The sequence below is a fragment of the Pleurodeles waltl genome, chromosome 8 (assembly GCF_031143425.1).
Source record: "Pleurodeles waltl isolate 20211129_DDA chromosome 8, aPleWal1.hap1.20221129, whole genome shotgun sequence".
NCBI lineage: Eukaryota > Metazoa > Chordata > Amphibia > Caudata > Salamandridae > Pleurodeles > Pleurodeles waltl.
The window spans coordinates 74,247,626-75,291,497 of NC_090447.1; the positions used below are offsets into that span (position 1 = coordinate 74,247,626).

A 1,043,872-nucleotide genomic window follows, 5' to 3' on the forward strand; every position below is an offset into this window, starting at 1 on the left:
GCTGCTGCCAGCAGCAGCGTCCGCCAGCAAAACACCGCCAGACCATATCGTGGAACATGATACTGTAGGCGGAGTTTTTCTGGCGTGGCGCTGCTGCTGGCAGCAGCGCCACCTTACCGCTGTCCGCTGCCATGACCATCGACGGAATTCCGCCAACCTCTGGCGGTATTCCGTCTACGGTCATAATGGCATGGACGGTCGGTAGACACGGCGACGGTATGTTGGCGGCCGTCGCCGTGGCGGTAGGATGCATTTGCTGCCAATCTCATAATGAGGGCCAATATCTCCTACACTCTGCTACCTCCAAAACTGTGCTAAGGATTCCCTTGATTAAGGAAGTCCACAATTGTGGAAAATATGTGAGAATCAGCAGAAATAGGTTCTCACTTCTGTCAGTATTACCTTTCAACATGGTATAAGCAAATGGTTGTATGTGAATATATTACAAATGCCAATAAACATACCTTTAAAAAAGTAGGTTGTCACATCTCTAGGGAAGGGAGATCTACAGAAATTACAGTAATAAAATCATATATTTTTTTCTCCTAAACCAGTGCCAAAATAATCAGAAATATATATCAAACAGCGCTCAGTTTTGATGTTCACGATTCATGGATGTTCTTGAAAACAAGTTAATTGAAATATGCTTCGTATGTGCCTTCCTCACATGCCTCTCTTAAGCCACAGTGAGTGATGATGTCAAGCTCACCCTTTCTCTCACACGTCTTTCACCAGGCTCCCCCCTTTGCACAGGTGCGTGCTACATTCAGTTATAGGCAGGGCCACTGGAATTATGTGATTGTGAGGCTGCGGCGATTTTCGCATAGTTATAGATTTGTCGCATTTGCCACATAATCCATCATCTGCTGCGTAATCTGCAAAATTGTTGCTTCTACCTCAAACGGTTCAAAAGTTAGTAAAAATGCGACAACACGTGCTGCAGCGCAGTGGAAGGACCTTTCCAAAGCTGGACTGGCCACCTTTCTGTGGCTTATTGCTGTATTTCAGGGTTAAGTTTGTACTAATGAGGTACAGCCAATGCCAAGATAGTGTTACCAAGTTTAAAAATAGTGAATTAATACTATTACGAAATGCGCTGCATTATGCTGCATAATTTGCCTTTTCTTTTACTCAACCCTATCATATAATTTGGCCCTCTTATGCAGCATAATTCCGGTGGCCCGGGTTATAGGGTATAGGTGCAAAGACTTAGAAACCCAGTTACTAGTAATGCAGATTTATATGCAGGGATACAGTGTACAGGAAACATAGTGCGGAGCAGGAATCCCCCCACAAAAGTTGGCTATTTCAAGTTAATCCATAAATGTGCAGGCCCAGTTTTTTCTGGGCAACATTCTGCAGGGAACTCCCATTTCTTTTTACTGGGATCACTGGTCCCATATACTACCTGTAGTACTATAAATGGGAGATAGGACTGATGCAAGGTGGAAGGCGGGGGAAGGTGAGACGGGTGGATGGTAGTGGGTAGGTAATAGCTTGGTGGAGGGGGGGTCATTACATGCTCTACCCAGGCTATAGGAGGCAGTCTGGCAGAGACCACAAACTGGGTCAGCTGTAGTTTCAGACCAAACTGTAGAGAATTTGCAAAATCTACAAAATCCACTTGGAACTAAGATCTGAAGGGAATTAGGATATCAGTGTTTTCATTGAAAATTCTGCATTGCAATTTGGACTGTCCACACCCATGACTACAGAGTGCCACTTGCCTTCCTAAACACAATGGAGTCCTCTGTGCCCACCCTCAGCCCACCCGCAAAAGGCCTTCCAAGGCCCCCAGACTACTGAACCTGCCACAGCCTAGTTGGGGTATCAAATGTGGCACCAGATCTCTGGATGGAGATTTGTCCTAACAAATCATCTTCTTATCAACCACAAGACACATTGTCTACCGCAGCAGAAGATGTGGCCACCGCACAGACATATTCCCCTTGCATCTCTTATTGTGGGTCTAGCTGAGCGATGTCGTGTTGTTACGCGACAGTCACATCAGTAGATGACATCGCTTGACTGCACCAGGCAGGCAGAAACACATTTCTTTTGGTGCAGTCCCCATGCAAACATTTTGCTTCCTGTTTGCCTTCAAGTGTTTCGTGTGTCAATACTCCACAGACAATGGTGTGTATGTAAAAGCATTTCACGCATGCGCACTGACATACCAGCATGTTTGCTCTCCAAGATTGCCGGCACGGCTCACATACACTTCCCCCGATCATGAGACGATGTTCCCTCTTTTGCAGGGGAGCGTGGACTCATGGAAATGAGAGAATCACTTTGGCTCTGCACCTGCACCATATTATGGTGTGGGTGCCAAGGTAGACATGCCATTAAGAGGCGCGCTAACAGTGCGCCACAAAAAGTCGGCCCACTGTCATTGTGCCTCCTTAAGGTGCCCCCTGGAGGGAGAAGGGTGTCTCATGGACCCTTCAGACATCCCCCTTCAGGCGGGGCAGTCACTCACCGCACCCGCATGTCGGGGGATCTCTAACCCCTCTTCCGAGAGAAGACTGGAAGCAGTCGCTCTGAATTCACTGGATGCCCTACCAGCAGGACAGCAAGAGTTTGTTGCTGCCCGAGGGCACTGCATTCATTGTCTGGTGTATCTGTGTCGCAAACAGAGAAGGTGTTTCCCTTTGCATATTACAAACCCCAGGATTAAACCATATTTCAGCCCTGCAGGGCCAGCATGATGATGGACAGGGCTGGCTCTCTCCATGAGCCGACTATGCCTACACCCAGGAGCCAACCTTCTGAGGGTGCACAGAACTCTCTCCAGTAGCCTTCTGACCTGTCTCCAGTGATCCCCGCTAAACTGCTTCCAGTCATTTTACGTACATGTTGAAGGCGCCCCTATTTAACATCCCATCAACCCCTCTTTGTCCCCCTCTAATTTCCCTTCCACTCCTTGCCACCCTGCCAATGGACACCCCATTACTGTCCCTTCTTCTTGAGTGGGGGGCCCTCACAATGCAGCTGGAATGTGGTTGATTAAGATGAGTTGGGGGAGAAGTAAAATTGTTTCTGCTCAAATTGCTCTGATGAAATCCACCTGGGACTGACCAGTGAACCCGAAATGGACCCCATGGTGCCTCAGTTTATTCACTACCAGCAGCAAGAACTCCAAATGTGTTTCCACCCAGGGACCTAAAACAGCAGGGCAGGCTCTGATGGGGGACACTACCCCTGAGTTTGTAGCGCAAGATTCCCAGTCTCATCAGAGGTACACCACTGTCCCCTTCTTCAAGGCAAGGTCATTTATTCTCCTGGATAGAAACAAAACCTCTATAATTGAAAAAGATAACTTTATGTAACTCACCTCTCATTCAAAGATGTACCCCAAGCTGACGCTATTTCTTTCATAACCGAGGTGCAAAACATCTGTGCGTGCAGTGGCATTTATCAGGCACCCTTGGGCTAGGGAGACCAAAAGCACATCCTTTAATGAATCCACAGTGGTGTATGTGAAAATAATGAAACCTATTGTCTTGACCCCATTATCACAAATACTGCCTTTTTTAAATATGATTATCTTATCTTCAGTGACCTTCCGCCGCGAAACAAACCATCATGCCATCCAGTCATAGCTGTCTAGGTCCTGTGTGGTACATTCCAACTTCAAAATAGTATGGTTATGGATTTATTGGTGATTCCTGAGCTTCTTGGTTATAAGGTAGAAATTTGGTAGCAGTGCTATGTGTGATGGTTGAAGTACAGTGTATTGTTTGTGACAGTGCAGTGATAATCTTGAACTTGTTGCTTCTGTCCCCCACTTTCTTGCACCTGATGGTATGACCGACCCATCAGGTGGAGCTCATCGTGGGCGCCTCAGAGGAGGTGATCCCCCAGCTGAAGGAGAAGCACGGGGTGCAGAAACTTGACTTTGTCTTCATGGACCACTGGAAGCGCTTCTACCTGCGCGACCTGCAGCTGCTAGAGGAGCACGACCTGTTGCAGGAGGGCACCGTGATCCTTGCGGACAACGTCATCTTCCCAGGGGCCCCCCACTTCCTGCAGTACGTCAAGTCCTGCGGCAAGTACCAGTGCAAGATCCACCGGACCAGTCTGGAATACTTCCGCTACATCCGTGACGGCATGGCTGAGCTCATCTACACCAAACTACTCTGAAACTGACCTTGGGCCACCATTGAAAGGTCAGGCACCCCAGGGTCTGTTTGAACAAAGATGACATGGAACAAGAGAAGCAAGATAGATGCACAATTCCCATATGTGTTCGGCCTGCAGAGGCTGCTCACCATCTGATACAGAACTGTTGCTTTTGTCACCTGAAAATTTGTTTGCTTGTTCTGTTTTTTTTATGAGCCAGTGTATACTCAGTTTATTATGGAGACTAAAAATGACTAAAAATGAATTGAAGAAGGCCACCAATAGTTTCTGTGTTCCTCCTGAATCTCCTCCTTCTTTTAGGATCAATATACTCATGTCATTTAGAGTGGTAAATTTAAGGCAAGATATTTCCTAATCTTCACTCAGCCAGTAGGTTTGACAAGCTCATGGGTCCACAGGCTATAATTGTTGATGTTTGGCAATTCGATGATTGGAAAAATGCAATATTTGAACATGAGTAACTTTTAACTGACTGCAAACAAAGAAAATAAACTTTTTTTAATGACAGTAAGTCTACGATCCTGCCCCCAAGTGGCTCTTCTTGAAGACTTTCTGTGATCCTTTTACCATTATGCACACTAGCTTGGACCCTATGCTGCACTTCACTATTAATGTAAAGTATTTACAAATCCTCTGGGAAATCAGATCCACTCCAGATTCCATTCCAGAGTTTACGTCGGAGTACTATAGAGGAGCTTTTTGGTGGATCTTCTTACATTGTGAATATGTTACCACTGCTCGTGTGCCCATGTGCTCCCTTGCACAAGTTCCTGCCGCGTTCAGATACAAGGTCTGATCCTTGTTCCACTCTGGAGCTTTGATCTGCCCACTGGTCACTTCCTGGAACTGCAGTGCACTCCTTCAGTCACAGAGCTGGAGAAGGGACTTAAACTGCTCTCACCTGCACTGTGCTACAGCCAGCTCACACCTATTCTGAGTTCCAGTCACCCTGCGGTGCTCTGAGCTGGGAGGAGGGATTTCGGGCTGGCTTCTGAATTCAGAATGTGTGCTTCGACTGCTCTCACTGGCAGATCCTGCTTTTTTCTCCAGTTGCCTGCACTGCTGAACCTTTGAAATCCTGAGAGAATTTCCTGTTTCCCGCTACTGGTGTGTGCAGTGTCGGGTTTTCCGGTGGCGGCCCCCCCGTGCAGGATTGTGCTTTATGTCTTTCCTTGCTTCTAAGTCTCAACTTTCTTTGTGCCTATCCTTTGTAGTCTGATATTATGAATTCTGTGTTTTCCGTGTTGGACTTCTGACCATGTATTCGTTGAATTGGCAGCAATTCCCTTAGTTTCTTTGTTTTGATTTACTGTTCTGACCTTGTTCTGAAGTCCTGTGTCTATTCCTTGTACCAATGGAGCTTAACTTGTCCCAGTGCCTGCTGGGTGCAGCCTTTTCTTGACTCCGGTATTCCTGTTCTTGATTTCTGATGCCCTGTTCATAACTCCTAGTCTTGATTTTCTCTCTGTCTCGTCAATGTCTTGTCTGTCCTGCAGTCTGGTTATTCTTTTCACTCTGATTTTCTGTTCCACTCAAGATGTGGTCCTCTGTTGCATTCCATGCCCATTTACAGTGTGACCTCTAGCTTGGTCTACGTGGAAAGTTGGAAAGTTGCCTTTTTTCCTCCTCCGATTAGGGAACCTTTTTTCCAAGATGGGTTATTCCGTTGGACTTAGTGCCAGGACACTCATCGAGTGGCCGTGTGCTATACAAAACTTCTCATTCATTCATTCATTCATCAGATAAGGGAAGGATTTCTGTTGCTGTGCCCAGGTCCTTTGGCGTCTACCATGTCTCAGTGTTGTTCTCAGTCCACCTTGTACTGACTAAAATAGTCTATAACAGCGGGCTCACGATGAATTCACTTTGGCCCTAATTTGGAGATTGATGGTAAAAACCGCCTACCGCCGCAGCGATGGCTGCCAAAAGACCGTTGACGCTGCTAACAGCCATCCACCGTATTAGAACCACAGCCGGATTTCCCCCAGAAGAATGGCGGAAATCTGGCTGTGACCATGCCGATGGATGGCGGTACGGTGGCGCTACTGCCACCAGCACCGCCACGCCAGTAGACCGCCGTATTATGACCCATAATACAGCATGGCGGGTTTCTGCTGGCGGGTGCTGCTGGTGGCAGAAGCACCCCGTCCGGTCTCCTGCCGGAGGACCCCCTGAACACAGGTAAGTCGGGTCTCCGACAGAGGAGGGGGGCGGGGGTGTTATGTGTGTGTGTGTGTGTGTGGGTGTGTGTGTGAAAGTTTGTGCGTGCGTGGATGTGGGTGTGTGTTGCGTGTTGAATACGTGTGTGCATGTATGGAGGTGTGAGTGCATGTATGTTGTGTTATGTAAATGGTTGTCTGTGTGTATGTATGGAAGTGTGTGTGGATGTGTGTGTGAATGGATGTATGCATGAGTGGATGCATGTGGGAATGGGTGTGTGTATGCTTGTGTGTGTGTGTGAAGGGGCGTGAATGTAGGGGGCGATTTGGAGAGGAAGGGGGATATCTGGAGAGGGGGTGGGGGTGAGGAAGACCTCTATCAGTGACAGGGAAGGAATTCCCTGTCACTGATAGTGCCTACCGTCATGGTTTTCGTGGTGGTAAGGAAGCCATGGAAACCATGGCGGTAGGTGGGGGTCGTAATTCCGAAGGCAGAACAGTGACAGCCGCTGGGCTGGAGATAGATATCGCCAGCCCGGCGGCTGTTACCGCCGTGACGGTTGGAGTGGTAAGCCAACCCGTCAATGTTATAATATGGCGGTAAGTACTGCCAGCCTGTTGGCAGTACTTAACAACATATTACCTCCAGCTGCCGGGGGTCAGAATGACCCCCCATGACTGTTGTTAAGCGCCATCTGCTGGTGGCGATCCAAAAGGGCTTCTCTAAGCTACTAAGAGACCTCTTGTCATATACAAGTCCATCAAACCCTGCTCTTGCTTGACTCCTACCCCTTTCCTTGTCCCCACCCAAGGCTATCTCCTATCCTCTGTGGTTCTCTGACATCAGTTTTACTTTTAGAATTACACATACCAACCTTGATTAGTTCCATTCGAGGTCACAAAGTACTTTTAATTACAAGAGCATGATTTGTGCTGCAGTTGTAAGGGTGTCCATTTTCATGCATTTTACAGTGTGTTCTCATAGAAAATGTTTCTCGCAAAGCTTTCTCGTGCCACAAGAGTCAACCCTGATATCTTTAGTAAGAGTTACAAATGAATAATCTTCCATAAACACAAGATAGGTTGGCATTGTCTAGCTGTGTACACACATACACACAGAGATAGTCAGAGGTATACAAAGGGCCATACGTTTTGGAAATGTTGCAAAGTAACCTGGATTCTGGGGAATAATATGTCGAACATCTTTAGCATTTCATACATGGAAATGATTTCTGCGTGATTTAAGAACTAAAGTGTAATAAACTCTGTTCAATGTTGATCCACCAAATTGTTATGTGTTTTACTGAGTTCATCTTACAACACTGGATCACAGCTATTATCAATACTGTAGGTGAACTTGTGCCAGAATTATCACGTTTAGGAAAATCCCTAACACACTTCAGAAAAACTGGTAAACTACAAATCATCTTTTGGAAAGGTGGGCAAAGGCAATTGTTACAGTTGGAATTACAACATGTGGAAAGGTAGATGACTGACTGGGTAGGAAAATTACATGAACATGTTCAATCAGCAATGGGAGCAGGATACAGGTTGAAAACCTAAGTTAAAACAAATTATTGACAGCAAGCCAAGTAGAGTCCTAAAGCATGATTCTTTTGTGCAAAGATGTTTTAGATGTGTACACATTTGTCCCTATGAGTCTTAATCTGGGTGAGTCTGGAAACCAAGAGGAAAGTAGCAACAATGTACATGAAGCAGAGAAGTAGATTATTCTTCCAAAGAAAGAGATACATTTATGGATGGCAACAGATTTCTGATTGGTGCTTATGCTCCTTCTTGGGTCCATTCATTACATCAGAAGACCTGTACCCTGGCAGAGTGTGTCAGCCAGAGGAGAAGCTTCTTTCTTGTCTGCTGGAGTTCAGCTCCCACATTGGTGAGGCCCCAGGTGATGTCCTCTGCACCTTGTCTACAGAGGTCCATCCGCAGAGTCAGTGTGGAGATTCTACCCCCACCCCCCCACCCGTGCAATGCTGATTACCCATGAGCTCAGCTCCACAAGAAGGCTTGAAGAATAAATTAAGATTAATAGATTAATTTGGCACAGGTACCACTTGGTACTGTCAAGACTGAAGTTCCTCATCTTTATACTTTGTTACCCTTCATTATGTAACCAAATGAAACAATTCAGGACACTTATCTAATCAATCAACAGAAACAATGTAATCAATTAATTGCATTTACTTGGTCCAAACATAAATCTGTTCATAGATCCTGCTGGGTACTGTCTCTACCAGTTGGGCTTGCAACAGTGGAAATAGGCCAAAGATTCTTATCAGGTTAGCTATTTTTGAGTTGTGAGTAAGTTAAGTTTACCAGTTAGTAAAAACCATAAACATAAAAAAGAGTATGGTACATCAAACCATTTCACAGAACCATTCGATCAAGATTTAAAACCATGAATACATGGCGCTCATTCTTAGAGGAGCCTCCACTAGCCGCACCCCCCCTTGCCTCCCTCTCTTTAAAAGCTGGTTGAAGGCCCCAGACCTAACTATAGTCCTGTAAAGTACAAGGTGCAAGCAGCATAGTCCTCCGAGAGGGTCTCCCCTGACCCAACTAAGTATAACAACAAGAATTAGGGACCTCCTTCTCCCCCAGTGTAAAAACTAACAATAGGACTCCTGGGGCCCAAACTCCAAACCATTGCTTTTACAAAGTGCATAGGGACCCCAGCTCTACTGTCAAGAGTTTAATCACAAATTTAAAGATATCCCATGAAAAAAGCTTAGACAGAATTGGCAGCCATACAAACACAATAAAATATTGGTAAAAAGACCAGCCTATTGACAGCTGCTGGCAGGTGATGTGCTTAGGGCTATAAAGTGCATAGTACAGAATATGCATAGGACCACACACAATGAACGTTAGAGAACCGGCCGCCCAACGTGCTCTCCTGTGGTGAGCCGCCTAAACATGGCGGGATGGGGGTATGAGCAATATGGTTCTTTCTACACATCCGAAATGACCCCTAGAAGCCCACCTACAAGGCACCATCTGAGCACAGCCTACCATTGGCGCTTTGATATGGCCCTCCTCAGGGGCTCCACCTAGGCTTGGCGGGGTATGGGGTACAAGCATCATATTTGTTAAAGCACATCTGTTATGTCCTCTAGTAACCCACCTTCAGAGCGCCATCTGTGCACACCCACGGCCTACCATTTATGCCTTCCTGAAACAGAGGGCCTGAGGCCTCACATAGCAGAGTCTTTGGCCTTAACCAGTCTTTTAAAAATGTCAATAAAATGCACCAGCCTAATGTTCAGCTTAATGTTTTGAGTATTTAAGGACTCGATGGCAGCTGATCAGCAAGTTCTTATTCCTAGGGCTTTAAATTTGATCCGAAGCAGGAAATTCTCTGCATGATTAGGCAGGGGCAAAGACAAAGAACATGTGTAGGAAAGTGCCCTTGTTGGCATGTTTACCCACTCACCTTTTGCCTGATATTGATGCCAACTTGACTGAGAGTATGCTGGGAACTTGCCAATGAGGCCCCAGTGTTCTTTCCCAAAAACGGTACCATTGGTTCCACAATTGGCACAACCCTGGCACACAGTTAAGTCCCTTGTAAAAGGTACCCAAGATACCAAGGGCCCTGTGGTCAGTGAAGGTCCCAAAGGGCTGCAGCATGTATTATGCCACCCTGGGGGACCCCTACCAAGCACATGCACACTGAAATTGCAGCATGTGTGTGCTGGTGGGGAGAAAAAGACAACGTCGACATGGCATCCTTCTTTGGGTGCCATGCCTACAAACCACTGCCTGTGGCATAGGTAAGTCACCCCTCTAGCAGCCTTACAGCCCTAAGGTGGTATACCACAGGTGAGGGCATAGCTGCATGAGCAATATCCACCTACAGTGTCTAAGACCACTTTTAGTCATTGTAAGTGCAGTGTGGCCATATTGAGTATATGGTCTGGGATTTTGTCATTACAAACTCCACAGCTCCATCATGGCTTCACTGAATACTGGGACGTTTGGTATCAAACTTCTCAGCACAATAAACCCACACTGATGCCAGTGTTGAATGTATTGTAAAATGCACCCAGAGTGCATCTTAAAGATGCCCCCTGTATGTTAGCCAAACTGCTAGTGCAGGACTGACCAGTCTGTGCCAGCCTGCCACTTCCAGGCGAGTTTCTGACCACATGGGTGAGAGCCTTTGTGCTCTCCGTGGCCAGAAACAAAGTCTGCTCTGGGTGGAGGTGCTTCACACCTTCCCCTGCAGGAACTGTAACACCTGGTAGTGAGCCTCAAAGGCTCAGGCTTCTTGTTACAGTGCCCCAGGCCGCTCCAGCTAGTGGAGTTGCCCAACCCCGGGCCAAGCCCCACTTTTGGCGGCAAGTCTGGCAGGAAAATTAGGGAAAACAAGGAGGAGCGACCACCTCAGCTGGGACCACCAGATGTCCAGAGCGGAAATGACACCCTCCTTGCAAAATCCTCCATCTTAGTTTGGAGGACAGGGGCCAATGGGGTTTGGTCTGTGTCCTCCTCCCCAAAAGGAGCGGACACAGGAAGGGTGTAGCCACCCTCAGGGACATTAGCCATTGGCTACTGCCCTCTGATCCCTGTAATGCTCCTAAATCCAAGATTTAAGGGCTCCCCTGAACCTAGCTCGTCAGATTCCTGGCAACCTCACAAGAAGAAAGAAGAAGGACTACTAAGCTGAACCCCAGCAGAGAAGACTGAAGACGCAAACTGACTTAGCCCCAGCCCTACCGGCCTGTCTTCAGGTTCAAAAGCCCTGCAAAAAGAAAGCGACTCATCCTGCAGGACCAACAACCTTTGAAAAGCCTCCATAGGAATGCCTGAATCACAGAGGACCAAGAACTCTCGTGGACAGCGGCCCTGTCCAAGAAGAAACTCCATCCAAGGACTCCAGAACCGCCCTGGATCCGCTAGTCCTGCCCACTCTGCACCGACGCCCACAACTCGTGTTCAGGTGGCCCAACTGACTAGAGCTGGTCTCCAGGTCATTCTGAGTGAGTGCCCACTCTGCGTTGACCCCTTTTGTCAAACACTACGACGCCTGCAGCCTGAATCTGGAGGACCCCATCTGACCATGACAGAACCGGACCAAGATTCCTGATGCCAAAAGGTACCCCTGCACCTGCAGACCCCTGGCCTTGGGGAATCCGACCTTTGGTGCAGCACTATCCAGCAGCCGTCCCTCCTCCTTGTCCAACCTTTGGTTTCTCGGAACCCACCCCCTGGACCTCAGCTGCAGTGTCTTTGTGACCCCCGGGAACACCCCTATGGGAAAGCATTGGGAGTCTGACACTGTGTTTGCACCCTTCACCCGGCTATCCCTGCGCCGCTGAGGGTGTGTTTGGTGCTGACCTGTGGCCTCCCCAGTGCTCCTCTAAACCCCCAGGTCTTCCCAGCGAAGACGCAGCTACTTCCCTGCAAGCAGGCCTGATTCCGAGTCCCCCCAGTCTCCATAGAAGCCCATGCTAAACCGACCTCTGCACCCGGCCGGCCCGTGTTGCTGGTGGTGGGTGTTTGGGGTTAACTTCAACCCCAACCTGTGGACATCCTAACTCCCTGGGGCTGGAACCGTACATCTTGTACTTACCACAAAACTGTGATAACTTTTCTTCCCCCCAGGAACTGTTTCTGAAAATTGCAGTGCCAACTTTTAAAACAGATTATTTCTATTTATTTGAAAACCATATAGCTTGCCAATTCTAAACAAAGTGGTATTGATACATATGTTGGATACTTACTTGCACATGTTCTTACCTGCAACTTAAATCTTGTGATTCTAGAAAAAAAGTAACAAAATATATTTTTGCTATATAAAAACCATTGGGCTGGAGTTAGTCATTGAGTGTGTGCTTCCTTTATTGTCTCTGTGTGAACACAAATGCTTTGCACTACCTTTTGATAAGCCAAACTGCTTGCCCACACTACCACAAAAGAGAGCATTAGTATTATCTACTTTAGCCTCTATTAAGCCTCTGGGGAACCCCTGGACTCTGTGCAAACTATGGGCCTCATTATGACCCTGGCAGTCACCAGACCGCCAGGGTCACGGTCGCGGTCGGACTGCTGCCGAAGTGGCAGTCCGACAGTGACATTATGACCGTGGTGGAGCCGCCACGGTCCAACTGCCGACACAGCCAGGCTGCCTGCAGCCTGGCAGTTCCAGCGGTTGTAATCCGCCAGGGCAGCACTGCAAGCATCGCTGCCCTGGGAATTACAACTCCCCATCCGCCAGCCTGCCCGTTGTGGTTTACACCGCCATGGAAAGGCTGGCGGCGAGCGGGGAGGTCATAGTGACTCTGAGGAATCTTTCTGTGGTCCACCACTCACTCGCCACTCAGCTGATGACCTCTGAGGCCATGCTCCTTCGTTGAATGTTAGTGCTTATCATGGACCACCCGCTCAGCCTCAAAGGAGTTAAAACTAAACCACATGGAGTTCCATGTCGCCTGCAATAAAATAGCTCCTTTGGGAACTTTAACCCCAACAGACTGCAATATACAAGCATTTTGCAACTTTACCATCCACATTAACTGACTGAGGTTGTCCTATGGACTGTGCTGAGAGCACTATGGCTTACATGAGGGAACAAGATCTCATAATTAAGCATGGAGGGGTTTGAGGGAACAGCTCGACATCCTGTTGGCCGAGCGCACAAGCCAAACCACACAAGACACCCACCCCCCACAAACTGTACCATATCGACCCGTTCACCCTGACTCCTGACTACAGGTCACGTAGTCGTAGCTTAATGTTGTTTGTAAAGTGTTGCTTCGATTTCACGTTAGGCCTGATGCAGTCCTTAATTATCTATGTTATCACTCCCCTGTTACTGCCGCCAGTCATTGCTAGTGAGTTGAGAGTCGGGAGGGCTGGAGGATATATGGGAGGGACAACATAATACGAAGGGAACACACAAGCCCTTTTGGCATAGACATAAGGAGGGTGATTTGGATCCTAACGCAATGGTGGATTCCCGTACATACATGGCTCCGCAAGCGCACTCTTTTATAACACACTATAATGTGGTTAGGTGGAACGTAAGGGGTATCGCAACACCACCCAAGAGACATTGTATGCATGCATACTTGAAGCGACATCAAGTACATATAGCCATGCTCCAGGAAACACACATCTCAGAAACCACCCTTACAAAACTTGGCTCCAGTTGGAAGGGGCAAGTATTCGGTACTGTGACATCGTCTTTTGTGCAGGGTGTGGTAATATGGGTCGCACCAGAAGTACCCTACACGTCAGAACAAACACACATAGATTCTAATGGTCGGTACGACTTGGTGCTTACGGGTAGAAACACTATCAGATCCCCCTTTTCATGAGGAACTAAACAAACGCATATCCAAATATTTTGCACAGAATAATAATTCAACACCTCGCCGTGCCACTGAATGGGATGCACACAAGGTAGTGGTACGCGGCCAAAGCATGCCTGAGTCTAAAATGCGAGAGTTAGAGGTGGCCGTTGCCAACCGGACGGACGGTCCTGAGACTCTCTGCGAGATACGTACCAATTATAGGGAAGTCGATGCTCGACTAGATAGGTACGACTACAGGCACTACATGAAACGACAATATGCGGAGGGTGACAGATCGAGCCACCTACTGGCGTGGCTGGTTCAGGACACACCACAGGGAACCCCCATTGGAGCAATTAGACTGGATTCAATTGAAGTAGTTAACACACAGGGGGCCATAAACACAGCCTTTCAAACCTACTACCAATCATTGTATGTGGCTACCCCACCACCCACACTCATGCAAATGTCCACTTTTTTAGACACGCTCACTCTACCGCAACTACAACCGGAGCAAATGAACAAACTAGATAATCCCATCAGTTTAGAGGAGGTTCGCACAGCATTAACTCAAATGGCCCCCAATATGGCTCCAGGCACAGATGGCTTGCCCGTCGAATATTATGCAGCACATGCGAACCACCTTTTACAACCCATGCTTGCCATGTTCAACGAAGCACACATAACTGTTTAACTGCCTGAGTCATTGTGTGAGGCCCACATAGTAGTTCTGCCTAAGCCTGGTCGTGATCTCCTGGACCTGCGCTCTAACCGCCCGCTCTCCCTATTAAACATAGATTGTAAAATCCTGGGAAAAATTCTAGCTAACAGACTTCTCCCCTTAATCCCTCACTTGATACATGAGGACCAGTCCGGTTTCATTCCCAGACGGAGCACTTTCCTGAGTATCAGGAGACTGCTACGCCTCCTCCACGGCACCCCAGGGTCCAATCACAACAGTGTGGCTATAACCCTTGACATTGAAAAAGCGTTTGATACCCTCAATTGGGACTTTCCTAATGAAACCCTAAACAGGATGGGCTTCGGGACAGGATATATGTCTTGGATAAACACTTTGGGGGTCATTCCGACCTCGGCGGTCTTTTCAATAGACCGCCGAGGGACCGCCGTACGGAAGACCGCCAGTGCTGGCGGTCTTCCGCATGGGCCATTCTGACTGTTGGCAGTGCTCCGCCCGTTTCCGGACGAAGAGCCGCCAACAGCCATACTGGCGGCAGGTGGGGAAGTGGAGGTAGCTCCACCTCCACCGCCACGCCAACAGAACACCGCCCAGCGAATCACGACCTGTGATTCGCTGTGGCGGTGTTCTGTTGGCGTGGCAGTGTCGGCGGAGCTGCCCGTTCCCTCCCGGAGGATCACCAGGAACAGGTAAGGTGATCGTCCGCTAGGGAAGGGGGGTGGGGGGGAGTTGTGAGTTGTGTGCGTGCATGGGGGTGTGCGTGTGTGTATATTGAGGGGGCGTGTGAATGCGTGCATGAATGCGGGGGGTGTGTGTATGTGCATGAATGCGTGCATGAATGCGGGGGGGTGTGTGTATGTGCATGAATGCGTGCATGAATGCGGGGGGGGTGTGTATGTGCATGAATGCGTGCCTTTATGTGTGTATGTGTGTGTATATGTTGGGGATCGGGGTGGGGGACGGGGGTCCTGCAACCTTTTGGGGGTGGCAGGGGTGGTGGGGGGGTAGGGGAGGGAGTCGGGGTGGGGGTTGGGGGTGGGGGAGACCCCTATCAGTGCCAGGGAAGGGATTCCCTGGCACTGATAGTGCTTACCGCCATGGATTGCATGGCGGTCCCCAACCGCATGAAATCCATGGCGGTAAGCCGGGGTCAGGCGGGTTGGAATACCGCCGGCGGTATGTGACGACCGCTGGGCTGGAGACCCAGGTCTCCAGCCCGGCGGTCGTTACCGCCGTGGCGGTCGGAACGGTGAAGCGGCGGCTGACCATGGCGGTAACCGCCATGGTCAGAATACATGAAAAAAGACCGCCAGCCTGTTGGCGGTCTTACCGCCGCTCCACCGCCAACCGCCAGGGTCAGAATGACCCCCTTTGTACTCTAACCCGATGGCCCAAGTTAAGACAGGGCAAAATATCTCGAATAGATTCTCTACACACCGGGGCACCCGACAGGGATGCCCACTCTCTCCTTTATTATTCGCAATAGCAATGGAACCTCTGGCAGCCCGACTGCGCCAGGATGCACAGCTCTGGGGCATACCAGAAATGCACATACATCACATCATATCCCTATAAGCAGATGATGCCTTAATATATTTACGTGACCACACAACCTCTGTACCAGAGGTTATGTCCCTACTAGACTCCTTTGCCAGGGAGCCATTCTTTTGTAAAAGAGTGGACCTTTATGGAGAGAACTGGTGAGTATGAGACAGCCAACCTCTATCAGCCCCTTGGACTTTTTCCCTCAGCCTAGTTAGAGTGACCGCGACTCGGTTTCTGGCTTGAGACGAGGGCAGTGGGGGATTTGAGTATTTGCCCACAGGGACTGGGGGTAAAGTGTGTGTTTCAGCACCAATCCTGATCATGAACTGGCACCCGGAGCCCCAGGGCCACTGCACAGGAAGATCACACAAGAGAGTACCTGGCTTCATACAGGACAGTAAACAGCCAGGCCACAGAGATGGCACAGCTTGGACAGTCAAGATGGACTGGCTCCCTGATTCTCATTGTTTAGCGAGGTCAGGTGGGCCTGCGAGATCAAAAACTTAAAAATGTTAGCAACCTTTTTATTTTTGAAAACACAATTGTACGATTCCATTGAAAATACATAATTTGTTATGTAAACATTAGTAAGTTCTTGCGTTAATAGCCATCATGAATGAACAGAAAAATGGGGGTCACTTACACTAGTCACGTACCCCAACGGGAGAGATGGAGGTTCGCCACCGCACACCCTCCACAACCAACAAAGTAACCACATCTAAGGGCGATGGTCGGCATTATAAGGCCAACTTGGATCCATACCAAATTTATTATGAAAATAAATACTGAAAGAGTCCTAATTAGGGTCCCAAGGGAATAACTACCCGAATCCAAAAGTGCCATTTAGATTGGGTGAGAAGGCCTCACCCACTAATTGTGGCATGCTTCATCATCGGTGACCTCATCCCACCCTGGTAAAATGGCATCACCAGGGCAGATTCAACTTCATTAAGTGGGAGCGCTTAAATATTAACTAACTGGCAAGACGGGATCCAGATGAACAAAAAATAGATTAAGGTTAACCAGGAATAATACCTTTATTAGTGGGCACCTTAGGTACAGCTAAAACCAACAAGAGGATGCTGTATGGGTACAATGACCCAACCATCCATGTAAAGCCAACATGTTTCTGCCCTCAATCTTGCCAATATTGGTCAGGGGCATTCATCAGGGCCAAGGGAGATCCCTAACTCTCCTCCTTACGCTAAGCAAGTACGTATAATGTGTATAGTTGTCAGACATGAGTCCTACCTTGACAAACCAAGCAAAAGATTTCCTGACTCTGGGGAACTAGCGCTTCATAGGCTGGATGGAGATGGTATCCTCTGTAGTCACACATTCGTCAAGAGGTATACCATGTTGGAAACCTAAATAGCTCCGTAACCCGAGTTATGGGCGCTATTTAGGTTTCCAACATGGTATACCCCCTGTACTGCCGGCCATCGCACTTAGGTGTGTTTACTTCACTTTATCTAGTCACATTGGGAAGGGAAGTGCATTACATTCAAAATGGATCAATATTAGGAAAATGCATCATTACTTAGCCTTAGAGCTCTCCTCAAACCTGGGACATTAAAAAAATTTAACTTGATCAAAATCACCTCAATTCTATAGAGTGTTTTTTAGGATTGGTTCAGGCTTTCAAGCCCTCCACTGCAAGAGATTAGCAGTAATGAGCAGAATCGTGGGGTCCTCAGGGTACCAAAGTTTCAAACGGAGACACAGGAAGAGAAAAAGAAGAATAGTGACAATACGTGAGAAAGTGAGAGAGGCAAATGTTTAGAGCAAATAATGAAAGGCAAGTGAATACAGAAAACAGGGAATAAAGATAAAGAATATGTAAAAGAAATCAAGATGAAAATGATGAAAACATGAAAGAAAGCAGTAAATGAAAAAAGGAAGGAGAGATTAAAGGAGGAACTAAATGAGTGATGAAAGAAAAATACATGTTGGGGAGAATAAAAAGTGAAAGAAAGAAATAGAGAAGAAAGACAAATGCCAGAAAAAAAGCAAGGCTAAGAGAAAGAAAGATGATGGAAAGATACAAAGCAGGAAGAAGGAAATGAGGGAGAATGAAAGAAACAGTGAAATGAAGGAACAAATATGAAAGAAGAAGCTAATAAAAAAAAACAAAGGAATACATATAAAAACAAAAATGGAAATTAAGAAATCTCTCAGAGCAACCATAAGGGATTATGAAAAGAAAGAACAAAAGATGATAGAATGAAAGACAGAAAGATGAAAATAGCTAGGTAAAAGTAAAGAGAAAATCGGCGAGAGAAAAGTAAAAGGAAGCAAACAAGAAATAAAATATGGGAAGATGCTATTAAAACAAGAGTAAAAAGAAAGTGAAAAGAAAAAGCAAACTCTAAAGAAAGTTGAAAGTGAAAAAAAAGTGAACCAGAAAACTGACAGACAAAAAGGAGTCAAAAACAAAGTACGAAAATGTGAAAAACAAAATAGGAAGGAAGGGAGAAATAGAAAAGGAAGCAGATATATTATTGTAGGAAAGTACCCTCTTTCTTGGCATGGTTACCACCATTTTCTGCCTGTTGTCAGTGTGCTCGACTGTGTTCACTGGGATCCTGCTAACCAGGACCCTGGTCATTATGCTCTCTCCCTTCTAACTTGGTAACTTGCACCATCACCCCACATTCGGTATACTGGTGCCCCCATGTAAGTCTCTAGTATATGGTACACAGGTATCCAGGGCATTGTGGTACCAGGGGATCCTAGTGGGCTGCAGCATATATTATGCCATCCATGGGGAGCTCATGCAAAGTGTTCTGCTGGCCTGCCATTGCAGCCTGGGTGAAAGGGTGCATGCACCCTTTTTCAGCATAGGTCACTGCACCAGGCCACTTTAAGTCACCCCTATGGCAGGCCCTCCTAGCCCAGAGGGCAGGGTGCAAGTACCTGTGTGAGAGGGCACCCCTGCACTAGCAGAGGTGCTAGCAGAGGTGCTCCCACAAACTCCAGTGCCATTTTCCTGGACTTTGTGAGTGCGGGGATGCCGGTTTATGCGTGTACTGGACATAGGTCACTACCTATGTCCAGGTACATAATGGTAACTCTGAACCTAGACATGTTTGGTGTCAAACATGTCGGAATCATACCCCAATATTGTTGCCAGTATTGGAAATATGATTTTATGCACTCTGGGGGCTCCTTAGAGAACCCCCAGCATTGCTCCTACCAGTCTTCCGGGGTTTTCCAGGCAGCCCAAACTGCTGCCACCCCTCCGATAGGTTTCTGCCCTCCTGCTACTTGAATAGCTCAAGCCCAGGAAGGCAGAACAAAGAATTTCCTTTGAAAGGGGGGGGTAACACACTCTCCCTTTGGAAATAGGTGTTACAGGCTTGGGAGGGGTAGCCTCCCCAAGCCACTGGTATGCTTTGAAGGGCGCATTTGGTGCCCTCCATGCATAAACCAGTCTACACCGTTTCAGGGACCTCCAGTCCCCTGCTCTGGCACAAAACTGGACAATGGAAAGGGGAGGGACTACTCCCCTGTCCATCACCACCCCAAGGGTGGTGCCCAGAGCTCCTCCAGAGGGTCCTTGGGTTCTGCCATCTTGAATCCAAGGTGGGCAGAGGCCTCTGGGAGCATCTGAGTGGCCAGGCATGTGACGTCAGAGCCCCCTCGTGATAGGTGGTCACCTGGCTAGGTGGCCAATCCCCCTCTAAGGGTTATTTAGGGTCCCTCTCTCTTGGGTGGGTCCTCAGATTTGGCTTGCAAGATTCTAGCAGGAATTCTCTGCAACCTTACTTCAACTTCTAGCCACTGGAACCACTACTGGACCCTCCAGGAACCGACAACCTGCATCCATGAAGAAGACTCTTCTTGCAACATTGTTTCCACGGCTCCTTTCAGCTTCTGCAACATTTCCTCAGCCCTTGCAACCTTGAGGGCAGCAAGTCTTTGGTCTGCATGAGAAGGAAGAAGGAATCTCCCTTGGAGTGAAGGAGTCACTCCCCTGCATCTGCAGGCACCTACTGCAACGACGACCGGCTACGTGGATCTCCTCTCATCCTGAGCCACATGGATCCTGCATCATGGGTGGTGGTCCAGAGTAGTTCTCTTGCTCTTCTCCACCAGCTTTCCAACTTTGGTGGAGGTAAGCCCTTGCCTTCCCATACAGAACAGGACCCCCGTGCACCACGTCTCTTGCATCTGCCAAGGCTTGTTTGCATCTTCTCCAAGAGACCTTTGGGCTACGAGTAGCTCCAGCCCCCAGCCCTCCTTCCTGAGACGCACAGCCCTCTGCGTGGTTTTCCTGCGACGTGGGACCCTTCTTTAGTCATGCTGTCTGGGCTCTTCTGCAACTCCTGTGTCCCCATCTTGTGGGACTCCTGTGGGTACTGCCTTTGCTCCTGTGGGTCTTTGTATTGTTGAGTCCTCCTGGGCCTTGCTGGTCCCGGCAGCTCCACTTTTCACCAACTGCGACATTTGCCTTTGCCAAGGCATGTTGGTGGAATTCCTGCACCGACACCCAACTGCATTTCTTCTTCCAGTGTGGGGCGTCATCTGCATCCCTCAGGAACTCTTCACCGACTCCAGGGCTGCAGTGCTGACCTTCTCCACATCACCGTCGACCAACTTCTGCATCCACAGCTGGGTGGGTAATAGCTCCTACTCCTCCTGGACTCTTCTGTGACTTCTGGACTTGGTCCCCTTCTTCCACAGGTCTTCCTCTTCAGGAATCAACTGCTGGTTTCTTTCAGTCTTGTCTGGGTGTTGCATTTTCTTCATTTTCCTTCCTTTTGGGTGGTTTGGAGAAAATCCACTAACTTACTCCTTTTCTCCTGTTCGCTAGGGGGCACTGTGGTACTTACTTTTGGGGTTTCCTAGTACCCCCAGCTCCCCTCTACACATTCCACTTACCTAGGTGGGGTCCTGTGTTTGCATTCTATTTTTTTAGTATATGGTTTGGGCGCCCCCCCCCAGGTTCACTGTTTTCTAACTGCATTTGCACTGTTTTCATCATTTTCTATGCCTATTGATGATAACTAGTGTACATATTTAGTGTGTAACTTACCTCCTATTGGAGGGTTACCTCTCTAGTACCTTTTGGGATTGTGTCACTATAATAAAATACCTTTATTTTTTGTACAAACTGAGTGTATTCGTTCATGTGTGTGAGTACTGTGTGACTACAGTGGTATTGCATGAGCTTTGCATGTCTCCTAGATAGGCCTTGGCTGCTCCTCCACAGCTACCCCTAGAGAGCCTGGCTTCTAGACACTGACTACACTTCACTAACAGGGGATACCTGGACCTGGTATAAGGTGTAAGTACCTCAGGTACCCACCACACACCTTCCCAGCTTCCTACAATTAGATGCAGATGTAGTGAATAAATAGAGGATGACAAGAAGAAATATGGACAAATGAAACAGAAAAAACAAGAATGAACAAAATGGGGAAGAAGAAGAAATGTGAAAATGGCAAAAAAAGCAAATAGAGGTGCTGAAGATAATAAACACAAGTGGACAGATCAGGAACAAAGAAGGAAGGCCTTATGGCAAGCAAAGGGCTGAGCAGGTGAAAAAAATGCCAAGAGATTGAAATAAAAAGCAAAGACAAAAAGAGATGTGGAAGGCTGAGAAAGGAGTTCAAGAAGAATCATATGAAGGGGGAGGCTAGGCAGTAGGGGTCGGCACAGTGGCTTGGAGTGGTTTAGAGATTCTGGCGAGAGACAAGCTTGGGAAATGGAGACGAGTGTGACTGAGGAATTGCAGCTTTTGGATGAGGGAGAAGTGGCAACATGCAGACCTACTGCTGCCTTCCTGCTCTGGCTGTTTACTCTGTGCACTGACCTTCTTCAAGGACTTGCCTCACTCCCCATCTTCCTTAAGGACAGTTCTCTTCATTCTGGTTTCTTCCTGCTCTGGACACCTCTTGCTGCCCCACATGTTATTCACTCACTTCCATTTCTCATCCAGCGAAGCTCCCCTGGGTGGTTCCCTCTGGCTGATTACACTGATGTGCACTTGTGTCTACTGACAACCATTCTCCAGATGGATTTATCACCATTTCACTGAAGGTACAGATTATCAGCAGCAGTGCATTATGGGTTAGGTAGTTCACTCGGGAAGTCTGGCAATGTTTGTGAGAGGACTGAGTTACATTGAAATGCTAGAAGGAGGTTGTATTTACTAGCCCCCTTGTTTGTTCCTGTACCCTTAGGGGCATATTTACAAGCCCCGTGCGCTACATTTGCGTCATTTTTTTTACGCTAATATGGAGTTAGATAGGCAGTTCCGACATGCCATATTTTAAAAGTGCTACAATGCTTGCCCTTCAGTATCTTTAATCCACTTGTGGATAAGGACTCTCCATACCGATATGGAGCGAACTTATGACCTGTGCCATATAATGTTTATCCGGACTGCATATGGTTACATGCATCATATTGCCATGCTCTTTACTGGACTTATCTGGATGTTAATAATGGAACACGAACTTGTCGATGTAACACAACCTCTGCAGTTATATATGTGCTATAACCAACGCCACTGGAGTTATGAGACATGGGAGGATCAAATTATATGGCAGGGTTACATAAATTATACGGCAACAAAAAACAAATTATGCGGCATTATGCAGCACATGTTGTGAAAGTATTACTTTGTTATCTTGCCATTTTAAAACTTGTTAACACTGTCTGGCCATTAGTTGCACCACATTAGTACCGGTTTAATTCTCAAATATAGCAATGAGCTACAGAAAGGTGACAGGTCAACGCTTGCAAAGGGCCTTCCACTGTGCAGCAACATGTGTTGCTGTAATTTCAGTAGCGTTTGAACTGTTTGAGCTAGAAACACATTCTTGTTTGTTAAAATCTGCAGATTATGCAGCAGATGATGGATTATGTGGCAAATGCGACAAATTTCTAACTATGCAAAAATTGCAGGGGCCACACAAACGCATAATTCCAGTGTGCCTGACTATAAGCATGAAAATTATTATTAAACAGATTTAAACAAAATAAATGGAGTAAGGAGGTGCCACACTCCTGAGCAGTGCTTAATTTGAGCCGGTGGTTTCCGGTGCGAGGCACCAGCACTTATTTTTGCGAGCAAAAGACACATATGTGAAAGATGGAGGAAGAGAAAAGCGAAAGAACGTCACTAAGAGAGAAAGCTGCAAGAGTGAGCTGAAGGGGCAGGGAGTGTCTGTACATTGATTAAAGAGGTCCTAGATGGCTTTAGGATTATGCTGCCTCAGTATTCTTTGTTTCAGAGGAGAGCTTTGGGCACTGGCACGTTTTTATTTACAAATTAAGCACTGCTGTTGAGAGGACTTGTATCTCCAGTTGCCAGAGACAGAAAGTCCTAGTGATTTCTCACATTTATTTTTTATTGCCCGGTTTGCCAATTTGTACCCCACTTACAGTTTACCTTCTGGTCTTGTGATCTGCCTTCCTCTTCAATCTTGGGGTTCCCGCCTGAAATCCTAGTCTGTCACCGGGGCCTCATTGTACGACCCACCATTATGACCATTATGGCCTAGTTCTATCATCCTTCAGCTATCATCAGACTCATTGTTGCATTTGTGTGTTGAACTGTATTGTACTACTTTCCATGCATCTGTTTCTGGAACCCTGAAGCACCTGTTGCTTTGGACTGGCTGAGAGAAGTTGTACATTGACTTGCAAGAGCTGCGTGTTTCAGAGGAGAGCTTTGGGCACCGTCACGTTTCTATTTACAAATTAAGCACTGCTCCTGAGGGGACGTGTATCTCCAGTTGCCAGAGAAAGACAGTCCTAGAGATTTCACTCATTAGGTCGAGCGTAAGCTTATGGCCTCTTGTATACTTTTAAGTATACTTCTTTTGTGGGTTTCCAGCTACTTCATTTGTTAGTTTCAGTGCCACTTAAAAATCCTTGCTTGCTAGTGGTCATCATGTCTTTTTGTCCCTCCTTCTTCTGGGTGGGAGCAGGGTCCAACTACTGTATAATTACGCTTTGTCCTGTTTATCTGGTCTGTAGGGGACTTTTTGTTTTACTTTGTTTCCTGCTCCTGTCAAGGGATGCTTCCCTTTTCATTTGCAGAGCATTCTTCCTCTGAGCTGTAAACAAGGCTATAAATCAGGCTGTTATCTTGGTCACATTTAGTCTTTATGGGCTCTCTCACACTCTCTGAAAGCTGCCTGGCTCCCACCCTTCCTTGGCTTCGAGTTTCATTACCAAGTGTGCCTGCCTGATGCTGAGAGCAAGGGCAGAGGATCTCTTGTAACTGCTTATAGCCTAGGCACCCAGCTCTACCAGGGTGGCGCAGTCCTTAGAGACAGTGCCCACTTCTGCTCCATACTAGAATCCCACTAGTAGCTCCATCAGTGCACCTCAGTTCACACACTCCAAGCCCTCAGCCTTGCCAGTGCCAGGAACCCCACACACGCTGTCTGCCAGAGCACCTCAGTTCTTACAGTCAGTACCCTCTGCTGCTCCAGTACTGGGACCTCATGTGCAGTTCCATCAGTGCACCTCGGTTCACACACTCCAAGCCCTCAGCCGTGCCAGAGCCAGAACCCCACACATGCTGTCTGCCAGAACACCTCCATTCTTGCAGTCAGTACACTCTGCTGCTCCAGTACTGGGTCCTAGGGCGCACCCCATCAGTGCACTGCAGTTCACACACTTCAAGCCCTCAGCCATGCCAGGAACTCCACACACGCTGTCTCTCAGAGTATCACAGTTTTTGCAGTAAGTACACTCTGCTGCTCCAGTACTGAGACGACCTCGGGTGCAACACCACCAGTGCACCGCAGTTCACACACTCCCTGCCCTCAGCTGTGCCAGGAATCCCACACACACTGTTTGCCAGAGAACCACAGTTCTTGCAGTCAGTACACTCTGCTGCTCCAGTACTGGGACCTCAGGGCAGCTCCATCAGTGCACCGCAGTTCACACTCCAAGCCCTCAGCCGTGCCAGTGCCAGAAACCCCACACTCGCTGTCTGCCAGAGCACCTCAGTTCCTGCAGTCAGTACCCTCTGCTGCTCCAGTACTGGGATTTCAGGCGCAGCTCCAACAGTGCATCGCAGTTCATACCCTACAAGTCCTCAGCTGGCCCAGTGCCAGGAACCCCACAAACGCTGTCTGCCACAGCACCCCAGTTCTCGCCGTGAGTACACTCTGCTGCTCCAATACTGCGACCTCTGGCGCAGCTCCATCAGTGCACCGCAGTTCACACACTCCAAGCCCTGAGCCATGTCAGCGCCAGGAACCCCACACACGCTGTCTGCAAGAGCACCTCAGTTCTTTCAGTCAGCACACTCTGCTGCTCAAGTCTGGGACCTCAGGCGCAGCTCCAATAGTGCACCGCAGTTCACACACGTCAAGCCTTCAGCTGGGCCAGTGCCAGGAACCCCACACACGCTGTCTGCCAGAGCACCTCAGTTCTTTCAGTCAGTACACTCTGCTGCTCCAGTCTGGGACCTCAGGCGCAGCTCCATCAGTGCACCACAGTTCACACACTCCAAGCCCTCAGCCGTGCCAGAGCTAGAACCCCACACACGCTGTCTGTCAGAGCACCTCAGTTCTTGCACTCAGCACACTCTGCTGCTCCAGTCTGGGACCTCAGGCGCAGCTCCAATAGTGCACCGCAGTTCACACACTCCAAGCCCTCAGCCGTGCCAGAGCTAGAACCCCACACATGCTGTCTGCCAGAGCACTTCAGTTTCTGAGCTTGACTGTAAAAAGGCTATAAATCAGGCTGTTATCTTGCTCACTTCCCTCTGCCTGGCTGTGGTCCCTGGTGCTGAGAGCAAGGGAGGATGGCTTGTAATTGCTTATAGCCTAGCCATCCAGGGCTTCTTACATCCTGTTCTGCAACAAAATTAGCAGTGTTATCTGCACACCACAAAATTGTTTTCATGAACTTTGGAATAAACTGTTACTGTTTGACTTTCCTGCTTTCTTAGCCAGATGTGCATGACCTTTCCTAATTAAGTAATTCAGTGGCATTGTAAATTAACCTACTAACTCCACTTTTGTCCCAACAAATACACAGGAACGTTCCCCCATCCGGAGACCCCGCTCGCAGATGTAACCTGATGTCACCTAGGAAACCTTTGTATGGCGTCCTTGCTCTTTCAGCTCTACTACTCACATGCAGCTCAGCCAAAGCACCTCCTTCCAAGCACTCAGTGCCCACTGTTTTTCCAGTGCCGGGACCCCTCACCCAGCTCTACCAGGGCTCCGCAATCCTTGGAGACAGTGCCCACTTCTGCTCCATACTGAAATCCCACTTGCAGCTCCATCAGTACTCCTCAGTTCACACACTCCAAGCCCTCAGTTGTGCCAGTACCCCACACACTGTGTCTGCCAGTGCACCTCAGTTCTTACAGTCAGTACACTCTGCTGTTCCAGTACTGGGACCACGTACAAGGGACTTATATGTAAACTATCATGTCAATTGGGGGTATCTAATTCAACATATACTTAATGAAGGGTTAGCACGCTGTCACTGAGGTGTAGTTAGCAGGCCTCAATGCACTCTCAGAGTCAAAAAGCCTGCAGCATCAGCCCCAAACATTGGGGATGATCATGCAAAATGTTTTGCTGTGTGTTTTTATTACATTTCTGGGACCTGTAGTCCTGAGTTAAATAAGACTACAAGTCCCAGAAATCTTAAAAAAAAAAAAAACAGGACTGGCCAATCTAGTCATGCATGGACCTGGGATACTTGCCAGCTATAAATTTGGCACTTTAGTCCTCATGGTTCGACTTGGAGCACCAAGGCTACATCGCCACCAATTTATGATTGTTAAAAGAAAAACCAATTGATAGGAAATAGTGTCCTCGTGGCGTGAAGCTATCTTGTAACTACCCAGAGTCGTAGCTGTCCAGTAGCTTCAGATGACATGTGACACTTGCATCCAGTCCTGACTTTTTAGCCAACTGTGTCTTGCATTCTTGGACTTGTAGTTTCTTTTCCCAGGTATGTATTTCTTTTTAGAATTCGTCTATTCATTTTACAAAGTAAAATATAGACACTTTGTTTAAATAATGTGGAACAGGGGATTTTTTTTCATTTGAAACGTTTCATTTTAAAACTGAGAAAAATCGTTTTGGCAATCAATTTAATATTAGATCGCTACATTAGCAATTTAAAATTGTTATTCACCTTCTGTGATTTAAAATATAGGTGTATCACAACAGGTGTGAGCATGCAGCGTGCGAATTATAAAAAAAAAAGGCAGTCTGACATTTGTTAAAATACATTTCTGGGCAAAAATGTGCACCCCTACAATGTGTCCTAGGAATCCAGCGAATTTAGTGGCTACTGTGTGAATCTGCTCGCAACCTGAAGTCTTTGGTACAATTGTAACAGGGCTCACGCTGCCTTTCACTCTTCTGATGTTGATAAATTAGCAAAAGGCGGGCCATAAAATGTTGAACCCCGCACAAACCTCTATTTTGGCAGAGCTCGGAATTAATGGTTTTAGATAGATAGATAGATAGGTAGATAGAACTTGCGTCACTCATAACCCGTACAGATCTTTTTAGTAAAAAAAACTCAGTATTTTGGGTTTTAAAGTCGTATTTTTCTCTGTTCTAGCTATGGGCTTGCGTATCCCAGAATGCAGAGCGAGGCTGGCGTAAATGGTAGAGATGTCACATGACTTAGGGCCTTTTAAGATTTTTAGCTAACTCAAGTCCATTTTCTCGCAACATTCTAGTATTTAAGCTTCAATCGTTTTTTATTAAAGTTTTTCAATATAGATAACATGATATACTGTCACCTGCATTTGGATAGCGCTTGTTTTTACATGTCAGTGGTGGTGAATTCATAGCGTTTATCTTCTAGGCACTACAAGTCCCAGAATCCATTGGGAGGGATCGGATTGGATGAGATGACCCCGCTGGGAGGGCTGTTGTGCTCGGTGCAGTAAAGTGCCAACCCTGCTGTTTATCCCCCCCCCCCCCCCCCCCCCCCCTCCTGTGACTGTCACAGCTGGAAGGCGCTGCTTGGCAGAGGAGGCCCGGGTTAATTAGATGTGATACTCCCAGGTTAGCGCGAGGCAGGGGCAGGTGAGTAATTTACCAAAGTTCCCTTTTTCTGACCTTTGAGACCTAGAACTCCTTCCCAGAGATCATTCCCGGGGATCTTCGTCCTGTCGGAGCTGCCCTGCCAAGGTCCAGGGGGTGGTTGTATCCTCAGCCCTCCCTCCCCTCAGCCTTCCGGACCCCCCATCTTTTCACCGTCACCCCTGGTGTCCGTGCGGGGTATGTATGGGGCAGCACGGTGGGTTTTGCTGTTGATGACGCGAATGACTGTTTTATTTAAGGGAAGGGTCCAGCGGGGCTGTATATCCGCGTCCTTAACTTTTCTGGCAAAACACTAATCTACGTCATCCTGTAGGTAATCCACGTCACTGATGCGGCCATCGACCTATTTAATGCATCTTGTGTACCCTAAGAGTGTTTCTTTATTCCGGATGTGTTTGCAAGTCTTTTGTTCGTGAAACACAGGACTCGTGTTTAGCGCCTAATGTGAAATGAGTCACCTCGAGGTGAGTTCAGGTTGAAGGGAGTGTTCAAACGGGGCAGATTGAGGGATCTGATGGTGGAGAGTGCCTCATGTCATGAGACATAAGGTGTTCAGACAACATTCCCACCCAATCCCTTGCCTCTCTGCAGCGCGATGGCCAGGTGTGTGTGAGCTGAGCTCACCATTTTGTGTGAAACAGGTGTACACCACAGCTGCTGAAATAGTAAAAGCGTAAAAAATACTGTGTTTACAGGTGAAGAGTATGTTTTGATAGAGAAAGCATTGTAAAAGGGTAAGTGTAATTGGGAACTACATGCAGAAGCTTAGTGCTAAGAAAGTATGCTTTCGCCCCCACCCGCCCCTTCTTTGTGTTGCTTCTCCCCCCCCCCCCACCCGCCCCTTCTTTGTGTTGCTTCTCCCCCCCCCCCCCACCCGCCCCTTCTTTGTGTTGCTTCTCCCCCCCCCACCCGCCCCTTCTTTGTGTTGCTTCTCCCCCCCCCACCCGCCCCTTCTTTGTGTTGCTTCTCCCCCCCCCACCCGCCCCTTCTTTGTGTTGCTTCTCCCCCCCCCACCCGCCCCTTCTTTGTGTTGCTTCTCCCCCCCACCCGCCCCTTCTTTGTGTTGCTTCTCCCCCCCCACCCGCCCCTTCTTTGTGTTGCTTCTCCCCCCCCCACCCGCCCCTTCTTTGTGTTGCTTCTCCCCCCCCCCACCCGCCCCCTTCTTTGTGTTGCTTCTCCACCCCCCACCGTTCTTTGTGTTGCTTCTTCCCCCCCCGCCCCTTCTTTGTGTTGCTTCTCCCCCCCCACCCGCCCCTTCTTTGTGTTGCTTCTCCCCCCCCACCCGCCCCTTCTTTGTGTTGCTTTGCTTCTCCCCCCCCACCCGCCCCTTCTTTGTGTTGCTTCTCCCCCCCCCACCCGCCCCTTCTTCGTGTTGCTTCTCCCCCCCCACCCGCCCCTTCTTCGTGTTGCTTCTCCCCCCCCACCCGCCCCTTCTTCGTGTTGCTTCTCCCCCCCCACCCGCCCCTTCTTCGTGTTGCTTCTCCCCCCCCCCACCCGCCCCTTCTTCGTGTTGCTTCTCCCCCCCCCCACCCCGCCCCTTCTTCGTGTTGCTTCTCCCCCCCCCACCCGCCCCTTCTTTGTGTTGCTTCTCCCCCCCCACCGGCCCTTCTTTGTGTTGCTTCTCCCCCCACCACCCACCCCTTCTTTGTGTTGCTTCTCCCCCCACCACCCACCCCTTCTTTGTGTTGCTTCTCCCCCCCCACCCGCCCCCTTCTTTGTGTTGCTTCTCCCCCCCCCACCCGCCCCTTCTTTGTGTTGCTTCTCCCCCCCCACCCGCCCCTTCTTTGTGTTGCTTCTCCCCCCCACCCGCCCCTTCTTTGTGTTGCTTCTCCCCCCCCCACCCGCCCCTTCTTTGTGTTGCTTCTCCCCCCCCCACCCGCCCCTTTCTTGTGTTGCTTCTCCCCCCCCCACCCGCCCCTTCTTTGTGTTGCTTCTCCCCCCCCCACCCGCCCCTTCTTTGTGTTGCTTCTCCTCCCCCCTCCCACCCCTCCTCTGTGTTGCTTCTTCTTCCTCCCCCCCTCCCACCCCCTCCTCTGTGTTGCTTCTTCTTCCTCCCCCTCCCACCCCCTCCTCTGTGTTGCTTCTTCTTCCTCCCCCCTCCCACCCCTCCTCTGTGTTGCTTCTTCTTCCTCCCCCCTCCCACCCCTCCTCTGTGTTGCTTCTTCTTCTCCCCGCCCCTCCTCTGTGTTGCTGCTTCCCCCCACCCCATCTCCATGTTGTCTCTTCCCCCTCACTCCTTCTCCGTGTTGCTTCTTCCCTCCCAAAATCTCAGCAATACTGATCAATCAATCAGAGTTTATAGAGCGCAGCTACTCACCCATTGGGGTCTCAAGGCTCGGGGGAGGGGTGTAGCGTGTACCAGGGGTGGATTAAACAAGCCATGTCTTCAGTTCCTTTGTGAAGCTGGGGAGGGAGGTGGTTTGTCTGATGTGGATGGGTAGGGTGTTCCAGGTGGTGGCGGCGGCGATGTAGGGAGAAGAAGCACCTTCCTGTTCTTGTTTTCCTGATGCGCGGTACGTCTGCGAGAGAGAGCTGGGCTGAGCGTAGGGTCCTGGTGGGTACGTGAAAGTTGAGTTGCTGGTTAAGGTCGGCAGGTCCGGTGTTGTGGAGGGCTTTTTGTACATAGGTGAGGATTTTGAAAGTGATTCTTTTCTCAATGGGGAGCCAGTGCAGTGTGTGTAGGTGTTGTGAGATGTGGCAGTGTCGGGGTAGGTCGAGGATCAATCTGGCATTGGCGTTCTGGATGTTTTGCAATTTGCGAGTGAGTTTTTGTTGATTCCGGCGTAGAGTGCCTTGCTGTAGTCTAGTCTGCTGGCGATGAGGACGTGTGTGACGGTCTTTCTATGCTTGAGGGGGATCCATTTGAAGGTCTTGCGTAGGAGGCGGAGGCTGAGGAACCAGGTGGAGGTGACTGCGTTGATCTGATGGTTCATGCTGCGGTCGGGGGCCAGGATGATTCCGATGTTGCAGGGGTGGGTGGGTTTCCGAGGGTGGGTGGCCACCAGGAGTCACTCCATGCGTTGGGGGCCCAGGATGAGTACATCGGTCTTGTTTGTGTTGAGTTGAAGGCAGCTATCTCTCATCCAGTTGGCGATTGCTTTCATGCCCTCATAAAAAATTGTCTCCCTCTTTGGAGAGGGAGAGGATGAGTTTGGTGTCGTCGGCGTAGGAGATGATGCTTATTCCGTAGCTTCTGATGATGGTGGCTAGCGGGACCATGTAGAGGTTGAACAGCGTGGGGCTGAGGGAGGATCCTTGGGGCACTCCGCAGGTGGTGGGTGTGGGTTTTGCGAGGGAGGGGGTGAGTCTTACTTATTGCATTCTGCTGGAGAGGAAGAATTGGATCCAGTCGAGGGCCTTGTCTCTAATGCTGGCTTCATGGAGTCTTCTTATCAGAGTGTGATGGGAGCCTGTGTCGAACACTAACGAGAGGTCAAGTAGGATGAGTGCTGCCGTCAGAGCGGATGTTGTCTATTGCAGACAGGAGGGCCGTTTCAGTGCTGTGGTTTGACCTGAATCCGGATTGAGAGATGTTGAGGATGTTGTGGCTTTCTAAAAACGTGGTGAGTTCACTGTTGACTGCTTTTTCTATGACCTTCACAGGAAATGGAAGTGGGGGATGGGCCTGCAGATTTTGAGGTCAGTGGGGTCAGCCAATGGTTTCTTGAGGAAGGGGTTGATCTCGATGTGTTTCCAGTTGTCGGGGAAGGTGGCGGCAGCTAGGGAGCAGTTGATGGTGAGGCGGAGCTTAGGGGCGATGGTGTCTGCAGCTCTGTTGAAGATGTGATGGGGGCACGGGTCAGAGCGGACCCCGGAGTGGATGGACTTCATGGTTTTCAATGTATCTTCGGCGGAGAGGTGTGTCCAGGTGGAGATTGTGGGTTTGTTGGTGTCGGTGGTTGGACGGGCGTTGAGCGCGTGGATTGTCCTTGTTGAAACTGTCATAGATGGTCTTGATTTTGTGGTGGAAGTAGGTATTGTCTGTCGCATAGGTCCTGTGACGGTGAGATGTCCATTGTCTCGCTGTTGGGCGAACTCCTTGATGTTGAAGAGTTCTTTGCTGTAGTGTGCTTGTGAGGAGATCCTATCTTGGATAGCCTTCTTTCTGGTGTTTCTGATGAGTTGGTGGTGGCGGTTTTGAAGTTGCTGTGGGCTTCTGGGGATTTAGTGTTTCTCCAGATTTTCTCAAGGCGGTGACAGGTGCATCTTGATTCCCAGAGTTCAGGGGTGAACCAGCTGGCTCTCTTTATGTGTGTGGTGGTGTTCTTTTTGAGGGTGCGTGCTGCAGTGTTTGGATCCTCATTGCGTGCGATGGGTGCGGCGATGGAGAGGGCGGTGGTGAGCTGATCGGTTATTCTTGTCCAGTTTCTATGCAATGGCTGGGGTTGGGGTCTGGTGATGGTGGGTGAGTTGAAGTGGATGCATCAGTGATCTGTCCATGTGGTATGGCTGATTGTAGCAGCTGTTCAGTAGTTAAGACAGGATCGAGGGTGTGTCCTGCCGAGTGTGTTGGCTCTGTCACGATCTGTCGAAGTCCTATGTTGTGGAGGTTGTCTAGGACGGATGCGGTGTTGGGGGTCTTCTGGAGGTGAAAATTGAGGTCTACCCGCAGGGTGTAGTTGGTGGCTGCGATGGCTTGTGCGGAGATTCTACGAAAGGTGTGCTGGGTCCGGGCGGGTGGTGTTTGATGGTTCCCCTGATGGTGGATGTTGGGCTGGTGTGTAGCTTGAAGTGGAGGTGTTCCAACAGGTTAGTGGCTTCTTTGGAGTGTGTGTTCAGGCGGAGGCTGGACCTGTGGACGATGGCGATTTTCCCCGCCCCATCTCCTCCTCCTCCTCCTCCACCCCCCCCCCCCCCCCTCCCAACCCCCCTCCCCAGGTGGCTGGGGTGATCTTTTCAGGTGATTTTGTGCCCCTGGGGGATGGCGATGTCTGGGCCTGAGGTGGTGTTGGTCCAGATCTCGGTGAGGAATGCGACGTCCGGGATGATGCTGTCGAGGAGGTCCCAGATTTCAGTGGCGTGGTTATGGAGGGAGCGGACGTTGAGGAGGATGCACTTCAGGGGTTTCAGGTTAGGTGAGTTGTTGTGGGTGCGATAATTGGCAGGCAGAGGGATCTCATATGCCATGTCTGGCAATCATTCTCTGGGAAATCCGAAAGCACGAAAAACTGATTGGTTGTGGGAAATTAGGTGGTTAGAGACAGAGTGGAAGAAGAATGGAAGTTTAATGGCTGCCCCTAGAAAGCTGGTCTCTATAGAAAAAAAACTTAAGGGCAATAATTTAACGAGCTGGTTGCATTTGCCCCAAATATGATTGTTGAACAAGACCTCCAGCTATATGCACATGTCTAAAATTGACAATAATACAGTGTCCATTAAATTTCTTGTTCCGAGTGCCTGTCCATCTAACCCTCTGCACAAACGGCAGACCTGCCAACTCAAGATGGCTCCATGTGACACACGATATCGAGTCCATTCACGCGGTCACCCAGTAAAGAGCTGATATCACATGGTGGCAGGGAAAACAGGATGAAAACCACTGTGAATGGTGGTTTTTCAGCTCGTTTTCAGAGGCTTTGAACTGTCAACGTCCATTAATGGGTGTGAAAAGGCGAGGGTTTTGGGGTCAGGGTTGGCAGCCCAAGTGCCTCTTAATGCGTTTCTCAGCACGAAGCACCGCCTCCTCCAAGACCGCATCCCCTTCTCACGTGGTGTAGTTTTCAATGTAGTTGGGAGGTCTAAAACAGAATGACTTAAAAAAATTAAGAGTTTTTATTATTTCTGTGCAACCAGTACATGACCTTGTTCATTAACTGGGCAGTTTTTGTTCAGCCTGGGGCATTAACCGAGGGCTATTACAGTACAGTAACATAAGGATAAGAAGCAGGGATAAGTGGCAGGCAGAGGGATCTCAGACTTCTGGAGCTTATGGCTTACAGCTGAGATTGCAGGGGCAGCATGCACGTTCCCCGTAACCTCAGTATGTTGGCTGGCCATGGCGGTAGGTACTATCAGGAGATTGACAACCTTCTGTGCCCTCCCTAAGTATTGGGGCCTTATTCAAGGATGTCAGGATTTAAATAGAAACTGATTAGGATGCAAAGAAAACGTGAGCCTCAACTCCAGTATCACCTGCTGGTAGCGCAGACAGATTATTTTCTGTACGCCCCAGGTGATCAAAAATAGGGTGAAGGCATTTTCCAGGATAGTTACATTTCTCAGGTATCATTTCTATAGCAGCATTTTTGAATCCTGATGTAAGGGGTTCAAGTGCAGGTAACATAAGAGCAGAGACACGCTGAGCTTCAAGGATCCTTTTATCAAAGAGTACGTCTTACCAACAAGATGAAAAAATATGGGATTTGTTAGACCAACAATTATCAAAAAATGAATTGTGAAGTTGCTACTGTTATAAAACCATCAACTTCTAGTTAAGTTTTACATCTTATCTGCCCGCATGACTAATGGCCTGATTTGGAACTCTGCAGATGGGTTACTCCATAACAATGATGACAAATATATAAATCCCATAGGATATAATGGGATATATAGTTCGGGGGACAGGATATCCGTCACCGTATCTAAATCGGGCCCTAAATTTTCACCTTGACTAAGCAAACAATTTATATTTTGAGAGGACTTGGATGCTTCTGCATAGAATGCAGATGAAGGTGAATTCAGAGATTATATTTTTTTATGCACTTTGTGGTCTGCTCATTCATTGATTTAACAACCATTTATTTTTTATTTTATGTTTATTATTGCATTTTATGTAGCATTGTACTCTGTGCATGTTATGTATAGTGCTTCATGTATATAGGTATAATGTGTTTCTGTCTCATTGCAATTGATATGTGCTTGATAAGCAGTGTAGTCATATGCAGAGCATCGCTAGCCATGCTGCTTTCAGTGAGCCTCCCTGTCGTGACTGCTTGTTTCAGCCAGCTGTAGGTTTTCACATAGGGCTCATTGCCTGTGGCATGCCTTTGCTTTTGTCAGGGCTTCCTTCCATTTGGAGCCCTTGCCCTTCCCAGGGGTGAGTAGTTTAGTGGGGTTGACTTCTCTTTGAAGCCCTTGCCCTTCCGAGGGTTGAGTAGTTTAATGGGGTTCTCTTCGAAGCCCTTGCCCTTCCCAGGGGTTAGTAGTTTAAAGGGACTGTTAGAAATGGGGTCTCTGGCTGGCAACTCAGTTTGCACTATGTCCAAGCAGGGACCCTCAGGCGAGTCAGGGCAATGGAGATACACACTTAAGATAACCCCTGCTAACTCCCTTGGTAGATTGGCACAAGCAGTCAGGCTTATCTCAAAGGCAATGTGTAAAATATTTGTACCAACACACACAGTAATATAGTGAAGACGGAACAACGACCTACGTTGTTAACGCAAGCAGAACCACGCTTGCATTAACAACTCCCTTTTTCTCTGCCTTGACCACGCATGTGCTGAACAACGCACATGCGTGGTTAAGCAGAGAAAAAGGGAGTCGCCATCGGGAGAGGACGCGGTCAGGTAAGTGGGGCTGGGGGTAGTTTTTAAGGGTCGGTTGGATTAAAGGCTTGGGGTGAAGGGAAGTTGGGGGATTTTTTTTTTTTTGGGGGGGGGGCAGGGGGATTGGGGTAATTCAGTTTTTTTGGAGCGGGGGAATCTGTGCAGTTTTTTAGGGGATGGGGGTCAGGGTACTTTGTTTTTTGGGATGGGGTCATTTGTTTTTGGGGGTGGGAGGTGGCGGGTCATGATAGTTTGGTTTTTGGGGGTGGGGGATCGGGGTAGTTTGGTTTTTGGCAGTTAGGGGGTTGGGTAGTTTGGGTTTTGGGGTGGGGGTAGTTTGGTTTTTGGCGGTGTGGTCGGGGTAATTTTGCTTTTTGGGGCGGGGTAGTTTTATTATGTGGGTTGGGTTATTTTTTAGGGCGGGTGGGGGGTTGGGGTAGGTTTTAGTGCTCAGGTTGAGTGGGAGTATCGAGGTAGTTTTTAGGGGTGGGTGGGTCAGGGTAGTTTTATTTTTGGGGCGGGTGGGGGTTGGTCATTTTGTTTTTAGGGGCGGAGTTTTATTTTTGGGGCGTCAGTCAGTTTTTAGGGTGGGTGGGGGTTGGGGTAGGTTTTAGGGCTGAGGGTGGGTGGGGGTGATAGAGCGTTCCGTACTAATAATTTACCTGTATTTGGACGCTCTTTAGGCCGATGAATCTTTTGGCTAAGTGGGACTCTCCGCACTCTTAATCAGTCAATTTAATCAAATCAATAATCAATAACGAACATATGCAATGCCCTGATCAACATAACACTTAACAATTAATCCAGAATACATTTTGGCGAACCCTGACCTTTCAGTCAGGAATAACCACACCAGTTTATTCAAAGTTAGTGAATTTATTTCCCTATATTAGCAAAGCTAGCACAATGTAGATATGTCTCAACACCAAATGATAAACATAAATGAACATTAATAATTGTCCATAACGGCGGAACAAGTGCAATCTATGCAGCATTTGAATAACAAGGCATTCGATAATAGCAATGCAAATCACTAATAGTATAATCTGTAATGAACTAATTGCATACATTTAGTCAGCATAACAAGGTCTCAAATTGCATCGTGCAATAAAAGAATCCTCATCTAACCTCAAATTAGCATCAGCATGTGGGACTTCATGCAAAATCAATTTAGCAACATTAATTTGGAAAACTCCTAACTAGGGCCCTTATCAAAATCAGCAGTTGGTTACCTAAACGAAACACAATGCAATTGTACAATTTCCTTTCATATTTACCAATTACGATCAGCATTCAAGGAAGTCTTCGTCTCACAGGTACCGTTTCTCGATCAGCATGGAACGGGGCAAAGGGGCAGGGGTGGACGGGGCAATTGCCTCACGGCGGCAAAATAAAACTACTACTTCATGCAAAAGGGATCAAAGTTAAAGTCTCTAGGGTAAGAATCATTTAAGTCTCTTTCTCTCGATTAGAGAAAGCATCAAAGTCTCTTTCAAAATGGCGTCGCAGCAAGATGGGCCATAATAGCTGCAAAATGGCGCAATGGGTGTAATGTCCGGGTAATGGCTACTTTCTCCTCGTGCACCTGGTTTAAATAGACAACAGTTCAAATCCAGTAGGGTCTTCCATTGGAGGGTTCATAGGTTAGCTTCAAATTGTCCAATCAAAAACAACAGTTCTCAAGCTTTTACTTAAGCATACATTATCCTTGGAGACGGGTACGCAAGTTGCAACATTTTATACCAATTAACTCACTTTCAGAGCTTCCATTGTCCGCACCTGCAGATCGACCTTGGAGCAAAGAGAAAAATGCCAAGCTGGCACGAAACTTTAAGATAAGCATGTGAACGATCTCAGTGGAAAAGTACAGCTTCAAGCAAAAATACACGTTTATTAGCACACTGGAAAAATACGAACATCTAAATCGTGAGACCAGGCGACTAGGCCAAAGCCTGCACTAAAGTTATGCTAAGCTAAAGTATTTCAAACAAGCAAATCATAGCACACGTTTACGATTATGTCGGATTAGTGCAATTCTAATACATCACGTTATATAAAGCACGCTTATAAATGTTGGCAAACTACTCTGAGGGCACATTTTGTCCCCGTACAATCTTTATTAGTTCGGTTAAAGTCACACATGATTATTGCTACACTACGTTTAAGCGCAAATAAATGTAAAACCTTCATCTCAGCTTCATCAATCCCTCCTCTGATGACTACTTGTCATCACACAAACTATTCCCACAAATTTTATTCCATTAAAATTCTGTCAGTTCTCGTTTCCTTTTAATTCCCCTAGTTTTCGCTTTATATTCTTCTTCCATTCTTTTCATCATTTTCTCTTCCTTCCTTCTTTTAATTCTTTCCATGATCATTATTATTCCCCTTTTTATTCCCCAAATTCCAAATATGCAAATCAGTACAATTAATATTCCCTGTATTATTTTTAGTAATATTCCATTCCAAATTCCCCCAATCCAATTTCCCACTGAAGCAAGTCCTTTTCCAACCTTCTCCCACACTCCTGGTTCTTTCAATTCCTTCAAATCTGCACTCTCTTTTGTTAAATTAGCAAGCATAGTTTTAATCTTTACACTATTATCTGGAATATACGTGCAACAGTGTCGTGCACCAAGCATTTTGCAAACGCCGCCATCCTTTGCTAAAAGAATGTCTAAAGCAAGCCTATTTTGAAGAGTCATAGCTCTTTCCGCTGCGAGTTCAGCATCTATCAGGATTATAGCACCTGAAAACTTTGTCAACATGTTATCCACTATAGTAGACAACTTTCTTATTTTGATGGAATTCAGCACAACTCCCAATGAAGGAATCATGGCTCCAAATATATCTCCTACCACAGCAGCTGCGGTCTCTCTTTTCTGGATACGATGGGATCCAGATGTCTTTTGAATCATCGATAGGTCATCCAGTTGATAAACCTTTGGGAACACTATACCCAAATAACATCTCCCCCACCATCCTTTCGGAAGACGATAATAGGCATTATACCCACAAATGTAATATACACCTGGTATGACAGGGTCAAGTCCGTTCATCATGAATGTCCATTTGGCCTTAAAGATAAACGTATGTTTACACTCACTCGCTCCTACGAAAATGTTGTCATAATAAGATTCACCTCGATATATACAAAATTTCCCTACATGCCAAGCATCTAAAGCTATTGTCCCTTGGGTCTTTATTGCGGCAAAATCATAATTATCTACTGAAGTCCTCTTATGTAACTCTTTTTCTAATTTCGCATTCATCTGTGCCCTTCTATCATCTGTGCGATCTAAAAAGCTTATTTCTACTGCAGAGAGCGAGCAGGTAAGGTTTTCCCTATGCGCGTGAGCCGTTTCAAAAGGTAGCATCGGCTCGAAAAATTCCCTCATTATTTTAGCATCCCAATCTTTAGCAATCTGGCTTAGCTGCGCTATTATAGGAACATATGCAAAGGTAACATCATAATTCGAGTAAAAATACTGTAGGTTAGTTTGACCATAAAACCTAGACATTACTATACTACATGTAATCCCGTATGTAAGAGGCATGTGGTGATAAGTCACCCCTTCCTTTACTGATGTTGGTATCTGTGTACACACATAACAATCTTTCGCATCCATAGTCTCAACATATTCTGTTAGCAAGCGATAGAAAACATTATATGAAAGCTCCTTCTTATCATGCAAGTGTCTCTCATCTAATTCTAGTCTTTTCAGTGCAGTTAGTTCAGTGACAGTAACAGGAGCAAAAGTGGAAGCATCAATTTTCTCATTCTCACCCTTTCCATGCATTGCAAGCACTATTGCCATTATTATTAGTACGCATGCAATTATCAAGCCTATACACACATATTTACAATATTTCTTTCTGCTGTTTTGCGTCATGATCTGTATAGAATCAGAGAGCTAGAAGCACCTATAAAGAAACTATTTAGCAATGCAGGTACGAAGCTGAACGAGCGCAATGTTCACACAGTTTTCTTCAAGAGGCCAGTCACTTATCGGTTAGCAGCATTTGTCTCAATTCGGCAATAACTCAGTCTTTATCAGTTCAGCAAGTGTCTCATCCGGTTTAGCAATGTCTCAGCTGGTTGTTTGTATCACGTTAGATTGTAGCAAGCAATGTCATTTATCACCCTTTCAATCAACAGAGTCCATAAAACGTTTCTTTTCTATTGGTATCTCTTCTTCTTCGTTCTCGAGACTTAGAGATACAAATTCGTCAGTCCAATCGTCATTGACTGCATATGCCCATTCTGGACCGGAATATCTCCTGTTTGGTATCCTTTTCCTTTTCAACTTTGCTTCTCTTTTCGATTCTGCCTCACTGGTACTTTCCTCTTTGGCCAAGTCTTTTCCTTCACTTGAGGTTGGTACCACGACAGACACTTCTTTTCTTTTCTCTTTCACTTTTGGCCTTTCTTCGTCGTTCAAACTTTCTCTAGTTCTTTGTTTTACTGGTGATATACTTAGTCTCCTCTTTGCACCGTGTCCATTTGATGGACCTGCGATCTTTTCTGTGGAAGCTTGAACCATTTCGTTCTGTTCTGCCTTGTCCCCTCCTTCTGGGGAACCAATCACGTTCTCTTTTTCCTTTTCTGTATCGTCTGCTTCTGGGAAAGCCCTCCTCTGATCAGGTTCTCCTGCCTTTTCACCTCTTTCGAGCCCTTCGTCACCGTTACTTTCGTCAGGCTCTTTATCGCTTTCAGCTGCTTCAGGTTCTTTGTCACCTTCAGCTGCTTCGTCGCTGTCTGAACTTTCTCCTTGGTCTTCCCCAAGTGAGTCTGTTGCTTCGTCCTCAGAGAATGTTCCTCTCTCTCCTGTTTCCGCCTGTTCGTTTTCAGTTCGGTTTTGCTCTGTCTCAGCACTGTTTTATCAGGCACTGGCAATTTCAGCGCTTCAACTTCCTCATCTGTGGGACACAACACTTTCTTTGTGTGACTGGCGTGAATCCAGTTGGGAACTCCCGCACACTTCACAGCGGTAGTTGTCGTCAGGATCACTTGGAAAGGGCCTTTCCAACGGGGTTCCAGACACGACTTTCTCACGTGCTTCTTTACCACGACCCAGTCACCCGCTTTCAGTGCGTGTCCTGGACCTTGTATCGGTGGCAAGGTGGTTGCTTCCACCTGATGAGAGAAAGAGCGAACCACGTCAGCCAGACCTTTGCAGTAGTCTAACACCATATCATCTGTAATATTCAAAAGCGCGTTTGCGGGAACTGCAGGAAGTCTCATGGCCCTGCCCATGAGAATTTCGTGCGGGGGCAATCCAGTCTTTCTATCAGGGGTGTTTCTCATTGACATTAACACCAAAGGCAATGCGTCGGGCCATTTCAAATTTGTCGATGCACATATTTTCGCCATTCTCGATTTCAGTGTGCCATTCATCTGTTCCACCAATCCTGATGCTTCAGGGCGATAGCTACAATGCAGTTTTTGCTCACTGTTCAGTGCTTCGCAGAGTAACTTTATCACCTCGTTATTGAAGTGACTTCCCCTATATGATTCTAAAGAGATCGGGAATCCGAAACGTGGTATCAACTCTCTCAACAATAGCTTTGCAACTGTAAGGCTGTCATTTCTACGTGTGGGGTATGCCTCAATCCAGTGACTAAAAATGCACACAATCACCAACACATACTTCAAACCTCCATGCACAGGCATCTCAATGAAGTCTATCTGCATTCGACTAAACGGGCCACTGGCTCTGCCAATGTGGCTCACGTTCACAACCGTTCCCTTCCCTGGGTTCATCTGCTGGCAAGTGACACATCGATGGCAAACTTCTTCTGCAGCTTGACGAAATCTGGGGTTAAACCAATCAGTTTTGAACAATCTTATCATGGCATCTCTCCCTAGGTGAGCCTGCCCATGATAGAACCGCGCAAGCTGTGACAAGAGACTATTTGGCAAAACAAATTTTCCCTCATTTGAAACCCATAACTCATCTGGTCTCTTTATACATTGTGATTTAATCCAGGAATCTCTTTCGTCCTCCCTGACGTTATTCTGTAATGCTTTTAGTTCATCTATTGTATCTACAACTTTCAAGGCAAATGCTTCAGCTGGTTCGAGTTCTGGTTCACTTATCGAATTCCATTCATCCTTGAGTAATATACAGTTCAAGGCACAAAATCTTGCGACTTGATCCGCATATGCATTTCCCAGAGAGACATAATCCTGTCCTTTTGTATGAGCGCTACACTTTACCACTGCAACTTCGGCTGGCATCTGAATAGCATGTAACAATTCCCTTATTCTCTCCCCATTTTTCACTGGTGATCCTGAAGAGGTCAAGAAACCTCTCTGTGACCATAATTGGCCAAAGTCATGCACAATTCCAAACCCGTACTGACTATCAGTGTAAATGGTGACTTTCATCAATGCAGACAGTTGACATGCTCTTGTAAGGGCTACAAGTTCTGCTACTTGTGCGGAATAGACTCCTTGGAGCCAGGCCGCTTCCAAGACACCTGTTACAGTACATACAGCACATCCTGCTTTCAAAATTCCCATCCCATCTCTTAGACATGACCCATCAACGAAAACAATTTGGTCATTTTCATCAAGCTTAGTATCCTTAATGTCAGGTCGAGGTTTTGTGCAAAATTCAGTCACCTGAAGGCAGTCATGCTCGACGTCTTCAGCGTTCTCAATTTCAGCATTTTCACCGGGAAGCAAGGTTGCTGGATTCAACGTAGTGCACCTTTTCAGCTGCACGTTCGGTGAGCCCAGAATTATCGTTTCATACCTTGTGAGTCTTGCTCCAGTCATGTGTTGTGTTCGGGAGCGGGTCAAAAGTATCTCAACTGAGTGAGGGACCATGACTGTTACTGGGTGTCCCATCACTATTCCTTCACTCTGAGTGAGGCTGATACCAACTGCTGCTACGGCGCGCAAACACCCTGGAAGTGCTGCTGCGACCGGATCCAAAGTAGCTGAAAAATACGCTACTGGTCTGTTTATGCCACCATGGGCTTGAGTCAAGACAGACAGAGAACATGCATCACGTTCATGACAAAACAATGTGAAAGGCTTTGTGTAATCAGGCATACCTAAAGCCGGAGCCCTGCACATGCATTCTTTCAATTCAGTAAAAGCATCCATCTCATCTCCTTTCAGCTCAATTTGATCCAAAGCATCCTTCTGGGTCAACTTCAGTAAAGGCTTTGCTAGAGTTGAGAAGTTGGGAATCCACTGACGACAGTAGCCCACCATTCCCAAAAACTTCCTCACCTCCCTCCTTGTCTTGGGTGGACTCATTTGAAGTACACTTGTAATTCTTTCTTTCATTATTCTCCGTGACCCTTTCTCTATTTGGTGACCCAAGTATTTCACTTTCTTCTGACAGAACTGCAATTTGGAAGGAGACACCTTGTGTCCATTCCTTCCCAAATGGTTCAACAGAGCAATGGTATCGGCGGTGCAGCCACTTTCTGTCTTTGATGCGATCAGTAAGTCATCAATGTACTGTACCAGGGTCGACTCGAATGGCAATTCCAATGCTTCCAAATCTTTCTTTAAAATCTGATTGAAGATTGACGGTGACTCAGAAAACCCTTGAGGAATTCGACACCAACTGTACACTCTGTCTAAGAATTTGAAACAAAAGAGAAATTGGCTGTCCTCATGAAGAGGCACCGAAAAGAATGCTTGGGACAGGTCGATGACTGAGAACCACTCAGCATCGCAAGGGACTTGAAACATTATCACAGCTGGATTTGGTACGACAGGGCAACACTTGACTATGATGTCATTTATTTTCCTCAAGTCCTGCACTAGTCGGACCTTTCCACTTGGCTTTATTAGTCCCATGATTGGTGAATTACATGGACTGCTTAACACTTCTTTCAGTACTCCCTGCTTTACAAATTCGTCAATGAGTTGGGCAACTTTCATGAGGGTGTCTTGTGCCATGTGGTATTGTGGGGTCTGGGGAAAGATTGCATTGGGTTTTACAGTCACTTTCACTGGTTCCACTCCTTTCATCAATCCCACCTCTTTCCCTGTCATATCCCACACTTCCTTTCCAACTGTTTCCCGTAATTCAGCTGGAATATCTTCTTCAGTTATCATCGGGAAGAGACCAATCAGAGGATATTCTTCATCAACAGTTTCCATCTCGTCCCCTTCTACACTGTCCTCTTCTTCCCCATCACTGCTCGTCTGAATTTTAATTCCCTCGTTCGAACACATAATCGAACAACCCAATTTGCACAACAAGTCTCTCCCTAACAGTGCTATCGGGCTTGAGTCACACACTACAAACTGATGTACCCCTTGATAGTTACCGATGCTGACTGGTACCGGATCTGTTATTGGGTTCGTCAGGTGCCTGTTTGCTACTCCTACCACTTGAACTGTCCTTCCTGAGAGTGGCAAATTTGGTACTTCACTGCTCTTAACGGTTGAACGTGTGGCTCCAGTGTCAACCAAGAATGAGACACGATGACCCATTACTCTTCCCTCTACGTACGGACCCTTTTGATCAACTTCCAAGGATGCTGCAAGCACACAATCTCCTTCTTCTTCTGAACTTTCACTCTCCCATACATTGTTTATTCCACTCTCACTGTGTAGGGGGAACTGTTGTACGGTGCCATTTGTACTCATTACCTGACCCGAGACCTGTGGAGGAACCATCACTTGCTGCTGACTCATTGGTGCCAAAGGGATTTGCATTTGCTGATTAGGTACCATGGGTAACTGCTGTTGCATTGGCTGCATTTGCGTCACCTGCATACGAGGCATCTGCATCTGCTGCGGCTGCATAGGTTGTAATCCCTGCAACTGATTTACGGTCTGAAAATTTGGGTTTGGACCTCTCATTTTCGGTCCCCTCATTGTCTGAAATGCATTGACATCATTGTTTTGCTGACCAACACCTGTACCTGCACCTTCCTGCACCACCATCGGGCACTCGCGTTTCCAATGTCCGACAATTCCGCACACGTGACACGGCATCACCTTCTTCATTGCCTGCACACCATTCACAACAGTGTTCAAATCTGGACCATTATTCACAAAGCCTCCTCTGCCTCTGCCTCTCGCCTGTGGCTGAAACATCATATTTCCCTGCAACTGCGGCTGCGGTACCTGCTGTTGGAACCCTTGCAAACCTTGCAAACCTTGCAGACCTGTCTGAGCTGCTTTACGTTGCATCATCATCACCTTCTCTTTCAACCTTTTCTGTTTCACTTCAATTTCGTCGCTACAGTATTTCGCATAATTCAACACCTCATCAATCGGTTTTGACTGCCAACAAATCAAATGCGACTTTATCATCTGACTTATCTCTGGTCTCAGCCCTTCCACAAATCTGAACACAAAATGAAGCATGTCCTTCGCCTCTATAGTTTCCGTGCCACTGTAGTTCTTGAATGCCTTCAACAACCTCTCATAGTAACTATGAATCGATTCTTTAGCCTCTTGGGCAGTTCGATCGATCTTCTGCCAATCCACATTTTTCGCGGCAACCTTCGTCTTCAAATGCTCAATTACCTTATAGTATAAGCTCATCACCATAGGTGATGGTGCACCCGTATCCCTGTCTCTCTCTGGTTCACTTGTCGGCCAACCTACAGCTCTTTTGCAATCCTCCCACAAATCTGCCGGAACCACAATCTCAAAGAGAGTGTTCAGGTCTTCCCAAAGACATTTTGCAAGCTTCACAAACCTAGCAGTCTGTTGGTACCATTCAATCGGTTTCTCTCTCAGTTTGGGAAAATCATCCGTAAAAGACTGAATGTCGCTTCTGTGCCATGGTACATGTATTAATTTTCCCCCTGCAGTCTCCCTCATTGGTAACATAGTTACTGCCTCGCTACTCTGTGGTCTTTTCTCATTTTGCTCTGTAGCACTGTCCCTCCTCTTTTCCTTTCTCTTTACCCACCTGCTTTCCCATTTGTCTAAGCATCTCCACACTTGTGCACTCTGCAGCAGTTCTCTAAGGTGTGCCTTCATGCCTGCTGACCTCATATGTTCAAAGTCTGTGGTCCCAAAATCCAATTTGTAGCTCCTGCTCAAGTGTTTCATCTTGTCTATCTCCACCCCGTTCTTGTCTGCTATTTCTTGCAACCTTCTATGTACCTTGTCTACTTCCCTCGTAATCCTGGGACATAGATACCTCAGCTCTTCTTCCGAATAGGACTCTAACCTATTCACACCCATAGTTCCTTCCACCAATTCTTGTGCTTCCATGCTTAACCTGACCCTATTCAGATAATCTTCTCCCTTCCCACTGTCTGAGCTTTGTGTGGAATTCAGACTGTTAAACCACTGTGTCAGCTGTTGTGCATTCAACCCCATCAGTGTAGCATTCACATCGACTGCCATTGATGGGTGCGGCAACTTTTCAGTGTTCGATGACAGCGGTATCACCAGTGGGGGACTCGACCTCACCAGGGTTGACTGAGCACATATGGGACTAAACTCCATCAAGGACCCAGATCCAGTTGGCTGAGCCGCTATCAGAGTTATCCCTGGAGTGTTTTCTATGCACCTCCTTTCTGTTCCACTCTGCAGCATTGATCCTTGATTGCTCATACCCAAGTTAGGCTGACTGTACAAAGGTACCGGTGGACCTACAGTAATGGGTAGTGATATCGCGTCTGGGTTCTGTCCATTTCCCATGTTCTGAGACATGTTCATTCCCACACTATGGTTTATCATTGCCGGCATGCCCATCTGACTCCCCGTCATCTGAGCATGTGCGTTTCCCCCTTGCACCTGCTTTTGAGGCATCAAAAACTGAGTTGATTCAGCTTGTGCCAATGTTGGGTTGTGACCATTCTGTCCTCCCATTACAGTCGGATCTAGAATCATTCCTGTACTGTTGTCGCTGCTGTAGTACCTTGGGACCTGCGGCTGATAATTTTCTGCTGGTTTCAACATGGGCACATCTGGATATATTCTCCTAACCTGCGGGGTGAACAGTAAACTCGGGTCCTTAGATCCCGATGATGCTCCTGAACTCTGAGTTTCACCATTCTGTACCGATGCCGGAGGGGCAGAACTGGTACTTGGACCTTGTCCACTCTCTGCATAAGGTGGTGGACGGTCATTCAGCAATTGCATTATTAACTCCTCATCCTCTAACTCCTCTTCTCTTCTCAACTTTTCCTCGTCCTCTCTATCCTTGGAACACCTTCTGTTTGTCTTACAGGTAGCTTTCTTACCTGTTTCCTCTTCTTCCTTAGTAATTGCGGGAAACAATTTTATCCCCTGCAATACATCTGACCTCCACACCTTCTGTGCATTATCCCACCTAGCGTCCGCTAGTGTCTTTTCTACCTTCCTTATCCTTGTCTCGAACTTATTTTGCTGTTGCTGTCTAGCCATCAGTTCCCAAATTGCTAGAGCCTCAAACTGTGCTGGCCTTGGAGGTACCTTCATGTCGTACATCGCGAATCTCAAATTCTCTAGAACCCTTATATTGAATGTCCCATGGATCGGGAACGCTACGCTCCCATGTTTCTCTGTCAGCTTGTGCCATTGTTTTAGCCAAAGACACGGAGCTACCCCTTTTTCCTCCATTACAATGTAAGCTGGTGTGCCTTCGGGTGGAGTTTCCTCTCCTACGCTCGCTTTAATGTAAGATTCCCCCTTCATCGCACTCCTTAATGCTTTAAAAAATTTCATTTTCTCGTCTTTTATTTCACAAAGTTTGTAATCAATAGGTGACTTTAATTCCCGGAATACTCTTCGCTTGCCTTTCCCCTTCCAATCGAGCCCCACGGACTGCGTCCAATCCGTGCGCGACCCTTCTCTCCAACCAACCTATCCCAGCGCGGCTCCTAGTGACGTCACACTCACACACACTGCGGCTGACAAAGCCTTGCGGCTAATCCTCCTTCACTTAGCTCCTCTCGTAACAACTTCTTGCATGTATCGCGAGCTACCAAAAATATAAAACAGATCTGTCGGTTTACTACAGGAAGGGTAACACAATCGCTTCAGGACCTTAGGGATTTTTCACTAGCCTCGGCAGTTATTCCATCTTTCTCGGTCCCCACGTTCGCAAGCTAATCTGACCCGCAGACTGCTCTCAACTTGACAATGATCTATTCCAGTGCACTTAGAATTTTGTCAAAGCCCGAAGTCGAAGTTCCTTTCATTCCCTTAACACACGTACCGACTCGTTGACCACGCCCGATCAACCTACTAAACCGCCCAGACCACAACATAAAACAACATACTCCGGAGTCTCTTGACCTCGCAGGGCCCGTCTCAACAACAACAACCACGTGGACCTTTTTATGCACAAAGCGCCACACGCACATGAAGTTCGACGACTTCCCTACTCTCACACTCGGAGTCGCACCTCCGCTATTTCTATGAAGTTCGACGACTTCCCTACTTCTACACTCGGAGTCGCACCTCCGCTATCCTCTAAAAAAAGAAAATTCCTCGCAACCTTTTCACACAATCTGCGGCAATAAGCTATGCAAGCGCAAACCCTAACTTCACTCATACCATCACTAGTACCGCCAACGCTGATCTCACACCTCCGTTCTCTCCATTCGCAAGCTCCGAGATCCCGGGAAAGTCGCGGTGGACCTAGCCCATCATCATTTTCTCAATCAGTTTTATCCAAGAAAAATCTAATTCAACTTTTCGAGTGGGGTCTCAAAAGGCGTAACTGTTAATTCAACACCATGTACTTTAAGAGTACAGGGTCCCAAAAGACGAAACCGTCCTCTGCTACCATCTACCGATAGAGCGTTCCGTACTAATAATTTACCTGTATTTGGACGCTCTTTAGGCTGATGAATCTTTTGGCTAAGTGGGACCCTCCGCACTCTTAATCAGTCAATTTAATCAAATCAATAACGAACATATGCAATGCCCTGATCAACATAACACTTAACAATTAATCCAGAATACATTTCAGCAAACCCTGACCTTTCAGTCAGGAATAACCACACCAGTTTATTCAAAGTTAGTGAATTTATTTCCCTATATTAGCAAAGCTAGCACAATGTAGATATGTCTCAACACCAAATGATAAACATAAATGAACATTAATAATTGTCCATAACGGCGGAACAAGTGCAATCTATGCAGCATTTGAATAACAAGGCATTCGATAATAGCAATGCAAATCACTAATAGTATAATCTGTAATGAACTAATTGCATACATTTAGTCAGCATAACAAGGTCTCAAATTGCATCGTGCAACAAAAGAATCCTCATCTAACCTCAAATTAGCATCAGCATGTGGGACTTCATGCAAAAACAATTTAGCAACATTAATTTGGAAAACTCCTAACTAGGGCCCTTATCAAAATCAGCAGTTGGTTACCTAAACGAAACACAATGCAATTGTACAATTTCCTTTCATATTTACCAATTACGATCAGCATCCAAGGAAGTCTTCGTCTCACAGGTACCGTTTCTCGATCAGCATGGAACGGGGCAAAGGGGCAGGGGTGGACGGGGCAATTGCCTCACGGCGGCAAAATAAAACTACTACTTCATGCAAAGGGATCAAAGTTAAAGTCTCTAGGGTAAGAATCATTTAAGTCTCTTTCTCTCGATTAGAGAAAGCATCAAAGTCTCTTTCAAAATGGCGTCGCAGCAAGATGGGCCATAATAGCTGCAAAATGGCGCAATGGGTGTAATGTCCGGGTAATGGCTACTTTCTCCTCGTGCACCTGGTTTAAATAGACAACAGTTCAAATCCAGTAGGGTCTTCCATTGGAGGGTTCATAGGTTAGCTTCAAATTGTCCAATCAAAAACAACAGTTCTCAAGCTTTTACTTAAGCATACATTATCCTTGGAGACGGGTACGCAAGTTGCAACATTTTATACCAATTAACTCACTTTCAGAGCTTCCATTGTCCGCACCTGCAGATCGACCTTGGAGCAAAGAGAAAAATGCCAAGCTGGCACGAAACTTTAAGATAAGCATGTGAACGATCTCAGTGGAAAAGTACAGCTTCAAGCAAAAATACACGTTTATTAGCACACTGGAAAAATACGAACATCTAAATCGTGAGACCAGGCGACTAGGCCAAAGCCTGCACTAAAGTTATGCTAAGCTAAAGTATTTCAAACAAGCAAATCATAGCACACGTTTACGATTATGTCGGATTAGTGCAATTCTAATACATCACGTTATATAAAGCACGCTTATAAATGTTGGCAAACTACTCTGAGGGCACATTTTGTCCCCGTACAATCTTTATTAGTTCGGTTAAAGTCACACATGATTATTGCTACACTACGTTTAAGCGCAAATAAATGTAAAACCTTCATCTCAGCTTCATCAGGGGTATCGGGGTAGTTTTTAGGGGCGGGTGGGGGGGTCGGGGTAATTTTATTTTCAGGGTGGGTGGATGGTCGGGTTATTTGAATTTTTAGGGCAGGTGGGGGGAAAGCATGCGAAAACTACACATGCCTTTACAACCCAAAATTGTTGTAAAGGCATTCGTGAAAAGAACACGGTCGGAACAATAACCGCATTGTATCCACGAATGTCTTTACCACGCATGCCTTTACAACGATTTTTCTTCCATCATACATTCAGTGAAAACACTACAAAATGGATACCACACCAGGTTAGAAAAATAGGTAATATTTATCTAAATCAAACAAGAAAAAAATGACAAAACCCAACATACACAAGTCAAGACATGAATTTTCAAAAGAATGAGTCTTACTCCATAGAAAACAATTGAAATGTTGATTTTACACAAAGTACCTGGTTTGCATCAAAAATAAAGTCTCACGGGCAAGCAAGCATCAGAAAAGTCAGTGATGTGTCTATTACTTACTCACAAGTGAGGCAGTGTGTCGTTTCTTCTCTGGTCGGCGATGCTTCGTTTTTGTCTCCCGCAAGAGAGTGATGCATCAATTTCCAGATGGGCACCTTGGATCCACGCAGGCTTGCGTTGATTTTTGACACCCTGCGATGATGCGTGAGAGATCCGGCCGCACAGTGTTGGAAGACTGCGCTGTGTGGGGTTTGTGTCGTTATCAGCAGCTGCAAACGGGTGTTGCATCGTTTCTCCAGCCGTGATGCGTTGATTTTAGCTACGAAGTGGGTGGCGCTTTGTTTTTGGGCCGCGTTGCAGGTGGTGTGTCGAAATGTTCCCTGTACGGCGTTCTGTTCATGGATTTCAGTTCTTGTTCTGCCAACCTCACCTCTCAAGGTCCCAGGGACTTGATGGGACACCACTTGCCAGGGCAGGAGTCTCAGCAAAGATTCCAGGTGCTGGCACAGGAAGTCTTTGATGGCCCTGAGACTTTAAAACAGGAGACAAGCACAATCCAAGCCCTTGGAGATTCTTCACAAGGAGGGGTATACCACAAAATCCAGTCTTTCGCCTCTTTCAGGCAGGTGCAGCAACTGCAGGTCAACCCAGCAAAGAACAGGCAAAGGGGCAGTACTCCTCCTCAAACTCTTCAGCTCTTTTCCTTGGCAGAGGTTCCTCTTGATCCCACAAGTAATCTAAAAATCTGGGGTTTTGGGTCCACTACTTATACCCCTTTCTGCCTTTGAAGTAGGCAAACTTCAAAGGAAAGTCTCTGTTGTTCACAAGATGCTGCCTCGTCCAGGCCTGGCCCGAGACACACAATAGGGGGTTGGAGGCTGCATTGTGTGAAGACAGGCACAGCCCATTCAGCTGTAAGTGACCACTCCTCCCTCCACTCTAGCTCAGATGGCTCATCAGGATATGCAGGCTACACCCCCAGCTCCCTTTGTGTCATTGTCTAGAGGGGATTCACAAACAGCCCAACTGTCAGTCTGACCCGGATAGGGAACACACAAGCAGGCAGAGTCACAGAATGGCTTAAGCAAGAAAATGTCCACTTTCTAAAAGTGGCATTTTCAAACTAACAATATAAAAACCACCTTCACTAAAAGATGTATTTTTAAATTGTGAGTTCAGAGACCCCAAACTCCAAATCTCTATCTCCTCCCAATGGGAAACCTCACTTAAAAGATATTTAAGGACAGTCCCTTAGTTAAACTATGAGAGAGATAGGCGTAAATAGACGTAATATTGGCACTTGCTATTGTGGTGTCTCCAGCGGACCCCCGAAATGATGACGACACAAGTGGTGAGTGTCTACTTTCCTTTATTCTCCTTCAGCCCTCATCCATTCTTGCATCCCAAACATCTCTTGCCATTCAAGCATCACCGCCCTCGTTTTCCTTCCAGAGCTCACTTCCACTTCCAACCTCTCCTGCCTAGGGTCCTACTGTCCGACTCTGCACCTTCCCATGTGTTAAAATGTAACCTGGGCTTCCTTCCTTCTACGGTTCCTCGTTCAGTCAAAAGGGTCTGGTTACTTGGTGCTCTGAGCATGTGGTCACCCCAGGTAGGGTTGTGAGTGGCTGGTCTACTCTGCCCACACTGGTGGGGGTTTCTTGCTCCTCTGGTGGGGCTTTCTAGCTCCACTGGTCTTCTCTCTCCAGGGGTGGGCTTCCACTGGTGGTTAGGTGCTGGCTTAAAGTGCAACATGTTTCTAGTGATGAACTTCCTCGGTCAAGTTACAGTGACCATGCTTACGTTCATGTCCGTCACCTACAGCAGTTCTTTGTCATAGGGGTTTCAGTCTTCCTTTTATTGTTTACTGACCACTACCCAGTCCCCATCAGCAAGGGTTGTCTCTTCTGTCTGCCGCCTAGTGTACTCGTAGCGCTCTGATCATTCCTTCTTCTCGTGGTCCATGGCTGTGAGCTTGGTGACGCCCATGTTGCTCTCTATTGTGGGAGTTAGGTTTGAATAGAATGGCCAAACATGAGAGTAGCTGGGATCTCCCCTGTTGTCAAGTGCAACATAGTCCAATACCTGCAAAGGACCTGGCATGGTTCCTTCATAATTGGTATGCCTTATCTAGAGGCACGCTATACAGCTCTCTTCAGCATACCCACAAACCGCTCTCCTATTCCATTGACCTGTGGCCATAGCAGTGTTATCCTGCGGTGTTCAATGGCCAGCTGTGCAAAGAAGTATTGCAATTCTCCGCTGGTGAACAGGGCCATTGATTTGGTTTAGGGTCAGCAGGAGTTCCCATGTTGCAAAGATGTCTTCCAGTGTCCAAATCGCCTTCGCTGCTGCAATTAATGAGATTATATGGACTAGAGAGAAACAGGAGTATTCATCCACTAGCACCAGACATTTGCCTGAGCGGCGTGGAGATGAAGAAGTTAATTGTGACTAGGTCACATACGCCTTTAGGTAGTTCCGACATTGCCAGTGGAGGTTGCTTTGTTGCCTGGAGAGACAGCTACTTGCATGGCATGGACGCAGCTGGGTCTTCTCTGTCGTCCAGATTTGGGACTAATAGATGCTCTCGTAGCGTTACTTGTGGCAACTATTCCTCTGTGGCCCTTGTGTGCCAATTCAATGCTTACTTTTGTAAACTCTTGGTGATGACGATGCGAGCTTCCCTCAGGATAAGTCCTTCTTTGATCACGGCTTGTTTCTCCTGGACCTTCTGGAAGGCTTTAATCTCCCCAAGGTCACCTTCCCTGTTTTTGGCATGTCCCCACCTTTGTGCCTTAAGTGCTTGACAATGGTGAGGCACCCGTCAGTGTCTGAGAGACTTCTGCAGGAGTATGCAACTGCCTTGTATTGGGTTTCTGCTCCTTCTGTGGGTTGTGCTAGTATGGCTCTCAGCCTGCCTGGCTTCTACCATCACCTCCGTGTTCAGCTTTGGGTGAAAGTACGCCATCTCTGTTGGCTCTTTGGTTGACCTTCCATGGTTGGAAAGCTTTGCTTGCACTCAGGTAATTGATGACTCCCAGGACTTCTGCTTCATGGCTTCCCATTTTCTGGTTGACATTGGCCTGCTGGCTCTCTGGACTCTTCTCAGACATAGTCAGGAGGTGACCTTCTTCATTACTGTCACAGAACTCTGGTTTGGACGACTGGCGGGATGGCGACATGAAAGGTCATCATCTGGACTTGGTTTCAGTGGTTTGCACATGGTGCCTCCCCTTGTTCTTCGATCTGTGATGGTGCTTTCATGCATCATTCGGCTTCCCTTTTGTTGCATAGCGATCTATGGGCCAGATGTATGAAAAAAATTTGCACTCGCAAACGGTGCGAATCGGAAAATTCGTCCGTTTGCAAGTGCAAAAAAGTGGTCTGCGATGCATGAAAGGCATTCGCAGACCACAAATAAGAAGTCGCAAAAAAATAGATTTCTTGCGTTGCGACCTGGTTTTGTGAGATTTTTCGCAGAATGGCATTTTGCACATGCAAAATACCATGAAAAGAAACCAGGTGGTAACCTGGTGCAAAATGTAATAATGCAATTTGAACATGTAAAGCACACATGCCCTTTTGGCATGTGTGCACTTTACAGGTCCCCCAAAACATTTTTGGGGTGCAGCAGAGGGGGCCTTAGGCCCCCAGCACCCTGGGCTTTTGCATTTCCAAAATTGCGATTTCTTGTTCAGAAATCACAATTTTGGAAATGCAAAAAATTTGCAGCTATGGGCCAAAAGGCCCATAGCTGCGAATGGGGCCGGTATCGCAATTTGCGATTCGGTAATAGCATTTGCGATTTTTAAGAAATCCCTATTACTGAATCGCAAATGTGATACATGGCACTTTGCGAGTCGGAAATAGCGATTTCTTAAAAATCGCTATTTCCGACTCGCAAAGGGCCGTGATGATACATCTGGCCCTATCTTTCCCCGAGTGCTCTGCATCGAGGGACCCACTTGAAGCAGTTTTCCTTTCTGCAGCTTTTGCAGATTAGGTCAACTGCTGGGCATTTTCCTTCATCCGGGTATGGCAATCCACATCAGTGGCATGCCTGTGCTGGCCCACTGAATGTGGGACTTTGCTAGTATTTGTCTGCGTGGCTCTAGCTCCTCAGGAGAGTATATTTTCTTTGGGGTTGGTTCCGGCTTCCTTGGCAGCACCTTCATCCTCAGGCCTTTCTTCTGCTCTTGCGGGTGATCAGCATCTTGTCCAGCATTTGTCTCTGAGAATACATCTGCAAAATGATTCAGACATTGATCCTTCGTCGCATGGTCTCTTCATCATTTAATTCATTGAAATCTGCAGTATTTAAGGGGTCCCGATAGTCGCTTTGTGAATTCATCCACAGTTTCGCCCGGCTTTCTGTTGTGCTCTGTTGCATTTGTACCTCCCACAGTCCACGTTAACTTTTGGGTCAAATTTCATGGTCCTCGGTGAGTTAGTCAAAGTTACTGAGGGTTTTATTGTCTGGACTGTCTGGCTCTTCTTCCAGGAGTTGCGTTCTCTGTTGTTCCTTTTCCTTTCCCTGAGTGGGGCTTCTCTGTGCCACTGTCAGTGAGTTGACCTCAAAGTCCGAGCTAGAATAATTGCCTTTCCACCTGAGATGAGGGACTTTGGTAGCTGTCTATGGAGCTTTGTCCAAAGTCTAAAATGGCTGCCTCCAGGGCTGGAAGATGGCTTTCAGTGCCTGCCATGTGTGGCCGCTGCCCAATCCAAGATGGCCACCCCTAGGAAAGGCAGTGTCTTTGTATGTGAGGAGTTATATTGTTTTCTTGCTTTCCAACGTACTGTCCATTTTCCTGTCTTTTTCCCTTTGTTTTTCCTTTGCTAGCTGCTGCCAGGCACTGCTGAAAGGCTGCTGGGCTTGATATCGTGTCACTGTTGTTGAGTGAGCTGGTTGCTGGGGAGTGTACTGGCTGCTAGGGTGCGGAAGCTAATTTTGAGCTACTTGTGTGGTAGCAATAGGTCAGAGTGGGTCGCAGACTCTGGAGAGTTTGCGTTTGTTGCCCGCCGCTCTGCCTTGAGTCAAAAATGCCTCTGTTGGCTGAAGTTTGATGTCTGGTCTAGTGTTCCATAGCCTTTATCACCGGATGTGGTGTCGCCATCGGGACCCTAAAGGATAACATTGACACAAGTGGTGAGTATCTAGATCTCCTTTATTCTCCATCTGCCTTCCTTCATTCTCACATCCCAAAAATCCCTTCTCCTTCATGCATCACTTCCCTCGTTTCCCTTCCCAAGGCCCTTTCCAGGTCCAACTACTCCCGTCTGTGGGGATAGTACTAGACTCCACACCTATGTAGTGGTAATTGATCCTGGTATGTTGGCTTTATTTCATACCTTCATATTATTTATGTTACTAGCCACTGCTTTCGAATTTATTTTATTGATTAATATATGCAATTGCATGCCTTTGGATCATAAATAAATCCACATGATTTACAGCTACCAGAAGTGTGTTGTATTTCCTGTTAGTAAGGACATGGAGTCTCTTAGTTAAACACCTTGAAGAGTGTGAAAGGTTTTCTGCTGGGAGCTGTGATCGAAGTACTGCACTAGTTTTAAGGCTGTATTTAGTGTTAGTCTGCTTTACGAAATGTGTATTATTTGAAGACCTACGTTGAGTGATCTTGGTTGTCTAGTGATGTATTGGCTGATTTGTATGATTTTATCTTGTTTATATATTTTTCTTTTTTTTTCTTGCTGTTGGGGTTATGGACTTCTTGGTGCAAAGTAAACATAACTTGAACTTCTGGGTGATACAGACAACTGTTTTGCAGTTGCCTGGGGCCTGTTCTAACAGCAAGCAATGCCCCCCCCTGTTATGGAACAGTTTTACTGATAGTTCTTCCTCTCATTTCCAGACCAGTCATGGGATGGATTTTGATCTGGCTTTTCGCTGCAAGTGTGGCCGGTGCCAAAGATGAAATGCTAAACATCTGCATGAATGGAAAGCACCAGAAAGTGTCGCCGGGAAAAGAGGGAGCAATGTACGGACAGGTAAGTGCACAAATCCCACTCCTGTCATCCAAGAGGTGCTGTAGTAGGCTCTTAAAGGCACTTCGGATATCTACAGGTGGGGAAATTTGGGTCAACTGTCCACCAAGCTCTAAAAGTAGCCAGAAGGACTGGTACATTTTCATAACCCAAAGTTGAGTTGCTCCTTCATAGAAATAAAGCTGCTGAAATGTTTTAGGTCACCATTGGAAGAACAACAAAGATTTGTGTGAAAGAATCCTTCGTAGCCCTCCTGGAAAGAGTTGGGCATGCTTAGTGTGCTGCCATTCTCAAAACAATATCTGGCTTTTGGGGGCTTCTCTTAGCTTTCCGTGCAGCCCTAATAGGAAGCCCAATCTACCTACCCCAAGTATTGTAGTGCCTTGTATGACAGAGTGCCCACGGGTAAAACTACTCCACAAAAAGCTCAAAATGCAACAAGAAGCTTAATGCATTTGGTTAAGTGTTCACCAGTCCATCACCTCCCATATGAGAAACCTCTGCTGTATACCTGTGCAAGCCAAGATTTTCTTCAGGATTCTGTGCCTCAATTACAGATGCCCAGACGTCTTTCTAGTCACATAGTTTCTGTACAATATCCAGTGCTAACAGACTTCCCGTCCACACAGTTCTGGCAAACTGGGAGCCTGCTGGTCCCCCCGAAGCAGATGTAAAAGCAGAGGAGACCGGTGGTTTTCTGCCATTGTTCCTGAACTCTGGAATAGTCTCCCCTTGTACACACACAACATCACAAAGTGCTTGGCCTTTAGAGGAAAATTGAAAAAAAGTACTTCTCAACTCAATATTACCCCTGGCAGGGATAAACTTTGATAGAAATTCAACTGAGGTAGCATACCCAATAAATGATTAATTTAGTAGCCTAATTATTCATCATAGAAGTATTAGATCAATGAACCCCGGACTACAGAGCCTGAAAATACCTGTCCTTAACATTAAGAGCTCAAATGTTGTCTTTCTACAAATAGATAATACACTTGTATGTTCTTTCATTGAAAAGGCATCCAGATTAAACTTGTTCTGACAACTGAACCTGTTTTTACTTTTTTTTTTTTAGCAAGAATGGCATTCATAGTGCTAAGAAACCAAAGCTTTCAATCCGCTTCTAGGGGGGAAATAATGTTGTCTAGGTTGGCCTCCCTTTCTTCTACTCCTCCTCATTTTGCTTTTTAACCCCCCCTTAACCTTCCCTCCTTGTTCCTCCACCTTTACTTCCACCACCTGATTTTCTTGGGGCACTAAAACTACCCCCTATCACCTCTTCCCTTCCTACCTGCTCTTTGGCCCCCACTCATGGGCAGTGTAGCTCTCCCCTCCTCCTGCCACCTGTTTATCTATTCTTTTGCTAACCCACCCACCTCATTTTCTCGAATTACCTGCCAGAACTTACTACTGTGAATTCTGGATTCAGCAGGCGCAATGAAGTTTTATGTACTTCTCTGCAACCATGGCCAACCATACATAATAGAAATATCTTGGTTATCAGTAGACCAGGTTAAAGGGGAGTGGTAGAAGAGAGAAAACTGAGACACAAGCTGTTTCCAGTCTGACCTGCCTCCCCACCAGGCACTGATGTCTCACTGCCGAGTGCTCCTGTCTACACTGAGGTGTAGTGGCAATCTAAGGAGAAGACTGATATCTCAAATATTTTATCCTCGTATAGAATAGTTTAACATTTGCTATAACAATGGAAGGCCTCCATAACATCTCTGTGCCTCAGACCCTCTGGTATATTGGTGGAGCTCTGACATTTTTAGAACTGAAAAATAAATCATATATAAATATAGATATTGCTTGAGTTGTGGCATAACATTACTTCCTTCTTCGATAAAGCAAATATTATCTTCCTTCTCTCTGATGTAAGCAAAGGTTGTTTCTCTAACTGCAATAAACAAACATTCATCAGGAGTATATAGTCCACACAGATACCAATGCATCGCTTCCCAAGCACATTCCTGTCCTTGAACACAGATGTCAGTCACTTCACTTACAGTTAGAGACAGAGTCATTATAACGCGGTCAGTACACAGGGATTCGCTTTACTTCACAGTTCTTTATGTCCTGTCCTTGAAGGTAAGATTTTAAGTTTAATGTTGAACATTCATGTATGTATTTGTATATATCAACATATAACATGATATCATTTAACTATATTGAATAATTTAACAGTTATAATGTGATTTATTTGTAATTAATCTAATTTTGAATGTAATCAAAACAGATAATAAACTATTATTATTAAACATATATGTGATTACTTTTAATTATATTTTATTTTACTTCATGTAATTTTAAACTACTGATCTATAACCTTGAGAAACTTCTACTATACCTATACACTAGCCATGGAGGCTGAAAGGCGGCGTGAGTTGTGAGGTGTTCTCGCGATTTGGGAATAAAGTATTAGTATTGAACTGGACAACCAGAGGGAGCACAAACCTCCTTTTGACATTCTGGGAGACCTATTAATGGCTTGCAGCTCCTCCTGGCAACGCGCTATATCCGCTGGGGGTCAGGAGGCTAACAAGAGCATAGATATATATTTAAAACAATAACATGTAATTTACCTATGAAGTAAAGACCTACATAGTAAGACTCAAAGCTTGCCTGTGTGTAATAACTACTGATATAACACTTGCAAAGTATTGATAACATAACTTGAATACAGTAGGTGCATTATGAAAAATATCATACAGTGTTTAAAGGTGATGACGATCCTTTTTGTTCAAGTGGTTTAATATCCAAATGTGTGACACAAGTATAGTTGGCATTCCTTTTAGATTATCTCGGAAAAAATACTTTTTAACAATGCAATTTCATTTTCAAAATACAATAAAACTCCTTGGAATACTTCTCTGTATTCATCTTCAATTTCAAACATGCTTAAAAAAATAATAATAATCTTTTCTGAAGTTTTTTAACAAGGTCTTGGGATAAAGTCTTGGGTGCAACAGTAAAGTATCTTGATTGCCTAGCAGGGACATTATGGGCGAGTGAACATTTCCACTCTACATCTTCAAAATGGCTGCCACCACTTCCAAAGATCATGAGAGTGCTGCAACTTTGTGGTAAATGTAGTTTCTTGAGTTAGCGTTTAGGCATTTGTGTGTAGTGCGTCTTTCAGAGATGCATTGCCTTTCACCGAGTTTCATGGATATTTTGAGTGCCGCACGAGCCTTTTCTTACCTGGAACAAGCATAGCATTTGTGAGTTTGGAGAATTTTACTTGCACGCCCGCTGAGCAGAGCAAGGTACATAGGCACCACAGATCATAATGTTACCTTGGCTTGTCTTCTTTCTTTCCTCTCTGGACTCCTGTGTCTTTTCCTTTCTGGATTGCAGTAACATAGAAGAAAGCCTACTGCAGCCCTTTTTCCCTTAAACCCCTTTTATGTTCTTGTTTTTAAATGTATTCTTCCACATGCACCCAACCCCCTTGTTGCACATGGCCTTGGGCATGGGTCTCTTGTATGGATGGGTGTATTTCTTTCTTTCTTTCTTTCTTTCTTTCTTTCTTTCTTTCTTTCTTTCTTTCTTTCTTTCTTTCGATCCATGGATCCATCACAGATTTATACTGGGTGTCACACTGAGCCCTGTGGTGGATCTGGGGTTTGACCCAAAAAAATAAAAACACAATTGGGCAATTTATTACCCACAACCCTCCATGTGTCCTATGGGACCAGGATATCTGTATCCTGACTCCTTTTGTGTTTCTTCCCTTTTTTTCCCCTCCCCTGGCCCAAATGAGAGAGAAAATGGTGATCACAACTTTCCTGTTAGGATGCGGCCATCCAATCGTAACCTTACTTTTCCCCTTGATCCATGGATCCCAGGTGAGTGGATCTGTGAAGGATCTTCGTCCCTAGATATCTATATTTCTTTTCCTTTTAGTAACTTCGAAACTACTGAAAAGGATTTACACCAAATTACATAAAGCACACTTTCTGGAACAAGATTTACCTTTCTGCCAAACTTGGTGTCATTCCGTCCAGCTGTTCAGGCTGTAGTTGGTCTAAAATCCCCACGGGAAATTGCAGATATATATATCTCCTGTGATTCCAACCCTCTCAGGTCAGGTATATTCCAGGAAAATCACTGAACCCTCATGGAAAAAGGTATTTTGTTGGTAAGACTATTCTTCATGATGGAATTTTCATTCTAAGGTATCTTCCCTTCATGTATCTTTGGGCAAAATTGTACTTAATATTCTTAATGTAAAGTCTGATTGTGGTCTAAAATTCTTTTATGCATCTCTATGTAGTAGACCAGTGGTATTTTACCCGGGGGTCCGTGATGCCTGTTCAGAGGTCCACGACTGTCAAGAAAATAAAATAATATTAGCAGATACATACATATGTAGCTGCAGCTTGATTTATGGGAGCAGAACAAGTACAGCAAAGAGAATCTAATATGGATGATTAGTGGCCTCGTGTAGTTCTGGTGTTCGCTGACGAACGAGCACTCGGAGCGAAAAAGACAGTGATATGTTACAGTTTAGAATATCGCTTCATCGATTAGAAATGAAACCAAGTTTGGAAAATCTAAAAGCTTCCCATTAAATTATTATTTTTCTATTTTTTGTGAATTAATTAAAATATTTGTTTATTTTGTTTGTTTGTGTACTTTTGTATGTATTTTTGTGCACTGGTTTGAGGTACAAATCATAGAAATTGCTTATGCCGTGGTCCCCGGCACCCATCAGTGAGTCATTGGGTTTTCCACAAAAGTCAAAACATTAAGAACCACTGTAGTAGACTGTTGACCTCATATTGTGCTTACCACTGACCTAGTAGGCAGCAATTCCCTTGACCTACTGTCTTTCGGTTGTATTTACAGTGCGCTCCTTGGAAGGACAATGCCTGTTGTACAGCAAACACCAGCGAGGAGGCCCACAACGACCAATCATATCTGTACAACTTCAACTGGAACCATTGCGGGGTCATGAGTGACAGCTGCAAGAAACATTTCATCCAGGATACCTGCTTCTACGAGTGCTCCCCAAACCTTGGGCCCTGGATCCAAGCAGTGAGTCCTTTCTGGCGACCGAGCACTTTCAGTGTTGGACACATTTTCTCACAGTTGTTTTTTCAAGAAATGTTTGTTTTGCCATTTAAAATTTGCAACATTTTCAACCTATAATACACAAATATATCAAGAAAGCAAGTTGGGTTTAATCTTTAAATTGATTTAACCTCAAAACTCGCTTTTTTGGTACATTTGCGAAACTCTGGTCAAACTAGCGCATTTCAATGCACTATTAACAGTCTTTTCAATCATTACTGGCAATGGAGGGGGGGTTGAGTTTCACCGATGCCTGAAAAGTTTCCTTTTCTAATAGTTACTGATGTGCTGTTCATTGAAGTACACAAGTAAGTGATGGGTGGACTGCTGTTGAGCTCAGCCGCTGGTAATCACTCGGGCCCTAGCCCAGTACATCCTTCTCTGCTCACCATGCCACCTCAGTTTGGACCCTGCCATATGCCAATCAGTCTCAACCCTGCTCCACTGGGAACAGTCCTGCCCAAACTGCTAAGCCAGGTCCTCCCTGAACCAGAACGCAGCACAGTTTTTTCCTAGTTAGGGATAATCAGCCGGGTAGAGCTTGTTTCCAAGGACACAGTGTGCACGGGACTCACATCTGGGAATACATGTCCCACTTATTGTCATTTTGTACACGATGTTGTGTTAGTTTGGAGACAATCCTATGCAAATCGGTCTCGATTCTGCTCCAATGGGAACAGATCGGACCGAATTGCTAGGCCAGTTAGTCCCTGAACCAAAACACAGACAAACCAGGAGTAGTTTCACATTTTTAGGACTCTTCATCATGATAGCACAGTGTTCTCTTCCAAGAAGGAATTTGAATATCCTAAACTTTCTAGATAGTGCTCATAATACCATGTTACCTGAAAGATCAGGGGTTAATTTACAGAAAGTGGCCAGGGGTGCAACAGGTGTGTGCCCATTTTTGGTGCGATTGGGGGCACTCTAGTATTCCAAAAGGGAACACAGACACTTATGCCCCCCTTCTGTAATGCTGAGAGCGCTGGTACTGCGTGTGCGCCAGCGATCTCTTGAGAGGGTGTTCCCTCATTTGCATGAAGACATGGTCCCCTACAGGCAGGTGCAGTCATTCAATGCATCCACGTGCAGGGGGAGCTCTGTCCCCTCTCTAAAGTGCAGGTGGTTCCCACGTGCATTCTAAAAGACAGATCGGCTTCTAAGCTGCCACTCCGCCTTTTACTAATTGGGCTACGCTCTGAGCGGGCAAGAGTTTGCAGCTGCTCTGGGCACCATGCATTCATTATAATAGGGTACGCCATCCTGGTCTGCGCCAGGTGCACCTTTTGAAAGGTGCGCTTTGGCGTAAAGTGCCACAGTATTTATATGTTCTTGTTGCCCTATTTATGGTATGGGCCCAGACCTTTATACTAACATAACAACTGTAAGTTCAATGGCAGAACAAGTAGGTCAGGCCCTCTAGTAGCTTAAACCACCCTCCACCTCTGCAAGCACCTGCCAAGACATAGGTAAGTAACCAGCCAGTACAGTTTGAGATCAGATGAGACGCCGAATGCTATGTTACATTTACATCAGTCAAAAAAAAGTTTGTTTTTAAAAAAAAAAAATTTTTTTTAGCTCAAACGGGGCCTATTTTCTTAAAACATGTACTACTGTATTGCTGCGCAGTAACAGGCATTTTGTCACACAGAGGCAGGTCGCCTTTCAGTTGCCGATTGCTGTATTTACACGTTAAACTGTTAATGCGGTTTAACCCTTTACCAAATTGTGTTCAGCGATTTGCCACTTTTACACCAGTTAAGTTATACTGCTTCAAATGTGCTGCATTTTATGCTTTTTTTCTTGCTGTAAACCTTTGCCAGCCCTGCCACATAATTTGGCCCTCCATGCCGCATAATTAGGGGCCCTGCTTATTACTCTTGTCAGGTACTCCACCCTTGTCTTTTCCCTTCTATTTTTTCCATAACAAGGGCATGATTTAAAGGGCAGCAGTAAAAGGGTTTCTACTTAAATAAACAAGCATTTGCAATGCAATGGGTCTGGCATTTGCTCGAGTTAGAGCTATTAGCTTTGTAAATTCCTAACTGGACTTTTTTTGCCTCTTAAATTGAAAAATAAAAGTAAACCAGTTGACATAAGGGAGCCGATTCAAAGTGGCATGAGCGCGAAGAAGAGAGACAGAGAAAAAGAAGTTTGCTCACAGTCAAACATATCAGGAATCATGCAATTATCCATGTAACAGGGCAGTCTGCAAGGCGGTAAAAAAAACGCCACAAGGAGGGATAAACGCAAACCATTTACCAATGATAAAGGATTTTTGAAAGGCAAGCCCACGAACAAGTGAAAGTGATGGGCATGCGGTGGGCGTGGTTAAAAGCTCACAATACTCACAACAGGTCAAAGCGCTTGCACGCTCGACCTAAAAAGAGCAATTCTCTGCTCATGCCTCTGTTGTTTGAAGGATCGTGTTGCGAATTGCCTCTCTTGCAGACGCCCGGAAGCAGACAGACCCCCTCCATCTCTGCTTCCGGGTGTTGCATGGTGCAGAGTTCATGCTGTCAAAGATGGCGGCGGTCCCTTCATTCCACTGAGGGCATGATGTAGATGTCGGCGGAGGGGAATACTCCTTCACGATGTGACGGATCGTTCTCCGTATTACGATCCCATTATATCCTCTAGAGATTGTAAAACTGCAGATGGGATATCCATCACGTTTGTGACGGAGTTTTGAATCCGCCAAGATGTACATCAGGCCCATTGTTACATCCCCCGCCATGTTTGGCGAAGGTAGCTCTGTGGAAGTCAGCCATGGAAAGCTTGGTGACCCCCCACGGCAAGGTGACTGCAGTTTATCCTGCTTTGAGGGCCATATTTCCAAGTGTCCACCATAATGGTTGGAATTCCACTCTCTCCTCCTATGGGTATTTCCATAATGTCTGCCAAAGTTCCACCTCTGATCCCCAACTGTGCAGGGAACCCCTTTGAGAGTGAAACCAACAGTACTAGTGAGAGCTGAAAACGCAGAGGAATGTTCATTTCAGGCCTAAACTGCACACACTAACGGATGTAAAATCTCTCGGTACTATAAATGGGCCTTTGATGTTTGCTTCTCTCAGTGCCCGGGTCTCAGGGTGCTGACTGTGCTCTCATGTCCTAGGCAGACAGCAGCTGGCGGAAGGAGCGAATCCTCGACGTGCCGCTCTGCAAGGAGGACTGCGACACCTGGTGGCAGGATTGCAAACTGGACTACACCTGCAAAGAAAACTGGCACAAAGGCTGGGACTGGACAACCGGTGAGTGGGCGGGTGGCCAAGTGTTCGGCTAATGGCCAGAGAGCTGGCTTTTCAATGTATCTTCAAAGTGAGCAATATTCAAGGAAAAATGAATGGATTAAAATATGAGTTAAAGCCGAGGAAGTAAATCTTCTTATGTTTTTCACCATCAGTGATATCGATTAATACTTCAACCTAATAACTCATTATTTAAAACCCCAGCGAATAACAAGCCCCTGCAATCTGCACGTTTCAGGCCCTTTCAGTAGTGTGTTCCTAGCTTCGGCCTGCTACAGCAATCTGCAAGGCCAAAATCAAAGTAAATTCGAGACATTGAATGAAAAGGTTGAGGGGTATGGTGGTTCTTGGACTACATACTAAGCTTTGTTTTATAAAAAGAAATATCCGTAAAAGCTCTGCAGTTGAAGGAGAACTTTGTATTGTCAGCTCAAACCCCTTGAAATGTGCCGGTTGTGGTTGGCTGAATAACAAGGTACCCTCTTCCCCTTGTGCACTGCTGACCACTTAGAATTTGTAATCCCTGATGACCTCGTCAGTGGCGTGGGACCGTCCCCTTGCCTCAACATTGCTGCATGTAGCACATGCCCGGTGCAGGCTACATGTATGTTATTTACAAGGAATGGCTGACTGCTGTGCACCGTGTGTAAGGTTACCAGATGACTCCATGTCACCAAGGATACAATACTTCTGTCCTGGGCTTCTCTAATAAACACCATTATTTTCAGATCTAACTCAGTTGGATCAACTGAAGTGAATCCGGAATACAACTCCGAGGATGCATTTGACTGTTAAACGAAAACCCAGGAGTAAGGCATCAAGGTATCGGTGACATGGATTTATTCGGAGCCCTTACCTGTGTGCCAGTGCGTAAAATAACCACGTCCCAGAGTACCTCTCTCTGGCCTTTTTATTGATGTTAAGGGGAGAGGGGCGTTCTGACTCCTTCTTAAAGAGGTGAGTGACAACATAATACTTCCTGTACCACCGAAGGGGTTCTTCGCGCTGCCCAGTGCCCATGCACAAAATGCCCACTGGACACACACTTGTCGGCCAGAAAAGTTGATGCCATATTTTTGCTCTGAAGTCTGACTCCGGTGCGCATGCTGCCTGGATACTCGTTTGTTATAAAACGTTTAATTAGAATTTAATTTATACTGTTTTCAGGAACCTGCATTCAGTAATATAAAATATGTTCTTGGTATGTTCACTGTAGAATAAGGCATTTTACTGTCTTAAGATGTCTTAAGATGCTAAAATATGGTGACTGTCTCTGAATGCACACTCCCGTCTGAAACCGGTCTTGTGTGTTAGTATGTTCTGTGTGCAGTCGGGTTGTATGAAGTGCAATGTTTAGAGGTCTTGCCATGATGATTTTTTGTGAAATATGGAGGTTTAATCCAACTATGATGTTTTTTTTATTTTTATTAATCCACTACGAAATGTCTTTATGCTCAAATGGAAATGGTTTGGAATGCTCATAATGGCCTTCATTTTGTATGGTAACCTAAATAAGTAACTGTTATGGCACTTAGTACATACTTGCTCCTTGACAAGGTAACAGAGCACGTGCAAGCCAGTTTAACAAACATTCTAATGTCATATCAAAAGTTAGCACCCGCTTGGAACTGTAAACTGCTCCTGACTGATGTGCGGGGTCACAATGTTCACAAACGGGCAGATTAGTACCTCAGCAGCATTCCCCTACCACCCATCAGGGCCGAAAGTTCTGTGTACATTGACACCCACAGAGCTGTGGTGTCTCTAATTCAACCATTGTGGTTAACGAAACGCTATTAAGTTGTCATATTCTAACCAAGGTGGTAATCTAAGCAGGTAAAGAGGGAAGGGAACGTTCTAGGACAGTCTCTTGCTAAACTGTGGGTTTGGTTTGCTTCTCGGCACTCATTTTTAGGGACCCAGCACTTATTTTTCCTCGTCCGATATTTGTTTAGTGCAAGAGACGGAAGCACACACGAGAAAGGAGGAAGAGAAACCTGCAAACATGAGATAAAGGGGCAGAGAGTGTCTGGTGGTTGATTAAAGAGGCCTGAGGTGGGTTCCAGGCTGTGCAGACCTGGTGTTCGCTGCGCTGACCATTAATAGCACCGACAGCAGCCTCCTGAGCATCTCTTTGGCGCGGGCACTCAATGTTTTACAAATTAAGCACTGGTCTCCACCCTACAGCCACTGAGCCCAGGCTCTGCACTTCCACTGTCTGGGGAGGCTGTCCCCATCATGAGCCATGCCAACCAGGGGCATCCAACTAGATCACACTTTGCTTTTATAAGTAATACTTTGTAGGTGGCACCTATGCCAGCACTTGCAGAATCTCCATTTTGATGTTTACATTACTACCCACATAATCTTTCTAACTACTGTGATCCAGTGGCCGCCCGTCCTTTAGGGTGGAGGGGCCACGCCCCCCCACCTTTTGCCCCTCATGAAGAGTGTCTGTCAGGCTGAACAAAGGTCAGTCAGCCTGACAGACACTCTCCATGTTCAGGTCAGGCAGCCAGGAGCAGACATGCGCGATTTGCACAGACTCCTGGCTGCCTGAGCTGAACTTTGCTGGGCTGAGGAGGTCACAGCTCCTATGGGCGTGACCTCCTCGGCTCAGCAAAGGTGCCTCAAGGCCCTCACCTGGGTGACGAGGAAAGCGTCACCCATTGACTTCGACCTGGGTGCTTCAGGTTTAAGCCCTGAAGTGCCCAGGGCGAGTGTCAATCAGTGACACTTCGTCACAGAGTGGGGTGGGGTCAGCAGTCTCACTGACCCCATCCCACTCTGTGACGAGGCTGGGACTGCTGCCTTCCCTCACTGGCTGACCATAGGTCAGCCAGTGAGGGAAGGCAGCAGTCCCAACCCTCCTGGGACCTCGAGGCTGAAGGTAAGTGTGTATGTGTGCGATCTTTTAAAATGAATATTTGGTGCATGCATGCATGTTTGAATGGTAGGAGTGTTGTTAATGGATGTGCGTGCATGCGTGTCTGTGTGAAAGAATGAGTGTGTGTGTGTGTCCCGCCCGCCCCCATCCCTCCTAAAGCTGCAGGCCGCCATTGCTGTGATCACGAGTGAACCCCTTCCTTCTTGTGCAGCCTAAAGCTCTTGATATTCCCCTTTACACTACCAACCCGTGAGCTGGTTAGCGGCCCCTGCTCGCACAGTGATGTAGCAGTGGCCTAATGGTAGAAAGACTACTCACCTGAATCTAGTGTCCATCAAAAGAAGTGCTTAAGTGATAAAAGAACAAGAGCTGGGCACCAAAATATTACTTAGAAGCCCCCTTCTTGCGTTATCAAGAGTCGAGGTGCTGAATTCCAAGAATTTGTAGTCCTGATTCCACTTCCTACTTTAAGCCACCACCAGGCACCCCGCCTCTTTAACTCACGCTTGAGGTTCTTTTTGTCCCTCCTTTCTCCCTTTGTCACTACTTTTCACAGTTTCTCTTTCTCCTTTTGTGTTGTATCTCTGGAAGTCTGATGAGGAAGAATAAGTGCCGGCCTGCAAAAATTAGTGCCAGTGGGCCCCCCTGCAAATTAAACACTGATCAAAAGTACGAAATATAGCACTATGCACTTACAAATAAAGAAGTTTATGCCTACAGTTTTATGTCCTCGGATTGCAGGCCATCTCCAAAACCCTCGCTATATTCTTAAACCTGGAGGAAGAATTGACCTTGACTTAAAACTTCGATTGTTGCTGCACCTGTTTTTTCTGTTGAATGACCCTTTCCTTCCTTTACTTTCCTTACTCTGTATCCTCCTGCGTCGTAGTACACTCTCCTCCCACGCACAGGCATGTTTGCTTTCATCTCTATTATTGCATTTACGCCAATTTCCCATCATGTCAAAGATCACAACCACTTCATTGACAGTCCTACCCCTGCAGCCGAACAGTATCCAAGCATCTCTATCTCATCCGTTAACCCCAGCAGCGCATCTCTAGCTCATCTGTTAACCCCAGCAACGCATCTCTAGCTCATCCGTTAACCCCACCATCGCATATCTAGCTCATCCGTTAAACCCACCAGCACATCTCTAGCTCATCCGTTAACCCCAGCAACGCATCTCTAGCTCATCCGTTAACCCCAGCAACGCATCTCTAGCTCATCTTTTAACCCCACCAGCGCATCTCTAGCTCATCTTTTAACCCCACCAGCGCATCTCTAGCTCATATGTTAACCCCAGCAACTCATCTCTAGCTATCCGTTAACCCCACCAGCGCATCTCTAGCTCATCCGTTAACCCCAGCAGCGCATCTCTAGCTCATCCGTTAACCCTACCAACGCATCTCTAGCTCATCCGTTAACCCCACCATCGCATCTCTAGCTCATCCGCTAACCCCACCATCGCATCTCTAGCTCATCCGTTAACCCCAGCATCCATCTGCATGAAGCCTCACACCCCACCTAACACCTATCAATTGAATCCCCCAGAAAGAGCTTGGACTACATGCAGGGAATGACGTACTTGAGAGCAAACGACTAGTCCCAATGCTCACTAGGTGAAGCACTATTCTTTAGGTGCTTCAGTGCCTTGGTAAGGGTAGTAACCACTATATAAGTGCAATTACAATGCAATATAGCCTCACAGGGGCAAATGCGTTGGAATCGAGGTAAATCAAGTAATAACTTAAGGCAAAATTCCCTAAATATGTGATTGGGGAAACTTTTTTTTGTGTGGCATTATCCAACTTTAAGTTTTAGATTGTTAAAGATGTGCACTTATTGAACAACTGTGCTGAACAAGAACAGAAACTATTAATATGTGGCAAATAGTGTATTGTTCACGCAGATCAGTCTGAGTAGGGTGGGACTGGGACAGAGTATAGCCCCTAGGGGCCAAAACTGAGGCGGCCACATTAGTGAATTAGCTAAAAAAAAAAAAGGCTCGTGTTTGCAAATTAGGGCAGTTTTGAACTTGGAAATGCAAGCTGTATCAGTGTTCTGCAAAGGATGGAAGACTGCGTGGCTTTGAACTAGCTGCAGGCAATGTTTATTTTAATATCAGGATAATCAACATTAAAAACCTGCCCAACAGACCCATGAGGAGGCAACAAAACAACCCACACAATGTACGTGCCAATAGACCCGATTCCGGCAGGAGATTCCCGATTTTTGAAGCAAGAAATGACTTAAATTTGATTTCCTCCCGACGGAAATTGCCTCTGCTTCAATAGAAGTGAATGGGTGAAATGCATTCTCCCGGTGTATTTGTTCATTTTTTGAATCTCCCTTCTATAAATGTGGCACGTATGCTGCACACACTGACCTGGGACCACTGGAACTGCTACTAGGGTTGCCACCTTTCCAGGAGAAAAATAACAACTTGTAAAGGCCTGGGCACGATACTAAATTAGATTTTAAACAAAATCGAAAGCGTTCATTTGTAACATGAATTTTCTGCCTTTGGTTACTTTAATCATAATTCAGGGTTTATTAATTCCTCTTTAGAACACATTTAAAATTGTTTTCTATTTGCTGTTTGAAGTTGTACAGATGAGGGCTCAAAATGCCAGCGTTAACTGGCGCACGACAATGCCGGTGGTGCCCTTGGAAAAGTGGCCAGGCGGAAACCCCGAGTCCTGCCTGGCTACGCTATAAACAGGGCCACTGCAATTATGACATTTTTGCAGCGATTTTCGCAGAATTATAGATTTGCTGCATTTGCCACATAAACCATCATCTACCGCATAATCTGTGACGTTTAATACAAAATTTGTTTTAAGCTCAAACGGTTCAAAAGTTACTAGAAATGCGACAACACGTGTTTGCCACACAGTGGAAGGACCTTTGCAAAGTTGCTTGGTTGCCTTTCTTGGCTTATTACTACAGTTGGCTGTTAAACGTTCACTAATGAGGTGAAACCAATGCCCACAGAGACTTACTAAGTTTAAAGATAATAAAATAATGAACTAATGCCATTACAAAATGTGCCGCAATATGCCGCATAATTTTCCTTTTCTTACCGCTTAATTTAGTCAACCCTCCAGCATAAATTGACCCTTTCCTGCTGCATAATTCCAGTGGCCCTGCCTAAAGGCCACTCCGACACTGGACCGTAGGAATGAATGTCCGAGCCTAAGCTGTTATTTAGAAACGGACTCGGGATTTTGGTGTCATTTACTTGATAGTACGTTTTTCGACCTTGAAAGACTGAAACTCCCAGCTTTTCTGAGGTTAGAGCGCCCTCTCGTGTCTTTGTGTACTTACTACAGTATTTGATTTCGTGCCAAGTTATTTTTATTTTTGAATGATTGGCATAATTTGCTCATATAACCCGTGCCTGAAATGCAGGCTCATCTTGTGATTGCAAAGTATGCGATTTGAAAAATAGCATATTTGCAACTCCAAAATCAGGAATTGCAAGACCCTTAGCAAGTCTTTCTGATTTTATGAGTGTTTTTTGGGACCCACTCTGAATCGCAGAGGGTTGTGGTTCTTAACCTGTATTACAGGGACCCTTGGGGGCCTGAGAAGCCTGCTCAGGGGGTCTTTGGTTGCTTAGAAAATTAAATAATAATAACAGATTAATAAAGTGCATATATATATAGATAAAGAAGCAAGATGTACAATCGAACATATCATTTATAACAAATATGAAGGCATTTGAAATTGGAGACAAAAAATGCAGACAGTATACTCGATTGATTTGTGGGTGCAGAGTAAGTGCATCAAACAGATTATAGGGCCACATGTACCAACATTAGGAATGGTGTTTTCCAAATTGCAATTCTTACAGAATTGCCAATAAGGAAATCGCAATTCCTAATGTACTGAATAGCATATTTAAAAATAGTGATTCCTACTCGGATCGCCAATTGACCTACTTCGTGAATATTAATGAAGTAGGTCGCAATTTGAGACCCACTAGGAATCGCTGCCATCACAGGGATGGTTGCCTGTTGGAGTCAGCAGACCACCATCTCTGTGATTACTTTGAAATAAAGCAAGTTAAAAAAAAAAAAAAAATGCAACCTGTACCTGTTTTCCTTTATGGACATGTTTTTTTTTGCTTAAAAAAAAAAAAGAAAATTAAACTTGTACGTTTTTTGTTTTTTAAGAGCAGACAGTGGTTTTGCACTGCTTTTGAAAGATAAATATTTTTTCATTTTCATTTGCAAATTGGTTACCTCCTCCTTCAAGGTGTCAGTAAAATATTAATGTTTTGTAACCAGAATTTGGTCACAAAGTTTGAATAAATATCACTGCACATTGGTATTTTGAAGAGACGCCTAAAAGGCGCCCTTTCCAAATACTCATTCGCAAAGCCAAACTGCGATTTGGTAACAGGCTCCCAAATCACATTTTGGCTTTCGTACGCTCCTAAATGCTTTTTTCTGTCGCAAACGGCCCGATTCGCATCCTCCCAAAAATGTTTTGTACATATGGCTCATAATATGAATGATGAGTTGCCTTAATTGAATTTAGAAATGTTCCATCCTATTAATTTTTCGTATATTTTATATTTGTTTATTAATTACATGAAATATATAAAAATGTGTGTATTGTTTGTTGAACGCTTGTTTTATGTATTTTTTGTGTATTTATTGCAGATCAAATAATTGAAAAATCTTAGACTGGGTTCCCTGGCTTCTACTACTGGCTGAGTGGGGATCCCAGGATTCCAATAATGGTTTGGTGGGGGTCCACAGATTCAAATAATGATTAAGTGGGGGTCCACAGAAGTCAAAATGTTAAGAACCACTGACCTAGAGTAAGCAAATAACACTTGTGAGTAACATAAGTAGATATTAAAAAGGATAAACTGCATCAAAGAATACTCTGGCATAGCATGATTGGCACAAATAATGTGTTCACAGTCTCATCCCTCTCCCAACTTCTGGGTCAGTGGATATCAGAGGTGAAGTATGAAGGTAAGCAGGTCTCCTCTGATGACCGAGGAGCTGTTTTCCAAGTAGAGAGAGTTGGGCCACTTCTCTGCACCTTCAGAGTTTATTGAGCTTTAATTTTAAGGTATTTTGTTGACGATCAGCCCTGAAAACCGGTTGTTAATGGTTTGCCAGTTCAGCCATGCCAAGGCGAGCATGCGGGTGCTGGTGGATTGTCTTGATGCATGTGTTTCTGGTTTTTTTTTTTCTTCTACAATTACGGCAGCAACCATGTTAAAATGAATTTGGATTTTCGCAGTGTGCAAGAAGTTATAAAAAAATATATAATTTTTGTGTTTCTGGTAATCCTCCAGGACATCCGGCAGCAGACACTCTCCAGATCTGAGCCCACTAAGGGTCAATTACTGGTCCCTCACAAAGGACAGATACTATATTACACCTGCCCAGCTGGCGGGGCCAGTGGGATGCACCTGACGGGAGCCCAGCACAAGACTCGTGGAGGCTTATATGGGGTACAGATTTCCACGACTCCTGTCACTTTGCCCTTCCACAAATGAGTATCATTTAAAGCTGAATATAGTGCAGATATGTAGTCAAGGTGATCCCATCATCCTGTCCAATCTCCAGCTGTAGCAGATGGTTTGATTGTACCCATTTGTCAGCCACTTTTCAGGTGTATTTGCCAACATCTTTCAGGGACCTGGACCCTCCTGGGCTGCTAGTTTTAGATCTGGCTTACCAACTATCTGATCTTCATCATTCCTATTTTCTCCATGATGTGACTTAACATGGTTTACAGTCATTCTTTGTGTTCTGTGCCAGGTATGGCTCCCCTGATCTGTGTAGGTGTCTCCTTATAGGGTGGGGTTTATCGAGGAGTCATTTATCCTAGACAGGCTCCTATTGGTCTTACGGACGTGAGTTTCTATCCTAGTCCATAAATGGTGACGTCACCATCTGGAGAATCATGATGCGTCTTGAGATAATTGGGCACCTACAAAGTACGCAACCATTTTGGGGATCCTTGCCCATCAGACCGCATATGCATTTGTCAATCCAAGCATTTGATTTCATGCCTTAGCAGTGCCATAATAAAACATGCATCTTCCAGTCCTGGTTGGTTTGATTCTAAGTATTTGACAAAGGTGAGCTTTAAAAGCCCAAAGTGTCCAGCCAGGAGCATTTTTGTGAAACAGTCTTTGAAGAAAGAGGTCCTGAGGCATTTACAGCTCCTTGTCAAACGCACAGACGTTTAAACAATACCTATTTAAGCACACAGTCAGGAGATGTAGTTCTGCTCACTGATAAGCATCTGGATGTCATCTGTTTGCTTTCAGAACTACCTTAACTGCATGACTTTGAATGGTGTGGCTTTTGTGGTGAGGTCTCTTGCATGACCAGTATACAAAGAATTAAGTACTCGCAGTCTGGACTATGGATTTTCTGTAGGATAGCACTGAGTGGCAGAACTCTCCTTAGGTTCAGAAAAGGGTTGTATTCAACATTAGAGTCCAGGCTTCTTACAGGATTCACAGGCTTTGAAGTGGCTTCCATTGTAAAGGACCAGAGGTCATTGGACCCGAGGTTGTCTGTTCCTCCCACTACTAAAACTCGAGTTTTTTTGTTATTTAGCTGAAGCGGATTCTTACTCGTCCAATGTGCTTTCACCATCAAATATGTCAGAAGCTATTGCCAAGTTGATTCCTCGTTGCCCTTGGGTCAAACGATCATGTGGGCATCACCCACATGGCCATGTTAAGTAAATTCAAAGTGACTAAAGTGTGAACAAGCGCGCAGCCTTCTGGAACACCACAGTGTAGGGTTTTGAGTAACGAAGGGCCCCAGTGAGAATGAGTGATACAGACTGTTTCCCTCTAACCCCCAAGCCGCATAATTGCTGAGCGAAGATGGAATGGGCCACTCTGTCGAAGGCGACTGAAAGTGACAGAGGACCCTAACTGCCGCCATGTCTGAATCCAGTGCAACGCAGAGATCGTCCAGTGACACTTTCAGAGCAGATTTGGTTCCATGATTTGCTTTAATGCCAACCTGTGCTGGATCTTGCAGCTCATAGGGTTCAAAATATTCTGAAAGCTCTGTGCTATGAACACTTCACTGGCACATAGTAGTAGGGCTATAGACTGTCATCAGGTGGCTCCATTGGGTCGGCGTCCACTTTTCTAGGTATGGCCTGGAGATCGCTTTAGCTTAATGGCCAGCCTCATGCAATCAAAATAATTATTAAAAAATACACACACATATGGATTCATAGAAGGGCTCCAAGTGACCCCACTTCTTACACTGGTCTGTTCACTTGTCATGTATATTTTGCTTCCACTCGCCACAGCATGGGACAAACTGCTGTCCGTCACAGTGGTTGACGGCATTTTCCCCAATCACACATGCACATCTGCTTAAAAAGAAGTGCACTTCATGTCAGGGCTGATGGACCAATGTTTTTTTTTTTAATTCTTTATCTTTTGAATTTTTTGTAGTCTTAATTGTGTGTATGAACGGTCTTTAGGTTGCAGTAATTCAAAGCCACTATTACCCTTTCTTTGTACAAATAACAATCTTAGTTTCATGTGACGTACAGTAAAGCTAAAAAGGAGGTGTAAGGGTGTTTTACGTAAACCCACATAGTTGTAAGCACTTGGTGTTCTATTAAAATTATATGTATTGGTTAACTCATGTTTTAAATTGACCATTTTTTTAAAAAGCATATGGCCGCCGCAGTTAGACGACACATTTTTTGACTACCTTTTCTTTTTTGTGGAATATGCTAGAAATAATAAAAAATAATCATTGTACCAGCTTGCCAAGACCAGACCTATTGGCTTTGCCTGTGCTTTTTTTTAGAATCATACGTGTGGCTTGTCACTGGCACGAGTTCTGTGAAACCAGTTTAAGAGGAAGATAGGCGATTTATACAAACTAAGTCCCTTTTTTTTGCCAGGGATCACTAGGGCTATGTGTGCTTTTGGGCACCAAGAATATTTGTGCTTTTAGCCATCCTTTCTGCTCTAATTGATAAGGGCTCAGCAGCTTCCCCAATAATATTTTTTTTCAAAAAACGTGACAAAACAAGCATTGGCAAAGCCAAAAGTCTGCCTGCCAGTGCTGGACTAGTTGAACAAGTGCTTGTTTTTACATTATTCTACCTCTTTCTGAGAGGCAATTTGTTTCATTTAAGATTCCGATTAATTAATTAGCTGTCCCATAACGTTCTTAGCCATCCATTGTATCTAATTCTGAGTCACAATTCGTCCCACACAACCGAAAGGGTTTACTAGATGACTTTTGCAGAGTCTCATTTTACAAGGAGTGGCTTAATCCCCCCCAATTTATTTAATATCGGATACTTAGGGATGTGAAATGCAGAGATGGAAAATCAAAAGCGATGTGTGCAGAGAGATGGACAATTCAGGGTGCATGGAAAGATAAGAAATAGTGAGTGTACACTGAGATGGGAAAGACTGGATGTGCAGAGACAGGGGGAATGCTGGGAGTTCCGAGTGATGGGGGCCTAGTGACTGAGTAGAGTTGGGAAATATTGGATGTGCAGATGTTAGAAGGGCTCGATGTTCAGAGAAATGGGAATGTTCAGTCTTACAGGAAGTGGGAAGGATAGCGGGGTTCCGGGAATGAGATATAATGGGGAGATCTAAGGTGGTTGACATTTGGGAATAAGATGAAACCATTCTGAAAACTGAATAAATTGTTCACACGACAAGATACACAGTGCATTAAATATCTACAACTGTGGCATCCATGAAGGGCAATTGCACAAAGCTCAAAAAAATCTACCCACTTGAGAATAGGACCTTCACAGACCTTCTTGTGAACCAGGCTTTAGCATTGATTTGCAAACCTTTTACCAAAAACTCAACTGGGGAACTAATAAGGGAAAGGAAAAAAAAAGGAAGAGGGCATTGGCTAAAAGGAAGACGAGGAATGGGAGGAGAACCTGACACCAGGCCTGCCCTTGCTTTTGTCACCATAGACCGAGAGCAGCCAAACACGGGAAGGACAGTGAAACTGGTCAGAACCAGTTGGGGATGGGCTAGCGGTTGTCCCTGCACGACGCCTGGCACGGGAGATAACAGGTGGCACTCTTAGGCCCGACTTCTGAATCTTCCACAGATCTAGGAGTGATCAGCAAAAGGCTCCCTTGCTGTCTTAAGAAGGAAGACTGGGCCTCCTTCCCTGAGCCCAGGAACCACCAGAGTGCCTCCGAGGATAGCTTGCTAGCCTCTTGTGTGCGCTACAGTGATGCAACACGCTTCCATAACTCCCCCTGCAATTGCCCAGCGGACCAGCACCAACTGGACCTGCTTTAGCCATGCTGCCAGCCGCTACTGAAGTGATCCCTGATCCACAAAAGGTGTCCCCTTGATGGGTATCAGTGAGAACTCCTTCACAATAAAAAGATGAAAATCTGAAGTTTGTGCTTTTCACAACCCTGAATACACCCATTCATGCCAAGACTCCTTTGCCTGTGACGACTGTTAATGCAAAGTTTGGGTGAGAACTGCTATTCACGCCGACAGCAACCATCTGCTGCACTTTGCACCGACAGTGACTGTCCATGATCCACCAACGCAAAGCTCCAGTGACCACCGGCTATTCGCCCTACAGCAATAACCGTCCACGACGCTTGGCCTGCTGTTTGCACGAAAAGCCTTCTCCAACGCCAATGGAACTCTTCATGCTGAACTTGAGAAGGTAACTCTTCAGTGAGTAAGTTTAACCTGATCCCTCCATCGCGGTCAGCCTGAACTTGTGACTTTCCCCCAGTCTAGCACAACCAAATAACAGTGAATGGCGCTTTCTGCTTCTAGGCACAGTTTTCACTGAAACTTTGAAATTCAGTATCTCTGGTTCTCCCGATTAGATTGTGTTAGTTTTGGTGTCATTTTATTTATAAAACATTTCCTATGTTTTTCTAAATTGGTTCTGGATTTTTATTGTGTTGTGTTTTTACTTTATTACTGTTTGTGTGCTGCATAAATACTTTACACATCACCTCTAAGTTAAGCCTGACTGCTCTTGTGCCAAGCGACCAGAGGGTTAAGTACAGTTTAATTTACTGACTTTTGACAAGGATTGTGTTTATTATTTGAGTGGGGCTCTCACCCCTCTCAACTAATACCCCGATTTCTTATAATTGGAATGTCAAAATAAGTGTTTTGAGTATTTTGACAGGGAACAATCACTATCCAAATATAAATGTGCGATGCAGGCTTCATGGCGCCCAGCAAAATGTAGCCAAACTATTGGGAACTGCGGCGGATAGGACTGGCACATTAACTTATGGTGAGGTGCTGAAAAAGCAGTATGTGAGTAGAGTTTACCCACTCAAACACCATAAGGTATGGGTGACGTGGTGTGTGTTAAAAATGGGGTCTCTAGTTGGCAGTCGGTTTGCACCCTGTCCTAGTAAGAACCCTCACTCTAGTAAGGATAAGGGAGATACCTGCTCAGATAACCCCTGCTCACCCCCTTGGTAGCTTGGCACAAGCAGTCAGGCTTATCTCAGGAGCAATGTGTAAAGCATTTGCACATAACACACAGTAATAAGTGAAAATACTACAAACGGACACCACACCAGTTTTAGAAAAATAGCCAATATTTATCTACATAAAACAGGACCAAATATGATAAAAATCCAACATACAGAAATAAAAATATGAATTCTGCAAGATTTACTCAAAAATACAGTTCCTTGAAGTCAATAGCTCAACCTGGGGCTATCACAGCATCGTGATCAACAAAACCAACAGTTCAGGCCAACCGTGGCGTTGCGGGCTAGCTACAGTGTCGGGAAGACCCACAAACAGTACCTTGGATTTGCAGGGCGTTGTGATCCTCGCGGTGAGCTCCGGAGAGCGGCGTCCCTGACGTTGCGGTGTCGGTTCTGGAGTTGGTGCAGGAGTCGTCGGGCCTTTGAGGTCACAAGCGTTGCGGATCAAACTCCAGGCTGATAAAGTCAGGTGCGCCAGCGTGGATGGCGTCGGGGCTGCGGTGCGAAGTGGGACGATGCAATGTGCGGTGTCCACAGGTCACGGTGCAGGCAGCGGAGGCGTTGTTGCTGAAGCGCTGTCGTCGATAGGCCCAAGCCAGCGGTGTGGGATGGGATGGTGCTTTGTGACCCTCACTAGCGGTGTCCACAGGCCACGGTGCAGGCAGGATGCCTGGTGACGACACAGGAGTCGATGGTGCTGGCGCCGGTGTTAGCAGGAGCGGTGGCAGCGGGGATGCCTAGGTTGAGGTGTGAGCAGGCAATGCCGGAGTGCGGGGCCCACAGGTCGTGCTGCGACCAGCGGCTTGGTGAATTCATCCGATGACGACGTCGGGGAGAACAGGGTTGTGGTGCGAAGCGGGGCAATGCAACTCCGTGTGGCGTTGGCAGGTCACGGTGCACGGCAGCGGCGTCGTTGGCACTGTCGCAGTGGTTTCTCCTCTTGAACAGCACAAAACGCACAGTTCCCAGTGCTGCAGGTCGAGGAAACTGAAGAAAGTCTTTGGTGTCCCTGAGACTTCCAACAGGAGGCAAGCTCTACTCCAAGCCCTTGGAGAACTTTCTCAAGCAGGACACACAGCAAAGTTCACCCTTTGCACTCTTCAGGTAGAAGCAGCAACTGCAGGCCAATCCAGCAAAGCAACACAGCAAAGGGACAGTACTCCTCCTTCAGTTCTTTAGCTCTTCTCCTGGGCAGGGGTTCCTCTTGGTTCCAGAAAGATTCTAAAAGTCTGGGGGTTTGGGTCTTCTTCTTATACCCAGTTCTGCCTTTGAAGTTGGCAAACTTCAAAGCAAAGTCTCAAGTGTTTGCAAGATCCTTCCATGTCCAGGCCAGGCCCCAGTCACTTGCCAGGGGGTCGAAGACGGCATTGTGTGAGGGCAGGCACAGTCCTTTCAGGTGTGAGTGGCCATTCCTCCCCTCCAGCACAGGTGGCTAATTAAGATATGCAGGCCATACCCCAGCCCCCTTTGTGTCGCTGTCTAGAGGAGAGGTGTGAACAGCCCAACTGTCAAACTGACCCAAACGGGGAATCCACAAACAGGCAGAGTCACAGAATGGATTAAGCAAAAAAATGCCTACTTTCTAAAAGTGGAATTTTCAAACTAACAATCTAAAAACCAACTTCACTAAAAGATGTATTTTTAAATTGTGAGCTCAGAGACCCTAAACTCCACATTTTTATCACCTCTCAAAGAGATCTACGCCTTAAGGATATTTAAAGGCAGCCCCCATGTTAACCTATGAGAGGGATAGGCCTTGCACAGTGAAAACCGAATTTGGCAGTATTTCACCTTTAGGACATATAAAACACACTAGTATATGTCCTACCTTTAAACATACACTGCATCCTACCCATGGGGCTACCTAGGGCCTAACTTAGGGGTGCCTTACATGTAGTAAAAGGGAAGGTTGAGGCCTGGCAAGTGGGTACACTTGCCGAGTCGAATTGGCAGTTTAAAACTGCGCACCCAGACATGGCAGTGGCAGGTCTGAGCCATGTTTACAGGGCTACTACTGTGCGTGGCACAATCAGTGCTGCAGGCCCCCTAGTCGCATTTGATTTACAGGCCCTGGGCACCTCTAGTGCACTTTACTAGAGATTTACCAGTAAATCAAATATACCAATCGTGGATAAACCAATCAACAGTACACTTTACACAGAGAGCATATGCACTTTAGCACTGGTAAAGTGCCCAGAGTCCTAAAGCCAACAAAAAAAGGTCAGAATAAATAGGAGGAAGGGGACAAAAAGACTGGGGATGACCCTGCAAAAAGGGTAATTTCCAACAGTGTGAAATGCATGACTTGGAATGATCCATCAGTGAGGGCACAGAACATTGAGTAGATGATGATTGTTGATTGAACACAATGTGGTCCATTGATTTATGAAGAGTAGAAAAGAGGCAGGATCCTGATGCTCCGGGTTTGTAGAGATGTCTGTGAAAGATGCGAGATACCATGGCATGGACTTTGCTTAATGTCAATTGATCTGTAGGGGAATAAGTGATGTGCTTATTGCTGGTTGCCTGTGCTGACTTGAGACCTGCTAGTATAATTGTTTATATTGAAAACCAGTGAATGGTCGTGCGAACTGGATGCAGAAAACTTAGCTACAAAAGCATCTTATTCTCCTTACCATTCATTACAGAATCATGCACATTCAGGATGTATGACTACTCCACCCAATGCGTAATACAAATGGCAACACACACGCCTTTCCCACCCATAGGCGTAAAGTGCACATAGTTAGGAATTGCCTGCCTCATTAAACTCTCAAGAGTGGGTTAATTTACTTTACACTCACCCCACAGCAAGGGTCAAGACTGGGCGCACGATATCCAGTAGCTAAGATATCTATAGGGGGACTAGACGGGGCTGCCCGCTCTCACCCTTACTCTTCACTATAGCCATAGAACCACTGGCAGAGAGTTTCAGGGACAGGAGCTGGGAGTGGGGCATAGTTTAAGGAGGGACCCCGCACGTCATCTCCCTTTACGCAGACGACCTCCTTATATATGTACGGAATGGTGGGCCGTGCTACCTCAGGTGCTCCAGATACTGGAGGATTTCAGTTGACACTCGGGCCTACGGCTCAATAGGACGAAGATGTGTGTGCCCCAATGCTTGAAGGGCTGGCTCGCCCACCTCCGTGCCTGGCGGATGTCCACTGGGCTCCACGAATATTCCGATATCTGGGTATTCAGATGTACCATGACCTGAAAGATCTCAGAGTGCAACTTGGGCGGAGCATACCAGGCACTGAAGGACGCTTTGGCTTTCTGGTGCTCGTTGAAGATGCCCACCATGGCCAAGGTCGCACTCTCAAAATGGTGATGCTTTCCAGACTCCTCTACTATTTTACCAACCTGCTGGTGCACATAACAATGTCATGGTTTCGAACCCTGGATACTCTACTGTGAGAGTTGGTGTGAGACGGGGGAAACCATCGGATAGCACAAGGGACTCTTCGCATACTGCAGGAGTGGGGGAGACTTGGAGTCCCCGACTTTGAGTTATTCTACCTGGCGGCCCAAATTCAATGGCCGGCACGATGGTTAAATGGTTTGGACTTGTCAGCAACTACCCTAGATGGAGAGACTGAAAGGGGGGAGGAGTTCATGGCCCGACTACTTTGTAGGAGGCAGATATCCCCAAAACAAACATATTGATTGGTGTTCACGGCCATAACTGCCTGGCACAGAGCCCTTGGGAGAATAGGCACGACTAACCCCTATGCCCCAGCCCTACGCCTTGTTGGACTGTCACACAGCGAACCCTGTTCCAACTTCACTATCGGACAACTAACACTTTGGACAGAGGTGGGAGTTGAGACTGTGGGGGACTGTTACCAAGAGGGTATGCTGGTACCCTTTAGAGACTTAATGGAACAGACTGGGTGCCTGCTGGCCAATTCCTGACCTACGAAGCCGTCAAAAGTGCCCTAAAGGATTTGTGGGGTAACCATAGTGAGGAACATCCCACGACTGCAGTCCTCCATGCTATGCTGGTTGTGGGTGGGGGATCACACCTGATTACATGGCTCTATAGGGCACTCAACGGGATGATTGACGGCCATTGGACGGCCTGCGCCTCAAATGGGTTGCAGATATAGGCAGAAATCTTGAGGACGCTGAATGGGCCAGAACGCTAGCACATGCACACAAAGTTTCATAAAACACGTGCCTGAAGTATATTAAATACGACTACATCCACAGGACCTATCTCACTCCGCATAGAACTAATCGGATATCCAGGGTGGCGACCGGGGCTTGCCCTCAATGCCAACTAACTGTCGCTGACCTTCGACATATGACTTGGGACTGCTCAGCACTGAGAGACTACTGGTGGGAAGTCCTTGCAAGGCTCAATGTCTTGAATAGACAACCAGATAATGGGCCGTCAGTATGCTTACTGGGGCTATTCGATAAACCTCTCTCCAAAAAGGTGGAGAACTAGTTCGCAGACCTGGAATTGGTGCTAGCGCGTAGGAGAGTGGCGATGGCCTGGAAAAATAAAAAGGGGCCTAGGCTGGAAACATGGGTAACAGACGTCACACAATGGGTGAAGGCAGAGGAAAGGGCGATACAGAGGGAGGAGATGAGAGGACTAAGGCGCCGCCCGATAGCACACCTGTGGGCAGAGGTGGTAGACAAATGGGAGATCATAGATGCGGTCACAGATGATACCCAGACGGGGCAATGGCACGGCATGAGCTCGGGGTAGATGAAAATTAACCCTCCGCTTACACCCCTAAACATACTCAGCAGGCGATGCCCCCCCCCCTTACCCTTGTTACAGGGCCTCCACCGGAAACGGATGGGAGGAGGAACCCGTGGAGAGGAGGGAGGGGCAGAGACCCAGCAACCGCAACCACATAGTTGTACTAACCAAGTATGGGCACGTTAATTGGTTATCTGGTTATTTAGTTATGTTATTCCTTTTCTATATAAATAGTTTTTTTATTGGTATATTCTCTACGGGAGCTGACTCCCTGTCTCACAAACATACCACTGTGAAATCGAGGCACTGTAGGTGCCCATAATGCAAATTAACATGTTGGAATGTAAGACTGCGGTAAAGATTACCATGTGTTTGTGGCATCGGAATGCATAAAATAGCCACAGATAGATAAAACAGTACAATTAAATGTATCTTCAAGTAACATGTTATGGCTAAGTGAATTAAATGTACTATTTTAAACACCAATAAAAAAAACTGTTAAAAAATAAATCCAACTCTAAAGAGTTGGAGGCATTGCACGGTAAATTTTTGAATTCTTATCGCCATGATTTTGAGAGCGCAATATAGCTTTACCATCCACTGCCAAGGACTGTACTGGTTGTCAAATGGCCTGAACCCAAGTTACAGGCCTGGGCCACAGCTGAAGGCCTTTAACAGCCGGTATGTCCTGAGGCAGAAGGACTGAAGGCCATTGGAACATTCCAGCCACTGATGGCGAAATGCTGTAAATTAAAAAGGGAGGAATATAAAAACCAACACTGGACTGCAATGTTAGAGCAGAAGGCTTTGACCATCCCTTACTAGCCCAGCGCCAATTCATTGCCTTCAATGGAGCTCCCAACATTCCAATGTTCTAAGTTAAAACATGTAATTAGTTTTCTATGAACCAAAACATTGACCTGTTAGCATATCCATCATCAGTCTTCTAATTTTAATAATTTATCTTATTTGTGATCAACGTTTATATGGTTTATTTTATACCTGAATAAAAGCACAAAAAATTAATATAAAAACAAGACTAATACCATGAGATATATTTTTTTACTTGTATTAATATGTGATTATACCACCTCTTAACAATCTTTTATAAGGAATTATCTTTGCAAAGTGTCTAAGTCAGTGTCTCCCAAACTGTGGGACAGAGGACGATTTTTGGTGGATCGCGGAAGTCAAAGGAATAAATAAATATGCCTTTACATCCTTGTTGCATTTGCTGCGCTTCAAAGACAGAAGTCAAATGCCAGCCTTTGCCTTCTGACAAATAGCTGCGTTTTTAAGATGGGGATTTGTCTATACAAACTCCTCTCACTCTGCAGTCAGAGAAAGTAAAGTGGATTATGTGACAATCTTGCTGGGTTACAGGTGAGTGAAAGGAAAGGCTGCAGGATGTCAGTTTTTGGATCGCACATGAAAATGTAAATTTCTTTAAATGGACTGCACATGTTCATCAGTTAGGAAATCACATCCGAAGCACATTTTATAGTTCTCAATTGTGATGGAAACAAAGATACTAATAATGTCAAAATTGATCAAGACCCCTTACTGGGTGATGCACAAATGATAAATATTCACTGAAACCTGATTTCCACACATTATCATTTTTTTGTAGTATGGTTTTATCAGTAAAACTGTATGTCTGCAAATGTAGTGTCCATTTCAATGGAGAATGTGCAGTCTGTAAATGACAGTGCACTACCAACTTTACTCTATAAAAAGTCCCTTGCTGCAGTATTTGAAACAAGGTTACACTATACAAAGTCCTTGCTGCTGTATTTAAAACAAGGTTACTCTATGAAAAGGCCCTTGCAGCTGTGTTTGACAGAGAGCTCTGGGTTAACACCATGGGCAGAACGACACCACTGCTGACTAATCAAATCCCTATAGAGGAAAATCATCATCATACTTATACAAAGACCCTTTCTATCTAATGCTTTAAAAGCTCTTTTCTGTGATTACATAAGCTCTGGGTGACAATTAGAGTTGTTTGTAGCCAGACCTAAAATTTAAAGTGGGTTTATTGCAGGAAACCCATGTTCCATCAGTAGCAAGAGGTGGGAGCCCTTCCACCTGCCTGCATTGTGAGATAGTTTCATAGCATCCAAAGTAAGTTGATTGTTCTTAGAGTCAAAGTTATTTCTAACACGGGTCTTCTCTTTTTTCACATCAACCTTAAAATTAGGCTGTAAGAACATTCAGGTTTCTCCAACCCAGTAACCCTAGGAAGAGCCAAAACCCACTCTTGATTCATGGAAAGTCCTTATTTTTAAACTTCTGGAAGTTAGCAGCTCTTGTCAAATTTGAGCTATGGGAGGATCATATGAAGCAATTAGATTCTAAAATAAATGCATGTTTTTGTTGAATATACTAATACAGTAGGTGTTATCCACCCACTGAGACTCTTCAACAATGAGTTCTAAATTTAAGATCTGCTTTTGTAGAAAATGCTTTTAAAATGTTATTTAACTTCTTGTTTTTCTTTTTTACTTTAGGTGTTAACCGTTGTCCAGAGGGTTCTACATGTATGAAGTTCACCGATGTGTTTCCACAGGCTTCTGACCTGTGTGTGAAAATTTGGAGTAACTCTTACAAGTACACCACCTACACGCGAGGCAGTGGACTCTGCATGCAAATGTGGTTCAATGTCGGTGATGGGAAGGAAAACCCCAACGTCAAAGTAGCAGAGTTTTATGCTAAGAACTCAGGCCACGTTTCATCAACCCACCTCGCCTTCACACTCCTAGTGGCTGCTAAGTTTCTGAACTGGGCTATTTAAGAAGAAGGCTGCACTCTTCTTTACACTTGTGTGCTAGTGGGGATTGGAAGAGTTTCAGACACATGATTCAGTTGATTACAACTCATACTTCCAAGTAACATTCTTACTATATTTGTTGAGGGGTATCTATTGCACGACTAACATGTGCGTCAAATCACTTGAATCATGAACCTGTAAGCATATCTCCATGCCTGCCTTACTGATGTCTAGAGATAAATCTGAACAGCATATGATATATTGTGGTTGTGCGAGGTGCTCTAGGACACACATGGTTATCTTAATCCAGGACTACCAGTGCATAGTTATCAAGTTTGGGACCAAACTCACATGTTGCCTTGATCCCTGAGTTGGGAATCTTGGAAAACAGGAGTGACCCATAATGTCCAACTCTTGTGAAAAGGGATTTGTTTGCCATAATGATGCCAATAGCTGGGTGTACCAGATCACCCTGGAATCTAGGAAGAATAATATGGTTTGATCCAAAAGTGATTATCCAATCCGCTGAATCAAGACATTGAAATCCATTCTGTTTCTTTACATTTGTATGGGTCCATGATCTGTTCAGCTGTCACAATGCCAGCTCTTGATTTTCTCCCATATTCTTTCCCACTAAAACGTCTCTCCAGGTAGGGGCACTTTTGGTTTGTCAGTTCAGACAAAAAGCTATTTAAATGCAACCAACCTCGGAGACCAGCCGGAAAATACAGGATTGACAAATCCACACATGACAAAAATGTAATTTGTCACCAGAAGAACAAGAGGCGATGCAGATGACTCTGATAAATGTTACATCTGATATCAAAGGTTGTACAGCAGTTTGTGAGAAGAAGAACACTTTGCTGAGCAAATACAATAGCCTGGCTTTAAAATGTAGACCTCTAATTAGCCAGAAAGTGATTGGGGCCAATTCGCAATAGTATTTAATGTTGACAATGTTTTATCTGCATTATCCATGGGCCACCAAACAAAATGCACATGCTACCTCCTGATTGATTGTCTTGAATAATCGTGAATAAAATTCTTAACTTGTGATGTTTTCCACGGCTGATGAATTTATTATTTCTGAGTGTAAATTCAATTGCATTTCAAACTGTGCTCAATGGAAGTTTCACATAATCTCTGAGCCAAATGTCTTAAATTGTCTTTTAAATTGGCTCTCACAACCCTCACCAGATGAGGCTAAGTGTTGCATCAGGTGATCACATCTCAGTTAGGCAAGCAGCCTTTAGCTTTTCCATTCACTTCATCTTCTGCCATTCAGTAGCACCTAGAAATGTCAAAGCCAGCTTGAGCAAGGCAGTGCATCCAGGGAGTTTTTAACTTACAAACTATATACGGTGTGACGTCAATGCCTCCACTTGATACTCTGCTCCGAAAAGTACCCAAATCCTCTGAAGAATCTCATTTGCGTTTGTCGAGAAGTTTCTCGACAAATGCAAATAGGATTATTCAGAGGGTTTGCCTACCTGTTGGTCCAGGTCCAAGGGTTTTACACTGCCTTTCATTATTGCATTTCATTAATGATATTCACTTGTCTCTACGTGCATGCTATTTTATTACCTGTCCACCTCTGCAAATGAGGCAGGTTGTCCCAGCAGACTGCGTGGCAAAATGGCCGATCTCCAGAGATTTTGTGCGGAGCACCTTCTTATAGCAGCTTCATGCTTATTGGCCTGTGCTTCTTTGGTAGATCACCAGTTGCTAACTTCACTGCCAGGCATGGTGTCATGTGTGCAGGCATTGCCTTGTAGAGGCAACAAGGTAGATCCTTGTACCTATGCACTGGAGTGAAAAGGAAATCATGATTGGAGGCCGTAACACCTACAGACTAGATCAACTACTGTAGAAAGGAAATGACTCCCACTCGTTCTACTTAATATCTAGTTTGTCCCCCTTTAAATATGGTTGAATTAAATTAAACTAATTTGGTATAGAAAAGCTGGATAGGGAGATATAACATACTCTAGTCTAAACAAGTATAATAGTTTCAATATCTCAAAATAATTTATAGAACACAATTGCAAGTTCAAAGCAAATATAATCTTGATCTGTATATTGGTGTACTGACCAAATGATGGATAAAGAGGTGACATGATGTAATGAAAGAAAGCAGAGTGATATGAGTAAAAAAAGGCTACAGGATATAGTTATTTAACAAAGCACAGAATAGTTTGCTCTAAATGTAGGTCAGGTATAAGCTATGCAAAAAGCCAACATAGGTATAAGCAAAAAAATTAGTATCTCATTTGGGGGCCATCCACAACTTAAACAGCAATGATGTAATGATTTCAGCAACTCTCCAGTATTCGCAGAGCCTTCATCAGGACAGTTGAATGAGGGCCTACATAAACCTGCTGTGAGCAGTAATATAGTCCTTCAGAAAAACACAAACATTAAAGCTAGTAATTTAATCTGTGTTTTGTCATACTAAATAGCCTGCCATAAACGTAAAATGATCAAGTGGATGGGTTAGGAAATTCAAAGGGTATTAGGAAATTAAGGAATTGAGAACCGTTAGGCTAATTTAACTTGGATATGTGTGACCATCCATCAATTGAGGAAGACAGATATGTAATTTCCTTGTTTTCATTACAGTTTACAACTATTGACCCTCCCTCCGAATTACATAAACATTCTCTATGGCATTGGGAAATGGAGAACCTAAGGGCAATCCCGCTTAGGCCGGTAGTACATCCCTTCACTTTGTGGATTCCTTTTTTATTTCAATATCTTCATTTAATATATAACAAAGATATGGCAGGTAACAGTGCCTTTTGAATAATACCTCCTAAAGAATCATAGTACATTTCAAAATTAAAAATATACCAGGATGTACTTTGTGTCATCATTTTAGCAGAACATATAACAATATCAATCTAAATTCAAACAAGGTACATTGAAATCTCACATACTACAATAAAATGCTTATGGTGGTTTGATTTTGGTTAGGTAGAGACCCAGTTTCTCCCATATATGTTGGGAATGTGTTTTCTATGGGGATTGTGATAGGGCCCTATTGTCAATCCTCTGAAAAATAGCCATTCCTGCCATTTTTGAATTGAGACTTTGAAAAATCCTTACAATTAAACAAATAAATTTACACAAGTGTGAGGAATAAATCCAAAAGATATGCTTCATATTTAGGGAGTGATTCAAGATTAGAGGGCCGTGTTAATAGATATGAAATGTTCCTGGTAGGAATTATGTTTGACGTTCTCAATAAAACAAAATACATCTGACTAAAAGCTTTGTAATTTGGAACGGTTAATCTACATATGAGCTAAATCCCCTGTAACCGGGCATCTATCGCCGCAGCTACATGCACTCCGACGGAGCCCGTTACAATATACCCCCGGGGCACTCCGGAGAGTCCCGAAGGGGTGACGTCAGACGCAGAAGGCGTCTCATCCTACACTGAAATAGAGGACGGACGAGAAAAACGCCGTCCCAGAGAGCAGGAAGGAACACTGCACGCACGGACCAAGGAGAGCGACACGCCGGAGCAAGAAAAGGTCTGGAAGGAACGCGCCGCGACCGGAAAGATGCCGGAGAAGGAAGGAGACCTCGGAGCGCCTCCCGACACTACCGGGGAGAATTCAGGATACTACGAAGGGGCCAGCCACGTCACAGGAGGGGCGTGGCACCCACAGGTACGTTCGTACCTAAACTGGGGTTTCTGGCCGGCTTGGCTAAGGGGAAGGAAACCGAGGGAGGGGAATACGGGGAGTAAGGAAGGGAGGACCTACAGAGAAGGGGAAACCTACTGATCCTCCCACTAACCTCACTGTGAGGGGAATCCCTCTTAGGAAAAGAGATAAAGACAAAGAGGGAAAATAAACAAGAAGGTTCACGGGAAGGTGACAGTCACTACTGAAGGAAGTACCCCACCACAACCCTACACCTCCCTCTCCTACACCTCCCTCTCCTCCCACCAACCTATTAACCCTATTAAGACCCCTGCCTTACCTCTACACTTACCTGTTGTCCCGTTCTTCTTTTTGTTTTGGGGAACCCTGGGCTGCTGCCACGAGGGAAAGACCGGACCGCCTTCTATCCGGGAATGGGCTACACAAGGATCTCGACCCAGAATCCTACAAGAGAGAAAAGAACCCGGATGAATGCAATAAGAAGCCAACCTGAAACATGAGAATCAAAAAGACAACCTTAATTACTTATAAATAAAACACTTATCCACTCAATCCTGAGCCTATAGAGTTATTCCAATATCTCTTCCACCTGGAGGCAAAGAACCCATTACATCCCCATTTGTAGCATCACGTTTCAAGCACAGGGCGTTTACTCAAAGACTGAATGTATGTAATCTTTCAGGGGCTCAGTGCGCCCTACCCAATAGTAAGTAGTTTGTTTGTACCAATGAACGGGTGGTTTTATATTTAACGATGGAGACCAAATTCAAAGACAGTTAAGGGTTGATGGACCCTGTCGATCATCTATTTTCCATTTTTATTATGTTGATTGAGCTAATTTTGAATCTTTTAATAAAAATACTGTATAAAGTTTAGAGCTTGCCTGACCTGTTTTGTCCAAGTTAGAAAACAGTGCACCAATGAAGAGAGTAGAATTAAGTCTGCTTGCCTTCGTGATAGAGTTTTCAGTCGCAAGTACAGATGGAATTCTATGTCCTCTAAACGATATAGACTCTGTAAAGTAGCAAATTATATTGGTTCAGATCTAGTACCTAATTGACTCACCATGAAAACACCTTTCAATACTCACTCTTGCTGAACAACACTTTGTGCATTACTTTAATATTTTGTTTTTATGCCAAAGACAGGCAAGTTCTAAGGAATGGTGTTTTATGTCAATTTTTAAGTCAGCGTGTACATTTTTATCTTCATTCAAAGGTAACCCATATTTAAAAAACACTCAAATAGTCAACACATTTAGGGAGTTTTACAAGTGATTATATAACAACCCTAATCAAAGAGATTTTAAATAATGGTCTAATTTTTTAGATGAAATAGTTGTCCCAACTATTTCAGACAAGGGTACATCTATAACGACTGAGGTAATAACCAAGGCTTTTAATAATCTGTAAACAAATAAAGCCCTAGGCCCAGATGAACACAAGGGGCAATTTTTATAAAAATTTTCGGCCCAATTTACAAATTCCACTCAAATCTTTTCCAATGCTTCATTCAGACTGGAGTAGTGGAGGGGGCACCTGCTGAAACAGTTATAGTGGTACTCCCAAAGCAAGGGAAGGATCTCGTGCAACCTGCGAATTACAGGCCAATCCCTGTCACGAAAAGCAACATCCTTAACATACAAAAAGATACTCAACCAATCAATCAAATAATTTCTTAAGCGCACTACTCACCTAGTAGGGTCTCAAGGCGCTGGGAGGGGAGGGCGGGGGGGTGGTTACTGCTTGAAAAGCCATGTTTTTAGTTGCTTTCTGGAGGTTAGAAGGTCCTCGGTCTTGCGTAGGTTGGTGGGGAGGGAGTTCCAGGTCTTGGCGGCGAGGTGGGAGAAGGATCTGCCGCCGGAGGTGGTGTGTTGGATGCAGGGGACTGTAGCGAGGGCGGCGGAGCGGAGCTGTCGAGTTGGTATGTGGAAGTTGACTCGTTCATTGACGTAAGCCGGTTCAGTGTCGTGGAGGGCTTTGTGAGATTGGACAAGGATTTTGAAAGTGATCCTTTTGTTGATGGGCAGCCAGTGTAGGGATCTGAGGTGGGTGGATATGTGTTTGTGGCGAGGGAGGTTGAGGATGAGACGTGCGGCTGCATTCATGATTCGCTGGAGTTTTCTTTGAAGCTTGGCTGTGGTCCCTGCGTAGAGGGCGTTGCCGTAGTCCAGTCTGCTGCTTATGAGGGCGTGGGTGACTGTTCTTCTTGTTTCTAAAGGGATCCATTTGAAAGTCTTGCGTAGCATGCGAAGGGTGTTGAAGCAGGAGGATGCTATGGCATTGATTTGCTGGATCATGGAGAGAGACGAGTCCAGTATGATGCCAAGGTTGCGTGCGGGTTTGGTGGGGGTAGTCCGAGGGTGGTGGGCCACCAGGAGTCGTTCCACGCTGCCTGATGCATTGCAGCACCTGAGGGAACAATAGGTTCAAGATTTGGGCGAGCTGGAAGATTGTGAATGGGTGGAGGCTCTAACGTTCCCTAGAGAGGTGGTCATAAGGGTGGGCTTCCACTTGGTCTAATTGAAAATAATGCATAGCTCCTATCACACACGGACTGTATTGATAAAGCTGGGTAGAGCCACCACGAACACTTGTCGGCGGGGATGTGGTGGAATAGGTACGTTCTATCACACTGTATGGGACTGTCCCGCATTGCAAGGCTTCTGGAAGGATATAGTGACATGCATGTGTGCAGTGACGGGTGTTCAATGACCACCACTGAAAAATTGCGTGTCCTTAATATGTGGAGTGAGACGGACATGACTCGAATGGTGCAAATCTGGTGGACGCTGGGCCTGATTGCCAAATGCAATATTGTACGTTTGTGGGGGACAGAGCAGCCATCACAGATTGGGACATGGATTGGTGCATGTTGGACATAAGGGTGCTCTACAAAGGATGAGGCTGTCCCCAGAAATGGTAATAAATCTGTGGGCCCAGGAATACCTTCAGGGGTAATATCTGCAACGGCTCTGTTTCCTTGGGTCGGGTTGGAACCCTGGTGGACCCATCTAGATCCTCAGTGAACGCTAGCTAAATGGTTGTGAGGGAGGAGAACTGTGTAAGTTGTCTTATGATCTGTGAAGCTGATTATACTGGCTGTTTACCAAGATGCTCTTTACTAGTCTCATACCGTGTGTTCAAAAAAAGAGATAAAAAAAAAAAAAGAATTACAGGCCAATCTCACTAATCAATATCGATTGCAAAATCTATGCAACAGTATTAGCGTCCAGAGGCAGCTCTACCTACATTTCAAGTGAGACCATTTTTTTCAGGATGGTAGTGGCGTTATACGACAATCCTACTAGAATCCAACTAAACGATATCAGTTCTGAGGCTTTTCATCTAAAACTGGGAACCAGACAAGGTTGTCCATTATCACCAGCATTATTTTTGTTAGTTATAGGAACTCTACTTTATATGATTAGAACAATTGAACAAATTGCAGGCATTCATTTTAACAACTTGTGGTCAAAGCAGCAGCCTGTGCTGATGATATTTTCATTTTTACTGACAACGCGGAACAATCTGAGATAGCTTTATCTCAAACCAGAGCCACATACTCACATTATTCAGATTATACCTTATATAAAGATAAATAGGAGGTTATGGCTCTAAGGCCCGTATTTATACTTTTGTTGCGCCGCCTGTGCGTAATTTTTTATGCAAAAGCGGCGCAAACTTACAAAATATAATTGTATTTTGTAAGTTATTGCCGCTTTTGCGTCAAAAAATGATGCAAACGCAGCGCACAAAAAAGTATAAATATGGGCCTAAACACTCTGAGAGGAAAATAAGTTATAGGAGACTCTGGACTGGCTTGGCAGAATAGTCAGTTTAAAATCCTGGCATTCGAGTTTAACAATGATTTATTAGAAACAATAAAACAAAATGAACAGATAGCGTGAAACAAAATAACCACATTTGTATAAGGTTGGTCACCTAAATTAGGGTGAATCAGTTCTGTGGTGTTTGTGTTCCCGTCCAGGGAGGTCCTGGCTGGGCAGTTCGGGCTGGCCAGTTGCCAGGGGGAGGAGGGTCAAGACTGATTTGCACTTGGCTGGGTACAAACTGAGGTGGCATGGTGAGCAAAAGGACAATGGGTTGGAGAGATACCCTGAGCTATTGCCAGTGGTTAGACTTATTGCAAGCATTCATCCCATCACCTTTTGTGTGCTTCATGCTCTTGACATTTTACACAAGCATGATTGAGCCACAAGTGCTTATGCAAAGTTAGTCTCTTATGTCCTGACAGTGTAACGCCCATTTATATAATTGGATTTCTGTGATTTCAGTGTCTCCATCTCTTCGAGCTTCTTTCCGATTTCATATAAGACGTGTGTCCAGTTTGGTGAAGGGGTAGAGCACACAGTGGTGAACTGAGTTGTGTGGCAACAATGTTGTGTGGCGCATTGTGTTAGTGCACGGTTGTGTGGCAGGTGTGGTCTGTGCAATGTCAGATAGTGTGGGAAAGGCCAACGTAGAGGCCAGTTGAATAGTATGAAGTAGTGTGGCCCACTGTGGCATGATACCCATCTGCCATTTCTAACCACTGGAAATAACAGCTGTTACTGACACCTAATTCAATGATACTCACCACCAGAGAAGAATGGAAGACTGAACCATATTTGATCTGTTTCAAACCTATGACCTTGGATCACTGTATTTCTTAGCTGTTAATGGCTAGCTCATTGCTACTTGGTGTCGTCTGGTGTGGTACTGTTTTGTATAAATATGTGGCGTACAGTTAAGTGGTTTTAAGTTGTGTGATGCGGAGGTGGCTGGTCTAATTGCAGTGTCATGTGATGCAGAACCATGAGTTGTTGCATCGTATATGGGTATAAACATATGTGGTGGAAAGCGTGCTCTGACAGAAGGTGTAGGGCAGTGTGATGTAGTGTTGGGTGGTAAAGCGAAGTGTGCTGTTGTTCGTAGAGGTGTGGTGCAGTATGGTAGGGAAAGAGTGGGCAAATGCGGCTCTGTTTCCCACATCTATCTGCTTCTCGCCATGGTGAAACACAGCCACACATTTTCTACTGCATGGTTGGAGCAAGCTCCTGAACCTCAAACACAGCCCTAAAATGCTTCCAATATAGAACACACACTCACACACTAAGCAGATGCTTACTCAAGTGCCCCAAAAGCACCTTGAGCCTCATTAGAGTTAGAGAAATGGTATACAAATGCTGCAACGTAACATAGTACTCTACAAAGCCAATACCAAAGTAAATCATGTAGGTATGGCTATTATCCCGTGAACAGGATATTGCATAAATAAATAAACTGATAGGAAATCTATTTCATTAACTACACATAGGAAGCAAGCCTAAAAAAGTACATTATTCTGGTGAGTGTACAATCGGGCAAACTAAAGAAGATATATTCTAACCAAAGGACACATTTTGAGACTGAACTTCTGCGTACTACGTGCTATTTAACTTTACTTATTATTAACACTCGCGATAAAGCTTCCAATCAGAGACCGGCATGATGCAAGGATTATTGGTGCCGCAGGCAAATGTGTTTAGCTGCTGTGGGCTCCTCAAAAGGGGCAACAAGCATTGGCAAAGTGCACTCATCTCATATGCATAAGCTATTGGCTTTGCTCAATATGTTTTAGCCATGTTGTACACCAGCCTGGCAGCTGTTCAGCATGTCTAAACGTTAGTGGCATAGAGGAGAATGACGTGACGTGTCAGAGTGGAATGGCGAGGACCGCAGTAAAGTGGCCTAGAGTGGAGTTGTGTAAAGTGGCATACACTGGAGTGGCATAGAGTAGTGGACTGGTGTAGAGTGCATTAGCGCAGAATGTTTCAGAATATAATGGCATAGAGTGCAAAGGCATAGAATAAAGTGGCATACAATGCAGCGTCCTAGAATGCAATAATGTAGAGTATAGTGTTGCATAGTAGAGCACAGTGGGTTAGAGTGCAGTGGTGCAGAGTAGAGTGGTGTAGAGTACAGCAGCATAAAATGCAGTGGTGCAGAGTAGAGTAAATTGGCCTAAACTTCAGAGTGGAGTCAGTGCAGGGATGTGGAATTCCTATATGGCGTCTGTTTGGGGTCAAGGGCAACAAGTTTTTATGTTTACTTTGTCCTTGGGACAAGTAGGCCCAACCCTCTGCAGCACAAACTCTTTGGCTGCCTGTTTACAGAGAGTGTAACTCTCTGCAGTTGAGGTAATGTGTTGCCAAAAGATAATGCTGTTCGAACTTGTATTTATGGTTCATTATTTGAAAGCCTTCATTATTAGGGTGAGTGCTGTAAATAAATGTTTTAAGGTCACACTTCACTACTGACGTTGGTTCCAGTACAAAAAAAAAAAACATGTATACACATGTTTGAAAAGTTTAGGCTATGAGGCTAAGTATAATGCTCCCAGAATGCTCTCTGATTAGATGCAAATGAAGTGTCATTTAGTAAACTGTGTTGATGCATGCTAGTATTTCCCAAAAATATTTCTAATGGAAAATCAGTGTAACCTTTTTCAACACGATTATGGGAAGCATGAAAATAAACAAACACTGACAAAGCCAACTGATCTGACATATTTTTATAAGTCTTTTAGTTTCATCAATGCGTGTCTCGTTTTGACATGGCTTTTGTAACACTTTATTGTTGTGGGAGCTACCAGGCCCTCAACATTGTAACAAACACTGGCAAAAAAAAACCAAAAAGTTTTTGAATTCTAAAAGCACACATTGCCACCAGTGGCATAACAAAGGCCCAGCAGCCGCCCTCCAGGGGGGCCCCTTCAGCACAGCACCTGCCCTGAGTGAGTCTGGAAAGGGGGCTCCTCCATGTTCTTTGCAAAGGGGCACCCTCCAGTTTCGTTATGTCACTGATTGCCACTGTAGTTCCTGACACTGAAAAAAACTACTTTGTGTGCCAATATGCTACTTGTGGAAGAGCAGAATGCGATCATTCACAGTAAAGCCAGCCAAAAGAGAGAGAAATAGAAGTTTTTATTAACCAAAATGTCTTTGTTAACACCAGACCTAATTAGGGACCAAGACCCACATGTAGGCAGCTTTTTGCATGTCGCAAACAGCGGCTTTCACTGTTTGCGACGTGCAAAAAGCACATTGCGATGCATAAACCCAGTTTTGCGATTCGGTAACCTGGTTACCGAATCGCAAAACAGGTTTGCGACTCGCAATTAGGAAGGGGTGTTCCCTTCCTAATTGCGACTCACAGTGCAATGTAGGATTGTTTTGTGACCACGAACGCGGGTGCAAACCAATCGCAGTTTGCACCCATTTCAAATGGGTGCTAACACTTTCGCAAAAGGGAAGGGGTCCCCATGGGACCCCTCCCCCATTGTGAATGTCACTGTAAACATTTTTTCAGAGCAGGCAGTGGTCCTGTGGACCACTGCCTGCTCTGAAAAAATTAAACAAAAACGTTTCATTTTTAGTTTTTGTAATGCATCTCGTTTTCCTTTAAGGAAAACGGGCTGCATTACAAAAAAAAAAAAAAAAATGCTTTATTGAAAAGCAGTCACAGACATGGTGGTCTGCTGTCTCCAGCAGGCCACCATCCCTGTGAGGGCCGCCATTCTCAAGGGGGTCGCAAATTGCGACCCACCTCATGATTATTCATGAGGTGGGCATTTGCGAAGCCCTTGCGAATCACAGATGGTGTCAGGGACACCATCCTACATTCGGATTTGCGACTCGCAAATTGCGAGTCTCTCTGACTCACAATTTGCGGGTCGCAAATCTGAACCTACCTACATGTGGCCCCAAATTCTTAAAGAAAGTCACAAAAGTGCACCCATGGTATATGTCGTACCCCTATAAAATATTTGTGAACTGTATTTTAGCATTTGTAAATATGATGTGTAGATTTGCTCATGTGAAAATCTATTGAACATTTGCAAGTTCATTTTCCCTCCAGCCACTTTCTTCCCAACCCTGGAAGAAGTTCTAATTCTGCCATTGTCAGGAGTAAATGTCCAACCTTTCTTATTATGGGAAAATATTAGAGAGAAGCTGGTGAAAATCTTTAAAACATGCAGGTTAATAGGTTTGCAGACTCAAAGGCATTCCAGTCCTAGAACTATTGCTTACTGCTTCCTCCAGCCCCAGTATGCAGATCTTCAGAAAGGTGGCAAAATAAGGAAATTGCTACAGTAGGGATTGAAACTGCAAGTATTCAAGCCCTACTATGGTAGTAGCCCTGGCATAATCAGAGAGGCTATTATCAGAGCGCTTACATAATGAGATTGCTGCCATAATTTGTCGCCACACTACATGGCACCAAAGGGACAAGTAGATCTTTTTACAGGACAAGTAGATTTGAGAAGCAACCTGTCCCCTGGACAAGTAGATATTTTAATAAATTCCACACCCCTGCAGTCACATAGTGTGGCGTACAGTGTTACAGATAATAGAGGTGTGGGGTGTAGCAGTATAGAATGCAGCAGCACACAATATAGTGTTGTAGAATTTAGTGGCATAGATTATAGTGTTGCATTATAGAGTGCGCTGGTGCAGAGTACAGTAGAGTGTCGTCAAGTGCCGTGGTGCAGAGTAAAGTGGCATAGATTGCATCTGCATAGAGTGGTGCAGAGTAGAGTGCTGTTGAGTGCAGTGGTGTAGAGTGGTGCAGAGTAGAACACCACTGAGTGCAGTGGCATAGAGTGGAGTGCTGTAGAGTGAAGTGGTGCAGAGAGTGGAATAGAGTACACTGGTGTAGAGTGCAGTGGTGCAGAGTAGAGTGGCATAGAGTAGAGTGGCACAAAGTGGAGTTGTGTAGAGCCCAGTGGTGTAGAATGGAGTGACGCAGAGTGCAGTGGCATAAAGTGCAGTGATGCAGATTAAAGTGGCAGATAGTTCTGTGGCATAGAGTGCAGTGGCATAGAGTGGAGTGGTGCAGTGTCATACTGTAGATTGTTTCAGAGTAGAGTGAAGTACAGTGGAATGGTGCAGGGTAGAGTTCAGTGGTGTACAGTAGAGTGTAATGACATAGAATAAAGTGCCATGGAGTGCAGTGTTGCAGAGTTGATCAGATTGGCGTAGAGTGGCTTGGTGTGAAGTGTGGGGGTGTAGAGTTGAATGGTACAAAGCAGAATGCATTGGCACAGAAATGCAGTGTTACAGAGTGGTGTTAAGTGTAGTGGCGCACAGTAGAGTGGTCTATTGTGGAGTGGTGTAGAGTGCAGTGGCAAAGAGTAGAGTGGCATGGAGTGCACTGGCATAGAATAGAGTGGTGCAGAGTAGAGAGGCGTAGAAGGAAGTGGTGTAGAGTGTAGTGGAGTAGAGTGCAGTAGTGTGAAGTGGTGTAAAGTGGGGTGGTGCAGAGTAGAGTGGAGTACCGTAGAGCGGACTTTGCATGGTGTGATAGCTCACTGCCGCTATAGATAACACATTTTAAATAGAAATGTCTATTACATAAAACTATACAGCGCACAAACAATAATGTGTGGAAATGGCATCACCTATTTATTGATTTGTTTTGATCATATTAAAGTATTTATTTACAATGCACACCAGAATTAATAAAAAAATGTTTCATTTGTGTTTCCTAACTCTGATATATTCTGAAATACTTGAATAGTTCATTTAATTGTTTCTGTGTACTAGAAAAAAATAACTTTTCCACCCCCAGGATCCCGCAGGATTGTCACACAAAACCTCTCACTTTGAAGTCAGAGAAAGAAAAGTAAACACTAAGTGCCAGATGTAGCAAAGTAGCAAATTGCGACTTGCAATTTACGAGTCCGTGCGACTCGCAAATTGCAACTCGCAATTTGCTATGCAGAAAGGTGTCTCAGACACCTTCTGCGAGTCACTATGGGGTCGCAAAGACCCACCTCATTAATATTAATGAGGTGGGTCGCAATTTGCGACCCCATAGCGACTCAGGGCACTCACGGGGATGGAGGCCTGCTGGGAACAGCAGACCTCCATGTCCGTGACTGCTTTTCAATAAAGCAGTTTTTTTTTCTTCCAAAGTGTAGCCCGTTTTCCTTAAAGGAAAACGAGCTGCACTTAGAAAAAAAAACGAAACCTTTTGTTTCGGATTTTTTCAGGGCAGGTAGTGGTCCCTTGGACCACTGCCTGCTCTGAAAAAATAATTTTGGGTCCAGTCACAAAGGGGAAGGGGTCCCATGGGGACCTCTTCCCGTTTGCGAGTGGGTTACCATCCACTTCAAGTGGATGGTAACTGCGAGTTCATTTGCGACCGCTTATGCGGTCGCAAATGGAGTTGCATACCACTGCGACTCGCAAATAGGAAGGGAACACCCCTTCCTATTTGCGACTCGGAAATGCATTTTGCGAGTTGGTTCCGACTCGCAAAATGCATTTCTGCTTCGCAAACATGCATTTGCGAGTCGCAAACGGCGATTTTTGACGTTTGCGAGTCACAAACAGTTTGCTACATCTGGCCCTGAGCTCCCTCAGAACACAGAGCCTGACATTTGACCTCTGTCTTTGAATGCACAACAAATGTGGCAAGATAAGAACAAGATTTACAGGCTTGTTTATTAAAGGGAGTACTCAGTAGGATACAGTAAATAAGAGATTCTCCCCGGAGGGATAAACTCAAGTTGGATCGCTGAAAGCAAATAAAACCAGTTAATAGAACACAAGCAACTGTGAGTTACAAACCACAAAGCGAATTGCAAGCAATGGGAGAAATGCATTCCCAGGGAAACTTTCAGAATGCCCCAACAACTCGTAAGCAAACCAGTCATGCACAACCCAGAAGTAAGCTACCAGTCTGGTAGGCTTTGACCTAAAAAACACTTTAAATTCTGTTTCAGTGTGTTTTACATTTTTTCTTCTCATATTGTACGCTGAAGCTATTGTAGCACTAACTTTTATTAACACCGTTTTTGATATAACAAATGTATTGTAATTACATGTATTCAGTGCTTACTAGCCCTGATGGAGCATTAATGCAGGATACTGAAGTGATGAACAGAGATGTTGAAAGGAGTAGGTAATATTGGGTTTCAGAGGGAGGAGTGTTGTGATCTCTTGAAAGGGGTGCACCTAACACCTTCCTTTGGGGTTTCTTGTAATGCAGATTTCAAGATTAGGCACAAAGATCAGGATCAGAAGGGAGAACTGGGAGACAATGAAGGCTTGATTCTCTATAAACGGGCTATGCTGATGGCACTTGGCATCCTGACTCCCAGGGTCAGCCCTATGCTGATGGCACTTGGCATCCTGACTCCCAGGCTCAGCTCTATGCTGGTAGTACGTGGCATCCTGACTCCCAGGCTCAGCCCTATGCTGATGGCACTTGGCATCCTGACTCCCAGGCTCAGCCCTGTGCTGATGGTACGTGGCATCCTGACTCCCAGGCTCAGCCATGTGCTGGTGGTACGTGGCATCCTGACTCCCAAGCTCAGCTCTATGCTGATGGCACTTGGCATCCTGACTCCCAGGATCAGCCCTATGCTGGTAGTACGTGGCGTCTGGACTCCAGGCTCAGCCCTATGCTGATGGCACTTGGCATTCTGACTCCCAGGCTCGGCCCTATGCTGATGGCACTTGGCATCCTGACTCCCAGGCTCAGCCCTATGCTAATGGTACTTGGCATCCTGACTCCCAGGCTCAGCCACATGATGATGGTACTTGGCATCCTGACTCCCAGGCTCAGGTCTATGCTGGTAGTACGTGGCATCCTGACTCCCAGGCTCAGCCCTATGCTGATGGCACTTGGCATCCTGACTCCCAGACTCATCCCTATGCTGATGGCACTTAGCATCCTGACTCCCAGGCTCAGCCCTGTGCTGATGGTACGTGGCATCCTGACTCCCAGGCTCAGCCATATGCTGGTAGTACGTGGCATCCTGACTCCCAAGCTCAGCTCTATGCTGATGGCACTTGGCATCCTGACTCCCAGGATCAGCCCTATGCTGGTAGTACGTGGCGTCTGGACTCCAGGCTCAGCCCTATGCTGATGGCACTTGGCATCCTGACTCCCAGGCTCAGCCCTATGCTGATGGTACATAGCATCCTGACTCCCAGGCTCGGCCCTATGCTGATGGCACTTGGCATCCTGACTCCCAGGCTCAGCCCTATGCTGATGGTACTTGGCATCCTGACTCCCAGGCTCAGCCACATGATGATGGTACTTGGCATCCTGACTCCCAGGCTCAGCTCTATGCTGAAGGTATGTGGCATCTGGACTCCCAGGCTCAGCCCCATGTTGGTGGTACTTGGCATCCTGACTCCCAGGCTCAGCTCTATGCTGATGGCACTTGGCATCCTGACTCCCAGGCTCAGCCCTATGCTGATGGCACTTGGCATCCTGACTCCCAGGCTCAGCCCTATGCTGGTAGTTCGTGGCATCCTGACTCCCACGCTCAGCCCTATGCTGGTGGTATGTGGCATCCTGACTGCCAGGCTCAGCCCTGTGCTGATGGCACTTAGCATCCTGACTCCCAAGCTCAGCCCTACACTGATGGTACTTGGCATCCTGACTCTCAGGCTCAGCTCTATGCTGATGGCACTTGGCATCCTGACTCCCAGGCTCAGCCCAATGCTGGTGGCACTTGGCATCCTGACTCCCAGGCTCAGCCACATGATGATGGTACGTGGCATCCTGAATCTCAGGCTCAGCTCTATGCTGATGGTATGTGGCATCTGGACTCCCAGACTCAGCCCTATGCTGATGGCACTTGGCATCCTGACTCCCAGGCTCAGCCCTATGCTGATGGCACTTGGCATCCTGACTCCCAGGCTCAGCCCTATGCTGATGGTACTTGGCATCCTGACTCCCAGGGTCAGCCACATGATGATGGTACTTAGCATCCTGACTCCCAGGCGCAGCTCTATGCTGGTGGTACGTGGCATCCTGACTCCCAGGCTCCGCCCTATGCTGATGGCACTTGGCATCCTGACTCCCAGGCTCAGCCCTATGCTGATGGCACTTGGCATCCTGACTCCCAGGTTCAGCCCTATGCTGATGGTACATGGCATCCTGACTTCCAGGCTCAGCCCAGTTCCTGGAAGCTTTTAGGGGGGCTAGGGGTGGTAGGGGTTAAAGCCCCATCAGCCCAATTGGTTTTGCGTGCCTGAATACATACTTCACACTTCCACCACTTACATCACAAACCTGGGATATCTGGGACCAGTTTAGGGCATACCTACTCAGACATGGAATTGAATCTGGACACACGGGAGAGGAGGAGGGCCCTGACGAGAACTAAAACACACATATGTGAACCTGTACCACGTGGCAGGTGTCCAAGAACTTAGGTTCCAGGGACCACCCGGCAGATGAAATGAGAGACAATTAGAGTGTTCAATAAATCTCAGGCAGTTACTTCTGTATTATCTAGCTGAGATAAGCACCACCCGCAATCTTCGAGAACTGATTGTACACAGTGTAAAGTGTAAAACAGGACGTAGGGATACTGCATGCCATAAAGTCATAATAACCTATTGCAAAATGTGTATTGCATGCTTGAAATGTTTGGGAAAAAAGAAAGGTTTATCTGCAAATGTATAGTCTGCTTGGTCAGGGTTTGCTTTAATTGATGGACTCACTTGAAGCTTTGTGATGAGAAAGAATGACTCTGTTTGAGAAGTATTATAAAGGTGTTATCAGCTGAGTTCTGGAGCGCCTACTTTTATTAGACACTTAAAAAATGTTTGCACTAGATACAGTTTGACTGCGTATCACTAAAATATATATTTTAGAAGAAACACTTTTTGTAAGGTTAAACCTAAATCTTTTTGATAATTTTGCAGCAACCTGTCTTACACTGTTTGTAATAGTTCATTTCCCACTGATTAGTCTAACTTTCACTTATTTATCATTTGAGAAAAAGTGATGCACTTTAGTGGGATATTTTAATGTGTGATGTTGTAGGGTGATGTAAGATTTGTGTGGTGGTGGAGGCTTGTTGTGGTGTGTGATATTGTGCTTATGTCAAGTGCCATGGAGTCGTACCGGTGGGGCGTTATGGAATGATATGTGCTGCTGTAACTCTTGGTGTTGGATGGTGTGAAGTGGTGTAAGCTGAGGTAGGGTCTCAAGTGGCGAAGATGTGGCGCTTTGTGATATGGTGTTGGATGTGGAGTGTGGTATTGTGTGAAGCACAGTGTGCTATATTGTCATGGAGTGGTACATTGTAATGCGAGGGATCGCATGTTGTGTCATGGACACACGGGCATAATGATATTGAATATCCGTGAAGGCACATTAGGTGTTGGATATCTAGATTTCTGTTTGTTGGTGTGAATAACAGTGGTTAATTTACACATTGCAAAATAATACACAGTTTCTAGCATGACCGGACAGTTGACCTCTTGTGTCATCGCAGGTTATATCTTTCAGGCATTGTCCTTGTTAATGATGCTCCTTGCATGCTCAAAGAAGGAGGCTCTCCTCCACGCTACTAGGCAAATTAGACACTCCTCAGGCACCAGGGAGAATGCATGGCGCTCACCAGGCCCTATGGCCCAGAAAGGAAAAGTGAGGTGCTGTCACTGCACTGGGTGTCCAAAATAGTGGTAAGTAAAGCGTTCCCCAGGTGCTATACTTGTAGAGACCAGGAGCACACGCAGCACCCACCACGCACTGGGCTTCCTGGGAGATCACTGGGGGGGGAGTGAGAGGAAACCAGCAATGGGCAGGCAGACCAGCACAGCAAAATCAGTTATCCCAGTGACGATCACTCCTGCCAGTCCCATGGTGCCTTGCAGAACAGAGCCAGAAAGCAGCTGGCAGCAAAGCAACGAGCAGAAAAGCAATCCAGTGAGTCCTTTATGGCACACAGCAGAGCAATGGCAGAAGAGCAGTCCAGGTGAGTCCTTTTTGCAGCTCAGCAGGCTTTCTGGCAGAGGTTCAGTCATAGTTCCAAAAGTGCTCTAAAAATCATGGTTTCAGAGCCCCTGTACTTATACTCCAAAATATCTTTGTTCAAGGGTGACTCCAAATGGACCCTTTCAAGTGTAACACAACCCCTTTCATCCCTTTCCTGACTCCAGACATCATTAGGGGGTAAATCAGTCCTTTGTGTGAGGGCAGGACACCACCTATTGACATTTAAGATGTGAACGACCATCCCTTTCCTCAGCCCAGGATGACTATTATTATGCAGATGGATGCAGAAGGCTCTCCTGTCACACCCAGCCCCTCCTGTGTTGTGGCTGTCTGTAAAGTAAGCACAAAGTGTAGCTGTCACTCTGCCCTAGATGTGGATTAGTCGGGCTGCAAAACACTAGAGTTATAATCACAGAGAAATGCCCACTTTCTAAAAGTGGCATTTCTAAAACAGTAATGTAAAATCCAACTACAACTGCAAGCAGGATTTCTCACTACCATTCCAGACATATCAAACATGCCCACACTACTCCTTTCAGATCAGAAATTACCACTTAAAAATATATAAGGGAATTCCCAATGCTAACCTATGTGAGGAGCAGCCTCATAGTAGTGAAAAACAAAATAGGTTGTTTGTCATTACTAGTACATGTAATACATAAAAGTAGATGCCCCACCTTTTACATACACAGCACCCTGTCCATAGGGCTGTTTAGTGCCCACCTTAGGGGTGACTTCATAAAAAGGGAGTTTGATCCTTGGCAAAAGGTTTGAATTGCCAAGTCATTGTGGCAGTAAACTGTGCACACGGACCTTGCAGTGGCAGGCCTGAGACAGGTTTGAAAGGCTACTTCTGTGGGTGGCATAATCTGCGTTGCAGGCCCACTAGCAGCATTTAATTTACAGGCCCTGGGTATATGGTATGCCACTTTAGAAGGGACTTACATGTAAATTAAATATGCCAAACAGGTGTGAACCAATCATACAAGCTTTAGGGGAGAGAGTACATGCACTTTAGCAGTGGTAATATGCCCAGAGTCCTAAAACCAACAAAAAGAGGGTCAGAAAAATTGGAGGAGAAAGGCAAAAAGCTTGGGGATAACCCTGCAGAAAGGGCCATTTCCAAGAGTCCTAATTTTCTGTACAATACAAGAGAAATATGGTGGCGTATTTGTATAGTGAGCTGTTGGGCTGGTGGATAGCATGGCAGGAGGTAGCCTGGAATGTGATCTTGCATTTCTTTATTTTAGCAGTTTGATATTGCACTAACTTGGATATACTTTACATGAGAACCAGTAAGTACAAAAGGACAACCCAATATGCCCTTGTAGGCCTGGGTATAAACATGAAGAGTAAAAGGCACCAGTTTAACAAAAAATATTTCTGAACACATTTGTGTGGATTATGAAATGTTATAAACATAAATGTAGTGACGCACCCGTGATGTAACGGGGTCGCGATCACTACCAATGGTAGGCATTTACAGAGGGGTGTTTTGTTGGCTACCCCTCTAGTATTGTGTGTTTTTATGTGGCCTCGGGGTCACATGGGTGTTCCTAATAAATGGTGACGCGGACCCTCGGGCGTGGTCTCAGTGCAAGCTGATGGACTGCAGCACCGGAGCACGCCTGTGTAGCCGGAGCCGCTTTAAGAATCATGTGTCCACAGTAGTTATTTTACAAAGCGCTAAAATAATGGAGCAGGCGCGTCCCTAGAACCCACCCACATCACAATGGCGACGAGGGTGCTCACTGGCGCTCCGTCAACGCAGCATCCGGTTGCCTCATCTCCTGGCGTGTGGTGCTCGTGCTGCTTGACAAGTGCTGCTGGTCGCATGGTGCCAGGCTGAACTCTGCATCTCCTAGGCAACGCAATGCGGTATAATCCTCTTCCTGATGAGGCCATCAGGTTTTTCCTCAACAGCGAGGAAACTGGAAATGCGTTGGTGAGTCAAGACTGGCCCCGCCCACCCCAACCTCTTTGTTTGTCTTAAAGGGACAGTGTCCCAATGAACATGGTGCTGAATAAATTCCCTCCTGTGCTGAACTCTTAAAGGGACAGGGTCCCAGTGAACGTGGTGCTACCTAAACTACCTCCAGAGATGGGTATTGTGCTGTTTAGCCCTGCCCATGGACCAGCATAAGTGACATGTCTCACACATCTGTGTGGTGCCCCCAACTGCTCCAGTGACAAGGAGAGTCTGAAAAATATATACAAACACAAATAAACAAGATAAATACCTTACATCATACAGAACCATTCATAGTAGAAGGTGCCCCATAAGCTCAGGCAGCCAGGTGGAAGGACTGGGTCGAAAGGGTGTAACTCTTCTTTGAAGCAACGAAGGTTTAAGATGCCCAAAAGAGAGCTCAAAGCCCATTTCGAACCCATGGTCAAATCAACATGGACTATGAGAGGTTTATATTCCGGCAAGCACGGCAAACCCCAGAAGAGTCTATCGACATGTTCTACATTAGAATAAAAGAGCTAGCCACTACGTGCAACTTCCAAAGTGAAAACGATGAAATTCGAGGACAAATCATCCAAGGGTGTGCGCCAATAAAGTTAAGAGAAAGAATCCTGGAGGAGTCCGGACAATCCCTTGCAGATATACTGACGATGAGAAGGACGAAAGAGCTGTCGAAAGCAAGAGCTTCACACATGGAGGCAGCACTCCAGAACCCTGTCAAAACAGAGCAGGTTGCTGCGGTAACACCCACACCCTACAGACCGAAGGTAAAGAAGCAAACACCACAGAGAACCTGTGGACGATGTGGAGGCTCCCCACATCCTTTAGCCGGCTGCCCTGCCAAAGGAAAAACATGTGCAGGTTGCGGAAAGACAAGCCATTTCATTAAAGTGTGCAGGCTGACAAAGAGCACAACATCGCGGACCACTGTGAACTCAGCCCTTGAAGTTCAAGCTCCAGGGAGTGACATGGACGACAATGGAGATGAAACGCAAACGGTGCACTCAATCTTTATGATTAGCACTGCCACCCAGAAACATGAGCGGTTACCAAAGTGCAAAGTAGTCATCGCAGGATGCCCAGTGGCAGCTATAGTAGACACTGGAGCATCGATCAATGTCATGGCGGAGGTCACGTATAGAAGCTTGCAGCCGAGACCACCCTTGACGCCGACCCATGTCAGAGTATTTGCCTATGGACAAGCTCAGCCGCTTACAATGAGAGGCAGATTCCGATCTCCCATTCGTCATGAGCCACGTGAAGTAGAGGCCTATGTGTACGTAGCGGAGGAGGGTATAGGGGTTTGATGAGTCCGGGTGTTTGCGTGTGTCCTCTTGTTGGGCTGTGTATAGGGGTTTGATGAGTCCCTCTCGGGGGCTGTGTACAGGGGTTTGATGAGTCTGAGTGTTTGCATGTGTCCTCTCGGGGGGCTGTGTATGGGGATTTGATGAGTCCGGGTGTTTGCATGTGTCCTCTCGGGGGCTGTGTATGGTGATTTGATGAGTCCGGGTGTTTGCATGTGTCCTCTCGGGGGGCTGTGTATAGGGGTTTGATGAGTCCGGGTGTTTGCATGTGTCCTACCGGGGGGCTGTGTATAGGGGTTTGATGAGTCCCTCTCGGGGGCTGTGATGAGTCCGTGTGTTTTCTTGTGTCCTCTCGGGGGCTGTGTATGGTGATTTGATGAGTCCGGGTGTTTGCATGTGTCCTCTCGGGGGGCTGTGTATAGGGGTTTGATGAGTCCGGGTGTTTGCATGTGTCCTACCGGGGGGCTGTGTATAGGGGTTTGATGAGTCCCTCTCGGGGGCTGTGATGAGTCCGTGTGTTTTCTTGTGTCCTCTCGGGGGCTGTGTATGGGGATTTGATGAGTCCGGGTGTTTGCATGTGTCCTCTCGGGGGGCTGTGTATAGGGGTTTGATGAGTCCGGGTGTTTGCAAGCGTCCTATCAGGGGCTGTGTATGGGAGTTTGATGAGTCCGGGTGTTTGCAAGCGTCCTATCGGGGGCTGTGTATGGGGGTTTGATGAGTCCCTCTCGGGGGCTGTGTACAGGGGTTTGATGAGTCCGGGTGTTTGCATGTGTCCTCTCGGGGGGGGCTGTGTATAGGGGTTTGATGAGTCCGGGTGTTTGCAAGCGTCCTATCGGGGGCTGTGTATGGGGGTTTGATGAGTCCGGGTGTTTGCGTGTGTCCTCTTGGTGGGCTGTATATAGGGGTTTGATGAGTCCCTCTCGGGGATGTGTATGGGGGTTTGATGACTCCGGGTGTTTGCATGTGTCCTCTCGGGGGGCTGTGTATGGGGATTTGATGAGTCCGGTTTTTGCATGTGTCCTATCGGGGGGCTGTGTATGGGGATTTGATGAGTCCGGTTTTTGCATGTGTCCTATCGGGGGGCTGTGTATGGGGGTTTGATGAGTCCGGGTGTTTGCATGTGTCCTCTCGGGGGGCTTTGTATAGGGGTTTGATGAGTCCGTGCCTGCAGTCCACTCAAACGTGCAGATGTAGGGTCGTGGCCTGCGCCGGGTCCCGCCGCAGTCCACGAACGACTACAATGCAGTGCCACCAAGGGAAGGGTATTCTCTCCATGGCACTGTATTGCACGTACTGCCCGTGTGATAACTGAATGTGTGTTTTTGCAGCCTCAAAGGAGCTCATGGCGTCCGTCTCCCTGATGTCCACTAGCGTAACCTCCCATCTGCACTCCGACACATCCACAGTACTTCCCAGGCAAGCAAATTCCGGTAAATACCAGAAGAAAGAGTCCGCAGTGTCCAGGACACGGCTTCCCCTGTGCCCACTGTGTATTCACCACAGGAGCGCCATCTCCCTCACCAGACATACCACAGGCCCGCGAAGCCCAGGTGGCACCGCGAGCAGGTGCCTGGGCACATCTTCCAGCCCCGCAATAGCCCTCCATCTGTGCCAACAGCAGCGCTGAACCGTCTGCCACACATGCGGCTGCGCTGCCAGGTAATAAGCACCCACCTCCTCGTACGCACCAACTGGCGTGTGCCCCTTCACTCTTCTCACCCGTGTGAGGGCGAGGTGTCACAAGATGTTTTCGGGGAGTAACACAGAGCCCACACTGGAATAGGTGCAATCATGTTTGCAACCGTGATGCGTCCGGCCAGCGACCCAGGGAGTAGAAATCCATGGGCCCGAATACCCTGAATTAATGTCTGTGCGTTCAGTTCATGCCCGGTGTGCCCTGAGGCAGCCTCCATCATTACCGCAGACACCCAAGCGCCTGCGTTTCCCAGGGACCCCCAGCGGAGAGGCCCCTCCGCAGGCACCGCCGGGAGTCCCTCTGCCAGGGATTCCTGCGCGTTAATGCGCAGCCCCGACTGGCAGCCAGAGGCATCTGACACAGTGAGCAGGTGGGCACCGCCTCGGCAGGGCTCCGTGGGTACACAAGCAGAGCTCCTGCACAGAGAGACACAAGGGGCTTCCCTGCCTCCATGGCCCAGCCTGCCATTACCTGCCAGGATCTGAGCCGACAGGCCAACATTTCAGCTGCCAGCGCATAGAACGGGGGGCAGCGGGCACCCCTGCTCCTACTGCGCCCCAACACCCATTCTGCTGATAGGTACCCATTCTGCTGATAGGTACCCATTCTGCTGATAGGTGCCCATTCGTTTTCACCCTTGCGACGGGGTTAGTAGATATCAATTTGGCCATTGCTATAAATGACGGACCAAAGGTCATGACCCTCAGGACTTCAAAGATGTAGTGCCAAGACAGGGTCAAAGGCCTTCTCTGTGTCCTATGACCCCAGGGCCTGGGCTCAGGGCGTTGATGTGTTTCAGCAGAGACATGTTGCAATCGCCTAAGATTAAGAGCCATCTCCCTGCCCGGTATGAATGCACCATGAACCGCATCAATCAGGGTAGCTAATGCCTGTTGGAGCCACTAGGCCAGGACTTTACCCGCTATAAATCCACACGGATCCACATCAATCAGGGTAGCTAATACCTGTTGGAGCCACTAGGCCAGGACTTTACCCGGTATAAATCCACACCCATCCGCATCAATCAGGGTAGCTAATGCCTGTTGGAGCCACTAGGCCAGGACTTTACCCGGTATAAATCCACACCCATCCGCATCAATCAGGGTAGCTAATGCATGTTGGAGCCACTAGGCCAGGACTTTACCCAGTATTTTACTGTCATTATCCAGTTAGTAAATCAAACAATATACTCTATGGTTCCGGGGATGTTTTCTCTGCTTTGGGTAACCACTCTCACGGCCTCTCTAACGAATTGCAGAAGAGATCCCCTGTCCAATGCCTCCTGATGCATCTGCATATCCACAAAAAATATAGCAGGCAGGGACAAATCTATTCATTAATTAAACTAACCAGTAAACTCACTTCTGGTTAATAGGGTCAATTAATTTCCCAAATATATTTATTTATTTATTCACAGATAGCAGTGCATACCTCATCATAAGAACATATAAAAAACATCAATAATCACATAACAAATCAATACCTGTAACATAAATTACACTACACAATTAAACACAAACAATACATCAAAATGGAAAATGCCCAACGAAATGGTTCATAAAGGTCACTCTAGCTCAATTCTCATTGTGATCCTGCCTTATAAAGATGACCAAGGGGTTAGCACCCAGCTGAAAACACCTAACAATCTTTTAAGGTATTTATGTAGTGCTTTTGAATAATTTAAACTCTCAATTCATTAATTACACGCCCTTGATCCCGTAAGATAGTGTCGACGCGTTTCGGCCTCTAAACTTGTGGCCTCTTCAGGACAGTCGAAGGACACTGGCACCTCTTCCTCTAATCAACAAAGTCGCATATTAAATGCAACCATCAGGCCAAATTGTCTGTTTGACTGTTATTATTATCCTGACGTTTCTGGTTTAACTAGGCAATAATATCACCATGCAGTCAAATGTCTGAATCAATTGTCAGCGGTTCGGTTGTTCCTTTCATCACGCCACATCCTGGTCCAAGGCACTAGCTTGCTCGTAACTAGTACTTTGATAGTACCCTAAGCAGGTTGGGGTGATAGGGTACTCCCCTACTTTTTTGTAAATCCTGATGCATCTGCAGTAATTGTTCAGCTAACAGGTCACTGTATGCACTGAACCGCTCGGAAGCCCATCCAGTGCAGGTCTTTTATTGGAATTCAGTTCCCTCATGATCTCTCTAAGTTCAACAGCAGCGAGCAACTCCTCCAACTGCGTTCTCTGAGCGTGCGAAAATTTACATAAATCCAGCACCTCTAGCACATAGGGTATGTGGCGTCCACAGTAGGGGGCATGGGTTTTTGTGCAACTGCTAATAACATGCCTGAAAAATGGCATTTGTCCCCCTCCTGCTTGTAAACAGTTGAGTCATTTGTGTCTCTGATGGGTGTTATACATGTTGAGGTCTGCTCCGGTTTCAGGAGCCAGGACAATAGTCTCCCCAACTTATTGCCCTAATACCTGGTAAAATGTGCGATTCTGTGGCAGTTCTTTCCCCATGGTTTTCTCTTTGATATCTGCAAGTATAATGTCCATCCCGGCCTCAGCCTGAGGATCTCCCCCGGCAGCGCTCTGATGGCATGTCAATTCCCCTTCCATGTCACAAATTTCCCTGTCTAGAGCTCTAATCATTGATGGCACAGCTTGTGTCCTGGGCATTAAACTCAAAATACTCTGAGATGTTCTCCTGCATGGACTATCTAAAATCAGCGTTGCGTAGCACCGACACGGGTAGCTGCAATGTGTGTTCTGTATGCTGCAACAAAGTAGACACAGTCTCTGGGGAGGGGATGGAGACTATTCTTTCCACATGTGTCTCCTGCGTCATATATCTCACCGGCTCCTGTCCACCAATATGTAGTTCAATCTGGAATAAGTTTGGCAGGGCGCCGCATAGTAGGTGTACCCACATCTGTGTGGATTACACTGCCTCCAAAAATCCACCAAGTCCAGATCTACCATCACCTGGCAAAGCGAGGAAGACATCTTTTGTTTGTATGTAGGGTTAGGAGCAGTACGGTCTATGTCGCCATGTATAGTGCAGTTAAGGTCACCAAGCCAAATCAGCAGCACGCCTATATATGGAGTAGGCATCTGTGTAAGGTCTGTGTAAGGCCTGGTCAGAAATCCTAAAGGACCATTAATGGGTACAGATCAGCACTATCAACTGGAAATCAGGAAAATCATGTCATCCGGTTTAGGAACAACCTTTGAATTGCAGGCTGATGAAGAGCATTAGGTGTGCTAATCCTCCTAAACCCAGATATTTGTTTTTTTTAGATGAGAATTTAATTCCACAAATGTTTCATTCATGGGAAGACAATGACAACCTTCCCTTGAAGTTGTTATCCGGCAAGTTGTGTATGCTACTATGTTTAGTACCATTTAGAAGGGTTTCACATTAGTTGGCACCTAGTGTATTAAAATTTAAGCTTTTTATTGTAAACCAATTGTTAATATGCTTTGAACATGAATAATATGATCCTCCTGTCTTGTATTAAAATTGCAGATTCTCCTAGCCATCTGGTGAAGGAAAGCCTTGATTTTACTGAAGACAAAGGAGGCGAATATTATCCTTCCACTAAATTGTATGCCTGCTTTTATAATGATTGTGATAATACATTTACAGTTACATCTAGTGTCAATTTCCAATAGTTTAAAGTGCTAAGTGACAACATGGTAGAAGGAGTTCACTCATTTAGGATGGAGGGCATGTTCGGCATGAAATTCATCAAGGCAAAGAAGAAGTTGTTACTACTCTCAAGATTTCTTTTAGTGTTTATGCTGTTAAGGTTCTTTCATGGACTTTGACCTTCAGTGATCAAGGAAAGACGACATGTTGGTTGGACTGCCCCTATTTATAGTTGGTTGATGTGTTCTCTTCATGCTGTTGCTTCCTGCCCAAGAGTGCAGAAACATGGGAAATGTAGTGCTTTGAGGATGCTATGCAATAAATAGCAAGAGAAACAATTGCATAATATTGCCCTCCTTTGGCTTTAATAAAATCAGAACTCACTTCTCCAACTGGCTAGAACAATCTGCAAATGACAACGTAAGAGAACATGGCTTCTTGAAGCAATATTTGCATTCTTTTGTGTATTTTTGTATCAGGCATGACTGACTGTATAGATCTGCATACATTATTTCACAGTGCCTCAAACATTCATTGTATGCGCTGACGCTTTTGTTACACAGTTATATCACACATGAGAGAGAGAGAGAGAACTGTTACTACTTCAGTTAGATCTTTGCTTAATGGGTGAAACAGAGAGAGCAACAAAGCGACCACGTCTAAGCACTGTGCCGCATAAATAAATGAATCATGGATGCAGGCTTTTGGGATGGGATGTGGGGCTACTCCAGGGTCCTTCTCCTATAAAAATCGGGCATGTGGGATATGTTACCCTAGGGGAGTGCAACTGGCCTCGACAGTACAGCTGCTCATATTAGGGTAACCAGGCGTCCTGGATTTGCCGGGACAGTCCCCTTTTTTCATCAGCTATCTTGGCAGGTTTTAGAAAATTTAGCTCATGTCCCAGTTTGCAGAGAGGATCGAGTGAAAATAGCAGGAGGAGCGATATTATCTTATCCAAAGCAGGGATACTTAGCAGCTGTTATAAGAAAGCAATTTAATTAAAAGACATGACACTGCATTCAAAACTTATATTTATTTTTATAGTGCCTATTCTGTATTTCTGTGCTGATGAGCGCCGTCATTATGTGCACTTGGTTGATGCAAAATTGTGGTCCTTCTTCTGTTTTTGCGAAATGTCCCGGTTTTTGGTTTTAAAAATCTGGTCATCCTAGCTCATATGGTCTGGGCCCCACTACAAATGTGATGAACCTAGCTCCCCGACATTCTGTCTGCTCCACAAGTACCTGTGACTGAGAGACGGTAGAAGGGAAAGAGGAAACCAGACAAACTAGGTCGCTAAAGGGAACAAGAGAAGAGAAATGAAGGACAGACTGAAGCAAACGGTCAAAAGAAGCCACGATTACACACTAAATGCACCTGCAGTGGCGCGTGACTGTGCATGGGAGTATGTTTACCTAGGATGCAAGCTCGCGCTAGGCGCGTGCGTCGAACAGTGGGTGTGGCTGTGCTGCAGGAAGCCCTGACGTTGCCTGAGGCCCTTGTTATTCATACTGCTTGAATAAATACATATGTTCTGACCACGCGCACGTGGAGGGTTTTAGGTTTGGCCTCTGCCTCAATGGCAAGGTAGCAGGGGCGGCTGAGAGTTTGATGCCTCTGAGCTTTACCCACGCCCTCATATGGGATCTCTGGCATGTATCATCATAATCTGAACATCACATTCGCCAACCTTACCAGGCCTTGCCGTCCTCTTGTACCCCTCGCTTCTCCTACTCAGAGGACGACTGTACACACACAAAACACCCAAAGTACTGAGGCAAAAAATAAGCATCGTAATGCTTCAACTTTCAATTTATCTGCATTAACAATGTCTGCCCTGATCAGGGGGTTGAGCACTGAGCCAGGCTTCACTCCAGTTGCCTGTGAGAAACGTGTGTCTGACTTTTGACGAGTATGGTAGCCATGTGCAGTCCTGTCTAGCTCTCTTACCACCTCTAGACGAGATTAGGCACTTCCCAGCCAATGCACTCAAGGACAAATTTGCAGGGATTTGCAGCTGCCCTACCCCAAAGTGAAAGAGCAGGAATGCACCGTATTTATGCAATACGGTGCATTCCTGTCCTTTCCCCAGCGCTGGTGCCATTTTGATAGCCTATCGCCAACCCAAGCACCCTTGCACCATGGTGCAAGAGTGCCTGTGTTGTTGTCAGGATTGGTTTGGTGCACCATGTGTACTGCAGAATGAGGAAAGAGTTAAAAACGAGGAGTCATAAAGAAAAATATTTCTCCTTATTAGGCCTTACCTCAGGAGGTGTAAGGTTTTGGTGCATCCCTAGGCTTACATGCTCTCGTAAATCTTGGGGGGGGGGTCAAAATCCGTGGGTGTTGCGTGGGAGCCCCCACCCCAACCCCCATGGAACGCACTCCATGGCGCAGAGTAAGGCAACAGAGGGGCTTGTGCTGCCTTGCCCTACACCATATCTATGAGCCCATTCAAAGGCACAAAAAGTGGCTTTGCGTGGCCTCATTGATATGGTTGAGAGGTTTGCACCCCCGGAGTGTCACAAAATGTGATGCTCCGGCAGCAAAAAGCTCTCATAATATGCCCGTAAGTTCTGCGGAAGAAAGAGCTATGAGCCTACCTGAAGTCTAAAACATGTTTATAAATGAGACAAGCAAAATAGCGGAATCGCAGCAAAGAGAGGCAAAGCTTTGCCTGCCCAAGCAGTTGAACATGTTAGCTCTTCTCTCATTTTCTCCAACCTTTATGCTTATTTTACATATGCAAAGGAAGATGCATGTGAGAGAAACATCTCTAGTTTGTGGTGTTATCAGGTACCTTTACTCAAAGTTTTTGTGACTGATTTAGTCTGTGTTGAGTTTCTTCTCCTTTAATCTACTGGCACCTCTGATGTCTTTTAGTCACACCCCATCAGCGACTATCTTACCCCTAAATACTGCTTTAAGGGCATTGCATCTTATATTTAAGCCCACACCTTCTGAGACGTTAAGCTTTAGGTATTTCTTAATTTGGTCTGCTACTGGTATGGTAGCTACAGGGTCTAAGGTAGCTTAATTTAGTCTCCAACGTGGTGTTGCTGGAGCTTTATTGATTTTCCAGTTAAATCTTACCAGCACTGGTACATATCCGTGTGGTAGATTATCGAGTCATCAACTTCCTTTAGGGTGTGTCTGAAAGTATTATTTATCCATAACATATCAATCCTTGTGCAACCATCTGCCCTCTTTGTCTACATGATTATTGGTTACTTGTGAGGTGTGTATCTTGTAACATACAAATATTGCCTTTCAAGGTCATTATGTGGTTTGCTGGAGTGTTGAGCCCTCTCACATTACCAGAGGAAACCCTATTTTCACTTCCAGCCATTGTGCAAATATTTGTCTTTCAGAAGCTGATGAGCACTTTAAAATGTGTGTCTAATAGCTGTTGTGGTAGGATTGTGTGCTGTGCAGGTAGGTGTAACACCTCCCCTGTGTTTAAACAATTCAAGCATACGAACATGCTCACCCTTAATATATATGTCTCTGTCAATCCTCAACCATAGTACTCTGGAAATGGCCTCTGTTTGTGTTACCATATCTATTTACCCCTCTCTTCCCTCCCCTGTGCCCTGGCTGCCCCCACCACCAGCCCTCCAACCCCCAAAGCGATCCTCAGTTTGTTACGTCTCAGTCTGTTTTCATGCTGGCTCTCCAGTTCCACAGTATTTTCTCTATCTTCATGTTCTTGATGATATCAGTTTTTGTGCCCGGTTTAGGCTACTATTCTGTCTCTGTGAATTTCTTTAGCTGTAGGTCTGGCTTCCATTTGCTTCTGTGAACTCTTGCCTATTCTTCTTTGATCTCAGGTGAGAAGTTTGAGTTCCCTTTCTTTTTGTATTTGGTGGTCATTTTCTGAAATGTTTAGTATTTTCTTTGCCTTAGTTAGTAATTTCAAGTTGTATTTTTCCCTTCCCCCTCAAACTGGATGCAGAAATGGTGCTCCCATGTATATAGCTAATGAAGGAGATCTATAGTTTGTCTCATCATTTTTGTAAATTGGGAAAGGTCTTGAAAGGAGGCTATTTGGCGTCCTTTAAATTTAAAATCTCTCTGCACGTTTGTGGCCTTCAGTATCTTTCCCTGTATAGTTATGGCAATTACATCTGGTGGAGTGGATATGTATATCTTGGGCTAGGTGTGAAAGTTGCATGCCCTCTATCTATTTTTATCTTCATGTTTTATTACAGTCTCAAAAGGGGTTTGAGTAATTGTCCGACATAGTAAATTATACTCGAGCCTTTTGTTCCAATAGGCATTCCTTGCAGCCTTATATTGCCTCTTCCTGATTGGTTTGCTACGTCATCTAGCTTGTTTTGAAGTTCTATATTTTCTTCCATTAAAAAAAGTCTACCTTGTTTCAAGAACTTTAGTTTGCTGGATACTTTTTCAGCTGTCTCTTAAAGCTTTTGTACCCTTTCCCCCAGATCCTGTACTTCTCTCTTGACTGATCTTATGTCTCTTCCCTTTCTTTGTGCACACCACTAAGGTCTGATCTTAGGCTGTTGAGAAGCTTCTCTAAGAAGTCTCTTGTGACTGCTTTTGTATTATCTTTGGGATTTCCCTCTGTGCTAAGCATGATGCCAGTGGTTCCTTGACATCTGATTTTTGTGGTAGTTGTAGGATTCTTTTGCCTATAGTGGCATGCATCAACATCTTCTTCACTGTTTTATCGTTATTCCCCTCTCTGGCCTTGAGCATCTATTAGCTTGGTCTTTTTTTAATGAGGATGATGTAGCAGACTCTGTTTGCAAAAGCTCAGATCTTCTGCCCACAAGCTGTAAACAGTCAGTGTTCTTATTTTTGTTATGTCTCTCCTGGCAGTTCATGTGTGTCTTGCCCTGAGGTATTGCTTTACAGGGTTAGGTTTTCCTGAGGGATAGGAAATTGAGGATTTATGTGCCCTTAGTATTACTTTCAATTGCCCTTGATTCTCCAAGCTTTTATTTGGTTTGGTGATCTTTTTATTGGGGCGAAAGTGCAATCTATAATGTCTCTCAGAAAGTCCTTAATTTTTCTTACAACTGACAGATTTGGAGGAGAGCTTTAAATGTGTGTTACACTACTTTCACTGTCACCTACAATGTACTGTATTTCTTTATGTCTTATCTCAAAAAGATTCAGACCCTCATTACGACTTCGGCAGTCTTTTTCAAAGACCGCTGAAGCCGCGGGCGCCATCATACCGCCAGTGCTTGCAGCACTGCCCTGGCGGATTACAACCACCGGGACCGCCAGCTTGCAGGCTGGATAGGCGAAGGTCATAATGGCACGGTCGGACCGCCCTGTCTACTGCGGTCCGACTGCCATCGCGAGGCTGGCGGTCTTAAGAACGCCAGCCTCGTAATGAGGGCCTAAATGTTTAAACATTGATGGTATATTTGTGACCCCAACCTCTGCTGAATTATCAAGTGGTCGCTCTCTCAGGTCTCAATCTGCATTTTCCCTGTGTACTAATATTTCTTTTGGGCCTCATTAGCTCTTAAAAAAATGTCAGTCCTACTTCTCAGCAGGGCCCACAGCAGGGCTACATCGCCGGGCATCTTCTTTACGTCACAATTTGAGATTACCTAGCTCCTACCCAATTCCCTGGTGCACTCAGGTTTCCTTGAAGATGTTAGCCAAGGGCATTAGACAATTCTGCTGCTTCCTCTCATGGATGTTTAGTGCTTGAGCAGGTTTCACAGGTTCTCCTGATGTCTGCATTTGGAGGCAGCTCCAGTCCTTCTATGACACTGCATTTAGAGGGTCATGGCTGCTGTAAGAAAGTGAATTATTAATTTGGGTGCATGAAGGTTCACCACAAGTAATAAAGTCACTGATCTGTTAGGTCCTATCACAGGTTTTAGCAACTTAAAACGGAGTTCAAACCCTAGCAGTAACGGCACATAGCAGACAGGTGTAACTTAAAGAAAATGTACAAAGCATTTAGAAGTACCAAAAGAGTTAAAAAGTAAAAAATGAAACACAATATAAATTCCCACTCCAATTTAGGAAACTAGAGTTAAATGTAATAAACAGAATAACACTAAAAGAAGAAAATAATCCAATAAGAGGAACCTGGGATATGAATTTCAGAACAGAAAGAGAAAATAGTGACAAAAGCACGAATTGCCAATAATAGTCTATAGTCGTTGTAGGCAGAGCACGATGGAGCATGCGTCAGATGTACCAAATAGGTTTGCCCTGGTTGGACATGTTACCTTGGGACTTAGGGCCTGATTTAGAGTTTGGAGGACGGGTTACTCCGTCACAAACGTGAAAGATATTCCATCCGCTGTTTTGCAATTTCCATAGGATGTAACAGCATTGTAATATGGTGCATGGGATATCTGTCACGTTTGTGAAAGAATAACCCCATTCACCAAAATCTAAACCAGGCCCTTCGTCTTTGAAATGGAAGTCAAAATCCTCCAGCAGCTAAAGGTTGCAGGCGGTGTCTGAGGAAGTCCTCTCAAAGTCAGACAGCCGCTGGATGGTGTCCTGCTGAAGCTCTTGGCTTTGTCTGGAAAAGCTCTGAGTGAGAAAATTGAATTTTTGAGTTCAGGAACTCTTCACATCAGCCGGATAGTTTTAGCACCTTTGTGCGGTCAATTCTTGTATTTGGACTTAGGGCCTGATTTCGATTTTGTCGGACAAGTTATTCCATTACAACGGTGATAGATATCCCGTCCGCCGAAAAATAAACCCTATAGGATATAATAGGATTTATATTTCGGCGGACCGGATATCCCTCACTGTAAAAGTCTTTTCTTGAACATGTGAAGAGAATTTGAGGGAGTGTTGTAAAAATACTTGCTTGGATGAAACAAGCAGAATTCCACTTGAAGAATTTATCACTTACGATTTGGTTTTGGGTAAGAGAAGCTGCGTCAGTCATGTAAATATGTGAAATGGATATATATATATATCATACACACATATCATCACCTCAACAAAGGCCTGAGGAGTATGATTCGGAGAATACCTATTTATTTCAACTACTAAATTGCTAGAAATTAAATTCTCTAAAAAAAAAAAGAGTCTGAATTCAGGAAATTACAGCTTCCAGTTATAAGAGAGTAGCTACGATCTAAGAGCTTTGGGTACATTTTAGAGTAATAAAAATGTAAAATAATTTTAGTATTAAGATGTAAATCAGAAATGTGACATTTCATTTGACTGCTATGGTGTTCCCAAAACTACAGGCGTCGAGTAGTGTAGAGCATCTACGGTTGTGAAGACCAGCAGAAGAGCAGTAAGCACTAGGAGCAGCCCCCACCGCTGAAGGCAGTCTCTCTTTTCTCTCCACTTACTACTTACCCCCTGCGGATATCTGACGTTAAGACCACAGTTAAACCAAGCCCAGGTAGTAGCTGAGGGGCACTGTTTTGCTTCAATGCTGACAGAGCTGAAAAACACACACTGAGAAGAATCTCTGGAAGGCACCTCTTAGTCTAGAAAATACATTTATTAAATCACTCTGCAAGTCTCATAAATGAAGGTCAGTACAACCGAAAGTGCATGTTTAAAATGTGCGCAACAATGAAATGAAAACATGTACAAGGATTCTTCAATCTATAAACAGCAAATATATATATATATATATATAGACAATGCAAAACAAATCATTAAACATTCATCACCATGGGGCACAGTTTCTTCATCTTTCTCCCGTCAGCACTAAGTCATTGACCCCAGATCAACTGTGAAGAGAAAGAGAGAGATCTACCCTCACTGGAAGGATGACAGGCATCAGCGCCCTGACCCTGCCAGAGGTCTCTGAATCACTTCACAGTCAATCTTTGGTCTCTCATATACCTTAACCAAGCCAGAGAGGAAATTTTTAGAAAACTCCTTCCTGCAAGTTGTTGTTCGGTCAAAAATGCTGGCTACTTCAGGTCAGTTTTTTTAAAGGAACATGTAGGAACTGGCCAAGATCCCAAGGTGCCCTCTCTCAAAATCAAACCGTTCCCTGCCGTACCATAAACATCATCCTAGCACATTCTTATCAGCCTAACTTCCCCATGTTATGCCTTAGCTCTTGATGAGAAAGAACACGCAGACACATAGAGTAAGATCATGAACGAAAACATGTGGTGCACGGAAAAATACTTGCAGTTTTAACGTAGCGGTGGAGCTAAGGCTAAACGGAATACAAAATGGAGTCTGTAGCTGATGACTGCTAATGTGATGGTGGACAAGCTAAGCTAAGTGCAATGTGGTGCAACATGGAGTCAGTGGTCAAAACACAAATATCATTACACTCCACTCTTTGACCAATGACTTGCATACCCCATAGGCCTAGAATCAACTTTTTTCGGCCTAAACATTGCAAGCAAATTAGGTATGCATTGTGAACAGCAACATAATGATGTAATAAGAGCAATCACTACAAAAATTCCACCCAACACCTTGAGCGATTGCCCAAAATCACGTGACCACTGAAACAATCAGTCCCACCACCCTTGATCCACATCCTGTTTTACTCCTTTCACTAGTGTATGTAGTGTATCAATGTGGGCCTGGATAGATTTAGAGTGGTCTGAAAAGTCAAAACAATATATGCCTTCAAACTCCGAGCACCCATGATCATGTTTTAACAATAGATATTCGATAGCTGCCCGGTTTTGTAATGCAGCTTTTCTAGTACCACGTACATCCAGTAAAAATTCAGATAAAGCAATAGAAGTGTGATTAATAATTTTAACCATTAGACATGCTAACTTGTTGATCATTCTGGTATTATATACAGCTAAACCAGACACGCCTACAACAGAAAGACTTAAGCTTATATATTCGGATTTGGATAATAATTGAATCTTTGAATCACAATCTTCAATTAATTGCATAGTGTCTCTAGGCTACTAGTATGTATAGGGTTATTTGCAAACATCACGAGTCCTAAGCGTGTAAAAGTACACGGTCCACAGGTTATGTTAGCTGGAATGTAGGTAAAAGTGAGGTTCCCACACGAGAACAGCCAACCAACTGGCAACTTGACATGTTTAATGTGACTGGCAGCAGTCACCAGATGATGACAAGCCATGCGATTGGACATATATTTGCAAATTTGATCTGTTCGGTAAAAGCACCAAACTTTGGCCCTCATTACAACCCTGGTGGTAAATGGCGCCTACCGCCGTGCTGCATGCCGCCAACATAACGTGACGGATATTATGACCCACACAGAGAAATCCGCCACTCTACAGACACACACACAAGTCCGCCACACCAAAGGTCAGTGATAAACTGGTGATAGCAAAACCCACACTGTTACGCCAACAGGAATACGCCCACGGTATCATGACCCACGAATCACCGCGGTGGTCTTTCAACCGCAGTAAACCATTGGCGTTATATACCGCCGCGCTCAAAATACACATACATTTAGAAAACACCACCACATTGGACAATTCAAACTACACACACCTGATACACATACACACATCACACCCACAAACCCACACCACTATAAAACACACACCCACATTACCCACAACCCTTTACGAGAAAAAAAAGATTGCCAACAGAGAGAGACACAAGCCAGGAGCACCCACTCAATCTGAGCCACAGAACACCATCACCCATACACCATCCACGCATCTCACAGCACACACCCCAACACAGCACCCCACACATCACCCCACACATTCTCACACATATCACTTACACCACATCCATGGCACCCCAAAGACACCCCAGGTTTTCAGAGGAGGAGCTAAGGGTCATGGTGGAGGAAATCATCCGGGTAGAGCCACAGCTATTCGGATCACAGGTGCAGCAGGCGTCCATTGCTAGGAAGATTGTGCTATGGCGGAGAATCGTGGACAGGGTCAACGCCGTGGGACAGCACCCCAGAACAAGGGATGACATCAGGAAGAGGTGGAACGACCTACGGGGGAAGGTGCATTCCGTGGTTGCAAGACACCAGGTAGCAGTACAGAGGACTGGAGGTGGCCCCCCACCTCCTCCCCCACAACTAACAACATGGGAGGAGCAAGTCTTGGCGATCATGCATCCTGAGGGCCTCACAGGTGTAGCAGGAGGACTGGACTCTGCTAAGTCAAATCTTTACTACTATAGCCCCCACCCTACCTGCATGCCATCACAAACTCCTACCCCTACCCTCACCCCCATCACTCCACCACCTCACATATACCCCACTATCACAACCCACCCATCCCAATACCAAGCCCTGCATGCCACACCAGTCCATGGACCCCCATCATAGGCCTGCATGGACACCAATCACCACAGCATGCCCATTAGAGAGAATCACCTAGCCCACAAAATCACCACTCACACAAGGCAAAGCTGACAGGGCAATCACAACCATACAGGGAAACACACCCATGCACATGATGGCACACGCAGATTAAATAACACTGCATTTGCATTCCACAGGACCCCTACTCAATGTCACTGGAGAGGAGTTGCCAGCTACATCCAGCACCACCCCCCCCCTAGAAGAGGCCCACAGTGATGACAGCAGCTGTGCACGCCTGGATCACGATGACCAACCTGGCCCATCAGGGACTTCTGGACAGTCGGTTACCCTGCCACAGTCCCATACCACCACAGAGCCTCCCCCCACAGGAAACACCACCCACCAAGCGGGCCCATGCCGCTGTCCCCAGGACACGTCAATCAGCAGTGTGTCCACCACTACAGGGACCCCAGGCAAACCCACAAACACAGGACGATCAGGGACCTGGGGACAGTGGGCACACAGTTCAGGGGTCAGAGGCACAGGACAACAGGGAAGCTGGGAGGACTGCTGTGCGACAGGGGGAGGACAGGCCCAGGGAACCCACTCTCCAGAAGGCACTCACCAACATCCTGGGAGCATACCACCATTCCCAGGAGATGATGGGCCAGATACTGGCCAAGCTGCAGGAGGGACAGTACCTGGGGATCAAGGAGGACCTCAAACACATCTACACCATCCTGGTCACCACTGCAGGGGTGCTGGCTGACATGGCCAACACCATGAGGGAGGCAGTGGCACACCAACGGGCCCCTGACACTAGCCACACCGAAGAACAGCCCTCCACCTCTGCCGGCGCTAGTGGACAGGAGGCCCCGCCACAGGACCAACAGGCCACCAGCACCCCACCCTCTGCAGAAGGAGAACCACCCTGGAAACGGTCCTTGCGATCCAGGCAGAAGCCAGAGAACATTGTCAAGACCCTGCTAGGAAATAAGACTCTCCTGATTGTCACCCTTCTGTCCCACTCTGTCACCCTGTCCACCTTGAACTGCCATTGCTCCCCTACCTATGCCCCATTGGACAATGCACCTGTGATACCAAAAGCCTGGACTCTAACTGGATATTCCTCCACCATCACCCCAGCCCATTGCACGTCCTCCTCTACTTATTAGCACTTAAATAAACACCCTTGGAACAAATACAAATCTGGAGTCTGTCAAATGATTAAAATATGTATTAGTACAACATTCTGAAAACATTGCAAGTCATGTGTACAGTTATATATACGTTGGTATGTCCTTTAGTGGGCAGCAGTAAACATACCAGGAGCAAGAGCGGGCCACAGATATCTGAAAATAGAGATGCCAAAGGGTACAGTAAGTGGCCATAGACATAGGGAAATCAGGCTGCCATGTACAATGTCCAACAGAAAACTGAAAAGTAAAGTGAAGTTACAGTGTCTTACATGTGTGTCACTGGAAGTACTGCTGTATGATATTACTTCTGTTGTCCACATCTTCTTCCTCTGCATCCTCTTCCTCACTGTCCACAGGCTCCACGGCTGCCACAAGACCATCTCCAGGCTCATCCTCCTGCAGAAAAGGCACCTGGCGTCTCAAGGCCAGGTTGTGCAACATGCAACATGCAACGATGATCTGGCACACCTTCTTGGGTGAGTAGTACAGGGATCCACCTGTCAGATGGAGGCACCGGAACCTGGCCTTCGCCGAAGGTCCGCTCAATTATCCTCCTTGTTCGCCCATGTGCCTCATTGTAACATTCCTCTGCCCTTGTCCTGGCATTCATCACTGGGGTCAGTAGCCATGAGAGGTTGGGGTAATCAGAGTCACCTGAAAACATCGAGGGACAACTGTTAGACACAAACTAACCCTTAGGGACAACCCCATACCCAGACACCAACATATACTGGGTGGGGACCTTGGGCTCACCTATTAGCCACACCCGGTGCCTCTGGAGTTGAGCCATCACATATGAGATGCTGCTATTCCTCATGATAAAGGCGTCATGCACAGAGCCAGAATACTTGGCATTCACAGGGGAGATGTACTGGTCCGCCAAACACAACATCTGCACATTCAGAGAGTGATAGCTTTTTCTATTCCTGAACACTTGTTCATTTCTCCAGGGGGGGACAAATGCTACATGTGTACCATCAATGGCACCAATGATGTTGGGGATATGTCCCAGGGCATAGAAGTCAGCTTTCACTGTGGCCAAATCCTCCACCTGTGGGAATACAATGTAGCTGCGCATGTGTTTCAGCAGGGCTGAAAACACTCTGGTCAACACGTCTGAGAACATTGGCTGAGACATCCCTGATGCCATAGCCACTGTTGTTTGAAAGGAACCACTTGCCAGGAAATGGAGCACTGACAGGACCTGCACTAGAGGGGGGGATACCTGTGGGCTGGCGGATAGCTGACATCAGGTCTGGCTCCAATTGGGCACACAGTTCTTGGATTGTGGCCCAATCAAGTCTGTAGGTCAGGATAATGTGTCTGTCCTATATTGTCGCAAGGTCCATCAGGGGTCTGTACACTGCAGGATGTCTCCATCTCATATTCATCCTCAGCGGTCGAAGCCTGTGGAGGAAAACGGGGAGCAGAGGGTTATAATCACACATCTATTGCAATAATGATGCATTTCTACATTTACAGAACCAGTATGTGAATCAAAAAGTCAGTTGCTGTGCCAATGTCTGCTGTGACGCAGTTAGGTGCCATGGTCTGTGCCACCTTGAAATGGCGTCTGCCTGACCTGTGAGGAGGGACAAGTGGAAATGAGGGAATTCCGCTGGCGTTGTGCGCTGTTATGGTAGGCAGTCCACGACCGCCACGCAACTTCGCATTGGTTATCATTGGGCCCTATGGGTTCCGGGAGCCAATGGCGATGTACGCCGGCGGTGACGGTACACATCGCCTCGGACGTGACCGCCATTTTGTCTCTATTCACTCACTTGCTACCTGACCTTTAACAGGAGAGGACCTACACTGCAAGTGCTGCTGTGACCTGTGTCTGGAAGTGACAATGGCTCATGTGTCTGGGGAAAGGGCCCCTGCCTTCACTGCGGAGGAGTTGGAGAGACTGGTGGATGGGGTCCTACCCCAGTACACTTTACTCTACGGTCCTCCAGACAAACAGGTGAGTACACTGTGAGCATGATGCGTGGGCCATGAAAGGCTGGAGTGCTGTGTGTGTAAGCCACATGTAGGGGGGTACTGAGGCGTCCTGGCCAGAGTGCTGCATGTATAGTGGTCAATGTATGTGCGTCAGGGGATGGGAGGGATATGGTGGGCCATGAGTGTGACGGTCCGAACGGTTACCCAATTCCCTTTTCTGCTGTCTTTTTCCTGCAGGTCATCGCCCACCAGAAAAAGGGTATTTGGCGTGCCATCGCCAAGGAGACCCTGGGGGTCTTTGACAGGTGGAGCACCCACTGCTGCAAACGGTGGGAGGACCTGCGCCGCTGGGCAAGGAAGACGGCGGAGGCCCAGCTGGGGCTGGCCTCCCAACGAGGAAGGGGTGCCCGTTGTACCCTGACCCCCCTGATGTTCCGCATCCTAGCAGTGGCCTATCCGGAGCTGGATGGGCACTTGAGGGCATCACAGCAGCCACAAGGGGGTGAGTACAAATTCTGATTCATAACTTTGCACGTGTTAAGGTTTTACCAGGGTGGGGATGTGGACTGTGGGTGCCCCTAGGCCAGGGCGAACATGGCAGGGTAGGTCCCTTGTTGGGCAGGCTCTGAAGCACTCCAACCCCAATAGTGTTAATGGGCATCTACTACTGGTCAGGGACCTGTTGGTTTCAGGTGTGCAGCTGATGGTGTTAGGCATTGTACCCCATGGGCTGGTGACTAGCATTGTAACTGGTAGTGCATGGAATAGTGCATAGGGCTGTTCTCTGTGAGTTGTGTACTCCAACGGTAGTGTTGTTGCTGGCATTGACGAAGTGTATCCTCTGTCTCTCCCCACCCTTTTTGTTTTGTCACCCTGTCCTTGTGTGCAGCATCATCTGGCAGAGGAACAGAGGCACCGGCGACGGAGGGAGCTGCATCCCACATGGGCCAGGAGGCCGAATCCACTGACGGTGAGGGCACCAGTAGGACGGAGGCCGAGGGGAGCACCACGACGGGGACAGGAGGGGACGTCATAGACAGCGACTCCTCCTCCGATGGAAGCTCTCTGGTGGTGGCGGACACCTCTGTGCCCACCCCAACAACAGGTACAACCCTCCCTACCAGCACTGCACTCCCAGCAGCCCCTCAGCGAATTTCCCGTGCCCGCTCACCCAGGAGGGTGGGCATCTCCTTTGCCCCAGGCACCTCAGGCCCTGTCCCAGTCAGCCCTGCTGCCCTCAGTGAGGAGGCTATTGACCTCCTGAGATCCCTCACCGTTGGGCAGTCAACCATTCTGAATGCCACCCAGGGTGTTGAGAGGCATTTGCAACAAACAAATGCATACCTGGAGGGCATTCACTCTAGCGTGGCGGCCCAACAGAGAGCATTTCAGTCTCTGGCCTCCGCACTGATGGCAGCCACTGTCCCTGTCTCTAGCCTCCCCCTCCAACTTCCTCTACCCAGTCCCAATCCCCTCAACCCCAGCCTATCCCCAGCACACCTTCAGACCAGCATTCACCCAAATCAACACACAGAAGTCGCTCAGGCAAACACAAGCACCACACTTCATCTCACAGGCACTCACACAAGCACCATCCCCATGCAGACACACCAACATCCACTGCTTCTACTGTGTCCCCCTCCTCCTCGTTGTCCACCTCCCTCCCAGTAGCGTCTCCACTCACACCTGCATACACTACATCCTCATCCACTACCTCCATCACCAGCACGCCCATCACTACACAACCCTCACTGGCAGTCACCACCCCCACATCCATGCACAAGTCGCCTGTGTCCTCTCCCACTGTGTATGTGACCCCTCCTCCCAAAGTACACAAACGCAAGCACCCACCCACCCAACAGCCATCCACCTCACAACAACATCCAACCCATGCACCTGCACCCAAACTCAGCACACAGACACCTCCTACAACCACTACCTCTTCTTCCACTCCCAAACCATCTCCTTCTTCCCGCCCCAGTATCCCTAAGAAGCTTTTCCTGGCAAACATTGACCAGTTACCTGCCCCCCTCCCTCCCGTCCTTCCCCTTGGGCCAGGGTGGCCAAAACCCTGCCCAGCACCTCAGCCACCAAGTCCATGTCCACTCTGGTTCCTGCAGCTGTCAGAGGCTCAAAGGGGGCACCCGTCATGCCAGCCAGTGTGCCACCAACCCCTGCCAAGGCAAAAACCATTCCGCCACCTGGCAAGGTGAAGAAGGGGACAGCATCCAACAAGGGGAAAGAGCCACAACCACCCAGCAAGGCCACCTTAAAAACTCCAGCTGCCAGACCCAAGGTGACACCACCAGCTGCCAAGGTCAGGAAGGGGCACAAAACAGCAGACAAGGCACTTCAGCCGTCCGAGGTTGCAGGAGAAGGGCTGATGGCTACCAGCACAACCGCCAGCACCACCACCTGCACCGTGGCCAGCACCACCACCTGCATCGATGCTAGCACCCCCGCAAGCACCGCCACCTGCACCACTACTGTCAGCATTAGTAGCCCCAGTGGGCAGCCGTCCGAGGCTGCAGAAGAAGGGCTGGAGCCTCCCTCCACCACTGGCAGCACCCCCACCAGCACTGGCACTACCACCTCTGTGCAGCCGTAGCCTCCGCCGGATGGACTCTTGCCCTGCCTCCATGGACTATCATGCATCCTGGTCACTGCAAATCTTGTGGCTCAGACACCCAGGTGAGGGACTATGAACTGCCACCCCCCAAGTGTTGCATCACTGGGCACAAAACCCCCTCCAGAACCAGTGGAGAATGGCATCCACTCACCCTATTCTTGGCAGGATGAAGCAGACTGGGCACAAGGCCCCCTCCAGAACCAGTGGAGAATGGCATCCACTCACCCTATCCTTGGCAGGATGAAGCAGACTGGGCACAAAGCCCCCTTCAGAACCAGTGGAGAAAGGCATCCACTCACCCTATCCTTGGCAGGATGAAGCAGACAGGGCACAAAGCCCCCTCCAGAACCAGTGGAGAAAGACACCCACTTGAGAGACTGTGGCCTTGGACTCCCGAGGACCAGGCAGTGGGCAAACCACCCACTAGAGAGACTGTGGCTTTGCACTCCCCAGGACCAGGCAGTGGGCAAACCACCCACTAGAGAGACTGTGGCTTTGCACTCCCCAGGACCAAGCAGTGGGCAAACCACCCACTTGAGAGACTTGAGAGACTGTGGCTTTGCACTCCCCATGACCAAGCAGTGGGCAAACCACCCATTAGAGAGACTGTGGCTTTGCACTCCCCAGGACCAAGCAGTGGGCAAACCACCCACTTGAGAGACTTGAGAGACTGTGGCCTTGCACTCCCCAGGACATCGCTGTGGGCAGGTAGCCCCCTCCAGGAGCAGTGGCGTTGTCCCATCTTCCGGCTGAGGTGCCCCCCTTCCCAGTACCCCTGAAGTGCCTGTGTGTTTTCGACCTGATGCCCCTGCAGTGTTCTCTCCGTATTGAGGCAGGAGTCCGGTGTGGGCTTGGCCGATGAGTTTTGGCCCAGTGGCCCATGGACATTTTGAGTGGACAATGTACCGCCTTATGTGCATATTGTATATATTGTAAATACTGTTTTTGGATTTGTAACGTATGTCTGACTATTTCTAATATGACACTCATTTGACTCCATTCCTTTTGTCCTGGCTTTATTCCTGAGGTTACGGGGTGTATATGTAATGTTGATGCATGTGTTTGTGTGTATGGCGTTGGGGGTGGGGGTCGGGGTGGGGGTGTTGCATGTTGCGTGTGTGTGTCACTCTCTTTCTCCCCCAACCCTGTCTGCTAGGTGCAGTACTCGCCACCGTTCGTACTCCTGGTAGATGAGAAGATACACCAACATTGGTAACATCTGTAGTTTGGGCTCCATGGCGTCCTGGTTCTTCGTTGAGTGTCGAGAGGTGAGTGGTTTCCCTTCTGTGTACTGTTTCCGCCGTGCTTTTGATGGCGTTGGTACCCCCCCGGAAAAGCTGGCGGATGGGCGGGTTGTAATGGGGTGGGCGGTATATTGTCTTCCCTCTGTCTGTTGGCAGTTAACGCCGCAGTGTTTGTTGCTACCGCCGTGGAGGTCGGAGTGTTAAAGTGGTTGTCTGTGTTGGTGGTTTCCACCGTGGTCGTGATTCCATTTTTTTTACCGCCGGCCTGTTGGCGGTATTACCGCCGCTTTAACACCGACCGTCAGGGTTGTAATGAGGGCCTTTGTGTTCCCACGGCATGTCTTGAGAAGTTGATGTTTTCTTTCCTAAACACAGTTAAATGCATTTCCAAACGTCACAAGGATTGCAGGACATCTAGTAACACAGGTCGCCAGTATTAATGTTGTATGTAATTATCTGAGTGAGATTGTCCTACTTCTCATCGGTTGCTTCTGGACAATTCCTACAATACTCATAGGGACTGAAATGGGTTTCCGTGTCATGTTCTTGAACATCTTTATCCTGGTTAGTGGCATTGAACATTTCTAACAAGATGCTTGTTGGTGTTGGTATGGCAATTAATCAGTTTGACAAAACATCCACAGTATTGCGCATGGCGCCTATTCAGAAATCAGATGTGTTGAGTACGGTCTGCGCCAAACGGATCCATATGTTTCCGCGACGTGATCAATCGATCAGGTTGATGTTGGGGGTGTTGGGTCCCTCCCGGCCCCACACACCTGAAAGCAGACCACACGGCACACTCATGGCAAAGGCAAGCTGTAGTATGATCTGTAAAAGAAACAAGTATGATCATTCTCACAAATAACATTTGTCAGCTGGGACGTGCTCCCATTTTTCCTTTCCAGGTTTCACGATCAGCAGGACATTATTGGGGCCCTTTGCTATAATTTCTGCAGGTTCTGGAGGGCCATTTGGGGATTCCACCCACACTTTACCACCAGGGTTTTTGTCAGTTGAACCAAAACCTCCTTCCTCACGTACAGTAAATAGGGCTGGGGCAGTCCCCTTCCTCACCAATCCTCTATACACTGGAATTATGACAAGTTGAGAAATTCTGTCTCCAATCTGTATGAATAAATCAGGTTCTCCGCTATTCAACAAAATAGCTTTAATTTCTCCTTGGTAATCCGCATCAATCATCAAACCCCCCCAGATCTAAATACCCTTGAGGGCCAAGCCAGATCTAGGAGCAATCAATCCGAAATGACCTGGGGGAATCTCTGTTCCCACACCTGTCTCACACAGTGCCATGTCTTGTGGTTTCAGTCTGTAAGCTTGTAAAGCATATAAATCAAGACCTGCAGATTTGGGTGTGGCTCTGTGTAGGAAGCTGGCTCTGTATAAACTATCTCAAAGTGAGATATAGGGGGTCATTCTGACCCTGGCGGTAAAAGGCAGTTACCGCCGGTCAGAAGACCGCCATAACACCGCCGCGGCCGTGGTAACCCGCCAGGGTCATTCTGACCCACAACTGCCAAACCGCCAATTACCCGACCTCCACTGAAGGCCGCCACATCAGCGGTCAGCGATAAACTGGAGATGACCAAACCTCCACCGTCACGCCAACAGAAATACGCCCATGCCATTACGACCCACCAATCCACGCGGCGGTCTTTCAACCGCGGTATCCCATTGGCGGTACACACCGCCGCAGTCAAAATACACACACCTTTACAAAGCACAGCCACATTGGATAATTCAAAATACACACACCTGATACACATACAAACACCACTCCCACACAATCAATACGATATAAAACACACACCCACATCACCCACAAACCCCCACAAATCGAAATTCAGAGACAAGGCGCAATACACAGAGAGAGAGCACAGGGAACGCAAACCACAACACACACAGGAACCCAACATCATCCCCCACACTACATCTACGCACAAAACACCACACACCACTACACTCATCACCACAAACACCACCCCACACCTCATCCACACCACCCCATGGCACCCCAAAGACACCCCAGGTTCTCGGACCAAGAACTCAGGGTCATGGTGGAGGAAATAATTAGGGTAGAGCCCCAGCTCTTCGGCACACAGGTGCAGCACACCACAATAGCCAGGAAGGCGGAGCTATGGCAAAGGATCGTCGACAGGGTCAATGCTGTGGGACAGCATCCCAGAAATCGGGAAGACATCCGAAAGCGCTGGAACGACCTACGGGGGAAGGTGCGGGCGATGGTGTCAAGACACAACATCGCTGTGCAGAAGACTGGCGGCGGACCCCCACCCACTCCACCCGAATTCACAGCATGGGAGCAAGAGGTCTTGAACATCCTGCATCCTGAGGGCCTCGCTGGAGTAGGCGGAGGAATGGACTCTGGTAAGTCTAATCTCAACTACTTCACCCCCCTCCAACCACCAGCATGCCAACCCACACCCCCACCCTCACCCCCAACCCCCCAGCCCATATCCTCCCTGCTAATGTCTCATCAGCACAACCCACCCAAACCAACACCAACCCCTGAATGCCAACACAAACCATGGACACCCATCACCTAAGCATGACCACTGCACATACCCATCCCCCCCCCAAACCACCCTCACAACTCCTCCCACAAGGGAATGCCAGCATTGGGGGACAAGGGCACCCACAAATCGCACGCCATGGCACACACAGAAGCAATAACCATACTCTTTTACCCCTGCAGGGCCCGAACGCCAAGACACCGGCCCGGAGGGTCCAGAAATGTCCATCCCACCCCCACAACAGGCCCCCAGTGATGACAGCAGCTCTGTCGACCTAGAACCTGATGACCAGCCCGGACCATCGGGGACCTCTAGACAGTCGGTTCCCCTCAGGCAGCCACAGGCCCCAACAGACCTACCCCCCTCTGGAAACCCCAGCACAGCACCCACCCAGCGGGCCCATGCCTCTGTCTCCAGGACAGGTCAAGCAGCGGTGTGTCTACCACTACAGGGCACCCAGGGCAACCCACCACCCCAACAACAACAGGGACCTGGGGGCAGTGGTAGTGGGCACACCGTCCAGGGGACAGAGGCCCAGGAACAAAGGGGAACTGGGAGGGCTGCTGTGCGACAGAGGGAGGACAGGCCTAGGGAACCCACTGTCCAAGAGGCCCTCACCACCATCATGGGAGCGTACCACCACTCCCAAGAGACGATGGCGACGGTCCTGGCCAGGTTCCAGGAGATCCAGGCCATGCAGGAGGGCCAGTACATGGGGTTCCGGGAAGAACTGCGCAGCATCAGTTCCGCAATGGGTACAATCGTGGTGGCACTCAACCAGATTGTCACCACATTGCGGGACCATGTGGCCCCCCAAAGGGCCCCTGCCACTAGCATGGAGGAAGAACAGCCCACCACCTCCGCCGGCGCTAGTGGTCAGGAGGCCCCGACACAACAGCAACGGCCCACCCGGACCCCACCCCCTGCAAAACATGAACCACCCCGCAAGAAAGGCCTGAGATCGAGGAAGAAGACAGAGTAGGATGTCAAGACCACCGCCATGCACGGATCCCCCCGGATGTCATCCCACTGTCCCACTTGTTCACCCTGTCCAACCTTGAACTGCCCCTGCTCCACCTTCCACAGGCATATGGACAATGCACCTGTGCGAACGTGAGTCTGGACTCTGCCATGGACATGCCTCCACCATCACCCATCACCCTTTTTGAATTATACCCCAATTTTTGCACTTCAATAAACACACATATTGCACAAAAACCATCTGGAGTCTGCTATTTATTTTTTTAAACCAAATGTATTCAATATAACCAACCAAAAATGTCCAAATACATTGTGATGACAATATACCAGTGTCACACAGCGGTAGTCCATGGGGGCATAAACCAGAGGGCACTCCGTGGGGACCACATCACTGAAATAGGAAGGCAAATTCACAACTAAGTTACCATACATTGGGGTGAAAGGTCAGACAGTAGAGAGCCAGTACTGTTAAAGATATAATAAAATGCAGGAGTAGATTCTTACCTGTGTGTTACTGGAAATACTGCAGAATCACTCTGTCCCTGTTGTCTGTGTCGTCCTCTTCGTCTTCCTCCTCTTCACTCTCCGCAGGCTCCACAGCGGCCACAACACCACCATCTGGACCATCCTCCTGCAGGAAAGGCACCTGGCGTCGCAAAGCCAGGTTGTGAAGCATGCAGCAGGCCACGATGATATGACACACCTTCTTTGGTGAGTACATTAGGGATCCACCTGTCATATGCAGGCACCTAAACCTGGCCTTCAGGAGGCCGAAGGTTCTTTCTATAATCCTCCTAGTACGCCCATGGGCCTCATTGTACCGTTCCTCTGCCCTTGTCCTGGGATTCCTCACTGGGGTCAATAGCCAAGGCAGTTTGGGGTAACCAGAGTCACCAATTAGCCACACACGCTGTCTCTGTAGCTGTTCCATCACATAAGGGATGCTGCTATTTCGCATGACGTACGTGTCATGCACTGACCCTGGGAACTTGGCATTTACATGGGAGATGTACTGGTCAGCCAAACAGACCACCTGGACATTCATGGAATGATAACTTTTCCGGTTCCTGTACACCTGTTCATTGTCTTTTGGGGGGACCAAAGCCACATGGGTACCATCAATGGCACCAATGATATTGGGAATGTGTCCAAGGGCATAGAAATCACCCTTCACTGTAGGCAAATCACCCACCTCAGGGAAAATGATGTAGCTCCGCATGTATTTCATCAGGGCAGACGACACTCTGGACAACACCCTTGAAAACATAGGCTGAGACATCCCAGATGAAATGGCCACTGTAGTTTGAAATGATCCACTAGCCAAAAAATGGAGTACTGACAGCACCTGCACTAGAGGCGGAATCCCTGTGGGTTGGCGGATGGGTGACATCAGGTCTGGCTCCAGCTGGGCACACAGTTCCTGTATAGTGGCAGTGTTGAGTCTGTAGGTGAGTATGACATGTCGTTCTTCCATTGTCGACAGGTCCACCAGCGGTCTGTACACAGGAACATTCCTCCGTCTCCTCGCAAGTCCCAGCGGACGGTGCCTAGGAAGGACAACATGGAGCACAGAGTCAATCAACCCACAGGTAAGTTCCCACAGCCTGCACAGTACACGAATCTCTCTGGATTGAATAGCTTGTATGAGTGTCGATGCAAGGCCTAGCCATGTGTGACACAGTAGGAATTAAGCCATGTGGGCCCTTGAAATGGCGGCTGCCTGACCTGTGAAGTGTGACAATGTGAAGTGAGGTCATTGCGCTGGCGTGGCACGCCGTGGCGGTAGGCGGTCGAAGACCGCGGCGCAAAGCAGCATTGGTTAACATTGAACCCTATGGGTTTCAGGAGCCAATGACGATGTGCGCCGGCGGTCGCGGTACGCACCGCCGCGGTACGCACCGCCGCGGGCGTGACCGCCATTTTCTCTCTTAATCACACGAGACCTGACCATCCACACGAGAGGACCTATACTGCAAGTGCTGCTGTGACCTCGGTCTGGAAGTGACAATGGCTGCTGCGACTGGGGAAAGGGCCCCCGCCTTGAGTTCCGAAGTGTTGGAGAAGCTTGTGGACGGGGTCCTCCCCCAGTATGCGCTACTCTACGGTCCTCCAGACCAACAGGTGAGTACACGGGGGCCAATGCATAGTGGGCAATGCCTGTGATGAGTGGGGTGGATGTACGATGGAGGGGAGGGGAGCGAATTACGAATGCATGGCACGACAGATGAGAGTATGTGCCACCTGGCAAGTTTGGGGAGGGGGGGCCACTCACATCGAGCATGCAGAAAAGTGATGATGTTTCTTTTCCCCCCCTGTACATGTCACATAGGTCAGCGCCCATCAAAAGATCGATATTTGGCGTGCCATCGCCAAGGACGTCCGGGCCCTTGGGGTCCACAACAGACGGGGCACACACTGCCGCAAGAGGTGGGAGGACATCCGCCGCGGGAGCAGGAAGACCGCCGAGGCTCTGCTGGGGGTGGCCTCCCAACCTAGGAGGGGTGCCATTCGTACCTTGACCCCCCTGATGTCCCGGATCCTGGCGGTGGCCTACCCCGATTTAGATGGGCGCTTGAGGACATCACAGCAGACACAAGGGGGTGAGTACCAGCACATTCAGCTAAATTTGCGCGCAGTGGAGGTGCCTGGGTGGGGGAGGAGGGCTGTGGGTATCCCTAGGCCAGGGCGATTTCTGTAGGCTAGGCCCCTCCGTGAGGTATGGTCCTGTGCCCCCACCCCCCACCTCTGTAGGGTGCCTAGTAACGCTATTCATGGACCTGTGTATTCTGTGTGGGCAGTTGTCGCCCATAGGCTTGTAGGGCATGTCCCAGGGAATGAGTAGTGTACCCCAAGTGCGCAGCGTAGTGCAGGGGGCTTCTGTGTCTGTCCTCTCCGCCAACGGTGTCCCCAATGCATGCACTCAACTTGTCTTTATTTCTCCATCCCCCCCCCCATTTTCTTTGTTTTTCGGTGAATGTGTGCATTAGCATCATCAGGTGGAGGAGAAGTGGCATCGGCGCAAGAGGGAGCTGCATCTCACATGGCCCCGGAGGGCCATGCAACGGACTCCGACATGACCAGTGAGACGGAGGGCGAGGGGGGCTCCACCACGGGGACCCGTGCAGACGTCAGTGACACCGACACGTCCTCGGATGGGAGCTCCCTTGCGGTGGCGGCAACATCCGTGCCCACCGATACTACAGGTACAGCCGCCACCCAGCGCACCAGCTCCGCCCTCCCAGCAGCCCCTCGGCCTTCGGCCCGTGCCCGCACGGCCAGGAAGGCGGCCATCTCCTTCGCCCCAGGCACCTCAGGCCCTGCCCCAGTCACCCCTGCTGCCCTCAGTGAGGAGGTCATTGACCTCCTGAGGACCATCATTGTTGGGCAGTCTACCCTTTTGAATGCCATCCAGGGTGTGGAGAGGGAGGTGCATCAAAGCAATACATACCTGGAGGGCCTTCATTCGGGTCAGGCTGCCCATCAGCGATCATTCAACGCTCTGGCCTCAGCACTGACGGCAGCAATTGTCCCTGTCTCCAGCCTCCAGCCTCCCTCTTCTAACTCCCTCCACCCAGTCCCACTCCCCTGTTCCTCTGCCTATCCCATCCACACCTACAGACCAGCCTGCACACACCTCAACACCCAAGGGAAGCTCATCCAGACATAAGCACCACAGAACACACAAGCATTCACACAAGCAACATACAGATGCAGACATGCCAACAGCCACTACCTCCTCTGTGTCCCCCACCTCCTCGTCTCCCTCCTCCCTCCCTGTGACTTCTACACTCACACCTGCATGCACACCACCATCAGCCAGTACACCCATCACCAGCACACCCTCCACACCAGTCCGCACACGTGCAGTCACCACCCCCACTGCCATGTACACGTCCCCTGTGTCCTCTCCCAGTGTGTCTGTCACTCCCGCTTCCAAACCACACAAACGCAGGCAGGCACCCAACCAACAGCCATCCACCTCACGTCAGCCTCCAGCCCAAGCACCTGCACCCAAAGACACCAGACTTGACTCTCCTACAACCACATCCTCTTCCTCCACTCCCATACCCACTCCAGCTACCCTTCCCATGGCTCCTAAAAAACGAATCCTCTATAAACTGGACCTCTTTTCCTCACCTGACCCACCCCCTCCATCTCGTAAGAGTTTCAAGAACACCTCAGCCACCACCAGCCCAGCAACTCCCAAGAACGTCGTGGCTGTTTTTTGGAGTCCGCCCTTTCCTTGTGCAGGGACATCGGCCAGCAGCAAAGGCACAGCCAGCCCCCCCCCTGGGAAGAGGAGCAAAAAGCTGAAGGGCAGGCGCGACAGGCCTGATACGCCTGCCCCCAAGGAGGGTAGCCTTGCACCGTCACCTGCCACATCGGGTAAGGGAGCCAAGGGCCACGGAGAGTCTGCCAAGGAGGGCAAGGGCAGCAAAGCGCAGAAGGCAGGGAGCAGCCGACCTGGCCATGAGGGCCCCACCAGCCCCATTCCGGGGGTATTGGAGGAGACCCAGGGCCCCAGGACTCCATCACAGGAGGGCCCCGCAACGGAAAGGTCTGATGCTGACTGAGCAGGAAGTATTGTCCAGGTGTGGTTCACTCGAAACACAAGACAGGCACCGCTGAACAGGGCCCCGCCAAGACAGGCACCGCTGAACAGGGCCCCGCCGTGAGAAGCACCGCTGAACAGGGCCCCGCCGTGAGGAGCACCGCTGAACAGGGCCCCGCCGTGAGGAGCACCGCTGACCAGGGCCCCGCCGTGAGAAGCACCGCTGAACAGGGCCCCGCCAAGACAGGCACCGCTGAACAGGGCCCCGCCGTGAGAAGCACCGCTGAACAGGGCCCCGCCGTGAGGAGCACTGCTGAACAGGGCCCCGCCGTGAGGAGCACCGCTGAACAGGGCCCCGCCGTGAGGAGCACCCCTGAACAGGGCCCCGCCGTGAGAAGCACCGCTGAACAGGGCCCCGCCAAGACAGTCACCGCTGAACAGGGCCCTGCCGTGAGAAGCACCGCTGAACAGGGCCCCGCCAAGACAGGCACCGCTGAACAGGGCCCCGCCGTGAGGAGCACCGCTGAACAGGGCCCCGCCGTGAGGAGCACCGCTGAACAGGGCCCCGCCAAGACAGGCACCGCTGAACAGGGCCCCGCCGTGAGAAGCACCGCTGAACAGGGCCCGCCAAGACAGGCACCGCTGAACAGGGCCCCGCCAAGACAGGCACCGCTGAACAGGGCCCCGCCGTGAGAAGCACCGCTGAACAGGGCCCCGCCAAGACAGGCACCGCTGAACAGGGCCCTCCTGTCAAGCACCGCTCTGCTGGGCCCTCCTGTCAAGCACCGCTCCGCTGGGCCCTCCTGTCAAGCACCGCTCCGCTGGGCCCTCCTGTCAAGCACCGCTCCGCTGGGCCCTCATCTCAAGCACCGCTCCGCTGGGCCCTCATCTCAAGCACCGCTCCGCTGGGCCCTCATCTCAAGCACCGCTCCGCTGGGCCCTCATCTCAAGCACCGCTCCGCTGGGCCCTCCTGTCAAGCACCGCTCCGCTGGGCCCTCATCTCAAGCACCGCTCCGCTGGGCCCTCCTGTCAAGCACCGCTCCGCTGGGCCCTCATCTCAAGCACCGCTCCGCTGGGCCCTCCTGTCAAGCACCGCTGGCCCATTGGCATGCCCGGTTCTGTGTCGGGCAGGGCTTCACGAGGCACTCTGCCCACCATGCCTCCTCCATGACCAGTGGACTCTGTAATCCACCTGATGGACTGTGGCTTTGTACCCCCCAGGATGGCACAGTGGGCAATCCACCCACTGTAGAGACTTGAGAGACTGTGGCTTTGCACTCCCTAGGATGGCACAGTGGGCATGGAGGCTCTTCGTGGATCTGGCGTCGTGGACTCATGTGGCTGAGGTGCCCCCCCTTCCCTTCCCCCTGAGGTGCCAGTATTTTATTTTTGTGATGCCCCAGCAGTGTTCTCTCCAATGGACTCGATCTCGTGTGTGGGCTTTGCCCATGTGTTGCTGCACATTGGCCCACGGACATTTGGACTTTGCAAAACTGTGCCGGACTTTTGCTACTTGTATATATATAGTTCTAGATGTGTATTAATTCTTTATATATTGGTAAGTTCGCTATACTTAATTATTGATATAATATAGTTCTATTTTTACAATCATTGCCTTTTGTCTTTGCATTTTTGGTTTGGGGGTTTGGGGGTGTCACTCTGACTTTTCAATCTGCATTGGTGTGTAGGTATTTCGGTGGGGGTGAGGGTGGGTGTGGGTGTGTGGTGTATGTGTGTGCCCGTAACCTTTCCTCCTCCCCCCTCTCCTGTGTCGTAGGTGCAGTACTCACCGTTATCGTCTGCGGCGACGTTCGTGATCCTGGTAGAAGAGCAGGAAGGCAATGGCTGGGAGGATGTGGAGTTCCGGTTCCATGCTGTCCCGATTCCGCGTGGTCTGTGTCGAGGTGAGCGTTTTCCATTGGAAATGTCTGTTTCCGCCGTGTTTTTATCGGTGGGGCTCCCGCCCCGGAAAAGGTGGCGGATTGGTGAGTTGTGATAGGGTGGGCGGTACATTGTCTGCCGCCTGGCTGTTGGCGGTGACCGCCGCGCTGTTTGTTTGTGCCGCCGTGGCGGTCGGAGTGTTAAAGCGGCGGCCTGTGTTGGCGGTTCCCGCCAGGGTCAGAATACCTTTTTTTGGACCGCCAGCCTGTTGGCGGGTTGGCCGCCGCTTTAACACTGACCGCCAGGGTCAGAATGACCCCCATAGTGTGCACAGAGTCCAGGGGTTCCCCTTAGATGTTGATAGTGGCAATTATAGATAATTCTAATGCTCTATTTGTGGTAGTGTGGTCGAGCAGTTAGGCTTATCAGAGGGTAGTTTTAAGCATTTGTTGTACACACAGGCAATAAATGAGAACACACACTCAAAGACTTAACTCCAGGCCAATAGGTTTTTATATAGAAAAATATTATTTTCTTAATTTATTTTAGAACCACAAGATTCAGATTTCAGGTAAATACATAAATTGTAAGGTACTTTGCATAGGTAAATGTAGAACTTTGAATGAAAACAGTAATGTACACAGTTTGGCATAAAATGGCAATAAGCTATTTTAAAAGTGGGCACTGCAAAATTCAAGAGTTCTTGGGGGAGGTAAGTACAGGTTAGTTTCTCAGGTAAGTAAAGGACTTACAACTTCAGTCTCCGGGGCATAAGGACTTCAAGTCAACCCCAAACACCCAGCAACCCAGGGCCGGTCAGATGCAGAGGTCAAAGAGGGGCCCAAATAACATAGGCGCCTATGGAGACTAGGGGTGCTCCGGTTCCGGTTGCTAGCAGGTAAGTACCTGCATCCTTGGGGAGCAGACTAGGAGGGTTTTGTAGAGCACTGGGGGGGGGTCCCAAACAGGCACACAAAGTACACCCTCAGCGGCACAGGGGTGGCTTTGTGCAGTGCATGAACAAGGAATCGGGTTTCAGATAGGAAACAATGGAGGGACCCGGGGGTCACTCTGGCGATGCAGGCAGGGCGCAGGGTGGCTTCTCAGGCCAGCCACCGACTGGGTAAGAAGGAGGGTCACCTGCTGGTCACTCCTGCACCGGTAGTCGACTTCTCTCGTACCTGGGGGCTGCGGTGCAGTGCTTCTTCCAGGCATCAGGTTCTTTGTTACCGGGCAGTCGCGGTCAGGGGATCCTCTGGATTCTCTCTGCAGGCTTCGTCGTGGGGGTGCAGAGAGGTTGTCTCAGGGTGGACACGTTGTGCAAGTTGCCTGGGGGTCCTCTCTGTACGTTGGTTTCTCTGGACACGGGCCAGGGGCGTCGGGTGCAGAGTGGTAGAGACTCACGCTTCTGGAGTGAGGTGGGAGTCCCTTTAAAGATGGTTTCTTCTTTGTTGCTTTGGACAGAGCCGCTGTCCACTGGAGTTTCTTGGTCCTTTGGGTTGCAGGGCAGTCCTCTGAGTCGGCAGAGGTCGCTGGTCCTGTAGGATGAATCTGGAGACAGGCCGGTAGGGCTGGGGCCAAAGCAGTTGTCGTCTCCATTTTCTCTGCGGGGTTTTCAGGTCAGCAGTCCTTCTTCTTGTTAGGTCGCCAGTAATCGGATTTCCTGGGGTCAGGGTTTCCCCTCAATACTAGATTTAAAGGTGTGTTTAGGGCCGGAGGGCAGTAGCCAATGGCTACTGTCCCTGAGGGTGGCTAGACCCTCCTTGTGCCTCCTCCCTCTGGGGAGGGGGACACATCCCTAATCCTATTAGGGGAAATCCTCCAAAGCAAGATGGAGGATTTTCTAAGAAAGGGGTCACCTCAGCTCAGGACATCTTAGGGGCTGTCCTGGCTGGACGGTGACTCCTCCTTGTTTTTCTCATTATCTCCTCCGGACTTGCTGCCAAAAGTGGGGGCTGTGTCCTGGGGTGGGCATCACCACTAGCTGGAGTGCCCTGGGGCGTCCTAACACCAGGCTTGAGCCTCTGAGGCTCACCGCCTGGTGTTAAGGTTCCTGCAAGGGGGGGTGAAGCACCTCCACCCAGGACAGGCTTTGTTCCTGGTCACACAGTGCACAAAGGCACTCACCCCATGTGGCCAGAAACTAGTCTGGAAGTGACAGGCTGGCAGAGACCGGTCAGCCTAGCACTAGCAGTTGGGCTGGCATGCAGGGGGCATCTCTAAGATGCCCTCTGAGTGCATTTCTCAATAAATCTCATACTGGCATCAGTGTGGATTTATTGTGCTGAGAAGTTTGATACCAAACTTCCCAGTATTCAGTGTAGCCATTATGGAACTGTGGAGTTCGTGTATGACAAACTCCCAGATCATATACTCTTTATTGCTACCCTGCACTTACAATGTCTAAGAATTTGCTTAGACACTGTAAGAGCATATTGGTCATGCAGCTATACCCTCACCTGTGGTATAGTGCACCCTGCCTTAGAGCTGTAAGGCCTGCTAAAGAGGTGACTTACCTATGCCACAGGCAGTGGGTTGTGGGCATGGCACCCTGAGGGGAGTGCCATGTCGAGTTAGTATTTTTCTCCCCAACAGCACACAAAAGCTGTGAGGCAGTGTGCATGTGCGGAGTGAGGGGTCCCCAGGGTGGCATAATACATGCTGCAGCCCTTAGAGACCTTCCCAGGCCACAGGGCCCTTGGTACCAGGGGTACATTTTACAAGGGACTTAACTGTGTGCCAGGGCTGTGCCAATTGTGGAAAAAAAGGTACAGTTTAGGGAAAGAACACTGGTGCTGGGGCCTGGTTAGCAGGGTCCCAGCACACTTTCAGTCAAAACTGGCATCAACAAAAGGCAAAAAGTTAGGGGGTAACCATGCCAACAGTGGCATTTTCCTACACTCTTTAAGGAGCTAAAGCTCCTGGTTTTATTTCCCAGGAGATGATGGTGTTGGTGGCCACATGAGGTTGTATCTGCAAAGTTGGGGTTAGCATTCTCATCAGGGGGATTTCAGCACTTGTTAACGGTCTATTATTCAGAATCTGGAGGGCTTCATTTAAATGCTCTCTCCAGTTTTTCAAAGTCCCATCATATACTTTTCGCAACTGAGCTTTCAGTAAGCCATTCATTCTCTCAATCATTCCCAAGGCTTGTGGATGATAAGGGCTATGATATATCCACTCAATACTGTGCTGAAAACAGTAGTCCTGCACCAGTTTCCCTTTAAAGTGTGACCCATTGTCACTCAGGACCTGGAGTGGCACTCCAAAGTATAATATTAACTAGTCCAAAGTTCTGATGGCGTTGTACTGAGTGGCACGTTTACAAGGAACAACAATCAGGAAATCAGGTTCCAGTGTCCACTACGGTGCAGGCGTATTGCCTCCGCAACTAATCGGTAGTGGTCCAATTTAATCAATTTGCCATATCTGTCCTGGTAACTTTCCTGTCCTCAATTGACCTTTAACAGTTTGTGGGACAGGTCTCTGTTATGTGTGCTGACAAATAGGACATTGTAAAATCACAGTTTTGTTATCAAATCTAGGGGAATTTGCATCCTTCTAATCTCTGCCCACCTGTAAGTGGCTTTTTCTCCCAGGTGTCCACATTTTTGGTGCATCCATTTAGCCATCCCCACCAAGTCAGAATTCTGTGTTGCCATTTCTGCCTCTGAGATTTTGGCTTTGTCATCTGCAAGGGAATTGAACCAGCGTTCTAATGAGTCAATGAGACAGTGAGCATCTACGTGATACATAGTAACAGTACTTTGCTCTAGCATTGCCCAAATGTATTGCCATAACTCTTTGCCCCACACCTCCTTTGAGTGGATGAACCAGTTATGTGCATGCCATGTGGGAAGCCAGGTGGCTAACCCATTGGCAGTGGACCAAGAATCAGTGTGAATATGACAAGTTCCAGGCAGCTCTTGCTTTAGAGCCTGACACACAGCATATTGGCTACTTTTCCCTTCTCCGGTAGTGGTCAACAACTTTTTGGTGAATAGATTATATGACACCGCTTCCCAATGTCTTTTAGTGCCTATGTATTTGGATGAGCCATCGGTAAACCATACATGCTTCCTATCCTCAGGGGACAAGGATTCACATGGCGTACCCCATCTCACTGGTGACTTTTACTTGTGGTACCTCCGGCACCCTCTCCTCATCCTGTACAGGGGCATGTGACATCTGTTCATGTAGGGCTGCAGTGCCTGCCAGTCCTACGCGAGCCCGGTCTTGTATGTACCATTTCCAGCATATGATACTACCTTCTTGTGCATGTCCTATACGGTGGGATTTAGGTGAACTCATCACCCACTGCATTATTGGTTTCTAAAGTCTCAGAATTACATTATGAACTAGTGTTATTTGCTCAGTATCCACCTGAGCCCAAAACCAGGCAAAAAGCTGTTTTTCAAAGGGGGTATAGCACTCCCCAGAGTCAGGTATTTTCCTAGTCCAGAACCCTGAGGGCACCCTCGTCCTTCCTTGCTTTTGCCACATACTCCAATTTGCATATTGCCCCTGAACAGTTACATGCAACTCAATGTTTCCTTCCTGCACTGCGCACAAGTCTAAAGTATGTTGAAGTGCTTATTTTGCCAAATCAAAAGCACACTTCTGCTTTTCACCCCAATAAAACTCATGTTTCTTCCTTGTCACTTTGTACAGAGGGGGCAGAATCTGACTCAAATGAGGGATATGTTGTCTCTAAAAAACAAACAATCCAATGAATCTCTGTGTCTCCTGTTTAGTGCGGGAGTGGCAAACTCGAGAATCTTTTGCTTCGCTTGTGGCAACACCTCTCTCTGTCACTGAATCCCTAGAAACTTCACATTTTGAGAGGGTGCTTGTTTCTTTGTCTGTGTTAATCATCCACCCTTTACTCTGCAAGACTTCCACCACCCGCTCAAACTGAGTCTGCACCTGTTCTTCTATCTCTCCCTGAATCATCACATCATCAATATAATGGGTCAGTTGCACGCCTGGAATGACAGATACTTCATCCAGGTGCTCTGCCACCAGCTGGTGACAGATGGTGGGGCTATGTAAATACCCCTGGGCGCGGGACGTTGCATTCGGAACTGTCTGCATGGAAGAATGAGAATTGTTCTTGACATTCTGGCACCATGGGTATAGAGAAGAAAGCATTGGTGATATCAATGGTGGCATACCATGTCCCTTTATGTTTCTGTAGTCGTTCAATCAAAGTGATGGTGTGTGAGAACGCGGTTGTCAAAGAGAGTGTATGTTTATTCAGCTCATGGTAATCAATCGTCATTCTGCACCGGCAGTCAGGTCATTTAACTGGCCAGAGGGGATTGTTCCATTCAGTAGTAGTTGGAGCTATCACACTAGCCTCAATCATGTTTTTTATGGTTTCACTTATTTCATCATGCCCTCCAGGAATGCAGTACTGTTTCAAACAAATTACCTTGGTTGCCAGGGGCACCTTTACTGAGGGTATCTTCAGATGACCTACTCTCATGGCTGCCACCGAAATGTACCTCTTTGTTCCAAACTGATAACAACCATCATCAAGATACAAAGTCATTCCTTTCAAAATGTCAATTCCCAGTATGTACTCTAAAAGAGGCACAATCAAAACAGTATGGGCCAGATGTAGGTAGGTTTCCTTTTGCGAGTTGCAAATTGCGAGTCCCAGTGACTCGCAATTTGCAACTCGCAAAAGGAAATGCAGAAAGGTGTCTCAGACACCTTCTGCGACTCGCTATGGGGTCGCAAAGACCCACCTCATAAATATTTATGAGGTGGGTCGCAGTTTGCGACCCCATAGCGAGTCTAGGCACTCACGGGGATGGTGGCCTGCTGGAGACAGCAGACCACCATGTCCGTGACTGCTTTTTGAATAAAGCAGTTTTTTTTTTTCTCTTTGCAGCCCGTTTTCCTTAAAGGAAAACGAGCTGCAAATAGAAAAAATACCGAAACCTTTTTGTTTCGGTTTTTTTCAGAGTAGGCAGAGGTCCATAGGACCACTGTCTGCTCTGAAAAAATATATTTTTTTGCATTCACAAAGGGGAAGGGGTCGCATGGGGACCCCTTCCCGTTTGCGAATGAGTTACCATCCACTTCAAGTGGATGGTAACTGCGAGTTGATTTGCGACTGCTTTCGCGGTCACAAATCAACTCTACATCGCGGTGCGAGTCGCAAATAGGAAGGGAACACCCCTTCCTATTTGCGAGTCGGAATCACATTTTGCGAGTCGGTACCGACTCGCAAAATGTGATTCTGCATCGCGTGAGGCCTTTTGTGCCTCGCAAATGGCGTTTTTCGCCGTTTGAGAGGCGCAAAAGGCTACCTTCATCTGGCCCTTTATTCTCTTTTTGGTGTTCTCCCTATTTTCATTTGCACTGTAGTTTGCACAGCGGGGTCTGCCTTCCCCCCAACCCTGTGACGGTGCACTGCAGTCCATTAAACTTCCTAGAGTTTCCATAAGTCAAAGAGGCCTCCGCCCGCTGTCTACTAAGGCTCGGACTTTTCGCATATTTTCATGTTTCCAATGTATACCTGTAGGCCTGAATTTTGAAAATACTGAAAGGAATTTGCTGTGAGTTGCTGAGTTTCGATTCTCCTAAATTAACCTGGTGGGAGTGCGCTTTCACTGAGAGGACGCTTTTGTTTATAATATATATATATATATATATATATATATATATATATATATATATATATATATATATATATACAATGCAAAGCAAGTAATTAAAAATTCATCACCATGGGGCACAGTTTCTTCATCTTTCTCCCGTCAGCACTAAGTCGTTGACCCCAGATCAACTGTGAAGAGAGAGATCTACGCTCACAGGAAAGATAATAGGCATTGGCGTCCCGACCCTGCCAGAGGTCTCTGAATCACTTCACTGTCAATCTTTGGTCTCTTATATACCTTAAACAAGCCAGAGAGGAGATTTCTAGAAAACCCCTCCCACAAGTTGTTGTTAAAAAATGCTGGCTACTTCAGGTCAGTCTTTGAAAGGAACACGTTGAAACTGTCCAAGATCCCAAGGTGCCATCTCTCTAATGCATCTCTCTAAACCATACCGTTCTCTGCCGTACCATAAACATCATCCTAGCACATTCTTATCAGCCTAACTCCCCCATATTATGCCTTAGCTCTTGATGAGAAAGAACACGCAGGCATGTGGAGTAAAATCATGAGCGAAAACATGTTGTGCGCGGAAAAATATTTGCAGTTTTAACGTGGTGGTGAAACTAAGGCTAAGATGAATACAAAACGGAGACTGTAGCTGGTGACCGCTAATGTGATGGTGGACAAGCTAAGCTAAGAGGAACATGGGGTCAGTGGTCAAAACAAAAATATCATTACAGGTACTGGGATCACGTTCTGCTCCTGTAGACACTGCTCGATTCAGGTGTTCCTGACATTTGATGTTCGCAATGCCTGCCACACACAGAGGTAAAGTTTGCCAAAACTCCACAATGAAACGGAGGGATCGGATTTTTCTCCCTATGTTTCCATCCAGCAAGTCATATGTATCATGATATATCTCACCCCTAAATATTACAAGCAGCGAGGCTCCCATATCTGGGCACTCAAGCCTACAGGTGGAGGTAATCCCACACTGACCGTAAACAGCTTAGACTTCATCCAATTCACCCCCAGCCCTGAAATGGTCCCAAAACGGTCTAACATTCTCATTGCTCCATCCAATCCCCTAGCAGTGTCTTGCCGGAACAAAAGTGGGTAGTCAGTGAATAATGCAATATAATGTGTAGTGTTTTGGACCTCAAGGCTACAATAGCACAGCCATCTCTTGCACTGCATGCTAAAGGTGCCACTACCAATGCAAACAGCAATGGGGATAATGGGCATCTCTGCTGCGTACCTCATACTACTGCGTACTCTGATAGTGCTGTGGGCCCGGTACACAACAGACTGGTCCAGACAATCAAGCCTTCCCTCAGCTTCAATTTCCGCATTACTTTGTACAGGAATTAGAACTCTAAGCTATCAAAGGCCTTTTCAATTTTTTAAAGCAAGGATCGCTGCAGGCTGCCTGTCATAAGAATCATCGCTCATCAGGGCAAAGAGCCTGCTGAATGTTAATCATTGTGTTTCTGCCCGGCCTTGGTGCACTAATTTCGTCATATATGGCAGGAACCTAGACACTAGCACTCAATTTAGGATTTTATAATCAACGTTCAACATTGTTAGTGGCCTGGAGGGCTTCCTGTCATGGGGGAGGGGTGGCCAGGGTTTAGCAGAGGAATCACTAATGCCATAAGTGTGCCAGCCGCCACCACGCCATGGCTGCCATTTTGTGAACATGGTTGCATGGCTAACAGCTCTCACACATCGGCCAGGGGCCGCGACCTCTATGCTACTTCTTTCCTGGTAAGAGCAAGGTGTACTCCAGTATTGCAGGGGCCCCCGCAGCTCAGGATCAAAGTAGATGTCACCAGATGGGGTTGGCCAGGCCGGAGTCCCTGTCTTAATCCATAAGTGTCCTGCGACGCCCAACGACACCCCCCCACACACACACCCTCTCCCCAGGGTACTAGGCCAGTCTTGTGTGTATTTCATTGGTCACAAGGATTTTAATGGCCCGTATGTAACCCTTTGTTTGTTACACTAACATGTTTGAATTGCAAGTATTTTGTACAGTGCTTAATTTGTAAATAAAAACGTGCTGGTGCTCAAAGCCCTCCTCTTAAACACGTGGCTGTTAAAATTTAATGTACGAGCACAAAATACTGAGGCAGAGTAATCCTGAAGCCATCTCGGGCATTTCACTCACTCCCTGCCCCTCCAGCTCACTCTTGCAGCTGTCATCTTTCTCTCATTGTGACGCTTTTTTGTTTTTCTCTTCTTCCGACTTTCCCATATGTGCCTTTTGCTCGTAGCAAGTGCTGGGGGCAGAGGAATAAGCGCTGGCCCTCGAAAATAAGTGCTGGTGCTCAGCACTGGAAGAATCAAGCACAAATTAAGCACTTGTTTTGTATGTGTTTAATATAATTATGTGAATTGTATTTAAGTGAATATAATTTAATTTTTAACTTTCTTAACCGCATGATTGGCTTTTCCTTTTTTGTGGCTGTTGAATTGTATTGCATTTCTTTTATGTTTTTTTCTAAAACTGAATAAAGAAGAACTGAATTTTAACTTGAGAACAAAATACAATATATTTTGTTATCTTTAGAGATGCTGCAACCTTTGTCCAAAATGGCCCCGAGATAATACCTTATAAAGCTTTACAGCGCTTCATGCTGCACTTCTACCGTTTCTAAGGACAGGAAATATATGAGTTAATATAAAATGTAACTATAACCTATAAGTCCAAAATGTCTATACATTAATGCGCTATGATACTATCACCAAGTACTTCTAACGGGGCCTAAAAGATCCTGCTGTCGATCGCGTCATCTCTGGTAAGTGCGGGGGCAAGGAAGCAACTCAACACAGATCACTACCCGGAATCGGTAAAACGAAGCTGGCTGGAGAGAGAAAACATAAGTTATCCGTCTCAAAGAGCCCAGCTACCATAATATCAGGCGCGGGCATCCTGACTGAAATCAGGAGCTGCAAACACTTTATATCTGAGGATTCCCACACTCCTTGGGACTCCGCAACCAATGAACTACCGTCAAGTGTTTCTCCAGCCAATTGCAAACTACCGTAGTAATCAATGGTGGTCCAATGAACCAATAGAGATGGAAAATTCCAATAGCCAATCCCACACTGAGAGATCCTCCCACCAATCCAAGCTTATCTCGCCCTCCCTCCGCTGATAGAATCCATCTCCTCGGACGTGATTGGCTGCTAGGGTTGGGGTGTGTGGCTCGTGCGCTCCTCGCCCTGTTGTGACGGGACTGAAACCGCCCGTTAAACTGTAATAACGGTCACAGGCCGGGCGGCTTCACTCTGAAGTAGCGTCCGTCCGGGGCTAGTGAGCTCAGACAGGTGCCCGCCGGCCACGGGCTGTGTAAAGAACAAGGAAGCACGCACACTCCCCCCTCGCCTCCCCCGCCCACCGAGACGGCCCTCCTTCCTCCTGGCAGGCAGGCTGGCTCCGGGCTCCGAGCAGCGTAGACACCCGTCCCTCCCTCAGCAGGAGCGCACGCCTGCCCCCTCTCTCTCCCTGCCAGGCATGCTGGCACGGGCGGGTCCGGCTGGGGCCACCACAGTGACACTCGCTCCGAGCAGCCATTCGTCTAAATAGCACTTTTAAATACCCAGAAGTAGCGCGGGCAGTACTCGCAGAGGCGCGCACTGGTTTTTCGTTTGGACCTGGTTCTGGAAGCCCGGACTCTGGTGTTTTCCCGGATTAACGGTTCTCTTTTCGGTAGGGAGTCCGGCCAGCTGCGCCTTCTCCGTGCCCCCGCCCGGTGCCATGGCGGCGGCGGGCACCCTCCCCTGTTCCAGCCTGCCCTGGTACCACCGGGACCTGAGCCGGGCGGCCGCCGAGGAGCTGCTGGCCAAGGCCGGGAAGGACGGCAGCTTCTTGGTGCGGGACAGCGAGAGTGTCACCGGGGCCTATGCCCTCTGCGTCCTGTGAGTAGCCCGGCTCCCCTTCCTTCCTTCCTTCCTTCCTCGGGTTCCTGTGGCGGGGTGTGGTGGCGGCTACCGGGCATCGCCTTCGGATGGGCGCCCTCACTCGGGGGGCTTGTGGGGATAAACTTCAGGCGGTTCACTGTCTCGGTGGAGGCAGTGGCCTATTATTGTGTGTACTTAAACAAAACCGATGCATGCTGGGAGTTGTAGTACTTTTGCGGGAAGACAATGGTTTGTAAAATAAAAGGATAGTCTTGCGGCTGCACATCAGGATAACTTGAGGCCCATGGCACCCTGTTAGTAAGAAGGAGCAGTGCTTTAAGTGTGCGGGTGCTGCCCGGTACGGAGTACCTGCACCTATCTAGTTGGTAAGGCAGGGTAACTGCACGGCTGAAGTACATTTTTTGGTATATTGGAAGCGTGTTAGCACTTCTCAGAAGCGAACAGGTATTGTGGATACTGATTACCAACACTTCTATATTATCATTTAAATCTGTGATAATGAGTGTAGAGTTGGGCCGGTAAGCAGTGCTTGAAATGGAAAAACAGAAGTGCAGGTACCCTGTACCAGAGTACCTGCATGTTTCTGAGAAGTGCCGGTACCCTGCAATTGAAAGTATTACGATTTCTTGAGAAGTTCAGGTACTCTCCCTTTCAAAATTAAAGTGTCGGTACTCAATACCGGCCCATTTAAGGCACTGCCAGCAAGGCCACCTCAGTAGATGAGTGTTGGGCGCTAAAGCCTGAGTACAGGCTGCAGACACTTGCAGACTCCTGCCCTCAGTAGGCACTGCATTGAAAAGAGGATGGCTGCCTCCAAATGAATGAGGGTGGGCAGGTGTGGTATGCGATTGTGCAGCACACCCATGCCACTCTGCCGACCCTGTGATGTTGGAGTATCTCAGGTAGTCTGTGGATAACTTTTCAAATAATTCGGATTAATCAGTCTCGTAGCTCAGTCTGATTTGGCCCATGAAGGTGTTTATCCATGGTGTGCATGAGCATGTTTCTGTGTTACTTAAAACTTCATTCAGTCCTCGGGGACTGTTCGTGTTTACTTGAGAGCTAAGGGATGCACTAAGTGCCATTACCTTCACACGTGTTGACAAGCAAGCCCATGACGTGTCAAAAGTACACTGTGATCGATCATACGCAAAATCTGGCTGTGGGAAGGTGTATTTTAGGAGTGATATCTGAATCTATTCTGGGATAGCGAACATCCTCAAAGTAGGAAGTCCATGTCCGCTTTAGCGCTTGGGTTGGACATATGAGCAGAGTGATTAGTCACGGTAGTCTAATTGTTCCAAAAAAAATATATGTGCAAATATACTGGTAGATATTAAACTCTTTTTGAAGAATGTAGTGAAACCATAGGAAATTTATTTAAACGAAATCATAAATATACATTATTTCTCAATCATAAACAACCATAATATATAACAATTCTTTATTTTTTGCATTACAAACTATTCAGAAATCAATCTAATTGAACTACCTCGGTCATTCTTTCACACAACATTCTTTAGGTGACCTGTTAGTAGGCTAAGGTGGAATTTTGTTGTGAAAGGGGCATATCACCTTCCTTGGATCATGGTACCCTGATATCCATTTTTATATCTCGTCCTAGCCGGAGCCTTTCCCTATTTGTACCTATAAGAGATGCTTGGCACACTAATCATTGGGGACAGGACAGTGTCCCATCTTGGCGACAGTTTCTACAAATAAAAATATTTGATTTTTTTTAAATAGTAAAAACACAGCACTTGGTTAATATGATCAAAAAGTGAAAGAAATGCATAGTTTAATCGCAGATTGGTGTGGCAATGGTTACTGTACAATACAGAAACTCACAATATGCAGGCAATGACCGACCAGTCAGAGAAATTAAGCCAAAACTGTAAGCAAAAAATGTGATTAGACGGAGATATCAATTAGTCAATTGTAACATTTAGTTTTGTTCTCATTTTTATGAACCTGAATACCTGGCCAGTTTCTACATGCATTTTGGGCCTTCCTGCGCATGCTTACTTTGGCTGTACACCTCTCTCCCTCCAGGTCAATACAGACAGTTTCCTGTCCTGGATTAGTACGTGACAGCCTACTGCATTCTGGCTGTCATAATCTTGTTTTGCTTCCATTGGGCTAATTAGATTAACACACCTGAAATACGTTCTTTGCAGAGGAAAAGGTCAGGACTGGATACAATGTCTGTAACGACCCTGATGAGTGTAGTGGCCGCCTTAGGCACTAAGCCAGCTCTCACATCAAACTGTAATTTAGGTGCCCTTCCATTACCATAAATGACTACCTCCCTACCAGCGATGTTGACATCCTTTGTGCTTGCCTTGGTAGCTGCCGCAGAGGCCCAGCTCGTCTATATCCTGCCTGATGCTTCTGTTCCTTTACTCTCTACTTGGAAATTCAGGCAGCGATTGGGAATCCGTTTGCAATTTAAAAACACATATTGTATTAATAAATGTGCACCGTTTGATAAAATCTAATTAGCTACATTACAGATGTTGGTATGAATTATATAAAAAATCCCGCTCAAAATAAATTCGGGTTCGCTACACAATTCCTAACTTGCGCAACAGCCAAGCAAACCGTAACTGACACATGAATTAAAATGTAGAGCTTATCATAACAAGCAAGTTTAACTTTTTCAGTTTGAGTTAATTTTTTACCATGACTGCTGTATTTGTGTGTTTTTAAGGGAATTTATGTGGCAACATGTTAAATTGAATAACCAAAATTAATAGTAAGTTCACTTTAACCTTGTTTTGTTACAGTTAATTTCAGTTTCTTTTTATTCACCTACTATATCCATCTTCTTTGAAAACCGTTTCTTGCTGCAGTGAACTTTGGCCGTGTACAGCTTGAATGGGCGAAAGGGCTTGACTTAGCCTGGAATCTTAATTACCCGGGCAGGAGATTTGGTATGTCAGCCAACGTGCTGACCTTGCAGCCCAAATCAGACATAAAACCAAAAACTTGAGTGAGGAAGCATTAATCACTGTCACCCTCTTCCCCACATGTGATTTGCAAATATGGCTGAGGAAAGGGAACTGTGAAGAGCGTTTTGTAGTACTGTCCCAGTTCAACAATGCAGCTTCAACAGGACCTTACGAAAGTCTTCTGTGATGCTAGTGTGTGGGGAGCAGGTCATGTTTGAGATGTTCTGTCACAATAAAAGGTTTCTGTGTAAAGCTTTCTGGTTCATCAAATGTCCGCCCCCTCAGTTCCTGAAATAATTAGGATAAGATACATCTATACCAGCCGCAACGCTTCCCCAAGGCTGTCAGTCCTATTCAACAATGTATTCTCTGCTTTCGCAGTGTCTTCTTTACTGTAATCGAGAGCTCTCATGATTCAAGGGGCATCATTTAACCAGTGGTCTCACGTGTAAACGTTTTCCTTATGTGCAGCGTTAGTGCAGGCCTGTCTCTGGTATTGGAAAACCAGAGTTATTTCTGATGGCTGACGTGAAGTTGAGCATTTTGCTCATCACTTTTTTGTGGTTTTGAGTGAAATGCCCTAGATTAGTGGTTCCCAACCTGTGGTCTGGGGACCCTGGGGGTCCGCAAGGCCTCCTTAGGTGGTCTGTGACTGCAGAGAATTTAATAATTTTAACAAATTAGGTCCCCAGCTTTCAGTAATAAGTCAGTGGGGTGTCCCTAGATTCCAATAACGATTCAATGTGGGCCTCTGGGTTCCATTATTGATAACACGTGGGGCCCACAGAAGTCTAAGGGTTGGGAACCACTGCTCTAGGTGTGAAGAGTATGCCTGGATGTGGGTCCCAAACTCGCTGTGCCACTGGACACCTATTACAGCTGACAAATTTGTGTCAACTTTGCTGAAGGCTATGTTTGTTCTAGGGGTGGCTCCTTATCAGGGGCTTCAGGCATAAATCTGCTTCCTGTGAGGCCCCATATTCTGCCTCTTGCCTCTCTCAGCAATGTTTTATTTAATTTAGCACTGTTGTGTTTTCAAGAACACTGCCTATGCACAGGGCAGCCCTCTAGACCACATCTCCAGGCTCCTGTTGACAAGAGAGGGCTGAGGAGGCTATGCGACGATCCATCTACAGAGTATTGTCTGGCCAAAGCACTCAGTATATGGATGTCTGGATTGTGCATGTGAGGGGCATAGTTCACAGAGGCATAATCAATTTTAATTAGGAGACATACTGTGCATTCTTCGGGCAGCACAGTATTTCTGCTATGGTATGGCTGTCAGTGCATGCCTTAGGCCAATGAGAAGTCACACAGACAAGCAGGGTAAGGATCCACAGCACTGTCCCCTATATTTCTAGTCCAATCAAGAAGCAGGGAGAGGGATTGAGGTGGGTCTTCCCCTATTCAAACCTGGCCTTGCTGCTGTGTCTGGCTCTTCATTGGGAATCAGGCTTGCTGGGTCCAGTGTCCAGCGCCAGATTCCTTCTCTGCTTGCTGCCATGTAGCCTCCGAGATGCTAGCCAAAGAACTAAGGTAAATAAAAGCTAAATGTGGCTTCTCTGTGCATGTCTTTATGTCTGTTATTTAGAGCAGTGGTACCCAACCTTTTGATTTTTGTGGACCCCCACTTTATCATTACTGTAGCCCAGGGACCCCCCACTGAATCTTTATTGGAATCCGGGTACCCCCCACTGAGTCATTACTGAAATGTGGGGACCTAAACTGTTAAAATGATTTCATTTCTTAAGCAGTCGCGGACCCCCTGAGGCGGCTTTGGGGACCCCCAGCGGTCCCCGGACCCCAGGTTGGGAACCACTGATTTAGAGTGAATGAGATTGTGTGAAAGTGAGTGTGTTTGAGCGTGTCAATGAGATTGAAAGTGAGTGAGAATCAGAGTTAGAGAGTGTTTATGAATAAGTTTAAGTCAGGGAGAGCATAGAGGAGTGTAAGTGTGTTAGGAGTTAGTGAATGGAAATGAGGGAGTGGAAGTGGTTGGGGATGTGCCTATCAATGTAACATTGTAACATGTTAACATTGGTATAGTTGAGCTAATTATTGGCTTAAGGAAGGAATAGCACCAAAGGCCTGATGCAGACCCTGAACTACTGGAAGTAATACTTGAAATAAGGGGACATCTGTGGCAAGATACTGGCATGCTGGAGGTAAATCTTTGCCTCAGAGAGGGTTATCATGACGTATTGGGGCTGAGATGGTTGGTTAGGGGAAGCAAACCATAATAAAATGCCGATTCAGACATACTGGAGGTAACTTGAGATATGGGCCACTCATGGTATGTGGATAGTACCAATGGCAACGTTCTGGTACTGGAATATTGTATGTGGTTATAGTAATTAGAGGGCGACCTTAACAAAATTCTGACATTGGCACAATGAAGGTAATTCTTAAGATATGGTCAATCAATCAATCAAAAAATGTGTATAGCGCGCTACTCACCCGGAGGGTCTCAAGGCGCTGGGGGGAAGGGGGGACCGCTACTGCTCAAACAGCCAGGTCTTGAGTTGCTTCCTGAAGGAGAGGTGGTCGTGGGTCAGACGGAGGTGGATGGGGAGGGAGTTCCAAGTCTTGGCTGCCAGGTAGGAGAAGGATCTTCCTCCCATGGTGGCTTTTCTAATGCGTGGCACGGCGGCGAGGGCGTGGCTGGTCGATCGTAGCTGGCGTGTGGGAGTGTAGAAGGTCAGGCGGTTGTTTAGGTACCTGGGGCCCAGGTCGTGGAGGGCCTTGTGTGCGTGGGTGAGGAGGCGGAACGTGATTCTCTTGCTGATGGGGAGCCAGTGCAAGTCTCTCAGGTGTCCGGAGATGTGGCTGTGTCGGGGGATGTCAAGGATGAGGCGTGCGGAGGCGTTCTGGATGCGTTGGAGTCTTTTCTGTAGTTTGACCGTGGTTCCGGTGTAGAGGGTGTTACCGTAGTCCAGTCGGCTGGTGACGAGTGCCTGGGTGACCGTCTTCCTGTTTTCGGTGGGGATCCATCGGAAGATCTTTCGGAGCATGCGTAAGATGTTGAAGCATGATGAAGAGACGGCGTTGACTTGTCTGGTCATCGAGAGGGAGGAGTCCAGGATGAAGCCCAGGTTGCTTGCGTGGTCCGTTGGTTTGGGTGCGCTGCCCAGGGCAGGGGGCCACCAGGAGTCGTCCCAGGCAGATGGTGATGATCCAAGGATGAGGACTTCCGTCTTGTCTGAGTTTAGTTTCAGGCGGCTGTTCATCATCCACTCGGCTACGTCTTTCATCCCTTCGTGCAGGTTGGTTCTGGCGGTGGCTGGGTCGTTGGTGAGGGAGAGGATCAGCTGAGTGTCGTCGGCGTAGGAGATGATGTTGAGGTTGTGATGGCGTGCGATGGCTGCGAGGGGGCTCATGTAGACGTTGAAGAGGGTGGGGCTGAGTGAAGATCCTTGTGGTACGCCGCAGATGACTTCGGTGGCCTCGGATCTGAACGGGGGGAGGCGGACTCTCTGGGTTCTTCCGGTGAGGAACGAGATGATCCACTCTAGAGCCTTCTCTTGAATTCCGATGTTGCTGAGGCGCTGCACTAGGGTGCGGTGGCAGACCGTGTCGAACGCTGCGGAGAGGTCCAGGAGGATGAGGGCCGCTGTTTCCCCATTGTCGAGCAGGGCTCGGATGTCGTCAGTGGCTGCGATGAGGGCGGTCTCGGTGCTGTGGTTGGCTCGGAAGCCGGACTGTGAGTGGTCGAGGGATCCATTAGTCTCGAGGAAGGCGGCCAGCTGTCTGTTGACGGTCTTCTCGATGACTTTGGCAGGAAACGGGAGGAGCGAGATGGGGCGGTAGTTCTTGAGGTCGGTGGGGTCTGCTGATGGTTTCTTCAGGAGGGCGCTGAGTTCGGCATGCTTCCAGCTCTCCGGGTAGGTGGCGGTGTTGAAGGAGCAATTGATGATGTCCCGGAGATGGGGTGCGATGACGGAGTCGGCCTTGTTGAAGACGTGGTGGGGGCATGGGTCGGTTGGTGATCCGGAATGGATAGTGTTCATCGTATGGATGGTGTCTTCGGTGCTGACCGGGGTCCAGGCGCGGAGGGTGGTGTTGGGGGGCGTCTGTTTGGTGGTTGGGTGCGTGGTCTGTGCGCCGAAGCTGTTGTGTATGTCGGCGATCTTGCGGTGAAAGAACGAGGCGAGTGAGTCGCAGAGGTCTTGTGAGGGGGTGATGTCGTTGTTTCCGGCGCTGGGGTTGGAGAGCTCTTTGACGATGCTGAAGAGCTCCTTGCTGTTGTGTGCGTTGTTGTCTAGTCGTTCTTTGAATGCTGTCTTCTTGGTGGTGTGGATCAGCTGGTGGTGTTTACAGGACGCGTACTTGAGGGCGGTCATGTTGTCTGTAGTCGGGTTTTTTCGCCAGGCTCTCTCGAGGGTGCGGCAGTTCTTCTTGGAGTTCTTGAGGTCGTTGTTGAACCAGGAGGCTTTCTTGCTGTTGGGCCTGATGGGATGGGTTTTCAGAGGTGCGAGGTTGTCAGCGCAGTTGGTGATCCACTGTGTAAGGTTGTTGGCTGCTTGGTTGGGGTCCGCTGAGCTGGCGGGAGGGTTCTGGCTCAGTGATGTGGAGAGCTGGTCGGCGGTGATCTTGTTCCAGCTCCTGCGTGGAGCCTGTTGTGGGTGGTGGTGAGTCGTGGTTTTTCTGAAGCTGAAGTGGACGCAGCTGTGGTCTGTCCAGTGGAGTCCGGTGGAGTGGCTGAAGGAGATGTACTTGCTGGAGGAGAAGACTGGGTCAAGCGTGTGTCCGGCGTAGTGGGTGGGGGTGTTCACCAGTTGCTTGAGTCCGAGGTTGGCGAGGTTGTCCAGCAGGGTGGTGGTGTTGTTGTCGTTCTCCAGGTGGAAGTTGAGGTCCCCTTGGAGGATGTAGTCAGCGGAGGAGAGGGCGTGAGGGCTGATGAAGTCTGGGATGTCTTCGCTGAATTGTGTGTGGGGTCCTGGGGGTCTATAGATGAGGGTGCCTCTGAGTGTGGTCTTGGGGTCGGTGTGAATCTGGAAGTGGAGATGTTCGGCAGCTGTGAGGGTGTCGTCGGAGTTGGTCGTGATGTGGATGGTGTTCTTGTGGACAATGGCGATGCCTCCTCCTGTCTGGTTGATGTGGTCCCTCCGGGTGATCTTGTATCCGTCCGGGATGGCGATGGCGATGTCGGGCGCTGAGGAGGCGTTCATCCAGGTTTCTGTGAGGAAGGCGACGTCTGGAGATGTGGTGTCGAGCAGGTTCCAGAGTTCCACGGCGTGTCTGTGGATGGAGCGGGTGTTAAGCAGGATGCACTTCAGGTGGTTGCTGTTGGTGCTTGGTTTGGCGGGCGCGGTGCGGGTCTGGATGCAGGAGAACTTGCAGGATTGGCAGGTGAAGGGTCCGTGGGTGCGTCTTGGGGCGGCACGGCAGCACCCGGGGATCCGGCCGGTGTTGAGTGCGATGAGGGTGGCGGCTTCGTAGGTCCGGCGTGTAGGCTCGCAGCGGTGGGGGCCAGGGGGTCTGGCGCTGGGCGCGGTCCAGGCGCGGACGGGCGCAGACGGGCTTGCCTTCGGCGCGCCTTCGGCGCGCCAGCGGCGCACCCGCTGCGCAGCCTCCATATGAGGGGAAGAGGGAGGGAGGAGCAGGTGGGAGCGGGGCGGCCAATGGGGAGCAAGGGGGCGGAGCTACCAGAGTGTAGCGGCGGGAAACGAACGGGCGGCGATGGGGTGACGCGACGAGGCTGGAAGAGAGAAGAACACGGTAAGGGCAAACAAGGTAAAAACAATACAATACAGTGGAACAATACCAGGGGCACAGGCACTCGGGGTACAGAAGAAAGAGCGGACACAGGCACTCGGGCACAACGAAGAGGGCGCTGGTGCTAGGTCACTGGAGGCGGGAAGGCAGTCAGGGCACAGGAGCACAGGGCACAGGAGCGAGAGCGGTCACGCTGGAGGCGGAGAGGGGAGCGACCTGCCTGAGAACCAGGGTCAGAGGTCGCTCTCGCTATCGCTGCGCGGCCTCCATATGAGGGGAAGAGGGAGGGAGGAGCAGCTGGGAGGTGGGAGCGGGGCGGCCAATGGGGAGCAAGGGGGCGGAGCTACCGGAGTGTAGCGGCGGGAAACGAACGGGCGGCGATGGGGTGATGCGACGAGGCTGGAAGAGAGAAGAACACGGTAAGGGCAAACAAGGTAAAAACAATACAATACAGTGGAACAATACCAGGGGCACAGGCACTCGGGGTACAGAAGAAAGAGCGGACACAGGCACTCGGGCACAACGAAGAGGGCGCTGGTGCTAGGTCACTGGAGGCGGGAAGGCAGTCAGGGCACAGGAGCGAGAGCGGTCACGCTGGAGGCTGTGAGGCGGTGAGGGGAGCGACCTGCCTGAGAACCAGGGTCAGAGGTCGCTCTCTCTATCGCTGCGCGGCCTCCATATTGAGGGGAAGAGGGAGGGAGGAGCAGCTGGGAGGTGGGAGCGGGGCGGCCAATGGGGAGCAAGGGGGCGGCGCTACCGGAGTGTAGCGGCGGGAAACGAACGGGCGGCGATGGGGTGACGCGACGAGGCTGGAAGAGAGAAGAACACGGTAAGGGCAAACAAGGTAAAAACAATACAGTGGAACTATACCAGGGGCACAGGCACTCTGGGTACAGAAGAAAGAGCGGACACAGGCTCTCGGGCACAACGAAGAGGGCGCTGGTGCTAGGTCACTGGAGGCGGGAAGGCAGTCAGGGCACAGGAGCACAGGGCACAGGAGCGAGAGCGGTCACGCTGGAGGCTGTGAGGCGGTAAGGGGAGCGACCTGCCTGAGAACCAGGGTCAGAGGTCGCTCTCTCTATCGCTGCGCGGCCTCCATATGAGGGGAAGAGGGAGGGAGGAGCAGCTGGGAGGTGGGAGCGGGGTGGCCAATGTGGAGCAAGGGGGCGGCGCTACCGGAGTGTAGCGGCGGGAAACGAACGGGCGGCGATGGGGTGACGTGACGAGGCTGGAAGAGAGAAGAACACGGTAAGGGCAAACAAGGTAAAAACAATACAGTGGAACAATACCAGGGGCACAGGCACTCGGGGTACAGAAGATAGAGCGGACACAGGCACTCTGGCACAACGAAGAGGGCGCTGGTGCTAGGTCACTGGAGGCGGGAAGGCAGTCAGGGCACAGGAGCGAGAGCGGTCACGCTGGAGGCTGTGAGGCGGTGAGGGGAGCGACCTGCCTGAGAACCAGGGTCAGAGGTCGCTCTCTCTATCGCTGCGCGGCCTCCATATGAGGGGAAGAGGGAGGGAGGAGCAGCTGGGAGGTGGGAGCGGGGCGGCCAATGGGGAGCAAGGGGGCGGAGCTACCGGAGTGTAGCGGCGGGAAACGAACGGGCGGCGATGGGGTGACGCGACGAGGCTGGAAGAGAGAAGAACACAGTAAGGGCAAACAAGGTAAAAACAATACAATACAGTGGAACTATACCAGGGGCACAGGCACTCTGGGTACAGAAGAAAGAGCGGACACAGGCACTCGGGCACAACGAAGAGGGCGCTGGTGCTAGGTCACTGGAGGCGGGAAGGCAGTCAGGGCACAGGAGCGAGAGCGGTCACGCTGGAGGCTGTGAGGCGGTGAGGGGAGCGACCTGCCTCAGAACCAGGGTCAGAGGTCGCTCTCTCTATCGCTGCGCGGCCTCCATATGAGAGGAAGAGGGAGGGAGGAGCAGCTGGGAGGTGGGAGCGGGGCGGCCAATGGGGAGCAAGGGGGCGGAGCTACCGGAGTGTAGCGGCGGGAAACGAACGGGTGGCGATGGGGTGACGCGACGAGGCTGGAAGAGAGAAGAACACGGTAAGGGCAAACAAGGTAAAAACAATACAATACAGTGGAACAATACCAGGGGCACAGGCACTCGGGGTACAGAAGAAAGAGCGGACACAGGCACTCGGGCACAACGAAGAGGGCGCTGGCGCTAGGTCACTGGAGGCGGGAAGGCAGTCAGGGCACAGGAGCACAGGGCACAGGAGCGAGAGCGGTCACGCTGGAGGCTGTGAGGCGGTGAGGAGAGCGACCTGCCTGAGAACCAGGGTCCGAGGTCGGTGAATTATCAAGGGAATTTTTGGAAACGGGTGAACTGGCAAGTATTATGCTCCTCCACTTTAAAAGGTCACGAGCTGCCACTGACTTTCCCCCCCCCCTGTTAGAAGGGAATGTGTCCTTTCAGTTCAAACTGGGTTGTTCCTTTAGCAAGTTCACGTCTGATCGCAGGAGGGGAAAAGGCTCTAATAAACAGACTGATTGGACCTCAAAACGTGGTGGTGCCTTCCCCTAGCACTCTATAGAGTATAAAAAGACTTTGTCTGAGGTCAACAAGCAAGACAAAAGTCGGTGCTTCAAATAAGTTATGGAAAATTATATCCAATGATTTCCTAGACACAAGGCTGCTGGTTCATTATAAATGTTTCAATTTTATTAGTTTCAAGAATAGAACCTGGCCAACACATGTTTTGCGACATCAGTCGCTTCATCATACTGCTCTGAAATACCACTGCATTTAAGTGCACTCAGCCATTACGCAGCGGTCTTTGGAGTGGCATACTTGTCAGCTCTTTATTCTAAGAATATAGTCCATTTAGCAGCTCATTCATCTATTCCTATCCAGTTTTCTTTCTATGTCCCCAAGGGGAGGATTTTTGCTGTTGGTGCCACGTCTAGTTACATGTCATCAAGTCTATGTACCCAGATGTTGACTGCAACAATATAACACTTAGTTTTAAAAGCTGATCTCAACCTGTAGTCTACGTTTTGTAAATTGAACGATTATGAGCCAGCATTATTTATTTTGTTCACCATTGTCAATCACTATGGCGTTCTCACTGTGACGTTTAATGGAGCACCTTCTTACATACTTTTATATGATTATTATTGTTGTAAGAGTGATCAAATAACTGTTCATTCGGTACATATGTCTGCACTTGTTTTTTTTAATCAAGGAAGTAAAGTATAGATTTACTTCCTCTAAGAGAACCACAGTTTTCTGTATTTAGTTCCATGTCCTGGCATCCTGTTGGCGTGGGTGGAAGTGAGTGGGGCAGTGTCAGTTCTGGCACTATTGCTGTATTTATTAGGCTGTGTTACTTCTGTAAGGGACAGTCTTCTCCCATCAGATACCCTTACTGAGCCTTGCATAAACTCTCCTTGCTGAGGCGTGGTGCCTTATTTGGAGTTTTTTGGTAAAGGAAAATCGTCTAATTTCCAGAGGACTAACCAAAGACAGAAGTTATGCTCCCTTAGGAATAGTATTGTACTGCATTGCATTCACTTAAGGCGCCTTCCGAATGGTCGAGTAAGAGGGTACTCCGTTTGTTATGCATGTTTGTTAGGGTTTTGCTATTGTAGGAATCTATCTGTGAATTAATTTGATGTTGTGCGTGAGACTTTGTGTTGCTCCAAACTTTTTGTGTCTAATGCATAGTTGTGCTGAAGCATGAATTCTGGAGGGCAGATGTTTGAGGGACAGAGTTACATTTGTACATACCTACCATGTTACTGTATCTAGTTTACATCTTCTCTCAGCTGGGTATGTCGATATGAGAAACAAGGCTGACTTCATGGAGGATCAGAAGTTGTTCTGAGGAAATTACCCTTTTAAATACTCTTTTGAATTTGGCACTTCTTCAGAAATATGAGAATTTTTCGTTCCCACTAGCTTTTAAATCTGACCCTAATCGTTTCCCCTTTGATGGACTGAGATAGATACACAGAGACCTGCCCTGATTTTACCCTCTCCAACACCTCATGCTAGCACTGAACCCCGGCCATCTCCAGCCCCCCTTCAATATCTGCTCCCCAGTCACATTCCAAAGATACTTTCACCGTACTATGGCAAATCCGCTGTCGTGCTGAGCCCTACCCACTTTTCACATCCTCCTCTTAACACCACCCAGCGTGGCCCCATCACTCCTCACTTGAGGCTTAAGGATCTCATCATCTGCACCCTTCATGCTGCTGTACCCTTGGAGCATGGTGTAAGCATCAGAAGAGAGCGATGCTCTCCTTCAGACCATCCAGCGTGGTCTCCTTCACTCCTCACTTGAGGCCCAAAGCTCCCATCATCTGTACTCTTCATGCTGCTCTACACTTGGAGCATGGTGTAAGCATCAGAAGAGAGCGATGCTCTCCTTCAGACCATCCAGCGTGGTCCCCGTCACTCCTCACTTGAGGCTTAATGCTCTCATCATCTGCACCCTTCATGCTGCTGTACCCTTGGAGCATGGTGTAAGCATCAGAAGAGAGCGATGCTCTCCTTCAGACCATCCAGCGTGGTCCCCGTCACTCCTCACTTGAGGCTTAATGCTCTCATCATCTGCACCCTTCATGCTGCTGTACACTTGGAGCATGGTGTAAGCATCAGAAGAGAGCGATGCTCTCCTTCAGACCATCCAGCGTGGTCCCCGTCACTCCTCACTTGAGGCCCAAAGCTCCCATCATCTGCACCCTTCATGCTGCTGTACACTTGGAGCATGGTGTAAGCATCAGAAGAGAGCGATGCTCTCCTTCAGACCATCCAGCGTGGTCCCCGTCACTCCTCACTTGAGGCTTAAGGATCTCATCATCTGCACCCTTCATGCTGCTCTACACTTGGAGCATGGTGTAAGCATCAGAAGAGAGCGATGCTCTCCTTCAGACCATCCAGCGTGGTCCCCGTCACTCCTCACTTGAGGCTTAATGCTCTCATCATCTGCACCCTTCATGCTGCTGTACCCTTGGAGCATGGTGTAAGCATCAGAAGAGAGCGATGCTCTCCTTCAGACCATCCAGCGTGGTCCCCGTCACTCCTCACTTGAGGCTTAATGCTCTCATCATCTGCACCCTTCATGCTGCTGTACCCTTGGAGCATGGTGTAAGCATCAGAAGAGAGCGATGCTCTCCTTCAGACCATCCAGCGTGGTCCCCGTCACTCCTCACTTGAGGCCCAAAGCTCCCATCATCTGCACCCTTCATGCTGCTGTACACTTGGAGCATGGTGTAAGCATCAGAAGAGAGCGATGCTCTCCTTCAGACCATCCAGCGTGGTCCCCGTCACTCCTCACTTGAGGCCCAAAGCTCCCATCATCTGCACCCTTCATGCTGCTGTACACTTGGAGCATGGTGTAAGCATCAGAAGCGAGCGATGCTCTCCTTCAGACCATCCAGCGTGGTCCCCGTCACTCCTCACTTGAGGCTTAATGCTCTCATCATCTGCACCCTTCATGCTGCTGTACCCTTGGAGCATGGTGTAAGCATCAGAAGAGAGCGATGCTCTCCTTCAGACCATCCAGCGTGGTCCCCGTCACTCCTCACTTGAGGCTTAATGCTCTCATCATCTGCACCCTTCATGCTGCTGTACCCTTGGAGCATGGTGTAAGCATCAGAAGAGAGCGATGCTCTCCTTCAGACCATCCAGCGTGGTCCCCGTCACTCCTCACTTGAGGCTTAATGCTCTCATCATCTGCACCCTTCATGCTGCTGTACCCTTGGAGCATGGTGTAAGCATCAGAAGAGAGCGATGCTCTCCTTCAGACCATCCAGCGTGGTCCCCGTCACTCCTCACTTGAGGCTTAATGCTCTCATCATCTGCACCCTTCATGCTGCTGTACACTTGGAGCATGGTGTAAGCATCAGAAGCGAGCGATGCTCTCCTTCAGACCATCCAGCGTGGTCCCCGTCACTCCTCACTTGAGGCCCAAAGCTCCCATCATCTGCACCCTTCATGCTGCTGTACACTTGGAGCATGGTGTAAGCATCAGAAGAGAGCGATGCTCTCCTTCAGACCATCCAGCGTGGTCCCCGTCACTCCTCACTTGAGGCCCAAAGCTCCCATCATCTGCACCCTTCATGCTGCTGTACACTTGGAGCATGGTGTAAGCATCAGAAGAGAGCGATGCTCTCCTTCAGACCATCCAGCGTGGTCCCCGTCACTCCTCACTTAAAGCTCCCATCATCTGCAACTTTGTAATCTGCCCTTGGAGAATGGTGTTACCATCAAAACAGTTCTCTGCTTCCTTCTTTTACCTTTAAGTCTCGTACCCATGGTACGTTCATAAAGTCGACTCCTCCGTATTAGTGCAGCTTAATTGTTGTGAGGTGAGTGGTCTGTAGGTTGGAGGCAGGGAAAGCGCCTGGAAGAGGGTAGAAGTGAATGGTGCAGGTCTCGGGGTGGGAGGCCTAAAGAATCACCATACAGCGCACTCCTGTGTGTCAGCATTTACCAGATATCCAGATGATCCATGACTCGTTAGTGTTCCCTATAGTTTTGACTTTGGGAATGGGACGAGTACAAATGAGAATGACACTTCGGAAAATTGTAAGATGTTTTATGTTCTCAATTCTTTTGAGAGGAGCCTATTTTGGCAAACATGCGCCCTCGATAAGTACTTCTGGGCGCTTCGTGAAGGCAACGGTCTGTTTCCAGACATTCCCTCTGTCCAGAGCTGGTCCTCGGAGCCTGGCCGGACCCGAAGGCCGCTCTTGGCTGCTGTTGAGGAAGGCCGCCAGGAATCTGCGGGTCCAAAGAGGAAGTCTAAAAAAGGCCCGGCCGTGGTGGCTTTCCCTGCTGTTTACAGATGTGGTAATGTAACTTTAAATATAACCTCTGTCTCTTTCCCTGGTAGTTGGTCACAAAACAAGAACGTTTAATGGTTTTTCAGTGAGGCCAGTGTTTTAAATGGGCCGGTACTGGCCGGTACTGAGTACCGGCACTTTTTTATTTTGAGAGGGAGAGTAACTCTCTTCTCAAGAAACACGTTAATACTTTTAATTGGAGAGTACCGGCACTTCTCAGAAAGAGAAGGTACTCTGGTACAGAGCACCTGCATTGAGTGAGGCGACGACGGCCCTGGCTCCCTTGAGCTCGAGAAAGCTCAGAGACCTCTGCCGGTGCCGAGGACACCGGCCATCAGATTCAGTGGGAGTCTGGATTTTAGATTTCAGCCATTGGCAGTGAGACCTCATCTCAGCCTTGGCCTTCGGTCCCTGCCGTCACCCAGCATCCCGCATACAGGGCCAGCCTGGGAGAGCCTGCCCATGGGTGCTGATTTTAGCCCCTTTTACTATGTTGCTCATATTTGTTTTTTTATTCCCCTCGTTTAAAGAATGAGATTGAGATCCCTAGATTAGTAAACACGAGATCCCAGACTTGAGCTAGTGAGAGCTGAGACAGGACGACTCTAACAACCAGACAGAAACAAGTACTGCTGTAAAATTAGCTTTTTACTATCAAACTAGTTGAACTAAGCTCAACCAATTAGTTCGCCTGTGTCTTGGACCCTTTAGCTGCCAAAAATGTGACCTTTTAGAAATAGGCTGGGCAGCATGTGTAATCTCTGTATAAAAAAAACGTAGGCATGTTAAATTATGATGAACATGCATCCTGGAAAACCCCTTTTTATGTTATGGATATTAGTTCTTCGTGTTCCTAGCCCTTGCATACATGCAAGTGACGATATTCGCTAGCATCATGTGAAGGGGATATTCGTTTTGTTTTCATCACGTAGAAAAGAGAATCATTGAATGCTTAATAATGTGGTTGGCCGAGATTACAAAGTTCATCTGCAGCAGAGTCTGATGCTTTCCATTTCAGGGCCTTGCATAGAGTATGAAACAGTCTTTTGTATGCAGACTTAGCCCCTCATTACGACCCTGGCGCTCTTTAGACCGGCAGGGCCGCTGTGACGGTCGGACCTAATCCACTGGAGGGGTGGCGGTGCTGGCGGACCTAATCCACTAGGGCAGCTGCCCTGGGGTTTACAAGTTCCTTCTCCGCTGGCAATTACTTGGCAGTAGCACTGCCATGTAAAGGCTGGCGGAGACGGGTGCTGGGACCCCCATGGCCAGCCTTGTCACGCTTTTCAGCGCGACTGTTGCTGGTGCACCCTACGCACTCCAACATTGCCGCCAGCTCTATTATGAGCCAGTGTCAATATTGTGGGCTGTTTCCCGCTCGGCGGAAACTCTATTTCCACCTGCTGAACCTGCACGAAACTCTTAATAGGGGCCGTGGGAAGGGAATCGCGCTGGTGGTAACCCGACTGCGGAACTTTGGCAAACATCCTTTTCCATCCGCCAAAGTCGTAATGAGGGGCTTAGTGTAGTTCTGTATGTTGAGCCAGGTGCCTTCTGAAAAAGGAGTAGGACTCCTAGACCAGAGAATGGTTTGAATTATAGAAGAGTTAATGGTAAAGTCGGTTACCTCTGCAAGTTTTACATATTCAGAACAGAATGTAACAATTGGATCTTTCAAGTCTACTGGAAATATAAGCTAACGGATGGATCCACTAGAGATTTCTTCACATGGTAGATAATTCTCATTGACTAAATCTTTATATAGAAGTTCTGCCCCTCTCCCGATAAGGCAGTTAGTTTGGATGATTTATGATTAGGGCTCCCAGTTTGATGATATTGATTTGTTGAACATGGAGTTATTTAAGGAAATCTCATCCCGTTTTTAAACTTCTTATGCTGTCAATCTGAAAGGCTATTGGCTTGGTATTTATGGATAACAGAATGGAAGATCGCTCAAAAGAAGCCAATTATCTGTATTTTTCTACTTTTTAAAAATAAATACATGCAGGAAACACACAATTGTCTTACTGATGTGTCTGTACAAATCAGTAAGCTTGGAATACTTGGAGTCTTATTTATGACCAGCAGGTGCTGGGGTTTGGATAATGGCAACTGTCCATCCACTGCAATTCAGTTAAAATTCTTCTTAGAACCCACGCTAGGTAAGTGTGGGGTTGGGATGCTCTGCTGGTGGGTTGAGGCTTCACTGATATGGTTCCTTGTGGGTCTGGTGAGGTGTATTTGCTTGTCTTTCAAGCGTGTGCATGGGGCTTGCGAGTGCAAAGGCCTTTACAGAATGGAATATGATGGTCTGAGACGGTATATTGTTTGTTGTGTTGGTGATATGTCAAGATGATGGCAAACAATAGCTTGACAGGGAGACCAGAACCTTCCCATTTGTAATGTGAATGGACTGAGGAATGTGATCAAGAAGTTTGTATTGTCCCCATTCCTGCAGTGAAGTTCCCTGGACCTGATGCTTCTTTAAGAGACAGACATGATCTCTTAAATCACTACGTTGGGATTGGAGGCTTTAAACATTTGGCACATGCAAAGTTTACTAAGGGGGCCCATAGCCGGGCGATCTAAGTCAGGAAGAGAGTGCCTGCTGTTTGTGGTAGCAAAGACATGGGCTGCTCCCGATGAGTGTTATGTTTGGGTGCAAGGAAGATGCGAAATCCATATTGTATGATTGGTACACCTCTTTGAGACTACAAAGTGACTCTCTGCTGGGGACTGTGAATTCTACACACATATTGGGAAGGGATTTCAATGAAGTGGCGAATGTAGGCCTGGACTCCTTCCCAGCCTTGGCACTAACTAGCCGAGGTTTGGAGATTGAAGCACTAGCCAAAGTAACAGTATTTGTTTTTCTGGAATAGATTACTTCTTAGTCCCTGGATTTGAAGTCCTCCACCTTTTGGCAAAGAAAAATACCTGGCCAGAGGCATTTCCAGTCATTCCTCCCCTATGCTGTTGATGAATGAGTGGAGGCCTAAAATTTCGGTCTTTTGTGGCCTGAGCACATGGAAACTGAAGGACGAAGAAATGGTAGGCTACCTGCAAGAAATTACCACTTTTTGTTTTCAGGATAAGCCTGGTTAATTCTTTTCTGAGGGGGATTCCTTCCAGTGGCTTGCGAGGCAGTCTTTAGAAGTTACACATCGGTTGCGGGGAAGCATAAAAAAGGCCTAAACTGAAAACGTTACATTGCGGTATTCCGGCTCAACTGTCTTAGAGGTTCAGGGGTGTGGAATTTATTAAAATATCTACTTGTCCACGGGACAGGTTGCTTCTCAAATCTACTTGTCCTGTAAAAAGATCTACTTGTCCCTTTGGTGCCATGTAGTGTGGCGCCAAATTATGGCAGCAATCTCATTATGTAAGAGCTCTGATAATAGCCTCTCTGATTATGCCAGGGCTACTACCATAGTAGGGCTTGAATACTTGCAGTTTCAATCCCTACTGTAGCAATTTCCTTATTTTTCCACCTTCCTGCAGATCTGCATACTGGGGCTGGAGGAAGCAGTAAGCAATAGTTCCAGGGCTGGAATGCCTTTGAGTCTGCAAACCTACTAACCTGCATGTTTTAAAGATTTGCACCAGCTTCTCTCTAATATCCCATAATAAGAAAGGTTGGACATTTACTCCTGACAATGGCAGAATTAGAACTTCTTCCAGGGTTGGGACGAAAGTGGCTGGAGGGAAAATGAACTTGCAAATGCTCAATAGATTTTCACATGAGCAAATCTACACATGCGTATTTACCCATGCTAAAATACAGTTCACAAATATTTTATAGGGGTACGGCATATACCATGGGAGCACTTTTGTGACTTTCTTTAAGAATTTGGGGTCACATGTAGGTAGGTTCAGATTTGCTTCCCGCAATTTGCAAATCCGAATGTAGGATGGTGTCCCTGACACCATCTGTGATTCGCAAGGGCTTCGCAAATGCACACCTCATGAATAATTATGAGGTGGGTCGCAATTTGCGACCCCCTTGCGAATGGCGGCCTCACAGGGATGGTGGCCTGCTGCAGACAGCAGACCACCATGTCTGTGACTGCTTTTCAATAAAGCATTTTTTTTTTTTTGTAATGCAGCCCGTTTTCCTTAAAGGAAAACGAGATGCATTACAAAAACGAAAAATGAAACGTTTTCGTTTCATTTTTTCAGCCTGCTCTGATAAAATGTTTACAGTGACATTCACAATGGGGAAGGGGTCGCAGGGGGACCCCTTCCCTTTTGTGAGAGTGTTAGCACCCATTTGAAATGGGTGCAAACTGTGATTGGTTTGCGCCCGCGTTTGCAAACAATCCTACATTGCATTGCGAGTCGCAATTAGGAAGGGAACACCCCTTCCTAATTGCGAGTCGCAAACCTGTTTTGCGATTTGGTAACCAGGTTACCGAATCGCAAAACTGGGTTTGTGCATCGCAATGTGCTTTTTGCACGTCGCAAACAGCGAAAGTCGCTGTTTGCGACATGCAAAAATCTACCTACATGTGGGTCTTGGTCCCTAATTAGGTCTGGTGTTAACAAAGACATTTTGTTTTTATTAAACTTCTATTTCTCTCTTTCGGCTGGCTTTACTGTGAGTGATCGCATTCTTCTCTTCCACAAGGAGCATATTGGCACACAAAGTAGTTTTGTTCAGTGTCAGGAACTACAGTGGCAATCAGTGATGTAACGAAACTGGAGGGTGCCCCTTTGCAAAGAACATGGAGGAGCCCCTTCTCCAGACTCACTCAGGGCAGGTGCTGTGCTGAAGGGGCCCCCTGGAGGGCGGCTGCGGGGCCTTTGTTATGCCACTGGTGGCAACGTGTGCTTTTAGAGTTCAAAAACGTTTTGGGGGGGTTTTGCCAGTGTCTGTTACAATGTCGAGGGCCTGGTAGCTCCCACAACAATAAAGTTACAAAAGCCATATCAAAACAAGACACGCATTGATGAAACTAAAAGACTTATAAAAATGTCAGATCAGTTGGCTTTGTCAGTGTTTGTTTATTTTCATGCTTCCCATAATCGTGTTGAAAATGGTTACACTGATTTTCCATTAGAAATATTTTTGGGAAATACTAGCATGCATCAAAACATTTTACTAAATGACACTTAATTTGCATATAATCAGAGAGCATTCTGGGAGCATTATACTTAGCCTCATAGCCTAAACTTTTCAAACATGTGTATACACGTTTTTATTTTTTGTACTGGAACCAACGTCAGTAGTGAAGTGTGACCTTAAAACATTTATTTACAGCACTCACCCTAATAATGAAGGTTTTCAAATAATGAACCATAAATACAAGTTTGAACAGCATTATCTTTGGAAACACATTACCTCAACTGCAGAGAGTTCCACTCTCTGTAAACAGGCAGCCAAAGGGTTTGTGCTGCAGAGGGTTGGGCCTACTTGTCCCAAGGACAAAGTGAACATAAAAACTTGTTGCCCTTGACCCCAAACAAGATGTCCCGGGCGTCGGGCGATAGGAATTCCACATCCCTGAGGTTGGTGGGCCATTTGGGCGCTGGCCTGCTCAACGTGTACAATGAAGCTGGTCAGCTGCCTAAGGACTTTCTGCATGCAGTTTTAACTATTTTACACGTGGAGGAAAATAATGTCACAAAATGTCCTTCATACTGCCCTATCTCTTCTGACTGCAGATAGTAAAATCCTAATATGCTGGCCAGCGTTCTCCTTTCGAATTGTCATTTCTTATACGACTGGATCAATCCTTGTTTACCTCCCACCATTCCAGCAGATTGAGACACTAATTTCCTCCATTCCTTGGAAATGGGTAGGTGATATTGAGAAACCTCTTACAAAACTGTGAGAAGACGCTGAAATGGCATATGATTTATTTGAGTGGGACTTCATCTACACTAGTCTACCAATTATCTTTAAAAAATAGCTTTTTACACCACATTCCAATTTACATTCAGTCTCGATGGAACCTAATTTTTATTGCTAATTTGTGGGGTTGCTGAGGAAGAGTAAAAAGCTTTACTAAATGTCTTCCACTAAATGCAGTGAAAAATATGAAAATAGTCACACACTTGTGCCTTCTCTCTTGTGTGTCAGGAGCCAGCCCTTTTTGAAGTTAAGTGGTTTAGTGTCAGACATCGCATTGGATGTGTTCTTCACCTAAGACCATGCACTGTTGCCGAGAACTGTACTCACTTTGAACAAGTTTGTAATTTGAATTCAGGCAGGTTGCATCCCAGAGGCACCTCAGCTTGCTGCTGCTCTGCACATTCCGGATGAGGGTGAACTCTGTCTGTTAGTGCATGTTTTTTTAGGTCTCGCCCGAGACTGCATATGCAATGTCTCTTGTAATACATTTTTTTAGCTTACAGCTGATTGGCTTTTTTTGTCATTCTATTTTGCTTGCTTCTGTTTGGTCAGTGTGTGCCACCTTCGCCTCCTGTTCGTATCTTTGACCCTCCCATGGAGAATGGGCCAAGTACTAGTACACTTTCACTGCTCGTGCTTTCGGAGCTACTTTTTGCTTTTATAAAAGCACTGGGTGAGAGTGTGTCTGCTTCTAGGCTGTCTAACATAATTTGCTTCTACCATACCCCCTTTGTGTCTCTCTTACCTGTGTGCTTTTGTCCTTCTCCGTGTCGTTGCTTGCACCCATCTTCTGTCTGTGCTGTTGCTTGTCCCCTCCATGTTTTTGCTTGCTCCTCTCACCCTCTCGTCCTGCTCTGTGTTGTTGCTTGCCCTTTCTCACGCTCCTTTTCCTCTCCATGTTGTTGCTTGTCCCCTCCAACCATCACGTACCTCTCGGTGTTGTTGCTCCCCTCCCCCCCACTCTTCTGTCCATCTCTGTGTGGTTGCTCCCCCCCCCCCCCCACTCTTCTGTTCATCTCTGTGTTGTTGCTTTCCACTCTCCCGTCCCGCTCTGTGTTCTTGATTGCCCCCTCTCATCCCTCTCCATGTTGATTGGTCCTCCACCCCTTTGTGTTGTTGCTGAACCTCCTTCCATCCTCTCTGTGTTGTTGCTTGCCCCTCCTCCCACCCTTCCATCTCTGTGTTGTTGCTTGGCCCTCTCCCACCCTCCCATCCCGCTCCGTGATATTGATTGCCCCCTCTCGTCCCTCTCCATGTTGATTGGTCCCCCACCCCTTTCTGTGTTGTTGCTGATCTCCTTCCATCCTTTTTGTTGTTGCTTGCCTCTCTCTGTTGTTGATTGCCCTCCTTGTTTTTGCTTGCCCCGAAAACAAAAGCGATAGGATGCAGCCAGCGTTGGCCCATTTTTAGAGCTTCTTTTCCCCTAACTTTCAGCCATGCTGCACAGCAGCCATACAACATTGTTAAAAGACTTTGACATAGACAGTTTTGCCAATGCCTTTTTCAACTGAGGATGGGTGAGCCTGCCTCTTGTCCTGTAAAAGAAAATCTGTACCCACTCTCCTCTCTTCCTACATTTCAGTAGTGGGTAGCTGCATCAATAATGTTTACTCTTGATATTTCTCTAGTCCTAAATTTGCGTGTCACAAAATTTAGCAATGTTGCAATTTATAGATCTATCTAGTAAGGAAGCAGATTTTTTTTTTTTTGCCCTCTCGATGGAGGACTGTTGAACAGTGGCCTGGACGTTTATCATCTTGCTGATGAACACTGGGAACTCTGTCTTGGTGTTGTTATCCAAGCCTTAGTTGGCCGGATACTGCCATTGGACCTCTGTCCATGAGTAAGAGCGCACAACTCCAATCTCACGGGCCCACTTCTGGTTTCCTAGTTAAGACTGGCCTGCTTAGTCTCTAAGGCTTTTTTATCTGGGGGGTTTGACTTATTTACTTATGTGAGATGTTTTTTCTGTGCTGTATTTAAACTGAGACTGTTGCTTTTCACAAGTAGCATACTACGTGCTTTAGAGCTTGTGGCCTGGTTCATGTTGTATATGTTTGACAATAAAATTTAACAGTGCTGTGAGTAAAACCCATCTCTTCTGTGGGAAGACCACTGATGTACTCTACTCAGCCTTCCACACGAGTCTGAGAAGGAGTTGTTAGGTTGTTGCTGAGGGCAGTTTTTTTTTTTAACCATTGGGATCCTAGCTGCTAACCATTCAGTCTTATTGGTTACCTTTATCAGACGTTTGAGGGTGGTTAGTCGAAATTGCCATTTGTGGTGAAAGGGCTCTTTATAGAGACCCTTCAAATGTAGTCACCATTATTGAACATAAAGAACACTGCGTCTTCCTGCTTCTAGCTAGTAATAGATACGTAATCCTGAACCTTGGTTTTACTTGCTGTTGGTGTGCTTGCAGTTATCACTTGTGAGATATACATCTGTCTTTGTCACCAATAGTCAGTAAATTACTTACTTAGGGCACGTCCACTACTTGTACAGTTAGATAATAACTTGTGACCCATAAATCTTCTCAGTTTTGATTACTATGGAGGTGTTATTGGAAGGTACCTGGGGACCACCCCTGAGTCGAACATCTCATCGTTGCACTTACTCTTCCTAAAATGATATGCTTTAAAATGAAAACATACATAGCTGCTCAGATTATGAGACTCCATTTTTGATGTTTGGTTGGTTGGTTGGTTATAGCAATTTCAATTCAATGGCAGGACCTGTATTGATGTTGCCTGTTGCCTTTGGCTGATCTCATAAGCAAATGTATAAGAATTCTTGAAAGTTCATCACAACAAATAAGCCTTATAACTATTTGTTAATTTTGAAGTGGAGCAACCCTTTAGGGCACCCTAAACGTTCTGCACAAACCGGGAATACATAGTTGTATACCGCAGCCTGTCATCATTTAGAGCAGGGGTCTTCCTTTGGGGGGTGGGCTCAAGTGATCCCAGGCGGGCACCAGGCTCTGGCCAAAAGAAGCAATATGCAGATAAATGTGCTTTGTTTTAAGCAGAAAACTATTTATTGCATTTTTAAAAAGGTAACATAACTTAACTGCAATGTTTAAATAAGCCTAGAGATGTTTAAACATTGCCATCTTAATAGAATAATTGTGAAAAAATTCTGAAGGTGGGGGGGTGATTTTTATTCACCTGGGCAGGGGGTGGTGTGGGTGGCATTATAAAGTTTGAAGAACACTGACTAGAGCAACCTTTAGACTGCTATGCACACCCACATAACCATTACTGGAATCCAAGGATCCACCTTGAATTCTTATTGGAAGCTGGGGACCTACCCTGAGTCGTTTTTGAAAGACGGGGAATAAGCAATTTCGACGATTGAGCCTCAAAAGAATACACACAAATATAGAAACAAGCCTTCACCAAAGAAATACACAAATTATTAAATGTTTTATTTAATTCACAAACAAATATAACAATCTTAAAGTACACTTTTTTGGAAAGGTTGGGTCTTCTCTAAATTTATCTGAGGTCACCAACCGTCCGTACTGTTTTTTTGTTCAGTGCATTTGCACTGCTTGCACAGATCAATTTAAGGACACCAACTTAATTTTAAGCCTCCAATTTCAAATTCCTTCACATTTATGAAACGTTTTAAAGTGTTAGTTTTTACATTTTGCTTCTTTATTTAATCTGTTGATATTGTTTAATTTTAAAAGCAGTCACAGACCCTGACTAGGCGCCTCAAGCCCCCTGGAGTCCCCGGATAATAGATTAAGAACTACTGTTCTAGAGCATACTGAATGTTAGCGGTTATCTGTGATGTATGCCTTGTGTCTGGTGTGTTTGGTTGGACTGCAGATAAAGAGATACCTGCCCCAGATTGTCAGACAAAGAGGGACATCTGCATTCTTGATTTACTATTATTAGGGGTATTTAGAGTTGCTGGTGTGTGCCTGAGGTGTAGCAATTTGAAAGGTCACATTTGAAGATGTGAATTTGTGTGTTGTGTGGTGCACCATAACAGGAGGTCTGATCAATATCATCCGTTTTGGAGATTACCATTGCATAACCTATAAGGTATAACATAACTATTGCTAGGTTCTACTGTAGAGAGTGTAACAAATAAGGAATATGAGAATTATGTAACTTTAGACGAATGTTATGAGAAATGTAAATATTAATGTACATGAAAATTGGCTCACGTTGGACATGTTGTAATTGTTGGGTTTTACATTTCTCCCTGAATTAAGGGAAGGAATTGTATTGCACGGTCGATACTGTAAACACAGTATAGATATGCACAATTGTGTAGTGAACACAAGCTACATTTAATGCTCAACACTGTTAGTAAATGCTATGCTAACACAGTTGTGTGAGTGGCTGGCAGTCGTTTAATAGTTTCTAAATAATTACTTGTTCCCCTGAAATCTGATTTGTAAAACTCTTCTTGAGTTGGTTTCTTTATGACAATCTTGAATTCAGATATAACCTTCCCCCTTGCGTACCATGTAGACACTTTGCTGAATATTTGGTGTAGAAGGTACTCCAGATGAATTATAATGCCTCCAATTTGTGGTGCTCAAAGGGATCCGTCTTAAAGAGCTTTAATTGTTCATTTCTAGTGAAGGTGACCCAGTGTGTTACATTCCTGACAGATTCACATTAAATTGTTGTGCTACTTAATATACCTGCAGCAGATTCTTCAGGTACAAGTTGAAAAATGACCAGGAGTAGTTATCTGCCCCCAAATACCGATTCCAGTTACTTGGAGGAAGAGCCTTCTTGATTGTGATTAGCTTACAATGGAGCGATCATCCTTGGTGTGATAGATGTCTGTGGTCTACCAGAATCCTACGAGGACTCAAGGGTGCGGTTGACCATCAACAGCTTGATATAAGTGTTGAAATGTAGTAGTGAGCATGGTGGAACATATCACTCGCACACCACCAAACTCGTACTTTTCAATTAAAGTTTGCTCCTTTTCAAGCTTTAAGATGGACTGTGTTAAAAGGTTCGGATGGGTCGAATAAGCACACGAATCCCATGTCCTCTAGCTTTTATATACTGCAACTTTTACCCATTGCATCCTTACAGCTGTATGCCTGGTTGTGGACGTCTAATCTCTTGTAAACAGTTAACAAGATAACACACTAGTCATTAACAATTTGTTACACATGGTAGCCTTCCACTTCACACTAATTGTCTTCCATTACAGGTTACACGTGTTCCCACACCTTGGCCACCAAGCTTCTTGGCTAGGGCTCCTCCCTTAGCCTTTGTGCTTTATGAACTCTGTCTTCTAGTACACTTGTATTTGCTAACTGTGCATATATTATATGCAGGGCCACCGTGCATAACACCAAACACCATAGTGCATAGGTCTGACTCCACGCACACAGGTATTCCTTCATACAACACAATGGCAACCACGTATCGTCTCCATGGCCTGTTTTAACCAGTGATGGTGCAGGCATACTGAAGTCAGGTATGTGTTATCTAAATGTCAGTAATAGTATTTTCAGACTGCTATGCTGTCTTTGTATGTGAGGTGTTCTTGTAGTCTCTACAAGCACAAAGAAGAGTACCTTTCACTCATTAGCAATGTCTGCCTTTGACTGACCGACTTCTAGGTAAACCAACGTACACCGGGTTTTTTTGTACTGCAGATAGGAATGTTTGAGCATTCCTCTTTCTTCAGTCTCTAACCCTTTTCATCATTCTTAGCGACAAGGAGAGCAGTACCCAGCTCACACGTTTGTCATTGGCTTTCAGCTCCCCACCCGCAGAAGTGCCAAACAGGCGGGCTGGATTTGTAATTGTAAATATTTGTATAAAGCATTGATGACCCCTGGCGAGGCATTGAAGGGTTGGTTCGGCGGGTAGCACAATACTCTGGAACCTGTGATTAGTAGATAGTAGGTCAGTAGAAGTTTTCTGTTTTGTTATTTTTCTCTGCTTTAATTGTGTTAGAATTGTTTTATTGATTTCTCGTGTTCAGTAGAATCTGAGTAGGGATAGAATTATAGGACTGGATTTGAAAAGTAGAAGTAGTGAGTTGTTTTGTAAGAAATGGTTGTGTGTGTTTGCTAATTGGGTGGCATTGCTAATAGGAGGGGTAAAAGATTGATATGGATGTTTCGGACTTAAGTCAAGGTGTAGAATGAGTCACAGGGAGTAGGAATGGGAAGGACTGAAGTTTATTTTTAATTTTTAATATAATAGCAATGTAAATAATTTATATAAACATATACATCTATCTTATGCTTGGTAAAGTTTTGTTTGCGTGATTAAACCTTTATATATACATACCCATGTGTATGTTAAAGCAGCAATATTTACATTGCCTGCTGTCTAAATTTATCATGTACTTTTTCTAGGGTTTCTAATAACTGCAATTAACGTATTGCCCACTTGCGGTCGCCAGTAGGTAGGTTTAGTTTGGACCTAATTTCTATAGAAAAAGCTTTTTTTTTGTTTACCTATATCTTTGGCACTGCTTGACAAATCTTCACAAAATCTTCCCCCCAAAAATTAGGGTGTCATCTGAGCTGCAGCTGTCCGGAAAATTTCGGGATGATCAGTCAAACAGGGGCCGAGATAAAGGGGGTTGAAATTTAGAGTGTTTCTAATGTTAATTCCCATAGAAAAAATTGAACAGCAATAGCGCAAAAACTGGACGGAAATACACCAAATTTGGAAGAATGGTAGCTTTTGGTCCAGAAAGAGCCCTTTTTAGGGTCGAGCCTGCGTTGCATGCGCATGCGTATTGCAGCGAGACGCTTTTGTATTTACAAAAGGGCTCGGAGCCCTGTCACCTTCACGTCAGTGTTTTTTTTATTGGTTCGTGGGCTTGCCTAATAAAATCTGCTTGCTTTCATTAGTCGAAGGCACGCATATGTCATGCCTTTTCCGGTGGCTAGCCCTCCTTGAGCGCAGTGACCAAGTACAGAAAACATGCGAGGCTCGCTGTTTTCCATCGGGCTCGTGGACTTCTTTTTCTCTAATTTACGAGCGCGATCTCGCTTGGCAGAAGTCGAGCGCTTTACATAGTTAATTTCACTTTTTCGGGTTATGTACATTAATGCACTTTTGCCCGATAGGTGAAAAGTTGGGTTAGGAGTTTACAACGCGATCAGCTCTAACATGAGCAAACGCGAGACCCGTTGCATTGTAAATGCTTGTTGTTATTTGGTGTAAATCCGTTCAGTAGTTAATGCTAATTAATCCACAAATAATGGAACTCATGACATCTTTTGATAACATCATTGGTAATATCAATGAAATATTTGCAATAACATCTTTGATGAAAACACTGTACATGGCGGGGTCGCGAGATATAGTTACCTTAGGGCAAGAGTTACAGTTACTTGAGGTAACTCTCTAACTATAACTGGTGAATTTCTGTGGTCTTGTACGTTTAATTGTGAGCCTAACTAAAACCTCCCTGTAATCTTTTTTTATTTTTTTTATTTTATTTTTTTAAGTAAATATATACATAGATACACACATGGTGCTTATTGTAGTTATTAGTAGCAGGTAAAACTCTCTCGCTCTCTCTCTCTCTCTCTCTCTATATATATATATATATATATATATATATATATATATATATATATATATATATATATATACACAGCAATTTTGGCATGTTCTGATACACACACATGTATCCTGCAGTGCAATAAATAACATTCTGCTTAGGGAAATGTATCTGCTTATAACAGGAGGCATAGTCCAATGTACAGCGATGTGTACTTGTGTAACAGCTCTCTTGTACCATGCATCCTTTCATTGGAGATAAACTGGTCAGTGGTTGGCTAGTTAAGCAGATCTATTCACCTGGAATTGTTATAGATGTAAGATGTGTACTAAATTGGCATTGACCTCACTGTATTTGAAGTAATGGGACTGCAGCAACGAACATGCAGGATAAAGCAAACAGGCCCTTCTCTGTTTTTCTTCCTGTCGCTGCTTATTTTCGTTTTCCATCTATTTAAAGCAGAGCACGTAGTGTTGATCTTGAGACGAGACCAATGCATTGAGATTCAGCTCACTTTTTCCAGCACACCATTCAACTCAGGCAGAAAGAAGGGGCACTTCAAGTTTGTAAAAAGTGGCTTTGTTCCTCCCCTCGCACTATTCCAGATCTAGGACTTGAAGCTTTCAGAAGGCTCTATGCACCGAGGAAAAATAACCTTGCTTGATTTTGGAAGATACAAAGTTCTTCAGGGGCATGTGTGTGGATTTTAAAATGTTTTGTGGTATGCAGGATGCACATAGGTCCATGGATAACACTACTTAGGTCAGTAACTGTAAGGACTATTAAATATGGAGTCTTAAATGTTAACGAAAAAACAGTTTTTGGGTCAATATAAGCTAAGCAAGAGAGCAGGACCTTGGGGAGTGTTGGGATTCATTAGGAATCAATCGATCAATCAGAGCATTTGTAAAGGGCACTACTCACCCGTGAGGGTCTCAAGGCACTGATGGGTTGAGAGGGGGGCTGCTACTGCTCGAACAGCCATGTCTTGAGGTGTCTTCTGAAGGTAGGTAGGTCCTGTGTCTGTCGCAGGTGGGTAGGAAGGGTGTTCCACGTCTTGGCGGCAAGGTGGGAGAACGAACTGCCACTGGCGGTCGTTCTGTGGATGCATGGGACAGTGGCGAGGTCAAGGTCTGCGGAGCGAAGGTGTCGGTCGGGGTGTAGAAGTAGAGCCGTCTGAGGTATTCTGGTTCAGTGTTGTGCAGTGCCTTGTGAGCGTGGATGAGGAGTTTGAAGGTGATTCTCTTGTTGATGGCGATCTAGTGTAGGGCTCTCAGGTGGGCGGTGATGTGGCAGTGGTGGGGGATGTCCAGGATGAGGTGTGCGGAGGTGCTCTGTATGCGTTGCAGTCTTTTCTGGAGCTTGGTTGTGGTTCCTGCGTAGAGGGCATTACTGTTGTCCAGTTTGTTGCTTACGAGGGCTTGTCCTTTTGGTTTCAGTGGGGATCCGTTTGTAAATCTTACGAAGCATGCGGAGGGTGTTGAAGCAGAAGGAGGAGATGGCGTTGACTTGCTGGGTCATTGATAGTGATGAGTCCAGGATGAATCCCAGGTTGCGTGCGTGGTCGGTGGGTGTCGATGTCGTTCCCAGTGTGGCAGGCCACCAGAGGTGTCCCCTGTGGAGGTGGCGGACCCGAGGATGAGGAACTCAGTTCTGTCGGAATTCAGTTTCAGACAGCAGTTATTCATCCGTTTGGCGATGGCCTTCATTCCTTCGTGGAGGTTGGTTTTGGCAATGGCGGGGTCCTTGGTGAGGGAGAGGATCAGCTGGGTATCATCGGCGTATGAGATGATGTTGAGGTTGTGAGATTGGGTGATGTTAGCGAGCAGAGCCATGTAGACGTTAAAGAGGGTCGGGCTGAGGGACTATCCCTGGAGTACGCTGCAGATGATTTTGGTGGCTTCAGAGCGGAATGGAGGGCAGCAGACTCTCAGAGTTCTGCCGGTGAGGAAGGAGGTGATTCAGTCCAGGTCTCTGTTGTGGGTCCCCGAGTCATTGAGGCGTGTGTGTAGGGTGTGGTGGTAGACGGTGTCTAATGCGGCTGAGCGGTCTAGGAGGATGAGGGTCGCGATTTCGCTCTTGTCAAGTATGGTCCTGATATCTTTGGTGGCGGCGATAAGGGTGGTTTCAGTGCTGTGGTTGTGCGGAATCTGGATTGGGACGGGTCCAGAGTGTTGTTCTCCTCGAGGAAACAGGTCAGTTTGTTGACAATTGTCTCTGTGACTTTTGCCGGGAAAGGGAGCAGGGAGATGGGGCAGAAGTTCTTGAGGTCCTTTGAGTCCGCCTAGGGTTTCTTGAGGAGGGTGTTGATCCTGCTGTGTTTCCAGCTCTCCGGGAAGGTGGTAGTCTCGAAGGAACTGTTGATTATCTTCCGGAGTTGGGGTGCAATGACAGAGCTTGTTTTGTTGAAGATGTGGTGAGGGCAGGGGTCGATGGTGAGACGGATGGATGGTGTTCATAATTTCAATGGTGTCATCATTGTTGACGGGGGTCCAGGAGAGCATAAGGCTGCTTGGTGGTGAGTCTGTGGTGTCGGTGGGTAACAGTGGGGGGAGGGAGGTCTGAGTATTGAAGCTGTCAAAGATGTCTGTGATCTTGCGTAGAAGAAGGTGTCTAGGGAGTTGCAGAGGTCTTATGATGGCGGGATGTCGTTGATGTTGGAGCCAGGGAAAGGAAAGGATTAAAATGCCTGAAAATCTAGATAGTTTTACTACTCTGCATTTTGCTAGGACCCCAGCATCTGAAATGGTGCTCCAGTTTTGGATGCCATCTCTGCTGAAAGATAAAGACTGATTGGTGGAAGCTTGGGGGAAAAGTGCCCAAAATGGTGGTGGTTGGTTAAAATCACAATTGCAAAAGGATAAGGCTGGAGAAATCAAAGACCTGTGTTTTCAAGTAAAGAAGCTGTTGAAGAAAAGTTTGTTTCGAAACCAAAGAACAGGCAAGTGTTTATAGCACTACAGTACTAGTAAGTGTTGGCAGAGCCAATGGGTCTTGCCTATGCACAGCTATTGGCCTTGTCACTATCTTTTAACAATGTTTCACAGCAGTGCAGCTGAAAGTTAATAGAAATAAGCACTATAATTCCAAGATAACACTTCAGGGTGATGTTTCACTTTTCAAGTACGAAACCTAACCTACAAAGCTCTGCCGAAGCACCTGTATCATAGGACTCCTTTCAAAAAGCTCTGATGATGAATCTCTGCCAGAGTGCTGCCTTTGGAAAGCTCTGCAAAATGCGCTTTTGTCAAAGGGTTGTCTTCGGTTTGCCTTGAGTTTGCATTTAAAGAACTCTGCCAATCCAAGTAAAAGAATCTCTGAAAGCTTGAGCAGTGAAAAGACATTGGGCAAGGAAGCAGTACTTGGGCCATGCTTCAAAGGCGGGACAAACAAACTAAGAGGACATAAAGCCAGCATGCGCTGATCAAAAAGAAGCAAGGAAATGAAAGTGATTATAAAGAAAACCAGTGAGACACAGTGGGCTGGGTCCCCCTGTAAGTAAACAGACTCTTGTAAGAGGGAGCACATTATTTGTCTCAGACCAGCCTACCTGAACCACCGCATCTCCTTCCACACCCCGCCAGATCCCTCCATTCTGCCCAGATGGCCCTGGGCACTGTCGTTCACATCTGGAAAACCACAGCCTGAGGACGTTCTTTCACCTACACTGCAGCAGAGAGCTGGAACAACCTCCCTCTGCACCTCAGACAAAGCCCATTGCTCACCATCTTCAGGAAGAACCTCAAGTCGTGGTTCTTTGGTTGAACCCCCCCAGCGCCTTGAGACCCTCACAGGTGAGAAGCCGCGCTTTACAAATACTGATTGATTTTGATCAGGCAAGACCTAAAAAGGACAGTTGAGTTCTTTGAAGTCGAGGATGATCATTTGTTTTTTAGCTTATGCCATGGGGCATGCACAGCCACGCCGCTGAAGTTGATGCTCATCTCTCTGTGCTTTTTCCAAGTTTAGGGACCCATGAGTGACCCACAAAAAAACAAATAACTGCATTGTACTACTCTTATTTTCTTTGGGCATAGTTGGCTGGCCATGTTAATAGTTTTGCAGTAGCGCTCGCAGATTCTTCAGCTCAGACGTGTGGGTGGAGGAGGGAGGGGGAGGGAGAGAGAGCCCTCCTGTCTCCCATGCAAGGCTGGAGATTTGGCTGTCATTTTAACGATGACAGTACATCTCCAAAGGATCTGACTCCACGCTCGCAAGCATCTTTCGACCTAAAATTCCCCAAACACTATGACACTTCCCTAGCTTAGCTAGCACTCTTGCTTTAAGTGACAAGATGTTGAAGATGGACTGTGATCATTCTGGTAGTTTCTAGTATTCCTTATGTGTAAACCTAAGCTTGATTGAGCGGTTATTTGAAACTCCAGGACCTCTAGAGCTCATGAAGAAATCCTGTATGCAGCAAGTGTGAGTTTATGTTTTGCTGCCTTAAAGCATCAGCTTTCCTTCCAGGCCTCATACATAGCAATCTCTAGCAAAGAGGCACATAACTGTAGTGCTGCTGAACAGCTGAATGAATCTTTCCTATAAGTGAATTAATGGCTGATTAATTGAAATGAAGCTGCATTTAATAAGGGATGGGGCTGCTTTGGTATATGATCAAACCGCTCCACTTGTAGCTTCAACATTAAGGGATTGTAGTGAGAGGCCAGTGTATAGGATGCTGCTTACATTAGATTAGAGGCAACCTTGGTGCGCAGTTATGACAGTATTGGAAAGAACAGTACTTGCCACAAAGCTGAGTTGTTTTCTTATTATGTTTGTTACATCTCCATAATTGTTAAAGAAAAAAAGAAAGAAAACAGAGGATGCTGGAGGCAAGCTATAGGTAAAACTACGGATTAGAATGTGGAGGTGAAAAACCCAGGACTTAATAAACTGGGCACTCTTTACCCCGGTGCAGCTTGAGATCTCTCCGAAGCCGACATAGAGTAATGAGCCATATCAGCATCACTAGGTAAACACTACTAAAAGAATGGGCGATGTCAAGAGCCAGTTGCTGAAAAGCTTTTAGTCTGTTGGAAATTGCCCTTTTCGCCGGGTTATCACCAAACCTTTAGCTGCCTTCCTATTTGTTCTGGTCTGTTTTTGCTCGTTTATTGACTCAGCACACTTAACCACTGCCAATGAGTGCTAAAGAGCAAGTGCTCCCCATATGAATTGTACTGTGGATTGGTTTATCCATGATTGGCATATTTGATTTACTAATACGTCCCTAGTAATGTGCACTAGAGGTGCCCAGGGCCTGTAAATCAAATGCTGCTGGTGGGCCTGGAGCACTGGTTGTGCCACTCACATTAGTAGCCCTGTAAACATGGCTCAGACCTGCCACTGCGACTTGGCGAGTGTACCCACTTGCCAGGCCTAAACCTTTCCTTTTACTACATGTAAGGCACCCCTAAGGTAGATCTTGGGTAGCCCCATGAGCAGGATGCAGTGTATGTTTAGGGTAGGACATATACTAGTGTGTTTTTATGTCCTAACAGTGACATACTGCCAAATTCGGTTTTCACTGTGCAAGGCCTATCTCTCTCATAGGTTAACATGGGGGTTGCCTTTAAATATCCCTAAAGCACAGATTCCCTTTGAGCGCAAATAAAAATGAGACGTTTAGGGTCTCTAAACTCACAATTTAAAAATACATTAGATTGTCTGTTTGAAATGCCACTTTTAGAAATTGGGCATTTTCTTGCTTAAACCATTCCGTGACTCTGCCTGTTTGTGGATTGTCTGTCTGGTTCAATTTGCCTGTTGGGCTGTTTTGCACCTCTTTACAGTGTCACAAAAGGTGGTGGTGGTGGTATAGCCTGCATATCCTGATGAGCCATCTGAGCTAGAGGGGAGGGAGGAGTGGTCGTTCACACCTGAAAGGACTGTGCCTGCCCTCTGTACCCTGGGTCCTGGCCTGGGCAAGGAAGGATCTTGCAAACACTTGGGACTTTGGTTTGAAGTTTGCCAACTTCAAAGGCAGAACAGGGTGTAAGAAGATCCAAAACCCCAGTCTTTTAGAATCTTTCTGGAATCAAGAGGAACCTTTGCCAAGGAGAAGAGCTGAAGGAGGAGTTCTGTCCCGTTGCTGTGTTGCTTTGCTGGACTGGCCTGCAGTTGTTGCTTCTGCCTGAAAGGAGTGCAGAGGGTGACCTTTGCTATGTGTCCTACTTGAGAAAGCTCTCCAAGGGCTAGGAGCAGAGCTTGCCTCCTGTTGGAAGTCTCCAGGACACTAAAGATTTGAGTTTCCTCGACCTGCAGCACTGGCAACTGTGTGTTTTGTGGTGTTCCTCATGAGAAACCACTGCGACGCCACCGGCCTGCACTGTGACCTGCCAACGCCGCATTGAGTCTCATTGCCACGCTTAGCACTGTGACCCTGGTCTCACTGATACAGTCATCAGACGACTTCACTGAGCTGCTCCTTGCATCATGACCTGTGGGCCCCACACTCCTGCATCGCCTACTCACACCGCAGCCTGGGCATCCCCTACGCCGCCGCTCCTGCTGACACCGTTGCTGCTGCCTGCACCGTGGCCTGTGGACACCGCTCGTGAGGTACACAAAGCACCGTCCCGTCCCGCACCGCAGCCCCGGTCCACCAACGCCAACATCATCGGCTCCCATGTCGTCACCAGGCATCCTGCCTGCACCAGGGACTGTGTACAACGCTCGTGAGGGTAGCAAAGGACTGTCCCATCCTGCACTGCTGTCTTGGGCCCACCGACGACAGTGCTTTAGTAACGCTGCAGCTGCTGCCGCTGCCTTGACCATGGCCTGGTGACACCGCACGTCGCACTGCCCCGCTTCACACTGCAGCCCTGGTCTCACTGACGCTGCTGGACGTTGTCACAGATGCCGCTGCCTGCACCGTGACCTGTGGGCACCGCAAATCTCATCATCCCGCTTCGCACTGCAGCCCGGGAGCCATCCACGGCAGCACATCTGAATCAGCCCGGAGTTTGATCCCCGAGGTGCGTGACTTCAAGGGCCTGACGACTCCCGCACCGACTCCTGGAAACTGACCCCACGACGCAGCTCTCTGGAGCTCACCGCAAGGATCACAACGTCCTACAAATCCAAGGTACTGTTTGCGGAACTTCCTGACACCGCAGCTGGCCCGCGATGCCAGAACCGGCCTGAACTGTTGGTTTTGTTGGTCACAACACCGTGATAGCCCCAGGTGGAGCTATCAACTTCAAGGAACTGTATTCTTAAGCTAAATCTTTAAAAAGTAATCTCTTTAGCAATGTATGTTGGATTTGTTTTTATCGTTTTGGGCTTGTTTTACACAGATAAATATTGGCTATTTTTCTAAAACTGGTGTGGTGTACTTTTGTAGTGTTTTCACTGTGTTGCTGTGTGTTATGTGCAAATGCTTTACACATTGCTTCTGAGATAAGCCTGACGGCTCATGCCAAGCTACCAAGGGGGTGAGCAGGGGTTATCTGAGTGGGTATCTCCCTTATCCTGACAAGAGTGAGGGTCCCTATTTGGACAGGGTTCAAACCGACTGCCAACTAGAGACCCCATTTCTCACACAGTACAAAGGTCTGCAGCTGTTTTACTATTGTGGAGGAAACTGCACACCATGAAATAAAAATGGGAAAGTTTATCGGGAAGCAAATAGTAATTGCTTGGTAAAGCTATGTGGCAACCTTGGCAAATAGTGTCCATTGCCCGCATATGGAGGCTATTACTCAGAACAGTGGTACTTGTTTTATTAACTGGTAATAGTGGCTGAGCTGCCTTGAACCCATGATCTTTAGGAGCTCCGAAGTCTCTGCAGTTGATAAAGTGATCCACTGCCCTATCTTAATTGTTTCTACCATTGATATAGTATCCATTGAGGTTTCTACCAGGTGGAGTAATGTGTCTTAGTGGAAAACTTCAGACCTGTTTCTCTTCTTCCTGCCCAGGGCAGACATCCAGAACGGATCATGGTTAAACAGCTTGTCAATCACCTAGAACACTGTTTTTTACCTTTTTTTTTTTTACTTCGTGGACTATCATTTAATCATTACTGGAAGCAGAGGGCACCAGCCTAAGCATTTTCGATTTGAATTGCAAAACAATAAAGAAAGAAACAAGCATTCATGACACACATACACAAATGAAGTATTAATTTATTTAAAAAAGGAATATAAAAAAACAAAATTTTAATAGGAAGGTTGGAGCTTTTGGAAATTCAATTGAGGACACTCCTCGTCTATGCTATATTTTGTCTGATATGTTTGATTTGGGAGAGCAGTGCAAGTTCATCAATCAGAGGATGTGGACTTCATTTTTAGAATCCAATTTTACATTTCTTCACATTTACATATGATTTTAAATTTTTTCGCTTGTACATTGTTTCTTTATTTCTATACACTTAATTAATCTTTTAATAATATTTAATTTACTAATCAGTCACGGCCCATCCTGAGTAGGCTTTGCAGACCCCCAGGAGTTCCCAGACCACAGGTTGAAAACCACTCACCTATAAGATTCAGCCAGCCAGGAACCTTGGAAGTGCTTTTGTCTTAGCTCTTAATGAAATTAATTATTAATCATGGCAAAATGGCTGCCCTGCTCCTCCTGGATCTCTCCACTGCATTTGTCACAGTGGACCACTCTGTTTAGGCAGCTAGCTGAGCAGGGAATATCAGACACATACTCTTTATGGTTTGTGTCCTTTGTTTGAGAGTGGACCCAGGTAGTCGCCCTTTCACACTACTGGTGCGCAGGCACAGTATCTAAGTATAGGATCCCACAGGGCTCCTCACCAGTTATGTTAATGTCTGTGTGAAATGTTTCACCCAGGTAATCGGATCTCATGGCTGCCTGGTGGCGTCCTATGTTGATGACACCCAGCCATTTATTCAGCTGTATACTTCAGCACCTAGTTCCACCTCCAGTTTGACAGAGTACTTAAAGGGAGTTCAGGCTTTGATGTCTCTGAATTTCCAGACCAAGATTCTGGTGGTGGGACAACGTAAATTACTTATAAAATAAGATTTGGCCTGTTTACTTTGGTGACCCTGTTTATCTAGCTAATAAAATGAAGTCACTAGGAGTTATTCTGGACATCCATCTTTAACTTCAATCTCGGAAAATACTTTTTAGATGTTTTTCCGAGCACAGTCTTTCTACATCCGCTATCTCGGTTAGCTCGTTGTTTGGAAAAACATCTAAAAAGTATATTTGTTTGCATAGTTTGCCTCCTTAACAACTCAAGTGTCTGCATAGTGTCCATGGTACAATATTTTAAAGATAGTTAGACATGTTCTGATGGATACAACTACCTGTGGATTCCTCACCTAATGAATTCTCCCAATGCGCCAGGATTCAACAGAAATTTTCTTCCCAGTTCTGCACGTCGACGAGGACGTCACAATTGCCCGATTCCCACGTGACGCCGTCTGACGTCATTGAGGCAATAAGAGGTCCTCGCCGTCGTGCTGACATCAGTTCCTTTTTTTCCGTGCCTTTGAGTAACTGTTTTAATTCAGGCTCTAGGGAGCAACTGTTGCTTTGATTGATACTTTGTTAAAATATGTCTCCTCCACGGAAATCCGGTTTTAAACTGGAGGGAATGCGGGGGGCGTATGTCTGTTACGGATCCGCACAATGATTGGTTGTGGTGTCTCAGCTCCGAGCATGATGTGGAGGTGTGCTGTTCATGTCAGCAAATTAACCCTAATGCGCTGAAAGAGCGTGAAACGAAGCTGTTCTTGGCGAAGTCCAAGAAAAAGGAAAATCGGCGGCATCGGAGATCGTCATCAAAATCTTCGAGAAGCCACAGAGCCGCTCCTCCCCTTTAATGAGGCCCTTACAGATCTCATCATGGAAGTTTGGAAGAAGCCGGTATCTTCATCTGCGGTGAATCGAGCTGTTGCCAGAAGATACAGGGTGGCTCCTGGGGATCCAGGTTTCCTATCCAAACATCCGACTCTGAAGAGTTTGGTGGTGTAGGCCTCGTGTTCTTCACATACAGCGCCTGGATCCTTCCCTGGGGCACTGTCGGACAGAGAGTCCAAAAAGATGGAACAGTCAGCGAAGAAAACCTTTTCGTCTTGCAGTATGGCCTTGAAGTTGGCCAATGCAACCTGTGTCTTGGGCAGGTATATCTACGCTTTGATGGATGCGGCCAAGGCTGCGCATTCCGATTTGCCTCAGGACATCTTCTGGCAGATGGGCAGGCAGCGGCGACTCAGATCATCCAGACAAGACTGGATACTTCTGACTCGGTAGCCAGGGCAATGGGTACCTCAGTAGTGACCAGGAGGCATGCCTGGATGAGGTCGTCTGTTTTCAGCTGATGTACAATCGACCCTGTTAGACTTGCCCTTTGATGGGGACAAGCTGTTTGGCACGAAGGCTGACTCTGCCTTGGAACAATTCAAGGAAAGCGGGGCTACCGCTAAGTCACTGGGCTTGCAGGCTTCTTCCACCACCCCGTTTAGATCCTTTAGGAGGTTCAGGGGGTTTGGGCGTGGTTCTTCCTTTCAGGGTAGACTCCAGCCAGCAGGCCAGCAACCTACTACTCTCCCCTATAGGACCTATAGAGGGCAGGGTAGGGTTAGGACGAGAGGGGCCTCCCAGCAGCACCCTGCCTCTTTCTCTTCCTCCAGAGGGGTGCAACAGGGGAAGCAGCCTTAGTCCTCTATCCATTCCATCCCATTCTTCTCCTGTAGGGGGAAGGCTAATTTGTTTTCTCCATATGTGAGAGTCGGTCACATCGGACTCCTGGTTCATCAACATTGTGAGGAAAGGGTATGCCCTTCCCTTTCGGGAGTTTCCCCCTTCCATCCCTCCCCGTCCATTCTTCTGTGCGGAAGACCATCTCCTGATGTTGCAGCAGGAGGTTCTTGTCCTTTTGTCAAAAGGTGCAGTGGAGTTGGTTCCAGAGCAAGAGAGGGTCAGGGTTGTTATTCAAGAGATTTCCTGATCCCCAAGAAGGATAGTCGGTTGAGACCTATCCTGGACCTGAGGGTTTTGAATTGGTTCCTCAAACAGGAGAAATTCAAGATGCTGACCCTAGCGCTGGTGCTTTTAGCGTTGAACGAAGGAGATTGGATGGTGTCTGATGACTTGCAGGATGCTTACTTTAATATCCCCATTCTCAAGTCTCACAGGAAGTATCTCCGGTTTGTGGTGGGGTCGTAACACTACCAGTTTGCGGTCCTTCCTTTTGGTCTTACTTCCGCACCTCGAGTCTTCACGAAGGTGATGGCGGTGGTTGCAGCAAGTCTCAGGGGGAAGGGAATAGCAGTGTTCCTTTACCTGGACGATTGGTTGATCAAAGCCAATTCTCCGGAGCTCGTGCTGTATCATCTACGGATGGCAACCCAGTTGTTGTTTGATCTGGGGTTTTCGGTGAACGTGCCCAAATCTCACCTGGAGCCCTCTCAACGCCTCCTATTCATAGGGGCAGTACTGGACACAACATTGAATCGGGCCTTTCCCCCGCCTCAGTGGATTCAGGACATTCCGGCGTTGATTCCAATGTTGCAAAGTGGAGTGGTAGTTCCGGTCCTGAAAGGTCCTTCGTCTGCTCAGTCTGTTCGCTTCATGCTTTCTGTTGGTCACTCATGCACGCTGGCACATGAGGGCTCTTCAGTGGTGCCTCCGCAGGCAGTGGTTTCAACACAAAGGGGATCTCGAGGAGTCGATCAAGATCTCCAGATACACTGCAGCAGATCTACGATGGTGGGCTGCGGGCGTCAAACTTTCCCAAGGACGGACATTTTTACTGCATCCTCCAGTGGCCATGGTGATAACGGATGCTTCCACTCTAGGGTGGGGAGCTCATCTGGGGGACCTGGAGATCAAAGGCCAGTGGTCTCCAGTGGAACAGATGTTTCACATCAATCTGTTGGAATTGCGGGTGATACGTCGGACTCTCCAGGCCTTCCTCCCCTCCCTTCGCGGTCAGTCGGTCCAGGTCCTGACGGACAACACTACCGCAATGTGGTATATAAACAAGCAGGGAGGAGTAGGGTCGTACCTTCTCTGCAGGGAGGCTCTGGTCCTGGGCTCAGGACCATCTGATTTGTTTTGTAGCAAACCATGTGGCCGGAGTTCTGAACATACCTGCGGACAATCTCAGCTGATCACGAGTGGTGTCTCCATCCACACCTGATCCTTTACATCTTCCGGATGTCGGGGTTTCCTCAGGTGGACCTGTTTGCCACTCGGGAGAACGCGCACTGCCTGTCGTTCTGCAGCCTCCAGTATCCGGTGCAAGGAGCGTTGGAGGACGAGTTTCAGATGTCCTGGTTCGGCCAGTTGCTTTATGCGTTTTCCCCCCATACCCTTGATCCCTCTGGTTCTGAGGAAGATTCGCCGAGACCGGGCCCAAGTTATCTTGATAGCTCCGGATTGCCCAAGAAGGGTGTGGTATACAGATTTTCTCCAACTCTCACTGTGCCCTCGCTCAGTCTCCCTCACAGGGCAGACCTCCTCTTGCAGTCGCAGGGGCAGGTTCTACACCCCCACCTCCAGAGCCTGCACCTTCATGCCTGGAGATTGAACAGTGCAATCTGAGTTCCTTTCTCTCCCACCAGAAGTGGTGGACGTTATTTTATCGGCCAGGCGACACTCCACCAAATCTATCTATGCTAGCAGGTGGGCTAAATTTGTGACTTGGTGTGGGGAGAAGCAAATTGATCCCTTACGTGCCCACTTGTCTGACATTTTATTATGTGCATTATCCTTGGCGCAGGGAGGTTGTGCAGTTGCGACTGTTAAAGGCTACCTGTCGGCACTGTCAGCCTTTCTGTGTCTTCCTAACCAACCCTCTTTATTTAAGTCCCCTATAGTTTTAAGGTTGTTAAGGGGCCTAACTAATAGGTTTTCTCCCACTCTCTTTATTATGCCTCAGTGGGATTTAAATTTAGTGGTAACATTTCTGATGGGTTTGTCGTTTGAACCGATGCATTCATGCCCCTTAAGGTTGTTGGTACTGAAAACTGTTTTTCTGGTTGCCATTACATCTGCTAGGTAGGCGAGTGAGCTTCAGGCGCTTAGTGTTAAGCCCCCATTCACTTCCTTTTATGTGGACAAGGTGGTGTTGAGGACCAAGGCGGCTTTCTTGCCGAAGGTTGTTACACCCTTTCATGTAGGTCAGTCTATAACACTCTTGCCCTTCTATCCTCCTCCTCATCCATCAAAGGAGGAAGAGAGGCTGCACTGACTGGATCCATCGACAGGACGAAAGTTTCGTCTGGAGGATCAGCTCTTCATCGGTTACGCGGGGAAGAGGAAAGGCAAGGCTGTCCACAAGAGAACACTATCCAGGTGGGTAATTCTTTGCATTAAAATCTGTTATTCTTTGGCAAAGAAGGTTCCTTCTGTTGGAATTAGAGCCTATTCCACCAGGGCTAAGTCTGCTTCTTCGGCCTTGGCTAGAGGTGTTCCTGTGGTTGACATCTTTAAGGCCGCAACTTGGGCGTCCCTCCACACTTTTGCGAAGCATTATTACTTGGATTCAGAGGTTAGGAGGGATGGCCATTTTGCACGGTCCGTGCTGCAGGGTTTCTTGGTTTGACCATTCAGGCACCCACCACCGAGTGGGGTACTGCTTTGGGACTCTATTCATTAGGTGAGGAATCCACAGGTAATTGTATCCATCAGAAGAACAAGTTACTTACCTTCGGTAACGCCTTTTCTGGTGGATACACTAGCGATCTGTGGATTCCTCACGGTCCCACCCGCCTCCCCGTTGCCTGTAGGGTCATACCAAGATTTCCTTGGGTGTGCATCTGTATATTGTAGATATGTGTATATATCGATGCAATTGTATATTTATATGGGTCTGTGTGTGTGTGTGTGTGTGTGTGTGTGTGTATATATATATATATATATCTATATATCTATATATCTATTTGTGTATGGTTATTTTTAATTGATATTTTGCGGTTGTTTTTGATTAAATGATGACCTTAAATATTCGGTTGATGTATTCATGTCAAATATATGTTGTCGGTGGTCACCTGTTAGCCTCAAAGGCACGTAAAAAATGGTGAAAACTGACGTCAGCACGACGGCGAGGACCTCTTATTGCCTCAATTACGTCAGACGGCGTTGCGTGGGAGTCGGACAATTGTGACGTCCTTGTCGACGTGCAGAGCTGGGAAGAAAAGTTCCGTCGAAGGCTGGCGCATTGGGAGAATTCATTAGGTGAGGAATCCACAGGTAGCTAGTGTATCCACCAGAAAAGGCATTACCAAAGGTAAGTAACTTGTTCATTTGGCGGGTGTGGTTGACCTGGATGACACTGTCGAACACTGCAAATACAATCATGTTCACATCGGTAGCGAAGGGCTGTCTAAAACATATTTCAGCTTTTAGATTTCCGTTTTTTATTGAATTATAGTGATCACCATCTTCCATGTCGGGCGTCACATCGAAAGCGAACAGCGTGTAGCCGGCCCCATATCCTTCTCTTGATACGGCGACTCCAGAGTCCCTCAGATGTTTTCCTGTTATCGATACCAGCCCAAGATATTCTCTGAGAAAATTAGATGTTTCAAAACTAGGTGTGTACGATTTCGCAGGAATCACAGCCCCCTCGTGTACCAGTGCTGCGTAGTTGTAGTGTTTTGAAGTCGGAAGGGTTTGAGGTATACTGGCTGCTAAAAGCTGTATTGTCCACAAACCCTATAATAATTTTCGGTAGCTGTCCCAGAAATACATTTTGCTGCTGTGTTAATCTGGTACCAATTGGAATGCTATATATCTTCAGAGCTACTCTTTTCACAGCGTACTTGGCATTCGATGTTCGATAGTTGTAAGGCCTCGGCGTGAGCCAGTCTGATGCTTGGTGACACTTTGACTCTCTTTACCAGCAAACTAGCTGACAGTATAATGAGTTTATACTGTTCCGCATCCTCACTGATGAGACGGAACGAGTCCTTGTTGCGGGTTAGTTTGATCTTAAGATTGATGCAGTTGATGAGTAGTTTATCCTGGTAGAAAAGGTCCGAATGTATGCGGCCCAGGTGGTCAAACTGTCTACTGCCGATGGCGAAGTTTGCTCTTTTTTACAAAACCCTGATTGCGACCGTCCAGAGCAGTAGCTTCAAAATGGCCGTAAGTATCTTTGTAGAAGAGCCCTGCTGAAAGCTGTGTGTCCAGGGCATCCCGGATGTAATTAAGAATACTCAATCTATGCCTTATACGCGTACATGTTATCATTTTGCATGATAAGCCGATCACTAAGGGTGATGTCCACCTGGTTGTGACTGGGTAAGCGATCAGCGCCACTTTACGGTCGTTCGCTATATTAGAACCATGCGCTTTTACAATTTTACAGATGAGGTGCAGCAGCGTATCGTTGAAACCCAAATACATATCTGTGGACCCTGACACATAAAACTGTATTGGCTCCAAAGGTGTTAAAGCGGTGTAGGAAGTTGGCTCTGTATATACTATTTCAAAGTAAGAAATAGTGTGCAGAGAGTCCAAGGGTTCCCCTTAGAGGTAAGATAGTGGCAAAAAGAGATAATTCTAATGCTCTATTTAGTGTTAGTGTGGTCGAGCAGTAGGCTTATCAGAGGGTAGTGTTAAGCATTTGTTGTACACACACAGGCAATAAATGAGGAACATACACTCAAAGACTTACCCCAGGCCAATAAGTTTTTGTATAGAAAAATATATTTTCTTAGTTTATTCTAAGAACCACAGGTTCAAGATTTACAAACAATACTTTAAATGAAAGGTATTTCACTCAGGTATTCTAGGAGCTTTGAATAATCACAATAGCATGTACAGGTTTGACAAAAATGGCAATAAGCTATTTTAAAAGTGGACACTGTGCAAAAATCAACAGTTCCTGGGGGAGGTAAGTAAATGTTAAGTTCACAGGTAAGTAAAACACTCACAGGGTTCAAGGTTGGGTCCAAGGTAGCCCACCGTTGAGAGTTCAAGGCAACCCCAAAGTTACCACACCAGCAGCTCAGGGCCTGTCAGGTGCAGAGGTCAAAGTGGTGCCCAAAACACAATGGCTTCAATGGAAATAGGGGTGCCCATGTTCCAGTCTGCCAGCAGGTAAGTACCCGCGTCTTCGGAGGGCAGACCAGGAGGGTTTTGTAGGGCACTGGGGGGGACACAAGCAAGTACAGAAAGTACACCCTCAGCGGCACAGGGGCGGCCGGGTGCAGAGTGCAAACAGGCGTCAGGTTTCCAATAGGAATCAATGGGGAGACCCGGAGGTCTCTTCAACGATGCAGGCAGGCACGGGGGCTCCTCGGGGTAGCCACCACCTGGGTTAGGCAGAGGGTCGCCTGGGGGTCGCTCCTGCACTGGAGTTCGGTTCCTTCAGGCCCTGGGGGCTGTGGGTGCAGTGTGGTTTCCAGGCGTTGGGTTCCTTGAAGCAGGCAGTCGCGGTCAGGGGGAGCCTCTGGATTTCCTTTGCAGGCGTCGCTGTGGGGTTCAGGGGGGGTCAACTCCGGCTACTCACGGGCTCGCAGTCTCTGGGGAGTCCTCCGCAGGTCGAACCGGGGGCGTCTGGTGCAGAGTGGAAAGTCTCACGCTTCCGGCGGGAAACGTGTGGTCTTTAAAAGTTGCTTCTTTGTTTCAAAAAGTTGCAGTTTCTTGATTATTCTCAGGAGCTTCTTGGTCCTTTTAGATGCAGGCTAGTCCTCTGAGGCTTCAGAGGTTGCTGGACCCTGTTGGATGCGTCGCTGTTGCAGTTTTCTTCGAAGTAGGGAGACAGGCCGGTGGGGCTGGGGCCAAATCAGTTGTCGTCTCCGTCTTCACTGCAGGGCTTCAGGTCAGCAGTCCTTCTTTAGGTTGCAGGAATCTATCTTCCTCGGTTCTGGGTGCCCCTAAATACTCAATTTAGGGGTGTGTTTAGTTCTGGGAGGGCAGTAGCCAATGGCTACTGGCCCTGAGGGTGGCTACTCCCCCTTTGTGCTTCCTCCCTGTGGGGAGGGGGGGCACATCCCTAATCCTATTGGGGGAATCCTCCTTCTGCAAGATGGAGGATTTCTAAAAGTAAGAGTCACCTCAGCTCAGGACTCCTTAGGGGCTCTCCTGCCTGGGGGGGGGGGTGACTCCTCGTTTTTCTCATTATCTCCTCCAGCCTTGCTGCCAAAAGTGGGGGCAGTGGCCTGAGGGACGGGCATCTCCACTAGCTGGGATGCCCTGTGGCGCTGTATCAAAGGGGGTGAGCCTTTGAGGATCACCGCCAGGTGTTACAGTTCCTGCAGGGGCAGGTGAGAAGCGCCTCCACCCAGTACAGGCTTTGTTCCTGGCCACAGATTGACAAAGACACTCTCCCCATGTGGCCAGCAACATGTCTGGTGTGTGGCAGACTGGCAAAAACTAGTCAGCCCACACTGGAAGTCGGGTATGTTTTCAGGGGGCATCTCTAAGATGCCCTCTGGGTGTATTTTTACAATAAAGTGCATACTAGGATCAGTGGGCATTTATTGTGCTGAGAAGTTAGATACCAAACTTCCCAGTTTTCAGTGTAGCCATTATGGTGCTGTGGAGTTCGTGTATGACAGACTCCCAGACCATATACTCTTATGGCTACCCTGCACTTACAATGTCTAAGGCTTTGCTTAGACACTGTAGGGGCATAGTGCTCGTGCACCTATGCCCTCACCTGTGGTATAGTGCACCCTGCCTTAGGGCTGTAAGGCCTGTTAGAGGGGTGACTTATCTATGCCATAGGCAGTGTGAGGTTGGCATGGCACTCTGAGGGGAGTGCCATGTCGACTAAGTCATTTTCTCCCCACCAGCACACACAAGCTAGCAAGCAGTGTGTATGTGCTGAGTGAGGGGTCCCCAGGGTGGCATAATACATGCTGCAGCCCTTATAGACCTTCCCTGGCATCAGGGCCCTTGGTACCAGTTACAAGGGACTTAACTGGGTGCCAGGGTTGTGCCAGTTGTGGAGACAAAGGTACAGTTTAGGGAAAGAACACTGGTGCTGGGGCCTGGTTAGCAGGGTCCCAGCACACTTTCAAATCATAACTTGGCATCAGCAAAGGCAAAAAGTCAGGGGGTAACCATGCCAAGGAGGCATTTCCTTACAATCGGCTAGCAGCGATACCGCCATGAAAAAACTGTTTTCAATGCTAGTCTGTGTCGGTTTTTAGATAAAAACGGGTCCAACTCTGATTTAGCGCATTCACCCGATGCGCAATGTACGAAGGCCATGTTTGCAGGTTGTTCGGCTTTTTAAAAAATATTGACGTTAGCGCCCCTGCTGTTCTTCTTCGAAGCTCTCTTCCGACTTATGGATCTTCGTTTGTGTGCGCTTTTTGAAGATCGGTGTCTTTTTTTCCTTTTCTTTTATTTATTTATTTATATATATATATATATATATTTTTTTTTATATAGGGGGACGGCGAGCCCCTGTGGTTTGAAGCACTGCATTACCTTTTAACAGGTGTGCGAGACTTGTACACCAGCCCTGCTTCCTCTTGAGCTTGCTTATACGTACGTTCGACAACCGCAGGCGTCACAGAACCCACCACATCTTGGGCAATGTTCGTAACAGCTTCTTTAATGTGTGGTTTTACAATGTTGTAGCCTCTTCTCAAGAATGGCATAGCTCTTCTAAACAAACTACGGAAGAAACCCCACAAACCGGCCCCGTGCATAACCGGGGGGCCCCTTGAAAGTACAGTGGTGGGGCTGCATATCCAGCCTGGTTTCTGTAATAATCCCTATATGTAGAGCGGTCACCGTGTGTTTTCATAATCACCATGATGACTGGTTAATAGTCGCTGTTGCGGTCTTAAATGAAGCTTAAGAATAACTTTCCTGCTTTTAAAGGACACCGGCTCAGCCTGATCGTCATAGATCATGATCGTAATGGTGTGAAAATGGTTTTTAGAAATTGATACGTAGTTGGGTTTGTTGTATTGTATATTAACCATCGTGTTATTTTCACCCTTCACCTGGACCCATCTTAGCAACAGTGAATAACTATCCCCCAGAGTGTATAGAAACCTCCCTTAATATCGGGGCATGACTGGTCTGGTTCTACATGACTTCTGATATGCTGTATTGTTCCTAAAACCCTTTTTAATGTACCCAAACAGTTAAACACTGTATCGCGATTTGGAGCTTTAAGAAACCCCTTCCGTCTAACGTTATGTAACACTAACTGAATATTCGCATAGGTCTCAATGCTGGCTATGGATTTGTTGATGGCTTCGACCACTGCGGCCACAAATGGGTGGTAACCGTGAGGCAATTCGGCGTGGATTCTCAAAGGGTCCTGCTCATGCTTTATATTAAATTTGTCCTCGAGCATTGAAAACGTATTCCATGTTCTGGGGTATTGGATTTCTGTTAGGGCTACCTCCCAGTCTCCTTTCAGGTCTACGGGTTTAGCCAATTTCTATGTATAATTAGAAATTCTGTTGTCAGGGAACATGTCCTTTGAGGCGTTGGACAGCAGAGTGATGTAAAATGGCGCTGTGTCCATCTTGGCAGCTACAGCGAGACTCCGGCGTACTCACACAACCTGCACGGAACTGGCCAACACCCAACTGTTTAAATTTCTCTGGCCACACCGGCCATTTAACAAAACCCTGGCGGTTAGCTCCGCTACCTTTCCTTTTGAGAATCTTCTCAACCCTGTACATCCTGTGTGGATCATCAGGTACCTTCTGTAGCTCCTCCTTGTAAAAGACACCTGACACCTTTTCCCTGGCACAGTCCTTTAGCCTGTAAATATATACATCCTCTTTTAAGCTCCACATTTTCCACTATAAATATCTTGTCACTAAAAGTCTGTTGGTAACCCTTCGTAAAGACCCTTTTCAATTTTGAAACCCTAACATTGTCATCTTCTTTTAAAAGCGGCTTTTTACACCTGCAGCGATCCGACTCTCGTAGACCGTTCTCCTCACCTTTAACAAATTATCTGACGTTAGCTCTATGGGAGACGTTTTGATGGTTGTGTGGTAAGTGGCGTTATAAATGTCTATAAAAGCCTGTAGAACATCCACGTACCGGTAGCTGTTATAAGCAGTGAAATATCTTTACATCTTAGACTTTAGGGTTCTGTTTAAAATGCTCAATAACAGATGCTTTTACCTCTGTGTGCGTTGCAAAATGTTTAACATTATGCTGTTTTAATAATTTCTGAAACACTTTGTTTAAAAATTATTTTCCTGCGTCTGCTTGTAGTTTTTGAGTGGTTCGCCCTTTCCTGAAGATTGCTTTAAAGGCTTCAGTTACACCGGAACCACTTTTATCTCTTAGCGCTTCTGCATAGGCATACTTGGACAATACATCTATAACCGTTAATATGTATTGAGCACTGTTATTGTGCTTTGCTAAATTTTGAAGACTGATTATGTCCGCCTGCCATTGATAATCTACTTGTGCATTAACAATGGTAGGTCTTCTTTTAAAATGCTTACTGGCGGGCTTATGTGGTGAATACGCCTCTTCCCCAGATAACCATGTCTTCACCAGTGCTCTGTTTACTGGTTCATTTTCAACTTGAGCCTTTCTAAACAGTGCTTCAGCACCCCCGAAGCTACCAACCCCTCTTGTATCGTAATAAAGCTTCCTTAATCCATCACCTGACATGCTGTCAACAGTTACAAACCATGAAATGAAATGAAAGACACTGGTTTTGTGTAATGCCATTTTATTAAATATCAAGTATATTAGCACGAAATGAAAATTATATACTTTACAGATTCTAGATACAGAGCTTTTCTGGGGCGTTGTTCGACATTAGGCTGTCTTTTTGACTACAAGTACATAGTACTACACTTGCTACATACATTACTGGGCGCCATGCCGCTAATCGACCTCCGCGTTAAAAGTAATGGTATTTTTATAGATATACTCGATAGCTCTAGACACGACTTCCTTCTCACCCCTCCTATAACTTTGTACACTCAGGATACTGACAGCATTCATAAGTTTGTACAGTTCAAGGCCCGACATTACTAGACCCTTCTTTGTGAAATAATCATCTGTCAAAAGCTCCAAGGCTGTGCCTAACACTGTTGTCGACAAACGTCTTAACTCGCGCTTCCGCCTTTTGTACACGCTAGTATTTATCAGCTGTTGGCATCCACGCGTTGATAAACCATTTGGTTATACATTCAGGACTGTCGCACAGCATCATAGCGGGTGGCTCAGAAATGTTCAAATAATGCAGAGTTACATGGTGTATTTCAGCTATTCTTTCTTTAATTGGCACATATACCATTCTGGCAATGCATATGTATCCAGGGTGTAAATCATAGACATCTTGCACCTCGACATTCTGATACACGTCCGAAAAGTGAGTAAGTATGTACGTTACATAACAACTTGATGACCTTCTACCCAGGACTCTGTTTTTTTTTTTTTTTTAACTGTTTTCGGGGGGGGGGGGGCTAATGAACCGATTCTTCTATTTTTTAAATAAACATCACACGTCTTCCTATAGCCCTTTTCATCATCTTTCTATCAAAATACGTACACAACCCCTGTAAATGCTTGAGTTTTGAACCTGGTTCATTTAAGTATTGGATCTCTTTGAGCACTGCTGCTACGAGCTTAACCAGATCATGGTGTACATTTTTCTTTTCCTCGGACATCCCGTACACAACTCTTAACACTTTATACACCTTGTACAGGTCTAGCCCGCTACATATATCTCATATTGTTCTCGGTGTGTACGATTCGTATAGACACTCATGAGCCTCCTGCTGCGGTTAGTTAATTATATGACCATAACAAAGATTATAGTAGTTGCGTTTCACACACGTGTTCACAACAGTCACTGCAAAACCTTTAATAGGCCATATGGCGTCTAGCTTGACGCCCATATTTTCCTTTTAAAAAATACCGCTACTATAGGTACAAACACAATTCTTACGTGCCTCTTTGTTCTGGCTTGTGAAACTTTCAGACTGTTTTGAACAACATAGGCAGTACAAATTTACATTGTTAACCTTTGATGATGACCCTGCTCCCACGGCTCTTTTTGTTGATGTTTTCTACCGTTCAAATAGAAATAAAGACATACTATTAGTTAAAGGTAACAAAATATACACATATATGCGTTAAGTGTCTATATCGTATTTTTTACTAACCTCTTCATTTTCTTGACACGCGGCGGTGGCTCTGAAATCTTGAGAATGGCACAGATCCATCGATGTGTAACCGTTGTCAGTGTTCAGAGGCAGCTGTTGCACGATAACTACGTCCGATGCCTTTTCCTCCAGAAACCCCATCTCTTAAAAGACAGGGGAGTTAGGAGGCGCTATAGATTCTTCCACATCGCCAATGTCGGTGAAAATTTTTCCAACATTTAACTCGTCACTCGATGCATCACCGCTGCTGCCCTCACACTTAATAGGGGATATCAGCTGTCTGAAATCATTGAGGCTGAGCTTTTCAAGCCGATGGCAAAGCTCCTCCTGAAAGCCCGTAACATTGTGCCCCTCATCTTTAGGAGTGCCCTGCTGCGCATTCTCATTCATTACCGAAGGTTTTAGGGTTCGATAATATTTCTCAATAATGTTCAAGCCACCCTCCGAGTCTGCCTTTTTGATTGGTGGGGGCGGGGTTGTATCTCTTCATAATGACAGAATAGTCTCTTTCAGCTATATGCTCCAGGTTTAGCGCATGTCTCTTAGACGTCCCTTTATATGCATTCTACGGGTCAAAAAGGGCGTATTCTTCTACAAGGAGTCACCGACACATGCTCTCCAAAGGGGCTCTGATTAGTTGGGGGGCTGGTGCAGAACCCAGCCCTGTATTAGGACCTAGGCATGTGTCTAACACATGTTCAGCCTATGTCACAACCCTACCGACCCACCTTCACCCACGTCAGTTCCTTGGAGCAGTTATGCAACTCTCGGGTGAGTGGGGGCTCTGTAGTTCCACCGCACCTCCCTCTGAGGAGGCACACTGCAGCCCAACCACCCTTACGGCATGAACAGGCCCAGACTTGTCCTCTTAGGCGCAGAAACACAGCACACACTTGCACGGCTGCCATTTTTACACACCACATAGACCTAGACACTAAGGACAGGATCAGGGCATGTGACTAACGCATCATCACACCAGGTCACACCACACGTGACTCACCTACACCTACGTCCGTTCCGGGGCGGGCTCCCAGGAGTCACTGGAAGTCCAGGTAATGGATGTGATGTCACTTCCAAGGGGGCGGGACAACTGTCACTTTTTGAATGATGAGTAAAGGTATCCCGTATTCTACTCATTAAGTTACCTAATTCAAGTCCAACATTCAACATGTACGCTTATGGATGTGGTGGTCAAAATCTCTTAGGCAAAGTACTTGATGTCAAATTCATCTATGACTTTAACATCATGGGCTTAACAGGAAGCGGTCAAGATCCTTTATGAACCATTCCTTAAGGCCCGGGTTTAAATACGTCTAGTATTCCTTGACTTCGACCTGTGTGTGATTATTATATCTGATTGATATTCAAATGTCTTAGGTTGATTTTGAATGAACATCAGCTGCATGGATGCTTTTCAAATGCAAAAATTTTAATATTGCTGACTAGGGTTATCTTAGAAGGCTTGGAAGTGTACTATTCATCACTTGTGTGCAGGAAATGGACTGCATGTTGCTTATTTGCACAGTTACAAATTGCGCAGCCTGGTACAATAGCTCACTCTTTTAGGCAGAGTTTAAGCATAAGATACAGGTGGCAAAACAGCTTCTGCACTTCAGATGAGCTCTGTCAACAGTGACCGACTATTACGGAGTTTTTTTTGTTTTTTTTTTGTTTTTTAAATAAACGTTTTCTGAATTTCGTCTTGGAGCATTAATATAACAATCTTGTGTTTTTACTAACGAGTGTGGCATTTCAGTTTTGTAGTTTTCAATTGATTGATTGAAAATGATTAGTCGCTTTTCTTTTCAACCGTACACCAAAATAAATTAAACCGTAATGTGCCACAGCTGGATCCGCTAGAAACCATTTGTAACACTTCCACTGGAATTTCCACTAGAGAAGCATATTTAATAAAGGGTATTGACAAAGAGTGAAGAAGAAAATGGCCTTCGTTCGCCAAAGCGGCACAGCTGCTGCAGCAAATCTTATGCTTAATCCCCACCTCCCTCACATCAGAAAGTTTCCTTGCTCTGCCTCTCTAAGGCGGGATTGGAGATTTTTTTTTGTGTGTTCCAGCCAGAAATGTGGTGGATCCTTGAGGCAGCTGCTGCTTTCTGGTTTTAAAGGCCGTGTTTTATTTTTAGTAAGCCGTTTCTGAGGAGAACTTAGATTCGTAGTTCCCTATTTTTCAAGCACAAGTTTGTGAAACAGCTGCTGGGTCGTCTTTTTCAGCCCACGGTTCAGCTATGATGCAACGTATGCCCAAGTGTTTTATGACTCCTTTTGAACGTTGATTTCCCCAGTAGCTCTAAACTCTTGTAAAACCCTGGTTCCTCAAAGTGTTGAACACTATGAAATGCATTTTGATCTTATTATGGTAATCGCATGTGACAGGCAGTCATTCCTTAGCTCTGCCGTTTGTGGTGTGGCAAGGATTTAAGACCACTCCTTGAGGCCAAGACGCCCCTTTTCCTGTACTGAGCTTTCCTTTGTCAATAGTGTGTATTCAAAAAATTGTAATATTCGTATGGGGGTAATTGAGGCAATAGAACTAAGATGCCCGATGATCGCGAATTGTAAATGGAAGCATAATGCTTTGGTGACCCGTGATTCTTTCATGACTGTCCTTGTCGCTGGTTCCTGAGTGTTAGGCCACCAGCACATTTCTGTTAGTTGTGTCGTAACCCGTGTTTTTCTTCTGTTCGGTCGGTATTCACAGGGATCCACATGATGGTTCCTTGGAGGTTCTCACAGGGTGGGCACTGTGCCTACATTTTACAGTTGGCATTGGTGCTACCTGGATCCGATGGGAGGATGTGGAAGAAGTGGTTGAGCTTGAATTGGTCTAACCCAGGTTATGTTACGTTTATAGGCTGCTTTTAGTTACTTTGATGTTCAAAACTGCTTCAGAGTGCCAGGTATCAGTTCTAACTTTGGAGGTTCTGTAGGAAGGCTGTTTAATTCTGTTTTTGCAGTTGGCTGTAATACTGCCTCTAGAGGAAAGAGAAAGTCGTGGCATGACACCAGTGGTGCTACAGGATGAAAGACAGCTGGAAGACTTGTCGCAACTGTAATTGGAAATGAAAAATACCCTACAGCGTTTGTGTGAGGCAGCATATCCTTTTCCTTTCAGATGGGAGCTGCAACGTCGCAAAGGCAAGACCCTGGAAGGTCCTCTACAGGACTTTGAGCCGAAGAGCTCGGCCCATATCCAGTAAAACAGAGCGTAGTTGTTTGAGACATGGTCTTGCTGTTCACATAATTAAATGCGCCTTCTAGTGAACGGTTAGACAGTGATGTTTTTATTCAGCGGTGTGTGGGGTTTTCTTAAAGTTTGGCTAGTCTTACTCATTCCTTCAATTCATGGTTACTACTGACTCACGGCCACCCATGTTTTGACCCCCTAATATTTATCCGTTTCTGACCTGAACTTTTGCATTTGATATAAGGTAGCTCTGGTGTCTTCAACAGTCTGCACACCCCCATGTTCCCACATCCACCCATTTATCTCTTTTGGAGTATTTATGGTGGTTGTTGGTCGTACATTTCAGTTCCTGTTTTTGAGGCCTCGTTGTGTTCTGACCTCTACCTTTGCTCAGCTCCCCTTACAAACTGCTTGTAAGTGTTGCCTTGCTGTATTAGCGTTGTGCCTTTTTACTGTGATCAGAATAAAATGTGGTTGAACATAAAAACAACTCAAATTACTTTCAGGCTGTTCCCGCCACTTATTCACAGTGGAATTTCAAAGCATGGACAGTGCCCTTTCTCTTGGAGAAAGACCAATGAGGTTGAACACTATAGGCTCAACTCTGCTGCCCAGTGGATGGTACATGGGACCTGCTCGTCTCCAGGGATGTTGATGTCATAAACTGAAATTGTATAATAGTGTTCTCTTTAACATTGCTGTGTTGAGTCTACCCAGAGATCTCTTTGCTTTTTTAACCCAGCATTGGCAATGCGTTTTTAATCTGAACAACACTCATTTTAAGAGGAAGGCACTGAATTCATTTGTGTTGTATTACAGCTGCTAATCTATGCTTCCTACTCCAGTCCTGTGCTACATGTTTCCCTTGGTACCCAAACTGGGAAAGATAGCAGGGGTTTCAAATGAAATAGATGTGTGAAACCCCAAGCCTGTTTATGCTTGTGTGCATTTTTTAGATGCTTGTTTGTTCTTCCTAGGCACACCGCCGTCTGAGCCTGAGGTGTATTTGTTTTTCTGTCACCAAGGAGCGACATCTGACAGTTATGACTACCATGCGAATGGTGATGACAGCTGCCACATAGTTGCTTCCTGTAGGCCTGCCATTGGATCGTCCTCTCAATGATCTCCCTAGAAGATGTGTGGATGACAGCCCATAAGCCGACAGTCAGCACCTGGACTGCTAGGGAGAAGGCCATATATTCTGTGAGGCTTGGCTAATGCTGTTGGGTGGTCCCAGTTCGGTAAATGTTTGCCTTGGTGTGGACAAGAATGAGCCTTGTTCCTTATTGTGGATTACTGTAACTTTCCAAATTCTGTGCACTGCTACTTGTAGACCATCCGATCCTGTTAAGCTTCCCCTGTCCTGTGTATAGTTTCCAAATCTGTGGCTCTCGTGAACTTGGACTTTTCTTGCTGAGCTAGGATTGACAATTGACTAACACCAAAGCAGGCATTTTCCAACATCTTACAACCTTGTTTGTCATTGAAAATTGTGTTAATTTTTTTAGTTCCTGCACTGTTGCAAGCATGTTTTTACTGGTCTCTGCTTGGTGTGGGCACCGGAGGCCTATGGATGCTCCCAATCTTTACATTGCTAATAAAGATTATTTGAGTCCTACCACATGAGGGTACACCACTCAGGTCTAAAAGGTGGACGAGTTACTATTTACCACTCTCAGCTGTCTATATGTATCCTACATGGCTGAGTGGCAGAAGTTATCTTCTGATCTTTGATCGTGTGAGCTTTAACACTCTTTTTTAACCTGTTGCATAAAAACGTTTTTCAGTGACGCCATTAGATTTTTCTGGTCTTTTACACAGCAAATGAATGTTTGGTCTGTCCAAGTCTCAACAAGAAAGATAAAAAAAAAAAAGGAGGTAGGGTAGGAATACCCCGCTCCCTTGGCCTGATGTTGTAGTCCTACAGGGACCCGCCTGAGGCCTTAAACTTTATTTTTAAAATTTTGCTATGAATTAGTGGAGGATCCACTGCAATTTTTTTTTTTAAAGTGCAGTCTCCTGCACTTGATATATATTTTTTTTTTTTGCCCCCAAGTGGGCCAGGTCTCTGGTGGGGGAATTATTTTAGATAAGGAAGGGAGGTGCATATGGCCCTCCTACCCAGGCCTATTTCGGCCCCAGGAACCACATCCTCTGGGGTCCAGCCTTATAAATAAGTGAGTGGGGGCTACTCAGCCCTTGGGATCCCATCCTGCGGGCCTGGCTGTAGGTGCAAAGTGGGGGGGAGGCACGCATCCCCCCCTCCGCAGACTGATTTTGGCCCCAGGGACCCCCATCCCTTCCGTTTTAGTAATGGAGAGGGGGCTGCGTGGCCTCCTTTCTGGTTTGATTTCGGCCCGGGGACCCCATTGTGGGATCCTGCTGCAATAAGAAAGGGGAGACCCCGCAAACCACTAAGGACCCTAGGGACGCCATTCCCCAGGGTTGGCTCTTGCTGTTTCCCGGAGTGCCCACCCCTGGTGCTTAGCGGTTTCCCTGCCTGCGAGTTATAGTTACTTTAGGGGACGAGTTAAAGTTTCTTGAGATAAATATAACTATAACAGCTGAATTTCTATGGTTTTCTGTTTGTAAATTCTGAACCTAACTATAATGTCCCTGTAACCTTTGTTTTTTTGTGTGAAAAAAAGTGTGTGTGTGTATATCTATATCTACAGTGACGTTATAATTAGGTTCTGAATTTACTTGCGGCCTAATGTAACTAACGCGTGCCCCCGCCATGCACAGTTTTTTTCTTCAATAATTTTCAATGTTTAATATTTATTTTTATTGACGTTATAAAAGTTGTCATGAGTGCTGTAATGTCTGAGGTAATTAGCAGTGCATGGCGAGTGCGCGAGTTACAGTTTCCTTAGGCCGCAAGTTTATAGTTACTTGAAATAACTAACAGTAACTGATGAATTTCTCTGTTTTTGTGCAAGTAAATTCAGAACCAAACTATAAGTTCCCTGTAATCATTGTTTTTTTAAGTGAATTTCTATAATCTGTGTTTTTTTTTTTTTTTTTTTTTTTTTTAAACACATAATGGTTTTCATTACTATATGTTAATCCAAACACCGCTGCGCATGTCCATAGGCCTGGCCAGGGGCCAGGCCCTGCGGCCAATCCCCTATAACCACCTAACCCAATGCAAGGCCAAAGGCCGTGCACGGTGGTGGTTGGATTAACATATAGCAATGAAAATTACTTTACATTAAAAAAAATCACTGACTGTGGCCAGTCCCTGCGGGCAACCTCCCTAACCAACCAACCCCATGCTGCAGAGTGTCTGTCTGGGTGTGAGAGGGTCTATGTGGATGTGAGAGTGGGTGTGACAGTGTCTGATTGCGCTCTAATGGATGAAAGATGCATTCACCTCCACAAAGGATTTCAGTTCGCTTTTCAATATGGAATCACGGAGTAAACACAATTGCTTTGTCTTTGCCAAGCCCAGGAGTTAGGATTATTTGCTCTTTCTAGAAGTGGAGCTTCAGTTGGACCACCTGCTACATTTATATTTGTAAGTGCTTCCCGTTGAGGTTTAATTTCTGTGAGATGAGCATCATGGTCAGAACGGGTGCTCACCTGCTTGTTACTCAAACAAGAGTCCACAGTTTTGCACAAAATGTCTATCCAACTGGAGCACTTTCTAATGGTTTGTAAGTGCTTCCTTGTTGGGCTAATGGCCTGTGTGGGTTCCTCCCTAGGCCGATCTCTGCAGCAGGGGCCCCATTCCTGTGGCCTGGCTGTAAAAAATTTTTTTATTTGTGGGGGTGGGGGGAGGCACTGCCCCCTCCCTGGGCTGATTTTGGCCCTGGGGCCAGACCATCTGTCCCCTGCCTCTTGCGGGAGCCGGCAATGCTGTCACAGGGAGGGAGCTGCTTAAGATACACCTCCCTCTTTGTGAGAGCAATTATTTCCTCTTTCCCTGCTAGCATGCCTGTCGAGAGGGAAACAGAAGAAACCTTTGAAGACCCCGTCGGAGCACCCAGCACCTCCTTAGGGCCCGAAGATGCTCCAAAGGGGAGGAGGAGAACCAAAAACAGAATGCAAGAACAAATAATTGTCCCACATTTGGGCCAGATTCACCCTGCACCAGTAAAAGGCAGAAGGGGCAGGGTCAACTCCTGTGCAGACCCGTCCTCAGAAGTTATGGGTGAATCGCGGGGGAGCGGTGAAGCCGGAGAAGGACGCGACTTCGCCCAAGGACAATGCTTACCTGGAGACATTGAGGGAGCCACACGCAATCAACTCTTAGAACAGTCCCTGGGATGCAAAGTAGAAGGTGATGGACTATGACGCCTTCGAGAGTCCTGTGAAGACTGCGACACCCACCCCACCAGGAGCTTCATCCATCGCTCTTGCAACGTCTTAGGCCTCAGTTGTTGACGGGTGTCGCAGTCAGTGTTGTGGTGGATGCCGAGGCATCACATGGAGACTGAGGGGGGGGTCTGTCACCGACATCTTTCGAGCACATGACCCACAGGGCTTAAAGCCTGTAGGCATATACACTGTTCCAAGTACGAAAAATGCAGTGAAAAAGGTGAAGGCCAAAAATGGCTGGAGGAACTGCTTCTCCAGATCCGCGTTGCTACGCATAAAAGAATAAACTGATGTCAGCGCGTCAGAGGGGGGTCTATATGGACTCTATGGACTCTGTTGACATCATATCCGGGGACGACGTCGCTGTGGTGTCGCACAATGCCCTATACCGACTAGCAGTAGTGCTGCTGAAGAAAAGTTTCCGGATCCAGTCTGACACCCAGGGGGAGAATTCTAAGGTAAGGAATCTGCAGCTAGTCTGTGTCTCTAAAAGATAAGGTGTTACTGAACGTAAGTAGCTTGCTCTTTTTGCCCTGGGGGTGGTGAGGGGGACCAGAGCAAGGGGGTTAGGGTGGCCCTACCCTGCCCCTTTCTTTCTTACTTTCCTTTTTTTTTTTTTTTTTTTTTTTTTAATCTTTTTTTCTGAGATTTGGCTGAATCAGAGTCCCGAGATAGCTGCCAACACTTCTTGGTTCAAAGTGTTGGTGGCAGCCAGTCAGAACTGTGTACAAGCTTTTTATGATTGGTGGTTGCCGCAGCCACAGATATACAAATTTGGATTTCCTTAAATTTCTCATTACCCACTGAACAGATTTACACCAAATAACAAAAAGTGTAATCCGCGTACCGAAAGCTACCTATCTGCCAGATTTGGTGTAATTCCGTCCAGCGGTTTAGGGCATAGTCGTGTTCAGAACTCCTATGGGAAGAAACGCATGTTTTTTAACCCTGATCCCTGCTTGATGGACCACCCCAAAACTTTCTGTGTTCAGCAAGAATCACCGGCACACATTTTTGGGAAAATTTTGTGAAGATTTTGTCAAGTGGTTCCCAAGATATAGGCAAGTCAAAAACATTTTTTCTATGGAAATATTATCCTAACTGTAGCTACCTACTGGTGACTGCCAGTAGGTAATATATATATATATATATATATATATATATATATATATATATATATATATACACACACACACGCAAATATATATATGAATGATACTTATTAATTAAACTTATTGCTGCTTTCAGCCAGTCCTCTTTCTTCATTCTTGTTTTTTGCCATTCATAGTCCTCTTCAAAATAATTTCCTTCTCCACCAGGGACGGCTATGGCAAAGTGTGCTTTATGAGACCAAAAATATCTTTGCTTTAGCTAATGTTCATTTTAGGTCGAGCATAGCAGCGCACATGCGCTGCATCTCTCCTCATGTTGTAATCTATTCTGTGGGCTTTAACAACACCCGTCTCACGCCCATTACTTTCATACGTTCCTGGGCCAACCTTTCAAAAATCCCTTGATGTTGGTAAATGCTTTACGTTTGTCCCGCCTTGAGGCTATTGTTTCCGCCTTGGAGGCTGACCCTGTTACATGGATTATTGCACTATCGGGCATGTACCTTAGTTTGGTGCAGTATTTTTTCCTGTTGCCTCACTGCTTCACGTTCATGGCAGTATGTTTCTTCCTTGTTTTCCGGCATCTTGCTGTTCTTTGCGATGTCTGTGGGGTCCTTTTTATTTATTTATTTTTGCTGTTGTATGTAGTGCGAACTTGACACAAAGGTATTGAAGCTTTTTTTTCTTTTTTTACAGTTTTATTTAGCGCAAACTCGATACAAAGGTATCACAGCGCTTTACATGAGCACTAGTTAAATAACACAAGATCACATTCATTTTTGGTAGCAAGTGGGAGATTAAGTGATTTGCCCAGGATCACAGGATGTGGAGCTGGCGCCGAGACTCGAACCGTGTTCCCCAGCTCCAAAGTCAGCAGCTCTGGCCCTTACACCACATCCTCTCCCCTAGGGTTCCTTGTCTGTGTGTTGGGGAAGTCTGGGAATAACTCAGGTTTTTTTATATAGCACTTTGTAATACAGGTTCTGCCTTTTCATAATGCTGCAAAGCAGGTGCCATTCTTAGCAAATTCAATATAATTTATTTGCATCGACCTTGCAGAGATGAAGAGGTGAAAAATCTATGTCAGGATTGTAATCTGTGACATTATCGGTTTGTCAATTACTCTGCAGTGGGTCCATTAACCAACTGACTTGAGTAGAGCTTAACACTAGGCGATCGCATGTGCTCTTGATAACTTCCGGAGGGTCCCCAACCAAGCACATAGATTAGTTCCAGGCAAGAAGATGAAGAAAAGTGTTGACTCCAAAATGGTGGAAAAGGGGTTGTGACTCCAGACCCAAGCACTTCACGGCCTCAAGCTTGGTAGCAAAAAACATCTAGCCTTTGGATGTACATTGGACCGCTTCAAATAGTTCAGTTAGTGGAGGCAGCCATTTTCTTAAGCCTTTAGTGCAAAGAAGATAACACAAGGGTGCCACAGTGAGAGTAGCAGCGTATCGTAGGGCACAAAAGTGGAGCAAACCCCATCGCTTCCTCCTCTCAGAATTCACTAGTGTCATGGCTTTGACATTCCACTCACAGCTACTGCAACCTTGCAGATCCCACTTCCGGAAACGCTGTCTAAAACAGTGCTCGAATAGCACGGCTTCCTGTTTGAAGAGGCCGCACCTCGAGTACCCTTCAAAGTTGCTCTCACAGGCGCAGAGCACTTCCCCATCACCCTCTGGACTCCTGTGTATAATGAGCCACGCATAGACTGTCACAGTCCAGTAATGTTTAACCTGCTCTCCTCTCTTGCAGTCCAAGGCTTCATGTAACCACTCCACTAAGTTCCCATGCATCATTTGATGTAAACTCCCTGCATTATTTCTGATTGCTGTGGTTGCCAAGTATATAGAAAATCAATGTCAAGAAAATATCTTTCTGACCCTATCAAGTGGTCCTATTCTAACTCCTGCTTCGACTGGTGTTCTTCACAGTGCTTCACCATACCTCCCCGTGTCTAGAGGAATATACGTGTGTTTGTTTATGTGGGGACACACCCCAAGGACTACATCTCCAAGTCAGTCCTTGATAGTAACAGTAAAGACTCCATGGGAAGGAGATGTTTTAAACAGTAGAGCTGTTGTTTCACAAACTGTGGCCACCAGGACCAGCCACTGCTTGTACTTATGTAACCCAAATGTGTTGTTGTGACTGAAGTCTTTTTATGTATAAGACATCAGAGAAAGACTACAAATAGACACTATGGCGGGTCTAGATTTATCACTGGCACAACAATGATAGATTGTGATGATATGGCTCGCACAGGGGCACGGTGGAAAGACCCTAGATAATTGAAATGGTGTACATCAAGTGTTTTATTTTTACATAATTGCATCATGCATTGTGTTCAGTTACAAATATTTGAAATTTGAGGTCCTGGCATTTAAGTGAAGGTAACCTGAATATGGGCTATGGTAACCCACATGCTTTTGTGTGCCAGCTGGAAGCAGGAGAAGCTGCTCAGGGAATGAGGTGATAAAATCACGCTGCTCATTGGACAGTGCCACACACGACTGATCACCTACCTTCTGTACTGATTCACATGGCTATAAATGCTTCAACACGTGTATTTGTCTGCCTCATGTGTTGTGCATATGTGTCTTCTATTCAGATCACCGATCATCATGGCCACTGGAATTATGCAGCAAATGGCGGGCAAAGTATGTGGCAGAGGTGCTAGAATTATGTGGCTAGAAAGTAAAAAGTATGCTGCTTAATGCTGCACATTCAGTGGCAACATTATTTTGCTTTTTTGTCATTTAACGCACAATACAGTCTAAGAAAATATTTATTCTTCTTAGTACCAGTTTAATGCATGACCACAAGAGTCACCAACTAAAAAGTGACCATACGACCTCTGCAAAGGATCTGCCTCACTGCAGAATATGTCAGTCACAGAGCTGCATCATTCCAGTGGCCCTTCCTTTTACTAACATGCACAAAGAGGAGACACTGCATGCTTAATGTGGGCTACATAAATGATCATTATAATGTTATTATTATTGTTATTGCATTAGTTGTGTGATGGGGTTATGAAGAGGAATGCATCTTTATGACTGCACTATGCATACATGATGCAGTCCAGGTTTCTAATACAGGAGTTAATATTTTCTCTGAAGAAACACATGATTCCTATTTATTACTTGTGAGGCACTGAGAATTTGTGGCTGGCGCAACATCTATTTATGCTTCACAGACTTGGACATATCCGCTCTCAGCATCACCACAACATCGATATGTTTCAGAGCAGTGGTTCACAGCATCTTCAATAAACACAAATATTCCTGTCATGTGACCAGACTATTTCTGGTCAGCTTTTTTGACTTTAAGAGAGGTCAGAACTGAGTCATTGTGTGTTATATGACTACACACCAGAAGTACACTAATGCTGTATGCTTTATATCTGTTGCATTTGGGGATGCACAAGTTCCCCTTCATAGGGTATATGGTCTAACCAATTTCTGTGGTGTAAGGAAGGTGCCTTATGGAGTCACCTGGTTAGGTGAAATTATTGCCAATTTACCTTAAAAACCTATATGGGCACTGCACCATTGGCACAGTTCTATTTTGCCTGAGGAGCTGAAAATTGTACTGCTCCCTCGCCCAGCTGTTCCAACAGAACGTCCATTGAATGACTGGGCCAAACTTATTCTCACATGATTTGTCCCAGCCTGTAGTGGCACAGACAAGCAAAAAACGATGGAGCAGGATGTGCCTCACCATGTCTCAGAATATTGTATTCAATATTACAATTCACACACAGCTGCTTGCCAGCTGGACAAGGTCTGTGTGAGTGCTCATTTATGGCTTTGCCACACAACCAAATTGTGTCAAAACCAGAAAGGGGACCAAGCATCAGCGTGATATCACAAAAGGCGCCACCACTGCGGTATCCAGTGCCACAACAGTGACGTGGACAGTGGCCATCCTTGGCTGGATCAATATCCACATCCTGGTCTGCAGATACATGTTTGAATTTTTGAATCCCAGCACCTAATTGGGCACCATGAGATTTACTTGTCAAATGATTTTCCGGGAAGCAGGAAGTTGGGCATATGTGCCCCATAGCACTCATTGTCTGATTAACACTCATTTGCATGTATATGTTCAACTTACATGTGTAAATGGCTTGATTTACAAAAGTGGACTTTTGAGCTTATAATTCAATTTACACACACACGCACACACAAAATATAACGCCTGTATTATGTAACATTAGGTTGGAGTAAATCTGCTCTCATAGGTGTGGAGTGTGCATTCTACGTTAGGGATGTCATAGAGAGTTTGTGCACCCTGACAAATGTATGAATTGGTAACTACTCACAAACATTCTCAGCCTGGAAAAAGTTAGAGACTTACTGCTGTTAGAGACAAGAGTGAATAATTTCTCAGTAATAGAATGAAGGGAAACAGCCCTAAAATATGTAGAGTTGTAGGAGATCTGGCATCTCCACAGGGAAGAACATTTTCCCTGTGGAAAATTGGGGAAAAGTTAGAAAAGGTAAATGTCTTTGTAATCTTTTTTTTTTTTATATTTGAAGTTGTTTTCCATGAGCAGTTATGGATGTGTAGCTGCTAATGATTGTGAGTACTTCTGAAAAGTTGTGACTATTGCAGGCTACTAGGATTACTTCTGGAATTCTTCAAGAATTACAAATGAGAATCAAAAATCTCCCTCTTAATGTAGGAGTAAACATAAGACTATAGATTTTCTTAGTGAATGTGGCCACGTGTGTCTGGGGAAAAAAAAAAAACACACATTTGTAGAACATAACTGGAGGAGCCATGACTCCAGGCTGGGTGGCAGCCCAATGCCCCCTCCTCCCTGTGGATATTTATGCTACTGTTTCGCTTCTGTAATTCTAACTTGCCATTTAAAATGAAGCCAGTGATTTGTGGTCAGACCGTCTTTGTTTGCTTCTGTACACAGAAGTTTGACCTAATTTGCTAGTTGCATGTCTTTGCTTTCTGAAACAGTCATCTGTGGCTCGGACTGCAAAGCTATGGCTGCTTAATAGCATCTTCGGGCTGGGTAACTTGTTACTTAATTTGTCTTGATCTAAAGTACTTTCTTTTTAAATATTTCGAACACTGGATTTTTCTACTTGCTGGAAATGCTTGCTTTCGGCCTCTGCCGTCATTCTCCTCACTCGGAGAGGAGAGACGTTGGTGACCTCACAAGCTGATAGCGAGTGGTTTATTTATAGAACACGATGTGACACAGAAAGCAGTGCACAACAGCTTTTTTTATTTCATTTTTATGTTGCGGTTCTTATGAGCGATATTCATATTGTAGGTATGTGTAAAGGTTATTTGAACACTTTATTGCATGTCCTTATGGAACAAGCATGCCCTTTGAAGAACTGGGAAGGCAGGATCCATGCTAGGCTTGCAGGGTAGCCACTATGTAAATAAGTTCTGTATAAATTATTTTTACGTAACTTATCTTATGGTGGATATCATGAAACTCATGGTTCTGGACCTACCTTGGGTTCCCAAGTAAAACATACATTTGAATCCTTTTCATAGCCTGAAAAAATGGCAATGAACCAGCCCTGTAGGAGCCTCACTGGGCACCACTGTTCTAGGTAAAAAATCACTCCATTGTCCAAGGCCAAGCTTCCCGCTCTACTCTGAATGGTCCAGATGGCACAGCCAAGACTTTATTGTGCGTAGCCAGCCCAACAGAGAAATTCTCACTTCAAATCTATCAGCTAGTGCACGAATGTATGCACCGAAAAGGCACTGTCAAGACCCATAAGATCAAGGTCTCAGGTACACGTTTCTGTTCTACAGAGTCCAGGAATGAGACAGTTAACCCAAAGCAGTGTTTTAAATGACTACAGAGAACCAGCCCTTCTGTATTTTTATTTAAAACACTGACCCAAGGTCACAGATGTCGCACCTCTGGAACCTATCCTGTCGGCCCATCTACCACTGAAGCTGTTTCACCAATGTACACACATTTGAAGCCTCCTAAGTTAAGCTGCTTCTTCTGTTATTCTCTTTGTATGCAGTCAATGTTTTTAAAACGTAGGCTGATATTGCTAATGTAGAGGAATAGTTCCTTTAAAAGTTTAACACACAGAAATATATGGCTGCCCCTTTTTCTTTGCTCCTAACTCGTCTGGCCCCTTCATTCTCTGTGTTAAATACCACAAAGGTGCCTCTTTATGGCTTGTTTGGTGCTATAACAGTTTATGTAAACACACTAGAAAGGGTTGCATCTTTAGGGTATCACAGCCATTCTGTAGGAATGAGGCAAAAACACTCCTAAGATGGCGGCCTTGTTGTGTCCTCTCCTGCAGCGACAGGCCTGGGAGGATTGCTGTGGTGCCTGGCATACATCCACTACACTCCAAACCAAAACACATAGGTAAAAGACACTGTCATTTACGATACCAATAGCTCTAACTCTCACAAATGTGAAAACTATTGCATTGCAAATGCTTGTTTATATTGGTGATGGTCTAGTGCTCTTCAAAAATAGTTTTATGAAAGACATAACTAAACCAAAACTTTCATTAGGGAGTATTTGCTGTTTCTTTTAGCTTATCATAAAATCTGCAGTAGTCACCCTAAACGGTCCGAAATTACAGCTTAATTTGTTCACTAATTAAAGAGTTGGTGTCACACATAGGGTTTCCTTGTAGTTCAGATAATGTCCCTTTGTCACAAATATCAACTAAGCAATGAATTGCTCTGAATGCACCTAATTCGCTACTTACAACGCAGGCTTCATCTTTCATTTCATTGGGACAACTTTCTTCTTTGAGGCTTACTGTTTAGCTTTGTTAATGCCCTTTGAGTAAAGGGATCTTACTGCGAACTTCCACATCGTTGCATCCAGCCCGTGATGTTGCTTCATTTTGTGTTTTCTTCTTTGGACAGCTGTTGGAAGCAGGCACTGTCACCAAGCTATTACCAAACATCTCCCCTAAAAACACAGGTTTTTTGTTGTTTTAGCCTTGCTGCAGCTTGTTGGAGTTTGTTTACTGCAGACTGTGTCTTCCAGGATGTGTGCTTCACTAGGTTTACACAGCGAGTTACACTCCGCTGCTCAGCCCGGAGTGTAAGGCCACGGGCTCCAGTACTGACTCCATCTCTCTTCCTTCCAGGGCCTGGAAGATGATAACATAGGTTACATCATAGTAGTGTCAGATGTTGTTTCAGTGCCCAGCATAGATTAATTTATGAGTATTATATGTAAATGACAATTGTCACTTTTGCCCATAAAATGAAGTATGTGGATAAAAAGCCAAGGTATATGAGAGAAACCTTATAGGAGAGGTAATCAAAGACTTTGTTTGAAACGTCCACTCCACAGCGGTAACAGTAAGACACCTCAAAAACAGCGAAAAAGTGGGAAAAGACATAGACAGAATTTTCATAACTGATCTAAAAACGCCAATAAAATTGCATTTCAACCTAAATGAAAATGTGGGTCGCGCAGGCTTAAAAAAAAAAAAAAAAAAAGTGGTCAGCCCTCCTCTGGCTGGGCTGTAACTTCATAGCCATCATTTTTTTCTTTTCCTTGTATTATGTAGAGGCGAGGATTGGGTTGAACCTGCCATACCGGTTAGACTGCAGTGAACAGTGTTAATGTGCAATCCGAGAAATGTATGGCCTAGGGCTCAAGCATATATGCGCACTGCAGAACAGGCAGTTTAGCTTTCGAGAAGAGTGGCGGTGAGCGGGGCTGACTTACAACCCACCCTGAAGCTGCATGATAGACTACCACTATTAGGAACTCGTCTTGTTGCCACTCGTCCTACTACAGCGCATTTATACATATATACAAGGGTGAGACTAGGGCTCGGCGACCCCATGTGATGCTGCCGACCTCCCATACCAGAAAAGACCCCTCCAGTCCAACTGTTGTCACCTAAATAGAGACTCTGTGTTGTCTTCAGCTTCACCCTGTTTTACACTCATTGTTTTCTGCCCTTTGTGCTGCCCACAGATTTGATCAACGTCAGCATCTTTTGCATGGGACACCAGCAGTTGCTCCCATGATTTACAGCTAATGGACTTACCAGGGCCGGCACTAGGCATGGGCACTGTGAGCATCTGCTCAGGGCCCCACACTCAGCCCACCGTCATGGGGCCTCGCACCAGTACACCACAGCCAGGCCACAGCACACCGGTCCTCTTGTTCATCTAATTGACAGCAATGAATATTGTTGCAGTTTTGCCCACAGGAGGGGCCCTCCCCGAGCCTTGATGCTGTGGTGTAGCGGGACCTAGGGACCGGGCCCCCCTCCTACGGTCACAGTTCAAGGAGACACAATCTGCAGGTTTCTCCTGCACTTATGCCTCCTTCCCATACAGTGGCACCACGGGACTCACATTGACCCGCAGTTTTAGCCTTCTCAGCCTACAAGCAAACCTCACACCTCCAGCCCTTTATGAGCTGTAAAAGAGGTGCTTGTAGGGGACTGAGGGGAAGGAGTTGCAGCTCAGGAAACCTAAAGCAGCTTCAGGAGCAGGGTCATCTTTAGAATACAAACAGCCCGGAAAGTGTCTGGTTGTGTCAGTTAGAGGGCCCTCGCACATTCCCTTTCTGCCTGGGGCCTCAAAAATGCTAGAAACGCTCCTGGGACTTAAACCTTTAGCGTGAGCATTTTGCACCCACACTAACTACCATCCATCTTCTCTAAGACCTTGTGGTCCATACGGAGCAAGGATTCCTGCCCAGATCACTGTTACACATCTGAAACGTGTCAGCTTGCACGGGATACAAGTGCTACATGTCCTGTATCTCCTTTTAGTTAAATTGATTGTATCCAGTTATTAGCATATTTTAATAAAAAAACAATTAATGACGGATCTTTCCAGCATTGCCCAATGTGGGTGAGGAGAGAAGTTGAAATGAGGCCGGTTGGTTCTCTGGGCAGGATAACTGTTCTGGGAACATGCCTGATTATGAATCAAACGTTCCTAATCGCTTAGACTCTACATCTTTTCAAACCTTACAATCCCACATTTTTAGGTAGAAGCCTACTAGACAGCGGAGCTGTCATGTTTGCTGACAACACCTTGGGGACATTGGGAAAGCTTCCCTGGGAATGCATTGCGTCCATTGCTTACCATTGGCTTTTTGGTTTGTAACTTATATTTTCATGCTTTCTATTTGCTGTTTTCTTTTTTTGTTTTAGGCCGTCCAGCTTGAGTTTGTCCCTTCCCTTGCCCAGACCTTATTTACAGTATCATTCCAAGTGCTCCCTTTCTGTAAATGGGCCATTAGATCTTGTTCTTATCTTGTCACATTTGCTGCACATTCAAAGACAGAGGTATAATGTCAGGCCAAGTCTTCAGAGAGATGCTGGTGTTTACTTTTCTTTCTCTGACTTCAAGATGAGAGGATTTATGTGACAATCATGCTGGCTACTAGGGATAATTCTGAAATGTGGTGGAAACAAATATTTTAATACCATCAAATCAATAAACTAGGTGATGACATTTCCTCACATTATAGTTTGTGCGCTGTATACTTTTGTCTGTACAACTGTAAGTCTGTGCAAATGTAATGGTCATTTCAGTTGAAGATGTGTTGTCTGTAATGGCAGTGCGCTACCACACATGCATAATCAACTTTATCCCACTCCACTCTGCACCACTCTACACTACCTCACTCTACACTACCCCAATCCACACTACCCCATTTTACACTGCTTCACTGCACTCTACTGTGCACCATTCTACTCTCTCCCACTTTAGTCTATCCTCTTGACTTTGCATCACTGCAATACACTCTACCCCACTATGCATTTGTGCTGGGTGGAACTGGCAGAGTTAAACTCTGTGGAGTTCTGCCTTGTTAAAAAAAGAAAAAATCCTCAGATTCTGTGGAATTCCGCGAATGGGCAAAAATAGGCAAATCACGTGGCTTGTGCTCTGATTTAGCGCTGACAACTCAGTAGGCACTGAAAAAGCGGCGTGAACTGCACCACATGGCGCCCCAGAAGTGCCGCTTCTCAGGTTGATTTTGCTGGCTCTTGAGTTTATTTTCTAATCGTGCGGCAGCTATCTGACTGAGCACGGTTGCAACCTCCTGCATTGTGGAAATGTTGCCAGGTGCCCTCGAAACAACCAAAAATCATCTAGGGGGCGCCAGATCTGGCTTGGAAATTTACTGTTGGCGAGCCATGCGTGAGAAAAAACTCTGCCACACGGCAGTTGGTGGAATTGGGCCGGAACTCCATGTTACAAGTATACCCTGCTGTGGCCAAAACTCCATCAGCTCTATGGGGGAGCAGAATATATCGACCGTCCGTATAGTGCTCCACTGCACTCTTCGCCACTCCATTCTGCAACAATGAACTACATGCCAATGCACTCTACACCAATACTCTGCACCACTCAATGCCAGTGCGCTCTATGCCACTCCACTCTACCCTGCACCACTGCACTTAACCGTGCACCATTCCACTCTACGCCACTTCACTACTCTGAAATATTTTACACTGCGCCTCTCCACTCTATGCCACTGCTGTCTATGCTGCACCACTCCACTCTACACCACTTCACTCTAGGTCAATACACTCCACAAAACTTTACTCGAAAACAATGCAATTTATGCCACTACACTCTATTCCAGTTTACTCTGTATCACTGTACTCTATGCCTCTACTCTGCAACACTCCACTACACTACACAATTGTACTGTTACTGCACTTTACACCGCTCTGTTGTAATCTGCACCACTCTGCTCTACACAACTGCTCTCTACGCCACTCTACTCTGAACCACTACTCCACTGCGCTGCACTCAATGCTACTGTACTGTATACCACTGCACTGACAGTGTACTCTGCAACACTGCACTCTGCCACTGAACTCTATGCCACTCTACACTAATGGACTCTGAACCACTGTACAACATTCTATGCCAATGTACTCTTTGCACCTACACTCTGCCACTGCATCCTACTCTGCACCACTCTCCTTGCCACTGTGCTCTATGCCACTCTGACCTAAATCACTGCACTCTACCCAACATGCTCTACATCACTTTACCCATATTTAATGCACTATACGCCAACTAATCTGCACCTGTGCACTCCACACCACTTTTCTCTACTCTGCAACACTATACCACTGTACTCTATGCCACTCTACACCATTGCACTCTGTCACTCCACTTTGTGTCTGCATCTACCAAAACATCTTCCCAGTATCTTTTCAGTTTGTGGCAGTACCACATTAGGTGTAGTAATTTCCTGTTCACCCAAATTTCTTCCATCCTTCTGCTAGTTTTGAAGGATTCCATTTGTGTACCCTTGCTGGGATGTGATGCCAATATGCAGCTGGTAAACTAATGTTTCTCTAGTGGCAGTTACCAGTGTTGTGTAATGTATATCTTTCCACTCTGTGTTTGTAAGTGTACAAACACGGTTCTGCTTCCCATCTCTTGTGGGCTGAGGATTTGTTTTTCTTTGGGGTGTGGGGGAGGAGTTTATACCTTTCTGACGACAGACACTAGTTGGCTTTTTTAATGATAATTTATTTCTTGAACAATGTTAAGTGATTGGTGTGAGGCATAGCTGAGTCATGCATAATCCAGTGCTTTATCCGAATGTATCTCATTCTCTGCTCTGGGTTCGAGTCATTTTGTTTAGTCTGGCCAAAGGTCCTAAGACCCTTGTTGTCCAAGAAATCTCCTATTCTTTTTTAGAATACACTGTGTACTGTCCATCGATTTCAACTTCCCCTTTCCTTGTCTGTGAGAATTCAGGGCGAAAATGCTCAGGGTTGTAGTAAATGTTCTCATTATAAAGACTTTGTCCCAAGCTGCAGTGGTGGCCTTGTGATAGGGGATGAAGAGAGACCCCACAACCCCTTTTGCGGCCATCCAAACTATCTCTCAAATGTGCATGCCTTCTGTTAACTGATCAGTAAAGCACACGCATTTTTCTGATACTGTTCTGTTCTATTTAACTACATACCGGATTTGTGCCCCTAGGTAGTAGTTGGTTAGTTTGGGAACACCCTGTCCTCCCTCTTCAGGCATTAGATATGCATGGTTCCTTGCCACTGCAGCTTCATATCCACCAATATAAAGCTTTTCTTTAATTTTTGTATCTTATCATGCAACTTTTTAGTGGATTTTAATGAAAGGGTTTGCGTCACCTATAGGTATGATGTCTGATATGAATGAGGAGGGATCCCAGTGATGAAGCATGCTACCATTGGAAGGTGAGGGTTCCACACCCTAAATGAGGGCTACTTCAAAGTGGATGGATAGACTTTCCCCATATCCCTTCTGTTGTGTTGGATGCCCGTGCTCTGTGTTATGCCAAAGGGAATGTTGGTGTAGAATGCTTTGGAGTAAATGCGAGGATGTTGGAGATAATGTGCAAGAGTATGGCTGCATTGGATGTGTCTACCAGCCTGCCTTCTATATCCTGATCTTAATGATCTTACTTATTGAATAAAGTAGTTTTCAACATTGTGCTGCCTTTGTCTATCTTTCCCACACTGGTGACGAGCCGTAGAGGTTTGCCCCACATGTTGTTTTGTGATGTTCAATAGAGGATTTATCGGGGACCCTAAATCTCTCTCACTCTCCCCACTTGTATATTAAGCAAGTGCTTTGCTGTGGTTGAGGATGCACCTTCTGAACAGAGGTTGATGCATGCTACCTCAGTAAAGACGTGCTATTTGGAGGAACACTGCCCCGGGTAGGTCCCTGGTGGAGATTCGGCCTTTTCTAATTATACCGCTTATCTCCTGGCATGTGTACTCCTATGGAGCCGGATCCCTAATTTAGGACGGTTGACCTCTAGACTTGACTAGTGTGACGTACTGTACATTAGAGTAAGTGACTGGAGTATGGTAACTTTATAGTTTTAGACCACTTGTAGTCTAAATGTGCAACAAAGGAGAAGTGTTGATGTTTTGGTCCTGATGAAGTGTCACTGGATCCAGATGGACCACTGCGACGCGAAAGATGTTGACCCATTTCACAGGGGTGTTAGATGATTCTCTCCCCTCCCTTTTTGATTTGTGATTGCGAGAGTGAATGAGTATCACCTCAGTCCTCACTCTCCCCCGTGTTTTAACCTTGACCTAGACTCTGCCTCAATTAATAAAATTAGTGGTTAGGTGGCAGGTCTCTCGAGCCAATTTTAATTTCTATTTCTTTCTGATGGATACAACTACCTGTGGATTCCTCACCTAATGAATACTCCCATGGCGCCAGCATTCGACGGAAATCTTCTTACTAGTCTCTGCACGTCGACGAGGACGTCACTCTAGCCCACGCAACGCCGTCTGACGTCATACAGGCAATAAGAGGTCCTCGCCGACGTCAGTTCCCTTTTTTCCGTGCATTCGAAACGGTTATCTTCGAGGGAGCAACTGTTACTTTTGTAGTTACAGTGTATTTTTGCTGCGTAGTCTTTCGCTGTGGTAATAATGTCGCAGAGAAAGTCTGGATTCAAGCCTTGTCGTGAGTGTGGAGGCAAGATGTCAGTGACGGATCCTCATTCCGATTGCCTTTGGTGTTTGAGCTCCGACCACGACGTCTCGACTTGTGATTCATGCCAGCACATGAATCCAAAGGCCCTCAAGGAACGTGAGGCGAAGCTGTTTATGGCGAAATCGAAGGAGAAGCATCACAAGAAGTCTTCTTCACCAAGACATCGGCGTCATCGAGACTCCCGGCGCCGTAGAGAATCTCGGCGTCATTCAAAGGAGACTCGTTCCAGGTCTTCGGATCGGCGCCGAAGGACATGGGAGATCAGTCCCACGGTTACGCCGCATCCTTCGACGCCGTTGCCCTCTCCGGCGTCTCCAACTTCACCTGGACAGGCGTCGGTGATTGAGGTATTGGAGCCTCAGGTGTTTTCTCCGGCGTTGCAGACGTCGAGGCCGGCGTCGGGGTCGCCTCCGAGACAGGCACCCCTGTATCCGGCTTTTCCCACCCCTGGAGCCAATAGTTCCGCATTCTTGAATGCGATGTATGCCATCTTCCAACAGATGGCTCCAGGGGGTGCTCCGGCTGGGCCTTTGGCCTTTTCATTGGGTGATCCTGCGCCTCTTCGGCCGGCACCCTTTATGCCCTTTCTCCCTTTTGGGAACGTGGGCTCGGCGCCAGTGTCGGCGCCGGTGGCCGCTCCGGTGGCTTCAGAGGGATTGGCCCCGGGGATTTCTATCCCGTCGACGTCGGGATTTCGGCCTGTGACTCCGGTGGGTCCATCTGCTTCGACTGCTCTTTCGTCGGAAAGATCTTCGACTTCGGCGGAGGCATTGTCGACTCCGCGTATTGAACAACGGCTTCATTCGAGGAGACGTGCTCTCCGTGTATTAGAGGAGCAGGAGTACCAACGAGCCCTGGAGGAAGGAGAGCTAGAGGACTCGGGTGATGGGCTGCGTGGTCTGGAGTCGGCCAGTGGGCTGGACACTTCCCCTGAGTGGGATCTTTCGTCCCTGGGAGAATATACTGAGGAGGCTGCTTCCTTTCACGCAGTGGTACGGAAGGCAGCTAGTTTTTTGGACCTGCCTTTGCCGGTGGTGGAGGCTAAACAAAACCTTCTAACAGAGGTGCTACATCCGGCCTCAGCTGCGGCGGAGCCTCTTTTGCCATTTAATGACGCTCTGCTGGATCCGGTGTTAGAGGTGTGGAAGAGGCCGGCATCTTCCCCAGCAGTTCACAGAGCCGTGGCCAGGAGGTATCGGGCGGCTCCGACTGACCCTGGTTTTCTGTCTAGGCACCCTACGCCGGAGAGCTTGGTGGTGCAGGCCTCTTGTTCATCCAAGTCAGCGCCTGGTTCTTTCCCGACGGTGCCTGGGGACAGAGACTCAAAGAAACTAGAGGCGCAGTCCAAGAAGATTTTTTCGTCCTGCAGTCTGGCGTTGAAGGCCACCAACGCAACCTGTATCCTGGGGAGGTATATTCATGCTCTGATGGATGACATTTCCTCATCGTTTACAGAGCTTCCCCAGGGTCTTTTGGATGTTGTTTCAAATGCCCAGGTGGCTGCGACCCAGATTATCCAGACGGGACTGGATACGACCGACTCGGTAGCCAGAGCAATGGGCACAACTGTGGTGGCAAGGAGGCAGGCCTGGCTCTGTAACTCGGGCTTTTCTGCGGATGTACAGTCCACATTGTTGGATCTCCCGTTTGATGGGGACAAACTGTTTGGAGCCAAGGCTGATTCGGCCTTGGAACGTTTTAAGGAGAGCAGGGCCACGGCTAAGTCGTTAGGGCTCCAAGCTCCTCCTTCCACGGCCTCTTCCAGATTTTTCAGGAGGTTTCGTGGATTTGGGCGTGGCTCTTCCTCCTCTTCCTTTCGGGGAAGATATCAGCAACCTGCCTCTTCCCATCCCTATAGATCTTTTAGGGGGAGAGGTAGGGTCCGCACCAGAGGAGCCTCTCAGCAGCACTCTGCCTCTTCCTCATCCTCTGGCGGGGTGCAGCAGGGGAAGCAGCCTTAGGCTTCCACCATTTCCCACTCACTCCTCTCCTGTAGGGGGAAGATTACAGCATTTTCTCACCAAATGGAAGACTGTTACAACGGACACTTGGGTTCTCAGTATTGTGGGAAAAGGCTACACCCTTCCCTTTCGGGAGTTCCCGCCCCGCCCTTCTTATTGTTCAGAAGAACACCTCCTGTTGCTAGAACAGGAGGTACAAGCCCTCCTTTCAAAGGGCGCGGTGGAGTTGGTCCCAGAGCAGGAAAGGGGTCGAGGATGTTACTCAAGGTATTTCCTGATTCCCAAGAAGGATGGTCGTTTGAGACCAATCCTGGACCTGAGGATCTTGAATTGGTTCCTCAAGCAGGAAAAGTTCAAGATGCTGACCCTAGCACAGGTGCTTTTGGCGTTGAACAAGGAAGACTGGATGGTGTCTGTCGACTTGCAGGATGCTTACTTTCATATCCCGATACTCAAGTCACACAGGAAGTATCTCCGGTTTGTGGTGGGATCGCAGCACTATCAGTTTGCGGTCCTTCCGTTTGGTCTTACTTCAGCACCTCGAGTCTTCACGAAGGTGATGTCGGTGGTTGCGGCAGAACTCAGAAGGAAGGGGATAGCAGTATTCCCTTACTTGGACGACTGGTTGATCAAAGCCAAGTCCCCGGAGCTTGTGTCGCATCATCTGCAGTCAACAACCCAGTTGTTGTTCGACCTGGGTTTTTCCGTGAACGAGCCCAAATCTCACCTAGAGCCCTCTCAGCGCCTCCTGTTCATAGGGGCAGTACTGGATACAACATTGGGTCGGGCCTTTCCTCCGCCTCAGCGGATTCAAGATATTCAGGATTTGGTTCCAATGTTTCGAAATGGAGCGGTAGTTCCAGTCCTCAAGGTCCTTCGTCTGCTCGGTCTGTTTGCCTCCTGCATTCTGTTGGTCACGCATGCTCGCTGGCACATGAGGGCTCTTCAGTGGTGCCTCCGAAGGCAGTGGTCTCAACACAAAGGGGATCTAGAGGGTACTGTCAAGATCTCAAGAGATGCTGCTGTGGATTTGAAGTGGTGGATTGCAAGCAACAATCTTTCACAAGGAAAGCCGTTCCAGCAGTCGCCACCAGTGGCCACAGTCATAACGGATGCTTCCACTCTAGGGTGGGGAGCTCATCTGGGGGATCTGGAGATCAAAGGCCTTTGGTCTCCAGAGGAACAGATGTTTCACATCAATCTGTTAGAGTTACGGGCTGTACGTCTGGCTCTCAAGGCCTTCCTCCCTTCCCTTCGTGGTCAGTCGGTACAGGTCCTAACGGACAATACTACCACGATGTGGTACATAAACAAGCAGGGAGGAGTGGGGTCGTACCTTCTCTGCAGAGAAGCTCTTCGACTATGGTCCTGGGCAAAGGACCATCAGATTTGCTTGATAGCAAACCATCTGGCCGGAGTCTTGAACGTGCGTGCGGACAGTCTCAGTCGCCAATTCTCGGCAGACCACGAGTGGTGTCTCCATCCAGATCAAGTCCGTTTAATCTTCCAGAGGTGGGGGTTTCCTCGGGTAGATCTGTTTGCCACTCGAGAGAACGCGCATTGTCCGTTATTCTGCAGCCTCCAGTATCCGATGCAGGGAGCGTTGGGGGACGCGTTTCAAATAACCTGGTGCGGCCAGTTGCTTTACGCGTTTCCTCCCATACCCTTGATTCCTCGGGTATTGAGGAAGATTCGCCAGGACCGGGCTCTAGTCATCCTAATAGCTCCGGATTGGCCAAGGAGGGTATGGTTCTCCGACCTTCTCCAACTCTCAATGTGCCCTCCGCTCCGTCTCCCTTTCAGGGCAGACCTCCTCTCGCAGTCGCAGGTTTTACACCCCAACCTCCAGAGTCTGCACCTACATGCCTGGAGATTGAACGGGGCAACCTGAGTTCCTTCTCTCTCCCGCCTGAGGTAGTGGATGTTATATTAGCGGCCAGGCGACACTCCACTAAATCTATCTACGCTAATAGATGGTCTAGATTTGTTGCGTGGTGTGGAGAGAGGCAGATTGATCCTTTGCATGCTCATCTATCGGACGTTTTGTCTTTTGCTCTGTCTCTAGCGCAGAAAGGTTGTGCAGTGGCTACCATTAAGGGTTATTTATCGGCCTTGTCAGCCTTCATATGTCTTCCAGACCAACCATCTTTATTTAAATCCCCTATTGTTATCAGATTCTTGAAAGGTCTTCTAAATAAATATCCTCCAAAGCCATTCGTTATGCCGCAATGGGATTTGTCCTTGGTCCTGACTTTCCTTATGGGGTCCCCTTTTGAACCTATGCATTCTTGCCCCAAGGTATTTGGTTTTAAAAACAGTCTTCCTGATCGCTATAACATCAGCAAGGAGAGTGAGTGAGTTGCAGGCCTTATCAGTAAAGCCCCCTTATACAACTTTTTATGGGGATAAGGTGGTGTTGAGGACCAAGGCTGCTTTCCTCCCGAAGGTTGTTTCACCTTTCCATTTGGCTCAGGCAATTACTTTGTCCACGTTCTATCCTCCGCCTCATCCTTCCAAAGAGGAAGAAAGACTGCACCGTCTGGACCCAAAGAGGGCGTTGAGCTTCTTTATTGATAGAACAAAGGATTTCAGGCTGGAGGATCAGCTGTTTATTGGATACGTGGGCAAGAGGAGAGGAAAGGCAGTCCACAAGAGAACACTATCCAGGAGGGTTGTTCTTTGCATTAAAATCTGTTACTCTTTGGCAAAGAAGGATCCTCCTGAGGGCATTAGAGCTCATTCCACCAGAGCTAAGTCGGCCACTTCGGCCTTGGCCAGAGGTGTTCCTGTGGTCGACATCTGCAAGGCCGCAACTTGGTCGTCCCTTCACACTTTTGCAAAACATTACTGTTTGGATTCTGAGGTTAGAAGGGACGGCCATTTTGCACGGTCAGTGCTGCAGGATTTCTTGGTTTGACCATTTAGGCACCCACCGCCGGGCGTGGTACTGCTTTGGGACTCTATTCATTAGGTGAGGAATCCACAGGTAGTTGTATCCATCAGAAGAACGAGTTACTTACCTTCGGTAACGACTTTTCTGGTGGATACATTAGCTACCTGTGGATTCCTCACGGTCCCACCCGCCTCCCCGTTGCCTTTCTGGTCTTACCAAGTAATCCTTGAGTACGCTCCTCTTGGTCTTTGAGGGTGCAATAGATGTTGTATATATTATATTTATATATATGTATATATGTATATATCTGTGTGTATATACTTGATGTGTATATATATTTTAAAAAAGAAAGAGTTATATATATATATATATATATATATATATATATATATATATATATATATAGATTTACAGTTATTCATGCAATGTTGTGTATTTTTACAATGTAATGGGATGTTGCCTTGCTCTTTCATTGCATTGCCTGGTTGTTCTCATGCACGTAAAAAATGATTGGTACTGACGTCGGTACGTCGTCGAGGACCTCTTATTGCCTGTATGACGTCAGACGGCGTCGCGTGGGCTAGAGTGACGTCCTCGTCGACGTGCAGAGACTAGTAAGAAGATTTCCGTCGAATGCTGGCGCCATGGGAGTATTCATTAGGTGAGGAATCCACAGGTAGCTAATGTATCCACCAGAAAAGTCGTTACCGAAGGTAAGTAACTCGTTCTTTTGCTCTCCTGTTTGTGGTGTGCCCATAGATGGTGCACTATTTGCCACTACTCTCTGGTTTGGGCACTCGATTATTGAAAAAAGATTTCCGGCAAAGAGCCCCCTTTTGGGGTGCCCGTCAGACATTCCAGCACCGGTCTGACGAGGAGCTTGCCCAATAATGATGCATGACATCAGAGTGGATGTGTGAGGACACTTTGCTCCTAACAAGAGGACTGTCCTATGGCCCTACATTCTACTTATTTTTCTTGTTCTTGGAACAGTGTACTTAGATTCATTTACTATGTGGAGGAAGGCCTTTCGGTTACTCCTGGGGAGAACCTGTGCTGCCTGGAGAAACAAGTACTATGTGCTACCATGAGTGAGACACAAGTACCCTGCAGATAAACCTGTTGCTCTGAGAGAGAGCTCCACCATGCATAAGCTACCCACCAATAATATAAGGTAGACTGCACTCTTGTGAAGGTTGCTGTGCTACAGTAGAACTAAGACTTCGATAGTGTTGGATACAGCTGAGAATCGTACAACGTAATAATTGGCAGCTACACTTATGTAATAAGATATGCCTTAGCCTCCTGTTCTGCCACTCTTCTCGCATCACAACTTATAGTTTGCTTTGCAGCAGGGGCATCCAGGTAAGATCAGTCTGTTTTAATACCTCAAAATCTCCTGTCCCTCCTCATGCTCTCTCCAAAACTTTCAACAGTATCCTGTTTTTGTGGTCACCTGCACCAGTATTCGCAAACATATGATACAAACTATTACTCAGAAAAAATAGGTTATTGTTCCCGGATCACCACCTAGCACCTATTTATAGAAAGGGATATGTGTTACAAATTTGAATAGTGCTTCTGATCAAATACCATCTGATGAAGGATGCCAAGACAAACATGGTGCTCAAATAAGCCTCGGGTGTTCAGCAAACTGGGCGGATGTGACATACAGCCTGTGCGTCAGTACTCACAACACTTTGTGGCTCATAAGGCCAAGTACAGAACAGTGTCAGTCACCCAGGATGCAGCTGCCTCACTTCTTCTCTTGCAGGTTTCCCAAAATAGTGGTTGAAAGAGACTGTCCATTTGATCCACTGTGACAACCAGAGGGCACTATTTGAGCCTCTTTGTTGCCGCAAGGCTTTCTAACCAAATCCGAGCCATACTGCTCAGCCTACAGTATCCAAGGAGGATGATGGAGGTGGACAGTTATTTTGGATGCTGCTTAAGGCTTTATGGCATGACGAACCCATTAAAGTCTATAGGACGTATTTGAATTGTTGGGAGTGTAAAAATTGGGCAATACTCTTTGAATAAGAGTGAGGTGAATTGTATGCCAGGTTATGTAGATCGCTTTAGGAGCAACCTTGTTACCTTATAAAACGTTATCATTGCTGCTCCACGTGCAGCTGTATCTTAAGTACACGTTTACCTGTTTTAAAGACCGTTATTGCTCTTGGCATCAATTTGCTCCGTAGTTTGCATCCTCTAAAGAGAGAATGGCCAAGGGTCGACCTTGCTGGGAGTTAAGAAGCCTCTTAATGCAGTAGGGCATTATCTTATGCAAGTTTAAGTAAGAGGACCTGTCTGACTGACTTGTGCTGAACCTTGATTCAATTTAGAAAGCATTAATTACGTTGCCTGTCCAATCACAAAATATCCGAGGCTGCTGATGGCTTTCGGGCTTGACTACCTCATAAGTCTTTTAAAGTGTTTGACTTGTTAGGAGTGTAAAAATGATTCAAAGTTGGGCAATACTCTCCAACTGAGAGTGAAGTGAATGGTATTCCAGGTTATGTGGATTACTCTGTGAGCAACCTTGTTATTTCACAAAACGTTAATATTTCTGTGCTCCACATACGCTGGTATCTTAAGGACACATTTCCCTGTTGGAAAGACCATTAGTGCTCTTGGCATCAGTTCTTGCTGAAGTTGTTGCATCCTCTAGAAATAGATCGGGCAAGAATCGACCTTGCTTGGGAGTAAAGACGCCTCTTAATGCAGTAGGTCATAATCTTACGCAAGTTTAAGTAAGAGGACCTGTCTGCCTGACTTGTGCTGTATCTTGATTCGGTTTATACAGCAGTAATTACTGTGCCTGTCCAATTCCAAAATATCTGAGGTGCTCATTTTGTGTGGTAATACTGTACACTTTGCCAAAAGAGGGTGTAGACCCAAAAAAACACAAGTAATGTGTAACAGATCACTCAAGTTCCTTAAGGCTCCCAGGAAGTATTATCTTGCAAAGAAGTGCATGCACCCAATGTTGCTGTGCTGATCTGCAAATGGAGCTTAAACCACCAAATGTTAAAGATGATGGCTCCTCAGGAAGCCTGTGGTGTTCCAGGTTGTTTGGCTATTTCCCCACTACTGTTTTTAACCCCTTCGCTGCCAGGCCTTTTCCCCACTGTGCCGAGCCTTTTTTTGGCTATTTTGGGCAGTTCGCGCTTAGGCCCTCATAACTTTTTTTCTCCACATTAGCTACCCGTGCCAAATTTGCGTCCTTTTTTTCCAACATCCTAGGGATTCTAGAGGTACCCAGACTTTGTGGGTTCCCCTGAAGCAGGCCAAGAAATTAGCCAAAATACAGCGAAAATGTCTTTTTTTTCAAAAAATTGCAAAAAAGGGCTGCAGAAGAAGGCTTGTGGTTTTCTCCCTGAGAATGGCATCAACAAAGGGTTCCAGTGCTAAAATCACCATCTTCCCAGCTTTCAGGAACAGGCAGACTTGAATCACAAAACCCAATTTTTCAACACAATTTTGGCATTTTACTGGGACATACCCCATTTTAACTATTTTTTGTGCTTTCAGCCTCCTTCCAGTTAGTGACCGAAATGGGTGTGAAACCAATGCTGGATCCCAGAAAGCTAAACACTTCTGAAAAGTAGACAAAATTCTGAGTTCAGCAAGGGGTAATTTGTGTAGATCCTACAAGGGTTTCCTACAGAAAATAACAGCTGAAATAAAAAAATACTGAAATTGAGGTGAAAAAAACGCCCATTTTTCTCCACGTTTTACTCTGTAACTGTTTACTGCGATGTCAGTTTTTTAAAGCAATATACCGTTACGTCAGCTGGACTCTTCTGGTTGCGGGGATATATAGGGCTTGTAGGTTCATTAAGAACCCTAGGTACCCAGAGCCAATAAATGAGCTGCACCTTGCAATGGTTTTACATTCTATACCGGGTATACAGCAATTCATTTGCTGAAATATTAAAAGTGAAAAATAGGTATCAAGAAAACCTTTGTATTTCCAAAATGGCCACAAGATAAGGTGTTGAGAAGCAGTGGTTATTTGCACATCTCTGATTTCTGGGGTCCCCATACTAGCATGTGAATTACAGGGCATTTCTCAAATAGACGTCTTTTTTACACCCTCTTACATTTGGAAGGAACTAATGTAGAGAAAGACAAGGGGCAATAACACTTGTTTTGCTATTCTGTGTTCCCCCAAGTGTCCCAATAAAAATGGTACCTCCCTTGCGTGGGTAGGCCTAGTGCCAGCGACAGGAAACACAAAATGGACACATCACATTTTCAGAAAGAAAACAGAGCTGTTTTTCACAAATTGCCTAGCTGTGGATTTTGGCCTCTAGCTCAGCTGGCACCTGGGGAAACCTAGCAAACCTGTGCATTTTTTAAAACTAGCCACCAAGGGGAATCCAAGATGGGGTGACTTGTGGAGCTCTCACCAGGTTCTGTTACCCAGAATCCTTTGCAAACCTAAAAATTTGGCCCAAAAAAACACTTTTTCCTGTCATTTAGGTGACAGAAAGTTCTGGAATCTGAGAGGAGCCACAAATTTCCTTCCACCCAGCGTTCCCCCAAGTCTCCTGATAAAAATGGCACCTCACTTGTGTTGGTGGGCCAAGTGCTTGTGACAGGGAAGAGCCAAAAACTTGTCGAAATTGAGGGGAACCAAAGCAGGTCCAAAAGGGCAGTTTGAGGGGAAAAAAAAAATTTTAGGCTGACAAGTGCAGCAGAATTTTTATCAGTATAGATGAGACAAAGCTGGGTGGTAGGAATTTTGTGGATTCCTGCAGATTCTGGAAGGTTCCATCACAAAAATGTGTGATTTCCAGCAAAGTTGGAGGTTTGCAGGGCATTGTGGGTAAAAAAAAAAATGGTGCGGGGTGCCTGTGAAGCACACCACCCTAGAATCATCATGATGTTTAGTTTTCAGATGTGTCTAGGTCTTGTGGATTTTTCTACATGGCAGCGTCCCAAAGTCCATAAAGTGCAGCCCTCAACATTCCAAGTGGGACGATTTTGAGAGTTAGCCAAGCTCTCATGGCACAAATGTAAAACGAAAACCCCAAATAATCAAATGTCCTCTTGCTTGCCGTGGGATAAGATGTTTTAGTGTGAGGGTAGAGCTAAAAGACTGTTACCTCCTTCAGGTGGGGTGGGGGCATAACCAGGCCCATACTGATTGGTAGCCACCACCCCACTAATTTTCTTTTTTCTGATGGATACAACTACCTGTGGATTCCTCACCTAATGAATACTCCCATGGCGCCAGCATTCGACGGAAATCTTCTTACTAGTCTCTGCACGTCGACGAGGACGTCACTCTTGCCCACGCGACGCTGTCTGACGTCATACAGGCAATAAGAGGTCCTCACCGACGTGCCGATGACAGTTCCCTTTTTTCCGTGCATTCGAAAAGGTTATCTTCGAGGGAGCTACTGTTACCTTCGTGGTTACAGTGTATTGTCTGCTGCGTAGTCTTCTCTGCGGTAATAATGTCTCAGAGGAAGTCGGGTTTCAAGCCCTGTCGAGAGTGGGGGGGCAAGATGTCAGTTACAGATCCTCACTCCGACTGTCTATGGTGTTTGAGCTCCAACCACGACGTCTCGACTTGCGATTCATGTCAACACATGAATCCGAAGGCCCTCAAAGAGCGTGAGGCCAAGTTATTCATGGCAAAGTCAAAGAAGAAGGAGAAACATCATAAGAAGTCTTCTTCGCCAAGGTCTCACCGACGTCATCGAGACTCCCGGCGCCGTAGAGACTCACGACGTCATTCCAGCAAGGAGTCTCGTTCGAGGTCACCTTCGGCTCGGCGTCGGAAGACTTGGGAGGTCAGCCCCACGGTCACGCCGCATACTTCGACGCCGTTGCCCTCTCCGGCGTCACCGACTTCGCCTGGTCAGACGTCGGTGATTGAGGTGGTGCAGCCTCTTGTGTTTTCTCCGGCGTCGCAGACGTCGAGGCCGGCGTCGGGGTCGCCCTCGATCCAGGCACCCCAGTATCCGGCTTTTCCCACTCCTGGAGCCGATAGTACCGCGTTTCTTAATGCAATGTATACCATCTTTCAGCAGATGGCTCCAGGAGCTACTCCGGCTGGTCCTTCGGGGCCCTTGGCCTTTTCGTTGGGTGATCCTGCGCCTCTTCGGCCGGCACCCTTTATGCCCTTTCTCCCTTTTGGGAATGTGGGCTCGGCGCCGGTGCCGGCGTCGGTGGCCGCTCCGGTGGCTTCGGATGTTTCGGCCCCGGAGGTTGCCCTTCCGTCGAAGTCAGGATTTTGCCGTGTGACTCCGGTTGGTCCATCGGCTCCAAGTCCTCGTCCTCCGGCTCCTGCCTCGGCGCCGAAGCTGCCTGTGGCGCCGGACGCGGCGTCAGATGCTTCTGGCGATCGGCGCCGTTCTTCGACGTCGGCGGAGGCCATGTCGACTTCGCGTATCGAGGAGAGACTTCATTCGAGGAGGCGTGCTCTCCGTCTTTTAGAAGAGCAGGAGTACCAGCGAGTCCTAGAGGAGGGAGAGATTGAGGACTCTGGAGAAGGACTGCATGGTCTGGATACAGCCAGTGGGCTGGACACTTCCCCTGAGTGGGACCTTTCATCTCCAGGGGAATATATGGAGGAGGCTGCTTCCTTTCATGCTGTGGTGAGGAAGGCAGCGAGCTTTTTGGACCTGCCTTTGCCGGTGGCAGAGGCGAAGCAGAATTTGCTGACAGAGGTATTGCATCCGGCCTCTGCTGCAGCTGAGCCTCTCTTGCCATTTAATGAGGCTTTGCTGGATCCGGTGTTGGAGGTGTGGAAGAAGCCGGTGTCTTCCTCGGCCGTTCATAGGGCTGTGGCCAGGAGGTATCGAGCTGCACCATCTGACCCTGGCTTTCTCTCTAGACACCCTACGCCGGAGAGCTTGGTGGTGCAAGCCTCCTGTTCCTCAAAGTCAGCGCCTGGTTCCTTCCCGACGGTGCCTGGAGACAGAGACTCCAAGAAACTGGATGCGCAGTCCAAGAAAATATTTTCGTCATGCAGTTTGGCGTTGAAGGCCACCAACGCAACGTGCATTCTGGGGAGGTACATCCATGCTCTGATGGATGATATTTCGTCTTCATTTACGGAGCTCCCCCAGGGTCTCTTGGATGTGGTCTCGGACGCCCAGGCTGCCGCGACCCAGATTATCCAGTCTGGGCTGGACACGACCGACTCGGTGGCCAGGGCGATGGGCACGGCTGTGGTGGCAAGAAGACAGGCCTGGCTCCGAAACTCAGGGTTCTCTGCGGATGTGCAGTCGACCCTGCTGGACCTCCCGTGGTCTAAATTTGTTATGTGGTGTGGAGAGAGACAGATTGATCCCTTACATGCTCATCTGTCACATGTTTTGTCTTTTGCACTGTCTCTAGCGCAGAAAGGTTGTGCAGTGGCTACCATTAAGGGTTATTTGTCGGCCTTGTCAGCCTTCATTTGTCTTCCAGACCAACCGTCGTTATTTAAATCCCCTATTGTTCTCAGATTCTTGAAAGGTCTTCTGAATCAATATCCTCCGAAACCATTCGTTATGCCTCAATGGGATTTATCCTTGGTCCTGACTTTCCTTATGGGGTCCCCTTTTGAGCCTATGCATTCTTGCCCTTTAAAGTATTTGGTTATTAAAACAGTATTCCTGGTAGCTATAACATCTGCAAGGAGAGTGAGTGAGTTGCAGGCCTTATCGGTTAAACGTTTTATGGGGATAAGGTGGTGTTGAGGACCAAGGCTGCTTTCCTTCCGAAGGTTGTTTCACCCTTCCATTTGGCTCAGACAATCACTTTGTCCACGTTTTATCCTCCGCCTCATCCTTCAAAGGAGGAAGAAAGACTACATCGCCTGGACCCAAAAAGGGCGTTGAGCTTCTATATTGACAGAATGAAGGATATCAGGCTGGAGGATCAGCTGTTTGTCGGATACGTGGGCAAGAGGAGAGGAAAGGCAGTCCACAAGAGAACACTCTCCAGGTGGGTTGTTCTTTGCATTAAAATCTGTTACTCCTTGGCAAAGAAAGATCCGCCTGAGGGCATTAGAGCTCATTCCACCAGAGCTAAGTCGGCCTCTTCGGCCTTGGCCAGGGGTGTTCCTGTGGTCGACTTCTGCAAGGCCGCAACTTGGTCGTCCCTTCACACTTTTGTGAAACATTACTTTCTGATGGATACAACTACCTGTGGATTCCTCACCTGATGAATACTCCCATGGCGCCAGCATTTGACGGAAATCTTCTTACTAGTCTCTGCACGTCGACGAGGACGTCACTCTAGCCCACGCGACGCCGTCTGACATCATACAGGCAATAAGAAGTCCTCGCCGACGTGCCGATGACAGTTCCCTTTTTTCCGTGCATTCGAAACGGTTATCTTCGAGGGAGTTACTGTTACCTTCGTGGTTACAGTGTATTGTCTGCTGCGTAGTCTTCTCTGCGGTAACAATGTCTCAGAGGAAGTCGGGTTTCAAGCCCTGTCGAGAGTGTGGGGGCAAGATGTCAGTTACAGATCCTCACTCCGACTGTCTATGGTGTTTGAGCTCCGACCACGACGTCTCGACTTGCGATTCATGTCAACACATGAATCCGAAGGCCCTCAAAGAGCGCGAGGCCAAGTTATTCATGGCAAAGTCAAAGAAGAAGGAGAAACATCATAAGAAGTCTTCTTCGCCAAGGTCTCACCGGCGTCATCGAGACTCCCGGCGCCGTAGAGACTCACGACGTCACTCCAGCAAGGAGTCTCATTCGAGGTCACCTTCGGCTCGGCGTCGGAGGACTTGGGAGGTCAGCCCCACGGTCACGCCGCATCCATCGACGCCGTTGCCCTCTCCGGCGTCACCGACTTCATCTGGTCAGGCGTCAGTGATTGAGGTGGTGCAGCCTCTTGTGTTTTCTCCGGCGTCGCAGACGTCGAGGCCGGCGTCGGGGTCGCCTTCGATCCAGGCACCCCAGTATCCGGCTTTTCCCACTCCTGGAGCCGATAGTACCGCGTTTCTTAATGCGATGTATACCATCTTTCAGCAGATGGCTCCAGGAGCTGCTCCGGCTGGTCCTTCGGGGCCCTTGGCCTTTTCGTTGGGTGATCCTGCGCCTCTTCGGCCGGCACCCTTTATGCCCTTTCTCCCTTTTGGGAATGGGGGCTCGGCGCCGGTGCCGGCGTCGGTGGCCGCTCCGGTGGCTTCGGATGTTTCGGCCCCGGAGGTTGCCCCTCCGTCGAAGTCAGGATTTTGCCCTGTGACTCCGGTTGGTCCATCGGCTCCAAGACCTCGTCCTCCGGCTCCTGCCTCGGCGCCGAAGCTGCCTGTGGCGCCGGACGCGGCGTCAGATGCTTCTGGAGATCGGCGCCGTTCTTCGACGTCGGCGGAGGCCATGTCGACTCCGCGTATCGAGGAGAGACTTCATTCGAGGAGGCGTGCTCTCCGTCTTTTAGAAGAGCAAGAGTACCAGCGAGTCCTAGAGGAGGGAGAGATTGAGGACTCTGGAGACGGACTGCATGGTCTGGATACAGCCAGTGGGCTGGACACTTCCCCTGAGTGGGACCTTTCATCTCCAGGGGAATATACGGAGGAGGCTGCTTCCTTTCATGCTGTGGTGAGGAAGGCAGCGAGCTTTTTGGACCTGCCTTTGCCGGTGGCAGAGGCAAAGCAGAATTTGCTGACAGAGGTATTGCATCCGGCCTCTGCTGCAGCTGAGCCTCTCTTGCCATTTAATGAGGCTTTGCTGGATCCGGTGTTGGAGGTGTGGAAGAAGCCGGTGTCTTCCTCGGCCGTTCATAGGGCTGTGGCCAGGAGGTATCGAGCTGCACCATCTGACCCTGGCTTTCTCTCTAGACACCCTACGCCGGAGAGCTTGGTGGTGCAAGCCTCCTGTTCCTCAAAGTCAGCGCCTGGTTCCTTCCCGACGGTGCCTGGAGACAGAGACTCCAAGAAACTGGATGCGCAGTCCAAGAAAATATTTTCGTCATGCAGTTTGGCGTTGAAGGCCACCAACGCCACGTGCATTCTGGGGAGGTACATCCATGCGCTGATGGATGATATTTCGTCTTCATTCACGGAGCTTCCCCAGGGTCTTTTGGATGTGGTCTCGGACGCCCAGGCTGCCGCGACCCAGATTATCCAGTCTGGGCTGGACACGACCGACTCGGTGGCCAGGGCGATGGGCACGGCTGTGGTGGCAAGAAGACAGGCCTGGCTCCGAAACTCAGGGTTCTCTGCGGATGTGCAGTCGACCCTGCTGGACCTCCCGTTTGATGGGGACAGACTGTTTGGAGCCAAGGCAGATTCGGCCTTGGAACGATTTAAGGAGAGCAGAGCCACAGCCAAATCGTTAGGACTGCAAGCTCCTTCTTCCTCTGCCTCTTCTAGAATTTTCAGGAGGTTTCGGGGATTTGGGCGTGGCTCTTATTCCTCTTCCTTTCGGGGGAGGTTCCAGCAACCCGCCTCTTCCCTCCCCTATAGGTCATTTAGAGGGAGGGGGAGGGGTGGGGTCCGTACCAGAGGAGCCTCTCAACAGCACTCTGCCTCTTCCTCGTCCTCTGGAGGGGTGCAGCAGGGGAAGCAGCCTTAGGCTTCCACCGTTTCCCACTCACTCCTCTCCTGTAGGGGGAAGATTACAGCGTTTTCTCCACAAGTGGAGGTCTATCACAACGGACACTTGGGTTCTCGGCATTGTGGGAAAAGGCTACGCCCTTCCCTTTCGGGAGTTCCCGCCCCTCATCCCGCCCCGCCCATCTTATTGTTCAGAAGAACACCTCCTGTTGCTAGAACAGGAGGTTCAAGTCCTCCTTTCAAAGGGCGCGGTAGAGTTGGTCCCAGAGCAGGAAAAGGGTCGAGGTTGTTACTCAAGATACTTCCTGATTCCCAAAAAGGATGGTCAGTTGAGACCAATCCTGGATCTGAGGATCTTGAATTGGTTCCTCAAACAGGAAAAGTTCAAGATGCTGACCCTAGCACAGGTGCTTTTGGCGTTGAACAAGGAAGATTGGATGGTGTCTGTCGACTTGCAGGATGCTTACTTTCATATCCCGATACTCAAGTCGCACAGGAAGTATCTCCGGTTTGTGGTAGGGTCGCAGCACTATCAGTTTGCGGTCCTCCCGTTTGGTCTTACTTCAGCACCTCGAGTCTTCACAAAGGTGATGTCAGTGGTTGCGGCGGAGCTCAGAAGGAAGGGGATAGCAGTATTCCCTTACTTGGACGATTGGTTGATCAAAGCCAAGTCCCCGGAGCTTGTGTCGCATCATCTGCAGTCAACAACCCAGTTGTTGTTCGACCTGGGCTTTTCGGTGAACGTGCCCAAATCTCACCTGGAGCCCTCTCAGCGCCTCCTGTTCATAGGGGCAGTACTGGATACAACATTGAGTCGAGCCTTTCCTCCGCCTCAGCGGATTCAAGATATTCAGGAATTGGTTCCAATGTTTCGAAATGGAGCGGTAGTTCCAGTCCTCAAGGTCCTTCGTCTGCTCGGTCTGTTCGCCTCCTGCATTCTGTTGGTCACGCATGCTCGCTGGCACATGAGGGCTCTTCAGTGGTGCCTCCGAAGGCAGTGGTCTCAACACAAGGGAGATTTAGAAGGTACTGTCAAGATCTCCAGAGATGCTGCTGTGGAATTGAAGTGGTGGATTGCGGGCAACAATCTTTCACAGGGGAAGCCGTTCGCGCAGTCGCCACCAGTGGCCACGGTAATAACGGATGCCTCCACCCTAGGATGGGGAGCTCATCTGGGGGATCTGGAGATCAAAGGGCTTTGGTCTCCAGAGGAACAGGTGTTTCATATCAATCTGTTGGAGTTACGGGCTGTACGTTTGGCTCTCAAGGCCTTCCTCCCATCCCTTCGTGGTCAGTCGGTACAGGTCCTGACGGACAATACTACCACGATGTGGTACATAAACAAACAGGGAGGAGTAGGGTCGTACCTTCTCTGCAGAGAAGCTCTTCGGCTATGGTCCTGGGCAAAGGACCATCAGATTTGCTTGGTGGCAAATCATCTGGCCGGGGTCTTGAATGTACGTGCGGACAGTCTCAGTCGCCAATTCTCGGCAGACCACGAGTGGCGTCTCCATCCAGATCAAGTCTGTTTAATCTTCCAGATGTGGGGGTTTCCTCGGATAGATCTGTTTGCCACTCGGGAGAACGCGCATTGCCTGTTATTCTGCAGCCTCCAGTATCCGATGCAGGGAGCGTTGGGGGACGCGTTTCAGATAACCTGGTGCGACCAGTTGCTTTACGCGTTTCCCCCCATACCCTTGATTCCTCGAGTGTTGAGGAAAATTCGCCAAGACCGGGCCCAAGTCATCTTAATAGCTCCGGATTGGCCAAGGAGGGTATGGTACTCCGACCTTCTCCAACTCTCACTGTGCCCTCCGCTCCGTCTCCCTCTCAGGGCAGACCTCCTCTCGCAGTCGCAGGGGCAGGTTTTACACCCCAACCTCCAGAGTCTGCACCTACATGCTTGGAGATTGAACGGGGCAACCTGAGTTCCTTCTCTCTCCCGCCTGATGTAGTGGATGTTATCTTAGCGGCCAGGCGACACTCCACTAAATCTATCTACGCTAATAGGTGGTCTAAATTTGTTATGTGGTGTGGAGAGAGACAGATTGATCCCTTACATGCTCATCTGTCACATGTTTTGTCTTTTGCACTGTCTCTAGCGCAGAAAGGTTGTGCAGTAGCTACCATTAAGGGTTATTTGTCGGCCTTGTCAGCCTTCATTTGTCTTCCAGACCAACCATCGTTATTTAAATCCCCTATTGTTCTCAGATTCTTGAAAGGTCTTCTGAATCAATATCCTCCAAAACCATTCGTTATGCCTCAATGGGATTTGTCCTTGGTCCTGACTTTCCTTATGGGGTCCCCTTTTGAGCCTATGCATTCTTGCCCCTTAAGGTATTTGGTTATTAAAACAGTATTCCTGGTAGCTATAACATCTGCAAGGAGAGTGAGTGAGTTGCAGGCCTTATCGGTTAAACCCCCTTATACAACTTTTTATGGGGATAAGGTGGTGTTGAGGACCAAGGCTGCTTTCCTCCCGAAGGTTGTTTCACCCTTCCATTTGGCTCAGGCAATTACTTTGTCCACGTTCTATCCTCCGCCTCATCCTTCCAAAGAGGAAGAAAGACTGCACCGTCTGGATCCAAAGAGAGCGTTGAGCTTCTTTATCAATAGAACAAAGGATTTCAGGCTGGAGGATCAGCTGTTTATTGGATACGTGGGCAAGAGGAGAGGAAAGGCAGTCCACAAGAGAACACTCTCCAGGTGGGTTGTTCTTTGCATTAAAATCTGTTACTCTTTGGCAAAGAAGGATCCGCCTGAGGGCATTAGAGCTCACTCCACCAGAGCTAAGTCGGCCTCTTCGGCCTTGGCCAGGGGTGTTCCTGTGGTTGACATCTGCAAGGCCGCAACTTGGTCGTCCCTTCACACTTTTGTGAAACATTACTGTTTGGACTCTGAGGTCAGAAGGGACGGTCATTTTGCACGGTCAGTGCTGCAGGATTTCTTGGTTTGACCATTTAGGCACCCACCGCCGGGCGTGGTACTGCTTTGGGACTCTATTCATCAGGTGAGGAATCCACAGGTAGTTGTATCCATCAGAAGAACGAGTTACTTACCTTCGGTAACGACTTTTCTGGTGGATACATTAGCTACCTGTGGATTCCTCACGGTCCCACCCGCCTCCCCGTTGCCTTTTTGGTCTCTCCAAGCAATCCTTGAGTGTGCTCCTTTTGGTCTTCAAAGTTGCAATACATTTTGCATGTATGATATTTGTATATATGTGTATATTTATATATAAATCTATATATATATTGGGTATATACATGATTCGTATATATAAATCTACAGCTATTTTATTGCAATGTTGTGTGATTTACAATATTAAGAGATGTTGCTTTGCTCTTTCATTGCATTGGGTTATTATTATTCTCATGCACGTAAAAAATGTTGGTACTGTCATCGGCACGTCGGCGAGGACCTCTTATTGCCTGTATGACATCAGACGGCGTCGCGTGGGCAAGAGTGACGTCCTCGTCGACGTGCAGAGACTAGTAAGAAGATTTCCGTCGAATGCTGGCGCCATGGGAGTATTCATTAGGTGAGGAATCCACAGGTAGCTAATGTATCCACCAGAAAAGTCGTTACCGAAGGTAAGTAACTCGTTCTTTTTTTTAATTCCCTGGCATCTAGTAGACTTTCTGCCCCCCCCCCCCAGGGTGTGGATCGGGGGTTTCTGATGGATACAACTACCTGTGGATTCTCCCATGGTTCTCCCATATTCTCCCAGTAATACTCCCATGGCGCCAGCATTCGACGGAAATCTTCTTACTAGTCTCTGCACGTCGACGAGGACGTCACTGTCTCGCACGCGACGCCGTCTGACGTCATACAGGCAATAAGAGGTCCTCGACGACGTGCAGACGTCAGTACCAATCATTTTTTACGTGCATGAGAACAACCAGGCAATGCAATGAAAGAGCAAGGCAACATCCATTATATTGTAAAATACACCACATTGTATGAATAACTGTAAATCTTTTTATGTACATATATATATATATATATATATATATATATATATATATAAAACTCTCTTTTAAAATATATACACACACCAAGTATATACATAAAGATATATACACATATACACATATATATATATAAATATATTATATATATACATCTATTGCACCCTCAAGGACCAAGAGGAGCGCACTCAAGGCGAAATCGAAGGAGAAGCATCACAAGAAGTCTTCTTCTCCAAGACATCGGCGTCATCGAGACCAGTGGGCTGGACACTTCCCCTGAGTGGGATCTTTCGTCCCCGGGAAAATACACTGAGGAGGCTGCTTCCTTTCATGCAGTGGTACGGAAGGCAGCTAGTTTTTTGGACCTGCCTTTGCCGGTGGTGGAGGCTAAACAAAACCTTCTAACAGAGGTGCTACATCCGGCCTCAGCTGCGGCAGAGCCTCTATTGCCCTTTAATGACGCTTTGCTGGATCCGGTGCTAGAGGTGTGGAAGAGACCAGTATCTTCCCCAGCGGTTCATAGAGCCGTAGCCAGGAGGTATCGAGCTGCACCAACTGACCCTGGCTTTCTTTCTAGACACCCTACACCGGAGAGCTTGGTGGTGCAGGCCTCCTGTTCATCCAAATCAGCGCCTTGTTCTTTCCCGACGGTGCCTGGGGACAGGGACTCGAAGAAACTGGATGCGCAGTCCAAGAAAATATTTTCGTCCTGCAGTCTGGCGTTGAAGGCCACCAACGCAACCTGTATCCTGGGGAGATATATTCATGCTCTTATGGATGACATTTCCTCATCATTTACAGAGCTTCCCCAGGGTCTTTTGGATGTTGTTTCAAATGCCCAGGCTGCCGCGACCCAGATTATTCAGTCTGGGCTGGACACCACCGACTCGGTGGCCAGAGCAATGGGCATGACTGTGGTGGCAAGGAGACAGGCCTGGCTCCGTAATTCGGGGTTTTCTGCGGATGTGCAGTCAACCCTATTGGATCTCCCGTTTGATGGGGACAAACTGTTTGGAGCCAAGGCTGATTCGGCCTTGGAACGTTTTAAGGAGAGCAGGGCCACGGCTAAGTCGTTAGGGCTCCAAGCTCCTTCTTCCACGGCCTCTTCCAGATTTTTCAGGTGGTTTCGTGGATTTGGGCGTGGCTCTTCCTCCTCTTCCTTTCGGGGAAGATATCAGCAACCTGCCTCTTCCCATCCCTATAGATCTTTTAGGGGGAGAGGTAGGGTCCGCACCAGAGGAGCCTCTCAGCAGCACTCTGCCTCTTCCTCATCCTCTGGCGGGGTGCAGCAGGGGAAGCAGCCTTAGGCTCCCACCATTTCCCACTCACTCCTCTCCTGTAGGGGGAAGATTACAGCATTTTCTCACCAAATGGAAGACTGTTACAACGGACACTTGGGTTCTCAGTATTGTGGGAAAAGGCTACACCCTTCCCTTTCGGGAGTTCCCGCCCCTCATCCCGCCCCGCCCTTCTTATTGTTCAGAAGAACACCTCCTGTTGCTAGAACAGGAGGTACAAGCCCTCCTTTCAAAGGTCGCGGTAGAGTTGGTCCCAGAGCAGGAAAGGGGTCGAGGTTGTTACTCAAGGTATTTCCTGATTCCCAAGAAGGATGGTCGGTTGAGACCAATCCTGGACCTGAGGATCTTGAATTGGTTCCTCAAACAGGAAAAGTTCAAGATGCTGACCCTAGCTCAGGTGCTTTTGGCGTTGAACAAGGAAGATTGGATGGTGTCTGTCGACTTGCAGGATGCTTACTTTCATATCCCGATACTCAAGTCACACAGGAAGTATCTCCGGTTTATGGTGGGATCGCAGCACTATCAGTTTGCGGTCCTTCCGTTTGGTCTTACTTCAGCACCTCGAGTCTTCACGAAGGTGATGTCGGTGGTTGCGGCAGAGCTCAGAAGGAAGGGGATAGCAGTATTCCCTTACTTGGACGACTGGTTGATCAAAGCCAAGTCGCCGGAGCTTGTGTCGCATCATCTGCAGTCAACGACTCAGTTGTTGTTCGACCTGGGTTTTTCGGTGAACGAGCCCAAATCTCACCTGGAGCCCTCTCAGCGCCTCCTGTTCATAGGGGCAGTACTGGATACAACATTGAGTCGAGCCTTGCCTCAGCGGATTCAAGATATTCAGGAATTGGTTCCAATGTTTGGAAATGGAGCGGTAGTTCCAGTCCTCAAGGTCCTTCGTCTGCTCGGTCTGTTTGCCTCCTGCATTCTGTTGGTCACGCATGCTCGCTGGCACATGAGGGCTCTTCAGTGGTGCCTCCGAAGGCAGTGGTCTCAACACAAAGGAGATCTAGAAGGTGCTGTCAAGATCTCCAGAGATGCTGCTGTGGACTTGAAGTGGTGGATTGCGAGCAACAATCTTTCACAAGGAAAGCCGTTCGCCCAGTCGCCACCAGTGGCCACGGTCATAACGGATGCTTCCACTCTAGGGTGGGGAGCTCATCTGGGGGATCTGGAGATCAAAGGCCTTTGGTCTCCAGAGGAGCAGATGTTTCATATCAATCTGTTGGAGTTACGGGCTGTACGTCTGGCTCTCAAGGCCTTCCTCCCTTCCCTTCGTGGTCAGTCGGTACAGGTCCTGACGGACAATACTACCACGATGTGGTACATAAACAAACAGGGAGGAGTAGGGTCGTACCTTCTCTGCAGAGAAGCTCTTCGACTATGGTCCTGGGCAAAGGACCATCAGATTTGCTTGGTAGCAAATCATCTGGCCGGGGTCTTGAATGTACGTGCGGACGGTCTCAGTCGCCAATTCTCGGCAGACCACGAGTGGCGTCTCCATCCAGATCAAGCCCGTTTGATCTTCCAAAGGTGGGGGTTTCCTCGGGTAGATCTGTTTGCCACTCTGGAGAACGCGCATTGTCCGTTATTCTGCAGCCTCCAGTATCCGATGCAGGGAGCGTTGGGGGACACGTTTCAAATAACCTGGTGCGGCCAGTTGCTTTACGCGTTTCCTCCCATACCCTTGATTCCTCGAGTATTGAGGAAAATTCGCCAAGACCCGGCGATAGTCATCTTAATAGCTCCGGATTGGCCAAGGAGGGTGTGGTATTCCGACCTTCTCCAACTCTCAATGTGCCCTCCGCTCCGTCTCCCTTTCAGGGCAGACCTCCTCTCGCAGTCGCAGGGGCAGGTTTTACACCCCAACCTCCAGAGTCTGCACCTACATGCCTGGAGATTGAACGGGGCAACCTGAGTTCCTTCTCTCTCCCGCCTGATGTAGTGGATGTTATATTAGCGGCCAGGCGACACTCCACTAAATCTATCTACGCTAATAGGTGGTCTAAATTTGTTGCGTGGTGTGGAGAGAGACAGATTGATCCCTTACATGCTCATCTATCGGACGTTTTGTCTTTTGCTCTGTCTCTAGCGCAGAAAGGTTGTCTTTTGCTCTGTCTCTAGCGCAGAAAGGTTGTGCAGTGGCTACTATTAAGGGTTATTTGTCGGCCTTGTCAGCCTTCATTTGTCTCCCAGACCAACCATCGTTATTTAAATCCCCTATTGTTATCAGATTCTTGAAAGGTCTTCTAAATAAATATCCTCCAAAACCATTTGTTATGCCGCAATGGGATTTGTCCTTGGTCCTGACTTTCCTTATGGGGTCCCCTTTCGAGCCTATGCATTCTTGCCCCTTAAGGTATTTGGTTATAAAAACAGTTTTTCTGGTAGCTATAACATCTGCAAGGAGAGTGAGTGAGTTGCAGGCCTTATCGGTAAAGCCCCATTATACAACTTTTTATGGGGATAAGGTGGTGTTGAGGACCAAGGCTGCTTTCCTCCCGAAGGTTGTTTCACCCTTCCATTTGGCTCAGACAATTACTTTGTCCACGTTCTATCCTCCGCCTCATCCTTCTAAAGAGGAAGAAAGACTGCACCGTCTGGACCCAAAGAGGGCGTTGAGCTTCTTTATTGATAGAACAAAGGATTTCAGGCTGGAGGATCAGCTGTTCATCGGGTACGTGGGCAAGAGGAGAGGAAAGGCAGTCCACAAGAGAACACTCTCCAGGTGGGTGGTTCTTTGCATTAAAATCTGTTACTCTTTGGCAAAGAAGGACCCTCCTGAGGGCATTAGAGCTCATTCCACCAGAGCTAAGTCGGCCACTTCGGCCTTGGCCAGAGGTGTTCCTGTGGTTGACATCTGCAAGGCCGCAACTTGGTCGTCCCTTCACACTTTTGCGAAACATTACTGTTTGGATTCTGAGGTTAGAAGGGACGGCCATTTTGCACGGTCAGTGCTGCAGGATTTCTTGGTTTGACCATTTAGGCACCCGCCACCGGGCGTGGTACTGCTTTGGGACTCTATTCATTAGGTGAGGAATCCACAGGTAGTTGTATCCATCAGAAGAACGAGTTACTTACCTTCGGTAACGACTTTTCTGGTGGATACATTAGCTACCTGTGGATTCCTCACAGTCCCACCCGCCTCCCCGTTGCCTTTCTGGTCTTACCAAGTAATCCTTGAGTGCGCTCCTCTTGGTCTTCAAGGTTGCAATAGATGTTGTATATATGGATACTTGTATATATTTATCTGTATATATATATATGTATATATCTTTGTGTACATACATGATTTGCATATATTTGTTCGTTATATTAAATTTACAGCTATTCATTGCAATATTGTGTATTTTACAAGGTTATGGGATGTTGCCTTGCTCTTTCATTGCATTGGGTTGTTGTTCTCATGCACGTAACAAATGTTGGTACTGACGTCGGCACGTCGTCGAGGACCTCTTATTGCCTGTATGACGTCAGACGGCGTCGCGTGGGCTAGAGTGACGTCCTCGTCGACGTGCAGAGACTAGGAAGAAGATTTCCGTCGAATGCTGGCGCCATGGGAGTATTCATTAGGTGAGGAATCCACAGGTAGCTAATGTATCCACCAGAAAAGTCGTTACCGAAGGTAAGTAACTCGTTCAATTGCCCCATCTGCCCACTGGTGGGCAGAACAACGTTGTCCCCATCTATTTGGGGTGGGGGTATGGCCATACCCCCACCCTCTTATTTTGAAAAATAAAATCTTCCCTGGTCTCTGGTGGGCTTTTTGTCCCCCTTGGGGGCAGATGGGCCTTCCAAAAATAAGCTAATCTGCCCCCAGAGGGGGCAGATATGGCCAACAGTAATGTGCCCCCATGGGGAGCGACCCTTGCCCAAGGGGCTGCCCCCCAAACAAAACACACACACACCAATCCCTGGTGCCTAAGTGGTTTCTGCCCCCCCCCCCCCCCCCCGGGGTCAGATTGGCCTAATAGAAATAGGCCGATCTGCCCCCAAGGGGAGGAGAAATGGCCTAAAATAAATTTGCACCCCTCCCCCAGGGGAGCGACACTTGCCTAAGGGGTCGCTCCCCTTGCGTGAAATTGACGCAAAAAAATAAAGATCCCTGGTGTCTAGTGGTTTCTGCCCCCCTTGGGGGCAGATCGGCCTAATTAAAATAGGCTGATCTACCCCCCAGGGGGGCAGAAATGGCCTAAAATAAATTTGCCCCCCAGGGGAGCGACCCTTGCTTAAGGGGTCGCTCTACTTGCGTGAAATTCACGTGTAAAAAAAAAAAAAAACTCCCTGGTGTCTAGTGGTTTCTGTCCCTTGGGGGCAGATTGGCCTCATAAAAATAGGCCAATCTGCCCCCAAGGGGGCAGAAATGGCCTAAATATAATTTGCCCCCTAGGGGAGCGACCCTTGCCTAAGGGGTGGCTCCCCACCTCTTAAAAAAAATAAAAAATAAAAATAAAACACAGAACAACAAAATTATCCCTGCCGCCTAGAGGTTTCTTGCTTGCCCAAGGGGTCGCTCCCCTTATGACAATTTCTTATAAAAAATAAATCCCTGGCGTCTAGTGGGCATTTTAGCAGCCGGATCGCTTCGCAATCTGGCTTCTAAAATGCTCAGAGAGACTTCATTTCATTCCCTTTGAAGCCTCTCAGGCCTCCTCCACGTGATCGGAAGACAAATGCTGAGCATTTCTCTTCCGATCGCGCTGGAAGCTGAGCTTCCAGTGCAATGGGAGGAGGCCTCTGTGACGTCACAGGGGGATTCGGGGGTCAGGGGGGCTGTCGGGGGTGGAAGGGGAAGGGCTTCCCCTTCCATCCCTGCCTTTGGGGGGTGGGAGGGAAGAACACAGAGGGAGCGCTAGCGCTCCCTCTGGGCTCTGTGCCCAGGACGTAATGGTTACGTCCTGGGCACACAAGCACTGTGCCGCAGGATGTAACCATTACGTCCGCGGCACAGAAGCGGTTAACTGCATTCTTTAGTTTTGGTTTTAGGGACCCAGTTCACAAAGCCCTAGTTCTGAAATTCGGAAATCTACTGATTATATTGTCTTCCAAGTTTAGAGTAGATTTCCAACTTGTTTAGGATTCACAAAGATTCCCCGGAGTATGTATAGAAATTAGGACCATCGAGACAGTGTTCTGAAGCTGGGAAAGCGGCATGTGGTTGGTTACAAGGATGGAGCTGCTGTTGATGTATAAATAGGAGGATACATGGTTTAGTTAATTTGGGATGAAAATTGTATTGAGTGATGTCTGTTCTCTGCTGTAGTTCTTTTATTTGCATTGTAACTCAATTGTTTATTTTGAGTTTAAGTGAGAGAAAAGGTTATCCTAGTTTACTTTTAGTCTGTAAGGGGTTTGCCTCTCCTAAGACAAAGAGCCAACTGACTATCATTGCCTTCCTGAGAAGGGAGCAGACACACCTTGTGGGATTGCCCATTGCAGTTACATGGAAGAATCCATGCCTCATGTTGTCTTGACACCGTCAACATTTTCTTGGTGAGATCTCCTGAGCTATGTATAGGTTAATATAGTCTACCACTCTTGAACAGACATTTATTCTTTTTAAATGTCCCTGTGTAGTCTTAATTTAAAATGGGCTATCTGCACTCGTGAGTGGGTGCCTCCCACGTGTTGCATTCTAGTGATTATCAGCAGTGAGACTACGTGTGAGCTGTGCCTTGAACAATTATATTTTTAACAAGTTGTTATATCTGTTTCTTCAAGGCGTCCAGTCAGGTGTGCATCTGCATATCTTCTTTTCAGATTTCCCCCCAGGCAGTTTTTCATTTCTTACCTATCTTGCAGGACAGATCATCAGCACAGAAGTCTTAAGTTGCACAATGCCCCAAAGTTACACATCGAGGTTGGTATGCATTTGAACCAGTTGGATCAGCTAGGCTATGTATGTCAATAGCCCTCAGAAATTAAACACTGCTGTGAATATTCTTGTGGTCTCATACTCAGTTGACAATTGATGCTAAATTATCTAAAGGAGCCGAAAGCCAGGATAAGACAAAGGGCCTTGGCCTGGGGCGTGGCTGCCATCACTGAGTAGAAGCATGCCAAGAAATTCATGGAAATGTAGTTGAGCTATCTATCAGTTAAAGGGGCTAGTGCTTGGTGTGGGGATATTGAGAGGTTTTAGAACTTCTCGGTGACCCAAGATGGCCACTATACCCTTCTAACCTCCTGCTATTTAACATCCAAAACCTTTTGATCAAAGCAATGGAGAATCGCATGTTGTCTACGAAATTCTTGCTGACTCTATAATTTGAAACACAATCTTTCTCCTGAGCTGAAATACAATTATTTACTACTGTAACTGTGAATCACAATCAGTGTTACGGTAGGTTGTTTACTAGCTGGAGCTCCTCCAATATTAGGAAATAACTTTTCATGCTCAATCATGTTCAGACAAGTGGGGAAGTGTAATGTGAAATGCATTTATCAGTATTGCCAGTTTAGTTTCTACACCTGCCTGTTGCACATTTACTAGCATTGATATCAGCATACCATAAAGCAACATTTTTGTGACAATATACTTCCATTTGAGTTTATAAAATAGTCAATTACCCACATAGTGAAAACATTATAGAATTATCTGTGCAATGGGTTTCAGAATCCTACAGAATTACTCCGGTGAAAGCAGAAAAGCTATACAATGTGTACCTTAATAGATTACACCATTGCAAATCTGTATCTTTGCAAGACAAATCTGTTCCGGGATTTCTTTGGAAACACAGATCTCAACTACCGCGAGAATGTATCACAATTGTTTTCAGGGTGGCCATCAGTATTGGCAAGTCTTGTGAAAGTCCTGGGAGGTTATGGGACATGTAGTCTTTCCTGTTTTTCTTAGGATGTTTAGCAAAACACTTCCTGCTGAGATGCAAGACTTCTGGTCAAGCAGCACCCAGACACTGTTCACCCTTACTCCTGCTTCCATTTCTGAAGATATACACACTTGTGAGCCTCGTGTAGCGCATTGTGCTGGACCAGCACCTGAAGGTAATTGTATTGTGTGCCACATCGTGACAAATGTAGGAGGATGAGGCTTCACTAGGGAGTCATTACTGTCCTTTCATTGATCTTGAATAGGTGACTGTTTTGTATTTACTTCAACTATAAAATCAGAAGATCCAGTTGCCTTGTCTTATTTCTTTCCTTGGTGATTGCAGCCTCTCTGAGAGAATTCCAGGACCCGTCCTCTTCCAAACCACCCCGCTCTTGGAGATGCGCATGCCTCTCTAGCATAGTGCCCACATTTGTGATGATTCCTGAATACCTCATTCTACTCTCCTGCTTGATAAAGGTACTAAAGAGTCACAGTGCAGAGAAGGTAAAGGAGATTAGTCATTTTTAGGTTGAGCATGGCAACGCGCAAGCGCTGCTTTTCTGACGTGTTGGTAGGTATCTGGGCTTTTAACCACGCCCACCTCATGCCGATCAGTACCACTCGTTCGTGGGCTTGCCTTTCAAAAATCCTTTGACACTGGTAAATGGTTTACGTTTGTCCCTCCTTAGCGGGGTTTTGTTACCGCCTTGGCTATCGCCCCGTTACATAGTTAACTGCACTTTGGCTGATAAGTTTGACTACGAGCGAACATCATTTTCCTTTTGTGTTTGTCTTCACGCTGGTGCTAATGGTGGCCGTAGCGCTGTGAATCGGCTTGATTGTGTTAAACAGTTTTACTTTTCATTTTCAATTTATGTTGCAAGAAAATTCCAGTTTGGAGCTTACAACGCTAATTGCTCTTAGTCGAGCAAATGCGAGATCCATTGCATTGCAAATGCTTGTTTAGTTATGTTGAGACAATGTGATGCCTGCTCCAGATGGAAGGATCCCAAGCCGCAGTTCCTAGTAGAGGCAGATGCTGCATAGTGGTGCAAGAACGTCAGGAAATCTCAATAACCAGGACTAAGGGTTGCTGGGATTGATTAAGCCCCATCGACAAAAATGAATTAATGGTTTCACCAAAAAGTTTGCTAATTTCAGTACCTTCTTAATTGTTTAGTAAAAACAAAATAATACCATGTTGAATGAAGGCATTTTTGTATGTGAAAGAGGCAATCACCTCCAAAACCTCAGGTATAATTCTTTATTTTGCCTTTTCCTAGCTACTCCATTTGCTTGATATATATGGTTGTGCCATAGCAACTATTTAATCAGTTGAGGGAAGGCTGATCTAAGGTTTCGCTGTCTAGATTTGATTTTTCATAAAGTTTTCTCTGTTTCCCTCAGTGGTAGGTGCTGTTATTTCAGTTAGGCCTGTTGACCCTCAAACCTGTGACCTGCAGATTGAACATAGATCTCCGCAGCACGTTCTCAACTCAGTGACCTTTCTTCTTGGAACCAAACTTTACTCTTTACTTCCCCTTTTAGAGCCAACAACAAGTTGTGTGCATCGTTTTGGAATTATTCTTCTTAGATCTTTTTGAAGTGTCATCAGTTAGAAATTATCGTCTCAGGGAAGGTATCAGAGAATGTGTAAAAGAGTTCAATTCACTTGCATTATGTTGTGTGGTAAATTTGGCATAGTCATGGATCTATTGTGCTTGCCCTGTATCACTTCATCTACTGTATAATTTTCAGCTTACGGAAGAAATGCTTTGATTTTCAACAATCGAAAGCCACTAAAATACTGCATGTGAAATGCCATTTATCTCTTGTTCTGATTGATGCTTCTAGCTGTGTATTCCTCACCCTTTGCATACTCCCAATGCGCCAGCATTAGCTGGAAATTATTTCTTTCTAGCTCTCCCCGTCAATGAGGAAGTCTCAATGGAACGTCTCTGCACACGACTCCATCTAACATCATCTGAGCCTTAAGAAGTCCTCGCTGGCGACAGTTCCCTTTTTACTGTGCCTTTGAAGCTAATGTATTTTTTTCTACCTCTCCCGGTGTTACACTGTATTGAGGGAGCTTCTTTTCTGAGTTTTCTTCGTGTTACAATGTCTCCGCTGAAGAAGTCAGGCTTTAAGCCTTGTAGAGAGTGTGGATGTCCTATATCAGTTACTGACCCACACGAAAATTACCTCTGGTGCCTGAGTACCGACCATGAAGTCAGGGGATGCTGTTCTTGCCAGAGTATGAACTCGAAGGCACTACAAAAAAGGGAGGCAAAACTGTTCCTGGCGAAGGCCTAAAAAGAGAAGCGGGGCTGTCAAAGATCCAGGCCTCGAGAGGAGTCGTCCCACAGGTCCACGAGATCGCATAAGAAGTGGCGCGTCCCAGTTCTCAGCATCACTCTTTCCAAGATGCTATCCCGAGGTCTTTGCCACCGGCTTCCAAGCCTCAACATCGTTCAACCTGGGAATTGAATCCCGCCTTATCACCTTCACAACCAAAGTCGTCTGATATGTCACTGGCACCGTCTTTGGTTGAGATCTCTGCGTCGCCTATGAGTCCTGAAGTGCTCCACCAGACTAGAAGAGTGAAGAGCAGGAGTCAAATCAACCCCAGCTTCAACAGGAATATATATTTTTTTTTTCCTGGCTCCTGGGACGTATCTATCTGCTTTCTTAAATGCTATGTTTAGCATTTTTAACAGGGAGATGACCCCCGTTGGTGCGCGTGCAGGCCCCACGTGTCCTATGGCCTTAAATATGGGAGGCTTCCCGGCGCCGTATAAACAGGCTTCTTTCATGCCTCTTCTGCCCACGGCTCCATGACCTTCGGGGATGATGGCGCCACTGGTGCTGATACCGATGTCTGATAAATCTCATCCGGTGTTGTCACTCTACTCCTTCAGAGAAATATCCCGGCGCCACAAAAAACATCCTCAACGTCGGTGCACCCACTATTGATGACGCAGCTGGCGTCTAGATTGAGGTCTAGAAGGGAAGCCTTGAGGCTCTTGGGGGAGCAACAATATTGGGAACAGCAACAAGATCTTGAGGAAGTAAAGATTTCTTTACCTTCTCAGGGCTTTGAAGGTTTTGAGGTGACTAGTGGTCTGGACACGTCTCCAGAGTGGGAATGGTTATCACCTGGGGTTCTTCCACCTCCAGAGGTAACTAGTTATCATGGAGTGATCAGGAAGGCAGCTGAACTTTTAGATTTGCCATTACCCACATTGGAGTTGAAGTCTAACATCCTCTCTTCACTCTTCATCTGTTACATCTGAACCGCTGCTGCATTTAATGAGACATTGATTGGACCTGTGGTGGAAAACTGTGGCTACTCCAGCTGTTTCTAAAGTAATTGCCAGGAGATATAGAGCCGTGCCAGGTGTCCCTCCGTTTCTTAGTCAGCACCTGTCACCTGGAAGTCTGGTGGTACAGGCTTCCTGTTCTTCAAAGGCTGCTCCTGGTTCCTGCCCTACAGCTCCTGCAGATAGGGAATCTAAGTGTATGGAACAATATGCTTAGAACATAATTTCCTCATGTAGCATGGCTTTAAAATCTGTAAATGCTACATGTGTGTTGACCAGATACATTCATGCACTAATGGACTCTGCCAAGGAGGTCATTCGTAAACTGCTGCAGGATGTGCAGGAACATTTAAGGAGTTGCTACAGGATAGTCAAGTAGCGACTAAGCAGGCCATTCAATCGGACCTAGACACAGCAGACTCTGTTGCCAGACCCATGGGGACCTCGGTGGGGACCAGAAGGCATGCATGGCTTAGGGGGACGGGTTCTCCCCTGATATACAGTCCACCTTAATTAACCTCCCTTCTGATGGGTCCTGAGTGTTTGGACAAGGCTGACTCATCATTAGAAAGGTCCAAGGAGAGTAAGGCCACTGCTAACTCATTGGGACTTCAGACACTCTCCTTGTCCTATAGACCCTTCCATAGGTTTAGGGGGTTTGGCTGCAGCTCCTCCTTTCACAGGAGGCAGCAGTTCCAGGGTCAACAGCCTGCCAACCTCCTCTATAAGTCCTACAGAGGTCGTGGGAGACTTAGGCAGCGTGGTGCCATCCAGCAGCATTCCTCTTCCTCCAGTTAATCATCTGCTGGCAACATTTCCGGAAAGCAGCCATAGTTCTCATCCCTTTAGTCAGCATGTGTTGCCTGTAGGGGATAGGTTAATTCATTTTCTCCAAGAGTGGGAGTCAATAACATCAGAGTCATGGGTGTTAAGCAGTGTAGGAAATGGGTATGCCCTTTCCTTTCAGGAGTTTTCCCCCCTGTCCCTCCCCAGCATACTTTTTGCTCAGAAGTTCAACTGCTGTTGCTTCAGCAGGAGGTACAAAATCTGTTTTTATATGGCGCAGTGGAATTGGTTCTACAACAGGAAAAGGGTCAGGGATGTTATTCAGGATATTTCCTGATCCCCAAGAAAGATGGTCGTTTGAGGCCCATCCTTACCCGAGGATTTTGCATTGGTTCCTCATATAGGGGAAATTGAAAATGCTGACCCTAGCTTAGGTGCTTCTTGTGCTGGACAAGGAAGACTGGATGGTTTCTATCGACTTGCAGGATGCGTATTTTCACATCCCCATTCTGCAGTCACACAGGAAGTATCTCCAGTTCATGATAGGGACTCAGCACTACCAGTTTTAAGTCCTTCCTTTTGGTCTTACTTCTGCACCACAAGTCTTCACAAAGGTGATGGCAGTGGTTGCAGCGCATCTCAGAAGGAAGGGAATATTGGTATTTCCTTACTCGGACGATTGGTTAATCAAAGCCAAGTCTCCAGAGTTGGTGCTGCATCATTTGCAGATGACAACACAGTTGTTGTTCAACCTGGGTTTTTCGTTAAACGTGCCCAAGTCTCACCTGGAGCCCTCTCAGCGCCTCCTGTTCATAGTGGCAGCACTGGGCACAACATTGAATTATGCCTACCCTCCTCCTCAGAGTATTCGGGACATTCAGGCTATGACTCTGATGTTTCAGGATGAAGTGGTTGTTCCAGTCCTAAAAGTCCTACGTCTGCTCAGTCTGTTTGCTTCCTATATTCTGTTTGGTCACTTATGCACGTTGGCATGAGGTCTCTCCAGTGGTGCCTCCGCAAGTAGTGGTTTCAACGCAACAGAGAACTCAAGACCTGAAGGAGCACTGCAACGAATCTTCAGTGGTGTTCTCTGGATGGAAACGTAACACAAGGGAGACCGTTTTGCCTACCACCTCCGGTGACCACAGTCATAACAGATGCTTCCACTTTAGGGTGGAAAGAACATCTGGAGGTCTTTGGTCTCCGGAAGAATAGATGTTTCATATCAATCTGTTGGAGCTGCAGGCGGTACGTCTGGCTCTCAAGCCCTTCCTCCCTTCCATTTGCAGTCAGTCAGTTCTAGTCTTGACACACACTACTGCGAAGTGGTACATCAACAAACAGGGAGGAGTAGGGTTGTATCTTCTCTGCAGAGAGGCTCTGTGACTCTGGTCCTGGGCTCAGTACCATTGGGTTTGCATAGTAGCAAGCCATTTGGGCGGAGTTCTCAGCGTATGTGCGGACAGTCTTAGCTGGCACTTTTCAGCTGACCACGACCTGACTCCATCAGGAGGTGGTTGTTCACGTATTTCAGTTATGGGGGACACCTCAGATAGACCTGTTTGCATTTCGCAGGAAAGTGCACTGCCCGTCTTTCTGCAGCCTCCAGTTTTCGATGCAGGGAGCATTGGGGGACGTGTTTCAGTTGAGCTGGAACAACCAGCTGCTTTACGCATTTCCTCCCATATCCTTGATTCCTCTGGTTCAGAGGAAGATTTGCCAAGCCAAGGCCCAAGTCTTACTAATAGCCCCAGATTGGCTAAGAGGGGTGTGTTACACAGACCTCTTTCACCTCTCGCTGTGTCCTCTGCTCCGTCTCTCTCCCAACCTCGAGAGCCTGTACTTACATGCTTGGCGATTGAATAGGGCAACCTGAATTCATTTTCTAAATCCCCAAGTCGGCTATGCATGTTAGCGAGCTGCAGGCTCTGAGTGTAAAACCCCCATTTACCATTTTTCATGCCAAGGTGGTTTTTGAGAACCAGGGCTGCTTTCCTGCCAAAGGTGGTGACTGCTTTCCATTTGGGACAGTCCATTCCCGTTCTATCCTTTTACGCTCCTCCCTATCCCTCTAAGGAGGAGGAAAGGGTGCACCATCTGGATCTAAAAAGAGAGTTGAGCTTCTACGTAGACAGGACGATAAAGTTTAGGACAATCAGCTCTTCGTTGCTACATGGACAAGATGAAGGGCAAGGCCGTCCACAAAAAACACTATCAAGGTGGGTTATTCTTTGCATTAAGATTTGTTATGCACTGGCAAAGAAGGATCCTTCTGAGGGTATTAGAGCTCATTCGACTAGAGCGAAGTCGATTACTTCTGCTTTGGCTAGGGAAGTACCTGTTTTTGACATCTGTAAGACAGCAACTAATGCTTCCCTCCACACCTCGCAAAACATTACAGCTTGGACTCAAACCTAACAATGACCCTATAGCATCAAAAGTCTGTTCGCCGGAGAAACTATTCTGGCATTATCATTATGGCCTTCTCCCACTTGACCCTGACTTAGGACTCCCTGACCATTTGTGTCATTGTTACCCTGAGCAAACAATGGTATGACTGGACCAATAGTAACTTGTACAGACACAGCATCTGGACTTGGTCTAGCAGTTACAATCTGAGTCTGTATTACTCCTGTGTTCTGGTTCATCAATACAGACATGTATGTCTGCATGCATATTAAAGGAGTGTACTTCGGATTTACTTGTGACTGCATTTGAGGCAGCAGTAGCGGAGTTGGCTCTGTCTGGACCAACATTGGTTTCTGATAAACTTGTCCTGTTGGCACTACTAGATTCTGCTGCATCTATAATAGGCACATCTGGGTAAATCCTAGGAACACTAGGTTGTGGCAGCTAACACTGTACTGTTGACAGTCGGCAGATTAAAACTGCTCTGCATTGGTACTTGCGCAAAAGGTGTAGTCTGTACTGAGCTCTGGTTCATGTTAGGATTAACCTGCACAGAGCTATTAGTCATGTTATGGTTACTCTGGACTGGACTCTGTCATGCTAACTGGTGTTGGTGCAGTGAGATTCACACTAGTACTTTGATCTTCTTGTGCCACATATGGTGGTGGACGATATCTCAACAACTATAAAATTAACTCATCATCCTACTCCTCATCAGGAGTTGGGGATAAAGAAGTATCTTTCGATTTCTGATTTTCATTCGAAGATGAACTCCCTTTTGGTTTCTTAGAAGCCTTCTTTGATACTTTCTCATAGTGTTCCGAAATCGCAGGAAACATTCTAATACCATGTAGGGTATCTAGTCGCCAGTGTTTCTAGTCTTTATCCCACCTATCTTCTGCTAGTGACTTTTCTGATCTTCTCATTTTTCTCTCAGATTTAAACACTTGTTGTTGTCTGGCTACTAGTTCTCAGATCGCTAATGCTTCGAACTGAGCTGGTCTTGGCGGAGGTTTCAAATTATACTTCACTTGTTTAAAATTTTCTAAAATTCTCAAATTAAATGTCCCATTTTCAGGAACGCTAAGCTCCCTTCATTCCCTATGATTTTGCACCAATGTTTTAACCAATGGCATGCTCCGGTACCTTTCTCATCAATTATGATATATGCTGGAGTACCTTCTGGTGAACAGATTTCTCCTACCCTAGCTGGAATATATTCATCTCTTCGAAGAAGCTTTGAAAAACTTCATTTTCATAAATCTGTGTCAAAAAATCAATCATGAAGAGACTTTTAATCCCACAATCTTCCTCATCTCCCTTCTCAACCAATTGCACTTCTCTGTTGTCCACCAATCCGTTTGTGACTTCTTACTAACCAACCTATCCCAGCACGGCACAAAATGACGTCACACTTGCACACAGCGGCTGACAAAGTCTTGCGGCTTGTCCTTCTAAACTCAAAAACACTCAAAACTAATGTGATATTATTTGCGAGCACTTCATCAAAAACCAATTTGTCTATTTACTACAGGTAGGGTAATCCAGTTGCTTCAAGAACCTTATGGATTTTCACTGATGGCTTTTCGTTCTAACAGCTATTCTTCTTTCTCAGCTCCCCAGATTCGCAAGCAAAATTTGACCCGCAAATGTTACTCTCAGCTGAACAATGGGTCTGTCCTGGTGCACATAGAACTCGCCAAATCTCAGTCGAAAAGACCTTACAGTCGACTTATCTCACAAACTTGACTTGCCAACCACACCTGATTGGTCTACTAAATAGACAAATTACAACAAAAAATAAGTGTCTCAATACACTTTTAATATACTCCGGAGTCTTAGACCTACCCTGTGAGGTCCATATACCACGTGGACAATTTTTTAGCACCAAGCGCAACACACGTGAAGTTTGCTGACTTCCCTACTCTCGCACTTCGGAGTACACAAACCCCTTCTATAGCATCATTTGGAGTATGCAACCCCCTTCTTCAACAATAAAATCCCTAAAATCTCACAAACAACTCAGTCACCTGCAAATTAGCTAAAGCTATGCAAGCGCATAAACTACTTCATTAACCTGACAAAAAAACGCTGAGAACACTCCCCACCAACATAGGCAGACTCCAAGGACCAGGAAAAGCCACCTTGGACGTTTAGGGACACTTCTTCTCCATATTTTGCATCACTTTAAAAATTAATAAATCTCAATCAAAAACACTTTACAATATAATTTAAAGAGACATAACTATCAAATTCTGCTACCAAACCGAGCGTGCCCTTGGCTTATCTATTTTATCATAGTAAGTGGTCGGACGCAGCTTTAAGGTCGATTCATCTTTTCACTTGTTTAAATTAATATTATTAAGTGTCATATAACACAGCAGTATTAAACGACAACAGTCACCAAAGAATTAGTAAACGACGCACCATGACCCATTTGGCTGTGAATAACCACACCTCTTGGCATTAATTAAAATGTTTATTTCCCTATATTGACAACGCTAAGGTCACGAAAATTAGTCTCAGCACCAAATGGTACAAATAATGAAACATCATAGGCTGTCTGATTGGCCTGAAGAATCTTAGTTTAAGCAAAGCAATAAGAATGATAATCTCAATAGTTAGAACACTAATCAGTAACATCAATATTTGAGCAAGAGAGGTAAAATACATTTGATTCAGAAATAAAATGATGTCAAGTCATAGGTATAAAGGGAACACCTCACTGACTTCAGATTAGCATGTTCGGCTTCATGCAAAACTTTTAGCAACATTAATTTAGAAAACATCTAGCTATGGCGCTATCAAAAATAGCAGCAGTATTAAAACAGTAGCAGCTGGTACCTGAAAAACAAAAGACAAACAACAATACACAGATAATACATTTACCTATCCTTAAGTTAATTAGCAACCAGGTTATAACTTAATCAGGAGGACAACAGCATCAGGGCAGGAACAGGGTAGGGGGACGGTTTACAATTTGGACTATAAGATTACTTAACCATCAGAGCATAGGTCAGTATTGAACAGGCATAGTAAACTCAAAAAATAATAAAACACCAGAATGTCAGTAGACTGACTGGCAAAGCATGAAGTGTCAAACTGACAGATCACACTAAGTATACGAAGTAAGTCTCTGGAAACCAGGAAAGAATGAGCTAATCACTAATGGTTCTCAAACATTAAATTAAACTTGCTAAACATTTGTCATAGTCTGAAAATATCATGCGAAGAAAGAACATCCAATTACAAAAACATTAGATATCACAGTTGCATTAAATGTTAGCTTTGAAAGCGTTGATCCGCTTCTGTTCCCTTTACGTAATTCAAACTTATACTAAATGTATCTTGCGCACATCCTCTTCTGTCTTCGATCTGTGGGCCCATTGTTTTGGCAAATTCCAAATATGTTGTTACTGGACAGTAGTTATAAACATATGGAAAAAAAATTCTTTGCACCATTTCCTTGAGGGAAACACATTTTCATTAATGCATTGCACAGAACAAATTTGTGACTTGAACAAAATAAGTTTTTATAGAAAGGACATGAGCACATACAAATTTGTCAACCGTAAGAACACCGAGTGTCAGATAACTTTGCACTGTGGCCCTGTCTGCTTGAGGCACAGCAGAAAACCAACAAATGCTCATATTATTTCAGCATTTATTTTAGCAGAGAACATGCTCTTAAAGAGACAGAATATTTTCTCATTACAATGTTAGTACATCATTCATAAAAACATGTGCAGGCCTTGCATTCAATGGTGGCCAATAAAAAGGCACATTCTGTGTTAACATAAATTTTTATAGTTAAAGCGTTTCACACATTAGTACAAAAGTATGATTACGTAAAAGATAATTATTAGTAATGATTTTCTGCGCTCACAGTAGTCAAGTTGCGGCTCAACATGGCTGCTTAACTCGCCAATTTTGCCCCAGCGAGTGTGAAACTATGTAGTCCCATCAGAGTGAAATAAAGCCATATGCAGTGATGAGAGGGGGAAGGCTCAGCAACTCTGAATATACTCAGAATTGGCTGCTTTGCATTCGGACCACCGGCTAACCGAAGTGAGCACATGCCAAGGTATGGACTTATCTCAACATTTCCCTCTAGACAGTTTTGAAGGGGGCAATCGGACTCAACAAGTAAGGCAAAGAATTACCTGTGCATCTCCCCGCATATCCCCCGTAGCTGTAGGGGATTAAGATCGCTAACCAGTTATTTCAGTGATCGCACATTGTTATTGATGTTTTTGTAGTTTTGATTATTGGGCTACATTGGGCTGCTTTTGGGTTGTATGAGCCTACTCAGTAAAGTTTATCGCAGTGTGTTTGGAACAAACATGCAGAGATAATTATCAAGGCATAGGATTGAAGACATTGTCCTCCGTATGATATACAATGAATCTTGATCATTGGCTGATTAATTAGAGACTAGCCTCTTTCTTGAGTTTGTGCAGTCTATAGCGTGTGGTTTATTGGCCTACAAGATCCTACTGAATAGATTTCAAGGCGTTTTTGATGGATAATTGGCTCTTTACCACTTTGTATGTATAAGTGGTGGCCCTAACAATACTACCTCTGATGCATGCCTCACATCTAGAAGCTGTTATTAAGACTGCATCTTATCCTTTGAGTACACTACGCTTGAGCCATTATTGTGCTACCTTTGATCTACACTATGCGACGGAATCTCACCACACAAGATCCCTTTATGATTAAAGGGGGGCTTTCGTTATATACTTGCTCTCTGGCCCATTCTGACATTTGATGCATGTTGCTAATTCTTTTCCCAAACCTTGTGACTTATTAGGATCTTAGGTTGTTTGTATCTGGTCATTACTTGACACATTTCCAGAAGTTCACAAATACAAGTCTCTGTTGGCTCACTGCTTGCAGTCTTTACCCAATCACCATGGAGGAAAATGATCAGAAGGAACAAAAAATAGGACCTTAGAGGTCAAAAGTGGATTCACCAATTCCTGGCTCTCCCATCAAAACGACGATCCATCTAATGCCATGAACACAATACTTTAAAAAGAAAAACAAAAAAAATTGGACGAGGTTCATGTACTGACAAAGTCCACTAAGTGCCACACAGATTTGATGCAGTCTGACATTGCCATGACAAGAAAATGAGATCCAACAGATCAACCACAGGAAAACAGCAGTGGAGGACCGTATCCGTAACCCGGAGGACAGAGAATCTTCATGTATGATACAACTCCCCACTCTAACGGATACTTCATTATCTCTCAGTGGAGAGGTTTCGGATTTAGGTGATCGAAACAGGAGAGGAAATGCATGCATCTTAAGTCTTCCAGAGTGTCAGAACCCAAATGCCTGTATCACTTTCTTGGAATCCTGGATCCCACAAATGTCGGTGTTACCTTTTAAGAAAGACTGAACTAGAAAGAGCACATAGGGTTCCCACCAGACCCCTCCCAAATAAAATATCCCCAAGACCAAGCCTCTCAGATTCCAAAATGCTTAGTTAATACTGACCAATATGAAAAAGAATAACCATCAAACCTGGAGGGGCAACAAAATATACATATCACAAGATTATTAAAAAACAACTGTGGATGCCAGGAAGGCTTTTCTGGTCCTCCGGCCAAGGCTGAGAGCTAGAAAGTTGAAATTTTCCTTTACACGTCTAGCAAAGTTTTGAGTGACATTGAACAGATCAACTTGCATCTTTTCCTCGGATAAAGAAATAAAGAAATCCCTTGACTAACTTGATGAATCTGATATGGACGTGTCCTCTCATGGATCTGTTACTCTTGGATCTTGGTGGAAAAGGATCTTAAACTATGGTTAGCTATGAAATGTTAGTTTTTTGCATCCCGACAGGTGATGAGATCAAGTGTTCTGACTGCTCGGAGGTCTCCTTTCATGTGTGTAGTCATGAAACTGCTGATTGATGAGACTTACCTTATCTGTAATTAACTCCATTCTGGCTTTATTGATGTTCTTATAGGTTATAGCCTATAGGTTACGACCTGTTTAAAGGTATCATTTAGATCCAGACTAGTTCACTATGGAGTTCAATATAAATGACATAAAAAAGTTTCCCAAAAAAGGCAGGGGCGCCAAATGTTTTACCTGGAGGAAGAGAACCCCTATGCTGCCAGGCCCGCAAACTGCTGTAATTTACTTAGTATGGATGAGAGATTAGATCGAAGGGATCGCGACTGGTTGTAGAGGTGGCGATAGGCCGAGCAGGAGGCGCCATTTCAGACCGTCCACGCCCTGAATTAGGATTGAACCCAATCAGTTGAATACTCTGTTCGAGCCCATTGGGAGTCACAGTGGCCTTCGGCAACAGAGTCAGTGTTTTGGTCGTGCCTTGAGGCAGCTCTCAGGGCTCAGGCAGATACTTTGCGTACTGACGTGACTGCAGCCTTTCATCAGTCCCCAGGACAGCCTGCTAGCGGAGCCGCAGTCCCCTCCCTCGCCAGCCCTCCGAGTGAGTGAGTCCCATGTGAAAGTGTTAGTTCTCTACCACACACAGCTGCTGTGGCTAATCCGAGGCGCTGTCAGGGCTGGCTCTGCTTTCTGTGCTGCTCCGAGACTGAACACTGGAAGGAGGCTGCTGCTCCCAGACCTAGGTTAATCAGTGCTGCAAAAGGGGATGTTTCTTGTTGTGGTGTAGCGCTGCGAGGCGGACTGTTGAATATTTTACTAATTTTGGAAATGTAGGGAACTAAGTTCCCTGCCGGACTGCTGCTATGTCGTGCGTCAAATAGTTCAGACACCTAATCTTTAGCAGCCCCTTGTTACTAGATGGGTGTATTAGCATGGGTGCTTGCTCCACCGAAAGCAACAAAATAGAATGTCTTTATTCTACTTCATCTTTATTAAGATGGTCAGCAAGAAGAAAGATGGCTGATGCTGGTGATAACTTTCAGCTGTTACATTTGGAAAAGAGGGACAGGAGTTAAATTTGGAAAAAAATATGGTTGGATGATTCTGAGCCTTCAATACCCTAAATAAAGTGTTGGTTAGAACTTTTCCTTTAATCCAATGCGACCTCAGTTTCTTTTCCTTTCATTCCTCTGACCCTTTAGAATGGATTGCATCTATATAGCGGTCACTACCCCTATGTAGGGCACAGAAGCGCTTGCCTACATGGCTACACTGAATGGGTGTCTGGTTGGAAGGATGTACTGTCATGTGAATTTATTTAGGAAGTGTTTCCATGTTGTGTGTGATGAGCACTAAGGTGCTGTTCTCGTGTTATGGGACACAGAGCTTAGCAGTGTGGCAGGTGATGAAGTTTGAGAGACACCGTTTTATGGTCTGCAGTGTGCTGGTAGCTTTCAACAGCTCTGCAGGCCCTTTTATGGTTGATACTATCTAGTCCGCTTTGCTGGTTACAGCACTGGGTTGTCTAATCCGAGATTTTGTGTTTAGCTGTGGTCCTGAGCTGGCATTGTGGAGTGATTTTGTAAGATGTAAAGAAGCCGTCATTGTGCAGATTTTTGGGACCTCTAGTGGTGGGCTATATTAGAGACTTCTCAATTGTCCAGCAATTTTTGACAGAGCTCTTCAGTTATTCCATCCCTGTTTATTTAGAGATGTCTGATTTTTTTGAATGTACAGTGCTGGTGATGGACATCCCTCATAGCAGATTTGTGTTATCTGAATTTAATAGATATAAGTTAGAATTTATTACTGAGTAGTATGTTTTTTTATAGTATTGTGGACCAATACAGGTTATTTGTGCACACTTAACTATATAATGCCACAGCTAACCATAGATCAGCGTTTAACTTTGTATCGAAAGAAGTTTGCTGGTGCATTTGTTTGCAGTTTTTGGATTGTAAGCGGAGGATTGTGCACGAGAGTTCGACTCTTTTATGGACTATGTTGCAGGGGTGTGGGTGATGCAGTTATCTGGGAAATAGTAATGTTTTCAACTGTGTATTGTGCCCAGAGGTTGAAATACAAATTGTTGCTCGACTGTATTGCTTGAAATACTTACAGCTCTTGCAGTTTAATCATTTTTTAATCCACCACATTTCTGACTATTAAAGGAGATCCATATCACTCACAGGTGTTCGATATACTGAAATAATTAATACTCGTGGTTCAACTAGAGTTGAGCATTGGTAGCTTTTTATAACCACTAAGGCCTTAATTATACTAATTAGTTAATCATTTAGTACAAGGCGAGATGATGTGGAGAGGCATTGCTTCTTTGTTATCAATCAGACATAAAGGCCATTTATTTGCCTGTTGCGTCCCACAGAGCAGTAAATCTCTAGTTGTAGGTCTAGCAGTCTACAGTAGAGTATAAGGAAAAGGGACCCACCAACTAACTAAGTCGTGCAAAAGATCTTTGAAAACATTTCTAAAATCTGCATTAGTATGCAGTCTGCAGAGCCATGTATTAATTTTAATGTTGGTAATGAAGGTAATACCTGTGGCATAGCAAGGCTGCCTTGGATTTAAAAAAAAAAAAAAAAAACAAGAAAGAAAATTGTACCACCTTTACCTTGTTTCAGACCAAATCGGCCATTAAGTTGGGTCAAGTGGGCTTCTCACTCTTCTGGGCCCAGATGCCACTGCACCTGCTGCGCTGTTGACAGCTAGGCCGCTCGGTAGCGCGTATTTGAATAATCACTTAACTACGATGATCAGGCTGCCATATCCTCACATTTGGGAAGGCAGGAACACTTCTATCTGTTTGGTTCAACGCTTGTCATGTTCTGTTGTCAGTGGAAGTAGAGCTATAGTGGCTGCTTTACCGTGTTTTTTTTTTTTAAACGTTTTATTCACTTACACTAGTGTTAAGTTTGAGTCAAACAAAGTGCGCAGATGCAGAACAGCACTGATGCGACCAGTGAGCGTCAGAACGGCAGCTTCGCTGTTCTCCAATGAATTGTTTCACTTCTGCCCCTTTCAATAGTTTTCATTATTAATGAACGTCGTCATAGTGCCAGCACCAGTTCTCAGATGGGGAAGAATTAAGGTGCATAAAACATTTGTTACCTGAGCCAAAATACACATGTCAGAGGAGCGCGTCTTTAAACTTCCGCAGTCACACTGTGTCAGACAAACTGGCATGGAGACGTGGCCCTTCGAGTGCCCCTTTTAGATCTGCCAACTCTCAACATCCTGGCCCATGTGGAAGAGGTGGATTTAGAGGGAACCCCAGTTATGAAGACCTGCTAGTCCACCCTGGCAGTTTGCAGAAGTAAAGTTATAGGGGAACATATCTTGCTGTTTTATTCACGTAGCCTTTTATATTAAGCGAGTTTTCTTGTGTAACACGCTGCAGCGGGTCCTTAGTATTGCAGGAAAAGGCTGTGTTTGACACACGATCACTGTGAATGTGGGTTTTCCCCTGTAAGTAATGCAATTTCCTGGTTTTATTGAAGACATCGAGGTAATAATTAAGCTAGCCAACTGGTTGTTTATTCTCCAGCAGCCAGAGAAACCGAGAAACTACTCTTCACCAATTTCCTATGAACGAAACGGCAACCCCATAAGAACAAGGATAGACTAATGAAGTAATTGTGGCTGGAGTGCACAAATTCTTTTCTTACTACAAACGATCAAAGCAAGTTACGAAAATGAATGAAATTCGTCATAGTGTGTCATTTTGTGAGTGTAAATCCTCATTATTCAAATGTCAGTGTAAAGAGACGAACAGCCTCCATGACTTACACTAAATCAGTACTTTTGGTCACTTATTATGTCTTATGTCAGTACTGCATGCTGTTTAAAGCACAGTGACAACAGTCCAAACAAATGCGAGGAACTTGCTAGCATTGAAAAATTCTGAAAGTGGCCACTCTAAACAAATCTGCCTTACGAATGTCCTCCACTGTGGCCCGGTCGAGAAAGCTTTTTAAGCCAGAGCCACTGTAGTTACTTGGCTGGTGAAGACCAAATTATGCGGCAGAAGTAACTAGGTTATGCAGCCAGAAAAGGCAAATTATATTCTCTACTGCGGACATTTTGTATTGGTATTACCTCATTATTTCGCCATTTTTACACAAGGGCTTCACCTCATTAGTCCCACTGTGACACACAAACTAATAGAACATTAGCAATTGAAAGGTGACCAGTCAACATTTCTAAATGACATTCCACCTCTGCAACACGTTACTGCATTTTTAGTAACTTTTGATCTGTTTCAGCTAGAACTAACGATTTGTTTGCTGACATTTGCAGTTTATGCTGCAAATGATAGAGTATGTGCCAAATCCATAATACTGAAGGAAAGCCCTTGTCTGCAAAATTGCAAAATTCCATTGGCCCTGGCTATACAGGCCTTGAAAAATATACTCACCCACTCTCCATGGGGAGTGAGATTTCATCAGGATGATCTATTTTTAGGGCCTGCTCTCTTCCATTCTGACGAGCAGACAAATAACAGGTGTTCTGTTCACTCACTAAGTGAAGGAGCAATAAAGATGCCTTTAATCTTGTTTTTATCTTTTCATATTTGCTGAGCATGTCTTTCTGGGTTTACAAAATTCTCTAACTTTACTTTTCTTTCTCTAATTGTGAAGTGAACTGTGTGGCAATCGTGCTGTGCAAAGCATGTGAAATGTAAGGCTGTATGATGTCAGGCCTTTTTTGTAACACAGCGTTGAAATGGCTTATAAGTCAACTGTGCAAACATTTCAGAATATTTTTCAGTAGTTGTGAAGACACATTTTTTTAATTCTATCTGGTGAAATAAAAAGATTTTTATATAATGAAAAAAATCATGAACACTATGCTCGATGATGTGCAAAAGTTAAATATTTTTGCTGAAACCCAATTTCCAAACATCGTTTATGCGCTATATAGTTTTATCAGTAAAACTGCATCTTAGCGGAAATGTTTGTTTCCATTTGAATTGAAAATGTACTATCTATAAATGAAAGGGCACTTAGTAATATATTTATTAAAAGTGAGTTTTTAAGCATGAACTGGGAAGTATTCCTGCCCTGATAACAATGCTATTATTGAACTAAGAGGCAAGCCAGGGGTCATGTGTACCCAATATGTGGGCTTGATTTTTATTATACATGGAGCAAACGTTTAGTCTAGTAAATAAAAAAAATAAAAAACGTTTTTTTGGACAGCACAAATGGTGAACATGCATATTTGAAGGTGCTCTCGTATGTGATAATGAAGAAAAAGGCAGCTTCATAAAACAAAATATTTGCTTAGGATGACACAATTTAAAGCCAGTTAACGGGTCAATGGCATTACAGTTAGATGGAGTGTATTATTCAGGTTACTAGACCTGCAGGTGTAGTTACATTTTTATGATTTTTTCGAGGCCTGCTATAGCTCCTCTGATACAATGAGATCCAAAGGTAGAAGCATCAGTAGCCCTCAGGTGCATGAACTGCTTTGCCCTTTCTCGAGCAGTATTATATTGAGTGTGCTTGGTCCCAACAGGCATTTGTACAAGCTATATGTGCCTCCAGGGCACTTTGTGTTAGAGAATGTGCTGCAGATGCTTAATTAGCCCCTCTGTAATACATTCCAGCACAATATCAAGGAGGCATACTCTTTATTTGCAGGGTGTGTGGCACCATGCAGATACGGGTGCAGGGGCAAAGGACCCGTCCAAAAGCACACTGACTGTGATCACAAAAAGTGACCCACAGTCAGTGTGCCCCCTCTGCTGGGGTAGACCCTCGAAATGGGGAAAAAGTAAGTAGCAAGGATCCACCTCTAGTTGGGTTCTGTCACTCACTGCAAAAGCCTGCAGGGAATGTCTTCCTCACTTTCAAAAGTAGGCTGTGTTTCCAACACCACAGTGAAAGACAGAGAAAGACTGCTTCAAACAGTCGGTTCATTTTCACGTATGCATTGCCCCCAGGGCAGACGCGAGTTTTCAGGGGGTATGAGGGCAGTGCTTTAACTGTAATAGGGTGCACAGCCCCATATCCATAGCACTCTTCTGCCAATCATGACATTGTTATAAATTGAAGGTTTGAGAAGCCGTGCAGTATAAGCCTGGACCAGAGTTACCTGGGAGAAGTGTTGTCCCATGTAAGTGGTCCATTTTCATGCTTTGAAAAAAGGCATTAAGTTGCTAAACTATGTAGAGCTATCTAAGTTATTAGACTTAAAAAGAAACTCCAGATATGCCTCTCATTCTCAAAATCCATTCTGAAGATGCACATCCGTGGTCAAAGCTTGTTGACATAAAATCAGTGGTCTTTATGGGTCAACCGTGCTGTCACCTAAAAGTTGTAGGGTGATCCATTGGCGCTCTCATTTCCAAGGGTGCTGTGTCACGAGCATCGTACTTCTACCTTGGCAGTGTGCGCTCCTCATCTCATATTAATAGTTTTCTCAGCTTGTACATTTCTGAAGTATTTGGTAGGGCCTCAGTCATTCTTCCCTAGTCACTCTGGCCCAGTCTTTCATTTATGTAATACATATTAAACCTTGTCTTTCCCACTAGGAAGTGACCTCAAACGTGTTTGAAATTAGAACACATCAAAGAAGTGCTATGTGAAATGGATGTGATTTATTTATTCTGGTAATCTTGTACATTGATGTTAGGATGTCGGGACTTCAACTCTTGTGTGTACACATTTGTATATACTCACTCAAGTATGTTGATGGATGTTATGGTTGAAGTATGGAAACCAAGAATCATGGGCAAATCAAATAGTTTGCACTTACGAAACTTAATAGCTTTGTCAATGCTTCTTTTCCAAAGGACAGCCATAATATACCATAGAACAGTTTTAGGTTGAGCTTACTAGAGCGCACATACACTCTCAGTTGCGAGGAATATTGTGGCGTACCATGAACTTAGAGTGGCTTGCAGAGCTCCCTATTGCTTACCGTTGGTCCCTCTCATTTGCCTTCTTATTATTTGTGTCCCAGCTTCTCAACCTTGTTTGTCCTTCCTGTGAGCAGTTCCCCCTTTACCATGTGTCTTTAACATGCTTCTATGTTGGAGAACTACTTTTTTCTGCTTGTGTAAGCACTCATAGTGAATGTCTGTTTAATGAGCTTTCTCCCATGTGTATGTCTCTCTCCTCTTAAGACACCCGTTCCTGTGTGCTCCTTCCCACCCACTCCATGTTGCTGTTGCCCATATGCTTTTCAGTGTCGCATCCACCCCCTGCCTCCTCTCAGTGTTGCTTCCATTTCCCTCTCCCATCCCCCGTGTTGCTTCTGCATCTGCCACCCTCCACTTGTTGCTTCAGTGTCCCACACCCTCCCAATGTTGCTTCCATGTAACCCTTGCCCTCCCCAGTTTTTCTTCCATTTCCCCCAGGTGTTTTTCTTCAGTTTCCCCTTCCCACATATTGCTTCCACCCCCACATCACCCCTGTTGCTACTGCTCACTCTCTAACACCCTTCAACCCCCAGGTCCCTCTCCAGATCAAAAACTAAAGACAAAAATGTGGCCTTATAAAAATATGTTTTATTCCATCTATGCTCCACTTCATCAAAGATGCTGTGCAGCATGGCTAAAACCATTGTCAAAGCCAATAGGTCACGAAGGAGCCCCTGTTGGTTTTGCCAGTGCTTGCTTAATTAATGTTTGTAGTTTTACAATCCTGTTAATTGTATTGTTCAATTTTATGTTTCCCCTGCAGGCAGCTGTTAAGTGCTTACCATTTATTTACTTTATTCTTGGTCTCAACTTATACATCCTATTCAGTGGCATCCCTTCCTATTCTTCTGTATGCCCATCCCCTGAAGCATAGCTGTTTTTTGTATAGGATAACGTATATCCTTCCATACCTCATCAGGGAACTACTTTTTTATTTTTGATTGAGCTCTTAATGGGAAGGCATCTATTATCACAATATCTCCCTGTGCAGTTTTCTCCTTCACATCCACTCTTCGCCACCTCCATGCTCTCCCTTTTGCTTTCTCCCAGCTCGTCTGTAAATTCTCAGTAACCGGTGTTCATGACCGAGTCGGATCCTGAGGTTCTGCATATAACCTTCATGTCAGTGCTTTTTTTTTTGTTTTGTTTTTTTAAATTGCCAGTGCCTTTGCCAGGATGACACTGCAGCTTGCACACCACCCATTGCCTCTGCCAGTGCTGCTAATGACAGTACCAACACACCTACTAACCACCAGACTCCTACTAGTGTGACAATTCAGACTATTCAAGGCGCCCAACACTATACGATGGCTTGGGCGGCAGGTATTAGTCCTTTTTAATGTATATTGAATTATAAAGCACTATTGTTGTGCTAATTTCTAAACTAGATAGACACCACCACCATGTGGCAGACTGTCAAAAGTGCTGGTGTTGACAATTAAGTGCCAGTGCCAAGCTCCGGAAACCACCAGCTCAAATTAACCTGTGCTTTCTGCCTATCTGCCTTTTGAATGTGCTGTGTGAAAGGAGACTCCCTCATACTACCCTGACAGTCAGTGAGTCCGGATGAGCTGCCCAGACAACTTTGAAGCTCTCCAGGGAACCCCTTCACCAGAAAAGCTAAAATACAGCAACAATGAAAAATTGCTGGTGCACTGCTAAGAGGAGAATAGATTATTTTTGGTGTATATGTTCCTAAGCATTATGTGACCCTTTGTGACACAAAGATCTCCCATGCACCATCCACAGCAGCCCCCTGCCTCTGTCCAGACTGACTTAAGCACAAATCTGTAACCAGACACAGGCATAAGTGATCCTGTTGGGCTCAGTAGAAATCTTGCAAATTTGTGCCCCCTTGTGCCTTGCACCCTGAGCTCATAAAGGCAGATCAGTTGCCGCGTTTGAACTATGGTCCTCCCAGAGTGGAATTGCAAGTTTATCATTTAGAATTGCAGACAGTCCAAACCCTCACTTTCACCCAGAGAGACTCGCCTTCTCTAGCCTGGAGTCCATAACGGTTAACTCCATGTTGCTTGACATCAAAAGCCTGGAGATATTAGTACCCAATTTTTGTGCAACTCTGTCAGGGTGACAGCCTGCTCCATATGCTGCAAACCTGTTAGAATGTTTTTACCATGACTAGTGGAATAAACAATATTACACTTTTGAGTTGTGAGACCAACAGACCTCAAATAGAAGCTAGAAAGGAGAAATGTCCATGAACGTTATATAGGGAGAATGCTGATCCCAGTGAGATGGGTAACTGCCTCACCCCAAAAGTGAAATACCAGGAGACCTTAGTGATGTAGTGGTTAAAAATTAGACCACATCTAGCGTAAGCGGAGATCGAGGCTTTAGCTTGTTTCCAAAAATAATCAGCTCAGGAGTTCAGACTTCTTGTAGAGGAAATCAGTATTGAGTTGACCAAGGATGGCTTTTGAAATCAAAATGTGTCTTCTTTCTGGGTCCTGGACAGCTCTACACACTTTGATGTTGAATACGTTCAACACACTGGACAGTTCAGCAGTTATCCATGGTGCTGAAGTCTCATAGGATAAAACTGACTCATTGCATTGGATGAACGCTTTCTGTCTGAACCTTGGGAGTGTATGCTGAAGACATTTGTCATTTGTCCAGAAGAGGTGTAAACAAAAAAGTATTCTTTGCAACATCTCCAATTGTTAATTAAGTAGCTCATGATTCATGCAAGATTTTCACAACTTTTGCATTTAATACGTTTTTGTGCAGTTCATGTAAATGAGACATGTATACATATTTGTGGTGATTGTGTAAATCTGGCATAGACCCAACCGTCCCGCACCTAATGTGGATAGCTTTGGGTTATGGTGCCTGATTCATTCTTCACTTCATCTCCCAAGAGCTGGCTTGATTTGTCTCCGAATACTTTTCCAGCTCGTTCTACTTGCCATTTTGTGATATCGGCTTTTCACTGGGTGACTGTGTGTAGGGAGGATACCATGTGGGCACCTTGTGAATTGGCAGGTCAGTTACACTTCTTTCCAAAGATATAACGTTTTTTTTTTCTAACACAAGAACTTGTAGTTATCATAAAACGTTAGCAAATACATAGTTCAGGCCAAAGCCGTTACAAACGGGTATTTTAAATGAGGTTTCACAAGGTGCTCAGATTTCCGAGCAGCACAGAGCTGACAAAGCTAAATGAAATGAAACTGCAGTAATGAAATAAAATGAAAACCACAGAATTAACTATAATCAGAACGAGGGAAAGCTATCAACCGTCTCATCCACTGCCCCCCTGCAAGGCCTCTCCACTCCCGGAAAAAGTGCGCCTTTGGAAAAAGGTCAGTTTTATAGATTGTAGAGGGCAAGAGCAAAATGTGAACGACACAAGCAGAGATTAGTGGATGAACAGGGCTGTCTAAAATCCCCTCTGTCTATGTATATTTGTTTATATTTTTGGTTGCCATTTTATTTTTTTATTTTTTTTAAACACGAAGCTGGGGAGACGGGCCTAAAAATGGCCTTACTGCAGCGTCGCACGTTTCCTTCTACATCTGCATACCACATGCAAACCTTTCTCTCTGTTCCCAAAACTGTGGCTTCCTACAGCTACCATGCAGCGCAAGCTCTGGGTATTCTCGGCACTGGGTATGTAAACCAGCATGCAAACTACCGAGTTTGCATGTGACCTCTCCGACTCACTCCAGTACCTTGGATACGCCCTGTTGATACACCGCCCGACCCCAGCTGTTACTTAACCACCGTCCTCAGCATGTGCAGGAACAGTAATTTGACAGCTGCATGGCCATCCCTGCCCCCTGCTGATTTAATGTAACTGAGGGCCTCGGCAGCATTTCCTGGCCCTACAAAATGTTGTCTGGCCTACTCCTGGTGGGAGTTCAAGGCTGGAGATTCCTGGATCTGTGAAGTGTAACACAAGCTTCCTGGGAGGCCGGCAGCTTGTTGGGACGGTCGGACCCCCTCAGCTGTTGGCGGGAGTCTTCCTAGCCCCTCAAGTGGGCTGTACCTACCCTGTGTTGAAGATGAGATGACCTCCACGCTGCTCCTGAGCCGACGTGCAAGTGCCTCTCAAACAATAGCACTGCCTTCTAGTGTTTCCTTCCATCTATTCATGAAATGCTAAACGCGTCCCTCAGCAAGTCCGCCTTCTAGCTCTGCGGGGCCCATTGCATCGACCTCGGAAGGAGGACAGGCGGAGTTCGTCCTGTCAGTGTTTGAACTTGTGACCACGCGGCTGCTCATACTTCAGCAGTAACAACTCCCTCGCCAGCTTGAATAAATATCAAGGGAAGTAGAAAATCTTGTCATTTTAAAATAAAATCCGCTACATGTAGTGAAAGCTTGACCGCTGAGGGTGATTTATTCAGCTTATTTTTCCTACAGCGTTTGTATCTGAGCTCTCATCTTAAGTATGCTTGTAGTATTCAGCAAATAAGTAAAACAAGCAATACAGTAACAACGTGTGTAAATAATTCAGATTGTCATAAGATCCATTTAAACAGGATTGTATGCGCTACGTGCAGCGATTCATGTCACTGTGAGAGCAGTGCCTGGCCCCATACTGCCGGAAACCACAAGCATGTGGGTGAGACACCTTACCTATCTCACCTTCTGAACACAGTTGGATCTTTGGACTTAGTGAGGAGTATAGTAGTCAGATTCAATTCAACACAAATCATCAACATAGAAACCATAACCAGTTTTGACCACCATGAATATTTCAGACTAAATCAAACTCCAAACTGAATAAAGTTTCAAAGCTTTATTACAATCCCGATACAACTTATATGGTGCACAAAACTAAGTTATAAACATACATGAAAACAATAGGCTGACCGAAACGTCTGAAGATTTAACCTACTAAACATTAGAACTGTTAAACACTTTAAAAAAAATAACATAAATTAGCAAAACCACAGTGCAGAACACGGGCTGCACATAGGACAAGTCAGCAGTTCAGAATTGGTTGGGCATATTAGTACTGAACAGCATAAACAAATGGGGCAATTAAGAGTATAACTTTATTCATCAGAAGTTAGCAAAAAGTTGGAGGGTTTCAGAAAGAAAAGGGAGCAGCATCCAGACTAGTTCTAGCAGAGAGCGACTAGATGAACTAAACGAAGCTAACAGGCTCGGTAAAAAAAACGGATCCCTGCCCCCCAAGTCTCTCGCTATTAGAAATACCCATGGTTCTCTTGATTAGTCCTATAGGTGAGCTCATCTTGCGCACAAGCTTCGATGTCCAATGGCTGTCAGTGGTACCATCAAATTTGCAACTAATCTGGATTTTCTCAGAAAATTGTTTGTCATTTCAATGATTTCATAGATTTCCAACAAAATATTACATTTTCTAGTTGTTTGTTATTTCAGAATCCTTTCTCACGATGCACAGGATGGTCAAAACAGTTCGCATATGAGAATCATGAGTTTCCGGTCTTGTTCAGCAGCTAGAAGAAATATTGTTAAATAATTATCATTGAAACATGTTCCTCGCCTTCAGTACAGTGGGACATTCAATATCATGTTGGCAACCTAGGGAAAGAATTCAGGTCAGAGGGAACAGAATTAAGCAAGTAACATTCCTCTACTGCTGCAAGAATGAAACTTCAGGACTGATTCAGCTAAGAAAACCTGAATGAACATTAATGTCATTAATAAACAAAAATCCTGTTGTGCACCTTACAATTTGAATCAAATAAGCAAAGCAGATTATTTGATTGAAAACATAATTTAGGACATGTTAGAATAGTTTAAATGTGTATTTATTTTTCTGCACACATGTAACTCGTGTTAATAAAATGTATTCTGATGGATACAACTACCTGTGGATTCCTCACCTTATGAATTCACCCATGTGCCAGCATCTGACAGAAAATCTTCTTCCCAGCTCTGCACATCGAAGACGTCACAATTGCACGGCTCCACGCGACTCCGTCTGATGTCACCAGGCCAATAAGAGGTCCTCGACAGCATGCTAACGTTAGGTCCCTTTTTTCCGTGCCTTAGACGCTAACGGGTTTCTCCTAGCTCTCGCTACTGTTGGAGGTCTTCCATCTTGTTTCTAGTTTCTGTCCGGTTTCTAGTTACAATGTCTCCTCCTAGGAAGCCAGGATTCAAGCCATGTCAAGAGTGCGGGGATTGCATGTCGGTTACTGACCCTCATGACAATTGCCTTTGGTGTCTGAGCTCTGAGCATGACATCGAGGAGTGTCTCTTGCCAGAGCATGAATCCTAAGGCTTTGAAGGAAAGAAAGGCCAAACTCTTTTTGGCCAAGGCGAAGAATGGGCATAAGAGCCATCGTAGATCCTCTTCCCATGCTTCTTCGAAGAGACATAAGAAACAGTGTCGTCATGACTCTCGGAGTCGTTCGGCTTGGAGCCGGTCAAGATCAAGGTCTCCATTTCGACGGTGCCCTGCGATGTGGGAGGTGAGTCCATCGGTGACTCCGCAACTCAGAGCCCTGAGGCTTCTCCGGCATCATCAGTCTTCGAGGTAGTGGCACCTCCGGACAGTCCTTGATTTTCGCCTGCTGCTCATGATTCCAATGTTCAGCAAGCACAGGTGCAACATGGAGCTCAGCGGTATCCTGCCTTCCTGGCTCTGGGAGCGGATCCGGCGGCATTTTTGAATGTCATGTTCTCGATGTTCAATGCGATGGCCCCTGCTGGTGCACCGGCTGGTCCCACGGGTCAGTTGGCATTTTCGTTGGGCTCCCCTGCTCCATACAAGGTGGCGCCGTTTATGCCATTCTATGCGGCTGAGGGTGCCGGATCGGCGCCGATGACATCGCCTCGAGGCCCTGTGGTCCCCATGATGTCGCCTTGCAGGCCTATGGCACCAATTTCATTGCCCCGCCAATCGACGCCGATGGTGGAGCCGCAAGTGTCCTCAGCGCCACTGGGATCTGCTCCGGTGCCGGATCCGAGTGATGGATACGACCAAAGCCAACCTTCCTCTCCTGTTACGCGTCAAGTGTTGAAGCCAGTGTCATCGACGTCGCCAATTCTATGTCGACGCCAAGGTTAGAGGCCAGACTCAGATCACGCAGATAAGCCTTGAAACTCTTAGAAGAGGAAGAGTAACAAAGGCGGCAGTTGGAGGAGGGGGAGATTGTGGAGCCCTTGGGAGAATATCAAGGGCTGGATTCGGCCAGTGGGCTTGACACTTCCCATGAATGGGACGTGTCTTCACCGGGGGAGTTCCCGGAGGAGGCGGCCTCCTTTCACACGGGGATTAGAAAGGTGGCAAACTTTTTAGATCTTCCATTGCCTGCTGCAGAGGTCAAGACAAACATTTTAACGGAGGTCAAGCACCCTTCTTCAACTTCTGCAGATCCTTTGCTTCCATTCAATGATGCTATTACGGAGCACATATTAGAGCTTTGGAAGAAGCCTGTGTCGTCGCCTGCTGTGAATAGATCTGTAGCACAAAGATAGTGGCGCATGGAGACCTGGGGTTTTTATTGAAACATCCTACCCCGGAGAGTCTGGTTGTTCAGACCGCTTGCTCTACATTGTCTGCTCCAGGCTCCTTCCCTGTGATACCATCAGACAGGGAATCCGAAAGGATGGAGCAATCCGCAAAGAAGACTTTCTCTTCTTGCAGCATGGCTCTCAAGGCTGCGAATGCTACCTGTGTTCTTGGTAGATACGTCCACGCCCTGATGGACTCCACGAAGGCTATGGTTCCTAACCTGCTGCAGGATGTACAGAGACCATTTGGTGAACTTTAGTGTGATGCTCAGGCTGCGGCAAAACAAATAATCCAGTCTGGTCTGGATTCCACGGACTCGGTGGTCAGGGCAATGGGCACATCTATTGCTACCAGGAGGCATGCTTTGTTGAGGTCCTCTGGGTTTTCTTTGGATGTACAGACTACTTTATTGGATTTGCCCTTTGATGGAGAGAAACTGTTTGGTGATAAAGCAAACTCTGCCCTAGAGCGCTTTAAAGATAGTTGGGCCACAGCGAAGTCTTTGGGTATGCAAGCCTCTTTTGTTACCCCTTTCAGGTCCTTTTGGAGATTCAGGGGGTTTGGGCGTGGAGCCGTTTACTGTGGGAGGCCCCAGTCCACGGTCCAGCAGCCTACCAGCCTCCCAATCGAGCCTTTAGAGGGCAGGGGAGGATTAGAACAAGAGGGGCCACCCAGCAGCACCCTGCATCATCCTTCTCCTCTGGAGAACAACAGCAAGGGAAGCAGCCCTAGTTTTCTCCCCTTTATCGAAACGCACTTCTCCTGTAGGGGAAAGATTAAGTCTTTTTCTCCACGAGGGGGGAGTTAGTTACATCAGACTCCTGGGTTCTAAACATTGTGAGAAAAGGATATGCTCTCCCTTTTCACGAGTTTCTTCCTCCCATCCCTCCCCGTCCCTCGTTTTTCTCGGAAGACCATCTCCTGTTGTTGCAGCAGGAGATTCAGATCCTGTTGTCAAAAGGTGCGGTGAAGTTGGTTCCAGAGCAGGAAAGGGGTCAGGGTTGTTATTCAAGATACTTCCTGATCCCCATGAGATCAATTCTAGACCCGAGGATTCTGAATTTGTTCCTCAAACAGGAAAAATTCAAGATGCTGACTCTGGCACAGGTACTTATGGCTTTGAACAGAGAGGATTGGATGGTGTCTGTCAACTTGCAGGATGCTTACTTTTATATCCCTATACTCAAGTCGTACAGGAAGTATCTCCGGTTTGTGGTGGGGTCGCAGCACTACCAGTTTCCGGTCCTTCCGTTTGGTCTTACTTCAGCACCTCGAGTCTTCACAAAGGTGATGGCAGTGGTAGCAGCAAGTCTCAGATTGAAGGGGGTATCGGTATTCCCTTACCTGGACGATTGGTTAATCAAAGCCAAGTCTCTGGAGCTTGTGTTGCATCACTTGCAGATGACAACTCAGTTGTTGTTCTGTCTGGGTTTTTCGATAAATGTACTTAGGTCTCACCTGGAGACCTCTCAACGCCTCCTGTTCATAGGGGCAGTATTGGATACTGCATTGAATCGGGCCTATCCGCTGCCTCAGCGGATTCAGGACATTCAGGCGTTGGTTCCAATGTTTCAAAATGGAGCAGTTGTTCCAGTCCTCAAGGTCTTACGTCTGCTCGGTCTGTTCGCTTCTTGCATTCTGTTTGTCACTCATGCACTTTGGCACATGAGGGCTCTTCAGTGGTGCCACCGCAGGCAGTGGTTTCAGCACAAAGGGGATCTCGAGGAGTCAATAATCTCCGGATACGCTGCAGCGGAGTGACAATGGTGGGCTGTGGACGGCAACCTTTGTCAAGGAAGGCCGTTTTCACTGCCGCCTCCGGTGGCCACGGTGATGACGGATGCTGCCACTCTAGGGTGGGGAGCTCATCTGGGGGACCTGGAGATCAAAGGTTGTTGGTCTCCAGTGGAACAGACTTTTCATATAAATCTGTAAGAATTGCGAGCGATACGTTTGGCTCTCAAGGCCTTCCTCCCGTCCCTCCACAGTCCGTCAGTTCAGGTCCTGACGGAGAACACTACTGCGATGTGGTATATAAACCAGCAGGGAGGAGTAGGGTTGTATCTTCTCTGCAGAGAAGCTCTGCGTCTCTGGTCCTGGCTTCAGGACCATCGGATTTGCTTGATAGCAAATCATCTGGCCGGAGTGCTCAACGTACGTGCGGACTCTGTCGATATTTTTCGGCCGATTACGAGTGGCGTCCCCATCCGGATCTGGTCCTGCACATCTTTCAGATGTGGGGTTCTCCAGTGATAGATCTGTTTGCCAATCGGGAGAACACGCACTGCCCGTCATTCTGCAGCCTCCAGAAGTTTTGGGGGATGCGTTTCAGATCTCTTGGTGCAACCAGTTGCTTTACGCATTTCCCCCCCATACCATTGATTCCTCTGGTTCTGAGGAAGATTCGCCAAGATCGGGCTCAGGTCATCTTAATAGCCTTGGATTGGCAAAGAAGTGTGTGGTACACGTACCTTCGCCAACTCTCGCTGTGCCCTCCGCTCTGTCTCCCTCTCAGGGCAGACCTCCTGTCGCAGTCGCAGGGGCAGGTTCTACACCTCCACCTCCAGAGCCTGCACCTTCATGCCTGGATATTGAACGGGTCAACCTGAGTTTCTTTTCTCTCCCACCAGATGTAGTGGATGTTATTTTATCGGCCAGGCGACACTCCACTAAGACCGTTTATGCCGGCAGGTGGGCAAAATTTGTGGATTGGTGTGGAGGAAGACAAATTGATCGTTTGAAGGCCCACATCTCTGATACTTTATTATTTGCTTTAGATTTAGCAAAGAAGGGTTGTGCAGTGGCTACAGTTAAGGGTTATTTAGCTGCTTTGTCAGCCTTTCTCTGCCTCACGGATCAGCCCTCATTGTTTAAATCACCTATTGTGATTAGGTTTCTGAAGAGTTTAGTTAATAGGTTTCCTCCCACTCCTTTTCATGTACCTCAGTGGGACCTAAATTTTGTTTTAACCTTTTTAATGGGGGTCACCTTCTGAGCCCATGCACTCTTGCCCATTAAGGTTTCTGGTGCTTAAAACAGTTTTTCTTGTTGCTATAACCTTGGCCAGGCGGGTTAGTGAGCTTCAAGCTCTTTCTGTTAAACCCCCCTTTACCTCGTTTTTCCCGGATAAAGTGGTGTTAAAAACCAGGGCGGCTTTCCTGCCAAAAGTTGTCACTCCTTTTCATATAGGGCAGACCATTACTCTTCCATCTTTCTATCCTCCTCCTCACCCCTCGAAGGCGGAAAAGAGGCTCCACCGTTTGGACCCTAAAAGGGTGCTTAGTTTTTATATTGAAAGGACGAAAGACTTTCGCCTAGAGGACCAGCTGTTCGTGGGGTATATTGGTCAAAGGAAGGGCAGAGCATTTCATAAAAGAACAATCTCCAGGTGGGTCATTCTTTGTATCAAGATTTGCTACTCGTTGGCGAAAAAAGTTACCCTTGAGGGTATCGGAGCCCATTCCACCAGGGCTAAGTCCGTTACTTTGGCCCTGGCAAGAGGGGTTCCAGTGGTGGACATTTGCAAGGCAGCAACTTGGGCGTCCCTCCACACCTTCGCAAAGCATTATTGCTTGGACTCGGAGGTTAGGAGGGACGGCCATTTTGCACGATCTGTATTGCAGGACTTCTTGGTGTAACCAGTCAGGCTCCCACCTCCGGGTGCCGTACTGCTTTAGGACTCTATTCATAAGCTGAGGAATCCACAGTTAGTTGTATCCATCAGAAGAACAAGTTACTTACCTTCTGTAACGCTTTTTCTGGTGGATACAATAGCTACCTGTGGATTCCTCACAGTCCCACCCGCCTCCCCGTTGCCTGTCTGGTTACACTAAGATATGTGGTTGTATAGGTGTATGTATATATTAATTTCTGATGGATACAACTACCTGTGGATTCCTCACCTAATGAATACTCCCATGGCGCCAGCATTCGACGGAAATCTTCTTACTAGTCTCTGCACGTCGACGAGGACGTCACTCTAGCCCACGCGACGCCGCCTGACGTCATACAGGCAATAAGAGGTCCTCGACGACGTGCGGACGTCAGTTTCCTTTTTTTCCGTGCATTCGAAACGGTTATCTTCGAGGGAGCAACTGTTACTTTTGTGGTTACAGTGTATTTTTGATGCGTAGTCTTTCGCTGTGGTAATAATGTCGCAGAGAAAGTCTGGATTCAAGCCTTGTCGTGAGTGTGGAGGCAAGATGTCGGTGACGGATCCTCATTCCGATTGCCTTTGGTGTTTGAGCTCCGACCACGACGTCTCGAGTTGTGATTCATGCCAGCACATGAATCCAAAGGCCCTCAAGGAACGTGAGGCGAAGCTGTTTATGGCGAAATCGAAGGAGAAGCATCACAAGAAGTCTTCTTCTCCAAGACATCGGCGTCATCGAGACTCCCGGCGCCGTAGAGAATCTCGGCGTCATTCGAAGGAGACTCGTTCCAGGTCTTCGGATCGGCGCCGAAGGACATGGGAGATCAGTCCCACGGTTACGCCGCATCCTTCGACGCCGTTGCCCTCTCCGGCGTCTCCAACTTCACCTGGACAGGCGTCGGTGATTGAGGTATTGGAGCCTCAGGTGTTTTCTCCGGCGTTGCAGACGTCGAGGCCGGCGTCGGGGTCGCCTCCGAGACAGGCACCCCAGTATCCGGCTTTTCCCACCCCTGGAGCCGATAGTTCCGCATTCTTGAATGCGATGTATGCCATCTTCCAACAGATGGCTCCAGGGGGTGCTCCGGCTGGGCCTTTGGCCTTTTCGTTGGGTGATCCTGCGCCTCTTCGGCCGGCACCCTTTATGCCCTTTCTCCCTTTTGGGAACGTGGGCTCGGCGCCAGTGTCGGCACCGGTGGCCGCTCCGGTGGCTTCAGAGGGATTGGCCCCGGGGATTTCCATCCCGTCGACGTCGGGATTTCGGCCTGTGACTCCGGTGGGTCCATCTGCTTTGACTGCTCTTTCGTCGGCGCCGAAGTTACCTGTGGTGCCGGACGCGGCGTCGGTGGCTTCTGAAGATCGGCGCCGATCTTCGACTTCGGCGGAGGCATTGTCGACTCCGCGTATTGAACAACGGCTTCATTCGAGGAGACGTGCTCTCCGTGTATTAGAGGAGCAGGAGTACCAACAAGCCCTGGAGGAAGGAGAGCTAGAGGACTCGGGTGATGGGCTGCGTGGTCTGGAGTCGGCCAGTGGGCTGGACACTTCCCCTGAGTGGGATCTTTCGTCCCCGGGAGAATACACTGAGGAGGCTGCTTCCTTTCATGCAGTGGTACGGAAGGCAGCTAGTTTTTTGGACCTGCCTTTGCCGGTGGTGGAGGCTAAACAAAACGTTCTAACAGAGGTGCTACATCCGGCCTCAGCTGCGGCGGAGCCTCTTTTGCCATTTAATGACGCTCTGCTGGATCCGGTGTTAGAGGTGTGGAAGAGGCCGGCATCTTCCCCAGCAGTTCACAGAGCCGTGGCCAGGAGGTATCGGGCGGCTCCGACTGACCCTGGTTTTCTGTCTAGGCACCCTACGCCGGAGAGCTTGGTGGTGCAGGCCTCCTGTTCATCCAAGTCAGCGCCTGGTTCTTTCCCGACGGTGCCTGGGGACAGAGATTCAAAGAAACTAGAGGCGCAGTCCAAGAAGATTTTTTCGTCCTGCAGTCTGGCGTTGAAGGCCACCAACGCAACCTGTATCCTGGGGAGGTATATTCATGCTCTGATGGATGACATTTCCTCATCATTTACAGAGCTTCCCCAGGGTCTTTTGGATGTTGTTTCAAATGCCCAGGCTGCTGCGACCCAGATTATCCAGACGGGACTGGATACGACCGACTCGGTAGCCAGAGCAATGGGCACAACTGTGGTGGCAAGGAGACAGGCCTGGCTCCGTAACTCGGGCTTTTCTGCGGATGTACAGTCCACATTGTTGGATCTCCCGTTTGATGGGGACAAACTGTTTGGAGCCAAGGCTGATTCGGCCTTGGAACGTTTTAAGGAGAGCAGGGCCACGGCTAAGTCGTTAGGGCTCCAAGCTCCTTCTTCCACGGCCTCTTACAGATTTTTCAGGAGGTTTCGTGGTTTTGGGCGTGGCTCTTCCTCCTCTTCCTTTCGGGGAAGATATCAGCAACCTGCCTCTTCCCATCCCTATAGATCTTTTAGGGGGAGAGGTAGGGTCCGCACCAGAGGAGCCTCTCAGCAGCACTCTGCCTCTTCCTCATCCTCTGGCGGGGTGCAGCAGGGGAAGCAGCCTTAGGCTCCCACCATTTCCCACTCACTCCTCTCCTGTAGGGGGAAGATTACAGCATTTTCTCACCAAATGGAAGACTGTTACAACGGACACTTGGTTTCTCAGTATTGTGGGAAAAGGCTACACCCTTCCCTTTCGGGAGTTCCCGCCCCTCATCCCGCCCCGCCCTTCTTATTGTTCAGAAGAACACCTCCTGTTGCTAGAACAGGAGGTACAAGCCCTCCTTTCAAAGGGCGCGGTGGAGTTGGTCCCAGAGCAGGAAAGGGGTCAAGGATGTTACTCAAGGTATTTCCTGATTCCCAAGAAGGATGGTCGTTTGAGACCAATCCTGGACCTGAGGATCTTGAATTGGTTCCTCAAGCAGGAAAAGTTCAAGATGCTGACCCTAGCACAGGTGCTTTTGGCGTTGAACAAGGAAGACTGGATGGTGTCTGTCGACTTGCAGGATGCTTACTTTCATATCCCGATACTCAAGTCACACAGGAAGTATCTCCGGTTTGTGGTGGGATCGCAGCACTATCAGTTTGCGGTCCTTCCGTTTGGTCTTACTTCAGCACCTCGAGTCTTCACGAAGGTGATGTCGGTGGTTGCGGCAGAACTCAGAAGGAAGGGGATAGCAGTATTCCCTTACTTGGACGACTGGTTGATCAAAGCCAAGTCCCCGGAGCTTGTGTCGCATCATCTGTAGTCAACAACCCAGTTGTTGTTCGACCTGGGTTTTTCGGTGAACGAGCCCAAATCTCACCTAGAGCCCTCTCAGCGCCTCCTGTTCATAGGGGCAGTACTGGATACAACATTGGGTCGGGCCTTTCCTCCGCCTCAGCGGATTCAAGATATTCAGGATTTGGTTCCAATGTTTCGAAATGGAGCGGTAGTTCCAGTCCTCAAGGTCCTTCGTCTGCTCGGTCTGTTTGCCTCCTGCATTCTGTTGGTCACGCATGCTCGCTGGCACATGAGGGCTCTTCAGTGGTGCCTCCGAAGGCAGTGGTCTCAACACAAAGGGGATCTAGAGGGTACTGTCAAGATCTCCAGAGATGTTGCTGTGGATTTGAAGTGGTGGATTGCAAGCAACAATCTTTCACAAGGAAAGCCGTTCCAGCAGTCGCCACCAGTGGCCACAGTCATAACGGATGCTTCCACTCTAGGGTGGGGAGCTCATCTGGGGGATCTGGAGATCAAAGGTCTTTGGTCTCCAGAGGAACAGATGTTTCACATCAATCTGTTAGAGTTACGGGCTGTACGTCTGGCTCTCAAGGCCTTCCTCCCTTCCCTTCGTGGTCAGTCGGTACAGGTCATAACGGACAATACTACCACGATGTGGTACATAAACAAGCAGGGAGGAGTGGGGTCGTACCTTCTCTGCAGAGAAGCTCTTCGACTATGGTCCTGGGCAAAGGACCATCAGATTTGCTTGATAGCAAACCATCTGGCCGGAGTCTTGAACGTGCGTGCGGACAGTCTCATTCGCCAATTCTCGGCAGACCACGAGTGGCGTCTCCATCCAGATCAAGTCCGTTTAATCTTCCAGAGGTGGGGGTTTCCTCGGGTAGATCTGTTTGCCACTCGAGAGAACGCGCATTGTCCGTTATTCTGCAGCCTCCAGTATCCGATGCAGGGAGCGTTGGGGGGACGCGTTTCAAATAACCTGGTGCAGCCAGTTGCTTTACGCGTTTCCTCCCATACCCTTGATTCCTCGAGTATTGAGGAAGATTCGCCAGGACCGGGCTCTAGTCATCCTAATATCTCCGGATTGGCCAAGGAGGGTATGGTACTCCGACCTTCTCCAACTCTCAATGTGCCCTCCGCTCCGTCTCCCTTTCAGGGCAGACCTCCTCTCGCAGTCGCAGGGGCAGGTTCTACACCCCAACCTCCAGAGTCTGCACCTACATGCCTGGAGATTGAACGGGGCAACCTGAGTTCCTTCTCTCTCCCGCCTGAGGTAGTGGATGTTATATTAGCGGCCAGGCGACACTCCACTAAATCTATCTACGCTAATAGATGGTCTAAATTTGTTGCGTGGTGTGGAGAGAGGCAGATTGATCCTTTGCATGCTCATCTATCGGACGTTTTGTCTTTTGCTCTGTCTCTAGCGCAGAAAGGTTGTGCAGTGGCTACCATTAAGGGTTATTTATCGGCCTTGTCAGCCTTCATATGTCTTCCAGACCAACCATCTTTATTTAAATCCCCTATTGTTATCAGATTCTTGAAAGGTCTTCTAAATAAATATCCTCCAAAGCCATTCGTTATGCCGCAATGGGATTTGTCCTTGGTCCTGACTTTCCTTATGGGGTCCCCTTTTGAACCTATGCATTCTTGCCCCTTAAGGTATTTGGTTTTAAAAACAGTCTTCCTGATAGCTATAACATCAGCAAGGAGAGTGAGTGAGTTGCAGGCCTTATCAGTAAAGCCCCCTTATACAACTTTTTATGGGGATAAGGTGGTGTTGAGGACCAAGGCTGCTTTCCTCCCGAAGGTTGTTTCACCTTTCCATTTGGCTCAGGCAATTACTTTGTCCACGTTCTATCCTCCGCCTCATCCTTCCAAAGAGGAAGAAAGACTGCACCGTCTGGACCCAAAGAGGGCGTTGAGCTTCTTTATTGATAGAACAAAGGATTTCAGGCTGGAGGATCAGCTGTTTATTGGATACGTGGGCGAGAGGAGAGGAAAGGCAGTTCACAAGAGAACACTATCCAGGTGGGTTGTTCTTTGCATTAAAGTCTGTTACTCTTTGGCAAAGAAGGATCCTCCTGAGGGCATTAGAGCTCATTCCACCAGAGCTAAGTCGGCCACTTCGGCCTTGGCCAGAGGTGTTCCTGTGGTCGACATCTGCAAGGCCGCAACTTGGTCGTCCCTTCACACTTTTGCAAAACATTACTGTTTGGATTCTGTGGTTAGAAGGGACGGCCATTTTGCACGGTCAGTGCTGCAGGATTTCTTGGTTTGACCATTTAGGCACCCACCGCCGGGCGTGGTACTGCTTTGGGACTCTATTCATTAGGTGAGGAATCCACAGGTAGTTGTATCCATCAGAAGAACGAGTTACTTACCTTCGGTAACGACTTTTCTGGTGGATACATTAGCTACCTGTGGATTCCTCACGGTCCCACCCGCCTCCCCGTTGCCTTTCTGGTCTTACCAAGTAATCCTTGAGTACGCTCCTCTTGGTCTTTGAGGGTGCAATAGATGTTGTATATATTATATTTATATATATGTATATATCTTTGTGTATATACTTGATGTGTATATATATATTTTAAAAAGAGAGTTATATATATATATATATATATATATATATATATATATATATATATATATATATATATAAAAGATTTACAGTTATTCATGCAATGTTGTGTATTTTTACAATGTAATGAGATGTTGCCTTGCTCTTTAATTTCATTGCCTGGTTGTTCTCATGCACGTAAAAAATGATTGGTACTGACGTCCGCACGTCGTCGAGGACCTCTTATTGCCTGTATGACGTCAGGCGGCGTCTCGTGGGCTAGAGTGACGTCCTCGTCGACGTGCAGAGACTAGTAAGAAGATTTCCGTTGAATGCTGGCGCCATGGGAGTATTCATTAGGTGAGGAATCCACAGGTAGCTAATGTATCCACCAGAAAAGTCGTTACCGAAGGTAAGTAACTCGTTCGTCTTTTCCTCTGTGTATATATATAAATGATGGTTTTGATTATATTGCATCTTGGTAGTTTTATGCATATATGTATTTATTGGAGTTATTGTGGGGTCGGTTCTCACCTGTTCGCCTCAAAGGCACGTAATAAATGGGTGAAACTGACGTTAGCATGTCGGCGAGGACCTCTTATTGGCACAGTGACGTCAGACGGAGATGCTTGGAGCCTTGCAATTGTGACGTCCTTGTCGACGTGGAGAGCTGGGAAGAAGTTTTTCCTGCGGGTGCTGGCGAATGGGTGAATTCATAAGGTGAGGAATCCACAGGTAGCTATTGTATCCACCAGAAAAAGCGTTACCGAAGGTAAGTAACTTGTTCTTTAAACCAATAAAACTACAATTAATTTTCATTTAATACTCCTAATGTTACACTTTTACTATTTCTCTTAAAATAGTACTTTCATTAATTCAGGTCATATAAATACACAATATCTTCATGTTAAAATGTGATGTCAAAATACAAGTGACAGCCACATTGTCCATCATGATTTAAACATGCACGTTTTACATTTCTGTGTTATTTCTCTGTTACACATTTTAATGAGAATTAATTAGTTACCATATGGTAAAATCTGTGCCACCAATATATTTGTAAACTTTGATCTCAGTATACAGCAAATAAGTAAAACAAGCAATATAATAATCGGTGATAATAATTCAGATTGTAATAAGATCCACTTAAACAGGATTGTATGCTCTACATGCTGCTATTCATGTCATTCTGAGATCAGTAGCTGGCCCCACACTGCAGATATTTTCTATGCAGGGCTCTGCATAGAAAAGGGGTGGAGGTACAGCTGAGGGAAATAGTAGGATGGAAAAAGGGGTGTATGTGGGTTAGAATAAGACAAAATAGAGGGGAGCTGAAAGGCAAAAGAGAGTGAATGTGTGTGAGAGATAGAAAGTAGAGGGTAGAAATTACTAAGAAAAAGAATAAGGTGGGCGCCAAGACTGAGAGTTGGAGAAGTAGGCGATGTGGTTTGGTGACTCAGTGGCAGGTTCTAGAGTTAAGCGACCTTGACTCAAAGGCATATTTACCCTTTTAACTTCACTCTTTCTTCTCACCTTCCACCTCTCCCACGTTCCCCCAGACTAGGCTGCCCTTGATTTTAAAATTGCTGGTGGTTACAGAGATGAGGGTTGGTTTGAAGGAGGAGGTGAGAAAGGGTGTGAAATGAGATGAGATGTGGGGTGATGGCGGAGTTGCAGACTAAGCAATCTCGAGACATGAAAGACCCCAGATTTTACACACAATCAGGTTGCGTAATACAGGACAAAGCTCATAGGGTGGTACCACCCACCAGATTCTCACTAATTGAGACGACATTTACTTGTGTGATGGAGTAAAAATCACAGTTTAACAGCAGCTATTATTTACTTCCACAGACTCTGGCTTGGACTCCCTCTGTGCTCTCCATTCAGAGTGATAGTGTTTTATCTTTTCCACTGGTGTACATTCATTGCCAGAGATTTCTGCTTGTACCAGGAGACCACAGTCTCCAACAGTAGATCCAGTCAGGCTTATACCCGGTAGCTGTGCAGTTGAGTTTGTACCTCATTCATAAACAATCCAGTCATGCCATGGTGCTGTAATCTTAACACAGCCATGCTTCATTCAAAGAGGCATCCCAGACGTCTGCCCACTTCTGGTAGCTGTGCCTTATCTATCAGTTAGCCGGCCACACTGGATGAACCCGGCCCATCACTTATGGTGGTCCTGCTTCATCAGTCAAAATCTTATAGGCTGTACTGTAAACTAAGCAAAAAGACCAGAAATGACCGGTGGCAATTAATTGATCATACAAATTGAGTCAATCAATGTGTTCAACAGTTACTTGTCTTTGGTAATTTCTGAAACGTTGAATTGAATAGCACACATTGAAGGTCTTTTGTTCTTGGTTGTGGTTTGCAGCAGTCCACCTGCCTGCGTTTTAAAGACCCACCCGTTTTTCTCTTCTTGACACTAGGTGTACCATCATTTCTCTGTCGGGCAGCGTTAGTGGACCTCCTCTTCCGGTAGAAGTGCTTACCCTACACATCCGAGCAGTTGAACATTCACTCCAAAAATTAAATCTTTTCCCCATCATTTCTGTTTTGTCGCTGTGGCCGGATAGTTATGACTCAGTGGTCAGGATTCCCAGGTGCTGGCTTTCGCCTGGGCTGGCAGTTACAGTGAATCGGCTTGTAAGTTGTGTGTAGCAGCTGCTTCAGCAGCTGACACCTTATATGCCTAAACCTCTGGAATTTGGGTGGTTAGGGTAGTTGTAGAATATGTGAATATACTGTTTAATCCACAAAGACATTTAAGTGGAAATGATAATTCATACAATATCTCTGTTTTGTGGGTTTAGGAACCCACAGATCAATTCTCCCCAGTGCTATGTTTATTGAAGTGAGAGTATTGTAAATTGCTCTGTAGATATTTAAGCTACGAAATGTACATGGCGCTCGAGGAGTATTTCTGCTTCGTGCTCGTTCATCCGCGCCTCGCAAGTGTGCAGATCCACGCGCGCTAACCCCACCCACTGCCCGGTGCGCACAGCACGCGGGCGCGTGACATCCTCGCGCTGCCGCAAAAGGCTGTGTGGAGCCGTAGCACAGGGCCCGGTGTCTCTGAGGCTCTGTCGGCAGGGGCCCCGCGGTGCTGTACGTGGCTGCCTCGGGGGTCGCATGATGGGCTGGCGCATGCGACCGGCGGGGAGGACACCCACGTGTGAGGCAGCAGCGGCGGCCGCGGGATCCGAACCCCGGTCGCGCCGAGGCCTCCGGCGCCGTCGGCAGCTGCTTACTCCCCCGCGCTACGCAGCGTGCGCGGCAGACACTCTGCTACAACCTGGACTCACTCCACCAGCGTCTGATGTCACGCGCTGAAAGGCGTGGGTTCTGACGTCAATGCACATAAAACATCGCAAATTCCACTTACAAATCGTAAAAGAATATATTTAAATCATAAGGCTGGCTAATACATAAGAATTGTTGTGAGCTGGTTCGGCTTTGCCATTGGCTGAGCTTTGTATTTGAGACATAAGTGGTCAAACCTCCATAGATTTTTTTCTCCATGTAAAAGTATCCAAGTTCCTTGGCTACAGCAGGCAATTCTCAGGATTACGAATTAGACTGCCTTTACCGCTGTGGTGCTCCTCTTCAGTTGGGTGCAGGGGCACAAAGGGAACCACCCGAGACCCCCTCCCATACCAAGCGCTTACCACACACTATGTGATACCAGGAGGGGGAAGTGGTAGCGCTCATGCTACTCTTTGCATAAAGTTCAGTTGGCACTGCACACCAATAAAACACTCGTCGTGCGCCAGTGATAGCGGAGCCCTCATTATAATCTAGGCTTCTCTGAGAGTTAATGGAAGGTGAAGGACACTCAGCAGGCGCTAGAGACAGGACAGTCCAGAAGCGGGAAACATCGCTCAGAGGGGATCAGGTAGAGAACGCTCTTGACTTTTACAGCAACAGTATCAACATATAGTGCTTCCCCATACACTATAGCCAATGCACAACAGTAATCCATCCCTGGCTCCTGGGAGAAAACTTGTAGTGGGGGACACAAAGCAGCTGTAGTGGTTAGGCAGACCAGCTCAGTAAAGCCAGAGGCTCCAACGGCGATCTCTCCTGCAGTCACACAGTGCCTTTGCAATCCAGGGTCAGGGAGCAGGCTCAAAGCAATCCAGATGAGTTCTTTGTGCCGCCCAGTAAACATCAGGCAGCAGGGCAACAAACAAAAGAGCAATACAGAAGAGTCCTGTGTGCAGTCCTTCTGACAGAGGTTCAGTCCCAGTTCCAAAAGTGCTCTAAAAATCAGGGGGTTACAGCCCCTCACTCAGAATGTCCAGCCTCTAGAAGGTGGGAGAAGGTTCCAGCCAGATCTGACCAGTTCCAAGAATTCCCTTTCGCCTCTACCCTGGCACCAGACATCATTAGGGGGCAAACAAGCCCTTTGTGTGAGTGCAGGACACATCCTATTCAAGTGTAAGTTGTGCCCCGCCTCCCTCTCTCCCAACCCAAGAAGACCATCAATATGCCCTGTCACACCAAACACTCCCTGATTTATGGCTGTCTTTGGAGTATGCACAAAATGGAGCTGTCACCCTGCCCTAGACGTGGATTGTAGCCATGCTGCACAGCACCAGAGTCATAAGCACAGAGAAATGCCCACCTTCTAAAAATGCCTTTCTAAAATAATGTAAAATCCACCTACACTAGTGAGCAGCTTTTCACACTATCATTGCAAACATACCAAACATGCCCATGCATCGCCTTATAGATCAGAAATTACCACTTAGACATATAGAAGGGAATTTCTATTTCAACCCTATGAGAGGTGCAGCACTCGCAGTAGTGAGAACTAAATAGAATGTTTGTCACTACTAGGACATGTACCCCAAAAAGGCATATGTCCTGCCTTTTTGCGTACACAGCACCCTGCCCATAGGGCTATCTAGGGCCTACCTTCGGGGTGAAGTAGGTGTAGCAGAAAAGGGAGTCTATGCCATGGGCAAGTAGTTTGACTTGCCCATACAGTGTGGCAGTAAACTGCACATGTAGGCTCTGCAGTGGCAGTCCTGAGACATGTTTGAAGGGCTACTTCTGTGGGTGGCGCAATCTGTGCTGCAGGCCCACTTGTAGCATTTAATTTACAGGCCCTGGGTATATGGTATACCACTTTACAAGGGACTTACAGGTACATTAATTAAGCCAAACGTGTAAGCAAATCAGAGTAAGGTTTAGGGGTGAGAGTACATGCACTTTAGCACTGGTAAAGTGCCCAGGGTCCGAAAGCCAACAAAAAGAGGGTCGGAAAAATAGGAGGAGAGAAAGACCAAAGGTTTTGGGATAACCCTGCAGAAAGGGCCATTTCCAGCAGTCAGCTTGACTCCAGAAAAGCATGCGTCTACTTTTGGTACAGAATCAGAAAAATCAGAAATATCATACTGAAATACTGGTGTCTGTTGACATGTGGCAGTTTGTTAACCTGATGTGCGCTTTTCCAACGAGGCCTTAACGTTTGTGACAAAAATGTTGGGGCATTTATTGATTCCCCTAACCCATCAAATTTCCTTTAGATTTGGTAACTGGGCACTTTCATCATGGTACTTGCACTACAATTAATATCACTTGTATGGTTAGTCTTTTTCTTTAAGTGTCTGGACATGGTATCGTAAACATTTCTTCATTTGCATGCCCAAAAATGTTACTTATTGATTCCAATGTCATATATTGGCAAAACTACTTGGGAGTCCTGAAAATTAAATGTGCAACGTCAGTAAACAATCACTTGGGTGGGTTCAGCATGTTCCTTTGGTTGATATATATACTTAAAACAACCACTTACCTTGTGAATTGACATGGTGAATTAGTGAAGTGAACCAAGGCTTTGTAAGAAAACAAAATGTTTATTACGCCGGTATCGTAACTTTGTAGATTCACATGCTTGAATACTTCCCCATCGTCACAATGGGAGTCCCTGGTGTAATACATAAGATATGCTTAAATCTATACCCACATTACATGCATTAGGCCTTTAGCTTAGCAACATCTCAGTCATTTTGTAAAAAAAATAACAACAAAAAAAAAAGACCCAAACTCAAAAGTTTCAGAATTTACATCTCCTCTTCTGGTGGTTCAAACTGGCTGCAATGTCAGAGACACCAAAAAAGGGGCTTTTCAGATCCTGTGCGACCTGTCTGGAAAAAAAAAAAATATATGTGGATAACCCACATGATGATTGCATATACTGCTTACACCCAAATCACAAGACAAAAGACTGCAAGATATGTAGAACATTTTCTACAAAGAATTTAAAGGACAGAGAGGGTAGTCTTCTTTTGTGGCTTCAAAAAGGTAAATCAGGCCCCCCAGCCTCTGATGACAACGCCTCATCTTCTATCTCTGTCACAAAGACACCTGTCATGAGACAAAATGAAGGCGCAGATATTAAGGAACCTTATAAAAAGGCTCCAAAAAAGTAATCTGAGGGCCCTTTCAAAATTCACAGCCCTGTGAAGAAAATGCAGTCTGGCATTCCGAGAGGGTCAGGCTCCCTCATAAAACCCCCAACGCCACCTCTTAAAATTAAACATAAATTCAAGAAGCCAGGATATGCGCCATCGGTGGCACCATCTTCGACTACATTCTCGTCGACGACTTTATCATCAACAGTGACATCAAACATAGTCACTATTTCAGTGTTGACTGCGCCGGCCTCAGGATCCTCGTCGACGATGCATTCATCCTAGTCGACTGGGTGACCCTTCTCGTCGCCAGGACTCTACTTGTCGTCTACGACCCTCCCGTCTACGGTCTCGTCTGTAGACCTCACATCGACGGCCCCGCCAACGATACCTCCCACGATGCCTCCATAGACGATGCTCCTGTAAATGGCATTTTCATCGTCAATGCTCCCGTCAACGATGGCTACCTTCTCATCGACTACAGCAACTCTTCTATCGTTGACGATCAAACTAATGCCTACAAAAAGGCAAAGACCATCTTCATTGCCTCTTTACCTGTCTCTGGAGCATACACCACTTACAAAGATTCCCAAGACTCATCTAACTCCATCTATAACATCCCCACATAAGGAATCAAGACTTTTACCATCACGCCTCTTGGATGATGATGATGATTCAGATGATGACGGGGTATATGGAGTGGCTAGGACTCCATCCCAATTACATGTGACATGCCAGGAATATTCTGACAACTCATATTTTGGCACTACTATCAACCACTTAACAACCGCAGCAGGAAATGGTATGTTTGCCCTCCAGTCTGGTTTCTGACCGGCAAGCCATGATATCAGATTATAAAGAATGCTTCCGTCCACAGCCTCCTGTAATTCCCAAGCCAGTGGTTTCCGCACCAAGTACTCCACAGTCGCCATATTTGCAGGTACAACCTACCACTCAGCACGTTTCTAGATATTGCTGCTACGGGTTTTAGGCTTCTGGCTGGATCAGCAGTCTGAAGGCGCCAAGGATGGCTTAAAGCCACTAACGTTATACCCGAAGTCCAAACGAAGATTCTGGACCTTCCTTATGATGGGGAAGCCCTTTTCGGAAAACATGTCGAAGTCGCCTTTTTCAGGCAGTCAAGGCAGACACAGATACTGCCAAATCTCTAGGCTCCCTACAATATAAGAAATCACCCTTTCGAAGTGCCAGAGGCAGAGGACAGCCTTCCTTTCGTGGAGGATACCAGTAATACAGTTACCCAGTTTATTACTATAACTTCAAGCCTACCAGACCCCAATATCACCAAAGACAACCACCTGCAGTGGCATATAGCAAGCCTCCTCACAGTGGAAAGTCTGGGAGGCAAGCCAAAGATTCCTCCCGCCGGCAATGACAACCTCCAACTGCCGGCTGCCTCTCCTTTCTCACTAAAACACCATCTTCATTGTTGGCATCAAATAATGAACGACAAGTGGGTCCTAGACATAATACGATTTGGTCACCTTCTAGAATTTGTATGTATACCCCCGTGGACACCTCTCTCCCAGTTACATCAAAGACATCGCCATCTTCTCAACCTAGAAATGTAGGTGATGTTAACCAAAGGAGCAATATAATTTGTACCCCATACCCAAAGGGGAAAGGGTTTCTATTCTCGCTTTTACCTAATCAGAAAAAAATCTTGTCTATGGAGACCCATACTGGATCTAAGGGAGCTGAACAAGTATCTGAAAAAAGTAATTCCACATGGTAACATTGAAAGACATCTTGCAGCTTCTCAACAGAGCGGACTAATGGCTTCCCTAGACCTGCAAGATGCATACTTCCATCTACCCATCCACCCAAAACACAGGAAGTTCCTAAGATTTATGGTAGCCGGCAGGCACTTTCAATTCAAGGTGCTCCTTTTCAGCCTCAAGTCCGCTCCCCGGATTTTTACCAAGTGTCTAGCCCCTGTTGCAGCATATCTAAGGCGCAAGCGACATCACATTTTTCCATACCTAGACAACTGGTTAGTAAAGGCATCCGACATCCACTTCCTACATCCAGTCAGTAGATCCAGGCAGATCGCTCAAGGCACCCTTACTCCTTTTCAAACAGTTGGGCTTCACTCTCAACCAGGAAAGTCCCAGCTTCAGCCATCTACAAGCATACTCTTCCTGGGTGCCATACTGGATACAGTCCAAACCAAGGCTTAGCCAACAGTGGACAGACAACACAAGCTAGTCAAGCTAGCGAGAATAATTCAACGAAAAAAGTATTTCAGTTTGAGGCTACAAGTCATTGTTGGGGATGATGTAATGTTGAATAAATCTTATTCCTCACTGTCGCCTTCGTATGCGTCCACACCAGGAGGAGCACAACAAGCAATAGAAGCAGACACAAGGCTCCTTCAAGGACACAATACATGTAACCCCACGAATGGCAGCTTCCCTCGATTGGTGGATAACATCCGAGAACATTTCCAGAGGCCTATGCTTCTTAACCCAGGTCCTTCCTCTAACTATAACGGAAAAATCAATGGTGGGATAGGGTGCAAATCTGCAGGACCTTCAAGTAAGTGGCGAATGGCCTCCCTCTCACATCCCTCTTCACATCAGCCTCCTCAAGCTCAGAGCCGTGTATCTGGCATTGCAGGCCTTCCTTCCAAGAATCCAAGGCTCTTCAGTGCTTGTCCGAACTGACAATACGACAACCATGCACTACATCAACAAGCAAGGAGGGACTCGTTTGCATCTACTATCCAAAGAAGCACAGACCATTTGGAGCTGGTGCATTTGACACTCAATGCACATAAAAGTGGAGCATCTCCCAGGAGTGCACAACACCACTGCGGATTAGCTGAGCAGGCTAAACACATCTCCCCACATATGAGAATTGAACAAGGAAACACTGGACGGAATATTCCTCAGGTGGGTAAAACCAAATCTGGACCTGTTTGCGATGTCTCAGAACGCCAAATGCCTATTTTATGCAACTTGGCATCACCAACTAGGATCGTGGGGGAAATGCTGTTTCGATACCATGGTCAGGGATTTATTCTTACACTTTTCCTCTGATTCCTCTCATCCCACGAGTGATCAGCAAAATCAAATCGGAGTCCTGCCAAATACTCCTAATCGCTCCTGCCTGGCCACCTCAACCGTGGTACACGGAGCTACTGCTGCTGTCGCCTATTCCAGAGCTGCTAACCATCAATCGAGGCCAGGTGAGACTCCTAGGTCTCTCAACTTATTTGCATAGCTCCTGATTTTGATGAGGTCGACCACTTAGACATTCCTAACGACTGTAAGGACATCCTGGCTAAAGCGAGTGCAGATAGCACAAGTAAGACATACCAATTAAAGTGGGAACGCTTCTGCCATTGGCGTGTCTCCAAGAACGTGCACCCCCTTTCTTCTGCTCCAGAACAAATCTTACCTTACCTACTTCATCTAGCATGCTCAGGTCTTGCCCATGCGTCCATCAAGGTTTTCTTGGCAGACATTTCTAGATACAGGAGAATATCTAAGAAACCATCCCTCTGGTCTCATAGACTTCTAAAACAATTTATGAAGGGTCTTTTTGGTCTTTTCCTCCAGTTAAGGCCCCTCCTCCAGCTTGGCAGCTGAATACAGTCTTGGGCCAGCTGATGAAAGAACCATTTGAGCCCATCCATAAAGGGGACATCAAATACCTCACATGGAAACTAGCGCCTCTCTTAGCTCTAACATCTGCTCGAAGAGTCAGCAAAATACAAGCATTTACAATCTAAGAGCCGTTTCTACAGTTCAGAGGGGATAGTTATCCTACGTACCCACCCTAAATCTATCCTCAAAATACCATCGGCCTTTCATGTTAATGAGCCAATAGTACTGAAGTCCTTCTTTCCACAACCTCAGACTGGAGCAGAAAGATCTCTCCATTCTCTTGACTTGAAAAGATGTCTCAAATTCTACTTACACAGAACAAAGTCAATCAGGAAATTGAACCAACTCTTCATAACATTCACTGTACCCAGAGGAGAAAATCCAGTTACTAAACAGACCATTTTCAAGTGGATTTCGAACATGATAGCCTTTTGCCATCAAAAGGCTGGTCGACCTTTGGGCACAAGAGTGCGTGCACATTCCACCAGAACTGTTTCCACCTCTTATGCATTGTTCTCAGGGGTATCCCTACCAGACATCTGCTGAGCGGGAACGTGGAGAACGGCACATGCTTTCACAAGGCACTTTTGCTTACATGCTAAACCGCTCTGGTGGTTGGCCAAGCAGTCCTTAGACACTTGTTCCAATGAAGGTGAGCCATTTCTGTATTCCCACCATCTGCTCCTACTGTTTAGTACCACATTTTCTGTATAATAATGGATTTGCTTGTATAATATATATATATATATATATATATATATATATATATATCTATATGTATATATATATATATATATATATATATCAGACAAAGTTATCTAAATGCTGATACTATCTCATATATAGTAGAATGTTGTTCCTAGAAATACAGAAAACGTGCTAGTCACTGCTTGATATTCTTATTCAAGCATGTGAGTCTATTAAAGTTCCAATACTGGAGTAAGAAATAAGTTACTTACCTGTAACTGTAGTTCTCCAGTATTGGAAGCTTTCCTAGATTCACATGCGGCCCACCCACCTCCCCTGAGGAGCTCACCCTTCTGTTTTCTCAGAGTTTCTTAATATTGCAGCACTTGTGCTCGGACAATCTGAGGGAAGGCAGTTCCTCACATGAGGCTTCTAGGGGGTGGTGCAGTCTGATTGGTTGGATTTTTAAGTTTTGGTCTTTTTTTGTTTTTACAAAATGACTGTGATATGTTACAAAGCTAAAGGCCTAATGCATGTAATGTAGGTATACATTTAAGCATATCTTATGTGTTACACCGGGGACTCCCATCTCAACCACAGGGAAGTATTCAAGCATGTGAATCTATGAAAGCTTACAATACTGGAGAACTACAGTTACAGGTAAGTAACTTATTTCTTACTTGCTTATGCTACATTAAAAAAAAGTGGATTTGGAGGAAGAATGCAGTGAACAATGATCTGAATTTATCTTTTGAATGGTTTTCTTTGGCTGTTAATAAATAATGTCACCATCTGCCATTTATCATTCGAACTGCTTTGTTGGCTTTGGTTCCCCACAGATTGGTACTGTGTCTTTATATTTTTTCATCAAACCAGTGTGATATCTTTATACATGAGCGAATATTGTTGTTAACTTATTGTTCTTAGAGTTTTTAATCGATTTATTCTGTTGTCATTTTTTTTTTTTTTAACTTGAGCTTTTTCCATATTGTTAAGGAGCCCTATGTGTGACATCTTAGTCCTTATTTTATTTCTGTCATTATTTTGTATTACTTTGCATGCACTGGTGTTTTGGATTAATCTTTGTTAGTACTCATAGTATTGCATATTGCACTACTGTGCAGGAATACATTTTTAAGCAGTACGCTTGAAGTTGAGGGCATTGACCCGTTCCCACACTGCAGGTTCTCATAGCGGTCCAAGTCTTCCAGGAAGTCAAAGCAGAAGCATAATATGGCCAAGTGATATTTTTTCCAGTCCCAGTACCTTAGGAAGTTGCGAGGACGTCGGGGTGCCTTTTGATCTCCTTTCAGGTCTCTTAATGTGGAGCTTATTCTGCAGCTGACCCTGATTCACCCCAAGTTTCTGGAGCCATTGATGTTTCAAAAGATTGAGGCCTTGAAAGAGGACTTGTTGAACATCTTTAGCACTCTTCCTGCTGCCTCTGGTGCACCTTGAGGCCCCAAAGATCCACGGAGCAGCACTTAAGTTGGGTTACAGCAGGCTTGTTTGCTATATGAGCAATTTGTGCCTCTTGAACCTGTCTTTGGTTCCTCTCTGACGCTGTAGCTGACTTCTACTCCAGCACCTAAATCCACACCAATGCCTTTGATTTTGATACCAGACTGGATGCTACCGGTGCCAGAGGGCGTGTCTGCCCCAGTGGTGCTTCTGACACTGAGTGTCTGCCACGACTGAGATCATGTTCTGATGTCATACAGACTCATCCTGTCCCAGTCCAATCCAATTCTAACACCATTGCTTTTGCCTCAGACCTGCACCACTTCTCTCCACCAACTTTTACAGTTTCGAGTCTCATCAGTGTCAAACAGTCTTTGTAGATGACAATGGAGATGATGGGGATTATTTTCTCCCCACACTATAATGATTTCTACATGGACTTGAATGGGGCCACTGGGTTGGACTTTGCCCAGACACTGGCTGGTGCTCTCCCCCTCAGGCAATCAACAGAAGAGAGAGCTTTGGATCTGGGCAATTGGATGGTGGCTTTGGGACCTGCCTGCAGGAAGCTTCCTTTCATGCACTCATCCTGCAGTCCCACAGACGCTACTTGTGGTTTAAGGTGAGCCAGAAGCATTTTCAATTGGCTGTGCTCCCTTTCAGCCTCACCGGTGCTCCTTGGGTGTTCACGAAAGCGATGGTGATAGTCACAGAACACCTTCGGAGGTTGGATATTTCAGTTTTCCTATTCCTCAATGAGTTTTTGAAGATTAGTTTGCCAAGTCAATCGTAGATCATCTCCAGATGACGGCAAACCTGACATCATTGAGGTTAACTAGCAGCATTCCAAAATCACACTTGACTCCTTTGCAGAGGCTCTTTCATTTCAGGCTTTCCCTCCACCATGATGAGTCCTATACATTCGTACTATGATACTGAGCCTCAATAATGGGTCTTGGTGAGAGAAGCCCTAAAACTTCCAGGTCTCTTGGCATCCTTCTTGTCTACTATGCCAGGTAACATATGGGGGTTCTCAAGTGGAACTGGAAATCTGAGGCCCAGCACCAGGAGAACATGTTGAGTTCTACCTAGGTTTCTGTAAAGAGTGCAAAAGACCTACAGTGGTGGCTCACCCGCAGTTGGGTGGGGCAGCAGACCTTAGTGTCATAGGCCATTCGCCTGGCACTGAAAGCCTTAGTACAGTACATCAAAGGAGGGTTGGTTCTGGTTCTCACAGACAACACTGCGTGTAATACAGCAACAGCAGGGTGGGGTGAAGTCCAGTTTCAAGCAGAAGTTGTCTCTGTAGCTGGTTGAAGCGTCAGGGCATTACCCTAGTCTGAACTACCTGGCGGGTTCCTAGGACACCATGGTGGACAAACAGTCTTCCGCTCCAAGCGACTCATGAATGCGATTTACGTCCAGAGGTGGCTGAGGGCATCTTCCAGCAATGGGGAGTACCCTGGCTAGGTAGTTTTGCAACACTTTTAATAAACTGAGAACATGGGGGTAAAGCAGTCCAGTGCCTATTGAGTGGGCCATTCTTTTTATAGTATTTTTGAAAGATAAGAAAAAAAGTCATGTCGGCCATCAGAACAGCAAAGAGAGGAATAATGGATTTCTCTTCTCGCTGACAGCCCAATAACAGACTGCCATCTAATGGTAACAAAATAAGTCACATCTCACATTAGGTATATGGTACCAGGCACATCATTCCACACCGAAGTAGTTCTGCTGCATTTGTTATATTTTGAGAACATTTAACACTAGTCTACCTCTTTCCCCACATTAGTGTCTTAGGACTTCCTGGTGTCCCTTGACCCCCATTCCTAGGATATATCATATTGTGCAACCAGAATACATATTGGATCACCTTGTATCTGGGTATGTCATGGTTTCTAATGTCTGTTCACACCATCTGTTCAGACAACGTTATGTGTGTGCAGATAGGTTAGAGCCCACTGTACCCCAAAAGGTTTGGTTCTCACTGCCATAGCCATTTGGTGTAAAACTGATCCCTCTTACATCTAGTACGGTTGGGTATGACATTATTTCTGTAGTACATTGTCTGGACTAGTTGAGCGGTAATATATATCTTGTGTAATATCTTGAGCAGCGTAAGCCGCAGAGTGACTTGGACGGCTATTCTTCATAAGTATTGGCCTCCCATTAGGTCCTTCTTGAATGAGTGTCATGGTTGACTGTGCTTCTTGTATAGAGTATACAGATGGAGATTTAAGAAATTAAATGCTTTTGTCAGAAGGAGCCCTTTTGTGTTTGACCTCTTCATACCAGTTGCCCTCTACTTGACATGCCAGTTTAGTTAGTAAAAGCATTGGTTAGTTTTTGGTATATTGAATCTATCCAGTTTTTGGACTTTCGAGGCACAGTCCAATGTGAAGAAGAGTACAGTGGCTTTTGTTAGACAGTGGGTGGAATAGATGAGCCAGGAACAAACTAAAAGCACAACAGGCCTGCAGACCATGTGTGCTGAGCAGAGTGCACCCTGTGCCAAACCCCCTCTCACTGGGACATCTAGCAGCCTACATGGTAGCTGCACTTACAGCTGTTCTCAGGTCTGGTATTAGTCAACTGGAAGGATTATGAATATTTCACGTGCTGCGTAATCACTCAGTGGGCTAATGGACCCTAAAGAAATCTTTATCCACTTGAGCTGAAAAGTGTTTTCTGGTAGGGCTGCCAGGTGATGTCTCTCTTGAGGGCGGGCGGGCAGTGTAACACACAAAGAGATTTACACTGTGGTGTAAAATTATCAATGATCGAAATGTGCTTGTTACGTTGAGGACCAAAAGTTTCTTAATGGGAGCAAAGGCTGAACATCCTTGGGATGTGAGCAATGTTCAATATTGTTTGCAAAAATATCTGATAGAAATGCTCTTCCCTAAAGGTCGTCCACTATTTATTTTGCAGATCTTATAATTTTAAATATTGTAGGTGAATTTTTGTAAATATTTAGGACAAAAAATATTTAGGTATATAGAGTAATGATTAAGTAAAATAATGTATTTGAAAAAGAGTACATTCTAAAACAATGTAAATATTCTGAATATTGCCAGTTTCGACCCGGAAAATGTTTTTTTAAATATATTTGTATTTGACAAAGTTTAAAATCCGTGCAGATGCCCACAAGTTGTCCCAGGAGCAGGGGCCATGCAGTGCAGTTGTAGAGTACAGTTTTTTAAGTGGGCCTTTGGTCATGGAAGTGAAAATCTGTGGGAGCTTGAGTGTATGCTGCCATTGAGGCTGCTCCAGCAACTACACAGCATCCCTGCTGATGCGTAACACAGGCCCGTGTGGTGCAGGTGGCACCCACCCCTCAAGGGGACCCCCAATTTAAGTGAAATCATATTAATATCCGTGAGTTACCAGAGTCTCATGGGCCCCTTACCACATTCGAAAACAAGAAAAGGAACTGAGCTACAACTAATATTCACTGTTGTTTACTATGTAAAACAACCAAACAATCAAGATAAGTGCAATACAAAAATGATATTTATTTCATATGTATGTACAACAACACACCAATAATAATCCAAGAAAGATATATACATATCTACATGTTCAAAGGGAAAGACACACACATTTATATAAATAGTAAATGGACAAAGACAGGGAGTTATACAAGACAACACACAGAAAATGATAGAAACATAACATAAAAAGAAGAAAACAAGAAGTCCAAACTATACAGAATACAATAAAATACAAATTGAATATATACTTTCTCTATGGCACTACTATAAAGCCTAAATAACATTCACAGTTATAACATATTGTAACTTAGAACAAGATCACGTCTCCACTTAATTCATAAGAGAAAGTTACTTGGACCCTAGAATTTCATATTTCATTCTAACAATTGTAGGAACTAAGCCTACGCGCGTTTCGGCTGTAAAAACTCTGATTCGTAGAACCGCCTTCATCAGGGCAATTCCTTTTTAATATTCGATGACTGATATCGCAGATTTTTTTAAAAATCTCGTCTTTCCCATCTGAATCAAACCTGATAAATATAAAAAGTAACAGTAAGGAATACCATAATAATATATTTACTACAATTCCTTGAGATTCAGCTACCCACCTATTTCATACCACATTCCAGTTTTCATCCAGAAAGATCCAAAGTGCACAGATACAGGAACCCAGTGACACGATAAAAAGTGATCAAAAAAGCAAATGAACTAGCCACCAAGGAAATCCAAAGCCCCAAAGCAGTGCAAAAAAATTTAAACACACCCAATACATGCAAGTGTCAAATATACGTAATTTACCCAGACTATTCTCCACAATAAATGTATTAACAATATTCAATACCCGATGACAATGTTGGTGCGTTCCCCGTTCCCCTTACCACATTCTGCAAAAGGATCCCATAATCGTGTGTTACACCACTGTTCACCTGGTCACGTGAAGAGCAAAAGGAGGCATACGCCTGGGCAGTGCAAAGTTGTGCGGTCTGTTTGCAGCATTACCATGGAGGGCGATGGGCTTTACATCAGTGGCTAGACTAGTCCAAGGGGGAACCGGCATACAGTGGACAAAGGATAATAAGTTGGATGTCAGTATTACTGTTGTGTACTTTGTAGTTCTTCTTGTATTCTACTGCTTTGTCATCTGTGGACCCTTCCTGCGGGTGGGCTGTTGCGTCAGATGAAATGTAGGTTTGTAGTGACTACTTTTTGTGGACATTATTAATTTATTGGTTTATCGGTCGTGTTCCTCCCTTATTGGTGTTTCGGAGCAAGAACTATCCAATGGATAGGAGAGGTGCATTACTCATGGTCATCTACTGTGGGTCACAGACGTAGAACTGCATGCTCATATTGTAAGGATTGTGTTGAAGCGGGGCAAGGTAGGAATGCTTTGACTCCCGCTTACACTGTGATGAGAATGAGTAGCACTCAGTGTAATGAGAATTACCGGACAGTAATTGGAGTACTGAACACAAACTTCCAAGTGATGGTGTGCTGATCGCCATCTGAAGGCCTTATCTCCTCAAAGGAATGCTAGTCTTAAAACGTTTCAAGTTCACTTCCCTGGGTTGCTGCTGTTTCTTTATTGTATTATTATTATTTTATTTATTTTTTACAAACTTGGGGAGAATGCTTTTTTTTGGGGGGAGGCGCCTCCTTTGGGGCAGAAACCTTTAATGGCATTGTTTCAGACAAGTTGGTCTCCTATATGAACCTCCATATATAATATATAATAACTTCAACCGCAGTTGGACCATCGGCAAGCCGCTTTCCCTGCCCCACCCAGAGCTGACTGTGGTGACTGATGTATCATTTCTAGGACTGGGAAAGTATCTGGGCGATGTGGCGATCAGAGAAAATATAAAATGCAAGGTGTTTGGGAATAGTGGCGCCCTCGCTGTTCCATCATCATATTAGTAACCTAGTCCAAACTAATTTCCCAAGTTACAGGTGCCAAAGGAGAAAGGAAGAACCACCTTACTTCCTTAATTGAAAAGTTTCACTTTAATACTCGACAACTCCGAGCACACTTGAATATAATACATACAATGCATTATATGTGCAATGATGACTTGCTTAAGAAAATAAAGCTACACTGACTTATTGTGGATTTATTCAAGGGTGCTCAGAGGACTGCCAGACACAGTGCCACTATCTACACAAGTTGGGCCGCTTCTATAGTCCATGTATGACTGGTGGCCGTGAGCGTGAATGTAAAGGCTGACTTTGCTTCCTCGAGTCTCCTCACACTTTAGGGGGTTCCTCAATAAATTCCTCCTCAAGTCCAAAGGTGAGCTGCATAGAAGTTTGATAGGAATGTTTTGCACATTGAAGGACTGCACTCTAGTGAGCAACGAGGAGAAGAGTATTCGAGGAGGGTGACTAGGGGTACAAGGTGGAGTGGGTTGCCCTAAGGCGAAAGACTTGTGCAGTAGTGAGTTACATTGCATGAACACCATGTGTGCAGTGCAGTTCAGTTGGTATACTCAGAGTAGTACATCGTCCAGGTGGGACTCGTTGATTTTTGGGCCAAGGAACTCTGATTTAAAACAGCTATTTTTTTTAAAAAAATTGTGGTCGGACACGCAGCTGGCTCTGTCCTCTTCCTCCAATGGTTTTCAGAAGCACTGGAAAAACGTCCTCCGTTAAAGCATGGGAGTCTGGATTACACGCCCAGTCTTCTCGTTCAGTGGCAGCCACCGAGCTTTTCTGTCACAAATGTCAGACCTGCAGGCCTGCATCTTGGCTCTAAGGCTCTTTGAGGACCTGGTGATGTGAGGGAGCTCACACTCAAACGTTCCTTCGGCACCCCCCACCATCACATGGAGGTATGCAACTAGCTGCGATCAGTGTTATGTACCAAAGTAGGGCAGTTGGTGAAGGTCAGACATCATGAAACGACTCATGCTGCCACCTCCTAGAGCATTCTCTGCCAGAAACCTGTGTTTCCTGAACTGCATGCCAGGCACACAATAAGTCCGGGGAGTGGAAACACCGGCTCATATTTTGTATACAATTGGCGTGGGAGGCGAAGGGTGCAATGGAATCGGTCCCAAGGCGGTACCCGGAGATGTGTTTTACAGACTCGCCAGTCTGACTTGCCCCGCTGCTGGGCAGCGACTCGCTTACTTCCATGTGTGCAATAGTTGTCCATCTTCAAATGTTTCACAGGTTGTACTAAATTCCCCTCTGAGAGGACCTTCAGCAAATGATTTATTCCCATCTCTTCCTGAAGCAGTTGGCTATGGCCAATTTGGCTTGTTCTGTTATGTCTCTTCCCAGTTCCAGTGAAAGGTGAGTAATCATCTTTCAGGCAGGGCCTGCTCACATTTGTTGTTGTCTGAGCATTGTTTATTACCAGCAGGTTTTCTTAAGTACCTGCTTTCTGCTGCCCCTCTTCTAACCAGCTTTGATATCCTATTAGAGCAGTGGTTCCCAACCTTTTGACTTCTGTGGACCCCCAATTCATCCTAGCTGGAAACCGGGGACCCCCTCTGGATCATTAATGGAATTCGGAGACCCCCCACTGAGTCATTACTGAAAGCTAGGTACCTAATCTGTTAATATTATTTAATTGTCTAAGCATTTGCGGACCCCCTGAAGAGGCTTCGCGGACTCCCCGGGGTCCCCTGACCACAGGTTGGGAACCACTGTGTTAGAGTATAGATAAATAAAACACATCTGGCACGACCCCAGGCCACGGATTGTGCCTCACTTGTGTGTATTCACCTTGGTCTAATTGATGAGGTAGAACAAGTCTTGATTGGCTACCCTGCTCCATTCCAAGGGTATGTTATGTCAAAACATGACCTCCAGACCTAGGTAGTCTGCTAATGCACCCACCAACCACAAAGGACGCCTTAAGGTTGTAGCGGAAATGTCGGGTTCAACACCCCTCCTGAGTCTCAGATTCCGGACTTTTGGACTGGTTTCTGTTATCATAGTAAGACACCTGGAACTCAGTAAGTTTCTGTGAGGATATCACTGGCTGGTGTTCACAGTTTTAGTTCTGTGGCCTCTGGTCTGCACTGTCATTCTTTACACTTAAGGGCCTAGATGTTTTGCTGACAATGCCCTCCTTAGTACCATTTTATTTCTGGGGGGATTCCAAAGAAGCGAAGAATTCCTTGAAACCTATTACTATGCCATGAATGCTATCAAAAACCCACTTGTAAAATACCACAATCCCAGCACAGTTAAGGAGCTAGTTTATCACTGACAAGTCTGTGCTTCCCTCCCAGTTTGAACTACCTCCTGAACAGTTTTCAACCCTAGACTATGCGTTCGCCCAGGCTGATACTTTCATATTTGGGACATGCTCATTCGAGAGGTAAGAACTTTATTCCAGATGTATCAGACAGGTTTCAGAAGACTTTTTACTCTGTTTCCAGAGAAAACCTTGTGAGATAAGTTCTGACTTTGGTACAGTATCCAGGTACACAGAAGATCCCTCTTGTTGAGCCTAGCACGGGGTCTAAGGATGGAGGAGAGTGACACCCAAGAGCATGCAAAGTTTGTCACCTTTGCAATTTTCCACCTGCTACCAAAAAAAACATAATTTTAAGAGAGGTGTTCCATTCAAAAATATTTGTGGATGGTGTAAAGGTGTGAATGAGACTATTTTGTTTATATATTAATTGTCCCAGGGGAGGTCAGATACTTGTGTGGAATGGAGTGATATGAAAACCAAAGCAGGAGAAGGGTCACTATAATGTTCAAGTTTTCAAACAGGAAAGCTCACTTTGAAACGCTGTCTTGTTTTATAATATTCTTAAAGCTCAGTTTCTTTGGCCAGGCGCAAATAATCTTTTTTCAGTGATTTTTGATAGAGCTACTGCCCTCTGCAGTTGATGGGTACTTTTTCTGTTCATGTGTGTGTTCTTGGAATTATATTATGGGTGACAGACACTAATAGATCCATACCTCTCACTGCCATGTTGTGATCTCTGGACCTATATGGTCCTGTAAGCAGTTGCATTCCATAGAACTGTTAGCAATGATTTATACTGCTTTGTACCATGAATTTGTATATTAGAACTGTGCAGTAGTATATTGAAGGAACACGAGTGTACTACACCAGTGCCAGTATTTCACATGGTTGGTGTGAGAATATTTGTTGTGCCCCAATCCCCCAAAAAACTCCTCCAATGATTCAATCAGTACCAACCTCCAGTGGTGCCCCTCATCTGTACATAGACCCGCTCTCATGTTTAGTTAATTTCTTTTGCAGAGCTACTCATTTCAAGTATATAGGGTAGAGCAGGGTGTTGGAATGTATTATATCACACACTGACCTTGGGCTGAATGCGCCCCCCCCCCCCTTAAGGGTTGGGGGCCCATCTGATGGCAGATGCAGGGGCCTTTGTTATACCCTTACATTACACATGTTTAGGTCTATCATAACTGAGTAAAATCTAGTTTGAATTTTGAATCTTCTGTCTGCTACGATTCGTGCATGGTAACAGGAACGAGCCTCACTACTAGTGGTGGCTCGGAAGGTTTAGAGACCTCATCCTAATTTCATTCAAACTCCTGCCTTGTGTTCCTCGTCTGTGGTATAGCTTAAATGGGCACCGTACTGTTACATAGAATACTTTCATCTGTTGTACATAGACTAATATGACGTGTGTAGCTGACCCTGGCCCAGGATTTTACTGGGGCAGTGTGATGGTGGGACAGTACTAGGCAACACTCTATTGTAAGTTTTTACTTATTTTCAGCTGAAGGTAGATGAGTGATTTTCCCCGAAACACGCAACTTTTTGGTCAAATGCAAAAGTCTGGATCAGAACCCGAGTCCTTAGTTATGTGTTCATCCACTGGAGTGTATCGCCTCTGTCGTTGTGTGCTGTGGTACCGACGATGAAGAGGGCAGCATGTCACTCGTGCCCATAGCAATAAGAAGAAACAATTTGTCAAACAATGGCTAAGCCATATGTTTTTAAAAAGTGTATTTCCTAATCTGCAGCATGGTGGGAGTGGGGGGGTCGCCACAGTTCTCCTTATACCAAATGATTGTATTTTACAACCAATAGCCAGTAGCATCATCTCATAAATCAGTGGTGGACGCAGTCACCAAGCCGAGGATGCACATTTTGCCAAGTGCTGATGCACTGCGGAAGTGGGAGGCTGGGAAGAGGATAATTAGTTGAGTAAAACCACTGGATCTGCTTCCAAGTAATCCTTCTGTGTTTCCCAGTGGGATCCTCTGGGTGGTAATGCTGGATAGAGGAGTATTGTGAAATCCTAGATTATTAGTGGGAAGGATGATGGTGTCGATTCTCGTCATGGAAGATTCTTAGAGGAATGCCTGTAGAAAGCAGTATGACCCATCAGGACACGAACAAGGACAGTAGTACCCGGATGCCTCCAGTAGGCCCCCGCCCCAACACCCGGCAAACGAAGACCGACAGAGTATGATTGTTTTTGGCAGTAGAATAATTTTATGTTCGATGGCATCTGTCGCTGTAGATACGCATGTTTTGCAATAGCTCGCCATCTGGTGTTGGGCCGGAGTGTTACAAGTTGTTTTTCTTCGAAGAAGTCTTTCGAGTCACGGGACCGAGTGACTCCTCCTTTTGTCTCCATTTCGCATGGGCGTCGACTCCATCTTCGATTGTTTTTTTTCCGCCATCGGGTTCGGACGTGTTCCTGTCGCTCCGAGTTTCGGAACGGAAAGTTAGCTAATTTCGGAAGATTTTCGTCGGTATTGTTGCGTTCGGGGTCGGCGTAGTTAGATTCAACACCGCATCGAAGATCGAAGAGCTCCGGTGCCCTTCGGGGGTAGTTTTTCGATCCCCCGTCGGGGCCTGGTCGGCCCGACCGCGTGCTGAAGAACGCCGATGGAACGGACCCCGTTCCGTTTCTGCCCCAAATGCCACAATAAATACCCCTATACAGACCAACACTTGGTCTGTAACCTGTGCCTGTCACCTGAGCACAGTGAAGACACCTGCGAGGCCTGTTGTGCGTTCCGGTCCCGAAAGTCACTCCGAGACCGTCGAGCCAGAAGACTTCAGATGGCGTCCGTGCCGACAGCCCACCGAGAGTTCGAGGAACAGGAAGAGGAAGGTACCTTCTCGATCCAAGAATCAGACTCCGAAGGATTCGACGATACACAAACCGTGAGTAAGACGTCGAAAACCACACAGAGGAAGATTTACAAGGCCCAGGGGACGCCACTGCCATCAGGCCATGGCTCCACCCATAAATTCGGTGACCGACCGTCGGCACCGAAAAAGGCCCAAACAGTGCCGAGATCGTCCGACTCCGGTCGAGACACCGGCACGCAGCCTTCTCGGGACCGAGAAAGTGCTGAAGACAAGCCTCGACACCGAGATGCCGGTGTGGACACGGCTCGACGCCGAGACAGCGGCACCGAAGATGATCGACGCCGAGAGGTTTCGGCCCCGAAAAAGAAAAAAGTCACCTCGGAGCCGAAAAAACACGCAGACAGGGTTTCGGTGCCGAAACAAACTGCAAGCGACCCAGCTTCAGGCTCTTATACAGAAGAGCACTCGCTAACCTCACAAATGCAAAAGCATAGGTTTCAGGAAGAGCTACAATCAACTGATGTGGACCATACGCAAAAGCGTATTTTCATACAGCAGGGGACAGGAAAAATAAGCACCCTTCCCCCCATTAGAAGAAAGAGAAGGTTGGAGTTCCAAACTGAACAGACACCACAACCAAAAGTGGTGAAAAGAGTTACCCCACCTCCCTCTCCTCCACCCGTGATTAACGTCTCACCAGCACGAACTCCATCACACTCCCCAGCTCACACCACCATAAGCCAGGGTGACCAAGATCAAGACGCATGGGACCTATACGACGCCCCAGTGTCAGATAACAGTCCGGAGGCATACCCTACGAAGCCATCTCCACCAGAGGACAGCACCGCGTATTCTCAAGTGGTGGCTAGAGCAGCACAATTTCACAACGTAAGCCTCCACTCAGAACAGGTCGAGGATGATTTTTTATTCAACACACTCTCCTCCACCCACAGCTCATACCAAAGCCTGCTCCCTGGTATGCTCCGGCACGCAAAAGAAATCTTTAAGGAGCCGGTCAAAAGTAGGGCAATCACACCAAGGGTGGAAAAAAAGTATAAGGCGCCTCCTACAGACCCGGTTTTCATCACTACACAGCTGCCACCAGACTCTGTCGTTGTAGGAGCAGCTAGGAAAAGGGCCAACTCTCACACATCTGGAGATGCACCACCCCCAGATAAAGAAAGCCGCAAGTTCGATGCAGCTGGTAAGAGAGTCGCGGCACAAGCTGCAAACCAGTGGCGCATCGCGAACTCCCAGGCACTACTTGCGCGCTATGACAGAGCCCACTGGGACGAGATGCAACATCTCATTGAACATCTGCCCAAGGACTTACAAAATAGGGCAAAACAAGTGGTTGAGGAGGGACAGACCATTTCCAACAACCAGATCCGCTCCTCCATGGACGCTGCAGATACAGCTGCACGGACAATTAATACATCTGTAACTATCAGAAGGCATGCATGGCTCCGAACGTCTGGATTTAAACCAGAGATTCAACAAGCAGTTCTCAATATGCCTTTTAACGAAAAAGAACTGTTCGGTCCAGAAGTGGACACAGCGATTGAGAAACTCAAAAAAGATACGGACACTGCCAAAGCCATGGGCGCACTCTACTCCCCGCAGAGCAGAGGGAATTACAGCACATTCCGTAAAACACCCTTTCGAGGGGGGTTTCGGGGTCAGAGCACACAAGCCAGCACCTCACAAGCAACACCGTCCAGTTAACAGGGACAGTATAGAGGAGGTTTTCGGGGACAATATAGAGGAGGGCAATTCCCTAGAAATAGAGGAAGATTTCAGAGCCCCAAAACCCCTACTACTAAACAGTGACTCACATGTCACTCACCCCCTCCACACAACACCAGTGGGGGGAAGAATAAGTCATTATTACAAAGCATGGGAGGAAATCACTACAGACACTTGGGTTCTAGCAATTATCCAACATGGTTATTGCATAGAATTTCTACAATTCCCTCCAAACATACCACCAAAAGCACAAAATTTGACAACACACCATTCCAATCTCCTGGAGATAGAAGTGCAGGCACTATTGCAAAAGAATGCAATCGAATTAGTGCCAAACACACAAATAAACACAGGAGTTTACTCACTGTACTTTCTGATACCAAAGAAGGACAAAACGCTGAGACCAATCCTAGACCTCAGAGTAGTGAACACTTTCATCAAATCAGACCACTTTCACATGGTCACACTACAAGAAGTATTGCCATTGCTAAAACTACACGACTACATGGCAACTTTAGATCTCAAGGATGCTTATTTCCATATACCAATACACCCATCGCACAGGAAATACCTAAGGTTTGTATTCAAGGGAATACATTACCAATTCAAGGTACTGCCTTTCGGATTAACAACCGCACCAAGAGTCTTTACCAAATGTCTAGCGGTAGTCGCTGCACACATAAGAAGGTAGCAAATACATGTGTTCCCATATCTAGACGACTGGCTAATCAAGGCCAATTCGTTAATAGAGTGCTCAAATCACACAAATCATATCATACAAACCCTCTTCAAACTAGGGTTCACCGTCAATTTCACAAAATCCAAAATTCTGCCGCGCAAGGTACAACAATACCTGGGAGCCATAATAGACACATCAAAAGGAGTAGCCACTCCAAGTCCACAAAGAATTCGAAATTTCAACACCATCATACAACGCATTTATCCAACACAAAAGATACAGGCAAAGATGGTATTACAACTCCTAGGCATGATGTCTTCATGCATAGCCATTGTCCCAAACGCAAGACTGCACATGAGGCCCTTACAACAGTGCCTAGCATCACAATGGTCACAAGCACAGGGTCACCTTCTAGATCTGGTGTTAATAGACCGCCAAACTTACCTCTCGCTTCTGTGGTGGAACAACATAAATTTAAACAAAGGGCGGCCTTTCCAAGACCCAGTGCCACAATACGTAATAACAACAGATGCTTCCATGACAGGGTGGGGAGCACACCTCGATCAACACAGCATACAAGGACAATGGAACGTACATCAAACAAAACTGCATATAAATCACCTAGAACTTCTAGCAGTTTTTCAAGCACTAAAAGCTTTCCAACCAATAATAGTTCACAAATACATTCTCGTCAAAACAGACAACATGACAACAATGTATTATCTAAACAAGCAAGGGGGGACGCACTCCACGCAGTTAAGCCTGCTAGCACAAAAGATTTGGCGTTGGGCAATTCACAACCAAATTCGCCTAATAGCACAATTTATACCAGGGATCCAAAATCAACTCGCAGACAATCTCTCTCGAGATCACCAACAGGTCCACGAATGGGAAATTCACCCCCAAATTCTGAACACTTATTTCAAACTCTGGGGAACACCTCAGATAGACTTGTTTGCGACAAAGGAGAACGCAAAATGCCAAAACTTTGCATCCAGATACCCACACAAACAGTCCCAAGGCAATGCCCTATGGATGAACTGGTCAGGGATATTTGCTTACGCTTTTCCTCCTCTCCCTCTCCTTCCTTACCTGGTAAACAAACTCAGTCAAAACAAACTCAAACTCATATTAATAGCACCAACTTGGGCAAGGCAACCCTGGTACACAACGCTGCTAGACCTATCAGTAGTACCCTGCATCAAATTGCCCAACAGGCCAGATCTGTTGACACAGCACAACCAAAAGATCAGACACCCAGATCCAGCATCGCTGAATCTAGCAATCTGGCTCCTGAAATCCTAGAATTCAGGCACTTACAACTTACCCAAGAATGTATGGAAGTCATAAAACAAGCCAGAAGGCCATCCACCAGGCACTGCTATGCAAGTAAATGGAAGAGGTTTGTTTGCTACTGCCATATTAATCAAATACAACCATTACACACAACTCCAGAACATGTAGTGGGTTACTTGCTTCACTTACAAAAATCTAACCTGGCTTTCTCTTCCATTAAAATACACCTTGCAGCAATATCTGCATACCTGCAGACTACCTATTCAACTTCCCTATATAAGATACCAGTCATTAAAGCATTCATGGAGGGCCTTAGGAGAATTATACCACCAAGAACACCACCTGTTCCTTCATGGAACCTAAATGTTGTCCTAACTAGACTTATGGGTCCACCTTTTGAACCCATGCACTCCTGCGAAATACAGTTCCTAACCTGGAAGGTGGCATTTCTCATCGCCATTACTTCCCTAAGAAGAGTAAGCGAGATTCAGGCGTTTACAATACAGGAACCTTTTATACAACTACACAAGAATAAGGTCGTCCTAAGGACCAATCCTAAATTTTTGCCAAAGGTTATTTCACCGTTCCATCTAAATCAAACAGTGGAACTTCCAGTGTTCTTTCCACAGCCAGATACCGTAGCTGAAAGGGCACTACATACATTAGATGTCAAAAGAGCATTGATGTATTACATTGACAGAACAAAAAACATCAGAAAGACTAAACAACTATTTATTGCATTTCAAAAACCTCATGCAGGAAACCCAATATCAAAACAAGGTATAGCCAGATGGATAGTTAAATGCATCCAAATCTGCTACCTTAAAGCTAAACGACAGCTGCCCATTACACCAAGGGCACACTCAACCAGAAAGAAAGGTGCTACCATGGCCTTTCTAGGAAACATCCCAATGCAAGAAATATGTAAGGCAGCCACATGGTCTACGCCTCACACATTCACCAAGCACTACTGTGTAGACGTGTTATCCGCACAACAAGCCACAGTAGGTCAAGCCGTATTAAGAACATTATTTCAGACTACTTCCACTCCTACAGGCTGATCCACCGCTTTTGGGGAGATAACTGCTTACTAGTCTATGCAAAACATGCATATCTACAGCGACAGATGCCATCGAACTGAAAATGTCACTTACCCAGTGTACATCTGTTCGTGGCATCAGTCGCAGTAGATTCGCATGTGCCCACCCGCCTCCCCGGGAGCCTGTAGCAGTTTGGAAGTTACCTTCAACTATTTATATATGTATCATCTCGACCTTAAATAGGTGCATACTTAGTCACTCCATTGCATGGGCACTATTACTACAATTCAACTCCTACCTCACCCTCTGCGGGGAAAAACAATCGAAGATGGAGTCGACGCCCATGCGCAATGGAGACAAAAGGAGGAGTCACTCGGTCCCGTGACTCGAAAGACTTCTTCGAAGAAAAACAACTTGTAACACTCCGGCCCAACACCAGATGGCGAGCTATTGCAAAACATGCAAATCTACTGCGACTGATACCACGAACAGATGTACACTGGGTAAGTGACATTTTCATTACAAATGACAATTACTTAAAATCACAAATCATAAAAAACATTTCCTGTAAATCAAAATTCAATCCTGTCATAAATCACGATAACGACACATCCAAGGATCCTCCTGCGTCCCGAACACCGTTGGACCACACAGGTGAACCGTACTTCACCTGTATCCTTGGGGGGGCGGTTCCCAACACCTCAACGTCCCTTGTCCTCGTGCTCCAGGTTCCGCCCCCACCCCAACACCAAGCTGCCGTGGGGGTGCAACAGGGTGGCCAGGAGCGGGAGCCCCGTGCCTACCCCAGCGATCTGGGCACCCTAACCCCCAAGCTGGTGTGTACATCCACTGGTTGATTCAGGACTGCAGGATCCTACCTTCGGTGTTATCCAGGGTACACTGCCTTGGGTACCCCTCTGTTGCTTAGGGTGAATTTATTATCTCATTTCCCGCCACGAGGGCGACCAGGGGCCCAGAGGTCCTTCGCCCTCCCCACCACCAACCGAACTGTAGGAAAAGGCCCAGTTGTCCTCAAGGCAACAGTTTGTGCCCGCGTCAGAGAAAAGTACCTGACTGCACCCTCAAACAGACTGTGTGGGATGTTCCCCGCGCACCCTGGACCAAGGCACTACCATGGTATACTTGCCTCTCCCAGGTCCAAGTCTCCCCTCCGTACGGCAATGAGTTCCGGGAACAGAAGTCCCCTGTACCCCCCCACCGACTGGACCAGTTGCTGCAGCTGCATGTCTCAGAGCACCGATCCCACACCGCTTGGTACGCTGCAAAACCAATGCCGGCTGAGGCTTGTGGAGCGGTAGCAACCTTGAAGCCACCCGCCGGACACAGGAGTGACCGAGCACCCATACCATTTAATACGTTCTGCTACTGAAACAAAGGAAACAAGCATGAGTATGTCGTACAGAAGTGAAGCACAGCACAAATAGCTTTTGTCATTGCAGCACAGACCGACTATAACATCAATAGCAGACGAATGACCACCGGCCACTGGCATTCAATTTCCCAGCGGCTGCCCTTCTACGGAATGACTGGCACATAACCAGCTGGGCCACCCCAGCTGCTCCTAAGGCAGTCGCCCTGTCTGAAGAAAACCATTATCAAAACCACGCACCCTTTAGGGCACCAGAATTTTTACCGAACCACCGTGGACAATCCCCAAATTATCTACCGGGGTACAGGGGGGGGGGAGGGGAGAGCGGGCCATGTGCAGCTCAAAATTTTAATGGCTGTCCCTCACCCTCTCTTAGGTCGTGACCAGCTTGGAGGAGTTGGGCCGGCAGTCCAGGACAACAACATGGTTGTGTAGGCCATTCATAGACAGGGCGCTTCATGTAGACCCAACTTGGGTTACATGAACATTTGGTCTTATTGTGCCTGTAGCTCCATATTATAATCTGTGCGAGGCATAGCACAAGGGGGGGGGTTCCCAATGTATCTAACAGTGTCTTCCGCGGGCCGCAGCAAAAACGAAGGAGCCCTCAGTATAACAGCATAACAGTGTCCACGGGAGCCCATCTCCACGGAAATTGTGGCTGCATCCCCTGCGAGAGGTTCTATGGGGGGGATTAATGAGTCAACAATTTTTCAGTGCCATGTATTTATACATAATGGCTCTAAAGCACTAAGCGGTCTCCCCCGCCTCTAAGTAACTTTCTTGTGTGTAGGCGAACCTAGGAAACTGATGATGTATGTCTACACAAGAGCATTCGTCCTCTTCAGAACAGTGTCAAAAATACAGCCTGGGGTGATCGTCATCTCCATAGGTAGCTATTTATTACGGGAGCGGCCACCACCGGCAGCTATGACCGAAATTCATCAGCTGGGCACCTGCAGTGAACGAAAATTTGTAACCCCATAGCTACTGACTAGCTCCCCCAGCATGGACCCCACGCGGAGCAAGGCCTCTTCCAACACACCATGAAGTGTTAACATTGTGTGATCTCTCACCAACCAACCTACCCAAGCATCTGCCAGTAAAATATGTAAGAAGCTCATTGGGGTCCTCGCTTGTGGTTCTTTGGACTACAAAGTTACATTCCTAAGAAATCAGAGGAAAAATGTGTGTTCAAGCAAAATCTTAAAATGCAAACCACCATTCCGAAGCACTCCTTCGCTACCTTCCCAACCCCAAATAACCGCCTCGGATCGGCCTTTCCGGGTAGGGACGAAGAGGGGTGCTGCGCTCACCACTGGCCCGATTTTTTGCCCGTTTAACTCTTCGCAAACACCAGCCGCCCAGAGCGGGCCCAGGGCAGACCTAATATTGATTCTGGGGCCTTTAAGTCTGCTCCACCGGCTTTAGGAAAACAAGTTTAGCAGGGGGTAGCGCTCGACGGGCAGATAATGAGGGCATAAATTCAGAAGAAAAGCTATTGTGGTGTTCTGTTTTCCGTTTTATTGCAGGACCTAGCTGCTGTATACTTTTTGTTGCCTAGTTGCTGATTAGCAACGATTTTTTACCACCCTACACCCAGCACTCATCCCTGTCAGTGGCCGTGAACATGGGTGGATGACTGGGTGGATGACTGGGTGGAAAGGTCCTGTGGCTTCCACCTCCCCCACTTCCCGCCCACCTACAATTGGGCGTAGGAAAGTGAGGTAATGACAAAATTAACACCTATTATTTAAAGCTCCTAAAAGTCGGACTTGGAGTACATGCCAAAGCATTGATTGCATGAACCCACTGAGCTATCTTACTCAGTGCTTGAAATGGAAAATTAGAAGTGCAGGTACTCTGTAGCAGAGTACCTGCTTGTTTCTGAGAAATGCCGGTACTCCCCAATTAAAAGTATTGCGCTTTGCTTGATAAGTGCAGGTATTCTCTATCTAAACATAAAAAAGTGCCGGTACTCAGTACCGGACCGTAACAGCCCATTTAAAGCACAGATCTTAATGAGACTGAATGTATGCTGCTTAGGAGTGCACACATCTGTACAACAGAGGGGTAAAGCTGCTGAGCTATGGAGCAGGGACTCGCAATCAGGTCACATGTTTCCTTAGCAAGTGTCTTGATCTAATGAGATATCTTACTGGCATCCAACAGATTAACAAGGAGAGCGGAGCTGAGACAAGGGTCGACTCGGGCTATAAGACTCAGCACGAGCCGGGCCTTGGAACTATATGGCTGTAATTCATGCAACTAACATCGTGTAACATGTGCTAAACTCTCCTTAACACTCAAGTGTATTTCTCTAACAGGTAAAGAGTTTCATCTTAGTACATTGTATTGGATCTCCGCTTTGAGAAGTATTATTAAAATTGAGTTTTTAAACATGCACTGGAACGATTCCCGCCCTAATGACAATGCTAACAATTAAAAGTTTAGGCACTGCTGAGATCTGAACTCGTGACCTCCTATTTATCAGACAGGCGCTTTACCCAACTAAGAGCGCACATACTTAAAGCACGAATTTGAAGGTAATATATGTGTGAAAATGAACAAAAACGGAGCTTCTGTGAAATAAAGTAGCGTAGGATCAGACAATTTGCTTACGCAGGAAAGCCAGGATTGATCCCAGTTTTTCTAGTTTCATACTGTGCAGTTCGGACGTGTACCCCTTTCTGACACACCAGGGATTACTGTGCGATTTTAACAATCACAGTTGAACTTTTAATCCTTTCCTTTGATGCACATTGCTATTTCACTCAAATCTAAATGGGACATTTATGAGTGATGCATGTCACTACTATTTTTGTTCTTGATGCCTGCTGGCATTTTTTTTTTTTTGATCATCTTAGACGCTCTGGCACAGCCCTTTTTGCTGCCCTAATATCAGGTGGATTGATTTATTGACGCTGGTCTGTATATCAGGTTCACATTGACCACAACGCCAAGTTCTTTAACTCAGAACGGTCTCTCCCTCTCACTGCTCAGTCGGTAGCCTTCGCTCCAAAGAATTCTGTCCTTGTACAGCACAGAGGGAAGACAATCCAAAAGGTTGACACATGGCTGCAGACTGTCATGTGTAACCTGCTATTCCATGGCGAGCAGGCAAACATTAGGACTACTTCTGCACAAAAAATGGGATTTGACGTCAAACCCAAAAATCCGCAGGGTGCAAAGTGCATCTCTTTTACTGGCCACGCTAGGAAGCACACACATGTGGCGCAATAGGCATGCCTCTAAGGGTACAATAACTTGTTTGTTGGGTGGCGGCCCACCCTCTGTTAGTCTTGTTCACTGGCTTCCCAGCTCACGGAGACAGGAGTCAAGCTCAGGTAATTCCAAAATCACTGCACGAGGACAGCCTTGCCTGTACTGGATGAGAGGCCAAGGACTGGATGGGCATGCAATCTTAACTACTTCCTCACTACTCTGACGGAACCAGAGCACCATGCCCAACAGACAAACTGACAACGTATATTCGAAAAACATGGTTAGACGCCACGAAGTAAGTGGCAGTGCCTTAACCGTATATGTGTTGTAAAGGCCACTAGGACCTCTTCCATCCTTGTCAAGGGGAGTGCTAACCTTCTCTCCTTTCATACAACACCTTACAAAATACAGGTAATTGCCTACCACTAGCTGCGAAGACGGTCGCGGAACGTGCACTATGCCTGCTAACAGGCCATGGCATCCCCAGTTTAGGAAAAACCCAGGTCATCAGAAAAAAACAAAACCAAAAAGAAACAAAAACAAGCTGCAGCTTATTATAGAGACAAGGGGAAATGGAAAAAGGAACTGTTTGTATAGCTTTAAAACGACGGATGAGGAGTTTTACTTGGAAGTAGACTATAGAGCTTCACAAAGGACTAGGCAAGGACAAATATTTAACTGTGCTCATTAACGCCTCTGTAATGGTCTAAGAATCATGAAATGTGATCGCAATGCTTGGAGCCTCCGTCTATATGAGCACAAAGGCTACTTTTGAAAATATGCCTGGGCCCAGCCCCTGAGAGGCGCGGGGGGGTGTAGAGTATATACAGCAGCTCGCATCTGCCCAACGTGGCCAAAGCAAGTAGCAGAAATTGTAAACTCGTGAGGGCTGGGGGTGCTGCCGCCGAAATGAAGATGCCAAGCCTCAGGGTCCGAGCGGCGGAAGCACATACACAGCTCACTGACCTACAGTGCTAGATCCGGATAACTTTAATGACAATTAGGAAGCAATGAGACGTACTGCCAGGTTTTATCTCTAGCAGCAGAAAGCCTCACAGACCACTGCCCGGCACCTTTTTATGTAGGATCTTCAAAGAGGCCATGGAGACTTGGAATCTACCAGTTCAGGATTACAAAGTTTGGCTAATTCGACTTCCATCAAATTGCGAGGACTCGTTTATATACCCAGGAATTCGCGGTATATAAATGAATATCTGAAACCCGGCACTCCTTCTCACCCAAAACATCCATTAGTTGGACAGTCCTGCTCTGGGCCCCTCGTGGTTTCTGCGATCACTCTGTGACAAACACCTAGGCCCCTGGACTCTCACCGAGTGACGGGCACTCACCTCCTTGAAGCTTTCTGTTTACTTGATGGTCAGATTCCTGGGCAGGGAGGCCTCGGCCTGGGTGGCAGTGGTCGCTTTGGCCACGCGGTCCCTGGCGTGCACTTCGTCCTTCTTCATGGTGCCGATCACCGGAAAACGACGGCAGGGACTAGGACTCGAACATTTGCTTGTTAACCCTGATAGAGCGTTCCCAGCTTAATAATTTACCTGTAGTGGACGCTCTTGGGTCGATGAATCTTTTGACCAAGTGGGACTCTCCTTACTCGGGAGTAATCAATCAAATCAATAATCAATAATCAATAACGAACATAAGCAATGCCTTGATCAACATAACACTTCACAATTAATCCAGAATACATTTCGGCGAAACCATGACCTTTCGGTCATGAATAACCACACCAGTTTATGCAAAGTTAATGAATTTATTTCCCTATATTAACAAAGCTAGCACAATGTAGATATGTCTCAACACCAAATGATATATGTAAATGAACATTAATAGCTGTCCATAACGGCGAAACAAATGCAATCTATGCAGCATTTGAATAACAATGCCTTCTATGATGGCAACGCAAACCACTAAAACTACAATCTGTAATGGGCTAATTGCATACATTTAGTCAGCATAACAAGGTCTCAAATTGCATCGTGCATCAAATGAATCCTCATCTAACCTCAAATTAGAATCAGCATGTGGGTCTTCATGCAAAAACAATTTAGCAACATTAATTTAGAAAACTCCTAACTAGGGCTCTTATCAAAATCAGCAGTTGGTTACCTAAAAAAGAAAACACAATGCAATTGTACAATTTTCCTTTCATATTTACCAAATTCAATCAGCATTCAAGGGAGTCTTCGTCTCACAGGTACCGGATTCGATCAGCATGGGACGGGGGCAAAGGGGCAGGGTGGACGGGGCAATTGCCTCACGGCGGCAAGATAAAAGGACAACTATTACTTCATGCAAAGGGGCAAATCAAAGTTAAAGTCTCTAGGGCGAGAATTACTTAAAGTCTCTTTCTCTCGATTAGAGAAAGCATCAAAGTCTCTCAAAATGGCGTCGAACATCAATTGGCATCGTAGAAGATGGGCAATAATGTCCGATAGATAATGGCCGTTTTCTTCCTTGTGCACCTGGTTTAAATAGACAACAGTTCAAATCCAGTAGGGTCTTCCATTGGAGGGTTCATAGGTTAGCTTCAAATTGTCCAATCAAAAACAACAGTTCTCAAGCTTTTACTTAAGCATACATTATCCTTGGAGTCGGGAACGTAAGTTGCAACATATTTTACCAATTAACTCACTTTCAGAGCGTCCATTGTCTGCACCTGCAGATTGACCTTGGAGTGAAGAAGAAAAATGCCAGGCTGGCACGAAACCTTAAGATAAGCATGTGAACGATCTCACTGGAAAAGTACAGCTTCAAGCAAGAATACACGTTTATTAGCACATTGGAAAAATACGAGCATCTAAACCGTGAGACATGGCAACTAGGCCAAAGCCTCCACTAAAGTTATGCTAAGCTAAAGCATTTCTAACAAGCAAATCATGGCACACGTTTACGATTATGTCAAACTAGTACAATTCTAATACATCACATTATATGAAGCACGCTTATAAATGTTGGCAAACTACGCTGAGGGCATATTTTGTCCCCGTGCAATCTTATTTAGTTCGATTAAAGTCACACTTGATTATTGCAGCACTACGTTTATGCACTAATAAATAAAAAAACCTTCATTTCAGCTTCATCAATCCCTCCTCTGATGACTACTTGTCATCACACAAAACTATTCCCACAAATTTTATTCCATTAAAATTCTGTCAGTTCTCTTTGCCTTTTAGTTCCCCTTGTCCTTGCTTTGTATTCTTCTGCCATTCTTTTCACCATTTTCTCTTCCTTCCTTTTTTTAATTCTTTCCATGATCATTATTATTCCCCTTTTTATTCCCCAAATTCCAAATATGCAAATTAGAACTATTAAAATTCCCTGTATTATTTTTAGCAAAATTCCATTCCAAATGCCACCAAGCCAATTTCCCACTGAAGCAAGTCCCTTTCCAACCTTCTCCCACACTCCTGGTTCTTTCAATTCCTTCAAATCTGCACTCTCTTTTGTTAGATTAGCAAGCATTGTTTTAATCTTCACACTATTATCTGGTATATACGTGCAACAGTGTCGTGCACCAAGCATTTTGCAAACGCCGCCATCCTTTGCTAAAATAATGTCTAAGGCAAGCCTGTTTTGAAGAGTCATAGCTCTTTCCGCTGCAAATTCAGCATCTATCAGGATTATAGCACCTGAAAACTTTGTCAACATGTTATCCACTATAGTAGACAACTTTCTTATTTTGATGGAATTCAACACAACTCCCAATGAAGGAATCATGGCTCCAAATATATCTCCTACCACAGCAGCTGCGGTCTCTCTTTTCTGGATACGATGGGATCCAGATGTCTTTGGAATCATCGATAGGTCATCCAGTTGATAAACCTTTGGGAACACTATACCCAAATAACATCTCCCCCACCATCCTTTTGGAAGACGATAATAGGCATTATGCCCACAAATGTAATATACACCTGGTATGACAGGATCAAGTCCGTTCAGCATGAATGTCCATTTGGCTTTAAAGATAAACGTGTGTTTACACTCATTCGCTCCTACAAAAATGTTGTCATAAGATTCACCTCGATATATACAAAATTTCCCTACATGCCAAGCATCTAAAGCTATTCTCCCTTGTGTCTTTATTGCAGCAAAAGCATAATTATCTACTGAAGTCCTCTTATGTAGCTCTTTTTCTAATTTCGCATTCATTTGTGCCCTTCTATCATCTGTGCGATCTAAAAAGCTTATTTCTACTGCAGAGAGGGAGCAGGTAAGATTTTCCCTATGAGCATGAGCTGTTTCAAAAGGTTGCATTGGCTCGAAAAATTCCCTCATTATTTTAGCATCCCAATCTTTAGCAATCTGTCTTAGCTGCGTGATTATAGGAACATATGCAAAGGTAACATCATAATTTGAGTAAAAATACTGTATGTTGGTTTGACCATAAAATCTAGAAGTTACTATACTACATGTAATCCCATATGTAAGAGGCATGTGGTGATAAGTCACCCCTTCCGTTACCGATGTCGGTATCTGTGTACACACATAACAATCTTTCGCATCCATAGTCTCAACATATTCTGTTAGCAAGCGATAGAAAACATTATACGAAAGCTCCTTTTTATCATGCAAGTGTCTCTCATCTAATTCTAGTCTTTTCAGTGCGGTTAGTTCAGTAACAGGAGCAAAAGTAGAAGCATCAATTTTCTCATTCTCACTCTTACCATGCATTGCAAGCACCATTATCATTATTATTAGTACACATGCAATTACCAAGCCTATACACACATATTTACAATATTTCTTTCTACCGTTTTGCGTCATGATCTGTATAGAATCAGAGAGCTAGAAGCACCTGTAAAAAGAAACGATTTAGCAATCAGTTACAAAGTTGAACGAGCGCAATGTTCACACAGTTTTCTTCAGGAGCCAAGTCACTTATCGGTTAGCAGCATTTGTCTCAATTCGGCAATAACTCAGTCTCAATTCGGCAATAACTCATTTTTTTTTTTTTTCCCAGTTGGCAACGTTGTCTCAAATCGTGTTTAAGAGTCAATCAGGTTTTCAAAGTCTTATCAAGTTAGCAAATGTCTCATCCGGTTTAGCAATGTCTCAGCTGGTTGTATCACGTTAGATTATAGCAAGCAATGTAATTTATCAGCTTTTCAATCAACAGTGTCCATAAAACTTTTCTTTTCTATAGGTATCTCTTCTTCTTCGTTCTCGAGTCTAAGAGATACAAATTCGTCAGTCCAATCGTCATGAACCACATATGCCCATTCAGGACCGGAATATCTTCTGTTCGGTATCCTTTTCCTTTTCAATTTTGCATCTCTCTTTGACTCTGCCTCACTGGTACTTTCCTCTTTGGTCAAGTCTTTTCCTTCACTTGAGGTTGGTACCACGACAGACACTTCTTTTCTTTTCTCTTTCACTCTTGGCCCTTCGTCATTCAACTTTTCTCTAGTTCCTAGTTTTACTGGCGATCTACTTTGTCTTTTCTTTGCACCGTGTCCATTTGATGGACCTGCGATCTCTTCTGAAGAAGTTTGAACAGTTTCGTTCTGTTCTTCTTTGTCCCCTTGTTCTGGAGAGACAATCACGTTTTCCTTTTCCTTTTCGGTACCGTCTGCTTCTGGGAAAGCCCTCCTCTGATCAGGCTCTCCTGCTTTTTCACCTCTTTCGAGCCCTTTGTCACCGTTACTTTCTTCAGGCTCTGTGTCACTTTCAGCTGCTTCAGGCTCTTTGTCACCTTCAGCTGCTTCAGGCTCTTTGTCACCTTCAGCTGCTTCAGGTTCTTTGTCGCCCTCAGCTGCTTCGTCGCTGTCTGAGGTTTCTCCTTGGTCTTCCCCAAGTGAGTCTGTTGCTTCGTCCTCAGAGAATATTTCTCTCTCCTCTATGTCTGCTTGTTCGCTTCCAGTTCTGTTTTGCTCGGTCTCAGCGCTCGACACTTTATTATCAGCTACTGGCAGTTTCAGCGCTTCAACTTCCTCATCTGTGGGACACAACACTTTCTTTGTGTGACTGGCGTGAATCCAGTTGGGAACCCCCGCACACTTCACAGCGGTAGTTGTCGTCAGGATCACTTGGAAAGGGCCTTTCCAACGGGGTTCCAGACACGACTTCCTCACGTGCTTCTTTATCACGACCCAGTCACCTGCTTTCAGTGTGTGTCCTGGACCTTGGATCGGTGGCAAGGTGGTTGCTTCCACCTGGTGAGAGAAAGAGCGAACCACGTCAGCCAGACCTTTGCAGTAGTCTAACACCATATCATCTGTAATATTCAAAAGCGCGTTTGCGGGAACTGCAGGAAGTCTCATGGCCCTGCCCATGAGTATTTCGTGCGGAGACAATCCAGTCTTTCTGTCAGGGGTGTTTCTCATTGACATTAACACCAAAGGCAATGCGTCAGGCCATTTCAAATTTGTCGATGCACATATTTTCGCCATTCTTGATTTCAGTGTACCATTCATTTGCTCCACCAGTCCTGATGCTTCTGGGCGATAGCTACAATGCAGTTTTTGCTCAATGTTCAGCGCTGCGCAAAGTAACTTTATTACCTCGTTATTGAAGTGACTTCCCCTATCTGATTCTAAAGAGATCGGGAATCCGAAACGTGGTATCAACTCCCTCAACAATAGTTTTGCAACTGTAAGGCTGTCATTTCTACGTGTGGGGTATGCTTCAATCCAGTGACTAAAAATGCACACAATCACCAACACATACTTCAGACCTCCATGCACAGGCATCTCAATAAAGTCCATCTGCATTCTGCTGAACGGGCCACTGGCCCTGCCAATGTGGCTCGCGTTCACAACTGTTCCCTTTCCTGGGTTCATCTGCTGGCAAATGACACAACGATGGCAAACTGCTTCTGCAGCTGGACGAAATCTGGGGTTAAACCAATCAGTTTTGAACAATCTTATCATGGCATCTCTCCCTAGGTGAGCCTGCCCATGATAGAACCGCGCTAGCTGCGATAAGAGACAATTTGGTAAAACATATTTTCCCTCATTTGAAATCCATAACTCATCTGGTCTCTGTGTACATTGTGACTTAATCCAGGAAGCCTTTTCATCCTCCCTGACGCTATTCTGCAATGCTTTTAGTTCATCCATTGTATCTACGACCTTTAAAGCAAATGCTTCAGCTGGTTCAAGCTCTGGCTCACTTATCGAATTCCATTCATCCCTGAGCAGTATACAGTTCAAGGCACAAAATCTTGCGACTTGATCCGCATATGCATTTCCCAAGGAAACATAGTCCTGTCCTTTTGTATGAGCACTACACTTTACCACTGCAATTTCGGCTGGCATTTGAATGGCATGTAACAATTCCCTTATTCTCTCCCCGTTTTTCACTGGGGACCCTGAAGAAGTCAGGAAACCTCTCTGTGACCATAATTGCCCAAAGTCGTGCACAATTCCAAACCCATACTGACTGTCAGTGTAAATGGTAACCTTCATCAATGTGGACAGTTGACATGCTCTTGTAAGGGCTACAAGCTCTGCTACTTGTGCAGAATAGACTCCTTGAAGCCAGGACGCTTCCAAGACACCTGTTACAGTACATACAGCATGTCCTGCTTTCAAAATTCCCATTGCATCTCTTAAACATGACCCATCAACAAAAATAATTTGGTCATTTTCATCAAGTTTGGTATCCTTAATGTCAGGTCGGGGTTTTGTGCAAAATTCAGTCACCTGAAGGCAGTCATGCTCGACGTCTTCAGCGTTCTCAATTTCAGCATTTTCACCAGGAAGCAAGGTTGCTGGATTCAACGTAGTGCACCTTTTCAGCTGCACATTCGGTGAGCCCAGAATTATTGTTTCATACCTCGTGAGTCTTGCTCCAGTCATGTGTTGCGTTCGGGAGCGGGTCAAAAGTATCTCAACTGAGTGAGGGACCATGACTGTTAATGGATGCCCCATCACTATTCCTTCACTCTGAGTGAGGCTGATACCAACTGCTGCTACGACGCGCAAACACCCTGGAAGTGCTGCTGCGACCGGATCCAAAGTAGCTGAAAAATATGCTACTGGTCTGTTTACGCCACCATGGGCTTGGGTCAAGACAGACAGAGAACATGCATCACGTTCATGACAAAACAATGTGAAAGGCTTTGTGTAATCAGGCATACCTAAAGCTGGAGCCCTGCACATGCATTCTTTCAATTCAATAAAAGCATCCATCTCATCTCCTTTCAGCTCAATTTCATCCAATGCATCCTTTTGGGTCAGTTTCAGTAAAGGCTTTGCTACAGTCGAGAAGTTGGGAATCCACTGGCGACAGTAGCTCACCATCCCCAAAAACTTCCTCACCTCCCTCCTTGTCTTTGGTGGACTCATTTGAAGTACACTTGTTATTCTTTCCTTCATTATTCTCCGTGACCCTTTCTCTATTTGGTGACCCAAGTATTTCACTTTCTTCTGACAGAACTGCAACTTTGAAGGAGACACCTTGTGTCCATTCCTTCCCAAATGGTTCAGTAGGGCAATGGTATCAGCTGTGCAGCCACTTTCTGTCTTAGCTGCAATCAGTAAGTCATCAATGTACTGTACTAGGACTGACTCGAATGGCAATTCTAACGCTTCCAAGTCTTTCTTTAGAATCTGATTGAAAATTGACGGTGACTCAGAAAACCCTTGAGGAATTCGACACCAACTGTAGACTCTGTCTAAGAATTTGAAACAAAAGAGAAATTGGCTGTCCTCATGAAGAGGCACCGAAAAGAAAGCTTGTGACAAATCGATGACTGAGAACCACTCGGCATCGCAAGGGATTTGAAACATTATCACAGCTGGATTCGGTACTACAGGGCAGCACTTGACTATAATGTCATTTATTTTCCTCAAGTCCTGCACTATTCGGACCTTTCCACTCGGCTTTATTAGACCCATAATTGGTGAATTACATGGACTGCTTAGCACTTCTTTCAGTACTCCCTGTTTTACAAACTCGTCAATGAGTTGGGCAACTTTCATGAGGGTGTCTTGTGCCATGTGGTATTGTGGGGTCTGGGGAAAGGCTACATTGGGTTTTACGGTCACTTTCACTGGTTCCACTCCTTTCACCAATCCCACTTCCTTTCCTGTCATATCCCACACTTCTTTTCCGACTGTTTCCCGTAACTCAGCTGGAATATCTTCTTCAGTTAACATCGGAAGAAGGGTAATCAGAGGATAATTTTCATCGACAACTTCCATCTCGTCCCCTTCTACACTGTCCTCCTCTTCCCCATCACTGCTCGTCTGAATTCTTATTCCATCGTACGAACACATAATCGAACATCCCAATTTGCACAATAGGTCTCTCCCTAGCAGTGCTATCGGGCTTGAGTCACATACCACAAAATTATGTAACCCTTGATAGTTACCAATGCTGACTGGTACTGGATCTGTGATTGGGTTCGTCAGGTACCTGTTTGCTACTCCCACCACTTGAACTGTTCTCCCTGAAAGGGGCAAATTTGGGACTTCAATGCTCCTAACAGTTGAACGTGTGGCCCCTGTGTCCACCAAGAATGAAACACGATGACCCATAACTTTTCCCTCTACATATGGACCCTTTTGATCAACTTCCAAGGATGCTGCAAGCACACAATTTCCCTCCTCATCTGAACTTTCACTCTCCCATACATTGTTTATTCCACTCTCACTGTGTAATGGAAACTGTTGTACTGTGCCATTTGTATTCATCACCTGACTCGAGACCTGTGGAGGAACCATCACTTGCTGCTGATTCATTGGTGCCAAAGGTATTTGCATTTGCTGATTAGGTACCATGGGAAACTGCTGTTGCATCGGCTGCATTTGCGTCATCTGCATACGAGGCATCTGCATCTGCTGCGGCTGCATAGGCTGTAATCCTTGCAGCTGATTTATGGTCTGAAAATTTGGGTTTGGACCTCTCATTTTCAGTCCCCTCATTGTCTGGAATGCATTGACATCATTGTTTTGCTGACCTGCACCTTCCTGCACCATCATTGGGCACTCGCGTTTCCAATGTCCGACAATTCCGCACGCGTGACACGGCATCACCCTTTTCATTGCCTGCATACCATTCGAAGTCACAACAGTATTCAAATCCGGACCATTATTCACAAAACCTCCTCTGCCTCTGCCTCTCGCCTGTGGCTGGAACACCATATTTCCCTGCGGCTGCAGTTGCGGTACCTGCTGTTGGAACCCTTGCAACCCTTGCAAACCTGTCTGGGCTGCTTTAAGCTGCATCATCATCACCTTCTCTTTCAACCTTTTCTGTTTCACTTCAATTTCGTCGCTACAGTATTTCGCATAAGTCAACACTTCATCAATCGGTTTCGACTGCCAACAAATCAAATGCGTCTTTATCATCTGACTTATCTCTGGTCTCAACCCTTCCACAAATCTAAACACAAAATGAAGCATGTCCTTCGCCTCTATTGTTTCCGTGCCACTGTAGTTCTTGAACGCCTTCAACAACCTCTCATAGTAACCATGAATCGACTCTTTAGCCTCTTGGGCGGTTCGATCAATCTTCTGCCAATCCACATTTTTCGCGGCAACCTTCGTCTTCAAATGCTCAATCACCTTGTGGTACAAGCTCATCACCATAGGTGATGGTGCACCCGTATCCCTGTCTCTCTCTGGTTCACTTGTCGGCCAACCTACAGCCCTTTTGCATTCTTCCCACAAATCTGCCGGAACCACAATCTCAAAGAGGGTGTTCAGGTCTTCCCAAAGACATTTTGCAAGCTTCACAAATCTATCAGTCTGTTGATACCATTCAATCGGTTTCTTTCTCAGTTTGGGAAAATCATCCGTAAAAGACTGAATGTCACTTCTGTGCCACGGTACATGTACTAATTTTCCCCCTGCTGTCTCCCTCATTGGTAACATGGTTACTGTATCACTACTCTGTGGTCTTTTCTCCTTGTGCTCTGGGACACTGTCTTTCTTCTTTTCCTTTTTCTTTGCCCACCTGCTTTCCCATTTGTCTAAGCACCTCCACACTTGTGCACTCTGCAGCAATTCTCTAAGGTGCGTCTTCATGCCTGCTGACCTCATGTGCTCAAAGTCTGTGGTCCCGAAATCCAATCTATAGCTCCTGCTCAAGTGTTTTGTCTTGTCTATCTCAATCCCGTTTTTGTCAGCTATTTCTTGCAACCTTCTGTGTACCTTATTCACTTCTCTCGTAATCCTGGGACATAGATACCTCAGCTCTTCTTCCGAGTAGGACTCTAGCCTATTCACACACATAGTCCCTTCCACCAACTCTTCTGCTTCCATGCTCAACCTTACCCTATTCAGGTAGTCTTCCCCCTTCCCACTTGTTGAGCTTTGTGTGGAATTCAGACTGTTGAACCTCTGTGTTAGCTGTTGCGCATTCAACCCCATCAGTGTAGCATTCACATCGACTGCCATCGATGGTTGCGGCAACTTCTCAGTGTTCGATGTTAGAGGTATTATCAGTGGGGGACTCGACCTCACCACTGTTGACTGGGCACATATGGGACTAAACTCCATCAAGGACCCAGATCCAGTTGGCTGAGCCGTTATCGGAGTTACCCCTGGAGTGTTTTCTATGCACCTCCTTTCCGTCCCATTCTGCAGCATTGATCCCTGACCGCTCATACCTAAATTAGGCTGGGTGTACAAAGGTACCGGTGGACCTACAGTAATGGGTAGGGTTATCGCATCTGGGTTCTGTCCATTCCCCAGGTTCTGAGGCATGTTCATTCCCACACCATGGGTCATCATCGCCGGCATGCCCATCTGACTCCCCGTCATCTGAGCATGTGCGGTTCCCCCCTGCATCTGCTTTTGAGGCATCAAAAACTGAGTTGATTCAGCTTGTGCCAATGTTGGGTTGCAACCATTCTGTACTCCCATTACGGTTGAATCTAGAATCATCCCTGCACTGTTGTCACTGCTGTAGTACCTTGGGACCTGCGGCTGATAACCTTCTGCTGGTTTCAATAGGGGTACATCTGGATATATTCTCCAAACCGGCGGTATCTGCGGGGTAAACAGTAAACTCGGGTCCTTAGATCCCGATGGCATTTCTGAATTCGGAGTTTCATTATTCTGTACCGGTGCCGGAGGGGCAGAACTGGTACTTGGACCTTGTCCACTCTCTGCATAGGGTGGTGGACGGTCGTTCAGCAACTGCATGATGAACTCCTCATCATCTGACTCTTCTTCTCTATCTTTAGAACACCTCCTGTTTGTCTTACAGGTAGCTTTCTTGCCTGTCTCCTCTTCTTCCTTAGCAATTGTGGGAAACAATTTTATCCCCTGCAATACATCTGACCTCCACACCTTCTGTACATTGTCCCACCTAGCGTCCGCTAGTGTCTTTTCTACCTTTCTCATTCTGGTCTCGAACTTCTTTTGCTGTTGCTGTCTAGCCATTAGTTCCCAAATTGCTAGAGCCTCAAACTGTGCTGGCCTTGGAGGTACCTTCATGTCGTACATCGCAAATCTCAAATTCTCTAGGATCCTTATATTGAATGTCCCATGGATCGGGAACGCTACGCTCCCATGTTTCTCTGTCAGTTTGTGCCATTGCTTTAGCCAAAGGCACGGAGCTACCCCTTTTTCCTCCATTACAATGTAAGCTGGTGTACCTTCGGGCGGCGTCTCCTCTCCTACGCTCGCTTTAATGTAAGACTCTCCCTTCATCGCACTCTTTAATGCTTTAAAAAATTTCATTTTCTCGTCTTTTATTTCGCAAAGTTTGTAATCAATAAAGTGACTTTAATTCCCGGAATACTCTTTGCTTGCCTTTCCCCTTCCAATCGAGCCCCACGGACTGCGTCCAATCCGTGCGCGACCCTTCTCTGCAACCAACCTATCCCAGCGCGGCTCCTAGTGAAGTCACACTCACACACACTGCGGCTGACAAAGCCTCGCGGCTTGTCCTCCTTCACTCAGCTCCTCTCGTAACAACTTCTAGCATGTATCGCGAGCAACCAAATAATAATAAAACAGATCTGTCGGTTTACTACAGGAAGGGTAACACAATCGCTTCAGGACCTTAGGGATTTTTCACTAGCCTCGGCAGTTATTCCATCTTTCTCGGTCCCCACTTTCGCAAGCAAATCTGACTCACAGACTCTGCTCTCAACTTGTCAGTGATCTATTCTAGTGCACTTAGAATTTGTCAAAGCCCGAAGTCGAAGTTTCTTTCACTCCCTTAACACACGTACCGACTTGTTGACCACGCCCGGTCAACCTATTAAACCGACCAGACCACAACATAAAACAAGTGTCTCATACACTTTTCAACATACTCCGGAGTCTCTTGACCTCGCAGGGCCCGTCTCAACAACAACAACCACGTGGACCTTTTTCTGCACAAAGCGCCACACGCACATGAAGTTCGACGACTTCCCTACTCTCACACTCGGAGTCGCACCTCCGCTATTTCTATGAAGTTCGACGACTTCCCTACTTCTACACTCGGAGTCGCACCTCCGCTATTCTCTAAAATCCTCGCAACCTTTTCACACAATCTGCGGCAATAAACTGTGCAAGTGCAAAATCCTAACTTCTCTCATACCGTCACTAGTACCACCAACGCCGATCTCACACCTCCGTTCTCTCCATTCGCAAGCTCCGAGATCCCGGGAAAGTCGCGGGGGACTTAGCCCATCATCATTCTCTCAATCTGTTTTACCCAAGAAAATCTGATTCAACTTCTCGAGTGGGATCTCAAAGAGCGTAACCGTTAATTCAACACCATGTACTTTAAGAGTACGGGGTCCCAAAAGGCGTAACCGTCCTCTGCTACCATCTACTGATAGAGCGTTCCCAGCTTAATAATTTACCTGTAGTGGACGCTCTTGGGTCGATGAATCTTTTGACCAAGTGGGACTCTCCTTACTCGGGAGTAATCAATCAAATCAATAATCAATAACGAACATAAGCAATGCCTTGATCAACATAACACTTCACAATTAATCCAGAATACATTTCGGCGAAACCATGACCTTTCGGTCATGAATAACCACACCAGTTTATGCAAAGTTAATGAATTTATTTCCCTATATTAACAAAGCTAGCACAATGTAGATATGTCTCAACACCAAATGATATATGTAAATGAACATTAATAGCTGTCCATAACGGCGAAACAAATGCAATCTATGCAGCATTTGAATAACAATGCCTTCTATGATGGCAACGCAAACCACTAAAACTACAATCTGTAATGGGCTAATTGCATACATTTAGTCAGCATAACAAGATCTCAAATTGCATCGTGCATCAAATGAATCCTCATCTAACCTCAAATTAGCATCAGCATGTGGGTCTTCATGCAAAAACAATTTAGCAACATTAATTTAGAAAACTCCTAACTAGGGCTCTTATCAAAATCAGCAGTTGGTTACCTAAAAAAGAAAACCCAATGCAATTGTACAATTTTCCTTTCATATTTACCAAATTCAATCAGCATTCAAGGGAGTCTTCGTCTCACAGGCACCGGATTCGATCAGCATGGGACGGGGCAAAGGGGCAGGGTGGACGGGGCAATTGCCTCACGGCGGCAAGATAAAAGGACAACTATTACTTCATGCAAAGGGGCAAATCAAAGTTAAAGTCTCTAGGGCGAGAATTACTTAAAGTCTCTTTCTCTCGATTAGAGAAAGCATCAAAGTCTCTCAAAATGGCGTCGAACATCAATTGGCATCGTAGAAGATCGTAGAAGATGGGCAATAATGTCCGATAGATAATGGCCGTTTTCTTCCTTGTGCACCTGGTCTAAATAGACAACAGTTCAAATCCAGTAGGGTCTTCCATTGGAGGGTTCATAGGTTAGCTTCAAATTGTCCAATCAAAAACAACAGTTCTCAAGCTTTTACTTAAGCATACATTATCCTTGGAGTCGGGAACGTAAGTTGCAACATATTTTACCAATTAACTCACTTTCAGAGCGTCCATTGTCTGCACCTGCAGATTGACCTTGGAGTGAAGAAGAAAAATGCCAGGCTGGCACGAAACCTTAAGATAAGCATGTGAACGATCTCACTGGAAAAGTACAGCTTCAAGCAAGAATACACGTTTATTAGCACATTGGAAAAATACGAGCATCTAAACCGTGAGACATGGCAACTAGGCCAAAGCCTCCACTAAAGTTATGCTAAGCTAAAGCATTTCTAACAAGCAAATCATGGCACACGTTTACGATTATGTCAAACTAGTACAATTCTAATACATCACATTATATGAAGCACGCTTATAAATGTTGGCAAGCTACGCTGAGGGCACATTTTGTCCCCGTACAATCTTATTTAGTTCGATTAAAGTCACACTTGATTATTGCAGCACTACGTTTATGCACTAATAAATAAAAAAACCTTCATTTCAGCTTCATCAACCCTAAAGACACGAGCTCTCGTTGTTGGGCCATATCGCCGATCATCACTCCGTTCACTGGCCGTGCCGCCCGCGCAGTCTCCACTAAAAAGGCTGAGGCCTGATCTGGGGGGCACTTAAATACCCCCCAACGGAGGCGGCGGCACAGGCGGACGGAAGTTACACGTGCGTACTCCGGAAGTGCCAAGGCCAGAAAACGTAAGACCAGCGTACAGGGCTTGGACCACGGCGGCCCCAATTGGGGAGGCGCTTTGTCATACAACATGGAAAGTGGCTTATTTTAACGTGCCCACGAGCATCTGCGCGCCGGTGTGGTATCTGTCAGCAGAGTTAAGCCTTTTACTCCGGCTCCACTGTTTAACATCACTCATCAGCAGAGCAAGTGTCGTCAAAGCGCATTACAATGTAATTGAAGCAGGCCGTTATTCATAGTGAAGTCCTGCAAGCAGTTCTTTAAATGGAAATCTCGAGGTGCGGGTACCCACAATAGCAGGGTAGCTGTTTGCTGCTGAGAAGTGCCTGTACTCTCCCGTTACAATGTGTTGCATCAGTGCTGAGAAGTGCAGATACTCAGTACCTGTCCATTTAAAGGACTGTCTATGAAAACTTAGCAAACACTTAGTAATAGGGTGCCCACGTTTTCCTTTTGGAAAGAAGCACTTTATACATAGGACGATGCATAGGAAAGCACTATACACTTTATACATAGGACGATGACTTCATGACCCCACAACAGGGTGCACCAGCCCTGGGGTTTTCATTTTGAAGGCACTGTTTTCACATGAGTAAACGATGCTCAAGTGAACCCGCCTACAAATCCCAGAATGCAGTAGGTTATTTGATTTCACAAAAAGCGGTGCTGCTCGCCCAGCTGGGAGTCTACGGGCCTCTGTGGGGACGAGGCCGTGAACTGGAGCAGTGCAGGGGAAGGCGCCTTGAGGCCGCCGGATCTCGGCACTGCCGGTCACGGGTGACTGAGAGCAGCGCTACCGCAAGTGGCCCGCTTCATGTTTACGTAAGATGGCGAGTATCAGATGCACTCTGTACCCGGCCAGCTTCGAAGCACGGCCCTGGTTCTGTGTCGCAGCAGTTGCCTCCGAGGAGGCCTTTCATGTGTGTGTTTGATTTGTGGACACTCGGGCGCCAGGGGAGCTCGGTGCCTGTGACTCACGGAGCCCTGTGCTGTGTGCGCTACCTCCCACCTTCCTGTGAGCAGTGTGTGAGTAATACCGACTGTGAGCTGCTGCTCTCCGAGACCCCGGGGGAGGAGGAGGAGAGACGGCCCTCCCGGGCCAGCACCTGTTAAAAGCAGCACGCCTGTGCCTGGTGCCTTACCTGCAGGCACGTTAAGCTCTTGGTGCTCTAGTGCAATCAAGGGGGGTTGTTTACAAGCCTCGCTTTGGTGGCCTGCTAAAACACTATGTAAGCGCCCAGTAAGGCTAGGGCGACCACCTGGCAAGAAGGCAAATTGTGGATTCTTACAGTGACAGAGAGAAGGTTGAAAAGAGATTTTAAAAAAAAGGTAGAGGGGGCATATAAAAGGCGAGGTAGAGGGAACCGAGACTAATGTCTAGGTAGAGGAGAGCAGCTGAAGAGATAGAGAAAAGGGAACTGAGAGAGGAGGTTGAATAGGGAGTGAGGTGATGTGAGAGTTCACTTTGCAACTTGCATATCAGACCTTTCAATTCCAATGCACCATATCTTTGAAATTCTGGTGCTGCTTTGCTCTTTGCCTTTCTTACAGCACAGCAACTTCACTTACTGTGCTGTATTGCATGAAATGTTTGTAAAAATACCCATCAATATTCCCCTCGAGAATTTGGCTCAGGTGTCCAAACTTAAATTTTGTCTTAGAACTTGTACAGTGCTCTGCTGCATTTTGGGTAGTGTTGCACTAGTGAAACGACACACAGACAGACAACATACAGGTAGAAAATGAGTGCTTGTTTTAAAAAGGCAGTTTTTCAGAGAATGAGGGAGAAATCCATCTAAGGTTCCAGTCCGGAGCATTTGTCCAGCAGGTTACTTTATGGCTCTAGAATATTCTGGGATTAGAACACTTCGGTCATGTTATGAAGGCATTCCTACTTGTGCTCTTCTTTCTCAGTTAAGTGGAATGTTTGAAATAGAAACTTAATAGAAACACTGATTACAATAAAATGGAATCCCTCCATTCATATATGATAACTTCCTCCCACTCATCCACAATCAGCTGCTGAAGTGTTTTTACCTCAGGGCCTACGGCACCTCACAGGCTTTAGGAATGATAGCTACGCCCCTGACAGGGCAGGCTTTAGTTTTGGTGCTGGATGGTGTGAGAATATTTCTAGTGCCCCAATCCCCCCAAAAAACTCCTCCAAGGATTCAATCAGTACCAACCTCCAGTGGTGCCCCTCATCTCTACATAGACCCGCTCTCATGTGTAGTTAATTTATTTTGCAGAACTACTCATTCCAGGTATATAGGGTAGAGTAGGGGTTGGAATACATTATATCTCACATTATGCAGACAAAATGGCTTGTATAAGTTTGAAGGCCAATGCATAGGAAATGTTACTTGAGACTAGGGCCACTGGAGTTATGCATTTCTGAGGCTACAGAGATTTATGTATTATTGCAGATTTGCCACATAATCCATCATCTGCCGCATACTCTGCAGATTTAACTCAAAACAGTTAAAAAGTAACTAAAAACGCAGCAACACGTTTCTGTGCAACGGAAGACACTTTACAAAGCTGGGCTGGTCACCTTTCTGTTACTCATTGTTGTATTTGGGTGTTAAACAGGTACTGATGGGGTGTGACCAATGCCCAGAGTGTGTTAAGTTTAAAAATTACAAAATAATTCAGTAATACTATCTCAAAATGGGCCACATCATGCCACATAATTTGCCTTTTCTTGACACATAATTTACTCAAACCTGCTGCATAATTTGGCTCTCTCCTGTTGCATAATTCCAGTGTCCCTGCTTAAGCAAAGAGAACCATAAAGTGTAAGAGTCACACGTCATAAATACTGGTAGGCATTATATGTTAAGAGTACTTAATCTGGAGAATTACATACTCAGGATTTAAAATCTAACACAGTGATTGGAGTTGTTTTCACTATAAATATTATTATCTGAAAGAATCCTATTTATCAACCTTAGACAAATTAAAATAAAACAATAAAGGCTGTAAACTCATGCCTTCCGTTTTGCATGCTGCTATTTAATTTTGGGTCATAGCTCACTGTGCTATATTAAAACAGTGTCTTATGAACTGGAATTAACAAAAGCGTCCCTATGACAAGAACAATAACCCACTAAGCTATCTACGTAAAAAAAAAAAAAAATCTTTGATCTGCATGTCCCACATTTTGCTTCATTGGAGGCACATTCTCCCTCTGTACTACTTAGAGATGAGTCAAAACGCAGACAAGCCAAAACTCAGATCTCTCAAATATATACACTAATCACCAAAGTTAAAACTGACCTTTTTATTATGGCCTAAAAAAATGCTGGCACATAATCTGATGTCTGTCCTTTAATCATGTAAGAAGTGCCCTAATGCAGCTGTGTCACCAGCCCCTGAATAAAAGAAGAATGCCATGCCGGAGGCTGGGGCAGGAGGAGGCCCAGCAAATGCTGTAACTACACAGCGAGAAGCACATTATCACTCTGTATGTGATAATGGGCCAAACAGAATGATAATGGGCCAATAGAAGCCTGTGCCAGGCCGGGGAGGGGCTACTGCAGGCCATTGAGTTCACAGCAGGAGTGTTAGCCGGCTCCTGAAGTGAATGTTAAAGAACTCTGGGGCTTTTTGCAGGGGGGCTGGGGTGAGAGCGGGGGGGGGCACTGCTCCCTGCAATGTGCAAAATTACGGACAAAAGGCCTCCGTGAGAGGAATCATCATGGACAACGGACCCAAATCCCAAATTACAGATGGTCTGTGAAATTTACAGACAGGTAGTCACCCTAAGTAAGGCACTTTACGCATGCTCCCTTTTGCAACTGAAAGACCATCACTGGACAGTATAACCCTCGATTGGCTCACAGAAAACCAGCTTTGGCGAACAAGTAGGACTCTCCTTTTCAGTCTCTTAGAAATGTCTTTTTTTTTTTTTTGGTTGATGCTGTGCAGCATCAACAAAGAAAACCAAGCATTGGCAAAACCAATAAACTTCACATTTTGGCTGCCACTGTAGACCTATTGGCATTGCAAATGTTTGTGTTGATGCTAGTTTTGTTTTGCCGTTTTAGAAGTGGCTGAAATCAAAGATCACCACCACCCTCTTCCTCACTCCAGCACTTTCATTTGAAGGGCTATGAGGCATAGTTGAGAGCAGGCTTTAGCTTTTCTGAAGTACTTTGAGAAACATGCCACAATGAGGGAAGTGGTTGTGGGACAGGTGAAGCATTGATTTGACCTCTATTTTTGAATGGACAGCAAATGTGACGAGATAAGGACAAGATTTAAAGGAAAGTTTACAGAGGAGTTTAGGGCGAATGACAACATGTATGCTTGTGTTAGGTGCTCTTTAACAATGAAAAAACTAGCTCCTGAAACAGATCCTAAAATGAAAGCAATGTAGGAATAGTTTAATTGGTCCTTGCTCTTGGGAAGGGCTAAACTCAGGAGAGGCATGACAAATGTGTGCCATGGACAAATGGAGAGAAAGAAATGAGTGACAATGGAGCCAGTAAATGGGAAGCCTGTGGGTTGCCTGAAGCCCACAAAATATATACAAAATGTCTCGAAGAGACCACGCAGGCGCTGTCTAGCTGATACATAAAACAGAGACGCGATGGCGAGCATACATGTGCCACGCTGTTTTGTGTGCACATGCGTTTGTCACCAAATATGTGCTTGCTTACAGATTGACGCAGACAACATTTTATTCATATTCTGTTTTTTACTGTTCCAAGATTGCAGATGCCCTTAGGGCATTAAATAATAAAAATGATTTTTTATTTACTCAGAATCAATTTTTAGAAAACTGGCCATATGGCAGTAAATGACTGCTTTTCTGCCCCCTCCCGACAAGATGTTTTATAATAACAGTTTGAAAAAAGAAAATTGTAAGGACCAGAAAATGTGTGACTGGTGTGTGGTGGTGAAGACAGCACAGTGGAGTTGGGAGAAAAGTAAAGTGGGACAGGGAGCAATAGAGCAGCTTGAAGTTGTGACATCGGAGAAGGGGGAAAAAAAAGCCAGTCAGGGAAACAACAAATGAGCTGAGAATGTTGGGAGGAGAGAGCAACACGGAACATGCAGGGGGGGTTTGGTATTTGAGCAGGGGAATCAGCGTATGATGGAGAGAGCAAGAAAGCACATGCACTCTCATTGAGGGATTAAAGAAAAAAGTAGTTCCCTTCACCGTGACCAGTTGAAGGACACATCATCTAATTAAAAGGATGGTAAAAAGACCTTGCTCCAGGGAAAGCATACATTTTAAGAAGAGGATGAAAAGCCATTTAATGAAGAAGCACTGAAATGAGACTGGCAAGAAAGCCAGCAATTGATAAGCAGTGGGTTGACGCTAAACCCTTTGTAAATATTTGGTATGGTCCAAACAAGGTCTTTTGCAAACTTGAGTCCTGAAAGGTAAAAAACAGACTGAATTTTAATTTACTTTTGACAAGTTGTTGAACGACATACCACCATCAGTCAGTCCTGGTTTTTCATCTAACAGCCTGAAGCACTTTAGAGATTGTAGTTTTGCTTTTAACATAGTGATGTTCAAAAAGTGTAACTAGCACCAATGTTGGCTAACAGCCAAAGCTGTCACACCGCGTGGGGCCACTTGGCAGCTATGTTTTAAAATTTTACGAGGTGATTGAATCCAATTAAAAAAACACAGCTTGTTTCACATGCTAATTCAAATGCACACACTGGTCACATACACAGAGACACAACAGGGGCGTGGCAGTGAAACTTTCCTAACCCAATAAATAGATACAGATTCTTTTTCATGTTTTCATGTTTTGAAGAGTAGCAGTAATCTATTAGGTATGTGCTTTTTGGAGTAGCCCTGCTACCCCCTCACTGTGCTTAAGTCCAGCATAAACCTACTAGCTTTTTCAAAACGTACTTAACTGCGTGCTGTTAGGACGCCTTGGATTCGTGCTCACTGAGTGTTAGGAGCTTCCAATGACATCCTGTTTGTAGCATTATAGAATGAGAGCAATGAAGATGGTAAGATAATTGTATCTTGAAGAGAGGGTTGTGGTTATGGCTTACACATGATATGTGATGGCTGAATGAGAAAAAAATAGTGATGATGGATAAATCCCACCACCACCTCATCAGAGTTACCAGGAAAGCCACCCTGCAGGACCGAATCAGCGCCGCAGCTCACACCACCAAAGAGCTTTTCGCCGTGGTCGAAGAGGTTGCCAAACCCCAGTCAGAAACTGCAAGCATCCCTCCATCTCAAGACCTCTGCGATGGGCTAGCCAACTTCTTCTACTGGAAAATCAAAGACATATACAACAGCTTCGGATCCCAAGACACTCCTAGCCCTCCAACAACACCCTGGATCCGTCCCATAGAACCACCGCAGACCCTGCACCGCTGGACCACCCTCACCACAGACGAGACCCGCACCATCATGAGCAGCATCCACTTCAGAGCCCCTATGATCCCTGTCATCACCACATTTTCAACAAGGCCAACACATCCATCACATCAGAGCTCCGACACACCCTCAGCTATTTCATAGAGACAGCCACCTTCCCAGAGGACTGGAAGCACGCCGAGATCCAGCTGCTCTTGAAGAAACCCACGGCCGACCCCCTGGACCTCAAGAATAACCGACCCATCTCTCTGCTGCCTTTCCCAGCCAAGGTCCTCAAAAGACCATCAACACTCAGCTCCGTAAGCACATCGTGGACAATATCATCCTGGATACCTCCTTCTGGACCGATTGTCCCCCTCTGACACAGTCTCACATTGCGCTCTCTGCTCCAGACTCCACACAGCTGGCATCCGCGGAAAGGCCCTACAATGGTTAAGCTCCTTCCTGTCTGGCAGAACAGAGAGTCAGACTCCTGCTTTACCTATCAAAACTTAGGGAGATCAGCTGTGGAGTTCCACAGGGATCCTCCCTGAGCCCCACACTCTTCCACGTCTACATGGCCCGCTCGCATCCATCATCATGGACCACAAACTGAACATTGTCTCCTACGCTGACGATACCCGTCTGATCATCTCACTGACTGAAAACTCCACTACTGCCAAGAAGAATTTCCACAACGGGATGAAAGCCATCGCTGCCTGGATGAAGGACAGCTGCCTCAAGCTCAACTCTGACAAGACCAAGATCCTCATCCTGGGACCATCCTCATCAGCCTAGGACGACTCCTGGTGGCCATTGACCCTCGCACCCCTCCTACCCCCACCTCCACCTCACCCCCCCCATCCCAACATACCACACATGCAACCTCATAGTCTTCCTGGATTCATTGCTCACCATGACTTGCCAAGTCAACTTAGTCGCATCCTCTTGCTTTCACATGCTCCAACTTCTCCGAAAGATCTACAAATTGATCCCAAAGGACTGCTGCAAAACCGTAACCCATGCCCTGGTTACCAGCAGACTTGACTATGGCAACACCCACTTGTACCACCCAGAAGAATCTGAAGAAATTACAGCACATCCAAAATGCCTCTGCCAGACTCATCCTGGACATCCCCTGCCGTGAACACATCTCAAATCACCTAAGAGACCTCCACTGGCTTCCTATCGATAAAAGAATTAACTTCAAGCTCCTCGTCTACGCTTACATGGACCTCCACGACCTGGGACCCACCAACCTCATTCACCGCATCACCTACTCCCCCATCCCCCCCCCCCCCCAACCCTCACCACCATACCTCCCCGTTCAACAGGCACTGGCCACCGTACCCTGCATTCTGAATACCTCGGCTGGTGGAAGAGCCTTCGCCTATCTTGTGGCAAAGAGCTGGAACACCCTGCCCTTGCACCGCAGGCAGTAGCCTTCGCTACCTCAATTCAGGAAGGACCATAAGACCTTGCTCTTCAACTGAAGCTCAAAGGACAAACCCCCTTAGCGCCTTGAGAACCTAATGGGTGAGTAGTTGCACTTTACAAACCATGATTTGATTTGATAAGGTCTTCTAGGCCTATCAAGTTGTTGTTCTTTGCTGCTGACAAATAACAATACAGTTACGAGTTTTCAGCTTTCCTCTTGCATTGACTGTTGTTCTTCTGCCTTCATTTTCAATCATTTTGGGACTGACTCACAAAGCTGTTTTATGAGTAGCGGTGTCTTAACTATCGACTTAGATGAGGCTTATTCTTGAATGTTTAATGTAGCCTAAGTTCTAATTAATGTTGGTTGTGAATTACCAATCTACCTTTATCCTTCTGTTCGTACACCACCCATTCTTTTAAAATTTCATATAGTTCTTATTAGTGACATGTACCGAGGTAACAGTTTCTATTTAAACTCACTGGAATTGTGCAATTTTGCCTCTGGCAAAATCTTCATAGAGATCCCTTACGCATACTCGAACACGGGTGCTTAATTTTCAGGTTCAACATACATTGAAAAGTTATTTGTACTGCAAAATTAAATAAAATGTTGTATGCGTAACATAATACAGCCAGTGCTACTCCGCAGAAGTGGCATTAAGCGTTTCTCCAGAGGATTCTGCATTCAGATTTCAAATGGGTCACAGTGCCTACTCTGATAGTCTTACAGTATCAGTCAGATTAGAATTTAACGTTTGAATGGAAACACTACAGACCATTTGTAAGCTTATGTTGTTCACAAAGCTGGACACATGCATACTTCCTACAACTAAGGGGCATCTATGTGTGATATTAAAACAGTGTCTTATGAACTGGAATTAACAAAAGCGTCCCTATGACAAGAACAATAACCCACTGAGCTATCTACGTAAAAAAAAAAAAAAAAATCTTTGATCTGCATGTCCCACATTTTGCTTCATTGGAGGCACATTCTCCCTCTGTACTACTTAAAGATGAGTCAAAACGCAGACAAGCCAAAACTCAGATCTCTCAAATATATACACTAATCACCAAAGTTAAAACTGACCTTTTTATTATGGCCTAAAAAAATGCTGGCACATAATCTGATGTCTGTCCTTTAATCATGTAAGAAGTGCCCTAATGCAGCTGTGTCACCAGCCCCTGAATAAAAGAAGAATGCCATGCCGGAGGCTGGGGCAGGAGGAGGCCCAGCAAATGCTGTAACTGCACAGCGAGAAGCACATTATCACTCTGTATGTGATAATGGGCCAAACAGAATGATAATGGGCCAATAGAAGCCTGTGCCAGGCCGGGGAGGGGCTACTGCAGGCCATTGAGTTCACAGCAGGAGTGTTAGCCGGCTCCTGAAGTGAATGTTAAAGAACTCTGGGGCTTTTTGCAGGGGGGCTGGAGGGAGAGCGGGGGGGGGGGGGGGGGGGGGGGGGGCACTGCTCCCTGCAATGTGCAAAATTACGGACAAAAGGCCTCCGTGAGAGGAATCATCATGGACAACGGACCCAAATCCCAAATTACAGATGGTCTGTGAAATTTACAGACAGGTAGTCACCCTAAGTAAGGCACTTTACGCATGCTCCCTTTTGCAACTGAAAGACCATCACTGGACAGTATAACCCTCGATTGGCTCACAGAAAACCAGCTTTGGCGAACAAGTAGGACTCTCCTTTTCAGTCTCTTAGAAATGTCTTTTTTTTTTTTTTGGTTGATGCTGTGCAGCATCAACAAAGAAAACCAAGCATTGGCAAAACCAATAAACTTCACATTTTGGCTGCCACTGTAGACCTATTGGCATTGCAAATGTTTGTGTTGATGCTAGTTTTGTTTTGCCGTTTTAGAAGTGGCTGAAATCAAAGATCACCACCACCCTCTTCCTCAATCCAGCACTTTCATTTGAAGGGCTATGAGGCATAGTTGAGTGCAGGCTTTAGCTTTTCTGAATACTTCCTACAACTAAGGGGCATCTATGTGTGCCTACTGTATGCGGCTCAGTGTCTATTACATCAAAAACAAAGTGATAGATGAAATGCTTAAATTAATCTCTGCCATGAGCAGTCGCTTGGGCCACCTCTCAATCCATTGTTTTTTGCCCACCATGCCACCTTACTTTAGACCCAGCAATTTGCAAATCAGTTTTGACCCTGATTGATAGTCGTGCAAGACAGCATTGGATTTGATCATAGCAAGAAAGTGTTTTTTACTGGCATTCTCTATAATCTTCCCTAGGAATGGCAGGTGTGTGATTTTGTGGCAGTTTGCAAGGTTATCAGGGTTCAGATTTTTTTTTTTTCAAGAAGCAAAGTCTACCCTTCCCTAAGGGCACCTGGGAACTATGTTGTAAAAGGGATACCTTGATGGCCTTAAATTGCTGCCTAAGAGCATCTCAAGATGTCTCCTTCATGACTGATGATGAAATTAAGTTGTCTGTGTCTGCAATTTACTCTTCTGCTGTGGTGGAATTATCGTGAGTATCTAATGAATAGATGTGATGCTGACGTTCTGTCTGTATCTCTTTGATGGCTGAGTACTTCTCCTTGGAGTGAATGATACTGCCACCTTTATGGCACTCGTATTGCATGGTGCCCTTAAAGAGTGAACGGCTTCTTTTGCAGGCCTTGTTAGGAGTGCTCCTCTCACAGGTGGTTTTAAACTTTGTAATGTGCTGGGACGCGAGGTCTTCCAGCAGCTCTTTGGGTCTCAATTCTTTTCCTGTCCTCTCATGACATGTTTGCTGCCGAAATGTTTCTGCTTGTCCCATGCTACTGAAGGCATGACTTTGAGGGAACCTTGGTATCTTTTGACAACTGAGGTTCTTTTCCTTATTTTGTCAGTTGTGTATGATGAGGCTGCGTGTTACTTTTCCCTGACCGGAAACTGAATGAAATTAATACATAGAGCTGTACACCTGGCTTCATGGTCTGTTTAATTATTGCAGTTCTAAAATGAAATATACAAAGCTTCAATCTTCCTAAAAGTTAGAGAAGCTTTTCACGTTTCCTTATTGGGTCATAGCCACCAAATTGTGCAACTTTGCTTCATCGTACACAGCATATTACACATTGCCCAACAGAAATTTATGAGAGGGAAAGTCCTGCTCATGGTGCAGAACAAATAATCAATCCATTCATGTTCATAACTCTTACCCAAGAGTATTGGATCATATTTACTGCTGCATATGTAAATATTCACTGCATTTATAACGTGTAACACAACGTCAGCCTGGCGTGAATATTTCTGATGGATACAACTACCTGTGGATTCCTCACCTCATGAATACTCCCATGGCGCCAGCATTCGACGGAAATCTTCTTACTAGTCTCTGCACGTCGACGAGGACGTCACTGTCTCGCACGCGACGCCGTCTGACGTCATACAGGCAATAAGAGGTCCTCGACGACGTGCAGACGTCAGTTCCCTTTTTTCCGTGCATTCGAAACGGTTATCTTCGAGGGAGCAACTGTTACTCTTGCGGTTACAGTGTATATCTTGCTGCGTACTCTTTCTCTGTGGAAATAATGTCGCAGAGAAAGTCTGGATTTAAGCCTTGTCGTGAGTGTGGAGGCAAGATGTCGGTGACGGATCCTCATTCCGATTGCCTTTGGTGTTTGAGCTCCGACCACGACGTCTCGACTTGTGATTCGTGTCAGCACATGAATCCGAAGGCCCTTAAAGAACGCGAGGCGAAGCTGTTTATGGCCAAGTCAAAGGAGAAGCATCACAAGAAAAAGTCTTCTCCAAGACATCGGCGTCATCGAGACTCCCGGCGCCGTAGAGAATCTCGGCGTCATTCAAGGGAGGCTCGTTCCAGGTCTCCGGATCGGCGGCGGAGGACATGGGAGGTCAGCCCCACGGTGACGCCGCATCCTTCGACGCCGTTGCTCTCTCCGGCGTCTCCAACTTCGCCTGGACAGGCGTCGGTGATTGAGGTATTGGAGCCTCAAGTGTTTTCTCCGGCGCAGACACCGAGGCCGGCGTCGGGGTCGCCTCCGAGTCAGGCACCCCAGTATCCGGCTTTTCCCACCCCTGGAGCCGATAGTTCCGCATTCTTGAATGCGATGTATGCCATCTTCCAACAGATGGCTCCAGGGGGTGCTCCGGCTGGGCCTTTGGCCTTTTCTTTGGGTGATCCTGCGCCTCTTCGGCCGGCACCCTTTATGCCCTTTCTCCCGTTTGGGAACGTGGGCTCGGCGCCAGTGTCGGCGCCGGTGGCCGCTCCGATGGCTTCGGAGGGATTGGCCCCAGGGATTTCCATCCCGTCGACGTCGAGATTTCGGCCTGTGACTCCGGTGGGTCCATCCGTTTCATCTGCTCTTCAGTCGGCGCCGAAGTTACCTGTGGCGTCGGATGCGGCGTCGGTGGCTTCGGAAGATCGGCGCCGATCTCCGACTTCGGCGGAGGTATTGTCGACTCCGCGGATTGAGCAACGACTGCATTCAATGAGGCGTGCTCTCCGGGTACTATAGGAGCAGGAGTACCAACGAGCCCTAGAGGAAGGAGAGCTAGAGGACTCGGGTGATGGGCTGCGTGGACTGGAGTCGGCCAGTGGGCTGGACACTTCCCCTGAGTGGGACCTTTCGTCCCCGGGGGAATATACCGAGGAAGCTGCTTCCTTTCATACAGTGGTACGGAAGGCAGCTAGTTTTTTGGACCTGCCTTTGCCGGTGGTGGAGGCGAAACAAAACCTTTTGACAGAGGTGTTGCATCCGGCCTCAGCCGCGGCGGAGCCTCTATTACCTTTTAATGACGCTCTGCTGGATCCGGTTTTAGAGGTGTGGAAGAAGCCGGCATCTTCCCCAGCAGTTCACAGAGCCGTGGCCAGGAGGTATCGGACGGCTCCAACTGATCCTGGTTTCCTATCTAGGCACCCTACGCCGGAGAGCTTGGTTGTGCAGGCCTCCTGTTCGTCCAAGTCAGCGCCTGGTTCTTTTCCGACGGTGCCGGGGGACAGAGATTCAAAAAAGCTGGAGGCGCAGTCGAAGAAGAATTTTTCGTCCTGCAGTCTGGCTTTAAAAGCCACCAATGCAACCTGTATCCTGGGGAGGTATATTCATGCTCTGATGGATGACATCTCCTCTTCGTTTACAGAGCTTCCCCAGGGTCTTTTGGATCTTGTCTCTGATGCCCAGGCTGCTGCAACCCAAATTATCCAGACGGGACTGGATACCACCGACTCGGTAGCCAGAGCAATGGGCACAACTGTGGTGGAAAGGAGACAGGCCTGGCTCCGTAACTCAGGCTTTTCGGCAGATGTACAGTCCACATTGTTGGATCTCCCGTTTGATGGGGACAAACTGTTTGGGGCTAAGGCTGATTCGGCCTTGGAACGGTTTAAGGAGAGCAGGGCCACGGCTAAGTCGCTGGGACTCCAAGCTCCTTCTTCCACGGCCTCTTCCAGATTCTTCAGGAGGTTTCGTGGATTTGGGCGTGGCTCTTCCTCCTCTTCCTTTCGGGGAAGATATCAGCAACCTGCCTCTTCCCATCCCTATAGATCTTTTAGGGGGAGGGGTAGGGTCCGCACCAGGGGAGCTTCTCAGCAGCACTCTGCCTCTTCCTCATCCTCTGGCGGGGTGCAGCAGGGGAAGCAGCCTTAGGCTTCCACCATTTCCCACTCACTCCTCTCCTGTAGGGGGAAGATTACAGCATTTTCTCACCAAATGGGAGACTGTTACGTCGGACACTTGGGTTCTCAGTGTTGTGGGAAAAGGCTACACCGTTCCCTTTCGGGAGTTTCCGCCCCTCATCCCGCCCCGCCCTTCGTATTGTTCACAAGAACACCTCCTGTTGCTAGAACAGGAGGTAGAAGTCCTCCTTTTAAAGGGCGCGGTGGAGTTGGTCCCGGAGCAGGAAAGGGGTCAAGGAGTTTACTCAAGGTATTTCCTGATACTCAAGGTATTTCCTGATTCCCAAGAAGGATGGTCGTTTGAGACCAATTCTGGACCTGAGGATCTTGAATTGGTTCCTCAAGCAGGAAAAGTTCAAGATGCTGACCCTAGCACAGGTGCTTTTGGCGTTGAACATGGAAGACTGGATGGTGTCTGTCGACTTGCAGGATGCTTACTTTCATATCCCGATACTCAAGTCACACAGGAAGTATCTCCGGTTTGTGGTGGGATCGCAACACTACCAGTTTGCGGTCCTTCCGTTTGGTCTTACTTCAGCACCTCGAGTCTTCACGAAGGTGATGTCGGTGGTTGCGGCAGAGCTCAGAAGGAAGGGGATAGCAGTATTCCCGTACTTGGACGATTGGTTAATCAAAGCCAAGTCCCCGGAGCTTGTGTTGCGTCATCTGCAGTCAACAACCCAGTTGTTGTTCGACCTGGGCTTTTCGGTGAACGAGCCCAAATCTCACCTAGAGCCCTCTCAGCGCCTCCTGTTCATAGGGGCAGTACTGGATACAACATTGGGTCGGGCCTTTCCTCCGCCTCAGCGGATTCAAGATATTCAGGATTTGGTTCCAATGTTTCGAAATGGAGCGGTAGTTCCAGTCCTCAAGGTCCTTCGTCTGCTCGGTCTTTTTGCCTCCTGCATTCTGTTGGTCACGCATGCTCGCTGGCACATGAGGGCTCTTCAGTGGTGCCTCCGAAGGCAGTGGTCTCAACACAGAGGGGATCTAGAGGGTACTGTCAAGATCTCCAGAGATGCTGCTGTGGATTTGAAGTGGTGGATTGCAAGCAACAATCTTTCACAAGGAAAGCCGTTCCAGCAGTCGCCACCAGTGACAACAGTCATAACGGATGCTTCCACTCTAGGGTGGGGAGCTCATCTGGGGGATCTGGAGATCAAAGGTCTTTGGTCTCCAGAGGAACAGATTTTTCACATCAATCTGTTAGAGTTACGGGCTGTCCGTCTGGCTCTCAAGGCCTTCCTCCCTTCCCTTCGTGGTCAGTCGGTACAGGTCCTAACGGACAATACTACCACGATGTGGTACATAAACAAGCAGGGAGGAGTGGGGTCGTACCTTCTCTGCAGAGAAGCTCTTCGACTATGGTCCTGGGCAAAGGACCATCGGATTTGCTTGATAGCAAACCATCTGGCCGGAGTTTTGAACGTGCGTGCGGACAGTCTGTCGCCACTTCTCGGCAGACCACGAGTGGCGTCTCCATCCAGATCAAGTCCGTTTAATCTTCCAGAAGTGGGGGTTTCCTCGGGTAGATCTGTTCGCCACTCGAGAGAACGCGCATTGTCCGTTGTTCTGCAGCCTTCAGTATCCGATGCAGGAAGCGTTGGGGGACGCGTTTCAAATGACCTGGTGCGGCCAGTTGCTTTACGCGTTTCCTCCCATACCCTTGATTCCTCGAGTATTGAGGAAGATTCGCCAAGACCGGGCTCTAGTAATCTTAATAGCTCTGGATTGGCCAAGGAGGGTGTGGTACTCCGACCTTCTCCAACTCTCAACGTGCCCGCCGCTCCGTCTCCCTTTCAGGGCAGACCTCCTCTCACAGTCGCAGGGGCAGGTTCTACACCCCAACCTCCAGAGTCTGCACCTACATGCCTGGAGATTGAACGGGGCAACCTGAGTTCCTTCTCTCTCCCGCCTGAGGTAGTGGATGTTATATTAGCGGCCAGGCGACACTCCACTAAATCTATCTACGCTAATAGGTGGTCTAAATTTGTTGCGTGGTGTGGAGAGAGGCAGATTGATCCCTTACATGCTCATCTATCGGACATTTTGTCTTTTGCTCTATCTCTGGCGCAAAAAGGTTGTGCAGTGGCTACCATTAAAGGTTATTTATCGGCCTTGTCAGCCTTCATATGTCTTCCAGACCAACCATCTTTATTTAAATCCCCTATTGTTATCAGATTCTTGAAAGGTCTTCTAAATCAATATCCTCCAAAGCCATTCGTTATGCCGCAATGGGATTTGTCCTTAGTCCTGACTTTCCTTATGGGGTCCCCTTTTGAACCTATGCATTCTTGCCCCTTGAGGTATTTGGTTTTAAAAACAGTCTTCCTGATAGCTATAACATCAGCAAGGAGAGTGAGTGAGTTGCAGACCTTATCAGTAAAACCCCCTTATACAACTTTTTATGGGGATAAGGTGGTGTTGAGGACCAAGGCTGCTTTCCTCCCGAAGGTTGTTTCACCCTTCCATTTGGCTCAGGCAATTACTTTGTCCACGTTCTATCCTCCGCCTCATCCTTCCAAAGAGGAAGAAAGACTGCACCGTCTGGACCCAAAGAGAGCGTTGAGCTTCTTTATCGATAGAACAAGGGATTTCAGGCTGGAGGATCAGCTGTTTATTGGATACGTGGGCAAGAGGAGAGGAAAGGCAGTCCACAAGAGAACACTATCCAGGTGGGTTGTTCTTTGCATTAAAATATGTTACTCTTTGGCAAAGAAGGATCCTCCTGAGGGCATTAGAGCTCATTCCACCAGAGCTAAGTCGGCCACTTCGGCCTTAGCCAGAGGTGTTCCTGTGGTCGACATCTGCAAGGCCGCAACTTGGTCGTCCCTTCACACTTTTGCAAAACATTACTGTTTAGATTCTGAGGTTAGAAGGGACGGCCATTTTGCACGGTCAGTGCTGCAGGATTTCTTGGTTTGACCATTTAGGCACCCACCGCCGGGCGTGGTACTGCTTTGGGACTCTATTCATGAGGTGAGGAATCCACAGGTAGTTGTATCCATCAGAAGAACGAGTTACTTACCTTCGGTAACGACTTTTCTGGTGGATACATTAGCTACCTGTGGATTCCTCACGGTCCCACCCGCCTCCCCGTTGCCTTTATGGTCTTGCCAAGTAATCCTTGAGTGCGCTCCTCTTGGTCCTTGAGGGTGCAATAGATGTATATATATAATATATTTATATATATATATGTGTATATGTGTATATATCTTTATGTATATACTTGGTGTGTGTATATATTTTAAAAGAGAGAGTTTTATATATATATATATATATATGTACATAAAAAGATTTACAGTTATTCATACAATGTGGTGTATTTTACAATATAATGGATGTTGCCTTGCTCTTTCATTGCATTGCCTGGTTGTTCTCATGCACGTAAAAAATGATTGGTACTGACGTCTGCACGTCGTCGAGGACCTCTTATTGCCTGTATGACGTCAGACGGCGTCGCGTGCGAGACAGTGACGTCCTCGTCGACGTGCAGAGACTAGTAAGAAGATTTCCGTCGAATGCTGGCGCCATGGGAGTATTCATGAGGTGAGGAATCCACAGGTAGCTAATGTATCCACCAGAAAAGTCGTTACCGAAGGTAAGTAACTCGTTCATTTGGTATATAATATAGAACAGTCAAGAGACATATCCTTAAACACTGCATGTGCTTGTTCCTCTCGCAGGAGGGTTAGTTGTGAATTTTTCTTTTTACGGAGTATTGTTATTAATTGGTCTGCATGAAGGATAATTCATCACGATGCTGGGTAAAATATTGGGTATAAGCCTATTTTCTCCCTCAGCAGATCTCCATTGATGATCATAAGCACTGAATACTCCTACCAATGTTTGGGGATGCTGCAGCACTTTTTCCAAAGGCAAATATTTCATAGTATCATCGCATTACTTCAGAGGGGTCATGCAGTAAATGTGATCAAACCATGTCATTTAGCCCCCTAAAAAGGCTATATTGCCAATTTCGTTACTTTATTTAAAAGATGGAAAAAATACTTACGTCCTTAACAGGTCACTAAAAGAAAGAAAGTGACATTTAAAAATATCTTCCAGAAAGTCTTTTTTATTTTATTTAAAAGTGAATGATATTGAAGGATAGGGCGCAGTAAGTAACACAAACGCATAAACTGAACTTTATCTCTTCCATCGGTGAGGAGGGAGGGTTGCTTATGATTTCAATGCAGATTCCCCTGGTGGAGAACTAGCTAAGAAACCTTCCCCTTGTGCTGTCCGTTGATGATCATTAGCACAGGCTAGAAAGGCTAGCTCATCCCCTAAGCTGCGAGGGAAGATAGCAAAGATCCAAAAAACAAAGCAAAGCGGTTTCTCAAAGAGGCTTGCCCTACTTGTGTGTCTTCTCTAGAGTCCAAATCAAGACAATACTGTCTTCTAACGTTGTGACTGGACCCCCAGGTTGCAGACCTGCCGATCTCAGACACTGGAATCTTTGTCAGTAATGCAGCAGAAGTGGCTTAAACTGTGGTTGTATGGCCTTTTGGCTTTGCAGGTAAAGTTTGGTTAGCTGTCTGGTAGCACAGGGGAATGCACAAGACTGTCTGTTTAGATAAGGATTGTTTGGATGTGACACACCCTGTCACAATGGTCTGTACTTTACAAACAATTGTTTGGACTCTCTCAAGCCCTTAGTTTTGTTCAGATAAAATGTTTAACATCCTTCTCTCATCAGGAGTGTATCACTTGTGTGGAGGCCTCTCTGCTGGAGGACTCTGAAAAAATGTACGTAAAGTAACACGATTGACACAAAAGTAGGATCTCGCGTTTAGGGAGGGGCTGGGAGATGTATTAGACCTACTACTATACACCCTGGTGGCTTCTAAGGCTACGCTTTCACACCTGCATGCCGCTCATAGACCTTCTGTCATTGATGACGTACACTTGTTACTTTAAAGTGCATATTTACATCGTTCCTATACTGGCACTTCTACTTGCAGAAACCTGTCCATCACGTCCCCCCTATGTCACATGAAGCATTTCCTTCCCTTCTCCAGAGTGCTGTGTTGCACCCGGCCTTTAAGAGTCAGAAGGAGAAAGAGATCAGAGATTAGACGTGTTTGTTTGGTAGCATTGCTTCTTAGGCATAACAAAATCAAGATTGCAGTGGTTGGGGAACAGCCAGGTCTCGAGTTTGTCTCCCCTGTAGTTCCAGCAGGTGCACCCATAGCCGGGGGAGAGGCTTCACTACGGTCCAAGTACTTGGTAGGTTGACTGGATAGCAGCATAAAATGTACATAAAATGAAACTAACTAGGAGGAAAGGCTCGTTTATTCAGCCAGCTGCAATCCTGAAACTCTGGCGGGGCTGTGAGGACGAGTGCTAATCATGATATTCTGTGGCTGCTTTAAGAAGTGGCCCAACTTTCTTTCGACGCAATGTTTATCGATTACACAGGTTTACTGATAATCTGTTACTGGCTTAAAGTAAACCTGCAACCTATCCTGGGAACGCTCGGTTGTCTCATTTGTAACCAGCATTTACAATTCCTCAATTTAAATGCCAAGTTCATCAGAGTGAAGGGCTCCACGCTGCACCGCTTCAGTCCCAGCGCCGCCACAGCTCCTCTGCTGTCAGGGCCATTACCCAGCTGGCCCGATGCTCCCACGTGTGAGTACAGTTCCCATGGAAAAGTTTGGGCCCTCTGGTGAAACCTGATCTCCCGTCGCCCCTAGAGCTCGTGTTACAGCCGCGTGGCTGGTATGCGCTTTCTCACTTTCACCAGACTAATGCCTTATTTATGTAGCGTGCTGTCAGTAGTGAAGGCCCGGGGCAGCCGGTTCCACGGGATTCCTGCAGCTTTCATTAAAGCTGCCATGGTGCACCGGTGCTGCGCCTGTCCCCAGGCCCCAGCCAGGCTGGCTCACAGTGTAGGACAGAGAGGCCCCTCTTCATCCTTCTTCAGCCTCACCCCACACACCCCAGCCAGGCTGGCTCACTGTGTAGGACGGAGGGGCCCCTCTTGTTCATCCTTCTTCAGCCTCACCCCACAGACCCCAGCCAGGCTGGCTCACAGTGTAGGACAGAGGGGCCCCTCTTGTTCATCCTTCTTCAGCCTCACCCCACAGACCCCAGCCAGGCTGGCTCACCGTGTAGGACGGAGGGGCCTTCTTCATCCTTCTTCAGCCTCACCTCACAGACCCCCAGCCAGGCTGGCTCACAGTGTAGGACGGAGGGGCCCTCTTCATCCTTCTTCAGCCTCACCTCACAGACCCCCAGCCAGGCTGGCTCACAGTGTAGGACAGAGGGGCCCCTCTTGTTCATCCTTCTTCAGCCTCACCCCACAGACCCCAGCCAGGCTGGCTCACAGTGTAGGACGGAGGGGCCCTCTTCATCCTTCTTCAGCCTCACCTCACAGACCCCCAGCCAGGCTGGCTCACAGTGTAGGACGGAGGGGCCCTCTTCATCCTTCTTCAGCCTCACCTCACAGACCCCCAGCCAGGCTGGCTCACAGTGTAGGACAGAGGGGCCCCTCTTGTTCATCCTTCTTCAGCCTCACCCCACAGACCCCAGCCAGGTTGGCTCACAGTGTAGGACAGAGGGGCCCCTCTTGTTCATCCTTCTTCAGCCTCACCCCACAGACCCCAGCCAGGCTGGATCACAGTGTAGGACAGAGGGGCCCCTCTTGTTCATCCTTCTCATCCAGTCTCACCTCACAGACCCCAGCCAGGCTGGCTCACAGTGTAGGACGGAAGGGCCCCTCTTGCTCATCCTTCTCACTCCAGTCTCACCTCACAGACCCCAGCCAGGCTGGCTCACAGTGTAGGACGGAGGGACCCCCTCATGTTCATCCTTCTCACTCCAGTCTCACCCCACAGTTCCCGGACAGTCAGTCTCACACTGTGGAGCTGGGGTCCCCTCTCATGTTCATCTTTCTTCAGCCTCGCCCCACAGACGCTGATCACCCTGGCTCACAGTGTGGAGCTGGGGGTGCAAGTGCCCCTCTCCTGTTCATCCTTCTCTCTCCAGTCTCACCCCACAGATCCTGGCCAGGCTGGCTCAATGTGGAGCTGGGGTTGGGAGGGCCCTCTCATGTTCATCCCTCTCACTCACACCCACAGACCCCTGCCAGGCTGGCTCACAGTGTGGAGCTGGGGGTGGGAGGGTCCTTTCATGTTCATCCCTCTCACTCCAATCTCACCCTCGCATGTTCATCCCTCTCACTCACTCCCACAGACCCCGGCCAGGCTGGCTCACAGCAGAAGTAGCTGTGTTTTTGGTTTCGGATGAGGCACTGACTAAAAGGTGTAGTCGAAGAACTAGAATGTATGTTTGTAGGGGTGGGTGTCAGACACCCTCATAATTACCATTTATGTAGCATCGAATAGGAATTGTTTTGGTTCTCGCCTCTTATTAATGGGTGTTGATAAGTAGCAAGGCTGTCTGTGATGTGATGCTCATTTACCGACATCTGACTGAACGAAAGATTGAGTTAGCCCTGCAGTAATTCCAATTGTATGGGGGGGGGGTAGACTCGGAGCCAAACATCTGCACAATATCACGCTTTGCTACCATATTCATTAGTATCTTCTGGTACTTTGATAGATTAATAGGGCCTCGTATTCGCAGTATCGCCAATTTAAGATGTAGTTCAAATGATTACTCCGTTGCCTCCTCTAGAGAGCTCGTCACCGACTCCCAGAAGTCCCGCAAACAGGCAACTCCACAGTGAGTGATAAAATGTACCCTCTGGTCCACAACCGAGCAGGCACTGCGCATCTTTTGCTTTGCCTATCGTGAACGCCCGTCCTTTTACCAGCAACAACTGATGGCACAGTCTTTCTCAGGAAGCGCAACGAGAATCTGGAATTCAGTACTTCCAAACCTACCCCGAACTCCCTCGCTGGCTACCTACAAGGTGGACCTGAAAGCATCACCCCCCTCCCACAATATTTTAACCAACAAACTGTAATCAACTCTTGGCACAGATGCCTACACTACCTCAATCCCCTTTATGCTGTATATACCTTACATATATTCTCCTATGTTTCCATCATTTTATTACTTACATTCCTATGTCCATTTCCAACATACTTTATGTGGTTATTAAATGGGTGCACGAGAAAAAGTTTATCCTTTAATTCTTTTACATTATGGGTGTTCAATAAAGGACCCCAATGGGGTAAAAGAAACATTTATAATTAACAAATAACAAAAGATGCTTTTTACATTTTCTTTAATATTCTCTGTTTTGTGTGTTATCATAAACAAAGCATTACGTTTCAATAAAACATTCACTATAAAACATAATTTATAATCATTTTCCTCTTTTCATTTATCGCAGTTCCTTGGGAACACAAGTACTACAGCACAAATTGCTTGACTATGACGAAAGCCTTGGAACAGATAATTTTTATGTTCCTTAGTAAAAGCACACATTTACTGTTATCTCACACATGCTATGAAATTTATGAATCCAAACAATTATTGTCTATATATTCCTGCACTTTAACATTTGTTTTCACTATTACATCCTTGTACGAACACAATTTATTTTAAACAAATAACAATTATTATTTGAACTGAGGGCCTGATGTATGCCTTTGGCTGCAGTCTATGCCACTGCACTCTACACCACTGCACCACCTCACAGCACTCCACTTTACAATACTCCACTTTACGCCCACCGCTGTACTCGAATCTGCACCACTCTATGCCATTGCACTCTACGCCACTACACTCCATACCACTACACTCCATGCCACTGCTTAAAATTGCTATAACCACCTTTTTATCCATCCTTTGGGCACCCAGGACCATAATTTGCAAAAACATAAGTGCAGGGTCCCTTGTCAGCAGTCCACTGTAGCGTGCATCACCCTTTGCCCCCTGGCAGTGCTGTCGATGACGGTACCAACACAAAACATCAGAGCCTACTCTTCACTTCTTGAGTTCCACATGAAGCTGAAGACCTGGCTCTTCAAATCACTTTGCAAGGACAGGAGATTCACCTGCATACCTGCTGAAGCACATGGATACCCTCAAGGGTGATTAGTGCACTGTACAAATAGACATAATATCTGGATTCAAGCCTCTGTGCAGCAAGCACATGAGCATTCTGTATTGTATGAGTAAAACACGTGAGTAGTGGATTACACACAGATCGTTGCAGCGAGAGCCTGAACTGACTGGAGATACCTTACCTGTGTTCAGTTAGCCAGCAGGCGCGCTGGAAAGGTGGCTCAAAAGGTTAATGTTTGTTCTACTGCTCTGCAAATCTCAGGTGAAGTTTGCTGGTATGTACTTGTGTTTTGCACGTGGAAAAAGTGTTACAAAGACTCTGACATGTTTTAGTATGTGTGGACCAGGATCTTAAGGCTCACCCAAGTGATAGCAAGTGGACATGCAGAGGAAATCGCAAAGTTTCAATTTCAAAGTTAGGCAGCTTAGCTTCTGTCCCCAACTCGCCACTGCCAACTCATGATCCCTTACAAAGTGCTCCATACGTGTGATCCTCTTCAGCCTAGAGAGCTCTTCTTTTACATAGCGTCTCCTCACCCTCAGCATCCCAGTTCAGCTTCCTGGAACTTACTTTAAAATGGCTGTTATGCCTGATGTTGACTTAGCCCACTTCCATCCTTGTTTCCCTCCACTAAACTGGTTTCATGCCATGAGTTCCTGCCTATACCTAGTAGTAACCTCTTTAAAGCAGCTCTGTTAGAAAATGTTCCATCACTGCATACCACCAGGGGAAGTGCAGTGCTCCAGTCGTGAACTTCCTTTCACAAATACATGTCCTTTGGTTTATCTGTTCAGTTAGATCGACTGAAAGAACAGACTGCACTCCCACAATACATTTGATTAAACGAAAAACCATAACAGGAGCTCTGCGTCCTTGGCAACATGCTGTGCTTTAAGTGGGTCAGTACTCACTGGCACTTAGTTCAAGCACTTCTAAGTGTTTCCCCTTGAGTACTGGAACTTCTCATCTAAGGTGCTTCCCTGATGCTCATAGTGGTAATATGTTGGCACTGCGTAGTGCAAATGCTGCTGACAGGCTCAGAGTGGAGCAGGCCTGTGTACCAGCGACTGCCAAGTGCAGGTCAGGGCTGGCTTTAGGGTGGTGCGAACGATGCAGACACACCTGGTGCTGAGTTCGGAGAAGGGGTGGGAGGCACTCTGTTTAGAAATAACGAGTTAAATAGCACTGCAGTGTTCCTTGTGTGTCCAGCAGTTTTCAGGCAACAATAAAAATGTCTAGATAACGTTGGTTATTAATGTTCCTGCTGGAGAGAGTTCAATTTTGATTAGTGGCAGTTTTGACTCATAATAAAGTAGCGGGTTAATGTGTCTGCTGCAAAGAACGTGTACCAGGCCGATCACAAAAGCTCATTGGGTTATGCTTTTGTCATAGAGATCCTTTTGATACTTGCAGTTCATAAGTTACATTCCTAACATAGCACAGTGAGCTGTGAACTGTCATCAGAAAGCTGCACGCAAACTGCTTAGTATAGGTTAGAACTTTGTTTTTCCCCAGTTGTTCATTATCATAATGCCACTAAAGGGTTTGCAAGGTAGAAATGCATTCTTATTAGTAAAGCCACCCTAACCACTGTGGTACGTTTGTGCTTCACCAGACCAAACACACTTAAAATATCCTTACTTGTAAGGATGACTTGAGATTCCCACACCTTGTAATCCTCATTGTTTTATGTAACATTCCCTACAGAATTATTTACACTTGAATAATTCATTGTCTCTGTATAATGTTTGCATGATGTGTAGAGTGCTCTGACACCCTACACTGGTCTGAATAGCGCTATAAAACAAACGGAATGTATGTGAGAGGGGATATGGAGAGATAAGAGGCACTGATGAAGGGTAGTAGTGAGTGAATCAGTGGAGAATGAGGTCATGGAGAGGTCACAAAGTCGCAGCGGATGTGGTGTTGTCTATTGATGTCAGCACCTCGCATCTTTGGTATTGTCCATGTTATTATGTTATGTATTCTCTGGCTGCTGAGGTCTCTCCTGCTGGCAAGTAGGCTGTATACATTTGTGTTCAGCCATGAGATGACAGTTTATACCCTAACTGGGTAACTTCCAAGGAGATTGTTTTAGTAAACTGTAATACCCGTTATAGCTCGGTGAAGCTGCAGGAACTGTGCAAAAAGCGCTGTTTTAAAAATGTGAGTGCTGTTTTAATACACTAGTGTCTTGGGTACTCTGTGGGGTCTGATGCAACTGAGGATTTTTTTTTAGAAGAGAAACCTAGAGTTACAAAATGGTGATTAAAATTGGCGATGAATGCTCGCTCTAATCAAAGTGGTGTGAGCAGCTCAGCACAGGACACCTTTTGAGAATATTGGTAATGTTGCTTCTGCCTATCATTGTGTATGAATGTGTGATAGCTCTAAGCACATTAGAAACGGATTGATTGGAATGAATTTTTCAGCCTCAGAAGAATGAACGGATTTGCTTCCGTCCATCTTTTACAGGTTGTATATAGAGGTACTCTGCGGAGTTCTGTTCGCAGCCTACGTATGTAGAGCGCCAGTCCCTTGGCCGCCACTTGTGAATGTGGGAGATGGGCGGCCACACTTTCCGAGCCGTGTGTGTTCAGCTCTCCCCTTGCAATGGCTCAGTGGGTTAATGAGCCCAGGTTCTCATGAAAACTTAATGAAGACTCGCAGCTTACCTGCTAATTTGCAGCGTGGGCTCTACTGCCCCATGGTTTATCTGGAACGATAAATGTTTTTCTCAGTTTACTAGACCATATAATTATGAATGCATATTAAGTTTTCGACATTGTAAATGGAAAGGGGTGCAGGCTATGTGAGCAGCTAGGGTGCACTTAGAGCTCACTTGAGGTGTGATAACTCGGGTGGGAGTACACCATGGTATAACTCCATGCATTTTCGGTGTGCCGATTGCCGGGGTCAGAATGGGAAAGAAAATAGGCCCTGTGCACCAAAACAAAAGGGGCTTTCATTAGCGAATCTGAGAGCTAGAAAATGTCCTGTATTCGCAAATCAGGACAGTTTTGAACTTTTAATGACTTAGGTGGTCATTCCGACCCCGGCGGACGGTGTTAAATTGGCGGTAGCACCCCCAACAGGCTGGCAGTAACTACCGCCAAATTATGACATTGGCAGTTTGGCTCCAGCCAAAACCGCCAATGTACCACACCGTCCGCCACGGCGGTGACGACCGCCAGGCTGGAGACATCAGTCTCCACCCCGGCGGCCGTCACTAGCCCGCCTGCGGGATAATGACCCCACATACCACCATGGTTTTCGTGACTTCTGTACCGCCACGAAAACCATGGCGTTAGGCACTATCAGTGCCAGGGAATTTCATCCCTAGCACTGATAGGGGTCTTCCCCCATCCCCATCCCCCTCCCCAGAGTCCTTCCCAAACAGCCATGGCCCACCTGCTGCCCCCCAAAGCCGATAGGGCCCCATCCCCTCCCCCACCACCTGAACACCATGGGCCCCCCCATACATAGCCCCTATCCACACACTACTCACACACATACATGCGCACACACATGCACGCACACATACACAATACATCCCCCGACACACACCACACCCCCCGCATACATACACTCACTCACTCACCCCCTCCATACACACACTCATACCCCCATTCACGCACACGCCATACAATGCCCCCCTCCCCTGTCGGACGATCACCTTACCTGTCTCGGTGGTCGTCCAGAGGGAACAGATTCCATGGGGCCTGCTCCGCCGGCATCACCCCATCACCCCCAACACTGCCACACCGAATACTGTATCGTAATTCAGTGGGCGGTGTTGTGGTGACATGGCGGTGCCGCAGGAGCAACCTCCACTGCACCGCCGACTGCCAATATATGGCAGAGAGCTGCCAGCAATCATAATATACTCATATACCACAGAGGGTAACCCAAAAACCCGACCGAGCTGGGTAGAAAGTAATCATTACAAACAACAATGCCCAGACAGGCATGTGTGTGTCCCTAAAAGTTCAAGTTCAGGCAGCTGGATAAATAAACTTAATAATCACAGCTGTGTGGAGGGTGAGCACTTTTTTGAGGAATCACACAACTTCTGTCAAATCAGAGCATCTACTCCTGGCTCCGAGCATGAGAGTGGAGCTAAAGCCCCTCTCTGGTTCTCACATAATTGTCTGACAACAGCTGCGATGTCAAACCAGACCATTTTCATTCCCTCCATGCGAAGGAAAACCAGTTCATCCTTTCTAGAAATGGTGCTTGCCCTTCCATGAAAAGCAGAGCGTGTCCAGGGCTGGCACATGCAAAAGAAATAGGCAAATGAGTGATAGGGAAAAAACAATTGTAAGCAATGGTGGGCTCCAAGCCCCCCTGTGTGTTCTTGGTAAGGCCTCAATATGTCTTTCACAACCAGAAACCAGTGTTGCTTGATAGGCTTAATCTAAAAATCACGGAGTACGTTGAAACAGGTAAATGGCTGTTTTGCATCTCGTGGGCCCTGAAGACCAGAGTTGTAACTGCAGCTTTCTTATTTTACCGTATCATATGCTCCTGTGCAGATTATTCTCTATCCCTTATGTCAAAGAAATGTGGGGACCTAGTGATATAGGAGTCAAGTGTTTAACAAGAATTCTAATACTGCTCATGTGCACAAAATGTGACATTGTGCAAATGCTCTCGGAATCAAATTTCCTGAGGTGCAGTGACCACCTGACGAGGGATCTGACACTTTTATTGTTACAAATTAAGCTCTATTTTTCTACTAATCTAAGCTTTTTCTTCAGGAATATACTTTTTCTGTTTAGATCAGCTACATATCACAGTAATTCTCCAAGGTGTCCTGGTGATAATCTAGCCAACTGCATTAGAGTTTAACATTGTGGGGGTAGTCTTGGGCAGATGGACTGGGCAGGTAGAGGATGGTGATTGCTTTTCATGTGTACCAAACACAGGACACAAAGGGATATCTCGCTCGTGTTAGTGTGTGTAGGTTTTTGTAGGACATGAACTTACCTAGCAAACAGTGCTGATCAAGTTAGGGATCTCAGAAATACTATTGGGTTTCTTTTTTGTTTCAAATACGGTAATGTCCTAACTTCTAGGTGCTTCGTTTCTTGTGCATTGGTGCCGGTTCTGGTGGGTGGGGTGGTCTGGTCTTTAAGATGGTAACAACTTGGTTGGAAGCAAGGGGAGGTTTCTTCAGGTTTGGTGGGATGTGGTAAATCTTCTTTAAGCCTTCAATGTGACTTGCTGCCGTGTGCAGGATGTCTTTGTGGCCACAGGGATGTTAGGAAGACCGTAGAGAAGTGGATTGCTTATAACCCACACATGGAATAGAAGTTAGCACTGTTTTTTCAGTTAACAGTGAATGAATGTTAGTGCCATGAATGCTGCATGTAAAGTAAACGGTTTTACTGACTGACCACTGCACCAGAATATGAATAGTAAATACTCATTAAAAGAGGATATGAAGCAAAATTGCTTGATTATTTGTGTCGGCAGGTAAAAAAAAACGTGAAAGGGTTTGCTTTCAGCTCTGTGGTATCCTCAGGGCACATTAGCTTAGTATTTGATGCAGTAAGCATGATTCATGGCAGCCTGCTGCTGCCTCTTGCCTCATCCCAATTATCTTACCTGCTTGCTAATTGTATGATTAAGGTCGCAGTGCCAAGTAAAAGCACTTGCAGTGTACCAATTGCGCTGTTTACATCTGAGGTGCCCCTCTGTTTGATTCCTTGTGGCTGGTGAGTTTCCAATCTGAAATCTTTCCATACCTTTAAGAGTAGGATGCCCTCAGTTATATTGTAGATTTATTGGCTGTGCTACATACAGAGACCGTTCTTTGCTACCAAGTGCTTGGCGTTTGCTGCTCATTGTTAATGTTAGTAAGTGCAAGTCTCTTGGTCACACACCCGTGTAATGCACTACATTTTAAGCTGTAGAGCGCCATTCTCACTCCAGGAGTTTCAAAGAAGTTCTTCTCGTCCATTTGATAATCCTATTAGTGAAAAAAAACATAAATATACATAAAATCCACAACATAAACATCATACAATACATGTGACATCATTAAATCACTAGATATGATATTCTGTCAGAACTCTGTATTGTGGAGTCCATTGATCTTACTTGTATATGTTAGATCTATCCTTACGCAAACCTCTCCATTTGGTGCTTCGAGGTTTCTCCCTGTTGAGCAGGGCCATATTTGTAAACTCATTGTTGCTCTCAAGCAATTTAGAAGTGAGACGTCCATTTCACAGTAGGCAGGTTTCCTTGCGGAAACAAAGTAGACATGAGCAGCCTATGAACCCTTTTTACTTCAGTAATAGCCCCCTACAAATAATGCCCAGAAATTATAAATCCCAAATACACGCCAGTAATTTGCACTCCATCGCCCATTTTCTTTACCTGTATGAGTACGTGCTCTCGATGCTTAAATCACTTTTTGTTTTCAAGATTGCCACGTCCATGCAGTGGACTCACTCACTTCCAGTATGTACTAGTGTCACCCACCCCTGACATAATGGAGATCTTTTTAACAGTGGGTTATCTGTTGGTGAGTGCACCAAGAGCCTCGCACACGCAGTTGCTTGGCAGCTGCTCTTAACTCCACACAAACCAGACACCCTTTTCCAAATAACCTCCTAATTCCCAATCTTGTCAGATAAATTATCAATAAATTGCACACAGTATTCACGTTGGTCACAAACTAACAATTGTTTATCGATAGGATGTGGGGCCTACTTATGCATCCAGAAGTGCACACTGCAGTATGATGGTAGCCTCTAAAATACTTCACACAAGCTATCTCGCATCCTTTTCTTAAACTCACACTTAAGTGGTTTGGTAGTGTCCAGTGGCTGAGTTGTAGGAGCGGATACTGCTGACTACTTTGCTGTTGGGAGTGTTGCACGTGGCTTCAGATGATCATACAATATCCACGTCTAGGTACCAGATTCAGAACCCTGGAGGAGGAGACCCCAGCGCAATCATTGGTCGTAGCAACTTGGCTGAGGGGCTCTAAGACATTTGTGAAACATGACAAGGGGCACAAAGCCAGGCTTCCCCCTATCAAGAGCACTCTTAAATAGGTAGCTTTGCTCCCTTGTGTGCCCCTCTTTATAGGTAGTGTTTAATATTACATTAAGACAATTGTAAAGCACCATGTTCACTGCTGGTATGTATTTTGATCCCAAGATCTGAACAGTGGTGTTCACATAGGAATAATGGTGTATTTGTGGTTTAATAGTTGGCGAGTCCACTGGTGTTGCTGAGGGAAAACATGGTTTCCTGAAGTCTGCGATGACTTGGAGCGCCCAAAGCAAGCTGTTCCATGTGTTCCACAGGAGAATAGCCTAGAAGTAGTCTCGGCCCCCTATCTAAAGACCTGGTTTGTAAATCATACAGATTGACATATTGCAGCATGAGTAATGTCTGTTGGGTTCACGCTCGGGTCACAGGAGGTTCTGGGTAAGTTGGTGTGCACTTCCTTGTGAATTCACGCAGTGATGAAAACTTGACCTGACGTTAAACGGGAGCACTCAGGAACGTCAGTTGTCATTTTTAAGTGATAACTGTACCGTCCGGCATTGCAGAAAATTATAATAGAAAACTCAGTCTCCCAGATACGGAGCACAGGACTTGAAAGGCTGAGCTAGCAGAGACTGCTTTGAGGACTAGAGGATCCACTGATGGGATGACTGAGTCTTCTACTGCACGCTTGAGGATTAGCACACTGCCGCCTTGTCCTTGGGTACTTGCAGACCGCCATTTATGAGCTTGTGTCACAGCGTCATATTGTACCGCCCCACTGGATACACCATCATATAAAAGGAGCGGAGTGATAAAAAAATTATTTATTAGCACGCAGATAGGATGCTTCCTTATTTTATCCCGTTAGTCATTTGGATTTGCAGTTTTGAGGAGTTGTTAATAAATAAAAAAATCTTTGCATATCTAATGTCCAGTCCATGACCACCTTTCATGACGGAAGTGAGGCTCATTGGCAGGAAGTGCTAAATCATGTTTAGTGCAAGGCTGAAAGACTGTTCTAGGATATCTTGTGTTACTCTTAGCAGGAATGTTGGTTAGCCGCTAGACAGTCTTTTCTGCATTGGAGGAGGACTGACTTATCAGTCGACTTCTATAAAGGGAAAGTTGTAAAGCATGATGGAATTAAGTACATCCATAGTAATTACTAGTGGTTCATATTCATTCAAGCATTTCCACCTGTCACATTTGGGCTTTGTAAATAAGATGTCAATATACAAATGCCCCAGTCTTTGTTAAATCGATTCAGATTCCAACTTGAAACCAGATATTAATGTTTAGTTGCGGTCAGAGCTGAGTTAAGTTGTAGCAGACATGCCTGTCGGACCTTAATAGCCACACGTGACCCAGAATAACAGTAGCAACCCTGATAATAAAGATTTTTGGTTCAACCTGTTACTGTTAAATTTTACACTGGCCATGAAATCGGCCCATTTTCATGCTGGAACAGATCATTTGAAGACCGCACAATGCAGGCTGTATTATGTGCTAATCTTTAAGTGAGCAAGATATGTTCCATACTGTTTATACCACTGTAGGGGTTGTGTATGCCCTAGCAGCACTTCCAGGGTACAGTACGCTGTACTCCCCTGCAACGCGACAGCATGCTCCTGCATTTCAAAAGAGGAGGATGAGGAATCTAGATGACCTTAGGTAGGGCAGGACATATAACACTAGGTTACCAGTAAACAAAGTGTTTCTAAAACTGGGCGCTTGTAAGGGAGACCGCAATTTAAAAGCATTCTATATATTTGCATTGAGGCACTCGCTACATAACTTATGCCGACAATTAATTCAGAACACTGAAGCACACGCTCTGCTCACACAGATTATTCTCTCCTTAGACAATGAGTGTCAGATGTCTCGGCTGTATAACATCATCCTAGTAACACAGGCACTCCATGTAGATTCTACTTTAAATGGGAAGAAGATCTGGATACTGAATTATCAAATGAGTGCTGCGAGCTAAATGGCAGACGAGAGCAGAGATATTACTCAACTTAAGATTTATTCGTATGATGTAATATACCCCTGTGCTTCTAAACAAGGTGAAGCACAGACTCTATACACCTGGCATAGTACTCTCCAGGATTGTTACAGTTCTTGAAGATTTTTGACACTACATTGCAGATTATAGACCACAACATTCCAAAGTCCACCAAGACAGCACTGTTAGGACATGTTGCAGATAGTTCTACAGGTACGATGGCAAGTGATCGAGCAATAATAATGTTACTGCTGGTGTGAAGGCGGGTGTCCATGAGTTTGTGGCAATACCCAATTCTGACTAGAAATTAATGGTTTAAGGATATAGCTTCCTGTACTGGCAAGGCAGAAACATTTGGTGGCCAACAACGTATGTATGTTTGTGTATGGTATTTCTATAGCACAAACCTAGCCCTAAGGCAACAAAGCACAGTAAATGGTCAAAGACGTGCATATAGTGAATGAGTAAGAGGATAGGAAGCCGGGTTGTGTATAGTTAATGATTGTGATGTAGTGTTCTTTATAAGGTGAATCTTCAACTCTTATCTAAATTGGAGCGACGTTGGGGTGGTCCAGATCCTGGGTACCTCTATGGAAAAGGCCAGCTGTTGTGTTTTTTCAGGTCGAGCCTAGGTGGCGCGCATGCGCTGTCTGCAAGACATACTGTATTCAGTCCATGGGCTTTAACCATGCCCACTATTGCCATTCGTTCTCTGTTGTGTTCATCTTGAATGATTCCTTTTTATTGGTGCATTTTTTCTAAATATCCCTCCTTTGTGTGCTTAGTTCCCTCCCAGGTGATTTCACTAAGAGAACATTTTTGCTGCCCATCACACTACATTAATGCTTTCGCCTTTTACAGCGTGTGATGGCTCCTTCTCCTGTCTGGGCATTGCAGCCTTAGTGTTTTTTTGGTTGTCCATAGCAATGTGTTCACACCACACCAGTAAAAACACTGTTTAGAAAGGTGTACTGAAGGTTTCAGGTTTCGTTTGTTCTTGTGCCACTGCTCAGGTATACTTAATTGAAGTTTTTCAAGCTACTTTTCCTTCCACTGCTGTTTTAGAAATAATTGGCTCTCTGTGCGTGTGACACACAGTAGTCCACTTTCAGACTTCCTCATTCTAAAGACCTCTAAACAGTGCTATGGCTGCTTCTCTGGTTCCAGTGGTTAATCCTCATTCTTAATCCTACAGGCAGTGCTGCTAGGTGCTTCTCTGGTCCCAGTGGTAATTCCTCATTCTTGATCCTATAGGCAGTCTGCCTGCTGCTTCTCTGGTCCAAGTGGTAATCTCAGTACCATAGGCAAATGTTGTAGCTGCTTTTGTGGACCCAGTATTAATTCCTTATTCTTGATCATATAGGCAGTGCTGCCTGCTGTTTATTTGGTCTCTTCTGTAATTCCTCATTCTAAGTCCTCTAGACAATGCTGCAGCCACTTCTCTTGTCCCTTCGGTAATTCCTCATTTTAAGTCTCTAGGCAGTGCTGCTAGTTGCTTCTCTTGTTCCAGTGGTAATTCCTCATTCTAAGCCCTCTAGACAGTGTTGCCGCTGTCTCTCTAGAGGGAGTGCAGAATTATTAGGCAAATGAGTATTTTGACCACATCATCCTCTTTATGCATGTTGTCTTACTCCAAGCTGTATAGGCTCGAAAGCCTACTACCAATTAAGCATATTAGGTGATGTGCATCTCTGTAATGAGAAGGGGTGTGGTCTAGTGACATCAACACCCTATATCAGGTGTGCATAATTATTAGGCAACTTCCTTTCCTTTGGCAAAATGGGTCAAAAGAAGGACTTGACAGGCTCAGAAAAGTCAAAAATAGTGAGATATCTTGCAGAGGGATGCAGCACTCTTAAAATTGCAAAGCTTCTGAAGCGTGATCATCGAACAATCAAGCGTTTCATTCAAAATAGTCAACAGGGTCGCAAGAAGCGTGTGGAAAAACCAAGGCGCAAAATAACTGCCCATGAACTGAGAAAAGTCAAGCGTGCAGCTGCCACGATGCCACTTGCCACCAGTTTGGCCATATTTCAGAGCTGCAACATCACTGGAGTGCCCAAAAGCACAAGGTGTGCAATACTCAGAGACATGGCCAAGGTAAGAAAGGCTGAAAGACGACCACCACTGAACAAGACACACAAGCTGAAACGTCAAGACTGGGCCAAGAAATATCTCAAGACTGATTTTTCTAAGGTTTTATGGACTGATGAAATGAGAGTGAGTCTTGATGGGCCAGATGGATGGGCCCGTGGCTGGATTGGTAAAGGGCAGAGAGCTCCAGTCCGACTCAGACGCCAGCAAGGTGGAGGTGGAGTACTGGTTTGGGCTGGTATCATCAAAGATGAGCTTGTGGGGCCTTTTCGGGTTGAGGATGGAGTCAAGCTCAACTCCCAGTCCTACTGCCAGTTCCTGGAAGACACCTTCTTCAAGCAGTGGTACAGGAAGAAGTCTGCATCCTTCAAGAAAAACATGATTTTCATGCAGGACAATGCTCCATCACACGCGTCCAAGTACTCCACAGCGTGGCTGGCAAGAAAGGGTATAAAAGAAGGAAATCTAATGACATGGCCTCCTTGTTCACCTGATCTGAACCCCATTGAGAACCTGTGGTCCATCATCAAATGTGAGATTTACAAGGAGGGAAAACAGTACACCTCTCTGAACAGTGTCTGGGAGGCTGTGGTTGCTGCTGCACGCAATGTTGATGGTGAACAGATCAAAACACTGACAGAATCCATGGATGGCAGGCTTTTGAGTGTCCTTGCAAAGAAAGGTGGCTATATTGGTCACTGATTTGTTTTTGTATGTCAGAAATGTATATTTGTGAATGTTGAGATGTTATATTGGTTTCACTGGTAATGATAAATAATTGAAATGGGTATATATATTTTTTTTTGTTAAGTTGCCTAATAATTATGCACAGTGATAGTCACCTGCACACACAGATATCCCCCTAACATAGCTAAAACTAAAAACAAACTAAAAACTACTTCCAAAAATATTCAGTTTTGATATTAATGAGTTTTTTGGGTTCATTGAGAACATGGTTGTTGTTCAATAATAAAATTAATCCTCAAAAATACAACTTGCCTAATAATTCTGCACTCCCTGTAGTCCCAGTGGTAATTCCTCATTTCTGTCCCCTAGACAATGCTGCAGCTGCTTCTCTGATCCCGGTGGTAATTCCTCATTCTAAGTCCTCCAGACAGCGCTGCAGCTGCTTCTGTGGTCCGGTTGGTAACTCCTGTAGACATTGCTGCAAGCTGTTTCTCTAGACCCATTGATAATTCCTTATTCTAAGTCCTCTAGGCAGTGCTGCTAGCTGCTTCACTAGTCCCAGCGGTAATTTCTCATTGTAAATCCTCTAGACAGTGCTGCTAGCTGCTTCTCCAGTCCCAGTGGTAAATACTCATTCTTGATCCAATAGGCAGTGCTGCAAGCTGCTTCTCTGGTCCCAGTGGTAATTCCTCATTCTAATACCCCTACTCAGTGCTGCAGCTGCTTCTGTGGTCCTGTTGGTAATTCCACATTTTAAGTTCTCTAGAAAGTACTGCTAGCTGCTTCTCTGGTCCTTTCAGTAACTCCTCATTCTAAGTCCTCTAGACAATGCTGCAAGCTGCTTCTCCGGACCCATTTCCTAATTCCTTGTTCTAAGTCCTCTAGACAGTGCTGCTAGCTGCTTCTCTGGTCCCAGTTGTAATTTCTCATCCTCTGTACCGAAGACAATGCTGTAGCTGCTTCTGTGGACCCAATGGTAATTCCGCGTTCTAAGTCCTCTACACAGTGCTGCAGATGCTTTTCTGATCCCAGTGGTAATTCCTCAATCTTAGTCCTCTAGGAAGTGCTGCTAGCTGCTTCTCTGGTCCCTTGGGTAATTCCTCATTTTAAGCCCTCTAGACAATGCAGCTGCTTCTCTGGTCCCAGTGGTAATTCCTCATTCTCAGTCCTCTAGACAGTGTTGCAGCTGCGTCTGTGGTCCCAGTGGTAAATCCTCATTCTTGATCCTATAGGCAGTGCTGCCTGCTGCTTCTCTGGTCTCTTCAGTAATTCCTAATTCTACGTCCTCTAGACAATGCTGCAAGCTGCTTCTCTAGTCCCGTCGGTAATTCCTCATTGTAAGTCCTCTAGAAAGTGCTGCAACTCTTCTCTGGTCCCAGTGGTAATTTCTCATTCTAACTCCCCAAGTCAGTGCTGCAGCTGCTTCTCTGGTCCCGTCGGTAACTCCTCATTGTAAATCCTCTAGGAAGTGCTGCAGCTGCTTCTTCAGTCCAATTGGTAATTACTCATTTTAAGTCCTCTATACAGTGCTGCAGGTGTCTCTTTCTGGTCCCAGTGGTAATTCCTCATTCTAAGCCCCTAGAGAGTGCTACAGCTCTCTCTCTAGTCCAAGTGGTAATTCTTCATTTTTCTCCTCCAGACCGTGCTGGAGCTGCTTCTCTGGTTTGGTTGGTAACTCTTCTAGGCAGTGCTGCTAGCTGCTTCTCTAGTCCCAGTTTTAAATCCTCATTCTTGATCCAATAGGCAGTGCTGCCTCTCTGGTCCCTCATTCTAGGTCCTCTAGACAATGCTGCAAATGGCTTCTCTTGTCCCTGTGGTAATTCCTCATTCTAATTCCCTTAGTCAGGGCTGCAACTGTTTCTCTGGGCCAGTCGGTAATTCCTCATTTTAAGTCCTCTAGACAGTGCTGCTAGCTGCTTCTCTGGTCCAAGTAGTCATTTCTCATTCTCAGAACCATAGACAATGCTGTAGCTGCTTCTGTGGACCCATTGGTAATTCCACATTCTAAGTAGTCTACAGAGTGCTGCAGATGCTTTTCTGATCCCAATGGTTATTCCTCAATCTTAGTCCTCTAGGAAGTGCTCAGCTGCTTCTCTGGTCCCAGTGGTAAATCCTAATTATTGATCCTCTAGGAAATGCTGCTTGCTGCTTCTCTGGTCCCATCGATAATTGCTCATTCTAAGTCCTCTAGACAATACTGTCTACATTTAAGGCACACGCCTATAAGCAATTCCAAGACATTATTCACTTATGTTGTGGATAGTCCATATATAAAGTAATGGTCATTCAGATGCCACTTAAGCTCCAGATCCAAACACCAATTGGCTTGATTCAATTCGCCTATCACAAATTGAAACTCCAGCCCTTCAGTGCAGTTCAGTCTATTTTAATCGGTTTCAAATCAGCCAACACGTGTTTTGTCCTGGGGAATATCCCACCGACTTAGTCAGGGCTGATAATCATTTAAATCCCAATAGACTATATGCGTCCAGTCTCTTCTGATTCTGAGTCCTTAATATAAGCAGGAAACAGAAAGACAGAGCAGACTATCATAGAAGTGATATGGGCAGGTTGTTATGAACAAGAGTGCGAAATGTGGTTAGCCCAGATGTGATTTCAGGTAGGTCAAAGAAGAGATGTCTGGGTTGTTGAGAAAGGCAAGATACAGTAGTTAATGGCTAGGTTGGGGGGACGGGGAGATACTCTCTTCTAGAGCTCCTGCCTTTCAGATAAGTCCTGGACATTTTTGCAGAGTAGCTCACTGTCCTCTTTCTGTAGCCCTGATGCAGCAAATTAGTCTTAGCAGCTTGTGGAGATACTGTTGTTCATATCATATACTGTTTGTGGCCAGCAGAAATCGGGATACTATTAATTAAAATAAGGTTACCTCAATCGTGTTTGATGCTCATCTAGGTTTGTCACTGTAGAGATGAGCAATGAAATAACTAATTACAAACTTTAAAAAAATGTTTTGGAGAAAAATTGTTCTCAAGATATAAAAAATACATCACTCATCCAAAAGTATTTCTTAAATATGGTGGGAATTAATTCACAATGTATTATATTTTCAAAAATTGCAGTGTACGTCTGTCTTTCATAAATGTATTCCAAAATTTCTCCAGCATTTGGTGCTTCCATTAGAAATGGTGCCATTCAGTATCTTGCGGCTGCCATTATGTGTTGGCATACTGTCCTATGAAAGGATCCAAGAGATGATGCATTTGTCAGTAGCAAAAGTCCTTCTGAGGTCTGCATTGCATGATTCCCTTTTGGGGGACTGTAGAATCCAATTTGTAGTTGTAATCCTTCCACACAACTTGCACTTGATTACAGAGTCCTTAATTAGGTTGTTGTGGGCACCCTAGTATTTTCACATACTATTATAAACACCCACCCACAATCTGGACTCACCCAATTAAAAACCACTTGGTTCACAGTACACTCTATAAAGAATATGTTGCATGATAAAACCGACAGAAAAAAACACTCTTAAAGAATGTTAGAAAAAAAGTCCCCCTCCCCCCCGTGCCTGTGAGTGGCATTGGAAATGGTGACAATGACAAAGGCACAGAAAGCTCCCCTTTATTGCTACTATACTCTATCTGTTGATGTTGTTTGGATCCCCTCATAAGAAGCCAACTCAGTGAATCTGCTGTGCTAGGTGATACGGGGGAAAGAATCAGAAAATGATTTCCAATATTAGGTTATGAAGATATGTATAGGATACGTGGTGGCTTTAGGACGGCCTCACTGCACTGTTGCAGTTTGAGTATCTTCACAATCTAGTCTTGAAGATTTTGATTGTTTTGATGGAATCGCCATTAATGTATGTGTGGATTTTAATGGCGTTCTCTGTGTATATTTCAGTTTTGCGTCACAGTGAGTAGTACTGTCTGATGCATATGGTTTGAGGTATTTACCAGGTCGAGTCTGGTGCAATTGGATGCACAATTTACAGTAATAAGTGTCTGGCCAAATGTGATGGATTTATGGTATCCTTCTAAGGAGCCACAGTATCCTTTTACCAGACTTAACTTTAGGATGTTGGCGGGATGTTTGAGTTTAGTGTACTGTAGGTTGCTGGGGCATGGCATATGGTTTTGTCGGAAACGGTGAGAAGCCATTATTCCTTAACTCCCAGCAGCTTCCGCTCGTGTATCCTCTTCTCTCCGAGGCCCGTGCTGTCGTTGGCTTTGAGAGGCCAGAGGCGGCGCCATGCTGGCACTGCCCAGTCCGAACCGGGCACATCGGAGCCGAGGCTCGCTGTCCCTTTTGTGTGTGCACCCGCGTGTGGCAGGGGAGAACATGTGCCAGCGACCCTGTCCCCGCCGTCCCCTGCAGCCAGTCTGGCCTGTGCCATACACGGCCTGCTCGGACCACTCTTCCCGCCCGCGCCAGTAAGGACTCTGCGTGCGGTCCGTACCCCCCCCTCACTGGAGCTCGGAGGCGGCTCCCGGCTGCTCGACGGCAGCTGCAAACACCTCAGAGACTGTTCTAAGAATCTCGCGGCCACCGCCAGCGTGCCAGGGGATGGTGTCACCACGCACCGCTCTCAGCGTGCCCGCGCCCGGTGACGTCATCGCGCAAGACTCCAGGCGGCCAGAGATCTCCCGCCACTTCTAGTCAACGGCTTTAATTACTGTAAATGCGCAGCTCGCCCCTTCCCGCTCTCTGCGGTGAACTCACTGCCCTGGCCCATCCGCGCGCGCAGCGCTGGTCGTAGAGATCATTGGGGATGTGTGGGTTGGGACGAGGGTTGCCCCAATTTTGCAGAGAAAAAATTCCGGTCATTTCTTTATATTTTAACATTTTGTAAACGACATGACTCTTTAAGTAGAACTTGAGCAGAAATGTGTAATCATGTTGAACTTGGCCTTTCTGTCTTTGTTTACTTTCAGTCAGGGGGTCAACAGAGCAGCTGTAAAACAGAATTTAAAGTTTTTTTTCTCCACATTCACATTTTAAAGTTTGCATAATGATGGGAACTTGCAAGCTTTGTGTATTTTTTTGTGATTTGTGTATTGGCCGGGATAGTAAAAAAAACGGTCACGCTGGTATAACCCTGGGCAGGCGCGAATATCCTTTCTATCGGCAGAGGCCGCTTCAGCTTTTCACACCCGCACTACCGCTTTAACCTATGCTTTTGCAAGGCCAGGAATCAAAGGCTCCCACATACATGGCAGCTGCGCAGTGCTTGGTGATCTATCAGTCAATCACCATAGAGTGAGTAGTCCTTTCCAACGTGAATTTAACCAAAACTCTCACATGATGGAGTGCGTGAAGAATATCAGTTAAGACCCATCGCTCCTTGACTGAACTCTACACTCCCCATTCTGTTTAAGACCTAGCGCCCTGAAGTAACTGTACAGAAACAGGCAGCACTCTGTAAAAACTCTAAAACAATTAATGTATTTCCCAGGGTTACACAGTTCGATCACAATCACTCCTGACAAGCAACTGCCTTTGGATAGTACTTAATACTGCCTCTAAAGTGTTTATTAGATTTACAAAGTTTGAAATAAAACTCCAATCAAAAGAACGTATCAAATGCGAAAAGGTGAACAGCTGAGCTGGCAACGCCAGTACCGAGTTAATTCCTAGTACTAAGGGCTCTGTGAAACCCGTATTTCTGATGGATACAACTATCTGTGGATTCCTCACCTAATGAATACTCCTGTGGCGCCAGCATTCGACGGAAATCTTCTTCCTAGTCTCTGCACGTCGACGAGGATGTCACTCTAGCCCAAGCGACGCCGTCTGACGTCATACAGGCAATAAGAGGTCCTCGCCGACGTCAGTTCCCTTTTTTCCGTGCATTCGAAACGGTTATCTTGGAGGGAGCTACTGTTACTTTAGTAGTTAGTGTATTTTCTGCTGCGTAGTTCTTCTCTGCGGTAACAATGTCTCAGAGAAAGTCGGGTTTCAAGCCCTGTCGAGAGTGTGGGGGCAAGATGTCCGTTACAGATCCTCACTCCGACTGTCTCTGGTGTTTGAGCTCCGACCACGACGTTGTGACTTGCGATTCATGTCAGCACATGAATCCGAAGGCCCTCAAAGAACGTGAGGCTAAACTATTCCTGGCGAAGTCGAAGAGAAAGGAAAAACATCACAAAAAGTCTTCCTCGCCAAGGTCTCATCGTCGTCATCGAGACTCCCGGCGCCGTAGAGATTCACGGCGTCATTCCAGCAAGGAGACTCGTTCGAGGTCGCCTTCGGCTCGGCGTCGGAGGACTTGGGAGGTCAGTCCCACGGTCACGCCGCATCCATCGACGCAGTTGCCCTCTCCGGCGTCACCGACTTCGCCTGGACAAGCGTCTGTGGTTGAGGTGATGCAGCCTCTTGTGATGTCTCCGGCGTCGCGGACGTCGAGGCCGGGGTCGCCTTCGATTCAGGCACCTCAGTATCTGGCTTTTTCCGCCCCTGGAGCCGATAGTACAGCATTTCTGAATGCGATGTATACCATTTTTCAGCAGATGGCTCCAGGAGGTGCTCCGGCTGGTCCTTCGGGCCTTTGGCCTTTTCATTGGGTGATCCTGCGCCTCTTCGGCCGGCACCCTTTATGCCCTTTCTCCCTTTTGGGAATGTGGGCTCGGCGACGGTGTCCGCTCCGGTGGCTTCAGAGGGATTGGCTCCGGAGGTTTCCATCCCGTCGACGTAGGGATTTCGTCCTGTGACTCCGGTGGGTCCATCGGCTCCAAGATCTCTTCATCCTGCTCCTTCATCGGCACCGAAGCTGCCTGTGGCGCCGGATGCGGCGTCGGATGCTTCTGGAGATCGGCGCCGATCTTCGACTTCGGCAGAGGCCATGTCGACTCTGCGTATTGAGCAGAGACTACATTCGAGGAGGCGTGCTCTCCGTCTTTTGGAAGAGCAGGAGTACCAGCGAGTCCTGGAGGAAGGAGAGGTTGAGTATTCTGGTGATGGACTGCATGGTCTGGATACGGCCAGTGGGCTGGATACTTCCCCTGAGTGGGACCTTTCATCTCCAGGGGAGTATACGGAGGAGGCTGCTACCTTTCACGCGGTGGTGAGGAAGGCAGCTAACTTTCTGGACCTGCCTTTGCTGGTGGCAGAGGCGAAGCAAAATTTATTGACGGAGGTGCTGCATCCGGCCTCTGCTGCAGCAGAGCCTCTCTTGCCGTTTAATGAGGCTTTGCATGATCTGGTGTTGGAGGTGTGGAAGAAGCCTGTATCTTCCTCGGCAGTTCATAGGGCTGTGGCCAGAAGATATCGGGCTGCACCATCTGACCCTGGCTTTCTTTCAAGACACCCTACGCCGGAGAGCTTGGTGGTGCAAGCCTCCTGTTCATCGAAATCAGCGCCTGGATCTTTCTCGACGGTACCTGGAGACAGGGACTCCAAAAAACTGGATGCGTAATCCAAGAAAATATTTTCATCTTGCAGTTTGGCGTTGAAGGCCACCAACGCAACTTGCATTCTGGGGAGATATATCCATGCTCTTATGGATGATATTTCATCTTCTTTTACGGAGCTTCCCCAGGGACTCTTGGATGTTGTCTCGGACGCCCAGGCTGCCGCAACCCAGATTACCCAGTCTGGGCTGGACACGACCGACTCGGTGGCTAGGGCGATGGGCACGGCTGTGGTGGCGAGGAGACAGGCCTGGCTCCGTAATTCAGGGTTTTCTGCGGACGTGCAGTCGACCCTATTAGACCTCCCGTTTGATGGGGACAAACTGTTTGGAGCAAAGGCAGATTCAGACTTGGAGCGATTTAAAGAGAGCAGGGCCACAGCCAAATCGTTAGGGCTGCAAGCTCCTTCTTCCTCTGCCTCTTCCAGGTTTTTCAGGAGGTTTTGTGGATTTGGGCGTGGCTCTTCCTCCTCTTCCTTTCGGGGGAGGTTCCAGCAACCCGCCTCTTCCCACCCCTATAGATCATTTAGAGGGAGAGGTAGGGCCCGCACCAGAGGAGCCTCTCAACAGCACTCTGCCTCTTCCTCGTCCTCTGGAGGGGTGCAGCAGGGAAAGCAGCCTTAGGCTTCCACCATTTCCCACTCACTCCTCTCCTGTAGGGGGAAGATTACTGCATTTTCTCCACAAGTGGGGGACTATTACAACGGACACTTGGGTTATCAGTATTGTGGAAAAAGGCTACACCCTTCCCTTTCGGGAGTTTCCGCCCCCCCTCCCGCCCACCCATCTTATTGTTCAGAAGAACACCTCCTGTTGCTAGAACAGGAGGTTCAAGTCCTCCTTTCAAAGGGCGCGGTGGATTTGGTCCCAGAGCAGGAAAGGGGTCGAGGTTGTTACTCAAGGTACTTCCTGATTCCCAAGAAGGATGGTCGGTTGAGTCCGATCCTGGATCTGAGGATCTTGAATTGGTTCCTCAATCAGGAAAAGTTCAAGATGCTGACCCTAGCACAGGTGCTTTTGGCGTTGAACAAAGAAGATTGGATGGTGTCTGTCGACTTGCAGGATGCTTTTTTCATATTCCGATACTCAAGTCACACAGGAAGTATCTCCGGTTTGTGGTAGGGTCGCAGCACTATCAGTTTGCGGTCCTTCCGTTTGGTCTTACTTCAGCACCTCGAGTCTTCACGAAGGTGATGTCAGTGGTTGCGGCAGAGCTCAGAAGGAAGGGGATAGCAGTATTCCCTTACTTGGACGACTGGTTGATCAAAGCCAAGTCCCCGGAGCTTGTGTCGTATCATCTGCAGTCAACAATCCAGTTGTTGTTCGACCTGGGCTTTTCGGTGAACATGCCCAAATCTCACCTGGAGCCCTCTCAGCGCCTCCTGTTCATAGGGGCAGTACTGGATACAACATTGAATCGAGCCTTTCCTCCGCCTCCGTGGGTTCAAGATATTCAGGAATTGGTTCCAATGTTTCGAAATGGAGCGGTAGTTCCAGTCCTCAAGGTCCTTCGTCTGGTCGGTCTGTTTGCCTCCTGCATACTGTTGGTCACGCATGCTCGCTGGCACATGAGGGCTCTACAGTTGTGCCTCCGAAGGCAGTGGTCTCAACACAAGGGAGATCTAGAAGGTGCGGTCAAGATCTCCAGAGATGCTGCTGTGGACTTGAAGTGGTGGATTGCGAGCAACAATCTTTCACAAGGAAAGCCGTTCGCGCAGTCGCCACCAGTGGCCACGGTCATAACGGATGCTTCCACTCTAGGGTGGGGAGCTCATCTGGGGGATCTGGAGATCAAAGGACTTTGGTCTCCAGAAGAACAGATGTTTCATATCAATCTGTTAGAGTTACAGGCTGTACGTCTGGCTCTCAAGGCCTTCCTCCCTTCCCTTCGTGGTCAGTCGGTACAGGTCCTGACGGACAATACTACCACGATGTGGTACATAAACAAACAGGGAGGAGTAGGGTCGTACCTTCTCTGCAGAGAAGCTCTTCGACTATGGTCCTGGGCAAAGGACCATCAGATTTGCTTGGTAGCAAATCATTTGGCCGGGGTCTTGAATGTACGTGCCAACCAATTCTCGGCCGACCACGAGTGGCGTCTCCATCCAGATCAAGTCCGTTTAATCTTTCAGATGTGGGGGTTTCCTCGGATAGATCTGTTTGCCACTCGGGAGAACGCGCATTGTCCGTTATTCTGCAGCCTCCAGTATCCGGTGCAGGGAGCATTGGGGGACGCGTTTCTGATAACCTGGTGCGACCAGTTGCTTTACGCGTTTCCCCCCATACCCTTGATTCCTCGAGTGTTGAGGAAGATTCGCCAAGACCGGGCCCAAGTCATCTTAATAGCTCCGGATTGGCCAAGGAGGGTGTGGTACTCCGACCTTCTCCAACTCTTGCTGTGCCCTCCGCTCCGTCTCCCTCTCAGGGCAGACCTCCTCTCGCAGTTGCAGGGGCAGGTTTTACGCCCCAACCTCCAGAGTCTACACCTACATGCCTGGAGATTGAACGGGGCAACCTGAGTTCCTTCTCTCTCCCGCCTGATGTAGTGGATGTTATATTAGCGGCCAGGCGACACTCCACTAAATCTATCTACGCTAATAGGTGGTCTAAATTTGTTATGTGGTGTGGAGAGAGACAGATTGATCCCTTACAAGCTCATCTGTCGGACGTTTTGTCTTTTGCTCTGTCTCTAGCGCAGAAAGGTTGTGCAGTGGCTACCATTAAGGGTTATTTGTCGGCTTTGTCAGCCTTCATTTGTCTTCCAGACCAACCATCGTTATTTAAATCCCCTATTGTTCTCAGATTCTTGAAAGGTCTTCTAAATAAATATCCTCCAAAACCATTCGTTATGCCTCAATGGGATTTGTCCTTTGTCCTCACTTTCCTTATGGGGTCCCCTTTTGAGCCTATGACTTCTTGCCCCTTAAGGTATTTTGTTATTAAAACAGTCTTCCTGGTGGCTATAACATCTGCAAGGAGAGTGAGTGAGTTGCAAGCCTTATCGGTAAAACCCCCTTATACAGCTTTTTATGGGGATAAGGTGGTGTTGAGGACCAAGGCTGCTTTCCTCCCGAAGGTTGTTTCACCCTTCCATTTGGCCCAGACAATTACTTTGTCCACGTTCTATCCTCCGCCTCATCCTTCAAAGGAGGAAGAGAGACTACATCGCTTGGACCCAAAGAGGGCGTTAAGCTTCTACATTGATAGAACGAAGGACTTCAGGCTGGAGGATCAGCTGTTCATCGGATACGTGGGCAAGAGGAGAGGAAAGGCAGTCCACAAGAGAACACTCTCCAGGTGGGTTGTTCTTTGCATTAAAATCTGTTACTCTTTGGCAAAGAAGGATCCTCCTGATGGCATTAGAGCTCATTCCACCAGAGCTAAGTCGGCCACTTCGGCCTTGGCCAGGGGTGTTCCTGTGGTCGACATCTGGAAGGCCGCAACTTGGTCGTCCCTTCACACTTTTGCGAAACATTACTGTTTGGACTCTGAGGTCAGAAGGGACGGCCATTTTGCACGGTCACTGCTGCAGGATTTCTTGGTTTGACCATTTCGGCACCCACCACCGGGAGTGGTACTGCTTTGGGACTCTATTCATTAGGTGAGGAATCCACAGGTAGTTATATCCATCAGAAGAACGAGTTACTTACCTTTGGTAACGACTTTTCTGGTGGACACATTAGCTACCTGTGGATTCCTCACGGTCCCACCCGCCTCCCCGTTGCCTTTCTGGTCTTACTAAGTAATCCTTGAGTGCGCTCCTCTTGGTCTTCAAGGTTGCAATAGATGTTGTAATTTTGGATACTTGTATATATTTATATGTATATATATATGTATATATCTTTGTGTAAATACATGATTTGCATATATTTGTAAAAAAAAAAAAAAGAGAGTTATATTAAATCTACAGCCATTTTATTGCAATGTTGTGTATTTTACAATGTTATGGGATGTTGCCTTGCTCTTTCATTGCATTGGGTTGTTATTCTCATGCACGTAAAAAATGTTGGTACTGACGTCGGCACGTCGGCGAGGACCTCTTATTGCCTGTATGACGTCAGACGGCGTCGCGTGGGCTAGAGTGACGTCCTCGTCGACGTGCAGAGACTAGGAAGAAGATTTCCGTCGAATGCTGGCGCCACGGGAGTATTCATTATGTGAGGAATCCACAGGTAGCTAATGTATCCACCAGAAAAGTTGTTACCGAAGGTAAGTAACTCGTTTGTTTCTGATGGATACAACTACCTGTGGATTCCTCACCTCATGAATACTCCCATGGCGCCAGCATTCTACGGAAATCTTCTTACTAGTCTCTGCACGTCGACGAGGACGTCACTGTCTCGCACGCGACGCCGTCTGACGTCATACAGGCAATAAGAGGTCCTCGACGACGTGCGGACGTCAGTTCCCTTTTTTCCGTGCATTCGAAACGGTTATCTTCGAGGGAGCAACTGTTACTCTTGCGGTTACAGTGTATATCTTGCTGCGTACTCTTTCTCTGTGGAAATAATGTCGCAGAGAAAGTCTGGATTTAAGCCTTGTCGTGAGTGTGGAGGCAAGATGTCGGTGACGGATCCTCATTCCGATTGCCTTTGGTGTTTGAGCTCCGACCACGACGTCTCGACTTGTGATTCGTGTCAGCACATGAATCCGAAGGCCATTAAAGAACGCGAGGCGAAGCTGTTTATGGCCAAGTCAAAGGAGAAGCATCACAAGAAAAAGTCTTCTCCAAGATATCGGCGTCATCGAGACTCCCGGCGCCGTAGAGAATCTCGGCGTCATTCAAGGGAGGCTCGTTCCAGGTCTCCGGATCGGCGCCGGAGGACATGGGAGGTCAGCCCCACGGTGACGCCGCATCCTTCGACGCCGTTGCTCTCTCCGACGTCTCCAACTTCGCCTGGACAGGCGTCGGTGATTGAGGTATTGGAGCCTCAGGTGTTTTCTCCGGCGCAGACGCCGAGGCCGGCGTCGGGGTCGCCTCCGAGTCAGGCACCCCAGTATCCGGCTTTTCCCACCCCTGGAGCCGATAGTTCCGCATTCTTGAATGCGATGTATGCCATCTTCCAACAGATGGCTCCAGGGGGTGCTCCGGCTGGGCCTTTGGCCTTTTCTTTGGGTGATCCTGCGCCTCTTCGGCCGGCACCCTTTATGCCCTTTCTCCCGTTTGGGAACGTGGGCTCGGCGCCAGTGTCGGCGCCGGTGGCCGCTCCGATGGCTTCGGAGGGATTGGCCCCAGGGATTTCCATCCCGTCGACGTCGAGATTTCGGCCTGTGACTCCGGTGGGTCCATCCGTTTCATCTGCTCTTCAGTCGGCGCCGAAGTTACCTGTGGCGCCGGATGCGGCGTCGGTGGCTTCGGAAGATCGGCGCCGATCTCCGACTTCGGCGGAGGTGTTGTCGACTCCGCGGATTGAGCAACGACTGCATTCAAGGAGGCGTGCTCTCCGGGTACTAGAGGAGCAGGAGTACCAACGAGCCCTAGAGGAAGGAGAGCTAGAGGACTCGGGTGATGGGCTGCGTGGACTGGAGTCGGCCAGTGGGCTGGACACTTCCCCTGAGTGGGACCTTTCGTCCCCGGGGGAATATACCGAGGAAGCTGCTTCCTTTCATACAGTGGTACGGAAGGCAGCTAGTTTTTTGGACCTGCCTTTGCCGGTGGTGGAGGCGAAACAAAACCTTTTGACAGAGGTGTTGCATCCGGCCTCAGCCGCGGCGGAGCCTCTATTACCTTTTAATGACGCTCTGCTGGATCCGGTTTTAGAGGTGTGGAAGAAGCCGGCATCTTCCCCAGCAGTTCACAGAGCCGTGGCCAGGAGGTATCGGACGGCTCCAACTGATCCTGGTTTCCTATCTAGGCACCCTACGCCGGAGAGCTTGGTTGTGCAGGCCTCCTGTTCGTCCAAATCAGCGCCTGGTTCTTTCCCGACGGTGCCTGGGGACAGAGACTCAAAAAAGCTAGAGGCGCAGTCGAAGAAGATTTTTTCGTCCTGCAGTCTGGCGTTAAAAGCCACTAATGCGACCTGTATCCTGGGGAGGTATATTCATGCTCTGATGGATGACATCTCCTCTTCGTTTACAGAGCTTCCCCAGGGTCTTTTGGATCTTGTCTCTGATGCCCAGGCTGCTGCGACCCAAATTATCCAGACGGGACTGGATACCACCGACTCGGTAGCCAGAGCAATGGGCACAACTGTGGTGGAAAGGAGACAGGCCTGGCTACGTAACTCGGGCTTTTCGGCAGATGTACAGTCCACATTGTTGGATCTCCCGTTTGATGGGGACAAACTGTTTGGGGCTAAGGCTGATTCGGCCTTGGAACGTTTTAAGGAGAGCAGGGCCACGGCTAAGTCGTTGGGACTCCAAGCTCCTTCTTCCACGGCCTCTTCCAGATTCTTCAGGAGGTTTCGTGGATTTGGGCGTGGCTCTTCCTCCTCTTCCTTTCGGGGAAGATATCAGCAACCTGCCTCTTCCCATCCCTATAGATCTTTTAGGGGGAGGGGTAGGGTCCGCACCAGGGGAGCCTCTCAGCAGCACTCTGCCTCTTCCTCATCCTCTGGCGGGGTGCAGCAGGGGAAGCAGCCTTAGGCTTCCACCATTTCCCACTCACTCCTCTCCTGTAGGGGGAAGATTACAGCATTTTCTCACCAAATGGGAGACTGTTACGTCGGACACTTGGGTTCTCAGTGTTGTGGGAAAAGGCTACACCCTTCCCTTTCGGGAGTTTCCGCCCCTCATCCCGCCCCGCCCTTCGTATTGTTCACAAGAACACCTCCTGTTGCTAGAACAGGAGGTAGAAGTCCTCCTTTTAAAGGGCGCGGTGGAGTTGTTCCCGGAGCAGGAAAGGGGTCAAGGAGTTTACTCAAGGTATTTCCTGATTCCCAAGAAGGATGGTCGTTTGAGACCAATTCTGGACCTGAGGATCTTGAATTGGTTCCTCAAGCAGGAAAAGTTCAAGATGCTGACCCTAGCACAGGTGCTTTTGGCGTTGAACATGGAAGACTGGATGGTGTCTGTCGACTTGCAGGATGCTTACTTTCATATCCCGATACTCAAGTCACACAGGAAGTATCTCCGGTTTGTGGTGGGATCGCAACACTACCAGTTTGCGGTCCTTCCGTTTGGTCTTACTTCAGCACCTCGAGTCTTCACGAAGGTGATGTCGGTGGTTGCGGCAGAGCTCAGAAGGAAGGGGATAGCAGTATTCCCTTACTTGGACGATTGGTTGATCAAAGCCAAGTCCCCGGAGCTTGTGTTGCGTCATCTGCAGTCAACAACCCAGTTGTTGTTCGACCTGGGCTTTTCGGTGAACGAGCCCAAATCTCACCTGGAGCCCTCTCAGCGCCTCCTGTTCATAGGGGCAGTACTGGATACGACATTGGGTCGGGCCTTTCCTCCGCCTCAGCGGATTCAAGATATTCAGGATTTGGTTCCAATGTTTCGAAATGGAGCGGTAGTTCCAGTCCTCAAGGTCCTTCGTCTGCTCGGTCTTTTTGCCTCCTGCATTCTGTTGGTCACGCATGCTCGCTGGCACATGAGGGCTCTTCAGTGGTGCCTCCGAAGGCAGTGGTCTCAACACAGAGGGGATCTAGAGGGTACTGTCAAGATCTCCAGAGATGCTGCTGTGGATTTGAAGTGGTGGATTGCAAGCAACAATCTTTCACAAGGAAAACCGTTCCAGCAGTCGCCACCAGTGGCCACAGTCATAACGGATGCTTCCACTCTAGGGTGGGGAGCTCATCTGGGGGATCTGGAGATCAAAGGTCTTTGGTCTCCAGAGGAACAGATTTTTCACATCAATCTGTTAGAGTTACGGGCTGTACGTCTGGCTCTCAAGGCCTTCCTCCCTTCCCTTCGTGGTCAGTCGGTACAGGTCCTAACGGACAATACTACCACGATGTGGTACATAAACAAGCAGGGAGGAGTGGGGTCGTACCTTCTCTGCAGAGAAGCTCTTCGACTATGGTCCTGGGCAAAGGACCATCGGATTTGCTTGATAGCAAACCATCTGGCCGGAGTCTTGAACGTGCGTGCGGACAGTCTCAGTCGCCACTTCTCGGCAGACCACGAGTGGCGTCTCCATCCAGATCAAGTCCGTTTAATCTTCCAGAAGTGGGGGTTTCCTCGGGTAGATCTGTTCGCCACTCGAGAGAACGCGCATTGTCCGTTGTTCTGCAGCCTTCAGTATCCGATGCAGGAAGCATTGGGGGACGCGTTTCAAATGACCTGGTGCGGCCAGTTGCTTTACGCGTTTCCTCCCATACCCTTGATTCCTCGAGTATTGAGGAAGATTCGCCAAGACCGGGCTCTAGTAATCGTAATAGCTCCGGATTGGCCAAGGAGGGTGTGGTACTCCGACCTTCTCCAACTCTCAACGTGCCCGCCGCTCCGTCTCCCTTTCAGGGCAGACCTCCTCTCGCAGTCGCAGGGGCAGGTTCTACACCCCAACCTCCAGAGTCTGCACCTACATGCCTGGAGATTGAACGGGGCAACCTGAGTTCCTTCTCTCTCCCGCCTGAGGTAGTGGATGTTATATTAGCGGCCAGGCGACACTCCACTAAATCTATCTACGCTAATAGGTGGTCTAAATTTGTTGCGTGGTGTGGAGAGAGGCAGATTGATCCTTTACAAGCTCATCTATCGGACGTTTTGTCTTTTGCTCTATCTCTGGCGCAGAAAGGTTGTGCAGTGGCTACCATTAAAGGTTATTTATCGGCCTTGTCAGCCTTCATATGTCTTCCAGACCAACCATCTTTATTTAAATCCCCTATTGTTATCAGATTCTTGAAAGGTCTTCTAAATCAATATCCTCCAAAGCCATTCGTTATGCCGCAATGGGATTTGTCCTTAGTCCTGACTTTCCTTATGGGGTCCCCTTTTGAACCTATGCATTCTTGCCCCTTGAGGTATTTGTTTTTAAAAACAGTCTTCCTGATAGCTATAACATCAGCAAGGAGAGTGAGTGAGTTGCAGGCCTTATCAGTAAAACCCCCTTATACAACTTTTTATGGGGATAAGGTGGTGTTGAGGACCAAGGCTGCTTTCCTCCCGAAGGTTGTTTCACCCTTCCATTTGGCTCAGGCAATTACTTTGTCCACGTTCTATCCTCCGCCTCATCCTTCCAAAGAGGAAGAAAGACTGCACCGTCTGGATCCAAAGAGAGCGTTGAGTTTCTTTATCGATAGAACAAAGGATTTCAGGCTGGAGGATCAGCTGTTTATTGGATACGTGGGCAAGAGGAGAGGAAAGGCAGTCCACAAGAGAACACTATCCAGGTGGGTTGTTCTTTGCATTAAAATATGTTACTCTTTGGCAAAGAAGGATCCTCCTGAGGGCATTAGAGCTCATTCCACCAGAGCTAAGTCGGCCACTTCGGCCTTAGCCAGAGGTGTTCCTGTGGTCGACATCTGCAAGGCCGCAACTTGGTCGTCCCTTCACACTTTTGCAAAACATTACTGTTTAGATTCTGAGGTTAGAAGGGACGGCCATTTTGCACGGTCAGTGCTGCAGGATTTCTTGGTTTGACCATTTAGGCACCCACCGCCGGGCGTGGTACTGCTTTGGGACTCTATTCATGAGGTGAGGAATCCACAGGTAGTTGTATCCATCAGAAGAACGAGTTACTTACCTTCGGTAACGACTTTTCTGGTGGATACATTAGCTACCTGTGGATTCCTCACGGTCCCACCCGCCTCCCCGTTGCCTTTATGGTCTTGCCAAGTAATCCTTGAGTGCGCTCCTCTTGATCTTTGAGGGTGCAATAGATGTATATATATAATATGTTTATATATATATATAGGTATATGTGTATATATCTTTATGTATATACTTGGTGTGTGTATATATTTTTAAAAGAAAGTGTTTTATATATATATATATATATATATATGTACATAAAAAAAAAAAAAAAAAAAAAAAAGATTTAGTTATTCATACAATGTGGTGTATTTTTACAATATAATGGATGTTGCTTTGTTCTTTCATTGCATTGCCTGGTTGTTCTCATGCACGTAAAAAATGATTGGTACTGACGTCCGCACGTCGTCGAGGACCTCTTATTGCCTGTATGACGTCAGACGGCGTCGCGTGCGAGACAGTGACGTCCTCGTCGACGTGCAGAGACTAGTAAGAAGATTTCCGTAGAATGCTGGCGCCATGGGAGTATTCATGAGGTGAGGAATCCACAGGTAGCTAATGTATCCACCAGAAAAGTCGTTACCGAAGGTAAGTAACTCGTTCTTTTACTACATCACACAAGTCTGTTCTGTGCGGATAGTCCTCACCTGGAAGTGTCAATAATGGCTGTGATGGACTACTTGTTTGGTAAACCATTCTTTTTGACCTAATGGTTTCATATTGTACTGCTCGTTGGAATCCATTTTTTGTTTACTGTTCATTCTTCCAGTCTGTCTACGTCTACTTTACGATGCTGTATCACTTATGCACATAACTCTTAAAGTGCCACAGAAAATAGCTGAATAGAACCTGATAGCTTTCCAAAGTACCAGTGGATGAAGTCTCTTAGTACCAGTGGCTAAACAGATTAATGTGGGTGTCTTCTTTCACCAATAGGAGCGACCTATGTGATATCCACCTTCGGACCCCACCAATGCCCTCAATAGCCTTTTCTGATTATTACATCATTCATGCAGAGATGGTTCAATAGTTGCATATGTGACTGTCTGTGTTCACGCTCTATGCAACACTCCATGCTTATGTACACCTTCATACCTCACGCACTGTATGCAAAGCTTCACTAACTCAAACCAGATATCTAACGACCAGGCACTTTAAACAAATTTGAGCGCACACGCCCCCCTCCCACCACCTTACTCGACAAACCAGAAAGTACACACAGAAACTACTAACTACAGTCCAGAAAATACATCACTAACTTCTTACTCAACAATCCAAAAAATGCTTTGGACATTGCCAAAGGTAGGTGCTACATAACCTTAAAAATAGCACGATGCCCAGTCTTATTTAACAGCCCTGCTTCTGTTATCTTAGGCTGTTTAAAGAGCTCAGTAATTATCAGAAATGTAAGCTGTAACCATTAATCATTGCATTGGAAGCCTTCCTCTTTCCACAGCTGGTGTGTGAGAAACCGTTCAGTGCGAGCTGACGGATGCATCATGTGGATGTGGTTTTGACTTTGAAGCCTTTGTTTTTTGTAAACATTTATATTAACATTTTGTTACTACTTATAACTGTGTGAACGTTTCAGCCACATGACACTACTGCCAAGCAGGATTTAAGTTCTATAAAGACTTTTAATAAATAAATAAATTCCCTTACAGTAGGTAAACAAGCATTAACTGGTGGTTACATTAAAGTGCAGGCGTCACTTTTTCTTATAAGGTGAGCGTAACTGTCCATTCTCTTTATAGATTCAGTTTCTTTTTCCCCCTCATTTCCCTATAAAGGATTAAGTGCTAAATATCTTTAAAAGTCCTTTCTTTGCCAGTGTTACTAATGTGAACTCCTTTTCTCACATCGAGAGAAGTACTGTCCCCTCCCGAGGCTTCTTTTCCCACTTTGTGGTCCTCTTCTGATTAATGGGGTTCATTATATTAATTACCCTTCAGATCTGTTGTAGGGTTGTAGCTTGAAAGGATAAAGAGAAGCATTCCATGGTTTGGTCTGGTCTCTGGCTACTGTTACGTGCAGTATTTCCCTCCCTCTCTCTGTTGTGCAAACCCTGCCTGCCTGACAGAGTTAAGATTAGCATTTACTGGACTGGTCTGGTCTCCAGCTTCTCTCTACTGCAGGTCTAGGAGGCCATCTTTAATAGGGGAAATAGGTGCCTTCTCGTTCCTTCTCGTTCCTTCTCTCCTCATGTCTGTTTTTTCAAAGACTGGTGTGTTTGTGTCAATTCTTGTCTTCACAACCTATGGCCTTTTGGTGGGCTCCACTCTGTCTGGTTCCTCTCTCGGCCCCTCTCAAAACGTAGTCAGTTTCTTTATGCACTCTGCAGCTCTGGTCCTTGCAACAAATAGCCTCTGCTGTGCTTACGATCTGCTAGTTGCAGGCAGTGGTGTACTGCAAAATGATGGCGCCCCCTGCAGAATATGAAGAGAGGCTGCAGAGACTCCCATATCGCCCAGATCTTCATTAACCTTGGTCCGAATCATATCGCCCAGATTCATTCGCTTTGGTCCGAATGGCAGCCCCATGAAGGGTTTATGGGGACCCTGAAAGGATCGGGGCCCTCCTGTGCCAGGGGTTTTGTTACACCCACGCCCTGCAACTGCCAGAGAAAGGTACCACTCATAGTGGTTGGTGAATGTTAGTCCATCCCGAGCAAGAGTAAAACTTCAGCAGTCAGTCAGCAATTTAGTTAACACACATGATGCTGTATAAAAAAAAATGCATGTAGTTACTCCATAGTGCCTCATTGTTTGTGTTTTCTCTGTTGGTAGGTGCTTGCAGTTAAGTCATCCTGTACCCTTCGGTGCATACCATATGTCAGACCTGCTTCTGTTTGTAAAGGGTTCTGCATTTTACTTTTCCATATTTGGGCTTCAATTTATTTAGGTGTTTATGTCCTTACACAGTGTAGCCTCTACCCAAGTGGGCTTGTGCGTGCAAAAGAACTTGTCTTGACAATGTAGAAAGAGTGTGTGTGTGCTCAATTGTGTGCAAAGGACAGGCTTCCTAGGGTTGTCTGTAATGTTGTATCTGATATGTTTGTGAGGACATGGTGTCGTTGTGTACAGCCGCTACCATGGAATACTGTGTGCCCTAGCCACCAGAACGCCTGACAGTGGTCCCTTTGTTTCTTGACTCCCAGCTGCCCAGACGTACACACTCATGTCGAGTCTGACCTCTCCCCCTTCGAATCGGATTACTCACTGAGACACTGGAATCCACTTCGTACAGTACAAAAGAAGGGGCCCAAAATAGATGTCCCAAGAGCGCCGGGCATACATATAGCATGAAAACAGTGACTCAGAGGTGTCATTTCCAGTATAGTGAAAATCAATGATTAGTGATAAACCATTCCTAGAGCAAGAAATACTTCCAAAGTACCAATCACAGCATCCTACATGAAGGCTACAGCGTTTCAATACTATGGATGGCTAAAAAAATCAACCTTTTTAAACGTGCTCAGTGGTCTAGTGATTGGTCATTGTGTGAAAATGATGTCAAAGCTGTATAGGTACAAATACAACGTTAGTTCAGTGATGATGGTAGCACAACCTGATTGCCACTGTGAATGATCAGTATGATAGAAATTCATAAGTTAATAGCAATCAATGCTCGTGTTTGTGGTGTCGACAGTGTTTCAACATCTTTATTAATTCTAGGATCATCATCAGAATATGGATGATTAATGTGGTGTAGTTCTGATCAAACTTCTGCTCTGTTATCTTTGTGGTCTCTTGATGTGTGGAGTCCTTGAGGCAGTAGCCATTTGTTCAAGTGCTGCAACCCGCCCTCAATGGATGGTCCTATGTTTTTTAGCTTCTGGTGGGCAAAGCGTTGCTTTACCAGAAGCAAGATAACACCATTATTTTATTTCTTATCTTCACCTTTTTGGGTCTTTTGTGGGGACCAAATACACAGTGCTTCAGTGACAAAGCAATGAGCCTCTTAGTGGTGGTCTGAAATGGATTTATGGCTGTATCCCAAAACAGTTCCACCATGGACACATTAATATATAATGTATAGAAAAATGAAAACAATCAGGATGCCTCCCAAAGCAGAGCATCTACAACAACTATCCGACTGAGATAGGAAAATGTTATGTAAAATAGTTGAAGCGGTAAAATGCCATGTGTAGGAGGACCTTGTATTGTGTGTTGCAAATCTGGTGTCACTTGTGACCTCTTTAGCATGAGAAAACATCTTCCACCATTTTGACCACACAGATCTTTCTTGCATCTGACCCTGCCGTATGGCATCAGTTTGGGGGTGATCCTCACAGAGCCCACCTTAGAGCACAGGGATAGCTGTACCACCACTGCACAAGGAGAAAAGCCTGCTGATTGTGCGAGTCTCAAATGGTCTACGAGGGAGCCCCTTCCACGTTCACCTTGCTGTTCCAGCTAGCTCCATGTAATTAAGAAACCGACCTGGGTGGACTCCGAACTGAGCCCTCCTTTGAGCAAATGTTTGAATTTCTTGACAGTGTATAAATCTTCCATCCAGCTCAATCCAGTGTGTAGCGCCCTTCTCATCACATACAGATGTGAACCCCTGGTGACCCCAAACGTATGCCTTGGGTGAAAAGGGTTATTGTGTAAGTACTTTCCCGACCATCCCATCCCAGACTTGTGGCACGAGCGGTATTGGGAATGGAATGACAACTTACAGGGTGACCCGAACTGAGCACCTACGGACTTCCCGCCGCAAACCAGGCAGTAAGACTCATTCATTTGTTACGTGGCTACACATCCAGTTATTGAGTCAGGTGCTGTCGCTGAGCAGCCTAAGTATAATATTCAATGCCTAGGAGCGGCACACCTTTCTGATCAAATATACATTTTAGTGTGGTGAGTTTACTTTCCAGACCACAGCAAGGAAGAAACCACAGTATGTAGTTAATGTTGTCAACTCCGAATGGGACCTCAGATGGCATCCTAAGTACCAAATGTCCCACAACCATTTCAAACCCGTCTGTGGCAGGCCTTTACTGTCTCCAGTGGAACCCCGCTTTCCTTCCGGGTCTCACAGGGAGCACATAGGCCCGCCAGGCAGATCTTCAGGAGTGTCTGTCTGCGGCTGCCTGAAGTAAACACCACACACTTCAGCGTGGCACAGTGGAGGGGGGGCCCACAGGCGGGAGATCAGCTGCTGTCGCTCCTTTCAGAACACAGCGTACAGCGAGATGCAACCAGCAGCCTGTGGCGGCGAACAGGGTCATATTTCCATAACACTTTGAGTCGTGTGGCTGTGACCTAAGGAAACCCGAGGTGTGTGGACCGCAATCACACAACCTCGCCACATCGGGCTCTTTTTTTTTTTCTTTTCAAGGACACAAGCCGCATCGCGTTCACTTGAGGACAGTGTGTGTTCGTTCACAGCTGCCCGGGACTCATGCACAGTGACCCTTGTTTCTGGCCTCAACAGAAACCCACAGAGAATGGCTTTCGAGATTTTGCTGACAGTGAAGCTTTGAATTTATGAAAGATCTTTAAGAAAGGAAAAGGGGGTGGTGGGGTATCGGGGGGCTATAAATTGCAATGGGACCAAGTTTGTTTGTCGGTGACTGCTGAATCTTTCTAACCGAAGTGTCTTAAGGCATGTAAGGACAACCGGACCCCGCCCACTATAAATATTAGGTCGCCTGTATGTAGTGCAGAAAAGAAAGTGGGCGTAGGCTCCCCCATCTGGCGTGTAAACCCTGAAGTCCATCTACCTCACTGAGGCAAGGAGAAAGGGCTTATAGAGATGCAGGAGCTATATTGATACTGGGATGCAAGTAACCTGTTTAGATAAAACACACTACAAAGTGTACATCTTCCGGTAAACAGAACCTTAGTGTGGGGGGAGTGGAATTTAAGCATGAAGACAGGAAGCGCTCAGTGACACAAATAGTACAGTATCAGATCTGAAGAGTGACTTCTTTGAAACCAGGTTCTCTCCCATTGGTGTCCACTTGATGGGGACATTAGATGGACGAGCCAGGCTCCATACAGTGAGTTCATGCAGTTAACAGAATAGAAGTCTGATAATGAAACGGGGACTGTGAAGCAACCAGATCCCTAGAGACTTAAAGGTCTCTGGTTTTACCTAACAGGCAAGTTCCTTCTTCTCACTGAGCGACCAAATGGGTACAGTACAGTGTTGAGATGCATGTTCCTACTTCTTTGTCAGGCGCATTTCAAAACAATTGGCTCCGTCGTCTTCACCTTGTGGATGAATGGAGGCAGACCGCAGAGTGGGTGGCTGACTCTGAGCCCTCCCAAGTAGCGCAGCATTTCACCAGCATTGCCTTACCCGTGATGGTGAAGGGACCGCAATATGCTACCCGTGGTGATGAAGGGATTGCAGTATGCCTTGTTGCGCCAGCATTTAGGGAACTGGGCAGGCCCCGGGTTCCAGTTGACAAATGTCACAGACGTGTTGAAACATGCTACAGAGGAGGCCTCTACTTACAGGCACCACCCTCAGAAATCCCGCCATATTGGAGATGAGCTGCTCTAAGGGGTAGACTCCCAGGTTTCACTGTCCTTGTTCAGTCACTTCTCTGAGCCTTTCTTCTATGGGACTTTCTGGAAGCCAGGGTCTTGCTGTGGTCCACAGAGGCGGAAGTTGCGTAGATGGAGGTGCCTTGTGTCCCAGTGCAAGGTCCACAATTGTGCTCAACCTCTCAGCCTTTCATCCAGCACTTGTGGGCAGATCCCTAGCTACTCACAGCACTGCCACTGGTGGAAAAAAATTGAAGACGAGGTACAGGCTGCAACCTCGGACTCTTGTTCCACTCGCATCAGCCATGCTTTGTTCATCTGGGGACTTGATAAACTTTAAGCACCCACAAAGCCAGCAGAGCTCGTTTTAGAGAATGAATGTGAAGCAGTTAATTAGTGGCCTATTATGTCCACAAGAAACTACCCTTATACAATATATGTAGGCAAGGCGATTGCTTGAATATGTGTTCGCCGGTGAGTATTAGTGAGGTATAGTGGATAGGATGTGGCACCAAGGAGCAAAGATATCAGTAACAGATGTAATACATTCGTCACAACTGGATCCCTGTGACTCCCTTTCACTGGAAACATTCTGTGGTGATAAAATCAGTGCAGAAATGCAGCAGAGAAGGGACATGGCCAAGGAGTAATTAGAAGGAAATGAGTGGTATTTTGATTTCAGTCCAGCATCTGTGAATAAGGCTAAGATCCGCAATAAAACACAGCTCATTCTCTGGCAAGAAAAACAAGGTTATGGAAGTGCAGACAGGCATTTCAAGCTGTCCTGTACCCCTCTTCCACTTTCACACAAAAATGTGCAGGGTTAGAAAGGATAGATGGATGTTGGGGAATAAGGGAGTGGCTTGACCACGAACATTTCAGTGAATCACAAAGTGGTAAAGAGATAAAAAAACAAAAAAAAAATGAGGATAATACAGAAAAGCAGTTGCTGAATATTTACTGCTTAGCCACCCCAGCTTTCTTCAGTCCCAGCTTGGCTCTCCCCGAACTCTCATTTCTCCTAAATTTTCCCTTATTCAGCCTGTTGGAAATGGCCCTTTTTGCAGGGTTATCACCAAACGTTTTGCCTTCTTCCTCCTATTTTTTCAGGTCTGTTTTTGCTGGTTTATTGTCTGCGCACTTTACCACTGCTAATCAGTGCTAAAGTGCAACTGCTCCCTATAGAAATTGTACTGTTGGTTGATTTATCCATGATTGGCATATTTGATTTACTGGTAAGCCCCTAGTAAAGTGCACTAGAGGTGCCCAGGGCCTGTAAATCAAATGCTACTAGTGGGCCTGCAGCACTGGTTGTGCCACCCACATAAGTAGCTCTGTAATCATGTTTCAGACCTGCCACTGCAGTGTCTGTGTGTGCAGTTTTGACTGTAACTTCAACTTGGCAAGTGTACCCACTTGCCAGGCCTAAACCTTCCCTTTTCTTACATGTAAGGCACCCCTAAGGTAGGCCCTAGGTAGCCCCAAGGGCAGGGTGCAGTGTATGGTTAAGGTAGGACATATAGTAATGTGTTTTATATGTCCTGACAGTGAAATATTCCTAAATTCGTTTTTCACTGTTGCAAGGCCTGTCCCTCTCATAGGTTAACATGGGGGCTACCTTTAAATCTGATTAAAGAGTAGATTCCCTTTGGGAGCGGATGGACATGTGGAGTTTGGGGTCTCTGAGCTCACAATTTAAAAATACATCTTTTAGTAAAGTTGATTTTAAGATTGTGCGTTTGAAAATGCCACTTTTAGAAAGTAGGCATTTTCTTGCTTAATCCATTCTGTGACTCTGCCTGTTTGTGGATTCCCCCGTCTGGGTCAGTTTGACAGTTGGGCTGTTCACACCTCTCCCCTAGACAGTGACACAAAGGGGGCTGGGGTGTAGCCTGCATATCTGGATTAGCCATCTGTGCTGGAGGGGAGGGGAGGAGTGGTCACTCACACCTGAAAGGACTGTGCCTGCCCTCACACAATGCTGTCTCCGACCCCCTGGCGAGTGTCTGGGGCCTGGCCTGGACAAGGTAGGATCTTGCAAACACTTGAGACTTTGCTTTGAAGTTTGGAAACTTCAAAGGCAGAACTGGGTATAAGAAGCAGACCCAAAACCCCAGACTTTTAGAATCTTTCGGGAATCAAGAGGAACCTCTGCCCAGGAGAAGAGCTGAAGGAGGAGTACTGTCCGTTTGCTATCTTGCTTTGCTGGACTGGCCTGCAGTTGCTGCTTCTACCTGAAAAGAGTGCAAAGGGTGAACTTTGCTGGGTGTCCTGCTTGAGAGAGTTCTCCAAGGGCTTGGAGTAGAGCTTGCCTCCTGTTGGAAGTCTCAGGGACACCAAAGACTTCAACTTCCTCGACCTGCAGCACTGGGAACTGTGCTGTTCAAGAGGAGAAACCACCGCAACACCGGCAACGACACCGCTGGCCTGCACCATGACCTGCCGACGCCGCACGGAGTCGCATTGCACCACTTCGCACCGCGACCCTGGTCTCACCGACGCCGTCATCGGATGACTTCACCGAGCCGCTGCTCGCACCGTGACCTGTGGGCCCCGCACTCCGGCGTCACCTGCTCACACCGCAGCCTGGGCATCCCCGACGACGTCGCTCCTGCTGACACCGGCGCCGCTGCCTGCGTCGTGGCCTGTGGACACCGCTCGTTAGGAGCACGAAGCACCGTCCCGTCCCGCAGTCCCGGTCCACCGACGCCAGCACCATCGGCTCCCGTGTCGTCACCAGGCATCCTTGCCTGCACCGTGGCCTGTGGACACTGCTCGTGAGGGTCACGAAGCACCGTCCCGTCCTGCACCGCTGGCTTGGGCCTACCGACGACTGCGCTTCCGCAACGACGACGCTGCTACCTGCGCCGTGACCTGTGGACACCTTACATTGCACCGCCCTGCTTCACACGCAGCCCTGGTCTCACCGACTCAGTCACTGAGCCGCTGCCTGCACCGTGATCTGTGGGCACCGCACGTTGCATCGTCCCGCTTCACAACGCAGCCCTGACTCCATCCACGCCAGCGCACCTGATTTCATCAGCCCGGAGTTCGATTCCCAAGGTTCGTGTCTTCAAGGGCCCGACGGCTCCTGCACCGACTCCGGCGACGCCGCTCTCTGGAGCTCACCGCGAGGATCACGACGCCCTGCAAATCCAAGGTACTGTTTGTGGGTCTTCCAGACACCACAGCTGGCCCGCGATGCCGAGGCCAGCCTGAACTTTTGGTTTTGTTGTTCACGACGCTGTGATAGCCCCAGGTGGAGTTATCGACTTCAAGGAACTGTATTGTTAAGTACAATTAACAATTGCAGCATTCATATTTTTATTACTGTATGTTGGATTTTTATCATATTTGGTCTTGTTTTATATAGATAAATATTGGCTATTTTTCTAAAACTGGTGTGGTGTCCTTTTGTAGTGTTTTCACTTATTACTGTGTGTTATGTGCAAATGCTTTACACATTGCTTCTGAGATAAGCCTGACTGCTCGTGCCAAGCTACCAAGGGGGTGAGCAGGGGTTATCTGAGCGGGTATCTCCCTTATCCTGACTAGAGTGAGGGTCCCTACTTGGACAGGGTGCAAACCGACTGCCAACTAGAGACCCCATTTCTAACACAGCCACTATCGCCAAGCACCTGAGTTTTACTTGGATGAGCAACATCATGCTGAAGCCACAGGTGAGTGGTGCTGTCGCAGAAGCAGACTGTCAAGGCTGCCCCAGGATTACTCTTGCCCATATATTTTTCGAACACCCTGCTACTGTCATGAGCTCCCTGAAAAATTCCAAATGTGGGTGTACCTGTGCACTTGACATCAGGCTACACAAATATCTGATACTGGCTCTGAAAGATACATCATGAAGCCACTGGATTGGCTAAATTTTGGCACAGCACTAAACTAGCCACATCGCCTAGCCATGAAGATCAGAATCAAGTGTAAGATTATGTTCCTATACAGAAACTGGATCACAGGCCCATTTCAGTACAAGACCCTATACTCTCCAACAGCATACCAGTGTACATTCACTAAACCCCCATCGTTCTTTATTTCGTTAAAACCTTACAACTTTCTTCCCATTTGATGAATACCCCCATCAACTCCCATTCTGTTGATGCTTTGTGGCTTGTTTTATCTGTACTGACCCCCGAAACACCTTTAAAGCATTTTTTGGAGTGTGTATTCCAAATGATTTACAGCAGAATTTTGCACCTGTTTTTGACTTGCAGAGGCATGGAATATCTAGCAGATGTGAGCAGTACAAAAGCTGTGCTCAACTGGAGATTAGTTAATCGTTTAGCATTTTCCACCCTATGTTATGGTCCGGTAGGACTAGAAGAGGCCCATTAATTAAATATCTGGGCCACAGGAAGCCAGAAGTGTGCTCACAGGGAAGAACAGAAATGCATGCTTCTGCCTAAGTGGCATGGTGTACAAAATGATGATGGATTGGGATGCGTCCCTGAGTAATTACCAGTAGCTGAGATTAATTCAAGCATTCCATCCATCACTGTTTTAAATACTTATTGTGTTGCCTTAAGTGGGGTGGGTGTACCCAAACATGGGTCCCATGCACACTGTCACTGGATCCAAGCTGTTCTCTTCTGATGAGCTGATAACTAGGTCGAAACAGGTCCTGAGTTGTTCGGGGCTCAAAAAATCATAAAAATGTTACTAGACCTGCAGGTCGAGTAACTTAAATATACTCGACCTAACTGTAATTTACTTGACCTGTAAACGTGTCTCAAATTGTGTGATACAAGGCAAATAGTTTACAGAGTCGTCTTTTTTGTCAATCTCACATATGATTGCACCTTCAAATATGTGAGTTCAGCATTTCTGCAGTACAAAACAACCTCTTTAGTTTGATTAAGTAGACTAAAGTTTGCTGCATGCATCACAAGAATCTAGCCCTCATAACCAAGGTTTCTTTTAGTTTACTAACAACATTGCCATCAGGGCAGGAGTGTTTCTCAGTTTGAACACTCAATTGTAATAAATGTATTACTAAACCATGATGTGATAACATATTGTCATCTGCACACAGTAACTTTCCAAGAAATGTCTAAAAACCTCTCCACTAACTTGCAGCTTTACTGATAAAACTATATAGTGTATTAACAATCTTTGAAAATTGGGTTTCAGAAAACATATCCTTTGCACATTAGCACGTAAAGTATTATGATTTGTTTTCATCCTATTAAATATTTTTTTCATCACACAGAAATATAATAAAGGGCTTTCACAATACTGGAATATATTTTGAAATGTTTGCACAGTTGACTTAGTCATTTAAATTTTGTGTGTTAGGAAAAACCTGACACCATATATCCTCTTATTTTACATTCTAAGCAGCAGTTCACACTGTTCACCTTACAAAGTCCTGGAACTCTGCAGTCAGAAGGAAAATTAATTGTAAGAGAAACTGACTTTTGACCTCTGTCTGTGAACACAGAGAAAATATGACATGAGAACAAGATGTAAAGGCATATTTTATTGCCCCTCCACTTTTCAGCTGAGCAGAACATCTGTTCAGTGTCAACTCCCCAGAAGGGACCAGTAAGTATTAAAAATAGCTGGACCTGATCAAATAAGACTCAATGCCCAGTGGCCGAGCGGATTTGTCGAGCCCTGTTTGTGTTCCAGTTCAGGGAGGACCTGGTTTGGCAGTTCTGGATGGACTGTCTCTCCTGGAGCAGGGTCAAGACTTATTCGCATATAGCTGGGTCCATACTGAGGGTGCATGGTGTGGAAAATAATAATGGATTGGGATTTGACCCCAGTACTTACCTGTAGATTAGATTAATTCAAGCATTCCATCCATCACCATTTCACATACTTATTGAGCTTTCATTGACTGATGAGCTAGCTGCAGAATTCTGAATTAATTGCAATGATCTTGAAAGTGATCCCAAAGCCTCTGATAAAGAGAATAACAACCATCGAGCCTGTGAGGCAACTAATGTAGAAAACCCCATAAAGATGACCACAGTTTTCTTGTATGCAATTGAGAAATTAGAGGTCAGAATACATCCAAGATTCATCACTGTTGAAAATGGATGTAATAGCCGCCCAAAAGAGCCCATACATAGTTCTCTGCTCCCCAGTTCTCATGCACATCTGGAGGTGCTACAAACTTTTGTTAGCCAAGTGTCTTCCTCTTGGGGGATGGGCAGGTGGATTACAAAAAAAAACCGTACTTTTGGGAAGGTGGTCTACTCCTGCCCTAATCCCTCGCCCTCTTAGAAATTGAGTAAGATGCTTCTGTATGAACCTCGCTGTTTTTGGGGTGATAGCCACTTGGCTTATGTTTCTCTCCTTTCAGTAGGTCAATCAATCAGTTAACTTATAGAATGCAACTTGATTTATATTTTTTTATATTTGATTCGATTTATATTTATAAAGCGCAACAACTACCCATGAGAGTATCCTGGTGCTGGCAGGGTCGAGGATCTCAGTCTGAGAGCTAGGTTTTCATCATCCTACACGGTGCAAGGGGAGGCCATTCCAGGTTTTGGCTACAAGGTAGGAGAAGGAGCGTCCAACTGCTCTGCTGCGTTATGTGGGGCTTGTGGGCCAGAACAATCAGTGATGTTTGGTGCTGTAGTTTATGTGGACTCCAGATTGGGAGTCATCCAGGAGGTGATTGTATTCCAGGTAGATAGTGAGTTGTTGGTTGATGGCTTTTTCAGTGACTTTAACCAGGAAAGCAAGCAGGATGTGATGGGTCTGTAGTTGCTGAGTTTACGATACTACCCAGCCACGCTCTTCAGGAAAGGGTGCAATACAATCCTGTACCAGCTCTACAGGAAGTGTAACACAACCTGCTTGCCCAAGTGTGGAGTTGTTATAAGGTGGCATTCTTGTCCAATTTACTTGTCCTTCACTTGTGTGGAAGTGCTGAAGCAGCATTTGCCATCCTTCGGGTTATGGTAAGATGTATTTCCTCTCACTAGAAGATGTTTTCTAATCCCTAATAGATGGTATAATATATCTAAAAAAAACTCTGCTCAAGGAAAGGGTTGGAAAGACCCATCACCCACCTCTGCAGTAATCTACTGTGCAAGAGTTGTGGGCGAAGACATACCCGTGCCCAGGCTCTCACCTTTTACGGAGTTTTACACAAATCCTTTTCCCTCTCCAGAAGAGTAACTTTTAAAAACTGCTCCCTGAAGTATCGCGTCCACTGATTGTTCTGAAAGGTTGTGTCAGATCAGGTGCTATTGTAAGATTCCACCAGTAATTACTTGGCAAAAAAAAAAAGTCTCAGGGATCAAAGATTTTCTTAGAAGGTTGCTGATGACGCTGCCCATTCCTATCACCAGTGCCCTTCCCATTGTTCTGTCCTTTTTGCTACCGTAGTTGCTATGTCAGGCTCGTGCTGTGTACAGTGCTCCAGTGATCACCATGTAGATCAGATAAGCACTATAGAAACACCAGTACATACATCGCATGTTGACATTTGTTTCAGACAAGTAGAGCTCCACATTAGACTGCGATAGACTGGTCTTGAGTTGCCCATATCTTGTTGCGTAGCTTGTGTAGCATGTTTTTGCCCTTTAAGTTATGGTAATTGAAGTCCAGCATTTACAATGAAAAATAGACCACAGGTACCAAAATTCAATGTAAAAAACATGAACCCATGTGTTACCTACCTACCTATTTAGGTCAACCAGGGTTCTCCTATTGGTTTTGACTGCAGCCCGGCTAAAGCCACTGTTATCGCCGAGCAGTGGCGCAGCTGTCATTAGTGCAGCAGGTGCAGTGCACCACAGACCTGGGACACTAGGTACCGTGTGCATCTAGGTTATGGGTGAATTAGAGTACCTAACCAGAGTTTTGGGGGATTGAGTGAGCATTTTGTTCGTATCTATTAGGGAGATTATATCATCTTTGTGCCCATGTAACTGAGAGATTAAATAAACTTGAATGAGTATAATTTACGATATTTTAAGAGTCTAAGTAAGCTTCTTTAAAGAAAGGTTTTTAACTTGCATTTGAAATGAGTATAATTTTCTTTTTTCTTCGAGTAGGAGGGGAGATTGGCAGTGCATTTAGCAGTTCTGCTGCCTTGACAGGATGCACATCCACCCTATCTGAACTTTGAAACACAGCTTAGCATGAGGTATAGGCCAGATTGTTCTGGAGGGTCTACATATTGTAAAGCACTGTTGAAGGAAAACTGTCTCTCTGGGTTAGTAGACATTATGAATCAGACAGGGCCATTTAAACTGAATGTGCTCCCTCAATGGCAACCACTGCATGTTTTTGCAAGCTGGGGTTAAAGGATTTTGCCAGTGAAGATCAAGAAAGGCACAGACAGTAACATTTTGGAGTTGTCGAAGTGAAGCCAAGAGGTTACATGAGGCAGAATTGCCAGATCGTTTTAGAGAAAGCCAATCAGCTTACAGATGTTCTTTACTAAGTGCTAAAGAGAAAAGCACGTGCTAACAACTGCTGAAACGTGATCTTTCATTAACCGATCCTGTTTCATCAGGATCCTTAGGTTTTAAAACTTAAGAGCCGTCTTTGGGCAGTGACCAGCACATAGGCAGCTACCAACAGGATCACCGTTCTGCTGTACCTTTATTTTAAATGATTGGTCATATTCATTTAGCAATTTTAAGAAGGTATTCTTTCTGCCGCAGCAGAGCGAATGGTTTAAAAATCAGCTAACAATCATCAACTAGACCGCAAACTGAATGTTCGAACGGCAAGGGAAAGGTGGTCACCATAAATGTGTCAATAAGTGGACTTAAATATGACTTTTACACACAATGTTATCTTCTGTGTTAACAATCGCTAAAATGTCACTATCTAATGCAGCAGTGGAACATGTGAAATTGTGCCTTCTTCCTCTTTGTTCAGCGAACCCTCTCTGATAACCGGGTTGTGAGAAATTCTTTCAGTTCCCTCCTCTGCATGCCTCCTCTTTCTGGACACAGCCTACTCTTTCACGTGCATGCTTGCCTTTATCTCTGTTGCTGGATTTCTGCACACTGTCCACAACTAACTTCAAAAACCACAACATATCCTTGAGTCATTCCCCTGCAACCTAACAATACCAACCTCCTGTAGTATGCGCATGCCTTAATCCCATCAAGCATCTGCAGGAGCCCACATATCATATCTAACTCATTCATTTAATCTGCAGCAAAGAAACTAGAGTGAATACATTGAATGGTTTGGTTGAGTGCAGAAGATTAATCCAAATAGAAAGAAAGTAACCAGCTAACCACTAACTAATGGACTAACCTAAAAAATAAAGTAACCGGCTAACCACTAACTAGTGGACTAACTGCTAACCTTGAGTTCTTCAGCACCAGGCTGCCCTGTATGAAACAGTACTACGCTTCGTCAGTGGGATGCTATCCAAATGTAATTACAATACAATGAAATAGTCAATCTTGTTATAAAATAGACTGTCTCAGGGTTTTAGCAGTGACAAACAACGGTGAAGATTAACCAGAAGCAGAGATGATACCATCCTCTGCGAACACCACAAACAAGGGGGTTTCACTTGAAGGTGAAAGTGCCATGTGTTGTTGCCCGAGATCTTTGTCCGAGAAAGAAAGAAAGCCACGCATGCGCAGAATCTTTGATTCCACAGTGGCTTGTCATTGGTGTACTCTAGCATAGGCCGCTGATAGATGTAATAAACAAAGTGCTCTGGCTCCAACCCCATCTGCCATCAGGTACAAATTGCCCCATATTACTATGGTGACAGATTCAGTGCCATGAAGAGAACGACAACCAGCCTCATCGCACATTTTATTATGTTTGATGTATTGTCTGAAGCGGAGTACTGGCTGTTTGTTCCAGGTGCTCAGCCAAAATCTGCTCCAGTTTCCAAATAAGCTTGCAATTCAGAGAGTGTGCTAGGTCTCTCTGGGTTTCATAAGGGAAGTAGCCAAGGCTGGCTTCAAATCAAAGGAGGACGTTCTTGACCAGGGCAGTGGCCAATTTCTGCAGTTAGAAGAGTCCTATCAGAAGAAGCAAGCCTTGCAATAAGCTTGTTGCAGACTTCTATCAAGGGGGAGGTCGCGAGGCTTTGTAATTATCTTAATCATATCAGAAGTGGAGATTGGTGAGCAATGAGAAAAGGGAGACGTGACAGTTCGCAGTGGGGAGAAAATAGTCCATCACATTAGGTTTATTGCGATTCTGATTACACTCCGCATATATTTGATCTATTTCTGGACTGAAAAGTTCACGATTTTCACTGCACATACTTTAGGTGGTCGGGATAGATGAAACATTGGCATCAGAGCCATAGAAGTATATTGTATAACACTGGTATAGCAAGTGTGGCATCGTGGTTTGTTAATAACATTCCTGGCACGGGACGAGGCCAAACGGTTATGGTAAAGAAGCTGTTTTCTCCTTGCAACGTGTGTGATATTGCAGTAATTTATAAACGTTTTAGAGGGTCATGGTCACAACTCAAGCTTCCGTTTCACCTGTTCTGACTTGGCCACTTTTTCTGCTAACCACTCTTCTTGTTGATTAAGATTAATTTTCTGTTTGGATTTAGGGATTTGATTTTCAAGTTCAGAAGCAATCCAATTTCCTGTGTGCCACTGGCCCTTTGCCGTAATAGCAGTCATTCTTAAAATATAAATGTGTTTACTTATCACAATCAGTAGCTCTGCTCCGCAGCAGTGGTTCTTTCATACAGAGTATGCTATTACGTGGTCACTTCACAATCATCACAGTCGTAAATGCAAGCACAATTAAGCCCTAGTGCCCTAAAATGAGCACCGGGCCGGGACCCTGCAAAACACCTTCATAAACGAACCTGTGAATTCCACCCACAGTATTTAGCTTTCTGATGGATACAACTACCTGTGGATTCCTCACCTAATGATTACTCACCTAATGAATACTCCCATTGCGCCAGCACTCGACGGAAATCTTCTTCCTAGCTTCTGCACGTCGACGAGGACGTCACAGTTGCCCACGCGACGCCGTCTGATGTCATACAGGCAATAAGAGGTCCTCGCCGACGTCAGTTCCCTTTTTTCCGTGCCATTCGAAACGGTTATCTTCGAGGGAGCTACTGTTGCTGTTCGGCAGTTACAGTGTGTTTTTTGGATCTATTTTTTCTTTGAGATTACAATGTCGCAGAGAAAGTCAGGATTCAAGCCCTGTCGTGAGTGTGGGGGCAAAATTTCAGTAACAGACCCACATTCTGACTGTTTGTGGTGTCTTAGTTCCGATCATGATGTTGACAAGTGTGATTCTTGTCAACATATGAATCCTAAGGGCCTGAAAGAGCGCGAGGCCAAGATTTTTCTGGCGAAGTCGAAAAAGAAGGAAAAGAGACACCATCGAAAATCCTCGTCACCGAAGTCTCATCGGCGTCATCGGGACTCCCAGCGTCGTCGAGAATCACGGCGCCGGTCAAGTAAAGAGAGGTCTCGGTCGAGGTCACCATCAACTCGACGTCGGAAGACTTGGGAGGTCAGTCCCACTGTCACTCCCCATCCGTCTACGCCGTTGCCTTCTCCAGCCTCACCGACTTCGCCCGGGTCATCGGGCCAACCACCTTCAGTGTTTGAGGTTCCACAGCCTCAAATGTTTTCTCCGTCGTTGCAGACGTCGAGACCGGCGTCGGTGTCGCCTTCGAACCAGGCACCCCAGTACCCGGCTTTCCCGGCCCCTGGAGCTGATAATACCACATTTTTAAATTCACTGTTTTCCATCTTCCAGCAGATGGCTCCAGGTGGTGGACCGGCTGGTCCTTCGGGCCCTTTGGCTTTCAACATGGGTGCTCCTCTCTGCTTCGACCGGCACCCTTTATGCCCTTTCTCCCCCTGGGGAACGTGGGCTCGGCGTCGGTATCGGCTCCGGTGGCTCCTGAGGCTTTGGCTCCGGCGGCTTCGATGTTTCAACCAGTGGCGCCGTCTAGACCTCCTACGGCTCCGAAGCAGTCTTCTCTCCATCCGACTTCTCGTATGGCGCCTGTAGACCCGGCGTCGGACGGATCCGAAGATCGGCGTCGTTCTTCGACATCTGCTGACGCCATGTCGACGCCGAGGATAGAGGAGAGGCTGCACTCGAGGAGGCTTGCTCTCCGCCTCCTTGAAGAGCAGGAGTACCAGAGACAAAACCTGGAGGAAGGAGAGATTGAGGACTCTCATGAGGCTCTCCATGGGCTGGACACTGCTAGTGGCCTAGATACTTCCCCCGAGTGGGACTTGTCATCTCCTGGGGAGTATACAGAAGAGGCGGCCACTTTTCATTCTGTTATCAGGAAGGCAGCTAGCTTCTTGGATCTTCCTTTGCCGGTGACTGAAGCCAAGCAGAATTTGTTGACCGAGGTGTTGCACCCGGCCTCTACATCGGCAGAACCACTTTTGCCGTTCAATGAGGCGCTGCTGGAACCTGTTTTGGAAGTCTGGAAGAAGCCAGTGTCTTCTTCAGCTGTCAATAGATCTGTGGCTAGGAGGTATCGGGCTGCACCGGCTGACCCTGGTTTTCTTACCAGACATCCAACACCTGAAAGCTTGGTGGTCCAGGCTTCCTGCTCGGCAAGGTCTGCTCCTGGCTCTTTTCCATCTGTGCCCTCGGATAGAGACTCCAAGAAGATGGATATGGCATCCAAAAAGGTGTTCTGGTCATGTAGCATGGCATTAAAGTCCACCAATGCTACATGTATTTTAGGAAGGTACATTTATGCTCTGATGGACGAAATTGCATCTACGCATACGGAGGTCCCTCAGGGGCTATTGAATCTGGTATCGGACGCTCAGGCAGCTGCAACTTAGGTTATCCAATCTGGGTTGGATACAACTGACTCGGTTGCTAGAGCAATGGGCACTGCTGTAGTTACGAGGAGGCAGGCTTGGCTTCGTAACTCAGGATTTTCCTCGGATGTACAGTCAACCCTACTGGACCTTCCTTTTGATGGAGACAAGCTCTTTGGTGCCAAGGCGGATTCGGCCTTAGAGAGGTTCAAGGAGAGCAGGGCCACGGCCAAGTCGCTGGGCTTGCAAGCCACTTCTGCCTCCTCCAGATTTTTTAGGAGGTTTAGAGGATTTGGTTGTGGCTCCTCCTCCTCCTCCTTTTGAGGGAAATTCCAGCAGCCTACCTCTGCTCTCTCCTATAGATCTTTTAGAGGGAGGAGTAGGGTCTGTACCAGGGGAGCCTCTCAGCAGCACTCTGCCTCTTCCTCTTCCTCTGGCGGGGTGCAGCAGGGGAAGCAGCCTTAGGCTTCCACCAATTCCCACTCACTCCACTCCTGTAGGGGGGAGGTTACTGAATTTTCTCCACAAGAAGGAGGTCATAACATCAGACTCCTGGGTTACCAGCATTGCGAGAAAAGGCTACACCCTTCCCTTTCGGGAGTTTCCGCCCCCCATCACGCCCCGCCCATCTTATTGTTCAGAAGAACACCTCCTGTTGTTAGAACAGGAGGTTCAAGTCCTCCTTTCAAAGGGCGCAGTGGAGTTGGTCCCAGAGCAGGAAAGGGGTCAAGGTTGTTACTCGAGATACTTCCTGATTCCCAAGAAGGATGGTCGGTTGAGGCCAATCCTGGACCTAAGGATCTTGAATTGGTTCCTCAAACAGGAAAAGTTCAAGATGCTGACCCTAGCTCAGGTGCTTTTGGCGCTGAACAATGGAGATTGCAGGATGCTTACTTTCATATCCCGATACTCAAGTCGCACAGGAAGTATCTCCGGTTTGTGGTGGGGTTGCAGCACTATCAGTTTGCGGTTCTCCCGTTTGGTCTTACTTCAGCACCTCGAGTCTTCACAAAGGTGATGTTGGTGGTTGCGGCGGAGCTCAGACGGAAGGGGATAGCAGTATTTCCTTATCTAGACGACTGGTTGATCAAAGCCAGGTCTCCGGAGCTCGTGTTGCGTCACCTACAGTCCACAACCCAGTTGTTGTTTGACCTGGGCTTTTCGTTGAACGTGCCCAAATCTCACCTAGAGCCCTCTCAGCGCCTCCTGTTCATAGGGGCAGTACTGGATACAACATTGAATCGAGCCTTTCCTCCGCCTCAGCGGATTCAGGACATTCAGGCGTTGGTTCCAGTGTTTCAAAATGGAGCGGTCATTCCAGTCCTCAAGGTCCTACGTCTGCTCGGTCTGTTTGCTTCGTGCATAATGTTGGTCACGCATGCTCACTGGCACATGAGGGCTCTTCAGTGGTGCCTCCGAAGGCAGTGGTCTCAACACAAAGGGGATCTCAAAGGCTCAGTGAGGATCTCCAGAGATGCTGCCATGGATTTGAAATGGTGGATTGCGGACGACAATCTTTCCCGAGGAAGGCCGTTTTCGCAAGTTCCGCCTGTGGCCACAGTAATAACGGATGCTTCCACTCTAGGGTGGGGAGCTCATCTGGGGGACCTGGAGATCAAGGGGCTTTGGTCTCCAGTGGAACAGATGTTTCATATAAATCTGTTGGAGTTGCGGGCTGTACGTCTGGCTCTCAAGGCCTTCCTCCCATCCCTTCGTGGTCAGTCGGTTCAGGTCCTGACGGACAACACTACTGCGATGTGGTATATAAACAAGCAGGGAGGGGTAGGGTCGTACCTTCTCTGCAGAGAAGCTCTTCGACTATGGTGCTGGGCAATGGACCATCAGATTTGCTTGGTAGCAAATCATCTGGCCGGAGTCTTGAATGTACGTGCGGACAGTCTCAGTCGCCATTTCTCGGCCGACCACGAGTGGCGTCTCCATCCAGATCAAGTCTGTCTAATCTTCCAGTTGTGGGGGTTTCCTCGGATAGATCTGTTTGCCACCCGGGAGAACTCGCACTGTCCGTTATTCCCCAGCCTCCAGTATCCGGTGCAGGGAGCTTTGGGGGACGCGTTTCAGAGAACCTGGTGCGACCAGTTGCTTTACGCGTTTCCCCCCATACCCTTGATTCCTCGAGTGTTGTGGAAAATTCGCCAACACCGGGCCCAACTAATCTTAATAGCTCCGGATTGGCCAAGGAGGGTGTGGTATTCCGACCTTCTCCAACTCTCACTGTGCCCTCCGCTCAGTCTCCCTCTCAGGGCAGACCTCCTCTCGCAGTCGCAGGGGCAGGTTTTACACTCCAGAGTCTGCACCTACATGCCAGGAGATTGAGCGGGGCAACCTGAGTTCCTTCTCTCTCCCGCCTGATGTAGTGGATGTTATCTTAGCGGCCAGGCGACACTCCACTAAATCTATCTACGCTAATAGGTGGTCTAAATTTGTGGTATGGTGTGGAGAGAGACAGATTGATCCCTTACGTGCTCATTTGTCAGATGTTTTATCATTTGCTTTGTCTTTAGCACAGAGGGGTTGTGCAGTGGCTACTATTTAAGGTTACTTGTCTGCCTTGTCAGCCTTCATTTGTCTTCCAGACCAACCTTCGTTATTTAAATCTCCTATAGTACTTAGATTCTTAAAGGGCCTTATGAATAAATATCCTCCAAATCCTTTCGTTATGCCTCAATGGGATTTGTCCTTGGTCTTAACTTTCCTTATGGGGTCTCCTTTTGAACCTATGCATTCTTGCCCCTTAAGATTGTTAGTTCTTAAGACAGTCTTCCTGGTTGCTATAACATCTGCAAGGAGAGTGAGTGAGTTGCAGGCTTTGTCAGTGAAACCCCCTTATACAACTTTTTACGGGGATAAGGTGGTGTTGAGGACCAAGGCTGCTTTCCTTCCGAAGGTTGTTTCACCCTTTCATTTGGCCCAGACAATTACTCTGTCCACGTTCTATCCTCCGCCTCTCCAGGTGGGTTGTTCTTTGCATTAAAATGTGTTACTCTTTAGCAAAGAAGGATCCGCCTGATGGTATTAGAGCTCATTCCACCAGGGCTAAGTCGGCCACTTCGGCCTTGGCTAGAGGTGTTCCTGTGGTTGACATCTGCAAGGCCGCAACTTGGTCGTCCCTTCACACTTTTGCGAAGCATTACTGTTTGGACTCTGAGGTCAGAAGGGACGGCCATTTTGCACGGTCAGTGCTGCAGGATTTCTTGGTTTGACCATATAGGCACCCACCACCGAGAGCGGTACTGCTTTGGGACTCTATTCATTAGGTGAGGAATCCACAGGTAGTTGTTTCCATCAGAAGAACGAGTTACTTACCTTCGGTAACGACTTTTCTGGTGGATACATTAGCTACCTGTGGATTCCTCACGGTCCCACCCGCCTCCCCGTTGCCTCTCTGGTCTCACCAAGTAATTCTTGAGTGTGCTCCTTTTGGTCCTGAGGGCTACAATAGATTATGTCTATATGGGCATATGTATATGTTTATATGTGTATATATATATATTTTTTTTTTTTTTCAAAAAACAAGATTCTCTTTCTGTTTTAGCAAGAGAAAACCGCACTCTGTCGTTGTGCCAAAAATACCTTAACTTTTAATACATTAGTGAGATCATAAACAAACAAACAGGAATCCCCTGACGCGTTTCGGTCTCACCAGACCTTGTTCACAGGTGTGAACAAGGTCTGGTGAGACCGAAATGCGTCAGGGGATTCCTGTTTGTGCGAACAAGGTCTGGTGAGACCGAAACGCGTCAGGGGATTCCTGTTTGTTTGTTTATGATCTCACTAATGTATTAAAAGTTAAGGTATTTTTGGCACAACGACAGAGTGCGGTTTTCTCTTGCTAAAACAGAAAGAGAATCTTGTTTTTTGAAAATATGGTTGTCCTGCCTCAAACCAGCACCACTGGAGAATTAAGTGCGCCGTAACACGCAGATCAGGACATCTTTTCTTTCATATATATATATATATATATATATATATATATATATATATATATATATATATATATATATATATATTGTATTTATATATATATATATTTACTGTACATATTTATTTATTTTAAAGAAAAATGTATATATTAAATTTATAGCCATCTTCTTGCAATGATATGTGGTTCTCAATGTTATGAGATGTTGCTATTGTCTTTCATCACATTAGATTATTGTTCTCAGGCACGTAAAAAATGTTGGTACTGACGTCGGCGAGGACTTCTTATTGCCTATATGACGTCGGACGGCGTCGCGTGGGCAAATGTGACGTCCTCGTCGACGTGCAGAAGCTAGGAAGAAGATTTTCGTCTAATGCTGGCGCCATGGGAGTATTCATTAGGTGAGGAATCCACAGGTAGCTAATGTATCCACCAGAAAAGTCATTACCGAAGGTAAGTAACTCGTTCATCAGGCAAAAAGTGGGGGGGGGGGGTGGAACTGCAACAGCGAGCCATTCTCCTACAAGGTACAGCAGTGCTTTGTATGTTAAATGTTTGTTATCTTCGAATGCGTCATCGTAGCGTCGCTGCGTTACAGTGCACGCCTGCACGTGCACACGGAGTGTGCCCTTCCCCGTCAATGCTTCCCATCAAGTCGGGTAGGGCCCGGTGATGGAGAGAGTTGCTGTCACAAGTGGAGAGATGGAGACAACTGCAGGGCAAAGCCACAGCAAGGCCATATGATAAGTACAGAGGCTTCAGGACCTAGAGATGGGGGTCGTTACCTGTCCCTTTTTAAACTTTACCTCACTGGGACTCAGGGTGCAATTTTATCTTTCATGTAATTTCATTTTTTGATTGTTGGGGCAGAAGTTAAATAGGAAGGAAATTCACGAGGCAGGGGTGCAGTGTGGCTAGTCCTGCAGGGCATTCCCTCAGAATAAGTGTGTACCCTTGACTAGAGTGACGAGAGTGTGCATTTGTGTGTCAGACAGAGAGACCACACGTGAGAGAGTTTTATTTTGTGTGTATGTGATGGACTGGAGGAGAGAAACCAGGATGATCAAGCATATGGAAAGGTGACATTTACATAAGAAGGTAAAATCTTGATGTCGAGTCAGGTCCACTCGATTGCCCTCTCTTGCTTCCATACCCTCAAGCCCCTCAAGCAAATCTTCAGAAGGCTTCCGCTCAGCACCTGTTGAACCATCACCCAAGCTATTATCGGCAGCAAGCTGTATTATAAAAGCATGCTCCTAGCCGAAATCACTGCACACCTCACCAAGAAACTCCAGGTCAACCAGATCAGAGCAGTCATCCCCGCATTAAACTCCCACCTCTTACTAACATATCCACACACCTGAAACACTTTCACTAGCTCCCTATTCAAAAAACACACCCTGCTCAAACTATGCACACACACAAAGCATTGCACAACCTAGGACCTGTGTACCTTAACAACTGCGTCTGCTTCCAAACCCCCACACAACTTCTCTCAGCTAGCCTACTGCTCTCCCATGTCCTCGGCATTCAAAGAGCCAGTGCTGGTGGCTGCGCCTTCTCGTTCCTGGCTCCTAAAACCTAGAACCAACTCCCCCTTTACATCAGAGCTGTCAGCTCTGCCCTAGAATTGTGAAAGAAACTGAAAATATGGCCATTCTGTATGCGCCCAGATACCCTCCTGGGTGATGTGTGCACTGTGCAAATACACATAATAACATAACTAGGGTTGGGAGGATGTATCCGAGGCACAAGCATTTTAGGAATAAGACAGGTGCTCATTTGGGAGGAGCTGTGTAGGATGAGGATGTATAGTGAAGAAGAGGATGTTACAGTAGGACAATATATGGTCAGACTAGATGTACTAATGACGTTGTGAGTCTAGAGAAACAAAGATGTAAGAGATGAGAGTAAGACAAGGTGGTGTGGGCTATCAGGTATCTTTTAAAATTTTCCTTTTGTCCCACTATAGGTCACTTGGTTTCCACATTCCTTTGTCTAGAGATGGTGTGTGTCATTTGGCAGTTGCAAAGATATTGAGTGGTTACCCTGAGCTCAAGCAGGGCTGTAATAACTATTACTTTGTCATGTTCCTTTTGGTCACTTCTCGTCTATCGGAATTTGGCAACGAGTTTCAGTCCTGGTGTGGCAGGATCCTTGTGAAATGGACTAGGACACATTCAATGTTTCACATACACAGGAGAAAGAACAAGAGAAAATCTTGAGGGGGACCACAGATGAGATAGGAGGGCGAGGAAGAAAGGAAAAAGAATGAAGGAGGGCTAGAAGTAGGGGAGAGTAGTTGAAAAGGGAATGAAGAATGGATGGTTGAGAAAAAGTGGTAGATATGATGTGATTGGAGAAAAGATGAAGTGTAGAGAAAAATGCCGAGGCAGAAGAGGGTAGGAATAAGTAGAAAAAATTGTTGAAAAAAAGGCAATAAATGATTAAAAATGTGTTGTAAAATGCACTATTTGCCCCCGAATTAAAAAAGCGTTTGCAATGTAATGGGTCTCGTGTTTGCTCGAGTTAGAGCTATTAGCGTTTCTTGCCACATAAATTGAAAATGAAAAGTAAAACAGTTCACATAAGCAAGCCGATTTAAAGTGCCACATCCGCCATCAGTATGAGCGGGAAGGAAAGACACAAAAGGATATTTATCACATGTATGATTTTTCAAAGAAAGCTTATTCACTCTTAAAAGATGGAAGCAAAAGCACTCGGGGAGCTGACAATAGCATACGCACACTGCATACGCCAGCAGTCAAGCTAAGATAAAACGGGGTTCTTAATGGTGTTGTCACCCTGCAGGTAACATCCATTCCTGCTGCGATTCTCAAGTGCATTTACCCGTTCTGGTGGTGGCAGGAGTCTGAGCTCCCCTCTTGCGGATTATGACCACTCATGCTGGCAATATCACGGTCCAAAGGAAGCAAGAGGCAATTGAACAGTAGCGCGCAGTTTCAGGTCAGATTGTGAAACAAGCCCTTCTTGCTTTGAATAAAATGGCCACAGCAGGCCCACCTCATACAGTGGCGATGATAGTCGAGATAATTAGGGGGATAAAAGACTTCCATTGCTGAACAGCTTTTGTAATTTTATTTAACGCTTACTACCCTGACGTGGCATTGAAGCGCTTTAAGGTGAGTAGTACGCTAATTGGAACCCAAGGCTGGTGGTTAATCAAGTGTTTATTTTTTGTTATTACAATTAGTCAGGTGGTCTTAAGAAAAATAAGGCAAGCAAGGATGACCACTCAGAATCATAGTTTATTACAAAACAAAAAAGAGAGTGAGGGTGAGCTGACCCTGGAAACAACCCCCTCTGCTGCTGTTGTATATTTGCAGCGGGGGGGGATTTGCACCAGGAAGCATGGCTGCTCTGAAACACCCACCCACAATGTTAGACGAGCAGGCAAAAACTTTATTAAAAAAAAGTCCCCCTACAAAAGAGAGAAACGGGACAAAGTGTAATTATACAGTAATTGGTCCCTGCTCTGAAAGAGAAAAAGGAGGAACAAAGAAGTAGAACTGACCAGTAGCTAACAAGGATTTTTAAAGCACACTACAACCAACATATTAAATGGCTTTAAGCCCACAGAACAAGTATACTTAAAAGTATACCGAAGGTCGAATGCTTATGCCTGACCTAAAAAAAAAAAAAACCTTGAGGGGGTTAATTCCCCTTCTCTTTTTCAGTCGGCCTGCTTACACTCTAAACTTGCTCAGAATGTTAGGCTGGTTGTAGCCAGCCCCTGCCGAGACCCACATTGTCTATTCCTCGGAGAGGACAGGGCCCTGCATGGTTTGTGGACATGCTAGGGAACGCTATATAAGACACAATGTGCACAACTCTGCCATTTTAACTACAGGGGTTAGGAGAGAAAGATAGTAGCATCAACCTACCAACTTCAATTACAATCTGTTTTTGCCTTTAGAGAGTTGTTTCGGTTCTTTGTTTTTAATTAAGCCCTGACTTCACGCCTCATTTTAAATGATCCATTGCATTATTTACCTTTTTAGGATTGAGCTCGAAGCGCTTTGTCCCTAGAGTAATCTCTCCATGGGCTTGCCAACCAAACTCACCCATGAGTTTGGTTGGTTCGTGGGATTGCCTCTTACAATTCGCTTCATTGCATTAGTGGAAGGCATGCATACATCATGCCTTTTCCGGTAATATAGCCCTCCCCGAGCACACCGGCCAACTACTGAAAACATACGAGGCCCCATGTTTTCTGTATGGTTTCTGCACTACCTCTTCTCTTCATTTTGCAGGCAGCGCGATCTCTTTGCAGGACATCGATCCTGTTACCTGGCTAATTGCACTTTTGCTGGTTACATGGAAAATTTTACTTTTTGCTGATATGTTCCACTGCGAGCGAACTTCTGTTTCCTTTTGTGTGTCTCCGTCGCGCTTCATGGTGGCCGTGGGCTCGCCTATGTGAAACTGTTAAACTTTTCAGTTTATGTGGCAAAAAAAGTCAGTTAGGAGTTTAAAACACGAATAGCTCTAACTCGAGCAAAAGCGAGACCCGTTGCATTGCAAATGCTTGTTATTTTCTGGTTTCCTTCATCATCTTCAATTCTGTCTATTGTGCGTCTGTTACGTAAATTGTATCTAACAAGTTGGGAATTGGGACTTTTTGTGTTCTGTAACCCACTGAAGACACTGACAGTTCTTTCTAGCATACCACCAGCGTTAAGAGCACTGGTGCTTGGTTACAAGTCTTTTTATGAATTGTTTTATAATAAGTGTCACACCAAAAACATCTGGGTTATTTATTTACCTTTTATTCAAGATTACAGGCAACAGAAGTATAATAAGCAGACACAAACACAATACAAGGTAAGAGGAAAATGAAAAAAGGCAAATCATGCATTTTATCATTTCAAAAGAGGAGTTGAGTCCTGGATAATGTAATAAAGAAGTAGTAAAATTCTGGTGACAAGAACAAAACGTAATCAAACCGATGACCCTAACATAATGAGGAAGGAAGAAAATATGGGTAAAATAAAACAATAAATCTCTAAACCAATCAGAGTGAGGACAGGCGGAGATTGTCTATGGCTCTCTGGTGATAACACAATGCAAATGTACAAGGAAGCCTTTTCATATCACAGATATTGACCACCTTTACCCCAAAATCACCTGGCGTACAGCATCCATTTTAGGACATCCTCATTCCTCACTCCTCATCCCTACTTCTCAACCCTGCATCTCATCCATCATCCCTACTTCTCATCCATAATACATCATCCCTGCTTCTCTCCCATCATCCCTACTTCTCATATCATTCCTACTTCTCATCATCATATATCATCCCTACTTCTCATCCATCATCCCTACTTCTCATCCCTGCCTCTCATCCATCATCCCTGCCTCTCATCCATCATCCCTGCGTCTCATCCCTGCCTCTCATCCATCGTCCCTAATTCACATCCATCATTCCTGCTTCTGTTCCGTCATCCCTACTTCTCATTCATCATCCCTGCTTCTCTTCCATCATCCCTGCTTCTCTTCCATCATCCCTGCTTCTCTTCCATCATCCCTGCTTCTCTTCCATCATCCCTGCTTCTCTTCCATCATCCCTGCTTCTCATCCATCATCCCTACTCCTCTTCCATCATCCCTGCTTCTCATCCCTACTTCTCATCCATCTTCTATCATTCCTACTTCTCATTCCTCATCCCTCAGTCATACCAACACATTTTCAGTGTTGTGAAACACACCTTCATACTGATTGGTTAGGAAAAAACAAAAACTGGGATGGCAAAGGGTCACTAGGATGTAAAAAAAGCAGTGCAGGATAGTCCATAATTTGTGGTCCCTGTTTGTGGGGGTGTACCAAACTACATTTACATTGTGTCTATCTCTTGTGCTTATTTTCTCCCTCTCTCCCTCTCTCTCTCTCCCTGTCTCTCTCCCTGTCTTCTTCTACCTCTCCCTCTCTCTCTCCCTCTTCCCTGCGGAATGTAAAAAAACATGTATTAATCCTAACCCTATATTTTGGTCTGAATTTTATGTTTTAATATGGAAATTGTAAATAAGGTGGCCATATTTTCTTCGAAACTCAAAAGTGTCATCTTTTTAGTGGTCCGCAGTTATTGGTCAGATTCCTGGTGATAAGATATATGAAGGTGACTTCAGAAAGGCTGCTAGCACTTTGCTTGTAGACGCCTCAAGATGGCCTTAAACCTTACAAATGTCAACAGTGTTTTGTCTGGACAAGTTATTTTGCCTACATCATGGAGACTTTACATTTTGTCCATCAGGACTTGCACTGGTAAGGCTTTTTAAGGTTTCTTGGATGTATTCCTTTAAAGCAGAAGGATAGTGGCTCCGGAGTTGCTGGGGATGTACCAGGTTTTGAGGATATCCACGAGAAATAATGTATATTCTATTAATAGAAATAGACAGTTTACTTAATCGGCGAATATCACTAGTGCTGTGCCTGAAAGCTGACATGGATCCGTCCCTCCTAGTCCGACGTTGGAAACCCTTGCACAGTCTAAACCTCTCCTGTGGCGCGAAACGGAACATTGCTTTGTACAAAGAACGCGTGGGCACAGAAGTAACAATCTGTGTAACACTTATTTAATTACGGCAGTGAAAGTTCAAACGCACGACTTTTAAATCAAACGTATTGTAATAGAACCCTAACTCGCATTTTTAGACTCCAAAGGCATGTATATATTGTTAAATTTAATGACTTATCAATGTTCAGTAAGCTCCCAAATTAAAAGCCAGCGAGAAGCGAGTGTAACGTTGTAGTCGTTGTCCAGACCTCACCAGCCCAGCTGCCTCCTAAGCACCATTTCTAATCAACAACCAGAGAGACAGGAGAAAAAACAATGTCTCCTTGCAGCCTTTGTTCTTCCTCTCTCATGTAGTAGAAACTCTTGTACACAGTGATGTCTAATTCACTCTTCTAGAGATGCGGCACAATACGCTTTCAGGGGCCACACAGGGCCCGAGTTTCCAGAAACCACAAACGAGGCCCCAGTGCGAAAGGAAATGATTGCACTCGTACTGTAATGCCCTCCAGGGACCTCTTGGGGAAAGTGTTTCTTTGGCATGCTTAACAAAAGGTTTGTGAAAACCATGATGTGTTCTCTAGACAATTTGTAGCTAAGTGCATCTTTTTGGATGACTACGAACGAGGCAATTTTTAGCAGTATAAGGGTGAGTGTTTTCGGCCCCACGGATGTTTCCAGCATTGGCTCACCTTCAGACAAGCCTTACTAGTATCTAGATCGTTAAGTATTTCCCCCCTCTGCATTCTGTGTTTTAGTTGTTCACAGCCAAATATTATGCTTTCATAAAAGGTCATTATTATTCTATTTCCAAGAATACCAATAAGTTAAACCATTATTTTTTGCGTGTGTGCCATAACTGCACAAGTTTAACCTCTTGCCCCGGCAGTGCATACGTTTTTATCTTAATATGTAACAATCTATTAATTTCTAATAAGTGCAAAGTACTATTTTGTAGTGGTCTTGGTTGTCTTCGCTTAGGCCTGCCTTCAAGGGTCCTCGGCTCTGGCAGAAAGTGTTGTGGACCAACATCACCAACTTGTGGTTCCACATATTTTTGTAAACGATATACATCAAGATACTGCATATGCAAGACAAAAGGTTATTTCACACAAACTCCTTGGGTTTAAATTGTGTCCTTCTTCAGAACAGAGCTGTGTTAAGGGAATGTAGAATCTCAGGGCAGTGATAGAGAACTGTCCCTCACTCCTTGTCCTGAGTTACTTCAGAAGTGGTAGTAAGGTGAAGTGTCGCTCATGAGGCAGGATCATGCAGGAGGTTAAAGGCAACTAGAGGCTCCTTGTCCAAGCTGTCTTCTGCTTTTTGGTGACCACACCACACAGTGCCGGTTCTGCACTCCACAGGGTACAGCAGGACTCCTGACAAGTGCTGCTTCCTTTGCATTAACAGTATGGCATATCCTCAGAGAAGATCCTGGTGGCTTATCCTGTTAGTACTCAGTGTGTGTCGTATCGACTCAGGTAAGAACCGACTCCGCTCTGGATTCATACTCTCTCCTTCAGACTGCCAAGCAATGTCTATGCGCTCTTCACACACACTGTGGCACAAAGCTACATGCAGACCTCATTTTTGAACTCTAGCTTTTCTGGGAAAAAAAAAAAAAAAAAGGCTCATGAGCTCAATTGCGTTTTGTGGAATACGGTGGTAACCTTCTCAACCAACAGCCAGTTTGTGGTTTTATCGTTACATTATCTCTGGAGGTTTTGCGATCTGTCTACAGAGCCAGCGGCAAGGGAAAATTTGGTCTGCTTTGAGGCAGGTAAAGTGCCTTATGGAAAAATGACAACTCGGTGAGCTGAACCTGTTTAGCCCCGTCCCCCATTCAATTTTGTGATGTGACACAGACCTAAAGTTTAATGGGCAGATGCCTACAAACCTTAGGTGCCAAGATTTTGCATGGGTTCAATGTACTGTTCCAGCAACCAGACCTGGGCTGTCAGCCCTGCACCTCTGGATGTTGCTAGCACAGTGCATGGCCAGGTGCTGGGCCCTGTGTAAACTTGCCTATAGGTGTAGAATATATCCAAGCAGAGGACATGGGTGAGTGGTCACAAACTATTCCAGTGTGCCCTGTATTCTATCTAGAGAACCATTGTTGTCATTGGTGATGTTGCTTGTGATATGTGATGTCACCAGTGGTGTAATCTCCTGTGTCATGTCGAAGGTAATTATTAGTACATATATTGTATTGAAACATTTATATATCACGTTCTGTCCCTATGTGGGGCTCATGTATATTTATATACAGAAAAATACACACATACGAAGTCATATTTAGACATTTCAAGCAGCCAACACTACTTTACAATGAAAAGATGATTGGAAAAGCCTTAATGGGTGGAAAGGTGCAGTGTCTGTTAGATTTTTTTTTTTCCTTTCTGATATGCTTCCTGGTCAATCAGTCGGGATTTGTAGAGCGAGGCTAATCACCTGTGGGGTTATCAGTTGTTATGATATTGCTGCGATCAGTCAAAGAGCCAGGTCTCAAGTCTGAATTCTGTGAGAGAGAATGCTATTTGGAGGCGGAGGGGAAGATCGTTGTAGGTCTTAGCTCTGAGGTAGGAGAAGGAGTATCCTCTGCTGTGGTTTCAACAGATCTGGGGAGTGTGAGCGAGCGAGCGAGGCGGGGAGTGCAGGTCCTGGAGGGTTGGTGGTAGTTCAGGTGGTGGTTTGATGCATGCTGGTCTTGGTCATGAAGGTTCTTTTAGGTCTGTATCAGCATTTTTTTCTGCATAGCTGTGATGGGGGGGGGGCACAATGAGGGGCCAGGGCATAGAGAGCTGGGGCAAGGGTTTACCTGACAACTCCCCTTCTCTCCCCCTCCACCTCCCCCACCCTGTCCTGAATGCCTCTGATCAAATGGGTGCCTCTGAGTGGTGATGTCTAATGCCTGCAAGTCATAAGCTGCCCAGACAGGTTTCTCTGTGCCATGTCTGCATAAGACTCTAGAGGAAGGGAAGGCAGGGGCTTCAAATTAGTGAGTTGAGGCACATGTGGCCCAAGACCCGAGACCAACCCAACAGAAAAGTAGTTGCTTGTCTGACCTTTTTGAGGTTTTCAGTTTTGTAGGCAGCCAGACGGAGAATTGAGAAGCCATTGTGATGTGTTGAGAAAATGTATCAGAGCTTCTCTCCAAGCAACCAAACTAATAATATATCAAAGTAGGGTCAGATTAATCTTAAAGATTCGCAAGCTAGACCGGCTTAACATAGTTTTTTTCATCCATAGTTATTCAAGAAACGTTCATATACACATTTAAAAAATATATATATATTGATAGCATTGAACGTTATTCTTTCAGTATGTCTAGTTTAAAAAGTTCAAAGATCCAGTCTTGTGCAACTACAACTCTGTTAATTTCCACTTTACCAAATTTAGGTTTTTGGTTGCCATCGGTGCATCTGGATCCACAACATAGTAAATAGTCTGTGGCAAAACGTTTGAAAAGTCATTAAAGAAAATAATTTACGCTGTAAGTCAAATTACGACATATAAACATAATATTAATTTCTTCTGACACAGAGTTACAAAACTGACTAGTCTTAGCACTTGCTAATAACTCTTTATAGGTGCTCATTTCTTTTTTTTAGACTGCCAGTGCATCTAATACAGTTAACTGTATTTTGTGTTGTAGCTGGTGTGCAGTGTGATATAAAATATATTTTTTGATATGGCAGGCTCCCTGACATACCTCCCTGCACCTTACGGATACCTGTCAAAACTCGTCCCACTCTTGTTCTGTAACGTTAACTCCCAGTTCAGTTGCCCAGTCTGTGCGGAATTAATTAAATGGATGTTTATTTCATCTTAACAGGACTACCCTCTGCCTCTTCAGTTGGGTAACCTTGTCAGTGGTGTATTGACACATCCTAAAATGGGAACATGATCCCTGCTGAGAGCTGGAGTGGATGTTTGCTGGTTTGCACCAGAGTGCGGCCTGAACTGCTGCACACCTGCCTGAGACCTGTTTGCAGTGCTGGAGCAGCAAACAAAGCTGAGATTGTTCTTGATACTGTAAACATGCTCTTCGGGTTCTGCTTATTTTGCATCTTCTTTTTATAGTCTCTTGGGTGCTTTTTTTTGTTTTCATAACAGAATGTGGGTGGAACGATGGTAGGCCCTCTTGGCATGCCCAATGCCAACAGTCATATGTGACCCAGTGCTTGGTAAAGCTTGTCCCGTTTGTCAGAAGTATGTGAAATGTGTCCTGTCACCTTGTCCATGATCTCACTTGTCTGAGGTATATAAATGATCTATTTCCGCACTCGTACTAGATACGGTCACTAGTGAGGGAATGATATTTGTTAGTAGCGCAAGAAGACTTTAATTGATCAGGCGTAGCCTTCATTTTAGAAAAGATTTAAAACGTATGCTTTTGAAGGATCTGTAATCCGAAGCCTAGTCATTGATTCCCAAGGTCATTGTGTTTCAGACTTTTCTCGCCTCCCTCTTAAATTTCACACATCTCTTCACTTCAAGGCCACAGGAATGGAGTGGGGATAGGGTTTCCTTGCTGGACAATAGGAAGAGTCTGCTCTTGGACCTCCAGAAATATCTCTTGGCCAATTTCCAATTTACATAAAATGATGTAGGTGGATGAATGACCGAACACAGAGAAGTGCCCGTATGGGCCAATCTAATCATACCCAGTTCAGACCACAGGCCCATTCAGCGTTGTTAATGCAGTATACCCCCACCAGAACCAAGACATTTTTGCATATCTGAAGTGGGGAGTATAAGTTGAGGGTGAGTTGGGGGGCCTCATCAGATTTTGCATTGGGGCAACATTTTGTGCTTTGCTACTGATGAATGCCAAATATAGGCTACTTTCAAGAGATGTTACTTCTTTTTCAGCCCGGCTTCTCTTGTTTCATCTTTCCAGTTGCCTTAGGTTGGTTATTAGTTGTGCACTGTTTGTGGCACTTCACTGAATAAAAATGAAGTTTATCTGGTTTGTAATGTTAATTACAGAAAGACATCATTCATTAACATAAATTTGAAATTGTCCGTACTTAAAAAAAAAAAAAAAAAAACTGTGGAAGTTTACAATGAGCACACGAAAGTAAATGCAGGCATAATCGAAGCTAATGGCACGAGGAAGTCATTTGGCATTTGGCATTTTTAACCACAAAATGCAATCTAAAAATACGGCTTGGTTAGTTTATTCCATTATCCGCCACCCCAGCCCGATTGCTGCCCAAACTGAGACACCAGCAGATCCCCTCCTTCAAGCTCATTCTTATAGAGTAATTACTTTCTTCAGAATTTGGTAAGTTTCTGTCTAGCTCAGCGACATACTTTGAGGACTCTCACAGATGCTGAAAGAGGGCAGCTTTAGGGGTGGGCTGCAGGATAAAGATACCTCTGAATGTTGTGTTCCTTACAGGAAGCCTTTGAGACATGGACACAAATCACCCCTGAACCGTGTCTGTGAAGGTTATTATTCTATTCAGGATATTTAGTACCATTGTTAAAATGTTTTCGATATTAGAAGATATACTGGTAAGCAAAATTGGAAATATTTTCTGCCACCACGGTCTCTACCTGTAATCTCATACTTACCTAGGCCAGCAAGTGGAGAGCTTACTGTGCTGTCCTTTTGATTCCATTGTCCAGGTAGTGGAAGAGCGCAGTGTGCTAGGTCGACTCATACTCTAGGATTGTCTCAAGGCCCTTCCAGTTTGGTGCGCCGGTTCAGCTCATTTTTTCTAATTTGCTGAGTTTTAACATCCCTTGCCGGGGGTTCTGCTTGTACAAATGGTTTCATTATTACAGGAGAAGATTTGCTTCAAGGCGGTATGAGCTACGATCTGCACATTGATCAGTTTTCATGCCCAGTTATTCGTCAGTAGTCCCTCCAGGATGGAAGCGATCCTTGGTGGTTACCCTTCCTAAAAAATTATCCTCCTGCGAACCCCCAAGTACTGAGCAATTTCTGTCCCATTCCTCCCTTTACTACTAATATCGTGGAAAATTAGGTCTTCATTCACAGCGACCAATAAACTGTTGGATTGAGGTTAGACTCGCTTCGGCTCTCCTGTCAAACTAAAACAGCATTACTTCCGGTCACTAATGAGCTCCTTGCAATATTAAATTAAGGTGATACCACCCCCACCTCCTAAATTCACTTAGATTTGTACTTTTGAAAATACAAAGAGCTGCCTTTTTTCCAACTAATTAGACAGCTGCCCCTTTAACCAGGACACTCTAAGGGTAAAGGTACCCCTTCCAAGAGGTTTTCCGGATTTTGTTTATTTCTTTTTGCATGCAACATGTTTTATCTTGCGGAATCTACCTCAAAGTCCTCAGATACAAAACTCTGTCTTTCCCTAATCTCACCCTTTCTTTCCTTCTCTATGGCTTTGGGATTTTGTGTAAAAATGTACTAGGGAACCGTGCCTTGTGTACACTTCCAGACAATGTCCTTGTTGTGTGTCTTTGAACGTTGTTACTGTCATGGTTGCCTTTTGTACACGCCTGATTTTTTCAACAAGCAGTAAATAAAATATTGAATAAAAGCAAGTGCTCGGTCTCACACTTCCGTGCATTTGTTTATGTCGCATATCGAGCATATTCAAAGGAAGACTGTAGTAGTTTCCCGCAACGATGTAGTACAAGCTGTTATAAATAGTAATGACTGCGAAAACGTTTCCTGTCGCTAACAGCAAATGTCTTACTGCAGGGCTGGATTCTGGAGGGCTGGATTCCTGGGTACCAGGTTATTTATTGTATTGCATGTACACGCAGTCAAACATGCTGTCTGAGTACTTAGTTTGAAATAACATACATGTAAGTGTTTAGAAAAAATGAACTTGTTCATAATTTACTAGATCTTGAGTATGTGTCAACAGTGCAAATCCCCTTGCTATAAGGATAGTATAAATTGTTGTTAGCGTATATTCCGAACCATGAAACTTTAGTGGTACTTCTTGTTACCCCTAACATGTACCGTATTTATCGGCGTATAACACGCACCGGCGTATAACACGCACCTCATTTTAAGAGGAAATTTCAGAAAAAAAACCCATTACATTTTATCGGCGTATAACACGCACACATCATTTGCCCCCTATTTTCAGGGAGAAAAAGTGCGTGTTATACGCCGATAAATACGGTACTTTCTTCTCAATCAAAAGTACAAAAATACATTTATATTAGAACAATGGACTGTTGAGCGCTCCACTGAAGACAATTGAAGTGCTCTTAGCTTCTACTGGCCGTAAAAGCCGGATCATCAACACTCCAATGTTAGTCGTTCACAGCAACAGCTGTGAACAAGGGCCTCACAGAGCCCGAGGGGATTTCAGCTACTTCAGGCTCTGTGAGGCCTTGGTTTTATTTAGTAGTACATTCTGCCCTATACGGACGGAATGTTCTAATAGCCTTATAGCCCTTCGTTGCTGGGCTATACTGTCCATTAAAGGCCGGCTCCTTTGTTAAAGGCCCTCGCCTTTGACTCGGGTCTTTAACACTGGACCAAGCGTTTAATGGCCGGCATAGCCCATGATGGCCGTCTATAAGGCTGTGATAGATAGTTGTAATTTTGTGAAAGAGTTTATAATTCTGAATACAATGGTGGATCATATATCTTGACAGGTATAACTTTGACAGGTCAGTAAACATTGGTTGAGTGATTTCCGTGTTTCGGTCCCTGTCCCTGGGAAACTTCCCTACATAGCAGTCCACCTCTGCCTTAGAGGACACTTAATCAAGTTTCTAAGAATTCGGCAACTGGCTCTATTGAGTGTTTGTGGCGGACGTAGATCTTACCACATAGCCTTATCAACTGAGCCAGGCGGTAGCATCAAGTATTGTGTGGGCATGAACAGTATGTTAGGTATGTGTCTAGAAAGAAAGTAAGTACATTTTTTAAAGATTTGCTGGTACTCCAACAGTTTCTGATATCGCTGCTAGAGTCAAGCAGTGTTTGTTGGCAGGATATTTCCATCCTAGTCATTTTTGTGTCTGACTTCGTGGTTGTTGTGTGATTTGGAATCTGCTTGGGGATGTTATGTCAGCTTGCTTTTCCAGGGCTACCTTCTCACATTTCATTCTTTTTTATGCTGCGGTCAATGGATCCAAGGGTTCAGTTTGGTCAGTATGATTGGGAGGGGGGTGGTGGGGTGCTGTTAGCTTGCTTCAGATTTCCCAACAATCACGGTGGGACATCTTGTTAAAGCACTATATATGAGAAGCAAGACATGAGGAGGTTGATAAAAAAGAGCGGTTTGTTAGGGGTGCTTAAAACACAATATGTTTCAAACGAATCAACATTTTCTAAGGCCTTCAAAATATAGGCGAGAGTATGTGTCAGTGGCGGCCGGCAGCTTTAGGAGGGAGAGGGGCGGTCGGGACACACACACACACTCATTCTTTCACACACAGGCACGTACGCATGCACATCCATAAACACTCATACCATTCAAACATGCACACACGCATCAAACATTCATTTTAAAAGATCGCGTACACTCATTCTTTCACGTACATCCATTAACAACACTCATAACACTCAAACATGCACGCGCGCACCAAACCTTCAATTTAAAACAACACACACACACACACACACTTACCTTCAGCCTCCAGGTCCCAGGAGGGTTGGGACTCCTGCCTTCCCTCATTGGCTGACCCTAGGTCAGCCAATGAGGGAAGGCAGCAGTCCCAGCCTCGTCACAGAGTGGGATGGGGTCAGTGAGACTGCTGACCCCACCCCACTCTGTGACGAAGTGTCACTGATTGACACTCGCCCTGGGCACTTAAGGGCTTAAACTGAAGCACCCAGGAAGAGTGTCAATTGGTGACGCTTTCCTCGTCACCCAGGGGAGGGCCTTGACGCACCTTTGCTGAGCTGAGGAGGTCACGCCCATAGGTGCTGTGACCTCCTCAGCCCAGCAAAGTTCAGCTCAGGCAGCCAGGAGTGTGCGCAAATCGCACGTCTGCTCCTGGCTGCCTGAGCTTAACATGGAGAGTGTCTGTCGGGCTGACCTTTGTTCAGCCTGATAGACACTCTTCATGAGGGGCAAAAGGTGGGGGGGGGTGGCCCCTCCGCCCTAAAGGACGAGCCGCCACTGGTATGTGTGTGGTTTTGTCAGTCTGGACATGTAAAAATTCCAGGTGAAATCGAACACTTCATGATGCCCGACTGAAAGCACTTGTACCCATCTATTTACTATAGAATGCGTTTTTTCAGGGGTGTGTAAAGCTGCTATGGTTAAACCTCTCCATTGAAGAGGTGACAAACCCCCTCCCCAGTCTGGATTCTAGGGGCCGCCCCCACCCCCCCTTTATTCTGGTCCAGTTCTTTTATTATAACGAGTACATAATCTTTTATTCTCTATCGGTATGATAAAAATTACGACCTTCGTTTCGGCAACAGTCTGTCCGATGGCTGGTGCAGGCACCCGAAGGCACCAGCCCAAGAGGTCACGGAGCTGGAGAAATTCCATCCCTGGCCTTGGGGGTCCTGGCACGCCTCTGTGCTTCCCCCGTTTGTGGTGTGTTAGGCTTCTCAGCTAAAGAGAGACATGGGTAAAGCTGGCTTAAGTCCTGCAATGCCCATGACTGCATGCCAATCAGCCTGTTTTCCAGAGCAGAGATTAAATCCTCATATCTGCGACTGCGCAGGTTCGAGGTCTCAGTTTTATGCCCCAGAAGCTGAAAGCAGCAAAGCCCGAACAGGACCTGCTGCAAAGTAGGTTAAAATCTTAAAAGCTTTTAAATGTGTGCACCGGATATAGGTAACTGTGTGCATAGCTGCCAAGGTTTCAGATTGCTATGTGACATTTTAATAATTTCAGTGTAATTGAGTGACATTCAACGACTATGACACTTTCTTGCAAGCAAAATCAAATGATGAAGACAAGAGAACCATATAAATATCGTAATATAGCGAGAATCCTGTACCTCCCATTGTACACCAGCGCCACCTTGTGGCCTTTGATAAACACTGCTCAGAGCTTATCAAGCAAAGTTAGAAACTGGAACATGACGGTTTTACCGCACTTCAGGACTTGCGTGACAATCTCAGGCATTGGGGTAGTGCTTGAAAATGACAAGAAATGCGCTATTCTAACGCGAGATGTGTGACACGTGGCAGGGCTATGTATGTTTTGGGGAAGCGTGTCTGTAAGACAGCATGTGGTGTGTGTGTGATTCAGTGTAGGGACTCTGAGAGTGACAATGAGTGATAGGAAGAGTGAGTGTGAATGAATGAATGATTGAGAGGGAGAATGACAGTGAGTGTAACAGTGAAGGAGAATAACACGGAGTGTAAATGTGAGGGGAAATGACTGAGTGTGCTGTTGTGAGGGAGAATGCCAGTCAGTGTAACTGTGAGGTAGAGTGACAGTGAGTGTTGCTTTGAGGGACAATGACAATGAGTGTTACTGTATGTAAAACTTAGTGTATCAGTCTAAGTGAGTCAGAGTGAAAATTAGTGAGACTCATTTTGTCAATGAGTGTGAATGAGTGGAGGGAGTGAAAATGATTAAAACTAGGTTAGTCAATGAAATTGAATCTGAGTAAAATTGTTTCACTGACAATGAATAAGGAGTGAGGGGGACCGTCAGTGTGAATGAGTTAGAGAATGAGTAAGAATGAGTAGGACAGAGTGAGTCGGGATGAGTGGGACTTAGTGGAAATGAGTGAGACTGAGGCAGTTAGAGTGAAATTGAGGTACTAGGTGAGTCGGAGTGAGAGAGTGGGGCTGAGTAAGAATGAATGAGATTGTGAGACTGAGTTAGATTAGTTGAGAATGAGTGAGTCGGAGTAAGAAATGAGGCAGAGTAAACGTTTCCTTGAACCCACTGAGAAGTGAGGCCCGCTCACTGGAATTCAAGTCACAGATCACGCCTCAGCACTTGTAAAGGTACCAACCGCAGTCTTGTGCAGGTGATGTAAGGAACAGAAAGAGGTTTTGCTCTCGCTCTCTGTTCGCTGCCCAGGTACTTACTGTTTTGATCCCCTGCTCCAGTCATTTATCCCCAAGCAAAACAGCAGCATACCTGATTCCTAGCTGCCAATGGGTCAGCCTTACCTTACACTACAAGTCACATCTGTACCACTGCCAGCACCTACACCTATGACACATACTGGTAGGACAAAGAAGTCAATGGAAGGAATATTTCATTAATATCGACCACTGGCGAGCTAGTGCATTTGTCTTTCGCCCACTGTGCCCCTGTTGGAACCTCAAGCCGATAACGTCCCAAGCTTTCATGTGGCTTCTGCCTCCCTCCCTCTCTCTGCTCGGGAGCTGACAACTAGGGAACTGGGGAACCAGGTTCAAGTCTCAGCATCAACTCATCATCATGTGATTCTCTGCAAATCACCTGATCTCTTCATTCATGCCCATAAACAATGCATGTGACCTTGTGTAATGTAACTTGCGCTCATGTAAAGTGCTTCACTAACTTTGGATTGAGTTTGCGCCATATTTTAAAAACTGCAGAAGAAAGCACTAAGAGGGAAAAAGAAAGCCTTATCATAAGAACATCCAACTAGATACCCTTCTACTGGCTGGTTTGTACTGAGTGAAACCAGATAATGTGGCTAAAGTGTGGCTTCCCTACTTAACTTGTGTGATCTTAGGCAAATATTTTATTTCATTGATACTTCTTTTCTTCTTTATTGCGCATGAAAGCCCATTCGAATATGTGAGTTCAGACTACCAGTTTCACCTAATTGTCACTTTTAATAAGTACATCTCAGTGCAGTGTTTTAATCAATCTGCCCTATTAATGTCAAAACTTCCATATGTTAAAGAAATTCACTTTTCTTATTTTTTTATTTTTTACTTTGAAGCGACTATATCTTATGTGGTTTGATGTGTATTTTCAGGGCCCGTGCATGGGCTCCATGACCTGAGCCAGACCCTTGGCTTGGCTCTGGCTTGCTCTCCCTGTTGACTCGCCCACATCTAACAGGAATGCACAGGTTACAGGCATCTGTTTGTCAGCTCTCTACAGTCCACCCAGGAGCGACAGAGGCACACCTTACAGCTAATCGGTGGCTTGAGGCTTCTATGGTGGTCTACAGTCCACCCAGGAGCGACAGAGGAGCGTCCCACAGGAGTCCACTGGTTAATCATGTATGGGAAGCTCAGTGTACAGTATATCAAGGACTGAGAGAGGAGCATCCCACGAGAATCCACTGCTTACAGATATGTATGTGAAGCTCAGTGTACTCAGTGTACAGTTTGGCCATGACTGATAGGGGAGCATCCCACGGGAATCCACTAGTTACAGACATGCATGGGAAGCTCAGTGTACAGTATATCCAGGACTGACAGAGGAGCATCCCACTGGAATCCACTGGTTACAGACATGCATGGGAAGCTCAGTGTACAGTTTATCCAGGACTGAGAGAGGAGCATCCCACGAGAATCCACTGCTTACAGATATGTATGTGAAGCTCAGTGTACTCAGTGTACAGTTTAGCCAGGACTGATAGGGGAGCATCCCACGGGAATCCACTAGTTACAGGCTTGCATGGGAAGCTCAGTGTACTGAGTGTACAGTTTAGCCAGGACTGATAAAGAAGCATCCCACGGGAATCCCCTGGTTACAGGCATGTATGGGAAGGTCAGTGTAGAGTTTACCCAGGACTGACCGAGGAGCAGCTGGTACCTGTGGAGGGCTTTTACATATCCACACAGACAGACAATCGGACAGACCGATAGGGATTGCCGGACAGATAGCAGGGCTGTAAGAGGGCCGGGTCCTGCCGGTGCTCTGCAGCAGCAGTTCCTAAAAGCAGGCGCTGGGACGGGGCCCCGTCGGGCTCTCCATGATTGTCCTCACTCTCGGGGTGAAAAAAAACCCCTTAACAGTGCAGTGGTACCACCCGCCACTGCCTCTGGTGTAACTTCAGAGTCTCGTTATAGTTATTCCACAGTCTTATCATTTCAGAACTGAAGCATTTTCAGTATCCTATACAACGAAGCCATTGTTGCTTATTTATCTTCTGCAACTAACAACCATTGACAAAGCCAACCGTCCTGGCTTGTTGCAAGTGTAATATTACTTGTTGTATTACATATATGGATGCAACCAGTGACAGAAAGAAGCAGCAAACTACCAGTCTTTCGGCGCACTATGCGAAGAACAGACTTTTAGTTTAAGTGTTCTAAGCCACGCCCTTAATTGCATTAGCCACGCCCCTTTGACGCCACCCCCCCCCCCCCCCCCCCAACAGTTTTTTCTTCCCACCTAAAGCACTGACTACGATTATTCAAATGTCTGAAAGTTCTGATGAGTTTCCAGTGCACTTTGGTTTTATTTCAGTGGTTTTTATTAATTGTGCAAATACCGTTTTGAAAAGACTGCATGCGTGGTCTGTGGAGATGCTGTGGTCTGTCTACAAAAGAGGCCAGAGTGAAGGTGGGGGCAGGAGCGGGCGTTCCTTCTTGCTGCCCCCCCCCCCCCCTGTAAAATATCACTTCTAACGGGTGATGCAGTACAGTACAGCATGTGATTCGTCCCATGGAATATTCCAAGACGACTTATTTTGTTAACAAACTTTTTAATTAACCGGGCGTATTCCTCCTGCAGGATAGCGCTCACGTGTCCACGCCAGAGACATCGCGCGCTCCACAGCTCTTTCGGACCCCGCGGGAGGTGCGCTGATAGAAAAGTCACTTCAGTGGAAGGTCTGTTAATAGATATTTGGGCCAAGAAATGAGGATTCCTGTGGGAAATATTTATTTTCTTCTGAACAAAAAAGCAGAAAGGCGGCTTAGCGTGCGGCGCCCTCTAGCGGCATTGGCCATGTTAGTGCCGCAGGGAGGAGGTGGTTGAAGTGCAGGACGGTCCTAAACCAGGAAGTGACCCGGAAAAGGCGCGGGCAGGAAGACTTCGCTCCACCAACGTTTCCTCGGGGCCCCAATTTCAGACTCTGCCCTTTCAGCCGCATGTATACATTTGTTTTTTCCAAGATGTTGACCGCCGCGTGGTGGTATTTTTCTTTAGGCACCCAGGCAGTAATTGATTTTAAATGGCATTTCTCTGAAGCATTTCCTTCAGCCAGCAGCACTTAACAATTGCTTGATAAATTGCCCAATTAATGCACATTTAAATATATTTAACATTCAGGGCACGGATTTATATGCATCGTTTACTGCAAGAGTTAAACAACGGTAAGCAGTTGTCTAAAATGATTGGGCCCTCTGCAGAATGTTATGAGGGCCCCTGAGTGTCCCGTATTTCACGGATGGTACTAGGCCCAGGGTAAAATGGGGGCCCATGAAGCAGGAGCTTAACACTGGCCCTGCTGCTAGCTAGGGTGGCTAGAGGTCCTGGATTAGCCCGGACAATCACGGCTTTTCAGTGACTGTGCCGGCGTCCTGACAATTAACAAATGCCCCAGTTTTGAGAGAGGGTCGGGCAAGCACGCACACTTATTGCAGTGAAAACTCGCGTTCACACCGGCCCTCTTCTGATACTAGGGACAGAGCTTAGTTTCAAAGTCTCATGACTACATGCAGCAGCACAGCAGGATTTAATGGGAGTGAATAAACCCCTGCAGAGCCTATTACCTGAGTGGAGATTCGCAAAGCTCCCTTTGCAGCAAACCCCAGCATGTCTGATGAAGTCTTAAGTTTACACGCAGAAGAAAGTGTGTGTATGTAGGGGGGCGGGGGGTGGATGGAGATAGTGGTGGTGAGCCCTGCGGAATGTTCCAATATCAGTGCTTTAAATGGGCTGGTACTGAGTACCGGTACTTTATTTTGAGAGGTAGAGTACCTGCACTTCTCAAGAAAAACTTAATACTTTTAATTGGAGAGTACGGCACTTCTCAGAAACAAGCAGGTACTCGCGTACAGAGTACCTGCACTTCTATTTTTCCATTTCAAGTACTGAATATAGCTGTACTGATGTGTGACAGCCATTGACATAGCAATGGGACAACATTTTGACACAGCAATGACCAGTGCCAACATTCAGTCCTATTTCTGTCAATGGCTGACAGTCCCTTTTTAGGTAGAGCACGCAAGCGCTCTGGCCTGTTGTAATGTATCTGTTGGCTTTTAACCACACCCCCCGCACAACCATCACTATCAGTCGTTCATGGGCTTGCCCTTCAAAATTCGTTTGTTATCATAGGTAAATGCTGTGTTTGTCCCTCCTTGGGGCAGTTTTATTACCACCTTGGCTATCGATCCCTTGGCTATCGATCCTGTTACATGGGATAATTTCACATTTGCTGATAAGTTTGACTACAAGCTAACTTTTTTGCTTTTGTGTCTCTCCTTCCCGCTCATGCTCATGGCAGCTGTGGCACTCTGAATCGACTCGCTTATGTCAACTTTTGTACTTTTCATTTTCAATTTGTGACAAGAGAAGTCCAGTTAGGAATTTATAATACTAATAGCTCTAACTCAAGCAAATGCTAGATCCATTGTAGTGCAAATGTGGATTTTTGTTATGAAAATCTGGTCACCCTAGGCAGCTCAAGGGCCACCAGACCTGCTAGGGGCCCTATATTTAACCCAAACTCAATGAATACTTATGAGATATCTGCAGGGCCCCGTTATTTTGCGTTATGTTACTGCCCTAAAGGGTTGGGGTCGGCATGTGCTGCAGGTGCATTCGTTATCATGTCCTTAGCATAGAGACATTCAAAATGAATTGTTTCAGTGTTCCAAAGCATATGTGCATAGGCCTCATGCTATCTACATAAAAGGGGTAAGGTTTTACCTTTATATGTTTATTTGTATACATTTTACAACAGGTAAGTGGGAGATGAAAAAAAAAAAATAGTCTGTAGAATGTATTGTCCCCACTGTCTAATTTTGAAGCAGTTGCCATCAGCCTGAATCACAGCTATTCGTAAGTATGGTGGCAGACAATCATCATTTAATTTTTGGTAGTTCAATAACATGACACAAACAAAAACAGGGTTTTAAACCCTTTTTTGTTTGCGCTATGTAAAAGTGGCAAAAATAAAATGTCGCGGCCTGGTGTCACATGCTTTAATCTCCCCTGCAAGAATTAAGACAGTGTTAACCTTAGATGTCAGAGGTAATTCTTGGAGAGGGAGATTGGAGCATGTGTGACGGGCATCAACATTTTATTAGCAATTTTAGAAAACTCCGAATCGGGTTTCTGCACGCAGGAATCAAGAGGCAGGAGATTAGCCTTGAAATCGGTAGTCTCCCGCTTGAATCGGGAGGGTTGACATGTATGTTTGTTGGACATAATTTTCCTGCTTTTCTCTGATAAACACACTTTTAAAATATCTGCTAGGTCAGTGCATGAAGACAGACCTGCCATAAGCCTTACTCTTCACGCCCCATGCGATCACTAGTTATATGCCCAGGCAGTGTACTGACGTCCATACATTATTTTGTGGAGGGGGTGGGGGTGCTACTGGGACGATGTGTTCTTATAGTGCTTTTGTTGCACATAAATTCCAGTAGGGACAAGGTGTGGCCATTCTCCCAGTTGGATAGTACATCTGGGGTGGGAGGTTGGAATTGACTGATAGAGGTGTGGGGTGCAGACAGGGAAAACAGCAGGGTGGGGGGTATTTCTGAATTGTTTGCCACCCTAAATGTCCTCTCATTCCTCCTGCCTGTCCCTCCCACAGGTTCCAGAAGCACGTGCACACGTACAGGATCCTTCCAGACGAAGAGGACTACCTCGCAGTGCAGGTGAGCAGACTGCAGCTTCCAGGGTCTTAGAGGGAATCTCCTTGGTTGTGCCAAGGCGAGGTATCTTCTGGTCACTAAAAAGAGAGGCATCCTATTTGCATCTTTAATTGAGCGGGTTTTGTTTCCAATTCTTTTTAGGCACATGCTTGGGATCACATCTGCTCAGACTGGTGGCCCAGAAGTTATAATTTAAAGATGTCCACAATGTTTGTAGGTCCTTTTATAAGCCAGGCACATTTGCTATTTACTAACCCATTTTCACGTCTGAACCACCAAAGTATTTTACTTCTCCATTTTCAAATCTGTAAGTGTAGAATGGCAGCAGATATTCTTCAGAAATGTGCTCGTTGTCCTGTGCACCTCGGGATATCACAAACGTACAATCCTGCTTAATCTCACTGTTTTAAAGGTCTTGATGTGTAACAGCTCAGCCTTGTTAAGGCAAACCCTAATGAGTGGTGCAGTACGAATGATACCCGCAAAAATTGAACATGGACATTCATTACCTGTCCAAGAGAGCAGAAAACTGTAGCTGGTGGGGCGTCCATTTTTGAAGTCATTTAGTGATGATTGCTCGCGTGTCTAGACATTTCTTTCATTAAGAAGAACACATTTGTGAGCCAGACTCGTACAATAACAATATTGTCTTGATAATATTGCACAAATCACACCGAGTGAGCAGTAGTACACAAGTGCGAATGCAACTCTTGATTTTTAAAGTGTAATAGGAAAAGTCTGGAAAAGAAACAGGGAAAGAGAAAATCTCTGAAAACATCTGAACAATAACGCCAGTCACTTTACTTTCATTGTTTTCAGACCAGTGTTAAATTTCACCAAAGGAGAATGGAATGCGGCGGAAGCACAAAACTGTCAACAGGGCTGGGATGTGGATAGCAGCGCCAACAGCTATGTTACAACAAAAAAAGTACAAAAAAAGGCAGTGGCGGGGAAGTGATAGAATTATTTGGGGTCCTCAGTGAGTTGCAAGAAAAAAAACAATCACCCACCAAAAAAAAGACTGCAAAATAAATATTTATCATGGCTGTAAATAGTTCTAATTCATTTACATCACTGTACTTTAAGATTTTAGCATACAACCCGCACTCCCTCTTAACTGTCTGAGAATTGCTGGTTATTAAACGTACTCAAAAATAGCAAAAAGTGAGATATTGATCGAGTGTATCGGCAGTCCTGCTGCTGCTTGTAATGACGTCCGTAGTTTCCTCCATTGCCAAATCTGTTGCAATATATTTCATGTACCCCATCGCAGTGAAAGGTATTTGGTGTTTCCTTACCTTCCTGTATAGTTACAGTGGTGTAAAGTCTATAGACATGTTGATTTTGGTGAGGCAACTATTTCTGTAATCTTACCTATTAGTATGTGTTGATTTTGAAAATAAGTTCTTGGTTTTAGATAATTCAGTTTTACTTGTATATGCAGGAGAGCCTTTCTGAAGCAAAGCTTTTGAGACAACTATCTAAAGTTTTTTTTTTTTTTTCTTATTAAAAGATTGCTTCAGTATCCGTTTAGTTTGTTGTACAGCGTGGGCTAGACATCCAGCAACAAGATTTCACATGTATACATCGTCACCCGATGGCCCACAACTGGAGACATTGCTTTCCCGACAGGCCAACTCACCCCCAGAGTCCTCATCGAAACCTCAGACTCCTGCACCTCGCCCACCCCTCGCTGAGACTTCCCTTTGGGGTTGTATACCCTTGCATGGCCCATTTTTTTTGTCCGACTCTTGCCTCCCTTTATTCTCATTCCAGCTTCCCCACCCCACGATCCCATACCTTTCCTGGTCCCTGAACCTTACGTTCGCAAGACAGATCAGCAAGTTTATATCTTCTGCGGTCCCATTAAAACTATATTGATTATGAATGAGAGGCAAGTTGTAATATGGGAATACATTGTACATGTGATAGCTTGTAATATGTAGCATCCCCGTTTGGATTTTATCTCTCAGATAAAAAACAATAAATAAATATGATAAAAAGATTTCACATGTGTATGTAGTGTACAGACACCAGAACATTAAAGAGAACACAATGGTTATGGCATGGTAGATTTTTACATCAACAATAGACCAAAAGAGATTTATATGAAGCATGAAAACAGTGTGTATTTTTCTTTGTTTAGGTTGCTTTTATTCAGATGTTCAGCTTTTGTTCTGGAAGTTTGATGGCCAACTTGTGTTTCTCCCCTTATCCTGTTCGCAGGCCTGGGGCTTCTTCGAGGCTGTAAATAATAATTCATAAAATAGAAACCACTGCTCAGTCATAAGTACCAAAGAGATGTTATGCGAAGATTAGCCATGCACGAATGTTTATTGCTGTCTGCACACATGAGATAGGGGATGGAGTGTTGGAACTGTTGCAGTGAAACACGTGATTGTTGAAAAAAATAATTGATTTCGTCATATAGACATTCATGGGTATTTCTTTAGCAAGGAATATGGACACAGACAGTGCAAATTGCTTAAAATTCAATCTTAGTATCCAGTAATGGTGGCTGGGGTTTTTCACAAGAGGGGGGATTGCAGATCTTGTACTTATTAGCAAAAAATATTTTTCTAATTGGATTTTAAGGTTAATTCAGGTACCATGAAAATGGCGGTTAAGGTTTCACACAAAGGGAGTGTGGATTTGTTCTTGGGAGGGTAAGGTGTTAGCTTAGGTAAAGTCATGGACCAGAAGTCATAGAATAGGCTCGCGGGGGCAAGCACCACAATTTTAGTGGTACGGGGATTGATCAAATTAATGCTTCATGGGGGTCATGAAGTCAGAATAGATTGATTTGAGATAGCAGGCTAGAGACAAGATTTTATTTAAAAAAATATATTGTGTGCATAGTACATTATGGAAGGTGATCTAGTCTCCATTCTGTTATATGAATTAAGGTAAAAGTAGGCCTGTGGAAATAGGATGGAAAAACTGTAGAGTAGTTGGCAACAGGGTATTTGTATGCAGAAAGTCCGCTTTGCTATTAACCGGAAAGCACTCTGTTTTCCCCACCCCAGGCAGATCAACCTCTGGCTGCCAGTAACAACTGAACCAACGTCTGAAGCCATGACACGACAAGTAGCCAAGCCTTTGGCAATGCTTTCCCTCTTACATCTTCGGGGTCACCAATTATGTACTTGTGTATGAATCTTTTTATGTCTTTCAGAGTCACCTAGTGCTTCTCAGCAATCATAGACTTTGAATTACAAAGGTACCTTCTCCCTCCTCATTCTGAACCTCGCATACTTTTCCGGTTACAACTACGCTGTTACAGACTCCTTCTTTTTTCATGCCTGGCTTCATAGATCCACTTTCTACTTAGTTCACATAATGGAATGGAGACTCCATCTCCTTCTATAATTCCACCACCAACACTTCGTTTGAAACGTTACCCACCATATTTGGGTACCAGAATGAATTTTAAGTTCTAAGTGGTGGAAGAACTTTCGCTTACACCAAAATCCCATCCACCACCGTATTCTTGGTAGTTACATTGACTTTTAGGCAGCTTAAACTCTGTGCCCATATTTCTATGCTTTAGGAATACGCAGAAATGCCTGTATGATGCAAGCATGATACATATTTTTTTCACCTATCATGTTTAACAGCAATTGTTCATATACTCAGTCCCATATCCCTTGAGTCCAGTGAATCACAAGTGTGCAATTCAGAGCCAGAGGAACATTTATCTTGTACTAATGACTGAGCAACGGTTTCTGTTATTTGAATTATTATTCAGATAGACACTTATAACTGCAGATTTTTCACCTCGTGAATTCCCCCAGGCGCCGCCATAGACCTGGAGACTTTTTATAGCAATTTCCTTGCATGTCAGTAGGTGCATCGTGCAGCTCCGCGCCAGGTTCTTCCTGCCCTGAATATGACGTCGTGGCTACTTTATCTGTGTCATGTCCATGCTCTGACGTCCGTTCCTTTCTTTCTCTTCCAGGGGATCCTCATCAATAGTCATAAACATTGAATATTCCCGCCCTTGTGCGGTGACCCCGGAGCATATATAAAATACACACATATAAAGTATGAAATATGCACAAAAATATAAATATAGCATTTTTAGTAGACACATTTTCATACTAAACTCATATATACATGTGTAAAACAGCAATGCAGACTATAATCATAAACAGGCTAAAATGCTTTATTTCTATGGAGTTTTTTTTTTTTATATATATTTTTTTAAAACAGTCCTTTTCAAAATTACAATAAGAGAAAAAATATTTACCAAAGCCCCATAACTAGGCCTAGGGAAAATAAGCAGTAGTAACATCAGAGAAAAAGAAGAAAAAACTACATTGAAAAACTATGGAGCATTCTTAGCCAATAGGCTGCATGCAGGTTAACACAGGAGAACCATAAAAATTCTGGCACCGTGCCTTTAAGACCCTGAGCACCTCCAGTATCCCACCATGCCTCAGGGGTGAAGGAGAGGCGACAGTTGGTTCACAGTTAGGTCAGTTCTTTTTTCCAGCTTCTTCATAGAGGATCCTGGAGCATTGAGCTCTCAGTTTTTCTGAGTTTTTCTCAGAAAAATACTTCAGAACAGCGTTTTTTCTACGTTTACTCAACATCTAACATCTTTGTCTGAGTCTGGAAGTTTTTTCCTGACTGAAAAATGCCTTCCCTTTTTGTGAAGTGCCCTTCCTGTGGGAAGAAGAAGGCCCAGTCAGATCCCCACACACTCTGCATTGTGTGCTTGCCTCAGAGTCACTGCCCTGACACTTGCAGACACTGCAAGATCATGTCAAAAAGAACTCTGAAGGACAGGGAGAAGATCAGGCTTCATGGTCTATATGAGAGGCAAAAAACATCATCCTCTTCGCTTCCCAGGCAGCCAACAAGCCATTCTCAGGAGAGACAGGCTAGATCGACGTCAGCAGATAGGAAGATACCTGTTTGTTCCCCTTCGACGTCATCGCTGCCACCATCACACCGTCATAGATCGACGGCGACCCGACCTACATCGAAGGATACGACGTCGAGAGAACATGGCCACCGCAAGGGCAGATCTCCGTCGACGGCAACCCACCGATCGACGTCGAGCCATTACCGGCGTGCCCATTCGTCGCCGAAGGCCTCGCACCCCTCAACGTCAAGGAAGGCGATGTCGAAATCGCCTCAGCGGCGAGAACGAGGACATCCGCTGTCGGCGGTCCACCACTCGATGGCGAGGCACACGACGGCGAGTAGGTCGCGGTCAAGGGATCGCCGGTCACCGTCGAGGCACTCAACGTCGAGACCAGGACAACCTGCGGCACTCCCTTCGACGTCGACACAGGTTTTACCTGTCTTGCAGGGAGCCGAGCATCGGCTTCCGCCGGCGGATAAGACCACTCCAACATCTCCGGTGGTCTCCATAAGAAGTGGTTCATCTCGGTCGAGAGCTGCATCGTCTGAGCATGTCTCGCCCATCAACTTGTCACCGAGGTGGTTGGAGAGCCTTAATAGACCGACTGCCTCCCCAGACTCGCAGTATTTGAGGATGTACTCTCCTTCTGCCTCTCTCCCGAGAACACCATCGCCAACAGCGCGGGCAGGACGGGCTCGTTCTGCTTCTCACCAGTCGACCGAGAGGCCTCGGCGCTCTGCTACAGCATCTCGGACCAGGTCACGCTCCCAGAGACTATCTAGGTCACAGTCACGCCATCACAGAAGGTCTCCCTTTTGGTCATCGTCGGGGTCCTCTGCCAGACAATACTCCCCCACCTTAACGGATTCTCCACCAGCTAGAGTTTCCCCGGTGGACGACATCACAACCTTTTAACGAGGTGCTTCTCAGGGGAGCACAAAAGCTAAACATAGAGGTTCCGGAACCTTCAACCTCCTCATCCGTCATCTTTGAAACCCTGCAACATAGGGTGGTTTCAAAAAAGCTGCTGCCGCTAGTGCCTGGTCTGTTACAACCAACCATGGACCCCTTTTTAGCACCAGCCACCCTCAGATCAGCTCCTGCTAGGATCTTAAAGAAATATAAAGCACCTGAACAAGATCCTTTGTTTCTGAGGACGGATCCGCAGCCGGACTCGGTCATATTGGCCGCAGCCCGAAAAACGCACTCAGTAGCATCATCCTCCACGGTTCCACCTGACAAGGAGAGCAGACATCTAGACTCTCTGGGGAGGAACATGTGTGGCACGGCGGCTTCCATGATGAAGGTCTCCAGTGCTTCTGCACTCCTAGACAGATATGACCGTTCACTCTGGGACTCTCTGAACAGGTTCGCAGACAAATTGCCTAGGGAGGACAGGCAGGATTTCCAGGAGATCCTTCAAGAGGGATGTCTGGTCTCCAATCAGGTCATCAGCGCAGCAGCAGATGGGGCAGACTTAGCTGCACATGGGTACACACATGAGGTTTGTGCAAGAAGGTCTTCCTGGTTGAGACTGACAGGATTGAAGCAGGAAGCGCAACAGCGTATCCTAAATCTTCCGTTCAACGGGAACTCTCTTTTTGGTACCCATACAGACGAGGAGATGGCGCGCATGAAGACGGAAGTGGATACCATGAGAGCAGTAGGCCTGGAGAGAAAAAAGGACTTCAGGCGAAGGTATAGGCCTTACGACAGGCACCCTTTTCAGCAGAGGGTTCAAACCCCTCATTGGTCCCAGAGGCAAGGATTCCCACTTTTCCAATCTTGAAAGGCCACGAAGGACCGAGGGTCAAGTAGACCACAGCAGTCCACACCCAAAACTCCAGCAAAACAATGAGGACTCGCTTCCCTTAACACCGTGCACCACTCCGGTGGGGGGAAGTATCACAGAGTTCATTCACGAGTGGCGTGGTATAACAAAAGACAAATGGGTGCTCAACATTGTCGAGAATGGGTACTCTCTTCTTTTCCGACAACCTCCTCCTCACTTGCCACCAACCAAATGCAATCCGTTTCACATGAGCCTATTGCGCAAAGAGGCTCACGTCCTTTAACGGAAAAAAGCAATAGAAAAAGTTCCAGTCGCGCACAGAGGGAAGGGGGTATACTCCTGTTATTTTCTGGTTGCGAAAAATGGTCGAGAGGGAGTTTTCAGACCGATTCTGGACTTACGACTACTGAACAAGTACATAAAAAAGCTAAAGTTCAGGATGCTGGCTCTTCACCAGATTTTCCCTCAGCTACATCGGGGAGACTGGATGTGCTCCATCGACCTGCAAGACGCGTATTTTCACATCCCTATCATTCCCAAGCATCGGAAATTCCTACGCTTCCGGATAGCCTCCCAGCACTATCAGTTCAAGGTGCTACCATTCGGCCTGAAATCTGCCCCTCGTGTTTTCTCAAAATGCGTGGCAACGGTAGCAGCACATCTAAGGAAACAAAAAAATCTTCATTTACCCATACCTAGACGACTGGCTACTGAAAGCCTCTTCTCCGGAGCAGGCGAGAAGCCATCGGGACATTGTGCTCAGTGTTTTCAGGTCTCTAGGTCTACAAATCAACTACCAGAAGTCCACCTTGACTCCAATGCAAAATCTACATTACCTGGGAGCAATACTGGATACAGAGCTCGAAAGAGTGTATCCTTCGGAGGAACGATTATTATCAATAAAGAGAAAGTGTCAAGACCTACTAAAGTCCGACGAACCTACGGCCCGTCAGGTGACATCTCTACTGGGCTCCATGGCTTCGTGCATTTTCATTGTCCCGAATGCCAGGCCACATATGAGGCCTCTCCAAGAGGCGCTAGAAAACAACTGGAACCAGAGCACAGGCCGCTGGGAGGACAGAGTGCGGCTTCCGATAAGAGTGGGGCAATCGTTGCAATGGTGGATGCACAGACCTCACCTGCCAGTGGGAGCTCCATTTCACCAGGTAATCCCATCCAACACTCTGGTAACGGACGCATCTCTTCAGGGATGGGGGGCTCATCTAGGTTCCCTTCAAGCTCAGGGCCTGTGGTCCGAGAACGAAAGAGAGTACCACATCAACCTGCTGGAGCTCAGAGCAGTCCATCTGGTTCTCAAGTCTTTTGCTCCATCGATTCAGGGGAAATCTCTCCTAGTACAAACGGACAATACGACCACAATGTATTATTTGAACAGACAAGGGGGAACGAGATCTCGGGAGTCTCAGACAATCTGGCATTGGCTCCTAGCGAGAGGAATGTTGCTTACAGCGGTTCACCTACCAGGTCAACAAAATGTGGAGGCGGACTTCCTGAGCAGACACCTCGAGGACGCCCACGATTGGGTCCTGCATGACTAAGTCCTCGAAGACATCTTCGCTCAATGGGGTCGGCCTCAATTGGATCTCTTCGCAGACGAGGTAACCAGGAAATGCCCAGACTTCGCGTCCAGGTTCTACCATCCGGGATCTCGAGGGAATGCCCTGTTGATCGACTGGTCAGGGATATTTCTCTATGCTTTTCCACCGATCCCCCTCATACCTCCGGTGATCAACAAACTTTACAGATCCAGCACCAGAATGATTCTCATAGCTCCGCAATGGCCTCGTCATTTCTGGTACACAGATCTCCTCAACCTATCTGAACAACCTCACAGGAGGCTGCCATGCAGACCGGATCTCCTTTGCAGGCTGGGAGGCAGGATACTTCACCCCAACCTACCCTCTCTGAGCTTGACGGCATGGCTCCTGAATTCCTGCAGTATGGGCACCTAGGGCTCTCGCAGGAGTGCATGAACATCTTGAAGGAGTCCAGACGACCTTCCACGCGGCGTTCTTACGCGTTCAAGTGGAAGAGGTTCTACATATGGTGTCGTCAGCAAGGTCAGAATCCTATACTGGCTCAGGAGGAGGTCATACTGTCTCACCTACTCCATTTGGCAAAATCGGGTCTGCAGGTATCATCTATTAAAGTACATTTATCTGCCATTACAGCCTATCGTAAGTCACCTTCTCAGGAATCCTTTTTTACAAGACCAGTAGTCAAGGATTTCTTAGAAGGTTTGAAAAAGGTTTTCCACCCATTCGGAAACCCTCCCCTCCATGGGAGCTGAACATAGTGCTATCAAAACTTATGGGCCCTCCTTTCGAACCTATACACAAAGCCTCTTTGCAACACCTTACGTGGAAGACAGCTTTTTTGGTAGCCATTACTTCCGCAAGGAGGGTCAGTAAGATTCAAGCTTTGTCCTCCAAAGAACCGTATACAGTCTTCCACAAGAATAGAGTGGTTCTACGAACTCATCCATCATTCCTACCGAAGGTGGTATCAGAATTTCACATCAATCAGACTATTTCTCTACCAACTTTTTTCCCCAATCCGGAGACTCCGGCGGAGAAAGCTTTGCACTCCCTAGATTTGAAAAGAGTGCTAAAATTTTACTTGGATTAAACCAAGCTAATTAGACATTCCAACCCCTTGTTTGTAAATTATGGTCATTTGAGAACAGGAGAGGCAGCATCAAAACAAATCATATCTAGATGGATAGTTTCATGTATTGTTAATGCATATCAATTGGCTAACAAACAACTACTTGCTAGACCTAAGGCGCATTCGACAAGAGGAAAGGCGGCTACTGCTGCCCTCCTTAATAATGTTCCAATCTCTGAAATTTGTAAGGCTGCTACATGGAAGTCTGTACATATATTTACTAGACATTACTGTTTGGACTCAGATACAAGAGCAGACGCCCAAGTTGGGCAAGCTTCTCTGAGAAATTTGTTTGCATGATACATATCTATTCCTGCACTTCTATTAGACAGTCCGCAGAGTTAAGGGATGGGCTTGCTAATCTATTCAATGTTTATGACTATTGATGAGGATCCCCTGGAAGAGAAGGATAAGTTACTTACCTGTAAATCCTAGTTCTCTTCCAGGGGTATCCTCATCAAAGTCATAAACAACCCACCCTCCTCCCCGGATGCACGTCTCCTAGAAGTGCAGGACAGATTATCTTTCGAATCTGCTACACAGCTTGTCACCGTAAAAAAGTACTGACCTAACTGTGAACCAACTGTCACCTCTCCTTCACCCCTGAGGCATGGTGGGATACTGGAGGTGCTCAGGGTCTTAAAGGCACGGTGCCAGAATTTGTATGGTTCTCCTGTGTTAACCTGCATGTAGCCTATTGGCTAAGAATGCTCCATTGTTTTTCAATGTAGTTTTTTCTTCTTTTCCTCTGATGTTACTACTGCTTATTTCCCTAGGCCCAGTTATGGGGCTTTGGTAAATATTTTTTCTCTTATTGTAATTTTGAAAAGAATTAAAAAAATAAAATAAAAAATAACTCCATAGAAATAAAGCATTTTAGCCTGTTTATGATTATAGTCTGCATTGCTGTTTTACACATGTATATATGAGTTTAGTATGAAAATTTGTCTACTAAAAATGCTATATATATATTTTTCATGCATATTTCATACTTTATATGTGTGTATTTTATATATGCTCCGGGGTCCCTGCACAAGGGCGGGAATATTAAATGTTTATGACTTTGATGAGGATACCCCTGGAAGAGAACTAGGATTTACAGGTAAGTAACTTATCCTTCTGCGCCTTCCAACGTGGATCCGGAGTTTCATCCAGTGCGGTCAATGTCTGACTGTTTTTTTTCCTCCCTAAAATGTATACCAGTGTTCAAGGGGCATGTCCCCTTTAAACCCCACAGGGATTAAACCTTAAAAGGGCTGTAACTGGCCAGTGTCTGTAACAGACACACACAATGTCAGTCTCTGGTACCGCGGCTCCAGGCACAACTCAGGATGGTGTAAATTCTGTGCGAAGATGAATAAGAAGGATTTCTGATGGATACAACTACCTGTGGATTCCTCACCTCATGAATACTCCCATGGCGCCAGCATTCTACGGAAATCTTCTTACTAGTCTCTGCACGTCGACGAGGACGTCACTGTCTCGCACGCGACGCCGTCTGACGTCATACAGGCAATAAGAGGTCCTCGACGACGTGCGGACGTCAGTTCCCTTTTTTCCGTGCATTCGAAACGGTTATCTTCGAGGGAGCAACTGTTACTCTTGCGGTTACAGTGTATATCTTGCTGCGTACTCTTTCTCTGTGGAAATAATGTCGCAGAGAAAGTCTGGATTTAAGCCTTGTCGTGAGTGTGGAGGCAAGATGTCGGTGACGGATCCTCATTCCGATTGCCTTTGGTGTTTGAGCTCCGACCACGACGTCTCGACTTGTGATTCGTGTCAGCACATGAATCCGAAGGCCATTAAAGAACGCGAGGCGAAGCTGTTTATGGCCAAGTCAAAGGAGAAGCATCATAAGAAAAAGTCTTCTCCAAAACATCGGCGTCATCGAGACTCCCGGCGCCGTAGAGAATCTCGGCGTCATTCAAGGGAGGCTCGTTCCAGGTCTCCGGATCGGCGCCGGAGGACATGGGAGATCAGCCCCACGGTGACGCCGCATCCTTCGACGCCGTTGCTCTCTCCGGCGTCTCCAACTTCACCTGGACAGGCGTCGGTGATTGAGGTATTGGAGCCTCAAGTGTTTTCTCCGGCGCAGACGCCGAGGTCGGGGTCGCCTCCGAGTCAGGCACCCCAGTATCCGGCTTTTCCCACCCCTGGAGCCGATAGTTCCGCATTCTTGAATGCGATGTATGCCATCTTCCAGCAGATGGCTCCAGGGGGTGCTCCGGCTGGGCCTTTGGCCTTTTCTTTGGGTGATCCTGCGCCTCTTCGGCCGGCACCCTTTATGCCCTTTCTCCCGTTTGGGAACGTGGGCTCGGCGCCAGTGTCGGCGCCGGTGGCCGCTCCGATGGCTTCGGAGGGATTGGCCCCAGGGATTCCCATCCCGTCGACGTCGAGATTTCGGCCTGTGACTCCGGTGGGTCCATCCGTTTCATCTGCTCTTCAGTCGGCGCCGAAGTTACCTGTGGCGCCGGATGCGGCGTCGGTGGCTTCGGAAGATCGGCGCCGATCTCCGACTTCGGCGGAGGTATTGTCGACTCCGCGGATTGAGCAACGACTGCATTCAAGGAGGCGTGCTCTCCGGGTACTAGAGGAGCAGGAGTACCAACGAGCTCTAGAGGAAGGAGAGCTAGAGGACTCGGGTGATGGGCTGCGTGGACTGGAGTCGGCCAGTGGGCTGGACACTTCCCCTGAGTGGGACCTTTCGTCCCCAGGGGAATATACCGAGGAAGCTGCTTCCTTTCATACAGTGGTACGGAAGGCAGCTAGTTTTTTGGACCTGCCTTTGCCGGTGGTGGAGGCGAAACAAAACCTTTTGACAGAGGTGTTGCATCCGGCCTCAGCCGCGGCGGAGCCTCTATTACCTTTTAATGACGCTCTGCTGGATCCGGTTTTAGAGGTGTGGAAGAAGCCGGCATCTTCCCCAGCAGTTCACAGAGCCGTGGCCAGGAGGTATCGGACGGCTCCAACTGATCCTGGTTTCCTATCTAGGCACCCTACGCCGGAGAGCTTGGTTGTGCAGGCCTCCTGTTCGTCCAAGTCAGCGCCTGGTTCTTTTCCGACGGTGCCTGGGGACAGAGACTCAAAAAAGCTGGAGGCGCAGTCGAAGAAGATTTTTTCGTCCTGCAGTCTGGCATTAAAAGCCACCAATGCAACCTGTATCCTGGGGAGGTATATTCATGCTCTGATGGATGACATCTCCTCTTCGTTTACAGAGCTTCCCCAGGGTCTTTTGGATCTTGTCTCTGATGCCCAGGCTGCTGCGACCCAAATTATCCAGACGGGACTGGATACCACCGACTCGGTAGCCAGAGCAATGGGCACAACTGTGGTGGAAAGGAGACAGGCCTGGCTCCGTAACTCGGGCTTTTCGACAGATGTACAGTCCACATTGTTGGATCTCCCGTTTGATGGGGACAAACTGTTTGGGGCTAAGGCTGATTCGGCCTTGGAACGGTTTAAGGAGAGCAGGGCCACGGCTAAGTCGCTGGGACTCCAAGCTCCTTCTTCCACGGCCTCTTCCAGATTCTTCAGGAGGTTTCGTGGATTTGGGCGTGGCTCTTCCTCCTCTTCCTTTCGGGGAAGATATCAGCAACCTGCCTCTTCCCATCCCTATAGATCTTTTAGGGGGAGGGGTAGGGTCCGCACCAGGGGAGCTTCTCAGCAGCACTCTGCCTCTTCCTCATCTTCTGGCGGGGTGCAGCAGGGGAAGCAGCCTTAGGCTTCCACCATTTCCCACTCACTCCTCTCCTGTAGGGGGAAGATTACAGCATTTTCTCACCAAATGGGAGACTGTTACGTCGGACACTTGGGTTCTCAGTGTTGTGGGAAAAGGCTACACCCTTCCCTTTCGGGAGTTTCCGCCCCTCATCCCGCCCCGCCCTTCGTATTGTTCACAAGAACACCTCCTGTTGCTAGAACAGGAGGTAGAAGTCCTCCTTTTAAAGGGCGCGGTGGAGTTGGTCCCGGAGCAGGAAAGGGGTCAAGGAGTTTACTCAAGGTATTTCCTGATTCCCAAGAAGGATGGTCGTTTGAGACCAATTCTGGACCTGAGGATCTTGAATTGGTTCCTCAAGCAGGAAAAGTTCAAGATGCTGACCCTAGCACAGGTGCTTTTGGCGTTGAACATGGAAGACTGGATGGTGTCTGTCGACTTGCAGGATGCTTACTTTCATATCCCGATACTCAAGTCACACAGGAAGTATCTCCGGTTTGTGGTGGGATCGCAACACTACCAGTTTGCGGTCCTTCCGTTTGGTCTTACTTCAGCACCTCGAGTCTTCACGAAGGTGATGTCGGTGGTTGCGGCAGAGCTCAGAAGGAAGGGGATAGCAGTATTCCCTTACTTGGACGATTGGTTAATCAAAGCCAAGTCCCCGGAGCTTGTGTTGCGTCATCTGCAGTCAACAACCCAGTTGTTGTTCGACCTGGGCTTTTCGGTGAACGAGCCCAAATCTCACCTAGAGCCCTCTCAGCGCCTCCTGTTCATAGGGGCAGTACTGGATACAACATTGGGTCGGGCCTTTCCTCCGCCTCAGCGGATTCAAGATATTCAGGATTTGGTTCCAATGTTTCGAAATGGAGCGGTAGTTCCAGTCCTCAAGGTCCTTCGTCTGCTCGGTCTTTTTGCCTCCTGCATTCTGTTGGTCACGCATGCTCGCTGGCACATGAGGGCTCTTCAGTGGTGCCTCCGAAGGCAGTGGTCTCAACACAGAGGGGATCTAGAGGGTACTGTCAAGATCTCCAGAGATGCTGCTGTGGATTTGGAGTGGTGGATTGCAAGCAACAATCTTTCACAAGGAAAGCCGTTCCAGCAGTCGCCACCAGTGACAACAGTCATAACGGATGCTTCCACTCTAGGGTGGGGAGCTCATCTGGGGGATCTGGAGATCAAAGGTCTTTGGTCTCCAGAGGAACAGATTTTTCACATCAATCTGTTAGAGTTACGGGCTGTACGTCTGGCTCTCAAGGCCTTCCTCCCTTCCCTTCGTGGTCAGTCGGTACAGGTCCTAACGGACAATACTACCACGATGTGGTACATAAACAAGCAGGGAGGAGTGGGGTCGTACCTTCTCTGCAGAGAAGCTCTTCGACTATGGTCCTGGGCAAAGGACCATCGGATTTGCTTGATAGCAAACCATCTGGCCGGAGTTTTGAACGTGCGTGCGGACAGTCTCAGTCGCCACTTCTCGGCAGACCACGAGTGGCGTCTCCATCCAGATCAAGTCCGTTTAATCTTCCAGAAGTGGGGGTTTCCTCGGGTAGATCTGTTCGCCACTCGAGAGAACGCGCATTGTCCGTTGTTCTGCAGCCTTCAGTATCCGATGCAGGAAGCGTTGGGGGACGCGTTTCAAATGACCTGGTGCGGCCAGTTGTTTTACGCGTTTCCTCCCATACCCTTGATTCCTCGAGTATTGAGGAAGATTCGCCAAGACGGGCTCTAGTAATCTTAATAGCTCCGGATTGGCCAAGGAGGGTGTGGTACTCCGATCTTCTCCAACTCTCAACGTGCCCGCCGCTCCGTCTCCCTTTCAGGGCAGACCTCCTCTCGCAGTCGCAGGGGCAGGTTCTACACCCCAACCTCCAGAGTCTGCACCTACATGCCTGGAGATTGAACGGGGCAACCTGAGTTCCTTCTCTCTCCCGCCTGAGGTAGTGGATGTTATATTAGCGGCCAGGCGACACTCCACTAAATCTATCTACGCTAATAGGTGGTCTAAATTTGTTGCGTGGTGTGGAGAGAGGCAGATTGATCCCTTACATGCTCATCTATCGGACATTTTGTCTTTTGCTCTATCTCTGGCGCAAAAAGGTTGTGCAGTGGCTACCATTAAAGGTTATTTATCGGCCTTGTCAGCCTTCATATGTCTTCCAGACCAACCATCTTTATTTAAATCCCCTATTGTTATTAGATTCTTGAAAGGTCTTCTAAATCAATATCCTCCAAAGCCATTCGTTATGCCGCAATGGGATTTGTCCTTAGTCCTGACTTTCCTTATGGGGTCCCCTTTTGAACCTATGCATTCTTGCCCCTTGAGGTATTTAGTTTTAAAAACAGTCTTCCTGATAGCTATAACATCAGCAAGGAGAGTGAGTGAGTTGCAGGCCTTATCAGTAAAACCCCCTTATACAACTTTTTATGGGGATAAGGTGGTGTTGAGGACCAAGGCTGCTTTCCTCCCGAAGGTTGTTTCACCCTTCCATTTGGCTCAGGCAATTACTTTGTCCACGTTCTATCCTCCGCCTCATCCTTCCAAAGAGGAAGAAAGACTGCACCGTCTGGACCCAAAGAGAGCGTTGAGCTTCTTTATCGATAGAACAAAGGATTTCAGGCTGGAGGATCAGCTGTTTATTGGATACGTGGGCAAGAGGAGAGGAAAGGCAGTCCACAAGAGAACACTATCCAGGTGGGTTGTTCTTTGCATTAAAATATGTTACTCTTTGGCAAAGAAGGATCCTCCTGAGGGCATTAGAGCTCATTCCACCAGAGCTAAGTCGGCCACTTCGGCCTTAGCCAGAGGTGTTCCTGTGGTCGACATCTGCAAGGCCGCAACTTGGTCGTCCCTTCACACTTTTGCAAAACATTACTGTTTAGATTCTGAGGTTAGAAGGGACGGCCATTTTGCACGGTCAGTGCTGCAGGATTTCTTGGTTTGACCATTTAGGCACCCACCGCCGGGCGTGGTACTGCTTTGGGACTCTATTCATGAGGTGAGGAATCCACAGGTAGTTGTATCCATCAGAAGAACGAGTTACTTACCTTCGGTAACGACTTTTCTGGTGGATACATTAGCTACCTGTGGATTCCTCACGGTCCCACCCGCCTCCCCGTTGCCTTTATGGTCTTGCCAAGTAATCCTTGAGTGTGCTCCTCTTGGTCTTTGAGGGTGCAATAGATGTATATATATAATATATTTATATATATATATAGGTATATGTGTATATATCTTTATGTATATACTTGGTGTGTGTATATATTTTAAAAGAGAGAGTTTTATATATATATATATATGTACATAAAAAGATTTACAGTTATTCATACAATGTGGTGTATTTTTACAATATAATGGATGTTGCTTTGTTCTTTCATTGCATTGCCTGGTTGTTCTCATGCACGTAAAAAATGATTGGTACTGACGTCCGCACGTCGTCGAGGACCTCTTATTGCCTGTATGACGTCAGACGGCGTCGCGTGCGAGACAGTGACGTCCTCGTCGACGTGCAGAGACTAGTAAGAAGATTTCCGTAGAATGCTGGCGCCATGGGAGTATTCATGAGGTGAGGAATCCACAGGTAGCTAATGTATCCACCAGAAAAGTTGTTACGGAAGGTAAGTAACTCGTTCATCTGTGACTATGAAGCTAAACTTGTTGTCAAAGAGTCGCAGAGAAAGTCGAAGAAGCCCTGGTCCTGTCGAAGGCGTGGACATTCTCTTGTTCCAGGGGCTGCTCTTGTGACTGTTAATCTTTGAATTAAAAAAAGCACAAAAACTTGAAACACGGGTCTCCTGTATCCCACCACTCCCACTGTTCGGAGTTGTGCTGTTCACTGAGTACTTTGAGGCAATGGGGCCATTCTTCCCATTCTGAATTGATTACTCGATTTATCCTGATGGGTTCTGACTTACTCGTGCTACAACACCTCAAAAGCTCGAAGTAAATAGAGCCAGAATATTTGGTAGTTGGGATGCCTCTAGAGCACCTACCACCAGCACATTCATCCCTGTTGGTTCATACACAACCCAGGAAAACCAAGACAACCACACAAACTGAACTTTGGGGCCTCCCGAAAGTGAGCGGACTTTCCCCCCTGTGGATCATGCTCCATGTGCCACCTTACTACAACAACTACGTCTGTTGATCTGGGTCAGAATCCTCCATGGAAACTATGGAAATTCACAAATTGTAATAGTGAGGGAGTGATTTACCTGATTACTTGCCAATGTTCACTGTGCTATGAAGGCATGGCCACTAAGCAGGTACGTGTTTGCATTTGCACACAGAAAATTACTTGTCTTGGGTAGTCAATAATAAACTAGATGTGAAAGGAGAACTGGCTAATTTCACACAGTTACTCTGAGAGAAGGCAAAAAGTTTGAGGTTGACCCTGCAGAGACAGGCAGGTCCATCACCCCTTAGGACGATGAAAATATATTTCTGTATCTGCTTGATGACAATAGGTTGGACACCTCTCCAGACACTGGCCATACCTCTCCTAACTTGACTGGCGACAGAAGAGTCAGATTCCTTTGCAACAGTGATCAGGAGGGCACCTTAAGTTTTGCATCTCATTCTCCCCACAACAGAGGTGAAGTCAAATGTTTTAATTGACGTGATCAACCTAGGCCAAGGGAACCCAGAACCTCTGCTTCCCTTCAATGAGACCCAAACCTCAGTACCCCCTTTGGCAGCTGCCTCAAAACCACTTTGTCAACCTTGTCAGCACAAGATCGCCCGGTGTGAGGTCTGCTTCAGCTTCTCCCCCCACCCCTCCCCAGATGTTCAAGTATCACATTTGACCAATGAGTGCTCCTGACTATTGTTATGTATTCCTTATTCTCAGTTATCTCTTCTGGCAAAACAGTTGTGCATTTACTCATGTTGCAGAAGGTTTTACTTGTGACACCCAAGATCTTAATTAGAGCGTTGTAAGAAATGATAAGGATTGCGCTTATGCTGGACCCGCAAAGCTAATGCCACATTAAAGATGCTGATGTACAGAGGAAGCACGAAGAAACATCAGTGTCCTACCATTTCTCTAAACAAAATAGGAGATCCTCCTGGAGTGTACAGCAAACAAAGGGGGGTGGCATCGGAATCATTGCAATGCATTGTTCACACACGCAAACAAGCAGGGCAGAGTGAGCATGGCAGCCTGCGGGATCCGTACACCACTCAGTTGCAAGGTTCTCTGCCAACCAGAGGTAGTCTCAGTGTTTTGTAAAGAGGTCACAATCTGAGGATTTACTTGCAGCAAAGTATAGAACTAGTCTAGATCCCTTTGAGCTTTGGTGAAATGAATATAGTTACATGGGTGAGGAGGGCGCCCTAACCCACATTTGGAGTCAGTGGAGATACTACCATTTACAAGAGCTAAGTGGAACTTGAAGATGGTAAAGATGGATAAGGGAAAGGGGGCCTGGAGGCTCCAAAGGTGCCGAGTAAGATCATGACGCTTGGAAAGATGAGATCTACACAATTTATTATTCGAAAAAACTTCATTGAAAGTAGCAGCATGGAGAAGATCCGCCAAAGGTGGTAATAAGTATGTGTCGTCGTCGTTCCTCCAGCCAATACACGTCCCGTCCAGGTGACAAGCACAGTCTCCCAGAAACACCTTTAAACCATGGTAGAGAACCTCCACCGAGCCTTGGCACGGCCGTGCTGGTCGAGAACACCAGATCTGTCCCCAAACTCTGAATCCGACCGGAAGGTTTTGTCTTGCTGGAGTGGGGTTTGTGATCGTGTGTAATGATTTAATAGTTTTGATAAAGCAGGAGAATACTTGATTTGGATGTGTGTTTGTTGTCCTCCTCCTTTGAGGACATGGTGTACCCCGGATATGTAAGGGGTGTGTTTGCATGGTGGCTCTCGTAAGTGAAGGGGACCAAAGTGAAGAACCATGTTCCTGATGTAACGTTTTTCAGCGATCTCAGTACGTTCTCCATTTATAATAAGTATGTTATCTCGCTAGCTATTGAAATACAGGTTGTAAATGAATTTTCCGAATTCCTACTCGCCCATGAGTGAGTGATTATTGAATTTACCAAGAAGAGTGTAGGTCACACGCGTGAATTTTGTGACCATGTAATCATATAAAATAAATCTAAATTGTGGTTTTTGGGCTTTTACTGAAGGCAAGTCTTTTCCAACCAACCAGATATTTGATCTAAGCCATCTGCAGATGTAGAGCGTGTATGAACTCTGGATGACAATCTGCCTGGTTGTTTGTCATCCGCTTAATTATGTTGTTGAAGACCAATGTTGTGAATCAGTCGCGCTGAGTATTATGTATAAATATGAAAGTGAGTAATCGTAAAATTACCGAAATGACAAGAACTAGATGCTTTGATCAGTAACATATTTTTCATTTATTTCTCGTGCCTCTCCCCAAACTACAGCACTCCTGATTATACGTTACAAGCCAGAGTGCATCTGTGGAAAATATCAAAATGCAGAGGCAAAGAAGTAAAAATGTTTTCACTCAGTTAAATCGTGCACAGACATATGTTACCCTTTACCCTAATCCCTAGGTGCCACTCCCTCCCTGCCCTAACCTTTTTTCTTTAATCTTGTGCCTTGTTGTGTCTGCCATTGCACGGGTGGAGACCCCTTACCCTCATGCTGCCACCTTCTCCCCCAGCTTCTTCCAACATCAGTTCCACCTCCCATCATTCACAGCGAGGTCCACTCTTAACCTCGACCGTCACCTAAACTCTACCACCCGCCCCAGCTCCAACAACAGCCCTTCTGGGCAACTGTTGAGGATTAACATCAAATGTGGCTTGTGTATCTCTCTACTATCAACCAGATTACTGACCCCTAAATCCCTCTCCCCCCAGCTGCACCCCCTGCTCAGAATACGGCAAAAAGGGGCAAAGGGGTGGTGGAAATATCCTCCGAATCCAGTTATGTGTACTGTTATGCACCATAATGAAACCAAAAACTATGTAAAACACCATTAAGTGCAGGTCCGGGGACACACACACTCCCCCCCCCCCCTCCCCCCTCACCCCCGTCAGCTGCAGTCCAAGCTTCCTCAGTAAATATCCTACGTGCACAGTATCGGTGTAAACGTCACACGTAGGGTTGTCAGGATGACAGATGCGAGTAGAGCCTGCTTTCTCCAGCCCTCGCTTTCCTTGCACCAACCCCCCTGACAGGAGGTTTTTGAAAGCTGCCTGGACTGTGAGTGGATAACGGGGGCCAAAAGGATGCGGTCAGGGAGGGGTGTCCTTTGTTGGAGAGTTGAAAGGGATTCCCGCCCAGGAGTTTGATGTGAATAGAGTGAATGTGTCTTAGTTTGGTGGTAAGACCCTCTTTAAGGCAAAGAAGATTGCTTAGGGACCTGACCAGAGAAGCTGAAGCAAAGTAAGATGGGAGGAGGAATCCTGGCAGAGCTCGGAGCCATAAAGAGAACCTCTTCTCTGGATAAGGAACGTAAACCTTTTACGGGGCCAAACTCTCACCCCCAACCCCAAAGTGCCTTCCATAGGAAAGGAGGGGGGGCACTAGTGGGGCCTGGTACGAATTAAAAGGAAGGGAACTCGGGCGTTAAACCAAGAAACACTTGGGAAAAGTCGTTTTCCAGTAATAGGAATATGTGTGCCCCTCCTGTTCTGCAGCTCATGGCTCTTCAGCGTTGTCATTTTAAATATTTCATGTCTGTTTCACCGTGAAATAAGAATCGCTTCTTCAGGGCTCGACCGCTCATTTGTAACACTGGAAGATCCCTGGTGGGACAGGATAACAGTAGGCTGGTTGAGGACATGATGGGATCTCCCATCCAGGCAGGCCAGAGGAAGTGGCAGGTTCCTTGTACTCAAAGACAATCTGGTGCTGCGGTGGAGTGCTACCGAGTGCTGCAGAAAACCTTCAAGTATTGGCGTCTTTGAGGTTTTCTTCAGAAAATGAATTGTATGGTCCTATCTAAAATAGTTCATTGCAGTTTGTTGAGTACCAACCAAATCCGTATCAGGTTTGGACTCGCTTGCCACGCTTGCTGGTGTGGTGCAGTCTGGTGCTGGCAATACGCCCTCTCCAAGGCTGCTGATCGATGCCAGCCCAGCCCAGCACACAGCTCACTGCTGAGAGTCAGTGGAAAGATACGAAGGGGTCAACACCTGAGAGATGATCAGTTGAGCTCTGCCTGATCATGAAATACACTGAACATAAAAACCGTCCTCCGCTAGGCGCAGCAATAGCTGGACATCGTTTGATTTTTATCAAACTCAGTAAAGACATCAGTTTTGGTTTTGTAAATCCACCCATTTAATCAAATTTGCCTTTTGGTCGTTTAAGTGCTCACTGGAAGTACTTTCTGTAGAAGTTTTTATTCTTGATAGTTAATTAGCTTTTCTTTTTTCTTTTTCTTCATCCAGAAGCGCCTACAATAAGGACCAGCCAGTCAAGTCGCTCAGTTTTCAGGGGCCAGCACTGACCCAGCCTGAGCTGGACATTCGAAGCATCTTCAGACTCGATGTGTATGTGAAGGGGAGCAGAGAGGTGGAGCTTAGCTTGGTTTCGAGAAGACACTTTTGAAAGGATAAGCAGTGCAGTGCAATAGTCTCCTTATATTGTGCTGTCGGGCCAGACATAAGATGAAACGATTAGATCTCCAAGCGGGAGTTAATCTGAAGAGCGCTGTGAAGCAGCTGTGAGGCAACATGTTGATTCTCCCATGAAATGGAAGCACTTGACGTTTAGCTTTTTGTTAAATTTCTTTCTTATCGTATTTTGCCACTGGACGCGTCCGGAAACCTTGTGGTCACTTCAAGGGTTTGGGGTATTCTTTTTTTTCCCCAGTGATAACTGTATTAGGCAGGGGGTTGATGAATCAATGAGTAGTATTATTTATAAAGCACCTATTTGATGCTGAACCATCATTTGATGCTTGTATTCAGTTTCTGAGGCCAGATTCTTCTGTTCATCTGTCCTGGAAAGTCGTCCAGTAGCAATTATCCGTCATGATGAAACATATCTCAGCCCCAGACGTCCGCCCCCAAGTTTCTTTCCTCCGACAGAAGCAGCCATAACTGTCCAACCGGTCAGTCCTTTCTGTTCATCCTGGACACGGGTCATCCACTGGTGTCCTAATGGTGTTCCTAGCTGTTGCTATCTTGCAGACTCCTTTGTGGGTTTCGATTCCATCCAGGCCTCCTCTCTCCTTCCACAACTGCAGAATAAAGCATCTTGATTTGGTTGTGGTTAGTAGTTAGATTTAATGCAAAGGTTAAAGTTACCTTTACGGCTAGGGGTTATTAAAGAGTGATGGTCGAGGTTGACATTAGAGTTAAGGTTAAACTAAGGGTTATATTTAAATTTCAGGTTTTGGCTAAATGTTCACTAAGGCCAAGAGTTATGATTAGAATTTGTGTGCGGGTAAGTGAGTTTCGTGGAGGAAGAGTTGCGGAAGACATCGCTGTAGACCTAGTAAATTAGAATATTTGTCCTATCGGGCTGGAAGGCATTATCTCCTGTAATTTATTTTCTTTGATTTTTTTATTTATCATTTCAGTTAATTTGTTTGGCATTTATTTATACATATCAGTTTTTTTGACTATTCTACAGGTTGACAGCTGTGTTTATGGTAAGATATTTACATGAGCTCAGTCCAGAGGAGCATGGATTTGTTGTAGAGGGTTAGTGACCATAGCAGGTGAGGAACGCCCGGTCAGGCGATGATTTACTTCTTCCTTAGTCAGAAGTACTCCTTTCAAAAGGTTCCCTTCGTAAAAATAAGAATGAATGAGTAGGTACCTAGTGAGTCTTTTTTTTTTTATCGTCTCAAGTATGACTTTCTTTGTACGGGCAGCAGACACTGCTGATCTTGGAAGGAGACACATGCGCTGATATATTCATAGACTGATAATAATACCTTTGTGCCCTGTCTAAGTAGAAAGAGCACCAGTGAGGAGGTGAGGGGGAGTGAGGAGAGAGAAACCGAGTGCCTCCAGTGGGAGGAGTGCAGCCAACTCAGGTGCCTGGCCTCCCCAGCGCCCTCTGCTTCACTCAGACTAACGGTTAACTAGTCAGACTACGGTTAACTAGTTTTGCAGTACGTGGTGGGGACATTTTGCTGATAAATCATAATCACGGTGGAAGGTGATGAAAACAGAATATTCATCTTGAATAGAAAGCAAGAGTCACGCTAATAACTCTGTTATTACTGGAGCATTTTACCTCCCCTGAAACTACTTGAAAGGAATTTGTATCACATTTTGTGGAGCACATAGACTCTGGCTACATTTGCACCCTCTTTGATGTCTTACTTGTGTGTCTCCCTCTCTAGTTGGCTTCCACTGCATTTCTCTGATGTTGCTTCCTTAGATTTATCTTGTCTTATTGTTTGTACTGTAATTGCTCTCCACTGTTTTCTTGGTTTCTCGTTCTGATTGAGACTTTTAGCCGCAAATTTCTCACTTTTCGGATTATTTCCCAGGCATCGTATTGGATCCGAAAAGTTTTTCGCAGTACCTCTGCGGCTGGAAGGTGGCACCACGCAGCACCACAGTGATGCGCATCTGGAGCTTCCTCACATCCCTCATCTACACTTAGGACTTTTCTAAACAAGTTTTCTTCGGTATGCAAGAGATGTCACCCGCTAAAAAACAGCTTTCTGATGAATACAACTACCTGTGGATTCCTCACCTAATGAATTCTCCCCATGCGTAGCATTCAATGGAAACTTCTCTCTAGTTCTGCACGTCGGCGAGGACGTCACAATTGCCCGACTCCACGCGGCTCCGTGTGACGTCAAAGTGGCAATAAGAGGTTCTCGCCGGCGTGCTGACGTCAGTTCCCTTTTTTCCGTGCCTTCGATAACGGTTACTTTTCTGTTACCTGTATCATTAGCTCTTCGGAAGGAATACTTTGTGTTTTTTCCTCGATGTCGGCTCCAAAGAAATCTGGTTTCAAGCCCTGCAGGGAGTGTGGAGGTCGGATGTCGGTAACTGATCCTCCCAACGATTGCCTTTGGTGCCTCAGTTCGGATTACGACGTCCAGGAATGCGGCTCCTGCCAGAAGATGAATCCGAAGGCATTGAAGGAGCGTGAGGTGAAGTTAATTTTGGCTAGGTCCAAGAAGGAGAGGAAGCGGCACCATGGATCCTCTTCAGGAAAGTCGTCTCACAAGAAGCGGCGTCATCGTGACTCCCGACATCGGTCCAGAAGTTGGTCGGAGTCGAGGTCTCCATCGTCACAGCGCCGCAAGTATTGGGAAGTGAGTCAAATGGTGTCCCCACAACCTGTGAAACCGCAAACGTCCCCGGCGCCGTCAGTCTTCTAGGTCGTGGAGCCTCAGAGTCATCTGGCTTCGCCGATGCATCCAGGCGCTGAAGAGACCAGCCCGGCTCTGGCTCCTCAGGGTTATCCTTCGTTCCCGGCTCCGGGTACGGATCCGGTGGCATTTCTTAATACCATGTTTGCCATATTCCAAAATATGGCTCTGGGAGGTGGTCCCGCCGGCTGGCCCCACTGGTCCCCTGGCATTCAATCTCAGCGTTCCGGCTCCATATAAGCTGACACCGTTTATGCCGTTTTGTTCGGCTGGAGACTCAGGTCAAGCACCTATGCCAGCAGTGCAGACCTCGACGTCGAGGGAGAGACCTTCGACGCCGGTGTCGGAGGTGATGGAGGCTAGAGGTCGGATGACGGCGTCGGAGGCAGGAACTTTGCCCAGGGCGCCGATGGATCCATCTGCAGCGTCAGGTGGATCCGAAAATCCTATCATGATGCCTTCCCGGCGCCATTTACCGACGTCGTTGCGCTCCATGTCGATGCCGGGGCTCGAGGCTAAGTTGAGGTCTCTACGGAAGGCCCTCCGGTTGCTAGAAGAGAGGGAATATCAAAAGCAATTCCTTGAGGAAGGGGAGATCACTGATCCCCAAGGTGACTTCCCAGGGCTGGACGCTGCAAGTGGTCTTGACACTTCTCCAGAATATGATCTGGCCTCCCCAGGTAAATATACAGAGGAGGCAGCCTCTTACCATTTGGTGATAAGGAAAGCCGCAGCATTTCTGGAACTTCCTTTGCCAACAGCACAGGTTAAGACCAACTTGTTGACTGAAGTTTTGTACCCTGCTACAGCCATGGCGGATCCTCTTCTGCAATTTAATGAGGCTCTGATGGAACCAATCGAAGAGGTTTGGCAGAAGCCTGTCACCTCTTTGGCTGTTAGTAGGTCAGTTGCCAGGCGTTATAGATCTGTGCCTGGGGACCCAGAGTTTTTGTCCAAACACCCTTCACCAGAGAGCCTGGTTGTGCAGGCATCCTGGTCTTCGAGGTCGGCCCCTGGCTCGTTCCCGGGAGTCCCATCGGACCGGGAATCCAAACGGATGTACCAATCGGCCAAGAAGGTGTTTTCGTCATGTAGCATGGCTCTAAAGTCTGCCAATGCAACTTGTATTCTTGGCAGGTATATCCATGCTATAATGGATGTGACAAAGAATGTTCTTCCAGACATGCCCCAGGACTTGCGTAGCCTTCTTTCGGACGTTCAGGCGGCGGCTACGCAAGTTATTCAGTCAGGGCTGGATACCACGGACTCTATTGCAAGAGCCATGGGGACTTCCGTTGCCAGCAGGCGGCATGCGTGGTTACGCACTTCTGGTTTTTCATCTGACGTCCAGACCACGCTATTAGATCTGCCTTTTGATGGGGCAAAACTATTTGGATCAAAAGCGGCCTCTGCTAGAGTGCTTTAAAGAATTTAGGGCCACTGCTAGGTCTTTGGGTCTGCAGGCTGCTTCCACCCCGTTTCGGTCATTCAGACGGCTGCTAGTTTTTGGTAGAGGGGCTTCCTTTCGTGGGAGGTCACAGCAGCCGGGGCAGCAGTCTTCCAACCTCCCTTATCGATCGTTCAGGGGGCGGGGTGGAGTCCCCACAAGAGGGGCCACCCAACAGCAGCACCCTTCCTCGTCCTCTTGCTCTGGAGGGTTACCCCAAGGAAAGCAGCCCTAGTCCTCTCGCCATTGTCTCTCATGTCTCTCCGGTAGGGGGAGGCTTTCTCTTTTTCTCCCTATATGGGAGTCCATAACAACAGATTCCTCGGTCATCAGTGTAGTAAAAAAAGGTTACGCTCTTCCCTTTCGGGAGATTCCTCCTCCCTTTCGGGAGATTCCTCCTCCGTTCCTTTCCCGTCCTTCCTTTTGTTCACAAGATCTCAGAGAGTTGCTAGAACAGGAGGTTCTCTCCCTATTGTTGAAGGGCGCAGTGGAGTTGGTTCCGGAGCAAGAAAGGGGTCAGGGGTGTTATTCCAGGTACTTCCTGATCCCCCAAAAGGATGGTCGTCTGAGACCTATTTTAGACCTGAGGGTTTTGAATTGGTTCCTCAAGCAGGAGAAATTCAAAATGCTGACTCTGGCACAGGTGCTTTTGGTGTTGAACAAGGAGGATTGGACGGTGTCGGTCGACTTGCAGGATGCTTATTTTCACATTCCCATTCTCAAGTCACACAGAATCTCCGGTTTGTGGTAGGGTCGCAGCACTATCAGTTTGCGGTCCTTCCTTTTGGTCTTACTTACGCACCACGGGTCTTCGCGAAGATGATGGCGGTTGTTGCAGCACACCTCCAGAGGGAGGGAGTACCAGTATTCCCTTACCTGGACGATTGGTTGATCAAAGCAGAGTCTCCGGGGCTTGTGTTGCGTCATCTGCAGCTGACAACTCAGTTGTTGTTCAGTCGGGGTTTTTCAATAAATGTGCCCAAGTCTCACCTAGAGCCCTCTCAACACCTCCTGTTCATAGGGGCAGTACTGGATACGACATTGAATCAGGCCTTTCCTCCGCCACAGCGGATACAGGATATTCAGGCGTTGGTTCCGATGTTTCGAGAAGGAGCGGTAATTCCAGTCCTCAAGGTCCTTCGTCTGCTCGGTCTGTTCGCTTCTTACATTCTGTTGGTCATTCATGCACACTGGCAAATGAGGGCTCTTCAGTGGTGCCTCCGCAGGCAGTGGTTTCAACACAGAGGAGATCTTGGGGAATCGATAAAGATCTCCAGAGACACGGCAGCGGATCTCCGATGGTGGGCTGCGGAAGGCAACCTTTCTCAAGGGATGCTGTAGGAAGTTGGCTATGTATGTACTATTTCAAAGTAAGAAATAGCATGCAGAGTCCAAGGGTTCCCCTTAGAGGTAAGATAGTGGCAAAAAGAGATAATTCTAATGCTCTATTTTGTGGTAGTGTGGTCGAGCAGTAGGCTTATTAGAGGAGTAGTGTTAAGCATTTGTTGTACACACACAGGCAATAAATAAGGAACACACTCAGAGACAATTCCAGGCCATTAGGTTTTTGTACAGAAAAATATATTTTCTTAGTTTATTTTAAGAACCACAGATTCAAGATTTACAAGTAATACTTCAAATGCAAGGTATTTCATGTAGGAACTTTAGGAACTTTGAATTAGCAAAATAGCATATACAGTTTTCACATAAATGACATATAGCTATTTTAAAACTAGACACTGCAATTTTCAACAGTTCCTGGGGGAGGTAAGTGTTTGTTAGTTTTTCAGGTAAGTAAACCACCTACGGGGTTCAAGTTAGGGTCCAAGGTAGCCCACCGTTGGGGGTTCAGAGCAACCCCAAAGTTACCACACCAGCAGCTCAGGGCCGGTCAGGTGCAGAGGTCAAAGCGGTGCCCAAAACGCATAGGCTTCAATGGAGAAGTGGGTGCCCCGGTTCCAGTCTGCCTGCAGGAAAGTACCCGCGTCTTCGGAGGGCAGACCAGGGGGGTTTTGTAGGGCACCGGGGGGGACACAAGTCAGCACAGAAAGTACACTCTCAGAGGCACGGGGGCGGCCGGGTGCAGTGTGCAAACAAGCGTTGGGTTCGCAATGGAAATCAATGGGAGACCAAGGGGTCTCTTCAGCAATGCAGGCAAGGTGGGGGGCTCATCGGGGTAGCCACCACCTGGGCAAGGGAGAGGGCCACCTGGGGGTCGCTCCTGCACTGGAGTTCGGATCCTTCAGGTCCTGGGGGCTGCGGGTGCAGAGTCTTTACCAGGCGTCGGGTCTTTGAAGCAGGCAGTCGCGGTCAGGGGGAGCCTCGGGATTCCCTCTGCAGGTGTCGCTGTGGGGGCTCAGGGGGGTCAACTCTGGCTACTCACGGTCTCGCAGTCGCCGGGGAGTCCTCCCTGTGGTGTTTGTTCTCCACAAGTCGAGGCGGGGGCGTTGGGTGCAGAGTGCAAAGTCTCACGCTTCCGGCGGGAAAAGTTGCTTCTTTGTTGCAAAGTTGCAGTCTTTGGGGAACAGAGCCGCTGTCCTCGGGAGTTCTTGGTCCTTCTAGATGCAGGGTAGACCTCTGAGGCTTCAGAGGTTGCTGGATCCTGGGAATGCGTCGCTGGAGCAGTGTCTTTAGAAGTGGGGAGACAGGCCGGTAGAGCTGGGGCCACAGCAGTTGGTGTCTCAGTCTTCTCTGCAGGTTTTTCAGTTCAGCAGTCCTCTTCTTCTTAGGTTGCAGTAATCTGAGTTCCTAGGTTCTGGGGAGCCCCTAAATACTGAATTTAGGGGTGTGTTTAGGTCTGGGGGGTTAGTAGCCAATGGCTACTAGCCCTGAGGCTGGCTACACCCTCTTTGTGCCTCCTCCCTGAGGGGAGGGGGGCACATTCCTATCCCTATTGGGGGAATCCTCCATCTGCAAGATGGAGGATTTCTAAAAGGCAGAGTCGCCTCAGCTCAGGACACCTTAGGGGCTGTCCTGACTGGCCAGTGACTCCTCCTTGTTTTTCTCATTATCTCCTCCGGCCTTGCCGCCAAAAGTGGGGCCGTGGCCGGAGGGGGCGGGCAACTCCACTAGCTGGAGTGCCCTGGGGTGCTGTAACAAAGGGGGTGAGCCTTTGAGGCTCACCGCCAGGTGTTACAGTTCCTGCAGGGGGAGGTGAGAAGCGTCTCCACCCAGTACAGGCTTTGTTACTAGCCACAGAGTAACAAAGGCATTCTCCCCATGTGGCCAGCAACATGTCGGGTGTGTGGCAGGCTGCTAATACCAGTCAGCCTACACGGGTAGTCGGTTAAGGTTTCAGGGGGCACCTCTAAGGTGCCCTCTGGGTTGTATGTTACAATTAAATGTACACTGCCATCATTGTGCATTTATTGTGCTGAGAAGTTTGATACCAAATCTTATGGCTACCCTGCACTTACAATGTCTAAGGTTTTGCTTAGACACTGTAGGGGCATAGTGCTCATGCACTTATGCCCTCACCTATGGTATAGTGCACCCTGCCTTAGGGCTGTAAGGCCTGCTAGAGGGGTGACTTATCTAGACCTATAGGCAGTGTGAGGTTGGCATGGCACCCTGAGGGGAGTGCCATGTCGACTTAGTCATTTTATCCCCACTAGCACACACAAGCTGGCAAGCAGTGTGTCTGTGCTGAGTGAGGGGTCCCCAGGGTGGCATAAGACATGCTGCAGCCCTTAGAGACCTTCCCTGGCATCAGGGCCCTTGGTACTAGAGGTACCAGTTACAAGGGACTTACCTGGATGCCAGGGTGTGCCAATTGTGGAAACAAAAGTACAGGTTAGGGAAAGAACACTGGTGCTGGGGCCTGGTTAGCAGGCCTCAGCACAGTTTCAGATCATAACTTGGCATCAGCAAAGGCAAAAAGTCGGGGTAACCATGCCAAGGAGGCATTTCCTTACAGATGCAGTTTTCGCTACCGACTGCGGTGACCACTTTGATAACGGATGCCTCCACCTTAGGGTGGGGAGCTCATCTGGAGATCAAGGGTCGTTGGTCTCCAGTAGAGCAGAGGTTTCATATCAATCTGCTGGAACTGCAGGCAATTAGTTTGGCCCTCAAGGCCTTCCTCCTGTCCCTTCGCGGTCAGTCAGTTCAAATTCTGGCGGACAACACGACCGCGATGTGGTATATCAACTAACAGGGGGGTGTAGGGTCGTACCTTCTCTGCAGAGAAGCTCTACGACTCTGGTCCTGGGCTTGGGACCATCAGCTTTGCGTAGTGGCAAACCATTTGGCCGAGGTCCAAACGTACGGGCGGACAGACTCAGTCGCTTCTTCTCGGACGACCACGAGTGGCGTCTTCATCTGGATCTGGTTCTTTACATCTTTCGGATGTGGGGTTTTCCCCAAATAGACCTGTTTGCCACTCGGGAGAACGCGCACTGTCCGGCGTTCTGCAGCCTTCAGTATCCGATGCAAGGAGCGTTGGGGAACGTGTTTCAGATGTCCTGGTGCGACCAGTTGCTTTACGCGTTTCCTCCCATACCCTTGATTCCTCGGGTTTTGAGGAAGATTCGCCAAGACCGTGCCCAAGTTATTCTAATAGCTCCAGATTGGCCACATATGGTGTGGTATGAGACCTACTCCGACTCTCACTGTGCCCTCTGCTCCGTCTCCCTCTCAGGGCAGACCTCCTCCCGCAGTTGCAAGGGCAGGTTATACACCCCCACCTCCAGAGCCTGCACCTTCATGCCTGGAGATTGAACAGGGCAACCAGAGTTCCTTTTCTCTCCCACCAGATGTGGTGGACGTTCTTCTATCGGCCAGGCGACACTCCCCCAAGTCGGTCTATGCGAGTAGGTGGGCTAATTTTGTTCGTTGGTGTGGAGAGAAGAAAATTGATCCCTTAAGTGCCCATCTTTCTTATAATTTATTGTTTACTTTGTTGTTGGCGCAGCGTGGTTATGCTGTGGCCACTGTTAAAGGCTATCTTTTGGCCCTTTTTATATCTTCCAGATGAACCCTCTTTATTCAAATCTCCTTTGGTTTTACGATTTTTGAGGGGGCTTACTAATAGATTTCCTCCCACACCTTTTATCATGCCGCAGTGGGACCTGAATTCAGTGTTGACTTTTTTGATGGGCTCCCCCTTTGAGCCACTTCATTCATGCCCCTTGAGGTATTTGTTTTTCAAAACGGTGTTTTTGACAGCCATTACGTCGGCTAGACGTGTTAGTGAATTGCAGGTCCTCTCTTTCTACCCGCCTTTCACCACTTTTCATAAGGATAAGGTGGTTTTGAGGACCAGGGCGGCCTTCCTCCCCAAGGTGGTGTCTCCGTTTCATTTGGGACAGTCCATAACTCTCTCGTCGTTCTACCCTCCTCCACACCCATCTAAGGAGGAGGAAAGACTCCATCGTCTGGACCCTAGGAGGGCTCTCAGCTTTTATATCGACAGGACGAGAGAGTTCCGGTTGGATGAACAACTCTTTATCGGATACATGGGGAAGAAGTAGGGGAAGGCCGTCCACAAGAGAACGCTCTCCAGGTGGGTCGTTCTTTGTATAAAAATTTTAATCATTGGCGAAGAAGGATCCTCCTGAGGGGATCAGGGCCCATTCCACCAGAGCCAATTCGACCTCCTCGGCTTTGGCCAGAGGTGTTCCGGTGGCGGACATCTGTAGGGCCGCGACTTGGTCTTCCCTCCACACCTTTATGAAGCATTATTGCCTGGATGCGGAGGTGCAGAAGGATGGCCATTTTGCGCGGTCTTTGCTGCAGGAGTTCCTGGTTTGACTGGACGGACACCCTCCTCTGAGGTGGTACTGCTTTGCGACTATTCATTAGGTCAGGAATCCACAGATAGTTGTATCCATCAGAAGAGCAAGTTACTTACCTTTGGTAACGCTTTTTCTGGTGGATACATTAGCTACCTGTGGATTCCTCACGGTCCCTCCCACCTCCCCTTTGTCTGTCTGGTAATGCCAGGATCTCCTTGAGTGTGCACTTCTGATGGATACAACTACCTGTGGATTCCTCACCTAATGAATACTCCCATGGCGCCAGCATTCGACGGAAATCTTCTTCCTAGTCTCTGCACGTCGACGAGGACGTCACTCTAGCCCACGCGACGCCGTCTGACGTCATACAGGCAATAAGAGGTCCTCGACGACGTGCCGACGTCAGTTCCCTTTTTTCCGTGAATTCGAAATGGTTATCTTCGAGGGAGCAACTGTTACTTTCGTGGTTACAGTGTATTTTTTGCTGCGTAGTCCTTCTCTGCAGCAATAATGTCGAAGAGAAAGTCGGGTTTTAAGCCTTGTCGTGAGTGTGGGGGCAAGATGTCAGTTACGGATCCTCACTCCGACTGCCTTTGGTGTTTGAGCTCCGACCACGACGTCTCGACTTGCGATTCATGCCAGCACATGAATCCAAAGGCCCTCAAGGAACGTGAGGCTAAGCTGTTTATGGCGAAGTCGAAGAAAGAAAAACATCACAAGAAGTCTTCTTCGCCAAGGCATCGGCGTCATCGAGACTCCCGGCGCCGTAGAGATTCACGGCGCCATTCAAGCAAGGAGACTCGTTCCAGGTCTTCGGATCGGCGCCGGAGGACTTGGGAGGTCAGTCCCACGGTCACGCCGCATCCGTCGACGCCGTTGCCCTCTCCGGCGTCACCGACTTCACCTGGACAGGCGTCGGTGATTGAAGTAGTGCAGCCTCTGGTGTTGTCTCCGGCGTCGCAGACGTCGAGGTCGGGGTCGCCTTCGATACAGGCACCCCAGTATCCGGCGTTTCCCACCCCTGGAGCCGATAGTACTGCATTCCTAAATGCGATGTATACCATCTTCCAACAGATGGCTCCAGGGGGTGCTCCGGCTGGCCCTTTGGCCTTTTCATTGGGTGATCCTGCGCCTCTACGGCTGGCACCCTTTATGCCCTTTCTCCCTTTTGGGAACGTGGGCTCGGTGCCGGTGGCCGCTCCGGTGGCTTCAGAGGGATTGGCCCCGGAGATTTCCATCCCGTCGACGTCGGGATTTCGTCCTGTGACTCCGGTGGGTCCATCAGCTCCGTGTTCTCTACGTCCTGCTCTTTCATCGGCGCCGAAGTTACCTGTGGCGCCGGACGCGGCGTCGGTTGCTTCTGGGGATCGGCGCCGATCTTCGACTTCGGCGGAGGCCATGTCGACTCCGCGTATCGAGCAGAGGCTTCATTCGAGGAGACGTGCTCTCCGTTTATTAAAGGAGCAGGAGTACCAACGAGTCCTGGAGGAAGGAGCCGCATTCCTGGACGTCGTAATCTGAACTGAGGCACCAAAGGCAATCGTTGGGAGGATCAGTTACCGATATCCGACCTACACACTCCCTGCAGGGCTTGAAACCCGATTTCTTTGGAGCCGACATCGAGGAAAAAACACAAAGTATTCCTTCCGAAGAGCTAATGATACAGGTAAGTTACGAAGGTAAGTAACTTGCTCTTCAAACTCTATAGGGACTGTCACAAACAGATGTCTGTGACTGATCCTCATCGGGTATGTCTGTGGTCTCTGGGGTTGGGCACGAACTCCAAGACCTATGTTGACTGCGCGTCAATTAACCCAAAGGCCATCAGGGATCGAAAGGCAAATCTTTACATCGACAAGCATAAGAGGTCCTTGTGTTGGGACCACTCTAAGTCCTATTCTGTGTCGAAAGGTCGATCCTGCTCCTGTTCCTGGAGTCAACATCTCACTCCATGTCTTCGGATAAGCATAAGAAACACAAGAAATCAAAGCAGAGTTCTTCTTCCTTACACTACTCGACCTCTCCAAAGCAAATGCGTGGCTGGCACTACCCATCTCAGTCTCGCTCTTAGTCACCGACTTCAGAGCAGATTCCGCAGCTGGTGCAGGCACAACTCAAGTTTCTGGGGCCTTCAGCAACTAAGTGTCAGACCACAGAGTTCCACGCAGCCAAGCTCCAGCTCTTCGGATCCCCACAGACACTCTCTGGCACATCTTCGGGCCCTATGGAGTCAAGAGGCCTTCCACCTGGATTACTACTGAAGGGTGGTTCATCCTTGGCATCAGCTGGACCCTCTCAACCAGTCTTTCCTCGGGCTTCTCTTCACACGCCGCTCCCTATGCACAAAGCAATGCTGGATTCTGGTACGTCGATCTCACTACTCAGAGTTGCCTCGATTGTCCTCTTCGATGGTAAATCGACGCCAGTCTGACCTCAACCATGTCGCGTCTGAATCCAACTGAAGCCAGCCAGCACTTGAATTACTACAAGGCAGTCAGCATTCCTTACATTGCACCTTTGGGACTGACTCGGATAATGACTATTGGGACAGAAAAATCCTCTGCATGGTAATAGACTTGTACCCGTGCCCTAAGTGCCCCAACTGTATTGACATCTGAAGCCTTAATGCTGATTTTTGCTGTCTTAGGCAAACACAGATCATGCGTGTTCACCATGACATTGGCCTGTTTCATGGACTGCAGTTTTGTTGGACCAGGAAGAGCGCCCAAAGCGCTACCCTCATAGTTGAGAAGCGTCTACTTCCACTAGGACTTAAGGAGCACGGGCCTGGTGTTGACAGCATACCGTGTAGTGATCAGTAGTAGTGAACAGGTCTTTTTTAACCTGTCACTGGAATGAGGCCTACAGACTCATTAATTTGTTGTTTCGCTCCTGCTTGCATAACTCACCCTTTGCTTACATTGGTTTGGTGTAGTACTTTGCAGCACATGAGTGGTGTACCTGCACTTGGGGGGTATTTGTGTCTGGGAAAGGTGCAATACAGCGATAAGGCAGTGCATGCATGGCGAATGCATGTTCTAGAACATGGGTACTCACAAAATTTTTCTGGGGACCATAATGTTTGGTCTGTGGTGTGAGCGAGCGTAGGAAAGTAGCACCTTTCTAGCATTGTTGTCCCCGCTTTTTGCCTGATTTCAGTATGTTTAGACTGTGTAGTGCACTGGGATCCTGCTAAACAGGATGCCAGTGTCTGTGTTCTCTCCCCTAAATTTAGTTGCCTGGTAATGTTTGCACCCCACAATTGGCATACTGGTGTACCCATGTAAGTCCCTAGTAGATGGTACTTAGGTACCCAGGGCATTGTTACACCAGGGGTCCCCCATGGGCTGCAGCATGTATTGTGCCACCCATGAGGGCCCATGCAAACTGAGACTAGATACCTGTCATTGCAGCCTGTGTGAAATGGTGCATGCACCTTTCACAACAGATATAAGGTTTACCTTATATCATGGTCAGTGCACTCTGACCCTGTAAGCCACCCCTAAGGAAGGCCCTTCAGCCCCAGGGCTGGGTGTATGGCTCTAAATGTTAGGGCACCCCTGCATGACTAGAGGTGTTACTGCAAACCCCAGACTCCATTATGTGGGCTTCATAAGTGCGGGGAAGCCATCTTAAGGTATGTGTTTGACACTGGTCAACACAAGATGTCCAACTACATAATGTCTTCACCAAACCCAGGCATGTTTGGTATCAAACATGTTAGGATCATGCAACTACACCAATTCCAGTGCTAGTTGCATGATACCATGTACTCTGGGGGTTCCTCAGGGGATTCCCCAAGTCTGGCATGCAGACCCTGCAAGGGTGTACAGGCAGTCTGTACTTGTGCCAACCCCAGACACTGTTCTGCCCTCCTGCTGCTTAGCCTAACAAAGGCAGGGGAAGGCAGAACAAATTATTTCCTGTAAGATAGAGGTGTGACCACTTCTCCTTTAGAAATAGGTGTCTCTGGGCTAAGGTGGGGATGCCTCTGCCCTCCACCAGGCTGCTTTGAAGAGAACATTTAGTGCCCTCTTTGCATAAACCAGTTTGCTCTGGCGCAAAACCACACAAAGGACAGGGGGGGTGGGTGACCATCCCCCTGTCCAGCTCCTCCCCTAGGGAGGTGCACAGAGCTCTGCCAGGTGACCACGTGATTCTGCCATGTTGGAAATAAGATGAGCCAAGGTCCCTGGGAGCATCTGACTGGTAAGTCCAGCTAGGTGACATCTCTGACACCTCCTCCTTCAGTAGGTGGGTCACTGCAAGAGTCCAACCCCTTCCCTGAGTTACTCAAGGGCTCCCCTGAGGGTGGGACCCTAGGTTCATCTGTGGAACCGTCTGAAGCACGCCTGAAGACTTCTGCAAGACTCTTCTGCAACCTGAATGCCGGAACCGCTGCTGGACTTGCCTGGGACCCAAGGCAAAGCTGCATCTAGTAGGAAAGCTTCTACTGCAACTTCTTCCCTCTGCATTGCAAGGACTCTGGTCTGGACTCTGTCCCCTCTCTCCTTAGGTCTTCTTCATCAGGAATCCACACCTGGGTTCCACCGATCTGGTCCAAGGGTCACAACAGCAGCTGGACAACCGAGATCTTCGTTGACTTCAACGGGAGGTTCTGACACAACTTCACAGTTATGTACCGGGGCTCCCTGGTGTAGGTACTCCACTGTTCTCAGTGTCCATTTGTGGGGGCACTGTCTAGCCTCCCTTGTCCCAACGGGCATCCTTGGGGTCATCTGAGAAGGGTCCTAAAATCACAAAACTCCAACCACATCTTCCCCACATTATCCTATGGACACCTAACATGGGGTTTTACCTCTGCACCCGGGCGCCTGGGGAATCCTGCTTACTTACCTTGGGTGTTACTGTGCTTCCCCAATCCTAAGGGTCCTTGGGTGGCAGTTTGGGTTGGGAGTGATTTCCGCATTCCATTTATTTAGTATATGGTTTAGCCCACCCCAATAGGGGCACTTGTAGTTATATGCCTTTTTCTAATTGTATTTTTGTATGATTATCTCTCTGGTTAGGAGATATAGCAAAGTTAGTTCTAGTGTGTGTGTTATAATAAATAATTCATATTTGTCTAACACTGGTGTGGTTCCTTCACTTGCTTGTGAACATCACTGACTGACCTATGTGTTATTTGCATCCACTTTACATCCTCCTGGATAAGACTTAGTTGCTCACCATGGCTACCCACTGAGAGCTCTGGTTATCTAGTACCTCTAACACTATCACTAAGGGTTGCCTGGACTAAGTATAGGGTGCCTCACCTATAGGTGTACACCATATACTGAGTCAGCCTCCTACACTGAGTGCCACATTGATGGCAGCAGAGTGGTGTTTTCGTACGGGGTTGATTGTAGGGGAAGGGAACATGTACATCTAGTGGTTAAATTGCACAATGTGAAACCAGAAAACTCAGGTCAGTCCCGGCTTCCCCACTTGACCAATTGCGTGATTCTAGGCCATTGCTTTATTTCACTCACCCTCCTTTTTCTTAATTATCATGTATAGGAAGACCTCGAAATACATGTTTTCAGTATGTGCACTGTTTAAAACCTTCTGTATTTGCTTTAATAAACCATAATGTTGTTCACGTGTAATAGCAATCCAGGCCAGCCAAAGGGTGCACATACCAAGTGACTTGCCTCTAGGTCACTATTTCCATTGTTTTCAGGGTGGGGGCAAGAACGTTTCTGAATACATGTTTGAAAACTTACTTTTTTTAAAATACTTCTCAATACAACCCACTGATATAATCTGATGTATTAAGATGAATTATGAAGAGATTTTATCATACTTTTACATGTTTGCTTCAAGATGTCTTTAAAAACTGAAGGTGTTCCTAAAGTTAAGCCATGCAGGACACCCTAGTTACTTTCTTTGTATCAGTTAACCTTTAACTAAACGCTTGCCAGTTTAATCTATTTTTAATATTAGTGCTCAGTGGAGTAAACAGCAGCCCAGTGCTGCTCTTGAATAGAGGCCACATGTAAACATCAGGAGGGCTGCATGTGGCCTCCGGTCTGTACTCTGAGTATCGCTGTGCTAGATGAGTGTGTGCCTGGTAGGGGTACACTACATGGAAGGATGTAGTGCTGTGTAGTGTGTACATGTTAAATGGAGGTACTGGATGTATGTGCGCCTGTGAGTGATACAATACATGGAGGATACAGTACTGCACAGTGCATGTTTGTTAAATGCATGTGCTGTTTTTATCGTGCCTGCAAATGGTACAGTACATTGTGGACTCTGAGGTCCATTTGGGAGACCCAGGCTTGTCTGTTGTACCATGAGGAAACAAAGGAATCCTCCCAAACAGATGTGTATTGCTGCATTACTGTGTGCGATGGGTGGGGCACACTGGAGAATAGAGAGCTAGTTTTCCCCTGCACACTTCAAGGGATGCTCTTTGATTCAGAAAGAGATCACAAGGAAGGGGCCTGGGCACGTCTCAGGAATGAGATTGGCTGATAAGGGAATCATGAAGAGTAGAGCTGAGGCCCTGGGCTAAGCTTTTGATGCATGTATCACTGTGGCTGACATCTAGGTGTGAGCTATAGTCACTCCCATGGCTTTCTTAGTGGGGTTATCCGATTTGGAATTGCTCCTACCATTACAGACTGCTTTCAATAGGAAGATGTGGGCACTTTAAAAAAAATCAGACCCCAACAGAATTTTCAAAGACTCAAACCCTAAATCACATTTGGTGCCTGGAAATGGACTCGAAGAAGCAGAGCTTAAGACCCTAAACATTTTCTGCCAAGCAGCCATACGGGCTGTATGAGAAGGGGAAGCTCTGCATGACTTCTGCCTGTAACCATGACTGAGGGCCAAGGCCTGCTAGTCTTCATGCTGGGTGAGGGAACATCACAACCCGGTGCAAGGCAGATTCCACTGATTCTAACTGGGTTGGCAAGCAATCGCATCGTACAGGTGAATCATACAAATTGTTTGCAAAGGCTATGCCTTACGCTGCCTTTTGTCCCTGTTGCACCTTCCATCATCCACCCAATGACAGATGGAGGACCATTGCTCCATTTTCAGTAAGTACAAGCCTTTTTGGCCAAAGTGACTGTCAAGAGGGTGCCAGCACCAGAAATAGGATGTAGTTGTTATTCCTGCTACTTTCTAGGACTCCGGAATGACAAAAGTCTTCAGCCTATTCTAGATCTGCTCCCTCTCAGCGCCTTCCTCTAGAAGAAGAAATTCAAAGTGCTCACCCTATCCCACGTATTGTCTTCCCTCAACACTGGATGGTTGTGTTGGACCTGTAAGATGCCTATTGCCACTTAGCTGTCCTACCAGCGTTGCCTGCGGTTTGGTGAAAGAGAAGCATTTTCAGTTTGCTGTGCTCTCCAGCACCCCTTGGGTGATCAGGAAAATTATGATGGTGAGAGAAGCGCACCTTCAGAGGTCAGGGGTGCCATTCTTCCTGTATCTTGTTGACTGGCCGTTGAAGGTAGGCTCGCCCCAGCCATTCATCAACCACCTCCAGACTATGGTGAACCTCCTGTCATCCCTGGGGCCCACTATCAATTTACTGAAGTCACACCTGACTCCTTCTCTGATTCCCTCCATTGGAGCTGTTCTGGACATGGTTAAGTTTCAGGCCTTCCCACAGGTAAGAGTCAGGCTATGATCCCGATCTTTCAGTCTCGGTCTTGTACTTGAGTGAAGTTGATGCTGAGGCTGCTGGGACTGATGGCCTCCTGCATCCTTCTGGTCGAGCAAGGCCTGTGGCGTATGCAGACTCTGCAGTGGGATCTGAAGTCCCTGTGGGCCCAACATCAAGGGGTCCTCTGGGACCATGTTCAGATTTCAGAGAAGATTGGGTCAGCAGCAATCTTCCCCAACCAGAGCTCGCAGTGATGACTGATGCATCACTTCTGGGTTGGGGCGGTGACCTGGGAGATGTGGAGATCAGAGGCCTCTGATCTCCAGCAGAGTCCCGGATCCATATCAAACTTCTAGAGCTGAGGGCCAGCCGCTTGTTGCTGAAAGCCTTCCTGCCCTCCATCAGGGGGACCAAAATAGTCGGCAATGATGAATGTCAATATAGAGCAGGGCACGCCATAAGTAATTTGGCATAGTTTATCCAAGTGAAAAACAACTGAAAGTCCAAAGCCACGTAGTTGGTGAAGATACAGTTTTATTCTTATCAAGGAGGAATAGGTCCAGTATACAGCTTACACCGACATGTATTTCGTCACATTGACTTTCTCAAGGCTGTAGATTAGATGGGCAAAGAGAAGCAATGATAAGAAAAACAATTCTGATGATAATCAGGGGTCAGTACATAGATGATAGGGTTAAAAGCATTAACAAACCACCTGGGAGGGAGGATTGATAATGTCTTTAAAGAGTGAGTCTATGGTAAGGTGTAAACACATTAGAAGAAACAGAAAAGAGAGAGGAGTCATGTGAAGTTATATATGATAGGATAACTGTATTATGAGTGCTTAGGGAAAAACCCTTATGTGACCAACTATCCCTTTGAAGGTGAGAAAGTAATCCAGAGCAAGATACACCGGAAATAGCAAGAAAAAACATACCTAATGTGGATATGTGATCATAAAAATGTCCAGTAGTTAGGACAAAATGTGTTATCGCAGTTGGTGTGCGGATCAGTATTTAAGCCATCAGGGGCAGACAGAATCCGCATGTAAAAACGCTAATATCAAAATCTCAAGGTATGCAACTCGGAGAGTGACCATGGTAAGCCTAAAAGGTAGAACGTTTAGAATAAAAAAGACAAGAAATGCTAACAAAGTACAGTCCAAGGTACTGTATGACTAGGTTCCTACAATGCTGTAGTCCCACTATGAAGCATTGGTATAGTTAGGGAAGGTATACAATAGAGAACGGTACAAGAAACCGAGTTGGGAGTCCATAGCTCCATGTATGAGAAAACTAATATTTTGTAAAAAAAAAAATTATCATTTAATTTTTTACAAGTAGTGCTGCCCAAACCTGGGCAAAAGCAGTGATAACACAGCAGTGTAAGGGAATGCTAACAAAAATGCCAAGTATATTAAAACCCGGCATATGGTAAAAAGGAAACACATAAGAAACACCTATTGTTCCGTATAAGGAAACTTGAAATGTAAAAGAAATCGTTTGTTTCAATTGAATCGATGTTTAGTGAGCCTGTGAAACGAGCAAAACAAAACAATGCGGTTAACGCGATGTCCAAAATTACTAAAACAAACTGTCCTGTGCGTCCACAGGGTGCCTATTTAACGAGCGAGTGTAGTGAAAAACATAGCGATATGAAGGCGTTAGATAAACTGCTTGGAATATCCTCTAGCAGATAAGGCAAGGAGCCCGCAAGTTTATGAAGAAAAAGGATAGGAAACGAAGCGGGCTCACCTTATTTTGTTGGCCGTGCTCTGAGGCGTTGGGTTCACATCGTAACTGTAATGCGATGTGAAGCAAGGCGATTTAAAGCTTGCAGTGGTAATAGAAATAGAAATGGGACTAAGTGAGGAGCATGAACAAGTAGTAGAGGAAGGTGAGCGCCATTTTGTAATGGACTCAGAGTATTTGACAGTATTAGCGAGTTGTTCAAATTAACAATATAAATATGTATACAATGATAGGTCAAACACAATTTAAACAGTGAGGACATAGGTTTTTTAGTGTAAAAACACATTCCTAAGACCTAAATTGATACAGTTGGTACAGGCTAAATAACATGTTTAACATATGAGACTGTATGGGAAACTACATTCAGGGGCGAAAGGCAAGAGCAATAGAGATAAAATAAAGTAAAAAATGAACACCAATTTGAACATGAATTTGTAACATTAGAAAGTAGGCTTCAGATGTATAGATTCTAACTATCATTATAGATACAATGACATATGAAATAATCCCTACACGTTTTTGAGACCAAGATGCATAGCGCAAAATGGGGTCTGGCTATCATGGACAACATGTGCCCAAACTCAGTCAGTGATAAATCTTATGGTTACAAAAAAACATGGAGGTCCTTTTCCACATTGAGCCCCTCCTCATCAACCGCCCTGAGTTTAATGATCCAAGAGCTCTCCAGACGTCTAAGAGCCGGAGTTCTGTTGCCCCCTCGGGTGTGGGGAGGTAGCTACATCTATCCCATGTGCAGTGATTCCCATGATTTTTCCGTTGGCCATGATTAATGTTGTAGTGTACAGCAAAAGGGTAATTGCTATTGTTGGTACGAATGGCTCTAATATGTTCCTGGATTCTTTCTTTTAGCGATCTGATGGTACTGCCAATATAGATGCGATTGCAAGTGCATACTAAACAGTATACAACAAATCTAGTATTACAGTTGATAAAATTGTGAATTTTGTACGAAGTCTTGGTGTTGTATTTGAAACTAACCAACTTATCCTTAATGTAGCAACAGATGTTGCAGTGACCACACTTATTCGAACCCATAGGTGGTTTGGGTAGCCAGGTCTCAGTGGTGTCACGTGGTAAAAAACTGTGACATAGAGAATCATGTAAAGTACGGCCTCTACTGTACGTAATACTGGGATTCGTGGTGATACCCTTTTTGAGGCAATTATCAGCTAGCAGAAAGTGCCAGTGTTTATGCCTACTGCTCACTTTGGCGGCATTTGGCTGCCAGTACAACTGCCAGCCTTAATCTCTGCACATTGATTTTGTGGTATGTTGACTTGTGGCTTTTTGTAGCACAAACATAACTACAAAGCTTTAGACCAGTTTACAGGATGAGGGTATAATACTGCACCAGTACACAAGAGGGTGGTGTAGGTCTTGTTGCAGGAACCAGCTCACAGCACTGGACCCCTGGCAATATATATCTCTTGTACACGTACAGGAGGATGCTGCCACTTTAAAAGAATGAAAGTTGGCAGAAGAGAAGGTGAAGACAGGCCACCACTACTCGGCTCTAGACCAGGCGTGGGAAACAGCCACTGTCATGTAGAGTGACAATGTCATGGCCATGTGCAGATAAAACCTCACAAACTTTTATATTTCGTAGGTGATTGTTTTTCCCCCAAAAAATGCATCCCCTCACAAGGTACATGAGAGATGAAGACTCCATGTGTCGCACAATGGATGATAAGATGGTGATTCGTAATTTCTCAGGAATGCTGAGTTTCCTGCACCAACATAGTTATGAGGGGAACCACTTCCTTTATTAGCTACCCTACTGATGTTTTTCTTTTAAACCAGTGGGTCCCAACTTGTGGTTCGGGGACCCCTGGGGGGTCCGTGATGCCTCCTCAGGGGGTCCGTGATGCCTCCTCAGTGGGGTCCGCAACTGCTTAGAAAATTAAATAATATTAACAGCTTAGGTTCCCAGATTTTAGGATTGACTCAGTGGGAGTCCTCAGATTCCAATAATGATTCAGTGGGGTCACTGGGTTCCAATAATAAAGTGGAGGTCCACAGAAGTCAAAAACCACAGATTTAGGCTATTAAAGACTGGTAGGAGATATAGGTGTTCAATGAAGTATTTTCTTCATTTTGTTTAAATCTGTTTATTTTTATTTTTTTTCCCCTTTTGTTACATTAGTCAAAATATTCTTTAAGGAGTACAGCACAGAGAAGCCATATGTCTGTAAGCCGGTTATACAACATCAAACATATTCCAATAGGCTACAGTGCATTAACATGTATTAAGTCTGACAAGGAAGTCTTTTCTTCATATTTGAAATTTCAAAAAATAGTCTATATATCTTTCAAATACAATTATTAAACATTTAACGACACAAGTTTGTTGTACTCGCTTCAGTATTTCATGAATTGTGTGTATCAGTACAGCGTCAGTTTAGAATTAACAGCTAGCAGCAGATTAATGTTACATGTAATAAGACTGCTTTGTCAAGCTTGTAACAGCAAATAGAACTGACAGTCATTATCACACACAAATTACTTTTTTCTATACATACTAAAGAAGAACAAGCATTTGCAATGCAATAGTTCTCGCATTTGTCCGAGTTAGAGGTATTAGCAGTTGTCAACTCCCAAAAGGACTTTTCTTGCCTCATTAAATGGAAAAAAACGAGCGCGATTGCGCTGCTAAATAAGCAAGATCGCACTGCAAAAAAAGAGAAAAAGTAGTCCACAAACCGGACAGAAAACAGCGAGCCTCGTATGTTATCAGTACTTGGTCGCTGCGCTCGAGGAGAGCTAACCACCGGAAAAGGAATGACGTATGCATGCCTTCCGCTAATGAAAGCAAGCAGATTTTAAAAGGCAAGCCCATGAACCAATGAAAGACACCGGCGTGACCTGAACGGGGCTCCTAGCCCTTTTCTAACTACTACAGCGCCTCGCAAGCGCATGCTTCGCAGGCTCGAACCTAAAAAGCAAACTGAAATTCCATGTCATTCTTATCCGCCATTATATTCTCAATTGAATGCTTCCGTTACATGTTGTTCACACAGCTTACTGTGATTTCATGTTGGCCTCCACAGTATCCTTTACTAAGCTAAGATTCACTGTATGACTGAAGCGTAAAGATCTTAACTAGTTTTATTGATCTATACCTCTGACCCAGATTTTGCGGGCTTGGGAATGTAGGTAAATCCACCTTTTCTGTTTTCCTTTTACCTCTGCTTATGTTTTTCAGCTGATGTGTCCTTGGCCTGTAATTAGGTCCCACCAAATGTTCTCTGTTTAAAAGGATAGGCAGTTTGTATTTCCAAATCCCTGGAACTGTCACCCTGGTACTCTAGAATCACTTCACAGTTGCACATGGAAAGTATGAGTGCCACAAATACTTGCCCATCCCACTTCTAAAACGTAGACTGTGATTTTAGAATACAAGCTTTCCAAGCATCCCTCCTGCAAGACATACTGTAACTCTGTGAAATGTCACAAGACCTCAAATCTGTAACTTTGGACATGAAAAAGGATACCAGACCCACAATTGTTGCATTGTAATTTGTCAAACGTAAGTCCCTGTTATCTCTTGTCTTCATAGAAATGTATAACAATGAAATGTATTCTGCCTGAGCTCATCTGCAGTGCATTCGGAAAGATACTTTTACATCCCTAGTCACAACTCCTTCACAATTTCTGTTGTCCTCTTTTCCCCATCATCCTGCTATGAAGAACTGCCTACTCATTGCCCAGACCAGAATAGGGAATGTCCTTGGTGTTTCCCAAAGAGACATCAGTGTTTGGATGGATTCTTTCCCTTTAATTGAAATAAATCAGTCATGCTTATAAGAGTAAGTAAGATAGTTTACAGCTTTATAGAATGCTCATGCAACAAGGATGAGTTGGGCTGCTTCACCCAAAAGGCCTTTGATCAGAATATAAGAATGTAGTAGACAGCAAGTGAACAGTAAGCTGGTCAGCAGACAAAGATACAGTGCATCACAAGGAAGATCCCTCATGAAAGAGAATTGGAATTTTGTTAGCACCAGAGTAAGCCTTTGGGAAGATAACTAATAGATCATTTTAGGAATAGATGAAAGATGTACTTTTCTATGTGGTTAAGGTGGGAACAGGGGCTGCTCCACCGCAATGGGGGAGGAGCGTCGACCCCTGGCCAAGAGCCAGGAGTTGATAAGTAAAACGATAGTTGATCTACTGGCTCAGCAGGCAGTGCAGGGAGGGGCGGGCGGGGCTGTCTTGGGAGGGAGGAGGAGCAGAGAGTGCACTTAAGTGTGCATGTGTGTTTGGCCAGCTGTCTCAGGCTGGCCAAACACTCATGCGCATGTAGATTTCTCGCTGGGCTGGAGAAACTGCACAGACCCCAGGACTGTCTGAGCGGCAGTCTGAGCCCTTCAGGCACTGCTTTCATGCTAGGTTTTGCATGAAAGCAGCTCCAGGATTGCTGGGGAGCCTGTGCTGGTGTTCCAGTGAATGCTGGGACACCACAAGAGGAGAAGCGACGAGCAAGGCGGCAGGAGTCGGCGGGAAACGTACGTTTTATATATTTATTTTTCTCTTTGTTTTCCCCTGTCGTCCCTGCCCCTTGACATTTGTGGCGGCCGCTGGGAGAGAATTATAGGTTTTGATCTGGTATCAGTGTGTAGAGAGTTCCAGGCACCAGAGTGCTTCTGGGCAAGTGATGTTGTGAATTTAGTTACCTCTAGTTGTATGGAGCTCCCACTTCTAAGGCCTCAGTGGTCGCCTCAGATGAAGAGCAGGTCTGATAACTAAGAATGGATTGTTCTGGGAGGGCGAAGTGTTGGAATTGGGAGTCAGTATAGAGCTCCATACAGCTGATGCAAGGATTCGCTATTTTGAACATGAGTGCTTGGAGCTCAGTATTGATGCTGTTGCCAAAGTGATTATACAGAGGAAGGGAACTGCTTCACCATACTGCAAAACTGGGGTTGGTAAGCCCGCGAATTGTGTTAGCATCGGCTGGGCTTTATTTACCTATAATTGATGGATTTGCACTTACAATACCATGCTTGACCCAGTCCAAGGAGAGAATCTGCCTCCAGCTGTCGAGGTGTGAAAACACCCCTGTTTGCTTCACTGAATCAATTCCTGCTGGCCTGAGTATTGGAGAGTGTTGTTGCCAGCACTCTTTCACTTCTACTTTATTATTTTGCTTCACCCTTGGTGGTGCCTGTCTGTCTTGTAAGACACCAGGCTAAAGGGGGAATCCCACGGGCCTGCCAGTGAATCCTGCTTACTGCTTTGAAAGACTGCTTGTAGCTGGAAGGTGCAGATGGCCCTATGTTAAAGTAAGCTGTTACCTACCTAGAATAATTCCAGTGCACCAGTTGTAACTGGGCATTTTTATCTGGAACTGAAAGCAGAGCTATGAGGACCGTCCTGCAATAGGGATATATTAACTGCAGTCCAGAGCCAGGAGATTTCTAAGCTTATTTTCTTAAAGGTAGTACTGCTACCAGAACTTGTACAAAATGTTTGGAAGCCGAAAAAATGTAATTTGCGGAAGATCAGTACAACCTACTATGGTGTCCTTTCCTTTAGGTCATATGGAAGGCAGAGGTTGCTGGCCCTTAACTGTGACAATGTTGTTTATCACTGGTTGTCCTGTGGCCACAATATTGTTGCACCCCAGCTGGTTGACTATGTACTCCCATTTACCACTTGGGACTCTCAAAGTAGCATGGCCACGCTGTCCAGCCTGATTCAAGAGGTGGTGTAGAATAAAACTTTGGAAAACATTTTTCATAGCCAGCTAATGGATTGTACTGGCAGTTCTCAACTATTGATGCAAGCTTTTAGACTAACACTGAGCCTTAGGGCTTATGTTGTTATGTGGGTGAATGTGCATCTGCAGTCTAAGGTCTGTTGTGAACTATTTAGTTTCAGGCTGCTTAAATCTTTTTTCCAGATTAATTTCAAGCTTAAATTAAGGGACGTGCTGTTATCGGTTATTGAATTTCATTTTCAAAGATTCAACTGTGCTCAAGAATGCATTTGACGCAAGTAACACAAAAAAACAAAAATGCTCAGTGATGCCCAAGAGACTGTCACCCTTTCTGCTAAGTAACAATGTTTCTTTCTTGGTTCCCTACAGTGGTGCTGAACGAGAAACGACCCAGTTCCCCTGAGAGGTAGGCAGTGTCACTGAGGTCCAATTTTAGCAGCCACTAGGATACCGTTGTGGGCAGGCAAACGGGGGCCGTACATGCCCCTTTGTGGGTTTCACCCTTCTCTGGGTTCTCCACCCCTTAGATTCAGAGTTCGAGGTAAGGTCTATATGTGTAGCTTGTGCTCCTTCTCCCTGGTTTGGTCTTAGCACTCAGTCTCTCAGACCTAGGCATGCTTAGTTTCTCACCCAGTTCGTAGGTGCAGCGGTGGGCTGCGTTCGTCTCTCCCACCGCAGTGGGATCTCACTGGTAGCAGGAAGCCTCCAGGTGGGACACCCAGGGAGCAGTGTGTCAGCATGTCAGCCTGCCATGTAATGTGTTGTGGCAGCAGCAGAGGCTTCTGTCAGTGGCCTGCTTCTGGGTGGCTGCTGTAGATCGCGGCTCACTCTGATACTCTGAGTACTTGGCCCGTCCTGTTGAGCACATTGACCACACTCCTGCAGGTGATGATTCTTCAGTGCAGCAGATGCCGGGCACGGTCATCAGCATGCAGTACCTTGAGGCAATGACTTTGATTCTTCATGATGCACCTCTCTGGTCACTTGGCCTTCCAGACTGGTGCTGCGATGTGGTAGCACAGTTCACTTATGTAGCATACGGGCCACCAGCAGGCACTAATCCGGGCTTCAGTCAGGGCCCCCATTGGGGCACACAGATCCAAATGTCTTAGTTGCTATGAGGGGGGAATGTGTGATGAAGATCACACAGCCTGGTCCAGCTGTAATGTGCTTCCTTCGATGCCCTTGTTTATTGAGTCTCTGTCAGGCAGACCAAATGCCAGGGTCAATTACAGCAGTCCCTTCCATGATCAGTTCCTCCTACAGGGTTAGCATTTATTTTGCTCAAAGGCAGGGTGTCATGGAACCCATAACAGTCAAGTAATTTCTCCTTCAGGTTGGACTTCAGACAGTGCTCCCTTGCCTTTGAGCAGCTGGCTGTCAAGTGACACCAGCTCTTGGCTGCGTAGTAGTTTGAGTACTCTGCTGAGTAGACCTCCTACGTAGAGAAGACCACAAAAGCGAACAACTGTGGGTCTTGAGCTCACATCTTTATACCGGTTCCAGAGACAGGATGTGTATTCCAGGTGTGCTTCCTTGGAACCAGTTTCAGTTGCCCTTTCATGTGTCCTGGCCAGACTACCTTCCAGACCTGTCCTTTTTCATACTGATCTGCCCTGCAGGACAGTCTCTAGATGGAGTGCCCACCACAGAAGTACAAAGAAATGTGAGAAGGCTGTATCCAGCTATTTATGTCCCCTCCACAAAGAGATCTCGAAGAGAGACAAGAATCTATGCCCCTTCAAAGTGTCAAAGGACTCTTTTCCATACAACAGATACCGCAGGCCTCACACTGCATCTCCGGTAATGTACCTTATGGTAGTTGCTTTCAGTCCTTTACAGCTCAACATACCACAAAGGGTCCTGGCACGTCTAAAGAAAGCATGTGTTTTCTTTCCTCACTGAAGCGTGTAGTGTTCCCCCTCTCATCGAGGAGATGCCAGCAATACTCATATGCTGTTGAGGGAAAGCAACCTCTCCTGCATCTTGTTCTATGGCCCAGGCTGTGATCTTTCAAAATAGCCCCACAGGCCTGTTATCACTTTTTGCATGGCACACTGCCAGGCTTTACACACATGTTCAATATGCCGGTATTCAGCATTCCAGGCTCATCATGAGCAGCGGAACTCATGCTGAAAGGATCTGTAAACGTGCATTCATGTTTCACAATGAAAAGGCCAATCGCTATCATTCGCCAGACTTAGTATGCTATCACCACCATGATCCAGGTATGAAACCTGTCAGTGGTGGTATTCCTCTTTCTGTGAAGTTGCAAAGTAGGCCATAGTGCGTCCCTCCGGGTTCAGAAGAAGGTCCTGAACAGCTCATTGTCAAAGACTGGGACTAAGTCAACATGCGCATTTGGGATTATTGTGTGGCATAAATTAAACTAAAAAAGCAGGAGTATATGTATATGTAATCCCCGGACATGCAGAGCAGAGTAAACATTCTGGACATCATACAGGGAACCTTACTGGCCAAACAATAAGTCTTTCTTAAACCTACATGTTATGAAGCGGTTGTAAAGGAAAACCGGTGCTTTTCTCTGGCGAGCCTTGTGCACTAAACAGTCTTACATTTAATGGGGTCTTCAGCAGGGAAATGTGTAAGAGAATCTAGAGGCAATGGGCATCCGGCAGATAGCATTCTTTGGCCACATGCAATTTCCTGATGGGAGCCCCAAGTAGAGGCAATTGCAGTAGCCTCATCTGAATTCAATGAAAGCCTGTACAGCTCTATGATGCCTATAGGAAATAAAAATGCTATCATCTGTGCCAGCTGCACCAGGAAGAGGGTGCAGGTAGAAGCAACAACATTATTCTGAGGGGATAAGCAACCTTGATTGATCTTAACACCCAGGTTCTTGATGACAGAAACAATAGTGAGAAACAACCTTTTTCACTCAGGTGTTTTACCTCAGACCAGGCTCTACTTGCCTTCAATGAAGATAACCTCAGTTTTGTCAGAGTTAAATTCTGCTGGTGAATGTCCGTCTGTGGTCAGTTCCTAACCCTAACAGGATGTTTCACAGAAACGCTAAGTATTTCCATTTGTCTTGTAAAGTCCTTTCTTCTTTTTTAAACATTCACTTTCGTATTTTACGAGGGAGTCCTCTTAAAACTTCTTTAGGAGATACTTATAAAGCTAATGTCCACGATACTCCATTTTAACAGGGACCATATGAAGGTGACCATTGCCGACTGTAGTATGCAGCTCAGTAGTTAGGGGCCACAGACCACCATCTTTCACATCGTCCTGCTCTCCCTACTGTCACCTCCCCTTGAGCCAGCCAGCAGCCAGAGGCAACCAGAAGATCGCCACCAGCCAGCAGATCCTTGTAGCAGGTTTCTGTGCCTGATACTAGCAGACCTCCCCCAGGCTTCCTGCCCGCAGGCCCCTTGCCGTTCTTCCCACACCGTCCGTCTTCCCACCTCCCGCTCTGCCTTTTTTTTACTACTCTTCCCAGCTCCCGCCTTCCTGCCTCCCCCAGTGCCCGACCCCTTCCCCCCCCCTCCCTGAAGCCTATTTAACGCCCTTAACACTGGACGCCAAGACTTCTGCTGCTGCACGTCCTTCCCGCGCTCTGCCGAAGGACCTTTCGCCTGCCACCACTGCTGCTTCTCCTGCCTCACAGGACCACCTACCCACATAGGACCCAACACCACTACCTCCCAGAAGCCCACCATTAATCCGGAACCCCTACACTGCATCCCGCTCAGTGCCCGCTCCCTCAACAATCATGTCACAGAAATCTGGGACACCATCACCAGCCTCACCCCAGACGTCGCCTTCACCCTCAAAACATGGCTCAACCCCACTCCAACCCCGACATCACACCGCCACCTCCAACAGATACAATATGATACACCGGGACCGCCGCAACAAACACAGCGGAGGAATCACTGTAATATTCAAGGACACATGCGGTGCTCCGCCACCATATACCACCCAGCACCTATCATGGAACACCTTAATTTTCTACTAGACATTGATGCCAAGACAATTATAAGACGTAGCCTCTCATACGGACCAACAGGACTCCGGATAGCATTCTGCGACACCATCAGCAGCATCATCGCCCCCCTAGGCATTGACTCCCTCCTCTACATACTGCTTGGTGACCTCAACTTCCACTTCGAGGACCCCAAGGACGCCAACGCTACATTCCTTCTGGAGAATCTCAACAATATTGGACTCACCCAACTAGTCTCCAGATCCACCCACAATGCCAGACAAACCCTTGACACCATCTTCTTCAGTGAAATCAAATTCACCCACACCACGGAACTCTCCTGGACTGACCACACAATCGTCCACTTCACCATTTCCAAGACCCAGCACACCATCACCAAGCAGCACCAAAGCACCACCCACCGCAGCTGGGGAAAAGTAACTGAGAGCCAATGGACACAGGCTCTCAGCACCACACCACCTGACATGTCAGCCAACCTCGACAAGGCCATCCATAACTTCTCCACCTGGATCAACAAATGCGCCAACAAAGTCGACCCTCTGAAACCGGCAAAAGCCAACAGAATGTCACATCAAGACAAGCCAACTGTTACACACCAGAACTCAGAACCACTAAGCGCAACTGTCTTTTACTCAAGAAGAGATGGTACATCTCCAAGGACCCCTCTGACAGAGCCGCACTCAGTGGCTACCACCGGCACATCAAGGAGGCCTAAAGAGCAGCCATCACAAACCTCTGTGACGCCGCAGCAAACCACACCAAGTAAACCTTCAAAATAGTCAAGGAATTCTCCAACCCGACTGCCACAGAAAACACAGTACACCCCTCACAACGACTGCGACTCACTGTCTGACTACTTCCACAGCAAGATTGCCAAAATCTACAACAAATTTAGCCCTCAACCCACCTCGTTCAGCCTTGACAATCTCATCTTACCAGCGAACTCCAGCCCAGCCATAACCACCTGGTCCACACTTGATGTTCAGACCACCGCTACCATCATGTCCTCCGTCCACTCTGGGGTACCCACCAACCCCTTCCCCCACTACCTCTTCAACCTTGGATCCAATATAATCAGCACTGAACTCACCAACCTCCTCAACATTTCCATCTCCACTGCAACCTTCCCAGATTGATGGAAGCACTCAGACATCAAACCCCTCCTAAAGAAATCCTCAGCTGACCCCCAGCAACCTCAGAACTACTGGACGAACTCCCTGTCCGCAAACCCAGCAAAAGTACTTGAAAAGGCCATCAACTGACAGCTCACCAACTACCTAGAATGAAATCACCTACTCAGTGCATCACAATCAGGTTTCTGGGCCAACCATAGCACTGAGACTGTGGCTTTGATTCTCCTTGACCTCTCTGTGGCATTCAACACCATCGCCCACCACATCCTCATTGACAGACACCACTACATCGGCATCCACAACACACCCTCAAGTGGATCACGTCATTACTTTCAGGGTGCACCCAGAGCATCCACCCACCTCCCTTCACCTACGCTTACAAGAGTATCATATGCGGCGTGTCCCAAGGATCATCGCTCAGCCCCATGCTGTTCAACATCTGCGTGATCCCCCTCGTGGACATCGTCAGATCCCACAGACTCAACATCATCTCCTACGCTGAAGACCCTCAGTTCATCCTCTCGCTCACCAAAGACCCTTGTAACACCAAAACCAACTTCTGCAATGCCATGGCCAACGTAGCCCACTCAATGAGAGACAGCTGCCTCAAATTGAACTCTAACAAAACCGAAGTACTGATCTTTGGAAAGAACACCTCAGCTTTGGACCACAGCTGGTGGCCGGAAGAACTCGGACCCACTCCCACACTGACTTACCACACTCGTAACCTTTGCATCATCTTGGACAGCCAACTGACCATGAAACAAAAAGTCAACAGTCACCGCCACCTGTTTTCACACCCTCCTCATACTCCGCAAAATCTTCAGATGGATCCCAGTAAACACCAGAAAGATCATCACACAAGCCTTTGTCACCAGCTGCCTCAACTACAGCAACGCACTCGACACCAGTACCTCCTCCCAGGTCCTCCGAAGACTCCAGACAATACAGAACATGGCAGCTAGAGTCATCCTGGACCTCCCCTAGCGTACCCACATCACTCCTCACTTTACGAAACTCCACTGGCTCCCTGTCCATAAAAGGTGCCAGTTCAAGATGCTCACATGCCTACAAAGCCCTCCACAAACTAGGACCATCCTATATCAGCCACTGGCTGAGCTTCCATCTTCCCTCAAGACACCTGCGCTCTACTTAACTCGTCCTTGCACATGTCTCCTGCATCCATCGCACCTGCAGCGGGGGCTGCACATTCTCCTACATCGCTGCCAAAGCCTCGAATAACATCCCCTTCCAACTGCGAGCAGCCATCCTCCCTGGCAGACTTGAGAAAGCAACTCAAGATATGGCTTTTCGATGCAGTCACAGGAACCTCAGCGCCCAGATACCCCTTGTGTTGATAGTGCTGCACTTTAAAAAAGAATGACTGATTGATTGAGTTCCCGTCTGTGGATTCATCGACTGTATAATGGATTTGACATTATCAACAAGTATGTAATCTCTGCCCTATGAATTTGTGGGATGTAGGTTGCAAGTAAGTAGATCTTTCATGTTTACTGTACTTTAAATGAAAACATGCCAACAAACAGGACAGAAGTATCACCCTATGAGCAAACAGCTTGTTTTTCATCACTTTTTGCACCTCTGGGGTTTCTTGAGCATGTTTGATTTTTTTCAAGTAAAAAGATTGACTGTATCGCTTTGATTACTTTCATATTTTGTATAAAACATTGTGTGTTTGGTCCATCAGCATCTCCTGGTCATTCATTCTGTTTTGTCTCTTTCAGACGTCACAAGGTGTCCAGGTGAGGCGCTTCAAGTACTTGGGTGATCTGATCACACTCTACCTGCAGCCAGGCCAGGGCCTGGTCTGCACGCTGCTCTACCCAGTCGAGAGAGAAAAGGAGAAGGAAAACTTTGAGGACAGAGACTATTCAGGTACACCTTTCTGCAGAGCTCTATAACTTTGGTTTCAGTTTTATGGGTAAATTCTTTTTTGTAAGGGGTGTATTAAGTCATTGGTTTGTTTGACCAAACAGAAGAAGCACCCGTTAGCTGTCTCGCAGGGGAACCAGAGAATCAGTTACTTGTGTTGATCTACATTTGGCAAACTTTGTGTTTAAAGGTTATGTATATAAATGTGGATGGTGTTAGATTTTAAGTGACCACTCATGGTTTGTATCCTAGGAGATCACAGGGTTACACATATTGTAAAAGGAAGAGATAGAGGGTAGTGTTTTTTTTCTCTTTGATATCTGTATTTTATGTAGTTGCATGTTAACTTTAGAATATGTTTGCGTTAGTCCCCAAGTAACACTCACTCATCTGGTAGCATGGTCTTGTGTACTTAAGGTTCACAGGTGAGTAAAGTGCCTTTGTGTGCACTTCGTGTACTAGGCATGGACCTTTCAACTTACCTACTTCCACTTCTGGCTGGCAGTGACTGCCTTTGATTGACATTTCCAGCAGCCTTTTTTATGGGTATTGACGTTGCCTTTTAGGACATTTACAGAATGTTAATCGGCAAAAGTTTTTTATTCCATGGGTATTTACGGGAGATATTCTATCCACATCCATACACCCCTCATATGCTGTCTAGGTGGTCTTGGTGTTTCGTAGTTTAGACCTGTATACATTTGAGTCCAGATAGGAAGTACTTTGTCCAAAGATATAGCCCACTCAAGGCTTATTCACACCTCTGTGAAGAGTTGATCTTCAAACAGTTGTTGCTGTCATTAAGATCTCCGCAGATCTCGGACATGCTTCTACCCAATATTGAGCCTCTTACTTTTCCTGCCTGGCGCCATTTTTGTTCATATGTGTTGCTTATTTTACTGGCAATGTACTTAGACTTTAGTGACTTAAAAAAAAAAAAGTTTAAAAAAAAAAAAAAAAAGGGGAAATTTATGCAACCATTTATTTTCAGTATTGCGGTGTTCCTTTTTATGGGCGAGCGCAAAGCGCTCCGTCCATTCTGTAATCTCTCTTTGGGCTTCAAACCACGCCCATGCCACGTCGGTCACTTACATTGGTTTGTGGGCTTGCCTTTTAAAATCCGCTTGCTTTCGTTTGTGAAAGGCATGCATACCTCATGCCTTTTCCAGTGTTTAGCCCACCTACACAGCACTAGTTAACTACCAATAACATACGAGGCTCGATGTTTTCAGCCTGGGGTCCGGACTACTTTATCTGTTTATTTTCCACTCAGCGCGTTCGCGCTGCATTTTACATAGTGCGATCGTGCTGCGTTTTTTTTTTTTTTTTACAACGCTAATAGCTCTAACTCGAGCAAATGCGAGACACGTTGCATTGAAAATGCTTGTTATAGAAAGCTATTGCACAAGTGTACATAGGTACATTTTTATTAACATTTTTAGTTCTAGAGCAATAAGTACATATGAAAAGAAAATGCTTATTACTGTTATGCTCACACAGAATCCTATAGCCATGTAAACCATATATAACAGCAATGGTGGGGTTCTGGTCACATTAGAGGCTGCATTTGTTGGCTATACAGAAGCACGTTATCTACCTTTCCAGATAAGTAGCAACTCATTGTTGTCCGTATCACTCTGGGGTGGGATCAAATCAGAAGAAGTAGATCATAAACCTCAGAGTGTTGCATCTCAGATATTTCAGCCACTCCTTCACCTCCTCAAAACATTGCCACTCGCTGATGTGCCATCGACAAAGCCAATGCGACATACGTCCTACATTATTTGGGGACGTTTTACCTTAACCTCATAGGGCGGCCAGAGGAGAGGGATCCAGTTCACATGTTATGTTGGTCAGTATGTTCAACAGGCACTCCCTATACTCCAGTATCCCCAGGCACTCCCATGCCAAGGGGAAAAAATCCTGCTGTGGGAGTAGCACATCAGGGCTTTCGACCAGTACCAATGATTGGTGTGGGATATATCCTGTGCAAGAATTTACAATGTGTGAGCCTTTGCTTAGAATTTGCAGACACGTTCTTTGTTTGACGACAATAGTATAGCCTCTGTTCATTTGATATAGCTAGCCCTAATCCACAAAACATTTATCTCTAGATTTGGACTGGTGCCCCATCTGCACGATATCTACCATCACCTTAATACACATGGTGGTTAGCTGTTTGGTCGGAGCAGTATTTGATATCCAAGAGGACACAGGTTGCCATTTGTTAGGTGCCGCTTTATACAAGGGGGATTTCTTTTTGATAGTTCAGCTCAGTCTATGATATAGGTAAATGTCCAACACAGTATCTGAGGATCTATCTTGATATTCTTTTAGTGACACAAAGCTGCCTTCTATGTATATGATGGGACAAGGTGTGGCACATGGGATGAGTCTTGGGACTGGGGATAGGTGCACCCTTTCCACCATGTACATTTCCAACAGGTTTGTGCGCCCAGATATCTCAGCTAATATGGTCTCGATATAGTCCTCTACTTTAGCCATTATTGTTTGATTCCGGTATGCCAACTATGCAGAGATGACACCTCGTAGATCTAGCCTCCAAGTCTTTATTGCACTCCATTTTGCTGGCCGTGTCCTTCTGCACTTCAGTCAGCTTAACAATGCCATGCTGTGTGTCTGAGATTCCGTGCTTGTCCATATTGATATGGGTAATAATATGATTTTCCAGGGATTCCTTCATCTCATCCAAGCAGCGTGAGTGTGTCGGTTTTGCAGTCTGTGCAGGAGAGGCACCCTTTCACATACAATATTATCACTCTGATGTATTTGTCCTGGTTTGTGTCCTTCATTTCCTCTGTTGGGGAATATTGCCCACCCTCTATCCCACATTCTTTTGTACATGTGTGTTTTTATAATCCGTTGTCAGCCTGGGCTTTCTATTGTCTTTTGCTTATTGTTAAACCCTAGGGAGCCGGTTATCACATGCTCTCTATATACATCGAGCCTTCCACATAGCTGTGAAATACACAGGTGACTTTGTGCTTTACAATTGTATAGCTTCACAGTATTGTGCAAGCTCCCAAACTCCTATGTGCCTGGGGTTCTGTGCCTTTATTTCCCCTTTCTTTCGATTCGTTCTTTCAGTTTACTCTGACATTGCAGATCTAACTCTGCTTCGGGGTCTCCATGGCCGCGCTAACATGCAGTTTTATATTGCATCTGTGGTTGGTCTCAGCCAGAGTTTTGGTGGCTGTAACAGTGTTTTGGCAAAATACGTAGTAATGGTCGTTGCTAGCGTGTCATGGAACACAGCATCTTCCAGGAACAACGGTTGTAGACGCCATGTGGGGATCGGCGTCGGGACTTGGCCCCAGACCAGTGTCATTTCTAAGAGTAGAATGAGTATTCTCGCATTCCAGTATTACGTCCACAAGGTCCCAGGCCTCCACCCATTGTCACAGGGCTTTGGGTTGTCTAGCGTGGCCCACACTTGGCAAGGGGGGGCAGGAACGGTCTAATAACTTGTCCATCACTCCATTGCAGACATCACCCAGTATCCATTGAAGAGGTGCCCAGTCTGACAATGCCTTAGATAAATGATAGAAACATATTCTGCTCTGAATTGTGGGAATAGATGCGTCCAAATACTACCAGCACGCCATCCAAGCAGCCTCATAGCAGGACATATCGACTATGCGTGTCTATTTTGGATTCTTGATGTAAGAAGGGGACTCCCGCCATCACCCATATTGCCACCCCTCTGGCATATGCTAAATATGAAGTGTGGAACAATTGGCCTCTCCACTTGTTTTGTAGTTTTTGTGTTTCTACTAGTGTAAGATGCGTCTCTTGAAGGTAAGCTTTGTGCACCTTCCTTCTATGTAATTGTGCCAGCACTCTGTGTCGCTTATGCAATGAGCCTAGCCCATGAACCTTCCAAGTGAGTAGTTTATAAGCATTAAGAAATGTGGTCATAGCTGTAAGGGAAGTGGTGAGTGTGTCCAGCCCTCTGTCAATAACGGTGCGACTCAGTGTTTGTGTCATCAGTGTTAGGTCGAAACTGTAACTTCCCCAATGCATGGTTCATGGTTCAGTGAGCAAAATTTGTTCAACCAAATTAATATAACACACATAATATATAATACAAAGCAAACCATATGCATTTGTTTCTGGGGTGTAACGTACGAACTGGGCTCTTTAGGACATCACATAAAAGGTACATTTTAGGAACCAAACGTTTGTTCTGACCGGAGCCCCTTTAGCCAATACAACACTATAGATGCACTGTGTATATATAGAAAACCATTATATTCTTGGGACCCTCAATTAATATAAGTGACATAATGGTTTGTGACTGTAACGGTATTACTCATTTGGGAGGCTCTGTTTTGGAGAGATCCACATGGTGGAAGCAGTAAAGTATACAGAACATTCCAGTTGAATAATCACGTTTGGCCTACTAAAGTAGTGTGACGGAACTGGCCAGTCGTGGATTAGATCTACATTTATTGGCTGTTTGTGGTGTTATTGTCAGAAAAAGTGTCATACTTCTGTCTGAATCAGAGTCTGATGTGCTGAGGCTGGAGAGGCGCGCCCAGTCCCTAGGGCCGCCGCCGAACGTAGGGCCTCTTTTTAGCTTTCCTTGGTGTTGTATTGTGCGTGTGGCCTCGCTCTTATAGCTCGTGCGGCCTCGCGCTTAGGAATGTAAGAATGTTGTGGATACGAATGTGGTCGAGATGTTGGGGCTGTATTTTCCTGAAATTACCAATAAAGATCGTAAGAATCTATTACGGCTGGAAGACCTTTACTACACTTGGCTTGTTGTGTGGATGGTGCAGACCATGTACGAGTCTATAGCTCTTCTGTGGGGTTTGTGGCAGGAACGGCGGCCAGACCCACAGGGTGGCGGCTGCCATCTGTCCCGTCGAGCCCGGTATGTTGCGCAGCTTTCGACGTGTCAAAAAAGTGGGAGCGTTGTTTGTGGATTACTTTAAGTTTTGCTGGGAAAATCAGTGCATAAGTGAGAGCAGCCACATGAAGAAGATTTTTCACATCCATGAACGAAGAGCGTCGGCGTTGGACCGCCAAGGTGTAGTCTGGGAACAGAGAGACTCGTGTATTTTCTACAGTGAGCGGCGCTTGCTCTCTGGCTGCCCAGAGTAATTGATCCCGATTTCTGTAATTTAGGATGTTCGCCACAATGGGGCTCGAGGGTGTTCCAGGTATGGGTTTCCTTGTGGGTACACAGTGTGCACTCTCCAGCAGAAAATGGTCTGAAAAACCCAGTGGGGACACCATCATGCGCAGCCACGATTCTATGTATTCCATTGGTTGGGCACCTTCCGCGCGTCCAGTAGTCCTACAATGTGTATATTATTGTGACGTGCCCTTACTGCAGTTGCTCCGCCTGTCTGCGCAATTGTGTCACAAGAGATGTTTGTTCTGCTAGATCAGGCACTGTTGACGTTAGTGTTTTTTCAGTTGTGTGGACTCGGTCTACTAACTTGCGATGTTCATCTTTCATGATGCCTAGGTCTGTGGGTAGGGTACCGAGTTGCGTTTCCATAAGCAGCTCTAGCTTCTCAAATCTCCTGTATGCACATTCATAAAGCTATGGAAAAAAACAGGACAGAACAGATATAAAAGCGAGAGTAAAGTCTTTAGTCCTTCTTTTATGCCTGACCTGTCTTGGTTTTTGCTCCTCGAAGTCTGGTCACCCTTTCGATGAGGGCGGCAGTGCACAGGAGGTCCCCGCTCGGGTGCCGTCCCCACGGGGGTTCATGCTCACGGCGTAGGTGGGCCTTAGCTCGCCACTCCCCCGCGGCCCAGCCCGCTCCTCGCGTCCGGACCAAGAGATGGAGCCGCGGTGTTGCAGGTCAATGACGGCATCTGGGGGGGCAGACTGTGGCGGATGTCGCTGTATATTTGATGTTTCCGGGTCCAGGAGCTGCAGGCTCAGACGTCCTCTATCTTGGGCTCGTGGCCTTGCCCCCTTTTTTGCAGTTTTATACAGCGCGAACTCGACCTGAATGTATTGGCGCGTTTTACATGAGCACCAGTCACATTACACAAGGACACATTCATACTTTCGGTAGGCATTTAGAGTCTGAGTGACTTGCCCAGGATCACAGGAGGTGGAGCCGAGACTCGAGCCTGATTCCCCAGCTCAAAGGTCGGCAGCTCTGGCTGTTAAGCCACATCCTCTAATGTCCATCTCTAAAAGGAGCAAAAAGGGTGCGTCACGTACACGTGACATCAGGGCTGAAGGTTCATTCCCGGCCCTTACCAACTGATCCTTGCAAGGGGGTCTGACGTGCACCAAAGACTTCCTTCCTTACACCCAACACAGTAAGTTTCCAAAACCGGAGGCCCGTCGCCCATCCACCCCCTCACCCCTCATTCCGTCCCCATCATTACCGTGGGCCCCACCTGGAATGACGTGTAAACTCCTTTCTGATGGGTCACAAGCGCACCGCCCCCTGTACTCCCGTCCGCGCCTCCAAACCGAAACTGAAATGTCCATTTTGGTTCTATTGTGGCGTGGAAGCGGTGCCAGGGGGCCCTGGCCCTGGGTTTAGTAGGACCCGGCCAGGCGGGTTCAGGTGTATTCAGAGTGGGTGGTGTGGTGGGCCTTGGGGCGAGCACGGCCCCCTGATCTCTCAGTACCTGTGTTTGGTGGCTTTCCATTCAAGTGCCGGCGAACAACATGCTTGTAAGGAATGCCAGGATAGCTGTACGTTGTTTATTGGTGGCCATTTTTGTATAAACCGAGCTGGTCCAAGATCACACAATCTAGTCAAGTGGAAAGCCCGAATTCCGACTAAGATCACCGGGTTCCAGTATTTCACAGCCTTTTACCCAGTTTTACACCCTTCAGAAGTCTGATTCTTGGATGCAAGTTTCATTATTTTGCATCTTTCCATTTTACACATCCCCAGTGGTTTTCTGTCCGCTTGAGACAGTTCTTGAAATGGAGCTACAGAAGTGACGGTGCTCGCTATCCGCGAGTACTTCTTCCCTGGTGTGAAGTGCCTCTCTTCTGCCTTTCAGATGTAAGAAGTGCAGGTACCGAGCTGAATGATACTTGGTGCATCTGCCTCAGAAGGATGAAGGTCTACTAAAGCCCCGCCACCCGCTGTCTGAAGGCGCGGAGATCCTGCATGTCCTGGCATCGGAGCACAGAGGTAAATGGCACCAGGAGTGGATGCCACATCTGAGCACAGATAGATGCGTTCGATGCGCTCTCCCACCGAGCTACCTTACAGCTTTGTAGCGCTCCTTGCTGCAGGCCGTGTACATTCCTGGCGTACTTCTGGTCTCCAAGGTACCCGCCCTTCCGTTGCTGTCACAGACCGGTTCTATATGTGCATGTTGGAGGCCGCACCTCCCGTCGCAGACTCCAGAGTGTAGGTGACAGGTGTGCCGAGGGACCCCCAGGACCGGGGACAAGGGGCAGACCGCGGCAGGAGGAGGAGCAGACCACTATGGACCGGAGGTAAGGCCCGTGTGTCCCTTACACGCCCCCCTGCTGCCCATTAAACACCCCCTGTTGCCCTTAAACAAAGCCCCGGTCCCTTATCTGCAGTGCCTCTGCCGGGAGTAAGCCAGAGTGTGTCCCTTACACACCTACTGCTGCCCTTAAACACAGCCCAGTCCCTTATCTGCAGTGCCTCTGCCGGGAGTAAGTCACAGTGTCCCTTACACAGCCTCTGCTGCCCTTAAACAAACACAGCCCAGTCCCTTATCTGCAGTGCCTCTGCCGGGAGTAAGCCACAGTGTGTCCCTTACACAGCCTCTGCTGCCCTTAAACACAGCCCAGTCCCTTATCTGAAGTGCCTCTGCCAGGAGTAAGCCACAGTGTCTCTTACAAGCCCTCTGCTGTCCTTACCCTTAAACACAGCCCAGTCCCTTACCTGCAGTGCCTCTGCCAGGAGTAAGCCACAGTGTCCCTGTAGGAAGTTGTCTCTGTTCATACTATCTCAAAGTAAGAGATAGTGTGCTCAGAGTCCAAGGGTTCCCCTTAGAGGTAAGATAGTGGCAACATTAGATAATTCTAATGCTCTAATTTGTGGTAGTGTGGTCGAGGAGTAGGCTTATCAAAGGGTAGTGTTAAGCATTTGTTGTACACACACAGGCAATACATGAGGAACACACACTCAAAGACTTAACTCCAGGCCAATAGTTTTTATATAGAAAAATATGTTTTCTTAATTTATTTTTAGAACCACAAGTTCAAGATTTGAAGTAAATACATAAAATGCAAGGTACTCCACACAGGTAAGTTAGGAACTTTAAATTAGAGCAATAGCATACACAGTTTTAGTAAAAATGGCAAGCTATTTTAAAGGTGGAGACAGTGCAAAACTCAACAGTTTCTGGGGGAGGTAAGTAATTGTTAGTTTGTCAGGTAAGTAAGACAGTTACAAGTCTCAGTTCCTGGGCATAGGCAGCCCACCGTTGGGGGTTCAAGGCAACCTCAAACTTACCACACCAGCAGCTTGGGGCCGGTCAGGTGCAGAGGTCAAAGAGGTACCCAAAACACAGAGGCGCTTATGGAGAACAGGGGTGCTCCGGTTCCAGTCTGCCAGCAGGTAAGTACCCGCGTCCTCGGAGGCCAGACCAGGGGGGTTTTTGTAGAGCACTGGGGGAGACACAAGTAGGCACACAAAACACACCCTCAGCGGCACAGGGGCGGCCGGGTGAAGTGTGCAAAGCAGACCAGACATCGGGTTATGTATTGGATTCAATGGAGGGACCTGGGGGTCACTCTAGCGGTGCAGGCAGGGCACAGGGGGGCTTCTCGGGCCAGCCACCAACTGGGCTAGGCAGAGGGTCGCCTGAGGGTGACTCCTGCACTGAGGTTCGGTTCCTTCTGGTCCTGGGGGCTGCAGGTGCAGTGCTTGGTCCAGGCGTCAGGTCCCTTGTTACAGGCAGTCATGGTCAGGGGGAGCCTCTGGATTCTCTCCGCATGCGTCGCTGTGGTGGTCCTGGGGGGGGTCATCTCGGGCTACTCACAAGGTCGCAGTCGCCTAGGAGTCCTCCCTGTGGTGTTGGTTCTCAGGAGCTCAAGCCGGGGGCGTCCGGTACAGAGGGTGAAGTCTCACGCTTCTGGCGGGAAGAGTGAAGTCTTTAGAAGTTGCAAGAAAGTTGCAAAGTTGTTGAGCAGAGCCACTGCTCATTGGAGTTTCTTGGTCCTTTGGTTCAGGGCAGTCCTCTGAGGCTTCGGAGGTCGCTGGTCCCTGTTGGATGCGTCGCTGTTGCAGTTTTCTTTCTGTCAGGAGACAGGCCGGTAGGGCAGGGGCCAAAGCAGTTGTCTCCGTCGCCTCTGCAGGGTTTTCAGGTCAACAGTTCTTCTTGTTTCAGGTTGCAGGAATCTGATTTCCTGGGTTCTGGGATGCCCCCAAATACTAAATTTAGGGGTGTATTTAGGTCTGGGGGTGGTAGCCAATGGCTACTGTCCTGGAGGGTGGCTACACCCTCTTTGTGCCTCCTCCCTGAGGGGAGTAGGGCACATCCCTAATCCTATTGGGGGAATTCTCCAAAACTAAGATGGAGGATTTCTAAAGACAGGGGTCACCTCAGCTCAGGGCACCTTAGGGGCTGTCCTGACTGGTGGGTGACTCCTCCTTCTTTTTCTCATTATCTCCTCCAACCTTGCCGCCAAAAGTGGGGGCAGTGGCCGGAGGGGCGGGCATCTCCACTAGCTGGGATGCCCTGTGGCGCTGTAACAAAAGGGGTGAGCCTTTGAGTCGTAGTCGGAGTACCAAATAAAAGTTCTAGTTTCTGTTCACCTAAGAAATGGAGCTGAGGCCCAGGCACTGCTAGACTCAGGAGTTCCAGTGACAGCGGAATGCATGTCGGGAGTCGCACTGGAGAAACACGTGATGACATGTGTTACCACATCAGCAGCTGCCATGAGCAGCAGTGGGGCGTCAGGGCACAGGCCTCTAAGACAAGCAGTGGGTGTAACTTCGACGCAGCAGATTGAATGAAGGTCCGTGATTCAACGGGGGCAGCGAGAGGAAGGCTCCTAAAAGCAAGGACTGTGATGGAGACTGATTTTAGAGAGCACAGACACATTGTATGTTTTGGATTTCGATTGCAGCTTCCTGGGGGCAGGTCGCCCTGCGGAGTTTGCTTGCAGAAAAGGACGTTAATTAACAGCGCGTGAGGAGCTATGCTGTGTAGAACTCAAACGGAGCAGCACATATCAGGGGTTGTACTGATGTCAAATGAACGGAAATATTTCAACAGGAATAGTCCAATGATAGAAAAAAGGGTTGCATTGAAGAAAAGTGTGGTGCGATATTACCAAATGAAAAACTACAATGACCATAATGCTCTGGACTTGAGTATATTATCTATTAGGCCAATGGTTAGATATAACTGTGAAAGAGAAAATTAACTGCAAAATATACAAGTATTATGTCCAAATTGCAGAATTCCAGAAGGAGCGGATGGGCTACTGAAGCCGCCGATGCTGAGTTGATGCAGAGTCCCGTCTGGTACCAGGTGGGACCGGGTTCTGCCGGGACAGTCCCGGGATTTCACCAGCTGTCTCCGACGAGTTCGGCAATTTGGGTCAGGCCGCGATTTTCGGTGAGAGTCAGTAGCAACAGTGGAGAGTGGAGGCACTTCAGGGGCGCAGCTTGGTCCAGCGAGATGGGGTGGTGGTGGTGGTTTGGGGGGGGGGGGGAAGTGGGGCAAATGTGGATTGGCAGGGGTAGTGAGAGAAAACACAATATTTTCTAAAATAACCACTTTTTTAAAGACTTTCGAAGCAGAGGGGGAGAGTGCGTTTTTTCTCGTATTTATATATAAAAAAAATCCTGGCAGAATCCGACAGAGGCGTCACTATCCCAGACTGAAAGCACCTGTAACCAGCGATCAGCCAGAATATACGTTTATTATGGGATATTGAACGCCTCAAACACTCCTCCCCTGAGCCACGCCCCCGACGCACGTAGGGTTTTACGCGTTAGAAGGCTGCGCTAGTTAGCAGCTCTTATTAGAAAGGTGTGTAAATAACGCTCCTGTGTTTCTGCAGTGATGAAAGCGCTCAGTCTCTGCCCCTCGGGTGTTGATGAGTTCGACCTTATTCTATTTTTGTGAAATGCTCCGTTTATTGCCTTTCAAAATCTGGTCACCCTAACTTACGACTTAGGGTGACCAGACGTCCCGTATTTCCCCGGACAGTCCCGGTTTTCAGAGCACTGTCCCGGTGTCCCGAAGCTTTTGTTCATTTCACATAAATGTCTCGGTTTTTGGGGCAAAGGTCAGGTAAACTTGCGCATTGCGACTGTTCATCTGGCTGCAGCGCGGGAGTAAATCTGTACAGACCGAAGGGCGTACTACATAAGAAATGTATGTGTTTCGTTGGTGATAATGAATTAATATTTTAAATCTATTTTCATGCAACAATATGTATTATAAATCATATTTTATTTATAAAGCATCATTGTACGGAAACTAAAAGTAGGCATTCTAAAATGTGCTTTTTTAAGTCCATTGAAACCATAGACTGGGTTTAATGATACCTATCTAACAAAAGGAAATAAACCGTGGCGGTGGAGGAGCGCCGCCCCCGGCCAGCAGCTGCAAACCTTTTACTACAAAACGATAATTAACTATGTTTATTATCGTTTGTAGTACAACTATGTTTATTATCGTTTTGTAGAAACAGGGGTGGGACATTGGGGATGACAGCCATGGAGGGGAGTTCACAGAGCACTCCCCTCAGTGCGCATGTATGTTTGGCCAGCCGTCTCGGGCTGGCCCAACACACATGCGCACTGTGATCTCTCCAGCCCGGCAACACACTGCCTGCAGGCACAGGCTCCCAGTCTGCCTGGGAGAAAAGTGGGTGGGCACTCCCATCCAGTCCCAATGCTGCTCTGAGCTGCGCCAGGATTGGCACAGGGTAGACTGGGAGCCTGTGCCTGCCTGCTGAGGAGACAGAGGAGCGGCGAGCCGCGACTGGAAATAAAGTGCAGAGTTGGTCACTGGTTTTCTAAAGTTTTTTACTTCACTGATGAGGACATGCAGAGATTGTGTTCCTAGGTTAAAATATTAACAGCATTGGGACGGGAGGAAAAGAACACAATTTTCAACCTAAGTGCAAGCAAAAGGAGAGGTGTTACCTTCCTTACCAGATACCAGCCTGAGAGGGTTTATGCCCCTTTTTTGCAGCGGGAAAATCAGCATTGGCAACCTCAACCAAGGCAACAAAAGTATTCATACAGTCGACTAGACCTAGAGGGTCCAAACAATGGAGACCATACTTGGGACATAAGTCCCACAGAAACTTGCACTGATAACTTCCCCTCTTTGTGCACCATTCTAAATGGGGAAAGGATTACTAATCATCTTGAAGAATGCAAGTCATCACCAAAGACAGATGGGTGCTGAATATTGTGCAAAATTATTATGCTATATGTTTCAAGGCACCCCCTTCCTTCAAAAACACTGAAGAAAAACTTGAAGTTTCAAATCTAACTTCTAAGGAATGAAAGACAAACATTACTCAAGAGGAAAACCGTACAGTGTTCCATCACCACAAGAAGGAAAACCCGTAATACAAGGTATGTTTGTTGCAGAGAAAGAGCCCAAGCAAGGATTTCAGACCAATCCTAGACGTCAGGCGAGCCAACAAATACAGTAAAAATAAGTGTTTTGATGCAGGCTCTTCATCAAATTATTCCTTAATTAAAGAAAGGAGATTGGATGTGTTCTGTGTGGACTGACAGAATACATATTTGCATATTACCATCTTCAATAGTGTAGGGTTCTATGAGATCCAATCCTTACCAATACAGTTATTCTCTTTGTTTTAAAATGAGCCCCAAACTGTCTCAAAATGTATTGCTGGGGTTGGTGGTTGAGATGCATATGAGGAAAAGAATCTGAATCTGGCAACCACAGAAAGTGAAGTAAGATTTCCAGCCTGCTCTTGGAGAATTTCGGTCACCGATCAATCTACAGAAATCAGAATCATTACCTGGTCAAAGGTTAACATACATGGAGCAAGTGAAGTGCCCCATCACTCCCCACCCCCCAAAAAAACGACCTCTCCCTCCAAAACCTCAAAGTAAGCCACCCCCTCCAAAAGCCCAAACATAACACTAAGTACAAAATATATTCAACCACTACACTTACATGCATTACTTACATGCATTATACACACATGCACTACACATTTAAAATAAAAAAACGGCATACACCCAAGGGTTGTTTGTCCTCCACAGTACTCTTCTCCTTCGCCGATGTCGGAAGAGCTGCCCTAACCAATCCAGATGCTGTTAACCAGCATGAAAGCAGCGCCTGGATTGGATGGAGTGGCCTAGTTGGACACTCCTTCAGGCCCTAGAAGCCTGTGCTGGGTCTCCACCCAGCTGTCTCATGACAGCTGAGTGGAGAGCTTCAAAGTGTGCATCTCACTTTGGCTGATGCTAAACAGCTGCCCATAGTGACATGCGCACTTTGGAGCGTCCAGTCATGTTAGTGCTCCAGTCAGGACACGCCCAGCATGACCCTGAGCTGGTGCACGCTGCATTGTAAAAATAAAATGGCAATGAAAGCTTTTCATTGCCATTTTATTTTTTTGCGTGTGCGTCTCACAGCGGGGCAGGGGGTTGATGCTCCCCTACCCTCAATAAGAAACGGACGCTGAATTAAGTGTTGTGAACTCCAACTGTTGCACAACTCTACAGCTAGACAACTATTTTCTTTTCTGGGGTCCTTAACCATAGTCCTAATTCTGAGTGCCAGGTTATATAGATTGCTCCAACTCAGTCAAGAGCAGTGCTTAATTTTGAGACAGTGTTTGCTGGTAGGGGACACCAGCACTTCTCCAGTATTGGATCTTTCATAGATTTTCATGCATGAATATTCCCCGTCGTCGAAGTAGGAGTCTCACGTACATTAATAAAGCAGTGTCGGCTACAATGGGAACAATCTGTTATCTTAATAGCCTATCTATATCCTTTTCTTTAAAAAAGACCAACGTTCACTTCAACCAATCAGATGAGAGCACCCTCTAGAAGCTTCCCCACAGGGGCTGAAGCCCTCAGATTTTTTTACTGCACGTCGTGAGGAAGGAGTCTTCTTGAGCTCAGCTCAGTCTTCTTTTCCTCAGAGTTAACTGAGAAGAATTCCTTCACAGAAAGTATTATTAATTCATTTTCTGCTTACTCAAGATTGATGAAGATGTCTCACACATTTAAAAAAGGACTTTTTAGAGATAGTGAAAACTGTGGGAAGAAAAGGCTCCACTCAGAAGATCCTCACAAGAAGTGCATTTACTGCCTTTATCCAGACCACAAGGTAAAGGATTGTAAAATGTGTCATCATTTTTCTCAGAAAACTTTGAAGGATAGGGAACGTAAGCTCTTATTGTGGCTCCAGAAGTTGACATCTAAAGAATATACAGTGTCAGACGAGGAAAGTGAGAGCTCTTCTTACACCCCAACTTCTAGTAAAAGAAAGGAAACAAGGCGTTCCTCAGAGCCACCATCAAAAGTCAGTAAAAAATCAAGAAATACTGACACTGACTGTGAAACTGGTCATAAGGCTCATCCTTCCACCTCTAAACATAAAAGGCCTATTTCCAATACGAAGTCGGAGCCTACTATTCCTTCCCAGAAACATCTTGTACCGTCGATGACAAAAACGCCTGCAGAAAAAATACCGTTGACGATACTGTTGATGGCTACATCAACGACTGAAACGTCGACATTCACTACAGCCAGATCTCCGTTAATTGTTACATTGTCACCGCTTTCATCAACCATAAGGTTGACTACAAAACTTCTGAAGTGTTCCTCGACGGAGGTTCCATCGACGACCGCTTTCTTGAATTTCCCCTTATTAGAGACTGCAGGGTCATCAAAGGAAACACCGTCGGCGAAGGCACAGTCTGTGAAGGCACCATTAACAAAGGCACCGTCGGCAAAGACACTGGCGGCGTACACACAGTCAACGAGTTCGCCGTCGACGAGCATACTGTTGACTAACACACTGTCGACAAGCACACAATCGACGAGGGTAAGGGCTACGGAGACAACATCGACGGAGACTCTATCGATGTGGAGGAAAAAGGCATCGTCGACGACAACACGATTGCCTGAAAAAACATTTCCTCCAGTATCATTAATACCCATAAGGTCGAAAATCTTACCTGAGCATACTTCTCCGAGTAAGATACTACCTTACCCACGTGCACACCTCTTAGATGAGGACAAAGAATCATACGACGAAGGCCCTTTTGGTGTGGCTAGTAGTCCATCCTAATTACAGATAAAATGTCAGGATTATGATGATGGTGCTTGTGAAGAATATCAGTACGGTACTACGGGCGCTAAACTATTCCAAGAAGAAAATCAAGAACAGTCTATTCCAATGCCTGCTTCCCTGGTATCAAATCTACAATACATGTTGCAGGACTATTATCGTAGATTCCCACCATCAACACCTGCCACATCCATAAGTCAGAGAGCACAGTTGGAAGGTCTAGTTCAAACATCAACGCTGTTACCACAGCCCATTCAAACACTTCCAACACCAGTTATCCCTAGACAGGATGGATCACAACTGATGGACGAATACAAAGTATCATCCGAGGAGGAGGCAGAAGAAGGGGAAATACAAGACACTATAACTGAGCAAGATGGGTGGGACAACTATCTTATTCCCACCCCATGTCCGCCTCTGGCGACTCAGGTGGACTCCCCTCTAGAGGACATTGGGGGATACCATTACCTTACGGACAGAGCAGTGAAAAGGTTTGACTTGCCACTGTTAACAAGGGAGACACACTGTTTCCTGTATGATTTCAAAGAACCAGCAAAGAAGTCAGTAAGAGCTATTCCAATAATAGACTTTATATGGCAAGAAGGTCTCAAAGCCATGAAAAATCCGGCTACTGTATCGCCAGTAATCCCAGTCTTAAAAAAAAAATGTATAAAGCTCCAGATACTTCTCCAGCATGTCTTATCAGACAAACAAAACTCGATTCGGTGGTATCACTGGCAGAGCAAAGGCGCACAAAGCACCCTTCTGCACCATTCTCATCTCTCCCTGACAAAGAAGGTCGCAAGTTGGACAGCATAGGGAGAAGATTTTCAACAATGGCAGCCACTACTGTAAGAGCGTCGAATTCAATGGATATATTAGCTTGTTATGATCGTCAGATGTGGTCTGACATAGCCCCATACATAGAATTTTTGCCGGAGAATGAAAAATTAGAGGCACGCATGATTTTACAGGAAGGAGAACGCGTTTCGTCAGAAATGATTGATGGCGCACTTGATGTCGCTACCACTGGATTGACAGCTAGCGGGGGCGGCAGTGCTTCACAGACATGGATGGCTAAAATCTGCTTCCTTTCGCCCCGAAATACAAACAAAAAATCTAGACATGCCCTTTGATGGTGAAAATTTGTCTGGCAAGCATGTAGAGGATGCATTACAAACTATAAAAACGGACACAGGAACAGCAAGATCCTTGGGAATGCTCCAGTACTGGAAACAACCTTTTTGAGGTGCTATGTGAAGAGGAAATTTCTTTCGTGCAGCCTACCAACCGTTTAGGCAATATCAACCGGGACAAGCACAGTACCGGCCTCACTATCCACAACAGCCACAATACAGGCAACCCCCAGCAGCTGCATATAGACAGATCTCCAGTTGCCAGCAAGAGTCAGAGATTCTAGAAAACCATGACAACAGAACAGCGCCATCAGCCTCACAAACATCTTGAGTTGGAGGCAGAATATCGCATCATTTTCAACAATGGTCCGCAATAACCTCGGACCAGTGGGTCCTAGATATCATTTCAAAAGGGCATTATTTAGCATTTCTCCAAAAACCTCCATACACTCCACCATCTGGCCCACCTCCACCTCGTCTAAACCAACTAATAACGGAAATTTCCAATATGTTAAGAAAAGGAGCCGTAGAGATAATTCCAAAGACTCAAAAGAGAATGGGTTTCTACTCTAGCTTTTTTTCTCATCAAAAAACCCTCAGGAGATTGGCGTCCGATACTCCGATCTGCGAAAGCTCAACAAATTCCTAAAAAAAGCAGGCCTTTCGAATGGTAACTATTAAAGAGATAACTACAGCTCCTGAGCAAGGGAGACCATATGACATCCATCGATTTTACAGGACGCATATTTTCATATCCCAATATGTCCAAATCATTGCAAATTACTACATTTTCAGGTAGCTGGGATCCATTTTCAATTTGAGGTGCTGCCGTTTGGCCTAAAATCGGCTCCCAGAATCTTTACAAAAATGTTGGCTCCGGTAGCAGCAGATCTCAGACAGCAGGGAATCCAGGTGTTCCCATATTTAGACGATTGGCTCATAAAAGCTCCTACATCACAGCAGACAGTAGTGGCACGACCACCTGCCTTTCACTATTCAAACAATTAGGGCTCACAACAAACTACCAAAAATCCCAGTTAACACCAACTACAAAGATAAGGTTCTTGGGAGCAATCCCAGACACTCTAAAGAACAAAGCCTATCCTTCCAAAGACAGACAAGTAAAAATCCAGCGGTTGGCAATCAAACTATCCAGAAAAAAGTCAGTTTCAGTCCGTATCTACATATCTTTCGCAGGCATGATTTCCTCCTGCATCCTTCTACTCCTGAACAGTTGGCTACATCTATGGTTGCTGCAAGAACAAATAGACATTCAATGGCGGCAAACACAGGGCTCACTCGAGGATCTCATTCAGACAACACCAATTATGAGAACAGCAATACTCCGGTGGACTCGGCCAAAAAATCTCTCCAAAGGGTTGGAATATGTATATCAGACTCCCAGCTTCATCATAATAACAGATGCATCATTACAGGACTGGGGAGTGCATCTCCATGGCTTAAAAATCAGCGTGAGATGGTCAGCAGCGGAGAAAAACCTACACATCAATCAACTGGAACTCAGAGCAATCACTTTAGTGTTATAGGCTTTCCTCCCCAAAATAACTCGATCTACAGTCCGTATAAGAACATACCACCAGTATGTTCTACTTGAACAAGCAGGGAAGAACCCGTTCCTGGGTACTCTCTGCTCAAGACATATGGATCTGGGCACTTCAGCATCACATTACCATCAGGGCAGAACATTTACCAGGAAGGTCCATCTCCTGGCAGACTCCTTGCTAAATCAACACATCCTGAACTTCCTATTCTGTCGCTGGGGAAAACCTCACTTGGATCTGTTTGTGACAAAGGAGAACAAGAAATGCCGGTTCTTCACAAGCTGGCATCCCCAAAAGGATTGTGGGGGAATGCATTTTCCATACTCTGGTCAGGGATATATGCCTATGCTTTTCCACTAATCCCAGTGATCCCAAAGGTAATCAGAAAAATGAAGGAGGAACGTTGCAGAATACTCCTCATATCCCTGAGATGGCCCAGACAGTTCTTGTTCACTGACCTACTACTCCTGTCAGAGCAACCTCATCTCCAACTCAAGGTAACACCAACTTTATTGACAATGAGCCAGGGCCAAATACAACATCCAGACCCGAGATCACTACACTTGTCAGCATGGATCCTAAATACAATGAGTTCTCCTCGGTAAATATCACATCTGAATGTAGAGGCATTCTATTGAAGGCGAGAGCGGACTCAACAAACAGAACTTACAAGTTCAAATGGAGACGGTCTTCTGTCTTTGGTGTGTGTTGTCTAACGTACACCCGCTCACAGCTCAGCCACATCAAATTCTCCCTTACTTGCTACATCTGGCAAAGTCAGGTTTGTCTCATTCCTCAATTAGAGTGCACCTAGCGGCGATTTCTAGATTTCGTCGAACCGGTAATGAGCCATCCTTATGGTCCACTTGTATTATTTAACAATTCCTCAAAGGTCGTCTCTTCAGAGCCTTTCCACCAGTCAGGGAACCTCCACCGTTGTGGTACTTAAACATAGTCCTGGCCCAGCTAATAAAACCACCATTTGAACCAATTCACAAGTCTGAGATCAAGTATCTCACATGGAAAACTGCTATACTACTAGCTCCCACATCTGTGAAGAGAGCAAGCGACATACAAACTTTTACCATTAAGAAGCCATTCCTACAATTCACTACAGACAGCATAATTTTGAGAACAAACTCAAAAGGTCAGTTGGATTTTCACTTAAATGAACCTGTGGTTTTAAAAAACTTTTTTCCAAATCCTCAGACACCAGCGGAATGGTCTTTACACTCCTTAGATGTTGAACAATGTTTCAAATTCTACCTTCAAAGAACGCATCACATAAGGAAATCATATCAATTATTTCTCGCATATGGAGGCGTTAATAAAGGATTTGCAGTTACCAATCAAACCATTGACAGATGGATGGTTGCTACTATAAGGTTCTGCCACACACAAGCTGGAAAACCCCTGCAGAGCGGAGTGAAAGCACATTCTACTGGAGCTGTAGCCACATCGGCAGTTGTTTGCAGGTGTACCGATTCACCATATCTGCAGGGCAGCAACATGGTCGAACAGGCATACATTCACAAAACATTATTGCCTCGACGAGACTCCTAAAACGGATGCAGTAGTGGGGCAGGCAGTGCTGGGTCATCGTTTTGGATAAGGTGAGCCTCTGTGTGTTTTCCTATTGTTTTTCCCACCATCCACTATTGTTGTTATAATATTTATGTGATTGTTTAATGCATTCCTTATTAGTCTTATTCAAGCATGTGAATCTATGAAAGATCCAATACTGGAGAAGAAAATTAGTTACTTACCTGTAACTGTAGTTCTCCAGTATTGGTATCTTTCATAGATTCACATGCGACCCACCCTCCTCTCCTCAGAGGCTCCTCCTACGAGTAAACAGTGGATTTAAAGTACACTAGTGCTATACAAATTCTGAGGGCTTCAGCCTCTGTGGGGAAGCTTCTAGAGGGTTCTCATCTGATTGGTCAAAGTGAACATTGGTCCTTTTCAAAGAAAAGGATATAGATAGGCTATTAAGATAAGATTGTTCCTATTGTAGCCTACATTGCTAATATATAGCCTATATTGCAAATATATATATATATATATATGTATATATATCATTTTGTTTATGTATATAAATATACAGATATATAAGTGTAAATGAACTGCTTTATTAATGTACTGTGAGACTCCTACTTCGATGGGGAATATTCAAGCATGTGAATCCATGAAAGATACCACAACTGGAAAACTACAGTTGCAGGTAAGTAACTAATTTTCTTATTTTTTGGGGCCGACTCTTATTTCTGCCCATCAAAGATTTTCCGAGACCAACATTGGGAAAAACAAATATAGTGAAAAAAAATGGAGGAATAAAAATACAGAAAATGCGTTGCCGAGAAAGATAGCAGACACCTGTAAGAGTGAGACAACGAGGCAGGGAGTGCCTCCAGTGAATTGAAGAGGCCTGAAGTGGATTTGGGACGGCGCACCCTTGCTGTTTCTGCTCTGACATTTTATAGCACCAGCCGTGAGTGTCTGAGCGGCGCTTTGAGCACCGGCACTTCTAATTCTACAAATAAAACACTGGTCAAGAGTCACAGATGCCTCTTAGTGGCTGGTGAGTGCACATGGGCAATATTAACAAGATATCAAAGAAGGAAACATGGTACCAAGTCCGTCTACTAGAACTCAGGGTGGTTTGCCTATTCCTGTAATCCTTCCTCCTCCCTCTGAAAACAGACAAAAACCTGATTCAAACAGATAGTACAACCACAGCCTCAACAAACAAGGGGGACGCCAGATATGTTGTCAAGAGAAGTTAAAGCTGTGTGGATGTGGATATTTCTGAGAGGTTTAACCGTCCGAGTGATTCATCTCCCCGACTACAGAACAGCTAAGTCAATGCTTGCAGAAGCTTGTATGAAGAAAACCATGAGCGGCTTTTACTCTCCACTGTTTTAAGAGCGAAGGATTTGTGTAGAGACTTTGCATCCAGGTTATCACTACCAGGGTGCCGGGGTTATGCCCCTTTGATCAACTGGTCAGAAGGTTTTTGAGCACCTCTCCTGTGTTTTCAGCCACTCTAAGACTCGGAAGGTAAAGATGATCCTGGTTGCTTGTGAGCAGCTGGGACAGTAGAGGTACACCAACTAGCTCACCTGTCCCAGAAACCTCGCAAGAGGCTGCTTTGCAGACGCAGCCTAGGCACCGGGCCAGATATTCCAAAGATTGGTTGAGAAATCACAATTTGAGGCAGTGGGCGTAAGAGTGCCAGTAGTAGGGGAGAGCCCGGCTGAGGAGTTTCTTGTATTCTTAGCTCTGCAACAGCATTCTAAAAAATGTTGCTTCAGGGAGCATATTATGGATCCAGGTGCCCCCGATGGAGCTTCAGTCGCATCTGTTTGAGGCAAGGGTTGGCTGCAGAAGTTATGAATCTTCTTTTGTGTCTTTACAACACACATAGGTCGATAAAGCAATCATAAATGTGAATGTCTTGGGAAAGATCATCAGTTGAGTGCAGGTTGGCTAATTTTCTTGCATTGATAAAGACGACCCCTACAATATGTATGCTGTGCTGTAGATGGAGAAAAGCCTTCTCTTGCAGATAGTACACACGTAGGGGGACAGAGACAAAGCATCCTGGGAGCGGGAAGTGGTGTATTCTAACTGTGGTCAGGAGCTAACCTCCTCAGCAGGAAAGGAGTCCATTGTGAGTTGTAAAGAAGTGACCTTATGGAGTTGGGGAACAGGAAGGCATTCCTAGATCTGTCTGATTGCGCACAAAGGAGTCGTAAACAACTCGAACAAAAAAAGTTTTTATTCACATTTTACATTTCGTCAGATACGACGAATTACAGAAAATACAAGGGTTGGTGAAACCACAAGCCTGTTTTTCTTGTTCCTCAGTCCCAGAGGGAGCTTGCTTCCGAGTACATTGGGTGGAGGGGCCTGGTGGTCTGGGCCAGTTCTAGAGCCCTGGTTTGTAGGACAGCTCGAGTGCCCGTTACTGCGATTTGTGTTTAGCCTGTGGGTCACCAGGTCAAACCATGACACTGAGGACTCGTTTTATGTATCCTTTCTCATATAAAATGAACACTATTGTGCAGGGTAATGACACTTATTATATTGGCACCATTCAAATGTGTGGTCAAGATATTTGTGAATTAACATTACAAGTGTTATTGACTGTAGCAGTGGTAAGAACAGGTGTTTTGCTAGCTGTGATCGTTTAAATGATGGCTGTTTAGTGTTTGTACGGTTATGGCTATCTTACTTTAAAGATAATGTTAACTATTAACTCTATTGTATGTTACTGCACTGCTGGGGGTGTTAATCTCTTGTAACTGTGCGTCTCCCAAGGCGAGGTGACTAGCGGACAGTATGTGGGAAACGGGGCTGTTAGCATCCATCTTCATTCTCGCCCACAGGCCGACAAGCCTCTGTCCCTGCTGCATGTTCTCTTTGCTAGGCAAGCAAGGGTAGTTAATGGCAACATTTCTGGGTTTGTATTTGTTTATTGTATTATTTGTTTACACATATTGTCTTTTTCGCTTCTGCACTCCCCATTACCACCTCTGTATCCACTCCCTCTCCTTGCCCTCCCTGCTTCCATCATCTCCTTCCCTTCTCACCCCTTCCACTTCTCCTTTCCCTCTATTCCCACCCATCGCCCCCTCAGCCCTCCTTCTCTCTCACGACTCCCTGTTCCTCGCCCATTCCATCCTCTTATCCACTTCACTCCTGCTCTGTCCTCCTATTGTTCTCTTCCTCCCCTCAGTGCCCCATTTTTTCTCATTCCCGTTTTGTTGCCGCTTCCCCTCCCTTTCACTTCACTCCCATTCTGTCCTGTCTAGCCTTTCTTCCTCCCCTCATCTTCTTTTGATGTATATCAGCTTTGTGTTTTCAGTCTGAATATTTGACCCCTTGAGCTGTGTTAATTCTACGACCATTTCCCTACTGTTGTGTTGCTATTTAGAGTGCTCCCAAATCTCTCGACGTTGGACTCAGTACAAAACTGTTGAGTATTATGTTTGGGTATTTATGCATCCCAAAGCCTGCTGGGAAGCAATGGCGTGCTTGGTAAAGCAGTAGCGCAAGGCACAGTTGGAACATTTTATCCTGCCATAACAGTTTAACTTGTTGCACCTCATTTGCCCATTGTCTGACAGTGAGCCTCAATGCACCTATAATGAAAACAGGAGACCAGGTATTATAGAAGAGCACACCGACCTCACCAAATTGCATATTTCCCTGGCTACTCCCTTCAAGAGGACCACTGCGGTCTAGTCATTTAACAGTTCCTTGAGTATTCCAGAGCACTCAGCACTGCTACCCATTCTTACTGCAGGAATTTTTCTGCAAACTTCTTAGCTGAGTCCACTTAGTTGAAAACTCATTTTTTACCTATGCCATGAGAGTTGTTTACCTGTAATCAGAGTTTCCCATTTCTTTCTCATCGTCCGTCTCTACACCTAAAATTTGCTTATCAATCATCATGCTTTCCTGCCAAAGCCTTCACTGAGGTTTCGAGGGAATTCATCCTCTGTCAAGCCATTGCTTGTTACATTGATGGAGCACAGAATGGTCCTGTTCTCTTGTGTACCCCCAGGTTTGTCGGCGGAATTCACAGACCCTTCCCAGGGCACACCTCAGGGTTGGTGCAGGAGCATCGAGTGCCCCCACTCTTTTTAAATAGGGGATACTCCATGCACCTGCATTTCTGCCCCGTATAGCTGTCATACTTGGGGCGTCACCTTGAAGTATACAATAAAAATGATGAATTGAATGATTGAACTGCTTTAAACCCACTAAATACCAAGGATTATTTTTTTAATTGTAGGGGTTGCCTAGAATGTTCATGGCCATGCCCCCACCCGCCCCCCAAAAAGGGAAATGTTCTTTTTGCTCCCCTGGAATGGCAGACAGGGACGTTTACCCCCATCTCTACCCCGTTCACCCCCCCCCCCCCAATCCACCCCCTGGTAGTCCAAAAGCCCACTAGACACTAGGGCTTATTTTTTTATTTTTTATTGTAGAGGCAGGATGGCTGGCCAGCATGGGCAGGGTTATGTCTCACCTCCAAAAAAAAGAAAAGGACACCGTCTTTCTGCCACTCCTTGGGGAGGGATAGGGGCAGTTACCCCATCTACCCCCTCCTCAGGGGGAAGTGGGGGGCAGAAAGCCTGCTAGATATCAGGGGGATTACTTTTTCAAAAAATGTAGGTGTGCGGCTGCCCCATAAAAATGGGGACCCAGTCTTTCTGCCCCTCCCACCCAGGGCTGATGGGGGCAATTGCCCCATCAGTTATGAAAATTAGACATCTCAGGGAGTCCAGAGGGGCTTGCTTCACATGCTTACCATTTCTTCCCCACACTACCCTGAAAACCTCAAACATTGACTAAAAACACATTTTTTCCTCCCATTTCTATAATGCAAACTTTTGGAATCCACACAATTCCTACCATCCAGCATTGCCCCATTTGTGGCTGTGTCACTCGTGTGGTTGGGCTTACTGCCAGAAACAGGAATGGATCCAACCGAGGTCAAAAGGAGTCCCCACTCAAGAGCTCTCATTGTCCTTGGTTTGATCCATTCCTGTAATGGGCACTGGGCCCACCCACACAAGTGGTGCATCATTTTTATCTGCACAAGTGGGTCAATGCTGGGTGGTAGGAATTTTGTTGATTCCTGCGCACTCCAGAAGTTTCCATCATAGAAATATATTCAAAATGGGTGATTTCAGGTAAAGTTTGAGGTTTACTGGGCATTGTGGGTAAAATAAATCTAATTCGATCCATACAAGTCACCCCATCCTGGATTTACCTAGGTGTCTAATTTTCAAAAATGTCCAGGTTTCCTAGGTTTCTCTTTGTGCCAGCTGAGCTAGGGCCCCAAAACCACAGCTACCCACTTGCACAAAACAGGTCAGTTTTGATTGGTAAGATTTCATGTATCCATGTTGTGTTTAAGGCCGTCGATTCTTATCACGGGCATTAAGCCTACCCACACAGGTAAGGTACCATTTTTATCAAAAGACTTATGGGAATGCTCGGTGGAAGGAAGTTTGTGGCTCACTGCAGATTCCAGAACTTTCCATCACAGAAATGTGAAGAAAATGTTTTTTTAGTCAAAGTTTGAGGTTCGCAAGAGATTCTGGGTAAAACAGCCTGGTGAAAGCCACACACGTCACCCTACCCTGGATTGCCCAAGGTGTCTAGTTACCAGAATGTACAGGTTTACCTGGTTGCCCTAGGTGCTGGCTGAGCCAGGACCCAAAAACCACAGCTACCCACTTTGCAAAAAAAAGGGTCAGTTTTGAGTGGAAATATCTGATGTATCAATGTTGTGTTTTGGTCACAGGTACTTGACCTACCCACACAAGTGGGGGACCATTTTTATTGGGAGACTCTGGGGAACACAGAATAGTAGAACAAGTGTTATTATCAATTGTATTTATCTGCATTTGCACCTTCCAAATGTAAGACAGTGTGGAGGAAAAAAATTGTTTTGAGAAATTCCCTCTAATTCACATGCTAGTATGGGAATTCACAAATTCAGAGATGTGCAAATATCCCCTACTTCTGAACTCAAGATCTTGTCCTATTTCGGAAGTGCATAGGTTTCCTTGATATCTGTTTTTCACTGTATGTTACCATTGCTCTATACCTGGTACACAATTATTTTACCATTGCTCTATACCCGTTACACAATGAAAAAACATTGTAAGATGCAGCTCAATTATTGGTTGTGGGTACCTCAAGTTTTTGGAAAACCCACCAAACCCTAAATATATCCCCACAACGAGGGGGTCTAGCAGCCATAATAGTCGAACGCTTTTGTAAATGGGCCATGGTGATGAGAAGAAGGCCTAGCAGCGAACGGGATAAGTACCAATGTATATTTATTTGCACATCAGTTATGTACATTTTGTCCATTGTGTCAAACTGATGTTCATTAATGCATGGATTATGGTTTTCCATGTACACTTGCATGCTTTCGAAGACACTCATTGTTATATGTTCACAGATGAGAATTTTATGTGCATGTGTGTCTGGTTTCCATATATCTGTATACATATGGGTACCTCCAATGGCTTGTAGTGCTATACAAAAACTCTCAAATATAGTTACATTGTAGACATAGCAACAACTGTTTCAGCATTGACTGTAAAATAGGTGGTTCTCTTTGAGGTGAGAGTTGTGTAACATCACCTCCTGTGATGTCACTGCATGTGGCGTCTCTGCAAATTTAATTTCCTAATTAGTCATATTGCTGTTTTTGTTAGGACTTGGACTCTCACCCCCACACCCTGTACTCCCCCCTGTACTTCCCCTCCCTGTACTTCCCCTGCTGATGCCCCCCCGTTCCCTGCCACGCCCTTTCGATCCCATGCAGATTAAAACATTTTCTTTGCATCCCTTCCTTTCAGATATGGCGCCCCCCAGTAGTTGTTGCTGGTAGGCTTAGCTCATTGTTTGCAGTGGTCCATGCCGCAGCCCTACACTGTTCTGAGACTGCTACAAACCAAAGGAATACTGCAACATTTCTTTCCAGATGTAGAATTAGTGATAGGACCAGGTGCAGGTTGGTTCAGCACAGATCCTACAGCATCAGATTCATTTATGACCACCAACTATCTACGCACCGGCTAACCTACCAGGACCCTGTTCCTAGTGCTTTAAAATGGAAATATAGAAGTGCAGGTACTCTCTTATTCAGACTACCTGTTTTTTCCTGAGAAGTGCCAGTACTCTCCCATTACAATGTGTTGCAGCAGTGCTGAGAAGTGCAGATACTCTCCTTCAAATTAAAGAGCGCAGGTACTCGATACTGGACAGTACCAGCCCAATTAAGGCACTGCCAGTTACTCCAGTATTGGAACTTTCATAGATTTACATGCTTGAATCATTCCCCATTGTCGAGATGGGAGTACCCTGTACTTTGGAAAAGATAATGTCTACATAGACATAATAAAAGAGGCCTATTGCCTTACCGTTAAGTAACCTCTCCAAGTCATTAAGTAAAAAAGGACCCAGCTGCAGAGTCCACCAATCAGGTGATCCCACCCTCTAGAACCCTCCTGAGAGAAGCTTCAGTACCTCACATTTTCTACTGCACGTCGTACTAGGGAGTCTGCATTGAGCTCTGCTCTTTCTTTTCCAGTTTGGGAATAGATTTATCACCACAAATTACTTTCTTATTGTCCTAGAGTGTTGTTTTCACACTCAAAACACCTCTGGATAGACATTATCTTCAGAGCCTGCAGTACGTGTGGGAACAAAATACTTCATTCTGAAGATCCACATAAAGACTGTATATATTGCCTATATCCTGATCACTCTGCAAAAGAATGTAAGGTATTTTGTACCTTTTCATCTAAAACCCTAAAGGTTAGAGAGGGAAGACTGCATATATGGCTCCAAAAATTGAAAACAAGGAAAAACCCTGTCTCTGATTCAGACAGTGATGAGTCTTCCTGATGTTCAAAAAAGTCTCATAAAGGACAAAGATCACCTCATTCATAAAAGGGTTCAAAACAGCCCTCTAAAGCTTTGAAAAGGGCCTCACAGGGGTCTGGTAAAGGCCGCAGCCTATCAGCATCACCTCACGAAGGAAAATCTTCAGAACCATCCACACCTCCTCCGAAGGTAATTACTACTTTTAAAAAGCCTTTTTCAGCTCATTCAAGTGATATACCGCTGACGACTCCACTGTTGTTGAGGTCGTCGACGAAGACTTATACTGCACCAGTATTGACGACAACATCCACTGTATCTAGCCTGTCGACCATTGCTTCCTCCTCGTCGACAATGTCCAAGTCGACGGTATCTAAGACCAGACCCTCGACGCTGAAGATAAAGTTGTCGATGCCATTGGACGACCATGTCGTAGATGGACGACTCCGTCGACTGCCTCACCATCAACCGCAGCGTCAACAATGAGAAAAATCAAATGGGAAAGAACACTTGTCGCCGCATACCACGTCTCCAAGTAAAGTCACTCCCTTACTCCCGGCCCATCTATTGGATGAAGATTCGAATGACGATGGACCATTTTGAGAGGCTCATAGTCCTTTTTAGCTTCAGGTCAAGTATCAAGAGGACGAAGACAAATATAGCCAACATTAAGACAAACAATATTAATGTCCTCAGAGGGACCAAGGAAGTGTACCAGAAGATATGGTGTGTATTCCAACTTCCCTTATCACGGATCTCCAACTTATGTTGTCGGACTAGAAAAAAAGATTTCCGTCAACACCACAGCTAGACAAAATCCCAGGGGAATCTCTTTCGATCCGGCTCATCCCTCCACCCCAGTGCCAAGACCTACGCATTCGCCAAGATCAGTAAGAAGTACCCCGCAGAGAGCTTTTATACAGGTAACAGACTCCTCTGAAGATGAAAGGGAAGAAGGAGAGCTACAGGACACACAATCTGAATGGGACAACTATGTAATACCAATTCCATCATCTCCTTCACCTACTCCTGTAGATTCACCCCCAGAAGACATCGGGGGATTCCATAATCTGCTGGAAAGAGCAGCGAAAAGATTTGCGCTGCGAATGTCATCCAAACAGACTGCTTCCTCTATAATTTTAAGGAGCTGTTTCAAAGAAATGTGCGATCCATGCCCATAGTAAGTTACATTTGGGAGGAAGGTTTTAAAGGTGATGAAGAACCTAGCTACTGTCACTGTTGTCGTACCAAGATTAGACAAAAAGTATAAAGCCCCAAAAGACGCTCCAGCCTGCCTAACTGGGAATCCGAAAGCAGATTTAGTAATAACTCTGGCGGCGCAGAGGCGTTCAAGGAATCCGTTGGCGCCTATTATAGCACCTCCAGACAATGAGGGAAGGAGGCTAGACAACATTGGGAAGAGGTTTTACGCCATGTCTGGGCTTACAGTGAGAGCAGCAACTTCTTTAGCTGCTTTGGGCAGATATGACAGGTAGTTATGAGTGGACATAGCTCCATATTTGGACCTGCTTCCAGAAGAGTCGAAGGTGGAAGCGAAGATCTTGCTGGAAGGACAACACACCTCGGCAGAGATCATTGACTGTGCAATAGATATTGCTACCACAGCTTTCAGACAACTAGTAGGCGGTGCAGTGCTGTGTAGGTAAGGCTGGCTTAAAGCCACTACCTTTCGCCCGGAGGTCAAAATAAGATATTGGACCTTCCATTTGGCAGAGAGGCCCTCTTTGGCAAACACGTAGACGAAGCCCTGCAAGCGATGAAGACTGACACAGACACTGCCAGATCACTCTGGACCCTACAACTTAAGAAACTGCCTTTCGTGCCCCCGGAGGAGTACACTCATCAAGGGAGTTCTCAAAACCTTTGTTACCCCACCTATTCAACTCAACAGTTTCAGACCCAATACTCCCAAAGGTAGCCACTCCAAGCGTCCTATGGTAGGCCCCCTCCTAGAGGTAGAGCCCGTCAAGGGACAGAGTTCAAGCACCAGCTACTTCCCCACCACCGATTCACAAATTAGGGGGCAACATTTCTAATTTCCTTAAAAAATGGCGAGAAATAACATCACACCAGTGGGTATTAAAAATAGTACAATTTGGCCACACCTTGGAATTCACCCAAATTCCACCATCACACCCTCCACACACTTCCCTTCAAAAACTTCTTAAACAGCTCTGGTTAGAGGTCAGGACCATGTTAAAGAAAGGAGCAATAGAGAGAGTCCCTTCTTCGCAGCAGGGGAAAGGATTCTACTCCCAATTCTTTCTAATAATCAAGAACTGGAGAGAATGGCTCCCTATCCTCGACCTCAGAGACCTCAACAAGTACCTCAAGCGCCAAACCTTTTGTATGGTCACGTTACAGGAGATTCTCCTCTGTATGGACCACTGAGACTTTATGACAACCCTGGATCTACAGGATGCATGCCTTCGTATCCCAATCTCACCTGCCCACAGAAAATTCCTTAGCTTTACAGTATCCAGCAGCCATTTCCAGTTCAAAGTTCTTCTGTTTGGCCTCAAATCGGCACCCAGAATATTCACAAAGTGTCTAGCGCCAGTAGCAGCTTGGCTGAGAAAGCAAAAACACCATATTTTTCATTATTTAGATGACTGGCTCATAAAAGCACAATCGAATCCAGCGGCTCACAACTCAACAAGAGCTTGCATGGAACTTTTTGACGAACTGGGTCTCAGGCTAAATTGGAACAAATCAAAGATCTTGCCAGCAAGAGCAACGATGTTCTTGGGGGCGTCAATAGACATGGTCAGGGACAAGGCCTTTTCGACATTAGAAAGACCAACAAAACTCAAGTCCTTAGTAACCAGAATAAAAAAAAAAAGATTTCTTTCAGTACACAGCTACAAATCCCTACTGGGGATGATGTCATATTGCATTCAGCTAATTCCATTTTGCCGTCCAAGAATGCGCCCCCTGCAGGAAGAATTGAATCTTCAATGGACACAAAAAGAAGGGTCATCCATCCACACTGTCACAGTGACTCCACGCATTATCGAAGCTCTCCAATGGTGGTCATACCAGCTGAACATGGCAATAGGTCTTCCTTTTCTGCTCCATCGACCTCCGCTGATCACTACCACAGACACCTCTCTGGAAGGATGGGGGCTTATTTACAGGACCTACAGGTAAGTGGAAAGTGGAAGAGCTCTCTTCAAAAACGTCTCATCAATTTCTTAGAGCTAAGAGCAGTCTTTACGGCTCTTCATGCTTTCCTCCCCAGAATTTGAGCAGTCTGCTGTTCTCATAAGAACGGACAACACAACAACAGTACATTATCTGAACAAGCAGGTAGGGACAAGGTCTCTTCTCCTATCTCCAATCTCAAAGTATTTGGAATTGGGCTATTCGAAATGGAGTAACTTTAAAGGCAGAAAACCTTTCAGGCAGACAAAACAAAACAGCAGGCACCCTCAGAAGACTAACAGCCTCGTGTCACAAATGGGAATTTAATCAAATAGCCCTCAACCAGGTCTTCAGGGAATGAGGAAAACCCAACCTGGATCTCTGTGTGAAACCACAAAACAAAAAATGCTGCATCTACGCAAGCTAGGATCACCATCCGGGATCGTGGGGGAATGCCTTTTCGATGGCATGGTGCGGAATATTTGGCTACGCCTTTCCTCCCATTCCCCTGAGTTCAAGAGTGCTCACAAAAATAAAGAGGGAAGGTTGCAGGCGGATCCTCATAGCCCCATATTGGCCTCACCAACACTGGTTCTCGGAACTCCTACTATTCTCGGAGAAACATTGAATTCCACTGAAAGTCTCACCAGATCTCCCAGCGATGAACGGCCAGGTCCTGCAACCGGACCCCAAATCACTAAAATTATCAGCTTGGCTCCTGAACACAATGAGTTTGCCCATTTAAATATTCACCCACAATGTAGAAGAATACTTTCAAAAACCAGGGCAGAAAGCACAAACAAAACATACTCTCTGAAATGGAAAAGGTTTTGTCCATGGTGTCAGGAGGAACAAGTAAATCCGCTATCGTCAACACCAGAGGAGGTATTGCCCTATCTCCTCCATCTGGCATCTTCATGATTAGCTTATGCATCAATTAGAGTGCACTTGGCGGCCATATCTAGGTTCAAACGTTCCCCGATATGCCCATCTTTATGGTCCTCTAGGTTAAAAAAAAAAAAAAAGTTTCTGAAAGGAGTCTTCAGAGTTATTCCACCAGTAGGACCTCCTCCACTCTCCTGGCATCTCAATACAGTTCTATCCCAGTTCATAATGCATCCATTTGAACCTGTCCACAAAGCGGAATTGAAATACTTGTCGTGGAAGGTTGCTCTCCTACTGGCTCTTACTTCTTCTAGACATATCAGCGAGACGCAAGCTCTTACCATCCAAGAGCCTTTCCTTCAATTTCAACATGACAGTGTAATCCTTCGCACAAACCCAAAATTTGTTCCCATCAATGAACCTCTGATCCTGAAGACTTTCTTTCCAAATCCGTCATCTCCAGCAGAAAAGGCTCTTGATTTGTTAGACAACAAAAGGAATATTTAGTTTTATTTGGAGAAAACCAAACGAATTCGTAAGTCTAAACAGTTATTTGTCCCTTATAGTGCCCCATGAAAGGCCCAACCCCTATCAAAACAGCGAATAGCAAGATGGATAGTAAGTGCAATAAAGTTCAGTCACCAGGCAGCTGGGAGGTCTTTACGAGCCCATTCCACGAGATCTATCTCAACATCGATGACATTGTTCGCAGGTGTACCCTTAAACATTTGCAGAGCGGCCACACTATTGTCTAGAGGAGATACCTCAAGGAGATGTGGCGGTAGGACATGCGGTCCTGCGGCATCTGTTCCAGCAACGGTGAGCTACCCCTAACTCCCACCATCTTTTCCTTTTTACTAGTACATATTTGATGTTGGGGAGGGGTTTTAGTTGGGAATTTAATGGTTTACGAACATGGATTATAGTGCTTATAAGCTATCGCATCTTTACATGTTAGAATACTTGTATGCTTTATAAGATAAGACGTATCTTTAGGCAATTCTAATAACTTCTTCTCAAGGCAATGTGGCGTAAATACTGCTTTATAGTCTGATTCAAGCATGTGAATCCATGAAAGTTCATAGATTCACATGCGACCTATCCACCTCCCAGGGGAAGCTCACCTTACTTTCCTCAGTACAATTTTTTAATGATATGCACTAGTGCTTAGAAAACCTGATGTACTGGAGCTTCTCTCAGGAGGGTTCTACAGGGTGGGATCACCTGATTGGTGGACTCTGCAGTTTGGTCCTTTTTTTACATAACGACTCGGATAGGTTACTTAGCAGTAAGGCAATAGGCCTCTTATTATTATGTCTATGTAGACATTATCTTTTCTAAAGTACTGGGGACTCCCATCTCGACGACGGGGAATGGTTCAAGCATGTGAATCTATGAAAGATTCCAATACTGGATAACTCTAGTTAGAGGTAAGTAACTTATTTTCTTCCCTTCCAGACTCCAAACATCTTTTCGAAAAAATACTATTGTTACAGCTAGGGGGGGTCAATAAGTTCTCATCCCCATGCCTGGAAATAAAAAAAAAAAAATGTAGTTGACTCCCCCCAGCTCTTGCTCCTGTGAAAGTCACCTGCCTTATGCTAGGTACAGTTTTCACCTCTTGGTCCCATAGACTGCACAGTTCACTTCCAGTAGGCGGGCAAAGTGGCAAGCAGCAATCTCAGCAGCTTCCGCATGTTTCCACTCACTTCAATGGACTCTAGGCTCTCCTGGGGCTCAGTGGTGGGCATACGATCGGAGCTGCATTCAGAAGCCCACAAGAAATTAGGCTATCTTGTGCTCTGGCTGGTTCTGCCCTTCCATAGTTAGCATTCTAAACATTGTGATTGACTGAGCCAGTATCGGTATCCTGTGCAGGGTCAAAGCAATAAATTATAAATCGGTTTCAGGTCCTTTAACAACTGTTAATGCCCTTGGCAGCCGGCTTTAATGCTCAATTATTATATATTTTTCTACCATAATGGGGGTATCCTTTTTTTGTCCCATATTTTAAGTCACTTGATGGTGTTGACTTGCATAGGTCCCTAAAATTCTACTTTGACGACACTTCTTGCGAGGCAGCACTCCTTCTGTTAGACTGCTTACATGCTCTATGCAGGAAGCCAGGGTCCGACTGGCTTATAAGGCACTCAGGCAGTGCCCGATGGGCTGGTCTGTTGAGTCAATGTGTGGGCTGATTTGCGAGCAGTTTGTGGGCTTGTTTTATGACTACGTTGCCCGGTTTGTACTGTTGATTTCCTTGATATTACCACAAACATTGCCTGCAGCAAACATAAATGCATGGAGTCTCCTATACCTTGCAAAATACCCATGCAGCTTGTCTTTACAGGTTTAAGTCTGGCCTGATTTGCAAAAGTGGGCTACTTTATTAACTCTCTGGGTTGGTGGGGGGGGGGGGGGTTAACTTTTATTTTGGTGGCTGGTCCTATTTTTTGTCCCAGTCGACCCTGCATCGAGCCATTGCTCTGCCTCAGGGGTGCAGACCCATTGGGCTGAAAGGACTTCAGCCCCCCATCAGCTGCAATAAGAGGGGCTGGCTGGGCTGCAGAACAGAAGACAGACCAAAGGTCACACTAATCCTGCTTGAAGTCGTAGAGCCATTTATAGTTTTACTAGCCTCCGTTTAGTTTAGTTTTTTGGGTTTCCCTTTCATAAAAGTAAACATTCACCTGGGCTAAATAAGGTGTCCTTGGGTAGGTTTAAAATAGCAGTGACCCTGAATATTAAATAAACAGCAGGTGTAGTCATTCAGGGACTGACTTGTGTAACATGCTTTGCATGCTCTATTAAAACAAAAGCAGAAAAGAAAAGCTACTTTCGGTAGAACATTATGGCAATGAGAGCAATGATAGTATTCTGAAAAGATGTTTGCTTTCCAAAGACAAGAGCATATCAAATTAGAAAAGAAATCCCAGTAGTAGTCTGTATATTTTTTAGTGATATAAGGACAATCATAATATGTGGTACTATTTTGACTTGAACTGTAAAAAATATATTTTACATTCTGGCATTGGATGGTATTTAGTACACATAGTATGATGATACATATGGGTGAGGAGTGGCCACAATGGCATTCATTTTGTACAAAATACCAGTAATGTTTGCGTATAGTTTGCCCTGAATCTTGAGTAAAGAATATAACGTGAGGGCATGCCTTGTGTACATGAGCCACACGAGAATCCAGTAGGAGACTAGATTGAGTTAAAAATGTACCTCCACTGTGGTTTTGCTTTCCTGGTAAAACATTTTATGCTCAGACTAGCATCCGGGAGATACAAATTTGCACTTATGAAATCGCAAGAAATTTTACAAAATTTGTGACTTTGACAAGAGTTCTTCTATGTATCAAATGTTTTGCCAAGCACTAATCAGGGTATATGGTCTACTATTTGCAGAAACCGGTCTACACCCTAAAGGGCACAATTATTAATTTCAGCTGGGGCTTCATAGCCTTTCGTCCTTTCCAAATTGACAAAATGTGTATCAATGAACGGATGTCAGAAATCTGCTGCAGCAAGTGCTACATAAAGCACAAGTCATCACAATTCTGCAATCAAGAAACCTGTTTCTTTGGAAGCTGAGGTTGCAACAGGAACTAAGTACAACACAACAATCATTCACAAAACGAATAGATCTGGTGTTGGCCACCAGCCTTTCGACTTTCAGTGCTTGTTTTGTTTTCTCAATTTATTCTGAAACTTTTTGTTGGATGAGGAGCAGGACGGTCGTCAATATGTTTAAAAAAATAATTGGGTAACAGCTACTATGTTTGATTCTGAAAAGCACACATCACCATAGCAATCCCTGGCACTGAATGGAACTACTGTGAAAGAGCACAGTGCTGGTTCTCACAGGGAAGTTAGCCAATAGCTAAAGTGGGCTGACCCATTGCTCCATCAGGGATGTGGAATTCTTATCGCCCGACGCCCGGGACATCTTGTTTGGGGTCAAGGGCAACAAGGTTTTCTGTTTACTTTGTCCTTGGGACAAGTAGGCCCAACCCTCTGCATCACAAACCCTTTGGCTGCCTGTTTACAGAGAGTGGAACTCTCTGTAGTTGAGGTAATGTGTTTCCAAAAGATAATGCTGTTCGAACTTGTATGTATTATTTGAAAGCCTTCATTATTAGGGTGAGTACTGTAAATAAATGTTTTAAGGTCACACTTCACTACTGACGTTGGTTCAAGTACAAAAAAAGAAACAGTGTATACACATGTTTGAAAAGTTTAGGCTATGAGGCTAAGTATAATGCTCCCAGAATGCTCTCTGATTAGATGCAAATGAAGAGTCATTTAGTAAAATGTGTTGATGCATGCTAGTATTTCCCAAAAATATTTCTAATGGAAAATCAGTGTAACCATTTTCAACACGATTATGGGAAGCATGAAAATAAACAAACACTGACAAAGCCAACTGGTCTGACATATTTTTATAAGTCTTTTAGTTTCATCAATGCGTGTCTTGTTTTGACATGGCTTTTGTAACACTTTATTGTTGTGGGAGCTACCAGGCCCTTAACATTGTAACAAACACTGGCAAAAAAAAAAAAAAAAAGTTTTTGAACTCTAAAAGCACACGTTGCCACCAGTGGCATAACAAAGGCCTCGCTGCCGCCCTCCAGGGAGCCCCTTCAGCACAGCACCTGCCCTGAGTGAGTCTGGAGAGGGGGCTCCTCCATGTTCTTTGCAAAGGGGCACCCTCCAGTTTCGTTACGTCACTGATTGCCACTGTAGTTCCTGACACTGAAAAAAACTACTTTGTGTGCCAATATGCTCCTTGTGGAAGAGCAGAATGCGATCACTCACAGTAAAGCCAGCCGAAAGAGAGAGAAATAGAAGTATAATAAAACAAAATGTCTTTGTTAACACCATACCTAATTAGGGACCAAGACCCACATGTAGGTAGCTTTTTGCATGTCGCAAACAGCGACTTTCGCTGTTTGCGACGTGCAAAAAGCACATTGCGATGCACAAACCCAGTTTTGCGATTCAGTAACCTGGTTACCGAATCGCAAAACGGGTTTGCGACTCGCAATTAGGAAGGGGTGTTCCCTTCTTAATTGCGACTCGCAGTGCAATGTAGGATTGTTTTGTGACCACGAACGCGGGTGCGAACCAATCGCAGTTTGCACCCATTTCAAATGGGTGCTAACACTTTCGCAAAAGGGAATTGTGAATGTCCATGTAAACATTTTTGTGCGGACCACTGCCTGCTCTGAAAAAATGTAACTAAAACGTTTTATTTTTCGTTTTTGTAATGCATCTCGTTTTCCTTTAAGGAATAAGTCACAGACATGGTGGTCTGCTAGCTCCAGCAGGCCACCATCCATGTGAGGGCCGCTATTCGCAAGGGGGTCGCAAATTGCGACCCACCTCATGATTATTCACTAGGTGGGCATTTGCGAAGCCCTTGCGAATCACAGATGGTGTCAGGGACACCATCCTACATTCGGATTTGCGACTCGCAAATTGCGAGTCGCTCTGACTCGCAATTTGCGGGTCGCAAATCTGAACCTACCTACATGTGGCCCCAAATTCTTAAAGAAAGTCACAAAAGTGCACCCATGGTATATGTCGTACCCCTATAAAATATTTGTGAACTGTATTTTAGCATGGGTAAATACGCATGTGTAGATTTGCTCATGTGAAAATCTATTGAGCATTTGCAAGTTCGGCCACTTTCTTCCCAACCCTGGAAGAAGTTCTAATTCTGCCATTGTCTGGAGTAAATGTCCAACCTTTCTTATTATGGGAAAATATTAGAGAGAAGCTGGTGAAAATCTTTAAAACATGCAGGTTAGTAGGTTTGCAGACTCAAAGGCATTCCAGCCCTGGAACTATTGCTTACTGCTTCCTTCAGCCCCAGTATGCAGATCTGAAGACAGGTGGCAAAATAAGGAAATTGCTAGTAGTAGCCCTGGCATAATCAGAGAGGCCATTATCAGAGCTCTTACATAATGAGATTGCTCCCATAATTTGTCGCCACACTACATGGCTCCAAAGGGACAAGTAGATCTTTTTACAGGACAAGTAGATTTGAGAAGCAAACTGTCCCCTGGACAAGTAGATATTTTAATAAATTCCACACCCCTGTCCATGCTATAGTGAGTAGAAGAAAAAAGAATGAAACAATTAACCAATATTAGAAATGCGGTCTCTGGTTTGCAGAGATATACACCCTTGTCCAAGTAGGGACCACAATCCTAGTCAGGGTAAGTCACATACAATTCAAATTATCCTTTGCCCACCCTCTGGTAGCTTGGCACTGAGCAGTGAGGCTTAACGTAGAAGGCAATGTGTAAAGTATTTGTGCAATAAATCATACAGTAACACATTGAAAACGCCACAAAAATACAACACACAGGTTTAGAAAAATAGATATTTATCTGAATAAAATAAGGTCAAAATTACAAAGATCCAATAAGCACACGTTGAAATATCACTTTTGCAAGATTTGAAATAATCTTAATCCTTTAAAATAAACAGCTGTTTCTTTGTTACATACAGTACCTAGCATTTGTCAAAAAAAACAATGCACAGGGATCGCAAAATAGGAGATGCCTGGAAAAATAAGGTGTGCATCGGATTTTCCTGCGCAAATCAGATGATGCATTGTTTCTTTCCACGCAACAAGGGGCTTGCGTCATTTTTCAGCGTGCAGTCTTGGTTCCTCACTGTGATGCCAGAATATTTGGATACCCATGGACGATACAGGGAAAATTCTTGCTGCTGGAAGAAGGCACAGACGCTGTGTCGATCTGTTAGGGGATGTGTCAAATTTTCCATTGCAAGGCAGGCGCTGCATTGAATTTTCACTTGGGAAGTTGGGCTGCGTCGTGCTAGGTGGCTGTGCGGTGATTACTCAGTCGCAAGGCAGGCTTTGTGTTGTTTCTGGCAGACGTTGCGTCGATTTTTTGATGCACAAGGAAGTTCTTTGTAGAGATGAGGTCTTTTTGGCCCTGAGACTTCAGAAAACAGAAGGCAAGCTCAACCCAAGCCCTTGGAGAGCAGAGTCCTTCTCAGCAAAGTCAGAAGAAAGCAGGGCAGCAGTACTTCACAGCAAAGCAGTCCAGATGAGTCCTTTGGGCAGCCAGGCAGTTCCTCTTGACAGGATGCAGCTGTAGATCCAGAAGTGTCTGAGTTGGTGGGGTCAGAGACCCAGTTTATATACCCTAAATGCCTTTGAAGTGGGGGAGACTTCAAAGAGTGGTTTTAAAGTGCACAAGTTCGCCTTTCAGTGCAGTCCTATCTGCCAGGGTCCCAGTATGGGGTTTGGCAATCCATTGTGTGAGGGGAGGCCACTAGCCTTTGAAGTGTAAGTGTGTGGCACTCCACCCTTCCAGCCCAAGAAGACCCATTCAGTATGCAAATGAATGCAGGTGTGACTGAGTGTCCTGTGTTTGTGGTTGCCTGGGTGAAACGCACAAGGGAGCTGTCACCCATCCTAGCCCAGACGTTGATTTAAGACAGGCTACAATGCACAGATGGTTTTTAAGTGCAGAGAAATGCTCACTTTCTAAAAGTGGCATTTCTAAAATAGTAATATAATATCCAACCTCGCCAATAAGCAGGATTTTCTATTACCATTCTGGCCATTTTAAATATGTCCTGGTTACCCCTTTCAGATCAGGGTCTACCACTCAAAAAGTATATGGGTGCAGTCCTAATGCTAGTCTATGAAAGGAGCAGGCCTCACAGTAGTGGAAAACCAATTTAGGAGTTTTCCAGTACCGGGCATATAAACACATATGTAGGTGGCCTTTTACCTACATTGCACCCTGCCCTATGGGTTACCTAGGGCCTACCTTAGGGCTGATGTATATGTTGAAAAAGAGGACTTTAAGGCTTGGCAAGTACTTTTAAATGCCAAGTCACACAGGCATTGCAATGGCAGGCCTGAGAAATGGTTAAGGGGCTACGTATGTGGATGTGGGTTGCATAATCAGTGCTGCAGGCCCTCTAGTAGCATTTAATTTACATGCCCTGGGCACATGTAGGGCATGTTAGTAGGGACTTAAAAGTAAATTAAATATGCCAATTGGGTATGAGCCAATGTTACCATGTTTTTGGGGGGAGAGCACATATACTTTAGCAGTGGTAAAGTGTCCAGAGTGCTAAAGCCAGCAAAAATGAGGTCAGAAATAGAAGAGGAGGAAGGCAAAAAGGTTTGGGGTGACCCTTCATAGAGGCCATTTCAAACAACCAGTGGACGAAAAGAGATGTGTGAAAACAGCTACAAGTAAGTCTGTTCTGTATACATTTTAGTAAAATTGAAAGGTGTTGGCTAACACCGGACCAGGGTAAAAAAAGCTTCATTAGAATTGAGATAACCAGACAAAATGCATTTGAAAAAATGTGCATGGTCAGGTCATGTTTTTCTGATGTACTGGTGAACATTGAAAATTAAGGCTTTGGAGAGCACTACTCCAAGGTATGTTCAAAATGGGTAGCCTAGCAAAAGCTGACGATTAAGAAAGAGATAAAGATGCATAGAAATACTTTTTTTTTTTTTTTTAAATGGAGAACCCAGCGCCCCCTGTAAATTTTCTCAAGCACAGTTCTGCTGCTAAAATTCCTACTGGCACTGTGTGCTTCAAAATGCACTGTTCACCACATATTGTTCAGGTAAGTGCATCCCTACTCACCCCGCCCTGTTACACATTGCCCAGAATAGTGAAAGAAGACCCCAGAACTGGTTTTCTATAAAGATCTCAACTGTTCGGCGTCTTACCCAAAGTTCGAGTCTAGTTACGCCCCTGGTCTGCGTCGTCATGTGGAAGTGACTTAACAGGCACTGGAGGGGGGGCGAGGCAGGGGAGGAGGGAGGGGAGTAAGGCGCACGCTAAAGGCTAGCCTCGGTTCCTTAGTAATGCGTTTGCATAGTTTCTTTTCGCTAGACCAGAACACGTCGATGCAGCTCGACTGTGCCCTCGGGGAGGTCGCATCCAGACATCCTCCATGCTGCCGAGACACTGCTGAGGCGAGCAGCCTTGTCTGCTGAGGAGGAACGTAAGGGGGCCTGAGGTGATGGATGAAACAGACCGCTCCAGATAGGGAGGCAGGCTACCTAGCTCCTCTACAGACCCAGTGATGGGACATGATACCCACCTAGGGTGACCAGATTTTGAGGAGCAAAAACCCGGACAGGTCAGACATAAAAGAAGGACTAAAGACTTTACACTCACTTTTATATCTGGCCTGTCCCGTTTTTTTGCTTAGCTTTGTGAATGTGTGCCTATACATGTGTGTGTTTACATATATACACACACTCTTACAAGGCTACACATATAAAATTAGCTTGGCTTGACCTCCCACCCTGCACCCCCAGCCTGCCCCCACCCACCTCTCTCTGCTCCGTACTCTGTCTCTCTGGTGGTAGCAGACAGGGGACTGTGTTGCCTGACAGTAACAGATAAATTACTTTAATAATTTCATACTTTGTAGGCGTCTGTTAAAGGACAGTATACCTTTAACTTATGCTTCCCTAGATAATCTGACCTTTGTCCCAAAAACCGGGACATTTATATGATAATCTAACGTTTTTCCCAAAAACCAGGGCATTTGTTGAAAATTAAGAGAAGCGTCGGGACACCAGGACAGTCCTCTAAAAACCGGGACTGTCCGGGGAAATCCGGGACGTCTGGTCACCCTATCCCCACCTGTGTACTCCAAAGCCACCTTAGGGTGGTCTGGCGTTCCAGAAATGCCCACTAGACACCAGGGATTTTTTTCTTTGTGTTTTCTGTTAAAGGGAACGGCCCCCTTGTGCAAGGGTCGCTCCCTAGGGGGCCATATTATTTTTAGGCCATTTCTGCCCCCCCAACCCCCCGCCTCACGTTGGGCAGAAACCTCTAGTCACCAGGGATATATTTATATTTTTATTGACTTTGTTTTTATGTATGGGGAGCGACCCCCTTAGGCATTTTTGTTAGGCCAATCTGCAGAAACCACTAGACACCAGGGATTGGTGTGTGTGTATGTGTGTTTTGTTTGTGGGGGCACCCCCTTGGGCAAGGGTCGCTCCCCATGGGGACACATTACTGTTGGCCATATTTGCCCCCAAGGGGGTCAAAAAGCTCACCAGAGACCGTGGAAGATTTTTTTTTCAAAATGAGAGGGTGGGGTTATGGCCATACCCCCACCCCAAATAAATGGGGCCAAAGTTGTTCTGCCCACCAGTGGGTAGATGGGGCAGTTACCCCGATCCACACCCCGGGGGCAGAAAGTCTACTAAATGCCATGAAATTAAAAAAAATAAAAAAATAGTGGGGTGGTGACTACCAACCAGTATGGGCCTGGTTATGCCCTCACCCGATTTGAAGGGGCTAACAGTCATTCAGCTCTCCCCCGCACACTAAAACATCTTATCCCATGGCAAGCAAGAGGACATTTGATTTTTTTGGTTTTTGTTTTACATTTGTCCATGAGAGCTTGGTAACTCTCAAAATCGTCCCACTTGGAATGGTGAGGGCTGCACTTTTTTTTTACTTTGGGACGCTGCCATGTAGAAAAATCCACAAGACCTAGACACATCTGAAAACTAAACATCTAGTTGATTCCAGAGTGGTGTGCTTCACATGCACCCCGCACCATTTCCTTACCCACAATGCCCTGCAAACCTACAACTTTGCTGGAAATCACACATTTTTCCCACATTTTTGTGATGGAACCTTCTGGAATCTGCAGGAATCCACAAAATTCCTACCACCCAGCATTGTCTCATCTATACCGATAAAACTTCTGCTGCATTTGTCAGCCTAAAAATGTTTTGTTTCAAACTGCCCTTTTGGACCCAGTTTGGTTCCTCCTCAATTCCGACGTGTTTTTGGCTCTTCCCTGTCACAAACACTTGGTCCACCTACACAAGTGAGGTATAATTTTTACCGGGAAACTAAGGGGAACGTTGGGTGGTAGGAAATTTGTCCCGGTGCGGTGATCCCACACAGAAATGAGAGAATTTTTTTTTTTTTTGTTTAGCTAAATTTGAGGTTTGCTGAGGATTCTGGGTAAGAAAACATTGAGGGATCCACGCAAGTCACACCTCCCTTGAATCCCTCGGGTGTCTAGGTTTGGTAGGTTTCCTTAGATGGCTGCTGAGCCCAGGACCAAAAACGCAGGAGCCCCCGCCCACAAAAACAGGTAGTTTTCTGTTTGATAATTTTGATGTGTCCAGATAGGGTTTTGGGGCATTTCCTGTCGCGGGCACTAGGCCTACCTACACAAGTGAGGTACCATTTTTATCGGGAGACTTGGGGGAATGCTGGGTGGAAGGAAATTTGTGGCTCCTCTCAGATTCCAGAACTTTCTGTCACCAAAATGTGAGGAAAACGTGTTTTTTAGCCACATTTTGAGGTTTGCAAAGGATTCTGGGTAACAGAACCTGGTGAGAGCCCCACAAGTTACCCCATCTTGGATTCCCCTAGGTCTCTAGTTTTCAAAAATGCACAGGTTTGATAGGTTTCCCTAGGTGGCGGCTGAGCTAGAGGCCAAAATCCACAGGTAGGCACTTAGCAAAAAACACCTGTTTTCTTTGAGAAAATGTGATGTGTCCACTTTGTGTTTTGGGGCATTTCCTGTTGCAGGCGCTAGGCCTACCCACACAAGTGAGGTACCATTTTTATTGGGAGACTTGGTGGAACATAGAATAGCAAAACAAGTGTTATTGCCCCTTGTCTTTCCCTACATTTTTTCTTTCCAAATATAAGACAGTGTGTAAAAAAGACGTCTATTTGAGAAATGCCCTGTAATTTACATGCTAGTACGGGCACCTCAGAATTCAGAGATGTGCAAATAACCACTGCTCCTCAACACCTTATCTTGTGCCCATTTTGGAAATACAAAGGTTTTCTTGATACCTATATTTCACTCTTTATATTTCAGCAAATGAATTGCTGTATACCCGGTATAGAATAAAAACCCATTGCAAGGTGCAGCTCATTTATTTGCTCTGGGTACCTAGGGTTCTTGATGAACCTACAAACCCTATATTTCCCCGCAACCAGAAGAGTCCAGCAGACGTAACGGTATATTGCTTTAAAACATCTGACATTGCAGGAAAAAGTTACGGAGTAAAACGTAGAGAAAAATGGCTGTTGTTTTTACCTCAATTTCAATATTTTATTTATTTCAGTTGTTGTTTTCTGTAGGAAACCCTTGTAGGATCTACACAAATTACCCATTGCTGAATTCAGAATTTTGTCTACTTTTCAGAAATGTTTAGGTTTCTCGGATCCAGCATTGGTTTCACACCAATTCCAGTCACTGACTCGAAGGAGGCTGAAAGCACAAAAAATTGTAAAAATGGGGTATGTCCCAGTAAAATGCCAAAATTGTGTTGAAAAATTTGATTTTCTGATTCAAGTCTACCTGTTCCTTAAAGCTGGGAAGCTGGTGATTTAGCACTGTAAACCCTTTGTTGATTCCAATTTCAGGGAAAAAACCACAAGCCTTCTTCGGCAGCCCTTTTTTCCACTTTAAAAAAAAAAAAAAATGAAATTTTCACTGTATTTTGGCTAATTTCTTGGTCTGCTTCAGGGGAACCCACAAGGTCTGGGTACCTCTAGAATCCCTAGGATGTTGGAAGAAAAGGACGCAAATTTGGCGTGGGTAGCTTATGTGGACAAAAAGTTATGGGGGCCTAAGCATGCCCTGCCCCAAATAGCCAAAAAAAGGCCTGGCACCTGAGGGGGGAAAAGGCCTGGCAGCGAAGGGGTTAAATAGTATAGTTATGGCACTTTCACCGATTTACAAACATGAGCTTTAAAATCCCTTCTAAGGTGCTGAGTGAGGCGGAAGCACATTACAAGTTTGTACTTTAAGATATGAAATAAAAATATGATGCTGCAAATGTCAAGGAATTAAAATACACACCTTAGGGAAGGTAAGTATTGTCTGAAACTAAACACTGAATATGATTTAATTGAATATATCCCATTTGGTGTGTCACGAAGAAGGCAGGCCACATGTAGATACACAAACGGCAAAATCCACTACAATATTCATATTGTTTTAAAATTCTGCAGTGGTACTGTGCATTATAAAATGCCATATGTATTACACATTTCTATAAAATTATTTTTCCAAAAAGCACTGGCAAAGCCAATAGGATTTGCATTTTAGACCTTTTGGCTTTGTCAATGTTTTTTAACTATACTGTACACTACAGCAACCCCAATTCTATGCAGCATGGCTAAAAAAACAAAAAAAGTTATTGCTTAATTTTGTAGTCTGACAAATCACACATGCGTGGTAATGAAAACACAGGCTCACACACAACACGGAGGGTGTGTGTGAGGAAGCAATGTACTGGGTGTGCAGTGGGGAATAAATAGGCATAGCAACGCGGAGGGCACGTTTACAGTAGGTTCACCACAGATGAGAATGGGACATGAGCTACAAAGAAGGGGGTCATTTTTACCTGACTTCATGGCACCTTGTAAGGCTAAGAGGCTGAGTGAGAGGCTTAATAAACGCAGTGTTTGCATTAGTTGACAATATCTGATTGATACAAGAACATTAAGAAAAAGTTACAAAACTGGTCTAAAAAGCTCAAATTTCAATACCTTCATCGTCAAAATACTCCTCCTAAAATAGTATTGGGTGTTTTTTCACCATCAGGACACTCACTGAAAGAATCTGACCACGAGGAGTGACTTTTGTCTGGATACTCCAACTGCTCTATCAGATTAATCATCAACTGTAGATACATTCACGACCAGTCTTTCACAACACTTTTATCAGGACACCTCATAATTTCAAACCTCCACACTAGTAGAATACTAAAAAACACAGCACTTACAAAAGGCAGACAGTTGAAGCAAAACTATCGCAGTGAAACATTTTCAGCCTTAAACTCCAGTGCTCTCGATTCACATCCTTTCATAGGCTCCAGGGGTGTGGAATTTATTAAAATATCTACTTGTCCAGGGGACAGGTTGCTTCTCAAATCTACTTGTCCTGTAAAAAGATCTACTTGTCCCTTTGGTGCCATGTAGTGTGGCGACAAATTATGGCAGCAATCTCATTATGCCAGAGCTACTACCATAGTAGGACTTGAATACTTGGAGTTTCAATCCCTACTGTAGCAATTTCCTTATTTTGCCACCTTTCTGCAGATCTGCATACTGGGGCTGTAGGACGCAGTAAGCAATAGTTCCAGGGCTGGAATGCCTTTGAGTCTGCAAACCTACTAACCTGCATGTTTTAAAGATTTTCACCAGCTTCTCTCTAATATTTTCCCATAATAAGAAAGGTTGGACATTTACTCCGGACAATGGCAGAATTAGAACTTCTTCCAGGGTTGGGTAGAAAGTGGCTGGAGGAAAAATGAACTTGCAAATGCTCAATAGATTTTCACATGAGCAAATCTACACATCGTATTTGCCCATGCTAAAATACAGTTCACAAATATTTTATAGGGGTACGACATATACCATGGGTGCACTTTTGTGACTTTAAGAATTTGGGGCCACATGTAGGTAGGTTCAGATTTGCGACCCGCAAATTGCGAGTCAGAGCGACTCGCAATTTCGCAAATCCGAATGTAGGATGGTGTCCCTGACACATCTGTGATTTGCAAGGGCTTCGCAAATGCCCACCTCATGAATAATCATGAGGTGGGTCGCAATTTGCAACCCCCCCTTGCGAATGGCAGCCCTCACAGGGATGGTGGCCTGCTGGAGACGACAGACCACCATGTCTGTGACTGCTTTTCAATAAAGCAGTTTTTTTTTTTTTTTTTGTAATGCAGCCCGTTTTCCTTAAAGGAAAACAAGATGCATTACAAAAACGAAAAATGAAACGTTTGTTTCATTTTTTCAGAGCAGGCAGTGGTCCACAGGACCACTGCCTGCTCTGAAAAAATGTTTACAGTGACAGTCACAATGGGGAAGGGGTCCCATGGGGACCCCTTCCCTTTTGCGAAAGTGTTAGCACCCATTTGAAATGGGTGCACACTGCGATTGGTTTGCGCCTGCGCTTGCAGTCACAAAACAATCCTACATTGCACTGCGAGTCGCAATTAGGAAGGGAACACCCCTTCCTAATTGCGAGTCGCAAAACTGGGTTTGCATCTCAATGTGCTTTTTGCACGTCGCAAACAGCGAAAGTCGCTGTTTGCGACATGCAAAAAGCTACCTACATGTGGGTCTTGGTCCCTAATTAGGTCTGGTGTTAATAAAGACATTTTGTTTTTATTAAACTTCTATTTCTCTCTCTTTCAGCTGGCTTTACTGTGAGTGATCGCATTCTGCTCTTCCACAAGGAGCATATTGGCACACAAAGTAGTTTTGTTCAGTGTCAGGAACTACAGTGGCAATCAGTGCCGTAACGAAACTGAAGTGTGCCTCTTTGCAAAGAACATGGAGGAGCCCCCTCTCCAGACTCACTCAGGGCAAGTGCTATGCTGAAGGGGCCCCCTGGAAGGGCGGCTGCGGGGCCTTTGTTATGCCACTGGTGGCAACGTGTGCTTTTAGAGTTAAAAAAAACCTTTTGGGCAGTTTTTGCCAGTGTTTGTTACAATGTTGAGGGCCTGGTAGCTCCTGCAACAATAAAGTGTTACAAAAGCCATGTCAAAACAAGACACACATTGATGAAACTAAAAGACTTATAAAAATAAGTCAGATCAGTTGGCTTTGTCAGTGTTTGTTTATTTTTATGCTTCCCATAATCGTGTTGAAAATGGTTATACTGATTTTCCATTTGAAATATTTTTGGGAAATACTAGCATGCATCAACACATTTTACTAAATGACACTTCATTTGCATCTAATCAGAGAGCATTCTGGGAGCATTATATTTAGCCTCATAGCCTAAACTTTTCAAATATGTGTATACACGTGTTTTTTTTTTTTTGTACTGGAACCGTCAGTAGTGAAGTGTGACCTTAAAACATTTATTTACAGCACTCGCCCTAATAATGAAGACTTTCAAATAATGAACCATAAATACAAGTTCGAACAGCATTATCTTTTGGAAACACATTACCTCAACTGCAGAGAGTTCCACTCTCTGTAAACAGGCAGCCAAAGGGTTTGTGCTGCAGAGGGTTAGGCCTACTTGTCCCAAGGACAAAGTAAACATAAAAACTTGTTGCTCTTGACCCCAAACAAGATGTCCCGGGCGTCGGGCGATAGGAATTCCACATCCCTGGGCTCCAAATTCAACATCAAAGTGTACATATCCCCTAAAGGTACAGCAGTTTGCTGTGTGTGACAATGTTTTTGAACTCCTGTCTAACAGCATTTGATTATAAGTGTCACAACCTTTACTGCCCCTTTCAATATGTCTTTATCAGACTGTGGCCAAGATATTCTGTGCCCATAAAATTGGTAGATGGTGAATTGTACTGGAGCAGGAACACATTTCAGAGGGGGGGTGCTGGCTTGTGCCATCAGTTCACTAAAATCAAAACGTTTCTGAGAAATCTTGCTGTTAGTTTTAGCAAACTTTAAAAACTCCTTCTGCAGTGGAGTATGGCGTAAGGCCTCATACCAGTTTTATGAAAAAAGGGCAAGTATCATATATACACAGGCACTGAAAGAACAAAAGGTTACAGTGACATAGTTAGCTTGACATAGTACCCATACAACACCATAGAAATTCAGCAGTTACAGTTCTACTTGGTTATGCTTATGTTAGGTAACTTTAGGCCAGGAGTTAGTTTCTAAACAGCACAAGTTTTTGTTTCTTCATAATCATACATGCACTCTGCCACTCATCTTTGCACACATGCATTTATTTATCAATCTAACTCATTCTTGCATTCACCCTCTGACACAACTGCAATAAAACGTGCACAAGCTCAATAACATGTATGAGATACATTAAAAGAAAACAACTAGAAAAAAAAAAACATGCTTCCCTCTAACAACGATAGGTATACGCTTGCAGTAAGAAAAGTAAATGTAGCGGGCATCTGTCTTGCAGAGGCATCATAAATAGTCCACTGTTGTATTTAGAACCAACATGTTGGCCATTTCGGAAAGACAAAAAATGGTACAGTATTGACAACAGCATGGCATAATGGTCTCCTGATTTGGTGGAAGTGGTCACACGGATGCGGCACACTGCAGATAAAATGAGTGGCAAGCATGCTGCCCGTTTACACTGTTTGGAGAGCTGTAATATCCTCTTAAACATCAAAATAAAAAGAAAGAAAGAAATGAAAGGGGAATAACAAAGTAGAAAATTGAAAATTAAAGGACTGGCCATCCAACCCAGACTCTCAAGCGCACTCATTTTAAGGTGGATATACACATGTGATCAGAGAATGTCGTTATTCACCAGGCAAGAGGGCCAGTGACTGATGTGAACGGAACCTCGTGCAGTACTCTGTCATGGATGGAAGCAGAGCGTAAATGACACTCAGACCAATGGCAGAACAGAGGTGACCCAAAGGCCCTCTATGTATCTGCAAAGATATATATATATATATATATATATTACCTAGTGGCGGTCGCCACTTGGTAGTTATAGTTAGGACCTAGTTTCTATGTAAAAAGAGTTATTTACTTGCCTGTATCTTGGGTGCCGCTTGACGAATCTTCACAAAACTTTCCCAAAAAATTGCCAGTCACTTCAGCTGCTGTCTGAAATGTTTCATGGCGATCCATCCGGCGGGAGGGGTGTGCAGAGAAAGGGTGGGGGGTGTCCCAAAACACTTTCCCCCTTCATTTTTCCATAGGATTTTTGAACAGCAATAGTGCTGATACTACTGGACGGACATAGAGCAAATTTGGCAGTAAGGTAGGTCCTGGTCCAGAAAGCAACCTTTTTGTGTTTTGCTGTGAATCTGTTCAGTGCATTTTTGGTAATTAATGGGGGAAAAATATGTATATATAGGGACGTAGATCCGTTGCGAATCTGATGTGGACTGCCACGAATCTGTAAGACCACTGAGGTGTGTGATTGGCTGGGTGAAAGCTGTTCAGAAAGTTGCAGCCACTATTTTATTGACCAGCAACGGTCCTGGGCTATAGATTGTCTTTGAGAAATGGGTAGGAGGAGTCGGGGTAGAGGTACTGTGACCCCATGGGGATAATGTATGGGTTTTTGAGGGATGAATTAGGAGTTTAAAAAGGTTGAAACCTCCTCTTGTTTTTTGTTTTTTTTTCGTTGATCTGCGACTGTCGCGGTGCTCAGTGTAGCCCCCACTGTATAACAACGTGATGGAGCCGCGAACCCTGCCAATGAAAGACAAAAATATATATATTTAAACACATTCACTGACAAAACCAAAGGTTACAGGGACGTTATAGTTGGGCTCACATTTTAAATGTACCAAACTATAGAAATTCACCAGTTATAGTTAGTTACCTCAAGTAATTATAACTCGTGCCGTAAGTTAACTATAACTCGCACCCTCGCCATGCACTGCTAATTACCCTACAAATTACGGCACTCATGACATCTCTGATAACATCCTTGATAATATCAATGTAATTTTTGCAGTAACATTTTTGAGGGAAAAACTGTGCATGGCGGGGGCACGAGTTATAGTTACTTTGGGGTAACTAATTATAACGGGTGAATTTCTTTAGTTTGGTAGGTTTAAAATGTGAGCCTAACTCTACCGTCGCTGTAAACTTTGGTTTTTTGAGTGATATATATTTATGTATGGATGTATGTATTTAATAATTATTTTTATAAAAAGATCCTAGCAGACAGCTTAGAAGAGATTCTAACAAGAATGATTACAGTTCAGTTGTTCTTCCTCTAGGGTTTGTCAGAGGCAGTAACAAATCAGTCAGTCATTTGTATAGCGCATCACACTCACCCTTAAGGGTATCTGGGTGCTGAGAGTGCTGTTTCCCTGTCGAAAAGCCATCTCTTAAGCCTTCTTCTGAAAACCACCAAGGAGGGAGCGGTCCAAAGGTGGGGAGGCGGGTTATTCCAGGACTTGGCTGCAATGTAGGAGAAGGAGCTGCCTACACTGCAGCGTGCGATAGATGCAGGGTGAGTGTGCGAGGTTGAGGGTGGCGGAGCACAGCTGTCTTGCGGGGACATGGCAGCTTAGTCAGTGGTTGATGTAGGACGGCCCTTGTTTGTGTAGAGCTTTGTACACCAGTGTGAGGATCTTGAACTGGCATCTCTTCTGAATCGGGAGCCAGTGGAGGTCCCTGAGGAGAGGAGTGATGCTGGCACGTTTGGAAAGGTTCAGGATGAGTGTAGCTGTGGTGTTCTAAATGATTTGGAGTCTTTTGAGTAGCTGGGTGGGATTTCCAGCATAGAGAGCATTGCCGTAGTCAAGGTGGCTGGTGACCAGTGCGTGCATGACAGTTTTTCTGGTGTTGGTTGGGATCCATTTGAAAATTCAACAGAGCATTCGGAGTGTGTAGAAGCAGGTGGAGGCGACTGAGTTTTACTTCCTGCTTCATGGACAAGTTGGTTGTCAAGAATGATGCAGAGGTTTCGTGCGTGGTCAGTTGGGAGTTGGTCTGAGTTCTGTATGGTGCTATATGGAGGTGTTCTGCTTGAAGATCAGGACTTCAGTTTTTTCGATGTTTAGTTTGAGGCAGCTGTCTCTCATCCATGTTGTTAAAGTTGGTCATGGCATTGCAAAAGTTGTTTTTAGCATTGAGGGGATTCTCTGAGTGAGAGAGGTTCAGTTGTGTGTCATCGGCATAGGAGACTGTTGTGTCCGTGGGATCTAACAATGTCTGTGAACGGGGTCAAGTAGATATTGAAAAGGGTGGGGCTGACTGAAGATCCTTGGGGGTATGCCGCAGTTGATGGCTTTGTGCAGAGGTGAAGGGGGAAGGTGGATGCTCTGAGTGTGGCCTGAGAGAAAAGAGGCAATCCACTTGAGTGTTTTTTCTTGTGGAGTCTGTTGAGTAGAGTGTGATGGGTAGACTGTGTTGAACGCCACAGAGAGGTCCAGTAGGATTAGCGCAGCTGTTTCTCCTCGGTCAAGGAGGAACTTGATGTTGTATGTGGTGGTGATCAGTGCAGTCTCCATGCAGTGGAATCTAGATTGTGAGGTGTCGAGAAGGTGGCTTTGTTTTAGGTGTTCGAGCGGTTGGTTGATGGCTTTTTTCGAGTCCTTTGGGAGGATACGGGAGCAGGGAGATCGGTTTTTAATTTTTGAGGGTGCTGGGGGTCAGCGGAGGGTTTCTTTAGAAGGGGTCTGACCTCTGCGTGCTTCCATCTGTCGGGGAAGGTTGCCACGGAGATGGAGGTGTTGAGGACGCTGCTTACTTCCGTGCTGATGGAGTTGATTCTTAGGTTGAAAAGATGGTGGGATCAGTGGATGCCCCCTAGGCGATGGATGTCATGGTGGTTTGCTGTGGTCTGTGTGGTGATTGAGGACCAGGTGGATATCATGTGGCTGGTGCTCTCTATGGGAAAGGAGGTTGTCAAGGTTGGTAGTGGTGGGTTGGGGGTCGAAGTTGGTGTAGATGCCGGTGATCTTGCTGTGGAAGTAGTCTGGGAGGGCGTCGTACAGTTCCTGGGGATGGGTGAATGGTGGTTTCCGTAACCACACAAAAATCCTTCCCCACAAATGAAAATTTACACAGTTCATGCAGCAAAATGCCGGTCTATAGGCTTTGTTACAGAAAAATAACAATCCACCCTTAAATGGCTGTTGATTTTAGCATATGCATTTCACAATAAATTGTAATTGTATGTACATAGCACTTACTACCCCTAACGAGATGTTGAAGTGAGTTTTGGCAAGTAGCACGCTACTCTGGAACAAAAACTTGGATTACTAGTGGATTAGGAGAGGGAAATATGAAGCGTTATTGGGAGTGGTAGACATGTGAGTCAGTTAGTTGGATGGAAAAGATAAAGGAACAATAGAGGAGGGAAGAGTTTGGAAAGGGCTGTTTGGGAGTTCCTAGTAGCAAAAGAGGTTTGGGATGAGTCAGAGAGAGGAGGTAGGGGATATTTTGGAAGAGGAATAGGTCGAGTCATGGAGTGGTGGCTTGGGGAGATTAGGTAACCTTTTGTTTCTTTGTAGTGGAAAGAAAAATATATAAGTATGTAGGTATGTAACCAAACATAAGAGGTATACATACCTAGAGATATTAACACAATATGTATATAGAAAATAGTCAGGAGATATACATTTGTACTAAAGTCCCATATGTACATGCATGGATTCATATTTACAAACTGAGGCTTTGAGTTTTACCTGTAAAGTTTGTTTAATTTATTATGTTTTTTAAAAATAATTTACTTTTATGTTTTTAATTTACATTTGTCCCTCAATATTTCAATAGTGAAGCACTTATAGATACAATTGCTATAATCATCTTCACATACTGTGGCAGTTATGTGTTATAATAGGAAAAAAACACAAGTATACACTTCACCCTGCAGGATATTGATGTTGTTGTACTTATATGTGGACAATGATAAAGTTATACATACATGCATGTATATACTTTGTATTTATTTGGGTTTTTAAATATATTTATATTTCATGCAACTAGGATATATATTATATATGTATATATATATATATATACGTGTGTGTGTGTGTGTGTATCTATATATATATATATAAGAGAGAGAGATACATACCCATATTCTTTTTTTGTATCTTTCAATAATCTGTATTTTTTAAATCATTTAATCATTTTTGATTTGTGATTAAGTAATAGGTGCATTGAATAGTTTACATTTACACATAGGTTCTTTATAACCATGTTTATAGTCAAATACTTATTTTTGCAATTATCTATATAGATCTTAGGCATAAATAAAAGGAATGCATATATTTTAGCCATAAGCAATATATACATTTTCTAAGCATAACTATAAGAAAGTATATATATTTATTCATCAGTAATATGTTCATTTGTACAAAGAACTGCACGTCTGAATACATGCATATAATCAAAGTATACATGTTTACAAACACATATATGCACCATTGGTGTCTTGGGCATACCATTGCTGTACGTTTGTAGTTTGAATATATTGGTCATGTAGACAAGAGCCAGCTTGAGTAATCTTCTGAAGATAAGATGGTTATCTGTGGATCTTAGGTTTGGTGGTAATGAATTCCATAGTATGACTGCTTGAATAGAGTGTGATGTTTCACCCATGATTTTTTTTCTTGTATGCTGGGATTTTGAGGCACCAGTCTGAAATGGAGGTTTCCTTGTTGTTTGGGTTCTGTGATTTTTCTTCCTGATGAAAAGTGGTCCTGTTCCATGTATTTCTTTGTGGATGATATAAAGCAACTTGAAAGTGGGTCTTCTGCCAACCAGTAACTAATGTAGGGCACGTATGGCAGGAAAGATATGGGTTTGACAGTGTGGCTTTATATGTAAGAGTAATCTGGCAGCAGAGTTTTTGAGTTCATTGTAGTTATTTCATAGCTGATAGGCGTGATCAGTGTTGGAGGCCATTGGCGTACTCAAATTTAGACAGTTCAAAAGAGGTAGTAGTTTGGAGCTTTTGTTGAAATCCTAGGTGGGGGAAGATGCATTGCAGAGCTTTCATAATAATGAAATTTGATCTTACTAACTTATCCACTTGGGTATTCATTGATAGCTTAGATTTGCTTGTTAATTCCGAGGTTACTTAGTTACTTGGGTACTTAGGAGCTGGTCCTAGATCGCCAGACGGAGAGTGGGTCATAATTTTTCCAGTCATCACAGGTATTTCAGTTTTGGACACATTCAATTCGAGATGGCCCCATGCCATCCATTGATTAACGGCTCAGAGGCAACTTAAGGTTTTTGAGTTTCCAGTGTCTTTGGGGCTCTCCAGTTTAAGAGTATTTGTGTCATCTGCGTAGTTATAGCAGGTGAGAGAAAGTCATTGGTAATTGCCAGAAATGACTTCAGGTAGATGTTGAAAAAGTATGGGTGAGATGATGGAGTCTTAAGGGACCATTGCTAATATGATGTAGAGTTTGGATGAGGAGGGAAGTGTCTGGCTGACATTTGTTTTGAAGATAGGATGTCACCCAGTCAAGAGCAGTATCCTGTATGTCGGCTTCAGAGTTCTTGAATTAGAGCGTCAGGATCAATTGTGTTGAAGGCAGCTGGATGGTCCAAGAAAAGTAGTGGAGTGACCCCATTGTGGTCTACTGTGTTTTTAAGGTCATTCCAAATGGCTGTTGGGGCATATTCTGTGCCTCTTTCTGGACTCAATCCTATTTGGAAGTTGGACAGTATGGCGTTGCAATCAATAAATTGAGACATCTGGGTGAATGCTTCTCTTTTTGTTAGCTCGCAGAGAGTTGATCCATTTGCAAACGGTCTCTAGTTGTTTGGGTTTTGAGGGTTCAGGTTTGTTTTCTTCAATACTAAGCATATGTATGTATTTTTTAATATATGTCAGCCGTGCCGCGTTTATCATAACTTTTCATAGCAAACAGACCAGATGTATGGCATCTGCAGTATTATTTCCTAGTGAACCAATGAGGTCTCTTGCTGTTATTATTGGCTAGTCACCATACCCAACTGAGGCCTCTTGTACTCAGTTTAAGCTTTTCCACAAGACAGTTATGAGACACACAGTCATATAATTACATTGTATGCAAAATTACAATTGACAAAGCAGAATACTATCTCTCATAAGAGGACCTAATGAGAATTCTGCTAATCTTCTGTATCCACGTTTTGTCAAAAGGGGTATCCAGGATCAAAACCCTTGCTTACTATGGTAATCTCCGAGATTCTGTGTAATAAAATACCACCTACAGCTGTAGTGTAATAACAACCCATCCTTAAAATCCTATTGCATTTAACACATGCTCAAAAAAAAAAAAAAAGTAGTAGTAAGGCAACCTGCTTTGTCAAAACTTCTGATTATACTCGTATCACACTGAAGGTATCTGGCATAACTTTTCCCAGTGAACTGAGAAGGCCAGAGCCTTTGCCAATGGCTTGACATTACATAGGGCACATCTCCTAGTTATCTATGACACGTTACCAGCATTACAGGGTCATGTGTGTGCCTTAAAGTTCAAGCTCAGGCAAGCAAAGAAATTTAAAAAAAATCTGTTCTGCAGCACTTTTTTCCTGTAGAAGCACACAGTTTATGCTCAATCAAAATGTACTCCTGGCTTACAAGCACATTGGTGGAGCCAAAGCCCTTCTCTGTAGTACTACCCAAAGCTCTCTTTTTTTTAGGTTCACCACAATACTTCTGGGGACAGCTGTGCTTCCAAGCCAGACCTAACAAGCATTGACAAAGCCATTAGGTCTTGCCTTTGGGACCTGTTGGTTTAGCCATGCTGTAGAGCATCCCTGATACTGCATCATGGTTTATTTAAAAAAAAAAAAAAAAAAACTATACGCATCATTTTGAAGGTTTGCGCCAAATATGCCCATGGCTTCAAAATGACACAAGTGCCTTTTTTTCATTTGCAGAGCTGAGTTGGGTTGTAGTGCTGGAGACCGAAGCAACTGGGGAGCAACACGGTGGGGAAGCAACACTGAGCAAGCAGTGCCGCGGTAAAGCAATGGGGTGGTTCGAAACAACATAGGGTTGCAGGTGGATGGAAGACAAATAGAGGGTGCTGTGAAGGAACACGGAAGGGGCGGCAGAAAGAGAGAGGAACAAGAGGAGAGTAAAAGAATGAGAGAATGTGCAATGCAAAGCTGGGGGAAGCTCATGAAAAATAAATGCTAGGGTGGGAGAAGCACTCAAGGGCAGGGGGCAGAAGATGAGCAGCGAGCACAGTGAATTGGGGGCCACATACAAGGGAGACAGTAGTGTAATACATGCACTCTTTAAGAGTGCTTAAACTAAAAGGGAAAAAAGTAGCATCTGAAAAACAGAACTGTGGAAGAACACAAGTAATGGTCCAATGCTGCAGGAACATAGCAACCCCAAGCTAATAAATGAGTGACAATGAAGCCAACCAATGGTCAGTAACTGGTGGCATCTAAGCCCACTGTAAGGTAAGAAAAGGTCTTGGAACAGCTAGTGCATGCGCTACTCTGAAGCATGTCCTAAGAAGTAGTTCCCTAAAAGCAAGTGGAGGAAGCATAGATGCTAGCCAATCAAAGAGATGGTAAAGAAGCTACACTTAATCTGAGGGACAAGTACAAGATGGACAGGTTGAAACAAGGAAATCTATCAAATAGAAAGCAATCAAATAAGATTGAGAGTAAAGTCAACCAATGGTAAGCAATGGACGTACTGCATGCCCCTGGAATGCTCTTTGTAAGCCCTCAATACGTCTTTGGCAACCAAACAACTAGCGTTGTCTGGAAGACTCAACCTTAAAATGAAATGTTCACCAATCATAGTGTATCAACCTTTTGGACTTTGTGTTTGCCCTGGTGGCATCCAGACAGGATTACTGCAGGCAGGACTCTTCAGTCCGGTTTCGAAAAGACATAGAACATCATTTGCTAATGACAGTAGCTGTAAACATAACACAGTCTACACAGATCTGTTTTCACCCAATTTACACGTAAAGTAATGTGGAATTTACTTTCCAGTGATGGATTTGTAATGTTGGGTTTGAACATCTGGGTATATAGTGAAAACCATGCTTTCCAATATATGGCACACATCCATTCGGGTACATGTCCAGGGAAATTTCCTTGTACCAAAATGCTAGATAACAAACATAAGAGGAAGATTGACTGCTGCCCAAGGGCCACATTGTAGAATGTCCATGCAGTCCAGACTAATCAGTAACCGGCTATACACATTTAACAATTAAGCCCCTGGCTGTTATAGGATATCCTTCATTGACTAGCCCATAAATCTTCAGAGCAGTCTCCCTCACTCTGTTCCAAGCTTGTGGTTGGTGTGTTTAATGGTTTCCTGGTTATGCTCACTGTGATGTAGCCACTTTGGATAATATTACACTGTAAATAACTTACCGTTTGTGATGAGGTTTAGGCAACATATGCTTTTGTGGGTGTTCTGCCTCAAAGGATTTTAAGGTGATTTGGTCATTGCTAGTTAGCCAGTGTAGTCACTTCAAGGTCAGGAAGATGGACTCAGGATTTTGTTCCTGATACCGTTCTGTCTGTGGAGCTCTTGGGGTGGTTGCTGTTTTGGCAGTCCAAAGAATAGTACATTATCCTGGCTGAGTTAGAAGTAGGTTCTTCCATTAGTTACCAATATTAGTGTTGATGATGACTCTGTTCACAGGTCCAGACTGGTCGTCCAGGGTTAGTATTGAGTCAAGAGTAACTCACCTTTTCTTAAGCTTCTTGCTGTGACTAACGCCTCATCTAGAAGGAAGTAAGATGTTACATTGTGTAGTGCAGGTAAGTGCATATAATGTAATTTTGCGAACTATTAATTGATTTGATTGTGAAGAAAATGTATTGGGTGTTTCTTACTTCTGGGCAATGTTGAGGTCCTTTACCATGTGTTCTTTGATTTGATCAATTACAGAGTTTGACAAGCCTTTAAGGGTTATACTCCACTACTTGCAGTTGGCTACTTAGGGTGTTTTATTAAATATACGAGGTGGAAAGTAATCAGTTGTATATCACATTGAAAAACAAACATTTAGACACTCGTGCTTGGGAGAGCTTATCCCAGCTACCAATGGCCTCTTGCTCTCCTCTGCTTTAGGTTTAGATTGAATCCTACAAGTGAAGGTATTGCATTTGTATTGCTGTAAGTTGGGGCACCGAGCAAGAAGTTAGAAGAAGCTTCACATATTCTTGGTTCGCCAGATAGTGCTTGGTGTGCATATGTGGCACAGTGTGCAGTGGTGTAGTATGCCAATGCTTGCAAACCGACACCCTTATGTCACAAGCTGAGCCTTGTTTCTTGCTGGGTGAACTTAAACCTGTGCTCTTCTCTTGAAGATGTTGCTTTTCCACCACTAGTCTCTCGGGTCCAGGCTGTTTATAGCAGATTAAATAATAAAGCTGTTATCAGCACTGAGAGGCGTTGGAAGAGGCTTGATGCCCTGGAGAGTAATCATGCACTGTACCTGTATAACTCTAAACTTGATGCTAGGTACTTCCTGGGGTATTGAATAGGTGCCTTTGGGACACAGAGCCCTTTGCCGTGCCATAGAGGTACCACTAAAAGTTTCTAAAAGTCTTACGCAAGTAATCTTACACGTCGCGCACAAAGAACATGCAGAGGCCAGAGGTGGCCTATAGAATTGAACATCACAATGGACCAGCGGTGGTTCCAGAACTGGACACAGTAGTCCGGATATTTGCTTCTGAAGTGGACAGGCTGCATACCAGGAGGTCTCTGGGATTAGATTCTGAACACAGCCCTGAGCACATTACTATAGACGAGGCTCCAGAACTGGACTGGGTGCTTCAGAGAGGCTTTCAGCAGCGGACACACCACCCGAGATGTGGCCTTCCGTATTTACCACTATCCAGAAATGTCACCTCTAGAATTAATCCTGACGAGAGCTCCAGAACTCAATACCGTACCCCAGACGTGGCACCAAGAACTACACTGAAAACATCAGATGAGGCGTTAACAACGTCCTGTGACAACCAACGCCCCTGGAATGCATAGGGGTTGGAGTACACTCGAGCGCATCCTAGAGTCCGCCCTGAAAGGCTGGCCGAGCTGCCGAAGTGTTTGTTGCCTGTTTGGTTATCCATTGTGATGCCAATAGGGGTCGGTTATCCTAAAAGGCAAGTCCCAGTCTCCTCTGAGAGTAAGACTGTGAAAGGGTGAGTGTCATTCGAGCTTTATACGTGAAAGGCAGATCGAACTGTGTTGGATAATGTCAGACACTGGCAAGTGGCTAACTCTTCCTCAGTCCTTCTGCATTACATAGCAAAATTCAAGCGTATGAAAAATCCTCGCATTTTGAAATTTCTGAAAGATGTTTACCTAATTTTCACTACGTTTTTTCATGTACGTGAAAAATTGAATTAGTTTGCTGTATTGTCTAATCAAATACATTTTATTGTTTGAGAGATTAGTTGTAATATTGTGCCTGGGGCACTTTGTCGAATTTTACTGTTTTGGAGATTAGGTTGCCTTTCGTTGCTGATACGTGGCGTTGATGATATTGTGTCACTTGTTGCTTCTGGGTTTGGCTTTTTGGGGTGAGATGGACGTTCTAGACCATGTCTGCAGGTCGCTGGCTGTCAGTGAAAGTGGAGTCTGTTACCTGCAGATTTCTGTGGGCCAGGGGTCTGGAGAAGTGGCGAGTGTGGTTCTGATTATCGGGCGTCGGTGAGGGTTAATGACTCAGATTATGAGGTGGATGACACAGTGGTCGGCCCAAGAGAAGAGCGATGATAATTGACTTCTGTTAGAGGATATCACTGGTGATGTATCCAAAATACAGATTATTTTTTCAAACATCATTTATTGCATTTCTCAAAACATTGAAATCGTGGTACATTGCAGAATATATCATATAACAAGTCATTGCTAAATGAGTTCTACAAAAGTCATTGTGTAGGATTGCAAGTGAATGTGCAACGTTCAATGACAGAGCAAGCATAGTATGTAGTATCATGTCACAGTAATTGATGCATCATGCTTTCAATGAAGGAACATCTACATCGCTCAACATCCTCCTCCGACCCCTCAACATTTACACCATGGTGAACCCACAGTCATCATGCAACCAGTTTGTTCACAGTTGTGGGAAACATCCCCTAACTTTGAGGATCAGAGAGTGTAGTGTCTAGCACTATTAGCGAGTATCAAGGGAACTTAAGGGGCTGACATACATTAGAGTGTGTTTAAGGGAAGTATATATTGCTTTAGTCAGCGTCTGTAGTTTGAGCTGTAAACTCTTAGGTGTCACACATCATGGATATAGGTCACTTGCATAGACCCCTGTATTTCTCCCTCCGGAGCGCCGAGTTCTCAGCTGACCCCTATTTATTTACTTCATGCCAGCTCAGTACATGGGGTGGGGTGGGCGACTTCCAACTCAGCGTGATTTGCCGTTTGGCAAGAGGGACTGCTAAATCAATAAAGCGTGAGTCAGTCCTAGACGTCTTGATTCTGCGATATTGTAGGAAGCTGGCTCTCTATATGGTGCACTAAAAAGAAGCACACCATGCAGAGAGTCCAGTGGATCCCCCAGTTGGTTCACAGAGGCAAAAGTAGATAATGCTAACGTGCTCTTTTGTGTTAGTGTGCAAGCAATTAGGCTTAACAGAGGGCAAAGCTAAGCATTTGTTGTACTCTGGCAATAAATGAGACACACACTGAAAGAATAACTCAGAGTCCAAATTAGAAAAATAACACTTCTTTTTATGTATGTTTTGAAAGTAAGAACTTAGTTGAAAAGTACTGTTTTTGTTATGAATTTTAACAGGTAAGTATTACGTTCAAACCTGTGCGCCTTTACAAACAATGCAGTCCTATGGAAGAAACAGTCAGAGATGCATAAAGGTAGATACAGTCGGTTTCAGGGGTTCACCTTCAGGGGTTGGAGTTGTAGTGGGCCAAGGTATAAAGTACTACCAGGAGTTCGGGAGGCACACGCGTTTCACCGGGAACAGGGTGCTGGTGAGGTTATAGCTGGCCATGGTGAAGGGAGCCACCTGAAAACAGGCTACACAGGGGGACTTGGGGACAAGTTTGAGAGCTCCCAAATGGGGGCTTGCGTTGCAAGGGGCCTAGGTTCTCTACACCCTCTATATGACCACTTCTGATGAGAAGTGGGCATACCATAGAACGCTAATTCCATCCAAAGCAAAATGGAGGAATCTGAAAAGTGGTGTCCACATCAGCAAGTCCACCTTAGGGGTGGGACTGGCATGATGTGGGTAACACCTCCTAGTCTTACTAGTTTTCCTGCGTGTCTTGCCATCAAGAAGTAGGGTCAGGACAGGGGGTGGTCATCTCCGCCATCTGGAGGGATCTGGGTCATATAACAAAGGCAGCATGGCTTTGGAAGCTTCCCACCCTGGAATGCACATCCTGCATCGAGGAGGTGTCAACACCTCCGCACAGAGCAGGCTTTGTTCCTGATCTCCGAGAGAGTAGGTTCTCGCCTCAGGAGGTCAAAAACATATCTATGGTGGCTGAACTGGTTGAGACCAGTCAGTCAACACACTAGCAATTGGTAGGTTTTTCAGATGACACCTCTAAGGTGCCCTCTGCGTGCATGTATCAATAAATCCATTACTGGAATCAGTGAGGGTTTATTAATACGAGATGTTTGATACCAAACAGCCATTTGTTCAGAGTATTGACCTTACCCAGCACGTGTATTTAAAATGGCTTCCCTGTCAACTTAGTATGTCTAAAAATCAACAAAGACATAGCAAGGCTGCAGCTCTTGGGGACCTTCTTTAGTACCCCAGGCCCTAGGCACCAGGAGTACCATTTACTAGGGACTTTCAGAGGGTGATAAAGGTTGTGCCATTTGGGGGAAGCAAGAACAATTTTGGGAACGAGATCTGGCACTGGGGACCTGGTTAGCAGGAACCAGTGCACCTTCAGTCGAAAATCACATGATGTACCAGGCAACGGGGGGGGGGGACCATGACAAAAAGGGGTGCTTTCCTACAGATCTAGTGTCAGTATGCAGTGTTCTGCAGTATTTCAATGATTGGTGTCTGTAACAAACTGAGTGATCTACATACTTTTTCCAAGTAAGAGAACAGGGAAGTGAAAGTCCACATCAGATGCAGTAGGTCTGCCTCTTCAGAGCAGCATCTGGGGTAGGAAGATGAGGCCACAGGGAAGCTTTTATGTAATTTAGATGGTGTTATACACCCTCTGTGTAATATTGTGAAATGGGTAAATTTAAATTGTGTAATGTTGCTATTATGCTAGGCAACTCCAGAAGGAATTGCCATTCCCTATCGATAAATGGCTGGCCAAGGTCCGCCTTCCATCAGTCTCTCAGTGAAGTCAGTGTTACTTGTAAGTGGGTGCTTAGGCCCTTATATAGCCGCCTAACCAGGGGTGCCTACCTGTGCCCATATCATAAATGGCCTGTACTAGCGTATGGGTATCTGGTTCGGCCCTGTCTGTGACCAGTGCCGGCGTACGTAATGTAGGCTATAAGTGTGTGTAAGAAAGTATCCAAAATATAAATAACACCCTTCATTAGCTAATGACTTCCCAGGAGTGGTACGTTTTTGATATAAGATGGTCTGTGCGTTTTAAGGGGACATTGGCCCATAGGTTGTTTTCTTCAGTCAGTAGAATTCTGTTCATTTTTACTTCAATTGTGAAGAAATCCATGAAAGGGTCAGAATTTGTTTTTCCCTGAATGCCTCTAGTTAAATAGTATGCAAGTGTTGAAGACAAAGAATAGTTTGCTGTGGCTGAGGTGTAATCACATTGTTTGCACCTGAAATGATTGGTGGACCTCTTGTGCAGTAGTTACCTATTTCATTGTGCTTTCAAGAGTTGGGTTATTGTTGTAATTTGCAGGCCTTTCACAGTTTTCCATACTGTGTCCCTCAAAGATAAGTATGTTAGTCTTTTGCTCACCTTCTATCAATACCTTTGACTTGAATACTGCAAGGCCAAGTCTGCATAGCTGAGCTGGCGCTCAGTTAGTGTGGATAAGTCCCTTGCCACTGGGTCTGCTAACTTGGTATCATTGCTGGATTAAAAATGCGCCCCTGATGCTGTTTCTTAGAGTTATAGTGGGAGGACATGGTGTAGACTTCGTGTTTGTTTCCTGATGCTGATCTGATGTTTAGCGGTGTGCATGATACCTGTAAGGGCATGTGTTTATCACCTTTTCCATTTTCATTTTGGTGGGCAAAGACTCATTATTGACACAGTGTTAAAGGCTTGATCCATATCTGCATGTTGCTTTACTTAAAGGTGCACCTAGTGAGAAGTGTTAATAAATATTAGACAAGCATCTGAGAAACCAAGACATCATATTGAAGTGCAATTAATACTTTGTCACTCATCCACTGAGGCCTGGGATCATCTTATGGATTTTAACCTCCTTCTGAAGGAGTGCAGCAAATAGACAAGATGATTTACAAGAAGTTGATTGGTTGTCATTGCATGGCACCTCATCAGTACAAAGGGCGGTCATATTGAATTTTAAAATTAAAACCATAATTGTCTGGAAGAAGCCCTCCACGTCTTAGGTGGAACTATTTTAGTTGTAATAGGATGGTGGCAAGTCAGTGCTATACTTAAGATCTATTTGGGTACAGAAGTGAAGGCATATTTGAGTTCATATGCGTGTGTGGTATATTTTCTAAGACATGCAGCCAACTGAAGTATTACTGGAGAAATCACTTATAGTGAATGTACAACCAGTCTGCCAGTTCTGAATGTTGAATGCATTGCTACCTACTGGCATTTTGTGACTCTTCTATGATGGGTTAAGGTGAAATCCTCCAATGTCTACTATGCTAATGTGTGTTCACCTTACGTATTTCAGATGGAGATGATGACAAGCCCCCACTGCCGCCACGCTCAGCCTCTTCCAGTTTCTCCACTGCCATGAACTCAAATATGGGAACCAGCGGACAGGATGGGACACTAGAAAGGTGATCTGTCTTAAAACACAGAACAACCCTGGGATGGGACAGCAGAAGGATTTATTTTATTTGAGATCATTTATGTACTTAAGGTGTGTCCTTTAACCCCAATCTAGTGGCAAGTTCGTAGACAATCAGCCAAATCATACAGTGTATCTGAATTTAAACAAGGCTTAGTGTTGGTGGAATAAAAGGTGTCACCCTAGTTCCTGTTGAAAGGAGGGCTAACCTAAGTGTAGTTAGTAGTGAGTATGGTGATGGTGGTAGTCCAAATTCTGATTGACAGTATGTTTTGTAGTTTGCAATCTTGTGGAGTCCAACCGTCCAGGGATACTCAGTCCGCTCACACATCAGCCTCAGGCCTCGCTTGTAGGATTGACGCAGACAGTACTTTTCCAGACATTTCCTAAGGAGTACATTTATTGCTGCACACTAATCCATCATTTTCTATTCATAAGAGTACATTTTCCCATCAGTAAATAATTTAGTAGCACATGCTAGTGGATAGGTACTGCCGCAGATTGAGTACATGAACGCCTCAGGGGCCAGGTTAGATGCAGAATAAACCTTTTCTGCTATAGCTGATCACCAGTGCCGGGTGGTACTAAATGAGATTGTGAAAGAAGCCACATGGCCTATGAAAATGGTTTCAGCAAAGTCCTTTTAAGGCATGCTGATGTCAGTGATCTGACTTTCTTGACATCTCTATTACCACAAAGCCACTTTCATTTCTTAGTTATTTGAGGGTTTTTCATTGAGAATTAATGATTTTGGAAGCATATCTCTGCCAAAGTTTGGGGACATTAACCCCAATGCATGGCTAAACCTCATGCTGCTCATGGAGTCTGTCTTATATGAATCATAAGGAGCATATAAGGGACTGTTTCTCCTCAACCAAGTCTACACATAAAAAGCACAAAACTTTTAAGGAGGCTTCGTCAACATCTTCTGAACCAGTAGCAGTACTATATTAGATCCCTAAGGTCAGATTTCCAAAGAAAGGAGCATCACAATGAATAATTTTAGAAGTCAATGAAGATGTTTCTCCAGCAGTATCTAAGGAGATCTTTGGCCCTGCATTGTCAGCTGGTTTCAGTTTGAAGTTGATAAGTACAGTCTTGGCTTCTTCCTCAGGGGTGGTGGTCTTAAAACAGCCATTGTACTATGTGTAAAACTGTTGACACATTCAGCTATAGGGCTGGTTACCAGGGCATCAACGGCGACACCAGTGACATTGTTGCCAACATGAGCCCAAATCTATCTTTGAGTAAATGTATGCTGCTATTAATGTTGATAGACAGTATATTTAAGCATACTAACAAGAGAATGAATTTCCTCAGATTGAAGTTCTAGGCAGGACTATTCTAAAGAATAGGGAACCTTTTCAGGTCTGGCTCTGATATTTTACGTGCCCAGATGAACCTCTAAGGTACAATAATAATGATGACATCACTAGGAAGATAATTTGCTCCCTAAGGAGAGTAGTCTTATACGTACATGCTTGGAGACTTGCCGAATGGAATCTAGGTCACCTTTCCATCAACGTAATGTATCCTTATTAGAGTTCAACACTTAAAGCCACACTTCCTCAAGTAAATGTTTTGCATTGCAGCCTGCAACAGTTTCATCTGCCACACAATCACCTTCTTGTTCTTCCAACACTCTGTTCATACTAAGGTTTCCTTGATAAAGAAATTATGTAAATTGGGGTCTCTCTCAGGGTATTTCCATTGATAGTCATAAGCACCAAATAGTTCCACCCAGGTGCAGAGATGACGGAGCACTTGTTTACAATATTTAATCTGAAGTGTAGATGTTTACCTTCGTTCAGTAAGGCCTGGAGAGACTCTTAGGATAATAATGTTTCTGATGGATACAACTGCCTGTGGATTCCTCACCTTATGAATTCACGCTTGCGCCAGCATCCAACGGAAAATCTTCTTCCCAGCTCTCCACGTTGACGAGGACACAGCTCCATGCGACTCCGTCTGACATCACCGTGCCAATAAGAGGTCCTCGCCGGCGTGCTGACGTCAGTTCCCTTTTTTCCATGCCTTCGACGCTAATGGTTTTCTCCTGGCCCTCACTTCTGTTGGAGGTGTTCCATCTTGTTGCTATCTGACTTTTTAGTTACAATGTCTCCTCCTAGGAAGTCCGGTTTCAAGCCATGCAGAGAGTGCGGGGTTGCATGTCTGTCACTGACCCTCATGACGATTGTCTTTGATGTCTTAGCTCTGAGCATGACGTCGAGGTCAAAGGCTTTGAAGGTAAGGTAGGCCAAACTCCTTTTGGCCAAGGCGAAGAAGAGTCATAAGAGCCATTGTAGATCCTCTTCCCATGCTTCTTTGAAGAAGCGTAAGAGATGGCGTCATCATGACTTTCAGCGTCGTTCGGCTCGGGGATGATCAAGATCAAGGTCTCCATCTCGTCGGCGACGTGGGAGGTGAGTCTGACAGTGACTCCTCAACCCCAGAGCCCTGAGGCTTCTCCAGCGCCGTCAGTCTTTGAGGTAGTGGCACCTCCGGACAGTCCTCGATTTTCACCTGCTGCTCAGGAGTCCGATGTTCAGCAAGCACAGGTGCAACAGGGAGACCAGTGGTATCCTGGCTTCCCAGCTCTGGGAGCAGATCCGGCAGCATTTTTGAATGCCATGTTCTCTATGTTCAATGCGATGGCCCCTGCTGGTGCACCGGCTGGTCCCATGGGTCCGTTGGCATTTTCATTGGGCTCCCCTGCTCCATACAAGGCGGTGCCGTTTATGCCATTCTATCCGGCTGAGGGTACTGGACCGGCGCCAATGACGTCGCCTTGAGGCCCTGTGGTTCCCATGACGTCGCCTTCCAGGTCTATGGCGCCGATTTCATCACCCCGTCAGCTGGCACCGATGGTGGAGCCACAAGCATCCTCTGCACCATTAGGATCCGTGCCGGATCCGAGTGATGGATTCGACCGAAGTCAACCTTCCTCTCCTGTTCCACGTCAGGTATTGAAGCTGGTGTCTTCGAATTCGGCCAATTCTGTGTTGACGCTGAGGTTGGAGGTTAGACTGAGGTCATGGAGGAAGGCCTTGCGACTCTTACAGGAGGAAGAGTATCAAAGGCAGTTGTTGGAGGAGGGGGAGATTGTGGAGCCCTTGGGAGAATATCAAGGGCTGGATTCGGCCAGTGGGTTTGACACTTCCCCAGAATGGGACTTGTCTTCACCGTGGGAGTTCACGGAGGAGGCAGCTTCTTTTCACACAGTGATTAGGAAGGCAGCAGACTTTTTAGAACTTCCATTGCCTGCTGCAGAAGTTAAGACGAACATTTTAACAGAGTTCCTGCATCCTTCTTCGACTTATGCGGATCCTTTGCTTCCATTCAACGATGCTCTTAGGGATCCCATATTAGAGCTTTGGAGGAAGCCTGTGTCATCGCCTGCTGTGAATAGAGCTGTAGCATGGAGATACAGAGTGGCGCCTGGTGATCCGTGGTTTTTATCGAGACATCCTATCCCGGAGAGACTGGTGGTTCAGGCCTCTCGCTCTACACAGTCTGCTCCAGGCTCCTTACCTGTGATTCCATTAGACAGGGAATCCAAACGGATGGAGCAATCCGCAAAGAAGACTTTCTCGTCTTGCAGCATGGCTCTCAAGGCTGCAAATGCTACCTGTGTGCTGGGTAGATATGTCCACGCCCTCATGGACTCCGTGGAGGCCATGGTGCCTGACCTGCCGCAGGATGTACAGAGACCATTCGGTGAACTCCTGATGCGCAGGCTGTGGCAAAAAAAATAATCCAGTCTGGTCCGGACTCTACGGACTCTGTGGCGAGGGCAGTGGGTACATCTATTGCTACCAGGAGGCACGCTTGGTTGAGGTCCTTTGGGTTTTCTTCGGATGTACAGACCACTTTGTTGGATTTACCCTTTGATGGGGAAAAGCTATTTGGAGATAAAGCGGACTCTCCCCTAGAACGCTTTAAAGATAGCCGGGCCGTGATGAAGTCCTTGGGTCTGCAAGCCTCTTCTGCTACCCCTTTCAGGTCCTTTTGGAGGTTCAGGGGGTTTGGGCTTGGAGCCGTTTATCGAGGGAGACCCCAGTCCTCGGTCCAGCAGCCTTCCAGCCTCTCATATCGATCCTTTAGAGGGTGGGGGAGGGTTCGGACAAGAGGGGCCACCCAGCAGCACCCTGCATCATTCTCTTCATCTGGGGGACAACAGCAAGGGAAGCAGCCCTAGTTTTCTCCCCTTTATCAACCATACTTATCCTGTAGGGGGAAGATTACGTCTTTTTCCCCACGAGTGGGAGTTAGTTACATCAGACTCATGGGTTCTAAACATTGTGAGAAAAGGATATGCTCTCCCTTTTCAGGAGTTTCCTCCTCCCATCCCTCCCAGTCCCTTGTTCTGTTCAGAAGACCATCTCCTGTTGTTATAGCAGGAGGTTCAGATCCTGTTGTCAAAAGGTGCAGTGGAGTTGGTTACAGAGCAGGAAAGGGGTCAGGGTTGTTATTCAAGATACTTCCTGATCCCCAAGGACGACGGTCGTTTGAGAAAAATCCTAGACCTGAGGATTTTGAATTGGTTCCTCAAACAGGAAAAAGTCAAGATTCTGACTCTGGCACAGGTACTTCTGGTGTTGAGCAAAGAGGATTGGATGGTGTCTGTCAACTTGCAGGACGCGTACTTTCATATCCCTATACTCAAGTCGCACAGGAAGTATCTCCGGTTTGTGGTGGGGTCGCAGCACTACCAGTTTCCGATCCTTCCGTTTGGTCTTATTTCGGCACCTCGAGTCTTCACAAAGGTGATGGCAGTGGTGGCAGCAAGTCTCAGAAGGAAGGGGATAATGGTATTCCCTTACCTGGACGATTGGTTGATCAAAGCCAAGTCTCCGGAGCTTCTGTTGCATCACTTGCAGTTGACAACTCAGTTGTTGTTAAGTCTGGGTTTTTCTATAAATGCACCCAAATCTTACCTAGAGCCCTCTCAACACCTCCTGTTCATAGGGGCAGTACTGGATACAACATTGAATTAGGCCTATCCTCTGCCTCAGCGGTTTCAGGACATTCAGGCATTAATTCCAATGTTTCAAAATGGAGCGGTTGTTCCAGTCCTCGAGGTCCTACGTCTGCTCGGTCTGTTCGCTTCTTGCATTCTGTTGGTCACTCATGCACATTGGCACATGAGGGCTCTCCAAAGGTGTCTATGCAGGCAGTGGTTTAAACACAAAAGGGATCTCGAGGAGTCGATAACGATCTCCAGAGACGCTGCAGCGGAGTTGCGATGGTGGGCTGTGGACGGCAACCTTTCTCAAGGAAGGCCATTTTCACTGCTGCCTCCGGTGGCCGCGGTCATGACGGATGCTTCCATTCTAGGGCGGGGAGCTCATCTGGGGGACCTGGACATCAAGGGTCGTTTGTCTCCAGTGAAACAGGCTTTTCATATAAATCTGTTAGAATTGTAGGCGATTTGTTTGGCTCTCAAAGCCTTCCTCTCGTCCCTTCGCGGTCAGTCAGTTCAGGTCCTGACGGACAACACTACCACGATGTGGTATATAAACAAGCAGGGAGGAGTAGGGTCGTAACTTCTCTGCAGAGAAGCTCTGCGTCTCTGGTCCTGGCTTTAGGACCATCAGATTTGCTTGATAGCGAATCATCTGTCCGGAGTGCTCAACGTACGTGCGGACACTCTGTCGACATTTTTCTGCCGATTACGAGTGGCGTCTCCATCCGGAACTGGTTCAACACATCTTTCGGATGTGGGGTTCTCCAGTGATAGATCTGTTTGCCACTCGGGAGAACACGCACTGCCTGTCATTCTGCAGCCTCCAGTATCTGGCGCTAGGAGCTTTGGGGGATGCGTTTCAGATCTCTTGGTGCAACCAGTTGCTTTACGCGTTTCACCCTATACCCTTGATTCCTCTGCTGCTGAGGAAGATTCGCCAAGATCGGGCTCAGGTTATTTTAATAGCCCCAGATTGGCCAAGAAGGGTGTGATACATGGACCTTCTCCAACTCTCGCTGTGCCCTCTGCTCTGTCTCCCTCTCAGGGCAGACCTCCTCTCGCAGTCGCAGGGGCAGGTTCTACACCCCCACCTCCAGAGCCTGCACCGTCATGCCTGGAGATTGAACGGGGCAACCTGAGTTCTTTTTCAATCCCACCAGATGTAGTGGATGTTATTTTATCGGCCAGGCGACACTCCACTATGACCATTTATGCCGGTAGGTGGCAAAATTTGTGGCTTGGTGTGGGGAAAGACAAATTGATCCTTTGAAGGCCCACCTTTCTGATATTTTTATTATTTGCTTTGGATTTAGCAAAGAAGGCTTGTGCAGTGGCTACGGTAAAGGGTTATTTAGCTGCTCTGTCAGCCTTTCTTTGCCTCCGGATCAGCCCTCATTGTTTAAATCACCTATTGTGGTTAGGTTTCTTAAGAGTTTACTTAATAAGTTTCCCCCCACTCCTTTTCATGTGCCTCAGTGGCACCTAAATCTTGTTTTAACCTTTTTAAAGGGGTCACCTTTTGAGCCCATGCACTCTTGCCCAGTAAGGTTTTTAGTGCTTAAAACTGTTTTTCTAGTTGCTATAACCTCGGCTAGGCGGGATAGTGAGCTTCAAGCTCTTTCTGTTAACCCCCCCCCTTTGCCTTGTTTTTTCCAGATAAAGTGGTGTTGAAAACCAGGAAGGTTTTCCTGCCAAAAGTTGTCACTCCTTTTCACATAGGGCAGACCATTACCATTCCATCTTTCTACCCTCCTCCTTACCCCTCAAAGGAGGAAGAAAGGCTCCACCATTTGGACCCTAAAAGGCTTAGTTTTTATATTGAAAGGACGAAAGACTTTCGCCTGGAGGATCAGCTGTTCTTGGGGTATATTGGACAGAGGAAGGGCAGAGCAGTCCATAAAAGAGCAATCTCCAGGTGGATCATTCTTTGTATCAAGATCTGCTACTCGTTGGCGAAAAAGGTTCAAAAAGAGGGTATCAGCGCCCACTCCACCAGGGCTAAGTCTGCTACTTCGGCCCTGGCAAGGGGGGGGGGCTGTTCTGGTGGTGGATATTTGCAAGGCAGCAATTTGGGCGTCCCTCCACACCTTCGTAAAGCATTACTGCTTGGACTCTGAGATTCGGAGGGACGACCATTTTGCACAATCTGTTGCAGGATTTCTTGGGGTAATCAGGCAGGTACCAACCTCTGAGTGCAGTACTGCTTTGGTACTCTATTCATAAGGTGAGGAATCTAGAGGTAGTTATATCCATCAGAAGAACAAGTTACTTACCTTCAGTAACGCTTTTTCTGGTGGATACACAGCTCGTGTTTGCTTCCACATGGTGATAGTTTTGAAAATGCTCCAGCCAGGCAGGAACCAACACAGAACTCCCTGTCCACACTGGCACCTCCTAAAAAAGCAGACAAAAGAAATCTTGAACAGATGAAACCTGTTGAGTAGTTGTCAAATTTTCTTAGAGTTTTGAGGTAAAAAACAAAAAGGCCGAGCTCAGTGCTCCAAGACTCTGTCACCTGGAGCCAGAGAAAATAACTGAGGCACCTGCCACCTGCTGGGAATGATGGGATACCGGTGGGTGGTGTCTGCTTATTTTTCCTCTTGAAAAGTTATGAATGAGATTTACATAGTCAATTCCAGTTAATTTTCCTAAATTATATATATATATCTAGGACATGTAACAGAACAGGACAGAGATCGAACAAGTTAGAGAATACAACGAGGTTTATAACCACTTTCAATATGGCACACTTGGAGATGAGAAAGTTGCTACAAAAGCATTGGCACATGCTTAAGAGTGATCCTGTGATTGGGGAACAAATAAGTAATAAACCTGTTATAACATACAGAAAAGGAACATCCATGAAAGATATTTTAGTCAAGAGTGATGTGAGAAAGGTAACGTCTAATACTAAATGGCTCAAACCCCAAGATGGCTTCTATAAATGCTTCAAATGCAAAGCCTGTAAAAATGGAGAGAATATCAGTTTTATTAAAGTAGGAGGTAAAATCATACACTCTATCAGAGGCAAATACAATTGCAAAAGCGACCATGTGGTGTATATACTAAAATGCAGCTGTCCCAAAATGTATGTAGGCAGCACAAAATTGCAGGTACATCTAAGAATTTTGCAACATTTGAGGGCAATTTCAAATCGAGATGAGACTTACCCGGTAGCTAGACACATACATGAGGTACACGGAGGTAAAGTAGAGGAAATAATGTATAGCGTGATAGATGGAGTGAAAAAAGATGTTCGGGGAGGTGACAGAGAAAAACATTTAAGGAAATTAGAATCCAAATACATATTGGCATTTGATACTAAAGAGCCAAATGGATTGAATAGTAGTGAGGAGATGCACTTTCACTTATATTAATGAAGTAATTTTAGAGAGATCCATACTCACAAGGATTGATGAGAATATTTTGTCACTATATATGTATACATAAATACACTAAGAAAATAAGGGTATATAAAGGAATGAATTTCATGTAGATCATCATTCAGCACGCATATTATTATTGAATCATAATGGTAATGAATTTGAAAAGGATCACTGACTGAATAGAGATAGTTGTATTCATGGATTATAGGCGAGGGTTAGTTTAACACATTTTATAAACATTGAAGAATTGACACTCGACAAGCTAATGCATTTTTACATTGTATATTTTCTAATTGTATTTAATTGCTGTTTAATTGAAATGTATGGTGAAAATTTGTGACTAAAACAGTTTTTCGCATGATATATGTTAATTGAGGTCATTGTAATTGGAGTATAAAAACCGAGCTAAAATGGCGGCTCACAGGTCGATGAAGGCGGTAACGCCGAAACGCGTCCCTGTAGGTGAATAAACATGATTGAATTCGTTGTGGCTGTGGAGTGCTGCCTTTTTCCTATATCCACGGAAGAGAAGTGTGTAATATAATACGCGATGGCGTGCGTATGAGGAATAGCACCGTTGACGTTCAGGTGCCGAAAGGGAATGCCACAAGTGGAGTGTTTTATATATATATATATATATATATATATATATATATATATATATATATAAATCGATGGCATGTGTAGCTGCAGATTCACATGCTATGCATATCTCTTCCGACATCTAGTGTTGGGCTCAGAGTGTTACAAGTTGTTTTTCTTCTAAGAAGTCTTTTCGGAGTCACAGGATCGAGTGACTCCTCCTTTCGGTTAGAGTGCGCATGGGCATCAACTCCATTTTTAAATTATTTTCTTTCCGCTGTTTGGTTAGGACGTGTTTCCTCTCGCTCCAAGATTTTGAATCTGAAACCTTAAACTAATTTAATCATTGGTATTGTTGTTCGATCGCGTTCCAGCTAGCCTCGAACCAATAGTACTGTTGGAATATAGATTCCCCCCTGATGGGCGTGCGCGCCCAACTTGGGCCTACCGTGTGGAAGCCTGATGGATCAGACTTTATTTCGATTCTACCATGGGTGCAACGCGAAGTTTCCCTATACAGACCTACACCCGGTTTGTATTCTGTCTTTCTCCGGACCACCGTGAGGCCTGTCAGTCATTTCGATCCAAGAAGATCGTGTGGGGTCGGAGAGCCAAAAGTTTAGAGATAGCATTTAACAGTACAGAGCATCTCGACGTCATGGAAGAACAACAGGCGCAGACAGCAGTCTCCATCTGAGACACTAACTCCGAGCAAGAATCGGAAGAAGACAGGCCTATCGCTGCTGGCCAGCACGTGAGTACGTCTGCCCCTACACCCACATACAAAAAACCATAAAGGCCTTGCACACCCCTGCCAGAAGGCCATGGTTCGACCTGAAAAAGGACTGTCGTCGATCGACCATCAGGTTTGGCGCTGAAAAAGGCCACTCCTCCGTCCACTTCGGAGTCGAGTAAATCAGTAAAAAGTTCTGCCTCGGACTCCAGTAAGCGTTCTCACTCCTCTGAGTCGAAGCTTCGCCCTGCTTCGGAGCCGAAACAGCTGACTTCATTTTCGGGACCGAAAAAGATCCAAAGTTCAGAACCCAAGAAAGCTTCTAATACAGAGGAACAAGGACTTTCGAGCCGCCTCAAAGTTAGAAGCCAATGCAGGAATCTTACAGGCCTTCTGATGAGGACACTGAGATTCACCCCATACTGGAGGTTATGGATATGAGAGAATCCAGAATCCATATACAAAAAGAGACTGGCAGAATTGTTACTGCACCTCCATTGAAAACAAAAAGAAAGCTGGCTTTTCAAGAGGAATTAGACTCCGCTCAACCACCAGTAAAAATTTCCAACCAAAAGGAGAAGCCATTACCTGTCCCTACTTCTCCTTCTCACTCACCACAGCTTTCTTTTTCTCCTCCACACACTAGTCCACCACTGTTGCCTTCACCAACGCACTCACAGTGCTCTCATGGGGATACAGTGGATCCTTGGGATCTATATGACCCGGATCCTATTCCAGATAATGATCTTGACTTATAACCCTCCAAGCCTTCTCCACCAGAGGACACTATTGCATACACACAGGTTATTTCCAGGGCAGCTGCTTATCATGGGGTGCTTATGCATACTGAGCCCCTAGAGGAGGATTTCTTGTTCAACACTGTCTTCCGCTCACTCTAGATATCAGTGCCTTCCCTTGTTGCCTGGAATGATCAAACATCCAGGCCAAATTTTTAGTGAGCCGGTCAAAGCTAGAGTAAATACTCCACATATTGACAAAGTACAAACCTGCTCCTACAGACCCAGACTACACCACACACCAAGTTCCTCCAGATTCAGTGGTGGTGAGTGTGGCTAGAAAAAGGGCTAATAGCCAATCCTCAGGGGATTCTCCTCCACCTGATAAGGAGAGTAGGAAGTTTGATGCTGCAGGCAAGAGAGTGGCCACGCAAGCGGCCAACCAATGGTGAATTGCAAATTCGCAAGCGCTTCTTGCCAGATATGATAGAGCCCACTGGGATGAGATGCAAGAACTCATACCGCACAACCCAAAAAAGCATCAAAAGAGAGCACAACAGCCTCAAGGAGTGTAAATACTGCCATTACAATAAGAAGGCATGCATGGCTACGATCTTCTGGCTTTAAACCAGAAATCCAACAGGCAGTACTCAAAATGCCTTTTGATAAGAAACACTTATTTGGGCTTGAGGTCTATACGACCATAGAAAAGATGAGGAAAGACTCAGATACTGCCAAAGCAATGAGAGCATTATACATGTCACCATCTAGAGGTTCCTTTCGCAGGCTGCAATTAAGGGGAGGATTCAAACCACAATCCTCTAAAGCTTCTACCTCCCCGGCAAAGCATGGACAACAGCAGCAACAATATCAGAGAGGGGGGTTTAGAGGGCCCTATAGAGGCCAATATTTTAGAAACCGAGGCAAGTTCCAAGCCTCAAAACAAGCCACTACACCATCCAAACAGTGACTTCTTTCCAACCCCTCCACCCCACACATTTCCTGTGGGTGGAAGACTACAGCAATTCCACTCTCATTGGCAAAATATCACCACAGACAGTTGGGTGTTATCAATTATCTGCAATGGCAATTGCCTAGAATTAATCTCCACCCCTCCAAACATTCCACCACATTACCACAAATTGTCCCCAGAACACAATGTTCTGTTGCAACAGGAGGTACAGTCACTACTACTAAAACAAGCAATAGAATTGGTCCCACATTCTCAACAAGGAACAGGAGTATACTCCCTATACTTCTTCATTCCCAAAAAGGATGGCACTGTAAGGCCTATCCTAGACCTCAGGCCTCTCAATCTATACATCCTGTCAGAACATTTTCACATGGTAACTCTGCAGGATGTCATTCCTCTACTACAGAAAAGATTACATGACTGCTTTAGACATCAGAGATGCATATTTCCATATACCCATCCATCCAGCTCACAGAAAATACCTCAGGTTTGTCATAGCAGGAAAACATTACCAGTTCAAAGTTCTACCATTCGGCATAACAACAGCTCCAGGAGTGTTCACAAAATGTCTAGCAGTAGTAGCAGCCAACTTAAGAAGGCAACACATTAACGTCTTTCCATATCTAGACTATTGGCTAATAAAATCAAGCAATTTTACACAATGCCAGCAACACACTCAGTACGTAATAGAAACCCTACATACACTAGGGTTCACTCTAAATGGCCAGAAATCACACCTTCAACCAGCACAAGTACACCCTTACTTAGATACTATTCTAAACACTCAAAAAGCCCTAGCATATCCAAATACACAAAGGATACAGGCTTTCCAAAAAGTCATACCACACATACAGCCAAATCAACAATACACTGTAAGGTTTATCATGAAGATTCTAGGAATTCTGGCATCTTGCATAGCAATAGTACCACATGCAAGACTCAACATGAGGCCTTTACAACAGTGCCTCTGACAACAGTGGTCTCAGGCACACAGTCAATTGCAAGATCTAGTGTTGATAGACCGCCAAACGCAGACATCCCTTCAATAGTGGAATCTCAGCAATCTAATGAAGGGGCGGTCATTTCAAGACCATGTGCCTCAGACCACAATAACAGACGCATCAATGATAGGTTGGGGAGCTCATCTCCCCAACCATACCATTCAAGGGGAGTGGGATTCCAAACAGAGAGAATGTCACATAACCATTAAGAATTATTAGCTGTTTTTCTTGCCCTAAAAGAATTTCAACCCCTTCTCAAGCACAAGATTGTTCTGATAAAAACATACAATATAACGACCATGTATTACCTCAGAAAACAAGGCGGGACACATTCATCTCAACTGTCCCTACTAGCCCAGACAATATGGAAATGGGCAATTCACAGTCGCATTCATCTGATAGCAGAATACATTCCAGGAATACACAATCAGCTCGCTGATCTCCTAAGCAGAAATCACCAACAAACACACAAATGGGAGATTCACTTCCAGGTACTTCAAAAGTACTTTAAAAAGTGGGGAACACCAGAAATAGACCTATACGCAACATATGAAAACACAAAATGCCAAAACTTCGCATTCAGACTCCCACATCCCCTATCCAAGGGCAATGCTCTAGGGATCAATTAATCAGGGATATTTGCATACGCTTTTCCCCCTCTCCTTCCCTTTCTGGTCAACAAACTACGTCAGACCTCTCTCACCATGATACTCATAGCCCCAGAGTGGGTACACAACACTCCCAGACTTGTCTGTAGTACCTCATTCCAAACTCCCAAACAGTCTGAATTTGTTAACACAAAACAAAGGTCAGATCAGGCACCCAAACCCCAGTGCTCTCAATTTAGCGATTTGGCTCCTGAAGTCATAGAATTTGGATACCTAAATTTCCATTACAATGTATTGAAGTGCTTAAGCAGGCACGTAAACCTACTACTAGACAATGTCATCCTAACAAATGGAAAAGATTTGTTTATTACTGTCAGTCTAAAAAAACTGATCCACTTACAGCACCAATACAAGATATTGTATGCTACCTACTTCATTTGCAAAAATCTAATTTGGCTTTTTCACGCATCAAAATTCACCTTACTGCAATATCAGACTATTAAACACACTTCTCTGTTCAGAATTCCTGTAATTAAAGCCTCCATGGAAGGATTAAAACACATTATTCCACCTAGAACACCACCAGTCCCTTCTTGGAATCTAAATATTGTATTTAGCAGACTCATGGGCCCACCTTTTGAACCCATGCACTCTTGTCAAATTCAATTTTTAACATGGAAGGTTGCCTTCCTCGTAGCTATTACTTCATTACGAAGAGTTAGTGAAATACAAGCATTCACTCTTGAGGAAACTTTTTTCCAAGTACACAAACATAAAGTTGTACTTAGAACAAATCCTAAATTTCTCCCAAAAGTAGTATCTCCATTTCACATCAACCAAACAGTGAAATTGCCAGTCTTCTTTCCACAGCCTGACTCAGTTGCAGAAAGAGCCCTTCATACTCTGGATCTTAAAAGAGCTCTTTGTACTATATAGATTGAACTAAAGATTTTAGGAAAACAAAACAACGTTTTATTGCTTTTCAGTAACCACATAAAGTCAATCCTATCTCTAAACAAGGGTTAGCAAGATGGATTGTTAGATGCATACACACATGTTACATTAAGGCAAAAATACAACTTTTGATCATACCTAGAGCACATTCTACAAGAAAGAAAGTTGCGTCAATGGCATTCTTAGGAAACATACCAAGGGCTGATGTATGTAAAGCTGCCACATGGTCTACTTCTCATAAATTAAAAAAACATTATTGTGTAGATGTATTTTCAAAGCAACAGGCCAGTGTTGGCCAAGCTGTTTTACAAATGCTATTTTAAACAACGTCAACTCCTACAGGCTAGCCAACGCTTATTTTTGGGAGGATTAACTGCTTTGTAGTCTGACTACCATGTGTATCTGTAGCTACCTAGTGTACATCTGTTCGTGGCATGTAGTGCTGCAGATTCACATGCACCCTCCCTCCTCCCCGGAAGCCTGTAGTCGTTTAAGTTTATCATTTGTACATAGGTAGATACATTTACATTTGTATGGACATCTCTTTATATTCTTATACTCTATCACTCCTTCCTTCACTCTTTGTGGGAAAACAATCTAACAATGGAGTCGATGCCCCTGCGCAGTGTAACCGAGAGGAGTCACCACTCAATCCCGTGACTCCGAAAATACTTCTTAGAAGAAAAACAACTTGTAACACTCTGAGCCCAACACTAGATGTCAGAAGAGATATGCATAGCATGTGAATCTGCAGCACTACATGCCACGAACAGATGTACACTAGGTAAGTGACATTTTCCATATATAAATATATATAAATATATATATAGATATAGATAGATATATTTATATATTTTAACACTTTTTCCAAATACAGTCTGAAGCAGCTGCCCAATATAGCCTTCTTATAGGCTGCAATACATTAATATCTTAACCCCTTAGCTGCTGGGCCTTTCCCCCCCCCAGTGCTGAGCCCTTTTTTGGCTATTTGGGGTAGTTCGCGCTTAGGGCTTCATAACTTTTTGTCCACATAAGCTAACCACGCCAAATTTGCGTCCTTTTTTTCCAACATCCTAGGGATTCTAATGGTACCCAGAGTTGGTGGTTTCCCCTGGAGGAGACCAAGAAAATAGCCAAAATACAGTGAAAATTTAGTTTTTTAAAAATAAATGGGAAAAAAGGGCTGCCGAAGAAGGCTTGTGGTTTTTTCCCTGAAAATGCCATCAACAAAGGGTTTCTGGTGCTGAAATCACTATCTTCCCACCTTTCAGGAACGGGCAGACTTGAATCAGAAAACCAAATTTTTCAACACAAATTTGGCATTTTACTGGGACATACCCCATTTCTACTATATTTGGTGCTTTCAGCCTCCTTCCAGTTAGTGACAGGAATGGGTGTGAAACCAATGCTGGATCCCGGAATGCTAAACATTTCTGAAAACTAGACAAAATTCTGAATTCAGCAAGGGGTCATTTGTGTAGATCCTACAAGGTTTTCCTACAGAAAATAACAGCTGAAATAAAAAAATATTGAAATTGAGCTGAAAACAGCCATTTTTCTTTGTTTTACTCTGTAACTTTTTCCTGCGATGTCAGATTTCTGAAAGCAATATACCGTTTTGTCTGCTGGACTCTTCTGGTTGCGGGGATATAAAGGGCTTGTAGGTTCATCAAGAACCCTAGGTACCCAGAGCCAATAAATGAGCTGCACCCTGCAGTTGGTTTTCATTCTATACTGGGTATACAGCAATTCATTTGCTGAAATATGAAGAGTGAAAAAGAGGTATCAAGAAAACCTTTGCATTTCCAAAATGGGATCAAGATAAGGTTTTGAGGAGCAGTGGTTATTTGCACATCGCTGAATTCCGAGGTGCCCATACTAGCATGTGAATTGCAGGGCATTTCTCAAATAGACGTCTTTTTTACACACTCTCTTATATTTGGAAGGAAAAAATGTAGAGAAAGATAAGGGGCAATAACACTTGTTTTGCTATTCTGTGTTCCCCCAAGTCTTCCGATAAAAATGATACCTCACTTGTGTGGGTAGGCCTAGTGCCCGCGACAGGAAATGCCCCAAAACACAACATGGACACATCCTATTTTTTTTAATAGAAAACACAGCTGTTTTTTCCAAAGTGCCTACCTGTAGATTTTGGCCTCTAGCTCAGCCGGCACATAGGGAAACCTACCAAACCTGTGCATTTCTGAAAACTAGAGACCTAGGGGAATCCAAGGAGGGGTGACTTGCGGGGCTCGGAGCAGGTTCTGTTACCCAGAATCCTTTGCAAACCTCAAAAAGTGGCTAAAAAAACAAGTTTTCCTCACATTTCGGTGACAGAAAGTTCTGGAATCTGAGAGGAGCCACAAATTTCCTTCCACCTGGCGTTCCCCCAAGTCTCCCGATAAAAATGATACCTCACTTGTGTGGGTAGGCCTAGCGCCCGCGACAGGAAACGCCCCAAAGCGCAACGTGGACACATCAACATTTTTGGAAGAAAACAGAGGTGTTTTTTGAGAAGTGCCTACCTGTAGATTTTGGCCTCTAGCTCAGCCGGCACCTAGGGAAACCTACCAAACCTGTGCATTTCTGAAAACTAGAGACCTAGGGCAATCCAAGGAGGGGTGACTCGCGGGGCTCGGACCAGGTTCTGTTACCCAGAATCCTTTGCAAACCTCAAAAAGTGGCTAAAAAAACAAGTTTTCCTCACATTTCGGTGACAGAAAGTTCTGGAATCTGAGAGGAGCCACAAATTTCCTTCCACCCGGCGTTCCCCCAAGTCTCCCGATAAAAATGATACCTCACTTGTGTGGGTAGGCCTAGCGCCCGCGACAGGAAACGCCCCAAAGCGCAACGTGGACACATCAAAATTTTTGGAAGAAAACAGAGGTGTTTTTTGAGAAGTGCCTACCTGTAGATTTTGGCCTCTAGCTCAGCCGGCACCTAGGGAAACCTACCAAACCTGTGCATTTCTGAAAACTAGAGACCTAGGGCAATCCAAGGAGGGGTGACTCGCGGGGCTCGGACCAGGTTCTGTTACCCAGAATCCTTTGCAAACCTCAAAAAGTGGCTAAAAAAACAAGTTTTCCTCACATTTCGGTGACAGAAAGTTCTGGAATCTGAGAGGAGCCACAAATTTCCTTCCACCCGGCGTTCCCCTAAGTCTCCCGATAAAAATGATACCTCACTTGTGTGGGTAGGCCTAGCGCCCGCGACAGGAAATGCCCCAAAACAGAACGTGGACACATCAAATTTTTTCATAGAAAACAGTGCCTACCTGTGGATTTTGGCCTCTAGCTCAGCCTGCACCTGGGGAAATCTAGCAAACCAGCACATTTTTGAAAACTACAAACCCAGGGGAATCCAAGATGATGTGACTTGTGGGGCTCGGACCAGGTTCTGTTACCCAGAATCCTTTGCAAACCTCAAAATGTGGCTTAAATACCACGTTTTCCACACATTTCGGTGACAGAAAGTTCTGGAATCTGAGGGGAGCCACAAATTTCCTTCCACCCAGCGTTCCCCCAAGTCTCCCGATAAATATGATACCTCACTTGTGTGGTTAGGCCTGGTGCCTGCGACAGGAATAGATCACACAACGGTCAATGTTGGTCCTTACGTGAGGCAGCTGTTGACCCTGGGGTGATCCATTCCTGACACAGGCACTAGGTGTAGGCACTCAAGTGGGGTAGTGTTTTTATCAGGACAGGTGAGGAGTCACTGGGTGGTAGGAATGTTGTGGATCCCAGCATATTCCTGTAGTTTGTGTGACAGAAATGCGAGAAAAATAGAGTTTTTTTTCAACATTTCAGCTTTGCAGGGTATTCTGGGTAAGAAAACTTTGGGGAATCCACACAAGTCACACCTCTGTGGACTCCCCCGAATGTCTAGTTTCCAGAAATGTTTGGGTTTAGTGTGTTTCTCTATATGGCCGCCGCATCCAGGACCAAAAACACAGGTGCCTGCCTTACAAAACCAGTTTGTTTTGCCATAGACAATTTTGATGTCTCCACAATATGATTTGGGTGGTGGAATTTGGGGCTGAACTAAATTGGTGAGCTCCCAAGAGAGCACTCTCTCTCTGCTTGCCGCCGCATTCACCTGCTCTCTGGGTTGGCCTAACCCACTATTACCCAGTTGCACGAACAGCTTGCGAAGGGACAGCAGGACTGTCCTCATCACCTCCCTCATAATGTACTGGAAGAGGAGTTTTCGAATGGGACTCCTCTGACTGAAAAATCACTCCCAGAGTCTGCGCCATTGTCCTATCCCTCAGATGCTGTCTCAGTATCTGATGTCTCAGTCTCTGATCCTATGTCAGAGCGGTCCTCTATAACCCGAGTGCAGGCAGCAGTCATCCATCAAGATGCCATCTCTGCTATTGGCTAAACTGTTGCTCTAAAACACTAGCCTACGTAGACAGTCACAAAATCGATGGTGTGTGTGAGATACGTGCAACAGTAGAGGCCACCTTACCTGCGCTTCTTCCCTCAATCAGCACGTACTTTCAAGACACTCAAAAAACACCTTGTCACATACCATTCTTCACAGTCTTTAGCACCTCCTGCGCCCAGTCCAACAATCATTATTGGTGCTCCCACTCCCCACTCCCTCCTCCTCGGATTCCCTCATTACCACCCAGCAAAAGTGCCCTTCATCTCTCCATAGACTTTACTAATGTACTCAGCTATTTACATAAAATACAGATGTGCTCTTTGCAGTAGGCATATAAACCTTCTGCGCTTCTTTATGGCACTAAAACTGCCACTAGACAAGTCGGACCCTTTTCCCCCCAGGGAAACCACACACATATTGACAAAAGTGATGTATATATGACAGCCAACCACCTGAAACTCAACTCAAGCAAAACTGAAATAATCCTCTTTGGCCCTCACCAAAAAAACCTGGGACCCCCCATGGTGGCCCACCACGCTAGGCCCTGCGCCCACCACGCTAGGCCCTGCACCCACCCCCGCCAACTACGCACGCAACCTCAGCATCATCCTAGACTCCTCCCTCTCTATGACCCAACAAATCAACGCTCTTACCTCCTCATGCTTCAAAAAAACTCCATATACTGAAAAACATTCAAATGGATCCCCACAGAGACCAGAAAAACTGTCACTCACGCACTCATCAGCAGCAGGCTTGATTACAGAAACGCCCTCTACGCCGGCACCACTCTAAAACTCAAGTGCAAACTACACGCATCCAGAACTCAGCAGCACGACTCATCCTCGACCTCCACCGACACGAACACATCTCTCCACACCTCAAATCCCTCCACTGGCTCCCCATTGACAAAAGGATCACCTTCAAGATCCTCATCCTCACACACAAATCACTCCACAACACAGGCACACGAAACGTCCGTTCAGCTGACCTCTCTCTCGCCTCTGACCCCCGCATCAAACACACCACCACCGGGGGCAGATCCTTCTCCTACATTGCACCCAAAACATGGAACGCGCTCACAACCCACATTCGCAAGACCCAAAACCTACTTCTTTTCAGGAAGGGCCTCAAAACCTGGCTTTTTGAACAGTGAACCTCCTAGCCCCTTTCCCTCCCCCCGTCCCCCCCCCCCCCAGCGCCTTGAGACCCTCACAGGTGAGTAGCGCGCTTTATAAATCTCCTTGATACAGATCTACCTATATATATATATATATATATATATATATATATATATATATATATATATATATATATATATAAATATATATCTACATAGATATATCTATAGATATATCCATGTACCTAGATATATCTATCTACATAGATATATATATCTATATATATATATCTATTTTTTTTTAGTTGTTGTATGGTTTCCTTGGGGGCCAAAATGGCCCCCAGGGAAACCCTACAACATCTAAAAAAAAAATTGCCCCCACAGGGGGTCACCCTGCCCACGGGCGACCCCCTGTCATTTCATTTTTTTTTTTTGTATTTTTTTTAAAGAAAATTATGCCGGGGGGGGGGGGGCGGCCCGTTTTCCGGGGGGGGGGGTCGCCCCCCAAAAGTGAAATCCCTGGTGTCTAGTGGGGTTTCCTGGCCCCCGATCGCAGCTGTGCTGCGATCGGGGGCCAGGAAACCGTTTCAGAAGGCCTCGTAAGAAAGGGGAGACTCTCCCCTTTCTTACGAGGCCTTTTCAAAATGTTTCCTGACCCCCCCGATCGCAGCTGTGCTGCGATCGGGGGAGCCAGGAAACCTGAAAGTGTTTCCTGGCCCCCGATCGCAGCACAGCTGCGACCGGGGGCCAGGAAACACTTTCAGGAAGGCCTCGTAAGAAAGGGGAGTGTCTCCCCTTTCTTACGAGGCCTTCCCGAACGTGTAAAAGGCCGTTTTCCCCATGAAAGCAGGAAGCGGCCGCAAGGCTGCTTCCTGCTTTCATGGGGAAAACACCTTTGCAACGTGGGCGGGTGGGGGGCGGGGGGAGACACGGTAGCCAGGAAACACTTTCAGGAAGGCCTCGTAAGAAAGGGGAGACACTCTCCTTTCTTACGAGGCCTTCCTGAAAGTGTTTCCTGGCCCCCGGTCGCAGCTGTGCTGCGATCGGGGGCCAGGAAACACTTTCAGGTTTCCTGGCTCCCCCGATCGTAGCACAGCTGCGATCGGGGGGGTCAGGAAACATTTTGAAAAGGCCTCGTAAGAAAGGGGAGACTCTCTGTGCTGCGATCGGGGGCCAGGAAACACTTTCAGGAAGGCCTCGTAAGAAAGGGGAGACTCTCCCCTTTCTTACGAGGCCTTCCCGAACGTGTAAAAGGCCGTTTTCCCCCATGAAAGCAGGAAGCGGCCGCAAGGCTGCTTCCTGCTTTCATGGGGAAAACACCTTTGCAACGTGGGCGGGTGGGGGGCGGGGGGAGACACGGTAGCTTCCGTGTCTCCCGGGGGGGAAAAAAAAATAAAAAATAAATCCTCGGGTGCGACGCACCCGAGGATTTATTAATGCCCTTCCTGGTGTCGGCCACTGGTCGTGACCCGCACCAGGGAGGGTGTGTGGGCGTCGGCCAGTGGCCGACGCCCGCACTTAAGAGGTTAAGTGTCTCACCAAGCCTTGCTGAAGAAAGGCAAACATCTACACTTAAGAAGCTATATTGTAGAGAAGTGCTTTGAGATCCCCGCACGCGACCCGGGCTATTCACTGCTTATGAGTTCACTGGAGATTCCCATGAGAGAGAACTAATTACAGGTAAAGAAACCATTCCTTGTGGAAGGTGTGGCTGTCTATTAGCTGCATGTTTATTGTGATTATTTCAATGTGGATGTTCCAGTTGCTGGATATCTAGCTATTTCCGTTATCTGTACGAGCATTTGTTCTTGTTGGTTTTTGCTGTCTTAGAAGTGTTGGTACTGGTAGGTGTGTATATACTGAAAGCTATGATGTGGTCTCTCCAGCTTATGGGTGCTTTGTAACTGTGGCTTATCTTTAGGGCACAGATAGAGCATCTTAGGTGAGTGAGTTGTGCCAGAAACCATTTGTTGGAGATTGAATGCTTCAAGATGTACTGGTAAGTTCAATACTACTCTTCCCTAGAAGCAAGGGTTATACTTGTGGATGAATTATTGAGAGAGACAAACACCACAGATTTAGGGCAGTTAGAAGACAGAGACTGGAATGAAACTTTAATGCACCCGCGTGAAGTATCCATTCAATCCACCTTCAGGCTTATACAGCTGAAAATGCTGCATACCACTGGTCACAACTACGCTCTATGGGACATATAAGCACTCTGATCTGATGAGATGCTAGAGTGGGGGTGGCGGAGGGGGAGGTGGGCACGTTTCTACAAGCTATATAGGAATGTGGCAGAATCAGTAACTTTGAGCAGAATTGGTTCATAGATTTATAGGCCTTGAAAAATCATAAACATTTTACAAGGTAACTTAAACAACTCCACCTAACTGTAATGTATTGACCAGTAAACGGGTCTCAAATTGTGTGATCCTAAGCAAATATTTTAGTTTACAAATAACCTTTTCCTTCATTCTCACATGAGTGCCCCTTCAAATATGTGAGCTCAACATTTCTGCTTTACAAGAAAACCTTTTTTGTTGGATTAAATAGACTAAACGTTTTCTCCATGTATAATAAACATTTAGCCCACATAAAGGAGATACATGATCCATGACTTGCCTCTTAGTTTATTAATAGCATTGCCATCAGGGCAGGAGTGTCTCAGGTTAAGTTTAAACACTGACTTTTACTAAATAATCTACTAAAGCATGATGTGGTAGCACACTGCCACTTACAGACAACAACGTATAATGGAAAAAGCAAGGAGAAAGCAGTGAAATTCGAGGGAAAAGCAAGGAGAAGGCACTAAAACAAATGGGCAAAAAGGGAAGGAGAAAGCAATGAAAACTAGGAAAAAAGCAATGAATAGGCACACAAAATACAGAGAACAAGCAAGGTGAAAGCAGTGAGAGTGAGGGCAAAGCAAGAAAGCGACAGTCAAAAACTTTGGGGAAAAACAGGCAAGACAGAATCAAGGGCAATGCAGCAGCACAGGGAGAGCTCAGACTTCTTTTTATTTAATTGTTTGCAGCAGAATTGCGGATTCACCCTGATTTTTTTTTTTTTTGGTAGAATTAAAAAATAATAATAATAATAGCCTTTTGAACCTCTGGTGGGGTCCCTGTGGAACCCCACCACCAGGCCTAGAAGATCAAGGTGTATTCCTACCCTGCACCTTTTTAAAAAAAATATATATATATATTTGTGTGTGACTCTGCTGAGTCTGAGTCACCAGATGGCTGCCAACTCTTCCTGTTTGAAGTGTTGGCAGCCTGTTGGATCCTCGGAGGATCCGCATCCCTAGATATCTATATTCTTTTTTCCTTTGATATCTCCAAATTATCTCTGCATGGTGCCTTATGCAGAGTATTTAATGTCTTGTAGAGAAGCGGGGCACACGCCGATCCCCCACTGTAATGCCCTTACAGGGTGAAGTGCATTTGATGATCTGATGCGGTTAAATTAACCTGCCTGGTCAAGCCGGCTAACATTGAGTAACTGGATCATCATAAAAAGGTATCTTTTCTGCCATGTTAGAGAGTTTCAAAAGATTGAATTTAGTGGCCTTTAATTCCATCTCTTAAAGATTTCTTCTTTTCTTATCCATTTAAAAGTCTGTATCTGCAAAAATCAATCTAAATGCTGCACATATTGACGGCTAATTAAGGAATTTTCACCCTGCCTATGGTTATGAAGTCAAAGGTAAACAGTTAAATGAAGGGTGGCACTTTTATTTAAATTTAATTAATCTATTTTCATCACAACTTTTAATATAAATTTCAATATGTTACTACTTCACAACATCCTCCAGTTCTATGTCATCAGAAGGCCCTTCAGTCAAGTGGGTCGAAATGCATTGACATTTTAGACTAGGGAGTTGTTTTAAAAAAAATATTCCACGTGGAGCAGTCCCTTAAAAATTGAGGTCTCTCTCCAGATAAAGGACTTGGGTCAGCTCCTGGTTATCTTCATAAAAGAAAGTACAGACAGCACAATAAGGACATTGATTCCATGCTATTTAGTTAAAATCAGTTGGATTGGAATGGGGCCATGAATTAAGTTAATTTGCTTTAATTTGTGAATTTGGCAGTTTACTATTGAGGCAATGCATCAATTGATGATTGGTGGGTTTGATATATAATGTAGAAAATTTCTAGGCTTTTCCGTAATGTGTTTGATATGAAAAACATTTATAAAAGTGACAAGTAAGCAGCAAATGATTGTTGAATATGCATAGTGATCATTGTAATACAATTCCTGATCATTTGAGCAATATGGTCTTTTCGAATTGGTTTAGGCAAGGTACCTTTTTTATTTTTTATGGTCTAACCTTCCTGAACCTTAAGGACCTAAACCTTTCGTTCAATTTGCGGGTCACAAATGACATCTTCATTCGGAGGTGGAGCAAGGTCTTTCAGAGACTGGGGAGATCCTTGTTGAGATCTATTTGCCTCCCCTGAGAATACCCAATGTTGGCCCTTCTGTGTGCTGGAGTTTCCAAAGTGACTCTAGCTAAGAGATGCATTTTGCCTTGAGTAGAGTTTACGACTACTGTATGCCTTTCCGCTGATACCATTCCTGTCCAGAGTTCTCAGCAAGATCAAGAGCAACAAGGCCCAAGTTATCTTAGTGACACTGGATTGAGCAAGGCGAGTCTGGTTTTCCGAAATCATGAGCAGCTGTCCTCCAATGAGGGTGCCCCTTTGAGGGGATCTCATGTGGCAGCAACAGACCAGGCTGGTTCACCCGAAACTGCATTCTCTAGGTGTGACAGTTGAGGGTGTTTGATTTGGCTCCCGAAATAAGCAATGGCATTGTCGTAGCCTGGTTTCCCTCCACTAAAATGATGTACGCCTGCAGATGGTGCAAATTTGTGGCTTGGTGTACTGCCAAATCAGTTGCTCCTCCGTCTGCACCCTTGCCTGAAGTCCTTTGGTTTGGCTTATCCCTTACCCAGCAAGTTCTTGCTTCGCACTTAAAGGGTTCCTTTCAATTCACCTGTTGGGACTCGTTTTCTGAAAGGTTTACAGAATGTTTCCCCCTACACCTTTCATCATGCCCCAATGGGAGCTGAATTTAGTCCTCACCTTATTCATTTGTTCATCATTTGAGCCTTTGCACAACTGCGCTCTGAGATTGCTGACCATCAAAACAATCTTTCTTGTGGCTATAATATCTGCGCAGGAGGGTCCGAAAATTACAGGCACTTTTTTTTTAAACAAAAACCACCACCACTCCCACCACCCACCCACCCACCCTTTTCCCCCAGTCAAACTGGTCTTTAATACAAATGCATCCATTTGACCTTTTCCCTTGAGGCAGAATATCACACTACCAACGTTCTACCCCTTCCCATTGCCCCTTTATCCTACCAAGGAAGAGGAGAGACTGGACCCTAAAAGAGCACTGTCATTTTACATTGATCATACCAAAGACTTTCGGTTGGACGATAAACTGTCTTGGTTTTATGGGTATGAAAAAAGGCAAGGCAGTTCACAATAGAACCATGGATTGTATTAAAATCTGCTACGCAATGGCTAAAAGGCAGCTTGGTGGGGGCTTAAGAGCTCATTCAGCCAGAGCAAAAACTGCAACCAGTGTTTTAGCTAGAGGAGTCCTAGTTCTGGATATCTGTGAGGCAGCTACATGGCCTTGGTTGAACACATTTGCCAAACACTACTGCCTAGGCAATCGGGTTCGGTGTGATGGGTATTTTGCCCATTCAGTCTTCCAGGACTTCTCAATCTAGCACAGTACGAAGACACACCTCCGGGAATAGATTGCTTATATATTTATTCTAAGGTAAGGAATCTGCGGTTTGAGGTCTATCAGATGAATAATTTACCTCTGGTAATGCCTTATCTGGTAGTGACTCTACCTAGCTGGAGATTCCTGACCTCCCATCCTTCTGGTTCCTAGCACTGTTTCATTTAACATTGAAGAAATCCTTCCAGACCTCACTTTGGTACGCTATTCATTACCCCACAGTTTAGTTCAGTGCTTCTGGTGCTGTAAAACAGTCAAGAACTGAACTCCGCGAGCTGGGGCGGTGCCTATATGGGCACTGCGTACATCACTTTTGGCATGGACAATGTCGCGCGGAGCCAAGTTACACAACCTACTGTTGTGCAAGAGGATTGCTAAAAAAACCTCAAGATCCAGTTTGATGCCTGGGTAAGGAATCTCGGCCAGACAGTGTCTACCGGGTAACCTCAGTAACTTGTTATGTTCATCTAACTTTGGCATTTTTGAAGGGAGTTGACTTGACTCTGGTCTGTATTCTAGTGGCCAAGTTTATTGGAAAAAGAGAACGCAGAATGGGTCTGGGCATTAAGGCGTTAACAGTGACATAACTCTTAATTTCTGATGGATACAACTACCTGTGGATTCCTCACCTCATGAATACTCCCATGGCGCCAGCATTCTACGGAAATCTTCTTACTAGTCTCTGCACGTCGACGAGGACGTCACTGTCTCGCACGCGACGCCGTCTGACGTCATACAGGCAATAAGAGGTCCTCGACGACGTGCGGACGTCAGTTCCCTTTTTTCCGTGCATTCGAAACGGTTATCTTCGAGGGAGCAACTGTTACTCTTGCGGTTACAGTGTATATCTTGCTGCGTACTCTTTCTCTGTGGAAATAATGTCGCAGAGAAAGTCTGGATTTAAGCCTTGTCGTGAGTGTGGAGGCAAGATGTCGGTGACGGATCCTCATTCCGATTGCCTTTGGTGTTTGAGCTCCGACCACGACGTCTCGACTTGTGATTCGTGTCAGCACATGAATCCGAAGGCCATTAAAGAACGCGAGGCGAAGCTGTTTATGGCCAAGTCAAAGGAGAAGCATCACAAGAAAAAGTCTTCTCCAAGACATCGGCGTCATCGAGACTCCCGGCGCCGTAGAGAATCTCGGCGTCATTCAAGGGAGGCTCGTTCCAGGTCTCCGGATCGGCGCCGGAGGACATGGGAGGTCAGCCCCACGGTGACGCCGCATCCTTCGACGCCGTTGCTCTCTCCGACGTCTCCAACTTCGCCTGGACAGGCGTCGGTGATTGAGGTATTGGAGCCTCAGGTGTTTTCTCCGGCGCAGACGCCGAGGCCGGCGTCGGGGTCGCCTCCGAGTCAGGCACCCCAGTATCCGGCTTTTCCCACCCCTGGAGCCGATAGTTCCGCATTCTTGAATGCGATGTATGCCATCTTCCAACAGATGGCTCCAGGGGGTGCTCCGGCTGGGCCTTTGGCCTTTTCTTTGGGTGATCCTGCGCCTCTTCGGCCGGCACCCTTTATGCCCTTTCTCCCGTTTGGGAACGTGGGCTCGGCGCCAGTGTCGGCGCCGGTGGCCGCTCCGATGGCTTCGGAGGGATTGGCCCCAGGGATTTCCATCCCGTCGACGTCGAGATTTCGGCCTGTGACTCCGGTGGGTCCATCCGTTTCATCTGCTCTTCAGTCGGCGCCGAAGTTACCTGTGGCGCCGGATGCGGCGTCGGTGGCTTCGGAAGATCGGCGCCGATCTCCGACTTCAGCGGAGGTGTTGTCGACTCCGCGGATTGAGCAACGACTGCATTCAAGGAGGCGTGCTCTCCGGGTACTAGAGGAGCAGGAGTACCAACGAGCCCTAGAGGAAGGAGAGCTAGAGGACTCGGGTGATGGGCTGCGTGGACTGGAGTCGGCCAGTGGGCTGGACACTTCCCCTGAGTGGGACCTTTTGTCCCCGGGGGAATATACAGAGGAAGCTGCTTCCTTTCATACAGTGGTACGGAAGGCAGCTAGTTTTTTGGACCTGCCTTTGCCGGTGGTGGAGGCGAAACAAAACCTTTTGACAGAGGTGTTGCATCCGGCCTCAGCCGCGGCGGAGCCTCTATTACCTTTTAATGACGCTCTGCTGGATCCGGTTTTAGAGGTGTGGAAGAAGCCGGCATCTTCCCCAGCAGTTCACAGAGCCGTGGCCAGGAGGTATCGGACGGCTCCAACTGATCCTGGTTTCCTATCTAGGCACCCTACGCCGGAGAGCTTGGTTGTGCAGGCCTCCTGTTCGTCCAAATCAGCGCCTGGTTCTTTCCCGACGGTGCCTGGGGACAGAGACTCAAAAAAGCTAGAGGCGCAGTCGAAGAAGATTTTTTCGTCCTGCAGTCTGGCGTTAAAAGCCACTAATGCGACCTGTATCCTGGGGAGGTATATTCATGCTCTGATGGATGACATCTCCTCTTCGTTTACAGAGCTTCCCCAGGGTCTTTTGGATCTTGTCTCTGATGCCCAGGCTGCTGCGACCCAAATTATCCAGACGGGACTGGATACCACCGACTCGGTAGCCAGAGCAATGGGCACAACTGTGGTGGAAAGGAGACAGGCCTGGCTACGTAACTCGGGCTTTTCGGCAGATGTACAGTCCACATTGTTGGATCTCCCGTTTGATGGGGACAAACTGTTTGGGGCTAAGGCTGATTCGGCCTTGGAACGTTTTAAGGAGAGCAGGGCCACGGCTAAGTCGTTGGGACTCCAAGCTCCTTCTTCCACGGCCTCTTCCAGATTCTTCAGGAGGTTTCGTGGATTTGGGCGTGGCTCTTCCTCCTCTTCCTTTCGGGGAAGATATCAGCAACCTGCCTCTTCCCACCCCTATAGATCTTTTAGGGGGAGGGGTAGGGTCCGCACCAGGGGAGCCTCTCAGCAGCACTCTGCCTCTTCCTCATCCTCTGGCGGGGTGCAGCAGGGGAAGCAGCCTTAGGCTTCCACCATTTCCCACTCACTCCTCTCCTGTAGGGGGAAGATTACAGCATTTTCTCACCAAATGGGAGACTGTTACGTCGGACACTTGGGTTCTCAGTGTTGTGGGAAAAGGCTACACCCTTCCCTTTCGGGAGTTTCCGCCCCTCATCCCGCCCCGCCCTTCGTATTGTTCACAAGAACACCTCCTGTTGCTAGAACAGGAGGTGGAAGTCCTCCTTTTAAAGGGCGCGGTGGAGTTGGTCCCGGAGCAGGAAAGGGGTCAAGGAGTTTACTCAAGGTATTTCCTGATTCCCAAGAAGGATGGTCGTTTGAGACCAATTCTGGACCTAAGGATCTTGAATTGGTTCCTCAAGCAGGAAAAGTTCAAGATGCTGACCCTAGCACAGGTGCTTTTGGCGTTGAACATGGAAGACTGGATGGTGTCTGTCGACTTGCAGGATGCTTACTTTCATATCCCGATACTCAAGTCACACAGGAAGTTTCTCCGGTTTGTGGTGGGATCGCAACACTACCAGTTTGTGGTCCTTCCATTTGGTCTTACTTCAGCACCTCGAGTCTTCACGAAGGTGATGTCGGTGGTTGCGGCAGAGCTCAGAAGGAAGGGGATAGCAGTATTCCCTTACTTGGACGATTGGTTGATCAAAGCCAAGTCCCCGGAGCTTGTGTTGCGTCATCTGCAGTCAACAACCCAGTTGTTGTTCGACCTGGGCTTTTCGGTGAACGAGCCCAAATCTCACCTGGAGCCCTCTCAGCGCCTCCTGTTCATAGGGGCAGTACTGGATACGACATTGGGTCGGGCCTTTCCTCCGCCTCAGCGGATTCAAGATATTCAGGATTTGGTTCCAATGTTTCGAAACGGAGCGGTAGTTCCAGTCCTCAAGGTCCTTAGTCTGCTCGGTCTTTTTGCCTCCTGCATTCTGTTGGTCACGCATGCTCGCTGGCACATGAGGGCTCTTCAGTGGTGCCTCCGAAGGCAGTGGTCTCAACACAGAGGGGATCTAGAGGGTACTGTCAAGATCTCCAGAGATGCTGCTGTGGATTTGAAGTGGTGGATTGCAAGCAACAATCTTTCACAAGGAAAACCGTTCCAGCAGTCGCCACCAGTGGCCACAGTCATAACGGATGCTTCCACTCTAGGGTGGGGAGCTCATCTGGGGGATCTGGAGATCAAAGGTCTTTGGTCTCCAGAGGAACAGATTTTTCACATCAATCTGTTAGAGTTACGGGCTGTACGTCTGGCTCTCAAGGCCTTCCTCCCTTCCCTTCGTGGTCAGTCGGTACAGGTCCTAACGGACAATACTACCACGATGTGGTACATAAACAAGCAGGGAGGAGTGGGGTCGTACCTTCTCTGCAGAGAAGCTCTTCGACTATGGTCCTGGGCAAAGGACCATCGGATTTGCTTGATAGCAAACCATCTGGCCGGAGTCTTGAACGTGCGTGCGGACAGTCTCAGTCGCCACTTCTCGGCAGACCACGAGTGGCGTCTCCATCCAGATCAAGTCCGTTTAATCTTCCAGAAGTGGGGGTTTCCTCGGGTAGATCTGTTCGCCACTCGAGAGAACGCGCATTGTCCGTTGTTCTGCAGCCTTCAGTATCCGATGCAGGAAGCATTGGGGGACGCGTTTCAAATGACCTGGTGCGGCCAGTTGCTTTACGCGTTTCCTCCCATACCCTTGATTCCTCGAGTATTGAGGAAGATTCGCCAAGACCGGGCTCTAGTAATCGTAATAGCTCCGGATTGGCCAAGGAGGGTGTGGTACTCCGACCTTCTCCAACTCTCAACGTGCCCGCCGCTCCGTCTCCCTTTCAGGGCAGACCTCCTCTCGCAGTCGCAGGGGCAGGTTCTACACCCCAACCTCCAGAGTCTGCACCTACATGCCTGGAGATTGAACGGGGCAACCTGAGTTCCTTCTCTCTCCCGCCTGAGGTAGTGGATGTTATATTAGCGGCCAGGCGACACTCCACTAAATCTATCTACGCTAATAGGTGGTCTAAATTTGTTGCGTGGTGTGGAGAGAGGCAGATTGATCCTTTACAAGCTCATCTATCGGACGTTTTGTCTTTTGCTCTATCTCTGGCGCAGAAAGGTTGTGCAGTGGCTACCATTAAAGGTTATTTATCGGCCTTGTCAGCCTTCATATGTCTTCCAGACCAACCATCTTTATTTAAATCCCCTATTGTTATCAGATTCTTGAAAGGTCTTCTAAATCAATATCCTCCAAAGCCATTCGTTATGCCGCAATGGGATTTGTCCTTAGTCCTGACTTTCCTTATGGGGTCCCCTTTTGAACCTATGCATTCTTGCCCCTTAAGGTATTTGTTTTTAAAAACAGTCTTCCTGATAGCTATAACATCAGCAAGGAGAGTGAGTGAGTTGCAGGCCTTATCAGTAAAACCCCCTTATACAACTTTTTATGGGGATAAGGTGGTGTTGAGGACCAAGGCTGCTTTCCTCCGGAAGGTTGTTTCACCCTTCCATTTGGCTCAGGCAATTACTTTGTCCACGTTCTATCCTCCGCCTCATCCTTCCAAAGAGGAAGAAAGACTGCACCGTCTGGATCCAAAGAGAGCGTTGAGCTTCTTTATCAATAGAACAAAGGATTTCAGGCTGGAGGATCAGCTGTTTTTTGGATACGTGGGCAAGAGGAGAGGAAAGGCAGTCCACAAGAGAACACTATCCAGGTGGGTTGTTCTTTGCATTAAAATATGTTACTCTTTGGCAAAGAAGGATCCTCCTGAGGGCATTAGAGCTCATTCCACCAGAGCTAAGTCGGCCACTTCGGCCTTAGCCAGAGGTGTTCCTGTGGTCGACATCTGCAAGGCCGCAACTTGGTCGTCCCTTCACACTTTTGCAAAACATTACTGTTTAGATTCTGAGGTTAGAAGGGACGGCCATTTTGCACGGTCAGTGCTGCAGGATTTCTTGGTTTGACCATTTAGGCACCCACCGCCGGGCGTGGTACTGCTTTGGGACTCTATTCATGAGGTGAGGAATCCACAGGTAGTTGTATCCATCAGAAGAACGAGTTACTTACCTTCGGTAACGACTTTTCTGGTGGATACATTAGCTACCTGTGGATTCCTCACGGTCCCACCCGCCTCCCCGTTGCCTTTATGGTCTTGCCAAGTAATCCTTGAGTGCGCTCCTCTTGATCTTTGAGGGTGCAATAGATGTATATATATAATATATTTATATATATATATGGGTATATGTGTATATATCTTTATGTATATACTTGGTGTGTGTATATATTTTTAAAAGAAAGAGTTTTATATATATATATATATATATATATGTACATAAAAAAGATTTACAGTTATTCATACAATGTGGTGTATTTTTACAATATAATGGATGTTGCTTTGTTCTTTCATTGCATTGCCTGGTTGTTCTCATGCACGTAAAAAATGATTGGTACTGACGTCCGCACGTCGTCGAGGACCTCTTATTGCCTGTATGACGTCAGACGGCGTCGCGTGCGAGACAGTGACGTCCTCGTCGACGTGCAGAGACTAGTAAGAAGATTTCCGTAGAATGCTGGCGCCATGGGAGTATTCATGAGGTGAGGAATCCACAGGTAGCTAATGTATCCACCAGAAAAGTCGTTACCGAAGGTAAGTAACTCGTTCATTTGGTTGTTAAAAATCCTTGTTAACTGTTTATTTTTTTTCTAAATTATTATGGTATGAAATAACAAGAAACAATAAAAAAAAAAATTACCGTCTTGTTGCTGACTGCTTTTTTGTTTCCTTTCAGCACCACCAATGGCCTGAGCACTGTATCTCATGAGTATTTGAAGGGGAACTATGCACTTGATCTTGATGCTGTCAAGTCTGGTGCCACAAGCCTACCCCACCTCAACAAGACCCTGGTCACGTCATGCAAAAAACTGCACTGGTAAGGTTGGCCTCTTTTTGCGCATGCCTCACTGATGAAAGGAGACTTTCCCCATTCAAAGAAAAATGAAGGCACTTGAAAGTTTGCCAGCCTTCTGTCCAGTCCTTCTGGACGCTCCATATCCTGGTTCAGTTAATTTAAATGGGTTCCAGCTGCTAAGCAGAGGATTTGATTGGGTTTAATGGCCCTCCTATGTTGGAAAGAGAGTTTGATTTTAGCTTTCTTGTTCACTGTGCATGATCTGTTCTGTAAGTCATGGTCAGTTGCAGACAGTGCAAATGGTTCGAATTATATGGATAAGTGTACATAAGGGTGGAGAGATTTGGAATTGCACCTAATATGCCAGTCATTCAAAGGGGTCAAACATTACAGTGTACAAGTAAGAGTACATAAGGCTTGTTACGGGTTTCTTTAAAATACAGATGATTTTTATGAACAGTAGAGTATCGGAGGGTTAACACCTCAATGGAAAAAACCTAATGTTCTTAGGGAAATTTTAAACTTATTTTTTATTGAATCAATCCACTATTTGGTGCCTACAGAAGAAACTATCAATAGCAAACACAATTGTGCATTGTAAAAAGCCCCACAAAAAAGCAAACTAATTTCTTCAACATTTAAAAACAACTCACATCCTCAAAAAGTACTGTGAACAACCTAAATCCACTTAAAGCGCCAAAGTGGAGAAATAATAGAGAAGGGATTAATCTGGTATAAATCAGAAATGTTTGCTACTCACAAGGGAACCAGTTCCACTAAGTCTTCCTCTTGCCTTCCCCAGAAGGCAAGTTCCCAAGTACAAGGACCCTCACCTGGCCGCAAAGGCCCAACAACTTTACTTATCAAAAGTTCAGTAGCTTCAGGATGTGCAAAACATTACTATTGAACCTCAAAATCCGCCCTCAGTCAAGTTCCCATCACTTGCGGCCAAGGTCAGGAAATAAGTACACAGTGACCTTGAAAACAAATCTTGTTTCTTGATGCCATTACAGTACTGTCTCACTGCACTTGCAAACATTGTACCTCGTGTGTTTCCTAGAGTTAGAGTTCCTTCGAAGAAATTGTCCTGCAATGTCATTGTCTTAGTTCACAAAGGGGCAGTAGTATCCCCTCCATTATTAACGCACGTTTCTCCACAGTGACTGAATGCAGAAGACCCAAAATCCTCAGTTTGTCCCCCTTGTCAAGAGACTTCAGTCTTGCATCAGTCCTCAATATTTTCTTTAGCAGTTTTTTTTAATTCACCAATCTCTTCAGAAGCCTTCTCTGCCACATCCTGTGAGTGTTCTAGAAGGCCATTCCAATCCTCCGAAGAGGATACTGATTGTTCCACAGCTTTCAGTCTGTCATAGAAGGCTTCAATGTTCTGCTTGATGGTCTTCACATATTGTCCTAGAGAGCTCAGTTAAGTTGGAATGTGCAGTGTTCCTGAATTTCAGAAGTAGTCTATTCCCATTCCAATAGCAAGCTCTAAGGAAGAGCCTCCTACTATCCATTTTCCTTATTTTTCAGCACTGAGGTAGTAGCCTTGAAGAAGTTGCCAGCAAGCCTTTCTTTTTTTCCCCAGCCTTATTTGGAAGCAATTTCAATTCGGTATTGTCAGGAAAATTCTTTGCACTTCAGTGCACCACTTGGTGCCCAAGAGAATCTCAGAAATGTGTGCTTCGGATGCTCTGCAGAGCAAGGCTCAGATCTCCATGGCAAGAATGTGGCAACTCAAAGCCCCTTTAAGTGGGCCACATCACCTTCTGTGAAAGAAAAAGATCATCCTCTGGTACACTGTCTTCTCCTGCCTCCTTGTGTGAAGGGATAAGTAGACTTCTAACACATGCTCTTTACCAGCAATCGGTCTCCTGCCAAATGACAGTGCTACAGCTTCCATCTGCAGCAGCTCAAATATGGTGTTCTTCCCCTTAACCCTGGCACTCATGTATGCTTGGGTGCTACTGTGTAAGCCAGACCTGCCACCTCTGAATCCCCACGCTAGCAAACACGATGGCCAGAGGGGAAGAGAGGCACTAGTTTAGAAAGTTGTCTCCCTAGTCAAAGCGGAGCTTATAACCCACATCCCTACAAGAATAGACCCATGAGAAGTGCACAGTATCAGCTAGGAAGGGTGACAATAGGAGCCTAGGATCAAGAGCCACACACATTAGCGGTCAGCTTGGAGTTTCACAGTAATCACTGCCCAGAGAATAGTTTTCGTGAGGTGCTCACATATTTTAGGCAAAATGTAGAGGAACTAAACACATGCAAAGGATAGCTGAGAGAAATGTTGACGTATAGTCTGTGTGAAGTGACTGAATGTATTAACGGCAGCTAAATATACAAGCTTTATCGTTATTGAGTTAGATTGTATCTCACACGCAAAATTCAGAATACACACTAGGCATGAGCCCAATATGATGAAGAAGCTGCTGGATATGCCTATAGATTATTGAAAACAACATTTTGAGTTCTCACCAGGTAGAATTTAGTGTCTGCTCTCAGCTAATAGAAGTGTTTCTGATGGACACAACTACCTGTGGATTCCTCACCTAATGAATACTCCCATGGCCCCAGGTTTCGACGGAAATCTTCTTCCTAGCTTCTGCACGTCGACGAGGACGTCACATTTGCCCACGCAACGCCGTCTGACGTCATACAGGCAATAAGAAGTCCTCGCCGACGTGCCCATTCAAGAGACGTGCTCTCCATCTCTTGGAGGAACAGGAATATCAACGGGTCCTGGAGGAAGGAGAAATTGAGGATTCTGGCGAGGGTCTTCATGGACTGGATACAGCTAGTGGCCTTGATACTTCCCCGGAGTGAAGAGGCGGCCACTTTTCATGCTGTGATAAGGAAGGCACCTAACTTCCTCGAACTGCCTTTGCCGGTGGCTGAGGCGAAACAAAATTTACTGACTGAGGTCTTACATCCGGCCTCTACATCGGCAGAGCCTCTTTTGCCATTTAACGAGGCGCTGATTGAACCGGTATTGGAGGTTTGGAAGAAGCCGGTATCATCCTCGGCTGTCAATAGGTCTGTGGCCAGGAGGTATCGGGCTGCACCATCTGACCCTGGCTTTCTTTCCAGACACCCTACGCCGGAAAGCTTGGTGGTCCAGACTTCCTGTTCTGCAAGATCTGCGCCTGGATCTTTTCCAACAGTGCCGGCGGACAGAGACTCCAAAAAGTTGGACTCACAGTCAAAGAAAGTGTTTTCGTCTTGTAGCATGGCGTTAAAGTCCACCAACGCTATGTGTATCTTGGGGAGGTACATCTATGCTCTTATGGACGAGATAACATCATCGCATACAGAGCTTCCTCAAGGACTCTTGAATCTCGTGTCGGATGCTCAGGCTGCTGCAACCCAGGTTATCCAATCTGGGTTGGATACGACTGACTCGGTGGCTAGAGCGATGGGCACGGCGGTGGTTGCGAGAAGAAAGGCTTGGCTTCGCAACTCAGGGTTCTCTTCGGATGTGCAGTCGACCCTTTTGGACCTCCCGTTTGATGGGGACAAACTTTTTGGTGCCAAAGCAGATTCGGCCTTGGAGAGGTTTAAGGAGAGCAGGGCCACGGCCAAGTTGTTAGGACTGCAAGCCGCTTCTTCTGCCTCCTCCAGGTTTTTTAGGAGGTTTCGAGGTTTTGGTCGTGGCTCATCCTCCTCTTCCTTTCGGGGGAAATTCCAACAACCTACCTCCTCTCTCACCTTTAGATCATTTAGAGGGAGGGGTAGGGTCCGTACCAGAGGAGCCTCTTAGCAGCACTCTGCCTCTTCCTCGTCCTCTGGAGGGGTGCAGCAGGGGAAGCAGCCTTAGGCTTCCACCGATTCCCACTCACTCCTCTCCTGTACGGGGAAGGTTACTGCATTTTCTTCACAAGTGGGAGGTCATCACATCAGACACCTGGGTTACCAGCATTGTGGGAAAAAACTACACCCTTCCCTTTCGGGAGTTTCCGCCCCCCATCCCGCCCGCCCATCTTATTGTTCAGAAGAACACCTCCTGTTGTTAGAACAGGAGGTTCAAGTCCTCCTTTCAAAGGGCGCAGTGGAGTTGGTTCCAGAGCAGGAAAAGGGTCAAGGTTGTTACTCAAGGTACTTACTGATTCCCAAGAAGGATGGTCGGTTGAGACCAATCCTGGACCTGAGGATTTTGAATTGGTTCCTCAAACAGGAAAAGTTCAAGATGCTGACCCTAGCTCAGCTGCTTTTGGTGTTGAACAAGGGAGATTGGATGGTGTCTGTCGACTTGGAGGATGCTTACTTTCATATCCCGATACTCAAGTCGCACAGGAAGTATCTCCGATTTGTGGTGGGGTCGCAGCACTATCAGTTTGCGGTCCTCCCTTTTGGTCTTACTTCAGCACCTCGAGTCTTCACGAAGGTGATGTCGGTGGTTGCGGCAGAGCTCAGAAGGAAGGGGATAGCAGTATTCCCTTACCTGGACGACTGGTTGATCAAAGCCAAGTCCCCGGAGCTTGTGTTGCATCATCTGCAGTCGACAACCCAGTTGTTGTTCGACCTGGGCTTTTCGGTGAACATGCCCAAATCTCACCTAGAGCCCTCTCAACACCTCCTGTTCATTAGGGCAGTACTGGATACAACATTGGTTCGAGCCTTTCCTCCGCCTCAGCGGATTCAAGATATTCAGGAGTTGGTTCCAATGTTTCGAAGTGGAGCGGTCGTTCCAGTCCTCAAGGTCCTTCGTCTGCTCAGTCTGTTTGCCTCCTGCATACTGTTGGTCACGCATGCTCGCTGGCACATGAGGGCTCTACAGTGGTGCCTCCGAAGGCAGTGGTCTCAACACAGAGGAGGTCTCGAAGGTTCTGTCAGGATCTCCAGAGATGCCACGGATTTGAAGTGGTGGATTGCGGACGACAATCTTTCCCAAGGAAGGCCGTTCACGCAGCCTCCACCAGTGACCACGGTCATAACGGATGCTTCCACTCTAGGGTGGGGAGCTCATCTGGGGGACCTGGAGATCAAAGGGCTTTGGTCTCCAGAGGAACAGATGTTTCATATCAATCTGTTAGAGTTACGGGCTGTACGTCTGGCTCTCAAGGCCTTCCTCCCATCCCTTCGCGGTCAGTCGGTTCAGGTCCTGACGGACAATACTACCGCCATGTGGTATATAAACAAACAGGGTGGAGTGGGGTCGTATCTTCTCTGCAGAGAAGCTCTTCGACTATGGTCCTGGGCGAAGGACCATCGGATTTGCTTGGTAGCAAATCATCTGGCCGGAGTATTGAATGTACGTGCGGACAGTCTCAGTCGCCATTTCTCGGCCGACCACGAGTGGCGTCTCCATCCAGATCAAGTCCGTCTAATCTTCCAGTTGTGGGGGTTTCCTCGGATAGATCTGTTTGCCACCCGGGAGAACTCGCACTGTCCGTTATTCTGCAGCCTCCAGTATCCAGTGCAGAGAGCTTTGGGGGACGCGTTTCAGAGAACCTGGTGTGACCAGTTGCTTTACGCGTTTCCCCCCATACCCTTGATTCCTCGAGTATTGAGGAAAATTCGCCAAAACCGGGCCCAAGTAATCTTAATAGCTCCGGATTGGCCAAGGAGGGTGTGGTATTCTGACCTTCTCCAACTCTCACTGTCCCCTTGTAGGAAGCTGGACTGGCTTGTAGTGAGTACCAAGGGGTACTTGCACCAGGCCCAGTTATCCCTTATTAGTGTATAGGGTGTCTAGCAGCTTAGGCTGATAGATAATGGTAGCTTAGCAGAGCAGCTTAGGCTGAACTAGGAGACGTGTGAAGCTACTACAGTACCACTTGTAGAAAACACAATACACAGTTATACTAAAAATAAAGGTACTTTATTTTTATGACAATATGCCAAAGTATCTTAGAGTGTACCCTCAGTGAGAGGATAGGAAATATACACAAGATATATATACACAATAGCAAAAATATGCAGTATAGTCTTAGAAAACAGTGCAAACAATGTATAGTTACAATAGGATGCAATGGGGAAACATAGGGGTAGGGGCAACACAAACCATATACTCCAAAAGTGGAATGCAAACCACGAATGGACCCCAAACCTATGTGACCTTGTAGAGGGTCGCTGGGACTATTAGAAAATAGTGAGAGTTGGAAAAATAACCCTCCCCAAGACCCTTAAAAGTGAGTGCAAAGTGCACTAAAGTTCCCCTAAGGACAAAGAAGTCGTGTTAGAGGAATAATGCAGGAAAGACACAAACCAACAATGCAACAACAATGGATTTCCAATCTTGGGTACCTGTGGAACAAGGGGACCAAGTCCAAAAGTCACAAGCAAGTCAGAGATGGGCAGATGCCCAGGAAATGCCAGCTGTGGATGCAAAGAAGCTTCTACTGGACAGAAGAAGCTGAGGTTTCTGCAGGAACGAAAAGGGCTAGAGACTTCCCCTTTGGTGGACGGATCCCTCTCGCCGTGGAAAGTCGTGCAGAAGTGTTTTCCCGCCGAAAGAACGCCAACAAGCCTTGCTAGCTGCAAATCGTGCGGTTAGCGTTTTTGGACCCTGCTGTGGCCCAGGAGGGACCAGGAGGTCGCAAATTGGAACAGGAGGTAGAGGGGACATCGAGCAAGATAAGGAGCCCTCTTAGCAGCAGGTAGCATCCGGAGAAGTGCCAGAAACAGGCACTACGAGGATGCGTGAAACGGTGCTCACCTGAAGTTACACAAAGGAGTCCCACGTCGCCGGAGACCAACTTAGAAAGTCGTGCAATGCAGGTTAGAGTGCCGTGGACCCAGGCTTGGCTGTGCACAAAGGATTTCCGCCGGAAGTGCACAGGGGCCGGAGTAGCTGCAAAAGTCGCGGTTCCCAGCAATGCAATCTAGCGAGGTGAGGCAAGGACTTACCTCCACCAAACTTGGACTGAAGAGTCACTGGACTGTGGGAGTCACTTGGACAGAGTTGCTGGATTCGAGGGACCTCGCTCGTCGTGCTGAGAGGAGACCCAAGGGACCGGTAATGCAGCTTTTTGGTGCCTGCGGTTGCAGGAGGAAGATTCCGTCGACCCACGGGAGATTTCTTCGGAGCTTCTAGTGCAGAGAGGAGGCAGACTACCCCCACAGCATGCACCACCAGGAAAACAGTCGAGAAGGCGGCAGGATCAGCGTTACAGAGTTGCAGTAGTCGTCTTTGCTACTATGTTGCAGTTTTGCAGGTTTCCAGAGCGGTCAGCAGTCGATTCCTTGGCAGAAGGTGAAGAGAGAGATGCAGAGGAGGATGAGCTCTTGCTCTCGTTATCTAAAGTTTCCCCACAGACAGAGACCCTAAATAGCCAGAAAAGAGGGTTTGGCTACCTAGGAGAGAGGGTAGGCTAGCAACACCTGAAGGAGCCTATCAGAAGGAGTCTCTGACGTCACCTGGTGGCACTGGCCACTCAGAGCAGTCCAGTGTGCCAGCAGCACCTCTGTTTCCAAGATGGCAGAGGTCTGGAGCACGCTGGAGGAGCTCTGGACACCTCCCAGGGGAGGTGCAGGTCAGAGGAGTGGTCACTCCCCTTTCCTTTGTCCAGTTTCGCGCCAGAGCAGGGCTAAGGGGTCCCCTGAACCGGTGTAGACTGGCTTATGCAGAATTGGGCACATCTGTGCCCAAGAAAGCATTTCCAGAGGCTGGGGGAGGCTACTCCTCCCCTGCCTTCACACCATTTTCCAAAGGGAGAGGGTGTAACACCCTCTCTCAGAGGAAGTCCTTTGTTCTGCCATCCTAGGCCAGGCCTGGCTGGACCCCAGGAGGGCAGATGCCTGTCTGAGGGGTTGGCAGCAGCAGCAGCAGCAGCTGCAGTGAAACCCCAGGAAGGGCAGTTTGGCAGTACTAGGGTCTGTGCTACAGACCACTGGGATCATGGGATTGTGCCAACTATGCCAGGATGGTATAGAGGGGGCAATTCCATGATCATAGACATGTTACATGGCCATATTCGGAGTTACCATTGTGAAGCTACATATAGGTACTGACCTATATGTAGTGCACGCGTGTAATGGTGTCCCCGCACTCACAAAGTCCGGGGAATTGGCCCTGAACAATGTGGGGGCACCTTGGCTAGTGCCAGGGTGCCCTCACACTAAGTAACTTTGCACCTAACCTTTACCAGGTAAAGGTTAGACATATAGGTGACTTATAAGTTACTTAAGTGCAGTGTAAAATGGCTGTGAAATAACGTGGACGTTATTTCACTCAGGCTGCAGTGGCAGGCCTGTGTAAGAATTGTCAGAGCTCCCTATGGGTGGCAAAAGAAATGCTGCAGCCCATAGGGATCTCCTGGAACCCCAATACCCTGGGTACCTCAGTACCATATACTAGGGAATTATAAGGGTGTTCCAGTAAGCCAATGTAAATTGGTAAAATTGGTCACTAGCCTGTTAGTGACAATTTGAAAGAAATGAGAGAGCATAACCACTGAGGTTCTGATTAGCAGAGCCTCAGTGAGACAGTTAGGCACCACACAGGGAACACATACATATAGGCCACAACCTTATGAGCACTGGGGTCCTGACTAGCAGGGTCCCAGTGACACATAACAAACATACTGAAAACATAGGGTTTTCACTATGAGCACTGGGCCCTGGCAAGCAGGATCCCAGTGAGACAGTGAAAACACCCTGACATACACTCACAAACAGGCCAAAAGTGGGGGTAACAAGGCTAGAAAGAGGCTACTTTCTCACAGCCCTCCGCTCCGTCTCCCTCTCAGGGCAGACCTTCTCTCGCAGTCGCAGGGGCAGGTTTTACACCCCAACCTCCAGAGTCTGCACCTACATGCCTGGAGATTGAACGGGGCAACCTGAGTTCCTTCTCTCTCCCGCCTGATGTAGTGGATGTTATCTTAGCGGCCAGGCGACACTCCACTAAATCTATCTACGCTAATAGGTGGTCTAAATTTGTGGTATGGTGTGGAGAGAGACAGATTGATCCCTTACGTGCTAATTTGTCAGATATTTTATCCTTTGCTTTGTCTTTAGCACAGAGGGGTTGTGCAGTGGCTACTACTAAAGGTTACTTGTCTGCCTTGTCAGCCTTCATTTGTCTTCCAGACCAACCTTCGTTATTTAAATCTCCTATAGTACTTAGATTCTTGAAGGGCCTTATGAATAAATATCCTCCAAATCCTTTCGTTATGCCTCAATGGGATTTGTCTTTGGTCCTGTCTTTCCTTATGGGGTCCCCTTTTGAGCCTATGCATTCTTACCCCTTAAGGTTCTTAGTTCTTAAAACAGTCTTCCTGGTGGCTATAACATCTGCAAGGAGAGTGAGTGAATTGCAGGCTTTATCGGTAAAACCCCCTTATACAACTTTTTATGGGGATAAGGTGGTGTTGAGGACCAAGGCTGCTTTCCTTCCGAAGGTTGTTTCACCCTTCCATTTGGCCCAGACAATTACTCTGTCCACGTTCTATCCTCCGCCTCATCCTTCAAAGGAAGAAGAGAGACTACATCGCTTGGACCCAAAGAGGGCATTAAGCTTTTACATAGACAGAACGAAGGATTTCAGGCTGGAGGATCAGCTTTTCATCAGATACGTGGGCAAGAGGAGAGGAAAGGCAGTCCACAAGAGAACACTCTCCAGGTGGGTTGTTCTTTGCATTAAAATATGTTACTCTTTAGCAAAGAAGGATCCTCCTGATGGTATTAGAGCTCATTCCACCAGGGCTAAGTCGGCCACTTCAGCCTTGGCTAGAGGTGTTCCTGTGGTCGACATCTGCAAGGCCGCAACTTGGTCGTCCCTTCACACTTTTGCCAAGCATTACTGCTTGGACTCTGAGGTCAGAAGGGACGGCCATTTTGCACGGTCAGTGCTGCAGGATTTCTTGGTTTGACCATACAGGCACCCACCACCGGGCGCGGTACTGCTTTGGGACTCTATTCATTAGGTGAGGAATCCACAGGTAGTTGTATCCATCAGAAGAACGAGTTACTTACCTTCGGTAACGACTTTTCTGGTGGATACATTAGCTACCTGTGGATTCCTCACGGTCCCACCCGCCTCCCCGTTGCCTTTTTGGTCTCACCAAGTAATTCTTGAGTGTGCTCCTCTTGGTCTTGAGGACTGCAATAGATTATGTATATATGGACATATGTATATTTTTATATGTGTGTATATATGTATATATATATATATATATTTGTATATATTTATTTATTAAAAAAAATATATATATGTATGTTAAATTTATAGCCATCTTCTTGCAATGATGTGTGGTTTACAATGTTATGAGATGTTGCTTTTGTCTTTCATCACATTAGATTATTGTTCTCAGGCACGTAAAAAATGTTGGTACTGACGTCGGCACGTCGGCGAGGACTTCTTATTGCCTGTATGACGTCAGACGGCATCGCGTGGGCAAATGTGACGTCCTCGTCGACGTGCAGAAGCTAGGAAGAAGATTTCCGTCGAAAGCTGGCGCCATGGGAGTATTCATTAGGTGAGGAATCCACAGGTAGCTAATGTATCCACCAGAAAAGTCGTTACTGAAGGTAAGTAACTCGTTCTTTTAGAGCTTTATGTTAATGTCTCTGTTAATGGGATCTTAAGGTTGTTCTCAACATTGTAAAAGGAGTACAGCAATTGTTTCTAATGACGGGAATCATTAATGCTCAAATCCAGTCTACAAGACTGTGGAACGGTCATAAATCTCTGCTCTGAGCTTGGCAATTTGAACTATTCAATTCTTTTTTATTGAAGTCAGTATGTGTATTTGCCAGGGTTGTACAAGGAATTCTGATGTTTAAGGTCCAGCATAGTTATCAAGAGGTAATAATAGCTGGGTTGCCACATTTGATATGTTGAAATTTTTGCATATGGATTTTGCATGTAAATCACTTTAATGCATTGTGATTTATATCTGATCTATTTTATGCATTTTATTGACTCTTGCCTCTTTACGGGTGTTATGTTAACGTTTATGACTTAAAAAAAAAACAGCTTACCACATTTAATTTTCTCATTTCCTCTCACTTTCCTCCCCGCTTCAGTGAAGTTGATAAGGTGTTATCCGGATTGGAGATCATATCCAAGGTCTTTGATCAGCAGAGTTCCCTCATTGTCTCCAAAATCATTCAACAGGTAATATATATATGCAGACCTCTGGATTTTTGAGCGGTTGATGGTGGATTTTCCTAACGTAGAGCTGGTGCTTTTACAGTCTGCATTACGACTTTACATGCTGCATTGTAGGAATTTTCATTATAGCCATGCATGTTAGTATAATTCCCCACCATGTGCATTGACTCTGGAATTCTTCATGTCAATATTTTTTTCATACTTTCACTATCTGGTTGCGAATTTCCATGATGTGAAGCAACTTTCAGAAGCTTATCAGATCAACATTTTTTAGAAACTCCAAAACCCGCTCTCAAGGCTGCATTCCAGCATTTACATGATAAAATAAGTGTATTTGTCTAACACTGGGGGAAAAGCGCAGCTTAATAGACTTGTATATTAAGGCTTAAGAAAATGAGTTCTTCTGCTTCAAGACGTGTGAGGCGCTTCCACTGCCTATTGCTCTTTGTACTGGCAATTTAATTTTTTAAGAGAAACAGAGTTGGGATGTAACTAAGTCAATTGTTGTAACAAATACCAAAGAAGATTGAAGCCTGGGCGGTGGGGGGTGTCATCCGTTACTTGAGTGCAGAACCGTCATCACAAGTATCTATCAATTTCTTCTGTATTGTGGATGTTCATTGAGAGCCATAAATGTTGAAAAAGAATAGCAAGCTGAAAACCCCAAACCTTGTTAATACTGTTAATATTGTGGCTCTTATACACGCAGAGCAACAAAGCACCACACTTGTACCAACTGCTTGACCTAAACAAACAATTAGTGGTATCCAGGCCAGATCAAATTACAAAAGTAGCTGCTTCCTAAATGGGCAGGAGTTGGGGGAGGAGGTGATCATTGGAGAAACTAAATGTGTTAGGGGAAGAATCCAACCCACTGGCCTCATGTAAATATATATATATATATATATATGATTGTTGCCATCATAATGTGGGGTAAATCATCCTCAACATATACATGGTCATCACCGAAGTCTGGTGGCTTGGATCAGAACTTGAAGGCATCTCTCTGTTAGAGGCAATATCTTGTCTGAATCTGATGGTATAGGTACCAGTGTAAATTAGGATGTTTTTTTCGTTGAGATCGAGATGAGTTTGTCTCGAAGTTGGACATTCAGATCGGTAATGGGTTCTCCTCCGGCTATGGCAGTGTAAAGACTGGCGTTGTCAGAAACTACTGTAGGTTTTGGCACCGAGGAGGAAGTCTGCTCCAAAGCCAGTACTGAACTCACGATGGGTTTGGGAGGTACAGATGGGGCAGAAGAATGATCTTTCAGTGCTAACCTGACTAGAGCCCCTGCGACTTCAGTCTGGTTAGGAACAAGCCCTACATGACCTCTGTGTTTCCGCTTGGACTTAGACTATACCCAACAACTTCAACCATGAAGGGCACCTGTCGCGGGAATGGCCTTGAGTTTAGGAACAGTCCCATGCCCACAGCGCCCAGTAATCTTAAACCTTTGCTTCCCTGCTTTTTCATTTAGTGCATGGTCATCTTATTGCCTGACCAAATAAAATGGTATTCGTTTTCAGAGACTGAAGGAAAGATTTAAGGACCAGATTACTCCTCTTTGCTCCAGGTGGTTGATAGGATCAGAGCTCTCTTTATCTGACCAATGACCTTGCTTTGACATGATTTTATCATCCTGTAAGAGATGCATCTGACAGTCATCTGAGACAGTGTTTCCTGCTGACATGGCACTGTTGTGAGGACCTCTTGGACTTGTGTTGGTTTCCCCCTGTTTTAGTTTCATTTCACTTCATTTTATAGTTCATATTTTAGTTAGGATGCTTTTAGCAAAGACCTTCTATATATTTTATCAGCTTGCATCTATTCTTGGAATACAGAGTACGTGCTGCTTGTTTAGTTAGCATTTGCACGACATGTAATCATTAGTTTCTGTCCAAGGCTAAGAACACTGTACATAATATGCTAGTTTGTGTTGCCAGTTCAGGCAATATCTTCTAACACCTAGACACAGCTTCACATCAGGACTGTGCTTCCAATACTGTAAGGTTTTATTTTAGAAGTGATGTACGGACCAGGAAATGTTAGAGGGCATTTCAGCCTCGGCAATCCTTGGACGAATACTGCACAATATTCAGCACATGCCCCTACTGTTATTCTCGCCCACTTTTGCAAATAATGAGATATGGTTCCCCAATTGAAGTGACGAGCAGACAAGTGGGGGACGTGCTTGACATTGTCTGTCATTTGACATGGTCTGTCATTTGACAGAGCAGTACCTTCCAGATGTACTAGGGGTGTTGACTTTGTCTTGGAAGGCTTCTTTTGGTATCAATACCTCTGGCCCTGCTGCTGGTGCTGATAGAGCCAGCAAGGGGGAATTGAACTCCCTGTGGTTAGCAGCGGTCTTCTCGCAACTTTTACTGAGGCTTGAAAAAATCTTTTTTTTTTCTTTCGAGCCTTACCTCCTTCAGGGTTTTGACCTCGTTCATTGTATTTACCATCTCCTCTATGAGCTGACCCAATGAGGAGGCTTTTGACAATAGTTTGTTTAGGATTTTCAACTGAGTGTCTAGCTTGAGTATAGCTAGACAAAGTCATAGCAATGTTAGAAGAGCAACTCCATGGCAATTATTTTTTGCCAACAGGCTCACCAAGAAATCACAGATTAACACAGCCTCCTCTGCCTGCTTCTTCCGTCTGCACATGCTACATGAGAATTTGAAGTGGCTACCCCCGCACATGATATGCACTGTGACCCAGGCACTCATCACCAGTCGAATAGACTAGGCAGCATCCTCTATGTAAGAATTGCCTTGCAATGCCTTCAGGGACTTCAAACCATACAGAATCTCGTGGTCAGTCTCATCCTCGACCTTCCCAGACATTCACACCACACTTCAGGCAACTTCACTGGCTCCTCATGCAGAAGAGGTGCGTCTTCAAGCTGCTGGCTCACACACACAAAGCTCTACACAAGGAAGGACCAGCCTACTTTAACCACTGCCTGAATTTCCATCAACCGTCAAGAAAACTACGCTCCTCCTCCCTGTCGCTTGCCCATACTCCACGCATCCACCGAAGCAGAAGTGGAGGACGTGCCTTCTCCCACATAGTAGAAAAAAACCTGGAACATCACCTCTCATCTGGAATTCTGTAGAGACTTCAAGATCTTGCCATTAGAATGAGCTGTTGAGACCTGCAAGTGCCTGGATACTCTAGAGTGCGATTAGTCACGCTTTGCAAACACTTTTTGATTGATTGAATAGCTCAAACAGTCATCTATAAAGAACTTCATCACTTTACATATCTACAGTGTATGTTCTACGAGAACTGTCATGCTAGTTTTCTTTCAGTGTGATAGCTGTTGTGCTGCACATCTTGATGTTTGTGTCGTCTGTGCACTTACTGTCTGGTGGCCATCCATTTCTAGGGCATGTCGTCTGACTGACATGACTATGACCAAATATTGCTTCAGATCAAACCTCAAGAAATCTGGGTCCTGCTGCGGTGGCCTGTATTTTTTTTAGAATACATGCAGCTGACTTTATTGTGGCTGTGGTCAGAAGCAACCTCAAAAGCAGAAGTCTTGGTGAAGGCCATGGCTGTAGCATCTCCAAATGATGGAAACGAAAGCTTGCAGTGCCTCTCCAGTTTCGAAGCATCCACGGTGAATACACTGTGATAATATCCACTTGTGAAACTATTGAAGGTTTAGTCTTAGAAGTGTTTGACGAGTGGGTGTTGTCTCCAGCACTGGGAAGTGCCATGGCAACATCAAGTGTTTCAACAGTGAAGAAGACGCTGTCAAGCGAGAATGGTAATGTCAGTGTCTGCTTGCGTCTTTACCAGACCTTCTATCGCTAGATCTCCGGCTATGGAGGTCTTTCTGAGGTGATGTCTCCTCCTTAGTGGAGGCTACATGGCTGGAGGGCTTTGCAGGTTTTTGTCTAATTCCTCTGGTGCTCTTTCACTCTTAGGCCTTCCAGCTTGCCTCTAAATTCGTAAATCTAATGCCGTCACCATCTCTGTGAAATCTTCGTGCAAAATTCACATACCTTCACTAAATATGGAGAGGGAATACACACTACACACACCTTTTAAGGGTCAATAACCACCTTATTTCTTCTTTGCCACCAATCATTGAGCTACTTAGAGTTTTTCAGTTGTAACGCTCAAAGGTTTATTGTACATTGTTCATAAACAAATCGTTGTACAGCACTGGAGGTTTATGCTAGGAATCTTAGATTCATTACAGATTTTCACTATTACCACTGACTGTCACTCGGTTCCACCGAGATAATTGTATCGAAATTAATTTTATTTGGGGACTTAACATGGATCCTGCCCTTGTGGACCTATGAAGAACAAACCTGTTTTATGCCATTTCCTTAACTAATATCGGACTCTGTTTTTTTTTTTTTTTCCGGGTGGGCCTTTTTGAAATAAACATATCATCCACTGTCTTTTCAAGTTGATTGTTCCTGGGCATAGCCATTTGAGAGTGCACGTTATGACCTCTGGACAGTGTGCTATTTAAAACGTCAATTTAATGTAACGTTTGCTAATGACATCAGAGCAACACTATTAATCGTAGGATTCTTGTTAATGTTACAGTAAAAAGTAAAACGTTGAGGCCACCTTTTCAGTTTCTCATTCATTTACTAAACATTGAACATTTACCTTCACTAAAGTAATTTGTAGGTCTGTGGGAAAACTCATTTGGCTGCCCCATTTCGGGGGTCACGCGTGGCTACAGAATTTCAGATGTGACAGTGGAATGGGCTGCACGTTTCTAACTTTTTGGCAACCTGCTTGAAGGTTAGCAACAGTAAGTGAAAACTCAACCCAGTCAGAGAAGGTGCCCACTGCATTGCAAATTTGGGATGGGTGACATGCAGAAAGAGGTGATGTGATGCGATGTGTTTGTTTGGTGTTAGAAATTGTGCAAGTTAACAGACACTGATTCATCTCTCTGTTTTTTTTAATGTTGTTATTCTTCTACAGCACCTTTGTCAACTTCTGGGAATGCTCGATTCTCTTCCATGGGATCCTCATCAATAGTAAGAATCATCAATAGTAAGGAGCACTGAATTATTTCCTCACACGTGCAGGGACCCTGGAGCACATAACACATATACATACAGATATATATATATATATATTTATTTATATGGAGATATTTATATATGCAGCTTATTTTAGAAAGGTAAAAACGTCTAATTTTTATAAGTTTTCCTTTAATAAATATGAAAAAACTCCAGAATTTCTGAAAATCAGAAAGAAAGGAGACATAGATTACAGTACTATGTTTTATTGAAGAGAAAACTGTTATGAAAAGCACAGACATTTTAGCCAAAAGACTGCATTCAGATTAACATAGTAAAGCAAATAAATGCCACTGTGCCTTTAAGGCTTCAGAGACCTCCAGTATCCCACCGTGCATCAGAGAAAATTGACAGTTAGGTGGCAGTTAAATCAGTCTTTTTTTCCAGTTCCTTCAGAAAGGATCCCATAGCACTTGCTCCTGAGGTTTTTTTTGTGAATAAAAGTGATTTTTCTCACACAAATTCAAACGAATTTGATTTCACTGGACATTTTTAAGTACATTTTGTACTTTTAAACAATTTTCTGACTAAAAAGTCGAGTTTTTTTCAGTCAAAATACCATTTCTCTTTTTTTATTTTATTTTAACAAATGCCTTTTCTGTGGGAGGCAGATGGCAATCTCAGACCCTCATTCAGTCTGCATTGTTTGTTTACCAGCTACTCATAATCTTGAGACATGTTATCATTGTAAATCTCTGTCAAGAAGTACTCTCAGGGACAGAGAAAAGAGCAGACTTCATGCAGAAAAAGTGAGACCTTCAAGTGGCCTTGGGCTGGTCAAAATCCTTCTTTACACAGCCCTCCTCCCTGGAACATCGAGGAAGGTCAAAAGAAAAACGACGTTCTTCGCCTCAGTCATCAGGTAGGAGGAAAGAAGTGCCTATCTGTCCCCTGCTGGCGTCGGGATCGACGTCAAGAGGAACAGTCCGACAGCCATCATCGTCAACAAGACCGGCGTCGGAGAAGTCATTGACGAGGCATGAGCAATCGACGTCAAGAGTTCCAATCCAGTCGACATGGCCAACTTCGCAAAAGTCTCCTTCGAAACAGGATCATTTGACATCGAGACAGGCTACATTGGCGACGGCTGGCTCACCGTCAACTAATTTGATGCCACAAGAAGTGTCGACAGGGCAAGATTCAACACCAAGGCCTACCTCACATCACCCAACGTCGACTCCACCTGCTGTGAGGATCCAATATAGATGGGAGACGGTCGACGTCAAGTACTCTTGGTGTCGTGTCAGATTCGACAGCGAGACAGGCCCAGTTCGACGTCACAACCAAGATTCTCGACGTTGAGAAGCAGATGTCTTTCTTCAGAGATCGGATCCGTTCATGAAGAGACAACGCCAGAGGCAGGCAAGTCCCCACTACAATCTGCGTCTTCCTCTAAAACATCAGACTCCAGGTTCGGATTATTCAAGAACCTATTCCCTGTCCAGAACACCCACACCTGCGCACGCGCCATCAAGGATGCCAGGCAGGTCTAGGAGTCCAATCAGAGGGAAAACAACAAGTAAAAAAAACATGATCTTGTAGATCTCGGTCTAGATCTACACATACCAGATCTCGGTCCAGGTCACATCACCACTACCGTTACAGGTCTTGAAGAAGGCATAGATCACCCAATTGGTCTTCGACTTCTTGTTCCTCCTTAATGTACTACCCACCACCGCTGTCGGGCTCCCCTCCATCTAGAGTTTCCCATGTGGACGACCTGGTTTCAATTCAATGATGTCATTATCAGGTGGGCGACAAAGCTAAACATTGACATTGCAACACCTGTGTCTAATTCATTGATCATTTTTGAAATTCTTCATCACAGGTCTTCTTCCAGACAACTACTTCCTTTAGTACCCGGCCTCCTTGAACCTGCCATGCAGACTTTTCTTTCTTCAGCATCTGTTCGAGCTGTATCATCAAGACTCCAGAAAAATATAAGACACCTGATCAAGAACCTTTGTTCCTCCGATCAGATCCTCCCCCAGATTTGGTTATTGTGACAGCTGCAAAAAAGACCCATGCCACTGCTTCATCCTCAACGACATCACCGGATAAAGATCCTAAACAATTTGACTTGATGGGGAAGAAAATGTGTAATACCTCAGCATCATACATGGGGGTATCAAGAGCAACGGCGTTGCTTGGCAGGTACAACAGATCTTTGTGGGACTCCCTCTCTACGTTTTCACAAAAACTACCTAAAGAGGACGGACAAGATTTTCAAGAAGTCTTAGAAAGAGTGTGGTCTAGTGGCAAACCAGATCATTAGCGCAGCGGCTGATGGCTCCTATCTCTCCGCTCCCGGGTATTCTCATGGCATCACTACGAGACGTTTATCATGGCTAAGACTCACAGGATGAAACCTGAAGCTCAGCAGAGAATATCAAATCCTTCCTTCAATGGATCGTCTCTTTTCAATACACACACCAGGAAAGGTCATACTGAACCGAAATGAAGTGTCAAATTCTCCTCTGCACACCTCGCCCATCAGCCAGACAAGTGGCATTGCTACTGGGATCAATGGCCTCCTGCATCTTCATTGTTCCCAATGCCAGGCTGCCCATGAGACCTCTACAGAAAGTTCTGGAAGATCAGTAGTCTTAATATTCCGACCAATGGGACGACAAGATACTTCTCAGAAAGAAAGTCAAACAATCCCTCCGATGGTGGAGCAGAAACAGCATTCACGGATAGGAGTTCCTTTTCTCCAAGAACTTCCAACACACACTTTGATCACAGATGCTTCCTTTCAGGGTTGGGGGGCTCACAAGGTTCCCTTACAAGTTCAGGTCCTGTGGTCTGACAAGGAAAACTTTATCATATAAACATGTTGGAATTAAGAGCAGTCCATCTAGCACTGAAATCCCTCTATCCTTCCATTCAGACGAACTCTCTGCTTGTTAAAATGAACAACACCACCACAATGTATTATTTGAACAAGCAAGAAGGGACCCGCTCTCGGACCCTATTGTTGGAAGCGCAAGCAATTTGGAAGTGGCTACTTGCCAGAACCTTGACGATATCTGGGGTTCACCTACCAGGATCCTTGAACACCCAAGCAAACTTTCCGAGCTGCACAAATGCAGAAGATCACAAATGGGTTCTAAACGACGACGTCATTCAAAATATTTTTAAGTAACCGCAAAAAGACCTATTTGTGGACGAAGCAATCAAAAAATGCTCAAGCTTCGCATCCAGGTTTTACCGTCCAGGGACAAAGGGCAATACCCTTTTGGTCAACTGGTCAGAAAGTTTTCTGTATGCATTTCCTCCCATTCCTCTAATTCCGATGGTCATCAACAAGCTTTACAGAGCCAGGATTGGATGATCCTAATAGCCCCTGCGTGGCCTTGCCAGTGGTGGTACATGGACCTACATCATCTCTCAGAGAAACCACACATGAGATTACCATGCAGACCGGATCTCCTTCACAAACTCGCGGGGAAAATACTCCATCCCAACCTTCCTTCCTTGAGCTTGACAGTATGGCTCCTGAATTCCTAAAATATGTCCATTTAGGTCTTTTGTAGGAATGTATGGACAGTCTCAAGGATCCCAAAAGACCATCGACGAGATGCACACATGTTTACATGGAAAATATTTTATTTGTGGTGCACCCACAACAATTTCCATCTGCTTCTTGTGCAGGAGAATGTCATTTTACCTCCTCCATCTGGCAAAATCAGGTTTGCTGTTTTCAACGATTAAGGTACATCTTGCGGCTACAACTGCTTGTAGAAAATCACCTTCTCAGACATCCTTTTTTTTAATGCCTGTTGTTAAAGATTTTTTAGAGGGTTTAAGAAAAGGTTTTCCTTCTGTTCGTTCACCCTCTACTCCCTGGGAGCTAAATGTGGTACCTTCAAAACTGATGGGTCCACCTTTTGAGCCGATAGATAAGTCTTCCCAGCATATCACATGGAAAAAAGCGTTTCTTGTACCTCCTGCCTTGGTGTGCAGAGTAAGGGAAATTCAGGCTTTCTGTGCAAAAGAGCCTTACACAGTGTTCCACGACAATAGGGTAGTTATGAGAACCCATCCTAGTTTCCTGCCCAAGGTGGTTTCTGATTTCCATATTAACCAGTCTATTTTGCTCCCTGTGTTTTTCCCCAAACCTTCCACGCCAGCAAAAAGAGCACTACACTCTTTAGATCTAAAAAGAGATCTAAAATTCTATTTGGATAAAACAAAATACATTAGACAATCTAATAAATTATTTGTGAGCTATGGAATAATCAGATCAGGCGTGGCTGCTTCCAAACAAACTATATCTAGATGGATAGTTTCTTGCATTGTATTTACCTATCAGTTAGCTAATAAGCAATTGACTGCCAGGCCCAAAGCCCATGCTACCAGGGGCAAGGCAGCAACAATAGCTCTTCTGAAAAATGTCCCTATGTCTGAAATCTGCAAAGCAGCGATGTGGAGATCGGTACATACTTTCACAATACATTGCTGTCTCGATTCAGATACCGGAGCAGACACCCAAGTGGGACAGGCCTCGTCATGAAACCTGTTTAAATGAACTGATCAACTGCTGTAGCTTAATCCAGCTTCGTCTGCAGCTGTATGGAGTGGGCTTGCTACTCTGTTCAGTGCTTATGACTATTGATGAGGATCTCCTGGAAGAGAAGGATAAGTTACTTAACTGTAATCCTAGCTCTTTTCCAGGGGAATCCTCATCAAAGTTGAAAGCAACCCTCCCCGGACGAATCATCACATACATTAGTTCAGGTTTTAGTGGAGTTTTCTCATTCTCAACTTCACCGTTAAAAAAGAACTGATTTAGCTGCCACCTGTCACCTTTCTCTTACCTCTGAGGCATGGTGAGATACTGGAAGTCTCTGAGACCTTAAAGGAACAGTGCCATTTATTTGCTTTACCATGTTAATATGAATGCAGTCTATTGGCTAAAAAGGTCTTTGCTTTTCATTACAGTTTTGTCTTCATAGTACTGTTATCTATGTCTCCCTTCTTTATGTGCTCTGGGATCCCCTCACATGGGCAGGAATAATTCAGTGCTTATGACTTTGATGAGGATTCCTCCTAGAAGAAAACTAGGATTACAGGTAAGTAACATATTGGCTGCGTCCAAAAAAATCTTCTCCAAAAGATGCTGTCCCTTTTTTCAAGAGAACTCGAGTCTTTATCAGGCTTTTCTTAGAAGTTCACGCTGCATTTAAAAGTCCTACAACAACTTGGTCAATTTTGGGAAGAGCCATTGCTCTGCCTAGTTGCCACAGATAAAAACAAGAATTTCCTTCATTCCAAGATCAGTGCAAGGATCCTCCACTGCAACTTTGCTCCTGTGGCCCTTAGGTACAAATATCTGGATGTTCCTGAAATTGTACATAAATTCTGAAGGACGCTAGGAACCCCTCCCACCAGATCCTGCTATGCTATGAAATGAAAAAGATTCTTTGGTGTATTTCTAATGAAGATACCCCTTTATCTCTCCAAGAGGAAAGCCTTAATGCCCTGCCTATTGCACCTGGCAAAGACATCCATTTAATATGGTTCTATTCTGTTCACTTGTTTAAGATAATAACAGTCTGAATGATATCTTCTTAAACTGTCCGTTCAAGAATACAGGCTTGTAACATGGAGAAGTTGAAGACGAAATCCACTTACCTTCACTGCGCCACCTTCATGAGAGTAGAAGATAGTATTTTAAAAAGTGATTACGGCATGTTTGAGTCCATGCTTATATATAAGCTCTTATCATGCAAGGGCTAATTTCTATTACCTATAACTCTAATTGGAAAAGTAAGGGGAGGTAACATCAGTAGCTTTCCAAAAGGATCTCAAACATTTGAAGCACAGCCATCGGGAGAATCCTACATACCTTCTGTAAGCATTAGGATGCATCTTTCCACAAATGCAGCTTTTCACCTGGCAGCTTTGGACAGACTACTTTTTTGAAGTCTGGTTTGGCAAATGCTGTTTCTCTCTTCCAGCAAACATGAAGCTTTGGAATCCAGTTTAATATCTGCTGAATAAGAGGAAGAGAAAAATATAGAAAGGAAGAACAAATTACCTTCATAGTCTTTCTGGTACTCTTCGCTTTTACACTCTCTCCTTCACAACACCTGCTCAGCCATCCCATCTTTTAGTATGTATTATGCTCCAACCTTAAATAGTAGAAATACATGTGGCAGTTGGGATAGGATGGTTCTCGTGGTTGGTGGAGCACTGATGGGTCCTGCAGTCGAGATTTTTCGATTGATATCTTTGGAGAAGTGACAGCATCTTCTGGAGCTGCATCTTGTGGTGCCCCCTCCATTGTTCCTATTGCCAACCAACTGTGAAGGTGGTATTATACGAACTGAGAGTACCTGAATAACTATGAAGGACAGGTTTTTCTTTTATTTATAGTGTAACTTGTGAGGGGTGGCGATGATTGGCCCCCAAAAGTGCGGTCTGGTTGTACTTTCCTGGTGCAGTTAATATTGATCCGTGCTTAGACTACAAGAACACACTGAATTATGCAGGCTGTTGGTTTGGGGTGTTATGTGCTAGGATCGAATTCTGGCAGGTGGAAGTTAAACATTTACTTTTTTTTAGCTTCTGAATGCCACAAATGTGGCAACAAATGGTGTGGTTTCAATTGTAGGATTACTCCCACCTCGTGGGCATGAATTCTTGGCTGTAGAAATATGATGTGTGTCCTAGACGTTTGTGTTATTATTATTGTAACGAACTGTAGAAAACATTGTTAATGTTGCAGCTTGTGGAAAAAGCACACCTACCTTGTCCTGTTCATGAGGGCCACACTGAATTTGTGCGTCGTTCGCAGGTAGATCTAAAGTTGTAATAATATTGATGCAGATGTTGCTAAACCATTGACATTGATAGTTGATGATGACTTAGACACTGAAATGTGAAAAAAGACTTTGCAGCTTCAACAATAGACTTTAGGTCTAGCTAGAGGTTTTTGACTCAAATCAATGCAATGCCAGGCACAATTCTCTTTATCAGTGAGAAGGTGAAATGTTGCTGTTCTTTCCTGCTAATGCAGCATGCAGTGTGTTGCAGTGGTTAGTTTGGTACACTTTAAGTGTGTACATTTGTATTTGAATGTCACTAGGCGTGGGTTCTTAAGTGGCTGTAAGGAGATTGGGGCTGATTGAGATCACACAGTCCTATAAGACCACCCTTGTCTTCCCCATGAACCCAAACAGTACTGGGTGCCATGGTATGGCATGCAGATATATATTGAGATAGCGAAAGAGAGACTGGTGAGCTCTAGAGCATGGCCGGTAAAGAAAGTAACTGCATACCAGGCCCATATTGGAGCCTGAAGATGAGCATGGTACTGTACATAACAATAAGAATTATTTACTGTTATAGACTCATTATCAGATGTCATAAATACAAAATAAATGGATCTGATGATGAGGTGCAAAGTACTTGTCACAGCTTAACTTTGAGAAAATGTGGGTGCAGCCAAAGAGACAGGGGAGGAGTCTGTTAATGTATGAATTCATAGCAGCGAGAACAGATCTTAAGTTTTAGATAGGACCTGGCCTTGATGTCAAGATGCCTTGGCCAGCCTTTTTCCCCAGGACGATAAAATGGCTCCATGAGCTAGGCATTTGCTGTGGACATCTTTTGTGACTTGCAGGTTGCAATACTGACTTCCCACAGGACAGACACTGCGTTAAATCCGCCCGGTGGAATAAATTGAGATACTAATAAAGGGGGTAGTAGTATCAGATGTTCTTTAGAATGCTAAAGATCTGCACAACCATGGTAGCAGCATGGAGTGTTTAAACACATTACTGTCTTGTCAGTCTGTAAAATCATTCTTTTCTTGTACATTTTGTTTACACATTTTAGGCTCCCAACCAAACAGGTGAACAGGAGCTGGAGAGCCTTGTCTTGAAACTCTCCGTTTTGAAGGACTTCTTGTCCAGCATTGAAAAGAAGGTAAGTCGAGGTAGGGCTGAGTCTGTTCCTATTCTGCCACTCCAGTGTTTTATTTTTTTAAAACTTTCAATCTGTTCATTCCTACACACATGTCTGATAATTAGCGTGTATTAATTACACTGGGGGAATTAGGACGAAGTGAACCCTCAAGCTGAAAGAATAAGATTGTGAGTTAGATGGATAAAAGGCATTACCCAGCATCATTATGGAAGCAGGGTACCTCAGACACTGCCGGGTTGTGCCAAACTGGTAGTGGGAGCATGGATGCCTCACTTTTGAAACAGGTTGGAAGGACTTCCTGCCAAAACTTGCGCCTCTCAGGATAAGTGACACCCTTAAGAATTGAAACAATAGCAAGATTATAGCCCATGGAATCTAACTGGGATATCCACACTAAGAAATGTGTGGCATCAAACAGGACTGAATGTCTACGATTAGCTATGTTCCAAACGTAAGATAGCTGATTCTTCTGAAGCCTGCTAGTATATATAACTAAAGCATGCAGTGTTGTGCCAGTGGCTAACAGACTAGATGGTCCAGTATTACTTCCTAGTGTACAGAACACTGTTTGAGCAGATATGCAAAAATACCTTAAGTGCAGAACCCTGATTAATGACATTCATACTACATTGGGCCCCTTGAGGGTCCCATTGGGTGAAAGATCTGGGTCCAAGAAGATAAACAGGAAGAGGTACTGATGTACCTACTCCAAAGAGATAGAAAACAGATCTGAGTATGGCTGATACAGTTCAGGTGGTACACAGAATACATTTAAGGGGTATTCAGTTGAAACAATTCAGGAAAGTGTAGAATGTTCTGTGCTGAGTGTGTGTGGTGAAAACATCAGTTTTACCTTATCATATGGTCGCATTTCAGGGATGTTGGGAAAATGTATGAAATGTACTCGCCACAGTGACAGATACTGTGTTTAAAATGCCCAGTTACCTATATTGGGTATGTGGGATGAACGAATACCATCAAGGTGTATTAAAGTAATGCACAATATTGTGCTACGGCTTGCACACAGCTTGCACAATGGCCTAAAGTGCTTCAACGCGTCGTCCGGGCTAGTAAGCACTATGTAAGAGCAGTTACAATAATGCTCAGAGGTAGGGCAGTGTAGAACCTGCTGCAGTGGAGGAAAAGGTGTTCAAAGAAATTGGGGGTTACACAATAATTACTGTAAGGTTGCAAGGAGAAATACACTATGCAATTTGAGGAAGAGTTTTATCGCAAGCTTCTCAGTAAGTGAGAAGGCACGTTGATGGAGTGGCCCCGTAATGGAACTCTGATGCCTACTCTTTCTTTATGGTATATTATTGGCATTGCTACTATACAATAAAAAAGGAAACGTTAATTAAAATAGTCTTAAAAAGAGATTGGCTGTAAGGAACAGATTATATGTCATGCAGTTAATATCTGGCTACACATCTCACATGTTAATAGTACTTTTTTGTTTTCCGTCATGCAAATGTCGCTTTTACAATCCCATGCAACATTTTCCCTCAAACTGTTGCTCCTTTTCTGTTTTAGGAGTTTTTTTCAGTAGTTGTGTGGACAGCATCTGCAATGAGATTCCTACAGTCTGAATGTAATCGCAGTGTTCTATTTCTCCTTTTGTTAGGCACTGAAAGCTCTGCAGGACATGAGCACTACTGCACAATCTGCTCCAACACAGCCATCGTCCCGGAAGTCCAGGTCCATCCCAGTGAAAGCCTTCGAGGTAATCTTCCATCTCTAGCATTGAATCTTTTGTAGATTCACCCTCTTCAATCATTCCTTGCTGTGGCAATCTAAATAGCTGCTCACGTCTGTTTGAGCCTTGCTTCCATCTACAAAATACTGCTTTCCCATAGTTCTAAATAGCTGAAAGTGCAGCCTTTCAGGAGAACTCCATCATATAAGCTCAGCTGTGCCATGGGCCATCCCATTGGTTCATAAACATACCTTGGGTCCCATGTAGTGGAGTAGTTCAAACATCATGGTACAAAATTGAGTGTTTGTGCATTATTTGGGAGCTTTATGTATCACTGTATGTCTCCTTACATTTATTTTAAAATATTGGAATAAACGTTCATGTTTATGGCTTACCTCAAGCGCTGCTGATTGCAGTGCATGGCTACTACTCGATGGACCTCTTATGTAATGGCATATATTTTTAATGCTTTTATTATCATTTTCATTAAACAATGCACGAGTACAAACCTCGGGCATAGCATTTACATAATACATCAACCATGCCATAGATGAGCTGGGAGTATAATGATAGACTGATTTTATGCCATCAAAGTAAATGCCAGCTAAGCCAAGTTACCTGCTCTGAAAGACTTAACTTGTCTTTTGTGGTGTTTGTACTGCCTGCGTCTGGTCATTTCTTTGTGTATTTTCCCATAGCCTGGGTAAAAAACGCATCATTTTTTTGTGGATATAGAAGACCAATCGCTGAAACACACCTCTGTGTGTAATTCATACTTATACCAAGCGGCACATGCTAGATATCCGCTTGGAGTGGGACAGGGCAGGTTACAAAGGTAAGCTGCCAGGAAAACCTTTGCTCTGACTATTATTGGCAGCAGGAAAAACATTAGCAGCAGGACAGATATTGTAAATAATACTTGTCCTTTGTACTATGCTTTCAAAATACTGCATAGGTGTATGCATAGAACTTTGTTCAAACCAAGCACAAGTTCGTAAGTTGGGCTCTGTGGTCACTTATCCATGGTGTAATGCCTTATTCACACAGTTATTCTATGATTTGAAAGCAGGGGCTTCTCTTCAGGGTGCACATTGAGTGGCAATGACTTGGGCACCTTGTGACTGGGTGAAGCACAAAAATGGTGCTGTGTGATGGTGGTGTTATGCAGAATGTGAGTATTACACTTGAGCAGATAAGGTTTTGTATTGTCATAATGTACTACCAGTCTGGACCTTGAGTTGATGTAGCTCCCATGCAATGTTTGGGTACCCAAGCTTTAGAGTCATGTCCAGTACATACACTGCCACTTTTGTTTGATACATGTAGCCTTCTGCATATACGCCATTGCTGTCGTGGGTTTGTCTTCAAGGTTGCTTGCTCCAACCATCTTCACCGACAGCTGAGTAAGATGATGAAGGTGGCAACCGTCACTTACTTTGCTGTCTTAACGGGGCTCTTTGAATAAGAAAACGTGTGTGCCTTCTTGCAAAATGCTAGCTCTCTAAATCATAGGCCTTCTGTTTCTGCAATATTGAGTTGTGCATATCATACACTGTGGGAAGTAAAGGCTGTTTGGGCCAGGGCCTGTTACTATCTAGATACGTTTCACTTAAATCCAGTAGTTGACAATTACAGGAACGGTTCTGTTAACTTAGTCTGGTAAGGTGTCCCCTCCCGCCTGGGATACCTTAAGCTTCAGTCATTTGCTAGCCGATGACTGCAGCTTGTGTACCCTGCTTCACACCATCTGCCTCTTCAGATTTCTTTTGGCTACTATATTGTCTTTTCTTTATTTAATCAGGTGAAGCTGGACATGAACTTGGCAGATCTCACTAAGATCCGGAAAACTATGAAATACACGCTGAGCGTGGATGTGGAGGGTGGGAAGCTGGTGGTGATGAAGAAGCAGAAAGATTCCCAAGAAGACTGGAACACCTTCACTCATGATAAGAGTAAGAATGCATATGCTTGAAGGGCCTGCATCTTTTTCTTCTTTTGACTCTTGCTTCAGGGCTTCAGTTAGTCCTCTGTTATTTCATAGGTTAACCCTGATGATTTCATGAGAAACATGCCTTTAAGTCACTGACAGCACAAGCACTGGTCTGAACTCTGGGAAACTCAGGGGTTATCATTAAGAGTGTTATTCCTCTAAATTATGCCTTATTATGTACATAACAACTATCAAGGGTTCCAGGATCTGTAAATAAGCAATAAGCTTAAACCCTTATTTTTTTCGTAATTGACACACATGATGTATGTAAAGTAGTTGATGACATAGTAAGACTTGCAGCATTGACACCCCCTCCATAACACAACATCTAGTGCTACCCATTGCATCAGACAGTGCACAATGGCCTTTCTCTTCTTTATACTGTCTTGTGCCAGCCCTTGAGGAGAGAAAGGAAATAGATAAAATAGAACATTTTACATTTTATTTGTAATAAATAGTTAAATAAAGCCATTATATTAGAATCACATCAACAAAATCATTTAAAAATCTCAAAATCTGATAGAGCCTTCTAGTTGCAGATTCCTTACATTAGATTTTTCCCCCCGGTGTCAGACGGGATCTGGAGATTTTTTCTTCGAGCGACACCCTTGTGTGTCAGTAGATGGCGTCCGTCGACTCCGTGGCGTATGGAGTAGTACATAGAGGCCGCCTCAGCGCAGTGATGTCAATTCTTTTCTTTCCGCGCCACACGCTGATCTGGAGTGAGCTACCCTGGTCTCTTTTTGACCGAGTTCGACTGTTTTGTCTAATTTTTTGGTGAGTTTCTGGTGCGTCGAGATGTCCGAGAAAACCGGTTTCAAGTTGTGCGAAGACTGTCACCACATGATGTTGGTGACGGATCTGGCCTGTTTGTGGTGCTTGGAGCGCGACCACGACCAAAACTTGAGCTATGAGTGCCACATAGGTCCTGGTTTCGCACAAGGAGAAAGTCTTAAGACCATTTGTGGAGCCACCACCATTCTTCTTCCTCCAAGTCTTTGAGGACAGGTAAGAAGTAGTCGTCAAAGCAGTTCTGTTGCCCTTCAGCTTCATCCTGTCACTCAGCTGATGCGATGCAGGAGGAGCGTCAATGCTCACGGCATCAGTCTTTGGAGCCTGCTTCTGGGTCTGCTATGTGCTTCCCCGAATTTCCGGGAGCCGGAGTGACCCCTGCTCAATTAAAGGAGTTTTATGAGGCCATGTGCCTCATTTTTGGGCAGGCCAACCCTGATACGGTGCCTTCAGGCGCAAGGGGTTCGGACAAGGGGCCTTCAGGTTCCACTCCGGCAGCTTTGGCTCCAGCCACCGAGGTCGCCTCCAGACCCACTCGCGGATCTGCACTGACGCCGGTCGTACCACTGAGACCCTCCCTGCCGCAAGTTCGATTGTCGATGCTCCCGATGTCGGTGCGGCTCATCATCGACGTCAACCTGATCCTTATCCCCGACGACTCTGAGTCAGAACGGCATCGGCCACCGCCGCCTCCGTCTTCGATGGGGCCTACTCACCACAGGTCGGATTTGGACCCATTTCCTTGTGGGTATGGATTCGAGGAAAGATTGGAGGGGTGCCTGGACCCTTATGAATACCAGGAAGACCCATCTTTGGACTGGGCACAGGAATTGGGAGAGGCCAATGGACTGGACACTTCTCCAGATGCTGTCTCCTTCTACCGTGGATACGGCGGAGGGAGCACCTTAAGCTATTATGGTCAGTAAGGTGGCTGAGGTCCTTGGCCTTGAGCTACCTACTGTACAGGTCAGGTCCAATCTCCTGATGGAGGTGCTTCAGCCAGGGGCTTTCACATCTGAGCCCTTTTTGCCATTCAATGAAGCCCTCACCGATGTCCTTTTGGGTACTTAGTCCTGCTCACAGGAGCCCCTGTGTTGGGTTTGGACCATCACACACCGCGATCAGCCCGCCCCAAATGACCCTAAATTCCTGTCCCAACACCCCATGCCTGAAAGTCTTTTCATCCAAGCCTCCTCTTCCTCCGGTGCATTCCCTTCCACACCCTCAGATAGAGAATCAAAAAGGCTGGAACAATTTGGGGAAAATATGTTTTCTCCCTCAGGTCTCACGCTGCGGTGCATGAACACAGCATGTCTTTTGGGCTGCTATACCCACTCTCTGTGGGATACGGCCGCGTAAGTTCTGCTGCTTATACCGGAGAAGGCCCGTGCTGTCGTCTCCCAAGCTGTCAACGATGGGAGAGATGTAGCGAAGTTCACGATCTGATGTGGGCTGCACACGACCGACTCTCTGGGCAAATCGGTTGCTACGATGGTGGCCTTGAGACGCCACGCCTGGTTGCATACTCCTAGTTTTTCGGGGGATGTCCAACAGTCTCTAATGGTCATACCCTTTGATGGCTCCCGTCTCTTTGGCGACAAGGCTCCTGGGCTATGGCTCGGTCCCTTGGCCTTTCCGGTGCCCCTCACTCCAACAGTCCACCTTTCACCCCTTTCATGGCCACAGAAGGGGCTCGCTGTAGGAAGTTGGCTCTGTTTATACTATCTCAAAGTGAGAGATAGTGTGTACAGAGTCCAAGGGTTCCCCTTAGAGATTGATAGCGGCACAGTTAGATAATTCGAATGCTCTATTTTGTGGTAGTGTGGTCGAGCAGTAGGCTTACCAGAGGGTAGTGTTAAGCATTTGTTGTACATCTTTTCTGTAACAACAGGCATGAGCCTTTGAGCGTCACCACCAGGTGTTACTGTTCCTGCAGGGGGAGGTGAGATGCACCTCCACCCAGTGCAGGCTTTGTTCCTGGCCACAGAGTGACAAAGGCACTCACCCCATGTGGCCAGAAACTTCTCTGATTGTGGCAGACTGGCAGGAACTGGTCACCCTAACACTAAGAATTGCAGTGGTATACAGGGGGCATCTCTAAGATGCCCTCTGTGTGCATTTTTCAATATATCCCACACTGGCATCAGTGTGCATTTATTGTGATGAGAAGTTTGATACCAAACGTCCCAGATTTCAGTGTAGTCATTATGGTGCAGTGGAGTTCGTGTTTGACAGACTCCCAGACCATATACTCTTTATAGCTACCCTGCACTTACAATGTCTAAGGTTTTGCTTAGACGCTGTAGGGCTCATGCAGCTATTCCCTCACCTGTGGTATAGTGCACCCTGCCTTAGGGCTGTAAGACCTGCTAGAGGGGTGACTTAACAATGCCACAGGTAGTGTGAGGTTGGCATGGCACTCTGAGAGGAGTGCCATGTCGACTTAGTCATTTTCTCCCCACCAGCGCACACACGCTGTGAGGCAGTGTGTATGTGCTGAGTGAGGGGTCCCCAGGGTGGCATAATACATGCTGTAATCCTTAGAGACCTTCCCTGGCCACATGGCCCTTGGTACCAGGGGTACCAGTTACAGGGGACTTATCTGTGTGCCTGGGCTGTGCCAATTGTGGGAACAAAGGTACAGTTTAGGGAAAGAACATTGGTGCTGGGGCCTGGTTAGCAGGGTCCAGCACATTTTCAATCATAACTGGCATCAACAAAAGGCAGAAAGTTAAGGGGTAACCATGCCAAGGGAGGCATTTCCCTACACTCCCTGTCTTGGTGGCTCCGGACTTGGCACGGGGAGTTTGGTATCTAGAGCTATTGAGCATGGCCACCGATCCTCCACTTAGGCTGCCTCTTTGGGTGGATATTCTGTTGCAGCAACAGGGGACGGTTCTCCACCCAAACCTGTCCAATCTCCGCCTTCATGCGTGGAGATTGAGCGGTGGCAGTTGATGACTTGTGATCTTTCACCCGAAGTCTGCGATGTTATCTTGGCAGCCAAGCTTCCTTCCACCAAAACGGTATATGCCTGTCGTTAGCATAAATTTGTGGCATGGTGTACCAACAAATCTGTTGATCCCCTCTCTGCTCCTCTATCTGAAGTTGTTTTGTTCATTCTTTCTTTGGACCAGCAGGGCTCTGCTTTGGGCACCCTTAAAGGGTATTTTTCAGCCTTTTTTAGGCTACCTGATCAGCCCTCACTCTTTAAATCTTCTATTGTGAATAGATTCATTGAAGGTCTCACCCATTCATTTCCTCCCACTCTAATTATCATGCCTCAGTGGGACCTCAGTCTTGTCCTTACTTAATGTGTACTCCCTTCAAGCCGATGCACAATTGCCCTTTACGGCTCCTCACTTTCAAGACTGTCTTCCTTGTTGCCATCACTTCTGCTTGCAGAGTGAGTGAGCTTCACGCTCTTTCTTCCAAACCTCCATTCTTGTCTGTGCACCCTGACAAAGTGGTGTTGTGCATTAAGGCTTCCTTCCTTCCCAAGGTTGTTATGCCTTTTCATGTAGGCCAGTCCATCACCTTGCCTATTTTTTTTACGAACCGCCACATCCTTCCCATGAGGAGAGACTCCGCCGTCTGGACCCAAAAAGAGCGTTGGCATTCTATCTGAATCGTACTAAATATTTCCTGGTGGACAATCAATGTGTGTGGTTGCGAAGAAAGGGAAGGCCGTGCAAAAACGTACCATCTCTTGATGTGTACTTCTTTGCATCAAGATTTGCTTCTCGGCCAAAGCGTAGCACCCCCCTGAGGGTTTGCGCGCTCATTCCACCAGAGCAACTGCCTCTTCCGCTGCGTTAGCACACGGAGTTTCTGTCCTGGAATATCTGCCAGGCATCTATGTTGGTGTCCCTGCACACGTTTGCTATACATCACTGCCTAGACAGTCAGGTCTGACGGAACGGCTACTTAGGTTGTTTGGTCCTGCAGGACTTTCTAGTATGATCTTGGTTCGCAGCCCACCCACGAGGATGACATTGCTTCGGTATCTATTCTAAGGTAAGGAATTTGCAACTAGAAGTCTCTATCAGATGTACAAGTTACTTACCTTCGGTAATAAATTATCTGGTAGAGACATATTCTAGTTGCAGATTTCTTACCAACCCACCCATCTTCCCCGCTTGCGAACCGATTTCTAGGGACAGTGTAGGAAGTTGGCTCTGTATTTACTATTTCAAAGTAAGAAATAGCATGCACAGAGTCCAAGGGTTCCCCTTAGAGGTAAGATAGTGGCAAAAAGAGATAATTCCAATGCTCTATTTTGTGGTAGTGTGGTCGAGCAGTAGGCTTATCAGAGGGTAGTGTTAAGCATTTGTTGTACACACACAGGCAATAAATGAGGAGCACACACTCCGACAATTCCAGGCAATAGGTTTTTATATAGAAAAATATCTTTTCTTAGTTTATTTTAAGAACCACAGGTTCAAGATTTCAAACAATACTTTAAATGAAAGGCATTTCACTCAGGTATCGTAGGAACTTTGAATGATCACAATAGCATGTACAGTTTTGGCAAAAATGGCAATAAGCTATTTTAAAATTGGACAGTACAAAAATCAACAGTTCCTGGGGGAGGTAAGTAAATGTTAGTTTCACAGGTAAGTAAAGCACTTACAGGGTTCAAAGTTGGGTCCAAGGTAGCCCAACGTTGGGGGTTCAGGGCAACCCCAAAGTTACCACACCAGCAGCTCAGGGCCGGTTAGGTGCAGAGGTCAAAGTGGTGCCCAAAACACATAGGTTTCAATGGAAATAGGGGTGCTCCGGTTCCAGTCTGCCAGCAGGTAAGTACCTGCGACTTCGGAGGGCAGACCAGGGGGGTTTTGTAGGGCACCGGGGGGAGGGGGGGGGGACACAAGCAGGCACAGAAAGTACACCCTCAGCGCCACAGGGACGGCCGGTGCAGAGTGCAAACAGGTGTCTGGTTCGAAATAGGTTTCAATGGAAGACCCGGGGTCTCTTCAGCGATACAGGCAATTGGGGGGGCTCCTCGGGGTAGCCACCACCTGGGCTAGGAAGAGGACCGCCTGGGGGTCGCTCCTGCACTGGAGGTCGGATCCTTCAGGTCCTGGGGGCTGCGGCTGCAGTGTGTTTACCAGGCGTCTGGTTCTTTGAAGCAGGCAGTCGCGGTCAGGGGGAGCCTCTGGATTCCCTTTGTAGGCGTCGCTGTGGGGGCTCAGGGGGGTCAACTCTGGCTACTCACGGGCTCGCAGTCGCCGGGGAGTCCTCCCTGTAGTGTTGGTTTTCCGCAGGTCGAGCCGGGGGCGTCGGGTGCAGAGTGGAAAGTCTCACGCTTCCGGCGGGAAACGTGTGGTCTTTAAAAGTTGCTTCTTTGTTGCAAAGTTGCAGTTTCTTTGGAACAGGGCCGCTGTCCTCAGGAGTTCTTGGTCGTTTTAGATGCAGGGTAGTCCTCTGAGGCTTCAGAGGTCGCTGGACCCTGGGGGATGCGTCGCTGTTGCAGTTTTTCTTGAAGTGGGGAGACAGGCCGGTAGGGTTGGGGCCAAAGCAGTTGGTGTCTCCGTCTTCTCTGCAGGGCTTCAGGTCAGCAGTCCTTCTTCGTCTTCAGGTTTCAGGAATCTATCTTCCTCGGTTCTAGGGGCCCCTAAATACTCGATTTAGGGGTGTGTTTAGGTCTGGGAGGATAGTAGCCAATGGCTACTAGCCCTGAGGGTGGCTACACCCTCTTTGTGCCTCCTCCCGGTGGGGAGGGGGTCACATCCCTAATCCTATTGGGGGAATCCTCCATCTGCAAGATGGAGGATTTCTAAAAGTCAGTCACCTCAGCTCAGGACACCTTGGGGGTTGTCCTGACTGGCCAGTGACGACTCCTTGTTTTTCTCATTATCTCCTCTGGCCTTGCCGCCAAAAGTGGGGGCTGTGGCCGGAGGGGCGGGCATCTCCACTAGCTGGGATGCCCTGTGGCGCTGTAACAAAGGGGGTGAGCCTTTGAAGCTCGCCACCAGGTGTTACAGTTCCTGCAGGGGGAGGTGAGAAGCACCTCCACCCATTACAGGCTTTGTTCCTGGCCACAGAGTGACAAAGGCACTCTCCCCTTGTGGCCAGCAACATGTCTGGTGTGTGGCAGGCTGGTAAAACTAGTCAGCCCACACTGGAAGTCGGGTATGTTTTCAGGGGGCATCTCTAAGATGCCCTCTGGGTGTATTTCACAATAAAATGTTCACTGGCATCAGTGTGCATTTATTGTGCTGAGAAGTTTGATACCACACTTCCCAGTTTTCAGTGTAGCCATTATGGTGCTGTGGAGTTCGTGTTTGACAGACTCCCAGACCATACACTCTTATGGCTACCCTGCACTTACAATGTCTAAGATTTTGCTTAGACACTGTAGGGGCATAGTGCTCATGCACTTATGCCCTCACCTATGGTGTAGTGCACCCTTAGGGCTGTAAGGCCTGCTAGAGGGGTGACTTATCTATGCCATAGACAGTGGGAGGTTGGCATGGCACTCTGAGGGGAGTGTCATGTCGACTTGGTCATTTTCTCCCCACCAGCACACACAAGCTGGCAAGCAGTGTGTCTGTGCTGAGTGAGGGGTCCACAGGGTGGCATAAGACATGCTGCAGCCCTTAGAGACCTTCCCTGGTATCAGGGCCCTTGGTACCAGGGGTACCAGTTACAAGGGACTTACCTGGGTGCCAGGGTGTGCCAATTGTGGAGACAAAGTTACAGGTTAGGGAAAGAACACTGGTGCTGGGGCCTGGTTAGCAGGCCTCAGCACACTTTCAAATCATAACTTGGCATCAGCAAAGGCAAAAAGTCAGGGGGTAACCATGCCAAGGAAGCATTCCTTTCAGACAGGGATTCCTCCTTCAGGTCCTTAGCTCTGGGGCACCAATCTCGGTGTTCTTAGCGGCTCTGCGCTTTGGCGTGGAAAAACTTTAAAAGAAACTGATGTCACTGCTCTGAGGCGGTGTCTATGTACTACTTCCGATGTCATCACGGCGACTACGATGCCGACGACGCACGCGGAGTCTACCAGCGCCGCCTACTGACTCGCAAGGGTATTGCTCGAAGAGAACATCTCCGGATCCAGACTGATGCCTGGAGGAAAATTCTAAGGTAAGGAATCTGCGACTAGAATATGTCTCTACCAGATATTTCATTACTGAAGGTAAGTAACTTGTACATTATGTAAAATCCAGCGTCCATAACAGTATCACCTTGGAAAAATACACAATTGTTAACAGTTAAGCAAGTTATAAAAATAAAATAAAAAAAAGAAGTACATGCATTGCAGTGGGAATGCCTGTTCCCATGTTTTTCCCCCCAACCTGAACTATAAGTTTTGTGGACATCTGGTACTTGATTTGCACATAAAATATGCAAGCAGTTTAAAACTAAGATTTCATGTCTCACCAGCATAACCCAATGTTAGATTTCTTGGAGCTTTTTAAAAGCCTGGCTCAAAAACCTGATTATTTGCACATTAAGGGGGTCATTCCGACCCTGGCGGTCCATGCCCGCCAGGGCCAGGGACCGCGGAAGTACCGCCAACAGGCTGGCGGTGCTTCCAGGGCTATTCTGACCACGGCGGTAAAGCCGCGGTCAGAAAAGGGGAACCGGCGGTTTCCCGCCGGTTTTCCCCTGGCCCAGGGAATCCTCTTCCGACCCCCTTCCCGCCACCCTGTTTCTGGTGGTTCTTACCGCCAGGAACAGGATGGCGGGAAAGGGTGTCGTGGGGCCCCCTAACAGGGCACCATACAGATTTTCACTGTCTGCTTGTCAGACAGTGAAAATCGCGACGGGTGCCACTGCACCCGTCGCACCCCAGCAACTCCGCCGGCTCCATTCGGAGCCGGCATCCTTGTTGCAGGGGCTTTCCCGCTGGGCCGTCATTCGGCGGTAACCGCATGGCGGGCGGCGACCGCCGCCCGCCGCGGTCAGAATGACCGCCTAAGTCTTCTATTTTCCCTGTTAAAACATGCTATAACTACTTGCCAGCTTGTATACACTCCCAGATTCTTAAAGGCATGGCGTAAAATGATCGTTGCTCAAACTGGAGTTTGTGAGTGATAGTTTCTGGGACTTGCTTGCACCATCTAGATTCTTCTTTTTTTTTTTTTTTTTTTTTTTAATTTCATTTGGGACATAGTTCCAGAATTGGGAAATCACCTAGACCCAGACACATTAATTTTATTTTCGTGTGTACACAACAGAAGCCAAGATATGCCTGTTGCGCTAGGGTTTTATAGGGTTGTTTGATAAACCATGAATAAGCTTGCTTTGCAATGACATTTTTATCGTCTGAAGTGATAACTCTTGCATATTTCTGTTTACCCATTTCTTAAAAACTTTAAAAGATGCTGACGGCTCCCACAACCCATTTATTTGCATGTTTTTTATACTAGACACTAGATAGACTCTGATGTGGTTGGTCCTGATACATGTAGATCGTTCCACCCAAAAAATTCGATTTAACGTGCCACGCTTAGCATTTCCAAATGTATAACAGAATTTGAAAAAGGCACTTTGATTTGCATATTTCTGATGGATACAACTACCTGTGGATTCCTCACCTAATGAATACTCCCATGGCGCCAGCTTTCGATGGAAATCTTCTTCCTAGCTTCTGCACGTCGACGAGGACGTCACATTTGCCCACGCGACGCCATCTGACGTCATACAGGCAATAAGAAGGACGTGCCGACGTCAGTTCCCTTTTTTCCGTGCCATTCGAAACGGTTATCTTCGAGGGAGCTACTGTTGCTTTTCGAGTTACAGTGTATTTTTCTGCTGCGTGTTTTTTCTCTGAGGTTACTATGTCTCAGAGGAAGTCTGGTTTCAAGCCCTGTCGAGAGTGTGGGGGCAAAATGTCGGTTACTGACCCACATTCTGATGTTTGTGGTGTTTGAGTTCCGACCACGACGTGGCCACGTGTGATTCATGTCAACACATGAATCCGAAAGCCCTGAAGGAGCGAGAAGCCAAACTCTTTATGGCGAAGTCGAAGAGAAAGGAGAAGAGACATCATAGAAAATCCTCCTCGCCGAAGTCCCATCGACGTCATCGAGACTCCAGGCGTCGTCGGGACTCACGGCGCCATTCGAGCAAGGAGAGGTCTTGATCGAAGTCGCCATCGGCTCGGCGTCTGAAGACTTGGGAGGTCAGTTCCACAGTCACTCCTCATCCATAGACACCGTTGCCTTCTCCGACTTCGCCTGGGCAGACGTCTTCAGTGTTTGAGGTGCCATAGCCTCAGGTGTTCTCACCGACGTCGCGGACTTCGAGGCCGGCGTCGGGGTCGCCTTCGCTCCAGGCACCCCAGTATCCGGCTTTCCTGGCCCCTGGAGCCGATAATACCGCAGTTTTAAATTCGATGTTTACCATCTTCCAGCAGATGGCTCCAGGCAGTGCTCTGACTGGTCCTTCGGGTCCGTTGTCTTTCAGCTTAGGTGCTCTGGCGCCGCTACGGCCAGCACCCTTCATGCCCTTTCTCCCCTTGGGGAATGTGGGCTCGGCGCCGGTGTCGGCTCCGGTGGCTCCAGAGGTTTCGGGGTTTCGGCCAGTGACCCCGGCAGGGCCTTCTGAGACTCCGAGACACACTTCTCTTCATCTGACTCCTGGCTCGGCGTCGAAGCTTCCTGTGGCGCCTGACATGGTGTCGGATGGATCCAGTGATCGGCGTCGTTCCTCGACTTCTGCAGACGCCATGTCGAAGCCGCGAATTGAGGAAAGGTTACATTCGAGGAGACGTGCTCTCCGTCTCTTGGAGGAACAGGAATATCAACGGGTCCTGGAGGAAGGAGAAATTGAGGATTCTGGCGAGGGTCTTCATGGACTGGATACAGCTAGTGGCCTTGATACTTCCCCTGAGTGGGACTTGTCATCTCCAGGGGAGTATACTGAAGAGGCGGCCACTTTTCATGCTGTGATAAGGAAGGCGGCTAACTTCCTCGAACTGCCTTTGCCGGTGGCTGAGGCGAAACAAAATTTACTGACTGAGGTCTTACATCCGGCCTCTACATCGGCAGAGCCTCTTTTGCCATTTAACGAGGCGCTGATTGAACCGGTATTGGAGGTTTGGAAGAAGCCGGTATCATCCTCGGCTGTCAATAGGTCTGTGGCCAGGAGGTATCGGGCTGCACCATCTGACCCTGGCTTTCTTTCCAGACACCCTACGCCGGAAAGCTTGGTGGTCCAGGCTTCCTGTTCTGCAAGATCTGCGCCTGGATCTTTTCCAACAGTGCCGGCGGACAGAGACTCCAAAAAGTTGGACTCACAGTCAAAGAAAGTGTTTTCGTCTTGTAGCATGGCGTTAAAGTCCACCAACGCTACATGTATCTTGGGGAGGTACATCTATGCTCTTATGGACGAGATAACATCATCGCATACAGAGCTTCCTCAAGGACTCTTGAATCTCGTGTCGGATGCTCAGGCTGCTGCAACCCAGGTTATCCAATCTGGGTTGGATACGACTGACTCGGTGGCTAGAGCGATGGGCACGGCGGTGGTTGCGAGAAGACAGGCTTGGCTTCGCAACTCAGGGTTCTCTTCGGATGTGCAGTCGACCCTGTTGGACCTCCCGTTTGATGGGGACAAACTTTTTGGTGCCAAAGCAGATTCGGCCTTGGAGAGGTTTAAGGAGAGCAGGGCCACGGCCAAGTCGTTAGGACTGCAAGCCGCTTCTTCGGCCTCCTCCAGGTTTTTTTTTAGGAGGTTTCGAGTTTTTGGTAGTGGCTCATCCTCCTCTTCCTTTCGGGGGAAATTCCAACAACCTACCTCCTCTCTCACCTTTAGATCATTTAGAGGGAGGGGTAGGGTCCGTACCAGAAGAGCCTCTCGGCAGCACTCTGCCTCTTCCTCGTCCTCTGGAGGGGTGCAGCAGGGGAAGCAGCCTTAGGCTTCCACCGATTCCCACTCACTCCTCTCCTGTAGGGGAAGGTTACTGCATTTTCTTCACAAGTGGGAGGTCATCACATCAGACACCTGATTTACCAGCATTGTGGGAAAAGGCTACACCCTTCCCTTTCGGGGGTTTCCGCCCCCCATCCCGCCCGCCCATCTTATTGTTCAGAAGAACACCTCCTGTTGTTAGAACAGGAGGTTCAAGTCCTCCTTTCAAACGGCGCGGTGGAGTTGGTTCCAGAGCAGGAAAAGGGTCAAGGTTGTTACTCAAGGTACTTCCTGATTCCCAAGAAGGATGGTCGGTTGAGACCAATCCTGGACCTTAGGATTTTGAATTGGTTCCTCAAACAGGAAAAGTTCAAGATGCTGACCCTAGCTCAGGTGCTTTTGGTGTTGAACAAGGGAGATTGGATGGTGTCTGTCGACTTGCAGGATGCTTACTTTCATATCCCGATACTCAAGTCGCACAGGAAGTATCTCCGATTTGTGGTGGGGTCGCAGCACTATCAGATTGCGGTCCTCCCGTTTGGTCTTACTTCAGCACCTCGAGTCTTCACGAAGGTGATGTCGGTGGTTGCGGCAGAGCTCAGAAGGAAGGGGATAGCAGTATTCCCTTACCTGGACGACTGGTTGATCAAAGCCAAGTCCCCGGAGCTTGTATTGCATCATCTGCAGTCGACAACCCAGTTGTTGTTCGACCTGGGCTTTTCGGTGAACGTGCCCAAATCTCACCTAGAGCCCTCTCAACGCCTCCTGTTCATAGGGGCAGTACTGGATACAACATTGGATCGAGCATTTCCTCCGCCTCAGCAGATTCAAGATATTCAGGAGTTGGTTCCAATGTTTCGAAGTGGAGCGGTCGTTCCAGTCCTCAAGGTCCTTCGTCTGCTCGGTCTGTTTGCCTCCTGCATACTGTTGGTCACGCATGCTCGCTGGCACATGAGGGCTCTACAGTGGTGCCTCCGAAGGCAGTGGTCTCAACACAGAGGAGATCTCGAAGGTTCTGTCAGGATCTCCAGAGATGCTGCCACGGATTTGAAGTGGTGGATTGCGGACGACAATCTTTCCCAAGGAAGGCCGTTCACGCAGCCTCCACCAGTGACCACGGTCATAACGGATGCTTCCACTCTAGGGTGGGGAGCTCATCTGGGGGACCTGGAGATCAAAGGCCTTTGGTCTCCAGAGGAACAGATTTTTCATATCAATCTGTTGGAGTTACGGGCTGTACGTCTGGCTCTCAAGGCCTTCCTCCCATCCCTTCGCGGTCAGTCGGTTCAGGTCCTGACGGACAATACTACCGCGATGTGGTATATAAACAAACAGGGAGGAGTGGGGTCGTATCTTCTCTGCAGAGAAGCTCTTCGACTATGGTCCTGGGCGAAGGACCATCGGATTTGCTTGGTAGCAAATCATCTGGCCGGAGTTTTGAATGTACGTGCGGACAGTCTGTCGCCATTTCTCGGCCGACCACGAGTGGCATCTCCATTCAGATCAAGTCCGTCTAATCTTCCAGTTGTGGGGGTTTCCTCGGAGAGATCTGTTTGCCACCCGGGAGAACTCGCACTGTCCGCTATTCTGCAGCCTCCAGTATCCGGTGCAGGGAGCTTTGGGGGACGCGTTTCAGAGAACCTGGTGCGACCAGTTGCTTTACGCGTTTCCCCCCATACCCTTGATTCCTCGAGTATTGAGGAAAATTCGCCAAGACCGGGCCCAAGTAATCTTACTAGCTCCGGATTGGCCAAGGAGGGTGTGGTATTCCGACCTTCTCCAACTCTCACTGTGCCCTCCGCTCCGTCTCCCTCTCAGGGCAGACCTCCTCTCGCAGTCGCAGGGGCAGGTTTTACACCCCAACCTCCAGAGTCTGCACCTACATGCCTGGAGATTGAACGGGGCAACCTGAGTTCCTTCTCTCTCCCGCCTGATGTAGTGGATGTTATCTTAGCGGCCAGGCGACACTCCACTAAATCTATCTACGCTAATAGGTGGTCTAAATTTGTGGTATGGTGTGGAGAGAGACAGATTGATCCCTTACGTGCTCATTTGTCAGATATTTTATCCTTTGCTTTGTCTTTAGCACAGAGGGGTTGTGCAGTGGCTACTATTAAAGGTTACTTGTCTCCCTTGTCAGCCTTCATTTGTCTTCCAGACCAACCTTTGTTATTTAAATCTCTTATAGTACTTAGATTCTTGAAGGGCCTTATGAATAAATATCCTCCAAATCCTTTCGTTATGCCTCAATGGGATTTGTCCTTGGTCCTGACTTTCCTTATGGGGTCCACTTTTGAGCCTATGCATTCTTGCCCCTTAAGGTTCTTAGTTTTTAAAACAGTCTTCCTGGCAGCTATAACATCTGCAAGGAGAGTGAGTGAATTGCAGGCTTTATCGGTAAAACCCCCTTATACAACTTTTTATGGGGATAAGGTGGTGTTGAGGACCAAGGCTGCTTTCCTTCCGAAGGTTGTTTCACCCTTCCATTTGGCCCAGACAATTACTCTGTCCACGTTCTATCCTCCGCCTCATCCTTCAAAGGAAGAAGAGAGACTACATTGCTTGGACCCAAAGAGGGCGTTAAGCTTTTACATAGACAGAACGAAGGATTTCAGGCTGGAGGATCAGCTTTTCATCGGATACGTGGGCAAGAGGAGAGGAAAGGCAGTCCACAAGAGAACACTCTCCAGGTGGGTTGTTCTTTGCATTAAAATATGTTACTCTTTAGCAAAGAAGGATCCTCCTGATGGTATTAGAGCTCATTCCACCAGGGCTAAGTCGGCCACTTCAGCCATGGCTAGAGGTGTTCCTGTGGTCGACATCTGCAAGGCCGCAACTTGGTCGTCCCTTCACACTTTTGCCAAGCATTACTGCTTGGACTCTGAGGTCAGAAGGGACGGCCATTTTGCACGGTCAGTGCTGCAGGATTTCTTGGTTTGACCATACAGGCACCCACCACCGGGCGCGGTACTGCTTTGGGACTCTTCATTAGGTGAGGAATCCACAGGTAGTTGTATCCATCAGAAGAACGAGTTACTTACCTTCGGTAACGACTTTTCTGGTGGATACATTAGCTACCTGTGGATTCCTCACGGTCCCACCCGCCTCCCCGTTGCCTTTTTGGTCTCACCAAGTAATTCTTGAGTGTGCTCCTCTTGGTCTTGAGGACTGCAATAGATTATGTATATATGGACATATGTATATTTTTATATGTGTGTATATATATATATATATATATATATATATTTAGTATATATATTTATTTATTTAAAAAAATATATATATATGTATGTTAAATTTATAGCCATCTTCTTGCAATGATGTGTGGTTTACAATGTTATGGACAGCGTGTGTGTCTTTTGAATGGTGGGCACATTGTCGATCTTTTTTTGTGCTCTTTGTACCAACTTTTGCTGGTGTGATTTACCTGCAATCTAATCTTTTTTCAATAAATAGCAGCCGATGAATTTATCGATAATAAGTGGTTTTTTGAGTATTTTACCAGCTGGTATTGAATGATGTGCAGCCCTTGGTGTGCGATTTAAATACACCATTTTTCTGGATATATATATATATATATATATATATATATTTTTAGTATATATATTTATTTATTTAAAAAAATATATATATATGTATGTTAAATTTATAGCCATCTTCTTGCAATGATGTGTGGTTTACAATGTTATGAGATGTTGCTTTTGTCTTTCATCACATTAGATTATTGTTCTCAGGGAAGTAAAAAATGTTGGTACTGACGTCGGCACGTCGGCGAGGACTTCTTATTGCCTGTATGACGTCAGACGGCGTCGCGTGGGCAAATGTGACGTCCTCGTCGACGTGCAGAAGCTAGGAAGAAGATTTCCGTCGAAAGCTGGTGCCATGGGAGTATTCATTAGGTGAGGAATCCACAGGTAGCTAATGTATCCACCAGAAAAGTCGTTACCGAAGGTAAGTAACTCGTTCGTTTGGTTCACTAGCCTGAATTCTAACCTTATTTGGGCTGAAGATGTGTTTAATGGTAGGCGAAAGAGCTGCCTATATGTGTTTAAGTTAAGAGCTTCCAAACACTCCGTTTTGCGACCACAAAGCGCTTTACAGCCGTATCTCATGGTGGGGAGGAACTTTTTATGAATGACTGTCAATATAGGTTAAAGAGAATAACCTCTCAATCTTTTCTGAAGTGACACAGAGGCTGATAAGAGGGCCTCTGCCTTAGATTTCATTTGAGCCTTGTGTCCAAGAAAAGTGCCTTTTGTGTCTATAAAGACTCCCAGATAATTATACTCTTTCTCATGTGTTAATTTATGGTTATTTATAAACCACAGTCTAAGCCTCTCAGGGCTTCTGGTAAACGTCTACACTTTTGTTTTATTGAGGTTAATTTCAAGCTTGTTGTTTGAAATATAGTTACTTAGTACATGCAGCAGTCTTTGGAGACCCACCTTGGTTCTAAAGAGGAGAACAATATCCTCTGCATGTATCATCTGCTTCTAAATAGCTCCCTCTCTATTTTGGGCATGTGGGCATGGATTGAGTATAATTCAAGTGTGAGGGCCGCCGTAAAGATGTTAAAACAAGGTTGGGGTGGGCATCCAGCCTTGTTCAAGTCCTTTTTTGGTGTGTATCTTGTGTAAAATGCTTGTTCCATCTCCATTTGTATCCAAATCCATGTGTGAATATGAAGTTGTTGGATTACCTTCATTAGTTTCCCAGGGATCCCCTAGTCTGCTAGCTTATCCCACAATTTTGTCCTATCGGCTTGATTGAAAGCTGCCTTTAAATCCACAACACAAGCATGCAAAGGACTTTTGGCTTTCAGAGCACTTTTTTTCCATCATGTCTAAGACAGTCATATTGGACAGGGTACCAATGTCTGGGCGAAAACTAGTCTGATTGTATTTTATCATCTGCTGATCCTCTGCCCAGTCAGATCCTGAAATAACAGCCCCATTGAATACTTAGCCCTATTGGACAATGAGGTTATTAAGAGATAGAATGATCTCTTTTACTACTGCCTTTGTATATCTGGTGGATGAGGATATCTTGCCATGAGTCTAGAATCGTATTAACTGGAAAGCTGTAATTGTACAGTGGAGTTAAGTAGTTTGCGTAATGGGCCATAGTTGATATAAGGAGGGCATGTGACAGGCTGTTCGGCCCTAGAGCACCATCTATTTAGTTTGGCTGAAAGGTGTCTGTACACGAATCAGGGGGTTCCCAGGCTCAGTGAACTAAGGATAAAGTCAATTTATCTTTGAGCTGAATGATAGAATGTGGTGCTAAATATTGAACCCAAGCTACTGCAGTGATTTTAGTGTTGGCAACATGAGGGCACCTTTCCAAGTTATTTATAATACTCCAAAATGGCCTTGAGTGTTAATTCATACAGTCGTGGAGGACTTTTGTCCTTAGGCATTCATTATACTCCTTCTTTGCTGCCCACAGTAACTTTTTATACCCTTGTCTGGTTTGTCTACATTTTTCCACCCGGGTTCTACTAGCAGGACACTTCCTCACAGTTCCTATTTGGCAGTTCAAACTGTTCTTTAAAATCCTCAATGCTTCGGTAAACCTTTCTGATTTTTTTTTGTGTTGTTTGGACCAAATTGTTGTCCTTTTTGGCAGAGTGAATTTCCACATTTAACTCCCACGATTGCTATTCTTAGAAGAATTTATATGTATTAAAGCTACACACTGCGCTATTAAATCGTTTGAAATTTGTCCTTTCCATTGCAATCTTCTTAACTTTTACGAAGACGCTAGAGTTAGTAACATTTGGTCTTTTGGACGCAAACCAATCATGTTTTTATGCTCATTATTTAGAGGCAATGGTCACTTTCGGGCTGTAGATCAATTCTGAAAGGAATTATCTATTTAAACAGGCGAGGGATGCCAAGGTATAATTTATTGTAGAGCTAGCCTTGGAAGAAATACACGTTTTAGCAGGTGGCTGATCTTCTAGTGATCTTTCATTTAATACCTTGAGGCCCATGGTGGTACGTGCCATCAGGATGGAAGCACCAGTTTTACTGTTTCTGTTCTCCAGAAGCACCTGCAGATCTGCCATGTTTGGTCTTGTTCAACAATGTATTTATCGGAGTCCTGTTAATGGAAGGAATTTACATTAAAGTAGACTGTTGGGGTGAATACAGCATCATGATGTTTCAGCTTTAGGCCTAGTAACAGAGATTGCAGATTTGTCTCTACCTCACATTTTCCCTAGCCTAACAGTTTGATAGTTGTATTTAGAATTATGAAAGGGTTTTTTGAGTTTTTGGACCAGTTCTTCAGCTTCACTGCCATGATCCTGGACACCTAGTATTCCTCTTGCCTGTGGCCACCAGTTCCTGGTTGTTTCAGATTGATCCAGTGATCCTGTCGCTGCCTGGATTTCCCTCCTGGGTTTTCCCACCGACTGAAGCCCTGCCCACCCCAGCACCCACTTAATGCAGACCCGCACTTCAGCTGCTGCAACACCATCGCAGACTTCATTGCTCCCCTTGCCTTAGACTTCAAGTGCTACATCTTCCTCGGTGACCAAAATGTCCTCATCGACCTCAACAATGACAACACCGCACACCTCCTGAACAGTATGAGCAGCCTCAGATTGACCCAGATCTTCCACAACACCGCAGGACACATGCTGGATCGCCTTTTCACCACCTGCAACCGCGTTAAAGACAGACACGTCACAGAGCTCACATGGACTAATCTCTCCATTGTTCACTTCAGCATCTCTAGCCCCAGACCTCCCAAGGCCCCCCTTCTCTAACACCAGAAGTGGAACAAAGTCACAGATCAACTGGACGGACACCCTCGACATCTTCATACCTGCAGCCACCACTAACCTCGAACAGAGAGTCAAGAACACCTGGATCACCAATTGGCAGATAGCATCGTCCCGATCAAGAGCAACATCCAGAGAAAATCCTCCAAAATGACCAGTTGGTACACCCAAGAACTCAGAACAAATAGACGAGACAGCCAACAGCTGAAGAAGAGATGGTGCACCTGCAAGGACACCTATGACAGAGCAGCCTTCAAGACCTCCCTCAACCTCTACCACCCCTGGTTGAGGGCAACAAAGACGACAACCTTAGCCAGATGCATCGAAACCAGCGCCAATAACACCAAGAAACTTTTCAACATCATTAACAAATTCTCCAACCCGGCAGCCAGGGAAAAGAACATCACACACTCACAGGAGCTGTGTGACAACATCACAGACTTCTTCCATGACAAGATCGCAACCATATACAGAAACTTCGAAACCCGACCCACACCTACGGTCTTCCTCGACAGATATGCCACTGCCTCAACCGACACGTTCCACAGACGTGACCACCTGGAACCTTTGCTCTACCATGAAATCCACACTCTCAGAAGCTCCCACAGACCCATGCCCGCACCACATCTTCAACCTTGGAAATGAAAGGATTGGCCAGGAACTCACCGCCATGCTCAACACCTTTATCACTACTGCAACGTTTCCCTATGCCTGGAAACATGCCAAAGTCAGGCCACTGCTCAAAAAAGCCCTCTGGCGACCCGAGCGAACTCAAAAACTACCAACCAATGTCCCTGCTCCCATCCTCAGCAATGGTACTGGAAAAGATCATCAACAAGCAGCTCATGACACACCTGGAGCAGAACCATCTACTCAATGCCTCCCAGTCCTGCTTCTGCAGCAGTCACAGTACCAAAACCACCCTTATCGCAGCCACCGACAACAACCAAACCCTTATCGACTGAGGAGAAACAGCAGCTCTAATCCTACTCGACCTGTTGGCAGCCTTCAACACTGTATCCCATCAAAAGACTCTACCGCATCGGCATCTAAGGGGACTTGCTCAGAAGGATCACCTCCTTCCTCACTTGAAAAACCCAGAGGCTCCACCTCCCTCCCTTTACCTCCAAACCAAAGGAGATCACCTGTGGTGTCCCCGGGGCTCAGCACCACAATCTTCACCGCATATATAACCCCACTGGCCAACATCGTCCGATCCCACGGTCTCAACATAATTTCATATGCTGACAACAGCCATTTCATTCTCTCACTCACTGACAATCCCATCACTTCCACAGATGCATGACAAGCGTCACTGACTGGAAGAAGAATATCTGCCTGCAGCTGAACACAGACAAGACTGAATACTGATCTTCGGCAACATCAGCAACACATGGAATGACTCCTGGTGGGCATCAGACCTAGTACCCGCACCTGCACCCACGCCCTCTGACCATGCCAGAAACCTTAGAATCATCATTGACAGCAAACTCATCATCAAATCACAAACCAAAACCGTCTCCTCTGCCTTCTTCCTTACTCTGCACATTTTATGCATGATCTTCAAGTGACTATCCTACACACAAGACAGGCCCATCACCAGCTGACTGGAATACTGCAACGCCCTCTACGTAGGAATCGCCTCACACCTGCCATAGAGACTTCAGACCATACAGAACACTGCAGTCAGTCGGCCTTCCCCAACAAACCCACATCACACCTCACCCCACCCTACCTTAGGCAATGCCACTGGCTCCCTTTACAGAAGAGATGCCAATTCAAACTGCTGACCCATGCACACAAGGCTCTACATAAAGACCCGCCTACATTAACTACCGCCTGAACTTCCACCAACCATCGAAAAGGCTACGCTCCACTTCCCTTTTTCTTGCCCATACTCTGTGCATCTAGCGAAGCAGATGTGGAGTACACTCATTCTTCCACATCGCAGCAAAGACCTGGAGCTGCCTCCCCATGCAACCTTGGACCATCACCTCGCTTCCGGAATTCCAAATGGCCCTCAAAAGCAGTCTGTTTGAATAAGCCTTTTGTGACCTGCAAGCTCCTGGGTGCTCTATCGTGTGATTTAGCCTTTAAGTCTCCAGAAATAGTTGACAGCTCCTCCCCCACCTCACTCCCCCCCCCCCCCCCCCCCCCCTATCATAAGGTCTGTATCTCATACAATACTACCTTCTCTTTTCCAAACCAACAGCTTTGAGTGTGTCCATTTCGGTCTTCATTCTGGACATTTCTTCCTCTGCATGAGAGCCAAAAAGGGTATTACCTGAAAAAGGTAAATTCATGGTTCGTTGTTTAGTCTCTGGCTTAAGGCCAGTGAGTTAGAGCCAAGATGGCTTTCAAGCCCAGGTGCCATGACCATAACCATGTGAAGCAAGTTGTGATGCATCTGCTGCTGCACTCATAATTCGATTAGATACCAGGCCACCTTCATTCAAGATTTCCTGAACATTTTGACTGTCCTCCTTTGGTAGTTTCTCAGTGAACCTGCTGAGTGAATCCCATAAGGACCTATAATACCTCCACAGCAAAGCAGAAGCACTTGCCTCTTTCATGGATGATGCAGATGTCCCACATATCTTTTTGCCAATGGCTTTCTTTCTTTATCTTGTGCAAAGAATAAGGTGAAGCCCCAGTGTGGGGCTTTCTTGCCACAGCCACTAATACTGAGTCAGGAGGAGGGTCTCCTCTGAGAAATAATGGTTCCTGGTCAGGAGCTTTATATTTTTTCAATTGCCGAGGTGGGGCAGACCTTAGTGATGCTGGAGTCGGAAACAATTGCATAGCAGGCTCCGGAAGATAGGACCTGGAACAAAGGTAATTGTGGTCTTGTAACTGCTCCGTGATGCAGTGTCTCAAAGATCAGACGATGAGGTTGTAGTAGTAGTAGTAGGGTTGTCGATGTTCAGCTTTGTTGCTGCTCTTATCCAAACATCATTTAAAGTAAGGAGATCATTCATTGGAGACACTCTTGCAGGAGATGTCTGTCAAGGTAGGTGAGTACTCTCTGAAGCATGACAAGTCATAGACCAGGATAGAGATAATCTTCTCCTATTTCTAGACCTAGAACCATGAGACTTCCTAGATCTGGGTGTGGGTCTGGCTCTAGCTGTCACCTTAGATCTTGAGAGGTGACGTAGTGGACTCCTAGATCTCTGAGGAGACTTATCTGTCACAGGAGGTGGATGCTGACTTTTTAAAGGCCGTGAAGGGGTCGTTGGAGGCACATACACTGTGCCTGGAAAGAAATAAGGAGATGGTGTCCTTCTAGGAGGTGGTTTGCTGTGTGAAGGAGGTAATATCTGAGATTATTCAGAGTTCGACGTATGGGGCACAGATCTCAGTTATAAACTTTGTAGCCAGCGAGGTGAAATTTCAATGAAGATTGTGATCTAGCCCTAGGTGAAGAGCGATGCCTTGAGTCGGCTGAACCTGTTGTTAAAAGCTGGCCTCTCTCAAAGTCGACAGTGGCCTTCCCACAGTGTGAGGCATTGGATGTCTTTCTTTCGATGTCAACGGCGGATGTTGCACTGTATGCAACCTTGAATACTTCTTCCTTGACATCGACGGAATCTTCTCCACTGACCTTGTCAATCGATGTGTATTAAACGTCCAAGAATGATGTATCTTACACATAGACTTCATGACGGCCATAGAACTCAGATGCCTACTTCCACATTCCAACACACTCCGCATCGAACCTACCTCTGATTTCAAGCAAATGGACAGCACTATCAGTTCAAGGTGTTGCCATTCGGAGTAACTACTGCACCAAGAGTATTCACACAATGCCTAGCAGTGGTAGCAGCTCATTTCAGAATGGTGGTTACACACGTGTTCCCATATCTAGACAATTGGCTGTTCAAAAGTGCAGCCAAATTGCAATGTCTGTAGGACCCTCAAAAGGTAATCACCCTTCTACAAAAGTTAGGCTTCATACTCAGTAAAGCAAAATCTCACCTGCAACCATTGCAAGTGCATCCATTCTTTGGCGCAACATTAAACGCTATCACAGCCAAGTCCTATCCCAGCCCAGTCCAGTGCCAAAGTTTGTTAGCATTGCCTCTTTTTCAGCCACATCATCATGTCACAGTCAAAACAGCCATGTGTCTTCTCGGAATGATGGCATCATGTACCTTCATTGTGCCACATGCAAGACTGAATATGTACCCCCTTCAACACACTCTTCGGTCACAATGGTCTCAGGTTGAGGGGCATCTACAAGATCTAGTGTTGGTAGGGCCAGCGACCCTTTGCTCTCTGCAGTGGCGGAACAGCAAGTTCATCCTTTCAAAGCCCCAGTTCCTCAAATTTACAACAGATGCAACCCTACAGGGTCAGGGGCATGTATGCAGGACCCCACAGTACGTGGCCTCTAGTCGCCAACTCAAACACTTTCACATCAATCAACTAAAGCTTCTCATTGTTCAGTTAGCTCTAAAAGCATTTTAGCAACATCTTTATCTCAAAGTAGTGCTGACCCATACCAACAACATGACCGCAATGTATTATATTAAAAAAACAGGGGGCATTCACTCCATACAGCTTTCAGGCTTAGCAGGGCAGATATGGCACTGGGCCATACATCGCAAAATCCACCTCCTAGCAGAATACCTATCAGGGTGGACAACAACTTTGCAGATATGCTCAGCAGAATGCATCAGCAAGTACATGAGTGGGAGATCGAGACAATACTCATCCACTCATATTTCCAACAGTGTGGACCCTAGAGATAGACTTCTTTGCAGCACAAGGGAACACAAAATGCCAAAGCTTCACATCCAGATTTCTTCACCCAGAATTCAAAGGCAATGTTTTATGGATCAGCTGGTCAGGGATATTTGCTTATGCTTTTCCTCCTCTCCCACTCATTTCTTATGTGGTTCAGAAGCTAAGGCAAAAATCCCTCACGCTAATCCTGATAGCCCTTACATGGGCACGACGAGCATGGTTCACAGCCCTGTTACAGCTGTTAGTGGTGCCACACGAGAAACTACCTTTTTGGCAATGTCTTCTGACTCAGCAACATGGAAAGTTCATACATCCAAATCCAAAACAGCCCAATCTGGCAGTTTGGCACCAGAGGTCTTAAAATTTGAACACCTCAGTCTACCACAAGAATGCATGGACAAGCTCGTAGGCCGACCGCATGAGCCTATTATGCAGTCAAATGGAAGATATTTGTCTATTACTGCTTAGCCAAACAAATCCAACCACTCTCACTAACAGTGCAAGACCTTGTTTATCTATTTCATTTACAACAAGCAGGCCTTGCATGTAACCCTAATAGACTACATCTAGTAGCTCTTGCCACTTACATGCAAAACAGACAACATACATTGCTCTTTACAATTCCAGTAGTCAAAGCATTTATGGAAGGACTAAAAAGAGTAATTCCAACTTCTACCTCACCAGCATCAGTCTGGAACATAAATATTGTGCTCACTTCACTCATGGGACTACCCTTTGAACTTCTGCATTTATGTGATTTATAGTTCCTTATATGGAAAGTAGCATTCTTAATATGTCACATCTCTCAGATGAATAAGCGAACTTCAAGTGCTCACTTTAGAAGAATCTTACTTACAAATCTATCCAAATAAATTAGTATTTCAAACTAATGCACAGGTCCTCCCTAAGTAGTTTCCGCATTCCATGCTAATCAAGAAAATGAACTACCAATATTCTTTCCTAAACCAGATTCAGTAGCAGAAAGAGCTCTAGACACCCTTGAAGTTGAAAGAGCATTATTTTATTATTTCAATAGAACTATACATTTTCACAAAACACAATTACTTTTTGTTGTGTTTAAAAAAACCAAAAAGTTTTCCCTATCTTCAAAACTGTAATCACAAGATGGATAGTAGATGTATTTAAACTTGGTATCACACAGCCAAGCGATTACTACCTGTAACTCCACAAGGTCATTCTCTGTGCAAAAAAGGACCCTCAATGGCTTTTCTGGGAAACATCCCATCAGCAGATACCTTTAAGGCAGCTACATGGAATAACCCCCATAGATTCACAAAATACTATTGTGTTGATGTCTTTGCTAATCAAAAGGCTATAGTGGCTTAAGTTGTGTTACAAACGCTTTTCCAAACATCTATGTCAACCACTGCTTTTGAGAGAGCACTGCTTTACATTCTATGCTAAGCAAATGTTACTACGGCCAACACATGTTACGAATGGAATATGTTAATTACCTTGTAAGCATCTATCCAGAGCGTGTAGTACTGTAGCTTCGTATGCACCATCCTCCTCCCGGAAACTACTGTTCCTACTTAAACATTCAGGCTTACCTTAACTTTACTTGCATGCTCATCATTTCTGTTACAATACTGTCCTAAGCTTAACTATGAGTCGAAAAATTATCTAACAAAGGAGCCGAAGAACATGCGTAATAGAGACTGTAGAAAAAGTCACATTACCTCGTGACTCGAAAGACATCTTAGAAAAAAAACATCTTGCAAAAGTCCAAGCCCAACACTAGATGGCAGGCGCATGGTAAGCATTTGAATCTACAGCACTATACACTACGAATAGATGCTTACAGGGTAAGGAAAATATTACTTTGCAAACAGACCTATGACATAGGGCGGTTTACAAAAATGGAATAGCTATGATAAGTCAGTGCGCAATTTATGATCACTTTTACCATATCTGTTCTTTGTACATCTGGCCCTATTTCCTTGTTATCAGCATTGGGGTACCAAAGATGTAGACAATGGTCTCCTTAATATAGATTGCCCCCTTACCTTTTCTCAATTTGTGGATAAGACTTGCTTCTCACAACTTGCTGGGTTTAGAAGTCTGAACCACATTTAGCTCTTGATTTGAGCGAGCTTTTGTTGGCTTACTGCAGCGATGAACAAAGTCCTGTCTGCTTACCTTTCTGTTCGCTTGAGCTGCAGCTTTTCTGTACCAGAGACTCTTCAGGAGTACAGCAGGGAATCTGCCAAGAATACTTTTGGTTTGCTTGAACTTCGTTTTGTGCTTTTTCATGCTTGTTTTGAAGGTTCTTATTCGAGATTTGAAGACCTATCCTTCTCATGATGTCATCATCAAGTCATGTTCACAGAAACTCTGTTGTCTGCTCCGAAGTTTAAAGCTTTAGCTTGGACCTTTCTAGTAAAGTAGGTCCATTAAATGTGGGTTTAATTAACAGGCTAATAAATATAAGCATCAAATATACAACCCTATTTGTACACAAATGATGAATCTCCAGCCAACATCATGCTGTCATGTCAGAGTGTCCTGGAATGAAAGAAATATTTCATAAGAGTAGGTGCCACAGTCTTCACTCCTGGTCTTTGCCTATCATCAGTACACCTGACGGGATCCTTCAACCCTCAGAACTTTGGGAATGTGCACTTGACGAAAGCAGCTCCTTTGGTGTGAGGCACCTGGAAGTAATCGAACATATATAGTTACTCAAGGATATGAGGTGAATCTTAAGATGTACAAGTTACCGTTCTGTTGTTCTCATAAGCTGATCTCTTGGCCCCAAGTCACAACACTTTGTGCATCCAGTGCGCATGTTAGTTGGAAAGGGATCAGGCCTTTTGTTGAGGTCACGTTGTTTGATTTGGTCTTGGATGTTTCAGTAAGATTTTTGTTCTCATTTACAAAGGCCATAGCAATTTTGCATGCAGTCTTTTTTGCATTTAGATATTTAATTCTTTCCGGCAGTAGCAAAACTGCACACTCAGGCATTACTCTAGGAGATGACCCGACAAAACACTTACACAATAACCTGAATGCTTAGTCGTTCTGTAACTTCAAAAATGAGTAGGACTTTGCCAACGGCTATATGGATTAGGACAATTAAAACATTCTACACACAATCATTAGAATGTACTATTTTGGGGCCGAGATATATCCCTAAATCCGTACATAGTGCTTAAGGACTAGATAATACAAAAAGGAATCACCAGTGTCCCCATGGACAATTATATAAAATGTGTAAACCATCAAACGTGTTTTCTGTCTTAATTCTATGACCCAAGGGTCAGCATGTGGTTTAGGGGGATGTAGTTACATTGTTTGCAGCCAGATCTCTGACTTTGTGGGCAGAGGGTCTTCAGATTACGAATAGATAAGTTCTACCTACCTTGTGTCCTGTTTTGTTTTTAGCTGCTGGATGCAAACCTGGATAACTCGCTGACATTGAGAGTATGCAGCTGATGTTTCAGCAAAACAGGTCTACATCTCACCACCCAAACAGAAACAGGGGCTCCACCCAAGCTAAAAAGATGATTAAGTATACCTGTGACCAGTTAACAGGAATACTGTGGAGTCAGTAACCGATTTCCAAATGTGACATGGGAACTGATTTAGAGTTTGGAGGGTGGGGTTACTCTGTCACAAATGTGACGGATATCCCATCCGCCGTATTACGATTCCATTATATCATATGGGAACAGTAATACGGTGGAAGGGATATCTATCACGTTTGTGACAGAGTAACCTGTCTGCCAAAATGTAAAACAGGCCCATAGTTCTAATTCATACCACTTAGAGAACCCAGGTGGTCTTTCAATCTCGTCAAAGAATATGAATCGGATAGTAACTGAAATAGGCTAGTGCCAGCAAAAGTGTCTCCAGCAGCATGGCACTTCAGTGGCCAGTGTTTCAAATGCAAGTTTCATGTCATGAGTTTTGGTTAGTAATTACCCTTGAAGCCACTGACTCGACCAGTCCCAGTTGATGCTTGAAAAAGATGATCTTTCCAGCTCCAGAACGACTAAATCAATGATGAAAACCTGTTATGGATTTGGGGGTGAGAGGAGAAACAACCATTGATGCCTTCTTGGAAAGTTTCTCTGCAGAGCCTGCCTTTGTGTGCCTTGGTGATTCCTTTGGCCAGCTGAGCTATTGGAGTCCACTGGCTGCTGTACATCAGAATCTCTAGTTATGACCTCCACCCAGTGCCTCAGTAAGCTTAAACCTATGTAGCTCTTCCTAGCTGCAGTCATGAGTCACACCTTCTCCTTAGTCAGTGGATGATTTAACTCCTTTTCTTCAGATCAGGTCAGAACAGAAATATGCTCCAGAGTCCATGTCTTACTCTCTGCCCTCATGGAGGACAACCCCCAGAAAAGCTCATGTCTCTGCCAAGCATTGCTTTACGCTGTTGTGCAGAGCTTCCTCCAGGTCAAGATGAAGTTCTCTCTCATGCGATGTCCATTGATAGTCATTAGCACTGAATAGTGTGACAACTTTGGTCATAGTGAATAATTGTAATTGTAGTATTTATATAGCACTCACTACCCATTGATGAGGCATCAAAGCGCTTTTTGGCGAGTAGCACGCTACTCTGGAACCCAAGACGAATTAATGGTGGATTAGTATAGGGAAATATGAGTTCAAATTTTTTATTTTTATGAGTTATTTCGAGTAGCGGATATGTGAGTTTATTAGTTGGATTGACTAGAGTAATGGAGCGATAGAGGAGGGAAGAATCCAGAAGTGTTATTTGTGAGTTTATTGTAATAAGATGATGCTTGGGATGAGTAAAGGAGAGATGGAGGAGGGAAAAGTCTGTGGAAAGGGTTAGGGAGATCATAGTAGCGGGGTGGGTTTGGATGAGGCAAGGTGAGATAAATGAGGGAGAATTTATTAGGGTTGTTTGGGAGATCATGGTAGTAAAGTGAGGTTTGGGTGAGCTATATGTGGAAGAGGAGGGAAGAGCTTAGGCAGGGTTATTTTGGAGATGAAAGTAGTAGAATGGGTTTGGGAAGTGTCAGAGTGGGGATGGAGGATAGATTGATAGAGACATGACATATGGTGATGAGTAGACACAGTAAAGCTTACAAGAGAGTAAATTTATACTTTGTTTATTTATAATTTTATATATATATATATACTTTTAATTATTATTATTACTTAATTTTCTTTTTTTTACTTTAATTTACTTATTTATAGATTTTTATTGTATTTATTTTTATTTTTATACATATATATATATATATATATATATATATATATATTTTCATATACATATTTAATCGTGAGTAAATGTACATTTGGTAAACAGGTTTAAAGAGTGTGTGTGTGTAATTTGGTATGACAATCAATCAATCATTAAATTTATAAAGCGCGCTGTGTACCCGTTAGGGTTTTGAGGCGCTTGGGGGGGGGGGGGGAGGTGGGGGTAGCTGCTATCGTTCGAAGAGCCATGTCTTGAGGAGTCTCCTGAAGGTGAGGAGGTCCTGGGTCTGGCGTAGTGAGGTCGGAGTGAGTTCCAGGTCTGGGCGGCGAGGTAGGAGAAGGATCTGCCGCCAGAGGTCTTGCGCTGGATTCGGGGGACGATGGCGAGAGCAAGGTTGGCAGAGCGTAGTTGGCATGAGGGAACGTAGAAGTTGAGTCTGGTGTTCAGGTAGGTGGGTCCGGTGTCGTGTAGTGCCTTGTGTGCGTGGGTGAGGAGTTTAAAGGTGATCCTCTTGTCCACGGGGAGCCAGTGGAGGTCCTTCAGGTGGTGGGAGATGTGACATCAGCGGGGTATGTCGAGGATCAGGCGGGCGGATGCATTCTGGATGCGTTGAAGTCGTTTGATGTCTTTTGTTGGGATGCCTGTGTAGAGTGCGTTGCCGTAGTCGAGTCTGCTACTGACGAGGGCTTGGGTCACCATCTTTCTGGTTCCTGTTGGAATCCACTTGAAGATCCTGCGGAGGGTGTTAAAACAGGAAGAGGAGACAGCGTTGACCTGTTTGGACATGGTGAGAGCGGAGTCGAGGATGAAGCCGAGGTTTCGTGCGTGGCTGGCTGGGGTGGGTGGGGGGCCCACGGCGGTGGGCCACCAAGAGTCGTTCCAGGCCGAGGGAGTGCGACCGAGGATGAGGACTTCCGTCTTGTCGGAGTTAAGTTTCAGGCGGCTGTTGCTCATCCATTCAGCGATGGATTTCAGTCCCTCGTGGAGGTTGGCTTTGGCGGTGAGAGGATCTTTGGTCAGGGAGAGGACGAGCTGGGTGTCGTCGGCGTAGGAGAGGATGCTGAGGTTGTGCTGGCGGGCCAGTTGTGCGAGGGGGGGCCATGTAGATGTTGAACAGCATTGGCCTTAGTGAGGAGCCTTGGGGGACGCCGCAGATATGGTTGGTGGCTTCGGAGCGGAAGGGTGAGAGTCTGACTCTCTGGGTTCTGTCGGAGAGAAAAGAGAAGATCCAGTTGGGCTTTGTTTTGGATACCGGCTTCGTGGAGGCGATTTAGTAGGGTGCGGTGGCAGACCGTGTCGAAGGCAGCGGAGAGGTCTAGGAGGATGAGGGCTGAGGTTTCGCCGTTGTCCATTTGTTGTCTGATGTCATCTGTGGCGGCGAGGAGTGCAGTCTCTGTGCTGTGGTTGCGTCTGAAACCGGATTGGGAAGGGTCTAGGATGGAGTTGTCCTCGAGGTAGTGGGTGAGCTGGGCGTTGACGATCTTCTCGATGACTTTCGCTGGGAAAGGGAGGAGGGAGATCGGACAGAAGTTTTTGAGGTCGTTGAGGTCAGCCTTAGGTTTCTTGAGGAGGGGTTGGATTTCTGCGTGCTTCCAGCTGTCCGGGAAGGTAGCGGTGTTGAAGGAAAGGTTGATGATCTTGCGGAGTTTGGGGGCGATGGTGACGTCGGCTTTGTTGAAAACGTGATGTGGACAGGGGTCAGAGGGAGATCCTGAGTGGATGGAGTTCATGGTCTTTAGGGTTTCGGCGTTGTCTACTTGGGTCCAGGTGGTGATGCGGTCGGCGTGGGGGGAGAGTTTTTGGGGGTGGGGTCTGGCGGAGGTGTGGTGTTGAAGCTGTCATGGATGGCTGCGATTTTCTGGTAGAAGAAGGTGGAGAGGTCGTCGCAGAGTTTCTGGGATGGAGGGACGTCGTTGGCGTTGGCGTTTGGGTTGGAGAGTTCTTTCACGATGCAGAAGAGTTCCTTGCAGTCGTGAGCGTTGTTGTTAAGGCGTTCTGTGAAGTGGGAGCGTTTGGCGAGTCGGATCCGTTGGTGGTGTTCGCGGTTGGCTTCCTTGAGGGTAGCAAGGTTGTCGGTGTGCACTCGAGGATCAATTTTTTCTTGAGTTTCTGGCAGGTGCGTTTGGAGGTGGTCAGTTCATCTGTGAACCAGGCTGTTTTTTTCTTTTCTTGGTTGACGGTGGGTTTCTTGAGTGGTGCTAGGATGTTGGCGCAGTTGAGGATCCATTGTTGGAGGTTGATAGTGGCGGAGTCCGGGTCGGTGGGGTCGGGTGGTGGGTTTTTGGCGAGGGTGCTGGCTAGTTGATCTTCGGTGACTTTTCCCCAGCGGCGGTAAGGCGGTAGAGGGGTGCGGTGGTGTTCGGTGTTTTTCTTGAACGTGAAGTGGACGCAGTGGTGGTCGGTCCAGTGGAGTTCGGAGGTGTGGCTGAATGAGATGTGGTTGCTTGCAGTGAAGAGTGGGTCAAGGGTGTGGCCGGCGATGTGGGTGGGTGTGTTGACCAGTTGACGGAGTCCGAGGTTGGAGAGGTTGGTGGTCAGTGATGCGGTGTTGGCGTCATTGTTGTTCTCCAGGTGGAAGTTAAGGTCTCCCAGGAGGATGTAGTCTGAAGAGGCGAGGGCGTGGGTGCTTGCGAGGTCGGAGATGGTGTCGCTGAAGGGGGCTCTTGGTCCTGGAGGACGGTATATGAGGGTTCCTCTGAGGGTAGTGTTGGGGTCCGTGTGAATCTGGAAGTGGAGGTGTTCGGCTGTCTTGAGGGTGTCGTCCGTGTGGGTGTGGATCTTGAGGGTAGATTTGTGGGCGATGGCTATTCCTCCGCCGATTCCGTTGGTGCGATCTCTTCTGGTGATCTTGTAGCCGTCAGGGATGGCGATGTCTGGGGCCGAGGAGTCGTTGGGTGACATAGTAGCGATACATATTTCCTAAAGAAATATACATATCTAGAATATACACATTTTCAGATTAAAAATATATCAACACAGTAATACGCACTCCATTGCTGTTTGAGTATGATGGTTATGAAGGAAAGAGCCAAATCTTGCGAAGTCTTTTGAAGACAAGATAGCTATCCGTGGATCTTATATTTGGGGGTAATGAATTCCATAGTTTGGCTGCTTGAACGGAGAAGGATGTACCACCTATAGTCTTTTTCTTGTATGGTGGTGTTCTAAGGCGGGGTGCCAATCTTGAACGGAGGTTTCTTTGACTGCATTTAGTTATTTTGTTTCTGACAAAAAGTGGTCCTGTTCCATGTATAGCTTTTTGGGTGATACAAAGCAGCTTGAAGGTGGATCTTCTGGCAATAGGTAACCAATGTAGTGCCCTCAAGGCAGGGGAAATGTGGGCTTGTGGCTTTACATGTAATAGTAGCCTGGAAGCGGAGTTTTGAATACATTGTAATTTCTTCATAATAGATAGAGATGATCCATGATAGAGGCCATTGGCATAATCCAGTTTGAATAGTACAAGATAGTAGCCTGCACCTTGTGTGGAAAACTGAGGTAGGGGAAGATGCGTCGCAGTCTTTAGCATGAAAAAGCTTCATCACCTTAATTTGTCTACTTGGGCATTCATAGTTAACTTGGAGTCCATGGTAATTCTGAGGTTTTTACCTTCCTTGGATAATTGAGGAGGTGGTCCGAGATTGTCAGGCCAGGCACACAGTGGGTCATACGTTTTTCATTCACCCCATATGAGTATTTCTGTTTTGGAGGCTTTTAGTTTGAGATGGCTCCAAGTCATCCACTGATAAACAGCTCTGAAGCAACTGAAGATTTGTGAGTTTCTGATGGATACAACTACCTGTGGATTCCTCACCTAATGAATACTCGCATGGCGCCAGCATTCGACGGAAATCTTCTTCCTAGCTTCTGCACGTCGAGAGGACGTCACACTGGCCCACGTGACGCCGTCTGACGTCATACAGGCAATAAGAGGTCCTCGCCGACGTGCCGACGTCAGTTCCCTTTTTTCCGTGCCATTCGAAACGGTTATCTTCGAGGGAGCTACTGTTACTTTCGTGGTTACAGTGTATTTTTTTTTTGCTGCGTGATTTTCTCTGCGGTTATAATGTCTCAGAGAAAGTCGGGTTTCAAGCCCTGCCGAGAGTGTGGGGGCAAGATGTCAGTTACTGACCCTCACTCCGACTGTTTATGGTGTTTGAGCTCTGACCACGACGTTGCTACATGTGATTCATGTCAGCACATGAATCCGAAGGCCCTGAAAGAACGAGAGGCTAAGCTCTTCATGGCGAAGTCGAAACGGAAGGAGAAAAAACATCATAGAAAGTCATCTTCGCCGAGATCTCACTGGCGTCATCGAGACTCCCGGCGCCGTAAGGATTCACGGCGTCATTCCAGCAGGGAGTCTCGTTCGAGGTCGCCTTCGGCTCGGCGTCGGAAGACCTGGGAGGTCAGTCCCACAGTCACGCCACATCCGTCGACGCCGTTGGCTTCTCCGGCGTCACCGACTTCGCTTGGACAGGCTTCAGTGATTGAGGTGACGCAGCCCCGGGCGTTTTTTCCGGCGTCGCAGACGTCGAGGCTGGCGTCGGGGTCGCCTTCGATCCAGGCACCCCAGTATCCGGCTTTTCGTGCCCCTGGAGCCGATAATACCGCATTCTTGAATGCGATGTACACCATCTTTCAACAGATGGCTCCAGGCGGTGCTCCGGCTGGTCCTTCGGGGCCGTTGGCTTTTTCATTGGGTGCTCCGGCGCCTTTACGACCGGCACCCTTTATGCCCTTTCTCCCTTTAGGGAATGTGGGCTCGGCGCCGGTATCTGCACCGGTGGCCGCTCCGGTGGCTTCAGAGGGTTTGGCCCCGGAGGTTTCCATCCCGTCGACTTCGGGATTTCGACCTGTGACTCCGACGAGAGCTTCGGAGACTCCAAGACGCGACCCTCTTCGTCCGGCTTCTGCCTCGGCGCCGAAGCTGCTTGTGGTGCCCGATATGGCGTCGGATGGATCCGGAGATCGGCGCCGATCCTCGACTTCGGCGGATGCCATGTCGACGCCGTGCATCGAAGAGAGGCTACACTCTAGAAGGCGTGCTCTTCATCTTTTGGAAGAGCAGGAATACCAACGAGTCTTGGAGGAAGGAGAGATTGAGGACTCTGGTGATGGACTTCATGGTCTTGATACGGCCAGTGGGCTGGATACTTCCCCTGAGTGGGACCTTTCATCTCCAGGGGAGTATACGGATGAAGCTGCTACCTTTCACCCGGTGGTAAGAAAGGCAGCTAACTTTCTGGACCTGCCTTTGCCGGTGGCAGAGGCTAAGCAGAATTTGCTGACTGAAGTTCTGCATCCGGCCTCTTCTGCAGCAGAGCCTCTCTTGCCATTTAATGAGGCTTTGCTTGATCCGGTGTTGGAGGTGTGGAAGAAGCCAGTATCTTCCTTGGCGGTTCATAGGGCTGTGGCCAGGAGATATCGTGCTGCGCCTTCTGACCCTGGCTTTCTATCTAGACACCCTACGCCGGAGAGCTTGGTAGTGCAGGCCTCCTGTTCTTCTAGGTCAGCTCCTGGATCTTTCCCGATGGTGCCAGGGGACAGGGACTCCAAAAAGTTGGATGCACAGTCCAAGAAGATATTTTCGTCCTGCAGTATGGCGTTGAAGGCCACCAACGCGACTTGCATTTTGGGAAGATACATCCATGCTCTTATGGACGACATTTCATCTTCTTATACGGAGCTTCCCCAGGGGCTTTTGAACATTGTTTCGGATGCCCAGGCTGCCGCGACTCAGATTATCCAGTCTGGGTTGGACACGACAGACTCAGTGGCTAGGGCGATGGGCACGGCTGTGGTGGCAAGGAGACAGGCTTGGCTCCGCAATTCGGGGTTCTCTGCGGACGTGCAGTCGACCCTTTTGGACCTCCCGTTTGATGGGGACAAACTGTTTGGAGCCAAAGCGGATTCGGTCTTGGAAAGGTTTAAGGAAAGCAGAGCCACCGCCAAGTCACTGGGACTGCAGGCCCCTTCTTCTGCCTCCTCTAGGTTTTTTAGGAGGTTTCGAGGTTTTGGACGGGGTTCTTACTCCTCTTCATTTCGGGGGAGATACCAACAACCTGCCTCTTCTATCACTTTTAGACCAATTAGAGGGAGAGGTAGGATCTGCACCAGGGGAGCCTCTCGGCAGCAGCACTCTGCCTCTTCCTCGTCCTCTGGAGGGGTGCAGCAGGGGAAGCAGCCTTAGGCTTCCACCAGTCCCTACTCACTCCTCTCCTGTAGGGGGAAGGTTGCAGCACTTTCTTCACAAGTGGCAGACTATTACATCGGACACTTGAGTTCTCAGTATTGTGGGGAAAGGTTACATCCTTCCCTTTCGGGAGTTTCCGCCCCCCATCCTGCCCGCCCGTCGTATTGTTCAAAAGAACACCTCCTGTTGCTAGAACAGGAAGTCCAGATCCTCCTATTAAAGGGCGCGGTGGAGTTGGTCACAGAGCAGGAAAGGGGTCGAGGTTGTTATTCGAGGTACTTCCTGATTCCCAAGAAGGATGGTCGGTTGAGGCCAATCTTGGACTTGAGGATCTTGAATTGGTTCCTCAAACAGGAAAAGTTCAAGATGCTGACCCTAGCTCAAGTGCTTTTGGCGTTTTACAATGGGATTTAGATGGTGTCTGTCGACTTGCAGGATGCTTATTTTCATATCCCGATACTCAAGTCGCACAGGAAGTATCTCCGGTTTGTGGTAGGGACGCAACACTATCAGTTTGCGGTCCTCCCATTTGGTCTTACTTCGGCACCTCGAGTCTTCATGAAGGTGATGTCGGTGGTTGCGGCAGAGCGCAGGAGGAAAGGGATATCAGTATTCCCTTACTTGGATGACTGGTTGATCAAAGCCAGGTCCCCGGAGCTTGTGTTGTAACATCTGCAGTCGGCAACCCAGTTGTTGTTCGACCTTGGCTTTTCGGTGAACGTGCCCAAATCTCACCTGGAGCCCTCTCAACGCCTCCTGTTTATAGGGGCAGTACTGGATACAACATTGAATCGAGCCTTTCCTCCGCCTCAGCGGATTCAAGACATTCAGGCGTTGGTTCCAATGTTTCAAGGTGGAGCGGTCATTCCAGTCCTCAAGGTCCTACGTCTGCTCGGTCTGTTTGCCTCCTGTATACTGTTGGTCACGCATGCTCGCTGGCACATGAGGGCTCTTCAGTGGTGCCTCCGAAGGCAGTGGTCTCAACACAAAGGAGATCTAGACGGTTCGGTCAAAATCTCCAGAGATGCTGCTGCGGACTCGAAGTGGTGGATTGCGGGTGACAATCTTTCACAAGGGAAGCCGTTCGCGCAGTCACCACCAGTGGCCACAGTCATAACGGATGCTTCCACTCTAGGGTGGGGAGCTCATCTGGGGGATCTGGAGATCAAAGGCCTTTGGTCTCCAGAGGAACAGATTTTTCATATTAATCTGTTGGAGTTGCGGGCTGTACGTCTGGCTCTCAAGGCCTTCCTCCCATCCCTTCGCGGTCAGTCGGTTCAGGTCCTGAAGGACAATACTACCGCGATGTGGTATATAAACAAACAGGGAGGAGTGGGGTCGTACCTTCTCTGCAGAGAAGCTCTTCGACTATGGTCCTGGGCAAGGGACCATCAGATTTGCTTGGTAGCAAATCATCTGGCCGGAGTCTTGAATGTACGTGCGGACGGTCTCAGTCGCCATTTCTCGGCCGACCACGAGTGGCGTCTCCATCCAGATCAAGTCCGTCTAATCTTCCAGTTGTGGGGGGTTCCTCGGATAGATCTGTTTGCCACCCAGGAGAACACGCACTGTCCGTTATACTGCAGTCTCCAGTATCCAGTGCAGGGGGCTTTGGGGGATGCGTTTCAGATGACTTGGTGCGACCAGTTACTTTACGCATTTCCCCCCATGCCCTTGCTTCCTCGAGTGTTGAGGAAAATTCGCCAAGACCGGGCCCAAGTCATTTTAATAGCTCCGGATTAGCCAAGGAGGGTGTGGTACTCCGACCTTCTCCAACTCTCGCTGTGCCCTCCGCTCCGTCTCCCTCTCAGGGCAGACCTCCTCTCGCAGTCGCAGGGGCAGGTTTTACACCCCAACCTCCAGAGTCTGCACCTACATGCCTGGAGATTGAACGGGGCAACCTGAGTTCCTTCTCTCTCCCGCCTGATGTAGTGGATGTTCTATTAGCGGCCAGGTGACACTCCACTAAATCTATCTACGCTAATAGGTGGTCTAAATTTGTTATGTGGTGTGGAGAGAGACAGATTGATCCCTTACATGCTCATCTGTCAGATGTTTTGTCTTTTGCTTTATCACTAGCGTAGAAAGGTTGTGCAGTGGCTACTATTAAAGGTTACTTGTCCGCCTTGTCAGCCTTCATTTGTCTTCCAGACCAACCATCGTTATTTAAATCCCCTATTGTTCTTAGATTCTTGAAAGGTCTTCTAAATAAATATCCTCCAAAACCATTCGTTATGCCTCAATGGGATTTGTCCTTGGTCCTGACTTTCCTTATGGGGTCCCCTTTTGAGCCTATGCATTCTTGTCCTTTAAGGTACTTAGTTATTAAGACAGTCTTCCTGGTGGCTATAACATCTGCAAGGAGAGTGAGTGAGTTGCAGGCCTTATCGGTAAAACCCCCTTATAGAACTTTTTATGGGGATAAGGTGGTGTTGAGGACCAAGGCTGCTTTCCTCCCGAAGGTTGTTTCACCCTTCCATTTGGCCCAGACGATTACTTTGTCCACGTTCTATCCTCCGCCTCATCCGTCAAAGGAGGAAGAGAGACTGCATCGCTTGGACCCAAAGAGGGCGTTAAGCTTCTACATTGATAGAACAAAGGACTTCAGGCTGGAGGATCAGCTGTTCATCGGATACGTGGGCAAGAGGAGAGGAAAGGCAGTCCATAAGAGAACACTCTCCAGGTGGGTTGTTCTTTGCATTAAAATCTGCTACTCTTTAGCAAAGAAGGATCCTCCTGATGGTATTAGAGCTCATTCCACCAGAGCTAAGTCGGCCACTTCGGCCTTGGCTAGGGGTGTTCCTGTGGTTGACATCTGCAAGGCCGCAACTTGGTCGTCCCTTCACACTTTTGCGAAGCACTACTGCTTGGACTCTGAGGTCAGAAGGGATGGCCATTTTGCACCGTCAGTGCTGCAGGATTTCTTGGTTTGACCATTTAGGCACCCACCGCCAGGCGTGGTACTGCTTTGGGACTCTATTCATTAGGTGAGGAATCCACAGGTAGTTGTATCCATCAGAAGAACGAGTTACTTACCTTCGGTAACGACTTTTCTGGTGGATACATTAGCTACCTGTGGATTCCTCACGGTCCCACCCGCCTCCCTGTTGCCTTTTTGGTCTTACCAAGTAATCCTTGAGTGTGCTCCTATTGGTCTTTAAGGCTGCTATAGATTTTGTATATATGGATACTTGTGTGTATATATATATATATATATATCTTTGTGGGTATACATAATTAGTGTATATTTGTTTTGATTTAAAAAAAAAAAAAAGAAAGAGGAGTTTTATTAAATCTACAGCCATTTTATTGCAATGTTGTGTGATTTACAATGTTATGAGATGTTGCCTTAATCTTTCATTACGTCAGGTTATTGTTTTCATGCACGTAAAAAATGTTGGTACTGACGTCGGCGAGGACCTCTTATTGCCTGTATGACGTCAGACGGCGTCGCGTGGGCCAGTGTGTCGTCCTCGTCGACGTGCAGAAGCTAGGAAGAAGATTTCCGTCGAATGCTGGCGCCATGGGAGTATTCATTAGGTGAGGAATCCACAGGTAGCTAATGTATCCACCAGAAAAGTCGTTACCGAAGGTAAGTAACTCGTTCTTTCAATCTCTTTGGGGCATTCCAATTTAAGTAGTATTTGTGTGTCATCTGCATAGTTGTAGCATGTGAGTTGAAAATCATTGATCAGTTCTGGTAATGATATCATGTAGATGTTGAAAAGCAAAGGTGAGATGATTGATCCTTCGGGAACACCTGCTTTTGTGAGATAGGGTTTGGATGAGAGGGGGGGAGAATAGACAATATTAGTTCTGTTTTGAAGGTAGGATATAATCCAGTCGAGAGCAGTCCCTTCTATGCCGGCTTCGTGGAGTCTTTGAATTAGGGTGTCATGGGCAGCCGTATCAAAGGCACCCGAGAGGTCCAAGAGAAGTAGTGCAGCAACTCCATTGCGCTAGACCGTGTTTTTAAGATCATCCCAGATTGCTATGAGTGTCGATTCAGTGCCTCTGCCTGGGCGGAATCCAGTTCGGTAGTCTGAAAGTATGGAATTGTCTTCAATGAATTGTGACATCTGGCTGCTCTTTCTATCATGTGATATGTGATAGAGGGGAGTGCTTGGGTGTGTAGTATCAGAAGTCTAACAGTGGAAAAAAGAATTGGGAGAGTGAGGTAGAGAGTAATGCAGTTTTATGATAGGCGAGTAAGAAAATGAAGAACAAAATGAGGACAACAAGCAATCTTGGTGGGTCAGATATGATTTATCAGTGATTCACAAAGAGACAAGGCTTGTGCCTCCCATTAGTTTGAGAGGAAAATTCACGTTATGTCACATATTGGTAAAGAGAGTTTGTGTCTGAAATATAAGTGGCTGTGTTTGGCAGGTGAGGTTGAGAAAGTAGTAGAGTTATGGAATGTAATTTGAGTAACAAAGTTCTCAGGACTAGAGTACAACCTCTGGAAGAGAGATATTTGCCAGAGTAAATCCTTCAGCTCGAAAGACAGCCAGTGAGTTCTCATAGAAACTCTAAATTCACCTTTAAACATCAATTCTCCTTTGCTTCTTTGGAGAATTCCTAAGATTTGTGGTTCTGTTGACGCACCACATCAACTTTTCTGTTAGGCACCACAGCAACTTTGTCAAGTTTCCAAACAATTGTTTCTTCTCTCACCACTTTCACAATCACCAGCACTGAAAACCTTGATGCATGTTTGCAAACTAAACCAGGAATTTTGACTCTAATCCACCCTCTGACTTGCATTTTTGCACCCTGCTTACCCACACCGGCATATAGCTTTTGTACACACTTCCTTACATCAACTACCTTTCTCAGTTTATCCACATGTATTTCACCATGCCCCCTATCTTCTCTGTTTGGTTTTGACCCAGGAATTCTACCTTTGTGAAACTCAAAGGATGATATTCCAAACACCACAAAGCCTTATCGATTTATTCCCTGCTTGCCAAAACTACAGGGTACAATCATTCTCAACTTTCAGTTGGTTCTATTATCTCAAGGTTGCATAAATGTTCAACTCTTTAAGTAAATCATCTCTTAGAAACAAGGGTACCTTGCACGCCTTGTGTATTCTGGGCTCATATTTTTAAAAGAATAATCTTGTGTTCGAAACCCTTCAATTTGCAAAGAGTTTTCATGAAGAAATCTGGGAAACATTGTGCCCATGACTCTTCAACCAATGCTATTCTGAGTAAATTATTTCAGGAGAGGACTTTCTCTGGATGAGTGGGACAAGCACAATGTTTTATTCAACATTCTAAAACAAACATGAATTCCCAACACTAGGGTACCAAAGCAATGGTGGAATATTGAAATGTCCTGAGGTATGACATGGTGGAACTTGATCATGTCATCTAGAATGTTAGCCATGCACCTTTTGATAAAGATATTTTATTGATTTGGAGGAGGAAAAAGGTTAAAGAAACATACACTCATTAACAAGGTGCCAACATGGCGCCTAACAGTAGTCGGTCTCAGATCCCGGTTCCCAGGCACCGCAATGCAAATAAGAGTCACACATCGCCTAAGTGGTTGCTGCGTCCTCCCACTTCCCCCATACCCTATCATATTTATTTGGACATCCTCTGGCCTGGAAACCAGTTTTTCCCGGTGTGCACACCAATCCAATCCCCGTCTCCATTTAGTAAGTGCTGGGGCGCATCTGGCTTTCCAGTCCGCCATTATGTCCCTCTTAGCTACCAGGCATGCCATCCCAAGGAATGCTCGATCTGATCTTCTCAACCCAGTGTCTCCCATGATCCCCAATAAGAGGGGTAGTGGTTCCCTTTCTATGTTTTCCTGTAGGACTCCTGAGATCTCTTGTACGATCGCTCCCCAGTAGGCCGTTCTAGTTGGGCATGTCCATACCATATGAAAAAAATCGGCTGCGGGGTTCATGCATCGCGGGAACTCCGCTGAGGATTGGAGGCCTGCCCGGTGTAGTTTGGTTGGTGTGAGGTAGGCTGTGTGGAGGTAAAAGGTCTGTATTAACCGGAAGCGGGTGGCCATTGTCAGGGTACGGGGGGCCATCAGTGCTTCACTCCAGTCCATCTCATCCATGGGGCCCACCCATCCCTCCCATCTCTGGCGGGGCCCCTCTAGGGGGCAGGTAGTACTGGCGATCAAAGCACGGTATATCAGGGAAACACCTCCCCTACCCAGATTCCCCATCAGTACCTTCGCCTCCATGGGGCTATGTTCGGGTATGTTGTCCCCAGCCTGTACGTGTCCAAGTAGGGCGTGGCGGAGCTGGAGATATTTATGAAATTGTGTCTTGTTTAAGTAGAAGAGTTTTTGGAGGTCTTCGAATGATCGCAAATGTGACCCCTCCCATACATCACCCAGAGTAGAGATGCCTATATTATCCCACTTTTGAAAGCCTTCCAGGTTCGCCACCTTCCTTAGGTGTCCCCCATGCCACAGCAGGGTCTGCTGGGTAAGGCGTCCCCACCACCCGACAGTCTCTGGGCTGCTCGCCAACCCAGTAAAGTCATTTTGATCACGTCTGGGATGTCCCGCGAGATTGGGCCTCCGTATAGGATATCGAAGATCCGCGGGTAGCCCAGCGACCGGAGTTCCAGCCGATACGCCGGGTCTGACCACCCACCCCCCACCCAATCATTGATCACAAGCAAGTGCATCGCGTGGAGATAATAATGGGTGTTGGACATGCCCAGTCCCCCGTCGTAAACGTCTCTTTGACAGGTTTTAAGCGCGAGCCGCGGACGGGTGTCGTTCCACATAAATTGACGCGCCAGTGAATCCATCTCACCAAACCATTTCTTGGGGATGGGGTGTGGGAAGTTTTGCAATAAATATATGGGGAGGATCATCATTTTGTAGAGAGCTATTCTGCCAAGCAGGTTTAAGGGGAGAGCCCTCCAGCGCTGTAGGTCAGTTTTAATTCTCCTAGTTAGTGGTGTGATGTTGAGCTCCCATGTCAGCTCGGGTAGTAGTGAGATGTATATTCCCAGATATTTAAAGCTGTTCCTTCGCACTGGGATGTTTTGCTGCCAGTCTATACAGTCCTGGGAGCGGTGTAAAGGGACCAGTAAGGATTTATTAGGATTTAGGATCAGTCCTGAGGCTTCCGCGAAGAGGCTCAGAATTTGTAGGATACGGGGACCGCTTCTGGCCGGGTTGGAAATGTACAGTAGAACATCGTCCGCGTATAGCGCTACTCGGTCCTCTGGGCAGTCGGGCCAGGGCCAACCCTCGATCAGGGGGTCAGGTGCCGCGGCCAATGGGGAACGGGTCGGAGACCACTCCGTTCACTTGTACCCGGGCCGTCGGGTTAGAATAGAGGAGCTTCACCAGTCTTCGGAATATAGGCCCGAGTCCATTTCTTAGTAACACATGGTCCAGAAAGGACCAATCCACCGTGTCGAATGCTGTTTCAAAGTCAAGTAGGAGTAGCGCCAGGGGGGGGGTGTGACAAGGTCGTGCGATGTGCCAAAGCTAGGTGTAATCGCCTGATGCAGTGTCGGGTACTGCGGGTAGGCATAAAGCCGCACTGGTCGGGGTGCACCAGGGTGGGTATCACCTCCTTTAGTCTAGAAGCAAGGATCGAAGACAGCACTTTGATCTCTGTATTTAGAAGTGAGATGGGCCGGTATGCCGAACAGTGTCGTGATGGGGGTTGGGTCTTAGGGATCACCACAATTGTAGCTTGGTCAATCTCAGTGGGGAAGCGGCCCTGTTTTTCGGCTTCTTCGTACATGTTGAGCAGGTGGGGGCCCAGAATGTCGCTGCACCTTTTTTACAGCTCCGCAGGGAATCCGTCTGGCCCGGGGGTCTTGCCCGGCGCCAAACTGGTGATCGCGCTTATGACCTCCGCAAGGTCAATAGGTTCATCTAGTCTATTCCTTATCGCCAGAGGAACACTGGGAAGAGTAATGTCGTTTAAAAGGGGGGACTCTTTCTCAGCAGTGGGTCGGGAGTGTTCTGGTATTAGCGCGTGTAGTAGGAAGCGAACCTTTGCGCAATTTCTATAGGAGTTTTGGAAAGGGAGCCCGAATCCTCTGTGATTTCGGGTATGACCCTGTTGGCCAGAGGGCGAGTGGCCAGCTAGTGCAGGAGTTTCCCGTTTTTGTCCCCCCAGCCATATATTCGCGCTGCTGAGGCCCTCCAAATATGCTTTGCTGACTCCAGTGCTATGTGCTTAATTTCTTCTCTAACCCTAGTAAGCTGTCTCAGAACAGAGGCCGACGCTGAGGTCGTTTGCTGGCGCTCTAGGATTAGTGCCTTGGTCTCTAACTTGAACAGTTGTGAGTCTCTGGCACGTTCGCGTGAGCGGAGGAGATATTTGGCTTGTCCTCTAAGAGTGGCCTTGCAGGCGGCCCATAGGGTGCCCGGAGATTGGACCGATCCCAGATTCAGTTCGAAATATTGGGTAAGGTGGTTCTTAATTTCTTGGGTATAGTCGTTGTCCTGTAGGTACCATACGTTCAGGCGCCATATCGGGCGTTTGGTGGGGTCCGTGCCGCCCAACCGGACGCGCACTGGCGCGTGGTCTGAGACCCCGCGGGGCAGCAGCTCCGCACCCGTGACGCTATTGATATCAAGAGCAGGCATGAATATGAGGTCAATTCTAGACTGTGTCGAGTGGGCAGCTGAGGTGTGCGTGTACTGGCGCTCCCTGGGATGCCAGGTTCTCCATACCTCGCACATGCCAAGGCTCTCTGCCCAGCTGCTAAGACTCGAGGCCCGGGCGGATCTATTGGTAGAGATTTCGCCGGATACGTCCAAGCTGGGGTTGAGGACGGCGTTGAAGTCCCCCCCCCCCCAGCAGGGTGATACCCTGGGGGAGATCCGCTGCCACACGGCGAAGCGAGAGTAAGAATGCATCTAGTCCCGCCGGCGGTCCGTACACACACACAAGGTTTATCGGTGACCCATGGAGGGTCCCCATTACTACTACAAATCTGCCCTGAGGGTCGTATTGTGTGGCTGTAACCACCATAGGTAGTGAGCGATAGAGCAGAATGGCCACCCCCCTGGATCCTCTGGAGAAGCCTGCATGGTAAACCCTGTCATATCCTCCCCTTGCAAGCATGGGGCATTTAGTCCCAAGGAGATGGGTTTCTTGTAATAGGACCACTGAGGGGGAGTATCTGTGGAGGGTATTGAATACTGCGGATCTGTTGATCTTATCAAGTAGGCCACTTACGTTCCATGAAATAATGTGGGTCAGTGGGGGCCGGGCGTGGGCTGTGTGGGTGCTATGTAGTTTTGATTGCCTGTTTGTGGACCCCGGGACGACCGTCTCAAACGTAACATTGAAGTATTAAAATAATAAAGAAAACAAAAAAACCAATAAACATTCTACTGTCTAAACCCGTTTTAAACTCTTTGCCCCCCAACCACCCCCTCCCCATACTCCCTCCCTGGAAGCATCTGTCGCCCAACTTCTCAACCAAAACTTAACAGCCAGAAGGACTGTCGTTGGGGTGGAGTGATGGACCCCTCCATTTAGTAGGATCAATTGCAATTTGGCAAGTCTGGTTCAAGCTTTGCGCGGTGTGCGCTGAGGAGTAATAACGCCACCTGCGGCATCTCCTCCGGAGTCTGCGGGTGTGTACCCGGGTCCCAATTCCTTCGAGTGTGACTCAGTGGGAGCCCACCGGTTCAAGCTACCCAAGCACCGGGGATTGGCTCAAGCGGTTGTCGTCCGCGGCTTGCGTTGTGTCCCGGTGCATCGAGGGCCCGACGGGGACTCCCTCAGTCTGTGTATCGGGGTCACGAGCCACCTCCGGGGGGGGGGGCCCGCGAGGGGTCCCCCCCAGTCGGTTTCATGGGTCCCCTCCGGGCTCAGACGCCCTCCTCTGTTAGCCAATCCCACGCATTCTCAGGAGACTCGAAGAAGTACGCTTTCCCAGCCATGAGGACTTTAAGTCTTGCGGGGAAGAGGAGCATATATGAGAGCTGCATTGCTCTGAGCTTTTGCTTTACGTGCTCATATGATCGGCGGCGGGTCTGGACTTCGCGGGTGTAGTCTGGGAAGATTAAGATCTTGTGGTTCTCCCATTGGAGGTCCTCGGTACGCCTGGCTTCTTTAAGGATATTGTCTCGGTCTTTGAAATTAAAGAAGCGTGCAATCATCGGGCGTTTAGGGCCACCCGGAGGGGGGCGTGGGGCGAGGGCCCTGTGGGCACGCTCGACTGCGAACCAGGCCGAGAGGGTTTGATCCGGCATCCAGGTCTTGATCCACTGCTCCAGAAATTCGGAGGCCTTATCTTCTTCCGCGCCCTCAGGAAATCCGACAAAGCGCAGGTTGTTACGCCTTGATCGGTTTTCGGCATCTTCTGCACGGCGGTGCAACTCGCTGGTTCGGGTTTGTAGCTGGGCCACCTTAGTTTTAAGATCGGATAGCTCATCTTCAGTCTGGGAGACGTGGGCTTCCACATCGGTGATCCGATTTTGGTCTCTACGGCTGCTTGCGATGATTGGATTGCCTGGAGGATGGCATTCACTCCGTCCATAGCGGGGCCTCCACCGGCTGCGTCTCCCCCCCCACCTCCCCCCCCTGGGGACCTGCCGATGTCGTGAACTGGTCGATCTTTTGCTGGGAGGCCGGGGGTTGTTTGTTTGCCTTGTCTTTCCCCATCTTGATGCGGGGGGCGGAGGTCAGATGTATGGTTCCTTAGGGTGGTCCGGCACGTGCGGCAGGGCGCTTAGCCGTCTGTGAGGTTTTTTCGTGATGGGTAGATTTATGCAGTCACTGTCCTTTGTTTGAAGTACGCTGGCCGCCGGTCCATTCCTCCCCGGAGGGGTCCGGGCCCTCAGTTTGGTGGGGAGAACCCCGGGGGCAGCTCAGCGCGCCTGGGATTTCGTTGGGTAGCCACCCGCTCAGGGTCGCCGGGGTCGTGGATTCGGGGGCACGGTGTCCCGGTGGTGGGTCCGCCGCCGCTCCGGCTCGGGCACCTGGTCCACGGTTATTGATGGTGGGTATACATTGATCAAGTTGCAACTGCGTGGACCAACGGAGGGTTCAAAGGATTTTGCTATTGCCTGCTCGGCTCGTTCCCACCTCAGAGGATTTTGCAGCAGGCCGCACTTATTCTGGGCCCCAGAAGGCGGCCCAGGATTCCAGGTTCCTCTTACTTTGGAGCCTTTTCCTTTGTCCTCATTTAGGGTTGTTTTACTTCCAGCGCTCGGGCCCCTGCGCAGCTGTCACCCATCTAGCTCATCGTGTTTCACAGCACATTGCTCTCCTCACTCGGGGAGGCCAGGGGGTTCTCGCCGTAGGGGACGCTCTTCTTGCGCCTCTCTCACCGCCCGGCGAATTCCATGGGTTGCCTCCCTGTTCCTTGAGGCGTTTCAGGCACCGCGGCGTCCCCGCAGCTAGGCCCCGGCGCATCCATCGCCCCTTCAGTTCGCCGCGGGCCCCCGGCACACCGCCCACTCCGGCCGGGGGGGGGGCCACGCCGCGTCTCTCTTTCCCGTCCGGGTGGATTCCTGGGGGGACCCCCCTCAGCCATGCATCTTTTGAGGGTGGAGATAGTTGTTGATGAACCTTCCGCCTGGTGGATGGGACATTTTTCTATGGCGTAAAATGTGGAAGTTCGAACTACTACTGGCAGTGGATCTCCTTCCTCCATTCATAGGAAAAGGTTTTTAAATCTGAAAAACGCATAATTTAATATCCTTAGGCTTCAAAATCAGCAGGAGTTTCTGCAACTCATAGTACACTGTCTCCAAATTCAGCTAAACTGCTCTCCTGTTTTGTCTGAAGTCAGCTCTGTGCATTTTAATCAAATGTATGGCCCAGACTACTGCACAACTTCGAAGAGAAGAGTTGTCTATAAGCCCTTATGTAGCTGAGAGGCTAATTAGAGCACCTTCGATCAGCATAGCCAAGCAGGTAATACTAAGAACTGTAAAGTTTCTTGTCACACCTAGGGCCTGATTTAGAGCTTGGCGGATGGGTTACTCTGTCACAACGTGACAGGTATCCCATCTGTCGTATTTCCATTCCCATAGGATATAATGGGATCGTAATACGACGGAAGGGATATTATTCACGTTTGTGAGTGAGTAACCCCATCTACCAAACTCTAAATCAAGCCCTAGAGGGTGTTGTCAAGATGGGGGATGAGTGACACACGATTACCGATCTCTGTCCCTTGTGCCACTTTATCCCGGATCCACAGCTACATGTCTGGGTAATCTTGCCCCGATCATCGAGCTCCAACTGGGGACACAGTAAAGCACCAGGAGCCTGAACCTGCGGATGCTGAGCTTGAGCATCGAGCCCGTGACCACCAAAAATGTGCAGCGAGGTGCAGCCTATGCGGAGCGGCCGGAGCTGCGGCCTAGAACCTACTGCGACGGATACCAAGGCCCTGTCTCGCTCTCCTGCACACCCTCTCGGCAGCTGGAAGGGAGCTACCCCTCAAGGTAAGCTTACATCTTCAATTAGAGATAGAACAGAGCACGGCAGAGACAGCCTTGGATCTTTGGTTTCCCCTCTCCCCTACAAAGCCAGTGAGTCACTCAAGGGCACCCTTACAGAGGCCCTCTCAACCCCCAAGCGACGGCGATGACCACTGCACAGGGGATGAAAGACTGTACGCTGAAAGACATGCTCACCAAACCCACTGGGTCCCAGTGTACCATCGCTTTGCCACATCTAGGCCCAGACGTCACAAAACACAGCGATGGGGTGGCACTTTTTGGAGGCCCTCTTCACTTCAGACTCTCAAGAAAGATCTCTCCAATGACCTCAGAGAGGTCTGCCGAGACCTAGATAGCTGGGGCGACAGTCTCTCCTCATGGAGGACCACGAAGTGAACCGCACGGAAGAGCTTCAACAGCTACAGCAGGAAGTCATTCCACTTACAGACCAACAACTTGACCTACAGGCCTATGCAGAGGACTTAGTAAACTGCTCACAGTGTAATAATATACATGTAAAAAACGTACCACCCAGGGCTGAGGGAGCTGACATAAATGGGTTCCTGATAGAGCTTTTTCCATTTGATCCTGGAGGTGTCATCAGAAATGGACATCACCCATGACAGAGTGCACAGAATTGGCCCTAAGAGACCCAACGCTGCACCTCCAGCGGACATACTGGTGTGTGTCCACGATTTCCAGCTAAAGGAGCATATCCTCAGGGCATCCTAGGACACTATCCTTTAGTCATACACCCAGTACAGTTCAAGGGATTCAAGCCAATGTTATATCAAGACTTAACTGCCTGTAATCTCCAGAAGCGTAGGGAGTTCCGCCCTGTTATTGTATCTCGTACTTGTGGGGGCACCCCTTCTATCTGGTCTTCCGCCTGCTTGGCAAGCTCCACAAACTTCGCCTCTTTAAGGAAACCTTTTAGATGCTGGGCATCGATGACACCCCCACCTGCACCATCACAGTCTCCCCCATGGAGGTGGGGGGGCTGGGGAAGCCAAAGTTGAAGCGAAGGAGGTGCCATTCCATTGGGCTCTGTCCTGATCCTTAGACCATAGCTCAAGAATGGCAGGCGATACTTGAGACGCTCTCCAGGGACTCAGTTGGAGATCACAAGACGTGACCATGGCCGAGAGGCTCTTCCTTTACCATTTCAGTGGGAGGGCTGGGTTGAGGGTGGGAAAACGGGGTTCCTGGGGTGCTACACACACCCCTGCACCTTTTTCAGGTGGACTCTTCAACCCTGGACACTGAGTTTATCAGATATTGATCAATTTGTTGTTAAAGTTATTATGTTTTCTTATATTTTTTTGTGGGGGGCGGGGGTAGGGAACCTACAGTTAGTGGTCTCATGTTATTACCACCATGAACAGTCTGGGGCATATATCTATATACTGCAAGAAACACATTTACTGGCAGGTGACTGGCCTAGACTGCGCTCTTGGGCCTTCCCACATTAATTCTTTTCTTCTCCTCAGGCTCCTCCAAAACTGCAGGTGTAGCTTTCTTGGTGTCCAGCTCTTTTCAAGGCAAGGTAGGCCCTACACACTCCGAAATTAAAGCAGATTGCTAGCTCACTCAGTATTCCTAGGCAGTTATACCTTTTACATTAGGGACAATATACTTACTAAATGAAGACCAGGAATCCTCCTTCCGCCAAGCAGTAGCTGAGATAATAGCAACACAGGGTCGATTGGTGCTTCTGTGTGGGGACCTAAACCTGGTTTTTGATATGACCTAGACAGGTCAGCTCAGAGCCAGGGCCACACAGGGACTCTATCTTGGGAAGTTGAGGTTTGGCTGAAGAAATTGGACGTAGAAGATATCTGGTGTACTCTACACCCCCAAACGCGTGATTACACATTTTTCTCACATGCCCATAAAACGTACGCCCGCGTAGATTACTTCCTAAGCACCTCGGGCATTCAGTCTGTGGTCACTGCTTCCGAGATCAAGCCTTGTTCCCTGTCAGACCATGCAGCAGTGTCCCTTACCCTTACCCTACCACCGCTACAACCACCCCCTAGATTCTGGCAGATGAGAGAAACACTTTTACACCGACCTGTAGTTATTAAGCAACTTCAGAAAACCCTTACAAATTTCCTTGAAATAAATGATACCCCAATGTCTCCAGATCTACGCAATGGGACACCCTGAAAGCAGTAGTCAGAGACAAACTGATTGCAATTGCAATCTCTGTGGCTGACAAAATCCATTGGGACAAGAGAGAACAACTATCCTGTCAAGTTCTAGAACTTGAATGCATACACAAACGTACCGGGGCTCCCTGAGTTTGGCATCAGCTGGAGGCAGCTCAAAAGCAATTGGCGGGCATTGATCTTGATAGAGTGGAATACGCTGCACTCCGACTTTGTCACTCCTGTTATGTTAGAAGTGATAGATGCGGCCGCCTTTTGGCAAAATGATTGCAAGCATAGCGACAAGCTACAGGAGTCCAGGCTATACTAGCCGCGGATGGCTCAGAACATCCTAGTGATGCCCAAATTGCTTCCGTGTTCCATGACTTCCATACGTATTTATATGCGGAGTTGGTCTTGCCTGAGAGCAATCTGGCTTCCTACCTCCTGGATGCTCCTACCCAGAAACTGACGCCAGCACAGGCATCCGGATTTGGATCGCCCAATTCGAGTGGAGGTGATCTCAGTCATTGCCAAGTGGAAGCTACTTAAATGGCCGGATCTCAACGGCTTCCCTGCACTTTTTTACAAGACTTTCTGCACTATCTTGGCCCCCCTCCTCACCCGGTTGTTTAACTCTATCAAGGACCCAACCTCACTCCTGCCTCCTATGTTGGATGCTTCCTTTGTAGTCATCCCAAAATCGGGCAGTGCCAGTTTGCTTCTTACCGACCAATATCCCTTTTAAATGTTGACATCAAGCTTTTCATGGTATTCTCGCTTGGGCCCCCTTCTGCCAGATCAAGCAGACTTTGTCACCCATTCCCGGTGTAGCGATGATACAGATCAGATTTTGCACCTAATCGACAAGGCCCAACGCTGTAACAGAGATTGCATGCCTTTGGCCATAGAGGCCGAGAAGGCGTTTGATAGGGTTCATTGGCCATATATAGCAGCTACACTTAAACACTTCGGTCTAGGCAAACACTTCTGCTCCTGTGTTCTTAGCAACTATGACCATCCCGTTGTGACTGTTATGGTAAATGGGCAGATGTCAGCTCCTTTCCCAATCAAGAGAGGCACTCACCAGGGATGTTCCTTTTCACCCCTGCTCTTTGCGCTCCACATGGAGCCACTGGCACAATGAATTTGCGACAATCCGGAAATTAAGGGGATTTCTTTTGGTTGTGAGGAACACTCCATCGGCATGTACACTGACAATGTCCTAATGGCCCGAGAGGAGTCCGTCTCCTCGCTTCCAGCCTTTTTGAATGAGCGCGAGACCTTCAGACAGGCTGCAGGATTCAGAGTCAATGTGCACAAGTCTCAGGCCCTTAACCTTTCCCTTAAGTGGGCAACCCAACTGGCCTTCTCACACAGTTATCCGATACAATGGGCATCTTCCTCTCTTCCATACTTGTGAGTACAGCTAGCCTTTACAGCTACTGCAGTGACTCTTCTTAATTATAAAATTCTACATCAACAGATTAAAACTGACCTGGCCAAGTCGAGATCATACTGCCTTTCTTGGCTAGGCCAATTGCAGCCTTTAAGATGGTGATCTTACCCAGGATCCTATTCCTTTTCCAAGCTTTTGCCAGTTGCTCCCCCTACTGGGATAGTCCAAGCCATCCAAAAAGTGTGAACCTCTTTTTTATGGGCTGATGGTCCGGGATGCTGCGGGAGCTGAGTTAAAGAACCCCAAGGGAGGGCAGTCTAGGCATTCCGAATCTTCAAATCTATTATCAGGCTGCACAACTCCGGTTCCTTCTCAAAAGGCCTCAGGGAAGAATCTGAAAAACACTAGCTATTTATTGATAGGGCGGTAGCAGGGTAACATCTTTGGAAAGTCCCCTCTCTAAATAAAAATGCTTGCCAGAAAAGTCTGTACCTTTCCCCCATTACCAAGGCCTCCCTGGAGGTCTGGGATGAGGTGGGTGGGTGTGCAGGCCTGACCACATTCCCCTCCCCCTTGACACCAACAGTTGTTCATGTGGACTTCACCCGGGATAACACTCAACAGCTTTTCACCACTGGCAGCAAAGGCCATCTATTTGATGAGGAGGGGCACCTCTCCTTTGAACAACTGCGAACAGACTATGCCATCCCTGAAACTGAAGACTGGACTGCGCTACCTTCAAATTAGACATTGGGTGATGCATTCCACGGTCAGGCACAACGCTCCCTCACTAGTTTTGAAAGGTGACTTGGTCACCAAGACATTAGATAAACGCCTCATCTCTGAACCCTACAACCACTTGCGCCCGCCTCTTACGCAGGTACATTTAGCAAGCCAGAAGCGTTGGGAGGTGGAGCTCGGCTGTTCGCTGACCCAGCAGGATTGGGGAGGGACATATACTATCATGCACAACACACAACCCATGACACAGCCAGCATCGAAACAGCTACTAAGGTTGCTGGATGTTGGTACCTCACGCCGGTCCGCCTTCTTCACGGTAACCCTACGCGCCACCTTGGGGCTGGCGCAGCTGCGGTTCCCAGGGTACCTTACTGCATATACTATGGGAATGCCCAAAACTTACCTCTTACTGGACACAACCGTTGGATGATATAGATAACCATCTCAATACCCAGCTTCCATGGTTTCCTGCCTACACTATCTTGGGTCTGCCCAACACTCTCACCTTCCTGTTAAAATCACGTAGGGGGTGGCTGATTGGTTTGGCCTTGTGGGCAGCCATACAGAACATCCTGACACACTGGGGCACAGGACAGATTCCTACGTACCAGGATTGGCTTCATCGCCCGTGGTACATATTAGGAATTGATATGTTGACACTTTCTTAGCACAAGTCGCTTCATACTTTGACCTCTGGCGTCCCTTTATCACTTTACCATCCTCTGAATTCTGCAAACTCACTTGCCCCAGATATATGCGCCTTCTTCAGTTAACGGAGCCTTCTATCGATCCCGTCTAGGAGGGCACTAAGTAGGAAGACGCATCATGAGCTGCGACACCACGCTAATCACTATCCTGCAACATCACTCTGGTTCCCAGGGGGAGGGGGTAGTTTTTGGGGGTGTAATGTTCATTCAGCATCTGCATAATAGAGGGTGAGCAATGAGAGCTCATGGTACTGCTTTGTGTTTGTTGTAATAAACCCAATAAAGAGATTTAAACCATAAATCTGGCCCTTGGTTGAATCATCGACATAAGGAAGTCATTATCACACCACAGTCATAATATTTATAAAAGCAAGGTTTCTTTCAGAAGAAGGGAATGTTTATCCATCCACTGAGCAAAGTCAGAAATTAATGACCCTAATCTTACCCTTTAGTATCAACACCCGGTTACGGTAAAAAAAATAAGTTACTGTTATCCATGTCCTATTGCATTCTCCTGTTGCTTTACTGTTAGCTAAGAATGAGACCAATCCAAGATGAGTTAAACGGTGAGCAGTAGATAGAAGTGGAATTTGAATGGGATAACAGCATTCAAGTCAGTATTAAAAAAAATCGAAACAGGTTAGTGCTTCAGTGGTGGAGAATCCTGCAGAATATATTTGAAGGACAGATTCCTCCTTAAAAGATAGGATGGGTCATCTGAGCATTCCGCATGTCAGTGGACTGAGTGACAAGAAGAGTCACTTATCAAAGTAAATCTTCTGGAGCTAAGGGCAATAGCATTAGCATTTATGGCATACTTGCAACGAGTGAGGTACAACAAGGTGATGATATGCACCAGCAGTACAACTACAAATTTTATAACACAAAGGGAGTTACAGGTCCGATACTGATGTCCAAGGGGGTTTAATGACTTTGGTTCTGGGTTATCAGTAGATATCTCAGCAGAACAAGTTCAAGAACAAACAACAAAGAACAGCAAATCCCAATGGGCAATTGAATGCTAAACAGTGGAGTCTAGTGTTTCACAATGGGGGTTGGTGCATTGCTACCAATCCTGTAACAAATGCTGCTTATTCATCAACAGGTAGCTATGTTTAGGATACATGGGAGAGGAGGCATGCTTTGTGGAATCATGATATAGTAAAGAACATTTTTATACGCACTCCCACCTTTTTTCTCGAATACCAAGGGTAATCCATATGTTGAACAAGGTACATTGCAAGACTATTCTAACAGCTCCAAAATGTCATAGGCAGCATTGGGATTTCTCAGTTTTGTACAATGTTGGCAGAAACACTTATCCAATGTAAGACAGATCCTCTACAACCCACAGTTGTTACACCACACAGATGAGATGCACAAGAGTTTGGTTTTATTAAAGTCCTACGTGACAGTAAACAAGTATTGCAGGCAGCCAGAGTGCAGTCTACTAGGAAACCATAAGATAGGAATTGGCACATATTCATTTAGACCCATTAAAATTGCTCTACATCTTAAAAGTCAGGCCTTAAATATTTTTATAGAAAAATACAACCATCCACATTTTCTCTATATCTCATTATACCAGATAATACGGCACTATTTGCAACAAAAATTATAAAATAATTGACAGGGCTTTCCTGTGCCTTTATCTGGTTGCCAACTCTCCTACATTATGGGAGCTTAACACATTTCTGATAGTTCTGAAAAGAGCTCCATTTGGGCAAGTTCGCAAAGCAGTTCAGTGTTACTAAAGTTGTTTATTGCACAATTCATCATAACATTGTTTAGTAAGGATTCCCATCTTGATGGCGGGGACTGTTCATACACATGAATCTATGAAAGATACCATTCGTTCTGAAGAACTCTAGTTACAAGTAAGGAATGTTTTCTTACTTTAGAAACACATTTCCAAAGTTTCATCACACTGGAATGCTTTCTTTGTATTGAACTGGTACTCTCCTCATATGGCTGTCTTCTAGAAGTCACCAATGTCCATTGTGACAGGGCTGGCATAGGATTCATGTCGGAGGCATTCACCTTTTCCAATTATCTGTAAATTTGAGCAACAATCCCTTGATGTTTTTTCTAGCAACGAAATCGGGGGGGGGGGGGGCAAAGCTAACCTCTTAACCCACCTCCCTGTGCTCTCCCAATTACAATGTTCTACAACTGTTGGAAAAGATAGGAAGGGATCTGGAGGTAAGTTTAAAGAAGGGTGGCATCACTGTGTAACATTTCCTGAACTGCCAGTCACACATTAAGTAGCTTTCATTACTATGGCTCCAGTAGGCATCACTATATCTGTAGAAGAGGTATTCATGCTGCAGTTTAATCATTATAAAGGAACTGAGTTTGCAATTCATAGGAGACACTCCATAAAGGGATTTTGTGCGCACAGGAAAGCATGTAGGTGTGCTTTAGTTGGTATAGTTGTTGATTGCTGTTCCCCCACATTGGTAACCTGAGAAAGATGAGAGTACCTGAGTTAAAACACCATTGAGCATTTTTTTTTTTTTTTGTGTTGCTTGTTTAAATGTGTTGCCTATTTGGAAGAGACGAGGACAGTCCTCTTTAGACTTATTACTGTGTTTTAGCTTAATCTCTAAGTTCACCTTCACAGTGTTCTAATTCTTCAGTCCGACAGCTGATCAAATCTCAGCGTACCCAGGCCAAGCTAGGAATCGTATTTGAGAAAGAGAAGGATAAATCTCAGAGGAAGGATTTCATCTTCGCCAGTGCTAGGGTAAGTAGACAAACAGGAAGTTAATAGAAATGGATTGAAAATATTTGAATGCTTCAAACAAACAGACTGCTATACCGTTTTAATTTTGTTTAATTATGGCTACTTGCAGTGTTCATTCATGCCAATTTTTCTAAGAAAACGAAATGTGTTGCAAATATAATATCATCTTTGTGATTCTTTGAGCGAATGAGGTATGCAAGCACCATGCTTCAGGATTGGCGTTTAGATGCTGATACATGTTAGGAAGAATCTGATGTTTATTGGAGAGTTCATCTAAAAAGAAACACTATTAAAAAAAAAAATAAAAAAAAAAAAATCAAGCCAGGCATTTGCTCTAACAGCCTGTGTGTTTCAGTTCAAATGCACATTCGGGCTCTCTCACACTCCCATTATATGTAAAAATATGCAAATGAGTAATAGACCTAACATGCTCTCCCAATCGTTCTACCATTGTTTTTTTTCTCATCAGGTAGGTATTAAAACAGGATCTACTTCCTTAGTTGGTGAAAAAAAAAAAAAAAACATTTTCATATTTTGATATTTGAGAAAACTAAACGAGTGGTCACGCAGTTTGTTTCGGTTCTTATAGGTAGTAGGCAAGACTGGGTCTGCAAGTAAAATGTGATGGAAATGTTATCAGCTCAATAAAATGAATAGCAGTAAGTTAAATCTCCGATGTTAATAAAATAAAGTAAGTGCGGTGACTATGATGAAAATCAGAATGGAGATACATTTTGCTTGAACTATTAAAAAAATAACTTCAAATATAATATCAATAGAAAAAATACACACTTTACATCAACATCTGTTGCAGTAATCATTTAGCAAGAGTAAACTATTAATTACATGAGCATTGTTTAAGATAATGAAGTTCTAGTCCATTAAGTAAGCTGTGACTGATTCTTGTTATCTAGGTCTTGGAGCCCATCTCTCTGGCTTTAATGATTGTCCATGACATCAAAGCAGAAGATGTGTACCGGGTAGGATATAGCTCTAAAAGGGCAAGTTTGAAAAGTTCTGCACTACAATATCAAACTCCAACATAGTGATCTCCAAAATTATTGTTGAGAAAACCTTTAACATCAAACGTATTATTTTAGTTTATGGTTTGTATTTTATCATAATATTGATTATGCAGTATTATATCATTCATAGATTTAATGTTTAAATCATCCCTATCGTCGAACTGTGATGCATAATGAGCAGTACAATTTTAAATATGCACCTAGATAGTATAGCCACAAAAGGAACCTATCCACCTCTTTTTAAAGCACCTAAACTCCGTCAAAACAAAGCACCGCACTCCCCTTACCTTACCCAGGCTAGCAAGTTACAATTTCAGAGCACAGGAGTAGTGCAGTCTTCTTTCTCTGTCTCCCATTCTCTTTTTTTCCCTGAGTTGGGGAGCAGGGTGGGTGGCATGTGAATCTATTAAAGAGACCAGTACTGGAGAACTTCAGTTACAGGTAGGTATCATTTTTCTTCTGCAGTTTTGGATCTCTCCTGTATTCACATGCTTCAATCAGAATAGCAAGCAGTAAGTAGGTAATAGCAGTAGGTGGAAAAACAAAGGCTAAATAGCCTCACCTTACAGGAATAAGTGATGCAGGATCGCTTGACCTACTGCTGCATCCTTCTGCATCCATCCATGATGCTGAATCTAGACAGTAGTGTTACACACATCTAAGCCTGTTGTTCCATTTTGCTGCTGTGCTAAGGTCCGCAATGGATGCACCAGAAAAGAGTGCTGTAGACATATTCACTCCTTGTAGAATGAGGCCGAACAGTTCTTTCTTCCTTATGGCAGAAAAGTATTGCCGAAGACACCCAGCACGCTATACTTTGCTTTGATAAAAGGATTGTCCCATATGAGGGAGACTGTATGCTTACGAGTAACTGATCAAATTTTCTGATTCGCTTGTTGTTTTCAAATTAAAAGCTTAAGCATAATATTTTAGACATAATCCAATATCGAGCAAGTGGAAAGCTCTTTCAGCTGCAGTAGTTGGATCTTAGAAAAAATATTTGAGAACTACTTGCTTGAAAAGAAGGGCGTCTGAAGGTACTTCCAGAATGAATTGTGAATTAGTTTGAGAATAACCTTATCCTCTCCAAATAGAAAGACTCTTTTATTGTGAAGGATTGGATTGCTCCTGTTATCCTGGCTGAAGTTAGAGCTAACAAAAGTGCGATCTTCCATGAGACATATTTTAAGTCTGCTTTGTGAATGGGTTCATGTGGTTTCTTCATTAGTTGAGCCAATAATATATTAAGCCTCCATAATGGAGAAGGATGTCTAATTAAGGAAAATGTTTTGAAGAGGCCTTTGAAAACTCCTTTTAGAAACAAAAGTCTGTTAGACCAAAGGGATAGCTTGGAATCACAGACATCGCAAACGCAAAGCCATGCACTTCTGTATCATGGGATCCTCACTGATAGCCATAAACATAGAATATTCCCACCCACCTGTGGGGACCCCACAAAAAACCTCTTTCTGAATGTAACAAAGTCAATATGTAGTTGGATATTTCCACCTCAATCTTCATAGTCTGGCAAGGCAGGCTAGTGTCTGCATTTTTCATATGTGGAAATCTTCCTCTTATAGAGCAGTAGAACCACATTGCAGCACCATACTTGGCACAACAGGCATGTCAGAAGTTCAACACCACTGCCAACTTATAGGATTGTCTAGGTTTACACATCAAATACCATAAATGAACGTTGTGCCCTGTACAGGTTCTCTGCCACCAGAGTACAACACTGATGACAAAAAAGTGAAAAATGTATCTTTCAGGGGAAAGTGTTTACCTTTTTGTAGAAATGTCTCCAAGCACTTTGAAACATGCTAAATAACAGAGCAGATGTCATCCCTCCTGGGGTCTCTGGCGTCATCTATGTTTCTGGTGCTCAACATACCTCCCCACATGAGACCACTGCAAGAGTGCTTAGAGGATCAGTGGTCCCAGGAGAAAGATGGATGGGAGGACAGATTGATTTTTAACAATTATAGTAATTTCTCAAATTGTGGTGCAAGAGAAAGAACCCCCTAAAAGCAGTGCCTTTTCATCAGGATTTGCCAGCTCAGACAGTTGTGAAGAATGCTTCCTTGATAAGGTGGGGAGCTGTCTGCAAAATCTCACCATTCAAGTATGGTGGCCTGGAACAAAAACAACTGTACTGCCTAAATATACGGGGGTTAAAACCAGTCTTTCTGGCACTGAAAGCTTTGCCTTAGCCATCCTTGGTAACTAAGAGAATTTTTATACAATCATACAACGGAACCACCATGCAGTGTCTCAACAAGCAGGGTGGCACCAGATCAACAATGCTGTTATTGGAATCCTAATCTGTTTGACACTGGCTGCTAGTGAGAAACTTGCTCGATTTAGGCAGTCATTCTACTAGGTCTGCAAGATGATCAAGCAGTCAGTCGGGTTCATGCCCGACCAACCACTAGACACAATATCCATTGGCTTTATAATGCGCTGGTGGTTTGTCTACAGAACTGGGCGGTGGTCCTGCTTGCTGATATTGAGAAGGCATTCGACTTGCTATGGTGGGGATAAGTTATCACTCTACTTCTATTCAATTTCGAACCCAACATTAATGCCTATGTATGACAGCTGTAAATGGACCTGGCGGTCAAGTTTTGAATGGGCCACGAGATGTCTGAGCCTTTACCCATCCAGAGAGGTGCAAGACAGGTTTGCCCCCACTCCTTTTCGCCATTGCTTGCGAAATGGCTGCAAATTGATACCCAGGTGTGTGGGTTCAACTGGGATGTTGATGTTTCTGGTAGGGTGGCTCTTTATGCAAAAGACGTCCAGGTTGTTTTGGTTAAAATGGGGTCAGCGGACTCTCCCGATCATTTGCATTTTTGGCAAAGTTACAGGCCTATACATTAACATGACTGAATCATCCATCTTCCCTGCTAATACACACATTCAAGATCAGGGATGGGCCCGCAATCTGCAGGTGGTAATGCACAGTTTTCAGTATTTGGAGTTCTTCATCATCCTAGACAAGAATGTAACGTGAGCAGAACGTCCAACCATTGGTTGATGGACAGCAGATGTTAATCATTGATCGCAGCTCACTCGGTCTCTTTTAGACAGGTCTGCCATTTCAAAATGGTAGTGCTGGCCTGCTTTCTCTACCAATTGCAAAATTTACCGTTTGAGCTACCACTCTCCTTTGCTAAACTAGGCTCTATTGTGAGGAGTTTCATATGCAATCTGGGTTTCTCATGGATACCTCTGATGAAGTGTTTTAAATCTGCATATGAGAGGGGAATCGCATACGCCCACTCTTACTGTATACCGTCTCATTTATTAATTATAAATGAATGGTGGTATGATACCCAGCGAGACTCCGCATACATTTCTGAAAAATGGGCGATAGGTACAATGTCTGTGCAACACATTTTATAAGGTGGCAGGGTTGACCCTTTGCTCCCCCGACATCAAACTTGGTATTCACCTTCAGGAAGTTGAGCTGGGACGGTTGACTGACTAACCAAACGCCACTCTGGGTGGTGCCGGTGGTGCAACAGGTTATTTCACTAAGGGGGTTCTAGAAGTGGGACACTATGGGAAACTCATTCCTTGGAAACATAATGGGGTACGATCCTCAAATCCTAACGACATCCAAGGAGAATACAACCTGCAGCATAGACAATATTTCCATACTTCTCAGGACTTGAGGATTTTCCAGAGTTGTCACTTAAAGGTAAAATTACGTTTGGGAGAACCGGGTGACCATAAAATCACTTGTTTATTGTTCCTTAACTAGGGGGTGACTCCTTTGATAAACTGTGCTTAGTGTGGGAGGAAGCTCTGGGCCCCCTTGCTTATAATGACGGTGGGGAAGTCTAGGATTCTTCAAGAAAATTGGTGGTATTGACCAGGTTTCGTTTCATACAGCTAACACACCTTCATAGGGTATATCTCACAAGAAATAGATTGTGGAGGGATGGGTGTTGTGGCTGCCTCCTCTTGATCCCTCTGCCATACACACTACATAGTTGTCTGGCCCAGTCCCCGAATTGGGAACAGATGCTATCGTGTTTGAGCTTTGTGCTGGGTTGGATGTTGCATCCTGACCCAAAGTTGGTCCTTTTGTAGAATATTGGTGACTTGCATGTTAACTTCTACAAGCTAGCTTTGCTCTGGTTGAGGGCCAGTGGTAATCAAGAGGGATGTGGCTTGTTGCTGGAAGGATAAGAGCCCTCCCTCAATAGCAGGATGGCACCAGGGGCTCGATTTTCTATTTGAGCATGAAAAAGCCTATTTACATTGCTAGACGTTATCCTCGGAAATATACTAAAACATGGGACACTTGGACTCACTACCTGGGATTGTCCTTGACCCGATTGGCAGGGCTAATACATGCTGAAATACATGGATATAAGAGCAGAGAGGGCTTGTGCTTTGTTGTATGAAGCTGGGTGTATCCTTGACATACCTTGTCAGCACTGTGGATTGCTGTCGGAAGATGTGATGGTGGGGGTAGAAAGAGAACGGATGTTTCAGTTCTAATGTTAATATTTTATAATTCTCTTTTTGTACTTATGTAGATATTGACAAAAATCAATAACATTGTGTCTTAAAAAATTATAAGCAGACCTGCGAAACAGATACTTTCTGATGGATACACCTACCTGTGGATTCCTCACCAAAAGAATTCTCCCCTCGCGCCAGCCTTCGACGGAAATTTCTTCTAGCTCTGCACGTCGACGAAGACGTCACAATCGCCCGACTCCACGCGACGCCACATGACGTCATCCAGGCAATAAGAAGCCCTCATCGACGTGCAGACGTCAGTTCCCTTTTTCCGTGCCCAAATAACGGTTGTTTCTTCCAGGCTCACAGGGAGCTACTGTTACCAACTGTCGGTTACGATGTCGCAGCCTAGAAAATCCGGCTTTAAACCTTGTAACCAATGCGGGGGTCGGATGTCGGTTACCGACCGCCACGATAACTGCCTCTGGTGCCTTAGTTCAGATCATGAAGTCGAGGCGTGCGGTTCGTGCCAGCGCATGAACCCTAAGGCGCTCAAAGAAAGAGAGGCGAAGTTATTCTTGGCTCGATCCAAGAAAAAGAAATAGAGGCGTCATAGTAGGGAGTCTTCGTCGAGATCCTCGAGGTCTCGCCACCATCATAGTGGCTCTTGGCGCCGTCATGGATCTCGGCGCCGATCGAGCAAGGGTCGGTCCAGGTCTAGACTGGCTTCTCCGTCAGCTCGGCGTCGTCCGACGTGGGAGATAAGCCCGACCGTCACCCCTCCTCCTCCGGCGACCCCGGCGTCACCCGGGTCGGTCTTTGAGGTCGAGCCTCTCCAGAGGCCTGAAGGTTCTCCTGGCCAGGAGTTACACAGACCCTCTTCGGCAGCTTTACCGGCGCCGGTGCAGCAACAACAGTACCTGGCTTTCCCGACTCCGGGATCGGATCCTGCAGCGTTTTTGAACGCTATGTTTAACATCTTTGCTTCCATGGCGCCGGGTGGAAGTCACGCAGGTCCGTCTGGTCCTTTGGCCTATGATATGGGTGTTCCGGCGTCTTTCAAGTCGGCGCCGTTCACCCCGTTTATGCCTACTGCGTCTGAAGCGGCGCCGATGACTAAGACGTCGGCCAGGATGGCTACACCTGTTACGGTGGATTCGCCTCGGATCCCATCGACGTCTAGGATCGCTGTGGAGCCGGAGCCTCTGGCTTCGGACGGATCCGAGGCGCGGCGCCGACGGAGGTCTTCGGCGTCGGCTGACGCCTTGTCGACTCCAGGCTTGGAGTCCAGACTTAGATCAAGGGGTCTGGCCCTCCGTCTTTTGGAAGAAGAAGAGTACGCAAGACAACACCTGGAGGAAGGAGAAGTTGTTGAGCCCTCAGGTGACTTCCAGGGTCTAGACTCAGCTAGCGGCCTGGACACTACCACGGACTGGGATCTAGCTTCTCCTGGGGAGATCACGGAGGAGGCAGCTACGTTCCATAAGGTCATTCGTAAGGCTGCGGACTTTTTGGATATTACTATTCCCACCGCGGACGTTAAGAGAAATTTGTTGACTGAGGTTCTCCATCCAACATCTGCTTCTGCTGAGCCTCTTCTTCCATTCAATGAGGCTCTGCTGGACCCTATAAAGGATATTTGGATGAAGCCTGTATCCACCGCTGCAGTCAACAGGGCGGTGGCTCGGCGTTACAGGACGGCGCCTGGGGATCCGGTGTTTCTCTCCAGGCAACCAACTCCAGAGAGCCTTGTGGTCCAAGCATCATGTTCCTCCAGATCCTCTCCTGGCTCGTTTCCTGGGGTTCCTGCTGATAGAGAGTCTAAAAAGATGGACCATACGGCTAAAAAGACTTTTTCATCGTGCAGTATGAAATCTTCTAACGCCACATGTATACTGGGTCGTTACATACATGCCCTTATGGAAGAGGCAAAGGGCCATCCTAATGTATCACAGGAGATGCTGCAACTCTTTTCGGATGCTCAAGCGGCTGTGACGCAAGTCATCCAGTCTGGTTTGGACACTGCGGACTCGGTTGCTAGGGCTATGGGCACGACCATAGTCTCTAGAAGGCAGTCTTGGCTCAGATCATCTGGCTTCTCGACGGATGTGCAGGCTACGCTCCTGGATCTCCCATTTAATGGGGAAAGGCTCTTCGGTTCTAAGGCTGACTCGGCCTTAGAACGCTTTAAAGAGAGTAGAGCAACAGCTAGATCCCTGGGACTCCAGACTTCGGCCTCATCCACCTTTAGAGGCTTTCGCAGATTTAAAAGTTTTGGTCGTGGTTCCTTTCGAGGAAGACTGCAAGGACCACAACAAACTGCTTCTACCCTGCCTTACCGATCTTTCAGGGACAGGGGCAGAGTCCGTACAAGAGGAGCCACCTTGCAGCACTCTGCCTCTTCCTCGGGAGGGGTGCAGCAAGAAAGCAGCCGTAGTCCTCCGCCATTCCCTGTCCATTTGTCTCCAGTAGGGGGGAGACTTTCCCTTTTTCTTCCAATGTGGGAGGTCATAACATCAGACTCCTGGGTCATCGACATTGTGAAGAAGGGGTACGCTCTTCCCTTTCGAGAATTTCCTCCCACCCTCCCTCCCCGCCCATCCTTCTGTTCGGAAGATCATCTTCTCCTGTTGCAGCAGGAGGTGTTATCCCTATTACAAAAAGGTGCAATAGAGTTGGTTCCCGAGCAAGAGAGGGGTAAGGGGTGCTATTCAAGATACTTTCTGATTCCCAAATAGGATGGTCGGCTAAGACCGATTTTAGACTTGAGGATTTTGAATTGGTTCCTCAAACAGGAAAAGTTCAAAATGCTGACCCTCTCACAGGTTCTTTTGGCGTTGAACGAAGGGGACTGGATGGTGTCGGTCGATTTGCAGGACGCGTATTTTCATATTCCGATCCTCAGATCGCACAGGAAGTATCTCCGTTTTGTGGTGGGATCACAACATTATCAGTTTGCGGTCCTCCCGTTTGGTCTTACTTCAGCACCTTGAGTCTTCACGAAGGTGATGGCGATGGTAGCGGCAGAGCTCAGAAGAAAGGGGATCGGTCTGTTTCCCTATCTGGACGATTGGTTGATCAAATCCAGTAATCCAGAGCTCGTGCAGTGCCATCTCCAGTCGACGACTCAATTGTTGTACGACCTGGGGTTTTCAGTCAATGTACCCAAGTCTCACCTGGAGCCCTCTCAACGCCTCCTGTTCATAGGGGCAGTATTGGACACGACATTCAATCAGGCCTTTCCTCCGCCACAGCGGGTTCAGGACATACAGGCTTTGATTCCAATGTTTCTAAATGGAGCGGTAGTTCCAATCCTCAAAGTCCTTCGTCTGCTCGGTCTGTTTGCTTCTTGCATACTGTTGGTCACTCATGCACGCTGGCACATGAGGGCTCTCCAGTGGTGCGTCCGCAGGCAGTGGTTTCAGCACAAAGGGGATCTCGAGGACTCGATAAAGATCTCCAGAGACACTGCAGTGGATCTTCATTGGTGGGCAGTGGTCGGCACCCTGTCTCAAGGAAGGCTGTTTTCGCTACCCCCACCAGTGGCCTCAGTGGTAACAGATGCTTCCACTCTAGGGTGGGGAGCTCATCTGCGGGACCTGGAGATCAAAGGCCTTTGGTCTCCAGTAGAACAGAAATTACACATCAATCTGTTAGACTTGCGGGCAGTACGGCTGGCACTCAATGCCTTCCTCCCGTCCATTCGCGATCAGTCAGTCCAGGTTCTAACGGACAACACGACCGCGATGTGGTATATAAACAAGCAGGGAGGAGTGGGGTCGTATCTTCTCTGCAGCGAAGCTCTTCGACTCTGGTCCTGGCTTCAGGACCACAAGATTTGCTTGATTGCACATCATTTGTCCGGAGTCCTGAATGTGCGTGCAGACATTCTCAGTCGACGCAGTTCGGTCGACCACGAGTGGCGTCTTCATCCAGATCTGGTTCTGTATATCTTCCAGATGTGGGGATATCCACAAATAGATCTATTTGCCACTCAAAAGAATGCGCAGTGCCCGCTATTTTGCAGCCTCCAGTATCCGGTGCAAGGAGCTTTGGGGGATGCGTTTCAGATGACCTGGAAGGGTCAGTTGCTTTACGCGTTTCCCCCATACCCTTGATTCCTCGAGTTCTCAGGAAGATCCGCCAAGACCGAGCCCAAGTCATCCTAACAGCTCCGGATTGGCCGCGAAGGGTGTGGTATTCAGACCTACTCCAACTCTCTGTGCCCTCCGCTCCGTCTCCCTTGCAGGGTGGACCTCCTCTCGCAGTCGCAGGGACAGATTCTACACCCCCACCTCCAGAGCCTGCATCTTCATGCCTGGAGATTGAACGGGGCAATCGGAGTTCCTTTTCTCTCCATCCAGATGTGGTGGAAGTTATTCTATCGGCCAGGCGACACTCCACCAAGTCAATCTATGCGAATCGTTGGGCTAAGTTTACAAGCTGGTGTGGAGAGAATAGTTTAGATCCTTTAAAAGCTGGTTTATCTGACATTTTGTCATTTGCACTCTATTTAGCACAGAAAGGTTTTTCAGTTGCCACTATTAAAGGTTATCTGTCTGCACTATCTGCTTTTCGGTGCCTTCCTGATCAACCATCCTTCTTTAAGTCACCAATTGTTTTGAAGTTTCTAAAGGGACTTACTAATAAGTATCTGCCCACACCATTCGTTATGCCTCAGTGGGATCTTAATTTGGTTTTAACTTTTCTTATGGGGGCCCCGTTTGAACCCATGCACTCTTGTTCTTTACGATTCCTAGTATTTAAAACTGTTTTCCTGGTGGCAATAACATCTGCCAGAAGGGATAGTGAGCTTCAGGCTCTAACTGTAGAAACCCCATTCCTTTCCTTCTTCAAGGACAAAGTGGTGTTGAGGACCAAGGCGGCTTTCCTACCGAAGGTTATTACATCCTTTCACCTGGGGCAGTCAATTACGCTCTCTTCCTTTTACCCTCCACCTCACCCATCCAAGGAGGAAGAGAGGCTCCACCGGCTGGATCCACGAAGAGCGCTGAGCTTCTACGTCGCCAGGACGAAAGAGTTCAGACAGGATGAACAGCTCTTCGTTGGATACGTGGGGAAGAGGAAAGGTAGAGCAGTCCACAAGAGAACACTATCCAGGTGGGTCATTCTGTGTATTAAGATCTGCTATTCTTTGGCGAAGAAAGATCCACCTGTGGGGCTTCGTGCCCATTCCACCAGGGCCAATGTGGCTTCATCGGCTTTGGCTAGAGGTGTTCCTGTGGCTGACATCTGCAGGGCAGCGACCTGGGCATCCCTCAATACTTTTGCCAAGCATTACTGTTTGGACTCTGAGGTCAGGAGGGATGGCCATTTTGCTCGCTCGGTGCTGCAGGATTTCTTGGTTTGACCATTTGGGCACCCACCACCGGAGGTTATACTGCTTGGGGACTCTATTCTTTTGGTGAGGAATCCACAGGTAGGTGTATCCTTCAGAAGAATAAGTTACTTACCTTCGGTAACGCTTTTTCTGGTGGATACAGTAACTACCTGTGGATTCCTTACGGTCCCACCCACCTCCCCGTTGCCTGACTGGTCAAACCAAGATCTCTTTAGGTGCGCATCCTTGATCTTGTATATGTATATAGTTTTTTTCATGCATACAGTTGTATTCATTGTATATACTTTTCCTTTGCAAATTAAGATAGTGAAAAGGACATTTTGGACTGGAATTATACATATATATATTTACTTCTATCTCGAATTAGAGCATTCATACCTGTGATTTATATTGAGTTTTATATTAAATGTTTTATTTTCATCTATTCTGGATGAATGTGTGCTCTTTAGGTTAACCTGTTCACCTCTAGGGCACGTAAAAAATGGTAAAAACTGACGTCTGCACGTCGACGAGGGCTTCTTATTGCCTGGATGACGTCATGTGGCATCGCGTGGAGTCGGGCGATTGTGACGTCATCGTCGACGTGCAGAGCTAGAAGAAATTTCCGTTGAAGGCTGGCGCAAGGGGGAGAATTCTTTTGGTGAGGAATCCACAGGTAGTTACTGTATCCACCAGAAAAAGCGTTACCGAAGGTAAGTAACTTATTCTTATAGCCAATCATGAGGTGGGATTAGGCAGTGGAGTCTTGCTAGACATTTATCAAGAATGAGGTCCCCCACCCCCAAATAGATTTGCTACCAGCCAAAGTGCAACAGGCCCAACTTTCACATCACGAATGAGAACTTATGTCGTTAGGAAGTGCATTTTTTATCATCTGGTCCAAAAATTGTTCTATGCCTTTCTATCAGTTTCCCCCTAATTCCATTAGTATTGATCAAACAGAAATTCTCCAAAGCAAAGATGATTGAAATAGCACTAGAGTGACTGGGACAGTGGTGGTTTCCTTAGCTACTTTACCTCTTTGTGAGACCCCTCAAGAAACTGCTGTACAAACGGAACCTGCCATTTAAGATGCAAGGCAAAATATTCCACTCCACATGCAGTCACAAGCCTATAGTGCATTGAAAAAAGACCTTGTGGGAAAATGAGCAAGAGCTTCTCACAGTAGTAAGAGCCAAGGATCAGCTATCCTTTTTTTGCACATATTTGCTAGTGGTAAGGGAAATATGATCACTAGACCAGAGGTACCTATTACAGAAGATTGTGGCACTCACAGTTCTCCTTTTATTTTATTCCAGACACATTTTTCAGCCCCTTGCCCCTTAAAAGCGAGTCTTGAGAATATTGTGGCCTTGACAGTGAAAGAAATCATGGCTGCCATTAAGAGAGAAAAAAGGGGGAAAGGCTCATCCCATGGATAAAATACCCACTGACTTGTACAGCGCAGATACCATTTTATGGGGCTTTTACATCATCTTTCTTGGTAATGCTATATTAAATGGAGCATCTGTTCCTGCATCTTGGCTGGGAGCAGACATTGTCCCCTTATATTAGAAAGGTGTTAGAAATGATCTAAGGAATTACTCCCCCATTAGACTTTTAGATACAATCCCCAAAATATTTTATTGTGTTTTTATGTCTAGGATAGAGCAGTGGAAAGGGGATAAGATGGATTTGTTGCACTATCTCGCAGGTTTTGGGAAACAAACTAGCACATTTGATCAGGCATTCAGATTTTATCTTTTATTACTGAAATATTTTGTGCTGGGAAAATTACCACTGTGTGTTCTTTGTGGATTTACGGCTTGATATTGTGCATAGGCATCTCCTTTGCTCTTCCGTGTTGGACCAGGGCATTCCATTTAGTCTCTTGCACATATTGTTAGTATTTATTAGGGGAATTGCTCAAAAGTACTCTGGGTCCCTGCTGAAGAGATTATATCGTTAACTGTTAATAAAAGTGTACAAAGGAGTTGTTCCCTAATTCCTGTGTTAATTTCATTGTATATAAATGAGGTTGTAGAGGCTATTGAATCCTGTGCATGATGCCCTTTTAGTCTCAAAGGTTCTAGCAGAATGTATTGCATATATTCACTTAGTTAACATCAAAAATAGAATCGATGATGTTTCCCCTGCGCAAAGGTGTTGAGAATAATTTTAGTCCAAACTCCACCTCTCTCAAGCAGGCCTACAAATTTACGTATTTGGGAATCCATTTTATAAAGATATAAAATGGAGAAAAAAATTGCAAGTAGATGTAAGTACCTTATGAAGCGTCATTGAGGAGCCACCTTATGTTTTGCATGTGATAAGGGTGGACAGTTGATTCACCCAGTACTGAGGATTTATAAGGCGGTTGCAGTGCTGCACATTAGTCCTTCAATTTTGGGGATATTCGGATTTGTCTAATTTAGTGAGATAGGTTTTTAAAACAATTGTCGTACCCCGTAGTACCCTTCATCTGGTGCTTAGGATTATGACCATTGTGACAATTGCTAAATTAAGGCCAGACTTACACTGGGTTCAGCTCTGGGGAACACCCAAGATATGTCAAGTTAACCGAGAACGCACGTCAGCACTTCTGCATGCTGGAATTTCCAAGGCCACTCTCGCTCAGACATTTTCATCTTCAGTGCAGCTCAGGCTTCCTTTAGACCGTTCTGCCAATAACACTCCTGCCCAGAGTTCTCAAGAAGATCAAGAATGACCGGGTCCAAGTCATCATTGTGGCCCCAGATTGGGCACGAAGAGAATGATATCCTGAACTTCTGAGCATGAGCATCAGTCCTCCAATCAGGCTGCCCTTTCAAGAGCATCTACTTTCACTGCAACAGGGTAGTGCTGTATGCCCAAACCTGCTCATGCTCCACCTTTATGTGTGGATATTAGGCAGCAACACTTGACAGTCATTGACCTTTCTGCTGAAGTCTGTGATGGCATTCTGGCCGCAAGGTGTCCCTCAACCAGGGCTGTACATTCCTGCCTTTGGTACAGATTTGTGGCCTGGTGTGCTACCAAAAATGTTGATCCCCTTTCTGAGCCTTTGTCTAAAGTTTTATTTGTTCTCTCAGCCCAGCAAGGCTTTGCTTTAGGCACTGCTGAAGGGGTATCTTTCTGCCATATCAGCATTAATTTGGTTGCCGGATCAGTCCTTCCTGTTTAAGTCACATGTTTTGCCACGTTTTCTAAAAGGGGTTCAACACATGGTCCCTCCAACACCATTCAACATGCCCCAATGGGACTTCCGTCTTGATCCAATTTTAATGTGTTTGCTCTTTGAGCCTCTTATAGTGCATGCACAAATCCACCCTACATCTGCTGATCATTAAAACTGTTCCTAGTGGCCAATACATCAGCTAGGAGGGTTACTGATCTGCAGGCCCTTTGTGCACCCTCCGTAAATGTCTTTTTCCCCCTGCTAAACTGGATCTGAGAGCATATTCCTCATTCTTACAGAAAGTGGTGTCACATTTTCATGCACACCAGACCATCATGCTACGGACCTTCTTTGTTCCACCTCACCCTTCCAAAGAAGATGAGACTCCACCGCTGGGCCCCACAAAGAGCCGTTACCATTCTACATTGATCATACCAAAGACTTCCTGGTGAATTATCGTTTTTTTTTTTTTGGTGTGGATATGCTGGGGCAAAGAAAGAAAGGACTGTACAAAAACAGGCTATCTCAGGATGGAATGTGCTTTGCATTAAAATCTGCTACTCCCTGGACAAAAGCATCCCCTGAGGGCTTGTGTGCTCATTCCACCAGAGTCTAAGCTGCAACCACTGCATCCATTTATGTCAGTGCTGTTGGACCTGTCCGCAACTTTTGACACTGTATCCCACTACTGGCTGCTTCATAGGCTGCATGAGATAGGCATCTGTGGGACAGCTTTACAGTAGTTCTGAAACGTCCTTGAAAATAGAACACAAAGTATCTCTCTTGGTGCATTTAAGTCTTGCACCATGCTGATTGACAAGGGGGTACTGCAGGGCTCAAGTTTAAGCCCTACTCTGTTTAACATGTATTCCCCCCACCTCAGCCCCATCCCCCCCAACCACCACCCCACCCCCCATCCGCCATGCCAAGATCGTTAAATCCTTTGGATTTGAAATACTGTCTTATGCAGATGACACTCAGCTTGTCATCTCCTTTGTTAAAGACCTGGATAAAGCTAAAGACTGTTTCCCCAAAGGTATGATATCGATCGCAGAATGGATGACAACAAACTGCTCACATTTAAACACTGACAAAACGGATATCGTCTGTTTGGCAAGGTCCAACAAATCTGGGCCTCTGAATGCTGACCTCCAGAATTAGACTCCGCTCTTAATGTAGTTAAGAATCTGGTTGTTAAAATGGATCAATCCTTATCCAAGAAAGAACAGGTTATATCTACTACTGGTACCTTCTTTAATACAATGAGCCTGCTGCAGAAAGCTTTTCCTTTTCTTCCTCTTTCTGCTAGGACAATTCTAGACCCGGCACTAATTATTTGCAGACTCGACTATGGAAATGCACTACTAGCTTCAGCAAATGAGACATTAATGTCCAAATTGCAAGTAGTAAAAACATGGCAGCATTTACGTTTGTAATCTCCCTAGCTGGCTGTGCTTCTGCACATCTTATGAGAGCCTTACATTGGCTGCCAGTTAGGAAAAGACTAATCTTCAAAATCTGTTGCCTCACACACAAATCATTTATGAGAAAAGGTCCCAGCTACTTATATCACAAGCTCAAATACTACTTCCCAGTCAGGAATTTGAGATCTGTGGACAAAGCTTTACTCACCATCCCCTATATCTGACTGACAAGATGCGGAGGCAGATATTTCTCTTACCTGGCCCCTTCCTATTCGAATAACTTACCTTACAACATACACAGTTATACTGACCATATCACATGCGAGAAACTGCTTAAGACTTAGTCTTATTTCAATTTAGCATTCTATTTTCTGCCTGTGTCAGTCCACATCGCCGAGATACTCCTCCGGGGGCGATTCGTGCTCTATCTTAAATTAACATAACATTAGCTCGCGAATCCTGGTCCTGGACATCTGTCAGGCTCCAACGTGGGGATCTCTGCACATGTTTACAAAGTACTACTGCCTGGACAGAAAGGTCCGTTGTGACTGGCACTTTGCCCACTCAATCCTTCAGAACTTCTGGTCTAAATCTGTTCACAGACCCACCTCTGGAGAGGTATTGCTTGGGTATCTATTCTAAGGTAAGGAATCTGCAACTAGAAGTCTTTAGAACAAGTAACTAACCTTCAATAATGTCTTATTTGGAAGAGGCTTTGTCTAGCTGCAGATTTATCTTCTCCACTCTGGAAACGGATTCCTCTACATAAGATAACGTTTGAGGTCCCTTCTTTCTACACCTTGTACATCAGCAATCTTCATGGCTCTTCACTTCAAGTCGAAAGGTCATGAAAAGTAACTGATGTCAGCGCATTAGGGTGGCATTTCAATAGGTACCTCACTTCCGAGCTGACCAACATGGAGCCAAACAATGCTACCTGCTGACTCACAGAAGTGCTGCTCGAAATGTTTTCAGATCCACTCTGACACATGGGGATCATTCTAAAGTAAGGAATCGGTGGCTAGATAGAATCTTTCTTGATACATATCAACCCAGGACACTGTCTATGGTAGGGAACTAGGGCTATGGGGCTTCAAGGGTAAGCTGGGCTCCAACCACAAATGTCAACCACAAAAAAGAGACCGGGTAATTACTGAATGTTAATGTAATGCCTTACATCAGCCTATCCAACAGCGTGCACCAAAAAATGTGACAGGTTGTCCTCACACACCACCAGGTATCATGCTTCATCATAGGACTTCCCACATCTTCAAAAATCTGGTTTGATGAAGCGCAGGCCTACACCTACATTCAGGGAAGCACTTCTACTTAGCTGTGAATTTGTGAAATAGTGAAAATTAAAAACCAATGTGGTATACCCAACTGGACTCTCTTAATCAAGGGATACCACTTGGTATTAAAAGTCAACATGGAGATAAAGGGGAACTAGTACCCCATTGCCTCTCACACCATCAACATGTTTCTGCCTGTTGTTTCAAAAGGACCCCATTGCATTCTACAGGATGGAAAGAAAGGGTCATTATACCTCAGGTTAGCATCTGTCAACCTTCTCACTTCAATAGGTCTCTGGGTGCCTGTAAAATACTGAGCTAGTCTTTCTTCTTACTTCAGCATAGACTGGCCAGGGCAGGCTAAGCATGCAGCACTCGAATTCAAAGTGATAGTGACACTGCACTCCTATATGTACACACTACCTACACGTGATGTGAGAACAGCTCACAACATATTACCTCCACTACTGGTCAACTGTGCCCCATGGAGGAGGGGTCAAGCAGCACCTATAGACACACATTGCATAAACAGGAGGGGAAATGGTGATGTAGCAACTCCTATATCATGGTACTTACATCCCACCAACCAGGCCGTGGGGCAAGAAATCTACCCCCATCATAACCCCCTTACTTCATCAAGCTGCATTCCTTTCCTTCCTCCTGATGAATGAGGGAGTATTCAAACCACTGGTATATGTATACCCAAAAGCCCTCATTCCATTGGCTGGCTGATTCCCTTCACTCATCATGTGGAAATTGTAATCAGATGTGAACCATTGTCGGCCATGCTCTGTTCACGGCTACCTGATTAGTATCCTCACTTTCTCCCGTGTGTGCTCACCCAGGCCTCACGTCTTAATGTCTCCTTGAGGCTGCCTGGAGAATGGCTCTGGTGTATAGTAAGTGCAACCTCAGCAAGGCGCCCGGGGGTTGTAGCCCCTCGGGCACATATGTTGTGTAATGATGAGGCGACTACACCTGAATTATGGAAAATGTAGTGGACTGGCTGGTGCAATTTAACTCTGGTTTAAGCAACAACGTCGCTGTCTGTTAATTCCCCTACGTGCCCCTCTTTTGTATTTTTCTCAGTTAACGATTTTTCATGGGATGTTATCACTCATATATTCCTTCTCCCAACAAAGGATTAGTCGTGTATGTATGGGAAGTGGTATTATGCATGAAACAATATATATTGGGGACAAAGGAGTTACGAGGGAGGTGTGACTCACTTATACCTTAAAAATCAAAATATAGTCCGCATTGCTATATAATGTCCAGTCATCCTATCTAGGCACATTACTGTAAGTGGCCTCACTGTATGTCACATAGCTCTTCAGGACTTCAAAAAGCCATACAGTTCAGATCCCTTTTTGGTCACAGCCACCTCACTTGAAGCCATAGTATATCATCATTTAATCCATTCTTCCAGGTTTTCAGACGATAAACCCATCTATGTTCGCGCACAAAAATCTGTCGGACAACTCATGAATTAGTAGCCATTTTCTCCAACACCACCCAGGATATGTCCTTGTCATTGTGACGGGCATCTAAATAGTGATGTGTTGATCTGGTGTTGTTTTTCTTGCATCATATGGTACTTCAATGTTCATTTATGCACTTTTTTACTTTCCGTGTCGTCATCCCAATATAGAACAGGCCACATAGGCAAGTTATGAGGTTTATTACGTTCTCACTGTTGCAATTTGTCAAGGCCTTAAATGTCGACAGCCTCCCTGTTTTAATGTCCACCTCTTTCTTTGGTTTTGTAAATTGACACGCCACACAGTTACCACTTGGATAGTGCCGTACCGGGAGTTGGGTGTTCCAGAGGGCTGTTTGCCTCGGGTGGCAGGTGCTATAGCCTTGGTATGTACCAGTAAGTACCGCAAATTAGTATTGCGTTTAAATGCCAAAAGGGGAGGGGACCACTTCTTGGTTCCACCATTCGGTGTCCTCCAATGTTTTCTAATGATGTGTTGTACTTTGTTAGAAATAGGGGTGTAAGTAGTGACACATGCAGTTCTTCCAGTATCTAACTTCTGTTGGTTTTTCTTATAAATCTCTCTATTGTTGTTCTTAGCCCTATTACGTGCCTTACTCACTATTTTTCCAAGGTAGTAGTGTTCACAAAGTTTTCTCAAGCGCAGTGGCTCGTCTTTCAAAAGTCATCATGGAAGGAGCATTTTCGTCTAACCCTCAAGAATTGTCCCACTGGAAGATTATCCCGTAGAGCTCTAGGGTGGAAGCTATCATATAACAGCAAACTGTTTGTCACTTTATTGTGGACTTTTGTTTCAACACCACTGGGTCCAAATGAGATCACTAGATACAGAAACATTGCTTCTTCCTTCCAGTTGGTATGCATGAATTTTAAGTTGACATCTAAAGAGTTTACCCATCTCGCAAATTCCGTAGCCTACTCTTCACTGCCATGCCATATTAGTACATCATTAGTGTACCTATGCCACAATTTCATGTTCTTTCTATAAGGGTTCCTCTGGGTGAAATTGTAATCTACCTTGAACTGATGCACATAGAGACAGGCAATACTTGAAGTGGAAGTGCTTCCCATGGATGTCCTCTGTATCCGGTAATATTGCACCCCTTCAAATTCATAGAAGTTTTTTGTTAGAGCCATTTCAGCACACACTATCACAAAATGCCTTGGGGTCATAAACTTCCCAATCAGTGTTTTCCAGGATGCCCTCTGCTACCTCCAGGGTACGTCTCTGAGGTTTGGTTGTATACAAAACTTCTATATCTAGGGCCTGAGACTATATCACCACAGTTCTTAGCATGGAATATCAGAAGCATTGTGGCATTGAATATTCTCACTGAATCATTATGGTATTAAACATGACTGTTGCAGTGAGTTGCTATACACATGGTATACTGAAGTTGTTTATGGAAACGTTGATGTTCTTTTAAATAGACAACTTTTTATTTGTGTGGTAGATCCATCCCTTTAGAACTATAACAGCCTACACCTTTTTTGAAAGCACAATTATGGCCCAGTTTGTTATCTGGTTCTCAACACAAGGATGCCACTTACCACCATTTATACATTTGGTCTTTCTGTCTTTCTGCTTTCACAATATGGGTGCTACATGAAGTAATGATTCAGAGTTGGACCCCACTTGGTAGGCATCACTGCTCCACCAATGAACACTTCTTGTTTTCGTGAGGGCTGCTACAGGTACCGTCCCCTCTCAAGGTACAGTAACTCTGTTGTTGTGTTCAGCAGTGAGTGAGCAAACACTGCTTCTCAGGTAATTTAAGCCAATCCTCAGTGGAGTGCTTCACTCTGTCACCCAGATATGACTCTTTACCTTCAAGGAGAGTGGCTCTAATTACATTACAGTTAAATGTTACAATATTTTCTTTTATTTTTGATAACGTTAACTTATTTGAAGTTTAGGTAGACAGAATAACACACACAGCATCACCAGGCACTTTATGATCCCAGGACCTTACTCTAATGAAACGATTTGTATTAAACGAAGTTACGAAACCTACTCAGAACTCTAGTCCTCAAAGAGTTTTTATTTTTCCATTGGAAGATGGACCTAGGGCATTATACCTCTTGCCCAACCCCCCTCAAGAGAGTTATATGGTTCTCCTTGCTAGCGCACCCCAGACTACTATAGGGAAGACCCAGCAGTGGCCCAAGGAAAGTGAGGAAAGAATGGGTGACTGAGCATGTAAGGAAAGAGGGGAGGTTAAATTAAGTCAAGACACCGTCTTAGTGAATTGCTTTTCGGGTCTCTCCGTAGAGGAAATTTTCCTTTCTTTCTTTCTTTTTTTTATTTTTTTTAATTTTTTTATTTTAACGGGGGGAGTGTGACTTATCCCATAGCCCTTCACTTTACTTATTTTTATCTTGTCTTACTTTTATGGGGAGCATAGCCCCCTCATACCCACCTTTTAACCCCTTCGCTGCCAGGCCTTTTCCCCCTCCTGTGCCAGGCCTTTTTTTGCCTATTTGGGGCAGTTCGCGCTTAGGCCCTCATAACTTTTTGTCCACATAAGCTAACCAAGCCAAATTTGCGTCCTTTTTTTCCAACATCCTAGGGATTCTAGAGGTACCCAGACTTTGTGGGATCCCTTGAAGGAGGCCTAGAAATTGGCCAAAATGAAAAAATTTCGTTTTTAAAAAAAATAAATGGAAAAAGTGGCTGCAGAAGAAGGCTTGTGGATTTCCCCCTGAAAATGGCATCAACAAAGGGTTTGTAGTGCTAAACTCAGCAGCTTCCTAGCTTTCAGGAACAGGCAGACTTGAATCAGAAAACCCAATTTTTCAACACAATTTTGGCATTTTACTGGGGCATACCCCATTTTTGCAATTTTTTGTGCTTTCAGCTTCCTTCCAGTCAGTGACAGGAATGGGCATGAAACCAATGCTGGATCCCAGAAACCTAACCATTTCTGAAAAGTAGACAAAATTCTGAATTCAGCAAGGGGTCATTTGTGTAGATCCTACAAGGGTTTCCTACAGAAAATAACAGCTGAAAAAGAAAAATATTGAAATTGAGGTGAAAAAAACATAAATTTTTCTCTACGTTTTACTCTGTAACTTTTCCCTGCAATGTCAGATTATGGAAAGCAATATACCGTTACGTCTGCTGGACTCCTCTGGTTGCGGGGATATATAGGGCTTGTAGGTTCATCAAGAACCCGAGGAACCCAGAGCCAATAAATGAGCTGCACCCTGCAGTGCGTTTTCATTCTATACCGGGTATACAGCAATTCATTTGCTGAAATATAAAGAGTAAAAAATTGCTATCAAGAAAACCTTTGCATTTCCAAAAAGGGCACAAGATAAGGTGCTGAGGAGCAGTGGTTATTTGGACATCTCTGAATTCCGGGGTGACCATAAAAGCATGTGAATTATAGGGAATTTCTCAAATAGATGTCTTTTTTACACACTCTCCTACATTTGGAAGGAAAAAATGTAGAGAAAGACCAGGGGCAATAGCACTTGTTTTGCTAATCTGTTCCCCCAAGTCTCCCGATAAAAATGATACCTCACTTGTGTGGGTAGGCCTAGCGCCGGCGACAGGAAACACCCCAAAGCGCAACGTGGACACATCCTAAATTTTGGAAAAAAACGGAGGTGTTTTTTGCGAAGTGCCTACCTGTAGATTTTGGCCTGTAGCTCAGCCGGCACCTAGGGAAACCTACCAAACCTGTGCATTTCTGAAAACTAGAGACCTAGGGGAATCCAGGGAGGGGTGACTTGCGGGGCTCGGACCAGGTTCTGTTACCCAGAATCCTTTGCAAACCTCAAAATTTGGCTAAAAAAACACATGTTCCTCACATTTCTGTGGCAGAAAGTTCTGGAATCTGAGAGGAGCTACAAATTTCCATCCACCCAGCGTTCCCCCAAGTCTCCCGATAAAAATGATACCTCACTTGCGTGGGTAGGCCTAGCGCCGGCGACAGGAAACACCCCAAAGCGCAACGTGGACACATCCTAAATTTTGGAAAAAAACAGAGGTGTTTTTTGCGAAGTGCCTACCTGTAGATTTTGGCCTCTAGCTCAGCCGGCACCTAGGGAAACCTACCAAACCTGTGCATTTCTGAAAACTAGAGACCTAGGGGAATCCAGGGAGGGGTGACTTGCGGGGCTCGGACCAGGTTCTGTTACCCAGAATCCTTTGCAAACCTCAAAATTTGGCTAAAAAAACACATGTTCCTCACATTTCTGTGGCAGAAAGTTCTGGAATCTGAGAGGAGCTACAAATGTCCTTCCACCCAGCGTTCCCCCAAGTCTCCCGATAAAAATGATACCTCACTTGCGTGGGTAGGCCTAGCGCCGGCGACAGGAAACACCCCAAAGCGCAACGTGGACACATCCTAAATTTTGGAAAAAAACAGAGGTGTTTTTTGCGAAGTGCCTACCTGTAGATTTTGGCCTCTAGCTCAGCCGGCACCTAGGGAAACCTACCAAACCTGTGCATTTCTGAAAACTAGAGACCTAGGGGAATCCAAGGAGGGGTGACTTGCGGGTCTCGGACCAGGTTCTGTTACCCAGAATCCTTTGCAAACCTCAAAATTTGGCTAAAAAAACACATGTTCCTCACATTTCTGTGGCAGAAAGTTCTGGAATCTGAGAGGAGCTACAAATCTCCTTCCACCCAGCGTTCCCCCAAGTCTCCCGATAAAAATGATACCTCACTTGCGTGGGTAGGCCTAGCGCCTGCGACAGGAAACACCCCAAAGCGCAACGTGGACACATCCAAAATTTTGGGAGAAAACAGTGCCTACCTGTGGATTTTGGCCTGTAGCTCACCCGGCACCTAGGGAAACCTACCAAACCTGTGCATTTCTGAAAACTAGAGACCTAGGGGAATCCAAGGAGGGGTGACTTGCGGGGCTCGGACCAGGTTCTGTTACCCAGAATCCTTTGCAAACCTCAAAATTTGGCTAAAAAAACACATGTTCCTCACATTTCTGTGGCAGAAAGTTCTGGAATCTGAGAGGAGCTACAAATCTCCTTCCACCCAGCGTTCCCCCAAGTCTCCCGATAAAAATGATACCTCACTTGCGTGGGTAGGCCTAGCCCCGGCGACAGGAAACACCCCAAAGCGCAACGTGGACACATCCTAAATTTTGTGAGAAAACAGTGCCTACCTGTGGATTTTGGCCTGTAGCTCACCCGGCACCTAGGGAAACCTACCAAACCTGTGCATTTCTGAAAACTAGAGACCTAGGGGAATCAAAGGAGGGGTGACTTGCGGGGCTCGAACCAGGTTCTGTTACCCAGAATCCTTTGCAAACCTCAAAATTTGGCTAAAAAAACACATGTTCCTCACATTTCTGTGGCAGAAAGTTCTGGAATCTGAGAGGAGCCACAAATTTCCTTCCACCCAGCGTTCCCCCAAGTCTCCCGATAAAAATGATACCTCACTTGCGTGGGTAGGTCTAGCGCCCGCGACAGGAAACACCCCAAAGCGCAACGTGGACACATCCCATTTTTTGAAAGAAAACAGTGCCTACCTGTGGATTTTGGCCTGTAGCTCAGACGGCACCTAGGGAAACCTACCAAACCTGTGCATTTCTGAAAACTAGAGACCTAGGGGAATCCAAGGAGGGGTGACTTGCGGGGCTCGGACCAGGTTCTGTTACCCAGAATCCTTTGCAAACCTCAAAATTTGGCTAAAAAAACACATGTTCCTCACATTTCTGTGGCAGAAAGTTCTGGAATCTGATAGGAGCCACAAATTTCCTTCCACCCAGCGTTCCCCCAAGTCTCCCGATAAAAATGATACCTCACTTGTGTGGGTGGGCCAGGTGCCTGCAACAGAATAAGGCCCAAAACCTGAAGGGATAGCACAGCAAGTTTATAAGGGCATATTCTTTTATACATCTTTAGACGGACTCTGCTTTGGGGACCCACATAAGTGAGGTGTCATTTTACTTGGGAGACTGAGGGGAAAACTGGGGAGTAGGAATTTTGTGCTGGAGCGGTGATCCTACTAAGAAAAATCAGGAAAATATGCTTTTTTATGCAAATTTTGAGGTTTACAGAGGAGTCTGGGTAAGAAAATGTTGGGGGAGCCACACAAGCCACACCTCCCTAGACTCCTTGGGGTGCCTAGTTTAAAAAAGTTTCTGGGTTTTGTAGGTTTCCCTACATGACGGCCGCACCCAGGACCAAAAACATAGGTGGGCCCTCCCCCCCAAACACAGGTATTTTTGGAATATATCACTTTGATGTGTGCACATACGTCCGTGATGTGCCAAACACTAAAATTGTGAAAAGAAACACACTTAGGTTATGTGAAGAAGACCCCTCACCCACCAACCAAGTTGGTGGCATGCTTCATCATCGGGGTCCCACATGAGGCACCTAGCGTGTCTCAAGTGTGCTGCGACGCCTGATTACAGCGGAGCAGGTTTTGTCATTTGTACCACACATACTGGTTGGATTTGGCACGAGGGTGAGTGATGGTTCAGTAGATCAAATTTTATTAACAAGAGATTTCACAAAAGTGAAATGCACTGGTAATAACTGAAAGGCCAAAAAACTGAACCAATGACTCACAGCTCGTGAGCTGTAAAGCCACGACAAGGCACCAACCGCTTTACAGTCCATTCACACACCTTTCATACATGACATGCACTAGACCATTCACGCCGCCAGCCACGGGCCCAGCACATTACAAGACTCTCATCCACAGACCGCGCCAGTCAAGGGCCCATCACTTTCATACGCCCACATGCCTGATACAGCAATCACACCAGCTGATGAGTGTGTGGACTGGCGTTTGGCCGGCACTGCCAGCCAAGCGCCACCCCACACACACCGCCAGCCCAGCGCCACCCCACACACACCGCCAGCCCAGCGCCACCCCACACACACCGCCAGCCAAGCGCCACCCCACACACACCGCCAGCCAAGCGCCACCCCACACACACCGCCAGCCAAGCGCCACCCCACCCACGCCGCCAGCCAAGCGCCACTCTACACATGCCATCCCCTTTTTTTTGTTTTTAAACAACAAAGAAACCACTAATCATAAATTAGTACAAAACTACAAACACAAAAGCTCTAACTGAATACATGACTAATGCCAACCGTGAAACCGAACATATAAAAATATAAAACACCAGTTTACGCTCACGGAATTTCCCAATAATTCTTCTGTTTGTTGTATGCTCCTGAAACAGCCACCCACACACAGCCCAGGCTTTGAAGGACAATCAGGGCAGTACATCATAGTCTCCTTCCTGATACCTCTTCGAGCACACACTCTACATCTCTTAGCAGGAAAGTTTTTTTTGGCCGTGGGAGGAATGTGCTCAACAAAGTGACGATCTTTCAATCTAGCCACATCCTCCACCACTGCTTCTCTAGGAACTCTTGCCTGTTCCAGCACAACAAGGCTAGCTATGATAGACTCCTGAAATTTCACAAATGTCATCCTTGACTCTGGAGAACTATCCTTAAACACAGCAAAAGCATTAAAAGTTGCCAAGTGGAACAAGTGAAGCGCTAATTTCTTATACCACACATAAGACTTACGAGCAGCAGTGTAAGGTTCTAACCTCTGATCTACTCTATCAACACCACCCATGTGCTTATTATAGTCTAAGATGCACACAGGTTTGCGCACTTCGGCAACCTGACCCCAAACAGCCGCAGGTGAAGTACTCTCATCATGGATGGTGCTTAGCATGTATACATCCCTCTTGTCTACAAATTTCAGAGCTAGCAGCTCATCATTCCGCAAGGCACTGCACTGTCCCTTCTCAAGTTTTTTACAGACAAGCTCTTTTGGATAGCCTTTCCGATTAGAGCGGATTGTGCCACAAGCAACAGTGTCCACTCTGAACAACTCCTTGAACAACCGAACTCCAGTGTAGAAGTTATCTACATATAAATGGTGACCTTTGTTAAACAGTCGTCTACCAAGTTCCCACACAATTTTCTCACTAACTCCAAAAGTGGGAGGACAACCAGGGGGGTCAATATTGGAATCCCTACCAGTGTAGACCCGGAAATTATAAACATATCCTGTACTACTTTCTGACAGCATTTACAATTTAATTCCATACCGTGCCCTCTTGCTAGGAATGTACTGCCTAAAAACCAAACGACCCTTGAACAGGACCAAAGACTCATCTATAGATATTTCTTTCCCTGGAACATAGATCTCTGAAAACCGATCTACCAAATGATCAAGGACAGGTCTAATCTTAAAAAGACGGTCAGAATCAGGATGATCTCGTGGCAAGGCTAAAGCATTATCTACAAAATGCAACATCCGAAGAAGAAGCTCATACCGGTTACGACTCATGATGGCAGGAAATATAGCAGTTGCCATCAAGGGACTAGTAGACCAATATGAAGACAGCGACGGCTTCCTTATCAGCCCCATCAAAAAAGTTAAACCCAAGAACTTTTTCAACCCTTCCAGATTTGTGGGAATCCACCGGCTAGCTCTAGAGTGTGGCCTAAGTCTGGCAGCGTTGTCCCTCAAAAACTGCTCTGCATACAAATTAGTCTGCTCAACAATCTCTTCCAAAAATATATCGTCCATAAACAACTCAAAAAAGTTGACGGGCAAAATGTTTTCCGTATTAACTCGACACCCTGGAAAACCAGTAAACGCAGGCAACTGTGGCTGCTCCATGTTTGGTGCAACCCATGCGTCAGGTCTTCCAATGGGAAGCCTTTCAGCCGCTGGCTCCTGCACCATTGGCACATCACTGTCCTCCTCTAAAACAGGCCCTTCATCAGCACTGAGAGTGGCTTCATCATCAGATGATTCATCTCTGACAGAAAATTCACTTCCAGAATCCTGCACTTCCTCCTCTGCCTCAGATGCAGAGTCAGTCTCATATTCATGGTCAGAAGATGACTCAAAAAGCACACTAACAACCTGCTGAGCGGTCATCCTACGGCTGGCCATGATCCTTCCTACAAAAATTAACTGGACAAATACACCATCAACAACCAGCACTGTGTAAGATAAGTAACAAAGTATAGGTTTATCACTAAGAATTATAAACTCAAAAACTATACTGCTCACTTGCCTGAAAAAGCTTGACTCACCAACAACTACTCTGCACAGCCACAGCAATCACCAACGATATCCCACTAAAAAGAGAAAAAAAAAAGGAAATTAGACATAAGACAACACAATAATCATTGTGCATAACTCTAAGGACAATTTCACACACAATCCTGCATTCAGTACACCACCTACAAACATGTCATTCATGCATTGCAACAATACTCACTTGGAGTAAATTTATTTACTTACCTAAAACATGCAACTACGCAAACCGCAGGACAACTACTGCCAAAACTGCAACAAGCCACAGCAAAGTCAGCAAAAGCTTTGAACTAGAACAAAAAGGAGAAAAACTGTTATTATCATAAAAGCAAATACTTCGCCAGTTGACAAACACTCCGCCACTAACCATTTTTTCATTTTCCCTTGTGTCTAGTCTTCTCTGCTTGGGGGAAGATGGGCCTAAAAAGAAATAGGCCAATCTACCCCCAAGGGGAGGGGGCAGAAATCGCCCAGATTACATTGCACCCTTTGGGGGGGGCGACCCTTGCCCAAGGGGCCACACCCCCACACAAAGCACACACACACACACACATATAGTATCCCTGGCGCTATGGGGATTCTGCCCCCCTTGGGGACAGAAAGGCCTAAAAAATAGGCATATCTGCCCCCAAGGGGGGCAGAACTGCCCAAAAATACATGTGGGTCCCTGGGGGCGACCCTTGCCCAAGGGGCCGCCCCCCAACACAAAAAATAAAAACCAACAATAAAATCCCTGGTGTCTAGTGGCTTTCTGCCCCCCTTGGGGGCAGATCGGCGTAAAAATAGGGCCAATCGGCAGAAACGACGATAAATACATTGCGCCCCCGGGGGGAGCGACCCTTGCCCAAGGGGCCACCCCCCAACACAAAGCACACATACAAACATATCTTTCTGGCGCTATTGGGATTCTGCCCCCCTTGGGGCAGAAAGGCCTAAAAAAAATAGGCCTCTCTGCCCCCAAGGGGGGCAGAACTGCCCAAAAATACATGTGGGCCCCTGGGGGCGACCCTTGCCCAAGGGGCCGCCCCCCAACACAAAAAATAAAAACCAACAATAAAATCCCTGGTGTCTAGTGGCTTTCTGCCCCCCTTGGGGGCAGATCGGCCTAAAAATAGGGCCAATCTGCCCCCAAGGGGGGCAGAAAGGACAATAAATACATTGCGCCCCTGGGGGGAGCGACCCTTGCCCAAGGGGCCACCCCCCAACACAAAGCACACATACATACATACTATTTCTGGCGCTATTGGGGCAGAAAGGCCTAAAAAAAATAGGCCTCTCTGCCCCAAAGGGGGGCAGAACTGCCCAAAAATACATGAGGGCCCCTGGGGGCGACCCTTGCCCAAGGGGCCGCCCCCCAACACAAAAAATAAAAATCAACAATAAAATCCCTTGTGTCTAGTGGCTTTCTGCCCCCCTTGGGGGCAGATCGGCCTAAAAATAGGGCCAATCTGCCCCCAGGGGGGGCAGAAACGACGTAAAATACATTTGCCCCCAAAGGGGAGCGACCCTTGCCCAAGGGGTCGCTCCCCTACACTAATAAGCACTCAACAGAGAAATCCCTGGTGTCTAGTGGGCATTCCTGCTGCCCGATCGCATCGCGATCGGGCAGCAGGAATGCTCAAAGAGACATTGAGGGAAAGGAAAACCCTTTCCTTTCCCTCGATGCCTCTCTCAGAGCACCCCCACCCCGCACGAAGGTGAAATACTCACCTTCTCCCTTGACGCGCTGGAAGCAAATGGCTTCCAGCGCGTCTTTCCCCCTTTCCATGAAATCAGCGCGCGATCGCGCGCTGACGTCATGGGGGGGGGGGTGGGCGTGAAAGGGGAAGGGATTCCCCTTTCAGCCCTGGCCTGGGGGTGTTGGGGGGCGGCCCTCGAGGGAAGCGCTAGCGCTTCCCCCGACTGCCAGTCCCAGGACGTAATGGTTACGTCCATGGCGCCACACGGGCGCTGCCATGGACGTAACCATTACGTCCCTGACGGGGAAGGGGTTAATTTATACGCAACTGTAAATATATGTATCTATATAAATATGTGTATACATGTTTGTATATATACACACGTTTATGATATGGTCGATGGCATATGTAGCTGCAGATACACGTTTTGCATAAGTCTGCCATCTAGTGTTTGGCTCAGTGTTACAAGTTGTTTTTCTTCAAAGAAGCTTTTTCGAGTCACGAAATGGGCATTGAGTCCTTTGTTAGATTGTTTTCTTTCCGCTGTCTGATTTGGACGTGTTCCCTCTTGCTACTATAGATCTCGGTTCGGTACTATCTGAACTTCTCTATCTGTTCTCTAAACGTCGGTATTGTTTTTTCGATTGTGTTTTCTGACTATACTCGATCCGCTTGTATCGCTGGGATCGATTAAACGCCCTTTCGGGCGGCAGCACCCTTCTCGGGCCTACTTTGACACAGACTGATGGATCGGACTCTGTTTCGCTTTTGCCCTCTGTGCCACACCAGGTTACTCTACACCGACCAGCACTTGGTGTGAAACCTCTGCCTCTCTCCCGATCACAAGGTGGAAACCTGTGAGGTGTGGTGATCCTTCCGGTCCAAGAAAACACTACGGGATCGAAGAGCGTGTTGGTTAGAGATGGCATCCAAGTCGACGGAAAAAAAAAACGACATTTTCGGTGAGGAACAAGCTCAGACTGCAGTTTCCATCGCAGAGTCTGATTCCGACCGTAACTCCAATGGGAACAGCCAAGTGATTCCATCTGCACAGTTCGTGAGTATGCCAGCCCCTTCCCATCACCAAAAACCATCCAAAAAGTCATCACAACTGGTCTTGGGGTCTACCACTGCTTCCCGGCCATGGTCGGACCCGAAAGATACATCTCGATGACCAACCCTCTGGTTAGGCATCAAAAAAGACCAAAATGTATTCGGCGTCGACCGAACAGCGTTCCACACCTGTTTCGGGATCGACTCGAAGAGTTGAGGCTTCCACCTTGGAACCGAAACATCTATTTTTCACTTGGGAGCCGAAACATCTATTTTTCACTTGGGAGCCGAAACACCCAACATCCATTTCAGAGCCGAAAAAGCTTCCTTCCGTTTCGGAGCCTACATTCTCGGTCCGATTAAAACATTCGGTCTCAAGTTTTCGTAGCTCAAATATGTGGGGAAGAAATATGCTCCAACTGCAGAAGAATCATTAGACATTAGGCCCATACTTGAAGTGTTGGATGATAAACAGCGCAAAACCCAAATCTATAAGGATACTGGAAGGACTATTGCTTCTCCTCCTTCTACAATTAAAAGGAAACTATCTTTCCAAGAGACTTTGGAAGCTGGGCCTTCACCTGCCAAGATTTTCAAACACAAGGCGAAACCAAAGGCAGGACATCAGCCTTCACCACCACATTCTCCTTTGCTTCCCACTTCTCCACCACCTGATACTCCACCACCATCTTCACCTGCACAATTTTCTACGCATTCTTGTTTCTTCACATGGAGGTGACTTGGGTGACCATCCTTACAATGTAGACCCATGGGATTTGTATGACTCAGACCCTATTCCATCTAATGACCCTGATGTATACCACACTAGGCCATCTCCACCTGAAGACACCATGGCCTATAATCAGGCCATTGCTAGGGCAGCTGCATATCACAATGTGCAGTTGCACTCAGATCCCATAGAGGATGATTTTTATTTATTTATCACACTACCCTCTACACACAAGAAGTAACAATGCCTACCAATGCTCCCAGGCATGCTTAAACATGCAGATGACATTTTTAAAGAGCCGGTAAAGGCTAGGGTACTTAAAGGGTGGACAAAAAAATACAGAGCTGCACCATCAGATCCACTCTTCATCACACAATTGCCACCTGATTCTGTTGTTGTTAGTGCAGCAAGAAAAAGGGCAAATAGTCAGTCCACCGGGGATGCTCCTCCCCTGATAAAGAAAGCAGTCAATTTGATACAGTGGGGAAGAGAGTGGCAACTCAAGCTGCAAATCACTGGAGAATTGCCAACTCCCAGGCTCTTTTAGCCAGATACAATAGAGCCCATTGGGATGAGATGGAGGAGTTCCTACAATATCTCCCACCAGAACACCAAAAAGGGCACAGCAGGTAGCAGAGGGACAGGCTATCCAACAACCAAATTAGATCTGCCCTCGATGCAGCAGACACCTCAGCTAGAGGTATTAATACTAGGGTAATCTTCAGAAAGCATGCTTGGTTGCGATCTTCAGGGTTCAAACCTGAGGTACAGCAAGCTGTACTTAATATGCCTTTTAACAAACAGCAGTTAATTGGGCCAGAGGTGGATACCACCATAGAAAAATAAAAAAAAGGACTCTAACACAGCTAAGGCCACGGGTGCCCTTTATACAACACCTGTTCAGGGTACTTTTCACAGGCCCCACTTCAGAGGTGGTTTTAAACCATCAACATCAGAGCCCTCTACGTCCCAACAAAAGCAGGGACAACAATATTACTCTAGAGGGTCTTTCAGAGGATTCTACAGACGAAACAACTTTAGAGGTAGAATCTACTGCCACAAGTGGTGCCTCCACCTCATCAAAACAGTGACTTTCTCAACATCCCTCACAGTACACATCTCCTGTGGGAGGAAGACTGGAACATTTCTACCATCAATGGCACAACATTACATCAGATCAATGGGTGCTGTCAGTTATCCATAATGGTTATTGCCTAGAACTCATCTTTACGCCACCAAACATTCCCCCTCGCTTGCACAGGGTTTCTCTAGAACACCTTGTTTTGTTAAAACAAGAAGTACAATTGCTTCTACTCAAAGGTGCAATAGAGATCGTACCTATACCTCAACAAGGGACAGGAGTATATTCTCTATACTTCCTCATACCAAAAAAGGATGGTACTCTCAGACCAGTTCTGGATCTCGGACCCCTCAGCCAGTACATTCTCTCAGAGCATTTCCACATGGTCACTCTTCAGGATGTCATTCCCTTACTACAAAAACAGGACTACATGACAGCATTTGATCTAAAGAATGCTTACTTCCATATTCCCATACATCCAGCACATCGCAAATACTCAAGATTTGTGATAGCAGGCAAGCACTACCAATTGAAAGTGCTACCCTTTGGTTTAACAACAGCACCAAGGGTATTCACCAAATGCCTAGCAGTGGTTGCAGCATACCTCAGAAGGCAACATAAACTTGTCTTTCCCTACCTGGACGACAGGCTCTTAAAAGCCATCACCATTCAAACCTGTCTAGGGTTCACAATCCATTACCAAAAATCTCATCTGCAACCACCGCAAATACAACAATATCTGGGAGCAATTCTCAACACTCAGTCGGCATTAGCGTACCCAAACCGACAGAGAATTTAAGCTTTCCACAATCCCATATCTCAGCTACAACACAATCAAACTTACACAGTAAGGTTTATCATGAAACTGTTGGAAATGATGGCATTGTGCATAGCAATATTACCCAAAGCATGTCTAAACATGAGACCCCTACAACAGTGTCTCTCACAACAGTGGTCTCGGGCACAGGGCCAACTCCACAATCTAGTGTTGTTGGGCTGCCAAACTTACAACTCTCTGCAATGGTGGAATCGCACCAACTTATCAAAAGGGTGGCCATTTCAGGACCCTATGCCACAGACCATAATCACCACTGATGCATCAATGACAGGTTGGGGAGCCCATCTCAACAATCTTACTATACTGGGAGAATGGGACTCAATCCAACAAATTCACCACATAAACCACTTGGGATTGCTAGCAGTGTTCTTAGCACGCAAAACATTCCAGCCACAGATCACACACAAAACAGTGTTAATAAGGACAGACAACATGACAACAATGTATTATCTGCAAAAACAGGGGGGTAGGGGCGACACTCATCTCAACTGTCCCTTCTAGCATAGACAATTTGGAAATGGGCAATTCACAGTCGCATTCAACTACTAGCAGAGTATATCCTAGGGATACACAACTAGCTAGCGGACCTCTTAAGCAGGACGCAGGAACAAATACACAAATGGGAAATTCACCCACAAGTGATTCAACAGTACTTTTGCATGTGGAGAACACCACACATAGACCTCTTTGCAACAAGTGAAAACGCAAAATGCTCAAACTTCGCATCCAGGTACCCACACCCGCGATCCAAGTGCAATGCTCTATGGATCAAATGCTTTCCCCCTCTCCCACTAATTCCATTTCTGGTCAACAAAATCAGTCAACTCTCTCACTTTGATACTCATAGCTCCCACGTGGGCACGTCAACACTGGTACACAACACTTTAGGATGTCTATCTATAGTACAACATCACAAGCTCCCAAACAGACCAGACCTATTGACTCAAAAACAAAGTTCCGATCAGGCATCCCAATCCCAGTATGCACAACCTGCGATTTGGCTCCTGGGGTCATAGAGTTTGGATATCTACAGCCTCCATCAGAATGTATGGACATTCTAAGCCTACAACTAGATAGTGTTATGCAGTTAAATGGAAACATTTTTTATATTACTGTCAACCCAAAAACATTGATCCACTTAAAGCATCAGTACAGGATATTGTCTGTTTGCGTTACTTACAAAAAGAAAATCTTGCATATTCATCTATTAAAATTCATTTAACAACAATATCAGCCTACCTCCAAAACAGACAGCATACTTCTCTGTTTAGAATTCCTGTTATAAAAGCTTGTATTGAAGGCCCTAAAAGAGTTATTCCACCTAGAGCTCCACCAGCTCCTACCTGGAATCTTAACATTGTGCTCACAAGGCTTATGGGTACACCATTTGAACCCATGCATGCTTGCACTCTTCAGTTCCTCTCATGGAAAGTTGCTTTCCTAGTAGCAATTACTTCCTTAAGGAGAGTTAGTGAAATTAATGCCTTTACTTTAGAAGAACCTTTCTTCCAAATTCACAAGGACAAATCCAAAATTCCTACCCAAAGTGGTTTCACCATTTCACATCACTCAGTCAGTGGAATTGCCAGTCTTCTTTCCACAGCCAGATCCAGTTGCTGAAAGAGCTCTTCACACTCTGGATGTCAAAAGAGCTCTCATGTATTATATAGACAGAACAAAAGATTTCAGAAAATTTAAACAACTTTTTGTGGCTTTTCAGCAGCCTCATAATGGTAATCCTATTTCGAAACCGGGATTAGCCAGATGGATAGTAAAGTGTATACAGATGTGCTATCTTAAAGCTAAAAGAGCAACTATTAGTAACTCCTAAAGCACATTCTACTAAAAAGAAAACAGCTTCAATGGCATTCTTAGGAAATATACCAATGGCAGACATATGCAAACCAGCCACATGGTTCACACCACACACATTTACTAAACATTACTGTGTGGGTGTGCTATCTAGCCAACAAGCAAATGATGGTCAAGCAGTGCTTAAAACACTATTTCAAACTACTCCAACTCCTACAAGCTAGCCACCGCTTATTTTAGGAGGGGACTGTTTTTTTTCCAGTCTATGCAAAGCATGTGTATCTGCAACTACACATGCAATCGAACGGAAAATGTCACTTACCCAGTGTACATCTGTTCGTAGCATGTAGTGCTTCAGATTCACATTCGCCCTCCCTCTTCCCTGGAAGCCTGTAGCTGTTGTAGTACTTTTTTATGTAAATATGTATATACATTGCATGGACATCTTTTTTTCTTACTATATATATGTACATATAATTTTCTTCACTCCTTACTTCACCCTCCTGCGGGAAAACAATCTAACAAAGGACTCGATGCCAATGCACACTATCACCAAGAGGAGGAGTCACTCGATCTTGTGACTCGAAAAAGCTTCTTCGAAGAAAAACAACTTGTAACACTCCGAGCCCAACACTCGATGGTGGACTTAAGCAAAGCATGTGAATCTGCAGCACTACATGCCACGAGCAGATGTCTACTGGGTAAGTGACATTTTCCATACATGTATATATGCACCTATATACATGTGTATACATATATATTCTCCTGTCATATCCCTATTTATCCCTAGCTCCTTATAACTAGTTTTCCCATTTTTACTGCTGTTTTTGTATTCTGTTGTATTTTCTAGTCCAATATCTGTCACATCACCGATTACAAATCAGACAAACGCTTTGTTCATACAGTAATCCACTGTATGACGCAGAGGTTTACTCCAGTACCAGATCTGGGGATTCCCTCTCTTTAAGTTCACTCTCTCGCCGTGGGTGTTTCTTCATCAAGTCTGTGGTTGTTTTCCATACTCCACTGTGGATTCTCCTTAACTATTCAACCGTCAGCGACTCACACTGGTCTCCCTGGGCACACAGTGATGAGTCTTCCTGCTCTCCCTGCCCACCCTTCTTCCTTGTGGGATGCCTTGATATTGATAATCACTGCCCTGGGTCCCCCACTGTGCACGAGTTTATTTGCACAACTTATCAACTTTATTAAGTTAAAAAAAAAATCATTTTTTCGATACTTTGAATTACATAGACCAAAGTATTGGCATACGGCATGTTTTTGCAAAATGCTAGTATGTTAATATGGTTATATATGTTAAAAGCATGTGGTGTTTTGAAATATATACAAATATAATAAGTGAATGATTTGACGTAGAAGGCTTACTGAGTCACTGTTCCATGATAGGTTTGTGGTAGTTTGGGTTTAGAGTGGAGAATGTTGTAGGGGAACCAGAAGGTAGTGGAGATTCTAGCAGTAAGTTGGCCGTGAGCAGTTGATGTGCTGGGAGATACCTGGCAGCGTCCTTCACTCAATGTACTTATTTTTCAATAAAAGTACATTTAACAGAATTACCTGTTGTGGATTCTTCAAGAACCAGTTCTAAACTAGGTTCCTCTCCTCTTCCCCTAGAAACGTGAGGCCTTCTGCCAGTTACTCCAGCTGATGAAGAACAAACATTCCAACCAGGACGAGCCGGATATGATCTCAGTATTCATTGGCACCTGGAACATGGGTGAGTGAGTGAGCAGACGATTAATGGCCTGCCCAGTGTTGAGCATGACCCAGAGGCTGGATCCCAGGCCATACTAACTTGTTTAACATATTTAAAATTTTGCACCACAATTTCCGTTTACACAAATCATTTAGCCCACTAAAATTTTAGTTGGTGCACTTTGATACAAGAGATAACTCACTTCAGTAGAATGTTTAAAGCTTTTCTGAGTACCGAGCGATGTGCTAATTAGGCATCCTGTAATTATCACACCACCAATTGTAAGACTCAGAGCAAGAGCCTAGGACTGCAGTCTCTCTCATACTTATGACTCCCCATGATGCACTGCTCCTTAGTACCTTCTCTGAACGGTTCCAAAAGTATTTATGCAAAATGATTAACTTTCTCTCGTACAGTGACCGATGCGTTTGCAGGACGATCGCATCTTCTTTGTCATGGAGTACCTAACTCTGTTTGGTCCTTCATCTGATGAAATATCTCAGTGGAGCGAGGCATCATGCAGAGATCTGAGTCTAACATCATGACCACAGATTAGAATGCCGCAGATCCACTTAGCTACTTGTCCTGAGGTTTATAAAATGAGCACTATTGACATGTGTACTAACAGCGCCCCTCAGCAGCTTTTACAAGTGTCTCATTTTGAAGAATTACCTATAAAAGTATATTTACTTATATTATCATTATAATGGTAATCATTTTAATCATCTATGTCTTTCAATATACTCGCTAATCAAGTGAACTCTTTAATTTGTAGGAAATCTCTCTGAGGGTGTGTTTAGGCCACATAATCAATTCTCTATAAAAACACTAAAATATATCACTATAAGAGTAAAACTCTGAAAGTTTGATTTTGATTTGTATCCCAGTACCTCGGCTAAAAACACCAGCCGTTCCTTGGTTGTTAGTCTTTTTTCTATCGTGGTGTCTCAAGTGGAGTTTTCATTTCCGGATGTTCTGCCCATTGTCTTTTTGCAATAATCGTGTAGTGTCAATTTCTCCTGAGGATTGAAAGGAACTGGCCAATATGCACTCCACAGACATTTGGGGAAATATGTAGGTCATCCACCCTCTCCATCCGTTCATTTACATATTGTCATATTTAGGTGCCTTGTCATTTTTCTTAGCTCATCATAGACTTACAGGATTCAGCTGCAGGTCAGTCACTGCTCCTCTCATTGCTAAATTGTTGGTTTCCGAATACTACGTTTGTGAGGTAACCATGGACGGTAGTGGCAGGTCATTCTGAAACTTTGCTTTCTTGATGAGGTTACATTATCATTTGAGTCAAGTGCCTTCGGTGCATCCTTGTAATTTTCTTCAATGGTTTAACGTTTTGTGCATACCCTTTGTTTATAAATGTATTAAAAGTTTATCTTCCTCTCTGATAATGTAGTTTCTACTGTTTGTGTCAATGAAGGACAGAGCCAAAGCCTGCCCTCCCAGTCTCGTTATTGAATATCTTAAAGGTGGCTAGTGTAGTGGGTCTCTCTGCATTATATGTCACAATCACAAGTTTACTGTACATTAAGTGTGTCGATTTGTAGCCAACATCAACTATCCCAGCTCTGTAAGAAGTTTATTTAAATGTTGGGCATATTTTTGTCAAATTGTGGTTCATTGCCCTAGGATATTCCTTTAGATATACTATTAATAGAAATTAAAATATTACAATGTTTCTTTCCTGTTTCACAGGCAGTGTGCCACCACAGAAAAATATCACCTCATGGATTGGATCAAAGGGATTGGGCAAGACACTTGATGAGATGACAGTCACCATCCCTCATGACATCTACGTGTTTGGAACTCAGGAAAACTCAGTCGCTGACAAAGACTGGATCGACTTCTTGCGAGGGGTGCTGAAGGACTGCACTGAAATAGAGTATCGTTCGGTAAGGTTCTATCCTTGATAAACAAGTGGGCTTGGACATTTGGTGCAATAACATACCTGAAGGAAACCAACTGTATCTTCTGAGATTAAAACAGTATATTTTAATGGAGGGCTTGTCCTGTCAGGACCCTGTGATCTTGAAGGAAACCAGTCAGATAAAGGCTGTCTTAGTAAAACTCTTCAGGAAACTATCGATAAAATGTTAATTTCTCTTCTGGGGGATCCTCATCAATAGTTAACACTGTAATGTCTTGCCTGGATGGTGGTTCCTAGAACACTTTAAAACATATACATTTATGCACAGAGCTTTCCAGTAGAAACGTGTGCTTTAAACAGCCTAGCCTTTGCAGTCCAATAAAATCAAAAAATTGGCCAAATTTAATTTTCATTTTTCGTAAAAACAGCCAATTAAAATGATATAGTCACTAATTTGATGAGTAGGGATTATAACCATCAATCACAAACCTACAATTTTAAGGAACAGAAAGTAAAATTTGGGCAATACTAGCAAATAGGCTGCCATGGAGAGGAAAAACTAACAGTGTCTCTCTTTAAGGAATCGCCCTTTCTCTTTTGTGTCATCATGTCCCACAGGTAACATTTTAGTCAGTTTTTTTCTTAGAAATGTGATCCTAGAGTACTGAGCTCGGCCTTTTTCCCCTTACATGGGAGACCTTCCAAACCTTATTAGTTTGCTTACACTCTGTCTTTTAGGAATAGGAGTAGTTAAGTGATTTTCTGTCAGATTATTTTCCCTCTCAGGAACAGTTCCTTCAGTGTTTATAAGCCTGTGGCAAAAAAGGCCCCATCAGACCTGTATGACCTCTTCATTGTCTTCCTACCAAAGGACCATTGCCCTAATGGCTGCTGTCACTGCCAGATGATGTCCAGAAGAAGTTCAAATTCCAGACAGAATATCAGGCTTCATGACCTGCAGGAGAGGCTTATGACTACAGACTCAGGAAGGTCTGATGGACTAGGAGGAGGGGGACCTCTTGCCACCGCTCCATCATCACTCTACAAGGAGTACACCCCAAGGGTAGATCCATAGAGAAACATTCATACAGCAACAGATACTGTTCTTGGTAGAGGACATTGACGTTGTGAATAGGTACAGCAGCAGCTGATAGATTTTAAAGGGTGGTATTCTGTAAGACGTTCAGCGTTAAAGCACCATTTGACACCATAGCATGTGTTAACATCACCCAGACTTTCAATGTTGAGTCCACCTTTGACTTTGAGACCACATTTAGTGTGGAGGCTTCAAGACCATTCACCATTGCTACATTAGATGTCCAGAACCTCTGGACTCTCTCCTTGTGGGCGACTTTCACACTGAGAAAATTCCTGCAATTGCCATGAGTGAGTTTGCCATCTCAAGAAAAGAAAGTAACTGCATACCCCCAATCAGTACCACTCTAGGGCTTACTCCCCTACACCAGAAGTGATTCCAGTGGTTTATCTCCCCACTACTCTTTTTCTGAGGAGACTTTTATGCCTCGTTCTCCAGAATTGGATCTTTCATAGATTCACATGCTTGAATTATTCCCGTTGTAGATGTGGGAGTCCCACGGTACATTAACATAGCAGTATATATCATTACCATAGGCCCTAATGGCAATGAATAGTCTCTTTAATAATATATCCGTGTCCTTTTTAAAAAAGGACCAAACCAGACTTAAGACCAATCAGGTGACAGCACCCTCCAGAACACTTCCAAGAGAGGCTCATTACCTCAGATTTTGTTGTGTGGGATTGAGTTGCCCTGGGCTCTGCCCAGTTTTTTTCTTCAGATTTCAGGTATTTCACCTACTGATTCAGATTAGATATGCCTGACACACCTAAAAAAGGATTAATTCAATCCTGTTCCACATGCAGAAAAAAAGAGATTACATATTGATAATCCTCGTAAGGATTGTATATACTGCCTTCATCCTCACCACAAGGTGAAGGACTGCAAGATTTGCCAAAAACTTTAATCAAAAACTTAAGATCGAGAAGGCCGACTCTTATTATGGCCACAAAAATCTCAGGTCTCAATATCACTCAGTTTGGAAGAGGACTCTGACTCCTCTACTGTTTCTCACAAAAAACATCAGGGGAAAATATTGTCTGAGGAACAACCTGAGTCTTCAAAGAAAGCCTTAAAAAAGTCTCATCATGAGACTGCCAAAGCCACAAATGATAAGGACAAAAAAGAAAGGCATGCAGTTAGTCAAAGTAGATCTTGTCCTTCTGCTCCATCCACAAAGTCGGTCACCTCTTCTAGACAGTTTTCAGAACCACTGACGGCGAAATCAGCTTTGAAGTTCTCGTCGACGGGAACACCATTGACTGCAACATCAATGGCAAGGACAAGTACAGTAACATCTACTATGGCGTCATCAACGATGATAATACTGTTGAAGTTCGTACTGACGCCTATCCCGTCAACGATGATCTCGTCAACGACGATCCCTTCTACGTCGATCCCTGCTACGTCGCAAGCATTACCGCTGCAGACGGTTCCATTGAAGAAGAGGAATCCACTGTCAACATCACCATCGACGCTACAGACGACGGTTCCACCATCAACGACCCTGCCGCTGACATCCTTATTAGCAACGATCCCCAATCAACGGTACTGACGACGTCCTCATTGGCGACGGATTCAGTTACAAAACTGCCACCGCTTACAATTCTAAAACTCTTGCTGACAACATTTATCAAGATATCAAAAAAGTTAATTAGACTGGAGCATCCCTTTCTCAGCAAGATTTCTCCTTAGCCTCCTAGCCATCTTTTGGATATAGACGATTCTGACGATGAGAGTCAATTTGTGACAGTGTATAGTCTTTCACAACTATGGGTAAAATGTCAAGGTTGGGACGAGGATGATGATGATGCACAATATTATGGTGGCTACTGTCAAGAACCAAGATACGCTAGTAGACCCTCCCCTTCTCAGCCTTATAGACTACATGAGCAACCTCGGGTGCCTCAAAACTTGGTACAAGTACCTGTAACATTACAGCAAGATTTGTGAAAGATGTTGAAGGATTACCAAACTAGGTACCCAGATGCGCCTTGCCAACCAGATACTGATCAGGTACCTGCTCTTACTCCTCAACAACCAGCAACTCCGGAGCACTTTTCTCCGATTACACTAAGAATGTCCCCGCTGTCTAACATTGTTGCTCCTTCTAGGAATGCTCATTCTTCTAGTGATGAACATGAGGAAAGCGAAATTCAGGACACTTGTTCCCACCATGAGTGGGATGAATACCTTTTGCCAACACTGTTCCCACCGCCTTACCATCCAGTAGATTCTCTGCCGGAGGATATTGGTGGGTTTCATGCAATCATGGAAAGGGCTGCTGACAGATTCCATCTCCCCATGTGAGTAAAGCAGACATGTGTCTTCTTGTACAGTTGTAAAGAACTTCAAAGAAAATTGGTGAGGGCTATCCCAATTATTGATTTTATTTGGCAGGAAGGAGTAAAAATTATGCAAAATCCAGCAATAGTACCTGCAGTATTACCAAGAATAGAAAAGAAGTACAAGGTCCCTGATGAGGCTCCAGCCTCCTAAGTAGGTCACCCAAGGGTGGATTCCGTAACTGCTCAAGCGGCACAACGCCGCTCCAAAAATCTAGCAAAGCCTGTTATAGCACCTCCTGATAAAGAAGGTAGGTGCCTGGATAACATAGGAAAGAGTTTCACCACAATGTCTGCAGTTACAGTTAGAGCAGCCAACGCTCTGGCTATCTTGGCACGTTATGACAGACAAATATGGTCTGACATTGGGTATTTTATCGAACTTATTCCCAGAGAAAAGAGAGCAGAAGCAAGTAAATCACTACAAGCAGGAGAAAGAACGTCTTAAAAAATAATCGATTGTGCTATGGGTATAGCATTGACCGTATTCTGGCAGGTTGCAGGAACTGCAGTCTTATGGAGACAAGGATGGTTAAAGTGTACTTCTTTTTTATGCCAGAAGTCCAGATAAAGATTTTAGAGACAGCCTTTGACGGGCAAGTGCTTTTTGGGAAGCGCGTTGATGATGCACTACAGACTATGGAGGTGGAAACAGATGGCCCATTTTTGGGTACCACTAGAATTCAGATAATCTCCCTTCACAGGAGGTAGAGGGAGAGGTCTTTCTTCATATAGAGGTGCTTATCATAAATTTCGGCTGCCTTACCACCAATATAGGCTTTATTTCCAACGGCAAACATACAGAGAGCTACCTTCAGCTGCTTATCGTAAACAAGGGCCTCGTAGGAAACCGGTCTCGCATGGGAAGTACTCCAACACAACAATGTGACCTATATCGTGTTAGCTACCACCACTTCTAAATTAAAACTTGGTGCGTGTATTACCAACTACCATCACCACTGGCGAAGCATAACATTAGACAAAAAGGTACTAGACCCTATTTCTCACAGACACACTCTGGAGTTCATCCAACAACCACCAACATCTCTGCCAACAGGTGCGCACCCACCTCATCTTCACTTACTACATTAGGAAGCCTGCATCATGCTGGAGAAAGGGGCAATAGATAGAGTTCCTCCATCCCAAAAGGGAATGGGTTTCTACTCCTGTTTTTTCCTAATTAATCAGAGGAATGGAGACCCATTATAGAATTACGGAAACTAAACAAATTCCTGAAGAAGCAATCTTTCCATATGATCACTCTTTCAGACGTTCTCAAGCTCTTAAACCACAAAGATTATATGACCACCTTGGATCTGCAAGATGTGTACTTTCTTATCCCCATTCACCCCAAACACTGCAAGTTCCTCAGATTAACGATAACCAACACTCAATATAAATTCAAAGTTCTTCCCTTTGGTCTCAACTTGGCACCATGTATTTTTGTAAAGTGCCTAGCCCCAGTGGCTGCCACGAAGTTCAGGGCATCAGATATTTCCATATCTCGACGATTGGTTGATCAAAGTTCCATCGACTGTTCTGGCAGTGTAAACCACCTTAGCCTGTCTGAAACTCTTTAATGACCTGGGCTTAACGCTCAACCATCTCAAATGCTCCACTGTACCAACAACCCAAATACTATTTCTGGGAGCAATTCTAGATACCCAATAAGACAAAGCATGCCTGTCACAGGACAGACAGACAGATTACAATGTTCGACAAGGAAAATGTAAACAAGACAGTGCATTTCAGTAAGCATATACAAATCTCTTTTGGGGATTTTGTCATCTTCTATAGATCCCCTACCATTCGCTCGGCTGAAAATGAGACTTTTGCAGTAGGAACTCAACAAACAGTGGGTGCAACTAACGGGGTGTTTCGAGGACCTAGTCAAGCTTACACCTCAAATGATCTTGGCGTTGGCTTGGTGGACAGTTATGCAGAATCTAGACAGTCCTCTCATTCCTTCCTCAGCTCCCCAACGACATTATCACCATGGATGCATCTCTGGAGAGATGGGGAGGACACTTAAAAGTATCACAAGTCGAAGGACAGTGGACTGCAGCTCAAAAAACACTGCGTATCAACCACCTAGAACTTCGGGCGATTTACCTCAGTCTTCGAGCCTTCCTGCCTAGAATAAAAAATACTTCAGTCCTCTTGCGTACAGAGAACACAACAAGCATGTTTTACATAAATAAGCAGGGAGGTACCAAATCATTACCCCTACCATCAGAAGCGCAGAGTATTTGGAATTGGACTATAAAGCACACAATCACTCTCAAGACAGAGCACGTTCCCAGACTCAACAACACTTTAGCGGACAGCCTCAGCAGAATGACATCAACCTGCCACGAATGGGAACTGAATCAAGCCACTCTGGACCACATATTCTCTCTATGGGGCAAGCCTACACTAGACCTGTTTGCGACACCACAGAAGAACAAAGGCCAGTACTTCGCAAGCTGGCATCCCCATCCAGATTTGTGGGGGGATGCATTTTTTGATAAGGTGGTCCTCAATCTTTGCTTACACTTTTCCCCCAATTCCTGTGATCCCAAAGGTTCTCAGGAAAATCAAATCAGAGCGGTGTCGAGTCGTACTGATAGCTCCCAGGTGGCCCAGGCAAAACTGGTTCTTAGAGCTTCTCCTGCTATCCGAAGTCAACCACATCCGCCTCAAGCCAGTGCCTCACCTGTTATTACTGAACAGCGGCCAAGTACATCATCCTGACCCAGCATCTCTCACTTGTTTTGCATGGCACCTGAATTCAATGATTTCAAAGACCTGAACATCTCACAGAGGTGTCAAGAGATTTTATTGTAAGGCACGAGCAGACTCCACTTTGAAAACATACAGATTAAAATGGAAAAGATTCTGCATGTGATGCTAGAAGTCCAGCTTACATCCTTTTCAAATATCACTGGAACAGATTCTCCCTTACCTTCTCTCTCTGGCTCAGTCAGGTCCGACTCATTCCTCTATAAGAGTGCATCTGGTTACAATCTCCAGATAAGCCAGTTCACATGGTTCTGCCTCCTTAAGCTCAAGTAGAATCATTAAACAGTTTCTTAAAGGCCTCTTTAGAGCTTTTCCACCGGTGAGGGTTCCACCACCTGAATACCTGAATGGCATCTAAATATAGTTTTTGCACAACTTATGAAGCCACCGTTTGAGCCTATTCACAAGGCTGACCTCAAGTTCCTCACCTTGCTCTTACAAGTGCCCGAAGAGTAAGTGAAATTCAGGCCCTATACCACACAGGATCCTTTCTTGCATTTCACAGATGACACTGCCATTCTTTGAATGAACCAAGATTCATTCATGAGGGGATTTGTGATTTCCATCCTAACAAACCTATAATTCTAAAGACTTTCTTTCTGAATCCAAGCTTATCGGCAGAAAGATCTCTGCGTATCTTGGATTTCAAAAGATGCCTCAAGTTTTACTTGCATCGTACAAAAACTCTCAGGAACATTACTCAACTATTGGTATCCTATAGTCAAATGCGTATGGGAACTCCAGAGAGTAAAGCAACAATAGCCAGATGGATTTCAGCCGCAATACAGTTTTGTCACTGTAAAGCTGGTCTACCTTTGTCGAGCAAGGTCAGAGCGAACTCAACTAGGGCACTGTCTACATCTACAGCCCTCTTTACTGGAGTGACATTGGGCAAGATGTGTTGTGCGGCAACGTGGAGAAGTGTGGATTCATTCACACAACACTGTTGCCTAGAATCTGCTCAACGCACTGATGCTGGTCAAGCAGTGCTACGCAATCTCTTTCAATAAGCCTCCATTGTTTATGGTTCTACATCTGTATATTGACAAAGGTTTTTCATTGGTTGATTTTTACTATAATCGTAATAATTATTATTGTTTTATTATATTGTGTATATATATATATATATATATATATATATATATATATATATATATATATATATATAATAAACAGTTTATTATATACATGGGTATATGTATACATGTTTATATAAATATATGACTGTCACCTTAAAAATATTTTTCATATTAAGACCCACCATCTGCTAACACACCTTAGACACTTATTCCATTTACTGCTTGCTAATCTGATTCAAGCATGTGAATCTATGAGAGATCTAATACTGGAGTGTTCTAGAGGGCGCTGTTACATGATTGGTCATAAGTTTAGTCCTTTTTTAAAAAGGACGTGGATGTGTTACGAAAGAGACTGTTCATTGCCTTTAGGGCCCGTGGTAATGATATATACTGCTATGTTAATGTATCGTGGGACTCCCACTCTGACGACAGGGATGATTCAAGCATGAAGAACTGAAGATTCAGGTAACTAACTCATTTTCTTTTTTTTAATCGCCTCCAACTTTTCAAGCACCGCTAACGTCATATCTAAACAAGTAACCGATAATAGCACAGACTTTACCACACACTGCCCCCCAACAGCCTTCAATGCAGAGAAGCCCTCATAAGAGAACAAGATTGCAGCTGAGATTTCAGTCCAAATGAAGATCACTGTCTCATTCGAGACGCTCAAGACATTCCACAAAGAGATCATGCTTTTACTAATGTTCCACTTCTTGGATGTTCACTTCCTCAGATTTCTCGTCCATTTTGAAGGCATTCTTCAACATTGTTTGATTCTCCTCTGGCTCACATCTCTTGGGCGGTTGATATCCCAACCCCCAATATAAACATCCATATGCTAGTTCTAGCTAGAACAGCTTCTGTTATCTTGAGTCTCTTCATCACAGTTCATCTTCTAGGTCTCTTCTACTTCTGGTCCATGGTTTTTCCAACCTTTGCTGAAACTTATTCTTAGTCTGATCCAAGTAGCCTCCAAAAGAAATATGTCTCCTGATCAAGACCCACTGTTTCTCAGGGCAAATACCCAGCCTAATTCAGTGATGATCTCAGCAGCCAGAAAGACAAGAAAAGTCAATCAATCAATCTGAGTATTTGTAAAGAGCACTACTCACCCGTGAGGGTTTCAAGGTGCGGGGGGGGACTTCTACTGCTCGAACAGCCATGTCTTGAGATGTTTCCTGAAGGTAAGTCCTGTGTCTGACGCAGGTGGGTGGGAAGAGTTTTCCACGTCTTGGAAACGAGGTGGGAGAACGATCTGCCCCCGGCGGTCGTTCTGTGGATGCGTGGGACGGTGGCAAGGGCAAGGTCGGCGGAGCGAAGCTATTGGGTCTGGGTGTAGAAGGATTCTGGTCCGGTGTTGTGGAGTGCCTTGTGAGCGTGGGGGAGGAGTTTGAACCTGATGCTCTTGTTGATGGGGAGCCAGTGTAGGTCTCAATTGGACAGTAATGTGGCAGTGGCGGGGATGTCCATGATGAGGTGTGTGGAGGCGTTCTGTATGCATTGCAGTCTTTTCTGGAGCTTGGCCTTGGTTCCTGCGTAGAGGGTATTGCGTTAGTCCATTTTGCTGCTTACGAGGGCTTGGGTGACTGTCCTGGTTTCATTGGGGATCTGTTTGTAGATCTTACGAAGCGTGCGGAGGGTGTTGAAGCAGGAGGAGGAGATGGCGTTGACTTGCTGGGTCATTGATAGTGATGAGTCCAGGATGAATCCCAGATTGCGTGCGTGGTCGTTGGGTGTCGGTGCGGTTCCCAGTGTGGCAGGCCACCAGGAGTCGTCCCATGCGGAGGGGGTGGAGCTGAAGATGAGGACCTCGGTCTTGTCGGAATTTAGTTTCAGGCAGCTGTTGTCCATCCATTCAGTGATGGCCTTCATTCCTTCATGGAGGTTGGTCTTGTCGATGGCGGGGTCCTTGGTGAGGGAGAGGATCAGCTGGGTATCATTGGCTTATGAGCCGATGTTGAGGTGGTGCGATCGGGCGATGTTAGCGAGCGGAGCCGTGTAGACGTTAAAGAGGGTCAGGCTGAGGGCGATACCTGGGGTACGCCACAGATGATTGTGATGGCTTCAGAGCGGAATGGAGGGAGGGGGACTATCTGAGTTCTGCCTGTGAGGAAGGAGGTGATCGAGTCCAGGGCTCTGTCGCAGATTTCTGCATTGTTGAGGCGTGTGTAGGGGGTGGTGGCAGATGGTGTTGAACACGGCTGAGAGGTCCAGGAGGATGAGGGCCACGGCTTCACTGTTGCAAAGTATGATCCTGATGTCATCGGTGGCGGGGATGAGGGCGGTTTTGGAATTTTGGTTGCTGCGGAATCTGGATTGGGACATGTCCAGAGTGTTTTTCTCCTCGAGGAAACGGGTCAATTGTTTGTTGACAATTTATTCTATGACTTTTGCTGGAAGGGGAGCAGGGAGATGGCCCGGAAGTTCTTGAGGTCCTTTGGGTTCGCCTTGGGTTTCTTGAGGAGGGCTTTGATGTCGGTGTGTTTCCAGCTCTTCGAGAAGGTGGCGGTGTCGAAGGAACTGTTAATGATCTTCTGGAGTTAGGATGCGATGACAGGGGGCTTGCTTTGTTGAAGATGTGGCTTGGTCAGAAGGAAATTGTGCAGAACATCAGGGATAACCATAAAGACTGCAGTGCCTCTGCCTTGCAAGAATGCTACATTAGATTCTTAGAGGATTTCCTTCAGCGCTTCATGAGGAAATGCCAAGGGAAGAAAGGCTAGCCTCTCCGGAAGTTCTCCAACAAGGTACACCTGTTTAAACCCAAGTAATTATTATTGCTGTTGGTTATTGTGATCAGGCAGCTCCCGATATTGATATGAACTGAGTTTGGGATGCAGTTTCTGGCTGCTTCACTGGACCCTAGCCAGAAGCCCAACAAGGCATTTTTCACCTCCCATGTTTCTGGGAATCCTCTGTTCTGCTCTTCCAGCAGTTATGAAATGAATATTATGAAGGTTGAGATGGAGACTGTACTAGCCATAAGTTGGGAAAAAAGAAATGTGAGTCACTATAGACGGTACGACAGGTGTTTTTTCACTGTGACAGTTCAAATTCCTCACTGTTCTTGGCAACAACAGTAGCAGCATCATGGGAGACAATCCTACCATTAGTGTAAGTTGTTAAAAGAAAGAGATGGCCAGCAACCATCCAGTGTTGTAGGAAAACCACCTGTAAAATAGTGACGTCCTCCCTCTGCTTGATCACTCTGATGGAGGGGGGTGGGGGCACTGTATCACACCTAGAAGAGTGGTGAAAGATGAAGAGACCAGTGGATATTACACATTGTTCAGATTAGGTGTTCCACCAAAATGTTCTCCCAGTTCCACTGAGTGCAGCTCTGAAAAAAAGTCAACAATTTAATGGAGAGAGAGGTAGGGGAGGAGGTCCCTCATCAGCTAAAAGGAATAAGAATGTATTCCCTTCGCTTTCTGGGTTGCAAAAAAAATTCAAAAAAATAATTCCGACCCATACTCAACCTCAGAACAAACAAATGGCTAAAAATAGAGAAATTCAGAATATTGGTGTTACCTCTAAGTTACAATTACATAAAGGGAATTGGATATGTGCTGTGTGTGCCATAGACCTTCAAGATGCCTAAGTTCACATTCCTGTAAGAGAGGAACCTCGGAAATTCTTGAGGTTTGTAGTAGGCAACAACCAGTCCCAGTTCGAAGTGCTTTTGTTTAAAAGTTGACGCTAATAACTTTTTTCAAAGTGTATTGCAGTTTTCCGGGCTTACCTCAGCTTTGTCCCTGCCTAGATGATTGTTTGAGTAATGCTGTAACCTCAGAAGAAGCATTTATTCGTTTTAAAATAACTTCATATGCATTTTTGTGGTTTGGTCTACGAGTTAAACAAGTCGATTGCTGTGCCAGTTCAAAAAATACAATACTAGATTCTCAAGTCACTAAAGTGTATTCTTCAGCGGAGAGCCTGTTTCAATTTGTTACAACTTATTCACCCAAAGGCACGGCCAGTAGCATCTCTATTAGTTATCTATGGTCTATTGCGTCTTTACAGTCCCTCCTGCCAGGCATCCCATGAGACCCCTTTAGCAGTGTCTAGAGGATAATGGTGCCGAATTATGGGAAACTTGGAGAATAAACATATTCTGCCTCAGTCTGCGAGCCAGTCATTCAGCTGGTGATTCCAGTCTCAGAATCTCTTGAGAGGATTTCCTTTTCATTAGGAGGTTCTAACAGAGTCATCACAGACCCTTTTGGTTAGGATGAGGTACCAACAAACAGACTCATTTCATGTTCAAGGCTATAAAGTAATCTCTCGTGTCCTTCAAGGCAGTCTCTTGCTGTTCAGACAGGCAGCACAACACTGTATTATCTAAAGAAGTAAGGAGGAGCGTTTTCCAGATTGTCATGAAGCTTAAATGATCTGGAAATGACTCATAGCAGAGGTCTTGAACATCATGGTTATCTATGATTCATAATTTCAGAATGTGGAGGCGGACTTTCTCATCATGTCACTCTAAGTAAACCTTGAATGTGTCCTCATCCACAAAGTACTGCAAAGCGTCTTTCACAGTAGGGGCATTGAAAGCTAGATTTATTCAAAGATGCATTAAACAGGAAATGCCCGGACTATGCCTCAAGACCACCACCCGGAGTCAAAAGGGAATGTTTTTTTGATAGGATGGTCAGGGAAGTTTCTTTACACATTTCCTCCGAGTCCATTAATCTCAACTGTGTTGATCAAGGTGTCCCGCTGCATAAAAGGATGATCCTGATAGATTTTTCCATATTCAATTTAATCGACAAGTCTGATGGGAATCCTGGAATCTTGATCCTACTCATGAAAGACAGTTCCATGGCATGATCAGTCAGAGTTTCAGACAATTATAAGGGGGTGAATAATGTAGCAAATGTCCTCGTAATGTCTTGGGTAGACAAGAGAAAATTGTCATGCTTTGTTATAGGCTGCCGGTATTGTCAATTTTGCTTCTTCTGTAGTCGAAGAAGAAAGTAGTTTTTTCCTCCCTGCTCATAACCTTGTATTGACGTAAGGAATGACATTTTCTCAGGGCAGCTCCTCTGCATTTGCAGAGGGGTGTCGCCCCACTGGCTGAGCCAGCAAGTGAAAAATAAAAGAATAGCTTGATATCATTTTATTTTTCATAATTTTTCATCTGCTGGCTCAGCCAGCAGATTATATGGGGAGGGGGTGGGGCTGGGCCACAGGAGGTGGAAGGGAGGAGGAGGAGGAGGAGGTTAGAGTGCACTAAGTGTTTGGCCGGCCTTCTGAGGCCAGGAAAACACACATGCTCACTTAGGTTTCCCCTGAAGAAACAGCACAGACCCCAGGCTTGTGTCTGAGCAGTAGCGACTGCTGCTCAGACCAATCCTGGCGCTGCTTATATGCTAAACATAGCATGTAACCAGCGTCAGGATTGTCGGGGAGTCTGTGCTGGTGTCCCACAATAGGTGCGAGGCAGCCGGAGACGGGCAGCACAAGGCAAGTGTTTTCTTCTTTTTTTAATTTTTTTATTTTATTTAAATGTTGTCTCCCCCATCAGCCCGCTGCCATATGCAGTGGAGGCTGCTGGGTTTTCTTGGCTTGTTCTGTAAGTAAAGTATCAGGCTTGTCCTTCTTGTTTAAAATATTTAAATTCTCATCTGTAGGGTAGGCACAGTAGAGCTAATGGGGTTGGGGAGATTCCAATTCCATTGAAGTCCTCAGTTGAGTTGTGTTTTTTTACATGCAGTGGCAGCATCTCTCATATAGGATGTCCCAATCTCCCAAAGAGTTTGTGAGGGGAAAACTGACTCCATTTTGAAGTTTAAGTAATCCTTAAGATATCTCAGTATTTTTTTCTTTTCTGCAGACAGTTACTACTTTAGGGAGTCCTTCCTCCAATTTTTGTCCTTTGAAGTCAGAAGATGTAAGTATTTTGATAGGGCCATGGTAAGATACATAGCTAGTTCCAGTCGTAGAGCTGAAAAGTTTAGGGCGAATGCCAGTAAGAGCAAGAAAGTATCTTACTCTGGATTACATGCCATGTGTTCCCATTGGTGAAGAAACCTCCATTGGTCAAAAAATTGAATGATCTGACGCTAAATCTTGTAGCAGTTCTTTGTCCTAATTGTTTTTGGGATCTGGCTACCCAGAGAGATTGAACTTCTAGTTTATGGTTAGGTTCCAGCCACCACTGATCACAACTTGCATATGATCAATTTCTATCAGGACTCTTTTCAGGGTGGCAAAAAAGGAGGATTTATTTCAGTGTTGTGGCCATAGATGGATCCAATACCCAGGGCACGTTTTTGGATTGTTATTTTGGGGAAAGCTCTCTTTATCTGACCGGAGGTTTCCTCTGTGTGCCTTAACCGGGGATGTTGCCAGGCAGACAGAGTTAACGTTGCCTTGATACTAGAGGGATCTGCTTTAGCAGCAGCTCCTTCTCTGTGAGAGCAATGCTGGCTCCTGCAGGAAGCGGTTGCTGGCTCGGACCGTTGGGGTGGGAGGGCCTTGAGGCTCCCCGTGGTCACAAATAGCCTGAAAAGGGCAATAAACAAGTATAAAAACAGGAACAGGTGCAAAAATGAGCAGAAAAGCTCAATCAAAGGGCGTTTAATGAGCAGAAAGGACCAAACAGAGGACAAGAGAGGAACAGAAAAAAGGAGAGAGAGAGGCACAAATAGAGGACAGAAATGGACAGTATGTCACATAAAGAGGGCTAGAAATGAACAGAAAGACAGAAAAAAAGGTTAGGAAACAAGCATAAAACGAGCAGAAAGGCACATCTAGAAGTCAAGAAATGAACAGAAAATGAGGAGAATGCAGAATCGGGGTCACAAAATGAGCAGAAAGGAATAAAGCTAGGATAAGCAACAGGCAGAAACAAGGGGCAGGAAACATTCAGAGCGGCACAAACAGTGGGCAAGAAACGAACAGAAAATGGGCAGAGGTGACCAAACATAGGGCAAGATATGAGCAGAAAGCCACAAACTGAGTGGAAGAAATGGCAGAGAATCAGAAACAGGGGGAAAGAAATGGGCAGAAAGGCAGAAACAGAGGGTAAGAGGAGTCAGGGCTGGGTAATTATAGGGGGTTGGCTGCAGAGCCTGGCTGTATCCCTGGTCCTGCAGCCAACGCCCACCTTTGGCCTTGCGCGGCAGTAGTTGAATTAATGTATAGTAATTAAAATAACTTTGTTAAAAAAACATAGAAATTCACTGAAAAAAGCCAAAGGTTACAGGACATTATAGTTAGGATCTGTATTTACTTGTACAAAACCATAGAAATTCAGCAGTTATAGTTAGTTATTTCAAGTAACGATAGCTCGCTCCCTAAGGTAACTATAACTTGTGCCCTCGCCATGCACTGCTAATTACCCTAGATATTACAGCACTGATGACAACTTGTATAAGGTCATAAAAAATATAAATGAAACATAAGCAGTTAAATTATTGAAGAAAAAAACGTGCATGGCGAGGGTGTGAGTTATAGTTACCTTAGGGCGTGAGTTATAGTTACTTGAAATAACTCTAAGTATAACTGCTGAATTTCTCTTGTTTTGTACAAGAACATTCTGATGGATACATCTACCTGTGGATTCCCCACCTAATAAATTCTCCCAATGCGCCAGCATTCAATGGAAATTTTCTTCCAAGCGCTGCATGTCGACGAGGATGTCACAATTGCCAGACTCCCACGCGACGCCGTCTGACATCATCGAGGCAATAAGAGGTCCTCGCCGGCGTGCTGATGTCAGTTCCCTTTTTTCCGTGCCTTCGAGTAGCGTTTTTTTCTTCAGGCTCTAGGGAGCAACTGTTTCCCAGAAAGTGATACTTTGTATTATGTCTCCTCCTAGGAAATCCGGGTTTAACCCCTGTGGGGAGTGCGGGGGCCGTATGTTGGTGACGGACCCGCACAATGACTGCTTGTGGTGTTTAAACTCCGAGCATGATGTGGAGGAGTGCAGTTCGTGCCAACAGATGAATATGAAGGCGCTCAAAGAACGTGAAACCAAGTTGTTTTTGGCTAAGTCGAAGAAAAAGGAGAAGTGCTGACATCGGAGGTAGTCTTCCAAATCTTCAAAGACCCATAAGCGACGTCGTCATGACTTCTGACACCAGCATGATTCCCAACGTCGGTCAGAGAGGGACAGATCTCGTTCAAGCTCTCCATCGGCTCGGCGTCGGAGATCAGCCCGACAGTGACGCATCAGACGCAGAGCCCTTGGGCTTCTCCGGCACCGTTGGTCCTTGAAGTTGACCCTCAACAGAGCCCTGGCTTCTCACCAGCACAATCGGAGGTGCCTGATCCGACGCCGGCTCCACAGGAGTTTACGGCACCGACGCCGCAAGGGTATCTGATGCCGCAGGGGTACCTTGTGTTCCCGGCTTTGGGTGCGGATCCGGCCGCATTTTTGAATGCGATGTTCAATATCTTCGCCTCCATGGCCCCTGGCGGTGCACCGGCTGGTCCCTCAGAGCCCTTGGCCTTTGATTTGGGTGTTCCGGCTCCACGCAGGCCGACACCTTTCATGCCCTTCTGTCCGGTAGAAGGTGCTGGTTCGGCGCCGGTACCGTTGGCTTCACCAAGAAGACCTGCAGATAGCTTCTGCTGCCCCGACGCCGTTGACTTCGACATGGCTCCAGTGGACACCGGTGAAGAGGGCCTGCCTGTCCACAGCGCCGATGGATCCGGTGTCGGGCGAATCCGAAGATCTACATCATCCGAGGTCTTCGACTTCGGTTAACTCCTTGTCAATGCCAAGGATAGAGGCCAGGTTGCACTCCAGGAGAAAGGCTCTGAGACTGTTAGAGGAGCAGGAATATAGAAGGAAGCTCCTGGAGGAAGGAGAGATCGTGGAGCCCCTGGGAGACCTTCAGAGCTTGGACTCCGCTAGCGGTCTTGATACTTCCCCGGAGTGGGATTTGGCATCTCCTGGGGAGTATACTGAGGAGGCTGCCGCGTTCCATTCAGTGGTGAGGAGGGCAGTGGATTTTCTCGATATACCCCTTCCTGTAGCTGAGGTCAAAACTAACATCCTTACAGGGGTATTGCATCCTGCTTCAGCTGCGGCAGAGCCGCTCCTCCCCTTTAACGAGGTGCTCACAGAACCGATCATGGAGGTGTGGAGAAAGCCAGTATCTTTGCCTGCTGTGAGTAGATCTGTGGCGAGGAGATACCGAGTGGTTCCTGGGGATCCAGGTTTCCTTTCAAGGCACCCGACTCCGGAGAGTCTGGTGGTACAGGCTTCGTGTTCCTCACGCACAGCTCCTGGGTCCTTTCCTGGGGCCCCGTCGGACAGAGAATCAAAAAAGTTGGAACAATCTGCAAAGAAAACTTTCTCATCCTGAGGTATGGCCCTGAAGTCTACGAACGCAATCTGTGTCTTGGGCAGGTATATCTATGCTTTGATGGATGCGGCCAAGACTGCATAGCCTGATTTGTCCTAGGATGTTCTCGGCCTTCTGACTGATGCACAGGCAGCAGCGACTCAGGTGATTCAGTCAGGACTAGATACATCTGATTCGGTGGCCAGGGTGATGGGCACGTCTATAGCAGCCAGAAGGCACATGCTTGGTTGAGGTCGTCAGGATTTTAATCTGATGTGCAATCAACCCTCCTAGACTTGCCTTTTGATGGGGACAAACTGTTTGGTACTAAGGCTGATTCTGCCTTGGAACGTTTCAAGGAGAGCAGGGCTACCGCTAAGTCTCTGGGCTTGCAGGCTTCTACCACCACCCCTTTTAGATCATTCAGGAGGTTCAGGGGGTTTGGGCGTGGCTCTTCCTGTCGGGGGAGATTGCAGCCAGCAGGCCAGCAACCTACCACTACTCTTCCCTATAGGTCATATAGGGGGCAGGGTAAGGTCAGGACCAGAGGGGCCGCCCAGCAGCACCTTGTCTCTTCCTCGGGAGTGGTGCAACAGGGAAAACAGCCTTAGTCCTCCATCCATTCCATCCCATCCCATTCTTCTCCTGTAGGGGGAAAGGCTATTGCATTTTCTCCGTATGTGGGAGTCAATCACATCAGACTCCTGGGTCATGACTATTGTGGAGAAAGGTTATGCCCTTATTTTTCGGGAGTTTCTCCCTCCCATCCCTCCCCGCCGATCCGTTCTGCACGGAAGACCATCTCCTGTTGATGCAGCAGGAGGTTCCAGTCCTTTTGTCAAAAGGTGCAGGGGAGTTGGTTCCAGAGCCGGAAAGGGGTCAGGGTTGTTATTCAACATATTTCCTGATCCCAAAGAAGGATGGTCGGTAGAGGCCTATCCTGGAACTGAGGGTTTTGAATTGGTTCCTCAAACAGGAGAAATTCAAAATGCTGACCCTAGCACATGTGCTTTTGGCGTTAAACGAAGAGGATTGGATGGTGATTTGCAGGATGCTTACTTTCAAATCCCCATTCTGAAGTCGCACAGGAAGTATCTCCGGTTTGTGGTGGGATCGCAACACTACCAGTTTGCAGTCCTTCCTTTTGGTCTTACTTCCGCACCTTGAGTCTTCACGAAGGTGATGGCGGTGGTTGCAGCAGATCTCAGGAGGAAGGGAATAGTGGTATTCCCTTACCTAGACGATTGGTTGATCAAAGCCAAGTCTCCAGAGCTCGTGCTGCATCACCTGCTGTTGATAACCCAGTTGTTGTTTGACCTGGGATTTTCGGTGAACGTGCCCAAATCTCACCTGGAGCCCTGTCAACGCCTCCTGTTCATAGGGGCAGTACTGGGCACAACATTGAATCGGGCCTTTCCTCCGCCTCAGCGGCTTCAGGACGTTCAACCGTTGATTCCAATGTTTCGAGTGGAGCGGTTGTTCCAGTCCTCAAGATCCTTCGTCTGCTCGGTCTGTTCGCTTCATGCATTCTGTTGGTCACTCATGCACGCTGGCACATCAGGGCTCTTCAGTGGTGCGTCCGCAGGCAGTGGTTTCAACACAGAGGTGATCTTAAGGAGTCGATAAGGAACTCCAGAGACACTGTGGCGGATCTACAATGGTGGGCTGTGTACGGCAACCTTTCCCAAGGAAGGCCGTTTTCACTACCACCGCCAGTGGCCACGGTCATAACGGATGCTTCCACTCTAGGGTGGGGAGCTCACCTGGGGGTCCTGGAGATCAAAGGTCATTGGTCTCCAGTGGAACAGAGGTTTCATATAAATCTGTTGGAGTTGCAGACAATACGTCTAGCTCTCAAGGCCTTCCTCCCTTCCCTTCGTGGTCAGTCGGTTCAGGTCCTGACGGACAACACTACCTCGATGTGGTACATCAACAAGCAGGGGGGAGTAGGGTCGTACCTTCTCTGCAGAGAGGCTCTGCGGCTCTGGTCCTGGGCACAGGACCATCAGATTTGCATAGTAGCAAACCATTTGGCCGGAGTTCTGAACGTACGTGCGGACAGTCTCAGTCGGAACATCTCGACCGATCGCAAGTGGCGTCTCCATCCAGACCTGATCCTTTATATTTACCGGATGTGGAGATCTCCACAGGTAGACCTGCTTGCCACTCAGGAGAACGTGCACTGCCTGTCGTTCTGCAGCCTCCAGTATCCGGTGCAAGGAGCATTGGGGGGCGCGTTTCAGATGTCCTGGTTCGGCCAGTTGCTTTACGCGTTCCCCCCCCATACCCTTGATTCCTCGGGTTCTTAGGAAGATCGATCCGCCAAGACCCCGGGCCCAAGTTATCTTGATAGCTCCGGATTGGCCTAGAAGGGTGTGGTACACAGATCTTCTCATACTCTCTCTGTGCCCTCCGCTTCGTCTCCCTCACAGGGCAGACCTCCTCTCGCAGGGGCAGATTTTACACCTCCAGAGCCTGCACCTACATGCCTGGAGATTGAACGGGGCAATCTGAGTTCCTTTTCTCTCCCACCAGAAGTGGTGGACGTTATTTTATCGGCCAGGCGACACTCCACTAAATCTATCTATGCTGTCAGATGGGCAAAATTTGTGGCTTTGTGTGGAGAGAGTCAAATTGATCCCTTACGTGCCCGTTTGTCGGACGTGTTATCGTTCGCATTATCCTTGGCGCAGAGGGGTTGTGCAGTTACAACTGTTAAAGGCTATTTTTTGGCACGTCAGCCTTTCTGTGCCTGCCTGATCAATCTTCCTTATTTAAGTCCCCTATAGTTTTAAGGTTCTTAAAGGGCCTTACTTACAGGTTTCCTCCCACTCCCTTTGTTATGCCTCAGTGGGATTTAAATTTGGTATTAACTTTCCTGATGGGTTCACCGTTTGAACCTTTGCATTCATGTCCTTTAAGGTTTTTGGTTTTAAAAACAGTTTTTCTTCTAGCCATTTCATCGGCTAGGTGTGTGAGTGAGCTTCAGGCGCTTAGCGTTAAGCCCCCTTTCACTTCCTTTCATGTGGACAAGGTGGTGTTGAGGACCAAGGCGGCTTTCCTACCGAAGGTTGTTACACCCTTTCATTTAGGATAGTCTACAACTCTCTCGTCCTTCTATCCTCCTCCCCATCCATCAAAAGAGGAGGAGAGACTGCTTCGGCTGGACCCAAAAAGGGCATTGAGTTTCTACATCGACAGGACAAGAGAATTCCGAGTGGAGGATCAGCTCTTCGTCGGTTATGTGGGGAAGAGGTAAGGCAAGGCTGTCCACAAGAGAACACTATCCAGGTGGGTTGTTCTTTGCATCAAAGTGTGTTACTCCTTGGCAGGGAAGATTCCTCCTGTAGGAATTAGAGCCCATTCCACCAGGGCTAAGTCGGCCTCTTCGGCCTTGGCTAGAGGTGTTCCTTTGGCTGACATTTGTAAGGCCGCAACTTGGGCATCCCTCAATACTTTTGCAAAGCATTATTGTTTCGATTCAGAGGTTAGGAGGGATGGCCATTTTGCACGGTCTGTACTGCAGGATTTTTTAGTTTGACCATTCAGGCACCCACCACTGAGTGCGGTACTGCTTTGGGACTCTATTCATTAGGTGAGGAATCCACAGGTAGTTGTATCCATCAGAAGAACAAGTTACTTACCTTCGGTAACACCTTTTCTGGTGGCTACACCAGCTACCTGTGGATTCCTCACGGTCCCACCGCCTCCCCGTTGCCTGGATGGTCTATCCAGGATATCCTGGGGTGCATTTGTATATAAGAATGTGTATTTTTGCTTGATGGTATATGTATATATTTGTACATATGTGAGGTTTTAGGTTTTTCAATATGTGTGTATGTATATATGTGTATGTATGTATATATATATGTTCGATGGCATGTGTAGCTGCAGATACACATGCTGTGCACATCCCGCCATCTGGTGTTGGGCTCGGAGTGTTACAAGTTGTTTTTCTTCGAAGAAGTCTTTTCGAGTCACGAGATCGAGGGACTCCTCCCATTTCGGCTCCATTGCGCATGGGCGTCGACTCCATCTTAGATTGGTTTTTTTTACGCCATCGGGTTCGGACGTGTTCCTTTTCGCTCCGTGTTTCGGATCGGAAAGTTAGTTAGAATCTCGGAAAAATCGTCGGTATTGTTTGCGCTCGGTATCGGGTTAGTTAAAACAGATCGACACCGACTTTTGAAGAGCTCCGGTGGCCCTTCGGTGTTTTTTCGATCCCCCCGTCGGGGCCTGGTCGGCCCGGCCTCGTGTCCCTTCAAGGCTGATGGAACGGACCCCATTCCGCTTCTGCCCAAAATGTCATAACAAGTATCCATATACAGATCAGCATCTGGTCTGTAACTTGTGTCTGTCTCCAGAGCACAAGGAGGATACCTGTGAAGCCTGTTGAGCGTTTCGGTCGAGGAAGACATTAAGAGACCGAAGAGCAAAAAGACTGCAGATGGCGTCGGCGCCGACAGGACAAGGGCGTTTCGAGGAGGAAGAAGAAACCTTCTCCATCCATGAATCGGACTCGGATGAGCTCGATCCTGAAGAAACGCCGAAAACCGTGAGTAAGACGTCGAAACATAAAACTCACGAAGAGACAACAAAAGCCCAGGGGACGCCACCGCCAACAGGCCATGGCTTAACCCGAAAAATAGGTGACCGATCATCGGCACCGAAAAAGGGCATGCATGTGGCGAAGTCATCCGACTCCGGTCGAGATACCGCCACACAGCAATCTCGGGCCCGAGACAGCGGCTCCGAAAAGATTCGGCACCGAGACAGTGGCACCGAAATGGTTCGGCACCGAGACACCACGACGCCGAAAATAAAGAAGGTTGCCTCGGAGCCCAAAAGGCGACCGAAAAGATTTCGATCCCAAAACATCCTGCCTCGGAACCGAAAACAGGTTCCTACACAGAGGAACAGGGATTGTCCTCCCAGATGCAAGGACATAAGTTCGGAGAGTAACTTGAATCTGTTGAGCCAGACTACACTCAAAGAAGGCTCCACATTCAAAAAGACACAGGGAAGATAAGCACTCTTCCCCCAATTAAGATGAAAAGAAGACTTGCCTTTCAAGAAAAGGACAAGCAGCCACAGGCAAAGGTGGCAAGACAAACAACTCCACCACCATCTCCACCACCATCAATGCACACATCACCGGTAGCCACTCCACCACTGATGCAATCCCCGACTCATACTGCAATGAGTCAAGATGATCCTGATGCATGGGACCTTTATGATGCTCCTGTATCAGATAACAGCCCAGACTGTTACCCTACGAGGCCGTCGCCACCTGAAGACAGTACATCCTACACGCAGGTGGTCTCAAGGGCAGCTGCGTTTCATAACGTCACCTTGCATTCAGAACCAATTGAGGATGACTTTTTGTTTAATACACTCTCCTCCACTCATAGCCAATCCCAAAGCTTACCTATGCTCCCGGGAATGCTAAAACATTCCAAACAAATATTTCAGGATCCTGTTAAAGGCAGAGCCATAACTCCAAGGGTGGAAAAGAAGTGCAAGCCACCACCAACAGACCCTGTTTATATTACGCAGCAATTAACACCAGATTCTGTGGTTGTTGGGGCAGCTCGCAAGAGAGCAAACTCTCATACCGATGCACCACCTCCAGACAAGGAGAGTCGCAAATTCGATGCTGCGGGTAAAAGAGTTGCAGCACAAGCAGCAAACCAATGGCGTATTGCCAATTCACAAGCACTTTTGGCAAGATACGACAGAGCTCATTGGGACAAAATGCAGCATTTCATAGAACACTTACCCAAAGAGTTCCAGAAAAGAGCACAACAAGTGGTAGAAGAAGGACAAAGTATCTCCAATAATCAGATGCGGTCATCAATGGACGCAGCAGATACGGCTGCATGGACAGTAAATACTGCAATAACAATAAGGAGACACGCATGGTTGCGTACATCAGGATTCAAGCCGGAAATACAACAAGCCGTGCTGAATATGCCCTTTAATGAACAGCAGTTGTTTGGGCCGGAAGTCGACACTGCTATTGAAAAACTCAAAAAAGATACTGATACCGCAAAAGCCATGGGCGCACTCTACTCCCCACAAAGCAGAGGCACATTTCGCAAAACACAATTTAGGGGAGGATTTCGAGGTCAACCTACAGAGGCCACAACCTCACAAGCAAGGCCCACTTATCAAAGCCAATATCAGCGGGGAACTTTTCGGGGGCAATATATAGGGGGACAATTCCAAAAAAATAGAGGGAAGTTCCAAAGCCCCAAAACCCCTCAAAACAAGCAGTGACTTCCAAGTCACACATCCCCAACACATAACACCTGTGGGGGGGAGACTAAGCCAATTTTACAAACATTGGGAGGAGATAACAGACACTTGGGTACTGGCAATTATCCAGCATGGTTATTGCATAGAATTTCTCAAATTCCCTCCAAACGTCCCACCGAAAACACACAATATGTCAAAACAACATATAGATCTTCTAGGACTAGAAGTTCAGGCATTACTACTAAAAGAAGCAATAGAATTAGTACCAAAACACCAGAAAGGAACAGGAGTTTACTCTCTGTACTTTCTCATACCCAAAAAAGACAAGAGACCGAGACCTATATTAGATCTCCGAACATTAAATACCTACATCAAATCAGATCACTTTCACATGGTGACATTACAAGACGTAATCCCACTACTCAAACAACAAGACTACATGACAACACTAGACCTAAAGGATGGATATTTCCATATACCGATACATCCTTCACACAGAAAGTACTTAAGGTTTGTATTCCAAGGGATACATTACCAATTCAAGGTGTTGCCATTCGGAATAACAACTGCGCCAAGAGTTTTTACAAAGTACCTAGCAGTAGTAGCTGCACATATCAGAAGGCAGCAAATACATGTGTTCCCGTACCTAGACGATTGGTTAATCAAAACCAACACGCTAGAAAGGTGTTCACAACACACAGAGTATGTCATAGAAACCCTCCACAAACTAGGTTTCACAATCAACTACACAAAGTCACACCTTCTGCCATGTCAAACACAGCAATACTTAGGGGCGACAATCAACACAGCAAAAGGGATTGCCACTCCAAGTCCACAAATAGTTCAGGCATTTCACAATGTAATACAGGCCATGTATCCAAATCAAACAATACAAGTCAAAATGGTGATGAAACTCTTAGGCATGATGTCCTCATGCATAGCCATTGTCCCAAACGCAAGGTTGCACATGCAGCCCTTACAACAGTGCCTAGCATCACAGTGGTCACAGGCACAGGGTCAAATTCTAGATCTGGTGTTGGTAGACCGCCAAACATACACCTCGCTTCAATGGTGGAACAGTATAAATTTAAACCAAGGGCGGCCTTTCCAAGACCCAGTGCCACAATATGTAATAACGACAGATGCCTCCATGATAGGGTGGGGAGCACACCTCAATCAATACAGCATCCAAGGACAATGGGACACTCACCAAAAACAGTTTCACATAAATCACTTAGAACTATTGGCAGTATTTCTAGCGCTGAAAGCATTTCAACCCATAATAAGCTACAAACACATTCTTGTCAAAACAGACAACATGACAACGATGTATTACCTAAACAAACAAGGAGGCACACACTCAACACAGTTGTGTCTCCTGGCACAGAGAATATGGCATTGGGCGATTCACAACCAGATTCGCCTAATAGCACAATTTATTCCAGGAATTCAGAATCAGTTAGCAGACAATCTCTCTCGGGATCACCAACAGATCCACGAATGGGAGATTCACCCCCAAATACTGAAAACTTACTTCCAGAGTTGGGGAACACCACAAATAGATCTATTTGCGACAAAGGAAAACGCAAAATGCCAAAACTTCGCAACCAGGTACCCACAAGATCAGTCTCAGGGCAATGCATTATGGATAAGTTGGTCAGGGATATTTGCTTACGCTTTTCCCCCTCTCCCACTCCTTCCATATCTTGTAAACAAGCTGAGTCAAAACAAACTCAAACTCATACTAATAGCACCAACATGGGCAAAGGCAACCTTGGTACACAACACTACTAGACCTCTCAGTAGTGCCTCATGTCAAACTACCAAACATACCAGATCTGTTAACGCAACACAAACAACAGATCAGACACCCAAATCCAGCATCGCTGAATCTAGCAATCTGGCACCTGAAGTCCTAGAGTTCGGACACCTAGACCTTACACAAGAATGTATGGAGGTCATAAAACAAGCTAGGAAACCTACCACTAGACATTGCTATGCAAATAAGTGGAAAAGATTTGTTTATTACTGCCATAATAATCAAATTCAACCCTTACACGCATCTGCCAAAGACATCGTAGGATACTTACTACATTTGCAAAAATCAAAGCTAGCTTTTTCTTCCATTAAAATACATCTTACAGCAATTTCAGCTTACCTGCAAATTACGCACTCAACTTCTCTATTTAGGATACCAGTCATAAAAGCATTTATGGAAGGTCTAAAGATAATTATACCACCAAGAACACCACCAGTTCCTTCATGGAACCTCAACATTGTCTTAACACGACTCATGGGTCCACCTTTTGAGCCCATGCACTCTTGTGAAATGCAATACTTAACATAGAAAGTTGCATTTTTAATTGCCATCACATCTTTAAGAAGAGTAAGTGAGATTCAAGCATTTACCATACAAGAACCATTTATTCAGATACACAAGCATAAAGTAGTTCTACGAACAAATCCTAAATTTTTACCAAAAGTCATATCACCGTTCCACTTAAATCAAACAGTAGAATTACCAGTGTTCTTCCCACAGCCAGACTCTGTAGCTGAAAGAGCACTACATACATTAGACATCAAAAGAGCGTTAATGTACTACATTGACAGAACAAAACTAATTCACAAAACAATTATTTATTGCTTTACAAAAACCTCATACAGGAAATCCAATTTCTAAGCAAGGCATTGCTAGATGGATAGTTAAGTGCATTCAAACCTGTTATCTTAAAGCAAAAAGAGAACTGCCTATTACACCAAAGGCACACTCCACTAGAAAGAAAGGTGCTACCATGGCCTTTCTAGGAAATATTCCAATGACAGAAATATGTAAGGCAGCTACATGGTCTACGCCTCATACATTTACCAAACACTACTGTGTAGATGTGCTAACAACACAGCAAGCTACAGTAGGCCAAGCAGTACTACGAACATTGTTTCAAACAACTTCAACTCCTACAGGCTGAACCACCGCTTTTGGGGAGATAACTGCTTACTAGTCTATGCACAGCATGTGTATCTGCAGCTACACATGCCATCGAACGTAAAATGTCACTTACCCAGTGTACATCTGTTCGTGGCATTAGTCGCTGCAGATTCACATGCGCCCACCCACCTCCCCGGGAGCCTGTAGCCGTTTAGAAGTTGATCTTGAACATCTGTATATTTGTAAATATATATATTACTTTAAACTACATTATGTACATACGTATTCACTCCATTGCATGGGCACTATTACTAGCATATACAACTCATACCTCACCCTCTGCGGGGAAAACAATCTAAGATGGAGTCGACGCCCATGCGCAATGGAGCCAAAATGGGAGGAGTCCCTCGATCTCGTGACTCGAAAAGACTTCTTCGAAGAAAAACAACTTGTAACACTCCGAGCCCAACACCAGATGGCGGGATGTGCACAGCATGTGAATCTGCAGCGACTAATGCCACGAACAGATGTACACTGGGTAAGTGCCATTTTCCATATATATATATATATATATATATATATATATATATATATATATATATATATATATATATATATATATATATATATATGTTTGATATTTTGCAATTTATGTTTGGTTAAATTTTTTGTTTTATATTTGATTGGTGTACTCATGTCAAGTATGTATTGTCGGTAGTCACCTGTTTGCCTCAAATGCACGTAAAAAATGGTGAGAACTGATGTCAGCACGCCGCCGAGGACCTCTTATTGCCTCGATGACATCAGACGGCCTCGCGTGGGAGTTGGGAATTGTGACGTCCTCGTGCAGAGCTTGGAAGAAACTTTTCGTTGAATGCTGGTGCATTGGGAGAATTCATTAGGTGAGGAATCCACAGGTAGCTAGTGTATCCACCAGAAAAGGCGTTACCAAAGGTAAGTAACTTGTTCTTCAGAACCTTACTATAGCGTCCCTGTAACCTTTTGGTTTTTTCCAGTGACTATATATATATATATATATATATATCACTCTACCATGCACTGTGTTCTAAACAATTGAGATGTCATAAGTGTTATGAAAACTGTTTTTGCAAAGTAATGTCATATACAGGGGTATGAGTGCATTGAGAAGGCGAGTTATAGTTTATGAAGTATGACGAGTGAGGTGAGAACACTGTACGAACCTACACGGCTTATAGTAATATCAAAGTGGTGTGTAAATTAAAGTTATAACTATAACTTTAGAATGTGTTTGTGTAGTTTAAGTATGGTTTGTATGGAAAAAATAAATAAAGTTTTCCTACTATACCATCTCTGTAACCTTTGTGTTTTTTCATGAAATGTAATTGGTTTTTATGTTTTTAATAAAAATGTGATTCAAATTGTATTATTGCGAGTTATTTATTAAGGTATCTTTCATTGGAGTGTCGTACAGTAAAATGAAGGTGAGTGTTGTACAGTTAAGGGTACAATGGAGTGTAATTCATTGCAGTGGGGTACAGTGGGAAACAGTTTAGCAGCGTTGTGGAGTTGTATAGAGTACAGTAGTGTGTTGTAAAGTGTAGTTGCATTAGACAGTGGCGTAGAGCGAGGTAAAGTCTCACTGTGGAGGAAAGTTTAGTCGAATTACGTAATGTATAATACAGTGTATTAGCTTGTCTTAGAGTATAGTGGTGTGGAATAGTTTGTAGTGTATTTGCTAGCGTATAGTTGAGTAAACTCTTATACATTGGAGTGGTCTCCCGTACAGCAGAGTGGAGTGCTATATCGTACAGTATTAAAGAGTTGCTTAGTGAAATAGATTGTTGTACAATGGAGTGTTCAGGCATAGATTAGACTGTAGAGTTACAGTGGAGTATACGTCAGTGGAGTAAATTAGAGTTATGTACAGTGTACTTTGGTACATAAAGTGAAATAAACTTTTAGAGGTGGGAGCAGAGTCTTGTACAGTGGAGCTGCGTAGAGTGCAGTGGCATATAATTTAGTGGTGTACAATGTAGTGGCGTAAAGTGGAATACCGTACAGTGGAGTACCATATAGTAGAATAGTATACAGTGGAATACCATACAGTCTAATAGTGTACAGTGGAGTGTAGAAGAATGGACTGGCAGAAAGTCAAATTGCGTACACTGGAGTATTGTACAGTGGATTGCCATACACTGGAATAGTGTACAGTGTAGTGGAGTACAGTTTACTGGTGTACAGTGGATTAGCGTACAGTGGAGTGGCATGACGTAGACTGGAGTGGCATGCAGTGTGGTAAACTAGAATACCATTTAGTCGAGTGGAGTCCAATGGAATAGCATAGAATGAAGTGGAGTAGAGTGGTTTGGTGTACATTAGAGTGGCATAAACTGGAGTGCCATACAATGGAATAGCGTAGAGTGCCGTGGGGTACAGTGGAGTGGTGTACAGTGGAATAGCTAATAGTCCAGTAGCATACAGTGGAGTGGTGAAGACTGGATTGCATCATGTGTAGTGTGTACAGTGGGGTTGCATACAGGAAAGTCTCAATGCTGAGGCGTAGAGTGACATGGGGTAGAATGGAATAGCACGTAGTGGAGAGTCGCAGAGTGTCGTCCAAGGTAACAGCATAGAATGGAATGGCATACAGTGGAGTGGCACAGGGTGGAGAAGCATACAGTGGAGTAACGTGCATTGGAGTGCCATACAGTGAAATACCAAAGAGTGGAGTGCTGTAGAGTGCAGTGGTATATAGTGGAATAGTGTGGAGTGAAATAGCTTATACTGGAATCGCGTACAGTGGACTTGCATACATTAGAGTAGTGTACAGTATAATTGCGTACAGTGGAATAGCGTACAGTTGAGTGATGTATAGTGTAGTGCCATACAGGGTAATGAGGTATGGATGTAGTTGACATTTTGGAAAACTGTAGCTTATGGTTTGCACAGTAACGCAAGGCAGGGACTTATACTGCACTGCATTTCTGCACACGTGCCATGCAAAGCAGGACGACATATGGTGGCTTTGCATAGTTTTTTATAATATTACCCTTGCGAAACTATGAGTAACAAAAGGTTAATGCAATAGAAACCCAAATATGTCCCCTAGTGATAAAGTGTGCCATGGTATACCGCAGTAAGTTAGTGGTATACCGTGGTACATATCAATAACAAAGCAGTGTATAATTGGCTAATGTCTGCCTTTTCACATTTAAAAGGCAGCCACAATCTTTTTGTTTGCTTTTTGGATTGTTGTGGCTTAGGGCCTTAAACATTGTTAATTAGTGTTTTTTATTGTTGTTTCCAATCTATTACCATTTTTGTAATTGAAAATAGGTATCGAGGTGTTTGTATAATCCAGCACAGGTGTCTCCATCCAGTCAATTGCATGCTATCAGTAGCTTCCAGGCACCTTCAGACTAGCTCACAACCTTGAGTTTATTTTTAACTAAGCACATGGTCACATTTTCCTTTTAAAGTTAAGGGAAGACTATGTTTATTTTATCTTATTATCATCTGGCTGCAGTTAACAGAGCCTGATAATGATAAGCAGAAGTGCTCAGTCAGATTTATGACCCAGGCTGGGGCACAGAGGACAAGAAATTAAGCACTGAATCATTTTTTTTAATTTTAAATTATTTTTATTAAATATTTACCATGAAGCTCATACAAAAAACAAAAATAATAACAACATATGTAACCAACTGCTAAGTTGCCCTGTAAATGTCACAATTACACACTCCTACTTTGTCGCAGGATGCATGGAATGAAAAGTAAAAAGGTATAAAAAGAAGGGCATCATCGATGTTAACCATAAATAACATTGTATCATCTTGATGCATATCCCTCCTACGGTTCCATAGACAATGTCAAGAGCTACGCAGTCATGGCTGCCCAAAAGTCCCTGGGACGGGAGGCCCTTGGCAGTTCTTCCGCATAGGTTTCTAATTGGTCCTTGCAATAAGCAATGTTTTCTTCTCCCAGTGGAAAGCCACTCGTCGCTTAGCTTGCAAGAGAGTAATAGCAACTAGCATACAGTTAGTGGGCTGTGGAGGCCTAACATAACCCAATAGACGTACGGAGGTCACAGGGGACAGACTCCAGTGCCATACCAGTGAGTGTTTGCGTTATTTGTTCCCAGTATTGAAAGATCCTGGGGCACTTTCAGGATAAACGGAGGAAGTTTGCACCACACCATTCGCACTTATCCTCCTGTCTCAGCCCATACCTGAGAAGTTGTGTAGGCGTGTTATACATATGCGGCAACAATTTTAAATTAATAATAACTCCGGTTTCTATTGGTGGTAAGCTGTCCACTCAGGGCACAGCAAAAGGCCCACTCGAACCCGGCAAGTGGTGTATCTAGCAGAGCGTTTCACCTGTCCAGCAGGGTGCCAATGTACTTGCCTCATCAGTCTGCGCCACCTCATATAGAGCAGTAAAAAGGCCCATGCGGGTGGTCCTGGTCAGCAGGGTCTGAAGTGACCTCAAAAGCACTGAACCATTAGACTCTTAAATAAAAGTCCTTGTCAACTCAGTATTGGAGTAGAACCAAATGACGTTTCTGAATGCTGTTAAGTAGGAGAAAATTCAAATGAAAAGTTTACCTTATGTATAACAGAAAAAGAGTTTTGTTTTTTTAAATGGTAGAAATTTAAAGTACAGAAAAATGTTCCATATTTCGGACATTTCTGCAGAACATTTTTCTGCACTTTAAATTTCGCCCATTTAAAAATAAATGGTTGTATGTTTGTGTTTTACCTGTAACGCGGCCAAGAGTGACGAAAGGTATGTACCGTGCCACAAGTAAATACAACACATGATCTGTCACCCCTACGCGTATATCCCATTCATACGCACACATGTTCATACATCCCCAAAGACCATGTTCTCATACACATAACAGTCCTATCATAATGCTCCTAATCAAAGTATTTTCTCAAACCATAGTATCTGCCTCTATGGACATTAGGCTTAAAGTCAGTAAAATTGGACGTGGGGGTGTCTGGTAACAATGTGCAAGTTGAGTTTAGCCTTCAGTAGCTCACAATGATTTTCACTGATCAGAAGTAGCTTTTACTACAGAAATGGTTTAAGAACCCTGAGCATGTACTGTTTTTTACCAAATGCTCATTTTCCTAGTATATTTTTTTTTAAGTAATGTGGTAAATTGTAGGTATTACTGTAGAAATGTGTAGAATTTTTTTGTCATAATTAAATATGTATAAAATTCTAAAGACATTGTGATACTTTATATTTGTGAAATATTGTGTATTAGTATTTTGTCAGGGTTTTTTTTTTTTTTAAAGGTAACTCTTGACCCTAGGTAATACCTTAGTAGTACCTCTGTACTTCGTACTATTTAAAAAAATAAATATTGAAATGTATAATTATATTAAGTGGTAATAGGTAGGGAAAAACATATCAAACTTAATATTATCTGCATTTAAGGCCCTAAACTAGAACATCGGCAAAGTGACCTTAAAACAACATGGCTGCCTGCAGTTTTTGTAAAGATAGTTATTGTCTAATCAGATGACTTGTCATCGCTATGTACTTTGGTACTATCTCAAAGCTACTACAGCCACAGATAAAGCTAAACAAAAGTTCCTTCCTGCACTACCTCAAATAATCATCTACACCCACTACTATGCAATACTGCCAAATTTCAGAAAAATCCAGCTGACCGTTTTCTCACTAAAAAGTCTATGCAAGATGCACTGGATTTCAAGCCCATTCAGGCCCCCCTCCTTTTTTTTTCTTCTTTGCACCACCTTCATGAAACGCCGCAAAACTTTCAGGACTCTGACAATAAAACTGGGCAACAGGTCTGCAAAGTTTTAGGGACATTCGTCAAACGGGTGCATATTTACTAAGGGACAAAAACACCAAAATTCCCTATCTTTGGTCACTAACTATGACTACAAAGTGGCTACCAAAGAGTGGTTTATAAATGTCGCCTGAAAACTGAGATGACAATGCCAGACTATATGGAACGCTTTACTTGTTACTATGTTTTACATTACATGATTTATAAATTGATTTTCAGAAAGACCCAGAGTATTTCAGCAACATTGTTTTAATATTCATTATGTACAAGAGATTGCAGATACATTGGTCATTGTTCTCAGCTTGTTTTTGTTGAGGATAATATGCTAATATCGAAAATGTTTTATACAGTAGTGTGATTTATTATAAATCAGATTTTAAATGAGAAGTGCACTGTAAGGAAATCAAAAATGTGCACTTTAAAGTGTACTTTTCTTTTGTAGTACATTGACACTATAGCGCAAATTTAGAAAGACCTATATAACAAAAGAAAATAAAGTTGATCTGGAACGGTGTTGCATATTAGTAGACATGGTTCTGGATTCACAATGTTTATTTTTACTCACTGAGGAGGATTCATTGATAGATCTTTGCATCAAAGATGAGTTTGCAAGGGTGAGCTTGTCAAGTGTGCTCTCTATTGTTCTGAGAGCAGCACTCACATTGGGAAAGTTTTTTTCCAGCACTGAAAGAAAGAAGTGTTTTGTTAACTATTCATTTAACTTAATTTGTTTACAGAAGCTAAGTTTCCTGCAAACAAATTCAGTTAGACCTCTTTTCTGTAACACATGAGTTTCAGAACAACTGGCAAATGTTCCATAAAACCTACCCATGTAAAGTTATAAATATATATCCTTGAACCACTCAAAAATCCATTGGTGGTTACGGTTTCGCAACAATCCAGCAACAGCCTGAACAAAACAGAATGAAACAGATGGGGAAACATACTTTTTAAAATGACTCTATATGTGTTCCCTAGTTTCTAATTCTAAAGATTCACAAATTGCATGTAAAGCATCTCTAGTAAGAAGACCATTTCTTTATGAAGTACATCCTTCCTCAACAGTGATACCCTTTCTCACAGGGAATCGGTCTTTATCTGCGCAAAATATCTTCTCTAAATCCACAGTTTCTCTTGTTGCGCTAGGCAGGCTGAGTCTCGGCCTACACTTCTCATAATTCCTATTGTTTGATGTCCACCATATACAATGTCTGCCACATGGGCCCCCTTGGCTCTGCAAACAGCTTTAGAGGTTGTTCCATTCCATATTCTCCCACCATTACAGCTGATGGAAGGATAATAGATGCTTATTTTTGCCACACCTCTTGACGCAGTAAGTGTTTTCTATGCTGGCAGTGGTGGTAAGATTTGTGCGGATGCGTAGGTCACCTTTTAGTGGGAGGGGGTCATATCTGATTATGATTGATGTACAATATTAACATACAGAGTTATGCTTACAGTTTGCCTTCATTGCTCATGACAACGAGCCTTGTTGCCATCAGTGGTATGTTTTTATAAAGCAAACAAGTTGTCTGTTGTGGTAAGCAAAACTATGTATGGGTGCAAATGTACTTTACTGGTTATGCAGTGGTGACAACATACCCACTAGCACCAATAACATGGTTTAAACAAATAAGCTGCTTGTTGTAGTTTACAGGTAACTGTTAAATTTATGAGTGAAAATGCTACATGTATGGGACACTATATAGTTTTAATGTGGGCCCCATTTCTACTAATGAATTGTGGGTGATCCTATCTACAAACACTTGAAGCTATGGGTGTATGTTGAGCTAACAAGCCCATTGGTGACCAGATTTTTCTTTATTTGAACTAACCATTTTAATGTGTTTTGATTGCCTACCTCGTCTCTAAATCCTTGTAATGTGTGGCTACAAAGGGTGCACCCTCCACCCAAACCAAGTTGCCTAAGTATCCCATAGATAGGGTAAGTAGTAGCGGTGTGTGAGTGTATCCACTCTTTTCACATTAATGAGGTGTGCAGTGTATTTGCTGTGTTTATCTCTGTATGCCACAAATACATTCTAACAAACTGCGCTCCTTCAATTACACAGTGCATATTTATAAGATAGTATTACACTGTGTAGAACTTAATGTATATTTTACCCCCTTTTTAAGTTCCACATTACTTTTGTGGAGGTTGGAAACCCCTTCCCCATGAGCAAATGTTCCATTTAGAACTTGGAATAATAGGAATCCATCTTGCCATAATGAAAGCTCTTGACTTATCATTGGCACATAAGGGGCTGAATCATGTTGGTGCTTCTAATGGTGATCGGGCCATTATACCCAGATTCATTCACCTTGCCTTTTTCTTTTTAATCATACCCATGGTACCTACTGATCAAGGTATTCCCCTTTTGGTTTTACTCAGATATTTTTACATAATAACCTGGACCCCGCTGTTCTAGAGTATTTCATATCAATAACTCCCTCATACTGAGGTTGAGTCTACCCTGGTAGTATCATCTGATCAAGGTGGGCTGAGAATGCCTACGATTAACCCTTTCACAAAAGTGTGGATGAGATATTCTTATCCATTTTATACATTAATCTTAAAATAACCAGGCAGTTGCTAGTTTGTTGTGTAACACAATTCACTGCCTCATCTTTGTGTAGTTTCATGATGTAATATTGGAGGCTGTGTAATGGATTTGATCCGAACTCCCCCATAGTGATTTAGTAGGTTGTGGGTGAGTGTGCAGCCTATCAACTAGGAGCATGTCTGAATGCCAACTGTGTTTTCACTCCATTTTGAATAACGTAGGCCACAAAAACCTTAAGTAACATAGAGAAAAACTTGCATATTCCCAACTTGATACCTCTGAAGCTCTCTGACGAAAATAGCTGAAATAAAGGTAAGCACCGCCACATAGACAGCTGTCTTCTAGAGTTAAAACAAGACCTTGTTCCTTTAAGAATCCAGCATCCTTCGCTAACCCATGGTGCGTTGTACGTGTGGTTACTAGAGGGCTGATGCTCTATTGATGGGATCAGTGCAGAAAATATCTACTTAAAAGGTATGCCTTGCTGTCTGTGAATTCAAGACAGGTCGGGCAGCTATTTGTTTTTTATGCAAGTAAGATTCCTATGATGCAGATCTAGGATTACAAGTATCTTTCACTTTTTGCATAGTACAGTGTATAACGTATTAAATGTAAAGGCTTTTGTACACTTGTGTCATCTGGCAAGGTTGAAGGACGCTGGTGGATACCTGTCAGAGCAAGTGGTAATGGCTTTTAGTTTGTTGTCAGTTATATTTGTTTGCAAATATAGTTTACTAGTTCGGCTTCAGCTGGGAATGGTGATTGGCATTGCTTATAGATACCTTCAGTTATTTTGCTGTAAATCTCGTTGTCCTTGATTACCTATCATCGCTGTCCAATTGATTTTTTTTATGATTTGTGAAGTTATAAGCAGATGGTACTACAGCTCTGCCTCTATTTTCCAGCTCACCAAGTCCTTATGTATTCCTGTCTGAATTTCTTCATGTTTGATTTATTGTAGATTGCTGTGCAATCATTGTGGAACATCAAAATTGCTGTATTAGTAAAACCAGAACATGAAAATAGGATTAGCCATATAAGTACCTCAAGCGTGAAGACTGGGATAGCCAACACATTAGGTAAGATCACAGCTTCTCTTTTTCAGATCAGAGATTCTGTTATTACTGGTTGTTAATGGCATTGCTACATTTACTTGTTTTTCCCTTAAATACAAGAGGATGCCCTGACCCTATCCTAAAATAATTCAGAAAAGTCATTCAGTGTGGGCACAGCCTCAAACCGGACACTTGGCTACCTCCATTTTATATTCCCTTTCATACTCACTACCACCTAGTCAGTCTTCCTGCTGCATACAACCTTTCCATGCTTGATGTTTACATAAAGTATTTTAATAATTGAAAATATAGCCCTTTTTAAGACTCCCATTGCTCAATAATCGTTCCTTTGAAGTGGTTAAATGAGTCATGTCACGCAAATATGAATAAGGAAATTTATTTTCAGTGTATACAGCTCTACATGCTGCTAATGGAGCCACCAAGGGCTGAGCTTGCTTATTATTCCGTGCACAGACATCCACTGCCACCTTGGCTATGTAGGCAAAATGAAACTCAAAATCCTCAGTATAGGCTGGTGCCTTTAAGATGTGCCAACAGTGTGGATTTAGGTGTTTTGTATAGCATTACTATGCTATCTTACGGCTACTCCAGAAGCTTATCCAAAAGCTGATTGCCCAATCATGAAACAACTTGGCAGCTGGTAGTTGTGAACTGTAGCACTATTTCAGCATTAATGGTTTGTTTGTAGCATGTTTAACTGAACATTTTTTTGTCCCTATGTCTTTTTGTTTTTCCTAAACAGCTCAGTTCCCTACGGGGCACTAAATCTTTCTCTTTTGTACCATGAAGGTGGTTTGAGAGCTGGGGGTGGCGAGAGGGAATGTGTCCAGGGTCTCGTTAAGAGGCTGTTAGCATATATCTACAATTCAAGATGTTGTATCCAGTCTGGGTCATGCAGTACATGTTAAAAGACACAAAAAGGGGAACGCTCTGAGCACTCCAACTGTTAAGGTGTGTGGTCAGCAACAGTGTGTGCCTTTCTGGTTCTGTTGGGTGTAACTTGCTAAATAGAAATAAGGAGAGTTAAAGTTACAAAATGATCTTTATCAACACTGCTTAGAATGTTCTCACCAATCTCTGGTAATAGTGTGCCAGGGTCTATTATGAGCCTGTAATTGGACCAGTGGGCGCATAGGAGGCTATAGGACTGTATACTTCTAAAGTTGAACTTGTGGACATAGAGCAGGTTATGAGACTATATTTAATGCTGAATTTGGAGTTGGGGATTATAGAACAGTTTATGGAGTTCTTCATCTACATTGGGACTGGTTGAGCTAGAGCAAGTTATGGGACTATAGATTTGTGTCTGTATGGACTGCTAATGCTGGATTGGATTGTCTACATACTGCTAAAGTTTAATTGGTGGACTTGGAGCAGATTATAGGACTTCACATACTGCTGAGATTGAATTGAGAGACTAAGAGAAGATAATGTGTACTGCTGAAGCTTGACTGGTTTGAGTAGAGCGTGTTAATGGAGTCTGCCTGCTTGTAGACTTAGACTGGAGATATAGAATAGGACAGTAATGCTGGTGCTGGTTGTAACCTTATTTTCTAACATCTTCCTGTAGAATGGAAGGTTACAATTAGTGTGGCATTTGAAACAATACTTTTGTCCGTAGTGGCTTTCTAAAGGACGGCTTACTTGTAACGTGGTCCAGAAGTTTATGCATCACCTCCTGTTGCAGGAATACATTAAGTATTATTACAAGATCTAGAATGATAGCTACGAGGAGTCCTTTTTGCTGCAATAGAGCACAGCTCTACGATAGATTCAGGGCTTAGTTATGAACATCTTTGAGGACTCTTTTCATAGTGTGGTTTGGAGGAATATTTGGAGGATTAAATATAGAGAGTTGATATGGGAAGGTCGTGTGTTCAGTAGCTAATCTTTCCTTGAATTTATTTATTGAGGATTGGAAATTTAATAAGTGCTTCTGCTTTTCAGGGAATAAAGGAGCTGTTGGAGTGTCCTTTATGTTCAATGGCACGTCATTTGGTTTTGTCAACTGTCATCTGACCTCGGGAAATGAGAAGACTGCTAGGTAAGTCTACTCATGAAGCCAAGTTACTTGGTTAAAACAGTAAACACATCTCCTAATACCTCTTCATTTGCAATCTCAAAAGGGGTGAGAAAAGTTACAACTAGAGCCAGTCAATAAATAAAGCCTGGTTCCAAAAGTCTCATGTCTACAGAAGGATGAGTTATGAGTTGAGGATTTAAGTATTGCTAGGCCTAAGATTTTCTGACACCGTATGCACCACCTTTTAGGGTTTTTGGATGAAAACGTTTTCATGACCTGTTTTTGTAATCTGCAATTAAACATTCAGTGGTTTGCGAATGACAGTTCATTTTCTTAGCATAGTGCAAGAAGAGGAAACATTCAGGACACAAAAATTAAAGCATAGCCTTTTCTTTTTATTTGGGTAATTTGTTTTTTTTCATGTGAAAGGGGATTGCTCTAAGTATCCTTGAACCCATTCATCTATCACATCCATTAAGAACTTTTGGTTGCAGTAATGCATATTTTTCCATTTTCAAAACCATACAATTTAGTCTTTCAGCCTTATGTTCTTTGGAACAGTTGAAGTGAAGTGTGGCTCTCTTACATGATGTATTCAGTATGGAATGCTTACTCATATCCTTAAGAAAATGCACTTGGTCCAAATTTCATAGGTTCAGACTTAAGTTAACCTTTATACGGGGATTTTGTTTTTGATAACCAACTTTTATTGATATATATGTGTAACAAGTCAAAGGAAAGAAGACACATTTCGTTATCACAATATCACATTTGGGTACAGATTCATAGGTTAACAGGTCCATTTAGCACTTGGATGGAATAGATTGTTCATGTTCTGGTAGAGCCCAGCCACACATCCCAGATCTTATGGTATTTGCCCTCACATCTCCTTGCCTGGTACCCAGGTCATTCTATTTGGGCGCACCAATCTCTCCCCAGAGGGAGGGTCTGTGGATGCCCAGCACCTAGCAATGTCTCGTTTTGCAATAAGTAAGGCCGTACCCACAAGTGTGCGAGTCACCAGGGAGCCCCCAGTGTCCTCCATCACCCCAAGAAGGGCAACCTTGGAGGAGGTCACCAAGGTGAGATTCAGCAGAGTAGAGAGTTCATGCAGGATGTGTGTCCAGTATCGTAGGATCTTGAAGCAGGACCATGCCACGTGGAAGAAGTCCGCCGGTGAGTGAAAGCATCTGTTGCATTGAGAGTTCAGTCTGAGTCTGACACGAAGGAGTTGGGCTGGGGTCAGATACGCACAGTGCAAGAAATACATACGCTCCATATGCAGCCTGGCTGGGATTGCGAGGACGTGCAGTGCCATCAACGCATCCCACCAATCCTCCTCATCCAGGGTGCCAATCCAGGCTTCCCAGCGGGCCCATAGAGGCTGGAGGGGTGTTGAAGCGTTCAGTACGAGAGAACGGTAAATCTGCGAGACTCCCCCCGCACCCAGAGCCGCCATCATTGTCTTTGCCTCCTTAGGGCTGATTTCAGGTATCTGGGTATCATTGTTAACATGGGCACGTAGTGCATGCCTGAGCTGTAAAAACTTGTGGAATTGTCTGGTTCAGTGCATATGTTTCTTGGAGTTGTTGAAAAGACATCATGTGCGTGCCCTCCCAGTCGTCTCCCACTACCGTGATGCCTATAGTGTCCCAGCGCGTGAAGCCTTCAAGGTTGCCAACCTCTCGTAGCCACGTTCCCTCACATGGAGGGGTGTGCTGGGTGATCCGGCCCCACCACCCCGTCAGTCTTTGGGCCGCTCGCTACCCATACAGGACCTGGCTGGTGACCTCCGGTGTAGCCCTGGAGATGGGATTTCCGTGCAGCAGGTCCATAAGGTGTGTGAACCCCATTGTGGACAGTTCTAAACGGTAGGTTGGGTCCTCCCATCCCCCTGTGAGCCATTCGTTCATAGCGAGAACCTGCACTGCCAAATAGTAGAGGTATAAGTTAGATATAGCTAGACTGCCGTCATATACACCACACTGGCAGGTGTCCTAGGATAGGCGCCGTCAGCCCCTGCGCCATATAAAGGAGCAAGCCACAGGTCCGCATTCACCTTGCGGGCAAGAGGGGTAAGGTTGAGGGCCCAGGTCATAGATGGCTCAAGTGCCACCTTCATGCCAAGGTACCTGAAGTTTAAATGTCGGATAGGAACGGTAGTTTGCCAATCAACCAGAGCGCCAGACTCAGAGAACGGGACCAACAGAGATTTCTTTGAGTTCATCTCAAAGCCAGAGGCCTCAATAAAAATGTGCAGGAATTGAAGACACCTAGGGCTGCTTATCTCTGGTTGCGATAAATAAAGCAGGACATTATCAGCGTAAAACGCGATGCGGTCTTCATCTCCTCCGGCCCATCGCCAGCCATCTTGGCGAATCATTTGTGTGAAGGGTTTGATGGTTTGGGTGAAGAGGAGAGGGGATGGGGACAACCCTGCCTAGTTTCCCTCCTGACAGTGAAGACCTCCGATAGCGTCCCATTCACCAGAACACGGGACGTTGGTGTCTGGTAAAGTAGCTGAACCATGCGCCTGAATAGGTGCCCCAAGCCCGCTTTCTGGAGGACCAATTCCAGGTAGCCCCAGTCCACTGTATCGAACGCTTTTACAAAGTCGATTAGGAGAAGGGCCACTGGGGAGCGGAGCGTGTGTCTGTGTGCCAGGGCAACATGAAGCCTTCGCAGGCAATGTCTGGTGCTGCTGGTTGGCATAAAGCCGCATTGGTCAGGGTGGATCAAGTGGTGTAGAACCAGCCGTAGATGTGTAGCCAATACATTGGCATAACTTTTTAGCACATTGTTAATTAGTGATATCGGACGATAGTCTGCGCAGGACAAAGAGGGTGGCTTGGACTTAGGAATCACCACTATTGTGGCCTGGTCCAAGTTGTGTGGGAAAGCTACCTTCCTCAAGGCCTCGGTGTATAGACTGTTGAGCTGAGGCAATAATATGTCCTAGAATTTAGAATAATATTCTGCTGGGTACCCATCTGGGCCGGGGGTTTTCCCAGGTCTGAGTTTCGTGATGGCTTACTGTAGGAAAATGGCCCTTGTTGCAGTTACTCCTATTTCCCCCCCCCCCCCCCAAAACCCGGCCCACAACCAAGACATGCACACTGCCATTGCAGATTGTGTGTGTGTGGGTGGGGAGAAGAAGGCAAAGTCGACATGGCATCCCCCTCAGGGTGCCATGCACACAAAACACTGCCTGTGGCATAGGTAAGTCACCCCTCTAGTAGGCCTTAAAGCCCTAAGTCAGGGTGCACTATACCACAGGTGAGGGCATAGCTGCATAAGCAATGTGCCCCTACAGTGTCTAAGTACATTCTTAGACATTGTTAGTACAGTGTGGCCATATTAAGTATATGGTCTGGGAGTTTGTCAAAACGAACTCCACAGTTCCATAATGGCTTCACTGAATACTGGGAAGTTTGGTATCAAACTTCTCAGAATAATAAACCCACACTGATGCCAATATTGGATTTATTAAAAAAATGCACACAGAGGGCATCTTTGAGATGCCCCCTGTATTTCACCCAATCCTCTAGTGTAGGGCTGACTGTTCTGTGCCAGCCTGCCACTAGCAGACAAGTTTCTGACCCCCTGGGGTGAGAGCCTTTGTGCTCCCTGAGGCCAGAAACAAAGCCTGCACTGGGTGGAGGTGCTTCACAGCTCCCCCCTGCAGGAACTGTAACACCTAGCAGTGAGTCTCAAAGGCTCAGGCTTCGTGTTACAATGCCCCAGAGCACTCCAGCTAGTGGGGATGCCCAGCCCCCAGACAAAGCCCCCCTTTTGGCGGCAAGTACCGAGGGATAATGAGAAAAACAAGGAGGAGTCACCCCTTCAGCCAGGACCACCCCTAAGGTGTTCAGAGCTGAAGTGCCCCCTCCTTGAGAAATCCTCCATCTTGCTTTGGAGGATCAGGGCCAATAGGGATAGGTATGTGCTCCCCTCCACGAAGGGAGTGAGCACCTGGAGGGTGTAGCCACCCTCAGGGACAGTAGCCATTGGCTACTGCCCTCCAACCCTAAAAACACCCCTAAATCTTGTATTTAAGAGCTCCCTGAACCAAGCTAGTCAGATTCCTGACGACCTCACTAGAAGGACTGCTTAGCTGAAACCCCAGCAGAGAAGGAAGGGAGACAACACCTGACTTTTCCCCAGCCCTACCAGCCTGTCTCCTATTTCAAAGAACCTACAGAAGAAAGGCGACACATCCTGCAGGTCCAGCAGCCTCTGAAAAACCTCCAGAGGACTGCCTGCTTCACAGAGGATCAAGAACTCCTGTGGACAGTGGTCCTGTCCAAAGAAGAAACCTTCTGAAGGACTCCCACTTCACTCCAGAAGCGTGAGTCCTGACCACTCTGCACCCGACGCCCACGGCCCAAGTCCAGGTGGCCCAACTGACCAGAGAGGACCCCCAGGCAACTGCAACCAAGTGCCCATCGTGGGTTGACCTTTCCACCCCTCCACAGCGACGCCTGCAGAGGGAATCCAGAGGACCCCCCCTGATCGCAACTGCCTTGGACAAAGATAACCAACACCAAAGGACCCACTGCACCCACAGCCCCCAGGTCTTGGAGAAATCGACATCCAGTGCAGCAACAGGCTGCCCACCTCCCTGTCGAATGGTGATGTGCCCGAGACACCTCCCTGGACCTAGTCTGCGGCCCCTTAGTGACCCCCGGGGTCCCCTCACAGAGTTTCACTGGAAACCCGACACCCTGTTTGCACCCGGCCGCACCAGTGCTGCTGAGGGTATGGGATTGGTGCCTTCTTGGGGCCCCTCCAGTGCTCCTCTAATCCCCCCGGGTCTGCCATCTGAGCCGCGGGTACTTAACTGCTGGCAGACCGAATTCCGAGTACCCCCTAACTCCATAGGATCCCACGTTAAACTTGCTCAACTTTGACCTCTGTACCCGGCCTGCCCCGTTTTGCTGATGGTGGGTGTTTGGGGTTGACCTGAACCCCCAGCGGTGGACTCTTTATAACCCAGAGACTAGAACTGTAAGTCGTGTACTTACCTCTAAAACTGTACTTTATTTTCTTCCCCGAGGATCTGTTCAGAAAATGCAGTGTCCACTTTTAAAATAGATATTCTCTGTTTTCTACAAACTGTTTACTTGACTAAAGTGAAACAAAGTTACATTGATGTCTATGCTAAGTACTTACAACAAATACTGTTGCAGGTGTCATTAAGAGGTAGTCCTGGTGTGGGAGCATCGCCACACCCCTGGACCCCCGAGCGTACCCTGAGTGGTAGATCCGGTCAAAGCCATGGTGGGCCAAGAACTGGCTTGTGGACCCCAGTAGGTGTGTCTCCTGGAGAAGTATGATAGAAGGGTGGAGGCGCTACGCATGGCACAGCACCACAGTCTGTTTAATTTTGTTGAGTCCGTTAACATTCCATGAGACTACAGTGGTGGGCGCCATATGGTGTCTTGAAAAGGAGCATTCCCCAGTCCCGTGCACACAGCCGGGGGAATGTGACACTTGTCTGAGTAAACTAAAGGAAAACGTAAGGTGAACCCCTAGAGGTGTGAACCCCTAGAGGTGTGAAGTGGTGGACCCCACCCATGAGTTTGCGAGGCCCGTCAGGATCGGCGTCTTCTGCAGTGGGAACCAGTGCAAGGGCGCCTAGGGCGACCGGAGTCCCCCAAGTACGTCCCAGGCATAGCAGGCGGTGCCTGTCCAGAGCGAGGGGGGACCCCCCCGGCACCTACCCGGAGCAGCCGATCCTCCATCGCCCACTCCCAGGCCACCTCCAGTGTATCAAAAAAGTGTGCCTTGCCCGCATGTAGGACCTTAAGGCGGGCTGAGAAGAGGAGTATATATTTTAAATCTAGCTCCCTCAGTTTTTGTTATACCTGTTCGTGTGAGTGCTGTTTTACCTGGACCTCCCGGGAGTAGTCCGGGAAGATCAGTATCTTAGAGTTCTAACAGCGGAGTTCTGACTGAGCACGGGCCTCACGCAGTATAGCGTCCCAATCTCGAAAGTTGATGAAGTGGACAGTGAATGCCCTCGGCGGTGCCCCCGGCAGAGGTCTCGCAGAGATGGCCCTATGGGCACGTTCAGTGGCAAACCATGTGGACAGTCTGCCTGAGGGCACCCACGATCTGAGCTAAGCCTCCAAGAACTCCACAGGGCTCAGCCCTTCAGTCGTCTCTCGGAACCCCACTAAACGCAGGTTATTCTGTCTTGAGCGGTTTTCGGTGTCCTCTGCGCGTTGCTGTAGCTTGTGTGTGCGGGTTAGAAGGCAGGACATCTTGATTTTGACATCGCGGACCTCGTCTTCCACTGTCGACACACGAGTTTCTGTCTCGGTGAGTTGTGTTGTTTTTGAGGTCTTGTCGCAGCAACGCCATGTCCACTCTGACCTCCCCAATTTTGTTCTCCACCACTGCCTGGGAGGATTGTATGGCACGTAGGATCCTGTTGGTGTCTCCCTCGGTCTCTCCGGTCAGGGCAGGAGCTCCCACGGCACCACCCCGGGGCCCCCAGTTGGAGTAGTGAATTTGTCAATACAAGGTTGAAACCCCCCCCCCCCCCCCCCCCCCTCTAGGCCTCAGTGAAACTCAGATGTGTAAGGCCTGCGTGCTCAGCAGGCCCAGTGAAACAGGTCTCAGGCGGTTGGGGGCCTGCAGGCTAGCCCCGTCGTGTACCACAGGTCTGGGAGCGCCATGTCGGGCCCGGGCCGTCCTCACCAGCGTGGGTCCTCATCACTCCCCTCCCTTGGAGCCACGTGCCCAGCTGGCTCAGCGAATCAGGTCCCAGGCAGTCGGGCGGCCAACAGCGAGTCCGGTCGTGACCCACAAGTCTTGTGGCTCCGCGCCGATCCGCACCACTTCCTCCAGCCCAGGACCCAGTCGCCTGCACCAGTCACCTCCCGACCCGAGGCCTGCCAGCCGCGGGACTCCAGCAACGGCGGATCCCGCTCATAGGGCCACCGCTCCTCAAGCAGCACCAGGGGAGCAGCGGCACCCTCTGTCCGGGGAAGCCACCAGCCCCCACCTCCGCTGCTGGTTCGGGGGCAGGGATCTAGGTGGGGGGGGGGGAGAAGAGAAAAAGGGGGGGTGGAGCAGTCCCCCCGCGGACCAACAGTCCCTGGGGCCCCCCAGGCCTCAATCTGCCACAGCCGGCTCACTCACTGCCTCCTCACCGCCCTCAGTCACAGGCTGGCACGGCCAGAGTCCTCCAGGCCTCTGCTGCTGGCCCATGCTCCTCCGGCTCCCCAGCCAAGCAGCCGCAACCCCGATCCAGGTGAGGGGGGCTGGGCCGCCACCAATGTCCTCCGGACCAGGCCTCCAGCAGCTACCACCAAACGTGAGGTCAGGCTACGCCTCTGCTCTCAGCGGGCGCCCGCCATCTTGGGCGCGCATCGTCCGGGGTCCTTGAGGGGGTCAGGCAGTCCATGCGCCGGCGGGCCCACGGCACTCTCCCCCTCGCCTATCATCAGGGCCCCCCACAGTCAGATAGGGGTCCCAGCATCAGCCTGGCGGGGCTCTGTATGGTGTGGATTGCGGCAGATGACGGAGGGGTCGAGAGCACTCTCAAAGTGCGGCCTCCATCTTGACGCCCCCAAGCAACGCCCCAACCTTTATGCTGGAATTTAGACATGGATGGCAATCATATAGATTTATGTCTGGCAGCTGAAAGGAAAATTTAACCTCACCTCCTTAATGTAAGATGTTTGCTGTTAAAACCATACTGCTTAGCTGCAGGGGTACATGCTTTCAACTCAATAGCTGATGCATTGTTTTTACTAAGGCAACCCAAACTGATGACAAAGGTTATTAACTATTTTGATTGTGCAGTACAGATTTTGAAAACACATAAGACACCGTCCAGTGTATAACAACTATTGAATGGCTGAAATGTTTAAATGTATATCATTTTATGTGTCTAACTATAGCTTCCTTATTTTAACTGTATAAAAGCAAATTTTATTAACCATCAAATTCAATTGTAAGTGTTGAATTAACTATTTAAGAGTCTGTACAGTAGGGTATTTTCCCTTTTAAGCATTGTCATGTTTACTTTGTGATGGTTTTATTTAACCCTACATTATAATATTTGAGTTTTGTTAAATTTGGATTTATTTCCCAACTCCTCTATATATTAACTTTCATTGCTCAGTGCATTGCACTATTCCTGAAAACTATGTTGAATAGTGTCTTAACAGAGAAAGATTATTAGCAATCTGCTACCTGCGCAAGCAGCAGCACTGTCTGATCAATTAATGTAAAACAGTAATGTTTACTGATGAGGGGTACCAAGTGGTTGCTCTACAGGTTTCCAAGAGAGAGAGAAAACAAACCTGTATAATATAACCGTAAACTCATAAGATGATATGGAATCTATTGGCTAGTATGCAGGCTGTGCAAACAAGTGATCTTATGCTTAATGCTATTTTTCCTACTTGACTGACTGTACAAATCTGTAACTCCCCCTGTGCCCCAATTTGCTTACACACCTGAATTGGGAGCATGTCAAAGGTGGCAAGTCACAAGCATTAACTGCTATGTAACCAACTAGATATCTTAATTTACCTTTCAACATTGTGACAAAACCCAAAAACACTAGACTACTGAAAAAGGAACGTCTTTTTAGAAGGCAACCATGAACCCGCATAATTGAAAACATGTTAAATGATTGTTCATCGTGTTAAATAAAGTATACATAAAAGTAGCATGCCCTTTTTAAGAATGAAAGAAAAAGCCATTACTACAAGTACACTTTCATATTCATCAGATCTGGAAATCGATGCAGTGATTCCCAGAGAAACATGTCTACATTCTCTTCAACTTGGAGAACCTTAAAGTTATCTTCAAAGTATCTTCATTTATGGTCACAAGTGTTGAATTGTTCCACTCAGCTGCTCAATCCCAGAGTACCTTTTATAAAACCAAACTTCAACCAATTAAAATACAGCATCTCGATCTTCACTTTCCTCAGAGGCCACCATACTTCAGACTTTCATTACATGTCGTGTGAAGGGATGTCTCACTGAGCTCTGCTTAAACCACTACAAGAATACCAGACAATCGTACATTTTTTCATTTTACAACCACAGTTGGCTACCTCAGAACATTCTGTGACATCATTTGTTCTGAACTGTGACAGAACATCAACAAAGGTCTCTTCAGCTGAGGCTTCATTTTGAGGATTCCTATAAATAATGTATTTACTGCCTACATCCCTCTCATAAGACAAAGGACAGCAAGATCTGCCGAACCTTTTCCTCAAAGCCTTTGAAACCTCGAGAGAGTGTATGAGGCATATCTGGCTTTGAAAGATGAAGTGCAAGACAACCACCTGCCTTGGGGGAATGAGAGAGAAGGTACTTCAGAAATAGCAAAAGAAAATCTCGTTAAAGGGAACGTTCAGAAGGCCATTAGGAGAAACATTGCTCTGAATACGCTTCTGCCAAAGGGCCTCCAAAAAGTTATTAGAGAAATCTGAGTGGAGGTCTTTGAGACACCAAAATCTTCCTTCAGAGATGTCACAACAAGAAAGTAAGAAAACTCATGTCTTCAACACATGGACCATGTGTGGAGCTTCCAGTACCATTAAAAATATGCCTTTAATCTTTACTAAAACATCACTGTAATCCCCGTTGATGATGCTATTGAGTATGGGACAATTGTTGATGGGGCTACAGCAGCGACTAATCATCAACAATCATATCTGTGTTATGTCGACCGCAAGATTACTCTAATCTCAAAGAAAGGCATTTCAGTACCATTGCTGCCTGAGCGCACGTCGTTGGGTAAGGTGTTGCCTCTGCCACCAAATCAGCTGCTAGATATTGGTGACTGTGGGTTACATGGAGCTTTATGGTCCTGTATATAGCACAGCAGACCTTAAATTTAAATATCAGGTGATTGACGAAGAGGAGTATATCAAAGGTGAAAATAAATGTTCATCTCAGCCAGACACGTGACTGACAAGTTAGAAAATCACACTGATCAAATACTTGGGCGAATAGGACTAATATAAGCATGAGCTGCAGTATCTGATGGAAATGTTGCAACTCAGAGATTTATGTAAGGACTTGCATCTCCTGTTTTCTTAATATTTCTTAAGGTTTCCAGTCCCATTGTAATCACCAGAGCAACCATCTCTGCCAGTGCAGTCACCTGTATTGTACACACATCCCTCTTACACCACATACTTTGGCATCACATTAAATTCCAAAGTCAAACCAGCCACCTCACATTACTTTATTAAGACCTTTATTACCTACAGTTAGTGATGATGCATACTCTGATGAGGACCACGAGTAAGGAGAAGTGCAAGACACATCTCATGATGTGGGCTCTGAATGGGATGATTACCTAGTACCTTCTTCTCCATCTGCTACTCTGCAACCAGCAGACTCACCACCAGATGAGATGTGGTCTCATGCGCTGTTGGAGATGAGTGTCTCAATTGGTAAATGCACTCCAGATTGTAGATTTCATTGGAAATGAAGGCCTAAAAGTCATGAAGAACACAGCAACAGTGGCAGCAAGTGTCCCTCTTCTGGATAAAAAGATAAAAGGTGTTGGTTGATTTACCTATCTGTGTAATCTGTCAACCCACACTGACTCCATACTGATCAAAGCTGCCCATAGATTATCCTACAACCCTACTAATCCCTGTTCTACCGCATCAGATAGAGAAAGGATATGTTTGGACATTATAGGAAAACAGTTCTCTGCCATGGCAACAACTCCTTTGAGGACATACAATCCATTAATGATTCTTGGTCATTATGACAGGCAGATGTGGTCAGCCTTTAGTGCCTATTTCAACCTTTGCCAGAGGGCAAGAAAAGGGAGAAAAAAAATCCTTTCCTGAGGTAGGAGTTTCAGGGTTCCAGTAACTTGCAGGCACAGCAATTCTCTGAAGTCAGGGCTGGCTGAAGTAGACCTCTTTCATGCCACAGTCCCAAATTTAGATATTGGATATGCTTTACGTTGGAGAATCTCTCTTTAGGAAGCATGTAAGTGATGCTCTTCAGTCAATTAAGACTGATAAGGACACAGCAAGATTGCTTGGAGCCTTCCAGCATAGACGATAAACCCTTTTTGGAGTCCAGAGGTGAAGGTCAGTTTACATTCAGAGAAGGATATCACTATTGTGATATGAGCCTGTCAACATCCTCAACAGTACTACTGGTAGCACGTGACTCAACAGCAACATAAAAATGTCATCATCACCCACTTATATGAAACAAACTCCTCAAAGAATATCAGGAGCCAGAAGTCCGTGAGGAACACTGATCTTGACATTTTTGTCCCCAACCTCAGTTGGTGGGAGAATCTCAACGTTTCACAGATGATTACGTTTTGGATCTGGTAACCTACACTCACACTTTGGAACTTGACCAAAAACCTCTACATACTCCACCAAAAGGATGTCCCATCTCCACCTTTGTGTGTTGAAAATTGATATTTTTTCCATATTAAATAAGGGAGCTTTGGAGCAAGACCACAACGCTTGCCAAAACATTGCTTTCTATTCCTGCTTCTTCTTGATGAAGAATTAATCTGGAGAATGAAGACTGATTTTACATCCCCTGGACCTAAACACATACCTCAAGAAACAGTCCTTTCCTTTGTTACACTTGAAGACATCCTCTAGCTTCTTAATTTCGGAGACTTGATGACAATATTTGAGAGTCAGAGTGCTAGACCACCATTACCATGTAAAGGTTTCATCACCCTCTTTGGCCTCCATTCAGTGCCTCCTATGTTTACACATCCCTGGCTCCTATGCCTGCATATTTAAGAAGGAAAGCTCACCAATTAGTTCTCTACCTCGATGGTTGGCTGGCCAGAAACCCCTTCTTGTAAAGCTAGAAAGTTGACCAAAGCCTGTCTGTGGCTTTTTGAAAATGTAGATCTGACCCTCAACAGGGTCCCCTCTTCCCTCTATCCATTCAGGACAATCACATTTCTGTGAGCCCACTGGGAAGATATTATGAGAAAAAAAGCTTACCCTACACTAGAAACATCAGTGAAGATCATCAACCTCACCAACAATGTGTTAAGAACTGATGTATGTGAATTAATGGAAAAATGAAAACTGAGATACCACATTGGAAGAAACCAAATCATGGAAAATCAGTTTTTAAGGAATGACAATTTTAAGGGAACACAAGAAATTATCGACAATTAAAGGAATTATTTTAAGGGAAAGATTATAGTAAGGAAAAATTCAAAGTTAAATTAAAATTGGGTGGAGTTTTGGGGGTAGCGAGGGTTTTTTGGGGTCAGGGATGGGTAATGTTTAGGGGTGATGAGAGGACTTTAAGGGTTGAGAATGGGTGGAGTGCAGGTATAGAAAGGGGTTTTTAGCGATCCAGAATGGATGGAATTGAGGAGTGGTGATTGATTTTTAAGGTTGAAGTATGAGTCGAGTTAGTGGGTGGGTAGGGCATTTGTGAGGTTCAAATATAGGTGGAGTGTAGGAGTAGAGTGTAGTGGTGTTGAGGGTGTTTTTTATGGTTCACAGATGGGAGTTTGGGGCTGGTAAGGTTTGTGAAGATTCAGTGATGGGTAGATTTAGGGGTGGCAAAGACTTTGTAGTGTTCAGGAATGGATGGAGATTAAGTGGTAAGGTGTTTTGGGGGTTTAGATATGTGTGAAGTTTAGATGTAGAAAGGTTTTTTTAGGGTTCAGGGATGAATGGTGTTTTGGTGTGGTGATAAGTCAGCGATTAAAAGCATCGAAGAAAATTGTTTGACAATGTAGAAGATATACATCTGAAGTAATGTCACTTGAAGTAAAGCACTGAAATAAATGTCAGATGATTGTTTTTCTTAATCCAACTATTTCATTTATGCCTTAAAAATAGACTTGCAAAAAACAGTTAAAAACAGACTTTCTATGAATTAGTTTCCATGAAAAGGGTTAATGTTATGCAACCTGCATAACTGATCCCATTGATCAGTTTAGGTGAAATGGTTTCGCAGTAATGGTATTCCATGAAATTGTTTTCCATGAAATCATATACAACCTTCAGCCATTAAGCATAAGTCGGTTTCAGTTTGACTGTACCAGTAACTATTAGGATGGATTGATATCATCCTAGATTTCTATAATTTGCTGCCTTAGAATGAAGCATTTACAAGAGAAGCTGGACAAGCAATGGGTTGTTCAAAGTTCTGCTGCTTTGTCCTGTTGAATCAGAAAACAGAAATTACATTGACATTTATATTCCTAGCCCAAGTACCAGAGTTTGTGATGACCACTGTCCCTTCCCAGGAAGGGTGGGGAGTCCATGTGCAAGGTATAAAGATTTGTGAAAAATATGCACTGCAAAAAGTTTGCTTACATATCAATTTTTATGAGCTGAAAGCTGAGATATTTGCTCTACAGGATTTCTCCCAAGAATCCGCTGCATCATTTACTAAGATATAATTACTAGTTTTGGTATGTCCTCTTTTACCACTGGAAAGGCAGATGAATAACTGGTATCACCGCCACCCTGGCCCTAGAACTAGCCTAAATCTAGACATGTGCTGATTGATTTGCTCACTTTTCCCACACCACAGCATTCACTATCACCAACTAACTGTTGGGCATTGGAATTGCATTATGAGGCACAACATTGCAAGCCAAATATTTTAGACTTACAGACTGCTTTAGCTTGCATTACCAGCTATTAAAACCCACTCCAACATTTATGTTGGGCCTGTTATAAAGGGGCAGAACTTTAATGGACAAGGTAGCCTGCAGCAGTGGGCTAGAAAGCTATTACAACATTCTGAACTATGAAAGCTGAATGTTCTAACTAAAACAAAGCTTTCCAGAGACACTGGGGTTTATAACCACCCTGCACCCCCAAAGCTTCTGAGCCTTTGTTTCGCAGATCCTGCTGTGTGTACAATTATAGCCACATGCAGAGCTGTGGCAGTAACTGTCAACCTTGGACAGCAAGAGCTGTCATCGGAGGCTGAACTTAGCCCATGGTTCTCCCTTGGCTTTGCCCAACTGCTTTTGTTGGTTTGGCAGTTCCGACGTAGATAGAGGAGCTATGAGTAATTCCCTCCTACACACATTCTTGCACAACTTTTAAACAGTTTTGTATGGAATAAAGAATGCATACTTCTAAGTTTCATATTATGAGCAAGTAATATGTATTATTTGCTCATTATGCAGAAATATTTTGTGAATGCATGTTTTGCTCCATACCCAGCTGTGCTTATGAAGTTAAGAAGGTCCTTCACGAGGTGAACAAACAGTGATACCATCTACTTAACCTGAATGTTTTCTTGACACTAAAATCAATGCTGACTGTATGAAAGATGGTGTCACTGGTGTCCTGTCATGTTAAATCGTATTTCTCTTTATTCACCTGTTTGCTTTTTCTTCTTCTTCCTGTGTGCATTTTGTTCCAGGCGGAACCAGAATTACCTCGATATCCTGCGGTTGTTATCACTCGGAGACAAGCAACTTAGCTCCTTTGACATTTCGCTGCGCTTCACCCATCTCTTCTGGTTTGGAGACCTCAACTATCGCCTTGACATGGACATACAGGTACATCCATTTTATGTGCAGCAGCAATGATGCCAATCCTGCTTACATATATATATATATATATATATATGGTAAAATGCACTTTTCCTTTTATCATCACTAACTATGCCACTATAACCTATGAAGTTTGCAGGCGTGTAGGGCTCTCAAATGCAACTTCCAACCTCCAGTCTTTAAGACAGTTTTCCTTATACCTATTACGTCTGCTAGGCGTGTGAGTGAGCTTCATGCCCTTAATGTCAAACCTCCCTTTACATCATTCTTTGCTGACAAAGTGGTGCTGAAAACCAGGACAGATTTCCTTCCTAAAGTTGTCACTCCTTTCCATATGGGGGAGTTTATTACCCTTTCATCTTTCTACCCTCCTCCTCATCCTTCAAAAGAGGAAGAAAGACTCCATCGCTTGGACCCCAGAGGGCTCTCAGTTTCTATATTGAGTGAACAAAGGACTTTCGGTTGATGACCAACTCTTTGTTGGATATGTGGGAAAGATTAAAGGCAGAGCTGTCCACAATAGTAGCATATCCAGGTGGGTCATTGTAAGGAAATGGCTCCCTGTTGCAGCTACCCCCCACTTTTTCACTGATACTGATGCTGACTTGACTGAGAAGTGTGCTGGGACCCTGCTAACCAGGCCCCAACACCAGTGTTCTTTCACCTAAAATGTACCATTGTTTCCACAATTGGCACACAGATAAGTCCCTTGTAAAAGGTACCAGTGGTACCAAGGGCCCTGTGACCAGGGAAGGTCCCTAAGGGCTGCAGCATTTGTTGTGCCACCCTAAGGGACCCCTCACCTAACACATGCACACTGCCATTGCAGATTGTGTGTGTTGGTGGGGAGAAAAAGGCAAAGTCGGCATGGCATCCCCCTCTGGATGCCATGCCCACAAAATGCTGCCTGTGGCATAGGTAAGTCACCCCTCTAGCAGGTCTTGCAGCCCTAAGGCAGGATGCGCTATACCACAGGTGAGGGCATAGCTGCATGAGCAATATGCCCCTACAGTGTCTAAGTCTATTCTTAGACATTGTAAGTACAGTTGTGGCCATATTAAGTATATGGTCTGGGAGTTTGTCAAAAAACGAACTCCACAGCTCCATAATGGCTACACCGAATACTGGGAAGTTTGGTATCAAACTTCTCAGAATAATAAACCCACACTGATGCCAGTGTTGGATTTATAAAACAAATGCACACAGAGATGCCCCCTGTATTTTACCCAATCCTTCAGTGCAGGACTGACTGGTCTGTGCAGCCTGTTGCTGAGAGACGAGTTTCTGACCCCATATGGCGAGGGCCTTTGTGCTCTCTGAGGCCAGAAACAAAGCCTGCACTGAGTGGAGGTGCTGAACACCTCCCCCATGCAGGAACTGTAACACCTAGCAGTGAGCCTCAAAGGCTCAGGCTTCGTCTTACAATGTCCCAGGGCACTCCAGCTAGTGGAGATGCCCGCCCCCTGGACACAGCCCCCACTTTTGGCGGCAGGTCCAGGGGAGATAATGAGAAAAAACAAGGAGGAGTCACCCACCAGTCAGGACAGCCCCTAAGGTGTCCTGAGCTGAGGTGACCCCTGCCTTTAGAAATCCTCCATCTTGGTTTTGGAGGATTCCCCCAATAGAAATAGGGATCTGCCCCCCTCCCCTCAGGGAGGAGGCACAAAGAGGGTGTAGCCACCCTCAAGGACAGTAGCCATTGGCAACTGCCCTTCCAGACCTAAACACACCCCTAAATTCAGTATTTAGGGGCACCCCAGAACCTAGGAAATCAGATTCCTGCAACCTGAAGAAACAAGGACTGCTGACCTACAAGCCTGCAGAGAAGGAGGAAGACGACAACTGCTTTGGCCCCAGGCCTACCGGCCTGTCTCCAACTTCGAAAACCTGCAACCAACGACGCATCTGACATGGATCAGTGACCTCTGAAGCCTCAGAGGACTGCCCTGGACTAAAGGACCAAGAAACTCCAGTGAACAGCGTCCCTGTTCAAAACCAGCTACTTCTTTGCAACAAAGAAGCAACTTCCAAAGACTTCACGTTTCCCGCCAGAAGCGCGAGACTTCACACTCTGCACCCGACGCCCCCGGCTCGACCTACAGAAAACCAGCACCTCAGGGAGTACTCCCCGGCGACTGTGTGCCCGTGAGTAACCAGAGACAACCACCCTGGCCCCCCACAGCGACGCCTGCAGAGAGAATCCAGAGACTGCCTTTAACAAGGGACCCGACGTCTGGAACCAACACTGCACCCACAGCCCCCAGGACCTGAAGGAACCGAACCCCAGTGCAAGAGCGACCCCCAGGCGACCCTCTGCCTAGCCCAGGTGGTGGCTGCCCCAAGGACCCCCCTGTGCCTGCCTGCATCGTTGAAGTGACAACTGTGTCTCTCCATTGCTTTCTATACAAAACCCGACGCCTGTTTGCACACTGCACCCGACCTCCCCTGTGCCGCTGAGGGTGTACTTTCTGTGCCTTCTTGTGTGTCCCCCGGTGCCCTACAAAACCCCCTGGTTTGCCCCCTGAGGACGCAGGTACTTACCTGCTGGCAGACTGTAACCAGGGCACCCCTGTTCTCCATAGGAGCCTATGTGTTTTGGGCACCTCTTTGACCTCTGCACCTGACCGGCCCTGAGCTGCTGGTGTGGTAACTTTGGGGTTGCCTTGAATCCCCAATGGTGGGCTACCTGTGCCCCCACTTTGAGACTTGTAAGTGTTTTACTTACCTTCACTTACCTCCCCCAGGAACTGTTGATTTTTGCAGTGTGTCCACTTTTGAAATAGCTTTTTGCCATTTTTACAAAGACGGTACATGATATTGTTTTCATTCAAAGTTCCTAAAGTATCTAAGTGAAGTACCTTACATTTAAAGTATTAACTGTAGATCTTGAACCTGTAGTTCTTAAAATAAACTAAGAAGATATTTTTCAATATAAAAACCTATTGGCCTGGGGTAAGTCTGAGTGTGTGTTCCTCATTTATTGCCTGTGTGTGTACAACAAATGCTTAACACTACCCTCTGATAAGCCTACTGCTCGACCACACTACCACAAAATAGAGCATTAGAATTATCTACTTTTGCCACTATCTTACCTCTAAGGGGAACCCTTGGACTCTGTGCACACTTTTTCATACTTTGAAATAGTATATACAGAGCCAACTTCCTACACCCACTCTACCATTTCTAGAACACCTTCAAGAGTACCACTCAGACTGCCTTTACTGGCTCACTCACTGAGGTAGCGTCTCTTGTTCTACAGCCTGGACAACCTTACAACAATGACTGCTATATGGATGATACACAAAAGGAAGGGGAGCTTCTTTCCTTTCCCCTGGTTCATACTGTTCTGAATGGAGTGCCTATATCTTTTGGGTGGAAAGGAAATCAGCACCAACTCCATCAGATACAGCCCCACCCTCTGGAGTAACATAGGTGGTTTCCACAGCATCATTGAAAGAGCATGTAAAACATTTGACTTTCCACTACCAGATAAAGAATCAAATATCTTTTTTATGATTTCGAAGAGCTAACCAGGAAAACAGTCAAAGCAAACCCAAAAATAGATTAAATATGGTTAGGGGACTTCAAAACAATGACAAATCCAGCAACAGTAACAGGGTAAAGCTAAAAAATGCTCCAGATGTCAGTGACAAGTTTCTGGCGACCATTACATCATGTCTCCCACCTTCTGTAGTTGGAAAACGCCTTACTTATATCAGCTGCTGGAAAATAAGACAGATGCGTCATGGATCTCCTAAACTTGGGATATGCATTGGAATTCATACAAAAACCTCCTCCTTCATTGCTGTCCAAGGAACTCCATCAACATCTATGGATGTTCCAAGCACAAAGATCTATAATGATAAGGAAATGAGCCATAGAACCGATCCCAGAATCGCAGTGAAATACAGGCTTCTTTTCTCGCTTCTTTTTCATAAAGTAAAATTCTGGAGAAAGAAGCACTATCTTAGATCTCCATCAATTGACTATATTTTTGAAGAAGCAACCATTTTGCTTGATTACTCTACAAGAAATTCTCCAGCTGTTACAGGAAGGAGATTTTGTCTACCCTATAATTGCAGGTTGCAAACTTCAAGTTTTCCTCACATAGAAGGTACAGTGCAAGCTTCCCTCACACATGCGGTACAATGCAAGCTTCCCTCACTTAGAATTTACCATGCAAGCTTCCCTCACATACAACAGATACAGTATAGGCTGCAGCGGTGCATGCTTCCCTCACACACAGCAGACACAGCACAGGCAGCAGTGCATGCTGCCTCACACAGAAGGTACAATGCAAGCTTCCCTCACACACAGCAGATACAGTACAGGCAACAGTGCATGCTTCACTGACACACAAAGCAGATACAACACAGGCAGCAGCAGTGCATGCTTTCCTCACACACAGCGCTGATACAGCAGCAGTGCAAGTTTCCCTCACACACAGAGCAGATACAGCACAGATAGCAGCAGTGCAGTCTTCCCTCAGACCCACAGATACAGCATAGCAGCAGTGCAAGCTTCTGTCACTCACTGAGCAGACAGCACATGCAGCAGTAGGGCATGCTTCCCTCACACACAGCAGAAACAGCACAGCAGCAGTGGAAGCTTCCCTTAGACACAGCAGATACAGCGCAGCAGCAGTGCAGGCTTCCCTCATACACAGCACAGATACAGCACAGTAGCAGTAAAGCTTGCCTCTCAGAGAATGTACAAATGCAAGCTTCCCTTATAGAAGGAACAGATTACAGTGCAGGCAGCAATGCAAGCTTTCATCACAAAGAAAGTACTACAGTGCATGCTTCCCACACATGGAAGGTACAATGCAGGCTTCCCTCACACGGAAGGTACCATGCAAGCGTACCTCACACAAATGATACAATGCAAGCTTCCCTCACACAGAAGGTACAATTCAAGCTTCCCCCACAGAGAAGGTACAAAGCAAGCTTCCCTCACATGTACGAGCTACTAAAAAATCACAAGCATGTGTGTGTAAATCAGTTTAAAGGAAATGTTACATAAGACAGAGAGGGTTACAAGTTGTAGGTATCACATCAGCTTTACTTGTAGGCAGTATATTTTAAGTGCGTTTGGTCCAGAGAAATACAAGCTCTGTATTTAAAATGTACCACAGTGGTTGGTTTTACTAAAAAAGAATGTATTGCTACCAAACTCACCCTTTGAGCAAAATTAGGATAATGAAAGACTGGGGAAAATAACGGTCTAACGTATACCACACAGTTTGAATGCAGCTCCTTGATGGCAGTTCATATATAATTGTTTTATATTAGGATTGTAACTTATGAGCTGCAAGTCTCTGTGACAAAAGCAGTAACCCACTGAACTAGCCGCATAAAATGAAGTTTAGTAATCTGCCTGGTACACGTTCTTTGCACTAGGCACATTAACCCTCTGCGTCATTTCATGGTGGGTGAAAACTACCATTAGAGAAAAGGCTGATCTCCCTCCAGCAGGACCATCATTCACAAGAGTTATCTTGACATTTTAATGGTTGCATGAAAATTCTTGGACACACAAGGAATTCAGCAGGTGGTGTTAGTTCAGAGTACACAGCACCAGAGGGGGGAGGGGTCCATCATCATAGTAGTTAGAAGGGCTGATTCCTGTGTGGCCCGACCACTGACCGACAGACCATACTCTATGGCATCACAACATAATCTGCTGTATCCGTGCAGAACATAGAGAAGGGATAACATTAGCCAAGTAGTGTCCTCCTCACTTGTGGGTGGAGTTAAATGTAAGCAGGCCCAGCACTGCAGAATCTTACAGTACACAACACACGGGCCTCTGCATTGCATGAGGAAAGTAAAAACAATGTGAAACACCGTCAGAAGAGGGAAACCTGCCGTAGCAACATGCGGGGCCCCGTACCCCATCAGATAACATAAACAACACTCTTGTATTTTTTTTCATTAAAACAAAAATGATTTATGCCTACTATTATGAAAAGGAGGCCCCTGCACTTGTAGTTGAGGGAAGCCTACAGCAACCCAGCCGCAGCATGTCTCAGCTCTTTACAAAGCATAGCAGTCAGCTGGACCCAGCCTGCAGTTAGTCACCGTCAGAGCCTCGGTTAAAAAAAAAAAAAAAAAAGCAGCACTGGGGAGTTAATATAAACAAAACAGCAACAAACTTAAATAAAACACTCTGCCCCTTATGCTCCCCTACAGCAGCTGCACATCTCTCCTCACCTGTCAAGCTGTCTGCTGCATGGCTCAGGCCTGTGGAACTGTCCTGGGAAGGGGCACGCTAGGGAAAGATGATTGCTCAGGGAGAGTTCCTACTCTGAGCCCAGGGCTGTTACAAGATGACAGTGTGGAGGAGTGGGAACTGGGCTCTGTGTGGTAGGACTGGCAGACCATCAACAAACAAACGTAAGACAGCATTGAGGAGGGAGGAAAGTCTTGAAATGCACAGCATATGTAACCAGATCAGATTTACAGCCCTATGTGCAGCAGAGCTCAGAAAGACAAGCACACCTCTCCGGTGCTCCAGATGAAAGATCAAAGTAGTCCATGAGAACATCTTAAAATGGTGAGCAGTGTATTTAGATAGTAGTTGGTCTGATCTCCTGGGAGGTGACAAAAAAGGTGAGACAAAGAGTAAGATTACCCAGCAGCAAGGATTTTTTAAGGACACTGGCATACACAAATCGCAATGACTGGGTGGAGCTGAACCTTCCAAATCATCTATATCAGGTTGCTAAGCAACAGCACAAGCGCTGTCTAGGTTTGACCTAAAAATTAACTAGTATGTGCTGATAATTTTGCCATTTGACCATGTAAACAATGAGGGCCTCATTATGAGTGGTCCTTAAATTCCAAAGGGCCCAGTGACAGACAGTCCCTAATAGTACCACTGGGCTGGGGAAATAAGACATTTTCCAGGGTGAGGACTAAGGAGGGCTTTTAAAGGGCCACTCTTTTAAAGTTTAAAAGCCAGTCCATTGTGTTACAGCAAATACAATAAGGTACTACAGAAATAATAAATATGAAAAATATATGTGCAGACTTTAAAATAATACACATTGAAATAAAAAGAAAATCAATAAGAAGGAAGGGAGAAAAAAAACATAGAAGGAATGTGGGGAGGTGAAACCATGCAGTCAAAATCGTTTGTGAATTAAAAGAGTACTCAGATAATGACATCCTATATAGTAACAATCTTTAAAATTGATATGAAAATAAGAAATACTATTATGAATAATAAGGAAGTCAAGGAGGTTTAGGAAACTCTTCAGTATTTGATTATTGCATAAATGAGGTTTAAAGAGCCATGCTTAATGGGGGGACCTAGGGTTAAATTTAGGTTTTTGGGGTGATCAATTTAAAGTTGCACCTCTTTGTTTTATTGTGCTCCCAGTCAGTGCAAGTTTATTTTTCTACTGTTATCATTGCTACATGTGTGCAGTGTTGTTTTTCCCCACAGTTATCACTTAAATTGTAAACCTCAATCTACACAATAAATAAAGCTTTTTCTAGAAGCAATGTCTGGTCTGTTGAACTGTTTATGTCTGTACTAGCTCTGCTTCAATGTGTATCTCCGGAACTGTGCTACTAACAGTTTCAAGAATGAGTAGCATTTTTAGTCCTTAGACAAAGGCCCGTATTTATACTTTTTTTAGCGCCGCATTTGCGCCGCTTTTTGACGGCTAACGGCGCAAACCTACAAAATACAATGGTATTTTGCAAGTTTGCGCCGTTTTTGCGTCAAAAAACGACGCAAATGCGGCGCTAAAAAAAGTATAAATACGGGCCAAAGTTGGGTGTTTTGGCATTCTTTTTCAAAGCAAGGTCAAATGTAGCATGCCTGCTCTGATTCTACCGGCTAATTGACCAAATATATACTGTTTATGAGAAGGCCATGCACATTTGCGTACAAATCTGTATAAACTGGTTTGAAGGTGTGTGAAAAATTATACACACAGTTGGATAACTATTATTAAAGTGGCGGCTCAGAATTTCCATAACAAAACCTTATACAATAAATTACAGGATACCCTTCTTTCTATTAAAACAAGCCTGCTCAACATTCAAGCCCTATCAAGACACCACTATTCAGTATCCCAGATATGTTAACCACCCTTCTACAACCAGTGCTTAATTTGTGCTTGTTGTTTCCAGTGCTGAGCACCGGCACTTATCTTGCAAGAATTTGAAAGCACCCCGTCTTCGTCCACCCAAGATAATAACTGAGATGTGAACTGCAATGCACTTGTTTTCTCGTAAGGAACAATTATTTAAGGGATAGACAGAAAATATCACTCCAAGCCAACTACCACCCCCAACATGTGTTATTGCATGTTTATGTAAAAGCCCATCATACAAGAACATATATATCTCCACTCTTCCCCTCCATTAAGGGAAAGCCTACATTGCAATCTTTGTTTATTCAAACAGTGCTTGACACAGGACGCGTTTCGGCTGCTTAAATGGCCTTTGTCACAATGAAAGGCACCATACTCTATACCATTTATATACTCTCCCGCAGTTCTCAGCGGCTTGTGCAGTCTATAAATATAAGAAATATGAAATGTTATGACAAAAGTCTTTCACTACTCCAGGCACATTATTACAGCTTTGGACTGGTAAAATACCATCCAAGACAACCTGGAATGAGCAAAAGCAACCCCTGACACGTGTCCCGATGTCATTACATCTCTTCAGAGAGGTTTAGCTTTGTCCAGACACAAGGGAGTACCCAGTCAAAACAGCTAGAGTGAGGCTTTGTGTCACTCTTGCCCTGAAAGAGTGTTGTTTTTCCTGTACAAAGCTGTAATACTGTGCCTGGAGTGGTGAAAGGCTTTTGTCATTTTACATCTCGACAAGGATGGCACTTGGCCAAACCTATGCTTAAAGATTTTGCTGTACAAATGACAAAAGACTTTGTTGCGTTCTAGCTAGGCGTGGATGGCACAGCGTAATCCTATGCTTAAAAACTTTGCTAGAAAACGAGACATTTGAGATGAGCAAATCTAGAGTCGCTGGTGTTGCAGGGTGCTCCTTACTGGTGCTGCTCTCCACCTAAACTTGGGAACTACCCAGAGTTCTCTCTTCTATTTTGCAGAATTTATACGTCACTGTAGCCTTGAAAGGGTGTTGTGTTATTTATTTATATATATATATCTTTTCGGGAGAGCACGTCAGGGTAGGTTCCCCTGCAGACTGCCGTCATCCACAAATAGTGACCGCTTTCGGCATGCTACTTCCCAAGGGGCCCCCCCTGTACAAAAGGATGGGCGACCATTAAACGTTTCTGACAATTAGTGAACTTCAATGTAAGTGACTATATGATTTGTTTGACATTTTTGAAAACTTTCGGTGATATAGACAGGAGAAGTTTTAGTATGTATTGGTCCTGAAGCAGCGTCATAGGATCTTGTTAGACCACTGTACGCGAAACATGTTGACCATGTCCTAGGAGCCCGACGATAATCTCCTTAAGCTCCAGCACCAGGCAGAAAGTGGTTGAGCATTATTCCTCATTTTACACTTTCCTTCTATTTTTAATCTTGGTCCCGGTCTTTTCCATTGATTAATTAAATTGACTCGCTCCTATTAAGACTGGGAACCAATTTGAGCTTTCACTCTCCTGCCAGGATTAGGGCCTGACCGCAACACCAGGTCTTGTAGTGTCCGCTACCACGGCTGCTACCTAAAAGATCTCCGGCAAAGAGCCCCCTTACGGGGAGCCCGTCAGACATTGCAGCGCCGGTCTGACGAGGAGCTACCCGATGATGAAGCATGACAACCTCTTGGATGTGTGAGAACTCTTGCTCCTGAACTTTAATGTTCCCCTAGTGATTATATTTTTCCATTTGGAACGGTGTACACCTTTTTTGTGTGTGTGTGTGTGTGTATATATATATATATATATATATATATATATATATATATATATATATATATATATATATATATATATATATATATATATATATATATATATATATATATTCAGATTCCTGCCACTTCAGAAATACGCTCCCATCTCCGGATCCTCACAGAAGTCCATGCTTGATTTTTCCTGCTGCAGTCTGTGCTCTCTTTAGCCTACCAGCCACAGTCCCCCCTCCCTCTTGCACCCCCCCTTTTCCCCTTTTGTGCTTGGATATTACAGGAACTAGTAGAGAGAGAAATAACATTGACAGAGGGGGAGAGCATAAAAAAAACAGGCTAATTCAATAGCGGAGGGGAATGCTGGGAAAACAAGGACTCATCAAGACAGGCTGGGGTGTCCCAGGCCATTCCCAAATGCACGATTATGGGCCTGCCTCCAAGCACAATATTGTGACAGTTATACCTTCATGGAAGACAGGCAGCTGCTCTAGAACATATCTGTGCAACAGAACTACATGCAGAAAGTCAAAGATGCATTTGCGGAGCACTACAGCAGACACGCTGCGTGACCTGTGGCATGAATGTGCAATGCTGCATGTACCGAAGAAAGATCCTCTCCTTGCCGTGCTGCCCTGTCCTAGAGAGAAGCTATAGAATGGGTCCAACTTCTGGAAAAAGGGGTTGTGGGTAATAAAATGAAAGGAGTGCGCTACAGTTCAGTAAACAGGGTAGTTGCTTTGTAACACTGGAAAAGCATGTTATGCCAATGGGATGTGCACTCAACACCAATTTTCTGTCATTAGTTTAGTATTTGTGGAGAACAGACTTAGTAGCTACTGTTGCAGAGTTACAGCAATCTTCAATTGAACAAAAACATTCCTTGCTTTTCTGGATATTATGGTAAGTCAACTCTACTTTGTCGGTGGTTCAGACGGCTAAGAAAAAATGGAGTACTAGCTAATAAAACTAGCTAGATTAAGTAAAGGATGTGAAATGTAAGCAGGAACAACATGGTTAAATTAGCTGAGAGCAAGGATGCTCTGCAAATGAAAAGGGACGCTTCACTGAACACGAGCAGGAAACCAAGAAAAAAAAAAGTCCCCCCAAAGAACAGATAAACACGGCAAAGTGTAATTATTCAGTAGTTGGCCCCTGCTCCGAAGGAGAAAAAGGAGGGACAAAGAGGCATGACTACCCACTAGCAAGCAAGGATTTTTAAATTACACTGAAATGAACAAGTGAAATGGCTATAAGCCTACAGAAGTATACTAAAAGTATACAAGAGGCAGTACAGTTTTGCTGAACCTAAAAAGTATCTTGTATTCGAAGTGGCAGGCTGCGAACATCAACTGAAAGTACTCCTATTCAGCCTCATATCAGCTCCAAGAAACTTCACAAAGTGTATGGCTACAGTTGCTGCACACCTAAGGAAACTGAGACATCAAGGGTTTCTCTACCTCTGCAATGGTTACTCATGGGAAAATAATTCAAGGTGGCAAAGACCTCCATGATGTCCACCGTGCAGCTTTTCCATGCATTAGGTTTACCACTCCCCAAGTTCAAATCCATTAGTGGCCCACAAGAAAATTAAATTCCTAAGAGCGATTTTGGATACACATTCAGACAATGCCTTCTCATCCAAACAGAGAATAGCATGAGTAACCGAGTCAAAGGAACAATTGCAGAACGAAAAGGAAATCACCATGACATAGTTCACTTCTCTATTAGGAATGATGTCGTCCTGCATTCACTTAATTGCCAAACTACCACCTGTATATGTGTCTGTTCTAGGAAGTGTTAGAAACACTGTGATTGCAAACACAGGGGTCATTTGATTACTTCATCAAACTGACACCAAGGATAAAACAAGCTCTGCTGTGATGTCAACACACAGTTCCACAGTTGAATTTGCATTTCCCTCAGCAAAGGTCCAACTTTCTTATGACAACAGTTGCACCCCTGGCCAAGATCTGGCATTGATCGAAATCCACCCCCACACCAAAGTTCCTGAGATGAGAGCCATTGCCCTGGGTCTGCAGTCTTTCCTCACAAGAATAAAAGGAAGTTCCTTATTGATCCACATGCACAATGCAACATTAATGCATTACATGAACAAACTAGAGGACATTCGATCTCTTCCCCTATCAGAAGTAGCTCAAATTATATGGGATTAAGCCACCAAAGAACACATGCAATTAACAACTGAACAAATTCCGGAAGTAGACAACACAGGAGCAGATGCTTTAAGCAGGACATACTAACAATGCCACAAATGGGAACTACATCATGTTCAATTGAACTAGATCTTCGAGCACTGGGGAAAAATGGAACTTGAACCTGTTTGCGTCAGGTCAAGCTAGGAGCTTGCATTATTATGCCAGCAGGCATGTTCTACCAGGAGTGTAGGCAAAGGCTTTTGATAGCCTAGTCAGGACAATTTGCTTATTCTTTCCCCTCACTTTCTTGATTGCAAAGGTCCTGCTCAAAATAAAGAAGGAATCATTCCGGGTGGTACTAATACCCCTGCAGTGGCAAAAACAGTGTTGGTTCATTGTTGTTCTTCTGTGCAAAGTACAGATCTCGCATTGGCGGGCAAAGCTGATGGTTGCTGTGGCACAGAGTCCAGTTCACAGGAGCATCGCATATAGCAGTGACGCGGGCAGCAAGATCTTGCTGTGAACAGGCCCATTCGTGGCCATGAAGAGCCCAGAACATAAGGATTTCATATTTGCTTCGAGAAGGAGCTCAACTAATGCCACACCAAGGCCCCAGGATTAGAGGGCACCTCTTAGGGATCAAGAACTCACTCCAGCAGAGACCAGCAGGGGTCAGGCAAGTTAATGAGCAGATCCAGCAGCTAGTCAGCTGAAGAGACGCAGGGAGGGATCTAGAGCTTATGTGCCTGTAGCTCAGAACAGGTTGTCAGTCAGCTGACCCTTGGAATCACTTCAGCCTGGAACGAAGGGTTCATGTCTTCCGTCTCAGCAAGCAGGATAGCAGGGGATTGCCCCTTTTTGGCAGCAGAGCAGCAAAGAAATCCTTTTTCTGTAGGTCCATAGATGTACTGAACATTTGTGTCTGGGGATAGGAGCAGAAGTAGAAGGTCCTGGAGCTTCCACACCCAGAGGTGTTTGTAATTTCCTGCCTCTGTGCCCTGGCCCCAGCTTGCCTGGAAACACAAAAGACTAGTGTCAAACCCTTTGTGAGTGTGCTCAGAAGAGAGGCTTTGTGCTATGCAGGTGTTATAGGTGACAGCTCCCCCCCCCTAGTCAAGTCAGAAATGGCTTATCCTGCCAACACCTATTCCCCCTTTGTCTCATTGTCTAGGAGCAATACACAAAGGCTAACTGCCTACCACATCTAGTCATGTTACCCAAGATAGAGCCTACAGGCACCAAACGGTTGAGAGAAGAACATGTAAAATATCTAAAAGTGGTCCCTAAATGACAATGAAATAGAAAATACACTTGGAAAAGAAAATGCCCAGGCGATCTTAAATTCTTGATTAAAATCACATTTGTTATACAAAATGAAATTCTGAATAAATATTCAAGGGAAACCCCCTGTAGGGCAGATGAAACTTGTATCAAAACAAGGAAAGGCAGAAAATTGTGTGGAACAATGATTCCAACTCACATCTTAACAAACACTGCTACACCCTTTGTCAAATTACAGTCTCAATCTGGTTTCAGAGTGCTTGTAGTCAATGGCATTTCGATAATATGCCCATAAAAGGATCATCATCAGGTCAACTCATTGCTTGTGTGTGATGAAGGTACGTAATTCAACATAAAACTCATGAAAGAACAAAAGAAGAATGAAAAGAAGGGTGGGAAAAGGGAGGGTGTGAAGGAAGAATACATTATAATTAATAAAGAGAAAAATGACAAAAAAAAAAGATTAAAAAAAAAAAGGAAAACAATATCAAGTGATAGGAGCTTCCAGTTTGTGAAACATGCAGGGATACCTTCGTTCTTGATGTCTCAGTATCAAGGCCAAACCGTGCTCGCTCCTAAATTATAGTGTGTGGACACACAGTGTGGGGCTATATATGTCATAAACAATCAATGTAATTCACCTACATGTCAAATAACATGAAGCAAATCCTCCCTAGGTGGTGAGAGCAACGAATAGGAGAATAAATGTCTCTTATATAGGTGCCATGAGAGAAGTATAAACAAAGATACGTAAATAATTGGCAATTGACAAGCCTGCCCAATTGTATGACAATAATTAGAGTGAAAAACATATCTAATTGATGCTCAACATAAATGCACAAAATCACCAGGGTTGCTGGTATCAATAAAAAACGCAATCAAAGGTGCCCAGTTACAGCGTGGGAACCGCTAGAAATCTATAAAGGAAATAGAACATAGAAACATGACCCCCAATATAATTGTGAGTGGAAACACTAATGAACAGGCCCTGAGCTAACTAACAAAAATCTTGCGGTGAAACCCAAATGCACCACACGGCATGTGCAAGAAGAAAGAGGTGAAGGACTGACACATGCCTTAAATGGTAGACATTAATGGCGGCCATGTTGGAATGACCAAAAGGAAACGTGCATATGCATGGAAAAAGCGATGCAGGATTGACACATGCCTTAACTAGTAGAAATAATAGCAGACTTATTGGAATGATCAAAAAGAAGGGTACCCCGATGGGGAAGAAAAGGTGTTGGAAAGTGGAGTATAGTTAGTAAATGGAAAAAGATAATTGGAGATGATAATGAATATACTGAAATGAGAGGCCAAGAAAGGAAATCTCCATAGAGGACAGACGGGTGCCTCAGAGAATAGAGGTAGATGGTTGCCATAGAAAGAGTAGCCTAGAAAGAAAGATGACAATAATGCGATAAATACAATAAAAAAAATGTCGGGCAAACTATAGTGACATTGGGTGGGGAAAAAAACTGATTAGAGAGACAGGACAAAAATGATAAAACAGAACAAATAACATTGGAGACTGGTTAACCACAGTGGGTAAGTAAAAAACACAGTAATCATAGGATAATCATAAATCCAAGAAATGTGGAAGAAAAATAATACAACGAAACATATGACCTTAAAAACTGGGTAGCCTTAGTGCCACTGGGTAGCCACTAGATAAGGTGATCTCTAGAGGAATTACTTGCTGGGCCTCAACTTGCTGCCTCAACACTTCTAGAGTTGAGCACTTTTTCTGCACCTTGCAGAATCTCTAGGGTGACAATGTCCTCCCTAATAGGCTAAGGGTCAGCTTCCTCAGGTGCCCGTTAACCTGAGTTATGGAAACTTCAGGGGCTGGTTTCCTGTGTCCCCTGCCCTTCCTTTTTATTATAGCTGCCTGGGCCATTCTTCCAGGCTTCCTCAACTCCCTTCTTGGGCAACCATGAACCTTGTGGACATACAGACTCATTCGGGCAACCCTAACATCTCCAGGTGTGACGTGAGCTCCATTTCCTTCCACACAGTGTGCTCTAGTTCATTGTCTAGTGGACAATCAATAGGCATTGCAGGGCTACTTTTAGAGAACCTAAGACTCCCCACCCCTCCTGCTCACCTACTCAAACAGAACCAGAGTCACTGATTCTCTTCCAGGGGATCCTCATCAATAGTCATAAACATTGAATATTCCCGCCCTTGTGCGGGGACCCCGGAGCATATATAAAATATATACACATTATACATGTGTAACAAACAGTCATGCAGGCTATCATGTTAAAAACAGGCTAAAATGCTTTATTTCTATGAAGTATTTTTTTTTTTTTTTTTTTTTTTTTAAATACTACAATAGAGCATAAATAAGTACCCAAGCTCCTAAAACTAGGCTTGGGGAAGTACGCAGTAGCAAACTCTAGTGAAAAAATAGAGAAAACTGCATTGAAAAACAATGAAGCATTCTTAGCCAATAGGCTGCATGTAGGTTAACACAGGAGAACCATAAAAACTTTGGCACTGTGCCTTTAAGACCCTGAGCACCTCCAGTATCCCACCATGCCTCAGGGGTGAAGGAAAGGTGACAGTTGGTTCACAGTTAGGTCAGTTCTTTTTTCCGGCTCCTTCTGAGAGGATCCTGGAGCATTGAGCTCTCAGTTTTTCTGAGTTTTCCTCAGAAAAATTCTTTAAAAAAGCGTTTTTTCACTTTTCACTCGACAAGTAACATCTTTGTCTGAGCTAGGAAGGTTTTTTCTGACAGAAAAATGCCTTCTCTTTTTGTCAAATGCCCTGCTTGTGGGAAGAAGAAGGCCCAGTCAGATCCCCACTCTCTGTGCATAGTGTGCCTGCCTCAGAGTCACTGCCCTGACACTTGTAAGTACTGTAAGAACATGTCTAGGAGGACTCTGAAAGACAGAGAGAAGATCCGACTTCATGGGCTTCAGGAGAGGAAAAGAACATCGTCCTCCTCACTCCCCAGGCATCCAGAAGGCCATTCTCAGGAGAGAATGGCCCGGTCGACGTCGACAGGTAGGAAAATACCTGTTTGTTCACCGTCGACGTCGTCGCTACCACCGTCCCACCGGCATAGATCGCCGTCGACGGCGACGCACCCGACGTCGAAGGGAACGGCGTCGAGGGAACATCAGAGTAGGGGCAGGTCTCCGTCGACGGCAGCCCGCCGATCGACGTCGAGCCACCGCCGGCATGCCCGGTCGCCGCCAAAGGCCGTGCGCCCCCCGACGTCAGGACACACGACGTCGAGATCTCCACGACGGCACGGGAAACATCCGCCGTCAACCTCCCATCGCTCCACGTCGAGGCACACGACGGCGAGCAGGTCGAGGTCCAAGGAACGCCGTTCGACGTCAAGGCACTCAACGTCGAGGCAATCAACGGCGAGGCAGGACCAACCGACTGGGCGTCCTTCGACGTCGAAACAGCCATCGACGTCGACGCAGGTTTTACCTGTCCAACAGGGAGCAGAACATCGCCCCTCGCCAGACAAGGCTCAGTCTCCAGTGGTCTCCATACCGAGCGACTCTTCTCGGTCAAGAGCATCTCCTGGGCATGTCTCGCCCATCAACCTATCTCCGAGATGGCTGGAGAGCCTCAACAGACCAGCGGCCTCCCCAGATTCGCAATATTCGCGAATGTATTCACCCACTGCCTCCCCGCCAAGAACGCCATCGCCGACAGCTGGGGCAGAACGGGCTCGTTCAGCTCCTCGACAGCCGACCGCGAGGCCTAGGCGCTCGGCTACAGCGTCCCGCAGCAGATCTCGCTCTCAACGGAGATCCAGGTCGCGCTCAAGAAGATCACCCTCTTGGTCTTCATCAGGTTCTTCTGTCAGGCGTTACTCACCTACTCTTACAGATTCACCACCTGCTAGAGTCTCACCAGTGGATGACATAACCACTTTCAACGAGGTGTTGCTAAGAGGAGCACAGAAACTCAATATAGAGGTTCCAGAACCATCTACCTCCTCATCAATCATCTTTGAGACACTACAACAGAGATCAGCGTCGAAAAAGTTGCTGCCTCTAGTGCCTGGTTTGTTGCAGCCGACCATGGACACTTTTCTGGCCCCAGCCTCGCTTAAGTCTGCCCCGGCTCGGATTCTTAAAAAGTACAAGGCTCCAGAGCAAGACCCTTTATTCCTTAGGAAGGATCCGCCACCAGACTCAGTGATCATAGCTGCCGCCCGAAAGACCCACTCGGTGGCATCTTCATCCACGGTACCCCCGGATAAAGAGAGCAGGCATTTAGACTCTCTGGGAAGAAAGATGTGCGGGACAGCGGCTTCAGCAATGAAGGTCTCTAGTGCGTCTGCGCTCCTGGGCAGGTACGATCGTTCTCTGTGGGATTCCCTCAGTAGATTTACAGAAAAACTGCCCAGAGAAGACAGGCAAGATTTCCAAGAGATTCTACAGGAAGGATGCCTGGTATCTAACCAAGTTATCAGCGCGGCAGCTGATGGGGCGGATTTGGCGGCTCATGGGTACGCACATGGTATCTGTGCGAGGAGATCTTCCTGGCTGAGGCTCACTGGCTTGAAACAGGAGGCACAACAACGTATCCTGAATCTCCCATTTGCCGGGAATTCTCTATTCGGTGCCCATGCAGACGAAGAGATGGCCCGCATGAAGACCGAGGTGGATACCATGAAGGCGGTAGGCCTCGAAAGAAGGAAAGATTTCAGGCGGAGGTACAGACCGTACGATAGACGCCCTTTCCAACAGAGGGTTCAAACCCCTCATTGGTCGCAACGGTCTCAGCAACGACAGGGACGCCCTCTGTTTCAGCGAAGAAACACAAGGGAGCGAGGGTCAAGTAGACCTCAACAGTCCACTCCAAAAGCACCCACTAAGCAATGAAGTCTCGCTTCCCTCGACACTGTACACCACTCCGGTGGGGGGGAAGTATTATTGCTCATCTTCACGAGTGGCACTCTATCACAAGAGACAAATGGGTGCTCAATATTGTCGAACATGGCTATTCTCTCCTTTTCAAGCAGCCTCCACCACACTTGCCACCAACCAAACACAATCCGGCTCATCTCACCTTGCTACGCAAGGAGGCTCTCGCCCTCCTAAGAAAGAATGCCATAGAAAGGGTTCCACCTGCCCACAGAGGAAAGGGGGTCTACTCCCGTTACTTTCTAGTAGCAAAGAAGGGTCAAGAGGGCGTTTTCAGGCCAATCCTGGATCTAAGACTGCTGAACAAATACATAAGAAAGCAGAAGTTCAGAATGCTAGCGCTTCACCAAATTTTCCCTCAACTGCATCAGGGAGACTGGATGTGCTCCATCGACCTGCAGGATGCGTATTTCCACATCCCAATAGCTCCAAAGCATCGAAAATTCCTGCGCTTTCAAGTAGCGTTACAGCATTACCAGTTCAGGGTTCTACCCTTTGGCCTGAAATCTGCTCCAAGAGTTTTCTCGAAATGTATGGCAGTGGTGGCGGCGCATCTACGAAGACAAAGGATATACATATATCCATACCTAGACGACTGGCTACTAAAGGCTTCTTCTCCGGAGCAGGCGAGAAGCCATCGGGACATTGTACTAGGAGTTTGCGAAGCTCTAGGTCTTCAGGTCAATTACCAGAAGTCAACCTTGACTCCAACGCAGAGTCTTCACTACCTAGGAGCTATCATAAACACAGAACTACAAAAAGTGTATCCTTCGGAGGAACGACTGTCCTCAATAAATATGAAGTGCCAGGACCTGTTGAGAGCCAGCGCACCTACGGCACGTCAGGTGACATCACTACTGGGCTCCATGGCATCGTGCATCTTTATTGTCCCAAATGCCAGACTCCACATGAGACCCCTCCAAGAGGCATTGGAGGCCAATTGGAGCCAAAGAACAGGTCGCTGGGAAGACACAATGCGGCTACCGGAGGTAGCACTGCAGTCATTGAGATGGTGGATGCACAGACCTCACCTGTCAGTGGGCGCTCCGTTTCACCAGGTACTTCCATCCGACACTCTGGTAACGGATGCGTCTCTTCAGGGATGGGGGGCTCATCTGGGTCCTTTTCAAGCGCAGGGTCTGTGGTCAGACAAGGAGAAGCAGTACCACATCAATCTGCTAGAACTCAGAGCGGTCCATCTGGCTCTCAAGTCTTTCACACCGCTAATTCAGGGGAAAACTCTATTGATACAGACGGACAATACAACCACGATGTATTACTTGAACAAACAAGGGGGAACGAGATCCCTACCCCTTTCACGAGAGTCCCAAGCGATATGGCATTGGCTCCTGGCCAGAGGAATGTCAATCACAGCAGTTCACCTGCCAGGTCAGCAGAACGTAGAAGCAGACTTTCTAAGCAGACACCTGGAGGACGTTCACGATTGGGTCCTGCACGACGAAGTCGCAGAATACATCTTCGCGCAATGGGGTCGGCCTCAACTGGACCTCTTCGCAGACGATGTAAACAGGAAATGCCCAGACTTCGCATCCAGGTTCTACCGTCCAGGATCTCGAGGGAATGCCCTGTTGATCGACTGGTCAGGGACATTTCTTTACGCTTTTCCTCCGACTCCCCTCATTCCGGCAGTGATCAGCAAACTTTACGGATCCAGGACCAGAATGATTCTTATAGCGCCACAATGGCCTCGACAATTCTGGTACACGGATCTCCTCAACCTGTCGGAAAAACCTCACAGGAGGCTGCCGTGCAGACCGGATCTTCTGAGCAGAATGGAGGGCAGGATTCTGCATCCCAACCTACCGTCTCTGAGCTTAACAGCATGGCTCCTGAATTCCTGCAGTATGGGCACCTAGGACTCTCGCAGGAGTGCATGAACATCTTGAAAGAGTCCAAACGGCCTTCCACGCGGCGTTCCTACGCTTTTAAGTGGAAGAGATTCTACATATGGTGCTGTCAGCAAGGCCATAATCCCATACGGGCGCAGGAGGACGTCATACTGTCCTATTTGCTTCACCTAGCGAAATCCGGTCTGCAGGTATCATCTATTAAGGTACATTTGTCTGCTATTACTGCCTATCGCAAGTCACCTTCTCAGGAATCCTTCTTTACGAAACCTGTAGTCAAGGATTTCTTAGAAGGTTTGAAGAAAGTTTTTCTGCCAATTCGGAGGCCTTCTCCTCCGTGGGAACTGAACATAGTCCTAGCAAAACTTATGGGCCCTCCTTTCGAGCCTATCCATAAGGCCTCCTTACAACACCTTACGTGGAAAACGGCTTTTCTGGTGGCCATTACTTCAGCGAGGAGGGTCAGTGAGATCCAGGCCTTGTCTGCAAAAGAACCGTACACGTTTTTTCATGACAATAGAGTAGTTCTGCGAACTCACCCATCTTTCCTTCCGAAGGTGGTGTCAGAATTCCATATTAATCAGACCATAACTTTACCGACGTTCTTTCCCAATCCGGAAACTCCGGCTGAGAAAGCATTGCACTCATTAGACTTGAAAAGAGTGCTGAAATTTTATCTGGACAAGACAAAATCGATTAGAAACTCTAACCGCTTGTTTGTGAACTATGGTCATTTAAGGACAGGAGAAGCAGCATCTAAGCGAACAATATCAAGATGGATAGTCTCTTGTATTGTTAATACTTACCAGCTAGCTAATAGACAATTGCTAGCGCGGCCTAGAGCGCATTCCACAAGGGGAAAAGCGGCTACAGCTGCTCTCCTTAACAATGTTCCTATATCTGAGATTTGTAAGGCTGCTACATGGAAGTCTGTCCATACTTTTACAAGACATTATTGTTTAGACTCAGATGCAAGAGCGGATGCCCAAGTGGGGCAGGCCTCTCTAAGGAATTTATTTGCGTAAGACATGTCTATTCCTGCACTTCTATCGGACAGTCCGCTGGGTTTAGGGATGGGCTTGCTAATCTATTCAATGTTTATGACTATTGATGAGGATCCCCTGGAAGAGAAGGATAAGTTACTTACCTGTAAATCCTAGTTCTCTTCCAGGGGTATCCTCATCAAAGTCATAAACAACCCACCCTCCTCCCCGGACACACGTCTACTGGAAGTGCAGGACAGACAGTATTTTGATTCAATTATACAAATTGTCACCGTAAAAAGAACTGACCTAACTGTGAACCAACTGTCACCTTTCCTTCACCCCTGAGGCATGGTGGGATACTGGAGGTGCTCAGGGTCTTAAAGGCACAGTGCCAAAGTTTTTATGGTTCTCCTGTGTTAACCTACATGCAGCCTATTGGCTAAGAATGCTTCATTGTTTTTCAATGCAGTTTTCTCTATTTTTTCACTAGAGTTTGCTACTGCGTACTTCCCCAAGCCTAGTTTTAGGAGCTTGGGTACTTATTTATGCTCTATTGTAGTATTTAAAAAAAAAAAAAAAAAAAAAAAAAAAAAACTTCATAGAAATAAAGCATTTTAGCCTGTTTTTAACATGATAGCCTGCATGACTGTTTGTTACACATGTATAATGTGTATATATTTTATATATGCTCCGGGGTCCCCGCACAAGGGCGGGAATATTCAATGTTTATGACTTTGATGAGGATACCCCTGGAAGAGAACTAGGATTTACAGGTAAGTAACTTATCCTTACTGTCTCTCAGAGCCTCTTCCCTGTGCCCATTGATGGTGACCCGCTGCCTATTATTAGAAGTACTGGTTGGCACCATCTCTCTATCCCCTAGGGGCACTAATGTAACCTCTGCTCTGTCCCCATGCTGACTTGGACCACCTCTACCCTAAGTTCTACACTGGCCAACCCACAAGTCTGCCCACCTTTGGGGGGGCTGTGCCCTCTTGTGACACTTTAGGTCTTCTTTGGAGTGCCTATACGGGGGAGTGCCTGCTTGTCAAAGAACCCCTTCCACTTTGGTTCAGATTGCGATTGGTTACTGTTGTTCGCTAGTAAAGTATTTTGGGGGCCTTTAGAGAACTCTTTATTTTGAAGTTTTCTCTCCCCTCTTTCTTCTGGTAGGACTCCTGACAACCCTTTTGGTGATCTCCCCCCAGATACCTTTTTGGACATTCAGATGCTGACCCAGAGGCTAGCCTCCTGTGTGAGCTTTCTGTGGTCAGTGAGCCTACTAGTAGGCTCTGGTGCAGCTCTGTAAAACTGATGTTGAACATGTAATCTCAGTACCAAATTAAACAACCCAGGAAAATCATCAACTTTGCTGCCCCACCGCAAACCATTCCGTGCTTTCTTGCATAATCAAGTAAAGCGGCCCAAGGCTAGTTCTGCATCCCTTGGCTATTCCTGAAACTAATGCGGTACGTCTTTGGGGTGAGTCCAAACTTGGTGACAGGATGGTTTTCGTTGGAGTGTACTTCATCTGGTCCCCCACATCCAGTGTCAGAAAGGTATCCCTCCCCACTGTAGGCGTGTATTTCAAAGTGAACCCCTTCCATTCCTCTCCACCCCCTCCCACCCCACCCCCCCCCAAAAAAAAAACTTGCATCTTAAGGATCACCTCCCAGGCAGAAAACCACTTATCACTGTCATTGCCTTCCTCATAGTGGGCACCAGATCTTTGGGTATGTTGACCTACTTGTGCCGCTCAGAAACTCCTTTGTGGCTAGTCTCTTTTCCTCCAAGTCTGTTCCTCTCCTTTGCTTCCAACTTGATCTTGGCCATTTGCAACTTAAGCTCTCTTTTGGCCTTCCTGTTCGCCAGCTCCTATGGGGATAGGCCTTGTGAAGAGAGACTGTCCACTCTGGCAGGGAGACATGATCCTCTCCTGTGTGTTGCATCCAGGTCCTGCTCCCGTTACCCCCCACCCCCACCTATTTACATCCTCTGCTTCTGTCAGCAACTCATGAGCCTCTTCCCGGGCACCCTTAGCTTTCTGAAGCTCCAATGTCTTGGTGTCCTTCTTGGTTGGAAGTCCCCTTTCCTTTCAGAACTGCTTGAGCTAAACCATAGTGTAGCTCTTCAGGTTGATGAGCTTGAATTCCATTTCTGCAGGTAAGGTCACAGACAGTAAGGTAGAATGAGAGTAAATTTGAAAAACGCAAAAATGACAGTCAAGGAGAATGGAAAAACTTGAAATGGTCTCAGATTATTTATCTTGGATTTTACTGTTACACAAAATCACTGTATGGCACTGCACAAACATAAGTCCAAATCTCACCACTGAACACCAAGTGAGGGAACTGGGTTACTGGTTGGGCTTGGGGGGTGAAAGCCTACTCAAACAGCTGCCACAATTTCTGTTACAGTGAAGTCACCAGCAACCCCAAATTAACCTGTGCTTAACCCTCCGGTAGCGTGGCACAAAAGCAGTCAGGCTGTACTTAGAGGCAATTTGTAAAGTACTTATTCAGCACTTCAAAACAGTAAAAAAAAAAAAATGAAAAATCCCACAACATTTAGAAAAATCAAGTAAAAGTTGATAAATTATTTTGGACAAAAATAACAGAAATCCAATTAGTAGAAGCGGAGATAAGCAATTTTAACGATAAGGTACGTCTAGTGCCAAAGCACAAAGTGCCATTCTTCGTGCAACACTAGGTGAAAGTCACAAGTTTAGGCCAACTGTGAGGGAGTACGAGTTGGATAAAGGGACCAGGTTAGTCTAGCTGAAATTTACCTTCAATAAACCATTGTGAAGAGTTGCGTTTGTGGTGGAGGGGGCTGCAAGGAGCAGGAGTAGTGCTGCAGATGGACCTTGATGGAGTGCGAAGAGCAGACCAAGCATCGCGGACAGTCGTTGCTGGAGATTTGCGTTGGTCACTGCGGGCTGTCAATTCTGTAGTGCGAAGTGCAGTTCACACAAGATCTTGGTGCGAACAGGCCCATTCACCAAGAGCCCAAAACCTCAGAATTTCTCTGTTCTTGGAGAGGGAGCTCAACTGATGCCACACTTAGGGTCCTGAGATGTACCTATTGGGGGATCAGGAACTCACTGCAGCAGAGGCAAGCAGGGCTCAGGCAGGTCCAGGCAGAAGATCAGCTGGACAGATGAAGAGAGGATCTTTTTTTTTTTTTTTTAAATAGGACTTTAAATTAGTTCCTCCAGTAAGGACAATTTCTCCTTAAGACCTTATTTTTCTACTGTTGAAATTAATGTGTACAAGCTTTGAGCCTATTCAGAAGGTGTCATTTTAGCAATTATCTTGGATGACCACCTTTTTAATAGCTGTACTTCAACTAGTAGATTTAGTTAGATTCCATCTGAATAGAGTAGTTCTGGCAACCCATCATTCATTCTTCCCTGAAGAAGTACTGGAATTTCATATTAACCAAACTATTACTTTCCCATTTTTCTTTAGTAATCTATCCTCATCAGCATAGTGTTCCTTAATTTCTGTGACAAACTAAGAGTTTGTTGCTTTTATGTAGATAAGCCATAGATCTTTGAAAAGGTGGAAAAAACTCTAACAGCTATGATCATGTTCTCCAAGGACAAACCACTTCAAAGCAATCAATCTGTCATTGGATTGTGTCTTGCACTTCACTATGCTATTGTAGGAAGATGGCTCTGTATGTACTATTTCAAAGTAAGAAATAGCATGCACAGAGTCAAAGAGTTCCCCTTAGAGGTAAGATAGTGGCAAAAAGAGATAATTCTAATGCTCTATTTTGTGGTAGTGTGGTCGAGCAGTAGGCTTATCAGAGGGTAGTGTTAAGCATTTGTTGTACACACACAGGCAATAAATGAGGAACACACACTCGGACAATTCCAGGCCAATAGGTTTTTGTATAGAAAAATATATTTTCTTAGTTTATTTTAAGAACCACAGGTTTAAGATTTACAAACAATACTTTAAATGGAAGGTATTTCACTCAGGTATCTTAGGAACTTTGAATCATCACAATAGCATGTACAGTTTTGGCAATTTTTAAAAATGGACACAGTGCAAAAATCAACATTTCATGGGGAAGGTAAGTATTGGTTAGGTTCACAGGTAAGTAAAGCACTTACAGGGCTCAAAGTTGGGTCCAAGGTAGCCCACAGTTGGGGGTTCAAGGCAACCCCAAAGTTACCACACCAGCAGCTCAGGGCCGGTCAGGTGCAGAGGTCAAAGTGGTGCCCAAAGCACATAGGCTTCAATGGAAATAGGGGTGCCCCGGTTCCAGTCTGCCAGCAGGTAAGTACCCGCAACTTCGGAGGGTAGACCAGGGGGGGTTTGTAGGGCACTGGGGGGGACACAAGTAGGCACAGAAAGTACACCCTCAGCGGCACTGGGGCAGCTGGGTGCAGAGTGCAAGCAGGCGTCGGGTTTGCAATAGGATTCAATGGGAGACCCAGGGGTCTCTTCAGCGATGCAGGCATTGGGGGGCGGGGGGGCTCCTCGGGGTAGCCACCACCTGGGCTAGGAAGAGGGCCACCTGGGGGTCTCTCCTGCACTGGAGTTCAGTTCCTTCAGGTCCTGGGGGCTGCGGGTGCAGTGTCTTTACCAGGCGTCAGGTTCCTTGAAGCAGGCAGGCGCGGTCAGGGGGAGCCTCTGGATTCCCTCTGTAGGCGTCTCTGTGGGGCCTCAGGGGGGTCATCTCTGGCTACTCATGGGCTCGCAGTCGCCGAGGAGTCCTCCCTGTAGAGTTAGTTTTCTGCAGTTCGAGCCGGGGGCGTCGGGTGCAGAGTGGAAAGTCTCACACTTCCGGCGGGAAACGTGTGGTCTTTAAAAGTTGCTTCTTTGTTGCAAAGTTGCAGTCTTTGTGGAACAGGGCCGCTGTCCTCGGGAGCTTCTTGGTCCTTTTAGATGCAGGGTAGTCCTCTGAGGCTTCAGAGGTCGCTGGACCCTGGGGGACACGTCGCTGTTGCAATTTTTCTTGAAGTGGGGAGACAGGCCGGTAGGGCTGGGGCCAAAGCAGTTGGTGTCTGTCTTCTAGGCAGGGCTTCAGGTCAGCAGTCCTTCTTCGTCTTCAGGTTGCAGGAATCTATCTTCCTTGGTTCTGGGGCCCCCTAAATACTCATTTTAGGGGTGTGTTTAGGTCTGGGAGGTTAGTAGCCAAGGGCTACTAGCCCTGAGGGTGGCTACACCCTCTTTGTGCCTCCTCCCTGTGGGGAGGGGGGGGCACATCCCTAATCCTATTGGGGGAATCCTCCATCTGCAAGATGGAGGATTTCTAAAAGTCAGAGTCACCTCAGCTCAGGACACCTTAGGGGTTGTCCTGACTGGCCAGTGACTCCTCCTTGTTTTTCTCATTATCTCCTCCAGCCTTGCCGCCAAAAGTGGGGGCAGTGGCCGGACGGACGGGCATCTCAACTAGTTGGGATGCCCTGTGGCGCTGTAACAAAGGGGGTGAGCCTTTGAGGCTCAGCGCCAGGTGTTACAGTTCCTGCAGGGGGAGGTGTGAAGCACCTCCACTCAGTACAGGCTTTGTTACTGGCCACAGAGTGACAAAGGCACTCTCCCCATGTGGCCAGCAACATGTCTGGTGTGTGGCAGGCTGGCAAAAACTAGTCAGCCCACACTGGAAGTCTGGTATGTTTTCAGGGGGCATCTCTAAGATGCCCTCTGGGTGTATTTCACAATAAAATGTACACTGGCATCGGTGTTCATTTATTGTGCTGAGAAGTTTGATACCAAACTTCACAGTTTTCAGTGTAGCCATTATGGTGCTGTGGAGTTCGTGTATGACAGACTCCATACAATATACTCTTATGGCTACCCTGTACTTACAATGTCTAAGGTTTTGCTTAGACACTGTAGGGGCATAGTGCTCATGCACCTATGCCCTCACCTGTGGTATAGTGCACCCTGTCTTAGGGCTGTAAGGCCTGCTAGAGGGGTGACTTACCTATGCCATAGGCAGTGTGAGGTTGGCATGGCACCCTGAGGGGAGTGCAATGTCGACTTAGTCATTTTCTCCCCACCAGCACACACAAGCTGGGAAGCAGTGTGTCTGTGCTGAGTGAGGGGTCCCTAGGGTGGCGTAGGACATGCTGCAGCCCTTAGAGACCTTCCTTTGCATCGAGGCCCTTGATACCAGTTACAAGGGATTTACCTGGATGCCAGGGTGTGCCAATTGTGGAAACAAAGGTACAGTTTAGGGAAAGAACACTGGTGCTGGGGCCTGGTTAGCAGGCCCCAGCACACTTTCAAATCATAAATTGGCATCAGCAAAGGCAAAAAGTCAGGGGGTAACCATGCCAAGGAGGCATTTCCTTGCAGCTATCAACTGGCTATTAAAGCGCTGCCAGAGAAACCCAGAGCACATTCCACAAGAGTGAAAGCAGCCACCACGGGCAGACTGTGAAACATTCCTGTTTCCAACATATTTTAGGCACCCATTTGGAAATCACTTTCTGAAGACACTATTATCTTGTTTCGGATACGAAAGCTGACTTGAACGTTGGTAAAGCTGCTCCGAGGAACCTTTTTGTCCAACTCTGTATTCACCTTCCTTTAGTTTCTCATATAGGGTACAATGTTTCTTTGTTAGGCCCAGGAGCTGCAAGGATTATCATGTTTCTTTAGCTTGCTACTCTATTTTTATGTTCAAGATAATCAATAAAGATCCTATGATGCAGAAGAAATGGTTACTTACCTGTAGTCCCGATTCTCGGTCTTTGAAGTCAAAAATCCGTACCAACTTTCTGGCTTGTTTTCATGGGCATCTAGAATCAAAGTTTCTGAAATGTAATCCCAACCTCTCCACTATTTAGTTCAAAAACAACCTTCTTATAGACTCATGATAAATAGGGGTTCCAGAAGCACACCAGTTTTAATGAAATTTGGAGTAGTTACAACGATCTTTCATGCTGGCTTGGTTGGCTCTCCTCCATCCTCGGGTCACAGTAACAGTATAAGGTGCTATACCTAAAAATAATCATAGTCCCAAGCCGCACTGTGTGATGGGCAATAAGCCCTTAAATAATTATGGATTCTTGTGTTGGACATTTTCATTGGATGTATTGCTCTGTATTTTATCAATTCAGTGTACATGTGAATCATTAGTTCTGTACATCTTTGAATGTCATTGTCGCGTCATAACTGTTTCTTCTGAATGTAACGATTCACAGTGCATTTCTGCAATCCCTCCTTCACCAGGGGACATTTCATATCTAATCTGTAATGTCAAGCATAAATGCTCTTAAGCAGAGGAAACTAAAAACACTGAGAGGTGAAAGATGATCAAAAACATCTGTGTGTTAACTGTGACCTCGACTCGTGAATTGCAGAAAAATATTAGACCCCTGTGTCGTTATCAGAGTGGGTAGAGTGAAAATATAGAAAACTAATGTAGAATCTTAAGAACATTGTTTACTTGGGCATGCTGTATTTTAAGTTTCTTTTTTTCTTTACTTTACTGGCATTCACATAGCATTTGATGATCAGCATTGTTTCCTATATTTTCACTCTATCTACTTTTGATGATACACAAGTCTAACATTTTGTATTTCCATGCTGTGAGGTCGGTCTTACGCCTGTTGTGGCTGAGGACATGTTTTTAATACATCAGCCTTACACAAGGATATATTTTCTGCAGTGGGCTCTCGGAGACCACTGGAATCATTTATACAGCAAGTTACAAAACCTGATTATTCTTTCTGCAGTGCTTACTGAACCTCCCTTGGGTCATCTGTTCAGAGCTTCTTGACCTCATGTGAAGGTGTGATTGGGTGCTTCTTTGTTAGGCTGGGGATTTCTTCTCAGATGTAGCTCAGTTGCTGGGGTACCCCTCTTCTTTGCAGATTGGGTATGTTCTTCATTGTAATGTAGTTTCATTGAATTTCCAGGCATTGTCCATATGAGGATAGCCTTATTTTGTTAGGTCTGACTGAAGACGCTTTATCTTTTAAGAACACTTGCGTCATCAACTCTTTCAAAAAGCATATTAATACCTATAGTGATAATGAAACTCAGTGGGTTCAGCCTCCTTTACTCATTTGCTTCCATCTGGGTTTAATGTGTTGCCATTACTTAGTTGAGTTGTCTATTGAGCCTGTGCATTTTGAGGCTATTTACATTGTCCTGCATGACGATTGGTGACATGATGAATGGCCACCATCCCTGTGATGGCAGTCATTCCTAATGAGTTGCAAGCTTCAACCTACCTCATTAATATTCATGAGGTAGGCATCTTTGCGCCCACTAGGAATCGCAATAATGTAACAAAAGTTTCCTACATAAGGGATACCGATTTCCAAGCAGCTATTCGGATAAAATTGCTATTTGGAAATCAGCAGAAACAGCTGGGTACTCCTTAACTAAGGGGGTAAAAGTTCCCATTGGTAACTCTAACCACTTTTGCAACACTTCCTGTTTGTACTGTACACCTTCCCATAATAGGCCTCTACTTACAGCCAAGATGGCAGAATCTTCCTACCTCTGTAGAGAGCTGTCTGTGCTCACCCTTCATTGTGGTCACTCTAAACCAGTTCTGCAATCAGCTCCTTTCCCATGGAAATTGTTGCCTTTCAGGCTAGCAGGACAATAGAGGGCCACCGGTGTGAGCTGTATCTGCCTCGGTCAGGATAGGCATCCTTTGAAGTTAATTAGGTCTTGGAACCAGCCCACATGGCCATTATGTCAGAGGAAGGTCATCCCCTCTCACTTTGTCTCAGCTCTGTGAAGCACTTCAAACCTAATTAAGGAGACATTCAGCTCCTGGCGAACAGTGAAAACTTGCAGAAAGACACATTTGGCTCTGGCAGTAAAATAACTACTTTTTAAAAGTGTCCTTTTCAAAATAGTCAAAGTCCAATTAGATCATTAAGATGGATTTTAAAATGAGTCCTTGAATCATTTTTGTAGCTACTCCCAATCTGAAGTTAGCTATTAATAAGGTGTTTTAATTGATCCCAGAGCTTCCATATGGGAGAGCTAGCTTTGCCACAGTGAAAAACGACTTAGTAGGATGTTCACTGCCAGAACTTGAGAAACATAAAATATACATATCTTACTTTTTAAATACCATGCACTCTGCTGTATGGGATTTTAAGTCCTACCTAACAAGTGACTTATAAGTATTAAAAAGGACAGTTTAATCCTGGCAAAAGGTTTATTTCAACATGTTGAATTTCAGTTTTAAAACTGCATATCAAGTTTGCAGAGGCAAGGCTAGGAGGCAGGCTTTTTGTTGTAACTTTAATGATAAACCATCTATGCTGCAGTCCAGTAGTGCTATTTAAAGTAAGTCTTGATGAAACTTTTGTACCATATATTAGGGACTTATAGGTAAGGTAAATATGGCCGTCGGGAGTATACCAGTTGGATATGTTTTTAGGTCAGAGCACATACACTGGGCACTGGACAGCAGTGTCCCAGTGTGCAGCATAAAAAAAAAAGGAGGAACAAAAACTAGCAAAAAAAATAAGGGTGACCAAGCAAAAAGGGGCATTTTCCTACGACTACAAAACAGTAAAACTGGCATAGTTTTATTTTTTTTAAACTGGTAATATTCCTATAACTTTCTATTCTCACTGCTTCAGGTAATTGTAGAGCAAAAGACACTCTCATACAGTAGTAGTTCACTGCACCAATAAATGAATTTCATGGATGTTGATTTTCCCCGTAGAAAAAAGGTAACGCAGTATGGTAAATTTTTGTTGCTAGTCTTAAGGATAAAACTCCTGTGACAGTGATACCTGATCTTTCTCAGGTATTTGCTTTCCATACGACATTCAAGACACGTTGTCATGAGGAAAACTAGCTTTGCAGTGCTGGTAGTGACAATGATTGTTTTATTTGCAAGTATGTTTACACGCAAATATCCCTTGTACAGATAATTCAAAATGAAAGATAACTGTTTATTACAACACTTTGATTCACCACTTCGCAGAAGCATTAAAAACGATAGTAATTTTAAATTGTTAATATTACATACAACTTATGGTCAATATAGCTGAATGTTTAAAAATATAAATGTATGTTTTAGAAATTACTATGGTGTTTTGTCTTGTAGGAGATTCTAAATTACATCAATCGCAAGGAGTTTGAGCCTTTGCTGAAGGTGGACCAACTGAATCTGGAAAGGGAGAAGAACAAGATCTTCTTTCGTTTCAGTGAGTAATCTTTTTATTGGTAGAGCTATAGGACTGAGGAGAAACCAGAACAGAAAGGTCCCTGTAAGATGGACTGGTCGGGCTGCTAAGGAAAAGATAAAACAGAAGAGATTCTTAAGGGTGGCAAAATGAAACTGGTGAAAACGATGTAGAGCACTGGACGTTTGATGGAATAGAGGTCAGACTAATGAGGATACAGCCAGAACAAGATGATGTGATAGGTCATTTAAAGAAAAATGCTCTAGCGGATGGATTTATGTGGTGATGAGAAGGCAGATTAGAAGAATGCTGTGAATGGTGATCTTTTCATCTTTGTGAGTGCAAAAGGCGTTTGTTGGGGAATAAGCAGTGGTCTAGGCCATCACTCCCTTCAATCTTAAAAAAAAAAAAAAAAAAAAATTACAAAAGTATTTTTTCCTATAAACTCAGCCACGTTTCCTTAAAGAGAAACAAGTTGCATTAAAAAAATACTTAAATATGATCACATACATGATGGTCCACATTCCTTGTGGTCCAATAGGAGTAAGTCGCAATTTGCAACTTGCCTCATCAATATTTACAAAGGCAGTCAGATTGCGATCAAATCCAAATGGTGATTTTGGTAACCAACCTAATAGTACAAAGGTTGGTTCTCAAAATCTCATTGGTCACTTCACAATTTGCAACCACTTTTTACAAATCCAGTCTTGGTACATCTGGCCCCATGTTTTTGTCCTAGCCAGTGTATGCCAGTGTGTATGGGTGATGGTACCTCGATATTATACTAAAATATCTCACCCTAATTTGTAGGTCTGTCCTAGTGCCTGCTTTAATTGTTTCAGTAGCCTCATGTATTCCAAACATTTCATAATAAAAATACATGTGTATTACATATTGGGGTTTTCAGTTAGCTTTCTTCCATTAGTCTATTCAAGTGGCATTCACATTTTGCTTCCACCCAACACAGCATGTGGCAGTAGGTCAGCAAAGTTCATCCTTTGGCTTTGGCAGCACTTTGTGCCCAGTCACCTGAAAATGAGTGCACTTCAGTGCCAGGCTAGTGTGGATGTGGGGTCCTGCTGGACCATTCCTTTAGTTTCACTTTTTAAATGGTTTTGCTAAATTTGTTTTCCATATTGCATATGTTGCCAAACAGTAAATACATATCATTGCACACTTTCAAAGATCACTCCTATTGCCTCTATTTGGTTTCTGTCTTTGAACTTTACACATGGCTACATATAAACGTGTACATTATTTTAAAATGGTTAAAGTCACCAAAGAATGGTAGAGGCCAAGAAGTTTTTCCTTTTATATAGACTTACAGTATAACTCGAAGCAGGCCTGCCTAGCCACAGATCAACCCCTAAAGTGAAATATCTCTTCTTAGACATTGTGTATAGCCAAGGCAAAACCTTACAAACAGATTTTAGTGTCTCCCCTTCTTTCAAGTGTCAAGAAAGTACAAATTATCTAGTGATTTTATAGTACTCAGTGTTTCTTTCTGATTCTCGATAACTTAAAGTATTCAGATATGCAGCATCAGTTTATTATTAGCATAAGTCTTTCTCCTGTAATAAAGCTGTTTGTGAGTCCCTTGTAGCAGGGTGAATCATTGTATATCTTCTGTATCCCAGAAACAAGCATTTCAGCAAGTCTTCAGGACGACTGCAGAAGTCTGCCCTCAGCACGGAGTGTCAGTACCCTAGGCATAATGCCAGTACACCTAAGACTTCATTCTCAGGGGTTTGCAGCCTATCCTTTAACTCTTAAGTGACTCAACTTTGAGGCCTCAATTCCTACACTCCACATTGAGAGCTGCATCCTCGTACTGAGTGAATTGAATTAACAGTCCCTCAATATTGACGTCGAGCCACATTCCATCAAAGACCAAAATAATTATGTAAATCATCTCTTTTCTATGAGAATACAAATCATGGCCATCTTTGCTGTGCCCTGCACTGAAGCGAGTCCAAGTTGTTAAGAACCTTGAAATCCTGACCTATAAGAACCTCTCTATTAACCAACAATTATTAGTGCTCACTCATTCCTGTTGACATTAGCTGTATTTACTTGGTTGCATTTTCCAGTTCCTGCCTTTCTCCAACAAAGTTTGTTTCTGTTGCTTTGGTTCATTACCACCTTGAATTTTTCAGCAGTGCTGTTTATCTTGCACTCTGGACAAAAGCCATCTCAAGGCTCCAATACATAAAAAGGAAACAATCATATCCTTATTTCATATGACAAAATTTTAATTTGTCGCCTTCCAAGAACAAATTATTTTCAGTACATGTTACTTATCCAGTATTGGATCTTTTATAAATTCACATGCTTGAATCATCCCCATCGTTGAAGTGGGAGTCCCACGGTACATGAAAAAGGAGTATGCACAAAAACGTTTCCATAGGCTATAATGCTAATCAAATCACTCATATAGCCTATCCTTGTCTTTTTGTACAAGAACCAAACTTGACTCATGACCAATCAGGCTCCAGCACCCTCTAGAATACTCTCAAGAGATGCTCATTCCCTCAGATTTTCTACCACATGTCGTGTGAAGGGAGTCTCCCTGAGCTCTGCTCAGTTTACTACTTCTGAAAGGAAGATTTTCTCTCAGAAAACCCAGAAAATGTCGGATTCTTCCAGGAAAGGCCTTTTTCGCCATTGTAAGATCTGTGGCAAAAAAAAGGCTCCATGTGGATGATCCACATAAAGACTGTTTATACTGCTTATATCCTGTGCATCAGGTGAAAGATTGCAAGATATGCCGCACTTTCTCTGCGAAGACCGTTAGTGACAGAGAAGGAAGACTGTTGACCTGGTTACAGGCAAAATCCTGTATTTCAGGTGAGGAGAGTGATTCAGAAAGGCCTCATAAAAGGTCCAGATCTGAGGACCTGGGGCAGGCTGAGTGATCCAGGAAACGTCATAAAACGCACCATAAAGAGGGTGCTAATTTCATCTGAGCCATCCTCTCCTCGTCACAAAAAGGAGTCCTCTCACCGTTCTCCTTCATCAGAGCCTTCCACCTCTAAAAAGGTATCTCTTAAATTTAAGTTGACGACGACACAACCGTCGATGACAGTGACGACGGTTTCCACATCCACTGTCTCCACCGCCTCATTGATGAGACCGTCGTCGACTACGTGACGTCTGTGGTAAAGGCTCCTATTCCTTTAGTTATACCACCGTCGACGAAGGCTCATCCAGAAAAAGACTTTGTCGCTGAAGGGAACGTTGACACCATTGTCGACGAGAACATCGTCGTTGATGACAACGGCGACGCGAGTACCGTCGACAGCACCGCCATCGACGAGGCCACCGTCGACGAGACTGTTGTTGATGGAGAAATCGTCCATGACACCAATGCCGTCTACGGGACCATCGTCGTCAACACCATCGACGATGCCAATAGTAGCTGTAAGCCAAGATGTGATTCATATTTCCTCTGGGTCTCCTGACCTTCACGCTACAGTTAAGATTACAGCTATGTCTAGGTCTACAATCTATCCGCAAGATACTTCACCAAGTAAGGTAACAACCTTACTTCCTAGTCATCTGCTTGACTGGGAGGAGTCAGATGAGGGCCCGTTTGGTGATGCACACAGCCCATCCCAGTTGCATGTCAAGTATCAGGAGGAGGAGGATGAGTAAGAACAACAGTACCAATCTTATTATACTCACCAAAGGCGCTATTATGAACCTCCACATCAGCCAAGAGACACTGTGCAGATGCCTGCCTCCTTGATTGAAGACTTGCAGTCCATGCTGCAGGATTATAAGAGGAGGTTCCCAACTGCAGCTGAGGAGCAGCTACCTTTTCCAACCTCTCCTGTTACACCAAGGAGTATACCTCCACCTCCAGCAACTCCCAGGCATACACCACAGCCTACAATAGCCGCTTCCCCCCAGAGATGATGTTTCTTCTTCAGGGGATTAAAGAGAAGGAGAGATTTCAACACCACAACATTCTAGTGATGAATGGGATGATTATTTAGCTCCTACTCCTTCACCACCACCTCCTTATCCATCAGATTCTCCATCAGAGGATATAGGAGGTTTTCACAACTTGATGGATAGAGCGGCCACACGGTTTTACTTGCCAACTTCAGTCTCACAGTCAGAATGCTTTCTCCACAACTTCAAAGAACAGGTAAGAAAGTTTGTGAGAGTAATTCCAATTATAGACTTTATTTGGAGTGAAGGCATCAAGATCATGCAGATTCCAGCGACTGTTCCACCAGTTCCACAGAAACTATAAGGCAACACAGGACTTTCCAGCGTGTTTGACAGGGCATCCAAGGCCAGATTTTGTCATCTCCCAAGCTGCACAAAGGCGTTCTAAGAATCTGTCAATGCCTATATCGACTCCTCCTGATAAGGAAGGCAGATGCCTGGACAATGTGGGCAAGAGATTTTCTTCCATGTCGGCTATAACTGTCCATGCAGCCAGCTCTCTAGCGATTTTGGGTCGCTATGATCTCCAGATGTGGTCTGACATGAACACCTTCATAGATCTCATTCCTGAGAACAAACAGTCTGAGGCACGGAAAATCCTCCAGGAAGGAGAATGTACTTCTGAAGAGCTAATTGACTGTGCCCTGGTTATAGCCTCCACGGGTTTCGGTCAGCTGGTGGGAGCAGCTGTATTACGCTGCCAAGGATGGTTAAAAGCGACCTCTTTCAGACCATAGGTACAGTCCAGGATTCTAGATATGATACAGAGAGTATCTTTTCGGCAAGCATGTAGATGATGCATTACAGGCCATCAAGGCTGACATGGACACTGCTCGGTCTCTGTGTACTTTGCTGTACAGGAAGCAGCCCTTTCGGGGAGCAAGAGATAGGGGTTTTTTAACGTTTCGCGGCTCCTACCATAGGCAGTATCAACAGCCTCAATATAGACCGGCCTATCAGCAGCATTATAGGCAACCATCCACAGCTTCCTACACTAGACAAGGTGGGAGGAGAAAACAGACACAAGAAGAAGACAGCTGTACAAATGCATTCATATTTTGGGTCTGAGCATACAGTGATGTTTATATCAATGACCTTTATAACCATTGCTTGAAGTCAGTCCCACAGGCCATGTATCAGCCTGGCAATATTCCTTCTTCTCCTTTGCTTCATTTGTTCTTCACACAGTGCTCCTTGACACTCTAGTACATTGAGGTGCTGCTCCTTTTGAAAGTATCCTATTACTCCCAGCCCTTATTCAGTCCGGTTAGAAGGTATGGTCTGGTTCTGTTCCAGTGGCTTTAGGACAGCAGCTTTTATTATATGGGTCTTGGGCGGCCATTGGTGCTCCCTTGTTCTGATGCATGCTGTTATTCTAACGCAGCCTTACTAAAGAGGAATTTGACACAGGCAGAAAGAATGCCGCAGCACCATTAAGTTCAGAGTAGTGCCAAGAGGGTAGCTTCAGGGGGATTGTTTGGGGTGTTACACCCCCCTAATAAATGTTTTTTTTCTGGCAAACAATTGGATACAGGTGCTTTCAGTCGGATATGGTCAGGTGTCTGTCAGATTTAAAAAGGAATTAATATACACAGACACAAACACTTGCACATTCGCTCCCTCTCTGCTTTGAAAGTCTTCAAGAATGTTGGTTATTTTAAAAAGTATTGTTTTCTATCACTTACTACCCCTGCCATTCTACATTCATCTCCCTTTCCACTGCCCATTTAGCCCCTCCCGTGTGCCCTGCTTGTCATATTTGTTGGTAAATCGGAAGCTCCCCTCCCCCCAGTGTTACTGACCAAGCTGCGCCCCTGAGTAGTGACCATCCTAATGAGTTCATCTTTCTGCTCTTTGGGGTAAGGATCATGAGCACTAGCGTCTGCTTTTTAAGGAAAAGGGTTTTGCCCTTGGGTAAGATTTAGGTTATGTCTGTGTTAGGTCTGTTTATGTGTGGAGATTCCACACTCGTAAATATACTACTCATAAATCTCTTTGTGATTAGCAAACAATTGTTAACTTACACAAAGGTGTAAGTCTACCTTTGTGAATCATCCCTCGATGTTTCAGCTTTTTTGACAAAGGATCTTCAACTGCTTTACAAGATTCTGTGGCCATAACGGGTTTTCACTGAACTATGGCAATTTTAGAAGGATTTTATTTTTTAAAGTGTCTTTTTTTTTTTCTTTTTTTCATGAAGACAAGAATGAGTGATATCAAGGTTGTTTCCCGTTGCCAGGCTTATCTTGTTCCAGCCTATGCCAGGCTCCCAAACATGAACAGAAATGGCACACTAAATAGCCCAGACTCTCACCTGGGTCCTTACTGTGTCTCTTTTGCACTCAAAGCTGGCCCCTTACAAATGTGCACCTTCTCCTACACAGACACTCCAGTAACTATCGGATGTACCGCCATGTCAGTAATTTCCTGACATTGGAGTATCATGAAGGGAGAACATCCAAGAGTTCTGTGGAGTTCTTTGAGGAAAAGGCGTGTTATTTAGACCATGTTAGATGTCTTATAGGTCAAGAGGTCCTTCCTCTTTAAATGCCGTCTTAAGTTAGCCAAAGAACGTTGGTGTTACTGTGGTCGGCCCAACACCTACAGAGTGTGATGGCTTCCAAAACCTGCATGGCATGGACACAATATTTCAGCATGGCTTGTCAATCATTTTCAGTCATATTGTTTGACGTTCCAAGTTCAGAGCAGGATGGCATCTGACTTCTTCACATACTTGCGTGAATAAGCGACCTAAGAACACTGCTGGTCCCCATGATGAATCTAGATGTGAAATCCTGTCATATTTTACTTTTTGAGCTAACCTTCCAGGTCGATTACCACTGTTGAGGTGAGTGAAGTCCTGAGCATCCGCTCAGGCTTAGCAATAACCCCTCAAACAGTATTTAGGGTTAAACGTTCCATAAATCTTTTATCTAAATCTGAAAGAGCTACAAATAAAAGCAAGGGTGTTTAGTTTCTTAATTGTGTGTACAGGACATACACCCTCGATTCATTGTGGCTATACATTTGATCCTGTGGTTTTTGTCTGAGTCCTTAATATATGTAGGACAACTCCCCCTCCTCAAAACTAGAAGTTCTCATTTTCTAAAACCCATCAACCCAAGTCATCCCCTTTCAGTGTGACGATGTAAAATTTGTTTCAGCAGAGTCTACTACCCTCAAAGAAAAGTTTCTACCGCGGACTAATGATCTGCAAAGTAGACAACTGCATTATGAAATAGCATGGACTTACGGAAGCAATGTTGCTTCTCCCACCACATTTAAAGTTAGATTTCTTACTTTTGGTTGAAAATCATGGGGGGGTCCCTTTTCGTGCTAGATATGTTTTTTCTCTGCCAGAGAAATCTTATCTTTTCTTCACAAAGTAATCTACCCTTGTAATCTCAGTTAACAGATCTGAGAAATCTAGCAAATTAAATAGTATTTTCTATGGTCTGTGATAGTAGCAGGCTGGGCAATATCTTTCACTCCCATAGCCTTGAATGCAAATTATGTGCTGGTCGTGTTTATATGTGTATCTTTATTTTTATACATATACAGTTAAGTATGCCAGATGTTGGAGGCCTTCTGGGCGGCTTTAGACTGCATGCTTTATTTATGGTGCGGTGTGAGCCCTTTGACACGTTCATATTATTATAAGTTGCGGAGCATCGTTAGGGAATATATAATTGTCCTTTGCAGACACTGAACTTCGACCAAAAAATATTTTGTTAAATCCCAGGCATCCTTGTGGTACTTGTTCAGTTCAATTTTTTGGGTTATCAGTATTTAATCGTATAAAGTGTTTCTGTTCTCTTACGTGTTGGATAAACTTGTTCTTTTAAGTTTATATGAATATTGACAAATATCTGGTGACAGAGAAGATAGCATTCCTAACCAATAATTCTGGTTCGACATCATGGGTGTCGTTGTTAAACACACATACAGCTCATCCGTCTCCTCTCAGGTAAAGACAGAAAATGATATAGCCATGGTCATTTTCTTGTATAGTTAATTAATAAAAAACACTACAAAGTTTCCAGTATTCATCAATCATGTAAAACCTAAATCGTGTCAAACATAAAATATAAAAGCATTTTCATATGGAATAAAAGCAATAGTTTAGCAGTTACCACAATTTAGACATATTATGAATGGAAATAAAAATGCCCTCTTACTGCTGCTCTGGTGCTTTGCCTATGGTTTGTGAGGGTTCCGATTTCCCTTACAGATAGGTTAAAAGTTCTCACAATTTAGACTTATTATGGTGGAAATAAAAATGTCCTCTAACCATTACTGCTCCTGTGGCACGTTCCCTATGGTTTTGCGAGGCCCCTTTTACCCTTACAAAAAAAACCTTGTTTTATAATATAAAGTGCAATAGTTAGTGAAACGTGATTCCCTTGAACCAGGTAGTAATGCAGTGTGCCCATGACTACTGTAAAGAAGCGTTATTGAAAGTAGTCTGTGCGTGCTCCTTTACTGACTCCAGATCCTCCATTGAAAGCTGAATTGGACAATAACAGATGCTAGCCTCCTGAATCAAGTATACTTGTGCAAAAGGAGTGATCTTAAGGATTATCTGGCCTTCATTCTTTTAAAGGTGGTTTTAGAAATTCTACCCCTTACAAACAAGCAGTAGTGAGCTGTCACTTAACCATGCTTGTCTGCTGGAGTGAATTTGCAGACTTAAAGTTAGTTTCAGCAGCATTTTCCTTTCTGCCAAAGGCACCGGACATACACAGGAAGATATGAACTAACGATTCCTGCTTATAACCGCATAAGCAAGGTCTTTGATTTTGCTGCTGTATTTTTCCAAGCTAGAATGAGATCTTTAAAGTCCATGAACCCGAATTGATGTAACATAAACTGCTGCTTTAATACCTGGGAAAAGCTTGCTGAAAGATACTCCAGAGATGTCGAGGTTTTGTATGAATTGAACACTGTCCAGGCATGACTTCTTCTAGTGAAGACAGTAATCAAGTTGAGAAGTTAGTTACTTGGCTGGAGGAAGATTTTCCCAAACTGGTGGCCCAGACATCTTGAATACCTAATTCCTCAATGGCTTGGCTTAACTAATCATCCCATAGGCCTTTTTGGTTAAATAAATTATTGATGGAATCACTTTGAGCCGCGCGCAATCTCCAGTATACACAGTTTCTCTGGCTTTCCCGACCGAGCATGATTTCAGTGCCATAGGCCACCATTGGCATTAGCTGTGCTTACGTTACAGTAAGAAGATGGCTAAATGGTGGACAGCTCAATTTATTTTTCAGTATTTTGAACCCCAGGGTTAGCAACTCTGCCTTTGCCTGCAAAGTGGCTAAATGATGTTTAAAGGTCATTTGCTGCTCCAGGTTGATGCCTAAATATGTATAAGTGGTAGCAACCTCAGCCTTTTTGCCTTCTAAAACCCAGATTACTCTTTTAAATTTGGTAACAACCAGGCGGACCACTTCAGTTTTATTGAAATTTTAACTCTAACCCTTGAGCGTCTATGTAGTTTGTTTTTAGGGAATTCATGCTTCTTGCTGGCCTATTGGTGTTTGGCTCAAGAGTACAATCTCATCTGCATCCTGCAGGCAACCTAACTTCTCTAATTCTAGGATTGGAGGGTGGCTGTTCTCTTGACGGAGGGCTCCTACAAGATCTGCTAGGTATAAGTTAAATAGGTTTGGGCCAAGTATGCATCCCTGTTTAAGACCATTCCTAGTGCGGATTTTGTTTGTGACAAAACTACCATCTCCTATTTTAACTTGCGCCCAGGTTTTTTAGTACAGAGCTGTAATTGCCCTCAACAAGTCTATTAGTATGCCCATTTCCTCCAATTTTGCCCAACAGTAATCATGAGGCACCCGGTCAAAGGCAGTATTACATTTTAATTATATATTGTAATAGTGACTGGGATATGTTCGCACTTGTGGTTGCCAAAATGAAGTGATTGTGTCTCCCTGCACTGCATGTGTGAGGTGTGTTGCAGCTTTCTACCTCAAAGTGATAGTACTAAATTACTCTTCCATGAAGCAGTCGTTTCTCTGGCTCCATTTCATACATTTCCCTCCTGAAAAGGAAAGAATTAAAAAGTGTCTTCAGTTAACCCAGTTTCTAACTTACTATAGTTTTCTGTAACGTTTATTTTTATTGTATTATGTTGATCATAAAATCATTCACCAAAATTGGCTTTAAAACTGTTGAGCCAAAGGATGTGAACACTGGACCAACCTGTAAGTGATGCCTTGTTAGACATTGCTCGACCTCACCGTGGTGATGTGGCTGCGCGATGTCATGACCAAAGACATTTCACCTTCTGACCGCCGATAATAGAGACTTCTCCATGGTGATGTGGCTGCTTCGTGTCAAGAGAGAAGATATTTCACCTTCTAGCTGCCCATACTGAAGGCTTCTCCCAGGTGATGTGGCTGCTTGATGTCAAGGAGGAAGATATTTCTCCTACTGGATTCCCATACTGGAGGCTTCTGTCCTGATGTGGCTGCTTGATGTCTAGAGGGAAGACATTTCACCTCTTGGCTGCCCATACTGAAGAATTCTCCCAGGTGATGTGGCTGCTTGATGTAAAAAAGGAAGACATTTCACCTACTAGCTGCCCATACTGGAGACTTCTATGTTAATGTTTCGGCTTGATGTCAAGGTGGGAGATATTTCACCTACTGGATTCCTGTACTTGAGGCTTCTGTGTTGATGCGTCTGCTTGATGTCAAGAGGGAAGACATTTTACCTACTGACTCCCCATTCTGGAGAGTGTCTGCTGCTGCCCAGGAAGAAGCTCACTCATTTATTTAATGAAATGGGGGGCGGTTAGGAAAATACATCCAGAAATATCGGCTGCCTCCCCATTGTGAAAACATTTTGTTCACTTTTGCACTAGAGACAGAAATAGCATTTGTGTTTGAGATTATCATTAATCAACCAATTAAAAATACAAGGAGCCAGTTTAGAGAGGCCTGAACTCGCCCATCCAAATTTCCTAATGCTGGTGGCCCTGGGTGCAGGTGCTTTTTTCAATGTCAGCTTAGTTTTCCAGGAAAGCCTTCATACAAAACGATTTAAGGAACTCAAGGCATAAAATAACAAGAATTCCAAAAAACCTCTCCACAATAATTAGAAGACAAATATGCTTGCATGTGATACAGCTTTAGAAGCTGACAGTTGTGACTGACAAAACTTGGGGTCCTAGACTCAACTGGCTGGTGAGTAGCAAAGCTATTTTCTTGCTAGGCTAGTTCACGTGGTTACTGGATTTCACAGACCACACTTTACAAATGAATGCATCTGTCTTAAAAGGAGGATGCTGTCCAATTTTTTCCTTTACATGTACTTCTGAATAGTGTCTAGGTGGTTGTTAAAACTCTATTTAGGAGTGAAAAATCATTCTATCGCCAAATTAAAGATTTTTTTGATGTCTAAAGAGGTAGGACTTGACTCAAACAAGCAAGATTTTTTTTTGTTAACATATTTGAAATAGAGCAGTGTTCGCCATGACAACTAACAGCATTCTTTGCAAATTGAATTAAAGGTCCACATACTAATAGAATAGCACCCCAAATGTTTAGTGCAATAAAAGCCCACAGAAAACTAACAAACCATTTAGCAATATCATCAGTTACAAGCAAAGGTAGTGTATATAGACGCTCAGTATCGACGAAGCAACAGGAAAATGATTATCCAAAATATTTGGAAAGGAAAGTAATTATGAATTACCTTCAGACTGAAACAGCTGAGTGGCTAAAATGGCTGAATGGTATACTCGACCACTGTCATTAATAGGGTGCTATAATTTTATTGAAATTATTATCTTCAAGCTTTGTTTAAAACATTAAATTGAATATTTTTAAAACGAGCCTCTCTAGACACGTTATTCCTGTATCCTAGCCTATTCAGGTTTCTGAAAAGTCCTGACTAAGTCGGCCTCCCTAGCGTTTCTAAGGGTGGATCGGGATGGGTCACACTGTTGGTGGAATGCCCTATAAAACCACTGTATTAATTTCCCCCACGTGCCTGCAGAATTTGATCCACCTCATGTGTCGCGGGTACTTGAGATGGAGTCTGAAGTAGAGTGGTGAAAGAGTGCAAGATACATTAGTGTGCGAGAAATTGCCCATGAGGGAGATCCCAGTACACCACTCGCGAAGTGAAACTTATCACCTCACCATTGAGAAAGAGATCGCCAGCTGTAGACAGTCCAACTGCATGCCAAGCTTGTAAGTGTCATGATCTCAAACGACCCGCTGGTGTGGGCAGGCCTAATAAGGGGATAGAGGGAGCAAACGGTATCACTGTGCCCATTAGTTTATTGGTCCTAGCTAAACAGGCCACACCTACTCAGGGCAGGCCCGTGGCCTACAGCTGTTGGGGAGCAGAGGAATAGGAGATAGATCAAAAGACCATCCTTAACATCAGTCTCCGGAAGCCTCATCTCACACAGGGAGAGAGACAGTCCTCCCCCATGCACCAGAGGATTTATAGTTGCGAGGAACACCCAGCGTTGCCCTTCTTCCCACATCAAGGTCACCAGATGAGAGTCTGGTTGCTTAAAGAAAGATCATGGGAGACGAGGGGGAAGGTTGGTAAAGTAATAAAGGAAACTGGACAGCACTACCAGTTTTACCAAATCCACACAACCACTTATAGATAATGGCAATAATGATCAAAAAGCGATCTGGGTTCCAAAGGTACGCATCCCTTTACCCAAGTTGCCATCCTTAGGTGTGTGATAGATTTTGACTCCCAGATATCAAAACGTAGCAATTTCAGATGGTACCTGCGGACCTTGCAGAAGGTGAGGTAGAGGTCTACCTGTCTGTTGCAAAGGAAAGATACAGGATTTAGCCCAATTCACCCTGAGGCCTGAAAGGGCCGCAAACTCAGAGAAAACCTGTGCAACATTGAATGAATCAGGGTCTGTGTCGCGAATATTCAAGAGGTGGTCCCTGTAGAGGTAAATTGATTTTCTGTGGATTATGGATGGCGATACAATAAACATTTCTAATCCTGTAGTTGGTGATTTGTGTTGCAGGTGAGGAGGAGATCACTTACCCACCGACTTACCGATACGATCGAGGATCGCGAGATCAGTACGTGTGGCACAAGCAGAAGCCCACTGGGGTATGTTCATGTTTATTACTGAAAAGAGGAGCATGATGGAAGACAGTTATCAGGCAAATGAGAATCGCACTAAATTCCTCGCATGCACAATTCAAATGTAAATAGATGTACTTTTGAAAAGTAGACCACATAGGATATTGCTCATGCATCAGTTTGTGTCAACTCCCTACTTACAACTAGACATGGACGTGGCTGATTTGCTTAATTACATTCTTTTTGTACAGCTATATTAGGACTTGGTATTTTATTTTATCCATACAATAAAACAGGTGTTAAAGAACTAAACAGCCTTCACCACTGTTTAGATATTATCTAATGCCAGCTTTAGCCTCCTGTTACTTATAGAACTATTGTAGACAATACCAATACTTATGCTGCGCTTTGGGTCAGCCCATCACTTACCATTGGTTTGCTTTCTTGTCAGTCTCATTTGCATGTCTCTTATTGGATAACTTGCCTTCCTTTTCTTATTTGTATTGCTCCCCTTAGCGTTTCTTTACTATCAATTAGTTGGATAATTTGTATCCTTCCATCTCCTAAATTCCTTTATACAAATTATTTCAGCATGGAAGCGCATGCGTTTTGTTGCTCTTTCCCTTGTGTGCTGTTTGTTCTATATAATCACCACTGCTTGTTCTGTGGTGCTCTCCCCCACCTTACTTCACTTCACCCTCCCTATCTATCTTTAAGTCTGTCCACCACTGCTTTGACATCTCTGTTGCTCCACCAACCTTCACCATCACATAATAATTTGAAGACCTTTGCAGCTCTATTACTGACAACTCTTTTTTATATATGTACTTTCACACACTTTTAATGTAATGCTCCGAGACTGACATTTGCCATCTTGGAAAAGTAAATTAAAAGTTAAAAAAGGAAGAAAATAAGGCTACTGCTTCAAGAAGGATAATTAAATGTTTGGTGATACATGGACGCACATGTCACTCTGCGATGGCTCATCTTGTTTTTGCCGATGCTGTTCCACATCGACAAACCAATATATTTAAAAAACAAATCTTTTTGCCAATGCAAAACAACATTAGTAAAAGCATTAGCAAAGCCAAAATGAGGCAACACATTAGAACACAAGACCTGTTGGTACTGTCAGTGCCTGCTTTTATTAGAATGCTTGAATTAATTCTGCTGTGGAAATGTTAGCATAGACTTATGATTGCAGCATAGTAAGACTTCAAAGCTGTATTCTGTAACCAAAGTCACAGAAAGAGATCAATTAAGCATCATTACAGTAGAAAAATAAATACAGCAGAAGCACGCCTTCCCATTAGTGCAGAAAGTAAAATAACATTAATCACTGTAAAGAGGGTAGCCTTTTTTCTGATAGAGGCTTACCGATGCACGCTCCACATAGGTCCCAGTGTATGGAACATTGATCTTCTTCAGTAGAAGGTTCCTCAAGGATCCTTGTTTAAATCCCTTTGGAAAAAACTGTCTATAATTTAGATGGGTAATGCTGAGCAGCCGACATACTGAACTGTGAGCCCATGCTTTTTTTTTTTAATCAGACTTTGCATGTCAACCTGAAGCCATTTCCTCACTCAGTGGAAGTGAGTGGCTTTGGAATCACCTGTGGGTGGCGTTTTGAGGTTTTCTGCCACACATCCGGTCTCAAGAAATCTACTTGTTTACTTCTGTGGCGTGTTATATTTTATCAGGATGAGCTATTTTTAGGGCCCACTGTCCCAGTCTGGCGAGAACGCTGTAGCTGGCAAAGAAAAGGTGTTCCTTTTATTCAGAAAGAAAATGAGCAATAAAGATGTCTTTAAGTCTCATTTTTATCTTTCCACGTTTGCTGTATGTTGAAAGACCATGGTCAAATGTCAGCTTATGTCTTAAACACATTGCTGCTTATTGTATCCTGTAGATTGGTTTTTACTTTTCTTTCTCTGACTGCACAGTTAGAGGATTTTGTAAAGTGAACTGTCTTGACAATCGTGCAGGTCACACAACATTTAAATTGGTTTGAAATGATGTATAAAAATATTTCAAAATGTTTTTCAGTAGTTAGAAAAACACCTTTTTTGTTATTCTGAAGTCAGATGGAAACAGAGATTTTAGTAGGATCAAAACAAATTAGGATACTTTACTTGGTGATATGCTGAAACCCAATTTCAAGACATTACAGTTTAGCCATTTCAATGGAAAATGTCCATCTGTAAATGACAGTGTGCTACCACATCATGCTTTGGTAATATATTTTTAAATGAACATTTGTAAATATGAACTGAGAAACATTCCTGCCCCTGATGACAATTCTGTTAGTGAACTGAGTCAAGTCAGGAGTCACGGGTACCATGCATGTGGCCTAGATGTTTAGAATACCTGAAGCAGAAGTTTATTTTATTAAATCAAGCAGGAGATTTTTATACAGCAGGCTTACTGAACTCACATATTTGAAGGTGCTGTTGTGTATGATAATGAAGAAAAAGACAACTCTGTTCTATATAATATTTGCCTATGAGCGCACACTGTGAGGCAAGTTTATGATTAGGTGAAGTAGATTAGTTAGTTTGCCAGACTTCTCTTTTTTCAAAGACACACGTGACTTATTCACTGGCCACAGGTAATAGTCCTTCAAAGCCATTGCTGTGCCTTGGCAATCATCATTTCTGTTCTTGGGTTTCATCTAGTACTGCCCTACTTTATTTAACCGTGTAAGGCAGAAGATGCTGCACTGTTAAAAGAACGTCTTAACACTGCACTGGTATCTGCTTTCCAGCACAGAAGATAAAGATGCATTGCTGAATGCCTATTTTCTCCCAGAAACATAGAATGAAGGCCAGTAAACCTGTTTAAGTGTTTGGCCCCAGTATGTAGCTTCTACCAATTATTGTTTTGTTCTTGAGGCTGAAACAGTGTGGTTGATTTCCATTTAAATGCATCTTCTGAAAGTGATGCTTCTTACCCTTTATACAGCAAACAGGTCACTTCTGGTGTTGGTATTTATTTACTGTTTTATACGTGGATTTTAACCCCAGTTTTAAACCCTAACTAAAGTAATGACCTTGTTTACCTCACTTTACCCACATGGGAGTAAGGATGCCTTTTATCATCAAATTATCAAGTTAATAAGTTTTGGCTCATTCGGACAAAAAACAAACCTCATTTTAAACAATCATTTTAATTGCGTGTATTGTGCTGCATGTTGTAGTGGTCTACTTTGAAATGCTACAGCCAGGCTCTCAGTATTGCCCATTCGCAATCAGTCACTCCTTACCTAAAGATGTTGCACTGGCTTCCGATAGGGAAGTCGGTCCATTTCAGATGGTTGATGCTGACGCACAGACCTTTCCCTAAGAAAGGCCCTAAATATGTTATGGACAGACTCGGTCACTATTGTCCAAACAGATTGCTTAGATGCTCTAATTTGTTCCTTCTTAAAATTCCTTGGGTAAATAGGACAGGGAAGGGGGGATGCTCCTTTTCCTTCCTTGCTGCCAATATGTGGAATGAGCTACCTCTTTCTCTGTTTGAGCCATTCCTTCTGAATTTTATTTTTTTTAAAAACAGTTGAAGGATTGGTGCACTAAACTTGAAGAAACTGTTCACCTGTCCATAGATTGCCTGCAGAAACACGAAAAGGCGTGGGGGAAGTGGTATGCACTTCTGAAATGTGTCAATACTGGTGTATTTTATTATGAATTGTTTATCTTTCATAAAAGCAGTCAGTAGATTGTGCGGTTACAGCACTGTGAAACAAATCAAATTTGGTTATCAAGAAAACTCAGTTGAAAACCGGGCTTTTCCAAACCATTTAAATACTACTGTCTGCTTTAGTGTGTGCCATTCCTACATAGCTCCAGGGCTCCCTTTCTGACAGATGTTGCATCATATACATTAGCATTCCTTTATACATCACTATCTGGTATGGAATGAAACTATCAACAGTGGCTAATAAAAAAAATGCAACAACCAATAGCTGCTTCCCTGAGCAGGTCACTTTATCAGAGACGTATCAGTCCTTTAATGATAAGTTACTATAGCAGTACTTTCCGTACATCTCATTGGATACTGATGACCCTTCTGGTCACCCAAATGTCGTGAGTATGTAAAAAGTTTACTTCTGTAACCTCTTTCCAGGTGCGTACCAATGTTCCTTCCTGGTGTGATCGTGTGTTATGGAAATCCTACCCTGAGACTCATATCATCTGTCATTCTTATGGTAAGTATTGTTATGATAGTTGTCAAACTACATTTCTATGGACCATAATCTTAAAAAGACTCAAGGTGATGCTACTTATTTGTTGCCATAGAAAGCTTTAATCTGTTTTTTCCTGTCTAATTTAAATTGACAGTGAGAAAAAATAAATTGATCAAATGGTAAAAATATATCTATCTTAGGTGAGTGAGAACTCTTTCTAATATTTGCCAATCAGGCATACCCTTGTTGTAATGTTTATATAAATTAACAAATCATCCCAGCACATCTTGAGCACCTGTACTCTAATAAAGTAGGCCTTCTAAGTGTTGCTACTTATACAGCATTTACTACCCTTGAAAAGGCCCGCAGCAGTATACCATCTTACAACAGGAGGCATGCTACTCTGAGATTCCAGTGTTCCTGTTTTAATCCAGCACAATGCTTACATTTAATCATGTTTGAATTTAATTTGTAGGAATTCCTGTCATGCTAATTTTGTTATAATTTTGTGCCACTTCCTTATGCATGCTGTTAATTTCATGCGTGCATGTTAGCGATCTGCTTTACTCTAGTTGTCATACACACATATACTCATTGTCATGCTGTTTGTGATCTAGTTGTCATGTAGCTCGTTCACAATAAAGGATCCCATTATTGTGAGAATATGTTTTGTTACTTGGTAATAGTGATTATAAGGTGTGTATCCAGTAACCCAATGGAGGCACTTTTAAATACCAATGGAGTGTGCCCATGAGCAAGAGGGAAGCAACCAGTTGCAGGCACTGTTAAATCACTAGGAAGTATTATAAGATGTCAAACCAGAAGCGACACAGGAGCAATCGGAGGCACAGTAATGCACAACAGCTCATTATGTGGCATTTACACAGCAGCAACATAGAAGAAATTAATTGGAGGTACTGTTAAGATACCAAAGGAGTACTATATGCAGCCTTCCAAGGAGTGGCAGAGGAGAAACCATCTTTTGAATGATGCCCCCATCCCACCAGATAGATTCTTGCATTAAATGGTTTTGCTGGCTATAGAACTCTCTGCAGTTTAACGCTGCTAACCAGAGGTAAAGTGACTGTGCTCTTTTCAGCATGATGACATTTGTATACCCCTAACTGGCATAACTAACATAGCTATAAGTCCCTGTTATATGGTACAAAGAGTACACAGGACCTGTAAGTTAAATGCCACTAGCAGACTTCACCACCTTTTTTTTATGCCATCCAGTACATTGACAGTGTAAAACAAGGCTTCAAGCCTACCAGTGTAGCTTGACTGAAACAGTGTAAAACCTGCATTTTGATCTGTCAAAATAAACACTTTCACGAGCCAAAACCTCCCTTTTAAATATTATTAACTCACCCCTTGTAGGCCTTGTAGCCCACAAGGCAATGCGTATGGTATTTAAAAATAGCACATGTACACATTTAATTTTAACACATCCATACATTGGCTAGCACCCAAAACAAAAGATATTTTTACTGTGACAGGCATACTTATCCAATGTAGAACACCAGGGTACAGATTAAAATCCTACTACTATATCTCAGTATTGGGACTAGCTAAAAATAATAATTACACTAAAGTATACAACAAATAAACAATTAATTTAATAGTTATTAAAAATCCAATTTAGTGATGAAGTAGTAAAGAAAAATAACTAAGTTATCTCTTCCGTGCTGAAGTTCATATAGGCTAATTTACATTTGCTCTCTAGCTTTTCCCAGACACTAATTAGCATTTGAATAGGAGTGAAATGCTCCCAAGAGCAAACAATAGGCTCACCGAATGGGCAGTGGTGACTCCTCTGAACCTCACAGAATATGCAGGTTAGGAGTTGTGTGCATACTTTTCGACACAATAGTTTAAAATCCTGCAGGAGTGTCAAATTCTACTTGACAGGTCTTGGGGTTACATAGAACACTTGGATCTCACTTGAAAGGAACGGTTGTGAAGAGTATTCTTTTATAACCACTGTCTGGTTGCTGCCCAGGGGACATTCCTACCCACTAACTTGTGAAGGGCATAAATGTGGCATCTCCAGTCACCCAAGTCAGAACACTGGTAGATCTGAGGAAGCAGAAGAATATGGAACCTGCTGTCTGTGACCCAAGAGGCCTGGGCATATGCTCCCTCTTGTCTTGACCCAGGCAAAAGAAGTGGACTCTAAGGTCAATAAACAGACCTTCTGTTCAAGCTACAGAGATACAACAAGTTACAAGTGGCATTTCTTGCAAGTGCCCAGCTGATCAGTGGCAACTGGACCTGGACTGAACTTTGCTGTTGGCCCCTGCCTTACAAACTGTGAGTCTCTAAGTGCCTCCCCGGAAGTCTGAAATGTATCCCTGTGGGGGAGGACTAAATCAGAAGGTAAACTCTTTGACCAGGAGGAACCTGTTTGGATTATCCGACCCATGCTCCATTGCAGCCAGCCTCAAATTGTGCCTAGGTTCCTGTCTACCATGATCATTGGCCATCTTTGGCACTTTGTGCTTCTTGGCACTATCACTACTAAATGTTGTTCCCCTTGTTGGATTTTTGTGCTTTTTGTGTAATTTTGTTTATGAAATGTTATTCAAATTTTGTATTTTAGCTTAGCATTTTTAGTTATATTTTGGCTTTATTGCTGTTTTGTTATAGATACACTATACATTGCTCTAAGTTAAGACTCTCTGCTCTGCACCATAGCTGCCATGGGATTGAACTCAGGTTATTTTAGTGTCTTTGAGGTTTCACCCTGATGAGGGTTGTAATTATACCTTTTGGTGTGAGTAGTCACCCACCCTAAGTAACAATCCATTTTGCTTCAAAACCTGTTTGAAGCTATTTTAAATCGCAAAGAGTGTTTTAAGGAGGAGCAACCCTTTGTAGGCACTGTTAAACCATCAGTGATTATTAAAGTGCATACCTGTGAGACATTGAGGCAAATCACTGGAGGCAGTGTTAACCATAACGGAGTATTATACAGTGTTTACAGGGGACCATGATGGAGCAACACATTAAAGACAATGTTAAACCAACAAAGGAATTATGTATGGGGCTCACTGAAAATTCGTTGGAGAGAGACTCTATGAGGGAGAGGGGATGGTCTATGAATTGTGGTTGTGGCCAAGACCTCACCGGTCCCAACAGGCGCAATGATGTAGACACCACAAAAAGTTGTTCTGAACCTTCAACCCTCCACCTGTTCACCCCAGCGGTATACCTCCATAGGAGAATATCATATAGGCGGAGGAAGATGAGGAGTGGAATGGATGTGTAAGGAGCCACAAGAGAAAGTGAAAAGTTCCTGGACTACACTGGCAGAAGAACAGCAGCAGACATGTAAGAGAGAGAAGAAGCGAATGGGAGAAAAGGAAATATGAGAGAAAACGAGAGCATATGAGACAGAAAGCAAAGGAAGGGAACTAGTGAAGCAGGGAGAGCTACGCCGTCTGCCCCATGGTTCTACAACGCATTAAAAAAGAAAGATTAAATTGTAAAAGCCTTGAACGCAGGTGGACGAAATCCTATGATCCGGCCTCAGACCATTTAAAAAACAATGCTTAAACAACCTGCGCGGTGTGCAAAACACACAGAGTTTTGATTTCGGCCTCCATCATCATAGAAGTTAATAAACCGCATTAACTTTTCGAAGTTGTGAACGCTTTTTTTGTCACCTATTGCTTTGTGAAATAAATTGACTCCTGCTACAATGTGTGAACAACTTTCGGATTTGTCTTTAATAAAAATCAATTCAACTATGATATATTTCCTGTGCATGGAGCTTCAGTCCCGATCGCTGACAGAAACCTTCACTCAGGCCCCTTGCTAGCCAAGTTTGATCCTCTTACGTTTAAGGATGTGTCTACCTGTTTGACTAGTTGCAAATCCTGGTCTTTGCTGGACCCATGTCCACCAGATATTTTTTTAATCAGGTTGCACCTTTTATTAGCCCCATTTTCTTAAATTGATGAATGTCTCACTAGAACGTGGACCCGCAGGTGCTCAGCAACCTTCAGCCTATTTCTCGCTTCCAGCTGCCATTAAAATACTGGAAGAGGGGATTAACCGACAACTTTCTAGCTTCTTAGAGAACAGCAACTCACTCCACGACACCCAGTTGGGTTTCCGTGCAGGTTTTCGAAAGTAATCTGCTCTTATGGAGGTTGCTGACTTAATTAAAGTCAGTCCTGACCAGTGTTTGGTGGCCATATTTGTCCTTGATTTGTCAGTGGCCTTCGATACAGTCTCCCATTCTGTCGTTTTGGACATGGGAAGTGGGTATCAAAGGCACTGCATGGGTGTGGCTGAAATCCTACCTGGAGGATGATTCTCAAAGGGTGTTTCTTCTTCCCTTTACAGTCTCAGCCAAACCTCTTGATTGTGGAGCTCCTCAGGGCTTGGCCCTGAGTCCAACACTTTTTAACATCTATGTTGCTCTTTTGGCCAAGCTAGTGGAGGCATGGGGCATAAGAATGATCTCCTGTGGGGATTATACGCAGTTGATGCTCTCGTTCCAGGAAAAGGAATTGGGCTCTCCGACTTTGTTTAAAGACTGTCTAAGGGCAGTTGGTGACTCGATAAGTGCGAACTGCTTCAAATTAAACTCGGATAAAACCAAGGTTGTTTTTGCGGGACTAATTATCATCATCCTGATGCTTGCAAATGGTGGTCTTCTGAATTTGGGTTTCCCCTCTCCTCTGCTTCAGTGGGAAGAAACTTAGGTGTTAAATTTGATTCTAATTTATCACTTGAACCCCAGGTCAGAGCAGTGTATGCTTCCTCTTGCGGAAAATGGTCAGGAAATTGATCCATCTTATTCCGCAGGATTGCCGCAAATCTGTAATTCATGCCTTGGTTACATCGAAACTAGACTATACGAGTAGCCTGCATTTGGGGCTACCACCCTTTCAGCTCCATCATTTACATATTATTCAGAATGCAACAGCTCAGCTGATTTTGAAGATTCCCCCACGTGCCTTGGTTGCAGCACCCCTACGCAGTCTACACTTGATACCTATAGGCAGTCATATTAATTTTGAAGTCCTCGCCTTCACCTACATAGCCTGTGAATGGAGAGACCCTGGTTACCTGAGGAAGCATCTGCTGCTTTATCCTCAGGAGAGATCACTTTGGTCCAGTTGACAAAAACGCCTTGTGTCTAGGATTAGCAGGGCAAGAAGAGGTGGTTTTTCTTTCTCTTTTTTGACTGCCAAATTGTGGAATTGTTTTGCCTTCCTATCTCCACTTTGCTCCTTCGGAATCTATTTTCTGCAAACTACTGAAGACTTGTTTGATAACTTGGCACTTCCTGTGGTGGCATCTCAGTTTCTGTGCATGTTATGGCCACTAGTGCTGGGACTCTTCCTTGGAGGCAGATGTGTGCTCTACAATTACTCCAGAATTGGAACTTTCATAGATTCACATGCTTGAATCATTCCCCGTCGTCGAGATGGGAGCCTCCGGTACAATTACACAAGTAATGATGAAACACATCAATACAAGGGCCTTAGGCCTCTTTACTTTAACAGTCTACCACAGTCATTTTAAGAAAAGGACCAAACTTGAGCCTCCAACAATCAGACAACACCACCCTCTAGAATCCTCCTGACAGAAGCTCCAGCACCTCAGATTTTCTACCGCAAGTCGTGCTAGGGAGTCTCCTCAGAGCTCTGCTCTTTCTTCACACCTTTGGATTGCCTTGAAGCCATTTTTCTCTACTAAACCTTGTTTTGACTGATTAGGGTTAACACCTACAACATGTCTGACAAGGAGAAGAAGGGTTTATTCAGAAATTGTAAAACTTGTGGTAAGAAAAAACTACATTCTGAAGACCCTCATCAGGATTGCATATACTGCCTCTATCCTGACCACTCAGCCAAGGACTGTAAGGTTTGTCGTACCTTTTCCTCTAAGACTCTTAAGGATAGAGAAGGCAGATTATTAATTTGGCTGCAGAAATTTAAGTACAGAGATAATCCAGTCTCTGATTCGGATAGTGATGACTCTTCAACATCCAAAAAGTCATCAAAAAGGGCAAGATCAGACACAACATCCCCTTCCCAACAACCAAGAAAAGCCCACAAAAAGACTATCACAGGGTCTTACAAGGGCCGCAGCCCATCTACTTCACCTCATAAATCTTCCAGAAAAGGGGAGAGAGGTCATGCCAGCAGTTCTGAGAGGCATATGAAATCATCTTCTTTACCACCATCTTTGCCTTTCAAAAGGCCTTCATCTACTTAGGCAGCTAAGAATGTACCGTTGACGAGACAGTCTGTGAGTGTTTTCTCACCATCGATGACGACTTCCACTGTTACACCGTCGACGACGGTTATGACGACGACATAGTCGACGAGCACCTCACCATCGTCGAAAGCAGCATCGACTACATCATCGTCGACGAAGATCTACACTTCATCATCGTCGAAGACGGTATCTGCTTTACCATCGGCGACAGTAGACTCTTCGGTAAGGCTGTCGACGATCAAGATCTCCATGCATTCGTCATTGACAATTCCACCAACGACGAAGACTATATCTGCGCCATCGACGACACCGTTGATGAAGGAAAAACAGTCTAAAGAACAAGAAAGACCTACTCCAAAGCACACCTCACCTAGTAAGGTGACCCATCTCATACCGGTTCACTTGTTAGAAGGGGATGAAGAGTCAGATGACGAGGGTCCATTTCGAGCAGCCCATAGCCCCTCTCAATTGAACGTCAAATATCAGGACGAAGACGAATTTGAGGAAACTTATGACCCTCAGTACTATGGAGGAGATCAACAATATCAGGAAGGATCATACATTCCAACCTCTTTGCTCTCTGACCTCCGGGCGATGTTGGCTGATTATAGCAGGCGTTTTCCTCCTCAAGGGGAGCAACCTCCGCCGTCGCCAGTCTCCGGGGTGACTACTCCACGTCAGAGACCGACCTCATTACCACTGACAAATGGTACCACGCTGGATATGTCTTTACCTCAGGACACTGATATGTCGGAAGGGGATCAGGAAGAAGGAGAGCTCCTTGACACTCATTCCGAGTGGGATGAATATATTATTCCTGCTCCTCCTTCTTCTTCACAGTCAAAGGTAGAATCCCCGCCAGATGACATCGGAGGATTTCATAATCTCCTGGAGAAAGCAGTTAAACGTTTCGCCTTGCCAATGCCGTCCAAGAAAACAGATTACTTCCTATATGATTTTAGCCGTTCCAGAAATCTGTGTGCTCTATTCCAATGGTCAGCTACTTATGGGAAGAACGACTGAAAGTGATGCATAACTCTGCTACTGTCACAGCAGTACTGCCACTGCCAGCTAAAAAATACAAGGCACCAGACGATGCCCCAGCATGTCTAATTGGTCATCCTCATCCGGACTCAGTGGTGGCACAGGGAAAGTCAAAGAATCCGTCTGCTCCTATTTCTGCACCTCCAGACAGAGAGGGTAGACGGCTGGACATTATTGGAAAGAGGTTCTCGTTGATGGCTAGCTTAGTGATAAGAGCTGCTAACTCTCTAGCGGTGTTCGCTAGGTATGACAGACAGCTATGGGCAGACATTGCCCGCATATTGACCAGTTGCCAGAGGATGGAAGATCAGAGGCAAGAAAGAGATTACAGGAAGGTCAGCGAACCTCAGCTGAGCTCATAGACTGTGCGATGGACATAGCCACGACTGCATTTTGCCAGCTCGCAGGTGCGGCTGTACTTAGAAGGCAAGGCTGGCTAAAGGCTACATCATTCCGACCTGAGGTACAGAATAAGATTTTAGACCTACCTTTTGATGGCCAAGCATTATTTGGTAAACATGTTGATGAGGCCTTACAATCTATCAAATCTGACACGGATATAGCAAGATCGCTAGGGACTCTCCAGTTTCAGAAGCCGCCCTTTCGGGCTAGTGGATGTGGACTGCCTTCATATAGAGGAGGCTATCCGCAATATAGATATTCAACCTATCCTTCATCCTCCCAGCAGTTTCGTCAATACTACCCACAAAGGCAACCACCACAAGCAGCTTATGGTAGATCTGACCCTGCTAAAGACTCGGCTCGTAGAGCCTGATACATACAAGGCGCCGGCTACATCCAATCCTCCTCCTCTGGTTCTAGGCGGAAAGATATCCCTGTTTCGCAAGCAATGGCAAGTCATCACATCAGACAAGTGGGTCCTCCAATTAGTGAAACAGGGCCACACTATGGAGTGTATCCAAATACCTCCATCCAATCCTCCTCGCAGGACTCCTTCAACGTACCCAGAACAACTCAAGAGGGAGATCAACAAGATGCTCCTCAAAGGAGCTATAGAGAAAGTACCTCTGTCACAGCGAGGAAGGGGGTTTTATTCCAGGTTCTTCCTTATTCGCAAGAAGTGGAAAGACTGGAGGCCGATCCTCGACCTAACGGAATTAGACATCTACTTAAAAAAGCAGTTGTTCCGCATGATAAGCCTACAGGATGTCCTTCTGCGACTGAACCAGGGAGATTTCATGTCTACACTAGACCTAAAGGACGTATATTTCCACATTCCCATACACCCTGCCCACAGACAGTACCTGAGATTCATGGTAGCCGGAAGCCATTTTCAATTTTGTGTCTAAAGTCAGCTCCAAGAATATTTACCAAATGTCTAGCGCCAATCGCAGCTTTCCTCAGGAGGAGAAAACACCAGATATTTCCATAACGCGATGATTGGCTGATAAAAGCAAACACCTACGCAGGAGCGCGCAGATCAACAAAAAGGTTTGTTTCCTTACTCAACAGTCTAGGCCTCACTATCAACTGGGAGAAGTCCAAACCTCTACCATCACTCAGTATCACCTTTTTAGGGGCAAACCTGGACACTCAATCCACCATGGCATGTCCCTCAGTAGAGAGACAACAGAAGTTACTGACTCTAGCGAAGTCAATACAGGGAAGAAACTCTGTTTCAGTTCGCCTTTTCAAATCCCTGTTGGGCATGATGTCATCATGCATACCTCTGGTTCCCCTCTGCAGACTGAAAATGCGACCGCTACAGGAGCAACTCAATCTTCAATGGCTTCAGGTTTCAGGAAGCTTCGAAGATCAGATAAACATAACCCCAGCAATGGTCAAAGCTCTGACATGGTGGTCTCAAAAGGGATCATCTGTCTGTCGGTCTTTCCTTCCTACATCGTCCAGCTCTGTGGACTATCCCGACTGACGCTTCTCTGGAGGGCTGGGGAGCTGTTTTGCAAGATCTTCAAATAAGTGGCAAGTGGCCACTAGAGTTGAGGGCGATGCACATCAACCTGCTAGAGCTCAGAGCAGTTTCTCGCTTTGTAGGCTTTTCTTCCAAAGATAGCAGGGTCAGACGTAGTCATAAGAACAGATAACACCACTACGATGCATTACCTCAACAAACAAGGAGGCACAAAGTCTCTCACCATTTCCAGGGAAGCCCAAAAGATTTGGAATTGGACCTCGCAGCAAGGCATCAGACTCACATCGGTGCATCTGCCGGGGATAGAGAACAAAATAGCGGACTCACTCAGCAGAAAAAGATCGAGCTGCCACAAATGGGAGCTAGACCAGTCCGCAGTGGATTACATCTTTTCCCAGTGAGGAACGCCCAGAATCGACCTGTTCTCCAGCAAATGGAACGCCAAATGCCGGTACTTCGCAAGCTGGCATCCCCAAAAGGGGTCTTGGGGGAATGTGTTTTCCATAGCTTGGTCAGGCATCTTTGCTTACTCCTTTCCTCCAATTCCACTGATCCCAGGAGTCCTCACGGAAATGAATACCAAGCCGTGCACCTTGATATTGATTGCTCCATACTGGCTTCGCCAACACTGGTTCGGACAGCTTCTTCTTCTTTCAATGAAGCCTCACATTCCGCTCAAACCATCTCTACACTTGCTGACGATGAACAAAGGGCAAATATCGCATCCGGATCCTCAGTCGATGCGATTGTCAGCATTGCTCCTGAACACAGGGAGTTCGCACATCTGAATATCCCACAGGAATGAAGGGACATTTTGTCCAGAGCTAGAGCAGATAGCACTATTGAGGCTTTTTCTTGCAAGTGGAGAAGATTTCGTTTCTGGTGCCACCAGCGACAAATTGATCCACTGTCCTCCCCACCGGAACACTTTTTGCCTTACTTATTACATTTAGCGCAATCAGGCCTGGCGCATTCATCCATAAAGGTGCATCTGGGGGCCATAGCTTCATACAGACGTTCAGACTCTTCACCTTCACTGTATTCTTGTAGATTAATCAAACGGTTTTTAAAAGGACTTTTTAGGGTTTTTCCCCCATTCATACTTCCTCCTCCCTTGTGGAACCTGAATATTGTTCTAGCACAGTTAATGAAGCATCCATTCTAACCAATCCATCGTGCTCTATCAAATACCTTTTTTGGAAAGTTGCTTCACTGGTGGCTCTCACATCAGCCAGACGGGTCAGCGAGATTCAGGCCCTCTCCATACAGGAGCCGTTTTTGCAGCTCAGATAAGACAAACTACTACTTTGCACAAACCCGCATTTCATACCGAAGGTCCCTTCGTATTTTCACATGAACGAGCCCTTAGTTTTTAAAACCTTTTTTCAACATCCATCTACTCCTTTGGAAAGAGTGTTACACTCCTTAGACATTAAGAGATGTGTCAAATTCTACCTGGATAGGACTAAGTCCTTCTGACGCTCCAATCAATTGTTCGTAGCTTACAGTGCACCCAGACGAGGTCAACCGCTCTCTAACACAGTATAGCCAGATTGATATCCTCAGCCATTCGTTTCTGCCATCAAGCAGCGGGCAAACCACTGCATTCATCAGTCCATGCTCACTCTACAAGGGCAGTTTCTTCCTCAGCAGCGCTGTTTGCGGGGGTTCCTCTGCAAGACATCTGCAGAGCAGCGACATGTAAAAGCTGCCATACATTTACACAACATTACTGCCTAGCAGCACTATCACAAGGAGAGGTAGCAGTGGGTCAAGCAGTCCTCAGGAACCTCTTCAGGTGAAGGTGAGCCATAACTTTCATCCCTCCATCCTAGATAAGGTATGCACATTGTTTGTCCTGTTACTTTTGAATATGGATCCTATGCGTAAAAAAAAAAAAAAAAGTAGTAAAGGGAGAGAAGTAAAGATGGGGTGAACAGACGATATGTTGTTTAGAGTATTGCTTTATATATTTATACGTATATGTATGTATTATATATGCAGGCGTTTTGTGACGCACATGGCTGCAATGTTCCAATGTGCTTAAGTACTGCTCGTTACTCTGATTCAAGCATGTGAATCTATGAAGGTTCCAATACTGGATTAAGAAAATCAGTTACTTACCTGTAACTATAGTTCTTCAGTATTGAAATCTTTCATAGATTCACATGCGACCGACCAGCCTCCCCGGAGAAGCTCACTTTCACCTCTCTATCTCTCTCTCTCTCTCTCTATTTCTGTTCCTATCCTTAATGCACTTGTGCTTGGAAAATCTGAGGTGCTGGAGCTTCTCTCAGGAAGAGTCTAGAGGGTGGTGTTGTCTGATTGGTGGATGCTCAAGTTTGGTCCTTTTCTTAAAATGACTGTGATAGACTATTAAATTAAAGAGGCCTAAGGCCCTTGTGTTGATATGTTTCATCATTACTTGTGTAATTGTACTGGAGGCTCCCATATCGCCGACGGGGAATGATTAAGCATGTGAATCTATGAAAGATTCCAATACTGGAGAACTATAGTTACAGGTAAGTAACTCATTTTCATCTATATTGTATTGTGTATTGTACATAGCCTCCTAATAAAGAGGGTTGAAAATTGTATTCCTTAGGAAACGTCTCAATATGTTAGCAACAGTCTTTAAATTTCCAAATGCTTTTGTACTTGTGGCCAGGTATCATCGTCAGCTGTAGGCGGACTTTGCCCCATTTATTTGTAGGCTTTTGGAAGAAGACCAGATTCAGGCAAGAGCAATTTTAAAGGAAGGCAAACAGGCCTCAGCTACTTCGATTAGTGCTGCAATGGCTTCTTTGATGTGTGGGTTCAACCTTATGGATAGTTGAAGAGTACACCTTTTAAACCAGAAGTACAGTCTAAGATTATGAACGTACCTTTTGGTGTCCAAAATGGTTTTGGCAAGAAAGTTGTCTGAATTCTTCAAACTATTAAGGTGGATACAGGAACTGTGAGATCCTTAGGATAACTGCAGACTCAGCGACTTTGCAAATTTTACAGGCACCAGAATTACCAGAACTACGTGTCACTAGTCTTAGTTGTATCAGCTAAGACAACAAGAAGGTAAATCCAGCAAGTAAGGTAAAAAGGTAATGGGGTAACTTATCATCAAAGTTTGGAGAAAAAGGAAATCATGTCAGCTATGCCAGGTGGCACATGGAAGCTCTGTAATGGAATCGGAAGTTCCACTGGGCCTGGCATCAAGAAACTCTCTGAGATGTCATCCAGATCTCAGAGCTCATGATCTGCAGTCAGTCCAGCGGCAGGCCCCTTTTCCTACCCCATCCAGAGCTGATGGTAGTGGCAGACATTTTGCAGCTTGGCAAGAGAGGTCATCTGGGGAGGTCGATATCAGAAGTGTGTGCTCTCTGATGGAATCCAGGCTCCATATCAATATGTTGGAGTTGCAGGCCATTTGTCTCAGGCTGGTGCAGGTCCTCATTAACAACACCACTTCCATATAGTACTACAACACGCAGAGTGGTGAGTGGCACTGTGCCAAGAGGCCCTGCTCCTCAGGAGTTTGTTTGCGTGGCAGAGCATTGCCCTGATCATGAATCAGCTGACAAGGTCCCTGAATGCCATAGCAGAAAAGCTAAGCAGGTGGTGTCTGCTAGATCAAGTAGAGTCTGCATCCTTAGGTGGAGTGGGGCATCTTGCAGCAATGAGAATAACCCTGGCTAGATGTTTTTGCATCTTTGAGAACATAGAGGGTCAGGTTTTGCGGTTTGGAATTGTCGCAGGAACACTTGTTGGGAGATACATTCCATTGTGAATTGAACACAGGACTCCTGTATGTGTCCCTGCCCATACCTCTCCTTTCCTGATTTCTTGAAAAAATCAAGAACGACTGTGCCAAATTCATCTTAGTAGCTCCAGATTGGACCACAAGAGTGTGGTACCTGGATCTTTGGGGCATATATAGTTGCCTTACGATCAGGTCTCCACTTTGAGAGGGTATTTTGTTGCAGCAGCGGTACAGAGTCCTCCACCTGAATCAGTGCAATCTACACCAACATACATGGAGATGAGATTGAGAGATGGTAAGACCTACTACCTGAAGTGATAGGTGTCATCATTGCTGTCAGGTGTCCTTCCACAAAATCAATTTATTGGTGGTGCTGGAACTAATTTGTTATCTGGGGTAACATGTTCAAGACCGATCCCTTACAAGCAAAGCTGTCAGACCTCCTTTTGTTTGGTTTATCTTTGGCCCAGCAAGGCCTTGCCATGGGCATTATTTGAAGGTTTTTTGTCAGCACTTTTGACATTCTTCAATTTACCAAAACAACCATTCTTGTTTGAATCACCTGTTATAATGAGATATATTAAAGGTTTGTCACACGTTCCATCCCAAGCTGTTTATGATGTCACAGTGTAACGTTAATTTGGTCTTGACAAGCCCCTTCAAGCTGATGCATAGCTGCTTGCTTCCTCCTGACTTTTAAGACCATCTTCCTCATTGCAAATACGTCTGCTCGATGTGTGAGTGAACTTCATACACTTTTAGTGCATCCATCCCGTGCCACTTTTTTCCCAAACAAGTTGGTGATGAGTACTCAAGCTGCATTCTTGTCAGAAATCGTGATTCCCTTCCGGCTTGGACTATCCATCACTCTGCCAGTGTTCTTTGCTCATCTTCCCCTTAGAAAGAGGAGGGGTTTATAATATGAGACCATGTGTAGTAAAGAATTATACTATGATACTGTTGATCCTACCATTGTACAGTGTAAACTATACCTTTCATCTCCTCATCGATATCACTGTACTCACAATAACAAGTTGTCTATTGTCTTTTGGGGTGGCTTACAAGGTTATGTTTGTAAAAAATAATAAAATACAATTTTTAGAAAGAGGAGGGGCTCCATTGACTAGACCCCCAAAAGGACTTTGACCTTTCATATTGAATGTACCAAGAAACACCATGCTGAGAATCAGCTTTTTGTGGGCCTGTCCAGGGGGAAGAAAGGGATGGCTTTGCAGAAGAGAACCTTGTTGAGATGGATAGTTCTGTGCAACAAGATCTGCTACACACTGGCCAAGAAGCAGGTGCTGGAAGGTCAGAGCCCATTCTACCAGGGCAACTGCTGCTACTACTGCATTTGCTCGTGGAGTGCCTGTCCTTAACATCTGCCTGGGCCAAACTGTGACATAGGCTTCCGTGCATATGTTCACATAGCACTACTGCCTTAATAGTCTTATCTGGTGGGAGGGGCATTTTGCCCTCTTGGTCCTGCAGGACATTTTGGTTTGAGGGACAGCTTTGGTAGTGCGGAATCTGCAAATAGAAATATTCATCAGAACAAGATACTTATCTTCAGTAACCATCTTTCTGGTGAATATGTCATCCAACTGCAGGTTTCCCACTGACCTGCTTACTGCCCTTTTGATAGAATGACCCCTTAACATCTAAAAAGGTCCAAAGTTAGTATTCAGCACAGTGGTGCCAACTGTTGTTCATGCGTCTGGGTGTTAAATAAAAAAATAAAAAACTGTTGTCAGAGCGCAAGGGCGGAGCCTACATGCAGCACCTTTCAGTCACTTCTGAGTACGTAGCCAATACAGAGCTGCACGTGCCACCTTGCAGTGCTTGGGAGCACTGCTGATGAAATGTTTTCCGGATCCACAGTGGTGCTTGGGGTTTATACTATGATGAGCAATCTGTTATTAGGTAGAATGTCCACCAGAAAGAGCGTTACTGAAGATACGTTCATTTGGTTTTTTTACACATTGAAATTGATAGTCTAGTTTCTATTTTGGACATACTCCTCTTTTATGCACCAGTCAGCGCACTAGTTGTCCATGTGCCTGGCTGAGAGGAGGGATATAACATGGTCTGATGTGCGACTGTGCTTCATTGTTGCACAACTTGTGATTAATTACTCTGCTGTTAAGCACTTGATTTATTGTTCACTGTTTTGCTGTTATTTTTATACTTGAAATGCAGTCCATAAGATTTTACTTGCCGAGTTTCTAACTTATAAATGGTTCCTAGAGTTTATTTTTTATTTTTAGATCATTAAAAAACATGTTGGTTAATCACCACTGAATTAGGGATACATTACTGCTATTTAGTCTTTATGCACATTGCAACTTGAGTCTATTTTCATATTTGTTAAGCTGCCATCTTATACATTTCCTCCATTGGTCAGCCCACTAGTCACTCATGTGCCTTGCAAGAAGAGGTATTAAACACAGGCCAATGTTATTCTCCAAAGGTAAGCCTTCCATGTGCCCACCTGCAGCTAAACACTGCCTGCCACGCTGTCAATTTCACACCAGATCTCGACCAGAGAAGCCAAGGTGACTGTAGGAAAATGGCTCCCTGTTGCAGTTACCCCTCACGTTTTGCCTGATACTGATGCTGACTTGACTGAAAAGTGTGATGGGACCCTGCTAACCAGGCCCCAGCACCAGTGTTCTTTCACCTAAGATGTACCATTATTTCCACAGTTGGCACACCCCTGGCACACAGATAAGTACCTTGTAAAAGGTACCAGTGGTACCAAGGGCCCTGTGACCAGGGAAGGTCCCTAAGGGCTGCAGCATATGTTGTGCCACCCTAAGGGATCCCTCACCTAACACATGCACACTGCCATTGTAGATTGTCTGTGTTGGTGAGGAGAAAAGGGCAAAGTCAACATGGCATCCCCCTCAGGATGCCATGCCTACAAAATACTGCCTGTGGCATAGGTAAGTCACCCCTCTAGCAGGCCTTACAACCCTAAGTAAGGGTGCACTATACCACAGGTGAGGGCGTAGCTGCATGAGCAATATGCCCCTACAGTGTCTAAGTATATTCTTAGACATTGTAAGTACAGCGTGGCCATATTAAGTATATGGTCTGGGAGTTAGTCAAAACGAACTCCGCAGCTCCATAATGGCTACACTGAATACTGGGAAGTTTGGTATCAAACTTCTCAGAATAATAAACCCACACCGATGCCAGTGTTGGATTTATTACAAAATGCACACAGAAGGCATCTTAGAGATGCCCCCTGTATTTAACCCAATCCTTCAGCGCAGGACTGACTGGTCTGTGCCAGCCTGCTGCTGAGAGACGAGTTTCTGACCCCCTGGGGTGAGAGCCTTTGTGCTCTCTGAGGCCAGAAACAAAGCCTGCATTGGGTGAAGATGCTTAACACCTCCCCCCCTTTGCAGTAACTGTAACACCTAGCAGTAAGACTCAGTGGCTCAAGCTTCGTGTTACAATGCCCCAGGGCACTCCAGCAAGTGGAGATGCCCACCCCCTGGACACCCCCCGCTTTTGGCAGCAAGTCATAAGAGATAATGAGAAAAACAAGGAGGAGTCACCCACCAGTCAGGGCAGCCCCTAAGGTGTCCTGAGCTGAGGTGACCCCTGCCTTCAGAAATCCTCCATCTTGATTTTGGAGGATTCCCCCAATAGGATTAGGGATGTGCCCCCCTCGCCTCAGGGAGGAGGCGCAAAGAGGGAGTAGCCACCCTCAAGGACAGTAGCCATTGGCTACTGCCATCCCAGACCTAAACACACCCCTAAATTCAGTATTTAGGGGCACCCCAGAACCTAGGAAACTAGGTTCCTGCAACCTGAAGAAACCAGGAGGACTGTTGACCTACAAGACTGCAGAGAAGGAGGAAGACGACAACTGCTTTGGCCCCAGCCCTACCAGCCTGTCTCCAACTTCGAAAACCTGCTTCAGCAACGCATCCGACAGGGACCAGCGGCCCTGTTCAAAACCAGCTACTTCTTTGCAACAAAGAAGCAACTTTCAAAGACTGCACGTTTCCCGCCGGAAGCGTGAGACTTCACACTCTGCACCCGACGCCCCTGGCTCGAGATCCAGAGAACAAACGCCTCAAGGAGGACTCCCCGGCGACTGCGAGCCCGTCAGTAACCAGAGACGACCTCCTTGTGCCCCCACAGCGACGCCTGCAGAGAGAATCCAGAGGCTCCCCCCTGACCGCGACTGCCTGTAACAAAGGACCCGACACCTGGAACCAACACTGCACCCGCAGCCCCCAGGACCTGAAGGAACTGAAATTCAATGCAGGAGTGACCCCCAGGCGACCCTCTGCCTAGCCCCGGTGGTGGCTGTCCCGAGAAGGCCCCCCGTGCCTGCCTGCACCGCTAGAGTGACCCCCTGGTCCCCCCATTGTTTCCTACCTGAAACTCAACACCTGCTTTGCACACTGCACCCGGCCGCCCCTGTGCCTACTTGTGTCCCCCCCCCCCCCCCCCCCCCCCCCAAAGTGCTCTACAAAACCCCCCTGGTCTGTACCCCCCCAAGGACGCGGGTACTTACCTGCTGCCAGACTGGAACCGGAGCACCCCTGTTCGCCATAGGCGCCTATGTGTTTTGGGCACCTCTTTGACCTCTGCACCTGACCGGCCCTGAGCTGCTGGTGTGCTAACTTTGGTGTTGCCTTGAACCCCCAGCGGTGGCCTGCCTATGCCCCAGAACTGAGACTTGTAAGTGTTTTACTTACCTCCTAATCTAACCGTTACTTACCTCCCCAGGAACTGTTGATTTTTGCACTGTGTCCACTTTGAAAATAGCTTATTCCCATTTTTACAAAGACTGTACATGATATTGTTTTCATTCAAAGTTCCTAAAGTATCTAAGTGAAGTACCTTACATTTAAAGTGTTTAATGTAAGTCTTGAACCCGTGGTTCTTAAAATAAAGTAAGAAAATATATTTTTCAATATTAAAACCTATTGGCCTGGGGTAAGTCTTTGATTGTGTGTTCCTCATTTATTGCCTGTGTGTGTACAACAAATGCTTAACACTACCCTCTGATAAGCCTACTGCTCGACCACACTACCACAAAATAAAGCATTCGGATTATCTACTTTTGCCACTATGTTACCTCTAAGGGGAACCCTTGGACTCTGTGCACACTATTTCTTACTTTGAAATAGTATATACAGAGCCAACTTCCTACAGTGACACAAAAAACTAGCCTAGATCTTGGGTCCCCCTGGAGAGATCACTATAATTTGTCATACAGTGTTACAGAGTCTATATAAAGCATTATGCTACGAATAACAATGTGCCAAAATATATGGACTCCTCTGACATCATGTCCTGAGACGACGTCGCTGCCGAGTCGCCCGGCACCCTATGCCTACACGCAGGGGTACTGCTGGGGAGGGGTTTCCTGATCCCGTCTGACGCCTGGGGGAGAATTCTAAGATAAGGAGTCTGCGGCTACTCTTGTGTCTCTACCAGATAAGGTGTTATCGAAGGTAAGTACCTTGTTCATTGACCCCTCTTAACTTGATGCACTAGTAGAAAAATTTGATGTCAGAATAAAAATCTCATTATACTCCTTGTTTCTAGCTCAAAAAGTTAAGGCTCTTTTAAACCCATTCGACTTAAGAATTATTGCTGATGTTTCTACTCATTAAGCTGACATCTCCTAAACCCCATTTATTTCAAACTGGGCATACTTTGAAGTTGGGTTACCTCATCTTATGACTTGTACTGACCACTTTGCCATTCCTTTTTGATGTAAGAGCTGGTGGGATACTGAAAAACAAACTTGTAAAGAATTTTGGGAAATCAATTCCCCATGCGTTATGGGTCAACCAATCCGTACTGAAATCATTACAAGGAAAGACAAAGCCATACGTAACACTGCAAATAGCCTTTTTGCCTCCCCGAATACCACAGTTAGCTAAACTTTGGATGAATTACTCCCTGAAAAACAAAGTAATTAAAAAGCCGTTCATAACAAGATTAATTCTTGGTTTTTGGAATATAGGTAAGTGTCCTTTTTCTTGGCATGGTTATCCATTTTCTGCCTGTTGTCAGTGTGTTTGACTGTGTCCACTGGGACCCTGCTAACCAGGACCCTAGTGGTTATTCTCTCTCCTGTAAATTGTGGTAACTGTACCTTTTTCCTCCCACAATTGGCATACTGGTCCCCACATGTAAGTCCCTAGTAAATGGTACCTTGGTACCCAGAGCATTGGGGTACCAGGGGATCCCTATGGGCTGCAGCAGTTATTCTGCCACCCATAGGGAGCCCATGCACATGGTTTTACAGGCCTGCCATTGCAGTCTGCGTGAAAGGGGTGCATGCACCTGTTTACACTAAAGGTCACTGCACCTGGTCCCTATATGTCACCTCTATGGTAGGCCCTCTCAGCCCAGAGGGCAGGGTGAAGGCACCTGTGTGTGAGGGCGCACCATTTTACGTGTGTAATGGACATAGGTCTCTACCTGTGTCCAGCTACATAATGGTAACTCCGAACCTGGGCATGTTTGGTATCAAACATGTCGGAATCATACCCCAATACTGTGGCAAGTATTAGAAGTATGATTCCATGTTCTTTTGGGGCTCCTTAGAGGACCCCAAGCATTGCTACCACCAGTCTTACAGCGTTTTCCGGGCAGCCCAAGCTGCTGCCACCCCTCAGGCAGGTTTCTGCACTCCTGCTGCTTGATCTGATCAAGTTCAGGAAGGCAGAACAAAGGATTTCCTTTGGGAGAGGGAGGTAACACCGTCTCCCTTTGGAAATAGGTGTGACTGGCTTGGGAGTGGTATCTCCCCAAGCGACTGGTGTGCTTTGAAGGGCACATTTGGTGCCCTCCATGCATAAACCAATTCACACCGGTTCAGTGATCCCCAGTCGCTGCTTTGGTGCGAAACGGGACAATAAAAAGGGGAGTGACCACTCCCATGTCCATCACCACCCCTGTGGTGGTGCTCAGAGCTCCTCCGTAGGATTCCTGGGGTCTGCCATCTTTTTTCCAAGGTTGGCAGGGAACTCTGGGAGCATCTGAGTAGCCAGGCAGGTGACATCAGAGCCCCCTCCTGATTGGTGCTTACCTGGCTAGGTGTCCAATCCCCCTTCCAGGGCTATTTACGGTCTCTCTCTTGGGTGGGTCCTCAGATTTGGCTTGCAAGATTCCAGAAGGACTTCTGTAACCTCCAGTTCGATGTCTGGCCTCCGGAACTGCGACTGGAACCTCCAGGACCCAACAAGCTGCCTCCAAGAAGAACTCTTCTGCAACATTGTTTCCAGGGCTCCTGCCAGCAATTGCAACATTTCGATCAGCTGTGAATCCACTGAGGGCGGTGTGTCTTCAGTCTGCACTAGAAGAAAGAAGGAATTTCCCTTGGGGTGAAGGAGTCACTCCCCTGCATCCGCAGGCACCTGCTGCAATGTCGACCCGCTGTGTGGATCTTCTCTCATACTGAGCTGTGTGGATTCTGCACCACAGGTGGTGGTCCGGAGTAGTCCTGTTGGTCCTCTCTGCCACCTGTCCAACTTTGGTGGAGGTAAGCCCTTGCCTTTACACGCATAACAGTACCCCCGTGCACTGCATCTCTTGCAGCTGCCAAGGCTTGTTGGTATCTCCTCCAAGGTATTTTCAGGCGACGTGTAGCTCCAGTCCCCAGCACTCCTTCCTGCTATGCACAGCCCGCTGCGTGGTTCTCCTGCAGTGTGGAATCCCTTTCTGAAGTGCTGCATGGGCTCCTGCGACCTCTGCATCCCCGTCCTGTGGGACTCCTGTGGGTACTCTGCTTCTGTGGGCTCTCTCTACTGCAGAGGGCCCACTCTGACTAACCCTCCTCGGTTGAGTCCTCCTGGGCCTTGCTGGTCCCCGGCAGCTCCAAGTTTCCGCTAACCGCAAATTTGACTTTGCAGAGGCTTGTTGGTGGAATTCCTGCACCGATACCCATCTGCAACCTTCACTCCAATGTGGGACATCTTCTGCATCCATCAGGAACTCTTCTCTGGCTCCAGAGCTGCAGTGCTGACCTGTTCTTCATCACCGTCGACCAACTCCTGCAAGTTTAGCTGGGAGGGTAGTAGCTCCTACTCTCCTGGACTCCACTGACAATTTTGGACCTGGTCCCCTCTCTCCACAGGTCTTCTCCCTCCAGGAATCCACTGCTGGTTTCCTGTATTCTTGTCTGGGTGTCCACTTTTCCTTTTGGGTGGTTTGGGGAAATCCTAGTGATTTACTCCTGTTTTCCTGGTCCCTGGGGGGTATTCTAGTACTTAACTTTGGTGTTTTCTAGTACCCCAAGCTCCCCTCTACACATTCCACTTACGTAGGTGGGGGGGAAGGGAGCTGTGTTTGCATTCCATTTTTTTTAGTATATGGTTTGGGCTCTCCCTAGGGTCACTATTGGCTATCTACATTTGCACTGTTTTCTAACCTTTTCTGTGCCGATTACTGTTTACTACCCTATTGGAGGGTTGCCCTTCTAGTACTGTGTGGTATTCTGTTCCAAAAATAAAGTACCTTTAGTTTTGTAACACTGAGTGTTTTCTTTCATGTGTGTAAGTGCTGTGTGACAGAGATTTTGCATGAGCTTTGCATGTCTCCTAGGTAAGCCTTGGCTGCTTGTCCACAGCTACCTCTAGAGAGCCCGGCTTCTAGACACTGCCTACACTTCACTAATAGGGGATACCTGGACCTGGTATAAGGTGTAAGTACCTTAGGTACCCATCACACACCAGGCCAGCTTCCTACAAGGGATTAGCAGAGGCAAGTGGTTTGGACACTTATCCGGAATGGGAGTTATTGTCGCCAAAGGTCATCCCTTCGCCAGAGGTTATTTCATACCATCCAGTCATTCTAAAAGCTGCTTGCATGGTGGATTTACCTCTTCCTTCGACAGAGCGTGCAGCTTATCTGCTTACTGAGGTGCTTCATTCTTCCTCGTCTTCACCAGAACCCTTGTTCTCTTTCAATGAGGCTTTGACTGAGCCAATTTTGGAGATTTGGCAGAAACTTTTGTCATCCTCTGCGGTTTCTAGGCTGATTGCCAGGAGGTGTAACCCGGCCCCTGGAGACCACTTCTTTTTATCTGCTCACCCTTCGCTTCAGAGTTTGGTGGTACAAACTTTCTGTTCTTCAAAACTTACACCGGACTGTTTTCATCATCACCAGCTGAGAGGGTATCTAAAGAGATTGAGCAGTAGGCAAACATTTTTTAGGCAGCACGGCATTGAAGTCTACCAATGCAACTTGTCTGTTGGTACTTTTTATAAATATATATATCTCTGATGGACTCTACTAAAACAGTGGTCCCAAAAGTGATTTAAAATGTTAGGGACACTTTTCTGAACTTTTAAATAATGGTCAGGGGGCTGCTCAACAGGTCATTCAATCTGGATTGGGTACTGCTGTTTCAGTTGCGAGAGCAGTAGTGACTTCAGTCGCTACAAGGAGGCATGCATGGCTGAGGGAATCTGGTTTTTCACCAGACGTACAACGGGGCCTGATGGATTTGCCTTTTGAGAGTTCAAGACTCTTTTGGGCTAAAGCAGCTTCTGCCTTGGAAAGATTCAAGAACAGCAAGGCAACTGCTAAATCTTGGGCTTCAATCTCAGCCCAGGGATTACAGGCAGTTTTGGAGGTTTATTTGGTTTGGCAAGAGTATATTCTTTTGTGGTAGGCAGCAATACCAGCAGCAACAGCAACCGTCCAGTCCCCTCTATAGAAGATATAAGCACCTGCCCGCTCTATAGGGGTAGACATCGAGGAGCCACCCATCAGCCATCTTCAACTTACAACATCACAGGAAAGCAACCATAGTTTTCCCATCTTAGGGTATTGTTTGCCGATGGGAAGACGAGTGTCCCAGTTTCTACGACAGTGGAGATCCATAACATTGGATCTGTTGGTGTTAAACGTTGTAGAAAAAGGACACACCCTACCCTTCCAGTAGTTTCCCCCTCCCTTTCCTCCCTACTAAGGTTTTTTTCTTCTGAAGACCATCTAGACAAGTTAGTGAGTTGTAGGCTCCACGTTTTAAGCCTCCTTTCACAACCTTTTATTCTGATAAGTTGGTTTTGAGAACCAGAGCTGCTTTCCTGCTGAAGATAGTTACTCCTTTCCATTTGAGTGAACACATCACCCTTCCTACTTTCTATTCCCCCTGGCCCCCCACCACCCATTCATCTAAAGAGGAAGAAAGGCTCCATCAATTGGATCCCAAAAGGGCTGTTCTCTCTTTGGGGATCTCTTTTAAGCACTGAATTGGCCACCCACGTGTATGGATCCCAATCACTGCTTCACAATTTATCTTCTTAAGTGCAAATATGTGCTTTTCTACGGGAAGGCCTGCAGAATCACTTGAGAGAAAAATATTATGCACCCTATAGGAACAGGCTACATTGGCTCAATTCTTCATCTGAAAAAGGGGCCAGGAGAATTATACATGTGTATAATTTTATGATGTTTTTCCAAAACCGCATGAATATATTTCTGAAACTCTTTTTATATGTATGAGTATGGAGATGAAGGGAAGCAGGACAGTGTAGGCCCATAGGCTGTCATTATATGAGTTACAAAATAGAGACTGTGACTTTAAGAACCTAGAGACCACCAGTACTCCATCACGGTCAGCTGGTGGCAGTTGCTTCAGTTCTTTTTTTCTCTGGCCCCTGCTGGCAGGATATTGGAGCATTGAGCTTGGCTTTTTAGGGTTTTTCTCATCAACAATATCCAGTAGAGTTGGGTGACAACACTTATACTGAACAGTTTGCATCTCTATCTGCCTTTTTCTGTTTTTTCCCTCAACTTCAGAAGGAAGAGGGAGGCCCAAAAAGAGGGTTCTAGCTCAAACAAGACACTGGTCCCTGTCGATGTTGAGACAGTCCATGTCAAGGCAAGGTACAGTGCCTGCCTGTTTGCAGTCAAGGGCTGGATCGATGTTGAGGAAGAAACGCTGGTCGGCGTGGAGTCAATACCAGTCGAAGGCCCATACACTGGTGACGCTCGGACCACACTCTACATCGAGGAGTGTTTTGACGTCAGGAAGGAGTGGATCGATGTTAAGGCACAGATCATAGAGATTTCATAGTAGGATGTTGACATAGGATAGTTTTTCGATACCCAGGAGACAGGGAAGAAGAGGAGATGCATTTACTCATCTCCAGATTTTCAATATTCGAGAAAATATATTTTCCTTTTCAAATTGTACTACCATCTTTGTCTCCATCTCATCCACCTACACCACCTCTTTCACTGCCATCGCCTTCTCCACCTTCAGCGCCCCCAATTCCACCACCTATGGAGGCTCCTTTACCATGACATAGATCGCGCTTCTGAACGTGCCAGCCTCTCACCATCACACACACCATAGTCCTAGGCACTCATAACCATCTTCGCGCCATTCTCACTAGCGACATCATTTACACCAATCAAGGTCAAGATCTAGATCTAACACAAGATCCTGTAATAAATCTAGAGATACTACCTCAACCTCCACAAGAGGATGATTTCCAACTTTGTCCAACTCTCCACCGCCTCGTATCTCTCTGGTGGACTACATTCCATTAGGTCCTGGTATGTGGAGCTGCTATACTTAATATACAGATGTTGGTTCCTACACCGTCCACATCTGTAGTATTTGAGACACTACATCATCGGACAGCCTCAAGACCACTACTGCTGCTGCTACTGGTCCCTGGCCTCCTAGAGCCACCCATGGAACTGTTTTTGACTCAACCTCCGTTAAGCCTGCTCTGTCGAGGCTACAAAAGAAATATCGGCCTCCAGAACAAGATCCTCAATTCCTCCGCTCTGATCTCTCTCCAGACTCAGTGGTTGTCCTAGTGCCACAAAGCACCACACCACTTCACCTTCATAATCGGTTCCTCTCGATAAGCAGAGTTAAAAACTGGACACTGTGGGCCGCAAAGTCTGCCACACTGCTGCAACAACAATCAAAGCAGACAGCGCAACTGCTTTCTTGGGCAGATATGACAGAGCTCTCTGGGACTCTATCGAGCATTTCACAGAGCATCTTTCGAGGGACAAAAGGGAAGACTTAATGGAAAAAGTTAACACGGGCTCAGTTGTGACCAATGAAGTGATCATTGTGATACTTCCCTCTTAGCAGCACATGAATACTGCCACAGAGTAGCCTTAAGGAGACATATTTGGCTCCATGTAACATCTCTCAAGCCAGAGACTCAGCAAAGGATATCCAAAAGCTACTGTTCTCAGGTTCGACTATCTTCGGAAGCCACAATGATGATGAGATTTTTCACATGAAAACTGAGATTGACACCCGTAAAGTGATGGATCTAGAGAGACCAAAAGAAAATCCTTCAGACACTGCCAGGGCTGGTTTTATCCTCAGAGAGTTCAAACACTTCAGTGGTTTCGAGATTGGCAACAACACCAAAGACCTTACAACAACGAAAGCAGGCGAGAGGAAGATCCATCCAGCACCCTGCTCAAGGGGGTAAAAAGGAAACCCGATCCAAACAATGAGTCCTCTCTTCCCCCTTTTCTGTTTCTCACTCTGTGAGTGGGAAGCATTTATCATAATCTGGCAGAGTGGCAAAAAAATCACACAAGATGCCTGGGTTCTGAATATTGTGCAAAATGGATATTGTCTCAGATTCATGAGTCCCCCACCGTCTATACCTAAATGTCCAATTTCCATCTCCCATTGCTATAGTTGGAAGTCAACATTCTCTTACAGAAGAAGGCGGTGAAAGCTGTTTCCCACAGACAACTGGTAACAGGCATTTATTCCAGATACTTTCTGGTGAAAAAGAAAGACAACAAATTTAGACCAATACTCGACCTCAAAATAGCCAACAAATGGATTCCTCGAGAAGTTTGAGATGCTGGCATTACATCAAATCTATCCCCAGTTACCAGAGAGATTGGCTTTGCTCCATCAACCTTCAAGATGCATATTCTCATATTCCAATTGCCAGAAAGCATTGAACATTCTTGAGGTTTGTTGTGGAGCAGGATCAATACCAAGTACTTCCATTTGGCCTAAAGTCAGCACCCAGAACATTCCCAAAGTGTATGGCAGTAGTGGCAGCCCACCTCAGAAAACACTGAATCTTTGTCTTCCCATACTTCAAGGCATCAACGTCTTAGGAAGCACATCTTCATTACAACTGGACCTGCAATCTTTCAACGGTGGGGGCTTCATGTCAACCACAGCACATCAGCACCTACCCCAGTTCAAGCCTTGCATTATTTGGGAGCCTTAATCAACAAAAAACAGGCAAGTGTGTGTCCTTGGGACGAGAGAGACTTATGAATACTTCATAAGTGTCTCTCTTATGAAAGTCTCTCATGCTGTGGTCAGGGTTGTCTCTTTTCGGCTCGATGGCCTCCTGCATTTTCCTTACTCCAAATGCCGGCCTCCACATTGCCCTCTACAGGAATGTCTTGCGGACCAGTGGGACCAACTGATGGGCAGCTGGGAAGATAGAATCAAACTATTCCTTTATGCGAAGCAGTCCCTGAAATGGTGGTGCTGTCTAGCCAACTTTCTTTGAGGAATGTCGTTTCATCAGCAGGTTCCTCCTCAAACCATAGTAACAAATGCATCTTTACTAGGTTGAGGAGCCCAGATTGATCACCTCCGAATTCAGGGTAAACTGGTCCCAGAGAGAGATGACCTATCATATCAATCTCCTTGAGCTTTGGGAAGTTCATCTGCACTAAAGGCTTTTCATCCATCATTCACGACCCAGACCCTGCTTGTTAAGACGGACAATATGGTACTACCTCAACAAGCGGCGGGAATGAGCTACAGGCCCTTGTCACTCGAAGCCCAAACAATATGGAAATGGTTCATAGACAGGGACCGACAATAACGGTAACTCACCTTCCTGGTGTCCAAAATGCTCAAGCAGATGCTTTCAGCAGAGTTCTGCACAAAAACCACAAATAGGTCTTACTCAACAACGTCGTAGAAAACATCTTCAGAATGTGGGGCACTCCAACCATCGACTTGTTAGCCACTGCAGAAAAAAAATGCTAAAGCGTCACCTCGAGGTACTTCTAGCCAGGGACACTCGGTAATGCCCTGTGGATTGGCTGGTTTAGCAAATTTCTTTACTCCTTCAACTGATTCCCTTGGTTCCGGCAGTCCTCATCACTCTCCCATTCGAGCACCAAGATGATCCTAATAGCTCCGGAACGGCCACATTAGATGTGCTTCACAGACCTCCTTCACAGGTCAGGGCATCCACATCTCAAGCTCCCATGCAGACCAGAACGACTAACGAAATTCGGGGGCCCCATGGTTCACCCCCAATCTCTCCTCCTTTAATTTAGCTGCATGGCTCCTGTTCTAGTGCAGTACAGACACTTGAACCTCCCACAGCACTGCATGGACATCCTCAAGGAGGCTAAGTGGCTTTCAGCCCATTCCTTATATGCCTTCAAGTAGAAAAGATGTTGCGGTTGGTGCTCTTCCAAAAATGTAGGCCCTACATCTTGCCAGGAAGATGTTTTTCTTCCATATTTAGTACATCAGGCTTGCAATTCTCTTCAATAAAAGTTCACTTGGCAGCCCTTGCTGCCTACAGAAAATGTCCTTCACAAACCTCTTTTTTAAAAATCCCTGTCATCAAGCATTTTCTGGGAGGGCTCAAGAAGGTTTTCCCTCCCATTAGGCGTCCTTCACCTCCCTGGTAGCTCAACATTGTCCTTTCACGATTTATGCAGAACCTTTTTGAGTCCATTCACAAGCCATCCCTACATCATTGTTGGAAGCTGGCCTGGTGTGTGGTTGGGTACCTATGGTACTTGCACCTTATGCCAGGTATCCACTCTTAGTGATGTGCAGGCAGTGTCTAGAAGCCAGGCTTTCTAGAGGTAGCGATGGATGAGCAGCCAAGGCTTATCTAGGAGACATGCAAAGCTCATGCAAAACCACTGTAGTCACACAGCACTAACACACATGAAAGAAAACACTCAGTTGTTCAAAAATAAAGGTACTTTATTTTTAGCACCAGTCACCACAAAATTCTAGGAGGTAAGTAATACACTAAATATATACAATAGCAATCAGAAATAGGCATGGAAAAGGTTAGAAAACAGTGCAAATAGTAATAACTAATAGTGACCCTAGGGGAGCACAAACCATATACTAAATAAAAATGGAATGCGAACAAAGTACTCCCACCTAGGTAAGTAAACTGTGTAGAGGGGAGCTGGGGATATTAGGAAACCACAGAGGTAAGTAACACAGCACCCCCCCAGGGACCAGGAATGCAGGAGTAAAACACTGGATTTCCCCCAAACCTCCCAAAAGGAAGAAAAGAAGAAAAACAAGACACCCAGAGAAGGCCGCAAGAAAACCAGCTGTGGATTCCTAAGCCACTGACTAACTGTCACTTGTGGGGCATTATGTGATGCTGGGTGTGCTGTGAAGTTCTTAAAGGCACAGTGCCAGTTTAGTTCCCTAAGCTTTCCCCGCAGCCTAGCGGCTAATTGTGTCCTTCATTCACTTCATTTTTCCTTTAAAAAATAAAAAGGTTTGTGAAAGATTTTCAATTGTTACATATCTTTTTCTGTTACGTACAATAATTGGTTTCTTTTTTAAAATGAAAATAAATTAAAAAGGGATGGACTTTTTATAGGCTGCAAATAGATTAGATGAACGTATATATAATTTGACGTGCTCAGAGGTCCCAACTTGGGTGGGATTATTCAGTGTGTATTACTGTTAAGATGATTCCCCTGGAAGAGTGCTAGGGTTATAGGTAAGGAGATTTTCTTTTTCACAGGGTTTCTCCAATGCAAAACATGCTGCAACTGTTTTAATGCAAAATATAATTTTACACCTATCAAAAATAGCTTCCTCTATAAAAGCATACGGTGAAAGACTCGTAGGAACTTAACCCTCTCTTTTGAATTTTGGGATGGAGAATATGGAGTTAGTCACTTGTGTTAAGCGCCTACTGCGCTTACGTCCTAAACCTTTCTGTATTCCTGTTGAACACTAAGAAGAAATGTTGGCTGTCTTATGGTTTGAAAGTATTCACACCAGTAGATGAATAATTGAGTTTCTTTGTGTTTGCTGTTTTGCAGGTTGCACTGATGACGTTGTGACTAGCGACCACTCACCGGTGTTCGGGACATTTGAAGTTGGGGTGACCTCTCAGTTTGTTTCCAAGAAAGGTGCAGTAGGAAGTTTTTGTTACCACAATTGGGTCATCAGCAACCAGTAAGGCAACATTGTTCATAACATTGGGGCACCAGAGAACAGTTCAGGGCAAAATGTAAAATTGCACTATATCTTGCATGCAAGCAGAACAACACTCTGATACGTGAGATGCAATTGAGTGGAGTTCCTCCATATCTCATGATATGATCTGCATAGCTCATGTTCTATCACTTAGTCCAATGCTTTAGTGAGCATCAACTTTATAAGATCCATTTGATTATATTCTAGGTCTTCTTAAGCCTTCAGAGCAAGCGTTCATAGAGTTTGAAAACATTGAAGCCATTGTAAAGACTGCCAGCCGGACCAAGTTCTTCATTGAGTTCTATTCAACATGTCTGGAAGGTAATTTACTGGTGGCAGCAGTTGTGAAGTTTATAATTCCCACTCCTGTCTGAAGCTGATGCGTTAGGAGGGCTGGTCAAACAATTGTATGCAGAAAATGGAATTAGAGCCTACAAAAAGATACAGCAGGTGTCCTTATACTGCTCAACATGGGTTGTAGCCTACACTCTGTATGAAGCCAGCTTGCGTATTGGTAGACGTTCAGTCAGTCAACAGTTTGTACAACCCTGTATGCCTCGTAAAGGTATTAGCAACTAGTAGTACATTTATTGAAACCACTTTGATCATAGTAAAAATGAGTGCATTAAGCATCTGCTGCAAAGTCACATTCCAGAACTGCTCTTTTGACTAATTGTGAGAATTAAACACAGCGTTACTGAAGCTTACCCCACCCCCTAAAATTGCATCAAGCGAAGTGAGCTTGCTTTCTCCAAGGTGAACATTTGATGTGGTGGTGCTGCACAGCCCCAGGCCCTCATAGTGATAAGGAAACTACCTGTGGCTTATATTCAATGGTGTGTTTGTCACAACTTTCCTCAGTATATGCAGCACTTGGGGGTTGGTTTATGACAATTTGCTGCCTTTGAATGTGTCCTTTCAAATGGTTACTGTGTATCCTCGATTTCTTTACATGATTTACGTGCTGCATGAATGTGTGTTTCCAAAATACAGTTTGATCTATATGGCAAAGGATCATAATAATGCCTTTTCTTTATTGATGTATCTGCATACATAATACTGTTCCTGAGCCCTCATGCTTCCCTGCAGTCAGATTTTAATGTTTCTTGCATGCCTTAGAGTACAAGAAGAGCTGTGAGAATGACACCCAGAGCAGTGACAACATCAACTTCCTGAAGGTCCAGTGGTCATCGAGGCAGTTGCCCACGGTAATGCTTGATCCTTCTTTGATATGTGACCTATAGTCACTGCTCACAAGCAGGACACTGTATTGTACTTTACTGGTAGTAAAGTCCACTGGACACTTGGTGTATGGCCTCTACCACCCAATAGCCCACTCTTTCTAAAGAAAAATATGAACACATTAAACATATATATTTTATTTTTAAGATCCATGTGCTATCTCCCGAGTTATGACATTTTCTTTAGCTGTACTGAGTGATAATGTGTTGCACATTAAACCAATGACATGTGGACTACAAGAGCCGGGTTTTTGGGAAGTATGACTGGCATTGGGGGGAGGGGGGGAGAAGAGGCCTATAGCAGTCATTCATTCCTAAGTGGCATTTTCCAGGAATTCAACAAGTATGCTTCCTGTTCATAGTGGCAACACAAAATGCCTAGTAAACTTCATTAAGGTTTATTAAATGTGATCCACTGATAGGTCAGTCATGTGAAGACATGATCAATGAAAAATAAGTCCAGGCTGCTATTTATGTTTAAGAATGTCATTAGAAGCAATCTTGGAATGCTTGATTCACATTTATAAAGACTTGGAGAAGCATAGTTTCTACATTCTAGGATCTTCATTGATAAACCTTAAATAATTCAGTGAGGCTTGCGTGGACCCCGAAACACCACCTTTCATTTATATTTTTAAGAATTCAGGTAAATGACTTCAAATAGTGTTAATCACTGGAAGGCATTTCCCCCGTATACTGTCAGTTGTATTTTCCTGGTGAATGCTGGAGTAAAGATAACTGGGAAAATATTTATCAATGAAGCGTTTAAACTTGCAACACTTTGGATGCCCATAAACCACAGACAGCATGAGAGGGAAGAGGCAGCCTTGTAGATTGCCACTGAGAAGCGTCAAAAGGCACCTTTACCATTAAGGACCCCAGAGTCGCCCCATCCCACAATGCACTGTAGTGGCAGTTTACCTGTGAGTGTCAGTTCTTTTTTCCAGATCATTTAGGCAGGATCTCTGAACACCTCAGGCGTTTTCACCTAAAATGTCTTCACAAAACCTTTTCAAAACTCTTAAAACCCCACTACTTGACAATTTATCATGTCTTCTCTCAAGTACACCCATTTTTTCAGGCGTTTTGAAGAAATTTTCTGTCAGAATGCCCACTCTTTTCACTAAATGTCCCTCCTGTGGCAGAAAGAAAGCAAGTCCTAATGGCCCTAAGGTATGTGTGGTGTGTTTGTCACCTCGGTATCTCACCAGGGGTTGTGACATTTACAACAAAATGTCTAAAAGAACCCCTAAGGACAGAGAAGGTGTAAGGCTGTGTGACTGGACGGAAGACATGAATGCTGATCAGGAGGAGAAGAAAAGGAAGAGAATGGAGAGTTGTCCCTCATCAGTCTCCAGAACAACCTCAGAAAACAGGTGCAGACTCTCACAAAAGGAGATCTGTGGCTAGAAAATCTTCATCTCGACACTGACAATCTCATTAATGTCTTTTGCTTACATCAAGGACAAAATGTGGAACACTCTTCCCACCCACCTGCTCCAGACCAAAGACCTCCTTACCTCCAGGAAACTTCTCAAGACCTGGTTGCTCGAGCAGTAGCATCACTCTCCCACCCTCCCCCTATCAGCACCTTGAGACCACCACGGGTGAGTAATGCGCTTTACAAATTCCTGATTGCTTGATTGATTGATGCCCCATGGAGAGGTTTGTCACCAATCCAGCTTGCCTTCGAAGGAAGGCTTAACGTCGATGAGATTCATCACCATCACTGTTCGACGTCCAAATTGGTGACAAGACTACCTACAATGCCAAAGACCATCAGGGCACCGCCATCACGATCGACGTCCCATCAAGCTTCGTCAAGATCACATCTTTCACCATCGAATTCCCATCACTCAAAGTCAAGATCACATCAGTCGACGTCGAAATCCCACCAGTTGATGTCAAAAACTATGACCCACTTGGCTTTGAAGAGACAAATCTCTACGCCGAAGATGCCGGCTATGGTAAAATGAAATTTGTACAACGTCGATAAGACCTCGCACAACGGCAAGTGTTCCTCAGGTGGATAGTTCACCTTCCTATCACTGCTCAGGATCGTCACAGCATTCAGAGGCTCCATCTTATGAACCAGATACTAATCTTCAACCTATTCAACCCATAATTCTGGCAAATGACCCCGAGCAGGAACATTTATAACCTTTACATTTATCTCCAGTAGGACAGTTTGCTAGAGCAACACCTCTGTCTCCAATTAGGAAATAGAAAGCTCTATCCCAGACTAGATCACCATCCCCACAATCACATTCTCATGTAAGGTCCATGACCACATCAAGATCAAGGTCAAGATCTCCTGATTCGACTTCAACCACATCCTACACACCAACCTCTTCAGCTCAGTCTCCAACCAGGGTTTCACCTGTGGACAACATCACACTCCAAGACACCCTTGTGAGAGGAGCATCTAAGCTTAATATTACAGTTGACACTCCTCAACCTTCATTGTCCGTGATCCTTGAGGCCCTACAACCAAGAGCAACTCTGAATCATCTCCTCCCTCTTCCTCCAGGTCTAATTGAGATTGTTGAAAATACATTTTTAATGCTGGCCACTGTAAAATCTGCAACACTTGGGCCATTAAAGAAATACAAACCTCTGCAACAAGATGCTGATTTTCTAAAAACTGATTCAAAACTGGATTCTATTACTGCAACAGTGGTACAGTGAAGACATGCTTCAGCTCTGAAATCCACAGCACGTCCAAGAGAATAACAGAATGGACAAGAAAATGTGTGGCACAGCCTCTGCATATTTACGTAATGCTAGTTTGGCTGCATTTTTGGGCAGATCCCAATCTAGAGATTTAGAATGGCATGAAAGCAATCATGGCTGACTTGCCAAGGCACAGGCAGCAAGACTACCTTGAAATGATCAATTAAAGTTCCTTAATCTGCAACCAGTCCATCAGTGCTCAGGGGATTCAGTAGAGCACTCGTCCACTGCTTTATGTCACCGCATCTCTTTGAGGCTAATCTCTTGGCTAAGACTCTCAGCTCTAACAACTGACACCCAATAAAAATTGCCAACTTGCCGTTCCCTGGTTCTTCGCTTTTTGTCCAGCGCATAGATGAGGAAATGGTTCAAATGAAGAACGAGGCAGAAACGCTCAAAGCAGTCAGCTTTGAAGAACAAAAGAATGTTTTAAACAGCAGTACACACCCAGAGACAGGTGTGATTTTATTACCATAGGGCTCAAATCACTAGATGGCCTTACCAGTACCTGCATCAATAACTGCAAGTACAAAGGCCTTTCTGTAGGAAACTGGATTTTGGTTGCTGTAGTCCCCCAACTTTTTGCCTGTTTTTTTATGCAACTTTGACTGAAGCGTACTGGGTTCCTGCAAACCAAATCCCCAGTGCCAGTGTGCCTTCCCCAAAAACAAGACCACTGGTCACTTTTTATCCCCAAGTGACCAGGCCTCTAGCATTTCTGTAAGTCCCTAGTAAGTGGTACCTCTGGTACCTTGGGCCTAGGTACTAAAGAGGGTCCCCTTAGAGCAGCAGCAGCATCACTTGTGCCACTCTAAAGGACCCATCTCCAAACTCAGACTACCCCTACAGGCTGTGTGACAAGGTGCTCTAAATAGTGAAAACACAACATGGCACACATGTGTGGGCTATGCACCCTAACACTGCCTGTAATATTTGTAAGTCATCCCTACAAGCAGGCCTTAAAGCCCTAAGGCAGAGTGAATTTTGTTACAGGTGAAGACATATCTACATGAGCAGATAGTTTGTCGATTCGTAGACATAGTATATGATCAGGGAAGCAATTTAAAGTTCATTTGCTGGACACTGCTCAATACGAGTTCCTCAGCTACCTAATGGCTTCACTGAAACTAAGGATGTTTGGTATCAAACATCTCATATTAACACACCCTCACTGATTCTAGTGACAGATTTATTAATACATGCACCCAGAGGGCACCTTAGAGGTGCCCCCTAAAAAACCTACCAACTGCTGGTGTGCTGACGGACTCGTTTCCACCAGTCTGCCACCAACAGATAAGTTTCCAACCCCCAAGGGTGAAAGCCTCTGCTCTCTGGCAGCCAGAAACAAAGCCTGCTCTGACAGGGGTGTTACACACCCCTCCCAACAGGATAGCCTGCAAATCTGCATTCCAAAGCAGGGGATCTTCAAAGAGCCCACCACCTTTGGTATGAGGATCTTGTTTCCCTCAGAGGTGAGGAGATGCCAACCCCCCAGGCCAGGGCCCATTTGTCACCTGGACGGGGGGGGGGGGGGAAATTAGCTATGCAGGAGTTGTTTAACTTGCAGGTTGGATACACCTCTAGGATGACCAGCCTAAAGTGATCACAAAATTAGGAATGCCACCATCTTGTGTGTGGTGTAATTAGGAATTCTGAGACCGGGTGATTCCCACTCCCCAAAGGATGTGGTCATCTAGGGAACATAGTTAACCCAGGGGTAGGTAGCCCATTGGCTACTACCCCTCATTCCCCTTAACGCCACTAATTTGAGTGTTTAGGGGACCCCCATAACCAGGACCTCAAATTTCGATGGACACAAAAGGATTGGACAAAGAAGACTGCTGAACCGAGGAGCACGACTGACTTGGCGCCAACCCTGTCAGCCTGCCTGCTGCTGCTGACCCTCGAGGAGACACTCGTCCTGCTGCTGTGCAGTCTCCAAAAAAACCAGAGAGCCTGTGCTTTGTCATTTGCTGGAAGAATCTCCCTTGGAGCAGAGCAGCTGCTTCGCTGCATCTGAAGACACCGCTTTTTAAAGTCCAGTATTCTGCCTTATTGGTCATCGGCCTTCGAAGGAATCAGGGACCTAAGTGAAGAATGTTTGGAGCCCAGGAGGTCAGTTCCGCCACTTTACCAAAGTCCTGAGATGCTGACCCAACCCGGAGGCTCCCGTCAGCTATACCTAGGGTACTGGACCCCTTACAGCAACCAAGGCTTGTTGGTCCAACCTGGACTCCAACAGCACCAAAGCAGACCTTCTGTCGAGGGATGTCGGGATCCAAAAGGTCATTCGTGAGAGTGGCCCCACAAAATTTTTAGTCCTGTTTCACTGTGCACTAGGTCACCAAGACGCAGAGCCAGTCTCTGACCACCGCAACCAAACGCTTCAAAGCATCTCTGCATGAGTCGAAGGAAGTAGACGGTTCCCCTGGAGTCCTTAGATCCTCTGGAGCTGAGTCTTCATAGTACCAAATGCATGTCTTTTCATAAGACCTCTCCAGGTTTGTTTAGAGAATCAATGGTCACAAACGACAAGATGCTGGGAAGATCAGATCCTCCTAATGGAGAATGTACACCTCTTTCTTTCCTCATGGACCAAACAACAGAAGCTTCTGACAGGAGATTCTTTACGAAAGAAAGAAACAAGATCTCAAACCATCATCACAGACGCCTCCACTGACAGGATGGTGCACTACTTAACCACCTTATCACTCAATGTCTTTGGCCTTGAAAGGTGAAATCATATCATATAAACTTGTTAGAACTGAAAGCTGTAGATCAAAGCGTCTTGTAGGCTGGCTCCAAGGGTTTGTGTGGGTAAACACTACCTGTAAGATTTTAAGGAAGCGCCATGTACAAAAATAAGGGACAAGGAAGCTGAAAATCATATAACATTCTTGCTTCTGATGCAGGCTGTGTAAATACATCCACAGGATTGGAACCCAAGTCTTTAATCACACTCTAGTCAGCCATCCGCAGCCTCTCTGCACTCTGGGTTCACATTGGGGCCAGGCACTGGGAGTTTTTTAAAATCCTGGACCCAACAGGCAGGAGACCCCACACCTGCACCTGCAAACCTCTATCAGACCAGCCCTGCTTGAATGAATCATCAAGTTAAGGCATGTTTTGCGTTGAGCTATATGTAATGAGTCGCAGGTTACAATTAGTGCAAAATAAATAAACAGCCCTGGCTCACATAATGCTGATATTACTTCAGACTAGTGATAAAGGAAATATGAAGGTTAGTGGCCTTTCTGGGTGTGGGCATCAGGCTCATAGTCTCTGGTTCAAGTTTGGTTCTCTGCTGTTGTGACTAGGCTACTAAACAGTCTTTGTTTCAGTCTTAGGATTACATTAACATAGAATTGGTAGTGAAATGTTACAGTGGGACTCTGCTGAACGGCTGTGACGAGTTAAGCACTTGAACCTACGGAAGATATCAATTCCAGATAAATGCAATTACAGGTAAGTAACTTGTTTTCCTTAACTGGTGAAATAAATATTCTTTACTCCAGTATTGGAACTTTCATAGATTCACATGCTTGATTCATTCCCCGTTGTCGAGATGGGAGTCCCCGGTACCTCAGAAAAGACAATGTCCCCAAAGACATAATAGCAATAACATTAAAACTCTACATTTTAGTAATCTATCCAAGTCCTTATGTGAAAAGGACCAAACTTGAGCCTCAGCCAATCGGAAATACTAGTTCCACTGTCAATTCAGAGTAACAGAGGCCTACTGAGTTTACTTATTTATTTTTAAGCAAGCACGTTCCAGTCTTAATTTTCTTATTTTATGCTGCAAATGCAGCAGTTCCAATGTTTATTGAGATGTTCAGACCGTCTCAGTTTCACCTTTTTGCTTTATTAACAGCTAAAGCCGATTCTCTCAGAGATTGAGTACCTTCAAGACCAGCACTTGCTGCTAACCGTGAAATCCCTCGACGGCTACGAATCATATGGTGAGTCATGGGAAGAAACGTGTAACCACACTTGGGTCGGAAATGCAATGCAATGCAAAGCCATAGCTGAGAACTTGGCAGGGGCATAGGTCTCTCTTAATAACCAGCACTGGCAAAGCCAGTCGATCTGGCCTTTGCTCCCAGCTTTTTGCTATGTCAGACTTCTTTTGTTTTTACCATGGATTTTACAAAACATTATGTGAGCTGCCAGTGTGAAAAAGGAAAAAAAGAAGTCTAAATATTTTTTGGTATCAAAAAGCATCCATTGCCAATGTAGTCCCTGGCAGCGATGGGAACACATTTTTTGTAGATGTGTTTGTTGTGAAAGAGCTGAACGCTGTCACTCACAGGGAAGTTAGCCAATAGCTGAAGGGGGCTGACACATTGCCATATGCTGTACTGGTCGGAATTAAAATGTGATTTTCACAAACAACTAATGGATAAAGTGGACTGGCTGAAAGCCCCTGTAAGTAAATGGATTATGTAGAGATTTTTAGTAGAATCAAAAGATATTGGCTAACTCCAGGCCTAAACACGGTAAGAAAATAAACCTGTCCCATCCTGGGGCTGTCATTGTGACTGTGTGTCATAGTGCTTTGACCTGGCATTGCAGGGTTCATGATCTCGGTTATTTATTTGTCTCATGGAATGTCATTGATCAAATATGTTTTTAGTGTCAGGAAGTTCAGCAAATCCAAGATGCAGGTTCTCTGCTTGGATATGAAGTCTCTTGACACAGACACCCTTAATATACAAGAAGCATGTTCTTCTGAGGTGTAAATCATGAGCATTGCAGGTGTGTTTAGATTTGCCAGTGCCACTAGACTTTCATATTGAAGCAGTGGTTAATTTTTTTTAAGTTTGGCCTTAGCCCAAGTGTTTAGAATTTACTAAAATTATTTTTCTAATATACTCTTAGAGGCTTACATCCAGGCCTCTTCATCCATTCACTACAGCATACTGCTTTTGGCAGCGGATCAGCCCTCTTCCTCCAAGGCCAACTTAACTGGAGTTTCATAAAAACTAAGATTAAATAAAACAAGCCTTGACAAAGCAAAAGGCTGGCACCTAACACCTAGCCTATTGGCTTTGCTAATACTTATTTTTGTTTACTTTTCAGGCCGTTTGATATCTGCTCTCAAAAGATGATTGCCTTGTGGTTTGTGCTTTTATGATCTCCTTCCTGTGTTCGCTAACTCTTTTCTCAGGGCCGCCTAAGTATCAGTATGATGCTTTTCAGGACATTCATGTTAAAGTTGGTCGGCTTCTGCCCTATTAGACAGTGTTTGTCTAAGTTTTGGGTACCCTGACATTTGTGCACAATGCCTTTTAAATGAAGCCTGTATATATCTTAATGATAAGACAAAGATGTTCTTTTCCCAGCATGTGTGAGTTCTCTCAGATGCCTGCATGCTGTTTTTATGTTAGAATTTCCTTGCAGTTGCTATCACTATTGAATTATCCCTTCACCATTTGCAAAATGTTGAATCTCACTATCTTCTACATCCTTGTTTTTGTTTATCCATCCCAACAAACATGTCTGCTCTGTCAGGCTTTCCAACCTCTGCTGAGATTCAGAGGTGTCTTCTGACCTTACAGCGATGGCAGGATACCTCCGGGTTTACAATAGGGGTGTTAAGATGCAGCTTTGGTGTCTGTCATGAATGAAGTGCAGACTAGATGGTGTGTGAGGTAATATCCAGTTCTGTGCCGTGAAGAGGATAGAGTACATGTGAGTTCCTTGAGTACTGAATGAAGAGCATAGAGTGCACTTGAGTTCCATAAGTACTGATTGAATAGTTTTGAATACAAGTAACTTATTCTCTATTCTTGCCACCATGCAATAAACATTATGTCAACTTAGTGTACGTTGTGCTCTCATTGCTGTAGGGAAATGCTTGCATCAATGGTGAAAGTATGCAGTAAATATGTAAACAGCAGATGTACCTAAAGAAATGTATTATGATCTCTATATTCCCAAGCGGATGTCAAGGAAATTACAAATTCTACATACTTTTTATGGCTATGTTTTTTCAGTGAGAGGACATTTCTTATCTTCCTTTAGAGGATATTGGGCTGAATAGATTATAAAGAGGGACACGGACAAAAAAAGCACAACTTTGACATTTTACCAGTTATTGGTTGTTTAAGCCTTTGTAGTTAAATGGCACCTCATAATTTTTGTGTTAGGCTTTTGGTATATAAGGTTCTCCAGTACTGGATCTTTCATAGATATATACTCTTGCATGATTCCCCGTTGTTGAAGTGGGAGTCCCATGGTACATTTAGAAAGCAGTACAAAATTATATATGTTGCCTATAATCCTGCAATGGCAAAAAAAAACTAACTTCAATAATTTATCCACATAATTTATTAGGAGCTAAACTTCAGCCATTTAGGAGACAGCACCATAGAACATTCCCTATAGACGCTTTACTCCATCAGATTTTCTACTGTACATCATGTGATGGGAGTCTGCCTGAGCTCTGCTCAGTTTGTTACAAATTTGTTTCTTATATAACAACTTTTCATCAGAAAGAACATTCAGCCTACACCTGTCAAGTTATCATTGCTCAAGATGTTGGAATCACCAAAGAAAGGATTGTTCAGGCCTTGTGGAACATGTGGGAAAAACAGACTATACTCAGAAGACCCATACAAGGATGGCATTTTCTGTCTCCATCCTTCACATAAGGCAAAGGTCTGCAAAATATGCCATACCTTTTCTTCTAGAACACTCAACGATAGAGAGGGGAGGCTTCTTATTTGTGCCCAAAAACTTAAATCTAAGAAGGACAGTGAGTATTCCTCAACAACAGAGATGATTTCCCAAAGAAGAGATAAAACACCTTATCACACTCCTTCAGGATCACCAAGGAGGGCACTGAAAAAACAGTCATCAGGAGAACTTAGAACATCAGGTGAAAGATCTCATAAATCAAAAGAGGAGGAAGTCCCCTCAGAAAAGATATGATCTATTCCTATCACTCCTTCACCTAGTCTGGCATTACATTTGAAGAAGCCATCCTCAGTGCTGTCTATGGAAACATCTGTCACAGGACTGGCAGGTCACATTTAAAACTGTTGTTGTTGACATCAACACCGACTTCAACTCCAGCAACGATGTCAACACTTACATGGACAACACCATTGATGTCACTGTCGAAGACGGCACCATTGTTTACTTCAGCTGTTCTGCCCACGAAGACACCGTTGACGACAGCACAGCTAAAGGTTACAGTTGGGTCGTTGACAATACCGCCAATGAGGGGAAAAAACCATTCTGACATCTTAACGCCTGAACACACCTCCCCAAGTAAAGTATCTTCTTTTTCACCAACCACACTTACTGGATGAGGAAAAGTCAGAAGATGAAAGACCTTTTGGAACAGGACATAGCCCTCCTGAATTAACTGTTAAATATCAGAAGGAAGATGATGAGGAATACTATGAAGAAGAATATTTTCCTCACAACCACAAGCCTGCTTCATATAGAGACCAGTACCAATACTATGGTCATCATCAACTTCAAGAGGGCATGGTTCAAATGCCAATTGCTTTAGTAAATGATCTTCCTAGTCTAATACAGGAGTGTCACAGGAGGCTTACAGAACCTGTAAAGGGTGCATCTCCATCCCAGTCAACAAGACCACCACAGTCCCCTCAAATACAGACCCCCACTACGCACATACAGCATACTTTGCCTACACATATCACTCATAAGAGGTCACTAACTTTAAACATCATAGTGCCACTAACAGATGTAATTGTGTGTGGTGAGCACCTATGGTGTTATCATCCTATACCAGGTCCAGGTATTCCCTATTAGTGAGGTGTAGTCAGTGTCTAGGAAGCCAGGCTCTCTAGAGGTAGCTGTGGATGAGCAGCCAAGGCATATCTAGGAGACATGCAAAGCTTATGCATTACCACGTATAGTCGCACAGCACTTACACACATGAAAAAACCACACAGTGTTACAAAAATAAAGGTACTTTATTTTAGTGACACAAATACTAAAATACTATACAGGCAATACTCTACTTGCAGGTGAGTAAACACACTATCATATACACCTTAGTAATCAGGAATTGGCATAGAAAGCAATAGAAAACAGTGAAATAACAGTAAACAGTAGAGACCCTAGAGGGAGACCAAACCTTATACTAAAAAAATGGAATGCGAAAGTCCGACCCCCACCCAGGTAAGTGAAATCTGTAGAAGGGAGCTGGAGGACCTAGGTACCCCAAAAGGTAAGTACCAGGGTGCCCCCCAGCGACCAGGAGAGAAGAGGTAAGTACCTTGTTTTCCCAAAATCGCAGAGCAACTTTGTAAAATTACCGTGCAAGACTCAAGCAAGATTGAAAGAAACAGAAGATGGATCCAGACAGAAGAAGACCTTCAATTGAAGGGGCCCAAGTCCAGTTCTAGTTGGGGTGTCTGATTGGGGCAGGAGCCACTACCCACCCTTCTGGAGATGCAGGACCAGGTCGATGGTGAAGACCAGGAGTCTGCCATGCAGCACAGGAGCAGAGGAAGAGCTCCAGAAGTGATGCAGTTGATGTCCCACATCGGAAGATGATTTGAAGTCCATCAGTGGTATAGAAAAACCACCAACAAGCCTTGGCTAAAGCAAGAGTCGCAGAAGAGAAATTGCAGAGCTGCTGGGGACCAGGAAGGTCCAAGGGGCCTCTCTCCCTCTAAATGTGGTATCTCTGACTTTGTACACCCTACAATTGGCATGCTGGTGCCCCCATGTAAGTCCCTAGTTTATGGTACCTAGGTACCCAGGGCATTGGGGCACCAGGAGTTCCTAACAGGCTGCACCATGTATTGTGCCACCCATGGCAGCCCATGCAAAATGTGTCCTTGCACCCTTTCATTTCGGGTCACTGTAAGTCACCCCTGTGGCAGGTCCTCCTAGCCCAGAGGGCAGGGTGCAGGTACTTGTGTGTGAGGGCACCCCTGCATGAGCAGAGGTGCCCCTACGAACTTCAGCTCCATTTTCCGGGACTTCGTAGGTGTGGGGAAGCCATTTTACTGTGTACTACACACAGGTCCATCTACATAATCGTAACTCCGAACCTGGGCATGTTTGTTATCAAACATGTCAGAATCATACCCCAATACTGTTGCCAATATTGGTTGTATGATTCCATGCACTCTAAGGTCTCCTTAGAGGACCCCCAGCATTGCTCCTACCAGTTCTCTGGGGTTTTCCGAGCAGCCTGCGCTGCTGCCACCCCACAGATTGGTTTCTGCCCTCCTTCTGCTTGACCAGCTCCAGCAGAGGAAGGCAGAACAAAGGATTTCCTTTGGGAGAGGGAGGCAACACCCTCTCTCTTTGGAAATAGATGTTACATGGCTGTGGATGGGAAGCCTCCCCAAGCCACTGGTATGCTTTTAAGGGCATTTGTTGCCCTCCTTGCATAAACTGGTTTGCACCAGTCCAGGGACCCCTAGACCCTGTTCTGATGCAATACTGGAAAGGGGAGTGACCACTCCCCTGTTCATCACCACCCCAGGGATGGTGCCCAGAGTTCCTCCAGGTGGCCACTTGATTCTGCCATCTTAAATCCAAGGTGGGCAAAGTCCCCTGGGAGCATCTGAGTGGCCAGGTCTAGCAGGTGACGTCCCAGCCCCCTCCTGATAGGTGGTCACCCTGCTAGGTGACTAATCCCCCTTCCTGGGCTATTTATAGTGTCCCTCCCAGGTGGGTCTTCAGATTCGACGTGCAAGATTCCAGCAGGACTCCTCTGTATCGTTTACTTCGTCTTCAGCCCACCGGGACTGCTACTGGACCTTTCAGGAACTGACAATCTGCAACTCCATTGACGACTCTACTCTGCAACATTGTTTCTCTGGCTCCTTCCAGCAACTGCAACATTTCCCTGGCTGTGCATCCTTTGAGGGCGACGAGTCTTCAACCTGGTCAAGAAGCAAGAAGGAATCTGCCTTAGGGTGAAGGAGTCACTCCCCTGCATCCGCTTGCACCAACTGCAATAACGACCTGTTGGGTGGATCCTCTCTTCTCCAAACTGCGTGGATCCTGCATCACAGGTGGTGGTCTGGAGTGGTCCCCCTGATACTCTCTACCAGCTGTCAAACTTTGGAGACAGTAAGCCCTTGCCTCTCCTTGCAGGATGGTACCCCTGCACATCACGACATGCAGCTGTCAAGGCTTGCTTGTTCCTCCTCCAAGGGATCTTCAGGCTGCATGTAGCCCCGGCCTCCAGCACTCTTCACTGCAAAGCACTGTCTCCTGCTACTCCAGCGACATGGGACTCCTCTTCAGGTGTGCTGAGTGGGCCTCACTGAGACTCCTGTGCCTGCTGCCTGTGAGTCATGTGTGCAGGCTTCCTCCTCTTCTAGTGACTCTTTTAGCTGCTGAGGGTCACCTCGGACTCTCCTCCTTGGATCGAGTCCCTTGGGCCTTGCTGGTTCTCTTCAGCCTTGCAAAATCTTCTTCACTGACTCTTGCATTTGCCAAGACTTGTTGGTGGTTTTCCGGGACCACAGAAAGACTGCATCAGGGCCATCGACAAGGGACATCACTTGCATCACTTCTGTAACTCCTCTTCTGCTCCTGTGCTGCACTGCTGACTTTCTTCATCCACTGTCGACCTGGTCCTGCATCCACACAAGGGTGGGTAGTTGCTCCTGCCACAGCCGGACACTACAACTCAAACTGGACTTGGTCCCCTTTCTTTGCAGGTGCTCTTCTGTCAGGATCCTCCTTTGGTTTCTTCCAGTCTTGTCTGGGTCTTGCACAGTCCTCGCTGGGGGGCACCCTGGTACTTATCTTTTGGGGTCCCTAGTTCCTCCAGCTCCCCTCTACTGATTCCTCTTCCTTGGATAGGGGACTGCCTTTCACATTCCATTTACTTAGCATATGGTTTGGTCTTTCCCCTAGGGCCTTCACTGTCTTCTATTGTTTTACTATTTGCTATTGCTTTCCCTGCTAATCACTGACTTCTTATGTGTATATGATAGTATGTTTACTCACCTCCTAGTGGAGTATTGCCTATATTTTAAGTATTTGTGTTACCATAATAAAGTACCTTTATTTTTGTAACACTATGTTTCTTTCATGTGTGTAAGTGCTGTGGGACTGTAGTGGTATTGAATAAGCTTTGCTTCTCTTCTGGATATGTCTTGGCTGCTCATCCACAGCTACCTCTAGAGAGCCCTGGCTTCCTAGACACTGTCTACACCTCACCAATAGGGGATGCTTGGATCTGGTATAAGATGATAACACCATTGGTGCTCACCACACACTAGGCCAGCTTCCTACAACGGTCTTCTAATTTCTCAGAACTCGTACGTGATTCATTGCTTGATATGCCCTTTAATGACAAGTTCCTTTTTAGTGCGCATGCTGATTCAGCTTTATGCCGCTGCAGAGATGCTCATGGTGGGACTTATGTCAGGCCCTCTTCCTATTCTGGAGCTTGTTTAAGGAGCAATTACTATGGAATAGTGCTCAGTCTCACACCCTCCCACTGAGATACAAGGCTATTCTTCCAGGTGTGTCTGTAAACGTGCACCACCCTTAGCAGTTGTACTATCATTCTGGAGTGTGTTTTTGTTGTCAGTTAGCAACCAGTGTGAACTTCCTGCTCCTTGTAGGTTCATTTGTTATTACCATGTTGTCCTCCATCATGGAGGTTTTGCTTAGTGGCACAATTCTGTGCATCTGGTGGCGCAGACTACCCTTGTTAAGCAGTTTCAGTACCGCCAATGCAGATTATGTTCATTTTTCGCTGCTGTTCCACATATGGTGGTTCTTTTTGTTATTTCAGACCAGGTCTGAGTCTCATTGCACCCATGACGTGTTTTCGGTTGTGTTTTCTGCTGTGTTTCACTTAGAGGAGGGTCGCCTACAAGCTCTGTGTTTTCTATGGACATTTGTGTTCAACCCCAGCTCTTCGGCGCAGTTAGTGTAAGCTTTCTGCCACTCTTTCCTCCTTTTTGTTCCCTATTGGTAACTTCCTTAGTACTCCTATGGGAGCAGTTTGGTTATTAATGTAATTAGGATTTCTATGATTGCTTTTGCACCTATACTTTTATATCCATATTATGTACAAGATTTTTTCTGCCCATTTTCCATGGTACTTCCATTGGTCAATTGAGTACTACTTTTACTCCAGATTTTCTTTTCTGGTTATCTTTTCTCCATCTCAAGGCCACCATCTGTAGGCCCCACTTTCCTTCTGCCCTTTTTATGGTGGTCGTGAGGGTAATCCCTTTCTTGTTCTGTTTTTCTGCATGAAGATATCTTTTATTATCATATTTCCCTTTTGTATATGAAAATTAACAGTACAGTAGAGGTCATGGGTATAGTCCCTTACTAAAGATGTGTGGGGCGCTCCCTTGTGGCTTCATGGCTAGGATCACGGATGGTCACACTGAGTAGTGAGGTTTACTCCAGTATTGGAACTTTCATAGATTCACATGCTTGAATCATTCCCCGTCATCGAGATGGGAGTCCCCGGTAGCTTAGAAAGGACAATGTCCCCAAAGACATAATAGCCATATCATTAAAAACTCTACATTTTAGTAATCTATCCAAGTCCTTATGCAAAAAGGACCAAACTTGACCCTCAGCCAATCAGAGTGCCCCACCCTCTAGAACCCTCCTGAGAAAAGCTCCAGGACCTCAGATTTTCTACCACCACACGTTGTGCTAGGGAGTCTCCACAGAGCTCTGCTCAGTTTTGTTGTTGTGGAAGAAGATTTAGTCACTGTATCTGAATTTCTATTAGGTCATTGAGTGTTTCTGACTTACACTGATACTTTCTGGAGCCTGTTGTACTAGCAGGATGTCTGACAGAGAGAAAAAGTCTCTTTGGAGCCTTCAGCACTTGTGGGAAGAAAAGGCTCCATTCAGAAGACCCTCATACAGATTGTATATATTGCCTCTATCCTGAAGATTCTGCTACTGACTGTAAGGTATGTCGTACCTTTTACTCAAAGACTTTAAAGGATAGAGAGGGGAGATTGTTGATATGGCTCCAGAAGCTTAAATCAAGAAAAAACCCTGTCTCGGACTCTGACTGTGAGGAGTCTTCATGGTCTTCTGAGAAGTCACAAAAGAGGCAAAGATCACCTCATTCTGAAAAGGGTTCAAAACAACCCTCAAAGACTTTCAAAAAGACCTCACAAGGGTCTGGTGAAGGCTGCAGTCTCTCATCCTTACCACAGGAGAAAAGATCCTCCTCTAAGTCCAGACATCGAACTTCAACATCAAAGGAGGTACCTATACCTTCCTCAGATCCTTCGACACCTCCTCCGAAGGTTCTGACGGTGTTCAAAAAGCCTTCTTCAGCTTCTGAAGACAGACAGTCACTGACGATTCCACCGTTGACTAAGTCATCGTCATCGACACCGTCATCCATGAGAATGTACACAGCGGCTGCAGCGAGACGATGACGGTAACCAGTCTTTCAATGGTGACTTCTTCCTCGTCAACGACGTCCACGACAATAGTAACACAATCTAAGCCGTCGACGTTGAAGATCATGATATCGTCGATGATTCCGACAACTGCTCTGTCAGTGACACCATCGACGACGAGGATTCCTACATCTACACTGTCGTCGGCGACACCGTCGACAGGAGCAGTAGGGCTATCGGACATGACTTCGTACACCATTAATCCCAACTCGTCTTTTGGAGGAAGATTCGGATGAGGATGGTCCGTTTGGGGCAGCCCAGAGCCCTTCACAACTCCATGTTAAGTGTCAAGAGAATGAAGAGGAATATTATCAACAGTATTATTCCCCTCAACAACAGCAGGCATATGTACCAGAGGACATGGTCTGTGTCCCGGGTTCCCTTATTTCTGATTTACAGCTTATGTTATCAGATTACAAAAAGAGGTTTCCATCAGCGCCGCAATCGGACATTCAAACTGCACCTCCTCCCTCCATGCCTGCCACTCCAGTGCCACAACCTAGATGGTCTCCTAGATTGGCTAGAAGTATCCCGCAAAGGTCATTCATGCAGGTTACTGACTCTTCGGATGAAAAGAGAGAAGAGGGAGAATTGCAGGATGCCAACTCGGATTGGGACAACTATATATTGCTGACACCCTCATCTCCATCGCCTACTCGGTAGATTCTCCCCCAGGAGATATTGGGGGTTTCCATAATCTGCTTGAGAGAGCAGCAAAGAGATTTGCGATACCCATGCTGTCCAAAACAGATGGATTGTTTTTTATATGACTTCAAGGAGCCTTATCAGAAGAGTGTCCGGTCCATACCGATAGTAAGCTACACATGTGAGGAAGGTCTCAAAGTGATGAGAAATCCAGCTACGGTGACGGCAGTCTTGCCTATATTGAACAAAAAATATAAGGCCCCAGAGGACGCCCCGCCGTGTATAGTTAGTCACCCGAAGCCGGACTTGGTTATAACCCAGGCAGCGCAGAGGCGTTCCAAAAATCCATCAACGTCAATTTCAGCTCCTCCAGACAAAGAGGGGAGAAGACTGGACAACATTGGAAAGCGTTTCTCTTCCATGTCCGGTCTGATAATAAGAGCAGCAAATTCATTGACAATCCTGGGGAGGTATGACAGACAGCGGTGGGCTGATATTGCCCTGTATCTAGACCACCTTTCAGAAGACTCTAAGGCGGAGGTGAAGAAAGGGAAGAGCGCACCTCGGCTGAGGTGATAGGCTGTGCCATAGATATAGCAACAACAGCTTTTCGGCAGCTAGCTAGTGTAGCAGTGCTGCGCCGTCAAGGCTGCCTTAGGGCAGCTTCTTTTCGTCCAGAGGTTCAGAATAAGGTATTGGACCTTCCTTTTGTTGGAGAGGCTCTGTTGGGCAAGCATGTTGATGAGGCCTTGCAAGCCATCAAATCAGACACGGACACTGCAAGGTCCTTAGGAACACTTCAGTTTAAGAGGATGCCCTTTCGTACCTCCAGAGGTTGAGGAGTCTCGACATATCAAGGGGGTTACCAGAGTTTTTGTATCCTCTCCTACGCTACACAGCAGTCTCAGCCTCAATACACCCAAAGGCAACCACCCCAGGTGTCCTATTTCAGATCCCCTCCTAAGGGTAGTCCGCGTCAGAGCAAAGAGGTGGTCAGATGTCAATGACATGTTCCAGGCTCCTGCTACAACCTTCCCACAAAGCCGGAATATAGGGGGAAGGATATCACACTTCTTTTGGCAGTGGGAACAAATAACATCAGACCAGTGGGTTTTGAAGATTGTTCGATTTGGCCATACTTTAGAGTTCATTCAATGCCCACCTTCTCGATCTCCTCATACCTTCTTTCAGAAGCATCTATAACAACTCCTTCTGGAGTTCGTGACCATGCTCAAGAAGGGAGTGATAGAGAGGGTTCCTTCAGAAAAAGGCAAAGGTTTTTACTCCAGTTTCTTTTTGGTGCCCAAAAATTGGGAATCTTGGCATCCCATCCTAGATCTCAGAGACCTAAACAAATACCTCAAACATCAAACCTTTTGCATGGTCACGTTGCAAGATATTCTTCTCCGCATGAACCACGGAGATTATATGACATCTCTGGATCTACAGGATGCTTACTTTCATATTCCGATTTCACCTGCCCACAGAAAATATCTCTGTTTTGTGGTAGCCATTTCCAATTCAAAGTTCTTCCATTTGGCCTGAAGTCTACCCCCAGAATCTTCACAAAGTTCCTATCTCCAGTGGCGGCTTTCCTGAGAAAGAAAAAATTGCAAATTTTCCCCTACTTAGACGATCAAATCAAATCAAATCATTAACATTTATAAAGCGCGCTACTCACCCGTGCGGGTCTCAAGGCGCTAGGGGAAAAAGGGGGGTTATCGCTGCTCGAACAGCCAGGTTTTTAGGAGTCTCCGGAAAGCGGAGTGGTCCTGGGTGGTTCTGAGGCTGGTGGGGAGGGAGTTCCAGGTCTTGGCCGCCAGACGATTGGCTAATGAAAGCGCTATCGTCTCGGGCAGCTCACGACTCAACAACGGCTTGCATAGCAATATTTGATGAGCTGGGTCTCACTCTGAATCAGAACAAATCAAACATATTGCCAACAAGAGTGATGACCTTTTTAGGAGCAAAAATCGACACCATCAAAGACTGAGCTTTCCCTTCAATGGAGAGACAAGCGAGACTTGTTTGCCTGACAAGCAGAGTACAAAGAAAAAAGTATCTTTCTGTACGCACCTACAAATTGCTTCTGGGGATGATGTCTTCTTGCATACAGTTAGTCCCCTTTTGTTGAATAAGAATGCGTCCCCTGCAGGAAGAACTAGATCTTCAGTTGGTAGAGAGAAGGCTCATTCAACAATTTGATCACGGTAACTCCTCAGATGGTTCAAGCGCTCCACTGGTGGAAAGACCAAGGAAACATCAGTCGGTCTTCCTTTCCTACCTCTTCGCCTTCAGTTAGTCATCACCACGAATGCTTCCCTAGAGGGGTGAGGAGCGCATCTTCAAGACTTTCAGATCAGTGGAAAGTGGAGCAACTCCTTCCAAAAATATCACATCAACTTCCTGAAGTTGAGAGCAGTCTCCCTGGCCCTGCTGGCTTTCCGCATGAGAATAAAGCACTCAGCAGTTCTCATAAGAATGGACAATACTGCAGCAATGCATTATTCAAACAAGCAAGGGGGAACAAATTCTCTTCTCCTATCTCGGGAATTGCAGACTATTTTGGATTGGGCCATTCGCAGTGGCATCAGTCTACGAACAGAACATCTACCAGGAAAGCAGTACGAGACAGCAGACACTCTCAGCAGACTGACGTCCTCCTGTCACGAATGGGGAGCTGAACCAGGAGGTGCTCGACCAGGTCTTCAGAAGGTGGGGGAAATCCAAACTGGAACTTTTTGCAACTCTGCAGAACACGAAATGCCGCTATTATGCAAGTTGGGTTCACCATCCGGACTCTTGGGGCAATGCGTTTTCGATGGCATGGTGTGGAATAGTTGCCTACGCTTTTCCACCCATTCCTCTAATTTCAAGAGTACTTGCAAAGATCAAACGGGAGTATTTCAAGCTAATCCTGATAGCTCTGATTTGGCCTGGCCAACATTGGTTCTCTGAACTTCTCCTATTCTTGGAGGCGGATCACATTCCTCTGAAAGTTTCACCACAGCTCTTGACGAGGAACGAGGGCCAGATTTTACATCCGCACCCAAAATCCCTAAAATTTTCGGCCTGGCTCCTGAATAGAATGAGTTCCCCCATTTAAACATTCTAGATTGATCAAACAATTTCTCAAAGGACTCTTTCGAGTTTTTTTTGCCGGTAAGGCCTCCTCCACCGTCTTGGCAACTCAGCATGGCTCTCTCAGCTTATGAAGCACCCGTTTGAACCGATACACAGAGCGGATTTAAAGCATTTATCGTGGAAAGTAGCTCTGTTGCTGGCCCTTACTTCTAGACGGGTCAGTGAGATCCAGGCTTTGACCATTCAAGAGCCTTTCCTCCAATTTAAACAATATAGGGTGATACTTCGTACGAATCCCAAGTTTGCTCCAAAGGTGCCATCAGACTTTCATATTAACCAACTGTTGGTTTTTAAATATTTCTTTCCGAACCCAATATCTCCAGCGGAGAGAGCTCTGCACTCGTTGGACATCAAAAGAAATCTAAAATTGTACTTGGAAAGAACCAAGCATTTTAGAAAGACTACTCAATTATTCATTGCATATAGTGCCCCTAGGAAAGGACAGGCCCTTTCCAAGAGGAGGATAGCCAGGTGGATAGTAGCTGCTATAAACTTTTGCCACCAAGCAGCTGGAAAGCCTTTACGTTCCACAGTAAGGGCACACTGAGAGCGGTCTCAGCGTCCATGGCTCTGTTTGCAGGTGTACCCCTGCAGGACATTTGCAGAGCAGCCAACTGGAAAACTACTTGCACGTTTACAAAGCACTATTGTCTGGATGCCATGCCTAAAGGAGATGTGGCGGTTGGTCAGGCAGTCCTGCGACATCTGTTATAGTAACGGTGAGCTCACTTTGCCTCCCTCCAACCTTCTTTTTTTTCTGCTACGCTCATTGCATGGTTTGATCTTTATATGTATCATTTGAATATACCTTTCATATATACACATACGTATGCAAATAGATGACACTATCTTTATAGAATGTAATGCTTTCATGTTAAGGACAGCTCAGTGATCTCTCAATAATTTTAATGATGTAGAGTTAATGCAGTGTCCTCTGACTACTGCTTTATAGTCTGATTCAAGCAGGTGAATCTATGAAAGTTACAATATTGGAGTAAGAAAATAAGTTACTTACCTGTAACTATAGTTCTCCAGTATTGGAATCTTTCATAGATTCACATGCGACCCCTCCGCCTCCCGGGGGAAGCTCACCTGCAATATCTTTTGTTCTACCTTTAACATGCGCACACGTGCAGTAGAAAATCTGAGGTGCTGGAGCTTCGCACATGAGGGTTCTAGAGGGTGGGGCACTCTCATTGGCTGCGGCTCAAATTTGGTCCTTTTTACATAAGGACTTGGATAGATTAGTAAAATGTAGAGTTTTTAATCTAATGTCTATTATGTCTTTAGGGACATTGTCTTTTCTAAGGTACCGGGGACTCCCATCTCAACAACGGGAAATGATTCAAGCATGTGAATCTATGAAAGATTCCAATACTGGAGAACTATAGTTACGGGTAAGTAACTTATTTTCTTCTCTTCCTGGTGTATCTAAGACATTTCCCCCCTCATTCCTTTAATTTCAAACCCCTTTTTCCTTTCAGGCATAGACTGCCTATTCCGTGGATATATTTCCCAATCAGTCCACTGTGGCAGGGTTATAATGCATACCACCATTGGTTCAAGCATTGGATCTTGCCATTAGCTCCCTTCCTTCCTTCTTTCAGGGAGGTGTATAGCATGCCTAAAGGATGTTGTTGACACCTATTCTTCCATGACTGGTTTTGTGACCATCTTGGAGGGTTTATTTCCCCCTTCTGTCTGTATCTTGTTTGTCATCTTTTGTCACCTAATGCAGGTATCTCCGTGCAGGCTTCTACACCTAGCATTGCTACTATTGGATTGCTTTTTATTGGATCGCTTTTTTTTGCACTGGTTCTTCCATCGGAATTACCGCTTTTGCTTCCATTCTTTCTTCAACTGATTTCTTCTATTTCTTGCTCATGCCCTTTTTGTGATTTGGCTGTCCTCAAAGGGTGTCTCTCTACCTTGTGTTTCTGTTCTTACTGTACTTCACAGTATCTGTTGGTTTATCTGAGCCAGTGGTTCTTCCATCCTCTACTTCTTTTGATGTACTGGCCTTGTTTCTCATCTTTGGTTGATTTTTCTGTCTTGAGGGGTGTTTTATCTTTCCCCTCTTTGTTTTCCTCCTGTGTTGACACTTCTGCGCAACCTTGTTCTTTCCTCTCTCAAATCAGGAGCACTGCTCAATATTCAGGTCTTGAGCCTTTGATGTTATACCATCTACAAATTGAGGGTTCTGACCACATCCGTCCTACGATGTTCTGTTGTTTAGGTTATGACATCTGTGTTGTCCTGATCCTATTTATGACAATTTCTGCTTGAACACATCCATGTTTTTACAGGTCTATCCATCTGTGTGGGTTCCCCGCAGTTTTTTTCCTGTCCTCCTACTTTAAGCATGAGTAACAAGTTATTGGTAAACCTTTGGGGTATTCTGTCAACTGCCTCTAAGTGCCTCACAGTTTTACTTTCTGTCTACGCATTTTCTCTTTGGGTGTTCCTGAACACGTGCAATCCACTGTCCAGTTCATCTCTTTCAGCGTGATGCTCCTGCTTCATGCAAACTTTCAATTAGCATTCTGTTGCAAGCAGTGTTGTGTAGCTCCCTTCTTAACTACCCTTTAGGGTTTTCCCTTGATAGGTGTTCTGTTCCTATCTCTCTCAGTCCCTGTTGGACTCTTTTGTACCTTATTCATCCGGCCATGTTTTGGGAGCACTTCATGTACTTACCAGTCGTGGCTCTCCACCACCAGTTTCACTTTCATTGTCATTTCTTAAACACTCATGTCTTCTTATATCTTATATATATGTGGGTCGTCTACTCTTTGTGAGTGAACTACATACTTCTCACCTTTGTCTATCCCATAACTAGTCTATTACTCCTTAGTTGACCGGTTGTTTATTGCAAGACAGGGTGAGGTGTGATTGCAGCTCTCCTCCTGGGTTGATATTGCTTTGGTATCTAATTCTAAGATAAGGAATCTGAGGCTAGTTGTCTTTATCAGATGAATAAGTTACTTACCTTTGGTAATGCCTTATCTGGTAGCGGCACAGCCTACCCACAGATTCCTTATTGACTCACCCATTCTCCCCGCTTTGCAAACTGTGTTATTTGGCTTCAGTCTTGCTTCAGGGCATTCTTTCAGTTAGTGGTTGTAACATCATAATTACCACCTTTTTAGTGTATACACTGTTCCATTGCCAGTTTCTATGTGGCTCCTCATTTTTGTGCAGATTCTAGTCACAGAAGAAACTCATGTCAGCACGTCGGGGAGGGATTATATGGACCTCCGTCGATGTCATAACCGGGGCCAACGACGCTATGGAGTCGCACAACGCCCTCTACCGGCATGCAGAGGTACTGCTGAACAAAAGTTTCCAGATCCTTGCTGAAGTCTGGGGGAGAATTCTAAGATAAGGAATCTGCAGCTAGTCTGTGTCTCTACCAGATAAGGCGTTACCGAAGGTAAGTAACTTGTTTGACTATCTAATCCCAGCACCATCTCTGCTACCACCACTCCTGGAAGACTCTCCTCTGGACAGCATTGGTGGATTTCATAACTTGATGGAAGGGCAGTGCAGAGGTTTCAACTACCACTGACGATAACACAGTTGGATTGTTTTTTATACAACTTTAAGTAACCTGCTATAAATCAGAGCAATCCCTATCTTGGATTTTATTTGGGAAGAAGGTATAAATGTTATGAAAAACCCAGCTATAGTTTCTGCAGTGCTACCTAGGCTGGATAAAAAATATAAAGCATCAGAAGATTCAGTAGTAACATAAGCAGCTCAGCGTCAATCCAAAAATGCATCCTCACGTATTTCCACACCATTTGATAGAGAAGGCGGCGTACAAGCTAGAAGCGTTTCTGGTTGTGATACAAAAAAATCAGATGTTCACCCTATTTCGGCACTACCGGAGCAAATTCTGCCCCAACTGCTGCTTTTAGCAAAATCAGGTTTGGCACAATTCTTTGATTAAATTGCACTGAACAGCAATCTCGATATTCTGAAGATCGACTGGATCGCCTTCCCTGTGGTCTAGTAGAGTGATCAAACAATTCCTTAAATGCCTTTTCAGAGCATTTCTTCCAATAAGGAAAGCTGCATCTTGGCAACCAAATGCAGTTCTTACTCAAGATGAAGGCTCCGTTTGAGCCCATTCATAAAGCATATGTGAAATTGATAACATGGAAAATGTCACTTTTATTAGCTGTCGCATCAACTAGAAGAGTTAATGACACTCAAGCTTTTAGAATTAAAGAACCATTTGTACAGTTCAAACATAATAGAGTGGTTCTTAGAACCAATCTCAAATTTATACCCAAGGTTCCAAGGGATCTTCATTTAAATGAACCAACTGAACTAAAGACATTTTTCCCGAATCCTCAAAGTGCAGCAAAAATCATTACATACTTTTGATGTTTAAAGGTGGTTCAAATTCTATCTACACAGGATAAAACCATTTCCAAAATCAGACCATCTTCTTGTAGCATATGGAAGCCAGTCAAGTTTTTCAGGCTGAGTATAGCTGGATGGATTGCAACGGCTGTCAAGGTTTGTTACAGTAACACTTGAAGACCGCTGACAGATAAATTAAGAGCACATTCTAACAGAGCAGTCTCTACCACCATCGCTCTTTTTGCTGGTGTATCCATTGAGGAAATATGCCATGCGGCAACACGGGGGTACAGGCATGCGTTCACGTAACACTACTGCCTGGAGTCCTCCGAACAGAGTGATACGGCTGTGGGACAAGCAATGTTGCATCATCTATTCCAGTAAGGTGAACCTTGGCTTTTACCCACCATCCACTATTGTGTTATTGTATTTACTATTGTGCATGCGTTCTGAGTGCAGGATATTTTTTTTTTAAAGCATGTGAATCTATGAATGACCCAATATGGAAGAAGAAAATAAGTTACCTGTAATTGTGGGGTTTGATGGCATTTGTGGCTGTAGATACACATGCTCTGCATACTCCTGCCATCTAGTGTTGGGTTCGGAGTAGTTGTGCAAGTTGTTTTTCTCCTAAGAAGTCTTTTGAGTAACTAGGTTGAGTGACTCCTTCTCTGCGCCTGATCATCGACCACATTGTTAATTTTCTTTTCTCTCTGCTGTCGGGTTCAGATGTGTCTCTCCATTCCGTGTCTTCGACTCAGTTCGGTGCAGTTCTACGGTTTTCTTTACTGTCCTCAACAGTATTGTTTTGATTGCGCTTTTTCACTCCTATGCTACTCTCAGATTTTGTCTATTTGGGCTTCAACCAGCAGCCCTTCAGGGCCTACTTCCTGCGTTTTTCAGTTCAATCGAAGACGTGTTTCTGATGGAACGAACACCCTTCTGATTTTTAACCCTGTTGCCGCGCAAAATAACTGCACATCGACCAATACCTTGTGTGCAACATCTACCTTTTACCCGACCATAAAGAGGCTGACTGCAACGCATGCAAATCATTCAGGTTGAAAAAGAGATTTTGGAAATAGAGGGCTCAATGGCTTGAAATGTCTCACACTGCCTCAGACGACACTCTGGATCAATTCGGGGAGGAGCATGCCCAGGAGGAGCCGACTGCCAAAGAGGAAAAATCCTTCTCCATTGAAGACAGCTCTGGCGTCGATCTCAGTCTCGAAATGCAGGACTTCCCATCTGCAAATTGCGCGAGTACTGTGGCCGCTGCTCTACCACTGAAGCGCTCCAAAAAAAATCCTCACTACCACTATTTGAGGTCGCTGGACCACCACTGTCTGGGCTCTGAAAAAACTGTCTTAGCTGCCAGCCTTCGGGCCTGGCGCCAAAGATTGCCATAAAGGCTAAGCCCCCGGCATTGCTCCATCGGACAGAGTGTTTTTTCGGCACTGAACCAACCCTCTTTAACGACCCAGCATCTGCGTCTTTCGACCTCAGCGCCGACGAGGCCTCACTCGGCCAAGCCTTCAATACCGAAAGCTTTGGAGCTGACAGATTCCAGACTATCTTTGGGATCTACTTCACCTCTCGAGCCGATCCTTGAAAAAATTGATGGCAGACAAAGGAAACTTCAGATTCAGGAGCGCACCAGCAGCATCATTGCAACTCCTTCCTCTCCTTCGCCTCTAAAGAGGAAGTTGACTTTTGAGGAGGCTTGGGAATGCCCCTTCCTCCCAGGGAGAAGACTAAGGACCAGGCCACTAGCCCTGGCTATCATCCTTCTCCTCAAACGCTTCCTTTTCCACCACCATCACCTCTGCCTCCTTCCCTTCCTCACACTCCACCACCATCATTTCCTACACATGACCCACTTGATGCTTCTCCTCAAGAGTCTCCACAATCTGATAGTGGGGCTTTGGCAGGGTCATTAGGTGACCTACCCTTGGGACATGTATGGCACTGATCCCACTACCCCTAATGATCCAGACCTCCATCTAGCTTGTCCCTCCCCTCCTGAGGATACCACTTCCTTCCAACAAGGTATTTCTAGGGCAGCAGTGTTCCAGGATGTTGAGCTCCATTAGGAGCCCCTAGAGCAGGATTTCCTGTTTGACACCCTTCTTCCACTCATTGGACACCCAGTTTCTCCTCATGCTTCCTTGCCTGATGAGATATGCTGAGGATATCTTCAAGGAGCCAGTCCGTTCCAGGGTCATCACTCCTGGGTGGATAAAAAATATAAAGTGGCACCTTAGGATGCTTTATTTATTAGGCGTTAAGTACCACCTGACTTAATTGTTGCCACCACTGCCTGCACACGGGCAAACAGTTAGGCTACTGGGGACACTGCTCCTCCTGAAAAGGAGAGTAAGCGCATTCATGCTGCTGGAAAGAGCGTTGCAGCACAGGCTGCAAACCATTGGCACATTACCAATTTGCAGGCCATTTTGGTCTGCTATGTTTGAGCCCGTTGGTATAAGATGGAGGAACTCTTGCAGTACCTCCCAGAAGAACATTGCAGGAGGAGTCTTCAAAATGTCACTGAATGGCAGACTGTTACTAATAACTGCAGCTGATGCGCCCTCGATACAGCAGCTAGGGGTTTTAACACCTACATCCTGCTTAGAAGGTGCGCATGGCTAAAGTGTTCTTGCTTCAAGCCAGAGGTCCAACTCTCAGTTTTAAATATGGCTTTTGATAAAGAGCACCTTTTCAGACCGCAGGTAAATTCAACATTGGATAAAAAGAAAAAGAATCTACATACAAAAGGCGATGGGAGAATTACAGACTTCCTCTCCCTAGGGGCTCCTTTTGTCAGCGAGTTAATAGAGGGACATATAAATACTCCTTCACGGATGCCTCCACTTCTCAACAGAAGCAACCTCAGTCATCCTACACCAGGTTTTATTACAGATGTTCATTTAGAGGTGCGGACAACAAGGGACGGGGATAGGGTTTCTGCACGCACTGAACAACACCCACTGCAAAGCAATGACTACTTAAACCTTCCCCCCGACAACACAATACCGGTTAGGGGCAGACTACAATTTTTTCACCTAGTCTGGAACTCCATTGCTGCCAACAAGTGGGTACAAGCCATAATTCAACCTGGCTATTGTTAGAGCTCATTACCACACCACCCAACATTCCACATCGTACTCGCAGGTTGTCCCAGGAACATCAAACACTTCTCAAACAAGAGGTATACAAGCCCTTATCAAAGGGGACTCTTCAACACCAGGCCCCACCCGGAGTATACTTCCTACACTTCCTAATCCACAAAAAGAACGAGTCTCTAATTCAGATCTTAGATCTCAGATCACTAAGCAAGTACATCCGATCAGAACACTTTCATGTGGTCACTCTTCAGGATATCATTCACGTCTTTAACAAGGCGACTTTATGGCAACACTAGACCTAAACACCTATTTCCTCATACCAATACACCCTGCTCACCGCAAATACCGGAGGTTTATCATAGCAGGCAAAGATTATGAATTTGGAGTTCTGCCATTCCGGGTGACTACAATACCTCGAGTTGGCACAAAATGTCTAGCAGTGGTCACAGCACATATGCGGCGGCATAAAGTTCACATATTTCCCTAGCTGGACGATTGGCTCATCAAAGCCAGCACACATCCGCAGTCAGCAAGACACTCAGACCACAGTGGATCTACTTCACAGCCCAGGCTTTACTATCAACATCCCCAAGTGTCACCTACAACTGCTACAGGTTCAACCATATTTGGAAGCAATCTTAAACACACAGGTAGGATTAGCCTACCCTAATCCCACTCAAATTCAGACCTTTCAAGTAACTCTGCCCCAGTTCTAGCCAAACCAAACACTCACAGGAAGGACAGTTATGCACCTGCCAGAAATAATTGTGTATTGCATTGTCATAGTTACCTACGCAAGACTACACATGCAGCAAATTCTAGCTGACAAGTGGTCTCAGTCACAAGGTCACCTAGAAGATCTAGTGTTGATAGACTGCCACTCTCACCTTCCTCTGCAATTGTGGAACACCAACAATCTGTTAAAGGATTTGGCCTTTTCCAGACTCTTTTCCTCACATAACTTTCACCACAGATGCATCACAGACTGGTTTTGTGTTGGTAATGTTGCCCTAAGTGGGAAGGGTATGCCCAGACGTGGGTCCCGTGCTTCCCATGCCACTGGATTCAAGCTAGCCTGGCTGATGAGGGGTGAAACCCCGAAACCGGTCCCAGGATGCTTGTTTCCAGTCCAGGGAAGACCTGGCCTGGCAGTTCGGGCTGGACTGTTCCCATGGGAACAGGGTCAAGACTGATTTGCAAATGGCTGGGTCCAAACTGGAAGGGCATGGGCAGCAAAAAAACGATGGATTAAACCCAGATCTGTGACTGGGGGTGAGTGTTTGCATTGTCAGCACTCCGTCCATCATTCTTTTGTGTTGGTAATGTTGCCCTAAGTGGGAAGGGTATGCCCAGACGTGGGTCCCGTGCTTCCCATGCCACTGGATTCAAACTAGCCTGGCTGCTGAGGGGTGAAACCCCGAAACCGGTCCCAGGATGCTTGTTTCCAGTCCAGGGAAGACCTGGCCTGGCAGTTCGGGCTGGACTGTTCCCATGGGAACAGGGTCAAGACTGATTTGCATATGGCTGGGTCCAAACTGGAAGGGCATGGGCAGCAAAAAAACGATGGATTAAACCCAGATCTGTGACTGGGGGTGAGTGTTTGCATTGTCAGCACTCCGTCCATCATTCTTTTGTGTTGGTAATGGTGCCCACCTACAAGACCTGACAGTACAAGGCCTTTGGAATGCCAGACATCAATCCCCACACATCAACTACCTGGAGCTTCAGGCGGTCTTCCTAGCACTGAAAGCTTTCCTTCCTCACCAGTCTCACAAGGTTGTCCTAGTCCGGATGGACAATATGACAGCCATGTGTTATCTACAAAAACATCAAGCGTCTCAAGCTTGTTATTTCTAAAGATTAACCGTTACAGAAGCGCGGCCAGGGGTAGTTTACCTGTCGGAGGACCAGGAGCATGCCAAACATTTGCGCCCGTCTTCAGACCTGTGTTTTTCCATGAAACCTGTTCCTTAATGGGGACGGTTAATCTTTAGAAATAACAAGCTTGAGATGCACTTGACTAACGTAAATGACTGGAGACATTAAGACTGCCAGTGTCAGATTATAGGAGTCTATGTGTTGTATAATAGAAGTATTCATCTGTTTGTTCCTGAAGAAGCGTCACTGGATCCGGATGGACCACTGAGACGCGAAACATGTTGACCCTTTACAAGGGATGGCCTGGTAGTTCCTTGCTTCCCATCTTTCTACAAATACAGTAGAGAGTGATTGATCATTACCTCATTCTCACTCTCCTAATTATTTTTAACCTTGGCCATTACCCACCGTGGATTAATAAAATAGTTGCCCTAAGGTCTGGGTCTTGAGCCAATTGCAGTTTTCTTTTTCAGTTCTCTCCTTAATTCTTTCTTCCAAGCCCACTCTAGGGATCTTGGCGTCATCGAGAAAAGATCTGACGAGGAGCAGACCCGATGATGAAGCATGACACCCAGTTGGGTGTGTGAGAACTCATGCTCCGAAGCTTAGGACTTCTTTTTTTTTTTTTTGTCCACTCTCTTTTCTCTTATTTTGGAACAGTGTATTTATATTTTTTGTCTTGTAGTATCATTATAGGGAGGCTATACACTGGACCAGTAATTCTCCCCATCCCTTTCTTATAACATCTCTTTCCTTACACATATCTTTCACTCCTTTCTCACCCATCTGCTGGAAAACAACCTAACCTAACAATGGAGTTGATGCCCACGTGCAATATCACTGAGAGGAGGAGTCACTAGACCTCGTGGCTTGAAAAAGGTCTTCGAAGAAAAACAACTTGTGCAACTCGGGACCCAACACTAGATGGCAGGAGTATGCAGTTCATGTGACTCTACAGCTCTACATGCCACGGACAGATGCTTACAGTGTAAGTAGCATAATTATTTTTCAGCATTGGTATCATTCATAGATTCACATGCGACCCACCTTCCTCCCCATCAAAGCTCCCCTTATTTTCCAATATTCTTTTTTCTCATTAGTGCTTGAAATTCAGAGGGATTGACACCTCTGTGGGTGCTGTTTGATCTTAATAAATGATGTAGATAAGTTATTGAAGTGAATGTTCTGTAGCTATTATAGGCTTTATATGTCCTTTTGTACTGCTTTCTAATTCTAATGTGGAACTCCCACTTCAACAACAGGGAATGATTCAAGCATATATATCTATGAAGGTAAGTAACTTATTTTCAACTCTTTTTTTGTCAGTTTGGAGGTAATTAGAACACTCATTCGAACTTCTAGTTATTGAGGCTATTCTGTAGGTATCCCAATAGGTGGCTACTTATTTCCAAGGGGTCAAATGCATCAGGAAACCAAACGCTAGAGAATTACAGATGAAACATATAAATATATTTTTACAACATAATAGACATTTGAGCTGTAAAATCTTGTGGATCATTGCATTTCACCATGAAATCTCTCCATAGAGAGGAATAACCACTTCTCTTTCTGTTTTACATCATTTATAGATTACTTTTAGTTTCAGAGTGATACATTCCCATTGTTTCTAACCTACTCATGCAGCATCTCCAGAGCAACTTTGTGGCCTAGTCACTGCCACAGCAACGTGTTGAAGCTTTTGCAGGAACATGTTTCCCTGCAAAACAAAAACAGGTTGTTAAATGCTTTGTGGTTTCGCTAATATGTGAAACAGTGTGGAAAAAATGCTACAAGATTATTAGCTCAAAATTACAGAAACGCAAAGTATAGGATATGCTTCAGCAGCTGGCGAGGAGTGAGGTGGCCTTGCTTTTTGTGCAAAATTATGAAAACAGTGGCTCTTCTAGGTGTCCATTTTTGTCTGAAGCCTGGTGAAAACATCCATACTATAAATTCCCTTTGTTTTAGGGAGAAATGCCTCAGAATGGAGAAACACAGAGCATTGGTGGCACCTGGCGACCACAGTTTTGATCATTGTGTCCGTGTCCGGTACCTGTTTAGAAAGTATAGGGCAGCCCAGCTTTGTGAAGCATTGATGTCCGTGCAGCACTCACAAAGCACGTCTTTGATCCCCCTCTCCAGGTGAGTGCGTCATAGCGCTGAAGTCTATGATTGGCAGCACCGCCCAGCAGTTTCTCACCTACCTCTCGCACCGGGGTGAAGAGACCGGAAACATCCGCGGCTCCATGAAAGTGCGGGTGCCCTCCGAGCGTGTGGGGACGAGGGAGAGGCTTTACGGTAAGAACATCTTTCTGGGCTTTCCCCCCTCTCAAGTGCACTTGGAATCTTTTTGCATCCCGGAAACGGGCGTAGGCCCCTTCGTCGCCCTGAATCTACATAATTGGTGTTATCATGAACACGAGGCCTAGTTAACTGAGCGTGTCTTGGAGCAGCACTGCTACAGTTCCTTTGCTGATGCTCAGTATTTAGAGGGCTCCACCTGATCTGCACAGTAGAGAAGCATTGACAGAGCAAACAGAGGTAGCTTTGTGTTACTATTAAAAACCTGTCTCTTGAGCACAGGCTTGTGACTTGTTTGTATAGATTCTGAATACAACAACGTGCTGTTAAATGCTTTTTATATTTAGCACGGAAGTAAGGGCAGGATGGATCATGCTAGCTGTGGCAGTAACAGACGTCTGTTAATTCTCTGTCAGTAATGCTGATTGTATTTAAAGTGTGAGGACAGAGCTGCAAGAAGATTAGGGTTTGATGCTTCAGCAGGAAGAGAAACTGTCATAATGGCTGTGATAATGAAAGCTAATACAGCCCGTACCATAAACTGAATTGTCTCTGGGTGTTTGGATAAGAAATGTAGTTATGTGCCCCATGAAACTGGGTAATTTTGTTGACTTTTGAGGATTTTATTCTATGTAGTGAAATGTCACAGACTGGACAGTACCGATGTATGACGTTGTAGCCCCATAGTATTGTTAACATTGAGGTCAATGAGAGCATAAATGAAATGTAGCCAGAGCTTTGCTCCTCTCTTTGGACCTCAGAGCACTGGTGATGTCAGTCAGCCTAAGAAGAGTGATAGGTCCATGGCTGGATCAGGCTGAGCTAGTCTCCCATCAGAGCCACAGAATACTGTTATTGACACCAGGGTGTACCTACCATGCAAGACAGCCCTAAAAAGTATGTTCCTACTTCACACGGACCTAAAGTGCGAGGTTTTCAGAAAAGTATTAGTGCATCCATTCCAGTACTGGAACCGGTTCAGAAGCGTTGTCTTCCCAATGTAGGATACCGAAAAAGAACAATAAAGAAGAAGAAAGATGAATCAATACCAGGTACTTCGGTTTTTCAAGAGCTGATAATTGCAGGCATCTCTTGTTGCTACCAAGTGTTGGCCTTCAACATTTGGTGATTGCTTGTAAATTAATGTTTGTCATTCTGAGGAAGAGTTTATGAAAAGTGCATTCTGTGTGGCTGCTATAGTCCAAATCAAGTAATTGTGTTTGTATTGCAGTGCTAGTCTGCTGTCTTTTACTGGTTTACGTGCTTTCCAAAAGAGATGAGTAGTTTACACAACCAAGGGTTGTTTACAGGTCACTTCACTATCAAACCCACCCGCTAATGGATGATCAAGATACATTGGCAATGATGACTAAGGTGAAAGGCACAATAGAAATGTGGGAGAACATATAGTAGAGCACTTGACGTAAAGTGAGTCCTGCACTAACCATAACAGCAGTGGACACCCAGGCTGTTGGAGAAAGAATGTGAGGATGCAGGAGTGTTGACCCTTCTAAAGAGACAGACACTCATGAAAGACCATAGCCACCTATTGCATCTAATACTTGGTGACTTTCCAGAGCACCAGGAACTGTTCTACCTGTATTGGCAGTGGAATCATTTTTCTTTGGAACTTGTCCAAACTTTGACACTAATGCCTTGTTTTACATCCTAGGGAAAACCCTGCTTATTATATAGTAGCATTTGTACTGCATTTCATGCCTCTAACAGAGATATTAAAGCACTTTTTGGACGGTCAATTAAATGGCTTTTCAATTAGTTGAGAATTGTTGGAAAAGTGTGTTTTCTACTACAGGGCCTATGTTTTGAATGTTGGGTGTTATGCTTGAGGTGACTTCTCAGTACGTTTTCTTGTGTCTCCATTCTCACCCAGAATGGATCAGCATAGACAAGGAAGAAAGTGGAGGAACAAAGGGAAAGCCACAAACTGTTTCACGAGAATATACCAGGTAAGAGCCTTTTCTGATCAGTTCTCAGAAACAGAAAAATAGAATAGGTAGGCGCTCCTTGTGTGACACAGTTTTGGGATATGTTCTTCTACTTAGTTACCTATTTCAGGCTTCGAGATGACATTGTTTGTGTAGTGTGCTACATAAATGTTATTTTAATTCATTTATTAAGTGTACATATTGGACACGAAGGCAAAATTGGCAGCGTTCCTTTTGTACCATAATATAGCATGGTATTTAAATAAAGGTATGAATCTTACACCTCTTCCCTCGTCAAATGTCTCTGTGGACTCCCAATACTTTTGTACATACTCTCCCTGTGTAGGAGTTCAGCACTTTATTCCCGTAAAGGGCATATGTGCTGTTTTATTGCTTTCTAATCCATAGTTTATCTTGGTTTCGATAACTCTGTACTTCAGCGCTCCAGGGACTGGTTTAGAGGAGGGCTGCAATTGGCATCTGCCAACATCTGCTCACCTCTGTAATCTCCTTTCTTACTACCAGTGTGGGCAGTGTCCCTTCTAGGCATCAACCAAGTCAGTAGTTGTGAGGCTGCTGAATGTCGCATTGGTTCTTTCCCCTTAATCTAGATTGACCAGTCACAATTACCTACAGCAGCATGTCTTTGTAAGATTCCTGTGTTGTGTTACGTGTATTTGTAAAGCACACGATCACCCACAAGGGTTTCCTGGTGCTGAGTAGGTGTGTGCCCTGCCTATGGTAGGATATTTATTGAAAAGCCAAGTTTTCAGCTTCTTGCAAAATTCAGAAAGAGAGGAGAAGGCTCTGATCTGGAGGGGGAGCTCATTCCACGTATTAGGAGAGATGTAAGAGAACGCTCAACCTGATCTGGTTCTGTATATGAGTGAGATGTTGCTGAAAAGGAGTCCTAAAGAGCAGAGGTGGAATAGGAGGCAACTGTTCAGGTAGATGAGGACTGAGTTGTTGAGTGCCTTGAATGTGTGTATGAATAGTTTGAATTGAGCATGTTTGTGTACTGGAAGCCAGTGTAGTACCCTGAGGTGGAATGTAATGCAAGTTTGATGAGGTGGAATGTAATGCGAGTTTGATGTGGAAGGTTGAGGATGAATCTGGCTGCCATGCTCTGGATTGTCTGTAGTGTTCTAGCGTATTGCTTGGTGATCCCAGCGTAGAGGGTGTTTCCATAGTCAAACTTGCTGGTGACTTGGTGCATGAGTGAGTTTTTTTTGTTTTTGTGTTGCTTGGAAGTCATTTGAAGTTGTTCCTCAGCACCTTCTGGGTGTAGAAGCAGGATGCAATGGCGGCGTTGACTTGTGCAGTCATGTCCAGTTTGCTTTAGATATTTTTTCCAAGGTTCCTGGTGTGGATCAGAGTTTGGCCAGCCATCAGTTGGAGTCCTATGATGAGGTGTTCTTGCCGAAGATCACTTTTTCTGTCTTGTCCATGTTGAGCTTAAGACAGTTGTCTTTCAGCCAGTTAGTTTCTTGAGTTATGCAGGCAGTTAACTTGTTTCTTGCATTTGGAGTCATGTCTGAGAGGAAGAATGAGTTGTCATCTGTGTAGGAGAAGATGTTTATGTTGTGTGTGTGTGTGGATGACATTGGCTATGGATGACATTGGATAGAGACCTCATGTATGCATTTAGGAGGGTGGGGCTGAGCTGTAAACCTTAAAGGACTCCGCAGATGAGTTTGCAGTCTTCCTTAGTAAGGTTCCAGGCTGACACCTTGCATTCTGTTCATTAAGAAGGAGGAGATCCAACGGAGAGTGGGTCCTTTGGTGCCAATCTCATGCAGGTGCCTGACGAGGATGGGGTGTGAGTCCATGTGAGGGTTGCTGTCTTTCCTCTCTTTCCAAGGATCATGCAGATGTCGTTTGTGACAGCAGTGAATGTTGTTTTTGTACCGTGGTTCGGCCTCAATCCAGACTGTGACACTAAAGAGCTGGTGGTTGCTGAGGTTGTTAATGAGGTGTCAGAAGATATCTCTTTTAAAATATTAAATGCAGTGGTAGTTCCTTGAAATCAATGAAGGACTTGAATGAGGCAAGGTACCTGAGATGTGTCAAAAACAGAGACGATGCGGGCAGCAGGGGAGGTGATGCGTCAAAAGAGCTACAGATGAATCAGTTCCTCACTGTCACAGGGGAGGTGATGCGTCAGTTCCTTACTGCTAGGCAGGGTAGTTGAGGTGTTGGTTCCTTACTGCCACAGGGGAAGTGATGCTTTGCTTGCAGAATGAAGTGTCTATTCCTTACTGCGGTGCCATGTTGATGAAGAAAATAGCGCCTAGGGACGATGCATCAGTGATGCATCATAAGTCAAGCCGCGATGCATCAGTGTCACAGCAATGACGTAGGTGTTGTGTTGGAGTCAGGGCGGTGCATCACGGACTCCAGTGATGCGGTGCTCAAAACCCTTGCGTCAGTGGTTCCTCTGACATTCTGCGACGGAAAGCTGGGGCCTGTGTGGAAACCCGTGGTCGATGCGTCTAAAGAGAAGTCTTGTAGTGCACAAGACCCTGCCTTTCCCTATCCTGCCCCCAGACAGATGCAGATGCAGTATTATTGCCATTACTACCCTGTTAAGAATCTCCTCCGGAACTACTTGGGTCTTGTATCACAGGTGGTGGTCTGGAGTGGTCCCCTTGGTCCTCTCTACTAGCTGACCAACTTGGGAAATTGGTTTTTGAATTGTAAGTTTGAAAATGCCACTTTTAGAAAGTGGGCATTTTCTTAATTAACCATTCTGTGCCACTCTTTGTCTGTGGAGTACACACTTGGATCAGGATGACAGCTGGGCTGTTTGTGTATTCACTCTAGACAGTCGCACAAAGCTGAGGTTTGCCCTGCATATCCTGATGGCCCATCACCAGGCTGATGGGTCTTCCTGAGCCAGAGTGGTGGCAGAAGCTGACACTTGCACCTGAATAGGGCTGAGCCTGTCCTTACACAAAGCAGTCTCCAACCCGCTGGAGTATGTCTGGGGGCACCAAAAGTTGTATTTTTAAATTGTGAGTTCAGAGATACCAAACCCCATATCTCTATCTGCTCCGAATGGGAAATTACACTTAAAAGATATTTCAAGGCAATTCCCATGTTACCTTATGGGAGAGATAGTACTTGCAAAAGTGAAAAACAAATTTAGCAGTTTTTTTCACTATCAGTACATGTGAAACACACCAGTACATATCCTATCCTTTAAAAACACTTCACCCTGCCCATGGGGCTGCCTTGGGTCTACTTTAGGGGTGACTTACATTTATTAAAAGGGAAGGTCTTGGCCTCCTAAGTGGGTGCATTTGCCAGGTTGAAATGGCAGTTTAAAAGTGCACACACAAACACTACAATGGCAGGCATGAGACATGCTTGCAGGGCTACTTACGTGGGTGGCACAATCAGTGCTGCTTGCCAATTATTAGCATTTGATTTACAGGCCCTGTGCACACCCAGTGCACTATACTAGGGACTTACTAGTAAATCAGATATGCCAGTCTTGGATGAACCAATCACCAATACATTTTAGGCAAAGAGCATATGCTCTTTAGCACTGGTTAGCAGTGTTAAAATGCCCAGAGTCCCACAGGTCATAATAGGAGGAAGAAGGCAAAACGTTTGGGGATAACCTTGCAAAAAGGGCCATTTCCAACAGATAAACGCTGAATTTCATACAGAAAATCTTGTAGGCGCACGGACAGACAATTGATTCTATCAGAAGCTGCCGACCAGGCTTCTCCAATGAGTAGCTCATGAGCTACTGGTTGCTCTCCAGCTACCTGTTAGTAGATCTCCTGTGTGAAGTCTAGTGTACTAAATTAGAAAAACTGTGCTTGGCTTAATATATGTATACTAAAATTGAAAAATGTATAAAAGAGATGAAAATTTGTGTATTTTGAAAACCGATACTCCTATATTTGAAGAAAAATGGTTGAATTTCCAAAATGTAATGAAAGGTGATATTTGAGTTGTAGGAAATTACCCTCTTTCTGAAATGGTTACTCCCAGTTTTTGCCTGCTGTCAGTATGCTTTGACTGTTTTCACTGGGATCCTGCTAACCAGAACCCCAGTGATTGTGCTCTCCTGCTGCTTCACCAGCTCAAGCAGGGGAAGGCAGAACAATGGATTTCCTGTAGGAGAGGGAGGCAACATCCTCTCCCCTTTGAAATAAGTGTGACATTGCTTGGGAAGGGTAGCCTCCCCAAGCCACCAGTATGCTTTGAAGGGCACATTTTGTGCTCTCCTTGCATAAACTGCATTGTACCAGTCCAGGGACACCTGGTCCCTGCTCTGGTGCGAACCTGGACAAAGGAAAGGGGAGTTACCACTCCCCTGTCCATCATCACCACAGGGGTGCTGCCCAGAGCTTCTCCAGGTGGCCAGTCGATTCTGCCATCTTGAAAATAAGATGCACAGGGAACCCGGGGAGCATCTGAGTGGCCAGGTCAGGCAGGTGATGTCACAGCCCCTTCCTGGGAGGTGGACACCTTGCAGCTGCCCAGACCCCCTTTTGGTGCTATTTAGGGTCTCCCTTTTAGGTGGGTCCTCAAATTCAACGTGCAAGATTCCAGCAGGACTCCTCTGCATCGTTTACTTCATCTTCTGGCCGCTTGGACTTCAACTGGACCCTCCAGGAACCGACAATCTGCAACTTCAGCGACGACTTTGCTCTGCAACAGTTTCTCTGGCTCCTTCCAGCAACTGAAACATTTCCCCAGCTGTGCATGCTCTGAGGACAGCTAGTTTTCAGTCTGCATAAGAAGAAGGAATCTCCCTTGGAGTGAAGGAGTCACTCCCCTGCATCTACAGGCACCAACTGCAACGACAACCAGCTGTGTGGATGTGCTCTCCTCTGGAACTACAAAGGAGACCACAGCACTCATGAAGATCAGTATTTGTACATAGTGACAGTAACAGTTGGTACAGAGTCCCCAAGATGTAAATTACAGTAGTCTTCTTAATGTTCCAAAAGATGATTTATTGCATTCGGTAAGGCACAGCTGTATTGCATTTATGCATATTGTGTATAAAATAATTTTTATACTCAACACTATTTGCCTTTAGGTAGTAGGGCGATTTGACCACTTGAGCACCAAATGAGAGCTAAAATTACACATAAGAAAACATTTTTGGATTACACTAGGAGATGCAGTATTATTGCCATTACTACCCTGTTAAGAATCTCCTCCGGAACTACTTGGGTCTTGTATCACAGGTGGTGGTCTGGAGTGGTCCCCTTGGTCCTCTCTACTAGCTGACCAACTTGGGAGATGGTAAGCCCTTGCCTCTCCTTGCAGGAAAGTACCCTGTGCACCACGACTCTTGGAGCTACCAAGGCTTGTTTGCTCCTCCTCCACGGGATCTTCAGGCTCTTTGTAGCCCTGGCCCCCAGCACTTCTTCCTGCAACGCACAGTCTCTTGCCTGCTGCTTCAGTGACGTGGGACACTCCTCCAGGGGTGCTGAGTGGGCCTCACTGCGACTCCTGTGCCTACTGCCAGGTTGCCCTGTGGGACTGCCGCCACCTTCGGACTCTCCCAGCTGCGGAGGGTCACCCTGAACTCCCTTTCTTGGGTCGAGTCCCCTGGACCTTGCTGGCCCTCTTCAGCCTTGCAAACCTTCTTGTCCATCTTTTGCATTTGCCGTAGGCTTGTTGGTGCTTTTCCAGCACCACTAACCAACTGCATCTCGACTACTGACGTGAGACATCACTTGCATCACTCCTGAGTCTTCTCTTCATCTCCGGTGCTGCTCTGCTGACTACCTTCGTCCATCGTCTACTTGGTCCTGAATCCACAGAAGGGTGGGTAGTGGTTCCTGCCACAACTGGACATTCCATCATGAACTGGACTTGGTCCCCTTCCTTTGCAGGCCCTCCTCTGTCAGGATCCACCTTTGGTTTCTTTCAGTCTTGGTTTGTTCTTGCAAAATCCTTTTCCAATGTCGACCTGTTGGTTTTGGGGAAAAACAGGTACTTACCTCTCCTCTCCTGGTTGCTGGGGGTCACCCTGGTACTTACCTTTTGGGGTTCCTAGTTCCTCCAGCTACCTTCTTCTGATTCCACCTCCATCCTTGGTTTTTGGGGTTGGGGAGATAAGAGTCTCACTATTTGCTATAGCTTTTATCAATGCCTTCTCTTCTCTTTACTGATTGCTAATGTGTATATAATAGTGTGTTTACTTTCCTCCAGTTGGGGGAATATACAGTATTCTAGTATTTGTGTGACTACAATAAAGTACCTTTATTTTTGTAACACTGTGTGGTTCTTTCATGTCGTTAGTGCTGTGTGACTGTAGTGGTATTGCATAAGCTTTGCATGTCTTCTAGATAACTCTTGGCTGCTCATCCACAGCTACCTCTACAGAGACCTGGCTTCCTAGACACTGCCTACATTTCAGTAATAGGGGATACCTGGATCTGGTATAGGGTATTAACACCATAGGCGTCCACCACACACCAGGCCAGCTTACTACATGAATAATAAACCATGTGGGATTGGAGTGATTTATTTCCTTCGTGCCAAGAGTATTGTAGCTATGGCTTTTATGTGTTAACCAGATAAAGGCATTGCAAATTGAGAAATAATGTTTTACCTTACTGTGGCAGGCCTGCCAGATGCACTAAGGTGATCATTGCTGCTTACGCCAGTATTGGAACTTTCATAGATTAACATTCTTGAATCATTCCCCGTCTTCGAGATGGGAGTCCCCGGTATCTTAAAAAGACCATTTCCCCAAAGACATAACAGCAATATCCTACAGCTCTAATCTTAAGTAACCTATCGAAGTTCTTATGTAAAAAGAGACCAAACTGCAGCATTAACCAATCAGATAACTCCACCCTCTAGAACCCTCTTGAGAGAAGCTCCAGTACCTCAGATTTTCTACCGCACGTCGTGCTCTGCTCATTTTGTTCCTGCTGAAGTAGATTTTGCCACTATATCTTGGTTTCTTCTTTATTATTGAGTGTTTCTTGTTCACACTAAGAATTTCTGGAGCCTGACTTTATCAGCATAATGTCTGACAGAAAGAGAAAAAGTCTCTTCAGAGCCTGCAGTACATGTGGAAAGAAAAGGCTCCACTCTGAGGATCCACATAGATACTGTATATAGTGTCTTTATCCTGACCATTCTGCTGAATGCAAGGTATGTCGTACTTATTCCTAAAAATCCTTAAAGGATACAGAGGGAAGACTGCTTAAATGGCTCCCAAAAGCTTAAAACAAGGAAGAACCCTGCCTCAGATTCTGACAGTGAGGAATCTTCCTGGTCTTCTAAGAAGTCCCAAAAGAGACAAAGATCGCCTCACTCTGAAAAGGGTTCAGGACAACCCTCAAAAACCTTTAAAAAGACTTCACAGGTGTCTGGTGAAGGCCGCAGTCTATCAACATCACCTTATACAAGGAAATCTTCCTCAAAGTCTAAACACTGCCCTTCAACTTCAAAGGAGCTGTCTAAAACTTCTTCAGAGCCTTCCACACCTCCACCGAAAGTTCTTACTACTTTCAGAAAGCCTTGTTCAGCCCGCATGACAGACTGACGACGACTACCGTTGACTAAGTCATCGTCGTCGACGAGAACGTATACAGCGGCTGCATCAACAACAACGTCTACGGTTACCAGCCTCTCAACTGTTGCTTCCTGCTCGTCGACGACGTCCATGTCGACGGTAACTAAATCCAGACCATCGACGATGAAGATAAGGATGTCATCGATGAGCAGAGATCAACAAGGTGTGCCAGAGGATATGGTCTATATCCCATGTTCCCTTATCTCTGATCTGCAGCTTATGTAATCAGACTACAAGAAAAGGTTTCCGTTGGCACCACAGTTGGAGAAAATCCCAACGGAACCTCCACCGTCTGTACCTGCCACCCCAGTACCACAGCATATGTTGTCGCCTAGATCGGCAAGGAGTACCCTGCAGAGAACCTTCATTCAGGTTAGTCTCCTCGGACGAGGAGAGAGACTAAGGGGATCTTCAGGACGCGCATTCTGATTGTGACAACTATATATTGCCAACCCCTTCATCTCCATCGTCTACTCCGGTGGACTCACCCCCAGGGGACATTGGGGGTTTGCATAATCTGCTTGAAAGAGCAGCAAAGAGATTTGCGCTGCCCATGCCATCTAAGCAGATGGACTGCTTTCTATACGGTTTCAGGGAGCCCTGTCAAAGAGTATACGCTCCCTACCCATAATAGGTTACATCTGGGAGGAAGGTCTCCAGAAGACGCTCCAACTTGCCTCATTGGTCACACGAAGCCAGACTCAGTCATAACCCAGGCAGCGCAAAGGCATTCAAAAAATCCATCAACGCCAATTTCAGAGCTCCCAGACAAGGAAGATAGAAGGCTGCACAACATTGGGAAGTGTTTCAGCTCTACGTCAGGGCTTATAGTGAGAGCAGCAAACTCTTTGGCGACTTTGGGCAGAAACGACAGGCAACTATGGGCTGATATTGCTCCATATCTGGACCATCTTACGGAAGATTCAAAGGTGGAAGTGAAGAAAATCCTTTTGGAGGGGGAGCGCACCTCGGCTGAGCTTATTGATTGCGCAATGGATATTGCTGCCACTGCTTTTCGACAGTTAGCAGGTGGGGCTGTGCTCCGACGACAAGGCTGGCTTAAGGCAACTTCCTTTTGATCGGAGGTACAAAATAAAGTCTTAGACCTCCCATTTGATGGGGAGGCACTTTTCAGCAAGTACATGGATGAAGCCTTGCAAGCGATAGAAACTGATACTACAGACACTGCCAGATCATTGGGGACCCTACAATTCAAAAAGTTGCCTTTTCGAGCCTCCAGGGGTCGAGGAATCCCATCATATAGAGGGAGTTTTCAAAACTTTTGTTATCCATCCATTGCGACTCAGCAGTTCCGACTGCAATATTCACAGACACAGCCACCCCAGGCGTCCTATTCCAGACCTCCCCATAGGGTGTAGAGCGCATCAGAGCAAGGACGCAGTTAGACGCCAATGACAGCTTTCAGGCTCCGGCTACATCCCCACCGCCAATTCACAGAATGGGGGGAAGAATATCCCACTTTTTTCAGAAATAACGTCGGACCATTGGGTATTAAAGATAGTTCAATTTGGCCACACTTTGGAGTTCATCTAAATCCCACCTTCAAGCCCTCCACATACCTTCCTTCAAAAGCATCTAAAGCAACTCCGGCTGTGGGTCGTGACCATGCTAAAGAAGGGGGCTATAGAGAAAGTCCCTTCTTCAGAAAAGAGCAGAGGTTTTTACTCCTGTTTCTTTCTAGTACATAACAACTGGGAGGGATGGCGTCCCATTCTCGATCTCAGGGACCTAAACAAATATCTCAAACGTCAAACCTTTTGCATGGTCACGTTGCAGGAATTCTCCTCCGCATGAATCACAGAGACTTTATGGCAACCCTGGATCTACAGGATGCATACTTTCATACACCGATTTCACCTGCTCCAGGAAAATTTCTGCGTTTCAGATCAATCAATGGTTTTTAAAAGGACTTTTCAGGGTTTTTCCTCCATTCAGACCTCCTCCCCCCTCGTGGAACCTGAATATTGTTCTAGCACAGTTAATGAAGCATCCATTCGAACCAATCCATCGTGCTTCGATCAAATACTTTTGTTGGAAAGTTGCTTTACTGGTGGCTCCCACATCAGACGGGTTAGTGAGATTCAGGCCCTCTCCATACAGGAGCCGTTTTTGCAGATCACACAAGACAAACTACTACTTCGCACAAACCTGCATTTCATACCGAAGGTCCCTTTGGATTTTCACATGAACGAGCCCTTAGTTTAAAAAAAAAAAAATTCCACATCCATCTACTCCTGCGGAAAGAGCGTTACACTCCTTAGACATTAGGAGATGTGTCAAATTCCACCTGGATAGGACTAAGGGCCAGATGTAGCAAAGGTTTTTACCCATTCTGTGTCTATGGGAAAAAGTTTTCGTACATATGGCCCTAAGTCCTTCCGCCGCTCCAATCAATTGTTCGTAGCTTACAGTGCACCCAGACGAGGTCAACCGCTCTCCAAACAGAGTATAGCCAGATGGATATCCTCAGCCATTCGTTTCTGCCATCAAGCAGCGGGCAAACCACTGCATTCATCAGTCTGTGCTCACTCTACAAGGGCAGTTTCTTCCTCAGCATCACTGTTTGCGGGGGTTCCTCTACAAGACACCTGTAGAGCAGCGACATGGAAAAGCTGCCATACATTTACACAACATTACTGCCTGGAAGCACTATCGCAAGGAGAGGTAGCAGTGGGTCAAGCAGTCCTCAGGAACCTCTTCAGGTGAAGGTGAGCCATCTCTTTCATCCCTCCATCCTGGATAAGGTATGCACATTGTTTAAATCCTGTTACTGTTCAATACGAATCCTATGCTTTAAAAAAACAAAAAAAAAGGGAAAAGTAGATTAAAGGGACAGAAGTAAAGATGAGGTGAACAGACGATATGTTGTTTACAGTATTGCCAAACGTTGTGACGTACATAGCTGCAATATTCCAATGTGCATAAGTACTGCTCGTTATCTGATTCAAGCATTGGAATCTATAAAAGTTCCAATACTGGAGTAAGAAAATTAGTTACTTACCTGTAACTGTAGTTCTCCAGTATTGGAATCTTTCATAGATTCACATGCGACCCACCTGCCTCCCCGGAGAATCTCACTTTCACCTCTCCCTATCTTTCTCTCTCTCTCTTCCTGTTCCTATCCTTGATGCACTTGTGCTTGGAAAATCTGAGGTACTGGAGCTTCTCTCAGGAGGATTCTAGAGGGTGGTGTCGTCTGATTGGTGGATGCTCAAGTTTGGTCCTTTTCTTAAAATGACTGATAGACTATGGCCCTTGTGTTGATATGTTTCCTCATTACTTGTGTAATTGTACCGGAGGCTCCCATCTCGACGACAGGGAATGATTCAAGCATGTGAATCTATGAAAGATTCCAATACTGGAGAAATACAGTTACAGGTAAGTAACTCATTTTCTTTTCTATAGTGATGACGGACGACCAGGTAAGTACAGGTCTGTTCCAGGGGATCCTCATCAATAGTCCTAAACATTGAATATTCCCGCTCCCATGCGGTGACCCCGGAGCATATGTAAAAAACACACATGTATTAGTATGAAACATATATGAAAACAAATAATATTTTTAGTAAATAATTTCCATACCAGAATCATGTATACATGTGTATAATAGCAATGCAGTCTATGTTGATAAACAGGCTAAAATGCTTTATTTCTTTGGAGTTTTTTTTTTTTTAAATACATCAACACTCTCCATTAGAATCAAAAAAGAAAAAACTTTCTGAAGCCCAATTGGGAGACATAGAAAATACAAGCAACACATCCGAAAAGAGAAAAACTACATTGAAAATAACAGAGCATTATTAGCCAATAGGCTGCATGCAAGTTAACACAGCAGTACCAAAAAAATTGGCACGGTGCCTTTAAGACCCTGAGAACCTCCAGTATCCCAACATGCCTCAGGGATGAAGGTGAGGTGACAGTTGGTTCACAGTTAGGTCAGTTCTTTTTTCCGGCTTCTTCTGAGAGGATCCTGGAGAATTGAACTCTCGTTTTTCTGAGTTTTTTTCACAGGAAAATATACTAAAAACATTGTTTTTTCCACTTCACTCGACGTCTTCATTGATTTCCTGAGTGAAGGGATCTTTTTCTGTCTGAAAAATGCTTTTTCTTTTTGTGAAGTGCCCTTCCTGTGGGAAGAAGAAGGCCCAGTCGGATCCACACTCTCTCTGCATTGTGTGTTTGCCTCAGAGTCACTGCCCTGACACCTGCAGACATTGTAAAAACCTGTCTAAGAGGACTCTGAAAGACAGAGAAAAGATTCGACTTAATGAGCTTCATGCTTTCTTACCGGCTGACGTCGATCTAGCTTGTCGTGCATGAGAGTGGCCTGTAGAAGTCCTCTCACACCTCCCCCCTGCAGGAACTGCAACAGCTAGCAGTGAGCCTCAAAGGCTCAGGCTTTGTGTTACAATGCCCCAGGGCACTTCAGCTAGTGGAGATGCCCGCCCCCTGGACACAGCCCCCACTTTTGGCGGCAAGACCAGGGGAGATTATGAGAAAAACAAGGAGTCGTCACTGGCCAGTCAGGACAGCCCCTAAGGTGTCCTGAGCTGAGGTGACTCTGACTTTTAGAAATCCTCCATCTTGCAGATGGAGGATTCACCCAGTAGGAATAGGGATGTGCCCCCCTCCCCTCAGGGAGGAGGCATAAAGAGGGTGTAGCCACCCTCAAGGACAGTAGCCATTGGCTACTGCCCTCCCAGACCTAAACACACCCCTAAATTCAGTATTTAGGGGCTCACCTGAACCTAGGAAACTAGATTCCTGCAACCTAAGACGAAGAAGGACTGCTGAACTGAAACACCTGCAGAGAAGACGGAGACACCAACTGCTTTGGCCCCAGCTCTACCGGCCTGTCTCCCACTTCTAAAGACACTGCTCCAGCGACGCGTTCCACAGGGTCCAGCGACCTCTGAAGCCTCAGAGGACTACCCTGCATCTAGAAGAACCAAGAACTCCAGAGGACAGCGGCTCTGTTCCACAAAGACTGCAACTTTGCAACAAAGAAGCAACTTTGAAACACCACACGTTTCCCGCCGGAAGCGTGAGACTTTGCACTCTGCACCCGACGCCCCCGATCGACTTGTGGAGAACAAACACCACAGGGAGGACTTCCCGGCGACTACAGACCATGAGTAGCCAGAGTTGACCCCCCTGAGCCCCCACAGCGACGCCTGCAGAGGGAATCCAGAGGCTCCCCCTGACCGCGACTGCCTGCTTCAAAGACCTGACACCTGGTAAAGACTCTGCATCCGCAGCCCCCAGGATCTGAAGGATCCGACCTCCAGTGCAGGTGCGACCCCCAGGTGGCCCTCTGCCTTGCACAGGTCGTGGCTACCCAGAGGAGTTCCCCCCCCCCCCCCCCCCCCACCCACCCCCCCTACTTGCCTGCTTGCATTGCTGAAGAGACCCCTTGGTCTCCCATTGAAACCTATTGCGAACCAGACGCTTGTTTGCACACTGCACCCGGCCGCCCCCGTGCCGCTGAGGGTGTACTTTTTGTGCTGACTTGTGTCCCCCCCCCGGTGCCCTACAAAACCCCCCTGGTCTGCCCTCCGAAGACGCGGGTACTTACCTGCTGGCAGACTAGAACCGGGGCACCCCCTTCTCCATTGAAGCCTATGTGTTTTGGGCACCACTTTGACCTCTGCACCTGACCGGCCCTGAGCTGCTGGTGTGGTAACTTTGGGGTTGCCCTGAACCCCCAACGGTGGGCTACCTTGGACCCAACTTTGAACCCTGTAGGTGGTTTACTTACCTGCAAAACTAACAAACACTTACCTCCCCCAGGAACTGTTGAAAATTGCACTGTCTAGTTTTAAAATAGCTTATTGCCATTTGTGTGAAAACTGTACATGCTATTTTGCTGATTCAAAGTTCCTAAGTTACCTAAGTGAAATACCTTTCATTTGAAGTATTACTTGTAAATCTTGAACGTGTGGTTCTTAAAATAAACTAAGAAAATATATTTTTCTATACAAAAACCTATTGGCCTGGAATTGTCTTTGAGTGTGTGTTCCTCATGTATTGCCTGTGTGTGTACAACAAATGCTTAACACTACCCTCTGATAAGCATACTGCTCGACCACACTACCACAAAAATAGAGCATTAGAATTATCTCTTTTTGCCACTATCTTACCTCTAAGGGGAACCCTTGGACTCTGTGCATGCTATTTCTTACTTTGAAATAGTACATACAGAGCCAACTTCCTACAGATATATATATATATATATATATATATATATATATATATATATATATATATATATATATATATATATATTTATTGTTTAAAAAACAAAAAGAAAACCTTACCTTAAAATGAGTTGTTCAGGCTGTTCTGGCAATTGTTATTCAGGCACAACTGTTGTTTAGACAGTAGTTGTTCAGTACTTAGTTGTAGAGACTTTTTAGTTGTTTAGCAGTAGTGGTTTAGGCTATAGTTGCTTAGGACCTAGTTGTTCTGTCACATATTCCCTCTATTAAAGTACATTTATCTGCCATTACAGCTTATCGTAAGTCGCCTTCTCAGAAATCCTTCTTTACCATGCCAGTAGTTAAGGATTTCTTAGAAGGCTTAAAGAAAGTTTTTCCACCCATTCGGAGACCCTCATCTCCATGGGAACTGAACATAGTGTTATCTAGACTCATGGTCCCTCCTTTCGAACCTATCCACAAAGCTTCCTTGCAACACCTTACGTGGAAGACAGCTTTTCTCGTAGCCATTACTTCGGTTAGGAGGGTCAATGAGATCCAGAGAACTGTACACGGTGTTCCATGATAACAGAGTCGTCCTGAGGACTCATCCATCATTCTTACCTAAGGTGGTGTCGGATTTTCACATTAATCAAACTATATCGCTTCTGACTTTTTTCCCCAATCCGGTTACTCCAGCGGAGGAAGCTTTGCACTCCCTGGACCTTAAGAGAGTGCTAAAATGTTACCTGGATAAGACAAAATTAATTAGACGATCTGACCGTCTGTTTGTTAACTATGGACACATGAGGACAGGCGATGTTGCCTCAAAACAAACTATTTCTAGATGGATAGTCTTATGTATCGTAACTGCGTATCAATTGGCTAACAAACAGTTATCGGCTAGGCCTAAGGCTCATTCTACAAGATGAAAAGCGGCTATTGCTGCCCTCCTTCACAATGTTCCTAACTCTTAGATCTGTAAGGCCGCTACATGGAGATCTGTACATACGTTTACTAGGCACTACTGTTTAGATTCAGATGCCAAAGCAGACGCACAAGTTGGTCAAGCGTCTCTGAGAAATTTATTTGCATAGTGTATGATATTTCCTGCACTTCTATTAGACAGTCCGCAGAGGTAAGGGATGGTCTTGCTAATCTAGTCAATGTTTATGACTATTGATGAGGATCGAAATAAAGAGGGGGAGGGACCGGGAGAATAATGGTCCAGTGCACGATCTCCCAATGATGATCCTAAAAAAATATACCGGTGCACTGTTCCAAGGAGAGAAGAATAGAGCCTAATCCTACAGGAGCGAGAACCCTCACTCATCACATTGGATGACTAGCATCATCATCGGGAATGCTCCTCGTTGGGCCGGTGCTGCAATGCCTGACGGGCTCCCCGAAGGGGGCTCTCAACCGTATTGCTCTGAGTGTAGCAAAGAAAAACAGGTCATATAGGTGAGCTACCTAAATCTGAATACCTGAGCAATAGGGAGAGAAAAGGAGTTAAAATTGGTTACCCATCTTGAACGTACATCATAAGTTTAATCAGCAAACATAAGATGAGGACCAAGGTTGAAATCACAGAAAAGAGTAAATGGGTGAGTGGTGATGCTCACTTACTCTTTATAAGAACACAAGAGTACCGAACCGATTCTGGTGCCTCACTTCGTGGGTCTACATGTTTCGCGCCTAGTGGTCCAGCCGGATCCATTTCAGTCCTTGTTTCCGCTGAGGAGGTCAAAGCTAATATCCTGAGAGAGGTGTTGCAACCTGACCAGATAGTTTCTAAGCCTCGTTTGTCATTTAATGAGTCTGTTACAGATAAGGTTTGGGGCACCTGGGCCAAACCTGGGTCAGGTCCACCAGTGCATTGCCAGGCACCATTGCCTTGGTCCAGGTGACCCTGCCTTCCTCACCCAGCACCCCACTGCTGAAAGCCTTGTCGTGCAGGGTTCAGCTAGTATACTGTACCAAAACGTTTTTCTCTCTACCCTCCACCACACATTCTTGGATGCGGTCCACCTGCTTTCAGGGAGATGTTCAGGCCAGCCTTATGGACATGCAAGTCAATAATTATTGATTATTTGGTCATAAAGGGGATGTAGCCTTTTAATATTGTTGAGGTTCACTATCAATGCGTGTAATCACACCTGACTCCTTCGCAGATGCTCCCTTGCATTGGAGCCTTTCTAGACACAATGCAGATTTGTATCTATACCCAGCGGAGAGTGCAGGGCTTTTGGGCTATGATCCCGATGTTTCATCCTCTTTCCTGGATCTCAGTGATGACTCCTCTAAGACTGCTGGAGATGATACCTTCCTGCATCCTGCTGGTCAAGCATGCCAGGTGCCTTATGCAGGCTCTGCAGTAGGATCTGAAGTCCCAATAAACACAGCACCAGCAACAATTAAAAGGTAGCTCATGCTGGTGCACACAGACAACACCATCTCCATGTGGTACTTCCGCAAGCAAGGTGGGTTGGAGTCATGTACACTTTACCTGGAGCCTTTGAATCTCTGGACATGGCTAGAAGGCCAAAGAGATTTACTGGTGAAGCACCACCTGGTTGGTTCCCCGGTTGGACAAATTAGGCTGATAAGGCCTTGGGTCTCACGTATTGCAGTTATGTGTGGAGGTGGCACTGTGCATTTTCCGTGAATAGGGAGAACCCTGGCTCGATCTGTTTGCCACTGCTAAGAAATCACAATGTGTTTATGCGTATGAGTTTCCAAAGCGTCACTGGCTCGGAGATGCATTCCACTTCAAGCGGAGCTCAGGATTCCTGTACGTTATCTGTTTAACTTCAAGAAACCAGATATGACGTCAACCAAATTAGTTGCTCTGATAGAACATGTCTGGCAACAAGGGAAAAAAAGCTTATGCAAACACCAGCTACTCTAGCTGTGATGGTACCATGGATAGATTAAAAAAGTCTAAAATTCCAAATAATACACCAGTATGCTTACTTAATCACCCTAAAGCAGACTCAGTTGTTTTGCATGTGGCTCAGAGGAGATCTGAGAACAAGATGGCATCCTACACAGCACCACTAATCTGACAAGACTAGAATGGATATAGCGGGAAAAAGATTTTCCTCAGTGGCTGCCATCAAGGATGGTTAAAGGTTAGTTACTTCCCTCAGCCCAAAGGCCCAGAATAAAATCTTGGACATGCTTTTCGACGGTAAATGGTTATTCTGAAAGCATATAGATGATGATGTCCAGGAAATCAAGGTGGACAGACAAACTGTCAGATTGCTAGGCGATTTGCAACAAGGTAGACCTCTCAGTTCTTTTCTGGATGAAGTAGACTTCCATTACACCAAGGTTCATATCGGAGCTACAGCTATTCACCATATAAACGACAAGAAAACCGCCAGAACTATGCACCACTTCGACATCCATATTCCTGAAGACAGCAGCCAGAATCCTACTTGAGGGAACCACAGAAGCGGAAATCCGGGTAAAAAGGCCAGGATGCTATACATCACAACTATACATCACTGATCATCTTCTGGCACTGAATACTAAAGAATGCAGTCTAATAACATCAGACTCCATAGCAATCAGAATGCCCACCTTCCACAACAACTGGGATGCAATCACTCTGGCGAAATGGGTCCTATATACTATCCTGTACTGTTACTCGCTGGAGTTTATTCAACATTCTGCAACAGTACCACCTTGGCAAATAAAACACAATACCTGCATTTGCTGAACGCAGAAATTCAAACTATGCTATGAAAGAAGGCTATAGAAATAGGCCCAAAACACCATAGAAATGCACAAATTTACTCCAGATACCTTCAAGTAAAAAAAAAAAAGACTGCAAAATAATGGATTAGATTTACACCAACACACCTTCTATTTGAAGAAAAAAACAACATTCAGAATGGTTACACTGCAGGACGTTCTGCCGCTTTGAATGAAAAAGGAAAACCTAGCATTATTGGATCTCAAAGATGCCTACTTCTGTATTGCCATTCACAGACAACATTGAAAATTCCTAGAATTTAAAGTAGTCTGTTGCTGTTACCAATTCCACGTACTTCCTTTTGGCCTCTGAATCGCACCCAGAATATTTCCAAAATATATGGCTCCTGTAGCAGCCCACCTTCATCATCTAGGGCACAAAGTTTACCCTTAGCTAGTTGACAGGATGCTCAAAGGCGCGTTGTAGGAAGCTGGCTCTGTATATACTATACCAAAATGAGGTATGGTGTGGACAGAGTCCAGGGTTCCCCATAGGCTTAACAGAGGCTAAAGTAGATAATACTAATGCACTCTTTTGTGGTAGTGTGGTCGAGCAGTTAGACTTATCAGAGGGTAATGCAAAGCATTTGTTGTACACACACAGCCAATAAATGAGGCACAAACTCAGTGACTAACTCCAGGCCAATTGTTTTTATCTAGCAAAAATATATTGTGTATCAAATGTACTTTGTTTGGATTTTTGCTGGTAAAACAATGTACAAGTAACACTTTTCAGTTTCAAAAGTTGACCGTGCAATTTTTTATTGGAGTCAATAGAGTCCTAGAAGAAGAAAAGTGTTAGCACAGAAACCAGGTATGTACGCAACTTACGATTCCAATCTTCGGCTGTTAGGATGTCCACACATCAAAGTTCAAGTTGACCCCCAGCAACACGGGGCCAGCTGGGTGCAGAGGTCAAAGTTGGTGTCTGGTTTGCTATGGAATCCTATGAGGACTGGAGGTGATTGCAGGTAAATACCCCCATTTTCAGGAAACAGGCCTTTGGGGTTTAGGTCAGCACTGTGGGCGGGCCCACAGGTCAGCACCAAACACACACACTCTGCTGCACAGTGGTGGAAGGGTGCAAACACAGCATCTGGTGCTCACTGCTTTTCAATGATGGAATACTGGGGGCCACAAAGGTGCTGCAGGCTGGCCCCAGGGTGTCGGTTCTGGAAAACCAAGGGCTGGACAAGTAGGAGAGGCGCCCGCTGGATGTTGCTGGACCGTCTGTCTGATTTCCCAAGGCCAGGGGGCTGCAGGGGGTACCTTTGGGCACCAGGAATCTTTGTCGGATTCGGTTGCACTCAGAGGGAGCCTGTGGATTTAGGTTGTAGGCTTCGTCATGGTGGCCAGGAGGGGTCAACCCAGGATGGACTCTAGGTCAGAATCACCTGGGGACCTTTCCTGGATGGGTGGGCCACCTGGACTCAGGCCTTGGGCATCGGGTGCAGACTGGACAGGACTCACGGTTCTGGAGTCCTTTTGGATATCTTCTTGTGGCCAGGGCCACTGTCCTCGAGAGTTCTTGGTCCTATGCTGGGCAAGCAGTCCTCTGGGGATTTGTAGAGGTTGCTGGTCCTGCATGATGCGTCGCCTTTTAAAAACAGGTGTCTTTGAAACTGCAGGCAGGTAGCGCTGGGGCCAAGCCAGTTGTCGTCAGGAGGCTTCACTGCTGGGGTCATCTTAACAGTCCTTCTTGAGGTTGCCAGGAATCTGGTGAGTGAGGTTCAGGGGAGTCTCTAAATACTAGATTTAGGGGCATTACAGGGGTCAGGGGACAGTAGCCAATAGCTACTGTCCCGGAGGGTGACATACCCTTCCGGTGTCCACTTCCTTTGTTGAGGGGGACACAGTCCTAACCATATTGGTTCCTACCCTCCAACCCAAGATGGAGGATTTTGCAAGGTGGGAGTCACTTCAGCTCTGGACACCTTGGGGGTGGTCCTAGATGCAGTGGTCACTCCTCCTTGTTTTACCTAATTGTCCCGCCAGACCTGCTGACAAAGTGTGGCTTGGTATGGGGGCAGGCAACTCCACTAGCGCGAAAGCCCTGGAGCACTGTAACAGGAGGCCTGAGCCATTGAGGCTCACTGCAAAGTGTTACAGTTCCTGCAGGGGGGACGTGTGAAGCACCTGCACCCAGAGCAGGCTTTGTTTCTGACCCCAGAGAGCACAAAGGCTTTCACCCCCCCCCATGGGTCAGAAACATGATGGTTAGTGGCAGGGTGGCACAGACTGGTCAGTCTTGCACCAAAGGGTTGGGGAAAATATAGGGGGCATCTCTAAGATGCCTTCTGTGTGAACTTTACAATAAATCAAACACTGGCCTCAATGTGGGATTATTGCACTAAGAAGTTTGACACCAAACTTCACAGACTTCAGTGAAGCCATCATGGAGCTGTGGAGTTCGTAATGGCAGACTCTCAGCCCATGTACTCAGTATGGTCACACTGCACCCTCAATGTCTAAGAATGGACTTAGACACTGTAGGTGCACATTGCTCATGCAGCTGTTCCCTCACATGTGGTATGGTGCACCCTGTCTTAGGGCTGTAAGGCCTGCTAGAAGGGTGACTTACTTATGCCACAGGCAGTGGTTTTCTGGCCATGGCACCCTGAGAGGGATGCCCTGTCGACTTTACCTTTTTATCCCCAGCAGCACACACAAACTGCAATGGCATGTGTTTGGTGAGGGGTCCCTTAGGGTGGCACAATACATGCTGCAGCCCTTAGGGACCCTCCCTGGTCACGGAGCCTTTGGTACCACTGGTACCTTTTACAAGGGACTTAGATATGTGCCAATTTAGGAAACAATGGTACTGTTTTGGGAAAGAACACTGGTGCTAGTGCCTGGTTTGCAGGATTCCAGCACACTGTCAAGTTAGCATCAATAGCAGGCAAAAAGTGTGGGGGGTGGGGTAACCGTGCCAAAAGGGGCACTTTCCTACACTCATCCATAAAGTATACCAAAAGCCTGTATTGAGCTTTTCAAGTCCTTAGGCCTTCAGCTAAACCAAAGCAAGTCACCCTTGATCCCAACAAGAAGAATTCATTTCTTAGGTGCCATAATAGATACAATAGCCACAAAAGCATTCCAGTCATTGGACAGGCAAATAGCTCTTTCGTGAAGCAAATACTAAGACAAAAAGATGTAAAAGTCCGCCTCCCCAAGAAACTATCGGGCATTATGTCTTACTGTATAAAGCTAAAAACGCACAGCCAACATCACAAGGCCTATACAAGAAGGGCTGGACAAGCGGTGGACACACACATCTGGTTCTTTCGACAACAGAGTAAAGATAACAAAAATTAAACAAACACTAGCTTGGTGGACAGCTCAGGAGAGCATAGGTACAGAATATACATTCCTTCAACCAAAGTGCCACCTTGAAGTCACTTCAGGTGCCTCAGTGGAAGAATGGGGAGCACCCTTTAAGGATTATCAACAGAAGGGCTTTGGACATCGCAAGAAAAGAGCCTAATTATAAACGTGCTTGAACTGAGAGCCTGTCAGGAGGGCACTACAATCTTTTCTCCCACGCATCTCCAACTGGAAATGGCTGATCAGAGCAGACAGTAACACCATGACTTTCGGCTAACGAAAACAAGGCGGAACATGTTCCCAAATTCTATCAAGGGAGGCACAAATACTTTTGCATTGGGCGATTCACCAGGGAATAACTTGAGTAGCAGAGCATCATCTACCTGGCTGCAGCAACAACCAGGCGGATTACCTCAGCAGAACTGCCACAAGTGGAAGCTGAAGGACAGTGTACTGAAACAAGTATTTCAGACTGTATAAAATGTTGCTATTCAGCAAGCAGACATCCAAAAGTATGTTCCTGGGGAAATACTCTTTTGTTAGCATGGTTACTCTTCCACCCTGGCCCCCCAACCCCCCCCATTTTCCCTCCACCCAAACTGATTGCGAAAATGAAAAGAGAGCCCTGCACGTTGAATCTCCTTGCTCTGACTGGCCAAGACAGTACTGGTTCTCAGCCAACTAATGTAAGAGCAACCCATTATCTTGAAATGCTTAACGAAACTTCTCTTCATATGCGGAGCCCAGATTATTCGTCCCAACCCACAATCTCTCAAATTGACAGACTGGCCCCTGAGCACCATGAATTCAGACAGTTAGACATCCCACAAGACTGCAAGGACATTTTAGCTCACGTCAGAGTGGTCTCAACAAATAAAATGTGTACAGCAAAGTGGTAAAGATTTTGTAGCAGGTGTTGTTCAATCTGTTTTCAAGTACAAGCCCATCAGCTACCTCCGTATTTTTTTGCATCTAGCGAAATCTGGGCCTACGCATGCCTCAATCAGAGTTTACCTGGCCACCTTCTCAGCCTTAACACATGTACTGAATGCATTATCTGTATGGTCACACAGACTCATGCAGGTGTCTCCATCCTGTCGATCATGAGCGACCAGTAGCTCCCAACCACTGAGTAGCTCGCAGCCTTACGTTCATTTTTAAAAATAAGCACAGGATCACATTTTGTTTTTTAAGTCAAGGGAACGCCAGGTTTATTTTATATTATCATGATAAGGCTGGACATAGCACAGCCTGATAATGAGTAATGCTCAGTCATATTTATGGCCCAGGTTGGGGCACAGGGGAGAAGAACTGAAGTGAAGCATTGAGGTATTTAACTCTTAAATAAGTATTTGGTAACTCAATATTGGAGCGAGAAAACCAAATATGTTATGAATGCTTTTTAATGGGAGCACATTAAAATTAAGTTACCTCAATTATTAAGTTAATTCTTCAGATGAATTTACTTCCATTTTAAGGTGTCACATTTAAAAATAGCAGGCCTCTGCTCCAACTGACCAGTACACACAGTGCCATATTTATAATTGAAAAATAGTAATTTTTTTAAAATGTTAAAGTGAAGTACATTTTTCTATGATCGCCGATGCTCCTTAAGTGTCACGTCAGTCGACACAAGAGGAGAAGTCGAAGCACGTGTCAACTTCTTGTGTTTATTGTGCCTTTTACAGAGTGTCCTGAGAGCTTTGAGTGAGACAAAGAGGACTTGGGGCTCCTGGAGTGGTCCAGCAGCCTTCCCCCTCAATTGGGATCAAGACCTCCGAGGAGTCATGCAATGCTGTGACTCGTGCCTTGCCAGTAGCAGCTTTAGGGACTACGCCCTCAAAGCCTTCAGTGCCATTGCCCAGCGGTCCAAGCACAATTTGGAGTCATGGTTGCACTTTAGACACCATAAACAGACCAAATGGGGGTGGGTCTGTAACTGACATGGCGTGTTGACAGGCACCCCACTGCTTAAATCCTGTCTTCCTCGAAGACATCCTCAACACACTGAAAAAAGACTGCGACAAAATGCCCCAAAATTTCGGTAAAAAACAATAGAAGGATAGCTCTTCTCCGTGTCAGCACTAAGTGGCGTGGAAAGAAAGTTGACCATTGTCTGTAAATGTATTGAAATTCCCCGTGATATATGTAATAGCATTCTTGGGAAGAGTCTTGTAGCATTCTTTATCTTGTAGATGTCAACTTGTTTCCCACAGTCATTGGTTTTCATTATAGTGGCATTATCGCTTTAATACTACCCTTTACATGTATCCCGGAAGGGCAGAATCTGTAGTATTTACCAGAAATTAATTTTACATTGACTCTACTGGGAAGAAAAGCCATTTTTGCCATGAAATCTGCCTGGACGCTGCCTAGATTATTCCTTTCTCTTTCGCTCTGAGGTGAAATAGGCATAGTTGGTCCCTTGAAATAGAAAAGTCCTTGGTAATTTTTCTCACCCAAAATCAACCCAGTAATTTTTGCGTCATTTTCATTCAGGCCTAATAAAAGTCTTCAAAAATTAATTTATCATTCTGCACATTCATTGACCATGCTTCTTCTCCAACTTAACATGAATCAGTTTATTATACTTGAAAAAATTTATCTAAAGTACTTCCAAATGATCTACTGTTTAATATTTTCTGTCACCAGGCACGGAGTCTTTGGTAGTCTGTGTTAATACAGAAGTGTTTGTATACATATAACATTGAAACAGCCAACAAATATATGCACTATATTGACCTTGTTTGATGACCCGAACTCTGGTCAGTCAGTTACAGGAACATCATTTAGGGGATGCCAGAGGTCGCACCTGCAACACTTGGCTTGCCCCTGCTCATCCCTGTCACTGCCTTTGCAACCCCTGTCCTCAGAAGTGGCAAAGTAAGTAGCAATAATGTGGAGAGAGTAAGTGTGAATGAATGAGTCTGAGTGACCTAAAATAGGTGAGTTAGAGTGAGTGTACATGAGTGTGAGATTAAGAGGGAGTGTAGATGTGATTGAGTGAGTGATTGAGTGAGTGAATGAGAGTGAGTGTAAGCCTGATTGTAACTAAATGTGTGTGAGAAGGTGGTGTTACGCTTGCAAGTCTGCCGATGACCCTGACGTGCTGCAGCTAATTCCTGATTTAAAGAGGCACTGCAGGAAACTCGCTTTTGCTGCAGTTACTCCCTCCCCTCACCACCTTGCCCCCCTCCCCTACGTTTTGCCAATATTGATGCTGATTTGACTGTGTGTGCTGGGGTCCTGCCAACCAAGCCCCAGTTTCCACAATTGGCACACCTCTGGCACACAGATAAGTCCCTTGTAAAAGGTACCAGTAGTACCAAGGGCCCTGTGACCAGGGAGGGTCCCGAAGGGCTGCAGCAGGTATTGTGCCACCCTAATGGGCCCCTAACACATGCACGCTGTCATTGCAGATTGTGTGTGTTGGTGGGGAGAAAAAGGCAAAGTCGATGGCATCCCCCTCAGGATGCCATGCACACAAAAGACTGCCTGCATAGGTAAATCACCCCTCCAGCAGGCCTTAAAGCCCTAAGGCAGGGTGCACTTTATCACAGGTGAGGGCATAGCTGCATGAGCAATATGCCTCTACAGTGTCGAAGTCCATTCTTAGACATTGTAAGTACAGTGTGGCAATATTAAGTACATGGTCTGGGAGTTTGTCATTACGAACTCCACAGTTCTACAGTGGCTTCACTGAATACTGGGAAGTTTGGTGCCAAATAAACCCCCACTGAGACCAGTGTAGAATTTATTAAAAAATGCACACATAGGGCATCTTAGAGATGCCCCCTGTATTTTACCCAATCCTCTAGTGTAGGACGGACTGGTCTGTGCCAGCCTTCCACTAGCAGACGAGTTTCTGACCCCCTCGGGTGAGGGCCTTTGTGCTCTCTGATGCCAGAAACAAAGCCTGCTGTTGGTGGAGGTGCTTCACACCTCCCCCCTGCAGGCACTGTAACACTTTGCGGTGAGCCTCAAAGGCTCAGGCCTCGTGGTTACAGTGTCCCAGGGCACTCCAGCTAGTGAAGATGCCCTCCCCCCTGGACCCCACTTTTGGCAGCCAATTTGGTGGGAGACTTAAGAAAAACAAGGAGGAGTGACCACTTCAGCTGAGAACCACCCCTAAGGTGTCCAGAGCTGAAGTGACCCCCTCCCTGCAGAATCCTCCATCTTGGTTTGGAGGACAGAGACAAGTAGGGATAGGAATGTGTCCCCTCCCCAAAGGGAGTGGACACAAGGAGGGTGTAGCCACCCTCAGGAACAGTAGCCATTGGCTACTGTCCTCTGACCCCTAAATCGCCCCTAAATCTTGTATTTAAGGGCTTCCCTGAACCCAACTCGCCAGATTCCTGGTGACCTACAAGAAAAAGGAAGACTGCTAAGCTGAAACCCCCAGCAGAGAAGAAGGAAGACAACTGCTTTGGCCCCAGCCCTACCGGCCTGTCTCATGCTTCAGAGAACCTGCAAAAGACCAGCGATGCGTCCAGCGGGACCAGCGACCTCTGCCCAACTCCAGAGGATCGCCCTGCACCCAAAAGGACCAAGAACTCCTGAGGACAGCAGCTCTGTCTAAAGAAACCTACAACCACGGACTCCCACCTCACTCCGGATGCAAGAGTCCTGAGCCCTGTACACCCGACACCCACGGTCCGTGTCCAGGTGGTCCGACCAGCAAGAGAGATCCACAGGCGATTGCAAGCAAGTGCCCACCCCAGGTTGACCTCTCCACGACGACACCTGCAGAGGGAATTCTGAGGACTCCCCTGACCTCGAAGCTCCGGACGAAGATATCCAATGCCCAAGGACACACTGCACCCGCAGCCCCCAGGCCTTGGAGAAACAGATCCCCAGTGCCCCAACGTTCAGCAGGCGGCCCTCCTTCCCGTCTGACCGGTGGTGTGCCCGAGACACCCCCCTGGACCTCACCTGCAGCCTCTGAGTGACCCCCAGGGTCTGCATATAGACCAGCATTGGAAACCTGACGTCCTGTTTGCACTCTGCACCTGGCCACCCCTGTGCCGCTAAGGGTGTGTGTTTGGTGCCTACTTGTGGCCCCTCCAGTGCTCTTCTAATCCCCCCTGGTCTGCCCCCCAAGTCGCGGGTACTTACCTGCTGGCCGACCTAATTCCAAGTACCCCCTGTCTCCTTAGGAGCCCATGTTAAAATTGCTCAACTTTGACCTCTGCACCCGGCCGGCCCAGTGTTGCTGGTGGTGGGTGTTTGGGTTTAACTTGAACCCCATCCGGTGGCCTTCCTAAAACCCAGAGACTGCAACTGCAAGTGTTGTACTTATCTGTAAAACAATCTAATCTTTCTTCCCCCCCAGGAACTGTTTCTGAAAATTGCAGTGTCCATTTTTAAAACGGATTATTGCCAGTATTTCAAAAACTGTATTATTTACCTATTTCAAACAAAGTACTATTGATACCTGTGTGAAATACGAAACTGTTAAGGTACTTACCTGCAACTTGTGGTTCAAAAAATAAATTAAGAAAATATATTTTTGCAATACGAAAACCATTGGTCTGGAGTTGTCATTGTGTGTGTGCTCCTTCTATTGTCTGTGTGTGTGTGTAGAACAAATAATTTGCACTACCGTCCGATAAGCCTAACTGCTCACCCACACTACAACAAAAGAGAGCATTAGTTTTATCTACAGCCTCTGTTAAGCCTCTGTGGAACACCTGGGCTCTATGCACACTATATCTCATTTTGATATAGTATATACAGAGCCAGCTTCCTCCAGGCACCTATGGCAAAATGCTGGTATACTGGAGGTAATTCTTAGCGTTACAGACACGTTTTTAAAAATACTGGCACAGACATATTAGAGGTAATACTTAGCATATGGGACATCATGCAGGATGCTGGCACTGGTATACTGGAGGAAATTCTTGACCTTGAAAAAATTCTATCCCTATCAAACTGAAAGTAGTTTTTGACATAAGGGTTACCTATCACACTAATGGCAAAATCCCGGCATTGGCATATTTTATGTAATGGTTGACTTAAGGAGCACCCATGACAAACCTGTGGCTGAAGCACCATGGAGGTTATTTTGAACATAAGCAACACCTTAGCATGTTTTGAAAAAGAAATCTGGTCACTCCTGGGGAACGTTGTGTTTCATTCAACACGAAGACTTGTATTTTTATTAAGTGCTCTTTTAGAGCCTATGGCTTTTTTGTTTTTGTTAGAAAACATATGTGAAAATTATTTTTTTTAAATCCACTATGTGACCAAATGTTTATCAAAAGAATTTCGAGGGGTGTTAAAATCGTATGAGTGATAGTGACTAGTAGGTAGATTATCATACATCCAAATGTATAAACAAAAAGGAGTAATGTAAGCCAGTTACTTAGTTCATATTCAGTACGTGGCCTGTATGAATGAATACATGTGGACATGGCTACTATTGTGTTTTTTTATCTTTTTTTCCCCTCCCACTGTGATTTATTATTGCATTTCTCGTTGCAGTCATTGAAGTGTTGCACAGCTTATGATCTCACATATTATATAATTGATGACATCTTTGGCAGTGCAAATAATACTTATGTCAGTTGTGTATAACTTGCACATTTCTGTTATTTTTTTTATTTTTGGATAATGTTTATTCAGTGCATTTGTAAGTTTTTTTTTTTTTAATTGTAAATGTAAATCTTACTATCTTCATCACGTGTAACTCTACTTTAACCTTTTCTTTCCTTAAATATATAAATGTATGTATGTTAGAAATAGGACTTGTCCGAGCAAAATAAAGCTATTTTTTAGTTTCCCTTCAATGATGACTCTGGTAGGTCCAGCTCTGAATTGAAGACTATGCAAGACATTTCCACTTAACATGGTGCCTTATTCTAGATGTAAGGATGCTCAAAAAATAAATGCTTGTTTAAAAGAGAGCATCAACGTTATCTCCCTCTTGGATGTTCTCAGATTAATTAACAAAAGAGATTTCTTGACAGCTGTCTCTTGGAGGAATGCTGCTTTATGATTTCCTATTCACCCTCTGCATCAAACCTTCCTGTGGTTCATTGTCAATGGCAACCATTATCTTCTCAGATCAGTGCCAAGACTTCATGAAATGCCTTGCCCCAATGATTGAAAATTCAAAGCGGATGGAATTTCCATTCAATTTGATGAGTGATTGATCAAAGCTCCCCCTTGCAGTTCATGCAGTCATCACCATCCTGAACCTCTTCCTAAAGTTAGATTTAGCCTGAAATAAGAAGAAATCCACATTCGTTCCTAATCAACAAACTGTTTCACAATGGCTCTCAAAGCCTGTTTATCACAGGAGAGAGTGGACAAACTGTGAGATCTTTCTCAAGATATTTGCAAATAGAAGTGAATTCTGGATACAAAGTTTTGCTGAGGATGATGTTCTTTTGTATTCATTTGATACCACTGAATAGTCTGTCTTTTCAAGGCATGCTCAAACTCCATTGGCACCAGATTACACTTTAGTGGGATGAACTGGTTGGATTGTTGTCCAGGAGCCAGAAAGCTCCGTCCTAGTTGAAGATTCAACATTGCATCTTTGCAGGACAACATTGGTACCCTAGACATACTTTCATTCAGACAATACAGAACTCAGGTGCAAGACTCGTACTCGACCTCCACAGAAGGACCCACATCACACCCTATCTCAAAAACCTACAGTGGCTCCCAATTCAGAAGAGATGCCACTTCAAGAGGCTGACCCACGCCTACAAGGCCATGCACAACGAAGGACCATCAAACATCTGACCTTCCACCAACCGGCCAGACACCTATGATCAGCTTTCCTCTCTCTCGCAGACACCCCACAGATCTGTCAAGCCAACAGTGGAGGACACTCTTCCTTGCACCTGGCAGCCAAGGCCCAGAACAGCCTCCCCCTGCATCTCAGGACTGCACCGTCGCTACAGCGATTCAGAAGAGAACTAAAGACCTGGATGTTTAAATGGTCATTCCTCAACGCAGCAGCTCCAGTGCCTCAAACACCTTGTGGCCGATTTGCATGCTCTATAAATGTTTGATTGATTGATCTGTATCTATATTTCTCCCTCAACGGTTGGTGAGCTTATCTTCGAGGCATATCCACTAGCAATATTTAGTTGCTGCAAGAGCAAGGACTTCACACCATCATCCTAGGTTAAGAGCTGTCAGAATGGTGCAAAAGGCTTTCATGCCACGCATCCTATATCAGCAGTTTTTGATCAGACCAGACAATATGGCTGCTCTTCAATACATATAGAAACTGGTCAGAACAATATTACCAGTGTTAACAGGGACCTCAATTTTTTTTATACTAGGCCCTGTGTCACTCTAAAGGAAATTCTTCCATTCAGTGATCAGGGTGTCAGTTGAGCCACGTGTTCGGGTTCATAAACCTCTGGGATCTATTTTTGGACATGCTGATTCACTTAACTCTGATCTGGTCCCTCTCATGAAGAATCAAGGTGAAGTTCTGCATTATGACCCAACATTATTAAACCTGGCTGGTAGAGAAATACAATTTGATTCACTCCCCATCCTGATTTGTATGTCAAAGTATTCTGAGAGCTGCTGGAGCAGTTTAACAACTAACATTGAAGTAGAAAAGTTGTTTTCTTATGGACAGCTGACCATCATTTAGATCTTTTGATCATTTTACCTCATGAAGTCTTAACTTGCCTGCTATACCTGGCAGACACAGGTCTGAAGTATTTATCCATATGTGTTAGTCTGTCAAGTTTTTAATGGACTTTATCCCTCCCATCACCAGTGTCCATATGGGTGGTGAAAGAATTAATGAGAGCACTCCTTAGAACCTTCCTTCGGAGCAAAGCTACCTCTAGATTGAGTTTAACTTGGTTTTAGATGCTCTTATAGGAAGTCCTTTTGAGCCCATTCAGTACAGATATGTGCATGGCACAGCTACTGAACTAGCTAGAACTTCAGTCAAAAGAGTAGGATAAATCTGAACATTATCAATGTAACCAACTAATGTGAAATTTGTAAAGAATAGTTAATCTCTAAATGAATGCTTCTTTCATGCCAACATTAACCTCCTGAAAAAGATTTATTTTTCAACTAACTCTTCAAAGTTGACTTCCCCAGCTGGGATAAGAGACTACCGTGAGTTAGATCAGCTGTCCTTTGGTAAATCCAATAAAGGAGGTGCCTTGTCTGCAGACCCAACAAAGATGGAAATCCAATAACGGAGATGCCTTGTCTGCAGATCCAACAAAGATGGTACCTTGTCTCAGAATGATTAGTTTGCTGGATCACACCATGCAATGCTATGAGCCACAGGAAACCTTGCAGGCAACTCAGAAGCATTATTGGAACTCATTCCTTCAGAGAAATTGCAATGACAGCTGCCCTTGTTGAAGGAATGCCTATTGCAGACAGATGCAAAGTAGCAATGTGGGCCTCTGCCTAGGCTGTTACAAAGCAATGCTCTCTCAACATTCATACGACATCAGAAATGGCAGTTCCACATGCTGTGCTGCATCTACATATCACGATTTACACTGCTTTGTAAATCTTCTTCCAATATTTAAGAAGAAAAGGTTACTTACCTTTAACTCCAACTTGGGTATCTTTCATAGATTCACATGAAACTCAACCTCCTCCCAGGTTATGGAGCTTCTAGTTGTTTTGTAATTTATTGAATAGCTTTAACAATCTGAGCAGTACAGCCTCTGTGGGGACTTAGAGCCCTTGGTCTCTTGATCTGATTGGCCAGAGTAGGGTCATAAAAAGGTGAATATGCACTATGGAATCTACAACTGAATGTTATTTGCATGTGTATAGAAATGTCTGCATTATCATTGACAACTGAGGATTTGTAGCCTAACAGGGTGTAATATTGAAACATGTGATTCTACCAAGTATATCAAAGTTCAAGATGTGTACTTGTTACTGTATTTGCTTGTGAAAGAACTGAAAAGCATATAGAAGTGACCGTTATTGATGTGATCACCATGATATACCTCTCCAAGTTGTATAACTAATATATGTTGTATCCATTAGATCAGCAGGTCGAAAGCATGCCCCAGGGGAAAGCACCTCCTCTCAGCTTGCAAAGATGTTTGATGAACCTGAAAAGGCCAATGCCACCTCAGTTGGTCGTTCACCAACAACTTGTCCAGCCACCATCAAGGAGGAAACCTCTCAGAGCAGGTTAGTCCATTTTATATTTCATAGGTCTGCTTAGGCTCTCCTTTGAAACTCAGGGTCCGATATAGGCCTGGGACAATAATATTTGGTAACAGAAGAAGGGCCATGTTCTTGCCATTAAATGAGTGATGTAAAGTTGATGATTGTAAGTGGCACATTCCCTGAATACAGTTCGGCACATGCCAATATTCCTGCCAGCACAACAGAGATTTGTTTTGCAGCAGGTAGCCATCATAAAAATCTTAATTTGATTATTAAAAATTATTCACAAAAGAGCAATAAAATAGATAATTCATGGGTACACAAATAATATAATACCCAAAATGTCTGATAGAGAAATCTAGTTGCCGGTTCCTTACCTTTGAATTTCCCAGGCATCCGACTGGATCCAGAAGATTTTTCTTGAGCAGTACCCCTGTGCGCCGGTACTTGGCTTTGTTCGGTTCCACTCCGTGTCATAAATGCCGGAAGTTACTTCGCACTCACCTATATAGGCACCACCTTGGTGCGTGGACATCAGTTCTTTTCTTTCCTCGTCAAGTAGCGCTGATCCAGAGAAGAGCTAACCCTCTGTCGGTTTTTGACAGAATTTTTTCGACCTTTTGTCAGTCTTTTTTATTTTTTTTTGGTTTGTCAAGGATGTCTTCAAGGAGGGCAGGATTTAAGCCGTGTAGCGCCTGTCACTGTGCCATGTCCGTTACAGATCCCCATTTCGTCTGTTCATGGTGTCTTGAGCGCAACCACAATTCCAAGTCTTGCTCAGACTGCCAGGTCATGACACTGAAGACTTTGAGGGATCGTTCCTTGAAACTTCTAGCAGCACGGCAGGTGACATCACATTGCGCAACTCCTCAGAGGTCTCGTTCGAGGGGGGAAGTCGCGGGACCGCTCCAGGAGCCCTAAGTCCTCTTTGTCCCAATTGTAGTCCTCATGACACTCTAGGAAGAAACACAAGAAACATAAGAATTCGAAGCGTGCTACGACTTCTCGTCTGTCTGCTGAAGCGACGGTTAAGGAACATCAGAATTGCTGGCACGGTTCTGCAGAGCCATCGCCTGGGTCGACTTCACGTCTATCCACATTTCCAGCAGCTGTTCAAATAAAGGAGTTTTACGAGGCAGTGCGCTGCGTATTTGAACAGGCCGAGCTCTCTGAAGCACCTTTGGGCCCTGCTGGGCCAAAGGGGGCCCCATGAGCTTCTGCGCCAGTGGTTTTAGCTTCAGATCTGATGGGCCCTGTAGATCCGATTTGGGATTCGGACCGGCCATGGTCGTGCCAACGTCATCTTCCCTGACACCATTCCTGATGCCATTCCCGCGCCACTGACACCAGCCCCATCCCATTCTGATCCCAAACAACTCTGAGTCTATACGACATCGCTCAATGCCGATCCCGGTGCCGGCAGGACTCATGGGTCCTAGGTTGCCGTTTGAGTCCTATTGTGCACGGCATGGGGAAGAATGGGAGGGTTCACTGAACCCTTTAGAATACCAGTTGAAAGGACAAGTGGACTGAATACCTCTCCAGACTGGCTTGCTTTCTCCCCTTACCATGGCTAAGGAGGAGGGAGCAACCTATGCAGTGGTGGTGAAGAGGCAGCGGAGGTCCTTGACCTCGAACTACCCTTGGTGGCTGTCAAGACTCACATCTTGACGGCAGTGCTTCAACCCAGAGCTTCCTCTTCGGAACCCCTGGCTCCTTTGTAACGAAGCACTTACAGATGTCCTGCTGGGAACCTGGTGCAAGCCCAGCGCAGATGCTCCTTTGAACAGGACAATTGCCTGCTGCCCCGCCCCAGGGGACCCATCTTTCCTCACTCAACACCCCACCCGGAAAGCTTGGTGGTCCAGGCTTCCACTTCCCATGGCGTGTTACCTGCCACTCCTCCGGACAGGGAATCCAAGAGGCTGGATACATTCGGTAAGAAAATGTTTTCTTCCAGCAGCCTAGCATTGCAGTCGGTGAACACCTCATGCTGCTTCAGCCGCTACTCTCACACTCTGTGGGACACCGTTGCGAAAGTGCTGCCACAGTTCCCTGAGGAAGCCCGCGCCATTCCCTCCCAAGTGATCAAGGATGGGAGAGATGCAGCTAAGTTCACCATCACATGTAGTTTGGCTACAACTGCCTCGCTGGGCATAGCGGTTTCTTCGACAGTGACGCTTTGATCTCATGCCTGGCTGAGGACATCTGGGTTTTCAGGAGATGTCCAGGCAAGCCTTTTGGACATGCTCTTCGATGGTGCTTGTCTTTTCAGGGAGAAGGCAGACTCAGCACAGTTTCAGGACTTGTGGGCTACAGCCAAGTCCTTTAGCCTCTCAGTGACCACCCATCCCTAGTCACCCTTTCGTTGATACAGAAGTGGTGAGCCACCACACCAACCCTATGCCAGCCACCGTTCTGCGCAAGCTCCCCAAGCTTTGCATGGTGCATTCTGACCCTGTGGGACAGGTAGCCAGAGGTCAGCCACAACCGCCAACCCCCTGGCAGCCTATTGCCCTCCTAATGTGACCCTAAAAGATCATGGGTGTCCACTAGGTGGAAGAATCTGCTATCATCTACACCACTGGCAATCCATTACATCGCACAGATAGGTCATAAAGAAGTTCAGAGGGGTTACTCCCTCCTATTTGAATCCTCCCCTCCCCTGTACCTCCAACAAACGATCGGAAGATGGAGGATCTTCTTTTGTTGCTCCATGAGGAAGTCACAGCTCTTTCGGCCAAGGAGTTATAGAGAGGGTTCCGGTATTAGAAGTAGGCTTCCAACACCCAAAAAGAACAAAGGGCTTCATCCTATCCTAGTCCTCCGAACCCTCAATCTCTTACGCAAAAAGGAGAAATTTCAGATCCCCCTCCAACAAGACAGTGTATGACTGCCGATGGCAAACATTTGTAAATTATTGTACAGAAAAGTCTTATGAACCCTCTTTCTGGATATCTGTTTGATATTATTCTTTTCATTCTTATCTTTGCCCAACAGTGCTCTGGGTATTTCTATGGCTATCTTTCTTCTTGGTCTACCTTCCTGCTTCTGCCTGACCAACTCTCTCTCTAAGTCCCCTAATGTAAATAGATTTCTTATAGGACTTGAACATATGTTTCCCCCTTCGCCACTCATTATGCCTTAGCAGGACCTCAGTTTGGTTCTCACCTAATGTGTGCTCCTTTTGCGCTTATGCATAATTATCACCTCTGGCTGCTTACCATCAACGGAGAAGCAACAAAGGAGGGGCAAAAAAATGGGATATTCGGAGAATAACTCCTGGTCCCGTGTGTAAGGTTCCCAATAGACAGAAAAACAAAAAGGATTACACACGGTTACACCTAGTATTGTGGGTTTCTTTCAAATAAATAGTTCAGTCATTAACTGGGAACCAAAACTTTTCGAAGCAAGAGCCCTCACTCACCATCCGGTGACATGCTTCATCATAGGGCCAGCTCCTCGTCAGGCCGGCGCTGCAATGCCTGACGGGCCCGGCAGGGGGGCTCTTTACCGGAGATCTTTTTAAGAATCGAGAAGGCCGGTCAAAAGAAGGGGTGGATTGGTAAATGAAAAGATTAAAAATGCCTCTAGGCATTTTTAATCTTTTCATTTACCAATCCACCGCTGTCACCGGATGGTGAGTGAGGGCTCTTGCTTCGAAAAGTTTTGGTTCCCAGTTAATGACTGAACTATTTATTTGAAAGAAACCCACAATACTAGGTGGAACCGTGTAATCCTTTTTGTTTTTCTGCTTACCATCAAGACATCCTTTCTAGTGGCAATAACATCTGCCAAGAGGATAAGTGAGCTGCAGTCTTTGTCATCCAAGCCTCCATTCCTGCCTATTTTCCCAGACAGATTGGTGCTTCACACTAGGGCCTCTTAACCTCCCAAAAATGGTGACATTTCATGTGGGCTACTCAGTCACCCTGGCCACCTTTTATGCGCCTCCACATACTCTATAGAAGAGAACGACTCCACTGTCTGGACCCAAAAAGAGCATTATCGTTCTACTTTACTGCACAAGAGCGTTCCAGGTGGACGACCAACTCTTTGTGTGGTATGTTGGAGCAAAGAAAGGTCCGGCACTACAGAAGTGAACCATTTTGCGCTGGATCATTCTCTGTATTATGATCTGCTACGCTTTGGCTAAAAAGCTGCCTCCTGAGGGCTTGAGAGCCCATGCCACCAGAGGAAAGGCTGTGAACACTCCATTAGTGTAGGAGGCTGGCTATAGGTGAGGAACCTGGTACTAAGTCCAGGCAACCCTTAGTGATGGTGTAGGAGGTTCTAGATAACCAGAGCTTTCAAAGAGGTAGCTGTAGAGAGCAGTTGAGGCTCATCAAGTAATGTGTAAAGCAGTTGCAAATACCACACAGGTTAGCCAGTGATGTACACACAGGAAAGAACCACACCAGTGTTTGAAAAATATTCTTTATTTATTGTAACACACACAGTGAACTAAATTTGGTATGTCTACTAACCAGAAATATGATCATACATCAATATACTTAGTAGGTATGTACAGGCACATAACGTGCCTCTATTTGTGAGTGTGTGTGGGGTGGGGGTTTAATGGGTGGGATGGCAAACCATATACTAAGTAAATGGAATGCAAGAATCACTCCAAACCCAAACTACCATCCAAGGACCCTTTGGACTGGGGAAGCACAAGAACACCCAAGGTAAATAAGTAGGATGCCCAGGCGCCTGTGGGCAGAGGTGTAACCCCAGATAGGTGTCCATTGGATAACATGGGGAAGTCGTGGTCACAGTTTTGTGAATTTAGGACCCTTCTCGGAGGACCCCGAGGATGCCTGTTGGGACAAGGGAGGTTGGATAGTGCCATAACCCGTGGATACCCAGAACAGTGGAGTACCTACGTCAGGGAGCTCAGGTGCATAGTGGTGAAATTGTGTCTGAATCGCATGTTGAAGTCAGCGGGGAGTTTGGTTGTCCAGCTGCTGTCTTGATCTGTGGACCAGGTCGTCAGAACCCAGGCATGGATTCCTGAAGAAGGAGACCTTAGGAAAGAGTGGACAGAGTCCAGACAACCTCTAGGCACCCAGGCGGTGTAGCAGGGCAATGCCCACCCTTCCAGAAGAGGCTTTCCTGTGAGACGGTGGAAGAAGAGCATCTGTGGAGTCCAGGCGATGCAGTAAGACCTTTGGAAGTCGTCCACGAGCTGTCCAATGCCGGTCTTCGGATTGCAGATGGGTCACTTGTCAGCGGGACCACCAACAAATCTGGCAAAAGCAGGGAAGCTTTGCACAAAGATTGCAGGATTTGTGGGGGCCAGCAAGGTCCGGGTAACCTGACCTTTGCAGGTAGGTTAGGGCCAGCCGTCAGCAAGCAGGAGAGCCAGCAGGAATCAATGGATCCTCCAGCAGAATCCTCTGGAAGCAGGCATGGGAGTTGCAGGGAGACCACAGCAAAGAGGGATGGCCATGTTGCAGAGAGGAAGTCATTCTTGGAACAGGAGACTGCTAGAGGCTGGAGCTTCTTGGAGCTAGGAGGTCTTTGGACTGATTAGCCAGCAAGTCTTGGCAACGACTAACAGACGCGGTGCACAGGGGTTTTAGCCAAGCAGCTCCAGCAAGGGATCACAGACTTCTCAGTTGCAAAGAAGACAGGTCTGACCTCTGGAGAGCCACAGAACCACCACCTGTGTTTTAGAGCCTTGACAAAATCTGTGGGACAGCAGGATCCACATCCCGGTCATCGACATTGAGGTGCCTGCGGATGCAGGGTAGTGACTCCTTCCCTCCAAGGGAGATTCCTTCTTGCTTTCCTAAAAGCAGGCAGAGTCATTGCGACTCTGAAGGTTGCATGGCAACAGGGGTTGCAGAAATTTTGCAGAACTTAGAAACAAAGTTGCAGTAGGAGCCCTCCTACTGGTTACAGTCTTGCTGTCAGTCCCAGTGAAGAACAGCAGCTGTTCCGGTGTCCAGGTTGCAGAAGTGTCTTGCAGAGGAGACCTTCAGACGAATCTAGGGTCCCGCCATCAGGGGATCCCTTAAGTAACCCAGGAAGGGGATTGGACACTTTCTGCAAAGACCCACCTATCAGGGGGGTCAGGGACATCGACCCATCTGGACTAGCCAGTCAAATGCTCCCAGGGACCTCTGCTCATCTTGTTTCCAAGATGGCATAATCAAGTGGCCACCTGGCATAACTACAGAGCCATAAGGGATGAGCTCTACACACTCCCCTGTCCTTTGTGTGGTTTCGTGCAAGAGCGGGAGCCAGGGGCAGCTGCACTGGAGTGAACCGGTTTATGCATGGAAGGCACCAAATGTGCCCTTCAAAGCAGTCCATTGACGCCTATTTCTAAGGGAGAGGTGGTCACATCTCTCCACTACAGGAAATAGTTTATCCTGCCTTCCTTTGCTCAAGTTAGGCTCAGCAGCAGGTGGCTGGGGTCTGCAGCAGCCCAAGCTGGCATGCAGACCTTGCAAGGCTGTACAGGCAGACATGGGGAATCCCCAGGGGAACCCCCAGAGTACATGTAGTTTCATGATTCCGACATGTTTGATACCCAACATGCATAGGTCTGGTGAAGCTTTAATGTAGTTGGACATCTTGTGTTGACTAGTGTCTACTACATAACTTAAGATAGCTTCCCCAAACGTATAAAGCCCAGAAAATTTAGTCTGGGGCTTGTAGTTGCACCTCTGCTCATGCAGGGGTGCCCTCACACTGAGAACCAAGTACCCTACCCTTGGGCTGAAGGGCCAAGTGTGACCTACAGAGTCAGAGTGCAGTGACCATGATATAAGGCAAACCTTATATCTTGGGTGAGAGGTGCTTGCACCATTTTACACAGACTGCAATGGCAGGCCTGTAGTCACAGTTTGCATAGGCTCCCGTGGGTGGCACAATACATGCTGCAGCCCATGGGGGACTCCTGGTGTACCAATGCTCTGGGTTTCTAAGTACCTTATACTAGGATCTTACATGGGTACACCAGTATACCAATTGTGGGGTGTAAAAGTTTCTTTCCAACTAAATGTAGCGGAGAGAACATTGACACTGGGGTCCTGGTTAGCAGGATCCCAGTGTACTAGTCTAAACATACTGACAACAGGCAAAAACTTAGGGGTAACCGTGAGAAAAGATCTCTTTTTTTTACATGGTTACCCCCCACTTTTTGCCTGGTAAATAATATAGCCTAGAAATTGTTAGTGCCCAGGGCCCCTGCTAACCAGGTTCCCTGGGGCAGGTCTGATTCCCCAAAAAGTGCTTTGATGCATTGGCACAATTGGAGACACCTTTAGCTGCCACCATAAGTACCTACTAAATGGCATTTGGGTACCCAGGGCAGGAGGTACTAAGGGTAGGCCTCTGAGGGCAGCAGCACCGATTGTGCCACCCTATAGGGCCATACATTAATAGGCACCCAGCACTGACATTGCAGGCTGAGTTTCTTGATGCAACCCTAAAATGCAAACTCGACATGACACACTGCCTGTGTGCCCTGTCCACTACACACTGCATACCATATAGGTAAGTCACGCCTCTGGAAGGTATTCCAGCTGTAAGGCAGGGTGCACTATACTGTATGTGAGGGCATAGCTGCATGAGCAATATGCCCCCACTGTGTCCTTGCCAGACCTGGGACATAGTGAGTGAAAAGAGCAGCCATTTTAAATGCATGTGCTGGACACTAGTCAGTATGAGTTTCACAGCTACATGATGGCCACTTTGAACCCTGAGTTGTTTTCTAGAAAACAACTCAGAATGAGAAATCCAAGCTGGTACTAGTGTTGGATTTATGATAAAATGTACCCAGAGATCACCTTAGAGGTGCCCCCTGCAAAAGCTAACTACCTTGGCATGGTTGCTGGCTGGTCACATCCAACCTGGCACCTCCAGACACAAGTCTACATCCCTGGGGTGAAGGCCTCTGCCCTCTGTGATTCAGAACAAAGCCCTTCCTGTGTGGAGGTGCCAACTCCCCCTCCCTCAGGAATGTGCACCTTAATGCCGGTGAGCTTCAAAGGGCTTACCGCCCTGGAAACTTGAACCCCAGGTCTACTGCTAGCAGCAGTTGCCCACCAGTTACAGAACCGCCACTTTTGGTGGGAGCAACTATGGGAAAACTAAACAAAGAATAGGAGGCATGGCCCCACCTAGCGTGCACCATCCCCAAGGTGTTGCATGCGATGTGACCGCTCCATTTCATTTGACTTCATCTTGGATGGAAGGAAGATAGCCAATCAGGTGTAGGGATGTGACCTCTGCCAACTGAAAGTGGTCACTTGGATGTTGCCATCCTAGGGTAGATGGCCCATTGGCCACTACCAGGTTCCCCCTAAAACGCCTTCTAATACAGTATTTAGTGGGCATCCCTAGACCAAGAACTCAGATTCGATGGACGAAACAAGACCAGCAAGAAGAAAACCCAAGACACGAGAACTGTGGACCTGCTGTACAAAGAAAAGTCGCCAAACCCTGCCTGCTGCACCCAGGACCCACTGAGGAGCTACTGGGCAACTGGAAAATCTCTAAAGAACCCCAGAGGACCGCCAGGCTTCACAAATAGCCAGAGAACTCCCTCCAAAATGAAGGTACCACTCTAAAATCCACAAGGGAACCAACAAGCCAGTGAGGCCAGCTTCACTGACCGGCCGCTAACTCTGGAACCAGACGCTGCAGCTGGACCAAACTTCACACCAAAGACTGCAAGGACAAACCCTGCCAGTGGGCCAAGTTTGGTGGCACTGCACCCTCCAGCGTCTGAACTGCACCAATACCCTGGGTATTGGTCACCTGACTTTGAACATCCCGAAAAACAGATGAGTCGCTCGGTATGGAGACCACTGGAGATGGTGTGGCCTTGTCTGGCGTGGGGCGATGTTCTACTCTCTGCGGGACAGGTAAAACCTGTGTCGACGGCTGTGTCGACGGGCGCCCCACCGGTTGCTCTTGCCTCGACGTTGAGTGTCTCGACGTAGAGTGTTTCGACGTCGAACGGCGATCTTTGGACCTCGACCTGCTCGCCGTCGTGTGCCTCGACGTGGAGCGGTGGGAAGCCGACGGCGGATGCCTCTCATGCCGTCGTGGCGATTTGGACGCCGTGTCTCTTGACGTCGGGGGGCGCACAGCCTTTGGCGGCGACCTGGCACGCCGGCGATGGCTCGACGTCGATTGGCGGGCTGCCGTCGACGGAGACCTGCCCCTGTGATGGTGTTCCCTCGACGCAGTCTCCTTCGACGTCACGTCGCTACCACCGTCTCACCGGCATAGATCGCCGTCGACGGGGAACAAACAGGTACTTTCCTACCTGCTGACGTCGACCTAGCCATTCTCTCCTGAGAATGGCCTGCTGGTTGTCTGGGAAGTGAAGAGGACGATGTTTTCTGCCTCTCCTGAAGCCCATGTAGCCTGATCTTTTCTCTGTCCTTCAGAGTCCTCTTTGACATATTCTTGCAGTGCTTACAAGTGTCAGAGCAGTGACTCTGAGGCAGGCACACTATACACAGAGAGTGTGGGTCTGACTGGGCCTTCTTCTTCCCACAAGCAGGGCCTCTGACAAAAAGTGAAGGCATTTTTCTGTCCGGAAAAAACTGCCAAGCTCAGACAAAGATGTTATCTGTCGAATGGAAAAGGAAAAAACGCTTTTTTAAAGGATTTTTCTGAGAAAAACTCAGAAAAACTGAGAGCTCAATGCTCCAGGATCCTCTCAGAAGAAGCCGGAAAAAAGAACCGACCTAACTGTGAACCAACAGTCACCTTTCCTTCACCCCTGAGGCATGGTGGGATACTGGAGGTGCTCAGGGTCTAAAAGGCACGGTGCCAAAGTTTTTATGGTTCTCCTGTGTTAACCTGCATGCAGCCTATTGGCTAAGAATGCTCCATTGTTTTTCAATGCAGTTTTTTCTCTTTTTCTCTAGAGTTTACTGCTGCTTACTTCCCTAAGCCCAGTTTTGGGGGCTTGGGTAGATATTTATTCTCTATTGTAATTTTAAAATTTTTAAAAAAAAACTTCATAGAAATAAAGCATTTTAGCCTGTTTTAACATTATAGCCTGCATTGCTGTTTTACACATGTATAATATGTGTGTATTTTATATATGCTCCGGGGTCCCCGCACAAGGGCGGGAATATTCAATGTTTATGACTTTGATGAGGATACCCCTGGAAGAGAACTAGGATTTACAGGTAAGTAACTTATCCATTTTGACCCTGTGATTCATGTCGAAAGAAAAGTCTGCATGTAGATGATCCACACAAGGATTGTATATACTGTCTACCCCCTCAACATAAGGTGAAAGAGTGTAAAATGTGTCGCACCTTTTCATCTTAAATATTAAAAAATTGCAAGGGTAAACTTTTACTGTGGCTACAAAGGTCAAAAACCTCAACAACTGTCAGCTCAGATGAGGACACTGACTCCTCTGCGACCTCCCACAAAAGGTCATCCAAAACGGAAAGGTCTTCTGACAAAGAACGCTTTAAACATCAAAAAAGGGCTTAAAAAAGTCTCATCATGAGTCTGTCAACGACACAGCTGACCAGGACAGAAAGGAAAAAATCTCCTCTACTCAGTCGGTCCCATCCTTCAACTCCTCCAGAAAGGTCTGGTATGCACTGTACAAAATCCTCTTCAGAGCAGTTAACGGTGAAATCTAAAGTTTTTGACTATGACTTTGGCGACCAGAGCAAAGTACTACCTTAATGTCGACTATGATATCGATTACAACCACGACTCCGTACACCTTTGCCTTAACATCTATTTTGTCAACAAAGGTCTTGTTGACTAAAGCGCCGACAACACCACAGAAGTTAGTCGACTACAGCCCAGTTGATGACGACCCCACCATTGACGGCACTGACTGACTCGACAAAGACATTACCACCACTGACAGCCCTTAAAAGCTCGATCACGACATCGTTGACGATCATAAAAAAAATTAAGATGTTTATTTGTCCAGAGCACACCTTCCAAGTTATCTGCTGGACATAGATGACTCCAACAATGAGGGACCATTTGTAACAGCACATAGTCTCTCGGAACTAAGAGGAAAGTGCCAAGATCAAGATTAGGAAGATGAACAATTTTATGACAAATATTATCTGGAACCCAGGTTTACTGATAAACCTCCTCTTCCGCATGAACATTTCCCTTGTCATGAGCAACCTCATACATGTACCTCTATCTTTATTGCAGGACCTACAGGGCATATTAAAGGATTATCAAACACAATTTCCTGTTCCGTCCTAGCCAGCCACTACTGAACGTTTCATTGCTCCTCTTCATCTGCAATTACCAAAAACTCCATAGCGCATTCCTCCTCCAATGATGCCAAGGATGACTCCAGCATCCACCATTGCTGCTCCCCCTCAGGAGGATCCTTCATCATCTAGCGAAGAAGAAGAAAGCGAGATCCCTGACAATTGCATACACTAAGAATGGGAGGAATACCTACGTCCCACACCATCTTTACCATCCTTACCCCCCAGTAGACTCTCCTCCAGACGATATAGGAGGTCTTCATATTCTAATGGAGAGGGCTGCTAATAGATTTCTGCTTCCAATGACAGTCCATACATCTGACTGTTTTGTGTATGAGTTTACATATTTTAAGGAGCCAGCACAAAAATCAGTGCCTGCTATCCCAATCATGAATTACACCTGACAAGAGGAAATTCAAATCATGCAAAACACAGCAACAGTACCGCTTCCTTGCCTCCAATAGACAAGAAATACAAAGCCCTTGAAGATTCACCAGCTTGTTTAGTGGGCCATCCAAAGCCGGACTTGGTTATTGCACAAGCAGCACAATGCAGCTCAAAAAAATCCTTCTACACCTGTTTCTGCTCCTCCTGATCGTGAAGACAGATGCCTAGACAATATAGGCAAATGTTTCTCTTCGATGTCTGCAGTTACAGTGTGGGGTGGATAATGCTCTGGCCGCCTTAGCCCACACGACTGACAGATGTGGTTGGATATTGGAGCTCTGATCTGGTACCTGAGGACAGACAGATGGAAGCTAAGAAGTTACTGCAAGAGAGCGAGAGAACATCTTTGGAAATAATTGACTGCACAATGGACTTTGTGTCTACGGGATTCTGTCAGATGGCTGCAAAAAAGCAAAAATACTAGACATGGCCTTCAATGGAGAAGCCATTTTTGGGAAACATATAGATGAGGCACTGCAGTCAATAAAAGCTGACACGGAGACAGCAAGGTCACTGGGTACTTCACAGTGCCACAAAATGCCCTTCAGGGAAGCTTGTGGAAGAGGCCTCTCTACATATCGAGGTACTTACCAGCAATTTCAACAACTTTATCACCAAAAATACAGGCTGTTTTACCAACAGCAGTCCTATAGACCACCGCCTACAGCAGCCTACAACAAAGCAAGCCCTCTCATAAAACAGGTCTCTCAAAGGGAAAGATTGCAACAGAAAGTGTGTCTGCTACTCCCGGTACTTCACTACCAGTGGGTGCAAATATTTCCAGTTACATTCATCATTGGTGGAACAGACAAGTGGGTTATAGACCTTGTTCCCCCAAGGTCACACCCTGGAATTAATTCAACAACTGCCTACGACTCCCCAAAAGGTAGTGCACCCACCTAATCTTCACTTACTTCAACAACAAGCCTGCTTCATGTTAAAGAAGGGAGAGCTAGAAAGAGTTCCTCCATCCCAGAAGGGAATGGGATTCTATTCCTGTTTTTACCTAATACAATAGAAATCAGGGGAATGGCGACCCATCCTAGACGTACAGAAGTTGAGCAAGTTCCTACAAAAGCAATCCTTCCGTATGAGGACACTTTCAGACATCCTGAGGCCCCTAAACCACAGGGACCACGTCACAACTCAGATTTGCAAGATTCATATTTCCACCTCCCTATACATCTCAAACATCAAAAATTCCTGAGATTTACAGTAGCGGGCACTTATTACCAGTTAAAGATTCTTCCCTTTGGTTCCAAGTCAGCATCATACATTTTCACTAAATGCCTATATCCTGTGGTGGCTGCACTGAGAAGCTCCGGGCATCAGGTATTTCCACACCTAGACTATTCAAGGCACCGTAGGCCAGTCAAGGGATGGAAATCACTTCAGCTTGCCTGAAGTTATTCAACAACTTTGGGCTAATGAGCAACCATCTCAAAACCTCCACGCTGCCATTGATGCATATAGTATACCTGGGAGCAGTTTTGGACACCATACCGAAAAAAGCTTTCCTATCGAAGGACAAACATAAACTTACAGCATTTAGATTTGAATCTACAAACAAGAAAGTCTGTTTCAGTGCGTCTGTACAAGCTGCCTAGGGATGATGTCCTCATTCATAGATCTCCTGCCGTTTGCTCACTTAAAGATGAGGCCTTTGCAAGAGGACCTCGAGAAGCAGTGGTTGCAAGTAGACGGATCCTTCGACGTACTAATCACAGTCACTCCTCGAATTACATTGCCTCTAAGCTGGTGGGCTTGACCACACCTCCTGGACAAAAGCCTCTCATTCCTACTTCATGTTCCCAACTATGTCATTACCACAGATGCTTCCCTACACAGATGGGGAGGACATCTGAAAGAGTTGTAAATCCTTGGGAAGTGGTCTCCAACTCAGGCCAAGCACATCAACCAGCTGGAACTAAGAGCAATTTTTCTCAGCCTCCTGGCTTTGCTGCCGAGAATAGGAATTGCTTCAGTTATGATATGTACGGACAATACCACCGGCATGTGCTATATCAACAAGCAGGGAGACACAAGATTGTTACCCCTGTCCACGGGATCAATCCACACTGGAAGGGATATTCTTTCTATGAGGCTAGCCAGGACTCGATCTGTTCTTGGAACAACAGAACAGCAAATGCCAGTTCTTTGCAAGCTGACATCCCATCCAGGATCGTGAGGGAATGCTTTTTCGATAAGATGATTCGGATACGTGCATCTATGAGGAGGGGGCTCTAACGTCACCTGCCTGGCCACTCAGATGCTCCCAGAGTTCACTGCCAATCTTGGATACAAGATGGCAGCGCCCTCGGACCCTCTGGAGGAGCTCTGGGCACCACCCCTGGGGTGGTGGTGGACAGGGGAGTGGTGACTCCCCTTTCAATTGTCCAGTTTTGCACCAGAGCAGGCTGTGGGAGTCCCTGAACCAGTGTGGACTGGTTTATGCATACCAGTGGCTTGGGGAGGCTGTTGCTTCTCTCTCCCAAAATAAATCCTTTGTTCTGCCTTCCTCTGCTTGAAGCAGCAGAGGGGCAGAAACCTATCTGAGGGGTGGCAGCAGTGCTGGCTGCCCTGAAAACTCCAGAAGACTGGTAGGAGCAATGCTGGGGGTCCTCTAAGGAGCCCCCAGGGTGCATGGAATCATACAACCAATACTGGCAGCAGTATTGGGGTATGATTTCGACTTGTTTGTTACCAAACATACCCAGGTTCGGAATTACCATTGTGTAGCTGGACATAGGTAGTGACGCATAAAAAGGCATCACCGCACTCACGAAGTCCAGGAAAATGGAGCTGGAGTTCGTGGGGGCACCTCTTCTAGTGCAGGGGTTCCCTCACACACAGGTACCTGCACCCTGCCCTCTGGGCTGAGAGGGCCTGCCATAGGGGTGACTTACAGTGACCTGTTGCAGTGGCCTGTTGAGAAAACGGGTGCGTGCACCCATTTCACGCAGGCAGACATGGCAGGCCTGCAGAACACTTTGCATGGGTTCCCTATGGGTGGCATAATATATGCTGCATCCCATGGGGATCCGCTGGTACCCCAATGCCCTAGGTACCATATACTAAGGACTTATATGGGGGTACCAGTATGTCTCATGTTGGGATAAAAGGGTACAGGTACCAAGTTTTAAGGGAGAGAGCATAACCACTGGGGTCCTGGTTAGCAGGATCCCAGTGGACGCAGTCAAACACAATGACAACAGGCAGAAAATGGGGGTAACCATGCCAAGAAAGAGGGTACTTTCCTACATTGCGTATAACCTTAATCCTAGTGGCCTTATTCCTTCCAAACAAGATGGAGGAATTTGAAAAGTAATGTCCACTTCAGCTTGTCCACCATAGAGGTGGGACTGGTGTGACGTGACTCTCCTCCAAATTAACTAATTGTTCCACCTGTGCTGACGGTAAAAGTGAGATAAGGACAGTGGGGGTCGGTCATTCCCACAATCTGGAGAAACCTGGGTTGCATTTCAAAGGCAGCAAGGCCTTTGAAGCTCCCCACCCTGGACTGTCCAGCCTGCTGTGGACAAGGTGTTATCACCTCTGCCCAGAGCAGGCCTGGGACTCCAAGAGCGTTGACCCTCACCTCAGGGGGCCTGAACTCAGTCTAAGGTGGCTGCTCTGGTTTGAACCAGTCAGTGAACACACTAGTAGCTAGGTAAGTTTTCAAGGAGCACCTCCAAGGTGCCCTCTGTGTACATTTATTAATAAATCCATCACTGGGGTAAGTGAGGGTTTATTATTCTGAGATGTTTGATACCAAACATCCCAGGATTCAGAGAAGCCATCATGTAGCTGGGGAATTCCTAATGACCAGTGTCTAGCACATGCATTTAAAATTGCCTCCTTGTGCACTTCTCGAGTAGGCCTTCATTATTCTAATGAGACTACTGGATTTGAACGGCAGAATCGCCTGCGTGTGGGAGACTGAGTCTAATCACCTACAGGTGACACCTGTTGGCCTAATCCGGATTTTGCGCCGGCTAACTAGCAGTGCCTCATCCCCACCCTACAGCTAGGATGATTGGGCTGCCGAGCGCATGACACAATTGACTCCTCAGGGATATCGTGGTCACTCAGATCGCATCCATTTCTTTCAGTTACATTAGTCTCACATTTACAGGGACAATCAGAGGCAGTATATGTTTCAATAAGGTTTTAATGAAGCACCTGCATCTTAGATAATGCATGCACTGCAATAACCAGGACGATGAAGCATGACAGGATTAAAATAGTGACGAGGATAGTGAAGCATAAAAATAACACTACCATATTGTCACTAGAATCATTGAAATAATTCTTACCTAGGCCATGTTAGAGCACAGCATGTGAAGCTCTAATTCTGCCCTTCAGATTCCCCCGGGAAGACGTCCCTCATACCTGAGCAAGAGGCCTGAAGTCTGCATAAGTAGCTGTAGCTCTAACGCGTATGGGACAGTGAAATGTTTTTATAATGGCTGATGTCCTCAGAAAATGTCCCTACATAAGGATGTGTATGTTTCTATGAATACCAGAGACAAAGCGTTACCAGGTTTACCGGCAACTTATCATAATGCATCCTTGACAAAAGCAGAGAGGGAAATAAATGTCTTGTTTGAGAACGCAGTACTGACCTAGGCAAAGAACACCTAGATAGAAATAAATAAAAGAAGACCGCAAATGTGGCTATTGTTAAAATAATAAACAAAGCTTAATAAAATATATCTAGGTTAAAGTGCACATCTGCAGGCCTAGTTTGCTAAAATAACGTGCATGGAGCTATAACTAAAATGGCTACACAACACACTATGTCTGTTTCGACAGAGACACAGCAGGGACATATTTGCTTATGCATATATGCCTTCACATGTGCCTGAATACACCCAGCTTTAGGGGTGACTTACACCTGGCACATTCAGTGATAAAGGACCAGGCACACAAGGGTGTGCTGCAGGTTGTGTTTTCAGTTTCGCCTGCACCAACACATGCACTCTGCAATGGCAGCACTGTGTGGCTTATGTGAGGGGGCCGCTGAGGGTGGCACAATTGGTGCTGCAGCCCTCAGAGACTTTCCTTAATACCCCCAGTTCCTAGGTACCAGGGTTACCATTTACTAGAGACTTACAGTGGCAGCTAAAGTGTTTGCCAATTGTGCAAAACAACTGTGCAGTTTAAGGGAAAGAGATGTGGTACTAGGGACCTGTTTAGTAGGGACCTAGTGCACTAACAGTCAAAGCCACATAAGAATCCAGGGTAAAAATGGGGGTTAACCATGTTTAAAAAGGGTACTTTTCTACAGTTTCTTAGAGGCTTGCAGCACAACCCCCCCCCCCTCACCACACACACACACACACACGTGCACACACACAACCAGGCCATTCATCATGCACCAGTGAGATCTGAGTCTTGTTCTGGCCTTCTGGATGTGTGCACTTTTTGAGCCTTTGCACAGTACTTTTAGGCTTTTGACCATGAAAACTGTCTTTTAGTCACAATAATATCGGGAAGGAGAGTCTCTTGAATTGCAGACACTCTCAGCACATCCTCTCTGCACCACATTCTACCTAGACAAGCTGGTCTACCGGACATATGCCTCCTTCCTTCCCAAAGTTGTGGCTTCCATCTGTGTAGGCAAAAACATCACCATGCCTAACTCCTTCACTCCGCCTCACCCCGCCAAAGAAGAGACTCCACCATCAGGTTCCAAAGAGCATTGTTCTATCTGGATCACACAAAAGAATTTTGGGTGGACGAAAGGGAAGGCTGTGCAGAAACTGACCATCTCAAGATGGATAGTGCTCTGCCTCAAAATCTGCTACGCATTGGTTAATAAGCAACCCCCTGAGGGTTTGCATGCTGCGTCCACCAAAGCTATGTTGTGACCACTGGTTAGGCTGCAAAGTCCCTATCCTGAATATCTGTCTGGCAGGAATGTGGGCCTTGTGTCACCCGTTTACCAAGCACTACTGTCTGGACAGTCTGGTCTTCACGATGGGCACTTCACCTATTTGGTCCAATAGGAATTTTTGATTTGAAATTGGCTTTGCAGACCCACCACGGGGAGGCATTTCTAGGGTATCTACTCTAAGGTAAGGTAACTGTGACTAGAAGTCTCTATCAGATGAACAAGTTACCTGCCTTCAGTTACGCCTTATCTGGTAGAAACTCTTTCTAGTTTCAGATTCCTCACTGACCATCCCATCCTCCCCACTGTGCAAGCCGATTGCCATGTAAGGGGCACCATTCTCAGGGCCCAGGTGTTTCACACTAGAGGTCAGTTCTCATGGCTCCATGAACTTAGTGTGGAAAGTCACAAAAGTTGCTGTCGTCAGTGTGCCAGGGTGGCACCTTTATGGGTACTGTGGCTGACGCAGAGCAAAAGAATTTCACCTACTGGCACTCAAGGGTACTTCTCAAAAACCTCCAGATCCAGTGGATCCTTGGGATTATTCCAAAGTGAGGAATCTGCAGCTAGATTGAGTCTCTACCAGATAAGCCATTACCAAAAGGTAAGTAACTTGTTCAGCTGGTCGTGCTGTATTGGGACAAAGTCACAAGTTCAGGCTGACTGCAATAGACACGGGCCGGGCACAGGACCAAGTATGCCCTGCTGTGATAATACTTGTGTCCTTTGGAATGAAGATACAAAGTCTGCATCGACCTGCATCGAGGAGCCGTTGAGCTGGAGCTGTGATGCATGGTCCAGCGTCGAGAGGATCGGTGCAGTCGAAGCTGCCAATAAGAAACTGCGATCCTAGTGTGGAGATGTCGCTCTGTGTCGGGTTGATGAAGCCACAGGTCCAGGGCTGCCTTGCAGAGACTTGCATCGCAATGGGTTGGTGCAGGGGAAGCCGTCGATCAGTGGCTGCTGTGCGAGGTCCAGCATTGAGAGGTTACATGCTCCGTTGGTTTGATGAAGCCATCTGTCTGAAATTGGCGATTGGAGCACTTGCTTTGAGATGTGGCGCTCTTCTTCTGTTCCGATTAAACAAAGTCAGAAGCCTGTTGTGTTTCTGTCGCTCAGAACAAGAGGCCAGTTCACTGGCCCTTGGAGACACTCTGGTAGTAACAGTAAGGCAGGCCTCAGGAAGGTGGCTGTCCTCAAACAGCCAGGCAGTCCTTTTTCTTACAGTCCACAGGTCCAAGAGTGTTCTGAAGAGTCGGTCTCAGGGACGAATATTTATACCTGGTGCCAGCTTTAAGTGGGAGAAACTTCTAGACTTCCCCCTACATCTGATTCTGGAATTACCTTCCTTCCCCAGCCCCTAGATGTATGGGATGACAAAAGGCTAGTGTGAAGTTCTGTGAGTGAAGTAGGCACCCCCTATGGAAGCGCAAGTGTGGCAGTTGCCAGACCCCTCCCCATCAACCATCCTGTCAGGATGGCCCATTTTGCCAATACCCAACCCCCTTTGTGACACTGTCAAGGGGGAATACACAAAGGCCTGCTGCCATCTACCCCTATTCATGTGACTCAGCGCACAGACTGTAGGTACCAAATGGTTAGTACAACAAAATAACAAAATGCAAACTTTCTAAAAGTGAAATTTTGAGAATTATGAGTTCAAATTTGGCTTGACCATTAGAGGATTTTAAATTATCATTTTCTAGAGACCAAAGATGACAATTCTACCTGTTCCCAAGCAAACAATGCCACTCATCAAATGTAATAAGGTAACCCAATATTATTCTTTGGGAGAGATGGTCCTTGCAGTAGTGAAAAATGAATTCATGAGTTATTTCTGTACCAAGACACATAAAAATGTTTAAAAAGTCACGTCAAACATTTTAAATATAGTGCACCATCCCTATGGGTTGATTATTTTTGTTTTTGTTTTTTTTTGTCAAATTAACTAGTGCGAAGAAAACAAAGGTTGTCCAAAAGCTCACCCTATCACAATGGATTGTTCTTTTCACTGGTGTTGGCAAAATGTATTTTTCTCTGTTCCTTTGGACTCATTCTACTGGGGTATAGACCACTACTACAGCCATAACACAAAATATTCCTGTTTTGTACATCTGCCAAGCTACCAAGTTGTCCTCAGTCCATACTTTCATCAGTTGCTGCTGTTTCGGCTCATGAGTCTGCAGGGAGAGTTGTTTTGCAAGCCCTGCTCTGCAGACTTTTAAGGTGTAAAGCCTACAATGCAGACCCTCCTCCTTTGTTTTGATTCACAAGGTGAGGAATATGCAGCTAGAAGTATCCATCAGGAGAACAGTTTACTTGCTAATGCTTTTTCTGGTGGATACTTGAATCTGATAGAGACTTCTAGTTGCAGATTACTTACCTATGAATTTCCTTCAGGCTTCAGCTTGATCTGAGAATGTTCGGAGCAGTACCCCTGCGTGCAGTTAGGTGATGTCAATTGACTCTGCATCCATCGTTGGTGTTTGTGCTGGATATGACGTTGCTAGTCCTATATAGGTGCCACCCCTGCGCTCTGATGTCTGGTCCTGTATAGGTGCCACCCCGGCGCTCTGATGTCAGTTCTTTTGTTTCCACACCAACTAATGTCAATCCTAACAGAGCTAGCCCTCAGTCACTTTTTGAATGGCCTTTTTTCGACTTTTGTCAAAGACTTTTTTGAGTTTTCTACTCCTGGTGCATTGAGGATGTCATCCAGGAAGGCCAGCTTTAAGCCCTGTGGGTCATGTCACTGGTGATGTCAGTGACGGATCAGCACCTAATGTGTCTTTGGTGCCTGGAGCGCTACCACGACCCGATGTCATGCTCCAGGTGTCGGGCTAGGCATCCAAAGGATTTGAGGAAGCGGTCCCTGAGGCTGATGGTGGTCCGACATTAGACTTCACACAAGTCAAGGTCCCTGTTGAGAGGAAGATTCCTGGAGGGATTGCTGAGTCTTCCATCCTCGTCAGCCCACTTCAAGTCCTCGGGACGATCAGGTAAGTCGAGGCATAAGACAAGCAAGAAGTTGAAGCGTTCTTCAACTTCTCCTCATCCGTTGGCTGAGTTTCTGGGAGCCGGAGTGACCCTGGCCAACTTCAAGAATTTTATGAGGCTGTGTGCCTCATTTTTGGACAACCCGACTCTGCTGGACTCCTAACACGGAGCCAGATGGGCGTCGTATGATGACAACTCCGATGCTGGCAGGAGCCTCGCCTCCCATGTTGGATCCTGAGCCCCTTTCTTATGGCATAAGTTATGGTGAGGACTGGGGGTGGTTGCTAGACCCTTTAGAATACCAGATACAAAACCCTATGAACTGGCTTACAAACTTGGGGAGGCCAGCAGACTGGATACTTCTCCAGATACTAGCATATGAATGCCCCCCTCCCTGTCCCACCCTCATTGGCAGCAACCTCTAAGCCTTCAGAGTCTGACTTCTCACCAGGGGCCATTCAGAGGCAGGATTCACCATCACCTGCTCCACTGACAATCCATCACGTTAGACAGGTGGGTTTTGTAGATAGTCCTAAGGGGCTACACCCTCCCCTTCGAGGCTACCCCTCCATCCATGCCGCCATCATACAATCAGATGACGGAGGATCACCTATCCCTTCTCCATGAGGAAGTTACATCTCTATTGGCCAATGGAGCCGTAGAGAGAGATTCCTAGCCAGAAGTGGGTTGTGGTTGCTATTCCCGCTACTTTCTGGTACCCAAAAAGGACAAGGGCCTCTGCCTTTGATCCCCCAATCTCTTCCTCAAGAAAGAGAAGTTCAAAATGCTCACTTTGGCTCAGGTATTTTCTGCCCTTTACCCAGGAGAGAGGATAATAGCCTTGGACTGCAGGACGCTTAGTTACATATTCCCGTTCTGTCTGCCCAAAGACGTTACTTGTGCTTCACGGTAGGCCATAGGCACTTTCAGTTCACAGAGCTCCCCATTGGCCTTACCAGCACCACTCGGGTATTCACCAAGGTGATGGTCACAGCTCATCTGCGCAGATCAGGGGTTCCAGTCTTTGCCCTATCTCGACGACTGGCTGTTGAAGGCGGGCTCGCTCCAGGCTATTGTCTCCCATCTCCAGACTACGGCGGTCCTCCTGCATTCGCTGGGGTTCACTGTAAACGTACTGAAGTCACACCTGACTCCCTCTCACACGCTCCCTTTCATTGGAGGTATTCTGGACACAGTGCAATTTCAGGCTTATCCTCCAAAACAGCATGACAAGGATATCCAGGCAATGATGCTGATGTTTCAGCCTCTATCCTGGATTTCGATGAGAATGACTCTGAGGCTGCTAGGCCTCATGGCCTCCTGCATCCTGCTGGTGACTAATGCCAGATGGCATATGTGGGCTCTGCAGTGGGAGCTGAAGTTCCAGTGGGTGCAGCATCAGGGGAATCTCTCTCGCAAGGTCCGATCTCAGAGGGACCTGGGCACGATCTGCAGTGGTAGTTAACGAACCACGATTGGGTCAGAGGCAGATCCCTCTTGCTTCCCCAACCAGATCTGACAGTAGTGGCAGACGCATCACTCCTAGGAAGAGGTGGCGATGTGGGGGAGGTGGAGATGGAGGCATCTGGTCTCCAGAGGAGTCTGCCCTTCACATCAACCTGTTGGAGCTCCATGATATCCGGCTAGCATTGAAGGCATTTTTTCCCTCTGTCAAGAGAATAATGGTGCAGGTGTTCACACCACCACCTTTGGTATTGCAAGAAGCAGGGCGAAGTGAGGTCATGGACCCTTTGTCAAGAGTCTCTGCGCCTCCGAACATGGCTGGAAAAGCATGGCATATCCCTGGTGGTTCAACGTCTGACGGGTTCTGTAAACGCCAGAGCAGCTGAACTCAGCTGAAAATGTCTTCTGGATCTTAAATCGAGTCTCCATCTGGAGATGGTGAAAGATCTCTTTCAGCAATGGGAGAGCCTTGGTTGGATCTGTTCACCTCTGCAGAGAACGCGCAGTGACAGCAGTTTTGTGCGTTGATGTTTCCAAGGCGGCAGTCGGTTGGAGATGCTTTTCATCTCGAATGGAACTCTGGCCTCCTATACGTTTTTCCACCCATACCACTTCTACTCAGAGTTTCAAGAAGATCAAGATTGGCTGGTTCCACTTAATCCTTGTGGCACTGGACTGGGCATGGAGAGTCTGGAATCCCGATCTGTAGAGTGTGTTAATCGATCCTCCAATCCGACGGACCCTTCGGGAGGTTCTTCTGTTGCAGCAACAGGGAAGGATTCTGCACCCAAACCTATCCACTCTGCCTTCTTGCGTGGCGATTGAGCGGCGACAGGTGACAGCTTTGAATCTTCCACCCAAAGTCTGTAACATTCTCTTGGCAGCCAGGCGTTCCTCCTTCCAAACGGTAAAATCTTTTTGTTGGAAGAAATTTGTGGCATGGTGCACAGACAAGTCTGTTGATGCCCTTTCTGCCCCACTCTCTGAGTTTCTGTTGTTTATACTCAGGGCTCTAGTATGGGCACTGTCAAAGATTATTTATCTGCAGTTTCTGCATTTGTGAGGTTGCCTGATCAACCTCCAAGTCCCCTATTGTAAATAGGTTCTTTAAAGTCCTTACAGATATGTTTCCTCCAGCCCTATTCATTATGCCCCAATGGAATTTGAATTTGGGCTTGACCTTTCTGATGTGCGCTACATTCGAGCCTCTACACAGTTGTCCTCTCAGGCTTCTCACTTTGAAAACTGCCTTTCATTACATCTGTCTGCACAGTAAGTGAGTTGTAGGCAAGTGGTGCTATGCACTAGGGCCTCTTTTCTGCCAAAAGTTGTAGGCCCTTTCATGTAGGCCAATCCATCACCTTGCCTACTTTTTACACATCCCCACATCCTTCTAAGAAAGAGGAGTGACTACTCCGCCTCGACCCAAAAACAGCATTGGCGTGCTACCTTGATCGTACAAAAGAGTTCCGGGTGGGTGATCAGCACTTTGTCCGTAATGTGGGTGCGAAAGAAGGTTGGGCAGTGCAGAAGCAGACTATCTCCAGATAGCTCATTCTCTGTTTTAAGAACTGCTACGCACTGGCCAAAAAGAAACCCCCTGAAGGCTTGCATGCTCTTTCTACTTGAACTACTCCTGTGACCACTGTGTTAGCATGCAGATTTCCAGTCCTTGATATCTGTCAGGCAGCAACATAGGCATCCTTGCACACGTTCACCAAACATTAATGCCTGGAGAGTCAGATCCGTAGGGATGGGTACTTTGCTAATTCGGTCCTGAAGAACTTTCTAATGTGATCTTGGTTCTCAGACCCTTCTATGGGGATGGTATAGCTTGGGTATCTATTCACATGTAAGGAATCTGCAACTAGAAGTTTTTGTCAGATGAACAAGCTACTTACCTTTGGTAATGCCTTATCTGGGAGAGACATTTTCTAGTTGCAGGTTCCTTATCGACCCACCCAACCTCCCTGCTCTGCAAATTGATTTCTAGGGACAGGGACTCCCCTTTCAGGGTCTTAGTTTTGACACACCAGCAGTCAGTGTTCTTCATGGCTCTGCGCTTCTGGTGTGGAAAGTCATGAAAAGAAACTGACGTCAGTTCGTCAGAGTGGCGCCTATATAGGACCCGCGATGTTACATCTGGCACGGAGATGCCAACGACGGACGTGGAGCTGATCAACGCCACCTAATGTCGTGCAGGGTTACTGCTCAGAAATCCCTCAGAATCAAGCTAAAACCAGGGGGAAATTCACAGGTTAAGGAATCTGCAACTAGAATGTGTCTCTACCACATAAGGCACATAAGGTGTTATCGATGGTAACCCCCCTCCTCATCGTACTGCCGTGTTTACGTTCTGATGCAGTAAAAGCTCCAAATTAGGAATCCAACGCTCTGAATATTATCAATTTGCCAGTTAATCTCTGTGTCTCATGGCATAGAAAATGTCATCAAAGTAACTGATGTCAGCGCGCAGGGGTAGCGCCTGTGCTTGGCTCTGAGGACACACATCTGAAGGCAAGACAGAGTCATAACAGACACTGATTGCACCATCTGCCAGTGCCCAGGAGCTGGTGTTTTCCAGATCGAGGATGGTGCCAGGGAAGATCGACAAAATGAGGAATATGTGGTTAGATAGAGTATCCACCTGAAAGAGCATTAACACAGATAAGTACCTTATTTGATTTGTAGTTTTCTCACCTATGTTCTTAGTACTGTGCATGTTGTGACATTTATCTGCTGCACTGATAGTTTACAACACAAGCAATTGTGATAAATTATCTTGAGCTAGATTACTTAAAGAGCTTAGAGTTAATGTTATATAAGTTGGGCTCCTTGGGGTCCTCTTATGTGTTCCACGCAAGTCTCCATACATTGAGAACAGATTAAAATGTTTAAGTTCTTAATTTATTTTTTGCTATAGGACAAAACAGGATGCGCAGACAGATCTGGAGGGAACTGGTATGAAGAACTGTTTCAATAACCCTGCCTACTATGTGCTCGAAGGGGTACCACACCAGCTTCTCACAGCAGACAACCAGAGTCCACTGACACTGACGAAGCCTCCTGCTTCAAAGAATAAAGTTCAGATCACTGTGCCTGTACAGCTTGAAAAGCGTCACCAGCCCTCATCAAGTCATCCACAAACTCAAGGTGAGGAGAGTTCCTCAGATGATGATGTGGGCACTATGAACCTCCCACCACCAGATTTTCCTCCTCCACCTCTCCCCAAGTGTGTGGAGATTGAAATGGTTGAGAATCCTTTTTATGCCTCTTCAAAAGAGATGCAAGGCTTTACTGTACCCAAGGGTAGTGTTGGTAGAGAAGAGATGAGTGCCAGGACTGGAGCCACCAAGCCTAAGCCTGGAGTTGGCTTTTGTGAAACTCTTGAGCCTAAGTTGCCTTCTAAACATAACCCAGTGCCTTCCCACACTTCAGTGCCTCATGTAGGGGTGACATTTGGCTCGGAGCCCCATAACAGCATGAGGCAAACACAAAGTACTGTCGATGATCATTCCTTCTCGGTGTTGCAGATGGCCAGGACACTGAGCGAAGTAGACTATTCTAGCAGCAAGAGTGGCCCTGTGGGGAGAGGACAACTTGGGAGAACTCACCACCTGCCCGATAGAGGGCCAATGGACTTCCCTCTGAGAGGCTTTCACTCGGATTACAGCCAGCCAATGAGCTTTCCACCACGGTGCATCCGGGAAAGCATCAAAGAAGTTGTTGATGAAGAGGTAAGGCAGAGCTCTACTATTGTAGGATGACATCTATGTTAATGGCACGGTTGTGTCATCATCTTTGGCATAATTGCTTTTATTTGTATTTTTAATAACATATCTCAGAAATACATACTAACATAAAAAAATATTTCTTGTTTATATGCACCATGTAGAAATACCATTTTGTTCATGCATTCACCAAGACATCTGTACATTATTCTTAGGGTATGGGGGCTTTTGTGCCTGTAAATGCTGTAGCGGGTTTCTTGGTTTGGCATCTTTATGAGGAAGGTAATTTAGCATAACACGTTGTCCAGATGTTGAATGAAATGTGCTAAATTTGCACATGTAAGAGTCTTTTATGACGTAGTGTTTTGTCCAGACATTGTAATATTTCTGATTACTTACCTGGGCTGGACACCATACAGATATGGAATAGAAACAGTGTTCAAGGGCAGCTGACTTTTATAGTCTTAATCTTAATGGAATAACATGCTCTGGAGTGCCAGGCTCAGGCATCCATAATTTGAATCTGTGCTTCGTATATGTATTTTAGTGTGCTTCTGAATTTACATTGAATTATCCAAAGTGATAGTTCAATATAATAATGTCCTACGTTGGAGAAATGTTGTACAACTAAGCACTACAATTTGAGGCCTTGCAGTAAAGTGACTAAGATTCATCCTGATTTGAAGAGATTGTGGGAGCAGCAGGCCACCTTTGCCGTAGAGATAGTGAACTAAGTACAGAGAAGAGGAAATGCAAAAGACAATTAGAAACCAAGTGAAATCCTGTCCAACCTTTTGAGCTTTCAAGTGAAGACGCTTATGAGACACTCTCCACCTGAAATCTCCAAGAATAAGTAGACATTTAAATACTGTGACATGATGTGAATCCTGAAACAAACTGGACATGCTTTGGCAAACCTAAAAATATTTTCCAGAATTTCTGCAAAAGAATTTGTTTTATGTGCAACACCAGTGGAGGCAGACAAACTATAAAAAAGAATTTCATATACTGAGAGAGGAAAACTTGTACTAAGGGTGATGAAGAGATAAATTATGTGTTGACATTTGTTTCTTATGAGGGTATGAAGCAGAAGTGTAGGGCAATTCTGATGAGGTGTATCTTAAAGGCAAAGATTCTCATTCAGATTTCACGAAAATCTACTTCATCTCTGGTGCAATCTCTTCATTATTTAGAAGTAGAAGCGATTATCGATAACAATAAAGCTAAAGTGTATCCTTGGGGGAGAGAGACTGTTACCTATACTTTTGAAATGTCAATCTCCAACAAAAGGTCCTCATCCGACAGTGATAAGTGTCATCTCTACCGGGCTCAATGGCATCCTGCATCTTTTTAACGCTGAATGCCCTCCTCCACATGAAACCACTACAAAAGTTTCTAGAAGATCAGTGGAGCTAGTATTTGAGCAATTGGGAAGGCAATATCACCCTTTCCCACATAGCAAAATCTCTCAAATGGTGGCGTCGATCGAAAAGTCTCTTCTTTGGAATGCCACTTCATCAGGGGGATCCCATAACAGACAATAGTGATCACATTCACATACAGGGAATGTGCTCCATCAAAGAAATTACATACCACCTCAGCCTTCTGGAACTGAGAGCTGTTCCCTTGGCCCCGAAATCTTTCCAACTCTCTTTCAAGACTGACTCACTCCTTGTTCAGACTGGCAACACAACAGCAGTGTACTATCTGAACAAACAAGGAGGAATGAGGTTCAGGGCCTTATCATTTGAATCCCAAACCATATGGAAGTAGTTGCTGGCCAGAAGCCCAAGTATCATTGCAGCCCATCCTCCAGGTGTCCAGAACACCCATGTGATTCCCTCAGCAGATCTTTTCAAGAAAATCACAAATGGGTCCTCAATGACTGACATTAACAATGTCTTCTGTGCCTGGCATTTCCCAAATATAGATTTCTTTCCTATCACAGAGAACAAAAATTGCCCTGACTTTCCCTTGAGGTTCTCCCAACCTGGGACAAAGGGTAATGCCCTATGATTTACCGGTCCAGCAATTTTCTCTACCCATTTCCATCGATACCCCTGATTCCAGCTGTGATCATCAACCTGTCTTGCTTGACAGCGAGATTGATTTTGCTAGCTCCTGAGTGGCCCCAGCAGTGGTAGCTCACAGATCTTCTGTACATGTCTGAACAGATGGGACCTTCTCATCGGGTTCGGAGGCCAAATGGTTCATCTCAACCTTCCGTCTTTGAGTTTGGTAGTCTAACAGTTTCTTGTGAATTATTACCTTTGTGGTACTGGTCTAACCACATCTTAACAATCTATATCCAGATTGTGCCATCAAAAAGCAAACAAAACTTTACAGATAAACCAACAGCAGCCCGTTCCACCAGAGGTATGAGACTACTGCTTTAATAAGGAATATTCCCATTGTGGAAATCTACAAGGCAGCCACATGAAGGTCTGTTCACATCTTAACAATACATTATTGTCTTGATTGAGATGCTAGAACTGATGCATAAGTGGGACAAGCCTCCTTAAGGAATCACTTTGCATAGTTACTTCTGCTGGTCATATTTTCCTCATCCACTACCTTTTTGGAGATGGCTTGCTACTCTGTTCAGTGCTTATGGTTATCAATGGTTTCTTACCTCTAATACTAGTTCTTTCTCAATCTCGACTGAAATCGTAAGCAACCCTCCCTTCTCCCTGGTGTAAAGGGATAAAGATAATTAACAGACATTCAGCTTTTTAGTAGTCCTCTCTATTTCTTTGTAAAAACAGAACTGAGGTAACTGCCATCTACTGGGCATGGAGGGTTAATGGTGGGCTGTCAGCCCTTAAAGGTTAGTGGAAATCTACATTGCCCTATTCTTTTTTCCCCGTTTCTTTTAAAGAAGGTTTATGAATGAGATTTATAGGAGGAAATGATCTATTTTCTAGTCATTTCCCCTATGTTTTATTATTAATTTGGCTTTTGTTAAAAGTAAAGTAATCAATCAATATAGCCTATTTTATAGGCCACAAAACACCTCTAAAAGATTATATGTTTAATCTTGGCCTTCCAGAATAAAGAGAAGATCTCCACTTAAGAAGATGTATTTTAAAGAAGTGCTCTGCGAACCCCACACATGGGTGGCACTTTTCAGTGCTCATGATTTCAGTTGGAGTCTTCTGAGAGAGAACTGGGGTTACAGATAAGAATCATTACTACTTTTCTTTTGTATCTGAAGAAATAAAAATCCACGTTTAATAGCTCACTACAGTTGGGAGAATTAACTGGTTAAAATGTTTCTTTTGCCAAGATTTCTGTGCCGAAAATTTCATAGAAATCCCGGATAAGTGTCTTAATGAGCATCAAGGGATGGTCCCAGTTTTTATCTGTGCTAAGAACAATCCAGGAATTAAACTAAAAAATGGAAGAAGTGAAAAGTACAGGAGGCTGTGGCCTGGCAGATTTTTAAAAGTATTACAGAGTTGCAATTATAAACAGTTTTAATAGTAGTGCTTGAGGAAGAGGAAGGTTGAATCGTTATGATCCGGTAAAATTGTAATCCCCTTATTGCTTCAAGAAAGTAAGATTGAAACCCTTCAATCACTTGGCAAACCCGATCCCTAAATTCCCTGGTATTCTACAAGTGGGTCCTTACACAGTGTTGTTGGATATGTTACTCCCTTAACTGCCTTACTGTCATACCTGTATATCATGTACATTTCTACCAAGTACTTCCTTGTGATGTATGCATATCAGTGAGTTTGGAGGCACCTTTTTTCGTTTGAGGGATCCTAAGGAATAAACTTGAACAGTGAATTGATGATGAATGAACTCCTAGAGGGGTAGATGCCCTGCTTGGAATCTCTGTGAGGAAAGCGATTAATTCAGAGAAGGTTCCCATGCTATAGATATAAGAAATTTGGGACCTGTCTGAAAAAGTATACATCTGAAGTTGGAGCCTCTATTGTTCCACAGACTGAATCCTGTGGGTTTTCCGCTTACCGTTGAGTCCTGCTGAAGACCCGCTTTAGAGCCTGGAGTTAGCCCTACTGTTGCGTCGGGTCGAAACATCAAGATTATGTTTTAGCTTGGATTGGTTTACGAAGTCCATCAGAGGACTATGTGGATTAGGGGAATGCTATCCAGATGAAATGGGATCTATTTAACTGTGTAATGGTCAACCAACAGGCTTTTTAAACTAAAATATTTTCGTATAAATGTTGCAGCTATATTGCTGGTTTCCATGTCTTAAATCACAAGCACCTTACTTTTGCACTTTTTCTGTCCTCTTTTTCTTTTTTTTTTGTTCTTTTGTGGTAGGGGAATTTAGATTGATAAAAATGTTTTTTGTTTTTAAAATTGTGGAGTGAATAATTAAAATGGTATATTTTGTTATATGGAGTAATTTGTTTTTCTATCTGTTTGATTATTTGTTATGCTATGTTGCATGGTTAATGTATGATCTAAACTCCGGATGGACTAATGTAGTTTTGTATTATCGACATGGGCCCGAAGCACAAATATCAAGTGAAGTGCATCCCCAATGTTGGTACAACCGGGATTAAGGTATCTATTAAAGGAGTAAGCAGACTTCCTTAGGGCAAGGGTTTGATACTTAAATTAAGTTTATTATTCAGGTACTATGGTATTGAAAGCACAGACAGCAGAAGGTCTGTATATAAGAGTTATGAGCAGCTAAGAAAGAAACTTGTACTGTAGATACTTACATTTCTCGCACTATCCTCGAATAAAAGATGGTTATGAATCATTCAAGCATGTTTCTTAGTGCCCCAGGGCACTATCAGTGGGTTACAGAAAATACAAGTGATGCGTGTGATTAGCAATGTACATGCTTCAGAGAAATGGGGCAGTGAGTGTGGATGCACAAAAGGAGTATGTTTGGGAAAGGTAATTCCTAATGCATCAGTTACCCATGGTACAAGGAGTTACACAATCGTGTTATAATGGTTTTCACCTTTATTATACTCCTGAATGGGTCAGGGATGGATAACAAGATACATGTTATTGGTAATCTGTGATTGGTTTCCTGAAGTTTGTTGCAAACTGTTCAAAGATCAATTTGCTTTGAGTCAGTGTTCAGTTTTGTTCAACATTCCGTAATGCAAAATGTCTAGGGCACGTATAATAATCCTAATAGATGGGGAGTAATCAGCAACATGGAAGCAATTAAAATGTATTGCTGTATCTATTGCCTATAGTGTCATAGTGAAACACTGGAGAAACCCTAAAATACCGTGGAGTCCCGTTTGAAATTAAATACACAGTATGCTGTTAGAAAAAAGAGATGTATTCAAAACAGGATTGTTTTAATATGTTTGAAAATAAATAGGGGGGCCTGTTAGATATGTATTTTGTCCTCCCCTTTTGTCTTCCATGGATCGCATCACAGATTACAGTTTTTTTTTGTCTTATGAGACCCTTTAAGGAGATGCTGGGGGCAGTATCCAAGGAACTGAATTGAACTTTTTAAGATGTTCTGTTGTAAGTTGTGTTTTCTAATTTAAATTGGTGAATAAATAATAGAAATGAGCCTCCACTTGGCACCAGTTGATTTTTCACTATTTTATATTTACGAACACTGTTTTCTTGTCGATGATTGTCGCGATAGATGTTAGCCACAACCAGACTGTAATCCCACTCAAACATGGACATTGGAGCCATCCTTGTTGCTTTCTGAAACATATGCGATAATCATTTTTCCATCACTTTTGTCTTTCTTGGTATGCATGAATTTTTCAACACCACTAATTACTTTACTATTAGACAGTGCCTTTGCAGCTGTAAGTCAAACGGAAAGCGTTGGACATCCATTGTTGCTCACTTTCTCTAGAGCACATTTGCACCCTCTTCACCATAGTCAGTAAGCCCAAAGTCCTTATTCGCATGAATGACAACACCAGCGTATTCTAAAGTCTCATCTAACTTATGTGAAATTCTGGGTTCAATGCAATCAAGATAGAAATCCTTTTCATTGGCAGGTTCCACTTCATAAAAAGCTTCCATATGATAACGAATTCTTCCACTGAGGATACTTTCATACAGTATCTAGTAGGTAACTATTTTAAAGTGATTCAGCCTAGAGGTTTTTTACAATTTACTAGATTCTTGTAGTACTTGAGAAATCGGAATCAATTCTCAGGTTAGTCCCAAGTAAGGTTTGGTTTGGCTTGACTTTCCCAAAGTTCATTTTTTCCCAGATTTTTTCCCAGATTATTTCTTGGTACTCCGATATCGAGCAGGATCATGTCTAAAAGGGAAAGATGTGATCAGAGTAGCTGGGTTTACTTAGCTTTCTAAAGTTCAAGTAATTGGTATGGCAGAGCTATAAATGAGTTAGCGCTATTAGCACTAGAGAGATTTGGCTAACTTTGTGTTGTCACTAAGTGTGGCTCAACAAAATTCTCCTGTTGAGTTCACCAGAGTGCCCCAAATGGGTGCATTGGAATTTCACCTTCAGAAACTCATAAGCATTCTCAAAACATAACTTGGTGGACAACTCATAAAGCCTTAAAAGCCACATAAGATTAAATTGACAGCCGGTGTAGAGTGATCTTACCCGTTTGCTGCTGCATTTTGAACCACCTTGGAGTTTGTGAAGAAAGCCTTTAGAACATCCCCAGTAGATGAAATTACAGTACATAGGTGCTGAGCTACTTAGGTCTTTGACCACCTTTATTCAACTGAAGGGACTATAACCGGGAGCAACCACACAAGAGCTTCAGCTGAAAAAAAATGGCTGACCAAAGCCACTCTTGAGATGTGGAACAGTAGCAGAAGGTTTTCATTCATATCAAAGGCAGGTCTGTGACTGTCTTTAGGTGAGTGTCTTAGTGAAGCATGTTGGATAAGATCTGAAATTGAGACCTTTCTAAGTATGTTCATAAGCAGACTACCCGTGGGCAAGAAAGCGGTTCTAAGTCAATTTTCAATGTGTTAAGAAAGGCACCGAAGTAGAGCCTGGATGGCCAGGGGACTGCTAAAATCTGGGTTTCACTTGTGATGTAGCTTAGCAATTGCTGAAGCACTCTGCAAAGCTGAAGAATAATGGAACATCTATGCCACTTGTCTTGTTTCTTTGGATCCCTGAGCTACTGCACCACTGCATATGCATTGCACACAGGAGCAACCCACTGTCCCACACTCCCCATTTCTCTCTTTGCAGTATGCTGAAATAATGTGCCACCAATTGCTTCTTTTTTCATCCTCTTTCCTACTCAGGCTTTGTACCAGAGTGAACGAAGTAGTTCGAGTTTGAGTGAGTCTGGCGTCGGAGACTGGTTACGAGCAATCGGGCTTGAACGCTATGAGGCAGGACTGATCCATAATGGCTGGGATGATCTGGAGTTCCTGAGGTAAGCTTTGATGTAATTGAAGCCGGTGTGGGGATGGTCAGGCAGAGTGGGCAGGCTGTGTCCCCATGTTTGCCATCTTTTCAGAGAATCATTTCTCTGGATGAAAGGGCTGCTAGACCAAAGTAAACCTTCCTTTTCACGTACCTTGTTGAATGGATGCTTGATTAGGGATTAATAAACATTTCAGAGCACTAATTCAACTACCTCTTGATTATTTAATCAATAAGTACTTTGCTGACTGGAAGTATTTGCTTGATGAGTGTTAATATGCATCATTCTGATGGATACAACTACCTGTGGATTCCTCACCTCATGAATACTCCCATGGCGCCAGCATTCGACGGAAATCTTCTTACTAGTCTCTGCACGTCGACGAGGACGTCACTCTAGCCCACGCGACGCCGTCTGACGTCATACAGGCAATAAGAGGTCCTCGACGACGTGCGGACGTCAGTTCCCTTTTTTCCGTGCATTCGAAACGGTTATCTTCGAGGGAGCAACTGTTACTCTTGCGGTTACAGTGTATATCTTGCTGCGTAGTCTTTCGCTGTGGTAATAATGTCGCAGAGAAAGTCTGGATTTAAGCCTTGTCGTGAGTGTGGGGGCAAGATGTCGGTGACGGATCCTCATTCCGATTGCCTTTGGTGTTTGAGCTCCGACCACGACGTCTCGACTTGTGATTCATGTCAGCACATGAATCCAAAGGCCCTCAAGGAACGTGAGGCGAAGCTGTTTATGGCCAAGTCAAAGGAGAAACATCACAAGAAGTCTTCTTCCCCAAGACATCGGCATCATCGAGACTCCCGGCGCCGTAGAGAATCTCGGCGTCATTCAAAGGAGACTCGTTCCAGGTCTTAGGATCGGCGCCGAAGGACATGGGAGGTCAGTCCCACGGTTACGCCGCATCCTTCGACGCCGTTGCCCTCTCCGGCGTCTCCAACTTCACCTGGACAGGCGTCGGTGATTGAGGTATTGGAGCCTCAAGTGTTTTCTCCGGTGGCTTCAGAAGGATTGGCCCCGGGGATTTCCATCCCGTCGACGTCGGGATTTCGGCCTGTGACTCCGGTGGGTCCATCTGCTTCAGCTGCTCTTCCGTCGGCGCCGAAGTTACCTGTGGCGCCGGACGCGGCGTCGGTGGCTTCTGAAGATCGGCGCCGATCTTCGACTTCGGCGGAGGCATTGTCGACTCCGCGTATTGAGCAACGACTTCATTCAAGGAGACGTGCTCTCCGTGTATTAGAAGAGCAGGAGTACCAACGAGCCCTAGAGGAAGGAGAGCTAGAGGACTCGGGTGATGGGCTGCGTGGACTGGAGTCGGCCAGTGGGCTGGACACTTCCCCTGAGTGGGACCTTTCGTCCCCGGGGGAATATACTGAGGAGGCTGCTTCCTTTCATGCAGTGGTACGGAAGGCAGCTAGTTTTTTGGACCTGCCTTTGCCGATGGTGGAGGCAAAACAAAACCTTTTAACAGAGGTGTTACATCCGGCCGCGGCGGAGCCTCTGTTACCATTTAATGACGCTCTGCTGGATCCGGTGTTAGAGGTGTGGAAGAGGCCGGCATCTTCCCCAGCAGTTCACAGAGCCGTGTCCAGGAGGTATCGGACGGCTCCAACTGACCCTGGTTTCCTATCTAGGCACCCTACGCCGGAGAGCTTGGTGGTGCAGGCCTCCTGTTCGTCCAAGTCAGCGCCTGGTTCTTTTCCGACGGTGCCTGGGGACAGAGATTCAAAGAAGCTAGAGGCGCAGTCGAAGAAGATTTTTTCATCCTGCAGTCTGGCGTTAAAAGCCACCAATGCAACCTGTATCCTGGGGAGGTATATTCATGCTCTGATGGATGACATTTCCTCTTCGTTTACAGAGCTTCCCCAGGGTCTTTTGGATCTTGTCTCAAATGCCCAGGCTGCTGCGACCCAAATTATCCAGACGGGACTGGATACCACCGACTCGGTAGCCAGGGCAATGGGCACAACTGTGGTGGCAAGGAGACAGGCCTGGCTCCGTAACTCGGGCTTTTCTGCAGATGTACAGTCCACATTGTTGGATCTCCCGTTTGATGGGGACAAACTGTTTGGAGCTAAGGCTGATTCGGCCTTGGAACGTTTTAAGGAAAGCAGGGCCACGGCTAAGTCGTTAGGGCTCCAAGCTCCTTCTTCCACGGCCTCTTCCAGATTCTTCAGGAGGTTTCGTGGATTTGGGCGTGGCTCTTTCTCCTCTTCCTTTCGGGGGAGATATCAGCAACCTGCTTCTTCCCATCCCTATAGATCTTTCAGGGGGAGAGGTAGGGTCCGCACCAGAGGAGCCTCTCAGCAGCACTCTGCCTCTTCCTCATCCTCTGGCGGGGTGCAGCAGGGGAAGCAGCCTTAGGCTTCCACCATTTCCCACTCACTCCTCTCCTGTAGGGGGAAGATTACAGCATTTTCTCACCAAATGGAAGACTGTTACATCGGACACTTGGGTTCTCAGTGTTGTGGGAAAAGGCTACACCCTTCCCTTTCGGGAGTTCCCGCCCCTCATCCCGCCCCGCCCTTCTTATTGTTCAGAAGAACACCTCCTGTTGCTAGAACAGGAGGTACAAGCCCTCCTTTCCAAGGGCGCGGTGGAGTTGGTCCCAGAGCAGGAAAGGGGTCGAGGAGTTTACTCAAGGTATTTCCTGATTCCCAAGAAGGATGGTCGTTTGAGACCAATTCTGGACCTGAGGATCTTGAATTGGTTCCTCAAGCAGGAAAAGTTCAAGATGCTGACCCTAGCACAGGTGCTTTTGGCGTTGAACATGGAAGACTGGATGGTGTCTGTCGACTTGCAGGATGCTTACTTTCATATCCCGATACTCAAGTCACACAGGAAGTATCTCCGGTTTGTGGTGGGATCGCAACACTATCAGTTTGCGGTCCTTCCGTTTGGTCTTACTTCAGCACCTCGAGTCTTCACGAAGGTGATGTCGGTGGTTGCGGCAGAACTCAGAAGGAAGGGGATAGCAGTATTCCCTTACTTGGACGACTGGTTGATCAAAGCCAAGTCCCCGGAGCTTGTGTCGCATCATCTGCAGTCAACAACCCAGTTGTTGTTCGACCTGGGTTTTTCGGTGAACGAGCCCAAATCTCACCTAGAGCCCTCTCAGCGCCTCCTGTTTATAGGGGCAGTACTGGATACAACATTGGGTCGGGCCTTTCCTCCGCCTCAGCGGATTCAAGATATTCAGGATTTGGTTCCAATGTTTCAAAATGGAGCGGTAGTTCCAGTCCTCAAGGTCCTTCGTCTGCTCGGTCTTTTTGCCTCCTGCATTCTGTTGGTCACGCATGCTCGCTGGCACATGAGGGCTCTTCAGTGGTGCCTCCGAAGGCAGTGGTCTCAACACAGAGGGGATCTAGAGGGTACTGTCAAGATCTCCAGAGATGCTGCTGTGGATTTGAAGTGGTGGATTTCAAGCAACAATCTTTCACAAGGAAAGCCGTTCCAGCAGTCGCCACCAGTGGCCACAGTCATAACGGATGCTTCCACTCTAGGGTGGGGAGCTCATCTGGGGGATCTGGAGATCAAAGGTCTTTGGTCTCCAGAGGAACAGATGTTTCACATCAATCTGTTAGAGTTACGGGCTGTACGTCTGGCTCTCAAGGCCTTCCTCCCTTCCCTTCGTGGTCAGTCGGTACAGGTCCTAACGGACAATACTACCACGATGTGGTACATAAACAAGCAGGGAGGAGTGGGGTCGTACCTTCTCTGCAGAGAAGCTCTTCGACTATGGTCCTGGGCAAAGGACCATCGGATTTGCTTGATAGCAAACCATCTGGCCGGAGTTTTGAACGTGCGTGCGGACAGTCTCAGTCGCCACTTCTCGGCAGACCACGAGTGGCGTCTCCATCCAGATCAAGTCCGTTTAATCTTCCAGAGGTGGGGGTTTCCTCGGGTAGATCTGTTCGCCACTCGAGAGAACGCGCATTGTCCGTTGTTCTGCAGCCTTCAGTATCCGATGCAGGGAGCGTTGGGGGACGCGTTTCAAATAACCTGGTGCGGCCAGTTGCTTTACGCGTTTCCTCCCATACCCTTGATTCCTCGAGTATTGAGGAAGATTCGCCAGGACCGGGCTCTAGTCATCCTAATAGCTCCGGATTGGCCAAGGAGGGTATGGTATTCCGACCTTCTCCAACTCTCAATGTGCCCGCCGCTCCGTCTCCCTTTCAGGGCAGACCTCCTCTCGCAGTCGCAGGGGCAGGTTCTACACCCCAACCTCCAGAGTCTGCACCTACATGCCTGGAGATTGAACGGGGCAACCTGAGTTCCTTCTCTCTCCCGCCTGAGGTAGTGGATGTTATATTAGCGGCCAGGCGACACTCCACTAAATCTATCTACGCTAATAGGTGGTCTAAATTTGTTGCGTGGTGTGGAGAGAGGCAGATTGATCCTTTGCATGCTCATCTATCGGACGTTTTGTCTTTTGCTCTGTCTCTAGCGCAGAAAGGTTGTGCAGTGGCTACCATTAAGAGTTATTTATCGGCCTTGTCAGCCTTCATATGTCTTCCAGACCAACCATCTTTATTTAAATCCCCTATTGTTATCAGATTCTTGAAAGGTCTTCTAAATCAATATCCTCCAAAGCCATTCGTTATGCCGCAATGGGATTTGTCCTTGGTCCTGACTTTCCTTATGGGGTCCCCTTTTGAACCTATGCATTCTTGCCCCTTGAGGTATTTGGTTTTAAAAACAGTCTTCCTGATAGCTATAACATCAGCGAGGAGAGTGAGTGAGTTGCAGGCCTTATCAGTAAAGTCCCCTTATACAACTTTTTATGGGGATAAGGTGGTGTTGAGGACCAAGGCTGCTTTCCTCCCGAAGGTTGTTTCACCCTTCCATTTGGCTCAGGCAATTACTTTGTCCACGTTCTATCCTCCGCCTCATCCTTCCAAAGAGGAAGAAAGACTGCACCGTCTGGACCCAAAGAGAGCGTTGAGCTTCTTTATTGATAGAACAAAGGATTTCAGGCTGGAGGATCAGCTGTTTATTGGATACGTGGGCAAGAGGAGAGGAAAGGCAGTCCACAAGAGAACACTATCCAGGTGGGTTGTTCTTTGCATTAAAATCTGTTACTCTTTGGCAAAGAAGGATCCTCCTGAGGGCATGAGAGCTCATTCCACCAGAGCTAAGTCGGCCACTTCGGCCTTGGCCAGAGGTGTTCCTGTGGTCGACATCTGCAAGGCCGCAACTTGGTCGTCCCTTCACACTTTTGCAAAACATTACTGTTTGGATTCTGAGGTTAGAAGGGACGGCCATTTTGCACGGTCAGTGCTGCAGGATTTCTTGGTTTGACCATTTAGGCACCCACCGCCGGGCGTGGTACTGCTTTGGGACTCTATTCATGAGGTGAGGAATCCACAGGTAGTTGTATCCATCAGAAGAACGAGTTACTTACCTTCGGTAACGACTTTTCTGGTGGATACATTAGCTACCTGTGGATTCCTCACGGTCCCACCCGCCTCCCCGTTGCCTTTCTGGTCTTACCAAGTAATCCTTGAGTGCGCTCCTCTTGGTCTTTGAGGGTGCAATAGATGTGTATATAATATATTTATATATATGTATATATCTTTGTGTATATACTTGGTGTGTGTATATATTTTAAAAGAGAGAGTTTTATATATATATATGTATATAAAAAGATTTACAGTTATTCATACAATGTTGTGTATTTTTACAATATAATGGATGTTGCCTTGCTCTTTCATTGCATTGCCTGGTTGTTCTCATGCATGTAAAAAATGATTGGTACTGACGTCCGCACGTCGTCGAGGACCTCTTATTGCCTGTATGACGTCAGACGGCGTCGCGTGGGCTAGAGTGACGTCCTCGTCGACGTGCAGAGACTAGTAAGAAGATTTCCGTCGAATGCTGGCGCCATGGGAGTATTCATGAGGTGAGGAATCCACAGGTAACTAATGTATCCACCAGAAAAGTCGTTACCGAAGGTAAGTAACTCGTTCTTTAGGTGTTTGATGTTGCGTTGTGTATTTTGTATATATCTACCGAGTTTAACTGAAACAGCTGCTGTAGCGTTTGAGCTGGTGCACATAGAATGTGGCCTGGCTGCACTGTGGTGTGTAAGAAAGGGGTACAATCGGAAGTACAGGTGCCAATAGTGCAGCAGGTGCACTGGCCCACTTTTGTCAGTTTCGTGGCCAACTTTTATTAAAAATCTGGAATGGGTGCTCACTTCCCTTGCTTACATGCCTGGCTGTGGCACTAGGCAAACATCCTTCAGAAATAGGGGTGTCTGGAAATATGCCTGTGGAGACCAGTGTTCATATTTAGGCCTTGTCCCATGGGCAATGATTAGGTTTAGTGTCACTCGGTATGGACATTGCCCACTTTTAATAATGAACTCTGTGTAGCAGTGTAAGCCAGGTGTCCTATTCTTAATTGTCATTCTTAATTGCATGGGGAAGGTTGAGACGATGCAGGGCTAAATAAACCCAAATTATGCATCTTGAACTTGCCATGGTGTGGTTGATGTGTACCAAAGATGTGCCAGTAGTAGATTGCGTCGCCTAGCTTAAAACCGGACTGGGATGTGGCTATTGTGTGCTAAGCAAGTTATAGGTTTGGGTTACATAGTTCCTTCTTGACAGGGACTGTATAAGTGGAGGCACTGTTGCTTAGACCAGTGTTTCTTAACCGTTTGACCTCTGTGGGCCCCCACATAATCATTATTGGAATCCGGGGACCTCCACTAATCTATTAATGGAATCTAGGTTTCTCAGCGTAAGCAATTTTGATGATATAGAACTGCAAAAAATACTACAGAAATTAGCATTCATCAAACAAATACACAAATGATGAAATATGTTATTTAATTCGCAAACAAATGTAACAAAAATCGTAATTTTAATTTTACTAGGTAGGTTAGAGATTTTAATGCATTTGACTGCTCCTAAGAAGCAATCCGAGGATACCAACGTTATTTTTAGTCACCAACTTCGAATTTTCATATTTACAGAATGTTTTTAAAATCTTCTATTTTACATTTAGCTTCTTTATTTATAAATTATCTGTTTCATTTCATTTTATTATGTCATTTTCTACGCAGTCACAGACCCCTTCAGTAGGCGTCATGGACCCCTGGTCCCAAATGTTAAGAACCACTGGTTTACACTGTTTCTTTCAGTATTATGTTTTTTTTTTATTCACTGTCTAGAAATCCGTGCATACATATTCTCTCCAGCAACACAGTTAAACACAGTCCATGAATCGTTTCAGACACTATACTGTGCTTGACACTAGGTATTTCTGACATGAAAATATCACAGCTATGCACCCATGTAGCAACTCGTACTTGACTGCAGCCTGCACAAGTTCTATTTGACAAATACAGTATGGTGATTGATGTGCATGTAGTAGCCATGAGGATAACATAAGCAGTTACACAAGTCCAGCCACATATGAACTATCATATGTGAAACCCAATATTCTACAGATTAGATCACACTCAAATCTACTACTCTTGATGCTGAGTATATTTTCCAAAGCTCATTGTCTGTTCTGTACATCTGAGACAGTCTTTTGGTTACTGATGCGATACTGTTTACAGGAATACAGTCCATAGTACATTGTTGAGCAGCATGTATAACAGTAGCCAACACAGTTCTCACAGCATCAGACTCCTTGGCAGCTTTTCATCTTTTTAATGACTTTCCTGACATGTTAGTACAGAGTTGCCGACAAAGCACTATGTAGCATTGCCAGTGTCTTTCTGTCTGATATTTGTAAATTTGAATAGTTAAATAATGAAGACAACCCCTTCCCAACCTTAATGAGTCTCCTGAAACATTTTCTTAAACAGTTCTCCAGCATTAGATTTTTCATACATTCACTTACTTGAATCATTCACCATCATCATAGATCTTGAAAAGCAGAAAACAGTGTTAAATTGTTAACATTGTGTTTGCTTTCCAGCATCCACATTATTTGAAACAACCCAAACTTGAGCCAGTGAGGTGGAAATGCTGAGCTCTCCTATGTGTGAGAATGCTCGAGAATGGCTCTGCTTCCACTTGTCTGTGACTGTATACTTTTGTGGTCTTGTCTGCACTTTACCCTGCTCAGATATTAGCATATTGTGAGTTGTTTTAGGTTGTTTTTTTTTTTTTAATATGAGGAGTCTTCTTGGCCAAGAAGACACTCTCCTTTTCGTTAACTGTCACCATGACTGACCAGGAGATGAGAAAGTGATCTCTCTTCAAATCCTGTTCTAACTGCGAGCAGAAGAAACTACACTGATGAGCATCATGATCAGTGTATTTATTACCTTTATCCAGCGCTCAAGGAATCTTGCTGTGATATTTGTGATATTTATAAAACCTTCACATCCAAGACTTTAAAGGATATAGAAAGGAGGTTGGCATGTGATATTTATAAAACCTTCACATCTGAGACGTTAATGGAAATACAAAGGAGGTTGGCACTATTTTACTGGAGAAGAAGATTCTTCCTTCCAAAGGAGGCACTCTCTCTTAGGAGGAAAATTCTTTGAAAAGTGCTCTATCAAGCACTTTCATGAAGGTAGTATACAAAAAGAAATGTGTAGTTTCCAGGGATGCACTTGTTACCCAAAGCAACATTTCAAAAGGAAAAACAACTGTTTTTGCAAGGAGACGCTCCACAAAAGTTGAAAATCCAGCTTCTCTGACACCCAGTCACAATTGTGGTGCTCTACTACAAAGTCCTTGTCATTGTCAACAAAGAAAATCTTATCGTCGTCAACCAGATTGTTGATAACATCATCTCCCTAAAAGCCTATGGTTTAAGCCTTGTTGACAGTGACCAGAAGACCACCATCAATGACAACACTAACAAGCATTGGGAATGCAATAGTCTTCTGTTTGCTCGAGTTAGAGCTCATAGGGTTGTTAATTACTGACTGGACTTTTATTGCCACGCAGACTGAAAATAACAAGAGGAAGAGAGCGAGCTGGCCCTAGAAAAGCCCCCCTCTGATGTTGGTTAGAGAGGGAGCTGGTGGGGAGGAGGGACTGAACACACACCCACAGTCCAAGGTAAACAGGCCAATACTGAAAGAAAAAGTTCCCTTCAGAAGAGATAAAAAGGACATAGCGTAATTACACAGTACTTTGTGCTGCTCCCAAAGTGAATAAAGGCAGGACAAAGAGGCAGAACTAACCACTAGCAAGCAAGGATTTTTGAAGGACACTGCAACTAACAAATCAAAACACTGGAACTCACTCTATTGTATACTTTAGTATACAGCAGGCCGAACGCTAACGCTCGACCTAAAAATGACTTGGCAACCGCCTTTCGATGGTCATCCGATCGATGGCAGTGCAGCCTTCACCATCAATACAGACACATTGGCAACGTCGGTGATGGAAATTCTATGGCAAGTTACCTTTCTACATTCACAATGAAAATTGACTGTATGTCAACCAATACAAATCCTAAAATCATATTTTGAAGTTGATAGCTACAGTCACGGTAGCATCTCTTATACAGAATACAGTCTTCCATTAGAATCAAATTTTAAAGCTGACATCTGCGATCACATGAACTCTTCAGATGCAGCACACAGTCCTCCACTTATAGATGTGTGCTAAATTCATAAAACGTGAGGAACAGGCATTTGAGGAAGAGGAGGAGGAAAGCCTTCTTCCCTCACATGGTTCACAAGGCTGCTACAGGGAATCTGAATTGATGCAAGAACCTGTGGCATTTATGGTAAATTAGAGCAGATGATGGATGCTTTTTCAAAGCTACTGCCTCAACAGCCTGCAAAGTAGCTGGCGGCTGATCTGTTCCTTTGGGTAAGCGTACCTCCTCCTCCTCCACCACTAATGCCCTTTCTGCCTCTGTCTCCTCTGCATCATTTGACAACCCAGCCACTACCTCAGCGCTCCTCCAGGGCCTGCACCTCTGAACTTACCAACCTCTGGGGAAATGACAGAAGAGGACACATATAATTACAATTGACTGTTGGAAATAGAGAGGGGGTTAATCTGCTGGAGGGCTAAGAACACAAAAAGAAAGATTGTGTTGCCAAAGAAGGGGTTCAGATCTATTCCACATCCTGCCTTCCCTCTGGACAATGTGTTGCTGGAAAGAGATGCGAAAAAGTTCAACCCCCTCATAGTGTCAGTTAAGCAACAGTGCTCCTGCTGTGATTTTAAGGAGCAGCCCCGTGAGGCTGTGAAACATCTTCCTATTCTATACTTCGTATGATTAGAAGTACTTAAATTAACAAAGCCACCAGTGACTCTATATTCAGAGTGGCCCCACTTAGAAATAGAAGTATAGAGCTTCAGATTCAGTCCAGGTCTGTTTGACAGCCCACCCAAAAATCAGACTCTGCTATAATAGTGTCATCACAAAGATGCTCAACAAATTAGGACACGCCAGCTTCTTTATCACACCGGACAGAGGAGGTTGACTGCTAGACAGCCTACATTGCAGAGTTAGTTCAGTGATCTCATCTTCTTTAAAATCTGCAAATGTCTTGGCCACTTATGGTTATGGTTATGGTTATTATGACCGTATGATGTGGCATGATATCTCACCCCAAATGAGTCTGATCCCAAAGGGCTGGATGAAGGAAGCAAAGGCTATAGTCAAAGAAAGAGACAGTGTTTTAGCAGATGTTCATTGATGCAACTCTGAATGTCACTCTTGCCATTTAGTTTTGGGCTCAGACATTTACAACTTGTTTTTCTTAAAAGAATGATATCATGTCACAAGGTATATGGTGACTCTTCATGCCTTTACAACGTGGCTCGAACCATGCTGTGCCTTAACAACGCGGTCCGAACCACAAATGTATCTTTATAACGCATTCCTTTACCACGCACATCGTTACAATGAATTTTCTTAAGGGAAGCTTTGTTGGACCGATTTTGGGCTATTCCAAAGTCCAGCACTTTCCCTAAGGAAAGTCGTTGTAACGACTTGCATGGTATAGGAATGTGTTGTAAAGATGCATTCATAGTTCGGACTGCGTTTTTATGACAGGTGTGATAAATGCCTTTGTGGTTCTGACATTACCTTTGTAGATAGGTACCATCTCCGTTTTAGATCGTTTTTTCCATCGTCCGGTTCAGACATTACGACTGGATCTCAGGATCGAGACACTCCAACACTTTCTTCCACTTTGGCAGGGCAAGGTGAGTCAAGAGACTGTGAAACTGTAAAGGGGTGTGTCTCATTTCAGCACACTTGTCTTTGGTAACATCACAAGTTTCAGACAAAACTGGAAGTGGCAGCTGCATCATCCAATATTTATAGAGAACAAATGAAGTGTAGCCACTAATGTGATTCTGCACTGCTTTTGTCCTGGAAAGAGGGTTGGAGGTCACATTCACCATACCATGAAAAATAGGTGAGATCTTTCTCGAAGAAACAGACTTTGCTTGATGTTGAGACAAGACCTATCAACATTAAAACCATTGTCATCAAAGACCACCCATCGCATGCTGTATAGAAAATCAACATCAAGCCATTAACGTCCATCACCTTCAGTGTGGAAAAACCCTCAGAGTTCTCCAAACCTGTCAGGTTCTTCATCTCCTTCTGCTTCTTCTTTGCATTCATTAATAATATTACATTCTCCACATTTGTCCTACCCTAACATAGGAAGTCCTACACCAAGATTCTCCAAGTTATTGCTTACATTGACACCTAAAAAGAAAGTAGAGACTATCATAGTCTGATATCTGATAGAGACTTCTAGTTGCAGATTCCTTACTGTTTAAATTTCCCCAGGCGTCAGACTGGATTTGTAGATCTTTCTTCGAGCAGTACCTCTGCGCGCCATCAGGTGGCGTCTGTCGACTCTGCAGGCGTCAGTGACATCGTGTTCGCTGTGATGATGTCACGGTCGTATATAGGTGCCACCCCGGCTCGCTGACGTCAGTTCTTTTCTTTCTGCGCCAGCCCACTCGCAGATCCGGAGAAGAGCTACCTTAGTCATTTTTTGACTACATTGATAATTTTGTCAACGTTTTTGATGTGTTCGTGGATGCGTTCAGGGATGTCCTGCAAGACCGGATTCAAGCCATTCGACTCCTGTCACCGAACTATGTCGGTGACGGATCTGCACCTCGTATGTCTTTGGTGCCTGGAACGCGATCACAACCCGAAGTCATTCTCAGAGTGTTGGGCCATGAACCTAAAAGCTTTGATGGAGCGGCCCCTAAAGCTCATGGCGGGCCGACACTCAACTCCGTGGTGCTCACGGTCTTGTTCAAAAGGAAGGTCTCGAGATCGGCCGCGGAGTCACCACCACTCCTCGTCCTCGAAGTCATCGGACATTCGGGTCACAAGAAGTAGTCTAAGAAGGATAAGCGTTCTTCGACTTCACCCCATCGCTCTGACGACGTGATGCAGGAAGAGCGTCGACACTCCAGGCTTCAGTCATCAGATCCTTCATCTGGGTCGGCTCCGTGCGGAGCCACCTCTGCCCAGCTTAAAGAATTTTATGAGGCAATGCGCCTCATTTTTGGGCAGTCCGACCTACCTTTGGCGCCCTCGGGCACAGGTGAGTCGGTTGGGGCCCCCTCGAGTTCGAAGTAGTCTGCTTTGGCCACGGCTCCAGAGGGTCCCTCCGGATCCAATTGCGGGTCCGTCCTGATGCCGGTCATGCCACGCAGACCTTTCCCGGTGTCGGGTCAGACGTCGACACTCCCGATGTCGATTGGGCCCACAGTTGACATCGATCCCATCCTCATACCCGACGACCCGGAGCCGGAACGACGTCGATTGATGCCGATTCTGTTCTCTGTCGGCTCTACTGGGCCCATGGTTGAACCAGACCCTTATTCTTGTTGTTATGGATACGGGGAGAGTATAGAGGGAATGCTGAAACTTTTAGAATACCAGCTTGACCCCCAAATGGACTGGGTGCAGGATTTGGGTGATGACAGTGGTCTAGATACCTCCCCTGGCATGCTCTCTCCTCCTACTGTGGTTACGGAGGAGGGTGCTTCTTATTCCATGGTGGTGAGAAGGGCGGCTGAGGTCCTGGACCTCGAGCTACCATCTGTGGAGGTAAGACCTAACATCCTAACCAACGTGCTTCAGCCAGGGTCCTCCTCTTCGAAGCCCCTTCTTCCCTTTAATGAAGCACTGACCGGCATCCTTTTGGGTACTTGGTCCAGACCCAGCACAGGGGTTCCTGTGAATACGACAATTGTCTGCTGTCATTGGCCTGCACCGTCAGACCTGAAATTCCTCACCCAACACCCCATGCCTGAGAGCCTTGTCATGCAGGCTTCTTCTTCATCTGGCGCATTCCTTGCCGCACCCCCAGACAGGGAATCAAAAAGACTCGACAACTTGGGGAAGAAGTTGTTTTCTTCCAACAGTCTAGCGCTGTGATCCGTGAACACCGCATGCCATTTGGGCCGTTATTCCCATACTCTCTGGGATACGGTCGCGCAAGTGCTGCTTAGAGTTCCGGAGGACGCCCGGACTATCCTTTCCCACGCAGTAGCAGATGCTAGGGATGCAGCGAAGTTCATGATTGGTTGTGGACTGGATAGGACCGACTCTCTGGGCAGATAGGTTGCATCAACAGCAGCATTGAGATGCCACGCCTGGCTGAGAACATCTGGCTTTTCAGGGGATGTCCAGCAATCCTTGATGGGCATGCCCTTTGATGGCACACGTCTCTTCGGAGACAAGGCAAATTTGGTGCTCGAGCGCTTTAAGGATTCCCGAGCTAGGCTCGATCCCTTGGCCTTGCGCCCACTCCTAGACACCAGCAGTCTGCCTTTTGCCCCTTTCATGACTACGGAAGGGGCACCCAACTGTGTGTTCCCCTCCCCCCCGGCCGTCAACCCGCACATGCTGTACAGCACCTGGGCGAATGCGGGATCCCATGCTCCCGGGGATCAGGGAGCCAGCGGGGTCTCCCAGTCCACCCCAGCCCCTCATCAGCCTCCAAACCTTCCTAGTCCACGGGTACACCAGGAGCTAGTTGGCTGCAGGATTTGCCATCACCTGCCCCAATGACAATCCATTACTTCGGACAGGTGGGTCCTCCAGATTGTCTGAAGGGGCTACTCCCTCCCCTTTGAGACACTTCCTCCAGCCATGTCACCTTCATACAATCTGATATCGGAGGATCATATTGCGCTTCTCCGCTAGGAAGTCCAAGCCCTTTTGGCCAAAGGAGCTATAGAGAGGGTTCCATTGCCAGAAGTAGGTAGTGGTTGCTATTCCTGCTACTTTCTGGTACCGAAAAGGACAAAGGTCTTCTGTCTATATTAGATCTTCAGTCCCTCGACCCCTTCCTCAAAAAGGAGAACATCAAAATGTTGACATTGGCTCAGGTCCTATCTGCCAAGGATCCCGGAGACTGGATGGTAGCACTGGACTTGCAAGACGCACACTTCCGCATTTCCGTCTTGCTGGCCCACAGATGTTACCTAAGATTTGTGGTAGGTTACTAGCACTTTCAGTTTACCGTGCTCCCCTTTGGCTTACCAGTACCCCTCATGTATTCACAAAAGTGATGGTAGTGGTGGCAGCTCATCTGCGCAGGTTAGGGGTCCCAATCTTCCCCTACCTCGACGATTAGTTGTTGAAGGCGAACTCGCCCCAGACAGTCGTCTCCCACCTCCAGACTACGGCTAACCTTTTGCATTCGCTGGGGTTCACTATCAGCGTGCCAAAGTCACACCTGACTCTTTCTCAGACGCTCCCTTTCATCGGAGCTGTTCTGGATACAGTGCAGTTTCGGGCAATTCCATCCGAAAAGTGAGTCCAGGATATTCGGGCTATGATACTGATGGTTCAGCCTCTGTCCTGGATTTCGGTGAGAATGACTCTGAGGTTGCTGGGCTTCATAGTTTCATGCATCCTGCTGGTTCAAAATACCAGATGGCGTATGCAGGCTTTGCAGTAGAACCTGAAGTTCCAGTAGGCACATGTAGGAAGTTGGCTCTGTATATACTATTTCAAAGTAAGAAATAGTGTGAGCAGAGTCCAAGGGTTCCCCTTAGAGGTAAGATAGTGGCAAAATTAGATAATACTAATGCTCTATTTTGTGGTAGTGTGGTTGAGCAGTAGGCTTATCAGAGGGTAGTGTTAAGCATTTGTTGTACACACACAGGCAATAAATGATGAACACACACTCAAAGACTTACTCCAGTCCAGTAGGTTTTTATATAGAAAAATATATTTTCTTAGTTTATTTTAAGAACCACAGGTTCAAGATTTGAAGTAAACACATAAAATGCAAGGCACTTCACACAGGTAAGTAAGGAACCTTGAATAAAAGTAATATCAGATACAGTCTTTGTTAAAATGGCAATAAGCTATTTTCTAAGTGGACACCGTGCAAAAATCAACAGTTCTTGGGGGAGGTAAGTAATGGTTAGTTTGTGACTTACAAGTCTCACTTCTGGGGCATAGGCATCCCACCATTGGGGGTTCAAGGCAACCCCAAAGTTACCACACCAGCAGCTCAGGGCCGGTCAGGTGCAGAGGTCAAAGAGTTGCCCAAAACACATTGGAACTGAAGCACCCCTGTTCTCCATAGTAGCCTGTCTGCCAGCAGGTAGGTACCCGCGTCCTCGGAGGACAGACCACGGGGTTTTTGTAGAGCACTGGGGTGGACACAAGTAGGCACACAAAACACACCCTCAGCGGCACAGCGGCGGGCGGGTGCAGTGTGCAAAGCAGGCGTCTGGTTTCAGATAGGAATCAATGGAGGAGCCCGGGGATCACTCTAGTGGGGTGCAGGCAGGCACAGTGGGGGCTTCTTGGGACAGCCACCACCGGGGCTAGGCAGAGGGTCGCCTGGGGGTCACTCCTGCACGGAGGTTCGGTTCCTTCAGGTCCTGGGGGCTGCGGGTGCAGTGCTGGTTCCAGGCGTCGGGTCCCTTGTTACAGGCAGTCGCGGTCAGGGGGAGCCTCTGGATTCTCTCTGCAGGCGTCGCTGTGGAGGTTCAGGGGGGTCGTCTCTGGCTACTCACGGGCACGTAGTCGCTGGGGAGTCCTCCCTGTGGTGTTTGTTCGCTGGATCTTGAGCCGGGGGCGTTGGGTGCAAAGTGTGAAGTCTCACGCTTCCGGCGGGAAACGTGAAGTCTTTGGGAGTTGCTTCTTTGTTGCAAAGAAGTAGCTGGTTTTGAGCAGGGCCGCTGCTCACAGGAGTTTCTTGGTCCTTTAGTCCAGGGCAGTCCTCTGAGGCTTCAGAGGTCGCTGGTCCCTGTCGGATGCGTCGCTGGTTGCAGGTTTTCGAAGTTCGAGACAGGCCGTTAGGGCTGGGGCCAAAGCAGTTGTCGCCATCCGTCTTCTCTGTAGACTTGTAGGTCAGCAGTCCTTCTTGTTTCTTCAGGTTGCAGGAATCTAGTTTCCTGAGTTCTGGGGTGCCCCTAAATACTGATCTTAGGGGTGTGTTTAGGTCTGGGAGGGCAGTAGCCAATGGCTACTGTCCTTGAGGGTGGCTACACCCTCTTTGTGCCTCCTCCCAGTGGGGATTGGGGCACATCCCTAATCCTATTGGGGGAATCCTCCAAAACTAAGATGGAGGATTTCTAAAGGCAAGGGTCAACTCAGCTCAGGACACCTTAGGGGCTGTCCTGACTGCTGGGTGACTCCTCCTTGTTTTTCTCATCACCTCCTCCAGCCTTACCGCCAGAAGTGGGGGCAGTGGCCGGAAGGACGGGCATCTCCACAAGCTGGGATGCCCTGGGGCACTGTAACAAAACGGGTAAGCCTTTGAGGCTCACCGCCAGGTGTTACAGCTCCTGCAAGGGGAGGTGAGAAGCACCTCCACCCAGTACAGGCTTTGTTCCTGGCCACAGAGTGACAAAGGCACTCTCCCAATGTGGCCAGCAACATGTCTGGTGTGTGGCAGGCTGGCAGAAACTGGTCAGCCTACACTAGAAGTCGGATTGGTATTCACGGGGCATCTCTAAGATGCCCTCTGGGTATATGTTACAATAAATTGCACACTGGCATCAGTGTGCATTTATTGTGCTGAGTTTGATAACAAACTTCCCAGATTTCATTGTAGCCATTATGGAACTGTGGAGTTCGTGTTTGACAAACTCCCAGACCATATACTCTTATGGCTACCCTGCACTTACAATGTCTAAGGTTTTGCTTAGACACTGTAGGGGCATAGTGCTCATGCACCTATGCTCTCACCTGTGGTATAGTGCACCCTGCCTCAGAGCTGTAAGGCCTGCTAGAGGGGTGACTTACCTATGCCACAGGCAGTGTGAGGTTGGCATGGCACTCTGAGGGGAGTGTCATGTCAACTTTGTCATTTTCCCCCCACCAGCACACACAAGCTGTGAAGCAGTGTGTATGTGCTGAGTGAGGGGTCTCTAGGGTGGCACAAGACATGCTGCAGCCCTTAGAGACCTTCCCTGGCATCAGGGCCCTGGTACCAGGGGTACCAGTTACAAGGGACTTATCTGAGTGCCAGGGCTGTGCGAATTGTGGAAGCAAAGGTACAGTTTAGGGAAAGAACACTGGTGCTTGGGCCTGGTTAGCAGGGTCCCAGCACACTTTCAATCAAAACTTAGCATCAGCAAAGGCAAAAAGTTAGGGAGTAACCATGCCAAAGAAGCATTTCCTTACAGCGCAGCATCAGGGGAATCTCTCCAACAAGGTCCAGATCTCGGAAGGGACTGCGAGAGACCTGCAGTGGTAGTTAACGAATCAGGATTGGGTCAAGGGCAGATCCCTTTACTTTCCCCAACCAGACCCTACAGTTGTGACAAATGCGTCACTCCTGGATGCGGCAGCCACGTGAGAGAGGTGGAGATCAGATGCGTTTGGTCTCCGGTGGAAACTGGGCTTCATATCAATCATCTGGAGCTCTGAGCGATTCGACTAGCATTGAAAGCATTCATTCCCACTCTCAAGGGGAAAGCAGTGCAGGTGTTCAGACAACACCACCACCATGTGGTATTGCAATGAACAAGGCAGAGTGGGGTCGTGGACCCTTTGTCAAGAGGCCCTTCGCCTCTGGACTTGGCTGGAACATCAGGGCATTTCCTGGGTGGTTCAACACCTGGCAGGCTCCTTGAATGCCAGAGCAGACGAACTCAGCGGATGATGAATGGTCGATCACGAATGGCATCTACATCCACAGGTGGCGCAAGGTCTCTTCTTGCAGTGGGGAGGCCTCTGTAGAGAACGCTCAATGTCGGCTGTTTTGCGCGTTGGAGTTTCCAAAGCGGCACTCGCTCGGCAGCGCTTTTCGCCGCTAGTGGAATTCAGGCCTCCTGTACGCCTCTCTGCCCATACCACTTCTGCTCAGAGTTCTGAAGAAGATCAGGCAAGACCGGGCCCAGGTAATATTGGTAGCTCTAGACTGGGCACAGCAGGGTTCCACCTTGGGCACTCTTAAGGGATATCTTTCGGATATCTCTGATTTCTTGAGGTTACCAGATCTCAGCCTTCCTTACTTAAATCTCCTGTAGTTGGGAGGTTTCTTAAAGGCCTCACACATCTCTTTCCTTTTATCCCTTTCCTCATGCGCCATTTGAATCTTAATCTTGTATTGACATACCTTATGTGTACCCCGTTTGAGCCGCTTCACAACTGCCCTTTATGGCTCTTATCTATCAAGACTGTCTTCATAGTTGCCATTACTTCTGCCTGCAGAGTAAGTGAGCTCCGGGCTCTGTCATCTAAGCCACCTTTCCTGGCCACCCATCCTTGCAAAGTGGTACTTCGCACGAGGGCTTCTTTTCTACCTAAAAAAGTGACACCCTTCCATATTGGACAGTCCGTCACCTTGCCTACCTTTTATGCACCCCCACATCCCTCTCATGAAGAGGCGAGACTCCACCGTCTGGACCCAAAAAGAGTGTTCGAACCAAAGACTTCCGGATGGACGATCATCTCTTTGTGGGATGTGTGGGTGCAAAGACTGGGAAGGCGGTGCAGAAGAGGACCATTTCACGATGGGTACTCTTATGCATCAAAATGTGCTACGCTTTGGCTAAAAAGCAACCTCACAAAGGTTTGCAAGCTCACTCCACCAGAGCTACTGCTGCTAACGCAGCGCTAGCACGGAGCGTTCCAGACCTGCACATCTGTCAGGCAGCGACGTGGGCATCTCTGCACACTTTTACCAAACACTACTGCTTGGACGATCAGGTCCGAAGGGATGGCTACTTTGGCCGTTCGGTCCTGCAGGACTTTTTGGTGTGAACTTGGTTGGCAGCCCACCACCAGGGATGGTATTGCTTGGGTATCTATTCAAAGGTAAGGAATCTGCAACTAGAAGTCTCTATCAGATGTACAAGTTACGTTTGGTAACGATATAACTGGTAGAGACATAACGCCCATCCTCCCTGCTCTGCGAACTGATTTTTAGGGGCAGGAACATCCCCTTAATGGCCCTAGTTTTGGCGCACCACTCTGTGTTCTTCATGGTTCCACGCTACTGGCATGGAAAGTCATGAAAAGAAACTGATGTCAGCGCGCCGGGGTATATACGACTGTGACATCATCACGGCGAACACAACGCCAATGACACCTGCGGAGTCGACCGACGCCACCTGACTGAGCACAGAGGTACTGCTTGAAGAAAAATCTCCAGATCCAGTCTGACGCCTGGGGAAGTTCAAAGGTAAGGAATCTGCAACTAGAATATGTCTCTACCAGATATATCGGTTCCAAAGGTAAGTAACTTGTACTTTAAACCTGAAGCTACACAAGATCTTCACCCTTTGGTATTAAATCCATTGCAGCAAGAAATTATGTTAGAGCATTCACTGCAGAAACTATTGTAGCCACTAAATCACCTGCCATGGTTTGTAACAACAGTCTGCTTTGCACACTGCACCCAGCCGCCACTGAGGGTGTATTTTGTGTGCCTACTTGTGTCCCCCCTAGTGCTCTACAAATCCCCCCTGGTCTGCCCTCCGATGACGCGGGTACTTACCAGCTGGCAGACTGGAACCGGAGCACCCCTGTTCTTCATAGGCGCCTATGTGTTTTGGGCACCTTTTTGACCTCTGCACCTGACCGGTCCTGAGCTGCTGGTGTGGTAACTTTGGGGTTGCCTTGAACCCCCAACGGTGGGCTGCCTATGCCCAGGAACTTAGACTTGTAAGTGCTTTACTTACCTGACAAACTAAACATTACTTACCTCCCCCAGGGACTGTTGATTTTTGCACTGTCCACTTTTAAAATAGCTTATTGCAATTTTTACTAAAACTGTATATGCTATTGCTCTAATTCAAAGTTCCTAACTTACCTATGTGGAGTACCTTGCATTTTATGTATTTACTTCAAATCTTGAACTTGTGGTTCTAAAAATAAATTAAGAAAATATATTTTTCTATATAAAACCTTTTGGCCTGGAATTGTCTTTGAGTGTGTGTTCCTCATTTATTGCCTGTGTGTGTGTGCTTCAAATGCTTAACACTACCCTCTGATAAGCCTTCTGCTTGACCACACTACCACAAAATAGAGCATTCAAATTATCTAATTTTTCTACTATCTTACCTCTAAGGGGAAGCCTTGGACTCTGTGCACACTCTCTCTCACTTTGAGGTAGTATATACAGAGCAAACTTCCTACACCAAGTCATACGTAGACTTCACCTGCAGCTTCTCCCACTAGAGCGTCTCCAGTAGATGACATTATAACCATCCTAGAAGCCTTGGTCAGAGGGTCCACTAAACTAAATATCCCTTTAGATGTTTCCCATCTGACAGCTTTGGTTATTTTGGGAACTTTGCAGAATAGAGCATACTCCAGTATTTGAACTTTCATAAATTCACATGCTTGAATCATTCCCCGTCATCAAGATGGGAGCCCCCTGTATATTTAACCAAGTGGTATTAACATAGGTTCAAACCTAAAGGCCCTTAGGCCTCTCAGTTTAGCACTCTATCAGAAACATTTTAAGAAAAAGGATCATACTTCAGGGTCCACCAGTCAGGCGACACCACACTTTAGAAGATTCTTGAGAGAAGCTCCAGCACCTCAGATTTTCCACTGCACGTCGTGCTAGGGAGTCTCCTTAGAGGTCTTCTCCATTCTTCACATCTTTTGGCATAACTTCAAGGTTATACTCTTCAAAACTTGTTCTGACTGATTGTGGGTAAGACCTACAACATTTCCGACCAGGAAAAGAAAGGTTTGTTCAGATCCTGCAAGATCTGTGGGAAAAAGAGATTACACTCTGAAGACCCTCATCAGGACTGCATATACTGCCTTTACCCAGACCACTCTTCCAAGGACTGCAAGGTATGTCGCACCTTCTCTTCTAAGACCCTGAAGGATAGAGAGGGCAGATTAATAATACGGCTGCAGAAACTTAAATCTAGAGACAACCCAGTCCCTGATTCAGACAGCGATGTTTCCTCCACATCTTCCAGAAAGTCATCCAAGAGACCTAGATCTCATTCAAGGTCTTCCTCAGAGCAGCCAAGAAAGGCCCACAAAAAGACTACCTGAGGGTCTTATAGAGGCCGCAGCCGTTCTTCATTACCTCACAAATTCTCCAGGAAAGGGGAAAGAGGACATGTCAGCAGTTCCGAAAGGCCTAGAAGATCCTCTTCTGTGCTTCCATCTAACTCTGCTGAACCTTTTAAAAGGCCTTCTTCTGCTCAAAAGCTTGAGAGACCTTTGACAAAGACTATACCGTTGATGACTGCGGTGAGTGCAATTTCACCGCCGACGACGGTTTCTACATTAATACGATAGCCCCGCTGACGATGACATTGTCGACAACGAGTCTTCCACCATCGCCGAAGACAGGGTCGATGGCATCATCGTTGACGAAGACCTACATGTCATCGTTGATGACCGTGACCATGGTCTCCTTATTGCAGTCTTCATCGTTGACGACCACGTCTACGGTAGCTCCCACCTTGAAGCTGTTGACGGTTAAAATTTCCATGCGGACAACATTAACGACTACACCGTCACCGAAGGCGTCGATGAGGGGAAAAAATCAGCAGAAGTCAGGACACAGCAAGAATTACTCCAGAGCATACTTCTCCTAGTAAGATAATGTAAGGAAATGCCTCCTTGGCATGGTTACCCCCTGACGTTTTGCCTTTCCTGATGCTAAGTTATGACTTGAAAGTGTGCTGGGACCCTGCTAACCAGGCCCCAGCACCAGTGTTCTTTCCCTTATCTGTACCTTTGTCTCCACAATTGGCACAACCCTGGCACCCAGGTAAGTCCCTTGTAACTGGTACCCCTGGTACCAAGGACCCTGATGCCAGGAAAGGTCTCTAAGGGCTGCAGCATGTCTTATGCCACCCTGGGGACCCCTCACTCAGCACATACACACTGCTTCACAGCTTGTGTGTGCTGGTGGGGAGAAAATGACCAAGTAGACATGACACTCCCCTCAGAGTGCCATGCCAACCTCACACTGCCTGTGGCATAGGTAAGTCACCCCTCTAGCAGGCCTTACAGCCCTAAGGCAGGGTGCACTATACCACAGGTGAGGGCATATGTGCATGAGCACTATGCACCTACAGTGTCTAAGCAAAACCTTAGACATTGTAAGTGCAGGGTAGCCATAAGAGTATATGGTCTGGGAGTTTGTCTAACACGAACTCCACAGTTCCATAATGGCTACACTGAAAACTGGGATTTCTGATGGATACACCTACCTGTGGATTCCTCACCAAAAGAATTCTCCCCTCGCACCAGCCTCGACGGAAATTTCTTCTAGCTCTGCACGTCGACGATGACGTCACAATCGCCGACTCCATGCGACGCCACATGACGTCATCCAGGCAATAAGAAGCCCTCGTCGACGTGCAGACGTCAGTTCCCTTTTTTCCGTGCCCGAATAACGGTTGTTTCTTCGAGGCTCACAGGGAGCTACTGTTACCAACTGACAGTTACGATGTCTCAGCCTAGAAAATCCGGCTTTAAACCTTGTAACCAATGCGGGGGTCGGATGTCGGTTACCGACCCCCACGATAACTGCCTCTGGTGCCTTAGTTCAGATCATGAGGTCGAGGAGTGCGGTTCGTGCCAGCGCATGAACCCTAAGGCGCTCAAAGAAAGAGAGGCAAAGTTATTCTTGGCTTGGTCCAAGAAGAAGAAAGAGAGGCGTCATAGGAGGGAGTCTTCGTCGAGATCCTCGAGGTCTCGCCACCATCATAGTGGCTCTCGGCGCCGTCATGGATCTCGGCGCCGATCAAGCAAGGGACGGTCCAGGTCTAGATCGGCTTCTCCGTCGACTCGGCGTCGTCCGACGTGGGAGATAAGCCCGACCGTCACCCCTCCTCCTCCGACGACCCCGACGTCACCCGGGTCGGTCTTTGAGGTCGAGCCTCTCCAGAGGCCTGAAGGTTCTCCTGGCCAGGAGTTACCCGGACCCTCTTCGGCAACTTTGCCGGCGCCGGTGCAGCAACAACAGTACCCGGCTTTCCCGACTCCGGGATCGGATCCTGCAGTGTTTTTGAACGCTATGTTTAACATCTTTGCTTCCATGGCGCCGGGTGGAAGTCACGCAGGTCCGTCTGGTCCTTTGGCCTACGATTTGGGTGTTCCGGCGTCTTTCAAGTCGGCGCCGTTCACCCCGTTTATGTCTACTGCGTCTGAAGCGGCGCCGATGCCTACGACGTCGGCCAGGATGGCTGCACCTGTTACGGCGCCGGTGGATTTGCCTCGGATCCCATTGACGTCCAAGATCGCTGTGGAGCTGGAGCCACCGGCTTCGAACGAATCCGAGCCTCGGTGCCGACGGAGGTCTTCGGCGTCGGCTGACGCCTTGTCGACTCCAGGCTTGGAGTCCAGACTTAGATCAAGGCGTCTGGCCCTCCGTCTCTTGGAAGAAGAGGAGTACGCGAGGCAACACCTGGAGGAAGGAGAAGTTGTTGAGCCCTCAGGTGATTTCCAGGGTCTAGACTCAGCTAGTGGCCTTGACACTACCCTGGAGTGGGATCTAGCTTCTCCTGGAGAGATCACAGAGGAGGCAGCTACGTTCCATAAGGTCATTCGTAAAGCTGCAGACTTTTTGGATATTACTCTTCCCACCGCGGAGGTTAAGAGAAATTTATTGACTGAGGTTCTCCATCCAACATCTGCTTCTGCTGAGCCTCTTCTTCCATTCAATGAGGCTCTGCTGGACCCTATAAAGGATATTTGGATGAAGCCTGTATCCACCGCGGCAGTCAACAGAGCGGTGGCTCTGCGTTACAGGACGGCACCTGGGGATCCGGTGTTTCTCTCTAGGCAACCAACTCCGGAGAGCCTTGTGGTCCAAGCTTCATGTTCCTCCAGATCCTCTCCTGGCTCGTTTCCTGGGGTTCCTGCTGATAGAGAGTTGAAAAAGATGGACCATACTGCTAAAAAGACATTTTCATCGTGCAGTATGGCCCTGAAATCTTCTAACCCCACGTGTATACTGGGACGTTACATACATGCCCTTATGGAAGAGGCAAAGGGCCATCCTAATGTGTCACAGGAGATGGTGCAACTCTTTTCGGATGCTCAAGCGGCTGCGACGCAAGTGATCCAGTCTGGTTTGGACACTTCGGACTCGGTGGCTAGGGCTATGGGCACGACCATAGTCTCTAGAAGGCAGTCTTGGCTTAGATCATCTGGCTTCTCGACGGACGTGCAGGCTATGCTCCTTGATCTCCGTTTGATGGGGAAAAGCTCTTCGGTTCTAAGGCTGACTCTGCCTTAGAACGCTTTAAAGACAGCAGAGCGACCGCTAGATCCTTCGGACTCCAGTCGTCGGCCTCATCCGCCTTTAGAGGCTTTCGGAGATTTAAAGGATTTGGTTGTGGTTCCTTTCGAGGAAGACCGCAAGGATCACAACAAACTGCTTCTACCCTGCCTTACAGATCCTTCAGGGGCAGGGGCAGAGTCCGTACGAGAGGAGCCACCTTGCAGCACTCTGCCTCTTCCTCTTCCTCGGGAGGGGTGCAGCAAGGAAAGCAGCCTTAGTCCTCCACCATTCCCTGTCCATTCGTCTCCAGTAGGGGGGAGACTTACCCTTTTTCTTCCAGTGTGGGAGGTCATAACATCAGACTCCTGGGTCATCGATATTGTGAAGAAGGGGGTACGCTCTTCCTTTTCGGGAATTTCCTCCCACCCTCCCTCCCCGCCCATCCTTCTGTTCGGAAGACCATCTTCTCCTGTTACAGCAGGAGGTATTATCCCTATTACAAAAAGGTGCAATAGAGTTGGTTCCCGAGCAAGAGAGGGGTCAGGGGTGCTATTCAAGTTACTTTCTGATTCCCAAAAAGGATGGTCGGCTGAGACCGATTTTAGACTTGAGGATTTTGAATTGGTTCCTCAAACAGGAAAAGTTCAAAATGCTGACCCTCTCACAGGTTCTTTTGACGTTGAACGAAGGAGACTGGATGGTGTCGGTCAATTTGCAGGACGCGTACTTTCATATTCCGATCCTCAAATCGCACAGGAAGTATCTCCGTTTTGTGGTGGGATCACAACATTATCAGTTTGAGGTCCTCCCGTTTGGTCTTACTTCAGCACCTCGAGTCTTCACGAAGGTGATGGCGGTGGTAGCGGCAGAGCTCAGAAGAAAGGGGATCGCTGTGTTTCCCTATCTGGACGATTGGTGATCAATGCCAATACTCCAGGGCTCGTGCGGTGCCATCTCCAGTCGACGACTCAATTGTTGTACGACCTGGGGTTTTCAATCAATGTACCCAAATCTCACCTGGAGCCCTTCTCAACGCCTCCTGTTCATAGGGGCAGTATTGGACGCGACATTGAATCGGGCCTTTCCTCCGCCACAGCGGGTTCAGGACATACAGGCTTTGGTTCCGATGTTTCGAAATGGAGCGGTGGTTCCAATCCTCAAAGTCCTTCGTCTGCTCGGTCTATTTGCTTCTTCCATACTGTTGGTCACTCATGCACGCTGGCACATGATGGCTCTCCAGTGGTGCGTCCGCAGGCAGTGGTTTCAACACAAAGGGGATCTCGAAGATTTGATAAAGATCTCCAGAGACACTGCAGTGGATCTTCAATGGTGGGCAGCGGTCGACAACCTGTCTCAAGGAAGCCCGTTCTCGCTACCCCCACCAGTGGCCTCAGTGGTAACGGATCCTTCCACTTTAGGGTGGGGAGCTCATCTGGGGGACCTGGAGATCAAAGGCCTTTGGTCTCCAGTAGAACAGAAATTACACATCAATCTGTTAGAATTGCGGGCAGTACGGCTGGCTCTCAAGCCCTTCCTCCCTTCCATTCGCGGTCAGTCAGTCCAGGTTCTAACGGACAACACGACCGCAATGTGGTATATAAACAAACAGGGAGGAGTGGGGTCGTATCTTCTCTGCAGAGAAGCTCTTCGACTCTGGTCCTGGCTTCAGGACCACAAGATCTGCTTGATTGCACATCATTTGGCCTGAGTCATGAATGTGCGTGCAGACATTCTCAGTCGACGCAGCTCGGTCGACCACGAGTGGCGTCTTCATCCAGATCTAGTTCTGTATATCTTCCAGATGTGGGGTTATCCACAAATAGATCTGTTTGCAACTCAAGAGAATGCGCAGTGCCCTCTGTTTTGCAGCCTCCAGTATCCGGTGCAAGGAGCTTTGGGGGACGCGTTTCAGATGACCTGGAAGGGTCAGTTGCTTTACGCGTTTCCCCCCCATACCCTTGATTCCTCGAGTATCAGGAAGATCCGCCAAGACCGGGCTCAAGTCATCTTAATAGCTCCGGATTGGCCGAGAAGGGTGTGGTATTCGGACCTACTCCAACTCTCTCAGTGCCCTCCGCTCCGTCTCCCTTGCAGGGTGGACCTCCTCTCGCAGTCGCAGGGGCAGATTCTACACCCCCACCTCCAGAGCCTGCATCTTCATGCCTGGAGATTGAACGGGGCAATCTGAGTTCCTTTTCTCTCCATCCAGATGTGGTGGAAGTTATTCTATCGGCCAGACGACACTCCACCAAGTCAATCTATGCAAATCGTTGGGCTAAGTTTACAAGCTGGTGTGGAGAGAATAGTTTAGATCCTTTAAAAGCTGGTTTATCTGACATTTTGTCATTTGCACTCTATTTAGCACAGAAAGGTTTTTCAGTTGCCACTGTTAAGGGTTATCTGTCTGCGCTATCTGCTTTTCTGTGCCTTCCTGATCAACCATCCTTCTTTAAGTCACCAATTGTTTTAAAGTTTCTAAAGGGACTCACTAATAAGTATCCGCCCACGCCATTCGTTATGCCTCAGTGGGACCTTAACTTAGTTTTAACTTTTCTTATGGGGGCCCCGTTTGAACCCATGCACTCTTGTTCTTTACGGTTCCTAGTATTTAAAACTGTTTTCCTGGTGGCAATAACATCTGCCAGAAGGGTTAGTGAGCTTCAGGCTCTAACTGTAGAATCCCCATTCCTTTCCTTCTTCAAGGACAAAGTGGTGTTGAGGACCAAGGTGGCTTTCCTACCGAAGGTTGTTACACCCTTTCATCTGGGGCAGTCAATTACGCTCTCTTCCTTTTACCCTCCACCTCACCCATCCAAGGAGGAAGAGAGGCTCCATCGGCTGGATCCACGAAGAGCGCTGAGCTTCTACGTCGCCAGGACGAAAGAGTTCAGACAGGATGAGCAGCTCTTCGTTGGATACGTGGGGAAGAGGAAAGGTAGAGCGGTCCACAAGAGAACGCTATCCAGGTGGGTCATTCTATGTATTAAGATCTGCTATTCTTTGGCGAAGAGAGATCCACCTGTGGGGCTTCGTGCCCATTCTACCAGGGCCAAAGCGGCTTTGGCGGCTTTGGCTAGAGGTGTTCCTGTGGCTGACATCTGCAGGGCAGCGACCTGGGCATCCCTCCATACTTTTGCCAAGCATTACTGTTTGGACTCTGAGGTCAGGAGGGATGGCCATTTTGCTCGCTCAGTGCTGCAAGATTTCTTGGTTTGACCAGTTGGGCACCCACCACCGGAGGTTATACTGCTTGGGGACTCTATTCTTTTGGTGAGGAATCCACAGGTAGGTGTATCCATCAGAAGAATAAGTTACTTACTTTCGGTAACGCTTTTTCTGGTGGATACAGTAACTACCTGTGGATTCCTCACGGTCCCACCCACCTCCCCGTTGCCTGAATGGTCAAACCAGGATCTCTTTGGGTGCGCATCCTTGGACTTGTATATATGTATATGTATATAGCTTTCACATGCATATGGTTGTATTCTTTGTATATACTTTTCCTTTGCAATTTAAGATAGTGGAAAGGACATTTTGGACTGGAATGGTACATATATATATTTAGTTCTGTCCCGGATTGAGCAAGCATAACTGTGATTTTTATTGAGTTTTATATTAAATATTTTTAATTTCATCTATTCTGGATGAATGTGTACTATTTAGGTTTAACCTGTTCGCCTTTATGGCACGCAAAAAAATGGTGATAACTGACGTCTGCACGTCGACGAGGGCTTCTTATTGCCTGGATGACGTCATGTGGCGTCGCGTGGAGTCGGGCGATTGTGATGTCGACGTGCAGAGCTAGAAGAAATTTCCGTCGAGGCTGGCGCGAGGGGAGAATTCTTTTAGTGAGGAATCCACAGGTAGTTACTGTATCCACCAGAAAAAGCGTTACCGAAGGTAAGTAACTTATTCGTTTGATATCAAACTTCTCAGCACAATAAATGCACACTGATGCCAGAGTGCAATGAATTGTAAAATACACCCAGAGGGCATCTTAGAGATGCCCCCTGAAAACATACCCGACTTCCAGTGTAGGCTGACTAGTTTTTGCCAGCCTGCCACACACCATACATTTTGCTGGCCACATGGGGAGAGTGCCTTTGTCACTCTGTGGCCAGGAACAAAGCCTGTAATGGGTGTAGGTGCTTCTCAACTCCCCCTGCAGGAACTGTAACACCTGGCGGTGAGCCTGAAAGGCTCACCCCCTTTGTTACAGCGCCACATGGCATCCCAGCTAGTGGAGATGCCCACCCCTCCGGCCACTGCCCCCACTTTTGGAGGCAAGGCTGGAGGAGATAATTAGGAAAACAAGGAGGAGTCACCCACCAGTCAGGACAGCCCCTAAGGTGCCCTGAGCTGAGGTGACCCTTACTTTTAGAAATCCTCCATCTTGTGGATGGAGGATTCCCCCAATAGGATTAGGGATGTGCCCCTCTCCCCACAGGGAAAAGACACAAAGAGGGTGTAGCCACCCTCAAGGACAGTAGCCATTGGCTACTGCCCTCCCAGACCTAAACACACCCCTAAATTCAGTATTTAGGGGCTCCCCAGAACCTAGGAAACTAGATTCCTGCAACCTTAACAAGAAGGACTGTTGACCTGAAGCCCTACAGTGAAGACGGAGATGACAACTGCTTTGGCCCCAGCCCTACCGGGGCTCCCAACTTCGAAGAAAAACTGCAACAGCGACGCATCCAACAGGGACCAGTGACCTCTGAAGCCTCAGAGGACTGCCCTGCAACCAAGGACCAAGAAACTCCCATGAACAGTGGCCCTGTTCAACAACCTGCAACTTTCTTGCAACAAAGAAACAACTTTAAAGACTTCACGTTTCCCGCCGTAAGCGTGAGACTTTCCACTCTGCACCCTACGCCCCCGGCTCGACCTACGGAAAACCAACACTACAGGGAGGACTCCCCAGCGACTGCGAGCCCGTGAGTAGCCAGAGACAAACCCCCCTGAGCCCCCACAGCGATGCCTGCAGAGGAAATCCAGAGGCTCCCCCTGACCGTGACTGCCTGTAACAAGGGACCCGACACCTGGAACCAACACTGCACCCGCAGCCCCCAGGACCTGAAGGAACCGAACTCCATTGCAGGAGCGACCCCCAGACGACCATCTGCCTAGCCCAGGTGGTGGCTACCCGAGGAGCCCCCCTGTGCCTGCCTGCATCGTTGAAGAGACCCCCGGGTCTCCCCATTGCTTTCTATACAAACCAGACGCCTGTTTGCACTCTGCACCCGGCTGCCCCTGTGCCGCTGAGGGTGTACTTTCTGTGCCTGCTTGTGTCCCCCCCGGTGCCCTACAAAACCCCCATGGTCTGCCACCCGAGGACGCGGGTACTTGCCTGCTGGCAGACTGGATCCGGGGCACCCCTGTTCTCCACTGAAGCCTATGTGTTTTGGGCACCTCTTTGACCTCTGCACCTGACCGGCCCTGAGCTGCTGGTGTGGTAACTTTGGGGTTGCCTTGAACCCCCAACGGTGGGCTACCTTGGACTTTGAACCCTGTAAGTGTTTTACTTACCTGTGAACTTAACATTTACTTACCTCCCCCAGGAACTGTTGATTTTTGCACTGTGTCCACTTTTAAAATAGCTTATTGCCATTTTTGTCAAAACTGTACGTGCTATTGTGATTATTCAAGTGAAATACCTTTCATTTGAATTATTACTTGTAAATCTTGTACCTGTGGTTCTTAAAATAAACTAAGAAAATATATTTTTCTATATAAAAACCTATTGGCCTGGAGTAAGTATTTGTGTGTATTCCTCATTTATTGCCTATGTGTGTACAACAAATGCTTAACACTACCCTCTAATAAGCCTACTGCTCGACCACACTACCATAAAATAGAGCATTAGAATTATCTCTTTTTTGCCACCATCTTACCTCTAAGGGAAACCCTTGGACTCTGTGCACACTATTTCTTACTTTCAAATAGTATATACCAAGCCAACTTCCTACACGAGACTAGTGTGTCAAATTTGACACCGAGCCCTTCAATCACTGAACTTGGCCGCATGACTCCTGATGTCAGACAGTATGGCTGTCTACATTTAACAACACTTATATAGAAATCTTGAGAGAAGCTATGCACCCGTTAAATATATGATACTTCATTTGGTACCCACAGAAAGGACACAATTGCATTACATGTCAAGTAGGTGTATTTCTACCTTATCTACTACACTTAGCTCAATTTAAGCTGCAATTCACATTGATGATAATGTACATTACTGCACAAAAGAAATCTCCAACTCCAGGATCTTTCTTCAAGATACCAATTGTAAAGATTATTTTGGAAGGACTGACTTAAGTATACCCTCCTGTCCGCTGTTCTGAACCAATACATCAATTTACATATCAGCATTAATAGTGAAAAATAGAATAGCTATTGCCTCAGCTAGGGAGAGTGAGTTGCAAACACTATCAATTGCAGTTCCATACACTGTTTTCCACTCTAACAGAGCACTGAAGAGAGCACAACCCTCTTTTCTCCTCAAGGTGGTTTCTGATTTTCATATCAATCAAACCATTACTTTTCACCCTTTTTCCCCATTTGTTTGACACTAGCAGACAAGTCTTTACACTGTTTAGATGTTAGAAGGGTATTACTGGTCTACTTGAGAAAGACGAATGATCTCAGAAAAACATGTCAACTTTTGTTTCATTTTTTTTTTAACTCAGTGTAGACCATTAAGATAAGGTTTTGCCACTTCTAAGCATCCTTAGCTAGATGGATAGTATATTGCATCACACAATGTTATCAATTAACAAATAAACCATTACTAGGCATGTCTAGAGTGCAGAAGAAATGAAAGGGGGTACCAACACCTGAAAATCCCTTTTTGTTGTGTCTGTTACTATTAAAAATGTGAACCAATTAAATACAAGACGAGAGACTGTAGGTTTAGTGCCAATACTTCTATGTTTAGATGTGTTTACTATATTTATAGTTCAGTGGTATAACAATTAATTACAGAAGAGCATTCATCCAAATAGTTGTTAATATAAATTCTTTAACATTCCGTATTGAGAATCCTTCGTGGTACTTCTTGGATGAAAGACCAGCCAGCATGTTTCGCCCCTTGTGTGGTTGCAGATCTGGACTTTTTCAAGACTAAAATGTAACTGTTTTGTTATACTTTGCCTTAGTTACTTTATTACCTTGCAAAGTTGCCATCCTAATTGGTGTTTATACGGGTACCACAGCAAGTTCTAGAACACTTTATTCAGTGACCTGCATGACCAGATTAAAAGAAATTAGAATAGTTTAGGGAAAAGAAGGGCGAGTACTTGAAATAAAGCATCACGCTGCATTGAAAATAACAAGGTTTAAGTAGATGTTTAAGGATTTAAAGATTGTGCAGAGCCACAGCTTGTATATAGTAAATGTTGGTTGCTTTAGGCATATGTCAGGTAGTCATGATGTGTTCAGGTTATTATAAAGAAAGTCAGTGCCCCTATCCAGCCTATAGGCGGCGTGGTCTGGAGGTACTTATTGATAAAGTAACCTGGTTATGGCTACTGCAATCACGAGATACCATTGTATACCCAGCATAGTAAAAATACAATTATTATTTCAATTCTCAACTGCAAATTGCAACCCCCACCTTCATTTAATCTATTTGTTTTAGCTTTTATTATGCTGTGTATACCGTGGTATCTCACAATTGCAATAGGCTGTTACAGGGTGTTTTTCCATCAGGTAACCTGATGCACATTGACAGCCTATGGAACTTTAAGACGAATTATATATTTATTACCAAGTGGTCAGGGGTTCACACAGGCAACACAACACTTACTTATTTAGTGTATCACTTCAATGACCATTCCTACAATACAAAACCAGGACTCCAAGTAAGTAATATTTTCTTCATATTGCTATTTGTAATTCATGTGGAGCTTATGGCTTAAGTAACTAGATTCATTATACCAGAATACTCTTCCATGGCAACCCCTCATCTATTAAAAAACCTACATGTCCCTGTAATTTAATAGGGAAGCACATCAGTTTAAAAGAATCCACATAGCATACTCTGAAGCCAACAATTTTTGTCTAAGGAGATTTTATAAACACCCAATCTTCTCTTGTATTTCAGTGACATTACTCAAGGTGACCTTCAGGAGGCTGGTGTCAATGATTCTGCTCACAAGAAAATCATCTTGGACAACCTCAAGCTGCTCAGAAAATGATAGGGAGGGCACGTCATTCAAGTCTTTGTGATCCTTTGAGACTGCTTGTTTTGTAGCCGAGCCTTTTGTCTCTCGTTACCGTTGTTAGCAGCATGTTGGCTTCGGGCCGTCTGCTCATTGTGGAGTTGCAGATTATCTGCCCACTTCTTTGATGGAAAGAGAAGAGAGCAGAGCTCAAGAGAAGATGGCCACTGGTGTCCACGTTCAGCACAACATTAAAACGTTTGATGGTAAAGAGTGACAGGATTGGTTTGACGCTGGAGAATCAAGGAGACACCGGGGAGTAGGCTGAGCTCATCCATGTGCAGAAAAGGATTTGCTACAATGGTTGTGGCTGTATTGTGAGTCACCTTTGTCCCTTGAGGACAGGTCTCACCATGTGCTCTTACTGTGATAACGGCTCAGGTTCTACAGCTTCCTGTTCTAACCTTCATTTCAGACTGTACAACATGTATCAGGGAAGCAGGTTAAACCTAACAAGAGATAGAAAAAAATGGTCAAGAAGCCTAGAAATGGATGTGGGTCATTTGTTTCAACAATGTATGTGTGGAAAAAGTTCATTTGACTTTATTTATTGGAATTGAGAATAAGGGAACCCGAGAACTGTGTACAGGGATCAATGGTAAGGATGTGCCTGCCAAATTAGGTGTTTGTTACTGATTTAAAGCAACCATGGACCAAGGGAAGGCTGAATTAAGAGCCATGTGAGGATCTCGGCAGAGGATCTGCAGTCGACTTATCAGATTGGTAAGCCGCCTTGGCTCCTGTAACTAGCAGAGCTCATGAGAGGGGCACATTTGGTCATATCCTTTGTTGAGTATGTCACGTTCTTCTGATGTCTCAGAATGGAAAAATCAAAAGGGGGGGGGTGGGATGCTTCGTCATTTATCAGAAGCAAATCAGTCTGTTGTAGGCATCTCAGAGAGATAGTACTTATTAGGGAAGCACTGCTTTTCAATAATAGAGGATGATTTTAATTCTTAATTGATAAGTGCCTTATAACAATTGCATGAAAAACATGTTTCTCAGAGTATGAGTATTGTCATTTTCAGCTTATAGAGAAGACAGAAACTCCTGCTGTCTACTCGTCGAGTTGCATTACAAGGTGTTCATCTTCTGTACTATAATTGACATCTCCACATATAATTTGCTTGTCATAACCATTTATGAGTTCCCTTGCTGAAAGGGGTGCAGTGAGAACCCCCACACTCTCTTCCTCGTCACCTTCGATGATGCAATCATTGAAGGAGGAGGCAGCAGTCTTCAAGAAACTGTTCGTTTGTACTGCACTAGGACCTAACACTACCTGTGAGGACCGACAGATTGTTTACCAGTGAGGATCCATAGTGCCTCTCCAACTGATGAGATCACGCAGAGACACCCACATGAATTGTGTCATTGGCACTCATGATTGCGGCGTAATGGTTGCACCAGAGCACTTGAAGCATCTTCGAACACTTGCAGCATAGGTTCCTTTTGGGTTCTGCTTCATAGGCACAAAGGGGGAAAAGCATCTTCGAACACCTACAGCATAGGTTCCTTTTGGGTTCTGCTTCACAGGCACAAAGAGGGAGAAGCATCTTCGAACACCTACAGCATAGGTTCCTTTTGGGTTCTGCTTCACAGGCACAAAGAGGGAGAAGCATCTTCGAACACCTACAGCATAGGTTCCTTTTGGGTTCTGCTTCACAGGCACAAAGAGGGAGAAGCATCTTCGAACACCTACAGCATAGGTTCCTTTTGGGTTCTGCTTCATAGGCACAAAGGGGGAGAAGCATCTTCGAACACTTGCAGCATAGGTTCCTTTTGGGTTCTGCTTCACAGGCACAAAGAGGGAGAAGCATCTTCGAACACTTGCAGCATAGGTTCCTTTTTTGGTTCTGCTTCACAGGCTCAAAGGGGGAGAAGTGTTGGTGTTCCCAATTTCAACCCCTTGTTCCGAGTATACCTGCTGGTAACCTTGTCAACCCTCTCCGTTTCCAGGAAAAAACGAATAACTATTTATCCATCAAAATGTCAAGGCAGGGAGATTCTCGTGGCTGAGCAGAGCAGTTTTGCAGTCTGTGTCCCTGAGGCGGCAGGTACTTTGAGGCCGCAGATCACTAGTACGTCTTTTTTCATTTGGAGAATAGTGACAGGACTGCTGTACGATAAATATACATATTTGTGTATGTATTTATATCATGCCAGTAAATGTGGACCAATATCAACGTTTTTAGAGCAACTGTATCAATAAAAGGACATTTATTACTAAAGCACAAAGGTGAAATACCGGTTTATTACCAGAGAGACACACTGACATGAGAAAACGATGTTTACTGTCTCACAAACTGCCTGTTACAATTACTTTACAGAAAAAAACACATGGAACTACCCTACAACTTCTGGGTGGCTTCAATGTGATTTTACCACACTGCATTAACTTAGCTCCTTGTATCATGGTGTTAAATACCACATTTTAAATCCAATGCAAATAAAACAAATGCTATGGCATACCCCATATGAGGTGTACATTATGGTATTTTGTTGAAGGATAGTAGGGACATCGTCACTCGCTCGAGGCCTTGCTTCTCCTGAGCCATGGACTCTTCCCTACACACAACAATGGTAAATAGCATATTACACTCTGTCTATGTGGATGTGTGTACATAGCTAGGTGTGTGTTTGGGTGTTTTTACTGCAGAGATTGCAGTGAAACAAAAACCCATATTGCACAGGAAAACCTAAACTGTGAGAAACATTTCATGATTCCCTATAAATTAACATATTTCCTCATCATAATAACAGCCACCAAACCGCTTTGAAGAGTTTTACCGTTGTCTGGGCTACTACGAATATATAAAACACGTAATGACCAAATTATGTGGCAAGGTTATCCTAATTATGTGACAAAAATGCCAAGTATGCTGCAATTCCTTGGCGCTATTATTTTCACTTTTTAGGTTAATTCAGCTTTTTTTTTTTTTTTTTTTAATAGAAAATTGAAAATTATGCAGCAAATGCAGTTAACCCATCATTATCTGGTAAACTCTGAAGCCACAGAATTGCATAAATCCTCTGGCTTCCATCATTGTCTAATTTATGAGCAATTTATTCCTAAGTATTCTAATTATGCTGGGGGCCCGTTGTTAGCTGCAATTCGAAGAAAACAGCCTTTTCAAGATAACTACCCCAAAATAAACATGTAATATACGAAATAGATAAAGGGTAATGCATAATATGGTCATATATTACTAACTCGGTTTTCTAGTGATATTTACAAACTACTCCTTGTAAGATGTCACCACGGTGGCAACATTGCTCCATATTAAGTGCTTACCTATTATGTGTAATAAATATATATGTCTGTGTATACAAATACATAGATGTATAGAGATATCGATAGATATATAAAGACATATAAAATGAAAATAAATCGGCTAGTGGAATAAAAACAATACAATAATTTCGAGGAATGTGGTCCGCTGGCATTTATTTCATATTTTCAGCTTACTGACATGTCTCAAATTGGCACACATCTATTCTAAATGTATATTTTTGCATGCCATTAATAGTTACATCTAGCTTGGATCACTAGTTAAGGCCCAACGTTACCCAGACCAGGTATAGAGAGCGGCAAATCACACTTTGCCCACAGTCATGTTTTTGGGATTGTGTTTTTATAGAATGAAGTGCCTTACATTAGATCGGAGCACAGGGGTATTCTGACAAAACTGCTTTAAATAAAAGGGAGTATTTTTTTGAAGTGGAAGCACATGCAAAAAAGAATCCATCAATTCTGTCTATGTACTCCTTGAGGGCAGGAGATGAACTTTTAATATTCCTGATCAGAGATATTGCTTAATAAGGATGTAAGCTTCTTGTTTAATGTTGGTCTTATTTTAATCTAGTTTGCATCATACTTTTTGTTGGAGAGTACACAACACAATCGATTTGGCTTGATTGAGGTTTTTAATATAGCCTCTTTCTGGGGTTCTTTTATTTAATTGATATTCAGTGCTCACTCTCGCGACCGGGCTCCTGTCTAAATCTGATTTGCTTTGCCATCTGTGCGAACACATAACCATAGACATGATGCTTTGAAATAAAACAAAAAGAAACCATGAGCTTTGCACATCTTTTGTTTTCATGGCTTCTTTGAAATACTTTCGAAATATATATTTTTTTATAACCACATATTTTAGGTTGTAACTATATTGAGCTATCTTTGTCTCTGGCCAGCATGCCCATTTGTACCTTTCCCTGTTTGGGAGCCATGCATTTTAAACCTCTTTTTATTATCCCAAAGGCTCTCCCTTAGTAGACAGAAGCATGATTTCTCCTTTTGAAATCATGAAACATGCAACTCTCGAATATAATCATTTTCTGTCACATAGTGACTCAATTTTAACATCAACTTGAAAGAAACTTCTGCTAGGATTAAGAAGTGGCAGGGGCTGTGTAACCTTTGAGACCCTTACTGTCTATCGCAGCTCGCCGGGGGAAAAAAGGGCAGCGTGGCTGGGAGGGGGGAAATGACAAGAAAATATAATAATAAAAAAAAAAACGTACCTTCATCGCCTCCTCTGCCACGCCACTCCGCTCCTCACTGCAGGCACAGGCTCCCAGCTTGCCCTTCGGACAATCCTAAAGCTGCTTTCTTGCTGCTGGCAGCATGAAATGAAAGCCGCATTAGGATTGGATGGAGCGCCCAGCCAGGGTGCTCTGAGGCAGAGTGGGAGCCTCTGCCTGCTGTCTCCAACCCGGCAGCACAGTGCTGTGTTGGAAAGAGCCCAGTGCGTATGCCCACTGGGGGAGAGTGCTGTGCACTCACCTTCTGTCCCTGTCATGCCCAATGGCCCCATCCGTTTTTACAACATAGTTTATTATTGTTTTATTGTAAAAGTTTTGCTGCTGCTGCGGGGGTGGGGAGGGAACTGCCGCTGATGTCTATACCTCTTGATTAATCCTTAACTAAGAAGGCATACCCTCTGTTAGACTCCTCCTATAAAGGGTAGTTAATACTGATATGATGAACCGCCCTGGGTGTGTGGAAGGAACGTCCAGAGTCGTTCTTTTATGAATCTAGCTGGTGACCATAATGTAATAGCTTTGAAAGAATGGGAGCCCTTTTTGCTGCAATTTAGGATAGTACAGAATGCGGTAGTAGTCTTAAGCTGTGATACTCCCTTAATGCATCATGTGAATCCTAATTATGCATATCATAAATCCTAATTATGTATATCAACAGTGCCTGTGCTGCAACCACTTATGTTAAGAAACCTGGAGAGCACTTGTGCGACTGCATCTCAAAGCTAAGGGAACATGCTCGAGATGTAGACAAATAGTGGTACATGTGTACTTCAGACACCGTTTGGTAAACGTCACAACAGACGTATAGGCTGTAGTTTGTTACAATACCTGGCTAATGTTTTCATGGCCAGTGGGAAACAGGTTTTCTAAAAGGAAGGTGTTTGTGGAAATGGCACACTTATCACATAACTTACTTTTATCATTATTATAAATCCGTTGCTTCTTTCCATAGTCAAATCACCTGAATTCTGCAAATTGAAACAGTAACAAACTAATATACACAGACACCTTATCAAGCATACTACATAGCTGCCAGGTGGCTCTTTGTTATATATGACACCTTCACTAACTTTAAGGTTTTCATGAATCTGACAGTTACAAAATTCAGGTTTGTTGGCTTAAAAGCTGGTCTTTGTCTGAGAGTATTACACTTGTCATGGGGAAACTTGACATCTATAGCACAATGTCTCTGACAGTAACAGCCATCTGTGTTCTTTAGTGTGCATCACTATTTTCACTTGCCAGCCACACTTCACATAATGTTTTACAACTAAGAGCTTTGGTACTAGGCAGCCTGGTGAAACTTTTCTGGAAATAGGTGACTTACTAATCTTAGCTCGTACACCCACTGTGTATTTTGAAAATAGTCAGCTCTGGGTTGCAGGAGTGAAGTCTTTTCCTTGAAAGACACCCTGCTTCATGTGATTTACCACTCTAAGATGTATTGAGCAGTTTGTCAGTAAGCACTAGAGAAATACTCCAGCAGGCAGCATAACCTCTCCAACATTCAGGCAACAACTTGCTCCAGATATAAATGGAAATGGGAGATGTGCTCTGGTGGCTGCACTTTTGGCAATTATGCGCAGAGACCACAGTTTGAATGCCTGGTTGCCCATCCATTCCCGTTGTGAAATCAAGTAAAAAATGCTTAGTGCCTCTGTTTCCTTGACTGTTAAAAATTGGATCATTTCAAAACATGCTAAAAGCTGGTCTAAACATATTTGTTTTTCAAAATGCAAATCACTATTACCACTTTCATTTGCCCAGATGTCCATGAGGAGCTAGAAGGGAAGTGCGGCCTATTGCCTATAATGTGCAAGAGACTGACTTTCAAAGTAATGTAATGTCAGTATATGAGTTTTATATTTGTATTTACAATACTTGGAGATCATGCCAGCATCCGCTAAAACAGCTCTTCAAAGTGTTCTTTAATCAACGGTCTTCACATGGTGATGTTTTGGTAAAAAATGGTGCTTTGATGCCTTTGTCCCACCACAGTGGTCTTTCTAAGGAATCGATTGTAGTGATTTTGTTTTGTTTTACTAAAAAAAGTTTAAATATTATGTTTTGTGTTATTCATGAGCTGTTTTCCATTTTTTTTTTTTACTATCATTTCTAATTTAAAATGGTTTTCATAACATATGTTAATTTTATTTGTCAAGTGAAATGGTTAAAAAGTTTGTTTTTTTGATCATAACATTTCATGTTCTGATGTATTCCATTGAGAAGCAATAAAAGGGCTTGTTTGCTGAATCAGTGAATGTTTTTTGCAGTTCTTCCTGCACCCTGTGGTTTTGTGTCTACACATTTCTCCCACTGGTAATCTGCTCCACTCTGTTATATGTTGATGCTTTGATTTTTCAAATTTTTTTATTCCACCATCTAGGCTGTCTCCTATTTCCAGCTTGTGTGTTACTTCTCCCGTGCTTAATTTGTGCAAGTGGCATGTGTGTGGTGTTCTGCATCCAGGTGATGATGCAGTGTTCTGGAACCACCATATCATTTATAGAATGTGGGCATTGCGGTTGGCTAGAGACTGGGAGACAAACCTGTTTCTATCTGCTGGTGTGCTTAGGTCCTGTTAAAAAGATACTTAAATAAAGACTTTGTTTCATAAACTTTCATCATGTCTGTAGGATACTTCTACATTTGGTGAAGAGCATCAGCTGGAGCTGTGGACCCATAAATCATAGCATTTTGTTAACAAACTATAAGTATCCTCAGCGTTTCAAGCACAAAGCACTGTGGGCCTCAACACAACTAGCAAAGGTTTGCTACACACTAGTAAATCTTTGAGGTACCTTGGTGTAATTTTCGAATATTCTGGGTACGGAGGCAGCCAACAGTTTCCTAATGCATGGAGAGAGAGTTGCGGCACGGCCTGCTCTCGAGGGATGGATGCTGCAGTGTAGGAACTGCTCAAGCTCTCTGCCTTCTGTGGACCTGTGTTGATGACAGCCTGTCTCCTCCTCTAGGGTCACAGGAGACGCTGGATGACGGACTGGGTTTCCTCTCTCCAACGTCACAAGAGACACTGACTGGTTTCTTGGAAGCCCAGCCTGGAGAGCCTCCACACCTCTGAGACGTTCACAATGAGAGGCTGATTTGTTGCTTAGCAACACCCCTTCTGTCTACGCACAGCGCTTATTTAATCAGAAGTGAACACTGCCTGTTCACCGGAGGGAACCAGCTGCTAGGAAGTGGTCGGAGTGCGCACACACTGCCTTTGTTTTTGCCGTGCATTACGTACAGTGTACCAATTGCGTGTGCATGACCTGTTTCATAGTGTGAACCAGCCACTATGAAGGGGTTGGGGGCGCACACAATCTTTATTTAGCTTGCTTGCATTCTGTAGATTTCCTTCAAACCTGACTTAACAGGATTGCTGTGAGGTAAAATTTGCACCTTTTGATATATATCTTAACTTGGTAACCAAAGTTAATGAGTTACATGGTGTACCAGTACCACTCTTTGTGTGTGCTACATCTAGAACCTCTGGAGCTTTGCACTAGTATGAAATAGAGTTGATGTTTTGCTTCTTTGAAGACTGGCTCTGCTTCACTACAGAAACAGGTACATCTAACACCCTGCCATTGTTGCTCTTTCAGTACAAAACACGTGTAACTCTGATATTATATTGAATATTGGTGTGGTTTGGAAGTGGAGACTGCATTGTTTTAACTTTACTTAGTATTTATTTTTGCATTCTGCTGTTATTTTCTTCCCCATACTATGCAGAACGTCACATCGCCTCCTTTCTTCCTGAAATCACCAGGTGATCCACCGGTACCGTGGATAAAGTGGAAGAAAACAGTCTACCATTATGCAAGGGTGTGGGAGCACGTCATTAAGCGCTGAATGTAAAATGTCATTGTTGATGCACTGTCTTGGCACTGAAGGGCAGGAGGTATTTGAGCACCTTCCTGACCTATAAGTTAGTGACGCTGCAAATCTCAATGAATATGAGATATGTTTGAAAATGTTAGATCTGCCTTATTTACCCAAAATGAGCACTGTGCTGGAGCGCCATCAATTTGGTAAGATTCCAAAGGCAAGGCAAATCCCTTAATCAGTATGTAACAGAATTGCACAGGTTGGCCTCAACCTGGAACTTTGGTGGCAACCATGAAGAGCGACTGAGATATCAATTTATGCTGGGATGCTCATTAGAAAAATTTCAAGAAAGTATGTTGGAGAAAGACAATCTTTCCTTGGAAGAAGTACTCACTATGGCGAAAACATGAGCATTCCAGGGCGTGAGTGAAGATTGTTAGGGGCAGTGCTATAAGTACAGATAAAAGAGAGAATGTGGCTGTGAAGCTCGTTCAAGACAAATCCTCAAAAAGCAAGGTGGTGCAGGGAAAAGCAAGTGCCAAAGTTAGCAAAATGTTTCCTGAAAAATGTTTTTGATGTAGGAATGTAGGTTATATGGCCAATTTCAAGGTTTATCTTGGGTGGAAGGTGGTGTGCGACAATTGAGGGAAGAAGGGCCACTTTGAGAAGTGTTGTAGAGCTACCAGCAAGTCAAAGAAAGTGAGGGAGATGGTGTACTATGATGATGATGATGATGGTGAGAGACTGGTTGGTGAAGTCACCATACTTCAAACCGAGGGGGGTCACCTGATTGGCCCTTTGATACAGTTCAAGTCAGTGGTGAATCGGTTAAGATTTTGTTGGATTTAGGTGCAAAAATAACACTCATATCTAAAGAGTTTTATGAACAAAAGTTGAAAAGAAAGGTAAAATTACTGAAACCAGATGTGAAATCAAAGGGGTACTGTAGGGAATCCATTAAACTAAGAGCGTATTTCTGGGGAACTATTGAATTCAAGGATCGTGTAGTACCTGGGAAAATGTACGTATCAAAGGGTATTCCCTCATTAATTGCATTCACCAGCATGACTTGAATGTGTATTTGGATCCTAATGAGGACCCTGCAATTAAGGTAAAAAATTATCCCACTGGGAGAAGATTGCTACAGGTGGTGAGGCATGGTTAGAGATGTTTTCTGATGTCTTTGAGAAAAGGTTGGGCTTTCTCAAGGACTATGTACACATGATCAAACTTAAACCTAAAATGCAACCCAAGGTTGCCAAGGTATGTGGTCTTCGATGTCAGTAAAAGAAAATATGAGGAAGGAGTTAGAGATTGATTGACTATTGGAGTATTCAAGAAGCTGAAGCCTCAGAGTGGGTTGCACCAGTAGTAACGGCATGCAAAGGCAACGGAGAACCTAGGCTTTGTGTGGACCTCAGGGAACTTAAAAAGTTGTTGGTGATGGATCATTATTCACTCCCTAACATTAATCTAATGTTCTGTTCCCTGAATGGTGCTAAACATTTTCCATGCTTGATCTAACATCAGCGTACCACCAAGTTAAGCTACACTCCTCTTCTCAGCAACTCCCCACTTTTGTCACTTCCTTCGGCACCTTCAAATTCCTCCTGATGCTGTTTGGGTTAATTTCTGCTGCCTCTGTCTTTCGCAGGGTGATGGTGAGGGTTTTAAATGGCGTCAAAGTGGTGAAGGTATATCAGGATGACATTCTTATTTATGGGGCCATGGTTAGTGAACATGATAGAAGATTGCATAAAGTCCTGGGTAGGTTGCAGATGTGTGAGCTGACATTAAAACCAGAGAAGTGCAAATTTAATGTACCACAAATTGAATACTTGGGTCACATGCTCACAGGAACATGAATTCTGCCAAAAAGTGGGTTGGTGAATGCTATTAAAGATCTACCACCTCCTCAAAACAAAGCAGAATTAGTGAAATTTCTGGGGATGGCTGAATTTTGTAATATGTGTGTTCCCAGATTTGCTGATAGAACTAAATACATGAGGTTGCTGCATGACAATGGCAAATAATTTGTTTGGTGCAAATCGTGTAAAGAGGATTTTTGTGGATATAAAGAATAGCCTGGAAGGTGCATCTGATTTAGGTAGCTTTGACATCAATAATGAGACAATGTTGATGACTGATGCCAGTTCCAAAGGCTTGGGGGTGGTATTGATTCAGAGGTCTGGTGATCAAAACAGAATTGTTCTGTTTATCTTGAGAGGAGCTGAGCCTAATTACTCACTGGTGGCGATTGAGGCTTTGGGTGTATATTGGGCAGTGAGGGAGCCCAGGAAGTTCCTCTGGGGACATAAGTTTGAGAACAAGACAGATCAAGCCTCTTAAAGAGTTCTTTTCAAAGAAAAGCATTCATTTGGTATTGCATCCGTAAATGGATGATTGCAATTCAGAAATTCAAATTTGTGGTATCCTATGTACTTGGGGCATGTAACAAACAGGTTGACTGTTGGTGATGTGGATGATGATGATTATTTTGCTGGGGAGTATTTTGATGAAGAGGTGGAGGTGTGTTTGATAACCTATGGCATGATTCAGGAGTCGTAGTGGAAGACAATATGGTATTGCCAAAAGTGATGGAGATAGTTTTGGGAAGTTGGAGTACAAAAAAGTGCGATCAGGAAATTCTGGGTTACTGGCAGGTGAAGAGTGAGTTAGCAGTGGTGAAAGGGTTGTTGATGAGGGGCAGTAAGTTGGTTTCACCGCATAGTTTAAGAAAACAACGGGTGGATCATTCACACGCCACCCATATGGACTTAACCAAGTTGAAGGAAAGGCTCCAAGAAAATTATTGGTGGCCTGCCATGCATTTGTTGTTTGAGAGGGCGGTAGGAAACTCTTTGGAATGGGTGCGGAGTGAGAAGGTGCTCAGATGCAGGACTCAGCCTATAGTGGTGAGAGAGGAAGCTTCTGGGTCTTGGATAGCTATTGCTTTGGACATATTAGGCCTAGTCAAAATGATGTCATGTGGCAGGTATGTGATAGTTTGTATTGACATGAATTCAATGTGGCCTGAGATCAAATTTGTAAACTCAGTAGGGTCTATTATGATTATAGAGTTTTTGCAAGAACTTTTTGAGAGGGAAAGTTTCCCTTCCTCTATACTCGCTGACAATGTGTTCAACTAATCTCTGAGGTGGTGGAAACGTTTTTGAAAACTAGCGGGATAAAGCACAAGAAAGCAGAGCTGTAGCACCCTGACTCTAATGGTGGTGTTGAGCGCCTTATCAAAGTGCTCAAGGAGAGCCTGCAACGGTCCCTGGTGTGTGGTGCTGCATGGGAAAATCAGTTGAGAAAAAAATACTGCTTTGCACCACATTCTATCACTGGTGTCCCTCCTTTCCAATTGTTAAAAAGAAGGATTCCCAGTTGTGAGGCATCTCCTGGGTGAGTGAACGAGAAAAGGAAGTGGATGAACAGAGAGAGAATGGGTGAGGAAGGGGCAAAGTAAAGAACTCTGTGGTAAGAGAAAAGCTGTAAAAGAAACTCATGTGTAAGTGGGAGCCTGGATAAAAATCAGGTCCCCACAGAAGGGGATGGTACAGCTTCAAAATTTAGTCAACCCTTCAAGGTTTTGAAATTGTTAAAAAATGTTGTGAAAACAAGTGATAACAGGGTTTGGAGTCTTAACCGGGTTGTCAATACATTATCCAGTGGAGCAGGATTCGGAGGCTGAGGTTCTGAAGAGGATCCGTTGGAGGATTTAAAAGTGAGACCACAAAGAGAACGGTAAACACCTGTGCATTTACAAGACTATGTCTAAGATGTGTGTTATTCTCAGTATTGATAATCTTGTTCATTGATCATCCCTATTGCAGAGTGCTTGTACATATGTGTCCTTAGTCATAGGTGGAATTAGTTCATTAGTTAAAATGTTATATTTTGGGGATTGTTTTGGATGAGAGAGGTGATGTGGTGTTCTGTATCCCGGTGATAATGCGGTGTTCTGAAACCACTGCATCATCACCTAGAATGTGGGCATTGTGGTTGGCTGAAGACTGGGAGATAGACCTGTTCCTATCTGCTGGTGTGGTTGGAGCCTATTACAAAGCTACCTAAATAAAGACTGTTTCGTGAACTTTCATCGTCTCTGGAGAGTACTTCTACAGTATGCAACACTAATTTTAGGGGCTGTGGAATATTTTACATCATCAAACTTTGACCTACAACAGGAGAGAAAAGAGCTAAAAGAAGGGTCGAATTAGAAGATTGGAAAACTCTGATGAAAAGAGAAATCGGTGATAATAGAAACCCACAGGAATGAGATAGAGACAGTAGGTGGCAATGGCAGGAGATCGAATAAAAGCATTGTAACCTTGGTTTTCAGCACTTTGGTAATTAGCAACTGGCTGCTACTAAATACTTTGTGCCCCTTTGTGCGCGCGCCCACACACAGAACCCACCCCCCACCATCAAGCAACTCCAAAAATAAGAGAAGATGATGGCACTCAAGACGGTGTGAATGCAGTATTTTAATCGCCAACAGCGTTACAATATGCTGCGTTTAGGCTAGAAACCAAGGCTGATATATACACTGAAAAAACAAAGGTTAGAGGGACGTTATAGTTAGGCTCACATTTCATGCCTACAAAACCATAGAAATTCAGCAGTTGTTATAGTTGGAGTTACCTCAAGTAAATATAACTCGTGCCCTAAGGTAACTATAACTCATGCCCCCGCCATGCACAGTTTTTTCCTAAATTCTTTTTTTACTCCAAATATTACTTTGATATCATCAAACATGTTATCAAAGGTATCATGGGTGCCGTAATTTGTGGGGTAATTAGCAGTGCATGGCGAGGGCGCGAGTTATAGTTCCCTTAGGGCACGAGTTATAGTTACTTGAGGTAACTCGAACTATAACTGCTGAATGGGGAGGAGGGGGGGGAGTGGCCAGCAAGATGGCCGACCGGCAGCACTAGAGGAGTGCTCTCGGCCCCCGATTAGAAATCCTCCATAATCCTGCCACCCAGGGCCCCTGCGGACCCAGCAATCAAGCCCTGGAGCTCCTGGGAGCGGAGGGGAGGGCAAGGAGCGCACCGACGACTGGAGCTGGGTGCCATGCGGGGAGCGCATGAGGTGAGAGCTGTGATGGCGGCTGCGGGCGAGGTCACGGCTTGAGCAGGCCGTTACGGAGTGAGTAACCACTTGTAGCGGGAGTCCCATCTGGTGCGCACCATGGGAAAGGACATGGCGAACAAGGGAACACAGCACACAAGGATGGATCAATACACAGCGCAGAATGCAGGAGTGAGTCTGCAAAGAGACCCTCCTGCCACCTCAGAGAAAGGAGCGGAGCCCACCGGGGCGCAGATCCTGGCTGCCATTGAGTCATCTAGCCGGGCAACAGAGACCCAGGTTGCGGCCATAGCAGTAGATGTCAACCTGCTGAGAGCTGATCTGAGAGTAGTGGCGGAACGACCGGTGGCCACTGAGCAAAAAGTGACTTGCATGCGTTCTGATGTGGACATACTGAAGGCTTCGGTGGCGAGCCTTGACTGAAACATGCAAACTGGAAGCGAGTGTCGAAGATGCGGAGGGTAGGGCGAGGCGCTGTAACCTCAGTGTTGTGGGCTTCCCTGAGGGAGTAGAGTGGGCGAATGTTGAGGCCTTCCTGGAGGACCGGATCAGAAAATCTCTGCCTGCTGCCCCTCTGTCGGCTGTGTTTGTGGTGGAGCAGGCGCACCAGGCCCTAGCGCCGAGAACCACCGGGGGCCCATCCGCATACGGTCATAGCCAAGGTCCTTAACTACAGAGACCGCAATGCAATTTTGCAGGAAGTACGCAAGCATGGAGATCCCACATTTGAGAACCACACTATCTGTTTTTTCCCAGACTACACCAGGGCGGTGCAGCTCCAACGACAGTCATATGCTGGTGTTAAGCATAAGCTGAGAGACCTGGGCTTTACTTACATTGTTGTATCCTGCAAAGCTGAAGGTTCTACATGAGGGCCGTGCTCACTTCTTTCAATCTCCCGAAACAGTGTGGGACTGGTTGGAATGGAGCATTGGGATACGACTGCCGGAGTCCCCGCAGGGGTGCGGGTGGTGGGAGACCCCGGGGGCCGGAGGAAGTGCATACTTTAGCACGCAGGAGCACCAGGCGCCATTGTGCCGGCCGTGGAAGCCAAGTGATTGTGCACTCTGACGGTACTCTGGACCTTGAGCAGAGGAGACAGGAGCAGGAGGAGGCAAAACTGTTGGTACAAACGGTCACGTCAGAGGCTTCCTCGCACTTCGGCTCCCCCTGTGTCGCAAGTGGTCTGTTTCCGGAGGGGGAGGCCGAGGTCACCTGAATGATATACGGGACCTTTCATTGTGATTAGAATCAAGTACTTTGGTTTGGGGTCGAAGCTTGGGGTCCTCCTACTGTTGGCTCTCCTCTGGCTCTGTGGCCTTTGTTTTTTTTTTTTTCCTCCTGTCCCTTACTATTTTTTTTCAGGTGGTGGGGATCTGGGTTGGGCGTTTGGATGGGGGCCGCAGCAGAGTGGTGAGCCTGTGAACCACCCCTCCATTGTTAGTTAGTTTATTGTTAGGGGAAGTGTGTGTGCGGGCTGGACGATTGGCGAGAGGTGGCAGAGTGCAGTGTAGTCCGGACCTGACACTGGCTATCGAGTAGGAACGGCGATTGTTCCCCACTTCTGGGCACTGGAAGTGATAGCGGGGTACACACACGATTGGGCAGACACTAGTTGTAGGTGGTGTTTACCTGGGGTGGGATGGAGGAGTGTTATGTGGGTTCTAGTTGGTGTTGGTATTTTGTTTTTGATGAGGTGAGCACTGTGAGCATTCTCCTACTGAGAAGGTATCGGATCATCCGGTTACTCTCGCGCCTTGGTCGGGGGAGCTGCATGTGGGTGGGGGAGGGGCGATTAAGCCCCGTGGGGGCCAGGTGGTGTGGAACAAAATATGGCTGGTACTCTGACACGTATAGTTACATAGAATGTTTGAGGCTTGAACTCCTTTGTGAAGCGCTACAGAGTACACACGTATCTTAAGCAGCTTGGTGTGCACATTGCGCTCCTGCAGGAGACGCATCTGATAGAAAGTGAAGCGCAAAAAGTGCATAAAAATGGAGGGGGCAGTTTTATTCAGCAACCTACTCCTCCTACGCTAGGGGGGTCTCTGTATGGATTGCCCTGGGAGTCCATTCACAGTAAATAGCTTAAAAGCGGATGTTCAAGGCCGATATATATTCCTGCACGGGGTACTAGATAGCCCGGAGCTCTGCCTGTTGAATATTTATGCCCCTAACACTGATGATGCGTGGTTCTATCACCAGCAGCAACAGATATTAATATCTTACACAGGGATGCCTATTGTGTGGGCTGGTGACTTTAATTGTGTCCTGGAGGGGGCGCTAAATAGGGACCCGCCAAAGCTAAACACTAAGTCGCAAATGACTGCCAAGTTGCGGATGGTTATGAGGAATTTACATTTTGAGGATGTGTGGAGGGACATGTACCCTATGCCCAGAATATTTTCGTGTTACACGCCCACCCATTGGGCCTGGATCGATTCCCCCTTGCCAATGACGGATCCCTTGACGTTCGCCGTGTTACCTATCAGGTCCGGTTCTTATCAGACCATGCCCCACTCCTTCTGGAATGTGAAACACAGGTGCCCTAGCCGGCGATCCCCTTTTGGTATCTGCGACCAGACCTACTGAGTGATCCCGAATATAAACTAGACCTGCAGGGGGCGCTGAATGGTTATTTTAGTACTAATTGGGGTACGGCCATGGCCCGGGGCGTCGAATGGGAGGCACTAAAAGTAGTTATTAGAGGGGAAAGCCTTAGTCAAACGTATGGTATTAAGAGTTGCTTGGACCAGGATCTCACACGGCAGGAGGATGTATTGACAGACCTACAGCGGCAAATAGATAATGGTGACGCGTCGGAATCAGCGTGCCTTAAGGTGCGTGGCAGAATTGTAAAAGACTGGATAGTTCTGTCCGCCGGAATTATAGACAGTGGCTGTATCGGGAGAGGGACCGTTCAGGCGTATGTTGGCTTGGCTTCTTTGGCGGGAATGCCCTGTTCCTATTATTCAGATGCTTTGTGGTCCTTCCGGTGAACTGATTCTGGGACAGCTGCGGGTGAATTCGCACCTGCGGGAACACCTGCAGGCTATTTATACTGCACCATGTGGTGTAGATGTGACCCGGATAGGGGAGTACTTGGATGGTCTGCAGCTGCCTCGCCTTACAGAGGCCCAGTCAGAGGAGCTGGAGGGAAAGGTGTCCTTGGATGATCTGACAGATGCGTTGGGAGGAATGGCGTCCGGGAAAACACCTGGTCCTGACATGCTACCTGTCGAATTTTACCATAATTACCCCGCTGCGATTCTGCTGCGTCTGTTGGAGACGCTTCATGAGGCACGTGGTGTGGGTCTTCTCCCAGAGAATATGCGGGAAGCACTGATAGTCATGCTGCCGAAGCCTGGGAAGGCCTTGGACGACCCAGGCTCCTATAGGCCATTATCTGTGTTGAATGTGGATGTTAAGTTGTTGGCCAGGGTCTTGGCCTCTCGTTTGAGTCGAGTGATGACCCATTTGGTACAGTGTGATCAATGTGGATTTATACCAGGGAGGGGGACTCATATGAACATATGGCGCCTAGCACATATATTATACGAGACCCGCGACTCCACGTTTTCCGCGGCTCTGGTGGCTCTTGATATGGAGAAAGCATTCAACACGTTATCCTGGGAATACCGTTGGGAGGTGATGCGTCGGATGGGCATCGCCCCGGGCTTTCTATCCTGGGTGCGTCTTTTATATACAGCGCCCCGGGCAAGAGTGCGTACAGGAGCGATAGTGTCGGAGTCCTTTACTATCGAGCGTGGCACGTGGCAGGGATGTCCCTTGTTGTCACTGCTATTCACGTTGGCTGTGGAGCCTCTGGCCATACCACTGCGATCTGGGTTGGATGAGTGGGGTATCTGTGTGGGGGCCAAATGCATATAATATCACTATGCTGATGATGCCCTGGTGTATGTCTCTGATCCGGAGCGAGCGGTCCCCCTCTTGATGGGTATGATGGATATTTTTGGACAGATGTCAGGCCTCCGAATCAATCGGCACAAAACGGTATTATTCCCAATGGCAGGACTGTCGACAGCGGTGACTACTGAACTACCCAGTTTGGGGCTGTCTTAGGAGACAGAGTCCTTTACATATTTAGGCGTTCGAGTGACGCACTCCCCGCAGCTGCAATTTACGTTAAACATGGGGAGAGTATTGGAGGGCCTCGGATCCTCTGTTCAATTCTGGACTTCCCTTCCATTATCGGTTATGGGTAGAGTCGCACTTAGCAAAATTATTGTTCTCCCCAGATGCCTGTATGTCATGCAAAACTCGCACTGTGAGCTTCCTATCTCATTGTTCTGGCAGCTGGACAGATTATTATTATCCCTGGTCTGGGCGGGTAGGCGGTGCAGAGTCCACTTGGAGTTACTGGACCTGGCTAGTAGGGGTCTGGGGCTGCCAGATCTCTACCTATATTATTTGGCTGGGTTACTATAGTATCTGGGAAAAAGACTTGTTGACTGGCTCCATCCGGGTGGAGCAGCTCCCGCATATCTTGATGGGGGGCTCTAGGGTTCCGCAGGGTACACCTTATCTGATGGAACAGGTATCGAGAGCCTGGGAGAGTGCGGTTGTGCTGGGGGAGGTAAGTAAAGGTTAGATTAGGAGGTAAGTAAAACACATACAAGTCTCAGTTCTGGGGCATAGGCAGCCTACCGTTGGGGGTTCAAGGCAACCCCAAAGTTACCACACCAGCAGCTCAGGGCCGGTCAGGTGCAGAGGTCAAAGAGGTGGCCAAAACACATAGGCACCTATGGAGAACAGGGGTGCTCCGGTTCCAGTCTGCCAGCAGGTAAGTACCTGCGTCCTCGGGGGGACAGACCAGTGGGGTGTTGTAGAGCACTTGGGGGGGACACAAGTAGGCACACAAAACACACCCTCAGCGGCACAGGGGTGGCCGGGTGCAGTGTGCAAAGCAGGCGCCGGGTTTCAGATAGGAAACAATGGAAGGACCCAGGGGTCACTCTAGCGGTGCAGGAAGGCACAGGGGGGGGCTTCTCGGGACAGCCTCCACCTGGGCTAGGCAGAGGGTTTCCTGGGGGTCACTCCTGCATTGAAGTTCGGTTCCGTCAGGTCCTGGGGGCTGCAGGTGCAGTGTTGGTTCCAGGCGTCGGGTCCAGTGTTACAGGCAGTCGCGGTAAGGGGGAGCCTCTGGTTTCTCTCTTCAGGCGTCGCTGTGGGGGCTCAGGGGGGTCGTCTCTGGTTATTTACGGGCTTGCAGTCGCCGGGGAGTCCTCCCTGAGGTGTTTGTTCTCTGGATCTCGAGCCGGGGGCGTCGGGTGCAGAGTGTGAAGTCTCACGCTTCCGGCGAGAAACGTGCAGCCTTTGAAAGTTGCTTCTTTGTTGCAAAGAAGTAGCTGGTTTTGAACAGGGCCGCTGCTCACAGGAGTTTCTTGGTCCTTTAGTCCAGGGCAGTCCTCTGAGGCTTCAGAGGTCGCTGGTCCCTGTCGGATGTGTTAGTTCTCTGGAGCTCGAGCCAAGGCCATCGGGTGCAGAGTGAGAAGTCTCACTCTTTTGGCGGGAAGAGAGAGTTCTTTGGAAGTTGTTAGAAAGTTGCAAAGTTGTTGCTGTTTTTGAACAGTACCGCTGTTCTCTGGAGTTTCTTGGTCCTTCGGGTTCAGGGCAGTCCTCCGAGTCCTCAGAGGTCGCTGGTCCCTGTCGGATGCATCGCTGTGCAGGTTCTTTGAGTCAGGAGACAGGCCGGTAGGGCTGGGGCCAAAGCAGTTGTCGTCTTCCTCCTCTTCAGGCTTGTAGTTCAGCAGTCCTTGTTTCTTCAGGTTGCAGGAATCTAGTTTCCTAGGTTCTGGGGAGCCCCTAAATACTGAATTAAGGGGTGTTTAGGTCTGGGAGGGCAGTAGCCAATGGCTACTGTCCTTGAGGGTGGCTACACCCTCCTTGTGCCTCCTCCCTGATGGGAGGCGGGCACATCCCTATTCTTATTGGGGTAATCCTCCTAAATCAATATGGAGGATTTCTGAAGGCAGGGGTCACCTCAGCTCAGGACACCTGACTGGTGGGTGGTGACTCCTTGTTTTTCTCATTATCTCCTCCAGCTTTTGTTGTACACACACAGGCAATAAATGAGAAACACACATTCAAAACCTTACTCCAGGCCAATAGGTTTTTATATATTGAAAAATATATTTTCTTAGTTTATTTTAAGAACAACGGGTTCAAGATTTGCAGTAAACACTTTAAATGTAATGTACTTCACTTAGATACTTTAGGAACTTTGAATGAAAGCAATATAATATACAGTCTTTGTAAAAATGGGAATAAGCTATTTTCAAAGTGGACACTGCAAAAATCTACAGTTCCTGGGAACTTTGCCTGGGAGGGTGCGGCCCTTTGTTAAAGCTTTTGAGGTGATGGATTTTGAGAGGTGGCACGCAGGGGGTTGTAATAATGCAGGTGACCTGTACCAAAACGGCATGTTTATTACAAGAGAAGAAGCGGAATCCCTGTTCTGAGTGGGCAAGGGGCAGTTCCTACAGTATGTGAATATGTCACGGACGGCCAGAGAGATTTGAGCGACTTTTCAGAGCCGGCTGAATCTCACCTCCTGGTGATACTTCTGGATCCGGGCGGTAAACGCGGTCTCCTGTCCCGAATGTATAAAGCTCTTAAGGGAGATAGGCTAACTGGGATGCAGAGAATCAGGGGCTGCTGGGAAGCTGACCTAGGTGTAGCGCTCACAGATGGGGAATGGAATAGGGCCTGTTCGTTGGTACAGGATGAGACTAGCAATGCTCGGTTTAAATTGACACACTTCTATCATTTGCATAGAGTATACCTGATGCCCCAACGCCTGCATAGAAAATCCCCCTCGAGACCTGACAGTTGTGGCCATTGCGGGATGCCGTCGGCTTCTTTTGTTCATATGGCATGGGTCTGTAGCTCTGTTCAACCCTTTCGGCGTCAAGTAGTGGTGGCGCTTAGGGAGGTCACGGCTGTGGGAGTGCAGGTAACAATTAAACACTGTTTAATGGGTCTGCTCCCTGTCCCTAAGAAAGGTCGTAAGATGGCGTACAGATTTGCGCAACTGGGGCTTATCTTGGCAAAAAGGTGTATTGCGATACAATGGGCTAGCCCACACCCCCAGCTGAATGCTGATTGGCTGAGTGACTTGGCCGAATGGGCCACTGCAGAGGAATGTCACCTGCGTAGGGTACGAGTGGATGAACATGCTGCCTGAGACACACAGCACTGGCATGACTTGATTACTGAGTTAATCTGGTGGGCGGGAGAGTGAGGGGGAGGACCCCTTGATAGACGACGATTCTGACTGTTGAGCGCTGGATACAGTTTGTCTATTCACGGAATAAGGTTAGCGGCTATAGAGGCATGGCTACGAGTTTTGAGCTATTAGGGTGGGTGTGTCGCCAGGGTTGGCTATTGATGTGGGGGTCGTCGCGAGTGGAACTCCTCCTTGTCCTGGTCACTGATTTATATACGGACTGTTTTTTGGTTGCCCCTCACCCCTGGCGTTTTGCCCCCCATTCTCCCCCGGCTGTGTGTGCGTGATACCTTCAATGTCACATGGACGTTGTTGCTCACTTTATCTGTTCTGTCAGTGCTCATCATGATCACACTGCTTTGTTTGACAGTTGTGGTCTGAAATGCATTACACGAATTGTATAGTGGTTGGCGCCACTAACGGATGGGCCATTATGTTGATGTTGATGGACTTGACACAGTCTGATACTATAAATGTTTATTTCCTTATGCTTACTAGGACAATGCACAATTAGTGAACCTGGATGGGGACCTCAAATGGATACAGTTGTTGGATGGTCGACTGACAGTAAATCTCCTTCAATGTAATATGCTATGATGTAGTGCATCGTTATGAGTCCCTTTCTATGCATAAATAAACAAGTTAAAAAAAACTATAACAGCTGAATTTCTATGGTTCTGTATGCGTGAATTGTGAGCCTAATTATAACGTCCCTCTAACCTTTGTTTTTTTTCAGTGAATTAGTTTTTTTCATCTATTTCCTAACTGTAATGTCCCTGTAACTTTTTTTTTTTTTTGTGAATTTCTATGGTTTTTAACATATAGTAATTGTCATTAGTATATGTTAATCCAACCACCGCCTTGCATAGCCTGGCACCTGAAGCCAACCCCCTATAAGCACACAAACTTGCATTGCACACTGCATGGCCTTCACCCGTGCTCAAGGGAGGTTGCCCGCAAGACCAGGCCTGCAGCCAACTCCCCCTAACCAGTCAACCCCATGCTGTACACAGGCCTTTGGCTGTGCGCGATGCAAGTTGGCCGCAGCTCTCTGGGTGTGAGAATAGATGTGAGAGGGTGTATCTAGTGTGAGAGTGGCTGTCAGATTGTCTGGGTGTGGGAATGCGTACATCAGTGTTTTAGTGTGTGTGTTAGTGTGTGCGCGGGTCTGTGAGTGGGTGTGTGAATGTCTGAGTGGGAGAAATTGATTGAAGGAGAGAAAGAAAGTGAGAGGGAAAGTTTTTTTAGGCTTTAATATCTCAAATAATTAGAATGAGATATTTGTGTTCAATTTTTAAAATAAAAAATGTATTATTTAAAAAAAGATGTTTTTTTTATTTAAAAAGAAAAATTACTCCAGCTGGACTCAAACCCCCAAAGCTCAGTGTGAAGGTCTGCCACTTTCACACTGAGCTATGGGAGATTGTGTTTAAAAAAAAAAAAAGATTAAGCCCTTTATGGGCTTTTTGGGACCGCGAGGGAGCCCTCAAGGCCACTCCCAACAATGCTTGATCTGCCCTACTGCCTCCCAGTCCCTCAAAGATACTAAGGAGGAGTGACTTCGGCAGCAGTCCCTCCTCCCACCCAGTACTTCCATTAGATTTTCAGCAATTGCAGTCCAGTAACTCACAAAAACTGGCAAGTCCAAACCATATGATAGAAATCTGCGGGAGCACCTGGACACCTGAAGCATGTTGGACTTGGAAGGCAGTGCACTCTGTAGGCGGCTGGGGCTAAGTAGGTACTGTGAAAGTAGTATACCTGAGGAACGAGTTACTTACCTTCGGTAACGATTTTTCTGGTGGATACATTAGCTACCTGTGGATTCCTCACCTAATGAATACTCCCATGGCGCCAGCATTCGACGGAAATCTTCTTACTAGTCTCTGCACGTCGACGAGGACGTCACTCTAGCCCACGCAACGCCGTCTGACGTCATACAGGCAATAAGAGGTCCTCGCCGACGTGCCGATGACAGTACCAACATTTTTTACGTGCATGAGAATAATAATAACCCAATGTAATGAAAGAGCAAAGCAACATCTCTTAATATTGTAAATCACACAACATTGCAATAAAATAGCTGTAGATTTAATATAACCTTTTTTTTTTTTTTTTAAACAAATAAATATATTTATACATACGAATCATGTATATACACAATATATATAGATTTATATATAAATATACACATATATACAAATATCATATATGCAAAATGTATTGCAACTTTGAAGACCAAAAGGAGCACACTCAAGGATTGCTTGGAGAGACCAAAAAGGCAACGGGGAGGCGGGTGGGACCATGAGGAATCCACAGGTAGCTAATGTATCCACCAGAAAAATCGTTACCGAAGGTAAGTAACTCGTTCTTCTGATGGATACAACTACCTGTGGATTCCTCACCTAATGAATAGAGTCCCAAAGCAGTACCACGCCCGGCGGTGGGTGCCTAAATGGTCAAACCAAGAAATCCTGCAGCACTGACCGTGCAAAATGACCGTCCCTTCTGACCTCAGAGTCCAAACAGTAATGTTTCACAAAAGTGTGAAGGGACGACCAAGTTGCGGCCTTGCAGATGTCGACCACAGGAACACCCCTGGCCAAGGCCGAAGAGGCCGACTTAGCTCTGGTGGAGTGAGCTCTAATGCCCTCAGGCGGATCCTTCTTTGCCAAAGAGTAACAGATTTTAATGCAAAGAACAACCCACCTGGAGAGTGTTCTCTTGTGGACTGCCTTTCCTCTCCTCTTGCCCACGTATCCGACAAACAGCTGATCCTCCAGCCTGATATCCTTCATTCTGTCGATATAGAAGCTCAACGCCCTTTTTGGGTCCAGGCGATGTAGTCTTTCTTCCTCCTTTGAAGGATGAGGCGGAGGATAAAACGTGGACAAAGTGATTGTCTGAGCCAAATGGAAGGGTGAAACAACCTTCGGAAGGAAAGCAGCCTTGGTCCTCAACACCACCTTATCCCCATAAAACGTTATATAAGGGGGTTTAACCGATAAGGCCTGCAACTCACTCACTCTCCTTGCAGATGTTATAGCTACCAGGAATACTGTTTTAATAACCAAATACCTTAAGGGGCAAGAATGCATAGGCTCAAAAGGGGACCCCATAAGGAAAGTCAGGACCAAGGACAAATCCCATTGAGGCATAACGAATGGTTTTGGAGGATATTGATTCAGAAGACCTTTCAAGAATCTGAGAACAATAGGGGATTTAAATAACTATGGTTGGTCTGGAAGACAAATGAAGGCTGACAAGGCCGACAAATAACCCTTAATGGTAGCCACTGCACAACCTTTCTGCGCTAGAGACAGTGCAAAAGACAAAACATGTGACAGATGAGCATGTAAGGGATCAATCTGTCTCTCTCCACACCACATAACAAATTTAGACCACCTATTAGCGTAGATAGATTTAGTGGAGTGTCGCCTGGCCGCTAAGATAACATCCACTACATCAGGCGGGAGAGAGAAGGAACTCAGGTTGCCCCGTTCAATCTCCAAGCATGTAGGTGCAGACTCTGGAGGTTGGGGTGTAAAACCTGCCCCTGCGACTGCGAGAGGAGGTCTGCCCTGAGAGGGAGACGGAGCGGAGGGCACAGTGAGAGTTGGAGAAGGTCGGAGTACCATACCCTCCTTGGCCAATCCGGAGCTATTAAGATGACTTGGGCCCGGTCTTGGCGAATTTTCCTCAACACTCGAGGAATCAAGGGTATGGGGGGAAACGCGTAAAGCAACTGGTCGCACCAGGTTATCTGAAACGCGTCCCCCAACGCTCCCTGCATCGGATACTGGAGGCTGCAGAATAACGGGCAATGCGCGTTCTCTAGAGTGGCAAACAGATCTATCCGAGGAAACCCCCATATCTGGAAGATTAGACAGACCTGATCTGGATGGAGACGCCACTCGTGGTCTGCCGAGAATTGGCGACTGAGACTGTCCGCACGTACATTCAAGACCCCGGCCAGATGATTTGCCACCAAGCAAATCTGATGGTCCTTTGCCCAGGACCATAGCCGAAGAGCTTCTCTGCAGAGAAGGTACGACCCTACTCCTCCCTGTTTGTTTATGTACCACATCGTGGTAGTATTGTCCGTCAGGACCTGTACCGACTGACCACGAAGGGATGGGAGGAAGGCCTTGAGAGCCAGACGTACAGCCCGTAACTCCAACAGATTGATATGAAACACCTGTTCCTCTGGAGACCAAAGCCCTTTGATCTCCAGATCCCCCAGATGAGCTCCCCATCCTAGGGTGGAAGCATCCGTTATGACCGTGGCCACTGGTGGCAACTGCGCGAACGGCTTTCCCTGTGAAAGATTGTTGCCCGCAATTCACCACTTCAATTCCACAGCAGCATCTCTGGAGATCTTGACAGTACCTTCTAAATCTCCCTTGTGTTGAGACCACTGCCTTCGGAGGCACCACTGAAGAGCCCTCATGTGCCAGCGAGCATGCGTGACCAACAGAATGCAGGAGGCGAACAGACCGAGCAGACGAAGGACCTTGAGGACTGGAACTACCGCTCCATTTCGAAACAATGGAACCAATTCCTGAATATCTTGAATCCGCTGAGGCGGAGGAAAGGCTCGACCCAATGTTGTATCCAGTACTGCCCCTATGAACAGGAGGCGCTGAGAGGGCTCCAGGTGAGATTTGGGCACGTTCACCGAAAAGCCCAGGTCGAACAACAACTGGGTTGTTGACTGCAGATGATGCGACACAAGCTCCGGGGACTTGGCTTTGATCAACCAGTCGTCCAAGTAAGGGAATACTGCTATCCCCTTCCTTCTGAGCTCCGCCGCAACCACTGACATCACCTTTGTGAAGACTCGAGGTGCTGAAGTAAGACCAAACGGGAGGACCGCAAACTGATAGTGCTGCGACCCTACCACAAACCGGAGATACTTCCTGTGTGACTTGAGTATCGGGATATGAAAGTAAGCATCCTGCAAGTCGACAGACACCATCCAATCTTCCTTGTTCAACGCCAAAAGCACCTGTGCTAGGGTCAGCATCTTGAACTTTTCCTGTTTGAGGAACCAATTCAAGATCCTCAGATCCAGGATTGGTCTCAACTGACCATCCTTTTTGGGAATCAGGAAGTATCTTGAGTAACAACCTCAACCCTTTTCCTGCTCTGGGACCAACTCTACCGCGCCCTTTGAAAGGAGGACTTGAACCTCCTGTTCTAGCAACAGGAGGTGTTCTTCTGAACAATAAGATGGGCGGGGCGGGATGAGGGGCGGGAACTCCCGAAAGGGAAGGGCGTAGCCTTTCCCCACAATGCCGAGAACCCAAGTGTCCGTTGTGATAGACTTCCACTTGTGGAGAAAATGCTGTAATCTTTCCCCTACAGGAGAGGAGTGAGTGGGAAACGGTGGAAGCCTAAGGCTGCTTCCCCTGCTGCACCCCTCCAGAGGACGAGGAAGAGGCAGAGTGCTGTTGAGAGGCTCCTCTGGTACGGGCCCCACCCCTCCCCCTCCCTCTAAATGACCTATAGGGGAGGGAAGAGGCGGGTTGCTGGAACCTCCCCCGAAAGGAAGAGGAAGAAGAACCACGCCCAAATCCCCGAAACCTCCTGAAAAATCTAGAAGAGGCAGAGGAAGAAGGAGCTTGCAGTCCTAACGATTTGGCTGTGGCTCTGCTCTCCTTAAATCGTTCCAAGGCCAAATCTGCCTTGGCTCCAAACAGTCTGTCCCCATCAAACGGGAGGTCCAGCAGGGTCGACTGCACATCCGCAGAAAACCCTGAGTTTCGGAGCCAGGCCTGTCTTCTTGCCACCACAGCCGTGCCCATCGCCCTGGCCACCGAGTCGGTCGTGTCCAGCCCAGACTGGATAATCTGGGTCGCGGCAGCCTGGGCGTCTGAGACCACATCCAAGAGACCCTGGGGGAGCTCCGTAAATGAAGACGAAATATCATCCATCAGAGCATGGATGTACCTCCCCAGAATGCACGTTGCGTTGGTGGCCTTCAACGCCAAACTGCATGACGAAAATATTTTCTTGGACTGCGCATCCAGTTTCTTGGAGTCTCTGTCTCCAGGCACCGTCGGGAAGGAACCAGGCGCTGACTTTGAGGAACAGGAGGCTTGCACCACCAAGCTCTCCGGCGTAGGGTGTCTAGAGAGAAAGCCAGGGTCAGATGGTGCAGCTCGATACCTCCTGGCCACAGCCCTATGAACGGCCGAGGAAGACACCAGCTTCTTCCACACCTCCAACACCGGATCCAGCAAAGCCTCATTAAATGGCAAGAGAGGCTCAGCTGCAGCAGAGGCCGGATGCAATACCTCTGTCAGCAAATTCTGCTTCGCCTCTGCCACCGGCAAAGGCAGGTCCAAAAAGCTCGCTGCCTTCCTCACCACAGCATGAAAGGAAGCAGCCTCCTCCGTATATTCCCCTGGAGATGAAAGGTCCCACTCAGGGGAAGTGTCCAGCCCACTGGCTGTATCCAGACCATGTAGTCCGTCTCCAGAGTCCTCAATCTCTCCCTCCTCTAAGACTCGCTGGTACTCCTGTTCTTCTAAAAGACGGAGAGCACGCCTCCTCGAATGAAGTCTCTCCTCGATACGCGGAGTCGACATGGCCTCCGCCGACGTCGAAGAACGGCGCCGATCTCCAGAAGCATCTGACGCCGCGTCCGGCGCCACAGGCAGCTTCGGCGCCGAGGTAGGAGCCGGAGGACGAGGTCTTGGAGCCGATGGACCAACCGGAGTCACAGGGCAAAATCCTGACTTCGACGGAAGGGCAACCTCCGGGGCCGAAACATCCGAAGCGGCCACATTCCCAAAAGGGAGAAAGGGCATAAAGGGTGCCGGCCGAAGAGGCGCAGGATCACCCAACGAAAAGGCCAAGGGCCCCGAAGGACCAGCCGGAGCAGCTCCTGGAGCCATCTGCTGAAAGATGGTATACATCGCATTAAGAAACGCGGTACTATCGGCTCCAGGAGTGGGAAAAGCCGGATACTGGGGTGCCTGGATCGAGGGCGACCCCGACGCCGGCCTCGACGTCTGCGACGCCGGAGAAAACACAAGAGGCTGCACCACCTCAATCACCGACGCCTGACCAGGCGAAGTCGGTGACGCCGGAGAGGGCAACGGCGTCGATGGATGCGGCGTGACCGTGGGGCTGACCTCCCAAGTCCTCCGACGCCGAGCCGAAGGTGACCTCGAACGAGACTCCTTGCTGGAATGACGTCGTGAGTCTCTACGGCGCCGGGAGTCTCGATGACGCCGGTGAGACCTTGGCGAAGAAGACTTCTTATGATGTTTCTCCTTCTTCTTTGACTTTGCCATGAATAACTTGGCCTCACGCTCTTTGAGGGCCTTCGGATTCATGTGTTGACATGAATCGCAAGTCGAGACGTCGTGGTCGGAGCTCAAACACCATAGACAGTCGGAGTGAGGATCTGTAACTGACATCTTGCCCCCACACTCTCGACAGGGCTTGAAACCCGACTTCCTCTGAGACATTATTACCGCAGAGAAGACTACGCAGCAGACAATACACTGTAACCACGAAGGTAACAGTAGCTCCCTCGAAGATAACCGTTTCGAATGCACGGAAAAAAGGGAACTGTCATCGGCACGTCGGCGAGGACCTCTTATTGCCTGTATGACGTCAGACGGCGTCGCGTGGGCTAGAATGACGTCCTCGTCGACGTGCAGAGACTAGTAAGAAGATTTCCGTCGAATGCTGGCGCCATGGGAGTATTCATTAGGTGAGGAATCCACAGGTAGTTGTATCCATCAGAAATAGCCGTGGTATAGAAAAGAGAGTTACAGTGCAGCAGGCCATCAATGCATTTCAACAATCTTCCTCTTCCAGTTGTCCCACCCATTGTGCCCACAGATGTGTCAGTGTGTCAGGGGCATTGTTTATCAATAAATTTGGGAGACACCACCCTTCGACGATGCACCCATCAAGGATTTGGCATCTTAAAAGCCTAAATGTTGGGAGCGTTGTGTCTGGAGGCATGTGCACTCTCAATGCTTGCCTTGGCTGTAAGTATTTATGAAATTTTTTGTGTGACAAGACAGGTAGTCTGAAGTACTTTGAAGGAACACATGCCAAATCAGACATCCCCCAGCAGGGAGATGCCCATTTTGTCCCACTGAAGAAATCCCCCACAGGTCAACAGTTTCATAGTAACCACCGCCCCTTCCACAATGGGGTTTGCTTGGTGTCCCAGCCAGTATACCAGAGCACGGCACGCCAGCTCAAAAAGACAATTGGGATTACCTTCGAGAGGATTTGCGGGAGCTGGGCTCCATACATCATCCCCAACACCCCCTCAACTCCCAGTGAGGACAATTCCACCATATACGCCGGGTCTGACAATCCGCTGTGGAGCAAATCATTTACAGCCAGGATCTGAGATGTGAGATAGTATAGGTACAGGTTGGTCATGCCTAGTCCACTCATACGGCATTTACTGACATTTTACGAAAGCTAAACGCAATCTGGAGTTATGCCAGAGGGCATCTGTAGGACGTTGGCTCTGTATATACTATCTCAAAGTTTCCCTAAACTGTACCTTTGTTCCCACAATTGGCACAGCCCTGGCAAACAGATAAGTCCCTTGTAACTGGTACACCTGGTACCAAGGGCCCTGTGGCCAGGGAAGGTCTCTAAGGACTGCAGCATGTCTTATGCCACCCTGGGACCCCTCACTCAGCACACGCACACTGTTGGGGAGAAAATGAATAAGTCAACATGGCACTCCGCTCAGAGTGCCATGCCCACCTCTCACTGCCAGTGGCATAGGTAAGTCACCCCTCTAGCAGGCCTTACAGCCCTAAGGCAGGTAGCACTATATCACAGGTGAGGGCATAGTTGCATGAGCACTATGCCCCTACAATGTCTAAGCAAAACCTTAGACATTGTAAGTGCAGGGTAGCCATAAAGAGTATATGGTCTGAGAGTCTGTCAATTACAAACTCCACAGTTCCATAATGGCTACACTGAACTCTGGGAAGTTTGATATCAAACTTCTCAGCATAATAAATGCACACTGATGCCAGTGTGTGATTTATTGAAAAATGCACACAGGGGTCATCTTAGAGATGCGCCCTGTATACCTGTCCAAACAGCAGTGTTCGGCTGACCAGTTCCTGCCAGCCTGCCACATCCAGATGGGTTTCTGGCCACATGAGGTGAGTGCCTTTGTCACTCTGTGGCCAGGAACAAAGCCTGCACTGAGTGGAGGTGCTTCTCACCTTCCTCTGCAGGACCGGTAACACCTGGCAGTGAGCCTCAAAGACTCATGCCTGTTGTTACAGCGCCCCAGGGCATTCCAGCTAGTGGAGATGCCCGCCCTTCCGGACACAGCCCCCAGTTTTGGCAGTAAGTCCGGAGGAGATAATGAGAAAAACAAGGAGTCACCACCCACCAGTCAGGACAGCCCCTATGGTGTCCTGAGCTGAGGTGACTCCTGCCTTTAGAAATCCTCCATTTTGAGATTGGAGGATTCCCCCAATAGGAATAAGGATGTGCCCCACCCTACCCCCGCTCAGGGAGGAGGCACAAGGAGGGTGTTGCCACCCTCCAGGACAGTAGCCATTGGCTACTGCCCCCCAGACCTAAACACACCCCTAAATTGAGTATTTATGGGCGACTCTGAACCCAGGAAATCAGATTCCTGCAACCTGAAGAAATGACTGCTGACCTGAGAGCCCCACAGAGACGACGGACACGACAACTGACTTGGCCCCAGCCCTACTGGCCTGTCTCCAGACTCAAAGAACCTGCACAGCGACACATCCAGTGGGACCATGTTCTGCTTTCCTACATATCTCATATCGGAGCTTACAGAACCTCTCTGGAATGCACTTCTGAGTTCAAAGAAGACCTTTATTGTTGTTAATTCTCCCCACCCACAAGTTCTTGAGAGACGAATTAGTAGATTTCAAGCACACATCGTAGTTGCAGCAAGAAAACAAAATTTCTCTCGTAGGGGGTTTCCATGTATAGTCATAAGCACTGAATAGTTCCGCGCGCCTGCGGGGACCCCGGAGCACTGATGTGAAGTATATTCTTAAGTGTAGATCGCAGCCCTTTGAAAAAGGTCTGTCAAAAATCACTTAAGAATAACACTGTGCAGCCTATGTGAACAGCTACACAGGCCAAATTGTTGAAAAGAAAAACAGCTGTAGTGTAAATTCACGTTCAAACACGTATTTATTCTAGAAATGTAATAAAAAAAATACATTCTCATACTTCATTTACACTTCTCATGAGAATAAAACAATGCAGGGCAGTGTAGCCCATAGGCTGCCATTATACAGAATGTAAATAGAGCTGTGCCTTTAAGAAAGTAAAGTCTTCCTGTATCCCATCATGCACAGCAAAAGGCAGTTGCCTCTTTTTTTTTTTCCGGCTCCTTTTGACAGGACCCTGAAGCATTGAGCTCTACCTCACAATGCTTTTTTGACAAAAAATTCAATTAAAACCTTTTGATTTTCAATTTCACTCGACGTTTTTAATATTGAGTGAACATTTGCTAACCTATCTGTCAAATTTTGACAGAAATTTAAGGTTTTTTTTTTTTTAGAATGCCTTCACTTTTTGATAAATGTCCTTCTTGTGGCAGAAAAAAGGCTAAAACAGACCCACACCAGGTCTGTATAATTTGCCTTCCATCCAGCCACAAGTCTGACTCCTGTGACATCTGTAGAACTTTCTCTAGAAGAACCCTTCGTGATAGAGAGAAAATTCGACTTCAGGCAAGAGAGGACAGGAGAAGAAGTGGTCAATCTGCCACAGAGCGAGGAGAAGGTCAGTCTTCTAGCAAGGCTCACCCTGTTTCCTCTGCAACTTCTGCCAGACCTGCTCATAAACGGCATAGGTCTCCGACGACGTCAAGGGCATCGACGTCGAGGCCAGGAACAGTGCCGACATGCTCGCCGTCGAAGACCGGCTCACCGTCGAGAAAGAGGCATCGCTCGACGTCGGCAGCTGTTTCGCCGTCCAGACGGCGTGGACGCTCGCTGTCGAGAAGATCTTGGTCGGGGTCGCCGTTGACGCGACGCGGACGATCGGCGTCGAGGGAGAGTGTTCGCCGTCGAAGACGGTCGCCGTCATCACATCGACGTCGAGGAAGGTCGTCGTCGAGAGGATCTCAGCAGCGAGGGGAATCAACATCAAGAGACACCCGACGTCACCGTACTTCGACGTCGAGGAGTGTGTCGACGTCGAGGCGACAGCCAAAGAGGCCTAGAAGGGTTTACACCACTTCAGGATCCTCGGCCTCACTTATCCTGCTTCCAGCTTCGCCTCAGTTCTCTCTTCAACAGCCACCGCTGCCGCAGACGCCAGTTACACCTACGGCTCCTCTTCCGGCTCCCCCCTCAGAGTCTGTTCCGGTGACTCCAGCGGACTCCATAAGACATTCCTCTAGACGTTCGTCTTCCTCTCGGCACCATCGACATGAGTCACTTCAGAGATCTTCACGTCATAGACATTCTTCTTCGTCTACACGGGACTACTCTCCAACCCTGTCGGACTCACCGTCCCCGAGAGTGTCCCCTATAGATGACGTGAATACCTTCCAAGAGGTCCTAGTGCGCGGGGCGACCAAACTAAATATCCCGCTGGCGGTACCCGCCCCATCGACCTCAGTGATTTTCGAGACTTTACACCAGAGGACATCTTCAAGACCTTTACTTCCACTGGTCCCGGGTCTTCTTGATCCGGTAATGGATATTTTTCTGACACCGGCCACAACAAAATCTGCTCCTTCCAGGCTTATTAAAAAGTATCGCCCGCCGGAGCAAGACCCTCTATTCCTAAGGTCGGACCCGGTGCCGGACTCGGTGATTATAGTAGCGGCAAATAAATTACACTCTACATCACCATCTTCCTCCTCTCCTCCGGACAAGGAGAGCAGAAAGATCGATGCCGCGGGGCGAAAAGTATGCTCTACCGCAGCCATCACAATGAAAGCAGCCAGTGCCACTGCTTTATTAGGAAGATATGATCGTGCTCTTTGGGACTCTATGCTGCAGTTTGCAGAGCACCTACCCAAGGACAAAAGAGAAGATTTCTTGGAGGTCGTGAGTGAGGGTGCCATGGTTTCCAACCAGGTGATAAGCGCTGCTGCTGATTCCTCGGAGCTGTCGGCACATAACTACGCTCATGGAGTAGCTTTAAGACGACATGCATGGTTGCGATTGACCTCTCTCAAACCAGAGGCACAGCAGAGAATTCAGAATCTACCATTCTCAGGCTCCACCTTGTTCGGCTCTCATGCCGATGACGAGATGTCAAGAATGAAGTCTGAGCTAGACACTTTAAAAGCGGTAGGCATGGAATGCCCAAAGGAACAACGAAAAGTATTCCGTCCCTATCAGCGAAGGCTATTCACACACAGGTATCAGACACCACACTGGATGTCCTCACGTCCCCAGCAGCAACAGCAGCATCAACGGGCTTTCTCCACACAGCGAAAGTCGACAAGGGGTCGTTCCACGCCGCAAACTCAGCCAACTCGCCAGACTCCCGCGTCTAAGCCCTGAATCTTCGCTTCCCCCTCCTCCGTTATCCACTCCGGTGGGGGGAAGTATCTCAAACCATCTCGACGAGTGGCTACGCATCACATCAGACGCCTGGGTATTGAATATTGTGTGAAATGGTTGCGCTCTCAGATTCATCAATCCTCCTCCATCTGTTCCACCCAAACCAGCCAGCCACCACCTCGAAGCTCTTCAGTTAGAAGTAGATATTCTATTACAAAAAAGAGCAATAGAGCCCGTCCCGATCAACCAACGCGAGAAAGGGATTTATTCGAGGCATTTTCTAGTGCCAAAGAAGGACAAACAAGAGTTTCGTCCCATTCTAGACCTAAGGACAGCAAACAAGTGGATTCGCAAAGAGAAATTCAGGATGCTATCCTTGCACCAAATTTACCCTCAACTTCGTCAGGGCGACTGGCTCTGCGCGATAGACCTTCGCGATGCTTATTTTCACATTCCGGTGAGCAAGAAACATCGAAAATTCCTAAGGTTCACCATTGGCAAAAGTCATTACCAATTTGCGGTCCTACCCTTCGGCCTCAAATCAGCGCCGAGAACGTTTTCCAAATGCATGGCGGTGGTAGCCGCCCATTTGAGGAAGCATCGAGTATTTGTCTACCCCTATCTAGACGATTGGCTCATAAAGGCCTCCAACTACCTAGAGGCACAACAACATTTCAACTGGGCTCAACAGCTGCTCCAGAATCTCGGTCTTCAAGTCAATCTTCTCAAGTCCACAGCAACGCCTGTTCAGAGGCTGCATTACTTAGGGGCCATTATAGATACCAATCAAGGAAAGGTGTTTCCTTCGGAGGAACGACGATTATCGATTCTCCAAAAGTGCAAACAACTAGAGAGAACACCACAGACCACTGCAAGAGTAATAGCTTCTCTACTAGGCTCGATGGCGTTTTGTATCCACCTCGTTCCCAATGCTCGCCTCCATATGAGACCCTTACAGGAGTGCCTGGAGGATCAATGGTGTCAACTGATAGACGATTGGGAGAGCAGAGTCCTGCTTTCCCCCCACGCCCTACAGTCCCTGAAGTGGTGGTGCTCACCCAACAATCTCTTGGTGGGGATTCCTTTCCAACAACAGCCTCCAGTTCAAACCATCATAACAGACGCATCGTTGCTCGGATGGGGAGCGCACATGGATCATCTTCGAGTCCAAGGCAAGTGGTCACAGAGAGAGAGTCTATCATATCAACCTGCTGGAGCTTCGCACAGTCCATCTTGCGCTCAAAGCCTTCCTACCTTCTCTGAAAACGGAAACTCTCCTCCTCCAGACGGACAACGTGGCCACCATGTATTACGTAAACAAACAAGGAGGCACCAGGTCCAGAATATTATCCAGAGAGGCTCAGACAATCTGGCATTGGCTTCTAGCCAGAAACCTGTCGCTAGTGGCAACTCACCTGCCGGGCAGGCAGAATGTTCAAGCGGATGCTCTCAGTCGCATAATGGACGAGAACCACAAATGGGTATTACACGACGATATCGTTCGTTCCATTTTTGCACTATGAGGTACCCCCTCTATAGACCTATTCGCAACCCCAGAAAACAAAAAAATGCCAAAACTTCGCCTCCAGATATTACCATCCAGGGACACTGGGGAATGCCCTGTGGATAAGCTGGTCAGAAGCATTTCTTTACGCCTTTCCACCGCTTCCCCTGATACCGGCAGTCCTCCAGAAGGTATCCAATGCTCAATCCAAAATGATTCTAATTGCTCCAGAATGGCCACGCCAATGGTGGTTTCCAGACCTTCTTCACCGGTCACTCAAGCCACACATCAGACTGCCTCATCGTCCGGACCTTCTCACGAAGTTCAGAGGGCAAATATCTCATCCCAACCTCTCATCGTTGAGTTTGGCAGCATGGCTCCTGAGTTAGTGCAATATGGACACTTGAACCTACCTCAGGACTGTATGGAAATTCTAAGAGAAGCAAAGCGCCCTTCCACACGATCGGCTTATGCATGCAAGTGGAAAAGATTCTGTGTGTGGTGTTTGGACAACAACGTTGACCCGGTATCCTGTGGAGAGGAAACTATCCTGCCATACTAAGTTTGGCAAAATCGGGTTTACAATTGACATCAATAAAAGTGCACTTGGCGACTCTAACGGCCTATAGAAAGAGCCCCTCTCAACCCTCCTTTTTTAGGGTCCCAATTATCAAGGACTTCCTGGAGGGCTTAAAAAAGGTCTTCCCTCCCATTAGGAGGCCATCTCCACCATGGGAACTGAATGTTGTCCTATCTCGTCTGATGCTACCTCCATTTGAGCCAATACATAAAGCATCACTTCAACATCTCACGTGGAAAACTGCCTTTCTGGTTGCAATCACATCAGCGCATAGGGTCAGCGAAATCCAGGCCCTTTGCGCTCAAGAACCCTACACGGTCTTTCATTCTGCGAAAGTAGTGATGAGGACGCATCCAAAATTTTTACCAAAAGTCCTTTCTGACTTTCATGTGAACCAAACCATTTCATTACCAACTTTCTTTCAAAATCCAACTACCCCTGCCGAGAGAACTCTGCATTCTCTGGATGTAAAGAGGGTTTTGAAATTTTACTTGGACAGGACAAAATGCTTGCGTAAATCACAGCAGCTCTTTGTTAACTATGGCCCAGTTAGAACAGGATTGGGCACGTCTAAACAATCATTATCCAGGTGGATTGTTTCCTGTATACTGTTGTGTTATCAGTTAGTGAACAAATCTCTTGGTGGCAGGCCAAAAGCCCATTCTACTAGAGGGAAGGCAGCTACTGCGGCCTTAATGAGAAATATCCCTTTGGCAGAGATATGCAAGGCAGCCACTTGGAAATCGGTCCATACCTTTACACAGCATTACTGCCTTGATACAGACGCTAGGGCAGATGCGCAGGTTGGACAGGCTTCCCTTAAGAATTTATTTGCATGATTCATGGTTTTTTCAGTATTATTCGGTCTACTCCACCGCGGTTATGGGGATGGGCTTGCTAGTCTATTCAGTGCTTATGACTATACATGGAAATCCCCTACGAGAGAAGGAATGGTTTCTTACCTGTAACTCCAGTTCTCTCGTAGGCGCGCAGAACTATTCAGTGCTTATGACTATCATGGAAATACCCCTACGAGAGAACTGGAGTTACAGGTAAGAAACCATTCCATCTCACAGTACTTCTCAGTTGCAATGTACACTGCAAATATATAATATATTCAAAGCAAAGCATAAAAAGTCAAATTCATCACCGTTTGAGCAAGGCGGCAGGGCCTAAATATTCAGCTCCATCTTTCTGGGGTCTGCAAGTTGATGACTCCGGTCAACTGCGAGAAAGAGATTATCTACCCAAACGGGAGACTGGCAACTGACGTCTAGCTCCAGTCTGAAGTCAAGCAGATTCGAATCTAAATCACTGTAGCCCAGAGTCATCCTTACAAAAGCGTGCCCCCTCCTCTCAGACGCGGGAAAACTACGCAAGCCTTTGGAGACTGGCCAGATCTCCTAGACTTCTCCTATTCCCAAGGCTGAGCAGAAAGGAAAACACCAAATGTTCTCTCTCTTATCAGGTCTAGTCTGGTGTGAAGAAAACATCTTGGTTCATCTTGTGGAAAAACACAGCTTGGAAGAATACAGACATCTGCGATGTTTCAACTGCAATGTCTAACTCCACGTTAAAGCCAATAGGCAGCTAACCTAAATATCAAATGTAATGTCATGTCAAAGCCAATAGGCAGCTAACCTAAATATCAAATGTAATGTCTAATATCATGTCAAAGCCAATAGGCAGCTGAGCTGAATACAAAATGTAATGTCTAATATGTCAAAGCCAATAGGCAGAATACAGAATGTAATGGCTAATTCAATGTCAAAGCCAATAGGCGGCTAAACTGAATACAGAAAGTAATGGCTAATGTCATGTCAAAGCCAATAGGCAGATGAACTGAACAAAACATATAATGTGCTACTGGTGAACATTGAGAAACTAATATGCGCAGTGGTGAAACACAAAGTCATTGGTCAAACACAATTAATAGCATCACAGACCAGCAACCTCTGAGGACTCAGAGGACTGACCTGCACCTATAGGACCAAGAACCTCCTGAGGACAGCGGCTCTGTCCAGAAACAACAGCAAAGAAAGCAACTTTAAAGAGACTCCAACTTCCCTCCAGAAGCGTGAGTCTTTCCACTCTGTACCAGATGCCCCCGGCTCGACTTCAGGAAAACCAACACCACAGAGAGGACTCCCAGGCAACTCCAATGACGTGTGAACACCCTGAGTCGACCTCGTTGCACCCCCACAGCGATGCCTGCATAGAGGATCCAGAGGCTCTCCCTGACCGTGACTGCCTGGTAAGAAAGGAACCCGACGCCTGGACCGAGCACTGCACCGCAGCCCCCAGGACCGAGAGGAACCACCTACCAGTGCAGGAGTGACCAGCAGACGGCCTTCATCCTAGCCCAGTCAGTGGCTGGCCCGAGAAGCCCCCCTGTGCCCTGCCTGTATCGCCAGAGTGACCCCCGGGTCCCGCCATTGTTTTCAACGACAAACCCGACACCTACTTTGCACACTGCACCCGTCCACCCCTGTGCCGCTGAGGGTGTATTTTTGGGTGCCTGTGTGTTCTAGCCTTACTTGTGTGAAGTTCCTTACAACTTCTGTACTTACATACATTCTGAATTTTGTGGTTCTAAAATAAATTAAGAAAATACATATTTCTATGTAAAAACCTATTGGCCTGGAGTTAAGTCTGAGTGTGTGTTCTCATTTATTGCCTGTGTGTGTACCACAAATGCTTAACACTACCCTCTGATAAGCCTACTGCTCGACCACACTACCCCAAAATAGAGCATTAGTATTGTCTAATTTTGCCACTAACAACCTCTCTGGGGAATCCTTGGACTCTGTGCACACTATCTCTCACTTTGAGATAGTATTTACAGAGCCAACTTCCTACAGTCGCCCTCTGGCATAACTCCAGATTGCGTTTAGCTTTCGTAAAATGTCAGTGAATGCCCTAAGAACGGCTGATGGAGGATCATTTGGTTTTGCTCTGCGAGGAAGTTACGGCTCTCTTGGCCAAGGGAGCTATAAAAGGGTCCTGATGTCAGAAGTAGGCAGCGGTTGTTATTCCCTCTACTTTCTGATTCCCAAAAAGAATGAGGGCCTTCGCCTTATCTTGGCCTTGAGGGACGTCAATCTCTTCCTCAAGAAGGAGAAATTCACAATGCTCACTCTTGCTCGGGTCTTATCTGCCCTAGACCAAGGAGACTGGATGCTAGCGTTGGACTTGCAGGATGTGTATTTTCATATCCCCATCCTGCCTGCCCACAGGCGTAACTTGTGGTTCAAGGTGGGCTACGAGCACTTTCAGTTTACTGTGCTCCCTTTCGGTCTCACCAGCCCCCCTCGGGTGTTCACAAAGGTGATGGCGGTGGTGGCAGCTCATCTGCTCAGGTCAGGGATTTCAGTCTTGCCCTATCAAGACGATTGGCTGTTGAAGGCTCTGATGCCCCAGGCTCTCGTCACCCACCTCCAGACGACGGCAAACCTCCTGAATTAGCTGGGGTTCAATATAAATGTGCAGAAGTCACACCTAACTCCCTCCCAGAAGCTCACTTTCATCAGAGCTGTTCTGGACACAGTGCAATATCGGGCCTATCCTCCCGAGCAGCGAGTCCAGGATATTCATGTTATGATAATGATGTTTTGGCCTCTGTCCTGGATTTTGGTGAGACAGACTATGAGGCTGTTGGGACTCATAGCTTCCTGCATCCTATTGGTCAAACATGCCAGATGGCATGTCAGGGCTCTGCAGTGGGACCTGAAGTTCCAATAGGCACAGCATCAGGGAAATCTTTCCGACGTGGTTCAGATCTGGGAGGGTACTGCAAAAGATCTGCAGTGGTGGTTAGTTAACTGCGATTGGGTTAAAGGCAGACTCCTCTCCCTTCCCCAACCACATCTCACAGCAGTGACTGACGCATCACTTCTGGGACTGGGGCAGCCATCTGGGACAGGTGGAGATCAGAGGTCTCTGTTCTCCAGCGGAATTCAGGCTCCATATCAACTTGTTGGAGCTTTAGGCAATCTGACTAGCATTAAAAGCATTTCTTCCTGTTGTGAAAGGGAAGGTAGTGCAGGTGTTCACGGACAACACTACCGCGATGTGGTACTGCAACAAGCAGGGCGGTGTGGGGTCGTGGACCCTTTGTCGAGGCTCTGCGTCTCTGGACTTGGCTAGAACATCAGGGCATAACCATGGTGGTTCAACACCTGGCAGGTTCTTTTAACGCCAGGGCAGACGGACTCAGCCCGCGATGCTTAGCGGATCACAAATGGTATCTCCATCCGGAAGTGGCGCAAGGACTCTTTCAGCAGTGGGGAGAGCCTTGGTTATATCTGTTCGCCTCCTCAGAGAATGCCCAATGTCAGCAGTTTTGCATGCTGGAGTTTTCAAGGTGGCTATCGCTAGGTGACGCTTTTCGTCACGAGTGGAGTTCAGGCCTCCTGTACACCATTCCGCCCATACCACTTCTGCCAAGAGTTCTCAAAATCAAGAACGACCAGGCCCAAGTAATCCTAGTGGCTCCGAATTGGGCATAAAGAGTCTGGTATCCAGAGCTTCTCAAAATGAGCATCAGTCCTCAAATCAGGCTGCCTCTTCTGGAGGATCTTCTGTCGCAGCAGCAGGGGAAGGTTCTTCACCAGAACCTGTCGACTTTTCGACTTCATGCATGGAAGTTGAGCGGCGACAGTTGATGGTTTGACCTCCCTCCCGAAGTCTGTGATGTCATTCTGGCAGCCAGGCGTCCCTCTACTAAGTCAATTTACGCCTGCCGGTGGAAACATTTTGTATCATTTTGTACAGAGAGGTCTATTGATCCTATTTTTTCTTCTCTGTCTAATGTCCTTTTGTTCATTCTATCACTCGCCCAACAGGGTTCCTCTTAAGGGACTCTTCAGGGCTATCTTTCTGCCTTATCGCCTTTTCTTTGCTTGCCCGATCAGCCATCTTTGTTTAAGTCTCCCATTGTACTGAGATTCTTAAAAGGGCTTGTACATATGTTTCCACCTACGCCTTTTGTTATGTTCCAGTGGGACCTTAATCTAGTACTTACTTTTCTAATGTGTGCTCCTTTTGAACCTCTACATAACTGTCCTCTCCGGCTGCTCACTATCAAAACAGCTTTCTTAGTGGCGATCACATCTGCCAGGAGAGTGAGTGAGATGCAGGCTTTATCATCGAAACCGCCGGATCTCACGATATATCCTGATAAAGTAGTCATCAGAACTCGTGCCTCTTTCCTCCCCAAGGTGGTGACCCCTTTCCATCTGGGTCAAAATATCACCCTGCCCACCTTCTTTGCTCCACCGCATCCCTCTAAAGAATAGGAGCGTCTCCATCAGCTGGACCCAAAAAGAGCGTTATCATTCTACCTTGACCACACAAAAGAGGTCCGGGTGGACGACCTCATCTTTGTGGGGTACGTTGGAGCAAAGAAGGGTCGGGCAGTCCAGAAACTATCCATTTCGCGCTGGGTCGTTCTCTGTATAAAAATGTGCTACGCTTTGGCTAAGAAGCAGCCTCCAGAGGGCTTGAAGGCTCACTCTACCAGAGGGAAAGCTGCTACCACTGCGTTGGCTCGAGGCGTGCCGGTACTTGATATCTACCAAGCGGCAACGTGGGCTTCCTTGAACACATTGCAAGACACTACTGCCTGGATAGCGAAGGTGAGGAGGGAGGGGCATTTCCTGGTTTAAAGTATATTCTCGCAACCCACCACAGGAGTTATAGCTTGGGTAGCTATTCAAAGGTAAGGAATCTGCAGCTAGAAGTCTCTATCAGATGAACACATTGCTTACCTTTGGTAACGAATTATCTGGTAGAGACTATGGGGGTCATTCTGACCCTGGCGGTAAAATCCGCCAGGGCCAACGACCGCGGGAGCACCGCCAACAGGCTGGCGGTGCTCCCATGGGCATTCTGACCGCGGCGGTACAGCCGCGGTCAGAAACGGAAAACTGGCGGTGTACCGCCAGTTTCCCGCTGCCCTGGGGAATCCTCCATGGGGATTCCGACCCCCATACCGCCATCCTGTTCCTGGCGGTTTTGGCCGCCAGGAACAGGATGGCGGTATGGGGTGTCGTGGGGCCCCTGGGGGCCCCTGCAGTGCCCATGCCAATGGCATGGGCACTGCAGGGGCCCCCGTAACAGGGCCCCACAAAGATTTTCAGTGTCTGCCATGCAGACACTGAAAATCGCGACGGGTGCAACTGCACCCGTCGCACCCCTTCCACTCCGCCGGCTCCATTCGGAGCCGGCATCCTCATGGAAGGGTGTATCCCGCTGGGCTGGCGGGCGGCCTTCTGGCGGTCGCCCGCCAGCCAAGCGGGAAACCCAGAATACCCGCGGCGGTCTTGTGACCGCGCAGCGGTATTCTGGCGGTTCCAGCCAGGCCGGCGGCTTCCGCCGCCGGCCAGGGTCAGAATGACCCCCTATATCTAGCTGCAGATTCCTTACACCCACCCAGGCCTCCCCACTCTGCGGATATATACTGTATGTGTTTCATGATTTTTCCCTTTCTCAAGCGCATGTTTTTTCACTCAAGCAATCAAGAAAGAAAATTCAATAATTTTTGGTTCTTCCATGACTCTGCGTTTCTGGCATGTGAAGTTGTGCTAAAGAACTGATGTATGCGCGTCGGGGTGGTGCCTATATAGAAGACTGTGACATCACACACGGCTCTAATGATGCTGATGATGCTACGCGGAGCCGGGCGACGCACGTGGATCCCAACGACGCCACTCGACGGCGCGCACAGGGTACTGCTCAGCAGAAAAATTCCAGATTCGAAGCTGATACCAAGGAATTCTAAGGTAAGGAATCTCCAGCTCGATAGAGTCTCTAACAGTTAATTTTTTACCGCAGGTAAGTAACTTGTTTGTTAGTTACCTTCAGTTTGTTCTAATAAATATTCCAGCCGCAGATTCCTGCCTGACACTACCATTTTCCCCAATCTGCAAACTGGGCTCTTCACCCTAAAGATGCTATTAGAAACTGCACACTGGTTATAACATTGATTTTTACATGTCTCAAGGAAATAGTAACAAAAGAAACTGTCAGCTCGCTGGGGGGGTGCTTATAAGGGGACACCAGTATGTCACTTTCGACTCTTAACCGGTCAATGCCACCTAGAAGAGGTGCTGCTCAAGAGTTTCCTGATCCAATCTGATGCCTAGGAATCATTTTAAGGTGAGGAATCTGCGGTTAGAAAGAGTCTCTAACAGAAAAGGCATTACTGAAGGTAAGAAACTTGTTCTTATTGACAATTTCAGCCTTTTTTACATTTATTGGATCAGCCATCCTTCTTCAGATCACCTCTCTTGATGCACCTTTATCATGCCACTGTGGATCTACGTGATGTTCTTGCCCTTGAGGCCTATGCACAGTTGTCCATTGCCCCTACTTATACTTAAAATGGTGTTCCTCATTTCCATAACAACTGGTGAGTGGGCAAGCGAGATTCAAGCCTTATCTTCTGTTCTACCATTCATCTCCTTTTTTCCCAGCAAGTTGGTCCCTTGAGCAAAGACAGCATTCCTGCTCAAGGTAGTCGCACCCTTTCATGTAAGGCAATCCATCACGTTATAAAATTTTTATACAACACCTCATCCACCAAAGTAGAAGGAACTACATCGCCTTGATCCTGAAAACATCCTTAGTTTATAAATCGAGAGGGCCAGGAAATTTCTACTGGGTGGTCAACTAGTTGTTGGGTTTTCTACAACAGCAATAGGAAAGTGCAACAGAAAAGGGCCATCTGGGGAATGGTTTCATTCAGTCTAACCCTAATAAGATTCCATCTCAAGAGTTATGCAGACCAGTTTGCATTTATTTCTATAGGCTCCATGTCTGTTGGCACAATGGATTTCGGAAAGAAACTGACACCAGCATGAGCAGTAGGCATATATATTCAGGTCCAACTTCACTTCTTACGCATGGGATAGAGTGGCATGCGGTAGAACAACGCTGCAGGACACCATCTATTGGCACGTGAAGGAATTGCTATGCTAACGTTTCCAGATCCAGTCAGAAGCCATGGGATATTCAAAAGGTGAGGATTCTGCGGTTTGATTGAGTCTCTACCAGAAAAGATGCTACCAAAGTTAAGTAACTGTGGGGAGTTGGCTCTGTATATACTATCTAAAAGTGAGAGATAGTGTGCACAGAGTCCAAGGGTTCCCCTTAGAGGTTGATAGTGCCAAAATTAGATAATGCTAATGCTCTATTGTGTGGTAGTGTGGACGAGCAGTAGGCTTATCAGAGAGTAGTGTTAAGCATTTGTTGTACACACACAGGTAATAAATGAGAACACACACTCAAAGACTTAACTCCTGGCCAATAGGTTTTTATATAGAAAAATATATTTTCTTGATTTATTTTAGAACCACAAGATGCAAGATTTTAGTTAAGTACATAAATTGAAAGGTACTTCACACAGATAAGTATAGAACTTTGATTTAAAACAGTATTACACACAGTTTTGGTTAAAATTGCAATAAGCTATTTCAAAAGTGAACACTGGAAAAATCAACAGTTCCTGGGGGAGGTAAGTTTTGGTTAGTTTCTCAGTTAAGTAAAGCACTTACACAGTCAGTCTCCTGGGCATAGGCAGCACCAAAGCCACAGCACCAGCAACACAGGGCTGGTCGGGTGCAAAGGTCAAAGGAAAGCCCAAAACACATAGGTGCTTATGGAGAACAGGGGTGCTCCGGTTCCAGTCTGCCAACAGGTAAGTACCTGCGTCTTCGGAGGGCAAACCAGGGGGGTTTTGTAGAGCACTGGGGCGGGGACACAAGTAGGCACACAAAACACACCCTCAGCGGCACAGAGGGGGCCGGGAGCAGGTGTCGGGTTTTCAATAGAAGTCAATGGAGAGACCCGGGGGTCACTCTAGCGGTGCAGGCAGGGCACAGGGGGGGCTTCTCGGGACAGCCACTGACTGGGATAGGCAGAGGGTCGCCTGATGGTCACTCCTGCACTGGAGTTTGGTTCCTTTTGGTCCTGGGGGCTGCAGGTGCAGTGCTTGGTCCAGGCGTTGGGTTCTTTGTCCAGGCAGTCGCGGTCGGGGGGGCCTCTGGACTCTCTCTTCATGCGTCGATGTGTGGGTGCAAGGGGGTCGTCTCAGGTTACTCACGAGGTCGCAGTCGCCTGGGAGTCCTCTCTGCAGTGTTGGTTCTCTGGAGCTCGAGCTAAGTTGTTGCTGTTTTTGAACAGTACCGCTGTTCTCGGGAGTTTCTTGGTCCTTCGGGTTCAGGGCAGTCCTCGGAGGCTTCAGAAGTTGCTGGTCCCTGTCAGATGCGTCGCTGTACAGGTTCTTTGAGTCTGGAGACATGCCGGTTGGGCTGTAGACAAATCAGTTGTCGTCTCCGTTGTCTCTGAGGGTTTTTTAGGTCAGCAGTCCTTCTTCTTTGTGTAGGTTGCAGGAATCTGATTTCCTGGGTTAAGGGTGGCCCCTAAATACTGAATTTAGGGGTGTGGTTAGGTCTGGGGGGCAGTAGCCAATCCTTGTGCCTCCTGAGGGGAGGGAGGCACATCCCTATTCCTATTGGGGGAATCCTCCAAAACCAAGATGGAGGATTTTTAAAGGCAGTGATCACCTCAGCTCAGGGCACCTTAGGGCTGTCCTGACTGGTGGGTGACTCCTCCTTGTTTTTCTCATTATCTCCTCCAGCCTTGCCGCCAAAAGTGGGGACAGTGGCGGGCATCTCCACTAGCTGGAATGCCCTGGGGTGCTGTAACAAAAAGCATGAGCCTTTGAGGCTCACTGCCAGGTGTTACAGTTCCTGCAGGGGGAGGTGAGAAGCACCTTCACCCAGTACAAGCTTTGTTCCTGGCCACAGAGTGACAAAGGCACTCTCCCCATGTTTCCAGAAACTCATCTGGTTGTGGCAGGCTGGCAGAGACTGGTCAGCCTAGCACTAGGAGTCGGATTGGTATTCAGGGGGCATCTCTAAGATGGTATTGTATGGTGTGTATTTTTCAATAAATCCCACACTAGCATCAGTGTGCATTTATTGTGCTGAGAAGTTTGATACCAAACTTCCCAGATTCCAGTGTAGCCATTATGGAACTGTGGAGTTTGTGTTTGACAAACTCCCAGACCATATACTCTTTATGGCTACCCTGCACTTACAATGTCTAAGGTTTTGCTTAGACACTGTAGGAGCATAGTGCTCATGCACTTATGCCCTCATCTGTGGTATAGTGCACCCTGCCTTAGGGCTGTGAGGCCTGCTAGAGGGGTGACTTACCTATGCAAAAGGCAGTGTGACGTGGGCATGGCACTCTGAGGGTGCTATGTCAACTTAGTCATTTTCTCCCCACCAGCACACACAAGCTGTGAGGCAGTGTGCATGTGCTGAGTGAGCGGTCCCCAGGGTGGCATAAGACATGCTGCAGCCCTTAGAGACCTTCCCTGGCATCAGGGCCCTTGGCACCAGGGGTACCACTTACAAGGGACTTACCTGGGTGCCAGAATTGTGCCAATTGTGGGAACAAAGGTACATTTTAGGGAAAGAACACTGGTGCTGGGGCCTGGTTAGCAGGGTCCCAGCACACTTTCAATCATAACTGGCATCAACAAAAGGCAAAAGGTCAGGGGGTAATCATGCCAAGGAGGCATTTCCTTACACAGTATTTTAAGAAGGTTTCTCAAAGGGCTTGGACATGTGTTCCCCCCTTTGCCCTTTATCATGCCTAATTAAGACCTTAATTTGGTTCTCACTTACCTCGTGTGCTCCCTTTGAGCCTCTGCACAATTGTCCCCTCTGGCAGTTTACCTTCAAGACAGTCTTTTTAGTGGCAATAACACTTGCCCGGAAGGTGAGTGAGCTGCAGGCTTTGTCATCCAAGCCTCCCTCCTTGACTGTTTCCAGACAAACTGGTACTTCGCACTAGGGCATCTTTCCTACCGAAAGTTGTAACTCCATTCCATCTGGGACAATCACTCACCCTACCCACCTTTTACACTCTTCCACATCTCACTAAAGAGGATCGACTACACAGTCTGGACTCAGAAAACGTATTGTTGTTCTGTGTTGACCACACAAAAGAGTTTGGGGTGGATGACTAACTGTTTGTGGGGTATGTTGGAGCAAAGAAAGGTTGGGCACTACAGAAGTGAACCATTTCGCACTGGGTCATTCTCTGTATTAAAATCTGCTAAGCCCTTGCTTAAAAGCAGCCTCCTGAGGGCTTAAAGGCCCATTCCACCAAGGAAAAGATGCAACCAAGGGGTTAGCACAAGAAGTCCCAGTCCTGGATATCTGCCAGGCACAAAACATGGGTTTCCCTGCACGTGTTTGACAAACACTCCTGCCTGGACAGTCTGGTCTACAGGGATGGGCATTTTGTCTGTCTGGTCTTGCAGGACTTCCTAGTTTAATAAATGTGTCCGCAGCCCACCGCTGGGGACGGGAATGCTTGGGTATCTATTTGAGGGTCGGGAATCTTCCCTACCTCCTGTAACTAATTATTTGGTAGAGACTATATCTAGCTGCAGATTCCTTACCAGCCCACCCATTCCTCCCTGCTCATGGGGACAGATTTCTAGGGTTAGGGGGTGATCCCTTTCTGATGGATACAACTACCTGTGGATTCCTCACCTTATGAATTCTCCCAATGTGCCAGCATTCAATGCAAAATCTTCTTCCCAACTCTCCACGTTGACGAGGACGTCACAATTGCACGGCTCCGCACGCGACTCCGTCTGATGTCACTGTGACAATAAGAGGTCCTCGTAGGCGTGCTGACGTCAGTTCCCTTTTTCCGGGCCTTCGACGCTAACGGTTTTCTCCTAGCTCTTGTTACTGTTTCAAAGGTGTTCTCTTTTGTCTCTAGTTACAATGTCTCTTCCTAGGAAGTCAGGGTTTAAGCCTTGTCTGGGAGTGTGGGGTCGCATGTCGGTTACGGACCCTCACAATGATTGCCTTTGGTGCTTAAGTTTGGAGCATGACGTCGAGGAGTGTATGTCCTGCCAAAGCATGAATCTGAAGGCAGTGAAGGAGAGAGAAGCCAAACTCTTTTTGGCTAGAGCAAAGAAAGGGCACAGAAGTCATTGTAGATCGTCTTCTCACACTTCTTCGAAGAAACATAAGAAGCGTTGCCGACACGACTCTCGGCATTGTTCGGCCGATGAAGGTCCAGGTCTCATTCTAGACGGCCATGTGGGAGGTTACTCCTGCGGTGACTCCACAGCCTCAAAGCCCTCAGGCTTCTCCGGCACCATCTGTCTTCGAGGTGGTTGCGCCTCAAAAGAGTCCTCGCTTTTTGCCTGGGGCGCAGGATTCTGATGCCCAGCCGGCACAAGTGCCACATGAAGATCAGCGGTATCCTGCCTTCCTGGCACCGGGAGCGGGTCCGGCGGCATTTTTAAATGCCATGTTTAACATGTTTAATGCTGTGGCCCCTGCTGGTGCACCAGCTGGTTCCAACGGGTCCCTTGGCATTTACATTGGGCTCCCTGGCCCTTTAAAAGGCAACGCCGTTCATGCCTTTTTAGCTGGCTGAGGGTGCTGGTTCGGCGCCAATGACTTTGCCTCAAAGGCCTACGGTGCCAATGACATCGCCTTATAAACCTGCGGCGCCGATGACATCGCCTTATTAATCGACGCCGATGACGGAGCCTTAGCTGTCCACGGCGCCAATGGGATCATCTCCGGCGCCGGATAGATCCGGATTAGATCATAGTGTGTCTCCTCCTTCTCCTGGTCCGCATCTATCAGTCTTGAAGCCGGTGTCATCGTCATCGGCTAACTCTGTTGACGCCGAGATTGAAGGCCAGGTTGAGGTTGCGCAGAAAAGCACTGCGGCTTTTAGAGGAACAGACAGCTACTGGAAGAAGGAGAGATTGCTGAGCCCTTGGGGGAATATCAGGGCCGAGACTCAGAAGGTCCTGTAAGGTTATCAGGAGCACCAAGCATGGTTTGGTGGCCAACTACCACATGTAGTTCAGAATTCCAGATTAGAGTCTCCCTGACCCCTGTTGACTGGGTATCCACTTCATCCAGAGGAAGTAAAATTGTTTTTCCGTTATTTCAGTCTTTTTCATTGTGGTGATTTGAGGAAGGCAGGATTTCAGCTATGTGGCGCCTGTCACTGTGTCATGTTGGTTACAGACCCCCATTTGGTCTGATTATGGTGTCTCAAGCTCGACCACGACTCCAAGCTGTGCTCGGACTGCCAGGCCATAGCACCGAAGGCTTTGAGGAAGCGTTCCCTCAAGCTGCTAGCGGCCCAGCAGGCAACACCTTTGCAGGTCTTGTTTGTGATCGAGGGGAAGCTTGTGGGGCCGATACAGGAGTCCCAAGTCCTCTTCATTGCAAGTCCTCCGGACACTCTGGGAAAAGGCACAAGAAACATAAGAAGTCAAAGCGTGCTTCGACTTCTCCTTGCCCGTTGGTCGATGTGAAGAGTAAGGAACATTGGTGTTCCCGGCACAATTCTGCAAAGCCATCATCTGAGTCGACTTTGCGCCTCCTCAAATTTCCGGGAGCTGTATCGACCCCGCTCAGATAAAGGAGTTTCGTGAGGCCATGCACCGCCTATTTGAGTGGGCGAACCCCTCCGGAGCGCTTCTGGGGTAGAAGAGACCGTATCAGGTTCCGTGCCAGCAGCCTCAGCCTTGGCTCTGATCTTGGATGAGGAGCAGCGCCGAGCGTGCCAATGCAACCTTCCCCAAAGGTGGTCCTGACATCCTGACATCGATGCTCCCGGCACTGGCGTTCTGAGCCCCATTCTGATCCCAGATGACTCGGAGTCAGAACAACGTTCCTTGACACTGATCCTGGTACTGACAGGACTCTTGGGGTCCCAGGTTGCCGCCTGAATTCTATTTTGAAGGGCTCAGCACAGGAGAAGAATAGGAGATTTACTGGACCCTTTAGAATACCAGTCGGAAGGATAGAACTGGTGTGAGGAACTGAGAGACACCAGTGGATTGGATACCTCTCTAGATACTGGCTTGCTTTCTCCCCCTTCCATGGCTATGGAGGAGGAAGCATCGTATGCAATGGTGGTGAAAATGGCAGAGGAGGTCCTCGACCTCGAACTACCCTCTGTGGCAGTCAAGACTAACATCTTGACGGAAGTGCTTCAGCCCGGAGCTTCCTCTTCTGAACTCCTGCTCCCCTTTAACAAATCACTTACAGATGTCCTGCTGGGAATCTGATCCAAGTCCAGCACAGGGGCTCTTGTAAACAGGACAATTGTCTGTCACCATTGCCCTGCCCTAGGGGACCCATCTTTCCTCACCCAACACCACACCCCGTAAAGCTTGGTGGTCCAGGCTTCCTGGTCCCATGGAGCATTCACTGCCACTCGTACGGGTAGGGAATGCAAGAGGCTGGATGTCTTAGGCAAAAAAACTTTTCTTCCACCACCTGAGCATTACGGTCGGTGACCACTGCGTGCCTCTTAGGCCGCTACTCCCACACACTGTGGGACACGGTTGCACAAGTGCTGCCACAGGCCCTGGAGGAGGCCCAGGCCATTCTCCCAAGTGGTCAAGGACAGGAGAGATGCAGCTGAGTTCACCATCAGGTGTGGTTGAGAAACGACTGACTCCAATGGGCAGAGCAGTTTCTTCAATGGCGGTGCTACAACATCACACCTGGCTTTTTGAAGGATGTCCAGGCAAACCTTATGGACATGCTCTGCGCTGGTACTTGTCTCTTCAGAGAGAAGGCGGACTCGCCGCTGGTGCCCTTTAAGGACTTGCAGGCTATAGCCAAGTCCTTCGGACTCTCATTGACCACCTGTCCCCACTCTGCCTTTTGTGGATACGGAAGGGGCGTGCTATCACGCCAACCCTATGCCAGTCACCATCCTGTGCAAGCTCCCCAAGCTTTGGGTGGGCGCGGTGCATTCCGACCCTGTGGGTCAGGTAGCCAGAGGTCGGTCAGAACCACCAACCCCTGACAGCGGCAGCCTACAAGCACTCCTAATCTGACCTTCAAAGAACATGGTTGTCCAATTGGTGGGAGAATCCACCATCACCTCCACCACTGTCAGTCTATTACATCAGAAAGGTGGGTCTGACAGATCATTCAGAGGGGCTACTCCCTCCCCTTCAAATCCTCCCCTCCCTCATCATTCCAACAAATGATCAGATGACGGAGGATCATCTTTTGTTGCTTTGCAAGGAAGTTACAGCTCTCTTGGCCAACAGAGCCATAGAGAGGGTTCCCATATCAGAAGTAGACAGAGTTTGCTATTCCTGCCACTTTCTGATACCCAAAAAGAACAAGAACCCTCAATCTCTTCCTCAAAAAGGTGAAATTCAAGATGCTCACTTTGGACCAAGGAGACTGGATTGTAATGTTGGACTTGCAGGACACATTTCCATATTCCCATCCTGCCTGCCCATAGATGTTAACTGTAGTTCAAGGTAGGCCACAAGCACTTTCAATTCACCGTGCTTCCCTTTGGCCTTACCCGTGTGTTCACCAAGGTGATGGTGGTGGTTGCAGCACACCTGCAGAGATTACGGGTTTCAGTTATCCCCTATCTCGACAACTGGCTGTTGAAAGTGGGCTCGCCCCAGGCTGTCGTCTTCCACCTCCAGACTACAGCAGACCTCCTGCATTCGCTGTGCTTCACTATAAATGTGCCAGAGTTACACCTGACTCCTTCTTAGAGGCTCCCTTACAGTTGAGCTGTTCTGGACACAGTGCAGTTTCAGATATATATCCTATTGAGCAGTGAGTCCAGGATACTCAGACTATGATACCCATGTTTCAGTGTTTCAGCATCTATCCTAGATTTCTGTGAAAATAACTCTGAGGCTACTGGACCTTATGGCCTTCTGCATCCTGCTGGTGACACATACCAGATGGCATATGCAGGCTGTGCAGTGGGACCTAAAGTTCTAGTAGGCGCAGCATCAGGGCAATCTCTCAGGCATGGTTCAGATCTTGGAGGGAACTGCAAAAGACCTGCAGTGGTGGCTGATGAACCACGATTTGGTCAAAGCCAGACTCTACTCCCTTCTCCAACCAGATCTGACAGATGTGTCACTCCTGGGATGGGGTGTTCATCTGGGAGAGGTGGAGATCAGTGGACTCTGGTCTCCTGTGGAATACAGAATCCACATCAACTTACTGGAGCCCCATGCCATCCGACTAGCATTGAAAGCATTTCTTCTCTTTGTCAAGCAGAAGAAAGTACAGGTGTTCACAGATAACAACACCACCACCACCACCACCACCACCACCACCACCACATGGTACTGCAACAAGCAGGGCAGGGTGAGGTTGTGGCCCGTTTGTCAGGAGGCCCGGTGTCTCTGGACATTGCTGGAACAGCAGGGCATAACCCTGGTTTTTAAACATCTGGCAGGTTCTTTGAGCGTCAGAGTGGACGAACAAAGCCGTCGATGCCTAGGGGATCACCAGAGGTGTCTCCATTCGGAGATGGCGCAAAGACTCTTTCAGTAGTGGGGAGAGCCTTGGTTAGATCTGTTTGCCTCTGAAGAGAATGCGCAGTGTCAGCAGTTTTGTGTGCTGGAGTTTCCAAGGCGGCTATTGCTTGGAGCCGCTTTTCATCTCAAGTAATGTTCTGGCATCATGTACGCCTTTGCGCCCATGCCTTCTTGCATGGAGATTAAGCGACCACAGTTCACAGCCTTCGACCTTCACCCCGAAGTCTGTAATGTTATTCAGGCAGCCAGGCATCCTTCCACCAAGATGGCATACGCCTGCCGATGGCAAACGTTTGTATTATATTATACGGAAGAGTCTATTGACCCTCTTTCTGATGATGTTCTTTTTATTCTTACCCTTGCCCAGCTGGGGTCTGCTCTGAGTAGTCTTAAGGGTTATCTCCTGCTCTGTCCGCCTTCCTGCGGCTGCCTGACCTACCTTCTTTATTTAAGTCCCCTATTGTAAATAGGTTTCTCAAAGGGCTTGTACTAATGTTTCTCGCTTTATCATACCGCAGTGGGACCTTAATTTGGTTCTTACCTACCATATGTGTGCTCCCTTCAAGCCGCTGCACAGTTGTCCTCTCCAGCTGCTTACCACCAAGACAGCTTTTCTAGTGGCAATAACATCTGCCATTAGGAAGAGTAAGCTGCAGGCTTTGTCATCCAAGGCTCCATTCCTATCTGTCCCCCCCCCAAATAAAATGGTGCTTTGCTCTAGTGCCTCTTTCCTCCCAAAAGTGGTGACTCCATTCTATGTGGGCCAATCAGTCCCCCTGCCCACTTTCTCCACTTCTCCACATCCCTCTAAAGAAGAGGAGTGACTCCACCGTCTGGACCCAAAAAGAGCCTTATTATTCTACCTTGACCGCTCAAAGGAGTTTCAGGGGAATGACCAGCTCTTCTGGGGTTATGTTGAAGCAAAGAGAGGCGAGGCAGCACAGAAGCAAACCATTTCACCCTGGGTCGTTCTCTGACTAAAAATTTGCTACACTTTTGCTCAAAAGAAGCCTTCTGAGGGCTTGAGAGACTGTTCAGCCAGAGGAAAAGCTGCAACCACTGCATTGGCATGTGGAGTCCCAGTCCTGGACATCTGCCAGGCAGCAACATGGGTATCCTGCATACGTTTACCAAACGCTACTGCTCGTTCAGTCCTGCAGGAATTTCTAGTTTATAGTTTAGTCCACAGCCCACAACCTGGAAATGTATTGCTTTGGTATCTAGTCAAAGGTAAGGAATCTGTGGCAGTATGACAATATCTAGCCGCAGATTCCTTTTCCTCCCGTTCTCTGTGAACACATTTCTACGGATAGAGATGCTTCCTTTCAGGGCCCTAGTTTAGACACATCAGTGTCAGTGCACTTCATTGTTCCATGCTCCTGGTGTGGAAAGTTGTGAAAAGTAACTGACGTCCGCATGCTGAGGTGGTGCCTATAAAGGTGACTGTGACATCACTTCCGGCGTGTACGATGCCAACAACGTCATGTGGAACCAAACAAAGCCCTCTACCGGCAAGCAGGGGTACTGCTTATGAAAAAACTTCTGGGTCCAGTCTGACACCTGGGAAATTCAAATGTAAGGAATCTGTGGCTGGATATTGTCTCTATCAGACAATTCGTTACTGAAGGTAAGTAACTTGTTTTACAGGTTGGAACACAGATGGACACAATATCTCTCCAGATAGGGCCCTTGATGTAGAAATACAAATTGAGGGAGAAAATAGTGCAAAATTAAAACCATATTTTAGTATTATTTGTCAGATGCCTACAACATCAGTGGGTGATTGTACTCCATCATTTTTAAGGGAGGCACCTTGAGGTGAGAAGGTAATAATGTAAGCATTTTCCTCCTTATTACCTAAAGAATTCAGGAACAAAATATGCATCTGAGTGGGCTTTAGAAGAGGCTCTAGCTCTGTATAGAACCCAAACTGGTACAACAAAGATTCTGTACCAAACGCGATTGCCTATCAAGTGAACCCTATTTTAAGGCTCAGTACCAATTGAAACCAGAAGCTAAGGCGTCTATAAAGGCCATCCTAGACCAATTACAATATCAAGGAATAATAGAACCTTGCCATCCTACCATAAATAGTCCTATTTTTCTGGTATTAAAACCAGACAACTCATATGGAACAGTTTTAGATTGTAGAGATTTAAATGTGGTGCAAAACTCACAGCACTGGACTGATGACAAACCTGATTATGAAAAAATGCAAAACAACCTTAGATATTTCCAATGGATTTTTTTATCCAAAATATAGAACCTTTGCCCTAGTATCTTACTGCTTTTTCTTTGGGCGTTTTTTCAATATGCATATTCAAGATCACCTAAAGGGAATAAGGATAGCCCTCGGGCCTTTGCAGCAAGAATAATGGAGATCTTACAAGCAGATCCAGAGCTGCTGTCATACATTGATGACATAAACATTACAGATGATGAATTGACTGAACACACACCTCGATAGGGCAGGGAAAGTAGTGACATTTGTGACCCCATATGGGAAAAAATACATTTTAAGACATTTAAAATTGTACCTCTTATTGTGATCTTCTTTGGAAATGAATTATCCAGTAAGGGTAAAGGCTTGGCATCTCTAACTTCCTAGAAGAGTGTGCTACTTTACAACCTCCAAATAATTTCAGAACATTTCAAGCCCTAACGGTGTTTTTGAACTTTTAAATGGCTTACTTTCCGCATTATGCCAAGCAAGTTAAGCCTTTGTATGAATTAATCACACGTATGTATTAAGAAAAGAACTGGAAGAAAACACACACAACTATTGTATGTGTATAGCAAGCAGAGATGTTAAAAACTAAATAATTACAGATGTGACATAGGGCCAACCTATTTTTTTTTATGATTGTTCTTAGCACTTCAGGCTACACATGTGCAGTTTGCAGTGAGGGAGAGACAATTCCAACCTCATGCAAATCACATTTATACTCTCATGCAGAGGAGCGATTTCCTCCTATTGAGAAAATCCCTGCTGCAATTCAGAGCACTATCTTGAAAGTGTCTCTTCTGGCAAAGGGAAAAATGATCATAGTTTCCCCTGTACCCACATTGCAAGCAGCTACTGAAGTTACTATTCCCAAAGCACGTTCTCTACTCTTTTGATGAGTGCAGTGGGCCACACCACAACGGTTAATGCTACCTAGGAATCTGTACAGTACACACAGAATATTCACCAAACTCCAAATAGTTTACTCATCTATGAATGCAACAGCATGTTCTACACAGATGTTTCTGGACAGACTGCTGTTGGAATTAAGCAAAATTAATCAGCGGCTTGCGCTGCAGTACAGGTAGTTTTTGAAGATTGTGACTTAAGGGTGACACACTCACACTCTCTTTCTCTTTCTCTCTTTTTTTCTCTTTCTCTTTCTCTCTTTCTCTCTTTCTCTCTTTCTCTCTTTCTCTTTTTCTCTTTTTCTCTCTCCGACTCCAGAGCACAGACAACGATTATTTGCCCTTCCAAAATCTGATCCATTTGTTCCCATACTCATTGTATCTGGTATAGACATCTAGACACAGATTACATACCCTAGAGTTTTCCCCAGACGTCAGACAGAATCCAGAAGATTTTTCATGAGCAGTGCCCCTGCACGTCAACAGGTGTCTTTGTTCGGTTCTGTGCTTGGTTGTTGGCATCATATGCACCTTAGTGATGTCGCTGTCACCTATATAGGTGCCACGCTGGCATCATTTCTTTTCTTTCTGCACTAGTTACTGTAGATCCAGAAAGAGCTAGCCCTCTGTTGGTTTTTGGCAGAATTTGTACTATGCGTTGTGGAAGTATTTTTGTGGTGTGTCGAGGATGTCTTCTAGAAAAACAGGTTTCAAACCTTGTGCTGCATGTTGTCATATCAGTTACAGGCTCCGTACTGGTCTTTTTGTGATGTCTAAAGTGCCACCATGTCTCCAAGTCATGCTCAGACTGCCGGGTCATGCTGGCAAAAGCTTTGAGGGAGTGGTCTCTGAAGCTGCTTGAAGCCTGGCACTCAACACTACTTAGCGTGACTCCTCAGAGGTCATGGTCCCGATCCAAAAAGTCACAGGATCACTCCAGGAGCCCCATGTCCTCTAGTTGCACTCCAGGTCATCGTGACACTCAGAGAAGAGGCATAAGAATCACAAGAAGTCAAAGCACACTTTGACTTCTTGTCTGTTGGCTGACGCAATGACTTTGTAACCAGCGTTCCAGGCAAAGTTCTGCTGAGGATATCCAACTTTGAGCCTTCCTCCATTTCCGGGAACCAAAGTGACCCCTGCTCAGGTAAGGGACTTTGTTGAGGCCATGTGCCACACCTTTGAGCGGGCCAGCCGCACGAGTGCACCTTCAGGCCCTGTGGAGTCAGAGGGGGCCCCCATCAGGTTCAGCGCCGACAGCTTTGGCCTCAGCTCAGATGGGCCCTAGTGGATTTGATTGTGGATCCGGGCCAGCGCTGTTTGTGCCAATGTGACCTCTGGTGCCATTCCTGGTGCTGATGCTGCTGGCACCACCGCAGGACCAGCTCTATTCTAATCCCCGATGACTCGGATTTGGAATGTTTTCCTCTAGAGTCAGAGAAATTTCTTTCCATGTCTGATCCCCATCCAAAGTCTGCCTGATGCCTCCACCCCAAACCTTTAATCCCCTTCTGAGAAATATAAAGCTTCCCTTTAATTTTCTTCATCTGAAAAGCAATGTCTGCCCTGAAATATCCAAGTAGGCCGATTCCACTGCCTTCAAATGCAGTATTTATCAGTTGCGGCTCGCTTCCCTAATGAGGAGGTGGGGGGTTGGTGGCGCGTGGGAGTGGGTCTTAAAATAACATTAAAAAAAATAATAATAATAAAATAAAAACTTCCCTGCTCCTCGCGCACCACTCCTCCCCTCCCTCAGGCACAGGCTCCCAATACTGACACTGCTCAGAGCAGCAGCAGGATTGGCTGGGAGTGGGTTGCTGAGCAGGAGAGAGCCTCCACCGCATGTGTGTTTGGCTGGCCCGAGGCGGCCGACCAAACACACAAGCGCTCTGAGGGGAGTGCACAGTGCACTCTCCTCTGTGCTCGTCACCCCATGGCCCCGCCCCTGCCACCACGATGGGATAATAAGCATAGTTTATTAATCCATTTGTGGTGAAAGGTTTGCAGCTTCTGCTGCTGGCGGGAGAGCAACGCCCCTGGTACCTATGATATCTGGTGATAGCATTAAGTTCTCAGCCCATTCTTCCTTGCACTTATCTATGGGAATAATAACAACATTTGTCCTTCATTGAAGTAACAGTGGGATGTCAGACCCTTCAATGGAGATACAAATAATGGGGTTGCTATAAATCTTGTTTTTGTTATCAACACTTCCAGTTTACATACCCTCTGTAGAAAGCGCTAGTTACTTGATCTTATTTTCAACACTGTCAACCTCATCAGACTGAACCTGATCCTGTTCGCTCTTGGCACAATTCCCCTTCCCTCCCTGACTTACCTTGCCAAAATGTCTGATTTTATTACATCTCCAACACTCCTGAGAGATTGCTGGACACTTTTGTTAAGTTAGACACATGTGCAAACACACCATATCTAAATCATTGTGTATTTGCACCAGTACGAACCACACCCCTGCCTCTGCTAGACTTCAGATTAGAATAGCCAGGTTGTGTTTCGTTAATGCTACTCTCTTTTGGAATATCAGTGAAGTGTGATTCTAATTGCTTAGAATCTTCCTGGGAAGATTCTAGACTTTTGGCAACATCCACTGCGTCATTTAAACTTGGATTCTTCTATGCCAAAAGCCTTTGTTGTATTTTTTGTGGAATAACATCTAGGAACTTTCTGGCCATTGATCAGTTTGAATGTAAAATGTTCACATTTGCAATATGAAGCTACCACTTTTAAAGCAGTAACATAACTGGCTAATGATTCGGTTGGTCCTTGTGCTCTGATGAACAATTTATGTCCACCTACCTCCAAATTTACCTCGCCTTCAAAATGAATTTTTAACTGTTTCACCACAACCTGAAATTCATCAAGAACCTTTTCTTCATCTGGTGTAAAATCTAGCAAATGATCAAAGACATTGTGACCTTCTGTGGCCTGATAGTAGTACAATTAAAAAAAAATTGCAATCTGTTTTGAACTTGACCCTCTCTATTTCACCTAAGTAAGCTTTAAAAGATATAAACCAAATTCACGATATCATTGGAGGTTCACAGGTTCTTGAAGAAAGGGACCAGGAGAAGAAACTGTTTGCACCATGTTGAAAAATAAAAATATGGCATCTTCACTGACTATTTTACAACAAAAACCTGAAGAAATGGGAAAAAAAGTAAGAAAAAATATACGAAACAAAATGCACCTCGAAGAAAATAAGTTTGCAAAGAGTAAATCACATAGTAGACTAAATTGTCACAAGTTTGAAATGCAGTAAACGTCTATTGAACTTCCCGGAAAACAAAATGAGCGTTCACGTTGTACAAGGCATCACCAACGCACAGAATCCAGTATCTTCAGAAGCGTGCAAATCGCTGCAGAAGTCATAAGTGTACATCCTACATCTGGCCAGTAGGTGTCAGTATTTCTTAATGTTGGAGGATGAAACGTTGTCACGTAGAAAGACGACGATGAGAACACGAAGGTATTGAAGGGCAAGTTGTTTCTTTTGAATTCATTTGATGTTTGAAAATACTCCATCTCGGTGTCGGTGCGTGGCACGGCTGCTCTTAGGCAGGCAATCACACCCTACACCAGATCTTAACCTGTGCTTAATATGTAAATAATAAGTGACTGGGCCTTGACAGGTGGCCACTGAGGCTTGCACCACTTATTGCCCCTACCACTACTCGCACTGACAGCACCAACACAACTATTAATCATCACACTGCTACAAGTGTGACAAGCCACACTATTCCAGGCCCCCAAGCTGCGAGAATGGTTTTGGAGGCATGTATTAGTCATTTTAATGTGCATTGAAATACTAAACAACTGTGGTGCACTTTCATAAGTTCAGGTGTTGACAATTAAGTTCTGGTGCCGAGCACCGGAAACCACTAGCTCAAATTAAGCACTGGCTTACACACTAGTAAATAGAGGTGGGTGCGAGGACAGGTCTCCAACAGCCACACAGAGAGAAGAGGCAAGCCTCAGAGGTTCCTCTGAATAAGCCAGTGACCAGAGTCGGGTATACAGGGGGTGCAGAATTATTAGGCAAGTTGTATTTTTTAGGATTAATTTCATTATTGAACAACAACCATGTTCTCAATGAACCCAAAAAACTCATTAATATCAAAGCTGAATATTTTTGGAAGTAGTTTTTAGTTTGTTTTTAGTTTTAGCTATGTTAGGGGGATATCTGTGTGTGCAGGTGACTATTACTGTGCATAATTATTAGGCAACTTAACAAAAAACAAATATATACCCATTTCAATTATTTATTATTACAAGTGAAACCAATATAACATCTCAACATTCACAAATATACATTTCTGACATTCAAAAACAAAACAAAAACAAATCAGTGACCAATATAGCCACCTTTCTTTGCAAGGACACTCAAAAGCCTGCCATCCATGGATTCTGTCAGTGTTTTGATCTGTTCACCATCAACATTGCGTGCAGCAGCAACCACAGCCTCCCAGACACTGTTCAGAGAGGTGTACTGTTTTCCCTCCTTGTAAATCTCACATTTGATGATGGACCACAGGTTCTCAATGGGGTTCAGATCAGGTGAACAAGGAGGCCATGTCATTAGATTTCCTTCTTTTATACCCTTTCTTGCCAGCCACGCTGTGGAGTACTTGGACGCGTGTGATGGAGCATTGTCCTGCATGAAAATCATGTTTTTCTTGAAGGGTGCAGACTTCTTCCTGTACCACTGCTTGAAGAAGGTGTCTTCCAGGAACTGGCAGTAGGACTGGGAGTTGAGCTTGACTCCATCCTCAACCCGAAAAGGCCCCACAAGCTCATCTTTGATGATACCAGCCCAAACCAGTACTCCACCTCCACCTTGCTGGCGTCTGAGTCGGACTGGAGCTCTCTGCCCTTTACCAATCCAGCCACGGGCCCATCCATCTGGCCCATCAAGACTCACTCTCATTTCATCAGTCCATAAAACCTTAGAAAATCAGTCTTGAGATATTTCTTGGCCCAGTCTTGACGTTTCAGCTTGTGTGTCTTGTTCAGTGGTGGTCGTCTTTCAGCCTTTCTTACCTTGGCCATGTCTCTGAGTATTGCACACCTTGTGCTTTTGGGCACTCCAGTGATGTTGCAGCTCTGAAATATGGCCAAACTGGTGGCAAGTGGCATCGTGGCAGCTGCACGCTTGACTTTTCTCAGTTCATGGGCAGTTATTTTGCGCCTTGGTTTTTCCACACGCTTCTTGCGACCCTGTTGACTATTTTGAATGAAACGCTTCATTGTTCGATGATCACGCTTCAGAAGCTTTGCAATTTTAAGAGTGCTGCATCCCTCTGCAAGATATCTCACTATTTTTGACTTTTCTGAGCCTGTCAAGTCCTTCTTTTGACCCATTTTGCCAAAGGAAAGGAAGTTGCCTAATAATTATGCACACCTGATATAGGGTGTTGATGTCATTAGACCACACCCCTTCTCATTACAGAGATGCACATCACCTAATATGCTTAATTGGTAGTAGGCTTTCGAGCCTATACAGCTTGGAGTAAGACAACATGCATAAAGAGGATGATGTGGTCAAAATACTCATTTGCCTAATAATTCTGCACTCCCTGTACAGCAAAGATTTTTATTGCTTCAATAAATCATAGAGATGCTGCACACCTCCTGAGCCTCAAATGTAACTGCAGCACAGCGTTATGCCATGAGACTCGGGCTGCCACCTGGCACCGGTATTTTATTGCCCCGACCAGTACAAAAAACTGCATTTTTAGCTTTTTATATGTACATACTTCAAACAACAAAGATGAAAAAAAAGAATGCACTTTTGAATGTGTTTTACAGCTGCATTAACAATCCCTGGCTAATAATTAAAGTAAATAAAAGCTGAAACGTCATGTTAGAAATGTTGTTTAAAATCCTATTTAGTCCAGGCCTAAGCAGACTCCTAAAACAACAAATGGCCAGTGTTTTGATCTTGGAAAGGGGGCAACCCTACATGAGACCTATAGAAAATATAATTATAAACAGTACCTTAGTCTAACAAAGAGTCGTAGGTTCCTTCAAGCTTGGGGCCAGATATGTAGTGCAGACATCCACATCCAGAATACTACTTCCATAACATATTTATTGTCAATAGTGTAAGCGAAACAAGCCCAGGAGCTCCTCATTAACTGTTCACCACTTTAAAGGTAATCAGTATGCATTCTAAAACAGAACACAACAGCAGCCAATGAGCTGACACATATTCAATTACAACTTGAACATTCTACAAACCAATGGTCGAAGTGGGGAGGGGGTCAGGGGGGCCTAAGGGACACAACATGCCCATACTTTTTATTTTGAGAACAACAAACAGTTCCTCAACTTTTTGTGAAAAATCAACTGCCCCAGGATGATAAATTACAAGAGCTGAAATGCTCCAGCTGAAGTGTAAGGCAGGGAGTCTCCTGTACTGTGAAGCCAAGGGAGAGGCAGGCAGCTAAACAAGCCGTTTTGCCGGGGGGCTGCTTCCCTGAAAGAAATGTAAATGTGTGCAACTGGTAAATCTGCAAATGTAAAGAGTGCTTGAAAGCTGGTAGTGGCTTTAATTGTTGAAAGCACTTGAGGCTTCCTGATAAAACACCTTTATTATTTTTGAGAGGTATTGTAACAGTGCTACCAGCTAAGCTCTGAAGTGTGTGTTTTCAAATGACAGTTATAAAAAATTGCAGTATGTACAGTCTGGGTTTTAATAAAATCTATATTTTGGAAGTTTTTTTGCCCATTTTGTAGCAACCTATCTTGTAGTGTGTGTAATGCAAGTTTAAAACAATGGCTTTGTGGCTAAGATGGCGACGTGAGAGGACGTGTCTGTCCGAGCTCCGCCGCCCTGGACCAGAATATTGCTGCGCGGCCCGGCAGAGGGACGCCCTGATGCCCCCCGAGGTAGCGAGCGCTGCCGCGGTCTGGTGGACACCCAGCAGGGATCAGGCGGTGCGCGGCGCCGCCTGCAGCGAGCGCAGAGCGGCCGGCCTTGGCCTGCACCCGGGGCTGTGGGTCTGAGGGGCCGGAGCCCCAGAAAGACAGCGCTGGGCCCCGCGTACGGTGGGGCCGGAGTGGAGGCCTAAAACCCAAGACTTGCGGGCGCCCTGGGAGCGGAGGGTGCCCCGTCTGCGGGGCTTGTTCGGGGGCTCAGATGGGAGCTCCCCCCTCCCCAGCTGGACCCTCCTGGATAGCTGAGAGGCCTGGAAGCGGGGGCAGAAGCACGAGGGGCCATCGGCTCGCCCCGAAGTCGTAGTAATCAGTCGCAAAGTGGAGGAGCAGGATCGGGCCCCTGAGTGATGGTGCAGACGATATAGAGGTGCGACGATTGGTAAGAGGAGGCTCAAAATAGCAAGGCCAGGCGCAATCTTGGACACAGGGGCTTCTGGTGGTCTGGTCCCAGACGGAGCCTGCAGAGAGGTCCAGGAGGGCGGCCTATCAGATTGTGATTATACGCACGTACCATGGTGGCATCCAAATCCAAGCGGGAGCGATCAGTTAGAGAAATGTTGACTGGGGCCCGCCTGGCATCGGGTGGTGTGGCTGAGGACCCACCGGCGATGAAATCTTCAGAGATGCGGACGGAGGTGGACCTGGATGAGTGTTCCCCGGTCACGAAGGGCTTTCTAATCTCCTTGTTTGACTCGCTCCGGAGTGATATCCAGGATCTTCATAGGGACATTTCTCAGGAGGTGAAGGAGCTGCGAGGAGAGGTTACGTCCCTGGGCGAGTGAGTAGCGCAGATGGAGGACGGCGAGATTTCTCGCGGTGAGGAGGTGGCGGGCCTGCAACAGGAGGTCGTCTGTCTCCGAGAGCAGCAGGACCTCCTCCAGATAGCGGTCGAGGATTTGGAAAATCGCTCGAGGAGACATAATATCCGCATCAGAGGGGCCCCGGCGGGGGCTGAGAAGGAGGACATTGGGGACTTCGTGATGAGCCTGTTTCGCGCAGTGCTTGGCCCGGATGAGACCCAGGAGATAATCTTGGATAGAGTTCATCGTGTGGGCCGCGCAGGTGACCCTGGAGACCGTCCCCTGGACATCCTAGCTTGTGTCCACAACTTTGGGCTCAAAGAGAATATCTTACAGCGGGCCCGCAATCTTCAGCATGTGCTTTTTAGAGGACACGAGCTCCAATTATTCCAGGACCTCTCTGTGCGGACCTTGCAGAGGCAGAGAGAATTTAAACCCATTACGGAACACCTGCGGGCACATGAGGTGTCCTACTCCTGGGGCCACCCGTTCCGCCTGGTCTTCCGGTAGGAGGAACAGCTCCGGCAGGTGAGGTCCATATCGGAAGCGAATCGGATCCTAGGCTTGGAGGATCACAGCCAGGATGCGAGCGAAAAAGCAAGCTTGGCTGGTGCAGATTGGCGGCGGAAGGAGAAAAGGAGGAAACTACAGCGCCCCACGGCTTCGGAGCTGAGGTCGGAGCGGGAATCGGTTCTGAGCAGCGTGGCCGCTGGAACTCATGCCTAGGGGAGAGGTGATTGGAGAGGTCTGATCTGCAGATGGTCGCGATGCTCGCGGCCTGGTGGCCGCTAAAGAGGGCCGGGGCGGCGGGGGCGATGGACCTGGTTTGCTGAACATGACTGGTTCTACTGCCCTGTGGAGACTTTTCCTCGTAAAGATGGATGTGCGAGGACTTCTTGGTTGTGAGCACCTGTTGTGCGTATTGGTTGAATGTTGGTGGGTTTCCCTGCGATGCTGGCCTTTGTCTGGAGATGTTCATTGGGCCCTGGCGTTTGCGGTGGTTGATGCTGTGGCCTGGGGAGTGGTCTTCCCGTGAGGCCTCTCCCTTCTTGATCACCGCTTTCATTTTAGGGTATGACTATTAAATGTACAAGCTTGAATGTCCGTGGGCTCAATAATCCAACTAAGAGGTTACCTATCCTGTCCGCTTTAGAGAGGTCGGGGAGTCACATTTGCCTGTTGCAGGAGACACATCTCATGCAGAAGGACATCTATCGCATGCGTTCTAAGTGGTTCCCTAGGCAGTTTTGGTCTTCGGCTTCATCGAAGCATGCAGGGGTTGCGATACTATTAGCGCGCTCATTTCCCGGGGAAGTGGTGACAAAACTGCACGAGGTGCAAGGTAGGCTTCTGGCCATGAGGATGAGGTTGGGGGCTTTCTCTTTTACTATTGCTTCCTTATACGCGCCTAATACCCAGTAAGAAGCCTTCCTAAAGTAGGCCCTGACCCCGCTGCTGCACTCGCCGGATAGTGCCATCCTGGTGGGGGGTGATTTTAACCTGGTGATGGATGGTGATTTGGACCGCTCCGGTCACTGTTATTGGCAGACAGGTTCCTTGACAGCAGCTGGCCGTCAGTGGCTGAGTGAGTGTGGCCTGGAGGATGTGTGGAGGAGGGCACACCCCACGCTAAGGGATTATTCCTTTTACTCAGCAGCGCCCAACACACACGCTAGGCTTGACCTTTTCTTGGCCTCGCAAGAGTTCCTTTCCCGAGTCAGGGAGTCAGCAATTGAGCCTCTAGCCCTGTCGGATCACGCTCCTGTTACAGTGGAGGTTGCTACGAGTATGGAGCGGATGAGGGCGTCGGGGTGGCGATTCAGGGACTCAATGCTTCAGAACAGTGCAACAGTGGAGGCGATCCGTAGTGCAATGGCAGACTACCTTAGCTTGAATGACGATGGGAGCACCTGTTTGGCGACGCTGTGGGAGGCATTGAAGGCAGTGGTGAGAGGTGAGATGATGTCGTTGTCCGCCAGGGATAATAAAGCAAGAAGATTGATGAGAGAGGATTTAGAACAGAGGGTGGCGGTACTGGAGCGCTCCCATAAACATACGGGTGCTCCAAGAGTCTGGCGAGAGCTTGAGAAAGTAAGGAAGCAGCTGAAAAGGCTAGATTGGGACAGGGCAGAGTATGCGGTGGTACGCCTTCAGCACAAGTATTATATAGGAAGTAATAGATGTGGGAAGCTATTGGCACACCGGTTACGTGCTCAGCGCGCGGCGTCGACGATAAAACTGGTTCGTTCTCCCTCAGGAGCGGAAGCGCGCACGAGCGATCAAATTGCGGAGACGTTTGCGGAGTTCTATCGGGGACTATATGGGGCTGAGGATCCTGGTAATGTAGCTCCTGAGGCCTTCCTAGAGGGTATAGCAATTACTTCTTTGGGCGAGAGAGAGGCGACTTCATTAGATCAACCTATACGGGCGGAAGAGGTCATATCAGCAATCTCACGTTTGCAGGTGGGGAAGTCACCTGGTCCGGATGGCTTCACAGCACTTTTTTTTAATAAGACCTTCTGCGTGGAACTTGTACCAATATTAGTGCAGCTTTTTAATTCCTTTCGAGCGACAGGAGTTCTCACGACCGTATGTTGGATGCCACTATTGTGGTTATTCCTAAGCCGGGGAAAGACCCAGAGGAATGCGCCTCCTATAGGCCGATCTCCCTCTTGAATATCGATGACAAATTGTTCACTGGAATATTGGCACACCGTCTCAATTATTATATGCCGGGCCTTGTGGATCCCGATCAAGCAGGTTTTATACCGCACAGGCAGTGTAGTGATAATACCAAGCGATTGCTTCATCTACTGGATAAAACGGACCGCTCACGTAGGGAGGCGCTTTTCCTTTCTATTGACACCGAAAAGGCGTTCGATAGATTCTACTGGCCATACCTGTTCAAGGTGCTGGAGCGCTTTGGGTTGGGCCCGGGTTTTATTGCATGGATCCGTTGTATCTACCAGGCGCCTCGGGCGGCGGTCCAGGTCAATGGGACGCTTTCATTACCGTTCTCAATCCAACGAGGGACCCGGCAGGGGTGCCCGCTTTCACCTCTCCTGTTTGCGCTCTATATGGAACCCATGGCGCAGCGGCTACGGGATAACCCTCAGATCACGGGTGTGAAGTTCGGGGGCGATGAGCACATCATTTCTCTGTATGCGGATGACTTGATTCTTACCCTGGCGGAGCCCGCGACCTCACTGCCTGCACTAATGGGGATACTAGATGAATTTGGCCGGATCTCGGGATTCCGGATGAGTATGCTAAAGTCGCAGGCCATGAGCAGGTTTATATGCGCTGAGCATGAAAGGGATCTGAAGGGCCGATTCCATTTTACATGGTCTTCCTCGAAGCTTCCTTACTTGGGGATTGATTTAGCGCCTTCTGTTGCTCGAACGGTGATGCTGAATTACACAAAATTGACTCTGGAGGTGGAGCGCGACCTAGAGACCTGGGGGAGACTTAAGCTGTCTTGTTTGGGCAGGGTGGCGGCGGTGAAGATGACCATCCTGCCACGTGTTCTGGATGTGTTCCAGGCGCTTCCTGTGGCGCCCCTGCCCCGAACGATTGCAACCCTTCAAACTGCGGTTCTGAAATTCATTTGGGAGGGCAGGGTGACGCGTCTTCCACGTCGGGTTTTTTACCGCCCCAAGGAGATGGGAGGTTTAGCAGTCCCCTGCCTTTTACGATACTTTCAGGCAGCGCAATTGCGTTTTCTGTTAGAATGGAATCGCCCGTCTACCGAGAAACATTGGTGCTTTATGGACCAAGCGGTGGTGGGCTCCCATATATGGAAGGAGCCCTGGCTCCGCCGCCGCCATAGAGCGAGCGGTCTGTACACATCTCCGATCACGGAAGTAACGATGCGGGTATGGGATGTGGTGGCTAGCAGATTGGGGCTGACGACGTTCCCATCCCCAATGACCCCCATGGGTGCGAACCCTGATTTTGGACCGGGCCTGCAAATGGAAGCGCTGCGCCGATGGTACGAAGGGGGCTGTAAAAGGGTGGGATATTTCTTTGACGAGCAGGGGGTGATCTCCTTTGACCAGATGGGGGAGACATATGGCTTAACAGAGGCGGACAGGATGATGTACTATCAAATACGGCACTGGGCCATGCTGCCAGCTAATAGGGCATTAATCGATAGGCCGTTAACCCCGTTTGAAAAATGGATCCCAGTGAAAAAGGATGATAAGCAGGTGATCTCGGAGCTTTACGGTCTATTGCGAGGGGAGGGTCGCCCACCTAAGACTAAGGGTCAGTTGCGGTGGGAGAGGGAACTGGAAAGGGAAATGTCTGATGAAGAGTGGGATAGCATCTTTTACAGGACACACCATACGGCTTACAACGCGGCAGGCACAGAGACAGCCTATAAGGTAGCCTCCTATTGGTACTTCACCCCAGCATGGATTCAGGCTTGGGATCCCACTAAGTCTAGCCTCTGTTGCAGGGGGTGTAGGGGTGGGGGTACGCTTGTGCATTTACTATGGCATTGCCCCAAGCTTCATCGATATTGGGAGAATATTATAGACACTATTGATGCGGCGTTTGACACTCAGATCAACCAGATTTCCTACGTATACTCTGTTGGGCCTGCCCAATCTGCTCACCTTCCCCCTGAGATCATTGAAAGGGTGGCAGATGGCCTTGGCCCTCAATGCGGCACTGCAGCTGATATTAGCGATGTGGGGTGCGAACAAGACCCCGACATTTACATCATGGCTTCATAAGCTGTGGTTCATTCTCGCTATGGAAAAGCTTACTCTGACCTCACAGCAGCGCAGTGGCGATTTTAGGGACCTCTGGCAACCATTCTTACAGATCCTATCCACGGAGTTCACGGAACTGACATGTCCGGCTTACTTGAGAGTGCTGGGGTTGACTTGAGCTAATGTGAGTTAGTAAGCGGAGGAGACTTTCTGGAGAACCAGGACCACATTGGAGTATGGCCGGGAATTGAGTAATTGCTGTATGGCGTGCCAGCGGCAGGGAAACAATGTTAATGTTTTATTATGTATTTTCATGTTTTATATTGCTATACATGGAGTACGCTTCATGTTGCAGCACATGGCAGAAGGTGACCCTGTCCGAGGTGTGAGAAAGTAGAGGAGGGTGAAAGGTGGCCCATTGGGACAAGGTTGTCAAGGAGTGGATTGTTATGGCCTACCTCCGCACCTCCAGATAAGTACTTCTGCCTTGTGATTGTCTTATTTCGATGAGCTGCAATTGTAATGTTTATAACTTGAAATAATAAACAGATTTGATCCATAAAACAATGGCTTTCATGTTCACAGTGCTTTCTGTCACAGACTGAGACCTTATATCGCTAAACATACAAAAGTTACTGTTCTCCACCAACTAGGATTCAATTCTGAGGCTCTCCGGTGCAATGCATTAACTCAGAGGTTCCCAAACTGTGCGCCGCGGCTTCCCGGTGCGCCATTAAAGCCAGCCAGGGGCGCCGTGAAAAGATGCACTTTATGAAACAGTTATGTGCTGATGGTGCCAATTAATCTTATGACCTAATAGGAAATCAAATATTAAAACTGTAAATTTATATAAGAATCGTTTTTTTTGTTCATTCCTTTGTTACTGGAGTTCGTTAAATAGCACAAAAGTCACATAGTTCAAATATACAAACAGATACCAAAGCCCTAATTTTGCATTTTCATGGAGGACTATGCTAGTTACATAGACAGCATTTCACAGGCTTGGACGCCACCTACTGGAGAGGGATTGAATATTTCATGTTAAACTACTTCATTTATTTCTGTATGATATACATAGCATGGTTATTTATTACCTAATGAACTTGGTTATTCCAATGCTCAGCATGTGGGCAACCTGCCGGTTGAGGGGGAAACTGCTTACATATATTTTCCCACAGGTTCTGTGTAAACACCTTTATGTTTTTTATTGAGCAAACCCATTCCTGCGCATGGGTAACAATCCGCTTTTCTCAACTGAGAAAATTCCTCTGTCATGTTAGCCCAGTTTGGGTCTATTGTTTTTAAAAAATCCAAATGTACACCCAAGTGTTGAAGAGTATTGTTTCTGACTTTACAAATTAAAGTTTTTTTTTTTAAATTAAACAATTGTTACATTTTCATTTTGTTATATTTATGAATATGGTACATTCATCGGCTCCATCCCAATTATGTTTTAGAGTGAAAAAAGGAACTACTCCAGAGGCCGGGCTTACATCCCCCCGCCCGCCAAAAAAAAAGTAACATAATGGGGATCCATGGCCAGTGGCCAATAGGTCAGGGGAGCCGCGGGTCAAAAAACTTTGGGAACCACTGCATTAACTAATAGAGAGTTCTTAACGTACAATGCTATATTTCCCACTGATTAATATAACTTGCATTTAATTTACATTTAAGCTGTGCGTTATTTTATATGTAGTTAATGGAAGTTGAAAGACGATAAAAAGTTACAGAATATTTTGCTTTTTTAGCCACGCTTTTGACCACACCCCCATGCTCCCTCACTCCGCCCCCATTGTGCTCAGCATCACATTCCCATACTTTTTTTTGTTAACGCACTTCGACCACTGCAACAAAGCCATAACAAGCAAGAGTGTCACGGATTTGTTCTCATAAGGAATCTCTGGTAAGGAGTTTCCTTTAGAAGTGGTTACTAACAAGGGAGTCTCACAGGTCAGCAGCTGGAGTCACAGAGCACCACCTAGTGCCCAGGAATGGTTACTGCTTCAAAAAAAAAAAACAGGCTCAGGTCTGTGACCTGGAAAGGCAAGGTTCACATAAGGACTCTGCAATAATATATGTGTTCATCAGAAAGAACGTTATCAGTGGTAAGTCACTTGATTTTCTTTCATCAGTTGGGGGTACTTGGGGAAAATGTTATTAGCAAGAACATTCACAGTTTTGATTTGACATTTTGCATGGATTTCTTTAATACCTCCCCTTTGTACTTGGTGTCAGACTTGTGGACTCACCACTCTTGCTCTAATTTCAGCAAACGGTGAAGTTCTGAATAGAAGCCCTTTCCTAGGGGTCAAGGCATTGTGAGAGCTATCCATGCCAGTAAGCTCCACTGTTGCCATGTCGGTGGTTCCATTCTCATCCGGTCTCCTACGCAGGCATTATTCCAGCAAAACCGGAAAGGTTTTGAGACCTCTAATTACTTCATCTTGTGTTTCTGGTTTAGTCTCTGTTCCTCCCTGGGTTTCCTTGATGTCTGCTTGTGCTACCAGAATCCAGACCAGGCTTTCCACATGCACAGTAGGCTCCTCCGACAAGCAAGGGCGTAGCTGTGGGTGAGTGTGTGTATGAATTTTGTGATGAATAGTTGGCTACCATGTGCTTTCAGTCGAGTACAATGAGGTGTCAGTTGGACTACACCAGGAATTGTTACACACACACACACACTCTCAGACAAAAAAACGCACACACTATCTCCCGCCCTGTCTATGTTTGGGAAGATTTTAGAAATGTTGGTTATTTAAAAAAATAATTTGTTTGCTGTTAGTACTCATCTTCTCTGTCCCTCTCTCCTAAAACAGTCAAGCCCCAGAACATCCTGGACAGCCATAAATACATCACCAGGCGAGCTGTCCTACTGTATGATGCCTGTGAAAGTCCCCCTACGTGCTGCGGTGGCACTGGAATGAGGTCATAGGACACCTGGGGCTGTATTATAGAAGTGCCCCAGGGGTGCAGCGGTGATTTGCGCCCGCTTCGTGTGCCCCTAGAGGACTGTGGTATTACTGAAGGGATGGCAGATGCTTGTGCGGCCCCTACTGTAATACAGATAGCACGTACGCACATATAGCGCCCGCGCTATCATCGGAGGGCGTTCCCTCATTTGCATGGGGCATGGCCACATGCAAATGAGGGAGTCTCCTTGCATCTGCGCCGTATTATAGATACGGCACAGAAATATGCAGGCGCAGAGGCAAAAAAGCTATTAGGAGGCACACTGGCACACCTCTAGCGGAGGTAAAGGGGATCCTGTACACCCCCCAGATATCCCCTTGCACGTGGGTGCACACTGTACCTGCCTGCAAGGGGATCTCAAATCCCTTGTTAAAGTGCAAACAGGTTGCCTCCTGCACAGAGAAACATGAGCAGCTTTTAAACAGCTGCTCCGTATTTCTCTTGAATGTGCTACCCTGGGGACAGCGCAAGTTTGTGGCTGCCCCTAGGGCAGTGCATTCTAAATGATAGAGTGCACGTTTCCTGTCTGCACCCGGCGCACCTGCTTAAGGGTGCGCTGTGGCACGAACAGGAAAAGTGTGCCCTATCTGTAATAGGGCCACAGGGCTGGGGTGGGCTCAGAACCATCTGTGAACAGCCCTGACAATAACTTTAAAAATCACCTGTTAGGATCACAGGATACAAGTTCACATATTTTACAGCTATGTGTGTTGCATGACACACACTACATTCCTCCAAAACTCTCTTTCGCTTAACAGGTAATGTGGCTCACAAGTCTTAGAACTCATAACTTTGGTAACATAGAACCCAATTTAATTCTTAGAGGGAAGAATACTCTGTCGCAATGATGACAGAGTATCCTGCCCACCAAGAATGTGGACCTCCCGACCAATTTATATGCACGCAGACTTTAGGATGAATTACAGCTGGGAATACTCCATTTCAACCCTGATTAATCTCCTCTGGTGACTTTGCAGAGTGAGGGCTGTCAGAGGCTTACCTTTTATTCGGCCCATGAGCGGCCTTCTATGGCAGGGGAGCATTTTATTTTTTATTTTTAAAAAGAAAATACTTTTTGGGGATTTTCTTTTTCAAAATATAAAGAGGAGCCTGTGTGGTACAGGGCTTCATCCCGCTGATACAGCCCTGCAACAAACAGGAAAACGCATTGACAGGAGCCAGCGTGACAACAGTTCTTGTCAATGCCTGTTTAGCAGTCATTTCTAAATCTGGCTGGTGGTCCCTCCACCAGGGTGAGGGAGTACTTAAACCATAGTCTAATAAAAGACAATAGTTAACATACATAGGGCCTGGTTTACATCTTGGCGGATGGAATACTGTCACAAACATGATGGATATCCAGTTCGCCGCATTACGATCTCCATAGGATATAATGGGAGCGTGATATGGCAGATGAGATATGCGTTACATTTGTAACAAAGTATTCCTCTCTGCAAAGATTTAAATCAGGCCCTTAGTCTATGAACTTTTGAGGTTGGCTGATCTAGGATTGTAGGCAATATGGATGTCCTCTCGGCAATGGGGTTACCACTTGGAAAAATATTGGTTGTTCCTGTTGCAATTGCCGTGGTCCTTGCCTCATTCTGAACTGACCTTTGATATTTCCCAGTTCCTTCACACATGAGCTTTCCAAATTGTCCCTTCAATCATTGCCCTCTGGATTGGAATTGCCATTATCCTTCGTGTAAAGACTTCACCACTTCTGGAAGGCTGAGATGTTTCTAGTGACATGGTCATTGCCTCTCCATGCGTTAATTACGGTTTCCCTCTCTGTTAGTTACTATGAGTCAATGCTTTTCAAACAGAAGACATCATTTCCCCTGTAGTGTCGACTACAAAAAGTGATGATTTTGGCTGCCCCCATACTCTGATGTCTGGCTGATATATACATTAGCGATGGTCACCAAGATTGGGCATCAGGGTTCACATCTAATATGACCCGTCCGAACATGACTTTGGTTGGTGCTCGAAGGGCGGTACTGTGATGTATTCGCTTCTAGACTCCAAGGATGGATATCTGCGTGCAGGGAAAGAGATGAAAACTCTGCTTTCTGAAAGCGGGAGCTGTTTGACAGCTCCCGCTTGCTGAAAGCAGAGTTATGTTTACCTTTGTTTGAGGGGTCAGCTGTGAGCTCCTGTCAAGCAAAAGCAAACAGCTACCTCGCAAGAGTGAGCACCTCAGGAGGTAGCAGGAGCTGGCCTTGAGGGGTGATGGTCCCCAGGGCCATCTATGGCTCCATGAGGGGGGCTGCAGGCTCCCCCCCCCCCCCTGCTGGAATTTAGCCCTGTGGCGGTCCCCGGGCCAGAGGGTTCGTGATGGATCCCTACATTAAATTCTTTGAGCGCTGGAGAGGTGGTGGTCCCCGAGGTGCAAGGGAGCCCTGTGGCCCCCCCCATACATTATATTTATTACCACGGGAAAGTGGCGGCCCCAGGTTCACAGGGGGCCATGCCCCCCCCCACATAGATTCACGAAAATTTACCCTGGAGAGGTGGCGGTCCCTGGAGCATCATGCAGCCTGCCCCCGCTTATTATAATTATCTTGCCCTGGGAAGGTGGTGGTCCTGGGGCTTTAATAAGCCATAGGGGGAGGGGCCCTGCGTTCCCCCTCCTATATTTTATGAATGTCCCCAGGACTTGGCTCACCCGGGGGCTAAATGAAACACGAGAGTGGTAAACTGCGCTTTTTTTTTTTTAAAATTCATGGCGAAATTCACAACCCTTCACAATTTTTGCTGTGAATAATAAAAAAAATGCTTTTTAGCCCTGGGCGTCCCTAGGGGACCCCTGCACCAAGGCTAAGGTCATAGGGTAACAGTACACGGCCCCTTTTCTTTTTTGTTTTTGTGACTCTGCTGAAGCCAAAAGAGTAAAAAAAAAATGCTTTTTCAATGGAAACTAGGTCCTAAGTATAACTACCTAATGGCGGCCGACAGCCAGTAGGTAATATATATATTATACATATAACGAGAGAGAGAGAGATTAATTACACTGTGGTGGTTGCCACTGTGCAGTTATGTTTGGACTGGGTTTCCATAGGAAATGGATTTTGGGGTTTGCTAATACCTTTGGCACCGTTTGACGAGTCTTCGCTAAAATTTCCACAAAAAGGGTTAGACCACCTCAGCTTCTTCCTGGAAAGTTTTGGTGTGATCCATCAAGCAGGGGCCAATTAAAAAGTGGGATCCCAAAACCCATTTTTTCCTCCAGGTAATTTTCCATAGGAAAATTGAACAGCATTACAACAAAAACTATGGAACGGAAATACAATAAATTTGGAAGAAACCTAGATCTTTACCCAGAAAGTGTGCTTTTTGTGATTTGGTGTAAATCTGTTTAGTAGTTTTTGAGAAATTAAAGTTAAACAGTTATGTACATATAGAGATACTGCAGTACTGCATGTCTGGCAGATCTTAAGATAAGATCTGATTGATTGCCTCACAGGTTGCCTCACATCAACAAAGATGCTCAGGAGCCATTTTGGGACTTGGGGGCTGAGTACCTGTACTGAAAGAAATAAAAATAAGATGTAAGGGGCAGGATAGAGATACCATGCTACCCCAGGCATTGTTGTTGGGGGGTGGGGGGGGTCACTCCAAGATGGAGCTGTATGCTCTTCATCTGGAGTGCAGGGACCTCCTTGTGGTTGGTCCAGCAGCTGCATTTTGTGGGCTGAAGAGTGTAAAAAAGAATACTCAACACATATTTATGCTTGTTTTTAATAAAATAGCTTTACTTCTTACATTTTTGAGACCGTAAATAATATTAGCCATTGCTATGCGTGTACATGGAAATATATTGGATTATAAATATTGATAAATTATTGTAGTGATTTCTTGACATATCCATTGTGTCTACTTGATATAGGTTGATTTTCTGACCCCTTGCTAAAGCCATTAGGCCAGTCTGTTATATTTTAGTGTTCTGACCCTTTGACAAAGGCAGTAGGTCTGCCTTTCTTAAATGACATCTCTTTTTATTGTTGTTTTATGATGACAAAAATGCCCCTCAAAATTCACAGAAAAACAAAGGTTAAAGTGACATTATAGTTAGGTCTGGTAATAATATTTTACTTTATATATTTAAAAAACCTCAGAAATTCACTGAAACAAAACAGAGTACAGTGACTTTATTGTTAGATGACAATGTCAGTTAAAAAGTAAAGTTTTAAACTCAAAACAACCAGTGAAATTCAACAGTTATAGTTAACTGAAGTAACTATAATTTGCGCCTTCACTATGCATGCAGTGCTTATTACCCCACGTTTTACATCATTGATGACATGTTCTATGACATCATTGGTAACGTTACTGATGACATCTGAAATGACATCATTGATGACAAAACTGTGGATGGCAGGGGGTCAAGTGTTCCATGTCAGTATAGACATTATGGAATAAGCATAGCACAAAGACCTCTACTCTCAGAATGCTGATGATATAGTATTAAACATTACATTTTCCTCAACGCTAATGCTTTAGGTTACTTTCAGACCCCTTGTGGGGGGAGGGTGCTCAGGGTAAGCAGGGGCTACAGAATTTCAACTGTGGAGGCTGAGGTAATTTGCCCCTGATGATCCAGTATCAACCCTGCAAAACTGGGCCAACTCCTTCAGCACTGGAGTCTCAGTGGTAGCGATGGCAAGCAATCCCTGGCTTCTCAGGAAGGTAGAGTGGGGTGTGTAAGCTCAGAACTCAACAATCACTCAGCAGTGCAATACCTGATTGTCCACCCTAATGCTTTTACATTGTCAAAGCACTTTAATTCAGACCTAATACTTCACAGAATAGGCGAGAGGTACAACCACTTAACTGGCGCTTGGGCTGCTGTGCCGTGGGTCCTGGTCCCCCTCTCCGAGTAGCACTGTGTCATTCCCTCCCGACCCTGCCTGCTCTATTTTCTGTGAGGAGATGAGTAGGCTGGCGGGTTCTCCCACGTTTGGGCAGAAGCTATAGCAGGTGGCAGCAGGCGCAGCCACCTAGAGTCCTTGCAGACATGCAGGGCTCTTGTGATGACGTAGGCCCCTGGCCACCTAAGTTGAGATATGGGGATTGTGCTATAGGAGTCAGAGGTCAGAGTGGCATAATCCACCTTAGGCGCAGTTCTGTAATGGACCGACAGAGGCATATTATCACTCGGACACAATTTTTCAATACGACAGTACAGTCAACTTAGGCGCAGGTCTTCGATGCAGTGACAATGTCTGCCAGGGTACAGTTCTTCAATGCAGTAGCGCAGTCCCCTCTGGCACAATTCTTCGATGAAACATGGCTGTGTGCTAGGGCACAATTCTTCTTGCAGTTTCTGCCTATAATTGTATGTGGGTGAGACTGCCCCCAGGGCAAGCAGATCACTCGCCTCAGCATTCCTGTTGTGGCAGACCCAAATACCACTAGGGAGCAAGCTGCTTGTACCGTTCCCTGGACAATCACAACTCCTTCGAGATTGTCAGGCTCCTTTGGTCTCTCAGCAGACAGGTTGACTTCTGTGCACCTCTGTCCAGAGAATCATCATCTTCATTCCAGACAAGGCTTCAGGTTATGCCCCATCACCTATGAGAAACTCGCTGTCAGGCACACACCAATTCTAGTTGCACAGCCATCCTCTGAGAACTCTGCAGAACACTCCCTTCCTTGGTCAAAGACAACTGGAAAATGGAACAAGTGGGTCAGTGGCTCCCACTTTTACACAGTCAATGCAGACAAAGAATGTGGATTCGCCGACTGCACTTAAAACAGTTTAGGGGAGCTCTCCTTTCAAGTGTCCTTCCGGGGTGGTTTCCACACACAGCCTTTGTGTAGTGTGATGCTCCCCACAGCAGGGAAGTCTCCAGCCTGGCACATCCACAACAGAGACACAAAAAGATATAAGTTTTTTCATCCGACTTTCAACAGACTCGCTGAGCAGTGATCAGAAAAGAGACAAGAGGCTTGCCTTAGCTAAAGGGGTTCCTTCCCCTGAAAAACAGAGACTGCATTTACACCCTCAAACCCACCATCTTCCAAATGGCAGTGCTACAGGAAGACTATTCAGTAGGTCCTCTCAGCCTAAAAGGCCTAACTGAATTTCCAAAAACCTATCTCAACTGTCCCCCAATTCAGTGTCTATATCTCAACCTCTCCCCACACCCAGCTACAGGAATATCAGCAATGCATTTCCACTGTCTGGAAAAACAATCTCAACTCCATCTTGTGGACAGGAAGAAGGTCAGGGGCTTCCAAAATGGTACTCACAGGTCTCCAATACTCCGATTCACTCGTACACACAGTGCTTGAACCACAGATGTTATATATATATATATACACACACATATATATATATATATATTTTTTTTTTTTTTTTCCTCTCTCTCTCTCTCTCTCTCTCTCTCTCTCTCTCTCTCTCTCTCTCTCTCGATCTCTCTCTCTCTCGATCTCTCTCTCTCTCTCTCTCTCTCTCTCTCTCTCTCTCTCGATCTCTCTCTCTCTCTCTCTCTCTCTCTCTCTCTCTCTCGATCTCTCTCTCTCTCTCTCTCTCTCTCTCTCGATCTCTCTCTCTCTCGATCTCTCTCTCTCTCGATCTCTCTCTCTCTCTCTCTCTCTCGATCTCTCTCTCTCTCGAGATCTGGGTTTGCACATAGAAATTGAACACAAGTGGGGTTGCCAGCCTCCAGTGATGTAGGTAAAAATAAATAAAAGGGGAGTGATCACAACTATGGATTCCCAAAACATGGTATGCTGCCACAACCGTTCTACAATCTAAACCCACAACAGGTACAGCAGTCCAATGTGAGTAAATATCATCATGCTTTAAGCACCTCTCCCGGTGACAGAACAGGTCCAGGACCTCACTCAAGTCAAGGGACAGGTCGATGCCTCTGCACACAGGGGTGTGATCAGTCTCCCGCTTTTGCAGCTACAGCAGGGGTGGAGTTCTTGATGGGCCTCTTCTGTCTCCAGCTTGGTAGACAAAGGCTCAAAATAAACGGGAAAGGGTGGCAGGCGGATGAGTGAAAGGGTAGGTGAGTGAGTGAAAGAATGGATGCGTGAAGGGGTATATGGATGGATGAGTGGTTGCATTGATGGGCCATATGATAGATAGATTAGTAAAAACATAGTTGGCTGAGTGAAAGGGTGGGTGGATGGATGGATGCATGCATGGAGTGAAAGGCTAGATGATGGATGGAGTGAAAAGGGTTATGGATGAGTGAGTGAAGTACCGAATGTATGAGTGAAAGGGAGGGTAGATAAATGGCTGGATAAAAGGGTGAATTGATGGATGGATACGTGAATGGGTAAATGAGTCGTGTTGAACACCAGACAGTACCTACGATGTGTTAAGTTGTTAGCAACAGCACAGGAGAGATGGCCTTCTTTCCTGGAAGAACCCACACCCTTGCAGACGTTGGTGGCGAGGCTCATGCTGTCGGGGGTCGTAAACTAATTTCCCATGTGTATCCACTCTTCGAGCAGACCTAACGACCATTGTGCCCAAGGCCCGCGAGAAATGAGAAGGTATACTGGGAGAAGAGCTCTATAGTCAAGACTGGGAGAAAATTCATAAGGGTTTGCATACTGTGAGCTCCAATGCACGTTTCAAATTAATACAATATAATTACATACATCAGGCGTATCTCAACCCTAAAAGTTTAGACAATATATATGCCTCCCGTTCAGCCCAGTGCGCTCCTTGGAGTGCCCCAGTCGCGGATTCTCTACATATAGGGTGGCAATGCCCTGAGATAACGATCCTTTGGAAATGGATATTAGATGACCTGGGCCGGGTTGCTGAGTGGGAGGTGCCAGCACCCACAGGCAGTGCTACTGGGGCAGATCTGCCCCAGCCAAGAAGAGCCTTAGCCGTAGATTCCCTAGGTTAAGTATACAACTGGTAAAGCGGCGCATAGCTGTCAAATGGGTGAATGCACTGAGATATGTCTGAATGGGCAGTAGCAGAGGAAATCAGAATGAAGCATGTGTGGCGTGACAGTCGATTAGCTGATGATTTAGTGTTGTGGGCGATGATGGTCACTGAACTGAGTGAGAAAGATGGCGGGTGGACAGACCTGGAGATCAAGAACGCAGACAAGATTCCCCTGAGACCTCTTGACATAACGGGGGATACGGGTGCTGGTGCAAGCTGGCCTCTGGAGTAACTGGGGGATGCAGGAGGGATCATGTCCCAGTGGATATGATGGCCTGCTCCGCTACCAGCAGCGTTGGATCTATTTATGCTGCATGACGAGCATCTCAGGGAGGTGTGGGGGTTGTTGACACACACTGAACTCTTGTAACTATCGTGTTATCATAGACTGTGACTAAATGGCAAAAATGTCTCAATTGAAAATCAATAAAATACATTTTTAAAAAGTGAAAGGGTAAATGGATGGATGAGTGGATGCATGGATGGGCCAATAGGTGGATGGACGAGTGAAAGGATGGTTGGCTGATCGAAGGGGTGGATGAATGGATAAGTGAAAGAGAGAATGGCTGGACTGAGTGAAAGGGTAAATGGATGGATTGAAAGGGTGGATAGATGAGCAAAAGGGTGGATGGATAAGTGAAAGAATAGAGGACTGAGTGAAAAGGTGGATGGATGTATTAATGGGAAGGTTTGAAGATGGATGGATAGGTTTGGATATGGACGGGTGACAGATGGATGGACAGACAATGATGGATAAAAGATTGAATGGATGGCCGAATGTAAAGGTGAAATGATGGCTATCAGTGATTGAATGGAAGGATGAATGGATAACTGCTTGGGAGGAAGAGACAAGCACACTGTTCTGGGGAGGGACGGAATGCCTTGCCTCGCTTGCTAGTGCCGTAAGAGCTTTGCTTCCAAGTGGGGGGTAATTTCTTGGCTACTCCCTTGTCTGCGCACATACTAGATCAGTGTGAGGCTAGGGCAAAACTCAAAGACGAGGATACTAGATTCTTGCATTTGGGCATTGGCATGGGTAGTAGATGTGCCAAGGGGGTGGGCGTCCCCCGGCTCAATTCGTGTTCCCTTTGACCCCAAACTGCCTCCCCACTCTTATCCCCGCTTGGGACCCAGTAATTCAATGCATTTTACAATTCGAAAGAAAGCAGTTAATTTGCAAAAGCAATATTTACTCAAATCACTCTGACTGCACTTTTCCAAGTAAATTGTTTACATTTCAATTGTAAAATGCTTCACAGGTCATGTTGCTGGCCTAGTTACAACGAGGTTTGGGCAGGGGTAAGTATCAGGGGCCTGGGCCGGCTGGCAGAGATGCTGAGCTGCTCTCTCTCTGGAGCAGGACCCGGGCAGCAGATCACAAATCACTACTGTGCCTGATGTCATTTACTTTAATTTTTTGCGACCAGTAGCACGTTTTTGCGACCTATGTATTAATAGGAGCAACCCACCCCCTTTCACGTCCCTGAAAAATGGGATGTCGTTTTTCCTTTCCGACCCTGGAAAGGCACTTTTTAAAAAGGTACTTTTACGTGTGATACCAGGGAAGCCAACGACTTATGAAAAGGTTAGTGACACCCATGAACTTATGAGTTATTTATAAAAAAAAATTTACTGGTCAACTGCCCAGGACCGCTCCAGGCCCGCTCTGGTCAGAGATTCTCTTCAATTAAAAATCTGCAACACCTGAGGATTGCTTGCAATAGTAAATCCGACCCATGGGTGGATATGCTTGTTGATCTTCGTCTTCTGAATCAGGAAATATGATCTCTCTTTTTTTCTTTTGCAAGCTTTAAAAAAACCCGATATGAATAAAACAAAAAGAATTCAGAACTAAGGGCCCGATATCCGACGCCAATTTGCGGTCGCAAAAGGCGAAAATCGACGTTTGCGACTGCTAAATGACCTGGTACGATGTACCATCCCTATTATGCGAATCGGTATACACTTATGGACTCGGCAAATAGGGATTATGACTCGCAATTAGGAAGGGGTGTTGCAGTGATTTGTATGATTGTTTTGTGACCGTGAATGCAGCATTATATAGAAAAGAACAGCCTCCACTCTTAGTTATTTTAAAGCGGGTCACAACCAGGCGAGCATCAGTGGATTGCAGACACCTGGTAGGAGTATAGGGAGCAATAAATGACTGACAGACTAGCGGGCCAATGGTCATCAAAGCTCTACGGACGATACAGAG

General features: G+C 46.1%; 3 protein-coding genes and 1 non-coding gene across 7 annotated transcripts in view; 3 read left to right on the forward strand and 1 right to left on the reverse strand.

Moving 5' to 3' along the window:
* Positions 1-4,143, forward strand: part of LOC138249472 (transmembrane O-methyltransferase homolog) — a 17,202-nt gene extending 13,059 nt beyond the window's left edge. The window contains exon 4 of the mRNA XM_069203430.1: positions 3,823-4,143. Within this exon, the coding sequence (XP_069059531.1) occupies positions 3,823-4,143 (321 nt within the window). The remainder of the gene's footprint in view (positions 1-3,822) is intronic.
* Positions 4,144-27,810: 23,667 nt separating this feature from the next.
* Positions 27,811-86,400, forward strand: LOC138249726 (folate receptor gamma-like). Of its 3 annotated transcripts, none has more exons than XM_069203760.1 (5): positions 27,811-27,904; positions 56,016-56,151; positions 61,003-61,191; positions 64,346-64,481; positions 85,087-86,400. In XM_069203760.1, exons 2-5 carry the CDS (start codon positions 56,023-56,025, stop codon positions 85,368-85,370), a joined length of 738 nt encoding a protein of 245 aa, XP_069059861.1. In that variant the 5' UTR covers positions 27,811-27,904; positions 56,016-56,022; the 3' UTR covers positions 85,371-86,400. The 3 variants fall into 3 exon arrangements, with proteins under 3 accessions (XP_069059861.1, XP_069059860.1, XP_069059862.1); XM_069203759.1 differs by lacking the exon at positions 27,811-27,904 and adding an exon at positions 27,925-28,099; XM_069203761.1 differs by lacking the exon at positions 27,811-27,904 and adding an exon at positions 28,363-28,386.
* A 63,009-nt stretch (positions 86,401-149,409) lies between these two features.
* On the forward strand, positions 149,410-967,922 carry INPPL1 (inositol polyphosphate phosphatase like 1). 2 transcript variants are annotated; one of them, XM_069203762.1, is made up of 28 exons: positions 149,410-150,133; positions 432,105-432,168; positions 485,664-485,814; positions 549,509-549,617; positions 581,566-581,706; positions 592,660-592,750; positions 605,666-605,755; positions 607,380-607,478; positions 609,253-609,403; positions 664,097-664,203; positions 700,330-700,432; positions 702,125-702,321; positions 737,424-737,541; positions 739,486-739,582; positions 753,952-754,090; positions 785,190-785,289; positions 798,260-798,348; positions 802,447-802,528; positions 831,508-831,597; positions 831,872-831,985; positions 832,784-832,872; positions 839,513-839,600; positions 864,359-864,514; positions 866,409-866,484; positions 897,337-897,486; positions 922,433-923,246; positions 930,456-930,589; positions 963,310-967,922. In XM_069203762.1, the coding sequence occupies exons 1-28, from the start codon at positions 149,973-149,975 to the stop codon at positions 963,401-963,403; spliced, it is 3,894 nt and encodes a 1,297-aa protein (XP_069059863.1). In that variant the 5' UTR covers positions 149,410-149,972; the 3' UTR covers positions 963,404-967,922. The 2 variants fall into 2 exon arrangements, with proteins under 2 accessions (XP_069059863.1, XP_069059864.1); XM_069203763.1 differs by lacking the exon at positions 864,359-864,514 and having other exon boundaries at positions 149,636-150,133.
* LOC138252486 (U6atac minor spliceosomal RNA) lies at positions 319,293-319,420 on the reverse strand. The gene has a single exon (XR_011195221.1). It is a non-coding gene; the product is annotated as a U6atac minor spliceosomal RNA (small nuclear RNA).
* Positions 967,923-1,043,872: the final 75,950 nt, after the last annotated feature.

Bases quoted from the DNA above. Each gene is read 5' to 3' on its own strand.
- LOC138249726 (XM_069203760.1), top strand. From the start codon at position 56,023: ATGGGATGGATTTTGATCTGGCTTTTCGCTGCAAGTGTGGCCGGTGCC. The intron at 56,152-61,002 runs GTAAGTGCACAA...TTGTATTTACAG, and splicing joins AGGGAGCAATGTACGGACAG to TGCGCTCCTTGGAAGGACAA. The intron at 61,192-64,345 runs GTGAGTCCTTTC...CTCATGTCCTAG, and splicing joins TTGGGCCCTGGATCCAAGCA to GCAGACAGCAGCTGGCGGAA.
- INPPL1 (XM_069203762.1), top strand. From the start codon at position 149,973: ATGGCGGCGGCGGGCACCCTCCCCTGTTCCAGCCTGCCCTGGTACCAC. The intron at 150,134-432,104 runs GTGAGTAGCCCG...TCCCTCCCACAG, and splicing joins GCCTATGCCCTCTGCGTCCT to GTTCCAGAAGCACGTGCACA. The intron at 866,485-897,336 runs GTAAGAGCCTTT...TGTATCCATTAG, and splicing joins GTTTCACGAGAATATACCAG to ATCAGCAGGTCGAAAGCATG.